This window comes from Microcaecilia unicolor, chromosome 12 (assembly GCF_901765095.1).
Source record: "Microcaecilia unicolor chromosome 12, aMicUni1.1, whole genome shotgun sequence".
In the NCBI taxonomy this organism is placed as follows: Eukaryota; Metazoa; Chordata; class Amphibia; order Gymnophiona; family Siphonopidae; genus Microcaecilia; species Microcaecilia unicolor.
The window spans coordinates 76121750-77228985 of record NC_044042.1 but is presented as its reverse complement, the minus strand read 5'-3'; the positions used below and the strand labels follow the sequence as shown (position 1 = coordinate 77228985).

General features: G+C 42.6%; 1 protein-coding gene across 1 annotated transcript; it reads left to right on the top strand.

Annotated features, from left to right (window-relative positions):
• Nucleotides 1-157042: 157042 nt before the first annotated feature.
• TANC2 (tetratricopeptide repeat, ankyrin repeat and coiled-coil containing 2) lies at nucleotides 157043-1088571 on the top strand. Its single transcript, XM_030221414.1, has 29 exons — nucleotides 157043-157264; nucleotides 324503-324537; nucleotides 325551-325597; nucleotides 389114-389213; nucleotides 534922-534993; nucleotides 542609-542791; nucleotides 652180-652290; nucleotides 736299-736447; nucleotides 767273-767459; nucleotides 775657-775920; nucleotides 865435-865560; nucleotides 917562-917843; nucleotides 924282-924415; nucleotides 931711-931942; nucleotides 946851-947017; nucleotides 948258-948865; nucleotides 992250-992358; nucleotides 1026525-1026647; nucleotides 1027421-1027657; nucleotides 1033738-1033923; nucleotides 1038798-1038891; nucleotides 1049089-1049222; nucleotides 1049793-1049916; nucleotides 1051454-1051629; nucleotides 1054263-1054395; nucleotides 1059203-1059294; nucleotides 1060586-1060732; nucleotides 1070141-1070241; nucleotides 1086326-1088571. The coding sequence occupies exons 4-29, from the start codon at nucleotides 389147-389149 to the stop codon at nucleotides 1088274-1088276; spliced, it is 6189 nt and encodes a 2062-aa protein (XP_030077274.1). The 5' UTR covers nucleotides 157043-157264; nucleotides 324503-324537; nucleotides 325551-325597; nucleotides 389114-389146; the 3' UTR covers nucleotides 1088277-1088571.
• Nucleotides 1088572-1107236: the final 18665 nt, after the last annotated feature.

The window sequence follows — 1107236 nt, the reverse complement described above, 5'->3', positions numbered from 1 at the left end:
ACCAGAGATCCACCTTATCAGCTGGCCAAAAGAAAGTACTATTGTTCATTTCCAGAACATATGACCAAGTGTAGCAGTCAGTCCTGCATTAAAACAATGTCCAGAAGTAGATAGTGTTGCCAGGACAGCCCTGCAAGGAGACACATACAGTCAAAGAGCAAATTTGTATCGTTAATTCCCAACACTGTGCATTATCAGTAAACTAGTATAAAAGGCCCGTTTCGGTAGGCAATGAAACGGGTGCTAGCAAGGTAATCCCCCCCCCCCCCCACAGCGTCCTTCCTGTCTCCCCTGCCCCCCCTGCAGCCACCCATCTGGTCTCAGGGCCCCCTCCCCACCAACCCTCCTCTGCCCCTGCAGCCACTCATGTGCAGCGACCCTCCTCTCTCCCCTGCTCCCCCTGCAGCCACCCATGTCCAGCGACTCTCCTCTCCCCTGCCCCCCTGCAGCCACCCATGTCCAGCAACCCTCCTCTCCCCCTGCAGCTACCCACCATGTCCAGCAACCCTCCTCTCCCCCTGCAGCTACCCACCATGTCCAGCAACCCTCCTCTCCTCCTGCCCCCCCTGCAGCGTCCCTTCTGTCTCCCCTGCTCTCCCCTGCAGCCACCCATCTGGTCTCAGGACCCCCTCCCCACCTCCCTCTTCCCTGCCCCACCCGCGGCCAACCATGTCCAGCGACCCTCCTCTCCCCCTGCAGCCACCCATGTCCAGCAACCCTCCCCTCCCCCCTCGGCGCATCACCCAAGCCCCTATCCCCCCCCCCCCCCCCCCCCGGGCACATCAACTCCCTCGCCACCCGCAGCCACCAATATTAACGCTGTCCGGCCGCTGCTGCGTCTCCTGTTGAGCAGCAGCGGCCGGTACAAAAAGAAAAAAGCCAAAAAAAGATTTTAAACCTGAAACACGGCTCCATAGACAGCCATCTGGCATTGGCTGTCATCTCTGCAGCCGCTCCTCTCCTCTCTGACGTCGCTCCTCCAGGGTCTTCCTGCAGGGGCAGTGATGTGGAGAGGAGAGGAGAAGCGGCTGCAGTGATGTCAGCCAATGCCAGATGGCTGTCTACGGAGCCGCGTTTCAGGTTAAAAATCTTTTTTTGGCTTTTTTCTTTTTGTACCGGCCACTGCTGCTCCACTGGAGAAGCAGCAGTGGCCAGACAGCGTTAGTATTGGCAGCTGTGGGTGGCGAGGGAGTTGATGTGCCCGAGGGGGGGGGGGTAGGGGCTTTGGTGATGCACCGGGGGGGGGGAGGGTCTTGGGTGATGCGTCGAGGAGGTGGGTAGGGCTTGGGTGCTGCTCCGGGGTGGAGGGGCTTGGGTGTTGCACCGAGGGGGGGCACTGACAGCTGATGGGTAGGCAGTTTTGCAGGGCAGGGGCTTGGGTGTTGCGCCGAGGGGGGGGCACTGACAGCTGTTTCCCAGGCAGGGGGAGGAGTAGGGAAACACGCGGAGCGTGTTTCCCTACTCCTTCCCTTGCCTTGGAATCAGCTGTCAGTGACATCACTGACGTCAGTGCATTCTAAACTGCCTAGCAGACCACCTCCGAGGGAGCCACGGTCCCAGGCACATTAGAACGTTGGAGGTGAGAATTATTATATAGGAGGACTAGTAAAAAAAAAAAAAAAGGCCTGTTTCTGACACAAATGAAATGGGCACTAGCAAGGTTTTCCTCGGAGTGTGTATGTTTGTGAGAGTGTATGTGAAAGTGACTGTGTGAGAGAGAGAGAGTGAATGTGTGAGTGTGTGTGTGTGACAGAGAGAGTGAGACTGGGTGCGAGTGTGTGTGTGTGAGAATGAGAGTGTGTGCCACGGGGCCCCCCCCCCCAGTTCCAGGGTCTCCCCCCCCCCCTCCCTCCCAGTTCCAGGGTCGTCCCCCCCTCCCTCCCTCCGAGTGTCAGGGTCGTAGGATCATAGCTAGCAGAAAAAGTGCGTGCTCCCTCCCAGATTTAGGGGCAAGCGCAGTATCTCTCTTCCCCGGCTCGCCTGCGGGCCCGGCATCTCTCCCTCACCGGGGGGCCTAGTGTCTCTCCCTCTCGCCGCCACCTCGCAAGCCCAGCATCTCACCTTCTTTCTTCCTTCCCTCCCCGCCGGCCTTCTAATTCTAACACATCTGCATCTCCCGCCGCTGGGGGGGGTGTCAGCTCTGCTGGTTCCCTGCTCCCTCTGGCCCGGAACAGGTTACTTCCTGTTCTGGGGCAGAGGGAGCAGGGAACCAGTGGAACCGATACCCCCCCAGCGGCATGCACACGGCAGGCAAGAATGCACTCGGGGGGGGGGGGGGCTTGGGTGATGCCCCAAGGTGGGGGGGTTGATGCGCCGAGGGGGTGGGCTCCTGCTCCTGATTGCCGCAGTCTGGCTCCTGCCGCCCGCCATGCTCTTTCCCAGGCTGCACAAAGCACCAAACCAGCTGGACACGTCATGCGCCCTGCCCACTCCCAGGACAACCCCGCCCCCAGGGGTGTGGCCACAATGCCTACGGTGATGTCAGTCTGAGCTACAGAGCCTAGCAGACCAACTCCGAAGAAGCTACAGACAGAGGCAGCAAGACGCATAGAACGTTGGTGGTGAGAATTATTATATAGGATTTCTGCATCCTCCGGTCAGATCAAAACTAAGCTTTGTGTTCCATTTTGTGGAAAGTCTAGCACAGTCTATTTCTTCAGTTATGTCTTGTAAATATTTATGATGGAATGTCAAGAGCTCCTTTAACTGAGAACCAATGGTGGCAGCTGTCGCTAGGATCTCTTGGACACATCCTCACAAAGACCTTCCCATGCAAACTTGAGACATAGTGATTGAGTTAGAAGTAAGCAAAAAAAAAGTCTGTATCTGACAGGAAAAACTCTTGTTTGAGGTCGAAGAAAGACTTAATTTTGCTCTCCTCGGTCACAACATGAAAAAGACATTGAATCCTTTTAGCTGCCCAGTTTGAAATGAGTTATTGTCTGTGCCCAGCGGAAAAGCTAGATTGTAACGAATAGACAGAAAAGGAGCTACTTTAGCAGAAAAATGATGGCAACAACACAGATAGCACCATACTGCTCTGTTTTCAACATAACATGGTCTTTCAAGGGAAAGGGAAACTCTTTCCCAGTACCATATAGTAAGCAGCTAAAATGCTCTTAATCAGAGAGCCGAGTTTCAATGGAGGTAACAGAATTGTCTTGGGTGCCTCTTTACCAGTCATTTATATGATGCATGCCACCGTTAAGTAGCATATATTCAATAATCCCAGACCTCTGCAATCTACAGGGGTCTGCACAATGGTCAGACGCAAGGTAGCCTGTTTACCTTTCCAGAAATATATTTGCAAAAGTCTGTGGAGAGTCTTCTCATCTTTTACTGTCACAAAGGGAGAATTTGAAAAATGTATAACCACTCAGCATATTAAAAAGTTTCACCCTTCCTAGCAGAGTGATAGGGTATTGTATGCCAAGCATTCGGTTTTAATTGAAGATCTAGTAACAATGGTTGTATGTTGCTCCCATACAAATGAGACATTTTAACAGGTAAATATACTCCTAAATATTTAACACCCCATCCGCTCAGCATAGTGGAAAGGCTTCTGTCCACATAGTACACACCTGACTTCTGGAGATTCAGCTTAAATTCTGATAGATGTCCATACACCTCTATTAAAGATAACAGCCTGGACAAAGACGTTTGGGCTTCAGTCAACACAATCGGAAAATCCTCAGCATAAGCCTATATCTTAATCAATACGGCTTGGATCTCATAAGAACATAAGAATAGCCATACTGGATCAGACCAGTGGTCCATCAAACCCAGTATCCTGTTTCCAGCAGTGGCCAATCCAGGTCACAAGTACTTGCCAGAAACCCAAATAGTACTACTACTACTACTATTACTACTATTTAGCATTTCTATAGCGCTACAAGGCGTACGCAGCGCTGCACAAACATAGAAGAAAGACAGCCCTTGCTCAAAGAGCTTACAATCTAATAGACAAAAAATAAAGTAATCAAATCAATTAATGTGTACAGAAAGGAGGAGAGGAGGGTAGGTGGAGGCGAGTGGTTACAAGTGGATACGAGTCAAAAGCAATGTTAAAGAGGTGGGCTTTCAGTCTAGATTTAAAGGTGGCCAAGGATGGGGCAAGACGTAGGGGCTCAGGAAGTTTATTCCAGGTGTAGGGTGCAGCGAGACAGAAGGTGTGAAGTCTGGAGTTGGCAGTAGTGGAGAAGGGAACAGATAAGAAGGATTTATCCATGGAGCGGAGTGCACGGGAAGGGGTGTAGGGAAGGATGAGTGTGGAGTGAAGAGATACTGGGGAGCAGCAGAGTGAGTACATTTATAGGTTAGTAGAAGAAGTTTGAACAGGATACGAAAACGGATAGGGAGCCAGTGAAGCGACTTGAGGAGAGGGGTAGTATGAGTAGATTGTAAGCTTTTTTGAGCAGGGACGGTCCTTTCCCATGTTAAACTTGTACAGCGCTGCATAACCCTGGCAGCGCTATAGAAATGCTAAGTAGTAGTAGTAAAGCGACCCTGGCAGAAGACGAGACGGGCAGCAGAGTTTTGAACCGATTGGAGAGGGGAGAGGTGACTAAGTGGGAGGCCAGCAAGAAGCAGATTGCAGTAGTCTAAACGAGAGGTGACAAGGGTGTGGATGAGGGTTTTGGTAGAGTGCTCGGAAAGAAAGGGGTGGATTTACAGATGTTGTAAAGAAAGAAACGACAGTTCTTGGCGATCTGCTGGATATGATCATAGTATCAACATTCCATGCTACCAATCCCAGGGCAAACAGTGGCTTCTCCATGTTTGTCTCAATAGCAGACTGTGGACTTTTTCTCCAGGAATATGTCCAAACCGTTTTTAAACCGCTGTTACTACAGTATATTCTCTGGCAATGAGTTCCAGAAATTAACTATTTGTTGACTGAAAAAATATTTCCTCCTATTGGTTTTAAAAGTATTTCCATGTAACTTCTTGAGTGTCCCCTAGTCTTTGTACTTTGTGAAAGAGTAAAAATATTGATTCACTTCTACTAGTTCTATACTACTCAGGATTTTATAGACCTCAATCATATCTCTCCTCAGCCGTGTTTTTTCCAAGTTGAAGAGCCCTAACCTCTTTAACCTTTCCTCATATGACAGGAGTTCCATCCTTTTTTTCATGTTGGTCGCTCTTCTTTGAAGCTTTTCTAATTCTGTATCTTTTTTGAGATACGGTGACCAGAATTGAACACAATACTCAAGATGAGGTCACACCATGGAGCAGTACAGTCCCTTGCCTAATAATTCCTAGCATCCTGTTTCCTTTTTTGTCAGTCGCCACACAATGAAGAGAAGATTTCAGCATATTGTCTACAACGACACCTAGATCTTTTTCTTGGGTACTGACCCCCAAAGTGCACGCTAGCATCAGGTAACGGTGATTCAGATTATTCTTCCCAATGTGCATCACTTTCCATTTGTCTACATTAAATTTAATCTGCCATTTAGATGCCCAGTCTTCCAATTTCCTAAGGTCTTCCTGCAATTTTTCACAGTCCACATGTGTTTTAACAACCTTAAATAGTTTTGTGTCATCTGCAAATGTAATCACTTCATTTGTGGTTCCAATTTCCAGATCATTCATAAATATGTTAAATAGCACCGGTCCCAGTTCTGATCCCTGCGGCACTCCACTATTCACCCTTCTCCATTGAGAAAAATGGCCATTTAACCCTACCCTCTGTTTTCTGTCCAATAGCCAATTCGTAATCCCACAAAGAACATTGCCTCCTACCCCATGACTCTAATTTTCTCAGGCGCCTCCTGTGAGGAACTTTGTCAAAAGCTTTCTGAAAATCTGGGAATAACTCAGCCAGACAAAGTATGTAAAAGTGAAAGTAAATACTTTATTCACCTGGGCCATGGAACCTGGTGTACAGCAAGAGAAAAATGCATTCAAAGGTACAGTGGGAGTAGCTGCTGATCACATGGGGGGGAGTTGGGAGAGAGGAAGAGAGTGAGGGAGGCAATACATGACTTGGGCATGGAGGGAGGCAATACCCAAGGGAGGGAGATTCCTGACAAGCATAGTGGGGAAGAGATACCCAACAGGCATGGAAGGGAAAGATACCGGACTAGGGCACAAGGGGGAGATATCCAGTGTGGGTATGGAGGAAAGGAAGATACCCAAAGGCAGAGAGAGGGGATTAAGAGAGAGAGAGAGTGGGGAGATTCCTGACCCAGGCAAGGAAGTTATGAGAGTGGGGGATACCCAACCTGGGCATGGGGGGTTAAGAGAAAGAGGGAAGAAATACCCAAGCCAAGTACAGAGGAGAGGGAGAGAGATGTGCTGGACAATGGGGCGAGGGGGAGGGAAGAGATAGGGAGATATGTTGGATCTGGGGGCAGAGGGAAGGGAGAGATATTGAACCTTGACCTAGAGGTGAAGGTGAGGGAGAGAGGAGAGATGCTGGATAATGGGAGGGAGGAAGGAGAGATGGAAGAATGTTTTACCCTAGGGCAGAGGGGAAAGGAGGAAGAGGGAAATGTGTTGTATCCAGACCTAGAGATGGAGGAGAGAGAGAAGATTAAGAGATGTTGGACCATGGGTGATGGAGGGTGGGAAGGAAGAGAGAAGAAGAGATGTTGGACCACAGGGTGGAGGTGATGGAGGGAGGGATGTGAGACCATGGGGCAGAGGGGAAGGAGGAAAGAGAGGATGATATGTCAAACCATTGAGTGGAGGAGAGGGAGGGAGGGAAGAGAGAGAATAAAATGACAGACCATGGGTGGAGAGGAGGGAGGGAAGAGAGAGGGAGAAATGTTGGCCCATGGGATGAAGAGGAGGGAGGGAGAAAAGATGCTGGACATGGGGAGGAACATAGGGAAACTGAAGAAAGATGTTGACGTTGGGGAGGGGAGTCAAAGGTGTACAGAGGACAGATGCTGGATCAAGGGGGGTTGTAAAGGAAGATGTTGGACATGATGAGGACATAGGGAGACAAAAGGAAGATGTTGGACACAGAAAGGGAAATTGGGAGAAATCGGACATGGGAAGACATTGCAGATGCCAATATGAAGCGAGATCAGGAGAGAGTACAGATAGTGGACACATGGGAGGTGGGTGTTGGGAGATAGAAAATTCTGAACATTGGACAATACAGGGGGATGGAAAGAAGATACAGGACACAGTGAGAGGCATATGAAGATGGAGGGGATATGCTGGACATGGGCATATGGAGGCTGGGGGAACTAAGGAGATAGAGGGCAAATGGAGGGGAAAATGGACATGGGAGATAGGAAAATGGACAGGATATGCCGGATATTGGGAGGGATAGGGAAAGAGTGCAGATGCTGGACACAGGAGGTGGGAATTGAGAAACAGATGACTTGCTGGACTCAGGATAGAGAAATGGAGGGCAGATGGTGGACTTGGAAAAAGAGAGAGTGAAGGAGAGAGGAAGATGCTGGACTCAGGGAAGGGATAGCAAGAGAGAAACAGGAATACTGGGCATGGGAGGATAGGGAGAAGAGAGCAAAAGAGGGAAGACACTAAGGGGGACGTTATCAACATGGACGACTGTTAAGATGGGTTATTTTACCACAAGTCATACATAAATGGGACCCTGTTCTAAAATAACATGACTTGTGGCAAAATAAACCATCTTAACAGTGGCCCACATTGATAACTTCTCCCCTTAATGGAGGAGCGCAAAGGGGATATTTTGGAACGAAGGGGAGAGATGCTGGACACGGGAGGAGAAAGTTACTGAAAGACTGAGGAAGAAGAGAGAATTAGGGAATGATGGCTAGGATAAGGGAGTGAGAGATGAAAAGCTGTAGGTGGATGCAGTAAAAAGAGGGTTATTGAGGGGTAAGGAGAAGGAGTGAAATCTTAGTGGAAGGAAAGAGAGAGAGAGAGAAATTAAATGGAAGTAGGCTAGGAGATAGAGATCAGTGTCCAAGATGGATGCAGGATACAAAGTGAGGAAACTGCAAGGAGAGAGATGAAGTATCAAATGGACTGGAGACCCTGGAAAAAGAGTTAAGAGAAGACAGAGGATAGTAGAAACCAACGAGTGAAACCAATATGATTAGAAGAAATGAAATTGCCAGACAACAAAGGTAGAAAAATTATTTTAAATTTGGTGATTTTTGGAATTTAAATCTACTAATTTTATATTTTGCACAGTACAGGGATAGTTGCCGCTCCTATTTCTTTGATGTTATATTGAATGCAGAGTGTGGCTTCTTGGAAGTTCAGTTTAATTTGTGTATATATTTCTATTTTTAATTTGTGGTCACTTATTCTGTACTATCTTATGATCTGTATATGTTCTAAGCATATGACTATGTAAGCATGTTTAGTAATCTGACTTGTTTAGTTTTCCCAGTAGGTGTATTGATGTTCTAATCTAGAGCCTTCTTTGAAATGGTGCCACTGATCCCTAGTAACAGTCTAGCAGTTCTACTGCTAGGGGGTTCAAGCTGCCATATAAGGGTTTTTTCCTTTTATATGGTAGCTTGAACCCCTTAGTGGCACCATTTTGAAAAAGGCAGTCATGAGGGCAAGAATGAGTGGGGATCGATCCTGCCCCTGGGACCCCTGAGATGAGTGAAGGTTATGCAGGTGGGCTGGCCACTTAGAAGGGAGCTGATGTGGGAGAGCATTGAAACAAGTGGGGGTATGTGCTGTTTGGGGTGGGGGGGTTGACAAAGCAAAAGTTGGCTGAAGGTGCCAAAGTCTCTTGAGCCGGCCCTGTTGTCCCAGTTATGCTTGATTATATACTTTTATGATTGAGATTGTGATTTATGTTGTTGTTAATTGCGTCCATTATTGGAAACACATGGGCTAGAAATATATATATGATTCATTTGTGGTTTTTTTCAGTCTTTTTTTTCACTCATTCCATTTTCAGACCTGAGGAAGGGAATATCAGCCCCCAAAAGGTAGTCAAGAAATGTATTAAGATTACTCAGTGAAAAGAGATGTATTTATTTATTTTTAAATATCTGACCGCACTATCTAAAATTCTAAAGAGGTTATAAGATATAATAGAAACAAAACCATAAAACAGTCAATACAATCATCATCATCACAATAAAACAAGACAGTCACCTCAATCAACCTCCTATTCCTGTTATTAAAAACTATCCTGGAAAATCAAAGCAGGGAGGGTTCTTAACGTCCATATTGTGACTAGACCTGTCTGAATTGGTATGCTTTAGGCTGCTTCTGAAATGCTACAGAACTGCTTAATAATCTCAGTTCCACTAATAATATTATCACTGTGGCACTATTATGATTTTTTTTTTTTACTTTTATTTCCATTCATTCAAATGGGACTAATTTGGGAATTATACTACTATTTATTTATTTGGATTTTGCTCACGCTTTTTTCAGTAGTATCTCAAGGTGAGTTACATTCAGGCACACTAGGTATTTTCCATGTCCCTGGAGGACTCATAATCTAATTTTGTATTTGAGGCAGTGGAGGGTTAAATGACTTGCCCAAGATCCCAAGAAGCTGCAGCGGGATTTGAACTGGGAATCCCTGAATGTTACACCCGATGCTCTGCCAAGCTACTCCTCCAACTTGGGTGGGCCATGGCAGAGGGAAGAAGCTGAGGTTAGCCCATATTGCGTTTTCGCTACCACTGCCAGCAAAGAAGAAAGGTGTGAGGGTCACTCAGGGAAGATGGGCTGCACTCAACAGGGAGGTCAAAAGTGAGATGTGTAGGAGTCAGGTAAGGAGAAAGGACATTGAACCTGTGGCAGAAGAGAAGAGAAAGAGAAGGGGAGTCAAGGAAAGGGAAGAGAGACATGCTGTGAACGTTTTGAAATTAAAAAAAAAAAAGATAGATGACAGTTACAGCACTGGGGATTCCCTGAAAGCCCTGACCGTGACTGCCACTTCACTACCATGTAATGTTTCAAAAGCAAACTGTTGAATTTCTTTACTTTGAGGAGTCTCTGCTGTGGGGTGGAGAAGAATGTTAGCACAAACCTTGGACAGTGCTACAAAACTGAGCTAAAATCAAAATATTAATTTAAAACCACCCCTAACTCTGGATTAGAAAACTATTAGCACAGTTGATTTTAACGGGCCAGTAGTAGGTACCTTTTAAGAAGATGTCCATATTGAGGTGTGAAAGTCTGTAGAAATCCATGGTCCATAATGGCTGGGGGCAGGATTGTTGCCCAAGGCACATAGGTGTACTCAATGTTAATCATAGAAATTGTATTATTCCCTTTAACCTAACTGTTTACTACTACCACCGTTAGGTTCTAAATCGAGATCATCTGACCTCATTTTGATGTCACAATACGCCATATGGATCGCTGTGCATCATAGAACATACTGTGTTTTATAGCAAAACATGTAGATGCAAAATCACATAGCTGTCAAGCTGTTCTCTTTTTATTAACTCCTGAATCCTTTCAGAATATTGATAAGACATGCAGCAGAGTTCTGAACGGATTGAAGGGGGGATAGATGGCTAAGTGGGAGGCCAGTGAGGAGTAGGTTGCAGTAGTCAAGGCGAGAGGTAATGAGAGAGTGGATGAGAGTTCGAGTGGTGTGCTCAGAGAGGAAAGGGCGAATTTTGCTGATGATATAGAGGAAGAAGCGACAGGTCTTGGCTATCTGCTGGATATGCACAGAGAAGGTTAGAGGGAGGAGTTGAAGATGACTCCGAGGTTGCGGGCAGATGAGAAGGGGAGGATGAGGGTGTTATCAACTGAGATAGAGAGTAGAGGGAGAGGAGAAGTGGGTTTGGTTGGGAAGACAATAAGTTCGGTCTTGCCCATGTTCAGTTTCAGGTGGCAGTTGGACATCCAGGCAGCAATGTCGGATAAGCAGGCCGATACTTTGTCCTGGGTTTCTGCAGTGATGTCTGGTGTGGAGAGATAAAGCTGGGTGTCGTCAGCATAAAGATGATATTGGAAACCATGGGATGAGATCAGTGAGCCCAGGGAAGAGGTGTAGATTGAAAAAAGAAGGGGTCCAAGGACAGATCCCTGAGGAACTCCAACAGAGAGCGGGATGGGGGTGGAGGAAGAACCATGAGAATGTACTCTGAAGGTACGGTGGGAGAGATAAGAGGAGAACCAGGAGGGGACAGAGCCCTGGAACCCAAATGAGGACAGTGTGGCAAGAAGTAAATTGTGATTGACAGTGTCAAAAGTGGCGGATAGGTCGAGGAGGATGAGGATGGAGTAGTGGCCTTTGGATTTGGCAAGGAAGAGGTCATTGCAGACTTTAGATAGCGCTGTTTCTGTCGAGTGTAAGGGGCGAAAGCCGGATTGAAGCGGATCAAGGATGGCATGAGAGGAGAGAAAATCAAGGCAACGGCTGTGAACGGCGCGTTCAAGTAACTTGGAGAGGAAGGGTAGGAGGCGCAGAAATTGGAGGGTGAGCAGGTAGAGGAGAGGACAAGGTCAAGGCAGTAGCCAGATTGGTGAGTAGGGGTGGTGGAGCTCAGTTGGAGGTTGAAGGAGGAGGTTAGAGTGAGGAACTGAGAAGCGTATGAGTCGGATGGGTTATCAGTGTGTATGTTAAAGTCTCCAAGAATGATGGATGGGGATGAGGGCTCGAGAAAAACGGAGAGCCAGGCATCGAAGTCAGTAAGGAAGGAAGGAAGGGAGGGACTTATCAGGGAGGCGGTAAATGACTGCAACTCTGAGTGGCAGCGGGTAGAATAGACGGATGAAGTGAACTTCAAAGGATGAGAAGCAGTGAGACTGCGGTAGGGGGAGAGGTTTAAAACTGCAGGAGGGTGAAAGTAGTAACCCGACGCCGCAACCGCGGCCAGCTGGGTGGGGAGAATGGGAGAAAAGATAACCTCCATGACTAAGGGCCGCGACTGAGGCAGAGTCATCAGGGGTGAGCCAGGTTTCAGTTAGGGCGAGCAGTTGAAGGGAACGGGCGATGAAGAGATCATGGGTGAAGGAAAGTTTGTTGCAGACCGAGCGGGTGTTCCACAGGGCACACGAGAAGGGGAGGGAGGAGGGGGATATAGATGAGATTGGAGATATCGCGGAAACGTTTGCATGGATGAGACGAGGACAGGTGATGGGGACCAGGGTTGGGATTGATGTCTCCCGCGGATAGCAGGAGGAGGAGCAAGAGAGTGCGGAGGAGGGTGGGGGAGGTAGTGCGATGAAGGCGACGAAGACAGGATGTGCTTAGGAGGAATTGGGAATGGTTCATGGCAGGAAAGAGGTGTTGAAGGTTGAGAGCTAGGAAGGAGGAGGAGGACAGTAGAGATGGTGAGGTTGTGTGGGGCAGGGGTGGGTGGGGTATTGCAGTAGTGAGCAGGACGGGAGAGGACATGGATGGGCAGTAAGTTCGTGCGGTATACAGCAGTGGGGGGAGGGGGAAAAGATTAGGAAGGGACAGGGCAAGAAAGAGAATGTGTATGGGGGCCATAAGTAGTGACTGAGGTGTTTACGAGTGGTAGGTAGAGGGGCTGGCGGCGGGTAGGTAGGTTGCTGGGCTGGGGGGCAGGCAGGTAGATGGGCTGGCAGTCAGGAGAGTGATGGGCTGGCAGGTAGATGGGCTGGGAGGCAGGCAGGTTGAAGGGTGAGCAATAACCGCCACCCGCCACCCCCCCCCCCCCCTCGACGACTGGAATTCTCTTTTTACCTCATCTTGAGGTTATGGTGCAGGGCCTTGAGGATCTGCATGCTTAAGGCCCCTCACAGCCCAGCACCATAACCTCAAGACGAGGTAAGAGAGATCCGATCATCATGGGGGGAGGAGGGTGGAAGAAAGCAATGCCAGTTACTGCAGGAGGCAGGTTGGAGGATAGAAATGGTGGTTATCACAACAGGGCACAGGGTGGAGGAGAGAAATGGTCATCACAGGGAGGAGAGCTAGTGAAGAAAAATGGCTCCATTAATAGCCCACCCTAGATGTCACAAAACCCGGTGTTTCTAATAGTAGTCTGGGCGATTATTACATAAGTAATGCCATACTGGGAAAAGACCAAAGGCCCATCAAGCCCAGCATCCTGTCCGCGACAGCAGCCAATCCAGGTCAAGGGCACCTGGCAGCTTCCCAAACGTACAAACATTCTATACATGTTATTCCTGAAAGTATTAGAGAGAATATGGTAATTACTTTTTCCAAATCTGAGCTCAAGGCATGTTTACAATCTAATTGTACCTGAGGCAATGGAGGGTGAAGTAACCGGAGCAAGTTCTCATGGAGTGTCACAGAGAAGCAAGAGTTGAATTCAGCCTTCCCTGGTTTGTAGCTTAATGCAGTAACCACAAGAATTTCTTCAACCAATGGCTACATTTATTGGTTTGTTATACCAAGCAAGTTGATCATTCTAATCAATTTTCATCTAAATAGTAGGTTGTGAAGGAATGTGTTAATTGGAAAATGCTCCTGCCAAAATAGCCTCCCCCCCCCCCCCCCCCCAAAGAAGATTGCACAGTGATCTAAACACAGTAGGAGTGAGTGTGAAAGACAGAAATATTTCAGCTGAATTGTCCCAGATGAGTGGCAGCTGGCAGGTTTGCATAAAACCACAGTGAAGAGACCCAGGATTCTCAGCCCCTGGGGACTGATTAGTAATTACTGCTTGCCTGACACTCTTATCTGGCATGAATTCTTTCCCCCACATTAACATAAGAACATAATAGCCATCTAGCCCAGTATCCTGTTTCCAACAGTGGCCAATCCAGGTCACAATACCTGGCAGAAACCCAAATAGTAGCAACATTTTGTGCTGCCAATCCCAGGGCAAGCAGTGGCTTCCCCATGTCTGTCTCAATGGCAGACTGTTCTCTTAACATTCACAAAAGATCATATATTTTGTATCAGTACTGTTCCATTTCTTTAGTTTTTCCATTACAAATCTGTAGTTTTATTTGTAAATATAGACTCTTGGTTTTGTTTGCTTACTTTCTCTCTGTGTGTATATGTGTAAAAAGCATATATTTCAGGAGCAAATCTGTAAGTGTATTTTCTTGTCTCCTGTTACTATATGTGTCTAAATTTCTAAAGCTCACTCGAACTGAATTGTAGAGTGTCTCCTCAGCTATTCAGTAACCTAAGAACATAAGAATAGTTATACTGGGTCAGACCAATGGTCCATCTCAGGGCCGCCAAGAGGGGGGAGGGGCAGGGGGGACATAATTCCCCAGGCCCGAGCCTCCAAGGGGGGCCTGGCGCCAGGGTCTCTCTCCTTCTCCCGCTCCCAGGCCACCATCAGCTCCATCGACAGCACTCCCTCCGTCCGCCACCGGGCCCCCTGCATTCAAGTTGGCAGTGCCTCACCTCCGTGTGAAAACGGCAGATTGCCTCCCTTCAGGCCTTCCCTCACTGTGTCCCGCCCTCATCTGATGTAACTTCCTGTTTCTGCGAGGGTGGGGCACAGTGAGGGAGGGCCCGAAGGGAGGCAATCTGCCGCTTTCACACGGAGGTGAGGCGCTGCCGATTTGAATGCAGGAGGCCCGGTGGCGGACAGAGGGGGCTGTCGATGGGGGTGGGCGGGTGGAGACTGGGGACTGAGAGCAGGAGAGGAAGACGACAGTGGTAGCGATTGGGAGGGTGGCGGGGGCCCCGGGGGTGGCCTTGCCCCAGGCCAGGCTCAGTCTCGCGGCGGCCCTGGTCCATCTAACCCTGTATCCTATTTCCAACAATGGCCAATCCAGGTCATAAGTACCTGACAGAAACCCAAATCGTGGCAAAATTCCATGCTACAAATCCCAGGGCGAGCACTTGCTTCCCCATATCTGTCTCACCAGCAGACTATGGACTTTTCCTCCAGGAATATGTCCAAACCTTTTTTTAAACCCAGATATTCTAATCGCTGTTACTGTATTCTCTGGCAACGAGTTCCAGAAATGAACTATTTGTTGACTGAAAAAATATTTCCTCCTATTGGTTTTAAAAGTATTTCCATGTAACTTCATTTGAGTGTCACAAGTACCTGGCAGAAACCCAAATAGTAGCAAGATTCCGTGCTACCAATCCCAGGGCAAGCAGTGGCTTCCTCATGTCTGAACTCCCAAATGATACCCAGTTATTATTTTTTTAGTTACATTTGTACCCCGCGTTTTCCCACTCATGGCAGGCTCAATGCGGCTTACATGGGGCAATGGAGGGTTAAGTGACTTGCCCAGAGTCACAAGGAGCTGCCTGTGCCTGAAGTGGGAATCGAACTCAGTTCCCCAGGACCAAAGTCCACCACCCTTACTATAAGGAACCTCCAGTCATCACATTACAAAGCTCCTTCGATTTTGGGGTTTTAATAAATGTGTCCATATTACCTCCAACATGTCCCCATTCTCTGTCCCAGGTGCTGCAGTGCTATTTCAAACACTGTTGAGGGCATGAGAAGCAGGGGAATGTTGACATCCATTCAGTTAGCTGATTGATTGGATAAGGTTTCATGCTCTGCACTGCAACTCCTTTTGACAGCTGCCTCGTGTGCAGTTCACTGCAGAGTAACTAATAGGTAACACTGCGGTTAATATGCTAGTCAGTTCGTTTACTGGTCCAGAAAACAGCCCTAGAGATTAAAGTTTAATCCATCTAAATGTGCCAAGGGCTATTCAAGTGGAAACTTTGCAGCTTCTGAGAGCTGTGGTTCAGTCCATGTAGCTGCCAGTCAAATTTAGCATCCTGATATAGGGTAGTTAATTCTATGAACACAAGTGCATTTTGTTTGATGTAGCCCTGGCTTATTAACCTCTTTTTTCAAAGTAGTCTGGTTATTTGAAGATCCTGCATTTCTTACTGAGGTATTAAAACTACAATGCCTAGAATGCTCTGAGGTGAGAGTCTGTCTCCGTACATGTGAGATCAAGGGAGGCCTTTGATTTCCCAGCATATGCGTGCTCAATGACTTCCAGTTCCTGCTTTTGTAGTTCCCTAGGTTTGAACCACTTTTCTATATTTGCAGCTTCTGCACAGGGAAAATTCAGCTCACCCTTCTTTCTCCATGCTGGTGACATCCTTAACAACTATACCTTTCTTCCCAAGGACCATCTTTAGCAATCTGGTACAGTCTATGGTGCTAAGTCACCTAGATTATTGCAATGCACTTTACACTGGTTGTAAAGAACAAATTATTAAGAAACTTCAAACAGCTCAGAACACTGCAGCTAGACTCGTATTTGGAAAAACAAAATACAAAAGTGCAAGACCCTTAAGAGAAAAGTTACACTGGCTTCCACTTAAAGAACGCATCGCGTTCAAGGTATGTACTCTAGTTCGCAAAATCATTCACGGAGAAGCCCCAACCTACATGCTAGACATAGTCGACTTGCCACCCAGGAACGGTAAAAGATCATCCTGCACATTCCTTAATCTTCACTTCCCTAGCTGTAAAGGTCTAAAATATAGACTAACACATGCGTCCAGCTTTCCCTACATATGTACGCAGCTGTGGAACGCATTACCGTTTAACCTAAAAACAACTTACGAACTAATCAATTTTCGCAAATCTCTGAAGACCCATCTCTTCAACAAGGCATACCACAATGGTCAAGAACTGTAAATGTAACGCATCATCACTTTACCTTAAATGCTGAACTGTTTCTTCCGATATCTGTTTAATTAATTCTATCATGTTATCCATGATCTTTATGAAACACAATTGTTATCTTCTACTCTGGAACGGCGAAAGCCATAATGGAGCATTGTAAGCCACATTGAGCCTGCAAGTAGGTGGGAAAATGTGGGATACAAATGCAACAAATAAATAAAAAAATACTTGGTAGCATTTGAATGCTGTCAAGCGAGATATGCATTAGTGTCTGAACTGAAGTACATTATAGTCAGGGCATTTTTAAGAGGGAAACAATGGAATGAAGATAACATTTCTGGACAAAATAAGACAATATCTCTGAAAGCAAATGTAGAAGCTCTGACCATGTCTTGGCAGCCATTTAATGATTTTCTGGAGCATCAAGAGCAGCAGTTGATCTTCACAATCCCTAAGAAATATATGACCTACCAATGCTAAATGATCTGTGCTTGGATTTGGACAAGGGTCTAGATTCAGGGGGGTGATGCTTTCATATCTAAGCACCGTCTTTGACACAGTTGACATAAGCACTGCCAAGTCCATTTTAATAATGACGTAGGGACTTCTAGGAAATTATCCAATCCCTTTTTAAACCTTGCTAAGCTAAATGCTTTGAGTTATTATTGTAATGTCTTATCACTAAGAGTTTTTAGGGTGGATACTTCAGTGGTTCTAATATTTTCTGTCTAATAGGAAGCAATATGTTCAAATGAGGAATTATTCTTCAATAATATATCCTCTGCCTTGTGGAGTACTGCAAAGGTCACTGTTGTTGTCTATCTTTTAAAACTAAATTTAGAGCCTCTGGCAAAAGGGGTCTCTGGTGTTTGCTATCAATTCTCAATAATATTCAGCAGTACCCTTCAACCACTGTTCCCTCTAAGCTGTGCAGATACTAGATGGAAGTGGGAAGGAGAGAGGGCAGACGTTGGATGGAAGTAGGGAGAGAGGGGGCAGGCACTGAATGGAAGTGGGGAGAGAGGGGGCTGGCACTGAATGGAAGTGGGGAGGATAGATAGGTCAAATGCTAGATGGAAGAGGGGAGGGTCAAACTGGATGGAAGTGGGGAGGAGAAAGAGGGCAAATGCTGATTGAAAGAGGGGAGAAGGAAGGGCAGACACTGGATGGAAATGGGGAGGAGAGGGGAGTAGATGCTAGATGGAAGTGGGAAGAGAGAGGGACATACACTGGATGGAAGTGGGGAAGAGAGAGGGCAGATGCTGGAAGGAAGTGGGGACAATAGAGGGGCAAATGCTGGATGGAAGGGGGAGAGAAGAGGCAGATGCTGGATGAAAGGAGAGAGGGAGAAGGGGGCAGACACTAGATGAAAGGGAGCAGAGAAAGAGGGCACATACTGGATGGAAGGGTTAATAAAGAAAAAGGGCAGGTGCTGAGTGGAAGTGTGAAAATAGAGGGCAGATGCTGGATTGCAAGAGAAGGAAGAAAGAGAGCAGATGCTGGATGGGGGGGAAGAGGATAGACTGGGTAATAAGAGGAAGTGAAATAGGAGAGCCGGAGTGAGGGAAAGAGGTGCCAAGCTGTAGGGTAGACACATTAAAAAGAGGGAAATTGAGGACTGAATAGAAGGAAAGAATTAAATCTGTTCAGAGCCAGAAAATAAATTGAAGAAAGCTGAAAGGAAAAGGAGGAGAGAAAAATTACATCATCTATTTGCTGATGCTTACCAATAATATTCTACCTGTGAGCAGCTTGGCAGTTGTAGCTAGATTTTTTTGCAGAGCTATCCTGCTGCTCTACCCCCACCCTGCTTTACTGTTACGATTTTAGTTCTGCCTTACTATCCTTTCTTGTATCGAGTCTATTTGTCTAGTCTTACTTTTGTTTGGGGTTTTATTTCTATTATATTGAATTTTAGAATCTAAACCACCCTGAAGGTCCACAGGGCAGGGTAGTAAATATTGAATAAACTTGACAGGTAATTGTGGCAAGAGGATTAAAAGAAGACGAGGAAAGCAGAAACCAAAGACTGGGACCAATACAATTTGAAAAAAAGTAAATGGCCAGACAACAAAGGTAGGACACATTTTTTTAATTTTTATTTTAACATAAAGCAATGTGGTACCTGTGTTAATAAATAGAAAATGGAAATAAGGTGTTTTCTTTTTATTGGACTCATTTTAGTACCTTTTTAACTAATTTTCAGAGACCAAAACCTCCTTCCTCAGGTCAGGACAGGTTACCATAACAGCAATATACTGTCCTGACCTGAGGAAGGAGGTTTTGGTCTCTGAAATTTAAATGAAAAATGTATTTAGCCTAATAAAATGGTGTCATATTTTCCATTTTTTTGTTGTGTTTGTACTTGTTAATTTGTAATGTAGTGATTTGGAATATACCAGTTTATTTATTTATTTACATCTTCTGTCTTTATATTTTTCATGGTACAGGGGGACATGCATCACTGTTTCTCTTTCTGGTGTTGCACTGTATGCAGAATCTGGCTTCTTGGGAATTCAGTTTGATTTGTATTTCTATTGTAAGTTTATGGTTACTTATTCTATACTGATTGAGGGGTCTGTGTTGTGTTCTGTTAAGTATCTAAGGAAGAACAACGGATACTGATAGGACTATAAAACAAAAGTGCGAAAAACGTTCGGGTATAGCATTTTACCTGTAGATTAAGTTTAAGTATGTTAAAATGAGAGTACAGATGAGACTGTATTGATGTATTACTAACAGTGTGTGTAGACTTCATGTGTTTTGATCCTTTCGATAGATATTTTCGAAGAGATGAGTCTTCAATAGTTTGCGGAAGTCGGTCAACTCGTTGGTCGCCTTCAGGTTACGTGGAAGATTGTTCCAAAATTGCGTGCTCATATAAGAAAAGGTTGATGCGTGCATCACTTTGTATTTTATGCCTTTGCAATTAGGGAAGTGGAGGTTCAAAAAAGTTTGGGATGATCTTTTAGCGTTTCTAGGTGGTAGGTCTATTAAGTCAGACATGTAGGCTGGGGCTTCACCATGAATGATTTTGTGGACTAGTGTGCATACTTTAAAAGTGATGCGTTCCTTGAGTGGGAGCCAGTGTAGCTTCTCTCGTAAGGGTTTCGCACTTTCGTATTTTGGTTTCCTGAAAATGAGTCTGGCAGCTGTGTTCTGGGCTGTTTGAAGTTTCTTCAGTATTTGCTCTTTACAACCTGCGTATAGTGAGTTGCAGTAGTCCAAATGGCTAAGTACGAGTGATTGCACTAGGCTGCGGTAGACGGATCTTGGGAAGAATGATCTTATTCTTTTCAGTCTCCACATGCTGTAAAACATCTTTTTGGTTGTGTTGTTTGTGTGATTTTCGAGTGTTAGGTGGCGGTCAATAGTGACTCCAAGGATTTTTAAAGTTTCAGAAATTGGAAGATTTAGTTTTGGTGTGTTTATAGCGGTGAATTCATTTGTGTTGTATTGGGAGGTAAGTATCAGGCACTGAGTTTTTTCTGCATTCAGTTTCAAACGAAATGTATCTGTCCAGGTGTTCATGATGTGTAAGCTTTGGTTGATTTTATTGTGGATTTCTTTAATGTCTTGTTTGAAAGGGATATATATTGTTACATCGTCAGCGTATATATGTGGGTTAAGGTTATGGCTTGCTAGAAGTTTTGCCAGGGGTGTCATCATTAGGTTGAAGATAGTTGGTGAGAGGGGTGATCCTGTTATGAATTGTTGAGGGGCTGATTTCATGAGGTTGTTTGGGCAGATGTCTAGTTTGCAGTTGGATTTGGCGAATCTTTTGAGTGTTTCAGAGATGAGGTCTTCTGATAGTATTTCGAATTCGGTCCAGGTTCTGTCTGCTGGGTATATTCCGTCTTCTAGGTCTAGACAGTCTAGGAGTGTGGCATATTCAGTAGGGCTGGTGGGTATTTTAAGTCGTAGTTGAATAATTTTCTCTTTGAAGTATTTCGCAAGGTTGTCAACACTTGGTATGTCTTTGTTGTTGCATCACAGATCAAAGTGGTTTACATTTAATAACATAAACAAGAAATGAAAAGATAGGAAAGGACACAGTCTTGCCAACACACACATAGAAAGGAAAAAAAAAACCAAAACACCAAGTCTAACACCAGAAACCCCAACTCCTATTCCACATAGGCTAGGTGAAATAAATGGGCCTTGAGGAAGGATTTTAAAATAGTAAAATATTCTTCTTCTCTTAAATGCTTTGAGAGTCTGTTCCATAGATACGGTTCTAAAAAGGAAAAGGCACTCTGACCTGTGACATCAAGTCGTGCTAATGAAACAGAAGAGAGAACCAATTGATAATCATTAAAAGAACATACAGACCACGTGGGAACATATGGGACAGTAAAAGAGGCCAGATCACTAGGGGGTCCTTTTACTAAGGTACAGGAAATAGAGCCCTGCGGTAGTGGCAGGGGCCATTTTTCCCATGCGCCAGGGCCCTTTTTACCACAGTGGGTAAAATGCCCCCTCCCCCCAAAATGGCCACACGGTATGATAACTCTTACCGTGTGGCCATGCGGTGGGGAGCGCTTATTGCCACCTCAGGGCTCCCGCGGTAACCGGACAGTGCATGGTGATGCCCTATTACCGCCAGGTTAAAGCTGTGCTATAAAAATAATTTTTTTCCGGCACACACTGGAGCTGTAACTACCGTCAGTGGCCGGTGGTAATTTCATTTCAGCGTGTGGTAAGCCCTCATTGAGCTTACCGCCACTTTGTAAAAGACCCCCTAGGTGAATGATCCCGGAAAGCCTTAAAGGTCAATAGCAATTGTTTTATATTGAAAATAAAACTTAATAGGTAACCAATGTAACTGAATTAAGAGTTGATGGACATGATCAGACTTATGGGCATGGCACAAGAAGTGAGCTACGGTATTCTGCAGTGTCTGAAGATGTTTCAAACGATAAGAACACCAGCACACACAACATTATAATAATCTAATTTTGAGAATAAATAGGCATGCAACAGAATCTTCATGACGTCAACATTAAAATAACTGTATATTGCACGTAGTTGACGTAATGCACAAACATATGACCTTACAACATTAGATATACGTGGTCCAAAAGATAGTCATGAGTCTATTGTGACTCCCAAATATCTGGTTTCTCATATCAAATAATTTAAGATGTTAAAGCATTCAAAATCTTGCAAGGGCTTGGGCCAGCCTACTTAAGGAACAAACTGCATGAACTTGTGCCAGATTATTTATTTAGGGGGGCCCTTTTACTAAGCTGCGGTAAAAAGTGGCCTGCGGTAGTGTAGGCGCGTGTATTGGGCGTGTGTCATGGTTGTGCCCAGGTCCCTGGCTCGCAGTCACCTCGGTCCCCGGGGTTTAGACCTGGGGAATGCTGCAAAGTGATGGTTTACTGTTTCTCATGTTCCAGAGGATATGCTGGTCCGGTCCGGTCCGGTCCGGTCCGGATCTTCCAGCTCTCCAGATTGTTTTGGGAGTTTTTTTGAACCAAGCAGCACCCATACCTGGTGAACTCCCTTGTGATCTGCCTTTATTAACCACCTGGTAAGGTTCCTAGTTGCCTTGCAACAGTGTTCTTCAGAGGCGTTCCTTTGTGTTGCAGTGCCTTTGTGCTTTTCGTTTTGGTGACTTTTACTTTGCTTGTTTATTGGACTATTCTTCTGCCTGCCGCCTGCCCAGACCCGGATTGTTTATTGGACTATTCTTCTGCCTGCCCAGACCCGGATTGTTATTGGACTATTCTTCTGCCTACAGCCTGCCCTGACCCAGCTTGTTTCTGGATTGTTCGTTTGCCTGCTGTTTTCCTGGAACCCAACGTGTTTCTAGTGTTACCTGTTATTTGTCAGCCTGCTGCTGTGTCCTGCAGTCCTGCCTCCCTGTCCTGTCCGGTAAGTCCTGCCGGCCACCTGAAGCCAGAAGCTCAACTTCTGGTGAAAAGCGGCCAGGTGCAGGTGAAGCCTTGCTCTGGTCCACTGTGTTCCAGTTCCAGTCTGCCTTGTCTTGTGTTGGGGTGATTCTCCTGCCGCTGCCGCTCCTCGGCAGTGGCCCAAGGGCTCACAAACCTAGGTTCCTGCTGTGTATACGTGACAGCGTGCGCTGGGCCAGTTTTTACTGCATCTACAAAAAATAGGGGGGGTTAATGGGATGGGGAAAGGGCCTGCGGTAAAAATGAAACCAGCATGCGCCCAAAACCAGCTTGAGCCCTTAACGCCACCCATTGATCTAGAGGTAAAGGCTCACGCACTACACATGTGGTGACCAGCTGGTGTGCTCCAAGTGCCGATTACCACCGGAACCGGTGTGCATAGGAGGAAATAAATAAATAATTCATCCAGGCATTATGGGCGCGCGCCAAATCTGAAATTAATACCAAGAGTTTCATTACTACTACTACTTATCATTTTTATAGCACTACTAGATGTACGCAGCACTGTACACTTGAACATGAAGAGACAGTCTCTGTTCAAAGAACTTACAATCTAATTAGGACAGACAAACAAGATAAATAAGAGATAAGGGAATTACTAAGGTGGGGATGATAAAATAAGGGTACTGAACAAGTGAGTAAGGGTTAGGAGTTAAAAGCAGCATCAAAAAGTTGGGCTTTTAGCCTAGATTTGAAGACAGCCAGAGATAGAGCTTGACGGACCCTCTCAGGAAGTTTATTCCAGGCATATGGTGCAGCAAGATAAAAGGAACGAAGTTTAAAAGGAGGTTTAGAGCTCTTGGAACCCCACCTCACCCCACACCTTGATGTGCATCCACCATGTTTCAGTAGAAAGCAGCAGACAGCGGCAGCGATTTTCATATCCCGTCAGCTACCAACCCCAAAGCCTCCTCGTTGCTGCATTCCGCCCTTGCGGAAGCAGGAATTGACATCAAGAGGGGGTGGGATGCAGCAGCGAGGAGGCTCTGGGCTTGGCAGCTGGTGGGATATGAAAATCGCTGCCCCTGCCTGATGCTCTCTACTGAAATGTGGATACACATTAAGGTATAGAGCAGGGAAGTGTTCCGAGACAGGAGGACAGACGTGCCAGAGATGCGGGGACCCTAGCAACACAGGGCCCTGTGCGACCACCCCTGTTGCCCCTGCCTAAGACCGGCCCTGGTTTATTCAATGCTTCTGTAGTTTTTTCATTCATATATCATAGCACAATATAGCAGTGTGCACTCCAGTCATTTTTTGTTTGATGTTGATTTTTTTTTAAAGATATTTTTGTGTTGATTTTTTTTTGTTTCAGTTTTAGCACGTTATTTGCAAATAATACTGTATCATGTTACGTATTTAAAACTCAAGTTTTAGGGCTCCTTTTACTAAGGTATGCTAACAGATTTTGCACGGGCCAACGATTAGTGTGCAAGAAGCCCATTTTATTCCTATGTGGGCTTCTTTGCATTTAGTGCACGTTAATCGCTTAAAGTTGGGTGCCGGAATGATGCGAACTGAACACAAATTCTAGATCGGCAGTTGTTAGAGAATATTCTGAACTGTTAAATTATAAAGAACAATGCTAGATCTTCTTCCTTGATATGCTCCAATCACAGGAATTAAATTCAGAACTGGAATGGTGGTCTTTAACTTGATTGGTTGCTGTCAGTGGCTGTTTAACCAATCGGGACTGCGGGGTGTTTTTTTTCAGTCAGCTAGGACATAGGCGCCCCGTATAAGAGGCTTGGGGAGGCTAAGCCTCCCCAGCCCAGTTGTGACCTTCGCCGCCTGCCTCCCACCCCCACTCCGAAATTTAAAACTTGATACCTGCTCGGGGTTAAGGGAAGGCGGCATCAGCAGCGACACAGCACGTCAGCACCAGTGAAACGCGTGCTGGCTTGGTGCGCCTTCAGCTTCCCTTCGTTCTGTCTCTCAAGCGCTGGTCCTGCCCTTGAGGAACGAGGGGAAGCTGAAGGCGCGCCGAGCCAGCACGTGTTTCACTGGTGCTGACGTGCTGTGTCGCTGCCGACGCTGCCTTCTCTTAACCCCGAGCAGGTATCAAGTTTTAAATTTCGGAGGGGGGGGGGCGGGAACTGGACCTGGTGCTCGGTGGGAGGGTGGGAAGGAGGAAGGCCTGATGCTGCTGGGTGGGAGGGAGGAAGGAAGGCAGGCAGGCAGGCCTGATGCTGGGTGGGGTGCCTGGCGCTTGATGCTGGGTGGGTGGGTGGGAGGGAGGGAGGGGTGCCTGCCTGCCTGCCTGATGCTGGGTGGGAGGGGTGCCTGGTGCTAGGTGGGTGGGAGGAAGGGGTGCTTGATGCTGGGTGACAATTATGGGTTTAAGCTCCGCCCCTAACCCCACCCCCAACCCCACCCCCTTTAGCCTTCCCAAACAGTTGGGCCACCGACCGCCTATGAGCTAGGTAGTATTTAAATAACAGCTTTTCTAAAAGAAAGCTGTGGCCATGTTTTTTCTATGTGAGAAAGGAAACAAAACATATGGAATGTAAGTTGTCACTATTCTTACTGGTTTTATATATTTTTTCTACATATTTAGGAGTTCACAGATTGTTTGAACATATTTTGAGCTTGTTTTTCTTGGTTTCAGTGAACCTCTTCCCTGAGGAAGTAACAAAACTTGGCCATGTCGGTGGAGATTCTCACTGTTATGGAAGCTGCTGAAAGTTAAGTGATACTAGTCACTAATCTCAAATTATAAGTTTTTATTTGTTACATTTATATCCCACATTTTCCCACCTGCTTGTAGGCTCAATGTGGCTTACATAGAACTGGAGAGGTGTTACAGACTCCGGTGTAAACAAATACAAAGTGATGATGTGGTAAGATAAACTGTAAACCACTTAGGTCTATGCGGTAAATAAACATTTAAATAAAATAAATAGCCATTTCTGTCAATGAAGGAGGGTGACTAGTGGAGTGCTCCAGAGATCTGTACTGGGATTGGTGCTATTTAACATATTTATAAATGATCTGGAAATTGGAACGGCAAGTGAGGTGATTATCCCCCCTGCTTACTAAGCTGTGTGGCAATGCCAACACAGCCCATTCAAAGTAAATGGGCTGTGTTGGCATTAGTGCATGGCATCAACTAGTGGCATAGTAAATGGGGGTAAATTTGCAGATGGCACAAAACTATTCAAGGTTGTTAAAATACATGTGGACTGTGAAAAGTTGCAGGAAGACTAGGCATCCAAATGGCAGATGAAATTTAATGTAGACAAATTTTAAGTGATGCACATTGAGAAGAATAATCCGAATCATAATTACCTGATGCTACAGTCCACCTTGGTGGTCATTACGCTGATGACTCCCAGATCTACCTCTCCACACCAGAACTCTCAGCTGTAATCCAGGCCAAAGTATCAGCCTGCCTGTCTGACATTGCTGCCTGGATGTCTCAGCGCCATCTGAAACTAAACATGACCAAGACTGAGCTTCTTATCTTTCCCCCTAAACCAACCTCTCCTCCTCTCCCATTCTCCATTTCTGTGGATAACACTCTCATCCTTCCTGTCTCATCAGCTCATAACCTTGGGATCATCTTCAACTCCTCCCTCTCCTTCTCTGCACATATTCAACAGACTGCTAAAACCTGTCGTTTCCTTCTCTATAATATCAGCAAAATTCGCCCTTTCCTTTCTGAGCACACTGCCAGAACCCTCATCCATGCTCTTATCACCTCTCGCTTAGACTATTGCTACTTGCTTCTCACAGGTCTCCCACTTAGCCATCTCTCTCCTCTTCAATCTGTTCAAAATTCTGCTGCACGACTAATATTCCACCAGGGTCGTTATGCTCATATTAGCCCTCTCCTCAAGTCACTTCACTGGCTTCCTATCTGTTTCTGCATACAGTTCAAACTCTTCTTATTGACCTATAAGTGCATTCACTCTGCAGATCCTCAGTACCTCTCCACTCTCATCTCTCCCTACATTCCTCCCCGGGAATTCCATTCACTGGGTAAATCTCTCTTATCTGCACCCTTCTCCTCCACTGCTAACTCCAGACTCCGTTCCTTTTATCTTGCTGCACCATATGCCTGGAATAGACTTCCTGAGCCGGTACGTCAAGCTCCATCTCTGACCACCTTCATATCTAAGCTAAAAGCCCACCTTTTTGATGCTGCTTTTAACTCTTAACCCTTGTTCAGAACCCTTATTTTATCATCCTCACTTTAATATCCCCTTATCTCTTGTTTGTCCTGTTTGTCTGTCCTAATTAGACCGTAAGCTCTGTCGAGCAGGGACTGTCTCTTCATGTTCAAGTGTACAGCGCTGCGTACGTCTAGTAGCGCTATAGAAATGCTAAGTAGTAGTAGAAGTAGTAGTAGTAGTAATGTTTGAAAAAGAAAAAAAAGTTTAAATATTGGATCAATGAAGATATGCACAGCATTGCCTAAAATGGCTTGATAGCAATGCTGCTGCTGTGAACTCTTGAGGGTCCTAAATATATATAATTTTGTTGTTTTGTGAAAGTATTATAGAATTTTAAGGTGACATTGATGTTTGAGGCATGTCTAAGTAGAAGCGTCTGGAAAGTCATTATTTAGTTATATATGTCCCTGCACATGTAACATTATTGTCCTGTATATTGGATTTATCGTAAATAGAATTTCGGTATTTATGCAGATACGCTAAGAGGTGGCCTGAGCGCGTGGTAAAATCAGACGCTAAAAGTAGTGCAGGCCACTTTTTAGCATGTCTTTGTAAAAGGACCCCTATCAGGCTTATTTTCGAAAGAGAAGGACATCCATCTTTTGACACAAATCGGAAGATGGGCGTCCTTCTCACAGGGTCGCCCAAATCGGCATAATGGAAAGCTGATTTTGGGCATCCCCAACTGCTTTCCATCATGGGGATGACCAAAGTTCCTGGGGCGTGTCAGAGGCGTGCCCAGTTGGTGTCCTGGCATGTCAGGGTGACCAGTGCACTACGAATGCTGGCTCCTCCCATGACCAAAGGGCTTGGATTTGGTCGTTTCTGAGATGGGTGTCCTTAGTTTCCATTATCGCCGAAAATCAGAAACGACCAAGTCTAAGGACAACCATCACTAGGGACGACCTAAATGTCAAGGTTTGGGCGTTCCCGACCTTATTATCGAAACGAAAGATGGATGCCCATCTTGTTTCGATAATACGGGTTTCCCTGCCCCTTCGCCGGGACGTCCTCAGGAAACCTTGGGTGCCCCTTTCGATTATGCCTCTCTATATTATTTAGTAAATAGGCTCCAGTGTGCACTATTTCTGAAGTGTGTAATGAAAAAAAAACTTTCATATTTTGTTGCTTTAATTGTTTTCTGTTTATTTTTAAATTAAACAAGACTGTTGCATTACATAAGAATAGCCATACTGGATGAGACCAATGGTCCATCTAGCCCAGTATCCTGTTTTCAACAGTGGCCAATCCAGGTCACAAGTACCTGGCAGAAACCCAAATTGTACCAACATTCCATAAATCTATCAAAATGTAAAACCAGGTTTCCAAGTTTCCAAATTTATTTAGAACTTTCTATCCCACCCATCAAACAAACTATCTGAGCAACTTACAGACTAAAAATAAAGAGAGCATAATAGAAAGCAGGACAAAAGGACAGAGAGGAGAGGAAGGAGACAGGAACTACAAAATTCAAGATAGGATAGAGGGGGTGGGGAACGGAACACACATAGATGGAGGAAACTGTGTGGCTGAGAACCATGTCCACTGCATCCAGAAAATTTGAGATGGAAAACAGAGCTAATGGAAGGCATCAGAAAAAAAGAAAGGTTTTCAAACTGTTTTAAAGCACTCAAGAGAGGACTGTAGTATCAGGTGACATGGTTCGATCAAATCTTGCTGGGATACCAAGGTGAAAGCCATACTAGACAAAAGCGCTCCATTTACCACTAAAAAAGTCAAGACATCAGGAAATTCACCATGATTTACAGAGGTATTATCCATCCTAAAAAGGGAATGTCGACGCCTTGAAAAGCAATGGGGAAAGAACAAAGATACTACTGATAAATCCAAATGGAAATCAGCTTTCTGACGCTGCAAAAAGAAGGTAACTGAATTATAACATCAGTACTATAGCAGCATAATAGGTCAAGAAGATCTCAACAAAAAACTTTTCTCCTTAGTTAAAAAAAACTAACTTCTACTAATGATGATGAACATTCACAGAAAATATGTCCCTCTGCCCAAGACTTATCTGATCATTTCGCCAATAAGATCCTCCAAATTAGGTCTGAACTATCTAAAGCTACTCCAACAGATGAAAATAGTCCAATCCGTAGTTCAGCCTCAATTGCCAGAGATCCTACAATCCAAGGATTCAAAACTGACCAAAACTTGGAATCTTTTCAACCACTAACAGTTGAGGATGTAAGATCACTGCTGTTGAAATGCTCCCGAGCTGACTGCTCCCTGGATCAATGCCCAAAATATCTACTCAAATCCATCCCTATGGAAGCAGTAAACTGGTTACTCAATGACCTCAATGAGCTGTTAAAAATTGGCTCTCTTCCTCCTGATATGGGCAAAATTGTTCTCACTCCATTGTTGAAGGGATCAGGACTAGATGTATCATCATCTGCAAACTATCATCCAGTGGCAAGCATACCCGTTTTTACTAAAGTATTAGAAACATATTGTCACAAAATGCTAGCCACCCGCCTGGGGTTACCTCGCAGCCACCTAGAGGGTCTATGCCCAGCACAGCTCAGATCCGCCTGCACCTGCCGCTTGTGCTCTACACTAGCACCCTCCTCCCACCGACTGGGTCACAACTGCCTCAGGGCAAGTCTCCCACTCTCAAATTATCCCCAGTGATTTCTAGGTTACTGGAGCCACACTCCCAGAGGTCCTACAGTTCTCAGAAAGCACTCACAGACCCAACACACAAACCACCAGGATTCTTTATCAGTCTAGACAGGCAGAGACAATAAACAATTGTTTATTGTCTTAAATATATATTGAACAAGTAACAAAAAATGTGCAGACAGCAAACAATAACAGGTAACTGAAATATGGATCAGTTATAACACTAACTAAACATTTGTTTACTTTCTAAAAAGTACCTGGGGATGACATATAGCTGTTCACCAGTTATCAAATATAACTGTTTTTTTGCAGGGCTTCAGCAAAAAGCTTGCTCTCTTCTCCTGGGCTGTAACTGGGGGAAAATACCAGTACAGTTCAAAAGAAAGGAGCTCCTGGGCCAATCAGAGCTCAGTCAACATGTTTTAAAAGTATACTGCTCACAGTACTGTAGATTCGCCTTTTCACTGAGTGAAACTAAAAGAGGGCATTCACTTTTCTATAAAGCTTTAACATAAAACATGCACCACCTGCTGGCCAAACTAAAGAAGTGCAAGAGTTAATCAGGGCAGTTTTACAGGCTTAAAACCTACTGTTCTGTCACCCCTACATCAGTAAATAACTCTTTATATCTGGAAGAATCACTTGGTCACTTTTGCATAGGTGCTGTTTGACATATGTAGTTAGAACTAGCAGCAATGTTTCTGTACTATGTGACGATCTGAAGCCAAATTGTGACCAGTGTAATAGTCACAATTTGGCTTCAACTCGTCTCATAGTACGGAAACATTGCTGCTAGTTCTAACTACATATGTCAAACAGCACCTATGCAAAAGTGACCAAGTGATTCTTCTCCAATTTGATATATCGGCTGTGTTCGATGCGCTTGACCGCACATTGCTACTTGAACTCCTGGACCAGATATGAATAACAGGGACTGGGATCAAATGGTTCAGTGAATTCCTTTCAAATCAAAGCTATTCTGTCAAGCAAAACAACTAACTTTCCAACTACTGGTCCGCAGGGATCTCCCCTCTCACCTATCCTTTTCAATCTCTTTATATCACCTCTTGCCTCAATACACCTGGGTCTTAATGAACTGCTGTTATCCTATGTGGATGACACCCTGCTTCTCTTACAAGTGACAGCATCAAACAAAGATTCAACTCAGTCTGTAGCGAATGGCATGACTGCTGTTAGCACCTGGGCTCTGACCAATAAACTGAAATTCAATGCGCAAACAAAACAATGTCCTGTGGTTCCGAAATCAGGGAGTTGAGGTCCCATCATCAATATCTTTGTCCAATGGTCAAAGCTTTACAGTCAAGTCTGAAACTAGAGTACTAGGGGTCTTGCTTGATTCTTCACTCACCTTCTAGTGGAAGAAAGCACTATATCTAGTCAGACCATTCTTCGACCAAAAAGCCTTCGCACTATTAGTCCAAATGTTAGTCCTACCACACTTGGATTACTGTAACATTCTATTTCTTGGTATTAAGTGTAAATATCAGAAAAAACTGTAAATCATACAGAATACAGCTGCTAGACTAATATACAGATTGAATAGATATACTAGTGTTTTGACTCATCTTAACAAACAGCACTAGCTTCCCATAGCAGAAAGACTCAGGTTCAAAGCTGCTTGTTTAGTTTTTCAAATCTTACAGGGTTTCACCTCTGAACTGCTGACTAAGATCGCTTCGCTATGTTTGGTCCAGTCTAACAGACTGAAAGAACAACTGATGCTAGTGTCGCCGTTTCAAAAGACAATTCAAAATCAAAAGATTTTCAGCTCTCTATTCCCTGTACTTGGAGTTAAAATATGGAACTCTCTACCTATTGCCATCAAAACAGAAAACAGCTACCTTAGCTTCAGGAAGACAGGAAGAGGCTAAAAACTTTTCTCTTCCCAAAGACTGCTTCATAACAATCCATTGACTTCTACCTCCTAGTAACATCCATTATCCTTTCCTGCAATGTTTTTGGTCTCATGCATTACACCAATGGTCTCTAATTGTTCTCATACCTCACGCTAACATTATCAGCTTTTGTCTCACCTAGAATGTAAACCGCACTGAACCCTGGAAAAAGGAATATTAGCGGTATACAAGTATTGATTTGATAACTATGATCTGTGAAATAAGAACAACTTTAAAACAGTGTCTGTTAGGCCAATCTGGCTTAGCCCACGGAGCAAAACTGAGTGATCAACAAGATCAAATGCTGCAGATTAGATTTGAAGAAGGACAGAGTTTCCCTGATCTAGATGGTAGTAGATTATAGAAATGAGCCAAGTACTGCTGGTAGGTTCCCCCACACTCTCCTAATTTCAGGACCGCCGAGGGGGGGAGGGTGCAAAATTCCCCAGGCCCGGCCTCCAAAGGAGGGCTGGGTCCAGGCCCAGCCACGGCGCCAGCAAGCTTCTTCCTGCCTGCTTCCAGGTCTGTCCTCTCCTGTTCCTACGTGCCGCCCAGGACCCAGATGATTGCATTAATGCGATATTGCATTAATGCAATCATGCAAGTCTCGACTCCCAGCATGGACAGGAGCAGCACAGAAGAGGACAGAGCGAGGGAACAGATGGAAAGGTGTGGGGGCGGCGGCCCGAGTGGGGGGGGGGGGGGGGTGAGGGTGCAACGTCACAGTGGCGTCCAGTCCTGCCCTGGGCCTGACTGTGTCTCTCGGCAGGCCTGCTTATTTTTGCTGTCTGCTAGGAGAGCACATAATGAATATTAGACTCCTGTAGGATGACAGTGATGTCCTTGGTGGGTTTAGAGTATTCTAATGTGATTTTTCTCCTTTAAACTCACAGAGACCTCTTCCTTCTTTCACAGTCCACTGGCAGCCTGAAGGGAAACTGTCATGGGTTATAAGCTTATTTCAAAGGCTGGCCTCATAAACTATAAATGGATTCCATAGACAGAATCATGACCTTTCTAAATAGCATGAAAGTCAGCACTGCTCTCCAGTCTTTCCCCTGACCTTTCTGCTCCCAGATGTACTGGGAATACAAAGGGGAGTCTCAGAGAGTCATTCTTTCCAAGAGCTTTCACTACTGTTTTGGATATTTGCTCATTTTGCTGGAGACTGTTATAAATTGTTCAGGTTTTAAGGTGATGAACACGCTAGACACATAGTCATAGAGTTGGTTAAGCAGAAAGAGGATCAAAGATTCATTAAGGGAGGTTAAAGTGGCCGGTTCAAGGTCACATGTGCAGTATGATGGATAGGAAGATCACAGTAAGTGTTCCTTGCTCTGTCCATTCTACACTGTATTACACTGCCAGACTCAGTCAGAGTACTTGTGCAGAAAGACCCTGTGTGACCAGTAACATATGTCTAGAACAATAAGAGGTGTCTTTTCTCATGGTGACAATTTTCACAAAGCCACATAATACTTTTTGTGCCTATGTAACCTTAAGAGTCTTTGAAAGAAAAACTATTCATGTTCAAATATTTGAAAGGTATTAATCCGCAAACAAACCTTTTCTGAAGAGACGGGAAAGTGGTAGAACTAGAGGACATGAATTGTGGTTGAAGGGGGCAGACTCAGGAGTAATGTCAAGAAGTATTTTTTCACGGAGAAGGTGGTGGATACGTGTGGAACACCCTCCCGTATGAAAACGGTAATGGAATTCAAACATGCATGGGATAAACACAAAGCAATCCTGTTTAGAAGGAATGGATCCACAGAATCTTAGCGGAGATTGGGTGGTGATGCTGGTAATTGTGAAGCAAAACCAGTGCTGGGCAGACTTCTACGGTCTATGCCCTTATCGTAACTGAATAGATATGGATGGGCTGGAGTGTAAATTTGCATGGACTTCAACGTTAGCTTCAGAACTTTTAGTACAAGAACAGTGCTGGGCAGACTTCTATGGTCTGTGCCCTGAGAATGGCAAGGACAAATCAAACTGGGGTATAAAGTATCACATACCGTGTAAAATTAGTTTATCTTGTTGGGCAAACTGGATATCACCGTTCAGGACTTTACTATTTACTACTATTTAGCATTTCTATAGCGCTACAAGGCGTACGCAGCGCTGCACAAACATAGAAGAAAGACAGTCCCTGCTCAAAGAGCTTACAATCTAATAGTATCTGCTATTTACTATGTTACTGTGTTACTATATTGAATTTGTCTCTGAAACCTCACTAACATATTTATATTTAAATCTGTTTATTCTGGAACAAGACATAATGTGACACATCAACTAGGTACATCTACTACTTCAACCGTACATCATTGCAATGATTGCAAAACTTCCAGCTGTCTATACAATAATCATCCTGCTCCATACATTTTCCTTTTTCCCCCCCTTCCTCTATCGCCCCTTTCCCCCCCAATCCCTCCCTATCCCTCCCTCCCGTCCTCCCATACCCTCCGAGACTACTTTACACAGTATTTCTCTATCCTCCCTCCGTAACATTATTTTAAATTATTATGAATTATTATAGATTTAACAAATGTCCCCGTGCTGCTGGTGTTAGTGTTTGCCAGAATGGTGCCCATCTCCGTTCAAACTGCTGTCCTCTTTTATTGTCCAAGTGGACTACACCAATTCTCTCCATTCTCATTAACATTATCATCTGAGTTCTCCATTGTTGTAATGTTGGAGCCTTTGATGCCATCCATTCCAGCAGGATCACCTTTTTGGCTGCAATGACCGCCCTGCTTGTAAATTCCTTAAGTCCTTTGGGTTTTGGGGCCACAACTTTGACGTGGCCGAATAATAATTTGTAATCCGGAAGCCAGCGAGTGCCCCACATCTGTGATATATTTGCTAACAGTTGTCTCCAAAATTTTGCAATATGCGGGCATGTCCAGAACATATGTCCCAACGTGGCCCCAACATGGTTGCATTTAGGGCATTCCCCTGCCGGGGACAGACCCATGTGGAATGCCCGTCTAGGGGCTATATGCATTCTGACTGCAAACTTATATTGTAGTTCCCAGCACCAAACAAAGCCTGTAGATTTCTTCAGGTTCAGAACATGAATTTTGAAGATGTCTGTTGATATGGTCGCCCCTAGTTCGTCTGACCAGGCCTGAGCTAGCCTTTCATAAGGCAGCTCTGCTGCAGTATCCCGGATGTGTCTATGGTATAGCGACAAGGGAACCTTTTGTTGGGCAGATAAGGAGTATGCTGTGGCCAGTTCTTCTTGTACGTCTTCAGCCAAATTCTGCCATTTTAGGCTGTCAATGTAGTGTTTCAACTGACCATAATGAAAGAGATCTGCATTTGGGAGAGAATACTTGTCTTGCAGTTCCTGAAAGGTCATCAAGCGTCCCTGTTCGTTTATGATTTGGTATACGTATTGTATTCCTCGCTGTTGCCATCTCTTGAAGATCTGATACATATCTCCTGCTGGGAAAGCTGGGTTTCTTGTTATGGATATGAATGAAGTTGCTCCCGCGTTGAATCTATGGAGTTTACAGACCCATCGCCAAACTTTCTTTGCTGTAGGCATTATCATTGATCGTCCAAGTTCATATGGCAGGGTTCCTCCTGTTTCATGTAGTATACAACTAAAATGTACATTGTCCGTCAAAGCTAACTCCAGTGACGTATCCGAGAAATCTTGCGTGTTCCTATACCAATCTGCTATGTGTCTCATCCCACTTGCAATTGTCATTTGCCTAATGCTTAGAAGGCCTAAGCCTCCATATTCAACAGGCACTTGTAATGTCCTCAAAGGGAGTCTCGCCTTTTTCCCATTCCACAGAAACTTTTGCAATTGCCTGTTAAGTTCCCTCTCATCCCTATGTTTCAAGTATAATGGCAGAACCTGAAATACATACAACCAGCGGGGTACTATTGCCATATTATATAAGGCAATTCTGCCCATCAATGATAACGGGTATCCCTGCCACGTAATCAGTCTGTCTTTTGTATCTCGTAGCAGCTTTTGGACGTTACTATCATAAAGATGGCTCAAGTTCTGTGCGATATATACTCCTAAGTATTTCAGAGGCACCCCCTCTGGTAATACTGGTATCTCCCCTCCTCCCCCTTCAGGTGGTGTCCCATATACTAGAAGTGCCTGTGACTTCTGTCTATTCAGCACAAACCCGGAGAGCCTCCCGTAGGACTCTATCTCTTGTAATAGTGCCGGTACTGTGGATCTAGTGTTTTTAAGAAGAACTAATAAATCATCTGCGAATGCCAATGTTTTAATTGTGGTATCTCCTACATCTACCCCCATAATGTCTGTCCTGAGGCATAGTCTCCTTAACAGTGGTTCTAGGGACAAGATAAATAAAAGTGGTGAGAGCGGGCAACCTTGGCGTGTCCCCCTAGCTATATTGAATGATGGTGTTTTTATCCCATTAACTAACACTGCAGCTGTTGGATCCGTATATAATACTTGGAGTGCCTGAACAAACCATCCCTTGGCTGATTGCCAAGGATTGTTGTTCAGATCTCTGGCATGAGGCCATTCCTATTAGTAGTCTTCTGACATTTCCTACTATTTGCCTCCCTTTAACAAAGCCTACCTGTTCTGAGCTTATCACCCGGGGCAATATCCTAGAAAGGCGGTTTGCCATTATCTTTGATAATAGTTTTAAATCAACATTTATTAAGGATATCGGTCTGTACGAGTCTGGGAGTTCCTCTGCTCTACCTGGTTTCTTTATAAGAACTATTAGGGCTTCATTGGCATGATCCGCCACCTGTCCCCGCTGGTCTGCCTGTTCGTAATTTAATATCAGTGGCTTAACTAACTTGGCACTTAGCAATTTGTAAAACTCTCCCGTCAGTCCATCCGGGCCAGGCGCTGAATTTAATTTTAAGGTCTTTATGCATTCCTGTACTTCCCTGCCTGTGATTGGACCATTCAAGGACTCCCACTCCTGTTGAGTCAGTTCTGGCAGATGGGCCTGTCTCAAATATTGATTTATTTCTCCTGTATCACTCTTACTTGGGGCTGAGTAAATTCTCGAGAAATGTTGTCTTAAAATTTCTGCTATCTTTTCACTTTTGTGTTGTAATTTCCCTTGATCATCTTTCAATGCTGTTATTACCTGCTGATTACTCCATGCCTTAACCATCCCCGCTAACATTGGGCCCGTTCTATTCCCAAATCTCTGAAGTCTGTATTTGTTATATAAGATTCCCCTTGTAGCTCTCTCGTGTAAAAGGGAATTAAGTGTTACTTGCACCGACTGCATATTATCTCTATTTGCCCCTGTAGGTGATCTTATAACTTTCTTTTTAGCTATTCATAATTTCATCTCTAAATCTATAATAGCTTTAGAAATTTTCTTGTTTCTACCATTTACATATGCAATCACCTCACCCCTCATCACTGCTTTGGCCGTAGCCCAGAACAATGCGGGGTTGTCTCTGTGTTGTCCATTAAATTGCTCGTATTCATCCCACTTTACCTGCATGTATTTTACAAATTCCTGATTTTTATATAGATAGGCCGGGAACCTCCATCCCCTTCCAGTCTGTTGGTAGTGTTTTGGCGCTTCTAAGTCCAACCAGACCATCGCGTGGTCTGATATGGCAGCAGCCCCTATGTCCACTGAGGCCACGTTTGGAAATAACGAACGATCCACTAGGATATAATCTAACCTGGAATACGTCCCGTGGGCTCTCGACAGATGAGTGAAATCTTTCTGTCCCGGATGCAGGGTTCTCCAAGAGTCAACTAGGCCCAAGGTTCGCATGAATGATGATAGTGTCCTAGCCCTTGGGCCTCCCCTATGGGCCCTGTTTGGATCTGAACAGTCTTCCATAGGTCGCGCCACTAAATTAAAATCTCCCATGACCATTAGCTTCAGAGATCTGTACGGCCTACATAATTGTATCAAATGGTTATAAAAATTTTTGTCATATATATTAGGCCCATAAAGGGCTAGCAGCAGTAGTTCTCTGCCCTGTAGCCACACATGTAATAATACATATCTGCCCTTTGGATCTACTGTGATTAGTTCTGATTTTGATACTAGCCCTTTTCGTATGAGGATAGTTACACCCCCTCTTCGACCTTCTGCTGGGGAGGCATATACTTCGCCCACCCAATTCCTTTTTAATTTCTGGTTTTCTGCTTGGGACAGGCGGGTTTCTTGGATGCATGCTATATCGGTTTGCTTCCTACATAACGCTGCCAGCACTTTAGCGCGCTTGACAGGAGAGGTAATTCCTCCTACATTCCAGGTATTAAATCTAATGGTTTTAGCCATTCACTTCCTTTATTGGGTTCTTATAAAAATAGGTTCTGTAGTGGTGGATCGGGCGCCCAGCCTCGCCCTGATCCTTTCTGATTTGTTTTGCCTGGTCTGAGGATATCTGTTTATATTGTATGCCTATGACTTTGTCTGAAGGACAGAGCCTTTCTTTTTCTCTTTGGTTCTTTTCCTGGTCTGTTAAATGTAGTCCCTGGTTCCCTATTTCCCTTCCCCCCCTTCCCTTCTTCCCCCATCTCTCCCCCATCTTCTTCTCTAATTTCCCTACCCTTCCCCCCATATGTATCCCGAATCTTCCCTTACACCCCTCTTTACCTCTCTCGTCTCCCCCTGGATCTTGGATGATCATAGGTCGTTGTGATAGCCCCCCCGGTCCTCCCCCGAATCCTTATTTTCCCATCATATGATCTTTAACATTTATAAACATTGCAATTCCTCATTTTTCATGTTAACTTAACAAACAAACACTTTCATATAACTCCAACTTGAACCTTTGGTTTGTTTCGTTACAATCTCGACCCTTTTACTCAGTACAATATTATATTCCACCACCTCCCAAACCTGGCAGCGGTGGAGATGTCTATGGACATGACTGAGTCTAGCAGTCTTCCCCATTCACCTTCTTGTTCACTTCCTCTTAGACTCATGGAATTCCTCCATTTACTGTAATCCACTTGGTCTCCTTTTCCAGATGCTGTGTTTGTGGTTTTAATTAGTTTTGGTGGGATTCTGCTTTTACGTGCATTGCTTTTTGAAAAACTGCTGCTTCTTTCGGTGTTGTGAAGGCATGCCATTTCCCATTATGGTGGATCTTTAATGTGGCTGGATACACCAACATGAATTTTTCTTTTTTTGTGTGTAGCACACTGCAAATAGGGTTAAATTCTCGGCGACGCTGTTGTAATGCCCAAGAGTAATCTTGAAATATCTTCACAGTATGGCCCTCATATTGAAGATCGTCCTTTCTCTGTTTTGTGCCCCGGAGGATTTCCACTTTATGTAAAAAATTGTGGATCTTCGCTATTATCACTCTGGGGCGCTGCGCTCCTTCTTGTTTGCGGCCGAGTCTATGGGCCCGTTCCAGGCATAATTTCCCTATGCTATCCGTCAGCGCTAATTCGGTATTTATCCAGCGCTCCAGAACCGCTGACAAATTCTGATCTGGGACAGACTCCGGAAAGCCTACAAGTCTAATATTCGATCTGCGCGAGCGGTTTTCCAATTCGTCTATCAGTTGTCCCTGCTCCCTTACCAGCTTTTGCAGGGCCTGTACTGACGACGCCATTGTTGTTTCTCGATCTTCCATCTCAGCCACTCTGTTTTCTAGATATCCTGTCCGCCTCACTGTTTCTTCCAGCGTTTTGTCCATTACTGACATTTGTTGTGTTAATAGCGCAAATTGCGGTTCCGTCGCACTTTTAACTGCTGCTATTATTTGCTGCAACTGGGGTTCACTGAACAATGATGGTTCGGCCCCGGGACTCCGCGCCATCTTGGCTTCGGGAGGCCCGCGCGGCTTCGCTGTTTCTTTTTTCCCTGTTTTGCTTGGCATGCCCGCCTCTGCGCGAATTAAGAAAGGATCCATATACTAGCAACTTGCTTAGCTCTCTGTTTCTTCCTTTCCCGTCCCTTTTCGCATTGTTTTAGTTGGAGGACCGGGAAGGGGCTCAGGAGGAAAGACAACTTGCTGCCGCTCTCCTCTACTCCATCACGTGACCTCTCACTAACATATTTATAAAAACACCCTTCTGTTTTTCCCCTCCTATGTGGATGGGGTAAGCAGGGGAAACTAGGCACATATATACATATATATTTTTGTATTTAGCACCTTTATTATGGAATTCTCTTCCACTGATTTTGTGGGGAACTCAGTCTTTGGTACGTTTTAAGCCCCTATTGAAGGCACTTTTTTCAGTCTGCATTTAATACCAGATGGTTAGAGAGCAAACAGGTAGAAGTCTGTTTATTTATTTGTTAACTTGATTGCTGTTTGATTTATGTTCTTTTAAAGTGTGTGAGGTTCTGTCCTATTTTTAATGGATTTCTTTTCTTGATTGTTTTTCATTTTTTTAAATTGTAAACCGCTGTGATCGTATGAATTTAAGCTAAGTGGTATAGCAAATTAAATAAACTATAACTAATTGAATTTAACCAGACATCCACAGCCATTATCCAGATAAGTCTCTCAGCTGGCGCTTGCATTAATCATGGATATGCAGTGGCATCATCTGCACAGTGCCACTGAATATCTTAACTGACCGTTGTGGCACTAGCTAAATGGTTCTGGGGTGGTGCACAAGTGGAATGATGGCACAGCTGGCAGTTATTCAGAGGGTGGAGATATTCAAACTGTTATCCAAATGACTATCTGGATAAAGTTTGGCCAGAAAAAATGCCGTCCTATCTGGATTGCCACCCAGAAAGCAGTTGACATATCAGCACTATGGGAGTAATTCTATAACTTGGTGCCACAAGTTAGGTGTCTGGATACAGGCTCAGCCAAGGAGGTCTGATAACAGGAGATGGCATGATGTCACAAGGCTGAAGCCAGTCTCCACCCACTCCACTCATGGAGGTTTTAATTCTTCTCAATGCAGCTACTGCCATATTGGTACATCCAAAACAACGAAACTGATAGGGCGACAAGCTCCATCTACTGGGTCAGATAGGCTCGTGCTGTCTCCTGTTATCAAACCTCCTTGGATGCAGCACACTGAGTGCTAATTCTAGAATGGCAGCCAGGCGCCCAGATTCCATTATAAAATACTAGCGTAAGTCGGCATCTATGTGCCTACATTTAGGTGTGACCACTTACACCATGTCAACAGCAGGCATAAATACACACTCCTAAATGCAGCACTTTTGGTGCATAACTTACAGTATTCTGTAAATGGGAGCCCTGACTTTGCCCCACCCATGCTCTGCCCAGGTCTGTAGCTAGCTATTTATTTATTTGTATTTTGCTCACACTTTTTCAGTAGTAGCTCAAGGTGAGTTATATTCAGGTACACTGGGTATTTCCCTGTCCCAGGAAGGCTCACAATCTAAGTTAGTACCTGAGGTAATGGAGGGTTAAGTGACTTGCCCAAGATCACAAGGAGCAGCAGTGGGATTTGAACCAGCCACCTCTGGATGTCAAGCCCGGTGCTCTAACCACTAGGCCACTGCTGGTGGTGCAGTTGTACAGGATGCAAGGGAAGTTGGGGTGTCAAAATGATGCCTTATCCATTGGCTTTCCTTGCTGATGTCACAAAACTGGGCAGGACGGGAGCTCAATAGGAGCACTTGGGGGTGTTGCACAGGGTGCGTTTGAGGCTTGCAACACTCATGGCTCCATCTCTGTGTTCTCCCCTTTGCATTTAGGCACTAAGTGGACCTTTTACAAAGGCGTGCTAGCAGTTTTAGCGAGTGCTAAAAATAAGTATGAGCTAAATGCTAGGGACTCCTGTATATTCCTATGGGCATCTCTAACATGTATTAAAAATGCTACCACGCCTTTGTAAAAGACCCCCTAAGTGAATTGCACGTATCAGCAATAGAATACCTCTTATTTATTTGTTTAGATTTTGCTCACACCTTTTTTTAGTAGTAGCTCAAGGTGAGTTACATTCAGGTACTCTGGATATTTCTCTGTCCCAGGAGGGCTCACAATCTAAGTTTGTACCTGAGGCAATGGAGGGTTAAGTGACTTTCCCAAAATCACAAGGAGCAGCAGTGGGATTTGAACCAGCCACCTCTGGATTGTAAGACCAGTGCTCTAACCACTAGGCCACTCCTCCACTCCACTTTTACCACCCAACTAGCACTTACACACATAAGTGTACATTCACATGCATAGTAGTCTAACATTTTAGTGCAAGATGGGACTAGAATCAGTAAATGGCACTGAAATATTCTATAAATGGCATTCCAAGTTGCTCGTTGTTTATAGAATAGCCAATTTCTGCACCCAACTTTGGGCACAAGGATTTACGACAACTGAAACCTGGTACAGATCTTGGCGCACATAGTTTAGATGCAGATCCCTGGTAATCAGTAATACTGCATGCATCTTTAGGGAACGCCCATGACCCGCTCATGCTCCTCCCAGGGCCACGCCTCCTTTTTGAGTTGCACGTTATAAGATTTGCGCATGGATCTTTATAGAATAGCACGTAGCAAGATGCACATGCCAATCCAAAATGTTGCCAATTAATGTAATTATTTGATTGCTAGCACCCAGTTATTGGTCCTAATTGGCTCACTAGCTAATTTAGTTGCGCACGCCAGGGGCGTCGCTGCTATGGGGCCACGGGGACCAGGGCCCCCTACCATTGACTCCCCCCACCCGCTCGCCTGCCCGCTCGCCGTCACCTACCTGGGCTGGCGGGGACCCCTCCCCCGCCAGCCGAAGTCTTCTTCCTTCCTTTCAGGTTTCTGAGTCTGACGTCCTGCACGCCCAGTTAGGTGACCGCGAGCGGGGGGTCGAGTCGGCGATGATGGCGGCGGCGCCGGGGGGGGCTAAAATGTGCCCCCTCACTTTGGCTCTAGCCTCCTTACCGCTGAAGGTCAGATATGCCCCTGGCGCACGCATCTCAGGATAGCCTGCAATTTGCATGGAAATTTGCACGCCATTTATGGAATCCGGGGAATGGTGCTTACCTTTAGGCACTAAAGTTATAGAATGAAGACCCCTTCATTCTAGGTTACTTACGTCAGAGGAGGGTGGGCCCAGGAAGAACGGAGGGATGTCGGAGGAGACATCACTGATCGCCGATCAGCTGTTCTTGCCCATGCAGTGCCTTCACACAGAGGTGAGAGGCACTGCACGGGCCCAGTAAGGTGGAGGGGGGAGCGGCGGCGACGACCTCAGGGGGGCGGGGCACGGGGGCAGAGGATGGCGGGAAGCGGAGCTGTGGGAGAAGGAGAAATAGAGAGAGAGGAAGGGAGGGGGGCCATGACTGCTACAGTTTTGAGTTTTGTTTTGATTTTTTTTTTATTTAATACAGGGGGAAGCGGGGAGCAGCGTCGACCTCAAGCGGGGGGGGGGGCAAGGGCGTCCATACAGGATGCTCCTGACGAGCGCCTTTGCCCCTACCAAACCTTTTTTGTTTTTTGGGGGGGGGGGTTCAATTTTATGCAGGGGGAAGCGGGGAGCAACGTGTTTGTGTGGGTTTTTTTTATTTTCAAACATGCCAGCTTGGATTTTTATGCTGCAGGGAGAAGCGGGGAGCAGTGTCTGTATGACAGCTCAGGCCTTAACAACAGGTCTGACTTCACGTTAAATATATCACGGTAAATGATTCGTTGCAATCGTCGGTATGGTTAGTGCATTGCAAATTGTTCACATTTCAATTGGAAGTGACTCGTTTGCATTCCGTTTTTGTTAGCTGCTAGCGTCGTCGGAAAATGGCCTTTAATGCATGCTACGGTTGAAAATTTCTTCGTTAAAGGGTCGTTAAAGTTTTGTGCATCTGGGCCTGAATGTCTTAACATGGACAGTTTCCATTCCAAGAGATCACAGTGGTCACATATGTGTAAGAAATATGTGTTGATAGTAGTCATCCCAGTTGCTCAGATGGTAAATACTGTGCACTGTTATTGTGGAAGGTCCCCAATTCAGTTCCCAGGTTGGGACTTCTATTCTCTGCATTGGCCAAAGCTGGGGATGCTACAAAGGCATGAAGTGGAGAGAAAGGCTGTTTGAAAGACAGAGGTTTTAAGGGCTGCCTTAAATTTAGGGTAAGAGGGTTCTGTGCAAAGTGAAAGGGGAAGCGCATTCCAGAGTGAAGATGCTACCTAATGAAAGGCACTTTTCTGGGTTGAGTCATAACATGCACGAGAGATGGGGAGGATGTGTAGCATTCGTCATGTAAAATGCTCTAGCTGGAGTATGAAGCATGACAAGTGGCAACACAATACATTACAATGCAAGAATGACAATACAATACATTATTTATATTCCGCAATTTTACAGAACTCTGCTTCACTGTGGATTACATAAAAGAAGTCCGTCAACCACTGAGATGGCACATTCACTTCAAATACAATAAGACACAGATCCAAAGATTTAAAAATAAAATTATTCATTTTCTACAAGACCCATATAACATGAGGGGGAAAACAACAGTTTGAAGAGCAAAGTATTTTAGTTTATAACAGCAGTAGGCTGAGAGCCAGTGAAGCCAGAGTTCAAATCCCATCAAGAAGAGAATATGGAATTGGAATTTTTTGCAGTCCCGCACCCTTTCAGAGACCCTGGAGTGTGGACTGCACCATTGTACTACAGTCAGCGCTGGTGCTACAGTCAACACTGTAAGGAGAGCTTCTTCTGTCCTTCCTCCCAGGTAGGGGGCAGATATATAAATAATAAGAGTCAAAGTTGTTTCTTCTCAATCTCTTGACCAGATTTATGCACTGGCCCCAGGACGTAGAACAAACACACACACATAATAACAGAAAGAAATTCATAGGCCATTAACAAGGCAAGCCTTAGCTTATCCCCTGGTTAGGCAGCTGGTACATCAATTGATCCTAGGGACTATGACAGACACCTTTGGCCTCAATGGACCACTGTAGGACATGGGATACTGGGTCTCATGAGCCTTAAGTCTGACCCCAGAAGGCATGCCTCATGTTTTATGCTCTAATGATGTAAATTTTCAAATTAGCTACAATCCTTCCTGGAGAATCAACAGTATGTTGTTCTCTCTCTACTGCAGTGGAACCCATGAGGTAGGTACTATGGAAAACAAATTTCTGGGCCCAATAAACTTTAACTAGACCCATTTTGATAACTCTCATTTTCCTAGAGGATATCCCTAGGGAACTACCTGAGTCATGTGCATGCTTGTCAATCATGTACATCCTCAATGCCAAAAGCCCACCTCCTGGAACTTCTATTTCCATCTCCTTCAAGCTTTATTGGCCCACATCTTATAGAAAAGAGCATGTTCCTTCTCACACATCATCAGATGTCCCCTTAAGCATCACTCACATTCCTCATCAACTGAATTGAAGATCAGCTTCTACGCTACCTTGCACTTGGTACTCTAGTTTTCCTACTGGCTGCCCACTCTCAAAATCTCACTTCCCTCCAGCGAGTTTCCATTAACCACTTAGCTCACCTACTTGCTAGTATTGCTGCCCTCTACAGAGTACAGGCTTGTCTCAGCTTCTGATACACTGCTGATCAAAACTTCTCCTCAATTCATCTGGGAGATGGCACCAATGTTAACCCATGAAACGCAGGTTATTCTGCCTATTTTTGCTCAACACATGCTGATTTATTGAAAATATTTGCCTATACACGAATCAGACACACTTCTTGACTAGATGTTTTGTCTCCTGAAGCATAGGAGCCGACTCTGGGGGTGCTTGCACCCCCAATATTGAGAAAATTCCTTGTATGTGTCCAAGGAGGGGTTATTTCCACTGGGCTAAGAACCCCCAAAAGTTGGCTCCTATGTCCTGAAGCAGGCATTTACTGACAAAAAACAGATCTGTGTTGAGTCTGGCCATATTTTCATGTGTATTGCAAACTCCTTTTTGTATGTAATAGAATCAGGCAATCTTTTTCTGTATTTTATTGGTTTTAGAAAATTTGGCCATCATTGATTTCACACTCCTGTTCTTTTAATTTGCATATATTCATAGAGGTTTTTTCCTTTCCTTTTTTTTTCTTCTTTCCATTATGTCTCCACACAGATGCCCCTTCCCACCCTCCACCTACCTATGAAACCTGAAAACTTCATACAGCCTCCTCTAGTGTCAGGTGCATTGTGATACTTGTCCTGCTTTGCTTTCCCGTCTCTTCTTATACAAGAAGTTCCTGAAGATAGATGTGACTTAAATTTGTGCTGCAGGACACCTGATCAAATATATCCCCCCCCCCCCCCCCCAACCTTGCTAACTTACCTTTGACCTTGTATCTTATACCAAGGAATATCGACCCTCTACTAGGTCTCCTCCCCAATCTTGATTACAATTCTATCCGCTCACCTCACAATATAATACCAATAAGTTCACTACCATAACCACACCTAATGTTTCCCTCCCCGTCTCAAATACATTGAAAATCCTGGGAATTACCATTGATCGAAATCTTACACTTGAAAGTCACGTGAAGAATACAACCAAGAAGATGTTCAACTCCATGTGGAAACTCAAAAGAGTAAAACCTTTCTTCCCAAGATCCATTTTTCGCAACCTGGTACAGTCAATGGTACTAAGTCACTTAGACTATTGCAACGCACTCTGCAAACAGCCCAGAATACAGCAGCCAGACTCATATTTGGAAAAACAAAATATGAAAGTGCAAAACCCCTAAGAAAAAAATTTCACTGGCTCCCATTTAAAGAACGTACCACGTTCAAGATCTGCACAATTGTACATAAAATTATCTACGGAAATGCCCCATCTTACATGCTAGACCTTGTAGATCTCCCACCCAGAAATGCCAAAAAAAACTGCCCGCACATTTTTGAATCTTCACTTTCCCAGCTGCAAAGGAGTAAAATACAAACTATCACATACATCCAGCTTTTCCTACACGAGCACGCAACTGTGGAATGCACTACCAAACAACCTGAAAACAATTAACGTAATAACTAACTTTCGCAAATCTCTGAAGACCTACCTCTTCAACAAAGCCTACCCCGAGAACTAATAGCTTGAGTATAACACTCCTTCACTCAAACCTTCCCTGAAAGTCTTTTTTCTATAATTGTAGGATTAGATCCCTTTGTTATCTTTGATCTTTTGTAACACCAATTGCTTCTTTGTCATCCTTTATCTTTTGTAACACCAACTGTATCTATTACCCTGGAATGGTCATGCCATAACAGGCTTGTGTAAGCCACATTGAGCCTGCAAATAGGTGGGAAAATGCGGGATACAAGAGCAATAAATAAATAAATAAATCTTGCTTCCATGACCTGTATTTGTATAACTGCTTGATTTTTTACAAGCCACATAGAAATGAGTTCTTCAGCTCAGACAGTTGAAGGGTATAAATCTGTCAGGCTTCTTCCCTGGAAGCACTGGGTTTGTGAGCCCTTGGACCACTACCGTGGAGCGGCAGTGGCAGGCAAGGTCACCTTCAAAGCAGAGACGAGGCAAGGCTGGACTTAACCCCGGACTGGAGTTCTGCACTGGAATACACAGGACTGGAACGCACCGGACGGGTGCGCACTGGACTGGAACCCACTGGACTGGTACACACTGGAGTGGAGCCCACTGGACTGGAACACACAGGACCGGAACCCGCTGGACAGGAACACACTGGACCTAGGCTTCACCTACGCTTAGCCACCGTTCCCCGAGGGTTGAGCCCTCAGGTTCGGGCAGCAGGCAGGGCTTACAGGAAAACCGGAACTGGAACTGGCAAGCAGGAACAACAGGAATCAGGATACAGAAGTGCCCCCAGCACCTAGGCGAAAGCAAGGCAGACAGGCAGGGAATATCCGGGTTCCGGCAATGGTCAGGTCTGGCCACAGGCAGAGAATATCCGGGTTCAGGCAGTAGTCAGGTCGGGCAGCAGGCAGAGAGTACTCAGATACAGGCAATGGTCAGGTCAAGTAGCAAGACTATGGCTGGAGCTCCAGTAGCAAGGAGTACTGGCAGCAGACAGGACTAGGGCTGAAGCTCCAGAAGCAAAGGAAAACACACACGGGAAAACCAGAAAGCTAAACATAAGAAAACTAGTGAAGCTGTACACAAGCTAACAAGAAAGCTATGCCCAAGCTAACTAGTCACAAGCTAGAAACACACACTAAGCAAAACACAGGAGAACTAGTAAAGCTGTACACAAGCTAACAAGCAAAGCTATGCCCAAGCTAACTAGTCACACGCTAGGAACTCACACAACACAACACAGCACATAGGAGAACTAGTAAAGCTGTACACAACCCAACAAGAAAAGCTATGCCCAAGCTACTAGTAACAAGCTGGAAACTCACACTGAACTGGACAAGATAGCAGTGCACAGAGCACTCTAACATACCAGGGACCTTAGACGATGCAAAGGCCAAGGCTGCAGTCTCTAAGTGATTAATAAAGCCCTTCAACACCTGAGGAGCAGCTGCAGCCATCAGTAAGCAACTATGGAGGCTGACCAGGCACAAACAAGAGAGACAAGTCCGGCAGCCTGGAAGAACCAGACCGGACTGGGCTAAAGTCTGGAACGGGTAGGGACAGCAAGACAAACTATGGCAGCCACTGGCTCTGGCCACCAGCGGGTGAGAGGCGCACAAACCAAGGAGCAGGCAGAGCACACACAGAACATAGAGAGACTTAGAATACCTAGGTGCAGCACCGAGGAGCAAACAGAGCCAGGCTGGAGACAGAGGTAGAGCTAACTCAGGCAGCACCCCCAGGTGTAGTAGAGTGGAGTAATTAGAGCCATGCTGGAAGCAGTCAGCACACAGAAGGAAAACTACTCCAGAAAGGATAGGCAGAAGCCAGCTTAGAAACTGATCCCCAGAAATAAGGTAAGTCTGAGGGTGGTCACGGCCACAGTTGTGACAAAATCCAAATAAAATAATGTAAAGTCTTGATTGGTTGCTAGCCTTGCCTTCCTCGTAGGTGGCCTTTCCCTCTGATGGGAGTTTGTGGTTCACATTTCCTGGGCCTGGATCTCTTTAATGTAGCTTCATCGTACCATGGCACAACATTTTATTTATTTGTTGCATTTGTATCCCACATTTTCCCACCTATTTGCAGGCTCAATGTGGCTTACATAGTACCATGATGGCGATCGCCAGTTCCGGTATAAGAAATAGAGTCGTATTGCGTTACAGTTCATGAGTGACAGAGTAAATTGGGTAATGAAGAAGGAAGAGTTAAGTTTTGTCCAGTTCTGGTATAGGTTTCGTTGTGTTGCAGGGTTCAGGTGTTTAAGTTGGATTGTTATGGTATGCCTTTTTGAACAAGTTGGTTTTTAATGATTTCCGGAAGTTTGTTAGGTCGTGCATTGTTTTCATGTGTAGTGCATTCCATAGTTGCGTGCTTATGTAGGAGAAGCTGGATGCATAGGTTGATTTATATTTTAGTCCTTTGCAGCTTGGGTAGTGGAGATTTAGGTATGTGCGTGTTGACCTTTTTGTGTTTCTGGTTGGTAAGTCTATGAGGTCTGCCATGTATACCGGGGCCTCACCGTGAATAATTTTTGAACCAGGGTGCAGATTTTGAACGCAATTCGTTCTTTGATTGGGAGCCAATGCAGTTTTTCTCGTAAGGGTTTGGCGTTTTCGAATCTCGTTTTTCCAAATATGAGTCTGGCTGTGGTGTTTTGGGCAATTTGAAGTTTCTTAATGATTTGTTATTTGCATCCGGCATAGATTGCATTGCAGTAGTCTAGGTGACTTAGTACCATTGATTGTACCAGTCTGCTGAATATTTCCCTTGGGAAGAAAGGTTTTACTCGTTTGAGTTTCCACATTGAGTGGAACATTTTCTTTGTTGTGGTTTTCGCTTAGCTTTCTAGCGTGAGGTTTCGGTCAACTGTAACTCCGAGAATTTTCAGGCTGTCTGAAACAGGAAGGGTGTATTCTGGGGTGTTTATATTGGTGGGTTTGTTCATGCTGTATTGGTATGAGAGGATGAGACTGTGTGTTTTTTCTGCGTTGAGTTTTAGTTGAAATGCATCCACCCATGAGTTCATGATTTGGAGGCTGAGTTTGATTTCGTTTGTGATTTCTGTTAGATCGTGTTTGAACAGGATGTATATCGTGACATCATCTGCATAGATGTAAGGGTTAAGGCCTTGGTTGGATAGGGATTTGGCTAGTGGGGTCATCATTAGGTTGAAAAGGGTCGGTAATAACGGTGATCCTTGGGGTACTTCACATTTTGGTTTCCATGGTGATGATATGGTCGAATTTGATATCACTTGGTATGTTCTTGTGGTTAGGAAACCTTTGATCCAGCTAAGTACACTTCCACCGATCCCGAAGTATTCTAGGATGTTTAGTAGTATTTTATGGTTTACCACATTGAACACACTAGACATGTCGAATTGTAGGAGAAGTATGCTTTTGCCAGTTGCAATTTTTTGTTTGAATTTGGTTAGGAGAGTGATGAGTACTGTTTCGGTGCTGTGGTTGGAGCGAAATCCTGATTGTGATTCATGTAATATTGAGAATTTGTTTAAGTAGTCAGTAAGTTGCTTGGTTACCATGCTTTCCAGCAGTTTGACTACCAGAGGGATAGATGCTACCGGGCGGTAGTTGGTGATTTCATTTGCTTTTTTCTTTGTATCTTTGGGTATTGGGGTGAGTAGTATGTTACCTTTGTCCTTAGGAAAGAGTTCATGTTGCAGTATGTAGTTTAGGTGTAATGTGAGGTCAGCTATGAAGCGTTGAAGGGCAGATTTTATTAGGTGGTTGGGGCATGTGTCCAGTTTATAGTGGGTCTTGGCAAACCTGTTAATCACTTGGGTGACGATTTCATCGGTCAGGAGAGCGAAGTTTGTCCAGATTCAGTCTGCTGGGTATTCACCGAGGATTGGGTCCAGGCAGTCAATGAATTTTTCTATGTCAGTGGTGTTCTGTAATAACGTGTTGCGTAGGTTTACTATTTTCTCATTGAAGTATTTAGCAAGATTGTCTGCAGATGGGGTGTCTGTGTTGGTTGTGGTAACCAATGTGGTATCTAGTGATTTGTTCACGACTTGATATAGTTTGTTCGTGTCTTTGTAGTCTGGCCCTATTTTGGGTTTGTAATAAGACCTTTTGGTTTGTCTTATTGCATATTTTTTATTTTCTTTGCATTTGTTTCCATGCATTGAGTGTGTGTACATCTTTTAATTTTTTCCATGTTCGTTCAAGCCTCCTAGTTTGTGTTTTTAATTTTTTCAGTTCGTCGTTATACCATGGTATCAAGTTGTGTCTTCATGAGGTTCTTGTTTGTAGTAGTGCCATAGGCGCCGACTCCGTGGGTGCTGTGGGTGCTCAAGCACCCCCAGTAGTCACCCACCGGACGTTCCCTGCAGGGCGTCCCCCCTCCCTCCGAAATTTAAAGGTCACTCATCTTACCTCCTGGTCGGAGGAGTTACATCTGCAGCAGCAGCCCAGGAAAAAGCGTGCAGGCAGGAGACTCAGAGCTGTTCCGTTTGGTCTCTCTGAGCTCTGGTCCCGCCCTCATTTCCTGTTTACGCAAGGGAGGGGCCAGAGCTGAGAGAGAGCAGACAGAACAGCTCTGAGTCTCCTGCCTGCAAACTTTTTCCTGGGCTACTGCTGCTGATGCTGCTGCAGATGTAACTCCTCCGACGAGGAGGTAAGATGAGTGACTTTTAAATTCGGAAGGAGGGAGGGAGATGGGGGGCCATCCTGGAACTCAGGGGAGGGAGGGGGAGGTCTGGAACTGGGAGGGTGAGAAGGGGGCCTTGAACTGGGAGGGTGAGAGGGGGGCCTGAAACTCAGAAGCAGGGAGGGAGGCCTGGAACTCGGGGGGGGGGGGAGGGGAGGGGAGGGGAGGGGGGCAGGGGAATGTACCACCTGTTAAAAAAGAAAAAAAAATTCAGCACCCCCAATCATTTTGAAAAGTTGGCTCCTATGAGTGGTGCTATTTCATCTAATATGCTTCTGCATCTGTTATCCCAATCTAGGAGATAGTGTATCGAGTCCATTTGTGCTGTCCATTCGTTATTGTATATCTGTTGCCAGAATATTACAGAGTCTATTTGGCCTCTCGTGGTGTAGGTTGTGTGTTTTTGTGTATAGTATGAGCCCTTTTTTTGCCATTGTAGGGATAGGATTAATTTGTAGTGGTCTGTCCATTTTGTGTCTGATAGTATTAGGTTTTGGTATGAAGAAAATTTATGTGTGATAAGGTCGTGTGTGCCTTTTGACATGCGTTGCTTGCATATGTGGCCAATTAAGGCCCCATAGTTGGAGGAATTCCTTGCATTCATGGGCATTGGTAGAGTTAGGGTCTTCTAGGTGTAGGTAGATGTCACCTAGTATAAGTAGATTGGAGTTAAATACACAGGTGTTTGATATAAAATCCATGAACTGTGATTGGCATTCGTACCAGTTCCCTGGTGGTCTGTAAAACAAGCAATGTTGTATGGTGGATTCTGACTGAGGCGATTTCAAGTTGGGGTGTTATGGACTCGGCTACGGTTTCTACGGTGAAGTGGGATCTGTGGATTAGTGCTATGCCTCCGCCTCTTTTTCTTTTCTGGTCCAGTGGGTGATTTTGTACCCTGGGGGGCATAGATCTAGAATTATGGGGTCCTTTTGATTGTGGATCCAGGTTTCACTGATGAATAGTAGGTCAAGGTTGTCTGACGTGATCTAATCTGTTAATATTGTTGCTTTGTTGACTACTGTTCTGGCGTTGATGTATCCCACTTGAATTTTTTTGTAGTGGTCAGCTATATTTGGAGTTATGTTGATTTTTTTTAGTTGTCTATTATCTTGTAGTATGGGTTTGTTATGACCCTTCTTTCCTTTGTGTTGATTTTGTCCGCGTATTGGAGATCTTCCATTATTTTGGTTGTTGTCAGTTTGGTGGGATGTGTTGTATCTAGACAGTCTAGTGAAATTTATTGTGGGTATGATGTTGGTTTCTGTGAGTGGGGTGGTTAGTGTATGGTGGATCAGGGATATGGAGTAAATTATTAGGAGCAATTTGACTGTGTTCATTGTGATGTTGGTTCGTTTTGGGCTGCTGGGTGACCACGTTTGATGGTTAAGTTGTTGGGCTTTGTTCTTGGGATGGTATCTATGAAGGTCTGAAGTGGCTCTGAGTTCCTATAATATTGGTGAGTGGGTTAATTTAGTTGTTCAGATATTTTTCCCATAGGTCTGAGAGGTAGAGTTGTTTCAGAGATTGGAGGTAGAAGTCTGATGGAGAGGTAGGTACAATGGCTATGAAGGGTTTAACAATGCACTCCTCGATATAACACCCCTCACAACCCTCAGCTTAGAGGTCACCCACATGTGGCTGACTCAACCTGCTTGTCCATGAAGAAAGTGAGGTTACTTACCTGTAACAGGGGTTCTCCGTGGACAGTCAGCCACACAAATCCACTCACCTTCCCTCTTGGATGAACCTGCCTATAGCTAGAGGTCTGATTGGAGAGGAAATGGGTGGAGACGGTGGTTGGGAGTGGTCTGCACCTACTCAGAAGGGCCTGGAAAAAGAATCTTCTGAGCTTTAGGAGAGCTAATCTGTCCATGATGCCATCAGATGACAACACCCATGTGCTGCTGACTTATTTTGCTATCCATGGAAAATGTCTGTTACAGGTAAGTAACTTCACTTTTCTATGTGATGACTGCAGGGGACATGTTGGGCACACCCTCAAAAGTTCTCACACAGCCTTTGCACTTACGCTGTGTTAATTTTTGCTGTTAAACTGCAGTACATGCAAAAATTTACTGAACTTTAGAAAAAAGGGTCCCACATTATTGTGAAGCATCTCAGTGCACAATCATTTAAACTACAAATCCTCTCAGACCTGAAGACCTGCCATTTTGAATTATAGCAGAAATAGCAATGTTTTTGTATCCCAGTCTTGGTTGAATACCTAACTTTTCAGGATAGCCACAATGAGTATACATGAGATAAATTTGCATACATTGAAGATTCTTTCAGGTAAGGTGGCTAAATGCTATTTTAGAAAACGTGAGATATCTAGGCTAGCTACAGAGCAGCTAGAATTAGTGCACATTGATTGGCGATACAAGTGGATATAACATCTAATAACAATAATAATCACAGCTGAAAAACCAACTTACACTTGTGTTGTTAAGTATCAGAGAAATATCCAGAGCAAAATCTAAATAAATAAACTACACTTTCTGTCAGTAATAGTGCCTCTAACAGGTAGGCATTAATTTATTTAGATTTTGCTCACACCTTTTTCAGTAGTAGCTCAAGGTGAGTTACATTCAGGTACACTGGATATTTCTCTGTCCCAGGAGGGCTGACAATCTAAGTTTGTACCTGAGGCAATGGAGGGTTAAGTGACTTGCCCAAGATCACAAGGAGCAGCAGTAGGATTTGAACTGGCCACTATTAATGGGTCCATGATCTCACCTTTCAACTTACTCCATCTCACTGTCAGCCTGAACAGTTCCATCATGACAGAGGGTAGCTGCAGTTCCTTTACCCCACTGAATTATTATTGGCTGAACAACCTGATCCAGTTTCATTGGCAGCCTGATCAGTTCTATCATGACAGACTGCAGCTTGTAGTTCTTTTATCCCAGTGGAGTGATATGATTAGCTAAACGAAATGGAATGGTACTGGAGTGCGTTGGGGGAGGGGCGGGGAAGAGATTATTTCTAGATTTTAATAGTTATTTTGTAGTTTAATAGATTTTCGAATTAAAGGAATATTAAAACTGTTTTTAAAGCATTCATAAGGTCTTCCCTATGTCTTACATCTCCAAGGACATCCGCCTTTTCCATCTACATATAGTCTATATGTGTGCGTGTATGTATATATATATATATATATATATAATCACTATAATGTTATAGACTTAGCTGTAGGTATATGTATAAGTTACAATGGGAAATCTCTAGAAATCAAACAAAATAAAACATGGAAAAGAAAATAAGATGATACCTTTTTTATTGGACATAACTTAATACATTTCTTGATTAGCTTTCGAAGGTCGCCCTTCTTCCTCAGATCCGAATTCTCACTGTGAAGTCACTGGTACAGTGTCCTGGTCCTGTAAAATGTTGACCAACAGGCGTGGGAACCCTACTGGCACCAGTATTGTTCATGTGATGTCTATGTAAATTGAATCTTGTCTTAAGCATCTGGCCTGTTTCTCCAATATAGCATCCTTCGTTACATTTTTTACACTGAATGATATATACCACATTGGAAGATGAGCAAGTGAAAGATCCCTTTATGTTGAATATCTTTCCTTTGTGGATGACTTTGGGGTCCTGTGAAATATTTTGGCATAGTTTGCAACTGGATAAATTACAGGGAAGTGTGCCCTTCTGTTCCTTTTCAGTCTGTGATGGAAGTTTACTTCTGATTAGCTTGTGTTTTAAGTTGGGTGGCTGTCGGAAGGCCAGTATAGGTTGTAGATCTCTTATGATTTTCCTCAGTTTTTCCAGCTCTGGATTGTATGTCACTACAAGGGGGATTCTGTCTGTGTATTTTTTCTCCTTGTACTGTAGCAGATTCTCCCTGGGTGTTTTGAGGGAGGAGGCAATATTGGAGGTGTGATAACCTTAAGAGTGGACTAACACGGCTACCACACTCCTCTACTTAAAATGGGAAATCTGTAACTGGGCACACCCTATTCTATAACTGTATCTGGGCACCCTGATTCTATTATAGAATACTAGCATAAACCTACATTGGTGCACCTAAATCTAGGCATGTCCAGTTATGCAGAAAAGGGCATGCACAAGTGTGGCATGCAATGTACCTAACCTATAGTTTTGTGGAAGTTGTATGTGTCAGTTGCAGCCTCGCCCATGTCCATCCCATGCTCTGCCCACGTGTATGCCCCAGTTGCATTTACGCAGTGTGCAAGGCATGCATAACTGCAGGTGTGAAGTTATGGAATTGCCTTTTAAATGTAGATGGGAAAAGACAGTATCATGGGAGATAAAGGAGACAGGGAAGCCTTTATCAATGCTTTATTTTAAACAAAAAGTGTAAATTCTCTTTTACTTTGTAAAACCATGACACCACAAAACATTGTAGTTATAGTTATAGGTATAAATTATATGTAGATGAAAAAAAATAAAACGGCAGATATCAGGGGAGGTTCCGCAAGCATATATGGTGACGATGCAAGGGAGCAAAAATTAACCTAAGAGAAAGCAAAGCTATCTTTGCCTTAACAGTGCCTTCAATTTGGGACCCATCACTTATGAATGATCACCATAGCAACAAGGAAATGGCATGGAATACTGTATCACTTGGGAATTCTTTTTATGGCTCACGTCCTAAATAAGCAGATACAGAAGTGAAGCCTTCTCACCCCTCCCCCCGTTACCTAGCAACCAGTTTCTATGGTGCTTCCTTTTTTATTTTAATAGAGCTCACCATCATAATCATACGTTACATTCCATCTACTTTGCCTCTTTAGTGTAAAATAATTAGTAGTGTTAAGGCTCTGGGAAAGGCCACTGTTAAGCTTGATTACTGTCGCTTATTTATTTATTTATTTATTTATTTTCTTCTGTGGATGACTGGCTCACACACAGAAAGGGAAGGCAGAGTAGGCTGCCTCGGGTGGGATGAGGGAGGAAGAAGAATCAGGTTTTTCTTTTCATTATGTGTGTTCGCTGGTAATCAAATGATCTCTACCCGCACTCTGACAAGATAAAGATGACCTCTTTCTGTTGCCGATGGCTACCGACTTGGTTTGAGTGTGTATAACCCAGGCTTATAGCTTCCTGTTCACTTGGCTTGTGTCCTGGCCTGTGGTGTTGTGTTAGCAGATCTGTGGTCTATGCAGTGAAATTAAGTCCACTAACTGAGGTACAAATCTCAAACACTGTTTAAGATCAATGATCAGGTTCAACAAACAAGTTGTGAGACTTTTTTATGGGATTAACTCTATATATCTACAACTAATTTTGCAAGAAACAACCTTATGATTAGTTGACTCTACTATTTAAACCCAGTGTAACTGTAAAGTTTCTTCACTGACCAGATAGACATGACAGAGGTATGGAAACCTCATCTCTCTATATATATATCTAGCTACATTTGTGTGCTGATCATGCTCCAACAATCATATTTGTGCTGCAGTTTCAGGAGATTAAGTAATTGGTTTTGTTTACTTAGGATGCCCTCTCAGTATCCCACCCAGAATTAAGCTGTGATGATTTTAATTGAAGAAAAAAAACTAGAATGTAAATGGGGGTTTTTTCATGGCCCACAAAGACATCACTTTTTTGCATGTTTCCCACAGGTTAGGACTTGTATGTGCGCTCTAAACAAATTGTAGATTAAGGGTTATCAACCCAGTTCATGAGACAAACCTAGCCAGTCAGGTTTACAGCATATCCACAATGAATATGCATTAGATAGATCCGCATATGATCATAGGCGGTGTGTGGCCCAACTGTTTGGTGAGGCTAAAGGGGGTGGGGCCAGGGGTGGAGCTTAAATCCATAATTGTCTGATAACACAAAGAAAAAAATAAATAAATAAAAATAAAAGTCACAATTAATACCTTTTATTAAATATAGATATTAGATATGTATCATATGTCAAAGGATAAAGTGGTTGCTCAAAGCATATTCTAAGCACAATCGCTCAACTGCAAAACACTATGCACAACTTTGTGCAAAAACACACTCAGAACCTTACTGTACCATAAATATTACACTGGGCAGAACCTAAATACACCAATATACCACCCATACGGAAAATGCAGACCGTCAACAATATGAAACAAGGGATCATATCATCACAATTCTCATGTAGAGCCACAAAACACCCTAATTCATGTTTAATATGGGATAAAATGCCATAAATAAGTAAATAAATAAATATAAACTTTTAATGTTGAGCACCTGATTCTCAAAGTGGATATAATCCAAACACTATAATGAAAATAAAATGATCTTTTCTACCTTTGTTGTCTGGTTGTCCGATTCTGCTGCTATCTGTTCTCAGTGCAGGTCAGGAAGTCATCCTTGTTAAATATCTCCCTGGCAACCCAGCCAACCCCCCCCCCCCCCCCCCCTTGCTCTCCCAGCAGTAAGGTAAACAAACCATAAACCAATTTCTACAATTGGTTACACAAGGCTAGAGGGTTTTCACTGCAGCTCCTGCTGTGAGGATGGAGGTAAATCAACAATTTAAACCTCTCAGAGCACAGCAGGGGAGGCTTAGCCTGTCCAAGCTTCTTATACCGGGCGCCTATGCATACGATGGAAGTAAAACTTGCAAATCTATCTCAGGTATATTCATTATGGATATTCTGAAAACCTAACTGGCTGGGTGTGTCCAAGTACTATGCTAAGAATCCCTGTTGCAGAACATTGGAGATTGAGGCGTCTCAGGCAATTCCTCTCAAGGGAGCTCTTCCAAACCCTTACTCGCTGGTTGGTCCTCTCGCATATTGACTACTGCAGTGGAATTTATGCTGATTCCCGAAAATTCATTCTGAAAAAGTTACAGACTGCTCAAAACACAGCCTCAAGGCTAATATTAGGCAAGTCACACTTTGACCATACACAGCCTCTTTGTTTTAATCTACACTGGCTGCCCATTATAGACTGTATTACCTTCAAAATCTGCTCATTGACTCACAAAATAATATATGGGGAAGCCCCTGCTCACATGCTACATTTAATTGATCTATCATCCAGAAATTCCTCGGTATCTGCTCGATCCTACCGTAATCTGCACTATCCAAGCTGCAAGTCTGTTAAGTATAAGCTACTTTTTTCATCATCTTTCTCCTACATCAGCCCAAAGTCCTGGAACGTTCTACCAAGGCATCTAAAGGAGATTGACGACCACCAACTATTCAAGAAATCCTTTAAAACATTTTTATTCGCGAAAGCTTATCCTACCAACTAACGCTTAATCCCCACCTACCCCAAATAGTCTATACCCGTTGCTACTTCAATCTAATCATGCATCCTTGTGTAATCCTACTGTTCTTTCCCGTCTTTCTGACCTGTCGTGTCCTTACCTTCCTTGCATTGTAACCTTTTGTAACATTGTAAGCCACATTGTGCTCGCTCTAGTGGGAAAATGTGGGGTATAAATGCACCACAAATAAATAAATAAATAAACAAACATTGTTCAGCCTCTGTATAAGTACAAGAGCACACACAGTGTAACAGTGGATATACTTCTACCCTCTGTGAAACGTATACAGGAACTCAATTTGTAACTAAGGGACAGAAGGAGCTTGAGAGAGTGAGTCTATGAGAGAGATGATTTTTTTTTTTTTTTTGCCTATCATTTGTGTCAGGTTATTCTGCTACTTTCTATATTCAAACAAACAAGACAATAAAAAAACATCAGGAATCTTCTGGAGCAGGAGTTCTCAACCAAGTCCTCAGAATACACCGAGTCAGTAAGGATATCCACAATGCATACGCATGAGATACATTTCATTGCATTGTATGCAAATCTGTCTCATGCATATTCATTGTGAGTGTCCTGAAAACCTGGCTGGCTGGGTATGTCCCGCAAACTGGGTTGAGATCCCCTGTTCTACAATTTTTAGTGCACACATACAAGCCCTAAACTGTGGGGAACGCGCACAAAAGTCATATCCTTGTGGGCCATATTTTCATTCTATTTTTTCTTCAATTAAAATCATCACAGCACAATTCTGGGTGGGATACTGAGAGGACATCTTTAGGGGGTCTTTTACAAAGTCACACTAGCGTTTTTAGCTTGCAGTAAAAACCAGCTGACAGTAAATGCTGAAATGCCCATTATATTTATTTATTTATTTATGAACATTTATACCCCACTTTTTTCCACATGAAGCAGACTATAGGCATCTCAACATTTACCACCAGCTGATTTTTGCCATGATTTTAAAATACTAGTGTTGCTTTGTAAAAGGCCCCCCTTAGCAGTGGCGTAGCCAGAATGTAATTTTTGGGTGGGCCAGTGGGTAGGTTCGGTGGGCATGCATTTCTTCTTCCCTTCTCTACCCCCCCCCCCCCATGAACTTTAAAAGTTAAATACTATAAATTTGAACCCCTCCCCACCCCGACATCCCATCTGAGCCCCCCTGCACGACCCAGTCCCCACCTGCCTACCAGCTCCACGATCGACGAGCAGACGACCCTCGTCTTCCATCCGGCATCGAGTCTTAAAAAAAAAAAAAAGCCCGGAGAAACGCCTCGCGTCTGCTGTGCACTGCTGTAAAGCAAGCAGCAAATCGTCTCGTCGGTCCTTCCTTCACTGTGCCCGCCCTTGCGGAAATAGGAAGTTACATCAGAGGGCGGGACACAGTGAAGGAAGGACCGACGAGACGATTTGCTGCTTGCTTTACAGCAGTGCACAGCAGACGCGAGGCGTTTCTCCGGGCTTTTTTTTTTTTTTTAAGACTCGATGCCGGATGGAAGACGAGGGTCGTCTGCTCGTCGATCGTGGAGCTGGTAGGCAGGTGGGGACTGCAGCGCCAGCAGAGCACCCCCCTCCCCACCTGCTGACACCCGGGGCTGGGCGGGCCTGGAGGGCAACTGGCTGGGCCTGGGCCCGTCCAGGCCCACCCGTGGCTACGCCCCTGCCCCTTAGTAAACAAAACCAAGAACTTAATCTCCTGAAACTACAGCACAGATTCAGATCAATTACATTGAATCCTGAGTCAATGTGATTATAGGAGTAAAAAGAAAAAAAAACCCAGCAACCAATAGTCCCAGTGATCCTGAAAATCCATATAATATGTCCATGTTTCTGAGAAAACGCCTGAAATTCTCCAGAGCAGTGGTTCTCAACCCAGTCCTTAGGACACACCAACAAATCAGGTTTTCAGGATATCCTCAATTAATATACATGAGGTGAATTTGCATACAATGGAGGTAGTGCATCCAACTTTATTTCATGCATATTTATTGTGGTTATTTGGAGCCGACCCAAGAGATGATGCAGAAAGCTACTGCAAGCAGAATTGCATGGATAACATGAGGTATGCACCCATCTTACCTGGCACACTATGTAGAAAGGGGTTTTGAGCAGAAATTTACTCCTGTGGTAGACTTTGGCACACTGCATAGGAAAATGTATGCTAAGGGGGCTACTAGATAAATTGCTGGAATTCCTTGGTCCCTCCAACATGACTAGCTCCACCCCCTAAGACAACATTGCAAAACCCTAGTAGTCTAGCTTCCCCCCTCCACATGACCCCTCCTCCTTACTTAAGGAAGAAATTCCCCAGTAGTCTAGCGACCCCCTCCCTGCCTCTAACATTTAAAAAAAATCCCTGATGATATACCTCCTCTCTCATCCCCAGATTCCCCAGACTCACACCACGTATCTCAAAAGGTGGACAGGCAGAAGCGATGTCCACTCACTCTTCCCTCCGGCACTGCCATGATCCAAAATCCCTTATTATTGCTTTGCCTTATTTGATAAGACTGACTCCTAACAGTGCATCACAATATACCACTAGGGATCAGGTGCTGGGATTTTGGATCATGGCAGTGCCAGAAGCAGGAACAAGTGGGCATTGCTCCTGCCTGTCCTCTTTTTTAAGTGCATGGAGTGGGTCTGAGGGGTTCAGAAAGGGGAGGGGTATACTAGACTACCAAGAATTTCTTTTATGTCGGGGCAGGAGGGGTTGACTTTTTCTTAAGTTGGGGAAGGGGTGGGGCTCCTGTCAGGGAGCTGCTAGACTACCAGGAATTGACAATCTTGGGTGTTGGGTTGGATTATGTTAGGGGTGCCAAGGGATTGCTGAGAGCTATCTTGTCAGGGGGAGGGGAGGGGAGGGGAGGGTCATGTTGGGGGGAGGGATTGCTGAAAGTTAACTTACTGAGGAGGGGTGTCAGATCATGTCGGGAGGGCTACTAGAGTAGACTACCAACAAAAAAGGCCGGTGCTACTTTTTTTTTATGTTCCCCTTCCTAGAATGTTTCATAATCCGCATGTGTTTTAACAATTTGGAAAAGTTTTGTGTTATCTGCAAATTTGATTACCTCACTCATCGTTCCATTTTCCAGATCATTTATAAATATGTTAAATAGCACCGGTTCCAGTACAGATCCCTGTGGCACTCCACTATTCACCATCCTCCATTGAGAAAAATGGCCATTTAACCCTAACATCTGTTCTCTGTCAAATAACCAATTCTTAATCCACAGAAGGATATTGTCTTCTATCTCATGACTTTTTAATTTTCTCAGGATTCTCTCATGAGAAAGTTTGTCAAAAGCTTACTGAAATCTAGATAGACTATCAGGCTTATTTTCGAAAGAGAAGGGCGCCCATCTTTCGACACAAACCGGGAGGTGGGTGTCCTTCTCCCAGGGTCGCCCAAATCGGCATAATCAAAAGCCGATTTTGGCCGTCCTCAACTGCTTTCCGTCGCGAGGATGACCAAAGTTCACAGGGGCATGTCTAACACATGGGCGTCCTCGACCGATAATGGAAAAAAGGGTGTCCCTGACGAGCACTTGGGCAACTTTACTTGGTACATTTTTTTTCTTATAACCAGGCCTCAAAAAGGTGCCTGAACTGACCAGATGACCACTGGAGGGAATCGGGGATGACCTCCCCTTACTCCCCCAATGGTCACTAACCCCCTCCCACCCTAAAAAAACTTTTTAAATATTTTTTGCCAGCCTCAAATGTCATACCCAGCTCCCTGACAGCAGTATGCAGGTCCCTGGAGCAGTTTTAGTGGGTGCAGTGCAGTTCAGGCAGGCGGACCCAGGCCCACCCCCCCCCCTACCTGTTACACTTGTGGTGGTAAATGTGAGCCCTTCAAAACCCACCCGAAACCCACTATGCCCACATGTAGGTGCCCACCTTCACACCTTAGGGCTATGGTAGCGTTGTACAGTTGTTTGGAGTGGGTTTTTGGGGGGGGCGGTTGTGGTGCTCAGCACCCAAGGTAAGGGAGCTTTGCACCTGGGAGCAATTTCTGAAGTCCACTGCATTGCCCTCTAGGGTGCCCGGTTGGTGTCCTGGCATGTCAGGGGGACCAGTGCACTACGAATGCTGGCTCCTCCCACGAACAAATGGCTTGGATTTGGTCGTTTCTGAGATGGGCGTCCTCGTTTTCCATTATTGACGAAAATCGGGGACGACCATCTCTAAGGACGACCATCTTTAAATTTGCTGATGACACAAAGTTATTCAAAGTCGTTAACTTGCGACAGGATTGTGAAAAATTACAAGAGGACCTTACGAGACTGGGAGACTGGGTGGCTAAATGGCAGATGACGTTTAATGTGAGCAAGTGCAAGGTGATGTATGTGGGAAAAAAGAACCCGAATTATAGCTACATCATGCAAGGTTCCACGTTAGGAGTTACGGACCAAGAAAGGGATCTGGGTGTCGTCGTCGATAACACACTGAAACCTTCTGCTCAGTGTGCTGCTGCGGCTAGGAAAGCGAATAGAATGTTGGGTATTATTAGGAAAGGTATGGAAAACAGGTGTGAGGATGTTATAATGCCGTTGTATCGCTCCATGGTGCGACCGCACCTTGAGTATTGTGTTCAATTCTGGTCGCCGCATCTAAAGAAAGATATAGTAGAATTGGAAAAGGTGCAGCGAAAGGCGACTAAAATGGTAGCGGGGATGGGACGACTTCCCTATGAAGAAAGACTAAGGAGGCTAGGGCTATTCAGCTTGGAGAAGAGACGGCTGAGGGGAGACATGATAGAGGTATATAAAATAATGAGTGGAGTGGAACAGGTGGATGTGAAGCGTCTGTTCACGCTTTCCAAAAATACTAGGACTAGGGGGCATGCGATGAAACTACAGTGTAGTAAATTTAAAACAAATCGGAGAAAATCTTTCTTCACCCAATGCGTAATTAAACTCTGGAATTCATTGCCGGAAAATGTGGTGAAGGCAGTTAGCTTAGCAGAGTTTAAAAAGGGGTTGGACGGTTTCCTAAAGGACAAGTCCATAAACCGCTACTAAACGGACTTGGAAAAATCCAAAATCCCAGGAATAACATGTATAGAATGTTTGTACGTTTGGGAAGCTTGCCAGGTGCCCTTGGCCTGGATTGGCCGTTGTTGTGGACAAGATGCTGGGCTCGATGGACCCTTGGTCTTTTCCCAGTATGGCATTACTTATGTACCGTATTTTTCGGACTATAAGACGCACTTTTTTCCCCCAAAATTTGGGAGAAAAATGGGGGGTGCGTCTTATAGTCCGAAGGTAGCGTTTTTGGACCTCCGTTGTGTACTTACAGGATTCCATGTTCCCTGGTGGTCTAGTGACGTCGGGGCAGGAAAGAGCCCCCTCTTTCCTGCCCATCGCGCTGCTCTCCGTGCTTCTCAATGCTTTCTGACGGTCTCTGCGAGATTCAAAATGGCCGCCGAGATTCTCGGCGGCCATTTTGAATATCGCCGAGACCATCAGAAAGCATTGAGAAGCACGGAGAGCAGCGCGATGGGCAGGAAAGAGGGGGCTCTTTCCTGCCTCGACGTCACTAGACCACCAGGGAACATGGAATCCTGTAAGTACACAACGGAGGTCCAAAACCCGGACAAGACGCACCGGAGCACCTAGGTTTTAGAGGAGGGAAAGAGGAAATTTTTTTTTTTCCTATTTCCCTCCTCTAAAACCTAGGTGCGTCTTATGGTCCGGTGCGTCTTATAGTCCGAAAAATACGGTACTTATGTTGACCTAAATTTTGCAATTTGGGTGTCCCTGACCGTATTATCGAAACGAAAGACGGAGGCCCATCTTGTTTCGATAATATGGGTTTCCCCGCCCCTTCGCCGGGACGTCCTGCGATTATGCCCCTCTATATCAACTGGCTTACCTTTATCTACATGTTTATTTACACCTTCAAAGAAATTAAGCAAATTGGTGAGGCAAGACTTCCCCTGGCTGAACCCATGCTGATTCTGTCCCATTAAATCATGTTTGTCTATGTGTTACATAATTTTATTCTTTATAATAGTTTTCACTATTTTCCACAGCACTGAAGTCAGGCTTACCGGTCTGAAATTTCCCAGATCACCTCTGGAATCTTTTTAAAAATCGGCGTTACATTGGCCACCCTCCAATCTTCAGGTGCTACGGATGACTTTAACAACAGGTTACAGATCACTAACAACAGATCAGCAATTTCATGTTTGAGTTTTTTCAGTACCCTAGGGTGTATGCCATCCACTCCAGGTGATTTATCACTCTTTGACTTGTCAGTTTGGCGCAGAACGTCTTCCAGTCCAAATTCTAACTTTCCAAATTTGAAATTTGGACATTTTTAGCAGATATACCTCTTTTTTGGCATTTTGAGGTATCCATCTGCTTTGAAAATGAGCACCTTTATCATGGAAATAATGGAAGTTCTCCTTAAATGAACTTTATTCATATCCAACTCCAGCATCTCTCTTATAGAAGGTGTTAGAGTTTATTTAATTGAATTTACCTCATACCAGTAGTAGCTCAAGGTGAGTTACATTCTGCTACACTAGAAATTTTCCTGTTCTGGAAGGTTTACAAATGAAGTTTGTACCAGAGGCAATGGAGCATGACCAAGATCACAAGGAGCAGCAGTGGGATGTGAACTGGGCTTGCATGGTTGTCAGTGCATTGCTCTAACTGCTGGACCCCTCCTCTATTCTTTGATATTTATTTCCAGGTCTCTTGATGTCCTTTCAGCTTAGGTGTTAGGCTCTATAGCCTGAACACTACAACCTTTCAGGTGGTTCTTGCGGGATGGTGACAAGGTTACTGTACTCACCCAGTCTGGGCTGGGTCACTTTGGATTCAAATGAGCTGAAGGAGAGCCACCAAATATCTTGGAATGTGGAGCCATGACACTGCCGACCAGAATGTGTCAATGAAATCCATCCCTTCCAGCCCACGTTCAGACTCTTCATTAGTGGTATCCTCAAGGTGGTAAACATTTTCAAATGCATTTTCTTCTATTGAGAGAAGTCTTGTCCTTCAAGCATGTGGCTCCCCCCCCCCCCCCCCTCCACACACACACATCTACTTCCCCCTTTCAAGGTTTAAGGTTATTTTATTTGATAATCCGCTTAAGGGCAGCCATTAAAGCGGAGTACATAAGATAAAATGACAACATAATCAAAACAATCAGAAAAAGGAAAACCAACCATACAAAAAGGAAAGATTTGGTTAGTATGGGATCACTTTGTTGGTTGTATGTTTGGTGCCATATGTTATTGGTGTTCATCTGGTAGTGCATTCCTAGCTGCTTCTTTTCAGTATGTTTTACTATTAGCCTTTGAGATTCACGATGCTCCTGAATATTGCCTGCATCTTGTATCTGTATATTCTGTTCTGTTGTATATAAATAAAGTATACCAAAAAAGAAAAACAGCAAAACAAAAACCTGCTGGGTCACCAGAGCCCCAGAACCTGGTACATTGTGCCAAATTCTGCACCAGCTAAACCAGAAAAAGGAAAAAAAAAAAACAAGCTCAAACTCTTATGCAAAAGCCTCCTGGAAAAATGCACTTTAAGCAACCTCTTAAGGGTTGGCAAGGTAGATTCCAGCCTTAAGAAGGCCGGCAACTGATTCCAAAACGTAGGTCCAACCACACTGAATTTAATTCTGCTGTGAGATCAAGGAGACCGAGCGGAAAGAGGGTACCACTAGTTGGCACTGGTGAGCCGACCGAAGGGCTCGAGTAGGGATGTAAGAGGCCAAATGGCAGGCCAAGAAAAAAGGAAAACCAGATTGATGAACTTTAAATAAGACTTGGATTGCACACCATGCTAGATTGGGCCAACTTATTTAAATTCAAACTCAACACTGAGAAAACTCATTGCCTTATACTCTCCTCTCCCTATAACAAATTCACGCCCCCAACATTAATCACTCCTGAGCTTGCCTTACCAATCTCTGAGACCCTAAAAATATTAGGAGTAATTGTTGATAGATACTTAACACTGGAGCAACAAACTAACTCTACAACCAGACAAATGTTCTTCTCTCTTTGGAAACTAAAACGTATAAAACCTTATTTTCCTAGAGAAGTATTTTGCAATTTAGTTCAATCCCTAGTCATAAGCCGCCTTGATTACTGCAATGGAATATATGCAGGGTGCAAAGATATGCTTCTAAAAAAAACTACAAACTGCCCAGAATACAGCTGCTAGGCTTATTTATGGTAAATCGATATACGAAAGTTCAAGACCACTGCGTGAGAAACTGCACTGGCTTCCTGTCAAGGACCGAATCACTTTTAAAATTTGCACTCTGGTGCATAAAATCATTTCCGGTGAAGCCACAGCATATATGGACACCCTTATCAACTTGCCACCTAGGAACTCTCACAGATCAGCTCGTTCGTACCTAAATCTCCATTACCCAGTATATTGTGGCCTCAAGTGTAAGACCACCTACGCATTCACCTTCTCCTATATTAGTGCTCATTTGTGGAATGGTCTACCTAAATTGGTAAAACTTACTCCTGATACCCGACCTTAAAAAAACGTCTCAAGACCTACCTTTTTATTTGGAAAAGCTTACGCTCAAATCCCGCCTAGCATCTCTTCTGAACTGCACTGGCTTCCACTTAAAGAACGTATTACGTTCAAAGTATGCACCCTTGTTCATAAAATTATTCATGGAGACGCACCAACCTATATGTCAGACCTGATAGACCTACCACCCAGGAACGCTAGGATATCATCCCGCACATTCCTCAATCTCCATTTCCCAAATTGCAAAGGTATCAAATACAAACTAATGTATGCGTCAACCTTTTCCTACCTGAGCACACAAAGTTGGAATGCGTTACCGCGCAAATTAAAAACGATCCACGAATTAGCTAACTTCCGAATTCTACTGAAGAAACATCTCTTCAATAAGGCATACAACAATGATCAACAAATATAAACTCCTATGCGCATATCCAAAACTACCTCTACTATATCATACTGCCAAAACATCACCATGTTTTTTACCATTATGATACCAAGATCTTGTAATTACTACTAATGTATACTTTACTATACAATTCTTATATATTTCTTAATATGTTTAACTTGTTGAAACACCGTTATGTTCTATCATTATCATACCACCCAAAATCCTACAGTTATCATTACATGTATACTTTTTCATGTATTTCTGTTACTCATGATGTATTGTAAGCCATATTGAGCCTTTAAAGAGGCGGGAAAACATGGGATACAAATGCAACAAATAATAAATAAATAAAACTGTAACTGTCAAGGCGACATATTGATCACCACTACTCTTTCTACTATTTCCTTCTTTCCTATTCCCTTCCTCTCTTTAACTTCTATGAAATTGATTGTTTGCTGAATTGATGTATGTTTTTACAGACTGTTTATATTGTTTATAATCCTGGCTGGTTAATGGTTTTGAATATCAACTGGAATATATATACTTTGGAAGAAAAGCGGGGAAGGGGAGACATGATAAAGACATTTAAATACTTATATGGCATAAATGCACAGGAGGTGATTCTGTTTCAATTGAAAGGAAACTCGAACGAGTATAGGGTGAAGGTGAAAGGGGATAGATTCAGAAGTAACCTGAAGAAATACTTCTTCACAGAAAGGGTGGTGAATTCATGGAACGGCCTCCTGGTGGAAGTGGTAGCGACGAAAACAGTATCTGAATTCAAGAGAGCTTGGGACAAGTACATAGAATCTCTGATAGGGGGAGTAGACGGCATGGATGGAAAGACTGGAGATAGGCCATATGGTCCTTGCCTACATTTTTCTCTGTTTCTATGTTTCTATTACCTTTCATTTTAATGTCATGCACATATTCCGCTCAAGTTAACACCAGCGCTCAATCCCTCCTTGCATTGCTCAGCAAGTACAATCCACATACAACCCATGGTAACCAGCATTTAGGCCCATGGTAGCTTTCTGCATTGCCACTTAGTCAAGGAGCTCAGCTCCTAGTGGACTCCTGGGTGGGGTTCCCCACTCACTTCTCCTATGCATCTCTCTTAGTTGGGCTCCCTCCTGGTTGCAAAGAGACATGTTTCCTCCTTTTTAATTGAGTTTCATCGTTCCCTCCAAATCTCATGTTTGAATCCTATTGGATTAGAATCTCTGATGGCCAAATGCTCAAAACCCTAACGCAAGCACTAGAGGCGACTAGCGCTGGCATTAATATACGAAAACTGCTCAGGATGCCAAAGATTAGCTCAAATTGCATTTATTTTATTTATTTATTTGTTGCATTTGTATCCCACATTTTCCCACCTTTTTGCAGGCTCATTGTGACTTGCATACAGGGGTGTGCTGGTAAATTTTTAACAGGCTCTTTCTCCGGACGTAGCCAGCTCTGCAGTTGGAAGGGCCAGGGGTGGCCGGGGGTGGGGGAGCAACACTTGCCTCTCTCTCCTCCATCCCTTCGTGCGGGCACGCTAGGCATACCTTTGCTGGCAGCCAATAAATGGACTGCCACCACTTCCAATGTCTTGATCTGAGCAGCATGCTGGAACTTCTCTCACATGCTCGAGAAGTCCCATCCTGCTGCCCAGAGCTGGAAACAAGGAGCGGGGAGCAGCAGTAGTCTATTTACTTGGCTGGCGGGGCTCAGCATCCCCACCAGCAAAATAAAAGATAATTCAGCAGGGGGCCCAAGCCCACATTTTGGGAGCCAATTGTTAAAGTAGCCATGGAGGGCCCTACTTTAACAACCGGCTCCCAAAATTCTTAAAAACTTAACAACCGGCTCTTGCGAGCCTGTGAGAGCCTGCTCCAGCACACCACTGCTTGCATAGTACCGTAAACGGCGTTAACCGATTCCGGTGTGAACAAATACAAGGTGTGAACAATAGCAAGGTAATATTGTGGTAGAATGAGGTACATGTATGGTAAAGAGAATTGAGGAGAACTTGGAGAGGGAGAGGAAGAGTTAGAATATGTCCATTATGGTCTTTGGTTACATTGTGTCGCAAATGTCCAGGTATTTTTATTTTGGGTCGGTGGGGTATGCCCTTCTGAACAGATCTGTTTTTAGTGCTTTCCAGAAATTCAGGTGGTCGAGTGTAGTTTTTACTGCTTTTGGTAGTGCGTTTCACAGTTGTGTGCTCAGGTAGGAAAAGCTGGATGCATAAGTGGATTTGTGTTTGAGTCCTTTGCTGCTTGGGTAGTGGAGGTTTAGGTATGATCGTGCTGATTTTATGGTGTTTCTGAGTGGCAGGTCGATGTGGGAAAAAAGAACCCGAATTATAGCTATGTCATGCAAGTTTCCACGTTAGGAGTTACGGACCAAGAAAGGGATCTGGGTGTCGTCATCGATAACACACTGAAACCTTCTGCTCAGTGTGCTGCTGCGGCTAGGAAAGCGAATAGAATGTTGGGTATTATTAGGAAAGGTATGGAAAACAGGTGTGAGGATGTTATAATGCCTTTGTATCGCTCCATGGTGCAACCGCACCTTGAGTATTGTGTTCAATTCTGGTCGCCGCATCTCAAGAAAGATATAGTAGAATTGGAAAAGGTGCAGCGAAGGGCGACTAAAATGATAGCGGGGATGGGACAACTTCCCTATGAAGAAAGACTAAGGAGGCTAGGGCTATTCAGCTTGGAGAAGAGACGGCTGAGGGGAGACATGATAGAGGTATATAAAATAATGAGTGGAGTGGAACAGGTGGATGTGAAGCGTCTGTTCACGCTTTCCAAAAATACTAGGACTAGGGGGCATGCGATTAAACTACAGTGTAGTAAATTTAAAACAAATCGGAGAACATTTTTCTTCACCCAACGTGTAATTAAACTCTGGAATTCATTGCCGGAAAATGTGGTGAAGGCGGTTAGCTTAGCAGAGTTTAAAAAGGGGTTGGACGGTTTCCTAAAGGACAAGTCCATAAACCACTACTAAACGGACTTGGAAAAATCCAAAATTCCAGGAATAACATGTATAGAATGTTTGTACGTTTGGGAAGCTTGCAAGGTGCCCTTGGCCTGGATTGGCTGCTGTCGTGGACAAGATGCTGGGCTCGATGGACCCTTGGTCTTTTCCCAGTATGGCATTACTTATGTACTTATGTATCCTGGTGCCTCGCCGTAAATGATTTTGTGAACTGTCGTGCAGATTTTAAAAGCGACACGTTCCTTAATTGGATGCCAGTGTAGTCAAACAGATGTTAATAAGGTCTTTCGATATTCCTTCCCAATGCTCAGAAAACAGTGCTGCAATGCACAGAGGGATTTGACAGCTAGGTCTGGGCCAGCATTAGGGTTCTCAGGAGAAGACTGTTGCTGAACATTTACAGATTAAACTGCAGATTTGTCTTGTTTTACAAATAAGAAAAATAAGGTGTGTTTTTGTTTGTTTGCTCCTTTTGTTCAGTGCCTATGAGCCTTGCCACAATTCACGTCTGCAATTTCCGAGCACTCTATCAAAACTCTCATCCACACCCTTGTCACCTCTCGTTTAGACTACTGCAGTCTGCTTCTTGCTGGCCTCCCTCTTAGTCACCTCTCCCTCTCCAGTCAGTTCAAAACTCTGCTGCCCGTCTCATCTTCCGCCAGGGTTGCTTTACTCATACTACCCCTCTCCTCAAGATCCTTCACTGGCTCCCTATCCGTTTTCGCATCCTGTTCAAACTTCTTCTACTAACCTATAAATGTACTCACTCTGCTGCTCCCCAGTATCTCTCCACACTCGTCCTTCCCTACACCCCTTCCCGTGCACTCCGCTCCATGGATAAATCCTTCTTATCTGTTCCCTTCTCCAATACTGCCAACTCCAGACTTCGCGCCTTCTGTCTCGTTGCACCCTACGCCTGGAATAAACTTCCTGAGCCCCTACATCTTGCCCCATCCTTGGCCACCTTTAAATCTAGACTGAAAGCCCACCTCTTTAACATTGCTTTTGACTCATAACCACTTGTAACCACTCGCCTCCACCTACCCTCCTCTCTTCCTTCCCGTTCACATTAATTGATTTGATTTTGCTTACTTTATTTTTTTGTCTATTAGATTGTAAGCTCTTTGAGCAGGGACTGTCTTTCTTCTATGTTTGTGCACGCTGCGTACGCCTTGTAGCACTATAAAAATGCTAAATAGTAGTAGTAGTAGTAATTTGAGAAGCACATTTGAGTGCTGCTTGTATTGCTTTAAATAATAATAATTTAAAAAGCAGGATAAAGCATTTTACTTTGAAAAGGCATGCGTACAAATAAGTTCCTCCCTCCCCCTGTTTCCAATAGTCATGCGCATATTCTCTCTACCATACCGGAAGAAATGAAGGAAAAATCTCAGAAAAGAATCGCTTCTTTCTTTGTTGAGCGTGTCTTCTCTGTCAGAGGCGTAGCTTAACACACAACTCTTCAGCGCATGCACCAGACAATACCCTCCTGCCGAACTCCCTAATGTTCAATGCTATGAGCGCACCTAAATTTGCATCTCATTAGCACTAAGCATTAGTGAGCTCTTTCCCTGCACTGATCTGGTGATATTTTTGCACCGAAGTTTTGAGCATCTGCCTATTAATACACTAGTGACAGCACTGAGGATTCAGTAACACCCCTTAGTGCTGAATTCCTCAGTCTGTTACATCAATCATATTGGATCAAAATCTCTGTCTGTACCACCCATTGTTACTATTTGATTGACAGTTTCTGGAGCAGAGGCCAGAACGTTCTGTCTGCAATGGAAGGACAAAACACTGTGACAGCCTGCTAGAGTTGATTTTAGAATCATTCCTATTGGAGAAAGCAGAGGCTGCCTGAACAGGTATTACTGGGTATTCTGGTTTCCAAAGTGGTTAGAGTGGAGGTTCTCAATCCAGTTCTTGGGACACATCTAGCCAGTCAGGTTTTCAGGATACCCACAATGAATATGCATGAGATACATTTGCATGTGCTACCTCTATTCCATGCAGATCTATCTCGTATATATTTGACTGGCAAGGCGTATTCCAGGGACTGAGTTGAGAACCCTGGGTTTTAATACTGTTAGAGCAAAACACTCAAGATATACAGCCAAATATGTTTATTTTATCCTGTTTGAGGTGCTACACTGTGTGGTGGAGTGAGCAATCCTCGTCAAAGGATCAAATGAACATGCGTGAAGGGGCTAGCCTCTGATTATGCTGACAGAGGCTAACCCTCATGTGGTAATGTGTTCCTGGGACATGGCCGGAGAAGAAGACAGGTGTAGAGCATCAACCCAGCATGCTTGGCCAACTGTAGAGGATCTGTAATTAAGGAACTATAAAAAGGAGAGAGTCTGCAAGCTGAGAAAGGGAGGGCTATGTGTGTCTGCAAGGGAATAAAACATAATAATAATTATTATTATTATTAGCATTTGTTTAGTGCTACCAGACGCACGTAGCGCTGAACACCTGACATATAATAAGGCACAACATAATAAGATTTACTAATGGTTTAAAATAATTTATGGACACTAATACCTTATATTTTCTTTACTATCTTGTGTTTAAACCGATACCAATCTGTTTATAATCTTACTGTTATACTGTATTATTGTACTTTTGTACTGTAGCCCTACTACAGTTTTGTGTAAGCCACATTGAGCCTACAACAGTGGGAAATTGTGGGGTATAAATGTATTAAATAAATAAAAGGAAAATTATAACTAAAAGGTAAACATTCAGGTCCATGCTCCTAAGGATCTAAAAGTGGTGGGATGTAAGAGCCAAGAGACTGGCTTAATCTGTAAGTAAACAGGAGCTGTGAACTGAGTATCAGCAAAGGAACTGCTCAGCTTTATGTTTCCAGAACATAAAGATGAACTGAAAGCAAGCAATAGTGACCAGCAGCCAAACTGGGGGGCCCTTTTACTAAGGTGCGTAGGCGCCTACTTGCATCCAACGTGTGTCAATTTGGAACTACCGCCCGATACCGCGTACCTCGGGCGGTAATTCCAATTTTTACGCGTGTCTGATATGCACAGCAGAAAATATTTTTATTTTCTATTGCGTGGCGCTAACCAGGCAGTAATTGGCGGGATACGCGTGCTGATGATTACCGCCCAGTTAACGCATGAGACCTTACCTCTAAGTCAGTGGGTGGCGGTAAGGTCTCAGGCCCAAAATGGACACGCGACAATTTTAATTTTGCCGCACGTCCATTTTCGGCCAAAAAAGGGCCTTTTTCGCAGGCGTGCTGAAAAATGAATCTGTGCGCATCCAAAACATTTTTCGGTGCACCTTAGTAAAAGGGCCCATGGGACTTTTACAAGAGTTTGTGTGTGATTTTGTTAAATGGAAAGTACAAACTGGCATTTTTAAGCCCTCCTCCTGGTAGAAAGCCTCTAAGTATTTTTTGTTTGCTTGTTTGTTTGTTTGTATTTTTACCCCTGCAAGAGAACACTGTTGGATATTGGTACTTATTTTAGAAGCTCTGTTCATTTTGGACATCCATATTGCATGGATGTCCTAATTCCAATTTTATAAAGCTGGGATATGGATGTCACTGCCCTGACCTTATGATGACAGGACATGATACGGGCATGTTTTAGGTGGGGCCAAAATATTTATTTATTTATTGCATTTGTATCCCACATTTTCCCACCTATTTGCAGGCTCAATGTGGCTTACATAGTAACCGTGATGGCGAACGCCAATTCCGGTGTAACAGATACATAGAGACATTGTAGAAGATTTATGATGATAGACACATCAAGGAATAAAGAAGAGGGGCTGAGGTGTGACCAGATCAAGTGTTTGTTTCGTTGTGTTACAACTCCAATTTCAGAAGGGGAAGGAATATCTATGTCCAAAAAAAACAGATGTTGGTATTTAGACCTACTACCCAACACGTCCTGGTTACAGAAAGGTGTTCTGACTAAGCAATTCTCCACTGGAAGGAGTAAGTGAAGTCACAGTGAGTATTATTCTGCCCCTGGATGGCTCACAATAAAAAAAAAAAAATCACAAATAGCTGTAGAGGGATTTAAACTGGGGTCCTCTGGTTCTCTGCTCGCTGCTCTACCATTAGGCTAGTCCTCCTCTTGGATGGCTATGTGGCCATTTTATAACATGGACATTTCTATGCTGCCACAATCATGTCCATGACCCGTGTTTTCTCATTCATAGTTTGGATGATTCAGTTGGTAAAATGGATATTCATGCTGGATGTAGCCAACACTTAGACAAACATTTCTCATGCTCTGTTGTACGTTGTCATTATCACTATCCGGGCTATATACAAATAATAAATTACTCTAATAACATACTAATACTAACAGATTGAACACGTATTATAAAAAAATGCACAGTGAAATATTTATTCAAATTCCACAAATATATCACAGTCAGGATAATATATTATTTTAAAAAGATAATCCAGCTTATTTTCGAAAGAGAAAGACACCCATATTTCGACCCAAATCGGGAGATGGGCTCCATTTCCCATGGGCGCCCAAATCGGTATATTCGAAACCCGATTTTTGGCGTCCTCAACTGCAGTCCATCACGGAGACGAACAAAGATCACAGGGGCGTGTCGGAGGCGTGGCGAAGGCGTGACTGGAGCGTGGTTATCGGCCGAGGAGAGATGGGCGTCCTTAGCTGATAATCAAAACAAGAAGGGCGTTTTTAACGAGAATTTGGTCCGCTTTATTTGGACCCTTTTTTTTCAGGTCCAAGTCCCGAAAAAGTGCCCCAACTGACCAAATGACCACTGGAGGGAATCGGGGATTACCTCCCCTGACTCCCCCAGTGGTCACTAACCCCCTCCCACCAAAAAAACCCACTTTACAAACTTTTTTGCCAGCCTGTATGCCAGCCTCAAATGCCGTACCCACCTCCATGACAGCAGAATGTGTTCTATCCTCTGACAGCCTTTCCCTGGTTCTGATGTGGCTCTCGGGTGAGTGTGACACCTTTTCTGTTAAGGGCACTGCAGAGTCACATCAGCAATGCATTGTGATGGGTGTAGGGTATTGGGCTCCGTGATTCCAGTAGCTTGTGTTAAATGCTCATGATGTTGGTAGTTGGTAGGCTCTACTCCCATGGTGCTTTTCCCTCTGCTTACTGGGTCAGAGTGTGCCCTGTTTTGTTTCCGGTAGTCCATGAGGTAGTGGCCATTTGTGTAAGCCAGTTTTAGATCCCTTTCATGTGTTATCCACGTTACATCACATAGTTCTTACCTTGAATGTTGCTGAAAGAGGGCATTGTACACCATTCTGCCAGCTCTGACCTACTGCTAATCTCAGTACCAACGAGACTCATTGCCAGTGGGGCACAACCTCTGATCTGCAGTTAACTGTGAGTAAAGGTGCTTATTCAAATAAAGGACGTTTTCAACGAGATTAGTCTTCAGGTGTGAACTGCAGTGCCAAGGTTATACAGCAGCAACAAGTCCTGTCCCCGGAGCACTTTTAGTGGGTACTGCAGTGCACTTCAGGCAGGCAGACCCAGGCCCATCCCCCCCTCCACCCGTAACACTTGTGATGGTAAATGGGAGGCCTCTAAAACCCACTGTACCCACATGTCGTTGCCCCCTTCACCCCTAAGAGCTATGGTAGTGTTGTACATTTGTCCCTCCCATGACCAAATGGCTTGGATTGGGACGTTTCTGAGCTGGGCATTTTTAGTTTCCATTATCGCAAAAAAAAAAACCCCATCCATCTCAGAAGGGACCAAATCCATGCATTTGGTCCGTCCAAACCGTATTTTCAAAATGAAAGATGGACGCCCATCTTTTTATGATAATACGGTCTGTCCCGCCTCTTCACATACCCGTTTTCAGACATAGACACCCATGGAGATGGGTGTTCGCATTCGATTATGCCCCTCAATATATTCTAAAATACACGAGAAAAGGACATCCATATCCTGACTTGGACATTGTTTTTCAGAGTTGGACGTCATTTCCAAAACCTACCTCATTGAGGCCTAAACTTTAGCCACTTACTTCACGACAACAAATTAATTACTTTTATCCCTAAATTTAGGTCTGTTGTCAGACTGGTAGTAGAAAAAGTAGAAGTTATGTTCTTAGGTTTTTAAATTTGCTGTTTAGTAATTAAATAATACAGTGTGGACAGCTGAACTTTTCCACCGATGTGAAGTTGGTCCTATGGAAAGAACCACCTGTACTGTGAGAACAGACATGGTGGGTCCTGTTTGATGGCTTGGGGTGATTTGAAAATCCATCCTACACTCTAGCTCCAATTCTGTGGACTGAATTGGTGTTATAGTCACAGTGGGATTGAAGGCATTGCCTGCACAGGAGAACAGCATCTCCTGTTGGCTGGCACAGCATGGCACTGTTATCTTTCACTGCTGCTGGCTGGCACAGTATGGCACTGTTATCTTTAACTTCTGCTGACTGGCACAGTATGGCACTGCTACATTTTCCTATCCTCTCAGTCTGAGAAGCTTGTAATTTGTTTTTTCAGTGCTGCACGGTACAAATTGTGCTAAAACATACAGAACCATTTGTTTGAATTTGGACTTTAGATTTAATTACCATCTTTTCCAAATCCAACTATGAGGTGAGTTACTTAGGTACAGTTCGTCATATTCCTGACGAAGACTTACAGTCTTTCTCGTTGTGATTTCCAAATCAAATATGCATTGACAGCTTCCACCATAAGTACCCCTGGAATACAAACCAACAGGACCCTCCTAGACAGTAGGACATACCAAGGCAGAAATTGTGGAGGAGACCTAGCCAGCATCCTCATATTCTGCTTGTACAGGATTCCTTAAAGACTGGGCATGTGTAATTGGCTTATGAATTTTTTAATGTATATAACAATTTTCTTCTATAAATGTATTAATTTATCCTTTTTTTCCTTTTAGGTTTTATATGTGCAGTTTTGGAGACCACACCTACGGAAAGATATAAACAGGATGGAGTTGGTCCAGAGGGCGGCTACGAAATTAGTAAGCGGTCTTGAATGCAAAAATTATAGGGACAGGCTTATGAACCTCAACATGTATACGCTGGAAGAGAGGAGGGGAAAGAGGAGACATAATAGAAACGTTTAAATATCTCAAGGGCATTTATGTACAGGAAGAGAGCCTTTTTCAAATGAAGGAGAGCTCTGGAATGAGGGGGCATATGACAAAGTTAAGAGGGAATAGGCTTAGGAGTAACCTAAGGAAGTTTTATTTCACAGAAAAGGTGGTGGAGGCGTGGAATGGCCTCTCGGTGGAGGTGGTGGAGTCGAGGACTGTTCCAGAATTTAAAAAGGCATGGGATAAGCACGTGGGATCGCTTAGGAACAGGAAGAATTAGGGGTTACAGAGGATGGGCAGACTGGATGGGTCATATGGCCTTTATCTGCCGTCATGTTTCTATGTTTCTATCTGTATTTTTTAAAATTACAATCCTCCTAATGCATGACCAATGCATGGGGAGCCCTTCTACGAATCCGCATAGGCACCTACATACGCTCAATGCATGTCAATTTGGAATTACTGCATAGCCCGGGCAGTAATTTCATTTTTTACACACATCCCCTACGCGCACCAGAAAATACTTTTTATTTTCTGGCACCCGGTGCTACCAGGCGGTAAAAGGCATTCTATACACGTAGACCATTACCGCCCGGTAAATGCGTGAGACCTTACCGCTAAGTCAATGGGTGGCAGTAAGGTCTTAGACCCAAAATGGACGCACGGCAATTTTTATTTTGCTGCACATCCGTTTTCTGTCAAAATTTTTAAAAAGGCATTTTTACAGGTGCGCTGAAAAATGGATTTGCGAGCATCCAAAACACGCCTACACTAATGCAGGCCATTTTTCAGTGCACCTTAGTAAAATGACCCCTGAATTTGATCTTTTCATAATATTGGTTGATTTTTACATAATAAATATTATCATAATTTATTACATTCAAATTATTATTTACTATTATTTGTGTTCTTAGAACTATCAAACATATAAATGAGACGTGACCGACTCACCTGCAAATGCGCAGTAGAGTCCGAACGTTCAGAGCAACAGTCTAGAGGTGCGGCGACTCCGCCCCGAACACCTGGCGAGTTCCACTCCCCCTCCCTCTGAAGTTTAGACGTCATCCAAATGCGGGGCGACTCCGCGAGGATGGTGTGAGGGGAGGAGCCATGGCGGCGCTGACGACTGACGTTTCACCCCAAGAGGCTTGGCCCCGGACGCCCACGTGACTCGCCTTCCTCGCCTCTGATTTGCAGAGCCCTAAGGAGAGGAGCCATGGCGGCAGTGACGACTGACGTTTCACCCCAAGAGGCGTGGCCCCAGACGCGGAAATCGAGTGCCGGCGGTTTGGGGAGAAGGACATGGGGGGAGGGTAGAGGAGAGATCAGGGTTACTGGACATGGGGGGGAAGCCAGGGGAGAGAGGAGGGCTGCTGGACATGGGGGGGGGAGGGCAGGGGAGAGAGCAGAGTTGTTGGTGGTGGGGTGGGGTGGGGTGAGGGGGGGGGGCCATAGGAAAAACAAAAACTAGCCCGTTGTTACGGGCTTAACGGCTAGTCTAATTATATTTTGAGACGTTCTGCTTGCCTTCTGACCCTGGTTTTTGTACAGTGTTGAGTCTTTATCTCTGCATGCAGAGTTACCTACTATTGGGCAAGCCTGTACATCCTTTACTGGCCTGTGAAAAAGCTGTCTGTACTGGAGCATTAAAGACAATAGCGTAAAACACAGTTTCCAAGAAGGAGAAGGACTGATCATACTTTCTTATTTCTAGTCACCGTCTGCCTTCAAGACCTTCTGGAGCTCAAGGAGGTCACCAGTCTCTTCATAGGTGCCATAATAGGGTTTTATTCCAGCAGTCGGCTGTCGTAGCCTGTTCTGTAATCTTTCATAGTGGTTGTCAGGTAAGCAATTGTCAGCTTTGCAGACAGCAATTTCCTGCTTTATCCACAGGCAAGGGGCTCTGTAAAGTGGGCACGTTTAGGCAGTGAATGACCATTCCTGCCAAGTAAAACTCAGATAATATGCTAACCTCTGATTTCAAAGGGATTCTGTCTTTCTCAGCAACTGGCAGGTGTTCCAAAGTAACAGCAGGAGAACAAATGAGCAACTAAATCTGATTACCTGCCTTGTATTTTAAATACAGTTCCTGTTCTGGATAAGACTTGGGCTTCTAACATGGCAATGCAGATTTTTTATTTTTGGAGGATCAATTCATATCCCTTGACCCCATGACTTAACAAAAACATTTTCAACAAAAATATATTTCTCTGATAAATGAATAAAGCTGACAGCATCCTCAGTTTGAAAAATGCTGACCCGTAACTGTCTTGTCTGTCTGTATTATTTAGATTGTAAGCTCTTTTGAGCAGGGACTGTCTCTTTGTATCAGGTGTTCAGCGCTGCATGCGTCTGGTAGCGCTATACAAATGCTAATAATAATAAAAATAAAGAAGCCCAGTTCATATCAGCAAATCTATTTTTAAATCTCTTTAGTGAACGATCTCAAAATGCATGCAACACATAAACATATCTGAAGCTACTTTCAAACAATTCACATTGTTTCATTTTGTTTTAGTGTAACAAATGTCATGATTAGAATCCTGGACCGCCCCCGCCACCCCCCCCCCCCCCCCCCCCATCCAGATCAGAGATGCAGAGCTGCCAAGTTACCCATTCCAGGAGGAAGACTTTTTGGCCGCTCCAGGATTTCTGACAACCTCATCCTGGTGCATTATGAGACCTGCAGCACTGATTTCAAAGGATAGAACCATGGACTTCAAATATTAACAATTCTTTGGCATGTAAGTTTAAAACCAGGACCAGCCAAAAAGTCTCCCTCCTGGAAAGGGTAATTTGGCAGCTCTGACATTGGCAGGTATTTACTCTTATAACCTCCCACTGCTTCTTCCCACCCAATTCCCCCCTTCTCCAGAGCTATCAAGTTACCCATTCCAGGAGGGAGACTATTTGACTAGTCCTGATTTTAAACTTACATCCCAAAGCAGTGTAGTATTTGAAGTCCATGAATCCAGTGGCGTACCAAGGGGGGGGGGGGCGGTGGGTGCAGTCCGCCCTGGGTGCAAGCAGCTGGGGGCGGTGCTGTGTGCCTGTCCGCTACGTTCGTTCTGTGCTCCCTCTGCCCCGGAATAGGTTACTTCCTGTTCTGGGGCAGAGGGAGCATGGAAACGAACGAAGCAGACAGGCGCGTGGCACCCCCCCCCCCCAGCTGCGTGCACCCGGGGGGGTTCTTTCATCGGGGGGGGTCCTTTCGCCGGGGGGGGGGGGTCGCGCTACACCCGGGGGGCGGGACGCATCGGCGATCCTCCCCGGGTGTCAGCCCCCCTAGGAACGCCACTGCCTGATTCTATCCATTGAAATCAGTGCTGCAGATCCCATAATGCAACAGGATGAAGTTGGCAGAAATCCAGGACCGGCCAAAAAGTCTCCCTCCTGGAATGGGTAACTTGGCAGCTCTGCTTCTCTCCCATTGCCCACCCTTGCTTCCTCCTCCAGTCAATGGTAGTCAGATATTCCTGTTTAAGTTTTATCAGCAAATCTAAATTAAACCCCTTTGCCTCTGTGAAAGACTTTTACCATATTTCAAACAAATCCATCCATGAGGCAGAGCTTTCAAGTAATCCAGTCCGATGGGGGGTGGGGGGTGGAGTTTTCAGATAGTCCTGAATGTCTGACCTGATGCATTATGAAACTTGCAACAGTAACTGCAGTGGGTACAATCAGGGACTACAACCACCACACTCCTGTTGGATATAAATTCAAATCCAGGACTGTCCTAAAAAAAAAAAAAAGTCTCCCTCCTGGAATGGAGCACTGATGGAGAAGGCCCCTGAAATATGGATATGGACAGACAGACACAGCAGCCATAACAGATGGGGTTCCCCACTGATGAAAAATAGAAAAACCAAACAAAACACTAAGATTTCAGAAAGTTACAAACCATGAACAGCTGAGCCCAAGAAATATATCTTTCTGTTTTACCACTCTGCTGCCTCCTTATCTGATGTATAACTCCCCTGCTCATAAAGATGTAAAACTGACAGCTCCAATGGCAGAGCAAGCCCATCACTTTCTCAGAAAATCCAAATATCAATCCCTGCTCTATTTTCAAGGCCTGCTTGCTCAAAGCAGTATTAAACACATCAATATAGGATAGCAAGGGTAGAGAAATGGAGCATCCATGGTGTAGCAGCATGTGTGAATGACCCTTTGTGAGCTGGTTCATGGGCAGTGTTCGAAAAGTGAAGGGTAATTTGATTGTCTGTCCCCCTCTGGGCAGCACAATATTGGATGCCAGTTGTCCACTGCACTGAGTCAAATTTAAGATTCTAACTCTAACACATTGGATCTGCCCGCCTACCTAGAAGATTGTCTTTATCCATATTTCCCTAAACATAGTCTTAGATCCTCTTAAGCCTCCTTGTTCTCTATCCCGTCCCCTGTATGTATTTGTTTTGATATTATGTAGCATTTAGGCTTTAAGAACATAAGAAATGCCATAGTGGCATAGTGGACGGAAGGTCCCTCTAGCCCAGTATCCTGCTTCCAACAGTGTCCAATCCAGGTCACAAGTACCTGGCAGAATCCTATTTCTTGCCGCTTCATTCTGGAATAAACTACCCCTTTCTCTAAATTTAAAAGAGCTTCAAGTCTGGTTCTTCATTTAAGAAAAAGCCTGTTTGATCTTGGAGTTTCTATGAGTTTTGATAATAGTTTTGATAATAGTTTTTTGATATTAGTTTTATAGATTTGAATTAGAGTGAATGGATGAATGAATGTTAGATATGGGGATTTTAGACAATAATTGTTAGGTTTATGAGATTAATTGGTTTAATAAAGATAAATATAATTGCAACAGTTGTTGAGTATATTGTAATGAATATGCATGAGAGACATTGGAGCCAACTCTGTGGGTGCTGTGGGTGCTTGAGCACCCCCAATATTGGAAATATTCCTTGTATTTGTCCATGGAGGGATTATTTCCATTGGGCTTAGCACCCCCAATAATTTTGAAAAGTTGGCTCCTATGATGAGAGAGATCTGTATATAATAGAAGTGACAAGCGTGCAAATCTATTTCATGCATATTCATTAGGGATATCCTGAAAACCCAACTGGCTAGCAGTCTTCCAGGATGGGTTTGAGAACCGCTGGACTAGGGTACACTCCATGAAACTAACTGGTAGCAGATCTAAAACAAAAGTGTAGAAAGTGTGTTTCCACTCAATGAACAATCAAGCTAAGGAAGTTGTTGACAGAGGATGTGATTCAGCCATCACCATCTAGAATAACTGGACTGGAAAGGGGTTTGGACAGATTCCCAACGTAAAAGTCCACAAACAATTACCAGCCTGGTAGAATTTGGAAAGCTACTGCTAGCTCCCCCTGACGAATGAATCTGCTGCATACTTGTGGCCTAGACAGGCCAATGTCAGAGACAGGAAGTTCAGCTTGATGGACCTTTGGTCTGACCAGCATGGCACAAATTATGTTAGTACTAGCCGTTAAGCCCGTTAAAACGGGCAAGTATTGGTATGCTCTATTTTGATGTATAACTCCCTCCCTCCCTCCCCTCGGCTCCCCGCCCTTCCTCCTTCCCTCCCTCCCAGCTCCAAGGCCCGATTCCCTCCCAGCTCCATGGGCCCCCCCTCCGTCCCTCCCAGCCAGCTGCAAGGCCCCCCTCTGTACATCCCTCCCAGCTCCAAGGCCCCCCTACTTCTGACCTCCTATGTCCAGCATCCTCCCTCCTTCCCTGCCAGCTTCAAGGCCCCCAGTCTTTCCCTCCCTCCCTAGCTCCAAGGCCCCATTCCCTCCCCTCCCAGCTCCAAGGCCCTCCGTCCCTCCCCTCCCTCGCAGCTCCAAGGCCCCCTCCTCCTTCTGAGCATTTATCCTGCCTTCCCCTCCCCCCCCGAGGTCGCTGTTGTCGCCGCTACCGCTCCCCCCCCCGAGGCGCCACCGGCCCCTCCCTCCCAGCTCCAAGGCCCGATTCCCTCCCAGCTCCAAGGGCCCCCCTCCATCCCTCCCAGCCAGCTGCAAGGCCCCCCTCTGTACATCCCTCCCAGCTCCAAGGCCCCCCTACTTCTGACCTCCCATGTCCAGCATCCTCCCTCCTTCCCTGCCAGCTTCAAGGCCCCCAGTCTCTCCCTCCCTCCTAGCTCCAAGGCCCCATTCCCTCCCCTCCCAGCTCCAAGGCCCCCCGTCCGAGCCAGCTCCAAGGCCCCCCTCCGTCCCTCCCCTCCCTCGCAGCTCCAAGGCCCCCCTCCTCCTTCTGAGCATTTCTCCTGCCTTCCCCTCCCCCCCCCGAGGTCGCTGTTGTCGCCGCTACCGCTCCCCCCCCCGAGGTTGCCACCGGCCCCTCCCTCCCAGCTCCAAGGCCCGATTCCCTCCCAGCTCCAAGGGCCCCCCCTCCATCCCTCCCAGCCAGCTGCAAGGCCCCCCTCTGTACATCCCTCCCAGCTCCAAGGCCCCCCTACTTCTGACCTCCCATGTCCAGCATCCTCCCTCCTTCTCTGCCAGCTTCAAGGCCCCCAGTCTCTCCCTCCCTCCTAGCTCCAAGGCCCCATTCCCTCCCCTCCCAGCTCCAAGGCCCCCCCGTCCAAGCCAGCTCCAAGGCCCCCTCCGTCCCTCCCTTCCCCTCCCTCGCAGCTCCAAGGCCCCTCTCCTCCTTCTGAGCATTTCTCCTGCCTTCCCCTCCCCCCCCCCCGAGGTCGCTGTTGTCGCCGCTACCGCTCCCCCCCCCCCCCCGAGGTCGCCACTCGCCCCCCCCTCCCAGCTCCACGGCCCGATTCCCTCCCAGCTCCAAGGGCACCCCCCTCCATCCCTCCCAGCCAGCTGCAAGGCCCCCCCTCCTCCTTCTGAGCATTTCTCCTGCCTTCCCCTCCCCCCCCGAGGTCGCTGCTATCGCCCCTCCCCCCCCCCGAGGTCGCCGCTACCGTTCCCCCCCCCCCCCCGAGATCGCCACCGGCCCCCTCCACCCGGGCCCTCTGTTCTACATTTAACTTACAGCGCCGAAACCGCAGGCAGATCAGCTCCGTCGGCCTTCCTTCTCTGCCTGTGTCCCGCCCTCGTGTGACGTAACGTCAGCGAGGGCGGGGCACACAGGCTGGGAAGGAAGGCCGACGGGAGCTGATCTGCCTGCGGTTTCGGCGCTGTAAGTTAAATGTAGAAGAGAGGGCCTGGCCTGGTGGAGGGGGTTGGCTGCGACCTTGGGGGGGGGGACGGCAGCGGCGACCTGCAGGGGGGGAGCGGCAGCGGCGACCTCCGGGGGGGGGGTAGCGGTACCATTAGCGGCAGCGTCGACGGTCCGTGTGGCAGTGACTGCACTCCTCCTCAGCGCAGAGTTTCCCTCTCTGTTCCGTCATCACGTCTTGACGTGGGGGCGGGACAGAGAGGGAAGTCTCTACTGCGCATTTGCAGGTGAGTCGGTCACTTGCCATTTATAGGTTTGATGTTCTTATGATAGGTGAAAACCAATAGATATTTTGCATCTCTGTCTCTTCTGATTAATAAGTGAGGATTTGAACTTGCTGGAACTGACAGTGAATATTCAGTTTAAACCCATTTTGCTTGTGATCTAAAGGTTCACCCGGACTAAAGAGAATAGGAACAGTAGCAGTGCCAGCAGTTTCTAAAGCTTCGCTCCTAGCCATTGCAACATTTGTGCGCCTTTGAAGCAGTTTCCCGTTCTCTCTTCCAGCCTGAGTCCTGTTGCAAACTGTAGAGGTAAAATAAAAAGTGTGTGTATTTTTATAAATGTAAAAAGCTATTGCATTATGAATGTTCATGAAAGATGCCACCTTAAGTAATGTTGAAACAGGCCCCTTTGTAGAAATTATTGTTGCAATACTTCTAGACATATAAAGCACTGTACATTTGCAATAAGTTTGCAGGTATGATCAATCCATGCCCTCAAACAGCAAAGTGACTTGCCAAAGTTGCAAGATATGATGTTAGAAGAATTGCCATATGAATCATGGTTTTAACCAGGGCTTATTTTCTGGGGGGATGGCCTGGAACGGGCTTTCTTTCAGGCTCTACAGCAGCAGAGGTTCTGTCTTCCAGCCCTTCCATTCCAGGCAGCCTGCAGGTAAGAAGAGGGGGTGGGGGTAGGGATGGGCTCTTATTTGAAATGAATGTCGTTTGCATATAGGACTAGATTTAGTATCTGGACCCAATTTTGAGCGCGAGGATTTACACCAACTGAAAATCTTCATGTCTAAATTAGGCGCATATCCCCCGAATTGTAAATGTCCCTAACCCACCCATGCCCCTCCCCATCTTTATAGATTAGTGCCTATCGAGATGCACACGTAAATTCAAATTCTCCGAGGACAAGCAGGCTGCTTGTTCTCACTGATGGTGACGTCCACGGCAGCCCCTCCAATCGGAACACTTTCTAGCAAAGTCCTTTGCTAGTCCTCATGCGCCGATGCGCACCGCGCATGCGCGGCCGTCTTCCCGCCCGAACCGGCTCGTGCCGGCCAGTCCCCAAAGTTGACCTCGCGCGTCGTTTATCGACTTCGTTCTAAAAAAAAAAAAAAAAAAAAAAAAGGTGTCGGAAGGAGACCTTTATGGTTTTCTCCCTTCCCGTACTTCTAGTTTTGCCCCGGTAAGTTTTCTTTCGTCGTCGGGGTAGGCCCTATTTAGGCCTCGGTCGAAGTTTTTTCTTCCCTTATTTTTGTGGTGCCATTTTCGCCATTTCGAGTTTTGATCTCGCCGGCGCGATTTTTCTGCCCATGACATCGAAGTCTTCCAGCGGCTTCAAGAAGTGCACCCAGTGCGCCCGGGTAATCTCGCTCACTGACAGGCACGCGTCGTGTCTTCAGTGTCTGGGGGCTGGGCACCGCCCGCAGGCCTGTATTCTCTTTTGCAAAAGCGGACTCAGGTAGCGAGATTAGCCCAGTGGAACGTTTTCTTCTCGAGCTCTTCGTCGGCATCGGCACCGGGAGTATCGACTGCTTCGACGTCGTCGGCGCCTGGACCTTCATCTTCGCCCCCGATTGCATCGAGTGCATCGAGGCATCGGCCCTCTGCATCGGGGCGACATCGGAAGGCTGCGTCGGCGTCGGTGGTATCGAGACCTCCTCGTCTGCTGATGTCGTCGGACGGTGGTGCTTCGTCTGGAGTGCAGGTGAGGGCTGTCCATTCCCCTGCTGGTGGCGGTGAGCCTTCGGGTGGGTCTCCCCCCATCCTGAGGGCTCCTGCGGTACAGCCCCCCCGAGACCGACCTCCTTCGGCCTCGGCCCCGAGGAAGAGACGGCTGGATTCTACGTCCTCCTCGTCGGTGCCGGGAAGCTCCGGTGACATGCTTTGTCCCAAGAAGTCGAAGAAGCATTGTCACCGGTCCCTTCCCGTGTCGGCACCGAGAGCTCTGGGTCGCCGAGGGAGTCGGCACCCAGTAGGCATCGGCACCGAGAGGACCGCTCGCCCTCTGTTCAAGAGGTGTCGATGCGCTCCCCTTTGAACAGCCCGCAACAGCCTCCACGCTCGGAACAGACTCTGACATCGACGCCTGCATCGGCTTCCATGCCTTTTTCCACAGCCGCTCTGAACGAGAGTCTCCGGGCCATTCTCCCAGAGATCCTGGGAGAGCTGTTGCGCCCTACCCCTCCGGTACCGGGGGTGCTTGCGCCGGCTGGCCCATTGCCCGAGGTGAGGTCTCCGACATCGGTGCCGCGTGCGGTACCGACTGCGGTAGCCTCCCAGGAAGGCTCCCCGACTACGTCGGCGGAGGGAGTTTCGCCGGTGCGGGCGAGGGAGTCTACCTCTCGACGCCCCCACCGTGGCCGTGGTTCCACGGAGTCGAGCCGGGCACGGTTGCAGACACAGGTCCGTGAACTTCTGTCTGACACCGATGGTGAGGCCTCGTGGGAACAGGAGGAGGACATCAGATATTTCTCTGACGAGGAGTCTGAGGATCTTCCTTCTGATCCCACTCCCTCTCCTGAAAGGCAGCTTTCTCCTCCCGAGAGCCTGTCTTTCGCTTCCTTTGTCCGGGAGATGTCTACGGCCATCCCCTTCCCAGTGGTTGTGGAGGACGAGCCCAGGGCTGAAATGTTTGAGCTCCTGGACTATCCTTCTCCACCTAAGGAAGCGTCCACAGTACCCATGCATCATGTCCTCAAAAAGACATTGCTGGCAAACTGGACCAAGCCATTAAGTAATCCCCACATCCCCAAGAAGATTGAGTCCCAGTACCGAATCCATGGGGACCCAGAGCTGATGCGCACTCAGTTGCCTCACGACTCTGGAGTTGTGGATTTGGCCCTAAAGAAGGCCAAGAGTTCTAGGGAGCATGCTTCGGCGCCCCCGGGCAAGGACTCTAGAACCTTGGACTCCTTTGGGAGGAAGGCCTACCATTCTTCTATGCTCGTGGCCAAAATTCAGTCATACCAGCTCTACACGAGCATACATATGCGGAACAATGTGCGGCAGTTGGCGGGCTTGGTGGACAAGCTCCCCCCTGAGCAAGCCAAGCCATTTCAGGAGGTGGTCAGGCAGCTGAAGGCGTGCAGAAAATTCCTGGCCAGAGGGGTGTATGACACCTTTGATGTTGCGTCCAGGGCCGCTGCTCAAGGTGTGGTGATGCACGGACTCTCATGGCTGCGTGCCTCCGACCTGGAGAATAGAATCCAGCAGCGGATTGCGGACTCGCCTTGCCGTGCGGATAATATTTTTGGAGAAAAAGTCGAGCAGGTGGTAGAGCAGCTCCACCAGCGGGACACCGCATTCGACAAGTTCTCCCGCCGGCAGCCTTCAGCCTCTACCTCTACAGGTAGAAGATTTTTTTGGGGAAGGAAGACTGTTCCCTACTCTTCTGGCAAGCGTAGGTACAATACTCCTTCTCGACAGCCTGCGGCGCCCAGGCTAAGCCCCAGCGCGCTCGCTCTCGTCAGCAGCGTGCGACTCAGCAAGGCCCCGCGGCTCCCCAGCAAAAGCAAGGGACGAGCTGTTGACTGGCTCCAGCAGAGCATAGCCGACATCCAAGTGTCAGTGCCAGGCGACCTGCCAGTCGGAGGGAGGTTGAAAGCTTTTCACCGAAGGTGGCCTCTCATAACCTCCGATCAGTGGGTTCTCCAAATAGTCCGGCAAGGATACACTCTCAATTTGGCCTCAAAACATCCAAATTGTCCACCGGGAGCTCAGTCTTACAGCTTCCAACACAAGCAGGTACTTGCAGAGGAACTTTCCGCCCTTCTCAGCGCCAATGTGGTCAAGCCCGTGCCATCCGGGCAAGAAGGGCTGGGATTCTATTCCAGGTACTTCCTTGTGGAAAAGAAAACAGGGGGGATGCGTCCCATCCTAGACCTAAGGGCCCTGAACAAATATCTGGTCAAAGAAAAGTTCAGGATGCTTTCCCTGGGCACCCTTCTCCCCATGATTCAGGAAAACGATTGGCTATGCTCTCTGGACTTGAAGGACGCCTACACGCACATCCCGATACTGCCAGCTCACAGACAGTATCTGCGATTTCAGCTGGGCACACGTCACTTCCAGTACTGTGTGCTACCCTTTGGGCTCGCCTCTGCGCCCAGAGTGTTCACGAAGTGCTTGGCTGTAGTAGCAGCGGCACTTCGCAGACTGGGGGTACACGTGTTCCCATATCTCGACGATTGGCTGGTGAAGAACACATCCGAGGCAGGAGCCCTGCAGTCCATGCAGATGACTATTCGCCTCCTGGAGCTACTGGGGTTTGTGATAAATTATCCAAAGTCCCACCTTCTCCCAGTGCAGGAACTCGAATTCATAGGAGCTCTGCTGGATTCTCGGACGGCTCGCACCTATCTCCCAGAGACGAGAGCCAACAACTTGTTGTCCCTCGTCTCGCGGGTGCGAGCATCCCAGCAGATCACAGCTCGGCAGATGTTGAGATTGCTGGGCCACATGGCCTCCACAGTTCATGTCACTCCCATGGCCCGCCTTCACATGAGATCTGCCCAATGGACCCTAGCTTCCCAGTGGTTTCAGGCTGCTGGGGATCTAGAAGATGTGATCCACCTGTCCACGAGTTTTCTCAAATACCTGTATTGGTGGACGATTTGGTCCAATTTGACTCTGGGACGTCCTTTCCAAATTCCTCAGCCACAAAAAGTGCTGACCACGGATGCGTCTCTCCTGGGGTGGGGAGCTCATGTCGATGGGCTTCACACCCAAGGAAGCTGGTCCCTCCAGGAACGCGATCTGCAGATCAATCTTCTGGAGTTACGAGCGGTCTGGAACGCTCTGAAGGCTTTCAGAGATCGGCTGTCCCACCAAATTATCCAAATTCAGACAGACAACCAGGTTGCCATGTATTACATCAACAAGCAGGGGGGCACCGGATCTCGCCCCCTGTGTCAGGAAGCCGTCAGCATGTGGCTCTGGGCTCGCCGTCACTGCATGGTGCTCCAAGCCACATATCTGGCAGGTGTAAACAACAGTCTGGCCGACAGGTTGAGCAGGATTATGCAACCTCACGAGTGGTCGCTCAATTCCCGTGTAGTGCGACAGATCTTCCAGGTGTGGGGCACCCCCTTGGTAGATCTCTTCGCATCCCAAGCCAACCACAAAGTCCCTCAGTTCTGTTCCAGGCTTCAGGCCCACGGCAGACTGGCATCGGATGCCTTCCTCCTGGACTGGGGGGAGGGTCTGCTGTATGCTTATCCTCCCATACCTCTGGTGGGGAAGACTTTGTTGAAACTCAAGCAAGACCGAGGCACCATGATTCTGATTGCTCCTTTTTGGCCGCGTCAGATCTGGTTCCCTCTTCTTCTGGAGTTGTCCTCCGAAGAACCGTGGAGTGTTTTCCGACCCTCATCACACAGGACGAAGGGGCGCTTCTGCATCCCAACCTCCGGTCTCTGGCTCTCACGGCCTGGATGTTGAGAGCATAGACTTTGCCTCTTTGGGTCTGTCAGAGGGTGTCTCCCGCATCTTGCTTGCTTCCAGGAAAGATTCCACTAAGAGGAGTTACTTCTTTCTATGGAGGAGGTTTGCCGTCTGGTGTGACAGCAAGGCCCTAGATCCTCGCTCTTGTCGTACCCAGACCCTGCTTGAATACCTTCTGCACTTGTCTGAGTCTGGTCTCAAGACCAACTCTGTAAGGGTTCACCTTAGTGCAATCAGTGCATACCATTACCGTGTGGAAGGTAAGCCGATCTCAGGACAGCCTTTAGTTGTTCGCTTCATGAGAGGTTTGCTTTTGTCAAAGCCCCCTGTCAAGCCTCCTACAGTGTCATGGGATCTCAATGTCGTTCTCACCCAGCTGATGAAACCTCCTTTTGAGCCACTGAACTCCTGCCATCTGAAGTACTTGACCTGGAAGGTCATTTTCTTGGTGGCAGTTACTTCAGCTCATAGAGTCAGTGAGCTTCAGGCCCTGGTAGCCCAGGCCCCTTACACCAAATTTCATCATAACAGAGTAGTCCTCCACACTCACCCTAAGTTCTTGCCAAAGGTTGTGTCGGAGTTCCATCTGAACCAGTCAATTGTCTTGCCAACATTCTTTCCCCGTCCTCATTCCTGCCCTGCTGAACGTCAGCTGCACACATTGGACTGCAAGAGAGCATTGGCCTTCTATCTGGAGCGGACACAGCCCAACAGACAGTCCGCCCAATTGTTTGTTTCTTTTGATCCCAACAGGAGGGGAGTGGCTGTGGGGAAACGCACCATATCCAATTGGCTAGCAGATTGCATTTCCTTCACTTACGCCCAGGCAGGGCTGGCTCTTGAGGGTCATGTCACGGCTCATAATGTTAGAGCCATGGCAGCGTCGGTAGCCCACTTGAAGTCAGCTACTATTGAAGAGATTTGCAAAGCTGCGACGTGGTCATCTGTCCACACATTCACATCTCATTACTGCCTGCAGCAGGATACCCGACGCGACAGTCGGTTCGGGCAGTCAGTGCTTCAGAATCTGTTCGGGGTTTAGAATCCAACTCCACCCCCCTAGGCCCATGTTTGTTCTGTTCCAGGCTGCACTCTCAGTTAGTTGGTAAATTTTTTAGGTCAATCTCAGTTATGTCCTCGCCGTTGCGAGGCCCAATTGACCATGGTTGTTGTTTTGAGTGAGCCTGGGGGCTAGGGATACCCCATCAGTGAGAACAAGCAGCCTGCTTGTCCTCGGAGAAAGCGAATGCTACATACCCTTAGAAGGTATTCTCCGAGGACAGCAGGCTGATTGTTCTCACAAACCCGCCCGCCTCCCCTTTGGAGTTGTGTCTTCCCTTCTCTTTGTCTTGCTACATATGAGACTGGCCGGCACGAGCCGGTTCGGGCGGGAAGACGGCCGCGCATGTGCGGTGCGCATCGGCGCGCGAGGACTAGCAAAGGACTTTGCTAGAAAGTGTTCCAATTGGAGGGGCTGCCATGGACGTCACCATCAGTGAGAACAATCAGCCTGCTGTCCTCGGAGAATACCTTCTACAGGTATGTAGCATTCGCTTTGTTGCCAGTTAGTGCCAATAGTTGATTGTTACCACCTAGTTATTGGCGCTAATTGGCTCGTTACTGAGTGGTGTGGAGCGGTTGAAGGTGAATCGATTTTTCACTCATTCAAAAAGCACAAAGAGCAGGGGACACTCCATGAAATTGAGGAAATCTTTTTTCACTCAATGAATAGTTCAGCTCTAGAACTCTTTGCTGGAGGATGTGGTAACAGTGGCAGTGGCGTAGCTACGGGTGGGCCTGGGTGGGCACCTGGCTCAGGCCCACCCAGTGGCGAAACCCCACATCAACATCTCTCCTCCTCCACAGCACCCCGGCATCTGCTTGCCTGTCGCTGAAACTCGTCCCTCCCCTATGTACCTTACAGGCGTCCCTGGCACCTGCAGTAATCCATTATTGCTGCCTGCACCGGCCCCACAGGCTTCCATCGGCTGGGTCCCGCCCTTGCTGATGTCATTTCCTGCTTCCTGTCTGATGGGATTTGGCCAGTGGAAACCTGCGGAACCGGTGCAGGCAGCAATAATGGATCACTGCAGGCGCCGGGGATGCCTGTAAGGTACACCGGGGAAGGACACGGTTCAGCGACAAGCAGGCAGATGCCGAGATGGTATCTTGAAAGAAAAGTTTTGAGACCAGATTTAAATGTATCGAGAGATTGACATTAGGCGGTGAATTCTAGAGTTCAGGGGCTTGAATAGAAAAATGGCATGCTTGGTGTGTTCCTGATGAATTTCCCTATAAGATGGTACATTAAGGCTTAGGAGTTGTGCGAATATAAGGACATGAGATGGAATATAAGGATCTAGATATTGTTGTAAATACAGAGATACAAATTTTGAGTACCAATAACAGTAGTTTGTATGTAACACGATGTATGATAGGCAGCCAGTGAGCTTTTTTGAGATGGAGGTGTAACGTTATCAAATTTTTTGAGACTGTTAATGAGTTTTATGGTTCTGAATAATTTGCAATCTTTGACAATCCTTAACCCCAAGGCCCATGTATAAAGAATTACAGTAGTCTAATTGACTGATAACCAAAGAGTGTATTAATATGTTCAGGGCAGTGGGGTAGATTAAAGATTTGGACATTTAGATGGACTTTGTAGAAGGAACGATGTACAACTTGTGATATCTGGGATTGAAAAGTAAGCTTAGAGTCCAGAATGATGCCTAGTATACGAGTGGTCTGTACCTGAGGGACAGGGATGCCGTCTAAGAGTATGGGGCAATTCATGTCGAAGACACCATTAAGTGACAGTTAGGTGCCTATAGGGGCTCATTTTCAAAGCAATTAGACGTACAAAGTTTCATAGGATAATATGTAGCTTTGTAAGTCTAAGTGCTTTCAAAATACACCTCAAGTGCACTAGGCACTATTCTATAAGGTAGTACCTAAGTGCCATAGTGTCTAACTGCAGGGGAGGTTTGGGGGGGGGGGGGGTGTAAACATGGGCAGAGCATGGGTGGACCATGGGTGTGTCTCCCAGTTACACATGTAGTTTATAGAATACTATAAATTATGTACATCACATGATGCACTTTGGCATGCCAACTTACGCCTGCCATTCACATGGCATAAGATCAGTGGCGTACCAAGGGCGGGGGGTGGTCCACCCTGGGTGTCAGCAGATGGGGGGGTGCTCCGCCGGCGCCCCAGTCCCCACCTGCCTAGCAGCTCTGTGGACAGACGGCACCTGACCCAGCCTTTAAAAAAAAATCTGTGAAGCGGCGGCAGCGCAGCACCTCGCATCTGTCTGCTCTGCATGTAAAGGAAACAAATCGCCTCGTCGGCTGGCCTTCCCTCACTGTGTCCCGCCCTCTGATGTAACTTCCTATTTCTGCGAGGGCGGGACACAGTGAGGGAAGGCCGGCCGATGAGGCGATTTTCTTCCTTTACACGCAGAGCAGACAGACACGAGGTGCTGTGCTGCGCCGCCATCGCTTCACAGATTTTTTTAAAAGGCTGGGTCAGGTGCCGGGTGGCAGGAGAAGAGGGTCGTCTGTCCAGGGAGCTGGTAAGCAGGTGGGGAATGGGTCAGTGAGGGGAGGGGAGGGGGGCTCAGATGGGAAAAGGGAAAGGCTCAGATGGGAGAAGGGGACTGGGTCGGGGAGGGGGGCTCAGATGGGAGAAGGGGCCTGGAACTGGGGTCTGAGAAGGGGGCAGGAGGGAGAATGGGGCCATGCCTGGGGCAGGTGGGAGAATGGGTCTGGGGCTGAAAAGGGGGGCCCTAATGCAAGGCATGTGGATGAAGGGGTCTGGAACTGGGGGCTGAAACTGTGGGGACTGGGGGCTGAAAAGGGGCAGGGAGAAGTGGCTGGGGCTGAAGCTCGGCACTGGTGGGAGAAAAGGGCTGGGGCTGAAACTGGGGACTGATGGGATAGTGGGGCTGGAACTTGGGGCCAAAAAGAGGGGGCAGAGAGAGAGGGGACAGATCCTGGATGGAAGAGGGAGTGAGAGGGAGGGCAGACCCTGGATGGATGGGAGAGGGAGGACAAATGGTAAATTGAAGGGGCAGAGAGAAAGGGCAGACAGTGGATGGAAGGGATAGAAAGGGCAGACAGTAGATGGAAGGGGGAGATAGAGAAGGCAGACGGGCAGATGGTGGATGGAAGGGGGAGATAGAGAGGGCAGATGGTGGATGGAAGGGGCAGAGATAGAGGGCAGACGGGCAGATGGTGGATGGAAGGGGCAGAGATAGAGGGTAAATGTGGATTGAAGAGAGAACCAGGCAGTGGTGTGCTGGTAAATTTTTAACAGGCTCTCTCTCCGGTCCACCTCGGTGCCCCCCCCCCCCCCCCCGTCCACCACTGCACCCCCCCCCCCCCCCCCCGTCCACCTCTGCGCCCCCCCCCCCCCAAAAAATTGCAGAGCTGGCTATAGCCGTGGGGGGGGGGGGGGGCAATGCATTACTCTCTCCAGGAAAAAAAATTTAATGATCCCAGGTTCCAATCTAATTCATGTTTAATGTGGGATAAAATGCCATAAATAAGTAAATAAATATAAACTTTTAATGTTGAGCACCTGATTCTCAAAGTGAACATATTCCAAACGCTATAATGAAAATAAAATGATTTTTTTTCTACCTTTGTTGTCTGGTGACTGTTTTTCTGATCATGCTGGCCCAGTATCCGATTCTGCTGCTATCTGTCTTCTTAACTCCGTTTCCAGGGCTTCCTTTCCATTTATTTCTTTCCTCCTTTCTTCTTCATTTCTGGTCCTCAGCTTCTGCCTATTTTCTTTATCCATGTGCAGTTTTTCTCCTCTCTTCCTGTTTTCTCATCTCATCTCCTTCCTCACTCTTCTCTCCCCTCCATCCATGTCCAGCATTTCTTCTCTCTCCCCTCCTCTCCCCTGCCCTGCATGCACCCATGTCCAGCAGTGTACCCTCCTCTCCCCTGCCTTGCATGCACCCAGATGTCCAGCAGTGACCCTTCTCTCCCCTGCATGCACCCATGTCCAGCAGTGACCCTCCTTTCCTCTGCCCTGCATGCACCCATGCCCAGCAGTGTACCCTCCTTTCCCCTGCCCTGCTTGCACCCATACCCAGCGACCCTCCTCTGCCCTGCCCTGCATGCACCTAGATGTCCAGCAGTGACCCTCCTTTCCCCTGCCCTGCTTGCACCCATACCCAGCGACCCTACTCTGCCCTGCCCTGCATGCACCTAGATGTCCAGCAGTGACCCTCATCTCCCCTGCATGCACCCATGTCTAGCAGTGACCCTCCTTTCCCCTGCCCTGCTTGCACCCATACCCAGCGACCCTCCTCTGCCCTGCCCTGCATGCACCCAGATGTCCAGCAGTGACCCTCCTCTCCCCTGCATGCACCCATGTCCAGCAGTGACCCTCCTCTCCCCTGCCCTGCATGCACCCATACCCAGCGACCCCCTCCACCCATGCCCAGCAGCGACTCCCTTTTCCCCCCTGCCACCCCCTCCCAAGTTGTATCGCGAATTCTTCTCCTCCCTCCCGATCTGGTCCCTCACCGCCCGCTTGTTTTTTTAATTCTTCAGGGCAGGCAGTCTTGCCTGCCCGCTTCCAGCGCTGACTGTCCTCCCTTGCCGATTCGCGCTTCAAAATGGCCGCCGAGACTTCAGCTGAAGTCTCGCGAGGCCGCCTCTGGAAGTCTCGGCGGCCATTTTTAAAGCGCGAATCGGCAAGGGAGGACAGCCAGCGCTGGAAGTGGGCAGGCAAGACTGCCTGCCCCAAAGAATTCAAAAAACAAGCGGGCGGTGAGGCGGATCCGGAGGGAGGGAGGAGGGAGGGAGGAGAGCCAGAGCCGGCTCGCTATTTTCAACAACCAGCTGGCAAGCTGGAAGAAAATTTAACAACCGGCTCTTGCGAGCCGGTGCGAGCCGGCTCCAGCACACCACTGGAACCAGGGCAGATGTGGATGGAAGGGAGAGAGAGGGCAGACATTGGATGGAGGGAACAGTAGACAGAGAGCGAAGATAGATGCTGGATGGAAGAAAGACAGTGAAAAGAAGATGAGGAAAGCAGAAACCAGAGATGACAAACTGTAAATAAAATATATTTTTTTATTTTTTTGCTTTAGGATAAAGTAGTATTGTAGATGTGTTAATAAATGTTTATAAATAGAACATGTAAATAAGGTAATCTTTTTATTGGACTAATTTTAATACATTTTGACTAACTTTCAGAGACCAAAACCCCCTTCATCAGGTCAGGATAGGATACTGTAACAGCACTATACTGTATTGACCTGAGGACGGAGGTTTTGGCCTCTGAAAGCTAAATGTATTAGTCCAGTAAAATGGTATTATTTTATTTTCTGTATTTGTTTTATTTCTATTTGTTAATTTGTAAAGTGGTGATTGGTATTTGTTAGTTTTTGTTTTCAAATTTACATCTGCTGTCTTTATATTTTGCACAGTACTAGGGGACATTTTCTGTTTCTGTGGTCTTGCATTGTATGCAAAGTCTGGCATTGGGGGTTCAGTTTAATTTTTGTCTAAATAGAAAGTTTATGATTACTTATCCTATAGTGGATTAGGGTGTATCTGTGTTTGTGAAAAAGACATGGCTTTCAGTTGGCATTGACTGTGCAGGATCTACGATCTGTACTATTCTGTCTGGTTTCGTTTTACAATAGGTGAATTGATGTTCTAGTGCTCACTGTAGTGTTTAAGATGCTTTCCTTTTCCTTGTGTGACTCGTAGAAATGACTGCTTATGGTATGGTAGAATTGCTCTATAGGTCCTGAGTGTTTTGTATTCTCGGCATGCCTAGTACTGGATTTGGGGGGGGGGGGGGGTGTTAAAGAATGACCGGCCCCGGGTGTCGTCTACCCTAGGTACGCCACTGCATAAGATGCACACGCCTAAATGTAGGTACAGTGGTGGAAATAAGTATTTGATCCCTTGCTGATTTTGTAAGTTTGCCCACTGAGAAAGACATGAGCAGCCCATAATTGAAGGGTAGGTTATTGGTAACAGTGAGAGATAGCACATCACAAATTAAATCCGGAAAATCACATTGTGGAAAGTATATGAATTTATTTGCATTCTGCAGAGGGAAATAAGTATTTAATCCCTCTGGCAAACAAGACCTAATACTTGGTGGCAAAACCCTTGTTGGCAAGCACAGTGGTCAGACGTCTTCTGTAGTTGATGATGAGGTTTGCACACATGTCAGGAGGAATTTTGGTCCACTCCTCTTTGCAGATCATCTCTAAATCATTAAGAGTTCTGGGCTGTCGCTTGGCAACTCGCAGCTTCAGCTCCCTCCATAAGTTTTCAATGGGATTAAGGTCTGGTGACTGGCTAGGCCACTCCATGACCCTAATGTGCTTCTTCCTGAGCCACTCCTTTGTTGCCTTGGCTGTATGTTTTGGGTCATTGTCGTGCTGGAAGACCCAGCCACGACCCATTTTTAAGGCCCTGGCGGAGGGAAGGAGGTTGTCACTCAGAATTGTACGGTACATGGCCCCATCCATTCTCCCATTGATGCGGTGAAGTAGTCCTGTGCCCTTAGCAGAGAAACACCCCCAAAACATAACATTTCCATCTCCATGCTTGACAGTGGGGACGGTGTTCTTTGGGTCATAGGCAGCATTTCTCTTCCTCCAAACACGGCGAGTTGAGTTCATGCCAAAGAGCTCAATTTTTGTCTCATCTGACCACAGCACCTTCTCCCAATCACTCTCGGCATCATCCAGGTGTTCACTGGCAAACTTCAGATGGGCCGTCACATGTGCCTTCCGGAGCAGGGGGACCTTGCGGGCACTGCAGGATTGCAATCCGTTATGTCGTAATGTGTTACCAATGGTTTTCGTGGTGACAGTGGTCCCAGCTGCCTTGAGATCATTGACAAGTTCCCCCCTTGTAGTTGTAGGCTGATTTCTAACCTTCCTCATGATCAAGGATACCCCACGAGGTGAGATTTTGCGTGGAGCCCCAGATCTTTGTCGATTGACAGTCATTTTGTACGTCTTCCATTTTCTTACTATGGCACCAACAGTTGTCTCCTTCTCGCCCAGCGTCTTACTGATGGTTTTGTAGCCCATTCCAGCCTTGTGCAGGTGTATGATCTTGTCCCTGACATCCTTAGACAGCTCCTTGCTCTTGGCCATTTTGTAGAGGTTAGAGTCTGACTGATTCACTGAGTCTGTGGACAGGTGTCTTTCATACAGGTGACCATTGCCGACAGCTGTCTGTCATGCAGGTAACGAGTTGATTTGGAGCATCTACCTGGTCTGTAGGGGCCAGATCTCTTACTGGTTGGTGGGGGATCAAATACTTATTTCCCTCTGCAGAATGCAAATAAATTCATATACTTTCCACAATGTGATTTTCCGGATTTAATTTGTGATGTGCTATCTCTCACTGTTACCAATAACCTACCCTTCAATTATGGGCTGCTCATGTCTTTGTCAGTGGGCAAACTTACAAAATCAGCAAGGGATCAAATACTTATTTCCACCACTGTATGCCAATGCTGATATACACTAGTGCTTTGTAACAGAATCTTGGCGCGAAGATGCCGTTATAGAATGGCACTAAACTGAAGTGTCAATGTATAGAATTGCCCCATATGTGCATAGAGCACACACTCTTTAAGAAAAGTGTGCATTATATGCAAATAGTGCACACTGTTAACGAAATCTGTAAAACTAAATGAAACTTTTCTGGTTGCTCATCCCGTAAATTGACAGTCACTCTGCTCCCTAATCCAGCCCCCGCGCTACAGTTCCACTTTCTTTTTTGTCTAGAAATGAAGCCGGGTTCTAACCACTAAACCACAACTTCATACAACTGCCTATTTAATTTAATTTAATATTTGCATTCTGCTTTTAACAAATGCATTTTGCTTCAGGGCAGATCATAGCAATGTTTAAACATACAACACATTCAAGGATAAAAACACCCATCATTAAAATAATAGCATTGGGTGAGATGACTGTGTTTTTTTTTCTCTCATTTCTAATACAAATTTATTGATACAAAAAAAATTAATTGCAGAAAATATACAAAATTCACAGGCAATAATAATACCCACTACTAAAACTCCTAAAATCTTAAAACACAACTAGCACTACATAGTAATCATCTCCATCCCTCCCCTATGCTTCCTCTTCACTTTAAGCTGACCAGCTCCTATTATTTTTCTTAAATTTGATCCACAATATAAAGCCAACCAACCAGTCCTCATCTGTGGGAAGAACACATTTTCAGCTTCTTGTGGAAAACTCAATTTTTATCCAGAGGGCAAGATATTCCAGCATGGGAAAACAAGTCAAGATCAGCTTAATCTCGTGAAGCCAGGGGACCTGCAATCTTAAATCTTGGCTGTCTCAAAGATACAAATTGACAGAACCTATTAGGGACATTCTGAATGTCAGTGTTAAAATGTTAAAGATGATTCTGAATTTAACCGTTCTGAGTGTGTATATGTATTATTGAGTCTCCAAAATGTGTCATAAGAGGGAGCCTTTCCTCACACCCGCACCCCTCCCCCTCCTGCGAGCTTTAAACTGAATTTATGGCTTGTATTTGTCAGCTTGGATATATTATACCTGCAACCCTGCAATGAGCAAGTCTGAAATCTTCCCAAAATGTAGGCTCTGTTTCACATTCCATTACATTTGCTCTACATTTCCTTATAGCTCTTGTGAGAAAAGGGGAAAACAAATCCTTGTGAGAGAGCAGTGATTTCATGTACCACAAACAGACGTGTAACAGAAGCATGTGAGGGCTTTATTTTCCTCTGTGGCGTAGGCAGTCTACCAGAGACCTGAAGGAAGAAACTAAAACAAGAACAGACTCAAAAATGCAGTTCAGCTGTCCTGTTTGCTTGTTTGTTTGAAGTCTGCTTTTGCAAGATGTGTCAGTTTTTGTTCAGGCTAGCTCAGGGCTCTTGGTGAAAAAAAGCAGTTTTCTTACTACATTAACTATTTATACAGTTTGGCGTATCTTTTAAGCCCTCCAGCTAACAGCAAGAACAATGCTAGAGGATTACTATGATCAAAACATTCGGATATGATTTAGTTATACACCTGAAAACTCAATAAACAGTCCCCTGCTTAGTTTCCTAGCATTTCATGAACAGCAAAGCCAGCTTGTTCATTCTTTCATTAGTTTATGATTGTATTCATTCAAAATATTTCATTGCTTCAAGAAGTTCTAAATCAATTATGACCCACATATGATGAGGAAAAGAAAACATCCACTTCCTCCTCTACCTCCCCCCTCCTCCCATTAATCCAAAGCATGAATACAGCAGTAGCAGAGGTAGCAACAGCACAGCAGTCGGCACAGGAACTGTGGGTCAGTGTGCACCAGGGGCGTAGCTAGGAGGGGCCACGGGGGCATGGGCCCCCCATATATAGCCCTGCCCCCTCTACTTTCAACACCCCCGCTGCCGCCAGGTACCTTTGCTGGTGGGAGTCCCCAACCCCCGCCAGCTAAGGTACCTGGGGGCAACAGGAGAGGGGCGGCGGCAGAGGTGGGGGGGGTCAAAAGTGGTGGGGGTGTTGGCGGCGCCAGGGGGGCTAAAAATGTGCCCCCTCACCTTGGGCTCTGGACCCCCCTCCCGCCGAATTCTGGCTATACCTGGGTTACCAGTCTAACAGTAAATCTACCCAGAAAAAGGGACTAATATTTTTATTGTGTTACAGTGTGTAAGAATTGTGTATCACATTTATTGAAAACAGCAATCATGGATGGAATAAAAAGTGTGCAGAACCTCTGGTGTTCTTCTTTAGGTCTTAGTATCCACCAGTGCTTTTTTTGTAGAAAAAAAGGTGCCAGTACTCATTGTGGGCGGGGTCACCACATATGGCCCCACCCCTATTATAACCACACCCACATTAGCCACACCCCTTACTCCAGCCATAGCGCATATAAACAGACATCATTTTAATGTATTTATAAATGACCTAGAGATGGGAATAACTAGTGAGGTAATTAAATTCGCCGATGACACAAAATTATTCAGGGTCGTCAAGTCGCAGGAGGAATGTGAACGATTACAGGAGGACCTTGCGAGACTGGGAGAATGGGCGTGCAAGTGGCAGATGAAGTTCAATGTTGACAAGTGCAAAGTGATGCATGTGGGTAAGAGGAACCCGAATTATAGCTACGTCTTGCAAGGTTCCGCGTTAGGAGTTACGGATCAAGAAAGGGATCTGGGTGTCGTCGTCGATGATACGCTGAAACCTTCTGCTCAGTGTGCTGCTGCGGCTAGGAAAGCGAATAGAATGTTGGGTGTTATTAGGAAGGGTATGGAGTCCAGGTGTGCGGATGTTATAATGCCGTTGTATCGCTCCATGGTGCGACCGCACCTGGAGTATTGTGTTCAGTACTGGTCTCCGTATCTCAAAAAAGATATAGTAGAATTGGAAAAGGTACAGCGAAGGGCGACGAAAATGATAGTGGGGATGGGACGACTTTCCTATGAAGAGAGGCTGAGAAGGCTAGGGCTTTTCAGCTTGGAGAAGAGACGGCTGAGGGGAGATATGATAGAAGTGTATAAAATAATGAGTGGAATGGATCGGGTGGATGTGAAGCGACTGTTCACGCTATCCAAAAATACTAGGACTAGAGGGCATGAGTTGAAGCTACAGTGTGGTAAATTTAAAACGAATCGGAGAAAATTTTTCTTCACCCAACGTGTAATTAGACTCTGGAATTCATTGCCGGAGAACGTGGTACGGGCGGTTAGCTTGACGGAGTTTAAAAAGGGGTTAGATAGATTCCTAAAGGACAAGTCCATAGACCGCTATTAAATGGACTGGAAAAATTCCTCATTTTTAGGTATAACTTGTCTGGAATGTTTTTACGTTTGGGGAGCGTGCCAGGTGCCCTTGACCTGGATTGGCCACTGTCGGTGACAGGATGCTGGGCTAGATGGACCTTTGGTCTTTCCCAGTATGGCACTACTTATGTACTTATGTACTTATGAAAATATTATACTAGTATAGGAGAAAAAAAATAATGTGATTTTTATTCATAATAATTTCTGTAAGCTGTTACAGGTCCAGTATCCCCAGTGGGATACTGGACCTGTAACAGCAGATGTAAAGTCTCAAATTGGACATATTTCAGACACTAAAATGAAAATAAAATGATTTTTTCTACCTTTGTTGTCTGGTGACTGTTTTTCTGATCATGCTGGCTCAGTATCCAATTCTGCTGCTATCTGTCCTCTTAACTCCGTTTCCAGGGCTTCCTTTCCATTTATTTCTTTACTTTCCGCCTTTCTTCTTCATTTCTTACCCTACATCCGTAAGTAAAAGCTGGGTCCTCCATAGACTTGACTGTCCAGTGGATCCAGCTTCTGCCTATTTTCTTCATCCATTTGCAGTTTTTCTCCTCCTTTTCCTTCATCTCATCTCCTTCCTCACTCTTCCCTCCCCTCCATCCATGTCCAGCATTTCTTCTCTCTTCCTGCCCTCTCCTCCATCCACCCATGTCCAGCAACCCTCCTCTCCCCCTGCCCTCTCCTCCAGCCGCCCATGCCCAGTGATTCTCCTCGCTCCCCTGCCCCCCTCCAGCCACCCATGTCCAGCGGTTCTCCTCTCTCCCCTGCCCTCCCCTGTCCATGTCAGCATGTCTCCTCTCCTTGCCCTCCCCTTCATGTCCAGCATGTCACCTCCCTCCCCTGCTCTCCCCTCATCCATGCCAAGCAATTCTCCTCTCTCCCCTGCCCATGACCAGCATGTCTCCTCTCCCCCTGCCCTCCCCTCCATGTCCAGCATTTCTTCTCTCTCCCTGCCCTCTCCTCCATTCACCCATGTCCAGCAACCCTCCTCTCCCTTTGCCCCCCTCCAGCCACCCACACCCAGTGATTCTCCTCTCTCCCCTGCCCTCCCCTGCCCATGTCCAGCATGTCTCCTCTCCCCCTGCCCTCCACTCCATGTCCAGCGATTCTCCTCTCTCCCTGCCCTCCCTTCCATGTCCAGCAATTCTCTCTCCCCTCCCCTCCATGCCCAGCACGTCACCTCCCTCCCCTCCCCTCATCCATGCCCAGCAATTCTCCTCTCCCCTGCCCATGTGCAGCATGTCTCCTCTCCCTCCTGCCCTCCCCTGCCCATGCCCATGTCCAGCGATTCTGCTCTCTCCCCTGCCCATGTTCAGCAATTCTCTCTCCCCTCCCCTGCCCTCCAAGCCCAGCACGTCGCCTCCCTCCCCTTCCCTCCCCTCATCCATGCCCAGCAATTCTCCTCTCTCCCCTGCCCATGGCCAGCATGTCTCCTCTCACCCTGCCCTCCCCTGCCCATGTCCAGCATGTCTCCCCTCCCTCCTGCCCTCCCCTGCCCATGGCCAGCGATTCTGCTCTCTCCCCTGCCCATGTTCAGCAATTCTCTCTCCCCTCCCCTGCCCTCCAAGCCCAGCACGTCGCCTCCCTCCCCTTCCCTCCCCTCATCCATGCCCAGCAATTCTCCTCTCTCCCCTGCCCATGGCCAGCATGTCTCCTCTCCCCCTGCCCTCCCCTGCCCATGTCCAGCATGTCTCCCCTCCCTCCTGCCCTCCCCTGCCCATGGCCAGCGATTCTGCTCTCTCCCCTGCCCATGTTCAGCAATTCTCTCTCCCCTCCCCTGCCCTCCATGCCCAGCATATCGCCTCCCTCCCCTGCCCTCCCCTCATCCATGCCCAGCAATTCTCCTCTCTCCCCTGCCCATGGCCAGCATGTCCCCTCTTCCCCCTGCCCATGTCCAGTGATTCTGCTCTCTCCCCTGCCCATGCCCAGCAATTCTCCTCTCCCCATGTCCTCTCCTCCATGTCCAGCGATTTTCCTCTCACCTGCCCTGCCCTCCATGCCAGCAATTCTCTCGCCCCTGCCCTGCCCTGCATACCCCTGCTCGCCCCTCTCCAAGTTGCGGCGGAAGTGAAAGCAGTAGCGCTGCTCACTGGCTCGCTGGCAGGTTCCTCTCCTTTTGCGTCACTTCCCTCTCAGCGTGTCCCGCCTACGAGGGCGGTTCGCCGGAATCGCCGCGACTTGGAGAGGGGCGAGCAGGGGAGAGAGAGGGGACATGCTGGGTATGCAGGGCAGGGGCAAGAGAATTGCTGGCATGGAGAGCAGGGCAGGTGAGAGGAGAATCGCGAGCGGGACCTCAGGAAAAAAGGTGCCGGTACGCCGTACCGTAGCGTACCGGCACAAAAAAGCACTGGTATCAACCCACAGCCTCTTGTGTGGCCCTCTCACCTAAAGAACTTTACGTGTTTCTGATGTCTATCATGGTGATATCCTGAAAACCCCGACTGGCTGGGTGTGCCCCGAGGACTGGTTTGAAAACCTCTGGTAGGCAGTGCCACTGATTCTGTCCCTCAGAAACAGAACCAGAGCGTCACGTACCTATTTGAACCTCCACTATCCAAGCTGCATTAGACACAAATCAACCTATGCATCCAATTTCTCCTACTTAGGTACACAAATGTGGAATGCACTACCAAAGAGTGTGAAAACGATCCATGACCATCTAAACTTCAGGCGATCATTAAAGACCTATCTGTTTTGCAAGGTCTACCCTACTGACCCAACTTAAATGCCTCAACTCTGCAATGCATCAAAACCTTACATCGTATTGGACATTATATATTCCTTATTTCCTTGACCCTTATTGTACTTGTATACCCTTACCTTACCTGACCCTTATTTTATACTGTATTTGTTTAACATCTACCGGACCTGGCGAACGCCTTTTACGGTATTATGTAAACCACATCGAGCCTGCTAATGGGTGGGGAAATGTGGGATACAAATGTTACAAATAAATAAATAAAATCCATGTCAGAAGGGGAAGGACTGACAGAGCTATTAGTGACATAGCCTAGACAGCAGCTTTGTACCATTATGCCACTTTTTTTTCTGGAAACAACTGGGTTGGCAGGAGAAGGCATGGGGGGGGGGGGTAAGGAAACTGCTTGACACAGGGTAGGGGAGAGAAGGAAGATGAGAAGAGACTTGATAACCTCAACATGTATACCCTGGAGGAAAGGAGAAACAGGAGTGATATGATATAGATGTTCAAATATTTGAAAGGTATTAATCTACAACCAAACCTTTTCCAGAGACGGGAAGGTGGTAGAACTAGAGGGCATGAATTGAGGTTGAAGGGGGGGCCAACTCAGGAATAATGTCAGGAAGTACTTTTTCACTGAAAAGGTGGTAGATACCTGGAATGCCCTCCTGTGGGAGGTGGTGGAGATGAAAATGGTAATGGAATTTAAAAAATGTGTGGGATAAACACAAAGGAATCCTGTTTAGAAGGGATGGGTCCAAAGAAGCTTAGTGGAGATTAGGTGGCAACATCAGTAATTGGGAAGCAAACGTCAGTGCCCTGATTGTGGCTGACAGATTCAGCTTCAGAAGTTGGAGAACAAGGCAGTGCTGGGCAGACTTCTACAGTCTGCCCTGATCATGGTTGGAAAGATTTGGATGGGCTGGAGGGGACTTTTCAGGGGCTTCGATGACAACTTCAGAAGTTTTAGAACAAGGACAGTGCCAGGCAGACTTCTATGTTCTGTGCCCTGAAAATGGGAAGAACAAATCAAGATTAGGTATACATATGAAGTATCAGCTCATACCTTATGCTATGAGTTTATTTTGTTGGGCAGACTGGATGGAATGTACAGATCTTTATCTGTCGTCATCTACTATGTTAATATACTGGACCCCAGATGCCATTGGTGCGGGGCATAGCCAGCGGGAATAATGTGTACAGTACTGCGTATGTCTAATAGCACTATAGAAATGATTAGTAGTAGAAGTAAGCTCCGTCAGCCGAAGAGGTCTCCTGTGTGAGCCACTGCCCATGCTGTCTGAGGAGCGCTTAAGTTGACCGCTGCACATCACCTGCCAATGCAGGCTGAAGCATGCCACTGACTTGAACGCTGCTCTGGTTGCACATGCAGGGACTCGTGTAGATATCTTCAGCTGGCAAGGCTTGGGCCTCCCCACTGGCAAATGTATGGCTTAATGTGGGGGGGGGGGGGAGAATATGTGCCCCCTCAGTCTATTTCTGGGCCCCTCCCCTCCCAAAATGGCTTCCAGCTACGCCACTGCAGGGGTGGCCTACCTCAATGAGTGGGATTGAAGGCCAATGAGTGACTTTTTTTTTCACAATGCATTCCATGTATAATTTTGGAATGATTGTGAAGGGACTGAGGCCCAAGGAGGTCTTGTCAACAAGTAATGCCTTCACATGCACATAAAAATGGATTTCTGTATCATGGATCACATATTTACATATTTTAAACTTAATTGTTTCAAACACTTAACAACACTAAACCTCATAGACATGTATGAAATAATTCAACTGTATTTAAAGATTCCTCAGGAGGCAGTGTTTAATAAGTTAAGCCTGATTATACACAAGCCTGTTATAAAGACAACCACCTCAACGCACATCAGATCCTACAAAATTTTCTAACATTCTGGCTGACCTTATGACAAATTAAAATTATATTAAAGTTTTGAAGTCACCTCAGTAAGTCTGCCCCAATCTGTCTGACCTATCAGATTGACTCTACATTTGTCTTTTAGATTGTAAGCTCCTTGAGCAGGGACTGTCCTTCCATGTTAAATTGTACAGCACTGCGTAACCCTAGTAGCGCTTTAGAAATGTTAAGTAGTAGTAGTAGTAAGTCCAAAATAAAGTCCCTCCACTGCAAAACACTGTACACAAACTTGTGTAAAAACACTCAGAACTTACCATAATAGCACTTTTTTTTACTCGATTGAGCTTTACTTTTGCAGATACATTCTTCACTACAAAAGGTCTTTTTAAAGACCATTTTGTACTCCTCCACATCAGGATAATTGATGTTCATCCACCCATTTATCCATACAGACTCCTGAAGCAGGCCTAGCAGCCGAAACACAACATTGTACAAATGTTAATAATAGTAATAATAATTGTGTCGAGTCTTTTATAAATAAACTTTTTTTATTCATGTTTGTGTCCATCCAGTCTCTGGTTGCTGTGGTCAATCTCCCACATCTTCTCCCCCTTTTTGCTTATGCAAATTGGGCCTGCAGCAGTGGCGTAGCTGCGGGTGGGCCTGGATGAGCACAGGCCTACCCAGCAGCAACAGCACACTGATCTCTCCCTTCTTTCCTCTATCGTGTCCCAGCATCTGCCTTCCTGTCTCTGAACCCTGTCTCTCCCTGGTGTGCCTTACAGGCGTCCCTAGCACCTTCATCGATTCATTTTTGAGGCCTGCGCCAGCCCTGCAGGCTTTCATCTGGTGTGTCCCTTGCTGATGTCATTGCCTGTTTCCTGTCTGGCAGGATGGGCAGATGGAAGCCTGCAGGGCCAGTGCAGGTAGAAAAAATTAGTTGCTGCAAGTGCCAGGGATGCCTGTAAGCTACACCATGGAGGGATGGGGTTCAGAGACAGGAGGATAGATGCGGGATAGGTGAAAAATCCTGTAAATTATTTTTTATGTCTCCAGAAATATGGGGGGAGGGGGCACGTGTAAGGGCCCATCCAAGTTAACTCTGGGCCCATCTAAAATACTGGGTCTGGCTATATCACTGGCCTGCAGCCTCGCACTGGTACCTATTTTGTAAAAGATCTGCTCCCCCAGACATCAAAACCTCGCTACGCTTCTGACTTTATGGTGTCTTTCAAACAATAAAGGCAAGGGTATATCCTCATACATATAGACCCATGCTCACAGTAGATTCTTGGAAATGTGGGAAGAGAACTTCGTATAGATCAGAAGTGGGTGGACAAGTTTTATACAAAGAGGACATGAATGTCAGTCCTATCCCTAGCGGGACACAACATTACGTGATGTCAGAAATGGATCTATCCAGAGTTCCATAGACCTTCAGTGATAAGTATGTATCAATTTAACTAAAATGACGCTAGAGTGGCTGTTCTGAAAACGTGTGAAATACAGTATTTAAAATTACCAAAACTCTGGTGTGTTGGGCAGCAGCAGAGCAGAGGGCCCAGACCACGCTCAGTCCGCCCCTGGATTGTGGGGGAGACTAGATGATTGAGTAATATTGACCTAAGTTTGAAGGGCTTGGAATGGGATGTCCCATAAGAGGCTCCATAACCTAAAAGTTTGGTCCATTTGTACTTCGGTGGTACTCTGATACTCTCCCACTTCGCAGATATTTGTAGACATGGTATTTATTTTTGGCATAGTACCATCTCCCATTTTTGTAGTTTTTAATTACCATTTAGTGGGTTTTGGCTGTTCTGCCCTCATTTCTTGGATTTACATTGCAGATTTTATAATCTGTGGCAACATACAGATATGTGTAGCAAACTTTATAAAAGTACATTTAACCATAGCTATAAACAAGGGAACTTGTGACTCGGAGGTGAGCAAATCACAACCATTATGCACGCCTCCAAGCCCCAGGTCCAAAAGCCAAATATGATGGTGTTTTCTAAATTTATGTCCAAATATGTATATGCTGTTTCATATATGGAAATATACATTTTATATTTGTGAAGAGCACTTAAGATATCTAAAATTACCTCTAAATCTCACTTTTAGGATTTGTGTTCAAGTAAATATTGTACAATATTTGGAATAGCAGGCACATTCTGTTGCAGGAAAAGTTATATTTTTAAGAACATCTCTCTACCCAGGTTATATGCAGAGAACTGTATTAAAAACAAACCTCAATTACTTTCATACCTGGTTAATGTTGATCTTCTTTCAGTTACCACATTTACCAGTGTGGGAAGATAATTTTTATTACGAGGCATGTCCTCTGCTTAACATGTTTATTCAGCCAGCTATATTTCAACATAGCTTGTTTGTCCAGTTGCTGTTAAATTTTTCTCTCCCTCCTTTCCTTTCCTACTATTTCAGTTGCCAAATCCCTGCTGTGGCTGTTTGCAGAGCTTTGTTCTTCTTTGCGTCCCAGTCTGGACCTATGGGAATATTTCATATTTGGCCAGCAGTAGGTGACAAACAGGCAGACTCACTGCTTCAGATACCATAAGACACATTCGTTTTTGGGGCTGGTGCAACTATGCTTTAGTGTAGCGATTTGCTCAAGATTTTCATGTGCTGGTCTTTGTCCCCATGCAGAAAGACTTTCAGTGTGGGAGAATCTTGAGTAAAACCACTGTGCTAAAGGATAATGCAGTGGGCATGCAAATTGTATGCAAACACTCAAATATGAAATTGCTCCTGATGTGAAAAAAACTGTGTTGAAACTTAGTGCAGTGTTTTACTCTTCCCTTAATGCTGAATCTTTATGCAAGCTGCAGCAGAGAACAAAAGAATCATCTGAGGTGGTGTGACATTTTATCTCAGATGGCCCAAGATCCCTGTTGGCCAAAGTCATACCTTTCCCCTGATGCCTTGGCATGCCCTTTTGCACCTTGCCTGACTCCTTGATCTACCTCAATGGACCTGGCACCACTTTCAACTCTTTGGATCCCCAACCCCACAAATGTCCCTGGTGGTCCTTGGCCTCAGGATCCCCAACATCTCACCCTCCACCCCTTTTAGGTCCCTGGTATTTCAAGTGGCCTTTTCCATTCTCTTCCCTCACCTACAGAAAGGTCATTGTAGCTGCCAAGGAAGAAGTCTCATATGCATAACCATTGCTCATGGGCAAGGTTATTCTTATGAAGTGGGATGGTTTCTTGACACCTGCTGTGGCCGCTGATCACCTGCACAGAAAGATGCGCCCCATTACGATAACTCTACATGCGAAATTCAAGCTATCAGTGATTGTATTGCTGTTAAAGTAACTTTTTTTGCTGCCACAGTTTGTGACATCAAGGCCCTCAGCTTGCTCAGCTTCTCCTGGGGGAGTATGGATACCATTTTGACAGAATTGAGCTCAGTGCCTAAGAATACCATGCATGTCGCTGGACCCACTGTCTTCTCATGGGCCAAGGGAACACCAAACTGTTCTGCCACTGTCCTGAAATGCATCAACAAGAATGTACATCCCTTGATGATGCCCGGACCCACAAAGAAGTCGTTGTTCAGGTAGTGCACAATATTTAAGTTTGATGCCAAGCTGGCCATCACCCAGTGGAGAAAGGAGCTGAAGGTCTCAAAATGTGCGCAAGATATGGCACATCCCAAGGGCAGACACTTGTCGAAATAGTATGTACCCTCCAAGCTAACCGAGCAGCTGGATATTGTCCAGGTGCACCGGTAGTAGCCTGAAAGTGGACTCTACATCTGCTTTGGCCATCAATGCACCAGGGCCACACTTTTGAGCTAATCTTCCTGCCTGATCAAAAGAGACATACTGAACAGAAAATCATTAATGGATCTTCCTTCTGGGTTAGACAGATTGTGAATTAGTCTATGCTTAAACAAAAAATAGGACAATACCACTACGTTTGAAACAAATGAAATTTACCATCCAAAGTGGCTCAATCAATTAACAGTTGCTATTCAACTATTTTTATATAAAAGTGAGGAGGAAAAAAGCCTCTGTATTCCCGTTTCAGTACATACTTGTGTCTGTTAAACCGGGATGGAATCTTCATAGGCTAAAAAAACCGCCTTATACCTTTAATCAACAAAACACATCAAGCACATCACTTTTGACGAACACTTATCTTTAGTGCCGTCCTTGCAGTTGCACTTTAACCTCACTCTGATATGCCCAGTTAGTCTATGCTTGCCTACCTTTTTGGGGGGAATAACTGCTAATGGTGATAGAATCATGGCATCAAATGGTCAGGAAAAGAACCCTCTACTCTATGTAACCTGATTTATGTCCCCCTTTTTTTTGCACCACCCCTACAATGATATGACTGATGGGGAATTTCTTGCCCTCTGAAACTTTACTATGTCCCAAGTAAGGGATCCTAAAACCCAGAGCAAACCCATCCAAAATGGTCTTAGCAGCTTGTCTTTTAGGTATTTTAGCAACCAAGGAATCATGCGCTCTAAGGATACAGGGGATGGAGCCTTGCAGGTGCAGAATGTCTCAAGAGGGCTGGAAGGGTGTCTTGTCTGCAGCTTGCTTGGAGTATTTGACAGCAAGGTGGGAGGCTCCACATATGGAGCAGTCATGTCTGTATTTGCACTCCCTCAGACTGCATGTGGACCTGTTGTATTGCCAGCAGACATCCTGCCCAGCATCTACATGCCCAGTGGATGTGCCGGCCTGCCGAATAGGATTGCTCTGCCTTGTAGCTACATGCATTTTGTGGTCATGTGCTACAGTCATAAATTCACATGAATAGTACACCAGGACACGAACTTGTTCTCCTCCATGACCTCCCTAAAAGCTGCATCATATTTGAGCCATGCATTACCCATTAAAGTAGGGATAAGCCACTAAAATATTGTGTATAAAAGCCAACATAGGACCCACTTGATTGGTATCAGACTGCCTTATTACATCGATCATTCTCACAAAAGCCATCACCCAGTTAAGTTTGGTTTGAGGTACTTTCTTATTTCTATCCTGCACTGCATCTTTCTTATCGCTGCCTTTCCCCTTGTTCTGCTGTTTTCCCTGTAACACTTGAAAAATATTGATGCTTTTCTTGCTTTCTAATTTTCTTTCTTCAATGCTTAGGCACTGTTTCCCGTAAGCTGGATAAGGAAATGAGCACTGGCGGGGCCCCTGTCTGAGTCTTCCCGCCAGCTGGCTTCCCTATCATGGCACGAGGTTTCTCCACGAGGAAGAGATAGATGAGCTACTAATGCTACAACAAGATGAGCCCCTGCTCCTCTTTTTTTCATGAACTGTGCTTCCTTTTGCCCCCCTTCTTTGATGGTCCCCCTCAGATGCTTCCACATTATGATCAGCTTCTGCTATTTGTGCACTATTCCAAGCTACTGCCGCTTGCACAAGTCACTCGCCCTCATAGAGAGCAGTTCTAGTTCCCATCACTCACCTTTACCCCCCCCCCCCTCCCCCCGCTGTGTATGTTTATTTCAAAGATTTGATATACTGCCATATCTGGTCACAGGTCATAGCGGTTTACAATGAGGAAAGAAAACATTCACTCCCTAAGAACAACATAAAAGTGTAAAATTCTTTATAACAGAAAAAAAAAAGACCTGACAATGTACCAATACACAGGCCAGCCCAGCATTACTTACAAAGGGGTTTCAAATGAGAGCTGAAAAAAATGGGTTGCCCATTCACCTCAAGAGGAGAGGGGAAGTTGCAATTCTGATGCTGCAGGCGGTAGCTAGTCAGGCAGAAAAGGCCAGGAACTTCAGGGTGCTGACCTTAAGAAATGCAGCCAGCTCCCATCATCCCTCAGGTCTGCAGCTCCCGTGGTGTCATCCCTCCTTATGGCTCCCTCTTTACTTGGGAACCATGTGAGTTGGGGGAGGGGGCAGGACACGGTAGCTTAGCACCATGCTAGCCTTAGCAGTCATGCACCCTGGCCTACTGCCTCTCTATGAGTGCCTGTTTCTTCTCATTGCCACAGGATCCCTAACTTTTTCTGGCTTCCTTGAAGAGGAGGCACTGAGGGGGCGGTGTGCGGGAACATAAAAATGCCAGACTTGGTAAGTGCAAAAACTGTGTATGGGCACTTTAGACTTGCACATGCATATATCTGTGTAGAGTTACCATATGTCCTGTTTTAAGAAGACATGTCTTCCTTTTGGATTTCTTCAGATATGTCCTCCAGGTGTCCTAATTATTAGGAAAATATCCTCTTTTTCTTTTATGTGCCTATGACCAACACACCTCCCACATAATGAGAGAAACCTGTCCTATTAGTCAGTCTGGACACATGGGGGCACTAAAGAGAGAGAAAAAAAGCATTGCTGATCTCCTCTCTGTTTCCCTGCTGATTCAAGCTATCAAAGAAATTTTGTTCATGCTGCACAACTTTAAGCATAAATCATGCAAAGACTTTCACACGTATCTCAGAAGCCAGTGAAAGTTGTTGAGGGATATCCACTCTTCTGATAAGTACGCTTGGGCTGAGACTCAGTCAAACTCAAATCCAGAAGTTTCTAAAAAGTAGGTTCTCTGAGGACAAGCAGGCTGCTTGTTCTCACATGTGGGTCGGCGTCCACGGCGGCCCAGGAAACGGCAAATTTTTTCAGAGCAAAAATTAAAAAGTTTTGCCAGAGCCTTCTGGCACAAGAACCGCGTGCACCGCGCATGCGCGGACGACTTCCCGCCTGTCGCGTGAGCATTCCTGCTCAGTTTTTTCTTGTCCGCGGCGGAGAGACAGTGTACTTCGGTTTGTCTCTTCGTTTTTTGGCCCAGGAAGAGTCTTTTGACGATTTGCGTCATTTCTTTAAAAAAAAAAAAAAAACTTTTACCTTCCCATATTTTTTTCTTAGTTTTTTAGACCTGTTTTATAAGTTTTATTTCTTGTTCGAAGCAGCCTTGTTTTAGGCCGCTCGGTCAGGTCTTACCCCTTTTTCTTTTGTGCCTTTCTTCTTTTCAAAGGCACAATCACGTCTTTTGATTTCGCCGAAGCCATTTTTCTTCCATGTCATCGAAGACACCCAGCAGCTTCAAACGTTGTACTCGGTGCAACCGGACCATCTCGGGTACTGATAGCCACACTTGGTGTATCCAGTGCCTTGGGCCCGACCATAGCCCAGCAGCTTGCAGTCTGTGTCTTCGCATGAAGAAATGGACCCAAGCGTCTCGAGAAGCCCAACGAGAGAAGCTTTTTGGCACTCAGTCCGGTCCTTCGACGTCGACATCAACATCAGTACTGAGGTCGGCGGTATCGACATCGAGGGACGCATCAACGTCGGAAGCGAAGGTAATGGCTGCGGAACGACCAACTCGTGCTGGGAGCAGTGAGGCATTGAGTGGGTCTCCACCTGTCTCGAGGCCTCCTGTTATGCAGGCCCCCTGGGACCGACCCTCGTCGGACTTGGCCCCGAGGAGACGTGAGGATTCCACGTCTTCCTCATAAGTACCGAGGAATCTTGATGATGGGCGTCGAGCGAAGGCGAAGAAGCACCGTCATCATTCTCCTTCGACACACGGTGCCGGGAGCTCCTGGGCATCGAGGGATTCAGCACCCGAGAAGCATTGGCGCCAAGAGGATCGCTCTCCCTCTATTCAGGAGGTGCCGATGCGTCAGTCTAGCAGCCCGGTACCTGCTCCCAAGCCTCAACAGATTCTGCCACTGGCTCCTTTACCAACCCCACAGCCTTGTCCGATGGTGGCTCTCGATGAGCGCATCAGGTGCCTGCTTCCAGAGTTTCTGGAAGGGTTGCTGCGCCAGTCTGCTTTGGTGTCGAGGTGCTTGCGCCTTCTGTACCGTCTGCTGCAGTGGCATCTGGCCCTTCGCCTGTGGTGAGGTCCCCGACCTCGGTGTCGGCTGCCACCCAGGTCGACTCTCCTTCAATGTGGAGGAAGCTTCACCGGAGTCCAGGCGGGCTTCGACTTCTCGGCACCGCCATCTACTACTACTACTTAACATTTCTAGAGCACTACTAGTGTTACACAGCACTGTACAATTTAACAAAGAGAGACAGTCCCTGCTCAAAGAGCTTACAATCTAATAGCCAATGAACGGTCGGTCCGATAGGGGCAGTCAAATTGGGGCAGTTCCTCGGTGTCGAGGCAGGCGCAGTTTCGGACTGCTCTGAGGGATGTCTTGTCCGATACTGAAGATGAGCGTTCGTGGGAGGAAGAGGAGGATCCCAAGTACTTTTCTTCTGACGAGTCCTATGGGATTCCTTCTGAACCTTCCCCTCCACTAGAAAGGAAACTTTCTCCACCGGAGTGTTTATCTTTCACCTCCTTATCTGGGAAATGGCTGCAGCTATTCCCTTCCCTATGGAGGTTGAGGATGAACCCAAGACTGAGATGCTCAAGGTCCTGGATTATCCTTCTCCGCCTAGAGAGGCTGCAACGGCTCCTTTGCATAATGTACTGAAAGAAGTCCTTATGCGAAATTGGTCGTTCCCTCTGTCTAATCCCGTGATCCTGAAAAAGTCTGAATCCCAATATCGGATCCACGGGGAGCCTGGATTGATGAGGTCTCAGCTACCTCACAATTCCATGGTGGTGGACTCTGCTCTCAAAAGAGCCAAGAGTACTAAGGACTATGCCTCGGCGCCCCCGGGCAGAGAATCTAGAACCTTGGACTCTTTTGGGAGGAAGGTGTATCAGGCCACTATGCTCGCTGCCAAAATCCAAACATACCAGCTCTTCACGAACATCCACTTGCGGAACTCGGTGAGGCAACTGTCTAGCTTGGTTGATGCACTCCCTCTGGAGCAGCCCGAGCCTTTTTGCCAGGTGGTCAGGCAGCAAAAGGCATGTTGAAAATTCCTGGCCAGGGGTACGTTCGACACTTCTGATGTAGCATCCAGGATCGCTGCCCAAGGTATAGTGATGCACAGACTCTCATGGCTGCGTGTCTCTGACCTGGATCATTTGGTCCAGCAGCGGATGGCGGATGTTCCTTGCCGGGGGATAACCTTTTTGGTGAGAAAGTAGAGGATCTAGTTGACCAGCTCAAGAAGCACAATGATGCTATGGATTCTCTCTCCTGCCAGGCGTCTTCTGCGACTACCTCCTCATCTAGGAGGTTTTTTGGAGGGAAGAGGAGTGCTCCCTATTCCTATGCTAGGCATAGGTACACTCCTGCTTCTCGGCAGCCTGCCCAGGCTCAGTCCCAGCGCGCTCATTCTTGTCAACAGTGTGCGCCTAAGGCCACTGCGGCTCCCAAGCAAAAGCAAGGGACGGGCTTTTGACTGGCTGCAGTTCAGCATAGCCTCAGTAAACGTGTCCGTACTGGACGACTTGCCGGTTGGGGGGAGATTAATGTTTTTTCACCAAAGGTGGCCTCTTATAACCTCCGACTGGTGGGTTCATCAAATTGTCCGGTTAGGATACACCCTCAATCTGAAAAAAAATTGCCGTTTCCTGGGCTACCATGGATGCCGACCCACATGTGAGAACAATCAGCCTGTTGCCCTCAGTGAATACCTGCTACAGGTATGTATCTTCGCTTTATTGTCTACTGCTGTACTGTAAGCGAGTCACTGTTTGATGTGTGTTCATTAACTAAAAGCCATGTATACCTTTGCTACGATTAAATATTTCTTTAGCAAGGGCAGCAATCATTGTTTAGTGCTGTACATAGACAGAATTTTTGCAATATTATTTGTGCATAACACAACATTCCAACACATGTGCAGGTGCATGCACATGCGACTCTGAAGTGCAAATACATAATTTTTGCATTATTGCATACATATGCAACTCTGCCGTTACAATTTTTCTTGTGTGCCAGATATAGCTATCACTAGCACAGACCCATACGTGTATTCATCTGGCATGCTCTCCCATGTTAATGGACTATTTTTTTGCCCACAACCCAGTTTCATTTTATTTGCGCACTTCATCGGGGAGCAATTTTTTTTCTTTTACTCGTGCATTAAGAAGAGGAGTGTGGTAGCCGTGTTAGTCCACTCTTAAGGTTATCAATAGAAATCAAACAAAATAAAACATGGAAAAGAAAATAAGATGATACCTATTTTATTGGACATAACTTAATACATTTCTTGATTAGCTTTCGAAGGTTGCCCTAACACAGGCTCTCTGTATTGGTCCTCAGAGATCAGAGAGACCAGCATGTATGGCTCTTAAGGAAGTGGGAGTAGACTCCTCTTTAGCTGCGGCATGGTGCCTTTTAATCCAAGCCTGGAGTGAATGTGTGGTGGGTTTATTACAGCACTGAAAAACAATTTAGGGACTAGCTGCCTAGCAAGACAACAGCTCTTCTGTGTATTTATTGTCTGGCTGCTATGACAGCAGGTGTCCTTACAGCTATAGCACTCAATATAATCCAGTGGTTTCTGTTCATTAGACTGGATATATGGGATATTAATGGATACTGAAAATCCTGTCTGGGAGGGCATTTAATAGTAAAAGTAAATAATATCCCAGTTTCAGGTACGGGTGCTTAATGCAGCCAGAATTCTGTGCAATAACTGTCCAAAGTTAAAGGTTAATTATTGTTATAGCCACAGCATTAAAATATGTGATACATTTACAGAGGGAGAGAGGTCCTGAAATATAATAATTGAGATAGCTTTATGTATTTTCTGATGGAATCTGGGGGAGGAGAGTTTGATAATTTTGTAGATTCTGTAGCTCTCTGTAATGTGAAAAGGCAGTCCTAAAGTTGACAGGAAATGTGTTCTTCCCCTGGAGAAGGCAATTTATGCCAACAGTTGTTAGTGCTTGATAAGGAGTCTGCAGTTGTTGGGAATCCAGAATTTCTGTAGAGAGAAATAGTGGAAATATGGTCAGACGTTTGGACCAGATTCAGAAGTATCCATCCTAGAAAGCAGAGGCACTCAAAAGTGTGGTCATTTGTTATTGCAATGTAAAATGTCACTCGTAATCAAAGTTAAAAAAAAACAATTAGGCAAGGTTTACTTGATCACAAGTATAGATTACAAGAAATTGAACTAGAAAAATCCTTGTAAAAGTTACATGGCATGATCAAAGATCTTATAAAATATATTGGGGGGGGGGATTTGTAACTGATCAAGAAATCCTAAATTCGTTCATTCATTTCATTTTTATTTACTATCTATACCGTCTTTACTGACTAGCAGACCAAGGCGTTGCACAATCTAAAATTACAATAGAGAATGAAAAGTAGGATTACTATATGTGCCTTAAGAAAAAAGAGGACACATGCCCTGCCCCCTGTCGCACCCCCGCCCCCTACTGCCCCTGTCACACCTCACCTCACCCCCCTGTCACACCCCACCCTATACCCTGTCACTTTGACCTCCCCCCAAAGAAAGACAGATTACCTCTTCCCCTCCCCAATTTTCCAGCCTCCCTCCACCCACATGACTCCATTCACTACCCCTCCCTTCCCCTCCTTTACCTTAGTGGTGCTCTGGTGGTCTAGTGACCTTTTCAGGGCAGGAAAGAGCCCCCTCTTTCCTGCCCAGCGCATCTGCAGACTGTCTTTCTCCTGGCGCCGATTCAAAATGGCTGCCAAGAATTCAAGCAGTGACCTTGCAAGACTTCTTGCAGGTGTCTCACAAGGCCACTGCTTGAACTCTCAGCAGCCATTTTGAATTGGCGCCGGGAGAAAGACTGTCTGCAGATGCACTGGGCAGGAAAGAGGAGGCTCTTTCCTGCCCCGAAGAGGTCACTAGACCACCAGGGCACTACAGTAAAGTAAAGGAGGGGAGGGGAGGATAGAACGTCCATTTCCCCATCTGCCCACCAGCCTGCCCATTCGTCCACAAATGCAGACATATGGGTAGGCTGGCAAAACCCACCTAGTTGCCTGGCCTTATCCTAAAAAAAGAGGACATAGCTGGATAAAACCAGACATATGGTAACCCTATTGAAAAGGAACTACAATATCAAAAAGGATAGATAATACAAACACTCAGTAAAGAAAAACAGATAGTTGGGAAAAAGGCAAAAGAGAGGGAGAAAAGTAGTGAATCGAGGAAAATACATTCTCAATCTGTGGAGAAAGCAAGATGAGAAGAGTTTTATAAACAGTTTGTTGCTCAATGGGAAGCCAATGATGTTGTTGAAGTAAAGGGGAAACACGATCTGTACACTGGGCATGACAAAGAACACAGATGGCAGCATTCTGGAGTGTTTGAAGTTCTTTTAAACGGGATTTTGGACATCCTAGGTAAATAATATTGCAATAATCTAGCCTAGAAGTGAATAGTGAGACAGTGAGGGAGTGAAATATGGCCTGATTGAAGAAATGTCTAACTGAGCGTAATTGACTTAAAGTGAAAAACCCTGATTTACATACAGGAGAGATTTGCGGAAGGAATGACAATTGTGAGTCCAAATAACGGAAGGAGTCGGAAGGTTGCACAAGAGTTCCAAAGAGGTCCAGAGGTGAAGAAGGAGGGGGAAGACCACTGGTAAACCAACATGTGACTGTTTTTTTGGGGTATTTAGAACTAGATGGTGGGTGGATAGCCATTCTGACACAGCCAGAAGACAGTCCTGTAAGGGACGAATGTCTAAAGAATATGGATTAACAGAAAAAATTAGTAGGATATCATCTGCGTAAAAGTGACAAATACGAGAAGGATGGATAAGATTTGCCAGAGGGCTGAGAAAGAGGTTAAAGAGAATAGGAGAAAGGATTGACCCTTGGGGGACACCGCAAGCCAACAAGCAAGAAGAAGAAACAGAAGATGGGAATTGGACAATGTAAGCGTGTCCAGGCATATTTTATTTTGGGGCTTGGCGATTCCTTCTTTCTCCCACAACTGTCAGAACCAGCACTGGGATTATGACACTATAATGGCTCATTGGTAATTATCTTGGGACTTTTTCCTGTATTTTAATAAATCCCTCCATTGTTCCTAGTTTGATTATTATAGCAAGGATCTTGAGATCTGAGGCCCTGTATCAGATATGAACTTCACCATAGAAAAAGGAACCTCATTCTACAGAAAAGGCCACCAACTGGACATACTAGCCTACAAGTTACCGACAAACAACAATCACAAAATAGAAAACCACAAATGAGAAGAGGCATCATGGCCAGACCATAGTAAGCTAACTTTCACTCTGAAATGGAAAGTGAATGGGAAAAGAAAACCGAGATCAAGACACACAATCGTGACCAGAGGAAAGGTAGATAACCTCACCTTCTAGGAAACAGTGGAAAATGACCATAAAAACCAAGAACCAAATTATATCAATTTTATGAGGAATTGGAATGAAACCTGTGCAAACACACTGGACAAAGTAGCACCACTAAAAACAAAAACAAGAAGCAAAAAGCAACCAAGACCTTGGTTCAATGATGAGCTACTACAAATGAAAAAACTATGTAGGAGACTAGAAAGAACATGGGCTAGAAACAAAACAGAAACTAAGACATATAGAAGAAAGCTATTAGAACGTACAAACATAATATAAAAAAAGCAAAGGTGGAACACTACAACACCTGCACAAGCCCAGAACAGGTGAACGCAAAAATAATATTCAAACTCATAAATAACCTAATGAAAACACAGAACGTACTGGCATCAACTGAAACACCACCTCCTGTGAACAAACTAGCTAAAAATTTCAACAAAAAATAACAAAAAACAAGATGCAACCTCGCAACACCGCAAATGAACATAAATGACTTCTTATAAGACTGCGAAATGAAAAACACCCACGCCACCGCAGACAGAATCTGGACCACTTTCGAACCACCCAAACTGTGTACAATAAAGGCACTACTGACAAAATATGCAATGCAAATTGCACACTAGACATGATGAAAAACCCACCAGAATGGTTCATCAAATGCACAACCAATCACATCACATACACGCTAGCAGAAGGGCTATTCCCGAAAGATAAAGGTGAAATCATACTCACCCCTATGCCCAAGAACTCAACCAACAAGATCAGAGACATCACAAACTACAGGCCAGTGGCTTCAATACCACTATTGACCAAAATGATGGAGGTATTGGAAACACAACAACTAATGGAATACCTATCAAAATTCTCAATCTTGAATAAATCCCAATCAGGTTTCAGACCACAATACAGCACTGAAACGGTCCTAGCCACCCTGATAATGAAATTCAGAAGCTTAATAAGCCAAGGACAGAACATACTACTAATGCAATTCGACATGTCAAGCGCATTCGACATAGTAGACCACGCAACGCTGATGACACTGCTCGATCACATAGGAGTCAGTGGTAAAGTGACTGCATGGTTCATCGGTTTCCTAAAGGACAGATCCTACATTTTTACGATGTCCAGCCAGCTATCAACATCCTGGATCTCCTAGTGCGGAGTAGACCAGGGCTCTCCTATATCACCAACACTGTTCAATGTACTGATGGATTCACTTGGAAAAAACTGGAGAAAATGGGCTTCAATCCATTGATCTATGCAGATGATATTACCGTCTACATACATACCTTTCAACAAGAATATCACAGAAATAAGGAACAAAGTCAAAACAGGATTGGACCTCATGGAAAACTGGGCAGAAACCTTCAAACTCAAATTAAACAGAGACAAAACCAAATTCTTGGTTCTGTCAAGCCAGCATAACTGCACAGCCTATCAAAATTTCACAATCAATCGCCAAACATACAACATTGAAACACAGTTAAAAATACTGGGAATAGTTCTCGATAAATACCTAACACTAGACAGTCAAATATCAGCATTAACAACAAGATGCTTCAGAACATTATGGAAACTGAGAAGGATCATCAGAGACTATTTTCCAAGACAATCTTACAAGTTAATAATACAATCAACAATACTATCTCAACTATTGCAATGCATTATAAGTTGGCTGCAAGGAAAGTGAACTGAAATCACTACAAACCGTCCAAAACATGGCAGCAAGGATAATCTTCAAGAAATCGAAATACAAAAGAGCCACCCCTTTACTCAAATCACTACACTGGCTGCCAATCAAGGCAAGATTATTCTTCAAAGTGAGCATCATCTTCTACGAAACATTATTCGATCAGTCACCAGAGTACATGCTAGACCTGATATCACTGAGAAACGTGAACCCAGAAACCAGAAATTACCTACTTCTCCATCTACCAACCTACAGAGACATAACCTACAAATCTATTTACATGGCTCGACTTAACTACCTGGGTTCCAAATGGTGGAACTCAATACCATAAACCATAAGAAGCATTACAAACGATCTTCAATTCAGAAAAGAACTGAAAACATACCTGTTTAAAACATTCTACTACAAATAAACTTTTAGCAATCAATGTCCATTCTGAAAATAATCACAACCATTATATACATAACCAAACCTTAAATATAAACTACACTTGCAAACCATCACGATAAACCAAAACAAAACTTGTAAATGTAAACAAATACTGTAATCTGCAAACCAAAATTGTAAACCACTTTGAACCAAAACTTGTTTTTGGAAATCAGTGGGATACAAGAATGTATAAATAAAATAAAAATAAAATAAATCAAGCCACCTAGTGTCACTCTTAACAATAAACATAACTCTCTCTGCCCAAGGGATGTAAGTATTACCCCCACTGTCAACTCAAAGTTTGGAAGACCCAGTCCTGGAATTGAACTGGGGACCTTCCATATGGCAATGCACAGCACTACAGCAGAGCCACCAGATTGACCTCAACTCTTTAAAGAATTAGATCAACAAACAAAGAAAAACAAGTGCCAACTGCACAAATGCAGTGGGAAGTACAAAGTGTTAATCAGAACCATGGACACATAAGTGATTACAGAGAAGTGAACTGAACCAAAGAATGAGAGTTTGATAGTTGCAACCAGTGGTGTGCTGGTAAATTTTTAACAGGCTCTCTTCCTGTCCACCTCTGCCCCTCCCCCCAAATTGCATAGCTGGCTATACCCGGGGAGAGAGCCAGGGAGGGGGGGCAATGCATTACTCTTCCCAGGAAACTATATATTTTTTTAAATGCTCCAAGGCTCCAATCTAATTCATGTGGGATAAAATGCCATAAATAAATAAGTAAATAAATAGATAGAAACTCTGAACGTTGAGCACCTGATTCCTATAACATGATGTCTGTTTTAGAAGCCCTTTACCAGGAGAAAAAAAAATCTCTGCACCAATAACAGGGTTAGGTTTCCCTATAACCAGCCCCTCCAAATGACACACTGATTACGATTTATAACAAAATTACTACTCTACCTATGAAAAGTTATTTCCTTATTATACTTCCCTCTGTGTACATCCCTATACAGAAGATGGCGGCATTTTTAAGAATCTAACTTTTATTTTTTAATTTTTTTTACAGTATCCTCCCCTCCCCACCCCACCTCCCTATTACAGACCTCCTCCCCAAAGCCGAAGGGTCCCACTCCCAGCACATACCTGAAGCCAGCGTCCCTGGTGGTCTAGTGGATTCTTCAGAGCAGGAAAGATCCTCAGTTTTTCCTGCCCGCTGCCGGCGCTGACCCTCCTCCTGCCACATCTTCTTTAAAATGGCTGCCGAGACTTACAAGGACAGCCTCGCAAAACATCTCCTTCTTCTTTCTTCCTTCCCCTCCATTCATATGCATCTCCTTCCTCTCTCTTCCCTGTCATCCATCCATGTCTAGCATTTTTCTTCTCCCCCCTCCATGATCCATGTCCAGCATTTCTCCTCTCTCCTCCCCTCCATCTTTGTCCAGAATTTCTCCTCTCTCCCCTAAATCCATGTGCATCTCCTCCTCTGTCTTCCCTCCCCTCCATTCATGTCCAACCTTTCTACTTCCTCTGTCTTCCCTCCCTCCCCTCCATTGTCCAGCATTTCTGCTCTCTGCCTTCCCCTCCATCCGTGTGCATCTCCTTCCTCTGTCTTTCCTCCCCTCCACTCCATCCATGTCCAGCATTTCTCCTCCCTCCCCTTCCCTCCATCCATGTGCATCTCCTTCCTGTCTTCTCTCTCCATCCAGGTTCAGCATTTCTCCTGCCCTCCCCTCCATCCATCCATGTCCAGCAACTCTCCTCTCTCCCATCCATGTCCAGCGATTCTCCTCTGCCCTCCCCTAACCATCCATGTCCAGCTATTTCTCCTCTCTCCCCTCCCCTCCCCTCCCCTCCATGTCCAAAGATTCTCCTTTGCCCCCATCCTCCCCTCCCATCCATGCGCAGTGACTCGCCCCAGCCTCCACCTGCCTCCCTTTTCAGCCCCCAAGATGAGTTCCAGTTCCAACCCCCAGCGCCGGCTCACCTGCCCGCCACCAGCTCCCTGATAGCCCTCCTTTCCTTCCTGCCACTGCCCTGCCTTTAAATATTTTATTTTACCTTGAGTCGCGGCGCTGGCACTGAAAGCAGCAGGCTCGCTTCGCCTCCAGCATTCCCTTCCCTCTTAGTCCCACCTGATGTATTTCCTGTTTCCACAAGGGCGGGACACTGAGAGGGAAGGGAAGGTTGGAGGTGAGCCAAACCTGCTGCTTTCAGTGCTGGTGCTGCGACTTGAGGTAAAATAAAATATTTGAGGGCAGGAAGGAAAGGAGGGCTATCGGGGAGCTGAGGGCGGGCAGGTGAGACGGCGCTGGGAGTCTGTGACCCTGCATCTCACGGGGTGGGGAGAGGAGGGGCAAGCCGGCTCGCACTCCCTCAACAACCAGCTCGCAAGATGCCAAAAAATCTAACAACCGGCTCTTGCGAGCCGGTGCGAGCCGGCTCCAGCACACCACTGGTTGCAACCCAGGGCAATGGATTATGGATGAAAGAGTTCACAGTGAGCTTAGAAAAAAAAACTGGGAAACCAGACACCTATAGATTTTATAAGAAAGAGCTGAAAACAGTTACTTATTTTGCAGCTGGCTGCTAAGTTCTGGTGGTAGAAAATTTCTATACAGAAAGGCATAATAAAGTGCCATGTCTCATCCGTTCGACATTTTTATAAACATTGCAACAGCACTGTTCTAGAAAAGCATTGGGTTAATGACCCTAAGAGAATTATAGAAAATGAAGAGAGTATGATCACCTGGGACATTATAATTCTAATTCTGACCCTTAAAAATATTGATACAAGAAAGCTAGACTTTATGGTAAAGGAGAAAAACACTAGAATGGCTTTGATTATTTGTTTAAAAAATTTCTAATCCACACCATCTACAATTCTGGGCAGAGTACAAAAAAAAACATCTACAATCAAATACCATACAATAAACTAATAAATAATTTACATTATTATAGAGTGCTCCGTTCCGAGTGATTACTCTGTGAATCTGGTGAAGAGGGACAAGATCCTTAAATATCAAGAAATGAAGTCGGTGACCAAAACAATGTGGCAGAAAGATACAAACATATTTCCAATTGCATTGGGATCTTAAAATCCATCAATTAGGGACCCCGGTTCCAAATCTAATTCTTTCCAAATATCTACCAGCTGGTGTTTTGGATATCCCTCTTCCAGTTTGTGCAAAAAATAAATATTTTTAACAACCATGGACCACAATGCTTCCAAGCATAGGCAATTCTATCCATAATAGCTGCTCTATTACCATAGAGTGCCAACGCTGCCTCTGGAGCTATATTCTTATCATTGGTCCTTTTTCTATATTAGAACAGGTCAAAAACAAACCAATGTAAAAAAAATTCTTTTAAGAGAAAAAACATTGGTTTCTCAACAAAAAAAAAACAACCCGCTAATATCCAAATGCACCATTACTGTGAAAGGAAAATCCAAATTAGATGTAGTGAAATCTGTATTTAACACTCCTATTCAACTCTTTACATATCACCCCTATTGAATATGAGCTCCCTCGTACCCCATGTCAAACCGTGCACTTATCTCTTTCAGCCTTAAATTCAGCCTCCACTATATTCTGTCTTTATATATTCTGTCATCTAACAGCCAGTTTGTTTCTCCAACCAGTTGACGTATTCTTCGGTACTCTCCTCATTCTCTGTAGGTTGCCTCAATCCTGCATTCCTGTAATCAGGCTCTCCTCTGCATCCTCAACAAGAGCGCCTTGTTTCTCAAATAAATTTGCTGCCTCAAGAAGAAAATGTCTAATAAATGCGATTTCTTACTCCAAGATGGCCGCGGAATTTAAATAAACGCCACCCGGACTGGTAACCAATCCGGAGCCTGTATTTTGTTAAAGGGCTACTGGTCTTAATAGAAGGCCTTCCATTCAACATTGTTGTTTAGACCCTCTGGTACTGTTGTTTTGTATTGATATATTAATATTTGTTCTTTTTGCCACAATTGTTTTTTTATATCCCCCCTCTCTTACCCCTCTGAATCTTATCTATGACCATGAAACACATCTGATCAAACGTGTGTCCTTTTTCTACACAATATTGTGCCATCGGTGCCTCCAATTTCTTATTTATTATGCCATGTTTGTGTTCAATTATTCTCGTTTTGAATTTTATGGAAGTGTGACCGATGTAGATTTTTTTTACAGGGACACTTGCCTGCATAGATCACATTTGTGGATTCACAATCCGTGACCTCATTAACTTCAATTTTCTGCTTGCCTTGCTGCCAAATGAATGTTGAGCCCTCGATTATATTAGGGCATATGGAGCACCTCCCACATTTACTATGATAGCCCCTCCTCATCTCCCTTTTTGTCCATACATCCGATTTGCATACTGCATCTTGTATATTACTGTTCCTAGTATGCGATACCATTAATTGTTGATCTCGAAAGACTTCATGGGTTTGCAATATCTTCCAATGTTTTTTAATAATCAACAAAACCTTTTCTGATTCTTTAGTGTATTTTAAAATGCAATTAATTTTTGGCTCCTTGTTTTTACTTTGCCGGTTCAATAACCACTCACGGTCATTAAATATTGCTCTCTTTTGAGCATGTCTGATTACTTTCAGAGGGTAACCTCTATCTGCAAATTTCTCCTTCAAGTCCTTAGATTTTTTGCAATATAATTGTGGGGGGTATCACAAATCCTTCTATATCTTAAGAATTGGGAAAACACGAGGCCAGTAACTAAATGTTTGGGATGCATGCTATCAAATGCCAGCATGGAATTACTATCCTGTATGCACTGTTTGACCTTTGTAAATCCATATATCTAGAAAATTCATATGCTCCTGGTGAACATTATAATCAAATTTTATCGTTGGGTGAAAATAGTTTAATTCTTCCATAAACAGGGGCATTTTCAAAAGAGAAGGGCGCCCATCTTCTGACACAAATCAGGAGATGGGCATCCTTCTCTCAGGGTCGCCCAAATCGGCATAATCGAAAGCCGATTTTGGGCGTTCCCAACTGCAGTCCATCATGGGAATGACCAAAGTTCACGGGGGCGTGTCGGAGGTGTAGCGAAGGCGGGACTGGGGCATGCTTAAGAGATAGGCGTCTTCGGCCGATAATGGAAAAAAGAAGGACGTTCCTGTCGAGCATTTGGTCGACTTTACTTGATCCATTTTTTTCACGACCAAGCCTCAAAAAGGTGCCCAAACTGATCAGATGACCACTGGAGGGAATTGGGGATGACCTCCCCTTACTCCTCCAGTGGTCACCAACCCCCTCCCACCCTAAAAAAAAATTAAATTTTTTTGCCAGCCTCTATGCCAGCCTCAAATGTCATACCCAGCTCCATGACAGCAGTATGCAGGTCCCTGGAGCAGTTTTAGTGGGTGCAGTGCACTTCAGGCAGGCGGACCCAGGCCCATCCCCTTCCTACCTGTTACACTTGTGCTGGTAAATGTGAACCCTTCAAAACCCACCCGAAACCCACTGTACCCACATATCGGTGCCCCCCTTCACCTCTTAGTGCTATGATAAGTACATAAGTACATAAGTAATGCCATACTGGGAAAAGACCAAGGGTCCATCGAGCCCAGCATCCTGTCCACGACAGCGGCCAATCCAGGCCAAGGGCACCTGGCAAGCTTCCCAAACGTACAAACATTCTATACATGTTATTCCTGGAATTTTGGATTTTTCCAAGTCCGTTTAGTAGCGGTTTATGGACTTGTCCTTTAGGAAACCGTCCAACCCCTTTTTAAACTCTGCTAAGCTAACCGCCTTCACCACTTTCTCCGGCAACGAATTCCAGAGTTTAATTACACGTTGGGTGAAGAAACATTTTCTCCAATTTGTTTTAAATTTACTACACTGTAGTTTCATCGCATGCCCCCTAGTCCTAGTATTTTTGGAAAGCGTGAACAGACGCTTCACATCCACCTGTTCCACTCCACTCATTATTTTATATACCTCTATCATGTCTCCCCTCAGCCGTCTCTTCTCCAAGCTGTATAGCCCTAGCCTCCTTAGTCTTTCTTCATAGGGAAGTCGTCCCATCCCCGCTATCATTTTAGTCGCCCTTCGCTGCACCTTTTCCAATTCTACTATATCTTTCTTGAGATGCGGCGACCAGAATTGAACACAATACTCAAGGTGCGGTCGCACCATGGAGCGATACAACGGCATTATAACATCCTCACACCTGTTTTCCATACCTTTCCTGATAATACCCAACATTCTATTCGCTTTCTTAGCCGCAGCAGCACACTGATAGTGGTGTACAATTGTGGGGAGTGGGTTTTGGGGGGGTTGGGGGCTCAGCACCCAAGGTAAGGGAGCTATGCACCTAGGAGAAATTTGTGAAGTTCACTGCAGTGCCCCCTAGGGTGCCTGGTTGGTGTCCTGGCATGTCAGGGGGACCAGTGCACTACGAATGCTGGCTCCTCCTATGACCAAATGGCTTGGATTTGGTCGTTTTTGAGATGGGCGTCCTCAGTTTCCATTATGGCCGAAAATCGGGGACGACCATCTCTAAGGTCAACCATCTCAACATTTAGGTCGACCATCTCTAAGGTCGACCTAAATGTTGAGATTTGGGCTTCCCTGACAGTATTATCGAAACGAAAGATGGACGCCCATCTTGTTTTGATAATTGCAGTTTCCCCGCCCCTTCGCCGGGATGTCCTTAGAGATGGGCGCCCTTAGAGATGGTCGTCCCCGTTTGATTATGCCCCTCCACGTGTTCTAATTCCTCTGCTGTCCCATCCCACAGGACAAATATATCATCAATGTAGCAGCTCCAGTATTTAACTTTATGAAATTTAGAAGAGGAGTAAACAAATTGTTTCTCGAAGTGTGCCATAAACAGGTTTGCTATTGAGGGGGCAAAAGCCGCCCCCATGGCAATACCTGAAACCTGGAGATACAAGTGTTCATCAAACAGAAAAAAATTGTTAGTTAGTGCGAACTCTATGAGATGTTATAAAAACCCCATGGGAACCTGCCAAGGTCTTTCTCTGGAATCTAATGCTCCTTGAGTCACTTCTAGGGCTTCTTTCTGGGGAATGGACGTGTATAATGCACGAACGTCCAAAGTGGTCAACCTCATTGTGTCTGTTATATTTTGCCTAGCTAACTGATTTTAAAAAAAGCGTTGAATCTCTTAAATAGGAAGGAATCTTTTACCACCAAAGGACGTTAAAAAAAACGTCTACATATTGGCAAATCCATTCAGAAAGGGAATTACGCACTGACACAATTGTGTTTCATACGCTGCTTTTGAGCATTAGTGGTGACATGCAATTCTTGTTAATATTTTGGATATTTCTGTTCTCAAGAATTTTTTTAATTCCCCTTTTAATTGTGTTGTAGTTTTCAGTGACCTGGTTCAAATTACCCCAGAAGCAGGTTCTGCGGAACCGAAATGCCATGCTGTCCTTCTAGTGGGAATCGGGAGCTCTGCTGTGCCAGTTTGGTGTCAGTTAAGTACTGGGGTTGCTGATTTGGGATTTTAAATGAGTATGAAAAATTGTTTATTATAAAAAAAATTAAAAAATTAGAAGGTTTATTGCAGCGTTGGAGGCTGATGATTAGTATGTATGAAGTGCTGCAGATCTGGAATAGCTTTGTGCTATAAGCAGGGGCGTACCTGGACTCTGGCAGTAGGGGGGGCCAGGGCCAGAGGGAGGGGGCACATTTAGCCCCCCCCCGCCATTGCCAGAGCCCCCCCTGCTACCAACGACTCCCCCCCCGCCATTGCCAGAGCCCCCCCCTGCCACCAACGACTCTCTCCACCTCCTCTCCCGCCGCCAACCCTCCCCCGCTGATGCTGTTTACCTTTGCTGGCAGGGACCCCAACCCCCGCCAGCCGAGGTCCGCTTCTGCCTGCTTTTAAAAATAATTCTTCAGCTGGCGGGGGACCCCAACCCCCGCCAGCCGCCGAGGTCTTCAAAGTTCTTGTTCGTTGTCCTCCTCCGTGGCCATGCTGTACGCTGCTGATTCGGAGTCTGTCTGATGTCGCACCACGTTGTAAGCGCGTACAACGTGGTGCGACGTCAGACAGACTCCGAATCAACAGGGTACAGCACGGCCACGGAGGAGGACGACGAACAAGAACTTTGAAGACCTCGGCGGCTGGCGGGGGTTGGGGTCCCCCGCCAGCAAAGCTAAACAACATTAGTGGGGGAGGGTTGGCGGCGGGAGGGGGGCCATGGCGAAATCTGCGGGGGCCCAGGCCCCTGTGGCCCCACGCAGATACGCCCCTGGCTATAAGAGATCACATAGCCGATCTAGTTGCTTTATGATGCCTCCAAGCTGTATTCACTTTAGAAAGTTCTGTTGGGTAGATTTGTTTCCATTGTCCTATATGATTTTCACCACTTTTGCTTGGTTTGGACACTCCTCTTCATTTTTCCCACTATTTGGGTTTCTGCCAGGTACTTGTGACCTGGATTGACCACTGTTGGAAGCAGGATACTGGGCTAGATGGACCACTGGTCTGACCCAGTATGGCAACACTTATGTGCTTGGGATTCTGAATGGAATCTTGCTACTCTTTGTGGTTCTACATGGAATGCTGCTACAATTCAGCATGGAATCTTGTTATTCTTTAGAATTCTAGAATCTTACTACTCTTTGGGGTTCTACATAGAATGTTGCTACTATTTAGGTTTCTGCCAGGTACTTGTGACCTGGATTGGCCACTGTTGGAAGCAGGATACTAGGCTAGATGGACCATTGGTCTGACCCACTATGGCCATTCTTATCTGCTTATGTTTTCATCTAATTTTTTTCTCTCTCTCTTTCTCTCTCTATTTCTATCCATCTATCTATCTCTATAAATATGGCAAAGAATGGAAGCTGGTTAATCATCCAGCAAGGTTAGGAACCCGATCAGTGCAAGAAGCCACCGATACAGTATGAAAAGATTTGAATGTACACAAAAATGTTTTGGTGTTACTAGGACTGTAAGCTACATTGTTGGTTCAGGAAACCTTATTCCGCTACTGTTGCGTGCCAACATGTTTTACAGTTTTTGTTAATCCATCAGATGTATGACCCACTTGCAGCCAGAAACCAGGCTGGTGGCACAACAGGTAATATCCTCTGCAGAGCTATGGATCAACACCTGCATGCCTTATTCACAGGCTCGTTGTCTAATATTTATATCTGGCTAAGCCGGTGGATTGATGTGTAGATGTGACATTGGTGTTAACAGCTTCATTCTTGCATACTAGATCAAAGTACGTCTAGGGTTTTTGAAAAAGATAGGACCTTGTTTATTATTATTAAGCGGCCTTCACTTGTGGTTTCAAAGATGGGGTGGTGGAAGTGGTTAGAGGATAATCCTGATCGCTGCATTGCTCTACTAATATCCTGGTGTAGAACACATTGACTAGATACCTCTAGGGCATTGCGAGTCTTTTTTTAACAGCTCTTATCGATAACCACATAGTCCTGTAGCCCAGCAAAGAAATTAAAACTACAAGTACCACAATGTACAGTAGGTGGGAGTTAAGGAGGACTACACATGAAGCCCTAAGACAGAAACTTAACAGTTATCAGGCCCAGTAACTACCACAGAAAACTACCTACAATTCAGAAAAAAACTGAAAATACATCTTTCTCCCCTGGATCTGCCTAATCCCACACCACCATACGTCACGAAAAGTTCAGGAATGGAAAACAATAATATTAACCTCTCTCACAATATGCTAATATATCAACCTAAGCGTTTATTGTACTTCTGTATTATGTACTAGACTTCTACAAATCTAAATTTTGTAACCACCTTTTTAGCAATATGTAAGCCGCACAGTGGCATACCAAGGGGGGCTGGGGGCGGTCCGCCCTGGGTACACACCGCTGGGGGGGGGGGTGCCGCACGCCAGTCAGTGTCGTTCGTTTCCATGCTCCCTCTGCCCTGGAACAGGAAGTAACCTGTTCCGGGGCAGAGGGAGCATGGAAACGAACGACGCTGACCGGTGCGTGGCACCCGCCCCCCAGCAGCGTGCACCCGGGGGGGTTCTTTCACTGGGGTGGGGGGTGTCCTTTCACCGGGGGGGGGGGGGTCGCGCTGCACCGGGGGGGGGGGGGTGCTGCACCCGGGGGGTGGGGCACATCGGCGATCCGCCCCGGGTGTCAGCCCCTCTAGGAACGCCACTGAAGCCGCATTGAACCTGCCATACGGTGGGAAAATGTGGGATACAAATGCAATAAATAAATAAATAACTGTCATTACACATTACATGTGTTCCACTTGCAATATAGACCAGCATTTACCAGCATTGTAGCCAATGTATTGTAGTTCAGAGCTTATTATTTTTATGGGAAATTTGTATATTAATCCAGGGAATAAGCTACATTTGCAAAAAGATGCCAAGATGTCTCCTACAGCAAGAAGAACCTGAAGGAGAGAAGTGTATATCCAATCGAGCAGAATGGTAGAAGAAGATGGAGAGGATAAGAACAATGCACTGGACCGAGAACAGCTGCACACATGCAGTGAAAACTTCTGGATAGTTCCGGGCTTTGGGAGGGTGATAATTCATGCTGAGAGCCATCAGATCACATAACCTACAGTATGGCTGCATTATTCTGATATTGCTGAAGAATGGGAGCTGTATGATTCTGCAGTGCTTGCAGGATGTATTTTCCGACATAGTTCTCTTCTTGTTCTGTGTTATTTTTGGTAGGAAGAGAACGTGCAGGTGCCTCCCAAAGGGCCTGAGTTCAATTAGTGGATTCATGCACTGGGATTTATCCTGCCGTACATTAGATGTCTTTAAACTATGGAAATGTTTGTGCTACCTATGGTTTTGCCTGGTACTCGGGTTCTTTTTTTTCCCATAGCAGTATTTATTTCAAAATGATGATATCCTACTCATCTAAATAATCTGGATGGGTAACAAATCAGTATTGAAATAAGAAACATAAATTAGTACAGACATCAAACAGTACAATCAAGCACAAGTCATACATTACAAATACATGACCATAACATCCATGACATACTTGTCTTTTGGCACTTCCTAAGAGATGGGTAACCCCCCATGCATGAGATCCTTACCCTCAAAGGGAACAATTTAAAGAAAAATAATCCAGGACAATTTCCATGAAGGACTAAAGTCTATAAATGGCGCCTAAAAAAATCAGCCTCGAAAAATAGTGTTTAGTTCTATTCTATAACTGACTTTTAAAGTTAGACGCCATTTATAGAATAGCGCTTAGCACAGGGAACTATGACTACATTTAGGTAGAACCACTTACTCCAATGAAACCTTGGTGTAAATCCCTGTATTCTATAACAATGTGCTTAAATTGAAGAAACACCCCTGATCCGCCCAGTGGCATACCAAGAGCGGGGCGGTGGGGGCGGTCCGCCCCGGGTGCACACCGCTGGAGGGGTGCAGAAAGCAGCCGCGCGGCTGTCGGCTCCGCAGGTTCCCTGCTCCCTCTGCCCCGGAACAGGTTACTTCCTGTTCCAGGGCAGAGGGAGCAGGGAACCTACGGAACCGACAGCCGCGCGGCTGCTCCCAGCAGGTAAGAATGCACCCGGAGTGACGGACAGACACTGCTGCACCCGGTGGGGGGAGCGCAGCGGCGATCCGCCCTGGGTGGCAGCTGACCAAGGATCACCACTGGATCCACCCATTACCCTCCCATGGCCATGCCCCCTTTTTGGACCCATAACTACATTTACCAGTGGCGTACCAAGGGGGGGTGGTCCGCCTAGGGTGCACGCCGCTGGGGGGTGCAGTGGCGCGCACCTGTGGGCACTGACTTCGCTAACTTTGCTCATTTGCTGCAGCTCTCTGTGCCCCAGAACAGGTTACTTCCTGTTCCAGGGCAGAGGGAGCTGCAGCGAACGAGCGAAGTTAGTGAAGTCGAAGACCACAGGCGCGCGCCGCTGCACCCCCCCCCCCCAGCGGCATGCACCCAGGGGAGTGTCATTTCGCCGGGGGGGGGGGTGTGAGGTGTAATTTCGCAGGCGGGGGGGGGCACGCTGCACCCGGGGGGGGATGCATTGGCGATCCGCCCCGGGTGCAATCCAAGCTAGGAACGCCACTGGCATTTACACACGTAATTTTTAGTAGGAAAACAGGAGCTTCTCTTGCCTGGTTAAACCCCTTTAAATATTGACCATCATGGTTGCCTATGAGGCGTACTTTCAAAGCACTTAAAGTTTTGTGGAGGGACATTTTCGATATGACGTCTAAATCAAGTAGTGAAAACATCTTTATTTTTTTCTTTGAAAATGACCATTTCCTAGATGATGTTGTGCTTAGTATGTCTATCTTTTTGGACCATTAAAAAAAAAAAAGTCCAAGTGAAAAACGCACAAAATCAAACTATTGTGACGTAGGAGCCAGCAGAGCAGTGAGACACCCTAGGGGGCACTGCAGTGGACTTCACATAAAAAGTCCTAGGTGCACATCTTACCATTACCCTCTTATATTGTATGGGAAGCCCTCCAAATCCCACAAAATCCTACTGTACCCAACTATGAACCACCACAATAGCCCTTATGGCTGCAGGTATCACCTATATGTGGGTACAGTAGGTTTGAGAGTCTTTTTAGGGGGGGGGGGAGATGACACTTTCCACCACAAGAGTAATAGCGTGGATTATGGGCTTGGGTCACCTTCTCTGCCGTGCACTGCACTAACCACTAGGCTATTCCAGGAACCTGCTTGCTGCTCTAATGGAACCGACCATAACATAGAGGCTGGTATATACTATTTCATTTACATCTTTGCGGGTTGGGAGGGGTTCAGTGACCACTGAAGGAGTAAGGGGGTGTCATTCTTTTATTCCTGCAGTAATCATCTGGTCATTTAGGGCACTTTTTGTGGCGTATTTGTTAATAAAACAGGTCTAGACCAAAATGTCCAACTTAAAGCCCTGCATATTTTTGTTTTGCTCCACTATGGCAGAAAAACATTCAAGTGTTAGGAACGCCTAGATCCCGCCCTTAACATGGCCCTGACCCGCCCCCTTGTGATTTGAACGCACTTCTGATGGACTTCATAGAAAAACATCTAAAATTGGTTTGAAAAATACCAATTTGAATATTTTGGGGGGTTTTGTGAGAAAAACATCCAAATGCAGATTGATACCACTTTTTGGACATTTTTCTCTTTTGAAAATGAGCCCCATTGTAACCTTTGGAACTTTGTAAGTCTAACTGCTTTGAAAATGAGCCCCATAAGTGTCTTTACAAGAAAGTCTGCAAATATGAACTTTTTTGCTCTTCTTTTTAGCCAGCTTCTTATAAAATTATCCTCCACGTGCATGGAAACCTGGCCGTAAACCCTTTCAGTAAAGGTGCTAGTCAGCAGTCTGAACATAGCCCACACAAGTTCAAAAGGCACTTTTGTTGTCACAGTTCTGAAATCTGGAATGCTATAAACACAGTGTTACACTGCACACACATACTGCATAATAACAGCTCTGCAAAGGAAGGGGCATTTTGGTTAGCATTTTTTCTTAAAATGGAAAAATGTGGTATGGTGTGGTGTGCTTTGAAAACCATAGAGCAACAAGGCAGCTTGCCTATTCACATTCCATCCATGTCTTTTTCACTGTGTATTTTTCGCAGCATCCTCTTCAGTTTCCTGAAACGTAGCAGGGTGGTGACATGTTTGGAAATTCCAGGATATCATATCCAGGAACCTGACTACAGTTTAGTGATAATTGTGTCCCTTGAGGGTAAAACAGCAGAGATTCTTGCTGGAGAAAGCCATTAAGGATGTTTTAGCAACATCGGGCAATGCACCCCTCATCGGTGAATCTCCACAATAGATAATTTGTCTTCACTTGGTTGCTGAGTGGATTCAAGCTAGCAAGTTGAAACTTAACTCATCAAAATCAAAGGCCATGTTAGTGGCTAGGCATCCTCCAACTCCCCTGCTAACTCCATCTATTAAGGGGTACCAAGCTGATTCACCATCGTAGGTTTTCAAACGGATTCATTTCTGACTCTCGACAAACATCTCTTCATTGGTTAGTGCTTCCTGTGTTGCATTACATCAGATTTGCTCAATTCTTTTACTGGGAAGGATTTAAAAACCCTTGGGGTCCTTTTACAAAGGTGCACTGAAAAATGGCTTGCGGTAATGTAGGCGTAGGTTTTGGGTGCATGCCGATCCATTTTTTTAGTGCGCCTGTAAAAAAAAAAGGCCTTTTTTTTGTTTTTGCCGAAAATGGACATGCAGCAAAATCAAAATTGCTGCGCGTGCATTTAGGGTCTGAGACCTTACCGCCAGCCATTGACCTAGCGGTAAAGAATCTGGGTGGTAATGACCTATGCGCGTCAAATGCCACATGGCGCACATCCGTTATGCACAACTGAAAATAAAAAAAATATTTTTCAGATGCTCGTATCAGACGTGCGCCAGAAATGAAATTACCGCAAGAGCCACGCGGTAGTTGGGCGGTAACCCCATTTTGGCATACGTTGAGCACACGTAGACACTTAACACGGATTAGTAAAAAGGCCCCCTTGTAGTTAAACCCTTTTGATCATTGCAATTCTTTATACTTTTGGTCTTTAGCAGCCCTCCCTTCATTGATTGTGGCTCCAGGAGATATTAACATATTATCCTTATTTTGAGACAATTGCATTGGTTTAAAAATTTATTATGAGATTATGATATCTTTATTTTTATGAATGCTGTCTTTTTTTTTTTTTTAAGTGTTTCTCACTGCCTGCAGTTTGTTTCAATGAAAGTCTATAATATGACTAGTAGGAACAATCAGGAAACATCAGAAATGATCAGAAAACACCTGCAGATGAATCTCAGCAATTTGTCATTTAGGAGTCCTTTTACAAAGGTGCGGTAGGATCTACACATGTGCACTGTGTGCCAAAATGAGACTACTGCCAAGCTGGCGCTCCCATACCACCGGGACAAATTTTTTTTTTAAAATTTCCTATCGCATACAGCATTTCCAGCATTAATCGGCAGTTGGCGCGTGACGACCAGTTACCACATGTGTAGCACATGACAGGGGCGTAGCTACATGGGGCCGCGGGGGCCTGGGTCACGGTAGATTTGGCCCTGGACCCCCCTGCCAACAACCCTCTCGACCCCCCCTTCCCGCTGTTGCTGTCTACTACCTTTGCTGGCGGGGGACCCCAACCCCCGCCAGCCGAGGATCTCTTCTTCCTTCGTTCTGTTTCTGACGTCCTGCATGTACGCCCCTTGTGCATGAGCCCTTACTGCTAGATCAATGGGTGGCATTAAGGGCTCAGGACATACACTGGTTTCAATTTTACCTCAGACCCTTTCTCTGGCCCATTGTAAAGGATGCAAATCATCATGAGAGACTCCTGAGAAAATGTAAAAGTCATGGGATAGGAGGCAATGTCCTTCTGTGGATTAGGAATTGGTTATTGGACAGAAAACAGAGGGTAGGGTAAAATGGCCATTTTTCTCAGTGAAGGCCGATATGAAGGCAGTGGGAGCAGAGGACTGGAAGGCAGCTCTAGTCAGAGGAAGGGAGGCGGTGGAGAAAGCTTCTGTGCTGTAGAAGTGAATTTCTGCATCTGGTGGGAAGCAGAAGATAAATGAACCCTCTTCAAAAAAAATGCCGCATTATAATTTCTGTGGGAGAAGCAGATCCAACAACTGCAGTATACATACAGGGGGGAGACTCCAGTAAATGGCAGCCAGAGACAGGTGCCAGGATGATCCACTCTAAGCCAGTATTCTGCACAAAGAACAAAGGGCCCTATTGCTAAGCTGGGTAAGCGTCTACATGCACCCAACGTGAGCCAAAATGGAGTTACTGCCCGGCTACCGTGTGGCTCTTGCAGTAATTTCATTTTTGGCACGTGTCCAAAAAAAATCATTTTTATTTTCAGACGCGCGCCAAGTGGCATTTGATGCGCATAAGTCATTACCGCCCGGTTACCACATGAGACTTTACCACTAGGTCAATGGCTGGTGGGAAGGTCTCAGACCCAAAATGGACATGCGGCAATTTTCATTTTGCCACACCTCCATTTTTGGCAAAAATTTAAAAAAGGTATTTTTTTTACAGGTGCGCTGAAAAATTATTCTGTGAGCACCCAAAACACACACTTATGCTACCGCAGGCCATTTCTCAGCGTGCCTTTCTAAAAGGGTCCCTTTTTGCATATCTTGCACCTAACTTTGGGCGTGAGCACTTATACCTGCCAAAAGCTTATATAAATGGTGGCGCCAAACTAATGACAGTAGGGTGTGTCTATAACAATCTATAACATTGCTCCTAAATCCTGGGAATGCCCCTGACCCACCCATGTCCCTTCTGTGGCCACACCCCTATTGGAGTAGTAGTAGATCCTACCTAGAGTTACTGCTGCTAGTTATAATGGAAGCAAGCGTGGCAGGCTCACTCACACCGGGGAAGGGGAGTCCGCAGAGTCCCGCCTTCTGACATAATTTTCTCCAGGGCGGGACTCTGAGAGAACGAAGGGAGAGAAGAAAAGAGATGGGCAGGGCAGGCTTCGAAATGACGCGGCCGGCGCTGGGACGGAGGCACATTAAAGATTAAGGGCGGCGCGGGGCAGATAGTAAGGAAGGGGAGGGAAGGGGAGACTCACGGCGCCGCTCGCCCAGATGGATGGAGGCAGGGGAGAGGAGAATCGCACTTAGTATGGATGGTGGGGGGCAGGGGACAAAATAGAGGGCAGGGGAGAGGAGGGTTGCTGGACATTCCTTACAGGCGCATTTGTGGGGTCTGCATGTCTGTATGTCTCTGTTCTGTGATTTGAATGTGTTGTACCTGGGGTTAGAGTGAAAAGTTTGAGGGGGAGGGGTACATTGGACCATATAGGGGTCATTGTGAGGGACAGGTTTTGGGGTGGGCCAATTTGTGGGCTACTTGGACATTTACAGGGGGTAGTTTTTGGTGCTGGGAGCAGTTTGTGGGGTGTTGTATTAGTTGCGGGTAAGGTAGTTTTTGGCTGTGCGATAGTTTGTAGGAGATTATTTTCTGGAGGTGGGGCAGTTGTAAGGAAGTAGTTTTTGGGGGTGGATCAGTTTACAGGGTAGTAGGGTAGTTTTGGAGGTAGTTTTAGGAAGTGGGGCAGTTTAGGGGTAATGTGGCAGTTGAAGGGGGTATATTTTGAGTAGGAGCAGTATGTGGGTCAGGATGGTAGTTGAGGGGTAGTTTTTGAGAGTGACATAAAAACGCATTTGCCATATTTTAGGGGACTAATTTCTTTAACGTGCCTGGTCCAATCTGGCCAATTTTTTAAACTTGGTGTGTCTTTTTACCGTTTTCCCCCTTTCAATCTGCACTTCCCCAGCTGTAAAGGACTAAAATACAAACTGATGCATGCCACTACCTTCTCTTACATGAGCACGCAGTTGTGGAATGCACTACCTACAGACCTGACAACAAGAGACGAAACAACTAACTTTCGCAAATCTCTGAAGACATATCTCTTCAACAAGGCCTACAAAGAGAACCCATAGCCTTACTAAATTACCTCGCCAACCTACACAGTTATGAAAGTCCACCTTCTGTACTTACCCGCCTAACACTGTCCTTTTTTCCTCACATACTTAAACTCTGTTCATTACTAATTGTATCTGATATTCTGGAATGACAATGTCATAACAAAACTCTGTAGGCCACATTGAGCCTGCAAAGAGGTGGGAAAATGTGGGATACAAATGCAATAAATAAAAATGCCACATTTCATCCCATTCCTTCACATTTTTGGAGTGTTATTTTCTTCGTAGACAATCTTGATTCATTTTGTATAATTCTTTTCAACTTGCAGTGGATTGGAAAAAAATAATAAAGAGAAAAAGAAACAGAAGTACAAGACAAAACCAAGGGGTCAAAGACATGAACGCAAGAATACAAATAGCAACACATGAAAGGCTGGGGAGGACTAAATAATTTTTTTAGGGCCTCCTAGTGCATATTGTACATACTGATTTCTTAGGTCCTATTCCCTATCTCGCATGTAAGGTATAACAATAGATGTTACTTTGAAAGTTGTTCCTAGCCTTTTAGACAGTACCAAAATGTTCTATTGTTTCTTATTCTTGAATTATGTTTCAATCATTTTTATTAAGCCAAAGACGAGCCATACAAACAAGATACAAGACGTCATCATAATCTAAGACTTACTGCATATTGCTCAAAAAGGAAATGAAGACTTCACATTGAGTTTCTGTTTGGCTTTAACCCAAGTCCCTGATGAAAGAGGTGTTGAAACCCGCGGGGTCGGGCGCGTTCAGGGGAAGCCAGATTCGGTCAAAGAAAGGGCCGACAAGAGTGAAGTGATACGCTGAGAAACACAGTGCACAACGCAAGAACGTTAAGAGATAAGTTCACGTTTTGAGTTATTTATTAGTTTAAGCACTATATTATTGGCTACAGCACACATAAAAATTTAAGAGTGGCCCAATGAAAAAAAGTGCTATACCGCCTGGCAAAGGAATGTATTGCCTTGAATAGCAGTTTTATACTGAGGGCACTCTTTTAAAAACAGCAAAGGAAAATGAAAAAAGTATAAAGAAAAGAAGCTTTATTATTAGTTCTTATAAGGTTGGTAGCCTAATTTATATCACAGCATATTTAGTCTTGGTTCCAGTATTGCATGGTGTCATAATCTAAGAAACATATAAGAACTCCCAGCCCACCCTACCAAACCTAGTCCAAACTAGAAAGTGTATGTCCATAAGTTGAGCAGACGACTTTGTGCAGCTGGAGACATTGTATCCAACAGTTTTGACATTGTATTCCAAGAGGAGAAGAGATATCTTCTGTTCTCTTGTGCTTGACTGCTTAAATATTAAATGCTTTACTTTTTGTCTATTTAGATTGTAAGCTCTTTGAGCAGGGACTGTCTTTCTTCTGTGTTTGTACAGCGCTGCGTACACTTTGTAGCGCTCTAGAAATGTTAAATAGTAGTAGTAGTAGTAGTAAATATCTTGAACTTCTATACGTTCCATCTGCAACAATCCAATCATGTGGCCTCGCCACTGCTGCAAGGAGGGACCACTGGTCGACAACCACTCCAGCAAGATTATCTGCTTGGCACTGATAATGGAGCGAGATACAAAGGCCTTGTAGCCCTGAGGTGTTGGAGGACCAAGACTTGGCAGACCAAAAAGCAACCGTGGATCATATTCTTGAATTATAATTAGTAAGCAACTGGAAAACTGAACACACCAGGACTGTATGATAAATCTAATTAAACCCTAATGCTATTTCTTAGTTTCTGATGTATCTGCAGGCATTGGATACTGTGATACAGCACAAATTAGTTACTGTAACAAAGGCCAGCTAGTTCCACTAAGCTTTCAAAAATAAGTTCTGGTATAATGTCTTACATAGGTGTTTCAGCCCCTGTCCTGTGATCAGAGCCTTAAACTGAAGGTAAAAGGGTAAAGGGTCAAAGATTTTATATACTGCCTTTCTATGGTACAATCAAAGCTGTTTACATTTATTATATGTAGGTACTTTCTCTGTCCCTAGTCAGCTCACAATCTAAGTTTTTATACCTGGGGCAGTGGAGGATTAAGGGGTCCTTTTACTAAGCCGCAGTAAAAAGTGGCCTTGGTAGTGTGGGTTGTTGGGTCATTTTTTACCATGTCTGGGAAAAAGGACTTTTTTTTTAATGGGCTGGAAAATATTTATTTATTTTAGATTTTGCTCACACCTTTTTCAGGATTAACTCAAGGTGAGTTACATTCAGGTACACTGGATATTTCTCTGTCCTAGGAGGTTCACAATCTAAGTTTGTACCTGAGGCAATGGAGGGTTAAGTGACTTGCCCAAGATCACAAGGAGCAGCAGTGGGATTTGAACTGGATTGCAAGACTGGTGCTCTAACCACTAGGCTACTTCTCCACTCAGCAGAATCACCAATAATAGCAACATTCCATGTAGAATCTCAAATAGTAGCAACAGAATCTCAAATAATTTATTTGGATTTTGCTCACACCTTTTTCAGTAGTAGCTCAAGGTAAGTTATAGTCAGATACTCTGGGTATTTCTCTGTCCCAGGAGGGCTGACAATCTAAGTTTGTACCTGAGGTAATGGAGGGTTAAGTGACTTGCCCAAGATTACAAGGAGCAGCAGTGGGATTTGAACTGGCCACCTCTGGATTACAAGACCGGTGCTCTAACCACAAGGCCACTCCTCCACTCAGCAGAATCACCAATAATAGCAACATTCCACGTAGAATCTCAAATAGTAGCAACGTTTGATGTTCCACTGCACTAACCGCTAGGCTACTCCATTAGCAACATTCCATGTAGAAGCCTGCCCTTGCAGATCAGCAATGCGGCCGTGCAGGCTTCTGTTTCTGCGAGTCTGACGTCCTGCACGTACGTGCAGAACGTCAGACTCACAGAAACAGAAGCCTGCGCGGCTGCGTGGCTAATCTGCAAGGGTAGGCTTCTACATAAGTACATAAGTAATGCCATACTGGGAAAAGACCAAGAGTCCATCGAGCCCAGCATCTTGTCCACGACAGCGGCCAATCCAGGCCAAGGGCACCTGGCAAGCTTCCCAAACGTACAAACATTCTATACATGTTATTCCTGGGATTTTGGATTTTTCCAAGTCCGTTTAGTAGCGGTTTATGGACTTGTCCTTTAGGAAACCGTCCAACCCCTTTTTAAACTCTGCTAAGCTAACCGCCTTCACCACATTTTCCGGCAATGAATTCCAGAGTTTAATTACACGTTGGGTGAAGAAACATTTTCTCCAATTTGTTTTAAATTTACTACACTGTAGTTTAATCGCATGCCCCCTAGTCCTAGTATTTTTGGAAAGCGTGAACAGACGCTTCACATCCACCTGTTCCACTCCACTCATTATTTTATATTTTATATACCTCTATCATGTCTCCCCTCAGCCGTCTCTTCTCCAAGCTGAATAGCCCTAGCCTCCTTAGTCTTTCTTCATAGGGAAGTCGTCCCATCCCCGCTATCATTTTAGTCGCCCTTCGCTGCACCTTTTCCAATTCTACTATATCTTTCTTGAGATGCAGCGACCAGAATTGAACACAATACTCAAGGTGCGGTCGCACCATGGAGCGATACAACGGCATTATAACATCTTCACACCTGTTTTCCATACCTTTCCTAATAATACCCAACATTCTATTCGCTTTCCTAGCCGCAGCAGCACACTGAGCAGAAGGTTTCAGTGTGTTATCGACGACGACACCCAGATCCCTTTCTTGGTCCGTAACTCCTAACGTGGAACCTTGCATGACATAGCTATAATTCGGGTTCTTTTTTCCCACATGCATCACCTTGCACTTGCTCACATTAAACGTCATCTGCCATTTAGCCGCCCAGTCTCCCAGTCTCGTAAGGTCCTCTTGTAATTTTTCACAATCCTGTCGCGAGTTAACGACTTTGAATAACGTTGTGTCATCAGCAAATTTAATTACCTCGCTAGTTACTCCCATCTCTAAATCATGGAATGTTGCTAGTGGAATAGGAACATTCCATGTAGAATCTCAAATAGTAGCAACATTCCATGTAGAATCTCAAATAGTAGCAACAGAATCTCAAATAGTAGCAACATTCCATGTAAAATCTCAGATAGTAGCAACAGAATCTCAAATAATTTATTTGGAGTTTGCTCACACCTTTTTCAGTAGTAGCTCAAGGTGAGTTACATTCAGGTACTCTGGATATTTCTCTGGCCCAGGAGGGCTCACAATCTAAGTTTGTACCTGAGGCAATGGAGGGTTAAGTGACTTGCCCAAGATCACAAGGAGCAGCAGTGGGAGCTGAACTAGCCACCTCTGGATTGCAAGACTGGTGCGCTAACCACTAGACCACTCCTCCACTCTAGGTGTGTGCTGAAATTAAAACTAGTTTGTGCCTATTTACGGCCTGAGCCCTTACCATCACCCATTGACTTAGCGGTAAGGGCTCACGTGCTACCTTCACGGTAACCATGGGGCACACGCCAATTGCTGATTACTGCCGGAACCCCTCCCATGGTAGAAAATAGAACATTATTTTCTACCGCAGGATTCAGCGAGCTCCAAACTCAGAATTACCACCAGGCACATGCGCTAGCCTGGTGGTAGAGCCAATTTGGCATGCATTAGCCCTCCTGCGCCTTAGTGAAAGGGCCCCTAAGTGACTTGCCCAGAGTCACAAGGAGCTACAGTGGGAATCAAACCCAGTTTACCAGGTTCTCAGCTCTCTGTTGGGCTGTTACTCAGAAGGTGGAGTTATCATCATGTAACATAATTCTTCTTTACCATAGCCTATATCTGAACATGGCATGTTTCCACATTGCATACCTAGCAGCAAGGGCGTAGCCAGACTTCGGCGGGAGGGGAATCCAGAACCTGAGGTGAGGGGACACATTTTAGCCCCCCCCCCTTCCTAGTGCCGTCAACTCCCCCCCCCCTCCATTTTTAACCCCACCACCACTTTTGGGCCCCCCCCCCCCGGCCACTGCTACCATCACCACCACCTTTCCCCCCCCCCCCCCCCCCCCCCCGGTACCAACCCTTTCAACCCCCTCTTCCCGCCACCGCCAACCCTTGCAGATCAGCAACACGGCTGCACCGAAGAGGACTTCAGCTGGCAGAGGTTGGGGACCCCCGCTAGCAAAGGTACCTGACAGCGGTGGCGACAGAGGAGGGTTGGCGGCAGGAGGGGGGCCAGGGCCAAATCTACAGGGGCCCATACCCCAGTGACCCCCACGCAGCTACGCCCCTGCCTTGCAGTTACTTACATCTAGCCTTCTGTATTCAGAGGAAATGCAGTAATTAACTGGATGATTTTATGGTTGCTCTTGCTTTTTTCAGCAATGGATTTTGGATAACACTGTCCCTGTGGCAAAAAGAGAGAGTCTGTGGTGTTACAGCAGGCATCTCATTTTAAAATACCACATCAAGGGTGTTTGAATTATACATGCAGACTCCTGGAATCCTTGCTTCACGGTCTATACTGAAATCCATCCAACTAGTCAAGTAGGCTGCTGTCTTAGAAGTACAGCATATGCCAGCTTTTGCCTTTTTGTTGGAAATTAGATATTTCTGTACAAAAGAGCAAATGAAGACATTCTTCTACTCTCATCATCAGCAGATAAACTGTACGGTATGAGGTGTTAATGATCTGTGTAGAGAGCATTTAAGTGATTTGATGATGTAATTGTTATTCTGGTCTGTACATTGTACAACTCTATGCTGTATCTATTAGGCCTGTTTGTCAATTAACTCAGACTTTTGTACCTGGTTATTAGAAGAAAGGTGTGGTTTGAATGGAAAAACCATTTAAATCCATAAGAATCTTGATAGTGCATTTCACTGAGACTTCCTATCTTTTCCTAGAAAGCAGTCACTATTTTCCCTTTCCCGATATTCTTTACTACAGGCAGGTCTCGCTCTTGTGTAATGGTTTTGATATATATTAGGAAAACAAAGTTTATTTAGAAGGTAGGTAGATTTTAATGGGGGAATTGAAGTAAATGTATAAAGTCGGATGTGTATTAGCAATTATGTATCTGACAACTTAACTATCATGTTCAAGGTTTGTAGTCCCACTTTTTCCTCTGATTAAAAAAAATCAATATCCACTGCGAATTATCCAACAACAATGTTCTTATTTTCAACTATCTTCCATCCAGTTTCTTCCATCATGACATTACCGTCCTGCTCCTAACTCCGACAAACCCTACACAAATTTGTGTTCTGCAGTGTCATCAGGGACAAGTTATGACAACTTAACTATCTTATATCTTGTCCCTGATGACACTGCAGAACACAAATTTGTGTAGGGTTTGTCGGAGTTAGGAGCAGGACGGTAATGTCATGATGGAAGAAACTGGATGGAAGATAGTTGAAAATAAGAACATTGTTGTTGGATAATTCGCAGTGGATATTGATTTTTTTTAATCAGAGGAAAAAGTGGGACTACAAACCTTGAACAACAAGGACACTTACAAGATTGTGGAGACTGTTATCAGATAAGAAGTGGTTTATCCACAAAGTATGATGGACATTGTAAAATAACATTAAGTGAAGATTTTTTAGAAAGCAATTAGTAGCTTGGTGAAAATTATATTGATAACAACTAAATTATACAAGTTTCAACACACGAATGAGTTGCAAGACAAGCAATCCCTATTGGATTGAATGTGGTATGAATGGAGTGTATGAGATGGTGAGGAGTGGTTGGAATAATTTTTAAAATATAACATTTTCATGTTTAGAATAAAAGAGATTTATATGACATTTGAAGACTATAGTAGTTACTTGAGTTTGCAATGAATATGTATGAGATCTATTTGCATGCACTGTCTCCATTGTATGCAAATAGATCTCATGCATATTCATTGGGGAAATCCTGAAAACCCAACCTGGCAAGGGCTAAAGTTAGACACCCCTGATGTAAAGTCTTTTACAAATAGAGCATTAATCTCTGTCAAACGTTCATCTTTATCCTCTGATTCGGTTATACCTGTTCCATATGCTTATGTTAATGCAAGATCAATAGGTAACAAGGCTGAAGTAATTAGGGATTGGATCGAGCAAGAAAATTTAGGATTCGTATTGATTACTGAAACTTGGATGTCCTTGATGGATGATCCATTAATTAGAAATCTCTGCCCTCCAGGTTATAAGATTCGGGTGACGGAATAAAAAAAAAAAAGCATGGGATGACCACAGAGGATCTCTAATTAGAAAATTAATGGTATGTCAAGTGGTGCTTAGATGACAATTCTAGCTGTAAACAACTAAGCCCAATGCTGGGCTGATTTGTACGGTCTATGTCCTGCTTATAACAATCCAGTTTAGGCTGGGCTGGAGAGGGCTTCGATGAAGACTCCAGTAATTTGGAACTTGAGAACAGTGCCAGGCAGTCTTTTACGATCTGTGTCCCGCAAATGACATGATAGTCTGGAGTGGGCTTTGATGGCAACTCCAGTAGTTGGAACATAAGGACAGAGATGGGTGGACTTCTATGGTGTATGTCCCAGAAACACCAAAGAAAGACCATGATCAAGTATATAATCTCACTTTCATTGTTGATTTGATCTTGATTTGATAATGAATGTGACTGTTGGGCAGACTGGATGGACCGTTCAGGTCTTTATCTGCCATCGCTTCCTATGTTACTATTGGGCTCATTTTCGAAAGAGAAGGACGCCCATCTTTTGACATAAATCAGAAGATGGGCTTCCTTCTCACAGGGTCGTCCAAATTGGTATAATCGAAAGCCGATTTTGGACGTCCCCAACTGCTTTCCGTCGTAGGGACAGCCAGAGTTCAAGGGGGCGTATCGGAGGCATAGTGAAGGCGGGACTTGGGCGTGCCTAACACTAGGACGTCCTCGACCCATAATCGTAAGAAACAAGGACGTCCCTGACAAACACTTGGACGACTTTACCTGGTCGTGTTTTTCTTATGACCAAGGCACAAAAAGGTGCCCGAAATGACCAGATGACCACTGGTGAGAATCAGGGATGACCTCCCCTTACTCCCCCAGTGGTCACTAACTCCCTCCCACTCTCAAAAAACATCTTTAAAAATATTGATTGCCAGCCTCAGATGTCATACTCAGGTCCATCACAGCAGTATGCAGGTATCTGGAGCAGTTTTAGTGGGTACAGTGCACTTCAGGCAGGTGGACCCAGGCCTATCCCCCCCCCCCCCCCCCCCCCCGCACCTGTTACACTTTGTTGCTAAAAGTTCTTTAAATAACAGTCATTTAATAGTATAGGAGATATTAATATTCACCTTGAAAATCAGTCTGATTCTAAAGTAAAAGATCTTTTGGATTTTTTAGAATCTTTAAGTTTTAGTTGTCCTATTTATTCAGTCTCATGAGAAAGGACATCACTTGGATCTTATGGCTTATTCAATTAATTTTTCTCAAACTACATTGGTTAAAAATATCAACTGGCAACCAATTATATGGTCCTATCATTTTGCCCTGAACTTTGTTTTATCTTGGAGGGAAAAAGTTTTAAGACATAGTCCTAACAAGCTACATATATGACAAGAGGTAGGCTACCTCAATCCCTATTCTGGGATCTAATCAAACAAAAATGTGACAATCTTAAATTATTTGATATATTAGGAAATTGGAACCTAATTAGTTTGGTTATCTTAGATAAGATAACTCCTTTGAAATTGAAAACACAAAATAAAAGCAAAACAAATCTTTGGTTTGATGGTAAGTTACTAAGGGCCCTGTTTACTAAGGTGCGTTAGTGTTTTTAGTGCGCCTACACTTAGTGTACGAGCTAACCATGCAGGTGCCTATAGAGATATTGTAGGCGCATACATGGTTAATGCGTGTTAAAAATGTTAACGCGCCTATAACGCTGCTTATTAAACAGGGCCCTAAGTCCGAAACAACTTTGTAGACAATTGGAAAGAGCTTGGAAAAAATCGTAACACCGTTACAACTACAGTTAAATGGAGAACAGAAAATATATCATTATAAACTTCTATTGAAGGAAGATAAAAGGAAGTAATATTCCCAGAAGATGTCAGTACAATTGATACAAAGGAATTTTTCAGAATAGTTAATTATTTAAACAATCCTAGGGAAATTCAACTATCATCAGGATTGTATTTATCATTCAACAGTCACCAACAAATGACCTAGCAGTATATTCTCAAAGTAAGGTTCACAGTATTCGTCAAGATTTGTTAAAAAATTAATCAGTGAAAGGTTTTTCAAATCTGTTCCCCAGAGTTTCAGAAATCTCAGTAAATAGAATTTGGAAAGAATTTGATGTTTGCCCACACGAGATGATTTACAAGGCTTTTAACAAATTTACTCCCCTGTTTACTAAGCCGTACGGCAATGCCGACACAGCCCATCCAAAGTGAGCGTTAATCCCTGTCAAATATTCAACTTTATCCTCTGATTCAGTTATACCTGTTCCATGTCCTTATATTAATGCAAGCTCAATAGGTAACAAGGCTGATTTAATTAGGGATTGGATCGAGCAAGAAAATTTGGGATTAGTAAGGTTAGGAAGTGAATGGGCTGTGGTGGCATTAGCACACTGCAGCCGATAGTGTGGCTTAGTAAACAGGGGGGTTAGTTCTACTAGTTGTCGGTTGGATGTTTGTCCATCTGAAGTGATGGCCCTTGCTCCTTCTTTCTTTTATCATTCATTAAGGGGTCCTTTTACCAAGCTGCGGTAAAAAGGGCCCTGTGCTAGCGGCAGGGGCTGTTTTTGCCGCTCGCTGTGGCCATTTTTACAGTAGCGGGTAAAAAGGCCAAAAATGGCATGGCCACGCAGTAAGATTTCACTTACTACGTGGCCGTGTGTGTGTGGGGGGGGCACTTAATGCCACCCATTGAGGTGGCGTTAAGGGCTCCCACTCTAACCCAGCAGTAACCAGGTAGCACGTGGTGCTGCTCGATTACCATCAGGTTAGTGCTGCACTGGAAAACAGCTTTTTCCCTAGTGCAGCAAATGACGCGCACCAGGACTGGAACTACCGCCACAGACAGAATCCCCCTTGTAGTGACATACAACCCAGAGCTGGAGAAACTGAGGAAAATCATAAGAGATCTACAGCCTCTACTCCAGGAGGATTAATTACTGAAAGAGATATTCCCATCCCCACCAGTGCTGGCCTTCCGACAGCCACCCAACTTAAAACACAAGCTAATCAGAAGTAAACTCCCAACACAGACTGAAAAGGAAAAGAAGGGCACATTTCCCTGTAATATATCCAGCTGCAAACTATGCCAAAACATTTCACAGGACCCCACAGTCATTCACAAAGGAAAAATATTCAACATAAAGGAATCTTTCACATGCTCATCTTCCAATGTGGTATATATCATTCAGTGTAAAAAATGTAACGAAGGATGCTATATTGGAGAAACAGGCCAGATGCTTAAGACAAGATTTAATCTACATAGACATAACATGAAGAAAGCTGGTACCAGTCAGGTTCCCACCCCTGTGAACCAGCACTTTTCAAGACCAGAACACTGTACCAGTGATTTCATAGTAAGAATCCTGAAAGGTAACTTTAAAACAATACAGGAACGTAAAACCTTTGAAGTCAGAATGATTGAATATTTTGACACCTAACAGACAGGACTTAACAAGGATCTGGGTTTTCTAGCCCATTATAAACCATAAAGTTGTATTTCTCTGTTTATCACCCTCCTCTCACCTACCCACACCCATCCTGTTAGACTATCAATGAAATGCTTTGGTGCCCCCATGCATACCTCCTACCCACCCCCACCCTGTTAGACTGGTAATGAAATGCTTGGATGTTTCACTTATATATACCACATTTGCTTATTTCCGATCTGACGAAGAAGGGTAGCCTTCAAAAGCTAATCCAGAAATGTATTACGCTATGTCCAATAAAAAAGGTATCATCTTATTTTCTTTTCCATGTTTTATTTTGTTTGATTTCTATTGATAACCTTTAAGAATGGACTAACACAGCTACTACACCACTCTATTTTTAACTACAAAGGTTGTTTTAAACTTAATTAAGTTGAAACCTGCCAGCATTTAAAATTTTTGTTTTCCCCTGTGTCTAGATCATAAGAGAAAGATGGTACGTGGGAACAAGGTCTTTTTGATTTGTGAAATGCAGTGGTATATTATAAAAATGCACTTGATATTTTTTATTACTACTATTTAAAAGAGAGGTATTGAATAATGAGGGAAGCGCTACCTTCATTCCAAAGTCTAGAGTCAGTCTAAATGTGCCAGTTCTGTTGTATGTATTTATTTCTACTTAACGTCTGTTTGGACGCAACAAACAAAATGGTAGAGAGAAAGGCCAGGACTAACCCATCTAGAAACAAAATGAACAGACAAAGGTACAAAATATTTATTTTCAATTTTTAAAGAATGAAATATGTCAACTTTGGAAATGTGCATTTCTTCTATTTGTTCATTAAAGGAGGAAATTTATTTATGTTTCTTTTCGAAAAATAGCAAGAAGACCTTAGGAAATTGGAAGACTGGGCATCCAAATTGCAGATTAAATTAAATGTGGACAAAGGCAAAGTGGTGCACATTGGAAAGAATAATCCAAATCATAGATACTTTTTTTTTTTGGTTACATTTGTACCCCGCGCTTTCCCACTCATGGCAGGCTCAATGCGGCTTACATGGGGCAATGGAGGGTTAAGTGACTTGACCAGAGTCACAAGGAGCTGCCTGTGCCTGCAGTGGCAATCGAACTTGGTTCCTCAGTTCCCCAGGACCAAAGTCCACCACCCTAACCACTAGGCCACTCCTCCACTAATGTTAGGGTCCACCTTAGGAGTCAGCACCCAAGAAAAAGATATGATAGAGGTCTATAAAATAATGAGTGGAGTTGAACAGTGTGATAAGGAAGAGGCTGTCCTACCCTGGTTAGGCCCCTAGAGGGCACTGCCCCCCTAAAATGTCCAGGGAGAAGGGCTGGGTGAGTTGCTGAAGGGAGCCAGTAAGGGGAGGTATAGCTGGAGGTCGCTAGGACCGGGGAGAGTCCTGGAGGTGGAAACAGGTGCAGCAGGTTATGGGCTAGGTCCTGTTTGGCCATTAACCTCTTAAGACCCCACCTGAGTTGTGAGGAAAAAAGAAGGGAGAGCTGGCAGCTGAAGAGGAGGAGCTGGTAGCTGAAGCCAGGGGATCCCCATGAGAAGTACTGGCTATGCCCTTTGGACTGGTGGTAGAACGGTGTATTCCCAAGAAGGAAGCTGGCTGGGGTAAGAAGGCCCTAGAGTATCAAGAATAAGAACTATGTGTTCAAAAAGGTACTGTGTGTCCCAGAGGAAAAGCCTGTGTGTCTAGAACAGTGAAGAGGGACTGTGTGTCCAAGATGAAGAGACTGTGTCTGGAGCTGTGTGCTACAAGGAGGGACTGTGTGTCCGGGGACTGTGTGTCCGGGGACTGAGATAGTCTGTGTGTCCGGGGACTGCGTGTCTGGGGACTGAGTTAGTACTGAGCCCAAAGGCCTGTGTGAGAGGGCTCAGGGGGAAGAAATCTATGGATATTGAACTGTGCAAGAAGAAATGTTTAAAATGGAAGATTGCACTGAGAAATGAAATGGAACAAAGCTGGAAGAACTGTTTAAGCTTGTGAAAGTGTTTTAAGCTAAAAGAAGTGTGCCCCAGAGGCTGGAATAAAGATGTGTATGAAAATAGCCTGATTGGTGTGACCTGACTATGTTTGCCTTTTGAGAAGCAGGTCACCCTGAGCAGAAAAGGGTGGTAGCTTAATTTGCATAAAATCTGCATATTGAGAACCAGCTCACCCTGAGTGAAAGAGGATCTGGGAACCTGAGGTGGGAGCTTCATCATCACAAGAGCCTCATGATCACAACAGGTAGATGTGAAGTGTCTGTTTACGCTTTCCAAAAATACTAGGACTAGGGGGCATGCGATGAAGCTACAATGTAGTAAATTTAAAATGAATCGGAGATTGTAAACTCTCGATTAGATTGTAAGCTCTTTGAGCAGGGACTGTCTTTCTTCTAAGTTTGTGCAGCGCTGCGTATGCTTTGTAGCGCTATAGAAATGCTAAATAGTAGTAGTAGTAGTAGTAGTAGTAGTAGTGGATGCAAATGTAAGCAGCACACTATTAGCTACCAAGTTTATACAAAGTGAGGGCATCTTTTATCATGCTGTGCTAGCAGCTCCCAGTGCAGTAATGCCAACAAAGCACAGTCACTTTGAATGGACTATGTCGACATTGCCACGTGGGAACCACTAGCATGGTGTCGTGACCCTCACCCGTGATGCTCTCTCATCGGCCGCTGCGTGCCTTGGGTCTGCTGGAGGAGGCGCTGGCCAGGAAGGGCGGTCAGACGCTGGGCCTCTCCGTCGCTCCAGAAGTTTGCTGTCTGCCGTCTGGACGGCTCTGGCTCTCCGCGCCACGTCGGTGACTGCGGGGGAACGCCAGCCATCTTTGCAGCACCGGCATCCCCGAAGATGGTATTCTCTTCCGGGCACGGAGCCCAGGAACACTGTGGACACTCCCCCGACGCTCAGATTGGCTAATCGCGGCTGGACGCCGCCTCCTCATGTTGGCCGGCCAATCCAGGGTTCTTGGAAGGTTGCCTGAGGGGAACACCTCCTTTTTAGCTGTTCCCTGTCTTCCTATGGAGGGGGCTATTTAAGAGCAGCAGTTAGTGGATGTCGTTGCTTCGGCTTCTACTAGTGTGGATTCCTGGGCGCCTGTTTCTCTCATTGTTTGAACTACCTTTGAACCTTTGCTTGGACCTGGACTTTCCCTTTTGCCTGCCGCCTGCCTTTGAACCTTTGCTTGGACCTGGACTTTCCCTTTTGCCTGCCGCCTGCCTTTGAACCTTTGCTTGGACCTGGACTTTGCCTTTTGCCTGCTGCCTGCCTTTGAACCTTTGCCTGGACCTGGACTGTGTTTTGCTTGCCACCTGCCTTTGAACTTTTGCCTGGACCTGGACTGTGTTTTGCTCACCGCCTGCCTTTGAACCTTGCCTGGACCTGGACTGTGCTTTGCCTCCTATCTTTGCCCGAACCTGGACTGTGCTGTGGTAACTTGGTCCTTAATCTCCTTTCCCCAAGGTAAGGTCAGGGTTGTTCGGCTGTTAGACTTTGTCTGACACAGGAACTCACTACTCTACTCCGGGGCTTGACACATGGCTTGATAAAAGAGGCCCTTAATTATTTTCTGTGGAAAATAAATCTGTTAGTTGCCTGATATGTGAATATTCCAACACTGTTTCATTATTACATATTTGAGGCATTTGCTTAAAGCTTTCATGATTTTAATTTGTTTATCCAGACCTTAGATGCACATGGTATTACTTTTTAAACCCAAAGGTGAAACCTAAGGGTGGTTGAACGATCAGGTATAAACCTCCGGATGCTATATTAAACCAATCAATAATGATAACAACACCTGATCTAGCAACTTTCCGGAGGTCACTGAAAACGAACTTATTCAACAAGACCTATAATAAGAATCCTTCATAAAAAAACTCATTTCACATCTATATTAGAACTAATCAACACTAAATGCCTTAAATTGGTTACTTTAATCATATTGTCATTTTACCCTTTGCATATCTTGTAATGTATTAATTATTTCTTTATTTCTAATTCTCATGAATTCCATTTACCTTAATCGAAATAATACTCTGTTCTTCTTATTTCGCTAATGACGACTGTCATGGTGGCATAACGTAAGCCACATTGAGCCTGCAAAGAGGTGGGAAAATGTGGGATACAAATGTAGCAAATAAATAAATAATTTCCACATAGCAATTATTGACACTAATTTATACACAACTGTCTAAGTGTATTCTGCAACGTGATGTGCATAAATTCTTAGTTGCTTAGGTGAAAGGGGGCATGGTCATGGGCGGGCTATGGACATTTCTTAAATTTATGCATGTTGTTATAGAATACATCCGGTTCGTGCCTAATTTAGGCGTTGGGATTTACACCATTTTACTTGGTGCAACTGTCCGTGACTAAATTTAGTCACGCAGATGAGTGCTCGGTGTATTCTGTAAACTGCGTGGAAATTTAGACCTATTCTAAATTTAGGCGTACTTTATAGAATACGCCTACCAGTATATATATATATATATATATATGTATGTATATATATATATTTTTTTTTTTTTTTTTTTTTGTGGATTTTTCAGGCACCATATATAGAATCTAGCCCAAACTGTGTTTTTTTTTACTTTGTTTTGGACTACTTTGGGTTCTACTGATCTGTACATCTGTTGGCTGGAATTTTGGAAGAAGGAAAAGAGGAAATAAAAAATAAATGTTGGATGTACTCTGTTGAAATTGTTTACTTTTGCAAACTGTGTATGTATGCCTGTTCTGGTATGTGCATGTGATAATATTTGAATAACTGTCTAAGCTTATGGCTATAATTTCTGAACATGTGGCATCATTAAAGGGCAGACTTTTAAGTGCTTGGTTGGGTATATATGCTAATCTCAACATTCAACATATTTATCAACTTGCTTCCATGATGTTGTTATCGTCCAGAAAGAAGAGAGAAGAGTTTTCAGTTTTAGCACAGTATAAGTCATCAGAAGAACAAATTATCAGAAAACCAATGTTTCAACAAATGAGAGATCTGCATGAAACCAAATATTTATTTTTAGTGTTTAGACTTAGAAAACTGCTTGTACCTGAAACACGCTTAAAACAGAAAAATCCATTTGTGTATCTAAAATGCAAACCTCTACAAAAGAGATGAAGTGAAGATGTGATTCCATGTGCCCCAATGAAAGGAGAGTTTAATTTTACTTCCATTTACTTTCAATATATTCTATCTTAATAACACCAGGCTTCCCAAGACAGATTACAACAACCATTAAGATGAGGCCATCAGGAAACAGGTTATCCTCACTGAGATTTGGCCATGTATTAGTGTATTGTATAGAAAGTGTAGAAAAATGAGCACAACATACAGAGAGTTTATTATTGCTGTTTCTCTACCAGCTACAATAATTTTTCATGCTGTTTTAGTGATTTTCAATTTTATTTAATGATGTATATCTACATATGGGAAGCTTTCAAATAAATAAAAAAGTGTCAAATAAAAAAAGCACACATAGAGGCATATTTTCAAAGCACTTTGGGAGGCTAAGTTCCATAGGTTTCTATGGAACTTTGTACGGCTAAATGCTTTGAAAATACGCCTGATAGGCAATCATGTGTTTGCTATTATTTTTATATAGAACTATCTTTATTGCCATCATAAGCAGAAATAAAGGCATGAAATCCACAATACAGCATTGCAAATAACAGAGCAAGCTCTGGAGCACTGACAAATATTTATTTATTTATTACATTTGTACCCCGCTCAGTGCGGCTTACATAGTAAAAGAAAGCATCTTACATGGTAAAGAATACAGTAAAAACAAGGAAATGTTATATACATTGTGAATTTAACCCTTCCCCCCTTCACAGACCCCTCAAATTCCCCACATTCCCCCTCCCCTCCTAACAGAAAGAATGTAAAACCTAGGAGGATCAATAAAACAATAGCAGAGGTGCCAAGGCGTCCCAATTTTTGAGAGGCAGATTTTAGTACACCCCCCCCAGCCCTGCCCCTCCCACTCTACATGGTTCCACCCCCTGGCACACCTCAGTCTCACGGCCATTTCAGAAAATATTTTATTTAATAACCTAATACCAGGACAGTATAATGGTGTTATGGTATCCTCTCTTGACCTGAGGAAGGAAGTGCCAGTCTCTGAAGGCTAATCAAAAATGTTTTAAAAATCAGTGAAGGTATCACCTTATTTTCTATTTTCTGTTTTATTTGCATTTATTAACCTTTATTAACACAGCTACCACATTACTTTATCCTAAATTAAAAATAAAATTATTTTCTGTATCTTTGTTGTCTGGCCATTTACTTTTTTCTAATTGTGTTGGTCCCAGTCTTTTGATTCTGCTTTCCTTTGTCTTCTCTTAATTCTGGTGCCAGGGTTTCCTGTCCATTTGTCATTTTTTTCTCCTTTTTCTTTGTTTTCTTCAATTTATTTTTCTGCCTCTTCTCTGTCCAGATTTAATTCATTCTTACTATCCATTATTTAATTTCCCTTTTTTATTTCATCTACCTATGGCTTTTCATATTTTCCTCACTTTTGTTCTCCCATGCCCCTTCCTCTTATTCTCCAGTCTTTCTCTAACTTTATCCTCTCCCCCTTTCCACCCAGCATCTCGTCTCTTTCTGTTCCCATCCTCCCAGTGTCTCCCCTGCTTTCTCTCTGCATCCTTCCATCCAGCATCTCCTCTTTCTCTCTATACCCTTCCATCCAGTGTCAGCCCACTTTCTCTCCAGAAAGAAGCAGCGGCAGCCGCGGATCTCAGCAGGAGACTTTCCTATGTTGGCAGGAGTGCGGGACATGACCTGCTACAGTGGGAGTCTTGGCAGGTATGCAGTATAAACCTCACAAGTTTGCTTTTGTTTTTGATAGTGATTATTGTTTTGTGGGTGAACGGGCAGGTGGGCATCCTATCCTCCCCTCCTTTACCTTAGTGTGGTGCCCTGGTGGTCTAGTGACATGGAGAGGGGGGGGGGGTCAAGGTGACAGGGGGCTGGGTGTGACAGGGCACGGGGACATTGGCGTAGCTAGGTGGGGCACCAAACGCAGTTCTGCTGGTGCCTATTTTTTTTCGTCCTGTTGCACTGAAAATGTGCCCCCCCCCCTCCCCGTGCAGTCATCCTGGCTCTGCTTCTGCACCGGGCATGTGTCCTTTTTTTTCTTAGGGCAAATATGGTAACCCTAGTCCCACGGAATGGTTCAGAGCAAGAGGGTGCTGGTGGAGGTGGGCACCACTGTACTGTCACCCCTTACTGGAGTTGTGATGGGGCGGGGGTGGAGGAGAGGGGAGGTGCGAGAACTTGAGGCTCTTTACAAGGACTCTCCCACCTTCCTGCCGGGAGCACGTCCCCTCCTCCTTTTTCTCCAGTCTCTGCTGCGGAAAGTGGGGGGAGGCAGGCAGCACAGTTACAAGAGAACAGCTTGGCCACGCGCTCGCTCGCGCTTGACAGCGTGTCTGGAGGTGCCGGCGCGCACGCGCGCGCGCGAGAGGTGAGCTGGGAAAGGGAGCGCGAGCCGGCTCAGTGAGGCGCCTGCGCCCTGGAGGGGGACGGCAGCACCGGCCCGGTCGGAGGTGGCGCCTTGTTCGGGTGTTTTTTTTTTCCTTTTATTATTATTATTCTTGAAAGCGGTCGGGGTTGTACGTTTTGAATTTTCGCTGCTTGAGAGAGAGAGAGGTGGGTGGTAATGCTGTGAGTGAGGATAGTCTTGGTTCCCCGTATATTTCCCCCTCCCTTCATTTCCTTCCAACACCAGCACCCGCACTCCTACCCCCGAGGAGGGACGGAGAAAAGGAAGGAGCTTGCAGTCTCGGGCCGGACTGGGGTGAAGCATCCCAGACAAGGGAAAACAAGGTAGGAGCAAAATCGTGTGTGTGCATGCAACAATAACAAAGGCAAGGGATATAGACTTAATTGCGGTATGTCTTTCTGTGTATACATTTTGTTGCATTTGGTAGTGATTAATATATAGAGAAAGTACCTTTATATATAATATGTAATCCGCTTTGGTTGTACCACAGAAAGGCGGTATAGCAAATGATTTAACCTTAAATTAGGAATGAAGAAAAATAGCATGGAAAAGACAGCGAATGTTGCATTACATGTGCACAAAAGATAGTTGTATTCTATCTATTTTAAATCTCCCTTTTTGCAGTGTGAAGGAATGGAGTCTGCCACCAGCATTTAACGTGGTGTATTGTCAATGTTACTTCGTCTTGTGAAGAAAGATAAATGAGGGAAGAAAAAAAATAGTGACGAGGATGGGCGGGGGACTCCGAGGAATAAATTGCAAATGTCTTTTGTGAGAGAGAGTGTGGGTCCTATAAGTTCAGAGGAAATGTCATTAGGCTGTGTTCAGCCTGGTTCCTTCTACCTGAGAAAATGAGGATACAAGATTGTGTTTGTGGGCAAGTGAAGAGAAAGATCAGAGAGCTAAGATACTGCAAACAAAGGAATGTGCAACAACAAAAAAGGGTTATTACTGATGAGAATTGTGCTTACTGCTATTGTGTACATTTAAATGTTTCTTTCCTTACCGGTTGCACCCCTGTACTAGCAGATGAAGTAGAAAACTGAAGTCTTCCAGTGACATTAACCTAAGTGCTGGTGCAACTTGGAGCTCTCCAGTATTCTTTACCTCCAAGTTGGACTGGTGTGGCAGGTTTTCTCTTTGCTTCATCTGGTCTGGATGCAGTCATAGTCTTCATTCCTTGTGGTAGAGTCCTTTAATTGATATTGTTCCTGGGGTTTGTTCTTGATAATCTGTTTCAAATGTTATCACTGTCAGCCTCAGTGGTGCTAGCCTGCGGATGGTCATGGCTGCACCACTGGGCAGCAGATATGGCTTGCAAGGCATGTTTAATCTTCCTTCAGAGGTCAGCTTTTGTTTGGGAAAGACTTAGAAAAGCTGGTGAAGGATCTGGGAGAGGCTAGACTGCAGTGGTTCACTGAGATGGTCCTTCGGTGTTGCTCATTTCTTTGGTGCTTCGTCTTGGTCCAAGGACTTGAGTTGGTGGTCCCAGGCCACTATTGGGGTAGTGAAGGCCCAGAAAGAGCTGTTGTTTTGTGGAGGGTGAGGAACCCAGTATCTTTGTTCTCCACCAGTGAGGGTCAGCTGGGCCCTTTGGTAGTTCAGGTAGGGGGCAGGCTTTGCCTTTTTTTTGTTTTAAATCACAAGATAAACACAGAGGAAACCTGTTTAGAAAGAATGGATCTACAGAATCTTAGCAGAGATTGGGTGGCAACGCCGGTAATTGGGAAGCAAAACCAGTGCTGGGCAGACTTCTACAGTCTACGCCATGTTCGTAACAGAATAGATATGGAAAGTTCAAGAACAGTGCTTGGCAGACTTTTACAGTCTGTGCCTTGAGAAAGGCAAGGAAAGCTCAAACTCTGGTATACATATAAAGTATCACATACCATGTAAAATGAGTTATCTTGTTGGGCAGACTGGATGGACTGTACAGGTCTTTATCTGATGTCATTTACTATGTTACTATGTTAAATGGGCCTTCATTACTGCTGACCAGTGGGTCCTGGAGATGATTCTGCATGGATAGCAGTAGTTTGCCAAATCCTATTTCTAATGTTTTTATGGCATCTCCCTATGGTTCTCCTCTCGAGAGGGAGATGGTGATCACCCTCAAGCAGTTGCTCCTTCTTGGAGAAATGGAATCAGTGCCTCATTTAGATCAGGGTCACTATTCAATCCATTTAGTGTTTTCCAAGAAGGGAGGTTTCTTCTGGCCTATCCTTGAGCTAAAGGGGGTCAGTGTCTCCCTGTGAGTTCTGTGCTTCTGCATGAAGATGCTAAGGTCTGTAACCACAAACATCCGGTCGGGCAAGTTTCTCACTTCTCTGGATTTGTTGAAGGCCTATCTTCATATGGTGATCAGAGAGGTGCACAAGCACTTCTGTTTTTGTTTTTTTGATGTCCTGGGTAGAAATATTTTTGAAGATGATGGTGGTGATGGCATATTTCTGCAAGCAAGGAATCTGGCCACAACCCTACTTGGATGATTGGCTCATCCAAATTGATTCGGAGGAGGACTTCAAGAAAGCAACATGGATGGTGATTCAGCTGTTGGAGCACCTTGGCTGTGCGGCCAATTAGTATGAAGAGTCATCTGGTCCCCTCAAGATCTGGAGTACGTGGGGGTGCAGTTTGACATGAGGAATGGGATATTTTTCTGCCAAAGGAGTGAATGCTGAAGCTGCAGTTACAGAAAATGACCCTGTGTGTTCAGGAGGCACCTCATGCCTGAGACTTTCTCCAGCTTTTCTGTTCTATGGCAGTGACATTGGGAAGTGGATGCATGTTCACATGCATCCTTCTCAGTGTACTTATTGTCTCATTGGGACCCCCCCTGCTCACAGGAGTTTGACACTTGTCTTCCCTTCTCTGGGGTCCTGTGGAACTTGTCAGGACATTTAAGATCTGACTGATTAGGTGGTAATGACTATCAGTGCAAGTCTCTTGAGCTGGGGACTCATTGCCTTGGCTGTCTGGCTCAAGGTCAGTGGTCTCAGATGGAAGCATCATGGTTTATCAACCATCTGGAGCAGTGATTTTCATCCCACAGCATACTGACAAGGCGCAAAATTGTCAAGGCATACCATCATTTGTTTAAGGATATAATTTTATCATTTAAATGAATATTAAGATGCAGTCATCAGATGAGCCACATTACGATCTACAGCTCACCTCTGAAATTTGAAAATTCAGCAAATGGAAGAGGGTGAATGTTGGAGAAAACGTAGGCGCAGATCTCTGTGGGTATTTTGTACCTTTAGCATGCGTCAAGAGAGAGCACACACACTTGTCCCAAAATAATATGAAAATTTTCCCCCAAAGCCTCATTCCTATCAGATAATTTAATTCCCATACCTAAACATTAATAGTAAAAACATTATAAAGAAAGTTCACACACTTGAAATGTAGAAGTATAGAAGATTTCTGAAGATGAGTTGGAAGGACATAGTTCTTGTAGATCTCAGTTAGGATAACCAAAATGCTTGAATTCTCCTCTAACATTCTTCCCTACCCCCCTCCCAAAACGTTTCTCCTCTCCCCCTACCCACCCAGCTCCTCACAAGCATACAGTACACATGAACTAATTCCCCAAAAAACGTATCCAATTTTGGCATACATGTGTGAAATAAACAAAAGGGGTACAACTGAATTATTTTTTTTAAAGGTTGGAGATGTTCTATATAATGCACACCTGTATTTAAATGCATTCATTATACAGCAGAGATTTCCAGCCTTTAAAAAAAAAATTCTGTTATACCCCTTTTGCCTATTTCAGTACGTTTGCCTTTATATTTTTAAACCAACATTAAACTAGCCAACAGAGAACTTAATCAACATCAAATCTTATACATAGTCACTGAAAATCATTCAAAACCTAATTTAAATGGCTATAGCCCTGAACAGGCATAATACAAACTTCAACAAAAAAGTTTAAAACTTAGGGCCCTGTTTACTAAGCCATGCTAGAGGCGCGTTAGTGTTTTTAGCACACGCTAAACATTAGTGTGCTAACCGTGTAGACGCCTATGGGCATCTACACAGCACGTGCTAATTTTTAGCATGCGCTAAAAATGCTAGTGCTCCTTTAGTAAACAGGGCCCATAACTTGCAGAAAGAGCAGTAGCTGTTTAATTTGAACATATTTTTAACACTGTAGTGATGATATAATGAGTGAGATGTTAATTTTTTTTTCAATGTGGAGATAAATCTATGAATTTATTACAGGCACTTCACTTTATTACAGAAGCTTCGCTCTTCACCTACCCTGCCGGGTCCTCCAAAGGTTGCAGTGGGTCGCGGGCGAGACAGTATTTAGCACACCCCCCCCCCGCCCCGGGTCCAGTTCCAGCATCTCTTCCCCCCCAGCTCCTCATCTGCCCTCCGGGTCCTCTAAAGGCTGCAGTGGGTTGTGGCTGAGACTGAGCTGAAAGCTGCCTCTCCAGCTGCTCTGATGCAACTTCATGTGAGCAGGATATGGCAGAGGAAAGGCCCTGACGGGGTGGGGGTGGGGGGCTGTTTCAGTACCACATATTCAGTAGGCAAAAGCTCTGCAGGACTCCAGGGAACCTGCCTATACCTAGTGATTGAAATCACAATATTGAAACACCACCCCCAACTGGTAGCAATTTAGTTGAAGGACTCCCACTTAGCTTAGATCAGGGGTTCTCAACCCAGTCCTCCAGACACACTAAACCAGTAGTTTTCAGGATACCAACTATGAATATTCATGAAAGATATTTGCATGCACTACCTCCATTATATGCAGGATATCCTGAAAACCAGGCTGGCTGGATGTGTCCAAGAACTGGGTTGAGAACCCCTGGCTTAGATGGAACAGTGCCAGTAAGGTATTGCTTTTGTACATTTATTTATTTAATTGTTACATTTGTATCCCACATATTTGCAGGCTCAATGTGGCTTACATAATACCGTGAAGGCATTCGCCAATTCCGGTACGGGATTAGTACAAAATGTTGTATTGGGATAGGGAAGGTAAGATTCAATCAAGTTGGGTTGAGGTAAAAGGGTTTGTCAATGCATTGACATGGACTGATTTAGCAGAATGATTAGGAAGATGATAATTATAACTATTAATTTCTTTTCCTTGAGTCTGACCAGACCAGGCATGGAAGACTTTGGTGTTGGGGATTTTTCTCAGAGTTTTTGTCTGCCTTCCTTGGAGCTTTATAGTGAAAATAGATGTTATAGTTGTGAGTTTGTTAGAGCGTTCTGTAGCAGTTTCCTAAGGGGTTTCAAGTGGTGAGATCTAGTGTGACAATCTACTGCTTTGGCATGCTGTAACCAGCACTTCCTCAGGACACACCTAGCCAGGCAGGTTTTCAGGATATCAGGATAAACATGAGATACATTTGCATGCATTACTGTCCTTGTATGCAAATCTGTTTCATGTGTATTCATTGTGGCTATCATCAAAACCTGTCTGTGAGTGTCCTGAGGACTGGGGTGAGAACCCATGTCTTAAAACCAGTGATGCTGCTGAAAGACTTCAGTTCTCTACCTACATCCGCTGGTAAGGGGATGCAACCCATTGGTCTGGACTGGTGTAGCAGGAGTCAAGGAAGAGAAATTAAGATGTGTGAATAAATTTCAGCTTTTTTAGTTAGAGCAGCGAAAAGAGGGTGGGGGGGGGGGGGCTGGAGTATTGTGTCATTTATCAAGGCATAGGTTCCTAGATACATTGTGGCTTTATGGTCTTGTTTTCTTTGTCAAGGTCTTACCCTAGAAAGAGTCTGTAAATTGCATAATTTTCTTATTGTGGTTTTTACTATACATTTTGAGAAAAATAGCCCCCACCAAAAAACTTGTTTAGTATAAGATGATTAACAATGTAAATATATCTTGGTCTAAACTGTTTTGTATTTTGATTTTGTATTAGAAAACACATTGCTAGTTTCAGCTAAGTTTGTGTGAATATATATATATATATATTTTTTTTTTTGGAGTGGCAGAGAATACTTTGAATTATATGTGGTGTGAATTTAAACAGTTTTGAGCCGTGGTTTCAGCCAGGGGTGAAGCTACGTGGGGCCACGGGGGCATGGGCCCCCACAGATTATGCCCTGGCCCCCTCTACATTTGACCCCCCACCCCATCATCAGGTACCTTGTTTGCTGGCGGGGTTCCCCAATCCCCACCAGCCGAAGAGTCGTCTTCAGCACCGGTCGACTCCGGCGCCTTCATTGTGTGATCTGTTTCTGATGCCCTATGTCCTGCACTGTGCATATAGCCCCATGCAGGAGGACGTAAGGCGTCAGAAACAGATGATCACACAATGAAGGCGCTGAAGAAGACTCTTCGGCTGGTGGGGATTAGGGACCCCTGCCAGCAAACAAGGTACCTGATGTGGCGGCGGGGTAGGGTGGGAGGTTGTGGTTGCGGCGGGAGGGGGGGCTCCAAAGTGTGTGGGGGAGGCAGCTAAACAGTGCCCCCCCACCTCGGGCTCTGGCCCCCCCTCCCGCCGAGGTCTGGCTACGCCTCTGGTTTCAGCAGTACCAATTAACAGCATTTCTTCTGTCCCTGCACTTAAGGGCCCTTTTACAGAGCGGGCTTACCGCACTCTAATCTGGAACTACCGCTGGCCCAGTGCGGGTGCCGGCAATAGTTCCAGCCCCAGCATGCACCATTTGCTGTGCTACAGAAAATAGCTCTAGCTATTTTCTAGCGCGGCACTAACCCGGTGGTAATCAGGCAGCGCCATGTGGTACACGGTTACTGCGGGGTTAGTGCGGAAGCCCTTAATGCCACCTCGGTGGGAGGTGTTAAGTTCTGTCCCCTCATGTCCATGCAGTAAATGAAATCTTACCACATGGCCATACCATTTTTTGGCCTTTTACCCAGTGCGCTAAAAAGAGCCGTAACGTGCAGCAGAAATGGCCCCCACCGCTAGCAACAGGGCCCATTTTACCGCAGCTTGATAAAAGGACCCCTTAAATTGTTTTTCTTCTCTTACTCCCCTCTTAGGCCTCCTTTTGTTTGTACTCTTTGTCAATAGATATTTTTTGTTTTGTTTTATAAACTGCACATGCTGATTTGATAGGCGGCGTCTGAAAGATGGAACTTTGAAATATGAACATATAAAAAGTGTTATTCATATCCTCATACCAATAACATTGACAATGTGTCTTATAAAGTAGAAATGCTTCTATTAGGTAAACATTAAAATTACTATTTCTTGGTATTGTCTCTCTGTCTGTTTCTCGGTGTTAGACAAATTTGGATTTGATTGTTTCCCCATATACCGAAGTCAGATGAAAATATTGGGGGCAACATAGAGTTCTAGTTAAATGGGTAGGAGAGGCTCCTACCTGGTTAACTTACACTGACTAAGTCTCCACAGGGTTTTTAGTGGCACATAATCAGCTCTGCTGAAATTCATTCTGACCACCATGGCATTATCAGGTTAGTGCCGGGTAGGAGTCAAGACAGAACCAGGAGTTAACAGGTGCCACCAGTATTCAACAGCAGTACCTGGATAGCTATTTGGTTGACTTAAAACAGCAAAAAGGCTTTCCTAAGTACACCAGGTACCTGTCCAGGTACCACTGCTGCTTCTTTCTTGTTTCTTCATTCCTGGATATTCAGTACTGGTGCCTTGATAGGGGCCAGAATTGAATATTTGGGTCTAATTCAGCTGATAGTGGCCAGCATTTAAGATATCGCTGACTACTGCAGGCTGAATATTGTTTTTCTTTTTTTCTGGAGGTATTTGTGAACTCTGCAGTGGCCAAGGTTTTTCCACTATAAAACTAAGGCCTATGTTTACTAAGGTGTGCTATAGGTGCGCTAGCATTGTGGACACGCATTAAACGCCAATGCACCCATAGGAATGTATAGCCGTGTTAGTGTTTAACGTGCCTTAACTTTAAAGGCATATTAAAAATGCTAACGCGCCTTAGTAAACATACCCCTAAGTGTCAGCTTGCTAATTTTTATTTTATTTTGTTTATAATTTTTTTTATTTTAGTTACATTTGTACCCCGCGCGTTCTCACTCATGGCAGGCTCAATGCGGCTTACATATACAGGTACTTATTTGTACCTGGGACAATGGAGGGTTAAGTGACTTGCCCAGAGTCACAAGGAGCTGTGCCTGAAGTGGGAATCGAACTCAGTTCCTCAGTTCCCTAGGACCAGAGTCCACCACCCTAACCACTAGGCCACTCCTCGTACGAAGTACTCCTGGGGGAATTTGCAAAAATGTTAAAAATTTTGCATACTGCATTTACTAAAATACAGTATAACCACTGTCTCTGAATAACGCATTTATAAACTCCTAACGCATGCAGATTGTGAAAAAATTGCAGGAAGACCTTAGTAAGTTGGAAGACTTTGTGTCCAAGTAGTGGATTAGATTTAAAGTGGATAAGTGCAAAGTGATGCACATTGTGGAAGAATAATCCAAATCACAGTTATTTGATGCTAAGATGCTAAGATCCACCCTAGGAGTCAGCACCCAAGAAAAAGATCTAGGCGTCATTGCAGACAATATGCTGAAATCTGCCCAGTGCGTGATGGCGGCCAAAAAATCAAACAATGCTAGGAATTATTAGGAAAGTGATAGAAAATAAGACAAAGAATACTATAATGCCTCTATATTGCTCCATGGTGCGACCACACTTTGAGTATTTTGTTCATTTCTGGATGTTGTTTCTTAAAAAAAGATATAGCAGAATTAGAAAAGGTTCAAAGAAGGGTGACCCAAACTGATTACAGGGATGGAAACCCTTTTATATGAGGAAAGGCTTAAGAGGTTAAAACTCTACAGCTTGGAAAAGAGAAGGCTGAGGGAGGATATGATAGGTTTACAAAATACTGAGTGATGTAGAACAGGTAAATATTTTTTCACTCTATCAAAAAGTACGAAGACTAGGGGACACTCAAGGAAGTTACATGTAGTACTTTTAAAATGAACATGAGGAAATAGTTTTTCTCTGAACGAATAGTTAAGCTCTGGAACTCATTGCCAGAGGATGTGTATCAGCTGTTAGTGTATCTGGGTTTAAAAAGAGGTTTGGACAAGTATCCTTAAAATATAGGCAAACGGTTCAGTCTGTTCACTAATGTGATTATTTTTATAAACCAGTCAGGAATCATTTTACAAAGAGGGCTGAATATGAAAAGAGAGTAACATAATGCCAAGTTTATTTCATTTGTTTTTCCTGCTATTTGCAATGATACAAGGTTCTCTTATAAGTCAAAACCTTTTCAGTTTTATTTACAAGTATATATAGCTAACATTAAAAAGTACACATTCTCTCCTGCCAATGTTTATACATGCTTGCTTTCTTTGATGGAGCAAGTTCAAGAGGTGATTTTTCAGCATCTTTCAATTACTACTACTCTGAAGCTATAGCAAACAGAGTAGCATGTCCACATGATAGTTGTTTTTAAGAAATAATCATCAGGTGCCGTCTTCATGCATATGTTCGTTCCTGGTTCTTATCTTGTTTTACAGCCCAATAGGGCCTAGGAATACTGAAGAAGCAGCATTCACAGCCTCCAGTAAGCAAGGAATCCCGGTGATCATGCAATGTTTGGCTGGATATAGGGACTACAATTGCAGGGCTTCAAAAGGAGACATGCCCCCCAGTTGAGGACTGTTGCTGCAATGACTGGTCTAGGGAATTGGTAGGGGTATATAAAAGAGGAAAAATCCTGGGGAGAGGGGTATATTATCTTTCGGCCTTTTTTATGTTATAATTTGTGATTGCTTGTATTGGTAACTAGATGTAATGTACTTGAAAGTAAAAAAAAATTATAAAAATGTTAAATGCAAAAGAGGAAAAAATCTTACAGTAGTGGGTTGTAATACTAATAAAAAGTTATTAGAAAAGAAAAAAAAAGAGGAAAAAATCCTTGAGTAGCAGCTGCAAATGATGATTCATAGTTTTAACTCTTAGCCATGGTTTTGATTAAGCTGAAAGACCAAAAAGAGGTGGAAATTGCTGAGCTCATAAAGTTAAGTTTTTATGTTTTGTCTTGAGACATTTATCTATATACTAGTAAAAAAGGCCCGTTTCTGACACAAATGAAACAGGTGCTAGCAAGGTTTTCCTCGGAGTGTGTATGTGAGAGTGACTGTGAGAGAGAGAGAGTGAATGTGCGAGTGTGTGAGAGAGAGAGAGTGAGTCTGGGTGCTAGTGTGTCTGTGAGAGAGAAGAGTGTGTGTGTGAGAATGAGAGTGTGTTTCACACACAGTGTGTGCGAGAGAATGTGTGTGAGACACACTCTCTGTGAGACTGAGTGTATGAGACCAAGAGTGTGTGAGTGACTGTGTGACACATAGAGAGTGAATGTGATACAGTGTGAGACATAGAGTGTGTGAGAGAGAGAAAGACATTGACTGAGAGAGAGAGAGTGTGTGTGTGTGACAGAGATGCCCCCCCCTCCCTCCCTCTCTCTGGTGTCAGCCCCCCCCCCTCTCTCTCTGGTGTCTGAGCGTTACTGTGCAGGACACTGAGCTCTGGCTGTGCTTCAAGGAACTGACCAATCCTATTTAATAGAATGCACCTCCAACATTCTGAAGCTGAGAAACCTCGTGTGGTTGGTCACTTCTGCCTGTAACGAACCCGGAAGTACGTGATGTCAATTCAGGAGATGGATACAGACAGCAGGAATGCCTCAGCCATGCATTCAGCTTCAGAATGTTGGAGGTGCTTTTTATTATATAGGATGTAAAGCAGACACGTGTGTGTGTGTGTTTGTCTGTGTCATACTCTCTGGCCCCCAAAGAGCTACGGCCACAAAACCCAGCATACAGACTCTACCTGCCGTTGCCGAGGTTATTGTGTAGTTTGAAGCGATTCGGTTCACAGGGGCACTCAGGGGAGGGGGAGCAATACCGCCATCCGTTAAGTGAATAGGTTGCAGGTCCGAAGGTTCTTTCTTGCTGTTGCTAAGCAACAAACTTTGGTACAGGGTGAGGCTCAGAGACCATTGGGGAGAAACATGGAGAGCAGCTGTGCAGTTGTCCCTTTCTCATTCTTTAATACCTTCTTCCCTAACAATTTCAGTACAAGGGAGGTTCAGAGCAGGGCTGCCGAGAGACTGGGCCAGGCCTGGGGCAAGGCTGCCCCCGAGGTCCCGCCGCGCCGCAGCCCCCCTCCATTCAAATCATAGTGCCTCACCTCCGTGTGAAAGCGCAGTAGCGGCAGATTGCCTCCCTTCAGGCCTTCCCTCTCTATGTCCCGCCCTTGCGGAAGTTACATCGGACAAGGGTGGGACACAGGGAGGGAAGGCCCAAAGGGAGGCGATATGCCGCTGCTGCGCTTTCACACGGAAGTGAGGCGCTGTGATTTGAATGTGCTGTGATTCAAATGCAGGGGGCCTGGTGACGGATGGAGGGGGGCTGTCAATGGAGCCGCGCGCAGGTGAGACCGGGGACTGTGGCGCCGGCCCCCCCTCTCGGCGACCCTGGTTCAGAGACTGCTGGGAACAGGGTAGGGAGAATATATTGGGGTCAGGCTGGCTGGGACATGTGTGCGTGCACAAATTCACTACCCCCTCCCAAGTCCATGAGACGAGACAGACTATTAAGTGACAAATTGAGGGGTTGGGACTTGGGAGACTGTGACAGAGACTGCTTGGGACAGGATGAGGGCTCAGAGACTGGTGGGGAAAAACACAGACAACAGCTGTGCAGTTGTCCCTCTCTCATTCTCTAATACCCTCTTCCATAACAATTTCAGTACAAGGGGGTTCAGAGACTGCTGGGAACAGGGTAGAGAGAAAGTATTGGGATCAGGCTGGGAAGTGGGTGTCTGTGCATGAATTCACTACCCCGCCAGGGGAATGCTCCTCGAAAAGGCAGGAAACTGAATTTCAATATGCCCTTGAAAAGAAGGCTGTGTTTTGACAGGAAGACAGTGAAAGCCAAACGGCAGGAATTTTCTAGGTTGAAAGAAACAACTAATCAAGAAAATCAACCTAAACGAATTGATCGGAAAAGAAAAGTTAGTGCTGGGTAGGGATCCAGTACATGTTCTGATTTTAAGGGAGTATTAAATGCAGTGTCAATGTCACCCTTTCTCACACCCCTCACAAAACATCCCAGTCACACACAGCCATTCTTATACACCCCCACTCACGCTCACCCATTCTAATACAGCACTCAGCAAAACACCCCACTCACTCGCTCATTCTCACACACCCCTCAGCAAAACAACCCCAATCGCAAACCCCAGAATAGCACCCCTCTGTACCACACCCCCACTGACACTCACCCATTCTCATACACCCCAGAGTAGCACACTTACACGCACACTCACCCCTCAGCATACTTACACAGTGTTATTACACACAAATAAACTTTGCTTTTCTCAATTACAAAGTATTAACATATTGCTGAGCAACACCAGCGGGGACAGTTAGTTTTAACTAAAACTTCGGGGTGTCAGTAAGACATTATTCCTTGCTCTTGTTGCTTTTTTAAAAATTTGCTCATGCTTTTTCATTGATAACTTAAAGTGAGTTACATTCAGGTAAATCCCTTCATTGTTAAATATACTGTATGTACTCGGGGGGGGGGGGGGGGGGGAGGTGTGTGAGCAATGTCTTCAAAGGGGATAGTGTCTGTCATACTATGACAGTAATGAACCTCGCTCCTCAGCTAGAGTTTCAGTTTTGGTTACAGTACTGAAACTGGCCCAAAATGTTCTTGGTCATGGCTGACCATATGTTTTGGAAGCTGAAAATTTGTGCTTTGTCCTGTTTTTGTATTCCTCCTTTCCAAACAGGAGTTGCCTTCCCTCTGGCCACCTATAGGTACCCCTCTCAGGCCTATCTTACAATTCTTGGCGGTCTAGGGATGCATTCAGGGCAGGAATGATTCCCAGTCGCTCCTGCCCATGCTGGCTCGGCTGTCCTCTCAAAACGGCTCCCATGACCTTTAGCGGCAAATTCGTAAGACTTGCCATAAGAGATCACAGCAGATGTTTTGAGAGTAGAGCTAATATGGGCAAGAGATTGACAGGGTTTCACTCCTGCACTGGCTACACCACTAGACCACAAGGGCTTGTAAGGTAGTCTTGGAGGGGGGGGGGGAGCTACTGTTTGCGTTATTTTTTTTTTTTTTTTTGCGTGTGTGTAATGCGATTGCAAGTAATGCATTTATTATCTTGTATAGTATTTTGGTAAGTAGCGCTCCAAAAGGGATACAAAAGTTTAGCGGAAATTTAAGTCTGTAAATTTGGGATGAGCTCCTTCGGAATGCCTGTCTGAGGAGATGTGACATCAGCTTTCACTCCAGTTGTGGTGCAACATGAGCCATTTGTAAAAGCACTGTGGCTTTTAGTTTGTTTTAATTAACTGAGGTCCGTGTGTTTGGAGGCTGTTTTGCTCGGAGGTAAAGTATGGTCTTTCATTTAAATTAGTATATATGTAGTCTGACTTAGATACTACTTTGGGTGATTCTAAAGAATTTCCAGGCTTTATTGGTTATGATGAAGATGTAGCATTTTAATTAAACTTGTGGCGTGCAGAAGCTAGATTCTATGAGAAAGGAACCTGCTGTGATTTGTTTTCAAGCACAAGTATTGGTCAGCTTATTGTGTTAGTAGGGAAATATTACGATGAAATGGTATTTACAAACTAGAAAATAATTTGAAAGGCCCATTAGGCAGGTGTGATCAAATTTAAAGATGCTACAATTGAATTGTACCAGGACTTATCGAGTGCCATGTTGCAAAAATGGGGTGAATTTAGAGATATCATTTCTCTTCTGTGGTGGGAATACATTCGCTATAAATGGTTGATCCCATTTGGACTATTTATTATTAGCTGAAAACCATATAAATTAAAAACATCGGAGGCCCGTGCCTATTTAAGGAAAGCTGAGTTATAGAAGGACCTCTTCCAATTCATTGTGACGTGATGCCAACGCGGTGGAGCTGATCGTCACCATAGGCTGAAGCACCATTCATGCACTCAATACTCGAGTGCATGAAGCTTTGTGGCCTGATGGGCATTCAGGGATATATGGGATTATTTTTGAAATACTTTATCGCATCAACTGAATTATACTGAATACGAAGTCCATTGATGGACTGATATTCTTCACTGTGGTATGTGTTCATGTGCAAAGATTCTAAAAAGTTTGGATAGAATTGTTTAGTATGTTTTGAGATGTGTATGGCTTAGAGGGAAGATAATCATTGCCATTGTGGGGCTTACTCAGACATATGTTACGTATTATAGAGGGTTGTGTGTGGAGCGGGGGGGGGGGGGGTAGTCAGAGTTTTTCATGATGTGGAGGGAGGGAGATTTCTTATGGCATGGGGAATGTCCAGTTTTATCCAGCTGATTTATTAATATACTAGTAAAAAAAGCCCCATTTCTGATGCAAATGAAACGGGGGCTAGCAAGGTTTTCTTCTGTGTGCATGTGGGAGTGTGTGTGTCCCTGCCCTCTGCCCTCTCTCCCTTCCCCTGTGCTGTCTGTCCTCTATCCCCTCCCCCCTCGGAGTCGAGTCCTTCAGTGTTAAGTTTCCTGCTGTGCTGTGTTTGTGTTACAGAGATAGTGAGGGCTTCTGCCCTCTCTCCCCTCCACCCTCTGAGTCCTTCACTGTTACAGAGAGAGCGATTTGATTTCGTGCTTTGCTGTGTTTTCCTTCACTGTTTGTGTTACAGAGAGAGCGAGGGCGGGGCAGACACTCATTTAGAACGTTGGTGGTGCCTTTTATATATAGAGATATACGGTTCTGAGAGTATTTTGGGGGATGTTGATTGAGAGTATTTGGGTGCAGTTCCTCCTCCCCCCCCCCTCTTGATGGCGGCTCTTAATATCGTGGAAACTACAGCTGTGTTCACATTCAGTCCTTTGCAAGAGGGGACCTCATATGGCCAGCATAGTAGCTGATGTGCCAACAGGCTATTCAGTCATTACATCGGCTGCTATGCTTGATACGTGGTGTCTTTTCTCCCAGGAGATTTGAGTGTCAATACAGCTGTGATTTCCACTGTTTTATTTGAATGTTCAGTGGATTTTTTTCATCTTTTTTTTGGTTTGCATAGACTCTTAATATAGTGACCTGGAACATCTGTGGTGTGAACTCCCCAAGATTTTGCTAGCATTGAGGTGTCAGGGGTGGGGATAGCTTTTTTTTTTTTTTTTTTTTGCAAGAAATTCATTTAAGTGATCTTGAACATAAGTTATGCAGGGAATATGTGGGATTTTGTTATATGTCCACTGTCCCCATTTACAGGAGAGCAGGTACAGCCATTCTGATCAACAAATGTATCTCTCCTGAGGAACATTATAGTCGCCATGATTCCTAGGGCAGAGGGATGATAGTTCATTGTAGGGTATACCCTATATCCTGTTTTCATTGTAGGCTCCTAATAGGCTTTATTGGGTCTCCCTAAGTGCATGTTCATCCTGGGGAAGGACTTTAATACTGTGGTGGATCTAAGGTGGGATAGGAAGAATGTAGCGTGTGGGAGTCCACAGGGCTCTCGGGGCAATATTTTGTGTCTTAGCTTGAATTTGATATGGGGCTAGATTCTATATATGGCACTGAAAAAAATACACCTAGGCGTGTTCTATAAACTACATCTAAAGTTAGGTTCAGTTTATAGGACCTGTCCGTGTGAGTAAATCTAATCGCTGGAATTTATGTCAAGTAAAACTTGATGTAAATGCTTATAACTAAATTAGGTGCGGAGAGAGTGCATTCTATAACTGCATGCATAATTTTTAGAAATTGCCCATGATCTGCCCATTCCATGCCCTCTTTTTGACGGCACGCATTAGAATTTACGTGCATCACTTTATAGAATATGCTTAGCAAGCTGTTGTGCGTAAATTCTAATTAAAGCCAGTTAGTGTCGATTGCTTTATTGGCACTGATTGGTTTAAGATAATTAAGTTGTGTGTGCAATACAGAATACAACCTGATTTGCCTGCACAACTCAAGGCGCGTTATATAGAATCTGGGGGATGGTGTGTATTACATCCAGGGGAATCTGAATTTACTCATATTTCCAGAGCGCACCTCTCTGAGAATCGCTTGGACTATATATTTGTTTTCAGAGAATGGTTTCCTGTGGTAGAGACTGTAGAGATTGTTCATGGTGGTATCTCCTGAACATACAGTGGTGGTGTTGATGATGATATCATTAGCAAGAAAGGAACGGTGTCCTTTGTGGCATAGCACTACTAGCCGTATGCAGCGTTGTACACATTATATGCATGTACTTTCTCTGCCCTCTAATGGGTTTCTCAATCTAAGGTGTGTTTTGTACCTGGGACAATGGAAGGTTAAGTGACTTGCCCAGGGTCACAAGGAGCTGCAGTGGGAATTGAACCTAGTTCCCAGGATCTCGGCTGACTTGTACTAACCACTAGGCTACTCAGTTCCCCAGGATCTCAACTCACTGCACTAACCAGTAGGCTGTATGGTACACTGGAAAAGGATGGGGTTCAGAGACAGAAACACAGATGCCAGGATGCTGTGGAGAGAGGAGGGGAGATGCGGGATAGGTGTAAAAAAATCTTTATTTTTAAAAATATCTTCAGGAAGATATTTGGGGTGTGTGTGTGGAAGGGCCCATCTAAGTTAACTCTGGGCCCATCCAAAATACTGAGTCTGGCTATGCCTCTGACCTAGAGGGGTTGTCCTTATGTAAAACTGTAATTATAGAAAAGCACAATATTCAGGGACTTCATAATAGAAAATTTGAGTCCCTGTTTAAAAACATAAAAAATAACTTGTTTAGTCTCTCTTGTTTCAGGGATCTATATGCAGTGCCTCCAGATTGAGTCTTCTGAAGGTAATAGTAAGCACAGAAGAGCGAGTCTTGGACATCCCTGTGCAGGCCCCTAACAGCTTCTGCTAGTGAGTTTTGTATGGGCGAAGTGCTTCTTCTGTCACAAGAAGGAGATGGCCTCACTGGGCATAGATGCCTTGGTCCAGCAGTAGCCCAGGGTGGAGCCTTTTTAAATATTTCCACCATGGCCCCTGATTGGCCGAGTACTTTGCAGAATAGTTTACCAGTCCTTTCTGGGCCTTTTTGGTGGTTCTGAAGGCCATGGTACGTTTACCTGGTTCGACTGCTGCTAGTTCACACCTCTCTTCTTCTTTCCAGGAGTCAAGAGTTGCACAGGTGGGGTACAGCGAAGATAGAGGATCTGGATTCCTTCTGTTTTATGGTTGGCCAATGAGAGGTGGTGCTTGGCATGATGAGTTTTTCTTCCTGCAGTTGTGGCCACCTTGCTCAAAGCCAGTTCAGCATGCAAACGGTCCCCATTCTTGCTTTCATCCGTTTCTGGAAGGATTTCCATACTGGTGCAAACAATGCACCCTCTCTCCATGGAAGGCTGAGATTCTGGAGATCCTCGGCTTTCTACAGCAGGGATTTACCAGAGGTTAGGGCTGAGCTCTCTTAAGGTTCAGATAGCAGCCCTCTCCAGTTACACAGAGGTAAGGTTCTGGGGCTTTTCCCTGGCAGCCCATGGGGACATTTCATGGTTTTTGAGGGGGGAGTCACCCGCTTCTAATGTCCCATTCTTCCCATCCTAGGATTTTAATTTAATGCTGAATGTTCTGTCAGGAGCTCCCTTTGAGTCTCTGAGATCAGTCTTAATCAAAGTTCTAATTTTGAAGATGGTCTTTTTGGTGGCGGTTGCTTTGGCCAGGAGAGTGTTGGAGCTATAGATTCTGTCCTGTCGGACCCATCATTTTTCCTTCTCAGAGGATTGTGTGTCTCAGAGGATTGTGTGATAGAGTCCAGACATGAGAGCCAGGAGACTCCAGAAACTGGATGTCCTCTGAGTCCTGCTTTGGTAATTGCAGGGGACAAACTCCTTTTGGCTCTCTGTTCATCTTTTTGTATTATTTTGTGGCTCCCAAGGCTTCCATTTGGCACTGGATAAAGGAAGCTGTCTGTTTGCTTTAACTCACGTGCCTTCTGATCCAAGATTGCACTTGACTTGCTCAGGTGACATCTTAGGCTGAGACCCAAGCAGTCTTGCCTGAGGACATCGGTAAAGTGGTGACTTGATTGTCGCTCTATACTTTTGTGAAGCATTACAGACCTAGATGTGCTAGCCAGAGCCTGGTTGGACTTTGGCAGAGCTGTCATTCAGCGGTAGGGGGCGGTCTTATCTTCCACTGCACAGTGAGTTTCTGCTTGGATATATCCCACTAGTTACGGTAATGTAGCCTGGATGCTAAGGAAGGTGAAATTTAGTCATACCTATTCATTTCCTGTCCTTTAGGCCGGCTACATCGTTATGAGGCTTTGGTTGATGGGACTCATGGGGTTCTTTATCTTTCTAGTGATTGTAGAAAAAAAACCGGTAGTGGGAGGCGGGGCTGGAGGTTGGGAGGCAGGGATAGTGCTGGGCAGACTTATACGATCTGTGCCAGAGCTGGTGGTTGGGAGGCGGGGCTGGAGGTTGGGAGGCAGGGATAGTGCTGGGCGGACTTATACGGTCTGTGCCAGAGCTGGTGGTTGGGAGGCGGGGATAGGGCTGGGCAGACTTATATGGTCTGTGCCAGAGCGGTGGTTGGGAGGCGGGGCTGGTGGTTGGGAGGCGGGGATAGTGCTGGGCAAACTTATACGGTCTGTGCCCTGAAGAGCATAGGTACAAATCAAAGTAGGGTATACACAAAAAGTAGCACACATGAGTTGTCTTGTTGGGCAGATTGGATGGACCGTGCATGTCTTTTTCTGCCGTCATCTACTATGTTACTATGTTTTTAGTCATAGTTACAGTGGTTGATGGGGCATGGGTGTGCTTTAAGGGACCTTCCGCTGCTTTGACAAGGGGCCTACTAGAGTTTTCCAGCGAGTCCCAACCCTTGTGATGTCGGTGGGAAAAGTCAGTTTCTTTACTTACGTTTGCTGGTAAGCAGGGAATACAACCTGCTAGTCAGGATGATGCAGCTGAACTAAAGGAACATAAATTAATAGGTATGACTAAATTTCACCTTTCTTCTGGAGTTCATAAGGTGTAACATATATAGACAACTTACCCAGGTTTGCTTGAAAATTCCTTGTAATCAAACCTGTGACACCCAAAACGATGGGAAATATTTCCATATCCTTCTGCCACATTTTCATAGTCTGACTGCATTTCTTGCCACTCGAGGATCTTTTCTTTCTTTGCACAATTCATAGATGTGTCAGTCCCAAGTGATTTTTATTTTTATTTTTGTTACATTTGTACCCCGCGCTTTCCCACTCATGGCAGGCTCAATGCGGCAGGCAATGGAGGGTTAAGTGACTTGCTCAGAGTCACAAGGAGCTGCCTGTGCCGGGAATCGAACTCAGTTCCCCAGGACCAAAGTCCACCACCCTAACCACTAGGCCACTCCTCCACTGCCTGTTCTGGTCTGTTCTTTTATTCTCTCTGTTACTACTGTCTGGTTACCTTGTGTCGGTTGGAATGGGCATGTCCCAGATAATCCTAACCTATTCATTCTCTGTGATTCTCTTACATAGACTGTCAACACATTTTATTTTGCGTAGAACAAAGGGGGAGTTGGGCCTTGTGGAGACTTCTTTGCAGTGTGTGATGGCTAGTGGAGGGGAGAGAGAAAGTGTCTCTCGCATATATAGGGCCCTTCTTTCCCATACTCAGCCTATCCAGTATTATCTTTTGAAATGGGAGAGGGCATTGATTATGCTAGGTGGGAGAGGGTGTTTAAGTCTTTGCTTAAAGTATCTATATCTAGTGGGTTGATAGAAATGGGTATAAAATTCTTTACTGCTGGTATTATAAACCCCAGCGTCTGGCCAAGATGTTTCAATTGGGATCGGCTCAGTGCTGGCACCAATGTGGTCAGATTGGGGATATTTTTCATATCTAGTGGTCTTGTCCCCATGATCAAAAGTTCTGGACTATGGTTTTTAAGCTTATTTACAGTGTGACTAAGGTGTCTTATCCTATGCGAATGGATCATTGTCACCTTCATTTTAAACCAGCGACAGTGGAGGACCCTGTCCATTGGTTGGTTACTCACATTTTGGTGGCCAGCAAGCTTATCCTTGCTGCAGCATGGAAGCAGCGGACACTCCCTGGTCCTCATATGATTCTTCGCAAATTGGACTATTTTCACCTGATGTCTAAGTTAACAGCGAGACGAGTTCGGCATTTCCGCATGGAAACCCTCCGCTCGGTGATCGCAGTGGTACAGCCAGGGGAGTTTTTGACGTCTCTCAATCTCAGAGGCCTATTTACACTTTCCAATTTGGCTTCCCCACAGGCATTTTCTTAGCTTTGCAGTTCTTGGTCGTCATTTTCAATTCAGAGCGATGCCCTTTGGCTTAGCCACAGCAGTTTGGACTTTTTCCAAGGTCCTTGTCGTAGTGGCAGCCTATCTCAGATAAAAAGGGATTCAAGTCCATCCTTACCTAGACGACTGGCTTGTATGGGCGTCTTCCTTCGACGAGAGTCGACAGGCAACCGACAGAGTGGTTGGGTTGCTTCAATTGCTTGGTTGGGTGATCAACTTCCCAAAGTGGAGCCTTACGCCCTCCCAGACGCTGGAATACTTGGGAGTGTGCTTCGATACCCGAACAGGGATAGTTTCTCTTTCTTCAGCTCGAGCACAGTGGTTGCAGGGTCAGTTGCGAACTCTGTTCCAAACTCCGAACCCGCGGGCTTGGGACTATATACAAGTTCTGGGTTCCATGGCCTCCACCTTGGATGTCGTAAAGTGGGCCAGAGCTCACATGCGCCCCCTGCAGTGGCACCTTCTGAGCCGTTGTCTCCTCTCTTGGAGGATTACGAGGTTCGGGTGCCATGTTTGACCCGTCTGCACACAATCATGCACTGGTGGTTCATTCAAAAGAATCTGGTGTCGGGCGTTCCTCAATGTGGCTTTCAGAGTCCTGTTATGGCTTTGTCATTCCAGGATATCAGGTACAATTAGTGATATGAAAATATTAAATAAGGGAAGGAAGAGAAGATTTAGGCGGATAGGTATAGAAAGTAGACTTTCATAACTGAGTGGATTTAGTAAGGTTATGGGTTTTCTTTGTAGGCCTTGTTGAAGAGATGTGTCTTCAGAGATTTATGAAAGTTGGTTATTTCGTCTGTAGTTTTCAAGGTGTAGTAGGTAATGCATTCCACAACTGCGTGCTCATGTAAGAGAAGGCAGTTGAATGCATCAGCTTGTATTTTAGTCCTTTACAGCTGGGGAAGTGTAGATTCAGAAATTTGCGGGATGATCTTTTGGTATTTCTGGGAGGCAGGTCCACGAGGTTTAGCATATAGGTCAATGAAAAAAGCTGTAGGGAAACTTGTCCGAAAAGGAATCTGTACCACTCACCGTTGCTGCTTCGTACACACTCTGCAGTTATGTGTGGAAGATGGGCTGCGGTCTCATCCAGCAATCTCTGATGTCGTCAGTAAATTCTGTGATATCATCATCACTTTCTATCACAGTACTATACTTACAGAAAGTTTGAAAACTGCTCAAGAAATGCTGGGAATGCCAGTGAAGAAACTGATGGGTGATGTGAAAACACGTTGGCACAGTACTTACATTATGTTGTGAGGTGCAGTTGAATTGAAGCAACCCATTGGTTTAGCTTTAAGCAGCAACAGCAATAAAATCACAGAGAAAAAAGTTCACCTGCTGAATATGACTATGATCTTGCCCAAAAACTCGTTGATGGTTTTGCAGGCTTTTGAGGAAGCCACAACAATTGCATTTGGAGAACAGTATGTTACTGTGTCTGTTGCTCATCCTCTGGCCGAACACCTGATTTTTTTTTTTTTTTGTTACATTTGTACCCCGCGCTTTCCCACTCATGGCAGGCTCAATGCGGCAGGCAATGGAGGGTTAAGTGACTTGCCCAGAGCAGGCAATGGAGGGTTAAGTGACTTGCCCAGAGTCACAAGGAGCTGCCTGTGCTGGGAATCGAACTCAGTTCCTCAGGACCAAAGTCCACCACCCTAACCACTAGGCCACTAAATTAATACATAGTAACATAGTAGATGACGGCAGAAAAAGACTTGCACGGTCCATCCAGTCTGCCCAACAAGATAAACTCACATGTGCCATTTTTTGTGTATACCTTCCTTGATTTGTACCTGTCTTTTTCAGGGCACAGACCGTATAAGTCTGCCCCGCCTCCCACCACTGGCTCTGGCACAAACCGTATAAGTATGCCCAGCACTATCTCCACCTCCCAACCACCAGCCCTGCCTCTCACCACTGGCTAAGCTTCTGGGGATCCCTTCCTTCTGAGGAGGATTCCTTTATGTTTATCCCACGCATACATACAGGGAAGATTCAGGAGAGACAGAAGTGGAAGTTGATATTGATGATGAAGATAAAGAATCAGCAAATCTGAAAGTTATCTCTAGCTTGAACGAAGAGCTGAAGAACTGTTTACTCCTCAGATTTCAAGATATATTATTTGATAATTTAGATAGATTAAGAAGCTTCTTGGATCAGAGATTCAAGTCGGCCTATGGTGAAGTATCAGATGTCGTTGCAGTTGCAACTGGAGATCACTCAGACATTACCAGCTGTTCCAGAGTTTGGATGTGGATAAGCCTAGACGGGGAAACAGAGGAATATACAAATATTTCAGCTAAGAAAGCCAGACTTCCATCACAATCAGACTATGACAGTGATATCTGAATGAAATGCAGTGCAGAACTTGCTTGCTATAAACATGAAGATCATTTGGAAATTGCTGGTGATGTGTTTTATTTCTGGCATAAAAGTCAAATGAAATTGCCACTACTGAACTGGCTTGCACAGAAGTTTCTGTGTATGTCAGCCACCTCTGTGCCCTCAGAATTTTTTCTGCTGCTGGACAAATTATAGCTGCAAGACACAGTTGTCGGAAGCCAGCCAAAGTAGACAAAATGATTTTTCTTAATAAAAATGGAAGATGTAGCTCCTGACCAAATTTCACTTTTCACATGATGCAGTTCCGCATGGCATGCTCACTCTAAAGTTTGCATTTATTCAATTGCTGCTGCCTTTTTTTTTTTTCTTACCCTGTGTTTTATAATATTAGCATGTGGGCCTCACTATTTCAATCAAGTCAAATCAAAATGAATTGAAAACCAATTTTTTTGAATGAGTCATATCGAATCAAAAATGTTTTAACTGAATTGGACAGCACTACTCCAGGGACCTGCATGCTACTCTAACGGACCTGGCTATAACATCTGAGGCTGTTATATAGGCTGATAAGTACTATATTTAACATTTTGTTGGAGAGGGTCAGTGATCACTGGGGGAATAATGGGGGTCATCCCTGAATCCCTTCAGTGGTCATTTGATAATTTAGGGCACCTTTTTGTCTTATTTGATAGAAAAACAGATCTAGACCAAAACGTTGACGTTTTTGCCCTAGACGTTTTAGTTTTGTTCCATTATGGCTGTAAAACATCCAAGTGTTAGGCATGCCCTAAGCCCGCTTTAATCCCGCCTTTGAACTGCTCCCGGCATGCTCTCTTGTGATTTGGATGCACTGCAGACGCAATGCATAGATAGGCATTTGCAAAACAGGTTTCCAAAATACGAATTTGGACATTTTGAGAAGAAATTGGTCCAAATGGTGCTTATGACTTTGTAAGTCTGTGCTTTGAAAATACACATCCAGATCTGCTTTTTATTATGTGTGACATAATGAAAAACACAGCCTCAAAATAACTAAGCAGCATCAAATGGTAATCCCAATAAATAAGTTTTCAGCTTTTTGAGGAAAGATAAATTCCATTCACAACATAGATCTAATGGTAAAGCGTTCCATAGTAATGGTCCTGTGATGAAAATATGTGGTTATGGCTTAGATACAGCAGGCACAGCTAGGAAACCTAATAGTTCATACTTGCTGGATTGAGAGTTTGTGTTGCTGCATTAAAGCAGTTAGCTCTATAGAAGAAACAAGCAATTAAAAAACAAACATACGTTTTTTGGGGGTTTTGTCATTTATTTTTCATATTGGTGAAATATGATAACTCTTTACTGCCACTGATAGCCTGATCTCTACATTCTGTGCTGATTGCAAAGACTTTAACACTATACCAGATGCCTCCAAATACAGCATGTTAAAATAATCAAAATATGGATTAAAAAAAAAACCCAGACTGAACTACCAGATGAAAATTGCTTGTTACAAATGTAATCCACTTCATTGTGTGTATTACATTTAAAAAGAGTCCTCCATGTTCATGTCCACCTAGTGGGTTGATGTTTCTTATTTCTGTATGATTTGCAAAAAGGGAACAATAGTGTCAGATTGTTCAGCCAGTGAAGTGGTCTGATTAGCAGGGCAACTTCTGTCTGCTTAATATCTGAATGAAAATATTTATGGGCCTCATCTATCAGGCTCTGATAAATTTGAATCTTGATAATAGAGGAAATCATTATTGTTGTGAACTGAATAGCTGAAATTTAGTTTTACCTTGAATTGTTGAATATTGTGTTTGGTGTCGTTGTTCCCCCCCCCCCCCCCCCAAAAAAAAAAAAAAAAAAAAAATTGTGGATGATCGAAACAACTACAAATTACCATCCCTCACCAATTATCAACTAATTCTTGTCTAAGGGTCAGATTCACCCAAGTGTCTTTGCGAGGGTGGCAGGGCAGGGGAACCAACCAAATCTGTTCAAATATTGTAGTAACAACTAAGCTTATCTAGTTTGCTACCCTGCTTTTGGCCTTGGTTTTTGCGGATCAACTGCTTTTTTTTTTTTAACCAGTTGATTTGACAGACTGGGTTTTCCTGTTAAAGATGTTTTATAAAACAAAAAGAACACTTTAAACTATAGCCTGGGTTGCTAACCAGTGATGCCCACACTCCCCAGGGGGCGTGAGAAGAGGTTAAATGGGGTGCAGAGTAGGGTCTTGGAATCTGAGGCAATTTGTTGAAACTTTCCAGACAGAGTGAAGGCTGTTATTAGACGACAGTTTTCAAAGTAATTTGCTCAGAACAGAAACGGATTAAATGCACGTGGTGCAGTGGCGTACCAAGGGGGGGGGGGGGCGGTCCGCCCCGGGGTGCACGCCGCTGGGGGGTGCCGCGGCGCGTGCCTGTCAGCTGAGTTCGCTAACTTCGCTGCAGCTCCTTCTATCCCAGAACAGGTTACTTCCTGTTCCGGCCGGGGCAGAGGGAGCTGCAGCGAAGTTAGCGAACTCAGCTGACAGGCGCGCGCCACGGCACCTCCCCCTCAGCGGCGTGCACCCGGGGGGGGGGGTGTCATTTCGCCAGGGGGGGGCCATTGGCGATCCGCCCCGGGTGTCATGCTGGCTAGGATCGCCACTGACGTGGTGATATGCATGTTGCACTGTCAAAAACTGAGCCACAGTTTCGAGCATTGGTTGGGGGTAAACAGCAGCAGTGTGCTTATTAATGGCGACAAAACTTAGTTTTTTAAACTTCATTTGCACACTTCTGTGGGTTGCACAATCATGTCTTTGTGACAAAGGTTGGGACCTAATGACTGAAATTACTGAATAACTGTTGCAGTGCTTATGAATGAAATAGTTCTTAGTACATATCATTTTTAAATATTTTATTCAACAATATTTTGCACAATTTATGTAGATTTGTAGCTTTATGTTACTTCTTTGGTAGTATAACTGTATACTACTGTAATTTTAGTGACATGTTAACTGTTAGAACAGTGCTAACCATTAACAACATATGTAGCTGTCCGTAATCACTGGTGTACATATGGCTTATGAAGGGGGGTGCAAGGGTTTCATTGATCAGTTAAAGGGGTGCAGGAATTTTTAAAATGATTGAGAACCCCTGCAGTAGCAGACTGATATTAGAAACCAGCGTAACTCCTTTCAAAACTGGGGTAGCATGACCATACTACTTTCTCCCCACCAACAGTTTAATGGAACTTACAGAATGTTAGTGGTAATAGTTAAATACTTTTCAAAGTTTTTTTTTTTTTTTTTTTTTTTTTAAAGCTTAGCATGTGCTAATGGAATTAAAGTGCACCAAGTGCCACGTGGCTCTTAGGAATAAAACTGACTGAATGATACTTAGCGTATGCTAATGTTCATACCGTGTTCTAAGCTTTATTAAACATGGCCCTAAATCTGAATAATTACACAATTCGAGGCTTGTTTTCATAAAGTTTATTCTAATTTATCTGTTTTCCTTCGAGGACAAGCAAGACTGTGAATTCTCTCAAGTGGGGTGATGTTGGTGGAGCCCGTCATATGGGAAATAGTACCTCAGCAACTTTTTTAGAAGTGTTTGGTCCATTTCACACCAACAAACAGTCTGTTTTAATCCGAGTCGGAGAAACTTACTGACTTCACGGTAAACCTGGAGGACGTAATGGGGCAGTTCAGCAAACTGAAGAGTAGCAAATCTCCTGGACCGGATGGTATTCATCCTAGAGTACTGATAGAACTGAAAAATGAGCTTGCGGAGCTACTGCTAGTGATATGCAATTTATCCTTAAAATCGAGCGTGGTACCGGAAGATTGGAGGGTGGCCAATGTAACGCCCATTTTAAAAAAAGGTTCCAGGGGAGATCTGGGAAATTATAGACCGGAGAGTCTGACGTTGGTGCCGGGGAAAATGGTAGAGGCTGCTATTAAAAACAAAATTACAGAGCACATCCAAGGACATGGATTACTGAGACCGAGTCAGCACAGCTTTTGTGTGGGGGAAATCTTGCCTGACCAATTTACTTCAATTCTTTGAAGGAGTAAACAAACAAGTGGACAAAGGGGAGCCGGTTGATATTGTGTATCTGGATTTTCAAAAGGCATTTGACAAGGTACCTCATGAAAGGCTACAGAGGAAATTGGAGGGTCATGGGATAGGAGGAAAAGTCCTATTGTGGATTAAAAACTGGCTGAAGGATAAGAAACAGAGAGTGGGGTTAAATGGGCATTATTCACAATGGAGAAGGGTAGTTAGTGGGGTTCCTCAGGGGTCTGTGCTAGGACCGCTGCTTTTTAATATATTTATAAATGATTTAGAGATGGGAGTAACTAGCGAGGTAATTAAATTTGCTGATGACATAAAGTTATTCAAAGTTGTTAACTCGCGACAGGATTGTGAAAAATTACAGAAGGACCTTACGAGACTGGGAAACTGGGCGGCTAGATGGCAGATGAATGTGGGAAAAAAGAACCCGAATTATAGCTACGTCATGCAAGGTTCCACGTTAGGAGTTACGGACCAAGAAAGGGATCTGGGTGTCGTCGTTGATAATACACTGAAACCTTCTGCTCAGTGTGCTGCTGCGGCTCGGAAAGCGAATAGAATGTTGGGTATTATTAGGAAAGGTATGGAAAACAGGTGTGAGGATGTTATAATGCCGTTATATCGCTCCTTGGTGCGACCGCACCTTGAGTATTTGTTCAGTTCTGGTCGCCGCATCTCAAGAAAGATATAGTGGAACTGGAAAAGGTGCAGCGAAGGGCGACTAAAATGATAGCGGGGATGGGACGACTTCCCTATGAAGAAAGAATAAGGAGGCTAGGGCTTTGCAGCTTGGAGAAGAGACGGCTGAGGGGAGGCATGATAGAGGTATATAAAATAATGAGTGGAGTGGAACGGGTGGATGTGAAGCATCTGTTCACGCTTTCCAAAAATACTAGGACTAGGGGGCATGCGATGAAACTACAGTGTAGTAAATTTAAAACAAATCAGAGAAAATATTTCTTCACCTAACGCGTAATTAAACTCTGGAATTCGTTGCCGGAGAACGTGGTGAAGGCGGTTAGCTTGGCAGAGTTTAAAAAGGGGTTAGACGATTTCCTAAAGGACAAGTCCATAAACCACTACTAAATGGACTTGGGAAAAATCCACAATTCCAGGAATAGCATGTATAGAATGTTTGTACGTTTGGGAAGCTTGCCAGGTGCCCTTGGCCTGGATTGGCCGCTGTCGTGGATAGGATGCTGGGCTCGATCGACCCTTGGTCTTTTCCCAGTGTGGCATTACTTATGTACTTATGTAAAATAACTGGATCTTACGACATAACTGTTATATATGACCAGTGGTGCCTATTTCTCCACATCAATACCAACATGATGTTGATGTCATTGGAAGCCTAGGCTGAAGTCTATCAGGACAGTACTTGAACCCTCTTCTCCTGTATGTTGGCTGCCATTGGCAAATGCATACTATCTAGATGGATAACAAACAGCATTTCCTTCACTTACACCTAGCTGGACTGACTCCAGAGAGTCGGAGCTATGGTTGTGTTGATAGCTCTCTTGAGATCAGCCTGCATAAAGGAGATTCGCGGAGCTGAGCCATGGACATCGGTCCATACATTCAAATTCCCCTACTGACTGGATGGGGATGTCCGATGTCACTGTAGGTTTGGTCAGACAGTCCTTTATAATTTATTTGGAGTTTAGAATTCATCTCCACCCCATCCCATCCCCTCCCGGTCCTTCTCTTTCAGTCCCCCCCCCCCCCCCCCCCCAAAAAAGATAAAACGGCTTGTTGCCACCAAAAATACTGCTGTCTGCCTGTTTCAGCATCACTTGTGATTTGTTTTCACCTTTTTTCTGTTGAAGGCAGCCTGTAAGTACGGAGGCCTGTGTGTGAGGATTCATTCCTTCATGTCCTCAGAGAAAACAAAGTTAGTTATTGTAGCTGTAGCAGGTGTTCTCTGAGGACATCAGGATTTGAATCCTTTCAATTCTCCCAAGGAGTTCTGTTCTGCTAGCTAGTAAAGAACTGAGGAGGTCCTGTGCAACAGCAGCAGGTGAAAACAGGCGCGTACATGTGGGAAGATGGCCCAAACACTTCTAGAAGAGTTGCTGAGGAACTGTTTTCTGTACATTGGGATCCTTTGACATCACCCCACCAGTGAGGGTTCAAGTCCTACTGTGGCCAAATAACTTCTTTTTTTGAGACATGGGATTTAAAGTGAAATAGATATTAGCATAATAAACTATTTTGTTTGTGGCTTCTAATGTTATGAGGGATGGAAAAAACATAAATTGGAGTAGGTTATTGTAAGTGATTTCTGGTTGCCTGAAATTGCATCATTCCGTATTTTTTGCTAGACCAGTCCAGGCAGGAGATAATTTTCATCATGTTTCAACTATACACAGTAAGCTGTTGAAAATACCAGCAGTCGCCTAAGTGGGTAAATAATCTTTAATTTTCCAGCCTTACTAATCTTCTTTTACCAAAAAGTACTGAGTGGATTCTAAACATTACCCTAAAATACATTAACACAGTATTATATCAATTTTACATATTAATTTATCACATTATTAACAATCCATTGAAGGCACAGAGCAAAAATTTAAAACTAGAAAACATAGTAGATTCATCCCAAGTAAGATCATACCATACCAGTAACTATCATCATGGGGCCATATTTTACTATCGGTTCTCAAAAACACAAATTCTATTCCTAATGTAATCTATCTATAATATTAAATTGTAATAGAAATTGCTGAAATAATTATGGTCTTGTCTAGTCTCACAAAGGAGCTAATTCCATTCTTTTGTTTTCTAAAGTGCATCAGCCTTTCAAATGTACTCTTAACATTAAAATTATTAGACGAGGGAAACAAGTTTGATGAACCATTCTATTAGATCTAATGGGTTTATTTATTTGGTAGTACTAGATATCCATAAGTGATCTTATACTTTAAACTGTCGATTTTTTTATGTGTAACTTGAGCTTATATTGGTAACCAACATAGCACCAAAAAAGGTATAGGCCTTTCCCAAGATTCCCTCCCGCCACCCACTCTTCCAATATTAGTTTAGCAGCTACAGTACTTTCTGCAGTGTCTGAAACCCCTTCGGGAAGCGTTCTAGTAACCCCAGATAACACATAAGTACATAAGTATTGCCATACTGGGAAAGACCAAAGGTCCATCGAGCCCAGCATCCTGTTTCCAACAGTGGCCAATCCAGGTCACAAATACCCGGCAAGATCCCAAAAATGTACAAAACATTTTATACTGCTTATCCCAGAAATAGTGGATTTTCCCCAAGTCCATTTAATAACAGCAATCCAGTAAAAGCAGGGTCCATTGCCCGCACCACCTTTATCAAGCTCTCCAAAGAGAAATCATACTTTAATTTGTCTTATTAGCTTGTGTTTATAAAAAAAAAAAATGTTTTCTTCACTTGGTCCATAGCTAATGAAGAATCAAGGGTTACACCCATGATCTTTAGTGATTTCACTAACTGAATTGGCGTACCTTCAATGATAGGAGGTGCTTCAGGAAATTGTTTTTACCCTTCCCTCCAATCCAGAACAAATGTTGTTTTATTAGGATTTAATAATTGCTATCCAGGAATAGACTTTAACAAAAAAAAACAACCCTAATAGATCATAAGTTGACTCCAACATGTCTCAGAAAGGGATTAATAGCTTTTATATCATCTTTATAAGAGTACAGAGGAATGCCCAAGTCTGCCTCTTACTCATCTTTCCCCATACCTGACCTCACCGAGCTAGTTCCCAGCAGACTCCACCTTCTCATTTGCTAGTTGCTCCCACCTAGCTAACCAGCGTCTCCCCTCCCCCTTATTTAGCTGTTTTCTTCTCATTCTGTCTCCAGTACAGACATGTATCTTTCTTCCAACTGCACCAGACTGAAATCTCAGTGAATGTGAGATCTCTGTAGTGTGGGAAGAGCTCCTTGATCTTGCTGTCTCAAATCTTGCAACATCTTGAAATCACTAGATCAAGAACCTCTTCTTGCAACACATTGCTTAAATTGATTGAGAGCTTAGTGGCAGCATGGTGCAATTAGAAGGCAAGCTTATTTGTGTGTCAGAGGCAGCTGGGACTTTGGGAGGACCCGCAGTCCTGGGAAGAGGGTCCAGTTTCCTAGGCACCATAGCAACTTTTACAACTTTTCACCTGGGATTTGTTGAACTCTGACTTAAACATAGGTTATAGGTAGCCAGTGTGGCATCCAGCTGTGTTTTGTATAATATGTAAAACTTCTAATAGACATTTTGTAGCAAAAAGCCATTATATACAGAATTTCAGTAATTCAAATATTGTAGTGATAAAGCTTGAACCACTGTCTGCATATCATTTTAACATATTTGATTGCAATTGTCTAACCATAGTTGCCAGACTGGTGTTTGTATCAATGTTGCAGGATATGTTGTCGTATCCATATTTTATTCTAACCAGATTAAGTAGTGTACCTTCTGAGGCCATAGCAGTATCATACCTTTAATTATAATACATTCATCCTTATATGAGGTTTCCTTGCTTATCCATAAAACCTTTGTTCAGACACATTTGACTTTAGACACATTTGACTTCAGATTATGTGCACTTAACCAACTCATTACTTGATGTATACTTTCTGAAAATGATCTCCTCTGAATTGGTCAGACATAATGGTAAAATCTAAACCGTTCTGGTTGCAGTTTGAAGGTAAGGGAATCCTAACAGAATGGCAAGGATAGCTATTTGGTAACACTAGCTTTCAAGAGCAGTATTGGTGTTAAAAGATTGTGGCAGGGAAGCAGAAGAAATTTGATCTCTAATGGAAGTTTGCTCTTTTTTTGAAACCACTGCTTTGAAACCCATTGTTGTATCCTAATAAAAGATATTGACTATTTGGTTTCTAATCCAGTTTGCTTTGGTCCTCCCTGCTGGACGTTTTTCCACATATACATATGCATTCTATTTCTGAAATTGGGAATGCACATGTAGATTTTGGTCCTGCGCAAACCATGCCCCCTTGTAATCTACTCACAGTGCAGATTTACATATGTAAATATTACTTTTCTAAAATCAGATTTAACATGTGTATATGATATACACGTGTAAGTGCTAGTATTTATATACAGTACACGTGTAAATCATGAATAGGGCTTCTAAAATAAAGGTCAAAGTATTGTGGTCGCTTTGTTTGGCCACTTGATTATGTAGAATTAAAGTACAACAAACAAACTGTAGGCGATACTTTTTTTAAAGAGACTAGCACGATATGCTTGTGACCACTCTTCCAGAACTATACTTCTTTTATGGGATCAGTTGAGAAACAGCACATTTACACTGGATTTAAATAGAATAGGGTTAGCAAGGCATGAGGCTGTCTGCTTGTGCTATAATATCCCAGTAAAGGGATATATATATATATATATGTATATATATATATATATATATATATATATATATATATATATATATATATATATATATGTATGTGTGTAATGATGGGGGAATTGGCATAGGTGAGACTAAAATTTTAAAATTCCAAAAAAGTGTGTGTCAGGTCATTTGGTGAGAAAGCTAATGTGTTCCTTAAGACATTTTGTTTCTGTTTGATCATTTCCTTTTCCAAAAAAAAATTCAAGTCTAAAATTCCATTTTTGTACACTTTCAATGAGGTCATTAAAGGATAATAAAGTAGTGTGCTTACTATGAGCTACACAGAAAGATTAGGCTAGTCCAATGAAAAATATTGCCTTATTTCTTTTGTTTTTCTATAGACATTAAGGATGGGTGGTTCCTATGACTAAGGACTCTATCCCTCCTTGTGATACTGTAAAGGCAGAATAGGCTCAGTCCATCCCTTGTAACAAAAAGCTGATAAGCTCGACCGTCATTGCAATATTAATTTTAATTTGTCATGTATCCTGAAAGTCTCTAAGGCATAGAAATAGATCGACTGAAAATAATAAGCAGCAGCATAAGGAATGGCAAGTCAAATGCAAAGCGCTGATAAGGAAGGCAAAGAGGGACTTTGAAAAAAACACATAGTAAAATTTTAGGTATATTAAAAGCAAGATGCCAACAAAAGAATCGGTCGGACTGCTAGATTACTGAGGGGTAAAAAAGGCACTTAAGGAAGACAAAGCCATAGTGGAGAGATTAAATGAGGAAGATTTGGGAGAGATATACCGGTGCCAGAGATGGTATTCAAAGCTGACGAGCCAGAGAAACTGAGTGAAATATCTGTAAACCTGGAAGATGTAATGGTGCAATTTGACCAATTGAAGAGTAGCAAATCTCCTGGACTGGATGGTATTGATCCCAGAGTACTGATAGAATTGAAAAATGAACCTACTACTACTACTATTTAGCATTTCTATAGCGCTACAAAGCGTATGCAGCGCTACACAAACATAGAAGAAAGACAGTCCCTGCTCAAAAATCAAGCACAGTACTGGAAGATTGGAGGGTGGCCAATGTAACGCCAATTTTTAAAAAAGGTTCCAGAGGAGATCCGGGAAATTATAGACCGGTGAGCCTGACGTTGGTGCTGGGCAAAACAGTACAGACTATTATAAAGAACAAAATTACAGAGCATATTCAAAAGCATGAATTAACGAGACAGAGCCAACATGGATTTAGTGAAGGGAAAACAAAAATGAGGATGTTATAATGCCTTTGTATCGCTCCATGGTGCAACTGCACCTCAAATATTGTGTGCAGTTCTGGTCACCACATCTCAAAAAAGATATAGTGAAATTAGAAAAGGTACAGAGAAGAGTGATGAAAATGATAAAGGGGATAGGATAACTTCCCTATGAGGAAAGGCTAAAGCGATTAGGGCTCTTCAGCTTGGAGAAAAGATGGCTGAGGAGAGATATGATAGAGGTCTATAAAATAATGAGTGGAATGGAACGGGTAGACATGAATCATTTGTTTACTCTTTCCAAAAATACTAGGACATTTAAAACGAATCAGAGAAAATATTTCTTTTCTCAATGTGTAATTAAACTCTGGAATTCATTGTCAGAGAATGCAGTAAAAGCAGTTAGCTTAGTGGAGTTTAAAACAGATTTGGATAGCTTCCTAAAAGAAAAGTCCATTAGCCATTATTAAAATGGACTTGGGGAAAATCCTCTGCTTATTTCTAGGATAAGCAACATAAAATGCATTGTACTGTTTTGGGATCTTGCCAGGTACTTGTGACCTGGATAGGCCACTGTTGGAAACAGGATGCTGGGTTGTTTGGACTTTTGGTCTGTACCAGTATGGCAGTACTTTATGTACTTAGTAGTAGTATTTCAGAAGTAACACTTTCTTCTGAACTAATCCATTACGTTCATTCCCACTATTCCAGGATGAGTGGGTAGTTATGTCGATTGACCAGCAGGTGGAGATAGAGCATACAGAACTGAGTATCAGTACATAGCCCACTGCTATCCTCCCAGTTCCTCAGTATTTTTTATTTCCAGCAGGTGGATGGACAGGCTATCCTGTCTCTTGTATTTTCTCCTGGTCCAGTTGGTCAGCTGGTCCCCAGTTGAGCGTGATGGACAGTTTGATTGCAGATGCACCTGGTGGTGCTGGGGCCCTGTCATGTATTTTACCTGGGCTGTTCCATGGTCTCTGCCTTTGCTGTGTTTTTTTGGAGCCTGTTCAGAAAAAAAAAAGTGTTTGGTAAGCCGGTACCAGAGCAATGTGGTTTCAGTGCTTGGGACACATCCTGCACGGAAGCTTGGGCCGTGGTGAGTATCACACATTGGTGAGTTCTTCCCCAGGGTCTCGGGGTGGTGGGAGTGCAGGGCATTGACGGTGTGAGGGCCGTGGGGCGGTGGCACTTCGTAGTTTTGCATGGTTTTTTACCTTCCCTCTGCAGATGGTGACTCTGATGCCATTTTGGCAGGCTGGGGAGCCCATTATAAGGGTCACATAGCCCAGGGATCTTGATTTCCGGTGGTCCATCAACCGCTTGGAGCTCCTGGCAGTGCTTCAGGCTCCGGAGACCTTTGCTCAGTTCCTCTTGGGGACGCTGGTTTGGGTCTTCTTGGACAATGCAACGGCGGTGGCCTATATCAACAAATAAGGGGGAACTTGCAGCAGTCAGCTGTCTGTGGCGTCCAGCTTGTTGATGGCCTGTGTTGTCTCTTGGCAGCTCACATTCTGGGGTTGCTCATCGTAGAGGCAGTCTTAGTCATCTCATTCTGGATCCTGGAGAGTGTGAACTGTTGAGCGAGGCATTCCAGCTGCTGGTGCAGTGCTGGTGAATGCTGGCCTTAGATCTCATGGCCAGAAGAGGCAATTCCATGGTCTCACGGTTTTTCAGCCGGTGAAGGGAATGGGACTCGCTGGGTCTGAACGCTCTGCTTTAGCCGTGGCCAAAAGAGATGTTGCTGTATGTCTTCCCGCCTTGGCTGATTGGTCGCCTGCTGAGAAGAATGGCAGGCCATCAGGGCTGGGTGATCTTTGTGCCCCCGATGCCGTGGTATTAGGATATAATTTGACTCCTGGACAGGGAGCCACTCATGGGACTTCTTCGGGGACTTCTTCATCAAGGGCTGGTGGTCATGGAGGATCCCTCCCATTTTGGTCTTAGTGCATGGCCCTTAAGAGGGGTCACCTGAGGAAGAAGGGTTTTTTGAACTCCATTATTGCTGTCCTTCAGGCCAGGAAGAGGTCTACTTCCTTGGCTTATGCCTGCGTGTGGCGTACCTTTGAGGGCTGGTGTTGGACCCCTTTGCTTCCTCTGTTCAGCACATTCTCGCATTCTTACAGGTGGGGGTGTGGAAGGGCCTGGCGTTAGGGTCTTTGAAGGTTCAGGTGGCAGCCCTGACCTGTTTCCGGGGCCACTTATGAAATTCGTCCGTAGCAACTCATCCTGACATGGTTCGATTTCTAAAGGGGGTGAATCGTCTGAGGCTGCCCGTTTGGGCACCCTTTCCTGACTGGGACTTCAACTTGGTTCTTTGGGCCCTCCAGCCCTTTGAGCCCCTTCGGAGGGCGATAGTGAAGGACTTTACCCTGAAGACGACCCTGCTTCAGCGTGGCGTCTCGGAGCTTCAGGCGCTTTCTTCTAGGGACCCCTTTCTTCAGATTTCTGAGGCGGGGGGTTCTCACTCTGGACTGTTTCTTTCTTTTTGCCTAAGGTGGTTTCTGCCTTTCATGTCAGTTGGTGGATATTCCATCCTTTAGGCGGGAGGAGGTTGGGGATCAGTATGCCGCCTTGAGGTTGCTAGATGTCAGGAGAGCACTCCTGTGTTACTTGGAGGTCACCAACGACTTTAATCAGTCAGACAGGCTTTTTGTTCTGTTTGGCAAGCAGAAGCAGGGTCTCATGGCTTCTAAGGCTTCTGTCATCTGTTGGTGGAAGGAGACTATGGCCTTGGCCTATATCCTGGAAGGGAAGTCTTCTCAGGTTTGGAGATGCACTCTACCAGGTGTATGGCCAAGTTGTGGGCGGAGGCCTCGCTGTCCTCTCCGGGGCAGCGACTTGGGCCTCTCTGCATATTGGGTGGATGCTGCTGCGTGCTCAGAGGCAGTGTTTGGAGCGTTAGTCCTGGAGAAATTAGGTCTTTACCATTAGTTCTTCAAACTATTCTAGGAGCCTTCCCGTTCCTGGGTGCTTTTCTCTGGTAGGAAGTCTGCATGGTTTTGGTGTCCTGCTTCTTGGGCCTGAGCCTTCTGGTGCCTTTCCTGGGGGGTGGGGGTAGGGGTGTACCTTTTTTGGCCATTGGGTGCTCTAACTTGCTCCTATTTCTTTCTTTTCTTTTTTTTTTTTTTTTTCCTTTCTTTATTTGCTTTTGGACTGATACTGAGGAACTGGGCCAGATAGCAGTGGGCTATGTACTGATGCTCTGTCTCCACCTGGTGCTCTGTCTGATGCAGTGGGCTATGCACTGATGCTCTATCTCCACCTGGTGGTCGGTGGACATAACTACCTGGAATACTGTGAAGAACTAATGGAAAGAAAATTATCAGGTAAGTCCTAATTTCTCCATCTTTGGATATGCTATGTAAAAATATGATCAAGAACATGAATTCTAAGATACTTCTAAGAACTACTAAAAAATTGTCTATTTTTTTCTTGTGAAAACCAAATTATTATCTAATGTAAATAAATAAACTTTTAAAAAGAGGTGCATGCATTTTGTACAAACTGTTAAACAGTCACATCACACTCGTTGTGGCTATTTGTTTAAATACATGTGGCTTTATTAACTCCACCACAGTAATGTAGCACACATTTATATGAGCAGTTGCATACCTGGGGACTAGATTAGAACAACCTTAATTTGACCATAGTTTTCAATTTAAATTTTGCTTAGCTATACCAGTTCACATAGAGGCATATTTTCAAAGCACTTAGCCTTCCAAAGTTCCATAGGTTTCTATGGAACTAAGGCTAAGTGCTTTGAAAATATGCCTCACAGTGTCAAACTTTTAGAATTTTCATTGAGATTTTAAAATCCTGATTTCATATATTATAGTTTGAGAAGATGCAGATGGAAAACATTACAGGAAAAAATTTAGGCAGTTGTAAAGAGTAACATGAAAAGATTAATTCTATTATAGCATGTCAGATAAATAATAATTATCCATATGTAATCAACCAACTTGTTGAAATGAGAGCACAAACAGAGTTTCTGGTTTAGAATTCTCTCAAAAACTGAATGCATTATAATAAATATCAAGAAGCAATTTAAGCAGTATTGTGAATACAAATGCTGGGGAGGCAGCATTCTGTTTCGTTTAAAACAATACAAATGCATTAATTATCACAGCTCAGACTAGTACAATCACAGTATTTCTGAATGTTCACTATTTGTTTTGTGTGTGATGTCATTTTGAAAGCAGCAAGGAGATTAGAATAAGATCTGTTTCATTTTATTTCCAAGCCCAAAGAACACACAACTACAGCAACATTTTTTCATTCTTCCGTCTTAGGAAGAGGGCAGTGCGAATCATAGAATATCTTGAAGAGCAGCTGTACACAAAATGCACCCCATACTTTTGGATGCAGTTTTGTGACGATTGATGGAGTCCCTTTTTAATGATGTATCCAACTAAGATGCAGATCAACTGGGCTTAAAGTATACAGATACAACATACAAAGATTCTAGGTGTAAACATAGATGAGTCACTTTCTTTTCGCCAACAGATTTCTAAATTGACCAAATGCTGCTATTGGAGGCTTAGGCAAATTTGATCAATCTGCCAGTTTCTTGATTCCTCAGCAATTAATACTTTTGTACATTTTTTGTAATTAGTAGATTAGGCTACTGTAATTCTTTATACCTAGGTCTTGAAACTTCAGATATTAGACGACTCCAATTGATCCAGAGATGATCATTTTACTCCACTTCTAAAAACTGCCCATTGGCTCACTGCCCCACCCTATTACCTTCAAACTTTTGATACTAGTGTACTAGAATCATCAAACACAAGAGCCACCATATTTATCTCTGTTACTGATTCCATACGTTACCAAAAGACTGCTTCAATCTTCCTCCTAGAATTTGCAAGTGATACCAACATTTTGTGAAATCATACATACTAGGAAAGTCATATTTTCAGTACAGGGTCCAGAGCACTGGAATAGACTGCCTGATTCTCTCCAAAATCAGACTTCCCTTCCAGGCTTCAAAGCAGAACTTAAGACATTTTTATTTACCAGTGCTGTTTCCTAATGTTCTCTCGGGAGTTGCGGGGCATAGAGCCTGAAAGAATTCAAAGCCCTACAGCACTTCTCTTTTTCTCTTTCCCCCTCATCTATCCTATCAAAATTGTAGTTCTCCCCCTTTTCCCTATATGTGTCATGTGCTATTACATTCATACTCTAATCCTTCTTGCTACATGTTTAGTATGTAAGCTGCCTAGACACAAACTTTGATAGGTGGGATAGTAAACCCCTTAATAAACTTGAGCTTACTTTTAACCTGGTTCCCACCTCTTCTGATGCCTCTGGATAGGCTTGAAGTTGGGAGTAAGCTCCATTCTAGGACAGTAGCTGCAGTTGAAAAACCCAAGTATAAGCAGCTGGTGTACCACTTGGATTGAGGATACAGTGTCTTCTGGCTGTTCTGGTCTGTATGAGGAAGGTGAGCCTTGGAGATGAGGGGGTAAAATGGGAAGTGCATGTCTTCCTGTTCAGCTGCCCTAAGAGGACTGCAAAAATATCCCTCCTATTCTCACCTTGTTAAAGAAATAAGAAGAAAGCAAAATAAAAGGATAATATTAAAAAATAAAAAATAGAACACATTCTTAGAATTGTGTGAAGCCAGTATTGCTTATTTTCATAATGCTGGTTAAATGGGGTTTCTCCCATTTAATTTTCAGAAGAAAAAATATATTCAGAGTACTTTTCAAACAGCTTACGTAGTAGATGATGGCAGATAAAGACCTGTATGGTCCATCCAGTCTGCCCAACGAGGTAAGCTCTACTGGCTTCACACAATTCTAAGAATGTGTTCTATTTTTCTTTTTTAATATTATCCTTTTATTTTTTTTTCTTATTTCTTTAACAAGGTGAGAATAGGAGGGAGATTTTTGCACACCTCATGCATATATATACGATTTGTCCTTGCCATTTTCAGGGCATTGACCATAGAAGTCTATCCGGCACAGTCCTTGTTCTAAAACTTCAGAAGTTGTCATCGTAGTCCCCGAAAAGCTCCACTCCAACCCATTCAAATCTATTCAGCCATGATCGGGGCACAGACCGTAGAAGTCAGCCCAGCACTGGCCTTGTTCTCCAACCTCTGAAGCTGAATCTGTCCAACCACAATTAGGGCACAGACAGTAGAAGTCTGCCCAGTACTGGCCTTGCTTCCCAATTACCGATGTTGCCACCTAATCTCCGCTAAGCTTCTTTGGATCCATTCCTTCTAAACAGGATTCCTTTGTGTTTATCCCATTCATTTTTGAATTCCATCACCATTTTCACTTCCACCACCTCCCGTGAGAGGGCATTCCAGGTATCTACCACCCTCTTGGTGAAAAAGTACTGCCTGACGTTATTCCTGAGTCGTCCCCCCTTCAACCTCAGTTCATGTCCTCTAGTTCTACCACCTTCCCATCTATGGAAAAGAATTGTAGATTAATACCTTTCAAATACTTGAATGTCTGTATCATATCATCCTTATTTGTCTTTTCCTCTAGGGTATACATGTTCAGGTCATCAAGTCTCTCCTCATTCGTCTTGCTATTCAAACCCCATACCATTTTTGTCGCTTTTCTTTGAACCGCTTAAAGTCTTTTTACATCCTTAACAAGATACGACCTCCAAAATATCTTTAACATTCTGTTAATATCAATTATAAGTCTAACACTGACTTGAACTTGGAATCAATCTGGCTTGTTTGTAAAATGTCATCAGCGATAGTTTGGTTTTCCTTTTGCAGAATTACTTCCATTCTACATAGCAGCTCTTAAAATGGCTTAGCAGCCACTAAAAAGGTTACATGTTGCATGGCTTTTGAAGCTGTTGCTTCTATAGTTACTTTTCTAACAGAATTTCTTTTCACTTACTTTGTTTAGCTGGAAGAGTTCCTTTCCCCAGGAAATTTGAAATACAGCACTGAGTTCTAGCTGAAAATCAACTGGGAAAATTTACACCCTATTTCACAGTCCTCTGTACACATAAGCATAAAGCTGATATTGAGTGCCTTAAAATGTTTAGATTTGCAGATTTTTGAAGAATTTTGATTTTATAATGTGTTTTGTACAAATGTGACTTTCTTGAATTGCAGATGATGCTAATTTGTGTAGCATTGTTTTCTAGATTTCCATGGGTGTGACCCGTTGAAACAAAACAGCATATGTAATGGTAGTACATAAAATTATAGAAAATGTTGAGTTATTTGTATAGTATTACTAGGTGCACTGCAATGGACAAGGCCACACTTCTGGAAGCTTACAATATAATAGACAAAATATATTGGGGGAGAGAGTTTAAATATAAAAAGTGGAGCTTCTCTATAAGGAAACAGCCTGTGGGCAAGGTAAGGATGCCATATGCATGAACAATTATGGGCCTCTTGTATCAAGCCGCGTTTAGCGGTTCCTGGTGCGGCAGTGCTGACGAATCCCATTCACTTTGAATGGACATCAGCATTGCTGCACAGGAACTGCTAGTGTGGCTTGATAAGAGGCCCTATGTTAATAAGTGGTGTGTTTTGGATGGATTTGACTCCTGCAAAAGAGGGAGCATAGCATATGTTCAGGAAGACTATTCCAGCTGATTGCTACTACTACTACTACTACTATTTAACAATCAAACTGGAAGGTGCAAAGTTGAGATATAGCAATAGAGGAAATTCTGGAAGAGGGATGTATGGAGAAATTAGAAACATAAGAAGGGGAGGGGTAATGAGGAGGAGCAGGTCTAGGTTCACTATTGCCCTCTGTGAAGACTGAAATTAACATCTTCCCTCCATCAAAAATAGACTTTATTCAGAATGCTTTCCAGCCTTTTCAGGGATCTCTTCTATCCCCCTCTCCGATTCCTACCCAGTCCTCTTATTTTTAACTTTCCAGTGACAAATTTAGGTTTTTTTGCTGCTTGCCCTCCTTTGTCAATGAGGAGTTTCCAGAATCTTTTGGGCAATTGCACCTGTTGGATGTGCGCAGGACTCTGCTGCAGTATCTGCGAGTTACTAACTCTTTCAGGACCTCTGATCATCTGTTTGTTTTGCTATCAGGGCCTCGCAGAGGGTCTCCAGCGTCTAAAGCCACTATTGCCTGCTGGCTTAAAGAATCTATCTTTTCAGCTTATTTGCTTGCCGGCCGGCCTCCGCCTGATGCCTTTAAGGCGCATTCCACTAGAGGAATTTCCTCTTCTTGGGCTGAAACTGGAGCACTCTCTCTTCAAGAGATATGCAGTGCAGCAACATGGGCTTCTAAGCTCTCTTTTGCCCGACATTACAGGCTGGATGTGGCTGCCAGGAGGGACGCACATTTTGGAGCGCAAGTGCTGGCGCGTGGTGTGGCTTGTTCCCGCCCTATCTAAGGATTGCTTTGATACATCCCATCTGTAATGGTTGCATCTGCTTGATGACAAGGAAGGGAAAATTAGGTTCTTACCGTGATAATTTTCTTTCCTTTAGTCATAGCAGATGCAGCCATGATCCCTCCCTGTCTGATTGCTATCTTCTGTAAATCTATTTCAGGTTCTGTTCATGTTTCCTGGAGATTCCGTCCTTGGGAGAAAGTCGGAAACAGTCTTCTTGTTCAATTAAAGGAGGATGACTTAATTCCCTCCAGTTTAATGTTTTGGAGGATGAGTTTATTCCCTCCGGGAGGATGAGTTTATTCCCTCCATTCTGAGTCAATGCCCTTTGTTGTAGGGCCATCGTTCGCTGTGAGGAAAGCTCATGTTATTCCCATTGCGGTTTGCTATACTGCTTTGGAAGCTTCAATTACTGAAGGAGAGGCAGTGGAGCAAGCTAGTATGAGGCACTGAAAAAAGTGAGCTCTCTATCTCCCTCTGCTGGTTGACACAACCCATCTGTAATGGCTGCATCTGCTATGACTAAAGGAAAGAAAATTATCACGGTAAGAACCTAATTTTCCCATTGTGTTGAGAATGTCGCAGGACTTATGAGGACAGCGTACCTTTGGCTAAAGGGTCTGTTTTTAAACATTAAATTCATCTTCATGAAAACCACTTGACAGGTTTTTTTTGGGTGGTCTCAAAGTTGTATCTAACTTTTCCCTTCGGATAGGGAATCCTTATTTTCATCTCCATCTTTGGAAGTTATTTCTGAAATAGAGTTCTTGAACCTAGGAAGGGAATTTGTCTGTCATCACAGTGCCAGTTTCATGTAGTGAGTTTTGAATCAACCTGCTCTTCTTATCACAGTTAATGGCTGACTTTCGACCCACCCTTGAGTTCTTAACCTTGTAAAAGTGATTGGCCCTGAAGCTGATCACCTCTTTAGCAGATTTTTGTTTCTTTAATAGATTTTTGTTTCTTTTATTTGCTTATTCAGATTTTGATATACTGCTATATCCAATACTCTTTCGTTTAGTCAGAAATCTGGTCCTTGTCTTTCTTCCTTCTTTTTCCCTTCTAATGATTTATTGTTTGCTTATTTTATTTTTTTATTCCTGGTTTGCATTCAGATTCATCTGCTATACAGTTCTTCTTAACTTTGGCATTTTTTTTTGTTAATCTGGTAGTTCATTCCTGCTTCTAACTCAGTTTACAAGATTGGTATTGGAATGTAGTACCTGTTTGTTTTTCATCATTTCTGCAGAACCAGACCTTTTCAGGTTAGTTGGACCTTGGATCTTTTATCACTGTATGATCTTAATGTGGTGTATTTCATGGGTCTGTTTTGGTCTCTGCTATTCAGTCTGTTTGTTGTTGTTGGCAACTCTTATTTGGAGCCTCAGGTTTACATTTTTTTTCTATTTGGACAGTAGCTGGGTGTTTCTTGATTTCCCCTGATCGGAGTAGCCCAAATTCTTGTCTAGTAGCAGTTGCTTAATGACTTATCCATCATAAGGTAAAAATTAATTCTTCTAAATCAGAGGAAGTGTTGCTTGCTAGGAAGTGGATGACTACACCCTCCCTACAATTCATTGGTGACATTGACCACATACTCTTTCAAAGGTATAGCAGTCTAGGACAGAGGTGAGCAATCACTATTCTTCAGGGCTACAACTCGGTTGGGTTTTCAAGATTTCCACAATGAATGTGCATGAGATTGATGTGCATGAGATGCTTCCATTGTATGCAAATAGATCTCATGCATATTCATTGTGGAAATATTGAAAACCCGACTGGTTTGTGGCCTTCAAATACTTGGTTGCCCACCCCTGGTTTATAACATTTAGATTCTTCATTATTTATTTACGTATTTGTTGCCTTTGTATCCCACATTTTCCCACCTTTTTGCAGGCTCAATGTGGCTTACATTATGCCGTAATGGCGATCGCCATTCCGGAATGAGAAATACAAAACAGTGTTACATTATCGTTCATAAATCATTTGAACTGAATATTTCCTTCATTAAATCCCCTGTTCTTGTGTTACGCATGGTATGTTTGGTTAAGCAGTTACGGGAGGTCAAGGATCTTCAACTATTAATACATTCATTGATCCACCGCTGTTTGGATTATTGCAATACTCTCTATAATGGTTTGAAGGTTTCAGCACCACAGCAACTTCATCTTATACAGAACATGCCTGTAAATTTCTGTGAGGTTGATATAAATTTGATCATATCACCTCCTTTCCTGTTTAGTCAGCACCAACGGCAGTCAGTTACAGATGCAGTTTTAAGATTCTGCTACTAAATCATCATGCTTATTTTATAAGTACTCCAATATATCTATTTTAAGGGAATTTAGGGGAATTGTTTCTTATGCTTCTCTGTATTCTTTGTTTGCAGCACGGTCTGTTTGTTCTCCATCCAAAACATACTGATAACCTGCCCTACTGCTTTTTACATACCAGGCTCCTCCTCCCTGAAATACATTTTCTATTGACTTTTGTGTATAGAAGCACTAATTAGTCCCCTGTTTTGTCTGTTATCCTTGAGAAGGGAGTGGTATAACTTGGTGTACTGCTGTCTGTAGAAAACGTTACCTCGTTTGTGCTCCTTATGTCTTTCTTTTCTTTAGAATTTTTTTTCTTTTTATGTTCTACGGACATTGTATGCAACCTTGTGTGTTAGCAAAAGATGGCTAATCAAGTTGAATAAATATAATTATATCTGGAAGCAGAAGCTGGCTGCAAGTCAGGGCTATGACTGTGTTAGGTTTAGTAGTAAGGGGGGGGGGGGGGGGGGGGTGGAGTTGACATGGCTGACCTCAGAACTGGTTTCCTTAGAGAGAATTCCTGAATTCAGTCTGGGAGTTGGAAAGCCAGAAACAAAAATACGTGGAAAGAAAGAGGGGCAGATGTAGAAAGCCATGTGTTAGAGCAATGTGCTGAGTGCATGGCTTCTAACTTGAACCTACTGCCTAAGATTTGTTCTCTGAGGCAGTAATGTTGGAATTCCTTAGCGTGAGCTTCACTGTCCTGCATGAATGAGTGTTACCTTTTATTCTAGCAGGTAGAGTAGAGAAAAACTGAATTCTACCAGTGACATCACCAGTATAAGCTGGGCTGCTCCCTGGAACAATCAGCCCTGAGGGGGTACGGGTCCCCTACCACCCCTTGTGGCCCATACACCTTGTTTGGGTGTAACCTTCCCCAGACTGCCCCTTCAGCTGCTAGGCTCAATTAAAAAAAATTCAATTTAGTCTGGTTAACTTTATTCCCTTATTCAGGGAATAAAGCTATTCAAAAAAAAGTTTTAAAGCGCACTCAGAAAGCAGGGGAATAGCAGAGATGGTGGAGCCCCAGGCTAAGCATGCCTGAGGGGCAGGGCAGGCCCACAACACGTCTGCCACGTGGCTATGCATGCCAGCTGGTGAATGCTGCGGTGCCTGCAAAAGATGGCAGCTGAATACAGCTGTTGGCTTTTGATTATCACCTTTGCGACAAGCTGTTTCCTCCTTGGGGTTGGAGCCCTTGGGGCCCTGGAAGGGATCAGCAGGGGCCCCACTGTATCTTCTAAGCACTGCAGAGGGGGTCAGGGTGTCTACAAGGTTTTGGTCTTCTCAGAGGTTCATTTGGATTCCTAGTCTCCCTTGGATTCAGAATTAGAGGAACCTTCCTGCCAGGAGGTGGAGGAGGAGCGGTCCCATGTAGTCCGGCTTTTTTGTCATGAATTCTCGTCTTATTGATGAGGCACAAAGAGCCTTGTTATGCTCAAGCCTCCTGTTCCGGACCCCTCAGAAGGGACCTGTTGCTGGAGGGCCAGGTGGGGCTCTCCGAAGCATTTTCCACTTCACAGGGCTCTCATCCGTGAGATGAGGTTAGAATGTGAGACTCTGCATTGGCACCTCAGGTGAGCCAGGCCCTTGAACACCTCTATTCTTTTGCTCTGGAGGAGGTTGAAAAGTACTTGGCATGTCCCAAGATGGACTTGCTAGTTACTGCAGTTTGCAAGGCAACCGTGATGCCTGTCGAGGGGGGCTCAGCCCTTCAGGAGCTCTACAAGGAAAAAGGTGGAGCAGCAGCTTTGCCTAGCCTCTTCTGTGGGAGCCTTGAGTATTCAGGCTGTCATTTGTGGCGGTTATGTAGCCAGGGCAATGTTGTGTTGGTTGCATCAGTTGCCTGAGTCCCCTGATGTCATTTGGCTGGAGTCAGAGATGATCTTTCTGGCGGATGTCCTCTGCGATCTGGTCCTTCTGGGTTTCCGCTTCATAGAGGCTTCAGTGATGGGGTGCCATTTGTTTTGGCTATACCACTGGGTGGCAGATGCAGCTTGTAAGTGCAGCTTGTAAGAAGCTCTTGAGCCAGTTCCTCTTTAGGGGGCTCTTGCACTTTGGTGAGGATTTGGAGAACCTGTTGAAGGATATGGAGGAGATGCAGCCCCTCCGTTTGCCTGAGCTGAGGCAAAAAGGTGCTTCACAGTCCTCCACCTACAAAGGGGTCCTCCAAAGGTGTGGACCATTTCAGGTCAGTCTGGTACTGTCCAGCCCAGGCAGGAGGTCAGGGGAGATCCTTTTAAGCAGGGCTCCTTTCATTGCCCTAAAGGAGCCAGTGCACCAGGCCCCTCAGATGAGGGTATTCCAAGCCCCTTGTTTATTTTGGTGGGAGGAAAGCTGTTGCTCTTCCATGACAAGTGGGTCTGTATCAGCTCAGATCAATGTGTGCTGGAGGTGGTCAAGAGGGGCTACTCCCTGGAGTTCACCCTCCCGGTTTCCGATGCCTTCATGGCATCCCCATGCAGCTTGGCCCTCAAATAACAGGCTGTCATTTTTACTCTGCAGCACCTATGTGCATTAGGGGCAGTGGAACCCATCCCGCTGGCGGAACATGGACTGGGATGATACTCCATTTTTTTCATAGTCCCAAAGAAGGGTGGTTCCATCCATCCCATCCTGGAATTCAAAGGGGTGAGTGCTTGTCTGCAAGCTCAGCATTTTGCATGAGAACTCTTTGCTTGGTGATCGCCTCAGTCCATCTAGGAGAGTTCTTTACCTCCTTGGACCTCACAGAGGTATATCTACACAGTCCCATCACAGCCCATCATATCTGTGCTGGGGCAGCACTTTGTCATGCTGTCTGTTTCTCTGTTTAGGTTGCGTTTCATCACTGTTTTGTTCATATGGTAGAAAGGGTTTCTGTGAGGAGGGAGATAATGTTTTGGAGGGTGTTCCTTCTGCTTTTTTTTAATGAGAAATACTGATTGCAAAGGGAGCATACCTGTGCCTAAAACTGAAGACGGTTCAGTGCTTTCTGTCTCCACCTGTTGGTAGATGTTTTTTTCATATACTGTCTTTCAAAAAGTCAAAGTGGTTTACAATCTCAAAGGTAGAAAGGAACTACAGTAAACAGGACAGGGGAGAGAGAGAGGGGGGAAAAAAAAAAACCCAAACTAAAAAAAAAACCCCAAAAAACAAACACACATATTTCAAAACATACATTTCAAGTGCCACTGCTAGCAGCTAGCTGCTGACTCAGGGAACTGCTTAGACTGGAAAAGCCTGGGAAAAATGAAATGTATTAATAAAAGTGCAAAAACAAAGATAAGATAATTCAGCCCTGATATCCAAAGGCGGAGAGTTCCAGTGGAAAGCAGCAACTGCAAAAAATGCTGAATGGCGCATGGATTCAAATCTTCTGACAAGCCTTCAGTCTCTGGATTTGCCTGCTGATATTAAAGGAAAGAAAAGTATCAGGTAAGACATATCTGTACCTCAGGGGCTGAAGGCCCACTTCACTGGGGCGCAAGCGGGTCCTGGGTGGAGGCTAGGCCAGTGGCTCCTGAGGAGATTTGCAGAGCGGCGACTTGGTCGTCACTCCATTCAGTTGCTAGGCACTACAGGTTGTACATGTTGGTCAGAGTCTGCTTGGACTTTGGCAGAGCCTTTTATTCAGGGGGCCTTGTCTTCCTCATCCAGTACATCCTATTCATGCAGAACAGTGGAGCTGATGCTAAGGAAGGAGAAATTGTCTTACCTGATAATTTCCTTTCTTTTAGTCAGCTATGCTGTTCTGCAACCTGCCCTTGGAAGACTATGGCCGAGGGCTCTGGGTTCTCTGTGCTTTCCTTTTGCAGTTTAAGAAAAAACTGAAAAGAAATATGAGAAGTTGCAGCAATATGAGTTTCTGTGATATTGCTGTATCCTGGAGTATGCAGGGTTCCGAGTGCCACTCTGTGGTGTTATGCTCACTTTATTATCCTTGCGGCTGCAGTAGTTGATGGGGCATGGGAGTGTTACAAAAGGGACCTGCTGCTACTTTGGCAGATGCATACTGGATTGTTCCAGGGAGCAACCCAACTTATACTGGTAATGTCACTGGTAGAATTCGCTTGTTTGTACCTCTACCTGCTGGTAGGAAGGGTTAACACCCATTTGTGGAGAACAGTGTAGCTGACTAAGAGGCATATTTTCAAAGCACTTAGCCTTCCAAAGTTCCATAGGGTTCTTTGGATCTTTGGAAGGCTAAGTGCTTTGAAAATATGCCTCTAAGGGACTCTGTTACAAAGCTGTGCTACTAATTCCTGATGCGGTAAGTGAGAAAATCGCGTTCAATTCCTATGGGCTTCCTCTCATTTACCGTGCGGGAATTGCTAGCGCGGCTTTGTAAAAGAAGCCCTCAAGGAAAGAACATTTGTCAGGTAAGACATAATTTCTCTTTCAAATTACTGCCTCATTAAAATGTGTTCACTGTCAGAAAAAAATAGTGCACACTGCAGTGGTAGTTTGTAGCTGTTTCCTGCCAAAGAACAAAAGAAATTTCCCTTCATGTTAATGTGTAAGTGGTGATTGGCTCACACACTATAAAGAATGGGACATTAAAAAAAGAAAGTGCGCTTCTGCTGCACGAGGGGTCATCTTCAAACACTCTATCTCTTCCTCCCCCCCCCCCCAGTAGAAGTAGGAGTAATGCCCTTTTTTTTTTTGGGGGGGGGGGGGTCAGTTTGCCAAATAAGGGCAGTTTGCAAAGGTAATACACTAACAAAAACCATACTATTGCAAATGTGCTTGCTATTATGTTAAAACATTCTTCATAATATAAAAGAAACTACAAATAATCAAATATAGCATAAAAACGCATGCTTATTATTTTAACTGCCTTTTCTACAAACTGTGGTGGCATTTTTTGTCTTCATATATATTTTTTCCCCACTCCCTGCTAGTTTCTTATTTTCATAACCTTTAAGATGTACACAGAACAAAGTAGTCCAAAACAGGGAAGATACAGCATCCCAATAGGTTGCAGTAGAGACCATAGTAAACCAGATGCATTTAAATACAGAGCAGACAGATTTTCAAGATTGCAAATTATCACTGTAGACTGCTGAGCAAATTGTAAGTAGGAACAACAAACATTGTTTGTTTGAAATGTCTATATGCAAATGCCAGAAGCCTAAGAAATAAGATGGGAGAGTTAGAATATGTTGTACTAAAAGAAAAGATAAACATAATAGGCGTTTCAGAGACCTGGTGGAAGGAAGATAACCAATGGAACACTGTCATACCAGGGTACAAATTATATTGCAATGATAGGGTGGATTGAATTGATTGAGGGGTAGCATTATTTGTTAAGGAGAGCTTTGTTTTGCAGGACACAAAACACATCTTGGAATCCCTATGGACAGAAATTCCATGTGTATAGGGGAAAAGGACAGCAATAGGAGTGTACTACCGTTGACATGGCCAGGATGAACAGACAGATGCAGAAATGTAATCAGAAACTAGGGAGGCTAACAAAATGGGGAACTTAATAATAAAGGGTGATTTCAATTATCCTGATTTTGACTGGGAAAATGTAATGGGGCATGCTAGGGAGGTAAAATTCCTTGATGAAATCAAGGACTGCTTTATGGAGCAGCTAGTTCAAGAACTAACAAGAGGGGGGAACAATTCTAGATCTAGACCTTAGTGGAGTGCATGATCTGGTGCAGTAGGTAATGGTGCTGGGGTCTCTTGATAACAGTGATCATAACATAATCAGATTTGATATAATCTCTGGAGTAAGTACATACAGGAAATCCAATTAGTCTCCTTTTTGAAAGTAAGATGCTATAATAAAATGAAGAGAGTGGTAAAAAAAAAAACATAGAAGGAGCAGCTGCAAAGGTCAAAAATTTATATCAGGTATGGATGCAATTCAACAATAACATCTTGGAAGTCCAGACCAGATATATTCCATGTATTAAAAAAGGGTGAAGGAAAGCCAAATGACAGCCAACATGGTTAAAAAGTGAGGCGAAAGAAGCTATTAGAGCTGAAAGAAAATCCTTCACAAAATAGTAACATAGTAGGTGACGGCAGAAAAAGACCCGTGCGGTCCATCCAGTGCCCAATAAGATAAACTCATATGCGCTACTTTATATGTATACCTGACCTTGATTTGTATCTACCATTTTGAGGGCACAGACCGTAGAAGTCTGCCTAGTACTAGTCCCGCCTCCCAACCACTGGTGCTGCCACCCAATCTCCGCTAAGCTTCTGAGGATCCATTCCTTCTGAACAGGATTCCTTTAGGTTATCCCACGCATTTTTGAATTCTGTTAACGTTTCCATCTCCACCACCTCCCATGGGAGGGCATTCCAAGTATCCACTACTCTCTCCGTGAAAAAATACTTCCTGGTCATTTTTCTTGAGGCCTGCCCCCCTTCAACCCTCATTTCATGTCCTCTAGTTTCTACCGCCTTCCCATCTCCGGAACAGGTCGTTTGCGGATTAATACCTTTCAAATATTTGAATGTCTGTATCATATCACCCCGTTTCTCCTTTCCTCCAGAGATATACATGTTCGGTCAGCAAGGTCTCTCCCTCGTACGTTTTCTAATGCAAATCCCTACCATTTTTGTAGCTTTTCTTTGTATCCTGGGCAGGGCTGGGTGCCGCCATTTTTGCGGTAGTCGCAGAAAGAGGGAGGGAGGCAGGCTACCCTACCTCCTCCAACACACAAGGTAGGGGGGTCTGGACCACCAGGGGCCCCTTGCTGGGGGACTAGGGGGGGGCTAGAGACCCATCGGATGTCCATCCCGCTCTGAACCTGGGGGGGGATCGTCGAGGGGGGACTGGAGGTCCCTGTCACTGGGGGGGGGGGGGGAGTTGGTTGGTCCCCCACTAGGCTGCCAGGGACCCTTTGCTGGGGGAGTTAAGGGGGGCTGGAGACCCACTGGATCTCCAGCCTTCCCTGAACCTGGGGGGGGGGATCGTCGGGGGGGGGGGATCGGATGTTTGCCGGACCTCCAGCCCCCGTTGCTCGGGGCAGGGGTAGTTGGGGCCTGGAGGTCCTCTATTTGACAGGTTTGGGCTTTGACATTCTACCGTGAGCTAAAGTGCTACCGTAGCTTAGTAATCTTTAGGTTAGCTGACAACGCTAGCAATGTTGATTTTTTTTGTTACGGATTAAGCTACTTTCCAGCGCTCTGTGACATTTTTCTAAGAAAGTTTACTTTTGTGACGCTGTGCATGGAGGCTGTCTTTGCTTTTAGAACATTTCGTGTTCGTTTACCACCTAATTGTTAACGCATCATCGTTTGCCTTTTATTTTTAATCAGCTTCTTTTTTGGCAATACTATAAGCTTTTGTTTTATAAAGTCTCAAGCCATATTTTTAAGAGTTTATTCTGGCAAATATTATAAGCTTATGTTTTGTAAAATGTAGTTAATTAGTTCAATAGCTTTTGATTTCTTCGTTATGTTTACTGCTTTACATTGAAATCTTAAGTTACCATCCAGGTACTACAGTGTCGCAGAACTTTAGATCATTAAGGGGGTCTTTTACTAAGGCACGTTAGTGTTTCTGGCTCACTGTAGAAATCAGCTGACGGTAAACTCAGAGACGTCCATAGGAATATAATGGATGTCTCAGTGTTTACTGCAAGCTGATTTCTACTGCGAGCTAAAAAGGCTACTGTTGTTTGCATTGGGCATTCAGCTTTTTTCTTTATACCACGCTTATTGTTCTACCACACCTGAATGGTAACTTAAGATTTCAATGTAAAGCAGTAAACATACTGAAGAAACCAAAAGTGGCGTAGTAAAGGACCCCCTATAAGTGCAGCTCTATTAGTTTTAAGTAGTTTACAATGACCTATTAGTATTTCCGTTATTTTATATTGGTATCTCTCAGTTTTTGTTTTTATGCAAATTAGTTTACATTACTCCTTTTGAGATTCAAATAAGGATCCGTTAATAATCTAGTTTAGTTTGTATGTTTCAGGTCCAATCACTGTTTTAAAATTTGATTCTAGCATTTTTATTTGAAGAGAACTTATATTCGTGACCGTTTTTGAGAGATTTGTCTACATTTGGTATAAGACAGGCAAGACTCTTTTTTTGAATACATTCATTTTCTTAATCATGATGCACTCATGTACATCACTTTGGTTGAGCATCTCACGTTATTCACGTGCACTTTTTGATATGTATGTATTATTTGGTTTGTAATATACTTCTGTACAGTATGTATATATAATCACTTTATTCAGTATCACCATTTATCCTTTCACATATATTTAAGTATATTTATATTTAGCACACTTTGGATTGAACTAATTTACACTATTTACACAAGTCTCTTATACAAATTTTTTAGGTATTTTCATTCTGTATTAACATCAGTATGTGCTTAAATCTACAAATGCATTATAAATTAAAATTGCAACTCCCATAGTGCAGTACTCTTAGTCAACTTGTACAAACTTAGTAGACGTAGAGGGGGATAATCGAACGGGATCACCCATCTCCATGGCCGCCCATCTCCGAGGACGGGGGCGCGAAGGGGCGGGACAGACCGTATTATCGAAAAAGGTGGGCGGCCATCGTTTCTTTCAATAATACGGTTGGTGCCGGCCAAATGCCTAGGATTTGGGCGGATTTGAGATGATTGGCATCGGTTTTCAGCGATAATGGAAACCGAAGCCGGCCATCTCAAAAACGACCAAATCCAAGCCCTTTGGCCGTGGGAGGGGCCAGGATTCGTAGTGCACTGGTCCCCCTCACATGCCAGGACACCAACCGGGCACCCTATGGGGCACTTTTAAAAATTAAAAAAAACAAACATTAAAATACCTCCCAGGTGCATAGCTCCCTTACCTTAGGTGCTGAGCTCCCCAAATCCCCCCCCAAAACCCACTCCCCACAACTCTACACCATTACCATAGCACTTATGGGTGAAGGGGGGCACCTAGATGTGGGTGCAGTGGGTTTTGGGGGGGTTTGGAGGGCTCCCATTTACCAGCAAAAGTGGAACAGGTGGGGGGGTGGGCCTGGGTCCACCTGCCTGAAGTTCACTGCACCCACTAAAAACTGCTCCAGGGACCTGCATACTGCTGTCATGGAGCTGGGTATGACATTTCAGGCTGGCAAAAAAGTGTTTTTAAAGTTCTGTTTTTTTTGGTGGGAGGGGTTAGTGACCACTGGGGGAGTCAGGGGAGGTCATCCCCGATTCCCTCCGGTAGTCATCTGGGCAGTTTGGGCACTTTTTTGGGACTTGGACCTAAAAAAAAAGGATCCAAATAAAGCGGATCAAATTCTCGCTAGGGCCGCCCTTCTTTTTTCCATTATCGGCCGAGGGCGCCCGTCTCTTAAGCACGCCCCGGCACGCCCCTGTCCCGCCTTTGCTACCCTTCTGACATGCCCCCAGGAACTTTGTTCTTCCACGCGACGGACTGCAGTTGGGGGGGGGGGGGCGCCCAAAATCGGCTTTCGATTATACCAATTTGGGTGCCCGCGAGAGAAGGGCGGCTATCTCCCGATTTGGGTTGGAAGATGGACGTCCTCTTTCGAAAATGAGCCTGATAATTTCACCTGAGGCCCCCTGAATGATTAAAGATAGGTCCCTGCATTGTCAAAAACCATTTCTGGGCAAGAGCATTATAGTCATATTCTGAGAGTTGCTCTCTCAGATAGCCATGATAATACTTAAGAGGAATCAATAACTGTACATCTAGGCCAAACATTGTAAGAAAGTGTTCCCACACTGTGCCTGTTAAAGCAGCACATGGTAGTGTAGAAACAGTGTTTTAGTTGAATGTAAGCAGATTGGTCATTTAAGGTAGCACCATGTTCAGCCCGCAGGTCCTCAAAAGGTTTAAGAGATCTCTCATAAGTCAGGACATGATATACATAATAAATTTCACCTGCCGAAAAGAAGGAGAAGAACTGCCCACCGAAATGGCTGAATTTCCCTGAAAGAGGCAGTAGACATCCCATTATGTAAATGGTGGAACTTGCACAACCAGTGCCAAGCTTTCTACAATGGTAAAAATAAAGGCACAAAATATAAGAGACGTCCGGAGTTACTGCCATGGAGCCAGTAACTAAAATGCAGTGGCATCTACAGGCTGTGTTCAGTAGCAGTATAGGAAAAAAATTGTGTTCCCCGAAACCAGTCTGTTATATGCCGCATACAGCTAGCCACCGAAAAGAGTTTTAAACTGAGCACTCTTGGGCCCCTCTGGAAATGGGGAAGGCACAGATGACAGGTAGGGAGACAGGAATGCTGCCCCCTCCACAGAAAGAATGAGAGAGCTCTATGAAAAACCATATCATCCTTGTGAGTTAGAAAAAGCAGAAGGACATGAAAAAGAAAAGTCCATTTTGGTACAAGAATCATATTGTAAAGGGCTATACAACCCAAGAGTGAGAGTGGAAGGGTCTGCTACTGAACGCATGAAAGGGGCCTAGATTAAGTTCATATAGTTGCTTTAAATCTGAGGAAATATAAATTTGCCTGATGCCTACTGCAAAGGGAACTCATCAACCCAGTGCCCCAGGATAGAAGGCTGAATAGGTAAGGCAATAGACTTTTGTAAGTTAAGCTGAAACCCAGAAAAGAAGTCAAATTCAGTGAGGAGATCCAATAGATTAGTCAAGGAACAGTGAGGGTTTGTGAGCGTTAAGAGGATGTCTGCGAATATCAGGACTTCATGTGAGGGGAGGGCGGTACCTGAGATGACTGGATCGCCAACAATGGAACGGAGCAGAGATTTTAAATATAACAAGAATACTGTCTTCTGTGAGGTGCCATCTTTTGTCCTTTGTTATTTGCAGTCCCTCCACAATTCGGTTGCCCGTTTTTTTGTGTCATGTGAAACGTTTTGATCATATTACCCCTCTCTTTATTCAATTATACTGGCTTCCTGTTCAGTTTAGATGCTGGTTTAGGATTCTTTGTTTGGCTCACAGGACGATTTATCTTTCCACAGTTACAATTTCTTATACTCCTTCTTGGTTGACTCTAACAGATTAGTTCTCCCTTCACAAAAATGCACATTATGAAATCTACCTGTCATTCGGCTTATTTTTTTCTTAGCATCCTTCCTTTGGAATAATTTGCCCCCTACTTCTGAGGAACTCTCCTTTGTTAAGTTTAAATAGCTTCTTAAAGATTTTTTTTATGAGTTGCCATTTGGCCACAAATTATTATTAGGGCCCAGTTGATCCTGCTTCTCACTCTACTCACAGTGATAGGTATTGATTGTTATTGCTTTTAATTATAATGCTTATGTTTGTTTTAGTTGTAGCTTTGGTGGTATTTGCTGTGCAATTGATTATTCTGTTCTATCTGATTTTGGCATTCTTTTCTGATTTTCTATTTGATTTTAGAATTGAAAACTGCCTAGACCCACTTTTTGAAATTTAGCGGGTTATCAAGTTCTTAATAAACATAAAGAATAGCAGTGGTGATAAGGGACACCCCTGGCACATACGCTTAGTCACAGGGAACGAGGGAGTGTGGAGACCATTAATCGCTAGGGCCGTGGTGTGGGTGGCATATAAGGTTAAGACAGCTTGTAAGAACTAACCGCTGATCCCCACATAACATAGGACACAGAAGAGGTAATCCCAATGAATGTGATCAAACACCTTTTCGGCATCTAAACTGACCAACATTAAGGGTACATGTGTGGCCTGACTCTGAGCCACGGACATTCAAGACAGATTGGCGCCCTTCTTCATCAGGGTCTGGTTCAGATGGAGGATCGCTCTTGCTTTGCTCTTAGGGTCTGGCTCTTGAAAGGTCGAGATTGAGGAAGATGGGTTTTCCGACACGATGATAGCTACTCTTCTTTGACCAGGAAACTATCTACTACGACGGCGTATGCTCGGGTGGGCGAACCCTTTGATGCACGTGTGTGGTCCCTGCATGGTCCCCATTTTGGATTGACTGTGCCATAGCTGTTCGCCTTCTGCAGGAGGGTCTGCAGAAGGATTGGTACCATGCAAGAGCACCTCAGTTTCCATCCTATCTTATATGATGGAATTCTGCGTTTGTAAGGAAGGCTTACAGGATGTTTGCTTCGGGTTCCGTTTTGTGATGTGACATATACCGACTGATTGAGGGGCTGGCAGTCTTCAGTACAGTATGCTCTGTCTCTACCTGCTGGTAGATGGGCACAACCCACCAGTTTCTGGATTCATCTGCTGTGGCTAAAGGAAAGAAACTTATGAGGTCGGGCATAATTTTACTATAGTTTTTAAAAATATTAAGAGCTTATTGTAATATAGCAAGCACATTTGCAACCAAATCGTTTTTGTTAGTGTATTAGACAGCTGCTTTATCAGCTTAATTTTCTAATCTTGTGACAATATTTGCTAGCAGTAAATGAACAATAATGTGAGTGTTAGCTGTTTCTATTGGCTATATTAGAGAATAAAATTTTTTCCAGATAAGGTAGTTTGATACCTCTGTTTGGGTTGGTGTTTGTGTATTAGATATAGATAAAGTTGTGTGTGTGTGTGTATATATATATATATATATATATATATATATATATACAGTGGTGGAAATAAGTATTTGATCCCTTGCTGATTTTGTAAGTTTGCCCACTGACAAAGACATGAGCAGCCCATAATTGAAGGGTAGGTTATTGGTAATAGTGAGAGATAGCACATCACAAATTAAATCCGGAAAATCACATTGTGGAAAGTATATGAATTTATTTGCATTCTGCAGAGGGAAATAAGTATTTAATCCCTCTGGCAAACAAGACCTAATACTTGGTGGCAAAACCCTTGTTGGCAAGCACAGCGGTCAGACGTCTTCTGTAGTTGATGATGAGGTTTGCACACATGTCAGGAGGAATTTTGGTCCACTCCTCTTTGCAGATCATCTCTAAATCATTAAGAGTTCTGGGCTGTCGCTTGGCAACTCGCAGCTTCAGCTCCCTCCATAAGTTTTCAATGGGATTAAGGTCTGGTGACTGGCTAGGCCACTCCATGACCCTAATGTGCTTCTTCCTGAGCCACTCCTTTGTTGCCTTGGCTGTATGTTTTGGGTCATTGTCGTGCTGGAAGACCCAGCCACGACCCATTTTTAAGGCCCTGGCGGAGGGAAGGAGGTTGTCACTCAGAATTGTAGGGTACATGGCCCCATCCATTCTCCCATTGATGCGGTGAAGTAGTCCTGTGCCCTTAGCAGAGAAACACCCCCAAAACATAACATTTCCACCTCCATGCTTGACAGTGGGGACGGTGTTCTTTGGGTCATAGGCAGCATTTCTCTTCCTCCAAACACGGCGAGTTGAGTTCATGCCAAAGAGCTCAATTTTTGTCTCATCTGACCACAGCACCTTCTCCCAATCACTCTCGGCATCATCCAGGTGTTCACTGGCAAACTTCAGACGGGCCGTCACATGTGCCTTCCGGAGCAGGGGGACCTTGCGGGCACTGCAGGATTGCAATCCGTTATGTCGTAATGTGTTACCAATGGTTTTCGTGGTGACAGTGGTCCCAGCTGCCTTGAGATCATTGACAAGTTCCCCCCTTGTAGTTGTAGGCTGATTTCTAACCTTCCTCATGATCAAGGATACCCCACGAGGTGAGATTTTGCGTGGAGCCCCAGATCTTTGTCGATTGACAGTCATTTTGTACTTCTTCCATTTTCTTACTATGGCACCAACAGTTGTCTCCTTCTCGCCCAGCGTCTTACTGATGGTTTTGTAGCCCATTCCAGCCTTGTGTAGGTGTATGATCTTGTCCCTGACATCCTTAGACAGCTCCTTGCTCTTGGCCATTTTGTAGAGGTTAGAGTCTGACTGATTCACTGAGTCTGTGGACAGGTGTCTTTCATACAGGTGACCATTGCCGACAGCTGTCTGTCATGCAGGTAACGAGTTGATTTGGAGCATCTACCTGGTCTGTAGGGGCCAGATCTCTTACTGGTTGGTGGGGGATCAAATACTTATTTCCCTCTGCAGAATGCAAATAAATTCATATACTTTCCACAATGTGATTTTCCGGATTTAATTTGTGATGTGCTATCTCTCACTGTTACCAATAACCTACCCTTCAATTATGGGCTGCTCATGTCTTTGTCAGTGGGCAAACTTACAAAATCAGCAAGGGATCAAATACTTATTTCCACCACTGTATATATATATATATATATATATATATGTGTGTGTGTGTGTATGTATATATGTGTATATGATTAAAGCAAATTATGAAGGCAATCCCCTCCTAATACTTCTGTCTGAACAACCATATACAATAATGGAGAAGATAGATAATCTTCTCCATTATTGTATATGGTTATATGTGTATATGTATCTGTGTGTGTGTATATGTATGTGTATATATATATATATATATATCTCTATATAAAACGCACCTCCAACGTTCGAATGAAGCCTCTGTTAGCCAAAAGTGAAGGGGGTGAGATCGCATTGTGTCTGCCCCGCCCACGCGTCAAACGTGATGACGTCGAGGGCGGAGCAATGACACTCATCCAATCGCAACGCTCGGCAGCGAAGCATCAGGGAAGGAGGCGGCGCTCTCAACGTCTAGCCTTCCCTTCGCTGTGTTCCGCCTTCTTCTGACGTCAAGGATGACGTCAAAAGAAGGCGGAACACAGCGAAGGGAAACCTAGATGTCGGGAGCACCGCCTCCTTCCCTGACGCTTCGCTGCCGGAACCGCCACGGAGGTAAATTTAAAAACAAGAAAGAAAAAAAAAAACCATGTTGGGGGGAGCGAAGAGGGTGACCACAAAAGAAAAACAATGGGACCGGGAGGGCAAGGGGAGAAACGACAGCATGGATGCGAGGGGGGGGGGGGGAAAGAAGAGGGCGGCCCAGGCTGGGACATGGGAGAGAGAGGAGCATGGATGCAAGGGGGGGGTCATGGAAGGGAGACAGGGGACTTGCTGGAAAAGGATGAATGGAGGCGGCAGGGGACAGAGGAGCATGGATGGGCATGGATTGGGAGGGCAGGGCTCAAGGAGAGAGGGCAATTGCTGGAAAGGGATGAATGGAGGGGGCAGGGGACAGAGGAGCATGGATGGGCATGGATTGGGAGGGCAGGACTCAGGGAGAGAGGGAAATTGCTGGATAGGGATGAATAGAGGGGACAGATGGCCATGGATGGATATGGATTGCAGGGCAGGCCTCAGGGAGACAGGGCAATTGCTGGATAGGGAAAAATGGAGGGGCCAGGTGACAGATGAGCATGGATGGGCATGGATTGGAAGGGCAGGACTCAGGGAGACGGGAATTGCTGAATAGGGATGAATGGAGGGGACAGATGGGCATGGATGGATATGGATTGCAGGGCAGGCCTCAGGCAGAGAGGGGAAATGCTGGATAGGGAAAAATGGAGGGGCCAGGTGACAGATGAGCATGGATGGGCATGGATTGGAAGGGCAGGACTCAGGGAGAGGGGAATTGCTGGATAGGGATGAATGGAGGGCACAGATGGGCATGGATGCATATGGATTGCAGGGCAGGCCTCAGGCAGAGAGGGGAAATGCTGGATAGGGAAAAATGGAGGGGCCAGGTGACAAAGGAGCATGGATTGGAAGGGCAGGACTCAGGGAGAGGGGAATTGCTGGATAGGGATGAATGGAGGGCACAGATGGGCATGGATGCATATGGATTGCAGGGCAGGCCTCAGGCAGAGAGGGGAATTGCTGGATACGGATGAATGGAGGGGCCAGGTGAAAGAGGAGCATGGATTGGAAGGGCAGGACTCATGGAGAGGGGAATTGCTGGATAGGGATGAATGGAGGGGACAGATGGCCATGGATGGATATGGATTGCAGGGCAGGCCTCAGGCAGAGAGGGGAAATACTGGATAGGGAAAAATGGAGGGGCCAGGTGACAAAGGAGCATGGATGGGCATGGATTGGAAGGGCAGGACTCAGGGAGAGGGGAATTGCTGGATAGGGATGAATGGAGGGGACAGATGGCCATGGATGCATATGGATTGCAGGGCAGGACTCAGGCAGAGAGGGGAAATGCTGGATAGGGAAAAATGGAGGGGCCAGGTGACAGATGAGCATGGATGGGCATGGATTGGAAGGGCAGGACTCAGGGAGAGGGGAATTGCTGGATAGGGATGAATGGAGGGCACAGATGGGCATGGATGCATATGGATTGCAGGGCAGGCCTCAGGCAGAGAGGGGAATTGCTGGATAGGGATGAATGGAGGGGCCAGGTGACCGAGGAGCATGGATGGCCATGGATTGGAAGGGCAGGACTCAGGGAGAGGGGAATTGCTGGATAGGGATGAATGGAGGGGACAGATGGCCATGGATGGATATGGATTGCAGGGCAGGCCTCAGGCAGAGAGGGGAAATGCTGGATAGGGAAAAATGGAGGGGCCAGGTGACAAAGGAGCATGGATGGGCATGGATTGGAAGGGCAGGACTCAGGGAGAGGGGAATTGCTGGATAGGGATGAATGGAGGGGACAGATGGCCATGGATGCATTTGGATTGCAGGGCAGGCCTCAGGCAGAGAGGGGAAATGCTGGATAGGGAAAAATGGAGGGGCCAGGTGACAGATGAGCATGGATGGGCATGGATTGGAAGGGCAGGACTCAGGGAGAGGGGAATTGCTGGATAGGGATGAATGGAGGGCACAGATGGGCATGGATGCATATGGATTGCAGGGCAGGCCTCAGGCAGAGAGGGGAATTGCTGGATAGGGATGAATGGAGGGGCCAGGTGACAGAGGAGCATGGATGGCCATGGATTGGAAGGGCAGGACTCAGGGAGAGGGGAATTGCTGGATAGGGATGAATGGAGGGGACAGATGGCCATGGATGGATATGGATTGCAGGGCAGGCCTCAGGCAGAGAGGGGAAATGCTGGATAGGGAAAAATGGAGGGGCCAGGTGACAAAGGAGCATGGATGGGCATGGATTGGAAGGGTAGGACTCAGGGAGAGGGGAATTGCTGGATAGTGATGAATGGAGGGCACAGATGGGCATGGATGCATATGGATTGCAGGGCAGGCCTCAGGCAGAGAGGGGAATTGCTGGATAGGGATGAATGGAGGGGCCAGGTGACAGAGGAGCATGGATGGCCATGGATTGGAAGGGCAGGGCTCAGGGAGAGGGGAATTGCTGGATAGGGATGAATGGAGGGGACAGATGGCCATGGATGGATATGGATTGCAGGGCAGGCCTCAGGCAGAGAGGGGAAATGCTGGATAGGGAAAAATGGAGGGGCCAGGTGACAAAGGAGCATGGATGGGCATGGATTGGAAGGGCAGGACTCAGGGCGAGGGGAATTGCTGGATAGGGATGAATGGAGGGGACAGATGGCCATGGATGCATATGGATTGCAGGGCAGGCCTCAGGGAGACAGCGGAATTGCTGGATAGGGATGAATGGAGGGGCCAGGTGACAGAGGAGCATGGATTGGACTCACACTTTCACTTTGACTCTCAAACACTCACTCTCACATACACTCTCCCAAACATACACACTCCGAGGAAAACCTTGCTAGCGCCCGTTTCATTTGTGTCAGAAGCGGGCCTTTTTTACTAGTATATATATAAATTTAAAATTGTATCAATAACTTTTTATTGAAGAAATAGTGTTTTCTCAATTTACAAGGAGACAGCCATAAGCAACACACAAACATTGCACCAAACCACAAAAGAGTAAACAACATACAGAAAATACAAAACCCCACCATCACCCACGCCCCCCTACCCTAGATACCTATGTGTTTTTATAATAGGTGGAAATGCTTGCTTTATTTTTGTTCTGTTATTTTTTTTTATCTTGAATAAAAGGTAACACCATATTCAGTTTTCAGTTCCCAAGCCTGATATGTATGTTTTACTTAACCTAAACACAATATTTTACAGTAAGAACAATTTATCCATCTTTGCTAAGTTGGACAGCAGATATACTGTAATATATGTAAGATATGGTGATTGACAATATTGTTTTCCTCAATTCCCCCCTTTTTTATAATCTATCTTTAAAATCCTCTCTTGTAGTGTAAAATCTGTATTTTTCTTTGCAGTCTTCTATAGTTTGTCAATCAACTGCTTTTTGGAATTTCTGTGTTTTAACCCCTGAAGCAGGCATGTGCTTGAAACATGGTCATATTAGGTTTATAAGGATTTTAATCTAATTGATTTTATCCAGTTTTACCTGTATCTGTTTATTTATTGACTTACTAATTATTGTTGATGTAAAATAAATTTGTTTGGTGTAAAATTTTTACTCCTTTGCTTTCTTCTGTTTTTTTTTTTTTTTGTGATACCTGACTGCTCTTCTTTTTGACCCCGAGTTTCAACAGGAGCCCAGCCCTGATGGTCCTAATAGCTTCCACTGACCTTGTTTCCTCTCCCTGGGGCCCATACAAAAAGCCGCACAATAGAGCCGCTGATTGAATGGCTTCAACTGCCAGTTTTCTATAAAAAAAAAAACCAAAGCAAAAAACAAATTGGGCACAGGATGCACTATTCAGTGAGCATGCAAATTACTGCTTTTTATGTTTAAATCTTTTTTATTAAGTCATAACAAAACTTGGCAGACATGATCCATGTACAAACATCTCCATTGGTTCAAATGTGTCTGACTCACGACCATGTACAATTTTCTCCCAACCCCCCCTACCTCCCCCCTCCCCCCCCCCCCCAAAAAAAGAAAAGGAAGCCGCCCCCCCCTTCCCCCCCACAACACAAGATAACACTCAGCTGTTCTCCTCCGTTCCGATGGCACTGTCAATTCAAGAGTCTACTGCGTGCTAGGGGTTGCAGTGTGTCCCAAAAGTTTGCCCATGTTTTTTGAAGCCCCCGACCCTCTATAGAGTCCAGGTCATGAACTCCACGTCTCTCCAGCTTCAGCAGTTCTATCATTTGTGACCTCCATGCTCCAATGGATGGTCCTCTGTGCTCTCTCCAATGGAGGAGGATGACCCGTTTTCCCATCAGGACAGCCCGCTGAACAAACGAGCAAAAGCCTGGCAATGTGGGTTTAGTTTGTTTAAAGTCTCCAAAAAGAAGTAAAGGTTGTCTCTTAATAGTGCGCCCCCAGTATTTCTTGGTCTCACCAAGAATGAGAGTCCACAATTTGGACACGTAGCGACAGTACCAGAACATGTGAGCCAGCGAAGCCGGGGCCACCGCACACCATGGGCAGGCGTCGGAATGACCAAAGCCTGCCTTAAAGGCCCTCATTGGGGAGACATATAGTCTTAAAGCAAATTTGTATTGCATCTCCCAGAATCGAGTAAAGAGAGATGTTCTGTGTATGAAGCTCAGATATCTGTTCAGTACTTCTCCTGTAATTTCAGCCTGCAGGTCAATCGCCCATTTTCGTGCTCTAGTATGATAGTCTATGTCCTCTGTTGAATCCTGCAGGAATCTGTGGTGGAATTGTAAAGGCACTGGATTTTGCGCTCCCAGTGTCAGAGCAGTGTTTAGAGTATCCTGTACGTCCTCACTCAAGTTGTTCCAGCCCAAGGCTGTGATGTAGTGCTGGACTTGTAGATAAGCAAACCGGTCACGTTCAGTCAAACTAAATTCCTGTTGTAGGTCCGCAAAATTACTGCTTTTTAAAAATTGTGGCATTAACTGTAGTTTATTGAAAAAATGTCATCCTACCCGTCAGTGCATGAATGGTTATTAGCTCACAAAACAAAACAAAAAGGAGGAGAAATCCCTCACTCAAATGTGAGAACAGAACAACAAGTGAGGAGTACTCAAGGAGGATGTTCAATAAGTGTTTTTCTATCAAGCAGAGAAACAGGTGCACTGAAAAATGATTCTGCGTGCGCCCAAAACACGCGTCTACCCTATCGCAGGCCATTTTTCAGTGCGCCTTAGTAAAAGGGCCCCTTAGAGTGTAGGCCTTCTGGGGACCTGAATGCAACTCATCTAGAGCTATTACTGAAAAGGTGTGAGCTAAATTCAAATAAAAAGACCAAGTGAAAAATCTGTGAAGCAGTGAAAACTCTGCCAGAAACTAGGAAGAGGAGACAAGGAAGTGCTGTGTGCAATGTGTGTGCTGCATAAAATCGGCCCACCTATCTACCTATTTGATTCCACACTTCTGCTGTATCTAGGAAGGAGAAAGGCATGCAGTTTTCACACGTGTTCAGAATGGAGCTCCTACACATGTGAGAGCCACTGCTGGTGTTTTTCTTGTTGCAATGAGGTACTTTGATCAGAGTCCATGTTGCTAGTATATAGAGAGAGAGTAGTGGTTTTTCATATAGCACACTTGTTTAGGCACGAAAGCACACTTGTTGGGAAATGTTGGTTTAGACTACATAATGTCTTTGCAAATTAAAATTTGCCATTCAGCCAGTAAAGATGTGTGTAGCACTCTTTTTAAATATATTAATCCTTTTTGCTGACTGAATATAGTGTGTGTGGAAGTAATTATTTGCTGTGTAACCATCTGGTAGCACTGGTTTCTAATGGTTGCAGCTGTTCCACAAATGCAAATTCAGGGACTGTTAGACCTTGATCAGATTCATCCATCTGCTTTATTGGTAAATTATTGATTATGAAAATTGACATCTTGTACAATTTACAAAACTTCTTACCCTTTAAAAAAAATAAATGTATTTATTAACAGCATGGAATAAACATATTTCATACTCAGAAGAAAGCCACAGCAAAACAACCATCGTCTCCTTTTGATAAAGTAGACAGGAACCATTCTTAGAAGATAGCCTGCACGAAAAGCACAGTCACCTTAATAAAACAACAACACAGACCAACAACTGTTTCTTTCGTAGCTCATGCTTCAAAACGCCCATTACTTGCAGTACCCTCTGATTGCATTTAGCACAGATGCATCTAGCACCTCCTATTTAGCTAGTCCCTCAAGTGTATTTAGGAATTTAGATCCTGACAAACACCTGTATTCCCCACCCCTCCAATAAATTCTGTCACACAAAATAATTTAGCGAGAGTGGTTTCTTCTGTTGATATGTTGAAGTTAAGATAGTAGGGAGAAGTCCAGAGAAGACATCCAGGAGAGCTTGCCATCCAAAGGAGAGACCAGCCACCCACCACTAGACAACTCTGAGCTGGTGAAGATGAGTGTATTTAACACCACCCACTTATTCCAAACACATTTTTTAAAAGCAAATACTTCAGGTTTGACTTTAAAATAATAGTTTTGCATACTTAACAAATAAGCACCTATTAATAATGCCTATATGACAGGAACCTGAAGTATTCCAGTATCTTGTTCTATCGTGATTTACCTGAAAAAGAGAAAAAAAAAGTTTAAGAAAAGGGTCCTGTACTTAGACATTTTTAATTATCTACATTGGATGTAAAGTAAAAATGTGCCCACTTTATCTGGTATTGAAGTTTGAGTCCTACTACTACTTATCATTTCTATAGCGCTACTAGACGTACGCAGCGCTGTACACTTGAACATGAAGAGAGAGTCCCTGCTCCACAGAGCTTACAATCTAATTAGGACAGACAAACAGGACAAATCTTGAGCTGCACTTGATGACTTTTGTACTGCAGATAAAGTTGATAGCAGTATAAAAGAAAATCTGAAATAGTTATTGAAATGTACTATATTTAAAGAAAATTCTGATTGTACTTTTTGGCTATATTTAACCCTGGACATTTTAATTTACCATTTTAACTGAACAATTTTAGCCAAATACATTTAAGCTCCTATGGAAATAAAACTTGTCTTCTCTTACCTTATTTTCACATTGATATGGGGAAAAACTGTGCAACGTGACAAAAGCTAAACTGGTAATCAGTAGGATTGGGTTTCTAAAGTGGAATAAATGTTTCAGTTAAATAAGCACCTGTATATAATATGTAAACTGCTTTGGTCGTAACCATGCCTTTCATTAAGGATAGCTCCTTTGTATATAAAAAATATGAGCAGTTAAAGTTCAAAAACCTTAAATTGAACTCTCATTTCATTTTCTCAGATGGCAGTTTGGTCAGCTATTGAATTGATGAAAAAATGCTCGACTGACATTCTTAAGATACCTTCCACCAGTCAGTAAGGCCTATTATTTACCAACTAGGAAGTGGGCTCCTGAGGGACATCAGTTGAGTGGAGATCAGGTGCCTGTTTCCTCAGGTAGCCTAAATATGACGGAATTGTTGGAAACGTCACTGAATTTGTTGACACGTCGAACTTGCAACTTTTTCCTTTGAAATATACAGAAATCATGTTTTGCACTCTTCTATGAGCAAAATGTTTAGCGTTCCCAGATGTTAGCAGAGAAACACAGGACTGTCGATCCAGTCTTTCCATTGTGAAATAGGGAAATGCCTAGTGGCAGGAGTTTCTTTTTACAGTATCCTGTTAATGTTTTGTGCGATTTTGAAAATACAAGGTATATTTTCTGTGACCTTAAGCAGTTGCAGGCCCTCCTTGATTTCAAATTTCCACCCCAGTCGGAGATCTCTGACCAGGTTGAAATGGCCCACTGATAAAAGTGGTGCGGTTTGATGGAGCGTCATGCCCAGTTACCATACCTGGATTATGTTTATGCATTATGTTATAATCTCCTTTGATTTTTCTTTGTCTCCTCCCCCACCACCAATTTACAGGACTATGGGAATTTTCCTAAAATGTGTATGGCAGATTTCTATTTTCAGAATTGATGGTATCTATTCTTTTTTTTCTTTTCTTTTCCATTTCTTTTCAAGCTAAAGTAAGTTTGCTTGAAATGTTATCATGAATGTTCAATGATTAAAAAACACAAACAACAGCTCAGAGCAAAGACCAAGAAGAACATTGTACCAGCATCACACTAGTGCTGGTTATAGTATGTTATTACACATCTCTTTGTGTTTAAAAATTATAAGTGCTTTGAAAATGTGTCCCTTTATGTATTTTATTTTTATCTTGAATTGTAATCTGCTTTGAACGTTTTTTTGGCTAAGCAAAATATAAATAAATTAAAAACTGATTGAACAGGGCTCAGTTTACCCTGTGGTTTATTGGAGACAAACCCAGAAAATGTGTTTAATTATTGATACTAGGTAGTAGGGTCATTTACTGTTAATTATGCTAAATGATATGTATTTATCTCCATACTATGTAGTGAATTGCTCAACTTCCTTCTGTCTCAGGAAGTTTCAAGCAAATCTTATTTTCTGTTTGTTACAGCTACTGCTTGTTTTCTTTCATTTTCCTGAATCCAAATGAAATGACCTTTGTTTCCGATGACTGGCAGAGTGTGTTGGACTGCTTTCAACTGTGTACAGCTGAAGCCTGTGATTAGTGGCCATTGATTTTTTTTTTTTTACTATAACAAATGTTTACAAGGACATGTTTACATTCCTAAATTACACTTTGTCACTTCCAAGATGAAGCAGTTAAATTAATCCCATGTCGGGGCTTCTGTGTATTTATGTTTAGTATTAGCTCATATTTTTGCAGTGGTAGTTCAAAGTGAGTTATATGCAGGCACAGAAGGTATGTCCTTGTCCTCGTAGGGCTTACAGTTCTAACCTCCCCTGTTTACTATGCCGCGTGCTAATGTGGACACAACCCATTCACTTTGAATGGGCTGTGTCGACTTGCCACATGGCTTAGTAAATGGGTGTTAAGTTTGTACCTAAGGCAATGAGATTTAAGTGACTTGCCCAAGGCATAAGAGTGTCATAGGATTTGAACCCTAGTTTCTCTGGTTCACAGCCTGCTGCTTCAACCACTAGGCTACTCCTGTTCCAAGATGTATGGTGACAATAATGCAATAGAGCAGTGTTTTCCCAAGTCCAGTCCTGGAGTATCCCTTGCCAGTCAGGTTTTCAGGATATGCACAATGAGTATACATGAATTTGATTCGCATACACTGCCTCCATTATATGAAAATCTCCAGGGGTGGACTGACCATTCGGGCAACCAGGCAGTGCCTGAGGGCCCAGAGGCTGCCCAGTTGCCCGATGTCACCGCACACTACAGCCCTCCCCAGCTGTCCTACCTTGAAGGACTCGGATGGTCTAGTGGCTTCTGTAGGGGCAGGAAAGAATCCAACTCTTTCCTGCCCTCTTCCGCTACTCTGGTGTTGCATTGTTTTAAAAAAAATGACTGCTGAGACCTGTGAGACTACCATGGGAAGTCTCAGCAGCCATTTTGAAAACATGCCAGCCACAGTAGCAACAGTGGGCAGAAAAAAGTGGGGTTCTTTCCGGTCCTCGAAGAAGCCACTAGAGCAGGTGGAATGTTGGGAAAGGAATGGAAAACAAAAATGAGGATGTTATAATGCCCTTGTATTGCTCTATGGTGCGACCACACCTCGAATACTGTGTGCAAGTCTGACCACCGCATAGTGGAATTAAAAAATGATAAAGGGGATGGGACGACTTCCCAAGAGGAAAGGCTACATCGGCTAGGGCTCTTCAGCTTGGAGAAAAGATGGCTGAGAAGGGGATATCAGAGGTCTATAAAATAATGAGTGGAGTGGAACAGGTAGACATGAATCGCTTGTTTACTCTTTCCAAAATCCTAGGACTAGGAGACATGCAATGAAGCTACAAAATAGTAAATTTAAAACAAATCATAGAAAATATTCTTCATGCAACGTGTAATTAAGCTCTGGAATTTGTTGCCAGAGAATGTGGTAAAGGCAGTTAACTTAGTAGGTTTTAAAAAAGGTTTGATATATTCCTAAAAGAAAAGTTCATAAGCCATTGTTAAAGTGGACTTGGAAAAATCCACTGCTTATTTCTTGGATAAGAAACATAAAATGTATTGTACTGTTTTGGGATCTTGCCAGATACTTGTGACCTTGATTGGCCACTGACCTTTACTGCCTGGGGGTTCCGACCACTGTCAGTCTGCCGCTGCAAATCTCTTTTGTGCATATTCATTGTGGATATCCTGAAAACCTGACTGGGAAGGATGCTCCAGGACCAAACTTGGGAAACACTGCATTAGAGTGTGTGTTTATTGTAAATTTTTGGTTGTGGATCAGTTTTGTGCTATGCTTAAATTATTAGATGCCACTTTATCAAACAATGATCTAGAGTGAAACTTTTTTTAAAATTTTGTGTGTCTGCTTTTGTTTTTTTGCTTACTTTAACTTAACTGAGAAAGATGCTTATCTCTCAGCTTCATGGGGTTTTGAATACCTTTTATGTTTAAATTTTGCCCTACCTGATAGGAATAACTGTACATAGGCATTTTTCAGTTAGCTAGTTATTGTGTTCGATGCTACGACTGATAAAGAGGTACCTTTGTAAGCAGTCTTCCCGCAGATTTACCAACCATGATGTTCACCATATCCACTACTGTTGGTAAAATCGGTTCTTCTGCGATGGTGTGAAGCTTTTTATACTTTACACTGTATTCCACCTTGTATGATGCTAGCAGAGCATTGTTTGGTATTGATGCTTGTTTAAAAAAATGTACATACATTTCTTGTGAGATAATTACTGGATTTGCTACCAATGTATGGATGTTTGGTCTCTTAAGTGGCGTTTTACTTGGAATCATGTACTCTGGAGCCCCGCGTCGCACTGGGGTGCCACAGCACGTAGTTTGGGAAACGCTGGCTTAGAGCATTAAAAAGAATAGTAGCAGAGCAGGGTCAAACTTTCTGACTTAAAATAAAAAGTTATTTTCTGTTCTTTTCCAGAAGGAGAGAAAGCAGTGTTGCTTACCTGAATTAGTTGTTAATTAAGGTACTGTGAGGAAGGTAGAATACTGTAGCTGTGGAAGGTCACTAGGGCAATCTGATTACTAACTATCAAAGGCTCTGTATGAAGCAGTCCCCTTATGATTAAAGCAGTATAGAGAGGAAAGGTCCCAGGTGACCTTCTTTTCCAAGGAGTTCTGAGAGAAGAAGACATTTCTTTGGGTAAATGAACATTATTATGCTTTGTGTTTTGGTGATTTAAAGACTGGGATAAAAAACTGTAGGCTTATTGATAAAATCAGTATGATAAAAAGGCAAACTTTATTCAATTAACTAGTTTAAATACTTTTCCTTTTCCTCATAGTTTTAAACTTGAACTTTCTTTCAGAGGTTGAAACTTAACTGTTACAGTCTATAGCATTAACAGATGGCCACAAGAAGGCACAGGATGACTTACATAAGTACATAAGTATTGCCATACTGGGAAAGACCAAAGGTCCATCGAGCCCAGCATCCTGTTTCCAACAGTGGCCAATCCAGGTCACAAATACCCGGCAAGATCCCAAAAATGTACAAAACATTTTGTACTGCTTATCCCAGAAATAGTGGATATTCCCCAAGTCCATTTAATGACGGTCTATGGACTTTTCCTTTAGGAAGCCGTCCAAATCTTTTTTTTAAACTCCGCTAAGCTAACCGCCTTTACCACATTCTCTGGCAACGAATTCCAGAGTTTAATTACACGTTGAGTGAAGAAACATTTTCTCCGATTCATTTTAAATTTACTACATTGTAGCCTCATTGCATGCCCCCTAGTCCTAGTATTTTTGGAAAGCGTGAACAGACGCTTCACATTTACCCGTTCAACTCCATTCATTATTTTATAGACCTCTATCATATCTCCACTCAGCTGCCTTTTCTCCAAGCTGAAGAGCCCTAGCCGCTTTAGCCTGATCTGTCTTTGCCATTCTTCTTTGTTATATTACATTCTTCCATTAATTTTAGCAAGTATGACATTAGCGACTGTTGGTAGCTGTGATTTGAATTGCTGTAGGTAGTCAAAGATTAAAAATATGAATGAATGTTTTTTTTTTGTGCATGGAAGTTTAACTCTTCCTGCCCACCCCGACACATTTCTCCATTTATAGTCTTAATTTATAATCATTCTAATTAGGATAATAAAAGGGGAGATTTTCATTAGAGTATTTTCATCTGTAAGTAATTGACTTTAATAATTTTATACTTGCTGAGGAGCAAACACTAAATCACACAATACACCCATATAATCTTAAGTATCTTTATATTAGTCCCCTATCTCTTCTACCTTAGCAAGTTTTAATTAATTAAACAGCTCAACAATACTAAGATGCAGATAGCAGTCCAGCAGTGAGAGGGGTGCTGTCTAGTCTTTTGCATTGAGGGTCACATGTACGAGCCCTCCCAGTTAGTGTGTGCCCGATTCAAAAAGCTTCTAGCTCTCAGAGAATGAGACAAGTCTCTTAAGGCTAGAGCAGCAGACTTTGAGGAGACCTACAGGGGCATAGTAGAGAAATCCCACCTCCACTGTTGCATTGGAGGAGGGAGGTCTCCTAAAAGGAGAACATCACCCTTGATGAAGTAGGAAGTAATCCTGTAGCCAGGACCTGACAGCAAGGGAATGCAATATCCTCTCGCACGGAGGATGTCTCTCCAGGAGTTTCATCTCTGGAGAGAGAAGGAATAGAACAGCTGTTAAAGTTAGTGATTCAATCATTAGGCATGTAGATAGCAGGGTGGCTGGTGTACATGAGGATTGCCTGGTCACTTGCCTACAAAATACCAAAACAAGTGACTCAAAAGAAGTGGTTTATTAGACAGTTACCCGACGTGGTCATATTTCGTCCTCAGGCTGCGTCAGGGGTAAAAGAACTGCAAAATAAAAAAATCAGAACTTTATGTAAGTTTCATATAAAATATACAATATTCCTTAAAACTTAAAAACATGAATAAATAATGGATAACATTAAAACTAATACATTGGCTTCTAAAACCATAAAATTATTACAAATCAGTCAAATCATCACTTTAATAAAAAGAGGAATCATAAATTAATAAAAATAGAAATTAAAAACCATGTGCATAACAAACTGATAACAGGAGGGCACAAGTTGAAAACATATGTGAAAGCAAAAGCAGACAATTTGGTGTGCTGGTGTGTCAAATATTTAATATAACGTAGATATTACTGTGCTGTCATTGAGAGATAGACTTCTACATACCTAAGAGGGGCAAAAACACAGTAAACCCCTAATAGTAAAAATCAAACCATCTGAAAAGTGGCCACGTTGGGTAAATGTTTAATAAACCACTTTTTATTCACTGGTTTGGTATTTTGTATGTGATCTGCTTTTACTTTGTTCATATCTCAGTAGGCAGATCAGTGCCTCTTGTTTTTGTTTTTTTTCCTGGTCACTTGCCTGCCTGATGCAAAGTTGGCAGACCTAACACATCACCTAAATAGGATTTTAGATAGTGCTGGGGAGGAGCCAGCTATCCTGGTACATGTGGGTGCCAATGACAGAGAAAAATGTTGGAGGGAGGTTCTGGAAACCAAATTTAGGCTCTTAAGTCTCTCTCAAACCCTCCACTTTGTGCCACCAGTCTATCTTACCCTCACCCTGCACTATCACCAGTATTCCAGGTTTTGGTTTCCGCACCCCACTGCCAGCATTTTATTTTAGCTGAAACTATGCATTCTGTAATAAACAAACAGTGACGTACTGTGGACTTCCTAGGCACTTTCAGGAGGTCCTGATTACTTTCCTGAAAACAGAGGCAACCGCTCCAAGAAGAGCAAAATAGGGAAAAACCCAATCAATAAGAGACTTTCAGGTATATCTCAAGAGGCAAGTTGTTTAAACAAACAAACAAATTCTATACAATGTATTTAATTAAACTCAAAGTACTTTCTGTTTAATACATCAGAAACAAGTTACCTGTGCATCCTCACCTGAAAGAGATAACATCTCTCAATTTAATTGCATCAAAACTCTTTTAAAACAGCTTGCTTTGTCTTTAATCATTTTTATGGGTTAATCCCAAAAGAGTTTTTTAATCTGGTGAACTTTCCTAAGGGAGTTGAGGCCTATCAACAAATACAAAATCATATGTTACATTTTCCTTCTTTTAAAACGATTTGTGCTAAGATTTTAGAAATCTCTTTTTTGTAGGCATGGCACATCTCTGGAATATAATGCCTGTGCCTATGAAGACTTGTACTTCTTATCCTTTTTCCAGAAATCTTTGAAGACATACCTATTTTGAAAGCTTGATCTAATATTTTGTTGCTTTAATCTTATCTTATGTAAACAACTTTGGGCCCTATATTTAGGAAGAAATACCAGCATTAGATTAGAAAAACCTGAGAGAGAACAGTGCTACCGTTACCATCTACTTGTAGGATTAAAGGCTCAGAGAAACACAATTTTTGCAGCTGCAGATCCTTCAAAGAAGTTTGGTATTAGCTGCAGGAACAATTTGAGGGCAATGGCAGCCTGACACATGGCCCATGCAATGTATGAATTCTGAATCCACTGCACCTGCATCACTGGACATCTCAGTGACATCCAAAGCCAGCCTTGGAAGGGAGGGTGCAACATTTTGTGATGAAAGATTGCTGCCTTATTTCTTTTCTTCAGCTGTTGAGGGTAAAAAAGGATGAAAATAGGAATCACATCAGGGGTCCTCAGGGTCTGTCAGCAGCCCCCAGGCCTTGCATTGAAGATTACCATACTACATCATTAAGCAGGGAGGAATAGGATCCTCCCTGTTGTGTTGGGAGGTTCAGAATGTGGAACTGGGCCTTCTCTCACAGGATGAGCTTCAGAGCCACACATCTGGGAGAAATACTGAGTTGAGTTTCACAACCACATCAGTGGTTTCTGAGCAAGGAGGTGAATCACAAGATTTTTTGAGTGGGGTATCCACTTTGATCTTTTTGCCACGCCTTACAACAGGAAGGTCCCTCAATTCTGCTCCAGAATAGGGACATGCAACACACTAGCCTCGGATGCTTTTTTTCTAGATTTGGGGAAGGGACTTTCTGTTTATGTATCTTCCTCTTATAGGAAGACATTTTTTTTTTTGTTGTGGTTACATTTGTACCCCGCGCTTTCCCACTCATGGCAAGCTCAATGCGGTAGGCAATGGAGGGTTAAGTGACTTGCCCAGAGTCACAAGGAGCTGCCTGTGCTGGGAATCGAACTCAGTTCCTCAGTTCCCCAGGACCAAAGTCCACCACCCTAACCACTAGGCCACTCCTCCACTCTTCTGAAACTCAGATGAGAGCAGGGAACTATGATTCTCATATCTCCTTACTGGCCGAAACAGATCTGATTCTCTCTTCTGCAGCTTTCCATTAGTAGTTGAGACTGGAACTTTCTCCAACACTGGCCAATGATAAGGCCCTACTTTAGTTGTAATTCTGTGGAAACTGTAGATGTCACAAATTTAAGCCTCTACTGCAATTTAAGTAGGACTTTACCCTGACATCTTTTTTAAGATAAGATCCACACCGTCTATTAAGGAGGGCAGTTTCAAAACTGGTGCTTGCTCTACTTTGTAGCTGCTGGACTGCATTCCATGTGCATACTCTAAAACTACCTATGTTCTTGGCATCTGCATGGGATTAGGTGCAAAGCAGGTGTGATTTCAGAATGAAATCTCTATATGTACTTTATTTCTTTGCCATCATATCTTGGCTACTTTTTTCATATGGGCTGTGTGTGTCCTTTTACTCACCCATACAAGCTTTCAAAGGATATTTTTCTGCTGGTAAATACCTATTTGCCCACTAAAATCCATTTTTGAGTACTGCCATCTAAAATAAATAAGATGCAGGTCATTTTTAAGCACCTTATCATTTAGGTCATTAGCGTTTTAGCTCTGAAGAACTAAAGTACTTCTGTTAATGTGCCTTGAAGCTTGTCTAGTAAAGAAATACCAACTGCTGTCTCTCAGTCCAAGATTTGGGAGAGTGGGATACACCACTGTTTCCCATCTTCTTCAAGCCAAGTACTGCCCCTGAGTCGAACAAATTTCAACCAAGTATACCCAAGCTTCAAGCAGCAGAGATTTTGAAATGAACATTTTATTAAGAACACAAGAATATAAGAATAGCCATACTGGGTCACAAGTACCTGGCAGAAACCCAATTAGTAGCAACATTCCATGCTACTAATGCTACTAATCCCAGGGCAAGTAGTGGCTTCCCCCATGCCCATGTCAATAACAGACTGTGAACCTTTCCTCCAGAAACTTGTCAAAACCTTTCTTTGATCCCATATACACTAACTGTTGTTACCTCATCCTCCGGCAGCATGTTCCAGAACTTAATTATTCTTTGAGTGAAAAAATATTTCCTCCTATTTGTTTTAAAAGTATTTCCATGTAATTTCATTGAGTGTCCCCTAGACTTTGTACTTTTTGAAAGAGAGGAAAATAGATTCACTTCTAGCCATTCTACACCACTCAGGATTTTATAAACCTCAGTCATATCCCCCCCCCCCTCAGCCGTCTCTTTTTCCAAGCTGAAGAGCCCTAATCTCTTTAACCTTTCCTCATATGGGAGGAGTTCCATCCCCTTTATCATTCTGGTTGCTCTTTTTTTTCTAATTCCGCTATATCTTTTTTGAGATACGGCGACCAGAACTGAACGCAATACTCAAGGTAAGGTCGCACCATGGAGCCCGAGAGGTGGAGATAGAGAACACTGGGGTGGAGGAGTGGCCTAGTGGTTAGGGTGGTGGACTTTGGTCCTGGGGAACTGAGGAACTGAGTTCAATTCCCACGTCAAGCACAGGCAGCTCCTTGTGACTCTGGGCAAGTCACTTAACCCTCCATTGCCCCATGTAAGCCGCATTGAGCCTGCCATGAGTGGGAAAGCGCGGGGTACAAATGTAACAAAAAAAAAAATAATATTCTTGATCTTATTTTGCATCCCTTTTCTAATATTTCCTAATATGTTTGCTATTTGGCCATCACCATTCACTGAGCAGAAGATTTCAGCGTACTGTCTACAACGACACCTAGATCTTTTTCTTGACTGCTGACTCTTAAGGTGGACCCTCTAGCATCAGCTAACTCTGATTCCTTAGTCTCAGCAGCAGATGAATCTAGGAACTGGTGGGTTGTATCTGCCTCCCGAGAAGTGGAGATAGAGAACACTGAAGTGAAAACAGTAACCCTGGACATCCAGCTCCTTATCTCTTCAGTGTATCTCTATCTCTAGCAGGTGGTGGACAGATTCCCTCTAGCTGCTGGATTGTGCTTTGGGGGCTCCTGGTCTTTTGGGCCAGTTGAGTGAAGGGGTGTCGCCTTTAAGGGCATGCTTGGTCTCCAGATCCCTGTCCTACCCCACCCTCCCCTGTCTCTGAGCTGCTTTGCCTTCCTCACATTAAAAAAATTAAAAAAAACGCTTACAACACTGCAGCTTCCAGCCAGCTTAACAAAAAAAAAAAAAAAAAGACAACAGGTAGAATCTGTAGGTAGGTTTGTGGGGAGTGAGAGTGCCGTTTGGGCTTCCTCTGAGAGCTGCTCTGGTGAGTCCTTTTCATTTTGTTGTCGGGTCTTGGGCTCTGGGCGGAACAGATTGCATTATGGCTGTGGAAGGTGTGAAAAGGTGTTCCTGCTTCGGGTCCCGCTGTTCCGCAGTGAGAGTGCATTGCTGGATGCTCCAATAGTGCCGATGGGCCGCTTGGAGCCGAGGGAGTACCTTCCCATGCGTCGGAGGTTGGCGCATGTGGCATGATAGCCGCAGCTGAAGCGGTTGAGGATCCCACGCCTTTTTTGCCTGGGGATCTCTTGTGCCCTTCCAGTTCGATGATTGGGAACACTAGCAGCACAGGGGTGGCCTCTGGAGCTGTTTTGGGCGAGTCAGGCGCTGAAATGGAGGGAGTTTGGGTTCTCCCCTGATTTTATCCTGCTCTTGCATCAGGCCTACTTACTGAAGGGGGCTTATCCTCCTGTGCAATCTCAGTTTTCACAGTCTGCAGGTCTGGAGGACAGGGAGCTTCTTTCTCACTATGGTGAAATTGTGGCGCCACTCCATTTAGAGGATCCTGCATAGAAGTGCAGGAGACTGGTTTCTTTGACTGAGAGAAGGTCCTTGGGATCCCATTCTCCTCTGTCCATTTTGCAGGCTCTGGGTACTCAGGTCATCCTTCTAGGTTGGAGGAGGCAGAGGAAGGGTGAGCTCCTCTAGGGCGAGCAGGATGATCCGATGGCAGTTTGGATTTTTCTTAGGGATGAGCTGTCGTTGCTGATTTCGGAGGCCTTAAATATTGAGGACCTGGAGGTGCAAACATCCTTTTCCATCAATGTGAAGATGCAGGTACGTGAAAACAGTCTAAGGCCTTCCTGATGCATGAGTCCATTCAGGAATTGATTATCACCCAGTGGTCTAACCCAGATGACGGGCTCAAGGTGGCGAGAGTGATGGCCCGCCTCTACTTGGTGAATGCGGCTATGGTGGAAACCTTTGCCCTGCCTAAGGTGGATGCCTTGGTTATAGCAGTCACCAAAAAGACCACTTTGGCCTTACAGACTTCCATCTGTAGTTCTTATGTGGCCAGAGCATGTCTTTCCTGGTTTCAGCAGGGATTGGAATAGGACCAGGACTCTGGTTCCATTTCAGTTGCCGGTTCCCATATGGAGTCGGGCCTCACCTATCTGGCGGATGCCCTTTATGATTTGTTCCAGGCATCCGCTAAGCAAAATGGCACTAGCTGTTTCTTTCTGCTGTTTGTTGTGGTTGCGCCAGTGGTTGGTGGACATGGCATTCAAGCAACATACATTATTATTTATTTATTTGGATTTTGCTCATACCATTCTCAGTAGTATCGCAAGGTGAGCTACATTCAGGCACACTAGGTAGTTCTCTGACCCAGGAGGGCTCACAATCTAAGTTTGTACCAGAAGCAATGGAGGGTTAAGTGACTTGCCCAAGATCACAAGGAGCAGCAGTGGGATTTGAACTGGCCAGCTCTGGGTGTCAAGACCAGTGCTTTAACCACTAGCAGGCTTATTTTCGAAACTGATCGCCGACCATTTCCCGACATAAATTGGGAGATGGCCGGCGATCTCTCAAAAGCAGCGAAATCTGTATAATTGAAAGCGGCTTTTTTGACAGCATTGCCGCTTTCCCGTCACCGCGCCGGCGAAAGTTCAAGGGGGCGTGTTGGCGGCGTAGCGAAGGCGGGACATGGGCGGGCATGGGCGTGGCTACCAGATGGCCAGCTTGCGCGGATAATGAAAAAAAAAAAAGCGGTGTTGAGCAGTATTTCGCCGGGTTTATTAGGTCCTTTTATTTTCATGACCAATCCTCAAAAAGGTGCCCCCAACTGAGCAGATGACCACCGGAGGGCATGGGGGATGCCCTCCCCCTAGTCCCCCAGTGGTCACCAACCCCCTCCCACACTAAAAAAAAATAAAAATGAAAACCGTTTTTGCCAGCCTGTATGCCAGCCTCAAATGTCATACCCAGCTCCCTGACAGCAGTATGCAAGTCCCTGGAGCAGTTTTTAATGGGTGCAGTGCACTTTCAGGCAGGCAGACCCAGGTCCATCCCCCCCCTACCTGTTACAGTTCTGGTGGTTAATGTGAGCCCTCCAACCCCCCCCCCAAAACCCACTGTACCCACATGTAGGTGGCTCCCTTCACCCATAAGGGCTATGGTAATGGTGTAGAGTTGTGGGCTGTGTTTGGGGGGCTCAGCACCCAAGGTAAGGGAGCTATGCACCTGGGAGCTATTTGTATATATATTTTTTAATTTTTAGAAGTGCCCCCTAGGGTGCCCGGTTGGTGTCCTGGCATGTGAGGGGGACCAGTGCACTACAAATGCTGGCTCCTCCCATGACCAAATGCCTTGGATTTCGCCGGGTTTAAGATGGCTGGCATTTTTTTCCATTATCGCTGAAAAACAAAACCGGCGATCTCAAACCCAGTGAACTCTGGCATTTGGCCGGGCTAAACCGTATTATTGAAAAAAAAGATGGTCGGCCATCTTTTTCGATAATACGGTTCCGGCCAGCTGTTGCGCCGCCGCCAAAATAGATCGCCGGCGACGTTCGATTATGCCCCCCTCTAGGTCACTCCTCCACATAACAAATACAGGTCACTACAGCTGGAATACAGACCTTGGCATGATCTGTTACATTTCAGTCTTATAAACCTGTCCCTTGACAGGTGGGTAATGCTGTTCTTACTGAGTAAAGTGAACAGACACTTACACGGGGCCTTTTTATAAGAAATGGAGAAAATAAAGTTCTCCACAAAAGTTGCCCATACTGACCAGTTTAATCTTTTATCTGGGAAAGTTAAAAATGAAATCCTGATCACTATGTGCATGTTTTCCATGTTTCTTCTAAATAAAAGGCCCCAGTGAACCAAAGCACCTTATTATTCACATACCAAATGAAAATTAAAAGTAAATAGCACATAGTTTCTTCTGTGTGATTACTATCTTTAGAACGTACAAGGAATGCAACCACAGCCACTTAAACTGAAAGTATGGATTGTCTTAAATGTGGTGAAATGTAGAGTTCAGTACAAGATCTGTGCTTTTTGGATGAAATAAGCATTCTGAATCGGAATTTCAGTGTTTGGTTTTCACAATCAGGTCACTTTGTGGACAGAAGTGGTTCCTCATTTTACATTTGAGAACTATGAGAGAAGCTGATTTCACATAAGTATATGGAAGCAAAAGGAAGAAGTTCTGTAAGAGAGCTATTTTTGTTAGCTGTGGGTATTCCCTTTTTTTGGATCTGCCAGAACAGTAGTTTCCCAGGCCCTCATTTTGCAGTGTTTCAGTGTGGCAGAGGGAAGGTCCCAGAGTGGCCAGTGATAAGTGGATTGAAAAATGTATTCCAAGATATCTACACCTCCATACAGGCCTGCAGCCAGTCTGTCCCTCTTCTGTCTCACAAACAGTGTTGTAGCTAGGTGGGACCACAGGGGCCTGGTCCCCCTTCCCCAATTTGCTCTGGGCTCCTTTTAGTGAAATGCTCAGTTTCTCTAAAAGTAACATGCCCGACGTGAGGGGAAGAGAGAGCAGGGCAGGCAATGTGGTGGCACCGGAGACCAGCGCTAGATGAAGTCTTCAGTTGGCGGAGATTGGGGACCCCCGCCAGCCAAGGTATTTGCGGCGGTGGTGCTTTAGCTGGCGGGGGTTGGGGACCCCTGCCAGCCAAGATGTACAGCAGCGAAGGGGGGGGGGGGGGCGGTGGTGAGGTGGCGATGAGGTGGTGACCAAAATGTGCCCCCTCCCACCTCGAGGTCTGGCTATGCCCCTGCTCACAAACACATATCCCACCTGCTGTCAGCCTATCTCTTTCTCCACCTGCCCTCAACCCCTCTCTCTCTCTGCTTACCTGCCCTCAGCCTCTCTCTCTCTCTCTGCTTACCTGCCCTCAGCCTCTCTCTCTCTCTCTGCTTACCTGCCCTCTGCCTCTCTCTCTGCTTACCTGCCCTCAGCCTCTCTCTCTCTCTCTGCTTACCTGCCCTCAGCCTCTATCTCTCTCTCTGCTTACCTGCCCTCTGCCTCTCTCTCTGCTTACCTGCCTTCAGCCTCTCTCTCTCTGCTTACCTGCCCTCTGCCTCTCTCTCTCTGCTTACCTGCCCTCTGCCTCTCTCTCTCTGCTTACCTGCCCTCTGCCTCTCTCTCTGCTTACCTGCCCTCTGCCTCTCTCTCTCTGCTTACCTGCTCTCTGCCTCTCTCTCTCTCTCTCTGCTTACCTGCCCTCTGCCTCTCTCTCTGCTTACCTGCCTTCAGCCTCTCTCTCTCTGCTTACCTGCCCTCTGCCTCTCTCTCTGCTTACCTGCCCTCTGCCTCTCTCTCTCTCTCTGCTTACCTGCCCTCTGCCTCTCTCTCTCTCTCTGCTTACCTGCCCTCTGCCTCTCTCTCTCTCTCTGCTTACCTGCCCTCTGCCTCTCTCTCTCTCTCTGCTTACCTGCCCTCTGCCTCTCTCTCTCTCTCTCTCTGCTTACCTGCCCTCTGCCTCTCTCTCTCTCTCTCTCTCTCTCTGCTTACCTGCCCTCTCTCTCTCTCTCTCTCTCTGCTTACCTGCCCTCTCTCTCTCTCTCTCTCTCTCTCTCTCTCTCTGCTTACCTGCCCTCTCTCTCTCTCTCTCTCTCTGCTTACCTGCCCTCTCTCTCTCTCTCTCTCTCTGCTTACCTGCCCTCTCTCTCTCTCTGCTTACCTGCCCTCTGCCTCTCTCTCTCTCTCTGCTTACCTGCCCTCTGCCTCTCTCTCTCTGTGCCCACCCGCCCTCGGCCTTTCTCTCTCTCTGCGCCCACCCGCCCTCGACCTTTCTCTGTCTGCCCACCTTTCCACAGCCTATCTCTCTCTTATGCGAATGGTAGTTTCAAGTTCAGCAGGCTCTTCTTGCACCTCAACAGATATCAGTTACTGCAAAATATATAAAGCCCTGTTATATCAAAGTAAAACTATTAAAAAGTTTTGATATTATTATTTATTTTATTTATTGCATTTGTATCTCACATTTTCCCACCTCTTTGCAGGCTCAATGTGGCTTACAATACATCATGAATAGTGGAAATATATAATAAGATAAACAATTAGTATTATGGAAGGATCTTGGGTAACATGATAATGAAAAAGTATGATATTAGTATAACAAGCAAATATAATAAGACAATACTGGATATATGTAGAGGAGTCCACATTTGTTGATCTTTGTGGTATGCCTTGTTAAAGAGATGGGTCTTCAGTAGTTTGCGGAAGTTAGTTAGTTCATAGATCGTTTTTAAGTTGCGCGGCAGCGTGTTCCAGAATTGTGTACTCAGGTAGGAAAAGGTTGACGCATGCATTGGTTTGTATTTTAGACCTTTACAGTTAGGGAAGTGAAGGTTGAGGAATGTGCGGGATGATTTTTTAGCATCTCCTTAGTAAGGCCAGACTACAGTCCCTCCCCTGCAAAACACTATCGGGCATATTTTCAAAGCACTTAGCCTTCCAAAGCTCCATAGGTTTCTATGGAACTTTGGAAGGCTAAGTGCTTTGAAAATATGCCTCCATGTGTGTGGAAAAAAAATAGCGCTAAATAGTACACCAGGTTCTAAAACACATACACCATCTAGGGCCCTGTTTACTAAGGTGTTCTAGTGTTTCTTAGCGCATGCTAACTCTACAGACACCCATGTTTTCCTATAGGTGTCTCTAGCATTAGCTCGGCTTAGTAAATAGGGCCCCTAGTGAGCAAACAGAATAAATGGAGTTGCTACACAATCTCTACTCAAACTACATGCTAGCAGAAGACCATACCCCAGTCACACGTGGGAGACACACACAGACCTCAACAAGTATGAAACAGGAGACCAATAGATCAGTAACAATATGAAGGGAAAACACTGAACTAGAAACCTCATGAAGTCAGTCTTGTCTTTTACTTCAATACTAGAGAAATAGAAACTGAAATGCAGTACTGCAGCAGGACATGTTTATCCACTCCTATCCAAGCTGATAGAATACTTAATCATCTCTTTGACCTCATGTGCATTTTTCTTTAAATTAGTCACTTTACTCTCTAACTCTTCTTACTCTCTTACCTATCTATATGTTTCATCTTTGATTATACCCTTTACTGTCAATCAAAATGTTCTATTACGTATTATGTTGACATGGTAAGTAGTATACTATGTCTTACTTTGTATTGTTATTTGAATATTTTTACTGCTGTAATTGCCTGTTGCCTATTGATTTATTCATATTGTACACTGCCTTGAGTGAATTCCTTCAAAAAGGCGGTAAATAAATCCAAATAAATAAAGATGTCAAAGATGTGCATTTCCAATGACAGATTGCAATTAATAAATTTAGAATAAAACACTTTTTTCTACTTTTGTTGTCTGAGCATTTTATTTTTCAATTCACGTTGGTCCCAGGGTGTCTTTGGCCTTTCTCTGTTTTTCTTTTTTTCCTATCTTTGCAGGGTGTCCTGTCCGTTTGAGATATATCTTCTCTCTCCATGTTCACCTTTCGTCTTCTCCCTATCTGTCCTGTTCAGCATTTATGTCCTTGTCTCTTTGCTCCTTCCATATTCAGCATCTGTGTTCTGGGTCCCTGTCCCTTCCCCTGTGATCAGTATTGCCCTTCTGTGTCCCCACCCTCTCTGTCTCTATACTCCCTCCAAGCCCAGCATCTTTTCTTTGTGCATCTTTCCCTCATCTCTCTTTTCTTTTCTGTCCCCCCTCCATGTATGTCTCCCTTTTTTCCTTGCTCTCCATCTTTCCCTGAGTTCAGTGTGTCTCCCCCTCTTTCCCCTGATCCAGTCTCTTTCTCCCTCTCCACTGCCCTCCCAGTCTATCAGCACCTCTCCTTCTCCCCCTTCCCCCCCCAGGAACCAGAACCAGGCATCCCTTTTTGCCCCCCAACCATAAAAACAGCACTAGACATCCTATTTGCCACCCCCCACCAGCACCAGAAATTCTTTTAGCCCCGTCCCCACCAGAACCAGACATCCCTTTTTACCCCCCCCAACCAGGAACCATCACCAGACATCCCTTTCTGTCCCTCCCTGAGTCTATTTTAATTTGCCTGGAGTGCTTCTGGTATTGGCAGTGCAGCGGGTTAGTCAGCTCGAGTTGGGAACTTTCTATGGGCTGCAGCCCACCTCTGAGGAAAGAGGAATTTAGATCATTGTAGGCTGGGCATTGCCTAGTGATGGTCCCTGAGGCCAGCTGACTGAATCGCTGCACTGCTGCTATCAGCAGTGTTCCAGGCAAGTTTAAAAGAGATGGGTGAGGGACAGAAAGAGAGAGCTGTTGGGAATGGAGGAGAGGGAGGGAGGGAGAATGGAACAGAACAGAAAAGCATAGTTGCTGCTCAACGGAGGGAGACAAAAAAGCAGAGCTTCTGCTGGACTGGGGAGAGAAGGAAGGAGGGTAGGAGACATGCAGGCTGCTGCTTGCCCCTAGGGGTATGAGTACTACATGTGAGTAACCTTTGGGATACACAAATAAGAGAGACAGCTGTGAAGCTGCTGTTGTCTTATGCATTTACACTGGTAAATGAGTTCCGTATGCTCATGGAACAACACGTGCTTTGAACACCTAGAGTAATAGCATTTGTCTACTACAGTTCATTTTTGTCGTTATTTTACTGTTTGTGTTAAGCTGTTAAGGCATATCTTACAAATAATCTGTTTCCTCTGCAGATATGCTTTCTTTTTTTCTCTGCCAATAATCTTAATATTTGTAGTCAAACAGTGCTTTCTTAATATTTTCCAATACATTGGCAAGAAAATCTATATAGGAAAGGAGCACAGTCTGTCATTTTTCTTTGTTTTGGCCCAACAGCTTCCTTCTGTTTTATTGAGCTTCCACCTAAATTGGAATTAGTCCTTAGTGATCTGGGTTTATTCTCTTGGCAACCCTTTTTTTTTTTCCAGCTGGTACAGCCATCAGTGATCATCCTTGGGCAGTAGTTGTGGGCTAGTGCACACTCTGGAACTTGGTCTGAGTGTGCGTGCTTAGCCTGGTAATTGGTATTGCTGAAATGGCTGGGACTCGCTCCCTTCTAGGGACTAAGAGATGCTGCTTCCATACAGAGCTGGTATTCGACATTCATGGGCCCAGGGCAGAAACCAGGGAGGAGGCCCTAAAGCTGGCTCTCAGCCTATGCCTCTTGTAGTTTCAGGTGTTTGGAGCCCTAACGCCAGCCCTGCTTCCATAGGAACCAAAGAAGTAGGAGACCTACTACTTTTAACTTTGAATCTCTATGAGAAGGTATATCCCTGTTGAAATGGTCTCTTTCCATTCGGTTACAAACTATTAATGATAGACTTGCAGAAATTTTACAAAATGCATCGGGGCAGGAATTAGGCTCATTACTGTGGAGGACTCTTTGAAAGTGGTGCAAGAATGAGGGATCTGTTTATGAAAGATTCTATGGGCATGCATAGGAAATTGGAGAATTTGGAGAATGCTGTACGCAGGAAAAATCTTTGTGTTTTGAACTTTCCAAGAGTACTTAATTTTTCTCCACAAGATTTAAGAATTTCTTGATTATGACTCTTAAAATTTCAGCAGAGAGCATTCCACCTATTGCAAGGGTGTTAAGTTTATGAGCAGAATTTGCCTTCTCAGATATCTATGGATAGTTTGGATTTGACTCAATTCTTGGAATGATCTGATTCTGCTGGTTCTCATACAATTGCAACACTGTTAGTAACATTAACACTTGAATCTGATAGAGACTGGTTTATATGAATGTTTAACTAAAGAACATTCATATAAACTTTAAAGATTGTGTTTATATGAATTCCTTATATATATTTTTCTAGATGTGTCTAAGGTAACACAGAAGAGGTGACAACACCATTTGTTGCTTCACCCTAAAGTTCAGCAATTTGATGGTCTTTTTTCCTCTTTTTTCCTCTGTTTTCCTTGTAAATGTTTCATTAAAATTGGAGGTCAGAATTATATATATTTTTTTGATCCACAGCAATTGACAATATTTGTTGCAAACAGGATGTCTACTGTTCCTCAATTAGCTCAGGAATCTGAACCTGTCTCATGATATAGAGACCGTGTGATTTTGAGTATAGTAAGGCGACGTTTCACTGGCTAGAAGAGCCTATTTCCTGGCGTTTTGATTTGTGTTGACTTTGTGCCCCCTCTTATTGTGGACTCGTGGAAGAAGTGTGGTTGCTACTTTGTATTCCGCTGTATTTTCACTGGTTTTCATTGATTGCTGTTGTGACACACTTTTTCCCTTTCTTTTGCAAGGTTATGCTTGTAATCGATATTTGAAATTTATAAATAAAAAGTTTAAAAAAAAAAGGTGGATGGAAGGCTAAAGGACAGCTGGCATGCAGAAAAGGTGAAGTGAAAGAAGCTATTACAGCAAAAGAACATCTTTAAAAAAATGGAAAAAGGATCCAAAAGAAGAAAACAGGAAGCAGCATAAGCACTGGCAAGTTAGTTGCAAAACATTGACAAGGAAGAGATTGATAAGGAAGATAAAAAAAGAATTTGAAAAGAATCTTGCCATAGAGGCGAAAATCCATAGTAAAGACTTTTTTTTTTTTTTTAAAAGTAGAAAGTCTGTGAGGGAGTCGGTTGAACTATTGGTGAAAGGGCCACTCAGTAAGGCAAGGCCATAGTGGACAGACTAAATTAATTCTTTGCTTTGGCCTTTACTGAGGAAGATGTAAGGGGATTACCTGTACTTGCAAGTCCCATTTCACTCCTATATATTAATAACATATATCCATTATAGGGTGGAAAAGGCTTCAGTGGCCAAAGTTGTCTTCAAAAGAAAGCATATTTAGCCTTGCAATATAGCCACCATCATCGATCTAAAAACTTCCCATATATACCATCTGTCTAACATTTTTAAAAAACTTTTTATCGGTATATTTCACAAACTTATTTTCATGAAATTCCATATTGCATCATTTAAGAAATATTGTCTGGAAACTTACCTTATGGATAAGTTTAAAAGTGCTTTGAAGTCAGATTATTTAATAGCACTTATAGATTCTAAATTTCCTGCTTATTTAATTTACTCCAATTACATTCCTATTTTCCTTATGTTTCAATTATGATAGATTTACTCTTGTGTTAGATTTCCTTTTGATTCTTCCTATCATGTTGTTGTATTGGTTTGCTTTGTGATCTTTTAATGTTATTCCCCTTATTTTACCTTTTTTTCTATTAATGTTGTTGTATATAGTAATAATTTTATGCTGTTATTTAAATTTTGTATTTTACTCCATATAGAGCTGTTTGTACACCACCTTGCTGTTTGCTCAAAGGGCAGTTAATCAGATTTTAAACCTACCTTCATTTGCACAAAAGAACAAAAAGCTTCTGGAGTTGGAGTCCCAAGGAAAGGAACATCAGGGTGAACTGGATGGTGCAGTTTCTCAATTGAAGTCTGTTCAAGCTACTTTAATCCAGAACTTCTTTGCCTAAAGATTGTTTTATAGATTTCTTAAGGAGTCTTTAAAATATTCTGAGACTGAAGGAGGAAGTGAGGTCACTGTCCGGGATGGAAGCATAATCAAGAGGCTCCGCAGGGGCTATTGAAAATTAAAGCAATTCCCGAGACATTGCTAAGCATGTCGAGGTTGGAACTGTTGGGGGAGAGGTCCCAGAGTCATGCCGCCGAAAAAGAGCTTGGAAAGGTTTCGATGTTTGGCGGAACAGACCGAGAAACAGAAGTCAGATCCAGCGGGGCCAGGGTTGAATGTAAAAAAGATGGCGTCGATTCCCTCTGACTCAGAGGTGGAACATTGCACCGAAGGCTCGGAGGGCGCTGGAGAGAGATAACTAAGTCAGATGTGGTGGGCTGGTTCCAGGATTTGAAAGCCAACCTGGCGGGAGTACACAAGGATGTACAAAATACATTGAAAGATATTGAAGCTGAAATCGGAGACTTGGGCACCCGAATAAGTGAGGTGGAGGCTGGGATCGGGACTCTTAAAAACGATATAGGAATGCTTCACAAAACCATGACTACAGACACTATGGAAATACTACAGCTGAAAGAGCAGTTGGAAGATCTGGAAAACAGGTCTCAACGCTGTAATTTGAAATTTAAAGGAATTCCAGAAATTGATATTTTCAGTAACTGTGAGGCAGTAATCAAAGAGTTTTGCTCGTATTTGTTAAATCCAGCTGGTGAGGAACAGGTGGAGCTCTGGATTCAGAGAGCGCATCGGGCTATGGGCCTCCAATGAGATTCCACCCCGAGGGATATCGTGGTATGTTTTGCAGATTTTTCCACCAAGGAGCAGATCCTAGCTAAAGCAAGGCAACAGAAGGAAATTCTCTGGAAAAATTGTAAGATTGGGGTGTACCAGGACTTGGCATGGTCTACTCTTCAGAGATGCAGATCTTTTCGAGAGGTCAGGGAGTTCATGAGGTCCAAGGGGATTTGATATAGGTGGCTATTTCTGTTTGTGGTGTGGCTTACTGTGGAAGCGAAATTGCGTAAAGTGAAGACCCCGAATGAAGCATGGACAACACTGAGGTCCCTGGGGTGTATTGGGATTCCTGAACAGACAAAACAAATGGTGTCGTCTATGACACCCAGAGCGGATTCGGCATGGCAGCAAGTTGTGGATCGAGGGAAGAAATCATACAAACATGTCTCTTGAGGAGTGTCCATTATCAAGGATTACTTGGCAGTCTAATTGAACATTGAGGACACTGTGTAGACAAGCTGATAGTAGAGGGTTGATGTTATTTGCTCCCCTTCCCCTTCTTCTTCCCCCCTTTTTTTCTCGTGCCTTTGCATGTGTATTTATTGTGGATTGAGGGGAAGAGGGTGGGGGACTATGGGGTGATTTTTGGAGGACAGAAAATGTTTTGATGTAATGGGGAAGAGTTGAGGGGATGTTAAACATTCTGGGACATTATTGGAAATCCATATAAGGATTGGGTCAGGGGGATGGGCCATTTGGATGAATGCATGGATGGTGAGGAGGGGTGTGTGTGTGTGTGGAGAGGGAGTAGGGGAGTGGTGCATGAAGGGGAGGGGGTCTCGGGAATTGGGCTGTGGAGGTTCAAGCCTCCGGGAGAGTGTTATTCCTTTGAGGATGTCTGATCTGACAGGGAAGAGATCAGCAGATGGGAGGGGAAGGGAAGGGGTGGATAGGAGTGGGGTCTGGGGCAGGGGGCAGAGGAGGGGACACAATCAACAAAAAGCTGCTAATAAGGGGACTACTACTGGGAACAATCTAGGGTGCATGGTGGGGGGGGAGGGGGAGTCACTAATGGTGGGGACTTGGAATGTAAATGGGCTGAATAATCAGGGGAAACATAGTTTGGATTTTAAGGAGCTGAACAGATTGCAGTGGGATGTGATATTCTTGCAAGAAACAAATTTGAGATTGCGAGATGCCCATATGTTACGTTGTAGGCCTTTTCGGGAAGTGGTGGTTCATCAGGGGATAGGAGCTAAATGGGGGAGTTTCTATTCTAATTAGGCAAAGTTGTGGCTTCATTATACAGCAGGAGTTTCGGGACTCCAGTGGAAGATATGTAGCCCTGCGAGAAGCATTGTAGGGCAAGGAACTTAAACATTGATTAATCTATATTACCTGAATGTGGATCAGAGAAGATTTTTTCAAACCTTGCTAGGGGAGATTCAGGGATTCGTCAGGGGGCAGGTGGTGGTGGGTGGTGATTTTTAATGTTGCCCCTGATGCACGCCTAGATCATTCCACTGGGGGTGGGCAGTATAGTGGTCCCAATCGCAAAGCACTATTGCATTTCTTACGAGCTTTAGAGGTGGTAGATTGCTACATGGAGTGCAACATAATTATAATTTTTACTCTCATGCTGCCCAAACCTATACTCGGATAGACGGGTTATGGGTCCACCAAAATGGATGGCACATGGTGGAGGAAGCAAATATTGGGAACATACAGATCTCAGATCATGCTCCAGTGTAGATTAAACTTAGCGGAATGGGCCATAGCGGCGGGGATATTGGAGAATTAATGAATCACTACTGGGGGAGGAGAGGGTGCGGGAAGAGATTAAGCTTAATATACAGGAATTTTGTTAATTTAATGACAATGGAGAAGTAACTGATGGTGTACTATGTGCCGCTCTGAAGGCAGTGGTGAGGGGGACTCTGATTAAGTGGGGGGCGTGAAAGAAAAGGGAAAGAGGGCAGCAGTCATTTAGCTTGCACACACGATTATTGCGCTTAGAAAACCAACATAAGTGGAACCCAACATCGCAGATCTGCTGGAAGTAGATTTTATGAGAACTAAGCTTAAGCAACAATATTTTGAATTTGCCAATAAATCAAGTGCTATGCTGGCCCGCTATTTACGGGCTCGAAGAGTGAGGTCTCTTATTCAAAGGATGAGGGACAGTAGGGGCAGCTGGCAATATGCTGACTCTGAAATAGCAAAATGCTTTCTGAAATATTTAAGGATTTATATAGTGCCCCCAATAGAGTGTCGTCTGCGGCAATAGCTCAATATCTGGATCGCATTCCGTTAAATAGCCTAAAGAGTCAGAGCACAGCTGGGGGAGTCCATTAGACTAGGAGAAGTGCAGGGGGTGATAAAGAGGCTCCCAAATGGTAAGGCTCCTGGGCTAGAAGGATACACGGTAAGGTTTTATGCATGCTTTGTGGAGGAGCTGGGGGATCTGTTGGTAAGGGTGGGTAATGGAGTTCTGGCTGGTAATGGGTTACCAATATCTATGTCTGAGGCTGGCGTGACAGTCCTGCCTAAACCTGGGAAGGATCCCACTGTGTGTGGATCATATAGACCTATATCTCTTGTGAATGTGGATGCAAAGATTTTGGCTAAGGTCTTAGCTAACAGACTGGCTAGGGTATTGCCGAACTTGATTCATATAGACCAATCTGGGTTTATCCCAAGGCGGCAGGTAGGAGATAACATTAGGCGTACTCTTCATTTGATCTGGGAAGCGCAGTGTGCCCTACCCGGAACAGCCTTGTTGGCCATCGACGCAGAAAAGGCGTTCGAGTTAGTTGGACGTTCTTGCGAGAGGTGATGCACTGCATGGGCCTTGGAGATAATTTTGATACTTGGCTGTCTGCACTGTATGCGGCTCAGAAAGCTTGCCTTAACATTAATGGTGGGTACACATCTTTCTTCCCAGTTGGTAGAGGGACTAGGCAGGGATTGCCCCCTATCACCCCTTTTATTTGCATTGTATATTGAGCCTGTAGCAGAACTGATATGTCAGCATCCAGCTACTTGAGGCATTAAGGTTGGGGGGGGGGGGGGGGGTGGAACATCGCATCGCTCTTTTTGCGGATGATGTGCTGCTTTATGTTAAAGATCCCGGACAGACATTACCCATGGTGATGGAGATTCTTTGTGAATTCGAGAAGTATGCTGGTCTCAGGGTTAATATGGATAAAATTGAATTGTTGAGGATTTCTTTATCCCCAGCGGAGAAAGGTAGATTGAGGGGCAGTGTTTGCTTTTAAATGGGCCTCAACTAGCATTCGCTATTTGGGAATCCAGATCCCCAGGGATCTGGGTAGAGTTTATGGTTTAAATTACGGTAAGATAGTAGATTAAGTTCGGGTGGAGTTGTCCCAATGGAAGGGATTGTGGCTTTCCTGGTGGGGGCGTATGTCAGTAGTGAAGATGAATGTGTTGCCTAGGTTGCTGCTGTTTTTATTCCAATCACTGCCAGTAGCGGTCCTGCGATGGATACTTAAACAATTGCAGGGATCCTTCTCACAGTTTATTTGGGGAGGCAGGCACTCCCGCCTGGCTGGAAGATTCTTGTGGGGGGCTCCTGAACTGGGTGGGAGAGTAGTGCGTAATATTGAATGGTATTATCTGGCTGTTCAAATTTGGCTGATCATGGATTGGGAGAGGGGGAAAAATAAGCCAGCTATTCAGGTGGAGCAATCTTATTGCCCTCATCGTTCATTGAATTCTTGGTTGTGGACTACTGAAGGAGTGAGATTAGTATTGGCTGGGATACAGAATCCATATGTAAGACATCTGATGGGACTGTCGGGAGAAGTACGGAAGAGATGGGGGCAAGTGGACCGGATGTCCTCACTTGCTTCGATACGGTGGGAGCCGAAATTTGGGGCTGGGAGTGAAAATGCTACATTTATAAGATGGGAACAAATGGGACTATTGTGTTTTAGGGATGTTATGCAAGGGGGACGGATAAAGAACTTTGAAACTTTGCGCTCCATGTATGCTCTTCCTAATGGAGACTTTTTCTCCTACTTACAAATTCAACACTATGTAGGTACTTTGGGTTGGCAGCGAGAAGACCCTCAAAAAAGGGAAAGCTTGGAAAGTTTATGGGTCCTGTTGCAGAGAGTGCCTAGGCCAATCTCTGTGATATATAGATATACTAGTAAAAAATGTCCATTTCTGGATCAAATGAAACGGGCACTAGCAAGGGTTTCCTCCCCAACACCCCCTCCCTCCCTACCCACCGGTTCGTCGTTCTGAAGCCACTGACGCCATAGGTCCGCACCTCGTGAACGGACCTTCATCAGCTTCTTGGTTGTGAAGCCACTGACGCCATTGCCCCGCCCTCGACGTCATCACGTTTGACGCGAGGGCGGGGCTCAGCGACTTGGTGCTTTCGGTGGCTTCACCACCACAAACCCTTCATTACGGAAGTGATGTCAGTGTCCTCAGAATGTTGAGGGTGAGTTTTATATATGGAAGTGATGTCCGTGTCCTCAGAACGTTGAGGATGAGTTTTATTATATTAGATTGGAGTGGAGAAGTGGCCTAGTGGTTAGAGCACTGGTCTTGCAATCCAGAGGTGGCCAGTTCAAACCCCACTGCTGCTCCTTGTGATCTTGGGCAAGTCACTTAACCCTCCATTTCCTCAGGTACAAACTTAGATTGTGAGCCCTCCTGGGACAGAGAAATATCCAGTGTACCTGAATGTAACTCACCTTGAGCTACTACTGAAAAAGGTGTGAGCAAAATCTAAATAATAAAAATAAATAAAATAAAATATTAGGGGATGGGATCCCAAACCATTTAGCTTCCAAGGGGTTTGGGAGACAGATTTGGACTGTAAGTTTTCTGGCCAAGAATGGGAAACAATTTGTGGTGAGGTTCACAAAGCTTCAGTGTGTGTGTGTTGGTGCAGGAAAATGCTTATAAGGTTCTTACCCGATGGTATTATACACCTGATAGGCTGAAGCGGATGTATCCTAGTACATCTGACGTTTGTTGGAGGTGTAGGTCTCGAACAGGTACATTCTTATATATATGGTGGTCCTGCCCCCGGATAGTCCCGTTCTGGCAAGAAGTTATGAAAGCATTAGTAGTTATGTTGGGAATATCTTTAGTTTGTAGTCCCTCAGTATGCTTCTTGGGTCTACATAATGAGAGGGGCTATTGGGAAAAGGATAAACTGATGCGTTGGGGGTTGGCAGCGGCTAAGTGTCTTATAGCACTGCATTGGAAGAAAATTTTGGGAGATTGGAAGTGCAAGCTGGGACAGTTGATACAGATGGAACGCCTTACAGCATATCGCAGGGAGGGGCTTTTACGACATAAAAGGGAGTGGGATAGATTTCAACAATGTTTAGCGGGTATCTGATAAGGAGGGGAAGTAAAGAGGTGTGACGAGCTCTGATGAAGTGAGGGGGAGGTTGTATGGGGTGGAGGGGAAACCACGGGGCATTCTCATGACGCAGTGGAGCATGAAGGGGTTGGGAGGGTGGGGGAGGGGTATAAATAATAATAACATAAAAGTTTGATTGTACATGAATAAGTTTTGAGGAACGAGGATAGCAAGATCAAAGCTGTGGCGAATGTACAGGTGATATGTATTTCATGGTTTTGTAACTCGGATAACATTTGTCCCTGCGACTGTAGCAGTGGGAAACTTCCGTTTATTTTGTGTATGCTGGAAGTTAAAAGTACAATAAAAAAACATTTAAAGAGAAAAAAAGATATTCTGAGACTGTTTTGACACGATTACACAGAATGTATTATTTATAACTCTATGCGATCCATTAAAGAATCTTGGAACCAGATTCTTCTGTCTTGGAGGTTTTCTGCAGATAGTTTGGACCTAACTGGGATGTTGGAAAGGTCTGAAGATGAGGTTATTGAGAGATCCCTACGAGAAAAACTACACTGGCTCCCACTAAAAGAACGCATCACGTTCAAACTTTGCACCCTAGTCCATAAAATCATCCATGGTAATGCCCCAGCCTACATGTCAGACCTAATAGAACTGCCACCCAGGAACGCAAAAAAATCTTCTCGCACATTTCTTAATCTTCATCCTCCCAAGTGTAAAGGTCTGAAATACAAATTAATGCACGCATCTACCTTTCCCTATACGAACACGCAGCTCTGGAACGCGTTGCCACGTAACCTGAAAACGGTCTATGAATTGACCAGTTTCCGTAAACTATTGAAAACCTATCTCTTCGACAAGATATATCACAAAGATCAACATGTGTAACTGTATAATCTTTAAAACATCCAGAACTGTCTTATAATGTCTTTTGCTTTATCACTATCATGTATTTCACCACCATGTAACACAAAACCCTCTGTAAAACCAAATGTATATTCTCTTCTATTTCCAGTATCCATGGTGTATTGTAAGCCACATTGAGCCTGCAAAGAGGCGGGATAATGTGGGATACAAATGCAATATAAATAAATAAATCTATGCTCATAGTTTCCTTTGTTTTTCTTCAAAATAAGGAGGCTGACTGCTTATATTTTAAAAACCCCCAAAAATGTTATTTTTGGGGAGTAGAATACAGATGTTTCGAAATATATCTGGGTGGATTCAATAAAGGAAGAAAAGGGTTTTGGCTATGTGCTAATAATCCATTATTTCGAGTCAAAATTTGTTTTGAGATTTCCCGGTCAATGTATAGTATGGTTTATGCATTCTTTGAGACTTCTCAATAGAGATATTTCTTGAAGGGTAAAGGAGCTTTAAAGCCATCCAATTTATTAACTCTCAGAATATAAATATTAGGTAGGATATTTTATCTCATTCTCTCTTACTGCTTGCCTGACCAAGCAGTTCTTGCATGACTGGAACAGTTATCACTACTCTCCTGACTGCTCTTCTCTCTCTTTTTTGCTGATACTGGCCACACTTTTGCAAACTAGCCCCAGCCTCAACCATTCTAGTATCCACAGCGTCCCCGGTACCTCTAATTGCTTCTATGATATTTTTGCACCTTTTCAGGATATGGGACACCTAGTGTTCCATGAGGAGTGGACCATGAACTACTTCATTGTAGAAATATCGTAATAGCTGTTACAACCAGCTGAGAGTGAGCTCAGAGGTGCTGCTTCACGTCCTCTGCAGCTTGCTGTCTGTAGTGTGCAATGATTAAAACAGCCATATTCTGCTACGCCATCTGGCTCTAGTTCTCAGTTGCACTTGTTTGCTCCAATGCACAGCCAGTTCTAGTGCACAGCCACACCATCCAATTCTTAACCTTGTCTGCAAGAAGTTAGCTCTAGCTTAGGCATCAGACCGCTGATGTGGCTTCCAAGTCAGATTTGACAACCTATGTTTTGGAAGTAATCTTGGACCTGATGGACTCTCAAGTCTCAGAGATTGTCAGGGGGTGAGTCTAAGAATGATTTTAATTCCTCTCAAGTTTTGTTGTAGGTTTCGTGAGGCCAGGAAAACCACTTTTAGGGTTTCCGCTTCCACTACGACAAGCCGCCTTGCTGATGGCAGAATGAGCTCGGCTTCAACTCGAGGTCTGCCTAGGCCTGCTGCATCTCCCAGTGATGGAGCCTCGGGTCACTCCTTGGGTTTCGTAATAGCAGGACTCCTGTACAGGTTTTATGAGGAGTGGACCAAGATTACCTTAGACCATGGGGCTCATTTTCAAAGCACTTAGCCTTACAAAGTTCCATAGGTTACTATGGAACTTTGTAAGGCTAAGTGCTTTGAAAATACGCTATCATGTGTCTTAGTTTTTCTGTCACATGGACTTCTCTCATTCTACTATAGATTTTTCTTGGAATCTCCAGGCAAGCTGAAACAGAAATATCAGGCAGTTCTTGCCACCTTGCCAATGTTTCTGCCTTTAGGCTCAGTCGAGTCTGTCCCCAGTTGCAATTGGGGGAATGGGAAGTTGTTGCCTTTGCTTGGTAGTTCCAACCAGGGAGCTTCCTTCCAGCTGAGTTTGGACGTCATAAGAATCTAGGGTATTAGGTTCAACTTTTCACAATGGGAAGCTTGTAGTGTGTGTAATAGTTCAATCTGGTGGAGATAGTTTCTATCTTTCCTGGACCTCAAGGAAACGTACGTTCATATTCCCAGTGCACCTTCCCGCAGAAGGACTTTAGTGATTTTTGATCATGACATTCAGCCTTTCCACATTACCAAGGACATTTTTTCAAGGTCATGGTGGTAGTAGCAGCTCTCCTTCGTAAGGATGGGTTGCAGGTTCATACATACCTCACAATTGGCTGATTTGCTGTTCTGTCTATCAAGAGACTCTGTAGATTTAATTCAAGATAGCTACTCTTCTTCAGTCCTTAGGATTGGTAATTTCAAAAGGAGTCAGTTGTTTCTATCAGAAATCTTGGCATATTGGGGAGTTAAGTTCCACATAGGTTTGGGAAGTCCTTTCTTCCTTTTTCTCCTTGGCAACAGGTGCCAAGCCAGGTCAGGTTCTACTTTCCCCACCAGGTCCAGGGATTTGGGAATAGGTTCAAGTTATAGGCACCAGGGTCTCTTTCTTGGACATTCCCCCATGCTCCTGATTTCACATCACACCACTTCAGGGTTTCCTTCTCAGCTTTGGTCCCCATCTCTATGGTTCTCTTCCAGCCACCTTAGTTTCAATGGGTGATTTCAACACAACCTTTCACTAATATTTCAGAAGTTCTGTCTCTCTGGAGGTGGCTATCTGCAGCTCATAGGCTGCTAGGGAATGCCGTAGCTGGTGGCAACAGATTTCGGATCCCTTCCAGAAGACAATCAACCTCCACCTCACTTGCCAGATGTGGAGTCAAGGCTGGCTTAGTTGACAGTTTTCTTCTATGATTTGTTTTGTATATTGAATAAGCAGACGTCTTTGACGGTGACATCCTGTCGTTTGATGTGGTTGCAGCGCTGGGCAGCTTCATTTGGTGACAGGTTCAGTTCCTTTTTCAGGGCAAGATATTCTTTGAGGACTCATCAAAGTTGGCGGAAGATCTGAGTGACTCAGACTCAGCGTCTTCCTGAAGATATGTCTACACCTTTTTGGTCGGGTCAGGCTTGCCCTCATTTTTAAAGACACTATGACTATTGTCTGGGGCAGCCTAGTTTTCTTCAGTGATCCAGGTTCAGTCCAAGCAGGGTTTCAGAACTCCTGACTTCGTCTGTTCGAGATCCTCTGGAAACTACAATTATGTTCATATTTCTTATACAATATATCCCAATTCCACCACATGTGGAAAGAAAGAGGTGAGTTATCCTTCCAGCGATTAACAATGAGTTTAAGGACAACAGATATTAGAAAATCAAATAGAAATTTGTCTGATTCATCAGATATTTCAGGTAGGATAATTGATTTCCATATAATAAGTTTCAAGGAGATATTAGTTGACAAGTGAAGGGTATCGGATATTTTAGTCCAAACCTCAGACAAAAAAAATTTGGAGATTGCTACATTCAAACAACATATGTGAAAGTGTACCAATTGCTTTGGAACATGACCAACATTGATCTGACGGAGATTGGCCACTGGCCTTTGCTTTCCTGGGAGTCCAAAGTGAGCGATGATAAATGAAATATAAGGATTGTGTGATTGAAGCAGACAGACACTCTAGGGCCATGTTTCCAAAGTGAGTTCCATAATTCCTCTGGTATGTGGGTGTTCAAATCCTTTCCCCATACTTGTTGAGTAGCTAGGCTATAGTTTCTTTTATTTAATTGATGTAGTAGATTGAAGTATGATGAAAGCAGTGAAGAGTCTTTAAGATGAAAACTTCCATTGTACGTTCTTTAGGGAAGTATTTGTGATAGTTGAGGAGATGGTTTATAGAATGTTCCAATTGTAGGAAATGGAGGAATTCTGCATCCAGAAGTTTGTATTCAGTTTTAAGTTGAGTAAATGATTTGCATTTATTATTTAGTAGTAATTGATCTATGAACCAGATGTTATGGGATTGCCAGATCGCCAGTGAATGGTTGACTTGGCAGTTAATATATTTGAGTTATTCCATGACAGAGTTATGAAGCCCATTAGATTTCTTTAATAACTTTTTTTCTAATATTTGAAATGAAACGAGTAGTTTTTAAAACCAAAGGTATTTTTATGTGAGTAGGTGACATAAATGCTAGTTTATTCAGTGGGATGTTCGGAGATAAAGCTGCTTCCAATTTCAACCAAGTGGGTGTAGAAAATGAATGAGATGTATGAAACCATTGACTTCCTTGATTTAGAATGAATGCTGAGTGGTATTGAACAAAGTCTGGGAAGTTTACCCCTCCAAGGTGTTTAGAGAGTTTTAGTATTCTAGCAGCTATTCGAGGACATTTGTGTTGCTAGAGAAAGTCTGTTAGCAGTTTATCTGATTGCGTAAAGAAAGATAGTAGAAATGGTGGAAATGAGAGTGGGAGTATACTTATGAGGTAATTTACTCTGGGAGCGAGTGTCATTTTTATTGTCTCAAGTCTACCCCACCAACTGCGGAATAAGGGAGACCATCATGATGTAGATGTTTTTAATGACTGAAGTAAATTTTCTATGTTTTTGTCAATAGTTTTGCATGTTGAATGACAAAATAAAATGCTGAAGTATTTCACATGTGAGAGTTGAATTTTGAAGGGGGATTGAGATAATTCTTGGATGTTGATACTATCATGAATGGGAATACATTCTGTCATCCCAGTTAATTTTGTAATTGGAGATATGAGAATGATTCTATTGTTGATAATGCATATTTAATGGAAGGTATGGTGATATATAACATAAGGTTATTAGCATAAAGAGAGAATTTAGTTTCTATGTCTTTTAATCTAAAGCCTGCTATATTAGGATTGGATCTAAGGGGTATGGCTAGTGGTTCAATTGCTAAATTGAAATCAAGAGGGGAGAGAGGGCAACCTTGTCTTGTACCTCTGGACACTGACAAATTATATAAATCAGAATCTAGTACAGATTACATTGATACATCCTTTTTTGACAACATAAATCATAACACCATCGACAACGATGACAATTTATTATTCTCATCACCCATAACTGACCAGGAGATAAAATCTGCTATAAAGTCCATGGCAAAAAAAAAAAAGCCCCCGGTCCAGATGGATTTACTTTAGAATTTTATCTTACTTTTCAAGATATACTTACCCCTTTATTAAGTTCCTTCTTTAATAATTTAATCTCCTCATGGGGAGGTTTCTGGTTCCTTTACCGAAGCTACAACTATAGTTCTCCCAAAACCTGGCAAGGATCCCCAAAGAATACAAAACTACCGCCATTTATCTCTTATAAATATTGATGCCAAAATTTATGCTAAAATCATAGCAGAAAGACTACAAACTATTTTACCCAAAATCATAAATAATAATCAGACTGGCTTTATTCAAGGAAGACATTCTTATGACAATACCAGATTATTTACATGAGTCAAGAAAGTAGTATGCTGCCAGAATCCCTAGATCAGAAATTACATTCAGAAAACTGACCCATAGCAAGACGGCAGAAGAAAGTGAAACATAAAGTAGAACATGAATAGGCATGGACAGTGACAGTTGAATAAGGAATATTTCTGAGTAAGTAAATCATTTGATAGCTCTTTCGGGACAAGTGAGTTGAATACTAACACACCCACACCTCCCCTATGAGAGAGCCTCAAGGAGGGCAGTGAGAGGCAGACGCTGAAAACTCTGGTGCTGTACTGAACAGTGCCGGAGAAATAGCACTGGCACAGCGCAGAAGAACTCCCTAATGCTGAACGCTAATGAGATTCAAATATAGGTGCGCTCATGGAGTTGAACATTAGGGAGTTTGACGGGAGGATTGTGCCTGGCGCACGCGCTCAAGAGTTGTGCATCAAGCACAGCTGTTGGGTGTATGCCCAATCAAACTAGCCTCTGTCTCACCAGTCACCGGAATTACTATCTAAAACAATTTCTAAAAAGTGAAGTTAAGTATGTCCTTGCTAAAGACAACTAAATTGTAGATGCCAGGTGTCGGGTTTCATTTGGGATGAACACTTTGCCTTGGAACCAAAAAAGTGAATTAAGGAAAAGAGCGTTGCAGTGTAGAGCACCTTATCCAGTATTTCGATCACCTTGCCTGTATGGGGGGGGGGGGGGGGGGGGGGAGGTATGACTTTGCTGTTGAAACGAATAGACGGACAGTGGAGACCCGTTGTGACTCAGCCCCAGGCAGTGCTGTAAAAAAGGCAGGACACATGAAATGGACATCAGCTTGCACTGGATAGATGTGGCTGCTGGATAATCAGTTCGCCCTGTTCCCTGTTTTATTAGTGGGAACAGATCTGTAGCTCTCTGGACAGGAAACATGACTGCTCAACACCATGTTTCTCTTCTTCTTCAAACCTCTAGCGCCAGTTTCCAAGCTGGCATAGGGTTTCTTGTGGTAAGGGTACCCTAGTTAACTGTGCTATTTTCTGAGCATAGGGGGGGAGGCAATAGAAAACTAGCTCATTTGAATCTAATTTTAATGCTATTTGCGTTGTCCTTTTCCACAATCATTGTTTCCTGCAGTGAGGGCCTCTGAGTATGCTGTGCAGGTAAATGTGGGCACTAGTCAGGCGCTAATGGCCTCTAGCACCCACGTTTACTTCTGGGCATCAGTGCCTGAGAGAGTATTTCCTCCTCCCCTGGCCTCAGCCAGGTCTCTGTGAGAGCAAATATAAAAGAACTGGATTCAATAAGGATATCATGAACAACAGAGGTTTTATTCCTAATAGAAAGATAGTTAAGTAGGAATGGTCAAAGGGCCCTTTGCTATGGAAAACAGAGATTGAAGAGAGTTCACTGTTGAATGCGCACAGTAGCTTAAAGTTCTTACTTTAGGTCAAATGTGACAAGAAAGATGGCATTTTGAGGCAGGCATCAAACCATAATCTTGGAAGTAGAACCAAAATTTGTGTCCAAAAGATACAGGAGTGGCAGTAGGGAACCAGTAAAACATAATGCAGTAAGGCCATTGTTTTTATGTGTCCCAGGAGTCACCACAACTAGCTCGCCCAAGGAGCATGACATGCTCCCTAGGCGAGCTCCTTCATCACGCACCGTGGTACAAAGTGCCACAGTTCTCTTGGTTGTTATAGCAGTCAGGGTGAAGTAAGGACTGCTCTTGTCGGGTCAGATGGGCAAGGCTTATTGGCAGAGTCTGTAGCAGTCAGAAGGCAAAGATGCAGTGCCTGAGGATACACGGCAACAGCACGAAGAGTACAGAATAAGAAGATGCACTTATACTGCTTGTTGACTAGCAGGGCCTATCAGCAGTTGCAGCCATCTTTCCTTTTCTCCTAGGCCTTAGCACATCACTTATGCTGCATTTCTAGCCTATTCATGTCTCCATAGTGCTTCATGGCCTACTACCTTTAAGCCATTCTTTATGTGATGCCACCATGTAACCTACTGTACTAATACCATACCATACCATCAATAGTCTTATATTCTGCATATTTCTTAAGGATTCTAAGTGGATTACAAAAGAGAAAAACTTCAACAGTAGAGGGAATTACAAAATATAGTTAACACTCTACCAGTGGTTAAGCGGATCAATTTAATTTTGGATACAAATATGCCGTAAGACATTTCCGAAAAAGAGAACAAGAAGGTAGTTCTCTAATCTGTCTCAGAAAATGGTTTCACAGCCTAGCCCCTTCATCTTATGGATCTCGCGATTATTAGGGAGATTTCAGATTCTAGTGACTTTGGAATTTAACCCATGGAATGATTTAAAAATCAAACAACCAATTTTATAAACTATCCGTGAATTAACTGGAAGCCAATGGAAGGAATCCACTAAAGGAAAAACCCTTTCAGATTTACTCGAACAAAAAAATAAGCCTAGCAGCAGTATTCTGCTGCAGCTAAAGCTTTGTTTACAACTTTACAGATACTGTACAACAGAGTTACAGTAATCTAATTGCTGAAGAAGTTTTGATTGGGCTATACCTATGAAACTTTATTTACTCAAAGAGGACCTAATAACTCTGAGCTGATGTAATTTGAAAAACATTTTTTATTTGCAAGGTTAATTATCCAGGAGGATTCCCCAAACCATTTTTTTTTTAATGTGGTGCAGTTTTTGCTATAGCATAGCTGCAAGCCACATAGAGTATAATATTCAAAGGCATTTTCACAGGTAAAGCAGCGCTTTATGCGGAAAAACTTACATGCCTACAGGCTGTAAATGCATTAATTTATCTGCTGCTTGTAGAGGTGTGTTTCTGAGGGCAGGGTTGGGGCACAGCTTGCATTTCCACACGTGCACTTTTGAAAATTCAAGCATCTGCATATAATTTTATGCAGAAAAACTATGTGCCAGAAAGAGCAGGTGATAGTGTAAATTCAAAATGTTTCTGGAAGTATGCATGTACTTTAGCTTTGAAAATCTGGTAACGTCTGCAAAGAAAAAAAAAAGGATCCACATACTTTTCATCTGTGCATGCAATTATTGGAATCAGTGCAGATAGTTCACATACTAACGCGCTGCTTATCATTCTTTTGTGGTTCACATTACTACAAAAAGAAGCTCACTACAAAATCTGTGACATTTTTTATTGGATTGCATGACTCCTGATGCAGGCATTATCGCTGAAACATGGCAATGCTGAGTCTCATCCTTTGTGTCACTAACACTTGTAGCTGAGTGAGATTTCCTTGTATTATCTCCTGTTCAAATCATTTAAAGTTGTTCAAGAATACAAAGTCTTTTGACTGCAGATTTTGATATCATTTTCTCTCTACTCTGCTTACCATTATAAAATTACCCCTAGAGGTGATGTCCAAAGAAGGAAATGTGTTAAGAGAGATACTGTATATCCTTTATAAAATAGAATGCTTAAAATGATGATTTTCTGTTGTAAAAATAAATTTAAAACAGCTTAAGTACACATTTAGCTACATAGACAAATGTTTATACATTTTTTTTGTTCCTTCTCAGAGGTACTTAATTCATTCTGACGATTACCGTACAAGTGAACACAGGAAATGTGCCTCCTTTGTTCCACTGTTTCAGCTTTGAAACTGAAATTGGATATTGACTTAGGCCACTAGGTCTTGCCACCATAGTCAAGATATGTTTTCCTACATATACTGAAATAAGTTAATGTACAAGTGTTTTTTATATAATGTTGTTGCAAGAACATTGATCTTTAAGAATTTGTAGCCTTTGAAGGTGATGTCTATTGTGTTCATAAAGAAAATGACTTGTCTTTAATTGGAAGTTAGATCCATGCTTGCTGACCTGTGAAAGAGCTACTTTGCTTGTATAGGTGAGAGAGAAAAATAGTAAAAGGTAATGATGTGTGTTTATATGATGTGTAGATTGTACTCCCTTGACACTCATCCCCTCATGCATATCATACCGCATTCAAGGTCATTTCTGTAAGCAAATATGGCTGGGTGGTATAGATACAAGATTTCTGGTCTTGCAAGACATAAATTAAAAGTAGGGCACTTTCTGACAGTAATTGAAGAGAGTTTAATGACTGCTTTTTACCTGATAAAAGCACATTAAATAAATGGTCTACAGTGTAGCTTGTGATGAGGAAGGAAAGCTCATTTATTAAGTAAATAATTCAGGCTATTCAGACAAGCAAAGAACAATTGCCAGCTGAGCATCATGATACTTGAAACTAAAGAGAAATTGCATTTAGAATTATATGGGCCAATGATCAGAAGCTCCCTGCTGTTCTAAGCAGCATGCTAAAATTAGCGCTGGAACAATGCGGGGGGGCTTTAACGCCCCTGTGATCAGAGCATGCACCTAAGACACAATCCTCCCGCAGAAGTTTTTTTGACAGTTCCGGGCTGTCAAACGACCGGACCTGTCAAACAGCAGAAGAGGTTTGATGGGTTCGGGATTTTCTCCCGGAGCTGTCAAACCTAAGCTCGCCCCCCCCCCCCCCAACACTACTACTACTACTATTTAGCATTTCTATAGCGCTACAAGGCGTACGCAGCGCTGCACAAACATAGAAGAAAGACAGTCCCTGCTCAAGGAGCTTACAATCTAATAGACAAGAAAAAAAAAAGTAATCAAACCAATTAATGTGAACGGGAAGGAAGAGAGGAGGGTAGGTGGAGGTGAGTGGTTACAAGTGGTTACGAGTCAAAAGCAATGTTAAAGAGGTGGGCTTTCAGTCTAGATTTAAAGGTGGCCAAGGATGGGTCAAGACGTAGGGGCTCAGAAAGTTTATTCCAGGCGTAGGGTGCAGCGAGACAGAAGGCGCGAAGTCTGGAGTTGGCAGTAGTGGAGAAGGGAACAGATAAGAAGGATTTATCCATGGAGCGGAGTGCATGGGAAGGGGTGTAGGGAAGGACGAGTGTGGAGAGATACTGGGGAGCAGCAGAGTGAGTACATTTATAGGTTAGTAGAAGAAGTTTGAACAGGATGCGAAAACGGTTAGGGAGCCAGTGAAGGGTCTTGAGGAGAGGGGCAGCAAAGTTTTGAACTGACTGGAGGGGGGAGAGGTGACTAAGTGGGAGGCCAGCAAGAAGCAGATTGCAGTAGTCTAAACGAGAGGTGACAAGGGTGTGGATGAGGGTTTTGGTAGAGTGCTCGGAAAGAAAGGGGCGGATTTTACGGATGTTGTAAAGAAAGAAACGACAGGTCTTGGCAATCTGCTGGATATGAGCAGAGAAGGAGAGAGAAGAGTCAAAGATGACCCAAAGGTTTCGAGCTGAGGAGACAGGGAGAATGAGAGAGCCATCAACAGAAATAGAAAACAGGGGGAGCGGGGAGGTGGGTTTGGGGGGGAAAATGAGAAGCTCGGTTTTGGTCATATTTAATTTCAGGTGGCGTTGAGACATCCAGACAGCAATGTCAGACAAGCACGCTGAAACTTTGGTTTGGATGCAAGGTGAGATATCAGGGGTAGAAAGGTAGATTTGGGAGTCGTCAGCATAGAGATGGTAGGAAAAGCCATGGGATGAGATTAATGAACCAAGGGAAGAAGTGTAGATAGAAAAGAGGAGGGGACCAAGAACAGAACCCTGAGGTACGCCGACAGGCAGAGGGATAGAAGTAGAAGAGGATCCACCAGAGTGAACACTAAAGGTGCGGAGGGAGAGGTAGGAAGAGAACCAGGAAAGGACCAGGCCTGGAGGTCTGGTGGACGTCCAGGCTCCTCTACCCCCAAAACGTAAAACCATGATGGTCCATCCAGTGGGACCGCTAGCTTTACCCCCCCACCCGTCAACTCCCCCAAACCTCCAAAATGAATTAAAGTGCCCTGGTGGTCCAGTGGACCCCTGTCCCCCCTCATAATGACCCCCCCTCCGCCTGTGGCTTACCTCGTTGTAGTAGTTGGAGGAAGGAGGGACTAGCACTCCCTTCCTCCTCTTCAGGCGCCTTCTCAAAATGGCAGCTCCCTGCCCGGTGCATTCTGGTATGCACTGGGCAGAGCTTAACTTTAAGGGTCCGTTGTGTTGGGGGTGGGGGGCTTAAGGTTGACAGATCTGGGAAAAAATCCCAGACCTGTCAAACCTCTTTAGTGGGTCTCCCCTATATCTCCCTTGCTGGCAAACCCTAATGCCAGCTCTGAGCTGGTGTAGGGTTTGCAGCGGGAGCAGCACTCTTGTTTGGCACGCTGCCTTCTGATCATTAGGGAGGAATGCGGGAGACTCTCGCTTGCATGCATTTTCATGCAATTTGTGATCTGAGCTGGTGTGTTCATCGTTTCATTTGATGGTCAGATCTGATCATTGGGCAGAAGCAAATGTGGGCTCTAGTAGGGCGCTATTGAACCTCTAGCACCTGTGGTTGCTTTTGATCATCTGTCTGATAGTGAGCATCCATGAACATAAGCGTTGCCATACTGGGACAGACTGAAGGTCCATCAAGCCCAGTATCCTGTTTGCATCAGTGGCCAATCCAGGTCACAAGTACTTGGCAAGAGCCTAAAAAAGTAAAACAAATGTTACGCTGCTTATCCTAGAAGTAAGCAATGAATTTTCCAAGTCCATCTTAATAATGACTAATTGGCTTTCCTTTTAGGAAATTATCCAAATCATTTTCTAAAAATCCTGCTAAGCTAACTCCTTTTGTCTTTTACCATGTTCTCTGGCAAATGAATTCCAGAGTTTAATTGCATGTTGAGTGAAGAAATATTTTATCCGGTTTGTTTTAAATTTACTACTTAGTAGCTTCATTGCGTGCCCCCTAGTCCTAATATTTTTGGTAAGAAGAAACAAGCGATTCACATCTACCCATTCCACTCCACTCAGTATATTTATAGACCTCTATCATACCTCCCCTCAGCTATGTCTTCTCCAAGCTGAAGAGTCCTAGCCACTTTATCCTTTCATCATAGGGAAATTGTCCCATCCCCTTTCATTTTTGTCGCCCTCCTCTGTAAATTTTCTAATTCCACTATATCTTTTTTGAGATGTGGTGATCAGAATTGCACACAGTGTTCGAGGTGCTGTTGCCCCATGGAGCAATGCAAAGGCATTCTCATTTATTTATTTATTGCATCTGTATCCTACATTATCCCACCTTTTTGCAGGCTCAATGTGGCTTACAATTCAACATGAGTTGTGGAAATCTGTCTGAGAAAATACATTTAGTATAGCAAAAGGATCTTATGGTAAAGGTGGTAATAATAAAACAAGATAATGTCTTAACAAGTCTTAGAGTAGGACAGTTCTAGTTTCATAAGGAGGATTCACATGTATTAATCTGTGTGGTATGTTCTTTCGGTGGGTCTTCAATAGTTTGCGGAAAGTAATCAGTTCATAGGCCGTTTTTAAGTTGCATGGCAGTTCATTCCAAAATTGTGTGCTCAGGTAGGAGAAGGTTGATGCATGAATTAGTTTGTATTTTAGACCTTTGCAGTTAGGGAAGTGAAGGTTAAGGAATGTGCGGGGATGATTTTTTTGCATTCCTTGGTGGTAGGTCTATCAGATCTGTCACGTAGGCTGGAGCTGACGTCACCGTGGTTGATTTTGTGAACTAGAGTACATATTTTGAATGTGATGCGTTCTTTGAGTGGGAGCCAATGTAGCTTTTCTTCTAGGGGTTTGGCGCTTTCATATTTTGTTTTACCGAATTTGAGTCTAGCTGCATTTTTGTTTTCTGTTCCTTTCCTAATAATTCCTATTATTCTATTTGCTTTCTTAGAGCTGCTGCACACTGAGCAGAGGGTTTCATCAATGATGACACCCAAATCATTTTCCTAATGTGGAACCTTGCATCAAGTAGCTATAGTTTGGGTTCCTCTTTCTCACATACATCACTTTGCACTTAAAACGTCATCTGCCAATCGGATGCCCAGTCTCCCAGTCTCGTAAGGTCCTCTTGCAGTTTTTCACAATCCTCTTGCGATTTAACAGCTTTCAATAACGTGTCATCAACAAATTTACTTTCTTCATTAGTTATTCCCATCTCTAGATCATTTATAAATATGTTAAAAAGCAGCGGTCCCATCACAGATGCCTGGGAACCCCCACTATCTACCCTTCTCTATTGAGGATACTGACCATTGAACCGTATTATCTGTTATCAATAACCAGTTCTTCATCCACAATAGGACATTACCTCCTATACCATGACTTTATAATTTCCTTAGTTTTTGGAATTGGTGGATTACAGGACCCGAGTTAATATGGTTTTATTAGAGGCAAGTCTTATCAGTCAAATCTGTTTGATTTCTTTGGGTGACCAGAGAGTTGGGTCACAGGTGCGTGCTAGATGTGGTGTGTTTAGATTTTAGTAAAGCCTTTGACACGGTTGCACACAGACAACTTTTAAATAAACTGAGTGACCTCGGTACGGGCCCTAAAGTGACTGACTGAGTTAGGAACTGGTTGAGTGGAAGGGGATAAGAGGTTAATGGTAAATGAAGCTCATTCTGAGGAAAAGAATTTTACCAGTGGTGTGCCGCGAGTTTTGGTTCTTGGGCTGGTTCTTTTTAACATTTTTGTAAACGATATTTCTGAAAGGCTGTCTGGTAAGGTTTGCCTCTTTGTGGATTATACCAAAATCTGCAATAGGGTAGATAACCCCTGATGGTGAGGATAAGATGAGGAAGGATTTAGTGAAGCTAGAGGAATGGTCTGGAATTTGGCAGCTTAGATTTATGTGGGCCATGCATTAAGGGCTGCAAAAACTTGAGGGAACTGTACAGTTTAGGGGATGAAGAACTTTTGTGTACGAAAGAGGAGCAGGACTTGGCTGTGGTCATATGTGATGATCATGAGGTGTGTGTGCCAAAGCACCACTGTTATAGGGTGGGCAGCAGAGACACTGGAATACCTGTGGGGAGTGTCACTTTCTGTCAAGCAGCATTTATAAGATCTCCTGAGTTTGTTCCAGTGCCTTTGCTGCAAGTGTCTTTAGGTGCCTTGCCCTGCCTCTAGGCCAGCTTGTCCTGCCTGCCTCATCTGCTGCTAATCTCTGTCTTCTGCTCCAGCTGAGTCTTACGCCTAGTTCCGTCTGGCCTGTGCCTAGTTCAGGTGACACTCCTTCTGCCAGTCAGGTCCTGTTTAACTGAACTGTGACAGCAGGATTTCCCTTGTCTAAATCCATGTTGGCTTTGTCTTATTAATCCATGCTTATGTATATGCTATGTAATTTTGTTCTTCATAAGTCACTACCATTTTGCCTGGCACCGATGTCAGGCTCACTGGTTTATAATTTCCTGTATCACCTCTGAACCCTTATTAAAAACTAGCGTTAACATTGGCCACACTCCAATCTTCTGGTACCATGCTGGATTTTAAAGATGAATTACATATTACTAACAGTAGCTCGAGAAGTTCATTTTTTACTTCTAGCAGTACTCTGGGATGCATATCATCCAGTGCAGGTGGTTTGCTATTGTTCAATTTGTCAAATTGCCCCATTACATCTCCAGGTTTACAGAGATTTTTCCCAGTTTCTCTGACTCATCAGCGCTGAATACCATTTCTGACACAGGTGTCTCCCCCCACCACATCATTTTCGGTGAAGACCAAAACAAAAAATTCATTTTAAACTCTGTGCTATGGCCTTGACTTCCATGAATGCCCCCTTTACTCCTTGGTCATCTAGCAGGGAGTAGGGTCTGAAGTTTCTGTAACTTACCTCCTGAAGCAACGTTTATTTTGCGAAATCAGAGGTGCCACTAATCAGATAAGTTTTGTTGTGATTTCTCGCAATAAATAAGTTTAACAGTACCCTACAAAATTTGATGATAAAAGTCTTTTCATAGGGGCAATTGTTATTAATCCAAGGTGAGGTTGGGAACTGTTTTTTTCTATGTGTGTGTTTTTTACACTTGTTTTTTTTTTTTCGCTCAACCTTTTATATAGAGGAACAAATGATTAGAATGGGACTTCTGATATGCCAGCATTGTTAAAAACTTGTGTTTGTTGTTTAGATCACTGAGGTTCTATTTATTTAGATTTTATTATACTGAAACCTCTATGTTGACTCTTATTTAGCAAACGTCATTCAGGTATTATAATTAGATTGTGCCATGTGTGGAGACATGATCATATCTTGCCACTGTTTGAAAGCTGTCTGATGACAGACTCTTCTCTTTTCTAAATTTCCAGCATATTTCATATCTGTTGAGTAACACTCCTTGTCATTTTATCATGCTTATGTGGTTGTATTTGATATGCCATAAATAAAAATTGTTGAACCATAAAAGCTATCATTGGCTTCCAGTAGAGAAGTGTATAATTTTCAGGCTTCTGATCCTTACCTTTAAAGCTCATGGGACCAGCCTTACCCCCGCCCCCCCCCCCCTTACTTCTTTTTACTTTTCCTTATTCCCCTGTCCATCTGCTCCGCTCTATGAACGATCACTCCCTGGTCCCTGATCTGCTCAGTTAGAATCAACCAGACACCATGCCTTTTATTTTACAGCCCCCTTCTTCTGGAATTCCCTACCATTAGTTATCTGTTCCGAACTCTCATTCAAGAATTTCAAAATTGCACTGAAGACCTGGCTGTTTGGACAACTTTCAGTCCAGATTAATGGTTTAACCTTTTAAAAAGAAGTGCTATGACCAGTGTATCCCTTCATCTTTCTGATACCCAACTTCCCTTTCCCCTATCCCCTTATTCCTGCTTTTTACCTACCATTTATTATTTATATCCCCTATTTTGAATGCCTCTTGGATGTCTGTTATATTCTTTCCTATCTGAAAATGTAGTTCCTTTCCTACTTTGAAATGTTGTTTTAGTCTGTAAACTGCCTAGATCGCATGTTAGCCCAGGCATTATAGTAAGTCCAAATCATTTGCATACAGACATTTCAAACAATGTTGTTCCTATTTACATCTTGCTCAGCAATTGACAATAATAATTTACAATCTTTAAAATCTGCTCTGTTTTTAAAGACACCTGGTCTTCTATGGTCTCTATTGCAACCTCGCTCTCAGGATGCCCTATCTTCCCTGTTTTGGTGATATCTTTTAAAGATACCTTGTTCCCAACCACGTGCTTTTGAGCGACTGCTGGCCTTCTGACAGTCAGCAGAGAGAAATACAATTTGTTAAGAAAGAGATCTAGCAAACTTTTGAAGTTTTGAAACTTGAATTACTTTTAGCTCTTCCTTCAGTATTTCCTTATATGATTACTTTGTTTTGTAGTATGGTTCTGCTTAATATTTTGATGTGTGGTGTCTAATAGAATATCAAATAATAAGCCTTGGTTGGGTATTCTAGCCCCAAAGAGTTTCATTGATGTTTGTTCCCCTCTTATCATTTGTGTGTTTTTACAGCCCAAATGATAGTGATGTTAGTGAGTGAGGCCAAGCTTTCTTATAAACTTAAAGGTGCTTAGAAATAAGAGCCTCAGAGCAGGGCTGCTGCTGACAGACTGGGCTGAGCCCAGGGCAAGGCGGCCCCTGGGGCTCCACCCCTGAGGTCGCCGCCCCCCTCTGTCTGCCACCGTACAGGCCCCCTGCATTCAAATCACAGCACCTCACCTTCATGTGAAAGCGCAGCAGATCGCCTCCATTCGGGCCTTCCTTTCCTGTGTCCCGCCCTCGCGGAAACAGGAAGTTACAAGGGTGGGACACAGGGAGGGAAGGCCTGAACAAAGGGAGGCAATCTGCCGCTGCGCTTTCACATGAAGGCGAGGCACTGTGATTTGAATTCAGGGGGCCCAGCCTGGTGGCAGATGGAGGGGGGCTATTGACAGAGCCGCGGGCGGGTGAGACCGGGGACTGCAGCACCAGGCCCCCCTTGGAGGCCTGGGCCCGGGGAATTTTGTCCCCCCTGCACCTCCCCCTCACGGTGGCCTTGCCTCAGAGGTCTCTGTATTGATTGCAGCTTGGCTGGAGATGAGAACTTCCAACTTGACAAGAGTGCTTATAGCTGCTTTCCAACTGACTATATGAAGTAATATCTGTAGCGCATTGTAACATAGAGAACATCTGAATGCTGTTCTTCAGTGTTTCTATTATGGTGCAGATTACAGAAAAAATAGATGTAAACCTAAACAGTAAGATACACTGTTAGACACATTGCTGTGAAAGAGAAATTGCATAGGAGATAAATTTAAATGTGCTGCTCCAGTGTTTTGCTTCCGTTTTCTTAATAAAGAACTGCAGTTCATCAGGCTTCCCATTTACAAAGTATGTGCTCCTTGCTCAACTCCTCAATCCCCTAAACCGAAACAATTTAATGGATTTGTTTTTAACTGCACTTTTAATTGAACTGCACCAGTCATTCTTTAAAGACATGACTGATGTGCAGTATCAAGATAATGAACTGATTAATCTCTCCCCTCAAAATTAAGCTTTTAAAAAAAACCCTGTGAGACTTGAATACTGGTAGAGGAGACTGTTTGCACTATGTTGGTGCTGTAAAAAGAAGTAACCAAAAACCTAGTCTTATATGTGGGCCTTGTGTTACTTGTTCACCTATATATATTTTTTGCTTTTCTATTGTGTTGGGACATAATTTATTAATGTTTGGGATGAATGTGGGTTTGTTTGTTTTTTTACCTGCATTGTTTCGTAGTGGTTAATGTAAAATGCCAGAGTGGTGGTATTCCAAGTCAATAAATATAAATAATTAGAGACTTTATAGTGAAATGAACCCTAATGTTACTAGATAAAAATAGATCAAGGCTGTGTTCAAAACATGTGCCCTCAAATAGCTTTTGATAGAATTGCTGCATTTACATTTCAAAATAAACTTGCTGGATATTAGTCATAAGTACATAAGTAATGCCATACTGGGAAAAGACCAAGGGTCCATCGAGCCCAGCATCCTGTCCACGACAGTAGCCAATCCAGGCCAAGGGCACCTGGCAAGCTTCCCAAATGTACAAACATTCTATACATGTTATTCCTGGAATTGTGGATTTTTCCCAAGTCCATTTAGTAGCGGTTTATGGACTTGTCCTTTAGGAAACCGTCCAACCCCTTTTTAAACTCTGCTAAGCTAACCGCCGTCACCACTTTCTCTGGCCACGAATTCCAGAGTTTAATTATACGTTGGGTGAAGAAAAATTTTCTCCGATTTGTTTTAAATTTACTACACTGTAGTTTCATCGCATGCCCCCTAGTCCTAGTATTTTTGGAAAGTGTGAACAGATGCTTCACATCCACCTGTTCCACTCCACTCATTATTTTATATACCTCGTCCCATCCCCACTATCATTTTAGTCGCCCTTCTCTGCACCTTTTCCAATTCTACTATATCTTTCTTGAGATGCGGCGACCAGAATTGAACACAATACTCAAGGTGCAGTCGCACCATGGAGCGATACAACAGCATTATAACATCTTCACACCTGTTTTCCACACCTGTTTTTCTTAAGAATACTTTAAACTCTGGCCAAAAAAATTAAATTTCTTCATAATTGTTTCCAAGCACTAATGCAGAAATTGTAATAATCCTTGTGTAACAATTTAAAAAATATATATTTTGCACGATATAATTGTTCTCCATGCCACTAGCATGTTTTACTTGCCTACTTTTCAGAAAAAAAAAATAGTAGTAGCATATTAACTCTTGTAGTTCAGTTTTCTCTTTGACATTGTAAACTGTAGAATAAGAGTAGCCTAGCCTATAGTCTGCTTGTATACCTTTGTATGTTTTTAATGATGAATATGAAGGATGAGATTAGATATTCTCTCTACATTGCTGTAGCTAATTAGACCAATCTTAATATCAAAGTGAGACAAACATAATAGTTTTAAAAGAAAATTGTTGTATCCAGCAATTTATTTTAAAGTGGGTGTTTTATGATTTTCCCAGGTACTGGTATAGTATTAATTTGGGGGTATATCCTTTTATCCATTCTTTCTAAAACCTGTGCGCTTTCCTCATCCTCTGAGGGATTTTTCACCCAGTATACACATCTGCAAGTTGTATCCTAGACTCCTCAAAGCGATCAACGTGGATCTAAAACACTTTACCCATGTGCTTAATTGTTTAAAAATTTCCACATTGTGCAGCATTTTAACTACAATGAAAGGAGGTTTTCCTAGGGCATGTTTATTTTTAAAGCAAAAATACACATGGGGAAAATCTGTGTAAGGTATCCAGAAAAAAAAGCAGATACCAGTGACTATGGGGTTCATTCTTTAGATTGTAAGCTCTTCTGAGCAGGGACCTTCCTTAATTGTTAATTTGTACAGCGCTGCGTAACCCTAGTAGCGCTCTAGAAATGTTAAGTAGTAGTAGTATTTTCAAAAGAGAAAAAAGTTCAAAAAGTGGCTTAAATCTGCATTTGCATGTTTTTATCACAAAAAAGTCCAAACTGGTACTTTCAAAACCAATTTTTAGATGTTTTTCTATGAGGTCTTTCTGCGCTATAGAAATGCTAAATAGTAGTAAAAGTGCATTCAAATCACAAGGGGGGTGTGTCTGGGTCATGTTAAGGGCAGGATCTGGGTGTGCCTAACACTTGGACGTTTTTCTGCCATAATGGAACAAAACAAAAACATTCAGGGCTATAAGTTGGACGTTTTGGCCTAGACCTGTTTTATTAATGAATAAGCCACAAAAAAGTGCCCTAAATGACCAGATGACCACTGGAGGAAATCAGAGATGACCTCCTTTTACTTCCCCAGTGGTCATTAACCCCTCCCCCCCAAATACTGTGATTAAAAAACTTACTTACGAGCCTCAGATGTTATACTCTGGTCCACTAGAGAAGCATGCAGGTCTCTGGATTAGTCTAATGGTGAGTCCAGTGCATTGCAGGTAGGAGGATCCAGGCCCATACCCTCCCCCCTACCTGTAACATTTGTGGTGGAAACTGTGAGCCCTCCAAAACTCACCAGAAACCCAATGTACCCACATATAGGTGCCCCTTCACCCATAAGGGCTATTGTAGTGGTGTACATTTGGGGGTGGTGGGGTTTGAGGGTCTCAGCAGACAAGATAAGGGAGGAATGGTGAGATGTGTACCTGGGAGCATTTATTTGAAGTCCACTGCAGTGCCCACTAGAGTGCCCCACTGCTCTTCTTGGATGTTTGTGTGGCCAATCTACTAAAAATGCTGGCTCCTCCTACATACCAATGGCTTGATTTTGTGCGTTTTTCACTTGGACTATTTTTTTTTTTTTTTTCGAAAATGGACCAAAAAGATAAATGCACAGAGCACAAAAACATCTAGTAAATAACCATTAAAAATATTGTTTTTTTTTTCTGTTTTTAAAATGGCTATATTCCCCCACTTGAATTTTGGATGTTTTTAGCAAAACGTCCAAAGTTGGACTTAGACGTCATATTGAAAATGCCCCTTCATGTATATCATGTAATTGCACCAAGTTTACAAAGCAAAAGTATGCATGTTCTTTCACTTTGAGAATTGGGTAAAAACTCCTGAGTAAGAAATGAGTGGCCTTTTTGCTGATGTAGATTATTGGAGCAGTTTTCAAAAGTTTATCTAGTTCATACTGTATGTAACACTGTATAAAGTAAGTAGATAACAGTTGTGTCTGTATGAGCAGTGCTCCCCCAGTGAAGGGGGATTCAAGGAGTCATCCCTTCCCTCTCCTCTTGGTCACTCTTGCATACACCCCTCTATGGCTTGCTGTATTGTTTGTGTGCCATTCCTCAATAAAAAGATTCAAAAAAAATAATGAAGCAATTCTGTTGTGGGGGGGGGGGGGGGGGTCATTTACTAACAGCATATGCTATTTATATTAATTCACTATGTATATTGAGTAGTAAACTTTCCCAGAGTTGGCACAATACATAACTTTCCTCTCTATATCTTTATGGGTGTCAGGAAATAAAAACATATTTACTATTGAACCTTTTTGGCTAAGCAAAACTAATGAAATTACTATAGCATACTAAATTACTAAATGTAATCAAACCATTCTTAATACAGGAACGTAATTGGGCCATCGTTGACTGAATAAGGCCAGCGTTGACTGAATAAGGACCAAAGGTAAGGGTGAAGCATCAAAGGTTTCTTAAAAATTAAGTTTTCTGAAATAATTATATGAAGGTGATAATTGTTTCAAAACACTCAGTAGCCATTTATTTTATAACCAGACTATTGGAATTATATCTGATTTCATAAGTAATCATTCCTTAGCACCTGCAGCAGATGAATCCAGAGACTTGTGGGTTGTGGTAATCTATCAGCAGGTGGAGATAGAGAACACTGAACTCTGTCTTATAGGATGGTATGCTCCTTGGTAAGTCAGTATAGCTCTGTTTCCAGCAGGTGGTGGATGGTCTGTCTCAAGCTCCTGGTTTCATCTGTGTTGTGGCTCCTGTTCTGGGTTTCCTGGTTCAGTAGAGCCTGAGGGTTCTTAGGCTAAGCCAGTGGTTCTCAGACTCAGAACAGTGAAAAACTCTACATAGGGAGAAAAGTCTGTTCTCAAAAAACCTCCTCTCACTACTGAGTGCAAAGAACTGTCCCTGTAACTTCTCTCTTAAATAATATACTTAAACTACCGTACTATAATTTTCCCGACTTCATATCATCTAGTATACAACTATCAAACCAGAGTAAAACGCAAAAGCGTCTTACCTTGCCAGTCTTGTTGTCTATAGGTTCTCCTGTTCAAATGGAGATGCAACAGTCTTTTAATGATTCTTGCATTTCAGGGATCCTTTGACAGCCTCCATAATTCACTGAGCTTAAGTAACAATAATGAACTACATTATTCATTATTGTTACTTCTGTTTTATTATTCATTATTGTTGCTTCTCTAATAGGACTGACCATAACATCTGAAGCTATCATAGAGCCTGGTATGCACTGTTTCTTTTACATCTTTGGAAGGTGGGAGGGGGGTCAATGAGCACTGGAGGGGAGTAAGGGGGTCATACCTTAATCCCTCCAGTAGCCATTTGGGGCACCTGTTTGTTACTTTAGTTGTTATTAGAATAGGTGTAGACCAAAATATCTAGGTTTTAGCCATGGATGTTTTTTTTTTTGTTCTATTATGGCAGGAAAATGGCCACGTGCTAAACACCCAAATCCCACCTCCAACACGCCCCCAAACGCCCCCTTGTGATTTGGACGCATTTCAGGTGAACTGCATAGAAAAACATTTTAATGTGTTTTGAAAATAGCAATTTGGATGTTTTGTGAAAAAAAACCCCATCCAAATGCCACTTTGTGCCACTTCTCGAATGTTTTTCTGTTTCAAAAAAGAGCCCCAATGTATCTTAAATTTAAGATCGTCGTCCCTAGTGTTTAATCATGTTTAAATTTGCTGTAATCTCGCTATATCCCCCATTCCATAGCATTAAAAACATAATCGGTTGTCATGTCCCCTACCTCAACGCAAGCGGCATCCTCTGGCTGCGCAGGGTCCCGTTGACACTGACCCTTGACTGGCACAGCCCTAAGCCATGTGTGTGTAGTTCTTCTCTGGCTGTAGGCTCCTTGATTGCTTTGCTTCCATGCACCTGGCTCTGCTCTCTCTCTGCCTTGCTTCCAGGCTCCTTGATTGCTTTGCTTCCACCCACCTAGGTCTGCTCTTCCTCTGCCTGGCTTCCCTTGCTTTTCTCCTATTGGTCTTCCAGTTCCTCCTTCCCCTGCTCTTGTCCTATGGCTGTGCCCCTTCTCCCTGCTGATGTCAGATGCCAGCATTTATCAGCTGAGCTCTCCCTAGTCTCCTTGCTTCGGCTTCTACTTTGGTAGGTGTTACTTGCTCAGTAGTGTTTCTCCTTTACTCTGCAATGGAGGGTTACTTTAATATTCCCTTATCTCTTGTTTGTCCTGTTTGTCTGTCCTAATTAGATTGTAAGCTCTGTCGAGCAGGGACTGTCTCATCATGTTCAAGTGTACAGCGCTGCGTACGTCTAGTAGCGCTATAGAAATAAGTAGTAGTAGTAGTACATTGTTCTTTGTTGCTGACTCTGCCTGTACCTGGATTACTCTTGTGTCTGCTGCCTGCCTACTGACCTTGCCTGTACCTGGATTACTCTCGTGTCTGCTGCCTGCCTACTGTCCTTTCCTGTACCTGGATTACTTTCGTGTCTGCTGCCTGCCTACTGACTTTGCTTGTACTACTAGTACTACTATTTAACATTTCTATAGCGCCTCAAGGCATACACAGCCTGAATTACTCTTGTGTCTGCTGCCTGCCTACTGACCTTGCCTGTATATTAAAAGCAGGAAGCCAGCAAAAGAATCTGTTGGGCCGCTGGATGACCGAGGGGTAAAAGGGGCGATCAAGGAAGACAAAGACATAGCAGAGAGACTGAATGAATTCTTTGCTTCGGTCTTCACCGAGGAAGATTTGGGTGGGATACCGGTGTCGGAAATGGTATTTCAAGCGGACGAGTCGGAGAAACTTACTGACTTCACGGTAAACCTGGAGGACGTAATGGGGCAGTTCAGCAAACTGAAGAGTAGCAAATCTCCTGGACCGGATGGTATTCATCCTAGAGTACTGATAGAACTGAAAAATGAGCTTGCGGAGCTATTGCTAGTGATATGCAACTTATCCTTAAAATCGAGCATGGTACCGGAAGATTGGAGGGTGGCCAATGTAACGCCGATTTTTAAAAAAGGCTCCAGGGGAGATCCGGGAAATTATAGACCGGTGAGTTTGATGTCGGTGCCGGGGAAAATGGTAGAGGCTATTATTAAAAACAAAATTACAGAGCACATCCGAGGACAAGAATTACTGAGACCAAGTCAGCACGGCTTTTGTGTGGGGAAATCTTGCCTGACCAATTTACTTTAATTCTTTGAAGGAGTAAACAAACATGTGGACAAAGGGGAACCAGTTAATATTGTGTATCTGTATTTTCAAAAGGCGTTTGACAAGGTACCTCATGAAAGGCTACAGAGGAAATTGGAGGGTCATGGGATAGGAGGAAATGTCCTATTGTGGATTAAAAACTGGTTGAAGGATAGGAAACAGAGAGTGGGGTTAAATGGGCAGTATTCACAATGGAGAAGGGTAGTTAGTGGGGTTCCTCAAGGGTCTGTGCTAGGACTGCTGCTTTTTAATATATTTATAAATGATTTGGGGATAGGAGTAACTAGCGAGGTAATTAAATTTGCTGATGACACAAAGTTATTCAAAGTTGTTAAATCGCGACAGGATTGTGAAAAATTACAAGAGGACCTTACGAGACTGGGAGACTGGGCGGCTAAATGGCAGATGACGTTTTATATGAGCAAGTGCAAGGTGATGCATGTGGGAAAAAAGAACCCGAATTATAGCTACGTCATGCAAGGTTCCACAATAGGAGTTACGGACCAAGAAAGGGATCTGGGTGTCGTCGTCGATAATACACTGAAACCTTCTGCTCAGTGTGCTGCTGCGGCTAGGAAAGCGAGTATAATGTTGGGTATTATTAGGAAAGGTATGGAAAACAGGTGTGAGGATGTTATAATGCTGTTATATCGCTCCATGGTGCGACCGCACCTTGAGTATTGTGTTCAATTCTGGTCGCCGCATCTCAAGAAAGATATAGTAGAATTGGAAAAGGTGCAGCGAAGGGCGACTAAAATGATAGCGGGGATGGGACGACTTCCCTATGAAGAAAGATTAAGGAGGTTAGGGCTATTCAGCTTGGAGAAGAGACGGCTGAGGGGAGACATGATAGAGGTATATAAAATAATGAGTGGAGTGGAACAGGACTAGGGGGCATGCGATGAAACTACAGTGTAGTAAATTTAAAACAAATCGGAGAAACGTTTTCTTCACTCAACGTATAATTAAACTCTGGAATTCGTTGCCGGAGAAAGTGGTGAAGGCGGTTAGCTTAGCTTAGAGTTTAAAAAGGGGTTGGACGGTTTCCTAAAGGACAAGTCCATAAACCGCTACTAAACGGACTTGGGAAAAATCCACAATTCCGGGAATAACATGTATAGAATGTTTGTACGTTTGGGAAGCTTGCCAGGTGCCCTTGGCCTGGATTGGCCACTGTCGTGGACAGGATGCTGGGCTCGATGGACCCTTGGTCTTTCCCCAGTATGGCATTACTTATGTACTTATGTACTCTTATGTCTGCTGCATGCCTGCTGACCTTGCCTGTACCTGGATTACTCTTGTGTCTGCTGTCTGCCTACTGACCTTGCCTGTACCTGGATTACTCTCGTGTCTGCTGCCTGTCTACTGACTCTGCCTGTACCTGGATCACTCTCTTGCCTGCTGCCTGTCTGGCCGTCACGTTCATCACCCCGCTTCCTGCTCCATCTCGTAAGCCCTGCAGGCCGCCTGCACCTAGGGGCTCAACCTCTGGGGAAAGGCGGTCAGCGAAGGTGAAACCCGGGGTTGTCCGGCTGCCAAGCAGAACCTGGTCTGAGTACCAGGCTTGGCAGTGCTCTACTTGGTACAAGAACTCACAGGTCTGACATCAGTATAGCGTTTCCACATCTTAACTTCATTTAAAAGTGGGTGATTGTTCAAAAACTATTCCTTAAACTACACTATATATAAATTGGCTATTACTGGAGCCATTGGGGCTCCCATAGTGGTGCCCTTGACTTGGATTACAAAAAATTGTTTTGGATATGAAAATAGTTATTTATTAATGTGATGATGCCAAAGTGACAATGAAATAGGTTGGTATTTTAAGAGTGGAAGTCCTTTGTGACAGATTAGCTTTGATGTATCTTATTAGCTTCCGCCGTCGGGATGTTAGTGTACAAAGAATCAATATCAAAGGTAAGCAAAGAATAGCCATTAATGTCAGCATCAAAATCATTCAATATGTTTATGTGAATTGAATCTCTAACATGTGACTATTTTTGGCATGAGTGGTCTGAGAAACTGATCAGTAAAAACAGAAAGCGGATCCAAAACTGAACGTTTGCCAGAAATAATTGGTCTGCCTGGTGCACTTGTTAAGGATTTGTGCACGTTAGGTAGAAGATATATTGTAGGAATGACTTGGGATTTTGTAATCAGAAAATCCAGCCTCCTTCTCAGTGATAAACACAAGTTGACTTTGAATCATTTATTTTTTTCTCCAAAAATATTGCCAGCACCATATATCTTTTCATTGTCAAGAATAACCTTTTCTGAAGTATTGCTTTTCAGTTGTTGTAGAAATCTCAGTACCTGAAATTCTGATACTGGGGATATCTGTCTCCACTGGAATCTCATTGATCGACATCTTCCCACCTCCTTTCCCTCTGCTCCCCTCTGAATTTCATCCAGTTTCTTTGAGGTTGCTTTACTCTATGATTACGTTTTCCTTTGACTTCTCTTAAAAAAAACAAAAAGCACTTGATGAGGACCCAAAATCAGGATGTCTTTCAGCGATAATAGAATGGCAAAAAATGTCCAAGGCAGAAAAGGACTTTTTAAAAATCTAGATCTGTTTCAATCACGTCCAGGATACAAAAAAGTGCCCTGATTGAGCAGTTGACCACTATAGGGATGAAGGCATGACCGCTGCTTAATAGCCCAAACATTGCTGACACCTCCCCCCCCTAAGAAGCGAAACTGATAGTGGATACTAGGCTTATGGCCATTCGTAACAGAACTACAAGCAAGTGTAAGGAGTAGTCTAGTGGTCAGCACAGTGGACTTTGAACAATTGGATCCAAATGTAACTCCCGCTTTAACTCTTTTTTATTTTTTTTATTTCTGTATAAATCTATGAGATTTCCTGGAACATGGAAATACCTACTGTACCAGAGTTTATAAGACACCTGCAAGTGTGATGGCTATTGTGGTGTACCTTTTTAGGGTACAGTGTTTATTGTATTTCTATCCTGCTCGATCCTAAAATTCTCAGTGGGTTACAATAAAAACATACACATTCCGTCAAATCAAAACATAAAAACAAAATAAAACAACATGAAGCAAAACAAATCTTGACCTCTCTTTCCATATGAAAATCATGCTGAGTGGAACACATGATCTTACTTCCCAAAATTACAATTTAAAGTTCCTGGATGGCTCACAATAATATATAATGGAGTTGAAGTGGAAGTTGTACTTGGGTCTCATTGTTTAAAGTCTACGGCATTGACCACTAGGCTGCCCATCTGTTCTGCAGGGATGTCTGTGTGGCCATTTTTATACAAATGATGTTTTTGTGCCCACTTATTTAGCATTCCTATTTTGGATGCTTCATTTTGGAAAATGGCTACTCATTTGGGACATATTTTCAGTACAAGAACGTCCTTCTCAAATAATTTCGAACAGAAAATTCTGACGTTTTACTTCTTTGAAAATGGCTGAGAGATGGATGGCTTTTTTGGATGTTATGAGCAAGACATCCCAATTCTGACTTGCACATTCTTTCAAAAATGCCCCTCTCTGTGTTTATCTCACATTTATTTTAATAATCATCATTGTATATTGTTTTTAAATTTACATGTTTATGTTTTTTGTACAGTTTGTTTTGTAGTTGATATATTTGTTACCTTTTATCATTTGATAGAACCCTTGACATAGACATTGTGCTGAAACACGACCATATCGGGTCAGTTAATACAAATCCTGTTACATGGACCTTTGATTGCACCTCTGTTCTTTGCCATCCCTTTGTGTTGTCTGGAGATCAGAGCTAGGACATTTCCCCATAAAACATGCTGCACAAAAATATTTGGGTCTAATACAGTGTCAGTAACAGCAACATAAATCCTGTCAGCATATTGTGAAGTAATACAAAACTGTACAAAAATTCACTCAGAACCTAGAGCAGAACCTAGAACCAAAGAACAAAGGACTCAAATACAAAACAACATATGCATCCAGCTTCTCCTATTTAAGCGCACAACTATGGAACGCACTACCAAAAACAGTAAAAACAACATATGACTACCTAAAGTTCCGGAAAAAACTAAAAACGAACCTGTTCCAAAAGGCATATTCCACCAACCCAACATAAGAACCAGAGAGCCTGCTATACAACAACACCAAGAACTTAATACCCTATCTCCCTCTTCCTACCTAATGTTTCCCAATTTATCCACCGTATATGAACCATACTCTACCACAAACACACCTTGTACTTGTGCACAGTATGTATTTGTTCAGACCGGAACCGGCGAATGCCGCTACGGTACTATGTAAGCCACATTGAGCCTTCAAATAGGTGGGAAAATGTGGGATACAAATGTAACAAATAATAATCTGGCATTTTTCCAGAACTCACATTACAAGGACCATACCTATGGAAAGACAGCACCATAAATATATATTATAGTCCACCTTCTATCCTGCATATTATAGTCCACTGCTATCCTGCATAACATCCTCCTTCTCTCTTCCCTTACTTAAACCTTGTACATTACCAATTGTATCTGATAACCTGGAATGACTATGTCATAACAAAACTCTGTAAGCCACATTGAGCCTGCAAGTAGGTGGGAAAATGTGGGATACAAATGCAATAAATAAATATGCAGTGGGCCCTAGAACATCAGTATAGTTATTGTGAAAACTGAGCAAATTACGTTACTACAGATACTTACACAGAAACTCCATGCTGAGTACTTGGCCTCAGATATTCACAGAGAACACAGATAGACCTTCACAAATTAAGTCACCATAAACTAATAGAAAACACTTGCTTATAGGACAACACCAGAAAAGCATTTTCTCCTTGTACTGCTATATAGATAGCAGATGGCAGGGCCAGCACTGGGGAGAGGGAATTGCAACCAGGGCAATTGATCTGGGCCTTCAGTCCAGAGAAGGCCTGAATCTGGCGAAGGCAGAGCCTATTAACAAGCTTTAGAGTACCCTCCCAGATTTCTGCCTTGAGCCCTGGCCTTTTCTAACACAAACTCTCTACATTCCAAAAAGTGACATATCCCAGTCTCTGAATAGAAAATGCAATTCTTCTTTCTTTCTACCTTTGGTCATTTTATTTTTTTAATCACATTGTTCCAGCCTCTGGTTTCTGTGTTCTGTCTTCTCTTAAATCTTTTTCCAATATCTCCTCTCGACTTTTTTCTCTGGCTGTGTTCACTATCCATTTCCCTTCTGTGTCTTTGTCCTTGTCCTCCTTTGTGTCCTTGTCCTCCTTTGTGTCCTTGTCCTCCTTTGTGTCCTTGTCCTCCTTTGTGTCCTTATCCTTGTCCTCCTTTGTGTCCTTATCCTTATCCTCCTTTGTGTCCTTGCTTTTATCCTTCCCTGTGTCCAGAATTTCCCCCATTCCTTCCCTCATGCCCAGTATCTCCTGTCCATCCCTTTTGTTCAGAATCTCCTCCTGTTTCTTTCCTCACGTCCAGCATTCCCTGTGTCCTGTCCCTCCCTGTGACTGGACCATCTCCCATTCCTTCCCTCATGTCCATCATCCCCTGTCTATGCCCAGTTCTTCCCTGTGGCCATAAGTCTTCCCCCCATTTTTTCCCCTCATGTTCAGCATTCCTTCTCTATATCCAAGATCATCTCTTTATTTGATGCTAAATGAAACAGCAGTCAAAGATTTAAACCCTTGTAAAACTATACTAAACACAATATTGAACACCAGTCATATGATCCCTAGTCATGACATTTTTTAATATATACTTTATAGATTCTTATTAGAGAGAAAAGGGGGACTTCAGAGATCCAAGGGAAAACCCTTCAGATATAAACCAGTTCAGCTTTTACTGGCTTGTGATTTCTTTCATCGGTCTCCAAAAACAACTCCCGGAATGTTTACTTAAGATATGTATACTAGTAAAAGCTGAACTGGTTTATATCTGAAGGGTTTTCCCTTGGATCTCTGAGGTCCCCTTTTCTCCCTAATAAGAATCTATAAAGTATATATAAAAAAATGTCATGACTAGGGAGCATATGATTGGTGTTCAATATCTCTTTATTTCCGTGTCCTCCCCTATGACCTTATTCCTGCCCTCTTTCTCTCCTCTGAGTGCCACAGCATCTTTTTTTCTGGGTCCTTCTAGCTTTTATCCAAATCGTCCTGTTCCTTGCTGCAGCTCCTTTCCCTGCTGCCCCACCAGACCCTTACCAGTGGCTGCAGCAGTGATAGCAGAAGGCAGTGTGGGACCTCCCAGCTATGTGTGCACAGATGGCTTTGAAGCCTCCCACCGTCATAGAAACAGGAAGTCTGTGTTCTGGGGGAGGGGGGGATGTTGCACAGCTGTCTGCATGCTTGCGTCAGGGAGGTCTCTTGCTGCTTTCTCATGACGTCGCCGCTGCAGGCCCTTAGGCAGCTGGATGTGAGCTGTAGCAGCAAGGGTCTGGGAGAGTCATGCTGTTCTGCCAAACAGGCCAATAGCTGCTGAGTGGGCCCAGGATGAAAGTGGATGGTCCCAGGCCTACCCCTGGCTATGCTCACTTCCTGCACTGCGGGGCTGAAGCTTCATAGAGAGCCAAATCACAGTGCAAAGAAGGAAATACATCGTTTGAGGCAGCTGTACAAAAACAGAATTTGGAGGCATGAAATCCTGGGCGCCAGCATGCAATTTCTAGGTGTCATGGTGACTTGACACCTGGGATTTGTTGAACCCTGATAGATATGTGGAAAATGGTGAACCAGTTGATATAGGGTGTTTGGATTTGCAGAAGCATTTGACAAAGTCCTTCATGAGAGGAAACTAGTCATGGGATAGGAGGGGAATACTGTTTTGTAGACTGCATGCTGGCTAAAAGATAGAAACAGAGAATAGACTAAATGGCCAGTTATCCATATGGAAACAAGTCAATAGTGGAGTGCCCCAAGGATCTGTATTGGGACTGGTTCTGTTTAACATATTGATAAATGATCTGGAGGTAGGGTTGACAAGTGAGGGGATCAAATTATCTGTATTGGGACTGGTTCTGTTTAGCATATTGATAAATGATCTGGAGATAGGGTTGACAAGTGAGGGGATCAAATTGTGGATGAGACAAAATTGTTCAAAGGTGTTAAAATGGCAGATGATTGCAAGGATTTGGAGACGGATATTTTGAGAATAGGAGACTCGGAATCTTAAGTGGCATATGAAATTTTAATGTGGACAAATACAAACTGAAGCCCATAAGGAAAAATAACCCCACCTACAAGTACATAATTCTTGGATCTGAGTTGTTACCACCCAATTAGAACATATTTGGAGTCATCCTGTATAATAAGTTGAAGTTTTCAGTTCAGTGTGCTGTGGCTGATAAATACACAAATGAAATAAATAGAATGTTAGGATTTGTTCAAAAAGGGATAGAGAACAAAACAGAGAATATTATGCTGGTGCGTCTGCATCTTGAGTATTATGTGCATTTCTGTTCACCCCATCTCAGAGGATATAGCGGAATTAAAAAGCTTCAGAGAAGGGCAACAAATGTGATAAAGGGGATAGCATACCTAACTTTATGATGAGAGGTTAACAGGTTAGGGCTCTTTAGCGTGGAGAAAGATGAATGAAAAGGTATACGATAGACATTTATAAATTTGAGTGGGGCAGAACAGTTGAATAAGAAATGGTGGTTTAATCTGTCAATACAAGAGGATGCTCCTTAAAACTAATGACTAGGAGATTGAAAACCTTTTAATAGGTAAGCCCTTGCTTTCTGACTCCTGGAAGTTAGTGCGATTATGAACAAGTTCTTGGAGGAAATGTCCATAGTCTGCTATTGAGATAGACATGGGGAAGCCACTGCTTGCTCTGGGACCGGTAGCATTGGGTTTCTGCCAGGTACTTGTGACCTGGATCGGTCACTGTTGGGAACAAGATAGTGGGTTAGATGAGCCATTGGTCTGGCTTGGTATGGCTATTCTTATGTTCTTATGATTTTTTTTTCATAAAGTACATAAAGCTACGGTCAAGGAAACCAACATAGTGGGCTTCAAGTTCAGCACAGAAATAAATATTGGCCCGGTGCACTTAGGAGAATTATTATATATCTTTGGATATTAACTGTTATAAATAGAGCTACTCTTTAGGATACTTGCAGGGTACTTGTGAGTCATACTGGCCACTGTCAGAGAGGATGCTGGGCTGGATAGAAATTGGTCTGATTCAGTAAGGATTTTCATAAGTTCTTAATGATGTCCTCCCGTAGATCTGTTGATTCATGTGTGGCTCAAACTGCTAATATAATAGCAATCAGAAGGCTTAGATTGTTAATGTTAATTTCTAGAACTGGGTGGTTTGGGTTGAGAAGGGATTTTTTGGTATGTTTAGTATAGGTATGTGGGGGTTTTTTTTCTTCTCCCCTGTGAGAGTTGAAAAGAGATGGGGATGGAATTGAGAGGTTTTTATTGGTTTCTTTGGGTTGGAATGTGAATGGAAGTTGAATGTTGGTTGGGGGACTTTGAATATCATTTGATATGTTATTTATTTTTGTGATATGTTGATATTGCTCATGCATGTAATGATTTTATATATAACACTGCTGCTTTTTTAATTTGAATTATGTACTGTTTGTTATACTATGGGACTCATTTTCAAAGCAATTAGACTTACACAGTTCCATAGGTTACCATATAATTTTATACCATATAAGTCCAAGTGCTTTGAAAATATCCTTCTATGCATTTATTGTTACATTATGTTTCCTGTATGCTATCTCTTTTATTATTCTGCTATTATTAACCTTTATTTTCTCTTTCAATACTCTGTAATCCATATTATTATGTAAGCCGTATTGAACCTGCTTTAAGTGGGAAATCCCTGGGTACAAATGTAATAATAAATAAGTAAAATAGACTTGGGGAAAATCCACTGCTTATTTCTAGAATAAGCAGCATAAAATGTATTGTACTGTTCTGGGATCTTGCCAGGTATTTGTAACCTGGATTGACCACTATTGGAAACAGGATTCTGGGTTTGATGGACCTTTGGTCTCTCTCAGTATGGCAATACTTATGTTCTTATGTTATGTTCTTATGATCTCAATGTCATTCTTACAAAAGCTGATGAAAGCTCCTTTTGAGCCACTTGATTCCTGTCATCTGAAGTACCTGAACTGGAAAGTTGTGTATTTGGTGGCAGTCACTTATCTTGCAGAGTCAGTGAGCTTTCGGGCCCTAATAGTTGATGTGCCTTACAGAAGATTTAATCACAACAGAGTAGTTCTTCACATGCACCCTAAGTATCTTCTTAAGGTGGTGTCGGTGTTCCATCTTAACCAGTCAGTCATCTGCCAACATTTTTCCCTAAGCCTCATGCCCATCCTGGTGAAAACACACTGCATACTTTATCCTTCAATCTGGAGTGGACTAAACCCATAGACAGTCCACCCCAATTTTCGTTTCTTTTGACCGAAACGGGATGGGGTAGCCATCGACAAGTGCACACTCTCTAATTGGCTAGCAGATTGCATCTCCTTTGCTTGCGCTGAAGCTGGGCTGATTCTTGGGGTTACGTCACGGCTCATAATGTTAGAACCCACTTGATATCAGCCTCCATCGAGGAGATATGCAAGGATGCAACGTGGTCTTCAGTCCACACATTCACATCACACTACTGCCTTGAGCAGAATACGTGATGTGACAGCTGATTCAGTCAGACATTTCCGCAGAATGTGTTTGGTGTCTAGAATTCATCTTCCTAGGCCCAGTTTTGTTCTCTTCCAGGCTGCACCTTCACAACCGGTTTGTATATAATTTTAGGTTAATTGACTTCAAGGCCTCTCTGTTTCGAGCCGCTATTATCCTAACATTGTTGTTTTTGGTGAGCCTAGTAACTAGGGAGCCCCACATGTGGGAATACAATTAGCCTGCTTGTCCTCAGAGAAGACGAAGTTACTCACCTGTTTCAGGTGTTCTCCAAGGACAGCAGACCAAGTATTCTCACATACCCTCCCATCTCCCCTAAGAGCTATCTTCTTCAACTATATCATCTGAGTGATGGATCTGCGCACATACATGCACGGTGGGACTCTGCTAGAACTTTCTTTAGTTAATACGCGCTAGGCAATGTCTGCTCCGGACTCCATTGGATGACATCACTCTATGTAAAAATACTTGGCCTGCTGTCCTTGGAGAACATCTGCTACAGGTAAGTAACTTCACTTATCTCTAAACCAGTCATTCAAATGCCTAATGCTACAAGCTAAGTTGTAACACTTAGGATCCAAAAGTCCCAGTCCCCCTTTTGCTTGTGGTTTACAAAGGTGTCCTAAAGGTGGTATTGCCCACATTCCTTGCCAGAGATATGCACCCAACTGTTCAACATTTCCATATCCTTACACATAAGCGTTATAGGGTGCATTCACATTTAAGGACCAGTAACATACAAATAAATCAAATCCATTAACTTCATGGAGAGTGTGCATATTGATAGCAATATACAGCCCTAAGTATTTAATGTATCTCCTACCCAGGTCAATGGAAATTCCCCTTTCCCTATATCTCTTACTATGTTTTGCACTGGGAGTGCTAATAATTTGGACAAATTTAGCTTTGTCTCTTATGCTTCCAAATTCTCTAAAATGGTCTGGGACTCTATGCAGAACATACTGCAGGTTAGTCAATAGCCAGCAGTATGTTTTCCTCAAAGTCCAAGGCCTTGATGTTTACAACTCCCACATACACAACATCTATTGCTGCATCTGCTCAAAGCACATACAGCAGAAGCTCAAAGAATAATATAAACAATAACATAGATCATGGACAGAACTACCTTGAACATTTCTCATCAAAGTATGGGTGCTTCCAGTGAACAGTGGCAGTTCAGCTGCTTCAGTCAAGAGTTGTTCATGTTGTAGTCATCATCTGCCTTACAAGTGTTAGTCAAGCACTATTTTGTTGCATTATTGCTAAGAGGGTGGTGGAGGTGACATGGTGAAGCCCAAGAGGGGAGGAAAAATAACTTTCTACAGTGGTGTGGCCTGCTATCCTCGGGCTAGCAGTGGGCTCCTGCACCACCTGGGCAAGGCCTACTGGGGCACAAATGGTAAAATAATAACCCTCATTATTAAATCTGATAATGTCTCAAACAATACAAGATTTAGGCCCAGATGCACAAAACCTAACGAGCCAACAACGTGGTTTTTACACAGGTTCTAGCCAGTTTAGCGAGCACGGAGTACAGCCAGACATGCACAAAAGGGGGGAGATGACGATCAAGATGGCATCCGTGGGAGGAGGTGCTGCATGAAGCTCTGAGTCGCTAACGGAGCTCCCGCAGCGCTTCTCTTTAGCTTACCTGCAAGATGGTTAAGCAAAAGGGAAAGATAGGGGCTAAAGCCGTTCCTAGCCCCGGGAACGCTTCAGCATCGCGGCAGCCGACGTTAGAAGCCTTCGGGCTCTGTGTGCTGGGGTCTCAAGCTTCAGTCATGGTTGGGTCCCCAGAACAGCAACTTGCTGGGGACCTTGGCTTGGAAGAGGCGTCTTTGAGTCCGCCTCTTCTGATTGCCGCCGAGACCAGGTGAAGGACAAGAGCCTGCAAGTGAGCCTCATCTGGAAGGTTTAGAGGCGGGTAGCGGCCCTGCAGGCTCTTCAACGCCGGACGGAACATCATTAGAGTTGAGGGCGGGAAGAATTGATCCTGCGCCCTCACCTATCCAGGCGTCTTTACCCATGAGTCCCGGTGAGATTGTTAGACCCGCAATCTTTACCCTCGAGGCCCTCTGGGACGTGATCCAGATTATGAATTCGTCCCTGCAACAGGTTTCGTCCTCATTGAATACTGAGGTGAAGGATATCAAAGTCCGACAACAATCAACGGAATCGAAAATGAAAGAGCAGGAGGAGAAAAGTGAGTTAAATTCCCTTGAAATAAAAAATTTACAGTCTCTTGTTGGTAACATAGTAACTGACAAAGGACAATTGCAAAGGAAGGTTGAATTTTTGGACAATCAACTTAGGCGCACAAAAGGGTTCTCAGAGCTCTTATCCTGTCACGATAGCAGCTAACGAAAATAGTATGCAAAGCTATTATGAAAGACTCCATAGGGAATTGGAGAGTCATGGGATAGGAGGCAGTGTTCTATTGTGGATTAAAAGATAGAAAACAGAGAGTAGGGTCAGTATTCTCAATGGAGAAGGGTAGTTAGTGGGGTTCCCCAGGGCTCTGTGGTGGGACCGCTGCTTCTTAACAGATTTATAAATGACCTAGAGATGGGAATAACTAGTGAAGTAATTAAATTTGCTGATGACACAAAGTTATTCAAATTTGTTAAATAGCGGGAGAATTGTGAAAAATTACAAGAGGACCTTACGAGACTGGGAGACTGAGCGTCTAAATGGCAGATGACGTTTAATGTGAGCAAGTGCAAAGTGATGCATGTGGGAAAGAGGAGCCCAAATTATAGCTACATCATGCAAGATTCCACGTTAGGAGTCACAGACAAAGAAAGGGGATCTAGGTGTTGTCGATGATATATTGAAACCTTCTGCTCAGTGTGCTGCTGCGGCTAAGAAAGCAAATAGAATGTTAGGTATTATTAGGAAAGGAATGGAAAACAAAAATTAGGATGTTATAATGCCTTTGTATTGCACCGTGGTTTTGACTGCACCTTGAATATTGTGTTCAATTCTGGTCGCCATAGCTCAAAAATAATAGAGTGGAATTAGAAAAGGTGCAGAGAAGGGCAACAAAAATGATAAAGGGGATGGGATGACTTCCCTATGAGGAAAGGCTAAAGTGGCTAGGGCTCTTTAGCTTGGAGAAAAGGCGGCTGAGGGGAGATACGATAGAGGTCTATAAAATAATGAGTGGAGTGGAACAGGTAGATGTGAAGCGTCTGTTTACGCTTTCCAAAAATACTAGGACTAGGGGGCATGCGATGAAGCTACAATGTAGTAAATTTAAAACGAATCGGAGAAAATATTTCTTCACTCAACATGGAATTAAACTCTGGAATTTATTGCCAGAGAATGTGGTAAAGGCGGTTAGCTTAGCGGAGTTTAAAAAAGGTTTGGACGGCTTCCTAAAGAAAAAGTCCATAGACAGTTATTAAATGGACTTGGGGAGAATCCACTATTTCTGGGATAAGCAGTATAGAATGTTTTGTACTTTTTTGGGATCTTGCCGGGTATTTGTAACCTGGATTGGGCACTGTTGGAAACAGGACGCTGGGCTTGATGGAGCTTTGGTCTTTCCCAGTATGGCAATACTTATGTACTTATGAGATAATTACTGTACAAATGTGCATGCAAGGTGATGCACAGCCATTTTCTGAACGATGCACAGAAGCAGCCCCTACCTTTACCGTTAAAATTTTAATGGGTGCCCACCTCCCGCTCTTATATGTGCCTCCCCAGTAAAAGATTTGACACTATCAAGAAGCAAAATTGTAGAGAAAGGGCGAGCATGTCATGGGTTTTTGTTTCTTTCCTGCCCGAAGCTCGCAGCTGAGTCCCTGGAGAGCAACATCATGGACAGGCTGATGACCCTCACCCTCTCATTCCTGGCAAGGAACAGGAGTGCAGCCACCCTTTCAGCCAATGGAAAGGAGCTGGGTAAGCGGTATCCCAGTTGAGGGGGTTGGCAGGGAGGGATATCATGTGCATGGGGTACACTACTCTGGTGGAGTGCCTGAAACTACACCTTATTTTGGGCTGGGGAGCTACTACCGCCGCTGCAAGTGTTGCTGTTTCTCCTGATGGGACACGGACCAGCAGCAGGCACCAGCGTTCAGGTGCCTGAGTGGAAAACAAAAAAAAGGCTTTTTTCATACATAGAGCTTGTCCGCATGTATGAAAGCCGTCTATGGCATGCGCAGAGCAGCCACGCTTAGTGATAGGCTGCTCTGCACATACTCAGCTGGCTGACTGGCTTCCCCCCATCCCATGCAAATGAGTCCTATTCACAAAAGCAGTGAGCAGCTCATTTGCATGCAATTCTCTTTGGGAATCCCTCTGTATTTCCAAATTGGTGATTTTTACTGATTTGAAAATACAGACTGAATCTTAACAGGGATCATTGCGCATCTGGGCCTCAGTTAATATAAAACACCAAATATTTTGTCTATTCACGTCAACTAAAAGCATAAATGAGTGACTATTCAGCTGAAATAACATGACCATTGCTTTGTTTCAGAGGCAGTTCTTGAATCTTGTGATTTAGTATTGAGAAAGTTATAATATATTTCTTCCAGAGTATATTAACCCATTTTTAGTATGAGTAAGCTTAACTGTACTCTTGTATTCTTGCTTTGAAATACTGTTCATGTTCCTTGCTCATTAAGTAGCATAAGATGTGCTTGAAATCTCTGCTGCTGTCTTATTATGTTCTGCTGATAGAAGACTATCTTAACTGTCAAAATCCATACTTATTGGAAAGGCAAAAAGAAGAACTGCCAAGTAACTGATGCAGGGGAAAATAGTATTTAATGTATTTATTTCTGGAAGCTGATTTGTAAAAATAAGGGTTGAAAAAAATTCCTCCAACAAAAAAAGAGCAGGTGGTGAGAACGAGGGAGCAGGAAAAGTGCAGGTGTCAGTGAATGAATGTACAAAAGAAAGCCTTGTTTTCCTTGAGAAACATCAGGAAGAATTGCACAAACTCAAGAGGAAGCTGCTTGTACCAGTTGGTGTGATGTTCCAGTGTGGTAGTAGTAGGAAAGGGGGAAATGGGACTTGATTTACCGCCTTTCTGAGGTTTTTGCAACTACATTCAAAGCGGTTTACGTATATTCAGGTACTTATTTTGTACCAGGGGCAATGGAGGGTTAAGTGACTTGCCCAGAGTCACAAGGCGCTGCAGTGGGAATTTAACTCAGTTCCCCAGGATCAGAGTCCACTGCACTAACCACTAGGCTACTCCTCCACTCATTCCACCAATAAGAGCCAACCTCATCAGTGATGTCACAATGGCTTGATTGCCGGATACTTGGCTCACTTCTGATATTGTGATGTCATAAGGGAAAGGGGAAAGGGGGAAGGGAAATGGGACTTGATATACCACCTTTCTGAGGTTTTTGTAACTACATTCAAAGCGGTTTACGTATGTTCAGGTACTTACTTTGTACCAGGGGCAATGGAGGGTTAAGTGACTTGCCCAGAGTCACAAGGAGCTGCAGTGGGAATCAAACTCAGTTCCCCAGGATCAAAGTCCACTGCACTAACCACTAGGCTACTCATCCACTCATTCCACCAATAAGAGCCAACCTCATCAGTGATGTCACAATGGCTTGATTGCCGGATACTTGGCTCACTTCTGATATTGTGATGTCATAAGGGAAAGGGGGAAGGGAAATGGGACTTGATATACCACCTTTCTGAGGTTTTTGTAACTACATTCAAAGCGGTTTACGTATGTTCAGGTACTTACTTTGTACCAGGGGCAATGGAGGGTTAAGTGACTTGCCCAGAGTCACAAGGCGCTGCAGTGGGAATTTAACTCAGTTCCCCAGGATCAGAGTCCACTGCACTAACCACTAGGCTACTCCTCCACTCATTCCACCAATAAGAGCCAACCTCATCAGTGATGTCACAATGGCTTGACTGCCGGATACTTGGCTCACTTCTGATATTGTGATGTCATAAGGGAAAGGGGAGAAGGGAAATGGGACTTGATATACCACCTTTCTGAGGTTTTTGCAACTACATTCAAAGCAGTTTACATATATTCAGGTACTTATTTTGTACCAGGGGCAACGGATGGTTAAGTGACTTGCCCAGAGTCACAAGGAGCTGCAGTGGGAATCAAACTCAGTTCCCCAGGATCAAAGTCCACTGCACTAACCACTAGGCTACTCCTCCAAACATTCCATGTAGAAGCCTGCCCTTGCAGATCAGCAACGCGGCCGCGCAGGCTTCTGTTTCTGTGAGTCTGACGTCCTGCACGTATGTGCAGGACGTCAGACTCACAGAAACAGAAGCCTGCGCAGCAGCGTTGCTGATCTGCAAGGGCAGGCTTCTACTACTACTACTACTATACATGGAATGTTGCTAGTGGAATACCAACATTCCATCTAGAATCTCCAATAGTAGCAACATTCCATGTAGAATCTCCAATAGAGAAAGGGAAATGGGACTTGATATACCACCTTTCTGAGGTTTTTGCAACTACATTCAAAGCGGTTTACGTATATTCAGGTACTTACTTTGTACCAGGGGCAATGGAGGGTTAAGTGACTTGCCCAGAGTCACAAGGAGCTGCAGTGGGAATCGAACTCAGTTCCCCAGGATTAAAGTCCACTGCACTAACCACTAGGCTACGTCCTCCACTCCAAAGTTAAGCACTCCTGCTTAACTTTGTATTTTCTGGACACTGAATTCATGCAAATTAAGTTTTTCAGTTGCCATCTTTGTATATGTGAGACTAATAGCTAGATTAAAAACCTGTTAAGATGAATATATTTTCAGGCCTTATTAATACAGTGCAGGTTCTTCCTGTCCTGGAATCATCTGCTGACAGGAAAAGAATGTGGTTGTCTTGCCAGTAGATAAGAACATAGGAAATACTATGCAGGGTCAGACCAAAGGTCCATCAAGCCCAGCATCCTGTTTCTAATAGTGGGCCAATCTAGGTCAAATGTACGCAGCAGGATCTCAAAGAATCAGTGATGTAAGAGGAAAATAACTGTATATTTTGTGGTCACCAGATCTTCATTTCTCATCCCCTTTCCATGGACCAATTCACTCTTGGCCCTCTCCATGGTCTCTCTGTCTCTCACTCACTTTCTTCCCTCTCTGGATACGTGCCCCTCCCCTCTGTCTTTCAAAGTTCCCTCCTCTGTAGAGGCAACAACTTACTCGTATTGCTGTGTTTTTAGCCTGAGGGGCTGTGACTCATAGTTACCACTTTTGAAACTTTTTTTGCTGCATGTTGCTGGAGGTAGGCAGGCAGGGGGAAAGAGATGCCGGACTCAGGAGAGGAAGGGAGTGAAAGAATGAGCAATGCCAAATCATGGGATGTGGGGAGGAAGGGAGTGAGAGATACCTAACATTTGGTGGAAAAAAAAAAAAAGAAAGACCGTATTAGACGAAATAGCGCCCCTGCAAACCAAAACCTCACAAAAATGCAAAACAATCCCATGGTACAATGAAGAACTGAAAGAACTAAAAGTCCACTGCCGAACACAAGAACAAGCATGGAAGAAAAACAAAAATGAATACACCTCAACTGAGTGGAAGGAAGCACTAAAAAGGTACAAAATCAAAATAAGACACACAAAAAGAAAACACTACAAAGAACAAGTAGCCTCAGATAACAAAGACACAAAGAAATTATATATGCTTGTATGTGCTATTAGACACCAAATCACTGACTACAATAAATGATGATCCCCCATCAGCAAACGAACTGGCTGGATACTTCAAAGAAAAGATCACCAAACTACGAAAAACCCTACCACAGGATGATACTACCCTCAAAACCTGCATAGATGAACTAAACAATCCCCCAGAGGAATCCCCAGCAGACAGGACTATCATACAATGAGATGATAGCACAAGCAATAAGAAAATTCTCCACCGCACACTACATGCTAGACACGTGCCCCAGCTCCATTATGAAAGCATCCCATAACCGTTTCATTGACTAACTCACATCTCACCTGAACTTCATTTTCTGGGAAGGCCGATTTCCAATGAATAAGATACTACTCATGATAATCCCAAAAGACACCAAGAAAAACACCAAAAATATCACAAATTACAGACTAGTAGCATCCATACCACTAACGACCAAAATAATGGAAGACATAACAGCCAACCAGCTAGTGGACTACATCAACAAATTTGCCTTACTACATGAATCCCAGTCAGGGTTTAGGGCCCAACACAGCACTGAAACGGTGCTGATTATACCTCTGACTGAATTCAAACAAGAAATCTGAAAAGGTAAAAACATCCTCCTACTTCAGTTTGACATGTCTAGTGCATAAATATCATGGAATCCTGGGCATCAGCCTTCTAGATGAAACTGAGTAGAGAAAAAAACTCAATGCCTGATACATGAAACCATCAAAGTTGTTGAATCTTCCTTCCCAATAGCAAACATGCTTAGAGCAGCACTAGTATACGGCTTTCATACACGCATGGAAGCTACGTGTATGAACGCCGGTGTAGATTTTTAATTTTTTTTCTCAGAACTGCTGTGGGGTGTTCTTCCAGGGCTGGAGTGGCTGCTGACTGGTGGACTGTCATGGGGCTTGCATCTTCCTTGCATCACCACCACTGGGAGAGAGGGTGTGTGGAAAAAGTGGCATCCGCCTCCAATCCCACACTTTACTGCCACAGTCAATGATCTCCCTGCTCCAGTGCATCTTGTCTTTCCCTTCCTGCATAGTGGTAGAGGACCCTGGAGCTTCTGTGGAGTACTTACAACAATGAAGAACTGTCAGGACCAGTAGTTCCAGACCTCCCGTTAAATTTTTCATGGTAATGATAGGGGTTGCTTCTGTGCATTGCTCGCAAAATGGCTGTGCATCACAATTTTTGTTAGCTCTACCGTGACAGGAAAAGAGCTTGCAGAACCCTTTTGTGCATGTCTCACTGAACTCTTTGCTTGCTAGAACCAGTGTAAAAACCACGTTTCTGTCTCATTAAGTTTTGTGGATCTGGCTGTGAGTGAATGAGGAAGGAAGGGGAAATGTGCCATTTTGACATACTGTTAGTGTACGTTTTTCAACTTATTCATTGTTTGGGAGTCAAAGAAATTGCAAGTGAAAACATTTGAGGTGCTTTGTCTCCAGCTGCCAAAGGATGCAAGAGTGTACTGGATAAGTGACAAAAAAGTAAACTAGCTGACCAGGTGAGGAGTCTGCAGTTAATGAAACCATTTGGAAAGCTGCCTGGAGAACAATTATCTAGTTGCCATTTTATTTAGTAAAGAACCTGGAACAGGGAATTAAGTAAAACGCTTTAAAAATTTTTCTCTTGTTAGTTTTTCAAAGGAGCATCTTTAGAATTTTTGACAATTGTTTGATAAAAATAAACACATTAAACTGTATTTTAGAAAGGCCGCACAAACCTGAATTGAGATGCCCAGGTTGGGATGTCTACAATATTGCATATATTTCAGAAAAGTGGGTGCTTACGTAGATTCTACGAATGTTTCTGTGGCAGCTGTGTACTATGGGTGGACCCATTTTTGACATCCAAATATCAAGAATATCAACATTGACTACCCTGCCAGATAGAGACCCCTGCGGGAAAGAATGCACAAGTACCCCTCCTCCCCCCATCACCAAGAATCAAGTCCTTGACCCTCCTGATCCCTAAGGTTCATCCCTGAACCCCCTTCCCCTTTCCTCAAGCTTCAACATCCTAACACTTCACTGAAAACAGCAGCAGAACCCCCTTCTTTCTATTCCTGGGACTTGAACCTTCGGGTCAAGGACTTATGCAGATGCATTTGGGCCATTACTACGCTGCAGGAAACATGGCTGTAGGTACCAACAGTTTTTTTTTTTTTGGTAAGTACAGCTGCATTATCAGCATTCATGGCAACTAGTGATGTCATGCACTAGCTGTCCAAAATGAAGCAGATTACACGTCATTGTAGAAGCCACTTTATTTGTGCCACTTCAATCTTAAAAAAGCCCTATGTGAATCATGTTTCTCCTTAAAACTGGACTGTGTCGGGGGCAGACTGGTATTTGACAGTGCACTTACAAGGAAACTTTAAGAAAAACAAAGCTCCTTATTGAGTAACACCTGCCCTTAGTAACAAAAATTTCTTCCCATGACACTGTGGGGCTCATTTTCGAAGCACTTAGCCTTCCAAAGTTCCATAGGAACCTATTGAACTTTGGAAGGCTAAGTGCTTTGAAAATATGGCTCTGTGTATCTCTAGAAACATCAGGGTACACTCTAATTTTGTCATTATAAAAACAACACATTTCTTTATTTTTACATTTTACATGAGTCCCTTTAGAGTTCCTTGTGGTTTACAATAAAATTATAACACCAGGCATTCCCAGAGAGCTACAGATTAGATATGTATTTTGTTACTTATTGAATAACTGAAAAAGATTAGTTTTTAAAGCTTGCTTAAATTTTTTTAATTGAATTAATACTCTAACGTTCAAGGGGAAAGCATTCCACCACTTGGTGGACTGAAATGAGAATAGACCATTAAAAGCAGATCTATAAATGACTCCCTTAAGCCTAGGATATTGCAATAATAATGTGAGTCTATCCAACAAATCACCCTTTCTCTGGGCAAGAGTTATAAGACCTGATAAATATTCAGCGGCCAGTCCATATAAGATTGAAAACGTGATTGTGCACAATTCGAAGTTTCCGCAGCAACGGTGAGGTTGACTCATTTAGATGAATGACAAGTCTGGCTGCGGTGTTTTGAAATGTTTGAAGTTTCTTGGTGAGCTCCTCTGATAAACTGACAAACGATGCATTACAATAATCAATCTTAGACAAAAGTAATGATCATGCCAAAAGCATGAATGCTTTAAAATTCAAGTTAGATCTTATTCTCCTCAATCTTTTCATAGTATAGAACCCTTTCATTATCACTTGATTCATATGAGGTTCAAAAATAAATTTTTATCAAAAACTACCCCCAGCATCTTTAGTTGTTTCTCCAGTTGAAATGTTACTCACTACAGGAGTAGATTCATCTCAAGATTTGATTGAGTTACCTAGAACTATAAACTTTGTTTTTTCATTATTTAATTTTAGCCTAAATCTTGTCCAATTATTCAAAATTCTGAAGCCACGTTCAATTCTATGAGCTATTTCAGAAAAGGAATAAAAAAACGGGATTGTCTCTGTGACATCGTCCACATAAATATAAGTACGACAACCAGCATTAAAAGGAATAATAGGTAGTTGCAACATCAAAACGTTAAAGTAGAATAGGGGAAAGAGGAGTAGGATCAAAGCCATATCTATTTTTAAGGCAAAAGTCACAATAAGTGTTGTAGAGTCTTTAACTTCAGAATCTGAAGTCTCGGAAACATTCAGAGCTTTAGATCCTAAATTATCTTGTAAACCTCTTCTTTGTTAGATACAGGCAGGTAATATAACTGAGTCATTGGAGGAATTTAATGGAGTTCCTTTATCTGATTTTGGATTTGTTTTGTAAACTGCTATGGTCTGGTAAAGGAGAGTGGTATATCAAGTTTTTAATAAAGTTAAACGTAAACACAGTATCAGAGAGCCGCCTCCCTTTCCATTTCCGTATGCAGTTCAAATTCTTCTTACTGACTTACAAGTGCATTCATTTTGCAGGCTTTCGGTAGCTCTCCCCTCTTATCTCTTCATACACCCCTCCTCGGCAACTCCATTCATCAGGTATGTCACTCTTATCTGTACCCTTGTCTTTCACCACCAATTCCATACTCCATTTCTTCCATCTTGCTGTGCCGTATGCCTGCAATAGCTTTCCTGAGTCGGTATGTCATGCACCATCTATGACCCTTTTCGAGCTATCTTTACACATCCTTCCACATTCACTGCTGCTGTCCAAACTGGCCTATTGCAACTTGCTCCTTATTGGCTTGCCCACTTCTCAGATGCACAGACCGCAACCGATACAGAATACTGCTGTAAAACTTCTTTATGGTTGTAGGAAATATCACCAGGTTACTCTGTTCCGCATCAAGGAACACTGACTTCCAGTGGTCTACAGGATCCCGATATCTGGTCTACCCTCCTTTCTGGCAAGTCTTCTTGTTCCTACACCTCCGCAAGGACTCTTCAGTCCTCACATCACTGCTTCCTAGCAGTTTCCTCTTTCCATAAACTATTTCTAGACACCGCTACTAGGATATCCTGTTCCATTGTGCTTGGCCTCACTCTTTTGGAACAGCCTCCTCCTCTGTTTGAGACTGGAATCTTCTTTTGACAAATTTAAATCTTAGCCTTTTTACTAAACCACGGTAAGCACTAACTGCAAGTACAGAGCTGCATTAAGGGGCTTTGTGGCATCTTCGTGGTAAGTGCGCAGTAAACCATGCATTAGGCGTGTTTTGTATCAGGGGCATAACGTGGGCAGAGAGTTGGTGTGGACAGCTTTTGGCAGTTAATGTGTTGTGCTTACCATTTCCTAACTGCCTAATGTAGAGTTAACATGGGACCACTTACCACCTTCTAAATAGGAGGCACTAATGCCCAGATGATCAAAAGGCCCATTCTGTTTAAAACAGCACTCTCCAGCACAGGGCTTTACCACCCCTATGATCAGAGATGATAGCATGCAAATTTATGGGTGCTATTATCTCTGATCTTAGGGTAAAGTGCAGGAGGATTGTGCCTGAGCATGCGTTCAGACACAATCCTCTTGCGCTTGTTTGACAGGTCCGGGCTGTCAAAAACCCAGACCTATCAAACACAGGGACTGGAGGTTTGTGGGACCACCAGATCCCCTGAAACAGCAAGGCCCTGGTGGTCTAGTGCCCCCACCGAACTACTACTACTACTACTATTTAGCATTTCTATAGCACTGCAAGGCGTGCGCAGCGCTGCACAAACATAGAAGAAAGACAGTCCCTGCTCAAAGAGCTTACAATCTAATAGACAAAAAAAACCTCCCACTCTAAGCCAATGACACAGGGACTGGAGGTCTGGTGGATCTCCAGTCCCACTCCCCCCTTCCCCCAACACAAGTTCACTGGCTTAGGGTCAGAAGGTTGGGGTTCCTGTGTGTGTGTGGGTGCTCCTGCTCAGTGGTTTATATGGGGGGGGATGGGGACCTGCTAACATGGACAGGTCTCACCATTCCTCCCCAATGGTCTGCAAACCCTAACGCCAGCTTGGCATAGGGTTTGCCATGGACAGCATGCCAATGTTTGGAGTGTTGCCCGCTGATCATTGTGGAGGAATATGTTTAGCATGCATTTGCTACTTGTGATCAGAGCCCACAAGCATGTTGTTTCATGCGCTCGGGGGCTTTGATCATGGGGCGGTGTTTAGCATGCATTTGCATGCTACTTGTGATAAGAGCCCTGTTTAGCATCTTGCGGTCAGAGCCCGCGAGTATGTTGTTTCACGTGCTCGGGGGCTCTGATCATGGGCGGTAGCACCTGCAGATGCTGGTATGGCGCTAATAGCACCTGTTTTTGCTTCTGATCATCTGCCCATAAATGCTTCTACGTTATTTAGGAGTAGGTACCATAATGTAAACTGAATGTTTAGCACGACTGCAATAAAATAGAGGGAATACCCCCAATAGGTGCTGCATTAAAAGATGCAGCCACCACATGGTAAAAGCCCACATTAAGCCACAGTAACTAAACATTTTACCATGTTTTAATGAAAGGGTCTTGTACTGTATGCAGGCAACATAGTTTACATGCACTTTGCACCTAGTTTATAGAATTGGTCTTTATCTGTTTTAGTTTTTTTTTTCTGTTTTGTTTTATCTGTGAGAATAGGAATATCCAGGAGATTGCAACGTCTTCATTCTGCATAAATCTGTCAGGGCATGATGCCAGTGTTTATCTAGCACATTGATGATATAATGTTTTACAGTGGGTGAGACCTGCATACACCGGCAACGAGATGTGTAACCATTTCCAGTTCAGTGCTAGAAAACATGCATTTGTCTGTGCTACCAGTTTTTCCTTTTTACTGAATATGAACAATTTTGTATGTAATCTACTAACATGTGCTGAATCTTTAGGTTTTTCACAGCACCATTAATTGTGTAAAATTTTGATCTGCTCTTTTTTTTTTGTTTTTTTTTTTTTTTTGTTTCTGCTTTTGCCACGTTTCCTTGTTTGCTGTTGTTTTTATTTAAAAAGGTGTTTTTCCCTCTCTTTTGCAAATTCTACTGCCTCTTTTCCCCCCATATGCTTGTTGGATTTACACTCATTCCCTCTGTTCATTCTTTGTGTATTTTCTGGTATCTTGAGGAGACTTTTGTGAGCAGGGCTGGCCCCTACCACTAGGGGGCTCATTTTCAAAGCACTTAGACTTACAGCTCCACTTTTAAAAAAAAGTACATATGGTGTGAGACCTTTGAGCATGGGTCCATGCTCGAGGCCTGCCATGTCTCCTCCCCCCCCAACAGGAAGTTTGTGTTGGGGTAGGAGAGAGCATGTCTAGGTGAACTAGGAGTCCATCTGGGGCAGCAGAATTTTTTTTTTGGTTGAGGGGGGGAGCAGTATGGCTGTTGAGTGGCAGGGCAACTCCAATTTAAAGCAATGCATATGGTGTGGGACGTTTGAGCATGGGTCCATGCTCGAGGCCTGCCATGCACTCTCCCCCCCCCCCCCCTCCATGCCTTTCCCTTTACCCCCCGTCCTGCCATGTCTTTCCTGCCCCCAACAGGAAGTTTGTGTTGGAGGGGGTAGGACAGAGCATGCATGTATGCTGAAGACCCAAACCCTGTTTTTATGTACTGCATAGTAGCTTGGGCACAGGTAGGGTGGTAGTGGCTACCTCAAAGAGGGAGGATGCAGGCCCAGCAAGGGGAAGAGAAGAGGTATGCTGGACATGGGAGGGGGAGAGAAGGGGTGATGTTGACATCTGCAGAGGGGAGAAGGGAAGAAGTGATACTGGGCACTTGAGGAAGGAGGGGGAAAGAAAGGAGTGATGCAGGACATCTGGGGGATGGGGAAGAGAAAGGAACATGCTGGATAATGGGGGGAGGGAATAGAAGAGGTGAAGATGTTGGACACCTGGGGGGGGAGGGATAATGCTGGACTAAAGGGAAAGAACTGGACATGGGACAGAGGAAAGGGAAAAGAAAGGGAATTGCTGGACACTGAGCAGGGAGAAATGGAAAGAGCGGAGTTAGTGAGAGGTTGTGGAAGGAGAGAGGAAGAGAAAGTGGGAGATAGAGATGGGGATTGGAAGGTTAAGTTGCGGGAGTTGGAAAGTTGTAGATCAATGGATTTTCAAACCTTCTCATCTCACGGCACACTGACAAGGCGTAAAAATTATCAAGGGGCACCATTGTTTTTTAAAGGATATATCTTATTTAACAAACGACTATTAAGATTGTGTTTAAAGTTCAATAATTTAACTTTGTAATCATTGTTGTCTTTATAACCACAAATAGCATGCATTCAAAAGCAGCAATTTTAAAGTGAATACCCCCTTCCCCCCTGGGAAGTTACATTGGAGAGTAGACTTTGTGGTGGGCGTGAGCAGGCTGTCTGAATTGCTGACTGCTACAGAAGAAAACTTTAAATGCCAGGTCGCTGGCTGGGGATGTGACCTTGCCACACCTGGGGAGCAGCTGCGACACACCACTTGAAAAACATTGACAGTACTAAAAAAAAAAAAAAGGGGGGGGGGGATTGAGGATGAAATGGTGAGGAGTGAAACTGGAGTGGCTGAGAAACAGAAAATTAAATGGGAAGAAAGCTAAAAGTGAAAGATCAAAGTCTGAGATGGATATAGAAGAGATAATAAAGACAAGAATAGAAAAAAGAAATGGTAAATTGCAGGATTGTGGAGTCAGTCGGAAGTAATTTTGGGTGGAGGTGAAAGCGGAGTCAGTAAAACAAGTATTGATTCAGTCTCCAGCTTCAAAATAAAAACTTAAAACATTATGGTAAATTTATCATTTTACACTTATATATATATATATATTTTTTGTTTCAGTTCTTTGTTTAGTCTTCAAATAAATATATTTTGTGGGCTATTAGTTTTAATTTTATACATAAAGAAATAGCCTATATTTCTATTATTAATCAAATTTCTCTTAGATTTACTGTATATAGTTGGAGTCAGGGTTAGACAGTAGAAAAATAGAGGAGTTGAAGTTTTGGTGTATTGACTCCATAGCCCTGGTAAAAGGACAGGAGTCTCTGGGAACAAAGTTAAGAAAAGACAAAGGAAAGCAGAAACCAGAGACTGGAAGTGAGATGATTAGAAAAATAAAATGGCCCGACAAATCTACGAGAAGAGTTGTATTTTCAGTTTAGTGATTGGAATATGTCAGTTTTTGGCGTTTACTTAATGCTATCTTTGTATTTTGCACAGTACAGGGGGAAATGCACCAACATATCTGTCTGACTTTGGAGGGTCAAGTCACGGCTCACAATGTCAGGGCCATGGCTGCGACAGTGGCTCACTTAAAGTCAGCCTCCTTTGAAGAGATTCGTAAGGCTGCGCCGTGGTCTTCAGTCCACACATTCACATCTCATTACTGCCTTGAGTAGGATACCCGACGCGACGGTTTGGGTAGTCAGTGTTGCAGAATCCGTTTGGGGTCTAGAATCCAACTCTACCCTTCTAGGCCCGGTTTATTCTGTTCCAGGCTGCACCCTCATCTAGTTGTATTTCATTTCAGGTTAATCTCTCTTATGTCCTCTCTGTTTCGAGGCCCAATTGACCGGTGTTCGTTTTGGGTGAGCCTGGATGCTAGGGATTCCCCACTTGTGAGAATAGTAAGCCTGCTTGTCCTTGGAGAAAGCGAAGATAGTTACCTGTAGCAGGTATTCTCCGAGGACAGCAGGCTTCACATTCTCACAATCCCGCCCACCTCCCTTTGGAGTTCTTTCTTCGCAGTTTGTTCCTTTTTGATGTTATTGTATTAAACTGAAGAGACCTGGATTCAGTGGTGTTCCGAGGTGCGCTGACACCCGGGGCGGATCGCCGATGCGCCCCGCCCCCCCTCCGTGCAGCGCGACCCCCCCGGTGAAAGAACCCCCCCCCCCCGGGTGCACGCTGCTGGGGGGGGGGTGCCGCGCGCCGGTCAGCGTTGTTGGTTTCCATGCTCCCTCTGCCCCGGAACAGGAAGTAACCTGTTCCGGGGCAGAGGGAGCATGGAAACCAACGACGCTGACCGGCGTGGCACCCCCCCAGCGGTGTGCACCCGGGGCGGACCGCCCCCACCTTGGTACGCCACTGCCTGGATTCGCTGCAGGTGGGATGGCACTCCATGCATGTGCGGTGGGACGCGACACGCGCCCCAGAAGGCTCTCAAATTTGTCTATGCTGGCTAATTTGCTGAATCCCGGGCGACGTGGAACGTCTACCCACTTGTGAGAATGTGAAGCCTGCTGTCCTTGGAGAAAGCGAAGATAGTTACCTGTAGCAGGTATTCTCCGAGGACAGCAGGCTTCACATTCTCACAATCCCGCCCACCTCCCTTTGGAGTTCTTTCTTCGCAGTTTGTTCTTTTTTGATGTTATTGTATTAAACTGAAGAGACCTGGATTCGCTGCGGGTGGGAAGGCACTCCGTGCATGTGCGGTGGGACGCGACACGCGCCCCAGAAGGCTCTCAAATTTGTCTATGCTGGCTAATTTGCTGAATCCCGGGCAACGCGGAACGTCTACCCACTTGTGAGAATGTGAAGCCTGCTGTCCTCGGAGAATACCTACTACGGGTAAGTATCTTCACTTTATAGCACAGGTGAGGGCCAATGCAGGTCTTTATTTATTTTGACCAGTTTATGACCTTAAATGCAGGTTTTGTGACCCCAGTTGGGAAGTAATGGTGTAAAGTATAAAATACCTTTGGGCTGGCCTTGCTTTTGAAAGATGATTTTATTACTTTTGTTACTTGAAAAAGGTCTGTTTTGCTGGTAGTGTCTCCAAATGGGTTAATTTTGTGCATAAAATACAGCAAGGGTGCTGGAGGACAGTGGGAAATGTCCAGAGGATCACCACCAGGGGTGAGAGTGAGGCTGACTTGTTTTGCATTTTTGCTGCAAACCCTGAGGAAGGCTGTGCGTCAAAGCATGGCCCGTGTAGGGTCTTGGAGTCAGCATCTTGGCAAATAAGCTTTTTTATGCTTTTACTGTTGGTTTGCCCTGGTCATTTGGAACTTGCCTCACTCTCACCCTGATGGTGCTGCTTGACTTTTTTGTGAGATTTCTGAAGACCCCCCTCCCCCACGTTTGTTTAGCTCCAAACGATGGTGAGATATTCTGAGACTGCAGGCAGTTTGAAATGTAGCAGACATGGGAGAGCTGAGCCTTGGTTGCTCCAGTCAAAGCTGAGATCATTTTGGAGTGGGCTCTTGAAAGATTGCAAGAACAAAGACTGGGTATGTGAGGGAATCTTGCCAGGCCATTGCCTATGCCATACCTGTTCTGTAGATAAATGGACAAATGTTTCCAAAGCTGTTAGCCTTGCACCCTCCCCAAATGTAGAATTCAGTAGAGTAACTGAAAAAAAAGTTGAATATTTATCACTTCTCATATTTCTTAGTATTTCAACTGAATTTAGACGTTTGGTTTTTCTTGATGGTGTAGAATTATTTTTTCCTTTAAGTAGGAGTAATTAGCAGCTTAACAGCCAGTTATGTGTATTTATGAAAAGTAGAGCAATACATGTGTTAATAGGCCTTAGGTGTAAGATTTTGGACACCTTGCTTGAGAATCTAATATTTACATAAGTTGAAATGTTAATTAAACTATTCTTGTACTTCTTTCATCCAAGTAATTTTGTAAGACGGCATTTTTAGGAAATTTTTCCATTATAATCATTTTGATTCAATCACTTAATTTGCAAATTAAAAGCAGAGCTCATCACCAGCTTGTTCTTATGGTTATTGCCCTGTGGAGCAGTTTTGCTGTTCAGCAAAATGTCTTATTGTTGTTTAACTGTCTGTTTCATGGAGAGAGCATACATGGTTCCACTAGCTTTCTGTCATCAGCGCTTTCTCTCTACAAGCTATGATGCCAATAAGCAACAGCCACTTCTCATTGTTCTACATTGGTTTTGATTTTATTTTGGGAAGTGGTAGAAAGTGCCAGAATTCCATCTATATGACTTGTGTCTCATGGCCCCTCTTGAGTTTTTGAGGAGAATTTTTAATTTTAAAAGTCACAACAATTTGCATTATACCATTCTTTCTCTCTCTTTCACTTTGGCCCTGATGTACTTAGCTTATAGACATAGAATTGGGGGGGGGGGGGGGGAATCAATAATAAATCAGACCCTTTGTTTCAAATACTGTGAGGTATCTCCTCTAGAGAGCTGGTCTTTGTTGCAGCCATTCAAACCTTCTTGTGGTCTGGTCAATCTGAATTGTTAGATATATGAGCTGTCTCTGTTGCCCGGAGGAAAATGGCACATGAAAGAGTGTCTTCAATTGCTGGATTGCAGTTCTGGAATAGCCTGTGTCCAGATATAATGATAAAAGCAGAATGCAAGTTAATATGTAATACTAACTATGGGTTACAGTTTTCACCACTACCTGCTACCAGTTAACATTTCTAGTACGTTATTATAACCATCTCAACAATTTTTATTGAGGTTGCTTTATAGATTTAGATCGTAGCATGTTGTGATATGGAGTGCCTGTTTTATGGAATGCGCTACCATGGAAGGTTCAGTTGGAAAGACCTTGTGTTTCAGAAGAATATGCTTTTGTCAGTGTGCTGGGGGAAACTTGTTAAATAGTGTTGGGACTAATTTGGGAAAATCTGGGGTGGGAAGGTAAAGGCCTGATGATGGGAGTGAAAGAGGGTAGATGTTGAATGGGGAGGTGGATTTTAATATTAAGCTATTGACTGAATTGTAACTCACCTTAAACAGTACTATGACTTTTGTGGATCAAATATGCAAACTAAGTAAATAAATGTATTCAGATGACTTCCATTTAGCAGTGCAAGGACTACCACTGGGCCATTTGCAGCCTATCCTTTTTTTTTCCAGCCTATCACACACCTTCTTTAGAGTATACAGTATTTGACATCATCGAGCAGGGACTGTCCTTCTTTGTTAAACTGTACAGCGCTGCGTAACCCTAGTAGCGCTCTAGAAATGTTAAGTAGTAGTAGTAGGTTGAGCTTTTCTAAAGGGCTTCTCCAGTGCTCTTGTTTATCTAGAGGATGTGACCAGGACAGAAATAGTTTTGACCTTTGCCTTCAAAACAAGGAGGCATGCTTCTTTATTGTATCCAACATCTGAAGTTTGAACTCAAATTTCCTAGTTAGCAGTAAAAAATGTTACACTGATTCCTGCTATTTCTGCAGTGCTGTTAATATACCTTGAGGCATATTTTCAAAGCACTTAGCCTTCCAAAGTTCCATAGAAACCTATGGGACTTTGGAAGGCTAAGTGCTTTGAAAATATGCCTCCTTGTGTTTTTAGATTTGTACTAACTCTGAAGGCTGTTCTAGGGATTTTCAGAATAATCTCTGGGGTAGTTTGTGTGCAAATTTTAATGGGTCATAATGAGCCCTCTTTTATCATGGTAGCTAAAAGATATGAGAAGATGAACAGATGGCAGATGTAAGGATTGAGGTTATCATAAAATAATAATTAGGTTGCTTATTTTTTTGCTTTAGCCACGCAGGCCCATGATTACATTGCCAAAAGGCAGTTTGTATGCGCCTGCTTCAGTGTGTTCGAGGAGTCATCATTTGTTCCCTGCAGGTGGTGTGAATGTGGTGTTAAGGTTAAACAGAAACAAAGCTTGAAGATGTGAACACCTGTGTTTGCATACAAAACTGATGCAATTGCACATATGCCTACAGGCTTTTTAACGTAATTTCGAAGTACAAACATCTATTGTTTGGTTGTTTGCCAATCTCTGCTTCTGCGGAGAATACCAAGCAGAGGTGGAATATCTGCATTTTTGATGTCTTCTTTTTTTTCTTAAACTTGCAGATTTTGTGTGCATATTGCATACCTTAATTCAGTGTTTCCCAAACCTGGTCCTGGAGGCACCTCAGCCAGTCAGGTTTTCAGGATATTGTAAGAAGGAAGAGGCTGTCCTACCCTGGTTAGGCCCCTAGGGGGCGTTGTCCCCCCTAAAATGTCCAGGGAAAAGGGCTGGGTGAGTCGCTGAAGGGAGCCAGAAAGGGGAGGTATAGCTGGAGGTCGCTAGGACCTGGGCGAGTCCTGGAGGATAGCTGGAGGTCGCTAGGACCGGGGCGAGTCCTGGAGGATAGCTGGAGGTCGCTAGGACCGGGGCGAGTCCTGGAGGATAGCTGGAGGTCGTTAGGACCGGGGAGAGTCCTGGGGATAGAAACAGGTGCAGCAGGTTAGGGGCTGGGGCCTGTTTGGCTATTAACTACTTATACTCCTCCTGAGTTGTGAAGGGAGGAAGGAGAGCTGGCAGCTGAGGAAGAAGGCTGGTAACTGAAGCAGAGGGATCCCCATGAGAAGTGCTAGCTGAGCCCTATGGCCTGGTGGTGAAAAGACTGTGTCTAGAACAGTGAAGAGGTACTGTGTGTGTCAGATGAAAGGACTGTGTCTAGAACAGTGAAGAGGTACTCTGTGGCCCAGAGGAAGAGACTGTGTGTCTAGAGCTGGGTGCTACAAGGAGGGACTGTGTGTCCAGGGACTGAGTTAGTACTGAGCCCAAATGCCTGTGTGAGAGGGCTCAGGGGGAAGAAATCCAGGGATATTGAACTGTGCAAGAAGAAATGTTTGAAAGGGAAGATTGCACTGAGTAGAAAGAAATGAAATGTTTAAGCTGGAAGAACTGTTTAAGCTTGGGAAAGTGTTTCAAGTTAAAAGAAGAAATGGTTAAGCTGGAAGAACGGTTTAAGCTTGTGAAAGTGTTTTAAGCTAAAAGAAGTGTGCCCCAGAGGCTGGAATAAAGAGGTGTTTGAAAATAGCCTGATTGGTGAGACCTGACTATGCTGATTATGTTTGCCTTTTGAGAAGCAGGTCACCCTGAGCAGAAAAGGGTAGTAGATTAATTTGCATAAAATCTGCATATGGAGAACCAGCTTACCCTGAGTGAAAGAGGGATCTGGGAGCCTGAGGTGGGAGCTTCATCCTCACACAAGCCTCATCATGATCACAATATCCACAATGAATATTCACGTGGATATCCTGAAAACTTGACTGGCTGGGGTGCCTGCAGGACCAGGTTTGGGAAACACTTCTTTAAGTGTTCCTTGTTTTGGCTGCACTATTCTAAATAGTTGAGTGTTATCCCTTCCTACCACAGATGGCGGTACAGTAAAAACTGGTCTTTTTCAGTGAAGCCACTGATATAACCTGCTGGTGCTCAGGGAAACTTCCAGTTTCCTTAGCGCAGGCAGCAAATGAATCTGTGAACTGGTGAGTTGTGTCCATCTACCAGCAGGTGGAGATAGAGATAAACAACTTAAGTGAGTGATACTGGACGACCATAGGCTAGTATATCTCTATCTCCAGCAGGTGGTGGCCGTCTTCATACCAGCTCCTGGATTCTTCTCCCTTGGAACGTCTTATGGGCTACTTGTAGCCAGTTGAGTCTGGGGGTGATTGGCCATTGGTGCAGTACTTGGAGGCATACCTCTTTGGGTCCTTGCCTCCCCCCGTGTCCCCGTTTGCCTCCCAGGTTGGGCTGATAGCTGTAACCTTCCTCACCATCCAACCCCCCCCCCCCCCAAAAAAAAAACCCAGCTACAGAGCAAAGTGAAACAGCTTCTCTGTGCAGCCAATTTAAAAAAAAAAAAAAGAGGACACAGGAATGGCACACATACTGTCCATTTCCAGCGGGGTGCTGGTGTTCTTCTGCCTGCTTTCCTGTCCAGTCGGTGATTTTGGCCTGCGAGGTTCGGTGTGCTGCTTGCGCTGGGTCCGGGTGAGTATTTACTTTAATTCCCCCCTTACCGTGGGCGTCGACATGGCAGCTGAGGTGGCGAAATGGTGTTCCTGCTGTGGTAAGAAGAGGTCCGCATCAGAGCTGTGTTTGGTGGGCTGTTCTAAGCCCTTGCTAGGTGATAGCATTCCCACCATGGAGACAGCCATTTTGTGCGCACCATTTTGTCTTTGGTTGCTGATGATCTCCCGCCAGTCAAATGCTGGCAGTTTCGGATCCCTTGTTCAAAGCAACAGAGATTTCCAGTAGCTCTGGGGGACTTCATCCTCTCCTTTGGTAGTGGCTCAAGGGACCACCTCGGGGGCTGGGAGCTCCGTTCTCTCTGGAGTTTGTCCTTCTGCTACACCAGGCCTATATGCTTAAGAGAGCCTCAGCCTCTCCTGCAGGGTACCTCAGTGCCCATAAGCATCTCTGTGGTGGGTTTGGAGCAGGTAGAGAATTGGTTCCTGAGGACCAAGCTCCGAAGAGGAGGAGGCTTATCTCTCTCTCAGAAGGGGCGTCGTTGTGCTCCGGTTCCCCTTTGCCTTCCATAGCTGCGTTTTTGGGGGATTCCCTCAGGGTAGATGAGTTGAAGGCGGGTGAATTAATGCAGGAGGAGTCTGATGATCCTACTGCTGTCCGTGTATTCCATCAGGATGAGCTTCCATTTCCTATTTCTAAGGCCTTGGCGGCAGATTTTGTGAGTGGCTCAGCAGGCAGTGTGCGACATAGATCAAAAATATCCTCAGCCTTCTTAAAAAGACTTGAAAAAGGCTGTTTATTTTTGCCTGCAAATGGAATTTTCAATTTATCTGGTAAACTTTCACAAAAAGATTTTGGTAATCACCAAATTCAAGATCCTCGAGGTCTGTTATATTTCCCCCCTCCCCCTGGTAAATGCTTGTTTCAGGTGATAGACCCATTCATGTGGACTCTGAGGGACCACAGCACATGTTATAGTCTGCCTGTTTCGCTTCTGTGGAATCCGCAAACAAACCATATCATTTCTTTAAAACTTGCTCCACATTGAACACATCAGGGTTGTCTGCCATCACAGCTTTCAGATAATTCTGACAATCTTCATGAAAAGTCCATTTGATTAAAGCCCATTTATCTGTATCAGAATGGACCTGGAGGGTTTGAAACAGGTCATGAACTGATTCCAGATGAGCTTATATAGATGTATTGAAGCCTTCTTTAAATGGTATTATCATAGTGGGAAGCAAATTCATTATTTGTGAGTGTTTTTCCAGAGATAGTAGATCTCCCTCTTGTGACTATTTGTGGTAATGCTGCTCACCAGCAGTAGAAGAAGACGTCATCAGGAAACAGATAGTTGAGACCTTAATGGGTGGAACATGTGATAAGGTTTACTGCTTGTGTCATCAGGGACTGCAAAACTAGACCTTGCAAGTTGTGTTGTAGGAGCTGATGCAAGCCAACCTCTAGAATGTAAATGAAAACTTTTATAACCATTCTTCTCCTCCCGTCTGGTGCAACAATCAGAAAGAAAGCTTACCTGTGAATGAGTAGAAACCAGTTCAGAGGGGGCCGGGTGAGACTACTTGAAATTCAAGCCCTCAGAGACAGGAGGCTGCCAATCAGAGACCCAGTAAAAGGGAGATCAGAAGGAACAGTAGGTCTTGCAGACTGTCAACCAGAGCTGCCATCAGACTCTATACCTAACAAGTCCATTTCATGTCATGCACAGAGCAGTTCTTGTCTCACAGCTTTAAGTTCTGTCGGTGACCTAGCGAAAGCACCTCTCTCACAGATTATATGTTCAAAGACTCTACCAGCCAGGCACTTCACAGACCTAATGTGGAATTAGAGGACCTCCTTTATAGTAAATGACCTCAATAAATCAAGGTTCAAAGCCTGGATTTCAGCCTCAGATTTTAGTATCTCAAAACATGAATGAAACCTGACAGTCTCTCTGAGTCTGACCATCCAGTGCAGCCTGTAAGTTAGAGACATGAAGGGAAAAACAACTGACAGAGCTAAAAAAACAAAAACCAAACACTGTAACTCATGAATCTGGCCCTCTAATGTGCATTTATCATCCAGTAAAGAATCACATTGGACCTGTAGCTGTTGACATTTTGTGCAATGCTGAGAGAGACTGTCCACAGCAGAGCCCTGGGCACCCCCCCCCCCCCTTAAGGCAAAGGCGTGGAAACAGCCCATTGGCTGAGCTCAGTAACATGAGAATTAGCAAGATCAGCCGCATGCTGCAAGTCAGATTTCTGACAATCAAGAGCAGCACAGGAAGCAGTGATCTCAGCCAATTGCTCCAGACACTGAAGTAGCTCGGCATGGAGTTGATTCCCCTTGGCCACAGAACACTGCAAATCAGAGTCTAAATGATGCTTCAGAGCGAATAAGGAGCAGAACAGGTCAGCCAATGACTCGGGAGAAATGCGAGTTTTGGACTTAAGTACATTGTGGTAATCAATAGAAAAAGAACTAAATAAAACATGGAAAAGAAAATAAGATAACCTTTTTTTATTGGACTTAATAAATTTTTTGATTAGCTTTCGAAGGTAGCCCTTTTTTGTCAGATCAGAAATAAGCAAATGTTGATAGATGACAGTACATATAAGTGAAACATCAAAGCATTTCAGTGACAGTCTAACAGGATGAGGAACAGGGAGATAAGAGCGTGACAAAGCAGTAGAATTTTATGGTTTATAATGGGCTAGAAAACCTAGATCTTTATGTCCTGTCTGGTGGGTGTCAAAATGTTTAATCATTCTGACTTCAAAGGTCTTAAGTTCCTGTATTGTTTTAAAGTTCCCTTTCAGTATTCTCAACATAAAATCACTGGTACAGTGTTCTGGTTTTGTAAAGTGCTGCCCGACAGAGGCGACATCCTGGTTGGTACTGGCATTTTTCATATGATGTCTATGTAAATTAAATCTCTTCTTTAGCATCTAACTTGTTTCTCCAATGTAGCACCCTTTGTTGCATTTTTTTTATACTGAATGCTATATATCACATTGGAAGATGACCATGTGAAGGATTCCTTAATGTTGAATATTCTTCCTTTGTGAATGACCATGGGGTCCTGTGAAATGTTTTGGCATAGTTTTCAGCTAGATATATTGCAAGGATGTGTGCCACTCTCTTCTTTTTGAGTCTGTGTTGGGAGCTTACTTCTAACTAGCTTGTGTTTTAAGTTGGGTGGCTGTCGGAAGGCCAGCACCGGTGGTGTCCAAAAAATTGACTTTTTATGGGGAGTAGTCAATTTTGAATCTGACAACGTTTTGGACACCACAGTCTCAATTAACAATGGCTATATACAAGAAAGCCACAGACAAATGCAGCTACCTCCACAACTCCAGCTTCCTCCCTTCACATACAAAAAGATCCATTATTTACAGCCTAGCCACAAGTTACCAACATGTCTGCTCTGACCCAGGGGACAGAGATAGACACCTCAAAATCCTGACACATCCTTTGAACAGAAAGGCTATAACCCCAAAATAATCTTCAAGAATATTGCCTGCTCCCTCAAAACACCCAGGGAAAATCTGCTACAGTACAAGGAAAAGAAAGCCACAGACAGAATCCCTCTTGTAGTAACATACAACCCAGAGCTGGAATAATTAAGAAAAATCATAAAAGATCTACAGCCACTACTCCAGGAGGATGAATCACTGAAAGAGAATTTCCATCCCCACCAGTTCTGGCCTTCCGACAGCCACCCAACTTAAAATACAAGCTAGTTATAGAAGTAAGCTCCCAACATAGACTCAAAAAGAAGAGAGTGGCACACATCCTTGCAATATATCCAGCTGCCTACTATGCCAAAATATGGAGGAAAATCCTGGAGAAGGACCGCGGTTGGCTGCAGAGGGAGCATCTGGGAATGGAGTGGATACTGCGTTGTTTACAGAAGAATGAGTTAATAAACATCTTGAGAATCTGAAGGTGGACAAAGCTATGGGCGGCGGGACCTCTTAAAGATTTATTTAATAGATCTTTAGAGACAGGAGAGGTACCGTGAGATTGGAGACGAGCGGATGTGGTCCCTCTCCACAAAAGTGGAGACAGTGAAGAAGTGGGAAACTGGAGACCGGTAAGTCTCACATCAGTGGTAGGAAAAATAATGGAGTCACTGCTGAAAGAAAGGATAGTTAACTTTCTAGAAGCCAATGGGTTACAGGATCCGAGGCAACATGGCTTTACCAAAGGAACATCCTGCCAAATGAATCTTATTGACTTCTTTGACTGGGTGACCAAAGAACTGGATGAAGGACGTGCGCTAGATGTAATCTACTTGGATTTGAGCAAAGCCTTTGATACGGTCCCCCACAGAAGACTCGTGAATAAGCTGAAAGGGTTGAACTTAGGACCAAAAGTGGTGAACTGGATAGGAAACTGGTTGACCGACATGTAAATGGAATCCGCTTGGAGGAAAGGAAGGTGAGCAGTGGAGTTTCTCAGGGGTCGGTGCTGGGGCCTATTCTGTTTAATATATTTGTGGGAGATATAGCTGAAGGGTTGGAAGGAAAGGTTTGCTTTTTGTGGATGACACGAAAAGAGCCAATAGAGTGGATACCCTGGAGGGAGTAGAAACAATGAGAAGGGATCTCCGAACATTAGAAGAATGGTCGAGGGATTGGCAGTTAAAATGTAATTAAATCACAACGAGTACTCTTACATCATTAATACTATGTTATTTTATTGAAATTATTCCCAACAAAGTGCTTCAAGGAAGTATCACATCATGTACCATGTCCTTTATCTTGTGCATAACACCTCTCAAAAGTCCATTGGTAGATGTTATAATCAAATTAGTAAATCCTTTTACGAGGTGTGTGTCCTTAGCTCCCGAGGAGGCACCACAGGGCAAGGAGAAGGCTACCAGAGTAACCGCTAAAACTCTTCTTAGCTTGTCAACTTTAAAACATGATTAAACAAATTTATTTAAACACATTTATGGCTGCTTACCGATGAGACTGCTCTCCAAGTCGTGTATGCGGAGCGTAGCTCCCTAGCGTAATGACGCCAGTATATTGAACCTAATTTAAATAGCATTAAAGGTTCCTCCCCTTTAAAGGTGCAAGGGGCATTCATAGCCAATCTACCTCGAGGTTAAGTCCTGCGGGGGCCACCGTATGCCACTCAAATATGTACCGCTGTTCAGTGGCAAAAAGTTGGGCACTCACGTCTCCACCCCTAGTAGGAGGGGCTACCTGTATCAACACTAGACATTTGAAATCTATTGTATGCTTCCGGCTAGTCCAGTGAGCAACCAAAGGTACTTCCTTCTTTTGAGTTCTCACATTGCTAAAGTGTTCGGCTACCCTACTTTTAAATTTTCTCTTAGTATGTCCAATATAATAAAGAGAACAAGGACATATGATGCAATAAACGACCCGTTCGCTATTGCATGTTGTATTAGCCCTCAAATAGAATCGCTTACCTGATCTAGGAATAGGAACCCAATTCATGTCTACTGCGTATTTACAGTAAGTGCAACCTCCACAGGGGGAGAGACGGCCCTCCATATTGTCTAAGATAGGTCTCTTTAATAATTCACCAATATTTGACTTTCGTCTGTATGCCACCTTGGGGTGCTTGTTGAACTCAGGATGCACTGACAGAACTTGCCAATATTTATGCACAGCTTGACCTATTTTAGGTGCTTGGCGGGAGAAGGGGAGCACAAATGCAAATGGTCTGACGTGGACCTTTGCTGAGAAGAGAACAACCAGGGTCTGTATGCATATCTAGCTCTCTTATATGCCTTCCTCAGAACACTAATGGGGTAACCGCACTGTCTGAACCGTTCCATCATATCACTAGCTTGCATTTTAACCTCAGTTAAAGAAGAACAAAGTCGTCGCAACCTCAGGAACTGACTGACAGGAACACCCTTTCTCAATGCCTCAGGTGTTCCTGTCAGTCGGTTTCCTAAAGATGGTGGTAGTAAACTCACCATGTTCTGTTTTTATGATTTTAATATCCAAAAATTCAATCTCCTTTTTGGCAATGCGAGTAGTGAATCTGATGTAAGGGTCAGCCATATTAAGGCTATCTATGAACACAGACAACTCATTTTGTGTTCCTCGCTAGAACATAACAACATCATCAATGTACCTCCTCTATAACAAAACATGGTTGTATAAGGAGGAGTTATACACATGCTTATGTTCAAACTGGGCCATGCCAAAGAAGGTGCAACTATAGCCCCCATCGCGACCCCACGTTTTTGCACTTAGAATTTGTTCTGAAATTCAAAATAATTATTGCAAATGACCCATTTCAATAACTGTTGAAAGACAGTTCTTTTCGCGGTAATCATGGCAGTTTTTAAAAAATAGTGACATGCCACTCTGATTACTTGATCTTGGGGCAAGTTAGTATATAGGGCTACAATGTCTAAACCCAACATATATAAAATTTCATTATCAATTTCACTAACATTGACCTGATCTAACAACTGAATAAAATTTTTTTTTTAAATTTTAGTTACATTTGTACCCCATGCTTTTCCACTCATAGCAGGTTCTCGAACATATGATTGTGTCTGACTGACAAATGGTCTCAAAGTATTGTCCAGTAATTTAGAAAGAGGTTCTAAGACCGAATCATGGGTCGAAACAATAGGGTGCCCGGGGGGGGGGGGGGGGGGGGGGGGGGTCCACTGTGGACTTATGGACTTTGGGAACGAAATAAATGTAAGGAGTTTTTGGATTCTGATGACATAGGAATCTTTGTTCCTTCGTAATCAGAATGCCATCAATGACTTCTTTATCAACATACTCCCCAATTTGTTGCTTCAAAGCATTTGTAGGATCTTGATTTTTCTGGACATAATAATCTGTTTGTTAAAGCTGTCGTAAACCCTCGAGTATGTATTTATGTGTCCTTTTTGATGCTGCTTTTAACTCCTAACCCTTACTTTATCATCCACACTTTAATATTACCTTATCTCTTGTTTGTCTTGTATGTCTGTCCTAATTAGATTGTAAGCTCTATCGAACAGGGACTGTCTCTTCATGTTCAAGTGTACAGTGCTACGTACATCTAGTAGCGCTTTAGAAATAAGTAGTAGTAGTAGTAGTGGATCCCCCTTTGTCGGCCCTGAGAATTGTCAAATCTTTGTTGTTAGCTAATTGGTGGATACTTCGATGTTGGCTGATGGTCAAATTACTACCATAACTGTTGTTACCCTGTTCAATCTTATATACCTCCGCCAATACCAATCTCTGGAAGGCCATTATGGAGGGGTCGGGGGGGGGGGGGGGGGCTGGGGGAACCCATTTAGATTTAACGCCCGTAGGGGGTAACATTTGTTCTTCCATCAACTTACTTGTAGATTTACCAAAGAACAATTGTAGCTGAAGCTGTCTAAAGAATCTAAATAATCCCTGTCGAGTGGCAAATGCATCATATTTGGTCGAGGGTACAAAGGAAAGACCTTTATTCAAGGTCTTGTATTGGTCACTGGACAAATCAACAGTGGATAGATTAATCATATTGCTGTTTTCTTTGTTTTCCTCACTTTGCTGGATGCTTTGCTGGGATTGGCTTTGGCCTCTATAGCTACCTCCTGTCCTTTCCCCGGAAGTCGTAAAAAAAAGAGGCTGACAATATATTGCCCGTCTCCTGCATTGCAATTTCCGATGTAATATTCTGTTTTTGTGGCTTCTCTCGCCTATTATCATCCTCCCATGAAGACTCACTTGAGGACAGCTTAAAGTTTACCCTTCTACCTCCTCCCCGTGCTCTCCGTCCCCTATTTCGTTTGTCCATCCAACTATATACGTACACCTTTGTGTAATCATATTTGTCTCTTTTATATTTTACTAGTAAAAAAGCCCCGTTTCTGATGCAAATGAAACGGGGGCTAGCAAGGTTTTCTTCAGAGTGTGCATGTGGGAGTGTCCCTGCCCTCTGCCCTCTCTCCCTCCCCCTCCGAGTCCAGTCCTTCAGTGTTAAGTTTACTGCTGTTCTGTGTTTGTGTTAGAGAGAGAGTGAGGGCGTCTCTGTCCCCTCCCCCCTCTGAGTCCTTCACTGTTACAGAGAGAGGGATTTCGTGCTGTGCTGTTTTCCTTCACTCATGGGGAAACTGGATATCTCTGGCGCTTCACACTTCCGGCTGGAGGCTTCATAGAACGTTGGGGTTGCCTTTTATATATATAGATATTCCCTTTGTTCAATACGATATTGATCTATCTTAGAATTATGTTCACTAAAGTGTTTTTCAAATATCGACCTATCGTGCATTTGCTTAATATTTTCAATTTTATTTTGAAGTTCTTCCTTCTGCCCCTTAATCTCTTCTTGCAATACATCCACGGTCAGCAGCATAAGGTCTAATGAACACTGCTTCAGGGGTCACAGAACTGTATAAAAACATGTATAAAGCAAAATGAGTAACATGCATGTCTGAACAAAAACTCAAATGTATAATGAGAAAGGAAATCTAAAACATAAAGTAAAGCCTAAAATACATAAAACTGAGACCATGGTCATTAAACATCATACAATAAGAAAAACATATCAAAATTAAAACAGCAATGCATAAGATACGGTCAGTATGGATTCTAAGGTTTGCTGTAGGCATGTAATAAAAATATATCTGGCTGTAAGCCAAGCAACAGCTAAAAGATGTTTACAAGTTAACAAGAATGGTGTTAGACTAAATACCCAGGAACCTTCCTTGGTTGAAACACTGTTAAATATGTGATATAGGCTAACAAACACTGGAAGCACCTAAGAGGAGATTGCCATCCTTATGAATCAGTGACTTAACATGCTAAACAAAGCCTAAGACATTAAAAAGGATGGTACAAGTGGTATGATTGATGGTAAGAGAGTGTTAGAATAACGGATCCAAAAGTAGAAGCGATGCACAAGGTAAAGGGGATTGAATTCTGTAAAGTAGGTAGGCGGGGTTAAGAAATAAATAAATGCCACATCTGTCATTTTGCTGTATACTTTGCCAGGATTTACAGGCAGTCCTACCAAGCCTCCAATCAGTTAACCAGGAGTTCACAAACTCCTCTCCCTCCTGACATAGACATATGATATGGGACACTTTTAACCCAGTAACAGAGGAGAGCCTTGACAAAATCCTGAGAGACCTTCTACCAACTATCTGCTCCCTTGACCCCTGCCCATCAAAGATGGTGCAGCAGGCAAGTATGGGCCTCATAGAAGGTCCCACTAAAATTATGAACTCCTCTCTTTCTAATGGGCAACTACCAACAGTATTAAAAAGGTCAGTGGTTCACCCTTCGCTAAAGAAAAACAACCTTGACCAGGACAAACTTGAAAGTTCAGATAATGCTAGACAAAATTTCAGCGAATCAAAAAAGAGTTATGATACTAACAATAAGCTGAAATGTGCTTAACTAACTCAGTCTTCTTCAAAATACGTGGTATCAAGTGAATAACTACACTTTTTTCTTATTTAAAGTGGAGAAACAACCTCAGTAGTCACCGCGTGGCAGCAGTGTGATAATTGCACTCAATCCCAGTGTTAAATTGACTCTGTTGTTATCACCGGTCTGAAAACTCCACTTGTTTGTGAGTAAGGGCTCTATATGGGGGTTGAATCGATCCCATTAGAGAGTCATCTAAAGTGTGATGTTAGGCAGTTGCTTAAATGAATAATGTTACTTAGCAAAATTGAAAAAGCTAAGTAACATTATTAATTTAAGCAACTGCCTAACATCACGCTTTAGATGACTCTCTAATGGGATCGATTCAACCCCCATATAGAGCCCTTACTCACACACAAGTGGAGTTTTCAAACCGGTGATGACAATAGAGTCAATTTAACGCTGGGATTGAGTGCAATTATCACACTGCTGCCACGCGGTGACTACTGAGGTTGTTTCTCCACTTTAAATGAGAAAAAAGTGTAGTTATTCACTTGATACCACGTATTTTGAAGAAGACTGAGTTAGCTAAGCACATTCAAACTTGAAAGTTACTAGCCAGTATCCAACATCCCATTTCTAGGGAAACTCATACAACAAACGGTCTGTGTTCAACTCAGTGATTGGCTAGAAGAGAGAAACTGGCTGCATCCATGTCAATCTGGATTCAGACCCGGTTATAGAACAGAAATGGCCCTCATATCCCTACTAGATGATCTTCATAGAAACTGAGACAGGGGATTTGCCATAGTGTTAGTACTGCTAGATTTCTCAGCAGCTTTTGACACTGTGAATCATGATATCACGTTAGCACAACTGGCAGAAACGGGCATCAGTGAACAGTACTTGCATAGTTCAGATCCTATCAGACAGGCAACAATCCATAATGTTTGGTAGCAACTCATCACCACCACGGGCACTGACCTGTGGGGTACCACAAGGATCGATACTATCATCCATTCTGTTCAACATCTACCTCAAGCCACTAACTGAGCTGATTTGGTCAGTGGACACTCAGTTCTACATCTATGCGGATGATGTGCAGCTACTCATACCCATTGAACCTGATTTACCTATAGCCCTGAATAAACTGATTATCTGTCTAACATCAATTCAAGAATGGGCTAAGCACAACAAACTTTGCCTGAACCCAAGTAAAACGGAGCTTCTCTGGGTCCCTAACACAAGTGGATACATACCTGACATCAAATTCTGTTGTGGGAAATACGAACTCCCCCTCATATCACAAGTCAGGAACCTTGGATTACAGTTAGATTCAACACTTACTCTGATTCCCCAAATCCAAGCAACTTTAGAGCTGCTTCTGTTTGTGACAAATACGTTGCCTCTCTCCTTAAATCAAGAAGCAAAATCTTATCCCAGTTGTGCATGCCATGGTAGCATCAAGACTGGATTACTGTAATGCACTCTACAGTGGTCTGACTACAAAGGGTCTGCACCAGCTCCAATTGATTAAGAATGCTGCAGCAAGACTCATTGGCTACCAGTACAGTACAGGGCTAAATTTAAAACCCTATGTCTGATCTTCATGGCCCTTAAAGGAAATGGCCCCGAGTACTTGAAGAACAGGATGGCCCTTTACACACCTCCAAGGACACTAAGATCGTCCCAAGGGGTATCCCTAACCACACCCTCTCTAAAGGACATCTCATGATGTGGTACCTGCAAGTGACCCTTCTTCAGAGTCGCCCCCACATTCTGGAATGTACTCCCTGAAAGGCTCCGCTTAACACAAGACTATCTCTACTTCTGGAAGTAGGTGAAAGCTTGGCTCTTCAACCAGGCCTTTAAAGGAAGAAGTAACTAACTTCTTAGTCTCGTACACACACCCAAGGGGTGACACGGGCTGCACATACTGCAGCAGGACATATTTATCCACTCCTACCCAAGCTGAGATAACATTTAATCGTCTGTTAGACCTCATGTGCAACTTTCTTTAAATTAACTCCTCTTACTCTCTTACCTATCTATATGCTCCATCATTGCTTATACCCTTTGCTGTCTATTAAAATGTTCTATTACGTATTATGTTGACATTATAAGTAGTATACTATGCCATATTGTTATTTGAATATTTTTACTGCTATAATTGTCTATTGCTTATGTTTGATTTATTCTTACTACATACCGCCTTGAGTGAGTTCTTGATGGTAAATAAATCCTAATAAATAAATCTTAATAAATTTCTTATGCATTCACAGTGTGTTCTGGTTTTGAATGTATTTTCTGTATTTGTGTTAATCTCCCTTGTGTACAGATGTTTCAAACTATATTTTGCTGAGCTTTTTGGTTGGTAATCATTGAACATTATGCTTTGGATCTTGAATAAACAAAGTATTAAAAAAAAATCATTATCCTTCAGTCTTGAGTATTGAAATCATCCAAGGATTGGAAGTTAGAGAAATGTGAAACAGTTCCTACTGTTAAGATGGAAAATTAATCCAAAGACATCACATTGGATGAAGGGAGATGATAAATATGGAGGATAAAGTGTGAGGGTCTGGTATTAATCTGAAGAAGCTGCACATCATAGGAGGGCAATGGGCTGAGTTCAAACTTTGTCAAAGAGAATTGCTGGATGAACCAAGCGAGCCACTAACACTTTCTCTACATTACCAATACGAACCTTCTTAAGAAAAAAAAAAAGGAAAGGGTGAGGGCAGGACTGGTGGAGATAAGTGGTTTCTCCATTCTTCACCAGGTCTTCAGTCAGATAGCACATTTGCAAATTATAATTTGAAGTAAGAAATACAAATAATGCAATATTTGTTTCACATTCATATGTGTATTAAAAAGCATAGCCCTAGATAAAGATAGAAGTTTGAGCAGCAGCAGAATTCTAATGCAAAACCCCAAACCTCAGAATAGGGGTGAGAAATCTGAAAGTCAGAGAAATACAAGGCCACTGGTGGCCTAGGAGGCAGCCTGCACTGGCCTTAAATTACTGGACACCTTCACAGAAGAGCTGTAGTACAGTAATTACAGTCCTAAAAGGAAAGCCAAAGGGCCACAAGAATTGGCCCCAAAAGGAGGGGCCTGAAAAACACCAAAGAAAATGTCTCCTAAATGTATAGGAAAAAAAGGACACAGTCTGTAAACCATGTACTCTTCTGGTGTTAAGATGGCAAATGTTACCGATTGGCATATATTTTTTTCTGCAACAGATTATGTGAATGTATTAATAATTATGACTTTAATTCTGTAAATAACTTTAGTAGATGACAGCAGACAGACTAAAATGGCCTATCTAGTTTGCCCAGTAAGGTAGTTTGGATTGTAACTGCCATTTCATACAGTCTTGCCCCTCTCCTCATTGTTGAGGAATATATGGTTTTGTGAGTTCATATTTTGAACATTATAGCTTATGAAGGTTCTGCCTGCCTAGTTTTTGCAATTGTAATTTGTAAATTTTTGTTTAAACAAGGGGAGGTTTAAAAGGTTGCATGTAAGGTATGTAACTTTAAAAGTATCCATGCACTTTTACACGTATTGCTTCCCTGCTGGGTGCAAAACAGCACATGTAGTTTTTATCCTCTGTCCTTAATAATACCCTTAGGTGTGTCTCCTTGAAATATGGTTAAAAGTACATATTTGTAAAAGCCTGTGTATGCTTTCAGCTGGGCTGAGGATGGCAGTTTTCAGACAGGCTCATTTGCCTGGGAAAACTTATATTTACCCAGATAGAATTGTCTTCCCCATGATCAAGGATAAAGGAAGATCATATGGCAATGTGTACTTACAGTAAAGCTAACTTCAGATGAGAGATCTAAAGAGCAATTTAAAGATAACCAAACCAAGCAAAATATGACTTAAGTTTAAAACAAGTACAGACTTTAATAGTTGCACAGCAGGAGAAGACATTATTACCACATGCTTTTGTATAGTTTCACATACCACAGAAGCCTAGTTAGGAGCTATGAGTATTGCAACATTGTTTGATGAACTTAAGAGCATCTCAGCCTAGAGAGAATGGATATGATGTAATTAGATTAGTTATACCATGACCCTGCAAGTGACATTGTTGAACAGTTGCCAGGGTTCTGTACCTCATAGAATCTGTAAGCTCTACTGCTTCCCTATGGCTTAGTTCTTATGAGCCTGAAGATCAGGAGCCAGAGTCAGGTCGAGGTCCAGGAACTGAATTTTGATCTAGTATACAGTAGGTTAGAAAATTCTTACAGATCTGAAAGGTCAATTTGTATTTGCCACACACATCAGTGTCATCAGAGATTGTTAAATTGCTATTGCCTTGTATTGTGGTCCTCTGCCGTGAGGTGGCTAAATGTTAGTGTACAAAGGTGCTTCCTACCTCTTCTCATGTAAGAAATGCCCTTTGGGAAGCTTATTATTTGTGTTAGCTGACGGTTCAAAAACACGGTAAGCTGTTGAAATTTGACAAGTTGTGGCCGCTGTTTCTGCTTTGGTTCCAGCACACATTTTCATGATCTATGCGTCCCTGTTGAACTGGATGTTCTATTGACTGATTATTGCTTTACAATGTGTTATAGTATGTTGAATTGTAAGGATTCATTACTTTGAATGTTTTAGGGATTTCTTGCTTCATGTTATACTAACACTGTAGGGGAAGCTTAGCCGAGATCGGGTGGCATAGCCGGTGGTGGGAGGCGGGGCTAGTGCTGGGCAGACTTGTATATTCTGTGCCCTGAAAATGGCAGAAACAAATCAAGGTCAGTTATACACAAAAAGTAGCATATATGAGTTTATCTTGTTGGGCAGACTGGATGGACCGTGCAGGTCTTTTTCTGCCGTCATCTATTTATGTTATGTTTATGTAATATTGAAAACCTACTGTAAGCATGTTTTTTTTTTTTTTAACCTTGGTGTTTAAATTGTATATTCAGTGCTACTATCATCTAGTCAGTGCTTTGAATATGTATATGGTTGCCGAACTGTACATAAAGTGGTAATACTCACATACTATAGGGTAAGTTTAAAAAAAACAGAGTGCCAAAATTTAGTACCAGGACGATGTGCGCTAAGCACAAGTTCTATAATGGCAGTTCTGCGCAGAGCTGCCGTCATAGAATGCAAGTGTATGTCTGCTATTTAATCATTTATTTATAGTTTTTCATTTTACAAGGGTCACTTGCAAACAGTAAATACAGAGATGACTGTACATTAATACAATATTAGAAGAAAACAATCTCAACTAGATAAATGGATTATATACAATCTTTCTCTTTCTTAGACCACAAAATAAATAGGAAGAGTGAAACAAGACAAGGAGATCAATTAAACAACAGTGAACAAAGAAAACGTGGTATTAACCTGATTATCCCCAGTTATTATTTATCTGAATCATTATTCCACATTGATCATCTGGTTGGCTTCTTCAAACCCAAAACGGTGTATAGTCAATTAATTTCGTTGAAAACATACTTATTGTCCAATATTAGTGGAAATAATACACCTGATTTCATTTTTTTTCTCTTTTAAAACCAGAAATTATTTAACAGTACAAACATTTGAATCTCGAATCCAATTCCCACTGATTAAGGTAATCCCAGTTTCACAGGCTTCACTCCTTTTGAATTAATATACTAAGAGGAATAATTTCAGAGGAAAAAACTTTAGAAGTCATACCCGGAACTCTGGGAAAACAACAATCTTGACGTCTGCTGTTTAAATCGCCTGTGTGGGGCTGTCTGGGCATTTTCAGTAGCACTTAACCGGGTAGTGACCAAGCAGAAACTGGCTAATTTGGGGACATTCTGGGGGTGGAATTGGCACTTAGGTTAAGTGCCAAATTTCTGTAGTTAACCAGCTAATATAACTGTATAAATAGGATAGCATAAAAGGCAGTCCTATCTTTATGCAGTTCTTCATAGATAGTTAAGCGCTGAATATCTCACTTAACTGGCTATGTTTTTGCCACTCTGTATACCTGGAAGGTCAATGCTGGAGTCCAGACACGGCCCGCCATTGATTTTCTGGGTATAACGCTGGCAGTGGTCAGCAAAACGCTGATTGCCACTGGATGAATATCGGGCCTACAGTTTTTAATTCCGCCCAAGCCACATTCAGACTTCATACCCTTGAAATCTCTGTGTGGTGTGGATCTCCACATGTAAATATTGGCTTTCTGAAATCGGTATTTCCATATGTGTAATATACAAATGCAATATATCCTGTGACCTAAAAATACCCTTGGGTAGGTATATACATATGTTAATAGTGCTATTTACACATGCATATTACTACTACTTAACATTTCTAGAGCGCTACTAGGGTTACCCAGCGCTGTACAATTTAACAAAGAGAGACAGTCCCTGCTCAAAGAGCTTACAATCTAATAGACAAGTAAAACAATGGCCTATACCTACAGCCAAATGGTTTCATTTACGGTAACCTTTTTATTATCGTAAATTAAACTGCCTAACTGTATGGATAACTATTAAATATCATCACTCTCTCTATAGCTGGGTAAAACTCCCTCAGTGTGCCCTTGCTTTCCGTGGATAGAGCACTATTTGGCAGCTGCTGCTAAAAATATGAATGCATTTGAATATCGAGCCCTTCACTGCTAGGACACATTTCCACAAGTGGAAATTTGTCCCTCTCTTGGTGAGTTTTTCCATAGTCTGAATTTTTTTCTTTCTTAGATTCTGAAATTATCCTACGACAAAAGTGCTGAAATGATGATTGTCTGTGCGTGTAATATAAGCATGAGCTAGCCATAGAGAAGGCACAATGTTGGGTTTTTTCCCCCCCCCCCCACAAATTTCCATTTAAGGACCAGTTTTCAAAGGAATTTCTACAGGGAAACAGATATTTACCTTTTAAAATTGTGTAGGCCTTCCGTATGAAATGAAGGTGCCACTGGGTATGGGGAGATCAGTCTCAAAGAAGAAAGTGTGGGGATTTTACTTTGAGCACTCATCTGTTTTTCAAGGATTTAGTTAGTACCTGCAAAGTATGTGGGTTAAAAAAAAATATTGCTGGCACTGTGGCCCGTGAGATTTTCAAAGGAAAATTCCACAAGATTTTTCCCTTTGAAAATCAACCTGGAAGCCCCTGCTGCATAACTAACATTATCCTCCTTATTAGCAGATGTAAGAATTATGTTACTTCATTTAACAGTTAAAACACAAACTGGCCAGTATTCAAAGCAAGTTAAGCAGTGGCCAAATTCACAGCAGGTAGCGAATGCAGAACTTATTTATCCATATATTTTGAAAAGTTAAATGGATACTATTATGTGGCTGTTTAAATTGATAAATGGCCATTATGTTATCTGTATAACTAGGAAAAAATGCCCTTTTCTGAGCGCAATGAAACGGGCACTAGCAAGAGGCTCCCTCCCTCCGAGCTACTTGCCTTGTTGAGGGCTGTGTGTGGGGAGGGTTTTTTTTTTTGCTGCGCCTCCGTGGCCGTGCCTGTGGTGTATCCGTTTCGGGCCTCGAGTGTCATAGCTCTGCCCTCGATGTCATGACGTTTTGACGCGAGGGCGGTGCAGACACTCCAGGGCACACCGGTTATCTCGGGCGCCTCAACTTCCGTGGAGGCTTCAGAACGTTGGGGTTGCCTTTTATATAGAGAGATTAGGGGCTGGGTTGGGGTCAGCAATGGAACCAGGAATTATCTGTTTAGTGTTCATAAGGGGCCTTTTTACTAAAGCTTAGTCTGCTAACCGAAATAGGTATAAAATGGGCATCCAGCATTTAGCACACACTGTAGACTTCTTAGCGTTTAGCACGTGCTAAAGTTTAGTAAAAAGGCTCCTAAGTTTTAGTTTAGGCCTGCTACATAGCATGCCTAAACTAAATAGATATTGTCAGTGTGGTCACTGCTGAGTATGTATATTCAGTTCTGCTATTCATACAAGTAGCAGCGATGAATATAAGTATTAAGCACCAGTTCCAGTTCATAACTTCAGGGGGCTGGCTCAATATCAGGGTTGTTTTTAGTTCTGTTTGTATTTCTTCCTCTATTAGTTTTTAAAACTCCTTTTCCTTTGCCACAATATATAATGAAGAACAGGAAAATACCCTTTTGTACACTACTCATTTGTACCTTCCTACTGTGCCAGCTACAGGTCTTACTTGATCAGTGATCTTCTGCCACTAAGGTCCCTTTTGTCTGTCTCATGACTGCTTGAACTCTGCCACAGTTTGGGCTTCTGTAACCTCAGACTGCTAAAAGAGCCAATTGGAAATCTTGTATGTGTTCACCATCTTCTCAATGAAAAATATTTTCTTACATTCTTTCAGGGTCCCTCTCTCTTCAGTTTCATATAATGATCCATTGTCTTTCAACTTTTCCATTTTGTGGGAATACTTCCTTCGTGTATTTTATTGAAGCCTATAAGATATTTGAATGTTTGTATCATATTTCCCCTTTTCTTGCTTTTTCTAGGCAGTACATCTTTCGTGACCTCATTCTCTGTGAACGTAAGTAACCTGTACTTCCATTGTATCATTTTTTTTTAATTAAAACACTGTTCAGGCTCCATACTAACACACAAAGCATAGGAACAAGCATGAAGAGCTGACAGGTGGTCTTAAAGGAGAGTTTTGCAAATTGGGTGTAGCTGTATGAAATGGTGCTGAAATTTGATAAATTTAAATACTATAGAGTAGACAGAGATGCAATGAACACTGGTTGGTGGTTTGCAGATCTGGTTAGCACTGTAACTTCAAGCTGTTTTGTTAATTCATTGTAGAGTCATTAACCATGACCCACATCACTAGAAGTTGGCATGTTGACAATTGTATAATATTTGTGATTTGCACTGCAGCGGCACCCTGTGTGTCTGATTGCAAAGTGGCTCTTTGAACACTGGATTCCTCATCAGAATTAAACATCCTTTTCTAATGATTGACATTAATTAAATATAATGATCACAATTTCAGTGCGTAAAGAGAGTGATAAAAGAACTCCAGGAAGAAACAGAAAGGTTATAATGGAAGGAAGTGATTTCCCAGTTCAATTAAAAATAGTATACTTCTAGTGCTTCATGAGATCACATACCAGTGGCATAACAGCTAAATACTTCAAAAGAAGTTAGTTTAAAGTTTATAAATTAAGCAATAAAATAGAAAGTGAACTAACAGTAATACGCTGAATGTGAATGTCTTTTCATTGTGCTAATCGCATCAAAATTTATTATTACTTTTGGTGAGTTGTAGATCTAGAATTTTTTTTTTGAAGTGTGTATAGGAGAGTGGTTTGAGATTGTGGAGTAGCAGCAAAGATTTCATAAAAGATATAATCTATTACATGTGGAACAGCCAGTATGGTTCTTCAATGCCCTTATGTATGGGGATTTTGTTTCATCTGAAGTGCAGTTTAATTATTGGAATCCAGTGTTTCATTTGATGGTGCTAAGCACACAGCCATGTACCCACATGTATACTCTTTAGTGAGGTACAGTATTAATCTTGTTCCTGTTGGTTTCTGACAGGATTCTTGGTGCCTCGAAGGAAGGCCTCAACGATTGCAGATTTCATGGTAGGAAACTGTTTTTACCTTCACAACCTTTAGCTTCTTGACCCCTGCAATTTATTTTATATCTTTCATTTGTAGAGAAAATGAATATCGGTAATAATGAAAAGGTTGAAATCTGTCTGAGTAGCACAGAGGTTTAAATCATTTTCCTTCTGATTGCCTTCATTTGTAAGTGAAATATTATGTGGGGGAAAGTGGTTGCCATGTAAGCAGTTATAAAAGTGCACACAACAATCTGCATCCTGAACCACAACTTAACAGCCTTATGATGGTGAGTCATTATGAGTAAGACCTTGTGGTAGCAAATGAATTCCTGATCTCCATTAGGTCTTATCTGCTTCATTTACACTTTCAAAAGTCACTGCCAACCACATCTTATTGTGCAGTGATCTTTTATGAGCCGAGAGAGAATTATTGATACTTTTCATTTGCTAGGTAATGTGGTTGGTATTGTATATAAACCTAATATTTGATCTCTTGTCATAAATGATAGAAAATATGTAATTAATAAACTTGGGGAAATATGTGGTATTTATATAAAAATTCACAGAACATTTGGTTACAGCAATGGTTTTAACACCCAGTGTATAATTACAGTGGATGTTAAACTTACTGGTTAAAAAGGAAATGATCAGATTAATAAATCATTTAGAAAATATAAATCATAGTAGTTCTAAAAAAACTAATGTTAATATTTGAGAAGACTTCTACGTTCTGTGTCCTGAAAATGACAGATACAAATCAAGGTAAGGTATACACAAGAAGTAGCACATATGAGTTTATCTTGTTGGGCAGACTAGATGGACCGTGCAGGTCTTTTTCTGCCGTCATCTACTATGTTACACTATGATCAGATTCTGCCAAATTTTTAATTTGGTAGTTGTAGTTTCAGGGAGACCGTCACCTTTTTATTTTGTGTCTCTTTTTACTCCTGGAGAATGTGTATTTTGTTTAGTATGCTGGCATCATTCCAGTACTAGCATCTGCGACTTTTCATGCAGAAATTCTATACAAGTACTGAACTGACAACCTCTTGTCCAGGCAATGATGTAATTCTGTTAAAGCAAGAGGATTAGTTTTAGAAAAGTTAGGCTGTAAAAAAAAAACCCAAAACCAACAACTAGATCTCTTTGACTTCATTCATAAGGAGGCATCTAAATTGAAATCTTTTAAGGAATACTTGAGTAGTGTAATATGATAAATAGATTTTAAGGTTTTTAAGTCAACTGGTGGAGAAGCAATTATAGGTGTTCTTTTTTTTAGCCGATTATAAAAGAACGTAGTTTGATTCAAGGCAGCTTCCTGTTTAGTTATTACACTGTTCTAATTACTAGCAATCCTTGAGTACAATATATGTCCTTTAATATCAGTGCTCCTCAACCCTTTCCTGGAGGTGTACCTAACTAGTTGGGTTTTCAGGACTCTTCATATTGATTGTGGTAGAGATTTGCATATAATGGCTTTACTTCTAATACTATGTATCATTTATGTAGTGCTAGATATATGCACTGCTATATACTAAACATATATGAGACGGTCCCTTCTCGATACTCTAATCAAGACAGACAAACAGGACAAATAAGGGATTAGGGAATTACTTATGGTGGGATTGATTAAAACAGACGGGTACTAAATGAGTGAGTAGGAGACGTTAAAAGCAGCCTCAAAAAAGTAGGCTTTTAATCTGGATTTGAATGCATTCGGAGAAGGAGCTTGACGTATCAACTCAGGAAGTCTATTCCAGGTATATGCTGTAGCAAGATAAAACGAATCTGGAGTTGGCAGTGGAGGGGAAGGGTACAGATAAGAGATCTACTCTATGAAAGGAATTACTGGGGAGGAGTGTAGAAGAGTGCAGAGGTACTTGGGAGCTCCAGAGTGAATGCACTTGTAAGTCAGGAAGAGGAGTTTGAATTGTATGTAGAAATGGATATGGAGCCAATGAACTGTCTTCAGAGGGCTAATGTGAGCATAGCAACACTGGCAGAATGCAAGTCATGCAGTAGAATTTTGAACATATAAAAGAGGATTGAGATGATTTAGCATGAGACCTATGAGAAGCAAGTTGCAGTGATCTAAGCATGAGGTGATTATTTTATTTATTTGTAGCATTTGTATCCCACATTTTCCCACCAATTTGCAGGCTCAATGTGGCTTACATTTGCCATAGTGGCGATTGCCATTTCCCAGTCAGTAGAATTACAAATGGTATTTCGTTCAAGTGCGTACATACATGATAGAGGAGTACATTAAGGTATTGCAAATAGATTCTTAAGTAATAGATTAGATTGTAACATATGTTGGGTCATCATTTATAGAAAGATCATTTTCGACATTAGGGTAAAAGTGGTAACGTTTGTACATTAAAAGCAGTGAGGCTTTTAAGAGTGTAGATGAGTTTTGGTAGTGTGCTTAGAAAGGAAGGGACAAATTTTGATGATATTATAGACATTAAACTGAATTCTGGTACTTGCTGTAACAATAATCAACAAATATGTAAGTCCACTGATAGCAAGTAACACTCTTGTCTACTAGTATACTCATTTATATATGTAGAGGAAAAGACTCAGATACTTGGTTCAAGTAACGGATTATTGAGACCCGTGAACCGAGCCGCTCAGCGTAACCTCTGGAATAATGAAATTCCTTTAGGTCAGTCTGCTGGCGAGTATCCTCCTTAGTCTGAAAAACCTCTTATTTATTAAATAGTCTTTTATAGCAATGTAGGTGAACTTATACTTAGCTCCACGCTTGCTGGGAACGCCCAGCAGTGAGCTTCTGGTTTGCAGATGCTTCTAAGGAGCTTACAGTAAAAGTGTGATGGGAGAGATAAGAAAACCAAGACAGAACAGAGCCTTGAAATTCATATCAAAGGAGTAGGTGGTGATCAGCAGTGTCAAAAGCAGCAGATAAATTGGGAAGGAAGAGGATAGAATAGAGACCTTTGGATCTGACCAGTAACAGATCATTGGAGACTTTAACAATTGCTTTTTCAGTTGAATGTAGAGGATGAAAGCCAGATTGTAGTGGATCAAGAATAGCTTGAGATGAAATAAAGTCAAGACAATGGTGGTGAACAGTGTGTACAAGTAGCTTGGATAAGAAAGGGAGGAGGGAGATGGGGCTATAGTTGGAATGGCAGGTAGGGTCTAATGAAGGTTTTTTGAGGAGTGGTGTAACTACAGCATATTTGAAAGCATCAGGAATAGTTGCAGTGGAAAGTGAAAGGTTAAGAATATGACAGAAGGGATTGACAGTAGGAGAGACAGTGCTGAGTCGATGGGTGGAAATAGGATCAGAGGAACAGGTACTGAGTTTGGAGGAGGAAAGAAAATGTGCAGTTTCGTCTTCAGTGATTTCAGAAAAGGAAGAAATGGTGGCAGGGATTGAAGGAAGTTTTAGAGAATAGACTGGGGATAGAAGAGGTGGAGGTGACTTGGTTGAGAACTCAAGGTTAATCATGAACTTTGTCATGGAAGTACTCAGCCATAGTCTGGGGAGAAAGTGAAGGGGGGGGGGGGGTTGGAAAGCACTTTGAAGAGAGAGAGTTCATTGTGGCAAAGAGACGGCGAGGGTTGGAGCCAAGAGAGTTTGTCAAATGAATGTAGTAGTCTTGTTTGGCAAATGCAAGAGCAAGCTGAAAGGAGGTCAGCAAGAATTTTAAATTTATGAAGTCAGCATGGGCACAAGCATCTAGCCAAAGTTCAGCAGATTGGGCACAGGAATGTAGTTAGCTGATTCTAGAGGTCAGCCAAGACTGGGTTTGGTACACCTTACAGGATGGGAAATGAGCGGAGCACGATTGTCCAGAGGAGAGAATAGTGTTATAGGAAGAGACTGCCTCATTGATAGACTTGAATAGCATAGTGGTTGAGAAGAGAAATGAAATTGTGGTGGAGAGAGTGCACCTGACGGGAAGCCCCGTAAAGTGGTCCCTGGTGACCTCAACAGTTCATACCTGATATTTGCTATTTAAATCACGATGGATCCCTCTGGATCCTTCTCCAGATAACTCTGTGATAGGCCGACAGTCCTCAAGGTACAATCGCTGAGATACACCTCATCCTTTGACCCTTATGGAGAACCCAAACCGGAGCATTGGGAGGTGGAGCGATCGCCTGGACTTCAGAGCGGTTGGATAGAGCGTGGGAAGCCCAGTTGGAAAGAAAGGTCCAAAGTGGACTACCTTGTTCCCCTGTCTGAAGGTGTCCTTAAAAAGCAGCACTCCTGAACAGAGCCCGGCAGGCCAGAAGGCAAAACCACCATTGGCGGCATCATTGACCACGTGGCCAGTCTGAGCCTGAAAAACATCCATATTCCAGATGCACTCCTTTACCCAGCAAAGTGTAGAATACCACGCAACCCTCACCAAAGTTCTTCTGGCTGCTCCCTTACCTGGTATTGAGTGGGTGACACCACATTGCCCTAGTGGACTTGACCTTTTTCTGATAGGCAAAGAGTGACAGAGACAGCTGTACCCCAGGCAGAGGAGAGTCACTCCAGGCATGGAGAGTGGCACAGGACTGAGGACAACTGCACCATAAGCGGAAGAGAGTGACCCCAGGCACCTTCACTTCCAATCAGTGCCTCCGCAGTGTGATAAGCAGAGCTGCCTTATTTGAATACCCAATTCAACTCAAGCGCTATCTAAAACAACCCAATGCATGTGGAACATCCTTCAGGTTAGTTGCATGTTAAAGCACGGGATCAGTTTTAGCGTCCTCACCAGAGCTATGGAAGCTGCCTCTCCTCAGCAGGAAGATTCCCAGCCCCCCACCTCACTATAGCTTTCGGCCTTACTAAAAGGGGAGCCCTCATTCGCTGGATCAGGATCCTCTTAACATGTGTCAGACGCCATGTGAACTATCCTACAACACTCAACAGCGCTCTGCCGACTGTCACAGCAACTGATTTGCAGAACCAGCTCCCATCTCTGTCTTTCCAGGTCTTAGCTTTTCTTCCCAAAGCATTCTCTTCATCCTAGCCAAAGCTACTTAATTGCGCTAGTCTCTTCGTATAAGTTCAATACCTCCGGACCGATCATACTACTTCATCTACCAGGTAGTCCTTCCACCATGAGGGGCCGCCTTCTGATATTTCTAGCTTTCTTGGCCCCCATCAGCGGGAAAACAGTGGGCATCACTGAGCTCCATAACATCCCAATAGTTTGTAATTCACACAGAAAACCAAGGTACAGATAAAAACTCAGCCCCAGTGCCATCCATTTACCACAGGGTATTGGCACACACTGCCTCAATGCCTCTTCTCCTTCTAACCCTATACCTACTAAAGGGCCATTCATATCTGGGTTTCCACTCGATTCTCTCCACCGCTGCAATACATGCATTCTCATTGCTCCACCTAGACAGAACTTTATACTCCAAGGTTTCTCTCATTTAACACCAGTGCCCTCTACTTATATTAATGCAAGATTGCTGGGAAACAAGACTCTAATCATTGGATACCTCCTCGAAGCATCCAACCTAGGCTTCCTATTTATTATAGAAACCTGGCTCACTGAATTCAAGAGTCCACTCATCCCTCACATAACTCCTCCTGGCTACAACATCTTACACTCCCCCAGATGGGAAAAAAAAGAGGGGGTCTCGCCCTCATCTACAAGAGCTTTTTTTTTTCCATATCCCTAATTACCTTGTCAGGACCTCGAGGCGGGACTGGAATTCGTGAGCCCTTGGACCACTGCTGAGGAGCGCCAGAGGCAGGCAAGACCACCCTGGAACTGGATACAAAGAAGAGCAGGACTGGAACTCAGGACTGGAGTAGTAACAAAGGCAGACAACTAGAACAGGCAGAACAGGACAGCTTCACCTGCGCTTGACCACCGTTCCTCCGGAGTTGAGCTCCGGAGTGCGGGTGGCCGGCAGGACTTGTAGGACAGAGCAGGAACTGAAGATCCAGAGGACCCACGAGGGAGGCTAGGCACAGAACTAAACTAGACTAGGACTGAAAGCTGCTACGCAGCCACTAGCAAGAAACACAAGACAGACTAAGCAGACGGTGCGTACACAAAGGCTAGCCGGAAACAGGGGCTTGGATATACAGACAAGCTTGGTAGAAACGGGGTTCAGGATAGACATGCAAGCTTGGCAGAGGCGGGGTTCAGGATATACACTCAGGATACACTCCCTAGCTAGGCAGAAGCAGGACTCAGGATATGCAGGATTCAGGATATACACACTAGCTAGGCAGAAGCAGGATTCAGGATATACACTCAGGATAAGCACACTAGCTAGGCAGCAACAGGTTCAGGGCAACACATAAGCTGGGCAGCAGACAGGAGAATAAACCAGGATATTAGCAGAGTCTTAGGGCAGGCTGCAAACAGAGAGAACCCAGGAGCTATCAGAGTCTTTGGACAGCAGCAGACAATAGAATAAACCAGGAGCTAACAGAGTCTTGGGACAGGCGGCAGACAAGAGAATAAACCAGGAGCTAACAGAGTCTTGGGACAGGCGGCAGACAAGAGAATAAACCAGGAGCTAACAGAGTCTTAGGGCAGGCAGCAGACAATAGAATAAACCAGGGATTGCAAAGTCTTGGGGCTGGCAGCAGACAGAGGAATAAACCAGGAATAACAGAATCAAGGCTGGAGCTTCAGCAGCTCCCAACACAGGGAGTACACAAAGGCTGAAGCTTCAGACTCCAAACATAGAGCAAGGCAACAGAAGGACTAGCAGGCCACAGACACCGGGCAGAAGGGGCAGGAGCCCACACAAAAGGACTAGCAGTCCACAGACACAAAGAACAGAAGGGCCAGAGCCCACATGGAAAGACAGGCTTGTAGCAGCGCAACAGCACACTCACTAACCTGACGACCTTTTGGCATAACACACACAATGCAAAGGCCCTGAATGCAAGCACAGCACATCCTTATGAAGGCTCTCCCTGATGATGTCACCTACTGCAGGACAGTAGCAGGGAACTGTTTAATTGGACCTCTTTTAGACCCCTTCTTGACCCCTCTACACGGAGGGGTAAAGAGTGTTAGCTCATCCAAAAGGCTTTGAATTGTTTCCCTAACCTCCAGGGTTACCCCGTCCCATGGGGGTCTGTTCTGGGGAGGCATCAGCTGCCGCAATTCTAAACTAATTCCCATAACCACTACTTTTTGCCTTTCTGGATCTAGGTGTATTCTGGGCCATTTATGTTCCCACATATATATATGGTTTAATCTACTCTTTGTAGTTCAGTGAGTGTGGTTTATTTGTGTATAGTAGATAATAAGGAAAGAGTACATATAATACAATATGTAGGAATAAAGACAAGGATAGTTTTCAGGAATAAGATCTTATTTATTCTTACCAAGATAAAGTCTTCAGTTTAATACATACATCTGGGTTCAAATGCACAGAGCTCTGCCGTCGGTCAAGTGCTGTAGAAGCTTCTAACTTTTCTGTCTGAATGTTAACTCTTTTATAGGCACAGATCTTAATTTTTTTCATCTTATTGCCCAATATCTCTGTACCAATTTTTTTCCCTTTTCCGGCAGATGGTCATTTGTACTTTTTGTAACATCTTGTACCAACTTCTTTCCTGTTCTAGTTATTTTGAAACATTTCTTTTTTTCCGGCCAGGTGTCCATCTCTACCCAACTGTCTTTTCCGGTAAACATCTCTTTCTTTTGCTATTTCAAAACCTCGCATCATTTCCGTCACCCTGAACATCTTGTCTTTATCTTTTATAGAAACATCCAGTTTCACAATCTATTTTTATATAATCTTATGACCTGTGTGCCATGTTATAGAAATACAAGCTAGATTTTACAAACCATTTTTGTCTATTATTCTATCATCATATATGCTATATTCAATTTGTAATTTGTTTCAGGTTTTATTAAGACTTCATCATATGGTCCTGCGTTTGCAGGTTCTCAACTGTTATGCCATTAGTGGGTCATCAGGCCTAGTCCAGGCTTCTCTGCTGACCTAAGTCCTGTAACCTGGCTTACCACCATTCCAGTGGATACTCAAGTTCCAATCCATATTAACAGAACATACTCCAAAGAGAGGCTTGGAACACATAGGAAGGACAGGCAGGAGCCATCTTAGATGCTGGCTCCCCAGAGAGGCATAGCCCACACAGGTGCCCTCTAGTGAAGCAATCAGCACACAAGGCAGAGACAGAACTAACACAGAAGCAAACAAAGACCACCAGAAAGGTAAGTCTGAGGTGGTCACGGCCACAGATGTGACACCTCATGTATGTCCCCCGAACTGGAATATATAATATGCAAACTAAACGATGATTTAAATAGTTCTGGCCAGATAGGCCTGCTTCTCCTATTTAGGCCCCCAGGCTTATGGGCAAAGGCGGAATCTATCATAACTGAGGCAATCTTATCCTTGCTATCACAGTTCTCTAGAACAATCATTCTTGGTAACTTAAACTTATACCTAGAGGATGATGCAGACACCAGCATTCATAATTTCAAATCATTTTTAGAAATGAGCGAGCTTAAGCTATTTTCCAATGGCGTAACTCATGTACAAGGCAATGCTTTTGATCTCCTCTCCTCTTATCCTCCAAGCATGATTGGCTCCTTCCAGTGGCAGGCTATACCCTGGTCAGACCATTTTCAACTAGATTTTATGATGGATGTGTGTTTATCACCCCAATCCAAGCATAAACCTTGCAAACTGATACATAGAAGAGGGGAAATAAATGAATCCAACTTCTGAGCTTCCCTCAAAAATTCCCTTACCTTCTGGAGTCCATCTTGAGATTTGGTTAAATCCTTTTGGGACAACAGTGTAACTAAGGTCGTGGACACAATTGCACCTGTCATGACCAAAGTGGCCAGTCTTCAAGGCAAACCCAAGTCTCAGAGCAAGCATATGGAGGGTATGAGAGAGAAGGAGGTCGTGGATGTAGGAAAGCTTGTTGGAGACAAAGCAGACATTCCACAGGACACATGGGAAAGGCAGAGAAGAAGGGGAAAGGAAATGAACAGAAATAAGATTGGAGACATTATGGTGTGATTTGCACGGGTATGGTGAGAGTTGGTTTGGAGGACCAGGATTGGGATTGGTATCCCCAGCAGAGAACAGAAGAAGGAGTAAGAGAATGCAGAGAAAAGTAGGAGAGGCATATTGGCAGTGGAGGTCCCGCGTGGATCAGGGTGGACTTGAGAGCCATCCTGGAGAAAGCAGGAGTATACAGAGAGACTGCAAGACTTCCTCAGCACCTGGTGGACAGCTGGTTGGGAGCGCTGGGCAGCAGGAGCAGAGGCTCTGTGTGGATTGGGGTGGACCTGGGAGCCACCCCAAAGAATGCTGGGAGGAATATGTAGATGGGTTGTAAGACCTCCTCAGCACCTAGTAGGCAGTCGGTGGGAGCACTGGGTAGCATCTGGGAGTCACCCTGGAGAATGCTGGGAGGAGTATCCAGATGGACTACAAGACCTCTTCATTACTTGGTCATCAATGTATACAGATTTATTCTATTCATATTCAGTTGATTAATTCTGGCAACCCAGCTGGCTAGGTGCGGCTCCAGAAGACATTTGAGAAGTAGAACTTTAAATTCACACCATTCTTAAATGTAATATTTATTTCCCATCAACAAGCAGGATCGAGCCAGCTGCTTCTGGAATGACATCACATATCACCAGGATAGAACAGCTTTCCTAGAGCTCATAACTTGGTCAAAGTTCTGAGTATATGCAGCCCTTCCCATGTGCTATGGTCTCCTTAGCTTCTATTTTTTTTCCTCTCTTCCAAATAGATGTAAAGCAAAGTTCTCCTGATAATTTAAATGCATATCAAAAACTATCTTCTGATGTTTTTCATCGATTCTTTCTTTTGTTTCTTTAAAATATATATATTGAGTTACAGGGTTTGTTCCTGTCCTGAGTGTACTGCATCTTTGCATAATTCAGGCCTTCATTGGCCTGCCTTTTGATGATTGGGTGCTGGGCATGACCCAGACCATTGTATCTTTTCCTACACTGTATCCCTTAGCTTCCAGAGGGATTGTCTCATTCAGCTATAAAGATACAGAGATTAACTTATTCCAATGAGAAGTTGATAGGAGAGAAGAAGGTCTTTGCAGAGGTCAGCTGACTCTGCACTTTGGTTCATTTTCCTCTCTATGTAGTGGCCTGTGAGGTTCAGACACACAGGAGCAAGGTTTGAAGCCAACTTCACACAGTTCTAGCTCCTTGGAAGTTGCTTGAGTCTGAGGATGAGGTACCCCACTTTGGCCCACAGTAGTAAATAAGCACTACCACAGTGCTATAACTATTCACTACACTAGCATCCAGTTTCAGTCCTGGCCACCACAGGTGTTGGACACACAGTGGTGTTGCACCTTCAGTACAGATACTCTTCCTATGCAAACAGTTGCACTGGTGGAGCCTTTCCTGAACAGATAACTAAATCTAGGAATGGTAAGTGCAGATTATACAGTCTTTGTCCTGTGCTGTGATTCCCTTTAAGAACAAGTAGCACTTTAAGCACATAGTGCAGAGCTCTGATTCTTAATCCAGTGCATATGTTGGATGAGTGCATGTCCTTTATTGGTGAAACTACATTGGCTTCCCATTAAAGAGCGGTATTAATTGACTTTTTCTGTTGTTATTTTTAAGGTAATTTGCAAGAGGGAAACCTTTCTACCTACAAAACGGGATTCAAAATTATGTGCCAAAGAGAAGGCTTATGGTCGTTGTAGGATAACTTGTTAGAAGTCTCAACTTTAGACTGGTAGTATGGGAAAGAAGAACGTTTAGGGCAATAGGTCAATTTAATTGAAATAAACTCCCCCTAGAACTGAGGCAGGTGCCATCCCTCCTTTCTTTTCATAAAAGTTTAAAGATATTTTTATACCTCGGTTTGATTAAATTCATTATTGGAGACTAGCTGTTAAGAAAAATATAAGTAACATTGCTTTCTGATTAACTGTAATTTTCTCTTTTTCTTCACCAACTTTTTAAAATTTTATTTTTGTGTATACCATGTTCAATGATTCTAGTCATGGAAATGGTATAAATACTTTTTTTTAAAAAATAAAGAAAATATGAGTGGTTGTTCCATAGAGAGGTTCCTTCTTCAGATTTGGTGCAGGCCACTAACTATTTTTTTTTCCTGCTGATTAATTCTTCAACATGTGCTTTCTATCAGATAGAATTCAGCTTGATTCGCCAACTCTTCAACAGGAAGACCAGCTTCAGGAGTGGTTAGACAATTATTCCGATCGTACAAAGCATGATGGAACATTTTGGGAAAGATTATGTTAAAGGCGGGTCTAAACTGATAATTATCTAATGGATGGGTCTGTTTAAATACAAAAGTACAATATTTAGCAGGTCTTAGTTCAAAACAGTGTTTCATATCTGTTGAAAAACCCAGATCACTGTGGTGGTATAGATATTTTGATTGACTTTGGACTGGCTTTACTGGCCTCTTAGAAAATTTTTCAAAAGGCGTACATGCTCTTTTAGATTTTGTATCAAAAGGGTCCCTTTGTTTTTTTCACAAGTCTTTGTTTCTACATATCGGATCAAGCCTCCAGCATTGTATACTTCTATTTCTGTATGTTTCAGTCTGTCTGTACCATCTTCCAAAGAATGCTAACCTTCACCTCTAGTTTATCTTCTCAAGCATGAGTGTGAAATCCATCTTCTGCATGGCAAACATCTGTGATACAAGTTCATGCATCTTGCCGACCACCATGTTTGCTGTGCGCTTAGTCTACTTACACATCTGGGGCCTGAGAGAAGACATCTACACTAAATAGGTGGGTGCTCTATGCACTCTGTACTATTTTTCAGTAATTCAACCAATATCTTGTTCATTTCAGTGTAGTAGCACATCCCAAAACCGCTGAAATTGTTATCCTTGTCAAAACCCGCCACCTTCCTCCATTTTTCAGTGACAGCTACAATAAGTATTTTATCCTGTTTTTTGGCTGCACTATGTCATTGTTATAGAGCTCTGCTGAAGCATACGTACTCAACTGGGACAATAACCTACTACTACTTAACATTTCTAGAGCGCTACTAGGGTTACGCAGTGCTGTACAGTTTAACAAAGAAGGACAGTCCCTGCTCAAAGGAGCTTACAATCTAAAGGACGAAATGTCAAGTTGGGGCAGTCTAAATTTCCTATAATTGTCCCTATACTGGTTCTAGCTGGATGTAAGAACTCAATTGTTCACTCTACTAAAATTCTTGGAGTGCTATTAGATGACAGATACGACTTTAAATTACTCTTTAATGTGTTTATGTCAATACTTATTTCTCTATGATAATTATATATTTGTATTCCGAAGACATCATGATAATGATTTCTTTATTGATCATCTGAGGATAGTCTGGTAGACAAACTGTTGTTTTTAAACACTGGAACAGTGGGCCAATCACTTTTTGATTGAAATTAAACACTGAAAAGACTAAGGTCTTATGGCACAAACCACTGTAAAAAAAAAAAAAGCCATTCTGTCAGTCACTTTCTATCTCAAATAAAAGATTTCTTGTGGAATCCTCCTTGAGAGTTTTAGGGATTATACTGGACCCACATCATTCAATGGTACTGCAAATTAACACTTAGGGCACTGTTTACTAAGGTGCGCTAGCATTTTTAGTGCACGCTAAGCTAGAGACACCCATAGGAATATATGGGTGTCTCTAGTGTTAGCACACGCTAAAAATATGCGCCTACAGCACGGCTTAGTAAACAGGGCCCTTAATTTAAAAAGTATTTATTAAATTGCGACAGCTTCAATTGATAAAATTGTTTCTTTGAAAATCATTTTCAGATAGTACAATTTGTCTGTACTACTATCACAACAAATTGCGATAATCTGGCTGCATCTGGGATGTACTATCACTGCCATACGGCATTTACAGGTGTTGCAAAATGTTGCTGCAAAACTGATTTGTGGGAAGTGTAGGTTTGATAGAGTACGCCATTATTACAAAACTTGCACTTGGCTTTCTATTGAGGCCCATGTCAATTTAAGATCTGTACCTTAATTCATAGGATTTTATACAGACAAGCACCTGAATATGTGGTTACCCTAATTACAATCTTTTTCTCTAAGCGTCTGTTGAGTTGCAGAGATAATTACACTCTTCAATATCTGACGCTTAAGCAAAGTAAAATTTGAATCAATTCATGTTGTCAGTTTTGCATATTAAGTGGCAAAATGTTGGAACTCCCTTTGTTAGAATCATTGTTATTTGAGATTTAGAAAATTAATAAAAGCTTTATGTTTTGTTTTAGTTTTTAAATCTGTTTGTTTCTAGAAATGGAGTTATCTTTTATTGTAATCTGCAGTGAGCCAAATTTTGGTCTGTAGCAGAATATACATTTTAATTGTAAATGGGTGGTGTTAAGGGCTCAGGCTGAAAATAGGCACGCTGGTTTTAATTTTGCTGCATGCCCATTTCCCAGCTCAAAAAAAAAAAAACCCCCAAAACCCTTTTTTCCAGAAGCAGTACATAAGTGCTCCAGTCCATGTCCAAAACTTGCGCCCACACCACCACAGTCCACTTTTTACTGCGTCTTTGTAAAAGGACCCCTTTATGATGTATTTTACTTTCCTTTAATATATTTTGAACGTGTTTATGCTTTTCTAATTGTTAGCCACATTGAACCTGAGTTCTACTCTGGTAGTGCGGGATATAAATGTCATAAATATTAATAATAATAATGTTATTTCACTCTGCGCATGATATGTTCTGCGTGCCAGTTGATAAATAAGGTGACTGCTGTGCTTTTTCAATCTCCAGTTATAAATAAATTAGACTATTGTAATACCCTTTTACAGTGTGTACATGTTATAGATCTTTGATATGTACAGGTTATTCAGAATACGCCTGTTAAACTCTTAACTGGGTCTCATAAATTTGATCACGTAACTCCATTTATGAAAGCAGAATATTGGCTGCCTATATCATCTAGTAACGTATATAAGATTGATTTTTAAATGTTAATAAAGCTAACAGGTCAACCACTCTTTGTATTTAAATTATTGATACCCTACACTCCAGCCAGAATATTAAGAGCATCTCGTAGATTTTTACTTGAAATACTCTTTTTATATTATCCATCTAGATCAAATTAGACAAGACTAGTGTAACTGTGCCAATAATATGGAATGTATTACCTGATTATTTCCAACAAGAGACTTTCCTAACCAGATTTAAATGAGGCCTTAAAACATTGTTTCAGAAAGCTTTTGACTAAATTATAAAAAGCTGTGCAGCTTACTGACTTGAGATAACACATGGCATAAGGATAATCTGGATGAAGAGTACTGTTTTTAATACAGTTTTTCATTTTTTCTTCTACTGTTAGTTATAAGGTTTTATGTAATTTTTGTTCTTCCTTTTCTCTTTCATTTTAGCATATTATTTGTAGTTTGTAACTTTTATACTTTATAAATTCAGATTTATTAAAACATTTCTACTATTTTGAGCGTTTCACAAAATAACATTCACAATAAAATCAACATAATAAAACAACATACACAATATTAATATGTATCAATTATAATCTTTACAAGCCAGAATCATAATCCATCAAAAGCCTGATGAGAAAAAAAAAGGCTTTTAGCTGTTTGGTAAAAGAGAGCACAGGATGAGATTGTTGCAGATGTAATGGAAGTGAATTCCACAATTTAGGAGCTGCTACCATAAGTATAGTTTCCCTATATGCCTCTAATCTCATTTGTCGAAATGATGGTATTTCAAGCAAATTCTGACTCTGTGGTCTCAACACCTGTGTAGGAATATAAATCTTCAAGGCACCGGCAAGACAAACAGGGGGCTTACCATATTTTTTTTTTAAACTAACACCATAATCTTAAAATTAATTCACCATACGATGGGAAGCTAATGTAGTTTTTAAAAAAAAAATCATTTATTTATAATTTTTCATTTTACAAGGATCACTTGCAAACAGTAATACAGAGATGACTGCACATTAATACAAGAAAAGAAGAAAACAATCCTAACTAGATATATGGATTATATACAATCTTTCTCTTTCTTAGACCACAAAGTGAAGAAAAATAGGGAGAGTGAGATAAGACAAGGAGATCAATTAAACAGTAAACAGAAAACATGGTATTAACCTGATTATCCCCAGATATTACTCATCTAATTCATTATTCCACATTGATCATCTGGTTGGCTTCTTCAAGACCAAATACAGTGTATAGTCAATTCATTTCATTGAGAACATACTTATTGTCCAGATTTTAGTTAGAAATTATACATCTGATTACATTCTCTCTCTTTTAAAAACCAGAAATTATTTAACAATACATATACTTAAGTCTCTAATTCAAATCCCACTGATTAAAGCAATCCCAGTTTTCACAGGCTTCACTCCTTTCAAAGTAATAATTAAGGAAATATTTCTGAGGAAAACTTTAGGAGTCATACTTGGAATTCTGGGAAAAACAATAATCTCAACATTAATCATCCACAATAACATCCACTTTATCATTCAAAGTTTCTGGTCTATTATCATTTTCAGGATCATAACCACTTCTAGCTTGTGTAGAACTTCATTTATTATATCAATTTTTCACTCTCAAAGGGTTCAGTCAAATTGTCCATGTAACTGTCTAATAAGATTATATCAGAAACAAAGTTATTTACTACCGCCGTCAGGTCCCGAAGCGCCTTCCAGATGGCATTCAATGTAACCTCCACGGAAGCCAAAAACTCCAAGGTGATTTCTCTTGAGGTGTTTAGGAGTGGTTCCGCCGATTCGGGTTCTGCTGTAAATGTCCTCCGTTTCAGCATATGCCTCTAACTCACTCCTCCACTCCTTTGGACATGGTGATTGAATAATTTAGGAGCGATGGAGTTGTTTTTCCAGGTCGACGCTCCTTCGCCGGCGCTAATCAAAGGACTTGCCAACCCTTCATCTGTGGGCAGTTCGACGCGCAGCGGTCCCGCACTTGCTGCTCAGGGGACAAAATGCTGGCCATCAGCGGCTGACCGCCGGTTGTTCCCTTCCTCTCAGTTAAGGAAAGTGCAATTGCAGAGAGGGAATTTACATAAAGAAAACAAAACTTCAGAGGGCAGCCTGGCCGCTGGGCATACGAACTTCAGGTCACCATCTTACCACTCTCCCAGTTTGGGACACTCTTTGTCTGGTTTCTCCTCAGAGGCCTGTCTGATATGGGTAACCCTAGTTGTTTTAATATGGGAGAAATATGTGCATAGCATGAACAACCTGAAATCAACTGGGCTGAAGCATTCTGAGCTGCCCGAGGGACTCAGAGATTAATTTAGAAGTCCCATAAACAAAACATTACAATAATCTAAAAGTGGAAATACATATGCTTCTACAACACTATGAAAGCTTCAGGAAGTCATGTACATTTCTTAAATATATATGAAGATACTATTCTTTAATACTGCTCTTATAATATCAACACTAAACAATTTTTTATGATGAATATAGTTCTTAGACAAACAGTCTTTAATTGTGGCTTCATAGGGCAGAATTTAAAACAACTCCCAAATATTTCACCTCACCAATAATAGGAATATCACAGCCATTAAAAGTAAACACACAAGAAAAATCAAAATTAGTCTTTCCTGACAAAGCAATATCTTTTACTCATATTTATGTTTAAATCATTTTTTATTATCAAATACAGTTATGCTTGTAACATATCTCTCGTCTCATTAACGTAATAACACATATTCTTTTACAATAGTAGCCATTTTCAGGTTTCATTTTTCCCCCCCCCTCCCTCTATCGCTCCCCCTTTCCCCCCCTTCCCCCCCCCCCCTTTTTTTTTTCTCTTCTAACTTATCATGGTCTTAGTAGTGTCCAGAACAGTCTATTTTGTCTGAAATCCATATTTCTCCAGCTTTATCAGTGTAGCCGCTGATAAATCCTCTTTTGGGTGCTTGGATGCAAAGTACACAAAAATCTTCTCCATATCTTTTTAAAAAGGTTGATCTCTTGTGCTGTAGCCTCCATCAGCCCACATATTTCAGTGTGCATGAGTTCTATCATCTTAGACCTCCATAAGTCTTTAGTTGGAGAATTTGCCTCTCTCCATAATAGTAATATTACTTTCTTCCAAGTCATGGAGGCTCTCTGTAAAAACCCAGATAAGCCCGCTGGGGCAGGTTGTTGTATACTAAATGTATCAAATAGAATTAGGGGTTCTGCCACTATCTGTCTACTCCAGTGTCGCGTAATTTCTTTTAGAATTAAAGTCCAAAAGTGACAAATGTGAGGACATGTCCAGAACATATGGCCTAGAGTAGCTTTGGCAGCACCACATTTCATACATTCTCCCGTACCAAATCCAGCTTTCTTTGCCCGGGCTGGCGCAATGTAAAATCGCACCGCAAACTTATATTGTTGTTCCCAGTCTCTAACATATTTTGATCTATGTAAGATTGAATTAAGATAGCCCTGTATTGTGTCTGCTGTAGTCTCTCCTCCAATCTCATTCTGCCATTTACTGGCTAGGCCACCATAGTCTATATCCTCCATGGAGTCAAGTAGGTATCTGTGATGGTAGCGTAGGGGTACCACATTCTGTGACCCTAGCGTTAATGCCGTGGCTAAAACCTCCTGGACATCCTCACATAAGTTTACTGCTCCTAGAGACGCCGCATAGTGCCGTACCTGTAAATAGGCATAGAAGTCTTTTTGTGTCCACTTGAATTCTTGTTGTAATTCCATAAACGTCTTTATTTGTCCTTCCTCATTTAAAAGTTGCGAAAGATAATGTATCTCCTGCTGTCTCCACCGTACAAAGGTCTTTTGCAGTGTTCCTGCTGGAAAGTCTGGGTTCAAGTTTAAAGACAAATAGGGAGTGGCTCTCGCCGAGAATCCGTGCCTACGGCACAACCATCTCCACATTGCCCGAAGCGAGTTTACAAACAGGTTGTTTCTTGGGCGTTTATCAGGTTTTGTTCCGGTTGTGTGCAGCAACCAGCTGGGGTGTACATTAGGATGCATGGAGTTCTCAAGCTGTACATTTGTAAATTGTTGGCTTCCTACCAACCAGTCCCTCGCATGGCGCATGGCACATGCCACAGTCAGATATCTTAAACTAAGCAGTCCCATTCCTCCATGTGTTTTTGGTTTATACATAATGTTTAAAGCTAGTCGGGGGCGTCTATTGTTCCAAAAAAATTTCCTTAGCACAGCCTGTAGCTTCCTCTCTTCCCGTTTTCCCAAGTAGATAGGCAACATTTGAAATTTGTATAGCCACTTGGGCACCACCACCATATTATAAAGTGCTATTCTCCCTGTTAGGGACAACGGGCTGGATTCCCACAAACCCAATATCCTCGCCGTTTCTGCCAACAGGGGAGTCACATTTTCTTCATATATTTTATTTAACTGAGTCGTTATTGTGACTCCTAGATATTTTCTCCTTTTAAGAAATGGCTGCCAGTTCTGCTCCCATGCAGACTCCAGACATCTTTAATGTTAATTGCTCAGGTCAAGGGACATGTTTATTCCCATCTGAAGTAGTTAGGACTACCAGTGCCTATAGAAGATATCTGGATAGCTGTAGGTAAATCATCTGCTAGATGTACCTATGCTTTCAAGTAGAAAAGATTTTTGCCTGGTGCTCTGTGAATAGTCACAAACCCATTATGGTAGTAACTTCATAAAGTAATTTTTTTGTGTACTTGAATAATCTGGTTGTGGATATTTAGACCAGTTCTGGAGCAGCAAGGTAAGTATAATTTCTGTTGCTTATGCTAGTATTTTATGATAAATCCCAATTGTTATGCCAAAGTAAAAATTTACTTCATGTAGTGGGGGGTGGGGGGTGGGGTGGGGGGGGTCAAAAATCCAATATATAAAAGAATACCCAGTGGCAATCAATCTTCTTAAACATTTCAATAATGTAGCAGTCACATCACATAGATCAACTTTAATTTATAGGACCTCAGCAATAGAGACTCCTTTCACAAGAGTATTTTATGATGACACATTGAGGGGCATAATCGAATGGGGTCGGCCATCTATAAGGGCGGCCATTTCTAAGGCCGGCCCCGTAAAGCGGCATACCCGACCGTATTATCGAAACAAGATGGCTGGCCATCTTTCGTTTCGATAATACGGTCGGGGCTGGCCAAATCTCAAAATTTGGGCCGGCCTTAGACATCGCCGCCATTGGTTTCCGCTGATAATGGAAACGAATGGCAGCCATCTCAAACACGACCATTTGGTCGTGGGAGGAGCCAGTATTTATAGTGCAGTGGTCCCCCTCACATGCCAGCACACCAACCTGCCACCTTAGGGGGCACGGCAGTGGACTTCACAAATTGCTCCAGGTGCATAGCTCCCTTACCTTGTGTACTGAGCCCCCCCAAAACCCCCCAAACCCACTACCCACAACTGTACAGCACTACCATAGCCCTTATGGGTGAAGGGAGGCACCTACATGTGGGTACAATGGGTTTTGGGTGGGTTTTGGAGGGCTCCCATTTACCACCACAAGTGTAACAGGTGGGGGGGGATGGGCCTGGGTCTGCCTGCCTGAAGTGCACTGCAGTACCCACTAAAAACTGCTCCAGGGACCTGCATAGTGCTGTGATGGAGCTGGGTATGACGTTTGAGGCTGGCATAGAGGCTGGCACAAAAATGTTTTTTTGGGTGGGAGGGGGTTGGTGACCACTGGAGGAGTAAGGGGAGGTGATCCCCGATTCCCTCTGGTGGTCATCTGGTCAGTTGGGGCACTTTTTTGAGGCTTGGTCCTAAAAATAAATGGACCATGAAAAGCTGGCCAAGTGCTCGTCAGAGCCGACCTTCTTTTTTCCATTATCAGCTGAAGCCGGCCATCTCTTAACTATGCCCCCATCCCGCCTTCGGTACCCAGCCAACACGCCCCCTTGAGCTTTGGCCGGCCCTGCGACAGAAAGCAGTTGAAGCCAGCCAAAATCGGCTTTCAATTATACCGATTTGGCTGGCCTTAGGAGAAGGCCGGCCATCTCCCGATTTGTGTCGGAAGATGGCCGGCCTCGTTTGAAAATAAGCAGGATTGGCACCTATGTGTCTTTCATTTAAAAATAGAGCCTAATTAGGTGCCTACTTGTCGTTCTCAAGCCAGGTGCCTTGTTATAAAATTATCCTTTATCTGTCTGCCTACCACTATAATGCAGTAATTATACCAGTGATATCTTCTAGGTCTCCAGACATCCTCCATTAGAGTACATCTCAGTGCGTTCTGTGCCTATCAGTCTGATGGACAGACTTCCTTCTTCTTGATGTTCCATTATTTCATACGTCATAAAAGGAGTGCTCCATTTCAAACTGCTAATGCAGAAGGCCCCTGTATCATAGGGCCTTAATGTTATGATTTTTCTAATGAAGTTGCTGTTTGAGTGACTGGAGTCCGCTTTGCTCAGATACCTTACATGGATACTACTTTTCCTAACAGCTGTTGCCTCAGCTGGAAGAATAAGTAAACTCCAAGTTCTGGTAACCTACAAACTGTACATACAATTTTATGGTAACAAGATAGTTCTTGTAACTCATCACAGGTTTTCACTTAAGATAGTAATACCTTCCATATTCATGATGTGGCACCTTCCTTTGCATTTCAGACGTAGAAATCAACACCTTTTCTCATTTGTTGCTTTCTCTTGGATGGGAGAGCCATTCTTTTTACTTTGCAGTGTTTATCCTGGTTCCCTCCATTGGAATCTAGATATTTATATGGGATCTGTTATTCATGTTTTTGTTACAGTCCTATTACAGGGATGTGAAAAAGGAACTGCCCCTAAACTTAATTGGTTGTACCACCTTTAGCAGCAACAAAACGCTTCCAATAATTTGATATCAGTCTTTCGCATCACTGTTGAGGAATGTTAGCCCACTCTTCTTTGCAGAACTGCTTTAATTCAGACACATTAGGTTTTTGTGCTTGAACTGCTTGACTCAGGTCTTGCCACAGCATCTCTGTTGAGTTCAGGTAAGGACTGTGACTAGGCCAATCCAAAACTTTAGTTTTGTTTCTCCCCATTCAGATATAGAGTTGTTTTTATGTTTTGGATCATTATCTTGCTGCATAACCCAATTATGCTTCGGCTTCAGCTCATAGACAGATAACTGGACATTCTCCTTAAGAATTTTCTGGAATAGTGCAGATTTCATGGTTTCTTAAATTATTTATTTATTTATTTGCGGTAAATAAAAAGTTTTCAAGGTCCTGAGACAGCAAAATATCCCCACATCATCACACCACCACCACTACGTTTGACTATTGTTATGATCTTACTGTAGAATATTGTTTTTGCTTTATGCCAAACATAATGTGACCGATGTTGTCCAAAGGGTTCCACTGTTGACTTTTCTATCCTAGATGCTCTGCCACCTCAATGCCCTAGTCCTCCCAATCCCTTTCAGACTCCAATATTATTTTTCTCCTTTCCTCTTTGCCCTCTCCATCATATTCTCCTTCCCCTGTACCCCTGTCCCTCGTAGCTGAACAGGCTAAATGACTCTCTCTGTCTTGCTTTTGATACAGCTGCCCCATTGCATACCTCTGCCTGTACTCACTGCCCCTCCAACCCTAGGTTCTCCCATGAACTTTGGCTATATAAAAGGTCTTTTATATAGCCAAAGGCAGCTCAGAAGTTTTCAGTGCTTCTAGCATAGAAGTTGCTAGGTCTGCATCCTCATGGTCTGTGTACATATACAGTGCTTACTGCTGACACTATCACTTGGTCCTTCAGTCAGCCAAGAAAGAATACTATTCTAAATTGATCCACACAGCTTCAAATAAGCCACGTACTCTCTTCAATATCATTATGTCTATTTTCCTCATTTTATTATAGTCGCCCTTTTGAAAATTAAATGCAGCTTCAGTAGATTTCCTTTGTGGGTTCATCCCAGATAGTCGCTGTTTCCAAGGGGACCCAACAAAACTACCTCTCACACTATGCCCTGTAAGCCACCAAGGATTAGATCCAAAATTGCTCACCCTCTTTGTCAGTTCCTTGACCTGTTGCTCCAAGAAGCAGTCGTTTATTACGTCTAATTTAATTTTTTTAATTTAAATTTTTATTACATTTGTACCCTGCGCTTTCCCACTCATGGCAGGCTCAATGCGGCTTACATGGGGCAATGGAGGGTTAAGTGACTTGCCCAGAGTCACAAGGAGCTGCCTGTGCCTGAAGTGGGAATCGAACTCAGTTCCTCAGGACCAAAGTCTGCCACCCTAACCACTAGGCCACTCCTCCACTCCACTCTAGAAATTTTATCTCCCTGGCACTCCCTGATGTAACGTTTATCCATTCAATATTGGGGTAATTGAAATAACCCATTATTATAGTGTTCCCAATTTGCCAGCTTTCCTGATTTTTGTAAACATTTCTTCATCTGTCTGTCTGTTCTGTCCCGGCAAACGATAGTACAGTCCTACAAGAATACTCCTTCCCTTCACACATGGAATTTCTATCCATAATGATTCCACGCTGGTATATGTTTCATGTGGAATGTTTATTTTACTTGACTCAATTCCGTCTTTAACATATAGCGCAACCCACCCTCCAATTTCATCCCCTCTGTCATTATGATACAATTTTTACCCTGTTAACACAGTGTCCCATTGATTGTCCTCTTTCCACCAAGTCTCTGAGATGCCTATTATATCTACCTCATCATTTAGTCCTATATATTCTTAACTCTCCCATCTTATTTTTTTAGGCTTCTAGTATTTGTATACAGGCACTTCAAATTGTGTTGTTTCCTTGGATCTACAAGCTGCTTAGAAGTTGACAGGGATAATATGCGTCCTCTATCCTGCTCTCTCATTAAGCACACCTGGCTTACTTTCGGCATTTTTGAAACCTCTCTACTGGAATTCCCTAAATGTCCTGTTTAAATAGTATCCAAGGATACCCCACACCAAACCATGTGCTCCTGGGTGACTAAATGTTAGCGCCAGCAGCCTGGTTCCATCCCGGTTAAGGTGGAGCCCATCCTTTTGTAACAGTCTCCCCCTTTCCCAGAATGTTGACCATTTCCTTAACACATCTAAGTCCCTCATCCCTGCACCATCGTCTCAACCATGCATTGAGACTTCAGAGCTCTGCCTGCCTTTTGTGTCTTGCACGTGGAATGGGGATCATTTCTGAAAATTCTACCCTGGAGGATCAGGACTTCAGCTTTCTACCTAAGAGCCGGTTTGGCTTCCAGAACCTCCCTCCCACATTTTTCTATGTTATTGGTACCCACATGTACTAAGACAGCCGGCTGCTCCCCAGCACTGTATAAGATCCTGCCTAGGTGATGCGTGAGTTCTGCCACCTTCGCACCAGACAGGCAAGTGACCAGGCGATCCTCAAGTCCACCAGCCACCCAGCTATCTACATGCCTAATGATCAAATCACCAACTACAACAGCTGTCCTAACCCTTCCCAAATGGGCAGAAGTTCTTGACGACATATCCTCAGTGCAAGAGGATAGTGCATCCCCTAATGGGCAGGTCCTGGCTACAGAAGTACTTCCTACTTCACCAGGGCGATGCTCTCCTTTTAGGAGACCTGCTGCCTCCAGGGCATCACAGGGGCTGCCAAACTGGAGGTGGGACTTCTCTACAATGTGCCTGTATGTCTCCTCTACGTACCTTTGCATCGGGCACACACATTTAACGTGTCACCAACTGGGATATAATCGTACGTTTGACACTCGGTGCAGAAGACTAGATATCGCCCCTCTTGCTGCAGGATTGCTGTCTCCATCTTATTTTGAGTTTTTCAATAATTTAAAACTGGCTAAGGTACTAAGGATATTAGTCTAATTAGCTTATATGGTATATTGTGTGATATATTTAGTGTTCTTAGAAAGTAATGAAATGTAATTAAAACTCTTTAAGAGGACTCCTCCCTTTTTATCCTAATTAGAATAACGGACTATAAATGAAGAGTTATGCTAGGGGTGGGTGGGAGTTTGGGAGGGTGGGTGGGGTTGAAGACTAAATCTGGGACCGGCTGTGTCTTCTAGAGGCTATCTGTTAATGTTTGTAGGCTGTTTCAGAAAGCTCAAGTTTTAAAACTATAGGGAAAAGGGCTTTATACTATGGAAATTAAGCTGTTCTGCAAAACTGGAGTTAAATCTCTAAACTTGTGTTTCCTGTCACTATCAGCTCTGTATTCCTTATTTGAACTGGCTAAGCTGTGCTGCAAAACTAAAGTTAAAACTGTATACTGGGGTTTCCTGTGACTATAAGTTCTGCTCTACATTGATACTATGGTAAACTCTAGAATAGTCCTGCAACTGCTAGCAAACTGTAATAGAGACTTTAAATGCTCAACAATGAAAATCCTAAATTTTTAAACTGCCTTGCTAATTAAGTAGAGTAACTTAAAAATAAAGACACTGTGATAACCTATTTAACTCTAAATCTACCTTTCCCAAGTTTAAAAGCAATTTCCCTAGCAAATAACTTACTAATGAAGATTTGTTCTGCTCTGGAAGTCTTCACTTCTAGACCGTGAAGAACTGAAAGTGTGGCTTATGTTCCTCTGTTTTTTAGTTGATTCACACTGCAAAGAGTGTGATAATAGTGCCCCTTTCAACTTCCCTCTTTATTTAGTTCCTGTGACTTGATTGACAGCTGAACACTATCACTTTGTTTCTTAGTTCCTAACCGGAAGACCCTTTGAGGGGCATAATCGAAAGGGGTGCCCAAGTTTTCCTGAGGACGTCCTCGCAGGATGTCCCGGTGAAGGGGCGGGGAAACCTGTATTATCGAAACAAGATGGGCGTCCATCTTTTGTTTCGATAACACGGTCAGGGACGCCCAAATCGTGAAATTTAGGTCGGCCTTAGAGATGATCATCCCCGATTTTTGGCGATAATGGAAACCGAGGACACCCATCTCAGAAATGAACAAATGTAAGCCCTTTGGTCATGGGAGGAGCAAGCAGTCGTAGTGCACTGGTCTCCCTGACATGCCAAGACACTAACTGGGCACCCTAGGGGGCATTGCAGTGGACTTCATAAATTGTTCCCAGGTGCATAGCTCCCTTACCTTGTGTGCTGAGCCCCCCAATCCCCCCCCCCCAAAAAAAAACACACACTCCCCACAACTGTACACCACTACCATAGCCCTAAGGGGTGAAGGGGGGCACCTGCATGTGGGTACAGTGGGTTTGTGGTGGGTTTTGAAGGGCTCACATTTACCACCACAAGTGTAACAGGTAGTGGGGGGATGCACCTGGGTCCACCTGCCTGAAGTGCACTGCACCCACTAAAACTGCTCCAGGGACCTGCATACTGCTGTGATGGAGCTTGGTATGACATTTGAGGCTGGCAAAAAATATTTTTAAAATGTTTTTTTTTAGGGTGGGAGGGGGTTAGTGACCACTAGGGGAGTAAGGGGAGGCCATCCCTGATTCCCTCCGGTGGTCATCTGGTCAGTTCGGGCACCTTTTTGAGGCTTGGTCGTAACAAAAAAAGGACCAAGTAAAGTCGCCCAAGTGCTCGTCAGGGACGCCTTTCTTTTTTCCATTATCGGTTGAGGATGCCCATGTGTAAACATTCCCAGTCCTGCCTTCGCTGCGCTTCCGACACGCCCCTGTGAACTTTGGTCGTCCCCACGACAGAAAGCAGTTGAGGACGCCCAAAATCAGCTGGTAGAAGGATGCCCATCTCCCGATTTGTGTCGAAAGATGGGCACCCTTCTCTTTCGACAATAAGCCTGTTTGTATAAGATTTTAAGATACAGACACACAAGTATAACTGTACCTTGTTTCCTGATAGGTATCCTTTTCTCTTTTCTTTCATTTTTTTTTGTTTTAAATGGCCAAGCTGTGCTGTAAACAAAAGTTCTGCAGGTGGTTGAAAAGTGGTACTCCATGGAATTTGCCTGTCCAGTTACAGATGCCTTCATGACCTCTCTCTGTGACTCTGCTCTAAAGTGCCAGGCTGTTCTTACCCTTTAGCATCTCTGTGATATAGGAATGGTGGAACCAGTTCCGCTGGTGGAGCATAGCCGGGACCAGGTACTCTTATCTATTTCATGGTCCCAGAGAGGGATGGTTCCTTTCCCCCTGTCCTGGATCTCAAAGGTGTGGATGGTTGTCTGAATGGAAACGTTTCTCAGTCATTGTCTTGGTACAGCCAAGGGAGTTCTTTACTTTCCTGGGCCTTATAGAGGCCTACCTCCACTTCCCTATTGCAGCTCATCCCAAGAGATATTTATGTTTCTATGTGCTGGAGTGGCACTTTCTGTTTTGGCCCTTGCCCTTTGGCAGGGCTAAAGCATCCCACACGTTTTCAAAGGTAATGAGGGTGGTGACTGCTTACCTCTGGCATCAGTGTATTTGACTTCATACCCACCAGGATGACTAGATGTTTCAGGCCGACTCAACTTCAGAGGCCAGATTGATTTCCTTTCAGGTCATTTCTCTCCTGGAGACCCTGGGCTGGATAGTGAACAAGCCCAAGAGCCATCTGGCCCTGTTGTATGTCATCCTCATTTGATCTTGCTGGTAGCGTCAGATTGGCCTCGTGGACCTTAATTGCAGATCTCCGGCATCTGCTGTTGGAGGTTCGGCTTCTGCTACCCAGGGGTCGGCATCTGCTCCAGTGAGAGCCAGTAGAGGTTTAGTTTCACATCCTTTATTGTACCCAAAAGGTCTTTTTAAAGACCTGCACGTTCACTCACAAGTGACTCTATTCTGTATGCTTTGTCTACTAACTCCTTATGACTCCTGAAGAAGGCACTTGCAGTGCCAAAACAGGGTACCTTGTAGAATCTTAATTTAATAAATTATACTTCACATTTTGAATGTCTCTGGTCTGTTGCTTGAAGAGCCTGGTTCCGTTCCCACTCCTCTTTTGCTCCTGAGATTATCCGTGGGACATTGTTGTTCTTTATCCACTCTGGTGGATTTCTTGCTCTCATATGTCAAGGTCTAGCATGTGTTTCAATCCTGATTCTGGGTATGGTCCCTATCTCCCTTGAGGGCTCAGGTTCCCGATGTTTTTTTGTTTTCTGTGGCAGGTCCTGGAACAGGGGCTGGCCTTGAGCTCCCTGAGGGTCAGGGTGGCTGTGTTGTCCAGTTTTTGGGATAAGGGGAAGAGCATTTCCTGGCTTTGCTTAGAGAGGTAGCTCAGTTTCTGCAACCCCCCTTTTTGGCTTTCCTTTCCTTCTTGGACCTCAGTCTGGTCCTCTGGGAACTATCTGAGGCTCTGTTTTAGCCCTTGTGCTTGGCTTCCAGCACTCATTGCCTCTACTTGGAGGGTTACTGAGTTGTAGCACCTGTTGTCGGGATCCCTATCTTTCCTTCTTGAAGGATTCTGTGTCCTTGTGCACGGTACCATTCTTTCTTCCGAAGGTGGTATCTCCGCTCCATGTGAATCAGGAGGTCTGCTTGTCCTCCATGCTGGCGTAGGGATCGTCACCAGATGGTTGGAGGTTTCACAAGCTGAGTGTCCAGAGGATGCTGCTCAAGTACCTCCAGGAGATGAACAAGTTTCATCTTTCGAACCACTTCTTTGTACTTATCCATTGCCCTTGGAATGGACAGGCGGCCTTGAAGGCCTCCATTGCTAGGTGGATTAAGATGGCTATTGAGTTTGCTTACTTCAGCAAGAATTGTCCAGTGCCTCAGGGGCTCAAAGCCCACTGTAGGGCATAGGCTGCTTCCTGGGTGTAGGCCCGGGCAGTATCCCCTGAGGAGATCTGCAGGACGGCAACTTGGTTGTCACTTCATTTTGTTGCTAAGCACTACAGATTTGACATGCTGGCCAATGCCCGCTCGTACTTTGGCAGAGCTGTCATTTGGAGGAGCCTTTTCTTTTCCTGCACAGTAGATCTGCTTCAGTACATCCCATTGGTTCAGAACAGTGGAGCTGATGCTAAGAAAGGAGAAATTGTCTTACCTGGTAATTTTCTTTTCTTTAGTTGTTGACACTGTTCTGAAGTCCTGCCCTTGGAAGACCTGGGCCCAGGGTTCTGAATATGCTCTGTGCTTCCTTTCCAGTAAAAAAAAAAAAAAAAAAGACAGAAATTCATTTTGTGGTTGGCAATCATACAGGTTCCTGTGATTATGGCTATATCCTGGTACATGCAGGGTAGCAAATGCCACTCTGTGGTGTTTTGCTCGCTTGGTTTGCTCTGTGATATAGGAATGGTGGAACCAGTTCCGCTGGCGGAGCATAGCCTGGACAGATACTCTATCTGTTTCATGGTCCCGGAGAGGAGTGGTTCCTTTCCCCCTGTCCTGGACCTCAAGGGTGTTGGTTGTCTGAATCCAGCACTTGCTAATGGAAACATTTCTCAGTTGTTGTCTCGGTGGTTGATGTGACATGGGTGCATTACACAAGGACCTTCTGCTGCTTAAGCAAATGCGTGATGGATTGGTCCAGGGAGCACCTCTGCTAATGCTGTGATGTCACTGGCAAAATTCAAGTTTTCTGTACCTCCACCAGCTGGTAGGAAGGGATAACACCCATTGGTTCAGAACAGATCGCTGACTAAAGAAAAGAAAATTACCTGGTAAGACTTAATTTCTTCTTAGCCACTCGCACTGGCACTGAGTAGTTGAGCGTAAGCAACCTTTATGCTATGTGTGCCCTATTTAAAGGTAATACTCCCTTTTTATTATCTTTTATTTTTAGTTTTGTCTTCATTTATTTATTTGCATGTCATTCAGTATTTAGTGTGTTATTTTTATTGTGCATGTGTCCACTCTTTATCATGAATTTTTAATTGGTATGTGTTTATATATCTCTCGATTACTATGATTTTATTGTATATATAATGTTCTGATTTGCCTTATTAGTTTTAGATGCATTATGTGTTCCTACGATAAGGATCAAATGTGCCCATGACGAAGGCAATCCGCTGCCCAAACATGTGGGGCATTTACTAATATGACTATATGGTAGGACAATATAAGCACGCTTGTATTTACAAAGGGTGCGCTTTTAATGAACCTCTTTTACTTGCCATTGGCTGGTTCTTTTGGTTTTTCCTTTTATTCCATCTGTCCATAGAACGTTATGCGAAAAGTCTTGGGGATCATCCAGGTATGTAAGACGAGCATTCATATTACTCTTAGATAGCAGCAGTTTCTGCCTTGCTACTTTTTTATTTATTTATTTATTTATTTTTGTTACATTTGTACCCCGCGCTTTCCCACTCATGGCAGGCTCAATGCGGCTTACATGGGGCAATGGAGGGTTAAGTGACTTGCCCAGAGTCACAAGGAGCTGAAGTGGGAATCAAACTCAGTTCCTCAGTTCCCCAGGACCAAAGTCCACCACCCTAACCACTAGGCCACTCCTCCACTCCTCTCCCATGAATCCCATTTTTGTACAGGCTTTTTCTTATTGTGAAGTCATGAACACTGATCTTACCTGAGACCGCTAGAGAGGCTTGCAGTTCTTTGGATGTTCTGGAATGAGTTGTTGCTGCACCCGTGGAGTAATTTTGGCAGGTTGGCCACTCCTGGGAGTATTCACCATTGGTCCAAGTCTTCTCCATTTGGAGCTAATGATTTGGTGGAGTTCCAGAGCTTTAGAAATGGCTTTGTAACCCTTTTCAGATAGTTATATTCCAACAACGTTTTTTCCTCATCTCTCCTGAAATTTTCATTGATGTAGCTTAGTGTTTTTATAGAAACTTTGTGGTGACTACTTCACACTTATGGTAAGGTTCAATATATAGTGAGGTTTAGATTCTGCAGGACTGGCTTCAATCAAGACCTGGCTGTGTTCATTCAGCTGAATCTACTTATCAATTAAATATGCTCAATTGAGTAGTTAAGGGGACAGTTAGTTTTTCACGTGGGTAATATGGATGTTGGATAACTTTTTCTTAAATACACTATGTAATGTGTTTACTCAGGTTCCCTTTGTCTGATATTACATTTTGTTTAAAGATAAGAGCCCATTCACCGTGACATCTATGCAATAATAGAGAAAATCAAGAGGGGGGCAAAACCTTTTTCACATCACTGTATATATATTGTGATCTGTGGTTGTATTTTTTCTTAACCTTTTAAAAGCTAAGGATAAAAATAGAGGAGTAAGCAATAGACATATTTAAATAAGGAAACCTTTAACCTGTTTTCTTTGATTTTGTTGTCTATCTCTTTTGTATTGGTACCAGCCAACCAGTCATTCTTTCTTAATCCTTTCCTCAGATGAGCTTTCCTCTTCCCTTCCTAGAGTTGTTTTTAGCATTCCTGGGCAAACCTTTAGAGCAGTGATTCCCAAACCTGGTCCTGGAGGCACCCCAGCCAGCCAGGTTTTTATGATATCCACAATGAATGCTCATGAGAGAGATCTGCATTCAGTGGAGACAGTGCATGCGAATATCTGTCATAAATTTTCATTGTGGATATCCTGAAAACCCAACTGGCTAGGGTGCCTCCAAGACCAGGTTTAGAAACCACTGCTTTAGAAAATTTATTGCACAAAGTACCACTCTACCCTAGTCCATGTGTGTCCAAACAGCCTGATGTGGGAAATGACTCTAGACTTTTATCAGAGGTTTTCTGATGACCATACAGTGAGGGGGGGGGGGGGGGGGGGGGGGGGGGGGGGGGGGGGGGGGGGGGGGGGGGGGGGAGGAGAGGAGGAAATTTCTGAAGCAGGCCTTATTTTTCCCTATTTGAAATAATCCCTAGGCCATCAGATTGATGATGCTAATTTTGTAATCCATGCTCTTGAAAGACTATTGCTAACTTAGGGGTCCTTTTACCAAGCTGTGGTAAAAAGGGCCCTGTGCTAGCCGTGGGGGCTATTTTTGCTGCGCACTGCGGTCCTTTTTACTACAGCGGATAAACAAAAAGACTGAAAATAGCCATGGGCATGCAATGATTGCTTTAACCGCATGGCCATGTGAGGGGGAGCACTTACCGTCACCCATTGAGGTGGCGGTAAGGGCTCCCATGCTAGCCCAGCTGTAACCTGGTTGCGCTCTGCACTGCCCGATTAACGCCAGGTTAGTGCTGCACTAAAAAACAAAAATGGGCCAATTTTCCTTAGCGCAAGAAATGGTTTGTGCCAGGATTGGAACTACCGCTGGCGCCCCACATTGGGCCGGAAGTAGTGCTAGGTTAGCATTCTGTAAGCTCGCGTTGGGCTTACCGCCACTTTGTAAAAAAGCCCCTTAGATAACTTTGCCATTACATTTATTCTATGCTACTTTTCAGAAACATCTGATTTTTTTTTTGAGTAGTTTAAAAGAACATGGCAAAACACATGAATAATTCATAAGTCAAACATGGGATATTTTCAGTTTGGCAGCTGTTGAAAGCAAGTGTAAAGCAGGCCTTTATGCATATACATACATTATACATGGAATTCATAAATGCTTGAATGGACTTAAACTATTAATGTGCTATGATTCTTTTTTGCTTTTCTCTCAGTGTTCACTTTTATATCCTAGGGGTGGTAAGTGTTAGGAATCCATAATTTATTAATGATGGATTTGCGGGTATTTTTGTTGTTTCTGTGCTTTTTGAAAGACATTCTGCTAATTGTGTCTGGCTAGGGTAGCTGTCAATTACAAAGCATTTGTTAAACATTTATGACTTAATTTATCCATTTAAAATGCTGTTGTTGAATTCATGGTTTTGAACTGCTGATGGCAGTGTCTGAAATGAAAATGTTTTCTGTGTTGAGAGAGCGAGAGAGAAACCATGAGTGGATTTTAAGCATTATCCAGTGCAGTTGGTTGAAAAGTATTGATCTTTATGTGTATCTTGCTTAAAGAATTTTCCTGAGGTATGATAGATTTTATGTTCTTTATTTTTTTAAATATTCCCCTTCAACCATCTCTTTCCCAAGCTGAAAAGGCCTAACCTCTTTAGCCTTTCCTTGTATGGGAGGAGTTACATCCCCTTTATCATTTTGGTCGCTCTTCTTTGAACTTTTTCTAATTCTGCTATATCTTTTTTTGAGATACAGTGAACAGAATTGAACGAAATATTCAATTTGAGGTCTCACCATGGAGTGATACAGAGGCATTATAATATTCTTGGTCTTACTTTGCATCCCTTTCCTAATAATTCCTAGCATCCTGTTTGCTTTTTTGGCCGCTGCTGCACACTAGGCAGAAGATTTCAGCGTATTGTTTACAGTGACACTTAGATCTTTTTCTTGAGTGCTGACTCCTAAGGTGGACCCTAGCATCAGGCAGCTATGATTTGGATTATTCTTTCCAATATGCATCACTTTGCATTTCTCTACATTATATTTCATCTTCCATTTTAATGCCCAGCTTTTCAGTTTCCTAAGCTCAAATTTTCACAATCTGCATGTGTTTTGACAACTTTGAATAGTTTGTGTCATCTGCAAATTTAATTAACTCACTCATTTTTCTGTTTTCCAGATCATTATAAATATGTTAAATAGCACCAGTCAGTTCCTACCCATGGCCACCTTTGAGATTTCTGGTACAGGTAGATCTTGCATCTTCCTCAGTAAAGATTGAAGTAAAGGATTCATTCAGTCTCTCTGCCATGTCCTTCTGAGAGCCCCTTTTGTTCCTTCATGATCTAACAGTTCCACGGATTCCCTTCCAGGCTTAATGTTTCCAATGTACCCTCAAAAAGTTATTACTATGAATTTTTGCTTTTGTGATAAGTTTCTCTTCATATTTTCTTTTAGCCTTCTGTATCAGTATTTTGCATCTAATTCACCAGTGTTTATGTTCATTTGGACCCTTTTTCCATTTTTTGAAAGACGTTCTTTTGGCTCTAATAGTCTCTTTCACGTCACCTTTTAACCACGCTAGCTGTTATGTGCTCTTTTTGCCACCTTTATTAATACTTGGAATACATCTGATCTGGATTTCCAAGATGGTATTTGTAAACAACGTTCACACCTGATTTAAAGTCCTAACCTTTGTGGCTGATTTTTAGTTTAGTTTTTTTTTTTTAAACTATTTTCCCCATTTTATCATAGTGGCCTTTTTGAAAATGAAATACTGCTACAATACATTTCCTTAATGACTTCACTCCAGATATTATCTCAAATTTGATCATGCTATGATTGCTGTTTCCCAGCAGACCCAACACTGTTACTTCTCATACTAAGCCCTGCATTTCACTAAAGACTAGATCTAAAGACTTAGATTTTGTCGGCCTAAGAAGCAGTCATTTATTGTTTCAAATCACTTTTATTAACACCATAATCAGCACGTATACAACATCAGAATGTTACAGTTAACACCTTGAAACCTTCAACCTCTCTTCCCCCCCCCCCCCCCCCCAACTATCCCGGTTCCTACTGCTGGGATGGACATCAAAAAGTGCACATAGCTACAGGCAGTCTCTACTAGTTTACTAAACTTCATCTCGCTGCTGGTGTGAGGGTCTCCCAGAGAGGATGCCATCTTTGGCGAAATCGCACAGCTTCAGCTGGGGTAGAACAGTTAATTGCACATCTCTCCAATCTCATGAGGGATAGCATTCGGATTTGCCAGCCCTGGGTTGTCGGGCATGTATAATCAGCCACTCTGTTAATATCACTTTTTTTGCTATTATGACTGTTTGCAGGATGAACTCTCGACATCCTCAAGGTACTGGCGGTGTCAATCTAGGTTGGCCAAACAGCAAGAAGGGATCGTAGTGCCAGTCAACTGACCAGAGAGCAGAAATCTGTTTCATAAGGATTTTCCAAAAGTGCACAATCTTTACACAAGCTCAAAACATATGTCCCAAAGTTGCCCCCTCTCCACCGCATTTTGGGCAAGCTCCATCTGGCGATAGGCTCATATGAAAGGCTCGTCGTGGGGATATAAACAGGTGCAAGGCAAACTTATATTGCAGCTCCCAGTGAGGTGTAATCTGCGACACCTTGTGCAAGGATATTATGTGGGCTCGAAACAAATCTGACGAAATCAGAACGCTTATATCTGTGCTCCACATTGTGGCATATCTTGCAAAATCCAGTTCCAGAGCAGTGTCAAATGTCTATGGTGGAATGATAGGGGCACTTTTTGCTGCGCTCCGAGGGAGAAGGCAGTAGCCAGTTTCTCTTGTACATCCTCGGTTAATGCCTCCCAGGGCAGACCTGCTACATTATGCCTTAACTGTTGATAATGGAAGAGGTCTGCAGGGGCCAAAGAATAGTGTTGCTGCAATTCTTCAAATGATTTAATTCGACCCTCCACTGAAATAGCTTGCAGTATATATATCAGCCCTTTCCGCTTCCATCTTCGAAAAGCATTATACAAAGTGCCAGGAGGGAAGGCCGGATTGCCACAAATAGACAAGTAGGGAGCAGTTTTTGAATTGAAATGGTGGTGCCTGCAGACCCATCGCCAAACCACTCTGGCTGTGGGGATTATAGAGGAGATACTTAAAGGGGAATCTCCACCCTCACCTGCTGCATGCAGCAAGATAGCTGAAATGTATTCCCTTGGTCTTGCAAGTTCAAAAGTGGTGGCTGAAAAGTCCTGCGTGTTTTGAAACCAATCTGTAATATGTCTCATGCCACTTGCAATAGTTAGGTGTTGCAGACTCAGCAGGCATAGTCCGCCATACTCCATGATATTATGTATATTTGAATTTTCAATTAAGATTTAAACATAATAAATGGAATTAAATTCCAGCTCCAGTCACCCAGTCAAAAAAAATTGTAACATTTTTTTTAATATGATCTTCATCTGGAAAAGAAACCTATTGCGTTCTAGATATTTCATGATCCTTTCCTTCAATAGGGTCTCCATTAATTTTCACACCATTAGAATAAGGCTAACTGCTGCCTCTTTGTTAACTGCTTTTAAGAAGTCTCATCTTCCTTTCTCCAGTCCTGAGGAACCACTCATTTTTCCAAAGCTCTGTTGAACAGATATCATGCTGAATTTGGTATAATGGTTTATTTATTTATTTATTTATTTGTAGCATTTATACCCTGCTCTTTCCCGCTCGATAGCAGGTTCTTTCTTGTTTTCTTGATTCTTGAGTTGGGTGGCATATACTACTTTAATGGTGCATGTTATGAAATCACAGAATCCAAGTAAATCCTAAGAAATAAAACAGTCATAATATACATTGTTTACCCCTTAGCGTGCATTAAACAATAACGTACGTTATCCTAGCGTAATGCATGTTAACGCAGGATACAGAATAATGAGATCAAAGCATGCAGATGCATGCAGAACATCTCATCAAATAAATCAAATAACGAAGTTTACAGTACATATCATAAACTGTTTATTCCTGGAAAAATAATGCCAATTAAAAGCAAAGGGTATTGGACTGCTCCTTAAAGGGGCCAGGTGCTAATGTTTAAACTCCCACTCTCCTTGAAGGCTCCCCCTCTCTCCCACAGCTCTCCCACCCTCCCAACCGTTACAGATCCCTGGGGTGAAGTGAGTGTGGAGCAGGGGGGCATTTTGCATTATTTGACAGCTTGGCCTCTGGTGATAGTACCATTAGATGCTAGTGCTATTTTGAACCTGATATCAGCAGGGGCAGGAGCAACTGGGGAGTGCTACTACCTTATACACGCTAGACTCCAGGGATTTGTAAATGTAGGCCCAGGGAACCTACTGAAGAGTGGGATGTTTTTGGGAGAGGGAGATCCTTGTGCGGTTGGGGGGGGGGTTGTATGTGTGATGGGGGGGACTCTTTGGGAGGGTGTGGGGGTATATAGTGATGGGGGGCTCTTTGGGGAGGGTATGTGATCTTCAGGGGTGGGGGCAGATATCTAATGCTCAACCCCTTTAAGATGTGGCCCAGGAACATCAGGTCATATCCTATGCACCTGGACAGTATGTACAGTGCAGCTTGCACAGTTGATCAGAAGCATCATTATTCATATACCACGGAAGTCACTAAATTGTGGTACTGAGGATAGTGATTCCTATGGTAAATTAAAGTATGGTAAAAACCAAACTTTTACCACAACTTAATAAGTACCCCTCCGGCCTGTGTTTGTTTTTACACGTGTTAATGCAAATTTGTTCAAACCCTCCCCAGCAGTTCATGCCAGCAGTTAAGCAAAACAATTCCCCAAACACAGCAGTTCATAAAGGGTTCAAACTCCCAGCAGTTCATGTATAGCAGTTATGCAAAGTAATTCTCCAAACACGGTAGATCAAAAAGGGTTCAAACTCCCCAGCTTTTCCCAGTGTCGGCCCTTGATGAGCGCATCCGGGTCTTGCTCCCTGAGCTGCTGGATGGCCTTATGCAAAGGTGTGCATCGGTATCAGGGGTGCTTGTGCGTACTCTACCTCCCATTGCGGCCCCGCCTAGCTCTCAGCCTGCGGTGCAGCCTGCGACACCTCTTGTGGCCCCAATGTCAACTGCCACCTAAGCTGGCACTCCCTCGACGTCAGTGGAGGAAGCTTTGCTGAAGTTGACTTGTCGGCACCACTCTGAAGGACACGTCAGTGGAGGAAGCTTTGCTGGAGTTGACTTGTCGGCACCACTCTGAAGGACACAGTTCCTCGCCACCAAGGCAGGTGTGGTTTCGGCAATCCCATAGGGAGATACTGTCCAACACCAAAGAGGAGTGCTCATGGGATTCAGAGGAGGATCCCAGGTACTTTTCCTCAGATGAGTCTTATGAGATTCCTTCTGAACCCTCCCCTCCACCTGAAAGGAGAAGGTCTCTGCTGGAGAGCTTTTCAATCTTTCATTTTGTTTGGAAGTGGAGGATAAGCCAAGGGCCAAGATGCTCGAGGTCCTGGACTATACATCTCCTCCTAAAGAGGCTGTGATTGCACCTCTCCACGAGGTACTCCATGAAGTCCTTGTCAGAAACTGGGAGGTCCCCTCTGTCGGTCCCTGTCATGCCCATGAAGATTGGCACCCAGTATTGGATACAAGGTGCACTTGGTTTTGATAGGCTTCAGTTGCCTCACAATTCCATGGTAGTGGAATCTGTTCTCAAAAGAGCCAGGAGTGCTAGAGACTATGCCTCAGCACCCAAAGGCAGAGAAGATAGAACCCTGATTCTTTGGGAGGAAGATGTACCAGGCTTCAACGCTTATCTCCCGAATACAATCGTACCCAGCTCTTCATGAGTGTCTACTTGCGAAACTAGGTTCAACAGCTGTCAGACTTGGTTGACGCGCTCCCTCCGGAGCACGCTGAGCCTTTTCACCAGTCGATCAAGCAGCAGAAAGCATGTCGGAAGTTCTTGACCAGGGGCACTTACGATACTTTTGATGTTGCATCCAGGATCTCTGCTCAAAGTATAGCAATGTGCAGACTCTCGTGGCTGCGTGTTTCTGACTTGGAACATTCTGTTTAGCAGTGGTTGGCAGATGCCCCTTGCCGGGAGGTTAACCTTTTTGGAGAGAAGGTTGAGGAGGTCACTGACCAAATCAAGAAATACACTAATACAATCTCTTCTCTCTCCTTCCGGGTACCTTCTGCATCAACCTCCTAAGCTAGGAAGTCTTTTGGTAAGCCAAGGAGGAGTTTCTATTACTATCTTAGGAATAGGTACGCCCCTTTGTCTTGCCAGCCTACTCAGGCTCGGCTCCACTGCGCTTGTTCATATCAACAGCATGTGCCTAAGGCCTCTGCTGCTCCCCAGGCAAAACAAGGGACAAGCTTTTAACTGACTCCAGCAGAGCATAGCTGCAGTAAAAGTGTCTGTCCCGGATGACTTGCCAGTTGGGGTGATGCTGAAATTTTTTCACCAGAGGTGTCCTCTTATAACCTCTGACTGGTGGGGTCTTCAAATACTCTGTCTCAGATGTGCCCTCAATTGGCATCTCAAATCTCCAGGTTGCCCACAGAGAGCTCATTCATTTAGTTCTCAGCACAGGCGGGTACTTGCAGAAGCTTCCACAGTGTAAGTTACACCCATGACATGTCTTCACACGACATCAGCTCAATGAACCCTGGCTTCTCAGTGGTATCAAGCCACAGGGAGTCTAGAAGATGATATCCGAGTGTCCACAGAGCTTGTACTCTCTGTTCAGTGGTGGACAATTTGATCCAACTTGACTATGGGACTTCCATTCCAAATTCCTCAGCCACAAAAAGTACTGACAATGGATGCATCTCTCCTGGGATGGGGAGCTCATGTAGATTGGCTTCATACTCAAGGGGCTTGGTTCTCCCAAGAAACGAATCTTCAGAGCAGTCTCCTGGAGCTCTGGGCAATCTGTAACACTCTAAAGGCTATGAGAGATTGGCAATCTCACCAAATTGTTCTCATCCGACAGACATTCAGGTTGCAGTGTATTACACCAGCAAGCAGGGGGGCACCGGATCACGCCCTGTGTGTCAGGAGGCCATCCGGATGTAGCATTGCACTCACCAACATGGCATGTTTCCTTCGAGCCACTTATCTTGCAGGCACAAACATTACCCTGACTGACATGCTGAGCAGGATATTCACTGTACGAGTGTTCTTTCAGTATGGGCATGGTCTGCAAGATCTTCTGAGTGTGTGGCAATCCCTCGGTGGATCTTTTGCCACTCAGATCAAACACAAGATCCCTCAGTTTTGTTCCAGGCTTCAGACACATGACAGGCTAGCATCGGATGCCTTCCTCCTCAATTGGGGGACAGGTCTTCTGTACGCATATCGTCCAGTACCTCTAGTGCAGAACCATGATTCTGATCGCGCAGTACTGGCTGCAACAGATATGGTTCCCTCTTGTTCTGGAGTTATCCTCCAAAGAACCGTGGCGATTGGAGTGTTTTCCAACTCTCATTACTCAGAATGAGGGGTCACTTCTACATCCCAACTTCAAGTCTCTAGCTCTCACAACTTGAATGTTGAGAGCCTGGAATTTGCTTCCTTGGGTCTCTCGGAGGGTGTCTCCCGGGTCTTGCTGGCTTCTAGGAAAGATGCCACTAAGAGGTGTTACTCTCTTAAATGGAGGAGGTTTGCTGTCTGATGTGAGAGCAAGGCCCTAGATCCCTTTACTTGCCCTACACAAATCCTACTTGAATGCCTTCTACACTTATCAGAGTCTGTTCTTATGACCAACTCAGTAACGTTGATGAAACCTTCTTTTGAACCACTGAATTCCTGCCATCTGAAGTACTTGACCTTTAACGTCATTTTCTTGGTGGTTGTTACTTCAGCTCGTAGGGTCAATGAGCTTCATGCCTTAGTAGTGGATTCACCTTATACTAAGTTCATCACAACAGAGTAGTCCTCTGCACGCACTCTTAAGTTCCTGCCTAAAGTGGTGTCAGAGATCCATCTGAACCAGTTGATTCTCTTGCCAACATTCTTTCCCCATCCTCATGCCATCCTGGCAAAAGCAGCTTGCAAACCTTGGATTGCAAGAGAGCATTGGTCTACTACATGGAGCAGACAAGGCCCCACAGACAGTCAGCCTAGCTTTTTGTTTCTTTTGATCCCAAAAGGATGGGGGTCACCATCGGGAAACATACCATTCAATTTTGCTGGCAGATTGCATTTCCTTCACTTTATGCCCAGGCTGGGCTGGCCTTGGAGGGTCATTGTCACAGCTCATAATGTGAGAGCCATGGCCACGTCGGTAGCCCACTTGAGGTTAGCCTCCATTGAAGAAATTTGCAAGGCTGCGACGTGGTCTTCAGTCCTCAAGTTCACATCACACCTACTGCCTTGAGCAGGATACCCAACGCGACAGTCGATTCGGGCAGTGTTGTTGGGTCTAGAATCCAACTCCACCCTCTTAGGCCCATTTTATTCTGTTCCAGGTTGAACTCTCATTCAGATTGTACATAGTTTCAGGTTAATCTGTGTTATGTCCTCGCTGTTGCGAGGTCCAATTGACCCATGTTTTTGGTGAGCCTGGATGCTATGGATTTCCCACTTGTGAGAAAATAGGACTCTGCTTGTCCTTGGAGAAAGCAAAGATTATTATTATTATTATTAGCATTAGCATTTGTATAGCGCTACCAGACGCACGCAGCGCTGAACAACCTGACACAGAGAGACAGTCCCTTCTCAATAGAGCTTACAATCTAAAAATACAGACAGACAAGACATTAAGGGCGAGGGAAGTACTGGGTGAGAAGGAGCAAGGGGAGGGCAATTGAGTAGTGGCTAGGAGCCAAAAACAAAGATACTTACCTATAGCAGGTATTCTCTGAGGACAGCAGGATTGATATTCTCAGAATCCCTCCCACCTCCCCTTGGAGTTGTCTCTTTTGTTATTTTTACTTTTTTTTTTTTTTGCTATAGTATAAAACTGAGGAGACTGTGTTTACGCAACGGGTGGGATGGCACTCACACGTGCGGTGAAGCATCGCTCTTCACAAAGCTCTCTTAGCTATGGCAAAATGCCAGACTGGGCGACGCCGATCGATGTCACCCACTTGTGAGAATATAAAGCCTTCTGCCCTTGGAGAATACCTGCTACAGTTAAGTATCTTCACTTTTCCTGCAGAACTTCTCAGTCATCTTTTATATGTTGTGCCACCCACCACCAGTTATATCCATTGTGATATAATTTGTACCTTGATATCACAGTGCCCTTTGATTCTTCTTCTTCTTCTGCCAGATAGCCCATTGTGTCCACCTCTATGTCCATAGTGCTATGCGTTCTAACTTTGCCATCTTATTATTTTAAACTTTTTGCATTTGCATATTGTTATTTCAAGACACATTTTTTTTGTATTTATACCATGCTTGGCAATAGACGGGGATAATTTGCAGTCCTACAACTGTCTGTTTCATAAAGGCACTTGGGGTACTTTGGCACCTCTTTATTGGAGTGCCCTAACTTCCCTGCCTTCATGTTTTCCCTCACTTCATTTTACCCAGCAATAACTAATTAATCAAGGTGTTCAAACTAGGCATGTTAGACAGAAAATAACTTCATTTGGTATAAAGACACTATTGATTTATATTACTTCAGAGCTCATTTCTTTTATTCTTATAAAATCTAAGGGTCAGGTAAATGAATGCAGTCTGTAGTATCCCAAATGTATACACAGCAAATATACACGCATAAACAGAATATTTAAAAAATCTGCAAAAACCAGCTAGTCTAGAGGATAATTGACTTGTGGTTTTTGCTTGACAAAAGGAGTCTTTATTTTCTTAAGACTTACCATGTTATAATGCAAGATGATGTCATTGTTGGTCTGCCTTTCAGAACTTGTCTTGTACCTGCATGCCATGGTTAATTTAATCAGATAAGTCCCTTAAGAGATGTTCATAATCTATTCTTGAAAAATAAAATAAAATGCTAGACCATTTGCCTTGTGCACAGTATTCACTTTTTACTATATTTGAAATATATCGCTTAAAAATACCAGTTTTGTACACTAGTTGGAGATTACATATTTGCACTGTCCTTTTGTTAATTAGCTTAAAGACCTTTTTTTTCTGCATTTGAATCTGGTAGTCTGTCAACCAGAGGCTTCTGCCACTTATTTTCTAAGTATGAGGGTTAATTAAAAAGTAATGCTTCCACACCCATAACTTTTGTTTAAATAAAGATATTGTGATAAATAAAAAAACAAAAGTAATGCTTCAAACTTGCTCTTTTATCACATGCATTTACTTTTCTAATGGTCACCACCATTTGCCACACATTTCTGCCATTCCTTCTGTTTTGGAAAAAAGATGGAAATCGTGTGGCACTGTGGGCTATATTCCAGATTGGGTGCGAGATCAATTTTTCAATTATCTCTGTAGTGTTTGTACTGTGTGAGGCCTTGTGTTAACCTTGTTACAACAAAATTTTCTTGTGCTTCTGAACTCTTCCCAGTCATTCTTTCAAAGTTTTCAGGGTGCAGTATATGCTTTGAGTGATCCTTCGATTGTCCTTTGATTGTCGGTTACAAGTTTGTCAACCTTTTCTTGTGTGAGGCTTGTCTGTTGCTGTCATAAGTCATCCACTTAGTTTTTGATCACACATAAGCCCTTCCCGGTCCACAATCTTTACATTTTTTGGCCCAGTGATGAACAGTACTCGTAGCAACACAGACATCGCCATAAAAAACCTGTAGATGATGAAATCCAGATTTAGTGGATCAAGAATGGCTTGAGATGAAAGAAAATCAACACTATGGAGGTGAAGAGCATATTCAAGTGGCTTAGATGCAGAAGTGAAGAGGAGATGAAACAATAGTTTGAAGGGCAGGTAGGGTCTAGTAAAGGTTTTTGAGGTGTAATCATAGCATATTAGAAGACAGCAGGAACACTTGCAGTGAAAAGCGATAGGTTGAGGATATGACAGATGGAAGGGATGCCAGTTGGTGATATAGAGCTGTCTAGAAGTGTGGGAATGGGATTAGAAGAACAGATACTGACTTTGAAGAAGAGAGAAGAACCCTGGTGAAGTATGCGAGTGAGTTTATTTGCTGGTACAAAAGTCACCTGCTTGACAGGGTCACATTTCGGCTTGCGCCTGCTTCAGGGGCATTTACCTTAACAGGGAATCTCAAATGTAATTTTCAAGATTTCAAACAACCCCCGCAATGAGATCTAGTCAATTCATTTTTGCAGTTCAAAGAATCTAAGAGAGAAGATCACTTTTGAATCCCTCCAACCTCTGCCCAGAAACCACAGGGGATCTCCTTAGGAGTTGCTGCCATGTGAGAACTCTCATGTGGCCCCCAGCTACTGGAGCCAGTGACTATTGGCTATCCAACTTAACAGCACCATCTAGGGTAGAAGTATCTAAAAAAAGATATAGCGAAATTAAAAAAAGGTTAAAAGAAGAGTGACCAAAATGATAAAAGGGGATGGAATTCCTCTCATTTAAAGAAAGGCTAAAGAGGTTAGTGCTCTTCAGCTTGGAAAAGATAAGGCTGAAGGGGTATATGATTGAGGTCTACAAAATCCTGAGTGTTGTAGAAAGGGTAAAAGTGAATTGATTTTTCACTCTTTCAAAACAGTACAAAGACGAGGGAACACTCAATGAAATTATGTAGAAATACTTTTAAAACAAATAGAAGGAAATAGTTATGCCCTGAAACTCATTGCTGGAGAACGTGGTAACAGTTATCGTATCTTGGTTTAAAAAAGGTTTGGACAAGTTCCTGAAGCAAATGTCCATAGTCTGCTATTGAGATAAACATGGGGAAGCACTGCTTGCCCCCAGGATTGGTAGCATGGAATGTTGCTACTATTTAGGTTCTGCCAGGTACTTGTGACCTGGATTGGCCACTGTTGGAAGCAGGATACTGGACTAGATGGATCATTGGTCTGGCCTAGTATGGCTACTCTTATGTTCTTAAATGGTCATTCCCAAGTGGTTACATTGCTCAATAGATTCTTTGAACTGCAGAAATAAATGGATTGACTAGATCTCGTTGCTGGGTGTTTGAAATCTTGACAATTAAATTTGAAATTCCCTATTTAGGTAACATCATATGCCCTGAAGCAGGAAACGTGGCTGTGTTGGGCAAGTGACTTTTGTACCAGCAATGAACTAACATTATTAAAGACTTTTACCATCCTGCTTTGTTTTCTTGGTTTTTTTTTTCTAGCTTTAACTTCTGACTGTGGGCTGTCTGTTTTTTCGCCTATCTTTGATAGAAAATTTTCAAAAGCCGGTCAGTCAGGATCGTATACTAGTCTGACCAGCAAGGCAGCTTGGGGCACATTCTTTTCTGGCTGCAAATCTTTAAGCTATGCAGTCACATCCAAACTATCCAAAGATAATTACTGATCTTTCCACTGAGATTTGTGTTAGAGTAGCTAGATTAAGCTTACTTGTATAGTTTTTATAATTTGGTTTCTCTCTTTATTGGATGAAGATGAAAGATTGAAGATCTGAGTGCAAATTGTTACACAATTGATCACATGCCATGAACTGTAAACAGTAAAGAGCTATAATTGCAGAGGCCTGCATACCACAGCTCTAAAACATAAGAGAAACTACTGACTACAGACTTTGTGTTCTAAGGCTTCTGATCATGTTCAGTGACAAGAAAACTGCTGCAAGCATAAAAAAGTCTAAGCAAGCATACTGCCAGGGGTCACGTGACGCTATGGTGGAGAGAGGGTGTCGGTGAAAATCTCTCCGAAACCTACCTGCTCATCCCCACAGCTGTGAGAGAATCATTCCCACCAAAATCGCGTTACTGCATCGAGTAAGACTTAGTGCCGGTAACTGGTTACCTAGAGCGGGCGAAAACTCGGTCATGGCAGCAAAATCAGCTCAAAAGGAAAGGCAGCGGGGACGGATAACAGAAGACAAGATGGCGGCGACTTCCCCCGAAACGAGCCCATCGGTGTCGTCCGCATGGATCGCCGAGATCACTTCCGAATTAACGGGAGTGATGGAAGAATTGTTAGACCGCCGACTGGCCCCGCTTGACCGGAAGTTAGATAGTAAATTGGAACAGCTAGATGCGAAATTGGAGAGCCTGACCAAGGAATGCATGGCGTTTCAATCCACAGCTAGCGAGGTGGAAAACAGAATAGCAGGAGTGGAAGAAACACAACAAAATCTACAGAAAAAGGTATCAGATCTAGAAACCAAAATCGAAGACCTGGAAAACCGCTCCAGGCGGAATAATATCCGCTTAGTAGGTCTCCCCGAAGCGCTGGGTGGAAAACAGCTGGGAGAAAGTCCTAGAACAATGGCTGACTCACATCATTGACTTCCCAGCAGAGCTTGGCCCCTTACGAATTGAACGAGCACACCGGTTGGGAGTACGCCAGATGGATAATCCTAAGCCACGAGTAATTATCTGCAGCGTGCTTAATTTTATGCACAAACAACATATATTGCAGGCAGCAAGATCAAATAAGGCTCTGGCATATGAAAATACCAAAGTACTCTGCTTTCAAGATTATTCGGCAGGAATTGCGGCTAAGAGAAGGGCATTCTCACCGGTGTGTTCAAGGCTTTTTGAAATGAAGATCCGTTTTACCTTGCAGTACCCTGCTACTCTGAAAGTAACACACAAAGGTAAACTTCACTCCCTTTATGTCAGACAAGGAGGCCAAAGACTTTCTGAAAAAGTTGGAACACTCTGACAATAATAACCTTGAAGATGGGGAGCCTGCATGAGCCAACAAGATCTGGCAGTAATGAGTACAGAATGATATAAATCTGGCGATGGACACGATTTACTGCAACACTGCACATGGTGCCTGGGAAGTCTTTTGGCGAAAAACAGAAAGTGCCTCTGGAACTGAAGATGGCAGCTCTATTGACTGTTCATGTTGGTAATTAAATTCACCTGTTAATGATGTTGCAATTAAAATGTGTAGAATGTTGGGGGAATTCAAGACGGAGACTATAAAGAATATTTCATTTAGGGAATGTTAAAATGTTATAATGTTACACTGTAGGGATAAGAGGAGAGTTTAAGATTTGGGAATTTACTGGTTCGGGACTGGGGGACAAGGTGGGTTAGCGTTATTAAGTGACGGCTTCATATAAGGAAGCACACGGAAGGAGGGAATGGAGGAGGATGGGGGAGGGGGGATTTGGGAAGGGAAGGTAAAGGGGGAGGGAAACCGACGACGAAGGGGGGGCAAAGCAGGGGATTATACTCGTGACTGTGGCTGTTGAGCATACACGATGGACCATTATATATATGGTACCCAGACGAACGAGGCAACTAAAGTATAAGAAGGAGGGAAGCCATAGGCTGGGATGGCTTCTCTCACACATAAAAACAGTTTTTCCATCTAAAGATAATGGAAACTTACATCATGTAAGATGATCAAAATAATGACATGGAATGTGGGGGGAATACACTCCCCCATCAAAAGATCGAAAATCTTACAGTATTTACAAAGATTAAGAGCAGACATAGTATTAATGCAAGAAACCCATTTATCGGATGAAGAACACGCAAAGTTGATTAATGGTGGGTAGGGGACTGTATCGCCTCACCAGCGGCGGGCAACAAAGGGGGTGTGGCCATTCTTTTGAGAAAGGGGGTAGTATCCAAAATTCATAACATACATAAAGACACAGAAGGGCGTTTTGTTTTTGCCACAGCTACTATTGCTAGAAAACAAGTAATATTAGGTAGTGTGTATGCCCCAAATACGCTGAACCTCAAATTTTACAAAAAGTAACTGCGACTATAGCCAAAATGGACGCCCTCCCGGTAATGATAGGTGGAGACTTCAATATGACATGGGATCCTCTAGTTGATAAAATCACATCCGCCATTGGGTGCGAAAGAACTCTAGTACTAGAGGGCTGCCAGATATGGCAATACATTAGACTTGATAGATGTTTGGCGTACTCTGCAACCCACAGAAAGGGATACACACACCATCTAGAGCTCACCAGACCACCTCCAGGGATAGATTATCTGTTAATCTCACGTACGATGTTTACGTATGTAGATAAAGCGGAGATAGGTCCTTGCGTGATATCTGATCACGCTACAGTTTGGATGACCTGGCAAGAGGGGGGCGACAATTCCCAGAGAGAGGGAGGTTGGACATTCCCTAGCTACCTCTATTCGAACGGGAAATTTAAAGATTACCTAATAGCTAAATGGGACGAATATAGACAATTCAACGAGGGGTCCGTAATGGAGACAACTACATATTGGGAAGCAGCAAAGGTGGTCCTCCAAGGGGAGGTCATTAGTTATGTCAGTAACTACAAAAAACAACGGGATAGAGAACTACTGCGGTTGGAAAAACAACTTGCACGCTTGAAAAAACAATATGGGCAGAATCCGACCTCAGGGGGGCATAAAGAACTAATCTCAATTCAGACCGAAGTAAATTCAATATTACATGAGAGGGCAGTGAAGTCCCAAACTTATTACCGCTTTCAACTTTATAAACATGGTAATAAGGGTGGCAAATTTTTGGCTAAACTGATAAACCCCCCATCTATATCAAGACATATAGCTGCTATTAAAGGCAAGGACGGCAAATTATTAAATAAGGATACAGAAATTAGCAATATTTTCCAGGAATATTATCAACAATTATATAGTGCTGGGGATAACCAGGGAGTACAGAATGATTCTTATTTGCAGAATATCGACATACCATCGCTGAACCAGATAGAGTTAGAACACCTGAATGAACCCATAAGTTGTGATGAAATCACTTGGGCAATTACCCAAAGTAAACTGGGGAAAGCGCCGGGGCCAGACGGGCTAAAAACCGAATTTTACAAATTAATGAGCGAACACGTTACTCCGATATTAGCGGAGGTTTTCAATGAATGGGTGATAAAGGGGAAGCTGCCGGAACACCTTAATTTAGCCCAGATAATAGTGTTGCCAAAGCCGAAACGTGATGAGCAACTCGTGTCATCATATAGACCTATTTCCCTATTAAATTATGAGGTCAAATTGCTAGCAAAAATATTAGCTAAGAGGCTAGGAAAAGTATTACCGCATTTGATTCATGAAGCTCAAGTGGGATTTGTTCAGGGACGTTCTGTAACTAAGAACATGCGAAGTATCATATTGGCCCTAGAACACCTCAGGAGGAATTCAGAACAAGCGCTGATGGTCAGCTTTGATGCCGAAAAGGCATTTGACCGCGTGGAGTGGCCTTTTTTGTTCTCAGTTTTGGATAATTATGGCTTCTCGGGTTGGTTTGTGCAAGCAATTAAAGCCCTATATACTTCGCCTCGAGCAAAAGTCTTGGTCAATGGGAGGTGGTCTGTGAGCTTCGAGATCTCTAGAGGGACTAGACAGGGATGCCCTCTCTCCCCATTACTATTCGCATTATACCTAGACCCCTTGATTCGAGACATAATCTCAACTAGATCCATTAGGGGAGTCGAGGTAGGAGCAATGGGATTTAAAGTGGCAGCATTTGCCGATGATTTATTAGTGATTCTTACTAATCCCAAACAATCACTTGAAGATCTTATTGAAGTATTTAAGGAGTATGGGGATTACTCAGGATTCAAATTAAACCTCGATAAATCTGAGGCCTTGGCAATTCCATTACATACCAAAACCCTTTGGAAAAATGATTTCCCTTTGAGATGGACGGAAGGCCCCTTCCGCTATTTGGGAGTCCTTTTGGCTTCACAGACAAAGGATATCTATAGAATAAATGTCACCGAGCTGTTAAGCCAAACAGAATAACAATTGACAAAGTGGAAGTTGCTTCCAGTGCCATTGATAGGTCGGGTCTGTCTTATACGAATGGTAATTCTGCCCAGGTGGCTATATGTGCTACAAGTTTTGCCGCTGAAATTACTACAGAAAGATATCAAGCGTTTTTATAAGCTAGTGGGACGGTTTTGTTGGGCACAAAAAAAAGCTAAGCTCAAGATTCAGTTTCTGCTGGGAGCCTGGCAACAGGGCGGTCTTGGTTTGCCTAACTTGCAATACTATAATATAGCTAGTTTGTTACGGCTGGTGAGAGATTGGATTTTTTCCACAAACACACATTCACCACTACAGTTAGAAAAAACATACTTTAGTCCTTATAATTTAGTCACCTTGCTGCATCTCACTACTACTTGGATACCCAAGACTTTTAGAAGTAGTATTCTATTGCTTCCCCTACAAGAGGCATGGAAATTTTTAGGGAAGAAAATAGGGGGCAAGCCACATACATCAGAACTGTTGACCATAAGAGGAAATCCGATGTTCGCACCGGGTATGGATAATCCAGTTTTTCAGCAATGGACAGCTAGAGGTATCACATGTCTACGGACACTATTAGATGGGGAAGGGAAAATTAAGCCCCTCAGACAACTCATACCAGCTGAGGGTGGGGGCTGGGGGGATGCTTTTGGGTATGGTCAGGTAAGACATTATGTCCACTCCTTAGATGAGGAAGCGCTAAAGTTTCAACTGGGAGAAAAAGTCAAACAATTTTATGATGACATATCAGATGAGGCTCCCTCGATCTCCCAAATCCAAAAAAAACTGTGGACACTGACGACACAAAGGGAGTGGTTGCCACTCCGTGAACGGTGGGAGGCAGATACGGGGACAAATTTAGATAACTGGGATATAACAGCCTATATTCGGAGCATCCCCAAACTGATCAGTGGTGCAACTTATAGAGAATGCGCATTCCGGGTGATACATAGAGCATACTTTACACAGCTCCAGCTCTTTAGAATGGGAGGGATCGACACGCCAACCTGTTTGAAATGCAAGCTAGCTGAAAATTCCTTTTATCATTCATTTTGGGAATGTACAAAAGTGAGGTCATTTTGGAGGAAAGTAGTGAATTTTTTGACTTCCACCACATCACGGAAAATAGTGGGCACCCCCCTACAATTGATACTGGACTGCCCAGGGGCATTTCGAGGCCTTACGGCAGATGAGACGTTGCTATGTCGTAAGCTCTGCTTAGTAGCAAAAAAATGCATCTTACAAAACTGGACGTCAGATAGGCCCCCTGAATATTGGCATTGGCGCAACCAGATACACCTCTTGCTGACATGGGAAGCAAGAGAAGCAAAAGGTAGCTGCCGCCGGAAAAAAGGTTTTCTTAAAATCTGGGGACCTATGATAGATACACTGTCTCAGAGAGGCCGGAGCCTAATACTTAATACGCTTTGAGATGTGGGTATACACTGATAGGACAACAACCACAGTTAAACTTTATTGGATCATAGGGGAGGGGTGGGGAGGGGGAGGTAGGGATAGGGGGAAGAGGGGAAAGGGGGAAAGTTCATAAAGAATGTCCATTTTCAAACAAGCTTTAAAGAATTACAATGACCAATAGCCTAACTCAGATACAACAATAATACCTATCACACAACAAGGAACATCAGTTGATTTAATCACTTTATTGTGCTGTTAGTTTCACGATATCTGTAAGCATTTGGGTTATCATGGGGGAAGATGAGAGGGAGGGGAATTAAAACACTGAGGATAACAGTTCAGGTTGTATATACATAAGTAGGAAGTATAATACCAAATGTCAAATGTTAATTACACATTTTACAACTGTTAAAATAACAATAAAAACTGTTGAAACTAGCAAAGAGGATAGGGGAGGGGTGGGGAGGAAAATGTTTAAAAAATGTTTTTGATGATGGACTATATAAGTTTGTATAAGTTGTGTACAATTTCATATTTGAATCTCTGTATACTTATATTATCTGGAGGTGTTATTATGAACTGTCATCAATAAAAATGTTGAAATATAAAAAAGTCTAAGCAGTTTTGAATAAATTTCAGGCTATCATTTGGTCAACAAAGCTAGATGTGCGAAGCTAGACCACATTAGCAATTGGAAAGTACACCATATTTTGGGAGAGGAGACTGAAGATAGTATAAATTTTGAATTATTATTCTTCAGCAAATACTTCTTTCTCATCTTGCCTTACTAGTCCAAATATGAAGGTAATGTTCCCCTACCAGCAGATACTTAGACATGAACTTCTATCCTAGATGGTTCAGTTGAGCTGGATAGCCAGTAGTGCATGCTTCCAGCAGACGGGGGCCACATCTGGATGTTACAGCAGAATCAGAGTTCTCACAGGGCAGCAACTCCTTGGCAGAGGTTGGAGGGATTCAGAAGTGATCTCCTCTCTGAGCCTTCAGGTCCCTGGGGCCTGATTAAGCCTTTCTCCATAGGGGATCGGGGCTCTTTCCGCTATTGTCTTCCCCTCTTTTCTAGGTGAACACATATTGTCAGGGAGATCAAAAGTATAAGTTGGCACAAGTTTACTTTGGATCTGAAATTGTATTTATTGGCTCAGGGGGAGTAGGGTTCATCAAGTTAACATCAGAAAGGGATTCTAGCTTATTTAGCTGTGGCTGGGGTTGGTGGTTGGGAATAGCACACCACTGGAAGAAATTGAAATCAGTAAGCATATTACAGTGGAATCAGAAACCAGGTAAGTGGTGCTGGTAGAAAAGCTTACCAAAGACGAACCAGTCCACTCCCACAAGTAAACCAACAGAGCACAAAGGGTGAGAATGACCACAAATCAGATGGACCAGAGCCTTTATTCAAAATGGTGAACAACAGGTGGAGAACAGGCAAATATAATGTACCCAGCACAGGCCATGTTTTGGTGACTTAGCCTTCCTCAGGGGTCCTCTGATGAAGAACTACATAAATAAAGCCTAATACTAGTAGCAAACAGCTTTGGAAAGACCATGAAGCTCTCAGAGTCCAAATCAGATGTGCCAAGCCGAAGTGTTATTTTTATAATGTTGTTTAAAAAATAAAGAGAGAAAACAAAAATATAATGAGAGAGGCAGTGCTTAAGACCTAGTGGTGCAGGGGGATAAGCTGGTGAGTGCAGATCACAAGCAGAGATATGGGGCTGTGGGAACTGGCAGGCTCCCTCTGCCCCAGTTATGATAGAGAGGCCAGTACACTTCTCTTTGGGGTGGATAATGTGATCAATTGTATTGCATTACTGCCAGTCGTAATGACGCACACTGTAGGCATGGCATGGCAGGACAGAACAGGAAACTGGAACTATGCCTTCTTTGAAGCTTGAGGCTGGACCTGCTGCCATCTTAGCCACATGTTCTGTGATAGGGACACCATCTGGAGTCATGGAAGATCATCTGGAGCCTCCAGTTCTCATGGGGCAGAATGGGATGAGGAGAGAGTTACAGATGGGAGTCTCTGGGAGTGGGGAGTTTTCCTAGCTTTTTATCCAAAGTTTGTGACCATTGTGCACCAGGCTTTCCTGTCAATATAAAGGCCCTGAGCCGCAGACCACAGGAGTGTGGAGCATGGGGAGTCCCTATCAGGATGCCAAAAGGCCATGACTAAAGCTAAGAAGTCCTACTGGAGTGAAGCTGTTCAGCTTGGTCACAGACCTTGATTCAGACCTGTCAGAGGACTCAAAAGTTCGAGCAGGGCACAATCAGTGATCCAGAGGAAGATCCCACAAAGGGAAGGGGAGTTGACTCTTCTAGAAAATGAGGATTCTCTGGTGAATCAGCTTTTCAGAAAGCAGGAGCTCCCTTTGTTGATGGATCAGGTGTCCACCCTGAAGGTTTCTGAGGCAGTTGTGGAGGATAAGCAGGTAGGGGATCCCAGCCTGCAGGGACTTAGGAAATTCTTCAGATCCTTCTCTCTCTCTTCCCGTCCCCCCCTTTAGGATGATACAGAGTATGATCATTGCCAACTGGGAGGATCTTCAGGGTCCAGTGAAGGTTGGAAGAGTCATTGCTAAACTTTTTCCCCCCCTTCCTATGGAGGAGAAGAGCTCTGTCTTCCATTCCTAGGTTGGATACTCTTATTTCTACAGTGATGAGAAGACCATTCCAGTAGAAAGGAGGCACTGCCCTCAGGGACTCTCAAGACACTCCTAAAGCAATTCTGTGAAATTTAATGTGGGCAAATGTAAAGTGATACACATTTGGAAGAATAATATGAATCATAGTTACCTGGTGCTAGAGTCTACCTTAGGAGTCAGCACTCAAGAAAAAGTCAGCACTCAAGAAAAAGATCTAGGTGTCATTGTAGACAATGAGCTGAAATCTTCTGCCCAGTGTGTGGTGGCAGCCAAAAAAAAAAAGCAAGCAGGATGCTAATAATTATTAGGAAAGGGATGCAAAGTAAGACCAAGAATATTATAATGCCTCTGTATTGTGCCATGATGCAACCTCACCTTGAGTATTGCGTTCAATTCTGGTCGCCATGTCTCAAAAAAGATATAGCGGAATTAGAAAGAACGAAGATTGACCAAAATGATAAAGGGAATCGAACTTCTCCTGTATGAGGAAAGGCTAAAGAGGTTAGGGCTCTTCAGCTTAGAAAAGAGATGGCTAAAGGGGGATATGATTGAGGTCTATAAAATCCTGAATGTTGTAGAACTGCTAGAAGTGAATCGATTTTCACTCTTTCAAAAAATATAAAGACCACTGAACACTCAATGAAATTACATGGAAATACTTTTAAAACAAATAGGAGGAAATATTTTTTCACTCAAAGAATTTGTTAAGCTCTGGAACTTGCTGCCAGAGAATGCAGTAAGAGTGGATAGTGTATCTTGGTTTAAAAAAGGTTTGGACAAGTTCCTGGAGGAAATTTCCATAGTCTGTTATTGAGATGGATTTGGGGGAAGCCACTGCTTGCCCTGGGATTGGTAGCCATGAAATGGTGCTACTAATTGGGTTTCTGCCAGGTACTTGTGACCTGGATTGGCTACTGTTGGAAGCAGGATACTGGGCTAGATGGACCCAGTATGGCTATTCTTATGTTCTTATGCTGACACCGGGGATGTGGAGTGCAAATGGATTTAGCAGATTCTGGAGAGTGAGAAGTTCGTGGCTGAATGCAGGAGCTGCCTTTTTAGTGAATCCTCTTTGACCTCATCCAGATCTCTTCCAGGAATCTGAGTTCAGGAGTGATAGCTAGAAGATGGCTGTTGCTGCAGCTGAGTGGTGGATTTGGTCTCCAAGGTATGCCTGAGCAGACTCCCCTTTAACGTAGGTTTCAAGTTTCTTTATTACTTGATATATACCACCTATCAATTTTTTTCTGAGCAGTTTGCATACATTACAGTATTACAAATCAAAAGAAATAGAATTCCATTTGGATAGGAATGAAGAAAAAGGAACATTATAATAGAGCTACAGTGCTCTTGTCACGTCTGTGGCTGTGACCACCCTCAGACTTACCTTGTTCCTGGGGGTCAGCTTCCTAGCTGGCTCCTGTTTCTTCTGTCTGTCCTTTCTGAGCTAGCTCTGGCTCTTTGTGCTGGCTGCATCCAGCAGCATGACACTAATTGCTTCACTATACTGCACCTGTGGGTGTTGCCTGGGTTAGTGCTCTCGCTCTCTCTCTCTGTGTGCTGGCTGCTTCCAGCATGACTCTAATTGCTCCACTACACTACACCTGGGTGTGGGAAGCCTCTCTGTGTTTCACTGTGCTTTCTGTCTGCTCTGCTTGTTAGCTTGTGTACAGCTTCTAGGTCTCCTGAGTTTAGCCTCTGGTTTTCCCTGGTGGGGTTTCCTTGGTTTCTGGAGCTTCAGCCCTAGTGTTATCCTTTGCCAGTTCTCCTTGTTACTGGAGCTCCAGCCCTAGTCTTGCTATTGGTTATGACCCTTGCCTGTACCTATCTACTGCTCTGCTAGCCGCCTGCCCAGAGACTCCTGCTTTGAACCTGACCACGCCTGTCTCTGCTCAGTTATTCTCTGCCAGCCACCTGTCTCTGCCTATTGCCTGTACTCAGATCTTCTCTGCCAGCCACCTGTCTCGGACTATTGCCAGAACCCAGACATTCCCTGCCTGCCTGTCTCACATTAGCCTAGGTACCTGGGAGCACTGCTGGATCCTGCCTCCGGTTGTTCCTGTTGCTGGTTCCAGTTCTGGGTTTCCTGTAAGCCCTACCGGCTGCTCGAACCTGAGGGCTCAACCCTCGGGGAAAGGTAGCTAAGTGTAGGTGAAGCCTACTCCAGTGTGTTCCAGTCCCGAGTGTTCCAGTGCAGGACTCCAGTCCCGAGTGTTCCAGTCCAGCCTTGTCTCTTCTCTGCTCCGAAGGTGATCTTGCCTGCCACTGCCGCTCCTTGGCCGTGGTCCAAGGACTCACGTACCCAGGGTTCCCGGGGAAGAAGCCTGACAGAATGCCAAGGTCCTCGGGAATACGACAGCTCTGTAGGGTACCCCACCACACTCACGTCTCCAACTTTTCTCACAAGTGAAGATCTATAGAAAAGCTTCATTAAACAGATACGTTTTCTAATCAGGTTTATACATGGTTAGAATCTTAGGGATAAGTGAAGGGTGTTCAAAGACTAGGTCCTACTACACTGAAAATCTTCCTAATGCACTCAAGCTTTATCTATGTAAAAGTAGGGACATCAAGGAGGTTTTGATGATTGGATCAATTTGGAGAGAAGCTGAAGAAATCCAAACCACAGTGGCTCCAGAGGACCAACAGATCATACAGGGCTTCTCAAGCCTTTCCTGGAGGCATATGTCAGTCAGGTTTTTAGGATTACGCAATGAATATATATGAGATAACTTTGCTTACAGCAGAGACCCATCATATGGAAATCTGTTTCATGCATATTCAAGTTCAGGCTCTTTTGGGGTTAGACACAGCTCCTTGGGACATAAGGTTCTACACACAGGGAAACCTTCTTACCTCTCATCCCTATACCCCCTCTCTCACCCTTTGACTCCAATCAATTAGTCTTACTGTCTACTAGACAATCGCATTATGAGACTATCCAGAAATCGGTCTTTTTATTTTCTAGCACCGTACCTTTGGAACAACTTACCCTCAGATATTAGAGCAGAAACTTCTTTTATCTATTTTAAGATATCCTTCAAGACTTACTTTTTTCTTTTAGTCTTCAATATTTTGCCTTAAGTATGCCCGATATCCTGCTTTATGGCACAATTCAGGTGACACAGGAAATTTGTTTTTGCTTTGTTTTTAATTGAATGAATATGTTTCTTCTTCTTTGATGATTGAATTCTTTCCTGTCATTAATGGAATTCCATTCTTATCTAATTGTTTTATTCCTTGTAAAATTGTTCACCGCTCTGATCTTTTTGAATAAAGGGTGGTATATCAAGTCCTGATTAAACATTAAACATTCTCCACAGTGATGGCCATGGTGGCAGCAGTTCTCAGGAAAGAAGGGATAATAGTACTTCCTTAGTATTCTTACCAGGCCAGTCCAAAACCTGTAGGTTATGCCCGTTGACCAGCAGATGAGGACAGAGACTAAAGATTGTGAGCTCTGTCCTATAGGGATAGTGTGTGGCCTTTGATATTCAGTATTTTTGTTTCAAGCAGACTGTATAGCTTCTGGGCAAGCTGGAATTCAGCTGCTGAATTGGTAAGAGGGCCATGTCTCAGTAGAGCAGGGAGTGCCTCATTATTAAGCTTCACTCTAATTATGTAAAAACAAAAATTTTTATTCTAAGCAAAAGGGATATTTCAAAGGAGTCTGAGATCCCCCCTCCCCCCCCCCCAAAAAATTGCCTGTCTAGCTTTGTGGTGTCTCTCTTTAATCTGGAGCCTGATTAGAACTTTGAAAATAGATTGTTTTCTCAGGGTAGGATTGAAATGTGGGTCTTTCTTTCTTTCTTTCTTAGATGTATAACTTGCCAAATCGCTATAGATTTAATGCTAAAAAATGCACGGTCATGCATTTGGGCTGCAAAAACCCAAGGGAACAGTACAGTTTAGGGGGTAAAGAACTTTTGTGCATTAAAGAGGAGTGGGACTTAGGTGTGATCATATGTGATGATCTTAAGGTAGCCAAACAGGTAGTAAAGGCGATGGCAAAAGCTAGAAGGATGCTTGGGCGCATAGGGAGAAGAATGGCCAGTAGAAAAAAGGAGGTGACGATGCACCTGTATAAGACTATTGTGTACAATTCTGGAGACAGCACCTTCAAAAAGATATAAACAGGATGGAGTCAGTCCAGAAAGCAGCTACTAAAATGGTCTGTGGTCTTTATCATCAAGCGTATGGGGACAGATTTAAATATCTCAATATGTATACTTTGAAAGAGAGGCAGGAGAGGGGAGAATATAAGAGGCATTTAAATACCTCAATGGCATCAATGCAGAGGAGGCGAGTCTGTTTAAATTGAAAGGAAGCTCTGGAACGAGAGGGGCATAGGATGAAGGTGAAATGGGATAGAAGTAAACTGAGGAAGTACTTCTTTTACGGAAAGGTTGGTGAATTCATGGAACGGTTTCCTGGTGGATGTGGTCTAGACAAAAATAGTATCAGAATTCAAGAGAGCTTGGGACAAGTACATAGAATCTCTAAGGGGAGTGGTAGGGAGAATAGATAGCATGGATGGACAGACTGTATAAGCCATATGGTCTTTATCTGCCTACATTTTTCTGTGGGTCAAAGTGGGGTACAATTAAACATCCAGAGTAAGTAATAGCAATGCATTATCTCTTAAGGCCCAAAATCAAATGATGTAAATAAGCAGGTACAAATAGCAATAAACAGTAAAGTTAATAAAGATATGCTGTTTAGAAACAAATGGGCCTTCAAGAACCTACGAAAGATACAAACATCATGTACATTACTTGAAGAGACTGGCAGTATATTCCACAAATAAGGCACGTAACAAGAAAAGACTCGGACATTAGGTAGAGGAAGCCTGCCAACAACTAATGGTGCTATGTTTAATATTTGTCATGTTTGATATTTGTTTCTCATGTTGTGTCCTTGATACTAGGTATTTTTCAACTTAATCCACCTAGAACAGTAGGGTTATACAAAATAGAAATTTGATAATTAAAGAATGACAGAAAAGGTATATAGGCTGAAGAAATAATGTGTATGAATCAATACACAATAAAGTCGTTAGAAGCTGCTTTGGCCTTTGTCTCATCCACAATGAAGACAATTAGCTTGCTCGTTTTTCAAAAATTATTAGTCACCTTCAGTTACTTGTAGGGAACACAATGAACAAATAATATAAGGTGAATTATATCTCCAATAATGTTATGAGAAAACCTTTGCAAATAAGTATATTTTCAGAAAATTAATGAGGATTTTGCCTTGCAAAGTTTGAGGGGGCAGTGCTTTCCACCATTGTGATCTACTGCTTGGAAGGTTCTGGAATGAAATTGATGGCTGATTGGTTGATAAGATGGTACATCAAAGAGATTTTTAAATATTAAGAGTTGAAGCTATAGCAATAAGAACTTTATTTCTTAAAGTCTTGAAACTTAATGTCAAAACCTTAAATTGAATCCTCTAAAAAGTTAGGAAGCCAGTGCAGAGAAGATGTTTTATATTTGAATTTAGAAGTGTGTATAACTAAATATGCAGCAGAAGGTTGTGCAACTTGTAATGTAGAAAAGGTATAATTTGCTAATCCTATGAGTAGGGCATTAGAATAATCTAAATGGAGCATACTGTACTTCGAATAACATCAACAATTTTCCAGAGTTAAAAGGTCATGTAATCTTTGCGAGTCATAGTTTAAAAAATATAAATGTAATAATACTATTTAGATGAGACCTCAAAGATAATGAAGAATCTAATAACAATCCCATTTACTGAATTTCTTTGAGGAATTGAACAACCATCTAGAGAAATATTATTATGACTATTCATTGAACTGGTCTGGGATAAGAACAATACTCTAGTCTTCCTAACATTTAGCTGGAAACGATTTACTGCCATCTAATTCTTGGTAGATTTAATACATTGAGTTAGGTGTTTTAGAGTGGAATTAATGGAAGTTTCAACAAGGAAGAAAAATTGTAGATAATCAGCATATAATTTGTAATACAGACCTAAGCAGGTGAGTAATTTGCAGATTGGCATATATATTGAAAAGTATGGCAGAGAGGGCTGAGACTTGTGGTACTCCAGAATCAAGTTTAATCCAAGAAGTGGAATCAGATTGTGTTTTTACCTCATAAGTATGATTGTCCTGGTCTTACAGGACTAAAGGAAAGAAATTTATCAGGTAAGATATAACTTCTCCATTCATATCTGGATGACTGAGTAATCAGGATAAAATTTGTTGCAGAGGTGTAGGTGATTCTGGTTTTGGAGTCCCCAGGATTGATCATAAATTATGTGAAGACCAAGTTGGTTCCAACTCAGCAAATGAAGTACTTTGGAACGTTTTTCAGCATACTAAATCTATAAATAAATACATAAATACTGGTGGGTAAGGTATTTTTGACTCAAAGGAGATTCAACAAACTGATGGCACAGATTCAGACTCTGCTCACTTGCAGAGTTCCTTGAGTTTGGGAGTTCTTCCAGGTTCTGGGGTCCCTGGCAGATGTATTTAAGTTACTACCTGAATGTGAGTGCACGTGGGACCACGAGACACTGATATCCAGGTGGTCACCCAGCTTCAGTGACTTGGAGCAAGATATAAATAGGAACAACACATATAGTCTGAAATGTCTGTATACGAATGCCAGAAGCCTAAGAAATAAAATGGGAGAGTTAGAATATATTGTACTAAATGAAAAAAATAGATATAATAGGCATTTCTGAGACCTGGTGGAAGGAGGATAACCAGTTGGACACTGTCATAGGGTTGATTGAATGTTGGAGGGGTAGCATTGTATGTTAAGGAGGGCCTTGAATTGAATAGACTAAAAATTGTACAGGACACAAAATACATCTTGGAATCCCTATGGATTGAAATTCCGTGTGTAAAGGGGAAAAGGATAGTGATAGGAGTGTACTACTGTCCACCTGGCCAGGATGAAGACAGATGTGGAAATGTTATCAGAAATTAGGGAGGCTAACAAACTGGGAAAAACAATAATAGTGGGTGATTAAAATTACCCTGATATTGACTGGATAAATGTAACATCAGTGCATGCTAGAGAGGTGAAATTCCTTGATAGAATCAAGGACTGCTTTATGGAGCAGCTGGCTTAGGAGCCAACAAGAGGAAGAACAATTCTGGACCTAGTCCAGATCTGGTGCAGGAGGTAATGGTGCTGGGGCCTCTTGTTAACAGTGATCATAACATGATCAGATTTTATATAAGCTCTGGAGTAAGTACACACTGTAACTACACCAAAAGTAAGAAGACTTGTTTTCCTCAGAATGTCTGTCCAACTTTCTTCCTGAGAGCTTATATAATCTTTCCCCAAATACTTTACCGAACATTTAAAAGTGTATATTAATGCAATAGATACAACTAGAACACACTATATTGGCATTATGGAGAAACCTAATGCAGATGAAGCACTTGTCTATTGCAAACTAGGGCAAGAGCAATAAATTGATTCATACATACTTTAGGAACCCTTCTTGGGATCACTAATATCAAGACTGCAATGTGCTTTTAATTACTCTGTGTATATAAATTGCAATGAGGATGTCTGATAATATAAAAGGAGTAGCGAGGGAAGCAACTATAATAAAGACTGTACTTTTGAAAATAGTATGGGAACATTGTTTAGATTGTAGGGTGATAAGAATTTTGTTGTTAATGGGGTAACAAGATCACTATAAAGACTGGGGAAAGGGGGGTTGGGTAGGATTAGTGACAAACATTTGTCCTTGTGTTGTGGGGGGGGGGGGGGGGGGGGGGGGGGAGTGATGGAGGGTAGAGGAATGTAGACACCAAAAAATTGATGATTCTATTTTTTTTTTTTTTGTTTTTGGGTTTTTTTTTTTGAGATGTTGATTGAGAAATGGTGTTACTATGTCTGAATTTTTCCATACTTTACCAACCATTAAATTTAATGGTATTTAAAAAAAAAACCCCAAAAACAAAATCCTACCTAAAGCTAAGTCTAGCAGAACATAAGGGTTCAAGAACACAGACAAAGAGGTCGCACACAAAGATGTAATAAGCCCAAAGTGTAATGGAGGAAGCAATGATGAACCAAATTCCTTAAGAGGGGAAGCAGTGTCTGTTCATGGTCCTTGTTTTGGCGTATTGCCTGCATTAAGATTTATGCATTGGTCTCAGAGAGATAATTCTTGCTGTGTTGAATATGGAATCAACGTTAAAAATATAGACAAAAATCATGGCAATCATTTTGATAGCATTTAAGACTACAAAAAGCAGAGATGGCCAAGGGGATAAGGATGTTAGTGGAGCCACACTCATATTGATGACCTGACATGACCATGTTTCAATAAGTTCTGTGTTAGGGGTCCTAGCGTAAAATTAACGTACATAAAATAAATACTTTGAAGTAAATATGTATATACAGATTATTGCAAAGAACATAAAACCATGAAATTTGCATGTATATGAGGAAAAATTCCACTGCTTTGCCAGTATTTAACAGAATTTGGATTGTTTTTCTCACAAGAGTTTTTTAAAGACTATTTTCGCCTTATTGATGCCCAGATTCATCAGGCTTTTTAACATCTATAATATATTGAGACTCCTGATGCAGGCACATTAGCCAAAACACAGTGCTGTGTCGAGTCCTTAGAGTACTTTATGTAATAAGTGTTTTTATACACCATCGTTCATGTGGTTTCTTCTGGAAGTGCCTGTTGATTACACTACTCTGTTTTTCCAGCATCTACCCTCTGTAGTGTTCTACATTGCTCCACTTTGTGGTAACCCTTTGCGGCCTTTATATTCACAAAAAAAAAACCCAAGCAGACCACAAATCCAGATTCTTATATAAATGTTCTCTTTAAATATTCCTATAAAAGCGTTCTCTTTATTAAAAACCTGACATGGTCCACATTTCGCCCATCAAGGGCTGCCAATGAGATGGGCGAAAAGTGGCCCATGTCAGGTTTTTAATAAAGAGAACGCTTTTATAGGAATCTGGATATGAGGTCTGCTTGTTTTTTTGCATTTTTTCTGGTACAGATCTGAAGAGCCTGTCTGGTATTTGTTGCACAAATATTTATTTACTTGGATTTAGCTCACAACCTTTTCAGTAGTGGATTCAAGTGAATTATATTCATGTGTACTAGTAGTTTCCCTGATGGCCAGAAAGGTTTACAGTCTTTAGATAATGGAGGGTTAATTGACCTTGCCCAAGATCCCAAGGAACAGCAGGTGAGATTTGAACCGGGGCTCCCCTGGTTGTTAGCCTGGTGCTGTAAACATTATCCACTTCATTTCATAAGTAATCACATAATAAAAAAAAAACAACAATCTAAAACTATTATATACACATGTACTTTAAAACTACATGTTATATTACGTTATTAAAATATTTGCTATATTGCTATCTCTGGCTCACAGATCATACTGAACAAAAGTGTCATAAGACATTTATGAAAAGACACCAAGTCTTGTTGGAAAATGCAGAGGGGAGAGGTTAAAGCATTCCATGGAAGTGACACATTTCCTAGACATTTTAACCGTCATGAAGAAGTAGCCCGGTTGGGTTAGGGGCATGCTGCACATATTATAATATTTTTGTTAAGTTAGCTGGGTGGTTGGTAAAATCAGCTAGGTAGATGCACATTCAAAGGTCCTAGAAAGAACACTGCATTCACAGAAAAGGCTCGAGGTTGTGTATCTCTCTATCTATGCACAACAAATAATGATAATTATACCTATGGCCCCAACAAGTGAGCCTGAAGGGAATACCACATTCACTTGGGTAGCTAGATCTTCTTGAAATGGAATGTTTACAACTTAGGGGTTGTTACTCAGTGGAACATAGCCAAGTAGAGCTGGTCTTACCTGATAAGTCCTGCTCACTGGGTCCATACTCAGATTTTCAGTGGTATTATAGTGGGGAAAATCCGGACATTCTGCTTCTGCACTATCTGGTAGTACCGTGTGGTCTGGGGATGGAGATAGTTCACTGTCTGGATAACTATCCAGGTAAAGTTAGGACACCAAATAGGCTGCTAACTTTTTCCAGGTGCTTATCCAGGTACCGATCTAAATGTCGCTAGGTTGTGTGGGTAAGTGCTAGCAGTTGCTTTATACCCAGGTGGTCTTGCCAGTATCTGGGTACAGGCTGGCGCTGAATATCTGGTTTAAGATTACCAAGAAGGCCATTCTCCAAAAAAAAAAAAAACCAAGCTGAGGTACCATCAAGCTAGAAATGGATCTATAATTGTTCCTGTTCCAGTGCGACTTAGGACAGTTTTAAAATATGTCTCTAGCAGAAGCACACTTCAGCACCAAAGTCCCTAAGAATAATTTAAGGGGCTCTCTTATTATTTTCAATACCACAGTAGAAAACAGGTATATGGTGGAATTCATATTCTGAAGCAAGGATACATTATCATCAGTAAGAACATGAAAAGCACCCCAAGACATTTTGAACAAAAGAGCAGGGTTTGATAACTTCCAGTGTATGATAACTCCTAGAATTTCAAGTACTCAAACTGAAGAAAATGGTGCCAGTCAGAATTATAAAAACATCTGGGGCATTGCTGACTAATGGTTAGTCCTTGCTAATGCCATCAGCTGTTATCTGCTGCAGGGCCCATTTTATTCTTATGGGGCATGTGGAAGTTAATGTATAATAATGGTTAGTAGATGACCCCCCCTTTAGACTATTAAACTCATTTGCTATCTGTCAAACTGGCTCACAGTGTTTGTTTGTCTGATATTAAAGCACTGTAAAATCCCCACCTACATAAGTATTGCCAAAGGTCCATCAAGCCCAGCATCCTATTTCCATCAGTGGCCAATCTAGGTCACAAATACTTGGCAAGATCCCGAAAAAGTTCAATACATTTTATGCTGCTTATCCCAGAAATAAGCAGTGGATTTTCCCCTGTAGAAGGGGTGTTGTAAGTATAATGATAAAATTGCTAACCTCAGCTGTGATCTGGAGTGGTTATATTTAACTTTTCTGCTATACTTCTCACACCCAGAGTCCTGCACTTCCCCATTTTTATTCTGGCTATTCCAGCAAGTAATAGACACACAAAGCATTCTGAAAATACGTTTCAAAGATAAAGCGATATGCAGTGGAGAAGCATTTTTCAAATTGGAGTGGAGGAGTGGCCTAGTGGTTAGGGTGGCAGACTTTGGTCCTGGGGAACTGAGAAATTGAGTTCAATTCCCACTTCAGGAACAGGCAGCTCCTTGTGACTCAGGGCAAGTCACTTAACCCTCCATTGCCCCATGTAAGCCGCATTGAGCCTGCCATGAGTGGGAAAGCAAGGGGTACAAATGTAACAAAAAAATAAATTCTGTTTTATGGCTAGAATTTTTTGAAGGGCTTTGGTAGTGTGTATTCTGCTATTTCACTTGAGTAATCCTTTCATTGTGTGGTTGGTCACCTCCCCCCCCCCCCCCCCAAGATAATCTTGTTGTAGGCATTATTTATCCAGTTTGTAACCTTATTTAAACAGTGATATGATGATGATTGTAGCCTGTTTTGTTTTTGTTTTGCACAGAGTTTGGGTTAGACCAAGCAGAACAGAGTAGTCATGTTTCGAAACAGTCTGAAGATGCTTCTTACAGGTGGGAAATCAAACCGCAAAAGCCGTTCCACTGGTAAGTGAGGAAAAAATATTTTTATCCCGTATCCTCTACCAGCTTGAGTCAGTGTGCTTTTAGTCAGTCAAAATTTTTTTTCTGGACAGTGGAGTTGCTCTAGTGCTGTATGTCAGTTTAAATGAGGATGATATCGGCTGTTCCTGCAGGCTTTTGAATATAAATGACTGCAGTGAAAAAGCCCTAATACAGTTTGACACAATGCCCTCCATGAAAATGAGAGGTACAGGAAAGAACTGCAGATCTATAACAATTGAGTGAAACTTGCACACCAGAGACGCTTCTCTTAAAAATAAGAGAGAGTGAATGCTGAATAAAAATCACAACATGTGTGCTAAAGAACCGTGTCGTTCCTAGCCTCGCAAATGCGCCCCTCCCCCGGCAAAATGACACCCCCCCCGGGTGCACGCCGCTAGGGGGGGTGCCGCGGCATGTGCCTGTCAGCTGCGAGTTCGAATCGCTACGCTAAATTCTCTTGTTCGCTGCAGCTCCCTCCCTCTGCCCCGGAACAGGAAGTAACCTGTTCCGGGGCAGAGGGAGGGAGCTGCAGCAAACGAGAGAGTTTAGCGTAGCGATTCGAACTTGCAGCCGACGGGCGCACGCCACGGCACCCCCCTTGGTACGCCACTGCTAAAGAAATAGGATGGTACTGTTGGAGTATTTCTGAGAAATGTTTCAAAATAGGAAAGAAATCCCATGTAGTGTATATGTATTTTAAGGTTTGTGAAAATGTTAGAGGAAAAACAGGCTTCAAACTGTTCTGCTGATTATAGAAGCTAACTGAAGTCATGGATTTGATATGAAGCATTTATAACACATGTTATCTTCTGAGGTTTTTGTTGATGGCTGAAGGGCTACAGTATGTTTGCTTGAGGAATTGTATTTTATGTCTGTTCATACTGCAGCAAGTTTGCTGTCAGGTTATTAAATCAATCTTTCTCTTGGTAATGAGATCCTGTGCATTTCATGGCTGGAAATCATAATTTTATGCAGGAAAGAGATTATACAGGATCATTACAGATTTGTAATAAAAGCATTAAAACATAACCTCAAGCTACATAGGTCCTACATGATTTGATTTCAATTTTTGGTAATGCTATGCAAAGAATTGACATATAGACCATTGCTAGAGTAGAATATATTAAAGAATGTTTACTTGGCTTTCAGTAGGAAAAGTGTTGAATGATTTATGGTACATAATAGATTGTTTTCTGCACCTAGGAAGAGTGTGAAAGTGTGAGGGCTATGGAGAATTTTAAATTACTATTTTTTAATTTATCTATTTTTAATATTTAACAAGTTCAGTGATTTTTTTTTATATAAAGACATTCTTTAGCAGGCAGCAGATGAATCCAGTAACTGGTAGGTTGTGTCCGTCTACCAGCAGATGGAGATAGAGATTACAAACTGAAGTGAGTGATCCTGGACAACCAGCCCCTCCATCAGCCAGTATATCTCTATCTCCAGCAGGTGGTGGACAACTTCTCATCTGCTCCTGGATTCTTTGTAGTGGGGCTACTCCTGGGCCTATTTTGGCCAGTTGAGTCTGGGGTTGACTGGCCGCTTGGTGCCATTTTTAGAGGCATATCTGGTTCTGGGTCCCTGCTTCGCCCCATGTTCCCTTGCCTCCCAGTGTTTGCTTCTAGCTGTAACCTTCCTCACCATTAAAAAAAAAAAAGAGTAGATGTGCAGCCAACCCCCCCCCCCCCCCCCCCCCCCCCCACAAAAAGCAAAAAACTAAACGAAGGAGCAGGAACAGAATGCACAGACTTTATTGCTGTGACTTTTTATTTTTAACTTTGGCGGAGTGCTTGGTTAGCCTGTGCGCCCGTTTGTTTCTGGGGGGGCTTCTGTCTCTCTCTCTGCCCAGACCGTGTGGTATTGTTGAGTTCCTTGTTTATATTTGGTTTCCTCCCTTCCCACAGTGTACGCGTTGGGGCTATGAAGGCAGAGACAGCCAAGCGGTGTTCCTGCTGTGGGAAGAAAAGATCCACAGCAGGATTGTGCTTGGCGGACTGCTTGGAGTCATTGCCGGGTGGTGATATTTCTGATGCGGGGGTGGCAGTTTCCCGCGCTGAAGTTACGGGCGAGCGCGCTGTTGCTTCCGACACGGTTCCCACCAGTTAGCTAATGGTGGTTTCTGAGACTTTACACGTTTCAGTGGATTTGACCGAGATTTCTGCAGGGCTTTCCTCATCTTCTTTGGTAGTTGCTCCGGGTACCTCCTCGGGTTGGGAACTCTGGGGAGGGGGGTTTCCCATGAGTGTGCTTTTGTTGCATCAATTAACGAGGGCCTCTCCTCAGTCCCAGCTTCAGGCTTTTTCCATGCCCTCAGGCAGTGCTGCTGAGGATTTGGGGACTGCTGGTGTCCCATCTCTGGAGGCAGCGAGTCACTTCCTTCTCAGTGGTAGTGTCTTTTGGCTCCCGTACCCCTGCACCTTCTTTTGCCGCGCTGCCAAGGGGGGGGCTCTCCGCCTCTCTTCACCTCTCTTGGGTAGATGATTTGAAGGAGGGTGAATTAGTTCGAGGAGCCTGATGACCCTACTGCGGTGCGCAAGTTTCATAGGGGCGCGCTACCATCCCTTATTTCTAGCGCTTTATTGGCCTTAAATATTGCTGTCCCTGAAGTGCAGGCAGATGCCTCAGTCAATCCTGATGGCCAACACATGGAAACCTGCTAATGCGTTCCCTGTACACGAGGTCATCCATTCAGCTTAGTGGTCGGATCCTAAGGGGAACCTGAAGGTGTCCAAAGCGATGGCCCGCCTTTATCCGCTGGTCGCAGACCAGGAGGACAAGTTTGCCCATCCTACTGTTGACGCTTTAGTAACTGCAGTTACCAAGAAGACTACCCTTCCAGTGGAAGGGAGAGTAGCGCTCAATGATATGCAGTACCGACTCCTTGAGGCTTCCCTCAAGTGTACCTTTGAGGTATCCGTGCTGGCTCTTCGGGCCTCAATTTGTAGTTTGTATGTGGCCAGGGCATGCCTTAATTGGCTTCAGCAGATTCTGGAGCAGGACCCTGATGCCATTGCCGAATTGGGGTCCGTTGCACCCCACATGAAGTGAAGTTAAGTTTGGCTTATCTAGCTGACTCCCTTTATGACCTGGTCTGGACTTCAGCCAAACAGATGGCGTTGGCTGTTTCTTCTCATCAGTTGTTGTGGCTGCACTACTGGGCAGTGGATTTGGTGTCCAAGCAGTGGCTCACTCGGCTGCCCTTTCGGGGCAAGCTCCTCATTGGTGAAGATTTAGAAAAGATTGTGAAGGATTTGGGTGAACTCAAGAGTCAACATCTTCCGGAAGACAAACCTAGATCAGCACCAAGAGCCGGGCCTGTGCAACCTTGTCTGAGAGAAGTGTGCCATTACTGTCCAGGTTGCCCTGCCATGAATTTTCACCACCCATGGTTTCAGCAGCATTCTTCCTTTCAATGGGATAAATGACTGTCAGATCTTGTGAGCCCTTGGGTCAAGGTGGAGTGCTGAGGTCCAAAGTAGAGACTGTCCCTCCGTAGGACAGCCGAACAACCCCTAGTCTTCACCTGCGGCGACCACCATTCCCTGGGAGTTGAGCCCCCAGGTGCTGGTGGCCAACAGGACTTCCGGAACCACAGGGTTGGCAGACTGTGGACTGCAGGTGGCGCGGAGGCTCGGAGGACTGGGCAGGCAGTATGCAGAGCTGTGTCAGGAGACCAGCACAAGTTAGGACTGGCAACGAGCAGAGAATAGTCCCGATACCAGCAGAGGTCAGGGCAGGCAGCGAGCAGAGAGTAGTCAGGATACCAGCAGAAGTCAGGGCAGGCAGCGAGCAGAGAGTAATCAGGGTTCCAGCAGAAGTCAGGGCAGGCAGTGGGCAGAGAGTCGTCAGGATTCCAGCAGAAGTCAGGTTAGGTCAGAGCGAAATCAGGATACAAGACACGGAAGCTATCCCCTCTACAAGTAGAAGCTGAAGCAAGGATAACGAGGAACGCTGCCCCTTAAGTAGCCCTCCCCATCAAGGAACTGAGCATCAGCTGGTAGAGGCAAGGAGACACGGGAACCCAAGGATAACGTCATCGGAGTAGTGTCTTAGGGATAGGCTCGCGGGCGGAGGTGGAGTCCTGCTGCATCCAGCCAACCCAGGAACCGCAAGGCATGGCACAGGTTCCCGGGCACTGCACCCAGAAGTGAAGCCCGCTAGAGAATGCCGGCGCCATCTTCCCTGACCTCGTCGGTGCAGGGGAATGGCCAGTGATCGGGAGCAGAGGCAGGACCAGCTGCCCTGTGGTGCGAAGTGAGAGGCCCCGCGCCACCGCCCCGGAGAGCGGCCTCCGCGGGAGCGGTGCTGCGAAGGTGAGGGACACGACAATGACCCACGGCTGCTTCGACATACCCAGGAGTTGCAGGCCACTCTTCCTAATGATGGGGCACCGGTCCACTCTTTGGTGCTTAGGATTTGGGGTTGTTTGACTCTCTTCTATGAAGAGTGGACCACAATCACCTCAGACCAATGGGTTCTGGATATTATCAGAGAAGGTTACAAGCTAGAGTTCACTTCACCCACAGTCGATGGATTTTTGTAGTCCCTCTGTGCTACCGCCTCCAAAAGGGCAGCGGTCGAGGCCACTCTGCAAACCCTGTTGGATCTGGGGGCAGTAGTACCAGTTCCGCCTCTTAAAGCATGTGTGAGGTGGTATTCCATTTATTTTGCTGTGCCCCGAAAAGGGGGAACCGTTTGCCCTTCTTCCATCCAGTGTCTTCCCTCTTTCTCTCCCTTCTTCCATCCAGCGTCTTCCCTCTTTCTCTCCCTTCTTCCATCCAGCGTCTTCCCTCTTTCTCTCCCTTCTTCCATCCAGCGTCTTCCCTCTTTCTCTCCCTTCTTCCATCCAGCGTCTTCCCTCTTTCTCTCTCCCTTCTTCTATCCATGGTCTCTCCCCTTTCTCCCCATCCTTCTCCCCAGCCCCTTCTCTATCTCCAGCCCCTTTCTATCCAGCATGTTCTTTCCACTCATCACCATCTCTCTCTCTCTCTCTCTCTCTCTCTCTCTCTCTCATCCAGCATCCCCTCTCTCCATTCAGCATCTCCTGCCTCTCTCCACACCCCCTGCTGCTTCTCCCGATGAGCAGCAGAGGTCCTGGCAAAACAGCAAACAGCAAGCATGGGGCTGCAGTCTTCAGGTACACGCTATTGGCTCTGCCAGTCCTCTGGCCGAGAACAGGAAGTTTGTTGTCAGAGGGGGCAGTGGACCGACAGAGCCGACAATACATGCCTGAAGGCTGCAATTCTGCACTTGCTTTCTGTTTTGCTGCCGCTACTGCTCATCAGGAGAGGCAGCAGTGGTGGTGCGGTGATGACGGAGTGTCTCAATGGGAGAAGTTTTGGGTTTGGTGGGAGTACAGGAGATGACCTGCCAAAGTGGGAGTCTTCCGCTGAATGCGGGAGACTTGTCAGGTCCCCAAAGATTTTGAGAGAACATTGAGTTTCTGTCATAGATGTTGGTGTCCATAGACTTTAGTGACTGCAGCTCTTAGGCCTTAGGTCAGACTTGTAAAATAAGTATGTTGGTGTGTCGTGATTGGAGAACATTTCTTTGGAGATAGTCAAGGCAGCAGTAAATAAAATAAAATATTAGTGCATCATGCTTCAAATGTGCTCTGCAGTCAATTTTTACTCGCTGTTTTCTTATATTGGAGGTATAAAAATGGAGAAACATGGACATAAAGACCATGCTCTTCTCCCAGATAGCACAGAGCTTTCAAGCTACAGTCAGTTTCCTAAACAAAAACTGAGATGGGTTTTTGATTGGATTCATGAAGACATAGACAATGTCCATTTTGGAAAACTTCCTTATTGTGGAAAGACTGAGATTTTTTGTAAACTGTTGGATCAGTGTAGCTTTGCACAGCTGAGTTTTCCATATAATATAGAACAGGTGCAGATTTGATCTACTGGAAATCCTTCTAGATTACCCACAAAGAAGGTATCTGCAATATGAGTAGGGACAGTTTTAGCAATGGGCAGGTGCTCTAGGTCCCTTCATAAAGGGGGTCTAGTCACCAATGTTGCCTATAGGTAAACTTAGCCCCAACCTTGTCACGTCTGTGACTTATTTTTACTAGTGGTGCCTTTCTTCGCCTCCATGGGACTGCATTGTATCAGTGCCGACTGCCTACACTGGGTCTTTGCATGTCTGTAGCTATGTGGTTGTTTGTTCTGAATTGCTGCACTACCTTCCACTGCTGTGTAGTCCATGTTGCAACAAAAAAAAATGAAGTAGAAAAGCCTAATGTTCATTTGTGGGTTTGATGCCTGCCCTCAGTTACTCTACCAGCTTACTGATGTTGGTGATGGATGGTACAAGGTGCTGGGGAGGAGAACAGAGAATGGTGAAAAGGACTTGGGGGGGGGGGGGGGGGGGGGGATGGAAACAGAGAAGATGATGGTTGGGACTCTTCTTAATTGTTGTGAGCCACACTCCTTTATGTCAAGGTGGCCACTTATTTTGGTTGCAGTTTGGGGGGGGGGGGGTGGAGAGAGAGCACAGGGAGATTCTGGACTACAGAGAGTGGAGGGGAAGGGAGAAGAGACAGGAAGACACTTCCCTATAGAGATGGAGGGGATAGGAGGCAGGGTTTAAAGCTTGTGGTAGGGTAAGAAAGAGGGTGAAAGAAAGAAAAGAAAGGAAAGTGGAAAGCAGAAAAGAGAAACCTGGGCCAACGTGCTTGGAACATTAAAATGCACATTGAACAAAGGTAGGAAGAAGTGTTTTATTAACTGGAATGCTAGCTTTGGGAAATGTGCATCATGGATTTCTTTTTATAAGATAACATATATTTTTGTTTTTGTTTCTCCATTGTTGCAGTATATGATTTTGACTACTTAGAGTTCTCAGTTCAATTTTTTCTTCATGTTTCTATCTTTAATTTGTGATCCCTTATTCTGCATTTGATAAGGGTCTGTCTGTGTTTTATGTGCGACTTAGATGTAATATTCTGTTTGCATGTAGCTTCTATGTAGAGCTCTATAGCAGTCTCATTTAGGAAATGGATAAAAGCCTGATCCTCTAGATCTGTTTCCTTTTTCTTCTCTGCAAGCAGTTTACTCGAGTGTCCTCTGGATCCCCAGGCAGCTTTTACAATGGAAAGATTGGGTTCCTTTTCTTCTCCTCACTCCTAATCATGGAGATGAAAAGGAAGCTAGGTTCTCTGCATTCTATACTTTCCACTTTAAAAGTTGCTGGGGATCTTGAGGATGCTTGGGGTAAATTGCTTGCAGAGAAGCAAAGGAAGCGCTCCCATTTCTGTTTTATAAGTAGTATATGCATTGGTGTTTGAGGGCCCAGTGTGATATTTGTAGTGCTGCCTATTCATAGGTTTGGTTCTTGCTGTTTGACTCATGGGATTAGTGCTCCTGTTGTATGATATGTGTGCTACATGTATATTAGGGTTTTTTCAGGTTTTTGTATTATTTGAGAATGTGTTTAGTAATAGATTTATGTTTGTGTTGCTCAAATGACATAAAAATCAGAATATTTTTGGAATGGTGACTTCCACGAAGGATGTGTTATAGTTCTGATATGCACCTAGTTTGCAAGGGGGGATAAAGCACTTAATCGGCTCGGAAAACTGCATAAAACATGGTACTGTCTTAATGTGATTCATCCTAGCTGGTTAAGTGCTAAATATCACACAAGCTATGTTTTATCTGGCTGTGTATGCCTGGATACTCAGTTCTGGTTCATGGATATGGCCCGTTCATGGATATGGCCTGACATTGTCTGGGGAATAAAGCCAGCAGCAGTCAACAAAACACTGACTTTCGCCTGCTGAATATTGGGCCCAATATGTCTGCTGGGGAGGAGTTATGTTGCTGATACTGAGATTAAACCAGAATCAGATTTTATTTTGCATTGTGACTTCTATGGGGAAATGCACTAGTTCAGCTCTGCACACTTTGTTGCATGAGGAAAGCTCCTGTGGATACAGAATATACGCTTGCATTTAACACTGTGACAATGCAGACTCATGGGTCAGTATGTATTTTTTTTAATTAGAGTTCCAGTTAACATAATTTAACTAAAATAATTGTTTAGTATAACCAATGCTGTCAGATTTTTATTGTTTTGTTTTGTATATTTTGGGAATATAAATTGCATTCTTTTTTCCTGGGGCAACTGCCTGATTAATGGTTTAGACTGAGGGAACCTCCTTGCCCTCCTTCCTGATCAGAGTTTCAGGGGGCCCTTTCTTTTGGTTATCTTGGGTGGGGGGGGTGCCACCTCATATCTCACTGCATGCAGCAGACTGCCATGAGCTACCCCTAGGGGTAAGTTCTGTCAGTGGAAGGGGCCTTGACGAAAAAAGTTATGTCAGGAGGGGGTAAGTGCTCCCTCTGGGGGAGGACGGCTAGAAAAAAAGTGCTGCCTATGGGGGGGGGGGGGGGGGGGGTGAAAAATTGCTGCCCGTGGATAGCCCTAGGAAAAAAAGTGCTGTCTGCTTTGGGGGGGGGGGGATTTTTTATTTTCTAGCCACGTAACGTGTTATGGTGAGTTGCTGCTAAGGAGGGAGAAAGAGCTGGGATTTGGAGGAGAAAAAGGGAGGATGCTGGTGTCAGGCCTAGGGAAGGGGGAGAGGGGAAATGCACTCTACCCTTGCTAATTTATGTGAATGTGAGGGGGCAAAATGAGAGAAATTTCCCATGGTGCTGGCTCATTTCAGTTAAAAAAAAAAAAAAAAAAAAAAAAAACAACCCCCCTCCCACCTCCAGATTTCATTTTTTTTTTAATTTTTAACAGGAAGCTTTATTGAATGAATCCACAGGACATACAGTAGCAAACATTAACAGTGGAAAACTACATGATATACAGATTCATTCCAGCTGAGGAGCCCATCAAAAGTGGCTTCATCTTATACATCAGTAATATTCCCGTCTTTCTGTATTTAAGTGAGATGACAACAACAAAATGAAAAGCAAGCAAAAACAAACCCTTCCCAACTCCCAAGAACCTGTCCCACACCCCATAGAGACTTCATTGTTTTAATATGCTTGCTTTTATATTCAGCCTTTTAGTCTGGTGCATATGTGTGTATTTTTATTGTATGTTTGCTTCTTGAGTGACTGGGTTCATTGATTCTGTCCTGTTAATTATTGTATTTCATTTGTTCTTTTCTCTTGTTTTTAGAATTTTACATCGCTGTGATCTGCAAGTTAGTTAATGGCGGTATAACAAACCCAAATAAACTATAGCTGTAAACTATTATGGTTATTAAAAACATGTATGAGATGTATATAGACACACCCTATGCCTCCCCTCCTCCCAAATGAAACAGTCAAACCACACCCATGATTTGCAAAGCTGTAATGTGGTCGTCAGTCCCAACATTCATATGTCATTACTGCCTGGAGCAGAATACCCAGCATGACAGTCGGTTCAGTCATACAGTTCTGCAGAATTTATTTGGTGTTTAGAATCTGACTCCATCCTCCTAGGCACATTTTTATTCTGTTCCAGACTGCACCTTACAACAAGAGTGTATATAAGTTCAGGTTGATTGGTTTCTGATTGGCCTTGCCATTGCAAGTCCCGATTGTCCTTGGGTTGTTGTTCTTGATGAGCCTAGTAGCAGGTGTTCTGAGAGTACAGCAGGACTAGTGTTCTCACATCCCCTCTCCTATCCCCTGGGAGTTGTATTCTGTTAGCTTTGACATTGTACGTCTGACCCTGCATGCTGACTTGGGGGAGGGGAGGGCAGGGCAGGCACTCGCATGCATGGTATGGTGCTGCCAAAACCTTCTTAAAGATACAGAATGCTAAGTAGTGTCGGATGATGTCACCCATATGTGAGATTACCTGTCCTGCTGTCCTCAGAGGACATCTGCTACAGGTGAGTAACTTCACTTTCTCTGCTGCATACCTTACTTGCTGTCTGAGGACCTTTACTATATGGGCCAGAAAGTCCAGGATCTGTAGAAAAGGTAAAACATTATTCTTTTTTTTTTTTAAATTTAAACATAGAAGGGTGCTGACTGCCTGCCACTCATTCTTTAGGGGAACTTTATTGAAGGTTTAAAAGAGGACTGCCCATTGGAGGTATATATTTTTTCTTTTGCTTGCATTTGGAACTCGATTAGCAATGTAACTAAGAGTTAAAGATTGCTTATTGAGCTCAGCCACGAACTAGACCTGAATCACTTTGGGCTGAACCTTTGATAAATGTGACTGGGTTTTTTTTTTCTTTTGTGCGTCGTATTACTTCTGATTTGTGACATTTGCAAAGCTTCTCTGTGAAAGAGCTGAAAAGCCCAGGAATTTACTCCAGTGGATTATAGCTTTCGGCATATTCATTGCTTAGTGTTGTGTGTACTATCCAGAGGATCTACAATATCATACCTGCCAGATGATGCTTCATCTCTGGTTCATTCAGGGTAAAAGCAGTGCTGGATATGACAATACTCATTAAGGATTGTAGGCTGTTTGCAGCCTTCAAGGACTGAACTTTGTGCATCCATGTTCTATATGAAAAGCAGAGGGGTACAGAATTGTATTTCCTCAGTTGAGGGGCAGTCAGAATGTGGATCTGGGTCAGTTGTCAGGGAATAAGTCCTGTATCTGGTAGAAAGGACATCATCTTTGAGGACAGACTAAGTTAGGTAGAACTACATGAGTGACGAAGTAGCAAACTAGATATATCAGAAGTGAGGAATATCCATAGTGGATCTAGATTTTCTCCTCTGAATTGGAATGTTCTGCAGTTCTGTTTGAGGTGGGGCTTGAGACAAACTAGCTCAACCTCTGCATTTCCTTCTCCACTGGTTGCCTGTGAGGGAACGTAGCTCTTTCAAAATTTGCTCCCTAACCCATAAAATCATATACGGACAGGCTCCGGAATATATGCTTCGCCTTATTGACCTACCTCCCAGCAAGGGTTGCCACCTCGAGGTCGTATCTCAATCTGCACTTCCCAAATTGCAGAGGCGTCAAGTACAAGAAGATCTTCACTTCGTCCTTCCAATACTCCTGTGCCAAGAATTGGAATGTTTTGCCGAAATGCTTAAAACTGCAAAATGATCACCACCTGTTCAAGAGGCTGCTGAAAACCCACCTATTTGGACTGGTTTATTCCCCCCACACTCTTCTCGATCAATAGTGCCACCTCCTCACTCCTGTATCTGTTATGCCCCTTTCCCCTTTCTGCCCTTTTCTTGTCTTTTACCATTTTCTCTTATTGTCATTTTTACTTCTTCTATGTTAGCCACATTGTGCCTGCGTGTGTGGGAAAATGTGGGGTAGAAATGTACTATAAATAAATAAATCTTCCTAGATTTGCGAACGGGCTTAGGTATTCGTATTCTTCAATTCCAATGGTGGCAAAGACTTTGCCAGAGATGGGGGATTAAGATTCTAATAGCCTTCATCTGACCAACATATATTTGGATCCTGTACCTTTGGGAGTTATCTATCAGAAAATCAATTCAGTTTGTGAATTCACCATTTTGATTATATTGCTAATTGTCTTGGATATTTGATATAAACAAAGGAGGCGGTATATACATTATGAAACAAAATGCAGCGTCTCCACCCAGAAATTTGCTTGAGGATGTGTCTCAAATGCTTCTGTTGTCAAAGACAGGATGCCACTAGGAGGTCTTATGGCTTTCAATGGAGGACCTTTGCCTTCTTATGTGATAAAGAGACCCTAGATCTGTTCTGTTCTCTCACAGAATAACTACTTGAATACCTTTTACTGCCTTTGAAGTCTGGTTTATTTTATTTAGTTATTACTTATTTATGACATTTGTATCCCACATTATCCCGAACAAGCTCGTGTTCAGTGTGGCTTATATTCAAGAAGAACATCAAAAATTTGACACAGTCAGATAATTGTGTCATTTAACATATTAAGAATAATTGTGCGTTTGTCATGAAGCTAGGCTAGAGTTTGAAGATTTAACTCTGTTAGGCTTCACCTCAGTGAGGTGGTGCTTATGATCACCATGTAGAAGATAGAACTCATTTCTATATAACCTTTTGCTATTAGATTGGCACTGCTACTGAAAAAGACCCATTTTTTTTCTAGTGGAATTTTTTGAATCAAATTTGAGTATCATCAACAGATTCCCCTGGCGCAATCTTAATGTCCTAATCAGACAATACCACTGTAGTTTATTTACAAGATAGGCTGGCAGATTTAAATGCAGTACCTTAAATGCCAGCACTGACAGTTTCAATTGTACTTGCTTATCTACAGGCAGCCAGTGAAAGAAGATAAGCATAAATAAATAATAAAAGTAAATACAATAAAACAGCAAATAATATTGCTATACAAAAACAAAACAGTCTGTTTCCCGACATTAGATTTACTCAAAGGCAGAGCAGAAGAAGTAGAATTTAAAGGCCTTGTGGAAACCCAAATGAACTGCATTTGGTAATGATTTGTGGGAAGGCTATTTTTCTCCTACTGGACTTTTGAGCAGCATTTGATATGTTGGACCATTACTTTCTGCTAGAAAGACTCCAAGCTGCTGGAATTGGAGTTTAGCTGTTGACCTGGTTTTGTTAGTTTTTGGAAGATTGATTTCAGCAAGAGGTTATTGGAAAGATTAGTTCCAGGGTATCTCTGGTGAAGTTTAAGGGGGCCACAGGATTCTGTATTGTCATTCATTCTTTTTAGCATATATATATATAACCCCCTTAGTGAAGCCTTTTGGACCCCAGAAGAACTGATTCCTGTGAGCTTCTACCCCCAGTACTTTCCATCTCTGCTGGCATCTGACGTTATCGGGCAGAGCCAGGAAGCCTGCTGCATGTGGTGATGAGTATGCAGCTGAAGGGGTGCGAAGAAAGGGGCTAGACTCGCCCCTTCAGAATACAGAGGAACGCAAAAGGAGCTGCTGGGTCTTCTCCCTCTGACTTTCTCAGTTTATTGTGTTTTGTTTATACTTTTTAGGGTTTTTAAAAAAAAAAATTATTGTAATTGATAAGAGCAAAGGCAAGACTGAGGTCCTGACTTTATACCCCAGCGCTGTCAGGGCCCATGAATAGACGTGATTTCCTGTAGCTGTTCAGACTCAGAATTCAATTTCTGGGTCTCAGAATGAGGTCTTATTCAGATCAGGGGATAGGTCCCTCACACACAACCTTCATTGCCTTTGATTTGCTTTCCCACAGATATTCTGCCTGGTGAGGCTGTTAATTGCACATCCAGCCAAAGTGATCTGAATGTTGCTTAGAATGTTGCCCATTCAACAGTCCCAATGCCAAGAGTGGTGATGATAGGTTTAGTTGAAGGGGATTTTTCTCCCTTGTTGACTGCAACTGATTTTTCCTTGAAGGATGTGTGGTTTGGAGGTTATAGAAAATCTTGTTTTGGGTAGGAAACTACATTTAATAGGCTGTCCTATTACTTCTTTGATAAATTGTCAAATTAATACATCCCAATAAGTAAATATTGTTGGCTACTTTAAGAAAACCTTAAATTCCTTCTCTTTTTTAAACATATTAAAGATTTTCAAGTGTATAATGAGAAATGTAAAACAAACTCATATAACTAGTTGGCTTCTATCTCAATAATAGGAAGTCATAATTGCATCCTCATATACAATCACAATTAAAAGGTACAGAAGCTAGTAGTCAAAATATAGAGTGCTATGTTATGAGCAAGTGGAGCAATCAGTGATTCATATTTCTTAATCATTAAGATATTACTCTGAAAAGTTCAGTGAAGAGTTATCTTTCCACTTACAATTATTAAATGTTAGTAATAGTGAGAAGACTATTAAGAATTTGTGAGAAGGATATCCAGACTGGAGGAGCATGAAATAACAGTTCTGTAAGAGATCTGCACGTCTGGAGGAAGTTGAGAAATATCAATAATTCTAGACCAGATATAAGTCCAGTATGTATTTACGTTTTTAGAATAGAGAATCATATGGAATAATATGCCATCTGTAGAGTGACAAGGCCAACAAGTAGTTGAGGTTTATTTAATCTTGGCTAGCCTCATGGAAGTCCAATCAGTCTGATGAAAGATGAAAAAAGAGGATTGGGATATAGCTGCTGATTTTGTCAGACGGGTTTTAGACCGAAAGTTAGTCCTGTCAAAATCCATAGCAGGGGCGTAGCCAGACAACAGATTTTGGGTGGGCCTTGGCAAGAAGTGGGTGGGCACTAAGAGGCATATTTTCGAACAGTCAACAGGATAGAGCTAAGGTTTATTTTAGATTGACTCCCAGCCATGGATGCAGTTGAAGTGCGAGTATTTTTGCCACCAAAAGGAGAAGAAAAGAGAGTACAGAAGGTTGATTTTCACAGGATTCTGTTCATGAATACTGGGAGCTGTGAAGTAAAGTCATAGTTATTTGAAGTTCCAAGGAAGTATTGTATGGTTGATTTTTGGGATATTTTGGACTGATATGTATTTTATTGAGATATGAATGTATTCTGCTTTAGTTTTTTGGAAGGGCAGAATAGAAAACCTTTAAATAAATATTGTTACAACATTTGACAGGTCCTAAAGCCTTGAATTCCTAAGACTTGGTCCGGCAGGTGCAAAAAAGCTTTCTGGTTCTTTCCAGTTTACAGACAGTTAAAAAAGAAAACAGAAGAGAATCTTGATTTGAATCTAATGGTCTACCTGGAGGAACATTATAGATTTGTCTGCTGAATTAAATAGCAGTATATCAAAGTAAATAAACCAGAACCTTGAACTGAATGAGCTACCTTTAGATGCCAATGAAAATCATGTAAAGTAAGGTGAATATGATCAAAAGGAGCAAAGCCACTGATAGATAAGCAGCATTACTCTGGCAAATCTGAAATAATCAAGGCTAGGGAAATGCAAAAGGGCATCAGAGAAAAAGGAATTCTTAACGGTCAAAATCAGCTTTTCAAAAGTAAGAAATGAAATAGAAATGACCCCAGATATCAGACTGTTTCACTGGTCAGTTTTCATTGTCAGGTACAGACTCTGGAATCAGGCAAGCTGCTGGTTTAGAGGGATTCACCTAGAGTTTTTCATCTGTTGAGTGACATTTAACAAATAATGAAGACATGCCATTACTTCCTCATGGTGTTTTCCTTTATACTATGTTGTCAAATGCATTGCTTATCCCAGTGGAAAAGTTTAAACAAAAAGAGTAGGAGATAGTATGGCACCCTAAGATGCCCCACAAATAAGAAAACGGGCAAATGAGCCAAAAGGGACCCCATGTTACTTGTCATCTCCCAAATAGAAAAGACTTAACACCACTATAACGAGTAATGGAAGGCAGTTACATTTTGAATTCTTTCTGTGCAGAATAAGTTTATGCAGTTACAAGGTGTCTCAGCTTCCTTTCTTCTCACTGGTAGGGGAAAGAGTTTTGTTGGACAAAAAAACAACAACCACCTTTTACAATCTGAAGGTAAAAAGAAAGTTCAGGAAAAGATGATGGAATTTTGATTAGTTTTAAAACAGATTTGTTGGTATTTTGTAATCAGAGTTGGTACTAGGAGTGATTTGTCATACATAGTTTTGTTTAAACATCTAGTGGATAGATTGTAATGTACAAATCCACGTTATTGGCTTTTTTCCAGAGGCTGCAGCAGCAAGAATGAATAACGTAATAGTTGAGGGCAGGCCAATTAATCTTCTGTGAACGGCTGCTGGAAGAGAGAGAATCTGCTGGCACTTGCCTCTGCATTGCCCTGTGTGGTGCATAATTTTAGACAGCTGAAAAGAGAGCTGTAAAGCAGCATCAGGTGTTGAGGCAACAAAAGAACACTAGAAGAGATGAGATCTCCTTTATGTTGTGGGGTGTGTCCTTTTCAAAGTAATTTGCACGTGTATGGCTACCTATACACATGCACACACAAAAGTTTGTAATTTTTTTCAGTAGTTTCCTTAGGTCCTTTTTAATGACTTGCATAATTACATGAATTCTAAGGGACTTGTTTACTAAGCAGTGCTAAGGGCGCACTAGCATTTTTAGCGCATGTTAAACAGTGTGCACTAAACGCTAAAGACACCCATAGGAATATATGGGTGTCTCTAGTGTTTAGTGCACACTAATTTAGCATTTACCTCATCTTAGTAAACAGGGCCCTTAGTTTCATCTCATGTGGTTTTAACTCTCACTTTCTAAAGTATCTACAGATAGGACAAGATTATAGATGTACACATTTCTTGCTTTTCTGTTAAGTACTATGGTAAGTGTTCTCTTTATTAAGTGCAGACGTTTCTGGGTTAATGTTGAGTAATACCCCTTCTGTTTGAAAAGGAAGGGATAATATATGGGCTTGAATGATGACAGTAGTTGGAATACCATCACAGTCCATTTGCCAGCACATTCCAATAGCGGTAGAGTTGTTTTGTGTTCCATGATGGTGCACCTAAGGCAGAGTTCTTCAGTGCAAGCCCAGGGGTCAATGGCGGCCCACATCTGTTTTTCATTCTACTGTGCCTCTCTACCAACAGAAAGGGGAAGTGGATAGGGGGAAGAGCTGCATTCTTGAAGGACAAGGCATTCTCAGTAGATGACGGTAATACATTTGGAAATATACACCTCTTTGGGGATACCCCTAATGAATAGTTTGAAGGTGGGTTGGTGGGGATGGATGTGATTAACATACACTGGGTCAGCAGTGTTGCGCCCTCTGTAAGGGAAGATATATGGTGGCCCTCCTTCAGCTCATTAGAATTCAAAGCAGCCCTGACTTAAAAATTAGTGACGACCACTAACTTCGGTATAAGGAAGAAAAAAGATGATCTTGGTGACAAACTAATTTTTATAATTACAGTAAGATAACATCAACGTATTTAATTTTTATCAAGGAGTCAAGGTTTGTCATCAGGCAATATAAAAAAAAAATAGCAGATGCATTCCTTAAAGGTCATTAGTGGTGTCAGTGATCTCATGATTTTTATTGAATATGAATCCAAGTTTGATTTTTCATTGTATCTAATTGGAGATACGAAAACTGTTCAGCATAGAGTGACAAGAAGATATATCTGAAAAATAATGTACCTTAAATCATAAAACAGCCAGTGTCAACTTATATTAAAGGCTATTATAAATTTTTAAGACCTAAAATGGTGATACCAAATACCTAAGTATTTAGTGCTGTGACTAATGTAAAATTGCCAAATGTAATACTTGGTGCTGTTCAAGTTTAATTTGATGATTAAGATGGTTGGCATTGAAAGGGGTGGAGGATACTCTGATAATTTCTTTAACATGTTGAATGTTTTGTGGACACTTCGGTGTTTGTTCTTTCTGATGAATAAGCAGACTGAATCTGTAAATACCAACATATTTTTTAATCCTCCACTTGCAATTATTTCTTGGCTAGTTCTGTTCTTTAATAAACTTTGGAAAAAGGAACATTGTCATCAGATATGGGACATACACCCCAGGATTCTATATATCGTGACGAGATTTCAATACAGAAATTGAAACCTATTCCATAATATTGCACATATCTAGTTAACAAGCTAATCAGCACTGATAATTGGCTGTTAACCAATTAGCACTAATTGGCATTAATTAGAATTTACTTACACTACTTTGTAAGGTGATGTGTGTAAATATATGTAGCATAGTTGAAAAGTGGGCATGGAATGGGTGGGTTGGGGGGCTTCTCTGAAATCTATATGTGTTGTTATAGAATAAACCTGCTCCATGCCTAATTTAGGCATTGGGATTTACACCAGGTTTTACTTGGAGTAATTTACTACTACTAAGTTTAGGCGCATGGACCGGCTATCTGCTTAATCTATAAAGTATGGCAAAATTAAAGTGTATTTTATAGAATACGCTTTGATTTCCATGCGGAAATGTAGGCACAATATATAGAATCTAGTCCATAGCTCTTACTTCCATACCTAAATCACAGAGTTTGGATTTAATTTTCCTTCCAATTTTAGACCTATTGCAGGCATTCCATTATATTTACTAAAATTTGGAGACATAAGTAGGCAATTATCTGAATATAAAGAAACATTTTCAGGTTTATACTACTCACAATTTGGCTTTACAGCTAAACACAGTACTGAAACTTTGTTATTAACAATGATCTTAGAGATAAGGAAATCTTTCAGTCAGGTTAAACAGATCATTTTATAATAATACTAGCCGTTAAGCCCGTAAAAACGGGTGAGTATTGCAGCCCTCCTCTCGCCCCTGGCCTCACCCTGCCCACCGATCCTCCCCCCCCCATATCCAGCGACCCTCCTCTTTCCCTTGACCTCCCCCCCTCCCCCCATGTTCAGCAACCCTCCTCTCTGCCCTGCTCTCACCCCATGTCCAGCAATCATGCCCTCTTCCCCCCTGCCCTCCCCCCATGTCCAGCTACCCTCATCGCCACTGCTCCCGCCCCCCTCCGTGCCGGGCCCCCTGCACTGACCTGACAGCGCCTCTCACCTCCGTGTGAAAGCGCTACAGGCAGCAGCAGATCGCTCTGCTGCTTCCTGCAGCGCTTCCACACAGAGGTGAGAGGCGCTGTCAGGTCAGTGCAGGAGGCCCGATGTGGAGGGGGGCGGAAGCGGCGATGGGGGGGGGAGGGTGGAGGTTGTTTTGTGCGATGTTCCTTTCCAGGCGGTAGTGGCGGCGTCCGACAATTCGACTCCGTTTCCCTCTCTGTTCTGCCCTCTGACGTCATGACGTCTTGACGCGAGGGCGGGACAGAGAGGGAAGTCTGTACTGCGCATTTGCAGTTGAGTACGTTCACTTGCCGTTTATGTGTTTGATGATATATCTGCTGCATTTGACTCTGCAGATCATGGGATGGCAGGATCCGTTTTTAGTTGGTTTAAAGATTTTTTTTTGCTCATTCGATGTTACTTTGTTGGAAAAACAGCACATGTTCTCAAAGTTGTGTTCGACCTGTGGTGTACCTTAGGGTTCACCCTTGTCACCTATGCTGCTTAATTTGTTTATGAGCTCTCTGGGTACAGTTTCACTGGCAGATGGTGAAAGATTATTTTCATACGTTGATGATAATGTTGGTTCCAGTATGCACCAAATTGTAGAATATTTTGGAGAAAATAGTCTGCTATATGGAAAAAAATTCATTGTTAGCCAAATACTCATATGGTTTCAAAATCTATCTATTTCCAAAATTTCATGGCCTCAGGGAAAAACTCTACATATTGATGATAATTCAAAGGTTCTTGGTATCATTTTGGATTCCTTTCTTACTTTTGTTTTTTTAATTTGATTTTATAAAGTACAAGACAGACAGTTATACCTTATAATAATGAACAATTAAGGAAAATAAAATTAGGCAAAATTAAATTTACATCCTATAAATTTGTATGTCTCCAATAAAGTCTCAGGTTGCTAAGCTATGGAAGAAATCCATTTTCCGATTAGGACAATGACGCTTAATTAGATCATATTTTCATGAACACCACTTGGCCCTATTGGTCCAAATGTTGGTTTTGTCCCAGTTGTACTATTGCAACTCATCGTATATTGAAATAAAATAGAGCAACTTGACTAATCTTCCAGATTAAGGAATAAAGCATTTCTGGGTATCTTCACAAGCTTCATTGGCTTCTTTTACAAGGTCAAATTATTTTCAAAATTGCTTGTATTTTTCACATATTACACAGATTTATTAATTCAACTCATGTCTCAATCACTTTTTTCTTCATCTTGGGTATATAATACATTTCTATTATGATTTCCTACTGTTAAAGCATTACGATATAAGTATCAATTAGATCTAATATTTACTTGGAATATTACAAGTGAACCAAATTATTTTCAGTTTCAAAGGAAACTGAAAAGTTTTTAAATTGATAAGTTTGAGTTTTTTTTCTTTGACAATTTCAATGTCATTTTTCAAACTTTGAATGTATTATTCATTATATTGTATTACATTACACAAGATTTATAGCCCGCAAATACCACTTGTAGTTCACTGTCGTTAACAATCATGTAAGGATGAACCAGCCATTCTGAAGAAATACATAGTACTCTTAATAATTCACACTTAATTACAATAACTTAAATAAAAAGAACACTGTAATGTTAAACAGCTTATTTTAAATGGATACATTTCCTAAATTAAAAAAAAATCTTAAGTAGCTTCCGAAATGCTAAACAATCTCTAATTACTCGGAGCTCCAGGGGAAAGGAGTTCCACACAGTTACTGCTTGATACGAAATAGAGGTAAATAGAAATCTGTAATAATAATGTAAAAAAAAGAGCTGATTACATAATCAGATTTGCCACAGTGAAATATTAAATACCTCCCCCAAATAGGATGGAGCTTTACCACAGAGTATTTGATGTATTGTGTCTGATATAATTCCCCATATATATTACTTGGACTTCTTATGCTATAAACCGCCTAGAAATACTAGTTGGGATTTGTGTGGTAAATAAATTCTGGATTAGATTACATAATAGTCAGGGCCGTGCCAATACAGTAAGCGAGGCAATCACGGCAGGAGGGCGCCGTCCTCTGGGGGGTGCCCCGCCGCGCCATGCTTACCTCGCCCTCCCGCTCCCGCATCCCAACTGCCCGTCCTCTTCTCTCCCCCAACAAGATTCCTTTGAAATTTACCTCCGTCCGGCAGCGAAGGTGCAGCGTCAGTGAAGGAGGCGGCGCTCCCGACGTCTCTACTAGTCTTTCCTTCGCTCAGTGTTCCGCCTTCTTCTGACATCAAGGAAATGATGTCAGAAGAAGGCAGGACATTGAGCGAAGGGAAGACTAGTAGAGACATCGGGAGCGCTGCCTCCTTCACTGACGCTGCGCCTTCGCTGCCGGATTGAGGTAAATTTAAAAGGGATCTTGGGGGGGGAGAAGAGGGCGGGCAGTTGGGACATGGGAGTGGGAGGGCAGGGGAGAGAGGAGCGTGGATGGGAGGGCAGCGATCATTTTCACGGGGGAAGGGGGCACGCGCACCAACTGTTCGTCTGCGGGGGGGTGGGGGCGGGGGGGGCACCAACTGATCTCCTGCCGGGGGGGGGGGGGGGGGGCGCCACAGACCCTTGGCACGGCCCTGATAATAGTTTCCTGTATTCTGATGATATATCAGGCAAGGCCGAAGATGACATTTACAGCTCTTGAATATTGTATATTTAAATCACCAGCATGTTCTGTGTGGCAGAATATCTACTTGACTAATTTTTATGTTTTTACTATTCTGTCCGTTTGATTTCTTAAAGCATATTTCAGCATTCTTTGTTTATTTCCTGCCCAATGTTCAGCAGTGCTGTAGTTCTAATGTACTGTAATTTGATATTGGATTTTACAAATTAGTGTTAGTCTGCCCCTTTAAATGTTAATAATGTCACTGGAACCAGTGGTGACTTTCTGCCACTAATGTGGAGTGTTTTGGAACTTGCCTCTTTTTTTTTTTCCCATTGCAAGTGAAGTGGAAGGAGGAAGCTGCCCATCCCCCACTGGTTGCTGTTTTTAGAAAATTAGCACTGTTTTGAAACTCCTCCATAAATTATGCGGGGAAACTCCTCCATAAATTGGACTATTTCTTGTGCTGTAGTAATTATTGGTACATAGAAAAACATAGTGAATTGTCACGCAACTCTATTCTAATGGGATAATATTGTGGTGATCACACTAGTCCACATTTATATACAGAAATCAAAGTTTACAAACAAGTTATATAGTAAATACTGATTTAATAAACTAACTTGGTACATTTGTTATTAGCTTTTGACAACTATTGTTACTTCTGTGCAGTATCTGTGCAGAATCTGTTTCTTACATGAAGATGCACTTACCTGATGAAGGACCCAGTTCTCTCAAAAGCCAGTGGCAAATGTGTTAAGTTGGGAGGTGTTGTCAATTGCTTAACAGTTGAGATTCAATACAAAAAAGTGCTGAGTCATTCATTTAGGATGTAGAAATCCAAAGGCTGTGTATGTGTGTGTGAGAGAGAGAGAGGCAGATGTGCATTGACAAGATAGTGTCTGATGATCTCAGTATAGAGAAGCAGTGTGACAAGGTGATGGCTAAAGTCAGAGGTATGTTAGGCTTCATTGAAAGAGATATAAACCCCCACTTTGGGCCCTTTATCTTTGCTGGCAGGGTTTACTGAAGCCCTGCCAGCCAAATAAATATAGTGCCTGTGCTCCCCTCCTTCTCGACTACTTCCTTCCTGCAGATCTCTTCTCCCTTGCTTTTGGCGCCTAACCACCTTCCCCATTCATGATACACTGACTACACTGACTACATAGTTTGTTACCTTTAGATTGTAAGCTCTCTTGAGCAGGGACTGTCCTTCCCCATGTTTTAACTTGTACAGCGCTGCATAACCCTAGTAGCGCTATAGAAATGCTAAGTAGTAGTAGTAGTAGATGTACCTTCAGCCACCGACACCGGGATTTCTTGCGCATGCTCTGAGCATGCGTGGGAAGTCCCAGCGCCACTGACATCTGCAGGAAGGAAGCAGCCGAGAAGGAGGGTAGCAGAGGTACTGTATTTATTTGGCTGGCATGTCCTGTTGGCAGAATCGGAAAGAAGCAGAGAGATCATGGATACCTGTGAAAGTGCTTTGCTCAGATAAATGGTGACAGAACCCACAAGGGAAAGGTCGACGCTGGATCTAGTGTTCACAAATGGAGGAAGTGTTTTCAACGTTTGGATGAGTGTTCACCTAGGCAATGGTGATTTTCACATGATACGGTTTGATATAAAAGCAGAATGCAGATGCAGAAAGCTCAAAGTATTCGATTCCAGATGTGCTGATTTTGGTAAAATGGGGGAATACCTGAAAAGGAGCTGATAGCAGAGGTAGGCACTGGAGGGAAGCGCAGTAGTCCAAACTAAAAGCTGCTATAAATTTGGCAACAAATCTTTATACAAGGAAAGTAAACAAAAACAAGAGAAACAGGAAGCCAAACAAGTGACTGAAAAAATAAGAGCAAAAGAGGCATTGTTCAAGAAATACAGAAGAACACAACAAGAGGATCACGGAAAAAATTACCGGAATAAACTCAGACGTGAAGAGGGAAATACAGCTAGTGAAAGCGCGGGTGGAAGAAAAAATGGCTAAAGGTGTTGAGAGGTGACAAGAACTTTTTCAGGTATATTAGGGAAAGGAGAAAAACTAAGAATGGAATTGGAAGACTGAAATATGCTGAGAATAACTATGTTTGGAGAGATGAGGATAAAGTGAATGTGCTAAACAAATATTTTTCTTCGGTGTTCACAGAAGAAAATCCTGGAGAAGGACCACGGTCAGCTGCCGAGGGTGTATCTGGGGATGGAGTAGATATTACACCGTTCACTGAAGAAAGTGTTTATAAACAACTTGAAAATCTGAAAGTGGACAGAGCTATGGTGCTGGATGGGATACATCCCAAGATAACAAAGACGTTCAGAGAAATCCTAGTGGGGACCAGGGACCACTTAAGGAATTATTTAATAGCTCTTTAGAGATGGGAGAGGTTATGCGGGATTGAAGATGAGCTGATGTGGTCCGTGTTCACAAAAGTGGGAATAGGGAAGAAGTGGGAAACTACAGGCTGGTGAGCCTCAAGTCAGTAGGAAAAATAATGGAGTTGCTGCTGAAGGAAAAGATAGTTAACTTTCTAGAATTCAACGGAAGCAGTCTGTTGGGCAGGGGAAGACTTAGGGACCCACACGTGTGTCAGGCGGGAATGCACCAGCGTGTGTGTGGTGGAACGTTGCTAGAAACTTCTACAGTCTAATCGCTAGTCAGCATCCACACCAGGCTCCATCGGACAACGTCACCCAACTGTAAGAATACTTGGCTTGCTGTCCTTGGAGAATACCTGCTACTGGTTAGTGACTTTGCTTTATAGTAGCAATGTCATACTATTAAAGGGGCCACTGACCTCATGTCTAAGGCCTTCACCAGGGTGCCTCACATTTCTGGTGGGTTCTGCTCTCCTTCCTGATGGGATCTTCCTCTAAATCAGCGCTGTCCCTCACCACACTCGGTATTTCAATAGAGGCTAAAAGCAATCTCCACTTGCACTTGGAAAAATTGGTGGCATATTACCCTCTGAAAATTAAGATTAATATGTACACTTTGGAAGAAAGGCAGCGGAGGAGAAATATGATAGAGACATTTAAATACCCCTGTGGTATAAATGCACAGAAGACAAATCTCTTTAAACTGAAAGGAAGCTCTGGATTGAGGGGGCTTATAATGAGGGTGTATGGGTATAGACTCAGGAGTAATTTAAGAAGAGGGTGGTGAATGCATGGAATGGTCTCCCAGTGGAGGTGGTGAAAAGGAAGACTACCGTATTTTTCGGACTATAAGACGCACTTTTTTCCCCAAAAATTTGGGAGGAAAATGGGGGGTGCGTCTTATAGTCCGAAGGTAGCGTTTTTGGACCGCCGTCCCGTACTTACACGATGCCATGTTCCATGGTGGTCTAGTGACGTCGGGGCAGGAAAGAGCCCCCTCTTTCCTGCCCATCGCGCTGCTCTCCGTGCTCCTCACTGCTTTCTGACGGTCTCGGCGATATTCAAAATGGCCGCCGAGATTCCCAAATTTTGGGGGAAAAAAGTGCGTCTTATAGTCCGAAAAATACGGTAGTCTTCCTTTTCACCACCTCCACTGGGAGACCATTCCATGCATTCACCACCCTCTTCTTAAATTACTCCTGAGTCTATACCCATACACCCTCATTATAAGCCCCCTCAATCCAGAGCTTCCTTTCAGTTTAAAGAGATTTGTCTTCTGTGCATTTATACCACAGCGCGATGGGCTCTTTCCTGCCCCGACGTCACTAGACCACCAGGGAACATGGAATCGTGTAAGTACGGGACGGCGGTCCAAAACTCGGACAAGACGCACCGGAGCACCTAGGTTTTAGAGGAGGGAAAAAGGAAATTTTTTTTTTCCTATTTCCCTCCTCTAAAACCTAGGTGCATCTTATGGTCCAGTGCGTCTTATAGTCCGAAAAATACGGTATATCTGAATTCAAGAAAGCCTGGGATAAGCATATATGATCTCTAAGGGAGAGGAAAGGATAGTAGATTATTATTATTATTACTACTAGAGTCTTATAACCCACAAAATACCACAAAGTTCACTGCGGGTAACACACAAAATAAACATCAGGAGTTATAATGTTTAAGCCAAATTATACAATAATTTCCAAGAAAACTCAGTTACCATGAATTAATAAAATTTCATAAAAAGAAATGTCTTAAGAGCTTTACTAAGCTGAAAATAACCTCAAATTCTTAAAAGAAGGAAGAGAATTCCAAAACTGTGCAGTCTGATAAGGAAAAGTAGTTTGAAAAATCCTCTTTACCTTTATACGACGAAATAAGGGAAACTTTAATAAAAATTGATTTCTAGTAGATGTAGAAATAAAATCATTTGAAAAAGCAAGATGGACACCTAAATAAGCAGGCATAGATCCATACAATGCTTGATAGGTCAAAGCTGATAAATTGAATTCTTGCTTCTAATGGTAGCCAATGCAAATGACATAACAAAGGAGTAATATGATCATATTTGTCTGCTGCAAAAATAACACTTACTGCTACATTCTGTACTCGTAATTTTGGACTTCAACAACTTTGTGCAATCAGTATAAATTGAGTTGCAATAGTCCAGTTTTGAAAGTATCAAAACCTGAACCAACAATCTAAAAGACAAATATTTCCAAATAGTTCTTAATTTCTGTAGTAACAAAAAAAAAAAAAAGAATCTCTTACCACCTTATGAACCTAGGTTCCTAAAGATAGTTGACTATCCGTGTCCGTACCCAGAATTCTGGAAGAAACATTTAGTTTTATCTGAAAATAATTAACTTGTAGCATCATATCACTCAGAGGTAATGGTGAACCTACCCATAAAATTTTGTTTTCTCTTTATTAAGCTTCAATTTATATGCAGAAACCCATGAATCAACTAAATCTGAACAACAACAAAGAGCAGGTTCATGTCCTACATTGCCAGTAGTAAAAGGCAATACCATAGTAATGTCATCTGCATATATAAAGGATTAGATCTTTGAGTTCTTCAGACTTTTAGCTAAAGATATTAAACAGTGTAGGGGACAATGGGGAACCCTGACATACCCCAGAAGTAGTTCTCCAGGGCTCTGCCATTTCCCCATGCATTTTCACCCTATATGATCTATGTAGAAAACCTCTGATCCAATACAAAACAGGACCCGAGATACCAAAAAAGTCCAATAGACATAACAAAAGAGTATGATCCACCAAATCAAAGTCACTAGTTAAATCAAACTGCACTATAAGGGAAATCTGTTATAAACTTAACATTTTCTGAGCTGTAGTGAGTAATGAAATAAGGATGGTTTTCATACTGAAACTCTTCTAAAAACAAGACTGTGACTGATTCAATATTTGAAATTTCTCCAAATAATTAACCAATTGTTTTGTGACCCAGCTCTCTTATCAGTTTGATCAATAGTGGACTTGACGCCACGAGTTTGTAATTAGATGATTCCTGCACATCTCCCTTTGGAATTTTTCAAGATAGGAGTAAGCACTATACTGGAAAAAAGCCAGCCTGAAGTTGCAAATTAAGCCAGTCTGTTAGTAATTTCACAAACAGTAAATTAGGTGATCTTAAATAATCTGGACATATATCCAATGAACAATGAGAACTAGTATATTTCTTCAGGAGTTTTAAGGTTTCATTTAAAAGGTCCTAAACTCTATCTGCTGGAATTTCAGAGGGATCGATAAAAAGATATTATTTATTTGTAGCATTTGTATCCCACATTTTCCCAACAATTTGCAGGCTCAATGTGGCTTACATTTGCCGTAATGGCGGTTGCCATTTCCGGGTAACAGAATTACAAATGGTAATGTGTAACAGATCTGTTCAAGAAGGCATACCATAAACACCCATCTTAAACACCAAAAAAATAAGACTTTACATGACATAGACATAATTGAAATCTTATCACTTGATATAAATACCCTTCTTACCACTCAGTGAATCTCTAATTTTATCTACTTTGGCCTTAAAATTAATTGCCAGCGTAGATGCAGAAGGGATATCTGTACACCGCCTTGAGTGAATTCTTTCAAAAAGGCAGTAAATAAATCCAAATAAATAAATATCACAATTCTCCATACTGTCCATAACAGATGTAAGTGAATGTACCAGTTTGAAAAGCTTGGAAGAATCTAATAGATCTGGTTGAATTAGTTTTGAGAAATAATCTCTCTTAGTTGTGATCAGAGACTGTTTATATACACCAATCTTTGGTCTCCAAGATACCTTATTTTCCATTGTAGCATTTTTCTTCCAACGTTTCACCAACCTCCTAGTTTCCTTTTCTTTTTTTTTTTTTAACAAAAATGGAGTGGCAGACTGAATTGGCTATATGGTCCTTATCTGCCTTCATTTTTTGTGTTTATGTTTCTAGTGTATTCTTATCATTGCTTTCGTTGGTATAGAATTACTGCATGAAAGCCCTTCATTGTTGTTTAACTCTTCTGTTAAATGATCCTTTTATGCTTCAGTATGAGGCTCTTATCAGAACAGTAAATTGAAAGGATTATTTGAAGTTAGTTACTAAGAGTTTTTGGTTAGAGCACTTCCTATTTTAGAAGATATATGCTACTTAAGGGAAAGTATTCAGTTGTAGAGTAGCAAAGATGAATTCAAGTGAAGTCTGAACTGCCATGTAAATGTTTGTTGTAGGGTTTGAGATGAAGAAGAAAATGAAGCATGCTTGGGGAAATTGTTGAGCTGTGCTGGCAGCTGGGTGCAGTATATACATTAGAAGGTATAGTAAAGTATATTCAGATTTTGATATTATACTATGCTAATTTTAATGGTAATATATTTAGTCTTCTTGAGGGTGGATTCTGTTAATAGCACAAAACCTCTGGCCACAGACTTCAATCTCTATTGAAGTAAATACATTGCCATCAAATTTCACCAGTAGTGTCTGTTTTAACACTATATGTTCTGTAGTATGTATCTGTGATATCTATCTATCTATCTATCTATCTATCTATCTATCTATCTATCTATCTATCTATCTATCTATCTATCTATCTATCCCTTAAAAAAAAAATATATAAATTTATAGAGAGTTTATTAAAAGATAAGCAAAATACAACATCATGCAGGAGAATGCATTTACAAACAGTATGATGCACACCTGCTGTTTGGTAGAAACTTGTTTTTACATGAAGATTTAAAAAAAAGAAAACAAAAAGTAACAGAACAAACCCTAAGGAGAAGGGGAGAGTGGTTTACTCTATTACACACAGCAAAGAGAGGGGATCTAACTTATCTCCACCAAAAAGCTAGGAACAAACATTAGAGAAGTAATTCATGTTGAAAAGACCCCCAAACATTTTTCCAACATGATACATTTTTACATCTTTCATTAGTTAGTTTTGCCATTCTATAGATATAGTGCAGCCTAAGTCTCCATTGGAGCATAGAAGGAACATCAGGATTCTTACAAGCTGAAGCCAAAGTCAATTTAACAGCATTAAGGCTGTCTCATCTCTTAGATGAGGTTGTGGGGGCTTTGGCTATACTTAAGCCTTTTGCAGCAGTTCCCTTGGGGCCCTTAAGCATTTTCTGCTCCATACAGCCCTTATCCACATGATGATGGTGGAGTGGGAGTCTCTGGATGGTCCCGTTGGGGTGACCAGGGCTCTTGATCATCTCTATGCCTTCATTGAGGAGGTTGAGAAGTGTTGGGTCTTCTTCAACCCTGGTTATAATGATCACGAATGCAACTGCCATACCTGTCCAAGGGGGTTTGGGCTGGAGCACTTACTCCTTGATGATGACTTGGAGAAGTAGGTGAAGAATATTGGAGAGGCATGTCTCTCTGTCTCCTTGAGCTGTGGCAAAGTTGCACATCGATCCTTGACCTTAAGGGGGTAGGCCTCTTCAGCTCCACTTGGTGCCCTTTGACCCAGGTAGGGGCCAGAGTAAATTCCTTCAAGCAGAGGTCTTTTGAGGCCCCAAGTGAGCGGGACCCTCAGGTGTGTTGGGGCGGCACTTTCAATTTTGGCCTTTGCCCTTTGGACTGGAAACAGTGCCCACACATTTTCCAAGGTGATGGGGATGGTGGCTGCACAGCTCCGGCATCAGGGTATTTGGGTTCATCCCCACCTGGATGACTGATTGATTTGGGCCAAGATGGCTTCAGAGGCCAGTTTGGCTACCTTGCAGGTCATTTCCCTCTTGGAATCCCTGGGCTTGGTAGTGAACCAGATCAAGAGCCATCTAGCCCTGTCTCAGTCCCTGGAGTATCACTGAGTCTGTTTTGATATGGCCAGAAGGATGATTTTTCTTGCAGAAGAGCAAGCAGAGAAGCTCTGGGCACATTTACATCAGTTGTGGTATCTCCCAAAGTCCTTGATTTGGGATTATTTGCAGCTCTTGGGCTCCATTGCTGCTACGCTAGAGATGGTGCCCTGTGTGAGGGCTCATGTGTGCCCTCTGCAGTAGGCTCTGTTGTCCTGATGGACAGTGGCCTCGCAGGACTTCCATTGTTCTCTGCCTTTGCTGCCCAAGGTAAGGCTGATTCTAGCCTGGTGGAAAAGTCTGGTTCACTTGCAGAGAAGGGTTCCTCTGGATCCCCCCCACAGTGGGTTCTGGTCACAACGGATGCAAGTCTGCTTGGTTGGGAAGCTGAGTGTCTGGGCCTGGGGGTGCAGGGCACCTGGTTGAGCTAGAAGGCATCCTGGTCCATCAGTTGCCTGGAATCCCAAGTAGTCTTTCTAGCTTTCAGGAGTTTTGGTCACTTTTCAAGAAGAAAGTAGTTAGTATGATGCCGGACACTGCCACAGCAATTGCATATATAAACAAGCAGGGTGGTGCCAGGAGTCAGGTTTCTGCCCACTGACAGAGACACCGCCTCCATGGCCACCGCCTATCTACAAGCCCTGTCAGTGGTCCACATTGCAGGTAAGGACAAAGTACAGCGAACATTCTCAGTTGGTCCCTTCTGGATCTGGGATGGTGGGAGCTGGGGCAATAGGCCTTTCAGCTCATTCTGGATCACTGGGGTCTTCACAGTTTGACTTGATGGCATCCAGGAGCAGTGCAAAAGCAGAGACCTTCTTCAGATGGCAGAGGGAGCCGGCCTCACAGGGGATAGACTCTCTGGTTCAATCATGGCCATTGGAAAAGCCCCTCTGTCTTTCATCCATAGCTTGATAGGCCGTCTCTTGCTCAAGATTGTGCTTTATCCTCATCTGGTCCTGCTTGGTGGCACCTTACTGGTCTTGCAGGCCATGGTATGTGGTTCTCCAGCACCTCTGGTGGAGTATCCTCTTCCACTGCTCAGAGATCAGGGTCTGCTCCAGCAAGGGTTGGTAGACATGGAAAATCTGGATTCCTTTCGGCTTAAGATTTGGCCATTAGGAGATGACGTTTGAAGACGCGTGGGTTCTCCCCCACGGTGGTCTCCACTCCAGGAAGGACTCTAGGTCCCTGGCTTATGTCGGGGTCTGGCGAGTTATTGAATGTTGGGAGCAGTCCTTGTCTCCTCTGGAGGGCTCAGATTCCCGATAATTTGGGATTTCTGCAGCTAGGCCTGGATCAGGGGCTGGCTCTGAGTTTCCTGAGGTTCTAGGTGGCTTTACTGGTCAGTTTTTCTGGGAAGGTGAATGATAGCTCTCTGGCTTAGTCCCTAAAGGAGGTGGCTGATTTTTTTTTTACCTCCCTCTATGCCCTTCCTGCCCTTTGTAGAACCTCAGTCTGGTCCCCTGAGTGCTGTCAGGCTCCATTTGAGCCTCTGTGCTCGATTTCCACCAAGGACTGTATTATCAGGGTGGTGTTTCTGGTAGCTATCACCTCTGCTCGTAGAATATCCAAGCTGCAGGCACTGTTTTGCTGGGACCCATGTCTGTCCTTCACAGAGGACTCAGGGACCCTTTGTACGGTCCCCTCCTTTCTGCCAAAAGTGGTATCTCTGTTTCATGTTAATCAGGAGGTCTGCTTGCCCTTCTTTTTGGTGGAAGGTTCGTCTCTTGGGGATTGGAAGCTCCATAATTTAGATGTCCAGAGGACACTGTTCCTGTACCTGAGGGAGATTAATTTTGTCCCTGTCCGCCTCTTTGTGCTTTCTGTGGCCCTTGGAAGGGCCAGGTGGCCTTCATTGAGAGGTGGATAAAGGAGGCTATTAAGTCTGCCTATATCAGCAACAATTGTCCTGTACCACTCTACTAGGGCTCAGGTCGCTGCCTGGGCAGAGATTCAGGCATTGTCCCCTGAAGACATTTGCAGGGTGGTAACAACACTTTGCTAAGTACTACAAGTTGGATGTGTTGGCCAGAGTCTGCTCGGACTTTGGCAGATCAGTGGAGATGACACTAAGAAAGTTGAATTCATATCATACCAGATGATTTTCTTTTCTTTAGTCAGTGACACCGTTCTGCAATCTTTTCCTTGGAAGATCTCGGCCCTGGGGTTCTGGTTGTCAAAAAAAAAAAAAAAAAAAAGAGAGAGAGAGAAATTCATGCTGTGATTGGCATCCATATAGGGTTCCTGTGATATGGCTACACCCTGGTATATGCAGGTTAGCGAGTGCCACTCTGTTGTGTTTTGCTCGCTTAATTGCAGTTGCAGTGATTGATGGGGCACAGGTCCATTAAAAAGGGACTTTTTGCTGCTTAGGCAGATGCATACTGGGTTGTTCCAGGGAGCTCATCAGCTTATGCTGGTGATGCCACTAGCAGAATTCTCCTCTTCTACCTGCTGGTAGGAAGGGACAACACCTGTTTGTGCAGCATGATGCCGCTGACTAAAGAAAAGAAAATTATCTGTAAGGCATAATTTCTCCTTAACTGCCAAAAAAACATTTGTTCTTAGAAACATTAGCTTATGGTCCTACTATTCAGTGCTCACTGTTACCAAGTGGTTGACCACCATTTAAATTAGCATAGATTGGTTGCTCTTGCAATTTTCTATTAGGGCAGGATGAGTTGCATTATTACTCATTTGATTTGCTGGCTGCTCATTCATTATTGCATCGTTGAAGGAGCAGATATACTGTACCATTTACTGGCTTACTTGGAGCTTGATAGAAGTCTTCATTGTAGCTGCACATTGGTTACACAGAAGATATTCTTCTCATGCAGCTTAGAACCCGAATCAACCAGTTGGATGTGTAGAGCTTTTTAGTGCTTAAACTGTTATACAGCGGTGTAAAGCAAGTGAATTGAGTGCATAGGGTCTGATTTATCTTGGGTTATTCCCAGTAGGATATCCTTCACAAATCAAGCATTCCGTGTTTAAATGTTTCCTGTCTTACATGGTTTTCTGTAAGCAGTTGAAGGGAATTTTTCATGATGTTGGCAATAAAGTAGGGCTATAGGAAGTGACTAAATATATTTTAACCATCTGAAGGTAATGCATTTTCTTGTATTTCTCTGTAAGAGCAGATGCCTTTCACTCTGAAATGCTGATTGAATTAGTCAGATTGAATTTACTTTTGCAGAAGAGCAGAGTTGAATAAGCTTTATACTATAAGACTGTACCTCTGATTTCTACCTTTGTTTCTATCACTGACTAAAGGCAAGCATGTGGACTGAATAAAATAAAATACCGTGGCATCAATAATGCTTAATTTTCTAGAGACTAAATCTGTATTCCTGCACTGCTGGTTATGAGCTGTTTTGAAGTACAATGTAGCAGCAGTGAATAGGAGGCATTATATGCAGATTACTTTTGAAGTTATCTTTAAATGAAGTGTATTATCTGTTACCTTTTCATATGTACATATTTAATTACTTGTTTCATTGCTATGTGAAAATCAACTACAAAATTGATTTTCCTATAGATTTGCAGCTTTTAGGATAAAAATAGCATATTGCAAGAATAGCTTGTAACCTTTTCTTGGAAAGATGAAACAAAAAATGAGGTTTCAGTGAATTATGTTAGGGCAAACATTACAACAGTCCAAACTCCATCCTATTATGTGAAAAAATAGTATAGAAGTTTAAAAAAGTAACATTTTCAGACTGCTTATGGACCCATGACATAACTGGTCATTCTCAACATTTTGGATCCGCTACTTTAGTCACATATTAGAGTATTTTCTGGCTCTGTAGTTCCTTAATATATTTCTTCTTGCTTTGGAATTATTTTCTAGATACTATGAGCACTCTGCAGTGCTAGGGCAAGAACAAGGGGGGGGGGGGGCTGTTCCTTTAAAAGTCAGCCTCCTTCCTCTGTCATCCCTTCTAGACGAGCAGGTCACTCTCTGGTGGCCAAAATGCCGGTGAAGTCTTTAATTCAGGGAAAGAACTACCCTCCCCAGAAGCCACTGCAGTTCCAGCAGGACTCTCAGGAAGGGGAGGGAGGAATGAATGATTGGGAAATGAGTTCTGATTCAGGGAATCAGCATCAGCTGGGGGAGCTCAGAGTGGAGGAGGACATGGAATGCAATAAAGAGGAAGTAGGGGTAGAGTGTATGGAGGTGTCTGGTTTTGCTCAAACTCAAGGAGGAAAGGTAAAAGCTTTGGTGGCTTCTGTATTTCCTAGATTGTGGAGGATTGTTGACAAAGCTGTCTCCATTTACAATGCCACTCTCTCCTCTGCTCTTGACACCCTTGCACCGCCCATCTCCCGTCCCACAAGGCGTACCAATCCCCAGCCCTGGCTGACCCCTTGCACCCGATACCTTCGCTCCTGCGCCCGTTCGGCTGAACGCCACTGGAGGAAATCTCGCGCCCATAATGACTTCATTCATTTCAAATTCATGCTATCCTCCTTCCAATCCTCCCTATTCCTCGCTAAACAGGACTATTACACCCAATTGACTAATTCCCTCAGCTCTAACCCTCGTCGTCTCTTTGCCACCCTCAACTCCCTCCTCAAAGTGCCCTCCGCTCCCACTCCCCCCTCACTCTCTCCGCAATCTCTGGCCGACTACTTCCGTGACAAGGTCCAGAAGATCAACCTTCAATTCACCACTAAACCTTCTCCTCCTCCTATAACCCACTCTCTCAACCAACCTACCCAGGCCTCCTTCTCCTCTTTTCCTGCTATCACCGAAGAGGAAACCGCCCATCTCCTCTCCTCCTCGAAATCCACCACCTGTTCCTCAGACCCCATCCCCACCAACTTACTTAACACCGTCACTCCTACTATCACCCCCACCATCTGTCATATCCTCAACCTCTCTCTCTCCACTGCAACTGTCCCAGACACCTTCAAGCATGCCGTGGTTACACCACTCCTCAAAAAACCATCACTTGACCCTACCTGTCCCTCCAACTACCGCCCCATTTCCCTCCTACCCTTCCTCTCCAAGATACTTGAACGCGCCATTCACAGCCGCTGCATTGACTTTCTCTCCTCTCATGCCATCCTCGATCCGCTCCAATCCGGCTTTCGCCCCCTACACTCGACAGAAACAGCACTATCTAAAGTCTGCAATGACCTGTTCCTCGCCAGATCTAAAGGTCACTATTCAATCCTCATCCTCCTCGACCTATCCGCCGCTTTTGACACTGTTAATCACAACCTACTTCTCGACACACTGTCCTCCTTTGGGTTCCAGGGCTCTGTCCTCTCCTGGTTCTCCTCTTATCTCTCCCATCGTACCTTCAGAGTGCACTCTCATGGCTCATCCTCCTCCCCTATCCCGCTCTCTGTTGGAGTTCCCCAGGGTTCTGTCCTTGGGCCCCTTCTTTTTTCAATTTACACCTCTTCCTTAGGCTCCCTAATCTCTTCTCATGGTTTCCACTATCATCTTTATGCTGACGACACCCAGCTTTATCTCTCCACACCAGAAATCACTGCGGAAACCCAGGCCAAAGTACTGGCCTGCCTATCCGACATTGCTGCCTGGATGTCCAACCGTCACCTGAAACTAAACATGGCCAAGACAGAACTTATTGTGTTCCCACCCAAACCCACTTCTCCTCTCCCTTCACTCTCTATCTCAATTGATAACAGCCTCATCGTCCCTGTCTCATCTGCCCGCAACCTTGGTGTCATCTTCGACTCCTCCCTATCCTTCTCTGCGCATATCCAGCAGATAGCCAAGACCTGTCGCTTCTTCCTCTATAACATTAGCAAAATTCGCCCCCTCCTCTCCGAGCACACCACTCGAACTCTCATCCACTCTCTCATTACCTCTCACCTTGACTACTGCAACCTACTCCTCACCGGCCTCCCACTTAGCCATCTATCCCCCCTTCAGTCCATCCAGAACTCGGCCGCACGTCTTATCTTCCACCTCAACCGATATACTCGTACCACCCCTCTCCTCAAGTCACTTCACTGGCTTCCGATCAGATACCGCATACAGTTCAAGCTTCTCCTACTCACCTACAAATGCACTCGATCTGCAGCCCCTCCTTATCTCTCTACTCTCATCTCCCCTTATGTCCCCACCCATAACCTCCGCTGTCTTGACAAATCCCTCCTTTCAGTACCCTTCTCCACCACCGCCAACTCTAGGCTTCGCCCTTTCTGCCTCGCTTCACCCCATGCTTGGAACAAACTCCCTGAGCCCATACGCCGAGCCCCCTCCCTACCCATCTTCAAATCACTGCTCAAAGCCCACCTCTTCAATGTCGCCTTCGGCACCTAATCACCTCTTCTCAGGAAATCTAAACTACCCCAACTTGACATTTCGTCCTTTAGATTGTAAGCTCTTCTGAGCAGGGACTGTCCTTATTTGTTAATTTGTACAGCGCTGCGTAACCCTAGTAGCGCTCTAGAAATGTTAAGTAGTAGTAGTAGTAAGCCAAAGTGAGCCAGTGGGGAGGAAACTGGTGGAAGCAATTAACCCAGAAACTGCTTATAGAAGACAGTGCTGATGAGGGTTATGATATGTTTCTGAGCAAGACCTACAGTTGCTGTTTGGAAATAGAACTGAACTGTGTTGAGGAAGTAAATGTAAATGTTAAGCTGAATCCTCCAGGTGAAGGAGGTGATCAAATGAAGACTAATGCTGTGATGAAAGAGCTTGAACAATAAAGCCTAGTGTTTTTTTAAGAGTGTGCTGGAGTCCATGGGATCGTATGATGAGCGAGCATGAATGGTGCTGACTATAACAGAGGGAGATACAGAGCAGGAAGGAGCAGGTCCTGGTCAAGAGTTGGGCTGGTTTATCCTGTCGGGAAGAGTTGGGTGAAGCTAAGCAGGAACAGCCTCGGCCTCACCTAGAAGGGTGACCTGGTTACAATACAAACCGAAAAAATGTTATGGATATTGCTATAATACTTTAATTTTTAAACTATCCCTAGAAGAGATTTCTATCGGGTGCATATAAAGAGAAATGTTTTATGATTATCGTTGCTTAGCAGTTTGATTCATTTCATAGCTTTCTGAGATTAATGAACCACAATTGAATAGATAATATGTTCTAAGTCAGTTGAGTTTTTAGGATATCTGCAATTGATACATGTAAGAGAGTACCATTGCATGCAGATTTACATAATATAACATAAGAGTATGGTGCATCTAGCCCAATATCCTGTTTCCAACAGTGCCAAGCCAGGTCACAAGTAGCAGAAACCCAAATCGTGGCAACATTCTATGCTACTAATCCCAGGGCAAGCAGTTGCTTCCCATGTCTGCCGCAATAGCAGACGATGGACTTTTCCTCCAGATACATTAACTGTTGTTACCACATCCTCCAGAGCTTAACTATCCGTTGAGTGAAAAAATATTTCCTCCTATTTGTTTTAAAAGTATTTCCGTATAGCTTCACTGCAGATATTTTGAAAACCTGACTGGCAGAGGACGCCTGAGGACAGGTTCTAAGTTATAGCTAGGCAAAAAACAAAAACAAAACCCAAACAAACAGTAGAGACCCTCAAGGATGCCTAATCAAGTTCAAAGTAAAAACTGTTAAGCAAATAGAGAAATAAACATTTTTGTTTTTCAAAATGTGGCCATCTCGGGGATGGCTACACTGGTTTGCCCAATACCAGAAGATCACTGCTGCTATTAAATGAAAATGTGCAGTATAGTAAAAGAGAGAGGTACTGCTGGAATTCAGACATGTTCTTGTGTTAGAATGGTCCATCAATGTAGGGCTCTTTTTATCTGATCTGTTTTACAAATTTTATCACAAGGCCTTCTAGGAGTGTTCTTTTCCAGTAAAATTGCAGAGTCTACATTTGTTTTTAGTAAGTAAATTGAACTAGAGAAAAGTGAAGTCATCTTTTCTGTGTTAAACTAACTGTTTGGCTACTATGAGTACAGAATGCTCATGAAATACAAACCAGTGTAATAGAATAAATAGCCAGCACATTGCACCCTCTTTCTTGTGATACTCGTTTTACATTTTTTAAATGCTTCCACTAATATTGGACCTGGATGATATTCAGAGTGATTTAAGCGGACAGGAGAGGCTTTGAGCCACCCAACCACCAATATTCAGTGGCATTAAACCAGTCAGTGTCACTAAATCGTCTCTGACCACCCATGAAAGAAGTGGGCAGGTCATGGGCTGTACAAGAGATGGCACTGGGGAGGGGGCTGCAGTTATGTGGGTGCTGGCAGTATTCAGTGTGGGGATCTGCATAGGTAACCCGGCCAAGTTAAGACAGCTGAAAAACTTCTGTTAGGTATGCAGGTTCTGGCACTGAATATTGGCCGGGACCCATACAACTATTTTTCCATTAAAAAGTCTCCTGATTGTTGAACCCAAGATAGTGTCGCAGTGAATGCACTGTGTGTATCTGCTCCTGCCGGCTTGTTTGTTTTTTGGCATTTGTTTCACTGTTTTTTTCCCTTTATGCTGAAAGGGAAAGCTTCCGCCCAGCAGTATCAGACCCCCAGACTGCGACAGGCAGAAATTACCGGCTTCACGTCTGCCTTCATTCAGGGCTTTCCAGCTGGCCCTAGCAGGAAGGAAGGCTCGGGCTTCAGGAGTGAAGTATCACTCAGCCTAGCAGGGTTGATTCCTCCCCAACCACCGCGAGATTCTGCACCAATGGGATCACCCCCTGAAGACCAGAAAAGGCATCTCCGGGTGTTTGAGGGCATGCCGAAGTTGCCGAATCTTTTGGGTGTGGAGTCTGACACTGGAGAGACTCAGCTCAAAGATCTTCAGTTGCCATTGATATTCAAGGTGGTGCAGTAGGAAGGGAGATTCCTGCTATTCCTCCATTGAAGAGACCTGCGGAGGTGACATTGGATACGATATGGTCAGTGCTGGAATCCTTTTATGTGGTGTGTGAAGGGACTTCAATCTCACTAAATCAGTTTTCACATAGAATTGGGAAATGTGAAGAGGAATTAAAACTTAACTCAGAGAAAATACATACCCTTGAATCCCAGGTACAACAGTCCCAACTTGGGACAAACTGATTATTCATTGTAAGCTGGAAAACTTTGATAACTATGTGAGGCATCTTAATTTAAGGTTACTGAATTTTCCTAAACTTTCAACAGCAACATCAAAGGACTTTTGCCTCCTCTTCACAAGGTTCATTATCTTCCTGTGCCTCATCAATGTTCAGGTTCTCCAGATGGCAGTTCTGTTGTGGATGTTTCTTCTGATAGTCTTTAAGTACCCAGAGTTTGGAATCTTCCTCTGATGATGTGGTCTCTAGATCTACTCTTCTGGTGACATTTTTGTTCCTACAAGATTAAGAGGCACTTTTATGCCTCTTTTTTAGTCTGTCAGATTCCACTTTTCGGGGGGGGGGGGGGGGGGGGAAGAAGTTTTTGACATATAGACATAAGTATTGCCATATTGGGACAAACCAAAGGTCCATCAAGCCTAGCATCCTGTTTCCAACAGTGGCCAATCCAGTACAATATTTTGTATCTTTGTGAGCGAAGTTTCAACTTAGATTTCCTTGTAAATATGTAGTCCATTTAGATCAACATGTTTAACAGCCTTCTCAGTTACATTTTTTTCTGGAGGGTAGACTGGTAACAATGTCTGTTCCATAGATTGATCTGATTTCATCTTCAGCTAAAATTGGTAAAAATTCTTTTTAGGAGGAGACCACTGCTTTACTTTAAATTATCTTGAATGATAGCTTCCTTTTTTGAATTGGGTTCTTCTCCCACATGTGGCCTAAGTAGCGGTCAATCAAGTGTATTTTTTATTATAATTGTTTTCCTTTTGGTTGATAACTACCTGTTCCTCTGATCCTATTCCCACCCATCTACTTAGCACTATCTCTCCTACTGTCATCCCTTTTATCTGTCATATCCTCAAGCTTTCACTTTCCACTGCGACTGCTCCTGATGCTTTCAAACATGCCATAGTCGCACCACTCCTGAAAAAACCTTCATTGGACCATACCTGTCCTTCCAACTATCGCCCCATTTCTCTCCTCTCTTTCCTATCCAAGATACTTGAACGTGCTGTTCACCTCCACTGTCGACCTTATTCCATCTCAAGCTATTCTTGATCCACTTCAGTCTGGCTTTCACCCTCTTTATTCAACTGAAACAGTGCTTGCTAAAGTCTCCAATGACCTGTTGCTGGCCAGATCCAAAGGTCTCTATTCTATCCTCATCCTTCTCAATCTCTCTGTTGCTTTTGACACTGTTGATCACCGCCTACTCAGGAAGTCTATTCCAGGCATATGGTGCAGCAAGATAAAAGGAACGGAATCAGGAGTTAGTGGTAGAGGAGGAGGGTGCAGATAAGAGAGATTTACCCAGTGAACGGAATTCCCGGGGAGGAGTGTAGGGAGAGATAAGAGTGGAGAGGTACTGAGGAGCTGCAGAGTGAATGCACTTGTAGGTCAGTAAGAGGAGTTTGAATTGTATGCGGAAATGGATAGGGAGCCACTGAAGTGACTTGAGGAGAGGGCTAATATGAGCTTAGCGACAATGACAGAATGTAAGTCGTGCAGCAGAATTTTGAACAGATTGAAGAGGAAAGAGATGGCTAAGTGGGAGATCTGTGAGAAACAAGTTGCAGTTGTCTAAGTGAGAGGTGATAAGAGTGTGGATAAGGATTCTGATAGTGTGTTCAGAAAGGAAAGGACAAATTTTGGTTATGATATAGAGAAAGAAACGACAGGTTTTAGCAGTCTGTTGAATATGTGCAGAGAAGGAGAGAGAGGAGTCGAAGATGACCCCAAGCTTATGAGCTGATGAGACAGGGAGGATGAGAGTGTTATCCACAGAGATAGAGAATGGTGGAAGAGGAGAGGTTGGTTTAGGGGGAAAGATAAGAAGCTCAGTCTTGGTCATATTTAGTTTCAGATTCAGACAGGCAGGCTGATACTTTGGCCTGGATTCCTGCTGAGATTTCTGGTGTGGAGAGGTAGATCTGGGAGTCATCAGCGTAAAGGTGATACTGAAAACCATGGGATGAGATCATAGTACCAAGGGAAGAAGTATAGATGGAAAAAAGGCGAGGTCCCAGGACAGATCCCTGAGGTACACCAACTGATAGTGGGATAGAAGTGGAGAGATGGGAGAGATAAGAAGAAAACCAGGAAAGAACCAGAGCCCTGAAATCCAAGTGAGGACAGAGTATCAAGGAGTAGGCGGTGATCAACAGTGTCAAAAGCAGCAGATAGGTCGAGAAGGATGAGGATACAAGATAAGGAATCAGAAAACACATGCAGACAAAAATTGACCTCTCTCTGCACCCCTCCCCTCCCCTCCCCACGAAACAGGACTGCTATAGATCTCTATACAGAAATTACATGCTAACAGAACACCACACCTTGTTCACACACACAGAGACCCCACAACAAATATGAAACAAGGGACACAGATCAATAATAGAGAGATGAAGGCAAAAAATGAACTGGAAACCTCAAAGTCAGACTGCATACAGCAGTATTAGAGAAAGAGAAACTTAAATGCAAATGATCAGAGATGTAAATTTCCCAAAGCTAACATTCCAATTAATAAATTCAAAATAAAATACTTTTTCTACCTTTGTTGTCTGAGCATTTTATTTTTCTATTCACTTTGGTTCCAGTGTCTCGTGTCTGCTTTTCTCTGTTTTTTTTTTCCTGTCTTTGCAGATACTCCTGCTAATTTGACATTTCCTCTTTCTCCATGTCCACCATCCATCTTGTCTAGCATCTCCCCTCGGTGACCTTGTTCCTATCGCTTGCTTCATGTTCAGCATCTGCCTTCTCAGCATCTCTATCCTCCCCTCTATTCAGCATCCTCCCCTCTGTGTTCCTACCTTGACCTGTCCTGCATTTTCCCCTATCTTTTCCCCTTTAATCAGCATTGCCCCTGTGTTCCTATTCCCTCTCCATGTCCAGCATTGTCCCTGTGTGTCTCTGAACCCTATGTTTCCTTCATTGCCAACTTCTATAGCATTCCACAAATCAATCCAGAGACTTGTGGGTTATGTCCTTCTACCAGCAGATGGAGATAGAGAGAGAACTTCAGAGGTAGCTATAGGTGGTCATGTGCAGCCAGCTTCCCTGCGGCTCCCTATGGTTGACTCTTTGATTACGGTGGTCACGAAGAAGACCACTTTACCGGTTGAGGTCAGTTCTGCCCTCAAGTATCTTCAGGATCATAAGCTGGAGTCTTCTCTCAAGCTTTCCTTCAAGGTGGTGGCACTCAGACTTCAGGCGACTGTGTGGTTCTTATGCGGCCTGGGCGTGCCTTTCTTGGGCGTGCCTTTCACGTCGCCTCCAGCCTTCCCTTGCCTTCTCTCTGTGTCCCGCCCTCCTCTGATGTCATTTCGTCTTTACGCGAGGGCGGGACACTGAGAGGGAAGGGAACGCTAGAGGTGAGCTGACGTCAGTATGCTGTTACGAACCCAGGCAGCCAGCCATCCAGAGAAGCAGAGGTACAAATTATTATATAGATATGGAAATCGGAACTACGACTGAGGTGATTAAATTTACAGATGACACAAAACTATTCAAGGTTGTTAAGACATGTGTGGACTGTGAAATATTGCAGGAAGACCTTAGGAAATTGTAAGACTGGGCATCCAAATGGCAGATGAAATTTAAAGTGGGCAATGCAAGGTGATGCACATGAGAGAGAATAATCCGAATCATAGTTACCTGATACTAGGGTCCACATTGGGGGTCAGTAACCAAGAAAAAGATCAAGGTGTCGTTGTATGTAATACGCTGAAAACTTTTGCTCAGTGTGTGTCGGCGGTCAAATAAGCAAACAGGATGCTAGGAATTATTAGGAAAGGGATGGTGAATAAGACCAAAAATACTATAATGCCTCTGTATCGCTCCATGGTACGATCTCATCTTGAGTATTGCATTCAGTTCTGGTCGCCGTATCTCGCAAAAGATATAGTGGAATTAGAAAAAGTTAAAAGGAGAGCAACCAAAATGATAAAGGGGATGGAACTGCTCTTGTATGAGGAAAGGCTAAAGAGGTTAGGGCTTGTCAGCTTGGAAAAGAGATGGATAAGGGGAGATATGACTGTCTAGAAAATCCTGAGAGGTTTAGAGCAAGTAGAAGTAAATTGATTTTTACTCATTCCAAAAGTACAAAGATTAGAGGACGTGGAAGTTCCATGGAAATACTTTTAAAACAAATAGGAGGAAATATTTTTCACTCAATGAATAGTTAAGCTCTGGAACTCTTTGCTGGATGATATAGTAACAGCGGCTAGCATATCTGAGTTTAAAAAATGGTTGGACAAATTCCTGGAGGAAAAGTCCATAGTCTGTTATTGAGACAGACATGGGGAAGCAACTGCTTGTCTTGGGATTGGTAGCATGGAATGTTGCCACTATTTGAGTTTCTGCTGGAAACAGGATACTGGGCTAGATGGACCATTTGTCTGACCCAGTATATAGGTACTCTTATGTTTAGGTAGCCAGATAAGATGATGGCAAAAGTCAGAAGAATGCTTAGATGTATAGGGAAAGAAAGGGCTAGAAGGAAAAAAAAAGGCGATATTGCCTTCTAATCTCTAGCGAAATCTCATTCAGAGTATTGTGTACAGTTCTGGAGACTGCAACTTTGAAAGGATATAAGTCAGATGGTTTGGAAGGGTGGCTTTTAACATGGTCTTTGTCATAAAGCCTATAGGGACAGATTTAAATATCTAATTATGTATGCTTTGGTATAAAGGCAGGATACAGTTGTGATAGAAACAAAGGTCACTTCAAAACAAGTAAACTCTTCTACATGATATCAGAATCACTTCTATGTCGGGAGCTTTGAAGCGGGATTAAATGAGAAGTTTAAGTCGCTTATATAGAGAAAGAGCGACTTAAACTTCTCATTTAATCCCGCTTCAAAGCTCCCGACATAGAAGTGATTCTGATATCATGTAGAAGAGTTTACTTCTACATATATTTTTTGCTTTTTCTTATAAGTTTGCACCACTTCATTGTTCATATGTATGGATAAACATAACATTATTTTTTGAGCACAAAAAAAGAGCAAAGATATATTTCAGGAGGTTTTTGGCCAATGATGGTATAATGGCCCGTTGAGTGCTGAAAGTACGTCAATGACAAGTTCCCTTGAGCACCTGGGTCTTTTGAGGTCTTTTCTTCCTTTCGTTTTTAGACAATGTTTTGAGTATAAAGAATCTATAAGCAACTTAAATCATATCGTACAGTTATTGTGGTAAAGTTGTGATAGAGGCATTCCAATACCTGCAATATATAAATGCAGAGTAGATGGAACTCTTTCATTAGAAAGGAAAGGGGTGATGGGATGAAGATGAAAGAGGATTGACTCAGGAATAATTGAGGAAAAGGTTGTAGAACTGAGCGGTTGAAGTTGATAGACTGAGTAGACCATCATTTTCTGTGCTGATGAAATAAAACTTTTCTGTAATTAAGACATCTTTTAGGCATTTCAAGTTTTTCTTTCCTTTTCTTTTATCAAATATATTGGTCCTTGTATTTTTTCTTCAGTGATAAGATCAGTGTATGCGGAAGTCATTAAGAGCATTATGCTTTGTTCTTGCTAAGTATCGATGCAAATAACCTCCCCCTTGTAATGGATTATTGACCCTTAATTCCCTTTCTTGTGGTAGTGTGACCTTTTTCTGGTAAGTGAGAAATCACCTAGAAAATTCCTTAAAACTGTTTGCTGTGTATAGGTAAGAAGGAATTTTCTTTTCTTTTTTTCTTTTTTTTTACATGTGGGCAATTTTTAAATTTTCATCCGTAACTGGAATGTCTCCTGACTGAAACAGATGGAGGATTTCAGTGTAGGCTGATGGATCAATCAGTGCAGTAGTTTGGTAAGGAAAAAATCTGTGCAAGAAATATAATGCATATTCACCTCTGTGCTGTACTGCTATGATTATGAAGAAATGAAGATCAAGTGACTAATCTATCATCTTCCTATGAAACTTTAATCACCTGATCCATACAGGTGTCTATACATGTTTAGCTATAATGTTCTACTTCAGGTATGCTGCACTCAGTGGCGTAGCAAGGGGCGGGGCGGTGGGGGCGGTCCGCCCCGGGTGTCAGCGGGTGGGGGGTGCTCCGCTCCCGCTGCTCCCACCCTGTCCTCTCTTAAAAAAAAAAACGAAGTGCCGGAGTGGCAGGCAGTGCCTCCCGTCTGCCCTGCTTCTAAAAACCTCTTCAACATCGTCGTCGGGCCTTCCCACATTCAGTCCCGCCCACCTCTAAGGTAACTTCCTATTACCGCGAGGGCGGGCGGGACTGAATGTGGGAAGGCCCGACGAGCAACGTTGAAGAGATTTTTAGTAGCAGGGCAGACGGGAGGCGCTGCCTGCCAATCCGGTGCTTCGTTTTTTTTTTTTTTTAAAGAGAGGACAGGGTGGGAGCAGGCGAACGGAGGTGCCTGGTAGATGTGTCGGGTCGGGTGGGAGGGGGGGCTCAGATTGGGGAGGGGTGGGGGTGCTCAAAGGGGATTGGGGAGGGGTGGGGGAGCTCAGAGGGGAGAAGGGGATTGGGGAGCTCAGATGGGTGCTCAAAGGGGATTGGGGAGGGGTGGGGAGCTCAGAGGGGAGAAGGGGATTGGGGAGCTCAGAGGGGAGAAGGGGATTGGGGAGGGGTGGGGGAGCTCAGATAGGTGCTCAAAGGGGATTGGGGAGGGGGTGGGGGAGCTCAGAGGGGAGATGGGGATTGGGGAGGGGTGGGGGAGCTCAGATGGGTGCTGAAAGGGGATTGTGGAGGGATGGGGGAGCTCAGAGGGGAGAAGGGGATTGGGGAGCTCAGATGGGTGCTCAAAGAAGATTGGGGAGGGGTGGGGGAGCTCAGATGGGTGCTCAGAGGGGAGAAGGGGATTGGGGAGGGTGGGGGAGCTCAGATGGGTACTCAGAGGGGAGAAGGGGACTGGGGAGGGGAGTGCTCAGATGGGAGAAGGGGTCTGAAGCTGGAACTTGGGTCTGACGGGGACAGGAGGGAAAATGGGTCCATGCCTGGGGCAGGTAGGAGAATGGGTCTGGGGCTGAAAAGGGGGGATGCAAAAGGCATGTGGTGGATGAAGGGGGCTGGAACTAGGAGCTGAAAAGGAGGGTAGTTGGGATAAGGGGGCTAGTACTGGAACTGGGGGCTGAAAAGGGGCAGGGGCTGAAGCTGTGGAGACTAGGGGCTTTAAAGGGGACAGGGAGAACTGGCTGGGGCTGAAGCTCGGGACTGGTGAGAGAAAAGGTCTGGGGTTGAAACTAGGGGCTGAAAAGGGGACAGGGAGAAGTGGCTGGGGGCTGAAGCTTGGGACTGATGGGAGAAAAGGGCTGGGACTGGTGGGATAGTGGGGCTGAAAAGGGGGGCAGGTGGGAGATGTGGGCTGGGGCTGGAACTAGGGGCAGGTGGAATAAGGGGGCTGGAACTGGGGGCTGAAAAGAGGGGGCAGAGAGAGAGGGGACAGACCCTGGATGGAAGGGGGGAGTGTAAGGGACGGCAGACCCTGGATGGATGGGAGAGGGAGGGCAGACGGATTGAAGGGGCAGAGAGAAAGGGCAGATGGTGGGTGGAAGGGGGAGAGAGAAAGAGGGCAGACTGGGGCAAATGGTGGATGGAAGGGGCAGAGATAGAGGGCAGATGTGGATGGAAGGAAGAGAGAGAGAGAGAGGGCAGATGTTGATGGAAGGGGGAGAGAGAGATGGCAGGCTGGGGCAGATGTGGATGGAAGGGACATTAGAGAGGGCAGACACTGGATGGCAGAGAGAGAGCGAAGACAGATGCTGGATGGAAGGAAGACAGTGAAAAGAAGATGAGGAAAGCAGAAACCAGAGACAACAAACTGTAAATATATATTTTTATTATTTTGCTTTAGGATATAGTATTGTAGCCATGTTTAATAAATGTTTATAAATAGAACATGTAAATAAGGTAATTTTTTTATAGGACTAATTTTAATACATTTTGACTTAACTTTCAGAGAACAAAACCCCCTTCCTCAGGTCAGGATAGGATACTGTAACAGCACTATACTGTATTGACCTGAGGAAGTAGATTTTGGCCTCTGGAAGCTAAATGTATTAGTCCAATAAAATGGTATTATTTTATTTTCTGTATTTGTTTTATTTCTATTTGTTAATTTGTACAGTGGTGATTGGTATTTGTTAGTTTTTTCAAATTTACATCTGCTGTCTTTATATTTTGCACAGTACACCAGGGGACATTTTCTGTTTCTGTGGTGTTGCATTGTATGCAGAGTCTGGAATTGGGGGTTCAGTTTAATTTTTGTCTAAATAGAAAGTTTATTATTACTTATTCTATAGTGGATTAGGGTGTATCTGTGTTTGTGAAAAAGACATGGCTTTCTGTAGTGTTTAAGATGCTTTCCTTTTCCTTGTGCGACTCGTAGAAATGACTGCTTATGGTATGGTAGAATTGCTCTATAGGTCCTGAGTGTTTTGTATTCTCGGTATGCGTAGTACTGGATTTGGGGGGGGGGGTGTTAAAAAATGACCAACCCCGGGTGTCAACTACCCTAGCTACGCCACTGGCTGCACTGCTTCCCATCCCTCATCTTTCTTTACTATCAGCCACATGAAGGAATTTCTGGCTGATCACAAACTCTGATGGGGCCTGCTGTTGCTAGGGCAACTCAGCTACCTGGTGTAACTTGTTACAAATGTAATTTACAGAGAAGAGGTGTGGCAAGGACACCAATTTCAAGCCTCCAGCACATATGAAAACCCCAATTACAAGTCTCCAGTACATATGCAGCACCTATGATTGGTCCAGGGTAGAGGAGAAGTGAATGCTCACTACAGGCCTATAAAAGGATGCTGCAGACAAAGAAACCCTGAAAACTAGCCATGCTGGTAAGAGAGTTTCATACCTTTCCCATGACCTATTTTTCCCCGAAAGGGGTACTCCCCCCCCCCCCTCGTAAAACTAATTCTCTACAACTAAGAATCCTTTTCTTTCTTTCTTTCTTTCTTTCTTTCTTTCTTTCTTTCTTTCTTTCTTTCTTTCTTTCTTTCTTTCTTTCTTTCTTTCTTTCTTTCTTTCTTTCTTTCTTTCTTTCCTATTGTTAGACTCTGTTCTGTAAAACTACTAATGCCAAGAGCCAGTAATAATTCTTGTGCTGTTGCAGTGAGAAATAGATTCCTTTTCTTCTTCTAACTTAGCCTGAGTTTTTTTTTTTTAATAAGAATAGCAACCAAATGCGCAGCCAGTACAGCAGAATCTGTTTATGTATGCAAATAAGCATTTATAGTAGTTAAATGCTGCAATTAATACATTATTTAGAAGTCGTGATTAAAAAAATTTATAATGCTGTGGTGTTGCCCATACACTGACCTTCCCAAGTCTCCAGCTTCACCAATGTTGATTTCTTGCCAGGGAAACAAGCTATCTTCACATGTGTGCACATACGCACAGCTTCAGATCACCTAATCACTGGTGTGTGCTTGTGGCCAGCCAGGTCTTTTGTTCTGCTACAGCTGCTTGTGGACTCCAGCACCAAAGAACAAGCGTGCGGCCCCAGTGAATCAAGCACATACCACTGCGTGGATCACACTGTGGCCTTGGCCCGCTGTAGTGCTCAGTGGCCTGACTAAAAGAGTATAGGGCAGCCCAATCTCACGGCACATCTAATCTGGCCCAATTCACCCAATGAATCTGCAGCAAGATGAGCACCAGAGAGGCACAAGGGGTGGTGATGGGGGGACTTGGAAGACCTTGGCAGATGTGTTCAGGCTGGACAAGGAGGTGGGTGATGGAGGAGGTGCTACTGGAAACTGAGGTAGGAGGGAGAAGAGGGTGATCATGAGAGATGGAGATAATGGAAGGGTGGGAGTAAGGAGATGGCTGGACACGGGGGGGGGGGGGAGTGGAGATGGAGATGGATACTTTTTTTTCCTCTGCTATTAGAATTTTGGGAGATTTGTCTTGACTCTAGGTTAACATTACAAACACAGATTAACGCCTTAACTCAAGAAGCCTTTTTTTTTTTTTTTGTTCTTTGTTATGTGAAATCTTCGACAAGTTCAAAAATATCTTGGCCAGGAAAACTTCTGTCTACACTTGATTTTAGCCAAAAGGCCGAGAAGGGATGGAAAACTTCTATTAGTACAAATCTCTTGTCTTAAGTTTTTTTAGACGGTTGTAATATCATTTATCTGGGTTTGTCCAAACATGTATTCAAAAAGCTTCAAACTATACGTTTAATCTATTTCTTCAATAAATGTGTCAGTTTATCACTTTACTACATAAAAATTCACTGGCTACAGTATATGCCAGAGTGTTTTTTTTTAATGATTATGTCTTAAGTTTTTAAGTCATTTTTTGGTATTGTACCACTATACCTACTTGCCCATTATTCTTTTCAAATATCTACCAAATCAACTAGGAATTGTAAGTTTTTTGCCTATCCCTCTTTGAAAAACAAAAAGAGAAATTGTTGATAATCTTCTATCATTTCAAGCAGCAAGACCAGATAAGGAGCTTTTAGGACTTTTGTTCGCTTCAGCTGATTATATGTACTTGAGAAGCAACCTTAAAACACATCTATTCAATGCTAGAGAGTGATGTCCTAAAGTGTGATTGTATACTGTTTTTAGAATTGTATTTTGGTAGATTGAGTGATTGTACTTAGCTTTTAACACTGTAAGTTCCTAGTGATTATCCATCCTCTGAAAGTGTAATCAACATAGAACCAGAGGTTAACTGAGTAATATAATTATGCTGTAATATAATGTAAGATTGGTGCTGGACACAGGGATGAAAGGAGGGGAATAGGAAGATAGGAGATGGTGGACATGGGGAAAATATGCTGGACACTGGAGGACAGGAAATCAAGGAATGCTGAACTACTGAGGAATAGGAATGTTGGATAGGAAGTAGAGAAAAAGAAAGAAGGGAGGAGGGGGAGAGAGACTAGATTTAGTGAAAGACGGGGGGAATAAGGCTGAGGATCACCACAAAGCCCAGAGGCACAGACAGCGAGGGAGATGGGGAGGAGGATTGTTTAAAGTTGGATGGAGGAGAAAGAGAGAATGGATGGGGAGACCCTGAAAACTGAGTAAGAGAAGATGAACAGAGGAAAGTAGAAATCAGAACGTGCGACTAACAGTTTTAAAAGAATGGCCAAAGGTAGAAAAATAATTTAATTTTCAAATTTATATTGAAATGTCAAATTTTGCGATGTATATCTAGTATCTTTATGGCATACTGTATGCAAAAGTTATGCTGCTTGCATAGGGATATGAGAAGTGTTTGAAATAGTGATACTGACCTTTTTAAATTTGAAATTGTTTTGTCTAGTTTTTCAATGGGAACAAAAATTAAGTTTCTTCTTAATGGTCAATATAAGTTCAAAGATCAGCAAACAGTAATTTGTAAGTATTGTAAAGGTGTGAATTTAAATATTATTGCAGAACATCATCTTTATCTTGCCATTTCCAAACTAAGGCATGCTTTCATCCAGACAAAGGTCAAAGGGCTCTAGTCAGTATCAGCCTACACATTCAGTTACAGGGAAAGAGTGTCAGATCAAGCCAATTGCTCCAAGTAAATGTGAAAACATTACGAATGCTGTTGCCAGATGGCTAGCCAAGGATGGTCACCCCATTAACATTGTTTCTGATAATGGCTTCCAGGAAGTTCTGAGGATTGCAAAAGGGGATCAAACCTATGAATTTATGACCAGGCCAAGTTTGATACATGCATCAGAGATCTGTTCAAACTGAAAAATAGCAAGATTCAAGCACCTGTGGATGGAGTGGTCCACGTCACACAGTGGATTACTGTACATTATTAGATAATGAGAGCTGCTTGGGAGTACATATCACATGCTGAACCAGACTTGGACTCTGTACTCTTGTCCATCAAGTGTTTACCATGTGGAAGAACACTAGTTCGGTTTGTGCAGAACACTTCAGTCAGATTGCAAGAGAATGGAGATTCTAGGACGAAGTCCCAACTATCAGTACTGACAACCCTCACAGTGTGACTGCTGTGATTGGTCTGCTGCCTTTTGAGCATATGCCACGCTTTGCCAACGCTCCTCAGTTGTCTGTTGATAAACCAGTGGGCAAGTGTGGCAAAGAGGTCATCTTAGTAAAATGTAGAAAAATTGGGGGCCATTTCAAACACAGATCTGCAAATAAGTAGTGTTGCAGGAGAAACAGCGAAAATGTAATGTGAAGATGGAAATGCTTGTTCAGGATGTGTCCACAAGATGCAGTTCTACTCTAGATACAATCCAAAGACTGACTCAGAGCAAAGAAGTGGTGATAGCAACTTTGACTCACTCAGCATAAATTCTCACTCGGCATAAATTCATGTTGAGTCTTCTAACAGCCTCTGATTGGGATAAGCTTTGTGTGAAGCATACTGTTCTTGAACCCTGCAAACATGTGATGTAGTTGCTGGATATAGATTGATATGTCATGCTCGGTGATACTGCCGACCATATGCTGTGATGGTGTCTGATGATGATTCAGCATATGTGGTTCACTTCAAATAATTATTTCATACTGATCTAAAAGACTGACAGCTAGACCAGTTCTGGCTCATTTCAACTGTGTTGGACCTCTGCTTCAAACTTCTCAAGTGTATGCCAAAGGAGCAGTGATGTAATATCTGGAAAGACCTTCGAAGTCTAATGTCATGTGGTGAAATGGATGCTGTAATTGAAATGACATCTACAGAACTATCAAGAAAGATGGTTTTTATAAATGCAGAGTATTCTTCAGGTTGTGATGATGATCCATTACAGCAACCAACCTTGTTTATTTACTCGTTTGATATACCGCTAAATTCATGACATACAGACCAAAATGGTTTACAAAATACAATAAACAAAAAGGATGAGGAGAGGAACTCCAATACTATAAAGGTTAAAATTACAAAAGTAAATAGTTAAAATAAAAATTAAATTAGTATTATACAGAGGCGTTAAAAAAAAAGAGTTTTGAGGAGTGTTTTAAATTTGGTGAATGAAAGCTCAAATTTAATTGAGGCAGGAAGGTCATTCTAGAGTTTTGGGGCTTGGAAGAAAAACACAGAATTTCAAGTAGAATCATAGTGTGCTCTTTTTTTGGGGGGTGGGGGGTGGTGGTGGTAAGACAAGATGATGTGAGTCTGTAGAACAGAGGGTATGACATGGAGTATATAGTATGGCTAATGAAGATAGGTATAGAGGAGTACCCAAATGAAGTGCGTTGTGTGTAAGACAAAGAATTTTAATCCAAGTACAGTAGTGTATTGGTAGCCAGTGTAACCTAACTAGGGGGTAGCCTGGTCATATTTTTTTAGCTCTGCACAAAAAACGAGCTGTGGATGATGTAATTGAGACTTAGCAATCCCACTGTAGATAGAATTGGAGTAATCCAACTAAGAGATTAAAAAAGCATGTGCAAGCATATGGAGTGTTGAAAACTGGAAATTATGACTTGATCGGAGTTGATGTGAGTGGAAGACAGACTTAAGTACTTAAGAAATTTGTTTATTGAATGAAAGATGAGTCAAAAAAGACCTCTATGTAATGTAAAGAATCTACTGTAGGAATTGATAAAAATTAAATAACAGAGGAATAAGAGAAGGTTAAGGGTGGGGGTACCTGTAACCCAGCATGTGGTTGTCTTCTTTCAAGACTAATTTCTATGCGGTCAGCCAGTGTGATACAGCATTCAGACAAATCTGTAGGATGTGGGAAAGATTAGCAAAATATCAGCAAAATTAAAAAACAAAACTATGTTGAAGTCCTGGATCAATGTAGCTAATGGACTTAAATACATGTTAAATAAAAGAGAGGACAGAATAGAGCCCTGGGGAACACCACCAAAAGAGAGATTTCTGTTTGTGTGTATTAGTGGGAGTGGTTACAAAAAAGGCACAATTATTAAGAAAGGAAAACGACGGACTGTATCACTTAGGACTTTAGTATGATGGTGGCCAGTCAAGAGAGAGTGGTCAACCAAATTGAAAGTGTCCGAAAGGCCCAGCGAGGAGACCAAGAATATCACCAGCATCTAAAAAAGAGTGGAGCTCACTCAGAAAGGCTGTAGCAGTAGTGTCAGTGCTGTGGAGGAATCGGTACAGAAAGTTGTTCAGTATGAGAGAGGAGTTGGCCCATGACAATTCTTTCAGTAACTTTTGAGACAATGGGAAAACTTGATACTGGGTGATAGTTTTCTGATAGAGAAGAGTCATATGAGAGACTCTTAAGAATGAGCCTGACATAAGTACATAAGTATTGCCATACCGGGGCAGACTGAAGGTCCATGAAGCCCAGTATCTTGTTTCAAACAGTGGCCAGTCCAGGTCACAAATACCTGGCAAGATCCCAAAACAGTACAATACATTTTATGCATCTTATCCTAGAAATAAGCAGTGGATTTTCCCCAAGTACATTTTAATAACGGTCTATGGACTTTTCTTTTAGGAAGATATCTAAACCTTTTTTAAACCCTGCTAAGCTAACTGCTTTTACCACATTCTCTGGCAACAAATTCCAGAGTTTAATTACATGTTGAGTGAAGAAATATTTTCTCCGATTCGTTTTAAATGTACTACTTTATAGCTTCATTGCGTGCCCCCTAGTCCTAGTACTTTTGGAAAGAGTAAACACACAATTCACGTCTACCCATTACACTCCACTCATTATTTTATAGCCTTCTATCATATCTCCCCTTAGCAGTCTTTTCTCCAAATCTGAAGAGCCTTAGCCGTTTCAGCCTTTCCTCATAGGGAACTCATCCCATCCTCTTTATCATTTTCGTTGGCCTTCTCTGTACCTTTTCTAATTTCACTATACCTTTTCTGAGATGCAGGGACCAGAATTGCACACAGTATTCAAGGTGTGGTCACACCATGGAGCGATACAAAGTCATTATAGCATCATAGTTTTTATTTTCCTTTTCTTTCCTAATAATACCTAGCATTCTATTTGCTTTCTTTGCCGCCGCAGCACACTGAGCAGAGGGTTTCAAAGTATTGACTCCTAATGCTTAACCTTGCATCACGTACTGTAGCTATATTTCAGGTTCCTCTTTCCCATATGCATCACTTTGCACTTGCTCACTTTAACTTTTTTCCAAGCTCCATTAGAGACTCTGGCAAATCATTTGAGTTATTAGGGGGAAAATTTCTTAATTAGATAGCTGAACCAGCTAGAAGGCAATGGGTCATGGATACATATGGTATTTCTCATTGATTTGAGTGTAGTGGATACCTGCGTCGAGGGAGATAGAGATAATGAAATCCAAAAGGAACAAAGAGTAGGTACATGATCAATTTAATATCAGTTGGGGGTGAATAAGGGTGTGAATAGCAGGGAAATCAAGAAACTGCTTAATAGAACAGGTACGCTGAATCCAATAGAAGCCTATCACCAGCTATATGAGTGGGAAGTAAATTTGATTAAGACCAACATCATTAAAAAAAAGTTGAGAATAAAACCACTCACGGGTGGGAGGGTGAGTCAGTATGAACATGTCAGCCAATGTCTGCAACATAGCCTCCCAATCTCGAGAGGAAATATGGGGGAGGGCAGTAGCAGACTAAAATAACAAAGGAATTGGTAGAAGTCACCTTTAAAGCAAGTACTTACGAATTTGGGAAGTCGGGCAAAATAAGTTCTGAGTGGATAAATTGGCAAAATATGAGTAGCAACAAGCTAGAAAGATACTCTCACTCCTGGAGTTTGCCCCATGGAATGCAGTTGACTGTTATGTTGCTGAATCTACAGATAGATGGAGTTAATGCCTGCTTCAATGATGAAAGACACAAGTGTCTCATCCTGTCATTGCTGGGTGACACTGAGGCTCATTTTCAAAGCACTTAGCCTCCCAAAGTTCCATAGAAACCTATGGAACTTAGCCTCCCAAAGTGCTTTGAAAATATGCCTCTATGAGATATTTAAGAACACCAGCAACAGCTGTCCCTTGTGAGTGCTTATTTTCATTATCAGGACACAATAAATAAAATGTGAAGCTCTTTTCACCTGGTAACTTTAAATTAACTTGTGTACCTCTGTGGTTGGCTCATACAGTAAAAAGATTTGCTATACCTGTACTGAATGTGTTTCTTAGCCGTTGTTCAAAAGCAATATCATTGGTTTTCACTGGTTGCTTCTGATATTGGTCCTTTAATTGCAAGATTAATCCCAACTAAAATTTTTAATGGAACAATTAATTGTGATTAAAATCGAAATAGCAGCCCTAATTTATGGATATATATATGTGAACTGCACCCTGCATGGACATACGTTTCACCAATCTGAGAGGAACTAAGGTTTACAGGTATGCCCATATTTTGTAATATAAAATAGGAAAGTTGGTGCAGGTCTGAAGGTAGGTGTAATCTTATGAGAGTGCTTTGTGGTGGTGGGAAAATCATTTTATAACAGTACTTATGTACTTATCTACCACACAGGTTAAGCAGCCTGTTAGAGATTTGCTGTCAGTAGTGGAAAAGGTTGTCTGGGAAGCAAGTTCCAGCTGAGGAAAAAATGAATCAGAGAAATGATTTAGGTGTGGCATGATGAGGAAACTATTACAATTCATTACATCTGAAGTAAAATTTTAGGTAAAATATTTTCTCTTATTTAAACTCCCCCCCCCCCCCCCCCCCCCCCAATTTTTATCCTCTGTCATGTCAGTAATTTCATTTTGCACCATTGTCACAAACAGTATCAACAGTGAGAATCAGTTTGCACGTGGTGGCACGGTGTGTTTGCTATGTGGTTGCACACCATAGAGCAGGGGTTTTCAACCTCAGTCATTGGGACTTCCAGCTGTTGTGGATTTCAGAATATCCACCATGCATATACCTGAGAGAAATCTTCATTCACTATTTCCATTTGTATGAAAATCTGCCTCATGCATATCATCGTGAATATCTTGACAACTGGACTGGCTGGAGATATTCCAAAGACTGAGTTGAAAACCACTGCCACAGAAGGGAAAGGATGCCAGTTAACTCTAAACCTAATATATGTTACAATCTAATTTACTACTCAGGAACCTTCAGGCATTACCAAAATGTATTCTCCTTTACCATGTATGTATGCACATTGTGTGTGTGTGTATATATATATATATATATATATATATATATATATATATACACACACACACACACACCATGATCTGTTCCATATATGCTATGTTCCATGCATGTTACCATGTATGTATGCACCTTAACCTAATACCATTTGTAATTCTGTTACCCGGAAATGGCAACCGCCATTACGGCAAATGTAAGCCACATTGAGCCTGCAAACTGGTGGGAAAATGTGGGATACAAATGCTACAAATAAATAAACACTGTTGCCTTTTTTAGGGTTCTTCTGTATTCCAGGGCAGAGTTCAATTGCAGCAGGGCGCAAACGAACCTCTTATCTGTAAGGAGCGTGAAAATGAATAGGAGGAATTGTTAGGTGCAGTGGTGGAGCTTGCAAAGCTTAGGATTTGACCAGGTGTAATAAACATTCACATTTATACCATGTCCAAATCCAGGTACAGTGAATCCCTTGTTTAAGGTCAAAGTAATTAGCAATGACAAAAGCAGGACTTAAACTCAAGTTCTGATTCCTGGTTCTTAGCCCTTACACTAGCTAAAAGGCTACTCCCTCTTTGCAGCTTAATGTTGAATTTTCAAAGAAAATTAGTGCAGAAGGGAAGGTAGAGGGCCAATTGCTAGTTGTAACATTTGTTCCCAGCACTTTTTAAAAATTCAGTATACCAAGTACACTATATATGATCATATAAGTAACTTGAGTCTGCATTGCATTATACTTCATTGTGGATACATTATAAGAAAAGGCAAAGCTGTGCAGATGATGTACTTAGTATGTAACTGGTTAACGAAAAGCGAAAGTAGCACATACTGCTCGGGAGACATTAAGTTGGAGAGATTGCAGCTGGAAGGTTTTACGTAGGCACCTGTGGGTTTCAGTATGCTCAGTATACAGACTGCAGCACAAAGCTGTCACCGACTGCTGACTCCAGTACACTTACTCCTCTTGTGTTGCTCTGCCTCGGTTTCTCCACTGCCCTTCAGGAGACAGACAAAATGGTGCAGCGTATTCTGGGCTTAGAAATGCTTAACCTTCAGCAAGATCCAGAGGTGGGTCCCTGTACCAGAGAGAGAGAGAGTTAAGCAAGCTAGGCAGAGTGCTGTTTTGGATGCGGATCAGAATTCGTTTTTCCTTTCTTATGGCTTCACTTTGAAAAGGGACAGATGAATATGGATACATCATCATTGCTCTGTGTGTATAGGTGTGTATAAGTTCATAAGCATGCTTGTGTAATCTTGTATGTTTGAACTGTATCCTTTTTCAGTTTAGAAACAACTCTTGGCCACATTTTTTTTTCTGGACGTATAGGCATTATCTATCTATAGTATCTAAATAAATTAGCCAGTGCCAACCTTTATTCATCTCTCTTTAACACTAGAGAGGTTAAGTAGAACATTCTCACCGAGTCTAATGGAAAAAAATCGACAGCAGGAAAACTGGAGTTGTCACCTTGTATTTGGTGGCTGCAATTAAACAAAATTATGTTAAGAATAAGCAAGTTTTAAATCTTAGTCATTTATTTCTATGGGAAGGTGGAAGTTTCATGTTGTCTAGCACTGGTGCAGCAGGTGAATTGGGTAGAGATGAAGGTGTGACAGAGAGGATAAGTGAGGTGACGAAGCAAAAAAGCAGTATAATGTGAAGGTATGCAAACATTTTCTTCAATATTGAGAATAGGCAGTTGTATTATTGAAGCTGCATAATTTTGGTAGGCGTATTAATTTATTGTTGTCATGTTTCAAGATGAAAAAGCATGCACTCAGATTTCAGTGCTTTTTTTAGCGGGGGGGGGGGGGGGGAGGGGGAATCAGCTAGTAGTACTAGTATATTCTTTAGTCTTTTTGTGATATAGCTTGTGAACTGCTGCTGCTGTACAGTATTTAAAAAAGACAAGCTTTGTCCTTATTATAAGGTGCAGCAGACTAAATGATTTCTTTGTTGCTTTTAGTGTCTTCAGATGTAAAAAGAAATTGCTGATTCACTACAGGACTTTTCTCCTAGGGATGCTGTTGGATCAGTTGTGCTGAGAAAGACAATCCACCGTCCCCTGCTAGATATGTATTTATTTTGTACTAGCTTGTCTGAAAATATCCTAATGATTTGAACAAGCAATTAAAAAAATCAATCACTTCAGTGCAGGTATAAGGGAGTTACAGTATATAGATCTTTTATTTTAGAAAACCATTATATTGCACAATGATGTCAACATAAATTTTGGTTAGTTGCTTATAAAAATCTTTGTAAAGGATAGGATTAATTGTATTACAAGCACCTACAACCATTATCTTTTATTTTTATTTAAAAAGTTGAAGACACATTTGAGGTCTACTGCAATTATGATTTAATAACTTGAGGCCTGCCAGCTGACAAGGATCAGTTAGTTTCCATTAATGAAGATGGTACCAAAGCTGTTCCTGAGCAGGGTGTGTCTCTGTCTTTTGGGAGACTGCAGGTTTCAGTAGGATTTGTGCTTGATTTGCAAGGAACTGTTTATTAGTCTGGTTGCTTTTTCATTTCGAGGTGATATCAGGAAAGCTTTTGGGAGCTTCTTCCATTCTGGACATGAAATCTGATAGCTACTATGGGGTCAGGAGCCTAATCTTGCACCACTCTTAACATTTAAACTGTTTTATGATATATAATACAGTTGAAGGGTGATCTGAGGGAAAGCGATTTCAAAATGCAGAATATTCATATAGCCCATCTGCTGTTTTTGAATGTCTTTTTTTTTTTTTTTTTTAAAGAATTACAGCTTGTTATTTCATTGTGCAATGATGTGAGCTTAATTGTAAATTATGAAATGGAGATAATGCATCAGTGGGGAGGAGTTTAATTACCATCCCACACCCTCGTGTCTAATTTTTTTTAGAAGAATTTATCTATCAAAATTTATTAGAGATGGAATTTCTATTAAGAAAATACATTAGATAAAAGGGGTCAATTCTACCAGGAAACACAGTTGCCTGGGATAAGTCTCATGGCATACTAATCTGGAATTTCAGAGTTAAACGAAGAAAAGAGACTTATATTCTGTCACCAATTTGTATTATAATTATTAGTATGCTAGGCAACAGAACCAATTTCTTTTCTTACTCAAGTTGCTTTTGGAAATAGTGTAAAGCATATGCACTCTCAAATGAACTGGATAACTAGTGGGGAAAATAATCTAGTTTGAGTATTGGATTTCCTCATAGTCTCATTTTATTTTCTTGTTTTGTCTTAGTAGCCTTTACTTCTATACTTTCAAGAAAACTAACATGGTAACCATATTACTTTATCCAGATGTAGTTGAATGCATATCCTCTCTTGACAGTTAGCTCCATGCAGTGAGAGACATGGGGCTGTGGCATGAGAATTTGCTTTCTGGGCCAGTGCTAATAAATGATGCTGATTTGGGGGAATGTAATGTGTTAACTGTTAGTACATGCTGATTACCACATTAAACATCTCATGTGGAAAATAACCATTTTGGGGCAGGAAATAGGCAGGGACTGCACCTTACAGTTAACACAGAGGCTGTCTCCACGTGTTTAGTGTTAATATGGCAGATAACACAGAACAGTTAATGCCACCTCAAGAGATGTAGCTTACAGCAACGTTATATGCTATACAATTAATTAGTGACTTTTTCTCTGCGTTAACATGGTAGCCCTCCCAAATATATTGGAAATGCCCCCAACAGTTAATGGAAGTTACTGTGTATACATTTTGGAAAGTAGTGTGTGGTAATTGCAGAACCTTATACGCATTAGTAAACAGGGACTTAACTGTTAGTTTTTTTGGGAAAGAATCTTATATCTTCTAAAGTATAGGCCATGAAGAATGGAAACAATTTTCTTTGGGCATTTAAAACAAATTTTGTGTGCGTTAACCAGACAGTGGTTGTAAAATTATATATTTATTGCCTCACTGTGACAGCTTCAGATCAGCGCACGGCTAGCTCGTGGTTCTATGGTATCGGCAGAATTTGGCTCTTTTATTGGTGTTGAGCTTCTTCCGTTGGTACATGTAGAGTGCAGTTCCATCACTGTGTATCCAGCATGCTTTCCCTTTTCCACATGCTGCGCTTCTCAGTATTTGGCTGTGGAGCACAGTTATGGCTACATCACCATATCTGCCGTGGACTACTTGTGCTTCACTGGTTCCAGTCTCAGTTCGGTTCTTTCTTGGGGTACTGTCCCTGTCGGTTTGAATGGCTCCATATCGTAATAGGGAGCAGACCTCTCCTTTTCTTATGTGTGGAATGCAGCCCTAGACCTGACTCTGAACATGACCTTCTGTGCCTGGTGGCCGTGGCTCCTTTGGGTTCAGTTCCATTTCTGATGACTGGGCATGGCTCCATCACTGCCCGTTGAGCGAGGCTTCATCTTTATATGCTGAGCCTTCTATGACTGTTGAGCTCAGCTCCTATGCTGGTTGGGTCTGAATCCATTTTTGCTTGATGAGCACGACTGCATCTCTGTGTGTTGAATGCAGCTCCATCTCTGCGTGTGGAACACATATCTGTCTAGTGCTCTCTCTCTCTCTCGATCTCTTTGAATTGTGGAACTGCCTGTGGCTGTAGGGCATGGCACCGTCTGGGATAATCAGGCTCCATGTATGAATATGGAACATAGCGCTATCTCTGGGTTCGGAATATGGCTTCTTCCATATCGCTCCGTACAGTTGGCTCTATCTCAATCCTCCTGGGTTTTGGGCACAGCTCCTTTTCTGCATATATGCCTAGCTCCATCTCTGAGTGCGAGGCAAGATTTTGTTGCAGGAATTGGACCGCCTTCTTCCTCTGATTATGCCTTATAGCTTCATCCTTGGAGTTGTCCAAAGCTCTGTCTCTGGATGCATGGTTCAGTTCCATCTCTGATTACGAAGCACTGCTCCTTTTCTTGCTCTGGGGTGCGACTCTGTCTCTGGATCTGAGTAAAGTTGCATTTCTGGATGATGAGCATTGTGCCATTCATGGAAGTGGAAGTGCACCCGTCTCTGAATGTGCACAACAGCTTTGACACTGTTCCATATCTGACTCTCAAACTGGTCTCATCTTTGTCATCTGTGACTTTCCCACTTTGTTGGGGAATCTATTCTAGCTGGGGAGCATACCCCTGATGTTCTGTAGTGCACAAGTCAGCCCTTTCTCAGCCCTAGCTGGCATCGTTTTTCAGCACATCCTATGTGTTGTATAGGGTTGTTCTTGGCTCCAAGCCTGGGGCGCACTCTCACCCTATCCTGGGACTCAGCCCTATCATACGACAGGATCCACCCTGCCTTATATCGGAGTTCTCCTGTGTGCCTTCATGCCTGAACTGGCTTCATCTCTACATGGTCAGCTTGACTCTAGCTTGGCACTTTTTGCTTGGATTCATCGCAATTTTGAAATCCTGACCGTGTTCTGTGCAGATCCCTTATTTGTGTCTTGGAGTCAAAGGTGATTCTCAGCACGGTCCCACCATTGCTGCCTGTGGTGGTATCCATATCTCCATTTCCATTAATCAGCTGCTGTTTCCTTCATCCTTCAGGAGGAAAATCTGAGTTTCCATTTGCTACTTTATATCGTGATCGTTATGGGCCTTTCTGGTACCTTCAAACTATCATAATGTCTGGGCACGGTCTCCCTTCCAGCAGCAAACACTTCAGCTCTGTAAGGCAGAGATTTTACCCTTTTAAAACTGGCACGCTTTTAGCCCCCAGGGGTGTCAGGTACTGATGTCGTTACATTGGTGGGAGAGGCTTAGCACCTCGCTGCTGAGCTTCCCCAAGCACCTCCTGAAGCACAAGATGGAATAGTAGCAGCAGCAGTACAGAGAAGCAGTTCTGTAAGACAGATCATTTTCTTTCCTTTATTCTTAGCAGACGAATCCAGAGTCCCACCCTTTTCCTTTCATGAGGTTGACACTATCTGTTCAGTCTGTTTCTTTGCTTAGGTTTCTTGCTGTGGTCGCTTGTGCATAGTTTTGCTAATTGACAGGTTTATGCTTCATTTCTCTGAGGAGAGAAAAGGTTTGCCTTATTAATCCTTCTGCTTCGTTACGAGAAGTACTGACTGACCAAGGAGCATACCGTCCTGTGTGGCAGAGCTCAGTTTGGTGTCCACGCAGACGCCCCAACCTACATGTTAAACCTAGTGGACCTGCCTCCCAGAAACGCCAAAAGATCATCCCGCAAATTTCTCAACCTACACTTCCCCAGCTGTAATGGACTAAAATACAAGCTGACACATGCAACTACCTTCTCTTACATGAGCACGCAGTTGTGAAATGCACTACCTACTGACTTGAAAACTATTGACGAAATTACCAACTTCCGTAAATCTTTAAAGACTTATCTCTTCAACAAGGCCTACAAAGAGAACCCATAACCTTACTAAACCACTTCTCCAACCCACCCCAATACGACAGTCCATCTTCTACACTCACCCTAAATACTCTCTTTTTCCCTACTTATTCTTTCTACATCACTAATTGTATTTGACATCCTGGAATGACAATGCCATAGACTCTGTAAGCCACATTGAGCCTGCAAATAGGTGGGAAAATGTGGGATACAAATGCAATAAAATAAATAAAAAATAAATACTCTGTCTCCACCTGCTTGGTAAATAAATGATCATAAGCCACAAGTCTCTGGATTCATTTGCTGTGCCTGATGGAAAGAAAATTATCAGGTAAGACCTCATTTTTCCATTCTAAACATTTGTATGTAATGTCTGCATGTATATGAGTGCATAGTTATACTGAGTTACCATTAGATAAACAGGCAGAACTCCTGAACGATACACTTCAAACTGCTATATTGCTCCTGTGAAATTACTTCCTCTTGTCTCTTCTTGGAATAAAAAGAATTGGTATTCAATTCTCTTTGAGCAGGGACTGTCTTTTGTGTATGGTGTACAGCGCTGCGTATGCCTTGTAGCGCTATAGAAATGATAAGTAGTAGTAGTAATTCTAACCAACTCCAACATCAGAAACATGGTTGGAGAAAACATTGGACCTAATCAATTCTCTTCTATAAGCATACTGCCTATACTTATAAAAAGCAGATCTATATAGCAAAGAGGACATATTATTCCCAATGTATTTTACGGGTGTCTACTTCAAAAGCCCTTTATCATATTGTCCAAACCTATACATCTTTTCCCCTCGCCTCCTCTCCTATGAGACAGCACCTGATTTAGCAACCCATTTTTTCTGGAAAGCTGAAAAGATCTGCCAGGGAATTCCCCCTGCATCTGACATCTCTTCTCTGCAGAACTCATCTATACTGGGCCCCACTAACAGAACCTTTCAGCTGTCTGAAACCCTACTCCAGTCCTTTCTTCAATAGACCCTCTCTCATTAGACTCTGTTTCCCATTCTGTAAAAACTGTTAATGCTACTGTTGCCCCACATGACCTCTGACACTCATCATTGTTAAAGCTTGACCTTCCTCTACTCCACTCCTGGATTTCCTCCACTCTCTCTGCCAGTTTTGCCCTAGGACAATACTCCACCCTCTGGAAGACTGCCATGACCCGCCCTAAGAAAAAGAAATTCTTCCTCTCCAACCGGAGATGCTACTATCATCCTATATCGAATTTGTTGTTCCTCACAAATGTGGCAGGATTGGCACTCCGGTGTCTGATGGAACATGTTGATTTGATCTCTGCTTCGCACCCACACACCAGATGGGGGATAGCATCCCTTCTATAATACTGAATCCGCACGTATTGCCTTACTTTGTACTGTCCAGGCTGCCCTATCATAACATCTGTCCATTCTCTTGTTATCGCTAGATCTTTCCTTAGCATTCTACCTCGTTGATCACCACAGCTGCTGTTGGGATTACAGGCATGGAATGGTCTTGGTTTCCATAATACCTGTCCAGTCGTTTCTTTTAGGTTCTCTGAGAGGACGCCCTTTCTGACCCACTTCCTATACACTGTTGGGTTCCACAATGGTCTTTATTAGCTCTGTTACTATTTGGTATCTTCATGGCCCCTTCAGCAACCCTCTCACTGAAGCCGGTTTCATGCCATTCATATATGCTGACAATATACAAATCCTAATTATTTTCAACCCCTGTGCTCTTGTGACATGATGCTCATCCCAAACTGGAAATGACCCTACACTGGATCCAATCTAACCAAATGAAACTAAACTTAGAAAAAACAAAGGCTATTATTTTTTTCCAGACCATAATCCCTCCTCTATCGCAGCAAGTATGTCTGTTTGGCACAGCCATTCCTATATCGGATTCACTAAAGACCTTAGACATCACCCTAGATGCTAATCTTATTTGGGCCTCACATTTCCACAGTGGTTTTTAAGGGGTTCTATCGACATCACCAAATTCGCGCCCTTCATCCATTTTTAGCGCCTGATGATCTGTGGGTCCTCACCCATGCCTTAATCCTTTTCAATATTGACTACTGCAATGCCCTCTTCATCGGCCTTAGTCAACATGAGCTACATCGCCTCCAGACGTTACAGAATGTAGCAGTGAAGCTGATCACTGGCAGCCAGAAATATGATCATGTCGCTCTCCTCTTGTGCCACGAACATTGGCTTCCTATTCCCATCCGCATCTAATATAAACTTTTAATCCTGATTCATAAAGCATTCTGCACGGGCCAACCTCCTATTCTTATGCAATACCTGACACTTTACTCTCTGTCACGCGGACTCTTCGCACCTCTCAACGACTGCTAACAATACCAACTATCTAACAGATTCCATTGGTTTCTATTTGGAAAACCAGTGTTCCCTGTGTCAGATCCTGTACATCAAGTAACACATCCTCCCCAGTACACTAGAACTACATTACTCCCACTCTGACTTCAAAACAACCCTCAAGGCATATCTATTCCAACAGACCTATGGGTATCCACCCGAGTCTAGGATATTTTCCTTGGAGATTTGTTCTTGCAGGTTGGCCTGGTTTTTTTTTTTTTTTTTTACTGTTTGCCCTGTTCCCCGTCTCCCTTTTTCTTGACCACCTTTCTTCTTTCCCCCTGTCTCTGCTACCTCTTTTTTTTTCTGTTCTGTTTGATTTGTAGTTCCTTTTCTATAGTCTTGACTGAATTGTAAACCGCTATGATGGCTTGTACCTTTGGCAGTATATCAAATAAAATGAAACCCGAAGCCAGAATTGCCTTAAAAGTGAGGAAATGGAAAATTCAAGTAAGAACAACATTTGCATAATGCCCCAGTCCCCTGGTAAAATTTTGCTTTCATGCCCCACTTCTCAGTTGGCTTTCTATGCAAACTGATAATGCCTATAGTAAAGGTAGACCCGAGTATTGCAGATTGATAGTGTTGTGTATAGCAGTTATAAGAAAAGCAAAATGGCTAGTAGATCTTAGTACTGCAGTATGCAGGTGAAGAGCTGTCTGTAAATACAACATCTTTTGTTCAAAAAGGATGTCTATTAAAAAAAAAAAAAAAAAAGAATGGTGAATCAGAAGCAACTGGAACTGTTGCAGACGTGTTTGGCATTGCAAGCAGTAGCACCTAAGAGCTGCATTACTGTTCAGAGAAAAAGGTGACCACAGCAAGATGATGACTAAGCATTTAACGCTATGCATCAACATACTTGTTAACCCTGAATTCGGGAGCTGTTTCTTCTCATAGTTAAGAGGTAGCTGTACATGATTACATACCAGGAATTTGCATTCATTTTTTCTGTCATAGTGTCATTTTTGTGATTCATCACAAACATAACAATATATGCGATTGACAACTGTATAGTGGTCTTTGAGATTTTGTGTTTGATAGAGATTGGTCAGACTGCATAACTTCCTTGTGTGAATGATACATAACAGCGTCTTAGTTTAAGGTCACCAGTGAAAACCAGCAACACACACAAATAGCTTTAGCCCAAGTATTTAGCAGACAAGATTCTGTAACCCCTATGATCCCCTATGTTGTGAATACCCGAGTGGCCACTTTTGGCGTTTTTATTTATCTGATATTGTTGGTACATATGCGAGTCCTAGGATAAAGATTTCAAGGTGTTTTTATTCTCCCAGTTTAGAGAAGCTGTACTGGCTGCCTATCATAGGCAACCAGTTTGTTAGGTTTTATGATTCTTATAGTCTCCCATGAGTTGGGCCTAAAATATACATAGTACAGGCTGCATCTTTATGTTTCCACACGATCATTGAGGCCTCTCAGGAAGCTTTATTGGAGAAAACTTCAGTAAATCAGTTCAGAATATGTGGGTAGTAAGTTGTACCCTTTCACCTCAAGTACCACAGTTGCGGAATTGGCTCCCAAAAGTATTCAGAATGGTTAATAAACTAATGAATTTTCCTAAACACTTTTAGAAGTAGCTGTTTCTTTAAATGTTCAGTGGATGAACAGCGTTGACCCTATGAGGAGATACATTTTTTTTTTGGGGGGGTGGATAGTCAGTTCATATTGGGGTGGTATTTTATATGATTTTTATTGTATGTCAGGAGCTTCTTGTTTTATTGTCCTAATTTCTATACTATACCTTGCTAAGAGTGCTGATCCAATGTAGTAAGTAATGCTTTTTTTTTTTAATACATATGTGATAATGGTACTGAACATTATTAATTTTCTATTGAACAAAGATAGAGTAATAATTAGTAGCAAAGTGAATGGTTTTTGAACAGTTGTGAAACTGATACTTGCAGTATTTGTGTTAGTCTTAGCCTCTTTAGTTTTGCATTAATTTTGTAATTTGTATCCATGTTATTGGTTTATTGTTGTATAATTATTATTTATTGGCATTTATTGACTGTATTTATGAAGAGATTTGCCCATGGCAGTATATAGCAGGTATAGCTTGACATAAAAGTTAGAATTTTGTTAACAGCATAACAGGTAAAATGACAGAATATAAGAAATACAATCAATGCAGTGTGCAGGCATATATAACACTCGTGATGTAAAACAAGCTAGTAATGGTAGACCTAAGAGTATAATAATTAAAAAAAAATACATAATGTAGCATAAACATTGCGTGGCTTGATAAAAGAGGCCCTTCATTTGTAATTTGTCAATTTGTATTTCTTTGCTTTTCATTACTTTTGATTTAATTTATTTAGAGCTGCATTTTGATTAAGATTGGTAATCGCAATTAATGGTGTGTTGTTTGTATATTTTTTCCTCACTGCAGCTCCGTGTGATTCAGAGTCACAAGGAGCTGCAGTGGGGAAAATATATATAATACCATTACCTTTAATTGTGTGATTAATCATGATTAAAATTTTAATCAGAATGCAGCCCTTTTATAATCAAGATTCCATCATGTTTGGCTGCCTATAAGGTTGGCATGGTGGAGACTTGACAACTAGTGTTTAAGCAAGGGTCGATGGCGTCCTGCACAAAGTCGTGGCCATGACAGTCCACCTTGTTGGGCAGATTGGATGGACCATTCGGGTCTTTATCTGCTGTTGTTTACTGTGTTACTCTGTAGTATCACTTTGTGTTGACATGTCTGCAGCTGTCTCAAAGATGGATGACATTATATTTACCTCTTCACTTTCTCTCAGCATGAGGTCATCTCCCACACAAAAACCATAAGATACATCTAATCTCCAGCTTTCCTCTTGTATTACTTTAGACCTCAAATAATCTCTCTCTCTATTTCTTTATAACTAATGACCCTCCATGCTTATGCAGTGCCTTGAATTCTCCAATTGGAAGCTATTCCTAGTATTCACATTCTTTTCCATGAAAAAATGACAGGAAAAAAACATAGTGCTGGGCAGACTTATAAGGTCTGTGCCAGAGCCGGTGGTTGGGAGGCGGGGCTGGTGGTTGGGAGGCAGGGATAGTGCTGGGCAGACTTATACGGTCTGTGCCAGAGCCGGTGGTGGGAGGTGGGGATAGTGCTGGGCAGACTTATACGGTCTGTGCCAGAGCTGGTGGTTGGGAGGTGGGGATAGTGCTGGGCAGACTTACACAGTCTGTGCCCTGAAGAGCACAGGTACAAATCAAAGTAGGGTATACACAAAAAGTAGCAAATATGAGTTATCTTGTTGGGCAGACTGGATGGACAGTGCAGGTCTTTTTCTGCCGTCATCTACTATGTTACTATAATCACTTTTCTGGTTGCCCCTTTCCAAGAACACTATTAAAAGGATGTGTTCTGATTCAGTGCATGCATTTCACCTGATTGGTATACAGATGGTGGCAATGGTCAAAATGCCATTTTACTTGTGTAGGCATGTTTTTACCAACATGAAATATGTAAGAAAATGTGGAAAAATTTGTTTTTTTATTGTATTTTGGGTTTGATTAGGGTTAAGTCCAATTCTTATTTTGATATAAAAAGTATACCCTAAGAAAACAAAATCAATCATTTAATGTCCCAAAAGGGCAGCATAAATATGATTTTGGAGCATGACTTGACAGAATGACAAATGCAGAAATACAATACATTTGTATAGACATGCTACTGTTGAGTCTACCATTCTACCACATTTGAAGTTCAAAACTTTAATTTCCACTGAGAGTTTTTCTTCTCTTATCTATACCGCTGAGGTATTTGAATTCTCTACAGGTATTAAACCTAGTCAATATGCTAAAATGCAACTATCTTACTAAGCTGCTTTAATGTGGAATTCTTTACCACTGTGTGTTAGAATAGAAAAGAATTATTTATATTTTCATAAGATGGAAAATTCCTTTTAGATCATTAGATTGTGTTTTATTATGCATTTGCTTTTAATTGTGTTTCCTAGATATGGCTAGTTTCTTAATTGTGGTTCACATAGAACCAGCTTTGGTATTCTGCGGAATATAAGAATGAATATCTTATTGTATTGTATCCATCATATCCTTTCTCTTACTCGCCTTCTCTATGATGTACCTACTTAGGAAATGACTCATGTAGTGGTAACCCGGCAGTAATTGTGCATCGCTGCATGTTGCCCGGTTGCTTCCGGGTTACCACAGGAACCCTTATCGCCACCTCAGTGGGTGGCGAAGGGCTCCCTGCTGCATGGCCATGTGGTAAGAGTTCTTTTACCATGGGTACTGGGGCTTTTTTGCCCACTGTGGTAAAAAGGGCCCTGGCGTATGGGAAACATTGCCCCTGACGCTAGCTAGCGCATTGTTCCCTTTTCCCGCAGCTTGGTAAAAGGACCCCTTCATACTGGTACCCGCATAAGTGCCAGCACTGAACATTTGGGCCTATTTCAACCAAAGGCATTCAGAATTTTAAAAAGTGCTGACAGCCACCAGCTGGATATTGACCGTTTGTGCTTATGCATATGGTATATGTGTACACATACAAATGCACACATGTATGTTGTTTCTCAGGAGAGTATTGCTGAAGAGCTGAACTCTTTTGTTCATGAAGGCTTGTCCAACTAATAATGTATGTTAATGTCTTTTAGAATAGATTTTACAAACTTTGGAAGAATTATTTTTATTAAAGTCCAATTTATAATAATTGTAAACAGTCTGTCCAAATGTTTTACTGGTTTATTCCTTAAACAGTTGAGAGTGCCACTTTTGTATAAACAATTATATGTTTTGGGGGCCTGATATATTGTGATAAAACACGTTATGGGGGATCTTAGGCATTTTGTATAACTTTTCAGTGTTCTGCATATCAGTGGCGTACCAAGGGGTGGGGGCGGTCCGCCCCGGGTGCACGCCACTGGGGCGTGGGGGGGTGCCGCGCGCCTGTCGGCTCTTCGTTTTCATGCTCCCTTTGCCCCGGAACAGGTTACTTCCTGTTCCAGGGCAGAGGGAGCATGAAAACAAAGAGCCGGCAGGCGCGTGGCACCCCCCCCCCCCCAGCGGCGTGCACCCGGGGGGGGGGTCCTTTGCCGGGGGTTATTTCGCCGGGGGGGGGGGGGGGCGTCACACTGTTCCGGAGGGGGCGGGGCACATCAGCGATCCGCCCCGAGTGTCAGCCCCCCTAGGAACGCCACTGCTGCAAATAAAGACTGCTGATTTCACAACAGTAAAGATAAGAATTTTTCTAATAGAAAATGTAAACAGAATTCTTTGTGCCCTTCTGATGCTGAAATAGAGGGTAATAATCAAAGTCCATCCCTTAACTTTTTTCCTTCGATATCCTTATAAATGCATGGTTAAATATCTTAATGCTCAATATGTATTCTTTGCTCTGGAACAATTACATTCTGTTTTTTTGATATAAGAAGATGACTGGACAACCTGCTGAAGTAGAGAACTGATGCCCTTGTGAGTTAAATATGATAGGGAAGCTGTTACTGTTAAGCCATTTCTTTAGATGATATTGTTCCTAGTTATTATCTCCAATGTATTCAGTTCTTCACTCCTCATATGTCTTTGAGGTCTAATGAGAAATCTCTTAAGGTAAAAGATTTTTCTTTAATTTTCTTGTTAATGTATTTCAGCCTTATCAGCCCTATATTTATGAAAACAAGTGGATAGTTATGAATTTGTTGCAAAAGTTAAAAATAAAAGTTAAAATAAAAATCCTTCACTTGGGTACAACAGAATTTAGCAACAGGATTCAGGACTTGATTATTGCCCAATCTATTGATAAAAGTGTGTGACTTGTTTAATAACATGTTTTGATAAAAATCCATATTATGATAAATTAGCAAAAATTTAACAAAAAATGTATAAAAATTTAACAAAAAATGAGAATTATTTTCATCGAGGTTTTTTAGACCAATGATAGAAACTATGAACTCTGTGACTTGAATATCATGACACCCTAATATAGGGTTTATTTGATTGGTTTATCACAGTCATCCTAGGTCTTTTTCTTCCATTGCTTCATTTTTTCAGTTCACTTCTAAGTGAGTTACTTTTTTCACTCTTTGTTTTGATTATGTGCATATATTTGAGTGTTTTTTCTCCTTGTATATTGTTACTTTAGCATGGAATGTTGCCACGATTTGGGTTTCTGCCAGCTACTTGGCCACTGTTGGAAACGGGGTACTGGGCTAGATGGCTACTCTTATGTTATGTTCATTAGTGCTATTGTAGTGATTTATAATTGGGTACAGTAAGTTTTTGGTGGGTTTTGGAGGACTCATCATACAATATGAGAGGGTAAGGGTGAGATGTGAACTTGGAACTTTTTATGTGAAGTGCTAGGGTGCCCCACTACTCTACTGGGATGTCTATGTGGCCAGTCTACTAAAAATGCTGGCGCCTCCTACATCCCAATGGCTTGATTTTGTGCGTTTTTCACTTGGATATTTTTTTTCTGAAAATGGTCCAAAAAAGATAGACGCATTAAGCACAACACATCTAGAAAACGTCTAGGAAATGCCTATTTTCAAAACTTTTTTTCAGGTTTGAAAATGGCTATGTTCACTTGATTTTCGGATGTAACATAGTAAATGACGACAGATAAAGACCTTACGGTCCATCCAGTCTGCCCAATAAGATAAACTCATTTTACATGGTATGTGATACTTTATATGTATAGTTTGATTTGTCCTTGCCATTCTCAGGGCACAGACCGTAGAAGTCTGCCCAGTATTGTTCTTGTACTGAGTTCTGAAGCTAATGTCGAAGCCCCTTAAAATTTACACTACAGCCAATCCCTATCTATTCTGTCACGATCAGGGCGTAGACCGTAGAAGTCTGCCCAGCTCCCATTTTGTTTCACAATTTCTGGTGTTGCCACCCAATTTTTATTCACAAAGGCCAGAGGCCATGAGCCAGTAGTGTAGCTACAGGTGGAGAGGAGGCCACCCACTTTGGGTTCAGGTTTACCTAGAAACAGCACACATCATTTGATGTATAGCTAGAGGAGGAGGAGGTCCCTAAGCCCCACCAGTTGATGTCCTCTGCCAGAACTCCAGGGACATTGGAACATTTTGAGGTGCTAATCGAAGTGCAAGTGCACTGTCAACTTCCTAAAAGTTTAGATGGCCTGAGGCAATTCCATTGTAGGACATCTTCAGTTAATAGGGCTTGGGCTCCCTGCCAGCCAAGGTATTGATTTTAAGCATGTACTACTGGTATGAGCCATCTGTCACGTAATGCCTGAGCGCTACCTCTAGCACACACTTGGGGTTAACCCTGCGGCCACCTGGAGGGTCCTACCCAGCACTGCCTAGGCCTGCTTGCACCTGCACCTACTAGCATACCCTCCACCTGCCTGCTGGCTCCTACTTGCCTCTGGGTGAGTCTCCCACCCCCAAGTTATTTTTCCGGTGGTTTCTAAGGACACTGGGGCTACAATCATAGGAGGACCACAGTTCTTAGAAAAACACTCATCGAGAACACAAATTGCCAGGATTGTTAATCAGTCCAGACAACAGAACTAACAAACATAGGTTTATTATTAAAAACAAAACAAAACGTAGAACACTGAACGGTAAAAGTAGTAAACAGCAAACAGGTAAAATAACAAGGACTCAGTATTAAAGCTAACTAAATGCTTTTTACTACTTAAGTAGTACCTGGAGAGATAAGGAATAGTAACTGCTCATAAGAATTGAACATGGTCTCAGTGCAGGTCTGCTCCCCCTCCACTCCCAACTGAGACTGGAGAATTCCAGCACCTTCTGGGCAACATTACCAGGTACTCGGCCCCGAAACCTGCCCAAAAAGTTCACACCCCCACCCCCGCCGTCATCAAGCCCGCCTCCACCGTCACCGGCCCCGCCTCCTCCGTCACCGGCCCTGCCCAAAACGTCACTAGCCCTGCCCAAACCGGTCCGAAAAACCGCACAAAAACCACCGAAGAACCCCAAAAACCAGCCCAAAAAACCGCGACCCGCGGCGGGTTGCAGAAAACCGCCCAATTGGGCGGGAAAACCGCCCAATTGGCAACCTTGCTTCTGGGCTAGATCTTAGGTTTGAGGGCCAATCATTAGCATTAGCCCTAAGGGTGTTTCACCAATGGCATTGCAGGTTACTTTTTTCCTTGGGTTTTCCTCTGTTCCTTTGGGGAAGGTAAGTTAAAAGGAAAACAGACCTCTGCAACAGCTATAGTGTAGAGGACAGACACCACCTGCTGGCCAACCAGGTAAATTACCATGAAAGGGAAAAAGTGTCATAAGGCAACATTACAAATCACAAGCATGAAAGTCTCCAGTTTCGCCACACCGTCTATCCATGCATGCTTTCTTTTTGGCTTCTGCTTGGTACTCCATTGTGCCCCAGATTCTCCATTTATGGAGACAAGGTTCTTGCCTTTTTGGCCTCACCCAGCATTTTGCACATCATTGGTAATTTTCATTAACATTTCAATACAACACTTTTATAGAGAGGGGTAGTATCTCCCCACCCTCTTAGACAGGTAGGAGTGGACCACATCACCCCATTTTTGGAAAAACTTCACTAGCTACCTGTACACTACAGGGCTAAATTAAAAAAAAAAAATCTAATTTTCAAGGTCCTTAAATGAAATGGCCTCGAGCACTTGAACAGGATCTATATAAAGCCTGCTGAATTCAACCCTAGATCAGTGCTTCCCAAACCTTTAACCAATATGTCCCATGTTTCATGATGGGAGGAGCTGCATGTGCAGGGAAGGGGTAGTACAGCAAAGATGGATAAATACAAACACCAGGTTAGTGATGCTGAACATTGGGGCAAACTACCTTGGCATTAGTGGGGTAGTCCACGGGTGGAGTTGAGGTGGAAACACGTTAGCCAGCACTGCCAGTGTTCAGTGGTGGTTCTGGGATAAATATTTGATTAACTTAAGCCTTATTTCTGTTTTGAAGTTAATCTCTGAATATTAGCAGAACTCAGGTAACTCCCAGCAGCTGCACCAGTACCTGGATAGAGGTCTGCTCTAAATAATCTGTGTCTAATTCTGATTCAGAATGCTGCAGCAAGAGAACAGGTTGTAAGTGATATGACCACATCACACCTATGGAACTTGGTAAGCCTAAGTGCTTTCAACATACGCCTTTTTGTCTCTTGCGGATTCTCTCCCACAGGTGCAGGCTGTAGAGCTTCGCCAGTTGGCCAGTAAACAGCTGGAGTGTAGGAAATATTTGGCCAGGGACGCATGATTGAATTGACATTGTGTCCAGACTCTCTGCCATGGGTATGAGGATGTACAGACACTCTTAGGGCTGTGTGTCTCTGACCTAGAACCAGCAGTTCAGGAGAGATTGTCTCCTAGTCAAGGTACATCCGCCAGTCTTGTTGGGGACAAGTTGGGAGGAGGTCGCTGACCTCATAAAGAAACATTGATACCACCCAGACCCTTGGCAACCACCCACATCTTCTTTGTCAAGGAGGTTTCAGAGTAGGCCTAGGCACCAACCCTACTCTCAAAGGTGTAGGTTTCCACCGCTTTCTCGCTCTGCCTAGAAGGCCCAGGCCTAGCATTCTTAGTCTCACCAGTCCCAACCAGCGGGGTGAGCTTTTGACTGGCTCCAAGAGAGCATAGCCACACTCAAAGTAGCTGTCCTGGACAGCCTACTGGTAGGGGGGGAGGCTGAATTTTTTTTTCCAACATAGGTAGCCTTTTATAACATCTGATTAGTGGGTTCTTCAGATAGTCTCAGTTATGCCCTGCATTTGCATCAAAGACACCATATTGCCAACCAAGAGCATTGCTCATCAGCTCTTTGCACAAGCAGTAACTTGTAGAGGAAATCTCTGCCCTGCTACAGGCCACTGCAGTCAAACCCGTGCCACCAGGGGCAGAAAGGAAGGGATTCTACTCCAGCTACTTCCTTGTACCCAAGAAAACAGGGGTATTTCATGCCAGTCTCAACCTAAGTGCCCTGAACAAATTCCTGGTCAATGAAAAGTTCAGGACACCCTTCTCCCCATGATTTAGGAAAAAGATTGGCTGTGTCTCTCTGAACTTAAAGAATACCTATACCTGCACTTTGATACTTCCCAGTCACAGGAACTATCTCAGATTCTGAATAGGGAAACACCACTGTCGGTAGAGTGTTCTGCCTCTTGGCAGCTCTAGGGTATTCACCAAGTGACTAGTGGTAGTTACGGCATATTTGCATAGACTGAGACTATGTGTTTCCCTAGCTGGACGATTGGCTGGTCAAGAGTACATTACAGGAAGGAGTGTCAGTCGGTGCACCTAACTATTCGGGTATTGGCGTTATTAAGGTTTCTCATAAACTAACCCAAGTCCCACCATCTCCCGGTTCAGTGATTGGAGTACATAGGAGCTCTGATTGATACATTTGCAGGCATGTGCTTTTCTTCTGCGAGAGCAGAGACCTTATCAACACTCACCTTGCAGGTCTGAAGCAGCAAGCGGGTCACAGCTTGGCAAATGTTAAGATTGATGGGCCATATGGCCTCACCATTCCTTGGCATGTCTCCATTTGTGAGAGGCCTAATGCTTGCAGGTGGATGGGAGTCTTGCAGATGTAATACAGATTTCTCCAAAGTTTCAGCAAAACGTCAGAAGTACAATTTATACATCACTAGTAAAAAAAGGTCCGTTTCTGGCTGAAATGAAATGGGCGCTAGCAAGGTTATCCCCTTCTCCCTCCCTCGGTCCCCTCCGAGGAGTGGAAGTAAGCCTATGTAGTCCACTGTAAGCAAGGAAGGCAATTAGGGTAATCTCTGTTTCCCCTGCGCTGTGCAGCCGTCATTGCCATACACTCAATTCAAAGCAAACCTGTGAGGTGCTGCATCCACGTTGTCGTTCACTGTCTTCTCTCCCTTCTCTTAGTAGAGAGAAGTGGAAGTAAGCCTCTGTAGTCCAGTGCGGGTCCAAGGGTGGGACTGGAACTTGGAGGAGAGGGAGGGTGGCGGCGTGGTGGCGGTTTTTTGAGGGCCGATTTTGCTTACCCACATCGCTGTCGCGCATTTGTTTCATTTTCCCCACTGTGCAACAAAACAACTCAGGCTCCAAGGGGCAGTGGTTTTTTCGCCAGCTGGGCGTCAGCGGTTTGGGAGAGGAGAAGGAGGTCGGCGGCGGTTTTTTGAGGGCGGTTGGCAGGGGAGTTGTAGGGAAACACCTCCACATTGGACACTCGCGCCTCCTCCCCTCTCCCTGACGTTTCCCTACTCCACCTCCACATTGGACACTCGTGGCTCCTCCCCTCTCCCTGATGTCACGATTATCTACTCCATGAAGGACACCACCACCGGAAGCCACCAGGCAGCCTCAGAACATTGGAGGTGAGCTTTATTATATAGGATATCGAAAATGCCCATCTTTATATGCTAAGAAAAACTATTCTTTCAACTCCTTTCTTAAATGGTGTATATGTTGAGGTAATGTACTGCTCTGGAGTGGGACTGTAATAACCAAGGCCCTTCTCTACTATATGACCTATTGGTATATGCTTTGCCTCCCCTCGAGTTGATTTGGCTTCTTATCTTAATTGTTACTGCTACTGTTATTGTTTTTAAACTTAATAAACAAATTTAACCATAAACTCCTTTGCTAAGTGAGCAGAGTAACTTTAAGTCCCCATGGTTACCTATTTAATTCTAAGTTTTCCGTTCCCCAAGTTTAAAAACAATTCCCCAGCAAATTCTTATCATTAAAAGTCTCTCCCTCTCTGGAAGTTTTCTCACAGCACCTCTTCTGTCCTAATAGGATAAATTTAAAATTCAGATTTTATTTTTCTGAGCATTACATTCTGGCCTTTCTCAACATCTTATCTGATTTTTTTTTTAAATTCCATATACCCCTATCCAATCTCTTAGATTTACCCAAAAGAATCTGCTCACAGATCCTTCTTTTACCAGAAAAGTGTCATAGCACCAGCACTGTGAAATTCTATTCCCAAAGCAGAGCGCGATGATGATGGTTTTTGGAGGGGGCTTAAAACTTGGCTGTTTAGTCAGGCTTTACAAGAGTAATTTATACATAGACAAATAGCTGCTTGTGCATCTTTATAAAATCTTGGCTGGTTACTCAGGCTTTACAAAAGTAATTTTATAACAAAGCACCTAGGCTAATAGATAGGAAGGCACCTATTTTATAAAGACACATACCTGCATGTGCATCTTTATAAAATATTATCACAATTTCTAAAGACACCTAGATTGTGAGCACTGACATTTATGCCTCTTTGAGAATAGGCCTAAATGTTAGGATATAAACTCCCTCCTGGAGCACACCTACTTAACAAGAATGCACCGGCTTGTATCGCATGTACTTTTAGACTTGACATAATCTTATGATTTTTGTGTTATAAAATTACTCATAAGTGATAATTTTCCTTTTTTTCTTTTGCTTTGATTGTAATGCTGGCATGTAATCTTGTACATGTTATATATGTGGCTAAGGCATTTATAGTTTGTTTTTTTGTACTGTCTTGCTGTTTCTTGATTTATATTAGTCTTTTGATTTAATGTTCACCTCCATCACCAATACTCTTCAACATTTTAATGATCCCATTGGCCAAGTCCCTATCGAATAATGGTCTCCATCCATTCATCTATGCTGATGATGTTACAATCTATATCCCTTTTAAACATGATCTATCAGAAATCTTCAACGATATCAAAAATGGATTGAACATCATGCACTCTTGGGCCAACTCATTTCAATTGAAGCTGAACACCGATAAAACGCATTGCCTTATCCTCTCATCCCAGTACAACAATTATAAACCCACAACCTTATTCACTCCAGAGCATTCCCTTCCCATCTCTGATAGTCTCAAAATACTAGGTGTCATTATTGATAGAAATCTTACACTTGAGTCCCAAGTCAACTCCACCATAAAGAAAATGTTTCATTCAATGTGGAAACTCAAGTGTTTAAAACCTTTCTTCCCAAGAGATGTTTTCTGCAATCTAATTCAATCAATGGTATTAAGCCACGTTGATTACTGTAATGGAATCTATGCAGGATGTAAGGAACAACTCACAAGGAAACTCCGAACGGCACAAAACACAGCAGCCAGATTGATTTTTGGTAAGACACGATTCCAAAGTGCCACACCACTCCGTGAACAATTGCACTGGCTTCCTATCAAAGAACGCATCTCTTTCAAAATCTGCACCTTAGTCCATAAGATTATCAATGGAGTAGTCCCAGATTACATGATTGACCTAGTCAATCTCCCAATCAGAAATAGTACCAGTTCATCACGGTCTTACCTGAATCTCCATTACCCAAATTGCAAAGGACTAAAATACAAGACAACCCATGCATCCAATTTCTCTTACATAGGCGCAAGCCTGTGGAACGCATTGCCACAAGTGGTGAAAACAACTTATGATTACCTAAAATTCAGAAAGTCCTTAAAGACTCACCTATTCGGAACGGCATATCCGAATGACCCAACTTAAATGACTCAACCCTGCAACACCTCACTATTAAAGATCGTATTGGACATTAATGAACTCTTTTACCTCAACCGAACTTGATTGAATCTTATCTTCCCTATCCCAATACAACATTTTGTACATATCCCGTACGGATTTGGCGAATCCCTTCACGGTATTATGTAAGCCACATTGAGCCTGCAAATATGTGGGGAAAATGTGGGATACAAATGTAAGAAATAATTATATTAATTTGGTTTTTGCAATTTTTATTTTATATTTAAATTGAGACTGCAAAGTGTTGATGTGTTACAGGAAGGAAGATCTAACAAGTTAATAAACTAAACTATCTCTTTCATGACACACATTAAAATGCCAAAAAGCCCTCTAGGCATCTCAGCACTATCAATATAGTTCCATGGTGGAGTTAGAAGTGAGTGATTGCAGAGAGCAGTGATATTAAGTTATTATCCATAGAGCTATATGTTTTTTGTTAGGACAGAAAAATGCTTCCTTAAATTAAACCCCTTAACTACATAGAAAGCGGATTACTACAATAGATTTGCATATATTGGAGGCTGATTGTATGCAGATCTATCTCATGTATTGTGATAATCCTGAAAACCTGTCTATCTAGCTTTGTACTAGGCTGTGTTTGGATGCCGTTCACTAAACATTTTACAAAATATTATAGAAAAAGTTTACAGGAATCAGAGAATTAAGTCTTTTTTATTCTTTCCCACCAGCACAGCTTCAGATATCATTTGGAAGTTATGGAAAAATAACACACTTACAGAATCCAATATCAGTAGCTTTGGTAATGATAAGCAATCAGACTAATTAGATAAAGAAAAGTTGTAAAGAGAAGAAAGAAAATGAGAGAGAGAAGCCACTAACAGGAAATATCATGGATCCTGAAGGGAAATAAAATATAAAGAGATAAGAGAATAGTACATAGTTATCTGTTATAAAGAAATAGTTCTTACCCAAAACAAGCCGAATCAAAACAAAAGAGAATAATATATTTTCTTGGAGAATAGCCAATTAGCAATGATAATGCCCTGAAGCAGGACAGAAAACTCTCTTGCAAAAAGGCTCATTCTAAGGATTTCTTTGTCTGCAGGTATTTTTATAGTAATAATGATGTCATGACCTCTTCCCTCCCCTATACCAATCAAAGTTTGCATAGGTGTCCTGCAAATACACCATTGGTTCTTTTGTCCACTATATAAAATGTTTTGTACTTTTTTGGGATCTTGCTGGGTATTTGTGACCTGGATTGGCCACTGTTGGAAACAGGATGCTGGGCTTGATGGACCTTTGGTCTTTCCCAGTATGGCAATACTTATGTACTTATCTCCTAACTGAAAAAAGTTATGTGTAACAAGACACTGGGCTGCCATGGTAACAAAGATCTTATCAGAGCTTGTGATCAGCCAGAAATTCTGCATTCCTGCATATGGCTAACAGCAAAGACCAACAGCCACATACAGAAAAGAAAGATGGGGGATGGGAAGCAGTGCAACATACTTAAAGTAGGACATCTTCCAGGAGAAGGTTGAGAAGTATTGCCCTAGATCGCTTCACTACAACTTGGAATTCTGTCCATGCATTTATTTCTCATTATTGTTTAGGCACTATTTCCCCCAACTCAACAGTAAGTTTTGTCAGTCTGTTCTTTGTGGTCTGTTTGAGGTGTCAAATCCAATGACTTTTATTCTAGGGCCCATTATAGTATATCAGATTATTTTCAATATCTATATAGATTATAAAAATATTTACTACTAAGAGGGAAATTCTATAACTTGCTGAGCACCAATTCTATAATGGCATCTTGGCGCCGAAATTCCGTTATAGAATACCATCAAAAGCCTACATTTAGGCTCACCCACTTGCACAAGTTCTATGGCTATCATGTATAATGCATGGGTGTAAGTAGCAGGCATGCCCATGTCCTGCCCTTGCTCCATCCTTGTTTGTGCCTCACTTGCAGTTACACAATATTGCGCTCCCGTATATAGAATAGTGTTTTAGTGTACTTCTTCACCTAAGTGCCAATGAAGGCGCTACTTACATGTAAAAAGCATGTGTAAGTGTGTGTGTCCAGTTATTGAATTGCCATTTAAAACAGTTTCTTGTTCTTGTAGCTCTTATGTCCCCTTTTTTGTTGGAGGGCAACCCTTACTTAGGGATCCTATATTTTTTTTTTTTTACTGCGGCTTAGTAAAAGGACCCCACAATGTATTTTTTGGTTTTTTTTTTTTGTGTAGAATATCTTTATTGGTTCAAAGGAAGAAGCAAAGTCGTGCAATTGCAACATTAATAACAATGCATACAAAGAACTAACTATGAATCCATCTGCTACAGATGTTCAAAAACAGTGAAACAGTAAAATAATTATGATAAGCGAAACATGGTGAATCAGTGTTCTCCCTCATCATTTTCTTAACACAATGCATTTCTATACTGCTGAAACACCAGGTTCTTAGTGGTTTATAATAAGTGGGGGGGGGGGGGGGGGGGGGGGGGAACAATATCTTGGTACCTTCAGGATTGAGGAAGCTAGCTCTGTATGATGGTGGCTGGATGGGAGGTCCCACTTTCTAGGTTTTTTTCTTAGGGCTTTTAGAATACATGTTCTGCATCTACACTGCCTGATTATATCATCCATTTGTGTCCCACTGTCCATAAAGAATACTGGTACACACAAGCAATTTGGGTTTCTTTTTAGCACAGACGTTAATAACATATAGTTAACACATGGACAGACACGTAGAATAATTCAGTTAGCACAGCTGGAAATGTGTCATCGGTACTACAGCCAAAGCTTCAACTCTTTTTACTGTCTAGCCACACATCTTGGGCGGAATATTCATTCCCAATGTCCAGCTTTACACACAGGTGTGAAAGAACTGGATAAGGTCATAAGATGGCAACTGTGTTTAGTAATTGCTAACACTGATGAGTGTTTTGTCCTGGCAGAGAGTTTAAAAATGGTAGTGTTCAGTTATTCCTGGTATATTTGCAGTTGCTGTTAGGTGCATACGGTAGTTAGTATTACTTGTCTTAGTCATCAGGTGTGAAAGCTGTTTGCTTTTTGTGACCTTAAACATGTGATGTGATGCTGGGTTTTCTCAGGTGAGAGAACATTTTATCTGCATATTAGAGTACCTGCTGGTTATAGTGTTAGATCTGTGACTTACCTTTTTAGTACAAAAATACATGCGGTGTCTTATAAAAGTCTCCACACTCTTATGCATTTTTCACATTTAGCTGTCTGAAACATACAGTTCAAGATGCACGTTGTACACTTTCAATACGAAAAAAAACAATTACAGAAATATAAGTAATTAAGATTAAAGATCCAATCCAACAAGAAAACCGAGATGGTGTTGTGAGGGGAGTGAGTGGAAATAGTTCCTAATGCTGGCAGTTCTGTTTTTCATTTCTAATATGGCATTTTAGCTCTCAAGATGCCAAAGCCTAAGTGTAAACCTTAGGAGGCCATTCTCCCCAACCCAAGTTAGCTCATCAGACCAGCATTTTAGAACTTGTCACCTTAACCTCATTCAAAAAAACAATTGCAACTGGCAAGAACATACTAGTACTGCAATTTGACATGTCAAGCGCCTTCGACATGGTTGATCATGGAATATTACTTCATATTCTAGAATACTTTGGAGTCGGAGGCCCGGTCCTCAAATGGTTCGAGGGATTCCTCACCACCAGATCCTACCAAGTAACAACAGATGCCGAAAGATCACCTCCATGGACACCGGAATGCGGAGTTCCTCAAGGATCCCCCTTATCACCTACCATCTTCAACTTAATGATGATACCACTAGCCAAACTGTTAGCCAATCACAACCTTAACCCTTTCATATATGCAGACGATGTCACAATCTACATCCCGTTCAAACACAATATAACCGAAATCACCAACGAGATCAACCAAGGCCTCAGAATCATGCACACCTGGGCAGATTCATTCCGTCTAAAACTCAACGCTGAAAAAACTCAATGCCTAGTAATTCTCAATATAACACAAACAACTACTCCACTATTACCACACCATACTGCACCCTTCCTATTTCAGAAAACTCAAAAGAGTCAAGCCTTACTTCCCGAGAAGTATTTTCCGTACCCTGGTACAGTCTATGGTATTAAGTCACTTGGACTACTGTAACGCTCTGTACGCCGGCTGCAAAGAACAGACTATTAAGAAACTCCAAACAGCCCAAAATACCGCAGCCAGACTCATATTTGGTAAAACCAAATACGAAAGTGCGACACCGTTAAGAGAGAACCTTCACTGGCTACCACTCAAGGAACGCTTCGAATTCAAGATATGCACGATCGTACACAAGATCATTCACGCAGATGCCCCTCTTTACATGTCTAACCTAGTGGACCTACCGCCCAGAAACGCCAAGAGATCAGCCTGCAAATTCCTCAACTTGAACTTCCCCAGCTGTAAAGGGCTTAAATACAAGCAAGCATAAGCCACCACCTTCTCGTATAGAAGCACACAGCTATGGAATGCGCTACCCCCAACCTTAAAAACCATGGACAATCTAAGCAACTTTCGCAAATCCTTGAAGACACATCTCTTCAACAGAGCCTACAAAAAGAACCTCTAAAGACACAAATCACCACACAACCCACCCACACAACCAACTACATTTCCTACATCACCCTATTTAACACCCTCCTCACTTTCTTTAAATATCTTCGTCCTACCACCGACCATATCTATTATCCTCTCATGAATATGTCATAATAACACTCTGTAAGCCACATTGAGCCTGCAAATAGGTGGGATAATGTGGGGTACAAATGTAATAAATAAAAATAAATAAATAAACCTGTGGGAATTCATCTGGGCAGTCTGTGGTTCTAGGTGTACAGGAAGTTTGTCCCTACTGAGCATGAAAATATTCCTCAGTCCTGTAATCAGATTCAGTATGGTACTTTCCTAGAATGAGGCAGAGAGTTACCTGCTTGATTGGGAAGGGAAGTTGGTGGTTGTTTTCTGGAAGGGAGCATTGCTGGTGACTGCTGCAGCAGCCATGTGTGAGAAGAAGGGGAAGATCACACTGTTCAGTTAGGGTTTAAGGAGTCACCAGAATTACAGGGAGGTGTCTGGCTAATAATGGATCAGAAGATCTCCTTGGAGGAGGAGGAGGACCTAGTTTTCTTGCTGTACCTGCTTGATAGCATCTTTAGGAGACCTTCCCCACTCCCCCTGGAACAACCTCCCCATATAACTTTAGATGCAGTTTGGACTATTAGTCTCATTAGGAACATGTATTATTTGGTTTGAAACCCAGGCAGGGTATCCGTCTCAAGCCTCAACCATAGAAGAGTATAAACAACAAATTCAAGCCTTGAACTAGAGAATTAGTAGTGCATCATCTACCCAGGTCATTCTAATTCAGGATAAGGCAGCAACACGTAGGAAGTTGTGAAATGTGGAAAATCAACTCCAGGCAAATTTTAATGTTCTGAATTTTCCTAAGTTTCTGCCAACTTCTCCGCTGGCTATGGCATATAGGATTGTAGCACTGGAAAGATGAAATAAGTTAGCAGAAGACTTAAGAGGATGCATTAAGTTGTTGAGGTTTAAGGAACTACTGAAAGCTCAATTTGAAGAGTATGCCATTGTCTTAGGTCTTATGCTATATGCCAAGTGCTTCTTTCATTTGGTACTACGTTTTAGATATTTCCTTGCAAATGTATGCTGATAAAAATGGCGAAGGGCCTACATTATAGACTGAGTTCCAAAGACTATCAAGTTTCATATTAAATACAATCTTACATAAACAATTATGCTCAATCATGTCTAGCTTGTTAATAAGATATACTATTTAACTGTTAACTAATCTTTTGATAACATACTGTTAAATGTAAACCACTTAGAACTTGTTGGTAAAGTGGGCTATAAATGCCAAATTAAATTAATTTGGCAAATGTGAAGTATGTCTTTATTGAGCTCTCATAATTGCATGTTTTTCTGGATGCTTATAAGACTCAGATCTGGGTTCGACTTTTAGGAATTGGGGTAGCAATTGGTTTAAGCTAGGCATTCTCCATGTTTGAGAAATTCCTGTTTTCTGTCTGCCTGCCTCCTGGACATATGGATTCTCTTTATTTGGGGCCTTTTATATGAATATTTTTGCTTCTGTTTTTAGAACCTTTGAATATTTATATTTCTTGCTATTGTTACTTATTTTCTGTGTCAAGATTGTAATAGCAAAAGTTTTATAAAATAAAGAATAAGAATCCAAAAAAGTCATGATTGCATAAGTCTTCATGCTCTGTCCCCAGATTAGCTTCTAAAAATTCCCCTAATAAGGACTGTAAAACTACTCATGGATGAAGAATCAAGCTGTTTGTGTTGTATGAAGTAAATGTGGAACAAACATATATTTGATATACCACTTGTCTGTAGTACAACCAAAGTGGTTTTCATATCATATGCTTTCACTGTCTCTAGTAGGCTCACAATCTAAGCTTCCAAACAAACTCCAGGATAAAGTTTTCAAAATTACAGACTGGGGGAAGGCTATAGGAAAACTTTAATGCATCTGAATATCCCTTAAGACAGTGATTCCCAACTGGTCCAGGAGGCACCCCAGCTAGTCAGGTTTTTCAGGATATCCACAATTAAATATTCATGAGAGTTTTTTGTATGCACTGCCTCCACTGCATGAAAATCTCTCTCAAAAATATTAATGTGGATATCCTGAAAACCTGACTAGCTGGAGTGCCTCCTGGACCAGGTTTGGGAACCAGTGCTTTAGGGCACTATCAATGTTGCCATCGTAAAATGGAAACAGTTTGGCACCAACCAAATGCTGACTTGACCCTTCCAAAGTCAGTGGTCTGTGGGTAAGGAAACTGTTGAAGGAATGTCACTGTGAGGTCTGAGATTACTTTAAATCAACTACAGAACACTCTGGCTGAAATTGGCAAAAATACTGTCTGTTCAAGGTTACTTCAAAAATATGGCCTATATGGGGGAGTGACAAGGAGGAAATTACTGCTGGAGAAAAGCCATATGATGTGATACATAGCATTTGCGAAGAAACACAAGACACCGCATATACATAAGAGATTTCTAGGTCATACAAAACCAAAGCAGAACTGTTTGGTCTCAATTCTCCTCAATGTGTGCGTGGTGTATGACAAACATAGTCCATTATCCTTCTTATGCCATCCATACAGTAAAGCATTGTGATGGCAATATTAAATTACTAGTAAAAAAGCCCCGTTTCTGATGCAAATGAAACGGGGGCTAGCAATGTTTTCTTCTGTGTGCATGTGGGAGTGTGTGTGTCCCTGCCCTCTGGCCTCTCTCCCCTCCCCCCTCTGAGTCCTTCACTGTTACAGAGCCAGCGATTTGATTTCGTGCTCTGCTGTTTTCCTTCACTGACTGTGTTACAGAGAGGGCGGGGCAGACACTCATATGGAAACCGGATATCTCGCCCCCTTCACACTTCCGGCTGGAGGCTTCATAGAACGTTGGTGTTGCCTTTTATATAGAGAGATATGGCTACTTTGCAACAACAGGGAGGCTTATGAAGATCAAGGGACAGAAATATGGATGATGCCATGGGATAGGAGGCAATGTTCTGTTGTGGGTTAGGAATTGGTTGATGGATAGAAACCTGAGCCAATTAATTCTCTCAATGGAGGAAGGTGACTAGTGGAGTGCCCCAGGGATCTGCACTGGCTGGTGCTATTTAACATATTTATTAATGATCTGGAAATAGGAACGACGAGTGAGGTAATTACATTTGCAGATGACACAAAACTATTCAAGGTTGTTAAAATGCATGTGGATTGTGAAAAATTGCAGGAAAACCTTAGGAAGTTGGAAGACTGGGCATCTAAATAGCAGATGAGATTTAAAGTGGACAAGTGCAAAGTGATGCACAGTGGGAAGAATAATCCAAATTTTAGTTATTTGATCCTAAGTTCTACTTTAAGAGTTAGCACCCAAGAAAAAGATCTAGGTGTCATCATGGACAATATACGCAAAATCTCTGCAAGATAATGATCCAAAGCAAAAGCAATGGTGGAGTGGCTCAGGAAGAAGAAATTGAATGTACTCGAGTGGCCCAGTCAAAGTCCAGAGCATAATCCAATTCATTTCAAGAATTGGACTGCAATCCACAGATGATCCTCCAACCAGCTTGAGCAAATCTACCAAGAATAATCCTGTCTCAAAAAAAGAAAAAAAAAAAAAAAGGAAAATTTTGTGCAGTTCAAAAATTCTGTGCTCGGTTTTGAAAATTCTGCATGTTTTTATTTATATTCTTTTTTCTGTAAAAGTCCCTCATCATAAAGGACTGGTCCTCCCTGCCAGAGGTCTGACAACCCCCAACTTGCTTCCTGCTTGGGCTAGACCCTCCTAGCAGTCTCGCTCCCCAACATGGCTAGAAATCAACCCTAGGCTTGATTTCTCTCCCCTTGCAGGTTTAGTCCCCACTTTGCTCTCTTTTGATGGTAGAAATTCCCCAGATTTTTTCTCCCTCTCCCTATTCCCTATAATAATAATTATGATTATTTGTTACATTTGTACCCCACATTTTCCCACCTTTTGCAGGCTCAATGTGGCTTACATATAAAGATCTCCATCTCGCAGTTCTCTCTCATCCTGTTTCGCAAACACATCCCCAAAGCTTTCTCAGCCCCTCTCTATATGCTCAGTCATAGCTGTTTCTCTCACCGCTCCAGCAGCACAGACCCCCAGTAGCGTTTTTTTCTCTCTCTGTGTGAAATCCCACCTGAAACATACCCACAGCTCTCATAACCCCTAAGGCACTTAGTCCCCATGCACTCCTCCTAACTTGTTCTTCTGAAACTTGCTGTGGTACTCTGTCAGCTCTCTCTTTCCTCCTATATACACTGCAGGCTTGACCTCTCTTCCCTACCCCCCCCCCCCCCCCAAAAAAAAAAGCATAGTCTCCACACCTCTTGCACTCCCCCCACATACTATATTTGATCTCCCACACTCCACCACTCCAAAGGCACATAGACATCCCCCGTCCTGGCATAGCCCAACCCACCCAGCTCTAGCACCCACCAAGGCATGTACTTTAGTTGATCCCTCACCCCATATCCCCAGAACTTAGCTCTTCTTTCCCTGCTCCCAACTCTTCAATGAGACTCCTGTCTTAGGGCAAACATTTTGCCTTACCTTGAACCCTAATTAGTTAACAATGCAGGAGGAAGAAAATGGCTGCAAGTTAGGTCATATCTCCTGACTGAAGTATTTTCAACTGCATGGGACACCGTAGAGTCCCTCAGTTCAAAAGCTTCTTCAGCCTGGAGATGGAGGATGTGGCCTGACATGCAGCCACTTTCCTCTAACACCACTGTTAACAAGTTAGTCTCTAGGGTAAGGTAAATTATTTGAAATAGATTGACCCGTGGCAGGCTGGGCAGTTAGGGCCTGTAAACAGGGCAACTGCCAAAGCCAAAGAAGACATAGCTTACCAGTGAGTTATAGGACTCACTTCCAAAGTTTTGCCCTGGGGCCTAGCATATTTAACACCAGCCGAGTTGATACACTGGCTTCCTATCCTGTCTTGTTTTTGGGATAAAAACAACAAAAAGAGTCCAAAATCTCCCGCAAAAAAAAACAAGAAAACAACAAAATGAGCGGAAGATATCCAGAAGGACCAGACTGAAGCCACAGATGTTGGAAACCAGAATAATTTATTACGACTTCAATCAATTATGAGTTCATACCCTAATTCCTAGAATAGCAGTTACGCCACTCCTGACTGAGTCACAAAGCCATACTATCTTCACCCACCATACCTTCTGTCACAAATTCCAAGCCCACCTCATTCTACTTCAGCAGTTTTTTTTATAGCACATATCCAAACTATATACCAGCTGACCTTGTGGTTAAGCTAGCAGACTGTTCCCAACTTCCCATTTTCACTATCCAGGTATATTGTGGTGTCAAACTGTATGAAACATAGGAAATCTTGAGCCAAGAATTAATACAAATCTAAATATCCATTAAAGTTATCTTAATTACATTGGACCAGTCTATATGCATGTATTTATCTTCTAAAAGCTTGTAACAAAGTTCACAATAACATTCTTAAGCTGTCTTGTGCAGTATCTTGCCTTATACATGACCTTAACATTGGTCAGCAAAAAACAGGAAAAACAGGATTTTTTCCATTCTCGTGACACATCTCCCTCCCCAAGATGTATAACCATCTCATGCCCACACACAATCTGTCTCAGTAAAAAGGTCCATTTCCCCTTCTTCCATGACTTGCCCAACAAATCACACTAAGGGGGGGGGTCTTTTGTTAAAGTTTAGCTCGAGTTATCTGCTGCAATGACCATTTTATTCCTATGGGCCCTGCTGCAGATAACGCAAGCTAAGCTTTAGTAAAAGACCCCCTAAATGCGTAAGCATGTTTTTGGATCCAGAGGAGTGTGGGGATCACATGGCCATTGTTGCACAATTTCAAAAGGCTATCTTGCAGCCTGATCTAGTTAGCAAGGCTTGAAAACAGCATACAGAATAATTAGGGTGGATGAAATCTTACAGGTAACTCTTGTTTGTTATTATCCAGAGGGATGCTCTGCATATACAAACATTAGGGGTCCCGAGACCCCCAAGTTCCCCACATGGATGTTTTGAGGAAGGACCAGTTTCTGTCTGATGTGATGGGATCTTTGTTGGTTTTGCATTCTTACAAGAAGTCTGTATTGGATGTTTGTGATATAGGTTTAGTCTTGTTTCACTTATTTTTTGTTGGAAGTATTGTGTGAGCTCGTCCGCTGTTGGAGTTGTTTCACTATTTGTTAGTTGTGTTTGGGTGTTCAGTAAGCTGTTCATGAGTTTGTATATTTCTTTCGTATTGGTCTGTCCTGGGCTCCCTGTAGTAGTCTGCTTTAGCTTTTTTGATGCTTTGTTTATATGTTCTTAGAGCTTTCCTCCAGGTACTTTTGTTAATGTCTGTCTTGTTTTTGCTCCATTTTCTTTCTCATTTTCTACAGTTTTTTCATCTCTTGTAGTTCATTTTCTAACCAAGGTCGTGTTTGTTTTTTGCTCCTTGTTTTTGTTTTCAGTGGAGCTATTTTGTTTAGTGTGTTTTCACTGAGTGCATCCCATTTTCTCATAAAATTGATGTTTTTAGGTGTTAAATGTTTGTTTGCTTTGTGTTGTTGTGCAGAACCTCTGGGTGTTCACTTTTCCTCTAGCTGTATACGTGTTCTGGGTTCTCTGTTCTTGCCAGTCTCTTACCATTGACGTGTAAATGTTAGTTTGCTGTGCTCTGAGCATGCTACCTCTTCCCAGTTATGGTTTTCAAGTGTGTGGTTGTTTTTGGTTGAGAATCTGTAGGCCAGGATTTCTAATAGATGACCTTTTGAGTGAGAGGAAGTGGCTTGTGTTGTGTCGCTTTTGAAATTGTACAGTTAGAAAGCTATCAGAAGTAAGAGTCACACTGATGAGTAGAGGAGTGGCCTAGTGGGTTAGAGCACTGGTCTTGAAATCCAGAAGTGGCCGGTTCAAATCCCACCACTGCTCCTTGTGATCTTGGGCAACTCACTTAACCCTCCATTGCTCCAGAGCCGGTGGTGGGAGGCGGGGATAGTGCTGGGCAGACTTATACGGTCTGTTCCAGAGCCGGTGGTTGGGAGGCAGGGCTGGTGGTTGGGAGGCGGGGATAGTGCTGGGCAGACTTATACGGTCTGTGCCCTGAAGAGCATAGGTACAAATCAAAATAGGGTATACACAAAAAGTAGCACACATGAGTTGTCTTGTTGGGCAGACTGGATGGACCGTGCAGGTCTTTTTCTGCCATCATCTACTATGTTACTATGTTTTGAGGTTCCATTGGTATAGGAAATTTGTTAGGATTCTGGTGTTGGTGTGTTGCGTTTCTAAGTGTAGATTGATATCTCCAGTTAGTAGTACATCTGGGAAGTTTGTGCAGATATTTGATACAAAGTCTGTGAAGTCATCTTGGGTGCATTGCCAGCTGCTTGGTGGACAGTAGAAAAATATGCAGCATAGTTGACCAATTATTGTTGATTACAAGATTACAATCTTGCCTGCCATGATTTCAATGATGGCAGCTGTGTGTTCTGTGACTGTTTTTACTGTGAAGGCTGAGTTATATATTAGGGCAATTCCTCCCCCCTTCGTGGGACCTGAGACTGGTAATCAAGTTAGATTTGTGAGGTTGTGTGTCGTGGCCTGTTGTCCTGTCCAGCATTGGATTCGGCTGTGTTCTGGCCCTCGGATTGTCTGGTGCTTGTGGCATTGGCGTGCTCCTTGTTCTGAGTGTGCTTTTGTTATGTTGGGTTGGCCTCAGTGTTGGTTTTGATATAGAAGTTATATTGGGGTGGTCTCAGTATGTTGAGGGCAGTCAGGTCCTTGGGTAGCTTGGATGTTCTCTAAGTTGTGTGGTTGTGCTTATTGAAACTGATGGGGGTTCTACCACCTTGGCTCCCAAAAACACTCTCCACAAAGCTAAGTATCAGGCTAGCTAAGGTCTATAATGTACTAAGAATTAATACTGAATAAATACCCAGCACACTATAAAAATCCCTCATATCAGAGGGAAATAAACACCTTGTCCAAGTGTTCATACAAATGACCTACTTTTAGCTGTTTGAAAGAACACCACATACTAACTAGAGCAGCCATTACAAATCATTGACTTGACATTAGGGTGGAGCTTATTTTTGTTTGTATATATGAAGAAACATTTCAGTCAAAACATCATTTAAATTGGTGAACTTTTACTGGTAGCTCAACAACACTGGTGTTCTGAAGACATCAAATAGTAATAATTTTGCAGTCCACATAAGGCATTCGTGAATATGTCATCCAAAGTAGGGTGGACCAAGAACTTCCAGCAAACAGATGTAAAAAAAAAATACACTTTTATTGACAAAGCACCAATAATAAAAATGGGCAGTTGTGAACCAAATTAGGCTGTCAGTATTTTATAAACTACAGCGGAACAACAAATTGAACATGTAACTCCATCATATATATGTTTACATCATCACTTACCACAAATGAGATATGGTAGCAACAACTAGATCCCAAACTCAAGTCTATCTACTTGGTTCTACTGTGATTTATTTAACAAATGGTAAACTCCCATCACAGTGCATGGTTCTTGGTTTCTTTCTACATCGTTATCTGATATTGAATGAAACTATCTGACAGTCATCAACTGCTAAAATAATACAGATTACAAAATGTTGGCAAAAAGCAAGAATCCCAATCTCTAGTGTACCGTGGTAGGGCGGTCTGCCCCCAATGCACACATCAAGAGCATGTGTGGAACAGGTTCATGGCTTTTGGATTTGCCAGACTCCTGCCTCCTCTGACGTCAACTTCCTGTTCCGGGGCAGGGGACTAGCATAGAAAACAGCCTCAGGTGGCATCTTTGGTAGGTATTCTGCTAATCCCAATAAGAGATCTACAAAACTGTCAAACTAAACTAGAACGAATATTTAAAAAATGGCGTTTGTTTAAAGAACAAAGGGCAGCAGTCTGTAACACAGCAAGCCAGAGAGGCTTGCTTTGTCTCCAAGCTTGATGATCTCTTTTGACTTTGCTCATGCCAATATTCTCAACATGGTGACAATTGCTGAAGACAAGGAGTTCCTGCTGGCTCAACATGAAAAGGGAAGAAGATGTCATCTGATGGAAGATTTGCAAAGAAGAGAAACTGAAACAGCAGTGCTGATATCATCAAGTAAGTAGCTTCGGTGGTGAGGATTTAGGCAGTATAGAGACCTCATGACAACAGATCAGTCACAACTTCCTTTCTTCTTGCAAATTACTGAGCAGCACCAGCAGGTTTATGCAGATAGCAAGAAACTGATGTTGGCAGGACTACACTAATTTTGTTGCTTTGTACAGTCTTTGGCAAAATGTATGTCTGAATATGTTGTGTAATTGTTACAGAACTGATTCATAAACCAAATTTGTGTTTGTGCACGTTTATTAATGTTATTTTCATCAACTTTGAGATGATTGATCTACCTCTGGATGTTCAAATAAATGGTTCAAACGTTTTAGCAAATATTTTTAGTTTAGCTATGGTGAAGCAGTGGCGTTCCTGGGGGGGGGGGGGCGGTGGGTGCGGTCCGTCCTGGGTGCACGCCGTCGGGGGGGGGGGGGGGGGGATGCCGCGCACGCCTGTCCTCTGTTGTTCCACGCGAAGTAACCTGTTCCGGGGCAGAGAAGAAGCATGGAACAACAGAGGACAGGCGCGCGCAGCACCCCCCCCCCCCCGGCGGCGTGCACCTGGGGGGGGGGTTCCTTCGTGGGGGTGTCCTTTTGCCGATGGGGGGGCCGCGCTGCATCGGGGGGGGGGGGGTGCTGCCCCCTGGGTGCCAGCCCCCCCAGGAACACCACTGTGGTGAAGCACTTCTAGGTGGTAAGTCCTTTGAACATCAGCATATGTATTTTTTCTATTCTTTAAGCGCTACCCTATTTGAAGTAGACTATATTTAGTGAGCAAGTCTATTGCCAGCTTATTATCTAATAAATGCAGTATCCAGGTAGCACTCCTTGTGCGGTAACCGTGGGGGTAATTTTCAGAGTGACTTTGAACTTACAGAACAATGCTTTACATGCTCAAGTAGGTGTTTATAAAATTGCCCAGGGTATATACATAGGGTTACCATTCGTCCGGATTTCCCCGGACATGTCCTCTTTTTGAGGGCATGTCCGGGGCATCCGGTGGGTTTTGCCCGCCTGTTTGTCCGGATTTCTGGACAAATGGGTGGACAAGCGAGCTGCACCGTGGGTCTCCCCTCCCCTTACTTACTATCTGCCCTGGTGGTCTAGTGACCTCTTTGGGGCAGGAAAGAGCCCCCTCTTTCCTGCCTGGAGCGCTGCCTTGCCCTTCATCCTTCTTGGTCTCGGCTAGGGATTCAAAATGGCCGCTGAGAGTTGAAGTCTCGTGAGGCTGCTTCAACTTTCGGCGGCCATTTTGAATCCCCAGCTGAGACCGAGAAGGATGCAGGGCAAGGGCAGGCAGTGCTCCGGGCAGGAAAGAGGGGGCTCTTTCCTGCCCCGAAGAAGTCACTAGACCAGGACAGTAAATAGTAAGTGAGGGGAGGGGAATATGTGACAAGGGGGAGGGGAGGTGATGGGGGGGGGCAGGGGAGGGGAATATGTGACCCGGGGGAGGGGAATATGTGACGGAGTGGGTTGAGGATCCGAAAGGGACGTGGTTTGGGCAGGGGGCATGGTGTGGTGGAGCAGGGGGCGTGACATGTGTCCTCTTTTTCAGAGGACAAAATATGGTAACCCTATATATACACATAGAACAGTAGGCGCTCAGAAAACGTAATGCCCTCTTTTATGCAGGATATTCATAGACATTCTTGGGAGGTGCACGAGTGGAGCTTTGGGTTGTCCTAATGTTGCATACCCCAGAAGCAGGATCGGGGCTTAGATGGATAGTTATGCAGGTATTTGTAAAATATATGCTTATGCACTGATTCCTACTGGCACATATTAAAATATTTTGTTGTATATTGTGTTGGCATTATAATGTAGCATACTATGTCGTACTTAATATTGTTTGAATATTTTTACTGCTGTAATTACCTATTGCTTATTACGTTTGACTTATTCTTGCTGTACACCACCTTGAGTGAATTCCTTCAAAAAGGCAGTAAATAAGTCCTAATAACTACATAACTAAATAAAATATGCACACACAATTACATCTGCCTTGGAGCAGATGTGACTTTATGTAGGCGTTTATCAGGGAGGCTGTTTTATAAAGGCACAGAGATGCATATGTTGCTTGTATCAAAAATAACACCTGTAAGATATCAAATCAATGAAATTTAAAAGGACCTGTTCACCCCTGATAACATCTTTTCCTAGTGAACTACATTAATACTAAGAAGTATTTTTCACCATGTATCATCCTCCGTCCTTTTTTATCCTAAAAAAAAATATCAGGGTCAATATTCACAGGGTCAGTATTCAGAGTTATTTAAATCGCTTGTGCAGAGCTATGTGGGGATATTTAGCAACATTTAACTGGATAGAGTCGCTGAATGTACTCTGTAACTGCTTATACTGAAACCGGCTAGTTTATTTATTTGTTTGTTACATTTGTATCCCACATTTTCCCACCTATTTGCAGGCTCAATGTAGCTTACATAATACCGTAAAGGCGATCGCCCAGTCCGGTATGGAAACAAATACAATTTGATATTAGGGTCGGGTAAGGTTGGTATATTCAGGTACATAGTGATCGAAGATAGGAAGGAATATATAATGTCCAATACAATCTATGGTTTTACTGTGTTGCAGAGTTGAGGCATCTAAGTTAGGTCAGTGGGGAATGCTTTTCTGAATAAGAAGGTCTTTAATGATCTCCTGATGTTTAGATGGTCGTAGATTGTTTTCACAGTCTTTGGCAGTGCATTCCACAATTGTGTGCCTATGTAGGAGGAGTTGGATGCCTAGGTTAATTTGTATCTGAGTCCTTTGCAGCTTGGGTAGTGGAGATTCAAGTAGGTATGTGATGCTCTGGTTCTGTTTCTGGTTGGGAGATCCATCAGGTCGACCATATATCCTGGGACTTCACTGTAGATAATCTTGTGGACCAAGGTGCAGATTTTGAAGGTGGTATGTTCCTTGATTGGGAGTCAATGCAGTTTTTCTCGAAGGGGTTTGGCACTTTCGAAACGTGTTTTACCGAATATCAGCCTGGCTGCTGTGTTTTGGGCTGTCTGGAGTTTCTTTGTGAGTTGTTCTTTACATCCCGCATATATTCCATTGCAGTAATCTGCGTGGCTCATTACCATTGATTGTATCAGGTTGCGGAATATTTCCCTCGGAAAGAAAGGTTTTATACGTTTAGAGGTGGTCTGGGGGCGGAGCAGAAACTTAGCCGGTTAGTGATAAAACAGCTTTGCTAACTTTATGCAGTGAGTTAACCGGAGACTGGTTGGAATATTGGCCAGTGCCCAGTTAAATTCCAGGTCAGTGGTCATATCCGGATATTCAGTACGGAGAGCCACACACATGCCCTGGCATTGAATATCTGGGCTCTCTACTCAAACGGAAGAATAAACCAAATAAACTACCTAAGTCCTCTATTACTAACACTAAATTGAATATCTGGGGTCAAGTCAGCCCACGGCTGGAAGCGGCTTGTAAGCCACTCACCACCGTGGGCTAAATATTGACCCAATCATTTTGTATTGTAGAAATTATTATGGGGTCCTTTTACAAAGGCACGTGGTAGTGTAGACGTGTGTTTTGGGCGCACGCAGAATCATTTTTCAGCGCACCTGTAAAAAAATGCCTTTTTAAAATTTTTGCTGAAAATGGATGTCAAAATGAAAATTTCCACACGTACATTTTGGACTGAGATCTTACTGCCAAGCGGTAAAGTCTCACATGGTAACTGGGCGGTAATGACCTGTGCGCATCAAATACCACGGTGTGTGTCCAATACGTTCATCAGAAAATAAAAGTTATTTTTCAGATGCGTTCCAAAAATGAAATTACCACAAGAGCCACACGGTAACTCTATTTTGGCGTACGTTGGGCGCGTGTAGACGCTTACGCAGCTTAGTAAAAGGACCCCTAAAAGAATGGCCATATAAGCCAGTATTTGAAGACAAATGAATATATTTATACATTTTTTTAGGATTAAAAAGGAATAATTTAATGATATGTGGTAAAAAAAAAATCTTAGTATTAAAGTATTTGATTCGGATGTTCACTTCTGATGGTCCACTGATAAAAAGATGTTATTGTACGTGAAGAGGTCCTTTCAAATTTATTATTGCATTGGTATACGTTACAGGTGTTATTTGAATTCTCTTCATAGAAAAATTGTTCTTTGGACATTATACGAGAGTTTGTAAAATAGGCTTAAAATAGGCAACATTTTGAACTAATCACAGAGGTGCCCTGTGATAAAATTACCCCAACATGTAAACGTATAGGATTTGAATGCTCCCTTTTTTTCTCCATTGCAGTACAATACATTAACTTACATAAACCTACGACTTGCCACTAGACAGACAGCAACACCCTTTTAAAAAGCCTTTGTTCTTTAAAGATGTGTTCTTAAAGTTGGTTAGTCACTTGCTGTTGGCTTTTTGGTTAACACCCATTTTTGGTGGTGTTAGGCAAGCTTAGATCCTTCTTGCTCATAACTTTTGTCTCTTTCTCACCAGGATTAGATTTGCTTTAGAGATTTTTTGTTTCATAGAGTTGTGTGACTAGACTCACTGAGCATCCTATTACCTGAACATGTCCTGTAGAAGACAGTCACTACAGGTTTTGCATAAATGAGTCAGGCACAGAAGTAGGTGATGTCATCTGATGGTGCTGGAAGGGAACAACTCTCCCAGTGCTCAGAACTAGTGTAAAGTCCTGAGCATGCACGGTCCTTCCCACATTTAGCAGTCTCTCCTTAGTCCCTTCAGTTTTGTTGTGTTTTTTTTCCCTTCTTTGCTGAACAGATGTGAAATAAAGCTGTCCTTGTTTTTTTCACAGAATTTTCTTCTATCTAGTATTTTGACATTGTGTTTTGTTGCATTCATTTCTTTCCTTTATTTAAAATATATAAACACTTGTTTTAATTTTTGCTGATTTCCTTCATCCCTTGGTCGTTGCAGGACCATAATGCAAGCAGAACCAATTTCTGGTTCTGCCTTGCTATGGAAAAAAAAGATTGCAATTATGGCATGCATAGAGATTGTATTATTTGCCTGGGCAACAAACATCAGGAAGAGTTACGGACTTGGAGTCATGTCCCCGCAACTCTGGAAAAGCCACCTCAATTGACTTTCAAAAATTAAAGAGACTCCTGAAGCAGAAGGAGAAGTTAAAATCTTCAACACAGAGATTGACTGGCTATTTACAATCCAGCTAATTTTGCCTCCTTTACCAGGCCCCGATGCTCAAAACTCCAGCGCTGTTCCGAACAGTGCTGTAGAAATATTGCCAGAACAGTGCAGAAGAAAATGCCCCAATGCTGAACACTAATGAGATGCAAATATGGGCACACTCATAGCATTAAAACATTAGGGAGTTCAGTGGGAGGATTGTGCTTTGCGCATGCGCAGAACAGTTTCATGGTAAGCTCAGCTCCCGTGCGCATGCACCTGGTAAAACATGACCATGAATCACACACTGGCATGTGTTTTCTGCAGCCTAAATATAAACGTTTTTACAATTAAAAAATTTTTTTTTAGTTTGGATGCTTATGTTTAGATAATTTCACTGAGCGTTTACATTATTTTTTAGCATGGTCGCTTAAATTTAGATGCAGGAAATAGACACTAATGTGTGCTTTTGATTGGGTTTGCTGTTTCTCATGACCAGGGCTTGCAAGGGCTTCCTTCTGCTTCTAAAAGCAATCAAAACTGACGGATTTTGCAGAAAGAATCATGAGAGACGCATGTGAATCTTGAGAAAACCTCTTTTCCAACACTCTGCCTGCTCTGATCTGGCATTATTATTATTTTTTTTTTGTATCAGTAAATTTTTATTAGAGAAATACAAAACAAAGTAACCCCCCTCAATATCTCAACAGATCACACAATAAGAACATCTGCTCCCCCTTCCCTCCTCTCTCCCCTTCATCCCAATAAAATAACCAATCTCTCTCAAAGCCTCTCCCAGGGCTGACCTGGTGTTATTTTTTGCAGCGGTAAGGCAGTTTTATTTTGGGCGCTCTTTCCTGAGCATTGGAATGACCTCATTTACACTAATGCCTGGCACACTTGTTTCCTGCTCTAGACCCCTCTGAATATTCTGCATAGGTAAATGTGGGCACTAGTACGGCTCTAATAGCCTCTAGTCCCCACATTTACTTTTTGAGCATCGGGGCCACAGTGGCTTCTGAAGCCCAATTGTGATAAGGACAGTACCATAACTCTTCAGAGTCAGTGCCGTTTGAATGGGTCTGTGCAGGGAGAACTGCTAAACTACAAATTACAAATATCCATAACCATAACACTGAATGCACTCCTGAAGCATAAGGAATTTGAAGCTGCTTCTGTGCCAATCACAGGCCATCAAGAAAAAGAAATCACAATTCCACTGCTGTCAAAGTTCCAACACAGTCTAGTACAAACGAGTCCCAGCTCGGGATACACACCTAGTTCCGCACAGAAATAATTCCAGTGCAGAGCCAATGCAGCATCCTCTTCACCTGCATGGTCACACTGCCACAATGCCAGATGCACGAACAAATCAGTCTTCTGAGAAAAAGCCACCATCTTCAACTTCAGTGCTGGTGACGGTCGCAGATGAGTCTCCTTAATCTTGCAAGGACAACACCATTCATTTTTGCAAAAACAAAAAAACAAAAGTTTGGTGACTTTCTGATGGGCTATTGCATGGGACATCCCAGGAGCAGACTATCAGGATCACAGTCCACCAGGGAAAGACTCCTGGACCATCTGGGGTAGAAGGTCTCCCAAGGAGCTATGTTTACATCAAGGATTGGTTCTCAGTTCTTACACATCATATCTGACTTCAGTAAGTATATGGACTTTCCTTTACCTACCCCCCCCCCCCCCCCCACACACACACACATGCGCACATACAAGTTACAAGTTTCCAATTTCAAACTCGAACTGTAACTCATGGAGGGTTATTCTATAACATGGCACCTAGAACAACAAGGTAAGCAGGTGTCCCGTTCGAGGTTATTCTATAAAAAAAAGTAGGTACCAACTAGGAGAAGTTTCAAAAATGACTAGAATATTGCAAGGTCCTTTAACAACCTTAATTAAACATTAAATGTAAACAAAACTAGCTGACACACAGTGAAATTTACTAGAGGAACCTGTTGACTCCTCTTGTCTACTCTCTTCAGTCTGGCCCCATCACCTATACCCTTCACTGCTGTGTCAGGAAAACCTTATTTTTGCTACTGTTAAATAGAGAAATTCTGGTTCCCTGATGCAGCAGGTGGTGTGATGTATGGCTCAGACCTGTATGCCTTCCCCCTCCCCTCAATCTCCCAATTAAAATCTGCCTACGTCGTTGACATAATTTAATTGACACAATTCAACATAGTTCTCATGGATAAGCATGCTTCTAAGCCTTTGAGCATTGCCTGGTTTTTCTGTGGGGAAAAAGCATGGAAATAATAATAACAAAGAATATAAAGCAGCACTTTTTTATTAGACTAACTTAATACATGATCACTGTATGACAGCAAGTGTACTAAACCTGCTGAAAAAAGAAGTGTTTCCAAGTTGGGTGTAGATTGGTGAAGAGATTCTATGTCTGCTCCCATCAGTTTGATGGGCCATTGTGCTAATATGTGAGTAGTCCAATGGTAATGTTCTTTAAAAGACAAAAATGTAATAATAATGTTATGCCATTTGGTGACTTTGAGATTGGGCTTTCAGGAAGGGTCTTGGACTGGTTCTGTGACTTTTTTTTTTTTTTTTTTTTTTTTAACTTTAAGATCATATAAGGCAAAGTTTCAAGGAGTATTTTTGGACCAGTGCAGTCCTGGTTGTGGAGTGTCTCGGGGCTTGCCTCCTTTAACCACTCTGTTCATTTATTGATTCGTTCTCTGGGTTTTAAATTAAGGCTATATAAATCCTTAATTTATGCAGATGATATTATGGCGTTTCTCCCTGTATTGTCTACTTCAGATAAGACTTCCATTAGGATTACAAACTGCATAAGTCTTCTGCACGATTGGATTCAAGATCATTCTTTGAAATTGAACAGAGGAAAAGACTAAATTTTTGCTATTGGGTCAAATATGGAACAATAATACCTTAAAATGTAGTAATCAGAATTTTAAATGAGTCTATCTTGAAGATATGATTACTATTAATCGTGCAGTGGATTTACAGGTAAATGTAATGGTAAAAAGATTTTTTTTTTTTAAGCATTAGGGAAACTCAGGAGAATTAGGAAATGTCTTAAAACTCCAGCTTTTAGATTAGCCATACAAAGTTTCATCCTATCACAACTAAACTATTGCAATATTGTGTATTTAGGTTTCCCCAGGTTTTTATTGAAAAAGTTTCACATAACTCAAAATGCAACACCCAGACTAATCTTTTTGGTTACTAAGCAGGATAAAGTTATCCAATTCTTGGTCAATTTACATTAGCTACATGTATACCGGGGCTTCGCCGTAGATAATTTTATGGACCATTGTGCAGATTTTGAAAGCTATACGTTCTTTGATTGGGAGCCAGTGTAGTTTTTCTCAAAGGGGTTTGGCGCTTTCAAAACGTGTTTTTCCATATATAAGCCTGGCTGCTTATTCTTAATGATAATATATATCCACAAGAAAATCGGGCTTCTTTCTGATGGTACATAAGTAATGCAATACTGGGAAAAGACCAAGGGTCCATCGAGCCCAGTATCCTGTCCACGACAGTGGCCAATCCAGGCCAAGGGCACCTGGCAAGCTTCCCAAACGTACAAACATTCTATACATGTTATTCCTGGAATTGTGGATTTTTCCCTAGTCCATTTAGTAGTGGTTTATGGACTTGTCCTTTAGGAAACCGTCTAACCCCTTTTTAAACTCTGCCAAGCTAACCGCCTTCACCACGTTCTCTGTCAATGAATTCCAGAGTTTAATTATGTGTTGGGTGACGAAAAATTTTCTTCAATTTGTTTTAAATTTACTACACTGTAGTTTCATCGCATGCCCCCTAGTCCTAGTATTTTTGGAAAGCGTGAACAGACGCTTCACATCCACCTGTTCTACTCCACTCATTATTTTGTATGCCTGTATCATGTTTCCCCTCAGCCCTCTCTTCTCCAAACTGAAAAGCCCTAGCCTCCTTAGTCTTTCTTCATAGGGAAGTCGTCCCATCCCTGTTATCATTTTAATTGCCCTTTGCTGCACCTTTTCCAATTCTACTATATCTTTCTTAAGATGCGGCGACCAGAATTGAACACAATACTCAAGGTGTGGTCGCACCATGGAGCGATACAACGACATTATAACATCCTCACACCTGTTTTCCATACCTTTCCTAATAATACCCAACATTCTATTCGCTTTCCTAGCTGCAGCAGCACACTGAGCAGAAGGTTTCAGTGTATTATTGATGATGACACCCAGATCCCTTTCTTGGTCCGTAATTCCTAACGTGGAACCTTGCATGACGTAGCTATAATTTGAGTTCTTTTTTCCCACATGCATCACCTTGCACTTGCTCACATTAAACGTCATCTACCATTTAGCCACCCAGTCTCCCAGTCTCGTAAGGTCCTTCTGTAATTTTTCACAATCCTGTCGCGAGTTAACGACTTTGAATAACTTTGTGTCATCAGCAGATTTAATTACCTCGCTAGTTACTCCCATTTCCTAAATCATTTATAAATATATTAAAAAGCAGCGGTCCTAGCACAGACCCCTGAGGAACCCCACTAGCTACCCTTCTCCATTGTGAATACTGCCCATTTAACCCCACTCTCTGTTTCCTATCCTTCAGCCAGTTTTTAATCCACAATAGGACATTTCCTCCTATCCCATGACCCTCCAATTTCCTCTGTAGCCTTTCATGAGGTACCTTGTCAAACGCCTTTTGAAAATCCAGATACACAATATCAACCGGCTCCCCTTTGTCCACTTGTTTGTTTACTCCTTCAAAGAATTGAAGTAAATTGGTCAGGCAAGATTTCCCCATACAAAAGCCATTCTGAGTTGGTTTCAGTAATGCATGTACTTGGATGTGCTCTGTAATTTTGTTTTTAATAATAGCCTCTACCATTTTCAGTCTCACCGGTCTATAATTTCCCGGATCTCCCCTGGAACCTTTTTTGAAAATTGGCGTTACATTGGCCACCCTCCAATCTTCAGGTACCACGCTCGATTTTAAGGATAAATTGCATATCACTAACAGTAGCTCCGCAAGCTCATTTTTCAGTTCTGTCAGTACTCTAGGATGAATACCATCTGGTCCAGGAGATTTGCTACTCTTCAGTTTGCTGAACTGCCCCATTACGTCCTCCAGGTTTACCGTGAAGTCAGTAAGTTTCTCCGACTCGTCCGCTTGAAATACCATTTCCGACACTGGTATTCCACCCAAATCTTCTTCGGTGAAGACTGAAGCAAAGAATTCATTCAATCTCTCCGCTACGTTTTTGTCTTCCTTGATTGCCCCTTTTACCCCTCGGTCATCCAGCGGCCCAATCAATTCTTTTGCCGGCTTCCTGCTTTAAATATACTGAAAATTGTTTTTACTATGTTTTTTTGCCTCTAATGCTTTCTTTTTTTCATAATCCCTTTTGGCCTTCTTCATCTGCACCTTAAGTGTGGTCAGGAGGAGGTTGCCTATAAACATTGTATCTGGGAATGCCCTCATATTCTCCAATTTTGGTATACTCTGTCATCTCACTTAAGTTATATGCACTCCTCCACTTGGGATACCACACCTTCTCATTGTTTCACCTTATGGAGGGTATTGTAGAGGGATCTTCAACTTCTGTACTTTTCTTGCATAAAGCTTATCTGATATCTAAACGTTGTATTATGCTTCAGTGGATACATCCATCGGCCTCCACACGGCTTCAGTGGCGAAATCAGATGCACAAACTATTGCACATGGAACAACTTTGTGGCGTAGAGAGGACTTAAGGCCAATTTCTTAAAATCTGGACTCCTTATTTGAATACTTTGAATGCAGAGATCCGGTCTGCTTTTCTTAATACTTTAGAAATCTGGATTGTGGTGGGCTTCTGGGGAGGTTTGGGGTGTGTAGGTATTAGAAGGGGAAGGGTAGGGGGTTTAAAACAAACATTTCCGGTTTATTGACTGTATGTTGGGCTGATCTGTACCTTATTTCTTCGTCATGTTGTCCTTGAAAATGGTTTGTACTGTTTATTTTCAATGCCAATAAAGAGATTTAAACATAAATTATGAAGGGGTCTTTTACTAAAGATTAGTTTGAATTATCTGCAGCAGGGCCCATAGGAATAAAATGGGTCCTGCTGCAGATAACTCAAGCTAATCTTTAGCAACAGACCCCTGAAGTTTTGTAAGGCGCATAGCCTCTCTTGTTATGATGCATGTCAGTTAACACCAGAAAGCTAGAAAGTTTACCTCTAGTAGTCTATTTTTTAAGGCTTTTATTAGATTAATTTCTCTGTCACTTTATAAGTACTTTTAAAAAAATATAGGTTCAAAAATGTCTGCCTGAGGAGGTAGTTGAATTAAAAATAGTCCAGGTATGAATCCTGAAGCCTTCAGTGAATGAGGTCATCACTATTATGCAAATAGCATGTGCTGCTTCATGATAAAATGCCTTTTGGTGTCCTTAAATGTACCAGTAGGAGTGAGAAGTGGGAGGACTTATCTAGGGCTGAGTTCTCTGAAGTAGTCTATTGAAGCATATCACTGCCACAGTGAGACTGGATATACAGCATGTATATACTGAGTAACTTTTGAAAGAGATTCTTTCACTAAATCACTATATTTTAAGGATTACATCGAATTTTGGACACGTTTTTCTATTTTATTGTTGTTTTACTGAAATTTCTCCACCTTGTTATGAGCTTTGACAACGACCACAGAACTGTAAGTTTTAAAACTGAAGAGCAGTGGAGAAAATGCTTCTTTCAGCATGATGTAACACAGAATTTGCTGTAGCAATTTGAATTGAATGATAGAACTCGTAACAATTTTGAGTCTGTTTTATGCTATTAAAATTACATTGCTTGCTGCTTTAAAATGTTGCTAGGCTGCCACCTAAGAGTTTTTCCAGTATTCCTGTTTCCTGCTGCTCAGTTTTTTTTTTCTGAGTTTGAGATTATAAACAAAACCCCAAGATGATAGCTACCTAGTGGTTTGGTAATATTGCACTGGTAGTGCTGTGAGTGTCACTGGGAGTTTTCTTAGTGCCCTCTAGATAGAGGTAGGCTGAGCAAACAGTGTGAATTATCATTTACTAGAAGATGAGGTATGGTCTAGTGGTTTTAAAGGATAGAGTTCCGGGGCTTTAGCTTTAATTCCTGCTTTGCCATAGTCTCAGTATGATTTTTCAGCACATCGTTTTATTCCTGTTTTTCTATTTCTCCTTTTCAAACATTCATGTGGTGGTGATATGAGGAATGTACTTCAAGGCCATCCACCTCAAAGCTGGCTGCACATGTTTCTGGAATGCTCTAAAATCCTATATGAATGAAAGGCGCTGTTTGTACTTAAATCATTTTCAAATGATTCCGTATTTTCAGCAGTGGTCAGTGATACTCAAAAATGAACCTTATTTGATAGTAATGAGGGTTTTTAGAATGCATCTGTGGAGATGAAAGCTGCAATGTAAAGATTGAATGGTTTTGGATTTCTCTGTGCCAAGGCCCTGTAACTTCCAGTTTGTCTGCTAAATTGCACCTTTGGGTACGCTGCAGTAAAATTCTATTGCAGAGCCTGAAGGAATTATCTTAAGAGAGTAACAAGGTGGGCCATGCCCTATTTTCTTCTTTTCTTTTCTTTTAAGCAACCAGTATTATGCTTCTGAAATCATCTGCTGTCTGGGGGTTCAGGCAGCCATGAGTCATAGGACCAGCCCCAGATTCAAATATCCTGCTTAGTTTTCCTACTGTCCTTTCAGCCCTTAAAGAAACAAGGGAAAAAAAAACTTTCAGCCATGGCTTTGATGCTCAGACACCTGAACTGTATGATAATTATATTGTACACAGTAATTTTTGTGCTGTACCATATTTTATAAAGGCAGCCAACTGCTAGGTCTGTTAATAGAGCACTTCATCTTAGTTTCTTTAGACTGTTAAATAAAAATAACAAACAAAATATGGAAAATAAGATGGGTATCTTTTTATTGGATTAACAGAATACTTTTTTTGACTAGCGTTCAGAAACCAAAGCCTCCTTCCTCAGGTCAGGACGGTATACCAGGAGCTGCTGTGGAGTTTGAACTGAGTTTCCTTGGTTCTCAGCCTACAGCTGTACCAATAGTTCAAATTCCACTGTGGTTCTTTGCTCCTTGGGCAAGTCACTTAACTTTTCATTGCCTCAGGTACAAACTTAAATTGCAAGTCCCCTGAGGATAGGGAATATCTTACAACTAAATGAAACTTGCCTACAGGGCCATCCGGAGGACTGTGTGAGTGGTGCAGCTGCATAGATGCACAAAAACCACTCTCTATCCATTATCTTTCCTATGATGGCCATGATGCAGTAAGTAGGGCAGATGTGCTAGGGGGCATGTCACACAGGGGGGAATTCTGGCATGGAATACTTAATGAATTCTCTGTAAACCTGGAGGATGTGATGGGGCAGTTCTACAAACTGAAGAGTAGCAAATCTCCTGGACCAGATGGTATTCATCCCAGAGTACTGATAGAACTGAAAAATGAACTTGCGGAGCTATTAGTAATATGTAATTTATCCTTAAAATCGAGCATGGTACCAGAAGATTGGAGGGTGGCCAATGTAACACCGATTTTTAAAAAAGATTCCAGGGGAGATCTGGGAAATTATAGACCGGTGAGTCTGATGTCGGTGCCGGGCAAAATGGTAGAGACTGTTATAAAGAATAAAATTACAGAGCATATTCAAAAGCATGGATTAATGAGACAGTCAACATGGATTTAGTGAAGGGAAATCTTGCCTCACCAATCTACATGTGGATAAAGGTGAGCCGGTTGATATTGTGTATCTGGATTTTCAGAAGGCGTTTGACAAAGTACCTCATGAAAAACTCCAGAGGAAATTGGAGAGTCATGATATAGGAGGTAGTCTTCTATTGTGGATTAAAAACTGGTTAAAAGATAGAAAACAGAGAGTAGGGTTAAATGGTCAGTATTCTCAATGGAGAAGGGTAGTTAGTGGGGTTCCCCAGGGCTCGGTGCTGGGACCTCTGCTTTTTAACATATTTATAAATGACCTAGAGATGGGAGTAACTAGTGATATCATTACATTTGCTGATGACACAAAGTTATTCAAAGTCGTTAAATCATGGGAGGATTGTGAAAAATTGCAAGAGGACCTTACGAGACTGGGAGACTGGGCATCTAAATGGCAGATGACGTTTAATGTGAGCAAGTGCAAAGTGATGCATGTGGGAAAGAGGAACCTGAATTATAGCTACGTCATGCAAGGTTCCACGTTAGGAGTCACAGACCAAGAAAAAGGGATCTAGGTGTTGGTATCGCTCCATGGTGCGACTGCACCTCAATATTGTGTTCAATTCTGGTCGCCGCATCTCAAAACAGTTATAGTGGAATTAGAAAAGGTACAGAGAAGGGTAACGAAAATGATAAAGAGGATGGGACGACTTCCCTATGAGGAAAGGCTAAAGCGGCTAGGAGGGGAATGGGGAGATGTGAAGCGTCTGTTTATGCGTTCCAAAAAATACTAAGACTAGGGGGCATGCGATGAAGCTACAATGTAGTAAATTTAAAATGAATTGGAGAAAATGTTTCTTCACTCAACGTGTAATTAAACTCTGGAATTTGTTGCCAGAGAATGTGGTAAAGGCGGTTAGCTTAGTGAAGTTTAAAAAAGGGTTGAACGGCTTCCTAAAGGGAAAGTCCAATTACCATTATTAAATGGGCTTGGGGAAAATCCACTATTTCTGGGATAAGCAGTATAGAATGTTTTGGACTTTTTTGGGGATCTTGCCATGTATTTGTGACCTGGATTGGCCACTGTTGGAAACAGGATGCTGGGCTTGATGGACCTTTGGTCTTTCCCAGAATGGCAATACTTATGTACTTATGTACTTCTCTTTAACTAGAGCTAAGGCTGATAAAGGCATGAGCTAAAGCCCAAATCTCTTTCCTTTCATTCCCTTTAGTAAATGTCAACCAATAAAATCTTCTTTCTTTCATATAGTGCAATGAATGAAATGTGTTGAGTAGGACACTTTTGATCTTTTAGACTTTGCTAAAAGGAATCGCTGTAACAAACTGAGTGGAAGAAATTAATTTCTAATAAGTACAGATGGTATAAACAGGAGTGTCAATCGCGCAGCCCTTGGGTCTTTTTTAGCCCAAAAGGATTTTTAATGTGGCCTGCTGAGCACTGCCAGAAGTAATGGTGACATTCAGAGAGAGCATAGGGGTGTGTGATTGGTTTATTTATTTATTTATTTATTTATTTATTTATTTATTTATTTATTTATTTATTTATTTATTTGTAGCATTTGTATCCCACATTTTCCCACCAATTTGCAGGCTCAGTGTGGCTTACATTTGCCGTAATGGCGATTGCCATTTTCGGGTAACAGAATTACAAATGGTATTGCATTAAGGTGCATACATACATGGTAAAGAAGAATACATTATGGTATTGCATATAGGTTCTTGAGTGATAGATTGGATTGTAACATCCGTTAGGTCGTCGACTATAGAGAGACCATTTTCGACATAAGGATTAAAGTGGTAGTGCTTGTTCATTAGTTGTAATGAGGTTTATCAGTTTCAGTTTTGTCTAGTTCATGTACAGTCTTATTATTTAGTATTTAGGATGGATGTTTATGGTATGGCTTCTTGAACAGGTCAGTTTTCAGTAGCCTTCGGAAGATAGGTCTTGCATTGTTTTTATGGCCTTCGGTAATGCGTTCCATAGTTGCGTGCATATGCAGGAGAAACTGGTTGCATATGTGGATTTATATTTTAGTCCTTTACAGTTGGGGTAGTGGAGATTGAGGAATGTGCGTGCAGATTTTTTTGCATTCCTAGTAGGTAGGTCTATAAGGTCTGACATATAGGTTGGGGCTTCCCCGTGAACGATTTTGTGGACCAGGGTGCAAACTTTGAACGCAATTCGTTCTTTTAATGGGAGCCAGTGTAGTTTTTCTCTTAGGGGTTTGGCGCTTTTGTATTTCGCTTTCCCAAATATGAGTCTGGCTGCTGTGTTTTGAGCGGTTTGAAGCTTCTTAATGATTTGTTCTTTGCATCCGGCATAAATGGCATTGTAGTAATCTAGATGGCTTAGCACCATTGATTGTACCAGGCTGCCGAATTTTTCCCTTGGGAAGAAAGGTTTTATCCTTTTAAGTTTCCACATTGAGTGGAACATTTTCTTTGCTGTATTTTTCGCATGGCCTTCGAGTGTGAGATTTCGGTCAATTGTGACTCCCTTAATTTTCAGACAGTCTGAGACCGGAAGGGTGTAGTCTGGGGTGTTTATGGTATTGGATTTGTTTGTGTTATATTGTGAGGACAGAATGAGACATTGTGTCTTTTCTGCGTTTAGCTTTAGTTGGAATGCGTCCCGCCCATCAGTTCATTATTTGGAGGCTGTGTTTGATTTCATTTGTGATTTCGGTTAGATCATGTTTGAACGGGATATATATCGTGACATCGTCTGCATAGATGTACGGGTTGGAACAAAGAAGAATGCGTAAGGGTAAGTGAATGGGAATGAGGAGAGGAGAATGGGGGTGAGTGAGTGAGAATGGGGAGGGGGATGAACGAGTGGCAAAGTATGGGAATGGGAAAGTGATTAGCAAGTAGGAGGGTAGAAGAGTTTACAGAGGAAGGGATGCAGTTGAAGAGCAAGGGGGATGTGTAAAAGTAGCGGAAAGAGGGAGAGAATTTGGGTTTAAAGGAGGTATCATGCTGTCAGGTGAGGTAGAGAGAATGAAAGATAGTGTAGAAGATCCCATAACAACCCTTCAGATAGGCACACACTCTTAGGAGGAGCACAGTGGTTATTGCAGGTGGATGGGGATCTTGAAAACTGGGTTTGATTCCCACTGCTGCTCCATGTGACCCTGGGCAAGTCGCAAAACCCTCCATTGCTCCAGATACAAAAATTTACTGTGAGCCCACTAGGGACAGAGAAAGTATCTGCATATAATGTAAACTGTTTTGGATGTTACATAGAAAGGCAGTATATAAAATCCATGACCCTTTACCTCTTCATAGCCCACATCCCAAAGGGCTGCACCACCAAATGTACACTATCATTGGAAGAGGACCCTCCCCACCCTCCGGCCCACTTATAGCATATTTTTTTTTCTGGTGCAGCCCAAGATGAAATGAGTTTCACATTTCTGGTATAGATCAGACCATACTGCCACCACTGCACGTGGCATGGGGAACACCCATCTGTAGATGAGCAGTCTTTCATGGATCTGCATAATGGCATTACTACTGCAGTGGGGGTTTTTTTGTAACGATATGAAGAATATTTATGATATCACTTCTTTTCTGTGCAGAATGGATTTGAAGAAAATCCATTGCTCAGCGCACAGCAGTGTAGATGTGGCAACTGAGTACTGCAAAACACCCACTCTCTGCCCTGCAGACACGCCCCCTCCCAGGAAAAGAAACATTAGCATGTGGTTTGTCGCACAGATTTAGAACTTACAGTGGGACACTTTATCGTGTCCTGTGGTAAAGCCCGTTTAAGCTACAGTAAACACACACCACTGTTTACTGCAGTTTAGTAAAGGAGCCCTAAGAATGGAAGATTATTCCAGATTAAGGCGGCTTTATAAGAGAATAAGGCAGCAAATGTCTATTTGGTTTTTTTTTTAAACTTCACATTCTTATTTTGTGTAATATATGTAGTCAAACCATTATAAAACTTTAAAAGATGTCTAGGTGAGGAGAGAGAAATTAGATTGGCCATTTAAAGAGGTGCCAATCCATGTAAATATTGTATAAATCAGGCATCTTATTTTAAACATGATCTTGAAGGGCACTGGCAAGCAGTGTAAGCTTCGATATAACGGTGTTGCATGTTTAAATCAACCTTGCTGCCATATTTTGAACTATTTGCAACTTATGTTGTAATTTTATCAAAATACTTACACAAAGTTCATTGCAGTAATCCAAGTGGGGCAGTGTCAGGGCATGTTTTAAAATTCCAAATTGCTGTACATGAAAACAAGAGCGAATACATCACAACTGTTGAAATTAAAAAAACATTTACTGACCAATGAGTTTATTTAAGCTCACAATCTCTTAAATCCCCCTCAATTGCCATTAGTTACCATACTCTGTCTTAAATCTTTCTTATCTTTCTTACTCTCATTTCCCCTTTACCCACATTTCCTCCTCTCATATCCCCACTTATCCCTAGCGGTTTTAACTCCCCAACCCTAATATTTCTATAATTTCTTCACTCTTTCAGGCCTCTGACCACTCCAAGCTTAGTCCTTCTTTCACCACTGTATCATCTTGCAGTCTTCACTGCACCATTTGGCTTCTCAGTGAGTTTGAACCACAGGGTCAGGAATTCAGAGTGTAGAGTCTTGTCAAACAAGCATAACGGTTCCTGCATTGTGTGCCACATGGTGGAGATGAGAAGACTGCTGCTGTTTTGACAGTGTTGACTAGTAATATGCATTAATTTGAAATGGCATGGGAAATATCAACCATGGGAATTCCACAATGAAGGGGAGACGAAATAAAGCACGGTGCCTGGTTGATTCAAGTTGTGCATTCTTATGATTGGGGAGAACGAGCCGGAAATCATTAAGAGATTGGAGTAAGCAAGCTGGGGAATAGAGAATTGTGAGATTCAATAAGTAAGGAGGGACACCTACCTTAAAAGCCTTGAAAGTCAAAGTGAGGCGCTTGAAAATAACACATTGTTTTACCAGAAGCCAGTAATACTTCTGTTGTAGGGGGGTAACGTGATTGAACCTACAGGCGTGACAAAGAAGATGGATAGCAGTGTTTTGAAGTGACTGGAGACTCTTAAGGTTAAAACAACTAATTCCCAAATAAACAACATTACAGTATTTAGACCAGGAGGGATAGAATAAGTGAATGAAAAGAGGTGTGATCAAAATAGTTACTGATAGAGTGGAGTTGACACAAAGCAAAGAAACATGATTTATAAAGACCAGAGATCTGAGGGATAAAAGAAGGATTTGAGTCAAGTGTGATACCTAAATAACGGAATGACTCTACCGGGGAAACAGGGGTGCCGAAAAGATTTAAAGGAAAAGATGAAGCAGAAAGGCCACCCATAAACCAGCAAGCAACAGTTCTGTGAGGTTTAAGAACTAGTCTATGTGCAGAGAGCCAAGTGGAGACTTTTGCCCTCTGCGATATTGTTTGGACAATGTTGGGAGAAGGAATTGTGGGAAAAATGAGAAGGATGACATCAGCTTAAAAGTGGAAAATAGCTAATGGGGTCAGAAATAGATTGAACTGCAGGGGTGACAGGACAGATCCCTGAGGAACCCAACAAGTGAGAGCCTGTAGAGAAGAAACAGAGACTAAAGGATCCACTTGATATGATCGCTCAGAGAGATAGGAAGCAAACCAATCCAGAACTTTACCAGATAAACCAAGTGAGGAAAGATGAGACAAAAGCAAAGAGTGATTAACAAGATCAAAGGCTGCTCAAGAGAGACAGCAAGGGCGATGAGATGCTTATCCAGATGGGAGTGACTCTCGCTAAGAAGTGCAATTACTACAGTCTCTGTGCTATGAAAAGGGCAAAATTCTGATTGCCTGGCATGCAAAGCTAGTGAATTTTCTAGGATCGAGGCAAACTGGGATAAAATGATTTTTTCAAGGATCTTGGAAAGCATAAGTTTGAAATAGGACGATACTGGGAATGGAATATGTGGATCTAATGAAAGTTTGTTATGAATAGGACAAACTGCACATTTCCAAGAGGAAGGCACTGTTCCAGACAAGAGGCTATTGTTGATAACCAAAACAATCTTAGGAAGGATCTGGAGTTCAGAAATCTTCAACCAAGTGGAAGGGAGGGGATCAAGCGAGCAGGAAGTAAGGTTCTCATGAATAGTTCATGTATCAGGAAATATATTAAGACTCCACTGTACTTGGAGCCATTCCAGCTGAATTAAAATAGGGGGGAAGGGAGGATGTCTTTTATTTGCAGAAGGACAGATTATAGTTTCCTACCTGTCAATGAACCTGATAGTAACAGATGGAACTGCTCAGACTTCTGCGTAAAAGGAGTCTTACAATATTCCTAGGTCAATAGTGTGACAGGACTACATGGGTTTATTAACACTAATGCACGGATAGTAAATTACACCTAGGGCAATTCTGCGCAAAGAAATTTAAAAAAATTCTACGCACAGCAATTTAAAATTCTGCAGAATATATTTATAAAAATAATACAGTATAACTTCTGTCTCTGAATAGTAAACTTCTAAACTGAAAAGTTCTTATATAATATGTAAATAGTTTTGGTTGTTCTACAGAAAGGTGGTATATCAAATGCTTTAACCTTACCTTACTTTAAAGATGTAAAATGTTTAAGTTTTTGCTGCAGATTTTCCCCAGAAGTACAGGATCAGTGCTCATAAGAACATAAGAAGAGCCATACTGGGTCCGACCAGTGGTCCATCTAGCCCAGTATCCTGCTTCCAGCAGTGGCCAATCCAGGTCACAAGTACCTGGCAGAAAACCCAATTAGTAGCACCATTCCATGCTACCAGTGGCTTTCCCATGTCCGTCTCAGTAGCAAACTAAGGACTTTCCCTCCTGCATTCACACCGTGTTACCTCCCTCAGTTCTTCCTGTACACAGTTTCCCATGTTGTCTCTAGCTCTTACCATACACAGTTTCATTTGCTACCCCTCATCTCCCCTTCCCTTCCACAATCCCCTTACCCTCTGATGTCCCCAGATCTTCCCTCCTAACACACACACATAAATCGCCTACCTCTTGTCCCCTCCAGATTATTTCCTGGTCCATACAAGCTCTGTTTAATCAGTCCTCCTCCTCCTATTTTTTCATAGCCCCTTGCTCTCCCAATACTTTCTTTCCTTTTCTGTCCCTGAACTCCATCTCTCCTGGCCGACAAGATCATTGTTAGATGGGCAGTTCCTGGATCAAACGCTGCAACTGTTGCAGTTTTTTGAACATCGCTGCTTTAACAATGTGTGATCAACACAGTCCTCGAAATCCTGCACTGTTCTCAAGTCTTGTGAGAACAGCACAGGACTTCCAGCAGAACACTGATTGCAAGCTGTAAAAGCAGGACCATGCAGAAACATTGCAGCAGCATTTGAACCAGGACTTCACTGTCCTTCATAAAAGGGACATTCTGCACCAGACAAAGGAAATTCTGAACAAACACAAGGCTCAGCACCGCTCACTCTCCAACCCCATCCCCCCCCCCCCCCCCCCCCCCCCCGCCTACACCACGAACCTTGCCTGACTGCCCAGCAGTGTTGAAAACACTCTTTCCAGCCGGTGCAGCCTCCTTCCTTTTGCTGCAGCCCGCCTCCTCTGATGCAACTAACCATTTCTGGTGGGCAGGCTGTGGCAGAAGGAAGGAGACCTACGTTGGTGGAAGGAGCGCCTTCAATACTGCCAGGCAGACAGACAAGGTTGCGGTGCAGGCAGGGGGTCAGAGAGTAAGAGGTGCCAGGCTGTGTGTCTGCCTTCTGTGTTAATTGTGATTAAAATTTTTGGTGCATGCTAAACATTTAACATGTTAAATCTGCAGCCCTAGTAGAAACATGGCAGGACATAAGCCAACTGATATAAGGTCCAGCAGAAACTGCTCCAACTAAAGCCATCTTCTTAAGTACTTTTTCGTATCACCCATAGTCCATTCTCCACAGTGGCACATAAGGAAAGTTAACACCTCCATCAGGCTTACTACATTTCATCTTTCACTATCCAATTAGAGGCATTTTATTATTCCGTATGAATGTAACTAAAATATGCTCAATCATTTTGTAAACTCTACACTCGAAAAACACAGAGAGCATGCTCAAGATGTAGTTAATTTTGAGAAGAATCATCTTAAGTGACTCTAGTCTATCCCATCATGATAAATGAAGTGGGGTCCACCATGTCATGAGGGTATAGACTACTTGAATTACATGCTCCAATGCTCCATGTTCTGTGAAATAGTATCCTCAAGCATTTTGGAAATCTCGAGTTGCCCATTTAAGCTCCAACCAGAGTTACACCTAATCACACTGACCACCCTTCAACATCTTCTGTCCTTCTGTGACTGTTCTCTTGTGCTTGACTGCTTAAATATTTTAAATTTAAATGCTTTACTTTTTGTCTATTAGATTGTAAGCTCTTTGAGCAGGGACTGTCTTTCTTCTGTGTTTGTACAGCGCTGCGTACACTTTGTAGCGCTCTAGAAATGTTAAATAGTAGTAGTAGTTATGTCTTTTATTATGCTTTGATTTATGCAGCTGGATTCACCATCTTCTGACTTCTTTCTCAGGGAGGCAAGCAAGACTAACCCTTTAGTCTCGAATAGGGCAGAGAAACACAAAAATGGATTCTAGCAGTCTCAGCCCCTTATATATAAAGGCCTGCCATGCATTGCAGGCTGCAGTACACAAACTCCTCAGCAATCCTCTAGCTATGGCTGGCCAGGTTTAAAGACTTCCCTCGGCTATTGCTGGCAGGGAACAAAAGCTGCCCTCAGCCACCATTGGCAACTCCCATTGTGGACTCCCTTTGGGCCACTTTGACTCTCCCATTATTTTTCCTGATTTGGCCCAACGTCTCCTGCCTAGGCTTCCAAGGTTTCAGTCTGTTAAGGTGGCCTGGGAAATATGTACCTTAAGGGGAACTAAAGTTTGCCTTGGCACTTCCTCACAAAGCCCATTACTGGTAATTTCTTGCTCTGTTCAATACAGTTAATAGGGAGTACCTCCAGTATGGTCTGATTAAACTTATTTCCTGAAATTTGAGAAAAGGCCATAATAGTTTTTAAGATATTTCCAGTATGTATGTATTTATTTATCTATATAGTTATTTGTTGCATTTGTATCCCACATTTTCCCACCAATTTGCAGGCTCAATGTGGCTTACATTATGTCGTAATGGCGATTGCCATTTCCGGTTAGAAAATTATAAGTGGTATTGCATTAAGGCGCATAAATGGTAGAGTAGAATACAAGGTGGTATTACATTGAAGTTCCTGAATGATAGAATGAATTATAAAATAAGTTAGATAATCAACTATAGAAAGTTCATTTCCGGCATGAGAAATAAAGTGGTAGTGCATATTGCGTAACTTTCATTAGTAGCAACAAAGGTTATCAGTCTAGTGTAAAGAGTTCGGTTCTGTCTAGTTCATGTAAAGTCTAGTTGACTATCATTTATGATGGATCATTATGGTATGCCTTCTTGAACAGGCTGGTTTTCAGTAGTTTTCGGAAGATTGTTAGGTCGTGATAGGTCGTGTGTTGTTTTTATGGTCTTTGGTAGTGCGTTCCGTAGTTGCACACTTATGTAGGAGAAGCTGGATGCATATGTGGATTTATATTTAAGTCCTTTGCAGCTGGGGTAGTGGAGATTCAAGAATGTGCGTTCTGATCTTTTTGTGTTCCTAGTTGGCAGGTCTATGAGGTCTGACATATAGATTGGGGCTTCACCGTGAACGATTTTGTGGACCAGGGTGCAAACTTTGAAAGCAATTTGTTTTTATCACTGGGAGCCAGTGTAGTTTTTCTCTTAGGGGTTTGGCACTTTCGTATTTCGTTTTTCCAAATATGAGTCTGGCTGCTGTGTTTTGGGCAGTTTGGAGTTTCTTAATGATTTGTTCTTTGCATCCGGCATAGATGGCATTGCAGTAATCTAGGTGCCTTAGCACCATTGATTGTACCAGGCTGCGGAATGTTTTCCTTGGGAAGAAAGGTTTTATTTTTTTGAGTTTCCACATTGAGTGAAACATTTTCTTTGCTGTATTTTTCGCATGGCTTTCGAGTGTGAGATTTCGGTCAATTGTAACTCCAAGAATTTCAGACTGTCTGAAACAGGAAGGGTGTAGTCTGAGGTGTTTATGGTGGTGAGTTTGTTCATGTTATATTGTGAGGAGAGAATGAGACATTGTGTGTTTTCTGCGTTGAGCTTTAGTTGGAATGCATCCGCCCATGAATTCATTATTTGGAGGCTCAGTTTGATTTCATTTGTGATTTCAGTTAGATCGTGTTTGAACGGGATGTAGATCTTGACATCTTCTGCATAGATGTTCGGATTAAGTCCTTGGTTGGATAGCGATTTGGCTAAAGGTGTCATTAAGTTAAAAAGGGTTAGTGAGAGCGATGATCCTTGGGGTACTCTGCATTCAGGTTTCCGTGGTGATGATGTTTTTGAATTTGGTATCACTTGATATGTTCTTGCGGTTAGGAAGCCATTAATCCATCTTAGTACGTTTCCTCCAATCCCGAAGTACTCTAGGATGTTTGACAGTATATGGTGGCTGACCATGTCGAACGCGCTGGGCATGTCAAATTGTAGGAGAAGTACACTATTGCTGATTGCAATTGTTTGTTTGAATTTGGTTAGGAGAGTGATTAGTACTGTTTCGGTGCTGTGGTTGGATCGAAATCCTGACTGTGATTCATGAAGTATTGAGAATTTGTTTAAGTAGTTGGTAAGTTGTTTGGTTACCATACTTTCCATTAGTTTGACTTCCAGAGAGGTGGATGCTACTGGGCGGTAGTTGGTTGTGTCATTTATATTTTTCTTTAAGTCTTTGGGTATAGGGGTAAGTAGTATATTTCCTTTGTCCTTGGGGAAGAGTCCATGTTGTAGCATGTAGTTCAGATGTGACGTGAGGTCTGTTATGAAGTGTTGGGGTGTGAATTTCTTTTTTTTTTTAATTATTATTAAATTTACATTTTAGTTCAAGTATAATTCTTTAAATTAGAGAAAGATGATTTTAAGTCAAAACATAGTCAAAGGAAATAAAAGATATTACATTATTAGTCAAAGTATTGATCTATTACTCATCTTTAGTCCAGTATCAGGAGGCATTACACAATTCTTAAGGAAATTAGAAACTTAGAATAGAATAATAGCTTCTAACACTAAAAAAAAGAAAAGGCGGCTGAGAAGAGCTCCCAGGAATAATTATACTTGTTACGGAGTTGAAGTTGTTATAGTCCTTGGATGTAGCACAGGTGACTCAGCCAGTTTAGCTTCCAGAAAAGAATTTAGCTGTTTTGATTTTAAAAAATACATATTTAACAGAATTAAGTTTTAAGACACATTTACAGTGAAAGTTCAACCAAAATCGCCCAATTGCAAAGCTTTCGGGCGCAGTTTAAGAAACTCTTGTCTTTTCTTTTGTGTAGTTTTAGAGAGTGGCCTAGTGGTTAGGGTGGTGGACTTTGGTCCTGGGGAACTGAGGAACTGAGTTCGATTCCCACTTCAGGCACAGGCAGCTCCTTGTGACTCTGGGCAAGTCACTTAACCCTCCATTGCCCCATGTAAGCCGCATTGAGCCTGCCATGAGTGGGAAAGCGCAGGGTACAAATGTGACAAAAATAAAATAGATACTATTGGAGATTCTACATGGAATGTTGCTACTATTGGAGATTCTACTTGGAATGTTGCTATTCCACTAGCAACATTCCATGTAGAAGGCTGCGCAGGCTTCTGTTTCTGTGAGTCTGACGTCCTGCACGTACATGCAGGACGTCAGACTCACAGAAGCAGAAGCCTGCGCGGCCACATTGGTGATCTGCAAGGGCTGACTTCTACATGGAATTCCCACTTCAGGCACAGGCAGCTCCTTGTGACTCTGGGCAAGTCACTTAACCCTCCATTGCCCCATGTAAGCCGCATTGAGCCTGCCATGAGTGGGAAAGTGCGGGGTACAAATGTAACAAAAAAAAAAAATCTGGGTAGATTCTTATTTTACAGTCCAGGAAAACGTGTTCTCTATGAAGAAGTCACTATCAGGTTGTAGAATAAAAGTTACTTTAAGTGCAACAGTTGTCAATCCCACTTTGCCATCTTGAAGTATTTGAGTTAAATTCATATCTAAAGTTTCTGCAGGTTGGTCAAGTCTCTCACCAGGTTCATGCTGCTTCTTATAAAAAGGCTGTATATAATAGATTTTTGATATAGGAGGAAGTGATTCTTCAGGAATTTTCAATACCTCAGTTAGATATTTTTTAAAAGTAATCAAATATGAGATTGAGATTTGCTTCGTAAAATTTGTTAATCTAAGGGTATTTGAACGTTGATAATTTTCCAAAATTTCAATTTTATTTTGCAGGAAAAGGTTTTCTTTAATAAGGTTATCTTGAATCTGTTGACAATTTTGTATTGTTTTAGAATTTGTTTCAATTTCTTTACCCATAGATACTAATTTTTTTTTATCAAGCACTGTTGTTTTTTCCGACTCAGAGTTAAATTGCTGATTGAAAGTTTAAACTTCTGTGAAAAGGAAGCTTCCAAACCCACCAAAGCTTCCCATATATTGTCCAAAGTTATTGTTTGAGGTTTATTAGGCAAATAAGACTTACTTGGTAAGTCCAAATCTGAAAAGAAAATCACCGCTGGTTGTGTCATGAATGACTCAAGATTTTCCCCAAGGATACTTTCTCCTCCTCCTTCACCCGCCATTTCCACTGCGGGGAAAGTCAACGTTTCTGGCCTCGGTTCGGCACCCGCGCCTAGAGACCCCGTTGATTCTTGTACATTTGGGGTTTCCTGGACCGTCCTCGGGGCCGCCGGCGGCATAGGAGGTGGGATTCTCGATTCAGGACTAAAGGATGTTTCTTGTTCTAGACGGAGGAATGGCAAACTTCTCCCCAAACTCTCTGGCAGCGAAGTACCCGCCAAAACACCTGGTGAGAAGAAGCGATCTAGTGTCCCTGCAACAGGCAAAACAGGCATCCCGGGGCTGGCACGTTGTCTGCCTCTCCTTTTTGGCATTTTCTGATTAGGAAATAGCGTTTCTCAAATGAGATAGGCAGGTAGGTCGAGAGCAGCTTCTAGCACTTCTTACTCAGACGCCATCTTGCCTCCATCTGTGGGGGGGGGGGGGGGCAAATTTTATTAGGTTGTTGGGACATATATCTAGGATAGAAAAAAGCAGCATGCTTTCAGCATATGCCCCCACCTTCACTTCCACACTTCCCACATGGACACCTACTGTTCAGAAATCCAAAATTCTATTAATAAGGGTTCCAGTGCCAAGCCGATCCCCTTTGGTATGTTGGAAAATAGTGGAAGAGTAATTGTTCAGAATGAGCTTGTATATTTGGTGCTTGTACAGGACCATAAGCATTCAAATAAATGTAGTTCCATTTGTTGCCAAGCCTTTTTTTCCCCCCTATCATTTGCAATTATGTACTGCAGTCTTGGACATCAATAGCTGCCTATTTGTAGAGATGAAATGACAGGTTTCATAATGCATGCAATGAGCAAGATGTGTTTTTGGTTTTAACATTATTTTTTTATAACTAGATCACCACAGTTCCCTTTTGTAAATATGTTTCCATTAATGAGCTTACCCCGTAATTTTCATTTTAATTTCCTAGCAGAACTATTTAGATTGATATGACATCAAATACAATATGTCCTTTACTAAGAGGAGAAATTTGTTCTTTCATATTTTAGAGCAGAGATTTTCAACCATTTTCATCTCAGGGAACACTTAAAATTACCAAGGCACACCCCCACACATGGTCCAGCATTTTACTTTCTACCATACCCCCACACAGTCCAGAATTTTATCTTCTCCCCTCCCCTGCCCATACCCCCCACACAAGGTTCAGTCCAGCATTTTACCTTCTCCCCGCTCCTCCACAAATAGTCCAGCATTTATCTTTTCTCCCCCACCCTCACAAATAGTCCAAAATTTACTTTTTCTTTCTCCACCCTCACCAGTAAATCCAGCACTTAACCTTCTCTTCCCCTCTACATTCACAGATAGTCCAGCGTTTACCTTCTCTTTCTCTCACCCACACAAAGTCTAGCATTTACCTTCTCTTCCACCTACCCTGACAAATAGTCCAGCATTTATCTTTTCTCCCCCACCCTCACAAATAGTCCAAAATTTACTTTTTCTTTCTCCACCCTCACCAGTAAATCCAGCACTTAACCTTCTCTTCCCCTCTACATTCACAGATAGTCCAGCGTTTACCTTCTCTTTCTCTCACCCACACAAAGTCTAGCATTTACCTTCTCTTCCACCTACCCTGACAAATAGTCCAGCATTTATCTTTTCTCCCCCACCCTCACAAATAGTCCAAAATTTACTTTTTCTTTCTCCACCCTCACCAGTAAATCCAGCACTTAACCTTCTCTTCCCCTCTACATTCACAGATAGTCCAGCGTTTACCTTCTCTTTCTCTCACCCACACAAAGTCTAGCATTTACCTTCTCTTCCACCTACCCTCACAAATAATCCAGCATTTGCCTTCTCTCCCCCCTACAACGCTCACAAATAGTCCAGGATCTCTCCCTCCTGTCCTCTCTTCATCCGGCGACCAGGCATCTCCACTTGTCTCTCTTGACCACCCCCCTCCCCAAGGTGTACCATTTAAAAAGTTTTCTTGTCTCTGCAGCAGCAATTCATACAGCCTGTGTGTTCTAACCCTGGAGCCTTCTCTGACACTTCTCACCAATGCAAAAGCAGGAAGTTACATCAGAGAGAAGGATCTGGGATTGGCACGAGCAGGTTGAATGAATTGCTGACTGCTAGAGACAAGAAACTTTGACCCTCAGCTCCCAAGGCACACTTGTGGTCCTTCTGCGGCTTACCGGTTGATATGGCCTTTCTGTGATTACAATCAAATTGTTTACATATTATATACAGATATTTATTCCCCTGGTTATCAAGCTGCTTCACTAACCATTAAGCTACTCCACTCATTAAAGTAAACATAAGGGTGTTGCCAGCCTTTCATGAGGCGGGGTTCATGCTTATTGCTTTAAAGATAAAAGTGAGTTGTATGAGCAAGATCATGGTAAAGTTTATCTACCTTGCTGTCAACAGGTGCATTCAGATGGCTGCCATAACTGGGGGATTACTCCTGCTCTGAATATACCACTAGACTAGACCACCAGGGATTGTAAGGTAGTCCTGGGGTGGGGGTGGGGCGCTACAATATGAATTATTATTATTTTTATTTTGTACTGTGATGGCAGGTATCAGAGTTATGAGCTTGCACAATAGTTTGTGGTAAATAGAGTGCTCCAAATACATTTATTTATTATCTCATTTGTACCCCACAGTTTCCCAACAGAGTCAGGCTCAATGTGGCTTACAATGCACCACAGAGGCAGACGCCAATGCAGTAAAATGAAGCTAATACAGCAGAAAACCTACAAGAAATGTGTTTGATACAAAATTTTAGCGGGAATTTAAGTCTGTAAATTTGGGGTGATAGCTTCACTGTGGAGTTATGACATTAGCCGTCACTCCGAGTATGGCACACAGTCATCCACTGTAAAAGCACCATGGCATTTAGTTAGTTTTCATTAGTTGTGATCTATGTGTGTGGAGGTTATTTTGGTTTTGGTTTCGGCCAAAAGCTTGTTTGTTTGTAGTTTGTTTCAGCCGAAAGCTTTCAAGAAGTTGATATCAGAGGGGGCAGGACTGCAGAGCCCATAGAGACTGCAGCCTCACAGTTGTTTTTTTTACTTTTTTGCCCAGTGTTGTAGCTAGGACTGAATGGACTGTGGGTGGCAAAAAGATGGGCCCCCTATAACACCATCTCTCTCAAAGTAGAGGGGGGAACCCCTTCAGAGCTGCAGTAAAAAAAAAACCCAACCAACCAAAAAAAAAAAAAACCCTGCAAAAAGTAAACACATTCCAGACCTATATAGAAATATAAACTGACATGCAAGATACCAAAGATATACATTTCCCAAAGCTTACATTTTTGATGACAAGCGGGCCTATAATTCTCATGAATAGGTAACACGGGACTGCGTTGCTGGTCCGGAGCTTGTAAGAAGCTTAAAAATAGGTCTTTGAGTGCGGCACGCACTCCATCGTGTATGCGCGAGTGCCTTCCCACCTGCCGTGAGAGCACGGGACCAGCAGTTCTCTTTTGTCTGTGGTGAGGAGAGGACTTGTCAAACCTACCACAAAACTTCTAAATCTAATTATGTAAACAATTGATGTCCTCTTTATAAGCTATCAATGTCCCTTCTACCTCGTAACTAAGAACCATAATTGTAATTTCACCTAACTGTAAATTGTAAGCCACTTTGAACCAAAACCTGTTTTTGATAAAGGTGGGATACAAGAACACATAAATCAAATCAATCAACCAACCCACTTCTCACAGCTGGTTCAGTTAATCTTTTTATGCCTTCCTTTTTTTCTCCTTTTCTTAATACCTTTTTCGGAGTAACCTTATTTTATCTTTCCCTGTATGTGTATATATATATATATTTTTTTTTTTGCCTTTTTTCTAAATTTTCTTTGTTTTTACTGCTCTCGGTAGGCCATGTTTAGGCCTGGGCTCCGATTGGGATTTTCCATTTTCTCTTTTTTAATGCTCTTCCTTTGTTTAGCATCATTGAATTTGGCCATGGCTTTAAGTGGCCAATCAAATGACTCAATGAGGCTAAACAAAAGGAAGAGCACTAAAAAAGCTAAACAGTGGCTTTAATTGCTGCACTTGGTGCAACAGGACCATCTCTGTTGATGTCATTTTGTTCTGTTCCAGGCTGCATTCTCAGTCAGTTGTATATAGTTTCAGATTAATTAGTTTTTTGCCCTCGCCATTGCGAGGTCCAGTTGAGCACTGGTAGTTGTTTTTGGTGAGCCTGGTAGCTAGGGATTCCAATTTGTGAGAATTATAGGTCTGCTTGTCCTTGGAGAAAGTGAAGGTACTTAAAGGTATTCTCTGAGAACAGCAGACTTTATATTCTCCCACCACCCGTTGGAGTTGTCTTCCATTTTATTTTGCTTTATATTGTACTGCTGGTCCCATACTCTTGTGGTGGGTGGGAAGTAAGTTGCATATGCACGATAGACCACGTCGTGCTGAAAGACCTATTTTTAAGCTTGTTACAAGTTCCAGACCGGCAGTGCAGACCCGCGTTACCCGTTTTTGAGAATATAAGGCCTGCTAGCTTCGGAGAATACCTGCTACAAGTAAGCACCTTCTCTATTAATAAATACTGAAAAAAAAATTTTTTTGTCTGGGCTTTCCTTCCATCCTCAACTGAGGGCAAGCAATATACTACATCTCTCCACTCAGGTGTTTGTCTACCCAAATATCTACTCGTCAGATGCTGTGCCTACTTGGTCACATGGCTTCAACAGACCATTGACTCATCTTCACTTCCAAATTCTTCAGTGAACACTCTCTTCTCAGTGGTCCCAAGCTATAGGATTACTATCAGCTCGTATTCGAATCATTCTACAGCTACGCCACTCTCTACAGTGGTGGATGGTATCCCAGAATCTCACCTGGGGTCTTCCATTCCAGCCTCCTCCATATCACAAGGTCCTCATCACAGATGCCTCCATGACAGGTTGGGGAGCACATCTCGTTGGTCTTCACACAAGGTTCTTGGTCCCTATGAGAGAAGCGATGACATATCAGTCTCTTGGAATTGCAAGCTGTTTGGAATTCTCTCAAAACCTTTCAGGACCGTATCTTCAGTCAGGTAATACTCATTTGCACAGACAACCAGGTAGCTATGTATTACCTGAACAAACAAGGAGGAACAGGTTCTTACCATCTCTGTTGACAAGCAATCCAAATAGGGACTTCTCTCTAAGAGCCGTTTACCTAGTCGGCAGACAGAATGTTGTAGTAGGCAAACTGAGCAGAGTCCTTCAGCCTCACAAATTGTCCCTCATCACCTCTGTAGTTCATCGAATATTCCAGCAGTGGGGGACACCAGTGATAGGACCTCTTTGCTTCTCCTCAGAACAACAAGCTTTCCCACTTTTGTTCCAAGATATATGTTCCAACTGTACAGCCCCAGATGCCTTTTTTGCTCCACTGGGAAACGAACCCTCTATATGCTTTCCCCCCACTACCTCTCATAGGGAAAATTCTTCTCAAACTACATCGAGACCAGGGGATCATAATTCTAATAGCTCACTACTCTCCACACCAAATCTGTTTCCCTCTTCTCCTAGAGTTATCATCCAGGGAACCATTGAAGTTAGATCCTTTTCCAGCCCTAATAACACAGAACGAGGGGGGTCCCTCCTTCATCCAGACCCTCGCTCTCTAGCCCTAATGACTTGATTCCTGATGACATAGATTTATGTTCCTTAACCCTTCCTGACACATTCTGTAGGATACTCCATGTTTCTAGGAAACCTTCTACACAAAAATGTTACTTTTTAAATTGGAAAAGGTTTTCTCTCTGGTGTGCAGTCTGAAAAGTCGATCCTATTACAAGCTCTCTCCCTACCCTTATGGAGTACTTCCTCCCAGCTTTTTGTGTCCTTTGACCCTAACAGAATAGGGATTCCCATCATCAAACATACAGTCTCAGTTTGGCTGGCTGACTTACATGTATAGTCAGGCTGGGCTGACCCTTCGTGGCCGGGTCACTGCTTACAGTGTAAGAGCCATGACGGCTTCAGTAACCCATTTCCACTTCATGCTTAGATTACTGCAATTTGCTTCTCAAAGGTCTCCCACTAAACTAACTCTCTCCCTTTCAATCTGTCAAAATTCTACTATATGACTTACCTTCTGCCAGTGTTGCTACATTCACATAACCCCTCTCTTCAGGTCACTTCATTGGCTCCCAATCCGTTTCTGTATACAGTTCAAATTCCTCTTACTGACTTAAAAGTGCATCCATTCTACAGCTTCTCAGTAACTCTCCTCTTATCTATTCGTACATCCCTCCCTGAGAACTCTGTTCATCTGGTAAATCACTGTCAACTACAGATTCCGTTTTTTAAATCTTGCCATGCCATATGCCTGGAATGGATTTCCTGAGTTAGCATGTCATGTTCCGTCTCTGGCCCTGTTCTAATCTAGGCCAAAAGCCCACCATTTTGAGGTTATTTTTGATTCTTAACCCCCCTATTCACTTGTTCAGTACTTATGTTTGTTTTAATTATTCCCGCAATACATAATTTACTAATTCCTTATTTATCCTGTTTGTCTTGAACTGATTGTAAGGTCTGTCAACCAAGGATTGTCTCTTACATGTTTTGTATACAGTGCTATGTATATGTGGTAGCACTATAGAAATAAGTAGTATTATTAGTAGTAAAGTCATGTTTATTTTTCTGGTGGCCCCTTTAGCTTGTTGAATCAGTGAACTCAAGGCTGTAGTGACTTTCCTTATGTTACGTTTCATCATAATAGGATGGTTCTGTACACTCATTCTAAATTCTTTCCTAAGGTGGTGTTTTATTTGGCTGTCAATTGATCCTCCAGTATATATCCCCAAGGCCCAGTGTGAACAAGCCTTGGACAACATAGGTGCAGAAGATTCCTTAGTGGAATAAAGCTCATAGATGGTTCATCTTTCATTTTCTTTCTGTGAACACATATAGATATGCGATCGCTGTAGCCAAACGCACAAGTAGTCTCCATTTTACATAGGGTGTCCAAGTCAGAATGTTCAAAATTTCCTGGATGTTCTACAAATGGCTCACTAAAAGTAGTGCCTTTTGTAAAATACATATAAAGATATTGCAGAAGCAGAGAGATGGATTAATACTATGTTGGACCCTAGGCAAACATACATTTGTGAGCCCCTGCAGTGTGACCCCATTTACTTCTTTTCTCATTTGCCCCCCCTCAAAAAAAGCCATATTCACTTTCCCTGCTCTTCCCTCAAGAACTTCATTCATTCCCTTCTTCCTACCTTTCAACTTTCCAGAAACAGCAAGTAAAAGTACTGTATAGACTATAGCTGTGAGTGTTGCAGCAATAATAGTTTGTGAATTAACATGGGGACTGCCACGACGTCCGTGCCTTGCTCATCTGTGCTATATTCCTCCTTACCTACTAAAATTACCTGCAGTTCCAGTCAGTGACCTGTGGGGTCACTGTAGAGTGGTGGAGACCAAGCTGCTGATGTCATCTGCACTGGGCACTTCTTAAGCTAGCTTCTGAGTGTGCTCAGGGTTCTGGCAATTATCCTTGATGGGGTCCAGGCCTGCCTTATCTTGCTTTGGACCTAGCCTTGCCTACTTTGTCTAGACCTTGCCTTGCCTCTAGCCTTACCTTGCCTTGTCTCCACGTCCCTGCCTTGTCAGTGTCTCCTTGTCTGTCTTGTTTTTTTGTCTTGTCCGGTCCTCTTCAGTTCCATCCGTATCCAGTTCTTGCCCTGTTTTGCCTTGTCTGGACCCAGTTCTAACCTTGTTTCCTTGTCTTGCCTTGCCCTGTCTGAGTCCAATTCTGGCCCTGTTTGCTTTACTTTACCTTGCCTCATCTGGATCCGATTCATATCTTGCCTTGTCTTGTCTTGTCCAGGCCCAGTCCTTGCCTTATCTGGCCTTACTCTTGTCCTGCCTAGTCTTGTCTGTCTCAAGTTCCTGCCTTGAATCACCTTGCTTTAGTTCCTGCCCCGTGCCAGCCCAGGGGACTTGTCTGCCGAGGTCAGAGTGCAACCGCAGCCTAAGGGCTCACTTACCCTGTATTCGTGACACAAAAATAATAATCAAGGAAGCACATTCATTTTTATGACATTTATCCTCTTGAGCTATGAAGGCAAATCTTGACATACCGTCTCTAAAATTGATGGACAATGCAAGATGTATGGGTCATTCATATTTGATGTCACCAAAATCCCTAGATACCTGATCTTTATTTGACATTTAAAAGGGAAGGCCCGTTTAATTTTTTCTTCTTACTTTAAGGGAATATTTAGCAGTAAAACTAGTTTTGTCAGTGTTAAGCTTGTGTCTGGATACACCACTATACTCTTTGCATAAGTCCAGGAAAGATGGGAGCAACTGTTCAGGATTTGGAAGAAACAAAAGAGTATCATCTGCGTGAAGTGCTATCTTATGTTCCTCCTTTCCGACCATAACTCCCTTTATTTGGGGGTTTACTCTGATAGCTTTCCACTAAAAGTTCTAGGGAGATGGCAAACAATAGCAGGGATAGTGGGCTTCCCTGCCTCATCCCCCTTCCAGAGGGAAAGAATCTGTTAGAACCCCATTAATTTGTATTCTAGCTTTCGATGAACAGTACAATTCTTGAATTACATTTAAAAACAAGTGTGGGCTAAAGATCAACTCCCTCAGCAGAGTGATTAAAAACTTCCACTTGACTCTGTTGAAGGCCTTCTTAGCATTTAAGGCCAGAACAGTGTGGGGTCCACATTCTCTACTTGTGTTAATGAATTATATTAAAAACTCTATGAAAATTGTTTGAGACGTGTTGATCCCTCTATTTTACTTAAATGCATTGCCAGAATTTTAGTTAGTAAATTAACTTCTCAACTAGATCTTGCTGCTGGACATACCTCCCATACACATATAAACAAAATGATCACTCTTTGTTCTTTATGGAGGAAAAACTTCAGATAATTTGCATTCACATCAATTATATCCACGTGAATGACAGACTGCTTAGTATCTCATGTGGTAGTGTTTAATTACTCTATACTGAGATACAATGCAGGCTCCTCATAAGTCTAAAAACCTCCTGGGTTACACAACTGTAATGCTTTTAGCTATATAAGTAGTTTCACAATTTTACTATGAATAATTTTCACTTATCTGGGCTGTGATATTGTCGATAGGGTGTGCTCATTCCTGCACAATCATCTGATCTACATATTGAGATTCCGCTTTACCTGCCTCATGGGTCCTATATGTGGAATGGGGAACATTTATGAGAATGCTACCCTGGAAATTTTGTATTTTAACTTCCTATCAAAAAAAAAAAATCTAAATTTGGTTTCCAAAATCTCCTTTTTTTTCTATGTCATTAGTACCTACGTGTACTAAGACAGCTAACTTCTCCCTAGCAGTGTCCGAATTCTTAAGGAGGGAAGTTATCTACACAGGCTACCATTAAGACGTGTTATTGTACTGTTAGACCTAGTTTTGCATAAAATGGAACCTATGCTAAAATAGCATGAGTTAATGGTAAAATAAAACATCTTAACAGTAGCCCAGGTCAATAATGAAGCCCCTAAGTGATGTGTGAGGTCCACCACCTTTGCATCAGGCAGACAAGTTACCAGTGTAAGAGAGAATGGAATCATCTATCTGTGACACATAGAACAAAGACATTTACAAAGGTGGAAAGAAGAGAAAATGACAGCCAGCATGGTTAAAAGGTGAAATGAAAGAAGCTATTGGAGCCAAAAGAATGGAAAAAGGACCCAAATGAAGAAAATAAGAAGCAGCATAAACACTGGCAAGTTAGAGGCAAAGCACTGATAAAGAAGGCTGAAAAAGAATATGAAGAGAAACTTGCCGCAGAGGCTAAAACTCACAGTAACAACTTTTTCAGGTACATCAGAAGCAGAAAGTCTGCAAGAGAATCCATGGGAACTTTAGATTTTGAAGAAGCAAAAGGGGCCCTCAGGGAGGACAAGGCCATAGCAGAGAGAATAAATGAATTCTTTGCTTTGGTCTATATGGAAGAAGACATAAGAGATCTACCTGTAGCAGAAATGGTTTTCAAGGATGATGATGCAGAGGGACTGAAAGAAATCTCAATGAATCTGGAAGATGTACTGAGCCAAATTGACAAAGGAGTAGTAAATCACCTGTACTGGATGGCATACATCCAAGGGTACTGAAAGAATTCAAACATGAAATGCTGATTTACTGTTAGAAATCTTGTAACCTGTCATTAAAATTGTCTGTAGTACCTGAAGATTGGAGGGTGGCCAATGTAACATTGACTTTTTAAAACTATTGAATACAATTGTGGAAATTTAATGGGACAGAGGCAGCATGGGTTCAGCTAAGAGAAATCTTGCTTCACCAATTTGCTTCTTTTCTTTTAAGGCATTAATAAGCATGTAGGTAAAGGTGAGCTGGTTGATGTAGTGTCTCTAGATTTTCAGTAAGCTTTTGACAAAGTTCCTTTGAGAGACTCCAGAGAAAATTAAAAGTCATGGGATAGGAGGCAATGTTCAGAAAACAGAGGGTAGGGTTAAATGGCCATGTCTCTAAATGGATGAGGGTGAATAGTGAGTGGAGTGCTGCAAGGATATGTAATAAGACTGGTGTTATTTAACATATTTATAAATGATCTGGAAATTGGAATGACAAGTGAGGTGATTAAATTTGCAGATGACACAAAACTATTCAAATTTGCTAAAACACATGTGGACTGTGAACAATTGCAGGAAGACCTTAGGAAACTGGAAGACTGGGCATCCAAATGACAGATGAAATTTAATGTAGACAAATGCAAAGTGATGCACATTGGGAAGAACAATCCAAATCATAGTTACCTGATGCTAGGGTCCAACTTGGGGGTCAGCACCAGTGGTGTGCTAGAGCCGGCTCGCAAGAGCCGCTTGTTAAATTTTGACAGCTCTTGTGAGCCGGTTGTTCTTCGGGGCGAGCTGGCTCCATTGCACGAAGTAAGCATGGCAGGAGGGCACCATCACAGGCCATGCTTACCTCCCCTCCCGCTCCCAAACACGTCCAGCGATGTCCTTCGCCCCCACCCTCTCCTCCCGCTCCCATCCGTCAGTTTCTATTACCTCCCTCGAAGAACCGCGTTATTTAAAGCCCTGCTGCCTGTCTCCAGCCTTCCCTGCTTGCTTCTGATGAGTTCATGCCCTTAGTCCCGCCTTCTGACGTCATTCTGATGTCATTTCCTTTTTCCATGAAGGCGGGACTGAGGGAGCGAACGAACTCATCAGAAGCAAGCAGGGAAGACTAGAGACGGGCAGCAGGGCTTTAAATAACATGGCGCTTCGACTGAGGTTATAGAAAAAGATGGATGGGAAGGGAGGGTGGGGGCGACGGAAAATCGCTGGACATGGATGGGAGCGGGAGGGCAGGGGAGGGAGGAGACTCGCTGGGCATGGATGGGTAGAGGGGGGCAGGGGAGAGAATTGCTGGGCATGGATGGGAGCGGGAGGGCAGGGGAGGGAGGAGAATCGCTGGGCATGGATGGGTAGAGGGGGCAGGGGAGAGAATTGCTGGGCATGGATGGGTAGAGGGGGGCAGGGAGAGAAGAGAGTTTCAGGACATGGATGGAGGGGAGGGCAAGAGAAATTCTGGACATGGATGGGAGGGGAGGGGAGGGGAGAGAGAAGAAATGCTGGACATGGAGGGAAGATAGAGGAAGGAGATTAGATGAGGGAAAAGGAAGTGAGGAGAGAAACTGCACATGGATGGAGAAAATAGGCAGAAGCTGGATCCACTGTACAGTCAAGTCTGCAGAGGACCAGAAATGAAGAAGAAAGGAGGAAAGAAAAGAAATAAATGGAAAGGAAGCCCTGGAAACGGAGTCAAGGGAATAGATAGAGAGCAGCAGAATCAGATACTGGGCCAGCATGATCAGAGAAACAAAGTCACCAGACAAAGGTAGAAAAAAATAATTTTATTTTCATTATAGTGTTTGGAATATGTCCACTTTGAGAATCAGGTGCTGAACTTTAAAAGTTTATATTTATTTACTTACTAGTAAAAAAGCCCTGTTTCTGATGCAAATGAAACGGGGGCTAGCAAGGTTTTCCTCTGTGTGCATGTGGGAGTGTGTGTGTCCCTGCCCTCTCTCCCCTCCCCCCTCAGTCCTTCACTGTTACAGAGAGAGCGATTTGATTTCGTGCTTTGCTGTGTTTTCCTTCACTGACTGTTTGTGTTACATGAGAGGGCGGGGCAGACACTCATGGGGAAACCGGATATCTCTCCCCTTTCGCACTTCCGGCTGGAGGCTTCACAGAACGTTGGTGGTGCCTTTTATATAGAGAGATTTATGGCATTTTATCCCATATTAAACATGAATTAGATTGGAATCTGGGATCATTACATTTTTTTTTTCCTGGCGAGAGTAATGCATTCCCCCCCCCCCCCCCCCCCCACCGGCAATAGCCAGCTCTGCAATTTTTTTTTGGGGGGGGGGCGCAGAGGCGGATGGGGGGGGGGGTGCCGAGGTGGACCGGGGAGAGTGCCTGTTAAAAATTTACCAGCACACCACTGGTCAGCACCCAAGAAAAAGATCTAGGTGTTGTAGATTTTATGCTGAAATCTTCTGCCCAGTGTGTAGCAGTGGCCAAAAAAAGCAAACAGGGTGCTAGGAATTATTAGGAAAGGGATGGTCACAAGAATACTATGACTGTGTATCTTATGCTCCATGGTGAGGCCTCACCTAGAGTATTGCATTCAGTTCTGGCCACTGTATTAAAATATATATATATATATATATATATATTGGAATTAGAAAAGGTTCAAAGAAGAGTGACCAAAATGATAGGATGGAACTCCTTTCATATGAGGAAAGGCTAAAGATGTTCGGGTTCTTCAGCTTGGAAAAGAGACGCTGAGGGGAGATAATGATTGACGTCTACAAAATCCTGAGTGATGTAGAACGAGTAAACGAATCTTTTTTTTTTTTACTCTTTCAAAAAGTACAAAGGCTGGGGGACACTCATTGAAGTTACATGGAAATACTTTAAAACAAATAGGAAGAAACATATTTTTCACTCAACGAATAGTTAAGCTCTGGAGCTCTTTGCTGGAAGATGTAGTAACCGCAGTTAAGAGTATGTGGGTTTAAAAAGGGTTTGGACAAGTTCCTGGAGGAAATGTCCATAGTCTGCTTTTGGGACAGACACGGGAAAACCACTTCTTGCTCTGGGATTGGTAGCATTGACTGTTGCTACTATTTGGGTTTCTGGCAGATACTTGTGACCTGGATTGGCCACTGTTGGAAACAGGATACTAGGCTAGACGTACCATTAGTCTGACCCAGTATGGCTATTCTTATGTTCTTATGACAGACAAGATGAGATTGAAAAAATTGTTGAAAGGCATCTTTTTTTCTGGCAGCTTTTATCATCACAGGTTCTATTTGAGAACACTGGGAAATAAGAATTAGAGCTGTATCACAGTGCTTTTTAGAAGAGATTTCAAATATGATGTTTTATTCAGGTTATGTGATGTGTTTAGTGTGGATGTCATCTTTCCTTGTTTGATGTTTTTAATAACTTGGTCTTTATATATATATATATATATATATATATATATATATATATATATATATGATCCACACATCCTCCAGCTCCCCAACTATTTACAAGCCTATTGATTAAACTTCTAACTACAGTAGCCAATCTAACTCTTCACTCTGGGCACAAGTCCCTGGAGATACATTCTTGGTTTGAGAGAATGTTGCTTCACCTAGAGAGTGGGTCCTGGCTATAGAATCACTTCCTGCCACATCAGGTGACTGTTCTCCTTTAAGGAATTCTCTGCTTTGTCCCTGAAAACCTGCTGTACTTACTTTTCTGCCTCAGTCCCCCCAAGTCTGGTTATTCTATCATCTAAAGGTTGGACTTGTACTCTCAGAGCTAGAAGCTCTTTGCACTGACATGGCTGCTCGCCAACTGGGAGATAGCCATACATGTAGTACTGGATGCAATACCACATAGCCCCATCTCTGGTGGACTGCTGTCTGCATCCTAGTATTGGTGAGTTGTTCAGTTATTTAACGTTAATTAAGAGAGTAGGGATTCCTCAACTAATATAAAGGCCCTGAAGATTATTCTTTGTATTTTATTGATTGATTGGGATTTATTAACCACCTTTATGAAGAGATTCACCCAAGTCGGTGTACAGCAGGTACAGTTTAACATAAAACTTACATAGCATAAACATGAACTGCAAATGATCTTTTGCTATAAGGGTAAATCACATGCTGATGAAAATACCTTGTGGTGAAAATTTTCGTCTTGTCCGATCCCCACCAGTGCTGGCCTTCCGACCGCCACCAAATTTAAAACACAAGCTGATCAGAAGTAAACTTCCAACACAGACGGAAAAAGAAAAGGGCACGTTTCCCTGTAACACAGCCAGCTGCAAACTATGCCAAAACATTTCACAAGACCCCACAGTCATTCACAAAGGAAAAATATTCAACATAAAGGACTATTTTACATGCTCATCTTCCAATGTAAAAAATGTAACGAAGGATGCTATATTGGAGAAATAGGCCAAATGCTTAAGTCAAGATTCAATCTGCACAGACATCACATGAAAATAGCCGGTGCCAGTCAAGGCCCCACCCCTGTGGGCCAACACTTCACAAGACCAGAACACTGCACCAGTGATTTCACAGTAAGAATACTGAAAGGTAATTTTAAAACAATACAGGAACGTAAGACCTTTGAAATAAGAATGATTGAATATTTTGATACCCAACAAACAGGACTTAATAAGGATCTGGGTTTTCTAACCCATTATAAACCATAAAGCTGTATTTCTCTGTTTATTACCCTCCTCTCACCTATCAACACCCATTCTGTTAGAATATCAATGAAATGCTTTGATGTCCCCATGCATACCCCCACCCTCCCACTCTGTCAGACTGTCAAAGTAATGCTTTGATGTTTCTCTTATATATACTATCTGCTAACACATTTGCTTGTTTCCGATTTGACGAAGAAGGGCAACCTTCGAAAGCTAATCAAGAAATGTATTAAGTTATGTCCAATAAAAAAGGTATCATCTTATTTTCTTTTCCATGTTTTATTTTGTTTGATTTCTATTGATAACCTTTAAGAGTGGACTAACACGGCTACCACACCTCTCGTCTTGTCCTCTAAATTTGGATAAACTAAGGGATATGCTCGGGGTGGGTGGAAATTGGGTAGGGAAAAGTCTGAGAAAAAGAGCCTAGGAGAAATTGATTTCAAATGCTTTAAATAAACTAATTAGGGGAGTCACCTACTGTTTAGAGCAGCAGGCTAAGAACTTGAGAAACCAGTTTCAAATTCCAATGCAGTTCATTGCGATTTTGGGCAAGACACTTAACCCTCCACTGCCTCAGGTACAAACTTACCCCTCCCCCCCTATTTACTAAGCCGCATGGTAACACCTACAAAGCCCATTCAAAGTGAACGGGCTATATTGGTATTAGAGCACTGCAGCCGCTAGTGTGACTTAGTAGATCTATTGTCAGCTTTTCAGAGATCCTCACCAGTGCCACCATAATTATATATTAACAAGCTTCAATTTTATCATGTTTCATTACAGTTTGAAATTTCTGTCCTTATAAGACTTTGTATTTCGAATTACTATGTAAGCTGCATTGAACCTGCATTGTGTGGGAAAGCGCGGGGCACAAATGTAATAAATAAATGGGGCTTAGATTGTAAGCCTGCAAAGGACAGGAAAATGCCCCCTTTCCTAAGCTCCAAGTAAACAGTTTGATTCAGAGGGAAAGTTTTTGAAATTATTCCTCTAGTAAAATGAGAATTACCAGCATATTTTAAAAGTTGGGGCTTACCATGTCCTAGAGCTTGGTTCCTATAATAAAGCTTATTTAAAACTGAAAGAGGCCCTGTGGAATAGAAGTGATAAAGTCAGCTCATACACGTTTAGCATGAGCACTAATAAAGTTGTGGGAGTGTCTGAAGAAATCCATCCTGAGTTCTGTCAGAAGATATTTCCCACTCATGCATACTGGTATGCTAGTGTCCTCCTCAGAAAACATCTGTTACAGATAAGCAATTTTGCTTTGGAGTATTAGAAAAAATGTATTACATCCTCTCGCTTAGAACTATGTAATCAGGTGAATAGAGTCTGAAGTGGACATTAGTGAGATTTTGTAAGTGATCCAAAAGTTGAAAGATTATATTTAACTAGTAAAAAAGGCCCGTTTCTGATACATATGAAACGGGCGCTAGCAAGGTTGTCCTCAGAGTGTGTATGTTTGGGAGAGTGTATGTGAGAGTGAGTGTGTGTGTGTGAGAGAGAGTGCGAGTGTGTGTGTGTGAGAGAGAGTCTGGGTGTGAGTGTGCCTGTGATACACTGTGATACACTGTGAGATATAGAGTGTGTGAGAGAGAGACAGAAAGACATTGTTTGTGAGAGAGAGAGTGTGTGAGTGACAGAGATACCACCCTCCCTCTACCTCTCTGTTGTCAGGCCCACCCCTCTATCTTTCTGGTGTTTGAGATTCCCGCCACTGCACCCAAGCAATTGGTGTGGGAGATTGAGTGTGTGTGTGTGTGTGGGGGGGGGGGGGGGGGGGGGGGTAGGGGGTGTTCAGATGAGAGAGTGAGTGTGTGTGTGTGTTTGAGGGGGGGGGGGGTTTCAGGAAGTGTTTTAAAATGAGAGTATGAGTGTGTGTGTGTGGGGCAGGGGTTTCAGTAATCGCTGCCAGGTGAGTGAGTGTGTGTGTGTGCGTGTTGGGGGGGGGGGGTTGCCAGATGAGTGAGTGAGTGTGTGTTGGGGGACAGGGATTCCAGGAAGCGCTGCCAGATGAGAGAGTGTGTGTGTTTTGTAGGGGTGTGGGGCGTTGCGGAAGTGTGGCCAAATGAGAGTGAGTGACTGTGTGTGTGGGGGGGGGGCAGGAACGGCTGCTAGATGAGTGAGTGAGTGTGTGTAGGCGGGGGGTGGCAGGGTTTTCTGTAAGCGCTGGCAGATGAGAGAGTGAGTGTGTGTGTGGTGGGGGGGGGGGGTTAGCCAGATGACAGAGTGAGTGTGTGTGTGTGTGTTGTGGTGTTTGCGTTGATGAACTGTGGCAATTGATAATGATTAAGGGGTTTTTTTTTTTTTTTGGGTGGTGGGTTCTTGAACTGCTGCCAGATGAGTGAGTGATTGTGTGTGTGGTGTAGGGGCTGGGGTTTCATGGAGCGCTGCCAGTTGTGAGAGTGTGTGTGTGTTTTATATTTCATTTGGGGGGGGGGGATTGTAGTATGCTGAAGTTCGAAGGAAGCGGAGGCTGCTTTCTGGGTTGTTTGTTTTGTGCCGTCTCCGCTTCCTCCGCGTGATGGACCCGCCGCTGCTGCCGCGCGTTGCCCCCCTCTCGCCGCCAACCCACCCTACCGTGTCGTCGTTTTTCTGGCGGGGGACCCAAAATCCCGCCAGCAGAAGTCTTTGTCGTGTGCTGTGCTGAGTTCTGCTTGATCTTCAGCATTGCTAGCCTGTGCAGGCCGGGGTTATGTGCGTCTGACGTCCTGCACGTGCAGGACGTCAGACGCACAGAAGCCCTGCGTGCAGAGGCTAGTAATGCTGAAGATCACAGCCGGAGTCTGAATACAGGACGTTTTTTTGCGGGTTTTCTGGTTCCCCGGCGTCAAAGGTTCGCGTCGGTGGGTGGGTAGGGGTGGGGGTGGGTGTTGCTTTATGTGGATTTGTTTGCGGGGCTTTTTTTTTTCAAGGATTTTCGTGGGTGGCTTGGGGGGGGGGGGGGGGGGCGGCGCGTTGTTAGTTGTTGCACCAGCAGCATGTGTAAGGTGGTTTTTTTAAATTGTTTTTTGCGTTTTGTCGTGGATGCCTTTGTGGGGGGTGGCGGTGCGGGGAGGTGGGTGTGTCACATCCTGTTGCGGTTTGTCATGTGTGGCTTTGCGGGGGGTGGGTGTTTCACATCCTGTTGCGGTTTGTCGTGTGTGGCTTTGTGGGGTGTTGCGGTGCGGGGGTTGGTTGTTTCACATCCTGGGGGAGGAGTAGGGAAAACACTGCTCCTCCTGCTTGGTTTTGTTTCTTTCCTTGAGTTCTTCTATTTTCACATGCTCCCTGAATGTTTTTGTTTCCAAGGTTCTGAACTCAGAGCAGAATGTGAAAGGGTTTTTTTGAGGTCATGACATTTTACGCGAGGGCGGGGCACAGAGTCATAGTGGGATGGCTTCACCACCATGAAGTTACGAGCCCTTTATCGTTGTGCTGTGAGTTCAGAACCTTTGTCCTCAGAACGTTCAGGGTGTGTTTTATTATAGTAGATATGTAACTTTAAGAGAGATGCAGATGTCAGTACTATCTTTGAAATAAGGAGTTCTGACTTGAGATTGCAAACAGGATTTTGAGTGTGCACTAGAACAAAAGAGGTTCTTCCTTTGTGTCTGTGTGTTGGTAAAATCCACTATTGCTTTTTGCTAGGATAAAAGCTTAAAGGAAGGCAGGGATGTGAGAAAAAGAAAATGCTTTGGCAACATCTTTACTTCCTTGTCAAATGAAATGGAATTAGCTACTGGAGCGCCATCTAGTGGTGGAATGATTATTATTTTGGAATTAAAGTCAGGGTAACTTCTATTATAGGAGGATTAGAAGCTCAGCCCTCATTTATACTAGCTTCAAGGATTATGAATCCATTCCTTTTATCTGTACAGCTGGCAGTATAACTTAATGGTAAGGTGACAGTTTATGCTAGTGTGCTGGAGAGTTGATTCACAAACTATTTACTTTGGCTGAAGGTAGAAGGTACTGCAAACAAAGCCATGCTTGTCTTTCTGATGGTGGTTCATGTCATGAACTATACGACAACGCATTGTAAGTGCTATTTCCCTAAAGTACATAAAAATGTTACCCTTATATTCATCGATGCACTAAGGATATTATTGTGCCTAGTCTGCTATACAGTACAGTGCATTATTGCAGCATTACATGACTGTTGGGCAGAAAATACTACTACTTAACATTTCTAGAGCACTACTAGGGTTATGCAGCGCTGTACAATTTAACAAAGAGAGACAGTCCCTGCTCAAAGAGCTTACAATCTAATAAATATGAAATTCGCTGCTGTATACCTTTTCGTTCCTTTGGCATAGCAGTAATTAACTGTTGCCCCTTTGGGCTTAGTGGAAACCAGCAAGCACATGCAGATGTAAAAAAAGCAGAAGCCATGCCTGAACATTGAAATGGTATCGTCTAAGACAGCACATAGTCCTAGTATTAAGCCATTTGCCTGGCCCACCTTTCTATATTTTTCTTTTATAATTTCTACCAGATGAGCTGAGCAGCTAGACAGAATGAATCTTCAGCTAGAGTATTCTCGTGTGTTAACCCATTTTGTTACCCTCAGTCCTTGGGTTCAGAATTAAAATAAAAAGATCAACAATCAAATTATCCTGTAAGCTAGAGTTAGATAATGGACATTTTTACTCGGGGCATGATTTTAGATATGTGATTATTAAGTTAGATAGCACTGTGTTTTCTTTACCCAATTAGTTTTGCTTTATTTAGACTTCTTGTTCCTTTGACTCCTGTCAAGCATAGAAGAATAACATAATGTTTAGAGCAGTAGGTTCATACAGTAAGATGATGTATGTTTACTGTCCCCGTACTAAATGTATTTCTTAGCCGTTCTTATGGTTAATAAAGGCAATATTATTGTTTTTCTCTGCTTGCTTCTGATATTGGTCCTTTAATTACAATATTAATCCCAGCTAAAATTTTTAATCCTGCTTTGACTAAAATCTTACTTTAATGTTCCCTCATTTCATGTGGTAAATTGGTGGAATTCAGGAACTCAGTCTTTTATAGTGTGGGCTCTGGAACAAACTGCCTTTGAGATTACGAAGGATCAGGAACGTGAATGAGTTGAAAAGAGAATTGAAGACCTTTCTTTTCATGAAGGCATATGAGTTGGTGGAAGAATGAAACGTGAAGGTAGAATTTATCAGAGTCAGAAATTGGTCATTGTTTGTTAATGTATTTGTTGATCTGTGCATTATGGGTGTACTTTTGTGATCTGTCAAGGACCTTGGAATTGATCATAATATACATTTTTAAATAAATAAAATAGCGTCTCCAGCAAGGGGCTCTTAATAATGAGCTTGCAACGGCATTTTCTCTTGTGCCTCTCTGTTAAAACTTTTTTTTTCCTTGGTGGTTGTTTTGATATTACTCCCCATTTAAATCCTGGATCTCTTTTATTGGAATGAATTATTTTTCTATTGTCTCAATTAATTTCTGTTGAAGTGTATTCTTGAAGTATAATATAAAATGTGCTAAATAATATGGGGTCAGTATATTTGGCACTAGTTAACCAGGCTGGAGAGGTTCCTACCCGATTTAACTAGTGCTGACCAGGTTCCAACAGGATATTCAGTGGTATGTAACCAGATAGTGTGTCTGACTGTCTTTTCTGACTGCCATGGCACTGTCCAGTTAGTAAACAGGTAAAGTTGGGGTTGAGAAACCCAAATTGCTTGTAGGCACACTCTAGAACCGTGGGTTCTCTTAAAGCAAAATCAGCACACTTAATGTGATATAGAGCAAAGCCTTGAGAAGCTCCCAGACTTTTACGTAGTCACACGGGAGTAGGGCTTCTTCATCATCGGCAAAAATCTCTATGGGGTAGTTTATAACTATTCAGAACAAGGCAATAGCTTAATAGAAGAACTTAGCTTTAATATTAGCTGGTCTCCATGTTCTTCCTCAGGCCCCGACCGTGATGATAAATGGTGGCCAGTGTTTCAAATCATTGCTTTCTGCTTTGGGATCACAGGCCAAAAGGACCTATAGCAGGAACACAGAAATACTGGTCAAGATTTTTTTGTTTCCCCTTGTCCTTATTTTCATTTAATCATACGTGCGCTTACAGCCGTTCAGTAAAGCCGACGGAAGCTTGAGAGACACCCAACCCAGAAAATGGCCGCTCTTAAAAAAACACTCGTGACGTCACACGCTGTCAGCGCCTCAGCCAATTCACACTCTTCAGACAAAAACACTATTCGAAGCATAGTCTTCAAAACATACTCTTCAAAAAAAATAGTAGTAAAAGGTCCAGAAGTGTTCTAGGTCTCACTTAACCTTCCATTGCCTGAGCTATAAACTTAGGGCTCCTTTTACAAAGTGGTGCTACCAATCAGCAGCGTGTGGAATGCAAAGAAGTTCATTCAGTTCTCATGGGCTTCTTCACATTCAGCTCACACAAACTGGTAGCAGAGCTTTGTAAAAGAAGCCTACTGTACCTGAATATAATTTGCCTTCAGCTACTCCTGAAAAAAATCATGAGCTAAATTCAAATGATTGAAGGAATGAATAAATGAATGAAAGAAAGATAAACTTCAAATAATTTAGAAGGACAAAAGGGAGCCTAAATGAGAGCAAAATAGTTTTCTGTTAGACCGGAAGTAACTCAAGTTTCTACTGTGCTGTCTCTCGCTGGTCAGGAAATGCTAGTGTAGTGAGATTTATTCAGCAAGAAAATAATAGGCCAAACAAATGTTCAGCATACTCATCTTCTTATTTCCATACATAGACCATTATCATGACAGTAACATAAATTTACTTGTCCTTTTCTACTTTTGTAGGGGAACATGTCGCTTTTACTCGGGGCTCTTTTTGAGGGGGTACTTGGGGGTACTGAGTACCGGCACCTTTTCCATTGTCTGCTAAAATTGACCCATGGAACCCAAGTTTTTATGAAAGAGCTCAGGCTCTACACAACAATTCTGTCTTGTCATAGATTCTATGACTGGTTGCAGGTGGCCTGGCTCTTATGGGGTGGGTCCCTCCGTGATTACCCCACTCCTGAAGGGTGGCCTAGCATTTGAGTACCGGCACCTTTTTTTGCTAGAAAAACAACACTGCTTTTACTACCTCTGTCTTCATGGATTGTTTTCTAGGAGAATGTAAACTCTGCAGTTGAACACAAAAGCTTACTACTACCTTTTCCACTTCAAAAACCGCATGAACTATAGAAAACCCTCTCCACATTACACAACACTACTGTAACTCCTCCAAAATGTAAATTGTAAGCCACTTTGAACCGAAACTTGTTTAGGGATAATAGTGGGATACAAGAGTGCATATATATAAATATATAAACTGTAGGAAAATGTGAAATGTGAGAGCTCTAGAACACTCGAGAAAAGTAGCTTATTTCTAGTCTTTGGTATATAATTGTTTAATCAAATTAAATGGATTGTAATATATAATCGAGGGATGAATTCTTATGAGTAGGGGTTTTCCTATACATTCCACTGATTTGGATATTTTTATTTTGTTCATTTATTTATTGTACTTGCATCACCAGAAAAGTTTGATTTTAGTTATAATAGATAATATAAAAAATGCAGTTACCATTCACAAGTGTACAGGTCTTTATCTGCTGTCATCTACTATGCTACTATGGAACTCATTTTCAAAGCACTTAGACTTGCAAAGTTCCATGCGTTACAATGTAACTTTGTAAGTCTAAGTGCTTTGAAAATATGCTTCATGTTACTGTGTTACACAGCATAGAGTAAGCATTCAATTAAAAACTAATAATCTCAAATATAACCCCCAACAAGCACAATTCACCTGTCCAATGTGGATTACAATAATAAATCACAATCAAGACTGATAAATTACAATACTTCATTAAAATAAAACCACAACACAATAAAATTAATACATAGCAACCTAAACTCATTCCAAGAACAGAGTATATAAACTCTTCAAATTCAGTTTACTGTATGGATTGAGAAAGCTGCAACATGATGAAAGACTGGAAACCACAATAACTATCCTCATGTACCATATTTTCTTAATTTAAGTGAGTGTAGCACCATTTTCAGCTTTTTGGTGTGTTACAAGAAATGATTTATTTTGGGGAAAATAACTCTAGAGCAACTCGCCTCTCTTATAATTTAAGAGCAGGTGCTGTATTTATAAGTTTTAGGATATTAATTTCTCCACCAATCACCAAAGGTGATAATTGCAATAAATTAAATAAATTAAGTATATATAGCTTCAATATACTCAGAACACAAAGAGACCGTATTTTTAGCTTCAAAAAGGTTGATTTAATATACAATTGCACACGAGAGGTAGGTTTTTAAGAGATCTTTACAGATAATCTGTGCATAAAGTAGAACAAAGTAGCAGGTAGGTTAACTTACAAGTCCTTGTTACAAGCATGCTGTGGTCCAGCTGATTGATGAGCACATGGTTAGGAGCAAGGCATCAGGGCTTCTGCAGTGAATGGATCTGAGTTGCTTGCAGCTGAAGAGAATCTGAGTTGCTGGCAGTTGATGAGAATCTGACTCTTGGGAAACAGCTTGTCCTTTTATACTTTGCAAGCTGCAGGAGGATATGCCATGTGGATCTTTGCTGGCTTCCTGGTTTTTTTGCACACGACCTCTGAGTATTTGCAAAGCATTGTGGTATCTTGGTCTCATGTCTGCACACGACCCCTGAGTCTTGGTCTCATGTCTTATGACATCACGAGACTTACAGTCTGGATTTTGCTGGCAAATGTCTTTTGATGTCCTGTTCAGTCTCTGGGGCAGATACACATTACAAGTCCTTCCTTTCTGCACATGTCTGGAAGCTGATAGGAGGGGCAGGTATACCTTTGACAAGCAAATGTCCTGTTTATGCTTCCTCTGAGTTCTTTGTTTTATTCAGGTGTCCACCTTAGTCCATCTTTTGTTAGGTGGGAGGGCAGAGGAAGCTCTTTTGTGTTTAAGTGTTTGTAATTAACTATCCCTGCTCTCAGAAGTTCCCAGAAAAAGGAATGGAGAGAGAGGGGCTTGAAATGAAACTATTCTCTCTGCTGTAGTGTCAAATATATATTTTTAAAAGATACACAAATATATTGGTGTATATATAATCCAGCAAATATGCTACATATTTCAGTAATAAACTGATACCATTACAGGTGTATTGTGATAGAAATAAATGATTCACAAACTCGATTGTTGGAGATTTCATGTTGCTTATGTTGCAATAAAAAAAAGTCGACTGTTGAGATTTGATGATATGTAGCTCTTTGTAATGAGATGCAGATTGGCAGTGTATTATTTTGCTGCCTGCCCTTGAAGTTTGTCTCACCTCCTGCCGTGAAAGTGAACAAGTCATTACAGCACCTTTATTGACTTGTGACTTGCTGCAAACTGCATATCTTGAGAGTCCATAACTCCTTTTATACATAGGATCCCCCCGCATCTCTCCATCTTCCTTATTAACCCTTTTTTAATATTTTGGGAGTCTCAGTTATGAAGATATTACATATGCCACAGTTATGCTGTACGCTTGCTTTATTGTAGGGTTTAGTTTATTTTGATGTGTCATATCCCTCAGAAGGCTTTTTGCTGCAATACATCCCTCAGATACTGTGACATATCTTTGACAGAAGACAAATTACAATAGGATTAGGAGCTATAAATGAAGAGACAGAACGTTGCCGAAAGGAGAACAAATTAGGTTTTGTTTGATTGAAGAAAGTTAAAACTGCTGCGATAATGGATTTCTCTGGGAAGGGATCACCAGTACAGGAGAATTACTTTTAGCAAAATAAAAAGACAGGAATAAACTAGACCAAAATGGCTACCTCACAGATCTTGTTTACTACAGTAATTCCTGCTGTGCTTCCTTTGCGACACTTTTCCTGACAGGGAACCATCCACTATTGAAAAAACAGGGTATGATGTCAATTACATTTGCACCTATCTTTTTGATTTGTAATCTTTCCTACTTTGCAGGTGCTGGGGCCGATTCTGTTTAATGTGTTTGTGAATGATATTGCTGAAGGGTTAGAAGGAAAGGTTTGCCTTTTTGTGGATGACATGAATATAGCCAATAGAGTGGATACCCTGGAAGGAGTAGAAACCATAAGAAGGGATCTCCAAGTATAAGAAGAGTGGTCAAGGGCCTGGCAGTTAAAATTTAATTAGAAAATAAATAGAAAGTTCAAATTAAATACTAATTCCAACAAAATTTAACAAAGTACAAAATATAAATTTATTTTAAATTCAAACAATATAACACTACATTAGTTATCAAAAGTACACTAAAGTATACCCCCCTACAAAATTACAGTAATCCATCATACAGTGTCCTTAAAAAGTCCTTTCAGTATTGAATCCTCGATATCACCAATGATTATTCCCAGGTTCCAGTGTGAAAATAACACCTAGTCAATTCAGTTCTTCAAACTTTGGGAACAATTTGATCTTCTCACAGGTGTATCCAATCAGTTGTTTCCACTCTTTTAATTCATTTGTCAGCCCTTTAGTTGTCTCCTTTCTTTCAAGCTGTTTTTCAGCCCGATACAAATTTGCATTTGGCACTCGCTTGATAGGAACTGGTACTTGGCGATCCTATAGCTATGTCCTGCTACAGTTGTTGGATTTTTCATTTATTGATTAACAGCTCCTTAGGATACCTCAGTGACGAAACACAAATTTGTGTTGGGCAGAAAAATAGCTTGAAGGCGAGGAGACAACTATAGGGCTGAGCAATGGCTTTAAAGATCGGAAACAACTCATTGGATACACTCGTGAGAAGATCAAATTGTTCCCAAAGTTTGAAGAACTTTTAAAAATTCATTCTGATATTGTATAATGCTGTTCAGGATACCTGCTTGTCCTTTTGTGATTATTGGCAGGTATGAGAATGGTCAATTATAATTTTAGCATAGCAGACCGTATATTCTTCAAGGACAGGCAACAAGTCTTTACAAAACTTGATGTCATCTGATGGAACCTGGCACTAAGAGAGCTTCCCCAGCTCAGATCTCATCTGGTAGCTTTTAAGAAGTCTCAAAGTGCATATCTGCCATTTCCTACTTCTCTCTGTCATTGTGATATCTATCTTCCCTTTTCTGTGGAGCTCTTAAAACAGGCTCCCATTGCACTACAAGGAAGACTTTTAAAACTAATATATTTTCATTTTGCTGTAATGTTGCTTTTAGGGATTTCCTTTAGTGCCCCCTAGTCAGGTTTTTTTTTTTTTTTTAGCTGAAATGTTACTATTTTTACTCATGTGCCCTGTGTCATGCCTTTTACTTAATCGTTCTTTATGCCACTATGTGGATGACTCCTCATATGCTACATTGCTCTATACCCTTGTTGCATCTTGCCTTGACTATTGCAACATTATTTTTCCTAGCTCTATGCTTTCCTCTCTATAAAGACTGCAAATGGTTCAAATTACCGCCATCAGACTCTAGGCGTACGTCCACCAATTTAATAGAGTCTCCCCTCTTCTTGTTGAGTTTCACTGGCTGCCTATTCAGTTTCGACTTACTCTGGTTGACAAGGTTCTGTATTTTGATACCCTGGCCTATCTTTCCTCCGTCATCACTCCTTATGTACCCCCTCGGTTGCTCAGCTTATTCTAATGAATTATCTATGCCACCTCTCCACTGCTCTCATGTTGAGTCCATGAGGCACTTGGCTTTTTTCTACCGAGCACCATCCCTTTTGGTATAGTCTTTTCCCCCATACGTAAAGTTTCATACTGCCCTTAAAACATATCTATTTTCCATTGCTTTCCTGTTTGGTAGCTGAGATGACTGCCAGGCGGATCGGTTCTCTAGTTTTGCAGCTCTTTTTTATCCCTTTATCTAATCTAAGTACTGTAGTTCCTTTCGTTCTTTGCTGTTGTGTTTAGCATTGTACACTGCTTTGGTTGCCTTTTAAGTAAGGTGATATATTAAGCCTTTATTAAACATTAAATATTCTTATAGACCAAAGGGCATCCTGATTGGGTAATTTTTCAGGTCTGAGGCTTTTAATTTTGCTACAGCTGTATTTTTTGGTTACTCGTCCCAAAAGAGAGACTCCAGAAACTTTAAAAAATGTGGGCAGTGCAGCAACACCATGTCTGGAGTCAGTACTCATTACTGGTACTTGCAGTGCTTTTGACCCGATTACAATCCTTATTGATGTCATCTGTGTTTGCAGATGAAAAAGAAGGGTGTTTGTGGTTGTGAATAGCAGTATGACAGGTTCTTTTCTCTTTCCATAAACATTAGCAGCAGACACATTGGTTTCTAAGGGTTCAGGCGCTGCACCAGATGCTGAGGATACATCAGCATCAAGAATGGATTGATCACCCTCAACATCAAGCATTGATAGAGCCCAGCAAGATCAGGTGTTGATTGATACCTCATCCCTGATACTCCTCCTCCTCCCTCCCAGAAGAAAAGGAAGGATATGCCCCCCTTTTTTTATTGATGCAGAGGGTAGAAGCCAAGAAGCAATGTGCATCTGTTGCTTAGTTTGCAACAGCAGAGTTCTTTCTCCTGACCTGTTATACTTTCCTCCTGTTGTCTTACCATGCTTGCTCACATTGTGCACCCATTTGAGCTGGGTGCTCAAAAATGCTCCTCCTATCTTTCATGTTCTGGAACGATTGTAGATCTCAATATATGCACTGCATAAGTACAAGTGATATTGATCAAATTGTCCCCCATCAGCTAATCCCACACTTGCTACCTTACGAGAACATGTACACACTTATAGTACAGTGAGTTTGTGTGGCTGTTAGGACCTATTTTGTTTTGAATGCAGCTGCTCTTTGCTTCCCTATGCAACTGTGTAAAATGGCTATGAATTTACTTTAGCAACTATCTTTAATTTTACTACTGCATTTTTCCCAGGGGCTCATAATACAATTATATAATATCTTATTTTTCTAAAGAAAATATCCTATAAATGTGTTGGTGATTATTATAATTGTTATTACTAGCAGTGCCCAGCGCCTTTATGTGCTTGCTTTGCAGGGACATGAGTATGGGAGGAGTAAACTCATGAGCGTCACCATTCTGTGTGGTGGTGGTAGTATTATAATGTACATAGTAAAACAGCAGGACAGAACAGTCAGATAATAGAAATAGGATACAGTGTCATGAGAATAAAAATAAAACACCGCAAGCAGCATCATGAATGAATTTTCACATAACAGAGACATGGTTCTCAGAAGTTTTTCTAGGTCTCCTTCTAAACTTATTTGATAGAATTCTTCATTATAGTTAATATTCTGTAGATGCATACCAGATGTTTTATCTAAAAGAATAAAAAATGTATTGTGTGTTTCTTTTGTGCAGATGGTGGGAATGAAGAGGCATCAGACAGGAGACAGTCAAGTGTAGACTCTCGTCAGGGCTGCTTGGCCCAAGGTAAAAAAAAAAAAAAAGTTCTACCTTCAGCAATGATAGCAAAGCTATAGGAATTTGAATGATATACACCTAAAAATTAGGAGATATGGAGGGGCATTTTCGAAAGAAACGTCTAAGTTGGGATTTGGATGTCTTTGTAAAATGTCCAAATCTGGAGGCGGGGAAAAGCATATTTTCGAAAAAAAGATGGACACCCATCTTTGGTTTCGAAAATACCATGGACATCCTGGACGTCTTTGACTTTCGGCGATTTTTGAAACCAAAGACGCCCATCTCTAAAACGTCCAAATACAAGCCATTTGGACGTGGGAGGAGCCAGCATTTCTAGTGCACTGGTCCCCGACACCAACCGGGCACCCTAGGAGGCACTACAGTGGACTTCATAAAATGCTCCCAGATACCTATCTCCCTTATTTTGTATGCTGAGCCCCCCCAAAACCCACCACCCCCAACTGTACACCACAACCATAGCCCTTACGGGTGAAGGGGGCACGTATATGTGGGTACAGTGGGTTTTGGAGGGCTCACTTTTTCCTCCACAAATGTAACAGGTGGGGGGGGTATGGGCCTGGGTCCACCTGTCTGAAGTGCACTGCACCCACTAAAACTGCTCCAGGGACCTGCATGTGCTGTCATTGACCTGAGTATGACATCTGAGGCTGGCACGTAATATTTTTAATGATGTTTTCTGAGGGTGGGAGGGGCTTAGTGACCACTGGGGTAGTAACGAGAGGTCATCCCCGATTCCCTCCAGTGGTCATCTGGTCATTCCGGGCACCTTTTTGTGCCTTATTTGTAATAAAAACATGTTTGGGTGAAAACGTCCAAGTAATAGTCATGGGCGTCTCTGCTTTTTTGATAATGGGTCAAAGACGTCCAAGTCTTAGGAACGCCCAAGTCCCACCTTCACCACGCTTCTGATACGCCCCCTTGGAATTTGGATGTCCTTGCGACGGACTTCAGTTAGAGACATCCAAAATCGGGTTTCGATTATACCGATTTGGACGTCTCTGAGAGATGGACGTCCAAGTGCCGACTTATGTCTGAAGATGGATGTCCATCTCTTTCGAAAATGAGCCTGATGATGTATTCTGTTTCCTGTTGAGGAAAAGTAGCAAAACTGCTGAAGAAGACTGTATAGGATTGTAGTTTGTCTGTAGAGCATAAATGCTTATTTGGTCATTCTGGGCTAAGTAACAGACAAAAGAGGGCGAAACTCGCTTCAAGACTGTACAATACAACAATACTATAAAAACAAGTCTGTTCACACAAAATATTGTGCAGGGAAAAAAATGAGAGAGAACAGGGGAAAGACCTCAGAAAAGGTAACACACAGCATGACTGCTGTAATTGTTTCAACAAGGAAAGTCACCATACCTTCTTCAACAAAGTTGTAGAGTCTCAAAAAGAAAGAAAGACCACAGACCGTATAAGTCTGCCCAGCACTATCCCCGCCGCCCAACCACCAGCCCCGGCACAGACCGTATAAGTCTGCCCAGCACTAGTCCCGCCTCCCAACCACCAGCCCCAGCACAGACCGTATAAGTCTGCCCAGCACTAATCCCGCCTCCCAACCACCAGCCCTAGCACAGACCGTATAAGTCTGCCCAGGGCTAGTGCTGGGCAGACTTATACGGTCTGTGCCAGAGCTGGTGGTGGGAGGCGGGACTGGTAGTTGGGAGGCGAGGATAGTGCTGGGCAGATACAGTCTGTGCCAGAGCTGGTGGTGGGAGGAGGGGTTGGTGGTTGGGAGGTGGGGATAGGGCTGGTCAGACTTATACGGTCTATGCCCTGAAGAGGACAGTACAAATAAAAAAGTAGCACATATGAATTTATCTTCTTGGGCAGACTGGATGGACCGTGCAGGTCTTTTTCTGCCGTCATCTACTACTTAGCTGGTTGCAGCGTCTTGGACAGGCATCCACACCCGACGGACCCGTTTCACCGAGGGGCTTCTTCAGGGGATAAGGATGCCGACTCCAGGGCTGCAAATAGTTTTGATTTTTAAGATAACCAAACCTGACCAGTTCTTATTTAAATAAGTCCTATGCAAATAAAGTTTGTGTGTTGTTTTATAAGCAATTTGAGCAGGGCTGGTGCCCATCTAGGGGAGCAGAATTCAGGGGATGATGGCACACTGGCAGTGCAAAAAACAGGAAACAAAGCAGCATGTGCAGTGCCAGGCCCACTACTCTAGTGTGCACACAAGGATTGTTGCATCCTACCCTCTCAGGAAGTTTATATTGGAGAGAATGGGATGCAGCAAGTCTTGAATGTATGCCTTTGCTCAGGGGCCCAGTGCCACACACCCGAACAGGTGTAGTGTGCTGGCAGCAATACTGAATGATAGGAAGATGCAGTGCAGGCCCAGCAAGGAGAAGGGAAGAGAGAAATGCACGACACGGTGAGGTTGGGCAAATGGGGCAGCTGCCCTGGATCCCGTGGCTAAAGGAGACCCTCATGTTCCAGCTTTGCTCCCGCTCAGCAATTTACCTTTAACGTGTCTTTATTTACATGAGTCACAGTCAGCAGTAGTGATTCTGATATACTGCCTGCTGGCTGACCTCAAAGCTTTCTCTCTGAGGTGTTCCACCCAGTCTAAAACAGAAAGTTGGAAGGGGACAGGATATGGCAGATGGAAAGCTCTAAGGTTTCCTCATAGGGAAGTCGTCCCAGCCCCTTTATCATTTTCGTCGCCCTTCTCTGTACCTTTTCTAAATCCACGATATCTTTTTTAGATGCGGTGATCAGAATTGCACACAGTATTCGAAGTGTGGTCGCACCATGGAATGATGCAAAGGCATTAACATTCTCATTTTTGTTTTCCATTTCTTTCCTAATAATTCCTAGCATTCTATTTGCTTTCTTAGCCGCCGCTGCACACCGAGCAGAGGGTTTCAACGTATCATCAACAATGACATTTAGATCCCTTTCCTGGGTTGTGATTCCTAATGTGGTACCTTGTAGTTGGTGCTAACTTTTTAAAAAGAGAGAGCAGCTTTTAAACTAAAGTGGGAGGGAAAAGCCAACAGTCACCCAGGAGCTCATGGTTTGTTGTGGAGTATCCTTCAAGTATACTATTGAAACAGGACATTTAGGGCATCCCAATAGAGAGATTTCAACAATGATGAAAGAAAGCCAGGAGTGTTTAAGGAGTGAGCAGGATAAAGGATACACATTATCCCCATCAACTTGCAAGCAGCTTATAGATGCAAGGAAAAAGCACAATTTGAAGTATCTCTATACAAATGCTAGAAGCCTAAAAAATAAGATGGGAGAGTTATCCTATATAATAATTCTCACCTCCAACAGGATGTGCTTGGGACCGTGCCTGCCGGAAGTGGTCTGCTAGGCAGGCATGCTCTGACCTCAGTGACATCAGTGACAGACAATTTGGCAAAGCAAAACAATCTGAGTGCTGGCCATTAGGACACAGGGTTGATAGGAGAGTTTTAAAAGACTGAAGGAACCGAAAGTGTTAAATGGGGGGAGGGGGGGAGTTCTGAACCACTGAAAGACATGAACATTTGGGAACAATCTGAATGCTGGCCATTAGCACACAGGGTACATAGGAGAGTTTTAAAAGACTGAAGGAACCAAAAGTGTTCGGGGGGGGGGGGGGGGGGGGGGGAAGTTCTGAATGAATGAAAGAAATGAAAATTTACGAGAGGAACACAATCTGAATGCCGGGCATTTGTACACAGGGTAGATAGGACACTTTTTTTTTTTTTAAATGAAGTATGTGAAAGTATTACATCTTGGGGGAGGGGTGAGGAGAAAAGCGGTGGGGTATCCGGATACTGGGCGTTAGGGCCACGGGGGTACATAGACTTTTGAAAGCCTTAAGGAACCCAAAGTGTGGGAAGGAGGAGGAAAAGGAGGGGAGGGAACAGGGTGAGGGGCATTAGGAACAGGGGAGGGGGCCCTGTCACACACTCTCATTCTCACATACACACACTGTCACACAGACAGTCTCACTCTGTCACACACCCGCACATTCGCTCTGGCTCTCTCTCTCAAACATACACACTCCCAGGAAAACCTTGCTAGTGCCCGTTTCATTCTTTCCAGAAACGGGCCTTTTTTACTAGTAATATATAATGATGAGGCAGATATAATAGGTATCTCAGAGACCTGGTGGAAGGAAGACAATCAATGGGACACTTTTAACAGGGTACAAATTATATCACAATGATAGAGTGAATCAAATTAGAGGGCGGGTTGTGCTATATGTTAAGGAAGGAATTGAGTCAAAATAACATTCTAAATGAAATAGATAACAGCATGGAATCATTATGAATAGAAATTCCATGTGTGAAGGGACGGAGTGTTCTTGTAGGGCTGTACTACCATTCGCCAGGACAGAACTAACAGACAGATGAAGAAATATTTACAGAATTAGGAAAGTTGACAAATTGGCAACAGTATAATAATAGGTGATTCCAATTACCCCAATATTGACTGGATAAATGTTACATCAGGGAATGCTAGAGAGGTAAAATTCTTAGACTTTATAAATAATTGCTTCTTGGAGCAACTGGTCCAAGAACCAACAAGATGGGGAGCCATTTTATATCTAGTCCTTAGTGGAATGCAGGGCCATAGTACAAGATGTAATGGCATTGGATCTGCTGGGAAGCAGTGATCATAACATGATCAAGTTTCAACTAATATCTGGAGTGAAGCCACAAAGGAAATGTACTGTAGCAGTATTTAATTTTCGAAAGAATGACTATGATAAAATGAGGAAAACAGTTTAAAAAGAAGCTAAAAGGATGGGCTGCAAAGGTATGCTGCACGCATATACATGACTTCCCTGTGGAATGCCTTACTATTATATATTTACATCTGGAACCATTGTTTGGTCAAGACACATCTAAAAATAAAAATATATTGCCATTAGAAGTAGAATGACCTGGGACTGGAATGGAGACAGAAATCTAACCCGTCCCGACGGGAATCCAACCCATCCCCGCTTCAAGTAATCTCCTCTATCTCAGCACCTGGTCTGCCCGGCCCTTGCCATGCTGCAGTTACCTTGACCCCCCCCCCCCCCAAGAAAGCAAGATTCTGTAAGCAGTAAAATACTAGTTAAAATAACTTAAGACTGGGAACCAAGTGGTGGAACTCAATACCCAAGATCACAAGAAGCATTTCAAATTACCTCCGGTTCAGAAAAGAACTAAAAACCTACTTTTTCAGGAAATTCTATGGCTAACCATGCACAATTTGTTCTACACCACCTTGCAATTAGAACACACCAATGTAACACCATATAACTGAAAGTTGCAAGTCACATACTTCACTGTAACTTCAACAGTCGTAAATTGTAAGCCACTTTGAACCAAAACTTGCTTTTGGATAATAGTGTGATAAAAGAATGAATGAATAAATAAATATGGAATAAATCATTTTCCTCTGTACTATGCTAAATACAAATTTAAATAAGATGCACATATCCAAAAAGCAAACATCCTCGAGCAGCATGTCCCCCTTTCCTTTCCCTCCCATCCTCGAGCAGCATGTCCCCCTTTCCTTTCCCTCCCATCCTCGAGCAGCATGTCCCCCTTTCCTTTCCCTCCCGTCCTCGAGCAGCATGTCCCCCTTTCCTTTCCCTCCCGTCCTCGAGCAGCATGTCCCCCTTTCCTTTCCCTCCCATCCTCGAGCAGCATGTCCCCCTTTCCTTTCCCTCCCATCCTCGAGCAGCATGTCCCCCTTTCCTTTCCCTCCCATCCTCGAGCAGCATGTCCCCCTTTCCTTTCCCTCCCATCCTCGAGCAGCATGTCCCCCTTTCTTTTCCCTCCCATCCTCGAGCAGCATGTCCCCCTTTCCTTTCCCTCCCATCCTTGAGCATGTCCCCCTTTCTTTTCCCTCCCATCCTCGAGCAGCATGTCCCCCTTTCATTTCCCTCCCATCCATGAGCAGAATGTTACCCTCTCCTCTTCATCCCCTTCTATCCCATGTGCTCTATTTTCCCTTTTCCCGTCCCCACTTCTCCATGTTATTTAATTTATTTTTTATTTATTAAGATTTATTTACCGCCTTTTTGAAGGAATTCACAGTAAGAATAGATCAAACATGAGCAGTAGGCAATTAGAGCAGTAAAAATATTCGAACAACAGTACAAAGTATGGCATGGTATACTACTTGCAATGACAACACAATATGCACTAGAACATTATAATTGGTAGTGAGGGGTAAGGCAAAGTTGTAACATATAGATGAGTAAGAAAGTAGGAAGAATTAGAAAGTAAGGTGATTGATTTGAAGAAAGTTGCACGTGAGGTCAGAGAGATGGATAAACATGTCCCGCTGCAGTATGTGCAGCCCAAGTCAATCCTTGTGTGAGTGAGACTAAATAAATAAATAAATCCTAATAAATAAAATGTTTGTCCCCCTTACCAATCTTTTTCCCTCTTCCCTTCACCCATTCTCCCTCCACCCTTTTTACCAAGGAGGTTAGATAAAACAGGAGATGGAGTGAGCCTTACTTATTTTTTTTCCACTCTTTTTTCCATTTCCACTCCGTTTTCCAGTGCATGCTCATTCTTATTTTGCTATAGCAGAAACTGTTGGAAAGTGAGTTACAAGAACTAGATTGAAGTCTTGTGATGACATGGTATTTGGTTGCACTTGTAAAGCAGTTCCTACAGTGGTACAGGGTTTGATTATGTATATTAAATCACTTTCTTTTCTGTTTCAGTAAACATTTAAACTTTAAAAGATGCAGGTAGCACCTTATAGACTAACCAGTTTGAGACATGAGCATCTGATGAAGTGAACTCTGTTCCTTGAAAGCTCACCCCTCAAGAAAGAGGTTAGTCCAGTGCAGGGGCGTAGCCAGCCTTCCGTGGGAGAGGGGTCCGGAGCCCGGGGGGAGGGGGCACATTTTAGCCCTCCCCCCGGCGCCGCCCCCCCACCGCCGACATTGCCGCCCCCCCCCTCCCGCCGCTGCAGCCTACCTTTACTTTTGCTGGCGGGGATCCCACTCCCCGCCAGCCGACGTCTTCTTCTTAGTCGCTTCCTGCTCTTCAATTTGTTTGCTGACGTCCTGCACATTGTACGTGCAGGACGTCAGACTCAGAGAACAGAACTGTTCTCTGAGTCTGATGTCCTGCACGTACAATTACGTGCAGGACGTCAGCAAACAAATTGAAGTGCAGGAAGGACTGAGAAGACGTCGGCTGGCGGGGAGTGGGATCCCCCGCCAGCAAAAGTAAAGGTAGGCGGCGGCGGGGGCGGGTTCGCCGGGAGGGGGGTCCTGGGGTGAATCTGCGGGGGCCCCGGCCCCCTCCGGCCCCACGTAGCTACGCCACTGGTCCAGTGGTTCTTGGGACACACCCAGTCAGTCAAGCTTTCAGGATACTCACGATGAATATGCATGAAATAAGTTTGATAAAATGGAGATAGTGTGTACAAATTTCTCTTGAGTATTCATTATGAGTATCCTGAAAACCTTGACTGGATAGGTGTGTTCTGAGAACCCCCGAGGTTAGTCTTTAAGGTGCCAGCTGCCTCTGTCAATTTTATAAAGATTTAATATTTTCTCACAGTGGCACAACTGTATTATTTAAATTTGAACTGACCTGGATTTCTTTTTTAAATTGTTCATTAGGTGGGGCCTCCACAGAGAGCGATTGTACGTTTGAACCAGATTACAGCATCCCATCATTAAATGTCGCAGAAGGTATGCAGCACATTCGGATTATGGAAGGCATGTCCCGTTCGCTGCCTTCCTCTCCTTTACTCACTCACCAGTCTATCAGTGTACGACTTCAGCCGGTGAAGAAATTGACTGGTAAGAAGTACTTTGGTGTTTTAATTTGGTTATAATAATATGAAAATCAGAATAATTATTTTTAAAGATTCATGTGCCCTATATCTGGCAAAACAAGTATGTCTGTTTCTCAAAGCAATTTTATTTTATTTTGAAACAATGCGTATACTTCTCTATTTTCAAAAATGGTACAAAACACACACTTGTATACAATACAATACTCATTTTTGAAAACGGATGCAGAATATAGAAAGTAATGAGGGTGGTTTGAGCATAAATGAATGCCAAAAACAATGGTGAATTCATTAAACAAGACTCAATAGACTGGAGGTCCAGTTTGTGTACTGAATATCTCCCTGGCTTATTTCTGTATTATTATTATTATTGTACCATTATTATTTGCGTTTTCTAATTACAGTTTTGTCCTCTTGGATTTATTATTTTTGTGGGTGAGCTCAAGTTAGTGTACTGATTGATTTTGTTCCCCCACGATTGAAGGTTGGTTTAGTTTTTTATTTTCAAAAGCATGTGGGGTTTTTTTTCTAGTCAAAAAAATTGCCTGCTGAAAAAGGAGGTGCAAATCTCTGCAGGTATTTTTCCTTTAGATAATTCTCAAAGCAAACGTATGTGCATACTTTCAGTTAGCCATACTGGGGCAGACTGATGATCCATTTAGCCCAGTGTCCTGCTTCCAACAGGGACCAATCCAGGTCACAAGCACCTGGCAGAATCCCAAATTGTATAGTGGCGCAGTCTGTGAGTAAAATTTATCCCTGAAAGACTGACACTATCTGGTGCTTTGCAGAACCTTGCTTTAGAATCAGTGGTCTCAGTAAGCAAAGCCTTTCATTAGTCCAACAACTGAATCTAAAAAAAAAAAAAAAAAACTGGCGAATTTTACTAATCTGTCTGCTGTTTGGATAGAGGCATACAGACTTGTTAAAGCTAATTGCAAAGTTACAGTATGACACACAGCTTGTAATAGTATTATAAGATAGAGATATATGTTCCAAGTGAAAACGTTTATCGTTCTATGAAGTGTCTCTTCTAACAGCACTAATGGGGCAATTGTATACCTGGGCACTACGTTAGGTGCCACGATGGGTAGCACCGAGCGCCAATTCTATAATGACATCTGTTCACACAGGTGCCATTATAGAATAGTGACTGAAGCCCAAAGATATGCACATAATGTTAGGTACACTCAATTCTATAGATCACATGCAGAATGTACAGTATTCTAGGAGTTATGTACGTATGTGGAAGACACAGGGGCGTAGCCAGACCTCGACGGGAGGTGGGGCCAGAGCCCAAGGTGGGGGGGGGGGTCACTGTTTAGCACCTCCCCCCGCCGCCAACTGCCCCCCGCCACTTTGGACCCCCCCCGCCGCTGCAACCGCAGACCACCCCCCCCCCCCCGCATCAGGTACCTTACTTGCTAGCGGGGGTCCCCAATCCCCTCCAGCCGAAGAGTCTTCTTCAGCGCCGGGGATTGTGGACCCCTGCCAGCAAACAAGGTACCTGTTGCGGGGGGCCAAATGTAGAGGGTGCCAGGGTGTAATGTGTGGGGTCCCGTGGCCCCACGTAGCTACGCCCCTGGGAAGACATGCCCGTGTCCTATATTCACCTCCTTGTAGTTTTAAGCTATTGCACTTATGTGCTGTTTTATGTGCTTATGCATGCACGTGCCAGTTATCTCAGCTTTTATGTACATATGGCGTGCATAACTACATGCGCAAGTATAGTTATAGAATTGCCCTTTAGATCTTTTTTTTTTTTTTTTGCAACTTAACAGAGTGTACTTCTCTTGAAAGCAGCAGTATAGCTCTGATATTTTTAGGAGAATATATTTATTTTGTGGCTTTTTGTAAATGATTATACACTGCAACTTTAAATCTACCAGAAATGGTTCATCACCTAAATTCTGTCTGTAGAATGTAATCTGGATGCAGCACAAGCCATTAAAATATCTAGCTGTATGTTTAGCTTTGTCTTCAGGTAACACTTCTCATATTTTCTTGGATCAAGCTCTTAATACTATGGCTTATTGATTCAGGGGGTCTTTCACGAAGCAGAGGTAAATCCAATGTGTGCTTTCCCCTTGCTAATCCGGAAATACCATCAGGCTACCACAGCAGCCTGGCGGTAGTTCCCACCACTTCTGGCGCTACAGAAATATTTTTGTAGCACCGGTGTTTACCGGTGGTAATTGGGCAGTGCCGCTCTGTCCGGTTACTACTAGATTAGCATGGGAGCCCTTACTGCCACCTCAATTCTCTCCCCGAAATGGCCGCGCAGCAAGTGGTTCACTTGCCATACGCCCATTTCTTTAGAAAAAAAGGAAAACAAAGACAGCCTTTTACCCGCTGTGGTAAAAGGGGGCCTCAGCACACATCAAAAACACGTTCTGACACCAGCACAGGCCCCCTTTACCACAGCTTGGTAAAAGAACCCCTTAATAATTTTCAGAATACAGTAGATGAGAATCTGTCATTCTAGTACTGCTTTCTGAACAGGTCTGCCAGAGTCACCATATCCTACTAGTCATGGTTTTCACCTTTTTAATTTGTAAACAGTTAAAATCATGTTTCTTTGTGTAATATTATGTTGTAGGTGTTTGGTTTTGCAGATGTCTTTTGTTTGCTTATATTTTTAGGATTTGTTTAATGCTTTTTATGTTATTTTTATTTATTATACAGTTTATATACTGCACTTATCTGCAGTACTAGGCAGTTCACAAAGTTTACATACATAATCAAATAAACATACATAAGTTAAAAAAATAAAATATTCAGGATAACTCAGTCGGTCATGATCTGTCAAAATTAACACCTGTGTTTTAGACAGATTTAATTTCAGCCTATTGGTTGACATCTTAGTAGGTAAGACAGTTTTAAAAGAATCTAATGAGGTCATCACCTGATCCCTTAATAGGGAAGAAAAACTATATATCTGCATAAAGACTATAAGAAACTCCTAGTCCAGCTAAAAGTTTACAAAGAGAAATCATATAGGTATTGAAAAGTACCCAGAGATGATGATGATCCTTGAGGAACCTCACAATTTATTTTTACCCAATCAGAAACATCACTGGTCATCTCAACTCTAAAAGATTTATTTTCTAAAGATAACATAAACCAATTTAGCACTTTTCCACGTATTCCGAATCCTCGTAATCAATCCAACAACAGCCCATGATGGTTTCAAATGTAGCTGTTATATCGAGCATAACCATCAAGAAAACTGTACCTCTATCAAAACTGCTCTAGTACTGTTAACAATAAAAAAAATGAAATAGATCAACAAATAATCCAAAAGAGTTGCTATTTATTATCAACAATAATTATCTATCTGCTTTGGGGGGGGGGGGGGGTTGTTTTACTTATTGGTAGACCCCTGCCGCTCTTTGTTTATTCTAATATTGTCACAGACTGAAATCAATAGCATTTCTATGGAAACTTTAGGACAGAACCCAAACTGAAAATTGCCTAAGACTTTTATATATTTATATGAGTATTGTAAACTGGGTTGATGCCTATGGCAAGAAGTGGTTTATCAAATAAAATCAGTGTTCAATAGAGACAAGAGTGAATACTGCTGGACCATGTGATGTTTTACTAAAAGCTTTATTGGAGTTCTAAATATGTGCAGTTCTTTTGAATTAATCTTCTACGTGATAATATAAGTTTTGACTTCAAGCAGCAAATAAAATATCAGTGTTTTATCTGATATAACATTTAGAGAGAGTTTATTTTTTAAATTCTATTCCATTGTATTTATTAGATAATCACTTTGTATAAACATTTACATATTTTGTAATACCCAGAAAATTTAAGCAGTTTGAAGTGTACAATAAAATATTAAAAGCCAAACAGAAAATTAATACAATTGTACAAAAAATAACAAAATTCAATAAACCCACATGAAAAAGGAAGACCTAATAATCAAACTACAAAAATATGAAAATAACGACTAATAAAACATACTATTTTACTAAATGGATCACCAGCACACATTAAAAAGAAGTTCCAAGGCATTTTATTTTCTTATATATATTTCAAGACTTGTATATGTATAGTATGACACTTGTACACAGAGAAAATCGTTAGTATGATATACAGAATGTGGTGGAACAGTATAGCTTTACCATGACGAGGAAGATGAAAACAATCAATTTTTTTTTTATTATTATTTTTTTTGTGCTTCAGTTGGACTTTTAATATTCATGCCTATACAAGTCGTTTCACTTGGCAAACAAAGCTAGATAGCATTTTCAGTGGCCTAAATCCTGTCTGGCCCACTTATTCACTGATAAGGGTACTTAATGCTTTTCAGGCTCACTGGTCTAATATGATACTGGCTTGACCTTTCCCGTTTTCCCCTCCTCTTTCATTATAGTTTATTGATAGGTTAATGTCTACGTTAGATGCCCTAATGTGCCTTAACCGTTGTAGTTCATACATTCTGTCTTAAACTTTGTGGTTGATATATTGTGTTTTCTCTTTTTTTAAGATGAGTTTTTTGTAACCACTTTGCTGTTTCAATAAAGGACGATTAATCAGATTTTAATAATCCTTAAACTTTACAATGATAAGGGTTCTGTTATGGCAGCACAGTTGATTATCCCTTTAATATGGGCAAACTAAAACCACTTTTTTTTTTTACATGATAGACTTGCTGATCTGCAAGATTTACTTTTCGGAATAACTGAAACATTTAAAAGCACTATTTTCTTTTATTTAAATGTTCCTCTCTCTATACTGTAGTATATCTTCCTAGAAGAGCCTTTATGATCTCATAAGAGTTCTTTCTGGAAATATGTCTCCCTCAGTTACTGCTTGTTGGTTTCCTTGGCTGAGAAATTGGTTGACGGATGTGACATTTAAGTCTTGTCTCAAGTAAACTTCTATTAAGGGTACCTTGCTCCTTGGTGATTAGCTTGATAAGATTGTTAAGAACTTATGGAGAGGCGAAGCCTCATAGACTCCTGAGGACAAGCCTAAATCATCTTCTAAGGCCTATGCTGGTGGACAAAAATTTAGAGACCTCAAGCACTGTAGGCCCAGTCATTCTAATTATGCCCACTGACCATGTTTCCAAACAAGGCAATCCACCTTTTGTCCTGACAGCAGGTCAGGCTTTCAGGGATGATGTGCAAACAGTGCATCTAAAGTTAGCTAATAGTGTCCAGGTCTACTCCTTCAGGAGGGTGATGGGATGGTGTCTTACTGGCTTCCTCCAGGAGAGCCATACGATATTTCAAATATTCAGGCTATACTCCTACATTATTATTATCCTCACCCATTGACATAGGCAGCTAATTTCTTAGGACCCCTTTTATCAAACTGCGGCAAAAGGGGATTGGTGCAGGTGTCGGTGCATGTTTTACACGTGCGCCAAGGCCCCCTTTTATGCAGCTGGTCAAAAGGAAGTCTTGCCTTCCTGCAGGAAATGGCCTTGTGGCAAGTAAAGCACTTGTCGCACAGCCATTTCGGGGTGGGGGGTGGAGAGCCCTTACTGCCACTCATTGAGGTGGCGGTAAGGGCTCTCGCATTAACCTGGTGGTAACTGGGCAGCCCACGGCACTGTCCGATTACCGCTGGGTACACTCTGGCGCTACAAAAATAACTAAATTAGTGCCAGAAAGGGGTGGGAAATACTGCCAGGCTGCTGTGGTAGCCCAGCGGTAAGCCCGTGTAGGGCTTACTACTCCTTATTTAAAGGAGCCCTTAGTATCTATTAAAAATTTCAATTACTCTAGGTCAAAAATGCATACTTAAGAAGAATATATTACACAATATTTACAAGAAAATCATAACAGGAATTTGTCCCCAAGGGCCAATACCTGTTACCTAAAGCTAGAACTTTTTCCTATGCTCCTGTGTAACTTTTGTTAAATTTGAATATGACCAAATTTTTTTGTCCCATAAAGCGCTGTTGCCTGTGGTGAAAAAAAGTTTCATAATATCATTGCCATACTGGGACAGACCGAAGGTCCATTAAGCCCAGTATCCTTTTCCAACAGTGGCCAATCCAGGTCATAAGTGCTTGACAAGATCCCAGAACAGTAAAACAGATTTTATGCTGCTTATCTAGAAATAAGCAGTGGATTTTCCCAAGTCCATCTTAATAATGGCTTATGGACTTTTCTTTTAGGAAGTTATTCAAACCTTTTTTAAACCCTGATAAACTAACTGCTTTTACCACATTTTCTGGCAATAAATTTACACATTGAGTGAAGAAATATTTTCTGCAGTTTGTTTTAAATTTAGTAGCTTCATTGTGTGCACCCTAGTCCTAGTATTTTTTAGAAAGAATAAATGTGCGGTTCACTCCACTCATTATATTATAGACCTCTGTCATATCTCCCCTCAGCCATCTCTTGGGCTGCGTATGCCTTGTAGCGCTATAGAAATGCTAAATAGTAGTAGTAGTATGTTGGGGAAACACAAAAGTCACTAACAGAGTAGTACAAGTCACAACTTCAGATCCAGAGTTTTCCAGAAAACCAGTTATGTCTAAGCTGTCCTGAAATATATCTTCCAGATTCAAAACTTGGGCAGCTCCTTGATTAGATTCTTGTTGCACTGGAGATTTAGACTTTGAGATGATATAATATGCTTTAGAGATCATGAATAGCTTCCTTAGGCATCAATAGCACTTCCTCCAGATATTTCTCGAATAGAAAAGTTGGGAATAAGCTGGTTGCTTAGGAAAATACAGGACACGCAAGTTCAGTTATCTCAAGAAGTTTTCCAAGTTTTCACCATGTCTTTGTAATTATTTTTATCATTCACCAGGACAGATTGCACTTTTTGTAACTCAGTTGTCTCTGCCCCAACCTTTTGAAGTTGTGTCTGTAAATTCATAACTATACCATCTGTGTTCGCTGTATTAGAGTCAAAGGTTATCGCCACCTTTGTCAGAGAAGTAATCGCAGAATGCACAATGGTCAGAACATCCCACACCAAATCAAGGGAGATATTTGCAGGTCTTACCAATGGTGCAAGAGTGTCCCAAGGCAAGGGAAAATCCCTTTTTTCTATTAAACTGTATGGTTGTAAAAGTTGGACCATGAAAACCAGGTCAGAAAGAGTATTGAGGCATTTGAGTTGTGGTGCTGGAGACTACTGTTACAAATACCATGGATAACCAAGAAATTGAACAGATGGGTCCTTGACCAAAAGAAACCTGAGTTCTCCCTTGAACTCCATACGCGAGTCCACTTTCTTTCATTTAGACCCGGCGTTATGGAACTCAGTTCCACAACTCCTTTGATTAGAACTCCAACTTGACCATTTTAAGAAGAGTTTAGAAATCATGGCCAGGTTGGTTTTGTAATTCAGTTGTTGTACTGGTTAATTTAACATCATATTTTCATTTTCTCTTGACATACTGAAATTGCAATAAGTACCTTTGGGGGCCCTTTTACTAAAGAGTTGCTGGAACTAACACTGGCCCAACGTGAGTGCTGGCGGTAGTTCCGCCCCCACCACACCATTTCCGGAGCTACAGAAAATTGTTCCATATGTTTTACTGCAGCAGTTACTGTCGGGTTAGCACAGGAGACCTTACCACCACCTCAATGGGTGGCAGTAAGGTGATCGTAATGCATGGCAATTTCTTTTTTCAACCTTTATACCCACTGCCGTTAAAGGGGACTCTGCACGCGACACAAGCATGCGATTCTGCTAGCGCAGGGCCCCTTTTACCGCAACTTAGTAAAAGGGCTCCTTAATTTGTGTTGACTCTTCTCTAGTACTTGTGTCGTTATAGACACAAATAAATGATATTATATTACAAAAGGTTCTTATATTCTGCCTATACCATCTATGCAGATTCCAGAAATTTAAGAGGGCCGGACATCATCTGGTATAATACTTCTCAAGCACATTTTGAAAGAAATTGAAAGCATCTTTCTTTCATGCAGGGATTTAGAGTGAGGAGGACAGGAGCAGTGTTGAGTTTTTTAATATTTTTAAATTGTATTTTTGTTTTGTTTTTGTGATTTGATTGTTTCATTGATACTATTAGCCACTATGGTCATCTTAGGATGAGAAAGCGATACAAAAGTGAATTAAATAAATAAATACATTTCACATTTTATGCTTTCATTTCCACTGTTTTTAATCTTATGTTTTAATAGTATTTGAAAGTGGGAGGCGTGATTTATACTTAATAACATTAGACTGAGTCATGGGTTCAAACTTGGTTCTCCCTTAGGTTTTGTGTAGATATGCATTATTTACCTTACGGTTTTGTGCTTCCAAAAAAGGCTTGACTTAACAGTGGCGACAAACGATAATAAAACAAGTTGTAAAGAGTGCATTAGGGTTTTATGGATGAAAAAGGGTGGTTATAAAACTGTCCCAAGTGGTATGTATGTAAAAGTGCATGCAATGCCAAGACTTGTGAAATGTTTACAGCTTCAATCTAGTATTTTATAAAGACACATAGAGGGGCATTTTCAAAAAGATGTCCAAGTTAAAAAAAAGAAGTCCAGCTCATTTCGTCCAGAAAAAAAAATAAATCCATCTCAAAGGCATTTTTGAACAGCCCACCCCCTTGCTAAGTGGATGCACTGCAGTGTAAAACGTCCTACTTCTGCCTTTTGAAAATCGCTATTTGGATGTATTCAGTAAATTGACTTTTTTTTTTTGCCTTTTTAAAATGTCCATGTGCTTCAAAAATGAGTACCATAAGCGCCGCCAACCCCTAACAACTTGATAAAATTATTCTTTTACAGTGTGCCACAGTGGTGCATTTTGTCTTTCCTCCATTCACAGGCTCAGGCAAGTCAATAGTCATAGTAAAGAATGTCTCAGGATAGCAAGATATGTGGGTAGAAAGAGTGGGTATAGGTGTGGTTTATTTATTTAGATTTTGCTCACACCTTTTTCAGTACTAGCTCAAAGTGAGTTACATTCATGTACTCTGGATATTTCTATGTCCCAGGAGGGCTGACAATCTAAGTTTGTACCTGAGGCAATGGAGGGTTAAGTGACTTGCTCAAGATCACAAGGAGCAGCAGTGGAATTTGAACCGGCCACCTCTGGATTGCAAGACCTGTGTTCTACCCACTAGGCCACTCCTATGTGAGGGGGGGTGTATCAGTGGTATGATGTTATCTGTGTGGGGAGAATTTACTGTCTTTTTGTAGAACTATATGAGCAAGATATTGGGAAGCGGGAGTGATGTGTACAAGTTAGGGATGTTTGTAACTTGGCCAAATAGGCTTTCCTTCCCATTTCACTCTCCTCTGTCCTCCTGCACTCACTGCTATATATCAAATGTATTCCACATACCTATTTCTTCCCAGTTTTCTTATGTGCTGTTCCTTGCTGCCCTGCTAATCTCTCTTTTCCATTCTCCCCTTCCTTTCTCTGCCACCCTCTTTGGACTCTCTTTTTCTTCCCCTTTTCTGTTGCCTTTCTTCCTTCCCCCTGCCTTGTATTCTCCCCCTTGTCTTTCCCTCCCTTTGCCTTGGCTTGTCCACTCCTTTTTCTCTCTTCATGGCCATGACTTAGTTCCTTTTCCTGGCTGGCATGGGTTAGGTGCCTGTCAGCCTACCACAGCTTTCTTCATATTATCTCTACTGCTTCTCTCTGGGTGGCAGGATCTGGCCTTACTGCCACTCATGGTTCACAGGTTCTTCCTTCAAATTCTTCCTAAAGCCATGTGCACTGTTTTGTGCTTATACAAACAAATGCAGGCAAATGGACAGACCCATCCCAACAGGCATTACTGTTTAAGCGCAATGCACCTAAGAACAATTGATAAATATCGTCCCTGCTAAAGGAACTATTGCATTCCTAACTGTGCCTCTGTTCTCCTTCTCTATAATATAGAATATCATCACTTTTCTTAGATATGGGCAGTATATCAAGCTAGTAAATTAAATGAATTCTATATATCTGAAAGTGGATAACAAAGAGAAAGTAGGTAGGCCTTTTTTTTTTTTTTTTTTTTTAAGAATATATCCAAAGTAGGAGCTAGGAGGAGCTGTTTGATACAAGAAAATTTAGAATGCAGAACACTGTGCAGTGATGTATGATTGCAGTATTTTTTTTTTTTTTTTTACTCTTCCGTTATCAACTCAGCTGCCACTACGAGTGATAATCTGGCTTTAGGACACATCTTTCTCCTAAAGCTTTCTGGCCTGATAAAGTACTATGTGAGAGAGGCCATCAAATAGAAGGTTTCCAAAGCTGCATTTTGCCCTTCCCTCCCTTCCCTTTATGACATGAGAAGCATTTTAGTTCTTAGACTAGTCTGTGTGACTCATCTTGAGAAAAAATGTCAGCACTGCATCTTATGATTCTGTGACTTTGAATCTAAAGACCTGGATTACATTATTTATTTATTTATTACATTTCAGTTTATTTTAAGGATTAGATTATTTGAATATAACTTCTGCAGTTTATTTCCCTTTTTAAAACACTCAGCAAACATATATATTTTTTAGATCATCTAATGAACAGTTTAAAACAGATGGAAAAGGGAGAATTGATGATTACTCCTATCATTGTGAATGTAAGGGTGCTGCCGTGCTGCTTTTCATCATAATGCTCTCCCCCAAGATGGGTATTGCACTGGTACATATAAAGCTTCACCAGTTCAAAAAGTTATATTGACTTTGTAAACTGCTTAGATATTTGATTATGATTTTACTGTATATCCAAATGAACAGAACCTGAACCTTAAACTGCGAGGTTTGATCAGAACAGTGCAAAATCTTTTATTTGAAAAAAAAAAAACTTTTCTTTTCTTACATATTTTAAATATTTTATTTTATTTGGATTTTATGACAAAAGAAAAGGGTATCTGATGGCACTTCCAACCGCAAGAAAAAGAAGTGTATAGAGTCTCAGAAGCATATACGCTACTATTGCAGTTGGAAGTGCCATCAGACACCCTACTCATTTATTCTATTTTGTGACTTCTCATAGTGGTGTCCTTCATCTACTACATTGGTGTTTTGTTTTGTTTTTAGTGTGCTCAAAAGAGGCAGTCATCGTTATTTCTGTATCTTTGTCCTGGAACCTTACCTAATAGGTCTGGGTATGCTCTATAGGTCTAGTTTTCAGGATATCCCCAGAGAGGTCTGTATGCATGGAGGTTCACCATCATTGTCCATGTTCTGAAAAACCCCACGTGTCAGATTAAGGTGACATATGTGCAACTGAACCCTGCCCTGAAAGTTTCTCGCCTGAGTACATGCCCAGCTTTCTTTATTGCTTCAGAATTTATTGTCATGCTGCCTGATGTCCAGTCTTTTTGACTGCTTGTATTTCCAGCATATGAGAAACAATGCACTGGGAAGCTTTCCCAGTAATTGCCTTCCCTTGTCCTAGAAATCTCTTGGGGGCAGTTTCTCCAAGTGGGATAGTTTTGCACACACTGTGATAGGAATGAACCTCTCTCTTAAGACTGAGCATGTGGTGAAGAGCTTTTGATTTTCTTGTCTTCAGTCAAGTCAAAGAAGAGGGAATTAGGAAAAGCAATTGTCTATTGTGAATTTTTCTAAAAAGGGACTCGTATATAAAAAAAACCCTTTTACATAAGAACATAAGTATTGCCGTATATAAAAAAAACCCTTTTACATAAGAACATAAGTATTGCCATACTGGGACAGACCGAAGGGTCATCAAGCCCAGTATCCTGTTTCCAACCGTGGCCAGTCCAGGTTGCAAGTACCTGCCACGATCCCAGAATAGTAAAATACATTTTATGCTGCTTATCTTAGAAATAAGCAATGGATTTTCCCCAAGTCCATATTAATAATGGCTTATGGACTTTTCTTTTAGGAAGTTATCCAGACCTTTTTTAAACCCCACCAAGCTAAGTGCTTTTACCACATTTTTTGGCAACGAATTCCAGAATTTAATTACACATTGAGTGAAGAAATATTTTCTTTGATTTGTTTTAAATTTACTACTATGTAGCTTTATTGCTTGCCCCCTAGTGCTAGTATTTTTGGAAAGAGTAAAAAAGCGATTCACATCTACCTGTTCCACTCCACTCCACTCATTATTTTATAGACCTCTATCATATCTCTCCTCAGCCGTCTTTTCTCCAATCTGAAGAGCTCTAGCCACTTTAGTCTTTCCTCTTAGGGATGTCGTCCCATCCCCTTTATCATTTTTGTTGCCTTTCTCTGTACCTTTTCTAGTAGCACGATATCTTTTTTGAGATGCGGTGACCAGAATTGTACACAGTATTCAAGGTGCGGTTGCACCATGGAGCAATACAAAAGCATTTTTAACATCTCCATTTTTGTTTTACTTTCCTTTCCTAATAACACGTAACATTCTATTTGCTTTCTTAGCCGCCGCCACACACTAAGCAGAGGGTTTCAACGTATCATCAACGATGACACTTAGATCCCTTTCCTGGTCGATGACTCCTAATGTGGAACCTTGCATCATGCAGCTATAGTTCGGGTTCCTCTTTCCCACATACATCACTTTGCACTGGCTCACATTAAACGTCATCTGCCATTTGGATGCCCAGTCTTGTAAGTTCCTCTTGTAATTTTTCACAATCCTTCCTTTTTTTTTTAATTTATCTTTATTAATTTTATCATTCATAATGTACATTTATGAGTGAAAATACACAAATTTGAAATCTATTTCATAATAAGTACATAAGTACATAAGTACATAAGTAGTGCCATACTGGGAAAGACCAAAGGTCCATCTAGCCCAGCATCCTGTCACCGACAGTGGCCAATCCAGGTCAAGGGCACCTGGCACGCTCCCCAAACGTAAAAACATTCCAGACAAGTTATACCTAAAAATGCGGAATTTTTCCAAGTCCATTTAATAGCGGTCTATGGACTTGTCCTTTAGGAATCTATCTAACCCCTTTTTAAACTCCGTCAAGCTAACCGCCCGTACCACGTTCTCCGGCAACGAATTCCAGAGTCTAATTACACGTTGGGTGAAGAAAAATTTTCTCCGATTCGTTTTAAATTTACCACACTGTAGCTTCAACTCATGCCCTCTAGTCCTAGTATTTTTGGATAGCGTGAACAGTCGCTTCACATCCACCCGATCCATTCCACTCATTATTTTATACACTTCTATCATATCTCCCCTCAGCCGTCTCTTCTCCAAGCTGAAAAGCCCTAGCCTTCTCAGCCTCTCTTCATAGGAAACCTAATTGTTTGTTCACAAGTATATTCTTCTATCGACCAAAATAATAGGCAATTGATCCAAGAAAGGAAATATCCCTACTGAATTAACAGATAGTTCCACCTAGTAGTAAATCACAAGTAGCCACATTCCCGAATGGATCCCTCGAGCCTGCCTTACAGTGTTACATAAGGGGCTAGACTTGCACATTGACCTCTTCTCTGCTTATTAAGAATTCTTCCAACTGTTTTGGTTCAAAAAATTGGTACTGTTTTGACTGAAATTTGACTCTACAAATACAAGGGAATCTCAAAAGCATATCGGCTCCAATTGCAATTGCCCTTGGACGCAACATTAAAAACATCTTTCGCCTCTTTTGAGTTTCCCTTGCCAAATCTGGGAAAACTCTTATTTTGGAACCCAAAAACTCAGAATCCAAATATCTTAAGGAAAGTTTAAGCACTGCGTCTCTATCTATTTCCAATGCAAAGGTAACCAAAAGCGTAGTTCTTTGAGTTATAACTTCAAGAGAGGATTCAAGGAATGCGGTGAGATCCACTGCACCTTGTCTTTGTAAATTATCTGATGTTTTACCATCTATTTGCAGGTAAAAAGCACAAGTTATAGGGGGCAGTGAATTCTCAGGCATTGTCAGGTTCTCAATCAAATACTTTTTAACCATTTGAACTGGAGCAATTAAAGGAGACCTAGGAAAGTTTATAAATCTTAAGGTCAGTCTTTTAGTCTGGTTTTCCAAATTCTCCAAGCGCCTTAAAGTAAAGTTCTTGTCTTTAATTAAGGTTTGTTCCATAAGTTCAATTCTCTCCATTTTCCCAGTCAATCGCTTAACTTCAGAGGCTTGGAGTTCAGTAGTCTGTATTTGATTCAACGCAGTTTCAGATAAAACTTTTATTGTCTCCATATTTTTAACAATTAAAGTTTGCAAGTTAGAATGGGTCTTGGAAGTTAAGTCCCAAAGTGACTCTAAGGTCACTACGGCAGGTTTCTCTATTACTCCCACTGAAAAATCCGGTAGAGGGGCCTTAGCTACTTGTTCCAGGGTACTCACTGCTTTCTGCAAAGCAACGAAGGCTGTTATCTGTCCCGGTCCTCTCAAGTTCTCGTCTCCAGCTCTCGTCTCCTGCAAACTCCCTCCCTGTTCAACCTGGTTTCCTCCTTGGGTCAGAGCGACAGGGCTTGCTAGGAGAACTTCCCTTCCGGGTTGTGGGGGCGCCGCACGTTCGACGGGGCTCAGGGAAGCCCCGTCTACACTGTTGTGCGTCGTTGCTCTGGCAGATGGAGTGGATGCCAATTCGGGATCAGACAGAGCTGCGAACCGATCAAGCGTCGTTTGATGGAGCTAGGGCGTTCCGCCCGGGACGGAGGGAGCCTCCCGGACTTTACCTCTCCTCTTACCCATAGGTAAGACGCTCTCAATAACGACTAACAAGTCTCAGCTCAGCAGCTCGTCTGTCGAGCTTACTCAAACAGTCGCCATCTTGGATCCATCATTACCAATCCACAATCCTTCGATTTAACAACTTTGAATAACTTTGTGTCGTCAGCAAATTTAATTACCTCACTATTTACTCCCATCTCTACATCATTTATAAATATGTTAAAAAAAACAGCAGTCCCAGTACAGACCCCTTCGGAACCCCACTATCTACCCTTCTTAATTGAGAATACTGACCATTTAACCCTACTCTCTGTTTTCTATCTTTTAACCAGTCTTTAATCCACAATGGAACAGTCCCTCTTATCCAATGATGCTGCTCTGGAGTCTTTCATGAGGTACTTTGTAAAATGCCTTTTGAAAATCCATATACACAATATCAACTGGCTCACCCCTTCATGGCAATGTAGTTGATTGAGGCAGGATATCCCTTACTAAATCCATGTTGGCTTCATCTCATTAATCCATGCTTTTGAATATACTCTGTAAATTCTTTTTTCTTTATATTAGTCTCTACCATTTTGCCCAGCACCGACGTCAGGCTCACCAGTTTATAATTTCCTGGATCACCTCTGGAACCTTTTTAAAAACCGGCATTACATTGGCCACCCTCCAATCTTTGGTACCAATCTTGATTTTAAAGATAAATTGCATATTATTAAAAGTAGTTCCTTGTCACTTGCAGCAGATGAATCAAGGAACTGGTGGGTTAATTCCGCCTACCAGCAGGTGGATAGAGATAAACAGACTAAAGGTAGTGATGCTAGACGGCCAGCCCCTTGCTCAGTTAGTATGTCTCTATCTCCAGCATGTGGTGGATGTTTTTTTCTCCACCTCCTCGATCCAAGGCTTCTGAGAGTGCTCCTGGGCCGGTGGCCAGTTTGATCCGGGGGTGGCAGACTGGTGGTGTCCCCTTTGGCATCATTCTCAGCTGCTGGGTCCCTTCTGGGGTCTAATTCATGGCAGGAATGAGCTGTCTCTGCACAATACATCCATTCAGTTGGCTGTCCATTTTCTCTGTAAAATCTGTGTTGCTGACATGGTGGCGCTTCTGGGAGCAGCATTATTATGAGCTTGTAGGTACCTGGGCTCGATTGATTTCCTTTATAACCTGCTCATAAGATGGTGGGAGTTTGTTGGAGTCTCATGGCCCCCACTTAGAAACCAGGCCAGTCCCAGCGTCAGAAGGAAAGACTTTGGGGCTGGCCAGAGGAAGACTTGTTCTAATAGCTGCCGGCAACCAAACAATTTGTAGAATTGTGGCGGAGAGGACAGAGACCCGAAGGGTGGAAGGAATGAAGTGTGCCAATTCTCTTGCCAATCCTGCTCCACAGCACACCTGTGGAGTAGCTACATTCCACCAGTTGAAAAAAGCTGTGCTATCTTATCCATGCAAATGCTTAATTAAATATGGTGGGACTTTCACCCAGAACAATTGCGGTCTTTTCTAGATGGGAAACAAGCTCCAGGTTTCAGTTGGACAATAAAGAAGTGGTGGGGGTAATCCTTGCTAAGCCTTTACTTTTCTATTCGCTTCTTTGACTCCCTTTGGTTTTTTGGTCCAATTTCCCCCTATTATTGTGGGCTAAGGATGCTTAAATATTTACTTGGAAGACTCATTATGTAATTGTTTTTGAAATTCTCCTGATTATTTTCTTTCTTTATTCTTAAGAGTCTTTAAAGTTGATAACAAAATGTGTGGTCATTTTTCTGAACAAGTGGATGCTTGTTTAATGTACTGTGAAAATTGTTAATAAAACTTGGAAAACATATATTTAATTTAAAGAAATAACCAACAGTAGTTCAATTTTTGCAGCTAATCAATGTTTGCAACAATTCAGTCTTCAACTAATCAATGTTTCTCAACATTTACACAGTTGACAATCCAGTGTTCTCCCCAAAAGGTTTTTGCAGCTTGGTGGCATAAAGGAGTAGTCAGCTAGGAATGTAACTACATTGCACCAGGTCTCATCACTATGCAGGTCAGCCAGCTCAGACTGTTCTGAGGTAAAAAAAAAAACAAAATTACAGCTCTTCTGTCAGTTCATACAACCTTGAAAGCACCTGCCCAAGAGATAGCCATCTCACTTCTGTGTCTAGTACAAGTTGTGTGTGAGCAGCTTCCATGGCAGAACACAATGCTGAAACAACCTCGATTTTAATGGCCCGCTCTTGATTTAGTTAACCATTTTGATAGTCTCAGCTAGTACTTTTTGGAGTTCAAGTACTGTTGATTTTGAAATGAGGATTTCTCTGTGCAGGAAACAATGAGGGGCATAATCGAACGGAATGCCTCATTTTTCTTGAGAACGTCCTCGCAAAACGTCCCGATGGAGGGGCAGGGAAACCAGTATTATCAAAACAAGATGGACATCCCTCTTTTGTTTCAATAATACGGCCGGGGATATCCTTAGAGATGGTCTTCCCTAGACTTGGTTGTTTATGATTTTCGGCGATAATGGAAACCAAGGATGCCCATCTCAGAAACGACCAAATGCAAGCCCTTTGGTTGTGGGAGGAGCCAGCATTTGTAGTGCACTGGTCCCCCTGACATGCCAGGACCCCAGCCGGGCACCCTAGGGGCACTGCAGTGGACTTCATAAAATGCTCCCAGGAACATAGCTCCCTTACCTTGTCTGCTGAGCCCCCCAAACCCCCCCTAAAACCCACTACCCACAACTGTATACCACTACCATAGCCCTTATGGGTGAAGGGGGGCACCTAGTTGTGGGTACAGTGGGTTTCTGGTGGGTTTTGGAGGGCTCGCTGTTTCCTCCACAAACGTAACCGATAAGAGGGGGATGGGCCTGGGTCCGCCTGCCTGAAGTGCACTGCACCCACTAAAACTGCTCCAGGGACCTGCATACTGCTGTGATGGAGCTGAGTATGACATCTGAGGCTGGCATAGAGGCTGGCAAAAAATATTTTTAAATATGTTTTTTGAGGGTGGGAGGGGGTTAGTGACCACTGGGGGAGTAAGGGGAGGTGATCCCCGATTCTCTCCGGTGGTCATTTGGTCATTTAGGCCACCTTTTTGTGGCGTGGTCGTAAGAAAAACAGGACCAGGTAAAGGTCTCTTGTTCATATGTTTTGCCAAACATTATGGGGCCGATATTCAGACCACGGGAGTTAGCCAGGCTAACTCCCTGTGGTCACTGCTAAACCTGGATATTTAATGCCGGGCCGTTTCCGATGACGTGCATTGAATATCTGGTTTATTTTTGGCTGGCTTGAAGATAGCCGGCTATGCTCGTACGGTCAAAGATAGTCATATTCATGTGGCCAAATATAGCCGCTAAAGTGGGCCTGAAAATCGGTGGATAGGCAGTTATGTCTACTGATATAACAGCTATCTGCTAGCTGCTTACTGGTGATATTCAGCAGGAGATAGCCGGCTATCCCCCCCACTGAATATTGCCAGGTGCCGATCCTGGCTGGTTAAATGCTTTTGAATATTGGGGGGGGGGGGGGGGTATATTTACAATGTTACAGCACGCTAGTAAAATTACTGACTCAGCAATTGTATTTGATTTCATCTTTTCTGCTACGATTTCAGCAATGGCATAACTTGCTTCTTGAGCTTTTTTTGCAGTAGTCATTTTGGTAAATTGTTTAGCCTGATGTGTTTAATCAGCAGCAACTCTTTCAAAATAATCAACTGGTTTGTCACATAAATATGAATGCTTTGTGTAAAGGTGTCTTTTCGCCTTACTTGGAAACAAACAGCACACTTAGGACATGGCACTTCTTCTCCAGATGAAATGAATCCAAAGGACAAATAACCTTCATTATACTGGCGCACAACGGTTTTAGAACTAACACTGACGGAACTATGCGCGTTACTACCTGAACTAGTGCCAGCCACACACATTCATCGCCGTCATCTAACTTACATTTTTTAATTACAAATCTATCCATGTCTAAGAAGCCCTGAAAAAAAAAAAAAAAAAAAATAATTATTCCACTAGAAACATTCCATGTAGAAGCCTGCCTTTGCAAATCAGCATGTATGTGCAGGATGTCAGACTCACAGAAACAGAAGCCTGTGCAGCCGCATTGCTGATCTGCAAGGACAGGCTTCTACATTGTACCTGGGGCAATGGAGGGTTAAGTGACTTGCCCAGAGTCACAAGGAGCTGCAGTGGGAATCAAACCCAATCCCCCAGGATCAAAGTCCGCTGCAGTGGTTATTCCTAACTTCTCAAAAGAGAGAAGTTTATAAAGTCATCTATGCAAAACAATGTCAAAGGCTTTGCTGAAATTTATATACAAAACAGTGTTCTAGGTGAAGGAGGTTTTATCATCTTTTTTTCTTTTTGCTGATTTTGCCTCTTCTTATGCCCTTCAGCATCCCTCTAATTCTAGCTGTCATCTTGTCCTTGTATTGTACTACCTTAAGTTATCAGACGCTATGATCTGATGTCTCTTCATTGGTTCATTTGTACTGCTTCCCTATATCATCATACAATACTTTCTTGGATTTCTACATCCTGAGTGGAAAACTACATTTTTATGAGCATATTTCACTTATATTTGAAACTGTGGATGCTTAATTTTTTTTTTTCAGCAATTGTTTTATATTCAGTCTTTCTAGTATGAAAAATGAAACTCATAGGGGATGCCTTAAGGTTGCATAGGGGCCATTTTACTAAGGCGCATAGGCGCCTATGTGTATACAACACATGTCAAATTAGAACTACTGCCCAGCTACAGCATGCCCCGGGTGGTAATTCTAATTTTTATGCACGTCCAAAATGCGCGGTAGAAAATAATTTCTATTTTGTACCGCATGGCGCTAATCAGGCGGTAATCGCCAGTGTACGTGCACTGATGATTACTGCTTGGTTAACGCGCAAGACCTTACCACTAAGTCAGTGGGTGGCGGTAAGGTCTCAGGCCCAAAATGGACGCATGCTAATTCATATTTTGCCGCACGTCCATTTTCAGCATTAAAAAAAGGCCTTTTTTGCAGGTGTGCTGAAAAATGGACCTGCACGCGTCCAGTACACGCGCCTACACTAGCTTAGGCTATTTTTCAGCATGCCTTATTAAAAGGGCTCTATAGTCTTTATGACTTGGTCTAGGCACATGTTGGAGTTCATCTGTGTTCTTTTCTGGAAAACTTTAACATTTCAGCTTGCCCGACTTATGTATCAGGAGACATTTTTAGCTAATTGAGTCCATAAATATTCAATAATAGAGTACAGCTGATTCAGTGTGCTGTATAATACAAGAAATTAAGCAAACAGAGTGTACTTGTTCTGGAAAAGTAATAGAAACTAGGAAATCACTGGGTAGAACTATTTAAATAGAAGAGATGTTCTGAATGCATGTTGGCTGACTGTCATGGTGTCTGCATTTCTTTATGAAGTTTACTAGTTACAAGAACACTGACTAGACTGCAAGTTCTATGGAACGGGGAATATTTCTTATATGTATCTGTATAGTACTTTGTACATCCAGTGGTACTATGAATTGATAAGTAACAGAAGTAGTAATGTTGGTTTCCTATAAACATGCAAACAACCAATGGAGCTCAGCAATATGTACCCATTATCCACAAGAATATTACAATATATACATAAAGAAGGAAAATGAGATCTCAAAACAATATTTTAGCCCTATTGCTTATCAAGTGCTACTCGTAACTAAGTATTGATGTCGGAAAAATTTTTCCAATTAATATAAATTGTGCTTTGTGTAAGTCAGTTGAAAAACATTTAGGGGGTCTTTTACTAAGGTGAGCTAGCATTATAACCCATCTGGAACATGTGTTGTCGGCAGATGGATCCCTCATGCCTTTTTGCTGATTTACTCAAGGCTGCTTATAAGTCTACAGAATTTTTTTGCCAACTATCAATTGTCCCATTATTTTAACTCCATTCTGAAACTTGGACTTGCCACACACTATAGTAAATCTTTTCAAAGTTGGCTGGCTTCCTCAACGGAATTACATAATTGTCTGTTGCAAAAGAGTGGACGGGTGCTTTTTTTCCCTTGTGTAGCAGAAATGGGTGGAAGATTTGGGACAAGGAGTGCCTCTTGATTTTACCAAAACCATAGCAGAAATCCCTCCTGTTGTTTATTCAGGTACACTACATGAATGGCAATTTCAAGTGCTTCTTCAGGGCTATGTGTCACCCAGGTGAGTCACATAGGATTCTTGAATGCCCCTACCTGTGCTATATGTCAGAGTTTAAAAGCCACTTTTTTCATGCTCTGTGGAGTTGTCCCCAAATTAGGACCTTTTGGCAGCGAATATTTAGCTTCCTTTTGCATTTTGTACAGCAAGCCTTACTTTGTACTTCTTTGGGGATCCTTCTGGATCAGAGTGGAGAATTTGGCTTACAAAGTATAGGCAAACGAACGTTGGTCCATAAGACATGTATTGTGAGGAAAAATGTATTCTGCAAGCATGGGTGAGACCTGAGCCACCTTCATTCTGGTCTTGGAGGGCTCATTTACATACTTTGATGCTGCTGGAACTCCGAAGTGCTAATTTCTCTTTTAAGAGAAGGAAACAATTTTTGTCTGGTTGGACTACATTAACCTATTATCTCCTAAGACACAAAATTTCATGCTAAACAAATTATATCTTTAATGGGTATTAGACTTTCCCTTGAGTTTTCATTGGTCGTCGGGAGAAATAAGAATCCATTCTTCTGATGATTCTTTGTAATCTATTGGGGGTGATGGGAGGGTTTTTTTCTCCTAATTATTCATTTGCATAGCTTTGGTATACTGTTCTTAAGATACCTATATTAGGCTTTAGTTATGTTTGCTATTTTCTCAGCTGTAACGCAACAGCAGCTATTTTATAGAACATGGGGAATAGGGATGGGTTTAGGGTAGGAGTTCGGGGGGGGGGGGTTAAAATTGTTAAACATCTGATGACGGACTTCAGCATTCGGCCTTTCCTTTGTACTCTTTGACATTTGAATCTTTGTCTATTTCTCATGTTGGATATGTGTTTACCTTGACTTATCAATAAAAAATATTGAACATAGAGTCAGCTAGCATTTTTAGTTCGTGCTAAAAATCAGCTGGTGCTGAACGCTAAGATGCCCATTATATTTCTGTGGGTGTCTCATCGTTTAGCATGAACTAAAAATGCTAGCGCACCTTAGTAAAAGATCCCCTTAGTGCAACAAATTTTAGAACTTAGCTTGAGTCTGTTTAACTTGAGTCTATCAATCAGTGCCTATGACCCAACAAAGGACCCATGTTTCAGTGTCAGGCTTCTTCAGGGATTTCAGTTCAAAGTTGAAGAAAAATAATTATTTCTTCATTAGAAATAAGAAACTATTCATAGCATTCCTTTTTAACAATCAGGTCAATATTTTCATTATTTACCACATCTAATTACATGCTTCTAATTATCTAGAATAGTAATAACATTTGCATATATTATCTAGAATAATATACTGAATTGCATGTAATGTTCAGGAGACCCTCTACCCCGATGTAGGAATTGAGACATGAATTCTTGTTGGCCGTTAGCTTGTGAGTAAACAAGTGAATTATCTCTGATAAATATAAGAAAAGTTAATCAGTGAAAAGCTATTGAAAGGAATTTTTTTGTATAGAAGAATTTTTTCATCACAAATATCACATTGCTATCTGTCTCTCTCTGTGTCTCTGTCTGTCTCTCTCTATATATATATTTATATATATAAATGGACCAATGAGGAAGTGGCAATAATGAATTAAAATGTGGATTGCTGTCCTGATGATTTAACCTTTGTTTTCTGACGGTCCTATTTGAAAAAATTAAATATTGAGAAGACTTTATGCTGGGCATAAATCTTGCATGATTTGGTTTTTCAGCTCTCGACATAAGTGATTCTTATGGTTGATTTAGTCTCATATTTTATGGACAGATAACTAAAAAAATAGGATCTGGTTGAAATGGAAATGCTAATCAAGCTGCTGTCCATTCTGCTTCTAGATTTTCATCATGATGTAATGGGGGGAGGAGTTTTCCTTGAATGGAATAATAAAATGATTGACATTTTCAATAATCAGAAATTGTATTTATTTAGTATCCTGAGTGTTTTTATAGTCCATTCATAGTGGATCTTAATAATTCATAACACATACTACAATCCATTCATAATGGATTTTTTCATAACTTTTTATTACAAAAGTAAAATGTGCAGTAAGCATGATTATAAAAAAGGCAACAGACTGCCAAAACCAATACATCCAAAAATGAAGAAAGGGAAAAAATTGAACAGCTGATGACTGACATACAACTTCCCTAACACCTTATTTTTCATTCAAAAAAATCAATTGAAAATATTAAAATAACTTATATTCAATACCACTTTTCAAACCCACAGAGTCCACACTATTCAATCTAAAAGTCCAGCACTGCACTAAACAGGAAACACAGGCTTACAATCACATTCTCAGCTGCTGTGTGGCACTGGACCATGGTCAATAACAAAGCACTGCATGTTCCAAATTCATGTTGTAAAATTAATAAATGGGCCACAGTTGGAGCTGCCAGCCTCTGTTTTTGCAACTGCAATGTTCAACTCATAAAACTTAGGGGGGCTTTTACTAAAGGTTAGCTTGAGTTATCTGCAGCAGGTCCCATTTTATTCCTATGGGCCCTGCTACAGATAACTTCAGCTAATCTTTAGTAAAAGACCCCCTTAGAACACAGAATAGCATGGATACATTTAAAACCTAAACACGGTAACATAAATTTACATCCCTCTGCTGACTTTTCAAATTCTTTGATGGGTAAAGTGATAGAACAGATGTTACAGTGGCCACATTTATGTCTCTTTCAGTTTGAGGCAGTCATAGGGTTCAGAGCAATTGTCCTCGTTGCCACCCCTAATACCAACATAAGAACATAAGCGTTGCTATACTGGGACAGACTGGAGGTTCATCAAGCCCAGTATTTTGTTTCCAACAGTGGCCAATCCAGATCACAAGTACCTGGCAAGATCCCAGAACAGTAAGACAGATTTTATTCAAGATGCTGCCTGATGTGAGGACGCAGTCACATTGAGCTCCTTATCTTATGCCAAAACGTGTCGTACTGAAGGGGAAACTGGGCTCTGCAACGATGGATGACTTTGTGATAAAAACTTTACCATCCAGGGAGGGGTCACTGAGGATAATGGAGGGCAATGTACCTGTTCAGCTTCTTCCTGACCACAGAGCTTTGCTGACCCCTGAAGAGAGAAATCATCCTATCAACCCAGCAGTTGTGAGGGAAGGAGCTGAAGTCTTCTCCTCAGTTTGTGGCGTCGGCCAAAAAAGCAAACAGGATGCTAAGAATTATTAGGAAAGGGATGGTGAATAAGACCAAAAATACTATAATGCCTTTGTATCACTCCATAGCGCGACCGCACCTTGAGTATTGCATTTAGTTCTGGTCGCCGTATCTAAAAAAAGATATAGTGGAATTAGAAAAGGTTCAAGGAAGATCGACCAAAATGATAGAGGATGGAACTCCTCTCGTATGAGGAAAGGCTAAAGAGGTTAGGGCTCTTCAGCTTGGAAAAGAGACAGATGAGGGTAGATATGATTGAGGTCTACAAAATCCTGAGTGGCGTACAATGAGTAGAAGTGAATTGATTTTTTTTTTTTGCTCGTTCCAAAAGTACATAGAGGACACTCAAGGAAGTTACATGGAAATACTTTTAAAACAAATAGGAGGAAATATTTTTTACTCAACAAACGGTTAAGCTCTGGGACTCCTTGCAGTTAGAATATCTGGGTTTAAAAAAGGTTTGGACAAATTCCTGGAGGAAAAGTCCATAGTCTGCTATTGAGACAAACATGGGGAAGCAACTGCTTGCCCTGGGATTGGTAGCATGGAATGTTGCTACTACTTGGGTTTCTGCCAGGTACTTGTGTCTTGGCTTGGCCACAGTTTTGGAAAACAGGATACTGGGCTAGATGGACCATTAGTCTGACCCAGTATGGCTACTCTTATGTTCTTATGCAGTTGGGCAGGCACAGGGGAAAGATCTCATTCCCTGTTATTCGATCCTGCTGCAAGGGGACACTGCTTTGTTAGCTGCCCCGGTGAGCGTTTCTATGCCGCATCTTCCAGAGGTGTCTCGGGAGCAACTCTCTGAATTGGGAAGCTTAGCAGGAGCAACCTCTCTTGATTCAGTAGGCAATATTCAGTGACTGGCCAAGCAATACCAGTTTTCGAATTTAATCCGGTAAGAGTGACTTCGTTAACTTTGGATGATTTATGGACTTTGATAGTCTCAATGGGACAAGGCCTATCTAAGCAACTAGCGCAAAGTGGTTCTCAAGTTTTAAAGCTGGAGTCTTTAGTGGAAAATCATGAATCACATTTAACTGTTTGTGAGACCCGTATCCATAAGAAGAGGAAGTAGTCAAGAAAATTGCTTTGGTGAAAGATAATTCTGTCTTATAAATTAAATGTGAAAACGTTGAGTATACAGTCAGATGCAAGAATTTGCGCCTGATTAATTTCCCCAAGAAACTTGGCGTTTCTCCTCAAGATATGTTCAGAAAATTTATGCTGGAACATTTACAAGTACCCTCCCAATTATTACCTCCTATTCGAGCTTATTATTTATTGCCATTTAACAAGAAGGCTGGTGAGGTTGGGCAGGATATTTTATCTCCCATCTCTCAAGACAGTATAAACTTGATGGCATTCCTGGAATCTTCAAAGGACGAACTAGATATTCTTTCTACATTATTAGTTACTATTGCATTGGATCCTGACAAGAATTGGCTATTGAGATTGTATTTCAAGTACAAAAACTCTACTTTTTTTTTTTCTTCGAATGTGAGAATGTTTTTTGATTTTGCTAAAACTATACACAGACATCGTAAGCAGTTTTTGCTGCTGCATCCTAGAGTAGTAGATATTGGAGCTGCTTTTGTACTTAAATTTTCTTGTAAAATGTGTGGTAAAACATCTTAATAATACTTATATATTCTTTGATCCATCTTAGTAATGTTTTTGAGTAGTACTGTTGAGGCAGGTTGAGGAACTGCCTAAGTCGGTTGAACTGGTGTAGGTTGCCCTTTTAGATCTCTAGCGTTTAGCGCACGCTGAAAACGCTAGTCCTTTGTGAAAGGACCCCTAAATTTGCTGATGATACAAAGTTATTCAAAGTTGTTAAATCACAAGAGTATTGTGAAAATTGTAAGAGGACCTTTTGAGACTGGGAGACTGGGCATCCAAATGGCAGATGAAATGTAATGTGAGCAAGTGCAAAGTGTTGCATGTGGGAAAGAGGAACCCAAACTATATAGCTACATGATGCAAGATTCCACATTAGGAGTCACCGCACAGGGAAAGGATTTAGGTGTTGCCGTTGATCTTTGAAATCCTTTGCTCAGTGTGCGGCGGCAGCTAAGAAATCAAATAGAATGGAATGATTTTGTTTTGGCACCTCAGGCTTGTTGACTATCGCCTGCCTAGATATTTTGAAAAATTTGGGTACAGACAATTTTTAGAAATTCTCTGTGTGCTACCTTTATATTCTGTTTTGTTTTGACAGTGATTGGTGAAGGGGATCAATACAAGCATGACAGGCTGCAGATAGTCATCCTTTCACTTAATGGGGAAAGAGAACTCTAAGTTATAATATTTTTCACTCATGCTTAGCTTTTTAGAAGAATGGATTCTAGCCAGCTTCTTTGCTATAGCAGCACATCATATACTAGAGAGAACAGTTTAAGATGGATTCAGAGGGAGGCAGGAGACCCAAAATAGCATGCTTGTGGGTGGAGGGTGGATAGGCAGAGGTGCTTGCATAAGCAATGTGTGCAGTGACAACGATGTAGCATTCATGTATATTTTATACACATAAATTGTGACTCTGTCCAAAATCTTCACCGAGCACACCTACACTAGACTTGCATACTGTATGATGGAGTAATTTTTATAAAAAGAAATATATGCATGCATACTGGCACAAACATGTGAAAAAGCTTTTATAAAACTACTCCCTATTATGTGTTAACCTAAAATAAAAGTAGATTTTACTCTACAACTTGCTCTTTATGGCTTTTTCCTAAATGTCGAAATATAGCACAAAATGTAACCTGAACGTTTTGTACTAATCAAAATTAAAGGTAAGAAAAGATTATCATAAATTGGATAAAGAGATTTAATTAATAAATATTCCAAGGATGAAATCATCATCAAAGCAAAAAATCATATGCCAGAGCCTTGAGCACACCTTAGTTTTTAAATAGCCTGAGTTAGTATAATTATTATATCTTCTGTCTTCTCCTTTCCCCTCCTCCCCTCCAAAAAAAAAAAAAGAATATCTACATTTTGAATCCTACACTTGACTCTGTTAAACTGGAGTATGGACCAGACATCAGTCTATTTTTGAGAATGTAAGAAAATATTTGTAGTGTGCTTGGACTGTGTTTTTTTTTCTTTTTATTAAGTTTACATTATATATACAATAAACATGTAATGGAAATATGCATAAGAAATAAAGCAAAACACTAAAACTGAGAATATAAAAAAAGGAGAAAGCATAGAAGTCCACATAATGGCGATCCTTCAGACGAAGAAAATATACGCAAAAGCAAATAAATATATGTTTAATAACTCAACCTGCAGAGATAACTAAAGAAAATAATTCCTGAAAAAAAGAAATATTGCACACTTTACATAAATTCTTCTTTTTCCAGGGTTTCTTTTTTTTTTTTTTTTCTAATTGTCTTATCACTCTTGAGACTGTGCTTTTATCCTTAAGGGGTGGGGAGATCACTCAGGGACCTGTCCCTAAAATAGCCAAGTCCCCTGCATCCAGCTACTGAATCTATGAAATTATAATACTATAGATATTGATAGTTAACTATCCAGAGTGCTGCAAATCCCTATAGAAAAATTACATGCTCACAGAATACCTCATCTTGGTCAGATATGCAAAATATGGATAAAATCTTGCCAAATACAGAACAAATGACCAAAACTGAACTGGAAAACCCAAGAAACTTGTCTGAAGTTCTAAACATTGAAGAAATGTGTGCATTTGGAAGAGCCTGGCTTCTTTCATACTTGGGGGTCCATGAGTCAGTTTTAGCAGACAATGGAAAAGGGGCCATTACTAAACACTTCCAAGTAACTTCTGAAAAAAAAAGTACCCCACTGAGCTTTAAGTGCATTCATATAGCTCCCTTTTGCTACTATTACTACTACTGCTATTGTTGGAACTCTCGGTGGCCATTTGCAAGAAGTGGCGGCAATACCTCGCAGCAGCGGGCAGGAAAGAGTGGGGTTCTTTGCTGCCCCAACGTGGTACTTCCGATACATCTCCTCCTCCTCCTACCTCAGGGGTGAGTGCAGGGGTGGGAGTGCGGTTGAAAAAAATATGGATGGTATGTGGGTGCATGTAGGGAGGGAGGCAGGCAGGGGTACTGTAAAAAAAAAAGTTGGGTGCTATGTGTGGGTGCAGGAGGGGGCTGAAAAAAGGTGAATGGCGTGTAGATGCAGGAAGGGGGGGGCTGTAAAAAAGGTGGATGATATGGGTCCTGGGAAAATATGGTTGGTATCTGTGTACAAGGAGGGGGGGGGCTGTAATATTGGTTAAATTATGACAAATAAACTTGCAGAATTTGCAAATTTTGTGTGCAGAATTTTGAATTTTTTGGCACAGAATTCCAACAGGAGTAATGTTTCAAGGAATAGTTGCAGTGGAAAGTGACAGATAGAATGGTGACAGTAGGGGTGATAGAGCTGAGCAGATGGGTGGGAATAGGATCAGAGGAACAGATAGTGAGTTTGGAGGAAAGAAGATGTGCTGTTTCCTCTTCGGTGATTTTAGAAAAGGAAGAAAGAGTGGCAGGAGTTTTAAGAAGATTGTAAGAATGAAGTAAAGGAAGGGGAGATGGAGGTAATCTGATGTGAATTGCCATATTCTAGGAAGAAAGTGAAGGGGGCATTGGAGGTGGAGGCAGTATGTGGAAGGGGGTTCAGTGTGGCAAAGAGATGCTGAGGGTTTAAATCAACAGAGTTTGTCAAGAATCTTGGGGAGATATGATAGAGGCCTATAAAATACTGAGTGGATTGGAATGGGTAGAGGTGAATCACTTGTTTACTCTTTCCAAAAATAGTAGGACTGGGGGACATGCAATGAAGCTACTAAGTAGTAAATTTAAAACAAACTGGAGAAAATATTTCTTCAGTCAACATAACTTTGGAATTTGTTCCCACAGAATGTGGTAGAAGCAGTCAGGGCCGGTCTTAGGCAGAGGCGACCAAGGCGACCGCATAGGGCCCCGCGCCTAAGGGGGCCCCGCACAGTGCCTCAACTCTGCCTCGCTCGTGCCTCTGTTCCGACCTCCGCCGCTGCTCGCCTTAGTCGCCTGAGATGATCCCCATTCCCGTGGCTCGACCACTCCGCTCCCGCCACCACCGGCGCGGCATCCACCCCTGACTTGGGCCCGCTACTAATTGTAGTGGACTTGAACTGAATAATTTCTGGGGAGGGGAGGTTTCATGATAGCATTGTGCTTATTATTTCGTTCAGTTTTTTTTGTACAAGTTTAGCTTCATTTGTCTTTATTTGAAATTTCGTAAATAAAAAAATGTTCTAAAAATGGAATAATCTTATCAATGGGGCGGAGCTAGGGTGGGGCGGGCTATGGTAGGCGGGGCTAGGATGGGGCCCCACGAAATTGTTCTGCATAGGGCCCCGCACTTGCAAAGACCGGCCCTGGAAGCAGTTAGCAGCAGGGTTTAAAAAAGGTTCCATAGCATCCCACAGATCAATCCAGAGACTTGTGGGTTATGTCCCTCTACCAGCAGGGGGAGATAGAGAGAAAAGAGGTTTACTATATGTGGTCATGTGCAGTCACCTTAACTTCAGTATTCTCTCTATCTAGCAGGGAAACACCCACACTGCGGTAGGATCATCAGATTCCTGACTTGCTGAGCAGAAATGCCTCCCTGCATACCCTCATGTTGTCCTCTGACTGGTCACAAGAAATGGGATCTGGGTTCAAGAGCCGCAGTGGCCGTTGTCTGAGAGAGGCAATTTCTTTAGCTGGCCTCTGTATGGGACAGTCTTTCCCGTTGCGGGTGGCAACGCTTTCTTCCAGAAAGCAATTGACTTCCTTTTCCGTGTCCCATCTGGCTTCCGTGGCTGCCCTTTGCAGTTTGGCCACTTGGTCAGCTGTCCTGCTGTGGATGGCTTTTTTGCAGATCACCCACTTGATCTGCTGTCCTTCCCTTTGCAGGCTTGGCATGGCAGTGCTAGGCATTCCAGATTTGATGTGGCAGCGCATGTAACCGCAGCCTATGGATCATTGCTCCAGTCTGCTGAGGTTGTATTACCCCGCCCCACTTGAGGACTTCTTTGGTACATCCCACAAGTCTCTGGATTGATCTGTGGGACGCTGTGAAAGGTAAAATTAGTTCTTACCTGATAATTTTCTTTCCATTAGTCCCAACAGATCAATCCAGAGGCCCGCCCTTTGTTCTGGGTTGAGTGTTCTCTTCTAGTTGCCTCAGTTTCATCAGACTCCTTCATTTGATTTTTGGCTGCAAACAAAAAAGGCAAAACAAATCAAAACATAAAGGAAATCTTCTGTTACCCTCCCGCAGGAGCGGTTGAGGAGCTTACATGGGCTTTATGCAGGCAGGAGAGGACTTCCTCTTTCCTCTTCCTGCTTTGGTATCGACAATACTGAAGTTAAGGTGACTGCACATGACCACATATAGTAAACCTCTGAAATTCTCTCTATCTCCACCTGCTGGTAGAGGGACATATAACCCACAAGTCTCTGGATTGATCTGTTGGGACTAATGGAAAGAAATGATCAGGTAAGAACTAATTTTACCTCAGGACAATTTTCTAAAAGAAAAGTCCATAAGCCAGTATTAAGATGAACATGGGAAAATCCACTGCTTATTTCTAGGATAAGCAGCATAAAATCAGTTTTACTGTTCTGAGGTCTTGCTAGATGCATGTGACCTGGATTGGCCACTGTTGGAAACAGAATACTGGGCTTGATGGACCTTCAGTCTGTCCTAGTATGGCAACACTTATTATGTTCTTACCTTGTTTGGCAAATCCATGAGCAGACTGGAAGGAGGTCAGCAAGAATTTGAAATATATGAAATCTGCATGGGATTTTAGGCAAGTGCGCTCAGCAGAAAGGGCACAGGAACATAGATAGTGGATTCTGGAGGTCAAGAGAAGATGGGAGAATAATATTACAGACTGAGACAGCCTTATTGATAGACTTGGATAACATAGTGAGTAAGAGGAGAGGTGAAACATTGAGCATAAGAATAGCCATACTGGGTCAGACCAGTGGCCCATCTAGCCCAGTATCCTGCTTCCTATAGTGGCCAATCCAGGTCAAGTACCTAGCAGAACTCAATTAGTAGCAACATTCCATGCTATCAATCCTGGGGCAAGCAGTGGCTTCCTTCATGTCCATCTCAGTAACAGACTATGGACTTTCCCTCCGGGAACTTTTCCAAAACGTTTTAAAACCCAGATATGCTAATCGCTGTTACCACAGCCTCCGACAGCAAGTTCCAGAGCTTAAATATTCTTTGAGTGAAAAAATATTTCCTCCTATTTGTTTTAAAAGTATTTCCATGTAATTTTATTGAGTGTACTCTGGTGTTTGTACATTTTGAAAAAGTGAAAAATCGATTCACTTCTACCTGTTCTACACCACTCGGGATTTTATAGACCTCAATCATATCTCTCTCAGCCATCTCTTTTCCAAGCTGAAGAGCCCTAACCTCTTTAGCCTTTCCTCATACGGGAGGAGTTCCGTTCCCATTTTGGACGCTTTTCTTTGAACCTTTTCCAATTCCATTATATCTTATTTTGCATCCCTTTCCTAATAATTCCTAGCATCCTGTTTGTGTTTTTGACCGCCGCTACACACTGGACAAAAGATTTCAGCGTATTGTCTACAATGGCACCAAGATCTTTTTTTCGGGTGCTGACTCCTAAGGTGGACCCTAGCATCGGGTAACTATGACTCAGATTATTCTTCCTACTGTGCATCACTTTGCATTTGCCCACATTAAATTTCATCTGCCTTTTGGATGCCCAGTCTTCCAGTTTCCTAAGGTTTTCTACAATTTTTCACAATCTGTATGTCTATTAACAACTTTGAATAGTTTTGTCACCTGCAAATTTAATCACCTCACTAGCTACAATTGGGTGGCAGAGCAGGTGGGGGGAAGAGGGGTTGGTGGTTGGGAGGCGAGGCTAGGGGAGGGCAGACTTATACGGTCTGTGCCAGAGCCGGTGATGGAAGGCGGGACAGGTGGTTGGGAGGCAGGAAAAACTGCTGGGCAGACTTATACGGTCTGTGCCCTGAGAAAGACAGGTACAAATCAATGTAAGGTATACACATGAGTTTATCTTGGGCAGACTGGATGGACCGTGCAGGTCTTTTTCTGCCGTCATCTACTATGTTACTATGTTACTATGTTCTGTTTTCCAGGTCATCTATAAATATGTTAAATAGTACCAGACCCAGTACAGATCCCTGCAGCATGCCATTATGCACCCCCCTTTGTTGAGAAAAATGTCCATTTAACCCTATCCTCTGTTTTCTGCGCAATAACCAATTCCTAATCCACAGAAGGACATTGCCTCCTATCCCATGACTTTTTACTTTTCTCAGGAGTATCTCATGAGGAACTTTGTCAAAAGCTTTCTGAAAATGTAGATATGCTACATCAACCAGCTCACCTTTACCCACATGTTTATTAACGCCTTCAAAGAAATGAAGAAAATTGGTGAGCCAAGACTACCCTTGGCTGAACCCATGCTGACCCTGTCCCGTTAAACCATGTTTTCTATGTGTTCTTTAATTTTATTCTTTACTAGTAAAAAAAGGCCCGTTTCTGGCTGAAATGAAACGGGCGCTAGCAAGGTTTTGCGCGGAGTGTGTATGTTTGAGAGAGTGTCTGTGAGAGTGAGAATGTGCAAGTGTGTGTGTGTGACAGAGAGTGGGTGTGAGTGTGTCTGTGAGAGTGCGTGTGTGTATGTGAGAATGAGTGTGTGCGAGTGCGTATGTGAGACAGTGAGTGTCCTTCCCTGTCCCCCCTGTCAGGTGTCAGGACTGGGGGGACTGTGGACAGTCATGAAGGCAGCCCCTACCAAAATAATGAAAGCAAGACCATTTGTATAATAATCACTGCATTCCAGAGAACAAAATGGAGCAAGTTCCCACATGCTATCTTTTGCTTTTTGTATTCAGTAGCTGACAGGCTTGCTAGACTTACCTAAGTGGCTGCAGCTGCAATACACTGAAAAGAAAGCAAGGAAACCTATGAGACGTAGATACGGCCGTCCCCTTGGCCTCTGACGCTCCTCCCTTCTTCTATTTGACTTCCCTCTGATAGGTCCGTCATTCGGTGTGACGCTCCTCCCTTTTCTTGTTTCAGTTCCCTTTGATAGGTCAGTTGGCCTCTGACGCTCCTCCCTTCTTCTATTTGACTTCCCTCTGATAGGTCCGTCATTCGGTGTGACGCTCCTCTCTTTTCCTGTTTCAGTTCCCTTTGATAGGTCAGGGCGGGGCAGAGATGTAGTGTGCTTAAAAATGGTTACAGAGCTTCGAACATATGAACTGTTGAAGCCTCAGAGTGTGCTTTAGAACATTGAGGGTGCTTTTTATGTGCAGATGGGGCGTGGCTGAGACTGAGGGTGAGTAGTCCGAATAGCCTAGCCTACCAGGAGGACAGGACAGAGTTCAGGACAGATGGAGTGAGCTTCAGAATGTCTGAGGGGGGATTTTATTTATATAGATAATAGTTTCCCCTATTTTCCCTGGCACTGAAGTCAGGCTTACTGTTCTGTGCAAGGATCAATAGCCTGAAGATTCTTTAATGAGTTAGTATTGATTAGATAAGACTGAGGGGGGGGGGGGGGTGATTAAGTGTGAACATTATCAGGTGATGGTCAAAAAGGGGAAGAACTGTGGTGGAGAAATTAGAGAGTGAAAATCTGGAGAAGACAAGCTTGCGGCATTAGAGCATAGCTGGAGATTGAATGAGATTAAGGCAAGAAACTTAGGCATAAGAGACAAACGGGTCATTAGCATAAATATTGAAGTCCGTAAGAATGAGAGAAGGAGAGGAGGATGGTTTGAGATGGAAGGAAATCCAGAAATCAGAGAAAAAGGAAGAGAGAGACTTATATTAAGAATCAATAAATGATTGCTACCCTGGAGTGAGACTAAGGTGGAAGAAGAGGTTGAAATCTACAAAGAGGTAAGAATAGCATTCCAATACCACCACTACAGCCAACTGGGTGAGGTTTATAAGAGTAAAAGTAACCTCCATGACACAGGGCAATGACTGAAGCAGAGTCTTCAGGGAAAAGCCAAGTCTCAGAGCGAGAATATGAGAGAGAGAGGTTGTGAATGTTGGCAAGCATAGGACACATGAGAAGAGGGGCAGAATAGAAATAAGATTGGAGATGTTGTAGTCTGACCTCCACAGGTAGGGAGAGAATCGATTTGGAGGGCCAGGATTGGGATTGGTTGTATCCCCAGCAGAGAGCAGGAAAATGAGCAAGATAGTATGGAGAAGATTAGGGGAGGTGTGAAGACAGCAATGAAGATGAGTTGCACTCAGGCAGAATGATGATGGTTGAATGAAAAGAAGTTTTGAAGCTTGAGTGCTGAGATGAAGTTAGAAGACAAAATGACATGTGTGGTGATGAAAGCAAAATATAAGCAGTGTTGTCTTGAGGTATGCTGTGGTTTGAGATGGGGAATAAGATTGGGAAGAGTTATCAGCAAGGGAAAGTGTATTGGAACCATGGGAAATAGGAGAGTGACATGCTATTGGGCATGCTGGGAGAAATAAGCAGATGGGGTGCAAAACCTCCCAAAGCACCTGGCCGATGGCCAGAAGGAGCACTTCTACTAGTGGATCCGGGCGGATCTGGGATCCACACTGGAGGACCTTGGGAGGAATATGCAGCTGGGCTGCAAAACCTCCTCAGCATCTGACAGGTGTTCAAGTAGGAGTACTGGGTGGCAGGAGCGGAAGCCCGAGTGGATGTGGGTGAACCTGGGAGTCACCCCAAGGGACGCTGGGAGGAATATTCAGATGGACTGCACAACCTTCTCAGTACATGGTGGATGTGAGGAAAAACTTATTCTTAGAAGAATTTCAGTCATCAGGATACAGAATAGTTTTCCAAAGCAAAGACTTTAATAATAGGTTTAAATATGAGATGCCCCATTTCAAAGAAACTTCTGCTGTTTCTTACTATGGAGATCATGAAGGGTATTCACTACAAGCTGACTCCTGTTTAATGTTTCCTAAATATACAGAGAGAAAACGATTCAAAGAGAAAGTGTGTCATCATGTATGTTTCCTTTTTCTCTTTGATCCGCTTCCTTGTGCTTTAATCATTGCAGTCTGTCATTTTTACCTTAAATTTCTCCTATCTGTTTTCTCTTTGTTTTCTTTTATATTTTTCCCTGCCTGTTTTTATCTTTCATTCTCACCTTCTTTACATCTTTTTACTTCCTGGTTAGCTAGCTTTAAGCTTTCTTCTTTTTTTCTGTCCCTTTTTCTCAGTTCCATCTTTGTATAGGTCTTTTTACAATTACAAGGCCAGCATTTTTCATTAGGTGTTGCTAATTATGCTCACTACAGCGTAATTAAAGAGCAAGTTACTCAAATTTTGTAATTACATGATGTACTGTACATAGTAACTTCACTGCTGCTGTTGTGCAGATTACCTAATTACAGTTCTGTCCCACTGGGTCCTTAAAAGCTATTGCCCATTATGAGGCTACTATATAATTCTGCAGTGTCAAAGCATTGCAACTGAAGGTAACTCACCAATGTTAATTGTATAATTGTGCTAAATCTGTGCTCACCATTAGAATAAATATAGTGATTTTTGGTTGTTGTCTGTAAATGTTAGTATATAAGCATTGCTGTTCTGGGTCAAACCAAAGGTCCATCAAGCCAGTACTCTCTTTCTAACAGTGGCCAACTGGGCACAAGTACCTGGCAGGATCTGGGAAAGTAGATAGTCCATACTGTATACCCCCAGGGATAAGCAATGGATTTCCCCAAATGTACCTTAATAAAGGTCTATGGTCTTTTTTGCTCTAAGAACTTGGCCATACTTTTTTTTTTTAACCCATCTACGTTAACCACTTTGAGCACATCTCTAACAACAAATTCCAAAGGTTGATTATGTGTTGACTATAAACAAAATGTTGATCTCATGAACATTCATTGTGGTTATACTGAAAACCTGACTGGTTGGGGTTCCTCCAGGACCAGGTTTGGGAACCACAGCAGTAAAGGACTACACCTGCAAGATTATTATTATTATTAGCATTTGTATAGCGCTACCAGACGCACGCAGCGCTGAACACCTGACACAGAGAGACAATCCCTGCTCAACAGAGCTTCAATCTAAAAATACAGACAGACAAGACAATTAAGGGTGAAGGAAGTACTGGGTGAGAAGGAACAAGGGAGGGCAATTGAGCAGAGGCTAGGAGCCAAAAGCAGTGGTGAAAAGGTGGGTTTTCAGCATAGATTTGAAAATAGGTAGAGATGGAGCTAGACGTACAGGCTCAGGAAGTCTATTCCAGGCATAAGGTGCCGCTGCGAGGGAAAAGGAACGTAGCCTGGAGTTAGCAGTGGAGGAGAAGGGGGGACGACAAGAGAGATTTGTCCAGTGAGCGGAGTTCACGGGGAGGAATGTAAGGAGAGATAAGAGTGGAGAGGTAATGGGGGGCAGCAGAATGGATGCATTTAAAGGTCAATAAGAGAAGTTTGAACTGTACGCGGAAGCGGACAGGGAGCCAGTGAAGAAAATTTGAGGAGTGGGCTAGTGTGGGTATAACGATTTTGGCGGAAAATAAGTCGTGCTGCAGAATTTTGGACAGACTGGAGAGGAGAGTGGAAGACCAGTGAGAAGTAAATTGCAATAATCCAAGCAAGAGGTGACAAGGGTTTGGATAAGGATATGTAAGATTCTGTACATATGTCAGTTTATTTGTAGCAATAAGTCCCTAGCAGTTGTTCCACTACAAATCTAATCACTAATACAGAGGTTCCCAAACCTGATCCTGGAGGCACTCTAACCAGTCGGGTTTTCAGGATATCCAGAATGAATATTCATGAGAAAGATTTGAATGCACTGCCTCCACTGCATGCAGATGTTTCTCATGAATATTCATTGTGGGTATCCTGAAAACCTGATTGGCTGGGGTGCCTCCAGGATCAGGTTTGAGAACCTCTGCACTAATATTTGTCTTACCTAAATAAAACAAAAAATAACCAGTACCAGCTTGATCTGACCTCACACTCCACAGAGTAATAACACTCCTAACTGTCCCCAGTGCTAAAAGGAGTATAATAGCCTTCCAACCTCTGATTCCAGGAATGACCAACTCCAAATCTTGACTCTGGAACATTGAAGCGCTGTTTATTCTTCCAGCTTCAGCCCCCACCTGGAGGCAAGCAGTTATTCTTCTAGCTTGAGCCCCTCTCCTGGAGACGAGCAGAAACAAAGGGTAAAGGACACTTCTCGATGAGGTCTGAAAGTTACAGGCTGGCAGCCAAAGTTGGCAGCTCAAAATGAATGTCCTGGGCAAAAGCCTGTATGAAAAGCAATGTTCCAAAGGCAAGGCGGGTTTACAGGCAAAGCAGGAATACTTAATGGCAAAAGCGCTCAGTTTCTTTCTCTCTTCAGAGCAATTAGTAGAATTCAGCCATCCCTGCTGTTGTCCATATTCTATAAAACAGTAATCTCAATTGGTTGCATTGAAGATTAAGGCTTACAGGGCCAACTCAGGAGATACATCCCACATGGGTGTGTAAGGTACAGTTTTTTCAACTTAGTGGGACTGAATGTTGTAGAAGAATGCCACGTTTTCAGGCTCATTTTCAAAAGAGAAAAACATCCAAAAAGTGACTTAAGTCTGCATTTGGATGTTTATCTCACAAACGTCCAAATCAGTATTTTCGAAACCTATTTTTAGACGTCTTTCTCTGAAGTCTGTCAGAAGGACGTCTAAATATCAAAGGGGCGTGCCGGGGTGTGTTCAAGGTGGGACTTGGGCGTTCCTAAGACTTAGATGTCTTTCAGCCATAATGGAACAAAACAAAAATGTCCAAGACTAAAACTTAGACGTTTTGAGCTAGACCTGTTTTTATTAAAAAAAAAAAAAAAAATAGCTGCAGTGGGAATTGAACCCACTTCCCCAGGATCAAAGTCTGCTGCACTAACCACTAGGCTACACCTCTACTCCACACAAGAGGTGCCCCAAATGACCAGATGACCACTGGAAGGAATCGGGGATCGCCTCCCCATACTCCCCCAAATCACAAAACATTTTTCCAAACAGCATTTTCAAAAGGAAAACATAAACTTTTTCTTGTAGGAAAGTACCTTTCCTGTTTTGATTGTGGATGTTTTACAAAAAACTTCCAAATTCAGACTTAGATGTCATATCCAAAAATGCCCCTTATACATTTGACTTGCCCAAAGTCACAAGGAGCAGCAGTGGGAATTGAACCCATGTTGCCAGGATCAAAGCCTGCTGCACTAACCATTAAGCCACTCCTCCTCTGTCTTGCATTTGGACGTCTTTTGTTCGAAAATGGACCAAAAAAGGATGTCAAAATCACAAGACATCCATAGTATTTTCTAACACAAAAGGTAGACGTCTATCTTTTTTTAAAATGGCCTTCTTTCCTGTTCAGAATTTGGATATTTTTGTAAAACGTCCAAATTCTGATTTAGGCGTTCTATCGAAAATGCCTCTCTTTGTCTTTCATAGATAATCCTCACAGATAAAGGCTGTCTTCAGGTGGGAATCCTCAGGCCAGCTGAAACTGGTATGCTGTAGAGAAGCAAACAGCCCATCTGTAACCTTTCAAATTTCTGCATGGCAGACACTGTGATATGACAAGTACACTTACTTTGTAATAGAAGCCCTTGGCTTGGTGCAAGCCTAATATGCGGTGCCCTATAAAACAACTGATTTGTATTTATGCCACTCATGATTTTACAGACATCTATTATACCTCTCCTCAGCCATCTTTTCTGTAAACTGAAGATCCCTAACTTCTTTAGCGTTTCCACATCAGGGAGTTGTTCCATCCCCATTATCATTTTGATTGCCTTGCTCTGTATCTTCTCAAATTGAACTATATATATATACTAGTAAAAAAGGCCCGTTTCTGACACAAATGAAACGGGCGCTAGCAAGGTTTTCCTCGAAGTGTGTATGTTTGGGAGAGTGTATGTGAGAGTGACTGTTTGAGAGTCAGAGTGAAAGTGTGAGTGTGTGAGAGAGAGAGTGAGTCTAGGTGTGAGTGTGTTTGTGAGAGAGTGTGTGTGTGAGAATGAGAGTGTGTGCAAGTGTGTATGTGAGACACAGTGTGATAGAGAGTGTGTGTGTGTGGCCATTCATGCTCCTCTGTCCCCTGCCCCCTCCATTCATCCCTTTCCAGCATTTCCCCTGTTTGCCTGAGGCCTGTCCTGCAATCCATATCCATCCATGGCTGCCCATCTTGTCCCCTCCATTCATCCCTATCCAGCAATTCCCCTTTCCCTGAGCCCTGCCGTCCCAATCCATGGCCATCCATGTTACTCTGTCACCTGCCCCCTCCATTCATCCCTATCCAGCATTTCCCCTCTCTGCCTGAGGCCTGCCCTGCAATCCATGCTCCTCTGTCCCCTGCCCTCTGCATTCATCCCTTTCCAGCATTTCCCCTCTCTGCCTGAGGCCTGTCCTGCAATCCATATCCATCCATGCCCATCTGTCCCCTTCATTCCTCCCTATCCAGCAATTCCCCTTTCCCTGAGCCCTGCCCTCCCAATCCATGGCCATCCATGTTACTCTGTCCCCTGCCCCCTCCATTCATCCCTTTCCAGCATTTCCCCTCTGTGCCTGAGGCCTGCCCTGCAATCCATATCCATCCATGCCCATCTGTCCCCTCCATTCATCCCTATCCAGCAATTCCCCTTTCCCTGAGCTCTGCCGTCCCAATCCATGGCCATCCATGTTACTCTGTCACCTGCCCCCTCCATTCATCCCTATCCAGCATTTCCCCTCTCTGCCTGAGGCCTGCCCTGCAATCCATGCTCCTCTGTCCCCTGCCCCCTCCATTCATCCTTTTCCAGCAAGTCCCCTCTCTCCCTTCCATGACCCCCCCTCGCATCCATGCTCCTCTCTCTCCCATGTCCCAGCCTGGCCCGCCCTCTTCTCCTCCCCCCCTTCGCATCCATGCCCCCCCCCCCTTCGCATCCATGCATGCGTTTTTTTTTTTTTCTTCTTTTAAAATTTACCTCCGTGGCGGTTCCGGCAGCGAAGCGTCAGGGAAGGAGGCGGCGCTCCCGACGTCTAGGTTTCCCTTCGCTGTGTTCCGCCTTCTTTTGACGTCATCCTTGACGTCAGAAGAAGGCGGAACACAACGAAGGGAAGGCTAGACGTCGAGAGCACCGCCTCCTTCCCTACGCTTCGCTGCCGAGCGATGCGATTGGTTGAGTGTCATTGCTCCGCCCTCGACGTCATCACGTTTGACGCGTGGGTGGGGCAGACACAATGCGATCTCACCCCCTTCACTTTTGGCTAAAAGAGGCTTCATAGAACGTTGGAGGTGCGTTTTATATAGAGAGATACTAGTAAAAAAGGCCAGTTTCCGAAACCAATGAAACGGGCGCTAGCATGTGTTTTTTTTTTTTGTGTGTGTGTATGTGTCACAGAGTTATTTTGTGTGTGTGTGTGAGTGTGTGAGGGTGCGGTGTGTGTGCAGGTTGTTGATGTGTGTCTTTTTTTTGTGTTGTTTTGTTTTTTTGCTTGGGGGATGTGCTGTGCTGGCAAAGTGGGTTGGATTGGTGTGTGGCTTTGAGGGTGTGTTTCTGTTGTATTGTGTGTGTGTGGTTTTGTCTGTCAAGGAGGTTTGTGGAGGGGGGTCTTTCTGTTGGTGCAATGTAAATGTGGTTGTAGGGGGGTCAGCCTTTGTTGAGTGTTTTTTTTTTTTCCATGTTTTTTTTTGTGTTGTGCTGAGGCAGCAGTGCTGTTTTAGATGGGCGGAAGGTAGAGGAGCACATTCTTTGTCTGTCGGTATTTTTTGGCCGTTTCAGGGCTGCTGTAGGGGAATGCTGGAAGAGAAATGTGCTGTTGGAAGCAGCGCCATCTTTTTCCATTGGGCTGGGGTTCTGGGCATCCTGGAGGTGGATGACGGCTTGCCTGAGGACGGGGATGGTTGTTTTAAGTTGGCGGAAGGGAGAAGAGCACGGTCTCGGGCCGTCGGGGGGTGATCCGGTATGTTTGGTCCATTTCAGGCTGGCTGCAGGGGAATGCTGGAACATTTATGCGCTGCAGGAATCAGCGCCGTCTTTTTCCGGGTGCTCGGGGAATCCCCGAGGTGGGAGACAGTTTGCCTGAGGCTGGGGATGGTTGGGCACGTCCTTGGCCACTTCGGCAAAAGAGGAAGGGGGTGGGGAGTTACCTGCAGCCGCCTGAGAAACCATGTATTCTTTGTTTGTTTTGTATTATTAGTTTGCATTTCTGTTGAAGAAAGAGTGGATGCCTTTCGAATGATGGAGGTGATGCGTCGGTGTGTGTTTGTTTCGTTAGTTTGGCAGCCAGTCTCAAGCGATTCCTAGGCAGGGAAGGAGTACTCCTCCCCCTTCCTTGGGCGCTGTTTGCTGCTGGCTGGGTCGCGGGTAATCCTTCCAGCTGGGCCGCAGCTTGTCCTGTTCGCCCACGTCCCAGATGGTGACGGGCACGTTGTTTTCCGGCTCCTCTGACTCCATGTCAAGCGATCCCAAATATAGTCTGTGCTATAGGCCCTCTAGCACTCTTCAGTACTGGCATTAGGCATTTAAAAATTTCTCCCCCCCCCCCCCCCCCCCGGTCTATTTTTGCACATACCCACAGCAGGAATATTCTTCTCTCGTTCCAGCGGTGTTTCTGTGCTCTCCGTGCTGCACAGATAATGAGCCATTCTGCTGGGGAATGCTCCTCCCTTATTGTCACGTAGTTTCCTCTGATTGGTCCGTCTTACGTTGCCTAGTGTTGCCTGGGAACGGTGTTGTGATGGTCCTTTGTGTTTCAGAATGTTGAGGGTGTTTTTTCTGATTGGTCCGTCATGCGAGGGTGGGGCAGAGAGACATGGTCAGTGTTGTGGCTTCACCACCATGAATCCATGAACCCTTCAGTGAGTGACTGAGTGTCTTCAGAACGTTGAGGTGAGTTTTATTATAGTAGATATTTTTTTTTTTTTGAGATGTGGTGGCCATATTACTCAAGGTTGCACCGTGGGTTGATTCAGAAGCATTATGATATTCTCTGTGGTGTTCTCCATTCTTTTCACAATAATTTCTAACTTTCTATTTGATTTTTTTTTGCTGGCACTGCACATTAATCACAGGATTTCAAACATATTGTCCACGATGATTCTTAGATCTTTTTCCTGCATCGTAACTCCTAATATGAAACCTAACATCACATATAAATTACTTGGGTTAGTCTTCCACATGTGCATCACTTTTCTGTTGGCCACATTAAATTTCCTCTGTCATTTAAATGCTCAGTCTCACGAGGTCCTTCTGTAGTTTGTGTATTTTATGATTTAAAATATATATGAATAATTTTGTGTCACCTGCATATTTGATCACTCATTTGTTCTTATTTCCAGATCATTAGAAATGTATTAAAAAGAACTGGTCCAAGTTCAGATTCATGGGGCTCTCCACTGTTGAGCTATAACTTTGGCCAACACTGATGTTGAGTTTACTAGTTTGTAGTTTTCTCAATCACTCCTAGAAACTTTTTTTTCTTTAATTGGCTACTCTCTGGTCTTCTGGTACCATAGGTGATTTTAATAATAGGTTATATATTAGTAATAGTAGGGCTGCAATTTCATTTTTTTAGTTTTTTTTTTTTTGGTACTCTGGGGTATATAACATCCAGTCCATAGTCTGTCACTATGCTTTATTAATTCTTTCAGATTCTCTGAGATTTGCTTGAAAGCAGAAAGTTAAGTCTCAGAAACCTCTCCTGCCTCAACTCCAAGGTGCAGTTTGTTTCCTACAGAACTTTTATCTTGTTTGACTTAATGCCCTCTTTAATATATATTGCCATCCTTCCACCCTCTCATTATGACATAATTTGTACCTATGCATCACAATGTCCCATTGGTTATATTCCTTCTGCTAAGTCTCTGAGATACCTCTTATATCTAGCTCTTCATTCAGTGCTATATGTTCTTACTCTCCCGCCTTATTTTATTTCAGGCATTTACCTTGAATTTTTATTTTTATATTCTATCTTCTGTAGTTATTATTTTTTAATTATTATTTATTTGGAAGTTTGTACCTTCTACTGTGAAAACTGGGAATCATTAGGAGAAAGGTAACTCTTTGGAACATTTTTGTATTTTTTAAAATGAGTTTTTAGCATTCCTAAGATTTTACAGATCTCTCTCTCTGCATTGTTCTTCCTGAAAATATTTTGGTCACATTTAAGCTTGTTTTCCTGTTGTTGTTGCTGTCCTTGAATTTTGGCATCACATTGACCATCTGACTGGCATTCATCAGTGTAGTGCGAGTAACATAGAAAAGTACAAGGGCAAAGCCATGAACGCTGCCTGAGAATCAAATTAAATTGGGTGACATGTAAATCAGGATAAATAAAAATGGATAAAGAAATTTGAGTGTTCATATCAGTGCTGGTTGAACAACAAACCTTATAAGAATATTTTAAAATGTTTCAAATCCACTGTTGCTAGTGTTTTGGAAATGTTTTACTTGTTAGGGCCAGGTCTAAATTAAAGAAATAAATGAAAGCAAATGGAATTCATTGTAGTTTATTTAAACTGTTCTTTATGAATGGTGCCATTGGCAATGGTTTACTGATCTTGTCTGCCATCAATGTAAACTTATGTCACCTTAATCATAACCCTCTTTTCCTGAGAAGTGATTTTCAAATGGAAATAAAGGGCAGCAGCTCCAAGACTTTATCCTGATTACATGTTACTATATTTCAAAGGTAAATATATATCTAAAAGTATGATCCAAATAACAACTTTGGAATCAATTTTCTGTAACATTAACATCCTTAATATGAGTTACAGGATCTTAAAAAGATAGTCTTGTGAGAGACCCCAGGAGCTCATCTCATCCATCTCCTATTTCTAGGTAGGATTTCCAGTACCTGAAGCTGCCCAGGGGTGGTTACGTGATGTGGCAGAGCTGAGTGGACGCTTCTAAGCCCGGCTCCACTCCCGATGCCCTGAAAACTGCTAATTTACCTGCATTAAAGCCCCCGACCTGGATTCTAGACTTGCTGGCTTTTAACCAAGTAAGCTCATTTGTTGAGGCGGATTGCGGGATACTGATAACCTGAGAAATGACGGTTATGCCAGCTAAGATCCCGCGGAGGAAGAAGCAGAGCACTCAGGGCACACAGCTCAAGTTGATGATGACACACGATGGTTCATCTGCAGCCGACTTACCCGCGGATCTCGTTCGAGAGCTGGTTCAACAGATTTCGGATGTTCTGGTGGACAAGTTGTCCTCCGTGGACCAAATAAGAGACTCCCTTGAAAGGCAGAGTGTGCGCCTGCAGCAAGTGGAGGAGCAGGTATCAAGCCAGGAGGACCATGCAGAAAGCGTGAGGGGGAGAATTGCAGCATTAGATCAAAGGTGTGAACAACTGGCTCAGAATGTGGATGACCATGAAAATAGGAGTCGGCAAAATAATCTTAGACTTATTGGCATTCCTAAGTCGGTAAAGGATAAAGAGCTATGGAAGCTAGTGGAACAGTGGTTACCCGTGCATTTGGGCCTGCAGTTTGAAGGAGGTGAACTACGTACGGAGAGAATCTATAGAGTGGGTACGGCATGAGAGGATGATCGAAGGCCACAGTAGGATCTTCAATTACTCAGATAAGGAGAGAGTGCTGCAGGCGTACAGGGAGAAAAAAAAGCGTTGAATATGACGGGCAGAAAATACTTCTGTTTCAGGACAGTTCAGTGAATGTGTCGAATAAAGGAAACATGAACTCATGGGCAAATGCATTCCAAGTAAAACTCAATACAGAAAAACAAATACAAAAAAACTGTCTCATCATCTCATCCCAATACAATACATACAAACCCACAAACATTAACACCCCAGGATACACCCTCCCTGTCTCAGACAGCCTGAAAATTCTAGGAGTAACAATCGACCGTAACCTATCAGTACAGACCCAAGCAAAATCCACCATAAAGAAAATGTTTTTCTCAATGTGGAAACTCAAACGCGTAAAACCATTCTTCCCGAGGGAAATATTTCGTAACCTGGTACAGTCCATGGTATTAAGCCACGTAGATTACTGTCATGGAATCTATGCAGGATGCAAGGATCAAATCATAAAGAAACTTCAAACTGCCCAAAACACAGCAGCCTGGCTTATATTTGGAAAAACACGTTTTGACAGCGCCAAACCACTCAGAGAAAAATTGCACTGGCTACCAATCAAAGAACGCATCACTTTCAAAATCTGCACGACTGTTCACAAAATTATTTACAGCGAGGCAGTAGGGATACATGACAGACCTCATCGACTTGCCAACCAGAAACACCACAAAATCTGCATGATCATATCTAAACCTCCACTACCCAAGCAGCAAAGGACTCAAATACAAATCCACCTATGCAACCAGCTTTTCCTACCCAAGCGCACAACCATGGAACGCATTGCCAAAAGCAGTAAAATCTACGCTCGACCACTTAAATTTTCGGAAAGCACTAAAGACAGACCTGTTCAGAAGAGCATACCCCACTGATCCAACATAAAAATACCGGTCACTTGTGACACAACATAACCAAAGACTGCAACGGACATTACCTGACTCTTCTTCCTCCTTTCCCTCTTTAAGTTACCCCCAACTATTTCCTACCCTACATATTCCTCATTATACCACAATATCACTTTGTATTCATTCATACTATGTATTTGTTCAAACCGTAATCGGCTAAAACCGTTAACGGTTATGTGTAAGCCACATTGAGCCTACAAAAGGTGGGAAAATATGGGATACAAATGTAACAAATAATAATAACTTATGGGTCATCATTGCAGGCATCTCTTTGATAAGAGGATTCGCTTTATGATGTTATACCCTGCTAAAGTCCGGGTCCTGCATGACAACAAAACGTATTTTACAGAGCCCACAGAGCTGGAAACATTCGTTGAAAGATTGTAGTGTTGCTTTGCTGTAAGGAGCTGTGGTTTCTGAGAGAGGTGCTTCAACAGGAGAATCCAGATCAGGACTTCAGTCAGTAGAAATCATCTGAGTCGTGGCTTTCAGACCTAGTGGTGGAGAGGCTGATTACTTTTTCTGGGCACCTCAAAAACGTACTTTGCTGGAGGGCTGAGACCCTTTAGTTCTACTGCATGCTTGGTTGTGGTGGAAGGGGCATGGTGGGGCGGCTGGAGGATCTAGCCCATTCCTGACGTTACTGGGTAATGCTGCTTTTCCTTCAGGTTTAGGTATTTCAGTGTTTAATAAGTGGAGGGGGGGATGTCGGTACTTAGGGCATTTTTGGCAGTTGGGGGGGGGGACAACATTTCCATCCTTTGAGCAAGTTAGGCGTGCATGGATGATCCCTACTTCACAATTTTTCTCTTATCTTCATGCGAGGGATTATGTGCTGAGTGTGGAATGCAGATGTCGGATGCCAGTGGGCTTCACAACATTGGACCAAGTTTTTTTGCAGTTGCCCCCTAGCCAAAATAGGTTGTCGCAGTGATACCAACTGATTCGAGACAATAAGAAAGCCCCTTATATGTTAAAGTTAGCGGAAGTATGCAGTGGGGATACAATTGAGCACATTTCGATTGGGCGGCTGGGTGCGGTGTTTGAAGGCCTCCACTTAGTGACTCCAAATGCTGAATTGCAAGATATTCACTATAGGATTTTACATAGAATGCACATCACCAAAGAGATCGGGAAGGTCATGGGTTTATGGGATGATGATGTCTGTAATAAGTGTAAGCTAAGTGTGGGAACTTCCTTGCATTCCTTTATGGCGTGCCCGTCTCTACAACCGCTATGGATAGGTGCACGGGGCGCCATAGACGTTCTGCAGCATGCAGTAGAGTGGCAGTACTCAGCTGTATTGATGGGGTGTGCAGCCTCTCTCCGTGAGAAGGGATTGGGAGAAGCTCAGTGCAAGTTCATTTTGCTGGCAACTTTATTGTCAAACGTGTTCTGCGGGCCTGGGTAGATTCCACGGCACCTTCTCTGCTTATTTGGAAAGGGGCTATGAGGGAAGTGGCAAACTGGGTCCTTACCTCACTTAAGTTCTCCACTTCTCTAGGGCTGCGCCAGTATTGTGATTTTGGGGAAGGGCGTTATCTCTGCTAACACCAGTTGGCACTATAGAAGAGGTTGATAATATCTTGATGGGTGGACAGTAAGAAGGGGAGGGGGCGGGTTGCTTTAGGGTGGGTTATGATTTTATTTTATTGGTTTGGGAGGGGGGGAGAAAATAGAAAAGGCATGGAGGCAATGGGCATATGTACCACGCAATTGTATAGTGTGCTTTGCAATTTGTACTGCAGGGGTTTGCTATGTTTTTCTGTTTTTTTTCCTTTCATAAGTGTTGTTGTACTTGTCTCTATGCATTAATAAAGATACTTTAAAAAAAAAAAAAAAAGCTACCCAGACTTCAAGCACATTTTGCCGTAATCTGCTCCAAGTGCATTTTAAAGCCTCTGCTGCTCTTTTTTCTTTTTCTTTTCTGTAAGCTACTAAAGAGAGGGCTTTTATGAAAATATTGATAAGGATTTTTTTTTCTGGAATTAGAGGATTTTATTCAAGAACTCTACTTTGGAAAGATTATCAGAAAGTACAGTAAACTGTTTCAAGAAAATGTTCATACACGTCCTACAAGAAAATTATTTTCAGTGTTTTATAAGTTGCATTGGGGAAGGATTATAAGGGAAAGTGTGCCTGTTTGCATTATATGAACATTTATAATGGAGGAGACATGCCAGAGGAGATGAAGGATGATTTTGAAAGAAATGGAAAAGTGCCAAAACTATGACAGTTGTGTTTTGGTCCAAGAAAATAGTACATCATGCGCATTTAGGGGACAAGATGGCGGCTTGAAGGGAGCTCAGTGAAGTCACTCCTGGCCTCACGTTGACTCCTCTATAGTCTAAGCATTTTACTTAGTTTGCACTATGCCTAAACGGAGAGGCAGACAGCATATAAGCCCCGCTTTACCTGTCTCACCGATAGTGGGGCCTATGGATCATTTTACTGTTCCAGGAAACCAAGGGCGTTTTGATCCTTTGCTGCGAGGGGGAACGACAGGAGGTGAGTCGCTCCCCCAGCTTGAAGCCGATACATCTTTCAGCCCTGAGAATAGGAATCTGCCAGCAGTCGAGCAAGGATAATCTGGGCAGGAACTCCTGCAGTCTGAAGGGGCTGTAGTACTTCCTACAGCAGGGCCAGACCCGAGCGGTAGATTGCCGAGCACTTCCGCGTGGATGAGCGTGCTGCAGCATGGCGTCATCGCTTCTGGCGTGACAACTACGGAGATGGAGAAGCAACTACTTGGAAAATCCTTGACTGAATCAATTTCTCTAAGTCTTTTTTGCCAAATAAACACTCAATAATAACGTTGGACACTGTATGGGAAGCCCTTTTGGGTTTAGAGACATCTTTCTCCAAAAAATGGTGTTTTTATCTCAACAAGTTCAAACTCCTTTTGAAAAGATCTCTATATTGGAACAAAAAATTATAACAGTAGAGGAAAAAAATTGAGACTTATATTAAATATATAAAATCTTGTCAAGAAATTCAAACAAATATTATAAAAGAACCAACAGAGGTCTAAAACTACGACTAATAAAGTTTCCCAGACAGCCTTTAGTGGCACCTTTAATAACTTTCAAAAGATATATATCTGAAATATTGAAGATACCAGAACAAGCATATCTTCCAATGTCAAAAATTTATTACTTGCACCCTTATAAGAAAAAAAATGAATGCCCAGTCAGTAGTTGAAGGAGGTGAAGCTGTTTTTGAGACTTTGACATTGCTTTTGACTCGTAACCACTTGTAACCACTCGCCTCCACCTACCCTCCTCTCTTCCTTCCCGTCCACATTAATTGATTTGATTTGCTTACTTTATTTATTTTTTGTCTATTAGATTGTAAGCTCTTTGAGCAGGGACTGTCTTTCTTCTATGTTTGTGCAGCGCTGCGTATGCCTTGTAGCGCTATAGAAATGCTAAATAGTAGTAGTAGTAGTAGTAGTAGTCATGCAAACATTGGAAGATGACAATTTGGGTTTAAGACCAGTAACTTTAATTGTGACTTTTGTGCTGCAGCCTGGCAGAGACTGGTTATTAAAACAAAATTTTCATCATAGAAATGAGACCTTTTTAAATTTCAAGATTAGAATATTTCCTGATGTATCTAGAGTGACCCAAAAGAGACGCCAAAGTTTCCTTAAATTACGTCCTCGTGTTCTTCAATTGGGCAGTTTATATTGGTTGAATTTTCCATGCAAGTGTGTAGTGAAATTGAATTCAGTGAAGTATGTGTTTTTTTTTATCCTTTGCATTTGAGTTCCTTTCTGGATTCTAAGATAGTTGTAACACCACCTCATCAGCCAGGAGTAATATTGTCATTTACATCCTAATCTGTTTTGATTTAATCATGTGACTTTCCCTTCTTGTCCTTAATTTCTGATGTGATTGATATTTTTTCCTGAGAATTGTGACTTGTTCCCCTCTTAAATAGTGGACTAAAAATGGATAATATATAAATATATATTTTTTTCTTCCTTGATACAATTCGTAAATGTAAAAGTTTACTGTATTATTCATTTTTTCAGTACCAAGATATATACTTGGACATTTTGTAAAATTCTTAAAAATAAAGAAAACAAATGATGAAGAAACAGTAGCCATCACACAGAAATGAAAGTCAGAACTGCCAGGTTATCCAGTTCCAGGAAGGAGACATTCTTGACCACCTTAGTTTTGAATTTACATCCTAAAAGTAATGTAGTATTTGTAGCACTGTTCCCTCTAAGCTGAGCAGGAGTCTTGCCAGTTTGGGGGGGGAGGGGAGGTGCTGTTTCACTATCATATTTTCAATAGTGAGGGGCAGGCAAAAACTGTGCAGGGAACCTACCTGTTCCTAGTGATTGAAAACACAACATTGAAGCACCACCTTTCACTGGTAGCAGTTCAATTGGAGGACTCCCACTCAGCTTAGATCAACGAGGAGCTACAGAACCGTGGGCTCTGTTATAACTCAATCTCCATCCAAATTACCTTCCATAATGGCATCCCTAAATAGGTATATGATCTTCTTACTACTACTACTACTACTACTACTATTAATTTGGTCACTACATATATAAGCATGGTATCAGGACACACAATTCAAGATACCAGTCATACTATACTGAGTTCAGACTAAATGGCCTTCAATCCTACAAAGTTTTGTAAGGCAGCAAGCACAAGCAGGGCATTGCACGACAATCCCCAAGGAAACTTTAAAAACCTAATCAGTGAAAGGAGCACAACATGGCACCATAAAGGCAAAAGACATCTACAGATATGTATATGTCCGTTCAGTAGTTCACAGATCAGACCTAATATGGGAGGGGATAGAGGAGGAACAACTAGGTCTGATCTACATAGTAGATACCTGGCTGTGAAGTATAGATGATCCTGCAATAAATGATCTATGCCTACCAGGCTATAAAATTCTACAGTTACCAAGGTCAGAAACAAAAGTGGAGAGATAGCTGTCCTATACAAATTTTTCTTCAAACTGAAACTGATATCAAAGCACATAGCCCCATCCCTAGAAATTGTGGCTTGCACTATTAGTGACACTACCCTATCAGATCAAGTTTGCAGTGTCTTATTCTGTATACCCCCTGGAAGCTGGATTACAGCTCAAGATGACTTCATGTCCAACATATGCTCATCCCACCCAATATCATCCTAATAGGAGACATTAACATCCACTTGGACTACCCCAAAGATCAAACACCAAGGAAGGGAGGGAATTCTTAGCATCCTTGGACTTCGAGAGCCCAAATGCCAACTCAACACATAATAAGGGCCACATATGGGACCTCTTTGCTTACAGATTAATGAATCCCAAAGACATCACTATATCAGACAACAGTTGGTCTGATACTGACATTTAAGATAGTAACATAGTAGATGATGGCAGAAAAAGACCTGCACGGTCCATCCAGTCTGCCCAAAAAGATAAATTCATATGTGCCACTTTCTGTGTATACCTTACCTTGATTTGTATCTATCATTTTCAGGGCACAGACCGTAGAAGTCTGCCCAGCACTAGCCCCGCCTCCCAACCACCAGTCCCGCCTCCCACCACCGGCTCCACCTTAGTTCTGTATCTTCACCTACTGGTAGATGGACAATTATAGCGAGTCATGGGATAGGAGGTAGTGTCCTATTGTGAATTAAAAACTGGTTAAAGGTTAGAAAACAGAGTAGGGTTAAATGGTCAGTATTCTCAATGGAGAAGGGTAGATAGTGGGGTTCCCCAGGGGTCTGTGCTGGAACCGCTGCTTTTTAACATATTTATAAGTGATCTAGAGATGGGAATAACTAGTGAGGTAATTAAATTTGCTGATGACACAAAAGTTAGTCAAAGTAGTTAAATCACAAGAGAATTGTGAAAAATTACAAGAGAACCTTACAAGACTGGGAGACTGGGCGTCTAAATGGCAGACGACATGTGAGCAAGGAAGGGAAGAAGTGTCTTCAGCAACAGGCTGGCTAAAGTACTAAAGAGGGCTTTAAACTAAAATTGATGGGGATGGGTATAAAAGGCCCCCAAGGAAGGGAGGACATCAAATGCCTCTATAGAAGTGAATAAAAAGAGTAAAATCTGGAAAGACTTTGTATACCAACAAACTTCTAGATCTTGAGGCTACAATGATGGAAGCGGACTTGGATTTAGTGGCGGTCATGGAGACTTGGTTCACAGAGAACCATGACTTGGGATGCTGCTATACCTGGCTATAATCTATTCAGGAAGGACAGAGTATGAAAAAAGGGTGCAGGTGTGGCATTATATGCTAAGAATGATATCCAAGTGACAGAAAAAGAAGTGCTGTGGGTTAAACTGGAAAGAGGGAAAGAAAAATGTATCTATATCGGAGTGATATACAGACCTCCCTCACAGTCGGAAGAAATTGACAGGGACTTAATTGAAAACATCCACAAGATAGCTAGGAAAGGGGAAGTACTACTGAAAGGTGACTTCAATATGCCGGATGTTGATTGGGGTGTTCAGGTTGCAGGAACGTCTAGAAGCAAAGAGATCTTAGATTCCCTACAGGAAGAATTGTTCCAGAGTGGGTAACGGAAACAACGCGGGATGGAGCTGTTCTGGACCTGGTGCTTACGAATGATAAATTGGAAGAAGGCATCTTCATAAAAGAAACAAGAATCAAAGGAAAAGGACCAGAGGTATGGTGAATGCCGACAATTTCTGGGACAGGCCCCAGCTCACCCAATTGGGGTTACAACCAGACACGATCACCGTCATGACCAACTGGGACATACACAGCAGGCTCATTCTTGACAACATAGCCTCAGTGAAAACCAAAATGAAAACCAAAAGATCACCTTCCCGCTGGTTTAACCAGGAGATAGCAACAGTGAAAAGCTGCTAAAGTGGAGGAGAAATTATCATATATGAGGTTCAGAAAAAAAAGCCTACTTAAAACATTGTACCATACCTTTAGAGAAAAATTTGGTAAAGAACATTGGAGTTTTGTTGGTAATCCTTCCAGACAAAACAAGGATAGATTGTTGGCTGTCCAGTGACTTTAAATATGTTGTTGCATGTCCAAGCCAAAAAAGCTAATACTTACTATAAATATAAATTCCGTGTGTTTGGTAATAAAACTGGGAAGCTATTGGCTCGAGTTTTATGGTTGGAGCCCAAATATATAGATAACATATTAGATGAAAATGAGACAATGTTGACTAGAAGTAAGGATATTGCTAAACAATTTGCCCAGTTTTTTTTTTGCTAAGCTTTATTCACCCCATATACTGGAGGACCCACCAGGTGGACATATCTTTGAACAACTGGGGCTTCCAAAACTACTGAGTGTGAATCTTAAGCAACTGATGATCCTGGTAACCATGGAGAAATTCTGTGTAGTTATTCATGCTCTAAAATTAAATAAAGCAGTAGGGCCAGATGGATTCTCAGGAGAATTTTGTCATCTCTTAGAGATGCAATTATATGGGCTGTTAGAAGCCTATTTTTCTAGGGTAATCACACAAAAGCAGTTTGCTGGAGTGAAGGAGTAGTCTAGTGGTTAGTTCAGTGGCCTGAGAACTTGGGGAACTGTGTTTGATTCTCACAGCAGCTCTTTGTGACTCTGGGCAAGTTTCTTAACCCTCAGTTGCTACAGGTACAAAATAAGTACCTGTACATAATATGTAAACTGCTTTTTATTGGAAAGGGGGAAGGGCTAGATTTAGATTTAGGGCAATAATCTGTTTTTGTAAAAAAAAAGGAGGGATGGCTCTATCTGATTTGGACTTTTATTGTAAAGCTTTTTATATCAGAAAGTTGAGTGATTGGCTTAAGGGCACTACATATTCTACACCTATTTTTTGTAAGCAGGCTCTAGTTAGGTGGTGTAGGCCCAACAAAGAAACTGTCTGCAGAGGTGCCAGGTTATCCAGTTACAGGCTGAAGATTTGGGGACAGTCCTGAATTTCTTATCATCCCAACCTGGTACGTTATGGGACTTGCAGCACTGATTTCAATGGCAGGATCAGACACTCCAAATCCCACACTTTGGGGCGTAAGTTCAAAACCAGAACAGGTCAAAAAGTCTACAGTCTGGAACTAAGGAACTTGGCATCTCTGTGTCTAGAGAGATTAAGAACAGTTGTTTGGTGTGACTCATCAGTGGAGTCTGGCGCTGGATTTGTAAGTGGAAACAAATCAATTGGAATACCACCAGTCGGTTGCCTTTGGTGAGTAATGCTGAGTTTCTGGTGGCCTGACAGTAGTATTTTGTGGGTATGGGAGAATAAAAACCTTAAGATGGTTAAACATGTAGTGGACAAGAATGAGAGGTTATTGTCATATGCTAAGATTAAAGAGTTACATCGGCTTAGGGTAGGCATAGTGAACCTTTTGAATGAGATATTAACTGCCCTGCACCCCTCCTCTCAGCTGAAGTAAACTAATGCAGGCTTCAGGAGCAAAGTTAAAATTTTATATTTAGAGTATATACATGGTATATACATATCTTCTAGTAGGGTGCTAAAAATGAGCATTACCACAGATGGTTGGTTGAAGTCTCGAATGGCACTGGCTGCTTGGGCAACCCTTTTTGGACCTGTGGAAAGGAATGCCATTTCAACATAAGACAGAGGAAAAAGGGAGAAAAAGGGGGAAAATGGCTGCTGTGGAGGTCTGGACTGTGGCGCGGTGGAGAGACTGTCTTCAATCGGTGGCCTTGCAAGAGTTCTGTGGAAGTCTCGGCATCCATTTTAAAGAAAAGGTAGGAGTGAGCAGCAGATCAGCACCACGGGCAGGAAAGAGGGATCTTTCCTGCCCTACTAGACCACAAGAAAAGTACTGAGGTATGTTCAGAACTTCGGGGATTGAGAGGAAGGGCACCCAGGACTGCCTGGAGCCAAGGATGTTGTATGAAAACAGGAGATAGGATGAGGTAAAAAAGTTGAGGCCAATTTTGTTGGTCTCTTTCCCCTCCCCTACTTAGCCATCATCTAAGTACACTCAAAACAAAGCAAACAAACCTATGTTAAGCCCTATTTGAGCAAGCTGATAAGGGGTAGGGTGAGGGGTTTCTATCAGAATTTAACTCCTTAGTCAATTGGCAAACAAACTTGGGGGGGGGGACAAAAAGATGTTTAAGGGGGACATACATGGGAAAAGGAGGAATGCACCACAGTCTAAGCCTGTAAAAAAAAAAAAGACACTTGCCTTGCTGTTGCTGCTGGGTGGATGGATTATGATGCTGATTATGGTGCTAATTGTTCTAATTATAATTATGCTGCTGATTATGCTACTGATGATTACAATATTAATTTTCATATTGATCTTATCAATATTCATATTTACCTTATTAATATTGGAATATGTTGGGGAGACTTTTGGGCTGGAAAATTTTTCACAATGTTGCAACACTGGAAAAGAGTAGAGAAGGAAAAACCAAATGATGATGGGAGCCACCTTAGAGGTCTCTAGGGGCTGCATTGGCCCTTAGGGCTTGCATTGAAGAACATTCTATTTAAGGGGGTTCTCTGATAGTAGGACTGACTGTTACCTTCCGGTGTATGCCAAACCCTCCAGTCTCTTCCCAAAAGCCTCTGTGAATAAATGTCTTCAAGGCTTTCTTAAATTTGGGGAAAGAGGGTCACATGATGCTGCGAGCGGTGGCGGACATGTTGCAGGCAAGCTACTTGGGGATCTCCACCCTTCTTTAATCAACTCTCCAATCTTTGAAATTGACTGCTGCATACCTATAATTCTTGATAGCGTTTGTATGGATAAGTATTTAATCAAAACGACTGACTTGATGTCTACCAAACTACCGCGTCAGTAAGCTGTCAATAGGAGGGGGAAGGTAGTCGGGGGGGGGGGGGGGGGGGGGGGGGGGGGGGGGGGAATAGCCACATATAAACCAAATGGCTACAGTACTAGAAAAGTTTCTTTGAAACAGATAACTATTTTACCCAATCCTAATTGAAAGGAGGCAATGGCAGTAGATCTTTGGTGTGGTCTAACAGAATATCTTCTGCATAATAAAAGGCTTGGATGCCTATATCTTGAATAAGAGTTGTGAATGGGCTGATAAAGATATTGAACCGTAGAAGTACTAAAGTCGAACCCTGCAGAACACCACCACTCAGAGGATTTTCTGTCTTCTTAAAAGGAGAGCTTTTGTGATAATTTTTTAACTTACCAATGGGACCCCTATATAGGGGTTATAAGGACTGCAGTAAGTAACAGAGCCTAGATATTTCCTCTTTGAGGAATTGGTTTCAGCGTTTCCTCTTTCCTGAGGTGTGTTACTGAATGTTACAGTGAACTTTTTTTTTTTTTTATTGTGAAGGAGGAGCTGAATCTTGTCTTTATTTGGAATGTAATCATTTTGCTATCAGTCTCGTTTCATATATTGATGGTAAGGTCTTCTTTGTAGAAACGTGTATGGAGAGAGTGGTGTGAGCTACAGCCATGTGTCCCCCCACCCCCCCCACTGTGTTACCAGAACCTGCTCTGGGGTATAATACTTAACAATACTTATTTTTATAGTGCTACTAGACATACACAACACTATACAGTGGTAATAAGTATTCAAATACAATATGCCCCTACCGGAAAGGATTTACTAAGTTGGTACCTGATGCTATAGGAAATAGTGACTTGGCCGAGGCCATAAGGAGTGGCAGTGGTAGAAGTGAGATTTGAACACTGGCTTTCCTGATTCTCAGCCCATTGCTCTAATCACAGTAGACTGCTTCCTTTCCTGCCTTGGAAATGCTTCTGACCTTGACTGTTTGCATTGCCTGTTTTCTAGATCTCCTTCAGTGTGACATATTCCGGTGTGATGTGGAATGGTTTATAAAATGATTCTGTGCATGTATAATAATCAGTCTGTTGCTGCTGCTTGTATCAGCCAGCAAGTGGTGCTGTAGCCTGTGTCTCAGATATTTGCTTCTTTACTAGAGACTGAGTCTTCCACTGCTTTATGGCCATGGAAGGATTTTGGGCAGGAGCATAAGTGCCTGCATATATGCAGCTTTCCTAAGATCAGGGATGGCTAGAAAATTAATTTGAACCTTGCAAGAGAATCTAGACAAAAAAACCCCATCATTAGCATGTGTTCTGCCCAGCTCTTATTTTGAGAGCCAAAATGATATGATATATGTAAAGCTCGTTTTTATCTTGTTTAGTTATATATTTAGATATAAAACATTTGAACAAATAAAATGGTCTGTAACCCATATGACAAAAACTCAGGTTTAAACCTGAATAGTTTATAGGTTTTCTGTTTTTATTATTATTATTATAAATGTTTCCAGAATCCATGTCACTATTCCTTATATGGTGCTACTTTTTTTTTTCTTTCTCTGTTGCTATGACAACAGCAGCACTGCACCATTCATCAGCTTTGGACCCAGGCTGCATCGGTAGGGCTTTCGCTGTAGTCCTGAACGTTAGAGAACACGGGGGTGAATCACTCACTCTGCCATCCTGCGCCATGATACACCTATTTCTTCTGCAGTTTGCTTGTTCAGAAGGCAAATAAACCCATGACACTGCACAGACATTGTGTTTCTTAAAGCCATGAGAGGGAGAGAGAGAGAGTGCTATTTATTTTGGCAGCTGTTCGGAAGAGGAAGAAAAAAGAAGCAAGCTATCTAATCCTGAGACGTCAAGTGAAAAGAGAGCTTCATTTCAAATCCCGCAATTTTCAGAGACTACCTTCCTGGACTTGCAACTGTTGTGAAAAAAAATAGGATCCATCCCTTACGACAGTGCTGTGGCTCAGAGACCCAGCGTGACAGCAGCTGTAACAGCACATTCAGTGCTTTAACAAAGAATTTGGATCCCATTGTGAGAAGGAAAGGTCTTTACAGAAAGTGCTGTTTGGGTCCAGTGGCAGCATTACATGTCAGCAGAGGATTTGCCTAGATTTCACTTAAGAAATTCCCTGATGTCGAGCAGTGGAGGGAAGAAACTGAGCCTTGTGAGTATGTGGGGCATACTGCTCGATTGATTACAGGTTGCTCACATTATGTGCATATTTCTCCTATCCTGAAACAATTAACATTGGCTCCCCATTGCTTGGCGGATCAACTTTAAGATTATTATGTTGGTTTTTAAAGCTTTATATGATAAATCACCGTTTGCCTTGCATGTGCTTTGAAAATTTATACACCTGCACATGTGTTGAGGTCACAAAGTCAGAATTTGCTTGAAGTTCCATCGTTTTGGCATTTGAAATTGGAAGAATACAGGGAGAAGATATTTATGGTTACAGCTCCTAAACTGTGGAATACACTCCCAATACATTTGCATCATTTTCAGCCAGTGCTCTCCTTCAGGAAACAGTTAAAAGCCTTTTTTTTTACCCACGGGCCTCTGATTTTTTTTTTTATTTTGCTTTGTAATGATTTTATTTATTATGTGCTGTTGATGTGTCCATTTTAGTTATGTTGATATTATTGTGAATGTTATTTTGTGAACTACCCAGAAGTGTAGATGATGTGGTTTTATACATAAATAAGAAAGAATTGCTTTCAGGCATGGGCTGTGGTTTGAAAATGAACTGACTTTTTTTTTTCTCTTTAGGCCTAACATAATCACCACTTAAAAAAAAAAAAATCAATGAGACAAAATCTGACACCTGAACTTGTTGCTGGGAGAAGGGGCTGTCGAAGTGAATCGGAGGCATTTCTTTGAACATTGCTCTAAATAGCAGCATTTTATTTGCTTTCTTGTTTCAGTGCTATGTAATGTAGGCTCCCACTTTCTGATTATTATTAATCAGGGCTCCTTTTAACTAAAGTGCACTAACAGATTTAGCATACGCTAAATGCTAAGACGTCCATAGGAATAAAATGGGCTGCATGGCACTTAAGACCTGCTAATTATTTTGCGTGCACTAAGATGCTCATTTTCAAAGCACATAGAGACTTCCAAAGTTACATAGAAACATGTAATTTTGTAAATCTAAGTGCTTTGAAAATGAGCCGCTCTATATCTGATATCTCACCTTAGTGAAAGTAACTCTTATTCTTAAAATTTTTGTTCATGTGTATTGATTGAAATGGTTAAAATATTTGTTTTGAAATTCTACTTTCACATTATATAGTTGAGCTACTTTTAAAATTCTGGATATTTAATGAAGTTTAAAAGAATTAGTTATTATAGAATTATATATAAAAATGCAAGATTTTTTTTTTTTGCTTTATTTTGCAGAATCATTCCTTCTCCGTCTATAATAATAGTAATATTCCATTGATTTATTATACCACCTCTCAGGCAAGCAAGCCCAATTTTGAACCCACGGTACTTCAGAATTCAAAGAAATTTGCCTGCCATAAGGAAAAATTAAGGATCCCTTTTACAACGCCATCATAGAGCTACCACAGTGTTGTTGCGCACCAAATCGGGACTGTCACCGGGCTACCACAGGAGCCCGGTGGTAGTTCCCACCCCCAGTGCGTGCCATTTCCGGTGTGACCAAAATATTTTTTTATTTTTGTAATGCTGGGGCTTACCCAGCAGTAATCGGGCACCGCTGGGTGCTGCGCAATTACCTCCAGGTTAGCACAGGAGCCCTTGCCTTCACCTAAATAGGTAGCAGTAAGGACTCCCCCCCCCCACCCCTCCAAATGGCCATGTGTCAATCCCTGTGATTAGCGCAGGGCCATCTTTTTTTTGGGGGGGGCCAAAAATATCCTTTTACCCGCTGTGGTAATAGGGGTCTTGGCGCATGGCAAATCCACGTACTGACACCACTGCCGGCCCCCTGTTACCACAGCTTGGTAAAAGAGGTCCTAAGTGAGCAGATAAAGACTTTTTGGCACCCAGTTGTCTCTTGTTTACTCTGTCATCATAGGCCCTAGATATTCTCCGATTGTCCCTCTTCCTTGTTCTTTCCTATATCTTCTGTATACTTCCCATGCAAACTTAAATTCTGTTATCTGTGACTTTGCCATAGATAGCTTTAATATTTCAGCGTCTGATGACACTTTTGCTCCCCATCCTTTCCTGATTGTATTTTGTACTGGAAAGTGTCATAAAGCTAATGTGTGGTGTGTGGGTCCATTAACTCTTTCAGATGTTAGCACTGAGGGATAGCACAGTACCATCATCACCCATGTCAAATGAATCAGTTTTGTTACTGGTATTCATTTCATAACCTGGGTTAGTTGTCTACTGTGAATTATAGTTACCAGATTTCCAATTGTAATTACCAGAAATCACATATGCTAGTTAGCTCTAGATTTTCTTTAAAGAGATTGTTTTGATCTTTGAGGCCTAATTGTTTTCCTGCATTCTACTCCTGCCGTCTCCTACACACCCTCACAAAAGTATAACAGGCATCCATAATATACCTAAGCTGACCTCTTTTTTCCCACTTACCCTGTTTCCCAGAGGAAAAATATATGAACTCAGCAAAATTTCTTTTCATAAAATTGCTCTGCCTAACCTTGATTTGATCTCAAATCTGTATATTTGTAAGACCTGGTCAAGTGACAAATGTTTCAGCTTCTTTTTTTAATATACACTTTCATTTTGATTTATAAATTCTGCCCTGACTATTTACATATCACAAAACACATGCTACAAAGTAGAGGAAATAAATAATAAAATGCTTAATATCATTTTTGCTAAAATCAAGGGAAAAAGCATTATTCCTAAATAATGGCAGTGAGCTGTGAACCATGAAGCTGCATTCTGATTATCTTCTTGTTAGAAACTTCAATCAGGCACTTGATATAATCCAGATGATGCAGTAGATCCTTGGTCTCAGTTTCCCGAAGATTCCTCTTTCATCCATACTTGAGCCCATAAAAATTGGAAACGGAGATGTGTCTTAGCCAGGTACCTATATAAACAGCAATGGATGACGAGAATGATCCACAATTAATGAATACTGTTGCAGGGTTCTGTGTCAGAGATGCAGAGGATTTTCCTGCAAGCTATTATTCAGGGCCATCGCTTTCCTCATCCAGCACAGGGCTGCATCTCCCCCATTCCTCCTCTTGTCACCCCCTTGATCCCTATTGAATATTAATGGTCATTCTGTATGCTGTGTTTTTTGATGAAGTATGAAGAATGCATTACAAATGAGAACTGGATTCATTTGAAGGCTGGTTCATTTTAATATGTTGGCTTTCAATACAGGAAAATTATAAGCAGAAATGAAATTGTCTTATGCTGAGCTCTTCCATCACCACTTCAGCTAAGGTCAAAGTGCCTCTAACATTTAATCAGCCTCTGTCTCAGGGGCAGCAGAATACCTTTTTGGTTTATTTCTCATCTCCAGTATCTCTTGCCCCACCCCTGATATTGTGTTGGGCAAAATGTTGGTTGGGCTTTGGCCCTAGAGGCCTACTCCATTGCTCTGTTCTGTTTCTGATTGTTCTAAACCACAAGTTCCTAATGTGGTATCAGAAACAAAACCAAAAGCAACCACAAAAGTGGAGAAACTGGATCCGTTGTGAGGGGAAGCACAGAAACAGAGGAATAGCATGATCAACAGGACACTTCCAAAAAAACCAAGGAGAAGTAAAAAAAATGTCCTTTAATAGTAGAAAATAAGACTCAACATGACACTGTGTTTCGGCGAGAAATGCCTTCCTCAGGAGTCTGTATACGGTAAACGCCAGTGGGTGGAGCTGAATGAAATCAAGCCTTTCTGCTATTAAAGAACATTTTTACTACTTATTCTTCGTCTCCTTGGGTATTTTGGAAGTGTCCTGTTGATCATGCTACTCCTCTGTTTCTATCCTAATGTGGTATGCCAGCATATCTCCTTTGCTCCTTCCTTCTCCCCCTGTTACAGCAGCACCTCTCTGTCCCCCAGGGTCCAGAAGCTCTCCTTTTTGTCTGTCCTTGCCTTGATTGCTTCCGGTTGCGGCAGTTGAGCGATTCAAATAGGTAGCCTCGGGACTTTCCCTAGACCAGGCCCTGCCTCCTCTGATGCAAATTCCTGTTTCTGCTGAGGTGATGCGCAGCTTAGCAAAGGCTCCCAGGCTACCAGTTTGAATAACTATGCTGCTCCTGGCAGTGATCAAGACAAGGGAGGATGGATCATGGTAAGGATGAGAGAAAGGAAGTGCTGCTGAACCTAGGGGGGGGGGGGGGGGGGGGGGGGGGGGGGGGGGGGGGGGGGGGGGGGAAGCAAGGAAGGAAGAGTAAAAATTCTAGCCCCAGAGTGTGGATTATGGGCGGTAGGCAGAAGGAAAAAGAGAGAGAAGGGACAGGATCATAGTGAAGAGATGTTTGGTATGGAGGGACAAAGGATCAGTGACACAGAGGAGCAGTGCTGAACGGAGAAGGAATAGGAGCACAGAGAAGAAATGCTGGAAAGGGGGTAGGTTAGGGATACAGAGGGGCAATGCTGGTTATGGGGGCAGGACAGGGACAAAGACGCAGAGTGGGGATGTGGGGATGCATAGGGAAGATGGACGGTGGACATAGAGAGAGAAGAAATGTCCAGTGGACAGGAGACCCTATAAAGACAAGAAAAAACCCCCAAGAAAGCAGCAAAATAACACTAGAGCTAAAGCAAATAGAAAAAAAAAAACAATAAAATGGGGAGACAACAAAGGTAGGAAAAAAGTATTTTATTCTGAATTTCTTAATTAGAACGTCAGCTTTTGGAAGTGCACATCTCTGGCATCTTGTATTTCAATTTCTATTTCTCTAGTATTGCTGTACATGCAGAGTCTAACTTCTTGAGGTTTCCAGTTCAGTTTTTTGTCTTCATACCTCTGTTACTGATCTCTGTTCCCTTGCTTCATATTGCTTGAGGATCTGTGTTCTGTGCATATGACCAAGGTGTAATATCCTGCTAGCATGTAGTTTCAGTGTAGAGTTCCAGCAGTCCCGTTTGTTTTGTTTTCTCACTAAATGGTGTGTTGGTGTTTTAGGGCCTGGTGTAATATTTACAATGCTGCCATTTTACACATAAGGTTGTTGCCCTTTTGATTTCTGGGAGTGAGTTAGTGCTGTTATATTATGATACGTTTCCGACTGTGTTTTTGCATAAGTTTGTGAACGATATTTTGCAATGGAGGGGATTGTGTGTTGGCCTTGCTGGAGTATAAATAAAATGGCAGACAATACTTGCCACCAAATCAAGAATTCTTTTTTTTTTTTTAATGTATATTTTTAATTTTAACACTATTCAAGAACATATGTATATAAGGAGGGAAAAGACCTCAGCAGTTCCACAGCGAAACGAAAACCTGTCATACTGTTGTTTCTGGTATTGCTGATTATATGAGATCATCTGTTTCTCTGTTTTCTTAAACTTTATAAAGATTATTTAAAAAATACAAAACAACTATAATGCTTGTATTCAGACCCTGTTGTAATCATCGGTCAAAAAGTGCTGTGGACCTGCTGAGATCTTTTTCCTCCTCGTACACATAGGGCCCTGTTTGCTAAGGTGCGCTAGCGTTTTTAGCACACGCTAAAATTAGCGCACACTAAACGCTAGAGACACTCATATATTCCTATGGGCTTCTCTAGCGTTAGCGTGTGCTAATTTTTAGCACATGCTAAAAATGCTAGTTCACCTATAGCATTGCTTAGTAAACAGGACCCATAGTTTCTTGAATAGTGTTAAAATTAAAAATATATGTAAAAAAAATAAGAATTTTGGATTTGGAGGCAAGTACTGTCTGCTGTCATACATTTTTGGATCAGTGGACATTTTTCTACTTTTTTATATTTGGCCTTACTGGGTTGACATCAAAACTTTAATATAATTTTAGCTTTTCTAAAACCCTGTCCATTGTTACGATGGTTTTTCAGTATTTGACGTGTACTGAGGAGCATGAAGAACCTGTTCTTTCAACTCCGAATTTCATGAGACAGTAAAATCAACAAGCTCTCTGGGCAAGATGGGAACAGACTGGTTAAGGACAGGTGGGATGTTTGAGAAGAAGAATGAGATAGAGGGAAGACCGGCTGATGGGCAGGTGATATGTGTATGAGGGAGGGAAGACTGGCTGAGGGCAGCTGGGGTATATGTGAGAGAGGGAGGGAAGACTGGATGAGGGCAGGTGGGATGTGTGTGAGAAAGGGAGGGAGGGAGAGAGACTGGCTGAGGGCAGCTAGGGTTTTTATATTTTATATTTTAATTATTTCCAGATTTATATCCCGCTCATTCTGACATCCTTGACAGGTTACATTAAAACATACGTAAGCATCATTTAACTACAGTACTCATACAAACAACATTCAATAAAAAAAAAAACATTACTAAAATAAAAAAAAAAAAAAACCTAGTTCTCTTTCCCCGTCTCAGCCATTCCACAGATCGGAAACATCATCCCACTGTACCATATATTTGTGTAAAAAAAGAGTTTTAAGTTCTTTTTTGAAAGATTTCAATATTTGTCATTTTTTTGAATGTTCAGTTGTAAGGCGATCTGTAACTTAGGACCAGTGACTTTAAAGATAAATGTCCTGTACATTTCCAATTTAATAATTAAAAAGGAAGGGGCTTCCAATAAAGTACTATCAGCTGAGCATACAGCTCTTGCCGGCTGATAAATTCTTAGATGTGTGTGAGGGAGGGAAAACTGACTGAGGGTAGGTGGGATGTATATGAGAGAGTAAGGGAGGGAAGACTGGCTGCAGCCCTCTATGGAGACATAGGCATCATCTACGAACCCGTTTTTCAGTCCTCGTTAATTCAGTTGTCTCCAATTACTCTGGGGCCTTCCATCTGCCACGCTGAAATATTGCTAAATAAGGGATTGGGAAATATTACAGTATTTTGGTAGATACAGAAAAGGGAATACCCACAGCTAACAAAAATGGTTCTTATAGAACGTTTGCTTCAACATGCTTATGTGAAAATCAGCTTGTCCCATCTAACAGTTCTCAAAAATAAAACGAGAAAGCGCTTGTTTCTGGAAAATGACCTGATTGTAGGAATTAGTACACCGAAACCAAGTTTGAGTGCTTATTTCGTCTATAAAAAAAAAAAAATAATCCCAAATGACTCATTAAAACTGTAAAAGTGAATGCATGCCTATATTTCACCATGTTTTAAGACAGTCAACACTATGAGGTTAAGTGGCTGTGGTTGCATTCTTTGTATGTTCTGAAGATGGTTTCTACTTCTTTGTCATTACTGTGTGCTATTTATTGTTAGTTTCTATTTAGTATATGCATAGAAAGGTGTCTTGGTTCATTGGGGCCTATTTATTTTAAAAAAAAATGAGGTGGAGAACTTGCCCATAGAGATCATAGTGATCAATCAGACTTCTCGTTTTATTATCCCAAAGAAAGTGAAACTGGATTGGTCACTATGGACAGCTTTTGTGGAGAACTTAACATACCAACGTTAAGGGGCCAAACAGCTTATATGAGAATGAAATATGACAGATCATGCCAACTGTGTCTTGGTCTGTATTCCAGTTGCAATGATCTGAATTTGTTTTGTATGTTGCCAATAACAATAAGATGTCCATTTCAAAATCTCTGCTGGGCGGAGCTCATGGGTACTTGGTTGAAGTTTGTTTGAGGGTACTTGGCTTGAAGAAATTGGGAAACACTGCTCTAAATTGTCAATGTCACGTGTTTCATATTCAGTGTTTACAATTACCTCCTGCAGTTGTGGTTTGATTATGCCTTAAGGAAAGTGGTAACCTTAAATACACAGGTGTTGATGGGAAAGATTTGGCAATTGCTGTCCTCCTTCAGCTTGGCTGCTAAGGCAATTCAGATTGAAAACTAGTCCAGAACATTGTAAAGATACTTCAGTCTTTTTTCTTGTTGGGCACTTGCACAGCCACCAAAGAGGCTAATATGATTGCCAGTGCACACTCAGTAACAGGGGAGGACTGACAGTGGATTGTTCTCAAAATGCTCTTATACGGGAGCTTGGTTTGCTTTATAGAACACGCAAAAAACACTTTCTGTGGTTTATTTTCAGTCCACTGGCTGTGAGTTTCATGGATTGTATTCTTCTTTTAGTATTGCTTGAAACATTCTTATTTAACTGTTCTATCCCACTCATGACACCATTTCTATCATACCCTCCTCAGTCATTTCTCTTTCAAGTTGAAGAGCCCTAACCTGCTTTAGCCTTTCTTCATAAGCTCTGGTATGAACTTGTTTTATTTTTATTAAAATGTAACATGGTACCCTTAAAGAGTAAATAGAAATTCATAAATATCTGCTCTTCCATTCGGAGATCTCCACAGAAAATAAAAATAAGTATACAATATATTTCTGGATTCTCCATGGATGGTCTGGAGAACATTCAGTTTTTACAGATGAGAACTAAATTTTGCTTTCACTGTGTGTGTGGGTGAGCCTATAATATATCTATATCTACTTACATATAGATAGATCTATTTCTATACATAGTCAATTAAATTTTGAAAAGCTATCCCAGGCTTTTGGCTGACTGTATCCTTCATATATTCAAGTCCTACCCAAGGACCTAAAAACTGTTGAGGAATCATTGTAGAATATAAGGCTAAATTTTGTAGATGGTAAGGTAGTAGTCTCTCCAGGTTAAGCAATTCTAAGTTAATTTGTTGGGTTTGACAAATTTTCTTTGAATTTAGGAGCGAACTGAAAACCTTAGAAGCCAGCTGGCAAGACCTCTCTTGGCATTCTTCCTTCTCACTCTTGTCTCCTCAAACATTTAGAGGAGAGAGGAGGGCATCTCCTCCACCATGCTCACTAGGGCCTGGTTTACTATGGATGTATTCTTATTCTCTGTCTATGTGAAGGAGCTTAATAAATCAGGTCCTTAATGCGTCCTTCTCCCAGAGCACACTGTCAACAGCATTGGATCGTTCCCCTGATAGCTGTGCCTGAGGTATATGACTCTTGGCATCAGCCATCATTGTGGCCCAGGCCCCATCATTGTGTCTGGGGGAGCATGAGAGATAGACAGACAGATGTCCTCTCCTCAACCTCCCCTCCTCCCGCTCTCAACATGTCAGTCCTCCCCTCTTGCTCAGCTGAGGTCACTTTCATGCACCTTGCCCATACGTTAGTCACCCTTATTTTCTATCTAGCTCCTATTATTCTGTCTTATCTATTCCACACTCTATGCTGTCTATTAAGATATTTTAACGTGTATTGTAATGACATTGTAAGTAGCATGCTATACCATGACGTGTACTATTATTTGAATATTTTTGACCACTGTAACTGTCTATTACCTATGTCCAGCTTATTCTTTCTGTACACTATCTTTGGTGAAGTTCTTCAAAAAAGAAGAAAAATAAATTCCTCATAAATTCTTCCTGACACCCAGCAAAAAAAAAATGCTGCACCTTCTTAGAATCTCCCCAAGCAGCATTGAAGATGTTAGCATATAGTGACACTATCCCTATAGGGCAACCATATTCCTGGTTTCAAGATTTCTTACAATTTAAAAATTATAGAGTTAATATGTCAGAAATTGAATCTAGGTCTTGGTGCCCTCCATGTGGGTAACAGCAGGTTCCCTACTGTTACCAATTTATTTAACATCTTGATGGCTACAATCGGAGGATTATGTTTCCCGAAGGGTGTACATTTATTTTCATATGCAATTAAATTATTTCATTACTTACAGTCCACAATTCCTTAAATGAACTAAATGATATGGTTCACTTATGCACCATATATCAAGTTCCATCATAACAGAGTAGTTCTCTGCACGCACCCTAAGTTCCTGCCTAAGGTGGTGTTGGAGTTCCATCTCAACCAGTCAATTGTTTTGCCAACATTTTCCCCGTCCTCATACCCGCCCTGGCGAAAGTAGTTTACATACCTTGGACTGCTAGAGAGCATTGGCCTTTTACGTGGAGCGGACACAGCCCTTCAGACAGTCCACCCAGTTGTTTGTTTCTTTCAATCCCAACAGGAGGGGTGTCGCCATCGGAAAACGCACAATCTCCAATTGGCTAGCAGATTGCATTTCCTTGACTTACGCCCAAGCTTGGCTGACTCTAGAGTGCCATACCAAGGCTCACAGTGTTAGAGCCATGGTTGTGTCAGTGGCCCACTTAAAGTCGGCCTCCATTGAAGAAATTTGCAAGGCTGCAACGTGGTCATCAGTCCACACATTCATCTCACTACTGCTTTCAACAGGATACTTGACGCGACAATCGGTTTGGGCAGGCAGTGCTGCAGAATCTGTTTGGGGTTTAGAATCCAACTCCACCCCCCTAGACCCATTTTTATTCTTTTCCAGGCTGTACTCTGTTCACGCTTTCCAAAAATACTAGGACTAGGAGGCATGCGATGAAGCTACAATGTAGTAAATTTAAAATGAATCAGAGAAAACTTTTCTTCACTCAACGTGTAATTAAACTCTGGAATTCGTTGCCAGAGAATGTGGTAAAGGCGGTTAGCTTAGCGGAGTTTAAAAAAGGGTTGGACGACTTCCTAAAGGAAAAGTCCATAGACCGTTATTAAATGGACTTGGGGAAAATCCACTATTTCTGGGATAAGCAGTATAAAATGTCTTGTATATTTTTGGGATCTTGCCGGGTATTTGTGACCTGGATTGGCCACTGTTGGAAACAGGATGCTGGGCTCGATGGACCTTTGGTCTTTCCCAGTATGGCAATACTTATGTACTTAGTTGATTTTGGTTTCAGGCCAATCTATGTTATGTCCTCGCCGTTGCAAGGCCCAGTTGACCAATGTTCATTGTTTTGAGTGAGCCTGGTTGCTAGGGATGCCCCACATGTGAGAACAAGCAGCCTTCTTGTCCTCGGAGAAAGGGAAGATACTTACCTGTAGCAGGTATTCTCTGATGACAGCAGGCTGATTGTTCTCACAAACCCACCCTCCTCCCCTTTGGAGTTGTTGTTATTGTTGTTTCTTGTTTAAATGCTTTTTGATTAAACTAAAGAGGCCGATAATGGTACTTTAATCCTTTTTTCTCTTGACTGCTCCTATTGGGAAAGTGTGTGTTTATAGAAAAATTCATAGCGCCCTTTTACAAAAATATAGACGGTAAAAAACACAAAAGCCAACAATAGATATAGAATAATTATTGCATTATGTAGGTCATATCCTTAGAATGTGCTCTTAATTACAAATTAACCTGATACAATCAATGGTACTAAGCCAAGCAGACTACTGTAATGGAATCTATGCGGGATACAAAGATCAAATCATAAAAAAATTTCAGACCGCCCAAAACACAGCAGCCAGGCTTATATTTGGAAAAACACGTTTTGACAGCGCCAAACCACTCCGAAAAAAACTGCATTGGCTACCAATCAAAGAAAGAATCACCTTCAAAATCTGCACGACTGTTCATAAAATTATTTATGGTGAGGCACCTGGATACATGACAGACTTTATTGACCTGCCAACCAGAAACACCACAAAATCTGCACGATCATACCTAAACCTTCACTACCCAAGCAACAAAGGACTCAAATACAAATCCACCTGTGCATCTAGCTTTTCCTACTTAAGTGCACAACTTTGGAACGCATTGCCAAAAATAGTAAAAACTATGCCAAACCACCTTAAATTCCGGAAAGCACTAAAAACAGGCCTGTTCAGGAGAGAATATCCCACCGACCCAACATAAAAATACATGGACACCTGTGACACGATGTAACCAAAGAACGTAATGGACATTACCTGACTCCTACCTCCCTCCCTCCCTAAATTCCCTCCAATTGTACCTACCGTACATGTACCTTATCTACCACAATATCACCTTGTATTCATTCACACTGTGTATTTGTTCAGACCGGAATCGGCTAACATCGTTAACGGTAATATGTAAGCCACATTGAGCCTGCAAAATGGTAGGAAAATGTGGGATACAAATGCAACAAATAAAAAAAAAAAAAGAATATCACTGTATAGTTATGCACACATCACCCATATTAATACCTACAGCAATATGAGCCCATTTCATTTCTAAAGGGTGAACCCAAACAAGAGGTGCTCATGGCTCTGAGTCCTTATCAGTTCTAAAATGCCCCCATCTACCACACAAGTGCTCATGAGACTGCAAGTTATAAGCAGGTTCTGTCTTTATCAAAATTTCTATAGTGAAAATACTACTGTGATATTATCTTGTGCAGCATTATTAAAGAAATGCCACCACACTGGTTTTAATTTTGCCTGTTATTTTTATTCTTCTGTTCTTGTCAGTTTATTGATACTGCATGCAAAATTCAAAATCCATAAGCTAGCAAGACTAAGGGCAACGTTTTACATTGATATGTGAGATAAATCGCATGCTTCCAGGTCAGCATTAATAAGATCTAAATGAAAAAAAAAGACAGAGGAGAGCTAAAGTTTATATGTTTTCTGGTTTGAGTAATGAGACTCAAAAACGAGGGACGCAATTCCTTTCACTTCGACCTGGAGTCCTCCAGTTGGGAGCCTCTTTTTACTTGAAGTTTCCCTGTAAATGCATCACACTGTATCATTCTGCTAAGTATATTTTTGGGGATCCTATGGGGCTTTTTTACTAAGGTGCACTGAAAATGGCCTGCGGTAGTGTACACGCGTGTTTTGGGCGTGTGCAGAATTATTTTTCAGCGCACCTGTAAAAAAATGCCTCTTTAAAATTTGTACCGAAAATGGACGTGCAGCAAAATGAAAATTGCCGCACATCCATTTTGGGTCTCAGACCTTACTGCCTGCCGTTGACCTGGCGGTAATGGTCTACGCGCGTAAAATGTCGATTACCACCTGTGCACCAGAAAATAAAAATATTTTCTGGCGCGTGTATCGGATGTACGTCAAAAATTAAATTACCGTAAGGGCCACGTGGTAGCCGAGTGGTAACTCAAAATTGGTGCGCTTTGGGTGCGGCTTAGTAAAAGGGCCCCTAAACATTTAACCTCTTTTCTGCCAAGCAAGAAAAATGAAGGCCAGCAGACCTTGGAGCAGAGGGCCTTTAGAAACATTATAGTTCCTCACTTATGTCCTATCTGCAGGCTGTGCTTCTTTTTTTCTTTATATTGCATTTTCTTATGTTCTCTATTTGATCAGACCTTCCCCCTCTCCCCCTTGTAATTACTTTATCTTGACAGGAGGTGTATATTTTGTTTTGTTTTTTTAATACATTTGTATTATTTTATTTTTCCCCTCCTTTAAAGTCCAGATTTTCTATACAAGTATAAGTTAATTCTTTTGCTTTGATGCAGAGAAGGCTAGAACGAGTCTCATTGGACTTTGAATTTGCAGTACCATGGAAATATGGCATAGATAATTTTTTTTAAGATGCAGTGGGAGTTTTGCATACAAACCTTAAAGCAGTGATGGAGTGAATGGAGTGCAGTCGCAGCCATTTGACATACAAAGGAGGACAAGGCAAGGCTGTCCACTCTTTCCTTTCCTCTTTGCTTTGTTCTCACATTGAATTCTTTGATCAGAAGACATTAAAAAAAAATCCTGAAATTCAGGGATTGTGTTTTAAGAGATCTGACTTTAAAATCTCAGCATTTTCCAATGATCTCCTGGTGCATATTACTAACCCTCAAATTTCACTACCCACTTTGATGGAATCCTTTAATAAATATGGACATTTTTCAGGATTTAAATTAATCCTGTCTAAATCTTTGGCAGTTTCATCTAAAGATGCTATAAAACAAAACTGGGACAATTTCCATTGAAATGGGAATTTAAATTTGTCAGGTATTTGGGAATACAGTTGTCTATGAGAACTTCAGATTTATATCAGTTAAATGTACCTGGTCATCTCGAATCTCCTTTCAGACACTGGATTGATAGATGCATCTTCTTTTCACTCTGCATGGTAGAATCCAACTATTTCACAGTTTCCAGGATGGTTTTATATATTGCAAATGTTGCATTTTAAATTGATGAAAAAGGATTTAAAGTAATTAAATTAATATATAGATTTTGTTGAGGAAGGAAGAAAACCCAAACAATTAAGGGCTGTGTTTACTAAGGTGCGCTAGCGTTTTTTGTGTGTGCTCAAAATTAGCGTGTGCTAACTGTGTAGGTGCCCATAGGAATATTGTGGGAACCTCCCACCCCCCCCCCCCAAAAAAAAAATGTGATGAAAAACATTACTTGCAAGCCTCAGGTGTTATACTCCGGTCCATTAGAACAGCATGCAGGTCCCTGGAGTAATCTCATGGTGGGTGCAGTGCACTGCAGGCAGGTGGACCCAGGCTTCTACCTCCCCCTACCTGTTACACTTGTGGAGGAAACAGTGAGCCCTCCAAACTCACCAGGAACCCACTGTACCCACATATAGGTACCCCCTTCACCCGTAAGGGCTGTGGTAGTGGTGTACAGTTGGGGGTAGTGGATTTTGGGTAGGTTTTGGGGGGGCTCAGCAGACATGCTTAAGGGAGCAATGGTGAGATGTGTACCTGGGAGCATTTTATGAAGTCCACTGCAGTGCCCTCTAGGGTGCCCTATTGGTTTCCTGGGATGTCAGGGGGACCAGTGTATCAAAAATGCTGGCTCCTCCTACATCCCAATGGCTTGATTTTTGTGCATTTTGCATTGGACTTTTTTTTTTTTTTTTTGACAATGGACCAAAAAATAAAATGTCCAAATCACAAAACCTTCTGTTTTCGAAAACAAAAGATAGACATTTTTCTTTTTTGAAAATGACCTTCTTTGCTATTCAGATTTTGGACGTTTTTTGCAAAACTTCCAAAGTCGGACTTAGACATCATATCGAAAATTCCCCTCCACATTTCCTCTTTAAATATGGAAGCTTTGAGAGCTAAACACAGTCGTAGGATTAGAGAGTTTTTGGCAGGAATACGAGGAGAATGTTTATCAGTATCTGAGCTTCATAGAATCATATTAGCAATAACACCTTCAAAAGATTTGGGTGTATTAATAGCCCGATGGTGCTTAGATCTGAAAAGACCACCTGTGTCTATTGATATTCTGAAATTACTCTTGAGAATTCCAGAGTTGGTAGTAAGTGCTGAATTACAAGAATGTCATTTCCGGGTTTTACATAGAGCATATCTCACTGAAGCACAAGTTTTTAAAATTGGGAAGATAGACTAACCACTCTGTTAGAAATGTAAACAAGACATAAATTCCTTTTTCATGCATTCTGGGAATGTCCACACGTAAAATATTTTTGGATCTATAGTCTATTATTTGGAACATTTGTTCAGTTCTCCAGTCATCTTATCTCCATTGGGATTCCTCATAGATCATTTTGAGGTCTTTGTACTGCAGAGCAGGGGAGGCCGTCAAATTCTTAAGTGTATGGATGACAGCAGATTTGCCCTCATTGTGAATCAGCATAATAGATTACATAATCTAATGTTGATGGAAAGATGTAGGGCTAGATCCTCTTACAAATGGAAAAGATTATGTCAATATGGAGGTTTATTATACAATCTGTCAGCAAGAGCATGAAGTTTGGTATTCAATTCTCATTAATGGTTTTGGTCAGATTTTATTTTATTTTATTTTACTTTTCTTGGTTAAGCCATTTGAAATATGATTGAGAAACAATACCTGGTTGATACCGGTTTGCTATTCCATGGGGGGATATCAGAGTCCAGTCTCTCCGTTTTTTTTTCTTTTCATATGATAAAGGTCATGATTATTGTCTTGATGTTTTGCTAGGTGTTGTAGATATAGTAATGTTTTTGAAAATTTTGTTGATTATATAGCTTATACAGTTCAGAATGGGTGAGGCCTATATTTATGATGTTCAGCACATAGAGACAAATTGTGAGTTTTGCTTGTAATTTTATTTTAATATTATGAGTGTTACAACAATGACACAACATAGTTATGGATCAAACAGCACTGTTATAATTCTCTAGACATGGGGAAAGTAGGGAGGGGATAGTGGGGGATAAGATGATATGTTGGAAAACAAGCAGGGTTATCAACAAAAAATATTATCACATTGTTATTTGTGTAATGTAAATTTTCAATAAAAATATTTAAATACAAAAGAAACAACATATCCAATCCACTATTGGATAGCCTCTGTGGTGTTTGAATGATTAGGCAACTGTTCCCTGTTTAACCATGTTTACCATGTGTCCAGAACACCACTGTTAAAATTCTTTGTGTTGCTTCTAAGTTTGATCACATTATTCTCTTACTTGCTCAACAACACTAGTGCCCAATAAACTAGCATATGAGATTTGAAATATTGACTCTTCCACACAAAGCACTATACACAGGTGTTCTTTGTTATCCTTGGTAATGTTCTTCCAGAACATTATTAGCCCTCCATGATGGTTGTTTAGTTATTCTGTCTGCTAAATCTGCCCAGTGGGAATAAACAAGAGAATCTGCTTTCTTTTTTTTTTTTTTTTTTTTTTTTTACCTGCCTTACTTTGGAATTCTTTACCCTAGGAATTATGTATTGAATCACCATATCTTAAATTTAATGCAGCACTGAAGACATATCTTTTCAACTCTGCCTATCCTGGTTTTGAATAAGAACATAAACGTTGCCATACTGGGGCAGACCAAAGGTTCATCAAGCCCAGTATCCTGTTTCCAACAGTGGCGAATCCAGGTCACAAGTACCTGGCAAGATCCCAGAACAGTAAAACAGATTTTATGCTGCTTATCCTTGAAATATGCACAACAAACTGAAGGTGGAGGAACTCAAGCTCAATAAGCAAACTATTATTTGGTGAGGGGACGTCTCATACCGTCACATAGGCACTTGTTTTGTGCTTCTTTACAGCGTCTGCTTTAGTGACTATTTATAATCATAGACTGCCCCCAACCACAGGATAGTGCACTCAACCACCTTAGCATTAGTGTCCTGCAATTATCTCTGTGTAGCAATTAACCACTTTTTCTTTCTTTTAATATATATATATATATTCGTTTTGCAGTTTTGTCTGCAGCATTGCCAAGGACAATGCACGATAAAAACTAGCATCATTCATTCAGCGTTGAAACTGGTCGAACTAACAATGTCATTAAAAAAAAATCCAATGTTGCTCTTTATAATTTAGAAGCTTTTTATAATGACTACACTCCCACCCCTCTACAATTTTATCTATAACTCTCCAGCATAAGTCCTGTGCCATTCGTCCCATCTCTACCTAATGTTGCACCAATGGTACTAGCCCATATCTTGTAACAATTCTTGATTTGTGTTCAGTCAATCTTAACTTCAGGGGTCAACTACTCTGACCCGCATAACTAATTTACAAGGACATTCTATCAAGTATACTACATTTGCACTAAGGCATATTGTAACAGTTTTTGCTGTGATGGTACGATTAGTCTATGAGTCGATCCACATTGGACCTGTAATAGCATATGACCACCACTGACATCAATCACATTGGTTATGGGTTCCTATAATCTCCTCTTTGGGCCCTACATCATATCTTTGCCTAAGAGCATAAGAATAGCCATACTGGGTCAGACCAATGGTCCATCTAGCCCAGTATCCTTCTTCCAGCAGTTGCCAATCCAGGTCACAAGTACCTGGCAGAAACCCATTTAGTAGCACAATTCCATGCTACCAATCCCAGGGCAAGCAGTGGCTTCCCCCATGTCTATCTCAGTAATAAGACTATGGACTTTTCTAAACCTTTTTTAAACCTAGATACACTAACCACTGTTACCACATCCTCTCGCAATGAGTTCCTGAGCTTAACTATTCTTTTAGTCAAAAGACATTTCTTCCTATTTGTTTTAAAAGTATTTCCATTCAATTTCATTGAGTGTCCTCAGGTCTTTGTACTTTTTGATTGAGAGAAAAATCGATTTACCTCCACCTGCTGCATACCACTCAGGATTTTGCAGACCTCAATCATATCCCCCCTCAGCCTTCTCTTTTCCAAGCTGAAGAGCTGTAATCTCTTTAGCCTTTCCTCATATTTCCATCCCCTCTATCATTTTGGTTGCTCTTCTTTGAACCTTCACTAATTCCACCATATCTTTTTTAGGTTCGGCGACCAGAATTGCTACTGCTGGAAATGAATCAAAAATAGGGTATAACTGCAAAACATGCCAGTGAGTTCTCATTATTTGTACAAATACAAATTTGTATGGTAACACACACATGAGTTTTTCTTCCTGTGTAGGTCTCTTATCCTGTAACAGTAACTCCCACTGAGCAAATCTCGCTCAAAGATATGCTCAGTAAGAGCTTTTTTTGGATACCCTCTAGCTTTAAATTTAGCTGAGAAAATTTGTGCTTGCTCTTTAAAATCCTATAAAATTGGAGCAAATACATCGTACTCATAAATATTGACAGGCAAATACTTGAGATTATAAGGATTACGACTATCAAAATATAGAAAGATATTGTGTTCTACTGGCTTGTGATAAAGAGTAATAATTAACTTCCCTTGATTTTTCATCACTCACATGTCCAAAACTCAATCTTGTGAGTACTGTTTTTCAAAGTGAATTGTAAATTTGGGTGCAAAGCGTTGATCCAATTTTAAAATAATTGAAGATCATGTTCTAGTCCAGTCCAATAGAAAAATGTCATCTAAAATTCTTTTCTACATTAACATTTGTTGGAATTGAGAGGCAGAATGCAATTTTTGAACTTCAAAACGAGTCACATAGAAGATTGCTATTGCTGAAGCTAATGTCGCTCCCATTATGACCCCCTTTAGTTTGTTGATAATAGGCAACACCACACCAGAACTAATTCTGGTTTATCACCATTTGTGACAACTCAAGTAAGAATTCTGAGGAAATGTGTGTTGGTAGTATTCTATTTTCCACTACCTCATTGATAACTTCTAAGGTGATCATAGTATATAGAGATGTAATACTGAGAGGCATATTTTCAAAGCACTTTGGGAGGCTAAGTTCCATAGGTTTCTATGGAACTTTGGGAGGCTAAGTGCTTTGAAAATATGCCTCCAAGTGTTGATAGCCATACTGAATCGGATACAGTTCCTATATTTTCCAAAATATTCAAGAAATGAGCGGAATCTCTCAAGAAAGATGGTATATTCACCACTGCTGGATGCAAAAAAAAAACTGTCAACAAACTTTGACAGAAGTTCTAAAACAGAACTTCCTGTCGACACTATAGGTTGCCCTGTGGGATTACAAAGATGTTTGTTTATATTCAGGTAATTTATAAACAGAACAGGATACAGAACAGACCATGGGACCACACCACTACTGACCCTTTTCCATCTGCTTAACTGGGTTTTAGTCCCACTCTGTTTTCTGACTTTGTCAGTATACAATCCACAGCAGGGCATTGCTTCATTCCTTGACTCTTATTTCCCAAGGAGCCTGTCATGAGGGACTTTGTCAAATGCCTCTTAAAAATCCAGATAACATTCTATCAACAGCTTATTGTTATCTACTGTTTTATTTACACCTTCAACAAAATCTAATAATGTGTTAAGGCAAGACTTACCTTAGCTGAGCCCATGCTGACTCATTCCCATTAAGCTGTGTGTGTCTGTATGGTCAATAATTTTGTATTTTAATATAGTTTTAACTGTTTTGCTCAGTCTTGATGACAGGCTTACACTGATTTGTAGTTTTAAAAAAATTGGCATTACATTGGTCACCCTCTAGTTTTTAGATTTCCTAGTCATTTTAAATGATACATTACAGGTTACTATTACTAAGTTAGCAATTTCATGATTGAGATCTTTCAAGACTTTGGGGGTGAATACCATTCAGTCTCAGTGATTTATTGCTCTGTACTAGTTCTGCGGGTGGTTGAGAACCCTCACTCAGTATTGACCAAATTCCTTTCCTCTGTCCAGGGAATTTGGGTTGAGTTTAACACAACAATCATTTTTATTTTATTTATTATTTTAAAAGTTGGTTCCTATGTTTGGAACTATGTACGTACTTTTGAATTTTCAAACGTATGTATGTATTTTTACTCAGAAGAAATACAGATGTGTGCCTTTTTCTGGGACAGTTTTCAAACTAAAAAGATGTGCATACTTACACTCGAATATCTGAAAATATATTTGCATACTTTTTTCACTAGTATGGACAGTTACAATATTGCACCCTTCCCCACTTAACCAAGATAAGTTTCATTGAGAACCATCACTAGCTTTATCAGGATAACTATTATATCCCTTTTGGTGTCAGGAGAATAGGTGTAGACATATCAGTTTTATATGAAAATTTAAACTCGGCTATTTATCAATGACATGGCAGCGCATAATATAATTTAAGCACTGGAAGACTTAAGGCTCCTTTTACTAAGCTGCGGTAAGTCTAGCATGTTCTTACTGCAACTTAAAAGGTCTTACTGTGGGATGTGCTGAGGTGTTCCACAGTAATTTTACAATGTGGCAAGCAAACCACGCACTAAAAAAAATCATTTTTATTTTTCCGTAGAGGGGGGGTTTCTGGAGGGTGAAGAGTGGGTGTTTCTGCAGTAATCAGCGCAGCTACATTATCGCATGCTAATTGGTTAGGTAGGATTAGTGTGTGAGCCCTTACCGCCTACAAAACAGGTGCTGGTAAGTGCTTGCTCGTTAATTTTTATTAATGGCCGTATGCTAATAGCAACACTAGGGTATGGCCATTAATTTGGAAAACAGAAAATTGGCCATAAAACTGGCCTTAGCGAATGGGAAAGACCCATGTAAGGGAAAGCCACATTTTTTCTGCATATTTGTAAAAGGAGCCCTTAAAGAAAAGCTGCTTTTTTTTCCTTCTCTCTCTCTCTCTCTCTTTCTCACTGTGTTTTCTTTCTCCGTCCCTGTTATCTCTTTGCAGCATTTCATGGTCTTTGGTTTCCATCCAATGTTTGATTCATTAACTGGCAATGCATTGAAATCACAATTAAAGCACAGGGGGGTATGTGCAATCCCTGGTGGAAAATTCAGAATCACCTCTAGACTAATATTGCTTATTCAAACAAACTGATGCCTTGTTTAAAATGTGATTTGTGTGTGGAGAACATATGGGCGGGTACAAATGTATATCTTACTACTACGGACAGCAGTTGCATCTTAGCGACAGTGCCCCTGGGGATTTTCTATGTCATGTCTGCTCTTGTTCCAAGAATCATTGCTGAGTGTTCACAGGGTAAAGTTTAGAAGCAGGCAATTATAAATTTTGCTGCACTGCAGTGATGATGGTTTTCTGTCTCATTACTGGGTCTAACATGTGGATATCAGAGGGCCTATATACAGAAAGACACAATACGGTAGCACACATGATAATATTGGGTTGCTGAATAAAACACTGCGATCACAATCTTGACAGAATTAGAGAGGGAGACAAAATTATGATGAAATGGATTATTTTCATACTAAGCAATAAAAAGCTTGATGCGGGGATACTAGACCAGTGTTAAAGGACAAAATTACAGCAGAATTGCTTATAGAGAGGTATTGGTACCAAGCAACTGCTTTGTGTTTAATATAGGAGAGACATAAAATCATCAAGATCCAAGAGATGTAATCAGAAACCAGGAAATGTGGCAGAAAGACACTAAAATAGTAGCAATCGTCTTGAGATCCGAATTAAGAAGAACTTTCAAGAGGACCTCGGTGTGTTTCCTGTATAAAGTATATAAGCATTGCTGTAGTGGGACAGACCAAAGGTCCATCAAGCCCTGTATCCTGTTTCCAACAATGGCCAATCCAGGTCACAAGTACCTGGCGGGATCAGAAAAGAGTAAAATAGATTTCATACTGCTTATCACAGGAATAAGCAGTGGATGTTCCCCAAGCCCACCTTAATAATGATTTGTGGACTTTTGTTCCAGGAGCTTGTCCAAATTTTTTAAAAATGCTGATATGCTATGGCAACAAATTCCAGGAATGGAGGAGTAGCCTAAATGTTAACACAGTGGGCTGAGAACTGTGAGAACTGGGTTCAGTTCCCACTGCGACTCCTGTGACCTTGTAAAAAGCTTAAGTTGTACCACAGAAAGGTGGTATATCAAAAAACATAAACATAAATGAGTAAAGACATATTTTCTCCAATTTGTTCTAAATATTGTATACACAAATCTTCCAAATGAAAAAGTTATACAAAACCACTTAGTAAAAAGAAAACTTAGACCACTACAATAAAAAGGTTTTGTCAACTAAATTAACATAGGCAACAATTACAAAATAATCAATGAGCTAGACTACAGTAGCTCTAGACGTTTCAGCCAACTTAACAGTGCTCAATTCTCTGGTATGGACTTCCTAGCAGGTGGACTCTTTTTTTTAACCCCCCAAAAACATCATTCAATTGACCAAAGTAAATACGCAAAATTCGGTCCTGGTCAGGCTCCAACTCAAAGGTGACAATCATAGTTGACCTCTGCGTAAACACCTCCAGAGGTAACTCAAGGAAGCCAGTCAAGTTCTTAGTAGCTATCTCCCTGCCTTGCTCTCCCCCTACTCTTCCAAGGCCAGGAACATAGTAGGCTCTAACCATGGGGGGTGCAGTGCCTCAGATGGAATATTCAGGATTGCAAGGAAATACTTGCAAACTCTATTAATAGCAATAATGAACGGAGAACGTGGAAAGTTCAGTAACCTCAAGTTATTCTTTCTCATTTGTTAGATCCAGTCTTGATGCCTTTTTACTGTGCCAGTTAAGTGTCATTTTGCAGCAGTAGTCCTGTTTCCCTCTCCTCGGAACTGTGATTTTGAGGGGTGCTTGTACCCTCTCAGCTTGGTTTAATGTAAAACTTGAAACAACTTGTCTGTGGCACAGTGTATCATCTCTTTCTTAGAGAAGTCCAGTTGTTTCCACCCTTGACAGTCTGGTTTTTGTCAGGGCCACAGCATGGAGACTGCTGTGATAGCTTTGTTAAATGATGCTTTCATACATCTGGATGCGAACAAAGATGTACTGTTAATACAGCTTGATCTTTGTCTGTTTGTGAGGTCCTTGACCATTCTCTTCTTCTGTTCTGCTTGAGTCAGATTTGACTTAAGGGCACAGTTATGAATTGGTGTCTGTGTTATCTATCTACCAGGAAATGCAATGTCACAGTTCGGAATTCTGTTTCTTCTTTTTTTTCTCTTTATCGTATGGTGTTGCTTAAAGTTCTGTTTTGGCCCCCACCCACTTCAATATTTTCAATTCCCTCAATGCCACCCTCAGTCAAAGCCTGGGTATTAGTTTATTTATCAAATTTATATCCCGCCTATTCAAAGTGGGTTACAACATACATGCATAAAAATTAGGACAAACTCAAAACTAAAACATACAATACAATAAAACACAACAAAATATAAAAACCTACAGCAAAACTCAAAAGAATCGTGTTTATATGTGGATGACTTCCTGGTTGTCCATGAGAAGGAATAGATCTCTTCCTTTCTGTAGGGGTATGACCCTGCCACTATACTAGTGCAGTGCAAGGCTTGGTCTATAGCCGCCTGCACTGCAGAATACAGATGAGCCATGCTGATGCTGAAATACAGCGTGAACTTGCACTTCAGAAGAAAAATACCTGTGATCCACTTTTGGCTGATGCAAGAATGGGGCAACTATGGCAATTACCCTTGATCAGGGCAGTCCAGCCTGGACACAATCAACGATCTATCTAATCTTAAGAGACAGTGCCTTACCAAAACTGATATAAAAAGGGCAACTAAGGTCAAGGGGAGGTCGCTCTCTTGTGAACTCCTCTGAACTTATCGCTACTCATCTCATCAGTTCATCTACTGGAACACTTCAGAGCATTCCTGACTAGCTGAAGACCACCTTCTGATCCTGCTGTTACAGAGGGAAAGAGACTTGCCTCATCAAATTTGTCAGGTTGTATGACAAGCTCTGTAATTGCTATGGGTAATAAAACAAGTGGCCTGATTGTGAGAGCTGTAGGTAGTTTCTGAGTGTTCATTCAGAAGCATTTAAAGAACATTTATTTTCAGCTTCATTCTAAGCTTACCTAGCAGTTGTTCATAACTTTTATTCTAACTGTTGATTATTTCCATGTTCATTCTTGGTTATATTATATTCCTATAAATAATATAGCTTCATTGTTATTTTGTTTAGTACTTAGGTTACACAGTCTGTCAGTTTATCCAGGAGGGGTGAGAACTCAGATTTGCCCAGTTTTTCAGACGTGAGACTATGAGCATTCCAGAGTGCTTTATATAAATATTCTTTGCACTTCCCTACCTGCACTGTCCCATAGGAGGCGGTATAATTACTGATTTATACTTAGTGGCCAATTACAGGTTAATAATTGTCCTATTGTGGTCGGAGACTGCATAACCTCTTTAAGCATTGTAATTGATAGTTATCTCAGTTTTGCACCTTTTGTTTCTATGATAGCGAGTTTCTCCCTTCATAGAATTAGGTCCTCGAGATCATTCATTAATCTCAGTGTTTACCATTCTTGTGCATTCTTGGATTCTTAATTGGATGACTACTGTAATTCATTGTTCGATGGCCTTCCCCTTGTCCATCTGAAGCATTTACAACTTGTTCAAAATACTACAGCTTGGTTGCTTTTTAATGTGAAGCGCTGAGATCATATTACTCCTTTGCTAATGCAGCTACATTGTCTTCCTGTCTTGGCCAGAATCAAATTCAAGATCCATATTTTAGCTCCCATGGCCTTGTTTTCAGGCAACCCAGTTCACCTTACATCCTGTACATCCCATATGCTCCATTACATTCACTTAGATTCTCTCAAGCTAGCTATCTTACAATTCCTGCTCCAAATAGACTTCAACTTGGTTATAATCATGATCCAACTTTTTTGCCGTACTGCAGATTATGCTATGAATGTTAATATAAGAAATTCAAAAGGGGCTTGACAAAATGGCCTTTGTTCTCGAGCTTTCTCAAACTACTTGCACTTTCCTACCCTTAGCAGTCTGATATTGTTTCTTCTGGTATACATCCATTCGTAAATTATATATTGATTAAGTCATGGGCTTCTACACAGCCTTGATGTGCCTGTTAATTCAGAGCATTTTATCAAATACTGAATAAATAAAATATAATCAAGAAATAAATTGCATAACAGCATGGGGCTCATTTTTGAAACAGAAAAGTGTCCAAAAAGTGGCACAAAGCAGCAGATGGACATTTTTTTGCCAAAAGTTCACGTTTTTATTTTTGAGCCACATTTTTAAAATGGTTTTCTATGCAATTTGTCTAAATCTCAAGGGTGCTTGTTGGGGGTGGGATTTGGGTGTTTCCAGAGCTTGGACATTTTTCTGCCATAACAGAATAATGCAAAAACATCCAGGTCTAAAAGTTAAGATGCTTTTGTCTAGACCTGTTCCAATCACGACTAAGTCACGAAAAGGTGCCCTAAATGACCAGATGACCACTGCAGGGATTAAGGCATGACTCCCCTTTACTCCCTCAGTAGTCACTGACCCCCTTCCAAAAAAAAGGTGTGAAAGAAACAGTACATACCAGCCTCTATGACTGCTTCAGATGTTATGGCCAGACCTATTAGAGTAGCAAGCAGGTCCCTGGAGTAGCCTAGTGGTCGGTGCAGTATGCTGTAGAGAAAGGGGCCCAGGCCCATATCCCAGTCTAGCCTAGTACACTTGTGTTGGAATGTGTGAGCCCTCCAAAACCCACCAAACATCTACTGTACCTACATATAGGTGACACCTGCAGGTATAAGGGCTAATGTAGTGGTGCACAGTAGGTTTTTTTGGTGGGCTCACCATAAAATATAAGGGGATAATGGTGAGATGTGTACCTGGGACCTTTATATGAAAGTCTACTACAGTGCCTCCTTGGGTGTGCCATTGTTCTGCTGGGATGTCTGTGTGGCCAGTCTACTAAGAATGCTGCCCTCCTCCCCCCTCCCCCCCCCCCTCCCAAAAAAAAAATAAAAAAACATCCCAATGGCTTGTTTTTGAGCGTTTTTCCCTTGGATTTTTTTTTTTTTTTTCAAAAACGGTCCAAAATAAATAGATGCACTGAGCACAAAAACATCTGGCAAATGGCCATTTTCAAAAACAAAGATAGATGTTTTTCTGATTTGAAAATCTCTAAACTCGCCACTAGGTGCTACTCACATCTGTGTCATATTTGACATGGTACACAATGAATTGTAAACAGTTTCTTGATTGTCAGCAGTTTACTTAAATTCAATCCACTGTTCCATTTGGCATGGAAAGCAAATTTCTTTAATCAGCAGATTACATGGTTTTGAAAAAGATTGATTTTACTGTGTCCTGGTAACAACACCTAGCATTACGCAGGCGTTTTGAATAGTGGGGTCTTGAATTTCTCAGCATTTCCCTGTGAGAGACTTTTGTTTACTGTACATACAAGATAAAATTGATTGAAAAGCAAAACTATATCTTTAAAATCTCTTGTTCCTAGGCTGTCAAATCAATAGTCTCTTGAGAAATCGCATCGTCTCAATCAATACATTCTCTGAAAGATATGTTTTGTGCAATGGAAGTGTATTTTCAACTTCAAGCAATTATACTAGATTTTGTTTAGCAATACAATTTACTTTTGCAAACTTAGAGCAGAAGAACCTCTATAATATAGGGCATTTTATCACGACGTACATTATCATTGTTCAAAGAGCCATATTTATCCAAAAAAGTTGATCCATCTTACTTAAAAAGATATTGTCAATGCTCTATATTTCTGTCTTTATTATAAAGCAGGATATAAATCTTCGCTCATTAAATGATTGCCGACTACTTTTACTAGATGTTTCTGAAGCTAGATCGGACTTTCATGACAAACTGTTTTTTTTGTTTTGTTTTGTTTTTTTGTAATCGTACTGTCATGTGGAATGCACTTCCCTATTTTTTTTTTTTAAAGAGTAGAGTCTTCTTGCAACCAGTTTAAGGTGGCCCTTAAAGCCCCCTTGGCAAATCTGATGCTCCTGGGCCAGCTTAGCAGGGTTTCCCCCCCCCCCCCCCCCCGGTAGCAGAACCCCTCTGTCTCAAGGCCACCAGCACTAGAACACCCCCTCCCAGGAAAAAGAAACCCCTTACTCAAGCCCCCCTAAGGCAAAAGACCCCCCTCCTTCAGGAGTCTATCCCAGCAGCAGACCCCCCCCCCCTCAAGCCCCCACAGTGGCTACCTTGAAGTGCATTGGTGGTCTGGGGGAAGGTATTCAGCAGGAGCGAGGTCCAATCACCCCTGTCCAGTGTGGCACCTGCATGAAAATGGCGCCCCTAGTGATAGTGTTACACGACTACCGTTAGGTGCGCCAATTCATGAAGTCACCAGACTGGGCAGGAGCAACTGGGCCTTGCTCCTGCCAAAGACACCTTACCCCCACCCCCACCCCCCACTACTGTATTTCAAGGAATCCCCTGTGGGGGCTTGGGAGGGAGAGAGGTCTGCTGCTGAGCTGGGGGAAAACTCTGCTTTGCCTGCCTGATGGGCCGATGATTAGAAGCAAACACGGACGCTAGAGGCCAATAGCGCCTGTATTTGCTCCCACCCGATGATCAGAGCTGGTGAGCGCATGTAATAATTTGCTTTGCCAGCTCTGAATGCTAATTACATGCAAATGCATGAAAACAATGGTCTCCCACATTCATTCCTCATGATCAGCTGGCAGCGCACCAAATATAGGTGCTGCTACCGCTAGGAGCAGGCAGCGCACCAAACATGGGTGCTGCTACCGCTAGGAGCTGGCATTAGGGTTTGCTAGGAAGAAGGAATGAGGGAGACCCACCGAAGAGGTTTGACAGGTCCGGGATTTTCTCCCGGACCTGTCAAACCTAAGCCCGCCCCCCCCAAAAAAACACAAGTCCTGGAGTGGACCTCCAGGCCCTCCCCCCCAAAAAAAACAGAAAAACCGTGGTGCTCCAGTTGGGACCACTAGCTTCCCTCCCACTCCCAAAGCACAAAAACCCTGGTGGTCCAGTGGGACAGCTAGCTTCCCACCCCTCCCACATCAAACAAAAATGTCCTGGTGGTCCAGTGGGATCACTATGTATCTGCCCCTTCCCCCCCCCCCCCCCCCCGGCATCCTACCTCTCTGTAGTCATAGTAGTGGTAGGAGGGAGGGTCTAGCACTCCCTCCCTCCTCTTCGAGCGCCTTCCCAAAATGGTGACCCCTGGTGCATCCTGGGATGCGCCGGTTGGGGCTTAACCCATATATGTCATGATGGCACCTTTAGGTAGGCTATTGGAGGCATAATGGTTCCATGCCTTTATTTATCTGGACAATGTCACAATTTACATCCCTTTTACACGAGACTTTCAAGAAATTCTGTTAGTGGTTAAATCAGGTTTAGACCTGATGACATCTTGGGCAACTGATTATAAATTAAAATTGAGTAGGGACAAAACAAAATTCCTTGTCCTCACTAATCCTTTTGATGATACACCTGTAGACAGTTTCATGATCGATCACACTGCTTATCCTTTGGAGTATACACTAAGAGTACTGGGAGTGATTGCTGATCATTACCTAACGTTTGAGCCACAAGTATCCAATGTTACGTCTAAATCCTTTAAAACAATACGTAAACTGAGGAGAATTAGATCCTTCTTCCCTACTGTCACCTTCAGATTCTTAGTGCAAACACTTGTTTTGTAACAATTAGACTATTCCAATTTAATCTATGCTGGTTATAGGGAACTACTGTTAAGAAAACTCCAAACTGCCCAAAACACCGCAGCTCGGATTATCTATAAAGTTTCACATCTTGAGAGACCATCTCCGCTGCTATCTAAGCTGCATTAGCTCCCAATAAAATCAAGAGACACTTTTAAACTTTGTGCTCTTGTCTACCAAATATTGTATGGTATGTCCCTGGCTATATGTTATCTCTTGTTGATCTGCCACCACGTAATGCTGTTCTCGGGTCTAGAGATTATCTGGTGCTCCACTATCTAAGTTGTAAGAAAATTGTTTACAAATCAGTTCTTGCAGCGGGATTTGCTTGTCAGGTCACGAATGTTGGAACTCCTTACTGAAGTCAATTAGGGGTTAGTGCGATTACAGGATATTCTGTAAAATGTTTAAAACGTTCCTCTTTGAGAAATTTTTAAGTGTGGATACTGAGCTCCCTGCCTAGTCAAATTTTGATTACTAAATCTTTGTTTTCATTGTTATGTATTTTTTTTTACTTTCTCTTTCTATTGCAATATACTATATATTATAGTTTGGTAGTATGTTCACTTTGTGTTTTCTATGATGTGATTTCACCGTATTGTTAGCCACATTGAAGTGAGATTGCTGAGATGATGTGGGATATAAATGTCATAAATAATCAGTATTGTTTTAGGGGTCCTTTCACTAAGCCACAACTTAAAAGGGCTTACCGTAGGATTCACTGAGGTGTTCTGTGATAAGTTTCTAATCTTTGCATGATACCTGCATGCTAATTTTATTTTTTCCGGAGGGGTCATGTCTGGGGCAGAGAGTGGGCATTTTTTGCACTAATCAGTCAGTGCATCTACATTACCACACACTGATTAACACAGGAGTAGCATCTGAGCCCTTAGCATCTACAAAATGGGTGTCTCTTCATGTTCAAGTGTACAGCGCTGCGTACGTCTGATAGCGCTATAGAAATGATAAGTAGTAGTAGTAGTGGTGGTGGTATGTTGCTCACATGCCATTAATTCTGAAAATAGAAAATCACTCATTTTATTGCTGCTGTATTTAGGTTTGTTGGCATATTGTACTCAATCTTTGCAAGTTGTACAAAGCTCTGTGGTCAGGCTTCTGTTGTGACTCCTCGTCTGGTTAAATTGCGTTGGCTCCTGGTAGAATTTCACATAAAGTTTAAGCTACTTTTGTTGGTACATCTAAGCATATACCATGAGTCTTCCATTTATTTGCGCAGTTCTTTACAGTTTTATTCTCCTTTGCGAACTTTGCATTCCATAATTTTTTTAAAAGGCAGTAAATAAATACAAATAAGTAAATAGTTGGTCACATGATTCCAGTATTACAGTATTAAGGGCTGAGGGTAAATATACAGAAAGGGTTTTACATTCTGTGAAAGTAGGAGAATAGAAATATATATCTCTTCTCACCACCACAATATTTATAAATTGCTGTACATTTGCTCTATAAAATAAAAAGACCTCTAGTATAAAAATATTATGAGGATAGTCAACATATGTACAGGAAGAAATCTGTACAGAACAGTGCAGCATATCGCCCATGTAAACCAAATATTTGTTATTGAGGCCCAAGAAAAAAATTTCTCTAGATTTTTACAGCGCTAAGGCCTTATTATAGTATAGAATGTTGTTTAGTCAAACTGCTTCTTTATCTGAGCTCTAAGTGGCTTGCCTTATCCTCCACCTCATGCTGGCAAAATATTCAGAAATGCTTAGAATGGAATACTCCATTACCATAAGGATGCTTAATCCATCTTACAAATAAAGCAGTATGAAATCTAATTAAATGTCTGTACAGTAATAAATAACGGGAAATATAAATGATGGAGTCATTTTTCAAGAAATGAATATGGTTGGGAATACCTCCTCTCAGATAAACACCACTCATTTAAAGAATTTTGCTTTGTTTATCTCTCACCCACACTAGTGAGATGCTGCTCTCATTTCTATGTGTACTTCTTTATTTAAGATTTTGACATTAAGAATCAGGAGCGTAGCTACTATGGGGCCACGGGGGCCTGGGCCCCCATAGATTTGGGCCTGGCCCCTCTGCCGCGACCCTCTCGCCCCCCCCTTCCCGCTGCCAAAACCTCCCCCACCGCCGTCACGTACCTTTGCTGGCGGGGGGCAAGCCGAAGTTCTCTCCTCGGCTGCGCGTCGCTGCTTGCTGAATGATCTGATCAAGTTTCTGTATGTGCGTCTGACATCCTGCACGTTGTATGTGCAGGACGTCAGATGCATGCACAGAAACAGATTCAAAGTTGATCAGATCATTCGGCAACGTGCGGCCGAGAAGAGGACCAGCTGGCGGGGGTTGGGGTCCCCCGCCAGCAAAGGTACGCAGCGGGAGAGGGTTGGCAGCGGGAAGGGGGGTCGAGAGGGTTGCGGCAGCGTGGGGGTGTGTGAAAGGTGGCGGCGGGCGGGGGGTGGGGCTAAAATGTGCCCCCTCAGGAGCTTAGTCAAGATCAGGAGGCGGGGCTGGTGGTTGGGAGGCGGGGATAGTGCTGGGCAGACTTGTACGGTCTGTGCCAGAGCCGGTGGTTGGGAGGCAGGGCTGGTGGTTGAGAGGTGAGGATAGTGCTGGGCAGACTTATACGGTCTGTGCCCTGAAGAGCACAGGTACAAATCAAAGTAGGGTATACACAAAAAGTTGCAAATATGAGTTATCTTGTTGGGCAGACTGGATGGACCGTGCAGGTCTTTTTCTGCCGTCATCTACTATGTTACTATGGTACTCACCTCGGGCTCTGGACCCCCCTCCCGTCGAATTCTGGCTACGCCTCTGTTAAGAGTGATGTCAGAGGTACAAGCAATTTGTCTTACTGGAACTTCTTTAGACTACTACTTCTCTCTGTACCATCAAGATAGATAAGAGTAAGTTTGATATGTGTAGTAGGTGTACTGTGCTTTCCAGTTTTAGGGGCCCTTTTATTCAACCTCGTAGACGCCTACATGTGTCCAATGTGCATCAGTTTTGAGTTACCGCCTGGCTACCGTGTGGCCCATGCAGTAATTTCTTTTTTGATGTGTGTCCGCTATGCGTGCCGGAAAATATTTTTATTTTCTGGCGCCTAAAACACACACGTACACTACCACAGGCCATTTTCACCGCGCCTTTGTAAAAGGGTCCCTTAGCAAATAAATTGCTATCCAATTACAATTTAGTAGATGGACCCACAAGTAGGTAGATTTTACCAAGACCACCCAGAGTAAACTGCAGGATTTGAAACCAGGTGTCTTTGCTGGTTGTAAGATCTATCTACCTGATAACTAATATGATAACATAAGCCACTTTTGAATTCTAAAATATATTGTATCAATTATTCACAGAATAATAGATTTGTTTTTAAGTAACCAATTCAATTTATGGAGCTCCTACCAACATTTGTTAAAGTTGAACTGTTCTTGAATACATTAGTGTTTCTACCTGCTCAGATGATGTCCTGAAAATGATGGTTAGCAAATCAATTCATTAGAGTTCTTTCATGCATTGGTGAGCTTGTATCAAGCCCCAGTGGCAGTTTCTGACAGTATTCACGCTGTTCACTCTACCATTTGCTGTCACTTACTGACAGTAATGTATTACAGTAATATATTTGAGTAAGGGCACATTTTACCCCCTTGTATTTAAGATTTTACAATGTTTTAACTTCGGTAAAGGTGCAGTAGTTGTCACAACTAAAGAGTATGTGAGCATCTGCATAGTTTAGTAGTTTCAAATTATAAAAAGCAGAGTGTAATATAAAGGAGACGAAACAGTGATAGGATTGACTCAAATAAAGTTCTAAATGATATGGAGATAGCTTTTATATACATTAATATATGAACATAAGGAAGTTCTCAGAGTATAAACTCACCCAAGCGAAGCTACACTGAAGTGAATTCCGTCTCTAAGGGTGGACAAGCTTCTTAATCATACAACTTCACTTTGAATTTTTTTCCAATTATTATGAGCAAATGCACACCCGTGCTCTTGTTGATTCTAAATAATAAAAATGAATTTTCACCTCCCTCAAAATTAAAGAACTAATGAGTCAATGAGGGAGGTGAAAATTCATTTTTATTATTTAGAATCAACAAGAGCACGGGTGTGCATTTGCTCATTATAATTGGAAAAAAATTCAAAGTGAAATTGTATGATTGAGAAGCTTGTCCACCCTTAGAGACGGAATTCACTTCAGTGTAGCCTCGCTTGGGTGAGTTTATACTCTGAGAACTTCCATATGATGTTCATATGTTAATATATATAAAAGCTATTTCCATATCATTTAGAACTTTATTTGAGTCAATCCTATCACTGTTTCGTCTCTGGTTTTTATAATTTGTTAGTGTGATTTTTTTTACCAGAGACAGTTTTTGGGAACCTATTTTTGATAATTAGTTTAGTAGTTTGACATACCTATTTATTTTGACTTGGTGTGAATTTTGTGATTATTCACTAAAGAAAATTAGAAAATGCTGGGAAAGAATAAAAGTTTGACCAAAGAAATAATATGGGCTAATAATTTAGGTAAGTTAAGAAATGCATAACTGGCATCAGAAGTCATATGCTACATATAAATGCCGTTTTGGGTTAGATTTCTTGTAACATAGTAAGTAACTGATGGCAGATAAAGATCTGAATGTTCCTAACAGTCACACCCATTATCAAGTCATGATTAAACCAGCAATGAATGTGATATAAAATACTTGATCATTGTCTCTCTTTGGCATTTCTGGGACATAGATTGTTGAAGTTCGCCTGGCCGTGTCCTTAGTTGCCAACTACTGAAGTTAACTGTCAAAGCCCACACCAGCCTATCTAAATCCATCTTGTCAGTTGCGGGACACAGACCGTAAAAGTCTGCCTGGCACTGTCCTCACGTTCCAAGTTACTGCAGTTTCCATCGAAGCCCTCTCCAGCCCATCTTGAACTGGATTGCCATATATGGGACTCAGACTGTACAAGCCTGCCCAACAACAGCCTTAGCTCTTCATAGCCAGAATCACCACCTACAGCGCTACTCAACATGCAAATACACATGCAACCATTTACATTTATGTGTTCATCCCGTGCCTTTTTGAATTGGATTTTTGTTTTCTCCACCACCTCCCTTGGGAGGGCATTCCAGGTATCAACCACCCTTTCCGTGAAAAAGAATTTCCTGACATTACTCCTAGGTCTACCACTTTCATATGTAAGAACCCTGCCAGAGCTGGGGATGCTGCAGAGGCATCATTCACGGCCCCAGTGGTTTGGTGTGACACCTTGGTGACTGATTAGAGGCTCCTGGTTGTCGGGTTCTGAAAGGAGCCAGGCTAAATGTCTCTCAGTCTGTTGGTTCAGTGGCCTAAAACTAAAAGTTTGTTGTGTAGAGGAGAAAGGGGGAGGGAGAATTAAGATGCCAATTTTCAAAGGCATTTCTTTGGAAATATTTTTGAAAATTGCCCACCACATACGTGTTATGTGGATAGCCAATAGGTCCATTATGGTACACACATATCAGAGAGGCATTCTTGTGGACTGGGTTGAGGCAGAGAGTACTCATATGCATATACTTTTGTGTGTGTAAGTATACTTGGGAAACGTTCCTGTACAAATAAGTGTGTGTACAGTACTTATCCATCACTTTCCCAGTAACAAAACTGTCAAAGGTGGTTTACATATTTTAGAACAATAAAATATGAATTAAAATTAAAAATACAGAATATAATTGACGTAAGAAATGGTTTATTTAAAACTTTGCATACCTCTTTTGCTAGAAACAGCAAAGCAGTCTACGAAATATAAAACTAAATTCAGGCAGGAACACAAAAAAACCCCATAAGTGTAGGAACGCCAATATTCAGATAGTATAGAATAGATGTGATTTGAGGGCAGCCTTAAACTTTGTTTGGGACAGTTCTGCTCATAAATTGTGAGGTATTAAGTTCTATAAAAAAGGAACCAAAAAGAAAAAAGCAGAATGACGTGTGGAGCCAAGGTGTGTCTATGACAGTGGTGGGAGAGAATGAAGTTTGGCCTATAAGGAGCTAATAGAAATGAAAAATAAGATGGGAGTACCCTTAAAGAGGGCACTGTGAGCAAGCAAACAAATCTTGAATTGAACACAATAACTAACTGGTAACCAGTGAAAGCATTGCAAAAGTGAAATACATGGTCTGACAAGTGTTCTGGCTGCCAGATTGCAGGAATTTCATAGGGTAAACATAATAATCCAGTCACAATGTTACAAGAGTCTGGACTGCTCTTTGATCCTATTCAGAAAAGAATGATTGCACTGATTGAAATTGGCGTTCGGCAAGGAATCCACAGGGTTCCAGACCCAGAGATGCTTCCTTTTGCAAACCTAGAAACAGCCAAATAAGTTGCAGAAAGTCAAATAATTTAGTTGTAGTCTTATAGACCCTGGTAAACTATTCCATAATATTGGAGCATTGATTGAAATAAAGTGCTCTCATAGTTGTGACTTACAACACATTAACCAAATGGAACATCAAGTAAAACAACTATACTGGAGCGTAGCTGTCTTCCAGATTAAAACCAGCACAATTTGTTCCTCAAATAAGATAGGCCTTGATGCTTTAGAAACCCCCCCAAAACAGTAACAAAATATATACACTGCTTGACAGGAAGCCACTGAAGAGCACACAGCACTGGAGTCATCGGAATCCTCCTAAATGTATTTCTAAGTAATCTAACCACTACATTCTGAACCATTTGTAGTCTGTGGATGACTCTGACTGGGAAACTCAAGCACAGACTTATCGTAATCAAGGTGTGAAATAATTAAGATCTGCACCAAAGGTCTCATCAATTTCTGATCTAAAATTGGCGCAGGGCCCTAGAGACAGGCAGAGCTCCGGAGTCTCAATGCGTGGATAAGACGATGGTGCAGGGAGGACAGTTTTAGATTTGTTAGGAACTGAGCAGCATTCTGGGGAAGGGGGAGCCTATTCCGAAAGGATGGGCTCTGCCTTAACCAGGGTGGGACCAGGCTGCTGGTGTCGGCATTTAAAAAAGAGATAGAGCAGCTTTTAAACTAGAAACTGGGGGAAGGCCGACAGTCGCTCAAAAGCGCATGGTTCGGAATAATGTATCTTTCAAAGATATCACCAAAACAGGCAAGATAGGGTATCCTGATAGTGAGGTTGCAAAGGAGGGCCTTGAATCAAATAGTTTAAAATTTCTGCAGGAAACAAAACACATCTTGGAATCCCTATGGATTGGAATTCCTTGTGTAAAGGGAAAAAGGATAGTGATAGGGCGTGTACTACTGTCCGCTTGGCCAGGATGAACAGACAGATGTAGAAATGCTATCAGAAATTAGGGAGGCTAACAAACTGGGCAACACAATAATAATTGGTGATTTCAATTACCCCGATATTGACTGGGTAAATGTAACATCAGAGCATGCTAGGGAGGTAAAATTCCTTGACAAAATCAAGGACTGCTTTATGGAGGAGCTGCTACGGAGCCGACAAGAGAAGGAAAAATTCTAGACCTAGTCCTTACTGGAGCGCATGATCTGGTGCTGGAGGTAATGGTGATGGGGCCGCTTGATAACAGTGATCATAATATGATCAGATTTGATATTAGCTTTGGAGTAAGTATGCGCAGGAAATCCAATACATTAGCGTTTAACTTTCAAAAAAGAGACTATGATAAAATGAGAAGAACAGTGAAAAAAAAAAACTTAGAGGAGCAGCTGCGAGGGTCAAAAATTTACATCAGTCGTTGATGCTGTTCAAAAATACCATCCTGGAAGCCCATGCCAAATATATTCTGTGTATTAAAAAAAGGAGGAAGGAAATCCAAACGACAGCTAGCATGGTTAAAAAGTGAGGTGAAGGACGCTATTAGAGCTAAAAAAAAAAAAATAAAATCCTTCAGAAAATGAAAGAAGGATCCGACTGAAAATAATAAGAAACAGCATTGTCAAGTCAAATGGAAAGCGCTGATAAGGAAGGCAAAGAGGGACTTGAAAAAAATATTGCATTGGAGGCAAAAACACATATTACATTTTTTTTTTAGGTATATTAAAAGCAAGAAGCCGGCAATAGTATCGTTTGGACTGCTAGATGGCCGAGGGGTAAAAGGGGCAATCAGGGAAGACAAAGCCATAGCAGAGGGACTAAACCAATTTTTTGCTTCTGTCTTCACGGAGGAAGATTTGGGAGAGATACAGGTGCCAGAAATGGTATTCAAAGCTGATGAGTTGGAGAAACTGAATGAAATCTCTATAAGCCTAGAGAATGTAATGGGGCAATTTGACAAATTGAAGAGTAGCAAACCTCCTGGACCTGGAAGATATTCATCCCAGAGTACTGATAGAATTGAAAAATGAACTTGTGGAACTATTGGTAGTAATATGTAATTTATCTTTAAAATAGAGCGTGGTACCAGAAGATTGGAGGGTGGCCAATGGAACGCCGATATTTTTTAAAGGTTCCAGGGGAGATCTGGGAAATTATAGACCAGTGAGCCTGATGTTGGTGCCGGGCAAAATAGTAGAGACTGTTATAAAGAGCAAAATTACAGAGCATATTCAACAGCATGGATTAATGAGACAAAGCCAGCATGGATTTAGTGAAAGGAAATCTTGCCTCACCAAACTATTACGTTTCTTTGAAGGGATGAACTAACGTGTGGATAAAAGTGAGCCGGTTAATACTGTGTATCTGGATTTTCAAAAGGTGTTTGACAAAATACCTCATGAAAGACTCCAGAAGAAATTGGAGTGTCCTATTGTGGATTAAAAACTGGCTAAAAGATAGAAAACAGAGAGTAGTGTTAAATGGTCAGTAATCTCGATGAAGGTTGGTAGATAATGAGGTTCCCCAGGGGTCTGTGCTAGGACTGCTGCTTTTTAACATATTTATAAATGATCTAGAGATGGGAGTAACTAGTGAGGTAATTAAAGTTGCTGATGACAAAAAGTTATTCAAATTTGTTAAATCACAAGAGGATTGTGAAAAATTGCAGAAAGAATTTATGAGACTGGGAGACTGGGCATCCAAATGGCAGATGACGTTTAATGTGAGCAAGTGCAAAGTGATGCATATGGGAAAGAGGAACCCGAATTATAGCTACTTAATGCAAGGTTCCACGTTAGGAGTCACGGACCAAGAAAAGGATCTAGGCGTCATCGTTGATGATACGTTGAAACCCTCTTCTCAGTGTGCTGCGGCGGCTAAGAAAGCAAATAGAATGTTAGGAATTATTAGGAAAGTAATGGAAAACAAAAATGAGGACATTATAATGCCTTTGTATAGGTCCATGGTGTGACTACACCTCAAATATTGTGTTCAATTCTGGTCACTGCATCTCAAAAAAGATGTAGTGGAATTAGAAAGTGTTGGTAAGCCTTTAGTTGCTACCCAGTGAGAAATGCTATAAGTAGGCTAGCAGGGTTAAGTTTGCTCTTCAAGTTTCACTATAAAAGATTTCTTTTCTTTTTTTTTCCTTGTACTTGGATCATTGTTTAGTGGATGAAGTGTATAGAGAATATTATTTCCTTTTTTACTTTTATTTCTATAAGTACTTGATTTCTTGAATATTTCCATTACATTTATGCTGTGAATGTAATTATAAAATGATAAAATAAAGTATAAAAAAAGAAAAGGCACAGAGAAGGGCGACGAAAATGATAAAAGGGATGGGACAAATTGCCTATGAGGAAAGGCTGAAGCAGCTAGGGCTCTTCAGCTTGGAGAAAAAACGGCCAAGGGGAGATATGATAGAGGTCTATAAAATGAGTGGAGTGGGACGGGAAGTGTTTGTTTACTCTTTCCAAAAGTACTAGAACTAGGGGGAATGCAATGAAGCTACAAAGTAATAAATTTAAAATGAATCAGAGAAAATTCTGGTAAAGGCGGTTAGCGGGGTTTAAAAAAAGATTTGGATGGCTTCCTAAAAGAAAATCCATAGACCATTAATAAAATGACTTGGGGAAAATCCACTGCTTATTTCTGGGATAAACAGCATAAAATGTATTGAACTTTTTTGGGATCTTGACAGGTATTTGTGATCTGGATTGGCCACTGCTGGAAACAGGATGCTGGTCTTGATGAAACTTTGGTCTGTCCTAGTGTGGCAATACTTACGTGCTTATGTACTTAGTTGCATTTTCAGAAAAACATTATGCAAGAACTTCTCCACTTGTTCTAGAGCGAGAAGACTTTCCAGCTTAATACCCAAATCTTTAACATCCAAAGTGAGGGCTAGTTTTACCTAATATACCTGCATTGACAGCACTTGCATGTCCACCCTCTATAATCCTCCCTCCAAGATCTCAGTTTTGGCGGAATTCAGTAGCAACTTGGTCTACACCAACCATTTAAAGAGATCCATCAAACCCTTATTTACCATTAACACCAACTGATTCACAACCTATTGGGGCAATTATCTGAACATCATCTATATAAAAATTAACCCAGTCAAGGGTTACAAAAAGAATATAAATAACAGAGGAGAAAGAGAAGCAGACTTTTTTCCTTTGAAAATTGATGTAGTGTAGTATAGTGAAGTACACTAGTACTTCATTTGAAAACCAACTGGCAACCAGGGGAGCCTGATTCAAATCTCACTGCAGCTCCATTGTCTCAGGTACCGACTCAGTTTGTAAGCCATCTGGAGATAGGAAAAAAAGCTACTGTACCTGATCGATAGCTTTTGGGCTTGCAGGTGGTATATAAAAAATAAAAATAAAGAAATAAACAAAAGTGCAAGAATTTAAGAAAAATAATTAGACAATGTACTTGTCATAGTTTAGATGTCTGTCATAATCACCATGATATCTGCAAGCTTTATCAAGTTTCAAGGACAATAAAGAGATTCCAGTTTCAGTCAATAAGAATCACTGTGATTTCGTCTGGAGAAGTGCGGCTAGGGTCTTCGTGTCGTTTCAGGTGCAGCAATTCAGCTTAAATGTTTGAGTGGCTGTCACTGCTGCATGATGAAACTTTGAACCTTATTCCTGCTGTGATTTTTCTGAGTCATTCTTCCCTAGTGCTTCCATTAATATTGTAATATATGTGCGTGTACATTCATTAGTTCCATGGAAGGGGAATGAATTTAGCTAGAAAATGGCCTAGTTCCTTGGCAACTCTAATCTAACCATGTTCTTTGAGTTGCCTTGTGCATGCAGTGTATTTTGTAAAAACAGAACCCCCCTATTTTCCCCAAATATGCTGTCTGCCCAATCATTAAAGTGTTTGTAATAGCTGAAGTTATTTGCTACAGGAACACTGTCCATACCCTGTTTTGGAGATATTTCCTTGCGATTCAACATTATTTAACTGGACCATTAAAATAAAGCTTTATGATGGCCAAAACCCACTACAGGAAAGTAGTGCAGTTGCCATGTTAATCCATATTAGAAACAGATGTCAACAGAAGCAGCCAGATAGCCAATTTTGGGTGGGCATGGAATTCCCCCCCCCCCCCCCAGTACCCTCCAGTTTGCTCTTCTCTCCACCCCTCCGTGCCCACAAACCCCAAATACTAAATACTTATTATTATTATTTATTACATTTGTATCCCACATTTTCCCAGCTATTTGCAGGCTCAATGTGGTGGTGGGATCCCTAAACTCTGCCAGCTGAAGATTTCCTCCTACTACTCGAGCAGTCAGCACTCTTCCAAATGGCAGCCGGCAGCACTTGCCTCAAACTGATGCTGCTGCCGGCAGGCCATGCATGCTCAGTGCTTTTGCATGTATGAAAACTGAGCATGTGCAGAAGGGCCAGTCTTAGCGTCAGCTCAAGGCAAGTGCTGGTGGCTGACATTTGGAACAGCACTGGCTGCCCAAGGACAGAAAATCTTTAGCTGGCAAGGTTTGGGAATACCCACCAGCCATAGCAAGAGTGTCACAATTTTGGGTGGGCCCGAGTCCAAAGTGGGTGGGCCCTGGCCCACCCAGGCCCACCTGTGGCTACGCCACTGCTTGTTAGTAGACTTACCCAATGCAGTTGTGATCCATTTTTGCACACTTTTTTCTCTTCATCATCTACAACTTGTTTGTTGACCTCTGTTTCTATATAACAAGGGAAGGCACTTGGGTTCTTTAAAGGCTGCATTGAAATTAATGATAGCTCAATTCAATTTAGGTCTTACGTACCACTAATATCCCCTGTTTTAGGGTTTAGTGCAATTTACATTGTTATTGGAAACAACAGTTACAATATTATAAGTAGGACATTAGGTGAATAGAATGACTATAAGCATTATAAGGTGTGACTGTAGTCAGAGTTATATTAGATAGTTCTGTTAGGGGATCCATGATCGATGATTGTCCTATTGCTGTGTTATAATAGATGGTTCTAGAGTTCGTTAGGGGATAAAATATTCTGTTTTCATGTATAAACAAGATATAGAGGACATTATTCTGTTGAAGTTATGTTGTCATAAATACAACTATATTCCAAGTTAATTGTACTGATATCTGAGCTTAAACTTTGCCATCTGTACTTGTAAAATTCACCTTGGCCTCTTCCTCATTTTCTGCATAAACTGGGCGTTATCACTAGTTTTTAAAAATGTACGTTTAGACTAATTCAAGTGTTCTGTATCTAATTTTCTAATTTTCTTAAAGTAGGATAAGGTGATGTCAATACTATGATACAATCAAAATGATTAAAATACTTTGCTGCAGTGTATTCATTATTGTGGCTATCGCAGAGTAAATTAAGAAAGTCGTATATTTGCCCATAAGCTGTCAAAAAGAGTAGGTTTTTAAAATAGATATTCCCTATCAGGCTTCACTTTGTGCCCTGTTCAGCCCTTACTGTAGTCTCACTGTACATGGCCTCCAGAGATTTTCTCTCTCTCTCTCTCCCTGGGGAATCCCACTTTCTACATTGAGAATACTAACCATTTAACCCTACTCTCTGTTTTCTATCTTTTATGGATTAAAAACTGGTATAGAGGACATTTCTGTTTTCTGTACCAGTTTTTAATCCACAATAGGACACTACCTCCTATCCCATGACTCTCCAATTTCCTGTTGAGTGTTTCATGAGATACTTTGTCAAATGCCTTTTGAAAATCCAGATACACAATATCGACCGGCTCACCTTTATCTACATGTTTGTTCACCCCCTTCAAAGAAATGTTAGATTGGTGAGGCAGGATTTCCATTCACTAAATCCATGTTGGCTTTTTTTTTTTTTTTTTTTTTTTAGATTTAGTTCACACCTTTTTCATTAGTAGCTCAAGGTGAGTTACATTTAGGTACACTGGGTATTTCTCTGTCCCAGGAGGTCTCATAATCTAATTTTGTACCTGAGGCAATGGAGGGTTAAGTGACTTGCCCAAGATCACAAGGAGCAGCAGCAGTGGGGTTTGAAGCGACCACCTCTGGATGTCAAGACTGGTGCTTTAACCACTAGGCTACTCCTCCTCTCAATCATTAATTCATGCTTTTGAATGTGTTCTGTAATTTTGTTCTTTATAATACTCTACCATTTTGCCTGGCACCGACATCAGGCTCATCGGTCTATAATTTCCTGGAGCTCCTCTGGAAACTTTTTTTTTTTAAACTGGTGTTACTTTGGCCACCCTCCAAACTTCCGGTACCATGCTTGATTTTAAAGATAAATTATATTTTACTAACAATGGTTCAGCAACTTCATTTTTCAATTCTATCAGTACTCTGGGATGCATACCATTCGGTCCAGGAGATTTGCTATTCTTCAGTTTGTCAAATTGAGCCATTACATCCTCCAGGTTTATAGAGATTTCATTCAGTTTCTCTGACTCGTCAGCTGGATGGTAGTACACTCCTATCATTATCCTTTTCCCCTTTACACTTGAAATTTAAATCCATAGGGATTGCAAGATATGTTTTGTTTTCTGCAGAACTTGTAATCTATTTGATTCAAGGCCCTCTTTAGCATACAGTGCTACCCCTCCACCAATTTGATCCACCCTATCACTACGATATAATTTGTACCCTGTTATGACAGTGTCCCACTGGTTATCCTTCTGCCTCCAGGTCTCAGAGATGGCTATTATATCTAATCTCCCTGAAGATGGACTCTCATTGGCTGGCTGCTGTCCCAACCCCTCCCTGCAAGGCTTCCCTGATGACATCACTTTAGAGCTGTGAACTGATTGGATCCAAACTTCCTGGTGCCCCCCTCCAGTAGTAAGTGGGCGGGACATCCCAGGCTGATGCTGTCCAATTGGTTTAGCCCCTCACTACTGGAGGGGGACACCAGGAAGTTCGGATCCAATCAGTTCACAGCTCTAAAGTGATGCCATCAGGGATGCCATGCAGGGGGGAGGAGTTGGGACAGCAGCCAGCCAATGAGAGTCCATCTTCAGGGAGATGGGCGTTCTAGGAAGGAAGCAGCAGGAACAGCTGGGGGTGGACCCAAGCACGTTTCCCACAGATGCTGCTTCTTTGATGGACCCTTGTCTTCCTTGCATTTTTGGTAAGTCACCATTACTTTTATGCTTTACATTTCGGTACTGCCCCCCCCCCCCCCCCCCCCCAATTTCTTGCCAGTAAAATGTCATTTGAGAAAAAAACATGGCACGACTTTTGTACATGCATAGAAGCTGCGTGTAAGCTGGTATACTTTTTATTTTATGCTCCATCTTCCCTGCCTTGTTTCTCCCCTTCTCCTACTTGCGGTAATGAAGAACCGGCAGGTCCAGACCACCCGTTAAAATTTCCACGGTAAAGGTAGGGACTGCTTTTGTGCATGGGGTCGGAAACAGTAGTAATTATCTCATTATAATAACTTTGCATTCCGTTTTCGTTAGCTGCTACCGTGACAGGAAAATGGCTCGGAGAACCCTTTTGTGCATGTCCCGGTTTACTACTTGCGCGCTAAACTGGCTAGAACTAGTTTAAAAACCACGTTGCTGGCTCGTTGTTTAGTGCATCTGGTCATCTGTCTTTAAGCATAACTGTCTGTGGCGGTTTAGCAGACAATTGCATCACAGCTTCTATACTGAGTAGTGTGCATCGGTTTATCACACTTAAAACTTATGTTTATCATCTCCCAGGTGAAAATACCAGATTTCTTTTCCATAAACTGGGTTTTTAAAAAATATGTAGCCTATGCTTAGAACTAGGAGAGCCTAGTTCAAATCCCAGTTCAGCTCCTTGTGATCTTGGGCAAGTCATTTAACCCTCTGTTTCCTCAGATGCAAACTTAGATGGTGAGCACTCCAGAAACAGGAGAATACCTACTGGACCTGAATATACAGTGCTTTCAGGTTTAAAAAAATTAAGGGACTCCTTTACCAATAATTAGTGCATGTTATCTGCAGCAGGGCCTATAGGAATAAAATGGATCCTGTGGCAGATATGTGCTAATCTTTAACAGAAAGGACCCTTAAATAAAATTAAAAAAAAAAAGTCTTACTCAACGTAGGAGGTATTAGGCTAAAAATCTGTAAGTCTGATTTCCTGAGTAGCTGTGGTGACAGTTGGAGTCTTGATTTTCTGTAGTATATCAGCAGTACCTTAGTCATAAAGTGATTTTACCTCTTCTAGCAGTAACTTCCTAGAAACTCCTAGACTTGTATTGAATGATTGATTTCCTTTGTTGTGCTGGGTAGATTCAAGCTGACTGCCGGTATTAAAGACTGATTTTTCATAGCTGAACACAAATTTGTTTTGAAAGTAACCTTAGTGTGATATGTGTTCAGAGGAATCCCTTCTTAGCTAAAGATGTCTCGGTAGTGAATTCTGGAGATCCATGAAGAAGCCCTTCGAATACAAATGTAGACTTTGGAGGTGGTTATTAATATTGGTTCGGGATTTTAGATTTAGTTACCTTTCAAAACCAAGCTCAAGGCAAGTTACATACAAGTACAGCAGATATTTTTTTTATCTGGGGCAATGTACGGTGGCACGATTTGAACAGGGTCACAAGGAGTGTCGGTGGGAGTCATGGGATTTGAACCCTGTCTTCTCTGCTTTTCAGCCTGCTGTTCTATGTATTAAGGGGTGTACTTTGTTTTTCAGTCATACTTATTTCAACAAATACAGAAGTAGGAAGTTTATACCAAAGATAACCTGCATTGCAGATTTAGCACTGTATCTATCAAACAAAGCGTGGGAGAATAAAAAGACAGAGCCAAGCTAGCTGTCCTGTGGTTTTCTAGTCATTGGACTTGATTCCAGAAGAGTATTTGTGTATTGTAGTATGTGAGTGAGGGCAGGCCTAGAGCCTTGAAAAACACAAGCCACAGAGAAGTTTAAAAGTGAAGTAAACCACTTTAGAACAAAAAAAATGGGTGATCTGTTCCTCTCACAGGTCAGGAGAAAATAAACATACAAACAAGTAGTTCTTTTGTTCAAAATGTACTCTCCCATGGCCAGCTCTTGCAGGGCCACGGTGTGCTCTAATATGTCTTTCACAAGGCAGCACAAACAGCTTGCTTCTGGCCTGGAGTCCCAGAGTTATAGTTCTGCTTTTTAAAAAATGCAGCACAATTGGCCAGGTTTGGCCCTCAGTTCAAAAGTTTACAGTTTCAGCAGGGTTCCAAGATACACGGCCTACCTGTGTAGAGGTTCTGCAGTTTACACTGAGGATGTGTCTCCAGAGTCCAGGGGCCATCTGCTCAGGAGTGAAGGCCTAGGATGACCATTTTAGTTGAAGATAGCTGAGTGGCTGGTGGGATTTCTTGGTCACTTGCCTGCCTGATACAAAGGTGGCAGATCTCATATGTCAAAGAGAGAGGATTTTGGGCAGTGCTGGAGAGGAGCCAGCTGCCCTGGTACAAGTGGGTAAATGTGGGAGGGAGGATCTGAAGACAAATTTAGGATCCTAGGTAGAAAGTTGAAATCCAGAACTTCTAGGGTAGCATTCTGAGAAATGCTCCCTGTTTCACACACAGATCCCAAGAGACAGGCAGAGCTCTGCAATCTTAATATGAGGTTGAGAAAATGGCATAGGGAAGAGGGATTTAGGTTTATTAGGAATTGGCTATCATTCTGGGGAAGGGGGCAACCTATTCCAAAAAGTTGAGCTCCACCTTGACTAGGATGGAACCAGGCAGCTGGTGTTAACATTTAAAAGGAGATGGAGCAGCTTTTAAACTAGAATCAGGAGAAAAGCCATTAGTCGCTCAAGAATGTCTGGTTCAGACAGTATTGTTAAGGATACTATCAAAACTGGGATATTAGGGTATCCTGATAGAGAGTTTGCAATAAAGGCAAAGGTAACTCAGGTGCTTTTAAGAGAAGAGCAGACATAAATTAAAGGTTGCAAATTATACTTTTCAACTGCTAAGCAGGTTGTAGTTATAAACATAAAAATACACTTTGAAATGTCTGTGTACAAATAAAAGAAACCTAAAAAATAGGATGGGAGAGTTAGAGTATATAGCACTAAATGAAGAAATGGATATAATATGCAGAGATGGGTAGTAAAGTACTTGTGCTTCGTTACAATACTTAAGTACAATTGGCAGTTCTTTTACATGCAACGAGTTACTTTTTTGTTTCTTTTGCAAAACCTTTTACTTGTAACGAGTTACGTTTAAAATTTGGAAAGTATTTTTTAAAAAAAGCAGTATTTTCCATCCCTCTGTTTCTCCCCCGCTACAGGCTTTCCAAGCGGTGTCAGACGTGGATTGCAGCTGATTTGGCCTGAACTTCCGTTCCCAAAAACAAATGAGCTGAGACCTGAAGTTTGGGCCCAATCAGATGCAAGCCAGGTTTTGAAAACACCTGGAAACCCTAGTCCCCACCCTGTACTCCTGCCCAGAACAGCTGTTGATTGGCTATTACTTTGTTGTTGTCAGTCTCAGCTGCCTCCTCAATCCGAACCACAGCTTCTGTGTTCCCTCTCCCCTTCCATCCACCATAGCCCTGCAGAACAATTTTGTTCCCTTCCTCCTGTTGCACCTCTACCACGCTCGTGCTAATAAACTAGCATGGGAGACGCATGACTCCTCTGATGCAAACTTCTGGGACTGGCATAGGAAGCACTAGTGGCACTGCAGAGAGCTAGGTCCCGTGTGTCTCCCATGGTAGTTTATTAGTTCGGGCCCAGCGGAGTTGCATGAGAGGGAGGGAATGAGTGAGACTATACTGCAGGGCTGCAGTGGATGGGAGGGGGGAGAGAGAGAAATTGGACAAGACTGGATGTATGGGTGGGGAATATGACTTCTCAGCGGTTCAATTTAATTTTTTGACTGATCTTTGATATTTAATTTTTGTTTACACATTTCTGTTTTTATTTTGTGGTTACTTATTCTATTCTTCTAAAAGATCTACCTGTGATCGTATGTGAAAAAGGCCGGGTATTCTGTTAGCTTCAAGTGTCTGTGTAGGACTGATCTGTACTAAACCAGCTTGTTTTGTTTTCCAATAACTTTATTAATGTTCTGCCCATGTGCAATGTTCAGGGTGTTTTTTGTTTTCTAGGAAGGACCTTGTGTGACCCCCTGGAAGTTTGCTTGCAAACATGCTAGATTCTGTGGTCCAATTTGTTGAGAATGCTTATTACTTTGTAGTAAAAATGTAGTTTTAAGAGCTGTACTTTATTACTTTTACTTGAGTAATTGTTTTGGATAAGACTTTCTACGTTTACTTCACAACTTTTGAAGCCTGTACTTTTACTTTTTACTAAAGTACTTTTATAAAGTAATGAACCCATCTCTGATAATATGCATTTCAAAGACCAGGAGGAAGGAGAATACCCTATGGTACACTGTGATACCAGCGTACAGATTTTACAATGATAGCTTGGATCAAACTGGAGGATGGCTGGTGCAATATGTTTAAAAACACATTGAGTTAGAATAAGTATTCTGCAGGAAATAAATTGAATGTGAAATCTTTATGGATAGAAATGCCATTCTCGAACGTACCTAAACCTGCACTACCCAAGCTGCAAAGGACTCAAATACAAATCAACGTACGCATCCAGTTTTTCCTACATAAGCACACAACTGTGGAACGCACTGCTAAAAGCCTTGAAAACCACATATGACCATCTACACGTCCAGAGAACACTAAAAAACGTACCTGTTTAAAAAGACATACCCTACCAATCCAACATAATGCCTGATCTCTGTGTAAAAAATAAATAAATATGGACATAACACAACCCTTCCGAATACGCTTCCCTTATGTGGCTATACCACATCAACGTTATCTTACCACAATTTCACTATGTATTTGTTTACACTGGAGTCTGCAATCGCCTCTCCGGTACTATATAAGCCACATTGAGCCTGCAAATAGGTGGGAAAATGTGGGATACAAATGTAACAAATAAATATATGAAGGTAAAGATAAAAGTGATAGGGGTATAGTCCTCTCTGCCTGGCCAGAATGAACAGACATGATGAAATGAGAGCAGAAATTAGGGAAGCTAACATAGGGCTTTTTTTACAAAGCCACGCTAGCGATTCCCGTGTGGCAAATGAGAGAGAGCCCATAGGAATTGAATGAGCTTCCTCTCATTTGCTGCACTGAGAATCGTTAGTGCTGCTTTGTACAGAGGCCCGAAGTTGGCAACGTTGTAATGGTGATTTAAATTACCCCTGTACTGAATGGGTAAATAGTGACACAGATAAACTTCCTAGATGAAGTAAATGATACTCATGGAATAGCTGGTTCAGGAAGCAACAAGAAGGGGAGGTTATTGTAGATCTAGTCCTTGGTGGAATGCAGGATTTGGTATGAGAGGTAATGGTGTTGGAACCATTTAGAGATGGGTTATCTACCGAGGTGAATGAACAACAGAATTCCACAAAAAACAATGAGAAAAAAGAAGTGGGAAGTGGACCAATAACTCCAAGGACTGGGACAGATAAGTCACAGGCCTGCCTCAGGAGTCTTTGTGTTGTACACGCTGGTATGAAGCCGCAAAAAAATTTGTGATGTACGCGGGGTATAAAGCCGCAACCCAAAAAAAAAAAAACGGGGAGGGGGGGGGGGGTTCCTTGATAAAGACCTTTTGTACTTGGATTTGCCATAGCGCATAAGAAGGTACTCTACATCAAGCACATTAGTCATTTTGGTTGCGACTTCATACCCGCGCTGCATCCGGGGGGGGGGGGCGCATTGGCGATCCGCGATCCGCCCCGGGTGTCAGCCTCCCTAGGAACGCCACTGGCACAGGCCATTTTTCTGGGCGCCTTAGTAAAATGACTCCTAAGAGTTTAAATCAGGCATGGACATTGTTTAAAAATGCCATCATGGAAGACCAAACCAGATGTATTCCACATGTTTAAAAAGATGGAAGGCCAGGTGACAGCTAGCATGATTAAAAGGGGAACTGAAAGAGGCTATTCTAGTCAAATAATATATTTTAAAAAATGGAAAAAGGACCTGAATGAAGAAAACAGGAAGCAGAATAAGCACTGGTAAGTTAGATGCAAAGCACTGATAAGGAAGGCAAAAAAAGAGAATTTTCAAAAGAAGCTTGCAGGAGAGTCAAACTCTCATAATAAAATGTTTTCAGGTATAGTCGAAGCAGGAAGCCTGTAAGGAAGTCAGTTTATACCCTTTTTGAGTACTGAAAGAACTCAAAAATAAAATTGTAGATATAATATTAGTAATTAATTTATCAATAAAATCATCAGTGGAACTGAAGATTGGAGGCTGGCCAACATAACATTAATTTTTAAAAAGGATTCCAGGGTAATCTGGGAAAACTGCAGATCAGTAAGCGTTATATCAATGCAAAGCAAAATAGTGGAAACTGTAATAAAGAACAAAATTAATAAACACATAGGTAAACTTGATTGAATGGGACAGAATCAACATGAATCACCTCCTATTGCTCCTTTCCTTACCGGTATTCCTGTTGTGTCCCCTCTCCCCTTTCCTCCTCCTTTCTGTTTTTCCACTCCCTGCTCTTTACTTAGTATGACTGGAAGGTTATATATATTCTTATCCTTTCTTATTGGATTTATAGTTTCTTTTCCTATTTTTATTGATATTTGTTTTTAGTCTGTAAACAGCTCAGAACTGCAAGCTATAAACTGTGGATATTGCGTTACCTACATGTCTTTTGAAGGTATGAATAAACATGTGGGTAAAGGTTAATATAGTGTATGTCGATTTTCAGAATTCTTTTAACAAAGCCCCTCACGAGAGACTCCTGAGGAAATTAGAAAGCCATTTGATAGGAGGCAATATCTGTTGTGGATTAGGAACCGGTTAAAAGATAGAAAACAGAGAATAGGTTTAAATGGCCAGGTCACGCGAGAGGAAGCTGAATGGTGGAGTATCACACAATCTCTACTGGGACTGGTGTTCGTTTTTTTTTTTTTTTTAACAAATTTACAAATGATCTGGGTATGGGAGCCAAGAGTAAAGTGATCAAATATGCAGAAGACGTAAAATTATTAAAAGTTGTTAAATCACATGCCGATTGAATGAAATTGCAGGAGGACCTTCGGAGACTGGAGGACAGGGCACCAAATGACAGAAGAAATTTAATGTGGACAAATGCAAAGTGATGCATGAAGGGAAGAATAACCTAAATTGTAGCTACATGATGCTGGGCAGTGGCATTCCTATGTCAGATGTCACCTAGGGTGGATTGCCGCTGCACACCCCCACCCCGGCGCATCACCTCCTAGAGTGCAGGGAGCAGTCGCGCGGCTGTCGGCTCCGCCATTTCCCTTCCCTGGAATAGGAAGTAATGTTAGAGGGAGCAGGGAACTGGTGGAGCCGACAGCCGTGCGGCTGCTCCCTGCACCCCCTTGCAGCGTGCACCTGGGGCAGACCACTGCCCTGCCCTTGGTACGCCACTGATGCTGGATTTCACATGAAAAATCACCACCTAGGAAAGGGATCTGTGTGTCATTGAGGACGGCATGTTGAAATCTTCTCCACAGTGTGCAGTGGCAGCCATAAAAGCAAACAGAATGCTAGGAATTATTAGGAAAGGAATAGAGAATAAAACAAAGAATATTACAATGCCTCTGTATCATGTTTAAAAAGGCATACCCTACCAGTCCAACATAAATGCCTAATCTTTGCAACACGACAAAACTAAAATACTTAATGGACATAACACAACTCTTCCACTGTATGATTCCCTTATGTGGCTGTGCCACATGAACTTTATCTTACCACAACATCACTTTGTATTTGTTTACACCGGAGTCTGCAAACGCGTCTCCGGCACTATGTAAGCCACATTGAGCCTACAAATAGGTAGGAAAATGTGGGATACAAATGTAACAAATAAATAAAATTCCATGGGGTGATTGCCTCTTGATTATTCCACCAGATTCTATGTATGGTGCACAAAATTATGCATGGAAATTTGGGCACATGCCCAAATTATGTGCCCAATTTAATTGAATAACAAACCAATTAGCATTGATAATTGGGTGCTATTTGGCAACAATTAGAATTTACGTATGCATCTTGATAGGCATATTCTATAAAAATGCACGCATAAATTCTAGTGTATGCATCTGAAAAGGGGGGGTTGACCATGGGCGAGTCATGTGCGTTGCAAGAATTTACCAGAACTGTTATGTAATTTAACCAATCTGCACACTATTTTTCAGCGCCATATATAGAATTTTGTCCATTATATGCAATTCTGGTTGCCACATCTCAAAGAAGATATAGAGGTATTAGAATAGGTATTGAGAAAGTTGACAAAGGATTAAGGGGATGGAATGACATATGAGAAAAGGCTAAAGTGGTTAGGGCTCTTCAACTTTGAGAAGAGTTGACTGACTGGAGGTATAATAGAGGTCTATAAAAACCTGAGTGGAATGGGTAAAAATGAACTGATGATGTGGGCTTAGACCATGGTCTGACTGACGTTAGTACGTTTAATATAGGAGAAAATATTTTTATTTTTTGCACAGTTAAGATCTGGAACTTGTTTCTAGAGTATATGGTAAAAGCAGTTAGTGTGTTTTTTAAAAAAAAGGTTTGGAGAAATTCCTGAAAGAAAAATCCATTAACTGTTATTAAGGTAGACCAAGCTACTTTTTGGATTCTGCCCAGTACTTGTAAACCGGGTTGGCCACTGTTAGAAACAGGATACGAGTCTAGATGGACCTTTCGTCTAACCCAGGATGGAAATTTCTTATGTTCTTATATAATAAATACAAGCTGTTAGCATTAGTTAGCAAGCATGCTTTTTCATTTTTAAAATCTGCTCTTCAAAAGTTAAAATGTCACTTTTCATTTTCCCTTCCCTTTTTAGAATAAAAATGTTGACAGTAAAAGCAACAAAAAGATTTTGTTATATAACAATAAGTCTTAGCTTGTTTAATAATTGAAACCTATATATATACTGTAGCATCTGTTAGTATAATATAACTAATTACAAGTTACTGTTTACAAGCAAGAAGAGTAAGAAAATACCTGTGGACAGTGTATACAGCTCAATTCCCTCATTGCTTGCACAGTGTCAGAGCAGTGTGTCTTGACTTTTTTTAAAGGATCCATCTCCACCTACAAGAATCCAGATACTTTGTTTCTTGCTTTAAAAAAAAAAAAAAAGAGTAACCTGATCTGACTCCTGACACAGTGTGTGTAGTTTAGTTAAGTGCTTCCATCTGTTGCTTGCTGTTCTCTTTACTCATGACCCTTCTTTCTTTCTCTCTTTCCCCTCCTCTTGCTGTTTTCTCTCACGCTTGCTCTTTCTCTATTTCTTTTCTGTCAGCCCCCCTGAGGAAAGCAAAGTTTGTTGAGAGCCCACGAATCCCCGAGTCTGAGCTTGGCTCGCCCACCCTAACTTCAGCAGAGAAACTGGATGTTGATGCATACTGTCCCGGTAAGCTTGCATGTTACATGTCTGTGTTACAAGAGGAGGAAGATTGTGCTGCTGTCGGGCCTCCCTTTAAATTTGGCTTGGCTTTTTGTTTTTGACTCCTGAGGGCTTTGCTTAACATATATGCAATCTTTAAGGGTTTTCAGAACTGTACTGGACATTTTTGTTGCGATTACTGGAGATTCAGGAGTGTTAGATGGATGAGGGCTCCAAATGTAACAGAAGTGCAGGAAAACACAGGAAGTGGTGTACATTTCTGATAGTGATAGAAGGTGGTAATGGAAGGTTTTAGTTCTGTATTTGTTGCATGCTTATGGTAGGGACATGCAGAATTCAATATTTTGGGCAGCAATAAATGCCGCGTACGGGCTGCTTAAAACACTGGAATAATAGGTCATCCAGAAAAGTTAAAAATACCCTACAAAGTGGTCAACGTGGAATTCAAACGTGGACTGAGTAGTTTTAAAAGCCTCTCATTTAAAAGTGGATAAACTGGGTCAAAATTCTACCCAAAGAAGAACAGAAAAGGGGGTTTATATGCTCAGTGCTATAAATGACACTGTCATACTCATCAATATACCTTACCTTGCGCCTTGTACCTAGAGAGAGAGCATTTGTGATTTTCAAAATACAGCATTGGTGAGTAGTTTGAGGAAAAAAAAAGATTATGACAATCATTCCTTAATGACATAAACTGTACTGTTATAAAAATTAGCTTTTGAATATGTATTATAAATTATTCTATACTGAAGTACACATGAAAGGTTTTCTCTAGTATTGTAGGAAAAAAGTAAGCAAAACAGTTATTATATCCTTTCTTGCTCATTGCGGCCTAGTTAGTAATTTTTTCTTTTTTTAGATGCATTCTACCATTCTCTGCAATGGTGGTTAGCCAGGGTAAATATCAAATGAAACTATTGAGAAGCATACTAGTCATTCGGGGGTATGTTTTGTTCCCTTTCTGTATACTTTCTCTGAGGCATGAGAGCACCTCTGTGGATGATGATGTCTTGTAAATACATCCAGTGGGAAAGGAAACAGCCACAACTGAAACTTCTCAGAGCTGCCAAGTTTCTCTCTCCGTTAGCCTACCCTTGCTCCCTTGGAGCTATTCTCCTGCTTTTTCACTGCAGCAAGTTCTTATACTTCTTTTGCAGACTGATGGAGGGTTAGGACTTCTGCCTCAGTTTACTTCAAGAACTTTCAGAGTACCAGAGCAGGCACTTAAAGAAGGCTTTTTATCTCCCCTTTCACATCACATGTCATACAGTTTTATAAACGACTCAGTACACATGCTGATGCATGAATTCTCTTAAACCATTCCTATCTAGTTGTGCTTAGTTGGAGGTTCATTATTTTTGCTTAAATTCTTCTGAACTTGGACTAGTTGCCTGGCAGCCTTATTAAGGTTGTGAAGATAGTTTATGGAAAAATGTCAGAGATGTTTACAGTTACAGATTAGGATGCAAATTGGGAAGCTTCATGGAAGAGTTAGGACTGGGCAACAGTGTGTTTTTACTTTCAGTTCCATCCTCCTTTCTTGTATTTCCTATTTATATTATTTATAAACCACAGAAGCATGTGACTACCACATTCATGCAAAGATGTCATCCTGGTGTAAAAATGACAGGAAATGCTTCCTAGACAGTTCATTATCTTCTATAGGCCCTAGTCGAGCACCCCTATCCAGCGGCTTAAGTTTCTTACAGCAGATCCCAGGTAGTGGCACTTTTATTTTTAGCATGAAGACTGACTTGAAGTTGGGAGTGTTCCTTCAATTTGCATATCTGTATACTGCACTACCCAAGGAAATCAAGATTTTTGAAGAGATTGCAGAAGTGATCCAGTTACTGTAATTACTAAATACATTGAAGTATACATATCTGTAAATTTTGTGAGGGTGTGTCCTTCTTGACTGTCTTCTCTATTAAGATCTGTGTCTATTGTGTTGACGTTGCAAGTAGCATTCTATGCCATAATGTCTACTGTTTGAATATTTTTACTGCTGTAAATTTCTATTGCCTGTGTCCGGCTTATTCTTGTTGCACACTACCTTGGGTGAGTTTCTTCAAAAAGGCAGTAAGTGAATCCTAATAGCAATATTAATAACTTAAGAGTCGATATTCAGCCAACTGTGCTAAGCGTTTTGCTGACCGTCGCCTGTGTTATATCAAGAAATTCAATTCTGGGCTATTTTAAGGGGGGTTTGGACAGATTCCTGAAGGAAAAGTCCATTGAACAGTATTAAAAAATTATTATTATTATTATTGGGGGGGGGGGGGGGGGTTGCTGGGTTCTTGAAGCCTGGATTAGCCGCTGTTGGAGACAGGATGCTAGGCCTGATGGACCCTTGGTCTTTTCCCAGTATGGCGGTGCTTATGTGCTTATTTTTGGGGTTTCTAGAGCTGGCTGCACCATAGCCGGTTAAGTACGATATTCAGCACCTACAGAGCTATGGGGCACCACATAGCTATAGAACTGACTTTTATGCAGTCCTATTTATGCAAATAAGTACCTTGACTGGTTATGTGCTGAATATCGGCACTTAATCGGCCAAGCACCGACTTCACCCCTGGAACACTCCAGTATATACAGTTTTGCTTTAAGCACTAACTGGTCATTTTCAGTGGCATTAACCAGTTAAGTGCTGCAGAAAATGACAGGTTATCCCCAAGCAGGTGATTTCAGCGGCCATGAGCCATTTCTGGCCAGTTAAATCGCTTTGAATATTGAACCCTTAGTATAATATTTTATACCTGTGGTTGTGTCTCCTGTTTTACTTTTATGTAACTCAGTTAAAGAGACGTAAGCTGAAGCAGAACTGCACCATCTTGCTGAGCTAATTCCTAATGAGCAGTAAGGGAGCTGTTTTTCACTCTGTATATTTTTACTGGTGTGCCTTCATTGCAAACAAATGTTAGCCAATCCCATTTTACCAAATTGACTCTGTCCCTATAAACCACACTGGAATGGACTTGAGGTCGAAGGAAAACTCCGTGATCAGGTCTATAATTATGTTTTGGGTTTTTTTTAAATGAAAGAAAACACAGAAAAAAAGAGAGAATGCCATGTTAGAGCATATTAATTCCTGGAAGCCAGTTGAGGGAAGTGAAGCCATTTAAGATATATATTATTATTATTATTAATTACATTTGTACCCCGCGCTTTCCCACAAATAGCAGGTTCAATGCGGCTTACATAGTAAATAGAATTACAAAGTCTTGAAGGAGAATGTTACAAGTTGTAGTAAACATAGTAGTAGTGGGGGTTTGAGGATATGTAAATTGAGCATGGAGAGGTAAACAAAGATAGGATGAGGAAAAGGAGAAGAGATTGGGGAGGGGTAAGGAGTAGGAAGGATGGAGAGGAAGAGATTGAGGAATTAGCATAAGGAGATTGTGAGACATGGTCAAAGGTATAATAATCATCAGGGCAGGAATTATGTGGGTGGGCTTAAAAAGTTAAGTTGGGTCATTATTTCATTTCACATGCCTTTTCAATGGTTCAGATGTTACATAAGCAGATCTAGATGAGCACTTCTCAAACTATGGGTTGTGACTATGGCTGGCGAAAAGAATACAAAAAGTAAAAAGTCAACGACCCGTTCCATATCTTTTTTGAGATGCGGTGACCAGAATTGAACACAATATTCGAGGTGCGATTGCACCATGGAGTGATGCATATAAATACACTCCATGAACAAGTCAAAGGTTCCATTTGCACTCCCAGACCCTATGTCCTAGTAGTGATGCCTCTTAAACCATTTTTGTCCTCATTTTAAAGAGTCCAGGTACTGTTGTTCGAAGCAGCCTGCTTTCTTCAGTGATCCAGGTTCAGTTCAAGCAGGGTTTCAGTACTCCTGACTTCATCCTTTCGAGATCCTCCAGATTTCTCCTGAAGGGGTGACGGGGGCCCACAGTCCTGTCTTTTCTTCATAAGGTGGTTTCTGCCTTTCATTCCAATCAACCTTTGTCTCTTCCCGCTTCTTTGACATTTGCCATGTACTCCTATACTATTTGGAAGTGACCAGTGAGTTCCATTGGTCAAATCTTCACTTCAAGCTTTGCTTGGGACCTCAGGAAGGTAATGCATCTTCCAAAGCCACGCATGCTCGCCATTTTTAAATTAGCAGATGCAGTTACCTACTGAGCAGAAATGACTTCCTGCGTAGCCTCATTCACTGGAAAAGACCGAAGCGGTCTTCTAGTGCTTGCCATTTTAAGATTAGCTGATGAGGCTGTGGCAGATTCAGAAGAAGACATATTCAGAACCTGGAGAGCCTTAGGTATACAGTAAGGCGGCGAAGCCTTACAAAACATCCACACTGCGTTGGGATCATTAGATTCCTGACTCGCTGAGCAGACATTACTCCCGGCATAGCCTCATGCTGTCCTTTGCTGGGTACAGGGAAGGGGATCTGGTTTTGAGATCCGTGTTGGCCATCAGCTGAGGGAGGCAGTTTCTTTGACCTCTCTATGGGATAGTCTCCGCCATTGTGGATGGCAGTACTTTCTTCCACAGTGCAAGTGACTTCCTTCTCAGAGTCCCATTTAACTTCCGTGGCTGCCTTTTGCAGTTCGGCCACTTGATCTTCTGTCCTGCTGTGGATGTCTTTTGCAGGTCGCCCACTTGATCTTCTGTTCTTCCCTTGCTAAGCATTGCAGGCTTGACGTGGCAGCACTAGCCATTCCAGGCTTGACATGGCAGCGCATTTAGCCGCGGCCTGTGGATCATCTCTCCAGTCTGCTGAGGTGGCTTTGCCCTACCCCACTTGAAGACTGCTTTGGTATGTCCCACAAGTCTCTGGATTGATCTGTGGGACGCTATAGAAGGTAAAATTAGTCCTTCCCTGATAATCTGCTTTCCATTAGTCCCAACAGATCGATCCAGAGGCCCGCCCTTTGTTCTTGGTTGAGTATTTTCTTCCAGTTGCTTCAGTTTCATCAGGTTCCTTCATTTCATTTTGGCTACAACCAACAAAAAAACAAAATCAAATCCAAACAAAAAGGATACCGTCTGTTGTTATCCTCCTGCAGGAGCAGTTGAGGAGCCTACATGGGCGTTATGGAGGCAGGAGAGGGCTTTCCGTTGGATTTCCTCTTCCTTTTTACACTGCTTTAGTATCGACAATACAGAGGTTAAGGTGCCTGCACATGAAATTCTCTCTATCTCCATCTGCTGGCAGAGGGACATAACCCACAAGTCTCTGAATTGATCTGTTAGGACTCATGGAACGAAAATTATCAAGTAAGGACTAATGTTTCCATCCTTTTCATGGAGATATGTAAGTAAAAGCAGTACATTACAGGTGCTTGCTCCTTTTGTGATGGAATTGGGCTATGCTTTAATCATATGGATCTAGGTTTGCCTGCTGAGGAAAAACCCCCTCCCCTTCTCAATTCCTCATAAAATTTTCAGTATTGGGTTTTATTCAATACTCTTAGTGGACAGTGTTGTACCTGCTGGGAAAGCTCTTAACCTTTCTAACATATTATCATTCTTGTTTGGCTAATGTCCAGATCAAAGCTGACTGTCGACATCCTTTACTCCCTCCCTCCCCTCCACCTAAACATCATAACAGAATTTCTCCTATAGTACTATGCTATGGAGAATCTTATTTTTGCTCATTACAGTACCAGTACCATATTAGAGTGAATTGTTAACGCAGTGGTACAGAACTGAATGGCTTCTGCTGTCTTCTGCATCCTCTGTTGTCTTCCACTTGTACAGTGCTGAAATGAAATTAACATGGTAACATAGTAAATGACGGCAGATAAAGACCTGTATGGTCCATCCAGTCTGCCTAACAAGACAAACTCATTTTACATGGTATGTGCTACTTTATATGTATACCCGAGTTTGATTTGTCCTTGCCTTTCTTAGGGCACAGACCGAAGAAGTCTGCCCAGTACTGTTCTTGTACTAAGTTCTGAAGCTAACGTCGATGCCCCTTAAAATTTACACTCCAGCCCATCCCTATCTATTCAGTCACGATCAGGGCGTAGACTGTAGAAGTCTGCCCGGCTCCCATTTTGTTTCCCAATTACCGGCGTCGCCACCCAATCTCCGCTAAGATTCCACTGAACCATTCCTTCTAAACAGGATTCATTTGTGTTTATCCCATGCACATTTGAATTCCATTACTGTTTTCATTTCCACCACCTCCCGTGGGAGGGCATTCCATATATCCACCACCCTCTCCGTGAAAAAATACTTCCTGACATTAGTCCTGAGTCTGCGCCCCCTTCAACCTCAATTCATGTCCTACCGCCTTCCCATCTCCGGAAAAGGTTTATTTGCGGATTAATACCTTACAAATATTTGAACGTCTGTATCACATCACCCCTGTTTCTCCTTTCCTCCAAGGTATACGTGTTCAGGTCAGCAAGTCTCTCCTCATACGGTTTGCACCGCAAATCCCATACCATTTTTGTAGCTTTTCTTTGCACCGCTTCCAGTCTTTTTACATCTTTAGCAAGATACGGCCTCCAAAACTGAACACAATACTCCAATTGTGTGTGCTTTTGCCAGCTGCATTTGTCCCCCCCTCCCCCAATTCTTCAGTTCCATATTACTTAAATTCTTTTATCAGTCGATGTTTACATTTTATTTATTTATTATTTATTTATTTAGATTTTGCTGACACCTTTTTCAGTAGTAGCTCAAGGTAAGTTACAGTCAGGTACTCTGGATATTTCTCTGTCCCAGGAGGGCTCACAATCTGTTTATACCTGAGGCAATGGAGGATTAAGTGACTTGCCCAAGATCACAAGGAGCAGCAGTGGGATTTGAACTGGCCACCTCTGGATTGCAAGACCAGTGCTCTAACCACTTGGCCACTCCGCCACTGTCTTGTGTTCCCTTTTATTTAAGGTTTAAAGTTTATTAAAATTTGATTGGCCACCCTTTGTTGAAACAGCAAGTCTAAATTAATATAGCCTGAGATGAGTTCAATATTCCATCAGTCAATTAATATTAGTCCTTTGGTGTAGTGAATATATAACTGCACCATTAAATCACTGACTAAAGTACATGTTAAACATAGTGATGGAAAGAGCAGGGAGGAAATAGAACATCTTGAGCGTTCTGCTTTATGGATCAATACAAAGATTTTCAGTGGTCACTGAGTTCTCCTTAGGATATGCTGCTTTTTACTGAATAGTATCTCACCTCAAGCCCAATCACATATTTAACAATTCTAACCATTTAAAAGTAGACCATTGCAATTCAAGCAAACAGTAAATACACAGTGAAGATTACTACCTTGTGGTTCAACACATTTTAATTATCATTCCATATTCTTGGTAGCAACACATTTATAACTTTGTTTTTCAAATTGCAATTACAAGCATGACTTAGCTTCATCAACGTGTAAAGTTATGTTTCCATTTAAGTAATGACTACTCTGATACCAGATGATATTGTGCAGTGACCAATGTCAGATTTTGATGATGATCTTATTCAGTGTCTGATTTCATATGTCCAGCACATATCCCACGTTTTCCCACCTATTGGTAAGTTCAATGTGGCTTACATGATTCCGGAGAGATAGTTACAAATTCTGAAGAGGTGGTTTCAGATTCTAGAGTCATGGTGGTTCTGAACCAGTGCAGTAACGACAGGGGAGGGGGGCTTGGGGGTCCAGGCCCCTCACTTTTGGCTCGGGACCTTTCTCATTTCCTGAGTGGTGGGGATGCAAAGCCCTGCCAGCCAAAGACCTCTCCTGCCAGAGTCATGTTTGCAGCAGCACTTATTCAGTGGGCATGCTTCGCTGCTAATGCTGAATTGCTCGCGTATGCTCACCTGAGGTCTCGCTGAGCATGCATGGGAGAGCTGGCATTAGTGGTGAAGCGCGCCTGCTGAATAAGTGCTTCTGTAGGGATTACTGAGGCTGGAGAGAGGTCTTTGACTGGCAGGGCTCGGCATCCTTGCCAGCTCAGGTATTTATATTTTGAGGAGCTGAGGGTGGAGACCAGGGTCATGGGGAGGGGGAGGGAGAGAATTGCTGCCCACCCACCTTCTGCTAAGCCCAACCCAGAATTGGCCATCTGGCTGCACCACTGTTCTGAGCTGCCCCAATTCCTTTTTCCTACCAGGTTCGAACTGGCTGAAGGAAATGTTTTGTGTATACCGCCACTTTTGCCGGAAAACACTGGTTATACCAAAATACATGAAATCCCACAGAGACGCAACATACTTTTAATATCCACTTTAACAATTCGTTAACAACTGTGAATAAATTAAAATGGCATTCATAGAGTTAATTTGACCATCACAGACCAAACAGGTCAATTGTTTGTCCAAACTGTTTGAATAATCTTTGCATACAGAGTGAAACCCATTTGTGAAAATGTGTGTCCATTCAAAAAAAAATTCAAAATAAACAATACACGGGAGTGAGAGGAAGCTGCGGACCTGGTGTGAGACTGAGAGAGGAGAGGAGTCACCCTGGAATAGCGACCTACTGATGTCATCAGGTGGGTCCCACATAAAGATCAGCATGCCCCTGTGGCAAAGCCACAGGATTTAGCCAAAGGGGCATGCCCTAAGGGACACCCCGAGCCCCTTTGGAGCCCTGGTCGAGCACTGGTGGAGTCTAGGACCTCTGGTAAGCATCTCTCAGTTTAATTGACTCTTTTGCGACTCTTGTTCTCTCCTCCTGGTTTGATATGGGAAAACATAAAAACTAAAATTAGGCTACCTGCTGTGAGTGCTCCAGGTCCTAATGATAGACATTTGGTGCCTCTTAGTAAAGGTAGCTCCTCTCCCCAGCCCGGGAGGGGGGAGTGGTAGCAGCGACCTCGGGGGGGGGGGGGGAGGTGGCGGCGACTTTGGGGGGGAAGGGAGGGGAGGGCAGGAGAAATGCTGGACATGGGAGGTCTCAGAAGGAGGGGGACCTTGGAGCTGGGAGGGTTGGATGGTGGGGCCTTGGAGCTGGGAGGGAGGAGGGGCCTTGGAACTGGGAGGGAGGGCGGGGGCCTTGGAGCTGGGAGGGCAGGGGGAGGGACGGGAGCCTTGGAGCTGGGAGGGAGGGACAGAAGGCCTTGGAGCTGGCAGGGAAGGAGGGAGGATGCTGGACATGGGAGGTCAGAAGGAGGGGGGCCTTGGAGCTTGGAGGGATGGACAGAGGGGGGCCTTGGAGCTGGCTGGGAGGGAGGGATGGAGGGGGGCCCTTGGAGCTGGGAGGGAATGGGGCCTTGGAAATGGGAGGGAGGGTGGGGGGCCTTGGAGCTGGGGGGAGGGGGGCCTTGCAGCTGGGAGGGGAGGGGGGGGGACTGGGGCCTTAGAGGTGGGAGGGAGGGACGGAGGGGGGCCTTGCTGGGAGGGAGGGACAGAGGGCCTTGGAACTGGCAGGGAAGGAGGGAGGGCAGGGGGCCTTGCAGCTGGGAGGGGAGGGGGGGGACTGGGGCCTTAGAGGTGGGAGGGAGGGACGGAGGGGGGCCTTGCTGGGAGGGAGGGACAGAGGGCCTTGGAACTGGCAGGGAAGGAGGGAGGGCAGGGGGCCTTGCAGCTGGGAGGGGAGGGAATAGGGCCTTGGAGCTGGGAGGGAGGGAGTTAGACATCAAAATAGAACATACCAATACGCGCCCGTTTTAATGGGCTTAACAGCTGGTTATAGAATAATTGCCAAAATGCTGACTGATCTATTTTGCCTCTCGTGGTATAGGTTAGTCGTTCTTGTTTATGGTGTAAATCTTTTATTCGCCATTGAAGGGAAAGGTTTGCTTTGTAGTGGTCGGACCACAAGAGTGTTTACTGTTTTCCAATGATGATCATGCAAGAATGGGAGACATTGTTGTATCCCAGGAAACGTTGTTGTATCCCAGCACTGATGCCCTAGCCCTCACAACCTGGATATTGTGAGGTTAACATTTGCTTCCCTGTACTTGTCTGACAGTGTTTCATGTTCCTTTCTGGATGGCAGAAAAGATTCTACTAAAAAAGTGTATAGTTTTAAATGGAAGAGGTTTGCTGTCTGTTGTGAGGGCAATGCCACATCTTTTACTTGCCACACACAAAAATTGCCTGAGTACTTTATATATCTCTTTCAAGACCAACTCTGCTAGGGTTCATGTTAGTACAATCAGAGTTTATCAGTACATAGAGGTAAACCCATTTCTGAACAGCCTTTAGTTTGTTTCATGTGGGGCTTGCTTCTGTTGAAGCCTCTCATTAGGCTTCCCACTGTATCATGGAACCTCAATGTTGTACTTACCCAGCTGATGAAAGCTCCATTTGAGCCACTAGATACCTGCCATTTAAAGTATCATTTCAGTACACTTTTTTACATTACATTAATATTTATAGGCTGCACATACCGAAGATTAGTTCATTGCGGCTAACAATTAAATTAAAATAGGGCAATCTCCTAGGACTTACAATATATAAAAACATAAAACCAAATAGGACTGTCAGATTACAAAACAAATTTCTGAAACAACTATCTTTTTAACAATTTTCAAAAGGACCCATAGTTGGTCTCATGCCGAATGTTGCATGTTCCACCATTTTGCAACTTGAAACGAAAATTCAGTGAAAATACTATCTTACAAATGATCAATAAAGGAGAGGGAATTTGAAGAGATAAATGTCTAGAGGTATGGATATAGTTCTTCTCGAACATGATAATCAAGAGTATATATTGAGGTGCCTGACCATACAGAATTAAGAAAACAAAACAAAATAGCTTGATGACTGAACGAGCTTCAATTGGAAACCAGTGTGATCTGTAAAGCAGTGACTTTGCACTTACATACTTAGAAACCTTACAGATCATATGAATTGCAGTGTTGTGCTGCGTCTGGAGTCAACGACAAATTATAGCACCACAGCCCAAATATATGTGTGGATTTTTTCTGTCTGTATGCTGTTTTAAACTTGTTTTTATTATGTATGTTTAATATGGAAACACCCCTAGATTATAGGTGGTATATACATTTTTTAAATAAATAACATTAGTCCAGGTGTGTCAGTACTAAGGTCTGTACTGTCAGTTGGAATGTGCTAGCTTCAGAAGAAGACCTGATACATCTCAGCTTCCACAGAAGCTTAAACACCTTAGACATTAACAATTGTACATGGGATTCAAAAGTTAAATGTTTATCCAAAGTCACCCCCAAAAGTTCTAGTTGTGATTCCAACCTAGAATTAACAACATCTAATTCAAAATTATCCCTGGGTTGTGACCAATTCCAGGCTCTGCCCTTTCTGCCTCGCCTCACCCCATGCCTGGAATGCACTCCCTGAGCCCATCCGCCAGGCCCCCTCCCTGCCCATCTTCAAATCCTTGCTCAAAGCCCACCTCTTCAGCGTCGCCTTCGGCACCTAACCACCATACTTTTATTCAGGAAATGTAGACTGCCTCAACTTGACATTTCGCCCATTAGATTGTAAGCTCCTTAGAGCAGGGATTGTCCTTTTTTGTTAATCTGTACAGCGAATGACGCCATTATATGTTAAATAAAATCAGGGATAATGGAGAGCCTAGTAAGAAATCCTTTAAACCATTGCCACACTGTTCTAACCTGGAAGTTACTTCAGCTCACAGCGTTAATGAGCTGTTGGTCATAGTGACTTATCTACCTCATGCTAAGCTAGCAATTGTTTAAGTGGATGCCTACTACTATTTATCATTTCTATAGTGCTACGCCTCCTTGTAGGCACCCTGATGCAGTGCAGTGAGTGTCTATTTTATAAAGGGATCTTTGTACCCAGATTCTGTTATAGAATACAAGCATAACCTGGTATTGGTTCACCTTACATTTAGCAAGAAAGCTAGCGTAACTGTTGATGCATAAATGTGGTAAGGGTACACATAACTTTCAGAATTCTGTAAGTTACAAACATAACTGGGAGATTCACCCATGCTTTGCCCATTTGTACTTCCCTTTTACTTAGTAACATAGTAACATAGTAGATGACGGCAGAAAAAGACCTGCACGGTCCATCCAGTCTGCCCAAGAAGATAAATTCATATGTGCTACTTTTTTATTTGTACTGTCCTCTTCAGTGCACAGACCGTATAAGTCTGGCCAGCCCTATCCTCGCCTCCGAAGTTTTCAACAATAGAGTAGTTCTGCACACCCACCCAAAGCTTCTTTTCTAGGATGTGTGGGAGTTCAGTAGTCAATAGTCTTTCCAGCCTTGTTCAAAAAACTCATGCCCATAAAGGTGGAAGCATACTGCAGACTTCGTATTGCAAGGGAGCTTTGGCTTTCTGTCTAGAGTGGACTAAAGCCCACAGATAGTTCATCCAGCTTTTTGTAAGTTTTGATCCAGTTAGGATGGGGGCTGCATTGGCAAACAGACACTTTCCAATTGGCTAACAGACCATATTTCTTTCACTTATGTCCAGGCTGGGCCAACTCTAGATCAGTGTTTCCCAAGTTTGGTCCTGGAGTACCCCTTGCCAGTCAGGTTTTCAGGATATCCACAATGAATATGTATGAAAGAGATTGGCATATAATGGAGACAGTGTATGCAAATCAGGTTCATGTACAGTGGTGGAAATAAGTATTTGATCCCTTGCTGATTTTGTAAGTTTGCCCACTGACAAAGACATGAGCAGCCCATAATTGAAGGGTAGGTTATTGGTAACAGTGAGAGATAGCACATCACAAATTAAATCCGGAAAATCACATTGTGGAAAGTATATGAATTTATTTGCATTCTGCAGAGGGAAATAAGTATTTAATCCCTCTGGCAAACAAGACCTAATACTTGGTGGCAAAACCCTTGTTGGCAAGCACAGCGGTCAGACGTCTTCTGTAGTTGATGATGAGGTTTGCACACATGTCAGGAGGAATTTTGGTCCACTCCTCTTTGCAGATCATCTCTAAATCATTAAGAGTTCTGGGCTGTCGCTTGGCAACTCGCAGCTTCAGCTCCCTCCATAAGTTTTCAATGGGATTAAGGTCTGGTGACTGGCTAGGCCACTTCATGACCCTAATGTGCTTCTTCCTGAGCCACTCCTTTGTTGCCTTGGCTGTATGTTTTGGGTCATTGTCGTGCTGGAAGACCCAGCCACGACCCATTTTTAAGGCCCTGGCGGAGGGAAGGAGGTTGTCACTCAGAATTGTACGGTACATGGCCCCATCCATTCTCCCATTGATGCGGTGAAGTAGTCCTGTGCCCTTAGCAGAGAAACACCCCCAAAACATAACATTTCCACCTCCATGCTTGACAGTGGGGACGGTGTTCTTTGGGTCATAGGCAGCATTTCTCTTCCTCCAAACACGGCGAGTTGAGTTCATGCCAAAGAGCTCAATTTTTGTCTCATCTGACCACAGCACCTTCTCCCAATCACTCTTGGCATCATCCAGGTGTTCACTGGCAAACTTCAGACGGGCCGTCACATGTGCCTTCCGGAGCAGGGGGACCTTGCGGGCACTGCAGGATTGCAATTCGTTATGTCGTAATGTGTTACCAATGGTTTTCGTGGTGACAGTGGTCCCAGCTGCCTTGAGATCATTGACAAGTTCCCCCCTTGTAGTTGTAGGCTGATTTCTAACCTTCCTCATGATCAAGGATACCCCACGAGGTGAGATTTTGCGTGGAGCCCCAGATCTTTGTCGATTGACAGTCATTTTGTACTTCTTCCATTTTCTTACTATGGCACCAACAGTTGTCTCCTTCTCGCCCAGCGTCTTACTGATGGTTTTGTAGCCCATTCCAGCCTTGTGCAGGTGTATGATCTTGTCCCTGACATCCTTAGACAGCTCCTTGCTCTTGGCCATTTTGTAGAGGTTAGAGTCTGACTGATTCACTGAGTCTGTGGACAGGTGTTTTTCATACAGGTGACCATTGCCGACAGCTGTCTGTCATGCAGGTAACGAGTTGATTTGGAGCATCTACCTGGTCTGTAGGGGCCAGATCTCTTACTGGTTGGTGGGGGATCAAATACTTATTTCCCTCTGCAGAATGCAAATAAATTCATATACTTTCCACAATGTGATTTTCCGGATTTAATTTGTGATGTGCTATCTCTCACTGTTACCAATAACCTACCCTTCAATTATGGGCTGCTCATGTCTTTGTCAGTGGGCAAACTTACAAAATCAGCAAGGGATCAAATACTTATTTCCACCACTGTATATTCATTGTGAATATCCTGAAAACCTGACTGGCAAGGGGTACTTCAGGACTGGGCTTGGGAAACACTGCTCTAGATAGTTATATCAGAACTATCAACAAACACAAATGAAGGATCCAACCACCATTCCCAAAATACAAAAAAAAAAATCACAAAAATGTGGAGGATAATATTGCATGAGACCATCTATTTTGATGCTCTTAAAAATTAAATAAAAATGTTTTTGAAGCTATAAGGAAGTGCTAATTATTATCACTGGTCTTATGCAATGTTATTCTCTGCTTTTTTGTAATTTTTTATGTTAGAGCTGTGGCAACATCATTAGACCCACTTGAAGTCAGCTATCATAGAAGAGATTTTCAAGACTGTGACATGAACTTCTCTCCGAACATTTATATTACGTTGTGGCAGGTGAAAGGGAGGAATATGCAGAAGCTGATAAAGATAAGGTGGAATTGCTTAACAAATATTTCTGTTCTGTGATCACAGCTGAAGGGCCAGGAGCAGGACCTCAGAAGACAAACACAGATAGGAATGGAGGGGTGGTAGTTTCTGAACGGTTTTCAGAGGACTCTGTTCATGAAGAGCTGGCTAAACTGGTGGACAACACGATGTGGCTGGATGGCATACATCCGAGGGTACTGAAGGAACTTAGGGAAGTTCTAGCGGCTCTGCTGTCTAACTGGTTCAGTGCTTCTCTAGAGTCAGGAGTGCCCCGGAGAACTGGAGAAGAACAGATGTGGTCCCTCTCCACAAAAGCAGAAGTTGGGAACTACAGGCCGGTAAGTCTGACTTCTGTGGTAAGTAAATTAATGGAAACGCTTTCAAAACAGATTAGTAACGTTTTTGGAATCCAATGGATTACAGGACCCAAGGGAACATGGTTTCACTAGAAGCAGGTCTTGTTAGACAAATCTGATTAATTTCTTTGACTGAGTGACCAGAGATTTGGATTGATGGAGAGTGTATTTAGATTTTAGCAAAGCCTTTGACACAGTTCCGCATAGACAACTAATAAATAAACTGAGTGCCCTCGGTATGGGCCCCAGGTGTTACTGACTGGGTTAGAAACTGGTAGAGTGTAAGGTGACAGAGTGTAGTGGACTTAGGAAATATTTTTTCACTCAACAAATAGTTAAGCTCTGGAACTCTATGCTGGAGGATGTAGTAGCAGCGGTTAGCGTATCTGTGTTTAAAAAAGATTTAGACAATTTCCTGGAGGAAAAGTCCATAATCTGCTTTTGAGACAGACATAGGGAAGCCACTGCTTGCCCTGGGATTGTTAGCATGGAATGTTGCTACTATTTGGGTTTTCTAAATAAGAAAAAAAAAGGGGGGGGGAGAGCAAGCAATCATTACTCCCCAACGGATAATATCACCCCAACGGTAATATCAAAAAATGATGAAGGAAGAGTAGAAGTAAAGTGGCAGCATAAACAACTTCGTTTATCACAACTTCTAAAAAGGGAGAAAAATCCTGGAGGCATCAGATAAACATATAGATGAGCTATTGGATCTTTTATAGCCCAAAGCTATTTCAAATCCAAGCTCCTTTCAGTTTCATCAATCACTTGCCTCCAGAGCTGATGGTTACATTGCAATTTCTTTGTTCCTTTGAAAGTTTCACATGCTAAAGTACAGTGAAGGGTCTGTTTAAAGCTCTGGAGGCAAGTGATTGATGAAACTGAAAGGAGCTTGGATTTGAAATAGCTTTGGGCTATAAAAGATCCAATAGCTCATCTATATGTTTATCTGATGCCTCCAGTCTTTCTTTCTCCCTTTTTAGAAATTGTGATTACTGAAGTTATTTATTTTTGTTGCTACTTTAGTTCTACTCTTCCTTCATTATTATTTTTTTACTATTTAGGTTTCTGCCAGGTTCTTGTGACCTGGATTGGCTACTGTTGGAAACAGGATACTGGGCTAGATGGACCATTGGTCTGACCCATTATGGCTGTTCGTATGAAGTTACCAGTGGTGTGCCACAAGGTTCATTTCTTGGGCCAGTTCGTTTTTAAACATTTTTGTAAGCGATATTTCTGAAGGGCCGTCTGGTAAGGTTTGCCTCTTTGCGAACAATACCAAAATCTGCAATAGGGTGGACACCCCTGATGGTGTGAATAACATGAGGAAGGAATTAGCAAAGCTAGAGGAATGTATGGAATTTGGCAGCTTAGGTTAAATGCTAAAAAGCGAAGGGTTATGCATTTCGGCTGCAAAAACCTGAGGGAATGGTACAGTTTAGGGGTGAAGAACTTTTGTGCATGAAAGAGGAGTGGGACTTGGGTGTGATCGTATGTGATGATCTTAAGGTGGCCAAACAAGTAGAAAATGTGATGGCAAATGCTAGAAGGATGCTTAGAGACAGGAATGGCCAGTAGAAAAAAGTAGGTGATGATGCCCCCTGTATAAGACTCTGGTGAGACCTCATTTAGAATATTGTGTAGAATTCTGGAGACGTCACCTTCAAAAAGACATAAACAGGATGGATTCGGTCCAGAGGGCAGTTACCAAAATGGTCAGTAGTCTTCATCATAAAGCATATGGAGATAGACTAAAGATCTCAAAATGTATACTTCGGAAGAAAGATGGCAGAAAGGAGATTTGATAGAGACATTTAAATACCATATGGTTTTTATCTGCCTACATTTTTCTATGTTATTGTCAGACCTGATAAATCTACCACCCAGGAACGCAAAAAGATCCTCTCGCACATTCCTTAATCTCCATTCTCCCAAGTGCAAGGGTCTGAAATACAAATCAATGCATGCATCTACCTTTTCCTATACGAGCACGCAACTCTGGAACGCGCTGCCACGTAACCTGAAAAGGGTCTATGAAGTGACCAATTTCCACAAACTATTGAAAACCTATCTCTTCGACAAGATATATCACAAAGATCAACATGTGTAACTGTATAATTTAACATGTATAACTGTATAGTCTTAAAACTTCCAGACTGTCTTATAATGTTTTATAATGTCTTTCTGCTTTAACGCCTTCATGTATTTCACCACCATGTAACACAAAACCCTTTGTAAACCAAATGTATATTCACTGCTATTTCCAGTATTCATGACGAAATGTAAGCCACATTGAGCCTGCAAAGAGGTGGGATAATGTGGGATACAAATGCCATTAAATAAATAAATAAATAACAATACTCCTGATGCAATAGTTGTTTTGGCCAGACAGTCCTCCAGAATGTTTAGAGTTTAGATTTCAACTACGTTCCCCTACACCCTTCTCTTTCACGTGCAGGCTGTCTTCCAAAAACAAAACAAAAAAAAAAGAATACAATTTTTTTTTAAAGGCTGGCTGCCATAAAAAAAATTCCAGAGGTGTGTGCTAGTTTTTTTTGTTGTTTTTTTTTTAAACAAACCTTTATTACTATAACAAGAACCAAATTTACACAGAGCAAGACAGATACACAGTGCTTCCTTCAGTGCATCTATCTAATACAAACACACCCTAACTACCACAATCAACAGCTCCCACCTCTCCCCCTCCCAACCCCTAAAAGCAACCACCTAGCAAAAGCAAACAAAACTCGCAATATTGGAGAATCCTCAGGACTCTTTCCAACTTCTGTACGACTCTAGCGCCTATCAATGAGAGCGCGCCTGGAAGTGGCATAGTGCTGTAAGGTGGTACATATACCAGTGGTTCAGTTTTTGCAACACCAGAGAGAAGCAGGGAACTTGAGGCAATTTCCAAGTGGTAGCAATCACCACCCTTGCTGCATTTAGCCTCACTCTCCAATAAGTGAGGCAGCGGCATACTCAAAAGAGCAATTTCCATGCTGGCTAGGTTTCAAGTCCTCCTGTAAGATCTGAGAAAACATAGAAAATACACACTTCCAAAGTAACTGGACCATATTGTAACCCCACCATATATGACCATAAGTTGTCTGTTGCCCACAGTCCCGCCAACACAAATCTGACTGGGAAGTCTCCATTTTAGCCAGTCTGACTGGGGTATAGTACCACCACAACAGGACCTTGTACCCATTCTCCACCACAACAGTTGTCATTCCCAACCTAGATGTGCGCTGACAAATAGTCTCTCATACTTCCTCCCCTAACCTCTTACCCAGATCAGTCTCCCAGTTGTACATATACTTATGTTGAGAAGGCCCTTTAAGGTGTAAACATTGATAAATTTGGGAAATAGCCCCCTTTTACACCACAGGTCCTAGTAATCCTTCGAACTCTCCCTTACCCTGTCTCAGATCTGCCAGGACTCAGAGCCCCCTGAGGTAATGCTTAACTTGCAAATAGGGAAACACATCCCTCGATAAAAGCCCATATGTCTATTGTAGTTCCCCTAATTGGCTTCACTTCCCCTCTAGTAGGGTGAAAAAACTACTGACCAAACCCTGCCACTCCCAGTGACAAAACAGGACTTGGCCTCTCCCCAGTGCAAACTCCACATTATACCTGAATGACGTGTACCAGGAATAACTTTTACCCTCCATCAAATCCACCCGAACTGATTCCAAATTTTCAGAGTCAACGCTTGATTGGGGGGGGGGGGGGGTTCTAGCTGTGATACCATCTTTTATTCCCATGTTGTCTGTTGAAGGCAGCCTGTATGTAGGGAGTCCCACAAATGAGGATTTATTAGTTCTGCTTGTCCTCAGAGAAAATGAAGCTACTTTTCTGTAGCAGGTGTTCTCTGAGGACAGGAGGAAATAAATCCTCACCATTCTCCCACCTCCCCAAGGAGTTGTATTCCTCTAGGCTTGTAATGGACTGAGGAGGTCTCACACAACAGCAGGAGGCAAGGACAGGCATGCATGCGTGATGAACCTGCCCAAGAGCTGCTAGAAAAAGTTGCTGGAGTAGTATTTCCCATGTCAGCCTCCTTTGGTGATGTCACCTTTGAATAAGAATTTATGACCTGCTGTCCTCTGAGAACTTTGTTTTTATTTATCAGAAGTATGAGTGTGTTGCATACAGTACACACAATTGCACATTGATTTTGAGGTACAAATTGAAGCATTTAAAATACATTGCATGCATGTTATATACATCAAAGGGGGTTGCAAGTTCATCGCAAGTTTATTGCGAACAATAAATAAATAAATCTCAAGCCTCCAAGTCAGACTCAGTTTCTGAGATGTTTTATCCTGCTGATACCAGTGCAGCTACCCTCTGTCTACCTACTGGACATTTCCAGTTTGTTTTGAGGTATAGTTTGCCTGTATCAACAGACTCAAGTTCAAGATGAAGTTCAATTTTATTTTATGCGTATGTAAAACATCTCAGCAGTTTACAATTCAAATCAATGATAATGGAGATGAAGGTATATAAGAAATATCAAAACAGGGCAAAAATTAAAACAACACATAATAAACAACAATTGAAAAAGAGAAAGATAAATGGGTGGAGCCACAATAGGAGACAGTAGCATTACAATTGCCAACAAAGTGATATGGAGGGGCATAATTGAACGAAAACGTCTATCTCCATGGGCGTTTATCTCCGAGAACGGGTCCGTGAAGGGGCGGACCGAACCGTATTTTCGAAAAAAATAGACGTCCATGTTTTATTCGACAATTTGTGAGCTGGGTGTTTTTGTTTTTCAGCGATAATGGAAAATGAAAGCGCCCAGCTCAAAAACGAATAAATCCAAGGCATTTGTTCGTGGGAGGGGCCAGGATTTGTAGTGCACTGGTCCCCCTCACATGCCAGGACACCAACCGGGCACCCTAGGGGGCACTTTTACAAAAACAAAAAAAAAGGTAAAAGAGCTCCCAGGTGCATAGCACCCTTCCCTTGTGTGTTGAGCCCCCCAAATCCCCCTCAAAACCCACTGCCCACAAGTCTACACCATTACTATAGCCCTAAGGGGTGAAGGGGGGCACCTACATGTGGGTACAGTGGGTTTGGGGGGGTTGGACGACTAAGCATTAAGCAGCACAATTGTAACAGGTAGGGGGGGGATGGGCCTGGGTCCACCTGCCTGAAGTCCACTGCACCCCCTAACAACTGCTCAAGGGACCTGCATACTGCTGCCAGGGAGGTGGGTATGACATTTGAGGGTGAAAATAAAAAGTTGTGAAACATCATTTTTTGTGGTGGGAGGGGGTTAGTGACCACTGGGGGAGTCAGGGGAGGTCATCCCCGATTCCCTCTGGTGGTAATCTGGTCATTTAGGGCACGTTTTGGGGCCTTATTCGTGAAAAAACAGGGTCCAGGAAAAGTGCCCTAAATTCTAGCTACAAACACATACTTTTTTTCCATTATCGGCGAAAGGCGCCCATCTCTGTTCGGGTGATAACCACACCCCAGTCCCGCCTTCACCACGCCTCCGACACGCCCCCGTCAACTTTGTACGCTTCCGCGATGGAGTGCAGTTGAAAACGTCCAAGTTCGGCTTTCGATTATACCGCGTTATTCGTTTTTGGGAGATAAACGCCTATCTCCCGATTTAGGTCGCAATATAGGCGTTTTTGTCTTTCGATTATAAGCTGGATGGCGTCCTAAATAAGGACCTATTGCGCTGATGCAGCGTGGCGAACCATTTCCCACATTGGCGTGGGTCAGAGTATAATGTTTTGTGATTAAGAATAAGTTTGACAAGTTTTATGAGAATTTATATGAATGGATATTAAATAATGTTTGAATAAAGTATATGCAAGATTGCTTCCTTCCTACATGTATGTTTGAAGATACTTCCAGCGCAGGTTTGTTAAATTATTAGATTGCACTGCCCCCGCCGATTACATTCATCTAGAATATTTTTGGACTGTCTAACTTTGATCTATAATAGAGTGATAGCACACTGAAAATGGACTTTTTACAAAGCTGTGCTAACGATTCCTGTGTGGCAAATGAGAGGAACTGAATGGGATTTCTCTCATTTGCTGCACCGAGAATCGGTAGCACGGCTTTTTAAAAGAAGCCCAATATGTACTATGGTAGAACTGTAACACAGGGTCTCAGAGAGAGAGCATTTGAGTGCCGAATTACATCTCCCAAAGGGAGGAAAAGTAAAATCAGTTAGTGTTCAAATGTCACTTGTGTGTATTTATATAGTGGGTAGAAAGTAATTTTAATTTTATTTCAGACAATGGTCATATGACTGCTAAAGTTAAAAGAAGGCAACTATTAAAACCTGTAAAAGGCAATTAGAAGTGAGACCCATCTGTTCTGTATCCATGGATATTGATTTAGATATAATGTACTTTAGAGATGGATTTTTGCCCATTGTTCACATTTATCTTGAAGCTCAAGTCACATTTCTGAGAATTGCAATGTAGTTGATATCATATGGCCTCTGCTTTAGAAGTTGCATCATAATTCTTTTATTGGATACAATGATGATGCTTCTTGTAAGCTCTGGTTATAGAGCACAGAAGAGGTCTAATCAGTCAGCTGCCCTAATTACCTTGCTGCTGAGAGAGTCTCCCCAGGAGAAGATGACATCACATCAAACTCCTTGATAAATAATTCCATAAATGCTTTAAATATTTGAAGCCTTAGTCCAGCTATTATGAGTGTAATTTTTACTGGACACTTTATAATTTACAAATATAGAGGACAGTTGTCTAAAGTAGTGTGTTTCATTGTAATGCCTAGGGACCCTATGGCAGTCCCAATCAAGTCTAAGTGTGGCTGTGCTTCTCTTCCCCAGTATACACCCTTCCCCAGAGACTTGGAACTAGTCCTGCCTCTAGAACAGTCTTTCTGTATTCTTAGTCACTGCATGGTTCTCCGTGAATTTGAGCCACGTGGTGCCTGAGATCCCTTGATATTCTCACAAACTTGAGAAAAGAGTGCAGGAGTTCTGGCATTTCATGGTGTGCTGACTTTATCATATATATTCACTGTACTATTGGACAGCAAGTTAAAGAGGACTTGCTTTCTTAATTTCCAACTGTTTTATTACAAACTAGGAAAAAATGCCCGTTTTTGAGCGCAATGAAATGGGCGCTAGCAAGGGGCCCCCTCCCTCCGTTCTTCCGAGCTACTTGCCTTGTTCGCTGTGGCGTTTCCGTTTTGGCCCTCGAGTGTCATAGCTCCGCCCTCGACGTCATGACGTTTTGACGCGAGGGCGGTGCAGACACTCCAGGGCACACCGGATATCTCGGGCGCCTCAACTTCCGTGGAGGCTTCAGAACGTTGGGGTTGCCTTTTATATAGAGAGATAAGCAAACAGTTTAAACTGAGTGCTCCACTGATTCTGGGTCAATATAAGCATGATGAGTCCTGTACCTACTAACTGAATGAATGGATGATTAAATATTTGCTAAAATGATGCCACAATTTACAGGGGTAGAGAGGAAAGATAAAAGTGGCCTGGCTTGCTTGCTTCTTTGGCCTAGTAGGAGATTTCTTCCTTAAAGGGAGACAGATACAATAAATTTTCCATAAGGACTAGGTTCTCTAGAGATAACAAGTAGAGTCAAAAGCTGTACCTTGGGCTAGGGCATGAAAGCAGGAAGTTTGCAGAAAGACTGGAGGGAGTGGGTCACATGCAAAATTAACCTATAGGAGTAAAGATTACATGGCTTTTGAAGGAAGCTGCTTGATTTTGAGTACTACAGCTCACAAAAGTATAATGTAAACATGCAAACACTAATTGTGAAGGCAAAACACTCCCTGCTTGGTATCAGTGTGGAGGAATAGTGCAGCGAGCTTTGGTCTTAGTGACCTGGATTCAATTCCCACTGCAGCTCCTTGTGACCTTGGGCAAGTCACTTAACCCTCCATTGCCCTAACTACAAGAACTTAGATTGTGAGCCCTCTAGGGACAGAGCGTACATCTAGTAATGCTATAGAAATGATTAGTAGTAGTAGTAATAAACCAAAATATATTAAAAGCATACAAAATCCATAATGAAAAATCGGAGTCTCTCAGATATCCAAGGAATTTTCTTCATTTGGCAGGATCCTAAATAATCCGAAACTCACAACACAGCCTCACACCTGCCGCGAACAAAAACAGTGAATATAACAAATGTCACCCCAGTCTTAAAATAACCATGCACTCAATAGTGGAGAAAAAAGCCTCATTAACACCACCCAGCCAGCCCGAAATTACAGACTATAAGGCATGGGCCCGGCGCACCATCATCTGGCTAAAAAAAAACCTCCACAATTCCTTAGTGTCTCAAGATGTATATTGCAAACCTTTTCTCAATACTACTATTATGTTGACAAACATGTATGTATACTTCATAGAGCATAGAATGTAGATAGAATCAATTACTTTCAGTTCTATTTATGCAGTTTACATCAGTTCAATATCAAATCAATACTGCTACTTTTCAGTCCTGGTGATACGGCCACAAATCACTTAGCTTCAATCCAATCACTGCAGTGTTTCGCTGTCCAAAATATCACCAGCTTCAACCCAACAGGGAATCCCTGTTTCGCTTCTGCTGCATCAGGGGTTTCAACGCTCCATCTACGATTACAATCCTGTGTCTCGTCTGCTGTATCCAAAACCAAGCAGGTAACTGACGAAAAGACGCTTCCATCGTTCTATAAATGGATCTCGCTCCTCCCACTCAGGTTCAGAGCCATCAATCAACAGTGGTCATAAACTCCAAAGTCACTATCACAGTAGCACCAATCAGAAAATGGGAAACCTACCACCACCCATTCAACCCAAAAGACCTAAAGGAAACCGAGTGTCCGCAAAAATTATTTAAAAAGAAACATATTTCAAAAGAATGCCAACCACTGTACCTGGACGTTCAGTCCATCGGGTTCCGTCGAGTTGAAAAAGAATATCCACTTCTGTTCTGCTTGACACAACGCACGACTCATATCTTCTCTCCTTTATGAAGGTCTTAATTGCTCCAGTACTGTGCATCATAAATTATCAAACAGATGATGCTCAGTCTCACAGTGGGTCACTAACGGAGCCTCCCGCTTCAAAAGCTTCAGGGAGGAACGGTGCTCCATCAATCTTGTTTTTAGACTTCTCGTGGTCTGCCCCCCTTCAGTGACAGCACTGCTTTGATAGGTGAAGCAAAGAGGCAACTTCCTCTTTGTTTCATATATCACTATGGCCTGGGTGCCCATCAATCTCTCTCTCTCATATGCCGAGAAGCGTAGACAGACTCGGGATTTTGGATGAGACCAGAGGTAAATTGGATGGGCCCTTCCACACCACACCACACCACAAATATCTTCTTCAGATATTTTTTAAGAACACAGATTTTTTTTTAAACCTACCCCACATCTCCTCCCTCTCCTCCATGGCATCCCAGCACCTGTGCTCTTGTCTCTGAACCCCGTCCCTCCCCGATGTATAGTACAGGCATCCTCCCCTTCCAGCCTTAACCCAGTCCCTCTCTCATGCATCCCTTCCAGCCTTAACCCAGTCTCTCTCTCAAGCCCCCCTTCCAGCCTTAATGCAGTCTCTCTCATGCCCCCTTCCAGCCTTCAGGCACTCATGCCCCTCCCCCCATCCTCTAGGCAGTCTCTCTTTCATGCCTCCCTTCCAGCCTTAACCCAGTCTCTCTGTTATGCCCTCCTCCCTTCTCTTATAGTCACTAGCTTTTACCTCCCTATTTGCAGCGTTGCCTCTGAAACAGCTTTCCTGGCTCTGCACAGTGATTGGGCTCTCCATACACTTGAGCAGCACTGTTCAGGAACTTTGGGAAGTCTTGCGGTTTCAAGTCCCGTGAGACTTCCCAAACTTCCTGCACAACGTGGCTCAAATATGTGGAGAGCCCGATTGCTGTGCAGAGCCAGGAAAGTTGTTTCAAAGGCAGCACTACAAATAGGATACAACTTTCGGGGGGGGGGGGGGGGGGGGGGGGGGGAGAGTTATGAAATCATGAGTGCCAGGGTGCAATTCCAAGGTGCCAAGGCCTTAGATTTGTCAAGCTTTGGTTTAGTGTCCAATGTTCCCGTAATAAGCCACATGGGAACAGATTGATGGGAACATTGGACACTAAAGGGTTAAAGGAACATCAAACACTGCAAAATATTGCCATTCGGATACTGGTTAGGTAAGGTAGATCATGTTACCCTACTCTATATCTATTATCATTGGTTACCGGTTTAATTTTGAATTAAACTTCTAATTTTAGTGTTGACACGTAGAGTATATTATGAGCAAACTCCTCCGATGCTTGTGGCATTGTTAAAACCCAATGTTCCAATGAGAAATTTATGTTTTTTAGATGCATTGTGATTAGAAGCGCCAGGAGTAAAAGAGGCACATTTAAAAGGAACGAGGAGGTGGGCATTTTATGTTATGGCACCAGATCTCTGGAATATCTTACTGGGTACTTTACGGGCAGAGAGATCTTTACCCCATTTTAAGTATCTTTTGAAAGCTCATATTTCTGCTTTGGCATTTTCTGGTTCGAACTTGGAGGATTAAGTGGTACTGTAAATTAGTATTTTAACAGTGTGGATTTGACTATTTGGCATGATTGGTCTGATTTGAACGGACTTTACTATCATTTTTGTAGTTCTATCTCTTGCTAATTTTATTATATATTTTTAATATTGTAAACCGCGTTGATATTTGTATTATGTAAAGTGGTATGACAAATTTAATGAAGCATACCACCAGACACTCGGCCACCTTTTTTTTTTGTGCCCACTCTGTGGAATCTCCTTTGTTCCTTAAATTTCAGTGGGCTCTAAAGCATCATCTTTTTAGTGAATCTTTCAGCGGAACATAGACCTAAGAAGGGACACTCTCCTGACATGCTTTCCTTTGACTTTTCTGCTGGATATCTGGAATTCCTTTACAAGCAAACTCTTTTAACTAGGATTGTAAACTGCTTTGTTTTGACCAAAGAAAAGGCAGTGTTTCAAATGAAAGTATCATGACCATAACCACTTCCCCTTTTGTTCTCTCCTTTTTACTGTTCTGCCTATTAATTTTTGTATCTGTCATCTTTTTCTCTCTCCTTGACTTTTACTGTAAACTGCTTAGATACATTTTATTGATTTTGTGGTATATCAAATAAAGATTGATGATGATGAAGACCAAAGTTGGTATTGGTAATGCTAGCGTTTTCATCAGTTTAAATTTATTTGGTTTACTGTATTTTGTTTTAATTTTGGGAGAATGGGGTTGGCAACAAAGTTTGTGTGGGAGGATGGGGGTGGTTGCTTTATGAGTGCTCTATGCTGCCTTGTCCTCTAGGCCCCACTTCCCTTCACATTTTGTCAGTGTCTCAGACCACACCTCCTCCAATTTTTCCAATGTTTACCCAACCCTATCACCTGATTATCTCAATCTAGCCTAAAACTAGCTCCTCCTCCTACCTCTTATGCCCTTATAATGTTACCTAGCTACACATCTCCTTTACTCTGTTAAGCTTAGACTGTATTCTCTCCATTATACTTTTTAATCTTACTACTATGTAAGCCGCATTGAACCTGCTATGAGTGGGAAAGTGTGGGGTACAAAATGTAATAAATAAATAAATCAAATATGCACCATATTATCCTAGCAACAAACCCTGCAGTCTAACTCCAAAGAATGACATACAAACAAATATATTGCATCTAAAAGCAGCCCAGAATAAAACTGAAATTTAGGAAGCCAGAGAAAATATCTTTAAGTAAATAAGGGGTCATTTTACTAAGGTGTACTAGAGTTTTTAATTTGCACTAAATATAAACGTGCTAAACACTAGAGGTACCCATATATTCCTATAGGAGTCTCTAGCGTTCCTTTGTAAAAGACCTCCTTAGTGATCTGCCAAGTAAACTTTTGTTTGCAAATGCTGTTCATCCAATGTTAATGTAGACTTTCCTAAATGGGGCCCCAGTATATATTATAGTTTACAATTTTTGTTATATTCTCTTGGTGTACTGTATACTAACAATATCCGTCCTCTTGAAGGGTGTCTTGTGCATGGTTTAACCTTGAACGGACCAGTTAGATTAACTGATTCAGGCCATATGCAGATGCAAGGCACTCTCTTCAACTTAATGATGATTGCTGTCCATTCCCCTAAAGGCTCTTTACCATTATTTTTGTCTTCAGAGTAATGAAACATCCTAAGTAATTAGGGTTAGCTCAGTCTCTGAGTCCAGGACCTTGGGGACTATCTGATCTAATTCCATGAAAAGAAAATCCAGTTTCAAAATTCTCAGTATGCTTTGGATTGGGAATGAAGAATAAGACTGGGTTGAATTAAGAGGTCCTTTGTATCTTCTTCAGCTTCAAACACTGTAAAATTACAGGATATAAAGCAAATTTATGTTTTTGCTGAAACTTCTAAAAAGGAACAGTTTTGAACATTGAGAACAGAGTAGGCGCTTCATTCAACTCTCTGAAATCGTGAAATTTTCAGTCCAGTAATAGTTGGGTCCATTACACTCAGGTCTGTCTAATGAATAAGGTGTAGGGTTTTGGAAGTTTCCTTGGGTGCCTTCATCTTATTCACACCGGTGTTCTGCTCATACACAGTAACACAATAAATGACAGCACATAAAGACCTGCTCATACACAGTAACACAATAAATGACAGCACATAAAGACCTGCTCATACACAGTAACACAGTAAATGACAGCACATAAAGACCTGCACGGTCCATCCAGTCTGCCTAACATAACTAATAAGAGGGGAACAAAACTCAATACAAAACTGAGGGAATATATATAAAATCAATCAATGATCCCACAGTAAAGTGCAATTTTAGGCTATTAGGTAAAATATTACCAAATGTGCTCTTAATTTGAAACAGACCATCACAGACCGAACAGGTCAGTTGCTTGTCCGTACATGATTATTTAATCATTGCACACTTAGTTAACACTGTGACACACCCACGTGCCCATGGAAGGTTGCCCTGGCTAATAAGCTGACAACTTCAATAAGATAAGTTTCTCCATTGGATTATTTAAAATAAAAATGTAAATAGTTTTGAAAAAAAGTTTAGTTTGGTAATTGGGCATGTGGGTGTTTCACAGTGCAATGATTAAATAATTACTGTATGGACAAGCAGTTGACCTAGTTGACCTTTTTGGTCTGTGATGGTCTGTTTCAAATTATAAGCACATTTAGTAATATTTTACCTAATAGCCTAAATTTTGATGCAGATATGTTTTACTGTGGGATCATTGATGATTGGTAACATAACTAATAGCTTCTAGTTTCGTCCTTATGCTTCTCTTCAGTTTACTGCCATTCCGTGTCCCTTCTTTACCCTCTACTTATCAATCAAACTCCAACATTATCAGTACTCTCCCCCTCGCTCTAAATCTTCAGATACCTTTGTGAGAATCTTTGCGTAATCCTGTGGTTCCTACTTGACTCCTTACTCCTCTCTTATGCCAGACTTTTTGATTTTTATCAATATCCATTGATTTATTTTCCTAAATAATGAAGACATATTGAATAATGGTGCCAGTAAAAGTGTCTATCTATTGCTTTAATCTTTCTTTTCACTTTCCTGTTTCTGATTTAGAAATTTTTTGGATTTGAGCTTTAGATTCAAACAGTGCGTTATTTCCAGCAAAAAAGGTGCCAGTACTCAAATGCTAGACCACCCTTCAGAGATGGGGATGATCGCTGAGGGACCCACCCCACAATAGCCAGGCCCCCTGCAACCAGTCACAGAATCTATGACACGGCAGAATTGATGTGTAGAGCCTGAGCTCTTTCATTAAAACTTGGGGACCATGGCTCAGTTTTAGCACACAATGGAAAAGGTTCTGGTACTCAGTACCCCCTCAAAAAAAGCCCTGGATTGAATACTCATCTTTACAGACTTGAGCTCAGGGCAAGCTTGCATGCTTGTAGATAATTTCCTTCCCCAAAGGGCTTGCATTATAGGCTTGTACCTGAGGCAATGGAAGGCTACGTGACTTTGGCCAAGTTCACAAGGAACTTAAGTGGGAAGAGCAGGATTTAAGCTTTGGCTGCTTTGGTTCTCAGCTACTATTGTAAGTGCTATGCTACTCCTCCATAAGAGTGTTTAGTCATTAAATATTATAAACTAATCATAATTCAACATTTTATCTCTTATTTAATTAGATACTCCTTCCCAAGATTATGATCCACAAATCATAACTGCACAGGCAGTTAATATTAGTCTGCATTTAGCTGCAGACTTTTATAGCATGCTTTGATTAGCTAGTTAATTGGGTGTCCATATGTGCTGTCTTTCTGAACGAGATATGGCAATTCACTGTACTGAACTTTATTTAGAAATTTTATTGTACCATACTCTGATACATATGTACATTTAGATATGTCAATACTTAATTTTTTTCATCAGTAATGCAAAGACCTTCATAGCATTAGTCACATGTCTTTATTAATTTGTCTGGTAGAAATAAGACCGTTATTGCATAAATTTATTTACAATATCTTGGTATATGCAATATGTCCAAACAATAAGGCTTCAATGTGGTTTACAATAAAACAAGATAGGGATTAAAAAATGTTGGAGGTGGGGGAGGGGGTGAGAGAAACTAAAATAGTAAGGAGCAGCTGAGAAAATTAGATGACAGAACAGAAAGTAGTTTATAAAACAAATGAATCTTGAGAAGAGATTTGACTTTGGAATATGATGTCTCTGTTCTTAGTGATGGTGGGAGCGAATGCCAAAGTTTTGGACCTAAATAGCTAAATGCTGACTGAGAAGGGAGGTAGAAGGTGTAATAATGATTGTTGAAAAGAACAGAGTGTGTGATTTGGACAGTACGAGATTAGTAGATGGCTGATGTAAACAGGAGCACACAGCAGATGGCTTTTAAACAGCAAAACAAAATTTCGAAGCAGACGTGTGCTGAGCCCGGAAGCTAGTGTTCCAGTTGAAGTAGTAGAGAGACATGATCAAACCGATTTGCGCTATGGATAAGTTTCACAGCTGTAGATTGAATTAGGTGAAGATGCTTGAGAGTAGATGAAGAGATGCTTGAGAGTGGATGGATATTGGAAGACCAGCAAGGAGAGAGTTGCAATAATCAAGCTGAGGTATAACCGGGGAGATGATCAGAGAGCGAATATAGTTCTGGGAGAGAAGGTAACAGATGGCACAAATTCTATGTAGGGCAAAGGAGGATACATGCAAAGTTTGATCAATGTGATTCTTAAATGAGAGTTTGGAATCAAGGATTTTGATTGGATTAGGGAAGTGGATAACTTTGCATTTAGCACTATTTAGGCAAAGAAGGTTGTTCTTAGAGAATGACACGGGGACGGGGATCCGCAGTAACCATGGGGATGGGGACAGAGCCCATGAGGACAGGGACAAACTTTGTCCTTGTGTCATTTTCTACTTTGAAGCCTGTTAATGAACTGGACTGTTATTTATGTTTGAGTGATGCAGACAACGATATTTTGATTTTTTGAAAAAACAAGCAAACATGCTGGACACAACTAGTAAAATTTGCATGGGGGTTCCTGTATATCTTGTAACCAGCACATCTTCTAAGAAGACTGTGGAAGACATGAGAGCTAGATTGAATCCTGAGATTGTTGATGACTTCTTATTCATCGACAGATTAAAAAATCATACAGTGCTTCATAGGACATATTTCTCCCCTCTAGGGACATTTTAATAGGGAAGATTAGGATTTCTTGGGGTAGGAGAAATCCGCTATTGTTGGGGTTGAAAGGGTAGAGGGTGGTGGTGAGGAGGGTTATTATAGCTTCTCACTGTTGTTTTTGTTTTCTATTTGTAATTTATACACAATAGTTGCACAGCATATTGTTCCTTTTTATACTTTAATAAAAAAATTTAAATAATAATTGTTCAAGGCTTCTGCAGATGAGGACGTAGCCCATGGGGACAGGGCCTGCGGGGACAGGACGGGGATGGAGACAGCAGTGGCGTAGCAAGGGCGGGGCGATGGGGGCGGTTCGCCCCAGGTGTCAGCAGGAGGTGGGGTGCTCCATCCCTCCCACTGCTCCCTACCCAAAGACCGCTGCCACCAGTCCTGCCTACAGTAAGCTCCCTCCTCTCTGCCACTTGCCCCAGCATTGTAAAAACCTCGAAATCGGCAGTGCAGTGCCTGCCTCGCGTCTGCCTACCTGTGATTGCGAAAGAAGCAGAGAGAGTGCCTCGTCAACATCGAGCCTTCTCTCACTGTGCCCCGCCCTTGCAGAAATAGGAAGTTACATCAGAGGGCGGACACAGTGAAGGAAGGCCCGACGACGTCGACGAGGCGATCTCGCTGCTTCTTTCGCAATCACAGGCAGGGCAGACGCGAGGCACGCACTGGGGGCAGGTGGGATAATGGGGATGGAACGTGGGGCTGAAAAGAGGGGGCAGAGAGAGGGGGGAGGGCAGACCCTGGATGCTGGATGGAAGGGAGAGAGAGAGGGAGGGCAGACAGCGAATGGAAGGGGAAGGGAGAGAGGGCAGACATTGGATGGAGGGGACAGAAGAGAGTGCAGATACTGGATGGCAGGGAGAGAGAGAAGGCAGACACTGGATGGCAGGGAGAGAGCGAAGACAGATGCTGGATGGAAGGAAGACAGTGAAAAGAAGATGAGGAAAACAGAAACCAGAGACGACAAACTGTAAATAAAATATATATTTTTATTTTTTTGCTTTAGGATAAAGTAGTATTGTAGCTGTGTTAATAAATGTTCTAGTGCTCACTGTAGTGTTTAAGATGTTTTCCTTTTCCTTATGTGACTCGTAGAAATTACTGCTTATGGTATGGTAGAATTGCTCTAGAGATCCTGAGTGTTTGTATTCTCGGAATGCCTAGTACTGGATTTTGGAGGGGGGGTGTTAAAAAATGACTGGCCCTGGGTGTCAACTACCCTAGCTACGCCACTGGGAGACAGAACCCATGGGGTGGGGACGTGGACAAACTTTGTCCCCGTGTCATTCTCTAGCTGTTCTTAAGCCATTCAGAGACTGCTTGAAGAAAAGAGTTGGAAGATGATAGTGAAGAGACAGAACAGATACCTCTGTATAGAATTTGAATGTCATTAGAGTAACAAAATGGTAAGCAGCCCTGGGATTGAATAACAGTAAGAAGAGGTGATAGGTCGCTATTGAAGAGCATTTGAGCAAGGATGGATCCCTGAAGGATGCCAGAAATGACAGGAGCACATCAGAGCGTGAGAGAGTTGAAAAGTACGATTACAAAGATAGGAGCAGAACTAGTTCAGGATGGTGCTAGATACACCAATAAAGTGGAGACGGTATAAAAAAAGAGTGTGATCAAAGCAGAGGGGAGATCAAAATAAAGTACTACAACAGAAGAGTATTGGTCTAAGGAAGATCTAATGGTATCCTAGAACGCAGTCCCCTCCAGATCGTTCTTGTCTTTCTTTGTCGGGTTGCTTAGAAAGCTAACTTTTGCCTAGCCTTGGTAATTGCAAGATCAATCTGGCTGAGAAAGCCACAAAGTAGCTTCAAGATGAACACTGTGGCTAAGGAATCTTTTTTTCTCTCTCTCTTTCTTGCATGTGTGTTAATTTTTTCCAGAAATGCATTGATTTTATAGTGTCTTCAAAGAGTGAACATCCTATGACTGTAGTTTTGCTATAGACTAAATATGCATTAGCATATGATACCTTGTTTATGTATTTGGGATAAGTTACCAGAGGGGCAGTTTGAATATGGATACCCCCCCTATTATCAGCCCTGAGAAAGCTGATGTCTGACTTGAGCACATATTTGTATGGTACATCAGTCCTACACCTAGCCCCTATGTGTCATCGGAGACAATATGTTTGAAATTGGTAATGTGATATATTGGGCCCCCTCATATACATAGCTGTGAACCTAAGATGCCTGCTGTCAGATGGATATTTGAAGGTAAATTATCTTTTTTTCTATAAATGGGATTTTTGATCAAGCTTTTAGATAGATTTATTACATCAAGGTACGATCCAGCAGAAAAACACCATGATCGTCTTGACAGAAAGCTCCTACGTGTAAATGGTTTCCATAGAAACCACCACACTGCACTACCATGATTCCCGTTCACAGTCAAGCAAGTCTTAACCGATTTTTTTTTCTTTCTTTGCTTTAGTGAAGGTATCTAATACTGGGACAGCACAAGATTTCAGTGACCTACAGGTCCTTGGTTTTCCAGCTTTCATTATTCATGCAAGAACTACAATCGTGCGACATATATAATATCTTGATATTAGACAAACTGGATATTTCTGGGTCATATCTGTAATTCGCTAGTCATCTACCCCACTGCATCATCTCCTTAAGACTGATTTTCCTAGCCCCAAGTGTATTTTTTTTATTTTCTCTCACAATGTCATTAGAAGATTTTTACTGTCCTCAATGTTTCCATTAAGACGCTATTCTGGTGCTCAGTGGATAATTACAGATAAGCGTGTGGTTAATCTTTAGCTGTTGAAAAACATATCCTCTCATTTCTTTAGGAAGAACAATATTTTAAAGAAATGCAATTTTAAATATCAGTAGCTGGCATCAGTATTGAAAATTATCAGATATAATAAGCAATTTGCTATTTTATACAGTTCAAGGTGGATTAAGACTGCAGAAAACAATTGATTTCATATCCAGCTAGTTTCATGAGGCTTTTTTGTTTTTAACTGTTGTCCTTAACATTGGTGATGGAGCAATATTTTGAAAAGCAGACTGCATTGGGGGTGTTAGAAAATGAGGACAGTGATTGAGGATGTGTTCTGCTATACTTTTTTCTGCATTACGGCATCATGTTGTATCGTAGGACTGGAATACTGAGACCTTGTGATGACAATTAGCTGATATCACTGTGACTATCAGATACTTTTAAAGTTTAGCTCCTGTCCCTTTGAAAGCACATAATGTGATCCAGCACCTTTTTGGTGCTGTTTTTCTTGTTTTCATTGAGATATATTTATCTTTTACTGTTTGTTACATTCTGAAGCTGTTAAAACAGGTCTGTGTGTGAGCAACTTTTGTCATATCAGCAAATGAAACAGGTCTTGAGCTGGACCCAGGATTTCAGGTTCTGTTTTTATGCCATTATACTTCACCCTAGTCTTTACCTTTTGCTTAAGTAGTACTGCATTATCAGTTAATATTTGAAAAATGAAGATTGGATAATAGAGCATACGCTCATATAATTTTTACCAATACACGATATAATTGTGTGGTACTAATTTGAAGACTGCGTTTCAGCTTCAGTGAATTATGACAAGAGAAGTGCAAGTATTCACACTGCTTCAGCAGAGCTACCAAGATAAGTGCCATTTGATGTATAAACTTAACACAATGTGTAGGACTGTTTCACACTGTAAAATTAACTGGAAAAGCCAGTGGTGGTATAATTGTGATGTTACGGAGCAATTGAGTTTGCAGCTATGTAAGCTGACAATGTGAAGCTCCAATGTTCTGTCCACTTTTACTTTAAAAAAAATTGTATGAATATTATTTCTTGATTAAATTGAGCAATCTTCATATTAATACTACAAAGTTGTATTGTGTATTGGTAGAATTGAGGGTACTCTGATTTCATCTTATTGGCAATAGTTTGACATATCATTTTTAAAGTAACAGTAAAGATAAGAGAATGATCGTAGAATAAGGAGGTTATTTTAGAAGAGATGCACAATATTTACACATGTAAAGAGCAGGTTTACTGACGCTACCCAAGGAAGTAGTTGATTTTAGATTTATAGGTGTGGTTTGGGTGATCCTTAGAAATATTTGTTTCCTGTTTTTCAGTAGGAGTACACGTATACTTTAAAAATTTGCATTGACTGTTACTTCAACCCTAAATCACATGTGTCAGCTGACTGCTCATTTGGATCTAGATTTTGGAGGATTGATTGAAGGGGCAGGCTAGTGGGGTCTCCAAACAGCAGTATTTGGGGAGGCAACAAGGTGGGGGTGGGGGGAATAAGCCAAAGCAACATGTCTGCACATCATGCTCTCCACATCACACACACCCCCTTTCCACCTCCATTTTTAAATTAGCAAATAGGACACATGACCTTCTATGCATAAAGAAACCCTTCTCCAGCTGTTTCCAGCTACCACCATTATAATTGATAGTCATTCAATAAATTCTTCTGTGTGACATGAAGTCTGGATTCTCTACAAGGCTGCAAAAAAATCTCAATATAAACTCTGCACCTCTTTATCACAGACTCCGTGTTTCCCATCAATGGAGCTATCCCTCTTACAATATTCTACACAAAAAATATTCGGATTGTGATTATCACCTCAGGAGCAGCAGATGCTCCTTCCACTGCCAGTCAGATGGGTTTTTGTTTGTACTGTGACTCTACAGGATGTGGGAGACCACTAGCCTTGAGCATTTTTGTTTTGGGTGCCAAGGGCCTGCTTCAAGTAGGTCCAGACACTTTCCAAAATAACACAAAACCCCGCAAAGACATATTCAAAGCCTACTTAGAAAATTTACCAAACCATAAGAGCCCTAATCCACCTATGAAGTGACAATGCTATAAATAGTACACTGGGTCTGAAGCACCAATATACTACTACTGGGAAACTAGAACAATCTGGACTCTTACAAATTCCTGCACAGATACCACGTGATAGCAGAATCCTTCATCTCGGTTGCACATGCAGAACACAGATAGATCCACACCAAAGAGGACCACAAAAAATACACAAAAAGTGAAATGGAGACTCCCCCACCCCCTCCCCACCCAAGAAGGCCAGACTCTATAAGCAGGGCAATACTGGTAAAAGAGAAACAACTGCATTTTGTCCTGTTCTCTGCTAAATAGAACAACAGAAAATATATACATTTCTCAAAGTGGAAACATCACAATCCTTAAAAAGTATTTTTAAATATTTTTGGTTTTTTATCATTGTCTGAGCTTTTTATTTATCTGGTTGGGACTTTCCTTGTGTTAGTCTTTTCCCAGATTATTTTCCAAGTTTTCCTTTCCATTTATTCTCACTTCTCTTGTCTTCTTTTCCTTCTCTACATCGGTCTGCCACTGATTTCTCCATGGTTTTTTTTTCCCATTTCCTCTTACCTGTGTTTATCTGCTCATTTGATTTTACTCTCATTCTCCCTTTCTCTCACCTCTTCTTAGTTGCCCCCTCTGTCCCTCTTTTTCCTCAGTTTTCTATCCCCCTCCCCTATCTTTCACCCACTCCCTAGTCCACCATTTCCATCCTTGGTACTCAACCCTCACCTACCCTCCACTGCCTCTCATCCCCTCACTAGTCCAGTTCCATCTCTGTCTCTCTTTCCTTCCCTTACCTCCAGGCTATTCTTCTGTCTCTTACCCTCTACCTCATCTCCTATTGCCTCTCTTTCACCATCATTTTAACCTCATTTCCACTCTCATTCAACCCCTTCAGAGACCCATCACCTTAGTCTCATACCCTTTGCCAATATTCCCATCCCTTTTTAATGTCTTTCATCCTTTCTCCTGTCTTCCAGGTCATTCACATTACGTCTCAACCTTTCCCCCCACTTCCTTCTCCTCTCTCTTACCCTCCATTTCACTTATTTTGCCTACTCATCAACACACCCCATCTATACCAATTAACAGGTCTTCCCTATCCCCTCAAAATTCCCATCCTTAATTCCCTGATATTCACCACCTCCTCCCCCCCCAAAAAAATTCCCACACAATTACCATATCCCAGTCGTAATCTGCTCTGCCCCCCCCCCCCACCTCTGGGTCCAATCAATCATCTGCTCTGTTCTCTTATCCCCCATCCCTAGATCCAGTCCATCTTCTCTCCTTTCCATGTTTCTGGTCCGTTTGACATTTCTTCTCTCTCCATGTCCAAGTTCTGAAAGAAAAGAACATTTCTCTGGTAAGAGAACATTATTTTGCTCTGTGCTTTGGGAACTTAAAGATTGGGGTTTAAAAGAGGAATTATATTTTATTGTTAGAATAAAAAAAATAAAAGAAAAAGCAAACTTTATCAACTAGTCTCTAAACCCTTTTCTCCCTAGTTTTAAAACTTGAACTTTGCACCACATCATCAACAGCCTCTAACAGGCACATCAGGGCCTAGTTCAGTCTTCATTCCCACCCACCCCTAGCACAACTCTTCATTTATAGTCATTATTCTAATTAGGATAACAAGAGGAGTGTTTTCATTAGAGTTTTAATCACATTTTCATTAGTTTTAATCTAAATAAATTACACATTAGATAAAGAGCCTTAAGATTATATGGTAATATAATCTTAAGGCTCTTTATATTCATCTAATATTCCTAGTAGCTGAAGAAGTTTTAATTAAATCTATAATACTAAAATGCAGACAGCAGTCCAGCAGCGAGAGGGGTGCTATCCAGTCTTTTGCACTGTGTCACATGTACTTTATGATTATCTCCCAGTTGGTGTGAAGTTATATGTGTGTGCTTGATTCAAAGAGCTCCTAGCTCTCACAGAATGAGTCCATTCTCTTAAGGCTAGAGTAGCAGACTTGGAGGAGCTGAGGGAGACAGAGAGGTACATAGATGAGGCCTACAGGAATGTTGTAGAAATGTCCCACCTCCAATCTGACAGCTCCTGTGCTGCCTTGGAGGAGGGAGGCCTCCTAAATAGAGAGTAACACACTGGTGAAGTTGGAAATAATCCTGTAGCTAGGACCAGCCCACCAGGGGATGCAATATCCTCTCGTACCGAGGATGTGTCTCCAGGAGCTTCTGCCCAGGAGAGAAGGGTTAAGGCGACTGTTGTCGTTGCTGATTCGATTATTAGCATGTAGATAGCTGGGTGGCTCATGGACATGAGGATTGCCAGGTGACTTGCCTGCCTGGTGCGAAGGTGATGGGCCTCACTTAAATCACCTAGATTGGATTTTAGCTAGTGCTGGGAGCAGCCGGCTGTCTTAGCACATGTAGGTACCAATGACATAGGAAAATGTAGGAGAGAGGTTCTGGAAGCCAAATTTAGGCTCCTAGGTAGAAAGCTGAAATCCAGATCCTCCAGGGTAGCATTTTCAGAAGTGCTCCCCGTTGCAGTGTGGGCCCCAAGAGACAGACAGAGCTCCGGAGTTTCAATGCGTGGATGAGTTCATGGTGCAGGGAGGAGGGTTTTAGTTTTGTAAGGAACTGGGCAACATTCTGGGGAAGGGGGAGCCTATTACGAAAGGATCAATATATGGGAATAACTAGTGAGTTAATTTAATTTGCTGGTGACACAAGGTTATTCAAAGTTGTTAAATTGCAAGAGGATTGTGAAAAATTGCAAGACGACCTTACGAGACTGGGTATCTAAATAGCAAATGATGTTTAATATGAGCAAGTGCAAAGTGATGCATGTGGGAAAGAGGAACCTGAACTACAGCTACGTGATGCAAGGTTCCACGTTAGAAGTCACCGACCAGGAAAAGGATCAAGGAGTCATCGTTGATGATACTTTGAAACCCTCTGCTTAGTGTGCTGCGGCGGCAAAGAAAGCAAATAGAATGTTAGGTCTTATTAGGAATGGAATGGAAAATAAAAACGAGAATGTTATAATGCCTTTGTATTGCTCCATGGTGTGACTGCACTACTACTACTACTACTATTTAGCATTTCTATAGCGCTACAAGGCGTACGCAGCGCTGCACAAACATAGAAGAAAGACAGTCCCTGATCAAAGAGCTTACAATCTAATAGACAAAAAATAAAGTAATCAAATCAATTAATGTGAACGGGAAGGAAGAGAGGAGGGTAGGTGGAGGCGAGTGGTTACAAGTGGTTACGAGTCAAAAGCAATGTTAAAGAGGTGGGCTTTCAGTCTAGATTTAAAGGTGGCCAAGGATGGGGCAAGACGTAGGGGCTCAGGAAGTTTATTCCAGGCGTAGGGTGCAGCGAGACAGAAGGCGCGAAGTCTGGAGTTGGCAGTAGTGGAGAAGGGAACAGATAAGAAGGATTTATCCATGGAGCGGAGTGCACGGGAAGGGGTGTAGGGAAGGACGAGTGTGGAGAGATACTGGGGAGCAGCAGAGTGAGTACATTTATAGGTTAGTAGAAGAAGTTTTGAACAGGATGCGAAACGGATAGGGAGCCAGGTGAAGGGTCTTGAGGAGAGGTGTAGTATGAGTAAAGCGACCCTGGCGGAAGATGAGATGGGCAGCAGAGTTTTGAACCAACTGGAGAGGGGAGAGGTGACTAAGTGGGAGGCCAGCAAGAAGCAGATTGCAGTAGTCTAAACAAGAGGTGACAAGGGTGTGGATGAGGGTTTTGGTAGAGTGCTCAAAGGGGCGGATTTTACGGATGTTGTAAAGAAAGAAACGACAGGTCTTGGCAATCTGCTGGATATGAGCAGAGAAGGAGAGAGAAGAGTCAAAGATGACCCCAAGGTTTCGAGCTGAGGAGACAGGGAGAATGAGAGAGCCATCAACAGAAATAGAAAACAGGGGGAGCGGGGAGGTGGGTTTGGGGGGGAAAATGAGAAGCTCGGTTTTGGTCATATTTAATTCAGGTGGCATTGAGATATCCAGACAGCAATGTCAGACAAGCACGCTGAAACTTTGGTTTGGATGCAAGGTGAGATATCAGGGGTAAAAAGGTAGATTTGGGAGTCATCAGCATAGAGATGATAGGAAAAGCCATGGGATGAGATTAATGAACCAAGGGAAGAAGTGTAGATAGAAAAGAGGAGGGGACCAAGAACAGAACCCTGAGGTACGCCAACAGGCAGAGGGATAGAAGTAGAAGAGGATCCACCAGAGTGAACACTAAAGGTGCGGAGGGAGAGGTAGGAAGAGAACCAGGAAAGGACAGAGCCCTGGAATCCAAGTGAGGACAGGGTATTGAGAAGTATGCTGTGATCGACAGTGTCAAAAGCAGCGGAAAGATCAAGAAGAATGAGGATGGAATATTGACCTCTGGATTTAGCCAGTAATAGGTCATTGGAGACTTTAGTAAGCGCAGTTTCGGTTGAGTGGAGAGGGAAAAAACCAGATTGTAGTGGGTCAAGAATAGCATGTGAGGAGAGAAAATCAAGGCAGCGGCGGTGAACAGCACGCTCAAGTAATTTGGAGAGAAAAGGAAGGAGGGAGATGGGTCGGTAATTAGAGGGACAAGTAGGGTCGAGTGAAGGCTTCTTAAGGAGAGGTGTGACCACAGCATGTTTAAAGGCAGCAGGGACAGTCGCAGTGGAAAGTGAGAGGTTGAGAATGTGACAGATAAAAGGAATAAGAGCAGGAGAGATGGCATTAAGAAGGTGGGTGGGAATGGGATCAGAGGAACAGGTGGTACATTTTGAGGAAGAAAGGAGAAGTGTAGTTTCCTCAATAGTAACTTCAGGAAAGGAGGAAAGAGAATGAGGGGAAGGAGAGAGAGTAGAACGGACTAGTGGAGGGAGAGGTGATGAGGTAGAGAAAGCAAGGTTTATCTTTTGAACCTTTGTTGTGAAAGAATTCAGCAAGGGTCTGAGGAGATAATGAAGGGGGAGTTGGGGGAAGGGGGTACCTTGAGGAGAGAGTTCAATGTGGTGAAGAGAAGTCGAGGATTAGAGCCAAGAGAGTTGGTCAGTTGGATATAATAATCCTGTTTGGCACGTAAAAGAGCAGATTGGAAGGAGGTCAGCATGAACTTAAAGTGTAAGAAATCAGCAAGGGCCCGAGATTTCCGCCAGAGGCGTTCGGCGGAGCGGGTACAGGAACGTAGGTAGCGGATATTAGAAGTCAGCCAAGATTGGGGTTTTGTACGTCTTACAGGACGGGTCATCAAAGGTGCAAGAGTGTCTAAGGCAGAGGATAGAGTATTGTTGTAAGAAGAAACAGCCTCGTTGACTGACGTGGATGGTGCCACAGTAGAGAGGAGGTTTGAAACATGGGAGGATAGAGATGAAGGGTCAATATCGTGAAGATTCCTAGATAAATTAGATAAGATAGGACGGGACTGGGAGTGAGGAGATTTAAGTGTGAAAGTTATAAGATGGTGATCAGAGGAGGGAAGATCAGAGGCAAGGAAACTAGAGGGTGAACAGTTGGAGGAGAAGATGAGATCAAGACAGTGACCATTTTGATGAGTGGGGGAGGTGGAGCATAGTTGGAGATTAAAGGAGGACGTTAAAGCGAGTAACTTGGAAATATAAGAGTTGGAAGGATCATTAGCAGGAATATTAAAGTCACCAAGGATGAGAGAGGGGGAGGAAGGATCATGGAAGAAGGCAAGCCAGGCATCAAAGTCACTGAGAAAGGATGAAAGGGACTTATCAGGGGGACGATAAATGACCGCTATTCGAAGAGGCAGAGGAGAGAAAAGGCGGATAGAGTGGACTTCAAAGGAGGAAAAACAGTGAGATTGAGGTGGAAGAAGGGGTTGAAATCTGGAGGAGGGAGAGAGAAGTAGTCCAACACTGCCCCCACGGCCAGCAGGGCGAGGAGTATGTGAAAATAGATAACCGCCATGGCACAGGGGCTGCGACTGAAGCAGAGTCATCAGGGCAGAGCCAGGTTTCTGTTATGGCGAGCAGATGGAGGTGACGCGAGATAAAGAGGTCCTGGATATAGGGGAGTTTGTTACAGATAGAGCGGGCATTCCATAGGGCGCAAGAGAAGGGCAGAGAAGAGGAGGGGAGTAGAGAAATAGAGATGAGGTTAGAGAGGTCGCGGTGAGATCTGTAGAGTTGGGATAATAGTTGGTGAGGGGGGCCAGGATTGGGATTGATGTCACCGGCTGAGAGTAAGAGGAGGAGTAAAAGGGAGCGGAGGAGAGTAGGAGAGGTGTGGCCACGAAGGCGTCGAAGGCGAGAGGTATTTAGGTGGAATGGGGAAGGCAAAATGGACGGAAGAAAGAGGCGGAGATTAAAAGCCAAGAGGGAGGAAGAGGGTAGGAGAGAAGGTGAGGTGATGAAGTCGATGGATGGGCAGTGAGTTCCTGTAGCGGAGAGAGGTAGGGGGTGAGGGAAAAGATTAGGAAGGGACAGGGCTAAGAAGAGAATGTGAATAGGGGCCATAAATGACTGAGGTACTTTAGCAACTGGGAAGAAGATTAGATGTAAAGAGAAAAATGCCTAACGACGCGCGGCACCTAGAGCGGAGGCCCTGAGTGGATCGGAGTGGACCTGGGTGTCACCCCGGAGAAGGCTGAAAGGATATGCAGATGAGCTGCAAGTCCTCCACAGCACCTGAAAGGCAGCCGGTGGTAGAGCTGGGCACCTCTCAGCTGAGGAAAGGCTTACCAGGGGTTAGGCCGAAGCCAGCATTCCTCCCCCTGAGGGTCGCCTGAATGCCGTGTGGAATTCTGGTCACTGTATCTCAAAAGAGATATAGTGGAATTAGAAAAGGTACAGAGAAGGGCAATGAAAATGATAAAGGGGATGGGACGATTTCCCTATGAGGAAAGGCTGAAATGGCTAGGGCTGTTCAGCTTGGAGAAAAGACGTCTGAGGGGAGATATGATAGAGGTCTATAAAATATTGAGTGGCGTGGAACGGGTAGATGTGAATTGTTTGTTTACTGTTTCCAAAAATACTAGGAGTAGGGGGCATGCAATGAAGTTTCAATGTAGTAAATTTAAAACGAATTGGAGAAAATATTTCTTCACTTAGCATGTAATTAAACTCTGGAATTTGCTGCCAGAGAATGTGGTAAAAGCAGTTATCTTAGCAGGGTTTAAAAAAGTTTTGGATATCTTCCTAAAAGAAGAGTCCATCAGCTATTATTAAAATAGAATTGCGAAAATCCACTGCTTATTTCTAGGATAACCACCATAAAATTTATTGTACTGTTTTGGGATCTTGCCAGGTACTTGTGACCTGGATTGGCCACTGTTGGAGACAGGATGCTGGTCTTGATGGACCTTCGGTCTGTCCCAGTGTGGCAACACTTATGTACTTCTATCTTTCCCTGTGTGTCCTACCCGTCCTAACATCTCCCTTTTGTCTGTGTCCCAATCCCTACCCCATGTTCAGTTCCTATCCTCTTTGGCCCCATACCCTTTGTCCAGCATCATCCATCTGTGGTTTCTGTCCCTCCTCATGGCCAACTCTTTCCATTCTTCTGTATCTCCCATCCCAGGGCCAGTATCTCTCTATTCTTGCCCCCCTCCCTACAGCCCAACATCTCTGTTTGTCTCTACAACTCTTGTACCTACCTCCACATCATCCAGTCTCTCTCTTTTTTCCTCTGCTCACTCCTTACCATCCCAGCATCTATCTTTCTCTCTTTCCCCATTCCCTCAGTGACAGCAGCATCACTCAGCTCTCTTCCCCTCCCCTTCATCTGATCTCTCAGTTCTCTCTACTCCACCCAACACATCCAGCATCTCTCTCCAATCCAACCCCACCTCTGTGGTCAGACATCTCTGTTTGAGTTTGGCATCTTTATCTTCCCTGCTCCCCCAACACGGTGCAGTGCATCTGGCACCTTCTTTCTATTTCCTTCTTCCTCTCCCCCTTTCTTATGGTGGTCTTCCAGTCATTCGGTACGTTTTGGCAGTGTCAGCCATTGAAGCAGACACTACTGCTGGCTGGCTCGAGAACTGTTTTCTGTGCCGCATTGCGCCAATGCAGGAACAGGAAATTGCATCAGAGTAGGCGGGGCACATCATAGAGAGCACATCTGGAACCTTCCAGCAGTAGCCTGCTTGAATGACTGATACTGCCGGCAACGTACTAAACGTTGGAGGACTTCTGGGAGGGAAGAGGAGGTGGTTCCGAGCTGCGCCGCAGAGAGTGGGGGAGAGGAAGAGAGAAAGATACCAGACCTCGGGTGAGGGAAGGTTAAGTAGAAGATGGCAGGTAAAACTGGAGTGGTAAAGGGATGATAAGCCATTTTGTTGGGGTGGCCTTTGCTACCCCATGCCATCCCATAGTGACCCCTATGGGTAAGCATGCTTAACCTCTGATAATTTTAAATCTAGAATTTTGAAGCTACTCTTGGACACCCGGTTTTGTGAGATCCGGCAGAGCCCTAGGTGGTGATGCTGTGGTTTTTTTTTTTTTTTTTAATGTACATTTTTGTAAATTGATTGTTCCTGCTGTATGTGCTGTCAAATACATGCTTTCTTTCTATATGCATTTAAGTGTTTTACAAAATGCCCCAAGTTCAGTGTGCCTTTTTGTAAAATAGCTTACAAATTTTGAATGTCATAACTTGGGTGTCTCTTCTTACCTAGATGACCTATGGAAAATTGAGCCTTATATGTAGCTACAGACATAAATCTGTTGAGTCTGATTGTTCTGAGCTGTTATTCTAATTCTCTGACTTGAACAGATGGTTCCAGAGATTTATGGGATGGTTTAGATTATATTGGATGCCGGTCTTCAGAAATAACAGAGTGGCCATTAGTTCTCTGTGCTTAAATGGAACTAGCCTCAGGCTTGTAGTACTAATATCTGGAAGAGCATGATATATTCCAAACATCTTGCTACTTACAAATGACAAGAAGGCTGTAATATTAACTTCTCTACAGTTTCTCTGTTTCTCTCCCTGCAGCAAAATTGTCTTCTGGATGGTCTTTTCCACTTGGGCTGTATAATTATTAAGTGAGGTAAAAAAAGCTGACCACTCAGGTTTTAATTCAAATAAGTGGCCAGTTGCCTAAGTAATTTGAATGAATAGGTTACTCTAATCAGAGAAATGTTTTTAGTTTTATCATTAGCCCGGTTTTAGGTGCCATCTGCTTTTTTTTTATTCCAATTTATAGAGTTCTGTTGCTTTTACAAGCAAAAAATGATGCAATGTTTGGTTTAAATTAAAAGCGAGAGATTTCCGTTGTCGCAGTAAAATGTCAGCATTGTGGCACTTCTGAACAATAAGTTACTGTAGCTGTCACCCCTTTGGATTTACACATGCAGCAGCCAGTCAGATGGTGCCATTTGTGATAACTGTCCTAGTTTGTCTTAATAAAGCAGTTATTGATTTCTTTTTAGGAAAAAGTCAGTTTCAGATGTGTAAATAAATAGATTCTGGAAAGAAAGACATGTATAGCATAATAGATTTATCATGTGTGTACAAAAGTAACTACACTGAGGGTCATTAATCTGGGCTTCCGTTAATATATTTGTTTTAGCACTAACGCATGCTATTTTAACACAGGTCCCATTTTATGGAGTGAGACTTACTTACTAACTGGGGTTAACAGTATAATATGTCTTAAGGGGAGCCCACTATATCTTTTTTGAGATGCGTTGACCAGAATTGAACACAATATTTGAGGTACAATATATAACTTAGATTGCGAACCCATTAGGGGCAGTGCAAAGTACCTGTAATAGAAATTGTAAACCGCGTGGAGGGGCATAATTGAACGGGGCGCCCATTTTTTATGAGGGCACCCTCGCAGGACGGCCTCATAAAGAGGCTGGGAAACCCGTATTATCGAAACAAGATGGATGTCCATCTTTCGTTTCGATAATACAGTTGGAGACACCCAAATCATTAAATTTAGGTCGACCTTAGAGATGGTCGTCCTTAGGTCATTTTTGAGATGGTCATCCCCAGATTTTGGCAATAATGGAAACTAAGGACGCCCATCTCAAAAACGACCAAATCCAAGCCATTTGGTCGTGGGAGGAGCCAGCATTCATAGTGCACTGGTCCCCTTCGCATGCCAGGACACCAACCGGGCACCTTAGGGAGCAATGCAGTGGACTTCACAAAAAGCTCCCAGGTGCATAGCTCCCTTACCTTGGGTGCTGAGCCCCCAAACCCCCCCCCCCCCAAAAAACCCACAACTGTACACCAGGGCTCACATTTACCACCACAAGTGTAACAAGTGGGGGGGGAGGGGCCTGGGTCCGCCTGCCTGAAGTACACTTCACCCACTACAACTGCTCCAGGTACCTGCATTCTGCTGCGATGGACCTGAGTATGGCATTTGAGGCTGGCATAGAGGCTGGCAAAAAAGTATTTAGAAAGATTTTTTTGAGGGTGGGTGGGGGTTAGTGACCACTGGGGGAGTAAGGGGAGGTGATCCTCGATTCCCTCCGGTGGTCATCTGGTCAGTTCGGGCACCTTTTTGATGCTTGTTTGTGAAATAAAATGGACCAAGTAAAGTCGCCCAAGTGTTCGGCAGGGACGGTGTTCTTTTTTCTATTATCGGCTGAGGACGCCCATCTTGTAAGCACGCCCCAGTCCCGCCTTCGCTACACTGCCGACACGCCCCCATGAACTTTGGTCGTCCCCGCGATGGAAAACAGTTGAGGATGACCAAAATCGGCTTTCGATTATACCAATTTAAACGACCTTGCGAGAAGGACGCCCATCTTCCGATTTGTGTCGGAAGATGGGCGCCCTTCTCTTTCGAAAATTCACCTGATAGTCACCTCAGGGATCACTTGTGGTATATCGAATGCTGAAAAATAAAAAAGAAATTAAATTGTAAAATATATCCAAGAAGCCCTGCATGGTCACTGACCAAGAAAGAGATCTAGGCATCATCACTGATGATATGTTGAAACCTTCTGCTCAGTGTGCAGCAATGGCTAAGAAATCAAATAGAATGTTAGATATTAGGAAAGGAATGGAAAACAAAAATGAGGATATAATAATGTCTTTGTGTCGCTCCATGGTGCGACCACACCTCAAATATTGTGTTCAGCTCTGGTCACCGCATCTCAAAAAAGATATAGTGGAATTAGAAAAAGTACAGAGAAGGGCAGCAAAAATGATAAGGGGGATTGGATGACTTCTCTATGGGGAAAGTCTAAAGCGGCTAGGGCTCTTCCGCTTGGAGAAAAGACAGCTGAAGGGAGATATGATAGAGGTATATAAAATAATAATGAGGAGTGAAGCGGGTAGACTTGAATCGCTTGTTTACTCTTATCTAAAATACTAGAACTAGGGGGCACACCGTGAAGCTACACAGTAGTAAATTAAAACAAATTGGAGAAAATATTTCTTCATTCAACGTGTAATTAAACTCTGGAATTCTTTGCCAGAGAATGTAGTAAAAGCAGTTAGCTTAGCAGGGTTTAAAATAGGTTTGGATGGCTTCCTAAAGGAAAAGTCAATAGACCAATTATTAAAATGGACTTGGGGAAAATCCACTGCTTATTTCTAGAATAAGCAGCATAAAATGTATTGTACTTTTTTGGGATCTTGCCAGGTACTTGTGACCTGGATTGGCTACTGTTGGAAATAGGATGCTGGGCTTGATGGACCTTTAGTCTGTCCCAGTATGGCAATAATTATGTACTTATGTGCTGTACTTTATGTATGTAGACAGTGGAAAGAGCAACTAAATTTAGCCTCCAGCCACTTCATAAGAATATAAGAACTGCCATACTGGATCTGACCAAAGGTTCCTCAAGCAATATTGCTTACCTGTAATGGAGGTTCTCTGTGGGCAGCAGAGAAATGCAACCACACAGCTGGGTGTTATCATCCTGGGCTGCCAGATCACATGTGTGCTCTCCAAAACTCAGGGAAGCCCTTTTCCCAGGGTCTTCTGAGCAAGTATTGAGGTACCTGTGTTACTGTCTTAACAAACACTCAGTTTATAACAAAGCTAATTCATCAGAGGGAATGGAGGGCAGGATAAGAGTGGTTGTATTTCCCTGCTATCCATGGAGAAATCCCTATTACAGGTACGCAATATTGCTTTCTTCATAGACAAGCAGGGAATATGCTTCCACACAGCTGAGTGATTATGAAGCTGAGGGGGCTTGGAAAACTGAAAAACAACCTAAACATATAATATAGGCTGGACGCATTTAAGAAATCAAGTAAATCATGCAAATAGATTGCACAATATGGGTCATCCATCAACATTGTCCAGTTTGGAGAAAGTGTCCAAACAGTAATGTTTGGTGAATGCATGAAGGGATGACCAAGGTAGCAGCTGTGATCGGTGCTGGTCAAAGGTTAGCTAAAGATTTAGCCTTTTCTCATAGGCAGTGAATGCCAGTGTGAGCAGGAGATGGGATGCCTGCATTAAAATAACAAAGTGAATACAGTCACCCATTGCAAAAAGTGTACATTTTGTTACCAAAATTCCTAGATTGTTAGGATTATAGGAGATAAACAATTGTGCACCTTTTCAGTTTTGCTGGGTTACTTTGAGATAGTAAAGAATATAGAAAATTGAAAAAAATGTAGAGTTTTTTTAATTATCCATGCTATTTTTAATCCAAATAGCAGTTTGAAGTGAATTTGCATTCATGTTGTAGCATTAGTGAGGTCTTTTTTCTCTGTATTATTAGCTTTCTCTATCAGCATGTTTTAGTTTGAGCATTATAATTTTCTGTGTGTTTGTTTTGTGGTTTTGTTTTATTGTTTTGGGAATACAGTCCACTTCTTTCTTGCAATCTTTTGTATCTGGCCCTACACTGTTTATCTGCTTCCAGTGAGAAATTTGACCATGTAGTCATACTCTGTTTTCCATCTTTTAACCAGTTTCCAGTCTACAGTAAGACATTGAGGCATATTTTCAAAGCACTTAGCCTTCCAAAGTTCCATAGGTTTCTATGGAACTTTGGAAGGCTAAGTGCTTTGAAAATATGCCTCACTGCCTCCTATTCTTTTTAATTTCTTCAGGAGCCTCTTAAGAGTGGTTTTATCAAATGCCTTCTGAAAATCCTGTTTCACTGTATTAACTGGCTCGCTATTCTTCATATGTTTATTGATCTCTTGCTAACAATCTAACAGATTGGTGAGGTAAGACGGCCCTCTGCTAAATCTGTGTTGGCTCTGACCCATTAAACCATGTTCATCAGTTTGATCATTAATTTTGTTTTTCCAAATGGCCTCTACTATTTTACCTGGCACCAACTTCAGTCTCTAGCTTCCTGGACCCTCCTGGGTCCCTTTTAAAAAACTATTACAGTAGCTACTTTCCAATCCTTGGCTATCATAACCAATTTTAATAATATGTAACAGATTGCCACTAATGCAGTTTTGTTTGAGGTTTTTTTCCCCCCCAGAAACCTAGTGTATAGATACTGACTGGTCCAGATGATTAACTGCTCTTTACTTCATCACCTTGCTCAATTACATCTTCTGTTTTTCACTGTGATGTGTTTTAAATCCTCCAAATCACCATCATCCAAGACTGTTCTCTGCATTGGTTTCTTCTCAACGTCATCTGTCTTAAAGACCGAAGCAAAGAATTAATTTATTTTTTTTCTGCTATGGCCTTTTCTCTCTGAACACCTTTTTTACCCTTTTGTCATCTAATGATCCAACTGACTGTCGCACAGGCTTCCTGCTTCTAATGTACTTGAAAAAGATTTGCTATGTTTTTGGCTCTGTGGCAAGCTTCTTTTCAAATTTTCTTTTGGCCTGCCTGATTAGTGCATTGCATCTGTCTTGCCTGTGCTTATTCTCTTTTGTATTGAATCCGCTTTCCATTTTTGAAAGTCATCCTTGTAGCTTTAATAGCTTCTTTTCATGTCACACTTAAAACGTGCTGGTTATTCATTTTGTCTTTCTTTGACATTTTCTAATGCATGGAATACATCTAGTCTGTGCTTCCAGGATAGTATTTTCAAATAGTGTCCACGCATCTTGTAAGTTTTTAACCTTTGCAAATGCTCCTTTAATTTTCTTTTTCTAATTTCTTCATTAATATAGTCTCCTTTAAAACAAAATGTAAATGCTACTGCAGTAATTTCCTTTAGTGTCCCTTCAATTATCATGACATATTTTATCACATTATGGTCCTGCCTTCCAGGAAGGATTAGATATAAAGTAGTTTCTCTTATGCTGGTTCTAGGACCAGCTGCTTCATAAAGCAGTCATCATATTTTCTTAGCATGACCTGATGAGATATTAGCTCAATCAATATTGGGGGTAATTAAAATCTTGCATCAGTATTGTGTTACCAGGTTTGTTAGCTTTCCTAATTTCTGTTAGCATTTCTAATACCTGTATCTTCCTGTGTCATTGGTCCCCACTCCATGGCAGCTAGCTCCTTCCTAGCACCCTCTCAAATTCTATCTAGAAAGTGTGTGAGATCCACTAACTTCACACCAGGCAAGTAAATTACCGTACAATCCCCATGGCTGCCAGCCACCTAGTTATTTATATACAGTGGTGGAAATAAGTATTTGATCCCTTGCTGATTTTGTAAGTGTGCCCACTGACAAAGACATGAGCAGCCCATAATTGAAGGGTAGGTTATTGGTAACAGTGAGAGATAGCACATCACAAATTAAATCCGGAAAATCACATTGTGGAAAGTATATGAATTTATTTGCATTCTGCAGAGGGAAATAAGTATTTGATCCCCCACCAACCAGTAAGAGATCTGGCCCCTACAGACCAGGTAGATGCTCCAAATCAACTCGTTACCTGCATGACAGACAGCTGTCGGCAATGGTCACCTGTATGAAAGACACCTGTCCACAGACTCAGTGAATCAGTCAGACTCTAACCTCTACAAAATGGCCAAGAGCAAGGAGCTGTCTAAGGATGTCAGGGACAAGATCATACACCTGCACAAGGCTGGAATGGGCTACAAAACCATCAGTAAGACGCTGGGCGAGAAGGAGACAACTGTTGGTGCCATAGTAAGAAAATGGAAGAAGTACAAAATGACTGTCAATCGACAAAGATCTGGGGCTCCACGCAAAATCTCACCTCGTGGGGTATCCTTGATCATGAGGAAGGTTAGAAATCAGCCTACAACTACAAGGGGGGAACTTGTCAATGATCTCAAGGCAGCTGGGACCACTGTCACCACGAAAACCATTGGTAACACATTACGACATAACGGATTGCAATCCTGCAGTGCCCGCAAGGTCCCCCTGCTCCGGAAGGCACATGTGACGGCCCGTCTGAAGTTTGCCAGTGAACACCTGGATGATGCCGAGAGTGATTGGGAGAAGGTGCTGTGGTCAGATGAGACAAAAATTGAGCTCTTTGGCATGAACTCAACTCGCCGTGTTTGGAGGAAGAGAAATGCTGCCTATGACCCAAAGAACACCGTCCCCACTGTCAAGCATGGAGGTGGAAATGTTATGTTTTGGGGGTGTTTCTCTGCTAAGGGCACAGGACTACTTCACCGCATCAATGGGAGAATGGATGGGGCCATGTACCATACAATTCTGAGTGACAACCTCCTTCCCTCCGCCAGGGCCTTAAAAATGGGTCGTGGCTGGGTCTTCCAGCACGACAATGACCCAAAACATACAGCCAAGGCAACAAAGGAGTGGCTCAGGAAGAAGCACATTAGGGTCATGGAGTGGCCTAGCCAGTCACCAGACCTTAATCCCATTGAAAACTTATGGAGGGAGCTGAAGCTGCGAGTTGCCAAGCGACAGCCCAGAACTCTTAATGATTTAGAGATGATCTGCAAAGAGGAGTGGACCAAAATTCCTCCTGACATGTGTGCAAACCTCATCATCAACTACAGAAGACGTCTGACCGCTGTGCTTGCCAACAAGGGTTTTGCCACCAAGTATTAGGTCTTGTTTGCCAGAGGGATTAAATACTTATTTCCCTCTGCAGAATGCAAATAAATTCATATACTTTCCACAATGTGATTTTCCGGATTTAATTTGTGATGTGCTATCTCTCACTGTTACCAATAACCTACCCTTCAATTATGGGCTGCTCATGTCTTTGTCAGTGGGCACACTTACAAAATCAGCAAGGGATCAAATACTTATTTCCACCACTGTAGGCTTAATGACTGAATCACTAGTAATCGTTGCAATCCTATTCCTCTCCTCCTGGACAAATGGCGGGGAATTCTGTAGGGAGGCACCTAATCTAACCTAATATTGGCATTTTTATACCGCCTTTTCTCAAGGACCTTGGACACAAAGTGGTTTACAATATAATTATAAAATAACATGTAAATTGTTTTATTTTTTTAACATTCATAAGAAAATACAGGAAGTGGTTTAAGCATTAACTAGAAACTCTTGGTATAGAACTGTTTACAAGATTTTACAAAAATGATGGTAAGACCCGCTAGTCTTTAACAAAAAAGGAAGGGTATTTCATACTTGAACTGCTCTATAAGAAAATGAATTTTCTAAGAGTATCTTAAGACGAACTGCCTTAAGGGATGGAAAAACCAAGTCACAGTTAGATTTTAACCTGGTTGTATTAACACCTTTAAAATAAGTCACCAAAGAAAGAAGTTCTGGAATCATACCATTTAAATTTTTTAAAATAAAACAAGCCTGTTTAAAATCAATGCATGCTTGTAACAGAAGTCGATGGAGTTCAGCAAAAAGAGGCGATACATGATTGAACAACTTCTTTTAGATATTAGGAAAGCGCCTGTTTGAAAGCCTATTCCATAACGGTGCCTACTTTTCTTTATAGAACACTAGTGTAAATGGAAGAAAGTGGGCCTATACTCAAGGCACAAGCAAACAATTCGTAGAGCTGGTGAAAATGCTTATGCCTAGATTGAAAAAGACTGTGTGTAGATTATAAAATATTATAATTATGCACCGCACTCATGCTATGCCCAAACTCTGCCCATGTGAATGCCCACCTGCAAATTATGTGCCATCACAGCTAGGCACGTACTTAAAGAATACCACTTAACTGGAAACTTTTCATTTACACACACGTGCATTCACATATGTTTGTAAATGACTAGAATACCGACTTTTAAACTCATTCTTGTCTCCTAAAATTAAGCAGCTCCTTATGAAATTAGTGCTGCAGCTCTGGTAATACATCCTTGGTATAAGAAGATAATGCATCACCTGCAGAGTTACAGGATCATTTTCTTCCACTAACAAGTAGGCAGAGGAGGGCAGTTTTCATCTAGCTAAACTTACCCAAGTAAATGACTTTGCAAATTGGCTTCAATATCTGAAGACTGCTGGAGTATCCATGGACCAATTCCTTTTCATATGAATTTTTCTGACCCATTTACAGTGTTGCATAATTGATAGCATTAAATTAAGCAGTGTTCAGAGGCCACCAAGTTCCCATTTTGGAAACAAACAAATATGAAACCTAATTGGCTATAGCTTTATTTCATATGGTTTTTACATAGTTTTAAGAGAACGGTTCTATTTTAAAAAGCATTGAATTTTTATATTCAAAGGTTAAATTTTGGGTCATGACTTTTTTTCCCATATGCAGTCCTAATGGCTACCGGATGCTTTTTCCTGAACTCATTCTCTGCCACGTATTCCCCTGGTACCAGTACATGCTGAATAATAAAACATAGCAGAAAGAAAACCTGTCATCTTCCCTTCTGTCTCTATGCATGAAAAGAATTTGAAATCACATCTGTAATTTTATTGTTTGAAATAGCTTGGCTGCAATGAATGACAGTACCACCAATCCCATTTGCAATAAGGCCACATTAAAAGAATTGTATTTTTATGCAACAGTCTCTGTTTAGATTTTTGGTTAGGTCAGGGTAAACTGTACTGTGTGCCTGGAAATGTGTTTTAAACACATTGTATGTTCAGCGTTGTATCCAAAGTTAGTTGTCCGTTAGACACCAATATTAACTCCTCTGTATTTAGGTTTAGGTTTCATTCTCCTTCCTTTTTTGTAGCAGTAGCAAAAAGCTGGTCTGATTCTGTTTTTCTCTTGTTTTCTAATTAATATTCTCTTCAGTGCATGTATTTGGAGTCATGGGAAGTAATGCACATGTATCTGAAGTTATGGGAATGAAAATTAAAAGCAAGCATAGAATAATATTGTAAAGCAATTAAGACTGTCTCATTTCTTACCTGATTGATGCTCATGTGACCGTGAAGGATAAATATCATAGTGCAGGTTTCTTTCGTTTTGTTTTTAATTGCATTTCATATAAAGTTTACAAAGAAAACCTTTGATAGGAAAAACACAAGCTGTAAAATACTTGAGGAAATACATAATTCTTATTATTACAATAATTTGCTCGATGCACAAAATAGTCCCAAAACTAGGAGATCCTAGAAGTAAGGGTCTCAGAGAAGATAGACCTATTAATCACTATAATCCAGGAATTGTGCGTTAAACCTTATAATCTAAAATTGCAACTGTTTACTCTAGAAATCAAGGTGACACCACCCCTTTCCACTCAAGAAAGAATTGTAACTGGGAGGGATCAAAAAAGACATAACGTTATTCAAGGAACACTTGCAAGGAACTACAACCGAAAAGTATTTCCTTAGACTAGAACCTTCTGATGAAAAGGCAAAAACTTCCTTTGCCTCATTTGAGTCCATTTAGATACTTCAGGGAATATTAAAATATTTCCCCCCATAAAGTTAAAATCCTTCATCCGGAAGATTAAGCACAGAAGAGCTTTGGTCTTGAAGAAACTTAAAGGACACCAAAAGCGTTGCTCAAGATAGTATTTCCTTTGTAGAAGTTTCCAAAATGTTAGTCAAATTCAGACTATCTAAAGAAAGTTCTTCCTGATCGGGTTTCACCAGAGAGCTACTATGCTTCTTAACCCACAAAGGAATAAAGTAAATCTTATTCAAAAGTGGTAAAGCCGTCTCTTCATATTTAAACGCTTCCTTTAAGAATTTGTAAAACATTTATTTAGGAGTCAATGTGATAACTTCAGGAAAGTTCAACAGTTTCAAATTCAAACCTTTAATATAGTTCTCGAAATGTTTAATTCTTCGGTATAGCACCATCTTATTCTGCAATGTAGCAGTTTGGGTAGTTTTTACCTGTTGAACTTGAAGTTCAAAGTTGCCCACCTTAGTTTCAATTGCCGCAGTGCTCTCTTCCAAATGCTGAATCTTACCAGCATTCTGGGTCAGTGTGGGCAGGACTTTAGAATAAACTGTATAGAGGGCTTCCAGGACTTGCCATATTGATTCCAGGGTAATTGCAGCTGGTTTGACCAACAGTAGCAGAATCTTTAAAGGAATTGCAGCCTGTCCTACCAGCGTCTCCTCAACCGACACAGTACCAACCAGTACTGGCTGTGTTATTTTATTTTATTTATTTTATTTGTTGCATTTGTATCCCACATTTCCCCACCTATTTGCAGGCTCATTGTGGCTTACATCATAACGTAAAGGCGATCATCAAGACCGGTATGGAAACAAATACAATTTGATATATCATCTCTCTAGGAGAAACCTCAGCCTTTGACCTGCAAACCTCCACAAGAGGTGACAAAACCTGTGATGTCTCTGCAAGACCCGGCAGGGATTCCAACCTGGGAGGTGGGGCTAGCATGATGATGCTCCTGAGGCTCAGGTTCTCTGTAACCTGAGCAGCCAGTTTGCCTTGGGCAGCACAAGCATACGCCTCCGTAATATCAGCCTACTATAACTGTGGGAAGACAATTCACCAAGTGGGCTGAGCAGAGCGCTCACCCCCCCCCCCCCCCCCCCCCCCGATGCTTATGCATTTCTCCGGGTAAGAAGCAAAAATGCAGAGCGAGACCACGCATGTCTTCACACTACAACAGCCATCTTGGATCCCATAGTGCAGGTTTTTAACGTTCAAGCTATGTCACAAAGAAGATAGTGTTCACTGACTAGAGCACCACATCAATATTTGCTAAGAAAAAATGACAGTAAAAATGTTTTCTTCCTTTCATCATTGTAATTCTCTAGTCATGTTCAGAAAACCTTTTTATTTAAAAGCGCAGTATGTTTATGCACCCTCAGCATATGCCTTCTGTACTGATCAGAGTACCACTTTGTCTTAGCAATGTGTGACATGCTGTGTAGACCATGCAGCTGTTTGTGCATTACATTTAACAAATGGTGGGTCTGTCAGAGGTGTTCATTCATGTTGCAGGAGAGACTGTTAACTTCTAGCCAACCTAACCAACTATGGAATTGAGACACTTGGAGAAGGTGTCTGCAAAAGAGTTGCTGTAGCGCACAGAATGGAGGAGCACAGTTTAAAAAAAAAATCAATTTTAAAGCAGGAGTGCTGACCTAAAAGTTTAATAGATATTGTATGTGAACATTTATCATTTATCATCCTGGTTTTTATTACCCTAGGCAGTTCCTTGTGCCTGAAGATTGTTTAAGATCCTTCCTCTTTTTTTTTGCTTTCTTCAAGTATGGAACTAAAATATGTCAGGGCACTAGGTATGCTTGTCTTCATCAAAGACCCATGCAGGCATTACAAAGAAAAATTATAACGTACACCAATGGCACAGTCATGAGTGGGCCTGGGTGGGTAGAAGCCCACCCAGTAGAATGCACATTACCAGTAACCCGAAGCCCCACCTACAGAAGACATTCTCTGCAGAACCTTCAGGCCTTCTGAATGCTATGGCACCGATAGCAGCAACACCATGTCCACACTCATCTCATGCTTTAAAACGGAGTATGTGCAGGCTGCCAGCGTTGATAGCTGAGAGCTTGGCCACTGCCACAGCATTCAGAAGACTCAGGAGTTCTATGGGAAATGTCTTCAGCTGGCAGGGGCCAAAGTCTTAATTATGTTGATGAGGGAGGAGCAGGGTTGGATGGAAATGTATGTGCCCACCCAATCCACGCCGGCCCCTCCCAGAAATTATCTTCTTGTTACCCCACTAATGTACACAGCTGAAAAGTAGACTCAAAAAAAAAAAAAAGGAAATTTTTTAAATGAATTGTGGCCATAAAGATGCCTATATTTTCTTAAGATACAAAATACAGTCATACCTCGGTTTTTGTTGACTTCGGTTATCGTCGGTTTCGGTTTTCGTTGATTTTTTCAGCGAAAAGTTTGTCTCGGATTTCGTTGGTTGCCTCGGATTTCATTGGTGTGCCCACGTGACCTCGCTGCTAATTTTGCGAAAACAAAGGGTGACCCACGCGTTCTGCTGCTCATTGTGGCGTTGTTTCTCATTGTGTGAGCATCACCCCACACATATAACACAACGCAAGTAAGATAAAATCACATGTGCTCAAATCTCATTGTCCCTGTTAAGTGTTTCCCTTTCTATTAAGTTAACCCTTTCCCTTTAGCTTCATCATGGGACTATATTCTCAATAAAATGTGTTTTTGGTATGTATTTTGGAGTATCTAGAACGAATTAATTGGATTTACATTGATTCATATGGAAATAATTGCCTCGGTTTTCGTTGGATTCGGTTTTCGTTGATTGTTTTCAGACGGATTATCAGCGAAAACCGAGGTATCACTGTAACAGGTATGGATGAGTGAGCAGGCTCAGGAGTAAGGCCTTAAAGAGTAAGAAACAGAAACTAAAGGTAGGTACATTAATAATTTAATCTAGGTAATACTACTTGTACTACTGCTGGAAACTATTGCATGTTTAACATTTCATTATTATTTTTTTTGTTAAGGATTGTTGTGTGCAGGTTTGGAGACCATCATTTGCCTTTGATGAGCCTTTTCTTTCCTTGTATCCTAGGTAGTACAGGTAAAAGGGCCAGTTGGTCCATCTTTTCTGCTTGGTTGTCTTCCTTTCTGAATTGCTACTACTTTGGGTAGATGATCATATAAATTCTCATATTTAAAAGAACACTAGCTCCCTTTCCCCCATTATGTCTTTTAGCCAACCTTTGTTCCTGCTACTGAGCTCCATCACTATCCCACAAATGTTTAAATTTTGTTACAGTGGTGGCCTCCACCACTGCTGCTTATAGGATATTCCAGGCCTTATCATTTCTTTAGTTTTCCAGGCAAGGGTTGAAGCATGGGAGCCCATAGGAAAGGGGAAGAGGAAAATTCTCCCCTGTCCCCACTGAGATCTGCTCCTCTCCTCTCATCTCCCTTACTTCACTGGTCTCTTATGCAACAAAATCATGCTGCATCATCCAAAGGAAAAATCAGCAAAAGGCCACCAGCATTTTGGTACTGACAACCTCTACTGTGCTCAGCCCCACTAATAGCAAAGGATTCCTGTCATCATCCGAGGACAAGCAGGCATAATATTCTCACATATGGGTGACGTCATCCACAGAGCCTGGTGCGGATAATGACAAGCGCACTGTCACTTTAAATATTTGAGGCAGTGCCCCCAGCACATATGTGTGGGTGTCTTCCTGTCTTACACTCAAACGCAGAACAAACAGGTCTCTCGTTTTCTGCAGAGCAGCGAGGGTTTTTAAAAAAGGGACCTGGCAGTGTGAAAAAAACCTAAGATGCATCGCCATCGTTCTCCCTCCAGGCACTCTGCCAGCACCTCTCCTGCATCAACATCCTGGATGCACAGGAAGCGTCCATGACAAAGTGACCGCTCTCCTCCTCTCCAAATAATTTCTTATAGAGAGCCTTTTAGGGCTATTACTCAGGCTGCATCCACACTGCTTTCCCAGCCGGTGCCGACATCTACTGTGCATGAGGAAATTTGGGCTATGTTCAAGGAGGAGCTTTCAAGGCTTCTTTATTCGTAGTCTATTCTTACCTGTAGCAGGTGTTCTCCAAGGACAGCAGGCATGTATTTTCACATCTTTCCCTCCTCTCCTTGGAGTTTTCTTAGCTTTAGTACTATACTGCTGGTCCCACGATTAAGTGTCAGGTGGGAAGGCATCTGTGCATGCGCGGTGGGAGCACTGTCTCAAAGATTTTAAGTGACAGTGCACCAGCTTCTATGGATGATGTCACCCATATTTGAGAATATATGCCTGCTGTCCTTGGAGAACACCTGCTTACAGGTAAGTAACTTCGCTTTGTGGAAACATATGCATGAAGCAAGGCCAGGTACTGCAGAACCTCTTGGCACCTGAAGGCTAGTAGGCACTGTGCTGAATTTTCCTTTGGATTTTGCAGTATGCTGCCAGTGTTATTCGAGAGGACAAGCCCTTGCAGCAGCAAATCCAGACTTAGACATAACAGTGAAGACATTGTTCAAATGCTTATTAAAATTTGGCACTAGAGGCAGTTATCTAAATCCGGGCCTGCATATTCACCATTGGTTTTTCACAAGTACCATACCTGATTCAAGAGTCAATGCCTTACCACCATGTTTTGCAGCAATTTCCTGGTCTATGAAAAATGTAATCTTCCTGTATTTTATTAAAGACTGTGAAATATTTGTTCCTATCATATAACCCATTCCTTCTTTCTTCCAGTGGGTACATTTTGAATGTCTTAAGCCTCTCTTTATAGGGTTTGTGTTGCAAGCATTCTATAGTATAAATAGTCTTTTCCATTCTCTTGCTGTCTTTTTTAAAGGCATGGCCCTCACAAGTATTCTGCCCTTTAATGATTACCCTGATCCCTGCCTCTAAAGGTAAAAGGGCAATCAGTACTCACTCATTTTTTACAGTTCTTCATCATTGTTCAAGTATTAGCAGTATGTTAACAGCCACCATCTTCTGTTCTCCTTCCCCCATTCTGATAGTCTTAACTAACAGACTGAGCACCCTAATGTGAACCTCCTTTACCAGAACCACCTAGCCAAGTACCTGAGCTGGATTCCAGTTACTTTCTGGTGGCTAAGAGCTCTTTCACATAGGGGGATAATTATCAAGCTGTATTAGGACTCTAAATCATGTTATTTGCCCCTTAACATATGTTAAAGGGCAGTAACATGACTTAAAGTACCATAATTTAGCGATAATAAAGTCACTTCTGAGTGCACAGTAATGAAATGCAAAACATGCAAATGCATGTGAAGCAACTCATTTCAATGTAAAATCTATGGCAAATCACTTTATAGCTGGAAAAATAACCCCAGCCAAAAGCTGGTGGTGTAGTAGGTCCCTGGGCAGGAGCAATCCCCAGTCACTTCTGTCTTTGCTGTCACCTTCTGACAAAATGGCACCCCTAGCAGTAGTCTCGTAGAAACATGACCTCCTGCCATTTTGTCAGAAGGTGCCGGCAAAGACAGGAGTAACTTGGGATTGCTCTTGCTCAGGGACCTACTACTCCACCAGGTACTAGTAAAGGTAGGCCCATGGGGGTCAGAGGGAAGGGGGTTCATTTGTTAGATGGGGCTTCTAATTGAGGGTGTTCAGAGGGAAGATTGGTAATTCAGATCGGAGAGTTGGGTGGTGATTTGGGGGGGGGGGGGAGGGGCTGTGAAGGATACCACCACATCCCTTTTAAGATGTGGCCCGAGAGCATCGGGCCACGGCTTTGAGGCTCGATTCTCCTGGGCTGCTGGAATAACACTGCTTGTAAGCTGGCTCGCAAGCAGTATTATTCATTTATCATGGTACTCAGCAACCTGCGGTATGATACTGCAGGTAGGTGACCCTCATTGTAATTCAAGGTGCAGTATAAGCTCGCCTTTTGCCTCACATTGATAACTTCTCCCCATTATTGTACTTGTGTGATTTAGTGTTAGTCATAATGTCCTCCTGATGATTGGTCTGTTTTTATCTCATTTAGCAAAGATTTTCATGCTGGAGCTCAAATAAATAAATACATTTTGGATTTTTACTGAGAAACACCTAAAATTTAAAAAAAGGGTTTGTGTTGGATAAACACTGGGAAAACACTGCTTCTCCTAGTACGTTCTGAATTCTCACCTGCCTGGTCTTGTAATCTCTGTTCGTTTTTTTGTCTCTTTTCTACGCTGACAACTCCTAAATGACACAGCTATATATATTTATTTCATTCCGCTGAAAAAAGTACCCAGTTGTAGTACCTATAGTACAAAACCTCTAAAATACACTGATACTTGGTTTCCTCAAAGAGACTCTACATTTACAATTTATAAACACATAGGAATAAAAGACCTAAATTTATAACCTAAGGTAGGAAGAAGGAAATCGTGACTGTTTTAGGCATGCAGTTTGGTAAAGGATATCTTGATAATGGAGAGCAGTGTCTTTCTCTCGTGTGTAAGCAACATGAAAGTGCTAAGGGTGATGCTGCTTCTTAGATTTTGCTTGTTTACCGGAACTAATTTTAGAGACTTCCCATGTCGGCTGATGAGCTTGTTCTCTTCTGCAGTCACCATAGCAGCACGCCTCCTTCCATTGTTAAAACGCTTACCTTTAGCTGAATCTAATCAGGGAATCCATTCTCATAAGTATTTCATGAGACTGCAGCTCTGAAGCAGGAACCGGTTTCAGTTCACCAGTAGTAACCCTGTACATAATGAGTGGTCCAGAGAAATATCAAAGCATCAACTGGCAGCTTATATATGGGACAAGGGAAAAGCAATGACATCTGCAGGAGAAACCAAGGAAAATATTGTTAAACAAGATTTTCCAGGAAACGGTTTGTAGCAGGGTGCTGAAATACTTTGTCATTGCAGTTGCAGACAGAACGTTCTGGCCCCTGCTCCAGGAAAAATATGCTAATTAATTGGAGGTACATTCAGAGATTATATCTAATAGGATTCAACAATGAGCTTTGGAGGGAAGCATAAAACCTAAGAACAAGGGAGGAGCCATGTCCCTCCTCCCCTAGAGGGGGTCTGGAGAGAAGGTCTTTCCACTCCCAGAGGCAGTACTCCTAAGAAGGATGTAGAGGAGTATTAAAAGCCTTAGCCAGTGGCATAGCTAGGATTGAATGGGCCCTCAGCAGAAGAATTAATAACATTATATTTCCCAAGGTGGTAGGGGCTAGTAGCAGGTCCACTTCAGTCAGGGAGAGAGGCGGAGGGGTTTGGAAATTGAGGGGTAACTGGGATAAAGTGTATGTGGGTAGATATTGGGTAGGCTTTTGTGTGTAGGGCAGCATCGAATATTTGGGATGTTTAGGGGGTAATCTAGAACTGTAGGAATATGAGGGGATGTCTGTTGTGGGTAAGATGTTGAAGGTGTGGGATTAGGGACGTGTATTTCTGGAGTGCAGTGGGAGTATATATGTGTGACATGTATCATGTGGGGTATCTGAGGTTGTGGAGTAGTAGAGGGGGGTGTATATGTGTTAGAGACCAAGGAGGGGAGGTGTTGGGTGCACAGTGATGGCATGAGGATGGTGTCTAGTCTGACAAGGGTTCTGCCTCAGGTGATGGTACTTTGGGGAGGGTGCTACATGGAGGATATGCAGGATGTGCCCGAGGTCTGCAGAGAGGGTGTGGGGGTGTACAGTGGAGGGGAGATGTGTATCTGCAGGGAGGGTATCAGGGCCCTGAGCTTTGGAACAAACTTCCAAATCATCTCCCTCTCTGCAAAAACTTAAGGCCGACCTAAAGACTTTCCTGTTTGCCAATGCTTATAGCTAGAGAAGTCATGTTATATCAGCACTTTGCCTTGTGGAAACGGTAGCCATCCTGTGTATCATATTCCCTCTCCTTTTGTGCTCCCCCCCCTCCCGCTTTCCTATTAAATATTGTAGTTGTTCCCCCCTCCCTTGCAGTCTGTCTGTTACTCTTTCTCTATTCCTCTCATAACTCTCTCTTTTATATATATTGTAAGCCGCTCAGGCATTATTTGGGTGCCATGGAAGGCAGTGCCTGAGTTGGGTGTACAGTAGAGGGGAGATTTCCAAGGACTTCAGGAAGGAATTGAATGGTGTCACGGAGGGTTCAGGGAAGGCCCCTTGCTTATTTCCCCTTTTGAAGGAACATATAAATACCCAGTGTACCTGAATGTAACTCACCTTGAACTACTACTGAAAAGGTGTGAGCAAAATCCAAATAAATAAATCAATATAAAATATTTTAAAAGTCTGGTGGAGGCGAGTGTGGCTTGCACTGCTATTATCTCTAGCTGTGCTGCCTCCTGATCAATCTTCAGTCTCTCTCTCTCTCCCCCCGCCCCCCCCCCCCCCCATACAGCTGGGTTCTGATAAACAGCAAGATCTTATGGTTCTTATAGCAAGACCTGTATCGTGGCAGCAGAAAATGAGGCACTTCAGTGCTTTACTTGCTTTCAGTTCACATGGAGAAGAGTTGAGGGACTGATTAGGAGGTGGTGTGGCAGCACAGCTAGAAGTAAGAGCAATGTATGCTGTACTCATCTCTGTCCAGCACTGCCACTTCTAAGGGGCAGCTCAAGGCTGTCCACTTCCTGAGGCATAGATTGAGATGGGGTGTCCCCAAGGCATTCAAAAGAGATGACCCCCTGAAAACTCTAATCAGGGAGGACATTGGTCAGGCAGTTGCCTCAAGATAAAAAAAAAAGAATGCAACTTATATTCCTAGGTTATACACTAGAAAATTTGAAAATTTTGCCAACGTTGGTTGTACTTAAAATTTGCTTTCAGTTAAATTATTTAGCCTGGAGCTCTTGTATAAGAAAAAAATACTGACATCAACCCCAGCACCATCATGGTGTTAAAAACAAGCATATATTCTGCATCCACAGTAGCCTTTCTCACTCAAAAATGGGTGCAGAGCAAAATTAGGACAGTCCCCTCCCCCACCCCCATACAATTCACCGTACAAAAAAATCTGATTCTGGCTTCATAACAGCAAAATAACCCATCTCCAGTAGCAGACATATTACGGATTAATACAAACCTCTGCAGAAGTCTAGCAGCACCAAGGACCTTCCTAGGGAAAGGCAGCATTATAAATATTGCAGTGAGCCCTAGAACATCAATATATCTATTGGAAAAAATGCAAGATTACTACAAATCCCTATAGACACTGAATGCTAACACAATACCTGGCGTCAGTCACACATGCAGAACACAGATAAACTTGTCCAAATACAGGATAAGTGACCATAAACTAAAGTAGAAATATGTAGACAAAAATTAACTTGAAACCCAAAGAAGCCAGACTTTGCAAGCTGAGACTCTCACTGCAGTGGAAGAATAGTCTAATGGTTAGTGCAGCAGCCTGGAAACCCAGGGAACTGGGTTTGATTCCCACTGCAGCTCCTTGTGACTCTGGGCAAGTCACTTAACCCTCCATTGTCCCAGGTACAAAATAAGTTCCTGTATATAAATATGTAAATCACTTTCATTGTAACCACAGAAAGGTAGTATATCAAATCCCATCCCCAAAATGCAGCGCAACACAAGAGGAATAGAAAGAGAAGCATTTCTTTCTGTATTGTGCAAAATAGGAAGACAAACAGATGTCAGTTCCCAAAGCTGACATTCCAGACTATAAATGGAAAACAAAATTGCTTTTTTGCATTTGTTTTTCTGGTGATTTTATTTTTCTAATAATATTGGTCCCAGTCTCTAGTTCTTCTTTCCTCTAAGGCTTCCTGTCCATTTGCCATTTTTTTCTCTCCTCCTTTCTTCTTCACTTCTTCCCCTCATCCATCTGTAACATTGATCTTTCACACTCTGCTTTCTTCCATTTATTGTTCTGCTTCTCAATCCACTCAAATTTCATCCTTTCTCAACATTCAGTCCTCAAGCCTCGTCTTTTTTACTGCTTCTGTCTATAGATTTCCATCTTCTCCTACCCATGTCCAGCATCTTTGCTTTCTTCTCGTCCTTTCTAGCCATGTCAGGCATCTCTCCTCTTTCCTTCCCCCATGTTCAGCAGTTCCTCCCTTCTCAGCGTTTCTCCTGATCTCCCCATCCACCTTATCCTTCCACGATCCCCATGTCCAGCATCATCACCAATATCCCTTTACACCTCCCCCATTTCCAGCATCTCCCTTGATCTTTCTATTATCTCTGCTGCATGTCCCTGTGAGCCCCAACACATCCCTGTATAGCCTTCATGAGAGGTTTGTTGCTAACAAAGCACTCTACCAAACCTCCCACTGTGTCATGGGATCTCAACATAGTCCTCACCCATCTGTTGAAAGCTACTTTTGAGCCTCTGAATTCCTGTCATCTGAAGTTTTTGACCTGGAAAGTTGTGTTTCTGGTGGTGGTCACTTCAGCTTGCAGAGTCAGTGAGTTCTAGGCCCTGGTAGCTCATCCACCATATACTAAGTTTCATCACAACAGAATAGTTCTCTGCATGCGGATTCTTCCTAAGGTGATGTCAGAGTTCCATCTTAACCAGTCAATTGTTCTATCAACATTTCCCCCCAAACTAAATGACCATCCTGGCAATAGTGCACTGCATTATTTACACTGCAAGCAAGCCTTAGCCTTCTATCTGGAGCGGAATTAAGCCCATAAACAGTCCACCCAGCTTTTCATTTCTTTTGACTCCCCAACAGATTGCAGGTGGCCATCGGCAAACACACACTTTCAAATTGGATAGCAGATTGCATTTCCTTTGCTTATGCCCAGACTGGGCTGCCTCCTGAGGGACATGTCACAGCTCACAGTGTGAGAGCCTTGGCTGCGTCAGTAGCCCACTTGAGATCAGCCTCCATAGAGGAGATTTGCAAGACTGCAACGTGGTCTTCTGTCCACAAAATCTCATCCCACTACTGACTTGATCATGATACCCTATGCGACAGTTTGGACAGGTAGTTCTGCAGAATTTGTTTGGTGTCTAGAATCCAATTCCGTTCTCCTAGGCCCTGTTTTATTCTGTTCCAGTCTGCACCTACATAGCTAGCATGTAGAGCAGTTTTTAGTAAGTTCCTATAAGGTATATAATTTCAGGTTGATTGAAGTTTTTGTCTCTACATTTCAAAACTCAATTATTCTAGCTTTCTTGATTTCGGTGAGCCTGGTAGTTAGAGATTCCCAGCTGTGAGAATAAAAAAGCCTGCTTGTCCTCAGAGAAAGCAAAAATACTTACCTGTAGCAAATATTCTCTGAGGACAGCAGGCCGATTATTCTTACATACCCTCCCCCCTCCACTAGGAGTTGAATTTAGTTATAGGCTATCTGCTTTTTGCTTTTTCACTTGACTGGATAACCCGCGCTTGCACGTTGGGTGGGAAGGCACCAGCGCAGGCATGCTGGGATGCTGCAAGAACCTTCTACTTTACTCGCTAGTCAGCGTCTGCACCGGACTTTGTCAGATGATGACATCGAGATGTGAGAGTAATCAGCCTCCTGTCCTCAGAGAACATCTGCTACAGGTAAGTATCTTAGCTTTCTCCTGACACAGCTTTGCTCCATGTCTCCCGCCTCTGTAATTCCGTATCTTTCTTGCATCTCTTTTCATCCCTCCTTTCTTTCTCTCTCTACTTTTGCCCTTTCTCACTCATCTCTTCTCAGCTCTTCTTCCTTTTCCTTTTCTTCTTCCTTACCCTCCCTTTATTTTTGCCTTTACTGTCTTTCTTCCCTCTTCCTCTTCTCCCTACCTTCATCTCTCCTTCTCTTTCCTCTCCTTCCTGTCCCACAGCCTTATGTCTCTCCTTTTCAAACCTCCTTTTCTGCCAGTTCAGTGATATCAAGTTTAAAAACAGTAGAAGGAGAGTGACATGATACTTTGAGCAAGGCAAACGTGTGGGTGCTTTGCTGTGGGAGCCTCCTGCTTAATTTGTGTAATTTTTGTTAGTTTACAGTGCTTGGAGGTAGCCACGGCGATGTTCTTAGCTGGTATTTAAGTGGATGGAAAACTTTTTACCAGATCCAGGCAGAGCATGGCTTCAAGAGTGCCTGAAAACAACAAGGAGATGGGGAGAGGCTTGAGTCTATGGGATTCCATTCTTTTATTTATGTGAAGGTGTTACTATTTACATCCCCTTTCGAGGTGGCATCCATGGAATTCTCCATAGAATTAAATTGGGCCTTGACAATGGATTCCTGGGCCTCTGAATTTAGGTTTAAGTTACTACTACTACTTATCATTTCTATAGCGCTACTAGATGTACGCAGCGCTGTACACTTGAACATGAAGAAACAGTCCTTGCTTGACCGAGCTTACAATCTAATTAAATTTTTGGCATTAACCAATCCATTTGATCCCTGCAGAGAGTGCATTACTTATCCCTTGGAAAGCACTCCTAAAATATTGGAGGTTGTTGTTGATCGGCACTTATCCTTTGAATCTCAGGTGTCCTCTGTAGTCACTAAATCTTTTAAGGTACTTTGGAAGCTGAAGCGAATCGGACACTTTTTTTCAATAAATATTTTATGATTACTTGTCCAGTCTCTAGTCTTGCCCCAATTTGATTCTTGTAATTCTATCTACGCTGGTTTCAGAGAGAGTGTTTTAAGGAAACTTCAAAATGCTCAGGATACTATGACCAGGTTATTCCTGCATGTGCCACACTTTGGAAGGGCTACTCCACTGCTGATTCAATTTCATTGGCTTCCTGTTAAGGCCAGGGTTGTTTCTAAGCTCTGTGCTCTCATATTTCAGACTTTATATGGCGTTGCCCCTTGTCACTTTGCCTTCTCACAATGCTACCAAGGTGCAAGAAGACTACCTGTGTCTTCATTTTCTTATCTGTAAGAAAGTAGTCTATAAATCAATTTATTCTGCTACTTTTTCTTACCAAGGTGAAATTCCTTGCTGAAATACATTACATCCCAATATGATTACTTAGATTTTTGCAAGTTTTTGAAATATTTTCCTTTTCAAAAAATTTCTGTTAATTGATGCTGATGCCTAGTTTTTTTCTCCCCTCCCCCATTGCATATGTATTTACAATTCTTTCCTTTGTTGATATATGTGGGTTTATGGTTTTTATTTCAGATTTTATACTTGTACTTTGTTAGCCACATTGAACTTGAATTTGTGCTGGAAAATGTGGGGTATAAATGTCATAAATAAATAAAATCCGGCGGTGGTGTTGACAACATGACGGAGACTTCTGGGACTGCTGCTCAGCAGCTTACTGCCACAGTGACCCAGGCTTTGGCGCCCCAATGGGATAGGTTCTCCTCACAGCTTCAACATTTTGAGGTCTGACTTGAGACCAGGACCGCTGAGGTGGAGGACCTGGTCTCTAGCCTCGAAGATTCCTCCAGGTCCTTGAGCGCACAGCTGGGAATACTTCAAACACTGTGCATTGAGCAGTCCCAAAAGCTGGATGATCTTGAAAACTCTTCCTGGAGGAACAACGTCCACTTGTGGGGCTACTACTACTACTATTTAGCATTTCTATAGCACTGCAAGGCGTACACAGCGCTGCACAAACATAGAAGAAAGACAGTCCCTGCTCAAAGAGCTTACAATCTAATAGACAAAAAATAAAGTAATCAAATCAATTAATGTGTACAGGAAAGGGAGAGGAGAGTAGGTGGAGGCGAGTGGTTACAAGTGGTTCCGAGTCAAAAGCAATGTTAAAGAGGTGGGCTTTCAGTCTAGATTTAAAGGTGGCCAAGGATGGGGCAAGACGTAGGGGCTCAGGAAGTTTATTCCAGGCGTAGGGTGCAGCAAGACAGAAGGCGCGAAGTCTGGAGTTGGCAGTAGTGGAGAAGGGAACAGATAAGAAGGATTTATCCATGGGGCGGAGTGCACGGGAAGAGGTGTAAGGAAGGACGAGTGTGGAGAGATACTAGGGAGCAGCAGAGTGAGTACATTTATAGGTTAGTAGAAGAAGTTTGAACAGGATGCGAAAATGGATAGGGAGCCAGTGAAGCTCCGTAATAGAACATTTTAATTGATAGTGAATGGTAAAGCAAAGATGTAACATATAGACAGGTAGGAGAGTAAGCAGAGTTAGAAAGTAAGGTGTCTAATTTAAAGAAAGTTGCACCCGATGTCAAAGAGATGGTTAAATATTATCTCAGCTAGGGTAGGAGTGGATAAACATGTCCTGCTACCGGAAACCATTCCAGAGCAGGAGTTGCCTCGCCACCTGGAGCAGTGGTTGGCAGAACATCTGCCCTTATCTACTCTACAGGGCCTATTCTTTTTGGAAAACGCACACTGGCTAGGCTGGCATCGTGAAGGCATGACCCGTCCCCGGGTGGTAACTGCATGGATCTTTAATTATGCTTACAAAATGAAACTTCTGCGTCAAGAAGTCATTGCAGTATGAGGGCGACTCAGTACTTTTATTCCAGGACTACTAACCTGCATTGTTGGAATGGCAGAGGCACTTTTCTCCCTTGTGCGCTAAACTACATGAACACAATGTACATTTTCTTTTTTTGTACCCAGCGGTACTCAAAATTTACTCTGATGGTCTTTGGAAATCTTTTGATTCTCTTTCAGAGGCTCAGGACTTTTTAATACCTTATGTAACCCGGAGTCTTGAGGCATCGGCCTCACTTGGATTACAGAGTGGTTTGTGATTGGAGCCTCTACTGGTTTTTCTTGCTATTCTGTTTTTCCTGTTCAGTAGCAGTGCTCTTGACTCAGACACGGGTTTCTTTGAGGATGTAATTTCAGCTCTAATTCTGGATGCCTGACTCCCCCGGCAGTATTTTTGGTATGAGCGGGGTGGCTCTCAGCATTGAATGTGATTTCTCTGATACCTCGAGAACTGGTGTCTTAGGATGCATATGTTGGGTTGTTCTGGGGTGGGAAAGGGTGGTGAGGGTGGAGGGGGGGTCATCTGTTTTAGGGTGGTAGAGGGTTGGGACACTGCATGGTATGTTTGTGTTATATGGCTCGTGATGTTTGCATGTCATAGCGTGGCTGTAGGTGATGTGTGGTTACAGGTGTGGATAATTATTCTTGCTGCTGGTCTGGGTCATGTTGATGCCCTGGGTTTGGAGGCTGTGCACCTCAGGGTTCTCTCTGTGAGTATCTTTTGGTTGTCATCTGCTGTATCACGCCTATGAGTAGCCTTAGCTGTAGGAGGGTGTGGAATGTTGAGGGTATAAGGCAGACAAAGCCATCTGAGACCCTAGGCTCGTAAACCTGAAATAAATGGGATCTACAATAAATATAATTAATCAAATCAAGCAAGATTTATTCAGTGGTTTCAAAGGTTACAGAAATGAAGAAGGAATTAATAAAGTCTCAAGAAGCAAATATGTGAAGGTTCTTGAGGGAGCATTACATTTGCTACTCACTAATCAAGGAATCCAGACATGCAATGCTCGAATCCTAGTGCTATGCACTTATATACTAAAATTTTTACTTGATTTCCTCATCTGCGTTTCCCATACATGCTTCCTTTGCTAGCTGTCTCTTCAAAACCTGTTCAAACTGGCTCTGCAAAAATGCCTTTTCAGCAGCGCTTGCTTTTTCAGCTTAAAGGTTGTGACTCTTGTGTCACAGGAAACAAAAACCACAGCCTAGTCCTGCACCTGGGCCTGTGTCTCGCCTCTATTTCTTGACCTTGCTCTACAGGAATGTTGGTCAGATCACCTCCCCAGTGAAGAGTACCAAAATTTTAGCTTCTTTGCAGTGGCATGATGTAGTGTGCTTGCAAGAGATGTGCCCATTACTGGAGGAGCACTGTAAATTGTGTCTCCATTGGGTTGGTGAGGTGCATTGCTCTCCAGCGACCGGACACAGGGACGGAGTCACTATGATGGTCCGTTGGTCCCTGGCTTGCCAGACTGACCTCCTTTTCAGGATCAACAGGGTAGGTATTTGGAACCAGTTGAACTTGCAGGGACAGATGTTGGTTCTAGTGGTCTATGGCCCCCTTACTCCAGATGCCAAGTTTTTCTCCCACTTAACACAAGTGTGCTTGCAGTATGCTGACATACCTTCAGTAGTAAATAGGAGTGATACCAAAGTGGCAACAATATTCAGTTCTTCTCTTTATTACTACTACTACTACTTATCATTTTTATAGTGCTACTAGCTGTACCTAAGCTGTACTCTTGAGCATGTAAGGGACAGTCCCTGCTCGACAGAGCTTACAATCTAATCAGGGCAGACAAACAGAACAAATAAGGGATAAGGACCAAGAGTAGCCAGATTCTGTGCAGAATCCCAACGACAACTACTACTACTTATCATTTCTATAGCGCTACTAGATGTAAGAGACAGTCCCTGCTTGACAGAGCTTACAATCTAATCAGGACAGACAAACAGGACAAATAAGAGATAAGGGGATTACTTAAGGTGGGAATGATTAATCACGGCTTTTTGCCATGATGGTGTTTTTTTTTGCCAGTGAAAGTACAATTTTCAGCGACTATTTATAAATTCCCCCAAAGCAGGTCAAGAGACCGAAATGCTATTTGTCCAGTGTAGGTGTTGGGGTGTTTGATTTAGATAGGCTAGTACCTGTGTGCCCTTTTCTTTCCAATTCTGGTTTGAAGCATTTGAGGGGGGAAGGGGCATGTCCACTTTCTAATATTCGATGCCTCTATTCATTTCCATCCACGTGAAATTTCACACCTTGCCCCTACCATAAGCTCTAAAATCAATGTTCTGTGTTCTTCAAGGTTGTCTTCAATACTTAAGCCATATGTGGTGGAAAAAATCCTGCCCCCCACAATTCTTCCAACGTGCATCCTTGCTCCTTGGGTGTATTTTGAAATCTCTCCAGGGTTAAGTTCCATTTGTATGTTATCTTGTAACCATGCTTCTCAACTAATATGGAGATAGAGATGTGCCCGGCTCTATCCCCAGGCCATGTCCTCCAATCCTGTTGCAGGTCTTTATCTCATACTTTTGTATACGTAGTCGTCTTTTAGTGCCACATCTTCTAACTCTTCATTCTTATTTTTGAGACTTCTGGCGCTTGCACACAAGAGAGGCATTAGGGTTGCACCATAGCATTCACTGTTTCTCAGCATGCTGCTCTAACCGCTATGATTGCAATGTTATAAACTGTTTTGATTAGTTTATTTTACTAGAATGATGGTATATAAAACATTGTAAATAAATGAATAATAGAGCACATAGGTACTTATATTAACCTTATTTTATAAAGACAACATATGAGCCTTATAAAAAAATACCCCTCTAGAAAGTAAGCGCAGGCACTTACACTTACTCTGAAGCAGGAACAAATAGTCTGTGTAACTGTGCAGGGATACGGCTGTATTTTATAATACATGCATGGATCTCATAATTCTGTCCTAGCTTCATTCAGCCTGTACCCAAGACATGCCTACACACATACCCCCAGATTCTATAAACGGTTGCCCAGATTTTTGTGCCCAAATCTGTGAAGCGCTCCCAAGATGCATATGCAAATTATTTGAATAACGAGGTCTGAACCATTTATAATTGGGTGCTAACAACCAATTATTGAAGTTAATTGGCACCATTAGAATTTGTATATACATCTGGCTGTGAGCTTTTCAATAAGGCAGGGCACCTAACGCCTATAGTGTGTATCTGAAAAGGAGGCATGGCCACAGGAGGGGCATGGGTGTGTCAGGAGTGTTCCAAAAAGTTGTACACATACTTATTGAATACAGGGTCAATGCACCCAACTTGGATGCCAGCATTAACACCAGGTTTCAGCAGGCGTAAGTCTGGTGCCCAAATTTTGGGTGTGGGAATAGGCTCTAAGCGCGATTCTATAAAAGATGCACGCTTTTTAGAGAATCGCACTTAGAACTGATCTTTCCTGGCACCCAGTTTTGAGCATGATTTATAGAATTTCCCTCGTACTGTGTGAAAGTACATTATTTTTTTTCATTTGAGTGAAGGCTCGTAAATGTATAGTGCTAGATTGCTGGTTAGTCAGAAGACCCGCTAGAGATCATCAGAGTCACACGATACGTCTTCACAACTTCCCTGTACAGATATACTGCAGACAGCTTCTGGTCTAGTTGGTTACTCATTCAAGCACTTATTTTCTAGGGATTTTATATGCAACTGAAAAATGGGAGCCTGCTTTTAGAGTCTAGAATTCTCTTATTAAACAGCAGTGCTTTGAGTAACCACGGAAACAAAGCAGAAGGCAAAATGTAGAACATTTGTTTCACCCACAGCTTAGGCACTGCAATTAATTACGCTAAGTAAAATATTCAGCAGCCAGTTCTGCTTGTCTCTCTTTTTTTTTTTTCTGGAAAGTTTAATATATTCTTTATTTCTTCTCTTCCCCCCCCCCCCCACCTTAAAATCACATCCCTGAATTGAATAATTCACACACACACACGCACATTTAACTCCAAACCGCCCAGAATACAGCAGCTAGATTAATTTATGGAAAATCAAAATTGGACAATTCTACACCCCTTCGTGAGAAACTACACTGGCTCCCAGTAAAGGAACAAATTACTTTTAAAATTTGTACCCTAGTCCATAAAATTCTTTATGGTGAAGCCCCAGGTTACATGGATACCCTTATCAATCTACCACCAAGGAATTCTTGCAGATCATCACGTTCATATTTAAATCTACATCATCCTACCTGCAGTGGTCTCAAATATAAATCCACTTACGCTTCCACCTTTTCCTTTATTAGCACTCAACTATGGAATGCATTGCCTAAAACTGTGAAAATTATTCATGATCATCTGAACTTCAGAAAATCTCTTAAGACCAGCTTATTTGGAAAGGCTTACCCTAAAGGACCCATCTTAAATCCATAATTCCTGGAATACACCTTATTTATGGACCTCATGGACAAGTCACTTTTTCTCCTATTGCCTCTGGTTCCTGTTTAGATTATAAGCTCTTTTTATATTTATATTTAGCAAGTGGGAGAAGCCAGTAATGTTGACTACAGCAACATTGACTGTCCTGCACAGTTCTGCCAGTGTATCAACATATGTACACCTGCACTGTCTTTGGGTGTCTTCAGTACCTATGATTAGTCCATTATTGTTCTACAAACGTAGAAAAACATTTTTATTTTTGAATTTGTCGATTGGAACATGCCAAACTTTGGAAAATATGCATCTCTGATATTTTGTATTTCCATTTCTGTTTCGCTAGTATTGCTGTCGTCTTACTCCTTGTTTTCCAGTTCAGATTTTTGCCTTTGTGTCTCTATTACTGGCCTGTGATTCCTTGTTTCATATTTGTTGATAAACTATCTGTGAACAAGGTGTGTTATTCTGCTAGGCTAGCATATAGTTTTTGTGTACAGATCTGTAGCAGTCCCTTTTGTTCTTTTTTTTTTTCACTAGATAGTGTATTGGGGTTTTAGAGTATTGTGTAATATTTACCGTGCTCCCTTTTCACAGATAAGGTTGTTTCTCTTTACTTCCTGGGAGTTAGTTCTGTTATGGTACAGTAAGGTTCTGAATGTGTTTCTGCACAAATTTGTGCTTAGTGTTTTGTAGTGGAGGGATTGTATGTTGGCCTTACTGAGGTGACTTCAAAACTTTAATTTAATTTCAGTTTATCATAACAGACAGGGTTTGTGAAATAATCATGAAATGTACATACATGTGTCATTTTTTACAGGTGGGGCGGGGGGCCCCACCGAACTGGTCTGCACAGGGCCCCGCAGTTGCTAAGACTGGCCCTGCTCACTACCTCTCATAGGGAAAACTCTTCTCAAACTGCATCGAGACCAAGGGACCTTGATTTTAATTGCTCCCTACAGGCCTCATCAAATCTGGTTCTTTCTCTTCCTAGAGCTATCATCCACAGAACCCTTGAGGTTAGCTCCTTTTCCAACCCTAATAACGTAGTAAACCGAAACACTACTCAGTACGTGGGCATCAGATACAAAACAATGGTTCCAGTGCACTGTTTCTGCTATCGGTATATATATATATATATATATATATATATATATATATATATATATATATATATATAGTTAGTTAGTTAGTTTGAAATAGCTGGTGCAATAAGAGACCCTACAGCCTGCTTGAATATTTTCTGGTGTCAACTTGCTATTTAGTTGTTTTAGGTTATATTTTGATTTTAAAAAAAGTATTCCTTCTACTAAATAGACATGGCTTCTGGTATTCATTGCCAAAAGGAGCAGTTGCATTCTTTGCTGTGCCACAGTGTCTAGAGCAAGTTACATTTAATACCTAAAAATGTTAACATGTGATAGCTGAAAAGAAACAGAAAGGAGCAAGATCAACTGATTGTGACCCTCAAGGCTGTCATGTGACACAACAGTAACTGATTCATGCACATTTCAACTTTGATGATTTTTTAGGTATAATTAGAGCTTATGAGAGAAATGCATGCCATTGAGAAAAAAGTGACCTAGTAATTATATCAGTGGGCTGAGAAGTAAGGAAGCCAGGGTTCAAATCCTGCTTTGGTTGCTGACACTCCTTATAACTTTGGGCAAGTCACTTTTTCTCCTATTGCCTCTGGTTCCTGTTTAGATTATAAGCTCTTTTGGGTAAGAGCATGATGTACCTGAATATGTATCACAACTGTCCAATGCTGCATACATTCAGTCATGCTATAAAAATAAGTGTTAGTATTTTTAGAGAAAGTATTGCAATTGAAATACATTATCATTTTGGAAGGTACAGTAACCTAATACAATTGTCGATTTTATTTTGTAATAAAATGGAGGAATATCCAAATGGTTAGAGTAATGGGCTGACAGTCGTTGTGGCCATGGGCAAGTTGATTAACTTTTGAGAATAATATGATGATATTATGTATTAGGATTTATTTACTGGCTTTTTGAAAAATTCACTCAAGATGGTATACAGGTTACTTCAGGTATAGATATAGATTATATGTCCTCCAGGCAGTGTTGTTCAATATACTAGGTCAAAGTACTTAAGTAAAAGTAAAAATAAATATATATTTAATACTTAAATAAAAGTAAAAATTACAGTGAAGAACACATTAAAAAATTTACTTAAGTAATACAAAAAAAATTATTGCCTAATATAATATTTTTTGAGTAAGAAGTTAAAAGTACCACAACTACAATGAATGCAACTATTGTTAATGTTTTTATCCCAACACTTTTATTGGTCTACAATTCAATCCACTTTGCTTTTAGTTAAACTAAATTTTTGAAAATGACTGTCACTGAGTGTACTTGTGAGTCATTAATCCAGAAGCATCCAAATAAATAAATAAAGTAAATCTGTTAGTGAAAAAGTAACTGATTTTGATTTATTTCTTTATTAGGATTTATGTACTACATTTTTGAAGGAATTCACTCAAGACAGTTACAGCAAGAATAAGTCAGACATAAGCAATTGACAATTACGGCAGTAAAAATATTCAAACACAAATATTGGCATAGTATACTACCTTACAATGCAAATACAATACACAATAAAACATTTTAATAGGCAGCATATGGTGTAAGCAAAGATGGAATATATAGATAGATAAGATAAACAGGAGAAAGAAAATAAGGTACTAATTTAAAGAAAATTGCATATGAGTTCAGAAAGGTGCTTGAATATTATCTTGGCTGAGGTTGGAGTAGATAAACATGTCCTGCTGTAGTATGTGTATATAGTTCACTTGTTCATTTCTTCTATAGAATAGCATACTGATTTATTCTTTTGGATGAGGGGGGTAATTTTAATAAAACTTTTTCTGCATGTAGCACCTGTTTTACATGCAGAAAAGAGATTTGATATAATTGCACTGCTGGAAGCACACGTAAAAATGTCAAAGTGCATGACCATATTTATGTAATTTGTGTATATGTATTCCCAGGGGCATAGTTTGGGCATAATGGAGGCAGAGTTGCAATATATACAAATATTTTACAAAATACATATCTACATGCATATAGTATATACCAAAATTTACATCTGCTTCAGATGTGTGAGTATTTGTGTGCTATTGGGACTAGATTTGGGAGCCTATTTTATAAAGACAATTTGCTTTTATAAAATAGTCTTAAAACAAGCACCTTCTTGGACTTATCACATAGGCATCCTGTTATAAAATCTTGCTTATATTGTGTACAGTAGTCCTCTCATTTCAGTTAGGAAAAAGATAGTTCCACTCTCCCACCCCAGATTGTTTAGAAATGAGATTCTAAACAGTCTGAATCAGCCAAACTCCTCATCACTATATATAGTGGATAGACACTGCCGGGGCTGCATGTCAGAAGCGATGTCATGTTTCAATTTTTTCCCTGTTAAGAATGGCTAAGAAAAATGTGGCCTGCACCAATGTGTGCAACAGTTTCTCCCAACCATACATTTGGAGAACCACAATCCTGAATGATAGAAATCTACTGTGAACCATCCCACTGCCCTTTCATACAGATTATAGGTATTTTGAGGATCCTGTGTTACTTCTACAGATGCTGAAAAGGAGACTGATGAAATAATAGTCTAAACCAGAGTGGAATTTTAATCCATGAACAGTGTTTTATTGTACGTGAGAAACCTAATGTTCTTATTTCTGACAGATATAATTTCTGTAACGTGTGTTTTTGTTGAAGATGTAGAGAAGAAACAGAACTTATTAGAGTTTCTTTTCTGCTTCATCAGTCCAACTAGACTTGAATAAAGTTTTCTTTAGAACCTGTGACATGTTGAAGATCTTCTCCAGATGTTTCAAGGTTTTGAGTTAATAGTACAAAGTTAAGTAAAAAGGATCTTGTGGAAAACTCACTGAATAGTTCAGCTGTCACATACTGTTAAAGAACAATGATTCTTCTTATTTTACACACTTTACCTGTGTTTTATTCCCCTTTCATAATCTCTTCCTTTCTACTTGACCTCTCTCCTCAGTTGATTTTCTCCAAATAATCTTCAGTGTGCTCGGTGGTATTTTACTTGTTCCCACATGATGAAGTCTCCCAGCACACACAATCTGTCACTGACCTGTTGACTTTTTATCTTTTTACTATCTACTGTATAATTTATTTGCTCCTTCTGGCAACTGTTTAGTCTCTATAATTACTAATATTTATAGTGCCACCGGCAGAGGAAAACTATGTTGAGAGTTAAGTGATTGTATTCTGCCCATCCATCCTCCAGTGTGAAAACCATAAAGACCAAATCAAACTAGTGTAAGCTTACCAGGCATCACACTGTACTACATTTAGTCTACACGCTCTGAAATTAAAGCCTGGAGCAAAACCACTATTGGAGACGTGAGGGGCAATTCTCTAGAGGGGCACATTTCTAGGCACCAAGAAAAAGCCTATTTATAAAGGAAAGTAGGTACCTACAAAGGATTTATATTAAACTGTACCTGCTGTATACTGCCCTGGGTGAGTCTCTTCATAAAGGCACTTAATAAATCCCAATAAATAAATACTAGTGTAACCAGGTATATACACATGAGTGTTTAGATGCAAGCCATAGAACTGGTGTAAATGCCTGCGCTTACATTGGGGAAATATGCAAGTAACTTATAGTATTCTATAAATTACATATATAAGTCCTCATTCTACTCACTCTGCTGTTCTGAATGCCTACCTGCAAAATATGCACCATCAAAAATAGGCACACACTTAAGAATAGTGCATAGCCAGTATTGTCGCATACACATAAATGACCAGAATGCTGGCATTTTTATGCACATATCTGCTGCTTAAATTTGGATGACCTATAAGAAGTCATGTAAATTTAAGCAGCAGATAAGTGCATAAAAATGCCAGCATTCTATAAGAAGTATCATCAAATGTAATGCTATAATGGGCACCTACATTAAGCCCCTATTCTGAGCCTATTCTATAAAGAAAAGTAAGAGCCTGCTTTTCTGTGTAGAATACCAGTATAACATCCCAAAAATGCACTTAGGACTCCATTCAGGCCTGGGAGGAGAATGAGATGGCTGATTTGTTTTAGTTAGAGAGAATTAGAGAGGAGGAAAAGAAAAAAAGTAGCGGGAGAGGGCTATTAGAAAGGAGAGGAGGAGCAAAAAGAAGGCTGCATCTGGATTGACTGTGGTGGAGTTAGGAAAAGAGGAGGTGTGGCATGGAGGAGGAGAATGTGAGCAGTGCACTAGTGTAAGATTATACTCGCCAAGTACTCCTATCCTGTCCATTTGGTTGGAGATCACTGCCCACGATCTCCTGCCTCTCTCCCTCTCCATGATTTCTAATAGTCTCTCCACTGGCTGCGTTTCCTATGCCTGCAAAACAGCAGTCGTATGACCCATTTTGAAGACAATCAGTCTTGACTCCTCTCAAGCTAGCAATTACAGGTCAATTTCCAACCTTCCATTTCTTTCTAAGGATACTGAAAAGATTGTTTTCTCCAGCTTTGCAATGCGTTAAAGCTTCCCACATTTTGCACCCAAGACAGTCTGGCTTCCAACCTGACCACAGTACTGAAACTGTGATTGCATCTTTGCTCAATGATTTCCACTTTGCCTTTGACAGGGGCGACTCGGGACTCATTGTTTCTCTTGACCCTAGCCTCTTCTTTTTACCGTAATGATTATTCCTTGCTACTTTCTAGACTATGGCTATTGATATCTCTGAAACAGCTTACCATTGGTTCTTTTCCTTTCTGTCTGAGCACACTTGTCTTCTTGCCATCCTCTCAATCTAGCTCCTTTTCACTGTGCAGTGGTGGTCCACAGGGCTCTGTTTTCTCTCCCCTTCTCTTCCATACGTTCCTTAGACCCCTTAGAAACATAGACGCATGATGGCAGCAAAGGGCAAAATTTCTCCTGTCCTGTTGAAAATTGGCGTTCTTTTCTTATCTGTTGTTTTATTATTGTACACCGCTTTGATTTGTTGTGAAAGGCAGTATATCAAGTCTACATAAACATAAAACTAACTCCTCCTTTTCCTGAGGGATCCCACATGCCTGTCCCATGCTTTCTTAAATTCTGACACAGTCCTTGTCTGCAGGACCTCCACCGGGAGGGCATTCCACGCATCCACCACCCTTTCCGTGAAAGAGTATTTTCTTAAATTCCTCCTAGCTTCATACTATGCCCTCTCATTCCAGAGTTTTCCTTCTTTTGAAAAAGGCTCACCTCCTGTACATTAACACCACTGAGGTATTTAAACATCTCTGTTATATCCCCTCTCTCCAGCCTCTCTTCCAGCATATACATGTTGAGGTTCGTGAGCCTGTCTCTATATGTTTTATGACAGAGACCGCTTACCAATTTAGTAGCCACCCTCTGAACTGACTCCATCCTATTTATATCTTTACTACTACTTATCATTTCTGTAGCGCTACTAAACGTACGCAGCGTTTTCCATAGGTGTGGTCTCCAGAATTGCATGCCATGCTCTAAATGGGGCCTCACCAGAGATTTATACAAGGGCACTATTACCTCTTTTTTCCCCTCTTTTCGCCCTTATTCTGTTTCTGGCTGTTTTTATGCTGATGGCGTGCTTCTCATTTCTATTCAAGATGCATACAACTTCAACCTGTCTAAGATCCAGTCCTCTTTTGACATCATGGACAACTGGTATCATCCCACAAACTCCTCCTTAATCCTTTGAAAGTAATTGTTTCCTGGATAACTGGTTGACCTTTGCATCCATCCCTTAAGAGGGTCCAGACCTTAAGAGGGTCTCCCCTGACTGTCTTTGACTCCTTTAAGTATCTGGGAGTTCACTTTGACTACAAACTACCTTTTGACATTCAGGTATCCTCAACAATCAGGTGTCGTTTCCTTGATCTTCGACATATCCGGTCCATTTACTCTTATATAGGTGATGCAGCTTGCACAATTCTTCTTTACCCCTTTTGAATAAAAACTCTTGGCCCTGGACTATTGCATCATCATCTATGCAGGGTCTTCTCTCAGTCCTCCTGAAAAGACTCCACTCTGTTCAAAACACCACTTTTTGCCTCCTCTTTCTTGCTTGCTAATTTGACCATGTCACCCCCCCCCCCCCCCCTTGCCCATCAACACTGGTTGCCAATACCCTTTAGAATCCAACATAAAATTGACCCATAAAGTACTTCTTTTTGAGATTCCATTTATTTTTTTGTTACATTTGTTCCCCACATTTTCCCACCTATTTGCAGGCTCAATGTGGCTTACATAGTACTGTGAGGCGTTAGCCACCTCCGGTGCTGAAACAAATACAAAGTGATGTTATTGTCGAAAGAGGTTCATGTGTTACAGACACATTAGGAAATCGTAGAGAAGAAGAGTTATGTGGTGGTCTTTATGCGCCATGGCTGGTATAAGGGGTGTGGCTAATGTGGGTGTGGCTATCGTAGGGGTGGGGCCATATGTGGTGATCCCACCCATAATGAGTACTGGCACCTTTTTTCTACAAAAAAAGCACTGCCAATTACTCCACCAATTATACATGGTTACATTACCTTACTGATGTTGCTGTCTCGTAGTCAAACTTTTTGACAGTGGCCAGAAGGTCTCTCTATAAACTCCCTGAGCCCATTCGCCAGGCCCCCTCCCTGCCAATCTTCAAATCCTTGCTCAAAGCCCACCTCTCCAATGTCGCCTTCAGCACCTAACCACCATACCTCTATTCAGGAAATCTAGACTGCCCCAACTTGACATTTCGTCCTTTAGATTGTAAGCTCCATTGAGCAGGGACTGTCCTTCTTTGTTAAACTCTACAGCGCTGCGTAACCCTAGTAGCGCTCTAGAAATGTTTAGTAGTAGTAGTATACGTGGCTGTGTCAACCGATTGGCTCACAGATGTCTGGTTTCTATCTTTCCTACTGCTTTGATATTGAAGCTGTCCACCTTGATTGTTCCCTACACTCCCCTTTGTAGTCTTTGCTCTGCATCTGCCTATCAGCTCTGCATCCCAGCAGTCCATTGCTCCTATCTGAAGTCTACCCGTCGCTGTTCAGTTTTTTTTTACTGTCCCTTCCCTCTGTAATTCCCTTCCCTGTGCTTATCATTCTGAGCAGTTGTATCCCATGTTTAAGGCCACCCTTAAAGCCCACCTCTACAATATGACCTATAGTGACCAGTCAGAGCAATATGAGATACTAGTGATGGCACCTCTCACTCTGTCCATTCTCACTTCTCATGTTCTGTATTGCTTTTGTTTCCTGTCATGGATTGTAGTTCTTTTCTATCTAATATTCCTTTTTTCTTTGTTTAGTTTTGTTTAATTTCTAGACTGCTTTGGTATTTTGGAAGGTGGTATATAAAGAAAGGGGACTTGAAATACTGCCTTTCTGAGGTTTTTGCAACTACATTCAAAGCGGTTTACATATATTCATGTACTTATTTTGTACCATGGGCAATGGAGGGTTAAGTGACTTGCCCAGAGTCACAAGGAGCTGCAGTGGGAATCGAACCCAGTTCCCCAGGATCAAAGTTCACTGCACTAACCACTAGGCTACTCCTCCAATAAACATAAACTTCCAGTTCCCTGCTCCAATACATATTGTTAGGGTGGGGAGATATAGGTGAGAGCATATGGCAACTGTATTTTGTCCCTGGTTACTGAACGCTGGAGCAATTTTAGAATTCTTGAGAGACCTCATTATGAGATTGATAAACACCTGAAAGAAAATCTCTGAGATTATATTTGCTAAGGCACGCAAGGAGGATGAAAGCTGCTGATTTTTTCCCTGAATATCACAGAACATCACAGAAAAGGATGAAGTGAAACCCTTGTGCTTATGAGTTCTCTTCAGCAATCCCAAAGTGTTATGTGAAGAAGACTTGGTCTTTCCATTATCTATATAAAGTGAAACTGTTCTCAGGAAAACTGACTACTCTTTCTCTGCCAGTAATGTCAGTCTTCTCATTCTTTCCCCCACCACTTCTGTATGCAGAAACGCCTTGAAAGGGCATTGTCATTAGCTCAAGAGAACAAGAGACCTCTCTTTTCTTCTTTCCCTAGTGAAGTGTTATGATAACAGCAAGCAAAGAGTAGGAGGTGAAAAAATGCAAGTAGGGAAAAGAAGGGGTAGTGGTGGCAAGCAGGAGGCGGAGGAAGAAAACTGTCGCTGAGCTCACTCTGCCTGACTGTAATGTTGGGCATTTTGACTCATTCCGAAATCTTCTTCTTAAAGTGAACTTCTGCTTGCCTAGTGAGGGATTTCATTACATCAAGTGTTGGTGAGACTGAGAAAACAGATTTCAAAACACATATGACCCAAGGCAGCAGACAAGCAACATGATCAAATTAGCACATTATAATGTTCAGTGTGCAAAATAGTGTTGCCTGCCGTACATGGCATAAAATGTCACTGATCTTTTTGCCATGCATTTCTCTTTGCTTTACAAGTCACACACAGTGAAGCATTACTTTAAAGCAGGCTAGAATTATATTATGTTGGCCATCTATCACAGTATGAGAGGTTTATTAATCTAAAACAGTTTTGTTTTGTGCTTAAGAAGCAAACTGTCACAGGGAATGTCTGTTCTTCTGAGCATTTTTCTCTGTTCTCGTGTGGTTTAGGTTCCATAGTTTAAGCTTCATCTGTGTTCTTAATTAACCTACCACAACATCTGGTGGTGAATCACCAAAAGGGTCCTCATCCTCAGGTGACTCTGAAGGGCTGCTGTGTTGTGCACCTTACATCACTGTTTTAGCTCAGCACCATATAAAATGAAGCTCATACTTTTTTGACAACAGAAAAAGAGTTTATTGTAACTGGGGTTCCCCCCCCCCCTCCCTTTTGATGCTTCCCTTACAGAAATGATAGAAACTTGTATCTTATTTTATCAGAACTTATATTCAATTTCAAGTTCTAAGTGAATTGGAAAATATAAATAAAAAGTAAAAAAATATGTATGTATAACATCACATAAGCTAATAAACCCCCTAAGCAAACACTCGCTTGTTAAATGAAACAAAAGGTAGTGTTACAAGTATATAATGCTACAGAAAGAAGACAATGTTCATAAATATGTTTATGTAAATTAATTTACTCCTGGTGGAATTCTGCACAAAAAAATTGAAAATTCTGCACACAAAATTTGCACACTTTATTGTAATTATTTTGTGCAGAATTCTCCTGTTATAAGGGCTGTCATCTGTCACAGACATAAAATACCCCCCCCCCCCCCCCCCACACACACACACGAGTTTCCCATGCATTTTCATGTAGACCTCCACCTCATTCCCATGGCACACACACACCTCATCTACCTTTTTCCAGCTCCCCTCCCTGCACCCACACTCCATACACCTTTTCCAGATCACCCTCTCTCCTGTACACTCAATAGTCCAGCAGGGTAGTAGTAGGAGGAGCTGCAGAGCTGCACATTGGGCTGCTTTCTGCTCCTTTCCGTCTCGGCCCCCACTGTTCCTTTGAGCCACACAGGCCTCCATATAGTCCCACGGCTTAAAGGAACCACTGGGGACCAAGACAGCAGAAGAGGAACTAGCCCGACCTTCTCCTGTGTAGCACCTCCTCCTACTGTGCTGGACCGGTGAGAGTGTAAGGAGGGTGTGAGTTACTTTCCAGCTGCCAATCTGTGCTGCAAAGGAAGACTGCACAGAATTCTGTGCAGTCTGTGGAGCTGGGAAATTCTGCACAAATTCTGCATTGCACAGTAGTGCAGAATTCCGCCAGGAGTATTAATTGAATGGCTAAAAAGCTGTCAGTAGATACATATGGAAAGAAATTCTTTGTTTTGGGGGACTGACTTTAGCCACTAGAGCACTAAGAATTGTGCCACAGTTCCTTACTGTGAAGAGAACAGATGGTTGGCATGAAGTTTTCTCCTGACTGCCACAATCCATGTTTTGCTTTCTCTCTGTTCTTTAAATTAGATTTTTTTTCTGGCTGTAGGTTTTTTGTTTCTCCCAACCCCCCCCCCCCCCCCTCTTCAATGACTATGTATTCTGTAACAGGGCTAGAATGTGTAATTTTGTTTAAGCCCTCCATTTTGAATCAAACATTTTTCTCATTTACATTATTATATATTCACCCACTTTGCTAATCTGTTTCATTATTTTTGACATGACTAGTTGAATTGCATATATTGCCATCGTATACAGGTACTTTTATTAGATAACCAGTAAAAGATGTATTTTTTCCTGTGTTTGCAGGTGAAACTGATCCAGAACTGGGGCCCCCTCCGTCCGTAGATGAGGCAGCAAACACACTCATGACTCGACTGGGCTTCCTCCTTGGAGAGAAAATCAGTGAAGTACAGACAGTGCCCCAGTACACCATGGAGGTGCAGGATGAAAACCAGGTACAACCTCTGGCACCACAGAAATGTTTAAAGAAATACATTTTATAAAATAATTATATTCCAGCCCTGACTGAAATATTTCCTTGAGATTTTCTCTTTTAAAGTTCAAGGTCAGTAGGGACAGGTGCAAAATATGTACAGGAATTTCAAAATGAAACATCCAAATGTACTTTCCCTCCCTTTTGCTGTCCCCAGCTTCTTCCCGCCCCTTTTTCTGATAGCAAAAAGTACACATGGTGTTTCACAATGCATTTTACTTTGGGCCATTAAGGTCCAGGTATACTTTTTAATTTAATATTTATTATTTTTGAATTACAATCATCAAATCAAACTTTGATATAAAAAAGAGAAGCAATACAATCCAAAAAAAAAGAAAAACAGGCAATAACTACATATAATCAAGCAAAAGGAACAAATCTAAGGAAATTAAGCATGATACAAACTGCAATACACACGCCCCACAAACCGAGCTTACTTATGACTAAACCTGTAATTCTCACTAATGCCCAGCAACTTTCTTTTTGCTATTTAAAAATATTATTTTGATTAAATCACAAGATATTTAAAAGTAAATGTAACAATCATCTGTATACCTAATGCTGTGAAGCCTCTTGGTGTAACATCAAAACCTTCTTTCGGGAGTCATGTGATGCAGTGATCCAGGAGACTGTTTTTCCTGAGCTCTTTGGTTTGCCTTCCTCCATGATCACATCAAGCTAAATCCAGCTTCTAAATAATAAAGCGGACCCATCCAGCACAAACCTTTAAAGTCTTTGCAGAAATGTCCACAAAATCGGAAAAAAAGGACAAAGAAAACTTTAAGTTCTCCACAGCAGGAGACTCTAAGGTGACAGATTCTCAGGTTGACGGCCTTATGATAAATGAAGCTTTATTGAAGCAACAGCTTACTGAAGCAATAGTCTCGGCTCTGGGTACCAGGATTGACACACTTAATGAGAATTTTCAGGCATTACCACACTCTTGTTACAGAATTTAATGGGAGAGTCACTGAAATTTAGAAGAGAATCAGCGAGTCCGAAGATTTCTTGAAAGACGCAGTGGAAGAACTTACTAAGTTGCTATCAGAGGTGGAAAGCTGCAAAGAGAAATTCTTACCCAAAACCCTGAAGGATGAGGAGCTCTTGGTCGTCTTGGGAAAATGGCTATCTGCCCACTGTGCATTGAGCAGGCACACCGTGTGGACAGATTGGTGGAGGGTACCTCTAAACCATGAGTTGTGATCACTAGGGTTCTCAATTTCACAATTAAATATCACCTGCTAATGAACTACAGAAAGATTAAGGACTTACAATATCAAAACCATCATGTATTGATCTTTCAAGATTATTCTACACATGTTGCAAACAGTTGGCAGAGCGCAACTGTTTGCAGCATTAACATGGAATGTGACAGGTGTTAACTTCAGCTTGGAGAAAAGGTGGCTGAGGGGAGATATGATAGAGGTCTATAAAATAATGAGTGGAGTTGAAATGGTAGATGTGAAGCGTCTGTTCACGCTTTCCAAAAATACTAGGACTAGGGGGCATGAGATGAAGCTTCAATGTAGTAAATTTAAAACGAATCGGAGAAAATTTTCTTCACTCAACGTGTAATTCAACTCTGGGATTCATTGCCAGAGAATGTGGTAAAGGTGGTTAGCTTAGTGGAGTTTAAAAAAAGGTTTGGACGGCTTCCTAAAGGAAAAGTCCATAGACCGTTACTAAATGGACTTGGGGAAAATCCACTATTTCTGGGATAAGCAGTATAAAATGTTTTGTACATTTTTTGGGATCTTGCCAGGTATTTGTGACCTGGATTGGCCACTGTTGGAAACAGTATGCTGGGCTTGATGGACCTTTGGTCTTTCCCAGTATGGCAATACTTATGTACTTAAGTACTAACATGATTCATGCTGCAATTTTCCAGTGCGACTCAGAGTGCTGCATGAAGGTAAGACATCTTTGTTTGCGACCAGTAGTGAAGCTCAATCACAAATTTCTCAGTGGTTTTTACATTCTGATGAAGGGACATTGACTGCAGAATACTTAAATTGGAAGAGACAACACAGCTGTGTGCCAGACTTATGTTTGAGAAGGTATGGCTGCTTGGCAAAATCTATAGACCTTTTAGTGGCATTTTTGCTCTGCTTATGCTTCAGGTCTGCTTGTCTTTTTAGCCACATTCTCTCAATGTGACTAATGGTGCAGCCATTTGACAGTAAATAAGGAATCTTGCTTGAAAGTGACCCCAGTTGAGCTGTGCTGGAGCTATAGACAGAATTGAATCAGATTGATATGGGTATTTCGGAGACCCTGCTCATATGGCTTTAGTCATTATTATCTCTTTTCCTTTGCAAATGGTTTACTTTAATATTTGAGAAAGGGCACTGACTGATGATTAAAGTAGCATTAAGAATGGGTGGCTCTAGATTGCATAGATCAATGACCGGAGGAGAACTGGGGCTGGTTATTAAAGGGAATAGAGGGGTTTGTTGAGGTGAGGGCGGAGAGTTTGGGGATTTTTTTACTGTATGGAATATCTGGTTGTTTATGTATGATGACATTGGGGTCACTTACTGTTATGTGGACATGTGGGTCGATATTAGGAGCGCATGCTACTGGGGTAAGGGCAGGGCACCCTGGTGGCTTATCTTTGTGACTTATGTAAACTATAGTACGAGGCTCTGGGTTCCTAGGGGCCCTTTTACTAAGCCGCATAGGTGTCTACGCATGCCCAACGCATGCCAATTCAGAACTACCACCCTACTACCGCATGGCCTGGGCGGTAATTTAATTTTTTATGTGTGATGGAAAATTTCCAGAACGCAGCGCGAACCAGGCAGTAATCGGCAGTGTACGCGTGCTGACGATTACTGCTTGGTTAACACATGAGACCTTACCCCACTAATCAATGGGTGGCAGTAAGGTCTCAGACCCAAAATGGACGCGCACCAATTTTTATTTTGCTGTACACCCATTTTCAGCCCCCCAAAAAAGGCCTTTTTTGCAGGTGCGCTGAAAAATGGACCTGCATGCGTCCAATACACGCGTCTACACCAGCTCAGGCCATTTTTCAACGCACCTTAGTAAAAGGGACCCTTTAGTCTCCTATACGGCTAGCAACACTGAGAGTGCTATCATGGAATGTGGCAGGTGTTAACTCGGCAGTGAAGAGGGCAAAAACTTTGCAAACTCTAAGTATTTCTAAAGTTGGAATAGCAGGGTTGCAAGAAACTAAATTAAACAACATAGAACATCAGAATTTGCTAGTCGTGGGTGGGGGCAGTGTTGTTATGCTTCGTCTAGTAACAAGAAGGCTGGAATTGTCTTAATTAGTAAACAAAAAAAAAGCCTTTGAAATGCAGAAAGTATTAAAGGATATGGTAAGTATGTTATTGTTGAGGTGAAACTGCATAATTTAGATGTGGTTCTTGCTTTATCTATGCCCTGAATGATACACCCAAATCTTCCCTAATTAGATTTCAATTCAGCCTTAAACCCACAGATGGATTCCTCAAAGGGTGCCCACAGATTACTCCCTAGAATGGACAGTAGGCTGGAAGTCTGGATTAGAAGTTTAGATTTGGTGGATTCCTGGTGGGCCCTGTATCCTCAGAAGAAACATTTCAATCATATATCTAAAGGGTGGTGAGATTGGTGTAATGGAAATTTCTGATCAAACACCACTTTGGATAGATTTGGAAATAGGTGCTCATAGGGTAGAGACATGGGCGATGACGATTTCTTGCTTTGATGTTCAAAGACATGGATGTCTGTATCTATCCTACTATGAAGTGGCAGGATTTCATCCAGACTAATGGCGAACATGCATCAAATGTAATTTTATTTTGGGACATTGCAAAGGCTGTGATTAGAGGTGATATTAAAGGCTACACGAGTTAAAGGAAAAAGCAATTAACTGCTAGAATCCTTGATATGGAACAAAAAGTATGTCAGCTAAAGTTATTTACCAATGTACCCCCACTTTGCAGAATAGATACTCCTTCTTTAGTCCACAACTAAGCTGAATGACATGATCCATGAACAAGTGATGCAAAAATACAGAAGAAACCAGTCTTCGCAAAAAACAACAATGGATAAAACAGCGAAAATGACTAAAAAAATGAAAAAAGAAAAAATGCAAAAAGGAAAACAATCAGAAAAATAAATCAAGGCGACACTTATAATGTGAAAACTTAAAAATATTTATGAACCATAAAAAATATGATACAAAAATAGGGTGATCAGGACTCGACACAGCTGTGTTTCAGCCGGTCAGGCCTGCATCAGGAGTCTATCTAAAACAAATCAAGACGTATATATTAAATTATAATATTCGACGGTAAGTAGACAATGTGAATATCTAAACAAGTATTTGATGGCAAGAACATATTTCCTACATATACAATATCAGTAGTAGTAATTGTAATTCAGCACAAGATACAGTGGACAAAATTTTAAATAAATATTATTGTATTAAATAATCTAATATAAATGATAATTATTTATAACGACAGAAAATCTATAAATGTATTTAAAATGAAACATATATGCATGATTGAAAACATAATGGATAAAAAACATCATGATTATAATATTGCTAGATATACAATGTAACATAAAATCTCAAAGATCAATTAATCTATTTATATGTCCATATGTAAGACAAACTAAACATCATAAATTTGTTGAATGCTTGCGCATATGGGGAGCATTATCATTCGCACTCTCTGGGAGGGTCTATTTATATAACATGCTAATCGTGCCTAGATGGCTGTATCTTTTGCAGATTTTACCTGTATGCCTGAGGTGGAGAGATCTCCAGAATTCTATAGGGCACTTCGAATATTTTTATGGGGAGGGAAAATAGCATGATAATCGCTCACAGTGTTAATATTACCTTGGGATAAAGGGGGCTTTGGACTCATGGATCTTCAGAGGTGTAACCTAGCCTGTGGATTATGAGAGACTAGTAAAAGAGGCCCGTTTCAGAGCAAATGAAACGGGCCAACCCCTTCGTTGTTCTGCCATTGCTCCGCCCCCAACATCATGATGTTTGACGCAAGGGCAGGGCCCGGAGCGATTTCCCACCCGCCTCCCTGCCTCCCTCCCTGCCAACCCCTTCGTTGTTCTGCCATTGCTCCGCCCTCGAAGGAAGGAAGTCAGGGCTTGGCTTCACTGACGTCAGTGTCCTTAGAACGTTGAGGGTGAGTTTTATTATAGTAGATATGTGACTGGAGTCTAGAAAACCTCTCATTTTACTCCTTTTTATGTTGGAAAGAGCCCTTTTATCTCCATCGTCAAACTCTTACTTATTGCATGTAATGATAACTGACCTGGATTTTGGGTCTCACACTCATATGGTCCTATATGAGGAGCATATGGCATAAACTTTGTGTGCATACAGGATGCAAATTTCCTCCCCCTTATTAGCTATAGTGGAAAATATGAACCACTCCAGGAATTGATAGAAACATATTCAGACTGTGGCATTCCAAGAGTATAAGGAGGGTGGGTGATATTTTGATTGAGTAAGGTAAAATGCTCACGTTAGAACTACAATCACTCTATGACCTCTCAGGTGGGGATCCACTAGTCTACTTGCAGCTTCAACTTTGCCAAAGCAAAGGTGCTTGATCAATGCCTGCAGCTGTCTGAAGAGCTCCCTCCAAAATTAGGACATTAAATTATTCATTTATCACATTTGCAGCCTAGTCTTAGCTATGATGTCTTGACAAGGGTCTGGGCTGCGGATTTAGGTTGTGAGTTGCAATCTATATTAATTAAAAAATGTTTTTGCAATATTCTCAGGATAACAGAGAATAAGTTGTATAGAGAGCAAGAGTATACATTTTTTCTTAGGTCATTTATAATGCCTTGGAGGGCTTATAGGGCTGGGCTGGCTACTGATGGTGCAAGCCTTAAATGTGGGACAGAGAAGGTGACTTTAGGATATATACTGTGGCGTTGCTGCAAGGTAAAGGCCTTCTGGGAAAAGGTTTGGATGGTAATTCTTTCATGTTTACATTGCTCACTCCTATGTAAATCTTGTAGTGTGCTGTTTGAAAGAGGGGAGGATGTGAACGCTCTGCTGAGCCCACATATAGCCTTGTTTGTTGAAGCGTTGCTTTTGTCAAAGAAAATATGTTGGTGATCTAGGGTGGGCACCTCTTTTTTGCCAGTAGAAGCAGGAGCATAGCCAGACCTGTCATTTTGGGTGGGCCCTTCCCACCCCCACACATACACACACAGCTTTTTTATTTTAACCTTTCCCTCCGTCCTTGTAAAAATTAATCTCTCACTTTCTTCCCATCCATCCCCTCTGCCCCTATTCACATATCATCATCTTTCTCCTCCTCCGCCTGCAGCCCAACATCTTCTCCTCCCTCCCCCCCCCCCCCCCCCACATCTGCCCGTCTCTCTCTGAAACTTCCCCTACGTGGTCTGCCTCTGAGCCATCACCAGCAGCGATTCCTGAAGGCAACCTGTGACGGCCTGCAAGCTTCTTTCTATCGCATCCCCGCCAGTGAAGAAACATGAAGTGATGTCATCAAGGGCGAGATGCAGTAAAGGGAAGCCTGCAGGGCCGGCGCGGATTGCCTACAGGAACCACTGCTGGCAACGGCTCAGAGAGAGTTAGGCAGATGCTGTGCCGCCAGCGAGGGGAAGAGTGAAGCGCTGCCAATGAGGTGTTTTGGGGGCCACTAGACTGGGTGGACCTGAGGCAAGAATGGGTGTGCCTGTGCCCACCCACTCCCACCTGTAGCTACGCCACTGAGTGGAAGGCTGCTTTGTTTGAGTTGGCTTTGCTGGAATGGAAAGGTGCTGAGAATGGGGACCTGGTCCGTTTGCCCTGTCCTGCCTCCAGACCTGCCTGCTTGCCTTTTCTGCCTCGTTCTTTCTCCTGCCCTGCTCCAGTTCGAGCCCTGACAGTGTCCAGCTTGCCCTGCCTTCAACCAAGTCCTGCCTGCTTTGTCTTCAGCTAAGCCTTGCCTGCCTTGTCTTTAGCCAAGCCTAGCCTGCTTCTTTGGTTTCCAGTCTGAGCCTGGCTGCCTAGTCCTTTGCCTAGTGTTGTGCCTAGCGAAAGTGACTCACCTGCTGCTAGCCGGTCTGCTGGTGGCAGCCCAAGGGCTCACCTTCCCTGAGTTTGTGATACACTTCCTCCCTGGATTTCTCCAGAAGCTATCCTCTGGGAGAGGGCTAGCCAGGGCAGCCATATTCTTAGATGACAAAAACCAAAAAATTTACCCATTAGTGGTATCAACTTCTTATGTACGCGCAGCACGTAAGTAAAATAGTTCCACAAGATATTAATAGGAGAAATTAACATATCTGATTAAGAACTCACTAGTTATTCTCTAATATCTCTACTTTACGAAGCATCCTATCCTGTAATGCCACTGTAGTGCTCCAACCTTTTCCACTCATGTTTCAAATTTGGCATTTAAGTTCCCTACTTTGTTTAGAACATTGTGTTATACCAGTTTCCACCTGGACCAAAGCAGTTCCTTATAGTATCCAGAGTCGCTGACACTGGTTTGGGCTGCTATAGCAGAGTGGTTAACCAACAATAAATTGGTCTTGAATGTTGACAAGACAGAAGTTATGTTGATTGGGCCTGCCCTAGTTCCACCAAAAATATGTCTCCAAAATGCCCGCTTTCTATTTGGACGAACCTGCAGTGTAAAGCGTTCAAATTCTACCATTTGAAAATCGCAGTTTGGGTGTTTTTGGCAGATGGACTTTTTTGGGCTATTTTGAGACGTCCATCTGTTTTGAAAACGAGTACCATAGATATAATATATTGTTATATGAAAGACTAATAGTACTAACAGAATCAGGTAATAACAGTAGCCGCTTAATAACATGGGCAAATTCCTTTGAAAATTGTCCTTTATTTGCAGGTGTGAACGTATCTGAGCCTTAAGCTATAAAATAGACACAAGTTCTTACTTCAGTCACTATGCAGACAATTTAAAGATTCTGACTATATAAATGAATAATCTCCAGGCTGTAATCATTAGTTGTTTTTTTTTTTTATGAGCTGAAAGTCTTTGATTTGGAATCCTTAGGCTGAACTGCTGGTTGGTATTCTGCCGAAGTGCTGTCCTCTGGGTGAGATGCATAATTATTTTCACACTCTGCTGTTGGGGTGGAAGTGAGATAAGTGACAGAGGCATTATTCACTGCGGCTCTCACAATCTGTAAATTGAACACGTTGCATATTACCAGAGCACGTCATTCGGGAGATGTCAGGGAATGCTATTTTATGATAAAAGAAGAAACTGCACATTTGTAGTTGCACTTTTTTTCTGCTAATTAGCTGCATTAAAAAAAAATTACACCATGGAAGAGTTGCTAAAAATATCGCTTGAGGTGTTTCAATCTAGAGATGGTGTGATCCTGAAAGGAAAGAAAATCAGTCTTGTGGGTAGATCATTACAGAGAGGGCTTTAGTTGGTTTCCGGTTTTAAAAGTGTGAAATGCCGTGACTAACTGTCATTACTAAAATTTTATTAGGGTAGGAGCTGAAGATTGATTTGTTCTTGGGGTTTAATTTCTCAGGGAATACCTGAAATGTAATTCTGCCACCTTTTTCGTAGACTCCAGAAACAAAGCAGCAGGGGTGTTCTGCTTCAGCCCCCCTCTCTCAAGGCAGCCTGCATGGAAGAGGAAAGAAAGGGGCAAGCCTAGAGTAAAGCATAGTCAGTCGCTCTGCTCCCTAATCCATCTTTCTCCTCCAATTTGGTGACACTTCTTCACACAACAACATTTCATTATATATTCAAGCTAAATCTATTTAAATGATATGCACGGAAAACTTGCAGCAAGTGGGGGGAGGCGTGCTAACACATTTCTGCATCTGTTCTTTTGCATCTAAATATGAGCCTCGATAAAATTTCTTGCACATAAAATTTTCACAAAGCTCATATTTAGGTGCAGAAGAACATGTACAGATGTGTGCTGGTGTGCACCCCCCCTAACTGCTACAAGTTTTCCATGCATGTAATTTGAATACATTTGGCTTGAATTTGTGATGAAATGTTTATGTTGATGAAGTGTCACATTATGAACTGACTCAGATGGTGAAGTGTCCATACGCCCTCTCCTCCTGGATACTGATGCCGACACTAAGTCTATCCACCTGGCATTCTGACGTGACATTAGTTTTCTCCTGCAAAAAAACAGACATACTGTGGTGCTCCTCTGCAGGTTTACACAAGGACCAGGCCTGTTTCTCTGGGTTCCTGATTGAGGGGTTTCATTTGCTGCTCTTCCTCTTAATCTCTTGGGCTCTGTATTCACTGCTAATGTGTCTTGCCTCTTCCATCCCCATTCTCTGAGGGCAAAGGAACCACAATGTTACCTACAATAAATGTAACACTAAGCCTGGTCATTAGTTCTTCTCTTTTGTTAAGCATTCCATGACCTAGAGATATCCAGCGCAAAGTCCTGTCATGGGGACTTGCTTAATACCTGCTCTGTAAGGGGCAAATGTGCACGTTTTCATGATTTTATGTTCAACAGACAACTCCAGATTTTCTTTGTTGAAAAAAACTTGGCTTCAGACAGGAGAAGTCTGATGTCTTCTTTCCTCCTATCCTCTAAACTTCATTCACAAGCCTCATCAAGGTAAATGAGGCAGTGGCACAGCTTTGTTACGTTCTAAGCCAGTAGGAATCTCTGAATTCAACCTGGTGGACCTAAAGTTCTCTGAAGCACTCCTGTTACAGCTTAGCAGGAATCCTACTCTTTATAATGCTGTTTATCACTCTCTTTCATCTAGTGCAGCCACTGGACCAATGTCTCTGCTACTTATCAAAATCTTATCTTGGACAATTTTGATATTCATATTAACAACCCTTTAAAATTATATGAGAATGAGCTCCTCAGTCTTAAAGGTTTACCAAATTAAATTAATTTAATTTATTTTTAATCATTTGTTTATAATTTTTTCATTTTACAAGGATCACTTGCAAAACAGTAAAACAGAGATGATTGTACATTAAAACAATATTAGAAGAAAACAATCTCAACGAGATAAATGGATTTTATACAATCTTTCTCTTTCTTAGACCACAAAATAAATAGGGAGAGTGAAACAAGACAAGGAGATCAATTTAAACAACAGCAAACAAAGAAAACGTGGTATTAACCCGATTATCCCCAGTTATTATTTATCTAAATCATTATTCCACATTGATCATCTGGTTGATTTCTTCAAGACCATAACGGTGCATAGTCCATCAGTTTCATTGGAAACATACTTATTGTCCAATATTAGTGAAAGTAATACACCTGATTTCATTTTTTTTCCCTTTTAAAACCAAAAACTGTTTAACAATACAAACCCTTGAATCTCCGATCCAATTCCCGCTGATTAAAGTAATCCCAGTTTCACAGGCTTCACTCCTTTTGAATTAATATATTAAGAGGAATCATTTCAGAGGAAAAAAAAAACATTAGGAGTCATACCCGGAATTCTGGGAAAACAACAATCTCGGTATTAATCATCTGTAACAATATTAATTTTGTTCAAATTTTTCTGGTCTTTTATCATTTTCAAATCTTAACCGTTTCCTACTTCAGTAGAACTTCATTTGCTGTATATTCTCAAAGGATTCGATTAGATTATCCATGTGACTCATTAACAAGACTATATCTGAAATAAAGTCATTCTCTATCACCTGGAGCACCCTCCAGATGACATTCAGTGCAACCTCCACGGGAGCCAAAAACTCCAAGCTGATAACTCTTGAGGGTTTAGGAGCAGCACCGCCGACACGAGTTCAGCTGTAAATGACTTCCGTTTCAGCATACACTCCTGACTCACTCCTCCACTCCTTTGGGCATGGTGGTTAAATGATTTTTGAGCGATGAAGTTGTTTCCAGGTCCAAGAGCATCGACACTCCTTCGTCGGCACTAATCAAAGGACTCATCAACCCAGTCATCTATGGGCAGCTCGTCACACAGCGGTCCCACACTTGCTGCACAGGGGACAAAAAGCTGGTCATCGGCAGCCATTGTCCCCTTCCTCTGTTAAGGCAACTGCAATGCAGAGAGGAAATTTCAAGTGAACAAAAACTGAACTTCAGAGGACAGCTGGGCCGTTGAGTGTACGAGCTTCAGGTCACCATCTTTCCCCTCTCCCTAATTTGGGACACTCTTTGTCTGGTTTCTCCTCAGAGACCTGTCTGATATGGGTAACCCTTCAGCATAGCCCTCTGAGTCATTGAAACACGGAAGCCCCTCCACCACTTACAAGGTGGTGTCCCTTCGGAGGAGAATTAATTTAATTTAATAACAGCATTTGTTTCCCACCTTACCACCAGGTTCATAGAAGAAGACTGTACAATCCATGGTACAGGCCATGGTCCTTACAACTCTGGATTACTGCAAAATGGTTTACCTAGGATTATCAGACAAATCACTGAGAAGACTCCAGATTGTGGAAAATTGTGCCGCAAAACTGATAGGAGGAGGGAAATGGCATGTCCATACTACCCCATTCCTTACACAACTACACTGGCTCCCAATTAAAGTCAGAGTAGAATTCAAACTCTTGACATTAATTTACAAAGGAATGCCTAAATTACATTTAAAAAGAATAATAAGAAAAACCCATGAAATTCTAGCTTTTCTAAAACTCATATCATGTGGAATATTTCTAATGGCAGAAGGAAGATTGTTATAAAGTTCAGAAGCTGATCCACTCCCCTACTCACAGTTCAGGCCATACTGTGGATCTAATATTTTCTTCATGCGTCTCTTTCAGTCCTCTCTTTTGGCCTGACCACTCCTAAGTCTTGTTCAGGGTTTCCTTGCCCTATTATGCTCATTTTGTTGTTTGGGAGCAGAATTTCTAGATGACTCTACCATTTGTACCTAGATCAATTAACATTTATGAGCTCAAGCTTTTCCTTTTAATTTTTTTTAGACCAGGTGCTCTACTGGAACCAAACTCTTAGGTTTGCATTGGATGAGGTAACTGTTCCTAAAGAATATTCTCGCTAGAAAGTGTGATCATTCCTGGTTTTATTTGGACTTACACCCACTTAAAAGTAGGCCAATGGGGTGCTCAATGTCGGTCCTCGAGGTTCGCAACTTATTTGGCTTTTCAGGATTACCACAATTAATATGCATGAGATCTATTTGCATATAATGGAGACAAGGAGGAAAGGAGAAACAGGGGTGATATGATATAGACGTTCAAATATTTGAAAGGTATTAATCCGCAAACAAACCTTTTCCGGAGATATGAAGGCGGTAGAACAAGAGGACATGAAATGAGATTGAAGGGGGGCAGACTCAAGAAAAATGTCAGGAAGTATTTTTTCACGGAGAGAGTGGTGGATGCTTGGAATGCCCTCCCGCGGGAGGTGGTGGAGATGAAAACGGTAACGGAATTCAAATATGCATGGGATAAACATAAAGGAATCCTGTTCAGAAGAAATGGATCCTCAGGAGCCTAGCCGAGATTGGATAACAGAGCCGGTAGTGGGAGGCGGGGATAGTGCCGGGCAGACTTATACGGTCTGTGCCAGAGCCAATGGTGGGAGGCGGGGATAGTGCTGGGCAGACTTGTACGATCTGTGCCCTGAAAAAGACAAGTACAAATCAAGGTAAGGTATACACAAAAAAGTGACACATTTCTTGGGCAGACTGGATGGACCGTGCAGGTCTTTTTCTGCCGTAATCTACTATGTTACTATGTTACAATGCATGCAAATAAATCTTGTGCATATTCATTGGCAAAATCCTGAAAACCCAACTGGGTCGCAGACCTCAAGGACTGGCATTGAGCCTAATACCAAATGAACAACTCCAGCCAAAGTGGAGTTGTTCATTTGGTATTAGGTTACAGTTTTTGTCCCAGCCACGCTGCATTTGCTCTGTTTAGTTATCCATTACTGGCATTGAGCCTCCCTGCCCTAGAAGAAAGGAGAGGTGGAGAGATTTGACATTTAAATACTTGAATGGTATTAATATATAAACAAATATTTTTCAGAGGTAGGGAAGTGGTAGTATTAGAGGACATGAATTGAAGTTGCAAGGAGGTAAACTTAGGGTAACATCAGGAAATACTTTTTCATGGAAAGAATGGTGGATGCCCTCCCAGGGAGAGGTGGTAGGGACAAAAACAACGATGGAATCCAAAAACACGTGGGATAAACGCAGAGGATTTCTAAACAGAAAGAGGATGAATTCAAAGCAAAACTTTAAATGACAAACATTTAAATGACGTAAACTGCATGAAGTGGCAGGTACAAATCTGGCCATCTTAACTGAGCAGACTGGATAAAACATGCTGGTTTTTATTTACCATCTTTTACTATGTTCTAATCACATCTCAGCACCTTAATATGGTCTCTAAGCATTCTGAATCACCCTCTGTACACCCTATTCTTACCCAAGGGGTACATGGTGCCCAGTAAACTCTACCACATTTTGAGAACCTATCCTTCCTTGTCTTTCTCCCACTGATACCCCTACTGCTGCTGCTACTTCCCCAGAACAGTAGCAGTGACAGCAAAACAGCATATGGCAGTTTTGGAGCTGCAGTCATCTTCGGATCTGCCAGACTGTCCCCAGATAAACATAGGAGAGGGCAGGGAACCGGCAAAGCCAAAGCACATACACAACGACTGCAGCCCCACAGCTGTAATATGTTTTTGCCACCACTGCTTCTGGTCTGGGGAAGCAGCAGCAGCTGTAAGGAGGAAAAGAAGGTGTGACATGGGAGAGAAGAGAAAAAGTACTGGATGGAAGGGGAAAAGACACTGCTGGATAGAAGGGGGATAGAGAGGGGAGATGCTGGATGACAGATGGGAAGAAGAAAAGGGAGAAGCTGGATGGCAGGACGGGGAGAGGAAAAGGGAGAAGCTGGATGGCAGGAGGATGGAAAGAAAGGGAATGTGCTGGATGGCAGGATGGAAAGAAAGAGAAGATACTGGATTGCAGGAGGAGAAGAGAAAGAAGAAAGGTGCTGGATGGCAGGATGGGGAGAGAAAGAGGGAAGATTCTAGATGCAAGGATAGGGAGAAAAAGAGGAAATGGAAGGTGGAGAGTAAGAGGGAAGATGATGGAAGGATGGGGAGAGAAAGAAATGCTGGTTGGAAGAATAGGGAAAGAAAAAGGGGAAATACTGGATGGAAGGAGGGAAGAGGATAGAGCTAGGGAAAGACTGGGAGATAAGAGGAAGGGAAATGGAGATCTGGGGTAAGGGAAAGAAATAGAAAACTGTAGTTAGGTGCAGTAAAAAGAAGGAAATTGAAGACTGGATAGTAAGAATTAATTAAATCTGGACAGAGAGGCAGAAAAATCAATTGAAGAAAGCTGAAAGGAAAAGGAGAGAGAAAAATGTGAATAAAGAGAAGATTGAAGAAAGCAGAAAACAGACTCAGACCAAAACAGAAAAATAACATGACCAGACAACAAATGTAGAAAAAATAATTTTATTTTCTATTTCATGATTAGATTATGTCTGTTTTTAAAATATCCATTTCAAAATCTCTGCTGATCGGGGCTTGGGAGTACATGGTTAAAATTTGTTGAACTGGAGGTCTGGAGGAGTGGCCTAGTGGTTAGGGTGGTGGACTTTGGTCCTGGGGAACTGAGGAACTGAGTTTGATTCCCAGCACAGGCAGCTCCTTGTGACTCTGGGCAAGTCACTGAACCCTCCATTGCCTGCCGCATTGAGCCTGCCATGAGTGGGAAAGCGCGGGGTACAAATGTAACAAAAAAAAAAAAAAAAAAACTTAGGGGGCACTTGAGTTGAAATTGAGAAACAGTGTAAAACCTTCACCTCCTGTTCCCCCGTTCTCACCCCTTTGATCATTGTGTTGTCTCTGAGGGTTTGTAAAATGGTTCTAACATGAGTAAGTATAATGGAGGTGAAAGGGGGCAACCTTGTCTGGTATCTCACTATATCTAGAATGTCGAAGAAACTACCCCATTCACTAATACTGCTGCCGTAAGGGTGTTTTATATGGCACCTATCACCTACACACACACACAAGAATTTCAAATTTATTCATAATAGCAAACAGAAAATCACAGTTGACATAAACACCTTCTTGGCAACTCATTGGCTAAGTCAGGAAGATCGTGAAACACACAAAATTCCCAGGCTAACAAAAGACTTTGGCAAAGGGTATTATGCAGTCTAAAATTGCAAAGCCCACCTAATCTTGTTTGATCAATCTAGGTAGGACATGTGCTAGGCATAGTGCTAACATTTAATAAGGATATGGGTCTATAAGTTGCTATATCTAATGTATCTTTATTACACTTTGGGATAACCACAATTGAAGCATAGAAAAATGAACACAGAGAAGAGACCATGTGGTTTATCCAGTCTGCCCACCCATTCCATCAAATATCCCTTCTTCTTCCTTAGAAATCCTATGTACTTGTCCCAAGCTTGCTTGAATTCAGGTACAATCTTGTCTTCACCAGGAGGGCCATTCCATGAATTTACCACCCTTTCCATGGAAAAAGTATTTCTTCAGGTCTGTCCCCTTTCACCCTCATCTGTACACCCTCATTCTAGAGCTTCCTTGCAATTGAAAGAGACGCCTCTGGTGCATTTATGCCACAGAGGCATTTGAACATCTGTATCATAGCTCCCCTCCCCTGCCTTTCTTCCAAAGCATATATATGCTTTATGACAAAGACCACTGGCCATTTTAGTAGTTGCCCTCTTGACTAACTCCATCCTGTTTACATCTTTTTGCAATTCCAGTCTTCAGAATTGTACACAGTACTCTAAATGAGGTTTCACCAGAGTCTTATGCAGAGACATTATCACCTGCTTTTTCCTGCTGGCCATTCCTCTCCTATGTATCCAAGCATCTCCTAGCTTTTGCTGTCACCTTTTTTACCTGTTTGGCAGCTATGTGATAAGGTCATCATATATTAGACCTTATTGACCTACCACCCAGGAATGCTAAAAGATCGGCACCCACATTCCTAAATCTTCACTTCCCCAGCTGTAAAGGTCTAAAATATAGACTAATACATGCATCCAACTTTTCATACTTGAGTTCACAAATGTGGAATGCTCTACCATTGGACCTGAAAATAATTCACAACGTAATTAACTTCCGTAAGGCACTGAAGACACATCTATTTAATATGTCATACCATAATGACTTATAATTGGAACTGTAATTCACCATCCTTTACTTAACAATAGAATTACTCTCTTCCTATACCGTATTGTTTAATTTTAATATGCAATCCATGTTCAATATGTGATACCATTTGTATATTTTCTCTTTTTTACCCGACTGTTCATTTTGCATTCATGTTTTATATTTATTACCAATTGTATATGTATTCTGAAATGACATAAGTCATGACGGAAAAATTGTAAGCCACATTGAGCCTGCAAATAGGTGGGAAAATGGGGGATACAAATGCAACAACTAAATAAATAAATATATGATCACTCCCAAGTCCCACTCCTCTTTCATGCACAAAAGTACTTAATCCCCTAAATGGTACTTCTCCTTTCAGTTTTGTAGACCATATGCATGACCCTGCATTTTTTAGCATTAAATACAGGAAGAATGAAATAATCATAAAAAAAAATTAATGTCAATGGTTATCTCAAAAGCAATATGTCTAGTGCAAGTCAGAAAGAAAATTAAAGATTAAGCTTACCAGAATGTTCAGACACTGGGGGGAGTCACTGTTCACTCACAAGTGTTGTAGTTCGGTTATTGTTAGTGTCAATAAAGTTCAATGTGGCTGACACTGTGTCATGTGACCAACCAGAGGTTAAAGTTGGCCTCTCCAGCCAAGCAAGAAACACCTGTTGGCCAAAACACAGCTGTGCCGGGTGCCTTTTTATGTGGCTGTCAACAATAAAGGTTTTTAACCAACTTTCATTTTGTCTGCTTCTTCATCTTCCATTCCTCTGTCTATACCCCGAGCTACCTTCTGGCTTTTTTCATTACTTTGTCTTCCTATTTGGCCATCCTACGATCATTAGTTATGATTACCCCAAGACCCTGCTTTTCTTTCATGCACTAGAGAACTTTAACCCCTCCCCAATATTGCACTGCTCCCTTGAGGTTTTCCTTCTCAAATATATGAGCCTTCATTTTTTAGCATACTATTTTAGCTGCCATATTCTAGACCATTCCTCAAGTTTTCTAAATTCCTCTTTATCTTCATATTTCAGATTTTAGTACCTTCCCAAAAAAGGCAAACCCTTCCTGATAATCCTTTTATAATACCACTTTATGTTTAAAAGATCCAAACCAGGAACCGATCCCTGTGGCAACACCACTGGTAGCATCTTTCTTTTCAGAGTGAATTCCATTTACCACTACATTTTGTTATCTTCCCACTCAACCATTTTATTACCAAGTCAATCACTTTAGGGCCCATATCAAGGGTGCTCTTTTATGTATGTTGTCTATAAAGAACATTGTCAGAGGTATTGCTGAACCCCAAATACACCTCATCTAGTGCTCACCCCCTGATCCAACTCTCTGGTCACCCAGTGAAAGAAATTGATCAGATTCAGACAAACTGTGATACCTAGAATTTTGAAATCCATTGGATTCCAGAAACTGAACTCTTCTTTATTAATTTACCCACTACAGTGGTCAGATTAATCAGCCTTTAGCTACAAGCATCCTCCTTGGTTCTTTTGTGAAGAGAAATCACATTTGCTTGTCTGAGGACCACTGTAAGAAAGCATTGAAAAGTCAGACAGCTGAGCCACCAGAACTTCCTAAATCCCCTCAGTATCCTTTTAGTTTAGTTAGCTGCTCAGGAACAGTCTTCTAAAAATAGTTCAAAGCCTGCCTCACTTCCTATTTGTATCCATTTTCTGAAGTTGTACTCCTGATTCATCTGTGAATACATTAGAGCAGTATTTGTTAAGAAATTCTGCTTTATCCTCCTCAGCCTATACATATTCCTCCCTTTTGCTTTTGAGTCTTATAATGCCACTCTTACTTGTCCTTCTGTCACGTATCTAACAAAGGTCCCATTTTACTGTATAAATTCTTTTCTCTTCCATTTGTGTTTAAGTGTGAGAAAGTGAGAGAAAAGACAAGAAATCAATTAAAAGGAAAAAGAGTCAAGAGAAGAGATGCCTTGCAATAATATGGGCTGTTAGTTTCCATGTTTCTTCACAAGTCAGCTATAGATGTTGATGGCAAAATATATTCTTGGATTTAGCTCCTGAATTTTCTGATAGTAGTTCAAAGTGTCCTATTGTGGATTAAAAACTAGTTAAAAGGTAGAAAACAGAGGATAGGGTTAAATGGTCAGTATTCTCTATGGAGAGAGGTTGATAATGGGGTTCCCCAGGGGTCTGTGCTGGGACAGCTGCTTTTTAACATAATTATAAATTATCTAGAGATGGGAGTAACCAGTGAGGTAATTAAATTTGCTGATGACACAAAGTTATTAAATCGCAAGAGGATTGTGAAAAATTACAGGAGGACCTTGTGAGACTGGGAGACTGGGCGTCTAAATGGCAGATGACGTTTAATGTGAGCAAGTTCAAAGTGATGCATGTGGGAAAGAGGAACCCGAATTATAGTTATGTAATGCAAAGTTCCACATTAGGAGTCACTGACAGGGAAAGGGATCTATGCGTCCTCATTGATGATACGTTAAAACCCTCTGCTCAGTGTGCTGTGGCGGCTAAGAAAGCAAATAGAATGTTAGGTATTATTAAGAAAGGAATGGAAAACAAAATGTATCGCTCCATGTTGCGACCACACCTCGAATATTGTGTTCAATTCTGGTCACTGCATCTAAAAAAAAGATATAGTGGAATTAGAAAAGGTACAGAAAGGGACAACGAGAATGATAAAGGAGATGGGACAACTTCCCTATGAGGAAAGGCCGAAGTGGCTAGGGCTGTTCACCTTGGAGGAAAGATGGCTGAGGGGAGATATGATAGAGGTCTATAAAATATTGAGTGGAGTGGAACGGGTAGACGTGAATCGCTTGATTACTCTTTCCAAAAATACTAGGACTAGGGGGCACACAATAAATCTAGAAAGTAGTAAATTTAAAACGAATTGGAAAAAATATTTCTTTACTCAACTTGTAATTAAACTCTGGAATTCGTTGCAAGAGAATGTGGTAAAAGCAGTTAGCTTAGTGGGGTTTAAAAAAGGTTTGGATGGCTTCCTAAAGGAAATTTCCATGGATCGTTATTAAAATGGACTTGGGGAAAATCCACTGCTTATTTCTAGAATAAGCAGCATAAAATGTATTGTGCTGTTTTGGGATCTTGCTTGGTACTTGTGACCTGGATTGGCCACTGTTTGGAACAGGATGCTGGGCTTGATGGTCCTTTGGGCTATCCCAGTATGGCAACACTTATGTACTTATGTAAGTGAGGTCCATTGAGGTGACATAGATATTTTTTTCGTGTCCATAGAGTGACTACAATCAAATTTTTTTTTTTTTACCTAAAACAATGCCCCACAGATAATGTTATAGATAGTAGACCTTAAAATATTTTTTGTGAAGACCTCAGCTGGGAGACAAAGATGGATAATGCTTTGTACTCCATCTAAAATTACTCTCCATAATCGTCACTGGTCTTCGGTTTTTCTTTTTTTTTGACAAATACTTAATATGTTTTAAAAGTCTCTTAAATTAACATGCTATATTTCAGTGTTTTTCACTGAAGACTTTAAAGTGCAGTCCAAAATGTATCTTAATTGTGTTGGCTCTGGGGGTATTTCTGGTCTGACATGAGTCATGTTTCACCATCTGGCTAAATCAAGGATTCACCCCCTAGGCAAAAAAAATTGTAAAAATTAAGGGCCCTATTTACTAAGCTGCGCTGTAGGTGTGCAAACATTTTAGTGCACACTAACGATAGACACCCATTGTATTCCTATATGTGTCTCTGGCGTTAGCGTGCACTAAAAAGTTTGTATGCCTACAGCACGCCTTAGTAAACAGGACCCTAAATATAATACCAATGTTCATATAACAGATTTTTAATATCCATTTGTACTTATGTGTCTCTCACACCATCCTTGCCAACTTTACTACTTTCTTGTCGTCGGGATGGCAGTGGTGTTTTTCATGTGGTAATTTGTATGACAGCTTATTCCTACGCCCACCAATCAGGATCCAGGAATTAAATTAAGGTCATCCAATCTAATTCTGCTGTTATGATTGTGGTCATAACCCCTCTCAAACTTACCTTTTTCCTGGTGGTCAGCTTAGCTGGCTTCTGTTTCTTTTGTCTGTCCTTTCTGAGCTGGCTCTCTCTCTCTGTGCTGGCAGCTTCCAGCAGCATGACTCTAATTGTTTCACTTTACTACAGCTGTGTGTGTGGACTGAGTTAACTCTAACTCTCTTTGGGTGTACTGGCTTCAAGTGCTTCACGGTGCTGCATTGGTGTGGGTTGGGCCTCTATGGGTTTCAGTGTGCTCTCTGGGTCAGTGTGCTGTTGCCTGGGTCTAGGGAGTATGACATCATCTGGGAGGGCGTTGATAAGGAAGTGGTGTTCTTTTCTTCAGTGCCTTTGCAACGGTGGTGTTTGCTTTAGGTAGGATGGTACAGTGTGCACTTCTGACTTTGTGTCTAGTTTCCCTGCTTGCTTTTGCTAAGGTCCAGGTTAGTGTTAGTGCAGTGTGCACTGGTGTCTGTGTGTTTAGCTTTCCTGCTTTTCCCTTGTGGTTCCCCTGCTTTTCCCTCTTGGTTTTGGAAGCACCTTGTTAGTTTGTGTCTAGCTTGCTAGAGTAGGGCTTAGGAAGCACCTTGTTAGTTTTGTGTCTAGCTTGCTAGAGTAGTGCTTTGGAAGCTTGTTAGTTTTGTGTTTAGTTTGTTAGTATAGGGCTTAGGAAGTCCTTTTGTTAGTGTAGGCCTAGGAGTGCCCTGGTTAGTCCAGTTCCTTGGAGCACTGCTGTCTCTTCTGTTTCCAGTCCTGGTCCTTGTGTCATCCGGTATCCGGTAAGTCCTGCCGGCCACTCGAACCCAAGGGCTCAACCCTTCGGGGGGTAGTGGCCAAGCGCAGGTGAAGCTGTACGGACCAGTCCAGTGAGCTCCAGTCCAGTGTGTTCCGGTCCGGTGTGCGTTCCAGTCTGGTGCGCTCCAGTCCAGTATTTTCCGGTCCGGTGTGTGTTCCAGTCCTGTGTCCTCCAGTCCGGGGGATTGCAGTCCAGTGTTCCAGTCCTGTGTCCTCCGTTCCGGGGGATTCCAGTCCATGTGTTCCGGTTCGCTGGGCAGTGCCTGCAGCCCCTGCTGGTGTGCTTGCCCAGTGTTGGTTGGTGGGTTTTGCCTGCTGCTGTCGCTCCTCGGCAGCAGCCCAAGGGCTCACGTTAGCTCCAGAGCCCGGCCCCGCGGGCTCTGAACCTGAGAACCTGACATCTGCATTAATCCATTAGTGCTCAGTGTTCCCATATGGTGGCTTATTATGGGAACATTGGGCACTAATGGGTTAAATCCTTTTGGGATCATCGTTCGCGATGTAAAAATCCAGAATTGTTCTGTATAATTTAATCTCTGTTCTAGATTACCTCCTTCCCACCTGTGGATACATTCTATCACCCGCCGTCGTAAATCCTTCTGTTCATGTTGTTGTTCTTTCCAATGGCCTGACAGCGGAGCTTCTAAGTTTTCTGTGAGGATATGAGATTTATGTTAATTCAAACATATATTGACTGGGCGGCTACTATGACCCACTTTGCATAGACATTCAATCATATATATATATACATACATACACACTATGTGTGTGTGTGTATATATATATATATATATATATATATATACACTAGTAAAAAAAGGCCAGTTTCCAAAACAAATGAAACGGGCGCTAGCATGTGTTGTTGTTTTTTTTTTTTGTTTTCTTTTTCTGTTTGATATTAAGGGATATTTTTTTTTTAAAAAGGAAAAGAGTTTTTTTAAAAGTTGTAAAGTCTGTATGAGTGTTTGTGGTTTTGAGGGGGGGTTGTGGGGGTCTATGGGTGTATGCTATTTTTTGGGGGGAGGGGTGTTTGTGGGGTAGGGTAGCGTTGTTCTGTATGAGTGTTTGTGGTTTGAGGGGGTTGTGGGTGTCTGTGGTTGTGTGTGCCATTTTGTGGGGGGGGTGTTTGTAGGGGGGTGTTTGTGGGGTAGGGTTGTTCTGTATGAGTGTTTGTGTTTTTTTGGGGGGGGGATTATGGGAGTCTGTGGGTGTTTGTAAGAGAGAGATGTAGGTTTTTACTGTTTCAGTTTTTGTATTAAGGGGGTTGGGGGAGGGAGTGTGTGTGTATGAGTGTGAAAGCAAGATGTTGTCTGTCCATGGCAGTGTGTGGCTTTTTGGGTGGTGGGCAGTTTGGTTGTATGTATGTGTGTTAGTGAGTGATGCTGATTGTCCATATTAGATGTGGGGTTTTTTTGTGGCTGGTAGGGGGTGATTCTCTGCGTGTGAGTGTGATACAATAATCTTAATTCAGCAGGGCACTCTGATGTGGTATTTGTAGGCACTTGTATTTTTGTTGAAACCAGAGGGATCCATTGCAGGCAGGCAGTAGGAGTAGATATGGGTTTTTTTCGAGTGTGGAATGTGGGTGGTGTTCTGTAGGGGGGGACGGGGCTGAGGGCGCATGTGTCTGGAGGTCTCCTTGTAGGCACTGATTTCAGCTGGGGCACTCAGGTGGGCTGTGATCCGTTTTTTTAGGGGGGGGGGGTTGGGCGCCGGAGGTTTCCGTTTTGGGTGGTTTTTTTTTTGGGGGGGGGGGGTTGGTTTGGTTTTAGTGTGGAATGTGGGTGGCGTTCTGTAGGGGGGGGCGAGGCTGAGGGCGCATGTGTTTGGAAGTCTCTGTTGTAGGCACTGAACGCCGGCTTGGAGACTCACCGCATGAACAGCTTGCAGAGTAAGGTCCGCGATGTAGTGGTTGTTTAGTGGCGTTCTTCATCCGCGCTTTCCTCGCGGTTGGTCCCCATGCTGGTAGCTACCCCCTCCTCAGGAAGGGGCGGGACTCGTGTGTGTTTGGTTTTTTTTTCCTGAATGCCGCTGCATTTTCTTCGCTGTCCCACTCCTGCTCCTCTGCAGCACCGGTCCCATTCAAAGGCTTGGTGGTTTCTAAGTCCATGTGAGTGTTTGGGAGGTGGAACCGTACTTTGTGTGCATCACCTGAAGCACAGTCAATCAGCAGCGCGTGGGCGGGGCAAACACTGATGTTCAAAAAGTGGTCTCTGCCGCCTCACTTTAGAAGGTTGGGAAAGTGAGGCTTCATTAGAATGTTGGAGGTGCGTTTTATATAGAGAGATGGGGCGTGGCTGAGGGCGGGTCTATGAGTGAGGGTGACTGGTCATAGCCTATGATGACTACAGGATTTTGTGCTTCTCTGCCTTGGAGTGAGCTTCAGAACGTTCAAGGTGGGATTTATTAATATAGATATATATGTGTGTGTATATATATATATGTGTGTGTATGTGTATATATATATATATATATATATATATATACACACACACACACACACACAGTGCAATCTGCTTAAGTGCAAGGGTCTGGGACCAAAGAAATACATGCAGTTAACCAGAGCGTGCACTTAACCGTTGTGACCCAAAGAAGCTTGACATCTGATAAACATATGTACAGTGCTGTTTATTATACATACAGTATACACTCTCTGTTAACTGACGTTAGGCTTATTTGAAGTAATCAGTCATAGTCCTCTGTACACTCTTGTGTCTGTGAGTTCCATAGACTACGTCTGCCAGACGGTAAAAACTGTCATAGCCCTGACATCCAGTGGCCTCCAGATAGGCCCGCACGGTGTTGAGACTCTCCAGCGCTCTTGCAAAAGTGACAGGAGGTTGTTGAATTTCGTCAGCATGTGCTTCGCTGCTCATTTCATCATCTGTTTCATCATCAGCCGTTGCCTGCGTGTAGGCACATATCTGGACATCAGTGCTGTCGTCAGCTGTTTGTAGATCATAATCAATAGCTACCTAGTAGTGAAACTCCTCTTCAGTAACACCGGCTGGGATGTCAATAACCTGTTCATTTGACAAGTTTGCAACAGCTGCATCTGTTTCGTCCCTCTCCACATCCCTAACAAAGCTTGCCCACTTGCAGCAGTTCACAATGGTTGGCTGTGTAACATGATTCCAGGCTTCTTTCTGCATATGTAGGGAATCCAACATTGATAGATTACGAGCCAGTTCAACAGCACATTTATCCTTGCCAGTCTGGTCATCCATAACGCTCATCAGACGACATAGCACAAGAGCCCGATAATGTTGTTTGAAATTGGCTATTATGCCCTGATCCATAGGTTGGATGAGAGAGGTAGTGTTTGGTGGCAGGAAGACCACCTTGACGTTAGACAGCCTGACATCATCACTGTGTGCAGCACAATTATAACAAAGCAACAAAATCTGACGCTTTTGTGCCCGCATTCTAGTGTCTAACTTCTTTAGCCACTGCTTGCTTCCAAATTTCCCCAGTCATCCATACGTACATAAGCATCGCCATGCTGGGACAGACCAAGGGTCCATCGAGCCCAGTACCCTGTCACCAACAGCAGCCAAAAGAACAAGCAATTTTTCCCGCCCATGCTAGAAATACTGTATTATTCTCTTGTCCATTCAATAACATTCTATGGCTTTTTCCTCTAGGAAACCGTCCAACCCTTTTTTAAAGTCCGCTAAGTTAGCCGCCTTAACCACCTTTTCCAGCAGCGAATTCCAGAGTTTAACTACTCGTTGAGTGGAGAAAAATTTTCTCCGATTCGTTTTAAATTTACCACACTGCCGCTTCATCGCATGCCCCTTTGTCCTAGTATTTTTGGAAAGCATAAAAGACGCTCCACATCGACCCGTTCCATTCCACTCATTATAGACCTCTATCATATCTCCCCTCAGCCACCTTTTCTCCAAGCTGAAGAACCCCAGCCTCTTCAGCCTATCCTGATAGGGAGGTCGTCGCATCCCCTGTATCATCTTTGTCGCCCTTTTCTTCACCTTTTCCAATTCCACTATGTCTTTTTTGAGGTGTGGCGACCAGAATTGAACACAATACTCGAGGTGCGGTTGCACCATGGAGCGATACAATAGTAGAATAATGTCCTTATTTTTGTTTTCAGTCCCTTTCCTAATGATACCCAACATTCTATTTGCTTTCCTAGCCGCAGCAGCACATTGAGCAGACGTTTTCAACGTATCATCAACGATGACACCTAGATCCCTTTCTCGGTCCGTTACTCCCAACACTGAACCTTGCATGACGTAGTTATAGTTTGGGTTCCTCCTTCCCACATGCATCACTGCACTTGTTCACATTAAATGCCATCTGCCATTTAGACGCCCAGTCTCCCAGCCTCATAAGGTCCTCTTGTAGTTTTTCACAATCTTCCCGCGATTTGACTACTTTGAATAACTTTGTGTCATCGGCAAATTTGATTACCTCAGTAGTTACCCCCATCTCTAGGTCATTTATGAATATGTTAAAAAGCAGAGGTCCCAGCACCGATCCCTGAGGGACCCCGCTAACTACCCTTCTCCATTGCGAATATTGACCTTTTAATCCTACTCTCTGTTTCCTATCTTTCAACAAGTTTACCTCCGATCCCATGTCCCTCTAATTTCCTCTGTAGTCTTTCATGAGGGACCTTATCAAATGCCTTCTGAAAATCTAGATACACAATATCAACCGGCTCACCTTTGTCCACATGTTTGTTTATCCCTTCAAAGAAATGCAGCAGATTGGTGAGGCAAGACTTCCCTTCACTAAATCCATGTTGACTTTGTCCCATTAGTCCATGCTTTTGAAAGTGCTCTGTAATTTTGTTCTTGATAATAGTCTCTACCATTTTGCCAGGCACCGACATCAGACTCACCGGTCTATAATTTCCTGGGTCTCCTCTGGAACCTTTTTTTAAATATCGGCGTTACATTGGTCACCCTCCAATCTTCCGGTACCACGCTCGATTTTAAGGATAAATTACAAATCAATAACAGTAGCTCTGCCAGCTCATTTTTTAGTTCTATCAGTACCCTAGGGTGAATACCATCCGGTACAGGAGATTTGCTACTCTTCAGTTTGCAGAACTGCTCTGTTACGTCTTCTAGATTTACAGATATTTCAATAAGTTTTTCCGACTCTTCAGCTACGAATACCCTGTCCGGCACCGGTATCCCACCCAAATCTTCCTCGATGAAGACCGAAGCAAAGAACTCATTTAGTTTTTCTGCTATTTCTTTGTCTTCCTTGATCGCCCCTTTTACACCCCGGTCATCCAGCGGACCAACCAATTTTTTTGCCGGTTTCCTGCTTTTAATGTATCTAAAAAAAATTTTAATTTCAGTTTTTGCCTCTAACGCTATCTTTCTTTCAAAATCCCTTTTTTGCCATGAATTTGCGTTAGCCTCATATGAGATAGGAAGTCTCTTAACATTCTTTAAGCAACGGGGCTGTTATGGCAACAAAGGAGGATCGTCAGTCGGTCCTTCAACGTTTTACCTCCTGTAGTTTCGGCTTGTTTGAATGCAAGTGTTCCATCAGGAATCGCTCGCCAGTAGATACCATTTTCGTCAGCATTGAAAATGTCACGAGGTGCAAACTCATTCAAGATGGTAGGAGGAACTGAAACAACCCAATTGTCAGCACCAAAGTCATCAGCGTCTTGTTTTTCACCATGCTGTTTCTTGAATTTTATGTTGTTCCCCTCCTTCCATCTTTCCAACCATCCAGCAGTGGCTTTGAGTTCAGTTAGTCCAAGACTTTCAGCTAGCTGATTAGCTTTCTCCATAAGCAGTAGACCACTGACATGAAACTGCTCCTGACTTGAGAAAACCACCGAAGAAGAGCATCTTTTACCTCCTCAGCTTTTCCCGCCCGTTTTCGTTTCCGTTGTGGATTTGTATTGTTTTGCCAGTCTTCCAGAGCTGGTCTTTCTGCTTCAAGATACGTGAAACTTGACTGGGGTTGACATTCTTTAGCAATAGATGCTTGACTTTGTGTTCTAATTTTTTAAGAACTTCTATTCGTTCAGCCAGTGTTAAAGTCTTATAGTTGCGCGACAACAACGTCTCCAGTGTACACTGTAACAACATTCTTTCACTTATTCTGCCTGTGGCAGTTAAAGGGGTGGTGGTAAATTTGAAATCTCGTTGATTGTCACGCGCCAATTGGCTTCAATATTCCGTGTCCACGCTTATGCGCGGAGTCTTTCCTGCAGAGGAGCGGTCTTAAACCATGCATATAAGTGGATCTCTTATCAGTGGTGTGCTAAACGAAGTTTGTCCCCATAGAAATTGATGGCGCCAAAAACGGGACCGAAGTACGGCATGCAGTTAAACGGAGCATGCGCTTATCCAACGTGCACTTAAATGGAGTGCACTGTGTGTGTGTGTGTGTGTGTGTGTATATATATATATATATAAATATATATAAAACATTGATACTGTTGCAGGAAGTGTTTGAGCTAGATTTCAGTGTGTGACCCGTCCCGTACACCGCCTTGAGTGAATTCTTTTAAAAAGGCGGTAAATAAATCCTAATTAATAAATAAAAATTGAGGTCATCCATTCTAATTCTACATTAAGTTCTCTAGGGGTCATCATTCTCAATGTAAAAATCCAGAATTGTTCTCTGTAATTTAGGAGATCTTTTACTAAAGCTTAGCCTGAGTTATCTGCAGCAGGGCCTATTATATTCCTATGGGCCTTGCTGCAGATAACTTGAGCTAAGCTTTAGTAAAAGACCCCTTTAGTCTCTGTAGAGACTAAGGGGGTCTTTTACAAAGGTGCGCTAGCGTTTTTAGCACACGCTAATAATAGGCGCGCGATAAACGCTAGAGACCCCCGTTGTAATACATTGGCGTGTCTAGTGTTTAGCGTGCGCCTATTTTTAGCAGGCACTAATAACACTAGCGCACCTTAATAAAGGACCCCCTAAATTATAGAGAACAATTCTGGATTTTTACATTGAGAATGGTGACCCCTAGAGGACTTAATGTTATATGAACATTGGGATTATATTTAATTTTTACAATCTGTTGCCTAGGGGATGGATCCTTGATACTGACGGATGGTGAAACATGACTCGTGTCGGACCAGAAATATCCCCAGAGCCAACACAATTAAGATACATTTTGGCTTTGCAACTATATGGACTGTTTTAAACAAACATTCACCATGTTTCTTGTTTTTCTTTTCCTTCATGATTTGCCTTTTTCCTCTTCTGCTCTCATCAAAGAGCCATCAGCCCAAATCCCCATCTTACTATGGTTTTCCCTTACTGTCTTTGATGGTTAGGCCAAATACTCTAGCCACCTGTTAGTGGCGAGGGGGCAGGCTGCTGGCATTATACTTTCAGAGCTGTTCTTTGATCTCGTTACTGGACCCAGGCTTGTCTGTCCTCCACATGTCTCACCCAAACACGACTCTCTCTCAGAAACAGTGACCAAAGTAGTGGATCCAAAATGTTGAGTGGGGCTGATTTTTCATGTCATGTGTCCATAAGCAGTCTGAAAAAGTTACATGTTTGAACTTCTGTAACTTATTTAAATTTTTTTACATAAAAGGATGGGGTTTGGACTGTTGTATTACAAATTGTTTAACAGAATTCATTTAAACATAATTTTTTGCTTCTGGTGACTTTAGTCATTCTTTCCCCAAGGTTGTCACAGATGGAGGCTTGAAGACCTGTTGGTTTACAGAATTACAATATTGTTTACATGTTCAAAAGACAGAAGAGCTTTTAAAGTATGTTATTTGTATGATTTAGGATCTTAAATCCATCTGCTGTACATCTGGCTGCCCATTCACCCCTTGCATAGTTCATCAGAAGACTACTAGGGGAATAAGTAACTCCCTGTGGGACTTTTTGGAGGCTTGTTGTGATTCTGCCAGGGAGGGAGAGAGTCTCCTTGGCATGTGTCAGAATCCAAATCAATTAGGAAAAAAATCTTCTCTGAGGGTGAATAGTGCTAAATGTTAGACCATTGGGCAGTTGAGGACAATTCAGCCTTTGTTGACTTTTTGAATCAATTGGGTTTAAATACCTCTTCAGTATTCTGGTACATATAATCCTAATTGCACCAACAAAGTTTGCTGTAGAAATACTAGCAAGCATTGGGATAAATAACAAAAATTGGAGCTCAAAATCAAACCACTCTGTTGTATTTAGATGAAACAGTGAACATGGATTTCACAAGGTGCCCAAGCCCCTGTTGACTCCCGTGGACAATAGACTCAAATTTGAATGGCAGCAGAGCGGAGCCAATATGGAAACACTAGTAAAACATGCCCGTTTCTTGCGGCAATGAAACGGGCGCTAGCACGGTTTCTTTCCAAACCTCCCCCCCCATCCCTACTCACCCCGTCGGCGTTCGTCCGCCATTGTTGCGGACCTCGGCACCACCTTCAATCTGCTGACATTGCTCCGCCCTCGACGTCATCACGTTTGACGCGAGGGCGGGGCCCCAGCACAGTGATTTTGGTGGCTTCACCACCACGAAGGCTTCAAACCGGAAGGAAGTGCCCGGAGGACCTGACAGTGACGTCAGTGTCCTCAGAACGTTGAGAGTGAGTTTTATTATATAGGATGATTTCAGATATATATTGAATACATTAATTATCCAATCATATCTGTGGTCAACTGCTGGAGTTGACTGGCCTCATACCTTACAGTGTATTTGACATCTTTAGACACACAACTTCTTTATTATTGGCTGATTTCCTCTTACACTAAAATATGTCTTTTTATAGATGGAAGGCTGTGAAATACGTTGAGTGTGTCAGAAAAGTCTTTCGAGTTTGAGAAGCACTTTCATTGAAAATGAGGATGTGGAGCTTCCTCTTGCTGGGAATGTAAATTGTTCTCTTGCTTTCCAGTGAATGGAATTAACATCTACATTTCCCTTCCTCCTTTCCAAAAATACAAAATAGGACCCAGCCAGCTGAGATTTGTGAATGGATGGAAATAGTATAAGGATCTTGTGTGGACTTGGATTTCCTGTGAATGTTATTTATTGCTATGGGTTCTGCAACAGTGAGATCATGCAGCTGGCTTGTCAGCACCAGTTTCTCTCCCTCACTGTCAGTGGAGGAAAGTGAGTGCTGGCACCGCCATGCTCTAGGTAAAGCGCCTTTGGTTGGCTCTTTCAGATTTTAAAGTGCTTTTTGTCTACTTTAGGTTTTGAGGTAACAGGAGGCACCCTGTGGTGAAAGTGCCTTCTTTAGAAACTCCTTCTCTGAAATATTGCACCAAGATTAGAGTCTGATAGCCTTTTTAAAACAGGTTAAAGAAATAGCTTTAAGAGAGACATTAAATAAGGATCTTACATCATTTATGCTGCATTCACTGGTCTGCTGCTCATTTGGCCTAATCAGCCTGTAGTGTCCTTATTGTAGAGTAGAGCAATCTGTGCATGCTGAATATATTCCTCATGTTTACTAATTATTTAAAATATAATGTGTAAGAAATACAAGCAGTGTGACTCAAGACTTGAGAGAGCACATTTCAGTTTTATTAGGCATTTTTAGGAGTATGTTTACTAAGGCGTGTTAAACGCTAATGTGCCTAAACCATTTACGCGTGTTAAAACCACTAACGCACCTAAAGCGCACCTTAGTAAACATAGGCATTAGTTTGTATCAATGACGGTATTCAATAAGTATTCTTTACTGTACCTTCCAGCAGTAAAGTTTGCAAGAAAATTGTCTGTAATGTGCTTAAATAAAACATCATATTCTTTTTTTTTTTTTATAAATTCCTCTAAACCTATATTTCATGTACTTGACAGTTCCAAAATTTTAAACTATAGTAATAGCTGCAGCCAAATGTTGAGTAGCCTGAGTAATTTGTTCTTGGTTGTCACATTTCAGACTTCAGCAGTCACACAGAGAATAAGTCCCTGTTCCACCCTGACCAGCAGCACTGCCTCACCACCAGCCAGCAGTCCCTGTTCAACCCTCCCCCCAGTGAGCACAAGTGCAACTGCCAAGGACTGCAGTTATGGTGCGGTCACCAGTCCTACCTCCACGCTTGAGAGCAGAGACAGTGGCATCATTGGTAAGTTCTGTTTTTGTTATACATTTCTTCTGTTAACATTTTTCTTGTTTAAACCATCTGGGGCACTGATGGTGATGTTTATCACTGCAGTACAAAGGTAGCTCTTGTACTTTGGAATCAAGGTTTAGAATAAAATGAAAGATATTGCATGAATTACTCATGACATTAGCAAAAGTATGTGTTCTTGGAGGAGGAACATAATTTCCTTTATGCCATTCTATTACCATATATGAATAATTCCTTGAGCATATGAGACAAGGTTTTCTAACTACATCTCACTAGATTATGATTACATATAAAGGTAATCCCCTGTATGCAAGTACCAAGTTGCAAATGACTTATAGGGGCCACCACTTGTGTGATGCTTTTTTTTGGCAGACTATTTAGGGGTGTGGTTTGCCATTGCCTTCCCTGTAATTTTTTACCTCCCGGCTAAGGCCTGGTACTAGTTTGCTGACCAAAAGTGGATGGATGGCTGAGTTGGCCGGAGGACACCTATCTGACAAAAATATCAGTGCTGGATTCTAATTCAGGTCATAGGCAAGTGGACCTACCAATTGTATCACAAGGCATAGTAACATAGTAGATGGCGGCAGAAAAAGACCTGCACGGTCCATCCAGTCTGCCCAACAAGACAACTCATGTGTGCTACTTTTGTGTATACCCTACTTTGATTTGTACCTGTGGTCTTCAGGGCACAGACCGTATAAGTCTGCCCAGCACTAGCCCCGCCTCCCAACCACCAGCCCTGCCTCCCAACCACCGGCTCTGGCACAGACCGTATAAGTTTGCCCAGCGCTATCCCCACCTCCCACCACCGGCTCTGGCACAGACCGTATAAGTCTGCCCAGCGCTATCCCTGCCTCCCAACCTCCAGTCCCGCCTCCCACCACTGGCTCTGGCACAGACCATATAAGTCTGCCCCGCACTATCCCCGCCTCCCAACCTCCAGCCCCGCCTCCCACTACCGGCTCTGCTATCCAATCTCGGTTAAGCTCCTGAGGATCCTTTCCTTCTGAACAGGATTCCTTTATGTTTATCCCACGCATGTTTGAATTCTGTTACCATTTTCCTCTCCACCACCTCCCGCAGGAGGGCATTCCAAGCATCCACCACTCTCTCCGTGAAGAAATACTTCCTGACATTTTTCTTGAGTCTGCCCCCCTTCAATCTCATTTCATGTCCTCTCGTTCTACTGCCTTCGTATCTCCGGAAAAGGTTCGTTTGCGGATTAATACCTTTCAAATATTTGAACGTCTGTATCATATCACCCCTGTTTCTCCTTTCCTCCAGGGTATACATGTTCAGGTCAGCAAGTCTCTCCTCATACGTCTTGTTACGCAAATCCCATACCATTCTCGTAGCTTTTCTTTGCACCGCTTCGATTCTTTTTACATCCTTAGCAAGATACGGCCTCCAAAACTGAACACAATACTCTAGATGGGGCCTCACCAACGACTTATACAGGGGCATCAACACTCCCTTTCTTCTGCTGGTCACACCTCTCTCTATACAGCCCAACAACCTTCTAGATACAGCCACGCTGCCAGCGCTTATTTCTGATGCCCTGCAGGCTCTCTCTATTGAGGACCCTGCCAGTGGCACAGCCTCCTCTGTGAGTCCTAGGATGGCTAGTACCAAAAAGCCTGCTCGAGCCTTTCCTTTGCATGACTCCATCCAAGAGCTTATTTCAGCTCAATGGGCTGACCCCGAGGGACCTTTGAAAGTTTCCAGGGCTATGGGGCAATTATACCCTCTGAGTGAGGAGCATATGGCTCGCTTTGCTATGCCTAAAGTGGATGCCCTAGTCACAGCTGTGACAAAGAGAACTACCCTCCCTCCAAGCATACATTTGTATATTTAGCCATGTAAATCTATGCTGGATTTACCAGTCACATTTATTTTCTGGTGTGTGGATAAGAAGTTGTTACCTGAAAACCGAAAAATACAGTTGAACTCTTGGTGGAAAGGCAGTCCTCAGGAAGGTTTTAACGTTACTAGAAATCTGTGCTTGCCCAATTTTAAGACCAGAATAGGGGCATGTTTATGTAGATTGTGTGTTCAGGGAAGGAATGAATAATGAATATAATATTCTTATATCCTTCAGTAAACAGCACTGAAATACACTGAATGAATTCCTACAAAAATGATCATTTCATTTATTCATTTGATATGCTGCTTTCATTAAGCGGTTTTCAGCTCCTAAAACGTTCAAAATACAGTTTACAGATAATAGCATCCCATTACCCAACCTCCCCCCTTTCATCAAAATAAAGAATATTATATCTAGAGCCTAACCAAAACTGCTTTTTTTTCAGTTTCAGCTAAAACCAAAAACTAAAGTTTGGTCGTGTGAATGTAAACCAGTGAGGCCCACTGGGGATTGTCAAAGCTTACAGTCAGCAGCCCTCTTCTAAACCCACAGGAGATACTAACCTCAGTGTTGCCAACCTAGCTTATTTCCCACGAGTTTGGGCTTGTTATTTTCTGAACTTTCGGGTAGCTTGATTTTGGTCTTCTGCTTTTTCTTTTATTTGATTTGATATATCACTGATTGCCCACAGTTGACGCTGTGATAGCATTACAAGTAAGTGGGTCAGCTGATGCTCAGTCCCGCCTTTTCCTTTCCTCTTTCGTTTCCTCATAGGCTATGGAAATAGTTAATCACAACGTGCACCGCCCCTGTATTAGGGCTGCCTTTTGACACCCGGGGCATACTTTATAAGACACATTAAAAAAATTAGGCTTATTTTTAGGAACTGATATTTTTTGTTTTGTGCTTGCTTTTTAAGCAAAATGTGCTTATTTTTCTACAACTACCTGGCAACACTGATTAACTTGCAGTCCCAGGAACTGCAAGCACAGACTGACAACTGGGAGAGCCATTTTAACAAGGACTTCTCAACAAGTCTGGCACATTTAGGTTCCCAAGTCAATTCAGATGTAGTTAAATATCCTCTGCGACAGGAACTTTGTGAGAATGTGTAAAAGAAAAATCATGCTGGGTGGTAATCAAAACGATTAAAGCGGGCAGGAAAGGCTTCAATCACGTGTCTGTGGCTAATCACTGATATTCAGCAGCACGTAACCAGTTAACATCATTGAATATTAGCTATTTGTGCCTGTGCCAAAGCCAGCTGACTTGTGGGCGATCTGGAGTGGATTTGGCACTTATGCAATTAAGTGCCGATATTCAACCCTTGACCATATAAGATAACCACTTAAATTGGGCCGCATAAATAGCAGTCCTATCTTTAAGCAGTTCAGCTTATGCATTCAAGGGCTGAATATTGCACTTAACAGCAAAAGCTTTAGTGGCCAACCAAAAACTGGATATTCAATACTAGTACCTAGATATGGCCTGGCATTGAATATCCAGAAATACAGCTGGTGGGGGATGTAAAAATGCTGAGCAGCACCAGCTGAATCTCGGCCGGATGATTACCTGCATTTTATGCTTACTAAAACTGTACACAAGTAAGAGGAGAAAAAAAGCATTGAAATGTTTCCCATTTTGTATTTAGTTATAAAACTGATTAAGGACAAGCATGATATAGATCCTTCCAAAAATAGGGTAAATGAGTCCGGACACTGGTCTATACTGCAGACATTATACCAGCCTGATGCACAATCCAAAATAAAAACAAGAGGCACTGATCTGCCTACTGAGATGCAAACAAAGTAAAAGCAGATCACATACAAAATACCAAAACAAGTGAATAAAAAGAAGTGGTTTCTTGAACAGTTACCCGACGTGGCCATGTTTTGCCCTCAGGCTGCGTCAGGGGTAAAAAAAAAAAAGAGGGGTAAAAATCAAACCACCTAATCCACTTCTTCACACAGACAGTTCATTGAGATGAGTGAATCTGTCTGTGTGAAGAAGTGGATTGGGTGGTTTGATTTTTACTATTAGGGGTTCACTGAGTTTTTATCCCTCTTAGTTTTTTTACCCCTGACGCAGCCTGAAGGTGAAACTTGGCCACGTCGGGTAACTGTTCAATAAACCACTTCTTTTTATTCACTTGTTTTGGTATTCAATCCAAAATAAAGCCCATTGATGCTACCGAATGTGAGGACTATATGCTCTAAAAACATTACATTCAAGAGCAATACATTTCTAAAATTATTTTCTAATATATAAAATTAATTTCATTATAATATAATTTCCCTACTAAACAATACAAACTGACCAGTACTTGTGCTTGAAAAGTCAATGCAGATTCCTTTTTCATAAAATCCAGCTTCTGCACACCACAAGTTTGATTAAAACAATTCATCTTCATCATACCCAACAGAGCCTGGAAGCACTTTAAAATCACCCAAATAGTATGAAAGACCATATTTTACCTCCAAGCAAAATAGCCTCTGCAAACATGGATCTCAGCTAATGAAAACTGAAACTAAGTTTTTACAAAGTCTGACTTTATGCCACATTTGGAGTGACAGTTGATGTCATATCTCCACAGAGAGGCTAATTCCTAAAGATCATCCCAAATTTACAGACTTAAATTCCTGCTAAACTTTTGTTATCATGAGCTATTTACCATATAAGCTACTATGCAAGACCCTAACTGCATTACTTGCAATCACATTACATGCACACACACACAAAATCAAGAATTCAAAGAGTAGCCTGTCCGCCCAAGACTACCTTACAATCCCTTGGTAGTCTAACGGTATAGTCAGGGTAAGAGTGATTCCCAGTCGCTCTTGCCTATGTTAGCTGTGCTCTCAAAATGGATGCCAATGACCTCTTACGGCAGTTGAGTGAGATTGCCTCGAGAGGTAATGCCAGCCATTTTGAGAGCAGAGCCGCTGTTTCGTCGCCTTGAGATCTTCAGGCACCATCATCCCAAGGTCCCTCTCCTGAGCTGAGTTTGCCAATCTCTCCTTTCCTATCCGGTACATCTCTTTTATATTTCTGCACCTCAAGTGCAGCACTCTGCACTTCTTGGCATTAAATTTTAACTTGACCATTCTTCTAACATTTGGAGTTCCATTCTCATGGTTTCTACTCCCTCCAGGGTATCGACTCTGTTGGCTATCTTTGTGCCACCCACAAAAAGGCAAACGTTTTCTTCTAACCCTTCATCAATGTCTCTCACAAAGACTTTCAACAGAATCGGCCCCTGAGGCACTTCACTATTCACCTTCCTTTCCTCTGAGCAGGTTCCATTTTCCACCACCCTCTGCCGGTCAACCAGTTTCCAATCCAGTTCACCACTTTAGGTCCTAAGTTCAGCCCTCTTGGCTTATACACGTTGACATGCTGGAGGTCAGTCATGTCCTTGCCCCGTTTCCATGGATCACAACAAAGACGTCTGCCTTAGTATTCTTCTCCGCTGGACAAAAGCGCAGCTGAAAGTTAAAACATGAGAAAAATAAAACCCACCGGAATTGTCGGGAATTAAGACGGTGGGCTTTTTGAAGATATAATAGATTTTTATTGTCAGTCAGAACGGTGAAGGGGAACTTGGCCCCCTCAAGTAAGTGGCGCCATTCCTCCAGTGCTAGCATAAGAAACTTTTTGTGAGAAGAAGATGCAGGGAAGCAACTTCCCTCTGGAGTGGGACTGGAGTAGGACAGCACTTGTTCCGGATGCAGACGTGTGGACCTCAACATAAAACCTTTTCTTGGGATCTGGATGTTGGAGTATCAGAGTGGTTGTAAAGGCCTACTTAAGGCGGTCAAACTCGGCTATGGCCTTGGGTAGCCAATCCCAGGGGTTCGCCTCACGCCGGGTGAGGGCAGGTCAGAGGTACTGCAATGGTGGAATACTTCCAGATGAACTGTTGTTAGCAGTTGGTGAAACCCAAAAATCTCTGGAGGGCTCTGTGGCCCAAAGGCCAAGGCCAGTCTAGAATAGCAGACAGCTTGGCTGGGTCTATATGTAGCTCCGAGTCTGAGATGATGTACCCCAGGAAGGGCAATTCGGAGTGCTCAAAAATACATTTTTCGAGTTTGGCAAATAACTGGTTTTGATGCAGATGATAAAGTACCAACTTGATGTGCTGCCTATGCTGTTCGGAGAAAATCAAGATGTCATCGAGATAAACAAGCTCACATTTGTACATTAGATCCCAGAAGATGTCATTGATGAAATTCCGAAAAATCGCCAGAGCATTCACAAGGCCAGAAGCCATGACAGAATACTCATAGTGCCCATCTCAGGTGTTGAAGGCAGTCTTCCACTCATCTCCCCTTCTAATACGAATGAGGTTATAGTTGCCCCACCAATCGAGTTTGATAAAAATACATGCACCCTGGAGTCTGTCGAATAGTTTGGAGATGAGGGGTAGGGGGTATTTGTTCTTCACAGTAATCGTGTTCAAGCCCTGCTAGTCAATGCATGGTTGCAGCCCCCTGTCCTTCTTGCCCACGAAAAAGAATCCGGCTCCAGCCAGGAACTTAGAGGGACATATGACCCCCCCCCCCCCCCCCCCCGCTTTAGATTGTCTTTGATGTAGTTGGACATGGCTTCAGTCTCTGAGTGCAAGAGCATATAAGGTTTGGCGCGGGGGGGGGGGGTGATTTCCTAGGTAACAGTTCAATAGGGGCACTCATAGCTTCGGTGAAGTGGGAGAGTTTCCACTCATCGCTTAGAGAAGACATCAGCGTACTCTTGGTAGGCCCAGGGTAAGGACTTCTCAATCTCTGATGTATGGATGGCCGCCAGCCTGGGGAGTGTAATGCAGTCCAAACACTGTCCCCTACAGGATGAACCCCAAGCTGTTAACTGGCTTTGTTCCCAGTTGAACTGGGGATTGTGCTGTTGTAACCAGGGTAGGCCCAGGATGATGGGGTTTGTTGCCTTCTGCAGAACATACAGGGTGATGGCTTATTTATGTAGTACCCCAATCCGGAGGTTGAGCGGGAGTGTCTTGGCCTTGAGGATGAAGGATACTGGAATAGGTCTAGAACCTCTGTTTGGGAATGTGGTAGTAACGAACCAAGGCCTCATCAACAAATACGCCTGCCACAGTTGAATCTATAAATGCCTTAGTGAAGAATTCAGGATCCAAATCGATGGCAGATGGAGTAACTGTGAGCAGGAAGTTCGTGGAGAGGGTCCTAGTCCTGCCTCCCTGGCCAGAACTAGCGGGTTTCCCAGCTTTTTTGGGCATCGGTGGGCATAGTACCCCTTTGCGCCACAAAGCACAGATCCTGTTCCCATTTCCGTCTCTTCTTCTGATCTGAAAGCCCCAACTGATCCACTTACTTGTAAGGGGAGTGATGTAGGTTTGTGCTGAAATGTAGGAGCTAACCAAAAAGGCCTGTGACTAGCCCTGACAGCTTGGTTTTGACGACATAGACGTCCATTCCTAAAAACCTTCCAGATGGAGTCCCTAGAATACTCCTAGCCTCTAGGGAATTTTCCACACAAAAATGTTACTTTTTCAATTGGAGAAGATTTTCCCTCTGGTTTATAGCCAGAGCATTCAACCCTGCTAGATGCTCACTTCCTATCCTTATGGAGTACCTCCTCCATCTTTCTGATTCTGACTTCAAAACTAACTCAGTCAGAGTACGCTTGAGTGCCATTAGCACTTTTCATTCTAGGGTTGATAATAAGCCAGTTTCTGTCCATCGCTTGATAGTTAGATCCATTAAAGGTTTATTTCATACCAAACTTCCCTTCAATCCACCTCCAGTAGCGTGGGATCTCAATGTGATCCTCACAGCTCTTGTGAAACCTCCATTTGAACCACTCCATTCCTGTTCTCTTAAGTTCCTCAATAGCACTTATTTCTGCCAGAAGAGTGAATGAATTTCAAGCCCTTGTGGCAGACCCACCTTATACCAGGTTCTACCACAATAGAGTAGTTCTTCAAACCCACCCCAAATTCCTCCCTAAAATGAGAATATATTGCTGCAGTCCTCTGAGTAACTTTGCTTCTCTTGCTAACCATATTGGTTCTTGCAAACTCTTTACTTTCCTGTTTCCTTAGACTTTTTCTGTATTATGTGCCTCTTAGCTGCACTCTGAATTTTGTAATTTTACATGATTATGCACATGATTAATTATGTGAAAAATTGTTTGCATGCATAATAGTATAAGTCCCCAGGGTGTAATGTAGAGGAATGTCCTAGAGGCAGGGCTGTCAGCGGTATTGTAATAGCTAATGTGTAATGACAATAAATCTGATGTAGAACATCATTACTTGTCTCATTCCTGACATTTTTCATTCTTTCACAGCTACTTTAACAAGTTATTCTGAAAATGTGGACCGTTCTAAATATGGAGGGGCAAACAGCAAAGACCTAGGGTCCAGAGGAAACCTGAAACCCTGGCAGTCTCAAAAATCCAGTATGGATTCCTGTTTGTACAGAGTGGATGAAAACATGACGGCCTCAACCTACAGTCTAAACAAAATTCCAGAGAGAAACCTGGAGACAGTGTTATCCCAGTCTGTTCAGTCTATCCCGTTGTACCTTATGCCACGACCAAATTCTGTAGCAGGTAAGGAAAAAGGATGTTTTTCATTTTTTTCTCTGTTTAGTAGCTAAGCGTCTTAATTTAGGACAGGTTATATAAGTGCTGGCACCCGTATAGCTAAGTGGCTTAATTTAGGACAGCTCAAAAAGTGTCCTAAATAAGGCTGCTTAGTTATGCAGGTGCTGGCTCTGAATATCGTGCCGGCACCCGCATAATGTTTTTTTTTCTTTAAAAAAAAGAAAAAGCCCACGAGCTCCCTCCCCTCAGCCCGTGTCAAGACCTATCCCCCACAAGACCCCTGCCCTCCTACCCATACAGGTAGGCAACTGGGCCTGCCTGTATCCCTGGTGGTCCATTGGGGTCGTTGGGGGCAGTAGCGCAGCTCCCTTGCTCCTGCCCTTTGTGGAGTCTCTCTAAAGTGGGTTCCGCACGAGGTGCGGCCACCGTTTTAGAGAGGCATCACAAAGGGCAGGAGCAAGGGGGCTGCATTCCTGCTGCCAACAACCCCACTGGACCACCAGGGATACAGGTAGACCCGGGGGAGAGGGTCTGACTGCATGGCTAAGGGAGGGTGTGGTCTTCTGGTGGGGGGGGGTCGTCTTGACGTGGGGAAGAATGAGGGAAAGAGGGGACATTGCGAACGGGTGCATTGTTGGTAGGGCTCTTTTTTTTTTTTTTTTTTTCAGTTATGCGGGCCCAGCTTGATATTCAGCCAGGACTGCATAACTCTTATGCGACACTGGCTAAATATTGGCCAGACCCGCAGAAGCTCCAGATGGTCAGGTCACCCAAAATTATCACTGATATTCAGTGCTGCTGCCTGGACATGGCCCGGGACATGAATATTGGAGGATAATTTAGCCAGTAAAGTTCAGCATTTAAAAAAACAGTGACCATCGCTGGCTGAATATTGAGGGATGAGTTTTTAAATAGGTAGAATATGGTTTTGATGTACACCCTCCCCCATATACGTATTTAGAGCCCCTTTATAGCTTATAATTGTTGATAGTGAGTTTTCTTTAGTCCTGTCACTTTCTGTTGCAGTGTATAGGAAAGAAGTCCTGTGAGTTTCATCATCTACCTTGTTTAGCTCTCTGCCTGTGTGTTGCTCTATTTGATACTTGGAAGATGGTGTCAACTTTGACTAATAATGATCCTGGAGCTTTTTCCAAGGTTTTGGAGCTCTAAAATCATGTGAGCCTGAGAATTTATCTCCCTCCCTGTCTACTTACAAGGAACGTGCATTCCTATGAAATGACATGGGAAATTTCAGAGACATTTCCCTTGTTGTTTGTAGCCCAAAATGACAGAAAAAAAAAGCCAAAAATTTAGTTTTTCTGTGTTTTCAAAGAGTGCACACTCTGTGATAGTATGCACGTGTTTAGTTTATGTTTAAATTTTGGCAGAAATTAAGAGCCATACACTGTTTCTTCCTTGAACAAATGATGGCTTCTCCAGGATACATTTTCAGCTGCACGGTGACCATATTATTTTAAATACCAGCACCCGAGCATAAATTAATATGTGCTTCCAGTAGCATTATCTGTTTAGGGAGCAGTGCTGAATATACATGTGGAGGGGCATTTTTAATATGATGTCTAAATCTGATAAAAATCCAGTAGCGAACATGGCCAATTTCAAACCAGAAAAGCGTCCAGCTTTTTGTTTCAAAAATGGCCATGTGTTATATATTTTTGTGCTCAGTCCATCTATCCTTTTGGACCATTTTCAAAAAAGAAATAAAATTCAAGGGAAGAACACAAAAATAAGCCATTGGGATGTATTGGGGGGGGGGGGGGGGGAGGAGCAGCATTCTTAGTAGATTGGTCACACAGACATCCAAGCAGAGCAGTGGAGCACCATAGGAGGCACTTCAGTGGATGTCACATAAAAGGTCCCAGGTACCCATCTTACCATTACCCCTTTATATGTTGAGCCCTCCAAAACCCACCAAAAACCTACTGTACACCACTGCTATAGCCCTTACGTCTGCGAGTGTCACCTATAGGTGGGTACAGTAGGGTTTTGGAGGGCTCGCACTTTCCACCACAAGCATACAGTTAGAGTGAGATAAGGGGCCTGGTTCCTTTCTCTACAGTCTACTGCATCAACCACTAGGCTACTCCAGAGACCTGCTTGCTGTTTATATAGGACTGGCCATAACATCTGAAGCTGTCATAGAGGCTGGTATGCACTGTTTCTTTCACATCTTTGGGGGTGTGAGAGGGTCAGTGACCACTGGGGGGGGGGGAGTAAGGGGGTAGGCCATGCCTTAATCTCTCCAGTGGTCATTTAGGGCACCTTTTTGTGACTTAGTCATGATTGAAACAGGTCTAGATCAAAACATCTAACTTTTAGCCCCAGGCATTTTTGCTTTATTCCATTATGGCAGAAAAACATCCAAGTTTTGGGAACATCCATATCCCGCCCCCAACACATCCCCTTATGATTTGGACGAACTGCGTAGAAAACCTTCTTAAAAATTGGTTTTCGAAAATAAGCAATGTGGAAGTTTTGTTTTAAAAAAAAGTCCATCTGCCGCTTTGTGCCGCTTTTTAAATGTTTTTCTGTTTTGAAAATGAGCCCCATAGTATGATAACCACACTAGCACCATCTGTTTAGTTATGTCTGCTATTCAACAGGTTCAAACTAAGCAGATAAGTTACCTGTCTAGTGGCCAAATAATAACCATTAAATGAATTATTTTTGGGTGGTCTCCACCCCGTCCCTAACCCAGCCCAGATTTTATATGAATAATATCTGCCTGTTTAGCAAATTATATGTTTGCTGACCACTGATGAATGGATGATCAGCTTTTAATATTGGGCAGTCTGTTAGCAAAAAATTGCTAAAAATGTTTTGTAATTGCTGAATACATTTGAAGACATCTGGTCTGGGTATTTGCTGACTGATAGTGTCTTGTCAGTTTTTTCTAATGGGATGTTAGGCAATGACCTTGTGGGTCACTGTTACTTTATTAGTGGTTGTTTTGTGAATATGGAGTTTGTGAAAAGGAAGAAAATGTGAAACCCATGTACAACAGGATGGAAGGAAGTATGAGTTCTGGAGTTCAAGTTTTATGAATACAATAAACGTTTTATGAAGAGACTGTACAGTACCATTTTGTAGTGTTTTGGCCAGTATTCTTTAGCCATCATTTTTATCTTCTGCTCATTTTTAGAAATGAGATTTATTTTTTTGTGACTATCTTAGTTAACTGTTGGAACATAAGAACATCATGAGCACATCATAATGTGTTAGTAGATGAGGATTTCTAGGCTTACTCAATTATCCCTGCATAGTGTATCACCTGGGGCTCTACTCTGTTTCTGATCATCTCATACCCTTTACGTTACTATTTCCCTTGCATGTTTGAATTGGGTCACTGGTTTAGTTCTCACCTTCTAAGCATCTACTGTTCTCTCAAGAAAATGATATTTCTTTTACCCTAGGGCAGTGGTTCTCAACCCAGTCCCTGGGACACACTTTGCCAGTTAGGTTTTCAGAATACCTACAATTAATATATGTGAGAGAGATTTATATATAGTGAGGGTAGTGCATTAATATTTATCTCATGCATAACCATTGTGGATATCTTGAAAACATGACAGGTTGGGTACGTCCCAAGGACTGGATTGAGAACCCTTGCCTTAGGGGATATTATTTCACCCCTCTTCTTGCCACCAAAGAAGTACACATGGTATTCTTGTAAACCTAGCAACTTCATGTCTCTTACTGTGGTTATAAAGCTAAAATGAAAAGAAATTATTTTGAAATCCTCCCTAATGTTTACTTAATGTTGTGCTCTTCTTGTGTATTCACTGTTGGCCAATCAGATTGTTCCATTTGTGTTCCACATTCAAAAGACAAGATGAAAGCACCCTAGTAGAACTGAGTAAACTCAACTCTTGTAGTCATTTAATTTCTCATTTATGCACACAAATGAAAACACTCAGTTTTTATAGGCAGACATTGAGCAGCATCCTAAAGAATGCAAGTAGTGTGTAGCCTTTGATAATTTATTAATTAGGAAGCAAGACCCAATAACCTTCATGTTACAGAGACAGTAGTCATAGTTAATCAATGATAGATATAGAGAATAACTTTGTATATGGTGTCTAGGTCAACAAACAAGTCAATGCATTCAAAACTTGTGGTATTTTATAAAAGGCTTGTTGAATGTAGAGTCTTTTATATAAAATACATATAGCGCCTCCCAAAAACACATGTATTTGGTGTACCCACATCAGAAGAAGCCATTTATAAAGGAAAACATAAAGAAAAAAATCATCATCACTTGGGGCTTTGCAGTGTGTATGTAGCACTACTTATACATCTAACGGTGCTACTCAGGGCTGGCTCAGCCTAAGGACCAGGTGTGGCACTGGCTCAGGGTGCCAAAATCCTGGTTCAATATCTCTCCCTCTCTCTCTTCCCTGCCCTCACTCTCACCTGCAATTTGGTATCCATAGGAGGGGGGAGGGAAGAGAGAGGGAGAGAGATGCCGGACTGGATTTTGGCACCTTGTCACCAGTGAGGGGAGGAGGTGGGGTGGAGGGAGAGTTATTAGATTGCAGGCAGAGGGATGGAGGGGCACTGATGCAAAAGTTGGCTTAGAGCACCACAATCCCTTGAACCAGCTCTGATGCTACTACCTTGTGTAAGTGTCAAATTTTGTAAAACTGCATATCAGAGTGGAGGCAAATAAGGAGCCAAGCTCTGAAACATATACTTCTTCCTTCTCATCCTGCTGATCATTCCAGACCTATGGGTTGTATCCCCCTATCAGCAGATGCAGTCAGAAACTTGAAGATTCCAATGAAATCACCAATATAACAGGCATGGCAGCCTGGAATGTTCCTAGTATTTCTCTGCTTCTAGCAGATGGACTGGTGTAGCAGGATTTCTTCTGGACAAGCCTTTCTCTCTGGGGGTGCAGTCCACAGCCTGCAACCCCGTAAGGCTGAGCATTGGTCTAGGCATTGCTCCTAAAGACTGGTCCATATACTTTCACCTGGTCAAGCTGCGAGATGTCTTTTCTTCCAGGGCCCCAAGCTAACTTATAGGTTTGGTTCTGTGTGTGAGGCCAGTTGGCAGGAGTGAGTAGTATTTATTTATTTATTTTATTTATTTATTGCATTTGTATCCCAACATTATCCCACCTATTTGCAGGCTCAATGTGGCTTACATAGTTTTGTTATGACATTGTAATTCCGGAATATCAGATACAGTTAGTAGTGTGCAGAGATTAAGTAAGGGAAAAAAGAGGAAGTGGACTTTCATAACTGGTTGGGTTGGTAAAGTGGATCAGTGAAGCTGTTGGTTCTCGTTGTAGGCCTTGTTGAAGAAGTGTGTCTTCAGAGATTTGCGAAAGTTATTTGTTTCGACAATTGATTTCAGGTCTGTGGGTAGAGCATTCCATATCTGCATGCTCGTGTAAGAGAAGGTGGTGGCATGCATCAGTTTGTATTTTAGTCCTTTACAGCTGGGGAAGTGCAAATTGAGAAATTTGCGGGATGTTCTTGTGGCGTTTCTGGGAGGTAGGTCCACTAGGTTCAGCATGTAGATAGGGGCTGTCCCCCTCCCCTCATCTCACTTTATCCCCTGACACTCCTTCCCCTGCGATTTGTTTTTGAAAAGGAGACAGTGTAATTTTCTTCTGTTGGTGAGGAGTTAGTCCACTCTTAAGGTTATCAATAGAAATCAAACAAAATAAAACATGGAAAAGAAAATAAGATGATACCTTTTTTATTGGACATAACTTAATACATTTCTTGATTAGCTTTCGAAGGTTGCCCTTCTTCGTCAGATCGGAAATAAGCAAATGTGCTAGCTGTCATTGTATATAAGTGCATTCAAGCATTACTATGACAGTCTGACAGGGTGGGAGGATGGGGGTGGGTAGGAGGTATGCCTGGGGACATCAAAGCATATCATTGATATTCTAACAGGATGGGTGTGGATAGGTGAGGGGTGGGGTGATCAACAGAGACATACAGCTTTATGGTTTATAATGGGCTAGGAACCCCAGATCCTTGTTAAGTCCTTTCTGTTGGGTGTTAAAATATTCAATCATTCTGACTTCAAAGGTCTTACGTTCTTGTATGGTTATAAAGTTACCTTTCAGGATTCTCACTGTGAAGTCACTGGTACAGTGTCCTGGTCCTGTAAAATGTTGACCAACAGGTGTGGGAACCCTACTGGCACCAGCATAGACATCACATGATCCTGTCTTGGTTTTTTAATTATTGTAAACTGCTACAATCCCAGCAGCCATTTTGAATGCAAAGCCAACATAAGCAAACGAGAATGGAGATTTCACTTGCCACAACTAGGCCAGTAGACCGCCATCGCTTCTAAGGTACACCTGGGGAGTGCCTATAGGTGGTGGGAAGGCAGCACTTTTGGTCAGGGTGTGTGACCCACTTTTGGTGTTGGGGGGGTATACAGTAAATTTTGGCTGCAGTTTTAGCCTAAAGAGAAAAGCCTACTTTGAGTCACTCTGTGGAATAATTCATATCAGTAAGTGAAATGCAAGGCTTAGATTTTATGATTTTTTTTTTTTTTAGAAAGCATGGAGCAAAACGTCTTGGTTGAAGTGTCCAGGTGTAGCTTTTGCATTGGTGCTTTCATTGCATATTCTGTTTTGTAAATGAAAAGGCAGTTTCATTCTGCAGTGTTTGAAGCCAGGTTAGAAATACTGAAAATGCAAATAGGGAGTGCAATGTATGATCTGTGGGTGTTAATGAAAGAAGGAGGGGGAGAGTACACAGAATACAAATGACAGAACATGAAAAGAGAAGAATGGCATGGGGAGGGACAGAGCTGCAAGAAACATATGTGACTGAGGAGGAGGATGCTTATTATTTCTTTCCAAAGAGAAAGAAAAAGAAGAATTTGATAGCTTTTTTTTTTTTTTGGTTTGCAGTCAGCTTTTCACATTCAAAAACCCACCTGAAGTGTTAAAGTCAATATTAGCTTACTTGCTTGGGTGTTACATCCCACTTTGTTCTACACCCATACAACTTATATTGTGTAGTTAATTTAAAAGGAAATACACATTAAATTTGGTGCCCATTCTGCTGGGTCATGACAGAGGTTTTGACAGAATAGTCTGAGGCCTGGTAAAAGGTAGTATGGGAAAGTATAAAGATCGGTCTCTTAGGCCTAAGGTGTGAGGCACTGAAAAAAATGCTCCTTTGCAAAGTCTAAATGTGGCTTATACAGGTTTCTACATTGCACAAAATTTAGTCCAGCTATTCATCAATGCACATGCAAAAAAAGGTATTGCAATTACAGTGGTGGAAATAAGTATTTGATCCCTTGCTGATTTTGTAAGTTTGCCCACTGACAAAGACATGAGCAGCCCATAATTGAAGGGTAGGTTATTGGTAACAGTGAGAGATAGCACATCACAAATTAAATCCGGAAAATCACATTGTGGAAAGTATATGAATTTATTTGCATTCTGCAGAGGGAAATAAGTATTTAATCCCTCTGGCAAACAAGACCTAATACTTGGTGGCAAAACCCTTGTTGGCAAGCACAGCGGTCAGACGTCTTCTGTAGTTGATGATGAGGTTTGCACACATGTCAGGAGGAATTTTGGTCCACTCCTCTTTGCAGATCATCTCTAAATCATTAAGAGTTCTGGGCTGTCGCTTGGCAACTCGCAGCTTCAGCTCCCTCCATAAGTTTTCAATGGGATTAAGGTCTGGTGACTGGCTAGGCCACTCCATGACCCTAATGTGCTTCTTCCTGAGCCACTCCTTTGTTGCCTTGGCTGTATGTTTTGGGTCATTGTCGTGCTGGAAGACCCAGCCACGACCCATTTTTAAGGCCCTGGCGGAGGGAAGGAGGTTGTCACTCAGAATTGTACGGTACATGGCCCCATCCATTCTCCCATTGATGCGGTGAAGTAGTCCTGTGCCCTTAGCAGAGAAACACCCCCAAAACATAACATTTCCACCTCCATGCTTGACCGTGGGGACGGTGTTCTTTGGGTCATAGGCAGCATTTCTCTTCCTCCAAACACGGCGAGTTGAGTTCATGCCAAAGAGCTCAATTTTTGTCTCATCTGACCACAGCACCTTCTCCCAATCACTCTCGGCATCATCCAGGTGTTCACTGGCAAACTTCAGACGGGCCGTCACATGTGCCTTCCGGAGCAGGGGGACCTTGCGGGCACTGCAGGATTGCAATCCGTTATGTCGTAATGTGTTACCAATGGTTTTCGTGGTGACAGTGGTCCCAGCTGCCTTGAGATCATTGACAAGTTCCCCCCTTGTAGTGTAGGCTGATTTCTAACCTTCCTCATGATCAAGGATACCCCACGAGGTGAGATTTGCGTGGAGCCCCAGATCTTTGTCGATTGACAGTCATTTTGTACTTCTTCCATTTTCTTACTATGGCACCAACAGTTGTCTCCTTCTCGCCAGCGTCTTACTGATGGTTTTGTAGCCCATTCCAGCCTTGTGCAGGTGTATGATCTTGTCCCTGACATCCTTAGACAGCTCCTTGCTCTTGGCCATTTTGTAGAGGTTAGAGTCTGACTGATTCACTGAGTCTGTGGACAGGTGTCTTTCATACAGGTGACCATTGCCGACAGCTGTCTGTCATGCAGGTAACGAGTTGATTTGGAGCATCTACCTGGTCTGTAGGGGCCAGATCTCTTACTGGTTGGTGGGGGATCAAATACTTATTTCCCTCTGCAGAATGCAAATAAATTCATATACTTTCCACAATGTGATTTTCCGGATTTAATTTGTGATGTGCTATCTCTCACTGTTACCAATAACCTACCCTTCAATTATGGGCTGCTCATGTCTTTGTCAGTGGGCAAACTTACAAAATCAGCAAGGGATCAAATACTTATTTCCACCACTGTAACTTCAGAACACAATAATTATCCTTCAGATGACTATTAGATATAGGACCCATCCAGTCTACCCAGTTACTCCTGCCTGTATTAAAAGGATATAGCCCAGCTTCTAACTGTAAGGATATAAAAATAGAACTCATACTAAAAATGTTTTGGCTTGATAAAGTTTTACATATATATGAAAATGTTACTTAATGTGCTATATAATAAATTCTGTAAAGAGCAGTGTAGTTTTGGTACTAACATTATGATTTATGGTTTATTGGATTTAATATGCTGCCTTTCCTTGTAAAATGACAAGGCGGTTTACAAATTAAATTAGTATAACACATAGAGAAAGGAACACCAATATTTGAGTATAGGAGATAGCAGATAACAAACATAAACAACATGCAGTCAGTACCCTACTAACTCACAGACTGCTGTTAGGAGATGCATTATACCACCTAGGTCTGACAGTAAGTGGGATAGTCCTCTTAAAATAGTAAGTCTTTAAGGCCAATTTAAACCTTAGGAAAGGATAACTCCATCCTGATAGTTAGTGGGAGATTGTTCCAGAGCAAAGGTGCCACACGAAAGAAAGCCCTATGACATGGACTCCAGGTGTTCTAATCATACGAAGACATCTATCATGGGGTGTCTGTAGGATTCTGTTTGAAATACGGGCAGTTATCCAATAGGAAAGATACGTTTTTTTAATACTGGTGTCTCTACTTATGTGTGAGTACAGGAATTTTATACTGAATTCTGTAATAAACAAGAAGCCAGTGGTACTGTGCCAGCAATGGTGTGACTCTTGTCAAATATCTTGGTGCAACATAAGATCCTTATTGCTGTATTTTGGACAGTCTGTAGATGCTTGATCATATGCTAAGGACAGCCTGCATAGATAACATTACAATAGCCTGGAAGTTAAGGCATATAACAGAGGTGTCCAGGTAGAAATGTAGTAAGTGGGAATTGTCACAGCGCCCAGAAGCTCTTTTTTGACTAAAGCTGAAATTTGGGCCTCAGAGGTCAGGTGTTGATCAATTAAGGTTCCTGAGTATTTGAAATGGTTCACTAAGTGATATGGGTTTGCCTCCCAGTAATGCTGCAGTCTTGGGACAAGAGTGTAGATCAGTGAGCCACATGACAATTATCTTGGAGGAATTCAGAACCAGTTGGTTGGCTGCCAACCAGTTCGAGACAGTGTCAATACAGTTCTGAATGGGGGTAAGATCAGTGGGGGAAGGGTTGAAATGTGCAAGCAGAAGAATGTAATCGGCATAATAAAAAGCTTTAATACCATGATCCTGAACAACTACTGCCAGCGGACTTAAGAAAATATTAAATAGATGAGGGGCCCACATGGAGCCTTGTAGAATGCCATGCTGAAAATGTTGATGGGAGATGTAGAAGATAAGTGTGCTACTGTAAAGTATCTATCTGCTAGGATAGTGATGGGCAACCTTTTGAGCTTGATGTGTCAAAATTCGCCAAAAAACCGAGCATAACTCGGGTGGTGTGTCACTTCGAGAAAAATCACTGCTACTAGGACCGCCCCCGGGCCCCCCCCTACCCGAGATCACTGCCCACCCGAGGTCGCTGGGCCCCCCCTCCACCCGCTACCGGGCCCAGAACTAACCTTAAAGCCTCCTTTCACGTCGCAGCAAGCAGCAGCAGGGCAGACCTCTCCTCCTTCCTTCTGTGCTCCGCCCTCGCGGACGTTACGTCAGGCGAGGGCGGGACACGGAAGGAAGGAGTGGCCTGCCCTGCTGCTGCTTGCTGCGACGTGAAAGGAGGCTTTAAGGTTAGTTTCCGGGAGCGAGGAGGGAGGGCGGACCCAGTGCATTTTTTGTAGAAAAAAAGGTGCCGGTACTCATTATGGTTGGGGTCACCACATATGGCTCCACCCCTATGATAGCCACACCCACATTAGCCACACCCCTTATATCAGCCATGGCGCATATAAACAGACATCATTGAAAATATACTAGTATAGGAGAAAAACAATAACTTGTGATTTTTTTTCATTATAAATCATTTCTGTAAGATGTTACAGCTCCAGTATACCCAGTGCAAAATAAGACAACAGATGTAAATTCTGAAATTGGACAAATTCCAAACACTAAAATGAAAATAAAATAATTTTTTTCTACCTTTGTTGTCTGGTGACTGTTTTCTATCCATACTGGTCCAAGTGTCTGATTCTGCTGCTCTCTATCTGTTCTCTTAACTCCGTTTCCAGGGCTTCCTTTCCATTTATTTCTTTACTTTCCTCCTTTCTTCTTCCATGTCCAGCATTTCTCCTCTCTCCCCGCCAACCCCTCCATCCATCCATGTCCAGCAATTCTCCTCTATCTCCTGCTCTCCTCTCCATCCATTTCCAGCATTTCTCCTTCCTCTCCTGCCATCCCATCCATGTGCATCTCCTTCCTATCTTCCCTTCCCTCCATCCATGTCCAGCATGTCTCCTCTCCCCTCCCCTCCCATGTCCAGTGATTCTCCTCTCTCCCCTGCCCTCCTCTCCTATCCAAGTCCAGCAATTCTCTCTTCCCTGCCTTCCCCTTCCATCCATGTCCAGCAATTCTCCATTCTCCTCTCTCCCCTGCCCTACTATCCCATCCCCTCCATGTCCAGCGATTCTCTTTTGCCCCCTATCCTCCCCCTCCCTTCAATGTCCAGTGACTCGCCCCAGCCTCCACCTGCCCCTGAGATCATTCAAACCCCAGCCCCACTTGCCCAGCCCCCCAGCCCCACTTGCCCATACACACATACCCCCAGCCCTACTTGCCCACACACACACCACCAGCCCCACTTGCCCACACACACACACACACCCCAGCCCCACTTGCCCACACACACCCCCAGCTCCTTGCCCCCACACACACACCCCCAGCCCCACTTGCCCACACACACCCCCAGCCCCACTTGCCCACACACACCCCCAGCCCCACTTGCCCACACACACACACACACACACACACCCAGCCCTACTTGCCCACACACACCCCCCAGCCCCAATTGGCCACACAACCCCCCCCCCCCAGCCCCACTTGTCCACACACCCCCCAGCCCCACTTGCTCACCCTCCCCTGCTGTTTGCACCGATCCCTGCCTCGTAAAACTTATTTTTCGCGAACCGGCAGACTGAAGAAATAAAACAAACAGCTGACGGGCTTGCCTCCTTCGATCGCGTCGGCCGCTTCCTTTCCCTGCATTCTCAGCGTGTCCCGCCCTCGAGGAAAGGAAATGACATCAGAGGAGGGCGGGACGCGCTCAGAATGCAGGGAAAGGAAGCGGCCGACGCGATCGAAGGAGGCAAGCCTGTCAGCTGTTTGTTTTATTTCTTCAGTCTGCCGGTTCGCGAAAAAATAAGTTTTACGAGGCAGGGATCGGTGCAAACAGCAGGGAGCGAGCAGGGGAGCACTGGGCGGACCACACTGCGGTGGCGCCGTGTGTCATCGAAAATGACTACGCGTGTCAGTGCTGACACGCGTGTCATAGGTTCGCCATCAGGGTGCTAGGACGTAAACCACCATGTATTGTACCACTGATAGAGCTGAGCCTATGCAGTAGTAGATTGTGGTAACCTAAGTCGAAGGCTGCTGATAGATCTAGAGATATTGCTAGAAACATTCACTTTTGTCAAAAACTGAGTGGACATCACTGAGTAGAGCTGCCAGTATGGTCTCAATACTGTGTCCAGGGCAAAAGCCAGATTGCTGTGGGTGTAAGATGTGGCGAATCTCCACGTGTTGAAGCAGTTGTTGGAATATGTTTTTTTTTTCTGCAAGCTTAGAGAGAGAGCTTAAATTTGTTATGGGGCAATAGTTTGATACTATAGATGGGCCCATGTTGTCTTTTTTTTTTTTTTTTAATAGGATATACCAGAACCCTTTTAGAGCTCACTCATATGTAATATGTGTAGTAGACTATTAAATATATATGCTGGAGAGCTTAAATATTTTATGATAAAACTGACTAGTAGCATAATTCTCTTCATATATGTTTTGTTTGCTGTGTCATGTGGATGTAGGTTTACTCACTTGTATCAAGCAGTTTTGTACAATAAAAGTTATTTAGAAAAAAAAAGGACACGCCAAGGCATGTTACCAGGAAAGCGGTACTTCCCCTTGTGTTAGACCCTTATTAATAAGCTGCATAGCTAGGAGAACCAAACCATATAGCACAGCTTTAAACCAGAAAGAAGCAATAGCATCCACAGTACAGACAGTTAAAAGCATGGTGGAACCTAACTTCAGTAGGGAGGTATGTGACCATATTAAAAGCAGATCATGAGTGTGATAGCGATGGAACACCGGCATCAAGGGACTTTGTATTTGTTGCGCAAATTTCATGGATGTCATCTCTCCTTGCTTCTAAGGATATGTTTGTTTATTGAAACAATTTAATATACTGCCATTTCTGGGTACATGTCGCATCAGTTTACAATAAAAAAAAAATTAAACAGTTAACAGAAAAGAACTCCATTTTAATACGAAAGAGTACAATCACGCACTCAAATTAAAGAAGGTTAAAACATCAGCCATAGCCCAAGGATGCATTAGTCTGCAGGCCAACCAAACCCTACTGTTCAAAAAAATTCAAAAGCACACTGAAAGAAGTGGGATGTTAAGAGAACTTTACACTTAGGGAATGAGAGTTCTAAACAAATGTAAAGAAGTAAATTATTCCAGAGGAATAGGGCCAAGAAGAAAAAAGCTGAATTACATGTTGCTTCAAAGTGGGCCATCTTAGGAAGTGGAAGAACCAGACAGACAGTGAGTGTCGAGGGATCGCAATGCATGGGTGGGCGTGTAGGGGATTGTGAGGGAGAAAAGATAGGATAGAACACCCAAATTCAAAGATTTATGAGTTATACAGAACACCTTAAACCAGAGACGGTATTTGATAGGGAATCAATGCAACTGCTTTAAAAGTGGAGTAACATGGTCATGTCTCTTAGCATTACATAAAAGACAAATAGCCAGCTTGGAGAAGAGATGGCTGAGGAGAGATACAATAGAAATCTATAAAATACTGAGTGGAGTAGAATGAGTAGAGGTGAATTATTTGCTTACTCTTTCCAAAAATAATAGCATTAGGGGGCACGCAGTGAAGCTACTAAGTAGTAAATTCAAAACAAACCGGAGAAAATATTTCTTCAGTCAATGTGTAATTAAATTCTGGAATTCGTTTCCAGAGACTATGGTAAAAGCAGTTAGTTTAGCAGGGTTTTTAAAAAGGTTTGGATAATTTCTTAAAAGAAAATCCATAAGCCATTATTAACATGAACTTGGGAAAATCCCCTGCTTATTTCTAGGATAAGCAGTATAAAATCTGTTTTACTGTTCTGGGACCTTGTCAGGTACTTGGGACCTGGATTGGCCACTGTTGGAAACAGGATACTGGGCTTGATGGGCATTGGTCTGTCCCAGAGTAGCAACGCTTATGTTCAGATTTTGAAGAGTTTGGAATCGATGAAATTGAGAAGAAGTGACACCACAATAGACTGTGTTGCAATAGTCAGTACGAGACACAATGAATGCTTGGATCAAAGTGTGCAAAGAAGTAGAATCCAGGAATGTGCTTATAGAACGAAGACAAAGAAGCCAGAAAAAAACCAAACCTTAACAACCTGAGAAATTTTCTTATCAAATGACAGAGAATCAATAAGTATTCCAAGATAGCAGAATGAATCAACAGGTAAAATTGGAATGTTAAAAAGCATTAGTTTTAAGGAAGGAGGAGAGTGTGAATCAGTAATCCAACAAGCTGTGGTTTCGGATAGATTGAGTACCAACTTATGATTCCTTAGCCAATCAGAAACCAACAGAAGACACAACTGAAAGGGAGTCAAATCAACAGAAACAGGAAAATGAAGAAACAGGATAGGTTGCACTCAGGTGTGGGAATCCAAGCAATAATTGCTGCACTTTTTCTATAAAGAAATGGGCTAACTCATCAGCTGTAGGGGCAGATGATTGAGTCCTCCTAGGTTTAGTAGAGGTCAATTTGGAAAGAACTAAGAAGAGTGGAAACTATTATAAAGAATACAATTACAGAACACATTAACAAACATGGTTTAATGGAACAGAGTCAGCTTGGGTTCAGCCAAGGGAAGTCTTGCCTCACCAATTTGCTTCATTTCTTTGAAGGCGTAAATAAACATGTAGATAAAGGTGAGCCAGTTGATGTAGTGTATCTGAATTTTGAGAAAGGTTCTTCATGAGAGACTCCTGAGAACATGAAAAAGTCATGGGATAGGAGGCAACAGTGGGAGGAGCCCTACCATTAGACCACCTGAGGTGGGCACTTTTGTGAGGTGGCATCGCCTCCCTGCCCTTCCCTCCCCAAACCTCTCCCCCAAAATTACCATTTTCTTTTCTTTTCTTTTTTTTTCCAAAGAAGGTGGCAGCAGCCCAATAGGTTGGCCTACTGCCTGAACCCGCCCCTCTTCTCTCTACTGTGGGTGGCCCACCTCTCTGATGTTATTTCTTGTTTCCTTGGAATTGGGCCATCTGCAGAAGAGATGGGCTGGGACTGGCAGCAGGACAGCCTATGGGAGTCACTGCTGCCACCTGCTTTTGAAAAACAAGAAAAAAAAAGGTAATTTCGGAGAAGGGGGTTGGGGAGTGAGGAGCTGAGGTGACAGCTCATTTTCTGCCTCAGGTTGCAGATTGTCTTGGGCCACCCCTGGGAGGCAATGTCCTTCTGTGGATTAGGAATTGGTTACTGGACGGAAAACCGAGGGTAGGGTTAAATGGCCATTTTTCTCAGTGAAAAACAGTGAATAATGGAGTGCCGCAGGGATCTGCACTGGGACCAGTACTATTTAACATATTTATAAATGATCTGGAAAACAGAACAGCAAATGAGGTGATTAAATTTGCAGATGACACAAAACTATTCGACGTTATCAAAACACATGTGGATTGTGAAAGTTTTCAGGAAGACCTTAAGAAACTGGAAGATTGGGCATCCAAATGTCAGATGATATTTAATGTGGAGAAATGCAAAGTGATGAATAAACTGAATCATAGTTACCTGATACTAGGGTCCACCTTTGGAGTCAGCACTCGAGAAAAAGATCTAGTTGTCATTGTAGACAATACGCTGAAATCTTCTGCCCAGTGTGCAATGGTGGCCAAAAAAGCAAACAGGTTGGTAGAAATTATTAGGAAAGGGAAGGTAAATAAGACTGCTAGAGGATGTGTAACAGCTGTTAACATATCTGGATTTTAAAAAAAAGGTTTGGACAAGTTCCTGGAGGAAAAGTCCATAGTCTTGTTATTGAGTTGGACACAGGGGAAGCCACTGCTTTCCCTGGGATTGGTACTGTAGCATGGAATGTTGCTACTAATTGGGTTTCTGCCAGGTACTTGTGACCTGGATTGGCCACTGTTAGAAGCAGGATATTGAGCTAGATGGACCATTGGTCTGACCCAGTATGGCTGTTCTTATGGACAGTTATTGGCCTTCTTAATCTGGGGCATCATTACAGTAGACCCGTGGGGGTCTTTGGGAAGGGGGGATGCTCTTTTGTTTTGGCAGCTCTGTCCCTTTGGAGCTTGTGATACTTCATCCTGGAGCCTTCCTGGTCTGGCACTCAGGGCCACGGAGAGGCAGCATTGGGCCCGGGCAGAACCAGACTTCCACATGCTGCCCCCTCTCCTCCCACTCGTGCCGCTGCTCTCTCCCACCTGCCCACCCCCTTACCTTTTTGTCTCTGACTCCAAGATGGGTGGGCCCGGCACCAGCACGCCTCTTCCTGCCTGCCTGCTCCCATGGTCTGTCCTCTCCTGCACCTGTCCGTGCCGGGAGTTGGGACCCAGACTATTGCATTAACGCAATATCACACTAATGCAATCATCCGGGTGCCAACTCCCGGCACACAGGAGAGGACAGACCCAGAAACAGGCAGACAGGAAGAAGCTTGCCAGGCCCACCCCCCCCCCCCCCCCCCCCCCCTTGGAGGCCAGTACCGTGGAATTCCCCCCCCCCCCCCCCCCCGACCCTCCCTCTCTCAACGCGGCCGTGCTAGTACTGAGACAAAGAGGGCATTGACAACTTTAGAGATGGTCTGTTTTGTGAGGCTTTTTTGCCACTTCAACCACAACAGTGAAACACTATGTGCTGAAACTGTGTGATACAGAACCCAACACCACCATGTTGCACAAGATTATAACAAACCACAGTCAGAGAGGAAAAAGAGACCTCTGTGTCCGCAGCTTTCAAGCTCTTTATTAGCTCGCTGCCAGTGGTGATTTTCTTAATTCGGTCTTCTTAAAAGGACGTTCTTTATTTTCAGTTTGTGACACAAAATTTAATATGTGTACTATTCAATAACACTATTCATATTTTTTAAAAACTGACTCAGAATTCAAGCACATTGTTAGATACAATGTTAAAGCACTTATCTGGAGAAACCTGACGGAGCCTGTGTTTCACACAGTATAACTGGCTTCCTCAGGGGGTTAAAAATCCACGCGATTAGTGTTCATATCTTGTGTTTTAACAAGTGCTATTCTGCAGAACAAAAATCAGAAAGTCTTTGGTCAGTCACAATTTTAATCTATCTGTTCATCCTCTTAATGTCCATGGAACACTTACATGCAAATTTCTTCATGCCTTACGTCAGACGCCCAAGTATTATAAAAACCAGATGACTCGCATCATTTCTGGTTACTCATTCTGTGCATGTGCTTTTTATGCACAATTTTATGAAAGCTGTTTTCTGCATTTAAAACAGGCTTCACAAAGCGAAAATGCCATATAAAGGGGACCATGAATAGAGTAGGATCTTTGCTGCAATTATACAACAGGGTGAACTGTGCTGACCTTATATGACAAACTCTTCTTGTTTTAACACTCAGATTATAACTTTATAGCTGGTTCTTTTGGGAGTAGCCGTGTTTTTAAAACAGTGAAGGGCAATTCTAACTTCACATGTGTAGTTACTTACGTATATGCATGTAAGTGCCTAGATAATTGGCACTTACATATGTGTACAACATGCTAGTCAATAAAATAGCACATAAGTGCATTAGAGTGTAACTGCAAGGGGATGTGCATATGGGCAGAGCACGAGAGAGGCATAGATGTGTCGACATCTTATGTGCAGAACTTATACAATACTATAAATTACACACATATCATGGTGCAAATATCTACACCTGCCATTGATCTGATATAACTATTTGCATCTGACTTTCGGCGCATCAATGCTGACTTACGTTTGTATTCTATAACGGCATCTTGGTGCACAGATGTTACAGAATTGACGTTCGACATCAGTACACCTATCTCAAGTTACCCAGTTATAGAATTGCCCTCTTAATGTTGTAATGACATCACACACGTTCTTTACTCCAGATAATGTGCATTGTGCTATTTTGTGACCTTTCAGCAAAGATCAACAAGTCTGATCCACTTTATACAATTTTCTCATGGCCACTTCAGAGGAAGTATAGTCATGACAAAAATGTAAAAATCCTGGCCAAACATGAAATCATGTGTTTGACCTTTAATGATTCAGAGGAAGAGATGCTAGAGAGATTTGAAATGCTTGCATTGTTGTCAGCAGATAGTTTATAGTTTATTGCGATCTTCATATACTGCCATTACAAACTCATTGATCAGAGCGGTGTACAATAAAATAATCTACAGTCATCGGGCAATTCGAGGGTTAAGGGGCCCTTTTACTAAGGCGCCCATGTGAGTCCAACACACGTCAATTTAAAACTACCATCCAGCTACCGCATGCCCCGGGCAGTAATACCATTTTTTACACGCTCCTGAAAATATTTTTTTTCTACCGCATGGCGCTAACCGGGCAGTAATGTGTGTGTACTGATGATTACCACCCGGTTAACGCGGGAGACCTTACCATTAAGTCAGTGGGTGGCGGTAAGGTCTCAGGCCCAAAATGGACACGCACCAATTTTTATTTTGCCGCATGTCCATTTTCGGCCCCCCAAAAAAGGCCTTTTTTTGCAGGCGCACTGAAAAATGGACCTGCGTGTGTCCAATACACACACCTACAACAGCACAGGCCGTTTTTCGGCGCACCTTAGTAAAATGACCTCTAAGTGTCTTGCCCAGATTCACAAGGAGTTGAATTGGGAATTGAACCCTGTTCCCCAGGATCAAAGTCCGCTGCACTAACCACTAGGCTACTCCTCCACAATAGGACAGACCATATTCATGCAGATTAAGAAAGGGGGGGAGGAGTTGAAAGGGAGGGCACAGTACTGGTAATGCTGAGACCGCAGCTACATTGATAGGCTAGCACAATGTGGCAAATTTTTAAAATGGGTTTGGGGAATGAGCTTTAAGATCTAGGAGATCATTCTAAAACTTCAGAGCTCCTAGTATTCTCGTAATGTGCCTTCTTAGAAATGGGGTATGCTAAGATGATGAGCATCAAGGAATCTGAGGAAGCAGTTTAGTGTATAGGGAATGGTCCAGAAAAAAAGGTAAGGAGAGCCTAGATGGAGGGCTTTATATGCAAGACAGAGGATTTTGAATACATAACGAAAGTGAACAGGCAGCTAGAAAAGTTTGACAAGGACGAAAGAGGCTTGATCAAACATACAGGGCCTGCAAAGAAGGTAAGCAACTGAGTTCTGAAGAGTTTGGAATCGGCAAAAGGAGGACTTAGCAATACCGGAATAAACAGGTTACAGTAGTTGAGTCTGGATATCAAGAACACATGTATCAATGTATGGAGAGTGGAAAAATCTAAATATCTTTGAATAGACCAAAGTCTCCTTAGAGATAGATAGAAGTCAAAGTTTGGTAACTTGGGAAACTTGTAAATCAAATGTTAGCTTTGAATTGAAAATAACACCAAGGTAACGGAAGGACTTCACGCTTGGTAGAGGCCTGAAAGAGATTTGGGATGAGAGATGGGGTAGGGTGGGATCCAGGAAGTGATCATTTTGTCTAGGTTGAGGACCAACTTATGCATAGCATAGCAAGCCAGTCTGCTAGGGCTTCAATGCATTTAGATTGGGATGAATTGGGGAGATGGGAAAGATGAGGAGTAGCAAGTAAATAGTGAATAAAAGTGGTCATAAGATAGAGCCTTGAGGGATTCCGCAGTCTTAAGGATTGTTTGGAGAAAACAGATGTTGGAGTTCACAATGAAGAGCGATCAGTGAGATATGATGTAAACAATGACAGAACGGAACCCGAAAGACCAATTTCCCAAAGATGAGAGAGAGGAGGAGGGGTTGACTAACCAGGTCGAAGGCAACAGATAAGTCTAACGAAACCACCAGAACGATGTAGCCTTTGTCTAAGGAAGTGTGGAGATCACTTAGAAGAGCCATGACAGTTGTTTCAGTGCTGAGGTAGTTTCTGAATCCCACTCATGGGGATGAAGTACTGATAGTTGTTCACAATGGGAAAGAAGCTGATTGAATACAACTTTTTCCGATAACAGAGAAACAAAGGGTAGGTCATAAAGGGTCCAAGGAAGATTTCTTCAAGATTGGAGTGACAACAGCCTTCTTCCAGGCTGGGGAGGGCAGGGCATGGAATAAGGAATTTCCCTGCCGAGCCTCTGAGAAAAATCTCCCTATACTGCAGAGGGGCTAAATCTGCAATATGTTGCCTCCTCCCAGTGAATTAGCACATTCGCTGTTGGGAGGCTGCAGAAGGACAATTAGCACCAGTGCATTTTTTCTAGCAAAAAAGGTGCCGGTACTCAAATGCTAGGCCACCCTTCATGGGCGGTTTGATCACTGACAGACCCACCCCACAATAGCCAGGCCCCCTGAAACCAGTCACAGAATCTATGACGAGACAGAATTGGTGTGTAGAGCCTGAGCTCTTTCATTAAAACTTGGGGACTATGGGTCAATTTTAGTACACAATGGAAAAGGTGCTGGTACTCAGTACCCCCAAGTACCCTCTCAAAAAAAACTCTGATTGGCACTCAACCAGTAATGAACTTTAGAAAAGCAAACTTTCAAGTACTCTGAGAGTCACTTCCTCTTATCTTCAAAGGGAAAGGCTGAAGGGGGTTGGGGCAGTTAAAGGGGAAAATGTATTATCTTACAAAAGACATCAGCATTATTGTCAGTGTGTTAGTTCTTCACCATGCACTTGTTTGCATGAATATTAAATACATATGTCATGCTAAACAATTGTTTTCATATGTGTTGCTGCTTGCCAGTCTAGATTTTTAGAATTCCTTTCACCACAAACTAATCATATCCATGCATACTGTTTTCACCAAAGATTGTCCTTGTTCTGTTTTGGTTTTAATGTGCTGAGAGCATGGAGAGCTGTTGCTGTTCCCACAACTAAAGAGATTTGCAAAAGCATAACACAAAGCAGCCAGTAACAATGTCCTTTATTTACAGAAGGTTAGTTAGTACATGCTGTTGGGAATATCTCTCCTTGAACAGGCACATTTTTTCAAATTTCTATTTGGTTAGTGACTAAACTGCTCATAGAGAATGATGATGCATGAAGCACAGTTTTCATTCAAGTTAAAAATAGATAACATATACACAGGCATGTGAACAAACCATTAGGCATAGATAAAAAAAAATAAATACAAACAAAATAAATTACATACATATATACTAATACAAAGGGACCGTTAAACAATTGTCTGAAAGCAAAAGATAGAAGATAGAGAAAAAATAGAAATGCTTTCTATAACTCCTTTCTTCAGGGCACCCAATTCCTGTTAAGACCAATATATAAGGTGAAGGAAGTACTAGTGCCTTGCATCGTTTATAGTCCAATATTGATAATTAACTCAGCCTATTACCAAACCGGATACTGTAAATTGGTTAAGTACAAATACATTACCAGGAACAAAAAGACCTATAATTCTTCAGTATAGACATAACCAAGCTTAAATTCAACTCTTAATTATGCTCCAGTGTGGATAAACAGCTCATTCTAATCGAAATTTGAGCACAGTAATTTTATGAAAAACTAAGGCAAAAAAGGTTTAATAAACCATTTTCCTAGCGATAGCAAAGTTCTGAATATTTTGTATGGAACATGATAAATAGCTTCATTAGTTTTGAATGACAATAAAAGACCTTGTTACTGGTTCTTTCCAGTTTTAACCTGGCCACAGAGATAGTACAAAACAAAGTTCACCCCGGGACCTCAGCTCCTTGTGGGAAAGTATCGATGAGCCTGATCTGCAGATGCTTGCTTGTTTATTTATTCAGTTTGATATACTGCATATCCGTGATACTATATATGTGGTTACAAACTAAGAGAGTTATAATCACATTTAATTAGCAAATTATAAAGGAAAGAAAGAGATCAGAAGACCTTAGTAGAAGGAGGAGTGGCCTAGTGGTTAGGGTGGTGGACTTTGGTCCTGGGGAACTGAGTTCGATTCCCACTTCAGGCACGAGCAGCTCCTTGTGACTCTGGGCAAATCAGTTAACCCTCCATTGCCCCATGTAACCCGCATTGAGCCTGCCATGAGTGGGAAAGCGCAGGGTACAAATGTAACAAAAATAAAATAGATACTATTGGAGATTCTACATGGAATGTTGCTAGTATTGGAGATTCTACATAGAATGTTGCTATTCCACTAGCAACATTCCATGTAGAAGGCTGCGCAGGACGCCAGACTCACAGAAGCAGAAGCCTGCGCGGCCACATTGGTGATCTGCAAGGGCCGATGTTGCTAGTGGAATAGCAACATTCCATGTAGAATCTCAAATAGTAGCAACAGTGGAGGAGTGGCCTAGTGGTTAGGGTGGTGGACTCTGGTCCTGGGGAACTGAGTTCAATTCCCACTTCAGGCACAGGCAGCTGCTTGTGACTCTGGGCAAGTCACTTAACCCTCCATTGTCCCATGTAAGCCGCATTGAGCCTGCCATGAGTGGGAAAACGCGGGGTACAAATGTAACAAAAATAAAATAGATACTATTGGAGATTCTACATGGAATGTTGCTAGTATTGGAGATTCTACATGGAATGTTGCTATTCCACTAGCAACATTCCATGTAGAAGGCTGCGCAGGCTTCTGTTTCTCACAGAAGCAGAAGCCTGCGAGGCCACATTGGTGATCTGCAGGGGCCGATGTTGCTAGTGGAATAGCAACATTCCATGTAGAATCTCAAATAGTAGCAACAGTGGAGGAGTGGCCTAGTGGTTAGGGTGGTGGACTTTGGTCCTGGGGAACTGAGGAACTGAGTTCAATTCCCACTTCAGGCACGAGCAGCTCCTTGTTACTCTGGGCAAGTCACTTAACCCTCCATTGCCCCAGGTACAAATAAGTACCTGTACATGTAAGCTGCATTGAGCCTGCCATGAGTGGGAAAGCGCGGGGTACAAATATAATAAAATAAAAATAAAATATTAGGCAGAAAACTGTTGTTATTTTCAAATTATCTTCTCACTGCTTTAGACATACACACAAAATGTTAACATTGCCATACACAGAGGGACTGGAAATAATTTTATCCGACATTCTCTGCATGCTTTCACCACCAAGCACTCCTACTGCTGCCACTTCCTTGTCCCTGCTGACCTGGCTGTTACTGATTTAGACATGCATTTCATTTAAGAACATAAGAATAGCCATACTGGGTAAAACTGGTCCATCTATTCCAATATGCTTCTCCCAACAGTGGCCAATTCAGGTCACAAGTACCTGACAATCCCAGATAGTAGCAAGGTTCATGCTACTGATATCAGGGACAAGCAATGGCTTTCTTCATGTCTATCTCAATAGTAGACTATGGACTTTTCCTCCAGGAACTTGTCCAAACCTTTTTTTAAATCCAGATACAGTAACCACTGATATCACATCCTCTAGCAACAAGTTCCAGAACTTAACTTATTCGTTGAATGAAAAAATATTTCCTCCTCTTCATTTTAAAAGTAGTACCATGTAACTTCCTTGAGTGTCACCTAGTCTTTTTACTTTCTGAAAGAATAAAACATTTTGTAGACCTCTATCATATACCCCGTCAGCCATCTGTTTTCCAAGCTGAAGAGTCCTAACCTCTTAAGCCTTTCTTCCAATGAGTGGAGCTCCATATCCTTAATCATTTTGGTCACCCGTCTTTGAACCTTTTCTAATTCTGCTATTCCCTTTTTTTTTAAGATATGGCAACCAGAATTGCACAGAATATTCAAGATATGGTCGTACCATGGAGTGATATAGAAGCATTATAATATTCTTCATCTTCATTTTAAAAGTAGTACCATGTAACTTCCTTGAGTGTCACCTAGTCTTTTTACTTTCTGAAAGAATAAAAAGTTTTGTAGACCTCTATCATATCCCCCTTCAGCCATCTGTTTTCCAAGCTGTTTAGCAATTAAAATTTGTTGCAAAGAAAAGTTAGAAGAGTGGTCTAATGTTTGACAATTAAAATTTGATGCAAAGAAGTGCAGAGTGATGCATTTAGGGAGTAGATGAGAGGCTGATATGCACAGACAGGGAGAGGGACTTTGGAGTGATAGTATCTGAGGATCTGAAGGTGACAAAGCGGTGGCCATAGTAAGGATGCTAGGCTGTATAGAGAGAGGTGTAACCAGTAGAAGAAAGGAGATGTTGATGCCCCTGTACAAGTCATTGGTGAGGCCCCACATGGAACATTGTGTTCAGTTTTGAAGGCCATATCTTGTTAAGGATTTAAAAAGACTTGAAGCAGTGCAGAGGAAGGCCACAAAAATGGTATGGGGCTTGGGACAAAAGACATATGAGAAGAGACTGGAAGACCTGAACACTGTACAGCAGGACCCTCCACTGATTACTTCAGCAGGAGGCATTGGAGCCGGTCCCTCATCAAGGGGAGATATTCCATCTATTTTGTGGTCCCCAAGAAGGGTGGCTCTCACAGATTTATTCTGGATCTGAAGGATGTCATTGCCTCCCTCCAGGTTTCACATTTTCATGTGTCAACTCTGCAGTCAGTAATAGACTCAGTCAGGCCAGATGAATTCATGGCCTCCCTGAATTTGGCAGATGTCTAACTCTACACTGCCATCAGGGACTCTCACAAATATTTCTGTGTTTCTGTGTCTTAACAGACACTTCCAATTCAAGATTCCACCCTTTGGCTTGACAATGGCACCCTGGACTTTTTGCGATGTCATGGTGGTGGTGGCGGTGCATCTCTGCAGCTAGGGAATCCGAGTGCATCCATACTTGGACAACTGAGTGATCAGGACCAAATGAGCATGGACTCGAGGGCAGCTACAGTGGAGGTAATTTGCCTGCTTGAGTCCCTAAGCTGGATAGAGAATTATGTCAAGTATCAGCTGATTTCCTCTCTGGCACTGGAGTATCGCAAGTCACAAGTTCAACTGTGTTTCTTCCCTAGGAGAGCATGCTCAAACTGCAGTCCCAGAAGCAGGAACTGTATGTTCATTCTAGAGGTCCCCCAGGCCTGAAATTACTTTTAGCTCCTTGGGTCCATGGCAGTGGTCCTGGAGGTAATGCCATGGAGAAGGGCTCATTGGCACCCACTGCAGAGGATGTTGCTGTTTTGTTGTGTCCCTTGGTTCAAGGACTTTGAGATGCATCTTCCCATTCTGGGGATTCCGCATCAGAGTCTGGCTTGGTAGGATGGTTCTCACCATTTGCTCAAGGGGAGGGTCCCTCTGGATTTCCCACAAAAGGTAGTGTTGACCGCTGATGCGATTCTCCAGTGGTGGGAAACCCACTGTCTAGGCCGAGTAGTTCAAGGGATGTGTTTCCAGGTTGAGTTGACCTGATTCAACAATTGTCTGGAGCCAAGAGTCATTCACCTTGCTCTTTGAGAATTCCTCCCCCAGTTGAAGAGGAAGGTGGTTCAGATGATATCGAACAATGACATGGAAATTGAAGTGCAGCAGTAGCCCTGGAGGCTGGCCAGATGCAGTTGGGCCAAGTCTCATCTGGTGGCAAATCTTGGTGGTGCACATCACAAGGGCAGAAAATATACAGTCAGATCTCTTCAGACAGAATGCTCTGAATATGGGGAGTGGATGATCCTGATGGATCACTGGGGCTTGCTGTGCTTTGACCTGATTGTGTCACAGCAGAATTCCAGGAGTGCTCAGTTCTTCAGCCACAGGAAAGTGTTTAGATTGGCAGGGATTGGCAGCCATAGCAGGAGGCTCTCTGTGTTTCCTCCCTGACCTCTGGTCCTTTGGAAGGCAGTCTCCCATTCATTTCTTGTAATTCTGGTTACTAGGACTAGTTCCACTGTCCAAGGTATGTGGATCTAGTATGCCTGATGGTAGGACCCCTACTCCCACTACCATGGGGTTGGGAGCTCCTGAGGTGGGAGCTCAGTAGTTATTGAGGACTCCAATCCCTTCTGGATTACAGCTTCTCTTCAGAGGTGATAGGGACTACTTGGCTTTGTCATTTCTATTCTGTTTAGAGCTCAGAGGCTGTCTACATCCTTGACCTAATTCTGAGTGTGGCAGGTTTTTGAGTATTGATGCATAAGGCATATACTTTCACTATGGAAAGTGTTCCAGATATCCTGGAGTTCTTGCAGGAGGTCCTACTGTGTTTAGAGATAAGGTCCATGAGGGTTCCCAGGTGGAACAGATGCACATCATGGTTTTTTGTTTTTTTTTGCATTATGTGAAGCAGATTAGACCTCCATTTCAATCTATTCTCTCACAATGAGCCTTAACCTGGTCCTTCATGCCCAGTTGGACCTGCTGTTTGTACCTCTGAAGGAAGCCTCAATGGAGGATCTCACCCTGAAGGTGATGTTTCTGGTAGCCATTTCTTCAACAAGTAAATAATAACCCAGGATATTATAACAAAGCACACAAATAATATATTTAAAAAGTGAATGTGATGTGCTCAGAAAATCATATGACTAATTTTAATTTGATAACCACATCTCCAGCCACTGTCATCTATCATCGCTTATCAGGCTTTTCTGCATATAAGTCCCAATAATGTCCAAAGTGATCACCTCAAAAATGTTTCAGTAATTAAAAAAAAAGTTGAAACTTACCTGTAATCATCATGATGCTCTATGTTCTATGCTGTTCATCCCTGCATCTCTCCTTCTCCAGTTTCCATTCTTGGGAGCTTTTCCATTGATAGATATCGGTTGTCCGTACTTTTCAATTATACCTCATTATCCTTCTTTAAATTCCAGACTCGGATCCAAGTTTCACCACTTTAGTGGCTTCTTCAGAGGATAACTATTCAAAAACAAGCATAAATTATTAAAATATATTTTTAATGTAGTAATCAAAATTCTTTCTGATGACTCACAAGTAGAATGCGCCAGCTTTTCAAGATGGTACCCAGAGAACTTGGAAACATCAAGCCTCCTTTTAAACTCGCGGTCAGGCAGATCCAAGCATGCTCAGTTATAGTGAAAACCATTCTATATCTTTATTCAGCCCCATAGGAGACGTCATATTCCACTCAAAAATAAGTTTTTGCTGTTTTTGCGACAAGACTTGTGCCACATTACCTCCCCTAGGAAGACTTATAGAGAAGAGTACCACAAAATTTAAATCCCTTAATTAGAAACTTTTCTCACTTTGCCAGCGTTCCACTAGTGGTGCTTCTTTTCTTGATTGTCTGATATTACTAAGAACCTGTATTTTTATTTTCCGTGTGGTATATCCTGTATAATAATTTTCACAAGGAAAGGGAAAGGGACTTGATGGGCTGCCTTTCTGTGGTTTACATATTTTATACAGGTACTTATTTCGTACCTGGGGCAATGTAGGGTTATGTGACTTGCCCAGAGTCACAAAGAGCTGCAGTGGGAATCGAACCCAGTTCACCAGGAACAAAGTCTGTTACACTAACCACTAAGCTACTCCTCCACTTTATGCAGTATACTACTTGAGAGATATTGCAGTCTGTTCTTTGTTTTAAATGGAAAGTTCTTTGTTGGCCAGGAATCAGTACTTCTGCTGTAATCTATGCCAATTCACAGTAGCTACTGTTGGTTCAAAACGCTGCTCCGTGTATTGTGCTGAGTAAGTCATGTTTTGAGCATATTACTCCAGCACTGGCTCAGCTTCATTGGCTACCCGTAGAGTTCATTTGGTATTTGGTGAGCAATGATAGTGGGGCTTCTGTTTGGAATTGCCATTTGGGTAATGTCTATTTGTAGGCAACCCATGTCATAACTGATGAGTTTATTATTTTTGTTTTGTGTGTGTTTCATTTGTTTTTGCCATCTATATATGCTTGATTGTACCACATGTGATTTGGCAAGAAATAAGCACAGAAAATAAGTAAATTAATTTTAAAATATGTTAAGAACTTAGGAGTCCTTTTACTAAGCTGCAGTAAAAGTGGCGCATGTTTTTGGCTCGTTCAGGGCCAGTTTTTACCGCAGCTGGGAAAAAAGGCATTTTTAAAAAATGTGACAGTAAATGGCCATATGCTAAAATTAAAAGCAGTGCATGGCTGTTTACTGCCTGAGCCCTTATCGCCAACCACTGACCTAGCGGTAAGTGCTCGTGCGTTACATGTGCAGCAATCAGGCAGTATGCGCCAATGTGACCGTGCTGCTGATTACCACCGGGAGACGCCCCTGCAGTAGAAAACAGAAAAAATTATTTTCTACCTCCGCGTGCGCCAACTTTGAAACTAATGCAGGGCACCCACGCTACCCCTGCAGTAGTGCTGATTTGGCTTTCGCTACCCGCACGTCAGCTCTTCCACTGCTTAGTAAAAGGGCCCCTTAGGGTTTGGGATTTCTTATCTCTTTGTCTCTTTTACTCCATTATAAATTGCTGTTTAATTTATACCAGAGCTCCATCACCTGATATGGTCCCAGTAGTTTTACTGTATCTTAGAATCGTGAAAACTTCAGCTTCTGTATACTGTTAGCAGCAGGTGGCTATCATAGGAGCCTATTTAAAAAATAAAAACCGTATCCTTTTTTTTTTGGTTAATTTAAACCAGTGCCTTGCTTCTCTAAGCGGCCCTTTTACTAAGCTGTGGCAAAAAGTGACCTTAGTGTGCACCCTTGCGCAGGTTTTCCCTCATACTAAGGCCATTTTTACCTCAGCTGTCTTTTTTATTGTATTAATGGCCATGCACTAATGTTGCTATTAGCGGCAGCCGTTTTTAAAAAAAAATAGTGTGTGCACACTTACTGCCACCCATTTTGTAGGTGGTAAGGGTTTACGCACTATTCCTGTTCCGATCAGTAGGCATGTGGTAGTGTAGTTACACTAGCACAGAAACGCCTACTCTCCGCCCCCCTCAGGAAAAAATGTAAAATATTATTTCTCATGTGGTTAATGTGCACAACTGCAGGACACCTGAGTGCATGTTAAACTATGTCAGGTGCCTTAGCGCCTAATGTAGCTTATTATAATGGCCCCTAAGATTTTCAAATCCCCATTTTATATAGAACATCTAGGTAGGAATTGGGACTTCCAGACTGGGATGTTCATGCTTCCCCCCCCCCCCCCCCCCCCCCCAGTCTTTTACATAAAGGTTTTGCTGATGCTTATATGTATGAGAGCTGAAGACCAGAAAGTTATATGTATAAGTGCAGCCAATTATGGAGGGAAGCCCCATAAGGCTAATATTGCCTTTTTCAAAGCTATATAAAGAACGGGGGGGGCTAAGCACAATTGCCCCTTGACTCATTAATTTCAAACCCTGACCAAAAGAAACACTTTGCTGGAAACCTAAGTGTGTCTTGGGGGAGGTGCAAAAGCTACCATTGGAATTTTTAAAAAATACGTGTGTATTCCAATTATGAAATGAAAATAAGCATACGTGGGGGAAGCAATGTTTCACCAGTGGTAACCTTAAAATGCTGAATTACACCTAGATATTCAGTGCTACTCCCTTTCCAGCGACTAGCACTGAATATTTGAGTAGTCTGTGACTTGTCAGGAGTTACCTGGATATTGCTGATATTCTAAGGCAGTACCTGGATAGATACAGGGTTAGGTAAAGACAGACTTTTTGCTATTCTATGTTACTAAATACTGCCAGTACCTGAATAGGGGCCAGCACTACATATCTGGGTCTAATTCAACTGGCAGCAGTAGCGTTTAAAGAAACACTGACTGCCACTGAATGAATATTACATAACATATTGCCCACTATATGTTTCCCATTTAACAATGGGATTACACATATAGATTTTAAATATTTCCAATAGTGGCTTCACCCCTAGACCACCCCAGTGCTAACTAGATAGTGCTATAGTGGTCAAACAGGATTTCAGCAGCACTATCCCGGTTATGTGCCATTGAATATCTTGTGGAAACCCAGTCACAAATAGTTAACCACGTAGCAGAGGCTCCTACTTATGTAACTGGCACTGAATATCAACCCCATACTCAAATCACACCCAAAACATATCTCCTTTGAATCTGTGTTTCCAGGGCATCTACGCATGTAAATAACAGTTCAGTAATCTGTACTTACACATGTATGCAATCTGCATTTGTAAATGCTGTTGTTTGCATGTGTAGCTGCTGCCAAACAGGCTTATTTTCGAAAGAGAAGGACGCCCATCTTTCGACACAAATTGGAAGATGGGCGTACTCCTCACAGGGTCGTCCAAATCGGTATAATCAAAAGCAGATTTTGGACGTCCCCAACTACTTTCCGTTGCAGGGACAGCCAAAGCTCACGGGGGCATGCCGGAGGCGTAGCAAAGACGGAACTTGGGCATGCCTAACACATGGACGTCCTCGACCCATAATGAAAAAAATGGCGTCCCTGATGAGCACTTGGACGACTTTACCTGTTCCTGTTTTTCTTATGACCAAGGCACAAAAAGGTGCCCGAACTGACCGGATGACCACCGGAGAGAATCGGGGATGACCTCCCCTTACTCCCCCAGTGGTCACTAACCCCCTCCCACCCTCAAAAAAAAATCTTTCAAAATATTTTGTGCCAGCCTCAAATGTCATACTCTGGTCCATCACAGCAGTATGCAGGTCCCTGGAGCAGTTTTAGTGGGTGCAGTGCACTTCAGGCACGTGGACCCAGGCCCATCCCCCCTACTTGTTACACTTGTGGTGGTAAATGTGAGCCCTCCAAAACCCACCACAAACCCACTGTACCCACATCTAGGTGCCCCCCTTCACCCATAAGGGCTGTGGTAGTGGTGTAGAGTTGTGGGTAGTGGGTTTTATGGGGGCTCAGCACACAAGGTAAGGGAGCTATGTACCTGGGAGCAATTTATGAAGTCCACTGCAGTGCCCCCGGTTGGTGTCCTGGCATGTCAGAGGGATCAGTGCACTACAAATGCTGGCTCCTCCTACGACCAAAGAGCTTGCATTTGGTTGTTTCTGAGATGGGCGTCCTTAGTTTCCATTACCGCTGAAAATCAGAAACGACCAAGTCTAACTATCTCTAAGGATGACCTAACTTTCAAGATTTGGGCGTCCCTGACCGTATTATCGAAACAAAAATGGACGTCCATCTTGTTTCGATAAAACGGGTTTCCCCACCCCTCCACCGGGACGTTTAACGATGACGTCCTCAGCAAAACATGGGCGTCCCTTTCAATTATGCCCCTCCACAGCTTCTAACATTATCAAAATGAAACAGTTTTAACATGGATTGGAAAATAGAATTGAAGGTTGGAAAGAAAAGCAGAAAATTAGTGAATCCCTCAGTGAATATAAAAATCTTACGATCATTCTTTCAAACTGAGTACAAACATGCAGCTTGTTCTAAATGACTTATGTCTTAAAGTTTAGCTACTATTCTCACTAGGAATACCCAGCATTTGTCTTATGGCATTCTGACAGTAGCAAGTAAGGGGCATGCAATATTGAACCAAACTTTGAAAAAGAAAGCTTTACTGCCTGTTCTCTGGACCGTGCTTTGGAAGCTTATAGTGTGATCAGAATACTGAACTTATATAAATTACATTTATTTCATTCTTTCTCATCTAGCGAGTTCATAGCATTCTACAGCAAATCTAAAATGTTCATGTTTGCATTTGCTTTTATTTGCTCTTCTGGTGTTCAACTGTGAGTGCATCCTTGTTGACAGGTGTTTGCAAATAATGTGGTACTCTGCCCCTTGTCTGTGCTGTCATTTATGTCATTATTGGTGCAGATGACTCAGATGTTAATGGATGCAATGCCCTTTGTTATTCACATGCCAGTATTTCACAGGACAATGATAGGCTAGCCCAATCAAAACATCAGTTTATTGGAGCTCGTTATATAAGCTTTGGAAAATGCACCATGGTACCTCAGCAGCATACTAAGAAATGTATTTTAAATATAATTATAGCATGAAATCATTTAATTTTTATTAGCTACATGCCTTACAACTACTTCATGAGAAGGCAGGAAGTGGAGTCATGCTACCAACTATCTGGTACCAATGCCATGACCCCCATTCTAGTCCCATTCCTTGATCAAATCTCTCCTGCTCCAGTCCTGCCCCTCCCCCAATATGATCTTCTCTCTCTGATCCCCCCCCCCCCCTGAAAAAATATCTTCAAATCTCCCTCCACCCCCACTAATCCCTTCCCACAAAGTACAGCCCTGTCTCCAACCCAAGCCTCCCCACACTTTTCACCCTCTTCTCGGAAATATTGGTGGTCCAGTAGCAAGAAGCCAAAGCAGTCCCCTTCTGTTCCCACTCTGTCCAGTGCTGGGTTCAAAATGGCATCACTGATCCTTAGTGATAATCTCATAGTACTGTAGGAATAACAGAAAGGAATGGCACAATTACTCAGCTGAAGCAACATGCATACCATATTGCCTAGGGTGTGTTATATCTCTCCTTTTTCTGAATTTGGGATGAAATGACTGAACTATGTAAGCTCTGACACAGATAATAAACCTATTGTAGATAACAAGGATCAGTTCAAAAATCTAGTATACAAAAATATATTTCTCTGCTAACAAATAAATCATTAAATAGATCTGATCTGGTAAAATGCACTAATAATTCCTGAGAGTTACAATGATTCTTTGTCCTAAGAGAAAATTATATTCTACATATCAGCATAAGTGAAAATACAGCCCTCACACATGCCAGTTAGCTCCAACTTCCCTTTTTCCTCTCAAAGAGATATTTCTAGATAACTCAAACCACAGAAGTGTTCCAGACTCACCCTGTGGTTCACAAAGTCCTGGGTAAGATAAAATTCATTCATTCCTCAGCTCTAGCTGCTTTTCAACAGTGAGCTAAGTCTGCCTAAGAAAGATGGTCCAGAGTGCAAGAAATGTTTCTTCTCTCAGCCAGAAAGATCAGAGTTCATTGGTATATGGGGTCTCCGGGTACCATAGGTCTCTTCTTGTGCATGCAGTGTCTTCTCTGAAACTGTACAAACCATCTTTTTCAGAGAGGCTCAGAACATAGGGCTTGATGCACAGAACTCTGACCTGTGAGAATCAGTGCTAGAAAATACCGTCTGAAACACCGACTCGGAATTACCGACCAGTGTTCAACATTAACAGCGTGAAAATTTTATGCAAGCTATTAGTGTTGAGCAGTTGGTAAAGGGGTCTGAGTGTTCCTGGCACATACCCACAACTGTGTGGTAGGCACATCTCTTATGCGTATGTCTAGTGAGTGGACCCCTTCTGACCCCCCCCCCCCCCAACCTAAATACATCCTCAGTGGTCCAGTGGATCTCTTCCACCTCCCCCCCCCCCCGAGCTAAAGTAAACCTTGGTAGTTCAGTAGACCCCCCCCTCCCTCAGCTCTCCCCAAAAATTGCTGGTGGTCCAGCAGGCCCACCAATATGCCCTCCCTACCCCTCACAAAAAAAAATAGCTAATGGTCCAGCAGGCCCAGCGGACCATAGGCTGTGCCAGGCCGAGCCTTACCCCCTAGTGAACCCTGGCCCTGGTGGTCTAGTGAAATCTCACCCTCAACCCCCTCCACATACCTTTTGTCAGAAGCAGGAGGAATGCCTACTCCCTCCTGCCTCTGGGCTCACCCTCCTCAAAATGGTGACCTCTGAATGGTGCATCTTTCGTTTACTTTCACTTTTCTGGTGTTTATATCCGAAATGAAAGAGGAATCACTGGTGGCACTGGCATATTTATCAGCATTGAAAATGACACCTGAGTATCCTGCAAGTGAGTCTCAAGCTAGTATTCATAAGCACAAGAAATCTTAACACCCTTAATGATGAAACATGTTTTAGATAAGCTTCATTCTGGCATGTCTGTTACTGCTGTTGGCTGTGAGTTCAATGTTAACGAATCAACAATCTGATACATCTGACTAAAGGAAGAAGATATATTCACTGGGTCTGTTTGTGAGACTGTGCCGGAAAGTGCTAAACAACATTTGTGGATCGTGATTAGTCAATGGAAAAGTGGCTATGCAAATGGTGAACAATTTAAAAAAAACCCACAATGGATAGCATTGTTGTGAGGAAGAAGCCAAAGAAATTTATAAACATGTCACACAGGGCTAGGAAAATGTGAAACCCTTTTCTGCTTGTTCTGGCAGACTTGCACATTTTAGAAGGTGATATGAGCTTAAAAATGTTAAGGTTTTGCTGATTTTGGATAATTCCCCAGTACACTGTCATGAAGTCCTTTTTATGCCCCGAACACTACCTCTGTCATCCAGACCCTCAATCAGGGAATCAGTTATTTATTTTCAGCACTTGATATACTGCAAGTAATACCTGAGGTGACTAGCAGGCTTATTTTCGAAAGAGAAAGGCGCCCATCTTTCGATAGAAATCAGGAGATGGGCATCCTTCTCCCAGGGTCACTCAAATCGGCATAATCGAAAGCCGATTTTGGGCGTCCTCAACTGCTTTCCGTCGCGGGGATGACCAAAGTTCATGGGGGCGTGTCGGAAGCATAGCAAAGGTGGGACTGGGGCGTGCCTGAGCGTCCTCAACCGATAGTGGAAAAAAGAAGGGCGTCCCTGACGAGCACTTGGGCGACTTTACTTGGTCCATTTTCTTTTTATGACCAAGCCTCAAAAAGGTGCCCGAACTGACCAGATGACCACTGTAGGGAATCGGGGATGACCTCCCCTTACTCCCCCAATGGTCACCAACCCCCTCCCACCGTAAAAAAAAACTTTTTAAATATTATGTGCCAGCCTTTATGCCAGCCTCAAATGTCATACCCAGCTCCATCACAGCAGTATGCAGGTCCCTGGAGCAGTTTTAGTGGGTGCAGTGCACTTCAGGCAGGCGGACCCAGGGCCCCCCTCCACCTGTTACACTTGTGGTGGTAAATGTGAGCCCTTCAAAACCCACCAGAAACCCACTGTACCCACATGTAGGTGCCCCCCTTCACCCCTTCGGGCTATGGTAGTGGTGGACAGTTGTGGGGGGGGGGGGGGGGTTGGTGGGCTCAGCACACAAGGTAAGGGAGCTATGCACCTGGGAGCAATTTGGGACGTCCACTGCAGTGCCCCCTAGGGTGCCTGGTTGGTGTCATGGCATGTGAGGAGGACCAGTGCACTACGAATGCTGGTTCCTCCCACGACCAAATGGCTTGGATTTGGTCGTTTCTGAGATGGGCGTCCTTGGTTTCCATTATGGCCGAAAATCAGGGATGACCATCTCTAAGGTTGACCTTAATTTTGCGATTTGGGCATCCCAGACTATATTATCAAAATGAAAGATGGACGCCCATCTTGTTTCGATAATGCAGGTTTCCCCGCCCCTTCGCCGGGACATCCTGCGAGCACGTCCTCAGGAAAACTTGGGCACCCCTTTCGATTATGCCCCTCTATGCGGTTTACAATTTCTATTACAGGCACTTTGCACTGCCCCTAATGGGCTTACATTGTAAGTTATATATTTAAGTGTCACTATATTCGGGAGCTTTACAGCAAAGCCGGTGAAGCTTTAGATGCTGACAGTGAGGCTACTATTCTTGATTCCTGGAAGACAGTGATGATATAATTAACTATGTTGGCATATCCTAGGACATCATAACGCAGGCTGCTATAAACAATTGTTGGGAAAAAAACTTGGCCTGGCTGCCTAACAAACATTGAGAGCTTTGAAGGTGTTACGGAAAACGTGAAAAAAGATATGGAAAACATAATGCATTTTGTGTAAAGAGTGGGCTTTGAGGACATGACACAAGAAAATGTAGTGGAATTTTGGCTGAGACTGTAATAGAGCTCAGCAATGAAGACCTAGATGAGATGACACGACAAGGCATCAGAGGCAGCGAAGATGATGACAAAGAGGAAAAGGCTCCAAAAAATGTGCCTCTCACAGCGGCAAAAATTGCAGAGTGGGCATCAACATTGGATACAGTGTTCAGTGAAATGGAGGAATGTGATCCCATGCTAGAATGCAGTCTAAAATTTAAGCATCTTGCAAACTCTGCATTTGCCCCTTCCCTAAAGGATTGATAATCTCCCTCTCTCCCACCCCCAGGACACCTCTCCCTTTCTCTTCCTTCCTTCCTTCACCTCTTCCCCCAGATCCATTATCTCTCTTTCCTGGGTTCCATTATGCCTCTTTCTCTCTCCCTCCCTCCCCTCCATTCCCATGAACAGCAATACGAACTTGATGGTGATCATCACCAACCTCATCACCTCAACTATAGCTTCCACCAGTGGCCTCTTCAGTTCTGCTTGCGGGGTCTGTAGCTCAGTCACCTCTCCTGCTGGTCCTCCTTAAAAGTGGTCTTCTTTTGGTCCCTGTCACTGGCAGCACTGCACATACACTGCTTGGAGTCTGGTCATAAGCTTACCCTCTGACCTATCCCACCCATGCAGAAATGGGAAGTGATGTCAGAGGAGATGGGATGGGCCAGAAGGAGAGCTTTGGAGCAGGCAGAAAATGTGCAATGCAGCTTGGTACCAACAGAAGGATCACCTTTAAGCTAGACTGGTAAGGGTGGTGGTGATGTTGAATCGCAGGTGGGGGGAAAGATGCAGGATTGCGTCGAGGACATATGTTGGGGTGAAAGAGAACAGAAGAAATGTTTGGAGGAGACAAGAGTCATAATTAATACATTAATCTCTGAGATTACTGTGATTAACTTGCAGCCATATTTATTACCATTCATAGTTAGCATGTAAACAATGGTCTCTCTCTCAAACAATTCCCTGCCAGCAAATAATACAGGAAATTACACCCAAGAAGAAAATGATGCTTAGACCCCCGTCATGAAGAGATAAGAGATATAACAGAAAACATAAAAAAACAAGAAACTTAAAGGATCAGAATCGATCCTATATTATTTATGGTATACTATTCCACTGACACTTTATAACCACACACCCCCACCACAGCACTTCATACAGATTTATCCAATAGAAAAGTATCCAAAATCTTATAATAGTCTATACAAGAAAACCTCCAAACTGTAGATTGTAAGTGGGCCCTCGCATACTACACCAGAAGTACTGAATGAATCGGAATGTCTGTGTGACACAAAGTCTTGTCTTCTTTGACCCCAACAGATCTGGAATATCGGTTGCCAAAAAAACACTAGCAAATTAGTTGACATCCAATTCTGTTAACAACAAAGTACTCCTCTGAACTCTAAAGTCTCATCAAATTAGCCACTGTAGCAATGTGGCTGTCCTTAAGGCAGCAATATAGACCTTGCTTCATAATTTTACTTCACACTACTATTTGGACTAAGCCACTGTAAAAGACATAAGAATTGCCATATTAATTCAGACCAAAAGTCCATCTAGCCCAGTATCCTTCTAACAATTGCCAAGCCAGATCATAAGTATCTAGTAAAATCCCAAACAGTAGTAAGATTCCATGCTACCTACCCCCAGAGATAAGTAGTGGCTTTTCCCAGGTCAACTGTGCTAAGCAGTCTGTCTGTGTTATGTGGTTACTCTTGCACTTTTCTGTGTAGGCTTTTGTACTTGTGTACCTGACTCAATTCTGCTAGTTGACAGAAAAAGCATTGTCGCTCACCTGTAACAGATGTTTTCCATAGACAGCAGGATTGATCAGGCACATAATCCCTTCCACCTTCCCTAGAGTTTCCTAAATTATTGAGCTTTGGAATTAACTGAGGAGCTGAGAAAACCTCTGCACATGAGAAGGGCAACACCATACTCAAAACTTTGCACTAAGTTCTGAGATGTGGGAGAGCAGGTCTGTCCTGGCAATGTGCAGTATTGTCATCTAATGTGCTTGGTCAATCCTGTTTTCTACGGAATACAGGTGAGCAGAATTGTATTAATATCTATATAATTTATTATATTATACATCATTTCAGAATTGACCACAAATTGTATGTATAATAAAAATCTATAAGTTTAAATTGAAAAGAAAATTTCTAAATTATTAAGTAACAGTGTAATTTTATCTACCAAACTGTTTCTCATCATGTGTTTTCGAAACTTAGGGGCTGTTTTACTAAAGTGCATTAAGCACTTAATATGCAGTTAAAACCCAGAAACAGGCTACTGCATGCCCATGTTAATGGGTTTGTGGTAGTTTGCCTGTTACTGCATGTTAAATGGCACATTACTGATGTATGATACCTGAATACAGTAAGGATTTTGATAGTCAAGTAATCTGTCAAAAAAGTATTTGTGGCTAGTATTCAACCAGCTGAAGTTTTACAGGGGTGTCAACAGATTGCTTGAAGGAATTTGCAGCATTTTGTGTGGTCTGAATTGTGTTGAATTTGGGCAGATCTTGCATGGAATATCTAGGTATTTCTTTGCAGTAGCTCGAAAGCTCTTTCAGCTCCAGGTGGTTATAGAAGAAGAACAGTTGGGAAAAAATTGGAAGAATGAAGTAGATCAAAATGTGGCATTCTTGTTTGTTTGCTTCACAAAGAGAAAAAAGTCTGTAGCATTGCTGCTTTGTTACAGATAAACTGGATTTCTCCAAGAGGATCTTAAAATGTGATGACTCTGGTTGCACACTGAAGGAGAAGCTGTGTCACATCTGCTCTCCCATCGAATTTTCATACATTCTTAAACTTTTAGACCTGCCACCCATTTTTGATCACTCTCTATTATGACTAGAAGTCAGTCTCCTTGATGTGGGCAGACCAGAGCTAAGTCCAACAGAGAATAAGTCAGGAGAGGATTGTATCCAGTGAGGGGCTTACCTCTCATGATGATGCCTGTGAGATAGGTCCAGTTCTGGACAAGCCTGGTGAGTGCAGCAAACTGTATCAAAGATTTTTTGGAAACTTTCTTTGCTAAGATCACCAAACTATTAGAGATACCCAGCTTGAAGTAATAGTGAATAAATTAGTTGAGATGTCTATGACAACACTACCAGGATACAAGAGGTATGGGGGGATTGGAAAATTTGCTCACCTCTGCATCGCAAAAGATTGATAAACTGGAGTGCTGCTATAAATTTGTCACAGACAGTTGGATAATCTCAGGAACAGGTTGAGATACAACAATATAACACCATCTCTCCCAAGATAGTGGGGACTAGGGGGAAGGGGAACCCTTTCAGAGCTCCAGTAAACAAACCCTGCAAAAAGCAAACACATTCCAGACTTAAATAGAAAACCTGTGATAGTAGAAATTAAACAGAAATCAAGATCTCAGAGACGCACATTTCTCAAAGCTGAAATATTACACGTAATGCTTTGATCCCAGTGTCCCTTTTCTGCTTTTTTTTTTCAGTTTTTTTTTAACTCTTTCCAGAGTCTACAGTTCTGTTGACATGTCTTTTCTCTCTCTACGTTCACTATCCATCTTATTTTTTAGACTTCTAGCATTCGTATACAGACACTTCAAACTAGAAGCCTAAAAATTTAGATGGTAGAGTTAGAATATATAGCACTAAACGAGGACAGATAAAATAAACTTCTCTTAGACCTGGTGAAAGGAAGATAACCAGTGGGATGCTGTTATACCAGGGTACAAATTATACTGCAGTGACAAGGTAGATCAAATTAGTGAAGGGTTAGAGCTATATGATAAGAGGGCCTTGAATCTGCAGACTCAAAATACACCTTGGAATCTTTATAGATAGGAATTGATGTGTAAAGGGGAAAAGGATGATGATAGGAATATACTACAGCCTGCCTGGCCAGAATAAATAGATATTGAAATGTTAGCAGAAATTAGGGAAGCTAACAAAGTAGGGGATCCTTTTACTAAGCTGCGGTAAAAGGGGGCCTGCACTAGCATCAGCGCACGTTTTGACGCTTGCTGAGGTCCCCTTTTACCACAGCAGGTAAAAGGCTGTCTTTTTTTTTCAGGAAAAGAAATGGCTGTACAGTAAGTGAACCATTTGCTGTGCAGCCATTTGACAAGTGCAAAGTGATGCATGTGGGTAAGAGGAACCCGAATTATAGCTACGTCTTGCAAGGTTCCGCGTTAGGAGTTACGGATCAAGAAAGGGATCTGGGTGTCGTCGTCGATGATACGCTGAAACCTTCTGCTCAGTGTGCTGCTGCGGCTAGGAAAGCGAATAGAATGTTGGGTGTTATTAGGAAGGGTATGGAGTCCAGGTGTGCGGATGTTATAATGCCGTTGTATCGCTCCATGGTGCGACCGCACCTGGAGTATTGTGTTCAGTACTGGTCTCCGTATCTCAAAAAAGATATAGTAGAATTGGAAAAGGTACAGCGAAGGGCGACGAAAATGATAGTGGGGATGGGACGACTTTCCTACGAAGAGAGGCTGAGAAGGCTAGGGCTTTTCAGCTTGGAGAAGAGACGGCTGAGGAGAGATATGATAGAAGTGTATAAAATAATGAGTGGAATGGATCGGGTGGATGTGAAGCGACTGTTCACGCTATCCAAAAATACTAGGACTAGAGGGCATGAGTTGAAGCTACAGTGTGGTAAATTTAAAACGAATCGGAGAAAATTTTTCTTCACCCAACGTGTAATTAGACTCTGGAATTCGTTGCCGGAGAACGTGGTACGGGCGGTTAGCTTGACGGAGTTTAAAAAGGGGTTAGATAGATTCCTAAAGGACAAGTCCATAGACCGCTATTAAATGGACTTGGAAAAATTCCGCATTTTTAGGTATAACTTGTCTGGAATGTTTTTACGTTTGGGGAGCGTGCCAGGTGCCCTTGACCTGGATTGGCCACTGTCGGTGACAGGATGCTGGGCTAGATGGACCTTTGGTCTTTCCCAGTATGGCACTACTTATGTACTTATGTACTTATGGGGGAGCACATACCACCACCCCATCTAACCCAGTGGTACAAAAATATAAAATATTTTTGTAGCGTCTGATATGACGCATGCTGAGAGTGGGAACTACCTCCAGGCTTCTGTCATAGCCCAGTATGCGCCATTTCTAGATTGGCACGCTGAAGCTCTTTAGTAAAAGGGCCGTTAGGTAACATAATAATAATGGGTGATTTAAATTACCAACTTATAGTATGCAATTTTCACAAAAAAGAAATGCAAGTTCATCCAGTTACAAATATCAAAAATAGTATACAGCTAAAAAAAAAAAAAACTATAGAGCCATGGCGGTAGATAAAGGCCAAATGGCCTATCCAGTTTGCCCATCCACTATCTCCTCCCTAAGTGATCATAAGTGCTTGTCCCACACTGAATTCAGATATAGTCTTTGTCTCTACCCACTCCACTGGGAAGGCCATTCCATGTATCCAAAGATACTATTACAGTTCCTCTGCTCCAAAATATATCCAAAAATTCAAAAGAACAAAAACAAATGGTAGAGAAAAAGACCTCAGAATACCACTACTCATAATCTTATAATGCACAACCAATACATAAAGCTCAAATTCAGTCTGGAAATACTGGATTTTTCTCCAGTCTCAGTTTGGAAGTAGAGAGAGAAAGACCTCTTTACTGATACCCAGTGAACAGCTATATTTCCTTTACTTTCCAGGCACTATCCAAGTAGTGATCAAATGTTTAGATAGTGTTAGAATTGATCCTTATTCAGTCACCTGTTTTTTTGCCTGTTATTTTCCATCTGTTTTTATAATTCATTGTTCAATATTTTTATGACAATAAACCTTTTTTTTTTTAGTTTATTGACTCTGCTTGTCTGAACTGACAAAGAATCCTGGTGATTTGTGTGTTTTGTCTGTGAGTGCTTCCTAGGAACTGTGGGACCACTGGGAGTGTGGCCCCAGTAGCCTAGAAATCACCGGGGATAGCTTGAGAGCGGGAGACTCGCCCAGAGGCAGTTGGAACCCAGTCAGTGGGAGGAGGGAGCTAGTGTAGAGCAGATGCCCAGGTGCAAGCAAACCTGAACTATGCCTGGGGTATACCCTCTAAGTGACTGCAAGATTAGCCCCAGGTGAGTGGCTAGGCGTTTCGTAACAGACGTATAGCTGCATTTTGTACGAGCTGAAGACGACGAGAATTCTGAACTGTTATTCCTTGAAGAAGATCATTATAATAATCTAATATGGAAATGACTGGTGAATGAGTAATGATCCTAAGTAGAGAAATAGTAGAGAGATTTAACGCGTAAAAAGTTTGTCCTATCTTTATGCGCTAACCCATGGCTGCTTAGTTTCTAAATATTGACTTAAGCAGAATATCCAAAAGTGGAAGCCTGGACAGGGCCTGTCTTTGAATATCTGGGAGTAACTCCATCGACAATGAGCAAAATGCTCACCTCCGCCAGCTGAATATCAGACCCTTTATAAGTTTCCAAATAAAATCAAGATAAACTTTTGTACAGCATAGCCAAGGGGGGGGGGGGGGGGGGGGGGGGGGAGCCAACATTTTCAAACCAAATTCAAACACAAATATAAAGGGGGGAAAAAAGAAATAAGGCACAAGTCCTCTGTGGGGAGAAATCCAATACAAATAATGGAGAAATGTTCAAAAAGAGAGACTTGAAATTACAGAATATCAAATAGGAAAGGTTGCTATATTCCAACCGTACTTGGAAATAAACGTAATACTTTGTTTTAACATTTTTAGTCCCTGTGTTATTCATTAAGCTGCAGTAAGCAAGTTCCACCGTTCAGTTAATATTAAGTTATGCATTCCTGTGGCCAGTAACACATGGACATATACACATTATCAGCTTTAGGAATGCATGTTAGCAGACACCTAGCCTGCAATGGACAGATATCCCAAGTGTTGTCCCTATTCTTGCTGTCAATAGAGATCCCTTTCTGTCCTATTTTTGTCATGATTAAGGAATAGCGTCAGCTTAAGATTGGTTCAGCCTCTTAATTTGCGAGACATTGTTTCACAAAGATGTCAGTGTGCCCTGGCTTCGGGGTTTTTTTTTAATTTTTTATTTAAAAGGAGGGTACTGATTGAGGACCCTGGCTTTTATTGGAAGTCCCTTACATAAAAGAGCACATGAAGGGTTTTCATGATTGATATTTGAGGTTTTAGAATTGGCTATGTGTTGCATTTTTGTATGTTTTACTTCCTTTATTTATTTATTTATTTGGATTTATTTACCACCTTTTTGAAGGAATTCACTCAAGGCGGTGTACAGTAAGAATAGATCAAACATGAGCAGTAGGCAATTACAGCAGTAAAAATATTCAAATAACAATACAAAGTATTTCATGGTGTACTACTTACAATGTCAGCACAATACGTAGTAAAACATTTTACTTGATAGTGAAGGGTAAAGCAAAGATGTAAGATATGGATAGGTAAGAGAGTAAGAAGAGTTAGAAAGTAAGATCACTGATTTAAAGAAAGTTGCACACGAGATCAGAGAGATGGATAAATATTATCTCAGCTAGGGTAGGAGTGGATAAACCTGTCCTGCTGCAGTATGTGCAGCCTGAGTCACTCCTTCTGTGTGTGAGTGAGACTAACAAGTTAGTTACTTCTTCCATTAAAGGCTTGGCTGAAGAGCCAAGCTTTCACTTGCTTCCTGAAGTACAGGTAGTCTTGTGTTAAGCAGAGTCTTTCAGGGAGTGTATTCCGAGTGTGGGGGCTACTCCAGAGAAGACTTGCTTGCTGGTATCACATCGTGTAATGTCTTTTGGAGAGGGTGTGGTTAGTGATAGTCCTTGAGAGGACTTTAGTGTCCTTGGCAGTGTGTGGAGGATCATCCTATTCTTCAGGTACTCGAGGCCATTCCCTTTCAGGGCCTTGAAGATTAGACATAGAGTTTTAAATTTAGCCTGTATTGTACTGGTAGCCAGTGTAGTTTTTGCAAAAATGGTGTGATGTGGTCACGTCGCTTGCAACCTTCTATGAGTCTTGCTACTGCATTCTGAATCAACTGAAGCTGACGCAGGCCCTTTGTAGTCGGACCATTGTATAGTGCATTGCAGTAATCCAGTCTTAAAGTTATCATGGCATGCTCAACTGGGATAAGATTTACCTTCTCAATGTAAGGAGAGAGGCAGCATAGCTGTCGCAGATAGTAGAGGAAGCTCTTGAAGGTTGCTTGGATTTGGGGAATCAGAGTAAGTGTTGAATCTAACTGTATTCCAAGGTTCCTGACGTGATTTGAGGGAGAGTTCATACTTTCCAAAAGGGATTTTGATGTCAGGTATATATCCACTTCTATTACTACTACTACTACTATTTAACATTTCTAGAGCGCTACAAAGTGTACGCAGCGCTGTACAAACACAGAAGAAAGACAGTCCCTGCTCAAAGAGCTTACAATCTAATAGACAAAAAGTAAAGCATTTAAATTTAAAATATTTAAGCAGTCAAGCACAAGAGAACAGTCACAGAAGGACAGAAGATGTTGAAGGGTGGTCAGTGTGATTAGGTGTAACTCTGGTTGGAGTAGTGGGAGAAGGTGATAGAAGAATAGAAATGGGTGAGGTAAAGTAATGAGTGGGTTGATAGGGAGGTTACATAAGACATGTCACTCTAGGGGTGGGTGGGTAGAGGGGTAGGGTGGGTGGAAGCAGGAGAAGGTATTCTCTGCAGCCTATCTGTGAGATGGAAAATGCTCTCTGAAGCTGCTGCTAAGTTGTTAGTTTTCTCTCCCTGAAAGAGATCCAAGCCACACCCACGAAGTTCAAACTGTCAGTGGGGAGGGTGAGGGGAGGAAATGGCAGTGCTTGATGAAAAAGAGAGCTCAGTTTGATAGGAGATATACTATAGGATGTCATTCTGAGGCCAGGCTAAGTCTAAAGCAGGAGGAGGTATTCTCTGCAGCCTATCTGTGAGATGGAAAATGCTCTCTGAAGCTGCTGCTATAAGTTGTTAGTTTTCTCTCCCTGAAAGAGATCCAAGCCACACCCACGAAGTTCAAACTGGCAGTGGGGAGGGTGAGGGGAGGAAATGGCAGTGCTTGATGAAAAAGAGAGCTCAGTTTGATAGGAGATATACTATAGGATGTCATTCTGAGGCCAGGCTAAGTCTAAAGCAGGAGAAGGTATTCTCTGCAGCCTATCTGTGAGATGGAAAATGCTCTTAGAGACCCAGAGCAGCTTAGATTTACATGAATTCAGGCAAAGTTTGTTGTGTTTAGCCCATTATTGAATTGATGTTAGGTAATCAGTTTTTTCAAGGTTGTAGGTAAGTCAGGTTCAATGAGTATGAATTTCTGCACATCATCTGCATAGGTGTAGAACTGAGTGTCTATTGGCCGAATCAGCTCAGCTAGTGGCTTGAGGTAGATATTGAACAGAATAGGTGACAGTATTGATGCTTGTGGTACCCCACAGGTCAGTGTCCATGGTGGTGATGAGTTGCTGCCAAACATTATGGATTGTTGCCTGTCTGATAGATAGGATCTGAACCAGGCAAGTACTGTTCCATTGATACCTGTTTCTGTCAGTCGTGCTAGTATGATATCATGATCCACAGTGTCAGAAGCTGCTGAGAAATCTAGCAGTACTAACACCGAGGCAAATCCCCTGTCTCAGTTTGTGTGAAGATGATTCATAAATGACTAAGATCCTTTTAACAGCAGTGTTCTAAAAGAGATCCATGAGTGCCATAGGAATAATAGGAGTATCAACTATTTTAGGGAGGTTCAGCTGGAAAGACAGTAGTGGGTTTGAGGCAGAGAAAGAACAGATGGCATATAAAAAATAACTTATACTTGAAATTGCTGATCTGCTGTTAGTGATCTGTAACCTGTCGTTAAAATTGTCCGTAGTACCTGAAGATTGGAGGGTGGCCAATATAATGCCTATTTTTTAAAAATGGGTTCCAGGGGTGATCCAGGAAATTAAAGACCGGTGAGCCTGAGGTCAGTGCCAGGCAAGGAGGAAACTATTTTAAAGAATAAAATTACGGAACACGTAGACAAACATGGCTTAATGGGACAGAGACAGCATGGATTCAGCCAAGGGAGGTCTTGCCTCACCAGTCTGCTTCATTTCTTGGAAGGCGTGAATAAACATATGGATAATGGTGAGCTGGTTGATATGTTGTATCTAGATTTTCAGAAAGCTTTTGACAAAGTTCCCTCATAAGAGACTTATGATATAGGAGGCAATGACCTGTGGATTAGGAATTGGTTACTGGACAGAAAACAGAGGGTAGGGTTAAATGGCCATTTGTCTCAGTGAAGAACAGTGAATAGTGGAGTGCCGCAGGGATTTGTACTGGAACCAGTGCTATTTAACATATTTATAAATGATCTGGAAATCGGAACGACGAGTGAAATTTGCAGATGACACAAAACTATTCAAAGTTCTCAAAATGCTTATGAATTGTGAAAAATTGCAGGAAAACCTTAGGAAACTGGAAGACTGGGCATCCAAATGGTAGATGATATTTAATGTGGACAGATACAATGTGGTGCAAATCATAGTTATGTGATGCTAGGGTCCACCTTAGGAGTCAGCACTCAAGAAAAAGGTGCCATTGTAGACAATACACTGAAATCTGCCCCATGTGTGGTAGCCAAAAAAGCAAACAGGATGCTAGGAATTATTAGGAAAGGGTGCAAAATAAGACCAAGAATATTATAAAAACTCTTTATCCGCTCCATGGTGCGACCTCACCTTGAGTATTGCATTCAGTTCTGATCACTGTATCTCAAAAAAGATATACCGGAATTAGAAAAGGTGAAAGAAGAATGACCAAAATGATAAAGGGGATGGAACTCCTCCCATATGAGTAAAGGCTAGGGATCTTCAGCTTGGAGAAGAGATGGCTAAGTGGGAATTTGATTGAGATCAATAAAATCCAGAGTGGTGTAGAACGGGCAAAAGTGAATCGATTTTTCACTCTTTCAAAAAGTACAAAGACCAGGGGATACTCCATGAAACTATATGCAAATACTTTTAAAACAAATAGGAGGAAATATTTTTTCGCTCAAAGAATAGTTAAGCTGCGGAACTTGCTGCTGTGGTTACAGCAGTTAGCATATCTAGGTTTAAAAGCGGTTTGGACAAGTTCCTAGAGAAAAAGTCCATAGTTTGTTATTGAAATGGACATGAGGGAAGCCACTACTTGCCTCAGGATTGGTACCATGGAATGTTGCAACTAATTGGATTTCTGCCAGGTACTTGTGACCTGAATTGGCCACTGTTAGAAACAGGATATGGGGCCAGATGGACCATTAGTCTGACCCAGTATGGCTATTATGTTCTTATGGAAACAGAGGAAATTAATAAAAATAAAATGTGATGATAATTATGTGGAAAGTAATGAAACGTTGTTGGGTGAAATCATGGTCCCAATGAATAAAAAGATTCTTCAAAAACAAAGTAAACTTATGAAGAGTTTTGAACCTATGCAGCCCGGGATTCTAAAGGGCGAGACAAAAAACATAACCCCCTATTGCTAGCAGCGATTCAGAGAGGGGGTAAATGCCAGGCTGCTGGAGGAGGGGAAGAGAGGAGAGTGAGGCGCCACCAAGAATGAGTGGGCCTGTGCCCACCCAGCCCCACCCGTAGCTAAGCCACTGCTATAGATGGATTGGAGGTCTTGTTTAAGCAGGGTAATACTTTGATTCATATATTGCTGGTGAAGCATTTTGGCATGTAGTGTTTGTTGATCAGATGAAATGTAATTGTGCAAGTAGGGTTGTTTTTAACTTATGGAGGTAAAACAGGAGAGCTGATTCAGCTTATTGGGGATGTTGCAGTTAAGTTACCTAATTTAATTGTGTTAGGAAAGTTTAATGTTCATTATGAAGAAGTTACCTAGACATGTGGAACTGTTTTTGGGGTTGTTTGTTTTTTACTGTATATGGGACTTGGGAATCAGTCAGATGATTAATTTGGAGGTCATATGTTGCAGATTTAAAAAAAAATCATTGAATATCATGGGTGGCCCTTATATTTAAGGATGTATCAAATACTCCAGTCCCTTGATCAGACAATCATATGATAGCTTTTAATGGATATGGTTATTTAACACAGAGAAAGATTACTTCAGTTTGATGCGGTGTAAAGAATTTAGGTGATGTTTGATCAGAGAAATTTTGACAGTATGAGCATCTCTATAGCAACAGGAAAAGGGGATTGAGCTTGGAAGGGAGGTAACAGGAGGAATTTAATATGCCACGGGGGAGGGAAGGTAGGCCCAAATATAAATCAATATTCAATTTTTAATGCCTTTTTGGCCAAAAAATCAAGGTTTATATTTGAATATATGTGATAAATGGAGTAGAACAACTCCCTTGTGAAGAAAGCCTAAAGAGGTTAGGGCTCTTCAGCTGGGAGGAGATGTGATTGAGGTCTGTAAAATGATGAGTAGGATAGAATGAGTAAATAGGAAATGATTGGTTAGCGTTTCAAATAGTACTAAGATGAAGGGGCACACCATGAAACTGATAAGTAATACATTTAAAATAAGTTGATGAAAATATTGTTTCACTCAATGAAATGTCAAGCTGTGGAATTTGATGCTCTGTGGACGCTATCATGTCATCTGGCACAGTTGGATTTATAAGGGATTTGGAAAAGTTCAGTGAAAAAGTCCTTAAATAATAGCCATGTATCCCTGCTGCAAGGAATGGATTTATTCTACCAGTTGCTTCCTAGTGACCCAGATTCATAGGTGCTTATATTGAACAAACTATCTCATTGTATCCATAGAAGTGTAATTTATCTTGAGTTTAGCATCCTCTGTTATTTTGAAAAATTGCCCAATTTGACCACTTTCTGTGATAGATTGCTGAGCTGTTGGACCTTTGGTTAGACCCAGCATGTTTTGTGTTCTTAACTCTAAATTTAGGAGGGAGGGGGATTAATGGCATTCCTGAAGGGCCAAAACCAGTCAGGTTTCCAGGCTAACCCTAATAAATATACATAACAGATATTTACATGTGTTGCTTCCACTGTTTTCAAATAGATCTCATGCATATTAATGTGAATATCTTGAAACCTTGGCTAGTTTGCAGCACTCCAGAATTTTGCAGTTTGACACCTCTGCTCTAAATAGCTTATATAAAGCAGTACTGGTGTTAGTGCATAAAAGGTTCCCATTGAAATATATGAAGAAGAATGAGCTCTCTTTATTAGGGTTATAGGATTCGCCATCACTTTTGGTAAAATGAGTCATAAAACGAATGTTCATGTATCACTGGCATATGAATATATTTAAATAGAATGAGGCCAGTTCCCTTTTGTTTACCATAGTACTGAAAAGATATAGAAGCCATAAGATTATCAAGTAGAATAGATTTGGGTGGTCTCCTTTAAGGGCGGCCTGTGAGAAAATGAAATAATTACGATACAAACTGAAAGGTGCAAGGAAGACTGGCAGTGCTTTCCTTGTGGCAGCTGCTGTCACTGTTTACCAGTGTGAGTGTTCAAGGCCTCCTGCTAACTCTACTGCAGTACACTAATGACTCAATCATTTACCCTGCATAGCTTTGCAACATGATGGAGGAAGGTGAATGTTAAAAAGCTTGAACAAGATCTCATCTCTGTAAATGCCTTATGTTGCAAATTAAACTTTCTGTGTACCTTAGGAGAAAAGGTAATTTACTATTTTCTGCTTCTGCTTGAATTCTTTGTTCTGTGGTCATCATCTGCTATAAAAAAATATGCAAAGTAAAGGAACATTGACAACTCCTTTATTTGTATTCATTAGTTGCCCATCTGAAGCTCAAGTTTTACATATAAAAAGATTGCAACACCTCACCTCACACATGACTCCCAAAATATAAAAAAAAAATGAAAATGCAGTAGAATGGAGAATTTCAGATTCATAAACACAAAAATTAAAACAAAGGGGTCGATATTCAGTGCTGTTTAAATAGGCAGAAGAATCACCTGCTCGGTTAAAAAGCACTGAATGGGTACTGAGCGGCATTTTACTGGCGAGTTCCAGTGAATATTTTATTTATTTAATTTATACTCCACTGCAAATCTAGGCAGCTTACAACCACACATAAAATTACAATAACAATTGCATAGCTCTACCTTTTTGAATGATCTGGATGCCTACTCTTGTTGGGCATATTCCTTTTTTTTTGGGGGGGGGGGGGGATTTTTGTGAGGAGTTGGGAGGGGACTGGGTAGGGGGTTCAGGAGGGATAGAGAGATGTGTAGGTGTTAGATGCTGGCTGAGTGTCCATCTTTGACTTATTTGTGACTTTTGATTTCACTTTCTACAGCCATGATATATTTATGTTCAGGTTTGTTGAAAAATCAACAATGATATTGTAAACATAAAACCAATTGCATAGAACATAAGTAAATTAAGAAAACGTTTAATCTTAGTTGTTACCAGTTTTCCAAAGCAATCCAGCAAGTATCTGTTCTGATGGCTGCAGCACTTTCCAGCTAATGCCATGATGGCCCTGGAGGCCATATCAGGGTAGACACAGAAGGTATCCTGTTGCTGCTGATATTTACTGACAGTGCCTGGATAACTATCCAGGTAAGCAGGACTGCAGAAATAGCAGTTCTAACTTGCCTGGGTAGTTATCTGGGTACCGGCACTGAATATTGGCCACAGAGGTCCCAGATATTCAGTGCCAGTATCTGGGTTAGACCCAACACTGAATATTATGGACCAATTCAGCTTTAGGCTAAATATTGACTGGAAAAGCTTTAGGAGAGATCATATGATACAGTGAGCAGGCTCCTCTGCCTAAATCTCTGCTCTCCCCCCCCCCCCCCCCCCCCCAAATCTCATCACTTCCATCCTAGTGTATCTAATGTATATTGGAGAGGTATATGGACAGATATCTGCTCAGATGAGCAAAGGACATAACTTCAAAACAAGTAGAAAAGACAAGGGCAAGCTCCAGGCTATGGACTCAAAAGTTGGCAGATGCTTCTATGATGGTGCCTCTTCTAGCAGAGCTGTTAGTAACACCGCTAACAGAATCTGTGAAATAGGTGCTAAATGTGAAATTTGTCGATAATACACTGAAACCGTCTGCTCAGTGTGCTGCTGCGGCTAGGAAAGCGAATAGAATGTTGGGTATTATTAGGAAAGGTATGGAAAACAGGTATGAGGATGTTATAATGCTGTTGTATCACTCCATGGTGCAACAGCACCTTGAGTACTGTGTTCAGTTCTGGTCGCAGCATCTCATGAAAGATATAGTAGAATTGGAAAAGGTGCAGCGAAGGGCGACTAAAATGATAGCGGGGATGTGACGACTTCCCTATGAAGAAAAGACTAAGGAGGCTAGGGCTTTTCAGCTTGGAGAAGAGACGGCTGAGGGGAGACATGATAGAGGTATATAAAATATTGAGTGGAGTGGAACAGGTGGATGTGAAGCGTCTGTTCACGCTTTCCAAAAATACTAGGACTAGGGGGCATGCGATGAAGCTACAGTGTAGTAAATTTAAAACAAATCGGAGAAAATATTTCTTCACCCAACGCATAATTAAACTCTGGAATTCGTTGTCCACAATTCCAGGAATAACATGTATAGAATGTTTGTACGTTTGAGAAGCTTGCTAGGTGCCCTTGGCCTGGATTGGCCGCTGCCGTGGACAGGATGCTGGGCTCGATGGACCTTTGGTCTTTTCCCAGTGTGGCATTACTTATGTTCTTATGTACCCTATCTGTGAGCAATTACACATAATCACCCAGTCTTTTTCTGAATTTACTAGCTGTGTGGCAGCAGTAGTTCACCAAAAGGCACACAGGTGCTCTGAAATCATAAAAAATGTGAGGGAAATGGTAGAAGACCTTGAAAATAGGTCATGCAGAAAAAACATCTGTGATTGGGGGCCTATCACATAAGGGAAAAACTGAAGAATCGAGTCTGGCATCATAGGCCTCAAATTGATGATGGAGATGGACAAGTGTTACCACCTTCCCTGCTCACACGGCAAGACTTCTTTCTGTTGTGGACAAAACACTCTGAGATTGTAGAACGTTGTGGGCATAGGTGCCCCGTATAAGAGGCTTGGGGAGGCTAAGCCTCCCCAGCCCAGCTGTGTGACCTTCCCCGCCCATGGGCAGTGCCCCTCCCCCGAAACGTAGCCACTTTCCCTCCAGGCCTGAGGCCCGCCCGCTCACCCAGCACAGACCCAGACCTGCCAAGTCGAGAGACTCCCGCTTTGGCGGGTCATCTCCCGCACTTCCGCCAAAGCGGGAAAGTCTCCTCTTCAGCGCGAGTCGCGCAACAAAACAAAAAATGTAAAGAAGCAAGAGCGGGCCGTAGCAGCCTTCAAGCATGGGCTGTCTGCACTGCAGCTGCTCCTCTCTCTGCCCCTGGAGGAGCAGGAAGTTGACATCGACTTCCTGCTCTGCTCCGGGGACACAGAGGAGCGGTTGCAGTGCAGACAGCCCATGCTTGAAGGAAAGCTGCTACTGAACAGCCCGCGCTTGTTCCAGCTGTTGGTCTGTTGCAGTTCTCGTGTGCGGGCCGGCCCCTGTCAGGTGATTATTTCTCCGGTGCAGTTCCTGCCCAACGCTCCTGGGGGCTCCAATGCGGTTGCAGCTGCGTGGTGTCTCCCAGCTGATTCCTGCTTTCGGGGCACTGCTGCTGAAGAGGAGAAGCAGCAGTGGCCAACAAATTTATACCTGGTGGAAGGGGGAGCGGAAGGCACTAGGCAGGTATGATGGGGAGAGAAGGAGGGGACATGGAGAAGGGCTGGAGTCCTGGAGAAAGGGAAAAGCTGCTGAAAATGAGGAGAAAGTGGGGGGGGGGGGTGAAAGAGGGAAGACGCTGGAAGGAAGGGTAGGGAGAGAAACTAACAGCAGGAGAAACATTGAAGGATGGGGAGAGAGAGGGAGGCATGATGATTGGAAAAGGGTAGAGAGAGAGACACTGGATGGAAGGAAGGGGATAGAGAGAGACACTGGATGGCAGGATCGGGAGAGAGGGGGTAGACGTTGGATGGCAGGATCGGGAGAGGGGGTAGACGAATGGAAGGATATGGAGAGAAAGAGGGAAGAGGAAGACAGAAAGATGGGGAGATAAAGAGGGAAAACGGATGGAAGGATCGGGAGAGAGGGGGGTAGACAGATGGCAGGATTGGGAGAGGGGGTAGACGAATGGAAGGATATGGAGAGAAAGAAGGAAGAGGAAGACAGAAGGGAGGGGAGATAGAGGGAAAACGGATGGAAGGATCGGGAGAGAGGGGGGTAGACGGATGGCAGGATTGGGAGAGGGGGTAGACGAATGGAAGGATATGGAGAGAAAGAGGGAAGAGGAAGACAGAAGGATGGGGAGATAAAGAGGGAAAATGGATGGAAGGATGAGGAGAGAGGGGGTAGACGGGACAGGGGAGAGAAGAGAAGAGAAATCACTGGACATGTAGGGGAGGGCAGGGGAGAGAGGAGAATTGCTAGATATGGAAGGATGGAGGGATCAGGGGAGAGAGGAGATTTGCTAGATGGACGGATGGAAGGACCAGGGGAGAGAGGAGATTTGCTAGATATGGATGGAAGGCAGGGGAGGGAGGAGAGTTGCTGGACACGGATGGATGGATGAATGAATGGAGTGGAGGGCAGGGGAGAGAGAAGAGTTGCTGGACATGGATGGATGAATGGAGGGGAGGGGAGTGAGGAGAAATGCTGAATATGGATGGAGGGGAAACTGCTGAATTTTGTCGCGTCCCGTGTGGCGTCTCGCGCCCATACCTGCGCTCCCGCGGTGGGGAGCGGGAGCACGCGGCCTCCACAGCACCGGAGGACGGTCGGAGAGGTCCCGCGGAGGAGCCAGCGTGGCCGCGGGCCTGGCAGGTCGGACCAGGATCGTCGGCTGCCAGAGGGAACGCCGGTCTCATAGGAGGGGGCGGTCGGGAGGAGGGTCGCGCCGGCCAACATGGCGGCGCCGGAGCCGACGTCTCCCTCGCGTCAGAGCCAGGAGGCTCTGACGCTCCACCTACGACGCCCCTGAGTGGCGAACCCGGGGGATGACTCCGCCTGTAGGTTGGGCAGAGCCTATCCAGGGACGCTGCTGACTTCCCGGGGCCGGATTGGTGGCTTTTCGTTCTGAGGGCGGGTTGGCGCGATATTTAAACTTAGGAACCAAGGAACCTCCTTGCTTCCGGTTCTGTTGCCGATGCAGGACCCGTGCCTCGCTAGCCGCTATCCTAAGACTGTGCTGATATTCTACAGGATTGCTAGCCGCCTCGCTAGCCGTTATCCAAAGACTGTGTGTGTGGACTACTAGCCAGGTTAGTCCGTCAACCCCGTGGCTCCAGCAGTCCTGCTGGCTGCCTGCAGCTGGGGGCTCAACCCTTGGTGAACGGCGGCCGCCGCGGGTGAAGATTCGGGGTTGCACGGCTGTCCTCTGAAGTCCTTTTGGGCCTTGCGGGACCTAAGGGCTCACCAACAAAAGACAAGACAAATTTAAGGACTGGATCGGAACGCTTTGAGGGCAGATGCTGCAACTGGAGGAAGGATAGGGACAGGGTGCCACAGATGCTAGACAGAACGCATAAGGACACAGGAGGATGGTGGACATGGTGAGTAAAAGAATATCAAATGGAAAGAAGACACCATAAAACAGAAGACACTGGGACCAAAGCGAATAGAAAAACTAAATGCTCAGAAAACAAAGGTAGAAACAAGTATTTTATTCAGAATTTATTCATTGGAATATGTCAGATTTTGGAAATGTGCATCTGTGATATTTTGCATGTAAGTTTCAATTTTTCTAGTATTGCTGCATGCCGAGTCTGACTTCTTGAGGTAGTTTTCCAGTTCAATATTTTGCCTTCATATCTTTTGATTTCTAGTTCCTTTTGTCATATCTGTTGTCATGTGTTTTTGATGTGTGATCAAGGTGCAGTATTCTGCTAGCTTTTGGTTTTGTTTTTTTTCACTAGGTAGTATATTGGTGTTTTAGAGCCTGGTGTAATTACAGTTCTGCCTTTCCACGCATAAGATTGTAGCTCGTCCTGTCCTTGGAATTAGTGCTGTTATGGTTTGGTAAGTTTCTGAGTGTGTTTTTGCACAAGTTTGTGTATAGTGTTTTGCAGTGGAGAGATTGTGTGTTGGCCATACTAAGGTGACATCAACACTTTAAATTAATTTTAGTTTGTTTGTCATAACATCAGACATGGTTTTATAATATTTTGGAGGATCTGATGTTGAATTATTAAAGGTATTAATTGTGACTATTTTACTTTTATTTATTTATTTTTCCTGTGTGTTGTCAGACAATTATGGATGTAAGCCCCGCCCCCGGCACCACCCATAATTCCACCCCCTTTAGTCTCCCCAAACAGTTGGGCCACCGACCGCCTATGGTTGTGGGTATGTGGATAAGAGAAACTGTGGGTAGGAGAAGGGAAATTTGAAGTAGCAGGAAGACATATAGTAACATGCAGGGAGAAGATGAGAGGCCTAAGTATCATAACATGTGATCTACACCTGCAAATTAGGAGTAGGTGAATGGTTTGATAGGAGTTGAAAATGCAACCTCAACTGAGTGTTTTATTTGTGTTGCTGGAGAGGGGGATGGGGTGGATTCGGGGGAACTAGCACACTAGAGATGTGAGACTGCATCTCTGTATTGTCTAGGAATAGACTGCTTAGCCAATATATGGTCTTGGATGAAGGCTGGGCATCCAAGATCCCTCTACTAATACCAATAGTATGGAAATATATAGTACTAAGTAAATTAACGTCTGGTTTCTAGCATTATGAGATTTGTCTTGTGAAATGTCTCTCTTATTAACTCTCCAATTAAGAGAGAGAGCATAAGAACATAAGCATTGCCATATTGGGACAGTCCGAAGGGCCATCAAGCCCAGTATCCTGTTTCTAGCAGTGGCCAATCCAGGTCACAAGATCCCAGACCAGCAAAACAGATTTTATGTTTATCCTAGAATATGCAGTAGATTTTTCCTAATCCATCTTAATAATGGCTTATGGACTTTTCTTTTAGGAAATAATCCAAACCTTTTTAAACCCTGCTAAGCTGACGGCTTTTACCACATTCTCTGGCAGCAAATACCAGAGTTTAATTACTCGTTGAATGAAGAAATATTTTCTCTGATTTGTTCTAAATTTACTACGTGTAGCTTTTTTGCGAGCCCCCTAGTCCTAGTATTTTTGGAAAGAGTAAACAAGTGATTCACATGTACCTATTCCACTCCACTCAGTATTTTATAAACATCTATCATATCTTCTCTCAGCCATCTCTTCTCCAAGCTGAAGAGCCCTATCCACTTTAGCCTTTCCTCATAGAGAAGTCGTCCCATCCCCTTTATCATTTTCGTCGCCCTTCTCTGTACCTTTTCAAATTCCATTATATATTCTTTTTTGAGATTCGGTGACCAGAATTGCTCACAGTTTTGAGGTGCAGTCGCACTATGGAGTGATACAAAGGTATTATAATACTCTCAATTTTGTTTTCCATTCCTTTCCTAATAATTTCTAACATTCTATTTGCTTCCTTAGCCGCTGCTGCACATTGAGCAGGGAGTTTCAACGTATCATCAACGATGACACTTAGATCCTTTCCTGGGCGATGACTCCTAGTGTGGAACCTTGGATCACGTAACTGTGGTTTGGGATCCTCTTTCCTACATGCATCTCTGTGCTCTTGCTCACATTAAAAGTCATCTGCCATTTGGATGCCCAGTCTCGTACAGCCCTCTTGCAATTTTTCACAGTCCTCTTGCGATTTAACAACTTTTAATAACTTTGTGTTGTCAGCAAATTAAATTACCTCACTAGTTATTCCTATCTCTAGATCATTTATAAATATGTTAAAAAGCAGCTGTCCCAGCACAGATCCTTGGGGAATCCCACTATCTATCCTTCTCCATTGAGAATACATTTATCCCTAATTTCTGTTTTCTATCTTTTAACCAGTTTTTAATCCTCAGTAGGACATTACCTCCCATCCCATGACTTTCTGATTTCCTCAGGAGTCTTTCATGAAGTACTTTGTCAAACGTACTTTTGAAAATCCAGATACACGGTATCAACTGGCTCAACTTTATCCACATGCTTATTCACCCTTCAAAGAAATGTAGTAGCTTGGTGAGGCAAGATTTCCCTTGATTAAATCCATGTTGGCTTTGTCTCATTTTTGAAAATTCTAAAAAGGCACAAAAGAGCACATCTTGATGAGCTTGAACATAGTATATTAAAGAGAGAGTGGTTTGAGAATAAAGCGAAGGTAGCAACTTAGGCAAAGAGATACCCTGTATAATTCATAATATAGAACAAGACCCATAAGGGAGATATCTAATACTGAATCATACATTATACAAGCAGAATTTGGTGTTAGTCAATATATTTGCATCCGTTATATATAATAATGGATTTTTCTAGCCTTTCTCACAGAAATATGTAGAATTGGTCTTGTCTGTGCTACGTTTTGTGCAGACCAGTCTGGTTATGGATCAAACAATAGAAAGGTTGGGGGAGGGAGGGTGGCATCAGGTGGATAAATTGCAGAGCAATAAGGGTCTCCTTTATTTGTGTAGAGTGTTGTTTCTGATAATGTAGATGTATGGCAAGTACTACACCCACTTGAGTAAAATCATACTGATGTTTCACATACTTATGCCACAATGTCTAAAAACGATTATTTTCATAATCTCTAGTTGTTTAATCCCAAAGTTCTCTAGAGCAGAAATTGGGCCATTTGAGATGCTCAATCACACTGAGCTATCCAGTGGCGTACCAAGGGGGGGGGGGGGGGCGGTGGGGGCGGTCTGCCCCGGGTACACGCCGCTGGGGGGGGTGCCGCGGCGCTTGCCTGTTGCCCTGTCTCAGTCCGAGTTCACAATTCGCATGTGTTCACTGCTCTCTCTGAGTCTGCCCCAGAACAGGTTACTTCCTGTTCCGGGGCAGACTCAGAGGGAGCAGTGAACACATGCGAATTGCGAACTCGGAGACAGGGCAACAGGCGCGCGCCGCGGCACCCTCCCCCCCAGCGTCGTGCACCCGGGGGGTGGTGTCATTTCGCCGGGGGGTCACGCTGCCCCCTGGGGGGTGGGGCGCATCGGCGTTCCACCCTGGGTGTCAGCTAGGGTCAGAACGCCACTGGAGCTATCTATGGTTGGAGATGAAAGCAGATGGCATTTCCCAATGTATCTATATTCAGAGGCTAAACTTAGACCATTTGTATTGAACAAATGGGAGAATTTTGTACAAATGATAAAGAACAGCTTTAGTCTTATTTTAGGAAACAATTCTGCCTCCTAATACCGCTTTGGTTATCTCCTGCGTCTATAAAAAGAGGAAGGATGTTGCAAAGAATATCCTACGGCTAGAGCAGCAGCTTCAGAGAGATAAAAAGAAGTTTGTTTAGCATCCCATAGTACATAGTAAGAATATATTTTTGCTCTAAACTCTCTTATCCATGAGCAAAAAAAAAAAAAAGGTGTGCTGTTTTATGAATTTTATCTTTATAAATTTGGTAATAAACCAGGAAAACAATTGGGGAAACCTCACAAATTCATTGCTAGGGCTAAAGTTTGTATCAGCACTTAAAGGCCCAGTTGGGATATGACTACATTATTTGCAAACCTTTTGGTACCCATATCTTCATAGTTTATTAAAACTTGCTATACCGCCCAAGCTGACTCGCAGAACTGGGCGGTTTACAATAAAAACAAATAAATAAACAGCAAAGAAAGGAACTCCAAAATTCGATAGGAAAGATTAAAGCCATTCACACTAAAAATGTACTTAACAAAAGAAAGATAGGGAAAGAAAAGGGATAATTGGACAGATGAAGGGGAATAGATCATGGGCAGGTAAAAAGGAGAGGGAAACATGTAGGGAACAGTGACATTCTACGTAAACCCAAAATGGACATTCTAGAGAAAATCCCTGTTTGAATAGCTATGTTTTAAGACCAATCTTAAAATACTTGAAAGATGATTCAGCACGGAGTGAAAGAGGAAGAGAATTCCAGAAAAAAGGACAACAAAAAAGAAAACATGGTAACGGATAAATTCTAATTGAGCTGACTTAGGATTAGTGAGAACTAGCCTGTAATCATTTCTGGAGCGGAGTAATCAAGGAAGAGAGTATGGGATTTTGAAGTTGGCAAGATAATCCGGGAGCCCTATTCTGTAAGCTTTGAAGGTAAGAATGAGCAATTTAAAAATAACGCACTGCTCTGTCGGAAGCGAATGGAATTTTTACAACAGGGGGGAGACATGATCAAACTTGTGTGCATGACAGATGAGTTTAATAGGTGTTTTCTTTCTTTGTTCCACTTGTCTGAATTATCCCAGATGATACAGAATTCTTTAATATTGAAAGTAATTATGGAAACTAAACAAATCCCCTGGGAATGATGGCCTAAGGAGCTGAGTTTTATAATTACTACAGTTACAGCTTTGTGGCCACTTAGAAGCCTTTTATATACAGATTATTAAACAGAACATGATGTAAATTTTGTGCAGTAAAAACTGTGCTCCCTAAATCAGGAAAAGACATTGGTCTGCCCGAATCATATAGACCTATTTCTTTAATGAATATAGATGTCAATATCTTACCAAAAGTGCCAGTAGATTGGTTAGCTCTCTGTATTCCCATGTTTAAAGTGGAAAATTAAGTAGGCTTTTTAAAAATATATTGTATTGTTTATTTGTTTTAACAAGATGGTCAACCCCAGCTAAAAGGAGATATGCTAGTGATAGGCAACTATTGGGCTCATTTTCGAAAGAGAAGGACGTTCATCTTTCAACTTAAATCAGAAGATGGACGACCTTCTCCCAGAGATGTCCAAATCGGTATAATGGAAACACGATTTTGGATGTCTCCAACTGCAGTCCGTCGCAAAGACGTCCAAATTTCAAGGGGGCGTGTCGGAGGCGTAGCGAAGGAGGGACTTGGGCGTGCCTAACACTTGGACGTCTTTGACCCATAATTGAAGAAAAGCAAATATGTCCCTGACGAACACTTGGATGTTTTTACCTGGACGTGTTTTTCTTATGAATAAGGCACAAAACTGTGCCCGAATGACCAGATGACCACCGGAGAGAATCGGGGTTGACCTCCCGTTACTCCCCCAGTGGTCACTAACCCCCTCCCACCCTCAAAAAACATGTCTTGCCAGCCTCAGATGTCATACTCAGGTCCATGACAGCGCATGAAGGTCCCAGGAGCAGTTTTAGTGGGTACTGCAGTGCACTTCAGACAGGCGGACCCAGGCCCATACCCACCCTACCTGTTACAGTTGTGGATGAAACAGCAAGCTCTCCAAAACCCACCACAAACCCACTGTACCCTTATATAGGTGCCCTCCTTCACCCATAAGGGCTATGGTAGTGGTGTACAGTTGTGGGTAGTGGGTTTTGGGGGGCTCAGCACACAAGGTAAGGGAGCTATGTACCTGGGAGCAATTTATGAAGTCCACTGCAGTGCCCCCTAGGGTGCCTGGTTGGTGTCCTGGCATATCAGGGGGACCAGTGCACTACAAATGCTGGCTCCTCCCACGTCCAAATGGCTTGCATTAGGATGTTTTTGACATGAACGTCTTTGTTTTCAAAAATTGCCAAAAGTCAGAAATGTCCATGTCTAGGGACGTCCAAATTTAAGGATTTGAACATCTCTGACGGTATTTTCGAAGTGAAAGATGGATGTCCATCTTTTTTCGAAAATACAGGTTTCCCCGCCCCTGGATTTTGCCGTTTTGCAAGTCCATCCAAATCGCAACTTGGACGTTTCTTTCGAAAATGCCCCTTTATGTATTGTTTAGTCTAGTACAATTATGTATTTATGTATGGTGTTGGCCTCTGGATGTTACTCTATGAGGACAAAATAGGGTGGGGAGGAGTGATGGAGGAGGATGGGAGGGTTGTAAGGGGTAGGGGTACAATTGTTGGGGAATGGAAGATTGTATTTGTATAAACAGGTTTTGTGAAAGTCTAATTCTTTAAGCTATTAGTAATAATGGATTATTGTGTATTACAGAACATTGATGCCATGATTGTTAACTGTAACACTGAAAAAGGATTCAGTTGTATAGATACGGACATTTTGTTTTCAACTCTTCAGTGCTACATGATGTATGGCTATTTTCTTCAGAGTTGTAGGGTTTTATATACAGAACCTCACAGATAGAAACATCTCTCTATATAAAAGGCAAAACCAACGTTCTATGAAGCCTCCAGCCGGAAGTGTGAAGGGGGCGAGATATCTGGTTTCCCTATGAGTGTCTGCCCCGCCCTCTCTGTAACACAGTCAGTGAAGGAAAACAGCAGAGCACGAAATCAAATCGCTGGCTCTGTAACACTGAAGGACTCAGAGGGGGGACGGGAGAGAGGCCAGAGGGCAGGGACACACACACTCCCACATGCAAACAGAAGAAAACATTGCTAGCCCCCGTTTCATTTGCATCAGAAACGGGGCTTTTTTTACTAGTAGAAAAATAAAGACAAAGACTGTATGACCTAGCCAATCTTCCCATCCATGACATCTACTATCCTTTCATCTCCCTTAGAGATCCTATGTACTTGTGACAAGCTTTCTTGAATTCAGATACAGTTTACTTCTCCACCAGGAAGCCGTTTCACATATTCACCATCCTTTCTCTGAAGAAGTATTTCCTCGGGTTTGGATAATTTCTTTAAAAAAAAAATCCATAAGCCATTATTAAGATGGATTTGGGAAAAATCCACTGCTTATTTCAAGGATTAGCAGCATAAAATCTGTTTTGAGATCTTGCCAGGTACTTGTGACCTGGATTGGCCGCTGTTGGATTGAGGAGACCTTTGGTCTGTCCCAGTATGGCAACAGTTATGTTCTTATTGTTGGAATGTATTGTATTTTGCATGCATTGCCTGTCACCTATTATTTCTCTGTGATTACTCTGTGACCTCTGATGTGAATTACTTAGAGAGGTCACACAGCTATGCAACTTCCTGTGGGGGTTAGATGCAGCAGATGCAGCACATGGAGCACATGGAGCTCATGATCTCTCCTAACCTGAGAGGATCTATGGTGGTGTGAGCATCCATTACCATCTAAGCACATGGAAAGAGCTGATAATACAAATGTATAGTAATATGTATATATAAGCCTGTCTGATTATAATCTAACTACAAACTGTGAGTAAACAGATGTTTTGTTACTTCAACTTTAAAGTGACTCAGCAGTGAATTATTCTGGGGTGAATGAGAGAGAGATGAAGAAAGAAATTAACATTTCTAAAGCTGAAGCTGTGTGTACTAAAATCTGCTAATTATTTACTACAAATAATCCAACAAAAGGGTTATGGGCCCAGGGTCCAGGAATTGAAAAAGAAGAGAAATATTACCAGGCAGAAAAAAAGGCCACATTTTTCTCTTAAGTCTTTAAAGGAAAGATTCAGTCTGTCTCTCTCTCCCCCCACACAGCAGACAGAAGGCTAAGAAAATGGCTGAGGGAAGAAATTCACCATTGTTCTATTCTCTCAAGGTGCCTAGATTAACTGAGTTTAATTATCGGCAGTGGGAATTAAGATTCATATGTCTCCTTCGAGCAAAAAGATTAAATATATGCTTAGACCAAGACAGAACAGCTGAAAATATGGCTGAATGGGACAATGCAAACTATTATGTGAAGTGCATGCTTTTGGAAGCTCTCTCAGAGAAACAAGCCATATTAGTGGAGGGAAAAGATACACCAAAGGACATTTTATATAAACTGAGAACTATGTATGCAACTACATATGCAAAGCAGCAACCAATTTGGTTAGCAGAGTTGAATGAAACCAAATTAAGGGATAAAAGTAAATGTAATGATCACATTATGCATCTTATGTCTTCATTTCAAAAGCTAGAACTTTCTGGAATTCCCATGTGTGATGCATTGAAAAGAGCATTTCTTTTTACCTCACTATCAAAGAAGTTTGATGTTTTTAGGTCTGTAAATGAGGCCATTGAAGGGCAATCTTTTGAACAGGCAACATCAAAACTAAGGCAGGAATGCATAGTAAATGATTCTGAGGAGATGTGTTCTCAAAGTCAGTCAGAGAGAAATGAAACAAATTTCTTGGCAAAGAACAGAGGAAGGCGGAGCTATGGGAAACTCCACCCAAGGGCAAGCTGATTTGCTACTCATGTGGAAAGGAGGGACATGTATCTAAATGGTGTAAGGAAACACAAAACACTCCCTCTAGCTCACCTAAGCCAATGGAACTAAAGAATTTTCAAACCAGGAAATGTATGAAGGACAAAGATAAACACAAGGGCTTTCTAATGGCAGAAAAATCTTTGACTATGGTAAATAATAATTCAAATGAAAGTACTTGGATTTTGGATTCGGGGAGCACATGCCATTTAACCAATTGTAAGGATTTCTTTCAGGAAATGTGTCCAGAGGAAGGTATTCTTAAACTGCAAACGCAGGGACTGCTCAGATCCAAGCAAAAGGTATTGGATTCTTAAAATGCAAAGTGTCTAATGAAGTTAAAGAAATTCCTGTAAGTGATGTCTTGTATATTCCCCAAGCAGTTTGCAATATGCTTAGTGTATCTACATTAGATAAGAAGGGATTTGTGATTCATTTTGAAAACAGTAAGTGCACAATCTCTAAAAATGATGAAGTGTATGCTGAAGCTTTTATGCATAATGATGTTTATAAGCTGAACATTTCAGGTGAAGCCTCACATATGGCGCAAGTAAGGAAGAATGATGGTAAATGTAGTCTGGAAATCTGGCACCGCCGCCTGGGACATCGTGATTTTAAGGTGATCCAGGATCTTTACAGTAAGCAACTAGCCACCGGCATTCAGATAAGTGCAGATGCTGGTAAAATGGAGAAATGCATAGACTGTGTTACTCAAAAGGGTGCGAGACCCTCATTTCCTGCATACACAGGAAATAGGAGTAATAAAGTACTGGACTTAATACACAGTGACTTATGTGGACCGTTTAATATCCCATCATTGGGAAATAACAGATTTGTGCTAATATTCTTGGATGATTTCTCTAGATATTGTGTGGCCTATTTGCTGAAAGAGAAAAGTCAAGTCACAGACATGCTGAAGAAATACGTAGCCATGGTGAGCAATAAATTTGAAAGAAAACCAAAGGTTCTTCAGACTGACAATGGTGGTGAGTTCATTTCACAAAGCATGCGCACATTTCTAGAACAAGAAGGCATTCAGCATATCACAACAGTAGCTTATACACCAGAGCAAAATTCTGTTGCAGAGAGAAAATTTAGGTCACTTGTGGAAATGACCAGATGTATGCTGTCAGATAGCAATCTCCCTAAAAGACTATGGGGGGAAGCCATTCTCACAGCAGTGTACCTACAAAACAGAATGCCAACTAAAGGCGCTGAGCGCACACCACATGAGACATGGCATGGTAGGAAGCCAAACCTGTCACACATAAGAACATTTGGAAGTACAGCATATGCTCATGTACCAAAGCAAAGAAGGCATAAGCTGGATTCCACAACAGAAAGGGGCATTTTAGTTGGCTATGCTCCAGGACACAAAGGATATAGAATTTTGAATCTGAAAACTGGCATTGTTGGCATAAGACATGTTACATATTTTGATGAAAACAAAAGGGTTGATAAAGGCTGGATTATCCCAGATGAGCCTTATCATCCAGAATATGAAACTAGAACCATAATAGACATGCCAGTGTATATAAATGCCATACCAAGGCAGATGTCTGAAAGCAACTCATCTGTATCTAACGAGGAACAGACAGAGGAAGCAGACACAGAAAGGATCATTGAAGAAGACAGTACAGTTGGAGAAGGGGAATCAATTGGAGAAGAACTCTCAGATTTAGAGGATGCGGAAAGGTCAGACCAACCTGTTGTCAGACGCTCATCCAGGGAAAACAAAGGTGTTCCACCCCCAAGACTGTCTTACCTAACAAAGTCAGCAGAAGCTCAAGAGCCCTTAACATGGGATGAGATTGAGAAAATGCCAGCAGAAGAAGCTGCTGAATGGCATAAAGCTGCACAAGAAGAAATTGATGCATTGGATAAAAATAATACTTGGATTCTTACAAAATTACCTCCTGGCAAGAAAGCTATAGGATGCAAATGGGTATTCAAGTTAAAAAGGAATGCACAAGGAAAAGTGGAAAGGTATAAAGCCAGATTAGTGGCAAAGGGATATCTTCAAAAATATGGAGAAGATTTTGATGAAGTGTTTGCACCTGTAGTGAAACACACGACAATCAGAACACTTCTGAGCATTGCAGTCTCAAAAGGCATGCAAGTCAAACACATTGATGTGAAAACAGCGTTTCTTCATGGAGAAATAACTGAAGACTTGTACATGGAACAACCAACAGGTTTCATAAATACAAAACAAAGACAGCTAGTGTGTAAATTAAACAAAGGTCTTTATGGATTAAAGCAAAGTGCAAAATGTTGGAATGAAAAATTGCATGAAATATTGACAAATTTAGGATTTAAGCAAGGTGAAGCAGATAAATGCTTGTACACTAGGTGCACAAATGGACAATATGCATACATTTTAGCTTTTGTTGATGATCTGCTCATTGCAAGCAAAAGTGAGCAAGAGTACAAGGACATTGTAAAGTGTTTAAACCAGAATGTTGAGATAAAAGAACTTGGTAATGTGTCATACTATCTTGGTATAGAAATTGAGAAACAAAATGATGGTTCTTATCTTCTAAGCCAGAAGCAGAAAATAAATGAGCTTATTGAAAGTTTAGGTATGCAAGATGCCCAAGTTGTAAGCACTCCCATGATCACTGATTTTCTGAAGGATGAAACAGTAAGAGAACCTTTACCAGATAACATCCAATATAGATCAGCCATAGGTAAGCTTTTATATCTAGCTACCACATACAGGGCTGATATAGCAAATGCAGTAGGAATTTTGAGCAGAAGGGTCAGCTCACCTACCAAATCAGATTGGACTGCAGTTAAAGGGATGGTAAGGTATTTAAAGGGTACCATTGATTGTAAATTAAAGATTTCAGCCAATAGTAATCCAAAACTAATATGTTACTGTGATTCAGATTGGGCAGGGGATCATTCTGATTATAAATCCACAAGTGGATATGTGTTTATGTATGGAAATGTACAAATTTCATGGGCCAGTCATAAACAAAGTATTGTGAGTCTGTCTTCTACAGAAGCTGAATATGTGGCAGTATCGGAAGCGTGCAGAGAACTGATGTGGATTGAAAAACTTATGCTGGATTTCGGAATAGCTGAAAAGAGACCAATCCAGATAATGGAAGATAATCAGAGCTGCATCCGACTGTCACAGAATGACAAGGTTCAGTCACGCACCAAGCACATCGCAACGAAATACCACAACGTGCGAGAGTTGGCGAAAGAAGGGGTCATCAGTCTACACTATTGTCACACCAGTGAGATGACAGCTGACATCATGACCAAACCGTTACCCAGAGAACATTTTGTGAATCTGCGTATAAAGCTTGGACTTTGTATGAATAAATAATTGCATGACAGTTATGCATGAGAAGGGGTTTGTTGGAATGTATTGTATTTTGCATGCATTGCCTGTCACCTATTATTTCTCTGTGATTACTCTGTGACCTCTGATGTGAATTACTTAGAGAGGTCACACAGCTATGCAACTTCCTGTGGGGGTTAGATGCAGCAGATGCAGCACATGGAGCACATGGAGCTCATGATCTCTCCTAACCTGAGAGGATCTATGGTGGTGTGAGCATCCATTACCATCTAAGCACATGGAAAGAGCTGATAATACAAATGTATAGTAATATGTATATATAAGCCTGTCTGATTATAATCTAACTACAAACTGTGAGTAAACAGATGTTTTGTTACTTCAACTTTAAAGTGACTCAGCAGTGAATTATTCTGGGGTGAATGAGAGAGAGATGAAGAAAGAAATTAACATTTCTAAAGCTGAAGCTGTGTGTACTAAAATCTGCTAATTATTTACTACAAATAATCCAACACTTATGAGGTCTCATCAGTCTTTTATACAGGAGAAGAGTACACCCTCTTGTACTTAACGTGACCTGAAGCCAGCACTGCTACCCTCATTGAAGTTATTGGGAGTAGGGTAGGTGTGCGGTATGGGTAGGGGCAGGGGATGGGTGCATCAGGTGGTTCTCTAGCAGTAGCGTAGCCAGACCTCAATTTTTGGGTGGGACTGGGTGGGCATGACCCACATATTTCCTCTCTGTCCATCCCTCTCCCGTAAAGATAAATACCTGGGCTGGCGGGGATCTCCCGGCCCTGCCAGCTGAAGAATCTTCTGGAGGCCCCCAGGGCTTGAGAAGTCTCATCCCTGCACCAGCCACCAGCGTGGCGGGAAGCAGCGTTGCCTGCGTGCATTTACTTCTTCACCCGTCACAAAGCACTGCCGTTCGCACAGGCAACTCCGTTCCCCTTTGCCGCGTCCATCCGGCCCTCTCTGACCCACTTGCTGTAGTGGATATGTTGGGCCAGATGGACAGGCCGGAAACGCTGCTGAACGCTGCTTCCCGGACCCGGCGGAGCCACGGGAGAAAAGGCAGCGACAATAGCAGGATGTTGGATGGGCTACGCCCCTGTTCTCTAGTGCCCACCCATCCATCCTGTTGGCCCACCCAAAAATTGCCTTCTGGCTACACCACTTCAACAAAGGCAGCGATCCCTACAATTTGTTTCATCCTAAGTAAAGGCCGTCTATTTACACAATGCAGATTTTTTTTTTTTTTTAAATGTCAGGGTACAATGGACCCATAAATACTGAAAGGGTTCTCTTGCTTACTTAATAGGGAAGGGAGCTTTTCCATTGCTTCTAGATATTTGAGCTTAGGAAGAATGCCTCTTTTTTTAATGAATAAAAATAAAGAGGCTGACTTATGCTAGAGGATACTTGGAGGAAATTTATTTGACAGAATAAAAGAAAATCCTTGATTGTCACTATCATTGTTAATGACTTCTAGAAACTGCAGGGGTCTTTCACTTCCAGACCTTTTCAGCATGTGATTTTACTTACCTCACAGACTAGGTAAAGTATAATACATGCAATTCCCCTATCTAGCTAGCATGTAGCCTGCTAGGTGCACTTAGCGTGAGTTTTGTGATTTAAGCCCAAGCCAGTTTGCTTTCCCAACAAATAAAACACCAAGGGGACGATGCAACAATCTTGCATTAGAGCTGTGCACTAAAGCTCAGGGCACAATTTCCTAACACAAACATAATGCATACATTTTGTTTCCCAATGCAGTAAGCAAAGAGGACAGGTGCAAAAAATGTTTAGTAATATGGAAGAGCACACTGGACTCATGTACACATAGGCCTGCACTAGTGGCAACTATGTCTTGCGCATACAAAAAATATCTATTCTCTTCGGATTATATGTGCAAAAAACCGCACATATGATGGAATATGCATACAATTTTTGCAAATCCAATATTCACAGATTATAATTCCAGCATGTGCAAAAGTGTACCTTCGTGCAACTCCGACTGCTGAGACACAATGTTTAGAGTCCAACACTCTACTCTTTAATACAGCTCCCTCAGCTCTGTCTTTTGTTTTTGGGTTTTTTTTTACATATGTTCTTTATGGAAAACAGAAGAAAGCTGCAGATCCTTGTGCTTGCAGTAAAGGGATATAGCAAACATACAATCCTCACTAATGCTACTGCAGAAGAATGAGCTAATTTTTTACTCCTCAGTCCTTATATTAAAGCCCTGGCATTGCACTTTACTGCATCAACCCTAAGTATTAATAAAGGCCGTAAGGAATACATGGAAATTGATTTGACAGTAGATTGGCTGTAAATTGTATGTTAGCTGATTGCTTTCCCTACAGAATAATGATTTCTATTCATTAGACCATGGGATTGTATCAGAGTCAAAGAGAGTTCAATAGTTCCTTCATCACTCAAACTAGACCCCTATCTAACCACCCCTGAAAGGATTTATTTTGTAATCTCATGAGAAAATCTACATTTTACATACTTGCAAATTATGCATTATGTTCTGACTCTGGGCAGAGACAATCTGGAAGCTTTGGTAATGGCTTCCTTAGTGAAATGCATTCAGCTGGAAGATGAGGAAAAATGGAGTATATCAACCAGTTAGCAAATTTTGCATGCAGTAAGACACCTTTGAACTTAGCTCGAACAAAAGGAAAGCAGGATACTGAACTGGGCTGTGCCTGCTGATGTCAGAATAACTTGTTTTAAAGTAAGCCACATCTATTTCAGAGAGTATCTGAGGTATCCACAATAACACAATGGAGAATTTTGTTATTTAATGATTGAAAAAAAATTTCAAGTAGGAAAATTGTTCCCAGGTAAATGCAAAGTGTTCCAGCAGGTTTGATAGCCGTATTGTGCTTCCACATAACCCTGAAGCGTGGTTCTCAGTTCATGATTCAGACTAAGTGTGGATGTTGGATACTTTTACAACACTGGCTGCTTAAGAATATCGGAATGCTGTAGTGGAAGGAGAAAAGAAGAGAAGTTGGTTAGGGAATAGCTTGTGAAGAATATATTTGTTACAGAACTCTTACGGAACATGGTTTATGTAAGAGCTCCCATATTCGGTGCTGTGTTGTATGGTACTTTTGGTACGTAATAGATTTCAAAATAACAAAACTATAATTAAACTTAGGCATAATCTGTAAAAAAAAATTATTCAAAAAATAAAATCAAATAAAAACTGTGCTTATAAAAATAGGTACAAAAATATTAACAGAAAGATATCTGGCCAAAAAAAATCAATGACTCTACAAAAGGAGTATATTCATGGTCATTTAAACATTTTTTAAATAAAATATCAAAATTAAATGACCCTTAAAATAAATAAGTTTTGAAATGCCACCATCTGAAGCCTTTAGTTATTCACTTCATGAGAGGTTTGTTTCGACAAAGCCTCCAGCTGTGTTGTGGGATCTCAGCGTTGTCCTCACTCAGCTATTAGTCTCCTTCTGAGGCGCTTGATTCCTGTCATCTGAAGTATTTGACCTGGAAAGTTGTGTTTCTGGTGGCGATCACTTCAGCTTGCAGGGTCAGTGACTTCATACTCTAGAAGCTGATCCACCTTATACTAAATTTCACCACAACTGACTAGTGCTGCGCACGCACGCTAAGTTCCTTCCTAAGGTAGAGACAGAGTTCCATCTTCAGTCAATCATCCTGCCAACATTTTTTCCAGAACCACATGCTCATCCTGGCTAGAGTGTACTGCATACTTTGGACTGCAAGCGAGCCTTAGCCTTCTATCTGGAGTGTACTAAAGCCCATAGACAGGCCACCCAGCTTTTTGTTTCTTTTGACCCATTTAGGGTGACAGATAGCCAAAGGCAAACACACAATTTCCAATTGGCTAGCAGATTGTATCTACTTTACTTATGCCTAGGTGGGCTGACTCAAGAGGGTCATGTCAAGGCTCATAATGTCAGTAACCCACTTGAGGTCAGCTTCCGTAGAAAAGATTTCCAAAGTTACTACATGGCCATCTGTCCACACATTCACATCTCATTACTGCCTTGATGTGAAAGTTGGTTTGGTCAGGCAGTCTTGTAGAATTTGTTTGGTGTCTAGAATCCAACTCCACCCCCAAGGCCATTCTGTTCAGTTCCAGGCTGCACCCCCACAGCTAGTCCTCAAATTGTTTCTGGTTGATTGAGTACAGGCCTCAATGTTTTGAGTCCCTATTGTCTTAGCATTGTTTTCAGTGAGCCTGGTAACTAGGGATTCCCATATGTGAAAATACAATAGCCTGCTTGTCCTCGGAGAAAATAAAGTTACTTACCTGTAGCAGGTGTTCTCCAAGGACAGCAGATCTCGCATATCTTCCCACCTCCCCTTGGAGTTGCATTCTGTAGCTTTTTAAAATGACTTGGGGACCCGAGCTCATGCATCAAGCGGGAAGACACCAGAACATGCTTGGTGGAATGCTGCTAGAATTTTCTACAACTCTAGTCAGTGTCTGCACTGGGATCTGTCAGATGACATCACCCATATGTAAGAATACTTGACCTGCTGTCCTCGGAGAACATCAGATACAGGTGGGTAACTTTGCTGTTTTTAGGTTAAACTGTAGCACAGTTGTTCAAGTGTACTTAAATGTTGATTTTTTTTTAAATATTTTAGATATGTACGTTGAATTGAATTTTTATTAAACTGTTCATTATTTTGTTGTTTGTTTATTTTGTGCTACAAATGTGCCTGCAAATGTAGTATAACAAAAGAAGAAGTAACTGTAAAAATGATTCCTGATGCTTGGTTCATTACCAGTTGGTGGATTTTGTTCTAAGCAGATCATAATACTGTATAGTCTGACTTCCTGACAGTCTCCATAGATTAAGTTCTTAGCAGTGATCTGTGATATCCAGAAGTATGCATTTCTATTAAAACAGAACTAGATGACTAATATGCAGCTTGCTGTTGAACATATTAATGATTAGAAAAGAAGGTCAAGATCAATTCTAGCACTCTGTGACTGAATTACAGTAATTAGCATTCTAGCCACAATTCAACTCAGTGCATTTATTTCAGAATCTCTTCCTTGTAGGAAGATGGTTAAATTTCAAAATGGCTACCTTTAGTTAGGCTGAATTACATGGAGAGTCATTATAGAAACATCTTCACATAGAAATAGCAGCATTTGCATTTGTAGATCACAGACATATGGTGATTTCAGAAATTCATTATTTTCACCTTTAGATCCCACGGATGCAGAGATTTCCAGGGATCATGGCTTATGTGAAAATTTATATGTATATTCCCCATTTTACAAAAGAAATACACATCTATTAAAACAAATTTCACTGCTGAGTTTTGCACCAGCTGAAGTACACACAAATTTTTTAAAAGTTCTCATTTTGTCCAGAGCTTTACACGAGGGGTTAAGAGACTATTCTTAATCCCCCATTTTTATTTCCACCCCCCCCCAAAAAAAAAAGAATTCTGCTTCACTAGTTAATTGATACATATAGATTTGTAAAATGGCCCAAGTACATGCAGAAGTGGCAGCATGAATTAAGTGGAAGATGCAGAATCATCACTTCCACATATTAAGTGGCAACACTTCTACATGGATGATGCAGAGTCAAAGCTGTTCTTTATGTGCACATGTATATTTGCAAAATAGCTGCTCCTACTGTATATTCCAGCAAATTTACGTGTACTTCTATGCATCCTTATATATATATTTTACAAATGACTCTGCATTTGGTAGAACCCTTTGTAAAATACAGAGGGAACTGAACTGTCCTTACTGGACATCTCAATTCTGCTCTCATTGATCTATGCAAAATGGATTTATACAGTGATTTTTTTTTCATTGCAGTGATTTTGATGTTATTGTCATCATTCATTCATGTGATTGTATGTTGCTTGTGGTTTTATGTCATTTAGGGCTTGTTTCTGGTTGGGCAGTCCCGAAATGTAAATATGCTGTTAACCAAACAAGTTTGGAATTAAAATGTATGCATTCCACATCAAAGCTTGATAGTCTGAAAGAACTGTTCTTGAAATTATGGTGTAGCTTGTCAGTAGCTCATATCCCTAGTGGCCTTCTCTGCCAGATTTGTTTATTTAAAAATCTCTTATATTCAATTGATCTTTTACAATACTCAGTAGATTCCAATAAAGCATACGTGGGCAGTTCTATAATTTGGTGCCAAGAAGTAAATTTCACGAGGGGCACTCTTAGCGCCAGTTGTAGTAATGGCACTTAAATGAGCCTAAGTCATTATAGCATACTAACACAATCCCATTTTGGAGCATTCAGAGTTAGTTGCAATCACGTAAGCCAGGTCAATGGCTGGTGTAAGTGGCCTTTGCGCCAATCAAACTTGAAACTGATACAATTCTATGTTGTGTGTGTTATTTGGCGAGATGCCCATGTCCTGCCAATGCTCCTCCCACATGTATTCTCCATTTCTGTTACATGCTATGGCCGTTAGGTAGTACCTTACATAATAACGCATAATACATATGTCATCATTGCCAATTATTGATGCAAATGATGTGCACAAGTGATGCATACTTCTAGGCGCCTGTTTATAGACCTACCCCAAATACACTGTCACAGATACAGGGATGATAAGCCCTTGGATTGCAGCCAGGCTGCAGCAGACAAGTCCTCTGAGAAGGTACAAAACAGATACTGAATCTAGACGAGACATAGCTATAGACAGTGCACACTCAAGGCAAGGAAGAAACAGAGCCTGGCTAAACCAGGAACGGAGCTAGACAAAAGCAGGAACCAGGAACAAAGGAAGGACACTCATAGGGGCCGCAAGGCCAAACTGGAACCCACACGTACCAGAGGGAAGGGAAAAGAAACAGAGCAAAATCCCCTGAGTAGATACTACCCAAGCAGTGCACACAAACTGCACAAAACAGAGCCACAAACAGGAGGTCAAAAGACCCAACATACAGGCACAAAGAGACTGAAGGGGAATCCACACAGGGATATAGCTCAGGGCTGTGCTTAGAATCACAGCTATATGGATGAACAGGCTTAACTAACTCAAACAGGAATTACACAGAGAGGTAGCTCAGGGCTGTGCTTAGAACCACAGATATACAGACGAATAGGCTTAACTAACTCAAATAGGAATCACACGTAGAGGTAGCTCAGGGCTGAGCTAGTAGTCCCAGCAAACCAGAAGAGCAGACCACTCATGCCACATAGAGAGGCAGCTCAAGGCTGAGCTAGTAGACACAGCTAAACGGAAGAACCACCCACTCACACTCAAAGAGAAACCAAACAGAGAGGGCGCTCAGGGTAGAGCTAGTAGCCACAGCTATTCAGAACAACAACCCACTTGTGTTACACCAAAAGGCTGCTCAGGGCTGCGCTAGTAGTCACAGCTAAACAGAAGAGCAACTTACTCAAACAGAAACTTCACAGAGAGGACACTCAGGGTTGTGCTAGTAGCTACAGCTCAGTGGAAGAACAACCCACTCGTACCACACAGAAAGGCCGTTCAGGGCTACGCTAGTAATCATAGCTAAATAGAAGAGCAACTCACTCAAGCAGAAACCTCACAGAGAGGACTCAAATAGAAAGCATACAGAGAAAGTAAGTCAAGACAGGGCCACACAGCCATTCTAAGGTAACGGGAAAACACACAAAAGCAACTCAAGGCAGGGCTACAGAGTCAAATAACGGACACTAGAGGCAAAGGGGAAAAAAACAGACCAGAATGGAAAGGCTGCTTTTACATACACAAGCCAGACAAGGAGCAGAGCTCACAAGAGCCAGGAAGCAAACACAGCAGACAAAGAGTTAAAGCAGGCTAAAGAGAAAGGCATGCTTCTATTACACAAGTCAGCAGAGTAGTAGTGCTCAAAAGAGCCAGGTAGCAAACACAGCACACCAAGGGTTAAAGCAGGTTAAAAGGAAAAGCTGCTTCTAAGTATAAAAGTCAGGAAAGGGGTAGAGCTCACAAGAGCCACTGCACACAAAGAGTTAAAGCAGGCTACAGGGAAGACTTAACAAACAAAGAAGAAACATGCTTACCACGGACTAGCCAGCACCCACAGCTGGGAAAGGAAAGGCTAGACAGAGAGGCAGCAGACACAGCTGCACAGGAGTAAGAAGAAACATGCTTACCACGGACTAGCCAGCACCCACAAGCGGGAAGGGAAAGGCTAGACAAACGGAGAGGCAGCAGACACAGCTGCACAGGAGTAAGAAGAAACTTGCTTACCACGGACTAGGCAGCACCCACAAGCGGGAAGGGAAAGGCTAGACAAATGGAGAAGCAGCAGACACAGCTGCACAGGAGTGAAGTAATCAGGGATTAGGCTAGCTTCTACAGACTCTCAGAACAAACAGACAAGAACTAGAAACGCCCAGAAGCAGTACAGGCAAAGCTTGAAAACAAAGCTAACTGAAAAATAGTCCATTCAGGTACAAACAAGAATCACACACAGAGGGAAACAGAACAGGGCTAGCAGGAACAGAGCTTGCTTAAACAGAGAGCAAGAGCAGAGTTTGGCTTAAACAAAAAGCAGGAACAGAACTCGAGGCTGTGCCCTGAGGCACAGCTAACAAGACAACCAGTTCCCTCAGAATCAAACACAGTTACAACTATAACAAGAAAAGGGAAATAGACCTGTTGCAAAGACCACCCTGGAAAGTTTCCCGAGTCCTTATAAAGGAGGTGGCTGAGAATGTCACACTGGGCAATGAAGCTTGGAAGCAGAGACACCAAAGCGAGGCTTGGTTAACAGGAACATCAACAGCAACAATCAACAGTGGAGGAGTGGCCTAGTGGTTAGGGTGGTGGACTTTGGTCCTGGGGAACTGAGGAACTGAGTTTGATTCCCTCTTCAGGCACAGGCAGCTCCTTGTGACTCTGGGCAAGTCACTTAACCCTCCATTGCCTGCCACATTGAGCCTGCCATGAGTGGGAAAGCGTGGGGTACAAATGTAAATAAAATAAAAAAAAATAAAACAGCAGGGAAAGAGTCTGGAGGAGTCACAGAGCCAGGTACAGAGAGTCAGAAGGTCTAGACATAAAGGCACGGCCACAACCGTGACATACACATTAAAAACAATAATTAAACAATAACATACATAGACATTAAATTAAAAAAACAGCAGCCTTATATCTAATAAACCAATAATAGTTCATAGTTTAATTTCAATTGGCTGTACTGCCATCCTGGGTGTGATAATTGACTTTGCCTGTAGGTGCTGTGAGAGGACTTCCAGAGCAGGACAGAACTTCACTGATACGTTATTTGCTGGGAAATTGCTTTTAAACTTGGGGAAATAGGTATTCTCAATGTTACTCTGCTTATTTAGCAAAGGTAGTTTAAGGAATAAGGTTTTTGTTTGTTTAACGTTTAAAGTCTGTGTTACAATTTCATAGGCTAGCAGTTAAGAGACTATTCTAGAGTTTGCCATAGCATCAGTGTAGAGCAGGAAACCTCAGTTTAGAGTTTAATTCCATCCCACCCATGGCTTGATCTCTGATTTATAGGCCCTTGAACCCATTAGAATGCTAGAAAGTTAATTAGGGCTGCACAGCCAGTAATTAGCTCTGTCAGCCAGTAATTAGCTCTTTAAAATAGTCTAGTTAGGTCTTTAAAGGGAAACCTACAAATAACAATACAAATAAAAATAATTTTAAAAACCCCTACGTATTAGCATAGCCTAGAATATAACTAACAACCAACAACAGTGGCGTACCAAGGGGGGAGGGCGGTCCGCTCCGGGTGCACGCCTGCTCCTCCGAGTTTGCTAAACTTCGTTCATTCGCTGCAGCTCCCTCTGCCCCGGAACAGGTTACTTCCTGTTCTGGGGCAGAGGGAGCTGCAGCGAACGAACGAAGTTTAGCGAACTCTGAGGAGCAGGCGCGCGCCGCAGCACCCCCCCAGCGGCATGCACCCGGGGGGGTGTCATTTCGCCGGAGGGGGGAGGTGTCATCTAGCGGGGGGGGGGGCACGCTGCACCCGGGGGGGGGGCGCATCGGCGCTCTGCCCCGGGTGCCATCCAGGCCAGGAATGCCACTGGTCTACAAATTCCTACTCCATTAGCAAATTAATTAAGAAATTATCAGTATTGATAGGCAGTCAGCAGTGCAGCAGCAAAAGGGGGGCTATCCAGCCTTCTGTACTGAGTGTCACTTGTTTGATTATCTCCCTGTTGGTGAGGGGTCTTATGTGTGTACTTGGGTCAATTAGCTCCTAGCACTCAGAGAATGGTTCCAATCCATGAAGGCTTGAGTAGCAGACTTGGAGGAGCTGAGGCAGACAGAGAGGTTAATATAAAGAAGGCCTACAGGGATATAGTAAAGAAGTCCCACCTCCAATCTGGCAACCTCTGTGCTTGCATGGAGGAGAAAGGTCACCTGAGGGAGGGGGGAGGCAAAAAGTGATCCTGTAGTGAGGACCTGCCCTCCAGGGGATGTAATATCCTCTCACACCAAGGATGTGTCTCCAGGGATAGGATAGCTATATTAGTAGGAGATTCAGTCTTTAGGCATGTAGATAGCTGGGTGGCTAGTAGACATGAGGAACACTTGGTTACTTACTTGCCTGGTGCAAAGGTGGTGGACCTCACATGTCACATAGGTAAGATTTTAGACAGTGCTGGGAAAGAGCCGACCTATCTTAGGAAAGTGTGGTAGGGAGATTCTGGAAGCCACATTTAGGCTCTTGAGTAAAAAGCTAAAATCTGCTACCTCCAGGTAGCATTTTCAGAAGTGCTCCCCATTCCACGCACAGGACCCAAGAGGCAGGCAAAGCTTAGAAGTCGCAATGCATGGATGAGACTATGGTGCAGGGAGGAGGGATTTAGATCTGTTAAGAACTGGACAACATTCTGGGGAATGGGCAGCCTATTCCAAAAGGATGGACTTCACCTTAACCATGATGGAACTAACATTTAAAAAGGAGCTAGAGCAGATTTTAAATTACAATGGGAGTTGGGGGGGGGGGGTGGGCTAAGCTGATAGTCGCTCAAGAACGCACATTTCAGAGTGAGATGTCCTTGAAGGATACTATTGAAACAGGACATTTAGGGAATCTCAATAGAGAGGTTTTAACAAAGATGAAAACTAGGAGTGTTTAAGGGTAGAACAGAGCAAAGGTTGCAGATTATCTCTTCAACTTCTAAGCATCTTGTAGATGCAAGGAAAAAACACACTTTGAAGTGTCTGCACAATGCAAAAGAATGTATTTATTTCAAAGATTTCTAGCCTGCATTATCTAAAACTCTTAAACGGGTTACAGCCAAAATCAGAGCAAACAAGTTAAAAATAAAACTAATGACAATAAAATAATCATAAAATTAACAACAATATAAGCAGATTAAAATGCAAAATCAGTACAGAATATTTTGATCCTGTATCCTTTATTTCAGTAACAGAATAAAATGATTAATTTAGTATTCAAAACAAACAAACCTGGATTGTTTGGCCACAAGAGGGGGGACTTCCCCATTTTGGAAGTTGTTGCCCCTGACAGTTTTGTCAGGAGAACAGTGCCACTAAAAGATCACTACATTCAGCTCATGGTGGATTATCAAAATCTCCCTAAAGTCTTTGTCTCTTTCCATATTCGGTGAATTCCTTGTTATTTCCTCCCTTCCAATACAGTCAAGTCAGATCTTTACTGTTGTAGAACCACAGGTTACAGTAACAAATAGCTAAACAGATCAGAGAGGTTGATTGTTTTCTGAAAGTAGTAGTGCTGGATTTACACCTCTGCTTCCAATACTGTGGATATTTCCTTTCTGGGTTTAGGCATAGATGGCCTAATTTTATGTATGGCACTAAAAATTGCATGTTGAAATTTGGGTGTGCGCCCAATTTCTGCACAATTTTTTTTTATTATTTAAATTTTCCAATATATCACCACATAAAGTGAATATGCAATCGGCATTATTTAACATTAGGAAACAAAAATGATAAGTATATATCTTTACAGCCCATTTGTCCACAAGTTAAAGAAATTTGATTCCAAGATTAAGGAAATTAAAAAAGATATAAAAATTAATAATCAGTAGATGCTTCCTCTGGTTCAGACCCCAGCCTGCTAAATTAGGGAAGGTTTACTATATTCACATCAACTCTTGCATCAATAAACTCTTTCAACTGTTTTGTATCTACAAGCTGAAAATGTTTACCCTCAAGCACCACATTACAAAACAAGGAAATAGCAAAACAAAATTTGCTCCCAATGCCACCCACCCTGGGCGAAGTTCCAAAAAGGCCCTTCGTCTCATCTGTGTAGGCCGTGAGAGATCTGGAAAGATACGGACCTTTGAGCCCAAAAACAGAATTTCTAAGTGTCTCAAGAAAGCCGTAGTACGGCATTCCTATCAGGCTCCAAGGCGAAAGTGGCAAGCAGAGTTAACCTCTGAGTAACTATTTCTAATGAGCTTTCTAGGAATGAGGTAAGATTCATTCCCTCCCCTATTACGGGGGGATTTCCCACCACCACTCCAGTACTCCCGATGTAATAAGCCCGTGTAATGGGAGGGAGTGAGTCCTTATCCATTCCCAGGATGTCCACCAAATATTTTTTAACCATCTCCAAAGGAGAAATTAACGGCGATTTGGGAAAATTAAGAAGCCTAAGGTTAAGCCTTTTAGTCTGATTTTCAAGGTATTCAAGTCGTTTATGTAGGAAATTATTGTCTTTAACCAAAGCTGTTTCTATAGATCCCCTTTCTTGAATTTTGATAGCCACACGTTCCAATTTCTGGGTTTGCTGTGCAGTCACTTGTGCTTGAAGCAGGGCAGCCTCAGAAAGAACTTCAATATCAGAAGAATTCTGCTTTAAAGTAGTTTGCATAGAGGTTTGGATATTGTAAACCATATCCCATAGTGACTCCAGCGTCACAATTGCTGGTCTAATCACTCCACTAGCCACAGGAGGAGATTGAGGTAGACTATCAGCCCGAGCTAACTTGTAAACAATAGCTTGAGGCAATACCTTTGAAGCCTGTTGTAGTAATGTTTCCCGAAGTTGAGAATCTATCTCCGTTGCTGCAGTCACACCCTCAGACAGGACCAGCTGAGCCACTTCGGCGTCTGTCTCTGTTTGAACAGCCAGCAAATCTCTTCCAGGCTGGGGAGGTGCAATTCGCTCCACAGGGCTCAAGGAAGCCCTGTTTCCACTCTCAATCGACTCCGAAGGGCAATTTCTGCACAATTTAATTGAATAATAAGCCAATTAGTGCCAATATTGGGAGCTAATTAGCACTAATTGGCATTAATTAAAATGTATGCATGCATTTTTAGGCACTGGGATCTGTGTGTAAATTTTACATGTGGCTCGAAAAATAGGGTGTGATAATGGGAGGATCAGGGGTGTTCGTTCAATTTGGTATATGTAATATAGAGGGTCATGAGTGACCTCCACCTGGAATGTATTTTGTAATCAAAGCTAAGACTAACACCACATGTAATTCTGCTAATATTGTTTATGCAATAGTATATCCTTGTAATAAAATTTATGTAGTCAGAACTGGGTGACCCGTCAAATTACGTCTAAGTGAGCATAACGGATCAATATTCTGCTTCCATTTTTTCTCAGTGGCTACAAATGAATCATGCCATCTCTGACATTCACTGGCATATAATTGATATAGTGTTTGATGCTGGGGAGGAGGGAAAACTTTGGAGAGACTTTCAAATATAAAGAAGCAACGCTGGATTTATGATCTGCAATCTGTGATGCCTAAGGGTTTAAATGAAGAATTAGCTTGGTTCTGTTTGGTGTAGTCTAATTGGAGCACGTCATCTAATTTTAATATTTAAAAGCTAGCAGTAGGACGCCGTCACCATCTTTGGAGAGGCAGAACCCTACATTCAAGCCATGCCAAAAGTGATTTTTAATTAGAGTAGTATGACTTTGTAAATGAAGAATGTATTTTTGGCCAGGGTGGATTGCTGATAGGTTCTGTAAAAAAGATGAATCCATATTTCCCTGATGCAGCTGGACTAGCAAAACGTAGCACTAAGTTGAACTGAGTTTCTGTGGAGTGCATTTGATAATGAAAAGCTGTTATGCCTGAGATAAGTGCTTACCAATACGTCAGACTTTCATATGATTCCATGTTCTGGGCTTCTTGAGAAGATTAATAATTAATGTTTAAATTTTCTTGAATTTTCTCCAGGTTTACTATTTGTTCTATTGAATGCTCTTCCTTGAATAATTCCACTTTTATTTTCTGTGGAGAGGTGGTCATCTTTTCTCATTTGTTTCTAGAAAAATTGTCTTCAGATCATTTTGGTTGTCCAGAGCTTCAAAGTAAACAATCTAGGACTGAAACATTATTTTCCAGTCATCAGGCTGTTATTCTATTCAGACATTTCTGTTTAGGTCTTTGGTGGGTGTCATCAAAATCCATACAAGTTTCAGTAAATGGAGAATGCGATCTGAGAGAGAAAGCCTTTTGTTTTAATTCTTTTGTTATGAGGGGACGACCAAAATGAAGAGTCATGTCCTTTTTTTTTTTATTCTAAAAATATTTCTGGCTGCCCATCAGAATATAACTGTAAAACTATGTGCACCACAAAATCCCAGTCCCCCAGAAGCACTGAGTAACACAAGCTCATGTGCATAAATGTATGACAACCCAGGGCACAAAATATGCTGTTTCCATCTTTTGTTTCTTTGATTTCTTATAGTTATACAAGCGCGTACTTTCAAAATTAATAAGAGTTCTAGCTCTTTATTCCTTGCTATTATAGTTTGTCTCCAAATTGGAATTCAAATGGGCTGATGCTCTTACTGAAAGGCATTTCTATAAGAACACATTACTTTCATAGTTCTCCTGCTCATTAACTCACTTTGGTACTGTTGCCAACTGTCTGCAGCCTTAAATATCCATGTGGGATGTCCACAAATCACATGAAAATTTCTCTGGTGCTGTTTTCCATGAGTCTGGAGAGATACATTCATTATTTAGAGTGCCCAGTGCTCCAATTAGGTTTATTGTGCCAGGGCCTCTCTAGCTCACGAAAGTATTGTTTGTGTCGGTGACAATTTCTCCAAGTGGGTTTGTTTTGTAGTGTGCTACTTTGCATATTCTACTAAACCTACTTTCAGTAAAAAAAAGTTTAAAAAAGGAAAAAAAAGAATGGAATGAATCTAGCCAGTGAGAGTATAAAGAGAGCGTGGGTGTATACTGCTACCTGTGCAAAAGAGAACCCTGCTGTCTTCCATCCAGTACAAAGATGGATGTTGGCTAAAGTTACCAAAGAGACAGAAATAAGACAAAGGACATGACAACATCACAAAATACACAAACTGTACTATTTAAGGGCCCTGAAAGATATATTTTGGTATAATGAGATGGCAGCATTTGTTACAGTATCACCAATTGCAGTCCAGGTATAACATACTGATGATTTGAAGGGAAACCTTTCTATACATTCCTCTAATTTAAAAAAAAAAAAAATCACTTTGCAAAACTGAACCCTTTGACTTCCTTGGTTGACTGGTTAAAAAGCACTTTCTTACGCTCTTAAACACATCTGGAACATTTTGCTAGGCTCGTGCTGTGGGTTCTCTGAAATCTTTAATGTGTGTGATGTTTCCATGAAACTCAATTGAACACGAAGGCAGTGCTCCGATGAGGGAGATTAGCAGCCAATTCAAATGACCTGAAACACAGAGGACACAAATCAAAATAGGTTTTATTCTATCGGTAAAAGTACTCAGTTACTCTGGTTCCTTTGTGCATGCTCTATTTTCCCTCTCCCTCAACCACCGCAACCACGACAACCACTCATACCATACTTTTTTAGCTTTGGTTTTTCTAGTAATTTGTGAATTCATTCACAACAGTAAATTATAAGCTGTTTCACAAAATGATTAATGTTCATGGGAGCCTACTTGCAATACCAGGAGGCTGTTGCATAATAAGCTTTAGGTAAAGATATTTTGCCTCATAGTTGGAAAAGCTTGTTAAGTACAATCTATGCGTGTCTCATTTATTTGCTTTGCCCTGGCTCTCAGCCTCCCACAATGAAGAAAAGGCCATAGCGTTTGTTGCAGGCTAAGACTCAAGATACTAGACATCAAAATTTAAAAATTCAGTAAAATAATGCGTGGGATAAACATAAAGGAATCCTGTGCAGAAGAAAGGGATCCTCAGGAGCTTAGCCTAGAATGGGTGGCAGAGCTGGTGGTTGGGAGGCGGGGCTAGTATGGGCAGACATATACGGTCTGTGCTGGGGCTGGTGGTTGGGAGGGGGGACTAGTGCTGGGCAGACTTATACGGTCTGTGCCGGGGCTGGTGGTTGGGCGGCAGGGATAGTGCTGGGCAGACTTATACGGTCTGTGCCAGAGCCAGTGGTGGGTGGCAGGGATAGTGCTGGGCAGACTTATACAGTCTGTGCCAGAGCCGGTGGTTGGGAGGCGGGGTTGGTGGTTGGGAGGCGGGGATAGGGCTGGCCAGACTTATACGGTCTGTGCACTGAAGAGGACAGTACAAATAAAAAAAAGTAGCACATATGAATTTATCTTCTTGGCAGACTGGATGGACCGTGCAGGTCTTTTTCTGCCGTCATCTACTATGTTACTATGTTATTCCAAACCTGATGTTTTCTATGTCTGAAGTTTTGATGGAATTTTGTGGGGCAGTGGCAATTTTGGAGTAGAAAATTATAGATCCTTGCAGCATGGATCCTACTCATGCATGCAAGCCAAAAATCAACCAAGGTAAATGCAACTACAGTTCTAATAGTTTCAATTCTGCAAAATTCTAAAACAGCTGGACTGTCTGGAGATTTTCAAGCAAACCCATTCAGCTCCAGTATGGACATTTCCTTTTGTACATGGTTTGTTGCATGCCTCAACATTTTACAGAACTCAGGCTAACATTTATGGAAAGGAAGGTAGAATACTCAAAGTTACAGATCTACAGATAGATTCAAACTGAAAATAGGAGGAGGGGTCTGTCTGCCTTATCTGCCAATTGCATTTCAGTTTTCTCAGTAGATGGAGACAGAGGTCAATCATTTGTGAGCAGCACTTTATAAAGGACCCCATATAGACCAAGCATCCAGTTTTTCTTTGTCTCCAGCAGATGGTAAATACTTTCCTATACAGTACTCATCTGTGGCTTGCTCCTGGTCTAGTTGTAGAACTGGTTTCCAGTTTGAGGAAAAAGGAATAGCAGGTATCCAGGGCTCTTGAAAAAGAAATATTCTTCTTCCTAAGGCACAAGGGGATACTTAGAAAAGTCTGAGTCTCCCTACTTCCTCCCTCTCTTTTCTGGTTAAAGGAAAGGAAGAAGGAGTGGTGATGAGAATTTTTCTGCATTTATGTTAAGGGCCTTCACTTTCCTTTCAGTTGGACACTGTTTTGCCAACATAGGAGATGTTTGTTTTTTTCTTTGATGGGCTATGGGGAACTTCAACTTTGCCAAAGTTTCACTTTATATTGTTGCATCAGGAGCAAAGGTTTCTCACGCTTCATGTTTCTTTTTTTCTTCTGTTCATATATATATATATTTTTTTTGACTTGCCATGGAAGCTTTGACAGAGCAGTTGGTAGTTCAGGACAGTGTGGCTTGTTCCGTCCTTTAGACCAATGATTTTCAAGCTTTTTTCATCTTGCAGCACACTTACAAGGTGCGAAAATTGTCAAAGCACATCACTGGAATCTAACCCATATCCGCCTGTCCCCACTAAGATCCATTCCATCCCCAGAAGTAATCTCCCCCATCCCCACCCGTAACTGTAACCTTCAAAAGTAGTACATTAGAACACCAATATACCTTCTGGGAACTGGAACAAGATGGGACTGTTACAGATTCCTGCATAGACACCACATACCCACAGAATCCTCTACCTTAGTTGCAGATGTAGAACACAACTCTCACCTGATACAATATAGGGAACCTCAAAAAATATGCAGCAAAAAACTGAAAGTAGAGATACCAGACTCTGCATTTCATGCAACACTAGAGAAATAGAATGAAATACATGTCCTCCTGTACAGTGAAAATAAAGCCGACAGATGTAAATTCTCCACATCATTATACTTCAGTCGATAAACTGAAAATAAAATCATTTTTCCTACCTTAGTAGTCTGGTGATTTTATTATTTCAATCATCTTGTTCCCAATCTTTGGCTCTGCTTTCCTCTGTCTGTGCTCCATAGGAGTCAACTTTTCTAAATTATTAGGGGTGCTAAGCACAGTGGAAATAACCCCTCCTTGGACACATACAAGGAATTTTCTCAGTATTGGGGGTGCTCAAGCACCCACACAGCCGGCTCCTATGCTGTGCTCTTAACTCTGTTTCCAGGGCTTCTGTTTGCAATTTATTTTCTAACCTTCTGCCCTGTCTGGTTCTGATCTTTCACATTCAGCTTTCTTCAATTTCTCTACCACCTCCTCAAATCTATCATGTTTTCTCTTCATGTTCAGCCTGTCTCCCCTCGTCCCTTCCCTCCCACAAATGTGCAGCCTGTCCCCCCCTTCCCTTCCCTCCCACAAATGTGCAGCCTGTCCCCCCTTCCCTTCCCTCCCACACATGTGCAGCCTGTCTCCCCTCTTCCCTTCCCTCCCACACATGTGCAGCCTGTCTCCCCTCTTCCCTTCCCTCCCACACATGTGCAGCCTGTCTCCCCTCTTCCCTTCCCTCCCACACATGTGCAGCCTGTCTCCCCTCTTCCCTTCCCTCCCACACATGTGCAGCCTGTCTCCCCTCTTCCCTTCCCTCCCACACATGTGCAGTCTGTCTCCCCTCTCCCCTTCCCGCCCACACATGTGCAGCCTGTCTCCGCTCTCCCCTTCCCTCCCACAAGTGTGCAGCTTGTCTCCCCTCTCCCCTTCCCGCCCACACATGTGCAGCCTGTCTCCCCTTCCCGCCCACACATGTGCAGCCTGTCTCCCCTTCCCGCCCACACATGTGCAGCCTGTCTCCGCTCTCCCCTTCCCTCCCACACGTGTGCAGCTTGTCTCCCCTCTCCCCTTCCTGCCCACACATGTGCAGCCTGTCTCCCCTTCCCGCCCACACATGTGCAGCCTGTCTCCCTCCCCGCCCACACATGTGCAGCCTGTCTCCCCTTCCTGCCCACACGTGCAGTCTGTCTCCCCTGCCCGCCCACACATGTGCAGCCTGTCTCCCCTTCCTGCCCACACGTGCAGTCTGTCTCCCCTGCCCGCCCACACATGTGCAGTCTGTCTCCCCTGCCCGCCCACACATGCATCCTATCTCCCCTTTCCGCCCACACATGTGCAGCCTGCCTCCCCTCTTTTCTTCCCTTCCCTTCTACATATGTGCAGCCTGACTCCCCTTCTCTCCCACACATGTTCAGCCTGTCTCCCCTCTCCCCTTCCCTCCCACACATGTGCAGCCTGTCTCCCCTCTCCCCTTCCCTCCCACACGTGTGCAGCTTGTCTCCCCTCTCCCCTTCCCGCCCACACATGTGCAGCCTGTCTCCCCTCTCACCTTCCCACCCACACATGTGCAGCCTGTCTCCCCTTCCCGCCCACACATGTGCAGCCTGTCTCCCCTTCCCGCCCACATATGTGCAGCCTGTCTCCCCTTCCTGCCCACACGTGCAGTCTGTCTCCCCTGCCCGCCCACACATGTGCAGTCTGTCTCCCCTGCCCGCCCACACATGCATCCTATCTCCCCTTTCCGCCCACACATGTGCAGCCTGCCTCCCCTCTTTTCTTCCCTTCCCTTCTACATATGTGCAGCCTGACTCCCCTTCTCTCCCACACATGTTCAGCCTGTCTTTTTGTCCCTCCCACACATGTTCAGCTTGTCTCCCTTCTTCCCTTCCCTCCCACATATGTTCAGCCTGTCTCCCCCTTCCCTCCCACATATGTTCAGCCTCTCCCCCTTCCCTCCCACACATATGTGCAGCCTGTCTTCCCTTCCCTCCCACATATGTGCAGCCTGTCTCCCCTTCCCTCCCACACATGTGCAGCATGTCTCCCCCTCTCCCCTTCCCTCCCACAAATGTGCAGCCTGTCTTCCCTCTCCTCTTCCCTCCCACACGTGTGCAGCCTGTCTTCCCTCCCCCCCCCCCCCCCCCCCCCCCCCCACGGGTCTATTCTCTCCTACCTTCTTCCACCCACTCCTCGGGCCTCTCCTCTCCGATTCTTTTAAACTTTGCTTTTCCATCATTTTTAAGAGTAGACCTTCCTCTGGCCATCCCAAGGCTTTCCCTCTGCTTCGTCCCTCCTGTGCATCAGAGGAAGGACCCTGGGGATGATCAGAGGAAGACCTGTTCTAATAACTGCCAGCAACTGCAAAGTTTGAATATTGAGGTGGAGAGGAGAGCGACCCGAGGAGTGAGGGGAAGAAGATCATAGGCATTGCGTGATTTGCCAGGTTATCTGGAGAGGATTCCCAGACTCCCCGCAGCACACTTGAGAAGCAGCAGTGCCATGGCACATCAGTTTAAAAACACTGCTTTGGACACTCGTTCTGAGCATTGGGGCAGTCCTCTTGAAGTAATGTTCGATTCTTATGGACAATCCATCTCCATTTTTTCTTACAACTTGGCCATTGAGAAGTCATGCTTAATGAGTTGAGGATTCTCTGAGGAGGTTATTTCTACCATGTTTCAGGCTCGTGAGAGATGAACTACCATTGCCTATGCTAGAGTATAGTGAGTTATTAAAGTTTGATGTACAGACAAAACGTACATTGATTCTTACTCTTTTGCATGGGTCTGTTAAGGTTCAGGTTGAAGCTCTCACTTGTATTAGAAGTCATATTCAGAGGGCTTCTTTACCAGTCGTCATGATGTGGTTTGTTTTCTAAAAGGTGTTGTGTGGGAATATACATTTTTTTTCTTGAAAATAATGCAACTGTACTCTGACACCTAGTCCTGAAAACAGAGCACGTTTGTAAATAAAGAAATAGCTACAAGAATTTTGGAGCTTCAGATGTTCTCTAGGGGTATCTATTAGAGCATTTCCTTCTTTTCTTGCTAAAATGGTTTCTCCTCTTCTTCTTAGTAATGTGATTTCCCTTCCCTCAATTAGAGGTCCTTTTACCAAGCGACAGGAAAAGGGGCCCAGTGCTAGCGGCAGCACGTGTTTTTGCCGCTCACCAAAGCCCCTTTTAGCATAGAGAGTAAAAAGGCCGAAAAAAGAAAAGAAATGACTGTGTAGTAAATTCACACTTGCTGCACGGCCATTTCTGGGGGAGAGCACTTACTGCCACCCACTGAAGTGGTACTAAGGGTACCCGTGCTAAGCTAGTGGTAAAAATACAGAAATAAATTTCCATACTGCTGGATATAGTGTGCGCTAGGGGTGGAATTACTGCCAGGCTGCTGTGGATACCTAGCAGTAGTTCTGGATTGGTGCACGGTAAGCCTATTGCCATGCGGCAGCCCTTTAGTAAAAGGGCCCCTTAGGAAGGAAGATGTCATGGAATGACATGGATGTCAGAGTTCTTCCTTTACTAGATGTCTGCCAGGCTCTCTTTAGGTATTTAGAAGTTAATAATGAGTTTAGAAAATCAGACAAGGTGGTTTTTATTTTTGATGCAGTTAACAAAGTTCTGTAGCCTCTAAAGCTACTATTGTGAGATGACTTCAGGAGACCGTATCTTCTGCTTATATCCTTAACAGCAAAGTGCCTCCTACGAGCCCATGCGATGAGAACAAATGTGACTTCATGGAGGATATTTGTAGGACTATGATATGGTTCTCTCTTCATAACTTTGTTAAGCACTCTTATATGGTTTTGGCAGCCAGAGAAGTGGCAGCCTTTGGAATTTGGGTTCTTAAAGCAGGGGCTTCCGGCCCCCTTTAAGGCATGCTTTACTACATCCCATTGGTTCTGGACTGGTCTGGTGTGGATGAATAGGAAGAAAAATATTTTCTTTCTGCTAATTTTCTTTTCTTCAATCACACTAGACTAGTCCAGATTTATTCATTCTGTTTGTTACTAGTTCTAATAAGAATACAGGATTGCGTATTTTCTTTGTTTTCTAGTTTTCAGTTTGGTGTAGAATCATGGGTTCTTCCTTTTTATGGGGAAGTTAAAGTTATGGGGCTCATTTTCAAAAGAGAAAAACATCTCAAAATGGAATAAAATGTGAAAGAAACAGTACATACCAGCATCTATGACAGCTTCAGATGTTACGACCAGTCTAATGGTTGGTGCAGTGGACTGTAGAGAAGGGGACCCATTCCCATGTCCCACTGTAACTGGTACACTTGTGGAAAGTGTGAACCCTCCAAAACCCACCAAAAACCTACTGTACCTACATATAGGTGACACCTGCAGGCATAAGGGTTATTGTAGTGCTGTACAGTTGGGTACAGTAGGTTTTTAGTGGGTTATGAAGGGCTGAAGATAAGGGGGTAATGGTGAGTTCTGTATTCAGAACCTTTTATGTGAAGACCACTCCAGTGCCCCATTGCTCTTCTGGGATGTCTGTGTGACCAGTCTATTAAGAACACTGGCTTCCCATACATTCAAATTGCTTGTTTTTGTGTGTTTTTCCCTTGGATATTATTTTTTTGAAAATGGTCCTAAAAGATAAATGCACTGAGCACAAAGATGTCTAGCAAATGCCAGTTTTGAAACAAAAAGTTGGTCATTTTTCTAATTTGAAAATGGCCATTTTTGCTATTGGATTTTTGGGCGTTTTTCACAAAATGTCAAAAATTGGATTTAGACGTCATATTGAAAATTCCCCTCAATAGTTCTCATTGCATTGTTAAAAGAAAAAGCTGTACACTTGCTTGGGACCCTTTATAGAGTGCTGCTTGTAAGTGATTGGTCTCTCTCCCCATCTGCTGGTGGTCAGAAACAACCCATTGGTTTTGAACTGGTCTGGTGTGACTCAAAGAAAGTAAATCAGCAGGTTAGAACATATTTGTCATTCATTTCAGTGTCCTGTTCTTAATACAGTTGAAAATCCTGGCTCATGCTGAATCCTCTCCAAGCACTATTTGATAATTTATAGTGTTAGAAACCAAAGAACTAGACAAGAAAATATGTCCCTTTTCTAAAAGACCTTAGTAATATGAAATAAATTTCTCAAATAATATTTTGTGTGTGTGTTTTTTTTCATTCACTGCAAGACTTCCATCATATAAGGATCTGAAATAGTAATCTTTAATAACAGGCATAGGACCAGTCGAGCTAAACTATACTGTTTTTTAGCATTATTTAAAAATAAAAACCAGCAAATGTTTTACAAGGAATTGTGAATGGTGCCTGATGTATTTGTTTCTCTCCCTTCTGCTCGCCATCTAGCCACCAGCTCTGCTCACCTGGAGGACCTGGCCTACTTGGATGAGCAGAGGCACACTCCCTTGAGAACTTCTCTCAGAATGCCTCGGCAGACTATTGGTGGAGGCCGCACCCAGCAGGACCTTCGAGGTAGGAATCGGGGGAACATTATACTATGCCTGCTGAATAGCAGTCACTGTAATGCCGTTTCATAAATCCATTCCCACAGTAATTCTCTGTTCTATGGAATTAAAATCACAGTACTAGGTGAATAACTCAAATTATTTATTTGTTTGTTCCTTGGCTATGTTGTAGTCTTTTCTGTTTTTCTTTTAATTTTAGTCCTAATAAATAAGTTTTTTTTTTTTTCTTTATGGGTATATTCTTGGTTTGAAAAACTCATTCTCAAAGCCTACTCTTTATCTGTTCATGCTACTTTCATGCTTAAAGTATATCAATAGGATGTCTGCAAATGATCTGATGGAAGGCAGCAAGGGTTAGTGCAAAGGCATTAAAACACCCAAGGTTATCTTTTCAACCTTATATCTGTCCTCATTTAGCGTTTAGACCTCAGAGAACCCCCCCTACATCATCCAAAGATTTTGATAACTAACTCAACAATTATGATCATCTCAACACCATCCCTCCCAGATCATTTCCTATAAAAATGCATAGTTAGATATTAACACTATTAAATATTAAACTGACAAGCCATTTACAAGGGTAAATGGATTATTTGAAAATTACGAGCTTTCGTAAATCGCTGAAAGCCTACCTCTTCACCAAAGCTTACCATGAGAATCCATAACTAACCACAACACTTCACCATTCCTCCCTTACTATAATTGCCTTCTTTCCACAATTGCTTGATTAGATCGACTTGTTAGCCTTGTTACTCTTAATATATTTGTAACACCAATTGTATTTCTTTACCATGAAATGGGGATGCCATAACAGGTCTTTGTAAGCCACATTGAGCCTGCAAATAGGTGGGAAAATGTGGGATGCAAGTGCAATAAATAAATAAATTACTAATTTTTCCTATAGGTAAAACTATGCATTGTTTGTTCTTTGAGTTTGTGTGGCTATCAGGATCTATTGTTTTGCTTTAACTAAAGCTATTCTTTTCTACCTCCCCCCAGAAATTGCTGCCCTAGGTGACTGCCTAGTCTGTTTTATGGTTAGATTAGCTTTGGAGTCAGCACAGCAGTGCTTCAGACTTATTTAATTAATAGAACTGTGCTTTCAAGAACCATCAATTCAGCACAGAAATCGGGGAAGAAGGAGAGTCCCTAATATCTAAATAGCCAATAGATTTTTTGGGGTGGTTAAGGGAGAGGGTTAGAAAAGTGAGCAAGGTTACCACAGTACTACTTCTTTAAAATTCACTTGTTTATAATAATTTTAGAAAAGTGCTATCAGTTTATGAATAAATATGTTAGTTACAGCTAGCTGCAGCTTTTCAACATGCTACTAATCAAAAACCTGGCAATCACATTATACAAGATTTGAAGGAAGAAAGACATTAAGAGGTCCTGTTACCAAGGTGCACTAAAAAGTGGCCAGCGCTGGTGTCAGCACATGGGTTTCCATGCGCTGAGGCCACTTTTAGCGTGCCATATTTTTTTTGTAATGGCCATGCACTAATTTTCCTATTAGCGTGTGGCTATTACTACAGTAGCCCTTACCATCATTTATTTAGGAGGCGGTAAGGGCTCCCATGCTAATTGGGCAGTAATGTGATCAAGCTACCCAATTAGCGCAGTCACATCTTCTCTCCGCCTATGGGCACGCCTCCTATTTTCCAGTGAGGGATTAGCATGTACTGAGCAGGAAACTACTATGGGACACCTCAGCAGATCCCATGGTAGTGCTCTTTTAGTGCATGGTAGGCCCACCTTAGGCCTACCGCGCCTTAGTAAAAGTGCACCTAAATAAAGTGATTTTCTTTATATTTGTTTGGGTTTATGACATACCAGAAACTGATTCACACTACGTGACCATCTGTTTGAAAAATAAATTGCTATTAAATTGTAGTTGCCTCTTTGATCCTTGCTCTCAGAATAGACGATTTTCTTTAGGATATACCAGAACTGACATGACCTTTTTATGAAAAAAATTGTGTTGGCTGGTAACATGGCCAGAAACCTGTACAAAGAAACAATGCTAAAAAAATCCTTTTAATTGACTTACCCACATGTTTCTGGTGTACTATCCAAATATCCTTTATAATTTCTGGCTATTGCATCTGAAAAATTAAACTTTATTGGAAAAGCCGGATCAAATTGTTTTCCTGGCATTCTTTTTAAGAAGTACAGGCATCACACATTTTTGCCCTTCTTCCTTGGTTTCTGCATTGGTGCCAGTTGTATTTCGTTTTTCTGCTTCCTTCTGGCGCTTATTCAGGTAATGCATATGGTAAAAGAATATGAGCAGCTGAACACAACTTTTGTTTACAGAAGCTTAGGAATCTATCATACATAGGTGAAAAATCATTCTTTATGCTCATGCGTGTACTCTAAAACCTAGTCCTGAATCAGAACAAGTGTATAGGTCAGTGGATGGCCACGTCCAAACCAAAGCAAACAGAAATACCATCAAGTGCATCATAATTTGTTCCACGATAACAACAGTGTTAGCTTAACTTTAAAGGAAGTACTTCTTGAAGAACCTAAGCTGCCCATTTTGGATTTTGAGGGGGATTTTAGCTCATTCCTTTCTCAGTAGTTTAAAGGCGAGTAACATTCAGGTACAATAGCAAATAGAGATATGCAATTTTTTACAAAACAACAATGAACAAGCGAGAAGAACAATACCCATCCTCCCTTGAAAACCCCTCCTTCTTCCCTCCTCCCTGAGCCCAGAAATTCGAATTGTCCAATATATAGAAGCATCATTTCTCTTGCTGCATCCAAATTATCCTGAATGTTTTTCTACCATCTTTGAAAAGGGGACCCAAAATGAGTGATATGTAGTGTGATCCCAATAAGCAGAAATACACTTCATTAAATAAATATCCAGTAGCTTCTATATCACTTCTGCCTTCATGGGTGCTATTGGTTGCCTCCAATGTTCACTCGTGGTAGCTAAACATACCTGAAAGCCCTATCCTTACCCTTAAGGTTAACCATATTAAACAAACAGCATTCAGGTGTAGTTCATTTTTTTTTTTAATGAAGGAACATACTCTTCAATCTTCATTAAAAGCTTGGGCACTATTGGACTCATATAGTGCTATTCTCCGAGGACAAGCAGGCTGCTTGTTCTCACTGATGGGTGACGTCCACGGCAGCCCCTCCAATCGGAAACTTCACTAGCAAAGTCCTTTGCTAGCCCTCGCGCGCCCGCGCGCACCGCGCATGCGCGGCCGTCTTCCCGCCCGAAACCGGCTCGAGCCGGCCAGTCTTCTTTTGTCCGCACTCGGTACGGTCGTGTTTTCGCCGTGTCGAGCCCCGGAAAGTCGACCTCGCGCGTCCAATTTGTTTGAACGTGTTTTTTTCCTTCGGGAAAGCTTTGTCCTAGTCGGGAAGTGCTCCGGAAACCCCCCGCCGGGTTTCGTGTAAATCCTCCCCGTACTTCCAGCTTTTTTGCCCCGGTAAGTTTTCTTTCGTCGTCGGGGTAGGCCTTTTTTCGGCCTCGGTCGAGATTTTTTCTCCCTCTAAATTTGGTGCTTCGAATTTCGCCATTTCGGCTTTTGATTTCGCCGGCGTGATTTTTCCGCCCATGACATCGAAGCCTTCCAGCGGCTTCAAGAAGTGCACCCAGTGCGCCCGGGTTATCTCGCTCACTGATCGACACTCGTCGTGTCTTCAGTGTCTGGGGGCCGAGCACCGCCCTCAGAACTGCAGTCTGTGTTCCCTGCTTCAAAGGCGGACTCAGGTAGCGAGACTAGCCCAGTGGAACGTGTTGTTCTCGGGCTCTTCGTCGGCATCGGCACCGGGATCTTCGAGTGCATCGACGTCGTCAGCGTCCAGACCATCTTCCTCGGCCGCCCCTGCATCGAGTGCATCGAGGCATCGGGCCTCTGCATCGGCGCCGAGACATCGGATAGCTGCATCGACGTCGGTGGTACCAGGACCTCGTCTGCTGATGTCGTCGGACGGTGGTGCATCGGGTGGAGTGCAGGTGAGGGCTGTCCATTCCCCTGCTGGTGGCGGTGAGCCCTCGGGTGGGTCTCCGCCTACCCTGAGGGCTCCTGCGGTACAGCCCCCCCGAGATCGACCTTCTTCAGTCTCGGCCCCGAGGAAGCGACGGGTGGATTCGACGTCCTCCTCGTCGGTGCCGGGGAGCTCCGGTGACATGCTTCGGAAGAAATCGAAGAAGCATCGACACCGGTCTCCTCCCCGTGTCGGCACCGAGAGCTCTGGGTCGCCGAGGGATTCGGCACCCAGCAGGCATCGGCACCGAGAGGACCGCTCACCCTCTGTCAGGAGGTGTCGATGCGCTCCGCTCTGGACAGCCCGGAACAGCCTCCACGCCCGGAACAGGTACTGACGTCGACGCCTGCATCGACCCTCTCAGCCTTTCTCTGCAGCCGCTCTAAACGAGAGCCTCCGGGCCGTTCTCCCAGAGATTCTGGGAGAGCTGTTGCGCCCTACCCCTCCGGTACCGGCGGTGCTTGCGCCACCGGTACCGTCGAGCGTGGCGCCGGCTGGCCCATCGCCCAGGTTGAGGTCCCCGACGTCGGTACCGCGTGCGGTACCGACCGCGGCCACCTCCCAGGAAGGCTCCCCGACTACGTCGGCGGAGGGAGCTTCGCCGATGCGGGCGAGGGAGTCTACCTCTCGACGCCCCCATCGTGGACAGGGTTCCACGGAGTCGAGCAGGGCGAGGTTGCAGACACAGGTCCGTGAACTTGTGTCTGACACCGAGGGTGAGGCCTCGTGGGAGGAAGAGGAAGATCCCAGATATTTCTCTGACGAGGAGTCTGGGGGTCTTCCGTCTGATCCCACTCCCTCTCCTGAGAGACAGCTTTCTCCTCCCGAGAGTCTGTCTTTTGCCTCCTTTGTCCGGGAGATGTCTACGGCCATCCCCTTCCCGGTGGTTGTGGAGGACGAGCCCAGGGCTGAAATGTTTGAGCTCCTGGACTATCCTTCTCCACCTAAGGAAGCGTCCACTGTTTCCCTTGCACCATGTCCTGAAGAAGACATTGCTTGCGAACTGGACCAAACCATTAACTAATCCCCACATTCCCAAGAAGATCGAGTCCCAGTACCGGATCCATGGGGACCCAGAGCTGATGCGCACTCAGTTGCCTCATGACTCTGGAGTTGTGGATTTGGCCCTAAAGAAGGCTAAGAGTTCTAGGGAACATGCTTCGGCGCCCCCGGGCAAGGACGCTAGAACCTTAGACTCCTTTGGGAGGAAGGCCTACCATTCCTCTATGCTCGTGTCCAAGATCCAGTCTTACCAGCTCTACACGAGCATACACATGCGGAATAATGTGCGGCAGTTGGCGGGCTTGGTTGATGCTCTTCCCCCTGAGCAAGCCAAGCCTTTTCAGGAGGTGGTCAGGCAGCTGAAGGCGTGCAGAAAATTCCTGGCCAGAGGAGTTTATGACACTTTTGATGTTGCGTCCAGGGCCGCTGCTCAAGGTGTGGTGATGCGCAGGCTCTCATGGCTGCGTGCCGCCGACCTGGAGAATAGAGTCCAGCAGCGGATTACGGACTTGCCTTGCCGTGCGGATAACATTTTTGGCGAAAAAGTCGAGCAGGTGGTAGAGTCTCTCCACCAGCGGGACACCGCATTCGACAAGTTCGCCCGCCGGCAGCCTTCAGCTTCTACCTCTACAGGTAGACGATTTTTTCGGGGGAAGGAAGACTGTTCCCTATACTTCTGGCAAGCGTAGGTACAATCCTCCTTCCCGACAGCCTGCGGCCCAGGCTAAGCCCCAGCGCGCTCGCTCTCGTCAGCAGCGTGCGAATCAGCAAGGCCCCGCGGCTCCCCAGCAAAAGCAAGGGGCGAGCTTTTGACTGGCTCCAGCAGAGCATAGCCGACATCCAAGTGTCAGTGCCGGGCGACCTGCCTGTCGGAGGGAGGTTGAAAGCTTTTCACCAAAGGTGGCCTCTTATAACCTCCGATCAGTGGGTTCTCCAAATAGTCCGGCAAGGATACACCCTCAATTTGGCCTCTCAACCTCCAAATTGTCCACCGGGAGCTCAGTCCTACAGCTTCCAGCACAAGCAGGTACTTGCAGAGGAACTCTCCGCCCTTCTCAGCGCCAATGCGGTCGAGCCCGTGCCATCCGGGCAAGAAGGGCTGGGGTTCTATTCCAGGTACTTCCTTGTGGAAAAGAAAACAGGGGGGATGCGTCCCATCCTAGACCTAAGGGCCCTGAACAAATATCTCGTAAAAGAAAAGTTCAGGATGCTTTCCCTGGGCACCCTTCTCCCCATGATTCAGCAAAACGATTGGCTATGCTCTCTGGACTTGAAGGATGCCTACACACACATCCCGATACTGCCAGCTCACAGACAGTATCTGCGATTTCAGCTGGGCGCACGCCACTTCCAGTACTGTGTGCTACCCTTTGGGCTCGCCTCTGCGCCCAGGGTGTTCACAAAGTGCCTAGCTGTGGTAGCAGCGGCGCTTCGCAGGCTGGGGGTGCACGTGTTCCCATATCTCGACGATTGGCTGGTGAAGAACACATCCGAGGCAGGAGCCCTGCAGTCCATGCAGATGACTATTCGCCTCCTGGAGCTACTGGGGTTTGTGATAAATTACCCAAAGTCCCATCTTCTCCCAGTGCAGAAACTCGAATTCATCGGAGCCCTGCTGGATTCTCGGACGGCTCGCGCCTATCTCCCAGAGGCGAGGGCCAACAACTTGTTGTCCCTCGTCTCGCGGGTGCGAGCGTCCCAGCAGATCACAGCTCGGCAGATGTTGAGATTGCTGGGCCACATGGCCTCCACAGTTCATGTGACTCCCATGGCCCGCCTTCACATGAGATCTGCTCAATGGACCCTAGCCTCCCAGTGGTATCAGGCCGCCGGGGGTCTAGAGGACGTGATCCACCTGTCCACGAGTTTTCTCGAATCCCTGTATTGGTGGACGATTTGCTCCAATTTGACTCTGGGACGTCCCTTCCAAATTCCTCAGCCTCAAAAAGTGCTGACCACGGATGCGTCTCTCCTGGGATGGGGAGCTCATGTCGATGGGCTTCACACCCAAGGAAGGTGGTCCCTCCAAGAAAGCGATCTACAGATCAATCTTCTGGAGTTGCGAGCGATCTGGAACGCTCTGAAGGCTTTCAGAGATCGGCTGTCCCACCAAATTATCCAAATTCAGACAGACAATCAGGTTGCCATGTACTATGTCAACAAGCAGGGGGGCACCGGATCTCGCCCCCTGTGTCAGGAAGCCGTCAGCATGTGGCTCTGGGCTCGCCGTCAAGGCATGGTGCTCCAAGCCACATATCTGGCAGGCGTAAACAACAGTCTGGCCGACAGGTTGAGCAGGATTATGCAACCTCACGAGTGGTCGCTCAATTCCCGTGTGGTGCGACAGATCTTCCGGGCGTGGGGCACCCCCCTGGTAGATCTCTTCGCATCTCAAGTGAACCACAAGGTCCCTCAGTTCTGTTCCAGGCTTCAGGCCCACGGCAGACTGGCGTCGGATGCCTTCCTCCTGGATTGGGGGGAAGGTCTGCTGTATGCTTATCCTCCCATTCCTCTGGTGGGGAAGACTTTGTTGAAACTCAAGCAAGACCGAGGCACCATGATTCTGATTGCTCCCTTTTGGCCGCGTCAGATCTGGTTCCCTCTTCTTCTGGAGTTATCCTCCGAAGAACCGTGGAGATTGGAGTGTTTTCCGACCCTCATCACGCAGGACGAAGGGGCTCTGCTGCATCCCAACCTCCAGTCCCTGGCTCTCACGGCCTGGATGTTGAGGGCGTAGACTTTGCCTCTTTGGGTCTGCCAGAGGGTGTCTCCCGCATCTTGCTTGCTTCCAGGAAAGACTCCACTAAGAGAAGTTACTTCTTTCATTGGAGGAGGTTTGCCGTCTGGTGTGACAGCAAGGCCCTAGATCCTCGCTCTTGTCCTACACAGACCCTGCTTGAATACCTTCTCCACTTGTCGGAGTCTGGGCTGAAGACCAACTCCGTAAGGGTTCACCTTAGTGCAATCAGTGCATACCATTACCAAGTGGAAGGTAAGCCGATCTCAGGACAGCCTTTAGTTGTTCGCTTCATGAGAGGTTTGCTTTTGTCAAAGCCCCCTGTCAAGCCTCCTACAGTGTCATGGGATCTCAATGTCGTTCTCACCCAGCTGATGAAACCTCCTTTCGAGCCACTGAATTCCTGCCATCCGAAGTACTTGACCTGGAAGGTCATTTTCTTGGTGGCAGTTACCTCGGCTCGTAGAGTCAGTGAGCTTCAAGCCCTGGTAGCCCAGGCCCCTTACACCAAATTTCATCACAACAGAGTAGTCCTCCGCACTCACCCTAAGTTTCTGCCAAAGGTTGTGTCGGAGTTCCATCTGAACCAGTCAATTGTCTTGCCAACATTCTTTCCCCGTCCTCATTCCTGCCCTGCTGAACGTCAGCTGCACACATTGGACTGCAAGAGAGCATTGGCCTTCTATCTGGAGCGGACACAGCCCCACAGACAGTCCGCCCAATTGTTTGTTTCTTTTGATCCCAACAAGAGGGGAGTGGCTGTAGGGAAACGCACCATATCCAATTGGCTAGCAGATTGCATTTCCTTCACTTACGCCCAGGCTGGGCTGGCTCTTGAGGGTCATGTCACGGCTCATAATGTTAGAGCCATGGCAGCGTCGGTAGCCCACTTGAAGTCAGCCACCATGGAGGAAATTTGCAAAGCTGCGACGTGGTCATCTGTCCACACATTCACATCTCATTACTGTCTGCAGCAGGATACCCGACGTGACAGTCGGTTCGGGCAGTCAGTTCTTCAGAACCTGTTTGGGCTTTAGGATCCAACTCCACCCCCCGAGGGCCCTGTTTGTTCTGTTCCAGGCTACACTCTCAGTTAGTTGGTAAATTTTTTAGGTCAATCTCAGTTATGTCCTCGCCGTTGCGAGGCCCAATTGACCAATGTTGTTGTTTTGAGTGAGCCTGGGGGCTAGGGATACCCCATCAGTGAGAACAAGCAGCCTGCTTGTCCTCGGAGAAAGCGAATGCTACATACCTGTAGAAGGTATTCTCCGAGGACAGCAGGCTGATTGTTCTCACAAACCCGCCCGCCTCCCCTTTGGAGTTGTGTCTTCCCTTGAAGTGTATTGTCTTGCTACATACTGGACTGGCCGGCTCGAGCCGGTTTCGGGCGGGAAGACGGCCGCGCATGCGCGGTGCGCGCGGGCGCGCGAGGGCTAGCAAAGGACTTTGCTAGTGAAGTTTCCGATTGGAGGGGCTGCCGTGGACGTCACCCATCAGTGAGAACAATCAGCCTGCTGTCCTCGGAGAATACCTTCTACAGGTATGTAGCATTCGCTTTATCAACACCTTGGCTCAGGTTACTCTAATTTAACCGTCCTAATCACCTTTATTATTACTTTATTGTTTCTCTGGACTTTAAGAAGTCTGTGAATTATCACAAATTGTTAGTTGAAATAATTTAAGAAAAAAATTTTAAATAAAAAGATAAAAAACAAAACAATAAAGGAAATTAAAGAATTCACATTCCGTACCAACTAATCAATTAATCCTCACAAGCCCACTTCAAATGAGAGATTAGCAATAACACAATCATTAATAACAAATAATGGAAATTATCTTAAATAATCAGCACTAATTCCTTCATTTAAACTCCTGTCTCAATCAGTCATTTATGACCTCTAAGAAAATCTTCTAATTGTAAAGAATCCCCCAAAATGTATTCCTTCCCCTGATAAGTGATCAGTGGCGTAGGAAGGGGGGGCGGGAGGGGCAGTCCGCCCCGGGTGCACGCGCTGGGGGGGTGTCGGCCCCGCTGGTTCCCTGCTCCCTCTGCCCCGGAACAGGTTACTTCCTGTTCCGGGGCAGAGAGAGCAGTGAACCAGCGGAGCCGACGCAGGTCCGAGCGACGTGCACTCGGAGCGGATCGGCCCCTCCCGCCCGTCCCCTGCAAGTAAGAATTCGCTCCGGAGGGGGTGTGCACCGCGGAGGGGGGGTGCGCAGCAGCGACCCGCTCCGGGTGTCAGCCGCCCTCGCTACGGCCCTGTAAGTGATTATACATTTGTAAGGATATTTAAGGAAAAACACAGCTCCCAGAGCAATCACTTGAGGTTTTAGACTTTAAAAAGCCTTATGCCTCATCTGAGTTGCCCTGGAAACATCAGGAAAAACATTGATTTTGTCCCCACAAAACTTCTCATCCTTCTTAGGAAAATAAGATTTTAATATGAGCAATTTATCATTCTTATTAGCAAAGTAACCAACAAGGTGGCTCGAGTAGTAATAGTAATCTGTGAGTCTTCCAAAAAAGCCATTTGGTCAACACCTGAGGCTTCTAATTGATCTACCTGTTGGTTAACCCATTAGTGCCCACTGTGGGAACAGATCAATTTGTTCCCATATAGCTTATTATGGGAACATTGGGCACTAATGGGTTAAGTGAAACATTCTCTTTTACAGGAGGATAATAGCAACTATTCAACTAAATGGTCTCAGAATTTGTGAAACCTTAAAATCTCCTTGAGGTACTTCCTTAAAAGAATCTCAGGAGAGAGTAGGTATATCGATAGAAAATTTTAAAAATGTAAATTGCAGGCCCTATGGGGATTTTCCATTAATTCTAATCTAGAATGAAGTACCTGAAAGTCCTTTATAAAGGAGACCAATGTACCCTGCACTTTCCCCAGCTGAGCTGGCATCGCTGATAGTTACATATCTAAAACAACAAAATTAGCATCAACATTCACTAATTTATCAACCACTTGTTCAGACCATTTCCTTTTCCAGTCCTTCCACACAAAGACAATGTGGAAGGACACCTCCATATCACAAGGTGGTGTAGTTGTATTATCTTCCCTGTTATCTCTCTTATTAGTATCCCCACCTTTTTGCATAAGTTGCATATCACATTACAGCCCCACCATAAACGCAGGAAAGAGCCCTCCTGTCCACGCCCTTTCCAACATTTCCCGACACCCTTCTGGTACCACTGTTGTAACTTCTGTGGCGTAAGGTACCTCCTATATAGGACCTTATAACCTATTTCCAGTTATTGGGCAGAGATTCAGACAACTGACTTTATGAAATATTAACCCCTATTCCTACAGAGCAGTATACCTTCCACAAATCCTTCTCCCAACCCTCTCAAAATGCCCCATGCACCTCAAATGTAGTGATCAGCATGCCATATGTACATGAGGCCATAGCTACCAACTTTGAGTTTAGCACAAAAATCCTAAAATCCCAGAAAATCACTATTCTCCAGCCCAAACTAGTCTTTCAGTTCATCAACATTGATCACTGAGCCATCACTCCTCGCAAATTGTGCTAGAGAGCCAAGGCCTCTGGCCTCTCACTTCTTAAAGATTGAATATGTGCAGCCTGTCTAGAGATGTGTGTTATGACGAATAGGTAGCAAACCAGAGTGAAGTTTCACCCCAATAATTTGTGTGCCCCCTTTATCCCATATTGCAATAGACAGTTTTGTGTAAGGGTTTACGTGTATACACTGTGGATTATCCTTTAGTTAACCAATAGGTACCCCAAAGAAGCACCTTCCTTTCATCTCTTGCTCTAGCCTAGTCCATACTTTCATATCCATTGAACCAGATCTACCCACAGCTCTGAGTAAACTGCCTGCCTGCCTATCCACAACTCAGAAATGGGTAAACAACAACAAACTTTGCCTGAACCCAACTAAAACAGATTCTTTTGGTACCAAACACAAGTGGACAAATACCCAACTTAAAAATACCTTTTGGGAAGTATGAACTCCCCCTAAAATCACTAGTTAGGAATCTTGGGATACTGCTAGACTCATCACTTACTCTGATCCCACAAATTCAAACAACCTTCAAAAATGTTCTCTATCACCTACTCCAGCTACGAAATCTCTCTCCATATAAGACGAGTCTGACCACAGTGGTCCATGCCATGATTACATCACAACTAGACTACTGTAGTGCCCTGTATACTGGCCAAACCAAAAAGATTTTGTATCAGCTCCAACTAATTCAGAATACAGCAACACGACTGATAGAAGGTTTAAATGGTGTGACCACATCACACCCTTCCTGCAAAAGATACACTGAGGGGCATAATTGAACGCGAACGCCTATCTCCATGGGCGTCTATGTCCGAAAATGGGTACGTGAAGAGGCGGGACAGACAGTATTTTCGAAAAAATGGACGTTTTTCAGCTGGGCATTTGTTTTTTTTAGCAATAATGGAAACTAAAAACGCCCAGCTCAAAAACGTCCTAATCCGAGCCATTTGGTCATGGGAGGGGCCAGGATTCGTAGTACACTCGCCCCCCTGATATGCCAGGACACCAGTTGGGCACCCTAGAGGTCAGTGCAGTGGACTTCAGAAACTGCTCCCCCATGCATAGCTCCCTTACCACGGGTGCTGAGCACCCAACCCCCCTCCCCCAAAACCCACTACCCACAAATATACAACACTACCATAGCTCTTAGGGGTGAAGGGGGCACCTGCATGTGGGTACAGTGGGTTTTGGAGACCTCCCATATACCAGCACAAGTGTTACAGGTAGGGGGGGGATGGGCCTGGGTCGACCTGGCTGAAGTGCACTGCGGTACCCACTAAAAGTGCTCCAGGGACTTGCATACACGCAGGCCTCTAGGACTTGTTGCTGCTATATAACATTGGCACACCAGTTGACACCTGAAGACTAATCTCTCCGAAAACGTCCTTTATTGGAATAAGCACTCTTACTCACAGTTAACTGCAGATCAGAGGTTGTGCCCCACTGGCAACGAGTCTCCCTGGTACTGAGATGAGCAGTAGGTCAGAGCTGGCAGAATGCTGTACAATGCCCTCTTTCAGCCACATTCAAGGTAAGAACTAAGTTCTGTAACGTGGCTAACATGTGAAAGGGATCTAAAACTGGCTTACAAAAATGGCCACTACCTCATGGACTACCGGAAACAAAACAGGGCACACTCTGACCCAGTAAGCAGGGGGAAAAGCACCATGGGAGTACAGCCTACGAACTACCAACATCGTGAGCATTTACCACAAGCTAGTGGAATCACGGAACCCAATACCCTACACCCACCACAATGCATTGCTGATGTGACTCTGCAGTGCGCATAACAGAAAAGGTGTCACACTCACCCGAGAGCCACATCAGAACCAGGGAAAGGCTGTCAGAGGATAGAACACATTCTGCTGTCATGGAGGTGGGTACCGCATTTGAGGCTGGCATACAGGATGGAAAAAAAGTTTTTAAATTGGGTTTTTTTTTGGTGGGAGGGGGTTAGTGACCACTGGGGGAGTCCGGGGAGGTCATCCCCGATTCCCTCCAGTGATCATCTAGGCAGTTGGGGCACTTTTTTGGGACTTGTTCGTGAAAAAAAGGGTCCAAAAAAAGTGACCCAAAATCGTGGTAAAAACGCCTTTTTTTCGATTATCAACTAAAGACGCCCATCTCTCCTCGGCCGATAACAACGCCCCAGTTCTGCCTTCACCACGCCTCCGACACGCCCCCATCAACTTTACCCGTTTCCGCGACAGATTGCAGTTGGAAATGCCCAAAATCAGCTTTCGATTATACTGATTTGGGCGCCCACGGGAGAAAGACGCCCATCTCCCGATTTGGGTGGCAATATAGGCGTTTTTCTCTTTCGATTATAAGCAGTACTGGCTACCAGTGCCTTATAGGGCTAAATTTAAAATTATGCTTGGTTTTCAAGACCCTCGGACAAAATAGGCCAGGGTACTTAAAGAATAAGTTAACCCTTTACGCACCTTTAAGACCTCTAAGGTCCGTTCAAGGATCATCACTGTCTGTACTCTTCCAAAAAAGAAACGTACGATTCTATACCCACAAGCGAGCCTTCTCGGGAGTAGCCCCCATACTCTGGAATTTAGTCCCAGAGGAGCTACGTATAACTTGAGACAACCTCTACTTCTGGAAGCAGGTGAAAACTTGGCTCTTCTCCTAAGCTTTTAATATGTAGGTAGAATATACCTATTCTACACCTGGACTAGCTTGCTACACATACTGTAACTTAGATCAATTCCTTATCTCTTGCTTAACTATGCAAATAACTTGCCTTCAGATTAGCTAACCATCAAATTATCCCAATTGACTCTGTACCATGCACCTTGTTCCCATCACATATCTGCTCTTGGTCCCTCAGCTATATTGTAAGCTGTATAGTAGAAACTATTTAACGTCATATGTATGTTAGTTGAATGCTCTAATGCTTGCTTATTAGGTGTAGCATTAGTATTATGCTAATATTGTATTATATACCTGGTATTTGAATTCTAATGCTGTTAAATGTGTATATTTTTGATAACTGTTTCACGGTAGTTCTATTGTTAGGCTTCAATTTACAGTTTTCAAGTTTATCTCATTTATTGTATTTATGTTTATTCTTGGTTATTTTACTAAACTGCACCTGCTGTATACCGCCTTGGGTGAATCTCTTTATAAAGACAGTTAATAAATCCCAATAAATATTATGGGGATCTCTCCAATCTAGTATGGCTCTTAATTGCACTGCTCAATAGTATTCCTTCAGATTTGGTAAAGCCAGGGCCCTATGCTCCTTAAATTTGATAAGACTGGGTAGGATACCCAAATTGGGGAGGGGGGGGGTGTTACTCTTCCAAATGTACCAAAAAAAACTTCCTTTGCAATTAGTGTAAGACGCTGTCCAATATTGCCATGGGCAGGGTGAGAAAAAGATATAGTAAAAGTGGTAAGGCAATTATCTTTAAGCTTGCCACTTGCCCTAGCCAGAATAAGTTATAGTGATACCAATTTTCCAAATTTTCTACAGTGGAAAGTAATTTCCCATAGTTCAGCCCATATATGAGGGAGGAGTCAGCTCCAATATGGTCCACCAAGTATTTAGGAGCCCACTTAAAAGAGTGGATGGTCGGGGGGCGTGTCCAAGATGGTGACTCATACTCGAGGTTGAACGCTCTAAGTGCTCTGGATGCGCACCTCTTTTCTTTTCGTAATGAAAATAACAATGCCTCATACTAAGAGGAAAGGCGTGGTGAAGAGTACACCGCCGGTGCTCCTTACCGCTACGCCCCTCCAGACAACCTTGGACCGTTTCACCACGAGCTGCCCTCGAGTGACCGGCGTGTTGCAGGCTGCATCGAGAGAAGTCGAGGGAGCGACTTCTCTCTTGGCCACGGAAACATCTCTCTCACCGCCGGACGTTAACACCCCTCCGTGTCCTGCCCGCTCGAGAGGGAGGATGTTAGACCTGATCTCTTGGAAGTCGATAGAGATGGCTCTGAAAATGGCGGCACCACCCCGGAGCCAGCAGAGGAAATAGCATTGGAGCTTTCTGCTCCACAGGAGGTAACGCTGGATTCGATTTGGAAGGCTATTCAAGGTCTGACAACGATAGTGACGAACACTGCTCGGGAGATTAAATTTCTTGTGACTAAAGTTAATTCTTTAACCAAAATGGTAGAAAATATCAAAACTGACTGTTCTGTAAAATTTGAAACGATTCAGGCTGAGATAACAACGATGAAGGCTGTAAATATGACTTTAATTAAAGATAAAACAGCTATGATGAGGAAAATTGAACAAATAGAGAACTATAACAAACGATTGAACTTAAGAATCCTGAACTTTCCTGTAATAGAAGGTATTGGCTCGATGGAATTATTCCGAAAATATTTAATTGAGGTATTGCAATATTCCCCCTCTCTTATACCTCCTCAAAACAAGATTTTCTACATTTCCTCTTCAAAAAAAAGTCAGGGGAATTGAAGGAAGGATCTCAAGCTGAAGGTGGACATAATTACAGGATATTTCACATTTCTTGAGCAATCCTTCTCTGTCATATCTCAACGACAAACAATACTTATATCTTTTGTTTTTGAGCAAGATATAACTTCATTGTTTAAATTATATTTTAAGAATTCCATGAAGACCTTTTGTGGGTCAAGACTTTGGATGTATCCTGATGTCACAAAATCCACTCAGGACAGAAGGAAATTATTTCTATCTATGCGAGAGGAAACCCGAGCACTTGGAGCCACTTTTTTGTTGTCCTACCCATGTAAATGTTTAGTTAAATATTCGAATGTTAAATATGTATTTTTCGAACCACAACAGCTTAAATGTTTTATAGAACAGAAAAAGCTTTCCAATGTGAACCCAGCTTAGGATAATAACGGTTAACATGGAAAAATAATTGGGTAGATTATAGTCAGGCCATTTTCTTTTATTTCAATTTTCTTTCTTAAGATCTCTCTAATTAAATGACTAACCCCCCACATCATTGTGGTCTAAGGAAGAGTAGCATAATTTGTTTAATAATTTTAGAGAGTGGGAAAATATTTTCACTCTTATTTCCTTTTTTGTGTGTATTTCTATCTCTGTTTTTCCTTATACAAGATGTTAATGCTTGTAAAATGTTTAATAAATAAATAAATAAATAAAAAAAGAGTGGATGGTCTCCAGTGTTTAATTTTGATTTTCGAAAGTGGGGCTATGAGAAAATGAAGAAAATGGTTAAAAAGAAGCTGAACCGATCAGTCACAAAGGTTAGGACTTGAAATCAGGTGTAGATGTTGTTTAAAAATACCATCATGGAAGCCTAGACTAGACGTATTCTACGTATTAACAAAGGTGGAAAAAAGAGCAAATGACAGCCAACGTGGTTAAAAGGTGAGGTGAAAGAGTGTATTACAGCCAAAAGAAAATCCTTTAATAAATGGAAAAAGGATCCGAATGTAGGAAATAAGAAGTAACATAAACACTGTCAAGCCAGATGCAAAGCATCGATAAAGAAGGCTAAAAGAGAATATGAGGAAAAATTTGCCACGGAGACGAAATCTCATAGTAAAACTTTTTTCAGGTATATCAGAAGCAGGAAGTCTGCGAGGGAATGTGTGGGACTGTTAGATCAGGAAGGAGTAAAAGGAGCGCTCAAGAAGGACAAGGCCATAGCGGAGAGATTGAATGAATTCTTTGCTTCAATCTCTATGGAAGAAGATGTAAGAGATCTACGTATACCAGAAATGATTTTCAGTAGTGATGATGTGGAGGAACTGAACAAAACTATTCAAAGTTATCAAAACGCATGCAGATTGTGAAAAATTGCAGGAGGACCTTAGGGAACTGGAAGACAGGCCATCCAAATGGCAGATGAAATTTAATGTGGACAAATGTAATGTACATTGGGAAGAATAATTTGCATAATAGTTATCTGATGCATGGTCCACTTTTAGAAGTCAGCACTCAAGAAAAAGACCTAGGTGTCATTGTAGAAAATATGCTGAAATCTTCTGCCCAGTGTGTGGCGACGGCCAAAAAAGCAAACAGGATGATAGGAATTATTAGGAGAGGGATGCAAAATAAGACCAATAATATTATAATGCCTCTGTATTGTTCCATGGTATGACCTCACCTTGAATATTGCGTTCAGTTCTGGTCACCATATGTCAAAAAGATATAGCGGAATTAGAAAAGGTTCAAAGAAAAGTGGCCAAAATGATAAAGGGGATGGAACTGCTCCCATATGAGGAAAGGCTAAAGAAATTAGAGCTTTTCAGCTTGGAAGTGAGACGACTGAGGGGGGATATGATTGAGGTCTATAAAATCCTGAGTGGTGTAGAGCGTGTGGAAGTGAATCAATTTTTCACTCACTCAAAAAGTTGAAAGATCAGGGGACATTCAATGAAGTTGCATCAAAATACTTATAAAACAAATAGGAGGAAATATTTTTTCATTCAAAGTATAATTAAGCTCTGGTACTCATTGCCGGAGAATGTGGTAATGGCAGTTAGCGTATCTGGGTTTAAAAAAAAGGTTTGGACAAGTTCCTGGAGGAAAGGTTCCATAGTCTGCTATTGAGATAGACATGGGGAAGTCATTACATTCCCAGCCTACATGTCAGACCTAATAGAATTACCACCAAGGAACGCAAAATAATCTTCTCGCACTTTCCTTAACCTTCATCCTCCCAAGTGTAAAGGTCTGAAATACAAATTGATGCACGCATCTACCTTTTCCTATACGAGCACGCACCTCTGGAACGCGTTGCCACGGAACCTGAAAACGACTTATGAACTGACCAATTTCCGAAAACTACTGAAAACCTATCTCTTCGACAAGATATATCACAAGATCAACATGTGTAACTGTATAATCTTTAAAACTTCCAGTATTGTCTTATAATGTCTGCTGCTTTAATACTATTATGTATTTCACCACCATGTAACACATAACCCTCTGTAAACCAAATGTACTGTATATTCTCTTCTACTTCCAGTATCCATGATGAATTGTAAGCCACATTGAGCCTGCAAAGAGGTGGGATAATGTGGGATACAAATGCGATAAATAAATTACTTACCCTGGGATTGGTAGCATGGAATGATAGAATTGGTTTCTGCCAGTTACTTGTTACCTGGACTGGCCACTGCTTCAAGGAGGATACTGGGATAGATGGACCATTGGTCTGACCCAGTATGGTTGTTGTTATGTTCTGATGTCTCCACTCCTCTTTATCCTGTCTGCTAAAGGTTCAAGAGATAAAAGAAAAGAGGAGAGGGGACATCAGGTATGCCTGCCAAGTGCCCTGACCCAGCAAGAATTCTTGAGAGAAACCGCCACTGACCCATATTTGAGCCTTGGGCATGGTATATATCACCTGCACATACCTACAAAAATAAGCTCCAATTCTTATCCTCTCCAGGGTAGTGAAAATAAATGGCCAATGGTTTTCTCTACATTGACCACCACCAAAACAGAGGATAGGCATTTTGCTTTAGTATATCACACTAAATTTAAATTCCTTCTAATGTTATCTCCTGCATATGGGTGTGTATATGTCCCATCACTGGGAAAGGGGTCCCCTGGAATAGATGAGTTATCTCCAGCTGCCTATAAGAAGACTGTTTGGATATAGTCCTTACTACCATAGTTAGAATGAACACCTTGGGCCTTGCTTGGGGTGGTAGTAGTCCATTGGAGAAGACCACTTGGGAGATGGCAGTGGAGGACTGAAGAAAAGGAGAGACAAGGGAGACTGAACTTAATGTTAATTAGCATATTAATTTACATAAGATGGACCAATGAGTATGGACTTATTTCAAGCTCTGGGAGAAGTGAAACGACCCATTTTGCCTTTGGGGACCTGGAGGAGAGGACTGGAACCCCTCAGACTTAGCTGGGGAATAGTGGAAAGGTGTCCTGAGATTTGGGGAATCTCACCCTGATCTTGGAGAGGATCTCCAAGCAGCAGAGAAGCCACAAAACAAATCGGAGAAAATTCTTCTTCACCCAACGCGTAATTAAACTCTGGCATTCGTTGCCGGAGAATGTGGTGAAGGTGGTTAGCTTGGTAGAGTTTAAAAAGGGGTTAGACGGTTTCCTAAAGGACAAGTCCATAAACCGCTACTAAATGGACTTGGGAAAAATCCACAATTCCAGGAATAACATGTAAAGAATGTTTGTACGTTTGGGAAGCTTGGCCTGGATTGGCCGCTGTCGTTGGCAGGATGCTGGGCTCGATGGACCCTTGGTCTTTTCCCAGTGTGGCATTACTTATGTACTTATGTACACAGTAGGCTAGAGATGGATCTCTCCTTTCCATGGAGTTGAGAGGTCCTCTGGCGAATAAACCACTGATTTGCCCAACACTTTTGGGTAGACAGGGAATGGACTACTCATTCGGCCTACACTTTCAGGTAGGCAGTGAATGGATTGCTGACCCAGCCTACACCTTCGGGTAGGCGGCGTGGCTACAATGGACCAGCCATAAACCCAGCTTGATCCTCGTTTACCAGCTTGGGCATAAAATTAATCAAGTGATTCATAAGGATGTTCACCAGAGATTTAATATTGAGGTTTAATAATGAGGTGGGAGCGATAAAAGCCACAGCATAGGGGATCCCTCTCAGGCTTCAGTAACACTGCTATCCCTGCTGTTTTTATTTCAGCCTCCAGTTCCTCTCCACTTAGCACTGTATTAATTAGCACTGCCAGCCTGGGGGCAAACTCTTCTGCTAATTTTTTTTTATACAATTTTGCAATAAATCTATCTGGGCAGGAGCCTTCCCTATTTTGAAGGCTTTAATTGCTTCTTCCACCTCCAGGGAAGGTATTTCTCTGTCCAGGAATCCTGCTTCATCTTCTGGCAATATAGGTAGCTCAACCTGCTGTAAGTACTTCTGGATGTGTGCGTGGGTGGTGGTGTCCTCCCACTGGTACAATGCACAGTAAAAATGCCCTGATCTGGCCCTGAGCATCCTTAATTTTTAGGATGGTCACATTTGTTGTTTAACTTTCAATTTGTTAGCCAGTAATGTACTAGTGTTATTCCTTTACTCGTAATACTGTTGACAGACTTTGTCTAAATGAAAAGCCTCTCTATGCCTCTCCAAGATCCTGCAGCTCTTGCCTGATAGTTTACAATTTCTGAAGGCCTGCCGCTGTAGCTCATATTTTATATTGCCTTTCCACCATTGCCAAGTTATCCCTAAGTTCCTGCTTTTTCCTATCTCTGCGCTTCTTAATAAATGATCCCACAATCAATAAACCTGGGTATTATAAAATTTCACTGTAGTTACTTTAACTACCCCCCCAATTAAAGTAACTATGAGTTCTTAAATACAATATAAAACTATCCTTTATTGATATCAACTTGTAAAATATTCAACGAAATGATCAATAATATATCATCACACCATAGTGCTTTCCATCCACACCCATACCCAGTGGTGTGCTGGTAAATTTTTAACAACAGGCTCTGTCCCTGGTCCACCTCGGCGCTCCCCCCCCCACCCACCTCTGCGCCCCCCCCCCCCCCAAAAAACAAATTGCAGAGCTAGCTATACCCCGGGGGGGGGGGGGGCGGCCAACACAATACTCTCTCCAGGAAATAAAAATTAAATTATCCCAGGTTCCAATCTAATTCATGTTTAATATGGGATAAAATGCCATAAATAAGTAAATAAATATAAACTTTTAACGTTCAGCACCTGATTCTCAAAGTGGACATATTCCAAACACTATAATGAAAATAAAATTATTTTTTTTCTACCTTTGTTGTCTGGTGACTTTGTTTCTCTGATCATGCTGATCCAGTTATCTGATTCTGCTGCTCTCTATCTGTTCCCTTGACTCCATTTCCAGGGCTTCCTTTCCATTTATTTCTTTTCTTTCCTCCTTTCTTCTTCATTTCTGGTCCTCCGCATACTTGACTGTACAGTGGATCCAGCTTCTGCCTATTTTCTCCATCCATGTGCAGTTTCTCTCCTCACTTCCTTTTCCCTCATCTAATCTCCTTCCTCTCTTCCCTCCCTGTCCAGCATTTCTTCTCTCTCCCTTCCCTCCCCTCCATCCATGTCCAGAATTTCTCTTGCTCTCCCCCTCCCCTCCATCCAGGTCCTGAAACTCTCCTCTCTCCCCTGCCCCTCTCTATCCATCCATACCCTGCAATTCTCTCTCTCCCCTGCCCCCCTCTACCCACCCATGCCCAGAAAGCCTCTCCCCTGCCCCCCTCTACCCACCCATGCCCAGCAAGCCTCTCCCTGCCCTCTCTACCCACCCATGCTCAGCAAGCCTCTCCCATGCCCAGCAGGTCTCTCCCCTGCCCCCCTCTACCCACCCCATGCCCAGCAGGTCTCTCCCCTGCCCCCCTCTACCAATCCAAAGATTCTCCTCCCTCCCCTGCCGCTCTGAAGCATGTCCAAAGATGTCCTTCGCTCCCACCCTCCCCTCCCGCTCCCCTCCGTCTTTTTTTAATTACCTCCGTCGAAGCACGCGCCATTTAAAGCCCTGCTGCGTGCTGGCCGTCTCCAGGCTTCCCCTGCTTGCTTCGGATGAAGTTCGTGCCTTAGTCCGCCTTCGCGAAAAAAGGAAATGACGTCCAGAATGAAGGCGGGACTAAGGCACGAACATCACCGAAGCAAGCAGGGGAAGCCTGGAGATGGCCAGCACGCAGCAGGGCTTTAAATGGCACGCGCTTCGACGGAGGTAATTAAAAAAAGACGGAGGGGAGGGTGGGAGCGAAGGACATGGTTGGATATGCTTCGGAGCGGCAGGGTAGGTAAGCATGGCCTGTGATGGCGCCCTCCTGCCATGCTTACCTCCCGCAATGGAGCCGGCTCGCAAGAGCTGTCAAAATTTAACAAGTGGCTCTTGCGAGCCGGTGCGAGCCGGCTGCAGCACACCACTGCCCATACCATAACTCACACCATACACATGTTCATAAACCCTACCACATTCCTCAGTATATTAAATATTGGGCCCAAGTTCAGTGCAGTTTTGTTTAGTAGTGAGCATGTTCCGATCTAGCCTCTCATAGAAGAGGTTTATTTCAAATGACTCTGATGTATTACCAGTATACGGAGCTGCAGAAAATCTACTGCAGGGTCAGCATTTTGGCATTGTACTGAGAATTTAAATCCTCGTGGAACTAAGGAGCAAGAATGCCATAGGATTCTAATATACTCAAGGGGATTTTATTCTATGAGACAACTGATCAATCTAATGCAAGTAGAGACAAGATAATGTGGAGCCTTTGCAATATTTAAAGCTGCAGTTTTGCATCATTGTGTTTAACAGGGTGATAATTTATACTATCAACGTTGGAGCTGATATGCAGTAGTTCTCTAGCTGAAATATTTACTCACAGTCTGTTTTGTATTGTTGATATTGTATATTTAGTACATTGAAGAATGTGGTAGGATTTATGAACATGTGTACAGTGTGAGTTATGGTATGGATGTGGATGGAAAGTACTATGGAGTGAGTGGTATGATGATATATTATTGATGATTTCATTGAATATTTTAAGTAGAGGAGTGTGAATATGTTAGAACTTGGTATCAATAAAAGATAGTTTTACATTGTATTTAAGAATTCATGGTTACTTTAATTGGGGAATAAGTGATCCCAGAGAGATGAAGTAACTCCACATATATACCTTCATAACTTTCCACACTGCAGCCTGCTCTACACCCCCCCCCCCCCCCACCCACCCACCCACACTTATTCGGGCTGAAGTATTCCAGCATAGATAATTTAATCTTATGACTATTTTTCTTCCCTAACCTTCCCCCCAGCTTCAGACAGTAACATTCCATTCCTTCAGTCTCTTAATAACTCCCCCACTCGGCTAAAAATATTTCCCTTTTCCCTGTGTTTAGTGCATAGAGTCCCACCAATGCCATTTGTACCCCTGCTATTTTACCTTACACTACCAAGTAGCACCCACTGTCATCATGCACTTCATGTTGAAGTTCCACTTTGCTAATTTCAGAAAGAAATGTTTACCGCTCTCCATCTATGGGAATGGGAGCCTATTGATAGAGGAAACATGTAGAGGACATCCTTTGCTCCTCACATCATCTAAGATGCATTTCTTGCAGAATCAGTGCATCCACCTGCAACCATTTAGCTTCTTTGAACACTCTCCGTCTACTCCACTTAACAACAGAGGTGAGATCTTTCACATTCCAGGGCGTTAACCCCGCCCCCCCCTCTTTCCCCATGTACAAGACACCGAACTGGACTCACCACTCTGCTCCCTCCACCCCCACCCCCACACACCTAACAAACAACCCATTCAAAGGTTGCTACCCAGCAAATGAACAGAAACTCTGCCTAGATTCACATAAAACTGCAACACTCACTCTCCCTTTCCTTTATCTGTCTCTCCCAGAATCACTTTCAAAAATATCCCGCACATCCAGTAACACATATAACAAACTCTTCCTGAACCCACGCAAAACAGAGATTGTTTGGGTACCAAACACAAGTGGACAAATACCCAACTCAAAAATACATTTTGGGAAGTATGAACTCCCCCTAAAATCACTAGTCAGGAATCTTGGGATACTGCTAGACTCATCACTTACTCTGATCCCACAAATTCAAGCAACCTTCAAAAATTGTCTTCACCTACTCCAGCTATAAAATCTCTCTCCATATAAGACTAGTCTGACCACAGTGGTCCATGCCATGATGACATCACGACTAGACTACTGTAGTGCCCGATATACTGAGTTTGTATCAGCTCCAATTCAGAAGGCTGCAAATGTTGTGACCACATCACACCCTTCCTGCAAAAACTACAGTGGCTACAAGTGCTTTAGAGGGCTAAATTTAAAACTCTGTGTTTCATTTTCAAGGCCCTCAGACAAAATGGCCAGACTACTTAAAGAATAAGGGCTCTGTTTACTAAGCCGTGATGTAGACGCACTAACTTTTTAGCTCACGCTACAGATACCCATGGTAATATATGGGTGTCTCTAGCATTAGAGTGCCCTAACATTTAGCACGCATACAGCGCGGCTTAGTAAACAGGGCCCATAAGTTAGCTCTTTAAACACCTTTGAGACCTCTAAGATCCTCCTTGAGGATCACTATCTGTCCCCTCATCAAAGGAACTTGTACAATTCAATACCCGCCAGCGAGCCTTCTCAGGAGTAGCCCCCACGGTCTGGAATTCACTCCCAGATGGGCTGCGTATAACTCAAGACTACCTCTACTTCAGAAAGCAGGTAAAAACCTGGCTCTTCTCTCAAGCCTTTAATACTTAGGGTGACTGACTATACACCCATTGTGTACCTGGACTAGCTTGCTACACCCATTGTAACTTCGACCAGTTCCTTATGTCTTGATTAACTATACAAAGAATTTGCCTTTAGTTTATCCACCCATTTATTTATCTCAACTGACTCTGTACCATACATCTTATCCTCTCTTATCTTATCTTGGCCCCTCAGCTGTATGGTAAGCTGTATTGTAAAAAAGCATTAATATCATAGCTATGTTATTTGAATGTTCTAATTGTGTGCGTATTAAATATTCCATCACTATTATGCCTACATTGTATTATATCTCTGTTATTTGAATTTCAGTTCTGTTAAATGTGTATATTTTTGATCCTGGTTCATGGTAGTCCTATTATTAGGTTTCAATTTGCTGCTTTTCAGTTTTCCTCTTTCATTCTGTGTGTCTTTACTTGTTCTTTTTACTATTGTTATACTGTTAGCAAAATTGTGAGTTTAATATTAAACTGTACCTACTATACATCACCTTGGATGAATCTCTTCATAAAGGCGGTTAATAAATCCCAATAAATAAATATTGCAACTCAGCCTTAAGTGTGTAGTAAAGGTATTAAAGCCCCAGTAAAAGAGTGTAGCTGCATCTGTAGAAGTGGTGGTGGTTCTCCTCACCAGGCCATACCACACCATTCGGTCTGGCTATCTTACATCAATCCATGTCCCAACTTTCTTCTGACATCTTGCACTGTCATTATCAAGATTTAGAAACTTTCTGCCGCTTTTTCCCTGCAGATCTATCCAGGTTTGGTTCTTGGTTGGTACGCTCTTCCCTTACAACCACCAAATCCTTGAGGGCATTCCACGCTTCCTCGAGAGAGAGTGAACTGTTTTATTCACTCCTCTTATGGTGATAACCAGGCCAAAGGGAAAAAATCCATCTGTCCTGGATATTGTCCTTCTGCCATGCTCGTCAAAATTCCTTCTCTCCTGCAGTGTAGAAGCTACCAAATATGGGAGTATTAGTATCTTAATGCAGCGTATCTTTTTGGCACATTGTGGCTGTGACCCTTTCTTTAATCTTAAATTCATGGATGCAATTGACAATGTCCCTGTGTGCATTATTCCTAGGTTGGCCCAGTGCCCTATAGCATGATCTGGTTTAATTTCAGGACACTGGAATCCAGAGTTCTCAGCCTGTAGCACTGCAGCATGTACTTTCTTCACCACCAGCTTACAGCCCTTACATATCTCCAATTCAGGAACTCCATGTAGGTGCAAATTATTCCTGCACATCCTATTTTCCATCTCCAGATCTTTTCTTGCATTTGTCTCTCTGTGGTTGTTAATTTTTGCCTTGCTGCCTGTACACCCAACAGCTTCTTACCCTGCTCTTTCATCTCAGTGTCCTCTAATCTTCTAGTCCTCCATCTCTTCATGAAAGTCACCTTTGCCTGCACTTCAGTTTTTGCAGCATGATTCCCACCATTTTGTTCCCTTCCTTCTGTGTCGCTATTAAAAAAAAAAAGGCTCCTGCAGATCCACGGTCTTACTGTAGGTCACCGCCATCAATTCAGGCGCACCAACACTTCTGTACTACCGAATACCTCACCAATTAGGCTGGGGAGTCATAAAACTTGCTGAAATAGCACATTTATTGGCTTGAGGTCCAGAGTTCTTTCCTCTCATACATTACAGGGTGAATGACGTTATTTCCTCCCCGCTTTTAAAGATATTACTATGCAGTCACATGCTGCCCAATACTAATTCACAATGTCAGCTCCAAATTGAATTTTAAGAAGGGTAGTACATTGTAGCTAAGTCATTGAGCTGGTTCTGCTATTTGTCACATTACACCCATGGCTGATACTACCTTCAGCTTCCTCCACAATGCCAGGCTTAAACAAGAAGCTGGCGAGGGATGCTTCTGGCTAGAGCCAACAAAAATGGTGATAGAAAATCATGTAGTCTGTATTTGTAAGGGCTGCTAGGAGAGAAATTAATGGAAAATGATAATAACCCCAAATATTGAGCATTTTAAAGTATAATCTGATCTATGGTGCATTTATTTTATCATTAATGTATTGAGAACCATTCTGATACTCTCTTGTGTGTAACTCGTTACATAAAATCTTGGAATAAACTAAACTAATATCTCTTACAGCAAATTTTTTTCAGACAATTTGGGCATGTGTTAATAAAATTTGTATCAAATTTTAACTGTGCTGATTTACATTCAGTACAATCTGGAAAATAGCTTTGGAAGCCTCACACTAGATTTTTTTTTATTTATGCAATTTCAATTTTAACCAATCAAACAATAGAAGAAAATAGGCCCTTTACCAAAACTTAGCGCTCACTAATTCTGCTTAATTATGGGCCACCTGGAACTAAGTGCATGTCCATTAGGGCACTAAACTTTAGTAAAAGGGTCCCAAAATTAGCTTATAAATATTACTACTAATGATTTTTTAAAAGAAAATATATATAAACTCTTAGTATTCTACACAAGCCACAATATGAGGGTTCCAATTTACTAAGCAGTATAAGAAACTCTTGGCATACCTATCATATTTGACACCCAGGGTGGATCATTATTTAACAACCCCTCCTCTATATGACAGCATTGAATGAATAATAATAATGGCTAGAAAAGAAACACAGACAGCTAGACCAACAACAGATTTTTTTAAGGAAGGAGTATTTTATCATTGACATTGTTTAGAATTGCCCCTCTGTATCCCTATCCCCCCATATCTAGCATCAACCCTTTGTCCTCCATGCCCAACATGGTCCAGGATCTTTTTTATCTTTCCCCGAACACATATGATCCAGCATCTCTCTCTCTCTTTCCTCTCCACCCCCCCCCCCCCCCCATTCAACATCATTCCTCCCTTTGTGGGCCCCGTATCTTGCTCCGTCCTCCATTCCCTACACACCAATATCTACCCTTCCCTCTCCAGGTCTAGCATCTCTCACCCTCTCTTCTTTCCATTTCCTGCAGTCCAGCATGTCTCTCTTTTGCTATCCCTCCCCCCATTATCCAGCATTTCTCCACTCCCCCACCCCATGGATCCAGTATGTGTCTGTCCCCCTCCCCACTGCAGGTCCAACATTTCTTCTGCCTCCTTGCCAGGGTGTAGCTCTACTTCTGCCTCCTTGCCAGGATCCAGCACCTCTCTCTTTCACCTTCCTTCCCCCATTCATGGATGCAGAACCTCTTCCCCATCCCCAAAAAAGGTGCAGGGCCTCTTCCATCTGATTTTCCCTGCAAGTCCAGTATCTCTCCGTCCCCCTGCTCTCCCTGGTTCCTTCTAACCTCAACTGTCACGGCAGTGTTATTGATAACACACTGCCTGGATAAGCACTGAAAGCCTTCATTCTGCTGCATCTTGCCCCCTCTGATGTGACTTCCTGTTTACACGTGAGCAGGGCACAGCAGATGGAAGGCTTCTGGCCCCAGCCTAGACAGCGTATTATTGCTACCACTGCCGTGAAGAGCCAGGTTTGAAGGACCCGGAGTAGTGGGGCTGATGTGAGGAGGAGAGAGAACTGTGGATTTGCAGGAGGGGGACAAAGGAAGAGGCACTGCATCTGTAAGATGTGGGCAGACAGACTGTGCACCCCTTTATTGCCTGCACCTTGGACAGACCGCCCCCACCACCTTGGTACGCCTCTGTAATTAAACATAATGAAAAAGAATGTAGAAGAGTGATATCTGTGCCACCTCCAGCCATTTCCAGAAAGTGAGTTATTTAATCCATGGCTGTAACTTAAGTATTCCAAATATAGGGAAACTTAGAAAAAAAAGCCCACAGTTAAAGAACCTTGCGCGTAGCAACAAAAATGACAGTTTACAGTTTATTTATGCTTATATACCGCTAGCTCCAAAGTTCAAAGTGGTTTATAATAAGAGTAAAAATAAGACAATCACTCCATTATCCTGTTGCTGTTGACCTTGAATGAGTTTAGATGGTAAATGATAAATTTTTGAACAAAGTGGTAAGTTTGATTCTGAAACACCCAAAACTTCCATTATGTGCTCATGAAACATTTCTCATGAGGAAATAGTTTTAGACTGAGGAAAGTTCAAAATCCTCAAAGTAGCAGCTTTAGTTGCATTCTCCAAAACTTCCCCTTTCCCCTTATATCAGTTTGAACACAATGTAACTCCTTTTTATCTTCCATTACTTGAATGGACGTATTCACCAATTTTGCACTGTTTTATGTATATGGGATGAAACTCATCAATTTTGCACTGTTTTTATGTTATGGGATGAAACTACACTTAATCTGTGTCAGCACATTAACCTGAGGAACCAAGGCCTTGGCTAAGTCAGCATTGACCTCCCAAATAAGACCAAGGGTTATGACTGCTGGTTTAATTTGCATACACAATGGTATGGGTAATTGAAAGTACCTCCTCCTTCAACTGCTGTGTTGCCACTGTAAACCCCCACTGAAGGGTTCTGGATTTGCCTGCCACTACTTCGCCTCCCATCTTCCAGCAGATGTTTAACATTAGCTGCAAGACCGCTGCTTTCTAACTCTGTCACCCCAGCACACTGACCGACTTCTGATTCATGTATAGGTGAGCTCTGCACACAGGGCTACAGCAGGGAAGCTGTTGTGTCAGGACTGTGTGACATTGAGCCCATGAGAGTCTTCGAGTTCTCCCAATACCCTGGAAGTCTGCAGTGGCCTATCTCCTAATCACTATAGCTGGGCTGTGCTAACAAATCCATCCAAAGGGGCCAGGTAGTTTTCATGTTGCCAGCTGGCTGAGAAAGACATTTATTATTATTATTATTATTATTACAGTCGTTTAACCTGCAAAAATACCAAAAGTTCACTGTGGGTATATAAGTATTGCCATACTGGGAAAGACCAAATGTCCATCAAGCCCAGCATCCTGTTTCCAACAGTGGCCAATCCAGGTCACAAATACCTGGCAAGATCCCAAAAAAGTACAAAACATTTTATACTGCTTATCCTAGAAATAGTGGATTTCCCCAAGTCCATTCAATAACGGTCTGTGGACTTTTCCTTTAGGAAGCCGTCCAAACCTTTTTAAAACTCCACTAAGCTAACCGCCTTTACCACATTCTCTAGCAACGAATTCCAGAGTTAATTACACATTGAGCGAAGAAAACATTTCTCAGATTCGTTTTAAATGTACTACATTGTACTTCATTGCATGCCCCCTAGTCCTAGTATTTTTAGAAAGCGTAAACAGACGCTTCATATCTACCTGTTCAACTCCACTCATTATTTTATAGACCTCTATCACATCTCCCCTCAGCTGCCTTTCTCTCCAAGCTGAAGAGCCCTAGCTGCTTTAGCCTTTCCTCATAGGAAGTCGTTCCCATCCCCTTTCTCATTTTCGTCGCCCTTCCCTGCACCTTTCTAATTCCACTATATCTTTTTTGAGATGCGGCGACCAGAATTGAACACAATATTGAGGTGCGGTCGCACCATGGAACGATACAAAGGCATTATAACATCCTCATTTTGTTTTCCATTCCCTTTCCTAATAATACCTAACATTCTATTTGCTTTCTTAGCCGCAGCAGCACACTGAGCAGAAGGTTTCAACGTATCATCAACGATGACACCTAGATCCCTTTCTTGTCCGTGACTCCTAACGTGGAACCTTGCATGACGTAGATATAATTTGAGTTCCTCTTTCCCACATGCATCACTTTACACTTGCTTACGTTAAACGTTATCTGCCATTTAGACGCCCAGTCTCCAAGGTGCTCTTGTAATTTTTCACAATCCTCATGTGATTTACGACTTTGAATACTTAGTGTCATCAGCAAATGTAATTACCTCACTAGTTAATCCCATCTCTAGGTCATTTATAAATATGTTAAAAAGCAGTGGTCCCAGCACAGACCCCTGGGGAACCCCACTAACTACCCTTCTCCATTGAGAATACTGACCCATTTAACCCTACTCTCTGTTTTCTATCTTTTAAACCAGTTTTTAATCCACAATAGAAACACTACATCCTATCACATGACTCTCCAATTTCCTCTGGAGTCTTTCATGAGGTACTTTTCAAAACGCCTTCTGAAAATCCAGATACACAATATCAACCGGCTCCCCTTTATCCACATGTTTGTTCACCCCTTCAAAGAAATGTAGTAGATTGGTGAGGCAAGATTTCCCTTCACTAAATCCATGCTTTTGAATATGCTCTGTAATTTTGTTCTTAATAATAGTCTGTACCATTGTGCCTGGCACCGACGTCAGACTCACCGGTCTATAATTTCCCGGATCTCCTCTAGAACCTTTTTTAAAAATCAGCGTTACATTGGCAACCCTCCAATCTTCCGGTACCACGCTCGATTTTAAGGATAAATTACGTATTTCTAACAATAGCTGTGCAAGCTCATTTTTCAGTTCTGTCAGTACTCTGGATGAATACCATCCAGTCCAGGAGATTTGCTACTCTTCAGTTTGTAGAACTGCCCCATTACATCCTCCAGGTTTACAGAGAATTCATAAGTTTCTCCGACTCGTCAGCTTTGAATACCATTTCGGCACTGGTATCCCACCCAAATCTTCCTCAGTGAAGCAAAGAATTCATTTAATCTCTCTGCTATGGCTTTGTCTTCCCTGATCGCCCCTTTTACTCCTCTGTCATCTAGCGGTCCAACCGATTCTGTTGCCAGCTTCCTGCTTTTAATATACCTAAAAAAAACTTTACTATGTGTTTTTGCCTCCAATGCCATCTTTTTTTCAAAGTGCCTCTTTGCCTTCCTTATCAGTGCTTTTCATTTGACTTGACATTCCTTATGCTGTTCTTATTATTTCAGTCGGTTCCCTCTTCCATTTTCTGAAGGATTTTCTTTTAGCTCTAATACTTCCTTCACCTCACTTTTTAAGAACACCGGCTGTCGTTTGGTCTTCCGTCCTTCTTTTTTAATACGCCGAATATATTTGGCCTGGGCTTCCAGGATGGTGTATTTGAACAGCATCCATGCTGATGTAATTTTTGACCCTCACTGCCGCTCCTCTTAAATTTTTTTTTCATCGTTCTTCTCATTTTATCATAGTCTCCTTTTTTTAAAGTTAAACGCTAACGCATTTGATTTCCTATGTATACTTACTTCAAAGCTAATACCAAATCCGATCATATTATGATCACTGTTATCAAGCGGCCCAGCACTATTACCTCTCACACCAGATCATGTGCTCCACTAAGGACTAGGTCTAGAATTTTTCCTTCTCTCGTCGGCTCCTGTTCAGGCTGCTCCATAAAGCTGTCCTTGATTTTATCAAGGAATTTACCTCCCTAGCGTGCCCCGATGTTACATTTACCCAGTCAGTATCGGGGTAATTAAAATCACCCATTATTATTGTGTTGCCCAGTTTGTTTGCGTCCCTAATTTCCTTTAACATTTCTGCATCCGTCTGTTCATCCTGGCCAGGCAGACGGTAGTACACTCCTATCATTATCCTTTTCCCCTTTACACATGAAATTTCAATCCACAGTGATTCCAAGAAGTGTTTTGTTTCCTGCAGAATTTTCAATCTATTTGATTCAAGGCTCTCGTTAATATACAATGCTACCCCTCCACCAATTCGATCCACCCTATCACTACGATATAATTTGTACTCCGGTATGATAGTGTCCCACTGGTTATCCCTCCTTCCACCAGATCTCAGACGTGCATATTATATAAAATATTTCATTTAGTGCAATATAGTCTAACTCCTCCCATCTTAGTTTCTTAGGCCCTGGCATTCGCATATAGACATTTCAAACTATGTTTGTTGTTCCTATTTACATCATGCTTAGTACGTGACAGTATTATTTTCAATCTTTTGTCTGAGTTTTATTTAAGGACACCTGATCTACTACAGTCTCTTTTGCAACCCTCACTATCAGGATCCCTATCTTTCCTGTTTGGTGATATCGTTGAAAGATACTTATCCCAACCATGCACTTTTGAGCGCTGTCGGCCTTCTCCCCGTTTCTAGTTTAAAAGCTGCTCTAGCTCCCCCTTCCCCAGAATGTTGCCCAGTTCCTAACAATCTAAAACCCGCCTCCCTGCACCATCATCTCATCCACGCATTGAGACTCCTGAGCTCTGCCTGTCTCTTGGGCCCTGCGCATGGAACGGGTAGCATTTCAGAAAATGCTACCCTAGAGGATCTGGATTTGAGCTTCTACCTAAGAGCCTAAATTTGGCTTCCAGAACCTCTGTCCCACATTTTCCTATGTCATTGTACCCACATGTACCAAGACAGCTGGCTCCCTCCCAGCACTATCTAAAATCCTATCTAGGTTACGTGTGAGATCCGCCACCTTCGCACCAGTCAGCAAGTCACCCAGGGCGATCCTCAATGTCCACCAGCCACCCAGCTATCTATGTGCTTAATGATCGAAATCACCAACTACACCAGCTGTCCTAACCTTTCCCTCCCGGGCAGCACTTGGAGACATATCCTCAGTGCGAGAGGATAGTACATCCCCTGGTGGGCAGGTCCCTGGCTACAGGAGTACTTCCTACTTCACCAGGGTGATGCTCTCCTTCCAGGAGACCTCCCTCCTCCAAGGTAGCACAGAGGCTACCAGACTGGAGTGGGACTTCCTACAACATCCCTATAGGTCTCCTCTATGTACCTCTCTGTCTCCCTCAGCTCCACCAAGGCTGCTACTCTAGCCTCAAGAGAATGGACATGTTCTCTGAGAGCTAGGAGCTCTTTGCATCGGGCACACACATATGACATCTCACCAACCTGGGAGATAATCATACATGTGACACTCAATGCAAAGACTGGATAGCACCCCTCTCGCTGCTGACTGCTGATTCCATCTTAGTGTTTTTTGAGTTTTTCAATAATTTAAACTTGCCTACAGTATTAAAGATATTAGCCTAATATAAATGTGTCTTTTAGTTTATACAGTACTAGTAAAAAAAGCCCCGTTTCTGATGCAAATGAAACGGGGGCTAGCAAGGTTTTCTTCTGTGTGCATGTGGGAGTGTGTGTGTCCCTGCCCTCTGGCCTCTCTCCCCTCCCCCCTCTGAGTCCTGTACTGTTACAGAGCCAGCGATTTGATTTCGTGCTCTGCTGTTTCCTTCACTGACTGTTTGTGTTACAGAGAGGGCGGGGCAGACACTCATGGGGAACTGTATATCTCTCCCCCCTTCAGCACTTCCGGCTGGAGGCTTCATAGAACGTTGGTGTTGCCTTTTCTAATATAGAGATATTGTATGATTTATTTAGTGTTTCCTTCTTAGATGGTAATGAAATGTATTTAAAACTCTGTAAGAGCACTCCTTGCTTGTTACCCTAATTACAATGTCCTGTTTCAGTTATTTTGGGAGCCCTTAGGTTCCCTGAGGCCCGGTAAGAACCTCCGGGACCGCCGCGCACCCCGAATCTTCACCGCGGCGACCGCCGTTCACACGAGGGTTGAGCCCCCAGCTGCAGGCGGCCAGCAGGACTGCTGGAAACCGCGGGGTGACGGTCGGTACCTGGCAGATAGTCAGCAACTCAGTCTCTAAAGGGCCGCTAGCAAGGGACGGCTAGCGCAAAAGGAACACAGCCTCTGAGGTGGCTAGCGAGGGCGACTAGCTGAAGAGGACACAGTCTCTGGCGGTGGCTAGCAAGGACGGCTAGCCGAAGAGGACACAGTCTCTGGAGGTGGCTAGCAAGGACGGCTAGCTGAAGAGGACACAGTCTCTGGAGGTGGCTAGCAAGGACGGCTAGCTGAAGAGGACCCAGTCTCTGGCGGTGGCTAGCAAGGACGGCTAGCTGAAGAGGACACAGTCCTCTGGAGGTGGCTAGCAAGGACGGCTAGCCGGAGAGGACACAGTCTCTGGAGGTGGCTAGCAAGGATGGCTAGCTGAAGAGGACACAGTCTCTGGAGGTGGCTAGCAAGGACGGCTAGCTGAAGAGGACACAGTCTCTGGAGGAGGCTACGCAAGGACGGCTAGCTGAAGAGGACCCAGTCTCTGGCGGTGGCTAGCAAGGACGGCTAGCTGAAGAGGACCCAGTCTCTGGAGGTGGCTAGCAAGGACGGCTAGCTGAAGAGGACACAGTCTCTGGAGGTGGCTAGCAAGGACGGCTAGCCGAAGAGGACACAGTCTCTGGAGGTGGCTAGCAAGGACGGCTAGCTGAAGAGGACACAGTCTCTGGAGGTGGCTAGCAAGGACGGCTAGCTGAAGAGGACACAGTCTCTGGAGGTGGCTAGCAAGGACGGCTAGCTGAAGAGGACACAGTCTCTGGAGGTGGCTAGCAAGGACGGCTAGCTGAAGAGGACACAGTCTCTGGAGGTGGCTAGCAAGGACGGCTAGCTGAAGAGGACCAGTCTCTGGAGGTGGCTAGCAAGGACGGCTAGCTGAAGAGGACACAGTCTCTGGAGGTGGCGATTCCGATCCACTGCGTGGGCGTCTGACGAACGAAACGGAAGCACTGACTCTTCCTGTTTCGTGGTTTAAATCTCCCGCCTGTTCCTCCCTTTCTAGCAGAGGAACCAATCCCCTAAGCTCTGGCAGACAAGGCTCGCCTGGATAGGCCAGGCCATCTTGCAGGCGGAGTCTTTCGTTGCACTGCGCCAATCCGGCACGAGTAGACGGAGCTGGCTCGCTGGTCTGCGCTGAGCCAGGAAGACGCCGACGCCGCCATCTTGGCCGGCGTGCTCCCTTCTCCGAGGCCGGCGTTCGCTCCAGCGGTTCGCCGGCCTCGGAGCGGCTCGCGGCAGCGCCAGCCCCGTCGGCGACTCGTCCCTGCCGCCCTGGATCCCGCGGCCTCCGCCGATCTTCGCCCCCCGCGTTGGGAGCCACGGTAAGGACCCGGACCCGGGACGGGACATACAATAACTGACTATAAATGAAGAGTTGTCCTAGGGGTGGACGAGTGTTGGGAGGGTGGGTGGGAAGACTAAATAAAAGATCCCATGAATCAACACTAAAGTTTTATGCAAAATCTGAAATTGTACAGGTAACCAGTGTAAACCTTTCAACACTGATGTAATATGCTACTGCTGAGAAACACCTGTCACTGCCTGGCAGCAGCATTTTGTGTCACCCGCAAAGCTCTCAATCAAGTGCAAGCAGTTCCAAATTGCAGGGCATTGCCATAATCATCTTTTGAAAGAACCAAACTGTACTAAAATTGCTAAACAGAATCATTGATTTCTTTTTATCAAATCCATTTGCTGAGTAAAATTAAGTTGACTGTTCAAGGTGACTCCCAGACTTACAATTTTTCAAAACAAAACAGAAATCTATGTAAAACGTATGACTTAAGTGATCACATGGAACCCGACATATTTCACCAACAGATCCTCTTCAACAGGAAGATACTTTGGTATTGAATGTGGATAAATGACTTCAGTGCCAAAGTATCTTCCTGTTGAAGAGGATCTGTTGGTGAAATATGGATAGATGACTTCTTTTGTGGAGAATATATGTTACTAGTAAAAAAGGCCCATTTCTGACACAAATGAAACGGGCGCTAGCAAGGTTTTCCTCGGAGTGTGTATGTTTGAGAGAGAGTGTGTGTGAGAGATGGAGCGTGTGTGTCATAGAGAAAATGAGAGAGAGACAGAGACAGCGTGTGTCTGTGTTTGTGTGAGAGAGAGTGAGTGTGTGAGAGACAGAGTGACTGTGTGTGTGTGACAGAGAGATAGAGTGTGATAGACAGGGAGTGTGTCAGAGAGAGTGTATGTAAGAGACAGTGAGTGAGTGTGAACCCCCACCCCCCTCTTGCAGGGCCCCCCCTCCCCACCCCCACCTCTCTGGTCTCAGGACCCACTCCCCACTTCCCTTGCCCCGCCTTCAACCATCCATGTCCAGCGACCATCCTCTCCCCCTGCCCCCCCCTGCAGCTACCCATGTCCAGAGACCCCCCCCCCCCCCGGCGCATCAAACCCCCTCGCCACACGCAGCTGCCAGTGGTAACGCTGTCTGGCCGCTGCTGCTTCCCCTGTTGAGCAGCAGTGGCTGCTACAAAAAGAAAAGAATCGATAAATGTTTTTAAACCCAGCCCAAATCATTCGTAAATGCCCGAGTCTTACAACGCAGTCTCTGCAGCCGCTCCTCCTCTCGCCTGTCACGTCCCTGCACTCCTCCGGGGTCTTACTCCATGGGCAGTGACGTGGAGGCGAGAGGAGGAGCGGCTGCAGAGACTGCGTTGTAAGACTCGGGCATTGCAAATGATTTGGACTGGGTTTAAAAACATTTATCACTTCTTTTATTTTTGTAGCGGCCGCTGCTGCTCAACAGGAGAAGCAGCAGCGGCCGGACAGTGTTACTACTGGCATCTGCGGGGTGGCGATGCGGTTTGATGCACCGGGGGGTGGGAGGTGTTGATGTGTGGGGTGGGGGAGGGGGAGGGGGGTGTTTGATGTGCCGGGGGAGGGGATTGGGTAATGCGCCGAGGGGTTTCTGTGGTGCTGCTCCGAAGTGGCAGGGAATGGCTCACTGACAGTTGATACCCAGGCAGGGGGAGGAGTAGGGAAACACCTCCATGTGTTTCCCTACTCCTCCCCCTGCCTGGGAATCAGCTGTTAGTGACGTCATCCTGGCTACAGAGCCTTGCTCAGCAACTCCAGGAGCCACGGACACAGGCAGTCCCACATTAGAATGTTGGTGGTGAGAATTATTATATAGGATAAGAAGCCATATGTTTGTGCATTAACAATTTGATGCAGCCTGTTGGCAAAGGGTTCCATATGATCACTTAGGGGCCCTTTTACTAAGGTGCGCTGAAAAATGGCTTGTGGTAGTGTAGGCGCGGGTTTTGGGCATGTGCCAATCCATTTTTCAGCACGCCTATTAAAAAAGGCCTTTTTAAAATTTTTGCCAAAAATGGGCGGGCGGCAAAATCAAAATTGCCGCACGTCCATTTTGGGTCTGTGACCCTACCGCCAGCCATTGACCTAGTGGTAAAGTCTCACCCGGTAACCGGGCAGTGATGGGCTACTCGTGCCAAATGCCACTTGGCGTGCAGCCGAAAAGAAAAATTATTTTTCAGCCATGCATATCGAACATGCGCCAAAAATGAAATTACCGCAAGAGCCACATGGTAGCTGTGCGGTAACATTTTGGCGCACATTGGGCTCGCATAGACGCTTATGCGACTTAGTAAAAGGGCCCCTTAGTCAATAAATATACTTTTTAACACAGAGCTCTGTTTTGATTTAGGTTTTTTTTTTTTTTGCGCATTCTTCTTTTTTCCCAGCTTTCTTTGTGATACACTTGCCTCTTTTTTATTTTCCTTACTATTTTATCAGTCAACAAAATTGGCTGCCCTCGTAAAGCAACAGAAGTTGGTAAGGAAGAATTTTCCTTCTTCCCTATGATCATGATTTCTGTTTTAGACAACTTTAATGTTAGCCTATGTATAGACATCCATTCAGAAATCTTATCCAAACTGTTCAGTTTCTTCAAAATACAATCAAAAGTAAAGTCAAATTGGGGGGGGGGGGGGGGGGACAGAATACCGTCAGCTTGCAGCCTATTGGGCACATTCAAATCCTTCAAAAACCTGACATAATGGTGTTAAGTAAAGATGGAAAAGGAGCAATGTGGAACACCCAAAACTAATGAGTAAGAATCTGAACAATGTCCATTAATTCTCACCAGCACGGAACGACCCTCCAAATGAGAGGTAACCATTAAAACACTGTGGAGCTCTCATTTTCAAAGCACTTAGACTTACAAACTTCTATAGGTTACTATGGAACTTTGTAAGTCTAAGTGCTTTGAAACTATGCCTCTGTATCTCTAATCCATAACCCATGGAGATGTTGAAGCAAAATATCATGAGTCACCATTATCAAAACTTGAAGTAATATCTAGAGTGGAGGAGTGGCCTAGTGGTTAGAGCACTGGTCTTGCCATCCAGAGGTGGCCAGTTCAAATCCCACTGCTACTCCTTGTGATCTTGGGCAAGTCACTTAACCCTCCATTGCCTCAGGTACAAACTTAGATTGTGAGCCCTCCTGGGACAGAGAAATATCCAGAGTACCTGAATGTAACTCACTTTGAGCTACTACTGAAAAAGGTGTGAGCAAAATCCAAATAAATAAATAAATAGAGCAGGCTTGTCCAAGTTCAGTTCTAGAGGGCTGCAAGTGAACCAAGCTTTTAGGATATCCCTAATGAATAGCAACATAGGAGAGGCTATTGTGGTCCATAAGCACAGATGATGTACACAAAATGTAGATTGCACAGAGAAATTCTTTTAAGAATGCTTTTTTACCAAATTCCCGTGTCTTAATTCACCAGTCATGGATAACAAAGAGTCTTAGTATAATGATCCTTACTTCCAGAAACCATTTTGAAAATGATCTAACATAGTGTTCTTTATTCCACAGAATCTGTCAATTGATTTATAGACTCAGATCCACTATAGAGACTCCCTCATATCCTCAACACACATATGTATAACAATACTTTGTTCATACTCTATTAGAACATCTTATATAATAAACTCACCCTCAACGTTCTGAAGACACTGACGTCACTTCCGTCACTTCCTTCAAGACGGGTGTCGAAGGGTTCATGGTGGTGAAGCCACCGAAATCGCCAAGTCTCGGGGCCCCGCCCTCGCGTCAAACGGTGATGACATCGAGGGCGGAGCAATGGCATCACACACCGAGGGCGGAGCAATAGCGTACGGTGCGTTCAGGAGGTGCGGAGCAATGGCGTCAGAACGAGGAAGCGGTAGGTAGGGAGGGAGAGAGAAGGGGGGGTTGGGGAGGAAAACTTTGCTAGCGCCCGTTTCATTTGCTCCAGAAACGGGCCTCTTTTACTAGTCTACTATAATAATTTGCACCTCCAACGTTCTGAAGCTGACTCCATGGCAAACTTCAGTGAAGGGTTCGTAAGTCTGTCACCATCTCTCTCTATCCCGCCCTCGCGTCAAAATGTGATGACGTCGAGGGTGGAACAGTGAGAGGGAAGGGCACGCTGCAGAGTTGCCAGGCAAAGGAATGCGACATCACACGCATGAGGGTGTCATTGTCCCTCCCTTCCTTCCTCCCTCCCTCCCTCCCTTCCAGTTCCAGGCCCCCTCCCTCCGATTTTTAAAAGTCATCTTCACTTACCAAGTCATGGTTATGGCGGTCGGCAGCAGCGGTAAAACGCGTGCAGGCTCGGCCGTTCTCTCTCTCTCAGCTGTGGTCCCGCCCTTGCGGAAACAGGAAATGAGGGCGGGACCACAGCTGAGAGAGAGAGAGAAGGGCTGAGCCTGCACGCCTTTTACCGCTGCTGGCAGCCGCCGTAACCCCAAAGAGGTAAGTCAAGATGACTTTTAAAATTCGTAGGGAGGGGGCCTGGAACTGGAAGGGAGGAAGGGAGGGACGACGACCCTGGAACTGGGAGGGAGGGTGACCCTGAAACTCAGAGGGGGGGGGGCGACCCTGAAACTCGGAGGGAGGGAGAGAGGGGGGACGACAACCCTGGAATACGGAGGGAGGGAGGGGGGACACGAACTGGAGGGGGGGGTACACTGGAACTGGGAGGGAGGGAGGGGGGCCCCTGGCACACACTCTCAATCTCACACACACACACACTCTCTCTCTCACAGACACACTCGCACCCAGTCTCACTCTCTCTCTGTCACACACACACACTCGCACATTCACTCTCTCTCTCACACACACTCACAAACATACACACTCCGAGGAAAACCTTGCTAGCGCCCGTTTCATTTCTTTGAGATACGGGCCTTTTTTATTAGTTTCTTTATAAAGAATGTTATAATTCCCAAATCCTACGCTTAATTACAAAGTCTCTCAAATGATATAAATCACTTGGAAATAATTCCAGCATTTAATTGTTCAATATTTATATACACCAGTATCAAATAGTGGCAGTAAGGGCTTGGGCTGTAAATAGGTGCTCACTACTTTTAATTTCAGCGCATGCCCATTTCCTGGCCCATTAAAAAAAAAAAGCCCTTTTTCCCAGCTACGTTAAAAGAATGGCCCAGCGTGTGCCCAAAACACGCACCCACACAACTCAGGCCATTTTTTACTGTGGCTTAGTAAAAGGACCCCATACTGTAGAAAGCAATTCTCTAGGTCTATTAAATGCATCAGAGACCTGTTTTTGAAAATTTGCATTTCTAGATATCTCAAGTAGAGTGATGTGGTAGCCGTGTTAGTCCACTTTTAAAGGTAATCAATAGAAATAAAATAAAACAGAGAAAAGAAAATAAGATGATACCTTTTTTATTGGACTAACTTAATACATTTTTTGATTAGCTTTGAAGAAGGTTTACCTTCGAAAGCTAATCAAAAAATGTATTATGTTAGTTCAATAAAAAAAGGTATCTTATTTTCTTTTCTATATTTTATTTTATTTCTATTGATTACCTAGATATCTCACAAATATTTATATATTCTAACAAACAAATATCCCATGAAACTAAACCACTTAACAGTAACCCTACGCCTTGATTTTCTGGTCTTCAAATCTTTCCTGTCTTATCTTCATAATAAGATTTTTCTGAAGTTCAGATTTTGCTCTTGCTTCTTTCAACAAAGGGACAGCAGGACACCTTTTTGGTAAGGGGCCAAACAGTGGCGTAGGAAGGGGGGGGGGCGGTGGGGCGGTCCGCCCCGGGTGCACGCGCTGGGGGGGGTGTTGGCTCGCTGGTTCCCTGCTCTTTCTGCCCCGGAACAGGTTACTTCCTGTTCCAGGGCAGGGGAAGCAGCAGAGCCGACGCAGCTCCCAGTGACGTGCACTGGGGGCGAATCGGCCCTCCCGCCTGCCCCCCGCTGAAAGGTAGGGTGCGTTTCGGGGGTGCGCTCCGGAGGGGGGGGGGCGCCGTGCCCTGCACCCGGGGGGGGGGTGCGCAGTGGCGAACCGCCCCGGGTGTCAGGCACCCTCGCTACGGCACTGGGGCCAAATAAACCATTCTGTGGCCTGGCCCAGGTTCTCTAGTTGTTGATGCTTTGTTAGCCAACATATTAATGGGGCCATGACCTTAGGAGCCCATCCTATTTGCCTATGCCTCAACGTTATCAGTCATTTAACATACTAGAAGGAGATGTCACAGGCAGGAATTTACACTGTTGGATGGACATAAACCAAATTCACTCTGCAGTAATCAAATGGTAATAAAACCATTGAACAGTTGTGACGTAGCATTTATAAAGCAGGTTCTCACATTCTGTAATTTAAGTATTTCTTCACAGAAAGACATTGTAGCACATCTTCAAATTTGCCTGACAAAAAGGTTCTCTAAATGAAGGTCCCTGCCCTGGCATACACAACACTCATTAGCTCTCAAAAAAACTTAATCAGTGAGAAGACCCAATAAACCAAAGTCTCCTGAGCTACTACTGGTGTGGCACAAGTGCTAAAACTAAGCAAATAACCGAGTTTTTTTGGCAAGGAGAATTTCCTACATTTTAAGTACAGATACAGAGGCCTTCCATCATACAAAGCCCTGACTAATGATGTCCTCTATCCTGCACACAGAGGTGTGATCACTGCTGTCCTTGAGGTTTTAGAAAATGTACACATAGGTTGGAAATCTGTCTCTGCCCTTCCCAAGTTAGGTCCCAGGGACTGCCCACGTACAGATCTCATACAGTAGGTGCACTATTTCTATTCACCAATTGCAGTGGCATAGCCAGACAGCCAATTTTGGGTGGGCCTGAGCTGAAAGTGGGTGGGGTGGGTGTGTGGTGCACAATTTTCTCTTTGCACCCGCTCCCTTCTCCCCTCACTCTCCGCCCCTCCCCTGGCACCTCCCAACTCAAAATATACTTTTTTAGCTCATGAGGATCCCCAAGCTCTGTCAGTGGAAGACTTCCTCTGAAGACAGCCAGAACTCCCTTTTACCAAGCTTGGCAAGCAACAGCAGCAACTCCTTGAGCCATCGATGCCAGTACCCCATGCATGCTCAAGGATGTTGCCACTGTCTGCCAAGCTTAGTAGAAGGGAGTTTTGGCTGCCTTCCGAGGAGGTCCTCAGCTGATGGGGCTTGGGGATCCCCACCAGCTACAGCAAGGGTCAGGACTGATGTTAGACATGCTAGAGCCCAGGGCAGAAAATAAAGAAGACTGCATCCCCCCCCCCCCCCCCCTGTTCTCTCTCCTCCCTGCTTCCCCTCCAATTTTCTCCCTGCCATTATAGTCACTGACAGACCCTCACCAAATACCAAGGAATCACAAATTAGAAATAAAAATATGTAGACAAAAATTGAACTGGTGAACTTAAGGTATGTACTGTAACAATGGAGAAATAAAAACAGAAATCTATTTCCTTTTTCTACTGAACACAATAAAATGACATCCGCTCTGCATATTTCTCAACATATTTCAGTTAATAAATTCAGAATAAAATGCCTTTTCTACCTTGTTGTCTGGTCATTATGTTTTTCCATCATGTTGGTTCCAGTTCCTCTTTTCCACTTTTCTGTCTTTCTGCTAATTCTCCTTCAAGCATCTACTGTCTGCCTTTTCTCCTCTCTCCATTCTCTCTCTTCACTTGCATCTGACATATTGATCTTTCCATTTTAGCTCTTTCCTCTCTTTTTTTTTTCCTTCTCTGTCCACTCAGATTTCACCCTCTTTCTAACCCGTTTCCTTCTTTTTGCTTTTCAGATACCTATCAGATTTTCATCTCCTCCTTTCACCCCTAGCTCTCCTATCCCATCTCGCTCCTTCCCCAGCCTGCCATTCCCTTCCGTCTTCAATCTACTCCCCATTATCATATTTCTCCCCCTGTAATCACTATCTTCCTCTCGCTTGTTTCCTTGCCACCCCACTTGGCATCTCCCACATGGTTCCACCATTCCCAGTGTCTCTCTCCCGCCACCCTTATAGTCCAGCATCTGCTCCCAAATTTTCCTCTCCCCACCCTCCACCTTCTCCCAGCATCTTTCTGTCCCTTCACTCTTTCCTCTTGCCCCCTTCTCCGGGGGTTAGCATTTCTCCCTCTCTCTTCCCTCCCACCCATAGTCCAGTATCTCTCCCTCACTCCATTCTGCCCTTGGATCCAACATCTCTCTCATTCTTCCCCCTCCTGTGCAGCATCTCTCCTTCCCTCTCCTCAACCCTCATGTCCACATTTGTTCCCTCTTTTTTTCCTCTTGACCACCAAATCTCTCTCCCTAGCTTTCTCCCTAATGCTGCGTTCAATGGTGCACCCTTGCTGGTTGGGCTCGATTCCAAATTGGGTGGGCCTGAGTCCAAACTGGCTACTTTCCATTATAGACTACTAGCGTAACCAGATACATATGTGTATATGCACTTAGGTGTGAGCAAGTCATGCCAGCCATAGTGCTCACAACTTGTAGTGTTCCATAGGTTACATGTGTAATGCAAGTGGATGTAAACATAGGTGTTGTCTGGTTCGCAACTCCATGCTATCAAAGATAGGCACATAGAGAATAGGCATTTAGGTGCACTTTTCCCATGTGTGTGCATATATGCAGGTATTGTAAACACTTAATAGAAATTATGGGCCAGAGTCAGTAAATAGCACTCAGATTTAGGTGCTGTTGAAAAATCAGTGCTAAGAGCTGTTCTGTAAAGGGCACTCGGGCTGAGCGCTCTTTATAGAATAACACTTGGAGAAGATTTCTCATGCCCAGCTTTGGACGCAGGGACTACACCAGCTGAAACCTGGTGTAAAGTCATAGTGTGCAAGTTAAGCACCGAACCCTGGTATTCTATAACATTGCACCATAATATTTGGAATGCCCTTAACCTGCTCATGGCCGTTTTCCCTTATGGGTTGTACAAGAGACACTTGGGCGCGTAGCCTTATAGAATAGCATGTAGCATAATCCAAATTAGTGTCGAATAAGTACCAGTTAACTCCAATAAACACCACTTACTGGTTGTTAGCACCCAATTGACTAATAAGTTTAACACACATCTGGGCTCCGCACCCAAGTTTGGGTGTCAAGGGTGTCAAACTTTGGGCAACCTATATACGTAGAATCCAGTATTTATTTCTCATTCCTGCAATCTCTGGAATCCCCAAATATGTCCCCTTTTGGGCAGTTAGCATTGGCTATTTAACGATTTACACATCCAAAATGATCTTTTCAGTCCCCAGAAATATTTTTAGAATAAAGCCCTGATGTTCCCTTCCTGGTAGCAACCACAGAAGTATGTTTGAATACTGACCTCTACATGTTTAAAAACAATAAAATATTTCTAAGCAGAAACTTGTAGTCTTGAGTCTGTCTTTGTGGAAGAAGCAGGCTCCGGGATTAACCTTTAACTGCTGAGTAAATCAATCATAAAGGACTTAAGGCAAGTTTAATTTTCAGGCCTTGAGCCGAGTTTTCTGGAGTGAATTAGTTCTGACAGGTGGCTCTCTTGCATGCAACCTGCAGTGCCTCACTGCTTGAACTGTTTGAATTTTAGTAACAGCAGCATGCTATTTACACTCTGCTGAGACCTGCATGAAAATAGATTTAATCCATGCTGTTGGCTGGATGTTATACTCTGTACAATGAAGATTGGACAGCCTCTGTTTTTAATCTTAGTATGAGGAGTATGAGTCGTAGAGAGACTGAGCACCCATGTCTATTGTAAAGCACTTATTGGGGAGGCGACATTATAACCTCAACTGTGCAACCATAATTTTTATAAACACATCTTGCACTGAACTGTTTCCTGGTGCAAAATCAGGTGGGCTCCTACTGCTGATTTCATTTATATTTCATTTATATTTCATGTATATTGTTTAAGAGCATTAGTGTTATAAATTTCAGGTAATATCTGGTTCCTTTTCAGAAGCACAGAAATTTGTGTTTCATATTTAATATATAAAAATACTTTCCTGGAAGGTATTCAGTTAAGCATTGAAAGAACATATCTAATTATAAACTGCCATTCTCTTTAGTGGGAAATTATTTTATTTGCCACAAATTTGATTATTTTGCAAGTATTATGCTCCTAATTAGTGCAAGCAACTTAATTGTGGGAAATATCATTGAATCAAGAAATTTAGCTTGAAAAATATTCCTGAAATCCTTCCAGTATTTGAAATGGGAAATATGACCATTAGAAAGAGTTAAGACAACCATTGAAAAAGAGACTGTATCACCAATGGGTTTGCTCTCTACAGGAGTAAAGGAAAGATTTATAAGCCATGCTATAAGTACGCTAGCATTTTTAGCAAGTGCTAACTCTAGAGAGGCCCATAGGAATAAATAGGTGTCTCTAGTGCTTAGCACGTGCTAAAACACTAGCACTCCTTAGTAAAACGGGGCACTTAGTTTTTAAATGTAGGGGATGCATTCTTGCTCCCTTGGTTTAAAATATATTTTTTAATTAAATACAGTACTTCTATAATTACACTATGGGGGCAGTTTTCAAAGCCATTTTTACGTCTGTAACAGGGTCATCTATTAACTTGACAGCCTGAAAAGTACCCTCCAATGTGTCTAAAAAGATCTGAACACCATCCACAGGCATGTAGGTTTGGGTACAGTTAGAGGAGTTATTCCTGGGACCATGTATAGGTTGTATTTTCAAACTCATATGCATTATTTCCCCTGAAGAGAGTTCCTACAAACAAAGCAGGTACAATAATCCATTGGTATCTTGTACTTGTAAACCACTGGCACAAAAGAACAGAAATTATGGGAAAATAACCAGACCATCACCCAGGCTTTATTGTGAAGTGAACCCAACCTGACTGGGTTTCGGCAAGATTGTTGACCTGGATGTTTTTTCATCATCTCTTCTGACCAACTCTGTTCTTTTTTTTGCTAATTATTGCTGTTACAGAGCTTATTCTCTTTTTCTCCTATTTTGTACTTGTGGCAAGTTTCAAAGAAAAGTATGCATATGCTTTCTCTTTGAAAACTGGGGCAAAGCCCACCATTAAATGGTGCTTGTAGACTTGTTATAATTAGGGTGGTTCTACAACAGGGCACCTAGGCAGGAAAGGCACATAAGGCATATGTGCACCTGTTTATGAGGCAAAAATATGTACCTCTGTGCCTTTATAAAATAGTCTACCCGAAAGCTCAGCCAGCACAAGTTACACCTGTTTGTACCTGTAAAATCAAAAGAAGGACACAGCGTGTTGAACCTACCCCACCTTCATCTTATCTGTGCCCCTAAGAGTATCTACACATATAGGGCTAGCTTATAAAAAAAACAATAAAAAAAATACACCTAGGTGTATTCTATATGCCTATATTTAGGTGTACTTTTATAAAATATGCCTAAACTTTGTGCATGGTTTATAGAATACGCCATGCGCTGGTCTGCGTGACTAAATTATTTGTGGGCAGTTACACCAAGTAAAACTTTGTGTTAAATGCCGACACCTAAATTAGTGTATACCTGGGCTGCTTTCTATAACAACAACGCATAGGTTTTAGAAACAACCACGATCCTCCATTCCATGCCTGGCCACACTCACTTTTAACTATGCGGATTAGAATTTACGTACATCATGTACAGAATACGCTTAGATAATTGTATTGAAGACACTCTTTAGGCTCATCCTCAATCCCTACTCAGTTATCATTTTGAGAACTACACTACAGCTGCACGTGCCGTATCAGCTAGTTCATCATCTTGTCCCTCTCATAAATTGTGGTATACTTGAGATCTATGACTAACCAAATGTCAATTGCATCAGCCAGAAAAGAACGTGGTGTAAACGTGTTCTTCAGAAACCTCTCTGCTTATCATTCACGATTGCAAATGCATGCTGGACAGGGCTCACCATTCCTTGCCAATGATCTGTAACCCTAAAGCCAACTCAGAGCTGGCGTAGGGTTTGTTGCGGCCAGGGACCCAATCTTTGGCGCGCTGGACGCTTATCATTGGGGATGAATGCGTAAGCGCTGATTAGCATGCAATTTGCAGGCTACTTGCGCTAAGAGCCCTGTTTAGCATGCATTTGCAAGCTACTTGTTTCAAGCGCTCGAGGGCTCTGATCATGGGGTGGTAGTAAATGCCGGTGCTAATATGGTGCTAACAGCCTCTAGCGTCTGCATTTGCTTTTGATCATCTGCCTATGAGAGCCTTTAAATCTGTCAGGAAAACACATTGTTCTCTTGAACCTCTGTGCTTTACTTGGCTTGATATTTCAAAGCGTAAGCTGTTACCACTGTTTTCTTCCATGATTAACAATAGCCTTAGTACTGGTAAAGTCTCTACCCTTTGGAAAAGTTCAAGTTGTCCACCCTACCCTGTCTTAGTCTTCTTCCCCTTAATAAATCTGATCGCCTGAACTACAGACCAATCTCTCACATACCATTTTTATTAAAATTTTTGGAAAAGATGGTGTGTTAGTAACCGTACTGATATGTTTAATATTTTGCATCCTGTGCAGGCTGGCTTTAGGAGTGGCCACTCCACAGAAAATATTCTTTCTTCTCTTCTAAACAACATTCACACAAGTTTGGATAAAGGCCAAGTTAACACTATTAATTTCACTAGACTTAACCACAGCCTTTGATTTGATAGATCACTCAATTTTACTTGTTTGTCTTGCTTCTATTGGTATCACGGGGACTATTCTCCTTTGCGGGGTGTTTTACTAAGTGTCGGTAAGCCCAACGCAGGGTTACTGAACGCTAAATCAGGACTACCTGGCGGTAGTTTTGCCCTGAGTGCACGCCATTTCCGGGGGAAAAAGAAAACCCCTGGAAATGGCTTGTGTGGTGGTAACCTGGCAATAATTGGGCATCGCCACCCGCTTGCCTGGTTACCGCCGGGTTACTGCAGGAGCCCTTATCACCACCTTAATGGGTGGCGGTAAGGGCTCCTTGCTGCATATCCATGTGGTAAGCATTGTCTTGCCACATGTTCATGTTTGTCTGGGGGCTTTTTACCCACTGCAGGAAAAACTTCCCCCCGCCGCTAGTGTGGGGCCCTTTTTCCCGCAGCTCGATAAAAGGACCCCTTGGTTTACATCTTTTCTATCAGGTCATCAGTATGTGGTCCACACATCTCATGGTACCTCTGCTGCTTCTACACTCCACTGTGGTGTCCCTCAGGGTTCTATTCTATCACCCCTTCTTTTCAACATTTTCTTGGCCACTGGCCCTACTAATTCAAACTGCTGAATTAAAAATGTTACATTTGTGCAGACGATATCCTCCTGGTTGTACCTTACAATGCTAATTCTCCCTATCTCTCTGTATTGTAAGCTTGCCTCGATTCTATGGATTGTTGGCTATCTACTAACCATCTGGTCTTAAATCCTCCTAAATCCTTAGCACTCTGGGTTTCTAAGCATACCCGTGTGCCTAACGTTACCTCTTTGATTCTGTGGTTCTCCATTAAAATTAGTAGATTCCTTTAAATATCTGGGCATCATTATTGACTCTCTGTCAGGTTCTCAGGTTCAGAGCCCGCGGGGCCGGGCTCTGGAGCAAACGTGAGCCCTTGGGCTGCTGACGAGGAACGACAGCAGCAGGCAAAACCCACCAACCAACGCTGGGCAAGCACACCGGCACCGGCAGGGACTGCAGGCACCGCCCAGCGAGCCGAAACACATGGCCTGGAATCCCCCGGACTGGAGGACACAGGACTGGAACACTGGACTGGAGCACACCGGACTGGTCCACACAGCTTCACCTGCACTTAGCTACTAAGCCCCCCAGGAGTTGAGCTCTTGGGTTGGAGTAGCCGGCAGGACTTACTGGATACCGGATGACACAGGGACCAGGACTGGAAACAGAAGTACTCCTAAACCTAAACTGATCTACGTGCTCCCAAGCCCTAAACCAGCAGGAATGTCCTAACAGTAAACTGACAAAAGGACTTCCTAAGCCCTATACTAAACAGGAGCTCCTAAGCCCTGCTCAAGAAAGGGACTTCCTAAGCCCTAAACTAACAGAGCAGGGAATAAACACAAAGCTAACACAGGTGCTACTAAGCACCAAGCTACAAGCAGAGCTCTACACTAACAAGCTAAACACAAAACTAACAAGGAGCTTCCTAAGCACTACTCTGGCAAGCAACCAGAAAGAGCTCCCTAGCATTTAAAGGGAAGACAGGGGAGCACAAGGAAAAAGCAGGAAGCTAACACATAAGCCCAAGGTGCTTCTAAAGCACCAAACACCAACAGCAAAGACTGCAATGCTCCCAATAGCACAAACACCAGAAGTACTTCTAACAGCAAAACTCTGCAGTGTTCCTAACAACACCAAACCCTGAAGTACTTCTATCAGCAACAGAGCTTCCAAAGCCTACACACAGCAATGCTATCCAAAACCAAGAGGGAAAAGCAGGGGAACCATAAGGGAAAAGCAGGAAAGCTAAACACATAGTCACCAGTGCACACTGCACTAACACTAACCTGGCCCTTAGCAAAAGCAAGCAGGGAAACTAGACACAAAGTCAGAAGTGCACACTGCACCACACTACCTAAAGCAAACACCACTGTTGCAAAGGGCTCTGAAGGAAACAACACCACTTCCTTATCAAGGCCCTCCCTGATGATGTCACACTCCCTAGACCCAGGCAACAGCACCCCTGACCCAGAGAGCACACTGAAACCCATAGAGGCCCAACCCACACCAATGCAACACCGTGAAGGCACTTGAAGCCAGTACAACCCAAAGAGAGGTAGAGCTAACTCAGTCCACCACACAGCTGTAGTAAAGTAAAACAATTAACCCCATGCTGCTGGAAGCTGCCAGCACAGAGAAACAGAGCCAGCTCAGAAAAGGACAGAGAAAAAGAAACAGAAGCCAGCTAAGAAGCTGACCCCCAGGAAAGAGGTAAGTTTGAGAGGTGTTCTGACCCCAATCATAACACTCTCATCTTACTTTTGTTCCTCAAATTTCAGCTGTAGTACAATCCAGTTTTTCATCACTTCGTTCGATCTGTATTTTACGCCCTTTTTTGGATATTGAGGCATATCCATATTCCTCATATTACTGTATGCATTAGTTATTTCAAAGCTTGATTACTGCAGTATTTGCGAGGTCTACCACCGTCTCAGCTTAAAAGGTTGCAAACAGTTCAGAACGCGTTCTCACAGATCTTGTTGATTTGATAACACTTCTCCAGCATTTCTCCAGCACTTATAGAATATCATTGGCTTCCTAACTCTGACACGTGGAGGGGCATAATCAAAAGGGATGCCTGCCTGAAGTGCACTGCACCCACTAAAACTGCTCCAGGGACGTGCATACTGCTGTGATGGACCTGAGTATGACATTTGAGGCTGGCATAGAGGCTGACACAAAATATTTTTAAAGATTTTTTTGAGGGTGGGAGGGGGTTAGTGACCACTGGTGGTCATCTGGTCAGTTCAGGCACCTTTTGTGCTTGGTCGTAGAAAAACAGGACTAGGTAAATTCGTCCAAGTGCTCGTCAGGGATGCCCTTTTTTTCCATTATGGGCCGAAGATGTCCATGTGTTTGGGCATAGCCCGTCCCACTTTGCTATGCCTCCGACACGCCCCCGTGAACTTTGGTCATTCTCGTGACAGAAAGCAGTTGGGGATGCCCAAAATTTGGCTTTCAATTATACCGATTTGTGCGACCCTGTGAGAAGGACGGCCCATCTTACCAATTTGGTTGAAAGATGGGCGTAGCTTCTCTTTCGAAAATGAGCCTGATAAGGTATTATACACACACATTCCCTCATATATATCGCACCTTGTTCATTTCTTATTGTCTTATATGTTCTCTACACTCTTCTAACCAGAATCAACTGGTTACCCCCACTGTTACCCCATACCGGACTACAGTCCACTCATTCTGCTTTTAAGTCCAACCCTTTGGAATGCTTTACCCTTGTTCTTTGTAGTGAACAGTCTATCTACGCCTTTAAAGTTGCTTTAAGACTTGTGTATTCACTATTGCAAACTCCTCCAGCCCTGAGTTATGATGTCTAGGCCCAATGTATATGGGCAGATGTTGGCCTCTTTGGTATTTTATTGTATTTGTTTTACTTTACTTGTTTTATTGTTATTTCTTGATTTTATTTCTCCTTTTCTATTATGAGTTGCAGTCTTTTTTTCCTTTCATTTTAAATTGTTATTTTACTCTTTGTAAACCACTTTCATTTTATGAAAGGCGGGTATATCAAGGTTAACTAAACAATGCAATTAGTGTCAATAATTGCATGTTAATTGGCAATTATCGGTGCTGATTGGCTTGTTAACTAATTAAGTTGCACAGGTAAATCCGACTACGACCAGATTTGCGCACACTACTTAAGTCGCTTTATATAGAATCTAGGGGATATTGCATAAAAGTAAGCATTATGTTTTCTGAGTGACTCTTTCTTTGCATATATACCCAAGGACAATTTTATAAGCACCTACCTGAGTTTGTAAAATACTATTCTCCATGCTAAAGTTGCTTATAAAATTATCCTTTGTGGTGTTGTCCAGAAGTACTACAATGCAAGATATCATGAGGATAGAGTCTTTGCACTGTTAAAATGAGAATGTGTTTCTGTACCTCTAGCCTTGCAGGATTGACTGGTAAGAGTCTGCAGGATAGACTAAAAATAGGTGTGTAAAGTAGCCATAGTTCTCAGATATGTCACAGGATAACTCTTCTTTTTCTTATTTCCATTGTAGTGCGCTTTGCACCCTATCGACCTCCGGACATCTCCCTGAAACCACTTCTCTTTGAGGTGCCCAGCATTACCACCGACTCTGTGTTTGTGGGCCGGGACTGGCTGTTCCATGAAATTGATTCGCAGCTACAGAGTGACGACGATGGTGTAAACCAAGGCGTAGTGATTTGTGGCAATATTGGGTTTGGTAAAACAGCCATCATCTCCAGACTGGTTGCTCTCAGCTGCCATGGTACACGCATGAGACAAATCGCATCGGACAGTCCGCACGCCTCCCCAAAACGTATGCATATCTACCCTCACCTTCCTTCCCAAAATACATGCATGTCTGCTCTCACTTATTTCCAAAATGTATGCATTTCTGCTCTTGCTTGACTGTCCCAAAAGTAAAATACATACATTTTTTCTTTTGCAAAATGTATGCATGTCATCTCTTTCCTCTCTAAAATTTATACCCATCTCTCCTTAACTCCTTCTTCAAAATGTATGCCTTTCTACCTTTATCCCCCTCCCAAAATATATTTGTTTCTTCTACATACAATAATGGACTCATTGTCATTACTGTTTACAGAGACAGGTAACAATGACATCAACAATCAGCAGGGCTCTTAAGAAGAGCAGGAGACAAAATTAGCTGCCCCTAAATTAGCCAGGTTCAATCTGCAAGTGTATGAACTGGAACCAGTTCTACCAGCTACATGTCATTCTATTTATACGGGGCATGCAGACAATTATTTCCTACCCTGGGGTGCTCCTCACATTTAGAAACTTTGTCTTTACAACCATCTTAATATTTGACCCTACAAATTCACTTTAAATGTTCTTTCATTTATTGCTTCGCAGCTTACTGGGCTACCATCTCTTCCAGTCCTAATCTCTGTGTACTCCCCCACTCTGCTCCTGTTCGTACTAGCTGCTCACCATTTCTGTGTTTGGTTTAGCCCTGTTGGTGTATTTTTTCCCTTCTTTGTAATATCTGTCTTAGTCTTGATAGAATTAGTTACAAGCCCCTTTTCTTTGTTTTCTTCTACCATTTTCTTCTTCCATCTGTTGCTCAGCCTGACAGGTTTTGCTGTTATATTTTGTGGTGTTAATTTTGGAAAACAGTTCTTGTGTAAACACCTCTTTCATCAGCTGTATGCTTCTATGCAATGTGTTATTGAATTAAAATGTGAATAGTCAATTTTACAGAGCTCAAGAAAGATGGAAAAAGCACATAGGTGCTATTAAAATAGAAACATAAATAAAGACCATTTGCCATAAGAGCCTTACTGGGTCAGACCAGTGGTCCATCTTGCGTCCAACAGTGGCCAATCCTGGTCACAAGTACCTAGCAGAAACCAAAATAGTAGCAACATTCCATGCTACCAATTCCAGGGCAAGCAGTGGCTTCCCCCATGTCTGTGTCAATAGCAGACAATGGACTTTTCCTTCAGGAACTTGGCCAAACCTTTTTAAAACCCAGATGCACTAACTTCTGATGAGTGTCCTCCTATTTATTTTAAAAGTATTTCCATGTAAGTTCATTGGGGTGTCCCCTGGTCTTCGTACTTTTTGAAAGAGTGAAAAATTGATTCACTTTTACCTGTTCTACATCTTTCTAGTCTGCCCATCCATATCAACTACTAAGCTCTACAATCCCTTTCTCTCCCTTAAGGTGGAGTCTATGTGATAAATATACAGGTTTTCATGATCCTCTGTGCTTATTTCATTGCTTTCTTGAACTCAAATAAAGTCCTTGTCTCCATTACCTCCACTGAGAGGCTATTCCATGAATCCTCCACCCTTTTTATAAAGAAATATATCCTTAATTTACTCCTGAGAATGCCTCTTTTTCACCTTCATCCTTTGAGCCCTCATTCCAGAGTTTCCTTTCAGTTGAAAAAGGCCTGCCTTCTGTGCAGTAACACTACAGAGTAGGGCTGCATGTTAATCATGGTTAATGCAGCGATTTGTTAGAGGCAATTTAAAATTTAATCGAGGCTAATAATTGCTCTCACACTACACTTCCCTCCCTTGCTGGCTCCCCTATACCTTAATAGTTCCTTAGATGGCAGTGGTAGAACAGCAGTGTCTGTACGCTGCCTGCTCCAGAGGCCATCTCTGACCCATCCTGCCTCTGAGATGGGTCCAAGGGAGCCTACACATTGTTGCACTACTGTGTAAAGAACTTGTAAGGTAAGGGTGCAGGGGAGCAGAGAGAGAGAGCAATGTTGGGACTGGGGGGTGGGGGTTGCGGGATCAAAGATGGCATGATGTTGGGAGCCGCGGGGGGGGGGGGGGCAGGGAGCAGACAGAGAACAATGTTTGGACCTCGTGGAGGGGGGTGGGAAAGGAGAAAGGGAGAGATGTCGGACGCAATGGGGGGGCATAGGGAAAAGAGGTGAGAGGGAGAGAGATTGGACCAGGGGGACAGAGGAGGAGGGAAGGAGAGATGTTGGTCTTGGGAGACAGAGGAGAGATTGGAAGAGATGGACACAGGGCAGGACTAAGATGCTGGTAGGCATCTTTTAATCTTGTGATTAATCGTGAATAAAAAATGTTAATTGCATTATTAATCATGATTAAAACTTTTAATCAAAATGCAACCCTACTACAGAGGTATTTAAAGTCATGTTTAGTTAGCACATGTTTGAATTTATAAAATACTAGAATAAGTTCAAAAGTTAGTGTAAGTTGCGCATGTATCACTGCAACATAGATGTACATATATATGCCATATATGTAAGCACTAGCAACATATACCAAATCAAGAGCTGGTGTAAAGAATGTGTACTTTCGATATGTACGTGCATAAATTAAGGAATTGTATAACCTACATGCAGAAATGCAGACTTCCCACGCTCTGTTCAAACTCCACTCATACACAGTGAAAGTACATGCCATAAATGTGCATACTTTCGTGCTAGTTGGTGTTTCATAAGAGGCCACCTACATGCATAAATAATTAAAATAATGGAATTTACTTGTGTTCTCACTGAGTAAAACTAGGCAGCTCCTTATAAAATTACTCCCTAGATGTGTCTATTGTATTTTTGCTTGCCTGCTTTTCTTCCAAAATATATATACTAGATCTTTAAGTCTTCCCCTCTTATTCTTTATTATGAAGATCCCTGATCATCTAAGTAGCCATTTTCTGGACTCTATTTGTTTATATCCTTTTGAAGATACAGTCTCCAGAATTGTACACAATTCTCCAAATAAGGTCTCATTGTCACTGCTGGACCAGTCCAAATCAATGGTTGTCTCTCTTTCCAATAAGCAGATAGAGACAGAGAAACTGAACCATTCTAATGACATCACCAGTATAAGTGCTGTTGCAGCCTGGAATTCTCCAGTATTTCTCTACCTCCAGCAGATGGTGCAGGTTGGTTTGAGCTGGTGCAGCAGGTCCTAGTTTAGAGTTTATTAGATTTACTATACTGCCTTTACTGAACAAACAGAACAAGGCGATGTACAGTCTAAAACCATATAAATTGAAAGGAACTCCATTAATGATAGGAAAGCAACAAAGAACATCACACACAAAACAAACAAAAAAGCAAATCTAATGTCTCATGACATGCCTGGCTACCCACATTTCAAATGCCTGCCGATAAAAGAAGGCTTTTAGCAAAGATTTAAATTTTTAAAAAAGATAACTCATCACGGAATTCAAATAGAAATTCAAAGGGAAGTCGATTTCAAGCTGCAGGAGCTGTAAAGAATAAAGCTGCATATCTACCTGCTTTGAATCTAGCTAGTCTTGGCCTGGGCAATACAAGTCTATGGTTGTTTAAAGAATGAAGAAGTTGGGTGAGACAGTAAGGGCCATAAGAATATAAGAACACAAGCATCTCTAGAGGCTACTGAACTTTGGTTTCAGCTTTGGTGCCAAAACCGGCCTGAAATTCTAATTCAGCCATGTTTCGCTTTTGGCTGGAAACACTAGTGCGTTTTCGGCTGATACCAACCCCCCCCCCCCCCCCCCCCCCCGCCCCTGACCAAAATCTCTGCACAGAGCCTCCCTTCCCCCCTCCGTCAGCTACCACCACTGCACACAGCATCCGTTCCCCCCTTCTGGACCCACCCATCACCCTGTCATCTCTGCCACCAGAATGGCTGCTGAGACTTTCAGCAGCGGTCTCACAATACTGCCACTGAAGGTCACGGCAGCCATTTTGAGACTGGAGCTGGCATAGGCAGCAGTGATTCACAGTCATTTTAGTAGTGGAGACAGCAGGGGCAGGAGCTCTTGCCCTGGTTAGCACACTAGACAACCAGGGTGCCTAAGGTAGACCCGAGAGGGGGGAAGCTCTGTGCAGTTGCAGACATTGATGCTGAGGTATAATGAAAGGGAGCCGCAGACCCATCAAAATCTGGGGCTTTTCAGGTAACACGCTGCCTTCCGCTTCCTCCCCTCGGGGGTAGCAGCAGACAATGTGTTTGAGTTGCTGCCGTGGACCCGTTGAAGCAGGAGCAGGCAGTCACCAAAAGAGTAAATGAACAGATAATTTTTAAGAATTTCCCAGGCCCACCCTTGACTATGTGATACATTACCTTTGTGTTGTTTCAACTTCCAGTGGTGGCAGGCCCCAGGATTAACTGCGGAGTGCGTGTGGAGGATCAACTCTCAACTCCCTCCACGGCACCCCTGTGAATTTGATGCGGCGTACCAGGGCAGGAAATGCTGCCCTATGCCCTGCAATGTTTGTGCTTACATTTTCATCCTGGAAACACTCACTCCTAGGAGGTGAAGCTTCTTATCTTGGTCTTCAAATTTGGCAGCTGTTTCTTTAGGAAAGGTTATCAACTGTAATATAAACCCACAAAGAAGGGGATTCTGTCCTAGAAACAGTCTTCCAAATATCAGTCAGATGATATTCTCCCTCAGGGAGTGACATATAGCCTCCTACTGAGTTAAAATGTATTCATTCTGCACTTCCTCAGTATCTTTCCTCTCTTATCTCTCCCTACACCTCCCTGGGAACTCCCATCACGTATGTCACTTTTATCGGTACTCTTCTCTTCCAGCTCCAGCCACTAGTCCTTCTATCATGCTGCGCCGTACGCCTGGAATAGACTTTTTGAGTTGTCATACCTTCTTCTATCTCATGCCCTATTCAGATCCAGGCTAAAACCCCGCCTTTTTGAGGCTGCTTTTAACTCAATGTCTTAGTCACCTGTTCAATACCCATGTTGTTTTAATTATTCCCATACTAAATGTAACATGGTAACGTAGTACATGTCAGCAGATGAAGACCTGCCCAACAAGGTTTATTTTATTTTATTTATATTTGCTGTTCTTCCTTTACTGCAGAATACGGACCAAAGCACTTTACAACTCAAATCAACATAGAGAAAAGAACTCCAAGAAAACTATAGGACAGTTTACAGTTTATTCGTATTTGATATACTGCTTCCCCACCACGGTGACCAATGCGATTTACAATAAAAATAACATATAAAAAGTTCTTCATTAAAAATACATATAAGATATTCGTCAGTAAAAACAATCACCAGAGATAGTTAACTGTGTAGTTTGAATCTGGCACCCTGCGCAGGTTCCACTTCTGACTCCCTAATCCCATTTTTGTCCTGTTTTTGCCTGTTTTGAATAGATTGTAAGATCTATAAAGCACGGATTGTTTCGTATATGTCTGCGTACAGCGTTGCATATGTCAAGTAGTAGTATTAATAATTGTAGAAGCTCCTCAGATCCAACAGGATAGAGACCATCCTAGGGAATGGCACTCTACATACGGGGGAGCTTGAGGTACAATGAATTTCAAATTAGCATTTAAAGGTAACTGTAAGGAGTATCTACCAGAAGTCATACTTCTTTCAGGTGGAGGGGGGTGGAAACCTAACTTTAGGGCTCAAAGATGCTCCAGAGGTTTGAAGGGAGTCACTACCCTGAGCATCCATTACTTTCAGTTCTATCCTGAAAAGCACTTGAACATGTGAATCAATAGTTCCCTTGCTGTTACTGAATGATTTTTAATAATCTTTGTTCCCATTTTACTATCCTGAATTTTCAACCGTCTCAGCAGCACCAAAGGAACACTTCCTTTTCGGTATGCGTCTGCTCTAGATGGCATATGCAGATGACTATGCTGTTGGGTGGTCTTCCTCCCTTCCTCCAGCCTTCTTCCAACTAGGCCCTCCAACAAAGCCCTCCAGAAAAAGCTTATATTAGATCCTCCAGCCTAGCAGACGCAGGTATGCACTCCTTCACAAGTAGTGCTCTCGCTCCTGATCCATACCACACAGTAAGTCCGGCCTCTTATGCATCAGATAGCACACGCTGCTGGTGACGCTGCTGGGCAGTCTGACACCCCTTTTCTAAGGGCTTCTTCCTCCTAGCAAGGCCCTCCAGGACAAGGGTGTTACCAGATTCTCCAGCAGAGCAGACATAGGTAGGGTCTCATTTATAAGCAGTGCCCAAAATATTGTTTGATGATTTAAAATAAATAAATAAAAGTAGAAAATTACCTCAGCTTGCAATGAGTTGCATTCCTAAAGCTTTCCTAAATTTCATGAAATGATTATTGTGTGTTTTTATATTTCTCTAGTAAATTATTAAAGTAAAATGAAAGCCAGTGTAGACTGCCTTGTGTGATTTTTTTTTTTCTGATTTGTTGCTCAACAAATATATACTTTCTAAATATAAAAGAAAATGTGAGCCTGTTGCTTTTCAAACTTTTGGCTGCCTTGACTTGTCTTTCTCTGTTTGCCACAGATGTCGATGGGAGCCGGGAGCTCCCTCTCGCACAGCCAGCTCAGGCCCACACGTCTATCACCAGTGGAAGTTGTCCTGGGACTCCTGAAATGCGCAGGCGGCAGGAGGAAGCCATGCGAAGATTAGCTTCACAGGTAATGATAAGCAAAGACACCTTTCTTGAGGTCAGGAGCAGTGGCACAAGTCTCCTTTAAGCTTTCAGAAAATAAATAAACTAAGTTCTAAGGCTACCTCATACAGTACAAGTTCAAAAGATATCCATGAATATAAGGCTTTAATTTCCTCAGATCTTCTTTCATGATCGTCTGTGTACAGTGGTCTGGTCTGTCTCAACATTCAAAAAATAAGTGAGCAATTAATAACACGGTGAAAAGTACACACTTATTAGGGAGGGGTAGTTATTTAATATACTTTTCCTCATTTAAAACCTGTTTTACCCACAGTAAAAGACTTTCATAAAATTGTGCACACATGGTAGATTATATCAAAACACTGGCCTGGGGAGGATTTACTTTTTGCAGCAACACATCCATCTCATTTTATCTTTCCTTTCCATCTTCTCCCGTCAGCTCAACTTGCTTCACTGACACTGTTGGGTCAGAAGGATCCTGGTGGTTCAGCCTGCAGCAAGATGTGGGGCCTCTCAGCTGCTGCAGGACTCAAAGGCCCCTTTTGCATTTCTGTCCCTAGAGTCCCGAGGGTTGCAACAACTCAGACCCCCGTATTTAATTTTTCTTTCTCATTGCTTCCTTGGCAACAGCACAACCTCATGTGCATGCCTTTGGTGCTCGCCATCCCCAAATTTAGGCAGCGGTTGGTCCAACAGGAATGCACAATTGAGCAGGCTGCTTCTTTGTGTATGTAAATGTGGGCACAAAGAAGTGCATGCTTACTTTTATGCAAACTGGGGGTGTAGTTTGGGCAGAGTGGAAATAAAGCTGTAATCTATATGTATAGTTTATAAAATATGCAGGTCAACTGTACACACACACATTTTTGTCTTTTTCAGAAGAGATGTAAATCTGTATGTGTACATTTGTTCATTCTTGGGGCTGGTTCTGAGAATATTTATTTATTTATTTGTTGCATTTGTATCCCACATTTTCCCACCTATTTGCAGGCTCAATGTGGCTTACATAATTTTGTTAATACATTGTCATTCCAGGCTATCAGATACAGTTATTAGTAAGGTGTAGAGATTTAGTAATAGAAGAAAGAAGGAAGTAATTAGGAGATAAGTATAGAAGGTGGGCTTTCAAACTGGGTGGTTTGGTGAAGTGGATTAGTGAGGTTATAGGTTCTCTTTGTAGGCCTTGTTGAAGAAATATATTCTATAAGGCACATGTGCAGAACAAACCTGTGCATACAGATGGATGGCATCAATATCTGGAAAATATTACTTAATAATATTTCAGCCATAATATTCTCAAAAGAATTGAAGCTTGCATTGTAAAATAACTAATTATGCAAACTCCAGGCACTCTCAGTACTGAAAGGCCTTTTTTACCTTTTAATTTTTGCTTTTTCTAATTAATCCCTGCAATGCAGACCCCAGTGAGTGAGATTAGAGCAGAGTGAACTTCTCAAGTTTATCATTATGGTTATCAGAAGATCTGAATTGCAGCCATGTCCTGCAGCTGAGAAATGTGCTCTCCTGATAGATGGAGAGAGCTATTGAGAAGTGCCAATCACTTACATCAAAATAACTCATAAAATGACTGTAAAAATCAGATGTCCCATTAGTTTTTTTTTAACTTGCCCTTTTGATGGCTCCCTTTCATTATATCTCAGCATGCAGTATGTTCTCTGGGAGAGAAACAGAAAGAGGTTTAAGTCTGCTGAAATTCATTAGAGGCAAGGAGACATAGTCACTAAGGGGCGGGCGATCTTTTACTAAACTGCAGTAGCATTTTTAGCTCATGGTAGAAATCAGCTGGCAGCAAATGCTAAGACGCTCATATTCCTGTGGGCATCTCGGCATTTACTGCCAGCTGATATCTGCTGCGAGCTAAAAACACTACCTCGGCTTAGTAAAAGACCCCCTAAGAGCTTTCAGTTACTCAGTTCCAGTATGGAGATTTTAGATTGGTCATGATAGCCCTATCACGATGCATTATGGGACCTGCAGCACTGATTTCAATGGATAAAAGCAGGGACTACAAAGAAATACGCCGCTTTCGCATAGAATTTCAAAATAAGGACTAGCCAACAAGTTGCTCTCCCAGAACTAGGTAACTTGACAGCTCTGGTCATGTCTGTCATGTACAAGAAAATCTGTTTCTTAAAGAGGGAAAGTTGGCGGTTCTGTCTCAAATTCCTCTCAGAAAGTTGTCCTCCATTAATCCAGCTAGTACTGTTCCCTAAGTAGTCTAGAACTAAGTTCAAGAAAGGCTCTTCCTGTTGCTGACTGTCTGACTATAACCAAGTCACTTTGCCTTCTTTTTCTTCAGTATCTCCAGTTCTAATTTGGCAAAGATAATGAATAAACATATTCTTTGGCGACTGGAAGCTTCTCTTGTAGCGTACACGTTGGTGGTGTGCTGTCTGTCCACCCAGAGATAGCTCTCAGAATTGCTTCTAGATTCTAAAAAGAGCTGGTATTCTCTAGGTCTGACAAACTCTTATTGGGTGGTTATAACAATTTTGGAGCTGATATTCATTGAGTAGGAGAGGCTCCTACTTGGTTATCATCTCCCACTGATCAGGTGTTCCTTGGATTTTCAATTTCACTTGACCAGATAGTGCCACTGAAAATCTGAGGAGACTGCACACCGGGGCGATCCAAGGGCAGAGTCGGGGCAGAGCCGGGAGTTATCTGGACACACCGATATTCAATGGTGGTGCCAGGATAACTATCTGGTTAACATAGGACAGAAAAAAAAGCTGTCCTAAGTTAACTGGGTAGTTATCCGGTACTGTGTCCAGGTAACTCCTGTCTCTGCCCTGACTCTGCCCCTGGACCCTCCCAGCTATAACCAGGTAGTGCTGCTGCTGTCTCCTTGGATTTTCAGTGGCACTCTCCGGTTATGTGCACCTGAAAATCCAAGGATACCTGGATAGATGCCAGCAGTAAATATCTGGGCACAAGGATGGGAATGATGTATATTGCAAAAAGCATTTTTGCATATTTCTGTATTGTTTGCGTGCTGAATTTTCAAACATTCAAGTTTTAAATTTTTTTTTTAAAGTTGACCATCGCCAGCTGCATATTACCTCCAATATTCCTTTCCTCATATCTGCTTTGGAAACTTTAAGTCTGAGTACTCAGAAGTGTGCTTCTATGCCATCCACCTCCAAAATGGCTATTTATGTTTCAAAAGTATTAAATGGAGATGCTTTGGAATCCTGTATACAGGAAAAAGTATTTGATTCAAATGCATGTTAAAACCAGGTGTGCCATGTTTAAGATTTGGGTTTGAATCCTAAACCTGTCTTCTGTTCTTCAGGCCAGTATTCAAACTGCTCCCTCATCCCTATCACCATACTGGAAGACAGAGACTTCTATCCAGTGCACACTGTCCAGAGAGGCTAATTTTATAGTACACCCCCCCCCCCCCCAATATATGTGAAGGCCAAATAGGTGCCTATAGACTTCTTAGTGTTTTTATAAAATGCTTGGGCAAAAGCAGAAGCAATTACGCTGATTGAAGTCACAGACGTCTACACCTACTTGGAAACAGATGTAAATGTTTGCATATAAAGTACCTGTGCAAAATGTATATTTTATAACAAGGCATGTAAAGCGTGACTCCACCTATGCTGCACCCAAACTCTGCCCTTAAACACGCCTACATGAGGGTTGTGTAAAAGTGGGCACCTTCTTGGCTCCATGCTTACTTTTATGTGCCTAAGCCAGTGGTGTAGCCAGACTTAAACTTTTGGGTGGACCACTGGGAAACTGGATGGGCATATGTCCTCTCTGCAGTCTGTCCGCTTGTGCCCCGTGCTCTTCATCCCCCACCCCGATTCACTTAAAGCATTATATACCTGAGCTGATGGGGATCCCCGAGCCCCACCAGCTGAAAACCACCTCAAACGTGGCCAGGACTCTTTTACCACATGGCTCCACAGTTGACTACAGCCTTCCTGAGCCACCTAATGCCAGCACCCAGCGCATGCTCAGTTTTTCCACATACATGAAAACCAAGCATGTACTAGGTGTCAGTGTCAGGCAGCTGTGGAAACCATCTTGGAGAAGAGTCCTGGCCACGTTTAATCTGGCAGGGCTTGTGCTCCCTACCAGCTGCAGCAAGATTATGCCGCTGTTGGATGGTCCTGAGCCAAATTTGGGTCCCTGCCCACAGAGGCAGGCCCACCCATGGCTGTGAAACTGGCATAATCCCAGGTCTAATTTTGTAAAACAGCCCTTCTTTATGTGTGCAAAAAGGCTTTTATATGTGAAAAATTATTTATAAAATTACCTCCTAAGGGTGTATGTGCACTGGCTTCTGGAGGGAACTGTTGCGTGTGAACCCAGGCCGGTAATGATTGCTTTGATATGTGGGCTTGTGGTTGTTTTAATAAATGGAGGAAATCCTTAAGTATTTGTGTATTTGTATTTCATTTTGTTTGTTTCCTTTCTTTCTTCTATACCACCAAAATAAGACCAAAACAGTTAAGCTAGAATTATAGAGAAGCAGGAGGAAAGTTACAGGCCAAAAAATATTTTCCTTGAGCACTATCTGTAAAGATGAGCTGAGGCATGGTATTAGTAGGTCAAGTGTACTCAGTAAGCAATACTCTAGTTTTCTGTCACAGTGTTGGCTTAGTTTGCCTTCCAAAATTGCTTGCAGAATCAATTCATGCACAAATTATTTGCATGCATTAGACTTACAAAATTAAATTAGAAACATTAAAAGAAGATATATCTGGACAGTCTGCTTCAATATGACTGCACATGGAATCACTTTACAGAAAGCATGAGCTTAGAGATTTTAAAGTCAGTTCATAGCTACAATATTTAAAAACAATGTAGAAAAATGCTGGTCTAAACAGTGACATGCATTCTAGAAGTTGAAACAGCATTTCTAAATATATCTCAAACTTAAGCTACAGGGTACAAGTCTTTACCAAGATTGTACAGAAAGACCATTTGCCTTTCACTGTGTACCATCAGTGACATCTTCTGGTCTGGTTCAGAAACACAACATTCTTAACCAGTTCAAGTCTCCCATTTGCTGGGTCAATGAATAAATTATGTGATTTTGCAATTACTATATAATAAGAGATATTTTAGCCTACCTGACTTTATCTATAAGTATATAATGCTAAAATATTTTACTTTCTTCACTGAAGGAGGAATGACTTGGAAATATTCTCCTGCAGCTCCTATAGGCTCTTCTGGAGATACCGAGTAATTGGGTGGAAACAAGTCCTGAATCTGGAGAGAAAATTTCTTTCTAAAGATGAGCAGCATTTCTGAAAGTCTGCTAGACTGAGCAACGGAGGCTGAATTACTTTATTTTGAACACTATACAGTGGGGAGGGTAAAAAGTACACAGCATAAATAGGCACAAACAGCATAAAGGGCTCTCAAGAATGTAATAAATATGTTTTATTGGAAGACCCAACACCGGCCATGTTTTGACATCACAGCACCTGCGTCAGGGGTCAATCTAGATGCAGCACAAAAGCAAATGCAGAATGAAAAGTCTTTTAAGACCACTCCATGACATTTTCTAAACAGAGAACTAGAGCAGAGTGCAGTTCCATATTGGTTGGAGATTGGTGATGTCTATAATGGATAAGTAAGATATTGTCAGCATAATAGTATGCCTTAATCCCTAATTTTATCAAGGTTATTGATTATATCCACCTTGATCAGTATGGGTAGACTGCAAATGCTCATATTTTTAAAAAAAATTTATTTGCAATCTTTGAGTATACATCGTAACATTCTCAGGAAAAAGCCCCCCACAGAAATCACAAAAAAAATCTAATAAAAAGAAAATCATGTCCCAGTACGCTTCAAGAAGAGAGTATCCATTCATAAACAAAACTCATCATATAGTTGAGAAATAAAACAAAGAACAAAGAAAAGAGCATGCAGCAGACAATATATATAATATCTTTATATCTATATATCCTTTTTAACCAGAGAAAAAATTGACTCATTATTTGGTATCACCTTGGTGAGAAACAGTTTGTTCTAAAATAAAATTCTCCAGGATTCAAGAAAACATAGGAATTGCTTCCATATGTTACCAGGAAATATCAGAAAAAAAGAAGCTCCTATCGCTAAAACCCTGGGCTTTAGCTGAAGGAAAACTTTACGCCTTAATTGTGTAGGTTTGTCCAAAGTCTCATAAGAATTCACACACGAAAACCCTCCATGCCCTAGAATTAAATTGGTCTTTACATGATACCTCTAGTTAAATCTATGCAGCTTTTCGTCTCCTTTGACTCCAACAGAATTGACAAACCAGTTGACCAAAGAACTTTAGCAAAGGCTGACCTCTTGCATCCAGCTCTATTATGACTAAAGCGTTGTTCCCCTGAACCTTGTTCCCCTGAACCTTAAAGCAAAGTCTCATCACATCAGAGCTACTGTGGCTACTTCACTAGATACACTTGGTAAAGCAGCGACATGGCCCTTGCCTCATATCTTTTACTTTGCACTACTAGTTGGACTAAGCCACATTAAAGGACATTGCATTTGGTCAAGTTTTGCTAGTCAGTCTGCCTGTGTGATGTGGCAACTCTTGTACTGTTTTTCTGTGTAGGCTGCTCCTACATGTGGTATGATAAGCAAAGATGTGAGCAGCCCTAAGCTTGAGAGTCATTCAGTTGTGTGTCTGAGCCAGTCCTGTTTGTCAATGGAAAAAGCATTGTTGCTCCCCTGTAACAGATGTTTCCTGTAAACAGCAGGATTGATCACACGATCCCTCCTAACCCCTGCAACCCCCGACAATTGCCTTAATTTTTGAGTTTTGAAACTGAGGAGATTTCTGAGAATTTGTGGCCTTTCTGGCATGAAGTACTTTACATGAGGTTCTAAGTTCTGGGAGAGCTGTTCTGTCCCAGCAACGTGTGATGATGTCATCTAGCATACACCTAAGTAATCCAGTTGTCTATGGAAAACACATGTTACAGATGAGCAACAACAACATTGATGGGAATGGTTGTACATTTTACAAGGTTCTTTGTCCTTCAGGGCAGGATCTAAGCCAGCTTCCAGCTTAAAGCCTGCCAAGTGAGACTGTGACAGTACCAGACATGACATTAGTTGGTCATTGCTGCTTGTTGTGGAGAATGATTGTGGTTTCAATAATCTGTTTCACCAGCTGGTAGGTCAAGTCATTTTTGAAGATCAGTCTCTGGAGCTATCAGCCAAGTTCATCTGGATCAATGTCAGAAGCATATAAGGCCCACCTCTTCCGGCAAGCTTAGCTCTGAGGATTACTCCTTTGTCTGTCTTTCTCTTTTCCAGGTTGTTGCTTATCACTACTGCCAGGCGGATAATGCCTACACCTGTTTAGTGCCAGAATTTGTCCACAATGTAGCAGCGCTGCTGTGTCGATCGCCCCAGCTGGTTGCTTACAGGGAGCAGCTACTACGAGAACCTCACCTTCAAAGCATGCTCAGTCTCAGGTCCTGCGTGCAGGACCCTATGGCCTCATTCCGCAGAGGAGTCCTTGAACCCTTGGAGAACCTGCACAAAGGTTAGTAGCACAAATTTTGGTTATATGATTTAGAAATTCCAGATTGTAGTAAACCAGTTTTATTCTGGATTCTATCAAATATCAGAATCCTTATTACATTTTGCCTATGAGAGAGGAAAATTGGTTCACTCACTGGATTTAGCCCCATTTTGTATATTGGCAACAGTACGAAAATTTGTGTCAAACATTGTGTGAATGCCATGGTTTGATTGATGAGTCAAGTGTCATGTGATCTGGCAATGTTTAAGCCGATGCTTGAAAGTGATGATTTTGCATATGCCATTCTCAGTGAATTGACATTTCCGCACTATCTAGTTACAGAGGAAGGCATGAAACAGGCACCATTAGTTAGACTGGTAAAGAAGGGAAATAAAGAACAGGGCAGGAAGGGTTTTTCTTCCCTGTTTAATGTACTGGTTAATATGTATTCTACCATTTACATAGTCGGGCTTGCTTTTTTAAATTTTTGTTGAGGCCTCTTGGATTTGAACCAGGCTGGTCCACAACCACATCTCCATTTAAAGTAGAAGCTTGCGTTATTGAAAGAGTTGGGGTGCATCTTACCTCTTTTGTGCGTCCATTTCCCAATAATTCAAAAATCCCAAATCCCTCAATTCAAAGAAAAAAAATCCAAACACAGTTGTTTGCAGACTTGTGATTGTTGGGTGTTCAGGAATGTGTGTATCTGCCGTGCTTTCCAAATGGGAATGAGATCCTTTTTTTATAAAACCATGGCATAACAGTGTACATTAACTAAAACTTGACTTAGTAGGGCAAAAGAAAACAATAACCAAAGCAAGCCAGCAGAAACCAATCATCAGCCCCTTCATTTAATTGCTTAGGGGTTCATATTTAAAACAATTTAAATGGGCAGGAGAGACTTCTACCTGCTTAAATGGTGCTCTGTGGGCCAGCTGTCAATATTCAGCAGCACTTAACTGGGCACTACTGCTGAATTAAATATTGGCACTAAACAGTCCTTAAAGTGTTGGGCCACACAGAGTTGTTACATAGTTGGTGGAACAGCCAGCATGCTGGTGTCGGCAATATTCAATGCCGCTGCCTGCATAGATAAGCTGGTAAATAGAACCACACAAAAAGCAGTCCTGACTGACTATATCCACCTTACCTATGTGGGTGCTAGCACTAAATATCGGCCAGCACCCGCATAACTTTTGGGTACCATCTTGAAGTGTGCCAATTTCCTCCCTTCCCATGGAAAATAAAAAAATCCCCCTCATCCCCAGCTAAGGATCACTCCAGGCCTACCTGCCCATTCCTGGTGGTGTAGTGGGGAATGAGCAGGTGATGCCCACTCACTGCTGCCCATCACAACTGCCCTTTCAAACTGACTGCTACTACCTCTAGCAGCCGCATGAGCATGGCAGCCATTTTGAAGAGGCAGCTGTGATGGGCAGGAGTGTGAGTGGGCATTGCTCCTGCTCATTCCTTGCTAGACCACCAGGGATCAGGCAGGGGGGTCCTGGGGGAAGTTTTTTGATGTTCCAGGGGTCGGATCAGAAGGGGTTTTTTTTAACATTCCAGGAGCATGGGAGGGGCATCAGAAAGGGGTTTCTTGATGTTCCAGGGGGGAATGGGAGGGGGTTCTTGTTCTGGAGAGTGGAAGAGAGGGAGGGAGGATCGGAAGGGGGGTTTCTTGATGTTCCAGGCCCAAACAATGGATCGTTCTTCCGCTTCATCTCCGTCTTGAACAGCTACTAAACAAATTCAAACAGGATTAAATACTTTTCTGTTTCAAGATGGTTTTGGTACATGATGTTTCTGAGGTTTGTTATCATCTCTGGAAGGGACTGAGCACGGCAGTGTGAGATTAGCAATATGACCCTTTCCCCGTTTCTCTCTGTTTTATCAAACCATGTAGTTCTTTTCTACTTTTCAAAATTTATTTTTAAGAATTGTAGACCACCTAGATAAGTTTCTCTGATGTGGTATATTGAATTATTTTCAATGATCAAACCTATATAGCCAGAAATGTATTTAGAGGAAATGCTTAGACTTTGTTCTTCTCTAAACAGCAAATAAATCTCCTTCCGTAATCTTTTTATCTGCTAACGGACTATTGAAATAGGAAGCTAATTATCTTGGATGAGAATATGAGGAAAATAGCCTCTATGAAAAGAGAGTTGCATTTTAAGAAAACTGGGTGGGGGGGAAGAGGAGAAGAGAAGAGATTTTAATGATATTGTGTGGTAGTAATGACACAGGAGTGAAATTATTAATAGAACATCTAACAAGCAGCAACGTATTTGGATTACGTTTCAGAAACTTTTTTCAGCTTCTAAAAATATTAATTGCATCTGTAGAGTCTACTCTTTTGTAACTGTCAAGAGTTGTACTCACTCACACACACACACATACACACACACACTATCCATGGTTTAGTGAGGGGAAGGGATCAAAGCGAGATAGGGAATCTAATCTAGGAACAGCCTATATGTGTTTAAAATCAAATTGAAGATAAATTCTGAAATTTTGCTATATGAATACATGTATTTGCTTATTACAACATTCTTTCAGAGCAGTGTTTCCCAGGTCGGTCCTGGAGTACCCCTTTGCCAGTTAGGTTTTCAGGATATTCACAATGAATATGCATGAAAGAGATTTGCATATAATAGAGGCAGCGTGTGCAAATTGATTTCATGTATATTCATTGTGGATATCCTGAAAACTTGCCTGGCAAAGGGGTACTCCAGGACTGACTTGAGAAACACTGTTTTAGAGCATAAACCACTGTTTCTTGCCTTTTAGTAAGGCATGAAATATGACGCATGTACCACTGCGTGACAGAATTCAGTGAAATGGAAAGGTGTGTTCCAGTGATGTACATCATACTGAAAAATCAGCTGTGAACTAGCTAGTGTTACATATTGTACATAATGGGATTATGTGTTTACAAGCAACAACATTATCTTGGTGTTTGTTTATTGGAATTTATCTCACACCTAATTAGGTTTGCAACGTTTCATATCACATTACAACCAGTTCAGGGTGCTTAACTTTTTCACCTACCCCCCCCCCCCCCCCAACCCCTCTCCACACACATGCACACGAAAAAAAAATCCCTATGAATTATATTCAGATGTTTATTATAATATTGTACTTTCTGGCTGTAATTCATGAGTAGTTAATTACTTTCTGCTTATTTTACAGTTGATATTGCCTGAATTTATTGATCATATTTGTGTGGTTTTAGTTTCTCTTTCTTACAAGCAGATTTTCTTTGCCTATAATGAATGGGTCAGTTAACTTTGCCATTAAGTGAACTGTTCCATAAGTACATGACCTTAATTGACATATGGTATCGGAGGAATTCCTGATACTTTTTTAGTCATCAGTACATTTCATTTTTACGTTAATGTTTGTGTCATCTGTCAGGCATCCCTAGTCTCTGTGTTTCCTTAACTAGTTTGCTGAAGTAGGAGTACCACTATATAGATGAAGAGGGCCATTTTAGAAGCACTTGCATTTGTAGATTGAATATATAGGTAAGGAGGGGAGAGTTATCAACATGAGCTACCATGTTATTTTACTGTTTAATCCAGTTATTAGTAGCTAGGCCTCATTGCATAAATGCTATCTGTTCTAAAAAGCACCAGTTAGTGGTAAAATAACATGTATTAACATTATCCCTTGTTGATAAATGTGCCCCCTAAATTATGATTTCAGAAAACAGCTATTTATGCATGTAGATGTCTAGGATGCAGAGATTTCAAATGAATTAGGCCTGGGTGGGTCAAAAATGTACATGTATTTCACAACTCGTATTGAGTTTGATTTCTCTGTCAACTTTTGCATCTACTCTGAGTCATGTGTAAGTATTAAAAAACTGTTCAGCCATAGCTGTAAATGAGGGATTAAGGGGGTAATTATCTTTAATTCCTCATTTTTCATATTTCTGCTTCAAATGTGTAACAAAGAAAAAAAATTTTTGCAGCTTTGTTAGTTAATTCTCACCACTTATAGTTTTAAAAGGTTTAAGTTTGTTTGATATACCGCTGTTCCTTAGATATAACACAGCAGTTCACAAACTAAAAAACAATCCGAAAGGAACTCAAATAACAGAATAGAGAAATAAAGAATAGCAGCATCATACTGTAAGACAAGTTCTCAAGGGGTAAAAATAAACCAAAGCGCTCATTAATTATCCTGTACAGAGCACAGTTCTTGGACATCCAGTGCTCAAACTACCCCCCCACCCATTATCGCCGAAGGGTAATCTGAACAGGTGGGTCTTAAGAGAGGCCCTGAATTTTGGAAAGGAAAGTTCAAGGCGACAACGATATTAGGGCATTCCAAATGGCTGGATCAGTACAATAACTTGCTGAGTGTCTTGTAACCTCTAATCTAGCTGATGAGACAGAAGGAATGTGGCGTCGTCTGTCATTCAATGATCATAACAGCCTGGGAAAAGCATATTGCGTTACCATTGAGGATAAATAAAGAGGAGTTCCTATAGCCAATTTCATGAGTAAGGGTTAAGATTTTATGTTGAATACGGTAAAACACAGGAAGCCAGTGGTTTTGAATGTAGAGAGGGGTGATGTGGTTGTACTCTCTAGCCCATAAAAAGATCCATAAAGCAGTATTCTTCACAGATTGTAGGTGACAGAAGAGTACTTGAGTGAGTCTAGCATAGATAGCATTACAGTAGTCCAAGCGTGATATTAACATAGCATATAAAAGAGTCATATGTGAGTTCTTGTCTAAATACGAGCGAACATCATTGTCCTCAGCACAACAAAACAAGTCCAGACTAGGGCTGATATGTGTGGTGCACATGATAATTCCTGATCAATAATAATCCCTAGGAATTTAAATTATGTAGCAAGTTTGAGAGCAGAGTCTTGATGTGATGGAGCAAACATGGAGAAGTTTTGCTACCAGTGATCCTGCAGGCAGTGGTCTTGGTTACATGAGAACAGGCTGGTGCTTAAGCCTTCTAAGCAGAAATTATGTCAAATTGCTTGGAGGTTGGCGATGGCCAGAATTAGAGAGCCATTATAATGGATAAACAAGATATCATCTACATAATAGTATGCCTTAATCCCTAATTCTTGGATCAGGATTGCAAGAGGGCTTAAGTAAATGCTGAAGAGTAAGGGGAATAAGATGGAGCCCTGGGGATCTCCACAGTTTAAGGGCTGTGAAACTGAAAGTATATTTGCAAGTGAGACTCTAAAGGACCTGTTAGTAAAGAAAGAAAAAAAAAAAAAAGGGAGATACATTGAAAGATGGTCCCATCTAGACCGATACCTGAAAGACGGGAAAGTAATATGGATTGATCTACAAGGTCAAAAGCTGTGGATAGATCAGGAAATATAAGAAGGAGCTACCTTACCATGGTCCAGTGCTGAGTCTAAATCTCTGACTAATGCTGTGAGGACCGCTTTACCAAAGGAATACTCTTCTAAACGAACCTGATTTGATTTCTTTGACTGGGTGACCAAAGAACTGGATAAAGGACATGTGCTAGATGTAATCTGCTTGGATTTCAGCAAAGCGTTTGATACAGTTCCTCTCAGAAGACTTGAATAAGCTGAGAGGGCTGAACTTAAGACCCAAGATAGTGAACTGGATTGGAAACTGGTTGACCGACAGGTGACAGAGGATGATGGTAAATGGAATTTGCTCAGAGGAAAGGAAAGTAAGTTGTGGCGTGTCTCATGGGTCGGTACTGGGGGTGATTCTGTTTAATATATTTGTGAGAGACATTGCTGATGGGTTAGAAGGAAAGTTTGCCTTTTTGCAGATGACACGAAGATAGCCAATAGAGTGGATACCCTGGAGGGAGTAAAAATCATGAGAAGAGAGCTCCAAAAATTAGAAGAATGGTCAAAGATCTGGCAGTTAAAATTTTATCAATTCTTTAACCGTCGGGATAAATCTTACCTAATAGAGTACATATATTCTTATCAAACTCACAAAGTACTCACTATTTACTTTTATAATAATACCTTTACTTATAACCTTTATTCAGTTATAATCAATGGATACAAACAACCTTCACATATAACACAAAGCAACCCCAGTATTCCTTAACTACTAGCCCCTGAATCGCTCACATTCGCACATAGTCTTCATGTATTATACAATACATTCACCCAAAGCAATCTGTTCTTAATTACTACATACCCAAAAACATCATTTCATGACATGACATGTAACCTTTACTATACATTAAAGATGAATCTCAACACCCCTCCCCAGGGTGTTCAACCACTTAACTGTCCATGTCCAACTCCTTCAGAGTTTACTTGCAATCACATCAAAAAATGATGATAGGCATATTAGATGTCACAAATCAACGATGAGAGCCTTTTCTTTCTCTGCTGTATTGGCTACTTCCTGGTGAGGTTGTAGCGTGGAGCTAGAGACAGGCTGCTGGGGAAACCACCAAAGCATCTATTAAAATGTTGCTAGCACATCCTGGTTCTCTGAGAACATAAAATTGTCCTAGCAGTTTCTCTTGATCTCAGTGCAGTTTTTGATCTTGTTAACCATTCTTTACTCCTTTCCCACCTTTCCTCCCCTGGTATTGCAGGAGAAGTATTCGCCTGGTTTACACCTTTTTTTGTCTCATTGCTCTTTTCAAATCGTCACTGCAACATCTTCCTCAGCCATCGGGGAGCTCCACTGTGGTGTCCCCCAGGTTCTGTCTCCACTGCTGTTCAACCTGTTTCTTAGTCCCCTTCGGGCTCTCATTCAGTTTCTAGGAATCTCAACTTACTACTATGAGTAGTGAGTTTTCTTGATATTGAAATTCAGTTTGAAATTGGCAGCTTTGCTACACAAAGCTATAGGAAGAGCAAGAATAGTATTACATTACAGAAGTTTTCATCTTCAGAAACTAAGAGATAGTATTCCGATGAGTCAATTCCTTAGAATCAAACGATTGTGCTTTGATTAAAAAAAAATTTTTTTTAGAACAGGCTCAGCAAATGAAGGAGAGGTTTGTCTGCTGGAGTTATCCTCAATGAGCACTGCACAAATCTTTTAAAAGAGCAAAAAGAGCAAGTAATGCTCATAGGGATTGGCTAATGCATAAAAATGAGCAATCAGACTTTGGCATTACATGTATACTCACAGGTTCATCAGCTCCAGCAAAGTATCTATAAGCATTGGGGGATTGTATCCCTACATCCAGGATTTGAACAAAACCCAAAATTTGCATTTGCAAGGGGAAGAAACTTCTTGGAGGAATTAGTGAAAAGAAATAAAACACAGGAACCTCTAAACTCACTATCGGGGCATTATAGCTGTCAACATTGTGTTTATTTTAAGTATGCTTTAATTAATAGATCAGTTATCATTCTAAATTCCGGTAGGATATTTTATTTAAAACAGCACATAGATTGCACCACACAGCAGATGATTGATGGAATAGTTTGCCTGTGGCAGAAGTGGTATATAGGACAACAAAACGATCTATTAAATATAGAATTGTGCAACACTTAAGTAATCTCAGAGTTTAAAGGACGTACCCTTGGTTAATAATTGGTTTGTGGCCAATCATGATTATATAGATTAGTGATTTGTAGTTTTGCAACAAATTAATTTGTGGCATGGGATGACATTACATTAGTATTGATCAGGAAGGAACAAAGATTTACTTTTTCTTGGGACACAATAGAACCTAATGGGTTAAATAAAGAAATAGAGAGGAAGGCAGATGTAAGTGAACCTGTAAAATTACGTCATTTCCGCCATGTTCCTCAGTTACCTGTGGGACACCCTGCAAGGAGAACACTAATGCCGGTGGAAGCCGTGCAGGGGATTTTAAGGAGTGTGTCGAGTAAGGTTGTTTTAGAATAATTCTCAAGAGCTTATATTAATGTATGATGTAACAGGGTTATAGTGGTTACTTGTTTGTGTGTTACATATTAGTCTCCTGAAGACGCTGAGTGAGAGTGAAACATGATGCCATGTAGAGAGTAGCAGCAGCTATGCTTGAAACGACTGATACTGGGATATTTATGATTGCAGAGAGTTGAACCAAGAATTTAAAAGCATTATATGGATTCTATTAAGTCTTGGTAATTTTCCTGATTACCATTTGTGTGGATTTAAATATCGGAGCAATGAAGAACTGCAAGGGACACTTGTATAATTTCACAACATTTAATGTGGAAAAACAGCAAGAAGATTGTGATTCAACTTGTATTTAAAGAAATAGAATAGTAGTTTGATGCCCAGCATAGGAAAGGCACGAGGTTGTACAACAGGAAAAGTGATGCTTTATATTTAAAAAATGAAATGTCCCAGCCAGTTAAAAGACAGCATAGAGAGTATTAAATTTCATTATATAATATACATTTTATAGTTGGATAAAGTATTTATTTATTTTGCATTTGTACCCCACATTTTCCCACCTATTTGCAGGCTCAATGTGGCTTACATAGTACTGTGAGGCGTTAGCCACCTCCGTTGATGAAAATGAATAAAAGTCTTAATTTTATGAGTATTTAGGAGATTAGTAATGATTTTTTTTGTAATAAGCTTACTACTACACAGATGACATCCTCCTTATTTATCTGACCTATCTGACATACTCTTCTCCCCCTTCAATTTCCCCTCTCCAGAATTGCTTAGATTCAGTTGCCCAATGATTAGTTGATCACTTCTTTGTTCTCAACCCTGATAAAACTATCGCCTGCTGGTTCTCTGGTCCTCTGACCCCCATCCTTTCCCCTCACTTTTCTCAGGTCACAAATTACCCACGTCATAAACTGCCATTATCTTGGGATTATCTTGGATACTTCTCTCTCCTTCAAACCCCAAATATCACACCTGTCTAAAATCTCCTTCTTCTCTTTTCGCCTTCAAGCCTTCTGCTGCCTTTTCAGCCACTTATCCTCTCATTCTTTACTTCACATCTCGATTATTGCAATATTGTTTATGCAGGTTTACCCAGGTCATCATTAAAAAAAAAACAGAAAACTCTCCGAAACACTGCCATCAAGCTACTGTGTCACACTCGCCGCTTGGATCACACCACTCCTCTGCTAAAACAATATCACTGGCTACCTACTGAACAATGCAACTTTAACCTACAAAGCCCTTTGTTTTGGCCTTCCTGATTACATTACTTGTCTCACCATCCCTTACTTACCTCCGCTCTCTTAATGACCATTGCCTTTTCCTTCCTAATCCTAAAGTTGTCCACTATGAATCCGCTAGATGCAGCGCATTCTTCTTTCAGCACACATATGGAACAATCTCCCTTTCCTTCTTCACTCAGAACTTTACTTCAAACGCATTAAGGCCAATCTGAAGTCCTGGCTTTTTAAGAGGCTTTGAAAGAGTCAGACTGGCCAAATGGATTGGATTCATCAGCCAGAGGTTTCTTCTCTCTTATTCTTTGCTTTATCTGTTTAAACGTTCCTGTGTGACTGCTGCGCTTTACTGTCTTTAAGGAGTTCCTTTCCCTTTTCAATTTTCAGCCTGTACACCACTCTGTACTGCCCTGGCAGCTAGAACAGTCTATAAACTATAAAAGTTTGTGTAATTTGTTTAGATAAAAAAAGGTTGGGCACTGGAAGATAGTGCGAGGGCATACGTGGATCAAGGCCAGAGCCTTTCAAGATGGGATGGACAATAGCCTTTTCCTAGGTAGATGGAAAAAATCTCTCTGAACACTGTTTTTAACCAAAAGGAAAGCCAATGAAAGCAATCTATGATGAGGTATTTTGAGCTAGTGAAATGAAATGGGGTCCAAGAAAAATGTGGTGAGGCACAGAGGTGAGTATCTTGTCAAAGCAAGTAAAAGGTGGTATAGCAAAGGTAGTCAAGAACGAATTCCTGATGAAGATGATGAAGTAGGTTGAGTTGGAGAGGTTGAGTGTAAGGCCATTGAGAGGTAAAATAGGATGCTGGAGGGTCTGAATTTTTGATGTATATTAATATGCTGTTGTCATCCGTAGGAGAGGGGGAGGCAAACTTATTGGGTTTGTTGGATAATAGTTCTGATAGAATGGCAAATAGTTTTTAGGCCGATTTGCAGCTTTATTTATCAAATTAGAATAATAATGATTTCTTAAATTGTGATAGCTGCTTATGATTGTAGTGAGATATGTATTTTACAAGCAGCTCTGGGGTTCTATATTTCCTCCATTTATGTTCTGACTGGCAGGTCTGATTCTGAAGTAGGTGTAGACTGGGTGAAAACCGAGGTTTTTTTATCTGAGAAAAAGGTGCAGAGGATAAAAATGGGGAATTTTTTTTGTTACATTTGTACCCCGCGCTTTCCCACTCATGGCAGGCTCAGTGCGGCTTTCATGGGGCAATGGAGGGTTAAGTGACTTGCCCAGAGTCACAAGGAGCTGCCTGTGCCTGAAGTGGGAATTGAACTCAGTTCCTCAGTTCCCCAGGACCAAAGTCCACCACCCTAACCACTAGGCCACTTCTCCACTCTTTCGGCCCCTCCGCCAATGACGCAGCGGGTCACCCGCAACGTCACCTGGGATTGCGGGGAAGCCAGAAGCGCAGGACGATTCGGGCCAGGGGGCTAACATGAGGCAGCCACCATGTTAGGTCTGGCTGCTCAGTATACACCTCGCCTGCCTCCTTTAACATGGGCAGGCTGCACACACTCTCACCCCCCTCCCTCATCTTTATCCCGAAGCCCCACAGACCATGCATGAGACAGGTTTATCTTTTTGGGAAAAAAATGGGAAGCAGCAGTGGGAATCTGAGAACGTAAGACTGCATCCTATTTGGAAGCCTGTGTCTTAATGGGTAGGGAAGTAAAGTCTGAGAGGAACTGGGCACAAAGAGGAGGGTGTGACATCGGATCTGTCTTAATAGATGGTTAAGAGAAGGAGGCTAGTAGTAAGGGTGGGACAGGAGGTTAAAGAAGAGTAAACAAGAAAATGGTCAATCTTAAGGAATAGCTTTAGATAAGAGATCTGCCAACGTAAAATAAGAAAGAACTCAATCTAAAGTATGACCAGCAATTATATATGTAAGTTCTGGCATTTACACATGGATGTTGTAAAATTGGCACTTCATCCACCTGTGCTCAACAAACAATATTGACCTTTTTTTATCCTTCTCTCATTAACCTCCTTTCTGTACCTCCCCATCACTGATTATTACCCTAGTCACCATCATCCCATCCACCCCTTATCCCATATCCTTTCTTACACCTGCAATACACAAACAGACTCACTGTTGTTTCTTCAGTGAGTTCCTCATGTTCCACCTAAGTAAATGTGAAGTTACTACTCACCTACCCCTCCTCTCCCCCCCTCCCACCACTTCATGTCATGACTTAACATTCATTGGGGTCATGACATGACCCTTTATAAATCAGTCAGTTCACATCCATTTGTTTCAACCAGTCTACAAAAGCAGCCCACATTCACTTAAATGCCCCTGTTGTATGGTTCTTCCATGCAGTTTTTTCACTTTTGTGATGTATCATCCGTATTGTATTGACATTGTCACTTACTCCCAGGGTTGGCTTCTCCTTCCACCTTCTTGCTATTTTCATATGCATAACCACACACCATGACCAATCTCCTGGCCCTGTCTTCCATGTCTTGGGAACCAGAAATCAACAAGCACATCTTTCTGTCACTCCCCACCAGCACTCCTAAACATTCCCTTATCGTGGCTACCACGAAATCCCACAAATGTTGAATAACTAGGCACACCTATCATGTTTCCTTAATTTATTATTGAACAATTTCCTTGAGGTCATATATATTCGTTAAGGCATTTGTAACCATTTTCCAATATGCTTCCCCACACTGGAGATTCTCAAACCCTAATATAGCTTTTGACACACTTCTCTAGCTCCCCTGCCAAGTCTTGCTCCCAAACCCTCTTATATGGGGTATTCTCCCATTATATGAGAACAGGCCCTTTATCCATGGAATATAGATTCACAAAATCAGATTCCCCCATTCTCAGGTCTTCCCTGATCCTACATCCTATTATATAATGCTACAATTGGATATAATAAAAATCTGTTCCCCTTCTGTAGCCCCTACTCATTCTGGGCTCTGTCAAATGTTAGCATCTCTCCTTTACCATCCAATATGTGTCCCAAACAAAATAGCTGTCCCTCTTACCACTAAATGGCTCATAAGCCCGCCTTAGAGGGAACTGCACATTTCCAGCACCAGCACCCTATCTATGCTCAGTTCTTATGCAAGAATGGAACCTGCATAGGGTGCCGCCGTCGGTGGCTAGGGTTGTCTGAGGGAAGTTATGGCAGGCTGCAGATCCCCTACCAACTAAGGTATTTAATTTTTGAAGTGGCCATGATAGGGGTGGCAGAGAACCAGGATGGGCAGAGGCAGAGAGGAAATGACATTGTGACCACCTCTAGCCATTGGTCCACCTAAAATTTGCCATCTGTCTATACCACAACCCTGCTGTACTCCTGGAATTATCCAAACTGGGATTTAAAAGTTAGGTTAAAATCACCCCTCTCCTCCCCTCCAACCATCCACAAGGCGCTCCAATCCAAACTGCAGCACTTTCTCCCCTTTAACCTTTATAGAACTGCCCTTTGTTCTGGTTGGGGCCATAGAGACATGCTACTATAATCAATTACCCATCCACATTTGCTCTCACAAAGATAAATCTCCCACTTAGATCTTTCTCTACCCTCCCCACCTCCACATTATGATGCTTAGAGAGCAATATCCCCCACTCCCCTTTTCTAGAATTCTGTTTATGTTGCTGCTTTGTGCCATATGCACTGCACGTGAACCAGCCTTCCCGCGTCTGAACCCATACTCCAGCAGGTCTTTCACTCTCCTCCTCACTGCCATCTGAGTACACTGCAACTCTCATTAGTGCCAGGATCGTTTGGAAAAGATGATTGGAGGAATTTTCTCTATTTAATGGTGGGTTTGCTTATTATATATACTTTGTACAGGTCTTTATCTGTCGTCATCTACTATGTTACTTTCATAACATGGGTGAACAGAACTGTGGCTTCAAGCTGCCATCAGGTCTGCTGGCATCACTTTCTCCATCACTTTCACTTATAAGGGTGGCATTTATTTGTGGAAGCAGCTAAATGATGACGCTGTTGTTTTCTATGTAGAGTTTTACAAAATCACTGCTCCAGCTGTACGTGCTGGAAGATATCCATGTATTTGCTGGCATCATAAGTATTGTATAAAAGACTGTATTTGGGCAAAGCCTTTTGTGAAATACAAGGAAAATTTGAACATCCTGAGCTAAGCATCCCATTTCCCACATTGAGCCCTTATGTAAAATGAGGCTTAAAGCTTTTTTTTTTTTTCAGGGAGGATTTGATTGTGATTCCAAAACCAGATTAAGATTTATCATCTAAAAAATTAAAGTGTAGTAGCCTATATAACAATGAGTGGTAGAAAAAGAAAACACCAGTAGTTCGTTACCAGAGAGAATTAGGAATATTAAGCTCTCACTTTTGCAGAAAGACAGCTTTTCCACTCCTCATCTCCTCTTACCTTTTCACTGGTCAGGATTACAGCATAATCTCATTCATTATTAAAGACAAACCCCCTTTTACAAAGCCGCACTAGCGGCTGGCGGTGTGGTACTACACTGCCTGGAAATCCAGAAGAGGAAAACAAAAGTTCTGCAGAAAGAGCAGTACAGTCCACAAAAGCAGAACATATGTCGTCTAATAGTTAAAAGGCTTTTATTCTTGCCACTTTAAAACACAATCCGCCATAGCCATGTTTCGTCTCTCTAGAAGCTGCGTCAGTGATTAACAACGGTGTAGCAAAACATTAAAAAACCTATATTTATTAAAAATGAATAATAACTAAACCATAAAATAAAATACTCTCAAAATTATCAATTTTCAATAGAGGCATACTAATAATTGATATAATTAAAAAACGTTAGTACATATATAATATTAAAAAGCACAAACTCTCAACATATAAATTCAAAGGCACAAGATAAAAAAAACTGCACAAGGAATATGTTAATTAAAGCATAGACATCTGAATATTAAAATCCAAATATCATCTAAATAAAACTCAAAATCAGTTTTGAAAGTTAAAACATTAAAAGGGACATGGACCTATTAGGGTCTCAAAAGGCACAAACACCTAATAGTTAGTAGATATAGCAATGGAAACAGCTGAACCTAAAAACAGTAAATGGGAGGAAAATATGGAAGGCTTTCTATTCACCACTTGAACATCGTCAATTGCCTGCTCCCCATCCCCACCCCACTCCTGTCCTTTAATTCCTCTCTATTAGTGAAGTAGAGGAGGATGGCTGAATATTTTCTAACGATGCATCAGCATTGATGTTTTGTACTCTTAATTATGTGCATAAAATATGTAGTGTATATTTGTGTAGTTAAAGATATACAATATCTTTTGACCTTATAGTGATGGACCAATAGCTAAACCACATATATTAATAAGTTACCATCATATGATTATTGAAATGGATGGATGGATCCTCAAATGGCCCATGAGCAATGCTTTGATTTATACTCAACAGTGACCAAATTCCTCAGTGATCCAACAGTATTTTAATCATCTCACTCGTTCCTTTTTCCAGATCATTTATAAATATCAGATAAGTGCTTTATACATAATCGAAGTTTAAAGATGGAAGTTTGCACAATGATTAATTGAAATGCAACAAAAAATTTTAAGAATTTGTAAAAAAAAATTAAAAAATTTTGGATCAATGAGGAATTTGGTCACTGTTGAGCATAAAACAAAAGCATTCATGGGCCATCTGAGGATCCATCCATTCATTTAAGCAATCATGTGATGATACCTTATTGATATATGTGGTATATTTATGTATTCTTGTGAAAGAGGTGGCATTAGTCATTTGTTTTAGATTTCCAGTTTGGTACTAAATTATGACTGCAGTAATAATGTTAAATTATGTGCCTTTTTGACTCCTCTAGAGCGGAAGATTCCTGATGAAGATTATATAATTCTAATTGATGGATTAAATGAAGCAGAGTTCCATAAACCAGATTACGGTGATACTATCGTGTCGTTTTTGAGCAAAATGGTGGGGAAGTTCCCATCCTGGCTGAAGCTGATTGTCACTGTCAGGACCACGCTACAGGTTTGCTTGCTGTCTTTCTGAACTCATTTCTTATTTTGTTTAAGGGCTTCTCAAAGATTATATATAAAGACTGATTTACGAATGAGTTTGAATATCATTGTCCACATTCAGCTTCGTTTAGGAAGAAGGACTAAAAATTCAAAAATGAGTTGATGTTTTCCACGTCTTGCACAAGATCGGTTGGTCCCATCGCCCCCCAACAGCTGTTGCAATATGGAGAGCTTGGCATGGAAAATGGCTTGAATATGTGCTAGATAGGCAGCATTGGTTGGAAAGTCCTATTCTACCAATGCAGTATTTATTGTCCTAATGAGAAGTAAAATCAGGCACAGCTGTTTCACTAACCACAGAGCAGGACTAGAAATGACGCTTGATAGGAGGGAAAGCAGAAAGAAGCAACAAATGCTCATGAATCTATGGCTAATTATTTGCTAACTAGGAAAAAAAGCCCGTTTCTGACACAAATGAAACAGGAGCTAGCAAGGTTTTCCTCGGAGTGTGTATGTTTGAGTGTGTGTATGTGAGAGAGAGAGTGTGTGTGTGACAGAGATATCTCCCCCCCTCTCTGGTGTCAGGCCCCCCCCCTCTCTCTGTGGTGTCTGAGCGTTACTGTGCAGGACGCTGAGCTCTGGCTGTGCTTCAAGGAACTGACCAATCCTATTTAATAGAATGCACCTCCAACATTCTGAAACCAAGAAACCTCATGTGGTTGGTCACTTCTGCTTGTGACGAACCCAGAAGTACGTGATGTCAATTCAGGAGATGGATACAGAGAGCAGGAATGCCTCAGCCATGCAGTCAGCTTCAGAATGTTGGAGGTGCGTTTTATTATATAGGATGAGAACTGGAGAAAAGAAAGAAATAATAGAAAAGGTGCTGTTTGGAAAGGTGGATTGCAAGAAGAAATATTGTGCATTGGATGGTTGTGTTCAACTGCTATAGCCAGACTGAATGTCACATTAGTCCAGGTCCTCGAATGTTTTGTATCATTTTGTCCACTCTGTTTTGCTTAACAAGAAACAAATGAGAAAGAGTCTCCAAACCTCATCCAAGGATAATTAGTGAGCAATGGCACTTTCAGGGTGTTTTCTGTTTACAAGAGGAAATTCCCAGTGTCTGACAACTTGAAAAAAATCAGCCTGTAACTTACCCTCCTATACTATGTGGCTTACTTCTTTTTTTTTTTTTTGTTCCCCCCCCCCCCCCCCCCCCACACTTTTCCTATCTCCTTTTTTCACAGGAAATCACCAAGCTGCTACCTTTCCATCGGATTTTCCTGGACCGACTGGAAGAAAATGAAGCTATAGACCAGGATCTGCAAGCTTACATTCTCCACCGGATACACAGCAGCTCAGAGATCCAAAACAATATCTCCTTGAATGGCAAAATGGACAACACCACATTTGGTAAACTGAGCTCTCATCTGAAGACCCTCAGCCAAGGTTCCTATCTTTACCTAAAACTGACTTTTGATCTGATTGAGAAAGGCTACCTAGTGCTGAAGAGTTCTAGCTACAAAGTAGTTCCTGTGTCCCTGTCTGAAGTGTACCTACTCCAGTGCAATATGAAATTTCCCACACAGTCTTCCTTTGACCGGGTAATGCCTCTCCTCAATGTGGCTGTGGCCTCATTGCATCCTTTAACTGATGAGCATATTTATCAGGCCATTAATGCAGGCAGTATGGAGGGCACCCTAGAATGGGAGGACTTCCAGCAGAGATTGGAGAACTTGTCCATGTTCTTGATCAAGCGTCGGGACATGACTCGCATGTTTGTGCATCCTTCCTTTCGAGAGTGGCTTATTTGGAGAGAGGATGGTGAGAAGACCAAGTTTCTCTGTGACCCTAGGTGAGCATCATTATTTTATGTATAGTAGAGGGTGAAGGCTGAGGCATTTACACATGCAGTGACTCTGATATCAGCTTGGCTTCTCCTCTGATGGTATCCTCTTCTGTTTGACACTGCTGCTATCTGCTCCACTTCCTTCCCCCAGTTTCTTCCATTCACGTTCAACCACTAGTGAAACAAGTTTCCTTCCAAGACAAGTTTTTGTACTCCTATCCATATTATGGGTATGAGTAATCCTTTTATTAATAAACCACCACAGTCCTTGCAAATTGCTATTGCCCTTAGCAGACAGGATGCATTAATTAATTTATGTTGCTGGACTGCTTCACTGTTAAGTTTTATACATTTTTTTCAAGGCCTACTCATTCAGCCTGTATTAGGGCTGTTTACTTCCCAGTTCCGTGGAACTCAATTGCCATATTTTATGAGGTGAGCGTGAGCTGGGGTGATGATACTGCCTAAGGAAGGCAAAAATGCTACTTTTGTGCCTCTTACCACCCAATCTCACTTTTGGGGTGAATGCTAAGATTTTTACCGGAATTGTGGCTGATAGATTAAATGAGCTGGTTGCCCTGGCTGTTTCACCCGAATCAGTCTGGGTTTGTGTAGGGTAGGCAGAGTAGGGGCAGTTTGCATAGGTTTCTTAATCTTATAGATTGGGCCAAGTGATTACAGCAGGATTTGGATTTTGGAGGAGTGGCCTAGTGGTTAGGGTGGTGGACTTTGGTCCTGAGGAACTGAGTTCGATTCCCACTTCAGGCACAGGCAGCTCCTTGTGACTCTGGGCAAGTCACTTAACCCTCCATTGCACCAGGTACAAATAAGTACCTGTATACAATATGTAAGCTGCATTGAGCCTGCCATGAGTGGGAAAGCGCGGGGTACAAATGTAACAAAAATAAAAAAATAAAAAATAAATGCTGAGAAGACCTTTGACCAGATCTCCTGGCACTTCCTGTTTGAGATTCTTCATATGAAAGGGCTGGGTCCCCAGATGAGGAGCTGGATACGGGTGTCACGGTTGTGGCCATGCCCTTATGTTCAGACCTACTGTTTCTCTGTATCTAGCTCTGTGTCCTCTCCAGTCTGCCTTTTTTCCTGTTGTTGTTCTTCCTGTTAGCCAAGCCTCGCTTTAGTCTCCCTATTTTTGCTTCATTTCCTACTCGTGACATCATCAGCCTACTCCTTTATAAGGACCCAGAGAGTTTTCCTGCGTTGCCTTTGCAACAGATCTATTTTTCTTTTTCTTGTTGTACTGTTGTTTCATTCTGAGGGAACTGGTCTTCTTGTTATGCTATGCCTTTGGGCACAGCCCTGAACCCTGTGGGAGTGGTTTTGGTTTGAATCTGTATGGATTACTTTCCTGTTAGGTTTGCTCTTAAGCAAAGCCCTCTTCTGTTTTTCTGTTTGTCTGTGATTCTGGTTTGAACCTGAATAGATTCTTGTTGTCTAGGCTCTCCAGCTTAAGCCTGTTCTGTTTCCTTGTGTGTTTTTCCTTGTTACCTTTCACTGTTCAGAGAGCCGGTTGTTGCCAGCCCAACTGCTTTCCTTGATTACCTTGCTTCCGTGCAGCTAGGTGTGCTCTGTCTTTGCCTGCCTTTCCTTTCCCTACCTGGCTTTGGGTGCTGGCTGAGTTCTGGTAAGTAACAAAAGAGAGGGAACGAAGTACAAACTAAAGTCCAAACAAAAAACAGCACCACTGGCCTTTAAAAATGGAACACAGTTCTTTAATGAATGAGCCTTGACAAAAAGACCTGACCCGGGCCGTGTTTCAGTGACTAGCACCTGTGTCAGGGGTCACAGTGATGACATGGAAAACTTGGGGAATAACTCGAATATATTCCTCTACAATATATTATTCCGTACGTATTGGTGAGTTTCAAGTGCTGGTACACTATGAGGCTATATAGTCAAATATTGCATAATAAGCTAAGATAGTCCCTCGACCTAAATCAATCCACAATACTTCCACTATTCCTCAACACACTGCTCATCGTTTTCGAACTATGGCAAGTAAAAAAAAAGCACATCTTGACAGAGCTTCCCCCATAGAGATTTAGGTACGAATGGGTTCCGGATCGGCCTTGCCTGAGTGGTCTATCTCCCTTTTCTGGTGGTGCTTGTCTTGAGTGTGCTGTGTCTACTTGCCATGTCTGGTATCTTGTTTGTATTCAGAGCCTGGTTCGCCTCTGCTCTGCGCCTCCCCAGAGGACTTGTCTGCTGCAGCCTAAGGGCTCACCATCCCGGGTTCCGTGACAACGGGTTCTTTATACCTCTCCTTTGGCTTGTATTATGGTTAAAGGGGGCTACTCTTCCGTCTTTGAACTGCATAGGGAGACGCATCAGGGCTACCCCCTATCTCCGCTCTTATTTACCTTGGTTATTTGAGCCTTTGCCTCAAAGGGTGAGGGCCAGTGATAGGATATCTGGGCCTTGGGTACAGGATGGGGAGTATAAATTGTTTGCGGATGATTTGCTCTTTACCTTAACTAATCTGGGGAAGTCTTTTGCAGAATTGGTTGAGGAATTAGATAAGTATTGGGTTGGGTTTCAAAGTTAATATGCATAAGTCGTAGGTCTTAAATGCTAGCTTACTCTACCTGCGGGTCTGGTGTCCTCCTTGTGAGCTCAATTCCCATTTAATTGGGTGAATTCGGCTATTCAATATTTGGGTATCTATCTTGGGGGCCCAGGTACTAATCTCTATGACTTGAATTATAAGCCTCTGCTTCAGTGGATTAAACAAGATGTGGAGTGGTGGGATAAGTAATGCGTGTCCTGGGTAGGTTGTATTGCAACACTGAAAATGACGATTTTACCAAAATTACTTTACCATTGTGGTGGAGGAACAAGTTTTGACTCAGCTCCAGCAATTGATCTCTGGGTTCATTTGGTCACATAGGCATCCCCAGGAGGTGAAAATAGTTATATGTCTGAGTAAGGCTGAAAGATTCTTAATATTAATTAATATTATCAAGCTTCTCAGTTGCGGGTGGCAGATGGAAGAGGTTAAACAATGGATGGATCTTGAACATGGGAATGGTGGGGAGATACCTTTGATGCATTTGCCCTGGTTTCTGCAGGGGAAATTCCAGGGTGGATATATGGAGGATCCCTTCCACAGTTTGGAAGAACACTAAAGCTTGACTGTTGGAAGGCAGGAAGTATTTGTGGTATACACCATTGAGGTTTAATGCTGAGTTTCAACCTGGCTAATCTCAGGATGTGTTCACCCAATGGAAGAAAGGGGGTTGGTTTGTGTTGAATAGTTTATTTATCCACTTACAAAGGGGGTGTGAGAGTTTGGGCAATTGCAGGGTAAATATCAGCAGCTTTCTTCTCCTACCTGCAGGTTAAACATTATTTGCAAAGTTCGGAGATTGTGGGGGAAGTCTCTCAGAGGAAATTGTATTTGAGTGTTTGTTGTGACCTAAATTGCAGAACTGGACGATCTCTCAGATCTATGGTTGTTTGCATGCAAAGAGGGGGTGCCAACTTCCGTATATGAGGCAATGGGAGGAGGATTTAGGATGGGTGGTGTCAGGAGTAGAATGGAAATTGATCTGGCATAGAACAGGATTGCTTCGATGGTATCTTACCCCCTGTGAAGCCTTGTAGGCTTCTGGGAAGGGGTTGGGAAAATGTTGGTGGGGATATGGAACACAGTTGTCAAAAAGTAAGTCAGAGTTTATCTGATTAAAGGAGGAAATCGCCTCAAGAATAAGCCCCTCCCACAAATACAACATGGGGTAAAGGCTACAACTTCATCATCATGGGCGTTTCTATAAACCTCCTCTTTTTTTCTTTTAACGTTTTTCTCTGAAAGTTATTTTTCTAAATGCTCAATAAAAAAGCCGCTCTGCCGAATGTACTATATAAAACTTTTTAACTTAACTTCGGCTGACTGTAGGCTTTCTCCTCCCAGACCGTGGTTTAACTGTGGTCAATGGTCCCGTTTCACATTCCGCTGCTTCAGGACCACAGCCATATAATCACCCGGTTCTCCGGTCACAAATCCTGTGCAGAAGGAGGAGAAAAATTTTTAAATCCTTATATACTTCCTAATAAAACAATTTGTTTAATTCTGCCTCTGCTTACAATCCGTTCATTATTGCCGACGGTAGCATGAAACGCCCATGATGATGAAGTTGTAGCCTTTACCCCATGTTGTATTTGTGGGAGGGGCTTATTCTTGAGGCGATTTCCTCCTTTAATCAGATAAACTCTGACTTACTTTTTGACAACTGTGTTCTGTACTTATAAGTATAGTGAAGAAGAAGTGGAACCAGTCTCCCTGTGTATATATCTTTAGGTGGGGATATGGAAGACATGGTACCTATTTATATATGTGGTGAGGTTGAGGGTTGGTTCAGCCTTTTTGGGAAGATATTTACGCCTTCTTATTCCAGATGTTATGGCAGACTATTTTCTCTGCTGTGGAAACTGCCTTGTTGAATCTCCCAGTGCTGGACATGGATGAGGGGAGGACCTTCTTTTTCAACTGAGCATAATGGCAGCAAGAACAGTCTTAACATTACATTGGAAACAACCCATTTGCCTAGATTAGAGAGGGGTGGTTACAAAAATGGCTGAATGGTATGCGATGTATTGTTTAATTGCTTGTAAATATAATAGAGTGTGTCTCTTTGAAGGCGATGGAGATGATTTCAAGTTTGGAGGATGGAGAATAATTGTTATTGGGGGGGTAGGTTGAGGGAGGGAAGGGGGGGTTGATATTGGATTTCATACACAGCTGTTGTTATGTACATGTGAGGTGCATTGAAGAGTCCACATGCACCCAATAGAAGTTGGACTTTTGATATTTTCTTTTGTTATATATGTGTTTGGTTTGGTTTGGTTTGGTTTCTTGTTTTGTAAACTGAAGAATGAAAAATAAAGTGTAAGTAAAAAAAAAAAAAAATTATGTAACAAGACGTCTGCACTAACAGCTTCTCAATCCAGTATCCAGGTTTACCTATAGTATGTCACTATATGGCTAGAAATGAAACAGAAGCGAGAGAGCTTATTAATTTGGTGAAAGAATGCGGAGATTTAGCAAAAACTTAGAATATACAAACATGTTGCTGCACTGTAGCTCACAGGCATTCTATTTTGAAGGGTTGCAGAAGCTGTTCTTCCATCTCCCAATGGTGTTTTCCAGAAAATCAGAAGTGTGATTCAGCTATTAGCATGCAGTAGTCATTATCTGGCCTCATCTAAGCCCAGCACATACTCAAGTGAAGAAAATGGCAGGTTATCTATTATCATACTGTCGTATGTTCTAGCCGCAGGGGTGAGTACGTTCATTAATGGCAGGTTTCACTGGGGACAGAGCAGATTGATCCAGCCACTCTAAGGATTGAAAAATTATCATAATGTTTAGCAGGTCTCAGAAGAAATTCTGTCATTAACTGTACTTTCCTACCCACCATTATTTACAGTACAGTTGAATTTCTTTATAAAATTGCTGAACAGGATGTCAGTAGTCAGTCTCTGGCCCCCAGGGCCAAAAGTGAGCAGATACTACTTGGCGAGCCTGATATTTGTGCAAGGGAAAATGGTAGAGACTATTATAAAGAACAGATTTAAGGTAACAAAACAAATTTACCTGAGGAATTTAGATTTTGACCTCCGAAAGCTAGTCAAAAAATATATTTAGTCCAATAAAAAAAGCATCACTTTAGTTTCTGGTTTTTGTTTTATTTTTATTTATTAACTTTAATGTAGGTTAACATGACTTACACATTATTTCACCCTAAATTTAAAAATAAAATTATTTTTTCTACCTTTGTTGTCTGGCCATTTAATTTTTCTAATTGTAGGTCGCAGTTTCTGGTTGATCTTTTTCTATCTTCTTGCAACTCTTTCCAGGGTCTCCTATTTATTTGTTATTTTTCTCTTTGGGGCCCTTTTACTAAGCTGCAGTAAAGAGAGCCCTGCACTAGCGGCGGGGGCCATTTTTGCTGACTGCTGAGACCCTTTACTGCAGTGGATAAAAAGGCCCAAAAAAAGACATGGCCATTCAGGAAAGGAGCACATAACAGCGGTAACTGGGTAGCTCGTGGTACTGCCAATCACTGTCTGGTAACCCCCTGTGGAAATATATATTTTTTAAATATTTCCTCTAGCACCAGAAACGCCTTGTGCTGGGAGTGGAACTACTGCCAGCGCCCACCGCATTCAAATTGTGCCGACGGTAGCTCCAGATCGGCACACGATAAGCCCGCAGTGTCTTTTTCACCTCTTCCACCACATCCATCTCTGACATTGATATTTTCCATTCAGCTTTCTTATTCACTCTTAGTATCCAATCTTTAATTCCCTCCCACATCTCCTCTTTCTCCCCTGTCATGACGCATTTCCTCTCCTCCCCAGCTGTGAAGTATCTCCTTTCTCCTCCTCCATTCAGAGTCTCCTGTTTCTTTGTCTGCCTGCAATATGGCATCTCCTCTCTCTGTGCCCCTGCCCCAGCCATATTGCATCTCCTCTCTCTCCCCCTTCCCTGCAGCCATCCAGGATCTCCTCGATCTCTCTCTTTTGCCCCCACTAAACATTGCCCCTCTTTCTCTTTCATCCCCTACCATGCAACATTACCTCTCTCTTTCTTTCTTCCTTCCATTCAAAATTGCCCCTGTCTCTCTCAGCCCTCATTGCTTATTTCTCTTTCTTCCCCATATAACATCACCCTTCTATGTTTCATCCTCCAGCATCCACCATTGCTCCATCTTTCTCTCCACCCCTCCATCTAGCATTACCTGTCTACCCCCCCCCCCCATTAGTCCTATCTCTCTCTTTCCTCCCATCCCCCACCATTCAGCATTGACCCATCTCTCATCCCCTTCCCCACAATTTGCCCCATCTCCCGCTGCCACTTCTCTCATTCATACACTGACGCTTCCTCTGGGCCGCTGCCTGCCCAAGTCCGCAATGCCAACAACGAATGTAAACTGCCATCTTCCCTGCTACTGTCTGCCTCAGTGATCGAAGTGAAATGAAATCATCTGCGGGGCTAAAGCCTTATTTGCACTACTGCTGGTCTGTCTCCTCCTCCCTCCCTCCCTCCCTCCCTCCCTGAAACTGGAAGTTACATCACAGGAAGGAGGGGCTTTGGCCCCCCAGATGGTTCCATTTCATTTTTCTCACCAAAGTCAGGGAGAAAGCAGCAGGGAAGGGAAGCCGGCAGTTCTTATTTGTTTTTGCTGGCGCAGACCCAGGCAGGGAGGAGCAGTTAAGGCTGGGGAGGCATAGAAATACTTTTAAAACAAATAGGAGGAAATATTTTTTTCACTCGATGATTAGTTAGACTATAACTGGTTGCCAGAGGATGCAGTAACAGCAGTTAGCGTATATGGGTTTACAAAAAGGTTTGGACGAGTTCCTGAAGGAAATATCCCTAGTTTGCTATTGTGATAGACATGGCAAAGCCACTGCTTGCCCTGTGATTGGTAACATGGAATGTTGCTATTTGGGTTTCTGCCAGATACTTGTTGGAAACAGGAAACTGAGCTAGATGGACCATTGGTCTGACCTAGTATGGCTATTCTTATGTTCTTATGTAGGTATAGAAAATATGTAGGTGTCTTTCTGTTGTAAAGGTTTTCGTGAGAATATAGAGAGAAGTGGTGTGGATTAGAGATCAACCTGCCGGATCAAGCAGTACCTCATCCTTATGACACTCAAGGGGTGTCACTGGAGACTAATGGGGATGGAACAGGGTGGTTATGGCCCTATGAATCCTTCAGAATCTGTAAGGGAAGCCTCGGTGCAAAGCATGGAGGGGAGCCATAAGGTTTTCAGGTAACAATTTCTTACCTGAAAGAATGACAAAGGGTGGGAGGCTGTGGGGTTGTGCGTCTGTTGTCCCTGGACAGAGTGTAAGCCTTTGTGTTTCCCACAGGAGGGTAACAGTGGGAAAGCCAGGAAGGGGAAGGCAGAGAAGTTTACCTCCAGCACACCAGATTGATCCTCAGTGAAATGCTAAGTAAAGGATGAGGGGGAAGGGCAGGCATAACCTGAGACAATCATGCAGAGAAGTGCAGACTGGAAGAGAGGACACTGAGGGTATGCTGGGAAAGGTAGTCTAGCCCTAGCTGGAAAGGAAGGCTCCTGTGGGCAGGCTGGGAATTGTAGTCTCCTGATTTGTGCCATGGGAAAGAAGGGTGGCCAGAGAAAGGAAGGAGGGGCTCAGAAGCTACTGGATCAGAAGAGGGCAGCTAAAAGGGCAGTCAGCAGGAGCAGTAAGGGAAGAGGACGGCCACTCCCGAGAGAGTCATGGACCTGCCCTGCCATTGAGAAACATAGAATCACGATGGCAGATAAGGGCCAAATGACCCATCCAGTCTGCCCTTCCTCAATAACCACTAGCTCCTCCTTTTCCTAAGGGATCCCACGTGCCTGTCCCACACTTTCTTAAATTCCGATGCAGTCTTCGTTTCCACGCATCCACCACCCTATCCGTGAAATAGTATTTTCTTAGATTCTTCCTAAGCCTATTTCCTCTTAACTTCATCCTATGCCCTCACATTCCAGAGTTTTCCTTCATTTGAAAAAGGCTCACCTCCTGTACATTTAACACCACTGAGGTATTTAAACGTCTTTATCATATCCCCTCTTTCCCGCCTCTCTTCCAGCACATACATTTTGAGGTCCAGTCCCCATATGTTGTATGACAGAGACCGTTTACCAATTTGGTAGCCGCTCTCTGGACCGACTCCAACCTGTTTATATCTTTCTATAGGTGTGGTCTCCAGAATTGCATGTACTCCTAATGAGGCCTCACCAGAGACTTATACAAGGGTACTATCACCTCTTTTTTCATGCTGGTCATCCCTCTCCTTATGCACCCAAGCATCCTTCTGGCTTTGACAGTCGCCTTTTCTACCTGTTTGGCTACCTTAAGGTCTTCAGACACAGTCACCCCCAAGTCCCGCTCTTCTTTCGTACACAGAAGCACAGAGGCTGTGGACATGGAGTTGCCTGTGAACTGGAATGCCCAAAGAGGATAAGGATTTGGGGATTGCAAGAAGCTATGGAGAGCTTAGAGATCGCTCTAATAGAACAGTAAGTCTCTGGGGAGTGGACAGTGAGAGGTTTCCAATGCCAATGGAAATATGAGGTGGGACCATTTTCCCTGTCTTCATTAGCCCTAGAAGGCAGAGGCCAATGCAAAGAGCTGAAGCAGTGCGTCTTGAATGAGTAGCGCTGAACCAGGTGGGGAATAATAAGAGTCATCTTCTGGGCTCAAGAGGAAAAGCCCTTATCTGTAAGTCTGAAGGCAGGGAGAAGTAGAGGAAGTGAGCTGATTGATAAAGTTGCTGAAAAAGACCGGACTGCTGAGTAAAGATGCTAGGCAGAGTGCTGTTTATGAGGAGATAAGAGAAGAAACCTGGATAGAGCTTGGAGAACCTGTGGCAGGAGTACTGCTGAGTAAACTGGGTCTGCTTGCAGCTAAGGCTGTATTCTGGGGGGAAAATATCACAGGAGTACTGCAGAGTTAACTGGGTCTGCCAAAGTTAAGACTGTGTTCAGGATGCAAAGTATAATAAAGATGGTGGTTTACTGTGTTCTGAACTTGTGTTTGGGGGTGCAAGGACGGTCTACCGCCGACTTCCTGCACCATATTTTTCTCAGTCTTTTCTGTGATGATGTGTTAACATATTATAAGATAACCCAATTTTGATATCTTTGGATAGATTCTTTTCCACAGCTGTGCAAATGATGTTGGGCCTGCAGGCCTGTGTCAGTCTTTCTGTCTGTAGCATCTTGTTTCCTTTTTGGACTGCCACTGCACACTGAACTGAGGATTTCAATGCATTGTCTACAGTGACTCCAAGATTCTTTTCCTAAGTGGTGACAACTAATGTAAACCTCTTAAAACAGTAAGCAACACAAGCAGAAAGGATATGGACAGCCAAATGTTCACCTGAGAGCTGCCTCCTATATAAAAGTCCCTTTTATGATTACCATCAGGCTATAGAAAGTGCAAAAATAATCCTACTATAAGTCCATGATTAATTCAGCTACAAATCGTCCTAAACAATTGTTTTCAGTGCTCTCCAAGTTACATGGCAAAAACATTCAATTTCAGCACTCAGTGTTCCTACTGCTGAAATGATAACCTCTTTCTCTGATAATAAGATCTCCTCATTGCGATCATCACTGTTTCTGAGCTCCACTTCACCTAATTCTCCTCTGTCTTGACTGATGAGTCAGTAGTTGGAGAACAAGGCCTGTGCCGGGCAGACTTCTGTGGTCTGTGCCCTGAAAATGGCAATCATATATCAAGATCAAGTATGCATATGTAGTATCACATCATACCTTATACTATGAGTTTATCTTGTTGGGCAGACTGGATGGGTCATACAGGTCTTTATCTGCAGTCATCTATAATGTTACTATGAGTCATAAGAACATAAGCATTGCCATACTGGGACAGACTGAAGGTCCATCAAGCCCAGTATCCTGTTTCTAACAGTGGCCAATCCAGGTCACAAGTATCTGGCTAGATCCCAGAACAGTAAAACTGATTTTATGCTGCTTATCCTAGAATATGCAGTGGATTTTCCCAAATCCATCTTCTCTTAGGACATTATCCAAACCTTTTTTTAAACCCTGCTAAACTAACTGCTTTTACCGCATTCTCTGGCAATGAATTCCAGAGTTTATTTGTTGAGTGAAGTAATGTTTTCTCTGATTTATTTTAAATTTACTACTCAGTAGCTTTTTTTTGCATGCCCCCTAGTCCTAGTATTTTTGGAAGGCGTAAAAAAGTGATTCATGTCCACCCATTCCATTCTGCTCATTATTTTATAGACCTCTATCATATCTCCCCTCAGCTGTCTTTTCTCTATGCTAAAGAGTCCTAGCCGCTTTAGCCGTTCCTCATAGGGAAGTCGTCCCATCCTCTTTATCATTTTTGTCGCCCTTCTCTATATCTTTTCTAATTCCAGTATATCTTTTTTGGGATGCGGTGACCAGAACTGCACACAGTATTCGAGGTGCAGACGCAACATGGAGCAGTAGAAAGGTTTTATATGAACTATTTAGCTGCTGCTGCCACTTACCTTCCTATATCCGCTTGGTCTGCCTTCAACCCAGTAACTCTTCACAGTTACTAAGGCTGTCTCAGCCTCTAAAACTATGGCATGTCCTTTGGATCCTTTTCCTTCCAGCTGGCTCAAGATCCCATTTCTTGGTCTACTTTTCATTATGCAGATTGTGAATACTAACCTGTTATTAGACACTTTTCCAGCGACCTGGAAACAGGCTCATGTCCATCTAGTTCTGAAGAATCCCAATTTAGATAAGTCAATTTGTGCCAGTTATCGACCAGTCTCTAATCTAGTCTTTCTCTCAAGGATACTTGAGAAATTAGTCTTTCAACGGCTTTCTCAGTCTGTCAAACACACATTGACTTTGCATCCCTGCCAATCAAGTTTTAGACTGGATTATAGCACAGAAACAGTCCTGACTGTACTGTTGAGTAAGGTTTATCGTGCTTTTGATTAAAATAAAGTAGCCCTTGTGGTGTTGTTTGACCTCTCTGCAGTCTTCATACTATGCAAAATTATAACTGGACTACAATCTACTAAAGAATAAGTAATGAACTTGAAGTTAGAACAGTAAACTACTGGTTCACTTTCAAATGAATGTGAGGTGTAAGGGGGGAAAAGTCTCATACTGTTACAGGGTTATAATTTCTTTATGATCTGCACCCACAATGTGGATGAAGCCCTTTTTGTGACTCAAATAATCATCGACCCCCCCCCCCCCCCCCACCACCTTCCAATTGTTCTTTATATTGCAATGTGACAATTAGATATGTATATAAAGGTGTATTCTTTCTTCAATTTTTTCAATGTATTGTACAATTAAGCATATGTCATCGAAATTGACAGGCAAACAGCGGTCACTTATCTGCATAATCTACAAGCTCATAGGGAAGTCGTCCCATCCTCTTTATCATTTTCATCGCCCTTCTCTGTACCTTTTCTAATTCCACTATATCTTTTTTGAGGTGCGGTATTTGAGGTGCAATAGCAACATGGACATAGTATGTCTTCATACCTTGGACATATTTGCAGAATAGTTGCTAAGTGAAAATTTGCCGTGTCATACAGTTAATCTAATCATTTACAAGCATAATCAGTTCATAAATGTATGTGCCCCTATCTGTCATGACTGACTTCCCTCTAACATTACCACAGGAGGCTCCCATATAATGGGGGAAATTCTGTATAAGGTGCTGAATGTTAGGTTCTATTTCTGCACCAAATTTTCAGTGTGAGAAAGCATTATAACGGATGCAAGGCCCAGAAACAGGACAAAAACAGCAGATCCACTCTAAAGCACACTTATGTTCCCATTTATAGAATAGCATGTGTTTCCGTGCAGGTGGGGTGTGGCCATTGGAGAGGTATGAGCGTGCCAGGGGTGTTCCCTTAAAATGCATGCTGTGTTATAGAATTCAGGGGATCTGTGCCCAACTTGCACGCCAGGATTTATACCTGGTTTCAGTTGGTATAACCCAATATCTCAGGTTTAATAAAAAAAACTTCAGATTCTAACAGACGGGATATGCAAGCATGATTCAGTTTTATATGTAGAAAAATCATCAGCAATGTAGCTTTTATGCAAATGCAATACCTTGCAAGTTCTTCCAGACGTATGCGGTAGATCTCTTCTACTTTTGAAGGATAAAACAACAATAGGTTTTCGTTGTAATAATGCATTGAAATTTAAATTGCATATTGCTCCGTCAATTGAAGCCTGTATTAACTGAAAACAACTTGACAAACTTTCTTTACAAGCAGGAATGATTAATGCAAAACTCTTCTGACTGGACTGAGTAAATCTAGTCTTGCAACTGGTGCAAAATATAGCTGTTTGTTTAATAACAGGATCTAAAAGATCTGATCACATCTCTCCAGTGCTCTGTCGTTTGCACTGGTTACCAGTGGCTGCATGCATCAGTTTCAGACTGTTATGTTTGGTTTATAAGTCATTCCAATTGGGTCATCCAGTCTATCTTGGTAACAAGTTGAAAAAATATGTTTCTCGGAGAAATTTATCACAGAAACATTTCTTGCAACTTCTGGGTCTTGGCGTTATCAAACTTTTATCTATTAGACAGAAAGCATTCTCAGGTATTCTATACCTGATGAACTTCAGAGTACCTCTTCATATCTTGCTTTTCCCAAACTTTTAAAAACTTGGTTGTTTAAACAACATTTTACTTGTTTCTAGGGTTTTATTTTATTTTAATTGTTTACTGTGATGTTTGTACTGTAACTGTATACTACTTTTAAATTGTAAGCCTCTTAGACACAATGCTTATTTGAATCTGATTACACTGTTGAGCAGGGCCATCGAGGGGAGGTAGGGGAGGGGGTAAGATTCCTCAGGCCCGGCACCGGGGTCTGTCTCTCCTGCTCCTGTGTGTTGGGACTCGGGTGATTACAGACCGAGGGAGGAGCAGACGCAGGAAGGTAAGGGGGTGGAGGCGGCGGCCCAAGTGAAGGGGGCAGGGGGCAACAGCAGCCTGAATGGAGGGCAGTTGCTTCTGCAGCGGCCCAGGCCCGGCTTTGTCTATTGTTGGCCCTGCTGTTAAGTAGGCCTGGAGGCCTATGATGGAATCCTTGGTGATTCTCTCAAGTCACCTAGATACATCTACCCAGCAAGGTGGTCTACCATCTCTAACCACAGTGCTTCTATGTGACACACAAGAAGGGCACAGGTAGACAGAAGGACAGGCCTTGCTTATAGGGTGTTCTTTATTTTCTTTCCAAAAAAAGAGCATTCATCTAATAATGCCCTAATTGATGATGTTTGAAGTCTTTACTACCTAGAGATTACTTAATAAATGAATAGCTCCCTTCCTAGTGGTCAGATAACCACATTAGTTAATCACATCCCTGTTTACCTTTTTATTCAAAGTCTCATCACAGGTACTGTAAGGCACAATCCTAGTGCCCCTGGCCTATGCCCCAGGACGAGGCAAGAGAAGTTTGAAGACCCCCGTTGCATATAACATTCATTCCATTCCAGCTTTCCTGTCCTCTTTACTAAGCATATCTGGATTGACTTCACATGTATAGGTCAATCTCTCTTATTTCTAGGCCTAGAACTTAAAGTATAAAGCTGGAATGCTGAAACTCCTGTGCAGCAGACATTCTAATATGGGTTAACAAAATTAACAGCTCTGTGATATAATATATGCAGGAATTTTGGAGTTTATTTATTGCTTCATGCTTTGCTTGGGGTGCTTGAAAATAGGAGTACTGTTGAAACAAAGGGGCAATTTGTAGACAACCCACATTACTACAAGGTGTACAGGTGCTTTTTATCTTTGCACTTTTAGCAGGTTAAAGTATGGGCGCTTGAGCATTGCTCACCCTTTACCTTGGGCAAATACCTTATGAAAGTTTCCCTCAGAGTGGGTATGTGAAATCAAAGGTTGCTTGTAGAAAACAGCCTAGTAGTTAATTAGATCAGCAGCAAGTGACAATGTTGCCCACAAGGAGGACACAACAGCATTTGACTTATACATGGAGGGGGCATGCAATGAAGCTACAAAGTAGTAAATTTAAAACGAATTGGAGAAAATGTTTTTTCACTCAACGTGTAATTCAACTCTGGAATTCGTTGCCAGAAAATGTGGTAAAGGTGGTTAGCTTAGCAGAGTTTTAAAAAGGTTTGGACGGCTTCCTAAAGGAAAAGTCCATAGACCATTCTTAAATGGACTTGGGGAAAATCCACTATTTCTGGGACAAGCAGTATAAAATGTTTTGTACTTTTTGGGGATCTTGCCAGGTACTTGTGATCTGGATTGGCCACTGTTGGAAACAAGATGCTGGGCTTGATGGACCTTTGGTCTGTCCCAGTAAGGCATACTTATGTACTTATGACTGTATAATGATATCCTGTTAAGTAGTGGATCAGAAGAGGTAAGAATAACTTTGTGGGGGAGGAGGGAACTGAAGATCATTGAGGCAGTGTTTTATTCAATATTTCTGTGTATGCAGAATCAAGTGAACAAATCTAGTGACCCTTCATAGGCAAGTGTGGATTATACCTACAGACACTATTGATGTTGACAGGAAAGCTGAAAACAAGATCTGCATTTTAATTCCTCAATTCAGCTGCTTCTCAAACAAGTACCATCTCCATAGCATGCCAGAGATTTTCGTCTGTTAGAAAGGTGATGCCATGAGTTATTGGAACCAGAAGCAGAGCAAAGGGATACAGAGACATTAATATTCATTCATGGCTTAGGGCTTGGAGGAACATAGCACTAGTTACTTTTAGGGGAACTTTTTGTCTTGGCAAGTAACATAGTAGATGACGGCAGAAAAAGACCTGCATGGTCCATCCAGTCTGCCCAACAAGATAAACTCATATGTGCTACTTTTTGTGAATGCCTTACCTTGATTTGTATCTGCCATTTTCAGGGCACAGACCGTAGAAGTCTTGCCCAGCACTAACCCCCATCTCCCAACCACCAGCCCCGCCTCCCACCACCCAAGAAAGGGAAAAGGGATGGGATTTGATATACCACCTTTCTGTGGTTACATTCGAAGTGGATCATGTATCATATACAGGTACTTATTTTGTACCTGGGGCAATGGAGGGTTAAGTGACTTGCCCAAAGTCATAGGGAGCTGCAGTCGGAATTGATCTCCGTTCACTACACTTAACCATTGGTTAGGCAAGGTTTACGACAACTAAATCCGTGTTGGCTTTGTCTCATTAATCCATGCCTATGTATATGCTCAGTAATTTTGTTCTTTATAATAGTCTCTACCATTTTGCCCAGCACAGACGTCAGGCTCACTGGTCTATAATTTCCTTTCTGGAGCCCTTTTTAAAAACTGGCGTTACACTGGCCACCCTCCAGTCTTCCGGTACAATGCTTGATTTTGAAGATAAATTACATATTACTAACAATAGCTCTGCAAGTTACTTTTTTCAGTTTTATCAGTACTCTGAGATGTATACCATCCAGTCTACGTGATTTGCTACTATTTAATTTATCAAATTGCCCCATGGCATCTTCCAGGTTTACAGAGATTTGTTTTAGTTCCTCCAACTCACCACCATTAAATACCGTTTGTGGCACTGGTGTCTTCCCCACATCTTGCTCTGTGAAGACTGAAGAATTCATTTAATCTCTCCACTATGGCCTTGTCTTCTCTGAATGCCCCTTTTGCCCCTCGGTCATCTAGTGGTCCAACTGATTCTTTTACCAGCTTCTTGATTCTAATATACCTAAAGGAAAAAAAAAAGCTTTTATTATATGTTGTTTCCTCCAAGACAGTCTTCTTTTTAAAGCCTCTCTCTTCATTCGTTATCAGTGCTTTCCATTTGACTTGCCATTCCTTATGCTGTTTCCTATTATCTTTGGTTGGACCTTTCTTATTATTATTATTATTTGCATTTGTATAGCGCTACCAGACGCACTTTCACCTCACTTTTTAACCATGCCGGCTGTCATTTGGCCTTCCTTCCACCTTTTTTAGTACATGGAATATGTATGGTCTGAGCTTCCAGGATGGTATTTTTGAATAACATCCATCATCCACGCCTGATGTGCATTTTTGACCTTTGCAGTTGCTCCTCAGAGGTGGGGGGGGGGGGGGAGGTTTTCCATTCTTCATATGTTATCAATCTCCTTTTTTAAAGTTAAATGCTAGCGCATTGGATTTCCTGTGTGTACTTACTCCAGTTATTATATCAAATCTGATTATTTTATTGTCACTGTTATCAAGTGGCCTCAACGCCATTACCTCCTGGAGCAGATCACGTGATTAGGTCTAGAATTGCTTCCTCTCTTGTTGGTTCCTGAACCAGCTGATCCATCAAGCAGTCCTTGATTTATATCTAGGAACTTTACCCCCCTAGTATAATAGTAACGTAGTAGATGACGGCAGAAAAAAGACCTGCTGATCCATCCAGTCATACCCTGATGTTACATTTATCCAGTCAATATCAGGGTAATTGAAATCACCCATTATTATTGTGTTACCCAGTTTGTTAGCCTCCCTAATTTCTGCATCTGTCTGTTGTGGGGAAAATCATAGGAGGAAAGGGTGATTCAACAGAAGAATTGCATGTGCTTATCACAAATTAATTGTGGACCTGTCTTTACCATCTTTGCAATGAGGCCCAATGTTACATCATGGAAAACTGCTTTCCACAACTTAATGCTTATGGAATTATATAGAGAACAAGAGTCATCTTGAAAACAGAAACCTTTTCTGGAAATTTGGGAACCATATATTTTATTATTGCCAGCTAGCATTAAGTATCATATTTAATATTTGGCATACAGTATAATAGTTCATCTGGTATTCTGTTAGACTGTTAATTTCTTGTTCTAAAAGGGATTCTCCGAGGACAAGCAGGCTGCTTGTTCTCACTGATGGGTGACGTCCACGGCAGCCCCTCCAATCGGAATCTTCACTAGCAAAGTCCTTTGCTAGCCCTCGCGCGCCCGCGCGCACCGCGCATGCGCGGCCGTCTTCCCGCCCGAAACCGGCTCGAGCCGGCCAGTCTTCTTTTGTCCGCACTCGGTACGGTCGTGTGTTCGCCTTGTCGAACCCCGGAAAGTCGACCTCGCACGTCCTTTGTCTTCGACGTGTTGTTTTTTCTTCGGAAAATCTTTCAAAATTGTTGGGAAGTGCTCCGGAAGCCCCTTCGGGTTTCGTTTTGCCCCTTCCCGTATTTTCAGACTTTTCCCCCGGTAAGTTTTCTTTCGTCGTCGGGGTAGGCCTCTTTTCGGCCTCAGTCGAGATTTTTCTCCCTCAAAGTTTTGGTGCTCATTTTCGTCATTTCGGATTTTGATTTCGCCGGCGTGATTTTTCCGCCCATGACATCGAAGCCTTCCAGCGGCTTCAAGAAGTGCACCCAGTGCGCCCGGGTTATCTCGCTCACTGACAGGCACGCGTCGTGTCTTCAGTGTCTGGGGGCCGAGCACCGCCCTCAGGCCTGTAGTCTGTGTTCCCTTTTGCAAAGGCGGACTCAGGTAGCGAGATTGGCCCAGTGGAACGTTTTGTTCTCGGGCTCTTCGTCGGCATCGGCACCGGGGGTATCGAGTGCATCGACGTCTTCAGCGTCCAGAGCTTCATCCTCGGCTGCCAGTGCATCGAGGCATCGGCCCTCTGCATCGGCGCCGAGACATCGGATAGCTGCATCGACGTCGGTGGTACCGGGACCTCGTCTGCTGATGTCGTCGGACGGTGGTGCATCGTCAGGAGTGCAGGTGAGGGCTGTCCATTCCCCTGCTGGTGGCGGTGAGCCTTCGGGTGGGTCTCCCCCTACCCTGAGGGCTCCTGCGGTACAGCCCCCCCGAGACCGACCTCCTTCGGCCTCGGCCCCGAGGAAGCGACGGCTGGATTCTACGTCCTCCTCGTCGGTACCGGGAAGCTCCGGTGACATGCTTCGTTCTAAGAAATCGAAGAAGCATCGTCACCGGTCCCCTTCCCGTGTCGGTACCGAGAGCTCTGGGTCGCCGAGGGAGTCTGCACCCAGTAGGCATCGGCACCGAGAGGACCGCTCACCCTCTGTTCAGGAGGTGTCGATGCGCTCCACTCTGGACAGCCTGGAACAGCCTCCACGCCCGGAACAGGTTCTGACGTCGACGCCTGCATCGACTTCCATGCCTTTCTCCGCAGCCGCTCTGAACGAGAGCCTCCGGGCCGTTCTCCCAGAGATCCTGGGAGAGCTGTTGCGCCCTACCCCTCCGGTACCGGCGGTGCTTGCGCCACCGGTACCGTCGAGCGTGGCGCCGGCTGGTCCATCGCCCGAGGTGAGGTCTCCGGCGTCGGTGCCGCGTGCGGTGCCGGCTGCCGTCGCCTCCCAGGAAGGCTCCCCGACTACGTCGGCGGAGGGAGCTTCGCCGATGCGGGCGAGGGAGTCTACCTCTCGACGCCCCCATCGTGGACGTGGCTCCACGGAGTCGAGTCGGGCACGGTTGCAGACACAGGTCCGTGAACTTGTGTCTGACACCGAGGGTGAGGCCTCGTGGGAAGAGGAAGAAGACCCCAGATATTTCTCTGACGAGGAGTCTGAGGGTCTTCCTTCCGATCCCACTCCCTCTCCTGAAAGACAGCTTTCTCCTCCTGAGAGTCTGTCTTTCGCTTCCTTTGTCTGGGAGATGTCTACGGCCATCCCCTTCCTGGTGGTTGTGGAGGACGAGCCCAGGGCTGAAATGTTTGAGCTCCTGGACTATCCTTCTCCACCTAAGGAAGCGTCCACTGTTCCCTTGCACCATGTCCTAAAAAAGACATTGCTTGCGAACTGGACAAAACCCTTAACTAATCCCCACATTCCCAAGAAGATCGAGTCCCAGTACCGGATCCATGGGGGCCCAGATCTGATACGCACTCAGTTGCCTCATGATTCTGGAGTTGTGGATCTGGCCCTAAAGAAGGCTAAGAGTTCTAGGGAGCATGCTTCGGCGCCCCCGGGCAAGGACTCTAGAACCTTAGACTCCTTTGGGAGGAAGGCCTACCATTCTTCTATGCTCGTGGCCAAAATTCAGTCTTACCAGCTCTACACGAGCATACACATGCGGAACAATGTGCGGCAGTTGGCGGGCTTGGTTGATGCTCTCCCCCCTGAGCAAGCCAAGCCTTTTCAGGAGGTTGTCAGGCAGCTGAAGGCGTGCAGAAAATTCCTGGCCAGAGGGATGTATGACACCTTTGATGTTGCGTCCAGGGCCGCTGCTCAAGGTGTGGTGATGCGCAGGCTCTCATGGCTGCGTGCCTCCGACCTGGAGAATAGAATCCAGCAGCGGATTGCGGACTCGCCTTGCCGTGCGGATAATATTTTTGGAGAGAAAGTCGAACAGGTGGTAGAGCAGCTCCACCAGCGGGACACCGCATTCGACAAGTTCTCCCGCCGGCAGCCTTCAGCTTCTACCTCTACAGGTAGACGATTTTTCGGGGGAAGGAAGACTGTTCCCTACTCTTCTGGCAAGCGTAGGTACAATCCTCCTTCTCGACAGCCTGCGGCCCAGGCTAAGCCCCAGCGCGCTCGCTCTCGTCAGCAGCGTGCGACTCAGCAAGGCCCCTCGGCTTCCCAGCAAAAGCAAGGGGCGAGCTTTTGACTGGCTCCAGCAGAGCATAGCCGCCATCCAAGTGTCAGTGCCGGGCGACCTGCCAGTCAGAGGGAGGTTGAAAGCTTTTCACCAAAGGTGGCCTCTCATAACCTCCGATCAGTGGGTTCTCCAAATAGTCCGGCAAGGATACACCCTCAATTTGGCCTCAAAACCTCCAAATTGTCTTACAGCTTCCAGCACAAGCAGGTACTTGCAGAGGAACTCTCCGCCCTTCTCAGCGCCAATGCGGTCGAGCCCGTGCCATCCGGGCAAGAAGGGCTGGGATTCTATTCCAGGTACTTCCTTCTGGAAAAGAAAACAGGGGGGATGCGTCCCATCCTAGACCTAAGGGCCCTGAACAAATATCTGGTCAAAGAAAAGTTCAGGATGCTTTCCCTGGGCACCCTACTTCCCATGATTCAGGAAAACGATTGGCTATGCTCTCTGGACTTGAAGGATGCCTACACACACATCCCGATACTGCCAGCTCACAGACAGTATCTGCGATTTCAGCTGGGCACACGACACTTCCAGTACTGTGTGCTACCCTTTGGGCTCGCCTCTGCGCCCAGGGTGTTCACAAAGTGCTTGGCTGTAGTAGCAGCAGCACTTCGCAGGCTGGGGGTGCACGTGTTCCCATATCTCGACGATTGGCTGGTGAAGAACACGTCCAAGGCAGGAGCCCTGCAGTCCATGCAGATGACTATTCGCCTCCTGGAGCTACTGGGGTTTGTGATAAATTACCCAAAGTCCCATCTTCTCCCGGCGCAGAGACTCGAATTCATAGGAGCTCTGCTGGAGTCTCGGACGGCTCGCGCCTATCTCCCAGAGGCGAGGGCCAACAACTTGTTGTCCCTCGTCTCGCGGGTGCGAGCGTCCCAGCAGATCACAGCTCGGCAGATGTTGAGATTGCTGGGCCATATGGCCTCCACAGTTCATGTGACTCCCATGGCCCGCCTTCACATGAGATCTGCTCAATGGACCCTAGCTTCCCAGTGGTTTCAGGCTGCTGGGGATCTAGAAGACGTGATCCACCTGTCCACGAGTTTTCTCAAATCCCTGTATTGGTGGACGATTTGGTCCAATTTGACTCTGGGACGTCCTTTCCAAATTCCTCAGCCACAAAAAGTGCTGACCACGGATGCGTCTCTCCTGGGCTGGGGAGCTCATGTCGATGGGCTTCACACCCAAGGAAGCTGGTCCCTCCAGGAACGCGATCTACAGATCAATCTCCTGGAGTTGCGAGCGATCTGGAACGCTCTGAAGGCTTTCAGAGATCGGCTGTCCCACCAAATTATTCAAATTCAGACAGACAACCAGGTTGCCATGTACTACGTCAACAAGCAGGGGGGCACCGGATCTCGCCCCCTGTGTCAGGAAGCCGTCAGCATGTGGCTCTGGGCTCGCCGTCACGGCATGGTGCTCCAAGCCACATATCTGGCAGGCGTAAACAACAGTCTGGCCGACAGGTTGAGCAGGATTATGCAACCCCACGAGTGGTCGCTCAATTCCCGAGTGGTGCGCCAGATCTTCCAAGCGTGGGGCACCCCCTTGGTGAATCTCTTCGCATCTCGAGCAAACCACAAAGTCCCTCAGTTCTGTTCCAGGCTTCAGGCCCACGGCAGACTGGCATCGGATGCCTTCCTCCTGCATTGGGGGGAGGGCCTGCTGTATGCTTATCCTCCCATCCCTCTGGTGGGGAAGACTTTGTTGAAACTCAAGCAAGACCGAGGCACCATGATTCTGATTGCTCCTTTTTGGCCGCGTCAGATCTGGTTCCCTCTTCTTCTGGAGTTATCCTCCGAAGAACCGTGGAGATTGGAGTGTTTTCCGACCCTCATCACGCAGGACGAAGGGGCTGTTCTGCATCCCAGCCTCCGGTCCCTGGCTCTCACGGCCTGGATGTTGAGAGCGTAGACTTTGCCTCTTTGGGTCTGTCAGAGGGTGTCTCCCGCATCTTGCTTGCTTCCAGGAAAGAGTCCACTAAGAGGAGTTACTTCTTTTTATGGAGGAGGTTTGCCGTCTGGTGTGACAGCAAGGCCCTAGATCCTCGCTCTTGTCCTACACAGACCCTGCTTGAATACCTTCTGCACTTGTCTGAGTCTGGTCTCAAGACCAACTCTGTAAAGGTTCACCTTAGTGCGATTAGTGCATACCATTACCATGTGGAAGGTAAGCCAATCTCGGGACAGCCTTTAGTTGTTCGCTTCATGAGAGGTTTGCTTTTGTCAAAGCCCCCTGTCAAGCCTCCTACAGTGTCATGGGATCTCAATGTCGTTCTCACCCAGCTGATGAAACCTCCTTTTGAGCCACTGAACTTCTGCCATCTGAGGTACTTGACCTGGAAGGTCATTTTCTTGGTGGCAGTTACTTCAGCTCGTAGAGTCAGTGAGCTTCAGGCCCTGGTAGCCCAGGCCCCTTACACCAAATTTCATCATAACAGAGTAGTCCTCCGCACTCACCCTAAGTTCTTGCCAAAGGTCGTGTCGCAGTTCCATCTGAACCAGTCAATTGTCTTGCCAACATTCTTTCCCCGTCCTCATTCCTGCCCTGCTGAACGTCAGCTGCACACATTGGACTGCAAGAGAGCATTGGCCTTCTATCTGGAGCGGACACAGCCCAACAGACAGTCCGCCCAATTGTTTGTTTCTTTTGATCCCAATAGGAGGGGAGTGGCTGTGGGGAAACGCACCATATCCAATTGGCTAGCAGATTGCATTTCCTTCACTTACGCCCAGGCGGGGCTGGCTCTTGAGGGTCATGTCACGGCTCATAATGTTAGAGCCATGGCTGCGTCGGTAGCCCACTTGAAGTCAGCCTCCATTGAAGAAATTTGCAAAGCTGCGACGTGGTCATCTGTCCACACATTCACATCTCATTACTGCCTGCAGCAGGATTCCCGACGCGACAGTCGGTTCGGGCAGTCAGTTCTTCAGAACCTGTTTGGGCTTTAGGATCCAACTCCACCCCCCGAGGGCCCTGTTTGTTCTGTTCCAGGCTGCACTCTCAGTTAGTTGGTAAATTTTTTAGGTCAATCTCAGTTATGTCCTCGCCGTTGCGAGGCCCAATTGACCATGGTTGTTGTTTTGAGTGAGCCTGGGGGCTAGGGATACCCCATCAGTGAGAACAAGCAGCCTGCTTGTCCTCGGAGAAAGCGAATGCTACATACCTGTAGAAGGTATTCTCCGAGGACAGCAGGCTGATTGTTCTCACAAACCCGCCCGCCTCCCCTTTGGAGTTGTGTCTTCCCTTGTATCTCTTTTGCTACATATGAGACTGGCCGGTTTCGGGCGGGAAGACGGCCGCGCATGCGCGCGAGGGCTAGCAAAGGACTTTGCTAGTGAAGATTCCGATTGGAGGGGCTGCCGTGGACGTCACCCATCAGTGAGAACAATCAGCCTGCTGTCCTCGGAGAATACCTTCTACAGGTATGTAGCATTCGCTTTATATTGTGTACTGAGGAGAGAATGGGGACGAGATGGTATTGTTTTTGAACTAATCACAATTATAATATCAAATAGTTTCAACTTTGTGCCTCATTCACTTCCTCTAGACAAACATTGTTTTAAATAACACTGCCCTCAAATCTCCCAATAGGGAATAATTCACTAAGTATTATAAGAACCACTATCATAAATAGGAGTCAGTTATTATCATAGGTTCATTTTTTTAAGGAAAGAAAGAGGAAAAAAAGAATCGGGTTAAAAAAAAAGCCCTCCTTCTTTCAAATACTTAGATCAAAGTGAATGAACACAGAAAGCATAATAAATTGCTGACAGATCCACAATCCTAATAATACTTAAACTAGAACAAGCAAGTAAGCTTACTGCATTCAGTGTCCATTACAAAAAAATCAGAGGAGCATAGCCAGCAAACAAAGTGTCCTTAAATTCAGTTAGCTGAAAAAAACGTCCATGAGCCCATTAATGTAGCTCCAACCAAACCTGTAAACCACTGGTACTTTCCACAATTCCATCTGTGTAACGCACTGAGCAGTGCTAGTTCCATTTAATATTTTTCTTATTATTATTATTTTATTTAATACATTTATATCCCACATTTTCCCACCAATTGCAGGCTCAATGTGGCTTACACATATCTGTAGAAAAGGCTACAGTGCATGTGGTACATTTTTACAGTTTCAAAGTAAGATATTTAACAACATTTGAAACAAACGATATATGAAAGATAATAATATAATGCATTGAAGTAACGCATTGAACAGTGCACTGCTAGTTCCATTTAATGTTTTTCTTCAACAAGAGCGCCTTGTTTCGCTTATCCAAACGCTGCATCTGTTTGTGAAATCTATTGAGCATTTTGAGATTCTTCCTGAAGCAGCGTTTGGGTAAGCGAAGTGCACTGTTCAGTGCGTTACATAGACGGAATTGTGGAAACTACCAGTGGATACAGGCTTGGTTGGAGCTACATCGATGGGCTCATGGACGTTTTCTTCAGCTAACTGAATTTAATGACACTTTCAGGCTTATTTTCGAAAACAGAAGGGCGCCCGTCTTTTGACACAAATCGCAAGATGGGCATCCTCACAGGGTCACCCAAATCGACATAATCAAAAGCCGATTTTGGGCATCCTCAACTGCTTTGCGTCACTGGGACAACCAAAGTTCCCGGGGATGTGTCGGAAGCATAGCGAAGGCGGGACTGGGGCGTGCTTAACACATGGGCGTCCTCGGCCAATAATGGAAAAAAGAAGGGCGTCCCTGACGAGCACTTGGCTGACTTTACTTGGTCAATTTTTTCTTGCGACCAAGCCTCAAAAAAGTGCCCGAACTGACCAGATGACTGCCCCTTACTCCCCCAGTGGTCACCAACCCCCTCCCACCCTAAAAAAAAATTTCAAAATATTTTTTGCCAGCCTTAAATCTCATACCCAGCTCCCTGACAGCAGTATGCAGGTCCCTGGAGCAGTTTTAGTGGGTGCAGTGTACTTCAGACAGGCGGACCCAGGCCGTCTCCCCCTGCCTGTTACACTTGTGGTGGTAAATGTGAGCCCTGCAAAACCCACCAGAAACCCACTGTACCCACATGTAGGTGCCCCCTTCACCCCTTAGGGCTATGGTAGTGTTGTACAGGTGTGGGGAGTGGGTTTTGGGGGGGGGGGGTTGGGGGCTCAGCACCCAAGGTAAGGGAGCTGTGCACCTGGGAGCAATTTGTGAAGTCCACTGCAGTGCTCCCTAGGGTGCCCGGTTGCTGTCCTGGCATGTGAGGGGGACCAGTGCACTATGAATGCTGGCTCCTCCCACGACCAAATGGCTTGGATTTGGTCGTTTCTGAGATGGGCGTCCTCAGTTTCCATTATCGCCGAAAATCGGGGACGACCATCTCTAAGGTCGACCTAAATGTTGAGATTTGGGCGTCCCCGACCGTATTATCGATAATACGGGTTTCCCCACCCCTTCGTGGGGACGTCCTGCGAGGACGCCCTCAGGAAAACTTGGGCGTCCCGTTCGATTATGCCCCTCTTTGTTTGCTGGTTCTGCTCCTCTGATTTTTTGTAATGGACACTGAATGCAGTAAGCTTACTTGCTTGGTTCTAGTTTAAGTATTATTAAGATTGTGGATTTGTCAACAATTTATTAATTTTTGTGTGTTCATTCACTTTGATCTAAGTATTTGAAAGAAGGGTTTTTTGTTTTTTTTTTAATCAGTCCATTTTCTACATGAGTAGGGAGTTTTTGATGCTGATTCTTTTTTTCTCTTTCCTTAAAAAAAATGGACCTATGATAATAACTGACTCCCATTTATGGTAGTGGTTCTTTTAATACTTAGGCCTAGGTTTACTAGGCGACGCTATGGGCCTATTAGCGTTTTTAACCTGCATAAATGTTTTACGCACGTTAGACGCTAACGCGCCCATAGAAATGTATAGGTGCACTAGCGTTTAGCGTCTAATTGTATTATTCCCTATTGGGAGATTTGAGGTCAGTGTTTTTCTAGAGGAAGTGAATGAGGCACAATGTTCAAACTATTTGATATTAGCATTCTCATTTGTTCTATAGCTTGTGGTCCCATAGAATTAGGTGTAGGTTTACAATTGTTTTTGAACTGAAACTAGTTAACATATTTAAATAGCCATTTCTTCACTAAAACATATTGACTTTATAGCTTGGATATATACTCCCTTAATATAAAGTTGTCAGTATAAATCATTTTCTCAGCAGATTCTTTCCAACAGAATGCCTTTCATCGCAAACTGTGCTTGCTAACAAACCTTTTTAGCTATCTAAAAGGTATTTGAAATGTCAAAAGCAGGGATGAGCTTTTGTTTTATATTCATTTGCAGCTCTTAAAAATCCACATTCCATTTTCAGATATGGTTTGTATGGCTCTAATTAATGCTGATAGAATCTGAGGCTGCAGGAGTTTATCAACAGGCCAACATGTTGGTTCATTTGGCAGGGAGCACAGTGCATGCTTTGCTGTTCAGACACTAGAAATTAATTGTACTCAGTCTGTACCTGCTGTTTTCATAACATCTGCCAGCTCAAACAATAGAGCAAACATTATATCTTGTCGAAGTAGTAGCTCCCACGGCTCAGCCCTTGGCAGCTGAAAGGGCTTGAGGTTCTCACAGACTGAATGTAAGCTTGGTAATGACAGAGGAAGGTAGAGTTGGCCTATTGGTGTCATGATGATTATCCATGAAGGTACAGAATCTATTTAGCAGAACTGAACATGTGCAAGCGTGGAAAACTCCCAAGTGTAATGACATAGAGGTATTTCCCTTTACTGTTGAAGGAGTGATCTTATTCCACTTCTAAATGTCCCAAAAGAAAATAAGCCAAAGGCAATTTGATTTTGTCTTAAAACAAAACCAGAGTCAGATTTTGTTGAGGTGAGTGAGATTTTGTGATATCTGTGCACGAGCCATGATTAAGCATGGTTTTGTTAGGAATGAGGGAGCTGTGACATGAAATTTGAAGTAAGATTGAATGTTACATATATTTCATCTGCTTCCACAGACTGAAGGATGCTTCTTTTTGTGATGTTTCTCTACTTTAATGCTAGTAGCCATTACTTCCTTAACTGTAGCTTTTGGCTCTTTGACCTCTAATAAAAGTTCCCATTGCAGAATACACTACAAACTAATCATCTGTTATTGGGTGTAATGGAAGACAAAGAAAAGGGAAATGTCCTGGCTTAACACCTGATTACTCTTCAAGATCTGTGTTTCCTCTTTACTCTTCACCTGTCCTCATTGTCTGTCTGCTGATTAGATTCTAAGCTCCACTGAACACAAGGACTGTCTCTTCTGTGTCTTCACTTTGTAACATAACATAGTAACATAGTAGATGACGGCAGAAAAAGACCTGCACGGTCCATCCAGTCTGCCCAACAAGATAAACTCATATGTACTACTTTTTGTGTATACCTTACCTTGATTTGTACCTGTCCTCTTCAGGGCACAGACCGTATAAGTCTGCCCAGCACTATCCCCGCCTCCCAACCACCAGCCCCGCCTACTCCCCCAGAGCCAATAAATACAATTTCAGATCCAAAGTAAACTTGCGCCAACTTATACTTTTGATCTCCCTGACACTATGTGTTCACCTAGAAAAGAGGAGAGGACAATAGGGGAAAGTGCCCCGATCCCCTATACTTTGTAGAGCAGCATTTGTTAACCGGTGTGCCATGGAGTCCACGGGGATACCACAGGCATAGGCATTGCTATGGTGTGGTGAGTGCCACTCCAAAAAAATTGCCTTGCCACTCCAAAAATCCCCCCCAGCAGTCTGGCATTGCCTCCTTACCTCCCTTTCCCCTGTTCACAGGTCCAGCATAGTTTTCCGACCTCCCTGTGCTCCTGCAGGCTTCCATACTTGCAGTGTTAGCTGGCATTTCCAGCAGCGATTGCAACAGGCTGTCTCTTGGGCCAACCCCAGGGTCCTTCCCTCTTTCACAACTTCCTGTTGTCGCATGGGAAGGACGCGGCAGAGGGAAAGCTTCAGACCAGCTGGAGGGAGTTAGATGTAATTTTTGCCAGGACTGCCAGCCAATGCTGCAAATCTGTATGTCCATGGGGAAGGGGGCAGTGGGAGGTAGGAAGGCATGCCAAATCTGGAGGGGGGACGGGGGGGGGGGGCGAGAAGCTGCATATGGATGGAAGGGAAGGGAAGGGGAGAGGGGGGGAAATGCACATCGATGGGATGGAAGGGAAAGGAGAGGAGAAAATTCTGCACATGGATAGAAGGGAAGTTGGGGGGGGGGGGGAATGCACTGTCGGGAGAAGAACTCTGCTACCTACTGAATTCAACTGAGAAAGGAGGGTAGGAAAATGGAGCAGTGTTTCTGGATCTGTCCCCTCCAGTGACATCATCATCTTCAGAGAGATGTTAAAAGTGCTGTGCTTTTGAAAGTGCTTCCATCTTGCACTTTCGGGAGAAGAGCTCTGGTACCTGATGATTTCAACTGAGAAAAGAGGCCAGGGAAATGGAACAGAGTTTCTGGCTCTGCCCCCTCCAGTGACATCATCATCTTCATGGACAAGTTAAAAGTGGGGTAGCACTTTGAGGCACGCCTCCAAAGTGGTGTGTAATGCCCCTTAGTGTGCCCCCTTGTGGGCAATTTATGGGCGTATTGAAGGAGTAAGTTATAGGCAGATGTAGTGATTTGTGTAACCTTAGAGTTATCTAATTCCTGGTGTAAGATTAAGGTTTTAATTGTGGTAATTCGGAAGGGGTGAAGAATGCATTGGCTATATTTGATATTGTTTTATTTTCTATTAAGGGGAGGCGTGAGGGAGGAAATTTTTACTGCCTATTCTATTCTGGTTCTTTATGCTACCACTTGTTGAATTAAGGTTTATCCAGAATGGCAGAGGCCAAGGGTCTTAACTGATTGTGCTACCATACCATCTTTGGGATGCCATCTTTGAACCATTCCAAGAACTTAATTTCTTTGTTATCATATCTGGCAAATAATAATTCTTCCGATAATTAAGTTCTGATCCCATGTACATATATTAATATTAGATCAATTGGTACTAAAACCCAGCTAATAAGAGAGTGGTTAAAGACTAATCAACCAGGTTTGACATGGTTATTATCAGAGCAAGACCTGCTTGTTAAATAATTTTGTCCTTTGGGATACAAGTTAGACGTTTTATGTAGGGATAGAAAGTGGGGTGATGGGATTACTAGCCTTTCAATAAAACGTTTTGAGATTTATATATTAGAATGACTGTTATTACCTGATCTAGAAATAATGGCAGTGCAGATTCGAGATAATACTTTGTCTGATAAATTAACTTGCTTGGTATTCTATTTTCCTCCGAGTAGTTGAGTAAGGGCAAAAGATGATTTTTATGAATTTGTATCTTGTTGTTATCCTAATTCTACATGTTTTATTATTAGGGGATGTGAATCTTCATTTAGATAGTATGGCAGTTCCTTTTCTTAAGGATTTTTATTCTTGTTTGAACTCATTATTTTTTTCAAATTTATGACCTACAACCTACTCATGACATCAGTTGGATGTAGTTGCATTTTCAACTACCTTAAATGAGAATGTGAATATATAGCCTTCTGATGAGAAGTGGATGGAGTCTCTTTGGTCAGATCATCCTTTTCTATAGTTTTATCCTTAACTAAAATTATTAGTTTTAATAGATGATAATGTTATGCTGCAGTTCCTGGTTTGTGCAGTCTCTTTTTGTATAACCCGCATAGAACTGTGAGGTACTGTGGGCTATAAAAACAAAATGTTATATTATGTTACATAGATGGAAGGGAAGAGAAAAGGGGAAATGCACATGATGGAAGGGGTGGAAATGCTGCAGGGAAGGGAAGTGGGGGATGCACAATGATGGAAGGGACGGGAAAATGCGCATGGATGGGATGGAAGGGAAGTGGGGGTTGCACATGGATGGAAGAGGAGAGGAGGAAATGCACATGGATAGAAGGAAAGTGTGTATGAGAGGGAACATGTGTAAAAGGAAAGCAGATGAGAAAATGCACATGGATGTAAGGAGAGAGGGAAAATACTGCAAATGGATAGCAGGGAAGGGAAGTGGGGGATGCACATGGATAGAAGGGAGTGGGAAAATGCACATGGAAGGGAAGGGAGAAGAGAAATGCACATGGATAGAAGAGAAGGGAGTGGAGGAAATGCACATGGAAGGGGAGAGAAAGAGAGGGAATGCTGAGGGAATGCATGGATAGAACAGAAGGGAAGAGATGGAAACTGGATTTGAGAAGGAGTCAGAAAATGGAAGAAAGCTGATTGTCAAAGATCAGTGCTAAAGGTTATAGGGCAGGAAATGAAGAAGAAAGGAAGAGAGAAAAAAATAGCAAATGGGCAGGAGGTCTTGAAAACAGAGCTAAGCTCACAGACAAAGGGAATCAAATACAGAGAGTGGGAACAAGATGATTAGAAAAATAAAATCTCCAGACAGCAAAGGTATGAAAAATGATTGTATTTTGTTTAGTGATTGAATTATGTCAATTTTGAGAAATTTTATCTGTCAGTGTTATTTTGCACTGTACAGGAAGACATGCATTTGTTTCTATTTCTCTGGTGTTGCATGACACACAGAGTTCGATATCTCTGCTTTCAGTTTTTGTCTGCATATTTTCTGCGGTTCCCTATTTTGTTTCAGGTGAGACTCATGTTCTGCATCTGCAACTGAGGTGAAGGATTCTGCTGGCATGCAGTGAAATGTAGTCATACACTGAGGTGATATCGATGGAGCCTCAGGTGCTCAATTAGCTGTTTAGCTCAAAGAGGTTTAAAAAAGTGATTCTGAGCATGCGCAGGGGCTCCCACGCTTCCTCAGTCTTGTTCCACCTCTCAGTCCTAAATATCCACGGAACCGCGCCAGTTATTCTTTTATGCCTCCTGTTTTTCGTTTACCAAAAAAAGACAAAAAAAAAGCTATTGGAATTTCACACACCAACTCTTTCTATACATCTCAGCTAAGCTTCCTCTTTGAACCTACTGCTTGAGCCATCAGCCAGACAAGTGACTTTTAGCTGTCACGTAATAACTGTCATGCATACTTCCCTGCAGGCATGCCCTCCTCTCAGTGTATGTACTAAGCACAAACTTTCAACCAGCCAGAACATTTACAGTTTTTAAACAATAACTACTATTTATTTTTATTACTCCCCAGTCTCACTTGCACATCTCCAAACCTTTTGTCTTTAATTTGAACACTATACAAGCTCACCTTGAATTAAGAGTTCTTCCTACACCAGGGATATATATGGCAACTGGCTGTATCCTCTCAAACAACTTCAGCACAGCCTGTCTAATGTATTTCCATAAAGCTAGCAATAGCAAGAGTGCTATGACACTGATGAGAATGACCCATAGATTTTATTTATTTATTTATTTATTTGGATTTTGCTTACATCTTTTTCAGTAGTAGCTCAGTAGTAGCTCAAGGCAAGTTACATTCAGGTAGACGGGGTATTTTTCTCTGTCCCTGGAGGGCTCACAATCTAAGTTTGTGTCCTGAGGCAATGGAGAGTTAAGTGACTTGCCCAAGATAAGATGACTCTGATTTATTGATGAGATCTTGAGGTCAAAATTTCCCGACTTATAGATGAGTATATACGGTATATCAAAACTTCACGTTAGCCCTTAAGCTTTATAGCACATCTGTTGCAGATTATTGCATTATCAGCATGCCAAACTGCTGCCAATGGAGGATTCTGTGCTTCCTCATTTTCACCTCAAGATCAGATCGTCAATTTCTATCTAAATCTTCAAGAATCCACTTATTACCTAATCACCTATGATGTCTATGACACAGTGCCAAGAACAGCAGCAGCTATTTCAGAACACTGTACAGTTTGACTAAGAGCTTCAGGTCTCAGAGACGACCTTCACAATAAACTATTTGATGCACCATATTTGGGTGATAACCTTTTTTGAGAAAAACTTGAAGACGCAATATTTAGATATTGTTGCAGCAGATTTAGATATTGCTATCATGGAGACTCCCATGAATGGAATGCAAGCAAACCAAGTTATAATCTATTTAGGAAGGAATACCGGATGAAACTGAAAGAAGCCAATAGAGAGATACATCTGGCAGAAGCTCAAGCAGAAGAACAAATGGCTAGAAATGTATGGAAGGAAGACAAGAATTTTTTCGGGTATATTAGTGAAAGGAGGAAGGCTAAAAATAGAATTGTGAGACTGAAAGATACTGTGGAGAGTAATGAGGAAAAATATGAACATTCTAAACAAATACTGTGTTTATCAAAGAAAATCCTGAAGAAAAACCACGATCGGCTCAGTAGGTTACTAAGGGGTGGCGTGATGGATGTGGTCCACCCCGATTGCAGGCAGTAAGGGGGTGCACCGAGCAGTCAAGCAACTATTAGCTCTTTCAGTCCTCTGCCCCCTCTGAAGTCAACTTTCTGTTCCAGAGCATGGAACCGACAGAGCCGACAACCTCGTGACCGCAATTCCGCATTTTTAGGTATAACTTGTCTGGAATGTTTTTACGTTTGGGGAGCGTGCCAGGTGCCCTTGACCTGGATTGGCCACTGTCGGTGACAGGATGCTGGGCTAGATGGACCTTTGGTCTTTCCCAGTATGGCACTACTTATGTACTTATGTACTTATGTACTTATGCTTAGTGTGGACCTCTTTAGTGCTCGGATGGAGAGAGGGCAGGGTTGTGGGGCACTGCACCTGGAGGAGGGGTAGCAACCAAGCTAGGCATGCCACTGGATCGACTGTTAAAGGTACATATGAGAATGGAGTGGATATCACACCATTCATAGAAAGAAAATGTTTATAAACCACTTGAAAAGTTGAAGGTGGACAAAGGTATGGGACCAGATGAGATCCATCCCAGGATATTGAGAGAGCTCAGAGAGGTTCTGATGGGTCCTCTTAAAGATTTATTTAATAAATCCTTGGAGATGGAAGAGGTTCCATGGATTAGAGAACAGCGGATGTGATCCCTCTTCACAAAAGTGATGATAGAGAAGAAGGGAGAGATTACAGGCTGGTAAGCCTCACTTCAGTTATTGGAAAAGTAGTGGAAGCATTGCAGAATGAAAGGATAGTGAATTTTCTGGAACCTAATGGTTACAGGATCCAAGGCAATATGATTTTATCAAAGTCAAATCATGCCAAATTTGATTGAATTCTTTGACTGGGCAACAAGAGAATTGTATCGAGGACATGCCATAGATGTAATCTACTTGGATTTCAGCAAAGCCTTTGACACAGTTCCTCATAGGAGGCTCTTAACTAAACTTGACAGGCTGAAGTTAGGACCCAAAGTGGTGAACTGGATTAGAAACTGGTTGACAGACAGATGCCAAAGGGTGGTGGTTAATGGAATTCACTCAGAGGAAGGAAAGATGAGTAGTGGAGTGCCTCAAGGATCAGTGCACGAGCGGATTCTTTTTAATATATTTGTGGGTGACATTGCCGAAGGGTTAAAAGGTAAGGTTTGCCTTTTTACTTATGATACCAAGATTTGTAACACATTAGAAACCCGGGAGGAGTGGAAAACATGCTGCAAGGTTGATATTCTCTTTGGGCCAGTTTGAGCGCCTCTCCATTATTGGCCGCCTTGCACTGACTCTTGGTAGATAAGAGAATCAAGTTCAAAATTGCTTGTTTAATTTATAAATCCTTTTATGGTTTAATTTTTGAGAGCCAGGTTTAGGACCTGTTACCTTTGCCAAATAATTGGCTAATATCAAGGAATATCCAGAAGTTGAAACTTAACATTCTGGCAGTGAAGGGTATTAAGTATAAAACACACTTAGAATCATTGCTTCCATCCTATGGTTTAAGAATTTGGAATAATATTCTGTTTCAGATCAGAATGTTACCATCTTACTATCTTTTTCTCAAAGTAGTAGAAACATATTTGTGCTCCCAGCCATAATTTTGGTTGAGTAATGTAATTTAATCGTTAAAATTATGTACTATGATATCTTCCCTCAATTGAAGAGGCTATCTTGGTGTTATCCGCTAAGAAATGTGTCTGAAGTAAGTGGAATATAAGCCTGTATGTAGTACAGTAGTAGAAAAAGGATCTGCAAAAGTTAGAAGAATGGTCTAATGTTTGGCAGTTAAAATTTAATGCAAAGAAGTACAGAGTGATGCATTTGGGGAGTAGAAATCCAAGGGAGCTGTATGTCTTAGAAGGTGAGAGGCTGTTATGCACAGACAGGGAGAGGGACCTTGGGACAATAGTGTCGCGAATCCGAAGGCAACAAAAGAATATGGCACGGTGGTGGTCATAGCCAAAAGGATGCTAGGCTGCATAGAGAGAGAGGCATAACCAGCAGAAGAAAAGGAGATGTTGATGCCCCTGTACAAGTCATTGGCGAGGCCCCACCTGTAGCACTATGTTCAGTTTTAGAAGGTCATATTTTGCTAAGAATGTAAAAAGACTTGAAGCAGTCCAGAGGAAGGCAACAAAAATGGTATGGGATTTGCGCCAAAATACACATGAGAAGAGACTAGAAAATCTGAATATGTATAACAGGGGAGAAATGATACAGATGTTTAAATACTTGAAATGTATTAATATAGAATCAAATCTTTTCCAGAGAAGGAGAAACAGTAAAACTAGAGGATATGAATTGAGGTTTCGAAGTGGTAGACTTAGGAGTAATATCAGGAAATTCTTTTTCATGGAGAGGGTGGTCAGTGCCTGGAATGCCCTCCCAAGGGAGGTGGTAGAGACAAAAATGATGACGGAATTCAGAAAGGCATGTGATAAACATGATGGATCTCTAATTAGAAAATGGATGGTATATTAAAAAAAAAACTTAAATAGCTGCATGTGTGTGAGTGTGTCGAGTAGCACTTAGATGGTGACTCCATCTGTGAAGAACTAAGGCAGACTTCTACGGTCTGTTTTTCTTATATGGCAATCTGGTTTAGGATGGGCTGGAGAGGGCTTCAACAGCAACTTCAGTAGCTGGAATGTGAGATCAGTGCCAGACAGACTTTTATGGTCTGTGTCCTGCAAATAACAAGACAGATTCTGATAGGCTGGAGTGAGCTTTGACAGCAATGCCAGTAGTTGAAACCTAAGGACAGTGCCTGGCAGACTTCTGCGATCTGTGTCTCAGAAATGTCAAAGAAAGACCATGATCAAGTATTTTATATCACATTCGTTGTTGTTTTAATCATGAATTGATAATGAGTGTGGCCTTTGGGCAGAGTGGATGGACCATTCAGGTCTTTATCTGCCATCATTTACTGTGTTACTCAAGTTAAAGTTCATTCTTTAGTTACGCGACCCCCGGCGACCTATGAACTGACCAACTTTTGAAAACTGCTGAAGACACATCTTTTCGACAAGACATACCATAATGACTAAAACATATGAAAAACCCACATATATCTAGTAAGTATTGTTAACATGCCCCATATCATATCTTCATCATACTTTCCATTACCCAATATACTTCTGTTACACTAATATTAACTCTCCTCTCATTTCCACTTTCCACTATATATTGTAAGCCACAATGAGCCTGCAAAGAAGTGGGATAATGTGGGATACAAATGCAATAAATAATAAAAATTCTTCTAAATTAGTGAACTCTCCACTCAGCCTCAGGATAATGGAGTGAAAATCGAGAAGAATCAACAATATCAGTACAGAAAACCCTTTCATTACCAGTTTTTCCAACAATTCTATCTCAGAAGAAGGTACCAGTCATATTCAAGACAACAGCTTCAAAAGCAATCTCAACAAACATATCCTTAGAGACGGTGCCCAGGAGAGTGGAAACTGCAAGCACTACCAGCAGCCCAGTCAGTGAAACCTTCCACTGCTTTTTTATGCTTTCCCCATGGGTGGTAGGCTCCAACATTTTTTTTCAACCAGTGGCAAGCCATCACAATGGATCATTGGATTCTACAAATTATTTTCCAGGGTTACTGACAAAATTTTGTCATCAATCCTCCATCTCAGATTCCCACATGAGACCCAACCCCATCAACCCACCATCTTGCTGTATTGCAGGAGGAAATATTAAATCTGTTATGGGCAGATGACATCGAGAAAGGCCCACCACAATTTCCAAATAAAGGATTTTATTCAAGATTCTTCCTCATGCCCAAAAGCTCAGGAGGTCTTTGCCCCATCCTAGACCTTGTGTGATCTCAATCACTTCTAAAGAAGAAGTTCAAAATGAGCTCCCTTACCACTATACTTCCAGTGTTGAATCAGAACAATTGGCTTTCTGCCCAAGTCCTCAAAGCTGCCTAATCCACATTCCAATTCATGCTAGCCATTGGCAGTTCTTGATTCATTTTCCTTCATCAACATTTCTGGTACAGTGTTCTTCCATTTGGCCTGTCCTTGGCCCCTTGAGTTTTTATAAAATGTTTAGCCATTGTAGTTGCAGCTCTCAGAAAGCAAGACTGTTATGTTTTTCTATATCTAGGTAACTGGCTAATCTTCACCACTGTTCCCTCTAAGCTGAGCAGGGGTCCTCCCCTACAGTCCTGCCAGTAGGGGGTGTTGTTTTACTTTCACATTTTCAATAACAACGGACAGGTAAGCTCTACAGGATTCCAGAGAACCTGTCTGTCTCTAGCAATTGAAAACACAATATTGAAGCACCATCCCCCACTGACAGCAATGCAGTTGAAGGATTCCTGCTCAGCTTAGAAGGAATAGTTCTCTGCACCTTCCCACTTTGCTGTGCAGTGTTCTGCAAGCCTCATCGTAGACATGCTTCAAGATCTGGGCTTCGTTATCAATGTAGAAATGTTCACACTAAGCCCAACTCAAATTTACAGTTTATAGGGGCCCATCTGGATGCAGTGGAAGCAAAGGCCTTTTTCCCAGAAGAAAGATTACAGACCTTGCAACATATCACTACACAGTAATGCACAGGCACGCAACCTCGGCTTGCACAACTCCTGGGACACATGGCGGCAACAGTACATATAATACCGTTAGGCAGAATGCACATCTATCACTTGCAATGGCATCTGAAATTACAATGGAATCAGCCTCTCCATTCTCTCAACAGATCCATCAATCTTTCCCTACACTGGTGGCTACATCAAACCAGCCTAGTTTTGGGATGGCCTTTCTAGCCTCCTCTAGCCCAGCTTGTTTTGACCATGGATACTTCAAAATAGGTGGAAGGGCCCACTTTCTACAATGGCAAATGCAAGGTTACTGGAGTGTTCCTTCCACATAAACCTATTAGAACTTAAAGCTGTTTGCAGCGTTCTTCAAACATTTTCTCATTAGCTTTGCTCCCAAGTTTTTCTCATCAGTACAAATGATCAAGTGGCCATGTAATACATAAACAAGCAAGGAAGATCAGGTTTGTGTTTGTTGTTACATTTGTACCCCGCGCTTTCCCACTCTTGGCAGGCTCAATGCGGCTTACATGGGGCAATGGAGGGTTAAGTGACTTGCCCAGAGTCACAAGGAGCTGCCTGTGTTTCCTGACCGCATTGAAATTAATTGTGATACTGTTTTGTAATAATTTGTTTTATTGTATATTTTTATTTGTACAGATGGATTATGTATGTTTTCAATTGTTACCCACCAAGAATGCTCAGATAAGTGGAATGCAAATAATGTAAATAAATAAATACTGAGAAACTTCAAAAATTTGGAACTTAGCAATATCATTAAACATCAAATTACATACCTTCCAGGTCTACTAAACCAGATAGCAGACTCACTCAGTTGCAAATTAAACCTCCATGAGTAGACTTTAGATTCCAAGATAGTTCAAGTACTTTACAGTTCTTAGAGAACTCTGTAATAGATCTCTTTGCATCACAAGACAATGCTCAGTGTGTTCTCTTCTGCTCCATTTGCCCAAGTCCCAACAGGATAGCATCAGATGCATTTGCAATTCAGTGGATTTAGAGGCCGACCTAAACTGGGTTTTTCAGTTTCAGCCAAAACCGAAACTGTGTAACCACTTTCAGCCAAAACTGAAAATTAAAATTTGGTTATATGAATGTGAACCAATGAGGCCCACTGGAGATTGTCAAAGCTTGCAGTTGGCAGCTCTCTGCCAAACCCACAGGAGATTATTTTCCTCCAGTCCCAGGAACTGCAAGCACAAGCCATCAACTGGGAGAGCCATCTTAACAAGGAATTTTCAATAAGTCTGGCACATTTAACGTTCCCAAGTCAATGAAAGAGGACCTTTGTGAGAACATGTAAAAAAAAAAATTCATGGTTACCAGCTTTTTATGCCTATTCAAACTGTGCTCAAGTAACAAGAGAAAGTAGCATTGAGATGTTTCCTGTTTTGTATTTAGTTAAAGGATAAGCATGATATAGATTCTTACTAAAGTAGGGTAAAGGAGTCCAGACACCGGTCTGCACAATCCAGAATAAATTTTTGTTTTTTTGTTTTTTTGTTTTTAAAGCACATTTATGTTTCTGAATGAGAGGACTATATTCTCTGAAAAACTGCAATCAAGACCAATACATTTCTTAAATTATTTTCTAATATATAAACTTAATTTCATTGTATTATCATTTCCTTACTAACACTGACCAGTACATGTGCTTGAAAATAATCTCTGCAGGTTATTTATTCATAGAATCTAGTTTCTGCACGCCTCAAGTTTGATTAAAATGCTTCATTTTCATCATACCCAACATCTGAGCCTGGAAATTCTTTAGAATCACCCAAATCATATCAAAGCCAGAATAATGAAAGATCATATTTTATCTTCAAGCAAAATAACCTCTACACACATGGACCTCAGCTAATGAAACCTCAAACTAAAAGCCACAGTGCTTTTACAATGGCTGACTTTGCACCACATTTGGAGTGACAGCTGATGTAATGTCCACAGAGAGGCTAATTCCTAAGGAACTTATCATTCCAATTTACAGACTTTAATTCTTTCTAAATTTTTGTATCAAAAGTATTTATTTGGAGCACTCTATTTACTATATAAACCACTATGCAAGATGAGCCCAGGGCTGAGATGCTCAAGGTCCTGGATTATCCTTCTCCACCTAGAGAGGCTGCAACGGCTCCTTTGCATAATGTACTGAAGGAAGTCCTTATGCGAAACTGGTCGTTCCCTCTGTCTAATCCCTTGATCCCGAAAAAGACTGAATCCCAATATCGGATCCACGGGGAGCCTGGATTGATGAAGTCTCAACTACCTCACAATTCCATGGTGATGGACTCCGCTCTCAAAAGAGCCAAGTGTACTAGGGACTATGCCTCAGCGCCCCCAGGCAGAGAATTTAGAACCTTGGACTCTTTTGGGAGGAAGGTGTATCAGGCCACTATACTTGCTGTCAAGATCCAAACATACCAGCTCTTCACGAGCATCCACTTGCGGAACTCGGTGAGGCAACTGTCTAGCTTGGTTGATGCACTCCCTCCGGAGCAGGCTGAGCCTTTTCGCCAGGTGGTCAGGCAGCAGAAGGCGTGTTGAAAATTCCTGGCTAGGGATACGTTCGACACTTTTGATGTAGCATCCAGGATCACTGCCCAAGGTATAGTGATGCGCAGACTCTCATGACTGCGTATCTCTGACCTGGATCATTCGGTCCAGCAGTGGATGGCAGATGTTCCTTGCCAGGAGGATAACCTTTTTGGTGAGAAAGTTAGAGGATCTAGTTGACCAGCTCAAGAAGCACAATGTTGCTATGGATTCTCTCTCCCACTAGGCATCTTCTGCTACTACCTTCTCATCTTGGAGGTTTTTTGGAGAGAAGAGGAGTGCTCCCTATTCCTATGCTAGGCATAGGTACACTCCTGCTTCTCGGCAGCCTGTCCAGGCTCAGTCCCAGCGCATTCGTTCTCATCAACAGCATGCAGCTAAGGCCTCTGCGGCTCCCCAGCAAAAGCATGGGATGGGCTTTTGACTGACTGCAGTTCAGCATAGCCTCAGTAAAAGTGTCCGTACCAGACGACTTGCCGGTTGGAGGGAGGTTGATATTTTTTCACCAAAGGTAGCCTCTCATAACCTCCGACCGGTGGGTTCTTCAAATAGTCTGAATACACCCTCAATCTGGAATCCAGACCTCCAAATTGTCCACCGGGAGCTCATTCTTACAGTTCCCAGCACAAACAGGTACTTGCAGAGGAACTCTCTGCCCTTCTGAAGGCCCAAGCAGTCGAACCCGTTCCACCAGGGGAAGAAGGGCTGGGATTCTATTCCAGGTACTTCCTTGTGCAAAAGAAAACAGGGGGGATACGTCCCATCCTAGACCTAAGGGCCCTGAACAAATTTCTTGTCCGCGAAAAGTTCAGGATGGTTTCCCTAGGCGCCCTTCTTCCCATGATTCAGGAAAACGATTGGCTATGCTCTCTGGACTTAAAGGATGCTTACACACACATCTCGATACTTTCAGCTCACAGGAAGTATCTTCGATTTTGGCTGGGAACACAGCACTTTCAGCACCTTGTACTGCCTTTTGACCTGGCGTCTGCGCCCAGAGTGTTTACCAAATGCCTATCTGTAGTCACAGCGTCACTATGCAGACTGGGAGTGCATGTGTTTCCTTATCTCAACAATGGTGAAGAGCATCTCGAAGGAGGGTGCTCTGGAGTCCGTGCGAATGACTATTCGGGTGCTAGAGCTACTGGGGTTCATCATAAATTATCCCAAGTCCCATCTTACCCCAGTCCAAGCATTGGAATTCATTGGAGCCCTGTTGAACACTCAGACAGCTCGAGCTTATCTTCCCGAGACAAGGGCGGACAACCTTCTGTCCCTGGTGTCCATGGTTCAAGCGTCTCACCAGGTCATGGCTTGGCAGATGTTGAGACTTCTGGGGCACATGGCCTCCACAGTTCATGTCGCGCCCATGGCACGTCTACATATGAGATCAGCTCAATGGACCCTAGCTTCCCAGTGATTTCATGCTGCAGGGGATCTAGAGAATGTAATCCAACTGTCCACCGGCTTTCGGAATTCACTGGAGGACGATTCGATCCAATTTGACCATGGGATGACCATTCCAAGTTCCTCAGCCACGAAAAGTGCTGACAACGGATGCATCTCTCCTAGGGTGGGGAGCTTATGTAGATGGGCTCCACACTCAGGGAGCCTGGTCCTTTCAGGAAAGAGGGCTGCAGATCAACCTTCTCGAATTAAGAGCAATCTGGAATGCTCTAAAGGCTTTCAGAGATCGGCTGTCCAACAAAGTGATCTTAATTCAAACGGACAATCAGGTCGCCATGTTTTATACCAACAAGCAGGGGGGCACCGGATCTCGCCCTCTGTGTCAGGAAGCCGTCCAGATGTGGCTTTGTGCTTGCCATCACGGCATGTTTCTCCAAGCCACTTATCTGGCAGGCGTAAACAGTCTGGCCGACAGGTTGAGCAGGGTAATGCAACCTCACGAGTGGTCAATGAACATGGGCGTAGTCCGCAAGATCTCCCAAGCGTGGGGCACCCCCTCGGTGGATCTTTTTGCCACTCAGATCAATCACAAGGTCCCTCAGTTGTGTTCCAGACTTCAGTCCCACGACAGACTAGCATCAGATGCCTTTCTCCTACATTGGGGGACAGGTCTTGTGTATGCGTATCCTCCCATACCTCTAGTAGAGAAGACTTTGCTGAAACTCAAGCAAGACTGCGAAACCATGATCCTGATTGCACCCTTCTGGCCGCGTCGGATTTGATTCCCTCTTCTTCTGGAGTTGTCCTCCGAAGAACCGTGGAGATTGGACTGTTTTTCAGCCCTCATCACTCAGAACAAGGGGTCGCTGATGCATCCCAACCTCCAGTCTCTGGCTCTCATAGCCTGGATGTTGAGAGCTTAGAATTCGCCTCCTTGGGTCTTTCAGAGGGGTCTCCCAAGTCTTGCTTGCTTCCAGAAAAGATTCCACAAAGAAGTGTTATTCTTTCAAATGGAGATTTGCCATCTGGTGTGACAGCAAGGTCCTAGATACTCTTTCTTTTCCTACATGGACCCTGCTTGAATACCTTCTACACTTATCAGAGTCTGGCCTCAAAACCAACTCAGTAAGGGTTCATCTTAATGCGATTTATTTCCCTGTCCTCATACCCGCCCTGGCGAAAGCAGTTTGCACACCTTGGACTGCAAGAGAGCATTTTCCTTTTACGTGGAGCAGACAAAGCCCTTTAGACAGTCCGCCCAGTTGTTTATTTCTTTTGATCCCAACAGGAGGGGAGTCGCCATCAGAAAGCGCACAATCTCCAGTTGGCTAGCTGGTTGCATTTCCTTCGCTTATGCCCAAGTTGGGCTGACTCTGGAGGGCCATGTCACGGCTCACAATGTTAGAGCCATGACTGCGTAAGTGGCTCACTTAAAGTCAGCCTCCATTGAGCAGATTTGCAAGGCTGCAACGTGGTCATCAGTCCACACATTTACATTGCACTACTGCCTCCAGCAGGATACCCGACGCAACAGTCGGTTTGGGCAGTTGGTGCTAAAGAATCTGTTCGGGGTTTAGAATCCAACGCCACCCCCTTAGACCCATTTTTGTTCTGTTCCAGGCTGCACTCTCAGTTAGTTGTTTATGGTTTCAGGTCAATCTATGTTATGCCCAATTGACCAACGTTCATTGTTTTGAGTGAGCCTGGTTGCTAGGGATACCCCACATGTGAGAACAAGCAGCCTGCTTGTCCTCGGAGAAAACGAAGATACATACCTGTAGCAGGTATTCTCCGAGGACTACAGGCTGATTGTTCTCACAGACCCGCCCACTTCCCCTTTGGAGTTGTTGTTTGTTTATTTTTTGCTTTTTGATTAAACTGAGTGGGAATGCTCACGCGACGGGCTGGAAGTCGTCTGTGCATGCACAGTTCGTGCTCTAGAAGGTTCTGGCAAAACTTTTTAAATTTTGCTGTAGAAAAATTTGCCGTTTCCTGGGCCGCCGTGGACGCCGTCCCACATGTGAGAACAATCAGCCTGCTGTCCTCGGAGAATACCTGCTACAGGTATGTATCTTCGCTTTCTCTTTAGATGTCAAGGAAATTCAGCCACACTCACTCTCCCCCCCCCCCCCCCCCCCCCCCCACGTTCTCACAAAAGGAATTTCAACAAACTTTGTTCTGTTATGGACTGAGAGGAGGGACAAGAGTGCATGCTCAGCTAGGCTTTTTTAGACCTCTCTGAGCTAAAGAACTAATCCAGCACCTGAGACACCATCAATGATGTCGCCTCACAGTACTGCTGCATTTCCCTGTCATCTAAGGAGAACCCCTATTACAGGTAAGCAACTTTGCTTTACCTGAGGTCTTATTTTTCTCCAAGGGTTGTAGTACTATAATGCTTCTGGTAACTGCCTTAAAAGGAAGCAGAATAGCTTGATTTTCTCACCTCCTTCTTCTCATTTTCAGAAGTGGCCACACATTGCTCGCCTTCTGGTTTTCTCGTCAAGAAGGAAAATTGAACAGACAACAGACCATAGAGTTGGGACATCATATCCTCAAAGCACACATATTTAAGGTATGGTAATAATAATGACTTCTCCCTGAGCGTAGAAGATGATGTTCCATTAGCATTGCCTTGCCCTTTGCTGTAGGGTATGTAATCATCACAAGCTTTTCAACTTCCTTTAACACCTCTGTTGGCACAAAGTTTTAAAGCTACAGAAAGACCCTTCACAGCCTTAACATTTAGAGAGAGTTAAAACTTGAAAGAATTATAAGTGCAGTCAAAACCTCTCAACTAATTTGTGACATGTCCTTCAGTGGGTGTATTTTTAAGAGGTTCTTTTTGAATAAGACTTTTCTCTGAGGACAAGAAGGACAGAAGATTACCACAGATGGATAACGTTACCGACTGAACCCTGGGACAGATGCTGCCCAGTGGTCAGAACTTTCCCCAAAGACTTTGGCAGGTCCAACTGCGTATGCATGTATGCCTTCCTGCCCACCCTACTTAAACGGGGACCCTTAATTCTTTGTTTTCCACAGAGCTGTTCAAATGTGTTTCCTTTACATCTCTGACCCACGTTTTTTTCTTGCCTTCTTCCTGCATTGTTGTGAGTTATGGGACCCTTCTTTTTATATTTAATTTTCAGAAACCCTTTTTTTCCTCGGTTTTTTTTTTGTGTGTGTGTTTTCTGGCCCTTTTAAGTTCCCTTTCTTTTTCATGGCTTTCGACCTGCTTAGACCCGAGCTCCCGGTTGTGCCAAAAAAAAAAAAAGGTTTACTTTTTAATTTTATTTCAAAATTGCATTGTTTCATTTTGCTCACAACTGATAACTTCCTTGCCTCAGTCCTGATCATTTGCCCTCTCAGTGTAAACTCAGTTCTAAAATGCAGAAAAGAATACAGAAGAATAGAAAGGCCCAGCACAAGAAATTTTTCAATGTGCTGCAGTCCAGTCCATTAGCGTCAGAGGCGTCAACCCAGACGGCATTGGGAACTACATCACAAGCTAGAGATGCACCAATATCACGGAGATTTCCACTGGCCTCTACATCAGGCGTCAATAGTGCTCGTTCCCATCTGTGCCAAGGGATCCCATTGGCATTGAGTGAAGGCAAAGAAACATCAGTGCCAGGAGCTTCAGGATACCAACATTGTCAGTACCCGAGCCGTTTTGGTGCCATGAGGACCACACTCCCTCTGTAGTATGCTGAACAAACATATATTTCGATTGACTGTTCAGAGCATACTTTTGTCTATTCTAGATTGCAGTAATAGTATTTATATGGCTGCCAAAGGAATCTTCTGAAGAAACTTCAAACTGTTCAGACTTCTCAGTGGCTTACTTGATTTTATTCCTCCCAAAAAAAGTGCTAGAGTTATTCCTTTGTTGGCAGCTCTCCATTGGCTTCCGGTAGAGGCGTGTGTTCAGTTTAAAATCTGTACAATAGTATTTAAAACTTTTTATGGGTCAGCACCAGGCTATCTGTTTGAGTTCAGTGTACTTCTAAAAGTAAAAGACTTTGTGATAATTTTCATTTCCACTATCCCTCCCTGAGTAGATTGAAATATAAGATTATTTTTCTGCAAGTCTTTTGTACAAAGACCCAGTTATCTGGAATTGTATTCCGTTAGGTCTGAGAAAAATTCAAAATTACACTTTTGAAAACGTTTCTCTTTAAGAACTTTCTTGCTTGAATGTTTGTAAATGTCTCGTTATGTTGTAACAACACTTTATAATCTCCTAATCTACATGACTGTGTTTGTTAGCTCACAGGATCTGCCTGTTTTACTTGTGATCCGCTTTGAACTCAATTTTGGGAACTTGCAGAATATAAGCAACAAATTAGATTAGTCTCCCCAAAGCCGGGACCACAATGCCGATTTGGCTTCATCTTCTTTGCAGGCTGCCACTGTGCCACCACCGGCCCTGCCTTTACCGATGCCTGCCCTCGAGGAGCGCTCTCGCCCAGAGCCTGGCCATCCATCTAGGGTGCCGAGGCATGCACAGACTCAGACATCCCATTATGAATATTTTTCTGAGTTGGAGTTGGGGCTGCTCCTGAGGTTCAAAAGTAGAGCGAGAGGCCCTTTAGCCTACCTTAAGACCATCTCTGTACAGCCTCTAATTGTTCGTTTTATGTGAAGTTTGCTTCTGACAAAGCTCCCCCATCAAACTTTCATGGGACCTCAACGTCATCCTCACCCAGCTGATGAAAGCACCTTTTCAGCCATTTAATTCATGTCATCTGAAGTACCTGACCTGGAAGGTCTTATTTTTGGTTGCGGTCACTTCAGCTTGCAGAGTCAGTGAGCTTCAGGCCCTAGTAGCTGATCCAACTCGCACAAGGTTTCATTATAACAGAGTAGTTCTCCGTACACATCCTAAATTCCTTGTTAAGGTAGTGTCAGATTTCCAGGTTAACTAGTTAATTGTTCTGCCAACATTTTCTCCAAAACCTCATGCCCATCTGGCAAAAGTACACTGCAAACCTTGGATTGCTAGCCTTCTATCTGGAGCGGAATAAAGTGCATAGACAGTCCACCCAGCTTTTTGTTTCTTTTGACCCAAACCAGATGGGGACAGTCGTTGGTAAACACACCTTGTTCAGTTGTCTAGCAGACTGCATCTCCTTTACTTATGCCCAGTCTCAGCTGACTCTAGATGGTGATGTCACATCTCACAATGTCAGAACTATGGCTGCGTCGGTAGCCCATGAGATCAGCCTCCATCGAGGAGCTAAGCAGAGCCACAATATGGTCTTCAGTCCACACATTCACATCTCACTACTGTCCGGAGCAAAATACCTGACTTGACAGCTGGTTCAGTCAAGCAGTCCTCCAGAATGTTTGTAGTTTAGAACCCAGCTTCACCCTCCTAGGCCTATTCATTTGTATTCCAGACTGCACCTTTACAACAGTGAATTTATGGCTCTTTAGAGTTATTGGATCTGGTTGGCCTTGCCTTTGGTGAGCTGGCTTGCTAGGGATTCCTATCTGTGGTAATCTTCTGTCTTGTTTGTCCTCAGAGAAAGCGAAGTTACTGAGCTGTAGCAGGTGCTCTCTAAGAACAGCAGGGCATAGTTTACCACATCTTTCCCACCTCCCCTAGGAATTGTATTTGTTATGCTTTTTTATCCAACTGAGGATCCTGTGCAAGTAGGGTGGGTGGGACAGCACATGCACAGTCGGGCCTGCCAAAGGCTTTGGGAAAGTTATGAATGCTGGGCTGTGTCTGTCCTGGGGCTCCAATGTCGACATCACCCATCTATGGTAATCTGTGTCCTGCTGTCCTCGGAGAGCATCTGCTGCAGGTGAGTAACTTTGTTTTATTGTATATTCAAAATATCCTCAGAAGATTCTGTATACAGGAGCCATTAAAATGACAGATTGAAGGTACAAGCTCTAGTGAACCAAGGGTGGGGTGGTGGAGGCAGTCCACCCCGGATGCAGGCAGCAAGGGGATGCACGAAGCAGTCCGCACAACTGTCAGGTCCGCCGGTTCCATGCCCCCCTCCGATGTTACTTCCTTTTCCGGGGCAGGGGACTGGCGGAGCCGACAGCCATGAAACTGCACCCCCAGGTGGAGGAGCTGATGCGCTTCTGAGGAGGGAAAGGTGGGTGATGTGCTGAGAGAGGGGGGAGAGGGTTGATGCGCCGGGGAGGGGTGTAGCAGCAACCTGCCCCAGGTGGCAGCCAACCTAGGTACGTCACTGGGTACAAGTCCTCACTTAATGTATTTGCTGGGAAAGAATGTTGTCATTTCTGTTTACCTGACTTCAAAATACCATTTTGGAAGTATTAAATCCCCCTAAAATGACAGGTCAAGAATCTTGAGATACTACTGGACTCATCACTCACTCTGATCCCAGAAATTCAAACAACCTTTAAAAATTGTCTCTCTTGCCTGTGGCAGCTGCAAAATCTCTCTCCATATATTGATAAAATTAGTCTGATCGCAGTGGTCCATGCCATGATAACATCACAACTAGACTACTGTAATGCCTTGTACACTGTTCAAAGCAAAAAGAGTTTGTATCAGAATGCTGCAGCACAAATGATAGAAGACTGCAGGCAGCATGACCACCCTTCCTGCAAACTGACTACCAGGACAGGGCTAAATTTAAAACTCTCTTTGATTTTCAAGTTCCTCAAACAAATTGAGCCAGAGTACTTAAAGAATAAGTTAACCCTTTACACGCCTTTGAGATCGCTAATGTCCTCTCAAGGAGTATCACTATCTGTAACCTCATGAAAAGAAATTGTACAATGTGTGATACCCACCAGTGAGCCTTCTCGAGAGTAGCCCCCATGCTCTGGAATTTACTCCTAGAGGGGCTACGTCTAAGTCGAGACTACCTATACTTTAGGAAGCAGGCGAAAGCCTGGCTTTTCTCCCAAGCCTTTAATACATAGGGTGGCTGACTATATTCCACTCCGCACTTGGACCAGCTTGCTATACGCACTGTAACTTAAACATGTTCCTTATAGCTTGTTTAGCTGTACAAAGAAGTTGCCTTGAGTTTAACCATCCATCTATTTATCCAGACTGACTCTTTACCACCCATCTTGTCCCCATCTATATATCTGCACTTAGCCCCTCGGCTATATTAGCATCATATCTATATTATTTGAATGTTCTAATGAGTGTTTATTAGATGATTCAGTAGTATTATGCTGACATTGCATTATATCTCTGTTATTTGAATTTCAGTGCTGTTAAATGTGTATATTTTTATACTGTTTCGTGGTAGTCCTGTTATTAGGTTTTAATTTGCTGTTCTCAAGTTTACCTCATTTATTGTATTTATGTTTATATTTGGTCACTTTTACTATTGTTATTCTGTTAGCAATATAGTAAGTTTTACATTAAACTGTACCTGCTGTACTCTGCCTTGGGTGAATCTCTCAAAAAGGCAGTTAATAAATCCCAATAAATAAATAGGTTTATAACTACCAGTGAGGGAGTGGGTGGTACATGGCTGGGTTTCTATAGGCAAGGCAAAAACACCCACAAGTACACAGCAAAAAGGTCCACAGAGTGGGAGGTGAGGTGACTCTTAAAGAACAAACCACAAGACAAGCAGTCGAAGGAATCAGCAGTTGATTGGTAATCAGTACACTCATACGATTTCTAGACATGACACTGCACTGTGTCTTGGGATAAGTGCCTATTTTGGGAGTCTTTTAGGTTTTACAATCGTAGGTTAGGTGTTTTGAATGGATAGTCAAGCAAATAGTCTTTTTGTTGAGTGTTTAATCGCACAACGGAATATTTTCTTGTGAGTTTGCACTGCTTGTCATGTGGTTTGTTCTTGAAGAGCCATCTCTCCTCCAACTCTGTGGACTTTTTTGGGTTTCCACAGGATCACTCCTGAGACTGAATGTGAACCACCTTGTGGCGGGTGGCACTAACCTGCTGAGTCAGATGAGTGGGGCTCAGGCAGGGAGGAGGTTAAATGCCCTAAAGCAGAACACTTCACAGAAGCTGTTTTAATCTAGTCTTTTTACCACCACCCCAAAAACAATTATGTACCAGCCACAATATTGATAAAAGACTAGAAAGGCTATGTTTGAGAAAAGTAATTTCTTTATTTACTTACCAAAGTACAGATATATAAAGGTGCAGATATAATCAGTACTTTCTCATGGGAGAACAGCCACCGCTACACATAGGTGTTTTCTGCCACTGTTTCTCCAAAGTAATACATCTTCAACTGTTTTTATATCCTTTATGTTCACATAGGTCTAACAAATTATCTTCTCCAAAGATCATTCTGTTTTCTTTCAAAAACCATCTGCTTCCCTTCAAGCTGCTAAACCACATTTTATTGTCTGTTGTAATTGCCCCTTTCCCACGCTTGCACACAACAATGTCTTATCAGATCGTGAGTTTCCAGCTCACATTGCTTTTGCCTTTTTGCCTTGTTTCAAAGTGCCCTTTCCTTCTGTTTCAAGATGCACACTGTGCTCATTATTTACATCTCCCCCCTTGAAGGCCTTCGAGAATAAGGGCTTCACTTGTGTTGAACCTCTGCTATAATCCCATCTATCTCAGAGGGGAGCAAATGAGTTCCTTTTCAGATGCATGTTGAGCTTAGGTAGATTACTCACCAATCAGCCTAAAGATTGTTATGCTTGCATTACAGGAAACATAAACCACTGCCTAGTCCTGCATCTGGGCCTGTGTCTCGCCTCTATTTCTTACTATGTTAGTGCCCCAGTCACAGGCTGTCTTAGGTTGCAGGTCACTCAGGTTCCCTCAGCAGGATGGAAATCCTGTGCCTGTCTTACCATACAACCTCATGAGCACTGAAGGGCGATCTAAGTTTCCTGCATGAGGGAGGTGTTGGCATGTGTCAACTCCTTTTTACAGGGATCGGGCTATGGATGACAAGAAAGAAAAAGTGGTCATAGTGAGATGTAAGTTACCCCTCTACTACCTTACCCTCTAAATGATCCCAGAGGAAGATAATAATGCAAAACAAAGTGTATCACAAAGAAATTACACATTATTTCCAACATTTTCAATTTCTGCGCTAATGCATAGTCTTTCATACAGTACATATGCATGTCCTATGGGTTCTTTCTTACTTAAAGCAGTTTCAGTTAACTGTTGCACCAAGCTCCTTATAAAGGGTATTACACAACAGCCAATTAGTTCAAATACAGCAATAAGGATTACCAATGTGGTTAAGCTAGATAATATGAAGGTTTTCCATTTCCCAAAAATATTATCCATCCATCCTGTCCAGGTGGTGTCTATACCAGAATTCTCAGCAAGTTCATTGGCTAAGGTGGTAAGTCCTTGCAAAGCCTTAGTTATAGTTCCATCAGGTGCAGTATTAGAAATAAAAGTACAACAGTGTCCTCCGAGCATGATACACATGCCGCCTTCTTTTGCAGTATCATATCAAGAACCATCCGGTTTTCCCATGCCATCCGGCTTGTGGCTTCTAGTTGAGGCAATACCTTTAACTGCATCTCAAGTGTAATTTATAAAACTCTGTTGGTTATAATAAATGTAGTTAATCCAATCAACATTCTTATTAATAGTGGACCACCAAAATAATGTAGATTCAAAACCTGCAGCAATTTGGTTACGAGCTTTAAATTCATCTGGCACCCCCCTTGGCACTCCTATAAATCCTATCATCAAAGGAACCGGGAATATCCCGCTTTCTCCTAGAGGGAGCTGGTTTATCAGAATGTTGTAATGCTATCGTGATCGGGACTACCAGTTGAACCAAAGCACATTGTCCTTGCCAATTGGAGGGTAAAGTGGGGTACCGAGTTCTATTTCTGCAATACCATCATATGTCTGCTCTTGGTCTAGAAAAATCTGCAAAATCTAGACTTGGACTGGCGGACACAATGGTATTACAGGAAGATAGGTTCCCGATTCTATAAGGATTGTGAACCTTCTTCTCCCTTTGTAAACAAGTTTCAAATAACTGTCCCTTGTACTGGTGTCCTAAACACTGGAGGTACCCTCGCACCCTTGGGTAACTCAGGAAATAATAAACTAAGGGAAATACAAGATGCTTCATTAGTTTTGTTACCATTAAGTAATTTTAACATACACATAGTTCCATTGTAATCATTTACAAAGTTCAAAGGGAAAGGAACAGCTAATGGCTCAGGACGTGAAGAAGAAAAAACATAGCAATCAAATACATTTAAACTTCGCGTGGTAAACCGTATCCAATCCATCCACAAATTTGTATCACCATAACCAGTTTCAAGAGCAAAAGTTTCCTTCAAGCTGGTTACATTGAGAATTCTGATGGGAATCTTTGTTTCAGGGGTTTGGGGTAACAAGGGATTACTCGGGTTAATATTGGATAGTGAAGGAGAAGTGATTGTAATGCGAAAACGGCCAACAGGATCTGTGTTAGTGGCATCTATTCCTATACCAAAGGTGCGGTTCATTGAACTGTACATTCCTTTAAAGGTAATAAGTGCAGGGTTGCATTGTCCATTTTGGCAAGTTGTAGGATCAATTGATTTGCGAACAATGGTAATATTCGCCCGTAAGGGACTTTCCCAGATCACCGGATATTTAGGTGTTGGATGTCCATGTCCCGTGTACCACCATATACTTCCCCACTGAGGGCAGGGAGAAGCATAATCAAGCATTTCTTCATACATGCATAGGTAAACAGGATATTTGAAATACCATTGTTGCCAAGTCAAAGATCCAAAGGAAGCTATACTACAAACATCTAATTGCAATGTGACTGTCTTATCCGTTGCATTAAATTTTATAGTAATCTTGAGTGGATAGTGTCCTAAAGCGTAATATTTATCCACCTCCTGGGGGTCTAGGCCTTTCACTGTGTAATCAAAGATAGAGCCAAAAGGGTTAAAATCATCTGCGGAGGTGACTGAGACAAGGGTAAAGGTAATAATAGTGAGTGCCCCATAAGTAATATGTTAAAACAATCTGCAATTAAAACTATAAAAACTTAACAAATGATAATACAGTATTTTTCAAGAATCATCAAGATTAATGCTAAAATAAAAGTACACAGGAGAACAAGCCCAAAACTGTAAGTTTGATGTTATTTGTTTCCTGACATTGTCGTGTCAGGGACACCTCCTGATTTTGAGGCTTGTACTTTACTGAAAATCCTAATGTCTTTTAAGTGAACCCAAGAGGTGTGATCTTGCAGTTTGGCTGCCGTAGCAGTTACAGCTTCAACTTTAAATGGACCAACGTAAACAGGATCCTTCCAAGTCTTGTGGGTATAATATTTTCCGTGGACTAAGTCTCCTATTTCCAACACCTTAGAATTGGAGTTTTCTGAACTATCCCCCCTTCTGTCTGGCAATTCCTGGGAATGGCAAGACAGAGATGTTATTATAGATTGTAACTGATCCCAATACACCGAGTAAGCATCTGGAAGGTGATGGTCAGGGTTACCGGGGATGAATCGCATTTTACGTCCAGTTCACAATTGAAATGGGCTCAACTTTAATGAGCCAGAAGGCGAGGCGCACAGAGTGAGAAGCACCAGGGGTAAGGCATCTAACCAGGATTTGATGCCATTAGACATAAGTTGTCACAATTTGGTTTTCAACAAGCCATTGTTTCTTTCAACCAAGCCATTGCTCATGGGCTTGTAAACGCTCACCGTGCGGAGAGTAATTTGCAATTTGGAAGTCAAAGTTTGAATTAGCTCATTAACAAAATGAGAACCATCGTCAGTAGTAATTTTACAAGGAATGCCAAATCTGGGGATAATATCATTACAGAATACCTGTGCCATCACTTGACCAGTTTCTCGGGTACAGGGAATTGCTTCAACCCATTTGGAAAAGGCATCAACACATAGAAGTAAAAATCTCTTCCCTTTAACAGGTATAAGCATTTCAGTAAAATCAGAGTACCTGGGCCCTGGACTGTGGGTAGATGACCAAATGGTATAACCTTTCTAAGTTTGGAGGTGTGCAAAAAACATTTATACACCCTCGTAAAATTGCGTGTCATACAGAAAGCATTTGTGATGCCTAGAGTTTGGAAGATAAGTGATCATACAGGGTAAATCTGGCCATCAGGGTGCACCCAGAGACCTTCAGGACTCAGGGAGCAGCCAGCTTGTTGCCAAGCCCGTAATTCGGCCTGTGTGGCCGAGACTTGTAAAACTTCATACAGCTCATGCCTGGTCATGATTTTGGATACAGAAGTATCTGCAACCATAATAACATCTTCTATGCTATCACAGTTTCTTGGTGGGCTTTAATCCATTTAGTGGCTGTACATAACTTTTTCCTATGGCGTTCTCGTAATGCCTCAAACATTTTATTCCACAAAGTGGACTTAAAAGATGACCAGTGGAAGAGATCATACCTCTCTGATTCCACTTTTGAACGTGCGAGTGTAAGGAGGAAAAAAACATAACTAGAATCAGTAACTATAGACACATCCTCCTGCAGTGCTTTAAACTGCAGGACGTATAAAACCGCAGCCAATTCTGCAGTCTGGGCAGTATAAGTGTCCAGAGGTCTATATTGTACAATTTCAAGAGGTATTTCATCAGCAGTGTAACGTACCGCAGCAAAGTCTACGTTGCTGTTTTGGTGGGATCCATCCATAAACCAAATGGGTCCCGTATGCAATATTTCAAATTGAATGCTTAAAGAAGTGGGCAATGAGGGTAGCTGAGCAGTACACTGGTGAGGAAATAAACCAGCCTTTTCATTAACAGTAATCAAAGGACCAAATGTTGCAATTCTGTTGAAGTAAGGGGCTATATCCGATGCACAATGCTGAGTAGTACCACTTGATATTTATGCAATCGTGAAGGGGTCATATGACTAATATGTTTGTCAAAAAGATACTTTACATCAAGTGAGCTATGACTACTGGCAGATGAGGTATATACCTATACAATTTTAAAACAGCAGTAGCGGCAGATACGAGTCCTTTTTCACACAATGCAAATCCTAATTCAACTGGGGTAAAGGTCCCAGATAAATATCCACTAGCTATATCATCATCATGCTGAGTTATCAAAGCAGCCCATGTATTTTCATAATGAGTTATCCACACATGTACTTCGTGGGACTACTGCTACTACTACTATTTAGCATTTCTATAGCGCTACAAGTCGTATGCAGCGCTGCACAAACATAGAAGAAAGACAGTCCCTGCTCAAAGAGCTTACAATCTAATAGACAAAAAATAAAGTAAGCAAATCAAATCAATTAATGTGTACAGGAAGGAGGAGAGGAGGGTAGGTGGAGGCGAGTGGTTACGAGTCAAATGCAATGTTAAAGAGGTGGGCTTTCAGTCTAGATTTAAAGGTGGCCAAGGATGGGGCAAGATGTAGGGGCTCAGGAAGTTTATTCCAGGCGTAGGGTGCAGCGAGACAGAAGGCACGAAGTCTGGAGTTGGCAGTAGTGGAGAAGGGAACAGATAAGAAGGATTTATCCATGGAGCGGAGTGCACGAGAAGGGGTGTAGGGAAGGACGAGTGTAGAGATATACTGGGGAGCAGCAGAGTGAGTACATTTATAGGTTAGTAGAAGAAGTTTGAACAGGATGCGAAAACGGATCGGGAGCCAGTGAAGCGACTTGAGGAGAGGGGTAGTATGAGTAAAGCGACCCTGGCGGAAGACGAGACGGGACACATCAACCGTAGCAAGTGGAAAACTCTGCAACTCTGCATTACATCTTTTACCAAAGTCACTAAGGCTGATGTTTCAGCATCAGTAAATTTAAGAGATTCATATTTAGAATTATGTTTGCCTAGCAATTTCTGGTAAAAAGGTTTAGTTCGTTCTGAATAATTAGGTATCCACAAGCGACAAAAGTTAAGCATACCTAGCACAGCTCTAAGTTCAATAACATTGGAAGGCATATTTAATTTGGAAACATGTTGCCGCATTGAGCCTGCCATGAGTGGGAAAGCGCGGGGTACAAATGTAACAAACAAACAAAAAAAGTATCAGTACCGAGGCTCCGCTTCCGGGCACCAATTTCATGGCCCAGAAACGTAACCTGTGTCTGTGCCACCTTCAATTTTTTCTTATTAACTTTATACCCCTTTTCAGCTAAAAAGGCTAGAAAATCACAGTACGCACATATCAAAATCATGAGAAGTTATCAACCTGCAAATAGGTGGGAAAATGTGGGATACAAGTGCAATAAATAAACATATCATCCACATATTGTAGCAAATGGGTATGATTTGGCCAAGCATATTGTGATTGCCTGCAACTATATTGTGAGAGAGGGAGAGAGACTCTGCTTAAAAGAGAGACTTATTAGAGCTGACTACAGTCTTTTTTGTGTATATAAATAAAGTACTTTTTACTTTTATTTGCAACCTCTGTGTGTGTGTGTGCCACATTTCTATGAGGTCCTACAACCAGCTGCGAGCCACACTTCCACATTACTATAAATCATTGTATTATATGGTAAAGTACATATATTGGGCTCCTGCCCCTGAGGCTGAGAAATTAGTAATTTGCCCAAGGTAACCACTGATATCAGTGGCAGAAGCCAAGTTTCCTGATTACTAGTCCATAGAAAATGGTAACAGATGAAGACCATACAGTCTATCCAGTCTGCCCATCCACACTAACTCTTATGCTCTACAGTGCATTCTTCTGCCACCGAAATCTCTCCCCATTCTTTCTTGAATCATACTGTCCTCCTCTCCACCACCTCCACTCTTTCTGTAAATAAATATTTCCTTGGACTACTCTTGTCTACCCCCTTTTATCCTCATCCCATGGTCCCTCATCCAAGAGCTGCTTTTCCATTGAAAGACACCCACCTGCTGTGCACTTATCCGTTAGAGGTATTTAAATACTTCTATCATATCTCCCTTATCCTGCCTTTCCTTCGGGGTAATAAAAAAAGCAGATCAATGATAGGTACACAAACTTTATTCATTGAGTAACAATGTATTTATTACTCAACACAGGTCATGTTTTCCCAAAAGATTTACGTCAAATGCTATACAGTGACAGAATAAATGAGACTAAACAATTTTAGTAGCTATCCTCTGGATTAACTCCTTTCTGTTCTTTTCTTTTTGAAGGTGTGGTGTCCAAAATAGCACACAGTACTGCAAATGAGGTATCACTTTTTTTTTTCCTGCTGGCCATTCTTCTCCCTGTGCACTCAAGCATCCTTCTGGCATTTGCCATTGCCTTATCTACCTGTTTAGCCACATTGATCATCATCAGATACAATCAGTCCCAGGTCCTGCCCTTCTTTCCTGCACAGAAGCACTTCACCCCTATATTGTAGTGCTCCCTTTGGTTTATGCAGCTCAAATATAAGACTCAAGAGTTGTAGTCAGAAGTGTGTTTTTTGGGAGGAGGGTCCCAAAAGTGGACTGGCTATGCTACTGGTATGATCCTTCATTTCTTTTAGCATTACAACGTAACTGCCAACTCTAGACCATTCCTCAAGCTTCACTAGATCCCTTCTCATGGTTTCCATCCCTTCCAGGTTATCTACCCTATTGCAGATTTTGGTATCATAAGCAAGCTTTTCCTGATTAATCTTTCTACCTTATTGCTTACAAAATGTTGAAAAGACCCAGCTCAAAGGGACTAATCACCTTTCCTCAGAGTGAACTCCATTTACCACTACCCTTTGTTGCCTCCCACTCAGCCAGTTTCTAACGCAGTCAGTCACTTTAGAACCCGTACCAAAGGTGCTGGGTTTTATTTATGAGTAAGCATTATAGAACCATGTCAAAGGCCTTAGTGAAATCTAGGTAAACCACATATCAAACTCTCTCCTGATCCAACTTCTGGTCACCCAATCAAGAAATTGATTAGAGTCATCTGATTACACAGCCTTCTTTGATAAAACCTTGCTGCCTCAGATCAATTTAGATTCTAGAATCTGCAGTGTCCTCTGTTTTAGTAGTGACTCCATTAATTTATTTACTATAAAATGATATCATGATGTTCGCCTTCCCAGGCCTCTTATAAGGGACACCAATGGCTGGTTAATCTGATCTTGGTGGTAAGTAAATGAATAGAATCACTGATAAAACAAAGGATAGTGCAGTATTCCCTTAGTTTAACCATATTCTAAAATCTGGTCATCTAATGAAAATTGATATTGTCCCTCACTTTGTTAAACCACAGTATACTTAAATACCACCAACATAGCCATAACATGACAATAGATTGCTAGGATTTCATTTGCCATATGCCATTTTCAGAGCCTTGGCATTACCCTGTAATATGCTAAGTTCAGAACACTGCTATAGTAGGGAGAGAGACAGCATTTATTTATTTATTTATTTGGATTTTGCTCACACCTTTTCAGTAGTAGCTCAAGGTGAGTTACATTCAGGTACACTGGGTATTTCTCTGTCCCTGGAGGGCTCACAATTTAAGTTTGTACCTGATGCAATGCATGGTGGCAGGACTGTAATGCTCTTCAGATCGCTATTTATTCCTTGAAATTACCTTTAGTATGGTCAAGCAGAAGGAGGAGATGCAGGTCTTTACCTTGGAGCCTCATGTCTATTCTCCTGGGACCCAGGAGCAGATCTGTAGTGATAGTCCATTGAAGCTACTTTCGGAGACAGGAAGACAGGCGAGAGTGTCTGGGCCTGACATTTCCCTTAGCCCAGACATTGGAAGTCAAGCAGCAAAAGGGGAACAGCACTAAGCAGGAATTGAGCTGTCAAGTTTTCCACAGGGAGCAGCAATGAATCGTAGAAATGTATCAGGGCTTCAGGCTGTAGAGAAAAGCGATAAGATTCGAAACCTGTGACATGCGGCTGATGTGCCTGGCATTGATATTGAAAGAAGAGATATCTTGGGACTTATAGGCCAATTTGTTTTGTCTTGACCTAAGCTTATTACCTTAGAAACAATTTGGGAGGCCATTTCTGACTTAGGAAATGCTCTGGTCCATTACATTAACCTGGTTAATCATAAAACTCAAGAGACTGTTGTCAGAGTGAATAAAAATGAATTGGATGTAGCTCAGATTAATGACCCAGTAGAAAACATTAAAGTCAAGACAGATAACACACAGTCTCTGGAATCCTCGATAATATGGACTTGCATGCTAAGGTCAAGAAGCATGAAAATATTTCCAGGCATTGTAACTTGTATTTTATTAATTTTCCCATACAGCTGATGGTTTCTCTTAGAGAAAATATTTAGGAGATATGTTATAGAAATTCTACATTTTTCTTCTGAGTCTTTACCACCAATCTCTGATATATTATTTGTCATCATCTAAAATAAAATTGATTCTGAAGACCAGTTGAAGATTCTCAGCTTATGGATACCCTAGATGTTTCAGTTATGCTTTAAAATCTGATTCGGATGTGACTACATCGGAAATTATGGTGGTTACTCTGGCTTTATTTATAGTTCAATTTATATACAGTTGTATCCCATGTACTAGGCAGTTCACAACTAATACACACATCCTATATAATAAAAAACACCTCCAATGTTCTGAAGCTGACTCCGTGGCACTGTGGCAGTGTAGGGTTCGTAAGTCTGTAGTTCACCGTTTCATTGGCTCTCACTGTCCCGTAACGTCATAAGACAGAGGAGCCCATGAACGGTCTGAAACAAACCCGCCTGCCTTGAAAACATTAGCTAAAGCTGTTCCAGTTGGATAGACAGTGCCTTCCTCGACAGTTCCCAGCTCCCGCGCCTCTCGCCCTTGCAGAACGAAAGGGAGAATGGCAGAAACCGCTCTAGCGGCAGCAGCATCAGCCGCTGCACCAACGGCGACTCCAGGCGTTGCCAAGAAAAAGGTGAAGAAGCCAGCTGGAGCAGCGAAAGCGCGCATCATCTGGCCCAAGCGTCTCTGAGATCATTGTGAAGGCCGTGTGAGCTTCAAAGGAGCGCAGCAGCATGTCCCTGGCTGCCCTGAAGAAGGCTCTGGTGGCGTCGGGCTACAACGTGGAGAAGAAACTGGCCATGAAGAACCCAAAAGGCGGCATTGGCAGGAGTGACAAAGAGTCCGAAGAGAGCCAAGAAACCGTCAGCAGCCAATACCAAGACGGTAGCCAAGAGCCCCAAAACCCGAAAGCGGTTAAACCCAAGAAAGCAGCTAAGAGCCCGGCTAAAGCAGAGAAACCAAAGGTGAAGAAAAGCCCAGCAAAGGCTGCCAAACCCAAAGCCAAAAAGGGCGCAAACGGGGGTGCCTAAGAAAAAGTGAAGCTGTGCATCTTGCTTGATTCTCTTAAAAACCCAAAGGCTATTTTCCGAGCCACCGCCACACAGATCAAAGAAAGGGTAAGATGAGTTTGATTCTTATTAAATGACTTGAAAAGGCTGCTTCTGCACGAGGGGGGGGGGGGGCGGTCCTGAGACCAGAGGAGGGAGGGGAAGGGGGTCCTGAGACCGGAGGGGGTCCTGAGACCGGAGGGGGGGAGGGGGTCCTCAGCCCTCAAAGGGGGGGCCTGAGACCAGAGGGGGGGTATCTGTCACACACACACACTCTCTGTATCACACACACGCTCTCTCTGTCTCTCTCACACTCAGTGTCTTTCTCTCACTCACACACACTGTCTCTCACTGTATCACATTCACTCTCTATGTGTCACACTGTCACTCTCACACACTCTCTCGGTCTCACAGAGAGTCTGTGTATCGCACACATACTCTCTCACACTCTCTCACACACACTGAGGCATATTTTCAAAGCACTTTGGGAGGCTAAGTTCCATAGGTTTCTATGGAACTTTGGGAGGCTAAGTGCTTTGAAAATGAGCCCGACTGTATCTGTGTGAAACACACTCTCTCACACTCACTGTGTCTCACATACGCACTTGCACACACTCTCATTCTCACATACACACACACACACTCTCTCTCACAGACACACTCGCACCCAGACTCACTCTCTCTCTGTCACACATAGACACTCGCACATTCACTCTCTCTGTCATACATACACACTCGCTCATTCACTCTCTCACACAGTCACTCTAACACACACTCTCTCAAACATACACACTCCGAGGAAAACCTTGCTAGCGCCCGTTTCATTTCTGTTAGAAACGGGCCTTTTTTTTACTAGTAATAAATTAAAACACACAATAGTAGACACAAGAATAAAACAACTTCTTTGAATTCAGATTGAGACTAGTTTCCAAGCACTGTGATGTTTTATTTTTGAATGTCAGAGTTAGAACCTTTCTGGATATTTCTAAGACTCAAAAGAGGAGGAAACAAATTTATTCTTAGGCAGCAGCCTTGCAATTGGGAACACTTTTTTCCTGAAATATTCTTGTAAATGTAACATTAAGTACCATTCCTTATCATCTTCACCAGACCAGGTCAGAACCTGTGTGCTGTGTCTATCAGTCAGCAGATGGAGACAGAGAACAAAATGTTGTCAGCTGTGACCTATAAGGGCACTCTCCAGCATTGGCTTGTCAGTACATCTTTGTGTCCAGTATATAGTGACAGACTTCCTGCAGTTCCCTAACTGAGGGACAGTTGAGATTAATAACATTTTTGCTTGAAGAAATAAATTAATAATTTATTTGGGAGATACTCAGTGGAATCTGAATCTCTCTTCCCCCCCCCCCCCCCCCCCCCCCCCCGGGGGCCTGGGGATTTCTCATTAAGAGTTGGTCTCTATATTTTGAAACTAAACGTTGTTTCTGGGGGTAAACTGCATAGCAGCAACAATAATGTAGCTTACCTGTGGAGACAACCTAAGGTAAGCCTTTCTTCAAACTGGGACTTTGTTTAAAGCTTCTTTAATTAGAATCACTGGCTTTGTTATTGGCTTGTTCATGCTGTGCTATGTATCTAGTTTGAAAACTTGATAAAATTGCAAGTTCAAAAAAAAGGAAGAAATTGCTCTCCTTGTCATGAAGTTTTGCTGTCAGCTGTCTTCTAATTTAGCCCGTGGCTTTGAATTCAGCCTGTGCTTTCAGCTTTGTCCTCAGGGAAGGTAATTCAAGCTGTTCCCCCAACTCAGCTATATTTTAATTGGCGTCAGGGTATTTGTTTTGTGGCCATTATGAAAGTGCTGGCAGAGTGGGTTAAACAGTGCTCCTGGTACAGTTCACACAAAGGGGTAGCTAGGCAGTGCGGTTTCTGTAGAGATGGAAGCTTCTCCCAAGGAGAGAGCCATTTCTCAGCCAAAAGGAAGGAGACCTATGCCTTTACTTCCTCAGAGGAGGAGATAGCAGGCCAGTTCTCTTATGGCTGTGTTTCCCTCAGAGAAGAGACAGGAAGAGTGGCCATTTTGTCTCCTAATGTATGCACTGCTTCCCTTCAGGGACCTTCACAGTCCTTCCAGTCTGCTCAATAAGATAAACTCATAGCATGTGTTGCAATATAACATGTATATTCTTGATTTTGCTCTGTTGTTTCAGACCCTGCGTTACCACATTCTCTGGATTTTGGTCAACCAGGTACTACTTCTGTCCCTGAAGCTCCATCTCAGCCTTGCGAGATTAGGCGATTCTTTTTATTTTTTCCTGAGTTCATTCTGTTAATGCATAAAGCATTTCTTTTCAGTAAGACTCAGGGAGCTATGAATACTTTGGACTGTCTGTTGGGAGCCCTTGAGGCACTAGATAAGTCATCTAAAGACCCCATTAGAAGCTTTGAAGGAATGGGATTCAGACTCAATTTTTTTGCCTTGGTCACACAGTGCGATTTCTGTCATGTCCAGGAGTGTTCCTCCTGTAGATTTTTTAGAGGAGAGAGAGCTCCCACCTGAAGAAGATGATGATCTCTCAGTTGTCAGGCTGTTCAGAAAGGAGGAATTATCTTATATTAATCAAAGTATTTGAAAACTTTGAGTATTGTGGATCCTCCTGTCCAAGAAGGGCAATCCTTAGGGGATCATATCATAGAAAGAAATAGGAAATCCTCCAGAGCCTTCCGTGTACATTCAGCCATTAAAGCTATTATTTCAACAGAATGGAATACCCCTGAACCAAGTCTCAAGAGTAGGTTGTGCTGGTGCAAAGCTATATCCAGTGGTCCAGGAAGAAAAGGACAGTTTTAAGCTGCCCAAGATGGATACTTTGGTAACAGGTGGTAACTAAAAGACTACCTTTCTTGTAGAAGGGGGTTATTGGTCTTAAAGATCGTAAATTGGAGCCAGTGCAGAAGCAAGCCTTTGATGTTTCCTTCCTATCACAGCCTGTAGTGCTTATGTTTCAAGGGCTTGCTTTAGATGGATTCAAGAGGACAGTGGTTTTCCTATGAACAAGACCCTGAGCACTTTGTAGATTTAGTAAGCCTAGAAACAGGCATTGCTTGTCTCTGTCACTTTGTATGATGATCTTATCAGAAATTTAAAAAAGTGTCCACAAAAGAAAAAGCAGGGGGCAGACCAAGTGTATATCCAAACAATATAAGTAAAACAGACTCCATTGCGACATACTACATTTTGATTTGATGGTTTCCATTGCATTATTACATCTGTTATTGATGCTGTTAGCTTTGATGTATTAGCCTTGCTTTATCATCATCACTGGCTGAGAGAACTTGACTCCTGAGGCAGGCGCTATAGGCACCAAAATGCAGCACTGCAACGAGCCTGTTTTACTTATATTGTTTTAATAAACCCACTGTTTAGATATACAGTTGGTCTGCCCCCTGTTTTTCCTTTTGTGAACACTTTGTTGTGGTTGTTGCCAGGGGAGATACTTCTGCTTGTTTTGTTTGTTTATGAGAACTTTGTCAAGATCTATGGTAGTGGCTGTTTTGGCAAGCCGTCTCCTTTTAGTTATGAAATTGTTAAGCAGGCTTCCATTTCAGAGAAGGTTTCTTTTCATAGAAAATTTAGAAAAGTTATTGAAGGTTTGGGAGAGTCTAAGCCACAGAGACTGCCTGAGAAAATAAGCCTATGTCTTCATTCCTTAGTTCCTCCTACAAGGCTAGGTTTAGGCATCAAAGGCATTATAGGCCAGGATATTCATGTTCCTTTCAACATTCCCATTTTCCAGGCCATCCATCATCCTTTCAAAAAGATATGAAGTCAGGTAATTGGGCAACAGTAACACCAGGAACCTCTAGTGCTACCCAGTGAAGAGTTGCGGGACCTTTCCTCCAGATTGCAGATAGGCAGCCATCTGTCCAGGTTCCAGGAAAAGTGGACTGAAATTATCACAGATCAGTGGGGTCTTAGATCTGATTTCTCAAGAATGCAAACTGAAATTTTCCTGCCCTCTCAGGATGGAAACCTCAATCATCTCAGCAGTCCATAAGGGTCAGAGATCTCAAAAAGGCTTATCTTCACATACCTATTTGGCCTCCTCATCTGCGTTTCCTCAGATTGACAATTCTTGACTACCATTAGCAGTTTCAAATGATGGCCTTCAGTTTGATCATGGCTCCCAGAACTTTTTCCAAAGCCATGGCAGCATTCTTCATCAAGAGGGAATCAGAATTCACCCAGTTGATTTAAGCCAAATCACTTCAAGAAACCATTCAGACTGCTTCCAGAGTGGTCAGTCACCTTCAGTCTCTTAGCTGGGTAATCAACCTCAACAAGATCAATTTGTTCCCAGTTCAAATCATCAAGTAATTGGGAACAAAGTTCAACACAATAGAGTGCAGGGTTTGTCTTCCTTGCCAGAGAATGCTCAAGTAACTGGCTCAAATTTGTTGGTTCTGTGGCTACTACGATAGAAATGATTCCTTGGACATGAGCTCATATATTTCTCTCATGTTGATCTTATCATGTTAAAGTCAATTCCGCTATTTCACCGCCTTGGAGAGCCCCCTGCGGGGTTCCGCAGGGCTCCCCCCTGTCACCTACCCTATTTAATATCATGATGTCTCCGCTTGCCACGGCCCTTTCAAACCATGATCTGCACCCATACATCTACGCAGATGATGTAACTATCTACATTCCCTTCCGCTCCTCTTTATCTGAAATCACTGATGCAATCCAGAATAGTTTTGCCCTCATGGCCAATTGGGCGAACGCATTTAAGTTCAAGCTAAATCAGGAAAAAACCCAATGCATTATTCTGTCCTCACAATTCAGTAAATCTATTCCAGGGACACTTTCTACGCTGCACTACTCCCTCCCTATTGCAGATAACATGAAGCTCCTTGGTGTCATTCTGGACTCGCACCTTACCCTTGATCTTCAGGTCTCAGCTCTTCTGAAACGAATGTTCCTCTCCATGCGGTCACTAAGGCGTATCAAGCAGTTCCTCCCGTTCAACCTCTTCCGGACTTTAATCCATTCCCTCGTTTTGAGCCACTTTGACTACTGTAATGGGATTTACACCGGATGCAGAGAGCAAACCCTAAAGAAGCTCCAGACGGTGCAAAACACAGTGGCGAGACTACTATTTGGCAAGTCTCGGTTTGAGGCAGCGAAACCTCTAAGAGAGAAGCTCCACTGGCTACCAATCAAAGAGCGTATTGAATTTAAAGTCTGTGCCCTAACCCACAAGATCATCTATGGGGTTGCTCCAGTTTATATGTTCAGCTTAATTGACCTCCCTCCAAGAAACTCCAAGAAGCTGTCCCGTAGTTACCTACATCTCCACTATCCTAACTGCAAGAATGTACGGTATAAAATGCTCTTCGCCTCCTCTTTCTGCTTTCTGAGTCCTCGATACTGGAATGCTCTGCCATCCGCATTAAGGGAAACTTCCGACCATACCCTGTTTAAGAAACTCCTCAAGACTCATCTATGTGATAAAACCTATTCAGTTGTTCCTTAACATCCTGCCGTCCCTCCTGGCTTCCCCTGTTGTTCCCCCCTCCCCCCCCCCCCCCAATGTATCTTTCCTTTGCTCCGCCCTTGCATTTGTTTGACGTTCATCCTCTATATATTGTTAGCCACATAGAGCCTGCTCTGTTGGGATTATGTGGAATATAAATGTTCTAAATAAATAAATAAAATATGTTTTCTGCAAAAGTTCTTCCTCAGCTGGTGGTCAGCTTAAACACACAACTATGAACACCATCTTCCTTGGTCACCGGATGTGAAAAGGAACGTGAGTTGGTGGTTCTAGGCACAGAATTTGCTCAGAGGTATAGAATTTCTTGCTCCAGATTGGTTGGTAATAGTGACAAATGCCAGTCTTTCTGGTTGGAGAGCACATTGTCAAGAGCAAGTAGCTCAGGTGATGTGGTCCTTGATAGAAGCACCCTGGTCAATAAATCAGCTAGAGCTCAGAGCAGTTCACAAAGCTCTACTGTCCTTTGCACCCTTAGTGAAGGGCAGAGCAGTGAGAATTTTCTTAGACAATTCAATAATGGTTGCTTAAATCACAGGCAGGGGAGCACGAAGAGTGCTCCAGTGGCTCAGGAGATCTTTCTTCTGTTTTGTTGGGCAGAATTACATCTTATCAATCTTTCTGTGGCTCATGTTGCAAGAAAAAAGAATGTTTGAGCAACAGTCCTTGACCTTGAGGAATAAGGCTGTCACAGTCGGCCTTCTCTCTCATAAAAAGCCATTAGGGGATTCCACTCGTAGATCTGATAGTATCCAGGCTCAGTTCAAAAGTGTCTCGGTTTTGCAGTTGTCAGAAGGATCATGGATCTGAGAGAACAGATGCTCTAGTTTAGTTGTAGCCTCAGATAGGCCTTTTATACATATTTCAGCCAATTCCAGGATTAGGTTGGATGGTTCAGAGAATTGGATCTCATCCTAGTTGAGTCACTCTAGTAGTGCCAGACTGGTCCAGAAGGCCTTATTATGCAGATATCATTCACCTCAAGGTGGACAGGCCCCTTTGGCTTCCCCAGAGCAAGGGCCTTCTTCACGGTCCAATAATAATTGAAGATCCATCTCCCTTCTGTTTTATAGTCTGGCTGTTGAGCAGTTGAGTTTAAGACATCGAGGTTACACTGTTACAGTCATTTCTACTCAGTTTCAAGCCAGAAGGCATTCCTTCTCAGTAGCTTATACTATAGTTTGGCAGTGTTTTGAATTGTGGTGTGCTGAGAAAGCCTTGCAATCTTTCAAGATTTCTGTTTCTCACATTATAGCATTCCTGAAGGAAGATCATAACAAGGGATTAGCAGTTCCTTCTTTGAAAGTGCAGGTAGCAGCCCTTGCCTTATTTTGTAGACATCTAAAAAAGATGTCTTTGGAAACTCATCCTGATGTGGTTTGTGTTTTGAAGGAAGCAATATGTATATGACCTTCTTTGAGAGCCACTTGTCCGAATGGAACTTGAACTTAGTACTTAGAGCTTTGTGCAAGCCACCTTTTGAACTGTTGGAGAGTGCTTCTGTCAGAGATCTTACTCTCAAAACAATTTTTATCCTCACAGTTTCTTTGGCTCACAGAGTTTCAGAGTTGAAGGTCTTGTCTTGCAGAGATTCTTTCCTTCACTTTACAGAGGGAGACTTTAGTATTCAGACTGTTCCGTACCTTCTCCCTAAAGTAGTATCGCTCATTCCCTTAGCTGTGTGTCTGTTAGATATTTGCAGAGTCTTGATGTGCTACTTGGTGGACTCAAATGATTTTAGGGCATTAGACAGGTTGTGTGTACTTTTTGCAAGTATTAGGAAAGGGTGTGCAGCTTCTAATTAATTAAACTCTGGAATTTGTTGCCAAAGAATGTGGTAAAAGCAATTAGCTTAGCAGGGTTTAAAAAGGGGTTGGCTAACTTCCTAAAAGAAAAGTCCATAAGCCCATTATTAGGATGGACTTGGGGAAAATCCACTGCTTATTTATAGGATAAGCAACATAAAATGTATTGCACTATTTTCGGATCATGCCAGATACTTGTACCCTGGATTGACCACTGTTGGAAACAGGATGCTGAGCTTGATGGACCTTTCTGTCCCAGTACAGCAATAATTAGGTTCTTATGTTAAAGCTTCCATTTCCAGATCGCCTAAGGAAGTTGTTCCCTCTTCATATCTTCTTGCTAGCAAGAAAGCCCCACTGGGCTTAAGAGCACACTCTGAGATATTGCTACTCTTCCGCAGAACTACATGTGGGTCCTCAGAGGATGTTTGTAAGTTACTAAACTGGTCTTCTTTACATACTTTTGCTAAACATTATGGAGTTGTTGTGGTGGCATGATCAGATTCATCTTTGTGTGAGTTAATGTACTTTGTTCACGAGTTGCAAAATCCCACCTTATTTGAATATAACTTTGCTGTATCCTCATGTTCTTGACTGATCTGGTGAAGTTGATAAGGAAGGAAAAAATATATCTTCTACCTGATCACTTTCTTTCCTTGAGTGTCACTAGACAAGTCTAGGCATCCACTATTTTTTACTCTCCGTTTTACATGTGGTTGGCTGTTTTTATTCTTGCTGTTTCTCTTTAAAAAATAAGAAAAAGTATTTGGCACATGCTCTCTTAATGTTAAATGAGACTTTGAAGAGGAAATTCTAGGGCAGTCACCGCTGATTTGTTATCAAAATACTGATGAGTCAATGCTGTAGGACTTCCTTATGGGGCAGGGCTCACAAAGTTTTATTCTCTGTCTCCATCTGATGGTCAACAGACACAACTCACAGGGTCTAGACTGGTCTGATGAGACTCAAAATTAGCAGGCAAGATATCATATTCCTTCTGTTAAATATATTATTGTCACAATTAAACCTCATTTAATACTAGCAAGAGAATACTGGAGGAGGTCAGTATTAGAATCCTTTCCAATTAAAGAGGAAAGTACTGGGACCCGTTAATTTTTAAATTAGTCCTGAGTAAGATCCTACACTGTTCCTGATTGCCTTTCTTATACTTTAGGATAATTATTTCTTTCGAATTTTTGGTTGGGTTTCTATTCACTATTGTAGATTTGTGCTACATGGTTACCCTTGGTTTGTTTTTTCTAATGATTTCTTTTCTGTTCAAGTGTATTGCTTGAGGGGCCCTTTTACAGAGCGGTGGTAAGCCCAATGCGATCTTACCACTCACTCTTCTGGGACTACCACCAGCCCAATGCAGCCGCCAGCAGTAGTCCCACCCCGAGCGCACGCCATTTCTGGGGGGAAAATAAAACCCTCAGAAATGGCTTCCACAGCGGTAACCCGGCATCGCCACGCACTGCCCAGTTAGTGCAGGATCCCTTATTGCCACCTCAGTGGTAAAAAGGGCCCTGGCACGCAGGAAAAACAGCCCCCGTCGCTAGTGCAGGGTCCTTTTTTCCCACAGCTTGGTAAAACGGCCCCTGAGTGTTTAATTGTATGCTCATAAATAAATTTGGGGGAAAAACATATGAAAATTACTGTAACAGTGTCTCAGTGTCAATACATTGCCATAGAATTACTGTGCTGCACTTTTCTAGAGGAGTACCATTGATTTGTGCTAGAAATGTTTGTTTCAGCTTCATCTCTATTTCTGAACATTTGAAAACCAAAAGTATTACCATTGCATTGCTAAGTTCCTGTGCTATGACTGTTGTTATGCCGTGGGATTGCCAGCTGTCCTGCCTGTGATTTTGGATTCTGTAAGCTTCCCATCTTCAGTGGGCTGCCTGTAGATTCTGATTAGCCCCAGCTAACTTTACCAGAGAGGGCAATAACAATTAGTCTACATGCCGTCTGTAGTTGTCCAAATTCTCTGTGTCCTTTGCAACCTTTCCTAATGATTTTCATCTATTGCACTGACATCTGCTCGCCTGTGTAGGCGAGATAAAGACACAAAATAATAACCTTGTGAACATTCCCTGATGCTGAGCTCTGCCAGAAAGGCATCAGCCTCCTCGTGTTTAAAGCTACAGTGTGAAAAAGTTGTGTTTTTTCACAAAAAATGCCTTTATGATTTGCCTCGGTATTTCTAATTTTTTCCCAAATGTTTTATGTCTCTTGCTTCATAAGTACATAAGTATTGCCACACTGGGACAGACCAAAGGACCATCAAGCCCAGTATCCTGTTTCCAACAGTGGCCAATCTAGGTCACAAATACCTGGCAAGATCCCAGAAAAGCTCAATATATTTTATAATGCTTATCCGACAAATAAGCAGTGGATTTTCCCAAGTCAAACTACAATGACACACACAAACTCTTCTACCTTGTAAACAATTTGCTAGACACCACACCAGTTACAAACAACAGCAAAGATATACCAGGGGTTGATGACCTCGCAAAACACTTCAAGGAGAAAATTATACAATTACGAAACAAAATTCCCACCAGCCCTATTGAATACGCCACACTCCTAAACTGTCTAGACCCAGAAGACGGAATACACCCAGCAGACAGGATCTGGACCGAATTTGAATCACTGTCAGAGGACCTCATCTCTAAGACGCTCAAAAGATTCGCCAAATCCCATTGCAAATTAGATATATGCCCAAACAACCTCATGAAAGCAGCTCCTCAACAATTCATAACAGACCTAACGAACCACATGAATTTCATGCTACAAAACGGACTCTTCCCAAAGGAAAAAGGAAAAATTCTACTCACCCCAATACCCAAAGACACAAAGAAAAACGCAAGCGAAATAACTAACTACAGACCAGTAGCATCTATACCACTAATAACCAAAATAACCGAAGGAATGGTAACCAAACAACTCGCAAATTATCTCAACAAGTTCTCAATACTGCATGATGCCCAATCAGGATTCCGGTCAAATCACAGCACAGAAACAGTACTAATTACCCTAATGACCAAATTCAAACAAATGATTGCTACCGGCACCAATATACTCCTCTTACAATTTGACATGTCAAGTGCCTTTGATATGGTTGACCACGAAATCCTATTACACATACTTGAATATTTTGGCATTGGAGGCAATGTCCTAAACTGGTTCAAGGGGTTCCTAACCTTGCGCTCATACCAAGTCACATCAAATTTAACTACGTCTACCGCATAGACACCTGAATGTGGAGTACCGCAGGGATCCCCCCTCTCGCCAACCATCTTCAACCTAATGATGATCCCCTTGGCAAAACTTCTATCAAATCACTACTTTAACCCTCACATATATGCAGATGATGTAACGATATATATTCCTTTCAAACAAGACATTAATGAAATCTCCAACGAAATCAATCAAAGTCTATACATCATGAATACCTGGGCAGATGCATTCCGACTAAAACTGAACGCAGAAAAAACTCAATGCCTCATACTTACCTCCCAATACAATACGAATAAATTTACCGCTATCAACACACCTAAACTAAGTCTACCAATCTCTGAAACTTTAAAAATCCTTGGAGTCACCATTGACCGCCACCTAACACTGGAGACTCACGCAAATAACACAACCAAAAAGATGTTCTACTCCATGTGGACACTGAAAAGAATAAAACCATTCTTTCCAAGGTCCGTATTCCGCAGCCTAGTGCAATCACTCGTACTCAGCCACCTGGACTATTGCAACTCACTATACGCAGGCTGCAAAGAACAAATACTGAGGAAACTTCAAACAGCCCAGAATACAGCAGCCAGACTCATTTTCGGAAAACCAAAATACGAAAGTGCAAAACCCTTGCGTGAGAAACTACACTGGCTCCCACTCAAGGAATGTATCACCTTTAAGGTATGCACCTTGGTCCACAAAATCATCCACGGTGAAGCCCCTGCATACATGTCTGACTTAATAGACCTGCCACCCAGAAATGCTAAAAGATCATCCAGAACTTTCCTCAATCTCCACTTCCCTAATTGCAAAGGCATAAAATACAAAGTATTGCATGCATCAACCTTCTCCTATATGAGCACGCAGTTCTGGAATACACTACCACGCAACCTGAAAATGATCTACGAATTAACCGACTTCCGCAAACAATTGAAGACTCATCTCTTCGAGAAAATTTATTGCAAGGATCAAAACACATGAAGTCCATACATACTAATAGAAATGCATCAATACACTCCCTTCTGAATTTCTCTTACCCCGTATTTTCACCACACTTCAAACTCCACCCACAGATAAAATGTTATACCCTATGTTCTCTTGAAATTGTTCTATCGCCTTATCTTTTCCCCATTGTAACTTCACATGGTTTCCACGCCCTAACAATTTTTGGCTTGACTTTGTCTTCCCATAACTCCTCACAATGTAACCCATAATCGTACTGTAACACTGTATCTCCATCCTTCACAATGTATTGTAAGCCACACTGAGCCCGCAAATAGGTGGGAAAATGTGGGATACAAATGCAATAAATAAAAAAATAAAATAATAAAATAATGGTCTATGGACTGCCATCCAGACCCTTTTTAAACCCCTCTAAGCTAACCGCCTTTACCACGTTCTCTGGCAACGAATTTCAGAGTTTAATTACATGTTGAGTGAAGAAACATTTTCTCCGATTCATATTAAATTTGCTACTTTGTAGCTTCATCGCATGCCCCCTAGTCCTTATATTTTTGGAAAGAGTAAACAAACGATTCACGTCTACCCATTCCACTCCACTCATTATTTTATAGACCTCTATCATATCTCCCCTTAGCCGTCTCTTCTCCAAGCTGAAGAGCCCTAGACGCGTCAGCCTTTCCTTATAGGGAAGTCGTCCAATCCCCTGTTTTGATTATTTGAAAAGTGCTTCTTTTCAATTTTCCTTGAACCAAGTGTTGTTGTTCTTTTTTTTTCTGTTCCTTCACATTGTGTGTCTGCTCTCCTTTACTCACTGTATTAAGGATCTATTATTTATGTGAGAGGGATTTAATACATATGTGCTGGAGAAAAACACTAACTTTCACTTAAAATCTGCACTACAAAATGTTTAAGTAAATAAATTCAGAAAGCTAAACAAGGACTAGATTCGGATTCTGTATTTGCAGATCAGTTTATTTTCAAATAATTACAGACTCGGTATTCATTACAGCATTCATCTTTGGGATTTTATGCAAGGAGAATCTGCATCGATAGATATTGATTGACATCCTGAATTATTAATTATATTGGATCAGTGTGAACTCACTGTGATTGGTAAAAATAGCCAGGCTCTGGATCCAGATGTCTTCCTCTTCTTCCTCCTCTCTCTTGCAATATTTCTCTAGAGTTTCTGAAGACGGTTCTGCAGTGATCCTCTTGCTCGTAGAGGAGTAATTGATGGTGAGTCTTGAACTGGGTAGAGAAGGCTTTTGTATTTGTATTTGAAGAGTGGATGGAAATGAAAATGGAGAGGGCCTTGCCCTTTGTGCAGGTGAATGAGAGAGAAAGGTAAAGGAATGGATCCACAGAAGCTTAGCTGAAATTGGGTGGCGGGGGGAAGAGGGGTTGGTGGTTGAGAGGCTAGGATGGGGGAGGGCAGACTTATATGGGGTCTGTGCCGGAGCCAGTGATGGGAGGCGGGAAATACTGCTGGACAGACTTATACGGTCTGTGCCCTGAAAAAGACAGGTACAAATCAAGGTAAGGTATATACATATGAGTTTATCGTGGGCAGACTAGATGGACCATGCAGGTCTTTTTCTGCCGTCATCTACTATGTTACTATGTATTTGTATTTGAAGAGTGGATGGAAATGAAAATGGAGAGGGCCTTGCCCTTTGTGCAGGTGAACAAGAGAGAAAGGTAAAGGAAGTGAAGGGCCCGATATTCAAAGGGGTCTCCTGCCTGGTTAATAGCCAGCCACTGATATTCAGCAGCACTTAATCAGGTAGTGCTGCTAAATATCTCCACTAACCGGCATTCACTAACCAGCCAGATTAGGGATGGGCCAGGGGCAAAGTTTGGGCGGAACCACAACCTAGCTGGTTAGGGGTATATTCAGTTCACTAACCAGCTAAAAAGCACATAAAGTTAGGACAGCAAAAACGCTGTCCTAACTCTATGCACTAAGTTAACCAGTCACTGGTCTGAATTTTGTCTGATGCCGGGTTAACTTCTGGGTCAGCACACATACCTGTATATTTAATGCCAAGAGCTGCACATGCCCTGATGTTGAATATCTGGGGTTATTTTAGCCTGTGGCTATAAGTGGCTTACAAGCTGCTCATTGTCATAGGCTAAATATTACCCCTGAAGTCTCTCCAAATGTTGGGGATGAATTCTTATAATTGTCTTGTTAGCCTGTAGGAATTGAGGCTATCTGTTAGGTAATAGTCCAATCAAAATAAAGGAAAAAATAAGGTTAGTTCATTCTGGTTCTTGAGGTGGAAGAAAAATTAGTTTGAACTGTTAGCTGATCGCGTGTTTCCTGGCAAGCCAGCATGCTAGCAGGCCCCTCCCACCCCCCACCCCTCCACAAGCAGTTCAGGCCCTGGTGGCTAGTGGCCCCAACGGCGCAGTGACATGGGGGGGAAAATGTTCATCAGACTACCAGCCCTCCCAACAACCTCCCCGGTCACAAGAGCACGGTGGCTGGAGATCTGGTGAATCTCTAGCCCTCCTAACCCACCCCCCCAACAACCAAAAGAAGTAAACCCTGGTGGCCAAGTGGGCTGCCATCTGAGCCCCAAGTTTCCCTGGTGGCCTAGTGGAGCCCTCCTCCCCCCCATACCTTGTTGCTGGAGGAGGGAGTAGCACACTCCCTCCTCGTCGGACGCTACTTCTGAAATGGCGGCACCATGCCCAGTGCATCGTTGGGGGTGGGGCAGGGTTGGGGTGGCAGATAGCAGAGTCATGGGGTGTCCCATGGACCTCCATTTCCTCATTTGACAGGTCCAGGCTTTTGACAGCCCAGACCTGTCAAACTAGTGCGGGAAGATAGTGCCTGAGTGCATGCGTAGGCACAATCCTCCTGCACTTTTCCCCTATGATCAGAGCTAATTGCGTGACTATATTTGCATGCAGTTAGCTCTGATCATAGGGGCAGTATAGCCCTGCATTGTTCCGGCGCTATTATTAGAGCACTGTTTGAAACAGCGCAGGGCTTCTGATCATCTGCCCATGAGAGCTTCGGACTAGATGATCCGTCTTTGGGAACACCTAGGCTTTTTTTTTTTTTTTTTTTTTTTTTTTTTAACTATTATGCAGAGAGCTGAGGACTGTTGTCTGGAGAAGGGCTATGTGAATTCTCTTGTCTGTTTCAGTCATTTGTTCAAGCTGGCCATGGTCATTAGGAGGAAGGGTGCCAGGTGTACTTTCTCAGAGCTGAATTCAACTAGTCAGCTCCAGCCGGCAAGTTTGATATTTAATTCTGAATCCAGTATAATCAATAATCCAGCAAATTCAGCACATCACTCTACAACTGGGGAATATGTTCTCTGAAATGACAAAGACCGGATTGGGAATACTTAACAGCCATGTTTAAAGTAGATCTTCTGAAGTTGTAAGAACCTCCATGGTACCATGGTAGCAAAAACATTAAGCACGATTACATCAGCAGAAGAATGGGATTTCCCAGCATCATTTTGCCAGAATTGGATCTATTTGTGATATTGCTGCACATACTATAAGCCACTTATGATCCCTCCGATAGATCACAGTTGTGACCTGACAAGACCTGTTCCTTCAATATGGTACTGTGAAACATAGAATATGATGGCAGATAAGACTGTATGGCCAAACCAGTCTGCCCATCCATATAACATTTGAGCTGTATAGTCCCCTTTCTCTATTTCTGTGCTTGTTCCATGGGCTTTCTTGAATTCAGATACAGTCCTAGTCTCCTTCAGCTTCACTGGGAGACTGCTCTCCACATCCACCACCCTTTCCTTAAAGAAGTATGTCCTTTGATTACTCCTGAGACTATCCCCTTTCACCTGTTTTCTATGATTCTTCATTCCATAGCTTCCTTTCAATTGAAAGAGGCCTGTTTCCTTTGTATTTATACCACCGAGATATTTAAATATCTCTATAGATCTTATCTCTGCCATCTATCTTCTAAAACATACATATTTATGTATTTAAGTTTATCCACATATGCTTTATTATGACGACCACTGGCCATTTTAATAGGTGCCCTCTGAACCAACTCCATCCCGCTTATATCCTTTTGAAGGTGCAGTCTCCAGAACTGTGCACAATACTCAAGTACAGTAGAACAAATATGGCTTGGATCAGTGTCAGCTAGTTTATGCTGAATTAAAAACTGTTCATGGGCTGACATAGTTGAGTGCAGAGTATAGGTTACATCTCATTAACCACATAGCATTGTTTGTTTGCTTTTGGGGTAGGTGGAACATGAAAGTGCAGTTTTGAATATCACAAGGCTCTAATAATACACAAAAAGCAAACCTTCATCAGAGGAAAAGTTGCTCTAGAACTACAGTTTGCGGAATGAGACTTCAAAGAGAAGACTCAAGCATAACATAAGAACATTTCTTCATGCAAAAAGTGGTGTCTGGATGTAACGTCCATGGTGAAGGCGTTAGAAGCAAAAATAGTAACAGGGGAGAAGGGCTGCCTATTACCTGGTCCTGGAAGGAGTTGGGTAAGGATATCCTGCTACTGTTCTACACTGACAGAGAAGGTGACTCAAGCTGAGTGACATTAATGCGGCTCATTTTCAAAGCACTTAGACTTACAAAGTTTCATAGGATACTATGGAACTTTGTAAGTCTAAGTGCTTTGAAAATATGCCTCATTGTCTTTTTGACACCCTCAAAAGTGTGCAGTTGGGCTGAGGGATGTGGCTGCAGGCATGGTCAAAAGGGAGAACCCTTTTGTAGCCTTTTTGGACCCACTGTAGAGGCATTGTGAAATTGAATGAGTGTGATACTTGATTCTGAGATAGTTCATCATTACAGTGAAGATAATTCTATTAGTATGTCACTTCCAGTGACCATTTTTGTTAAGAAAATAGTAAATTCTGTTTTAGTTTTTACCCTCCATTGATTCAGGGATCATATCTGCTTCTGGAGATCAGGATACAGGTGATTTTCTTTGCTCAGTGAGCTTCAGATGCCAGCATTTGTCTCTCTTATAGCTGAGAAAATGCCTGCTCAGCCAGTGTTCTACTGAAGTAGACCTTTGGGAGATATGGCTTTCCTCATGATTTGACTCTGGGAAGATTCTAACTTGAGTTATAGAGGCTCAAGGATGGAAAATGCAGTGTAAAGTTGATTATCACAAGTGTGTATGTTTTCAGGAGAGAGAGAGAGAGCGCCTCTAATCTGATTTCTTTAGATGAGCTGGTTGAAAGCCTATGTGAGGATTTTCATGCATTTAATAGGAAAAGCACAACTTTAGAGGTTTCAAATGCTGCACTCGTTAAGGGCAGTCTCAGTTTGCAAAACAAATTTAAAAATCTGAAGAATGCTTTGCATTATTATGTTTTATTAATTTCCCTTATTGTAAGATGATATCCTCAGTGAAAATGTTGCAATCATATTTTGTAGAGATGCTTCTCCTTTCCCCAAATGTGCTATTGGTCATCTTATGGGCAGGGGAGAACTCTTTACAGATGTCTGTTGGAGGGTCTTGGAGACATCTAGAGGACATCTTCAGTAGGGCTGCATTGGTGGCCACATTTTCTTGGAAATTAGATAAAGATCTGATTTTAAAGACATACTTCAAATTTAGACTTGGCTTATTTCAAAGACATGGGACAACTATCACAGGGTACCTCCATGTAGGCGCCATAATGCTGCAAAGAGAGGGTACCTGTTCTATAACAGTATCTGGGCATCCTGATTCTGTTAGCGTTATACTAGTGTAAACCCACGTTGGCGTGCCTAAATGTAGGCGTAGCTGTTTATGCCAAGTCAAACACATAGCTTATAGTATTCTATAAGTTGTATGTGTAAGCTGGAAACATGCCCATGCCTTTCCTGTGCTCCATTCACATGTATGCACCCCTGCAGTTATGTGTTATAGCACTTACACATAAGAGTAGCCATACTGGGTCAGACCAATGGTCCATCTAGCCCTGTATCCTGTTTCCAAACAGTGGCCAAGCCAGGTCACAAGTACCTGGCAGAAACCCAATTAGCAACATTCCATGCTACCAATCCTGGGTCAAGCAGTAAGTGTTGCTTTTCTGTGCACTTAATGAACTCAGAAGTGCACATCACTTCACTCATCACCTTATAGAATTGCCTTTATAGAGTCCAAGTAGTTTCTGATTAATCCAAGGACAAGCAGGATAGCAAGTCCTCACAGCATGGATGATGTCATTGATGGAGCCTGAGTGGAAATGCTGCTCCAGCTTTGACCACCTCCATCATCTTCTTTCAGTGGAGCCATTTGAACATGCAAAGCTCTCTATCAAGACTTTATTTTCCTAACTTATTTGCATATTGTTTTGTATTTTCTCATGTCTTGTCGCTGTCATGTGGTTCTCAATTTCCAATAATGTCTTAGGTAGGTACTTTTTCAAAATCAAATCATTTGATTCATTGTGACTGTATTTTTCAGTGATACTTTAAAATTGTACCTGATGCAGCAAGACCATATGCATTACAAATATACACAACTGGTGCTTGCAGTATCTGGAGCCTGACCATGAATCATCTTGATGTAATTTGTGTTTACAAATGTCAAAGAGTTGACCTTGATCTCGAGAAGCAGTGCAAATGAATTTTTGATGCCAATAAATCTAGTCCATTAGCATCGGAAGCATTGGATCCAGCTGTATCTGGATGCTGGGAATGTATCAGCATCGAGAGTACAACAGTCACCCTCAAATTTGAGCATCAATAGATCAGTAATCATCTGAATCCCACCCAAAGAAGAAGAAAGATTAGTCCTTGTCTTCATCAACATTGTACTATAGCATTCTCAAGTAATTGGAATTGCTATAAGTCCATTGTAGTAAGACCAATGACTTAAAAGTAACCCAACCTTGATGTTATCATGGTGTGGACCACTGTGACAAGACTTGCCTTCTCAATGTACACAGATTGCACAGCTGTAGATTTTGTATTTTTATGTTTGTTTGTTTGTTTGTTTGTTTGTTTGTATGTATGTATGTATGTAGTGAATGAATACTATGCATTAAAAGCTTGATTGATCTCTGTCTTCTAGGGATTGAGTAAAAAAGTAGGGGTTTCTTCCTCCATCCTGCAAGGGCTCTGGATCTCTTACAGTACAGAAGGTCTTTCCATGGCATTGGCATCTTTAAGAAATCTCTATACTCCAAACATAAAGGTATCAAAAAGAGAGGCGATTGGGCCTCTTATAAGATAACTTATTAAATGGTGTGTTTAATTTCTATCTCTACAATATACAAGCAAGTGCAAGTTTGATATATCCCTCTTCTTTTCTGCTATTGCAATTAGCCACATCATTCAGTTTTCAGATAGATGATAGGATTATCAGAGGTATTCAAGCCATAAAGTGCAGGATAATCAGTTCTGTTTAACTCCTGTTTGAACACTGTCTGTTTTATGTGTTCCTTCATGTATAGCAAGTAATCCTACAGGTTCTATGCAGCTTCACAGATGTCACACAAATGTTACTGCTGTCCAGTAGATGAATAGGTATGTTAGGCACCTGTCTTTCCCATTCACTTTCTAAACAATTTCAAGAGCATAGATGCACAATTTTTGTCCTTGAGAACTGGAAGCAGGTTTTCAGAATATCCATAATGAATTTACATGATCTTGATTTGCATACAATGGGGTAATTATGCATTCAAATTTATATCATGCATATTCATTAGGGGCACCTTGAGGACTGAACTTGTGCACGCTAGAGACATGTAGGAATACAACATGTAAACTGACAATATGTGCTGCTGTTAATGAGCTTGGATTAAGACAGCCTGAATGGACAGGATGCTAGCTTAGTATTACTGACTCGCTTCTCTGTTGGTCTAGTTAGAATAACATTTGATGCATGTTTTTGTGACTATTACTTTGTAGTCCCTGGTTGGAAAAGGTGACTAACAAAGTTTTTCTTTTCGTTTTTTTGCTCCATAGGTTAGTCGGTTACTAATTTTGGGTGGTGCCAATGTGAATTACCGCACAGAGGTTCTGAACAATGCCCCGATTCTGTGTGTTCAGTCACACCTTGGTTACACAGAGATGGTGGCTCTGTTGCTGGAATTTTCTGCAAATGTGGACGCGAGTTCAGAGAGTGGTCTGACTTCCCTGGGATATGCAGCAGCAGCTGGCCACCTGACCATCGTCATGTTGCTCTGCAAGAAAAGGGCCAAGGTACTGAGGGTCAATCGTATAATACTGGTCTAAGAAGGGATCTCTGGAGCAGGGGCATAGCCAGACACCCAATTTTGGGTGGGCCTGGGCCCAAGATGGGTGGGCAGAAGAACTCCGCCCTGTCCTACAAGTGATTTGGTTTCTCCCTCTCTTGTCTGCATGCCATATGGTCTTTTAAACATCCCCTCCCCCGAATACCTTTTAAATAGCAGATTTTCACCGTCAGCGAGCAGCAACTAATACACACTGCTCAGGTTGGCCCCACAGTCTTCCCTCTGATGCAACTTCCTGTTTCCACATAGGCAGGAATACATCAGAGGGAAGGCTGCGGGGCTGGTGCGAATAGTATGTATCAGTCTGCTCACTGCAGGCGAAGATCTGCTATTTACAAGGTACTGTATGCAGGAGGGACAGTTGTTGGGAGTTTTTGGACTTGAGAATCCCTGCCAGCCACATCATAGGTGTGCTGCTAGTGGGTGGGCCTGGGCCCACCCTTGGCTACACCACTGCTCTGGAGGCTTAATACTTCCTTGATAACACCCAGAACGTTCCTCCTTGCAACAGCAGCACTAGTAAAACAAATTCTTGATAATATATTACTTAAAGCAAATAATATACATTGAACAATACATGCCGTACTAATATAAAGTTGTATGCAAACGTTTAGGTATCTCTATTCAAACTGTATTTCAATGAAAGTGACCAGAAACTGAGATGATGTCTATATGGTACAAAGTTAAACAAGTTATCTTTCTGCAAATTTTAATGCATAACCATTATTTATTTGCAGGATGGTCAGGTAGGTGGAGAAAGGAGGGGCTTGTATTGTTGGGATTGGGTCTGGGAAGAGGGGAAGTAAAGTCTCCAGTGAAAGCATTTAAGTATCTTGGAATTTTTATTGACTCCCAGTTAACATTAGATGAGCGTGTATTGTCTGTTGTTTGGAAAAGAGTTTTCGTTCTTCCACAGTGAGATCATTAAAGTGCTTTTTTGTTGAGAATACTTTTCTTACTTTATTGCACATGCTGTTGATTTCTCTGTTAGATTATGGAAATGTTGTTAATGCAGGTTTGTCTCAAGGTAATTTGAAGCGATTACAGTCAGTACAAAATACGACGATTAGACTATTGGGTAATTTGAGAAAGTTTGATCATGTTACACCATTGTTTAAACATTATCATTGGCTTCCTGTTGGGCAGCAGATCAAGTTCAGATTATTGAAGTTGGTTCATTCTGCGTTTTATTTAGGTCAGCCATCATATTTGAGATCTTTTATAACCCTGTATATTCCAAATAGAACTTTGCACTCATTGCAGGAATATAAATTAGTGGAGCAACATCGGATACAAGGATTATGTAAGAGGGCTTTTTTTTTTTGGTTAGTCACACAGTACGAGACTGAGCTGCCGACAACTGTTCGAGGAGAAATTGATGGTAAAATGTTTAAGGCTTCGATTAAAAAAAAAAAACCCTTTGCTTTTTAAGTAAGCTTTTCCCAATGAAGAATTATAAGGGATGCACTCTTGAAGGTTCAGCAGCTAATTTGATGGTAATGCTTTGATAGATGTTTTGCAAATTTTAAATTCTATTTATTAATAATTTAATTAGGATGTGTGGGGAGGGGGGTTGACTGTGGCTTTTGTTTGGGATAGGCTTTCCTATTGTTTTTGTTTTTCATTCTGTAATTTGATTTTAATATATTGCCTTTTTATTATAATGTAAACCGCTTTTCACTGTATAGTATAAGCGGTATATTAAGTTAAATAAACACAAACATCAGAATGGGGAGGGGGGGTCACATCATGAGGGGCAGGCTTCTATTGAGGTTAGGCCCAGGCAAGAAGTTTGCAATGGAGGGGGGGGGGGGGTCGCATCATATTGGGAGGGGAGAAGGAGGGACTTGGAAAGCTACAGTACGGTATCTGGAAGTTATGAGGGTGCCAACACCTGTATATCTAAGCAGGCACAGTTAGAACTGCCTTTTGTTCAGTCCTCTATTCCTGCTTAGATATCCAAGCACTGGCACTGAATATCACTGGTAACCGCATAACTGCCAGCTCCTCCTTGACTCGCTCCTGGAATGCCCCTCCAGTGCCCGGATTCAAGATGGCTGGTTAGAACCGATATTCTGTTGCATTGCCCAGTTAAGTGCCACTGAATATCGGCCTGTTTGAATCTCTTTGAATATTGACCCCATTGTGTTTAACTTCGTACCGTGTCAAGGGTGCCTTAGATTCTGTTTACTTAAGGATTCATTGAAATGTGTGGCTTCAACCAGGAGTGTCTAAACTTTTGTACCATTTGAAGTTTTTGGTTTTCGTTTTGGAGGAATTATTAACCTTTAAATGTTTTAAAAGCTTTTCCTATATAATCACACCCATCATTATCAGTCTGAGTAAACTGGGTGCTGCTCTGTTGATTCTCATCAGAATCATGTACAAATATGTCCCTGATGCACTTTTAGAGGCTCATTTTCGAAACAGAAAAACTTCCAAAAACCAGCACAAAGCGGCCAATGGACTTCTTTTTTTTTTTTTTTTTGCCAAAACATCCAAATCACTATTTTCGAAACCCATAATTAAGATGTTTTTCTATGCAGTTTGTCCAAATCACAAGAGGGCGGGATTTGGGCGTTCACAAAACTTGGACGTTTTTTTGCCATAATGGAACAAAGCAAAAACGTCTGGGGCTAAAAGTTGATGCTTTGGTCTAGACCTGTTTCAATCACGACTAAGTCATAAAAAGGTGCCCTAAAGGACTATGACCACTGGAGGGATTAAGGCATGACCCCCCACCTTACTCCCCCAGTGGTCACTGACCCAATCCTATGCCCCAAAGATGTGAAAGAAACAGTACATTACCAGCCTCTATGACAACTTCAGATGTTATGACCAAGCCTATTAGAGCAGCAAGCAGGTCCCTGAAGTAGCCTAGTAGTTGGTGCAGTGTAGCGAAGGGAACCCAGGCCCATATCCCACTCAAACTGTTACACTTGTGGAAAGTGTGAGCTGCCCAAAACCCACCAAAAACCTGTTATACCCACATATAGGTGACACCTGCAAGCATAATGGCTATTGTAGTGGTGTACAGTTGAGTACAGTAGGTTTTTGGTGGATTTTGAAGGGCTCCCCATAAAATATAGGGTCCCTTTTACAAGCCGCATAGGCACCTATTCACACCCAATGCGCGCTAAATTGGAGTTACCGCCCGGTTACCGCATGGCCCTTGTGGTAATTTCAATTTTGGCATGCATCTGAAAAATATTTTTTATTTTCTGACGTGCAGCAGCTACGTGTGTCATGTGGCATTTGGCATGTGTGGACCATTACCGCCCAGTTACCGCATGAGACTCTACCGTAGGTCAGTGGCTTTCAGTAAGGTCTCAGACCCAAAATGGACATGTAGCAATTTTCATTTTGCTGCACATCTGTTTTCGGCAAAAAAAAGGGGGGGGCATTTTTTGTAGATGCGCTAAAAAGTAATTCCATGCATGCCCAAAACATGTGTCTACACTACCGCAGGCCATTTTTCAGCACACCTTAGTAAAAGGATCCCATAAGGGGGTCACAGTGAGACGTGTACCTGGGACCTTTTATGTGAAGTCCACGACAGTGCCCCCTAGGGTTCCCCACTGTTCTGCTGGGATGTCTCTGTGGCCAGTCTGCTGCCCCCCTCTGTACAACTTAATGGCTTGTTTTTGTACGTTTTTCCCTTGGACTTTTTTTTTTCCCAAAAATGGCCATAAAAGAAAAATGCACTGAGCGCAAAACGTCACGGAAATGGCTATTTTCAAAACAAAAAAGATAGACTTTTTCTGGTTTGAAAATCACTATGTTCGCCCCATGCTTTTTGGATGCTTTCAGCAAAACATCCAAAATTGCATATCGAAAATGCCCCTCCATGTATAACAACCAAAAAAGAGAATCAGGAAAGCATGGGATTGTGAATATAATGAACCTTTATTCCATGAAATACATAATTGAAAGAAGAGTAGATGCTGCCAGAACCTGCCCAGGGATATCTTACACCCTAGGCAAGCCATGTCTCTCCCCCTCCCCTTCCAGGCCCTAACAGCTCCCCTCCATAGTCCAGCATCTATTGCTCCCCTCAGCTGTTGCTGCTCTACCTCCTCCCAGGTCCAAAGCTGCAAAATGTCTGTGCAAGGCCTTTAAGCAGAGGCCTATGCTCAAGTATTGCCAAATTCCCCCCTCCCCCCCAACCAATGCAGACTTCCCATCAGCACACATGGGTCCGTGCGTAAAGGCCCCCACACAGTGCACAGACCACTTGCAGAACTTTGGAAGGAGTTAGAATGGAGAGGATGACAGGGAATCCCAGAAGCGGAGGAGGGGAGGCTCTCTACCACACCAAAGCTGCGCCGCTGTTCCCCCAATTCTGCCAGTCTAGGCAGATACGTAGTGGCAGGGCCACCCTGGATGTAGCAGTGTTCTGAATTATTTTTTGAAGAGCTTGATTAGCACTATTGCTTTAAACTCTTGTATTTGCTATGTTATTGTATTGTTTATTGTCAGTGGGAATTGTTGTAAGATAGGCATTCATTTTAGAATATGCATTCTAGTTATTTTCTTGTTCCACTCTGTGTAGGGTTACCATATGTCCGGTTTTACCCAGACATGTACTTCTCTTTTGCCAGCCTGCCCGTTTGTCCAGGTTTGTGGGCGAACGCGCAGGCGGGCCTCAGGGTGTCTTATCCTCCCCTCCTTTACCTTCTTATCATGCCCTTGTGGTCTAGTGGCCTCTTCGAGGCAGGAAAGAGCCCCCCCCCTTTTCCTGCCTGGTGCAGCTGCAGATCTGTCTTGCTCCCGGTGCCGCTTCAAAATAGCTGTCGAGAGTTGAAGCAGCGGCCTCGTGAGACTTCTGCAGAAGAGACCACCAGGGCACTACAATAAGGTACAGGAGGGGAGGGGATGTGTGTGGAATCAGATGAGTGGAGGGAGACTGGAAAAAAGATTGGAGAGGCTGGAGAGGATATATATGGGGGAGGAACAGAGAGAGAATCTGGCTTTCTTGGGGGGGGGTGACAGGGGGGGTTATATTTTGTGTCCTCTTTTTTTTCTCAGGGCAAATGTGGTAACCCTAAATCTGTGGTCTCTTCAGGAATTTTATTTCTTGTTTAAGAGCACAATACAGCAGTAGGCAAAGTACTTTTTTTTAAAAGAATATTTATTGAAAGCAAGTCAACCACAGTAACAAACCATGGCTTCTGTGCAAAAAAAGCTAGTTGGCTTGTTTAGATACAAATGAAGAAAGAAGTGATTAGGTTTTTTTTTTTTTTGTTTTTTAGCTTCCTGTAGTATTGGGCACTGTCTATATATTACTAGTGTGTCACTCCAATGCTGAGAGGAAATAAGGGATCCTTTTATAAAGCTTCACTATCAATTAGCTGTGCACTGAGGGGCCCTTTTAATAAGCTGCAGCAAAAACTGGCCTGTGGCAGTGCAAGCACGTCTTTTGGGCGTGCACCGGGCCAATTTTTGCCACGTCCTGGATAAAGGGCCTTTTTAAAGGGGCTGTAAAATGGACATGTAACAAAATAAAAACCAGCGCGCTTCCATTTTTGGCCTGAGACTTATCGCCACCCATTGACTTAGCGGTAAGGTCTCATGCGCTACCTGGGCGGTAAGCATGCAGCACACGCCCACTGCAGCTTACCGCCGGGTAAGGGCCACAAATAGAAAATATTTTCTACTACGTGTTTTTGGTGTGCACCAAATTCAGAATTACTGCCTGGGGCACACGGTAGCCGGGTGGTAATTCTGATTTGGTGCGCGCTGGATGTGCGAAGGCCATTACATGTCTTTGTAAAAGGGCCCCTGAATGCAAAGAAGCCCATTCAATTTCCATAGGCTTCTTCGCATTCAGCACAAGCTAATTGATAGCACCGCTTTATAAAAAGAGCTCTAAATGGACAGCTGGTGCATCATTTAAGAGAGGTTGACAGTGGAGAGGGTGAACTTGTTTCTGGGTAAAGTCTCAGACTGGCTGTGTTTAAGCAAACATTTTAAGCAGAGGAAGAGTGTTTGTAATCTTCTATCTTTCCCTTTCCTTCTCTTTTGCAGGTGGATCACTTAGACAAGAATGGGCAGTGTGCCCTGGTCCATGCAGCTCTCAGAGGTCACCTTGAAGTAGTGAAGTTCCTGATACAGTGCGACTGGGCAATGGCTGGGCAGCAGCAAGGGGTGTTCAAGAAGAGTCATGCTATCCAGCAGGCACTGATTGCAGCAGCCAGTATGGGCTACACAGAGGTAAGCAGTACCTTATGGAGCGTTCAGATGAGTTTGTATTTCTTGGTCAATGTGATAAGAGAGTTAATTTAGAAAGGAAACTTTTATTAGGAAAGGATTCTGCGCGCTTTTGTCAAATGTTGAAGCCTTTAAATATTTATTTTATTTTATTTTTGTTACATTGGTACCCCACGCTTTCCCATTCATGGCAGGCTCAATGCGGCGGGCAATGGAGGGTTAAGTGACTTGCCCAGAGTCACAAGGAGCTGCCTGTGCCGGGAATCGAACTCAGTTCCTCAGTTCCCCAGGACCAAAGTCCACCACCCTAACCACTAGGCCACTCCTCCACTGTTGCTACTATTTGAGATTCTACATGGAATGTTGCTATTCCACTAGCAACATCGGTCCTTGCAGATCACCAATGTGGCCGCGCAGGCTTCTGCTTCAGACTCACCGAAACAGAAGCCTGCGCAGCCTTCTACATGGAATGTTGCTAGTGGAATAGCAACATTCCATGTAGAATCTCCAATAGTATCTATTTTATTTTTGTTACATTTGTACCCTGCTCATGGCAGGCTCAATGCGGCTTACATGGGGCAATGGAGCTGCCTGTGCCTGAAGTGGGAATCGAACTCATTTCCTCAGGACCGAAGTCCACCGCCCTAACCACTAGGCCACTCCTCCAAAGTATAACATAGCATAATGACTTATATACTGCTACAACCACAAATGGTTCAGAGCAAACCTAAATAAGAATAATGCGATTATGTCCAAAGACAAAAAAGCAAAATAATGTTTTATATATAATACTATGGGGCTCATTTTCAAAAGAGAAAAATGTCCAAAAAGTGTCATAAAACACCATTTGTACTGATTTCTTTTCAAAACGTCCAAATTGGTATTTTCAAAACTTGTTTTGCAGATGTGTATCTATGCATTTTGTCTGCAGTGCATCCAAATCACAAGGGGGCATTTTGAAGGCGGGATTAGGACAGGTTTAAGGCTTGCCTAACACTTGGACGTTTTACATCCATAATGGAACAAAATAAAAATATCTAGTGTGAACTGGTCTAGACCTGTTTTTCTAACAAATAAGACATAAAAATGTGCCCCAAATGACCACTGGAGGGATTCAAGGATGACCTCCCTTACTTCCCCAGTGGTTATTGACTCCTTCCCACCCCCAAAAATGTGAATAGTACTCACCAGCCTCTATGACAGCCTTAGATGTTATAGCCAGGTCAATTAGAGCAGCCTGCAGGTCCCTGGAATACTATAGTGGTGGGTGGTGTATAATTGAGGGTAGTGGGTTTTGGAGAGCTCAGCAGACAAGATAAGGGAGCAACAGTGAGATGTGTACCTGGGAGCATTATATCAGGTCCACAGCATTGCGCCCTAGATTTCCCCATTGCTCTCCTGGGATGTCTGGGGGACCAGTGTGCTAAAAATGTTGGTCCCTCCTACATCCCAAATGATCTGAAAAAATAAACACACAGAGCACAAAACCTTGTTACAAACGGTATTTTCGAAAATAAATTCATGTTTTCTATTCGGATTTAGGGCATTTAGCGCAAAATGTCTTAAAGTCCGACTTAGACATATCAAAAATGCCCCTCTATGTAACTTTGTAAGCCTAAGGGCTTTGAAAATACTCCTCTATATGAACAGTCTTATCCATGCACAACATTTAAAATACAATTTTTATAAGTATTATTTTTAAATAGCCAGGTTTTCAATGATTTTTGAACTTTTAAAAAGATGTTTGTGTGTGAATCATTATAGGAAGAGAACTCCATAATCTAGGTACAGGTTTCATATACAGTGACCTTGATGAACTATGTTTTCTTGCCATAGAAGCAAAATGAAGTTGAAGTTGATATGTATAAATCTGATTGGAAAAACAAGATTGAAATTGAAGTATTAAATACCAAAATAAGTACAAAGGGAAAAAACAATGCATAATTTTGAAAGCCATACAACAATGGGCAACCAATGCAGAGTTATAATCAAAGGTGTTATGCTGTCATATTTGATCTTATGGAATATGATTTTAGCAGCTATATTCTGAATTAGATGTATTTAACCAACATAGAGACACTTACAATAGTCAAACTGGATGAGATCAAAGTCTGAACTATCAATTGTAGATCATCCAAAAAAAAATAATCACGAGTTTGTCATAATAGTTTCAGTTTGCGAAATCAAGATTTGATAATCTGATTAATTTGTGGCTCAATGACAATGATGAATCAATCAAAATTCCTAAATTTCAAATTACTGAATGGAACAGTATTTCTGTAGGCACATTTTGGGGGTTAAAATGTACCTTCCTCCCTACCCACAGAATGAAAGTCGTATTTGTATTTAAGAAAATGTGTCCTCATCCAATATGCTATCTTGTCCAAACAGCATGTCAGAAATTCATATGATTCTTTCAAAGAATGTGGAATAGGAAAAATAATTTGTATGTGGCAAAAGGGGGTTGGTGCTGGCATCAGCGAGTGTTTTACATGTGCGCCGAGGCTCTCTTTTACCGTAGCTGGTAAAAGGGAAGTCTCGCCTTCCTGCAGGAAATGGCTTTTGCAGCAAGTAAAGCACTTGCCGCATGGCCATTTCAGATGGAGGGGGGAAGCCTTTACCACCACCCACTGAGGTGGTGGTAAGGGCTCTCGTGTTAACCCAGCAGCAACTGGGCAGCGCACGGCACTGCCTAATTACTGCCAGGTACATTCCAGTGCTACAAAAATAAATGTTTGTAGCGCCAGAAATGATGGCGCACTAGGGGTGGGAAGTACCCCCAGGCTACTGTGGTAGCCCAGCAGTACTTCCTGTATAGCAAGTGGTAAGCCCACATTGGGCTTACCACCAGTTAGTAAAAGGAGCCCTTCATTCTCAGTGTCTGCAGCAGTTTACATATCCAGTATAAATATAAAACAAAACAGGGGACAGAGTCAACCTCGTAGCCAGTACTCAGAAAACTGATCATTCTTTTTAACTCTAACATTTTCTTTAAAAAGCTGAAAACCATCTCAATACTTTGCCTGACAATCCAGTGTTGCTAAGAAGTGATAATATTTCATGTTCAACCAAATCAAAAGCTGAGCTCAGATCTAATTGAAGCAATAAAGCTTTGTTCCCTTTGTCTACGATCAGCCTGAGCTCAGTAAGTAGGGACAGCAGTGCCGTAACGAGGGCTAATGGCACCCGGGGCGGGTCGCCACTGCGCACCCCCCCCCCGGGTGCAGCACAGCGCGACCCCCCCCCCCCCCCCCAGACCGCATTCTTACCTGCAGGAGGGTCGATCCGCCCCGAGTGCACGTCACTCGGAGCTGCGTCGGCCCCACTGGTTCCCTGCTCTGTCTGCCCCGGAACAGGAAGTAACCTGTTCCGGGGCAGAGGGAGCAGAGAACCAGTGGGGCCGGCACCCGGGGCGAACTGCCCCTCCCGCCCCCCCCCCCCCTTCCTACGCCACTGAGGGGACAGTAAGGGGAAAGGGAAAGTAAGCAAGTTTCTGTATTAAAATATTATCTACTTGAGAAACTGCAGTTTTATATGCAGCTCCCAAACTTTGGAATTCACTTCCTCTAGCACTAAATTCTGAACCCTCTTATTCTAGTTTTAAGAAACTTTTTAAAACATGGCTTTTTCAACAAGTTTTTTTAACCCTTGATTCTTTACTCCCCCTTTTTTTCTTTCTTTCATTCTTTCAATCTCATTCACTCCTTTTCCTTTCTACTGGTTGCTCTCTCTTGAGCTTTTGTTTGTCAACTGCGTAGCTACTATTCTGCAATCAGTGGTTTATCAAGACTTGTAAATAAATAAATGAATAAATTAAATTAAACCTGATTGCATACAGGCTAAAACATGAAAATTCCATAAATAAATCTACAGTTGATTTGCCACCACTAATTCAAGTACTTTTGCCAGAAAAGGTATACTGTCAACGGGTTGATAATTGGAACAATCCAAACTGGATTTGGGTTTCATTTTGTTTTGTCTTTTAAGAGTGGGGTCAGTGTAATAGAGCATAAAGTATCAGGAAATAGGCCATGCTTGAGCAATAAAGTTATAAATGAAAACCGTTCAGAACCTTCCTGTGGAGATATTTGAATAACCCAGCTGGGCAAGGATCAAAATTACAAAATCCTTTTCTCAGTTTGTTTGCAAAATGTAATAAGTTCGTCATACTGAGTAGAAGAAAACTCCTCCCACATCTAGTCTCCAAATAGCCCAACTAGATTTTTCAAAGGGAGTCAGATGAATTTTATTCATGTCATCCAGTATAACCTCTAACACATTACATTGATTATGTGAATCTACTTCATTTACAAATAGTCCCCTGAGTGTAACAATCTTATTCTCAAAGAAGGCTGCTAGTTCCACTGTGGAAGTCCCAACTTCATGGACTTATTTCTAAGTCTATAAGATGTGACTGAGAAGATATCCTTTTGGAGACTGATTTCTTTAGATATGTTAGAAATATAAGGATGCTCTTTATTAAATATGATCAGTTGTTTGCACACACAGAGCAGCAGACATTATCTTTGATGTCTGTATTATTCAGTTGTCCTTTCTCTTCTTATGGATAATTGGACTAATCTCTATGATAAAGCTCTTTGATGCACTCTTCCATCAACAAGGTTTGCACATTGAGCACCTAACCACTGACCTTGCCTGTTCTTCAAAGATCTAAGCACAGTGCTAGCATGATTCGCCCATACAGTAGGCGCTGTATTAGGATGTTTTAGTCTGCAACAGATTCACTGAATTGATAGCATTCACATCTTGGAGATTTTAGTATATTCCGTTTTTGTCTTATTCTCAGAAACCATTACAGAAACTATGGCGGTCCAGTAAAATATATAATATATAGGAAATGCATTTTCATGTTTTAGATTGTCTCCTACCTACTCGATCTTCCAGAAAAGGATGAAGAAGAGGTGGAGCGAGCTCAGATCAACAATTTTGACAGTCTCTGGGGAGAGACAGGTGAGTTTTACAATGAAGTCTTTCATAAAATTGCAGAGATTTTTTTGGGAAGGAGGCAGTAAGGTCTCCTTTGCACAGAAGTCTGTGAGCTCTGTACACACGTGCTGAAATTTTTTCCTTGGAACCATCCTAACCTCCCCATGTAGTGGCTTCAACATCCAGTCATCCCAGAAGACCATCAGATGTCATTCATATCCTATATAATAATTCTCACCTCCAACAGGATGTGCTTGGGACCGTGCCTGCCGGAAGTGGTCTGCTAGGCAGGCACGCACTGACCTCAGTGACATCTGTGACAGACAATTTGGCAAAGCAAAACAATCTGAGTGCTGGCCATTAAGACACAGGGTTGATAGGAGAGTTTTAAAAGACTGAAGGAAATGAAAGTGTTAAATGGGGGGGGGGGAGAGTTCTGAACGACTGAAAGACATGAACATTTGGGAAAGGAAAACAATCTGAATACTGGCCATTAGGACACAGGGTAGATAGGAGAGTTTTAAAAGACTGAAGGAAACGAAAGTGTTAAACTGGAGAAGGGGGGGGGGGGGGGGGGGGGGAGGAGTTGTGAACGACTGAAAGACATTCAAATTTGGGACAGGAAAACAATCTCAATGCTGGCCATTAGCACACAGGGTACATAGCAGTGAAGGAACCGAAAGTGTTTGGTGGGGGGGAGTTCTGAATGAATGAAAGAAATGAAAATTTACGAGAGGAACACAATCTGAATGCCGGGCATTTGGACACAGGGTAGATAGGACACATTAAAAAAAAAAAAATGAAGGACGTGAAACTGTTACATTTTGGGGGGGGGGGGTGAGGAGGAAAGCGGTGGGGTATCCAGATACTGGGCGTTAGGGCCACGGGGGTACATAGACTTTTGAAAGCCTTAAGGAACCCAAAGTGTGGGAAGGAGGAGGAAAAGGAGGGGAGGGAACGGGGTGAGGGGCATTAGGAACAGGGGAGGGGGCCCTGCCACACACTCATTCTCACACACACACTGTCACACAGACCACACTGTCACACAGACAGTCTCACTCTGTCACACACCCGCACATTCACTCTGGCTGTCTCTCTCAAACATACACACTCCCAGGAAAACCTTGCTAGCGCCTGTTTCATTTGTTCCACAAACGGGCCTTTTTTACTAGTAACACATATATACTTAGGTTAATCTGTACTCAGAATTCTTCCAAAAGCAGTGTTGTTCAAAGTACTAGGTTAAAGTACTTAAGTAAAAATAAATGTATATTTTAATACTTAAGTAAAAGTATAGTGAAGAACACATTAAAAGCATTTACTTAATTTAAAGTAAAAAGTAATTTCCTAATATACTTTTTAAGTAAAAAGTAAAAGTACCACAACTATAATGAATTCAACTATTAACATTTTTATTCCAACAACTTTATTGCTCTACAATTCAATCCACTTTGCTTTTAGTACAACTACATTTTTGAAAATGACTGTCACACTTGTGAGTCATTAATCTAGCACAGATAAAAAGGTTTTCAACAACTGCAGTAGCAGGAATTGGATTGTTCAGTCTGGTAAAAAGTTCCTTCAAATCAGGCCAGGTTGTAGTATTACTGAGGTCTTCTGACTGGGTCTGCAGGTTTTCATCGAAGGAATCTTTGAAACACTTGACTTCCGTACTGCAAAGAATACTTTATCATTATTATCATCTGCATTAGAAGTAGCCCTGACTAATTTATCACTTGCATCTTTATCTTTATTATCATCGTCATGCTGTCCAATTACAAAAAAGTCTTTCTACAAAGTTGGAATCGTTCTAACAATTTTTCATCTGATGGCAAACTCTGGTTGGATATCTTCAAGAACTGATACAAAAACGTCAAACCAGTCTTAAGGCCAGACCAGCAGACTTCCTCTTTAAAAACTATCAATCCAGTGGACAGTCACCCCAATGCAATATTTTCCATGGGATGACAGGAAGTCTGTTGTGAAATTAACATATGTCTGTTCACCAAAAATTGCTAAAAGCTTCAGCAGTAACCAGTTCAACAAAAACAGGCAACTCAACAGTGGTTTTTGTAGGCTATATTCACTGAACAACAACATTTAAGATGAGATGATTCACTGTTTGCATGGCAAGGTTTGCAATATCAAAATCCTGTTCTCGGTTTTGCTGTTTCATGTGGTTTACTGAGGAATCATCATTTACATCTTGCTTCCGCTTTTACTTTTAACTGCAAGCATCAGATGTAACTGAGTAAAGTAGTAAAAATTGGCAAAATTATTACTTCAGTAAAATTAACAAATGTTTCATCTACTTCTTTACAATAAAAAATGACAAAACCTTTACTTAAGTACTGTAACTAATTACATTTACTTAGTTACTATACAACACTGTCTAAATTAATTAAACTCTGAAATTCGTCGCCAGAGAATGTGGTAAAAGCGGTTAGCTTAGCAGGGTTTTAAAAAAGGTCTGGCTGGCTTCCTAAAGGACTTGGGGAAAATCCACTGTTTATTTCTGGGATAAGCAGCATAAAGTGTAGTGAACTTTTTTGGAATCTTGCCAGGTATTTGTGACCTGGATTGGCCACTGTTGGAAACAGGATGCTGGGCTTGATGGACCTTTGGTCTGTCCCAATGTTGCAATACTTATGTACTTATGTAATTAGATGAAACTGGTTTTTCCAGAACTTAGAGGTGTACAGTCTATAAAAGCATTTTCTTTGAACTGCTTGATATGGATGGATGGAGGAGAGGGCAGGGGAGGGAGGAGAGTTGCTGGATATGGATGGATAGATGGATGGAGGGGGGCAGGGGAGAAGAGAGTTGCTGGACATGGGTGGATGAAGGGGAGGGCAGGGGAGAGAGGAGAGTTGCTGGACATGGATGGATGGAGAGGAGAGTTTCAGGACATGGAGGGGAGGGCAGGAGAAATTCTGGACATGGATGGAAGGGAGGGAAGACAGGAAGGAGATGCACATGGATGGAGGGGAGAGAGAATAAATTCTGGGCATGGATGGAGGGGCGAGAAGACAGAGGAAGGAGATGCACATGGATGGAGGGGAAGGGAGAGAGAAGAAATGCTGAACATGAATGGAGGGGAGCGAGGAGAAATGCCGGACATGGATGGAGGGGAGGGAAGAGAGAGGAAGGAGATGAGATGAGGGAAAAGGGGTAATAGGAGAAAAACTGCACATGGATGGAGAAAATAGGCAGAAGCTGGATCCACTCTATACCTCCTCCAGTCAAGTCTCCGGAGGATCCAGCTTTTACTTATGGATGTGGGGCAAGAAATGAAGAAGAAAGGAGGAAAGTAAAAAAAATAAATGGAAAGGAAGCCCTGGAAACAGAGTTAAGAGGACAGATAGCAGCAGAATCAGATACTGGGCCAGCATGATCAGAAAAACAAAGTCACCAGACAACAAAGGTAGAAAAAATCATTTTATTTTCATTTTAGTGTTTGGAATATGTCCACTTTGAGAACTTACATCTGCTGTTTTATTTTGCAATGTATAGCAATGTGTTTCTTTCTGTTTTTCTGGTATTATGCTGCATGCAGAGTCTAACTTCTTAGGATTTCAGGTTAATTTTTGAAGCATTTGAAGAGGGGCTATCTCTGTTCTGCATGTGTGACTGCAAGGCCAAGTGTCTGAATAGGGATCTGTTTGTTAGGTTCTGAGATTTTGATAACATATTGTTTTTCAGATTTGGCAAGACTGTTCTCCTAATTCCTGATCTGTATGCTAATTTGGTTTGTGTCATTTTAGGTATACTGGAGCTGTAACAGCTTACAGAAAGTATTTATAATGAAAACAAAAAAAAACACAAGTTATTTTTCTTCTCCTATACTGATGTAATATTTTCAATGATGCCATGGCTGGTAAAAGGGGTGTGGCTACTGTAGGGGCGGAGCCATAGTGATCCCACCCCTGGATGGGTAGGGGCACCGACAAATAGGCTGCAGGAGGGCTCCAGAAAACCTACCATAGGCCCTGAAACAGTGTTTAGTCTTGATGTGCCTTTTGGTTGCAATAAGAGTGGGCCGTGGGTTGCTGATTTATACAGTTAAAAACACTTTATAACCATGGAGATCACTTTGAAATTTGCCATTAAAATATCTTTTAAAACATCTTCATTTACTGTGTGGTTATGACAATATGTTTGTTAGTGCAGAGTTATTTTGCCTATCACAAGCACTTGAAATATTTCAAAAATTAAAGGTCATTTGTGTTTTGCATAAAATAAGGAATAGCAAGTAAGTTCATTCTTGGCCAAAAACAAAAGCCAAAATTTGCATTTAAATTGACATTTCAAGCATATGCCTGGAGTGTTTGAAGTTCAGCTGTTTCTTCAAAGGGATTTCAGAGAGTGATAGCAGAATAGCAGCGCTGAGATGGATTTTCAGGTCCAGGCTGCACATTTTTCTGCTGTTAGAAAAGCCTCATAGGAGGTCTGGAACAGAGGTTGAGGAGACCTTCCATATGTTCCTTCCTCTTGGAATTATGCCCTGGTTTGGCCCTTACTTAAGAAACCTCATCTTGACCTTTCCCTTCCATCCAGCTTTTGTCCTATATCAAACCTCCCATTCCTCTCTAAGATATTTGAAAAGCTAGTCCACACTCAAGTTGGTATAACGCGTTGAACACAGTAACATTCTCCATCCCTATCAGTCCGGCTTTCACCAGATTCAGAAGTACAGAAACCTTCCTGCTAGCCCTTTGCGATTCAATTTGTACTGCTCTAGATCAGCACAGTTCTGTGCCTCCCTTGACCTCTCCTTGACTTCTCCTCAGCATTTGATCTTGTGGACCACATATTATTTTTGCTCTGTCTCCACTCCATTGGTATCTCTGGCACTGTCCTCGCCTGGTTTTCCTGTTACCTCTCTGGCGCTCTTTTTAGTTCACATTTATAAGAACATAAAAATAGCCATACTGGGTCAGACCAATGATCCAGAAGCGTAACCAGATTGAGGGTGCGGGGGGGGGGGGGGGGGGGGGGGCAGAGAGCAGACTGATGATGGCGCATAGCTTAAACACAACATGCGTGAAAAATAGGCACCTGCACCGTTGGAAGTCTGTTTTGGGGAGTGACCACTCCCCTGGCAACCCACCTAGCTACGCCTCTGCAATGGTCCATCTAGCCCAGTATCCTGCTTCCAACCGTGAACAATTCAGGTCACAAGTAAATGGCAGAGACCCAAATAGTAGCAACATTCCATGCTTCCAATCCCAGGGCAAGCAGTGATTTCCCTTTGTCTGTCTCAATAGCAGACTGTGGACTTTTCCTCCAGGAACTTGTCCAAACCTTATTTAAACTCAGATAAGCTAACCACTGTTAATACATTCTCCAGCAAAGAGTTCCAGAGCTCAATTATTCATTGAGTGAAAAAATATTTCCTCCTATTTGTTTTGAAAGTATTTCCATAGCTTCATTGAGTATCCCCTAGTCTTTGTAGTTTCTGAAAGAGTAAAAAATATAATCACTTCTACTCATTCTACACCTCAATCATATCTCCCCTCAACCGTCTCTTTTCCAAGCTGAAGAACCCAAACCTTTTTAGCCTTTCCTCATATAAGAGGAGTTTCATCCCCTTTATCATTTTGGTCACTCTTCTGTGTATCTTTTCTAATTCCACTATATCTTTTTTGAGATATCAGAACTGAACACAGTACTCAAGGTGAGGTCGCACCATTGAGCGATACAGAGGCATTATAGTATTCTTTGTCTTATTTACCATCCCTTTTACTAATAATTCCTAGCATCCTGTTTGCTTTCTTGGCCGCCGTCACACACTGGACAGAAGATTTCAGCATATTGTCTACAATGACACCTAGATCTTTTTCTTGGGTGCTGACCCCCAGGGTGGATCCTAGCATCAGGTAACTATGATGTGGATTGTTTTTCCCAATGTGTATCACTTTGCATTTGTCCACATTAAATTTCATCTGCCATTTGGATGCCCAGTTTTCAAATTTCCTAAGGTCTTCCTGCAATTTTTCACAGTCCACATGAGTTTTAACAACCTTGAATAGTTTTCTGTCACCTGCAAATTTAATCACTTCACTTGTTCTGATTTCCAGATCATTTATAAATATGTTAAATAGCACCAGTCCCAGTACAGATCCCTGCGGCACCCCACTATTCACCCTTCTCCATTGAGAAAAGTGGCCATTTAACCCTACCCTCTGTTTTCTGTCCAATAACCAATTCCTAATCCACAACAGAACATTGCATCCTATCCCATGACTCTTTAATTTTCTCAGGAGTCTCTCAAGAGGAACTTTGTCAAAAGCTTTCTGAAAATCTAGATACACTACATCTATCAGTCCACCTTTATCGACATGTTTGTTCATGCCTTCAAAGAAATGCAGCAAATTGGTGAAGCAAGATTTCCTTTGGCTGAACCCATGCTGACTCTGTTCCATTAAACCTTGTTTATGTGTTCTGTAATTTTATTCTTTATAATAGTTTCCAATATTTTACCTGGCACTGATGTCGGGCATACTGGTCTGTAATTTCCTAGATCACCCCCTGGAACCCTTTTTAAAAACCAGCGTTACATTGGCCACCCTCCAATCTTAAGGTACTATTTCATTGACAGGTTACAGATTACTAACAGCAGACCAGTAATTTCATGTTTGAGTTCTTTCCAAGTTTATTAAAATTTGATATACTGCTCAAGCAAAGTTCTAGGCAGTTTACAATAGCATTAAAAAATATAAAGAATGCCAGTTAAAACAGGAAAGTAAAGAAGAGAGAGAATCAGCACAGCAAACCATCTTATTTACATATGTACACAGTAAATCCTAAAGATTCCAGAGAAAAATCCCACTGCCCTTGGATTCATGCCATTGGGTCCAGGTGATTTACTACCAGTGTGTTTTTTCTAGTAAAAAAAGGTGCTGGTACTCAAATGCTAGGCCACCCTTCAGGGGTGCGGTGATCACTGAGTGTCAGGCCCCCTGCAACCAGTCTCAGAATCTAAGAGAAGGCAGAATTGGTGTGTAGAGCCTGAGCTCTTTCATTAAAACTTAGGGTCCATGGGTCAATTTTAGCAGACAATGGAAAAGGTGCCCGTACTCAGTACCCCCAAGTACCCCCTCAAAAAAAGCCCTATTTACTACTCATAATTTGTCGATTTGGCTCAGTATATCTTCCAGGTTCATTGAGATTTCTTTCAGTTCCTCCGCATCATCACCCTTGAAAACTATTTCTAGTGCAGGTAGATCTCTAGAAAACAAAAAAGAAGTAATGGTAGTGGAATTCAAACATGTGTGGGATAAATGCAAAGGAATCCTGTTTAGAAGGAATGGATCCATGGAATGTTAGCGGAGATTGGGTGGCAACACCGGTAATTGGGAAGCAAAACCAGTGCTGTGCAGACTACTACGGTCTGTGCCCTGATCGTGACTGAATAAATATGGGTGGGCTGGAGTGTAAATTATAAAGGGCTTCAACGTTAGCTTCAGAACTTTTAGTACAAGAACAGTGCTGGGCAGACTTCTACGGTCTGCGCCCTGAAAATGGCAAGGACAAATCAAGCTAGGGTATACATATAAAATATTGCATACCATGTAAAATGAGTTTCTTATTGGGCAGACTAGATGGACCAAACAGGTCTTTTATCTGCTATCATGTACCATATATGTAAGCACCAAGAACCTTCAAAATTGAGACACATTTCCTTTGATAGTATAGCTTGAAAATCAATCTTCCATTAGTGACCTGACAGGGGCCATGTTTTGGAGCACAGCACCTGCGTCAGGGGTCAAAAGTGTTCTGATATCTAATGGTTTCAATATGCAGCAGCAATGCTTAATCCCTTGCACATCGCAAAATCATCACTCCATGCATAAGAAACCAAGACATGCCCTTAGTACTAAGGTTTCTTATGCATGGAGAGGTGTGAACTCTTGGCTTTTAAGCCAACAATCATTGCCCTAGAATCAAATTATGGAATGCCCTTACCCTCTGCATCATAAATCAAACCATAGTTGCAGCTTTTAAAAAACCTTTTAAGTCCCACCTGTTCTCTGAATCCTTCCCCACTCATGACTAAATGATAACCCTACTTCCCTTTACTGTTTTAATTCTTCTTTCACCTCTGATACTATCTGGATTTTTAGCTTTGTGAACTGCCTACATGCCTATGAGTAGGCCTTGTGCGGTATATCAAATGGGATCAATAAATAAATATCCATTGTGAAATTTGTTGCTGAACTCCAAACTAAAATATGTCAAGGACAAAGACAACATGAATGCATGAAGAGGCTAGAAAATCTGTTTCTCACTTAGCCTTCTTTTAAAGCATGCCTTAAAGATCAGCCATAGCACAAAAATGTCAAAATAGTCCTTATATCCAGTTAATAAAATGATATACTGTTTTCCACCATGCTCATCCAAGATGTTCTCTGTAAAATCAGTGTTTGACTGGAACTAAAAACCGGCCCTGGCATTTGCAACACAGTGGCCCCAATCCATGCGGCAAAATGGCCATGGTACAATTTAACTGGTCCACACTGCCCATAATTGGACCACTCCTTTTAGCATTTGACACACCAGGCTTGCACTTATTCATAGACTGTACCATCCTAGCACCTCAGATATATAGAAGGTGCATAGGTCAAATACAACGAAATAGACAGGAGCCAAATACCACCATGTATAGTCCAACACAATACATAGGGGTGGACCAAAAGACCTCCAGAGCCCAATAGTGGTTATAACAATTTTATTGGCAAAGCACCTCACAAAAGCAAAACCCGACACAAGGCCATGTTTTGGCAGAAGGCCACCTGCCTCAGGGGTCACATACACTAAAAATACAGGGGCCCTTTTACCAAGCTACGGGAAAAGGGCCCTGTGCTGGCGGTGAGGGCCGTTTTTCCCGCACACCAGGGCCCTTTTTACCACAATGTGTAAAAAAGCCCCCAGCACACATGGCCATGTGGTTAGAGAAACCTTACTGCATGCCTGTGCAGCAGAGAGCTCTTACCGCCATCCATGAGGTGGCGATAAGGGCTCTTGCACTAACCCAGCGGTAACCAGGCAGCGTGCAGCGATGCTCGGTTACCACTGGGTTACTGCTGCAAAAGCCATTTCCATGGGTATTTGTTTTTCCCTTGAAAATGGCGCGCGCTCGGGGCAGGACTACCGCCAGTAGCCGTGTTGTGCCAGCGGTAGTTCCGAAAGAGCAAGCGGTAAACCTGTGTTGGGCTTACTGCTGCTCTGTAAAAGGGCCCCATAAAATATAAACAAATGAATAAAAAGAAAACATGTATAGAAAATCATCATGCATAAGAAATCAATAAACATGCATATATTAATTCAAATTCTTGGCAATTCTTCAAAAAAAAAAGAAAAGAACATAAATGAGAAATCATGCATAAAAAAATCAGTGGATACACATATATGAATTAAAAAACTTCAATGTCAATTCTCAAGAAAACACTTAGAGGCTCACCCCCAGAAAAACACAGCTCACAAAGCCTCACAGGACTTATAAAGTATGGACTTGCAGGGTCACACAACAACCTGTGAGGCTTTGTGATTCTGTGTTTTTGAACTAGGTGCCTTAGAGGCATATTTTCAAAGCACTTAGCCTTCCAAAGTTCCATAGAAACCTATGGAACTTTGGAAGGCTAAGTGCTTTGAAAATATGCCTCTTAGTGTCTACGTGCATTACTTTACAGAATACGCTTAGACAGTTGTATGCATAAATTCTAATTAATGCCAATTAGTGTCAATAATTGGTTGTGGCAGTTATCAGCACTGATTGGCTCGTTAATTAAGTTGTGCGCACAAATCCAGAATAAGACCGGATTTGCGTGCGCAGCTTTAGTCACACTATATAGAATCCGGGGAATAGTGCTTTACATTGCATGACAGCTGTAAAGAAGATCATTAGTGGTAATGTTTATTAACAAACTGACGTACTGGAAGGGATCTTAATTTGGATAAAGTTTGATTTACACCCTACAAGGCCTGTAATGAGTGGAGAGCGTTTGCTTTACAGTATTAGGAAATAATATACACTGGGGAGGTTTATTAAAGTAATTTAAAGCTGTAGTCTTCTGATATACCCTGATACCTGAGACTTCTAGGTACATAAAATCCTATTTGTTATCGAGAGGGAATCTTAAACAGCACTGCACAAAACATCTTGCTTGACCAATCCAAAACCATTCTGAAATGCACGTGTTCCGTGTGTTTGTCTTCCAGCACTAACGGCGGCGGCAGGGCGGGGCAAGTTGGAGGTTTGTCGTCTGCTTTTGGAGCAAGGTGCAGCTGTGGCTCAGCCAAACAGACGTGGTGTGGTCCCTTTATTCAGTGCAGTACGGCAGGGACATTGGCAGGTAACAATGTTTGAATTCCCTGTAGGTTTTATTCATTTTGAAAGAGCAGAGAAAAGATTTACATCCTGTTTGTATAATCATTGGTGCTTTACAGTTTATCTTGTATAGATATAAATGTGCAAAGCTCAATTAAGAGAAGTGTCCCGGTTAAAAACATCTATTTAAAAAAAAAGGATAGGTCAAGAGAAATTAGTGCAGAATATATGAGTAAAAGGATTGTGACATGCTGACAGATTATCAGATATTAACCATCTAATTTTGCAATTGGCCATGTTTGTTATCTATGAGTATTGTACATGTTACAGAACATTTGGGCAGAAGAGGAGCCTGCTGGCGTGTGCCCTAGCCCATAAACAAGAATTTCCAGGATAAGCTAGTTTTTTGGGCATCACCTATTGCCATCGAAAACATCTTTAAACAGCTTTCAACTACATGGGCGATATTGCTTCCTTAAGTGGGTTTTCTCTGAAGTTGATGATATCTGGTTGAAGGTTATGTTGTTTGCTTTGCCGTACATCCTTGCCCTAGTGCTAAAATCTTCTGGTATCTTTACTTTCTGTATTTTTGCAGATCGTAGACCTGCTGCTCACACATGGCGCTGATATAAACATGGCAGACAAGCAGGGTCGGACCCCTCTGATGATGGCAGCCTCGGAGGGGCACCTGGACACTGTGGAATTCTTACTAGGGCAAGGTTTGTCCCTGCTCTCCCATGATGCTGCAGCAAGGAATGTAAATGAATTAGAGGTCAATATTCAACGTGATTAAACAGTCAGGAGAGGCTTCTGGTCACGTGTAGGGCTATCCAGAGATATTCAGCGGTACCTAACCAGACAGTGCCACTGAATATCCCCTCTAACAACCAGTGGCTAGTTTATGGGCAGTCTGGGGTGGAGTTAGGGCAGAGTGGAAACTTAGGCAGTTAGCGGCAATTTTCAGTCCGCTAACCTGCTAAGTAGCTATATAAAGTTGGGACAGCAAAACAACTGTGCTAACTTTGTAGTGAATTAACCAGGCACCTGTCTTAAATTAGCCAGTGCCTGGTTAACTGGTGGTCATACCTGGATGTTCATTGCCAAGAGTCACACATGTCCTAGCGTTGAATATCCATGGTTGGTTCAGTGTGCAACTGAAAGCAGCTTGTCAGTCACTTACCGTCTCAGGCTGAATATCGACCCCTTAATTTAAATTAGAATTTCTGTTACACTTAATGCAATTGAATTCAAGGCAGATTACAATCTGTAGAAACAAATTATTAAAACAATATAAAAATTCTAATTTTTTATTTAAGTTTAACAAAATAAAAAAAAAAATCAAGCTTCAACATCCATAATATGATAAATCTGATTATAATAAATTTCAATGAATCCGTCATACCCTAGTACAATAAAATATATTTCAACAAATCAGTCATACAACCCAGTTTCCACAGCTATTACATTCAGCAATATTCCTAGTATCCTTCCTTATTTTATCAAATACTCCTGAAATAACCAGGTTTTAAGCATCTTCCTAAAAATTTAATAAGAACTGTTCCATTTCAGTTTGGTAATTTGTTCCAAAAGACAGACGCTTTTAACCTGCAATTATGAACTGAAGGAGGTTTTGACAGAAAATGTCTCTTTGATCTTAAATTTCTATTAGGACAATAAGTTTCTGATAACTTCTGTAAATAAGGAGAAGCCATCCCATTCATTATTTTGAAATCCCACATTAATATCTTAAAACTTACCTTAACTGTATTGGTAGACAATGTACTTGGTTTAAATTTAACCATTTGTGAGGTTTCTACAGAATCATGAAAACTAACAGCTCCTGCCCTGCTCAACTGAGTTTGTGTCATTTTCCCTTTCCTACCTTTCTTGGCAAGAGGAGAAAAGTACTGATGCCATGGACCATATAGTTGGCTGCTTCAGGGAGCCAGTGTTGTGCTTCTTCATGGTTCAAAGTATTAGTATAGCTCTTGATGGTAAAAGAAAAGGACAGAGCCAGAGACATCCCCATTATCATTCTCCTCCTCCTCCTTTCATCTGCTCCAATCAGAAGTGGTGGCAGCTGGTGAGAGGGATCATTAGAGGGGGTGAGATTCCTTTTCACCATAAAAAAAAAAAAGGAGTTAGATATTCATGAAAAGTCTGATAACTCCCTCCAACTTAAGCAATGTAGGTATTCTTCAAAAGTGGTTTCTTCATCCAGCAGAGGCCTAATGTAATAACTGTAATTTTTTCCAGGTGCATCAATAGCCCTGATGGACAAAGAGGGACTGACTGCTCTTAGCTGGGCCTGTCTGAAAGGGCACCTTTCTGTGGTACGCTCCCTGGTGGAAAGTGGAGCAGCTACTGACCATGCTGACAAGAATGGACGGACGCCTCTGGATCTGGCAGCTTTTTATGGTGATGCAGAGGTGGTGAGTAGCTTTGCACTGCCAGCACCTGTCCTGAAGTGAATACCAAGCAGATCAGCCCACTAAATCCTCACATAGTTGTGCTGCAAATGTGCTTCACCTTCGATCTGGGCATGCACTAATATTTACTGAGAATGTAAAGGGAAATTTTAAAATTGCAATATACGTAATGGTATACTACAAAAAAAAGAAAGAAAGGTCAGCAATAGCTTAATGGTTGAGCATAAAAATCAATAGCATTACATAACATAATCTGGTTCTTATATACCGCAAATACCTCTATAAGTGGTTCACTGTGATTTACCGCATGGCCATGTGTGCCTGAGGTCTTTTTACCTGCTGCAGTAAAAATGGCTGTGGCACGTGGGAAAAATGGCCCCTGCCACTAGCACAAGGCCCTTTTTCCCACAGCTTGGTAAAAGAACCTCTAACTGCGCAAAATCAGAAACTGAAAAATAATAACAAATTGAACAAAGCTGGCGAAGATAATAAAAAGAACAACTAACAACATGAGAAATATGAAAATCAAAAGAGAGACCCACATTTAACTCAACCGCCAAACTATACGCATGATCCTTAACTGATACAGTGGATCCGTCCCACAATACTACAGGACAAGGAAAGGAACAGCTCCATATTCAACTGAAGTTTGTTCTTAGTCATCCAATTCTTTATAGCATTCAAACAAGACAACATTTGTCAAGTTGACCATCACGAGAAGCACTAAAAGGAACGTACAGTTGAATATCATCAGCAAAAGTATGAATATGAAGCCCATAATCCAAAGCAATATCAATCACCGGTCTAATATACAAGTTAAACAATAATGATAAGAACACCCTGGGGTACTCCGAAAAACAGAGTCTTAGGTTCCAAAAGATCTGACCCAACAAGAATCAGCTGTCTTCTACCTTCCAAAAAGGATTGAAGCCAATATAGAGCTGTACCACAAACACCAGTCTCAAATAATCTTGCCAATAAAAATGGAATGATCCAAAGTGTCAAAGGCAGCATTTAAATCGAATGGCACCAAGAGAACATCAAAGGCTTCCATACTGAGACTGTTACATAGCTACGAGACCTTCCATGATTTTTACAAATAGAGGTATTGAAACAACTGGCCTATAATTTGATACTATATTCAGTGGTTCCCTGGGATCTTTCAAAATAGGACTATGTATAATCTCATTCATGCGAGATGGAAAACTTCCTATAGATAGGAAGTAGTGTAACCATTCCTGAACAAATAGCTTAAATTCAGATGGAGCCTTTTTCATCAAATAAGGGGGGCAGACATCTAACTGACAATAAGAATTAACATACTTAGGGGGTCTTTTATAAAGGTGCGCTAGTGTTTCTACCACACTTTAAAAATTCATGTGCGCCAAATACTAAGATGCCCATAGGAATATAATGTCAAAAAATGTAACCAGAGAATAGTAAAGTGGAAACAAAATATAGATAGAACATTGACCCCACCCCAAACGAGACTACACACAAGTGATTTAAATCTCTAAGGGTGGTTGAGCATCTCAATCATAGAACTTCTCCTTGGTTTTTATTTTTTGTTTTTTACAAATCGTTCACAAAGCCACACAGTAGTGAATAACTAAATAAAGAATTTTCCAAAAGGTGCTCAACCACCCTTAGAGATTTAAATCACTTGTGTGTAGTCTCATTTGGGTGAGTCAATACTCTGAGAACTCTCCAAATCTGTTCAAAAAAATGTGTTATCCATTTGTTGTTTCAAGGGTGGGATCAATGTTCTATCTATATTTTGTTTCCACTTTACTATTCTCTGGTTCCATTTTTTGACATTTGATGATTTTCATCAGGGAGTTAATTTTGGGATCAATTTTTGTTTCATAGGAATATAATGGGCATGTTAGTGTTTAGCGCACACTAAAAATGCTAGCACATCTTTGTAAAAGGAGCCCTTAGTAAACAATGTTATCAAATCAGACTGATACGGGCAAGAAAATTCTGTCCAAAGTTGATTCACAGATATTGTCTCTCTAATATAGGCAACCATATCTAAATCTGCTATATTTGTAGAATTAACAAATTGAGGCTTAATTGTTTGAGCTTTGTTTTGAAAATAATCTGCTAATTGATTAGCTGAAGGGGACTTATTTGAAAGCCCATGACTGTTATTTCTTGAGTATTAGTCAAAGTGGACACTAATTGAAATAATTTTTTAGTATCTGAAATGCCAGTTCCAATGTATTTAGAATAGTAATTTTTTCCTTGCTTCTGTCAGTTTGTGTTTATAGTCGGAAATTTCCTTTCTCCAATTTAATTTATTCTGCATACTGGGATCTTTTTTTCAAGATACATCATTTCTGTTTCAACTGTAAAAGGTCTGCATAAAACCATTTCTTTTTCTGTTTATCACAATTGGTCTTTTTATATAATGGAGCAATTTTATTAAGAACTACTTCAGCTAACTGATTCCAATTATCAGTAAAGAATATAGGATCATTAGCTGTTTTAAGATTAAAATGTTCCCAAAACTGAGCAGTATCAATCCTTTTCCTAACATCGTAGCTTTGCTTAAAGTAGAAAACTAGAATTGAAACCCCTGGCATTTTTTAAATTTGCACGTTTGCATTCGTAGTCTTATCTTTCTGTTTCAGGTTCAGTTTCTGGTGGATCATGGCGCTATGATTGAGCATGTGGATTACAGTGGCATGCGTCCTCTGGACCGGGCTGTGGGATGTCGCAACACTTCGGTGGTGGTAACCCTTCTGAAGAAAGGAGCTAAAATAGGTAGGACCAAGGGAGGGGAAGCAGATTGTGATCTGAGAGCTTTAAAATAGTATCCTCAGTCTCTGGTAGTCTAATGCACACGTGAGGCGATACATGTTGGTGACACTGCATTCCTCCAGAGCTGAGTCAGTTTCATGTCTGCTTAGAGAATGACATGGGGACAAAGTTTGTCCCTGTCCCCGTGGGCTCTTTGTCGTCATACTACTACTACTACTTATCATTTCTATAGCGCTACTAGACATACATAGTGCTGTACACTTGAACATGAAAAGACAGTCCCTGCTCGACAGAACTTACAATCTAATTAGGACAGACAAACAGGACAAATAAGAGATAAAGGAATATTAAAAATGAGGATGATAAAATAAGGGTTCTGAACAAGTGAATAAGGGTTAGGAGTTAAAAGCAGCATCAAAAAGGTGGGCTTTTAGCTTAGATTTGAAGACGGCCAGAGATGGAACTTGACGTCCCGCCTCAGGAAGTCTATTCCAGGCATATGGTGCAGCAAGATAAAAGGAACGGAGTCTGGAGTTAGCGGTGGAGGAGAAGGGTGCAGATAAGAGAGATTTACCCAGTGAACGGAGTTCCCGGGGAGGAGTGTAGGGAGAGATGAGAGTGGAGAGGTACTGAGGAGCTGCAGAGTTAATGCACTTATAAGTCAATAAGTCATCTGCAGAAGCCATGAATACTTATGATTTTATATTTAAATCTTTTTATTAACGTATAAAAAGGAACAATATGCTGTGCAACTGTTGTGTATAAATTACAAATAGAAAACAATAATAACAATGAGCAGCTATAATAACCCTCCTTCCCACCATCACCACCCTCTACCCTTCCAACTAGAAAATGATACGGGGACAAAGTTTGTCCCTGACCCTGTGGGCTCTGTCCCTGTCCCTGTGGGATCTGTTCCCGCTCTGTCCCCATCCTCACGGTTACTGCGGTTCCCCGTCCCCTTGTCATTCTCTATGTCTGCTCCTGTTACTGATTGGAATAGACTGCATCACTCAAGCTGTGACTTTTCCTGGTCTCTCATCAGACGGAAGCTGTTTCATTGTGTAGTGATGTCAGTCAAGGCAGGAGCACATCCTTAACTGAATATTCCTTTTAGTTATGCAGTAACTGTTTAAACATAACATGACTTTTACCAGAAAACTGTGTCATACTAAAGGAGCCTAAATTGCTTCATCTTAAAAGTGTCTGGAAGAAAAAATTCATTGCACGTGTAATACTTCTGGTTTTTGTGATATTTTCCAAACCTGTTGCTTTACTGTCTATATTGAAGTGAATTGACAACCATTTTAGCAGGGATCATAAAAATCAGTATTAGACTATTAACTGATAACGTTCATCTTATGCAATTTAAAAAAAAAAAAAAACAAAGATCTAAAGGCACTCTGCACGTACATTGTGTGTTTCTGAAAATGCACAAGTCAGGATAAGTCCCACTAGTCTATTTAGAAGCAGGGCTTTTCCCCTCTGCAGCAGTGTCAGCACAAACTAAAACTGCTACCTAGCCACTTTTCTAGTCTCCCAATCCCTGGCCGGCTGCATGTAGAGCACATGGCTGGAGGGTTTAGTCTGTGCTTTTCTCCATGACACAGATTGTTAGTTTCCTCTTCCCATTCATTCCTTTGCACTGAAGAATATATGTGCATGAAGTCCTTGAACATCTGATGGACAATTAAATTGCGACTAAGCCCAAACCTGTCCTTGAACACATTCTTAGTGGGTAACTCCACTTCTGCTGCTCTATCACACATTTTTGAATCTTTTTTTTAAAATAATAATAAGTAGTAGTAGTGCAATTCTTATTGTTATTTATATAATGCCTTGAAGCCCAAAGATCAACATGGTGTACATTCAGGTATTTTTATGTCCCTGGAGGGCTCACAGTTCTTTTGTACCTGAATGTACTTGGCAGGTAGAAAAAAAAAAGAAGCAAAATCTTCAACCTGCTATTCTCTCCATTTCTCAAATCCAAATAAATATTGCTTTTTTAAAAATATTGCTTCTAATCAACAGCTGCTACCTCTTTAATTCTAAGCATAGTGGTGTATGGCTATACCTATTTATCAGATACTAGCGCACACACACCTTCAAAGCAGGAATGCATCATCAAAGAGGCAAGAAATGACATGGGAACATGGTGATAATAGAAGTCAACAAATTCATTTAAAAAGGGGGAGGAGAATCAGAAATAAGAGTAATGGTAATAGCCTAACATGATGTAGTGCATAATATAGAACAATGCCTTGAGAAGCTGTGAAAAGGTGACCACACCTGGAGAGGACAGCTTAGGAACAAGGGACAGACAGATGGACAGTTTGAGGTAGTCTGGACAGTGTTGCTGCTGTGTTTGCATTTGCTGTGGTAGCTGCTGCTGCTGCTTTCACCGGTTGCGTCTCTCTGCTACCAGGGCTCCCAGCACCCACCTCTTCTGCTTCACTACTGGCCTGCTCACTCACTTTTTATAGTCTCTCGTGAAATGGATTTTTGCTGGGTACATCGGCTTTTTTGCTGCTGCTTCTCACTGCTGCTTTTCCCTTTCTTTTTTTTTTTTTCACCTTCATCCATTTTTTTTCTTCTTCACCCCTCCACCACTCTCTTAATTTTTGAAGGGTGTCAGACGCTTCCAAGCCGGCCCCGAGGTATAATTTTCACAATTGTCTGCATCAGATATAATCTGATGGTGTTTGGCCTTGCTTCTCTTTATTTGGTGTTTGCTGCATGAGTTTCTTCTTTGCCCCAGATCTTTTAATTTATCCCACTTAAAAATATATATGTATGTGCTTAAATATGTATATACATATATGTATGTGTTCTTGACTGTTGCAGAGACTAACTTGAACTATAGAAGTGATTAACTCACTGCCCTGTAAAAAATCTTAAAACATCATAATTGCACTCTGTGAATGATATTGAAGGCTTTCCCCAGTCAATTGCCTTCATAATGTGAGACTCTTGTTTTCGTAAGAGTACCTTGCATACAAGTAAGCAGTTTCCACAGTGAAATTTCATGAGACAGAAAAGTAGAAATAGTAGCTTCATTAATTTTGGGTGAGTGAGTTTCAGACATCCAAGGAGAATACTTAATAGCACATTCTGTATTTTTATTGTTTAATCACTGAAAATATTTTTGTATTTTCTACTTGATTAGCAATGCCTTAGTAGCACTGCAAGAAGACCTTCCATGAGAAAAACATTTGCTTCCAAGGTGCCAGAACAGCACAGCAAGCCATGGTCCTCTGATCCATTAATATGGAACTGACAACTGCTTACACAACTTGTCATAACATCCAGGAGCATTTGTTCTGCTCTTCTGGGGCATACTTAAGTTGAATAAAAGACCGTGATTTACACTGAGCCGTTTAAACTTGCTAACTTAAAAAGTTGAATGTGGAACTACTTCCCAAGATTAGACAGCATGACACTATATCCTCGGGACAAACTAACCTTTTCTCAGAACTTTCTGCTGGGTGGGCCACTGTAACCCCCCGTCCAGGGGAGACTTGAGAGAACCCAGCTCCCAAACAGATTCTGCAGGGGCCCGCAGCACTGCTGGTGATGAAATTATGTTTTTCTGTTGTATGCTGTATGCCTCAAATGTAGAACATAGCGCTATAATATAGCACTATGCACTAGCTTTATGAATCCTGAGGAAATACTTCAGTCTCACTGACTTTCTAAATAGATGAAATGAGTCTTTAAGAATTAATGCCAGCTGGACAAATAACTCATATAGTTTCCATTTCCTCTATATTTCATGTTTATACAGAATTTCTCTGCACTTGCCCCTGATCACTTCTATGATTGTGACATCACAATAATTAGGTGGGTCACAGGAAGAAATGGTGATGAGATAAACAATGGAATTCCCTTTCCTATCAATGTTCCCTTCCTTTCCTATGAAAGGTGACCAGTAACTACAGATGCCAAGTTCCCTTTTAGTCTTGCTGTGGACTGTAAAGCAGTACTCTCTCAGAGCATTAATTTAGTTGGTTTGTCTCTTTCAATTTTAGAAATCAAGGTACAGTTCTGATTGGTGTACTGACATCAGCAAATGCTGAACAGAATGGCTTTGCATGGCGCTTATGATCTGATTGGAAAATAAGGCCCATTTAGGTTGGACTAGGATCAGCATTAGGGTCAGGAGCCCCTTGTGAAGAGCTATAAAACACAGAAAGAGAAATTTAAAAATTGAAAGTAACCTAATGTTGCATTTAACTCTTTGCAATAGTCTATTCCTGATCACATTTAATGGTACTTTATTGCTAAGGACTAATCATAATCCTGTTTTTAGGACATAAGTTCTATTGTCCTATGTTTTTATTAACATAAGAAGGGATGTTGAAGAACCCCATTTGCCCCTACCCCAGGGAAGCAAGTACTTGCTTCCACTGGCACATTACAAACTGGCTAAGCTATAGATTTAAATATCTTGATTCTCTCCTATTCATCTTTGGATATTATTTCTGAAAATGAAATGCTACAGGCAGCTATGCCCTTGGTTGAGAAAGGTGGGGAGGAGGTCACCTACTGAGAGGTCTATGTAGTTTGAAGACTTTTAAAAATAAGAATCAGGATGCTGTGAAGCGAGAAAAACAAAGCCAACAGCTCTACGGCATTGTGTTCCTAAGGCCACATCAAGTTTGTTCTCTCCAGCAGAAATCCCATATATTTCTCCTCCTTGGCTTTTCTCCCCTCCTTTTTTTGTCTTTTTTTTTTAATTCCCTTGGCTTCCTTGCCACCCTTGCATTGTATGAGTTTTTCTTTTACCCATCATGCATCCTGTACACTGCAGGTCCAGCAACCTGGGCGATGGCCACCTCCAAGCCTGACATCATGATCATCCTGCTGAGCAAGCTGATGGAGGAGGGGGACATGTTCTACAAGGTGAGGCCATGCAAGCAGGACTTTCTGCTGCTCTAATTACTAAGGGCTGATGATGCACAACCAAGCTATTCCAAAACAGACATTGCTTTGGTTTTGTCATCCCTGTTTTTTAATATCATAAATGATGTAAAACTGAAAGTCTTAACTAAGGTTATCATTAAACCAGAAAAACAAAGAAAATATTTTCCTGGTGGAATTTTGTCTTGTGATCTATTTGCAAATCCTTCATTGCACACTAGGAAGTTCTGACCCATACATTTTACCTCATGGGAGGACTCTTCCTATGGGATGGTATATCACCAAGAAATAATTTTTTTTATCTGTAGATAACCAACAAAATCAGTATTTCTTTACCTGTATCCATTAAGTTCTGAAAAGACCACATAGAGGCATATTTTCAAAGCACTTAGCCTTCCAAAGTTCCATAGAAACCTATGGAACTTTGGAAGGCTAAGTACTTTGAAAATATAAGAAACTAGTAATCTTTGTCATGGATATTTTACATCCATTTACAAATGGGAAAAATGTGCTTGGTCAGCTTTTACAGTCAGCAGTACTAATACGTGTGTCTTAGTATGTTGTAAAAAAGGGGCCCTGGTCCCTATTTTATAGCCAACCAAACAGCAGCAGCAGCGATCTAAGAAAGGACAAACCCTGCAGGAGTTTATCCAAATGTCAACTTTAATGGAAACAGGACCCAACTGGCCAAGTTTAGGAAAAGCCTTTGTCAAGGGTCACATAGGTTTCCACAATACATTCACAGATTCAATGCATGTACTTCAATACCTGCACAGAAAAAGCTCTGGTCCAATTCCAAAAGTCAGTAACTATCGAGTCTGACAAAGGTTTTTCTGAAACTTGGCCAGGTTGGGTCCTGTTTCCATTAAAGTTGATATTTGGATAAACTCTTGCAATGTTTGTCCTTCCTTGCATTGCTGCTGCTATTTAGTTGTCTGTTCTGCTTTTGCAGTAGACTGCCTCCTGTTTGTTTCTGCTTCCCTATTTTATAGCACCAGAATTAACTGTCTATTTATAGAAGCCTCAGAATTAGCCCATCTTTTAGTGTTATTAGTTCTGTAGCATTGTCTGTCTTTATGGCCATGTGCAAGACACTGCCCCTCCCCCAAGGGAAGTTAGGGGTTGTTCAAGGTCTAGTGGTGATTTCTGTACTATAGGTGTTTGCTGTGGCTGGTTCAGCCCAGGTTGATTAATCATTTCCTGTTATAAAGGAGGTTCCATGAATCGATGCTACACTTTTTAAATGTTATTCTCATTTTCCTTCTGACTGCAGAAAGGCAAAGTGAAAGAGGCTGCACAGCGCTACCAGTATGCCCTGAAGAAATTTCCAAGGGAAGGCTTTGGAGAAGACTTGAAAACTTTTCGAGAGCTAAAGGTGTCCCTCCTCCTCAATCTGTCTCGCTGCAGAAGAAAAATGAATGTAAGTTGTAGGCATGGTTGCTGCTCCACATCATCACTGACACTGACTTTCTCAGAGAGATCCTTCTGGCAGGGAGTGAAATTGACTTTCAGTGAGGTATCACTGTTTGAAATGGTTCCCTGAAAACCCGTGGACCTCCAGACCAAATAATCTGCAGAAGTATGAAAATGGTTATGTGATGTCATTCACATTTCTTAAAAGGAGCAAACTTTTACACTTTCTAGAGATGCTCAGTAAAATGGCACGAACATTGGGTGGATTCCTCTTGTATAGTATTCCCTAGGAGGAGAAAATATACTTAAATCTGGAATGCTATATATCCAGATATAGGTAACTCATATGTCTTCCATATTCCACGTTACAGTAGTCCCTCATCACATTATTTGCTATTTATAAAGACAGCCATGGTAGTAAATGCTGCCATTTAGAAGAAATCAAGTTTGTTTTAGCTCTGGTATGCTATAAGGAGGGAGCATTGTTCTTACATAAGGGGCCCTTTTACTAAGCCACATAAGCGTCTACGCACACCCAGTGCACGCCAAAATGGAGTTACCGCCCAGCTACCTCTTGGCTCTTGCGGTAATTTTATTTTTGCCACGCGTCCGATATGTGCGTCCGAAAAATAATTTTTATTTTTGGAAGTGTGTATTAGACACGCACCAAGTGGCATTTGACGCGAGTAGGTCATTACTGCTCAGTTACCACCTGAGACTTTACCACTAGGTTAATGACTGGCAGTAAGGTCTCAGACCCAAAATGGACGCGCGGCAATTTTCATTTCGGCAAAAATTTTTAAAAGGCATTTTTTACAGGTGCGCTGAAAAATGATATCTGCGCGCACCCAAAACACGCATCTACACTACCGCAGGCCATTTTTCAGCACCCCTTTGTAAAAGGGCCCTTGAGTTTTACTTAGCAAACAGACATGAGCAAAAATAGTTTATGAATAGCAAGACATATGCAGTTAGTCAATGAATTCTTTGAATGTGGGGATGACAGCATGTGAATATACACAGTGCATATACACTGAAACCGTGGTATAATGCGGCCTGATATAGTTCAAATTCAGATATAATTCATGGCTTCCGAAGATACGTATCAAATTTTTTACTAAAATATAATTACTAAATTATAATTAGAACTTAACTTGGTTATATCATTGATTTCAATGGTTTTGCAGGAAAGAAGCAGAAATGCACTTTGGACCCTATTATATAAATGGCACTCCAACTTGGATGCCTTTTATAGAATAGCGTCTAATACCAGGATCCGTGCCTAACTTTTAGGCATGAGGATTTACATCAACTGAAACCTGGCATAAATCCCCAATGCCCAGTGCAGATTGAGCGTATTCTGTAATAGCAGTAGCATAGCTATGTGGAGCCACGGGGGCCTGGGCCCCTGTAGATTTGGCCCTGGACCTCCCTGCCAATGACCCTCTTGACCCCCCCCCCCCCTCTCTGTTTCTGTGAGTCTGATGTCCTGCACGTACAATGTGCAGGACGTCAGACTCACAGAAACAGAAAGAAAGCCTTTCGCTGGAAAAAGAGGACCTTGGCTGGCGGGGGTTGGGGTCCCCTGCCAGCAAAGGTAGGCGACGGCGGAGGAGGGATGGCTGCGGGTGGGGGGTCGAAAGGGTCATCGGCAGGGAGAGTCAAAGTTGCTGGGGGGGGGTCGGCGGCGAGGGGGCTAAAATGTGCCCCCTCACCTCGGGCTCTGGACCCCCCCTCCCGCCGAAGTCTGGCTAAGTCCCTGTGTAATAGTGCCTATAAGTTCTTGGAACACTCATGACCCACCCATGCCTCTTCCATTGCCATATTCCCTTTTCAGATCCAAGCACTAGGATTTACATGCGCATCTTTGTAGAATAAGCCTATCAAGATGTGCACATAAATTCTAGTTGTTGCCTATTAGCAGCGATAATTGATTATTAGCGCCCATTTATCGGTGCTAATTGGTTTGGTTTTCAATTAAATTGCACGCCAGAATTGAGCATGCGCTAAAATTTCCACTTGAAATTTTGAATGCCATATATAGAATCCAGGGGATCTTGGTTAAGCATATGTCCAGAAATCACACTTCTGGTTGTTCGTTGGCAACATTCATTCATAGTTTCATTTGCATGTTGGTATCGTATTGTTTGCTTAGTTCTTGCCATACTGTATTTCTGTCTAAAATGACGAAAAACAAGTACATATATGCATTTCAACATAAACCAAAGATTCTAAATTAAATATGCAAGTACAGTCCCTTTGCCTGATCCTTTTATTCATTGTATTCATTATAACGTGGATCTTGTTATACCGCAGATCAAACGGAGACGCTCACAATAGCCCTTGCTTTCTTTAAGCCTCATATTTAAATTCTGTAAAAAGACATGTCAGACTGTATCTGTAATAAATCATGACTATACAGTCATTCTCCGTGAAGTTCTGCATCTCAGAATATCAGAATTTCTGTGGAGAAAACAGTGCTTTAGAGCTTGTGCTTAAATTTGGCTGCTGTTTGAGGAGGCGTTCCCAAGAGTCATTTTGAGGAGGAGTCAGCATTTATGTGCATATTTTTGAAAATTCTAATGTATATGCATATTTTCATCCAAATAAATTATGCAGACCAAATAGCTGGTTTAAAGGTTACCTACACACAGTACTTTTTCTAGGACACTTTTAAAAGGGAAAGTGCACTCATACATTGGCTTTCAAAATACAACAGAATCCACATAGTGAATATTGTGTATGTAATAAAATTACCCCTTAAAAATGTAGCTATCAGGATGATATATACTGGGTGCTTTTCGTCTCGCATTTCATCCTTACTTTCATAATCTGGAAGACTCTACTTAAAGGTTTTTCCACTTCTGAAGAAAAATCAGAGTGTGGGATGCCTACCAATGACCTTTCAGAACATAGGCTGTCTTTATCTGGCAGACAGATAACAGTAGCACCTACTAGCCTTCAACAGGTAGCTGAACCCCTGGAGCACTCCTGCTTCTCACAGGAAATCAGTGAATGCTTCATGTTTACTTTTCCCTCTGCAATCATCATACACAGCACCATGTGCATGTTAAAATATACTTCCATATCATCAAGCTGATCAATCCATAGACTGGTGGGTTGTGTCCATCTACCAGCAGGTGGAGATAGAGAGCAAACTTTTGCCTCCCTATATGTGGTCATGTGCTGCCGGAAACTCCTCAGTATGTTCTCTATCTCAGCAGGTGGTGGTCACACACAGCAGCAGCTCTGGCTAGGCCTCCAAGCCTAATCCTTAGGTTTTGTTGAGGCCTGGGGTTGAGGGCTCTTTTGAGCAAGTGCAAACCTGGTGGTGCCAGGTCCCTCCTTTTCTCCCCCCTCCCGCTGGCTCCGTTAAAAAAAAAAAAAATTTTAAACGTCTTTAAAGGCGTTTAATTCGACGTTTCTTTAAACGTTCATTGCAGCTACTCACTGGGACACCAGTTCGTTACAGCTCGGAGCGGCAAGCAGGTAATTTTACCTTTTTATAGCGGGCAGGGGGTTCCCCGATTCTTCTCCTCGTGGCAATGGCGTCGGAGGGCGAGGGCGCAAAGGGTCGCTCCCCGGATCGCTGGAGCGCTTCTAGAGGGGATGCGGGGGTTTTCCAACCTGATTCGCCCTTGATGGGTGATAGTTTAGTGACCGATGAATGTCCCGGTCGTTCCTCCGGCGTGGCGGTTTTTTCCCGCCATAAACGCCCATCCCCCGCTCCTCGCCTCCGCCATCTTGGCCGGCCACGCGGCTCGGACGGCTTCTTCGGGGCCGCCCTTGAGGTTGGAGACATTGATGCCATGAACGCCCTTAATTTGGGCGACGGCACAAAAGCGGCTAAAGTTAAGCGCCGTTCTTCCCGCGCGGCTCCTTCACGGAGTTTCGCGCCGGACGCCATTTTGGATGCGCAGCATGTCTCTCCCCCGCTATTGCGAGCGCCGGTTGAGAGTGCGTCTAGGGCTGTTGCCCAGGCTGCGGAAGTGCATAGTCTGGGGGGTTTCTCCCCCGAGTTTGTTTTGCTGCTGCATCAGGCTTTCCTCATGCAAAACGCTGCCCCTGCTCCCTCTTCGGATAAAGAGGTTGAGGTTCCCAGAGGTAAACGCCCTCGGGTTGATTTCCAGGCCTTGGAGGACTTTTGTCTCCTCCGATGTAGATGAGGGCAGCGTGTCTGAGGTCTCCCAACGATCCTTTGCGGATTCCTTGGAGGAGATAGATCCCCGCTCGGATGGAGCGGATGACCCCTCTGCAGCGCGGCTTTTTAGCCCAGAGGATTTGCCCAACCTGTTGTTACAGGCCATGGACACTTTGAAGATTTCCTCTCCGGAGGACGTCTCTCCCTCAGCCCCTGTTGGCTCTGCCATTATGCTGGGGACGAAGTGCCCGCCTAGAACCTTCCACGTGCATGATGCCATGCACACCTTAATTGCGGCTCAATGGGTTGTCCCGGAAACGAGCCTTTAAGTGGCTAGGGCTATGTCCCGCCTCTATCCTTTGGCTGTGAGTGAACGTGAGGCCTATCTGTGGCCTACCGTGGATTCTTTAATCACTGCGGTGACTAAGAAAACGGCGTTGCCGGTGGAAGGTGGCACGGCCCTAAAGGACGCCCAAGACAGAAGATTGGAGGCGGCCTTAAGGTCGTCCTTTGAGGCAGCTGCTTTAAGTTTGCAGGCCTCAGTTTGCGGCTCCTATGTGGCCAGGGCGTGCCGGACTATGGTGCAGCGGGCTTCCCCCTCGGATCATTCCTTGAGGGCTGATTGGCCGGCCCTGGAATCGGGCTTAGCCTATTTGGCAGACTTGCTGTATGATGTCTGGAGAGCCTCAGCTAAAGGCATGGCTCAGACAGTCTCTACGCGGCGGTGGCTTTGGCTGAAACATTGGTCTGCTGACCACGCCTCTAAATCCCGCCTGGCTAGATTGCCTTTTAAAGGCAAGCTGCTCTTTGGGGTCGAGCTGGACAAAATCGTGACCGATCTCGGCACGTCTAAGGGCAAGAAATTACCAGAGGTCAGGGCTCGGGTTAGTACTCGTCCCGATACCTCCAGAGGACGGTTGCAGGAAGCCCATCGGTACCGCCCGGGCAAGTCGGGTTCCTCTGCCCCCTCTTCCTTCAAGAGGAATTTCTCCCCCAAGCAGCATTCCTTTCGCAGAGACCGCCGTCCCGGAGGTGCTCCCTCCGGTCCTCCCCCAGGGTCTCGTACCCAATGACGGGGCCTTGGTCCACGCCCCAGTGCAGATTGGAGGACGGCTGTCCTCGTTTCTGGGCGAGTGGACCACTATAACTTCAGACGCGTGGGTGCTGGAAGTTATCAGAGACGGCTACAAGCTAGAGTTCTGCCAACCCTTAAGAGACGGGTTTGTACTCTCTCCCTGCAAGTCTCCGGTCAAGCTGTGGTAGTGCAGCAGACCTTGGACAACCTGATCCGCCTGGGTGCGGTCGTTCCGGTGCCAAAAAATCAGATTGGCAAGGGACGTTACTCCATTTACTTTGTGGTTCCAAAGAAAGGAGGTTCTGTCCGGCCTATCCTCGACCTCAAAGGGGTCAATCGGGCCTGGAAAGTGAGGCACTTTCGCATGGAGACTCTCCGCTCTGTTATAGCGGCAGTGAAGGCAGGAGAGGTCTTGGCTTCCTTGGACATCAAGGAAGCGTACCTGCATATTCCCATCTGGCCTCCTCTCCAACGCTTTCTGCGTTTTACAGTCCTGAGACGACACTTCCAGTTCAGAGCCCTCCCTTTCGGGTTGGCTACTGCTCCGCGGACCTTTTCCAAAGTAATGGGGGTCATAGCGGCCTTCCTGCTAAAGGAAGGAGTACAAGTCCATCCTTATCTGGACGACTGGTTGATCCGAGCCCCCTCTTATGCAGAGTGCGGCAAAGCTATGGACCGGGTAGTTGCTCTTTTGAGCTCCCTGGGATGGATCATCAACTGGAAGAAGAGCCAGCTGCGCCCGACTCAGTCCCTGGTGTATCTGGGAGTTCGATTCGACACCCATGTGGGCAGAGTGTTCCTGCCAGACAATCGGATTGTCAAGCTTCAGGCTCAGGTGGACTAGTTCCTAGTAGCCTCTCCTATTCGGGCTTGGGACTACGGGCAGCTGTTGGGCTCTATGACGGCCACGATGGAAGTAGTGCCCTGGGCCAGGGCTCATATGAGACCACTACAGCTATCTCTGCTGCTGTGCTGGACTCCGATGTCGGAGGATTATGCTGTGCGCCTTCCCGTGGACCCAGCAGAGTGCAAGGCGCTGAGCTGGTGGACGCAGACAGACAAGTTGTCTGCAGGATTGCCTCTGGTGACCCCGGAGTGGATTGTCGTCACGACAGACGCCTCTTTGATGGGCTGGGGAGCCCACTGCTTGGGAAGGACAGCGCAGGGGCTCTAGTCTCCTGCAGAGGCAAGTGGTCTATCAACCTCCTGGAACTCAGAGCCATTCGGTTGGTGTTATTGGAGTTCATCCCGGTACTGGTGTTGAAGCCTGTACGGGTCCTGTCGGACAATGCCACGGCTGTGGCCTATATCAACCGCCAGGGAGGTACCAAGAGCGCCCCTCTAGCCAGGAGGCTATGAGTCTTTGCCAGTGGGCGGAAGCGAACCTGGAGCAGCTTTCAGCGGCCCACATTGCCGGAGTCATGAATGTCAAGGCGGACTTTCTCAGTCGCCATACCTTGGAGCCCGGAGAGTGGCAACTATCTGCTCAGGCGTTCTTGGACATCACGAAGCGCTGGGGCCAGCCGAGCCTAGATCTGATGGCGTCATCGGCCAATGGCCAAGTGCCGCGCTTTTTCAGCAGAGGACGGGACCCTCGATCCCTGGGAGTAGATGCTCTTCTCCAACAGTGGCCGACACAAGAGCTCCTCTATGTGTTCCCGCCCTGGCCCATGTTGGGCAGGGTGCTAGACCGGGTGGCAAAGCATCCCGGCAGGGTAATCCTGGTGGGTCCAGATTGGCCCAGACGTCCCTGGTATGCGGACTTGTTCAGGCTCTCAGTCGACGATCCTCTGCGGCTGTCAGTGGAGCAGGGCCTGTTACCTCAGGGTCCCGTGGTGATGGAGTATCCCTCTCCGTTTGGTCTTACGGCCTGGCTATTGAGCGGCAGCGTCTGAGGAAGAAGGGCTTCTCAGACAAGGTCATCGCCACTATGCTGAGAGCGAGGAAGCGCTCTACTTCTACTGCTTACGCCAGGGTTTGGCGTATCTTTGCAGCATGGTGTGAAGCAGGCTCACTTTCTCCCTTCACTGCTCCAATTTCTTCAGTGTTGGCGTTCCTGCAAGAAGGTCTGGAGAAAGGCCTGTCGCTCAGTTCCCTTAAAGTCCAGGTAGCGGCTCTGGCTTGCTTCAGGGGCCGCCTGAAGGGTGCTTCCCTGGCTTCGCAGCCAGATGTGGTGCGCTTTATCAAGGGAGTTAATCACCTGCGCCCTCCTCTGCACTCAGTGGTGCCTGCGTGGAATCTCAGCCTGGTGCTAAGAGCATTGCAGAAGCCGCCTTTGGAACCCTTGTCGAGGGCATCTCTGAAAGACCTGACGTTGAAAGCAGTCTTTTTGGTGGCTATCACTTCAGCCAGAAGGGTTTCCGAGCTCCAGGCGCTCTCATGTCGAGAGCCTTTTCTGCAGTTCACTGAGGCAGGAGTGACTATTCGCACAGTGCCTGCCTTCCTGCCCAAGATTGGTTCTCGCTTCCATGTGAATCAGCAGCTCTGTCTCCCTTCCTTTCGTAGGGAGGACTACCCAGAGGAGTACTCCGCTCTTGAATATCTGGATGTGAGACGAGTCATCATCAGATACTTGGAAGTGACCAATGATTTCCGGAAATCGGATCATCTGTTTGTCCTGTTTGCAGGTCCTCGTAAGGGTCTGCAGGATGCTAAGCCTACAGTGGCAAGATGGGTCAAGGAAGCCATTGCAGCGGCTTATGTGGCCGCGGGGAAGGTGCCGCCTATCCAGCTGAAGGCTCACTCCACGAGAGCTCAGGCGGCCTCGATGGCAGAGGCCGGATCCGTCTCCTTGGAAGAGATATGCAAGGCGGCAACGTGGGCTTCGGCTCATACATTCTCCAAGCATTACCGTTTGACTGTGGCTGCACGGGCGGAGGCCCGGTTTGGAGCTTCAGTGTTGAGGTCAGGGATTTCTATGTCCCGCCCTGGGTGAGTACTGCTTCGGTACATCCCACCAGTCTATGGATTGATCAGCTTGATGATATGGAAGGTAAAATTATGTATAATCATACCTGATAATTTTCTTTCCATTAATCATAGCTGATCAATCCATAGCCCCTCCCAGATATCTGTACTGTTTATATTCTGGTTGAATTTTAGGTTCAAGTTTAGCCTTCAGTTACTTCAGGAGGACTTCGTGTTCAAGTTCTTCTTTCACTTGGATTCTTCAAGAGTTGAGACGAGTTTGTGTTACAGTGAGCTGCTGCATTCCTCTCCCCTCCGTTTTACGGGGCTGGATTGAGACATAAATTCTGCCGGCACTCCCTCCCGCTTCGTGCGGCTGTAGGGCAGCTTTGTACCCCTCCCGCTTCGGCGGTGTTAGGGTCAGTCAGCTCCTTCCGCGGTTGCGGTTGCAGGATAAGCCAGATCCCCCCGCATCGGCGGGTGTGGTGTCCCTCCCCCGCTCCGCGGGGATGAGCTGGACGGATTCCCCTCCCCCACTTGTGTGGGGATGAGCTGGGTTAATTCCCCTCCCCCGTTTCGGCGGTGGTGAGCTGGGCAGAGTGTCCCTTCGTGGGTGTAATTCTCTAAGTGCTGAGTCCTGCGGATGGAGCTTTGATATCGACATACTGAGGAGTTTCCGGCAGCACATGACCACATATAGGGAGGCAAAAGTTTGCTCTCTATCTCCACCTGCTGGTAGATGGACACAACCCACCAGTCTATGGATTGATCAGCTATGATTAATGGAAAGAAAATTATCAGGTATGATTATACATAATTTTACCTTATTTGCCAGCATGCAGTACAGTGCTGGTCAGTAGTTATTTCCTGGAAGAATCTGCACTCTAAATTGTAGTCATTACTGATGCTTTGTTAAAGCTGTGCAGAAAAAGAGGTACAGCAGCCAAATCAGGATTAAATTATAGCGTATCTTTTCATTCCTATGTATGACATTCCAGTTTTAAGAATGTTTTGCTTATAAGATCTTATTTTCAAAGTGCTACTGCTTGGCTTCCTAAAGAAGTGATTGCTGTTATTTGAACACTAACAGAGCAATAGCTGGATAAATGCAGGAAAAGGCTAAGGTGCTGACATAAACAAAGCAACAGAAGGTCAAGCTGTTTAAGAAAGTTACCAGAACGTAATTAGATGGGGCTTCTTACCTAATTATTAAAGATGTAAAAGAAAATCTGTAGTTAAATGTATCCATTTATAAATTATTAATGTGTATATTCTTCTGGATGTCATGGCAGGATTTTGGAATGGCTGAGGAATTTGCCACCAAAGCACTGGAGTTGAAACCAAAGTCCTATGAGGCGTACTATGCACGAGCGAGGGCTAAACGCAGCAGCAGGTGAGGGGAAAAAGTGACTCTGCTGAGAGCTACATGTCTGGATTGGCAGATTTAAGAGATTTTAAATGAAGAGTAACAAGTTTCTGGGACTGGTTGTATTCACCCCAGAATTGTGGAAGAACTCAAATATGAAACTGCAGATTTGCTATTAGTAATCTGACCTATCATTAAATTTAACCACAGTACCTAAGAACCAGAGGGAGACCAGTGTTATGTTATTTTTTTTTTTAACAAGTTTCATGGCTTATCCAGGAAACTGTAGACTTGTGAGTCTGATGACTGTGCAGGCAAATTGGTAGAGGTTATTCTGGAACAATAAAAAACTGTTGGCCATATAGACAGACATGGCTTAATGGGGAAGAGGCAATATGGATTTACGAAAGGGAAGTCTTGCCTTCTCCAAGGACAAGCAGAACATTGTTTTCCACATATGGGTGACATCATCCGACAGAGCCCTGATGTGGATGCTACCCAGTGTTCTGTAGCTTTAAGAAGCCTTTGACAGTGTCCCATTGCCCATGGACGAGTGCCTACCTGCCTAGTGTGAGTGCACAAGACCAACAGTCTTCGTTTTTCCATGAAGCAGAGAGGTCATGATTCTATGAGCTCTCCTGAGCATGACTTTGTCTTCGATTTCTGAGTTCCTTCCTCACGTGTGGGTACCATTTTTTCCTCATTTTTCTTTTATTTCCCTTTCCTGGTTTTATTTTTTCTTACAGTGTTGCTGCACTTTTAAGTTTCCTTTAGTTTTGTGGCTCTGAAGCCCACTTAGGGCCTGAGCACTAGCTGGGAGTTTTTTTGTGTGGCAATATTTCCCTCACAACTGAGCTTTTTGATTTTGCCTTGATTATTTTTCTTTTATGACCCAGAAGAAGCTTAAAAAAAATGTCCCAAGAGTAACAGGTTCAAAACTTGACAAATACTAAAAGCTAATAGAGCTAGACTTGGGCAACATAAAAAAAAACTCAAAGGAATCATACAACAAGGGGTATAATATGCAATAGAAAAGCATTTAAAAAAAAACAAGCACTACACTTACAGTCACAGCACTCCTTCCAGTGAACAGTCTTGCTTGCTAATCTAACCTGCTAGCTATTGTGTTTATATGCATTACATAGGGGCAAAGTTCCATTCATTCAGATGCTTAAAAGTCTGCTGCAAGAATTACATCTCCTAAATATAGGCTCTTTTACTACTGAAAGGAGCAGCATGTGCTGCTAGAAGGCTGATTTCAAACAAAATTCAAGCATAAAAGAATAATTTTTTTAGCAATTTTTTTTTCAAAATTCAATAAGTATAAGTGAAGCATGTCATTTGATAGAGGATGGGAATACCTTTCTGAAAATGCTAAAAATCAGCTTAAAACGTTGCTTTAAAACAGTGGAAAATGCTATAAAATTCTATGCGTTCCAATGGCCATTTTTATGTGTTCCATTGATGCAATTGTGACATCACTGGTCCCAGAATGCGTTGTAAAGCTGAAAACACTGGATTCATTGTATGTTCTTTAAAAAACCATAAAAGCTCTTATAAGATCTCTTAAATAAGGAGAATAAGAAGACTGAATGCAATTTAAAAAACTAAATAATTAGTAGTGTTAAGAGAACTATAAAACAGGGGGAGGGGGAAAGTTAAAAAAAAAAATTTCAATTACTGACACCCTGACACCATAACAAATGACACACACTTAGTCATTCTTATAAAAACTTATCAATTATATCATATTAAGTTCATGCACATATTTCGTCTTATAAATATACACTCAGATGTAGTTCTTGGTTCAATCTGTTAAGAATTACAGTTCTAAATTGAAAGATAAACCTCTGTTCTATTCTCAGGAGAATGCTGTCAGATCTCCTCCTCTCCAAGGTATCTGTGGTTTGTTCAAATCTAAAAATCTGAAGTGCATGTTCTACTAGTGGTTTTTCTAAATCTTCTTTTTAGTTGTGCTGCGACGTTCTATAAGCCTCACATATAGAGCTCTTATGGTTTTCCCAATGTACATTAGGCCACAGGGGCCTAATCCTGCATAAATAGCTCTTTTGATCTTACAATTAGAGAAATGTGTCGTATGGTATGGCTTCCCTGTGGCTGGATGTATTAGTGTTTTAATTGTGGCATTAACTGAACAAAGAGAGCAGTGTCTACAAGAAAGGTGTACAACTGTGTATACATGTGTAACACGCATGCTTTAGAATGCTGAAGTCACAAGAAGATCTTTTAGGTTTCTACTTATGCTGTATGATGCTAATAATTCCTTATTAGCAAAAGAGTCAATGTTTTTAATCAGGAACAAATGTTTCATTAATATCTTCACTATATCCCTGGAAAGTGGATTAAATTCAGTAGTACGCATGACTCTATCTTCAGCCCTTTTGTTCTTCTTTTTCAGTAGATCTTTCCTATCATATGATTGAGCCCTTTCCAAACATTTCATTTCTTAGTGCAGGTCTCGCCAAACCCCATGTGCCAGATCTCCATGGCGCCTACAAAAATCAGACCTGGCACCTAGGATTTGCTCCCTTGAAGGTCTCTGTCCACAGTCCTTCTCCTGCCCAACAACGTCTCTCTCCCTCTCCCCACCTCCACGCTCCCGAATCTTGCGTCTCTCCTCCACCTTTCCTCCTCCTCCTCCCAGCTACTCTAACTAACCTGTCTCGATGGCCAGCAGCAGCAATTAAGGCACACTGCTCTGACTGGCGTTGGGACCTTCCTTTATTCAGAAACAACCAGCACAGTTACATTAATAACTGAAAATTATAAAACATTGTCATGTCCAACAAATAAACCTGTAGCAACATGAGCATTATATTAGACACTGGATAGTTTCCATGTTCCTTTTCTTATTTTATCCCCTCTCTCCAAAATCTATCGAATAATAACTTTCACACCCACATTCTCTACAGCACAATCAATAGGAAAAAAAAATCAGGGTTACACACGTGAACTCCTCATGGCAACCCCCAAGATACAAACAGAATACCAATACAACCCTCCCAAGTCCGCCACCCCACCCTACCCCACCAGCTATCCTTTCCACCCAACCCTCCTCCTTTTTGGAACCTGCATTATAAAATAGCAAGATACCACATTACAAATTCAGCAAATAACTATGGGCTTTAGGAAAAAGACCCTCCCAAATGGAGGAACAGGTTTGCTGGAAAGCTCTCCTAGGTGATCCTCTTTTTGCATCCAATCTTTCCAGTTTCAGTAAATAATACATTTCATTTCTCCATTCAGTTAAGGAGGGAGGCTGTGGTTGCCTCCAATTCCTCAAAATACATTTCCTGGCTAGAGCACAAGCTCCTTTTCGCAGTCCCAAAGTCACAAAATTAAAAAACAATTGTATATCAGCCCTCAGTGGTATATGTCTATGCAGCATCGTATACAAATAGTCCATTATATGGCACATTATATTGTGCCAAAAAAAAAGTTTATAATCTCACAAGTCAAACACATGTGGAGAAGAGTGGCCAGAAAGAAAAGACATCTTGGACACTTTGCATTTTGTGTAAGTCCAGCCCTAAATGCCCAGTTGGGAGCAACATACATCCACATTGCTGTTCCTGGAGAGACACCAGATGGGCTGAATTTTTAACCTGCTTCATTAAAACATGAAGACCATCTCCCATCACTTGTTCCCAAAGCGGCAGTTCTGCATTCTAAGCATTTGCCAAATCTTCATAGTCCCATTTCAGGCTGAGTGCATGCGCACACAAGCTGACTTGGTAAAATGATAAACTAGCTTTAGACTGTCTGGTGAAAGTCTGTGACACCATATCAGCCATGCCTTCTGTTCAGTATGTTTATCCAAAGAGCTGATGTAATGTTTAACCTACCCATAGGCATACCTGTCCCGGAGAGACAACAAACCTTCCAATTTCATTACAGCAAAGAAGTTCACGTGCCATGTTCTGTAACCGCATCCTTGACATATTGTAATCCAGCGATATGCCAGCGTTTTAAATATACCTTGGAAATATCTGAATCAAGGTCTTTATTACCCCACAAAGCCAGCAGTACAGTAGATCATGGGGAAGTCTTCATCTTTTTACATAGCTAGTGCCACACTTGCCTCATAGACCATATCAGTGGATGTTGTTCAGTAGAAATATTTAATGAGGGTTCTTAATATGTAGGTAAGATAATAAATGCACAGGTGCCATCAATTATTGTTCAAGCTGCACAGGAGTATAATATTGAGTCCCCTTTATCCAATCCACCATATGTCTCATTAAACAGGCCATATTTCCAAAGATGTTGAAGAGCCAGATCATCATGCCCCAAAGGCAAAGATAACTGCTGCAATGTAGCCTGGGGCTCTGCCAGAGGAAATTTCTTAGGGTCCTTTTGCAAAGCAGTGATAAGCCCAATGCCACGTGCAAATTTGGAGCTAATGCCGGACCAACACGGGTGCCAGAGGTAGTTCCAGCCCCAGCATATGCCATTTCCCATACTGGGGGAAATAGCGCTCGATTTGGATGGTGGTTACCCAGTGATAATCGGGCAGCGCCATCCAGTACCTGGTTACCACTGGGTTAGCAGAGGAGTCCTCACCACCACCTCAGTGGGTGCTGGTAAGTGCTCCCCCCATATAGCCCCATGGTAAGAGCAGTCTTACCACATGACCATATATTTTTGCAGCCTTTTTACCTGCTGCAGTAAAAAGGGTCTCACTGCGCAGCAAAAATGGCCACTGCCACTACCACAGGGCCCTTTTTACTGCAGCTTAGTAAAAGGGCCCCTTAATGCCTTATGAAAATTATTTAAATCCTTATTTGGCAAATACATTTGGAAATGTCTGTAGCACATATAACCATTTGGAGAATAATACCATCTTAAAGAGTGCTATACGCCCCTGCAAATTTAAGGGTAATGGAGTCCACAAAGTCAGAAGATCTTGTGACTTTTTCAGCAATACAGTGAAATTTTTCAAAATAAGCCCCTGCAACAGAGGTTGTTAAGTAGATATCCAAATATTTCAGTTTGCTATCCATTTTATTTTTTAAGAGGACACTCCTCAGTCCATACTTATAGCCACCTGGTGGCATAGCCTCTGATTTATCTAAATTTAAACAGAAGCCAGACAATTGGCCATGCTGCTGTATGAAAGACATTCAACAAAGATTCCTTGGGTTGGGTTAAAAGTAACAATAAGTCATCAGTGAATGCCATATAGCACACTTCCTTCCTCCCTCCCTCCCTCCCTCCCTCCCTCCCTCCCTATACGAAAATGTTGAACTAACTCAGCTGTATTCTGTGTGGAAAGTAGAGGTTCCAAGGAGAGAATAAATAATAATGGGAATAATTGGAATCCCTGCCTTGTCCCCCAACCTAGAGGAAAGAAATCTGAAATTCGGCCATTTACTAATACTGCTGACAAAGGGTAAGTATATATTTTTATCATATCCAAATAATAATCCTCCAAGCATATTTGAATTTCAAATTTTTATCCAAGCTATTAATCCATCCATGAAACTCCAGTAACTGTTCTCTAGTCCCCTTCCAAAGTATAAAAACATCATCTATGTATCTCTTCCAGACCAGTAATTGTTCAGAATAGCCGTTGTTGGCTAAAAATTTGCACTCAAACTCGGCCATGTACAAATTGTTGATCGAAGGGGCCATTGTTTAACCCATTGCCTTATTCTTTACCTGTTTATAAAAGATTTTGTAAAAGCAAAAATAATTCTCATTCAATACGTATTCAGCCAAAACATGAGGAATTCAGTGGGTATTATTTTTCTTGTGTTAGGTTTTAACAAAGTTTGTTGAACTACTTCTAAGGCTTCTGACTGGAATGTTTGTGTACAGGGCATCCACATCCATAGTAGCAAAAATAAATTAGTTTCCAACATTTAGTGTGTCCAAAAAATTGATCATGTACAATGTGTCTCGTATATATGAGGGTATTAATGGTACAGTTGGTCTCAAAAATTCATCTAACAGTACCACCAGTGGTAACAGTGAACCAGTGCCAGACGCAATTGGTCTCCCAGGGGGTGTGGTAAGGAATTTATGTACCTTTGGCAACACATAAAATACTGGTATTTGGGGACGATCTGCCTTCGAAATCGAATTCTTCCAAACTCCCTTCTAAAGCTATCTTCAGTACTGAATCTATTTTATTTTTCAGCTCTACAGTAGGATCTCTACTCAATTTTTTGTAAAATGTCCTGTCTATAAGTTGTCTATTAACCTCTCTCACATAATCTTCTATACTCATGACAACTATTCCACCTCCCTTATCTGCTGGTTTTATGATAATGCTAGTATCATTCTTCAAGGAATTCACGGCTAGTTTTTCTTCTTTATTAGGTTATAATACACACTCATCACTCTTGCCTAATTTTTCAATATCCTTCAATGCCATACTTTCAGATGCCCACTATGAGCGGGTGGGGATTACCTGGGTGATTCCACTCGCTGTCCTGTTTCATAATAGAAAGATCAGAATAATTAGAGAGAGGTTTTGAAAAATAATCTATAATCTTTAATTTCCGGGTGAAATAGCTCAATTCTAGTGTTGAATGCATTGTAGTGTGGAGTAGAACTGAAAGAAAGTCATTCAGTACCAAGCGTTAATTTTCATTGAGTTATTTCCTAGATAAATTGTATATTGTATTTATTGTTCTTCTTGTGCTAATGGGACATAATGATTGTAGTAGCTGTCTGTTATTCGGCTCTGAAACTTCCTGTTTTGAAATGTCCTGTCCTATACCATCTTTCCCCTCTCCCTCTCCCATGGGATGTGTACTAGTCTTCTGTTTGGCTGGGAGTGGTGTTTCTTCTGATGTTGAATGCCTCTTCCAGATCTTTCCTAACTGAAAAATCTGTTTGTTTGTTTATATTATGTGTGGGTGGAGTTTGATAATAGGAAAGCGGATGGGTCAAAAACATTACCTGAATCATTGACTTCATTTACTGGGGTTTTCACAGTTAGGGGCAATGTGGGGTTCTCTTGTTTCAATTTGAAGATTTTTGTCATTGTTAATCTCATTTACATTTATCATGTTTCTCATAATGTTTCACATTCCTATTATTCCACCTCTTATGCCGTGGATAAACACATTCATTCCTATAATCTAGTTCATCTGTTTTAAATGTATTAACTCCTTTCTGAATGAATCCAACTGCTTATTATAATCTTCAAACAAGATATCAAAACACACATCATGTTCCTTTAAAAAGCATAACTCCCTATCTAGTTTTTCTTTCACTCTTTCTACTTTTATTATGAGGTTTGTATCAGCAGGATCATTATATTCAGTAAAAACTTGATTCAGTATGGCTTCCCATTTACTCATAAACTCCTCATCTGTATATAATATAGGTTCCTTTGTGACTTTCAGACCTCTAGGAATTCTCTTGAACGTACATCATTCTTTTACTGAGTTTTACCATCTCTTCTGAATGGTCCAGATAGTCCCCTTTCACTTTCTGGGACTGTGACATCACAGTTGCGTCATTGGAACACAAAAATGGCTGCTGGAACACACAGAATTTTTAGCAGTTTCCACCGTTTTAAAGCAACGTTTTTATCCGATTTTACTGATTTCAGGAGGGCGTTCCCTCCTCTATCAAATGACATGCTTCATTTATACTTTTTGAGTTTTGAAAAAAAATCACTAAAAATCAATTCTTTTATGATTGTATTTTGTCTTAAAACAGCCTTCTAGAAGCACTTGCTGTGCCTTTCAGTAGTAAGAGCCTATATTTAGCAGATGGAACTCTTGCTGCAGATTTTTTAAACATTTGAAGGGCCTTTCTACAAAGGCATGCCAAAACGTGGCCTACGGTATTGTGGGTGCATGTGTTGAAGGTGCGCTGGACCATTTCTCCACCGTGTCTGGAAATAAGGGGGGGTTGGGGGGAATGGACGTGTGGCAAAATTAAAACCAGTGTGCATCTTGACAGCGGTAAGGGCTCACGAGTTACCCATGCAGTAACCGTCTGGTGCGTGCCAACTGCCAGTTACTGCTGGGAACGCCCCCCAGGTAGAAAATAGAAAATTACTTTCTACCACGGGTTTTCAGCATGCGCCTAACTTGGAATTACTGTGCCAGGTGCACGCGCTAGCCGGTCGGTAATGCCGATTTGAAGCGTGCTGCATGCACTTAGGCCCTTAGGCACCTTTGTAAAAGGGCCCCTGAATGAATAGAACTTTGACCCCTATGTAATGCATATAAACACTGCCGCTAGCAGTTAGTTTAGCCAGCAAGACTGTTCACTGAAAGGAGTGCTATAGCTGTAAATAAAGTGCTTGTATTGTATGCTTTCCTATTGGATATTATCTCCCTTGTTTTATATTCCTTTGAATTTGTTATGCTGCCCAAGTGTAAATGGGTCATTTCTAGCATGGATCCACCCCCAATTGGTGTTTGGGATGCCTGGGCCCTGATCATTGATGCCTCTGACTGTTCTCTCTGTTTGAAAATGCGGAAAAGGAGACAGAAGGTGAGACAGACGCAACAGGAGAAGCTTTTTGGGCCCTCCAGATCTGGTCCATTAATGTCAGTATCAGACAGTATCGGAAGCATCAGTCTCCATATCCGCTGGCGCTGTATCAGACACTGAGAGCACACCAGCATCAAGGAGGTCTTTACCTGCCTTGATATCGGGGGCTAGTAGTAGGCCCCAGGACCGGTCTGCATTGGACCGAACACTGAAGATACATATGAATTTGATACTATCCTCATTGGCACTGAGGGACCGCAATGCCATGCATTGGGCAAAGGCCAAGAATCATTAGCATTGGGCCTCCTTCATGTCATGGTACCAGGAGCTCCAGGGCATCATCATCGCCAGCACCTGAGAAGCAGCAGCGCCAGGAGGAGAACTCCCCCTCTCTGATTGCGGTGCTGACATGCCAGTCTTCCCCCGGCCCAGACCACGCTTCTGATTTGGCACCAGCAGATTCTCATGCTGCCTCCACATCGGCACTGTCCAAGCCTTTATCGATGCCTGTCCTCGAGGAGCGGATCTGAGCCATGCTCTAGGAGGAGCTGGAGTGCCTCCTTGCAGGGTGTGGTGCAGAGGCATTGAGGGTGCTTGTTTCAAACATGGAACTGTTCTAGCCCATCCTAGAGGCTCATGCCCTGCCTGTCGGATGGTCAATGCTGGTGCCTTGCTGGGCGTCAGTGTCTGCACCAACCAATGCAGTGATCTATCTATATCAGGGGAGGAGGCTGCCCTGGAGTGTCAGGGACAATCTGCACCTCAGCGTTCATTTTCAGGTCCTGGACCTGCTTCCAGTAGACCGAGGCAGATGCAGACTCAGATGTCCTATGATGACTATTTTGCAGAGTCACTCTGAGCGCTCCTGGGCTTCTGAGAGGAGGAGGAGAGGTCCTTAGGCATACCCTCAGATCCCATCCTCTCCACAGGACAGAAGAGAGTACCCTCCAGAGGAGCTCTCCTATTTTATCTTGTCTTTCTCAGGGAAATGATGGGTACCATTCTATTTCAGTTGGATGTAGAGGACAAGACCAGGTCTGAGTTGTAACTGGCCTGGACTATGATTCTCTTCCATGGGAAGCTGTGACAGTGCCTGTTCACAATGTCCTGCGAGGTGCTCAGATGAGAAACTAGGAGACACCTCTCTCTGTGCAAATAGTAACTAGGAAGGGAAGGTGGACTCCACATATAGGGTCCAGAAGGCTCCCAGTTTTGAGAAAGCTCAGTTGCCCCACCATTCCATGGTAGTTAAATCCACTATCAAAAGGGCCTAGATTTCCCAGACTCATGCTTCAACTCCCACATTAGAGAGGCTTGGACTCTAGATAACTTTGGGGGGAAGATTTTTCAGGCTTCACAGCTTATTTCCTGCATCCAGACCTACCAGCTCTACACGAGCCTATACTTGGTCCTTGATGTCCAGGGTGTTCACCTTTGTGGACATTCTTCCACTGGAGCAGGCCATAGAGCTTCACCAGTTAGCCAGTAAGCAGAAGGAGGGCATAAAATACCTAGCTAGGGGCGCTTTTGATTCCTTTGATGTGGCATCCAAGCTCTCCGCCTTGGGTGTAGGAATGCACAGACTGTCATGGAGACAATCTTTTTGGGGACAAGGTGGAAGAGGTCATGAACTTCATCAAGAAACATGCTGTACCATCAAGCCCCTGTCTCGGCTTCCTCTTTCTATGTCCTCTACATTGCAGAGGTTTTCTGGAAGATATAGAAAAGGTTCCTACTACACTCAAAGGCATAGGTTTACCCTTCCTCCTTTTCCTCAGCAACAGGCCCAGGGCTCCCCTCCTTGGCTGCATCAAGCCCAGAACCTCAGCAGGCTCCCCAGTCGAAGCCAGGGATGGGCTTTTGACTGGCTCCTATAGCCACAATAAAAATATTGGTCTTGTATCCTCAGGCCAATGGGTCCTAAAAAGAATCTGGGCCGGTTACACTCTCAGTTGGCAACATAAACCTCCAAATTGCCCTTCAAGGGCGACATTCCTCAGCTCTCAGCACAGGAAGGTGCTCACAGAGGAACTCTCCCCCTCTCAAGGTCCACGCGGTCGAGCCCGTTCCACCAGGGTAAGAAGGGGAAGGGATTCTATTCCAAGTACTTCCATGTACCCAGGAAAACAGGGGGATTTTGTGCCATCCTAGACCTAAGGGCCCTGAACAGAATTTTGGTCAAAGAAAAGTTTAGGATGGTTTCCCTGGGCACCCTTCTTCCCATGATTCAGAAAAATGATTGGCTATGCTCTCTGGACTTAAAGGATGCTTACACCCATGTCCAGATACATCCATGTCACAGGAGGTATCTCAGATTTTGAGTAGGAACTTATGGTATTGTGTCCTGCCGTTTTACTTTTACCATTACCCTTTTTACAAAGTGTCTTGCCATAGTCAGTGTCACAATGCAGACTGGGGATGCATGTGTATCCCTACCTGGACAGTTGGTTGGTCAAGAGCACCTCAAAGGAAGGTACTCAAAAGCCAATGCAGAGAACTATTCAGGTGTTGGAGCTCCTAGGGTTCATTATGAACTATCCCAAGTCAGTGCAACAATTGGAGCACACAGAAGCCTTCTAGACACAGTTCAAGCTCCAGCCTATCTGCGTCCAGCACGGGCAGATACCTTCGTAGCCATTGCCACTAAGGTTCAGAGCAACCAGCAGGTCACAGCTCAGCAGATGTTGAAATTGTTGTGCCATATGGCCTCCACTGTACATGTCACTCCCATAAGCTTACCTCCATTTAAGGAACACCCAACAGACCCTTGCTTCCCAGTGGCATCAAGCCACAGGAAACCTTGCAGATGTTATCTCCATTTCCCTGGAATTGGCCCAGTTGCTTCTCTGGTGGATGATTTGGCTCAATTTGACCCTGGGACTCCCATTCCAAATTCACCACCTCAACGGGAACCACAGATTCATCCACTCTAGGGTGGGGAGCCCATGTAGATGGGCATCACATCAAAGACAGATCCACTCAGGAAACCAAACCACATCAACTTCCTAGAGCTCCAGGCAGTATGGAAACGCTGTAAGGGCTTTCAGAGATCAGCTACTGAACCAAATTATTCTAATTCAAACAAACAACCAGGTTGCCATGTATTATGTCAACAGGCTGGGGGAGTACAAGATCAGGAAGTGGTCACGATGTGGCAGTGGGCCACCAGTCACAGCATGGTGCTCTGAGCCACATTCTTGGTAAGGAAACAAAACAGCCTGGCAGACAGACTGAGCAGGGTGATACAACCACACAAGTGGCCTCTCAATATAAGCGTTGCCTGCAAGATCTTCCAAGAGTGGGACACTCCCTCACTGGATCTTTTTGCCACTCATCTCAGCAACAAGGTCCCTCAGTTCTTCTCCATACACAGATCACACAACAGTCTAGCGGCAGATGCCTTCCTTCTTGATTGGGGGGTGGGTCTCCTATAAGTGTATCTCTGATCCTTCTAATAGGGAAGATTCTGCTGAAACTCAAGCAGGACCAGGGAACCATGATCCTCATTGCACCTTACTGGCCAAAATAGATCTGGTTCCCTCTTCTGGAATTGTCCTCCAAAGAGCTGTGGAGACTGGACTGTTTTCCGACTCTCATCACACAGAGCGAGGGATCACTCCTGCATCCCAGTCTCCACACTGTGGCTCTCACAGTCTGGATGTTGAGAGTGTACACTTTGTATCCCAGCAACTGCCTGAGGGTGTCTCCAGAGTCCTCTGGAGGAGGTTTGCTGTTGGGTGTGAGAGCAAGGCCCTAGACCCTCTCACTTGCCCAGCACAAAACCTGCTTAAATACCTCCTGCACCTTTCTGATTTGAATGCCAACTCTGTAAGAGTTCACCTCACTGTAATCTGTGCTTATCACTGTGTGGGAGATAAGCATAGCTCTGTATAATCTCTAGTTCTTTTTATGAGAGGTTTCCTGTTGACAAAGCTCCCCCATCAAACCACTTACTGTGTCATAGGACTTCAACGTCATCTTCATCCTGCTGATGAAAGCTGCTTTTGAGCCGCTAGACTCCTGTCATCTGAAGTACCTGACCTGGAAGGTCTTATTTTTGGTGGTGGTCACGTCAGTGAGCTTTAGGCCCTGGTTTACAGATCCATCTTACACAAGGTTTCATCATAACAGAGTAGTTCTCCGCACACACCCGAAGTTCCTTCCTATGATATTGTCGGAGTTCCATCTTAATCAGTCAGCCGTCCTGCTAGCATTTTTCCCAAAACGTCATACCCATCCTGTCAAAAGTGCACTGTACACCATAGACTGCAATGGAGTGGACTATAGCCCATAGACAGTCCACCCAGCTTTTTGTTTCTTTTGATCCAAACAGGACAGCCGTTGGAAAACTGATACTGTCCAGTTGGCTAGCAGACTGCATCTCCTTCACTTACAGGCAGGGCTGACTCTGGAGAGTCATGTCACAGCTCACAATATTAGAGTCATGGCTGCATCAGTAGCCCACTTAAGATCAGCCTCCATTGAGGAGATTTGCAAAGCCGTGACGTGATCATCAGTCCACACATTCACATCTCATTACTGCCTAGAGCAGCATACCGAATGCGACAGCCAGTTTGGTCAGACAGTCCTATAGAATTTGTTTGGTGTCTAGAATCCAACTCCAGCCTCCTAGGCCCATTTTTCTTCTGTTTCAGGCTGCACCCTCACAAGAGGACTGTATATAGTTTCAGGTTAATTGGTTCTGTTTGGTCCTGCCATTGCAAGTCCCTGTTGTCCTTGCATTGTTGTTTTTGGTAAGCCTAGTAACTAGGGATCACTATATGTGAGAAACAATGTCCTGCTTGTCCTCTGAGAAAGTGATGTTACTTACCTGTAGCAGGTGTTCCCTGAGGACAGCAGGACACATTTTCTCATCCCCTCCCACCTCCCCTAGGATTTGTATCCTTTTGCTTTGATGATATACTTCTGGTCCTGCGCATTCACGCTGGGTGGAAAAGCACTCGTGCATATGTGATGGGATACTGTCAAAGGTTTGTTAAACTTATAGAACGCTGGGTAGCGTGCTCCGTTGAATGATGTCACTCGTGAGAATACGTGTCATGCTGTCCTTGGAGAACACTTGCTACAGATAACTTCGCTTTACAAATCTATGAGATTTTTTTGAAGTTGTTAATAAACATATGGCTAAGGGTGAATTGGCCAGTGTAGATTATCTGGATTTTCGAAAGGCATTTGACAAAGTCCCTCGTGAAAGATGCCTCAGGAAATTTTAAAAATCCTAGGACAGGAGGTAGTGTCCTGTTGTAGATTTGCAACAAGTTAAAAGATATTTAAATAGGAATAAATGGTCAGTTTTCGTCAGTGAAGAAAGGTAAAAAAAAATGGAGTGCCCTGGAACTTTGTAAACATATTCAATAGAAATCAAACAAAAGAAAACACGGAAAAGAAAATAAGATGATACCTTTTTTACTGGACATAACTTAATACATTTCTTGATTAGCTTTCAAAGGTTGTCCTTCTTCGTCAGATCAGAAATAAGCAAATGTGGTAGATGACAGTATATATAAGTAAAACATCCAAGCGTTTCATTGACAGTCTAACAGGGTGGGGGGATGAGTAGGAGGTATGCATGGGAACATCAAAGCATTTCAGAGATAGTCTAACAGGATGGGGGTGGATAGGTGAGAGGAGGATGATAAACAGAACAATACAACTTTATGGTTTATAATGGGCTAGAAAACCCAGATCTTTATTAAGGATGTGTGCCCTTCTCTTCTTTTTCAGTCTGTGTTGAGAGTTTACTTCTGATTAGCTTGTGTTTCAAGTTGGGTGGCTGTCGGAAGGCCAGCATTGGTGGGGCTGGGAATATCTCTTTAGCTAATAAGAAGTAAACTCCCAACAAAGACTGAAAAAGAAGAGAAGGGCACACATCCTTGCAATGAGGAAAGGAGTGGCCTAGTGGTTAGGGTGGTGGACTTTGGTCCTGGGGAACTGAGTTCGATTCCCACTTCAGGCACAGGCAGCTCCTTGTGACTCTGGGTAAGTCACTTAACCCTCCATTGCCCCATGTAAGCCGCATTGAGCCTGCCATGAGTGGGAAAGCGCGGGGTACAAATGTAACAAAATAAAATAAATATATCCAGCTGCAAGCTATGCCAAAACATTTCACAGGACCCCACAGTCATTCACAAAGGAAAAATATTCAACATAAAGGAATATTTCACATGCTCATCTTCCAATGTGGTATATATCATTCAGTGTAAAAAATGTAACGAAGGATGCTATATTGGAGAAACAGGCCAGATGCTAAAGACAAGATTTAATTTACATAGACATCACATGAACAATACTGGTGCCAGCCGGGTTCCCACCCCTGTGGATCTGCACTTTACAAAACCAGATCACTGTACCAGTGACTTCATAGTAAGAATCCTTAAAGGTAACTTTAAAACAATACAGGAACGTAAGACCTTTGAAGTCAGAATGATTGAATATTTTGACACCCAACAGACAGGACTTAACAAAGATCTGGGTTTTCTAGCCCATTATAAACCATAAAGTTGTATTGTTCTGTTTATCACCCTCCTCTCACCTATCCACCCCCATCCGACTATCTCTGAAATGCTTTGATGTTCCCATTCATACCTCCTACCCATCCCCACCCTGTTAGACTGTCAATGAAATGCTTGGATGTTTTACCTATATATACTGTCAACTACCACATGCTTATTTCCGATCTGACGAAGAAGGGCAACCTTCAAAAGCTAATCAAGAAATGTATTAAGTTATGTCCAATAACTTTTCCATGTTTTATTTTGTTTGATTTCTATTGATTGCCTTTAAAAGTGGACTAACACGGCTACCACACCACTCTACTAAACATATTCATAAATGATCTAAAAAAGGAGCAACATGTAAAATGATCAAATTTTCAGATAACACAAAATTATTCAAAGCTCTTAAAGCATGAGTGGTTTGTAAAGAATTGAAGGAGGACCTTGCAAAACTGAGGGAACTAGTCAAATTGTATGATAGGAGAATAATCCTAACTATAGGTAGACAATGCTGGATTCCTATTTTGAAAGTTTCTACCCAGGAAAAGGGTCTTGGAATCATTGTAGACTGCAGATTGAAATCCTCTGCTCAGTGTGTGATAACAGTTAAAAAAGCAAATTGAACGTTGGAATTATTTGGAAAAGAATAGAGAATAAATCAGAATATTATAAATTGTCTTCATAGATACATGACGTTATCACACTCTTAAATCACCCCATCTCAAAAGATACAGAGAAAGATGACAAATTAACGGCCTGCTTGCTAGAAGATGTGGTTAATGTATCTAGCATAACTGGGTTTAAAAGGAGTTTAAACCAGCACCTGGAGCAATGATCATAAGCCAGACAGACATGGGAAAGCTACCACTTATCCCTAGGAGTGAGCAACAAACAATGGATCTGCCCTTTGGGATTCTGATAGATAATTATGACCTGGACTGTGCTTTGTCAAAGATAGAATGCTGGGCTCAGTGAACCAGCATGACACATCTTACTTTCGTATATAAATAAACCAGTCAGATGTCTTCATCACTTTGTGCATAAAATCCTCTGTCTTTAAAATTTTAATCTGTAACAACTTCAGATCCTGGTTTTTTTTTTCTCTCAAACAGGCAGTTTTCAGCAGCTTTAGAGGACCTGAATGAAGCTATCAAGCTGTGTCCAAATAACCGTGAGATCCAGCGGCTGCTCCTGAGAGTAGAAGAAGAATGTAGGCAAGTGCAGCAACAGCTGCAGCAGCAGGAGGAAGAGCTCCAAGATGAACCAGAGCCAGAAACCCAGAATGAAGACCTGGACTCTGTGCAAGATATCTATGAAGAGGAATATCTTGAGCAAGACCTTGAGAATCTTTCCATTGGCTTACAGACTGATTCAAGATCAAGCCAAGGTCTTGCTGTTATCCAGAGCCCACCCCCTTCTCCAGCTCATCGGGACTCAGCTTACATGTCAGGCTCACCACTTGGATCACATCAGGTTTTTGACTTTAGATCAAATAGTTCGGTGGGTTCTCCTACAAGGCAAGGATACCAGTCCACCTCTCCTTCTCTTTCTCCCACACACCAGAACTCACATTATAGGCCTAGTCCACCACATACGTCTCCTGCGCACCAGGGTTCTTCGTATCGCTTTAGTCCACCTCCCATGGGTGGACAAAGCATGGACTATCAAAGTCCACCACCATCACCTCTACGCAGAGGAGCTCAGTACCGAGCCAGTCCTCCTGCCGAAAGCACGAATGTCTATAGACAGCAGTCAGGATCCCCAGTGCGTTACCAGCAAGAACCTAGCATTGGACAACTCCCTAGTAGACCCAAATCTCCATTATCCAAAATGACACAACGATCCTTCCAGATGTCCCAGCTTCCTACTGCTATCCCACAGCAAGGGCACAGGCTTCAGCCAGCCAAGGCACAGATCGTAAGAAGCAACCAGCCAAGCTCAGCAGTGCACTCAAGTGCTGTGGTTCCAAGTGGTGCTTATGGCCAGGTTGCTCATCCGATGAGCAGCAAGTACCAATCTTCAGTGGGGGAGATGGGAGTTAGTCAGAGTAGGTTGATCTATCAAGCTTCATTGGGTGGATTGGTAGCAGATGGTAGACCAGTACAGCATGTTCAGGCCAGTCTGAGTGCAGGAGCCATTTGCCAGCATGGAGGACTGACTAAAGAAGATATTCCACAGAGGCCTTCTTCTGCATACAGAGGCGGGATGCGATACAGTCAGACTCCTCAGATTGGACGCAGTCAGTCTGCTTCATATTACCCAGTCTGTCATTCTAAGCTAGAAATGGAACGTTCTTCCCTTACAGCTAGCCAGCTTGGTTCTCCAGATGTATCTCACTTAATTAGAAGGCCTATTACAATAAACCCTAATGAAATAAAGCCCCATCCACCTACTCCAAGACCTCTGCTTCACTCTCAAAGTGTTGGCTTGCGATTCTCCCCTTCTAGCAATAGTATCACATCCACCTCTAATTTGTCTGCCACTTTCCGCCCTTCTACTTCCATCCAGCAAATGGAAATTCCACTCAAGCCAGCATATGACAGATTATGTGATGAGCTTTCTCCAGTATCTCCCACTCAAGGTGGTTATCCAAGTGAGCCAGCCCGTTCCCGGACCACACCCTTCATGGGCATCATTGATAAAACAGCACGGACTCAACAGTACCCCCATCTCCACCCGCAGAGCCGAACCTGGGCTGTGTCATCGGTGGATACAGTTATTAGTCCTACATCTCCTGGAAATCTTCCTCAGCCTGAATCCTTTAGCCCACCTTCTTCGATCAGCAACATTGCCTTTTATAACAAAACCAACAACGCACAGAACGGTCATCTACTAGATGAGGACTATTATGGACCTCATGGAATGCTAGCAAATGGGGCCCGTGGTGATATTTTAGAGAGAGTTACCCAGGCTTCCTCATATCCAGATGTCAAAGTGGCTAGAACACTGCCTGTTGCACAGGCATACCAGGACAACCTTTACCGCCAGCTCTCCAGGGACTCCCGACAAGGGCAGACATCACCAATCAAACCAAAGAGACCTTTTGTGGAATCTAATGTGTAAAAGACCTTTGTTGGAGTAAGACCTTTATATTTTTCATCCCTTCTTCCTCCAAGGTATTATCTGGATGTAATCATGGCTCCAGTCCTCCACTGATTTCTCTGGCATTCAGAGACAGCAATTTCACATTCTGAACCCCTCAACATGCAAACAGCTGTACAGTAACACTGCAGTGTCTCAGCTCCCAGCCTACAGTCCTGCACAGTTTTGGCTTGCTGCTACTTGTAATCTTTTGTTTCTGGTGTTGCCTACATTAGAGTATCTTACAGAAATGATGGTTCTTTTCTTTTTGTTTTGTTTTTTTAAGAAGGTATAGTGCTAGGATTTTAATTTTCAGGACTTCTGAGGGAGGGAGGGAGGGTGTTTGTTTGTTTTTAATTTATTTGGAATTCTTTAAAGTTGGATCAGCAGTACAAATATACATATAGCACAGCCAAGAATTATAATGTTAACAAAACCTCTCTGTATATCTTGAACATTTAACCATTTTAGAGTGCTCTGACACTGGTGATGATTTTTCCCGGAGACTCTCCCTAAAGCTGCTGGTGTGGGCACACACACTGAGAGACTGAAATAGCACCTGTTGGTCCCTCTGTAAACTGTCACCCGCCACCCTGGATGCTGCTGATCATGTTCAGTGAAGCTGGCGTCTTGGCGTCTAACTCGCTCTTCCCACTCACACACACTGAAAAACTTTTAAGTCTTCTTTTCCACAGTATTTTGAGCCATTACAGTTTTTATTTTAAGCTTAATTAGGCACACCTCCATTATATTAACCGGCCCGGGTATACTTGAATTGCAGCTGAGTAAGCAAGTTTAATCCTCCGGTATTTTCAGTCGTCATAGCCTCATAAGGCCTCCAGTGAGGTCAGGAGGTAGTGCATTAATTCCCCATATTGTACAGCCAAAAAGAGGCCAAGACTTGGTGCATGGACTTAGTTGAGAAACAAGAGATGAAATGGCTCAACCTACTATGCAGTGGAAGCCTTAAAATGTTTCATATCACAGTTTTTAAAAGTAGCTATGCAGAAAATGACAGTTTTATTTCATGCTAATAATGCTGTTTTTATTCCACTTTTATAAATTGTGTTTGTGTGAGATATACAAGCCAGGAAAAGCAAAACTGAGTATTATTCAAGATACCCAGGTATTGATCTGTTTGCACAGCATGTCTCCAACAGTGTCAGAGTTAGTCCAGTTAGGGATTAGAATCAAATTCTTGTTTGCATGGTGTTTTTGGGGTTTTTTTTAAACATAACTGCTGTTGGAGCTTTCTCCTCAGCTAGCAAGTTGCACATGCACAGTACAGGGTGCTAGCTCACTGCAAGCCAGGATCTGGTATTCAAAACACCTTCACCAGCATTTTCAAGAGAAGGTGGAGAGTCCATCTTAGAGAGTGACATGGTAATGATTACCATGGTAATATCATGGGTACTGCAGGAATTACCATGGTAATCATTACTGTGGTAATTTCACAGTCACCACAGTAATGGGGAAATTTAAAAAAAAATCGCACGGTACTATCACCGTAACAGTAATTCGTTACCCGGTAGTGCCGCAGGAACGGGAACCGTAATTGGTTTCCACCCCCATGACTCAGTGGGCCCTCCCCGAGCTTACCTTAATGCGCCCTGGTGGTCTAATGGCCTCTTCAGAACTCCTCTCTTTACTGCCTGCTTCTCTGCTCAGTGTTGCCGCTTCTTCAAAATGACTGCTGAGATTTCAAGCGGAAGTCTCGGCAGCCATTTTGAAGAAGTGGCAACACCAGCCAGAGCAGTGGAAGCAGGCAGGAAACAGTAGAGTTCTTTCCTGTCCTGAAGAGGTACTCTTAATGTGTAGCTCTGCCCAATGCTGGACTGGTGAGTGTGCAGGAGGGTGCTGGGAGTATGAGTGCAAGGAGCGGAGCTGTAAAAAAAAATGTGGAGTATGGATGCAGGGAGAGGGCTGGAAAAAATAGGGATAGTTTGTGTGTGCAGGGGGGTCTGGATAAAAGGTGGAAGGAATGGGTGGAGGGAAGGGGACTGGAAACAGGTGGATGGCTATGGGTGCAGGGAGGGGGGCTAGAAAAAATAGGGATAGTGTGTGTATGCAGGGGGGTCTGGAAAAAAGGTGGATGGGGTGAGTGGAGGGAAGGGGGCTGGAAATATGAGGGATAGAGTGTGTGTGCAGGGGGGTCGGGGGGTCTGGAAAAAAGATGGAGTGTGGGTGCAGGGAGGGGGGCTGGAAAAAATAGGAATTGTGAGTGTGCGTGTGCAGGAGGGCCTTTGAAAAAAAAGTATATGGAGTGTGGGTGCAGGAAGGAGGCTGAAGATTGCATAAAATCTTTCTTTCAGCTTTGAGTGGGGAGATGTGGGGAAGAAAATTAAGACAGGGGGGATGGGGTTACAAAGTGTGATTGCGGGAATGCGGCGAGGACAAGAAAACATTTTTGATTGCGGGGAGGGAATGGGGATGAATCTTTATCCCCATGTCACTCTCTAGTCCATCTGTGCCCTTCCCTGGAGAAGGGTCCTGGCTGGCTCCTGTCTCACTTTTTAGCACATAGGAATGGTTAATGGACCTCTGCATTTTCTATTGTTTCATTTTTGCAGCGTTCCTGAATACTTAGAAGTACTCAGCCCATGACATTTTTATTTTGTTGCTGGAAAAAATATTACTCATGTGCCAACTCGGGAATATTTGACTGTCCCAGGAAGATTTACTGCTGTGTATCATTTTGTGTTTTTAAGTAAGTCCACATTTTTCTAAATACTGGCCAAAGGATCTATTCATAGCATATGGACGCACACACTAGCAAGTACAGATGTGTATGCGAGAGTGTGTGTGTGTATATATATATATATATATATATATATACAGAGAAGATATATATAGATCCACTCACTTTTTTTAAATTAGACACAAGCATAATTCTTTGTCATACTGGTAATATGATTGTAGTGCTGGCTTATATTAAAAGACACATTTATTTATGCTCTTCTGGAGACACTTCTGGGGTGGGAGAGATTTATCTCTGTATCTGTCCCCTTTCTAGCAGCAGAATCCCCCTGGGAGGGTTTCTGAATAGGGAGTGCTGTGTTCATTTCTTTCAATGTGATATACAGCAGCAGGCTTTATTTAGTCTTTATGGACCTATTGTTAGAAAATATGTAAAGCAAAACAAAGCCTATTTATGAGTAATTTATGCTAATCTATTATCAGGAAATGTTTTTTTTTTTTTTGCAGTTTGTGTTATTTTATTTCATGTTATATTTTTGTTATAGTTAGTTTGGAATCAGTCCTGGAGATAAGAACTATTTTCAAATGGTGACATATATTCCAGAAAATACAAGCATTATGTAGGTAAACAGGGGATCAAAAATGGACTTTTTCTGTGTGTGCACATATATGTTTATTTTATTACCATAATGTTTTAAACTTGCTTATTGATTGGCTCAGCAATGATCCTTTTCCATCAAGAGATGGGATAGGGAAGACTCTATGAAACCCAGCTCCAAATTTATTTCCCAGCTCACAAGTCAGAAATGAAAGTCGAGCTATGCATAGGAAGACTATTTTAAATGCCACATGTCTGAAAATTGCCATTGTCTCCCCACCCCCCTCCCCTCCTGCTCCACTTAGTAAAGGGACACTGCCAGGGTGGAGAAAGAGGGTATTTGAAAATCTCTTGAATGGATATAATCTGTGTAGCTGTGCCTCATATTTTTCTTTTCAACCACTTAATTTAATCATCATAATGAAAATATGGATGTTTCAGGGCCCGGAGAGTCACAAAAGAATGGCTATTGTTTTGTAGCAAAGATATGCAGATTGAAGCAGAACTGGCCAATCCATCTTGTTTTGGTGTACTATTTTTGCTGCTACCTCAGAGCTTCAAACAAATGTCAAAATTCCATGTTGGAATTTGATCAGTATATGCAGTGAAGAGGTCCGGTAAACCCCTGACGTAGCTCCGGCAAAACAGGGAACGATCCTGTCGGGATGATATAGCCACTCTGTTGTTTAATCTCTTCATCAATTCAAGATAAGTACATGATCCCAAGTTTTTTTTTTGTAAGCTTATGTATTCTCAGAGTTTAGCCACAATATAAGTACTGAATTTCAAATTTGGAGTGCGCAAATTATTTTTTCTTCAATTTTGATATTTGTGGTGGAGTTTTTTTCTTGACCTATGATTTAAAAAGCTCTGTTTTAAACAGTTGTAGAGCATTTTTGATTGAGGTCTTTTTTTCTCCACAATGTTTAAAACTGAAGACATTTATTGGTAATTGATATAATAATAATAATATTTTGGAATTGGATTATTCAGTAAGGAATATTTGTGCAGCTCAATAGTTGAGTCTGAAGGTTGTTTTTTAAGTTAAAATTCCAAGTAATCCACTGCTGCAAGTGGCCCAAGTGTTTTTTTTTACTGAATAGACAAACACAGCACCTGTCGAGTTTTTGCCCCAAAGAGAAATATTTGCTAAATTCAGGACATCCCCATCACCTTCTCCATTCTCATGGAAGGTGATATGGTGTATCAGTTGGAACACCAGCACTGGAAGTCAAAACGTCTGGGCTTTTCTTTGTTACCTTGGTATATAGTACCCTGAAATATTAGGATAACAGCCCTTCTTCCCTGTGGAAGCATTGCTACAGTGCACAGGGAGATGACAGACATTTGTTTCTGATGTACTAGACTTACACTGTAAATTACTCCAAATGCATTTCAGCAGATTTAGGGGTGAGGCTCTATGTAAATTCTTACTTTAGGGATTAATTTTTTGTTTCTTCTGTAAGCAAAACAGCAGAAAAACTGGTTCCCCACAAAAATAGGTAGCCAAAAAAAAAAGAATAGATTTAACCAAAAGAAATGGTGAACTGGAGAAGGACTGAGTTTGTAGCATAGTGACTTAATTTCATTGGAAGTTATGCTTGGTTGGTCTCTTGATCTTAGAAACATCAGCTTGGCTACACATTTCTCCAGTTCACCATTTCTGTTCGTTAATCCCCCTTCTTCTCAAAGAACATGACAATTTCGTAAAGTCTTTGAGTTTTGAGATGCATAGTTCTAAAAGGGAACAGGGCGTGAGCCGGCAGAGTATCTGCCCCATCTTCAACCCTGGCTGTATCATAAAATGGACCCAAATGCATTTCCATGGCAGCCTGGGTACTGCAGCTTATATGTTAGCTGGATGAAATTAATGCCACATGAACCACTGTACATTTTCCACTTCTGTAAACTGTGTTCAACTCTTTTTTTTTTTTTTTTTCCAAAGGTGCAAAAGAGACATTTCTGTATTTGAAGAGGGGTTAGGATACATTTCCATTCTGATTAAGAAAGCTGTGTGCTTTCTATGTCACTGATGTCAGTACTGTAATGCGATGATCAGCAGGCACAAAACCAGAATATTAAAACCTATTTTACTGTATGTGTTACTTTTTCACAGGGTTCTTGTACTATCAAGTTCTAGTCTGTCCTCTGTCCCTTTATGGCTCTCTTTGCAAGTGGGTGCACTTTACTGTTTTCATTTTCCAGGAGAAAGGCTGGATATTTCATTAGGAACAAAAATTAGCATAAAACAACTCTTTGTTCTTGTATATTTTCTAAAATAAAAATATATATATGCATATATAACAGAGAGAGAATCAAACCATGGATTCTAAAGTTTATAGCACAAGAAATCAATGCTGTATATACATGTTTCGGAAAGTATTAAATAATTGAATTGTATTTTAGAACTTTGCAACATTAAAGCCCTTTCCTAGCAAGTTTCTTAGAGGCTTGCTGAAAATTAGGCTTTCTTCTTTGAAAAGTATTAAAGGATGCAAGACGGTATCATGGTTTCTGGGGGGGGAAATGCAAGCCTCCTTTAGGTTTCACAGGAGTAAAATCAAGCCTAATTTTGGGTGGGTTCTAGGGGGTTTTCAGTGGGTGAACATTGCAGAACTGAATGCACTGGAATCTCCTGTAGCAACTTCCTTCCATCCCACCGCAGTTCAGGGCTTTTCCTATGATGAAACCATATTGCCCTGCGGCAATTGTCAATTGGTATTGAAGTCACTATTTCCTAAACTCTCGTAAAGCCTTTTCTTAGCACCAGCGAATCACAAATTATTTTATGTACTACCTCCACAAATGAAGTATCTGGGTGCCAGAGTACAGAGCAAGAAATCGGCATTGCAATTTCATCCTTACAAAAGCTGCAAAGGAATACAAATGCAGTTGCCCCCTCTCACCACATTCTGCAAAAGATAAGTTGCGTTAATGGCCCCCACCAAGGACTTTTCTTGAATTTCTCAAATATATCATCCAGTGCTCTTTAATAATTGGGACACTGTGCCTGTTATGTTAGTTCCCTCAACAGTAGTGTGAGCAGAGAAACACCAAGAAATACAGATCTCCTAGGATTTGCATGTTAATGAAAATGAAAGCTGCCAGCAGGGGATAGTGATACACCACACAAAACACTTTCTTGTGAACAAAGAGCACCAGATATTTAGTTGTCCTATGGCAGATTTTTATAGTGTTTATTTTCACAGCCTTGTACAACAATCCCTACTGGTTTACACTAATAATCTAATCCTTAGATTAGACATTATTTGGCAAATACTGAGAAATGCTACTCTTTAAGGGCTTTAGGTTAAGGGCTAACTCAGTAACACAGACTCCCATGTGTCAGCCTGTTCACCACCATTTCAACTGGTGGCTTAGAAAAGATATAGAAGGTCTTTTACTAAAGCTTAGCTCAAGTTATCTGCAGCAGGGCCCATAGGAATAAAAGGGGCTCTGGGCTGCAGATAACCCGAGCTAAGCTTTAGTAAAAGACCACCATAATGTGCAGAAGCAAAGGCTGATAATATACTTGATCTAGTTACTGCTTTTACAGGGATTTTTCCTAGCTGATCAGATACGTTTTTAATCTCAAATCACGAAAGGGCTGAACAACGACAACTGCACTTACACTGTTCATGGGACAGTTGGTTCCACAGACAAAAGAAGCATATTTGCTGTACGCAGTGCTATTCTGAAGTCAGACATTTTAGATACAGAGCATTTTTTTTTAATCCTGTATATTTCTTGTCAATTTTCTCCTTTCTTCCTGAGCTGGTCCTCATGGTATCTGTGAAGAAGTGAAACACTGCTGCTTTTTTTTTTTTCATGGGATGGGAACCACTAATAGCAACACCGAATGCAAAGAGAACCGATGCTAATTACACATAACCCCCCTCCCATCTCAGTGCCCATTCCCCACACCCACAAAAAGTATGAGTAAAGTTCAAGACCCAGGCCAAAAGGCTTCCAGGAGTCTTTTGACAGCACCGTCCCTGCAGAGGTTACTCAACCTAGATGGGCCTAGTGGAACACCGTCCTGTCTAGTGCACCCACTTGATGAGGGCAGAATCCTATTGCAGACAATTGGGGGGGGGGGGGGGAGAGGAGGGGAATTCTTGTGGTCACTGTCCTTGAAGCTTGTATTGCTGGTTGCTACAAAAAAAACAAAAACCTTTTCCCCTTATTGCAGAAACAGCGTGAATTTGCTTACTCCTCCACCCTGTATGTCAAGGGGGCTGTACTCTTTCATTAGTAGTTGTAGTAGAACTCCTTTCTGAACCCTTTGACTAATTTAATTTTGACTACATTGCAAATCGCTGTGATATAACCACAAAGGATAGTATAGCCAAAATAAAAAAAGCAATAATAAGAACTGACAATTTTGCTTTTAATTAAAATGGGAGTTGAGCTGGTTCAGTTTCCACTATTCTGAAATTGGAACTTTTTCTCTAGTGTAAAATTTATCAATGACCAAGCAACAGAAGAGAACTTTACCGAGGAATAACATAGACGTAGCGTTAAATGCCACTAATTGCAATTCTTATTCCTGACGCCCTGGGGAAAAAATTCTAGGCACCCCCTATCCTCAGCACAAGAGCTGCTGGAGGAAAAATAACCGTTAATAGGTCTGATATTTTATTATTCATACTAAATACACACTGTTTTAGTCTCTCTTTTGTCTGCTATTCATGTCAGAGTACATCCAGGTTAGCATGTTGGTGCGCAATCAGATTTTCATTGGCACTGCTGTATTTCATGGCCCCCAAAGAAACTCACTGGGAAGACCTTTAACAAAATCTTTTGAGTTTTTCTTGGTTTTCTGTTATCCCACTGAGAAGGACATTCTCTGTACAGTGTATTTATCCAATGCATGTCTGGGTCTCTCTAGCGATATACTGAGATAGTGTAGGGGTGGGGACACAAGGAGCCCCCCTTACCCCTGCTGCTCCAGGCTGAGGCATTCAGCCTCTCACCTGCAAGAAAGAAATTTCCCCTTTACTGTCTTTGCTTGAGCTGAGTTTTATTGTCTGTACATGTGAGCTGTGAGATAGATGTGAAAAGTTCTAAATGAATGCAGTCCCCTGCCCCCCGATGTATACAGATTGTAATCTGTACAATGAAAACTGTATGTATGGAAAAATGTACTTATTTATAAATGGTTAAACACTTGGAAAAAGGAGGCTGGGACTGGTATTTTATTCACACCCTCACTACACCTGACCTAAAATCCCCCTCTCATGCTAGTTTGAGTTGTTCCCTAACTGGGGAAACACCGAATGCTGGAGCCATATTCCTGGTCTACACATTAGGAGCGGATTTGTGAACTGCCCAAGACTTAGTCCTGCTTAACATCTTTATGGCGGTATTATGTGGTATCATACAGAAGATAATTGACATAACAGTCAGACAACACTCAGTTCTGGTTCCTGTAAAAGAAAAAAATACAAGGCTGCGGTATAGGTTACTTAGGAGTTATGCTGGGGTGGTTGAAGGAACATAAAATAAAATACAACCTCATGAGTGCGTAAAGGAAGCCCCTATATTGACTTTGTCATAAGTTTGGAGAAGGTTATAGTTCCATTTGCCATGTAATACAGAATGTATGTGTTTGGCTGGATACTGACTTAACCCTTCATCACCCAAGCAACTGTTGGCTAGTTGTGCACAGTTCATCAGTTGCAGCTACCCCCAAAAGACTTACCCCCATGCTTACTAAGCCATGGCTGTATTGACATTGCCACATGCTTAGTAAACGGAATTAGGCAGGTGGCATCTCATATTGAGTAACCAATTTATTGATGCATGAGCTTTTGAGGACAAGTCTACTTTGTCAGATGGACTCTGGTCCTCAAACTCATATGTATATATATATATATATATATCCCTAACCCAATCCTGCTACGGCGCATTGAGAATCTACCAGAAAGAGTACCTTCTGCTTTGTTGCTCCATTTTAATGGAACAATTTACCTCTCCATCTCCGATCAAAGACTTGTTAAAAAGAGTTTAAAAGTGGGTTAACTTGTTCTCCCAGGTTTACCATTGATCCACAGTATATGCTTTTGGAGTGACCGGCTACCCCGTGTTTATGGCACAAGACTTTCCACAGTAGAGTGATTGTTTGTATGATTGAGTTCTGTCTTTGTGAAATAGATGTGAATGTTTGTTATGAATGCCTATCTGCTCATCTTTAATTTATTTGTAGTTCTCTTCCAACTTTAAAGTTTTTATTGTACATTGCTTTGATCTATGCTATAAAAAAGGCAAATTTTAACAAATACAAATAAACATACTGACTTACAGAGATAAATTCACAGTAACAGGGTGATTAAGGGTAGAAATGGCTGGGGCAATCTGATTTACTGGATAAGCTGCTAATGTATGTACCAGAACATATGTTGAGATCTTCATAGAAAATGTTGTCAACTAAAAAAAGAGATCCAGTTGTAAAGGGTAAAGAACAAATTAAAGTCTTTTCATGTGTGGCATAGTCTTGAGAATGAAATACAGGCTCAGAAAGATTAAAAAAAAAAAAAAGTAAAATCTTAGCTGTTTTGCCAAGCTTTTGCCACTGTCAGCTGAATTGGCAAGGAGTGGATGGCTGAGCCTGGGTGAATTGGAAAGAAAGGGTCATGACAGAAGGGTTCCGGGCAATGATGAGTCTTAGATTTAGAGGTTTCTGTTTTAAACACAGGTAATGTTTCTTTAATATCCTGTGATTCTATTACTGTATATTGGACTTGAGAATGTTAAACTATATTTTTTAAGCTTTTGACAGCAGCACGATAGCTAAATGGCAATAAAATCCCCATCCTGCCCAAGAAGAATATATGATCATATACTGATGGGTGTCCTGAAAATACTGTTCAAAGGCAGTCATCTGACCTTCTTGAAATAAGTACAGATGCTTTTCATTTTCCAGCTATTTCTCCATACCCATGTTCTGCCCAGACACTCCATGGTGACATCACCAATAGAGCTTGTGTGCCAGAGCTCTCCCTTAGCTCAGAGAAATCTTTTTTTATTTCTTTGAGCCTGCGCAGGGGTTCCCTTGTTGCCACATGGTTTTTTTCCCTATGTAATTTAGACCTCCAACATGTGTGGACAGATCTGCTGCTGTCCCTCGCAAATCTCCTGGACCGGATGGTATTCATCCTAGAGTACTGATAGAACTGAAAAATGAGCTTGCGGAACTACTGTTAGTGATATGTAATTTATCCTTAAAATCAAGTGTGGTACCGGAAGATTGGAGGGTGGCCAATGTAACGCCAATTTTTAAAAAAGGTTTCAGGGGAGATCCGGGAAATTATAGTCCGGTGAGTCTGACGTCAGTGCCGGGTAAAATGGTAGAGGCTATTATCAAAAACAAAATTACAGAGCACATCCAAGGACATGGATTACTGAAACCAAGTCAGCACGGCTCTTGTGTGGGGAAATCTTGCCTGACCAATTTACTTCAATTCTTTGAAGGAGTAAACAAACATGTGGACAAAGGGGAGCCGGTTGATATTGTGTATCTGGATTTTCAAAAGGCGTTTGACAAGGTACCTCATGAAAGGCTACAGAGGAAATTGGAGGGTCATGGGATAGGAGGAAATGTCCTATTGTGGGTAAAAAACTGGTTGAAGGATAGGAAACAGAGAGTGGGGGTTAAATGAGCAGTATTCACAAAGGAGAAGGGTAGTTAGTGGGGTTCCTCAGGGGTCTGTGCTAGGACCGCTGCTTTTTAATATATTTATAAATGAGTTAGAGATGGGAGTAACTAGCGAGGTAATTAAATTTGCTGATGACACAAAGTTATTCAAAGTCGTTAACTCGCGACAGGATTGTGAAAAATTACAGAAGGACCTTGGGAGACTGGGCGGCTAAATGGCAGATGACGTTTAATGTGAGCAAGTGCAAGGTGATGCATGTGGGAAAAAAGAACCCAAATTATAGCTATGTCATACAAGGTTCCATGTTCGGAGTTACGGACCAAGAAAGGGATCTGGGTGTCATTGTCGATAATACACTGAAACCTTCTGCTCAGTGTGCTGCTGCGGCTAGGAAAGCAAATAGAATGTTGGGTATTATTAGGAAAGTTATGGAAAACAGGTGTGAGGATGTTATAATGCCGTTGTATCGCTCCATGGTGCGACCGCACCTTGCGTATTGTGTTCAATTCTGGTCGCCGCATCTCAAGAAAGATATACTAGAATTGGAAAAGGTGCAGCGAAGGGCGACTAAAATGATAGCGGGGATGGGACGACTTCCCTATGAAGAAAGACTAAGGAGGCTAGGGCTTTTCAGTTTGGAGAAGAGACGGCTGAGGGGAGACATGATAGAGGTATATAAAATATTGAGTGGAGTGGAACAGGTGGATGTGAAGCATCTGTTCACGCTTTCCAAAAATACTAGGACTAGGGGGCATGCGATGAAACTAGTGTAGTAAATTTAAAACAAATCGGAGAAAACTTTTCTTCACCCAACGCATAATTAAACTCTGGAATTCGTTGCCGGAGAACATGGTGAAGGCGGTTAGCTTAACAGAGTTTTAAAAGGGGTTAGACGGTTTCCTAAAGAACAAGTCCATAAACCACTACTAAATGGACTTGGGAAAAATCCACAATTCCAGGAATAACATGTATAGAATGTTTGTACGTTTGGGAAGCTCGCTAGGTGCCCTTGGCCTGGATTGGCCACTGTCGTGGACAGGATGCTGGGCTCGATGGACCCTTTGTCTTTTCCTAGTGTGGCATTACTTATGTACTTATGTACAAAAAAAAGCAGACAAATAGTAAAATGAAAATGGACAAAGAAAATAAATACCACTAATTTTCATGGCCATGATACCTTATCCTAGCACGTCTTCTGCTTGAACCTCACCAGGCCTTGTTCAGGCATGGCCAGGAGATACAGCAAAGCAAGTTCTGATAGCTAATCTTTCTGCTGCAATACCAGAGACAGTTTCTTTCCAAGCAGCTATAACTTTGGGTGGAGCACAGCTTACACAGAATCGGAACCATTTCTCTCTCGTCCCCCTCCTCAATTGGGAAACCAGAAATTTTCTCAGCCATGGGTGGTTCAAAAGCAATTAAACACCCCTTCAGACAATTTATGTGCCCACATGAGGCCTTGAAATGGCAAAAAAATAAAAATAGAACCTCTCAGAAGGCTGCCGTCCTCCAGGCAGAACACAGAGGTCACAGCATACATAGTGGTAAGGGAAAAGGTCAATGCCATAACATTCATTAAAGGGACACAAAATGCCAGAACCTAATCCAACCCAAGAGCTGCTCCATAAAAAAAAAAATATGACTTCCTCTCCCAAAGACTCCCCTTCTGTCTCCAAGACTTCTTCCAGTATCTGTTTTTTATTCAGCTCCTGAAGCAGTTTGTGAAAGCACAGCCATCTTGCAGGAGACTGAACCCCACCTGTCCCCTCATGGCCTCAAATGCGTTTTGCAGTTCTGTCAGGAACAAGTTTCAGTGCTCACTCAGCCAAGCTGTGTCTCAGTTCCCAGCCACTCTCTCTGCTATCAAGATGACATTCATTCAATTCACAGCATCTCATGCTCCCAGAAATGGGCACTTCTCTTTGGTTGGTGAGGGTTATGGTTGCCTCTCCCAGACACCACTGTGATGCTTGAATGACACATTTTTGTGTCAGAAGCTAGTTAGGCAAAATTTCACTGGGTGGTGCTGCAATCCACTCTTTGGAGTACACCCTGTAGATCAGCAAGCTTCCTAGTTGGCAATGCAGGGTTAAGGCTTTAATAGCTGAAAGAACAGACCTTTTTCAAGTTGTAAAATCAGACCAGGCCTGTGAGATCAAAGTCTTCCATTAAAAAGAGAAACAATTGGTTGCACTTAGCACTTTTATGTGAAATTCTTGGAGACAGTGCATAGGTTTCCTTTAGTTTTAAGGAATCTAAAAGATTCAGAGTTATAGAAGTAGATTGTATAGTTAAAATAAGTTTTTAACTCACGGATTGCAGGTATGAACTTTAGAGTTTCTGGTTCTGATATCCTTGGATGGTCCAATTGATGCAGGTTGCTGTAGGCTTTTTCTTTATTGTCCCAGAGGAAGGATAGATGTAAATAAGGATCCAGCTCCAATCTCAGAGCATGAGGAGAGTTATTTAGGGGAGATAAAATTTCCTTTCTCCAGTCAAAAATAAATGAAAGGAGTTTTGGGTAAAATTGAGGACTGGTGCCTCAACACAGACTGAGCAGAAGTCAGTAAAAGTTTGGGTTGTAGATAAGCAGAAAATCTAAGTTGCAGAGCCTGATGTGAACCCAGCCAGATATGGAATGCTTGACCATAATCTGCGTAATGCTCATTGCTCTGCACTGGCCAAGGCAAATATGGTTTCCTTGGCTGCTGAATCTGTCAAGGTGTCATCGGATTTCCCTCAGAAGTCATCCTATACTACTGCTCATCATCAAGGTCCCCTCTTGCAACCCAGTCTGAAGAGTCTAACCTACATGGCAATGGATGTTGAACAGTGAGTAGTCAATTGTTTTCAAGTTTTTAAAGATTTTAGTGGCATTCAGAAAACCTTCAACTACAAAATCCTATCAATTCAAGTGGAATTGTTTTTATATGTGGGCTCAGGCTGTAGATCCTTTCTCATGCCCAATTTCACTCCTTTCTTCTTCACCTATTGGATTCAGGTCTCAAGATATTTATTTGTTGGGATTTATTAACTGCCATTATGAGAGACTCACCCAAGGTAGTGTACAGCAGGTACAGTTTAACATAAAACTAATAATTTTGTTAATAGCTTAACAATAGTAAAAATGACCAAATATAAATATACAATAAATGAGGTAAACTTGAGAACAAATAAAACCTAATAATAGGACTACCATGAAACTATCAAAAATATACACATTTAACAGCACAGAAATTCAAATAACAGAGATATAATGCAATGTCAGCATAATACTACTGAATCATCTAATAAACACTCATTAGAACATTCAAATAATATAGATATGATGCTAATGATTTTCTACAATACAACTTACCATGTAGCCGAGGTGCCAAGTGCAGATATATAGATGGGGACAAGATGGGTGGTACAGAGTCAGTTTGGATTAATAGATGGAAGTCCAGGTGCAGAGTGGAATATAGTCAGTCACCCTATGTATTAAAGGCTTAGGAGAAAAGCCAGGCTTCCACCTGCTTCCTGAAGTAGAGATAGTGTCAAGTTAAACGTAGCCCCTCTGGGAGTAAATTACAGGGTGTGGGGGCTACTCCTGAGAAGGCTCACTGGCGGGTATCATATCGTACAATTTCTTTTGATGAGAGTACAGAGATAATGATGTTCCTTGAGAGAGAACATTAGAGGTTTCAAAGGTGTGTGAAGGGCTAATTTATTCTTTAGGTATTCTAGCTCAATTTGTCTGAGGACCTTGAAACTCAAACAGTTTTAAATTTAGCCCTGTAAGGTACTGGTAACCAATGTAGTTAGGAAGGGTGTGATATGGTCTCTCAGCTTGCAGCCTTCTGTCAGTCATTGTAGCATTCTGAATTAGTTGGAGCTGATGCAAACTCTTTTTGCTTTAAACAGTGTACAAGGCATTACAGTAGTGTAGTTGAGATGTTATCGTGACATGGGTCACTATGGTCAGACTCATCAATATATGGAGAGCAATTTCGTAGCTGCCACAGGTGAGAGAGACAATTTTTAAAGGTTGTTTGAATTTGTGGGATCAGAGTGAGTGATGAGTCGAGCAGTATCCCAAGATTCCTGACCTGTGATTTTAGGGGGAGTTCATACTTCCAAAATGATATTTTGAAGTCAGGTAAATAGAAATGACAACACTCTTTTCCAGCAAATACATTGAGGACTTAGACCTTCAATCTGTCATTCTATTGGCTCATGTATATACAACTTTCTGAGATATTTTGAATATACAATAAAACAAAGTTACTCACCTGCAGCAGATACTCTGAAGACAGCAGGACACATAGATAGGCGATGTCACCAACAGAGCCCCAGGGTGGATGCAGCCCAGCACCCAGAACCCTCCCAAAGCTCCTGGCATGCCTGATCACGCATGTACATGCCCTCCCACCCATCCATATTGTGAGTTCATCTACTTATAGCAGCCATTTTAGCCTACCATCTCCATATTGAGGGCAAATTTTACTAAACACATCCATCTTTCAAGGTTCATGAGAAGCCTCATGTACACCAACCAGTGGCCAATCCAGGTCACAATTACCTGGGAGAAACCCAGTTAGTAGCAACATTCCATGCTACCAATCCCAGGGTAGGCAGTGACTTCCTCCATGTCCATAACAGACTGGACTTTTCCTCCAGGAACTTGTCCAAACCTTTTTTTTAAACCCAGGCTAATTGCTGTTATCACATCCTCCGGCAATGAGTTCCAGAGCTTAACTATTCTTTCAGTGAAAAAAATATGTCCATGTAATTTCATTGAGTGTCCCCCTGGTCTTTGTAAAACATTAAACACTTGTTGCCCTTTTTTTTTTTCATTTCTATGCATTTGGAAAGCTGTGTATATTAATGCTCATAGTTGGGAAATCAAATTCCTATCTAGAGGCTGGCTTGGACAACAGTGAACTGGATGGAGATACATAACTGGTATAGAGTTATACGAGGCCATAATCCATTCAGGCAGGACAGAGTAGGAAGAAAAAGAGGGAGATTGGAACTACACATAAAAAAATTATTAAAACAGCAGACCTGCAGGCCCTACAATGTAAGGAGGAAACACTGTAGGTTAATCTGGAATGAGAGAATGGAACATTGCTTACATTGGCATGATATATAGACCTCTTTCACAGGCAGAAGAAATAGAGATTTAATGATGACATTCACAAAATTGCTATGAAAAGAGGTGCTATTCTAGGTGACTTTAAATTTGACACATATTAACAGATGAGAATAGCTTCAAAGATAAGTTTTGAGAGACATTTGCACTACATTTATACAGCATTAAAAATTTCTTGGACTAAATAATATGCACTTCTATGGACATTGCATATGGATCAAGTCATTGAACTCTATAACACTGGGAATGCAAAGAATAGAGAGGAAAAAAAAAACAGGTATCTCACCTGTAAATTAAATGAAGGGAGGTTTTTCAGACTAAGAATGTGTCCGTTGTGAGGCTGTTTGGCAATTATTTCAGCCAATTCAGTCACTGAAGTATTTTCCTCCTCTCATGCTGTGAGTCAATTGAAGATTGGCTTTTAAGTGTTTGGGTGAAATTTATAAGAACCAAATAGTAACTGAACTCAAAAAAATCTCATGAAAAATACAACAAACCAAAAAGTGGGAAATGAAAGAGGGCTAGGCAAACCACAGGTTCTACAAGTCACATTTATTCTGTAAAACATAAAATATCGAGACTCGACACAGCACCATGTTTTCGCATACAGAATGCCAATGAGAATAAGGTTCTGTAAACAAACTAAGAGTTTTGAAGTGGTCTTTAGAAAGACCGTGCATGTGTAGATGATGCTCTATCAAACAGAATGTAGCAGTTCACACCTAATGCTTCGGTAGTGTAAGAGTACGAGTGTTGCTGCTTCAGCATGGTGAAATTCATAAGCCTTTTGGAGTTGTGGGTGATTAGTTGCATCCTAACCGCAGGGTCATTGAGAAGTAGGGGATCCTAGATGCTCTACAACAGGTAAAGGAACCCACATGGGAGGCAGTGTTTCAGACATCACAGTGGGTCATCAAGGATCCAGTGATCACTGATTGGTGTGGTTCAGTATTAAAATACAAGTAGAGATGGTTCTTTGAACTGTAAACTGCTTTGCCACAAGTGCTCAGTCTGCATCAGAAATCTTGCAGGGGGATTTCAGATTGAAACATCCTTGTGTTTCTTGCTGGCCCACCCTTTCCCATCACTGGGTAAGTAGCCACACTCTTTCATAGTGTAGGAACCTCTCCCTTATAATATTACCTATCTATACATCCGCATTACTCTGCCAAGCTTAGCCTTCTCTCTCTGTACTACACTTTGTAATCCTACTACTATGTAAGCCGCATTGAACCTGCCATGAGTGGGAAAGCGTGGGGTACAAATGTAACAAAAATAAATAAATAAAATAAATATCCTAGATTTTAGGAAAACTTAAGATACAGATATACCTTAAAGGAGGGAAATCTAGCAGAAGGAAAAGGGTAATATGGTTCCACATTGGTATGGTACCTACTAAATAAACTCAGCACCCTTATTATGGGCATCAATTTGAGTCATCGTCACCTGCTACTCAAATCAGTTTCTAGCCCAAAGAGTCAGTGATAAATGGTGTTCACTTCAAGGAAAGAGGCATTACCAAGTGGTGTGCCACTAGGATCAGCACTTGAGATGGTACTTTTCAATATTCATATTATGGAGGAGCTATTGGGAAAGATTTGCTATTGTGTAGATGATTCCAAAATGTGGAACAGAGTAGTCATCCTGGAAAGTATGGAAAATAGGATAGATCTAGGGAAGCTTGAGGAAGAGTCTAGAGTTTGGCAGCTAAGACTCAATGCTAAAAAAATGCAGAGCTATGCAGTTGAGCTTTAAAAACCCAAGGGAGCAGAACAATATAAGTGGTGAAGTTCTGTGCATCATTTGATGATCTTATAGTAGCCAAACAGGTGGATAAGGCTGCTTGGGTGTATAGGAAGAAAAATGACTAGTAGGGAAAAGGAGGGGACAGTGCCTCTATCACTGATGAAACCTCATTTGGAAGACTCTGTGCAATCCTGGAGACCACCTCTTCAAAAAGATATAAACCAGATTGTGTTGCTCCAGAGGTCAGTTACTAAATTGGTTGACAACTTTCTCATAAAGCATATGGGAGAGACTTAAATATCTAATCATGCCTACCTCAGAGAAGAATTGTGGAGACCAGGGGTAATTTTGGATGGGCAGACTGGCTATGGCAATCATTTTTGAAACATATGAATGTCTCAAAAGGCTGAAGTGGACATCGATGTGCTTGAAACATCCAAATCATGATTTTGTAAAGGAGAATAGGGACATCCAACACTGCAATATGTCAAAATAGCATAGCAAGGGGACGTGATCTGGGAATGTTTTGGGCATGACTAGGGAGGGCCTGAAATCTTGATGTCCAACAGTGATTACTGAAAGGGAAGAAACAACATGTCTAAAGAGGATGACCTTATTTAGACCTGTTTCACGAACATCCAGGTAACAGAAAGGTGCTCTTATTTAGCAGCTGTCCATTGGAGGGATTAAGGCATGACACCTCCTTAATCCCCCAATTGTTGCTGGCTCCCTCTCTCTCCCCTGAAAGTGAAACAGGAAAGCTTCACCAGATTCTGTGACAGCAGCAAATACGGACATTCTTAAGAGCAGGAAGCAGATCTGAGGAGTAGCCTAGTGGTTAGTACAATGATTGTAAACCAAGGCAACCAGCTTCAAATCCTACTTTCACGCTTTAAAATTTTTTGTGAGCCAACCTGAAACAGAAAAATACTTAACTACTAGGCTGACGCTCTGCTCTGCATGGACGTCTTGTGTGGCCATTCTTAGAATACAGATGTCCATGTCCCTTGTTTTTCCCAGAACAAAATTTAGATGTTTGTAAAATGAATGTTCATGCTAGACATTTCCAGCTCATGGATGCCCATCTCTCATGTATTTTCAAGCAGGCT

Coding starts and splice junctions, on each gene's coding strand:
- TANC2 (XM_030221414.1), top strand. CDS start 389,147: ATGTTTCGAAACAGTCTGAAGATGCTTCTTACAGGTGGGAAATCAAAC. Junction 948,866..992,249: donor AAGTTTCTCTGTGACCCTAG/GTGAGCATCATT, acceptor TCTCATTTTCAG/AAGTGGCCACACATTGCTCG. Junction 1,059,295..1,060,585: donor AGGGGGACATGTTCTACAAG/GTGAGGCCATGC, acceptor TTCTGACTGCAG/AAAGGCAAAGTGAAAGAGGC.